At 35.2% G+C, this 1,153,433-nt stretch overlaps 1 protein-coding gene, 3 long non-coding RNA genes and 1 pseudogene across 5 annotated transcripts; 1 reads left to right on the forward strand and 4 right to left on the reverse strand.

Moving 5' to 3' along the window:
* Window positions 1-7,646: 7,646 nt before the first annotated feature.
* On the reverse strand, window positions 7,647-18,211 carry LOC134760081 (uncharacterized). The gene is made up of 2 exons (XR_010136974.1): window positions 18,163-18,211; window positions 7,647-7,938 (listed from the first exon to the last, which is right to left on the reverse strand). It is a non-coding gene; the product is annotated as an uncharacterized LOC134760081 (long non-coding RNA).
* LOC129049766 (uncharacterized) lies at window positions 12,124-47,746 on the forward strand. The gene is made up of 5 exons (XR_008513072.2): window positions 12,124-12,864; window positions 43,864-43,941; window positions 45,474-45,551; window positions 45,648-45,762; window positions 47,404-47,746. It is a non-coding gene; the product is annotated as an uncharacterized LOC129049766 (long non-coding RNA).
* Window positions 47,747-51,522: 3,776 nt separating this feature from the next.
* MDGA2 (MAM domain containing glycosylphosphatidylinositol anchor 2) lies at window positions 51,523-876,628 on the reverse strand. 2 transcript variants are annotated; one of them, XM_024231654.3, is made up of 17 exons: window positions 875,548-876,628; window positions 494,570-494,709; window positions 407,827-408,001; window positions 337,901-338,097; window positions 325,739-325,871; window positions 296,808-297,077; window positions 261,069-261,398; window positions 232,243-232,536; window positions 158,920-159,189; window positions 121,773-121,921; window positions 83,849-84,026; window positions 79,261-79,281; window positions 75,776-75,931; window positions 75,169-75,327; window positions 64,948-65,078; window positions 55,667-55,772; window positions 51,523-51,963 (listed from the first exon to the last, which is right to left on the reverse strand). In XM_024231654.3, the coding sequence occupies exons 1-17, from the start codon at window positions 875,825-875,827 to the stop codon at window positions 51,875-51,877; spliced, it is 3,078 nt and encodes a 1,025-aa protein (XP_024087422.3). In that variant the 5' UTR covers window positions 875,828-876,628; the 3' UTR covers window positions 51,523-51,874. The 2 variants fall into 2 exon arrangements, with proteins under 2 accessions (XP_024087422.3, XP_054386064.1); XM_054530089.2 differs by lacking the exons at window positions 494,570-494,709; window positions 875,548-876,628 and adding an exon at window positions 464,069-464,843.
* On the reverse strand, window positions 391,315-395,180 carry LOC129049765 (large ribosomal subunit protein uL13-like; annotated as a pseudogene).
* Window positions 876,629-987,201: 110,573 nt separating the features above from the next.
* On the reverse strand, window positions 987,202-1,012,087 carry LOC100940055 (uncharacterized). Its single transcript, XR_152548.3, has 2 exons — window positions 1,012,047-1,012,087; window positions 987,202-989,998 (listed from the first exon to the last, which is right to left on the reverse strand). It is a non-coding gene; the product is annotated as an uncharacterized LOC100940055 (long non-coding RNA).
* Window positions 1,012,088-1,153,433: the final 141,346 nt, after the last annotated feature.

Consider the following 1,153,433-nt stretch of genomic DNA (forward strand, 5'->3'; position numbering starts at 1 on the left):
CACTTAAAAGAGATTTCTTTGTTTTGGAAAACAGATGTGCCAAAGGCTGATAATGTTGAATCTGAAGCCTTCAAGGCCAATGTCTCATGTCTGTGGTCTGGGGAAAAGTATGAAGTTGTAATAAACTAAATACTACTTTGGGGTTTGAATAGTGGATTCACATATGTGCATCACAGCTATGTGTAACCTCTGCCTGTTTTGTCCTCCAATCCCACCATCGTTTGATATCCAAACCTAAGTGGCATGGGAGAAGGGTACAAAGGAAAAGTTATAATCATCCTAATGTCTTTATTTTCCTGACCATCGCACAGCCACCTAATAGATACTTCCAGAGAATGTGGTAAGAGATCAATACTTTGTCAGTTTTGTCCCTAGAGTGCAGTCAATGTCCTCCTACCAATCCAGAGACTCACATGTACTACAGGTGGTATGGCTCTTTCTCAATCCTGCTTCAAGTGTGCATTTGTAGAATTATAACAGATATCTTTATTTGAAAAAAGGACTTCCACAGTTTGTTTATCTGTTTGTCACTTAACTTTTTTGACACTTTCATGGCTATTTTAATGAGAAATAGAGAGAGGCAATCACAAACAGAAAAGCTTGGTTAACAGCTTTTGGAAGCACTGGCTTGTGTTCATTGATGCAAATATAATATTTGAACATCAAAGAAACCTTTGAAGCCAGCATTTTCTCACCCAGATATTAATTCAAAAAATTTTTATTTTTCCTTCATGTTTTTGGACCCTTTGCTTTCAGATTAATATATTTAATTACTCTATACAAACACATGCATATCTAAAACATTAAGAGATACACAAAATATATTATTCTGATATTTTGAATGAGAAAGGGTCATATACATACACTTTCTAAAATAATTTAATAGAAAAATTACATTAACTTTAACAACATAATTAGATGAAAAGTACCATGTTTCTTTTATAATTATCTTAAAATTTTTAAAGAAATGACTTAATTTAACTTGAAAATTTATTCACAGATATAATCATCTGTCTTAACAATGTTTGGAATTCAAAACCATATGCCCATTAAGTATATATTCTCCCTATTCTCAAAAGTGTATTATGTATTTCAAATTATACACACACACACAAGTATATGTGTGTGTATGTATGTATATATGTGTGTGCATATATGTGTATATATGCGTGTGTGTGTGTGTGTGTATATATATATATATAACAACCTTGTTTTCAGATTGTTGTTATGGTTGTTGTTTACCTAGAGCTGTTTAGCATTCCCTTCTACTATGCCTTGTTCATTTTGTGACTCTACTTTTAAATGTCTCCAGAGATTTTTCATTAAAAAAAAATCTCTGCCCTGCTTTTTACAGAAAGCCTCTTGGGATTTCTAATTGTTGCTATCCCAGCCATCAGTCCAGGTTTCTTCCCCCAACATCTCCTTTTTTCCTTTGCCTGATACCCGCATGCTTAGCTCCTTTCCATTGCCTCACCACCACCCATTTTCTACTCCTCAGTGTTTTCCTTCTTCCCAGGCTCCTAGCTCTTGCTTCTGCTATTCCAAACCAGCTGCATCCTCTGCTTTCATGCCCCTATTGACATTTCTTTTTATAAAATGCTTTCCTGTTTTCTTTTGTCTATTTTACTTTTATAGATTCAATTAAAGTCTATCTTTTGCATAAAACCTTGCCAAAGAACACAAATGCTTATTTTCCTCCAGATTCCTAAACTCCTTATAGTCAATACAAAAGTATAAAGTACTTATCTAATTATTTATCCTTGTATACTGTTTATGCTGAAATTTCAAAATTTCAGTTGTTCAAACTATAGTTTTTCTCCCACAACAGTTTTTCACAATGGTAGATGAGTTGTATTATGAGAACTCTTACTAGAAAGAGTTATGAGAAAAAATATTTGACCACACTACTGGACTCCATCTTGGTTTGATTCACTGTGCCAATTTGATTTAGCCACCCTACAGTGTACAGAAAGAGAAATAACTCCTTAAATTAGTTCATAGATCAGCAATCAGCCAACATAGTACTCCCTGGCAGCCAACCAATCCTCAATTGTCAAAGACAGACTTGACTAACAGAACAATCACTTTTTCTGATAAAATATGTTGGATTTTCCCTTAATAAGACCCCCCTTTGCCTCTGTTTGAAGTTGATGGCCTTCACAGAGAATGCTCTTCCTTATGATGTATATGAGTTGATAAAATATGCTTTTTAAAAAAGAGCACCATTCTAATACAGTTATAAAATTAATGCATGTCCAAGATTGTATACATACTTATTGAGGGAACCAGTTTTGGTTCAAATAAAAATTTGACATATACAATATATGCTTGCACACCTTGGAGATATTGCAGGTTGCATTCCAGACCACCACAATAAAGTGAATATAGAAATAAGGTGATTGCTTCATTCACTAAAACCATTTTTTTTGGTTTTCCAAGGCATATAAAAGTTATGTTTACAATATACTCTAGTCTATTAAGTGTGCAATAGCTTTATGTCTAAAAATATGTACATAACTAAACTAAAAAATATTTTGTTGCTAAAAAAACTAATGATCATCTGAGCCTTCAGAGAGCTGTAATCTTTTTACTGGAGAAGGATCTTTCCTCAATGTTGATGGCTACGAACTGATTTCGGCGGTGGTTGCTGAAGGCTGGGGTGGCTGTGGCAATTTTTAAAAATTCGACAGCAATGAAGTTTTCGCTCTATCAATGGACTCTTCCTTTCATGAAAAATTTCTTTGTAGCATGCGATGTTCTTCAATAACATTTCAACCACGGTAGAACTTCTTTCAAAATTGGAGTCAGTCCTCTCAAATTCGGCCACTGCTTTACCAACAAAATTGATTAAATATTCTAAATCTTTTGTTGTCATTCCAACAACATTGACAACAACTTCACCAGGTTGTGAATGTTACTGAAATGACAACAACAGATTTTGAATATTTAATAAATATATTGTGTCTCAAGAAACCATTCATTCCTCATCCATTAAAAAAAAAAAACTCATCAGTTAAAATTTTATCATCAGATTGTAACAATTTAGTCACATCTTTGGGCTCCTATTCTAATTCTACTCCCTTGCTCTATCACATCTGCAATTATTTCCTCCACTGAAGTCTTAAATCCCTAAAATATCATCCACGAGGTTTGGAATCAATTTCTTTCAAACTCTTGTTAATGTTGATATTTTGACCTTGTCCCATGAACGTGAATGTTCTTAATGCAATCTAGAATAATAAATCCTTTCCAGAAAGTTTTTAATGTACTTTGCCCAGATTTATTAAGGTATCACTATTTATTGCAGCAATACTGTATGAAATGTATTTCATAGATAATAAGGCTTGAAAGTCAAGTCTTGATCCATGGGCTAAAGAATGGATATTTTGTTAGCAGGCATGAACACAACATTAATCTCTTTGTACATCTCCATTAGAGCTCTTGGGTAACCAGGTGCATTGTCAATGAGCAGTAATATTTTGAAAGAAATCTTTTTTCTGAGCAATGGGTCTCAATAGTAGGCATAAAATACTCAGTAAACCATATTACGAACAAATTTACTGTCATCCAGACTTTGTTGTTTAATTTATAGAGCACAGGAAGAGTAGATTTAGCATAATTCTTAAGGGCTCTATGCTTTTCAGAATGGTAAACATGCATTCTTTTCAACTTAAAGTCACCAGCTGCATTAGGTCCTAAAAAGAGAGTCAGCCTGCCCTCTGAAGTTGTGCAGCCAGGCATTGATTTCTCTTCTACTTTGAAAGTCCAAGGTGGCATATTTTTTTTTCAACAGAAGGCTGCTTCGTCTACATTGAAAATCTATTGTTTTAATGACACCCTCATTAATGACCTTAACTAGATCTTCTGGGTCACTTGCCTCTACATCAGCACTTGCTGCTTTGCCTTGCACTTTTTATGTTATGGAGATGGCTTCTTTCCTTAAACCTCATGAGCCAACATGTGTTAATCTCACATTCTTCTCCTGCAATTTCCCCACCTCTCTCAGCTTTCATAGAATTGAAGAGAGTTAGGTCCTTGTTCTATATTAGGTTTACAAGAATCTTGTTGCTGATTTGGTCTTTTATCCAAACTACTAAACTTTCTCCATATTAGCAATAAGGGTGTTTTGCTTTCTTATCATTTGTATGTTCACTGGAGTAGTACTTTTAATTTCCTTCAAGAACCTTAACTTTGCATTAAAAATTTGGCTGTTTGGTGCAAGAGGCCCAGCTTTTGGCTGCTCAGCTCTTGACATGCCTTCCTCACTAAGCTTAATCATTTCTAGCTTTAGATTTAACATGAGAGATATGAGACTCTTCCTTTCACTTGGACACTTAGAAGCCACTGTAGGACTATTAATTGGTCTATTTCAATATTGCTGTGGCTCAGACAATAGGCAGGCCAGGAGAGAGAGAAAGAGAGAGAGAGAGACAGAGAGAGAGACAGAGGGAGACAGAGAGAGGAACTGCTGGTTGGTGGAGCAGTCAGAACACTTACATTACACTTGTCAATTAATTTTGCTATCTTGTGAGTGCAGCCCATGGTGCTCCAAAACAATTACAATAATAACATCAAAAATCACTGATCACATATCATCATAACAAATATAAAAATAATGAAAAAGTTGGAAATATTTTGAGAATTTCCAAAATGTAATAGACAGATGAAGTCAGCATATGCTATTGGAAAAATGGTGCCACTAGACTTGCTCAACACAAGTTGCCCAAAATCTTCAATTTGTAAAAAATACATCAGTGAAGCACAGTAAAATTAGGTATGCCTGTATTATATATACATATTATCTATTGGACACTGGACATTATATACTTGCATTAATAAACACAAGAAGCATTTGCACTCCCATCAATTTTCTACAACAAACTAAGTTGTTTCATCACTCAGGAATGTAAAATAGCCTGGTCAAAATAACAAAAGATACACATTCTTTTTGTTAACATTGATTTTAGACTGGGGAGTACATGTGAAGGTTTGTCACATAGGTAAACACATGTCACGGGGGCTAATTGTACATATTATTTCATCACCTAGGTATTAAGCCCAGTACCAAATATTTATCTTTTCTGTTCCTCTCCCTCCTCCCACCCTCCGCCCTCATGTGGAACCCAGTGTGTCATTTCCTTCTTTGTGTTCATAAGTTCCTATCATTTAGGTCCTACTTGTAAGTGAGTACATGAGTGAGTACATGAGGTTTTCTGTTCCTGCATTAGTTTGCTAAGGATAATAGCCTCCAGCTCCATCCACATTCCTGCAAAAGACCCGATCTCATTCATTTTTATAGCTGCACAGTATTCCATGGTATATATGCATCACATTTTCTTTATGCAATCTCTCATTAATGGGTATTTAGGCTGATTCCATGTCTTTGCTATTGTGAATAGTGCTTCAGTGAACATTTGCATTCATGTGTCTTTATGGTAGAATGATTTGTATTCCTCTGGGTATATAACCAGTAATTGGATTGCTGGGTTGAAGGATAATTCTGCTTTCAGCTCTTTGAAGAATCTCCATATTGCCTTTCACAATGGTTGAACCAATTTACACTCCTACTAACGGTGTATATGGGTTCCTTTTTCTCCACAGCCTCGCCAGCATCTGCTATTTTTTGACTTTTTACTAATAGCCATTCTGACTAGTATGACATGGTATCTCACTGTGATTTTGAGTTGCACTTTTCTAATGATGAGTGACATTGAGCTTTTTTGTTCATATTATTATTGGCCACACATATGTTGTCTTTTGAGAAGTGTCTGTTTAGGTCGTTTGCCCACTTTTTAATGGGGTTGTTTTTTTCTTGTAAATTTATGTTCCTTATTGATGCTGGATATTAGACCTCCGTCAGGTGCACAGTTTGCAAAAATTTCCTCCCATTATCTAAGTTGTCTGTTTCTTCTGTTGATAGTTTGTTTTGCTGTGCAGAAGCTCTTAAGTTTAATTAGATCCCACTTGTCAATTTTTGCTTTTGTCACAATTGCCTTTGGTGTCTTCATCACAAAATCTTTGCCTGTTCCTATATCCAGAATGGTATTCCTTAGGTTGTCTTTCAGGGTTTTTATAGTTTTGGGTTTTACATTTAAGTCTTTAATCCATTTTGAGTTAGTTTTTATGTGTGGTGTAAGGAGAGGGTCCAGCTTCAATCTTCAGCATATGTCTAGCCAGTTATCCCAGCATCATTTATTGAATAGAGAGTCTTTTCCTCATTGCTTGCTATTGGCACCTTTGTCAAAGATCAGATAGTCTCAGATGTGCAACCTTATTTCTGGGCTCTCTATTCTGTTCCACTGGTCCATGTGCCTGTTTTTGTACAAGTACCATGCTGTTTTGGTTACTTTAGCCTTGTAGTATAGTTGAAGTTAGGTAACGTTATGCTTCCAGCTTTGTTCTTTTTGCTTAGGATTGCCTTGGCTATTTGGGCTCTTTTTGTTTTTTTGGTCCCATATGAATTTTAAAATAGTTTTCTCTAGTTCTGTAAAGAATATCATTAACAGTTCGATAGGCACAGCATTGAGTCTGTAAGTTGCCTTGGGCAGTATAGCCATTTTAATGATATTGATTCTTCCTATCCATGAGCATGGGATGTTTTTCTATTTGTTTGTATCTTCTCTGATTTCTTTGAGCAGTGTTTGGTAATTCTCATTTAGAGATCTTTCACTTCTCTGGTTAGCTGTATTCCCAGGTATTTTATTCTTTTTGTGGCAATTGTGAATGGGATTGCCCTTCTGATTTGGCTCTTCATTTTGCTGTTGTGGTGTACAGGAATGCCAGTAATTTTTGTACATTGATTTTGTATCTTGCAATTTTGCTGAAGCTGTTTATCAGCTGAAGGAGATTTTGGGCCAAGATTATAGTGTTTTCTCTATATAGAATTATGTCATCTGCAAACAGAGATAGTTTGACTTCCTGTCTTCCTATTTGGATGCCGTTTATTTCTTTCTCTTGCCTGATTGCTCTGGCTAGGATTTCAATACTATGTTAAATAGAAGTTCTGAGAGAGGACAGCCTTGTCTTGTGCCCATTTTCAAGCGGAATGCTTCCAGGTTTTTCTCACTCAATATTATGTTGGTTGTGGGTTTGTCATAGAAGGCTCTTATTATTTTGAGGTATAGTCCTTGAATACCTAGTTTATTGAGAGTTTTTAACATGAAGGGATGTTGAAATGTATCACAATTCACATTATTTTTGAATCAAATTATTCCTAGAAGTATCTATAATACATGATCTAACAATCCATTGCAAGGATACGCAGTCATTGCTTTTGTTTATTTCCGTTAGAAGTAATTTATTTATTAATTCTGTTAGAAGTAATAGGCATTAGAGTTGCAATGATTTAAACAAAGGAGAAAGGGAAAGAGACAAATTCCTGGCTCATAAGCAGCTCACAGTCAGACACAGTAAAATCATGTAAAATAAATTATAAAACAATATGACAAATATGAGATAAAGGTATGAATAAGTATTAAGAGTACTATTCACTTTTGCTTTCAGAAGTGTCAAAAAACTTCAGAAGTTTTTAGATTAATAAAGCATTTTTTAAAAATAAATTAAGTTAACAAAGTATGAGTCTATTTAAAATTAAGGAAAGCAGACAACTGAAAATTTAGAAACACTGTAAAGAGCAAAAACAAAAATAAAAGTCGATGCTTTAATACACAGCAATTAAGATTAATCCATTGGAGTTCCCTCAGACTTGAGATGGCCTTCCTCAATTTTCCTTCTTGAGTGTATATCTTAAGGAATGTGCCATTTGAGGCCTCTAACTTCTGCACTTGTCACTTTCCTTCTAATACTAACTTTTACTGCAACATTTTTTCGAGACTCTTGAAGTATTGGCACTTTTTCTTCCCCTTTGTTTTGTTCATCATTCTCTTGCTTTATTATTGCCATCATAAATTTATTATTCTTTAATCTGTGTTTGCTGATCTTTGGGAGAAAAAATAAAGGTTATGTTTATTTTAGAAATGTGCTGTAATATGTCTAACATTCCTACATAGTTTTTTTTTTTTTTTCTTTTTTTCAGTTTCAAGAAGAACAACCTTACAGATGCTATCTTTTCAGGGCCCAGCACTTTCTTTAGTTTGGCTTCTTTCAACTCAGAGACAAAATGACAACAACAACAACAAAAACCCTAAAACAAAACAAAACAACTATAAGTTGTGTTTCCTTAGTTTTGTGTATATTTTGTCTACACATCTAATATTATCTTTTGGTTATGTAACAATATTAATTTACACTGTCATGATGATTAATTGTTACTTGTCTTTTTTTCAGTTTCCTACTCGGTCCCTATTTTCAGTAGATTCATTATTAAAACATAAGATTAAAATTAGAAGAGGCTCATAGGAAAGAATGAGCTTTGTTTGCAAGTGCAAAGACTTGACCTGAGATGCCTTTGATGAGAAACAAAATTATAGAAATAGTATATTGTTGCACATAAGAAAATTAATGGAAAGATAATGGTTATGAGAACTTCAGATTAAAATGCATTCAGGTCTCACTCTCTAATTCTTATTTCTATATTTGTCTGTATTCTCTTTAACTGTATTTCTTGAAAAAATGAGAAGCATTTACTTTTGTATCAATAGGACTGCAGGCTTGCAACTCTGATCTGTGATAAAATACTGCTTTTCTCCCAGGTAACATTTAACAAAAACCATGGAAGTCTTCTTATGTCTCTTGCTTTAGGTATATGTTTGTATTTTGGACTACTGTATCTAATGAGATGATGATGAATTTAGCTCTTTATTCTATTAATGTGGTGAATAAGATTAATTGATTGTTAAATGCTAACCCAGCATACATTTTTGGAATAAACCGCACTAGATAAGTTTTCCAGTTAACTATTGCTGCCTAACAAACCATCCTAAACTCAGGGTTGCTATAATAACAAACAAGTTATTTTTATTTTTAGGTCATATGGCTCAGGGGGCTGACTAGGCTCAGATGGGTGGGTTTTGCTCACAATCTCTTATAAGGTTACAGTCAGATAATGGCCAGGGCTGGAATCATTGCAAAGTCATCCTCATCCATATGTAAGGCAAATGATACTGGAAATCTCTCCATGTGATCTAGGCTTTTACTGCAGTGACTGGGTTCCCAGAACAATACTGAGAGAAAGGAGGAGAGATGCTGTGTTGCTCTTTAAAGTCTAGCCTAAGAAGTCTTTTTAAGTAAACAAAAATTGAGATAATTTATCAGAAATAGGTCTACACTTTAAGAATGTTAAAGGAGTTTCTTCAGGTGATGGCATTATGGAGGTTTTCTGCCTCTCTTCTAGTGGCTAATATTTGCTTCATAGGCAAGAATACTCTGGAAAACTGCGTGAGATTTCTAGGCCAAACTCCAAAGCAGTAAATCACCCACTGCATAATTTTGCCTGCAACAGGAATCTCCCTCTCCTGTTCCATGCTCAGTTCCCAATCTTTCTCAAGAGCATCTAGTGATGACCCATGGAAAAGATCTTGAGGGTGTGTGTGAAATAATCTTGTTACAGAACACTCACAGTTCTCTAAATTGCCATGCTACCTTATTTTTGCTCTTTTAATTTTTCCTTTTTTTTTTTTTTTTCTTTGAGACACAGTCTTGCTCTGTTGCCCAAGCTGAAGTGCAGTGGCAAGATCTAGGCTCACTGCAACACTGACCTCCCAGACTCAGGTAATCCTCCTCAGTCTTCAAATTAGCTGGTGCTACAAGCATGTACCACCATGCCTGGCTAATTTTTTGTGTTTTTTTGTAGAGACAGGGTTTTGCCCTGCTGCTCATGCTGGTCTTGAATTTCTTGGCTCAAGCAATCCTCCCCGCTCAGCCTCCCAAAGTGCTGAGATTACAGGATTGAGTTGCCACACCCAGCCTTGCTCTTTAAGAATATGTTAAAATTGTTGTTTTTTCTTACATGATTTTATTCTCCTCATTTTTTTCTCCCAGTACTTTGCCAAAGGTGAAACAGTTCCCGTGTTCCATGTTTTCCAAGAGAAATTTGTCACCCTTTGGAATTCAAAATACTTATTGCTATATGACTTCATATCTCTGATTACCTTAAAACAAACAACACAGTTTTGTATGTTGTTTAGCTATTTTCTTACTGCTACTGGAATAATGACATCCACTTGGGTCTTTCCATGTCCTAAACAGAGTGAAACTATTATCTTTACCACTGATGGATCTTTTTGCTGGATGTAGAATTTTCCTTTGACAGATTATTTTTCCCTTTGAACATTCTAAGAATAGCTTTTCATATTTGCCTTAATTGCATCATTGTGATAAGCAAGATTTTTAAAGTTTTATCTCTTTTAAATGTATCATATATCTTTTTGGCTGACTTTAAGATTTGCCTTTTTACTTCAGTTTTCAACATTTGATTACTATGTACCTAGTTATAATTTTGGGGGGTTTATCATGCTTTAAATTTGCTGAGCTCCTTGGACATATGAGTTGATATTCTTGATAAAAATTGATATTGGGACCTTATTTCTTCAAACATTCTTCTACCTCAATTTTTATCTTCTTTAGTTTTCTTCTTCTCTTCCATTAAAAATCTATTAGATTCTTTGATATAATCTATTTTTTAAAGAATTGGTCTTACATGTGTATATATGTGAAAAACATGGAAAAGAAGAAAGTAATTATAAAATCTAAACATGTTTAGAACAATTTAGAATGACTGTCTGCACACAGACTCTTTCTCTATGTGCTTCAATTAAGATAATTTTTATATATTTATCATTCCTTCTGCAGTGCCTAATCTACTGTTAAGCATATTCACTAATTCTTTATTTTATAGATAATAATTTTATTCTATAATTTCTAGTCAGTTCTTTTTTATATTATTTCATTTCTCTGCTGAGATTCCTGTCTCTTAACTCATCATATTCATCTTTTTTTCATTAAATCATCAACCTCATTTATAATTGGCTTCAAATTCCTTGTTGGCTAGTTTTAACATCTGTGTTAATTATATTATATGCTATATATTGTCAATGCTATGCTTCTGACAGCCTAGAATGTATTTATTTATTTATTTATTTTAAAGGGTATTAACTTCTGTTCTACCAACATGTTTTTAAAATAGTAAATAAGCTTGGTTGTCCCCATACTCTGTTTCAAGATTTTGAGGGAAGTTCAAGAATAGTCAATTTTCTCATGCTACAATAGCTTTATTTCTAAAATATGGTGAAGTTTTAATTTATAACAACTTCAGGCTGGCTCCTCTTTCAAAGAAACTTTTGCTTTTCTTTCTCTAGCTCTGCTTTACTTTAAAAGAAAATAAATATTTTTTCATGATTGGCTAAATCATGATGTCATAGAATCGGAGGGTTTTGTTTATGCTGTGTCCCATTTATTCTATTTTGCACTAATGACATTTGCTGTGGAACGATACTGATGTGAAGAACACTTGTCTAGTGCTTACTTTTATGCAATACTCTTCCACACAAGCAACATAGAACTGATCAATTTGCAAACCATTATTACTTTTGGAATTGCTCCCAGGAGAGAAAAAATAACAATTTTCCTATTTCATCTTCTTAAGAGTCACTCTTTTCTTATCATTATCCTCATTTTTTTGTGATAAATTTTTTTTTTACTTTCATAGTAACAAAATTTGTGGCATCAGTTTACTAAAAGGTGTGAAGAAGTCAGCTAAATAGTGCTGATAGCTGTAATTCATTTTCTCAGCAATCAATATGCTCCAAAATGAAATCATTTATAAAAACATCTCAGAAAGCAATTTATAGGAATCAGTTACTACCACATGATGGAGAGGTATTATAAGCTGTTATCTAATAATAAAGAGAACAATCTATCAGATATAACTGACCCAGAAATGACACATTAATAGAATTATGATCAAAGGAATAGAAAAAGACATTAGAACAGCAACTGTAACTATATTCCATATGTTCAAGAACCTAGAGAAAGACTGAAGATGTTAAGTTGTATTAGCCTGTTTTCATGCTGCTGATAAAGACATACTCAAGACTGGGCAATTTACAAAAGAAAGAAGTTTAATTGGACTTACAGTTCCACATGGCAGAGGAAGCCTCACAATCATGACAAGAGGCAAGGAGGTGCAAGTCACCTCTTAAGTGGATGGTAGCAGGCAAAGAGAGAGACTGGGCAGGGAAATTCCCCCTTATGATACCATCAGATCTCGTGAGACTTATTAGCTATCATGAAAACAGCATGGGAAAGACCTGCACCCATAATTCAACTGCCTCCCTCCAGGTCCCTCTCACAACATGTGGGAATTCAAGATAAGATTTGGGTGGGGACACAGCCAAACCATATCATAAATGGAGACATAGAAGAATCAAAAAGACACAAATCAACTTCTAGAGATGAAACTATATTTAAGATTAAACAATACACTTGATGGAACTAATAGAAGGTTATGTTTTGCAGAAAAAAAGTAACAAATTTAAAGACATAGCAATAGAAAGTGTCCAAAAGGAAATGCATAGAAAAAATGAATAGATTATCATTGAGCTGTGGGCAACTTCAAGCAGCCTAATATGTGTATAATTAAAGCAACTGAAGTCTCCACAAGAGGGCTGTGTGGTGGCTTTAAAATATAACCACAAATTCATTGATATTCCTTTTTTAATATATGGAGGCTTGTATTGATGCTCTTGAATGTGAAATGGACTTATGACTTGGTTCTAAAGAATAAAGTAACAATGATGGAGTGTGACTTTGGAGAGTAGGTCATAAGAGGTACCGTAGCTTTCTTCTCAGTCATTCACATTTGAGAAGAAATTAGCTGCCATGTTGTAAAAATAGTCCTACCTGTTAAAAAACTAACGCCTTTTGCCAACAAGAATTGAGGAACTGAGGCATCCTGCCAACAATCATGTGAGTGAGCTACCTTTAAACATTCTTTAGTCCCAATAAGCCATTAGATGACAGCAGCCCTGTCCAACAAATGACTATAACCACATGAGAGACTCTGATTCAGAACTATCCAGTAAGCTTCTTCTGAATTCCTACTCACAGAAACAATGATATAATATTCAGTTATTAAAGCTGCTAGTTTTTATTTAGGGATTTATAATATATTGGGAATTTATAATATATTTAGGAATTTATAATAAATTGATATTGACATAGTATAACATGAATAACGTTATACAGCAATAGATTACTAATACACATTTTTATGCCTAAAAGTGAGGAACTGCCACAAAATAACCCTATACTGTGACAATGACTATTAAACTGAACAGTGGAAAGAAGCTGGGAACATTTGAGAGGGTTTATAAAAGCTGAAAAAGCCTAGAATAAAGTGTTTGTAGAAGCACCATGGACTTTTGGGAGGCTATAAGTGAGGGCTTAAAGGAAAGTGGGAAAAATTTAAAATTGGAGGAGACTGGATACTTGTTACATAGTGGGAGTTAGAAATACGGTCCTCTCTAATAATGTTTAACATAAAAAATACTCCTAATGAACTGGATTATCTAGCTAAGGACATTCCCACTCTCAGTGTTGAACATGCTTTCTGGTGGCTTCTTACTGCTTACAGTAAAATGTGAGAGGAAAGAGATAAACAATGGAAATGCTTTAAAACAATAATAATTAGAGGTTTAATAGCATTGAAAATTATCAGACTTTCCAAAAAGCAAAACATGTTAAAATCAAGCAATGGCTTCCAAGAAATGGTCAAATACAGTTCACTGTAAGAAAATCATTGTCTAAATATGAAACCAAAGACATGAATGTAAAATGTGTTGTTAGGATCTCAGAAATATCAATAGTCTTGCCTCAGACAAAAGATCCATTCAAGAATTTAATTAATCATCTCATGGATCCTCTCAAACAAATGATAGGTTTTCTAAGAAGCTTAAAGGCATTGTCCTTCCTGTCACAGTAAAAGTCCTATGTAGAGAAGACTTATCTTGAAGAAATTTGTGAGTATAACTTTTGAGAATGAAGTGAACCCCAGTATTATTCATCCGGGACCTATGAAATTTGAAGACAATTAACATTCACTAAACACTGTGAATTTACAATTAAGACATGAAGGCGGTAAAATGCGAAGTTTTTGGATTCCCAAAATTTGACTAGCAGGAAGCAGCCTAAGTAAATTATGCACCAGCAAATATGGGTTACTTTTACAGAAAAGAAGGATGATTGAGAGGGAGAAACCAAGAGCTCAAAAAGCATAATAAAAAGCCCCAGAAGGCAAAGACAATTGTCAGGAAGCATTATTTCTTAGAAAGACTAGCATGAGTTATAATCAAGGACCTTCTAACACTTGTTTGGATGACTTTCAAAATGAGCATGAAATAATGATTTTGTTATTTTGATTTTTCCCTTTGTGAACAGGAATGTCTATAATAGTTATTGTATATCTGTCCCACTACTGTGTGTGGAGAGTGGGTGGGCATCACGTCTGTTTATACCTTAGGTCATACTTCAGTAACTGTATCTAAGAAACTAAAGTGAGGCAGCAGCTTCTCCATATGGAACTGATATAAATGGCAAGATAAGGAACTTTTTGTTAGTTATATAAATGGGATAAGACTTTGGAAACTTGGAAAGAGATGAATGTATTTTGCATGTGATAGGATTATAAATAGTTTATCACCAGAAGCTAACACTGTATATTGCAAAGATTCATCTTTTCTTTATTAAATTACCTTGGCATATTTGTCAAAACTCAGTTGACTTTATATGTGTGGGTTTATAGTAGGTTACTCTATTCTGTCACACATATTTATGTATCCATACTTTTACCAATACTACACTGTCTTGATTAACATTGTCTTGAAGTCAAGTAGTGTGTGCTCTCATTTTTTTCTTTTTCAAAATTGTCTTGACTATCATAGTTTTTCATTTTTCATGTAAATTTTAGAATAAGCTTGTAAATTTTTACAAAAGAAGTCCCCCTAAAATTTTGATTGTAATGCATTAAATTTGTACAAAAATTTAGTTTCTTAACAACTTCTCGAGAATGGTGAGTCTTTCTATCTTTGAACTTATAAATCTCTCCATTAATTTCAATCTTTTGGATTTCTTTCATGAATATTTTGTAGTTTTCAGCATAGAGATGTCTACACTTTTTGTGCTACGTATACCTATTTCATGTTTTTCAGTACTATTATAAATATTATTGTTTTTTCCATTTTAATTTCCAGTTGTTCATTGCTATTATGTAGAAATATAATTGATTGTCATATATATCTTACATATATTGACTTCATTAAGCTCACAATATTTGTAGTAACTAATTTTTGTATCTTTGGATTTCTCTATGCAATTATTTTGCCGGTGCATAGAAACAGTTTATATCTTCCTTTCCAAATGTATGCCTTTTACTCCTTTTTCTTATTTTATTGTACAGTCTAGAGCCTCCAGGATAATGTTGAATAGGAGTGGAGTGATTGAATATTCTTTCCTTGTTTACTATTTTTGGGAGAAAGGCTTTCACTATTATCTATAATGTGAGCTGTAAGCTTTGTTTTTAATAGATAGCCTTTATCAGGTTGAGGAATTTATAATAAGTTGATATTGACATTTTCCGCATTTAATGAAATTATTATTATTTTTTCCTTTTTTGTATGTTTAATTATATTGTTTTTCACATGTTGAATCAACTCTACATTTCCTGTATAAACCCACTTGTCAGGATGTATTACACCTTTTTAAATTACTAGACTGGACTTCCTGACATGTTGTTTGTAATCTTTGTGTCTATGTCCATTATATATATAGTTATATATATATATATATAGTTATATTTTCTTATATTTTTATCATTTTTGAATAATTTATTTTTGAACTTCATGTCTCTCTTCTAATGTTAGACTTATATTTAAGCTTTAGCAGGGCAACATCTTTGCCAAAATCAAAAACTCCTTTAATTGGCAATGTGTCACTTACGTCATACAAAGTCGTTCAAAAGAAATAACCCGTAAGTTTTATAAATTCCAATTTTCATTATTTATTTAATACTAAAGATATGATTCTCTGTTGCTAGGGAATTCAGGGAATTCAATGTTATATTTTAGGAATACTAAGTAAGGAAAATGCTAAAAATAAAGCATTTTAACTATGTGAGTAGGTTTTTAAAATTATTATTACTAGTTTACCTAAACACCAGCTCAGAGTGTTGTGATTATCAAATGCACTGATATGTAGTTTGGTATGTTATTCAGCATCCATTATCTCCTTCCTTGTTACTAACTTAGGGATTTTGTTTCATGTATATGTTGCCAGGGGGCTTAGGTGCGTCTCCAGGTACTGGTGAGATCACTAACCCCAGCGTGGTGTTCCAGGTTCTTGAAACTGCCACAAGAAAGCATTCAGAGACAAGTTAGAATAAAGCAAAAGGCAAGAAGCGTTTATTGCAAAGTGAAAGTACACACTCAAGAGTGGGAATGCAGGTGTATTTGGGAGAGTAAGTCATGCACAATGGAGTTTGGGTTTCTAATTTTATGGGCTCTTCTAATTAGGGAGTGGAATAATCATGAGGTTTTCTAGGGAAAAGGTGGAGATTTCTTACAACTGAGATGCCACTAATTTTTATACTCAATATGGGCATGCTCGGATCTGTCATGATACTGGTGGATGCGTGATTTAGTATGGTAATAAGCACATAATTATGTCTGTGATATGGCATGGGTCAAACCCAACACTATGTTGCACCCAGTCAGTTTCAACTAGCTTAGGCCCCACCCTGTTTTGTTAGGATCTTATCAGCCCAGGCTCATCATCGTCCTTGTAGCTAATGTTAACAACTCCTTTCTTGCTGTTATGTGAAATTACTGCTGATATGTTTCCCGCTTCTCCTGTGACCACCCAGCATTCCTATTTTATAGGGGTTTCTTTCATTAGGGGGTGGAATAGTCATTAGATACTCTAGAAAAGGAGGGGATTTCAAGGACCCTCAGTTGCTGACCCCTTTTCCCTTTCTTTGGGTTTGCCTGAGTCATGGACATGTCACCCTGATCGGGATTTTGGCCATTTTCTCTCCCTTATGTTGGGCTTTCTGTTATCCTATGGTTTCTTTGTCTAGTTCTTGTTTCCACTGTCATTTGGGTTTTTCTGTCGTCCTGTTACCATACAGCACTATTCCTACATCATATCCATCTCTCCTCCGCCAGTTAACCCACTTCAGAAGAAACTGATCCCAGCATAACCTATAGGGCTGGACTTTTTTACTTAAGACATTAGATTTCATTGCTTTAACTTCAGTGGCCATTTCTGAGGTAGATATATGATATATACCAAATCATTAGGATGAATTTCAGATATCTTATTTAATATTCTGTAAGAATAACTCCCTCTTCTCTTTTGGGTGATGGTACATGTGATATGAAGCCTTGAAGTGCTGTAGTCATTTGGTTATCATGAAAGAAAGGAGCCTTATACAAAAGTGAACCATATAGTGAAGAAAAGAAATGGGATTCTTTAGTGACCATTTAGGCACTGAATTAGATAATTCCAGAAGCTCACTCTATATCTGCACTTTCAATGATGTAAGCCAACTTTATTTAGGTTTCCTGTTATTTATAAGTATTTGCATCCTGAAAGAAGAATAATGTTTATGAAATTATTTTATGAATTTGGTTATGACATTTTCCTCAATAAAGCCATTTTATAATTTCCAATTTTTTAAGGGGGTAAAGGTATAGTTTATAACATAATCAGCCAGTCACTGCCTAAAGTAGACTAGGGAGGCCACCCTCCCTTTCACTCTCTAAACTTCAGCCCACAGTTATTTCACTCTTTCAAATACACCATATCCTGTCCTGCTTGAGGATTTTGTATATGCTGTTTTTTCCACCTGGGATACCTCCCTTTGCCTATTCATTGAGGATATCTCACCCTGACTAATATTTCTTTCAAGACACCTCTACTTATGACCACCCAACCAGATGACATATTCCTATTATTCCCTTTTTTTTCTTTTTTTTTTTTTTTTTTGGCTCAGTTGATAAATGTCTGCCTCCCTTCAAAAGGATTTCAAGGCATCTTCTTTGCAGCCATTTTATACCCAGTACTTATATTAAGGATATAACATAATAAATCTTCAGTATTAATAAAATTATATTTTATATAATTACATATGATTGAAAATTATATATTAACAAAATTATTAATATTATTTTAATGGCACTATAATCTATTTTTACTCACAACATTACTAACATCAAATGTGTGGGTTTTGTCCATACCAAAACCACTTCTTCAATTCTCTGGACCACCAATTGGATGTGCCACAATTCAGTTCAATTGTGACATCAACTACCCGGAGTAATTGTCAGACTCCACCAGTTTAAGGGATCCATACCACAAGATTGTCCTCATTACAGATACAAGTTACAAGAATCTTAAGCCTAGGGTACCCACACTTCTGTCTGAGCTGGCTACAATGATGAGGATTCCTACAACTTCCTCCTTCGGTTCAATCATTTCTAGAATGGCTCACAGAACTCAGGAAGACACTTTACTTAACTGTCATTGGTTTATTATAAAGAATACAATAAAACACAGCCAGATTAAGAGGTATACATTGGGCTATGTCTGGAAGGATCCTGAACACAAGAGTTTGGGTGGGCCACACTCGCGGCATGTGGATATGTTTGCCAACTCTGAAGTTCTACAAATACCCTTGTTTAGGGTGTTTTTTTGTTTGTTTGTTTTGTTTTTGTTTTTGTTTTTTGGACGTTTTGCTACAGGAAAGGAGCCCTGATCCAGATCCCAAGAGAGGGTTCTTGGATCTTGCACAAGAAACAATTCAGGGCGAGTCCATAGAGTAAAGTGAAAGCAAGTTTATTAGGAAAGTGAAGGAATAAAAGAATGGCTACTCCATAGACACAGCAGCCCCTAGGGCTGCTGGTTGCCCATTTTATGGTTATTTCTTGATTATATGCTGAACAAGGGGTGGATTATTCATGCCTCCTCTGTTTAGACCATATAGGGTAACTTCCTGATGTTGCCATGGCATTTGTAAACTGTCATGGCACTGATAGGAGTATAGCAGTGAGGACGACCAGCGGTCACTCTCATGGCCATCTTGCTTTTGGTGGGTTTTAGGCAGCTTCTTCCCTGCAACCTGTTTCATCAGCAAGGTCTTTATGACATGTATCTGGTACTGACCTTCTATCTCATCCTGTGACATAGAATGGCTTAACCATCTGGGAATGCAGCACAATAGGTTTCAGCCTCATTTTACCCAGCTCCTATTCAAGATGCAGTTGTTCTGATTCACAAGACACTGACAGTTTCACTACATAAGCATGATTGATTACATCAATGGCCATTGGTAGTTATAGGATGCGGCTAAAATTTTTAAGCTTCAAATCAAGACGGTCTTTCTGGCAACAAAACTCCATCCTCAAGCTATCTAGAAGCACCTCAGCCAAAAAGTCATATCATTAGCATATGAAAGTCACTCATCACTCAGGAGATTCCAAGGGTTTAAGAAGCTGGGTGCCAGTAAACAGGAACTAAGCCCAAATATATATATTTCTTTATTTTGCCACAGGCATGGAATTTTAAAATGTGGTTAGAATGGTTTATAATAAATGATAATTACTAGGAAAGAAGTTTTTATTATACCATATGGTCATAAATGAGGGAGAGTTCGAATAATAAACTTGTCTTTAAATATTGAACTATACTGGGTTTTGGAGGAAATAAAAAAAGAAAAAAAAAATCCAGTGTTTCCTAAAACAGAGTTGACTCACTTCCTAAAATATCTGTTAACTATTATACTCATATATATGCAATAGGCAAACTTCCAAAATGATTCTAAAATTATATTTTAAGATATATATGACTTTAGCTTGCTTAATTTATTTTTGTTAGTTTGAGTCTTTTGGCAGAATAGATACTTCGGGTTTCTTTTTCTCAATTCCCAGATAGTGAAAAATTTATAATTTAGCAAAGCATTACTCTTATTAATGAAATAATTTACACTTGCACGTTATAAAGTTTTTCAATCAATTATGTGGTACATGGTAACTGTTACATATGTGGCTGTGATTTTCTTTTTTTTACAGCTGTGAATGGTAGATTTATATAGCATTTTTCTGTATCTCATTTTCTCCTTGGAAATCTGCAATGTTGAATTGAAATGCATGAAATTTAAGACTGGACTGTTTCAGCCTGGGAGATGTTGAAGGGACAACATCAGTTTTCATGGCAGTTGTCTTACTCTTCAACTACTGGGGAAAACAAAAAAACAAATAATGAAATGAACAAAAAATTTAACTCTAATCAGGCATCCAAGAAATCTCTCTTTTGTCTCCCATTTCAGGAGACTGAAAAGAAAATGGATGAAATAAAATGATTTTTACAAATGTCTTATGATGTTAATATTTCTTAAGGGAGCAAGCTATTGAAATGTTAGAAGCTGCTAAAAGTAGGGGATATATTTGGGAGCAGATTACACTGCCAGTTTTTCATTGTTTAGCACATTTTATAGCCCTCCCTAAAGAATATGCCTTGATAACATTACCAAATATAATCTAACATGGCCAAAGAGTAGAAAACAATTTCTACTAGGATAGAGTACAGTTATTAGACATAATCAAAGTAATGCCCTGATCATGTTCAGTGGTTTGGGGATGATCAGAGATATTCATAATGACATAAATACCAAATTTGTCTGAAATGAAAGAAAAGGTGACTCACAAAATGAGAATCTTGGATATGCCCCTGGTTGAACAGAGATGATATGTTCACCCTTTGGAGAAGCAATGAATCCTCATTGAAAATGGGTTAGAATATCAAGACTGATGACACCACACACATACCAAAATGAATCAGTAGATTTATCCATAACACAATGAGGCTTTTGAGAGAAGCAGGGGAGGCTCCCAAGCATGTCCTAAAATGGCTGAATAGAGCAACGAGAAATGACTAGTCTGGGCTTTTATTGGGGTTAAGGGTGGGGCTAATGTGATGGTTTCCTCATGAAATCCAGGGACCATGTCATTTGAACTGCTTGCCAGTGCCACAGGAGATAGCATATAGCTTTCTCATTGGTTTGCCCAAATGTGAGGCAAGAAGAGAAGAGGGAGAGGGGAGGATTGAAATTGTCTGCAGTTTAACATTTAAAATTGAGTTAGCCTTTCTATTACAATAGGTTTATTTGACAAGTCCTGTACAACGGAATCCTGCTTAGGTATGTTAGGTATGCAATACACCTTATCCCCAAGGGAAGGGTCCTTATCTACCAACTCCAACCAATGTACCACCACCACCACAGCCACTAATGTTCTGGTCTGGAAGAGGAGTTTTGCCACTGATAAAAGGGGAGGAGATCTAACTGGGTTTTAATGGTCAGATGCACATATTTTCAAGAAAAATAATAATTGTAGTGCTCTTGCTTGTAGTGGTTTTGCTTCCTCGTGGGGTATAGTGAAGGCTTCAGTGAAACATCCCTTTTAGTTGTTTTTATTTTTTCTCCTTTTAAGATTTTTTTTATCGTATTTTCTTTTCTGGCCTTTTTGCCCATGTCATCCTTTAGATATCTTATTCTGCTTCCTCTTCTTATTTTTGGGAATATTTCTCTGTCTAGACTCACATTGCTGTTTGAGTAAGGGCTGAGGATTAAGCATACTTTGTAATTATTACTAGTGGTACCTCTCCTTATAAAGTGAAGTGAAAATTTAAATAAGGCCTTGGAGAGAGTATGTATACAGTATTTTGGCATGCCTATTGTTGCTTGCATATTGTCCTGTTCAGTTCATATGATAAACTCTCATCCTAACTAGCACACAGTAAACAAGACTGAATACATCTCAGTCACATATATATGATAATATTGTAAATGAGTCATTGGATATAACTTAGCACAGTGCCAGACATACAGCAAACCTCAGTAAATGATAGCTATTATTATTAATATTATTATAACATAACTAGCACATCTTGTGTTCTTGATTTCATGGTCATGAGAATAGAATGAAGAAAATCTTGGTTTGCTATCAAGTAAAGATAGATATATTTATATATACCTTTCCGTATGTGTATCCACATGATAGATGGAGTTCTGTGACATGCTCTGGTATAAACCTTTGGAAGAAGCTATGCTAATCTGTCAAACTCTCAGAATGCTCATGTGGACTTGGGAATGATGGCAAGAATGTGTCAGTAAGTGGTGGCAGTCATGCTAAAATAATACAGGAGAGCAATCTGGTCATAATTCAGCACAGAAGAATCAATAAATGTCCACAAGCAAGTCTAATAGTACCCTATGGATCTATAATATTTATACCTCTTTTATTCTTCAAAGCATCTTGTGAAGTGAGGACCATGTTATACTTTTTTAGAAGGACAGAAAGGCTAAGGCCCCAGAAATCATTCAGTTTGTTTCATTTATTTCATTACACTCATGCATTCAATTTGCTTATTGGGAGTGCTCCAAAGCACCATGTTAGGCAAGAGATATACAGATATATCTGTAAGTCCATAGGTATAACTGTGTATGTGTGAGTGTGTGCGTGTATAAATAAATATAATAAATATATAGATTTAATAAAACATAGATGAGTCCTGACCAAACTCATGCTAGAACTACCTATGTTGTTAAGTAGGCAAATGAATCTAAGAAGTTTTACATTTGGATCTATAACCAGAATTCTTTCCCAAAGTTTAGGCTCGTATCTGCTATTTTAAAAATATATATCTTAAAATTTTAAGACAAAATATGCAAAAAAAGAACCCTTGACTTCAAACCAGCCGTGCACCCCAAAAAGCTCTACCTATATAATTTCTTATTTTATTAGCAACTCTATTTTCCAGTTGCCCAGGCCAAAACCTGGGAGTCTTTTTTAACTATTAGCTTACTTTCCTATCACATGTCCAATCTATTAGGAAATATTGTCGCTATCTTCAAAATATATACAAATTTAACCACCCAGCACTATTTCCAGTGGTTCTGGTCACTACTATATTTTACCTGGATTTCTACAGTAGCCTTGTGATTTGATTCTCCACTTCCACCTTTGCTCTTTATAGTCTGTTTTCAATAAAGCGGTCAATACGATCCACTTAAAACATGGGAGAAAACAAAAAAATAAAACTATAGGCCAATATCCCTAACGAATATAGATGCAGAATATTTCCTCTACAAATATTAGCAAACCAAATCCAATAATAGTACATCAGAAAGGTAATTCATCATGTTGAAGCAGGCTTTATTCAGGGATGCAAGGGTGGTTGAACATACACAAATCATAAATGTGATCCACTACATGAACAGAACTAAGAACGAAAACCATATGATAATCTCCATAGATGCAGAAAAAGCATTCGATAAAAGCCAACATCTCTTAATGATAAAACTCCTCAACAAAGTAGGAATAGATGGAACATGCCTCATAATAATAAGAGCCATCTATGACAAACCCACAGCCAACATTATACTGACTGGGGAAAGGTCAAAAGCATTTCCACTAAAAACTGGAACAAGACAAGGATGTCTGCTCTTACCACTCCTATTCAAATGGTACTGGAAGTCCTAGCCAGAGAAATCAGGCAGGAGAAAGAAATAAAAGGCATCCAAATTGGAAAAAGGAAATCAAATTATCTCTTTTTGGTGACATGATCATACACCTAGAAAACCCTAAATGTTAATCATGACCAGAAACACTGGAAATAGTGTTGAGTGATTGAATTCGTACATATTTTGAAGATAGTGGTAATATTTCCTGGTGGATTTTATATATCAGAATCCTATACCTAGAAAACCCTAAATACTCTCCTGGAAGTCTCCTAGACCTGATTCAGTAAAATCTCAGGATACAAAATCAATGTACAAAAACAGTAGCTTTTTTTTTGTACAAAAACAGTAGTTATGTTATACAATAACATTCAAGCTGAGAAACAAATCAAGAACTCAATCCCATTTACAAATGACTACAAAAATAATAAAATACCTAGGAATACAGCTAACCAAGGAGATGAAAGATCACTCTGCAACGAGAACTACAAAACACTGATGAAAGAAATTGTAGATGACACAAATAAATGGAAAACATACCATGCTCATGGATCAGAAGAATCAATATTGTTAAAATGATCATATTACCCAAAGCAATCTACAGATTCAAAACTATTCTTATAAAATTACCAATGCCACTTTTCTGAGTTAGAAAAAAAAATCCTCAAGTTCATATGAAACCAGAAAAAGCCTGAATAGACAAAGTAAGCAAAAAGAACACATTGAGAGACATCACACTGCCTGACTTCAAATTTTACTATGAGGCTATAGTAAATAAAACAGCATGGTACTGATACAAAGATAAACAGATAAATCAATGGAACAGAATAGAAAAACAAGAAATGAAGTCACATATCTACTCACAACTGATCTTTGATAAAGTTGACAAAAATAAACAATGGGGAAAGAACACCCTATTCAATAAATGTTTCAGAGAAAACTAGCTATATGCAGAAGAATGAAACTGGACTCCTATCTCTCACCATCTAAAAAATTAAGTTAAGATAGATTAAAGATCTAAATGTATGAACTGAAACTATAAAAATAATCTAAGAAAACCTAGGAAAAAATCTTCTGGACATTGGCCAAGACAAATAATTTATGACAGAGACCCTAAAAGCAATTGCAACAAAAAAAATGACAAATGGGATTTAATTAAACTAAAGTGTTTTTGCACAGCAAAATAATAATAATAATAAATAACAGACTAAACAAATGACCTATGGAATGGAAGAAAATATTTGTAAATTATGCCTCTAATAAAGGACTAATATTCAGAATTTATTTAAAAAAAATTAAAAACTAGGCAAAGGCCCTGAACAGACACTTATCAAAAAAAAAAAAAATACACACAGCCAACAAACACATGAAAAAATGCCCAACATCAATAATCAATAAAACCACACTGATACATTATCTTATATCAGTCAGAATAGCTTTTATTAAAAAGTCAAAAAATAAATGTTGGCAGGAATGTGGAGCAAAGAAAATGCTTATACACTGTTGGTGGGAATGCAAATCAGTTCAACCTCTATGGAAAAACATATGGAGATATCTCAAAGCACCAAAAATAGCACTGTCATTCAACCCAGCAACCCCACTACTGGGTAGGTACCCAAAGGATAAAAAATCATTATATAAAAAAATACATCTGCATTCACAGGTTTATCACAGCACTATTCATAATAGCAAAGTCATAGAATCAACCTAAGTGTCCACCAAAAGATACTCAGTTGATTAGATAAGTAAACTGTGGTATATAGATACAACATGGAATACTATGCAGCCATTAAAAAAAGAATGAAACAATATCCTTTGCAGCAACATGGGTGGAGCTGGAGGCCATTATACCAAGTGAGTTAACACAGGAGCAGAAAATCAAATATCACATGTTCTCACATATAAGTGAGAGCTAAAGAAAGGGCACACATGGATATAAATTTGAAGAGAACACACACTGAAGACTCCAAAATGGGGGTGGGAAGGAGAAGAAAAGGTTTGAAAGATTATCTATTAGGTACAATGTCCCAATATTGGGGTGATAGGTCCACTAGAAGCCCAATTCCCACCATTAGGCATGTAATACCCATGTAAACAAGCACATGTAATTCCTGAATCTAAAATAAAAATAAATAAATAAATAAACAAACATTGTAGATCGTATCCTCTTCAAAAGTCTTCAAAATCTTCATGCTTCACTCAGCAGGAAACACAAAAGGCCCTACATCCTCTTCTTTCCCTCATTATCTCTCTGATCTTACCTCCTACTGAGGTCCCTGATCAACATGCTCTAGCCACAGAGGATGCCTTATTTTTTTGGAACATAAGAGGCACACTCTCACCTCTGACCTCTGTTCTACCAGTTCTCTCTTTCTGGAACATTTTTCCCCCAGACTTTCATGGAGCTAACTTCTTCACCACCTTCAAGTCTCTGCTCAGACTTCACCTTATCAACAGAAACTTCTTATTAAAATTATAATCTCTTTTAATTTTAAAATTAAAAATTACGGTTTCAAATTACCATTGCTTTGCTTTACATTTTTATTTTTTCCTTATAATACGAATCACCATCTAACAAAATTTACTTTCAAAATTATATTTATTGTTTATCATCAGTCTCTCCACAACTAAGATAAGCCATTCAGGAAATCTCGATATGTATCTGTTTTGTTCACTGAGGTTCAAGTTCCAAACGCGAAGAACATAATCTGGCACATAGTAGGCACTCAGTAAACATTTATTGCAAGCATAGGAAAGCCAACTGGTAACAGAAAGAGAGGAAAATAGATTCAGATAGAAATAAACATACAGAGACAGTTGAGGCACTGTAAATGGGGAGCTACATCATGCACATTCTTAATGTTCTGTTGCTTATACAAGCTTTAGATTTAAAAAGAATTCTATTCTCCAGTCAGTAAAAGTTCCTCCTCATTGATGTTGTAAAAGTCAGGTTCTCTTATACCCAGGCAAATCCTCACTTCTACCGTGCACTACCTGAAATAACCTGTTACTGTGATCAACAATGCCAAGCAAAAACACAAACAAAAAATATCCTAGACTATGACACGAAGCATCTACAAAATGTGTTTCAAAATAATTTCGGCTCTCAATATATCATGGGCTTTTTATATCTATAACTGAGTAGTATTCATATAAGAGACTTGATTATTAAATCTATTCATTAATATTCATCCATTATAAAAGCATTTTAAAGTAGACTTGCATAAAGATAGCTAGTTGCAAAATTCAGAATCAATGATTCTTAAACTTATTTTTATTTAAAAAAGCAAACTCAGGGGCTATTGTATGTGGTGTTCTTTTTGAAGCCAGGCTGAAACACGAAAATAAAATAAACCAATTAATCAAAACTTCTTTAACCTTTCAATATATGTACCATGTTTATACCCTTGTGTTCTTCATGTCCTTATGTAATTTAACATTACGTCTATAAGGTCAGATACATTTTTTGCTTGTTAATTGAATAACCTTGAATAATTAGCTCTCTACTCATGAACAGATTTTTCCCCCCTTTTTCCTTTGAACAGCTTCACAATATAGTGTTTAGCATTTGCAGTAAGATTTCAGGATAGTTCTTACTTTGAATCTCAAGTATTGAGAGAAAACTAACTTTGTCGACTACAATTTGTCACATCAAACTTAATCCATTTAATATTCCAAAAAGGCTCTTAAAATTTCTAACTTCTTAAGAACATACAATACCTAAACTGCTTATGTTTGGTGCATTTTTCCCTTTTTCATTTTTAATGATAATTTTCATTCCCGCAATCCTTGAATACACAGAAGATCCAATGGTAATGAAGTGATTGAGTGCTTACCTTTGTGGGGTGCATTAGATCTTTCAGGCCACTTATGTCCATTTAGTAAATTGCTACTCCAGTGCATTAAGTGGAACTCCAGTAGCCTAAAATTGTTAATGCACTTAATAATTTGGCACTTGTAATTGCCAGTGATGGTAGTACATTTGCTTTCAGATTCTCATAGTAATGATTATGAAAAAAGAATTTGTGCCCAAAGAATTATATGATTGGCCATTAGAATTATATAGGCTCTTTAAAATTTATAATAAATCCCTTTGCCATCTAATATTAAATAATGGATACTTCAGAAGATGCTGCCAAAGATTTTTTTCTTCTCAAAATGCAAAATTTGTTCCTCCATGCAATAAAAGAAGCTACATACCTATACTCTAGTAAATAATTCAGCGCTATATTTTCATTTTGTCTTTATATTTACCTGCATCACCACTGTAAAAAAAAAAAAAACCTCATGTAAAAGTAATATATTCTATATTATGGAGGGAAACAGTAGTGTCAGGGTACAACGTTTTAGTTATATAGGATGAAAGAGTTCTGGAGACCTAATTGACAGCATGATGACTATAGTTAATAAACCTGTGTATACCTGAAAGTTGCTAAGGGAGTAGATCTTAAATCTTTTCAATACACACACACACAAAGGTGACAAATATGTTAATTAGCTTGATAGTGGTATTTGTTTCACAATATATGTATATCAAAAAGTCATACTGTTCACTTTAAATATATACAATTTTCATTGTCAATTATACCTTATTAAAGGTTAGAGAGAAATGATATCACAGAATGAGAAGGAATTTGGCAGATCCTTCCAATAGCTGAAAGACTATACCTTCCCAACCACAATGCAGAATCCCACATTTAAAACTCTACAGGGATTTTTTTTTTCTTGTAAGCATCAAAAATTTTTATTGAAAAAACAATGGCTAGTTTTTATCCAAATTGAAGGCATAATCATATATTTCTAATTTTCTATGTTGCATGAAATGACTACTTAAGTTTTCAAAGGCAACCCTGGGTAACAAGCAATTAGTTTTAGTCAATAGACTTCCTTTATGGCTCATTTAAAGCCACCCATTATCTCTCACTATGGTGCGGCTCACCTTTGTCAATGTAACAATCAGAGAAGCAGCATCTGTAAGATGATGCACTTTCCAAAGCACAAGCACATGTTACAGAAGATCTAATTCACCTATCATGTTTCAATTCTAAAAGTTCAGCAGAATTCACCATGTGTTTTCAGGCATCCTAATTTCTTGGCATTCACTTCTTAATTAGTTGGTGAGAGGTAAACCAAGCTCTATAATCCTGAGAGGAATTGATGTAAGGGCAGTGTTTAATTGGACGTTTAAAATCACTCGGAAATTGCTGTTATCCTTAAATATACGGTGTCCCTCCAACATGCTGGTGTCATTCAATGAGCTGATATAGATCAACAATCAGCTTATTAGCCAGATAATGAAACCACTTTGTTTATGCTTTGCTTCTGTAAATTTTCTGCTGTACTCTGTGAAGAGTTTCATCTCTGTCAAGTATAAACATAAAATGGCTTTATTTTACCTGTAACTCTTACCCACTCTGTTCTGTTACCATTATTTTTGCTGAGTATCAAGATCACTTTTGAATATTTTAGTTTGATTCCATGACTTGGTACTCACCTTGGGTTATTACAACAATGTAATTCAGTTACTGAGATTCTATCCTACAGATTTAAAAATGTAGATTCATGTTTATTTAATGTTCTTCCCCTTCCCCCCTACCAGGGTCAGTAAAGCCCAGTAGCTTGCATTGTAGGGTGGGTAAACTTGGTCTGCTTCTCTCATACTGGCCTTTCCACTGTCCTTGCTCTCAGGGGGTGGGACAAAAAGGAAGAGGGAAAGACTTTTTTAATGCCTGTGGCAATTTATCTAAATCTTATGATCAATCATACGTAACACAAGCAGCCACACACTGGAGATGATAAAGTTGTGGTCCTTTCTATGGTGGTCATTATCTTGAGACAGTCAAGTATAAAGGGGTCCCTGGGGAATCCTCCACCGACCTGTGCACTGGGTGAACCGGGTGGAGCTGCGGGAAGTTCGCGCCCTTTGGAGGGGGGAGGAGCCTGGCCTCTCCTTTTCCAGGATGGCAACCTGGGATTCAGTCTGTGAGATGAGGGCCTGTTAACAGGAACCCCTCTCTGGCTTTGCTGTGTTGTTGTTTTTTTTTTTTTTTCCTTTTTCCTTTTCACCCAAAAAATTCCGTTTCTCCCACCGTTCTATGTGTCCGTGAGCCTAATCTTTCCTGGTTGTGTGACAAGAACCCAGCTTTTAGCTGAAGCAAGAAGAAAGTCGTCCTACAGCAATCTCTTGTGTAGTTTATAGGATCAATGAGAAGAAAGGCAAAAACTTCATTGAGAAGACACTATTTTAAATAGTCTCTCTAGGCAAATGGGGAATTTATTTTGGCTTGGGCTACATCTTTCAGCCGCCTCCTCAGCTTGGGGGCTTTACATTGCATTCCACTGTGTGGATCCTATTGCTCTATGTTGCAATAAGTGAGGCAAACTTGCTCTAGACACTTCACCTACTTCTTATGTCCCACATCAGGGGGGCTACAAACACCAGAGATCTATCTTCACTACCTTTCAGAAACCTACGCTGCAGAGATAGTCTTCAGTCAGTCTCACAGTATTACTAAGTTATCCTGGCTGAAATGGCACCTCACAGCCCTCAGGTGTGTGCTTCTCTGGTTGATTGATGCTTCTAAACTTTTTAACTATTCACTCTTTTGGTTTGTGTATTTGTTTGTTTTTTTAAGAGACAGAGTCTTGCTCTGTCCCCCTGGCTGGAGTGCAGTGGCCCAATAGTGGCTCACTGCAGCCTCAAACTCCTGGGCCCAAGCAATCCTCCCAACTCAGCCTCCCTTAATTGCTGAATTACAGGTATAGGCCACGTACCTGGCCCTATTTATTCATCAATAAGAGCTGTGAACAATACCTTCAGTTCATGGTTCTCAAACTGAGAGGTGACAGCGTGCTGGCGGACCTGGCAGCCCTCGCAGCCCTCGCTCGCTCTCAGTGCCTCCCCGGCCTCGTCGAGGCGCCCATTCTGGCCGTGCTTGAGGAGCCCTTCAGCCCGCCGCTGCACTGTGGGAGCCCTTCTCTGAACTGGCGGAGGCCGGAGCCGGCTCCCTAGGCTTGCGGGGTGGTGTGGTGGGAGAGGCACCTGCGGGAACCGGGCCTGCGCGCGGCGCTTGCGGGCCAGCTAGAGTTCCGGGTGGGCGTGGCCTTGGCCGGCTCCTCACTCGGAGCGGCCGGCTAGCCTTGTTGGCCCGGGCAATGAGGGGCTTAGCACCCGGGCCAGCAGCTGTGGAGGGTGCGCCAGGTCCTGCAGCAGTGCTGGCCCACCGGCGCTGCGCTCGATTTCTGATTTCTCGCCGGGTCTCAGCTGCCTCCCCGCGCGGGAGGGCTCAGGACCTGCAGCCCGCCATGCCTGAGAAATCTGTGGGGTTCTATCATCTATATGACGTATCATGTCTCCCCACACCTTCTCTTCTCTCAGAAGTTATGAACTACTTTTTCTCTTTCTTTTACCATCAATATTTTTCCCAACTTTGTAGCTTCTCATATTTTTTAGAATACCTGCTCTGGAGTGTCACCTTTTTCTACAACAGAAAACAACTAATTCTAAACTCAGCCCCATCTGAAGCTAATATTAGACAGAAAGATTTAAGGAACTCTGACTCAAAATTTTGGGGCTTAGCCCCAAGTTAACATTCTTGCCATTTGGATCTTTGTTTTTGCTGTAATTCAATGGAATTTAATTTAATAACCAATTAATTAGTAAATGCTTTGTGCTTGACACTGTTTATGTTCTAGGAATAAATTTAAATAAGAAGTTCATAGTTTGAGAGAGAAGACAGATGTCTAAAGAATACTTATAAACAAATTAGGTAGTTACAGTATATTTTGGGAAAATTGAGGAAGCGAAAACTAACTCAGCTAAGAAGTGTATCATGGAAGAGGGAACACATAAATGGGTCTTATGGATAGGGTGATTAAATTTTGAGTTGCTAGATTGAACTTTGACCCCTTCAATAATAGCTGTCTCCCCGAATGCCCACTCATCTCAGGGGACAGGAAGAATTCTAGGGTTTTATTTTCCTAAAATGCTCAGCGTTTGCCAAGATTCAAATCAATAAAACATAATATTAAATTAGAGCAAGACGAAATAATATAAGCCATGCTAATAAAGTGATGAGGGAACAAGCCCACATGAACGTAAAATAATAAAGAGATTTTAGTGGAAAACAGCAAAAGACAGCATATTGAAAAACTAGAATTTGAGAAAACATTGAGTAAAGTATGCATGAGGCCATTTTGTGCAGAAAGAAAAGAAGATATCTTGGAAAGGAAGACATCATGAGCAAAATTATACAGTCAAGAGAGCAAAGGATATATTAATAAAATCAGTAATGCAAAGAGGTGGGAAGAAGAAGGTATTGGTAGAATTTGCTTACTGATCAGATTCAACAGAAATAATCAAGCAAAGAAAGATAGGAGTTGGACTCTAAAATTTTGGATGTTTTCTCTGGAAATACAGATTGGAGAAAAGTTTAAAGGTAAGGCAATTGGCTTCTCTATATTTAGAAGTCAATTAGAGTTAAAATTATGAAACTTATTTTTCATATGTATGTGCCTTTTAGAGAGAGAGAGACAAGGAGTCAAAATCAGAAAACATTGGTCAGATTAAGTAACTAATCTGAACACCCAGCTTTGAACTGGTAAACAATATATAACAAAAACTGAGTTAATTTGCAAGTAACCCACACAGAAATATAAAGATCTAAATATTCTAAATGTAAGGTAATTGCTTGGATATTAACTATAATGTTCACACTACTTATTATAGACAGCAATTCAATTTTTGATTTAATGATTTTCTTCTTTCTAAAGGTATTTGACACATCAGAAGTTGTAAATAATGGTAAATACATCTCTGATTTTTTTATGGCCAAAATGTGAGGCCTTACCTGCAAATAGCCCCTTTCATCCATCTTCTAAAACAAAATGTGGTGCATAGGAGAAGTGAGATGTGTACAATAATCAACACACCTCATATGAATTTTAATGTCACAATTGTTATATTTTAAAATTCTGTTTATTAAAAATCAATTATAGTTTTCAATCCTAGCATAATTGTTTGAGATATATCTGATTTCAAATTAATTCTATACATGTGCAATTCTTGATTTTTATTTTTTCTGTTCCTCCTATTAGGGGAGAAAGAAAGAAAAAAGGTTAATTTTTAGGTAACTTTCATTCATTTCATTTGATACAAATGAATGCTTTTTTCTCTTTATTTATCATACATCATTTCAATTCATTTCCTAAACTGTTCTTAAACCTATGAAGAACAGATCATCTTACAACATCTTACAGTTCTAATGCTTTCCTTCTCCCCGGCTTTATTATTATTATTTATTCATAGCATTTGTCACAATTCAATGTATAAAGCAGTTTATTTTGTTTTGTTTGTGGTGACAGTGGTGGTGGTTTATACTTCTATTAGAACATAAGCTACCTAAGTGTAGGTATTTTTGTCGTTTATTCTGTTGTGTTCTTAATACATAGAACAATGCCTGGCTCATAGATGTCACTGATTTGTTGTTGTTCTTATTATCAAATGAATAGAGAGACAGATACATTCTTGAACCCATCACTTTAAAAAAGCCCGTTACATTTGTGAATAGAAACATTTTATTACAACTTAGAAACTGATTAAACAAAAATGAAACAACTTTAACTATAATATTACTATGAAAGTTGTCATTTTACAGAATCATTCAATCTGCGGAAATTTCTATAGATTGGGGACAGAATATGGTTGAAACAAAATACAGGTAGTCCTCTAAATCCAATTATGTTATTTCTAGGTTATTCTTCCTTTATACTTGCAACACAACCCTGGAAGGTTTGCTTGCAATAGCTAACCAGATAAGTACTAATTTACTTAAGGATAAAGAAAGTCAGGCTTGTAATAGCTTCTTTAGAAATAGGCATATTTACCCAAAGACTCTTTAAATATAGCTTCTCAATTGACTGCACAGCATCACAGATTTTGTTAAGCTCCTGGTAAGTATATTTCTTTTTTTAAATTAACTTTAGGTTTTGAGTCAGAGCTAACCTCACAAAAAGAGAGTTTGCTTATGTTACAGCCCCAGAGTTTTTAAGACACTTGCTTTATAGCTGTAACTAATAATTTTGCAAAATATCAGATCTGAGAGAAGTGAGGGCTCTGAGTAACTGATTTTGACAGAGCCTCACAGCATCCTTTCTCCAGAGTGTCTGCATTCTCTCCATTCACGACCACCATATTTTGGTCACTATAGCAGTTTCACAAAACAAAGGGATACTGGGTTCATGGGCTAAGAGTAGTTTGTGGAGGCAGAGTGTTATTTTCAGTGTGATTCTCCCTAATTTTGCAATGCAAAACCAAGAGTAGAACCAACATTCACAAATACTGGGTGGGTGGGGTATATTTAAGAAATATTTACTGAGAATTGAATAGAGCTACTGCAAGTATGCATGTAAATATTTCATTCAAGACTTATTACTGTTTCCCACCAAGAAGACTGAGGCTAGATTGCCTTAAATATAAAAAAGCAAAAGCTCACTTAAATTGATGATACTAACTTGAGAATGGGCAGTGTCATACATCTTGTTCACATTGCATTCCCAGTTGAAAGCAGCATACCTACCTTGTAATAGCATACTCTACAGTTCTGTAGAATTCATGCATGCTTGAAGAAATGAATTCAGAAGTAAAAAGAAAGCAGAATAGTCTAACTCCAGCATGACTAAGTTGTAAGGCCTATACTCTAGTTAGTACAGGCAACCCATCTGCCTTTCCCTCAATACTAAGCACCCAACCAACTCACAATTAAAAAGAATATAAATCCAAATGCAGAAAAAAAACACAAAGAAAATCTCAGAGAAATTTGACAAAACAAATGATATCATTTAAACTACTTTTAAAAGAACTAAATGTGTCTTTTGTCAGCAAGTATTTCTTAGAACAAACTTTTCCTTTCTAACAGAAATTATATTTCATGTAGGACACTGCTCTTATACTATCAAGTTGCAAAATTGTTATTTTTCTAAGCTTATTCTTTGGGACAGAAAATAAATTTATTCAAATAAATAGGCAGTAGCATTACTGGGAAATCTTTTCAGAAGAGGCATGACATTCTCCTTTGTGTATTCATTATAAATATAAACAATAATCCTGTTTATTTGACTTACTTACTTGATTTCTGCCTTTATGAAGTTTATCACTACTCAACTTCAACATAGAATTAATAGTCTAGAAATTCCTTCTTAATATTTATAGCCAATTGGAAACAGTCATAGTACCTCTCAACAAACTCTTTTATAGGGGTGAAGGGGAAATTACAAATAGATTTTCCTTACAACTAAGTCATTTCGTTTCTTTAGCAATATCAGTGCACTTGCACTTAAACCTCTTAGTCACACCAAGTACTTAGCGTGTCAGAAAAGTCTTTTACATATTTTTGATATCAAAATATTTCATATTATTACCATGGAAATTCCAGTTCTTCTATAGAGGCTGTATTCAGTGCTAAGGATGAATGAAGAAGACTATTGAAGTTTAAACACCATGTCTTCCTTGTACAATTTTCAACGTGACTCTGAATCCAAAAATGCAAAGTGTCACAAGGGATCTGAATCTGGATTATTCATGTGAAGACTGCTGTGTACAAGTAACACTAAAATAATTGAAGTGGCTGCAGTTATATGAACTTTGGTTTATGCTGATACATTACAGATAATTTCAGACTAGGATGTACATGATCAAATTTTGATGAGAATGTAAATCTTTTCCAATTTTTTCTCCTTTGAACTTCTATATTATATACAGATTCATGATTCCTTGTCAAGAGATTAGTTTAGCTTCTGAGAGATCATCCCCACAACATTTATTCTAAATTATAAGATGTTTGGGAGAAATAATTATGTACCTAGAATTTTCAGTCATATGCTATATATGTATACGTGCTGATCTATGTGTCTATCTACATACTTATATAACAAATTGTGTGTGTATATATTCATATACACATACATATATTTATATGCATAAACATGTATTCATAATTTTATGCATATGTGTCTAGATATAATTATAACTAACTAATAAATTCTAATTATTGCCATTTCCTATTTTTTCATTAGTTTTGTCAGTCTTCTCATCATCTTTAAGAATATCCGGAATATGTTTACATATATTATGCATTTAGATAAAAAAATTAAACTATCAAACACCATTAATACATTAATTCACTCTATATTTGCAAACAAATATTACTGGGATTATGAGACAGTGTATTATGGTGATGAATGTTAAAAGACCCTGGTTTTAGTTCTAGGCGTGTTATGTTATGAGGTCTTAGTAGGTCTGTTATAAAATCTCTGTACTCCAGTTTACTGATCTTCAGAATGAATATTCTATTATTTATTCTGACTATCTCACAGAACATTTGGGAATATCACATTAAGGTTTTATTAGATAATTTGAAGACAATTTAATCCTATAAGCATTAATAATATTAAATCTTATAATAAAACAAATGATACAGCAGGAACAATAAAGTCTTTATACATTCTGATGTACAAATTTTAATGATTTCTTGAATTTTTTTCTATATATATACATTTTTATTAGTTTGGTTTCCTACATATTTAGTTTAATTCAACAAATATTGGCATATTAGTATATGCCAGTCTTTGAAATTGCATGACTGGGAACATAAAACTAACAAGGAATAATACCTGCTCTTAAGGAACTTACAGTCTCCATTAAGGAAGTAAGACAAGGACCTAATAGTTATGATATAAAGCAAAATATCCATAAAAGAGGTGCCAAAAGGTGTTATGGAGTCCAAGAAGGTTATCAGAATAAAAAGTAGCACTTGACACGAATGTTCAAGAATGAGTAGGACTCTACCTCAAGATCATAAGCTAGAAGCCACTTAAGTCAAGTGGAATAGTGAGATAAAGCTTAAAGAATTTAGAAAGTGTGAATATGTTCTAGGGAGTGTATGCTTTTCAGTAAAATTGCAATGCATAGTAATCTGGCAAGATATAAACATTTAAAAAAAATTTGGGTACACACTTAGTTTGTACGTTTGTCAGCATACAATAGGTAGATACTAAGGATCCGTGAGCAGGGGACCAAAATATTTGAGGCTCCACATTCTTGTAAAGGAGTACAGTTATCTTTAGGAAGACAAATTTGACATGGTTATGATGATGAATCTCTGGTACAAGGGTAGTGACATGAGTTAGTATGTATTACAATGTCAAGACAGGTTCTGTCTGAATTTCTTTGAAAGCAGAATGAAATTTTAAAAGGGTTAGAGATGACAGAATAAGGAAGCAATACTGATTAAGTTTTGGATACAACACACGGAGGCAAAGATGATTCTATGGGTTTTGAATATACTTGAACATAGTTGACTAGAAAAATGGGAGTATAATGGTGACCGAATTAACCAAGATAGAGAATTCGGAAGAATATCATAATTCCGGAGAAAAAACGTTTTTTAGTGGTGAAGAGGAAACTGATTTCTGATTTGGACTGTAGAGTATATGATTCATCATACATTTTGAATCTATATAACAAATATAGTCTGGGAGATTGAAGTCAGTTTGATATCATCCATTGAGATGTAGTTCTTATAATGGGTGGGATGAACATAGACCCATGGAAAACAACTACAGTTAAAGATAAAAGAAGAAATAGGTGGTATGTGAAGCAATAGATAGTACTCAAAACAATTAGGAAAAACCAGCAAACACAGTAACACCAACATGTTTTAATTTCAAAATTAAAAAGTGTGATGAACAGTACAAAATGATGGAAAAGAATGAATCTTTGGGGAAATCTTTGGACTTGGCTTCTAAGGGATCAATAGAGGGGAAATATAGTCATTCATTTTCATTTAACAAATATTTGAGACCCTCCTATGAATTTTTTTTAAAGGTAACCAAAACAAGCATATTTCCCCTGGCTTCCTAGAGCTTACAGTGTAATAAGCTGGTAATTAACTGACAATAATAAAACACACAAATATTCAATTAAACTTTTTAGGAATGTTCTAAGGAAAAGGGTAAATATAATAGAGAAAACCTATCTGGCCTAAATGATAAAGAAAGGATTTTCAGAGGATTGTATGTATAAGCTGAGACCAGGAATGAACTAGACAAAGGAAGAGGGGCTTAGAGCATTAAGAGACAAAACAAAAGCAGACACAACCCTGAGTATGGAGATGGCACTGGGGAAACGAAAAAAAAAAAAGTTCTGAAGCAACGTGAGTGAAGGTGGTAGGATAATCATTCATTTCTTAATTTATTTCATAAATTATCTGTTGATAATTTATGAAATATGATATGTCTTGGGGAGTACCAGTGCCCATCAAACAGGAGCTGTAAGGCTGGATTGGTGAGAAGAAACCAGGTCATGCAGGCTTTATGTCCTACTTTAAGGAATTCTGTCTTTATTTGATGAGCAATTGGAAGATTTTAAAAGGCTGCAAGAAGGAGAATGTGTATAGCATTTGCATTTTAAGACAATCACATAAGCTATAACATAGAGAATGACTAGAGATGGCAGGATTGGATGTAAAGGTCTACAAGAAGAAGTTATTGCAGTATCCTAGCAAGAGTACATGGTAACCTAGCGTGGGGTAGGGACATTAGACATGAGAAGATAGATTTGAAATATATTCAGGAGGCAAAACAAATAGGTGTGGTGATTGATTGAATAGAGAGAATGAAGAATGTGGAGGTATCAAGATTGATTCCCAGTTTTCTGGCTTAAATTTTAGTGACTGTTGCTGCCATTCCAGACAAGAGGAATACTGGAGAAGCATAAGGTATTAATACACCAGTGAAAAACAAAGTTTTAACATTTTTGTTCAATAAAGATAATGAAAACCGTCAATTTAGCTGCACAATCTTAGTCCCATTTCTGACTGATAATAAGCATTGGTCTAATGTTTGGTTGAGAGTAGCAGGTTTGTCCATGGAGTTCATCTCTCCATGTACAGCTAATTAGGATGGGGTTTGAATCTACAGCACTGGCCTCATTACCACATGCCCAAATCAACAGAGCTAGCCAGGCCAGACAGATGAAAAGAAATGCATTCACTGTGATGGCGATTACGTTCATATGCAGTGCACTATTTTCCAGAACAAATAAATACAGTTGAAAGACTATAACTGAGATCAACAAATAATTAGTGTACCGGAAAGAAGGGATAAAAGTGGGAAAATAGTCTTAAAGCACATGTCCATTATATTCCAACACAGAAATTCTGCATGTTTCTTCTGGCATTTAAACTCATCATTGTTACCCATCATTAATACATATATTATAGTTTTCATGAACTCACAATCAAGATTTTTTCTTTTCTTCCAACTAATATTCCCAGCCTAAACTTTGAATTAAGTATGCTTCACCAAGTAGAGCATATTTTGACTCTTCAACCTACTTGATTTCCTCTGCCAATGTGCACCATTAAGTAATATTTGCCTTTGATAATTATCCTGTTTTCAGTATCCCAGCACATCCCTAGGACTTCACTAGGCAGACATGGTTCTCCTTACTGTATTATACTTCCCTTGTAGAATGCCTAAAGCTTTATTTTCTAGGCCAAATCTAGAAAAGATCCACTTTTGAAAAATAAAAACCCCAAAGAAAACTTTTCCTTGCACTAAACCATTTTCTTCCTTTTCTCTCATCAGGGGTTTTCCTTCTTCTTTTTTTTAAGACAACAAAATTAACATATGTTCAATGTGAAAAAAAAAAAAGTACCCAGAAAGAAAATAGAAAATGAATAAAAAATGAAACTGCTTCACTATATCTACCAGGCAGGAAGAATCCTAGCACTTTAGGGTATACATGTTTTTATAAATATATCAGCTGACATATAACTTTATGTATTTTTTTAGCCTAACAACATATAGTGGACATATTTATATGTTAATACATATATCCTATGTTAAGTTTGAGCCCATTTTCTTAAACAGATTCTTGCTTCTCTCTTCTACGAATAAATCATTTTTCAGTTCTTTCATAAGTAGTGTTTGAGACAAGGGTTTCAATGCAGTATTTTATCTGGATGGTGATGCCAGTAAATCTGAGATGTGAGGAAATGAGAAAGGGAAGTTAAGACAACCAATAAAGGATTGCTCTTGATCCAGGGACCATGGTGAGTAATAAACTTGGTCTCACTGGAGAACTCTGGGTGTCTATAAAACAGGCTCTTCAGAGCTATTCTCCCTCAGGGATGGAAAGCTGAGGAGTTGATCCAAGGCTGCTGGCACAGGGTGGGGAAAGAGGAGAGTGGTTGTGGCGGTGTTAAATGTCTGACACTTTTGAATTACAATCATGGATAGGTCCTGGTTCTTGAAAAAATCTCACATGCAATCAGGTGTCCTCAGGATGCACTGTGCTATTAAAGCTGGAGTAGATATAAGAGCACAAATGCTTTATGTCATGCTCCCTTTCTGATGGGCAATTAGATCGTTTCCATTTCTTTCAACATTATAAACTACCACAATATCCTTATACATAATTATTTGTATGACTGATTTTTTACATGATATAATTCCTATTAGCGACATTAAAGGGTAATTCAAAAAATTCAAGGTTGTAATCTGTGGGTATGTTTTGGGATAAAGAGAGTCAACTTTCTTCTTAAATGAATGTTTCTATGGAATGTCAGCTAATATATAATTAACTTTAAATGTTACCTTCTAAATTTAGATTTAATACTTAAAATATCTAACTTTTAGACACATTTATTTGATAATTTTACATATTTCATCATTGCTATGAAAAAAGCCAGTACTTTGAGTTAAAATAAATGTACCTAACATAATACAAGTCTAAAAATTTGTTTTATTTTCTATTTTAAGATAAGGGCAACGTTGATTTGAAAATTACAACGGCAAGAAAATATTTAGTAGTTAAGCCTAGACAAAGCATCCTTAGACTTTACATCAAAAAAGCACAATCCATAAAGGAAAAATAAATAAATTGGACCTTATCAAAACTAAAAACTTTTTCCCTGCAAAATACCATGTGATAAGGATGATAAGACAAGGTGCAGGCAGGGAGAAAATATTTGAACACCACATGTCTGGCAAATGACTTTGATGTTGAATATAAAAAGAGTTCTCAAAACTAAACCATTTAAAAATGCAATTATAAAACAGGCAAAGGACATGGTTAGACATTTCACAGAAGAGGATATTCAGATGGCAAATGAAAAGATGTTCCACTTTATTAGCCTTTAGGAAAATGCAAACTAAAACCGCAATGAGATATCACTATACACCTATCAGAATAGTTAAAACAAAAACAAAACAGTGACAATAACATATGTTGGTGAGAATGTACAGAAATTTGATCACTCATACATTGTTGGCAGAAATGCAGAATGATATACTCACTCTGGAAAGCAATTTGGCAGTTTCTTATACAACTAAACATGCAACTACTATGTTGCATGCCATTATACTCCTGGACATTTATCTCAGAGTAATGGAAATCTAAGTTCACAGGAAAATGTGTACATGAATGTTTGTAGCAGCTTTATTTATAATAGCCCTGCACTGGAAACAATCCAGATGTCCTTCAATGGATAAATGGTTACACAAAATGTAGTACGTGCATACTACACAATATTACTCAGCAATAAAAAGGCACAATCTATTGATACATACCACAACTTGGATAAATCTCCAAGAAATTAGGCTGAAAAAAGCAACTCCCCAATATTTATGTAGCGTATAATACCATTTATGTAACATTCTTGAATTGACAAAACTGTAGAAATGGAGAACAGATTAATTGTTGCCAGTGGTATAGAATTAGCTGGCCGAAGGGAGATGTATTGTCAAAAGGCAACACTAGGGCGATCCCTGTGGTGACTGAACTGTTGCGTATTGACTGTGGTGATGGATACATGAACCTACAGATGTGTTTAAAATACACAGAATTAAATACACACTTACACGCAAGCACAAATAAAACTGGGGAACAAGATTAGTGGATTGTATCAATGTCAATATGTTTGTGATATTGTACTACAGTCTTAAAAGTTATCACTGGGGGAAAATAGGTAAAGTGTATATGAAACTTTTGTGTTATCTCTTACAGCTGCATGTAAATCTATGTCAAAATAAAAGGTTAAATTTTTACAAATTAGCAACATTTCTGTCTAGAATATATGTACATATATAAATATTAATGATTAACTTTTGAAGAATGCCAAACTTGTGCTTATTCACTAATAAATGTCTAATTTTTCTAAATGTTTACATTCTAAAATAAGCATGATTATTCAAAAGTCATTTATATTAGAAAGTAATACCAGAGAACTTACTTCATTTGAGGGCTAATATAATTTATGTCAGTTACATAACAATATTAAAATATTTGCATCATTAAAATATTGTGGAAAATTCTTCCTTGTCTATCCTCAAGATAAAACAAGGTTAAAAAAAGGGTTATTCATGAAAAAAATTTAAAATTATTTAGAAGATAGATTACTGCATTAAGCCATTATTTTGAAAAAAAAAAATCCAAAATGGTTTCTTTGCTAAATATTATACCTGATATGCATTACCTCATTTAATCATCATGGCATTATGAGATGGGTATTATTATTGCTGCGCCTTTTTTTTTTACAGGTGAGTAAACACTTACATAGCACTTCTTATTTACCAGTAATGTTCTAAGTGTTTTACATATATTAGCTCATAAATTAGGCAATATACTACCTCCTTTTACACATGAAGGAATGGAGGGAAATTGTATAGGAAGAATCCAGGCAGTCTGGCTCCAGACTGCTCTACAGTGTGTCCAAGGGACACTAAGGAACAGAGAACTTAAACCATCTACATAAGGTCACACAGCTACTAATGGTAAAATCAGGATTTGAACGTACGTTCTTTCCACTACACCAATGTTTACCAAATTCTGATTTTTTGATCATATACACCAGAATTATTTAAGCAGCTTGTTTAAAACCTAGGCCCTCTCCCTTCCCCCCATCTCTGTTGACTGTAAACCTCTGGTGCCAAAACCTTGGAATCTCAATGGTCAGTAACCATCCTAGGAGGTTTTGATTAACATTAAAGTCCCAATCTGGCTGCATTCTAATACACAAAGCAGGTTTTCTATGAGATTCAAATGAAATATCTGGAATAATTATAAATGATGGCATATTTTATCAATTTTAATGTTTTATTTTTATTTATTTATTTATTTATTTATTTTTTTGAGAAGGAGTTTTTGCTCTGTTGCCCAGGCTGGAGAGCAATGGTACAATCTCAGCTTACTGCAACCTCCGCCTCCTGGGTTCAAGCGATTCTCCTGCCTCGGCCTCCTGAGTAGGTGGGACTACAGGCGCCCGCCACCACACCAAGCCAATTTTCATATTTTTAGTAGAGATGGGGTTTCACCATGTTGGCCAGGCTGGTCTCGAACTCCTGACCTCAGGTGATCCACCCATCTCAACCTCCCAAAGAGCTAGGATTACACAAGAGCTAGGATTACAGGCGTGAGCCACCATGCCTGGCCAGTTAATGTTTAATTTTTAAAAACACTTTAACATCTCTGAAATAGGACTGACTGTTAAAACTGGTGGTTCTTGTAATCACAATAAAAACAGATTTTTTTTTCTTCTCCATGCTACGTAAAATAATGTTGCTTTAGATTTGTTAATGTATGCAGGTTCACTGGGTATTAAAATACAAGAGACATTGCTTATTAAGCACTATATATATATATATATATATATATATATATATATATATATTTTGCTCTTGGGTCACATGTGAAAGGGTGCCCTTCTACATGCCGTAAGAGTCAGGGTTCTGGAAAAAAAATCGTTAAGTCTTCCATCATATGTAGAATCACATATACTACATGTAAGTCACTAACCCATGAACAGATAAAATAATGAGTTTGAGAACACTTTGAAAATGATAAATCGTTATGTAAATGCTGTGTGTGTATGAATGTAAGCATAAGCACGGGCTTGAAGTAAGATTATTAGAGAAAGTAGAAATAACTTGATGATGTTCATTTCCAAACTTGGCACATGTGCATTGTAACAGACTTCATGATTTTCAACATTCTTCTCTTTCTCTAATAATAGGAAGCATATCAGTAAAGAGTGCTTTTTAATGCTTGCTATACTCTAGGAAATTATTTAAGTGCTTTTCACAGATTATCTCATTTGAGCCTCCTATGAATCCTCTAAAATACCATATTATTACTGTTGCTATTATCCTTATTTTACAGGAGAAAAAAACTGAGTTGTAGGAACATTAAATAAGTTGATTAAAATTACTTAATGAGAAAGTGCTAGAGTAAAAGTGTGAGCAGAAGCACTTTGAGACAGGAACTTGCTTGTTGAAATACGTCTTAAAGTAAAATTTACTCTAAACTAATCTACATTATGTGACTTCACATAACACAGGAAGGAGAAAGTGGACAGAGAAGCCAAGATGTAAATAGTCACTGAAAAGGAAAGAAGAGAAAGCAAGAAGAACATGAGGTAAAATATTTGCAGATGTATTTATTGCAACTCCTTTTCAAACTTACTTGATTTGAACACTTTATTTCCACTTTCTAGATTTTATGTCTCTACCAAATGAATTTGATTACAAAATTTTCCTTTTGTCTCTCTTGTACTGATGTGAGCACTCATTTAACTAATTTCATTTTAAACTACATTATCCATACCTATTCATATTGTCCCCATCTCTGTGACTTCATTGTCTATGATTCTGTTCTATAAACTCTGCAATTCTGTTCTTTGATCCACTGCATATATCTGACAGCTGGACATTCTTCTCATTCTATCTACATTTTCTGTATTGGGCATGCAATCTGAACCTATTCTCAGGAAAATTATGAAATGAATGTAGTCTTTCAAGTCCTATACATCTTCTTTTAGCATGCTTCTCCTTCTTTTTCCTAGTCCTTTCTGGTAAGTTTTCTCAGCCTATTATTCTAGTTATTGGGAAGATTTTGATCAGATAAAATGTACCCCATATTATTAAGGACGAATATCTTTCTCTTATGAAAGTATTTGTAGTTTAAAGGAATACTAAATGGAAAAAAGTAGTGCTAAGGATGAAGGAATGGATAACTGAATGGCAAACTGCAGAATAATTGCATCATATTCTAGAGTGGGGGGATTGATTCAGAATGGGTACCCTTCCAGCACCCCCAGATATGACTGCATTGGAAAAAGCCTTTTGGATACATTCAAAATCTCAGTCTTGTACAAGATATTACCAAAATCTGCAAAAAGATGTATGTTTCTTTCATTAAAAATTTACAACAGACATTGAAGTACTTATTTTTCATTTACTTAATAACTATTATTTGGCTGCCATATATTAGCACCATACCATCCTTATATTTTGGACTTATCGGCCTGTTAAATTGTGTTAGTTTTGAAAATTAAAAAATGTAATTCAAAGCAGAAACAAGTTAAAATAATAAAAATTAATAGTCCTCTCTATTCAACACTGTTCCCAATTTTGAAAATTAATTTGTTTCTTATTATTTTGTTCCATTCGTAAGAATCTAGTTTCTGCTACATGAACTATTACCCTAAAATAGTCTTAATTTTAAAATTTTGTTTTACAATTCAAATTACCATACAACTCTGAAAAATATCTGCCTGTCTGAGTATACTACACTTCAAGTTTAGATCCCAAGAAATATATACTGCAGCAAACTCTAGAAAGGAGCTAAGATTTTGAATTTAGCTGGAGCTTATATGATCCTACTGATGTAAACTGAAGCATAATATTCTATAATTAATACATTTTAGTTATAGAGATTCCCTAAAGTATTATTTTCATGTGTAATTATGATATCTAACACAAAATATACAGAATTTGTCTAATTTTCCTTAGTTTAAACATATAATGATTTTCTTTGCAAAACATTAACATTTGCTCTTTTATTAAGAAATACAATTGTTTTCTGTAAAACTAAGAAGTGCTAGAAAATTATGTTGCAAATGGTTAAACTGTTTCTTCAGTTGGCTTCTCATTTTTTCTCAACATACAGGAGATCTCTTCTGTCTATGAAATTACATTGATTTTATTAGTGAAAGATGAAGTTGCTGTTCATTTCTAGGCTAACTGAGTAAGTTCTGGTCTAAATATGATTCTAAATCATAAATTATTTCGATAATCATTAATTCAGTAGTCTCCATAGAATCGTGACTTACAATTTACCTAGGTTCAATAGAGACTACTGAAGATGTGAATGACACATCATGCGATGGAAGAGGTTACAGTTTCATTTGGGAAGCAAGTATGTAGACAACTAAAGACTACTGGAAATACAAATATAGGTAAGATCCTTAATTCAACTAAAATAGCATATGAAAAATAAACAGCAATTAACACATAGTTAGAAGGCAGTTGGGGGGTTGATTTTTGAACACTGTTAATGAGTCTGTTAATGTTAATTGTATCTGCATTTCCAAAATTTCTTAGGTTTATTTAGATATATAATACCAAAAATAAAGATAAAATTAAGCTAAAATGTCAGTAGGGAAACAATGATAAGCAAGTTAATTTTTAGAATTCCCTTTATACTTTGGTTCATTCAATCACTGTCAAGCAATATTATTTGTTTCTCCCAGAAAACTCACATTTAGCCTGGTGTCCCCATGAAATATATGATTAAAACTATCTTCCTGAATAACATTAGCACCATTAAACTGCAATTATTTCACATATCATACAGAAGCCCAGAGTTACTAAACTGAGTTATAATTCTTAAATCACATTAATTCAGGAAGATTTTAGTGCCTGTTTGTTTAACACAATCTTATAAATCATCCTTTAGAAAGGATGTAAAAATCCACACATATCTTAATGGGCTAATTGTGCTCACTGCAGTGTTGAGTCTCTAAAAGCTTTTCAATAGTGAGAGAAAATGATGGCATTTTCATCTGAAATTGCAAACATAATTGCTCTTCTAAATATCTTTTTGTTTCTAACTTAAGTGCTATTGACAGCAGAAATTTCCCCAAAACACTAATAGAGTATTTAACATAATTTCATTTATTGAAAAAAAATCCAAGGGAAAATAACATACAACTATCTGAAACTATTTAGCAGGAAGAAAATACCAAAAGGAATAAAATTAAATCTAAACTTTGAGATTTCAAATGAAACTAATATTCAATATAAATTTAACACAATGTATATTTGATTAAACTTACACATTTAAATATATTGATGAGACTCAAGAAATAAAAATGATATCCTGGAAACCCAGGACAACAATTAAGAGCCATACAAAAACGAACTGAAACTAACAAGCTAATCCCTATTTTATAGAATTTCCCATTGTTTTATTGAAAAATAAGAATACACTTTAGCTCAACTCATGGAAAATTAGTACAATTGAAATTAAATTCAATCAGTTGTAAATATTTCCTTGAGAAAACTATTTCAGTTTCTACCCAGAGTTTAACCTCTGCCCTACTCAACATTTTGAATTCCAGTTCCCTAATTTCAATATATTCAATGTAGGTTCAGGGTAGTGATATCACCACTCATAATTTATTAAGCTTTAAATTAATATGTTAACAAAGTCATTCATATACAAATATATGGAATATTTCTCCCTTTCTAAGCCTCGCTTCTTTTTCTAAGCAGACATGAACATATGGATTGATTCAGAACTGACATAGTTCACATACAGATTTCAAGTCTTTAGTCTTTCTTTTTCTATGTAATAACAACATACATGTTTACTGATAAATATTGTGGATATTCGGCAAAGAACATTTTATATTAGATTTGAAAAAAGTTCCGATCATTCTGTGGTAGCTTTTCTCCTATATAGAAGTAGAAAATGCCAGACATTGCTTTTTAAAAATAAGCACTAAGAAAACTAATAAACTGATTAGCCACAAAGGGAACATTGTAGGAAAGGAAATAGCTTGGGATTGAACCCTATGATTTTATTGTTTTCACAGAAAATGCAATAACTCCTCATTGACATCAACTACCCAGTTGCAAGAAGAGTGTACCTTCTGCTTTGGTGAGACACAGATGAAACAATTAGTAAAAAGTAGTCATCAACCAAGAAGCAAATTAATTTGGGGTAAAGATTTTCCAGTTTAAATGTCGGTTGATCGGCCCTGATCTTTGAAAGGCACATTAAAAAAAAAAGTTTTGTGGTAAATAATACGCACTCACAAGAATACTTGGAAATCAGTCTATAAAAATCAGATTATTCCATCACCATCTTTCAAATCACTAATCAAAGCAAAGAAAAATCGATCATGTAAAACACCAGAGCCAGGTTCATACAGTCTTAATTACATAACTAAATGAATTAATTGTTCTTCAAGTTACACATTTTATTGACATATATGTTTATTATAAAGTTTTTAAAATAAAAATGCATGTTTGGTGAAAAGTTAATACAGTTGTAATTTGTATTTCATCATATTTTAAAATACAAAAGAATTGAATTGCTTTTACTCTATTACATGATGTCACTGACTAGCTGGGTTGTAATTCTCAATATCATAATTATCATAATTCATTGCCATGCCGAAGTCAATTCTGTGATACGTGTGAAATGAAATACCTTTAGTTTAGCCTATTGCATGACATTGTGGTGTACCATGCATCTTTCAAATCTCTTAAAGAAAAGTTAATGGCAGGCCAAACTTGTGACAAAGTACTGTGAATAACACGGAAGGAGGAAACATTTTAAACAGGGATATGTAGCATATTGTGATTTGTGGTGGAATTAAAAAACACGTAGCAGGAAAAAGAAAAAAAAAGAGTGTACCTAGGTATGTATATAATGTACTTAAGAGAGGACTCAGATTTTTAAAATGGACAAAATAAAAATTACATTATTTTTAAATACTGCATAGTCAATGAGCATTTGATGTAAATCTTACAAATATGGTTGGGTGTTTTCTTCTCAGTTTAGGGTTTGTTGAAAAGTAGTAATATTAGGCATTGTTTGGCACTTCTGGCAATGTTAGTGACTTTAGTCAATTTCATTTTATCTATGAAGCATTTTACAGATCACTACAAAGAAATGCTGCCAATTGCAATTAAAATAGGCCCAATTGCAGAGATGTTAACATGTAGAGAGACAAGCATTCCTGAACCCATTAAATAGAATAATACTCCAAATTAATTGGGATCAATTACTGGCAATAAGAGATTACATGGTATATTCTTTCTTCCACAACATTAGAAACTCCATTGCCTGGTGCCTCTCTATAAAAGAACAAAAAATATTGGCATCAATTACACTTTAAATATGTTATCAAAACGGAAAAGGAAAAATATATTGGTGAGTCCAGTTCATAATAAATACAAAAAATATTAGGAAAAGGAAGGCAGTTGCTAAATGAGTGTTTTAAACGTTTCATTATTTTTACTAATATTAAAGAAGAGGTTACTTAACAAAATTTACATTTCACTTATCCCAATCTTTTAAAATTTCTGCATTTTATCCATTTACTTTCAATTAAAGCAACTGAACATATAATCTGTAGTGAAAAACGTTGATTCAAATTGTTTGTTGGTTTACGTGAATGATCCAGAACCCACTTGAGATATACATTTTATTACCATCTCAATAAGTCTGATTGCTTTGCACTTCTTCTGATTGCCCCTTTGTTCTTCACATTCATCTGCAATTTTTTAAAAATTTAATCAAAATTAATTTGTGGTACCAGCCAGTTCTCATTAACTTCTGAAGCATTGTGTATTCTTACTGTTTGAGAGGGTAGGAAAGATTTTAGTATTTTATAAATGCTTAGTAGTAGGATTGAAACTTTTTCTTACAGTAACTTCTTTGTGCAGGATTAGTTAGGATAATAGGACATTTGGTTGTTTACCTGAAAAGGACACACGTATAGTCAAATATTCTGAATATAGTCTTTTTTATTTTTTATTTTTTTGCAAAACCCTCACTGAAATCAACTTAAAGATCAAGGGAGGGAGAGGCAATGAGTTAAGAGTCTCCTTTTAGATCTAAAACATTTTCATTGCTATTATCATGAATGAGAGTGCAGAAAATCAATTAAAAAGGGTGATCTACTGATAAGAGATAGTGGAGAAAAGGGGCTAGTTGCCACAAAATGGAAGTCAAGGTGAAGAGAAATTTTGTAAAAAGTAAAAGAAATGCCCCAGATACTGTGTATTTGAATCTCTTTGGTCTGATAAAGTATATGGGTTACTGTGAAACTCTGAAAAAATTTTAAGATGCCTAATTCATTCAAACAAGTTATGAAACTCATTTGTTTATTATGTTTAATTTAAAGGACTTGGTTCAGATCAATTCCATCACTACCTAAATATTCAAACTGGTCCCCTTTTGAACTGACTGAAAATAGACATTAAATTCCAGGTTCATATATGTTTCATATTTTACCTTCAAAGGTTTAACTGCTTTCTGCATGTATTACAAATATAGGAGAGTACATCAGGGAGTTCCTATTAAAATTTCTTTCTGCAGACATTAAGGTATATGGAGCACTGAAGATTTATCCCATGGTAACCAATAAATTGTATAACTAATTTCATTTTAGTGATAAGTGAACATTGCTCAACAAACACACATACTGCTTGTCATACCTTACCTGGAAAGAGGCTTTATTGAACATAGCTGTAAAATTATATTTTAAGTTGAATTACTGAATTTGCACAAACATTTCTACAGAATTGTTTTAAAAAATCAACCTTTGTCATTTTCCACTACATTTTGTTGTGCTTTTATATTAATATTCGTAAATGTTATAATTTAATACTTATATTCCAATTACTTGCATAATCAGTTTTTTTTAATGCTAGGGTGTTGAAAGAACATATAATAATAATATTCTTCTTAGACAAAAGTCTTTTTAAATGAAGTTAAAAGCTGAGATAATTTAAGGAAAAGGATCTTCAAATTTTCATAACCAACAGGTTTAAGTGAAATTTACAATGCATTGGAAAACTGGCTGGTTAAAGATATGATTTGTCCTCAGGTAGCTCAAAATCATTTTTACAGGTTTTTGTTTTTTTGTAAAAGTGTTTTTTAATCTTGGTAAAATAATAAAATAATATTTCACAATTTGCACAGAGTCTGACTAAAGGGCAGAGGCATATTACCCTCAGGGTTTAGAATAAAGCCAGATTTTTCAGGCCCAGTTCCACTGTAGAGTTAGTATGCACTGCAATCCCAAACATTTTCTTGTTCCCTCTAAAACTAGGGCCAATTTCATTTCAAATGGAGGTTAGAGTAAAAAAATCACTTTTGTGTTTTACCACCTTCTGCACTAAGTACTCTTAATAACCTTTTGCTCTGGTTGACCCATTTAATAACCTGGAAGAAAAAAAGTGTTGCTCCATGTCTGGTCTCAGAGGAAGTAATTTTCTAATGGACAATAAGCCGAAAGGCCATGGCTGTCTAGGAGGTTAAACAACAAATATCTTGTCTGCATGGGCTTACGCAGCAGCTTCGGTCCTTTCTTCTTCAGAAGCGGCTTTGTTGTCTTGCCTGTAATTTGCACATTTAGGCTCTGTAGTTTGTTTATAAAATAGTTTTACACAAACCACTCTTAGCAGTGCAAGCTTCTGAGTTGAAAATTATTCAGGCTTGTTTCATTGAAGGCACTTGGTTTCCATGGCAATTTATAAAAGATGGTGGTTTGGTTTCTTCATTGGAACAGATGACGTAGTTTGGATGTTCAAGTGGCCGCAAGCAAACTCCGATAAGCCTGTGTAATATGTAAGCCCAGGTTTACCATCCTGGATAGTAGTGCATGCAAAAAGAGACAGCATACAGTTATCTAGCTTAGCCATGGGAGAAAAATAATAATAATAAAGATGGGATGGGGATAAGGTGGGGAGAAACATGAATGCTTTAAATAATTCTGAGTTCGGGTTATTTTCAAGGAAGGGTAACAGCCAAAGGTAAAAGGGCCTACATTTATTTAATTCTCTATGAAAACCTTCTCGAAAGGAAAATAAATGCCAGCTCTTCACGTACCCTGTTTACAGTGAGGTTTTTGTTGGCAGGCCATTAGGTTTCCATGGTAACAAGCAAACTATTCATTTGAAACAAAACCAGCCATGACTTTGTGCTTTGACAAGGATTTCTATAGCTCTTTTTTTTTCTTTTTTTCATTTTTTTTTTTTTTCCAGAGTTCAACCAGATGACGCTGTAATCTTTTTAGCCACAAAAGCACCTGAAGGTCTCTTCTCTACTCAGGTCAAGATTATCTTTTATGTTTAGTTTGGAATAAGTTATACTTCCATGATGTCTTTTTATCCCCAGTGCTTAAAAAAAATTTGTTTTTATTATTTTATTTTTGAGTCAGTAGTCAGTGGAGGAATCTTTGGTAGTTTGTTTGTTCAATGTCCATTTACAAAGACTCTTTCTTCGTGCCAGTGCCTGGTGAATCTTTTATAGCCTCTGCCAGGATAAGGTCACCTTCGAGGACTTAAGATAGAGATGAGGACGATAACGGGAAAAAGCCATATATGAACCAAAATCCCAACAGCACCATCAACGGAATCTAAAGATAAGGAAAATAAATGCAAACAAAAAAAAGAAGAATAATAAGCATTCCACGTAGCTACTAACACAATCTTGGTGAATAATAAAACAAGTATATGGAAAAATTTCTGGAAAATATTTTTATTTTGTTTTATTTATCAGCATCATAGCTAAGGGAAGTGAAAAGGAAAATGAATATATGGTGAGGCACTTGATAAAAAGATTTACAGATTTTGAATTGATATAATATGCTATGAAAACTTGTTCATAACATATTCACATAGGTTTGTGGTTGAGCTCAATCTTAAGAGTTCTGCTAGCCACAGGAAAGCAGGAACATGGAGAAAATTATCAGAATACTTCAAAAAGTAGATTTTTTTTCAAGCTTCCCAAAGTGGATAAGCTTGAAGACTGAAAGAAAAATCTATCTTAATGAAAACTAGAAAGGGATGGTTATGCGTACAGAAATTAACTATTGCAACTAGTAGATGATCCATGTTTAGATCAGTCCATTATCTATAACTTATACAAATCATTTTCTCTTTATTTTAACTTTTAGAGGCATGATGAAGTCCATTCAAACTAAAAAATCCCTTCCACCAATCGGCCTGGAAAGTCCTACTGTAATTGGGATTTCTGTTAAAACCTGGTGTCCAGTTGATGCCTCTTAGAATGCATGCCTTACCGTGGAGGGATAACACAGGTATAATTCATTAACCTAGCTAAAATTGCAAAGTGGCTTGTATCTAGGGGAGAGTTGAGTTTGAAAATCGAGACATACAATCTTATATCTGCATGGTGTGGACCATAGTTCCATTTATTGCCTGGAAAGAATTGGCAGCCTGAGGAATCAGGAAGAGGCTTTCAGCCTTCAGGCTGGTCTGTACTTAGAATATAATATTCATTTAATAATCATCAATCAAATGCTAGTCATAAAATGAACTTAATAAATGGTAATTAAATGACACAAATGTAACAGAAAACTTTCTGATGCCAAATAGATTATTTGTGTTCAATTAAGATTATTTATTTCCTCTAATTTATAGAGTTTAAATACAAATACACCCAATACATATGGGGGTATTTTCATATTTAAAACTGCCACACATTTCTTGGATTTGCTAGTTTAAGAGAAAAAAAACTAATTATAAAAATGTTCTATTGTAATAGAACTTGTACAGTAATGAAGTCCCTATGGGCTTTCACAGGCATTTAACTGTGGCTAGTTTTATCAGTTATGCTTTCTTTCTGCACTAGGGAGTAAATAATTTCCTTTGCTTTCCTCCTTTGAAAAGTTTAATTCAATTTATTGAATTTATTTATAATATTTGTGCTTACATTATGAAAATGTACAATTTCTGTATATAGTTGTAACTGCCTTCAATTAATAAAATGTTACTGCCACTCAGTCATACTATGAAATTTAAAAGAAATCCTATTCCCCTTTGAGGAGAATACATGTTTTCCTGTGTATTAGAAAAACTGTTCTTTTGAGTATAGCTACTGGTTTTCTAAAGCAGAACTAGACAGACACAAGGATACATTTTTACTAAATATGTTATTTGAAATACTAAGTTCATGACTTTTTAAATATATTTTCATTTTATATAACAATGAGCAAAATGGCTCATTGTTATATAAAAATCTTGGTTTTTGTCTTTTGACAATACTTAAGAATTGAGTCAATTCAGTTCATATGAGTAATCAGTGGACAATTGTACACATTCAACTTTCAACATTCTAGACTGATATAGTTTCTCACTAAATATAGAAAATTACCAAAGACTCTGATTTGCTCTAGATTTATACAACATAGATTTTCATGCTTTTGTATGTGCTAAATAATTGATGAGTAATTTGTGTAAATTTAGTTTGATTACTTTCTCTATATATGACCACAAAATCAAAGATTCCAGATGAGTCTAAGATAATCCTTCAATTGCAGTCATTTTTAACAGGAATGATTTTAGATTTCATAGCTTCGAATGTGAAATATGGAGATGAGGATTTTAAGAAGCAGCTAAATACATAATTTTAAATCTTTGTGCATTATTCATCATGTTTTATTTATATCTCTTCTATTATAAAATGGACCTGTGACAAAAAAATAAAATTAAATATATCATTAAACCGTAATATTCAAAAAAGGGTATAAAGTGAAAATCAAATTATTAAACAAGCTTGTGGTGCAGATAGGAGATTAGACCATAAATATTAGGTCTACTTCATTTCTTAATATATGTATTTAGGCTCTTTACAATGCTGAATCTGTTAAAATGGCTGGCAAAAGGCCAGGCACAGTGGCTCACGCCTGTAATCCCAGCAGTTTGGGAGGCCGAGGCAGGTGGATCACCTGAGGTCGGGAGTCCGAGACCAGCCTGGCCAACATGGTGAAACCCCGTCTCTACTAAAAATACAAAAAATTAGCAGGGTGTGGTGCCGCGAGTCTGTAATCCCAGCTACTCAGGAGGCTGAGGCAAGAGAATCACTTGAACCCGGGAGGCGGAGATTGCAGTGAGCAGAGATTGCACTGTTGCACTCCAGCCTGGGCAACAAGAGCAAAACTCCGTCTCAAAAAAAAAAAAACAAAAAAAAAATTGGCTAAATCAGGAAATATATTCACTATATTCACAAACTGGACGAATAAAAACATCTATGCTGACATGGTAAGGCTTTGTGTCCTCACACAAATCTCATCTTGAAATATAACCCGCATAATCCCCATGTTTCAAGTGAGAGACCAGGTGGAGGTAAGTGAATCATGGGGGCGCTTCCCCCATGCTGTTCTCATGAAAGTGAGTTTTCACTAGATCTGATGATTTTACTATTATTATTATTATTATTATGTTTTTGAGACGGACTCTTGCTCTGTCGCCCAGGCTGGAGTGCAGTGGCGCGATCTCGCCTCACTGCAAGCTCCGCCTCCCGCGTTCACGCCAATCTCCTGCCTCGGCCTCCTGAGTAGCTGGGACTACAGGGACTACATGCCCGGCTAATATTTTTTCTTTGTATTTTTAAATAGAGACGGAGTTTCACCGTCTTAGCCAGGATGGTCTTGATCTCCCGACCTTGTGATCCACCCACCTCCGCCTCCCAAAGTGCTGGGATTACAGGCGTGAGCCACCGCGCCGGGCCGATCTGATGATTTTATAAGGGGCACTTCCCCCTTCTCTCAGCAATTCTCCTTGCCACCTTGTGAAGAAGGTACTTTGCTTCCCCTTCACCTTCCGCCATGATTGTGAGTTTCCTTAGGCCTCCCAGCCTTGCTGAACTGTGAGTCAATTAAATCTCTTTCTTTTATAAATTACCCAGTCTTGGGCAGTTCTTTACAGCAGTATGAAGATTGACTAATACAATTCACATTGTAAATATGTGCTACGTATACAGGTTCATCAAATATTTTAATACAAGTTTTTAAATCTTCTAAAACAAATAATATCAAAGAAAATGTTTTAAAATCTTAATTAAAAATCAAAGTGTACTTGCCTTACATAGATCTAAATCAAAATCTCACTTCTATTGTATCTTAGGCCAAATATGTCTACAATTGAATTTAATACTTTTAAAATAACTGAACAAACTTTAGGGTATTAGATATAAGAAATTTTAAAATAAACCAACTAAAAATAACTCAGTTTTTAAAATTAATTAAATTAAATGTTAATTTAATAGTAATGTTACTTTAACGTTACAACAAACCAATCTCAAGCAAAGATACTTACTCTTAGTTGCTAGGTCTTGTTTTGCACATTCTCCTTCTGCAATTGATACATCATCAATAGCAATGTCACCTTCTATTCCAGGACCTCGGATACCTTCAAAAATGAGCTACAAATATGAATGAAACAAACCTAAATGTGGAGCTTTGATTTGCAGATCAATTTCTCTTGAGAAATCAAGGTGACAAAAATAAACTTGTCAGTAATCCTGGCATCTTTTATATTTGATGGCTTTCAAAATTAAAACTTGTAGAAAACATAAACTTTCATCCCAAAACCAGTAATTGAATCTTCCTTGCATTGTATTAGTTTTTCACATCAAAAGCTCTGTGTCGATTTTAAAGCAAAACTAAATTTAATTAAATAATACAATTAAAAAAACAATGACTACACATCCTGTTTTAATTTTTAAGGATAAGAAAAAAATGTTTTATTTGAAAAGCCTTTCTCTGAAATAGATTCTTTCTGGTTTTATCTGAACATAACTCATAACATTAGTTTTCTAGAAATATTTTAAAGAATGAATCAATTCTGGATTCTTTACAACAGTAATATGTATATTGAAGCCCAGAACAAAGTTTTTCTATCTCTGACATTGATTTCTCACAAATAGATTGAATATGTTCGTCATATTCCCATGTTGACTTTATAATTTACCTCCATGATTTCACTGCTGATATTCCATTTTTTTAAACTTGAAGATATTTATCAGTCTGTTTATGTTGAATATCTCATGGTATACCTCTGAATTTATGGTGTCTATAACAATGGTGGTCACTGAGGCTCAGTGCACGAATATTGAAAGAATAAATGAGTACCATCAGAATCCTTTATTATTACTTAATACAATGACAATAGAAGCACAATTAGCAAATTTATATATTTTTTATTTTTACAGAAATAAGACTCTTTTAGAATTTTCTTTATGACTCCCAAATTATTCCTTGCTTTCAGCAAAACTTTTTAATCTTTTTGATACTGTAAGGCAATTCATGCATTTAGTGGTGGGTGTATAGTTCTAGAAAAATATTTACATGTTAAAAGGAAATATCTACTTTGGTCATTCCAAAGAATAGTTTAATAAAGAGCTGTTTCTAGCATCAATCTGGTAATGTGCTTTATTTTTTTATTTTTTTTTAAATAACATTTCTAGACTTATGTCATCACAACAAATTTGACAATGTTTATTTTTATCAATGCCAAAGTTTTTGTTTTTGTTTTTATTTGAAAACATCTCCTCAAAGACAAATCAGAGTCGTTTCTGAACTTTTCAAAGCTGCTGTCCTGGGAAAGCCATAGCTTAATTATGATGATTTTGAGAGAACTTAGGCTACTTTTGAGAAATTGATCCAATGTTCTTTGATAGCTCTCATAATTTTATCAATGGGAATCTCCAGGTAGTAAGCAGAGGCATCAGTTGTCAACTTTTGTATTAAGACTCTGTCCTTCACTTAAATGTAGTTCATCAAACAAATAATAATTTTCATGATTTGATAGCAGAGAAAAATTTGAGTTCTTACTTATATATAAATATGATAAATGTGGAGTTTCCTGCTTATCTATGTTAAGATAAGCATGTTCTTAAAGATTCTCCAAAGCCATCTCTTCAAAAAATATTTAAAATGGTCTGTTTCACTGAAGCCAAAACAAAATGGCAGCGGTAGTTCAAATATTTAGAACCAAGTTAGCAGTTTAGCAAATTCTCAGTCCTCAGATAGAATTTACAATGAAGTATTATTTTGGCTGCTTGGAAATGATGGCTTCCATCTGAGATAGGATGGTGTCTGGAAAGGTAACTGGGAAGTGGCTTTAAAAAGTCTCAGAAGACTTTTAAACAGTCCTTTATTTAAAAGGTCTATGAGAAAGGATTTAGAAAAAAATGAATGGTATGAACATTTGAGAGAATTGAATATGGAGAAAGGGAAGTCATTTTAAGGTGCAGAATATTCCACATTATGGATGTAATTTATTTAAGCAGTACCCTATAGTCATTGTTAGACATTAAAACTATTGTCTCCTATTATGAACAAGGCTGAGGTGACTTGATTCAAATAATTATTATTCATACTTATTTAAAGCACATTGTTCTTTAAGGTCTTTACAAATTGCCCCTATGAGCAAACTGCCTGTGAGAAAATATTTCCCTTTTTCCAAAAAGTAGGTTTTTAAGTCTTGGGGTATATTTTCCATCTTTGATATGTGTCCCTTACCTGATAAAGAGTCAATGTTAGAGTAAATCAATAGTTAATATTAAATACTGCTTGTAGAGTGCAATACAGGGTTTACAATGCAGCCATAGCCAAGATAAGGGGTTTGCATTCCCATGTGCTTTATGTGGGGAAGTGAGATGTGGTGAAGAGTCTAATAAAGGTGGGTTAAAATGCTCTGCACCTGCTCGCGCTTGAAATTTACACAGATAAAGCTGAAGTCAAAATCCTTTTATTAGGAAGGATGTTTGAAAAACATCCACAACGTTCTGTATCACTGAAGCCAAAACAAAATGGCAGTACATGGATTTCCTATCTTAGCTATGTAAAGGTAAAAAGTTTGAAGAAAATATGCTTTTTCTTATTCAAAGTACACAATTGCTTTCATTTAGTAAGTTCTTGTTACTTCCAGACGGGAGTCATATAAAATGGTGAGATTTCTTTAAAAATCAAAACTAAAACATACATGTCGTCAAAGTCATTTCTGAACTTTTCAAAGCTGCTGTCCTGGGAAAGCCATAGTTTAATTACAATGATCCTGCCATTACTCAAAGCATTTCAAAACTTCTCCTGCTACTGCCTTTAAAGGATTAAACAATCCTCCTTTTTCTATTAATTTTCTTTTTCATCCTGTCCTCCTGCCTCCCTGTGCAGCTTGATCAAAATCAAAAGATTGGACCTAGGCTTGTGCTAAAAAAAAAAAGTCCCAGAGCAGTGAAATTGTGAAAGACAGACCCTTTTGTAGTCAGAGTGAGAGAATGTGTCGGGAAACCATCTGTAGTAAACATCAGGAAGCAGATCGACTAATGTAATTTGTGTGCTACCTACCTACTGGCAATATGTTGACTGTAAGTCTGTGGTTTGCTGAACAACAAAAATAGCAATCAACAAAAATCAAAGCGTCACGTGTCCAGAGGGCTTCCTATACCTAGAACATTACCTTATATGAATATTTCACCCCTTGATGATACCAAATGAATGAAGTGGTACAGTAAAAAAAGTAGGCTGATTTGCAAATATATTATTTACATTTACATTTACAATTATTGATACTACATTTTGTCATTGATAAAGCAAGGTAATTTCTTTAAGCATAGCAGGAATTTTAGACATTTTGTGTAAATAAATCTAATTAGTTATTTATTGGTATGATAAAGATAATTTCTAGCAATAAAACTCTTAGTACAGTCATAATTTGTATTTTTAATATTTATTTGTAATCTTGTGATGATAAAGAATCTGTTTTAATAGGCCAGGGAAATCTGCAATCTTCCACAAGGACCTTTTTGAACAGAAAGGAAAAGAAAGGTCCTGTGTAGCATGTTTATTTGTTTCCTTTTAATTTCCACAGTTTTGCTATTACGAAGATGTAGATTATTTTTTAACTGGTTGAATTTCACCAATAAATATTTATTGCATTGTTTTATTTATGCTCTGAGCTCTTGACTACAATTATATTTCTGAATTATTGTAATTAAATTTTATAGATTCAAACAGATTCATAAATGACTCCTAGACTAAGATCTAGAGAGAGCATGTTTTACTTGACATTGTTTTTGTGTGAGTTAGATTAAACAAATATAAAGTGTGGATATTAAATTTAAATAATGTGCCTTAGCCAAACTTTTAAGCATTTGTAAAAATAAATCTTTGCTGACGTTTTCTAGAATATAAAGATGAGAAATTATAAGTCCATTAAAATATGATGTATTTAGCCATAGAAGATGTGATCTTTACACAACAAAAAATCTTAATTATATTTATCTCGAGAATTAAGACCCTCTAGTTTAAAGAGTTAAATTGTCATATTTTTATGAATTTCCATCATTATTTTGACTACTATTACATTACAGAGATAAAACCATTTTCATTTCCTCTTCAGTACTTCTGAAATGCATTTGGTTTAACTAACTTGAAGAAGGAACTAACAGCATCTAGGTACCCATGGAGAAAATGTGAAAGTTTAGGTCTCCTAAAAGAGGGATAAAATTATGCAAAACCTGTTCCTCCCACACAATAGCACTATTATTTAAAATTATTTCCCTTAATTGAAATGATGAGTGTAAAACTGAAATGTTTTCACAGTGTGTTCATGCAACTCAGCAAACTTAACATATAAAAAATATTGCGTAATCAGAAAATTAACTTTTGGTAAGTAAATTCAACTGGGAATTCTAAAAAATTAATGTGGATTTCTGTATTAGAATTGTACCTCACAAAATTGTTTCAATTCATTAATTGACAGTTTCTTACACATATTATAATGCTTTAAAGCATAAAAATATAAATGTCAAAATAAAGATATAGATGATGCTATAAACGTATGTGTCAAATGTAATTTCTTAGCAAGAAAAGAAGAGCTACATGAATCACGAATAAGTAAAAGTAGATGGGGGAATTAAATAATACAATGCACTTCTGATGATTTGCCTTCATTATTAATGGTGACTTCTGCAAATATTTACAACATAGTTTCTTTCTGACAAAAGGCAAATCACTTCTAATCATTACTGCTAAGGCAAATGCAAAACCCTAAGACTGCAGTTTGAAAATTGACAGTATATATTACTTTGAAAAACTTCAGGATATAAATATATTTAAAAATAACCATTAGCATTAATAACGTTACCTTTACTTTATCACTGGTTTAGCAAATAATTGAACTATCCTCAACCATTACAAAACAAATTTGAAGAGAGACAGCATAATAGACATAGTGGGTAGCCTTGGCTTTTTCCCTGGGGAAACTATCCCAAATATGAACAGTGAGTTTAACTTCACAATACTCTGCCAGTTCATCTTGTGGGACAAATGTCAATTAGTTGTCAACATTTCTAATATTAAATAATAACATGAGAGTCGACTGTTGGGAAAGACAAAGAAATGCATCAAATTTTGAGCTGCAATTGGTAAATGTTTTCAATGGTTAAGTCAGGAGCCACCATTGTGTCCATATAATTGCCCTGGAATGTGGCTTAGAATGCCAGATATGCTACATGAACATGTAATGTCTACTAATGAGGACAATATTTTCTAGCTTATTATTATTCTTAGTTGGAACATAAGGCAGCATGATGTAAGGAGAGAAGTATAGTCTCTTTTCCAGTCCCTGTTACAGTGTTAAGCATTTGTATCTTAATTTTCTCAAAAATTATGTCAAAACCTGTTTCTAAGTCTTTAAATGAATATGTAAGAGCAGATTTCCAGAATCCCTTTCTCTTAAACTAAGAAAATGTAAAGAGCATCTTGTGTCTCACAATCTATTTGTATACTTTACCCCTGGAAAACATTTGGAATATACTATGAAAGAAGTAAAGCATTAAAAGGGGATGGTTAAATATTTTCCCTGGTATGTGATGTAAAATTAATTGACATTATAAGAATATATCTATTTTGCTTCTTTGGAATTGTTGCCCTAATTTTTCCAAATGTAGCAAAATCTATTTTCATCCCAAGCACTGATCATGCTAAGTTAATTCTAGTAAATGAACTCAACAAAAATTTCAATAGAATAAAACTTCTACTTGTCTTGAAAAGTGCTAAGCAATAATTGTATTTTCAGCTAAGCAAACTAATTGGACACACTCAAACAAAGGACTGTCCAAGTAATTTTATAAAGGATTTATGGATCAAATTAATTTAAAGTCATGCAACTCAAAACAAATAAAACAGTGTAAATGCTAGTGAAAGAGACTCAAAGTCACTTATATTCTGTTTAAAATTTCAAGAGGTAAAAGTTTTGCCTTCCACTTGAAGTAAATACATCCTCAAATGCCAGAAAGTTACATTTGAGTAATATTAAAACTTCTTAAAATTTAATTTATATAGTAATATATTGGTATCATTGTTGTTATCAGGAGTTCCTAGAAGACGCTACATACCAAAGAATGTATTTTTGAGAAGTTTGACAAGTTATAAAAGATTTTTGGGTAAAAAAAATACTTTGTATAAAACAATTCAAAACAAATCTTCTCTAAAATGAAATGAGACAAAAACAACAAAAGCGGCATGGGATTATTTAGTTGTGTTTCACATTTCCTTGAACAATCAAGATTAATGAAATAAAGTCCTTAGCCAATAGAGCTAGAAATATGTTGGGAAATGAAAGAGCATCGATCAAAATGAAAAGATGATTTTATCTATCTTTATTTTCCACTGGTAATTTAAATAGCTTAAAAATGCATCAATTCAGACTATTTACAAATACAGATTTTTCCATTTGTTTCCATGAAAAATAGAGTAACAGGAACAAGAGCTATATTTCTACTTTAAATTACCAAATAACTGGGCCAACCACAGTGTTCAGGATACTAGATATCAGATAACGAAGAAGTGTGATCCCTGGGAAATGGGAGTCAAATAAGGTGAATTCTGTTGACCAATACAAAGTTTATAGGCCATGGTGCAAGTAGAGGAAAAGAAGGTGAAACCTGGTAGAAAATCAGAGTTGAGGAGAAGAGAGTTCAAAAAAACAAGAGAAGCTGGAATGTTCAGGGCAGAATACCAGAGAAAAACAGTGGCAGAGAAAAAGAAAGAGAGAGGGAAATAGAGCACCGCAGAGAGTCTCCCTTGAATACTCAGCAGAGTACTGATCAGGACATGAAATGAGCAATCTACTCCATACTTGGGAAAGAACCAGAGGGATGAATTTGAGTTAATAGTGCCCAGCATTCACAGGATTGGGAATGGTGACTGTTCCCATCTACCACTTGGAAAAACCTCATAATACATGGGACATTTGGTAGACGACTCAGAAGAGTCTTGCCTCCATCATGAGAAATAATTAGCCCTATACCAAACATTACTCTAGTCTCGCCTAAGAAATCTTAAAAGCAACACCTAAAATAATCAAACTGTTCTGAAGTAACTCAGCTCTCTTCCCTGAAAAAGCTCAAGAATATTTGTAAGAATACAAAAATATGCAGCACCTATGAAGGTAACAGTCACAATGTCTGGTACCCAATCAAATTACCAGACTTGTGAAAACAAAAATGAAAACAGTGATCCATGATGAGAAGAAAAATCAATCAACTGAAGCCAACCAAGAACTTATATAGATGTTAGCAATAACAGATAATGATTTAAAATGGTTATTATAACTGGATTTCATATATTCAAAATATTAACTAAAGACATACAAATATTTTTTAAAAGATTCAAATTGAACTTACAGAGATGAAAAATCCAATGACTTAGATGAAAAATACACTGAATAAAACTAAAAGTAAATTAGATATTGCAGAAGAAACTATTGTTGAATGTGAAGACATAATAAAAACTATCACAAACATAAATAGAAAAAAATGAAAATGCCTTAATGAGTTGTGTGACACTTTCAAGCAATTTTATGTATGTGTGATTGAAATCTTCAAAGGAGAAGAGGACTAGCAGAAATATCTAAAGAAATATCTGAGAAAAACCTCAAATTTTATGAAAACTATAAATCCACAGATCCAAGAAATTCAATGAACACGAAGCACATATAGAAGGAAGAAAAATATATCAAAGCACACCACAATACAATTTATAAATACAAATGATCAGGAAAATCTTAAAAGCAAACAGAGAAAAAGTCACATTACATACAGAAGAATAAATTTAAGGCTATCCACAGATTTATTCCTGGAAACAATGCAAACAAGAAGAGTATGGTACAATATCTGAAAAGTTCTAAAAAAAAAAACAAGGATGCTATAATCAGTGGAAATCTTTCAAAAATGTGTGATATATTATGACTTTGGTATTTTTGTTTATTGTGAACTTTGCTGGAATTTTGTGTTGGAGAGGCAGTCATGTGGGAAGTGAAAGTATATCTAGAATAATACCAACTTTTTAAAAAAGAATTGCTTTTTAATGACAATATCAGTATATACATTTTAATATTAAGGTTCCTTCTATCAGTAATACTTTGGAATCCTGTCTTCCCAGTTTAATTTAGTTTGATGATATGTTGTCATTCATTTTCACAATTGTATGGTTCTTCATAGAAACAAAATGATTCTTTTATTTTTCAGAATCATATGGGAATAAATCTTTTATATATCTGTAGATAATTGGCTAGTCTTACTCTCTGATTCTTTATCATTGTGAATGACTATGTATTTTTATCATCCTGGTTTGATTTAGAAGTGCAATCTCCAAAGCAATTAGAATTTATAGATTAGATTACAAGAAAAGGTCATTCCACCAATTAAAAGTTGGCACGATTTTCTGTACACTTACAACATATGCCATGAAATGCATCCAAAAAAATCACTAGTAGATTCAATGCTATAAATACAATGTCATGAAATAGATTTGAATTCTTTTGAAATAAGGCATAGAGCTGTAGAAGATATATGTCATAGACTTTGAAGATATTTTACCATATTTTAAAAATATAAAAATATTTGGATGTATATATATATTTATATGTATATATGTTTATACACATTAAAATCATTACACAGTATATTAACTCCATTGAAATAGTTTAATGATCTGTTGTCTCTAGCTATCATGGCCAGTGTGGCAGTCTTTACAATTTCTATATCTTTACTGGTAACTCTCTTAGCGAACTCTCTAAGCTTTACTTCTTTTCTATATAGAAACAAAGAAAAATAACTTATTTAAAGTTGTCTTAATTTTAATAATCAGTGATCAATTACTGATATGGCATTAAATCAGAAGGAACTTTTTGTTATAAGTATATAAAATTTAATCAAGAAAAATTCAAACAGATTGAGAATTGATTACCAAGTTCCATTATTATAGAAACTTACAATAATTTTTTTTTCAGGGAGTAAAATATAAGTATGTGATTTTATAGAAATGGATTACATTTTTTCCAGGCAAATCATTTAAATTTTGATAAACTATTATTCAAACCAATTACTTGATGAGTATTAATGAATAAAGGAAAAGCACACTTATCTTTATAAAACAGCTTTTAGAACTAAAGCAAAACCAAATCATATAATTTTTGTGATGCTTATATCGTGGAATTTCTGAATATTCATATTTTAATATTTGCTCAAGATCCACCTTTAATGTTATGCTCATTTACAGCAATTAATTAGCCAAAATTACTTTTCTTACCTGAAATGAAGTAATTGGGTATATATTAACATGAGCCTCATTCCATCTTTGTCCTTTATTCCCACTTGAAGACCACAGTGGATTCTCTATTGTTGTTTGCCCTTTCAAACGTAGATAAACATTTAAAACACCTAAAAATGACAATAAAATTTTATTTTGCATAGTCATTTTCACCTCAAATTTGTTTTTCCTTGACCAAACACTTGTAAACTTTTTAAACTGAAATTTTACAGAACACTCTAGTGTCCTGTCCTCTCTTCTCCTCTCATTTCCTACCTTGCTCTTATAACATTTGACATTTGATCCAAAAGTAATCATGTCCTAATTCCCTAGAACATGTGAATGTTGCCTGATATTGCAAAAGGGATTTAAGGATTTTGCAATGGGGAGATTATTATAGATTATTAGGGTGAGTCCTAAATGCAATTACATATAGCTTTATAAAACAGAGGCAGAGGGAGATTTGATACAGGAAAGAAGGCCATGAGAGAGAGAGATGTTACACGGCTGGTTTCGAAGATGGAGGAAGGGGCTACAAGGACTATTGGCAGCTTCTTGACACTAGTAAAGGCAAAGGAAAGGGCTTCTTTCCTGGAGCTTCAGAAGAAGTCAGCCCTGCTGACATCTTGATTTTAGGCCCAGAATGCTTTTTTTAGATTTCTGTTCTCCAGAATGATAAGCTAATAAATTTGTGTTGTTTTAGGTCATGAAGTTGGTGATCATTTGTTATTTGTTACAGTAGCATGAGGAAATTAATATAGCAGGTAATCATGTACTGAATAACTTGCTCAGAGTTGGACTCTAATTCTGTCGTCTTATATTATCATTTAGCATCTTATTTTTTCAGTTTGATTTTTACCTGTCTCATTTTTCTTCTAAAAGAGTTATTGGAAAATAAAATGAAGATAGCTTTTATCTCATTATTTGATATCTCTCTTTCAATAGTTTAATGTGCTGTACACAGTAATGATATTAATGATGATAATGATATTAACACAATAAATATATATCAAACACTTACTCCAGATGAGGAATTAATCCTCTCAACAATCCTATGAAGTACTTATTATTATTATCCCCACATTATAGATGAGAAAACTTAGAGGGGTTAAACAATTTGCTCTATGTCATACAGTAAGAAAATAGCACAAGCAGGATTTGAACGCAGGGAGTTTCATAGTCTTACATCTTAATCACTAGGCAATCAATATTTTACTAGATAATTTTAAAAATCAACTTTATTGAGGCAAAATTTACATGCAATAAAATTCATTCATTTCTATGTGTTCAGGCCAATAATTTTAGACTAATGTCTACTACAATGTTAGTACTTGATCAAGATACAATCAATGTATCTTGATTGTATCAATGTTCAAGATACACAACATTTCCATTTCCTGAAACAATTCTCTCACTTTCCTCTGTAGTTTATCTTCCCAGCCACCCTCCCTTTGCTAGATAACTAGTGATCAGGCTTCTATCACTAATCAATGATTTCTTTTATAGAGAACTTTTTTTGGAACTTTTCTCCCCGGAAGTTTCCAGTTCTTAAGTTTATAAAAGAGAAATCAGTGCCAAAAGATATTTAAACTTATGTCAAGTCATCTTGGTCAACAAAATTAGAACTTGTGAAATAGAATAAAGCTATTCAAGAAAAGGTAGATTCAGCAAAGCTGATTCAGCACATTATAGTATTATAGTAAAAAAACTTTGAAGTGAATATGATGGATTGTGTTAATACTCCTTAAAAGTAAGTTTAAATCCCCAGAGACACTGTGTTCATGCTTTAGTAGACATCAGATACCAAAATGTATAAATTTAATCATCTCCAAGGATTTTCAATTTTATAGGATTTTTCAAATTCTATAGTTCTAGAATATAAGTTTTCAGAAGCTAAGCAAAACTCAAACTTTTTCTTTTCCTTAGTTTCTTAATTCTCATCTTTTGGTCACCACTCTCCAAAAATCAGGTGCTAGAGCTTAGAGGACTTTAGTCAGCTCTTATGTTTAAAGACTGCAGGCAAAAAGGCTAAATGACACAAGTGCTGTCTTATCTCACGAATAATGGCCAAAACTTTGAGGTTATTCATGGCATTATGCAATAGCCTGATTATTATTTTAATATTATTTAATATATACTATAATATAAACTATAATTTGCATAAATAATATTTATCACTACTGTTACCTAGTTCTCTTAAGTTCTTAACATAATTTTACTTTTAATTATTGTAGTATAAATATGTATTGTATATATTTTAGATAAAGAATTTAAGTATATGTCCTAAAATGTGCATACATATTCCCAATAGAGTCTTGAAATTGCCACATTTATATGAATTAATTTGTAATTTGGTTTATTCTGAGGTCTGGAGATCACTTGCATACAAATCTCATTGTTGTTATAATCAGTAACACAGACTTACTGAGTTTCACATTTCATGAAAAATGAGGATGTGCCAAAATCATCCAGCTCTAGGCAAGATCTATGTATATTGATAGGTAATTGCTAGCATCATTTGTTTTATACATACATACAAAGTGATAAATTATAAAATCATTATTTTCTGCTTGAATAAAAACAGCTGCCCATGTCCATTGATATTTTGTCAACATATAATTGCAGTGCTATCCTAAATGAAAAATGTCAGTTTATTTTCTACAGTTATTACCATTCCTTCTGGTGCACAGGTGAATTTGTACATTAGAGTCCAAAATGTTTTTAAATTATAGCTTTCCTTTCTATTTCTCTGATGTAAGTCAGATCCCTTATGCTGATCTTTTCCCTCTTTGGTTCTATCACTTTCTCTACTCTTCCATAAGCACAGTGTTCTCCACTGTCATACATTGGCTCTGTCCATTTCTCATGTTCTTTGACCTTTGTTCTCCACCTCCTATATAATTACCTCTTTTGGAGGATGCTTTATATTTCTTCTCTTCCATAGACACTTTTATTTTAATGTACCCCTCAGTGTTCTCTCCCTTGTTCACCCACGCCATGGGCTTGTGCTACATTTTGATACATATTGCTTTCTGATTTTTATTTTATTCAGAAATTTATTACCTCAAAAAGATGATGAACTATTTGATGAATAAAAAACTTTTATCATATTTGTCATTTATTCTCTGTAGAATTCTAAACACTAGGATTAGGCACACAGCCTGTGCAATTCATCCTATTGAACAGAAATGAGTGAATTCAAACATAAGGGTAAAAAATACCCATTATAATAAATCCTTAATGTCAATGAAATTAGTTTTAAAGTTTGGTGCACTGGATGAGAAACAGAAGCAGTTAATTCAATTGCTTACCATCAATTCAATTGATGAAATAATATTGTCTATTAATTATACTGAAAATGAGACTTATATGGTTTGAAGTAGCAGTCTTTCTCAGCTACTGAGTTCTCAGCCTTACTCAGTTCATATCATTAATTTTGCTTAAACACACTAGATTTTATTATATACATTGTCTAAGGGACCATCATCAATGAAGAATAGAAAAAAAAATGAGTTTAGAAGTAGTTAGTGGTTCAAACCTGGATTCTAAAAAGATAAATGTATTAAAGATTACATATAGTTTTACTAGCAGGTCTATAACAAGTATCTGTAAAAAGAGTTTTATTATACATTGTCATAAGTCATGGCTAGATTCTATCCACCTCCTCAATTTTAAATTCATCTCATTCAACAAAGCAGTTTACTGAATGAATGTCTTCCATCTATAGCATTATTTTCACATTTACAGCATTGGCATTATCAGTATTAAATAAAAACAGGACTTCACTGAGAGCATTGACTAATTCTTAACAGAAAGCATGACTTAATATCAACTATTATCAAACAGCTCATGGTTTGGTATTTATTCCCTAATATCTAAATGGAGAACACTAAGGAGCCTTATCTATCCCCTCAGCCACCTAAGAGTTGTCTTCTTCAAGGGACTTAATTCTGAGAATTTATCAAAATGCAAGTACCTTAATATTTTATATTTATTCCACTGAGATTCTCCTAGAGTCAGTGAAATCAAGGCTTTAAAATAATGGCTCCTTAACATTCTTTCTCATATGGCGTTTAACTCCAAGGGAAAAAAATCCCAATATGTGAGCTGATTTCCTATTTGAGAATATATTTGATATGTAAGCAAGAATCTTGACATTTTAAATTCTAATAAGAAGAAATACAGTCTTTGACCAAAATGAGAATAAAAATCAAACTCATAAAATCATGCAAAATACTATCTTTGCTTTCTCAACATCTTGTATAAAAATATTTAAGTTCCTAGTTTAAAATCCTTGAATGCCAGCCTATCTGTTAGAAAGCATTAATCCATTCTTGCCAAACTCTTGCTTAATCTATCTTATTAAGAGAAACTTAATGAGTAAGTAATTTCAGATTCTTTACATTCTTTCTCTACATTAAGTTAGATCATCATAAGGTGACTTACCTGGTCCTTAATATTTCAGCTGAAAACAAAAATGTTATTTTATCCTGTATTATGGTTTATCAATATATTTTTTATTTGAACAAGTTTTATATCTTTATCCTTTATATGAATATCTTAGTAAGTAAAGATATTGCTGATAACATTACTCAAGTGTACTTTTATAATATGCATTTCTCTTTGCATTAATTGTTAAGAATATGTGACACTTTTGCTTTTCTTTTTGCTTTAGTTGCCAGAGCGTATAGATGAAAATTCAAGTTAAGTCAATAATATACTTGATCTTGTATCTCTTTTTTTTTTTTTTACAATCTATAATGTCTTAATGAAACTACCTTCTATTTCCAAACTAAACTGCATACTTTCAATTCCCTTGTTTTGTTATTCTAGTATATCCAGAAGCAAAAGAATCTAGTTTGGATCATTCTTTAAATCTATTGTGTAAATGTTGTTTCCAAGAGTCAAATGTAAGTAAGTCATGGTTACTGCTCTCAAGGAGTTTACAATTTTACAGGGGTCAGTGTGATAAACATTAAGATAGGTAAGCATATCAGGAGTTTTGGGAACAAAAGGAGCAGAGAAGATAGGAAAGAATTTCAGCATATATCCCTGAATTGCCTTTTTAAGGAAAGTTATGCATGACTTAGATGATTAAATAGGAGAAAAAGTACTTATTCAATTAGATAATTAAACAAATATTTATTAATTTTTGGGGGGGTACTTGAATATTTACGTGCAGGGCAGGGTGTCATCAGAAGAGACATCATTTCTACTCCCATCAAGCCTACAGTTCAGCAGGACAAAAGAGAGAGCCTGTGAAGAGGCTCCAAGCACAAGAGAGCTTTACCTGAAAAACTTCAAGTACGACTGGAACAGACTATGAAGCTACCCCAAGGAAAAACCAGAGGGGCATATATCCTTGAGGTCCTGTTACTGCTTTTAGAGAAAGATCTTTACCCTGGAAGCTATGCATGTTTTTTAAAAAGACAGCAAGAAAATCAGTTAGCAAGCAAAATGCAGTACTATGCACAGATGGGGACTCAAACTGGCCATTATATTCCAAAATGCATTTCAGAAACCTAAAGACTGATGTCCTCATCTCCAACCTCTCCAGCTGTCTCTATATTGTCAATTACTTTGTGCTCCCATTTACCACTCTCCTAAAGCTATCTCCTCTTTGAACATGTACCTCTGTATCTGTTTTGCAGAGAAAATGGAGACTGTTATGAAGGCAACTTTCATGTCAGCTTGCTGTTATTGCAGCTAGAAATCTATCAGAAGCCATGTTACTATTAATACTTAATTCTTTTTTTTTGAATGGCATCAGTTTCTCTCTTAAAGTCTCATTCCCCAACCAGAGCTCTAAATTCCCATCTAAGCTTATCCTTTATATTACCTCTTTTTCCTCTTAAAATAAGCCCTTCTACAATCCCCCATCTCTCTATTTATCAGTTCTTTTACAGTTTCCTGCTTCTTCATTAATGAACTCCTTTGCTTTCCTCCTGTTTACTCCATAGTGGAATTAGCTTTCTAGAGACACAATTTTATTGAACCATTCGTATCAAGTACAATGAATGTATTCATAAGTGCCTTAATTTCCTGGTATGATATGACCCTTACATTGCACATTCTTTTTCTAAAGAAATGAGTGATGCATTTAACTTATTTTTAATACGCTTTTGTCATATCTAGTGATCTCATATGAGATTCTTTTTTTTTTGCAAGAACATTAGAAATTCAGTGGATTCATCAAGAACTGAAATGTCCATTAGTAGTCACAGGAATGCTGAAAAAATCTTTTATTATTATTATCAATGGCCAGATGTTGTATCACTTACATATAAATCAGCAGGTACTTTAAGGATAACATTATAGTTTTCATTTGGAAACATGTTTTTTTCTTCAATCAATTTTGATGAAACATTTAACTAAAAAGAAATTGTACCAGTGTGGCTGAGCTCAACTCAACCTAGGTCCTAGCGTGAACACTCTTGTGCATTTCTCTCCCCTTGGGTGTGGGCTTGAATTATCAACTCAGTCACATTAAATGGAACCAGACAGACATTATGGAATGTCATTTCAGGGGTTAGGTTATGAAAAATCCTGAGCATGCATTCTGTCTCTCTTCTTAATGGATTACTTGCTTTGAAGAAAGCCTGCTGCCATGTTATGCGACAGCCCTGTAGAGATGTCCACGTGGTGAGGAATTCAGGGATGCCTCCAATCAACAGCCAGCAAGAAATCAGTATCTATAGTCAATATCTTAAGGGAGCAAAGCCTGCCAAAAACCAAGCAAGTGGGCTTGGAAGTGTATCCTCCCCAAACTGAGTGTTCAAATTATGGTGGAGTCCTTTTCTGGAAGGACTACAACCTTAGGAGAGACCTTGAGACAAAGGCACTCAGCTGAGCTATACTTGTATTGACCCACAGCAACTGTGAGATAATAAGTATTTGTTGTTTTAAGTCACAAAAGTTTGGGGAAATTTGTTATACCGCAAATGATAAGTAATGCAACATATTTGACTTCAGTTCAAAGAGGAATCTCTCTTCTTAGTAGGGTATTGCTCATTTCTGTATTAGATAATTATGAACCTTCTCAATGGTATACCGTTCTTTAGTCACAGTTAAAAGTTCAAGATGTATTTACAATTACTCATGAAGTTATAAATTTAATTAGGCTATTAGAAATTCAGGACAAGGCATCTTTGAATCTGGATTTCCAGAAGAATGACTAAAACTGAAAATACAATTTGTAAAACCAGTGGCTATAAATGCCTCCTGAGTTTACAGATGAATGAAAGTCTGAAAATAATATATGCAAAGAGGGAATGTTTTAATGACCAGCATATCTCTCTAATGAACTATCTCATCTAGCTTTAACTGATTGCCCAATGTCTGGACCAGGTATTTTTGCCTAGATTTTAGTAAGTAGCATGCCTGCAGCTTGCTGAGAGGAACCCAAGTAATAGACATGATACCCAGCCTGCAACCTTCAGTCTGATGAAGCAAAGAAATGACACAGGGGTCAAAATGTAAATGTTTGCCAAGAAATGGAGAACTGTCCTCCTAATTTCCCCTTATCCCAAAATAATCAGAATAAAACTAGCAGAACATCAACTGGACATCCATTGACAATAAAGAAGATAAGACTAACAACTATTAAGTTAAAAGTATATCACAATGATGTATTAAAAGTATATTTAAAGTATTTTTAAAATTATTTTAAAATAAAGCCCTAAAATCGAGTCTCATAAATAAGGTGAACATATTTTATGACTTAAAGTAATTCAAAATATTGGTCTTGGAAATATTTATTTAAAAATCAATTGAATTATGTGATCCAATGTAGATTGGAAGAGGAGAAAGTACATGAAACATATTCAAAATAAAGAGGAAATAGAGGATACATTATTGACAAAAAGGAAGAATTAGAGTTGAGTTAATCCTACATTAGTAATAATATAGTAATCCCACAATAAATAAAATGGTTCGGCAATTATGCGATTTGTTTCCTTTTATTGGTTTTTTAAGTGATTCCCAGTCTAGATTCTGTTTCTGAATGATTTTACCTATTTTTATGTTTATTTTCCTAAATCAAATATCTCATTAGGCTTTTTGATTGCAGAAAATCTAGTAACTCATGCCACTACTAAATAACTGTCACATACTTAGCTAGGCTTGCAAAATCTTCCAACAAGTGTTCCTGCACAGTAATAAAACAGGCAGACTCTGTCCAGCTTCCCATGTTTGTATTATGGCTTCACTACTTAGCCATGTGATGGCCATGGTAACTAAAGTTCTTTGTGTTTCAATTTTGTTATCTATGACATAGGATAATGATTTTAATAAGCACAAATGTTAATCGTGAAAATTAAGAGAAATAATCCACAAAGTATCCTAGCCCATGATGAGTACTTCATAAATGTCAACTATTATTTTATTATTGCTATCATTATTGCTATTTCAGATTCAAAGTAACCCAAGATTATGAGTGTCTGCCATCTGGTTGAAGATACTATGTATGTTGCCTAATTTAACTTAAACTACAGCTTTCTGAAATAAGAGTTATTATTCTCATTTTACAGATAAGGAAACCAAGGTTCAGACATTTTAAGTGATTTCTCTAAAGTATTATAGTGATGAAGTGCTACAGCCAAGTTCCTGCCGAGGTCTCCTGACTTCAAGTTTATAGTAGTTTAACTTCTCAAAAGCTTTCTGGCTGGGCACAATGACTCATGCCTGTAATCCCAGCATTTTGAGAGGCGGAGGTGGGAAGATTGCTTGAGACCAGCCTGGGCAACATAGGAAGAGCCTGTCTCATAAAAAGTAAAAATAAAAATAAATTATAAAACAAAACAAAAAAACCCAAGTGCTATCCATTTAGGCTTGTCCGTATACTGTGAAGAATACTAGTTAATACTGTTGGGTATGAGTTTGAATCCCAGCACAACCATTTACTTGGCAGTTCACACAAACTTCTTGAGGTTCAGTTTTCTCCACAGTAAAATATAGACAGTGACGTTCACTTTTACAAACTTAATTGAGAGTATTACTTAGCTTAAATAATATGGTGGCTGATACATATTATGTGTCCAATTGTATTAGTTTATATCATATATATTTATACTATCATTTTATTAATTTATATAAAGACACTAATGTAATCCTAACTTCTCAAATTTTACTTCCTTATTACCAGTGCTTTAACCCTCCCTGTGCTAATCTCTGCTTATTGAAAACATACCTCTTTTGCATACCAGAGAAATGTTCTCGTTTGTATTGATGCAGTGACTCATTCCTTAACTAGATAAAGATCCGCAATCCCTGGTTCAAGCTCTATGGGGTTAGATATACTTCATTTTCAGAATTTTGTCTTATGTTAGAAAGGTGAGAGATTATATCACTTATATTATGCGATATCTCTTGGAATGGTCTGGAGTAGAATCATATTATTAAGAACAGTAATATTTTTGCTGCAAATGGTATAAATGTCCACATTCATTTGGATAGAGACTATAAATAGGTTCATATCGTTCAGGTTATACATCAGGCTAACATGTAATGTCAAATAATTAAATTTTAAAAATTGATATTCAGTTCTCAGGATTTTAGAATTGCACATAAAGAATAGTAGACCTGCATGATCTTTTTCCCCGCAGAGTTTACTAGGTCTACTCTCAGTGTAATGTCATGCTCTATCTAGCACAGTTGTGCATCTAACCTTATCCTCTATTACTGTACAAGGTCTCAAGGGAAGGAAACGTGTCTTTATCTTTGTATGCTGTGCAGGACCTAGAATGTTCTTAAATCTTACCGGGTGTGTTTGGCATACTTTAAAAACATGAAAAAAATCACACCAATATTTCAAATATGCGGATGGTGCTAAAAATAACTCAATATAGCAACATGACAATATTATTTTCATCATGATTAATATGCATTCAGTCACTATCGAAGAAGTTTCTTTGGAAAGAAGCAGCCTAAATTATGCTGTGTCAATTCCATGAGACCTGGTAAAGAATTTAACTCATTGATTGTCTACCTGATTTAGGATTCCAAAGGGAGGTAGGTGATGATCTAAAATGTCAAATTCTAAATCTAAATTAGATGGTGGGAAAAAATTCTTAGTATCTTATTTTGCAATATGCAGATAAATCATTTAAAAAGTAAATTATAGCATTCTTTGACCAAAAATTGTTTTAATCCTGTGTGTTTATGAACCTTTTTCTTCTTAGTTATCATTAATTTTGTAAGAATCAGTAATTATTGCTATCTCACCTATATGTTGTCCATACATGTGATAAAAGAAGCTGAAACAATATGCAGTGTTTGTGGGTCCATAAGGGTTTTTGGGAGCTATGCTGAAAACAGGGCTGAGAAGTCGAGCCTTTTCGCCTTCCAATCTGGGTCGTGATGTCTCAATGTACATATAAAAACCTTAAAACAGACAAAATAAAGTGTTTAAACACATTATTCTTAGGCATAATGAAATGTCAAATCACTAAGAAGTCTTATAGTTTTCAAACAAAATAAAGATGGGTAGGAAGATTTGCATCTCATTTATAAAATCTCTATGTGTATATGTAGCTAATAGTGGCTTCAACACAAAGAATAAATGATCTACCAAATTAAAGATAAAATGTATAAAAAGTTGAAATTTAGACTTGAATTATCAAAAAATTCCTATTCTCTCTACTATACATATCAGTGAATTCTGAGAAAAAAATGTCTACAAAGTTTTGTAAATATCTAAATTGATACTGTACAGAAAATTTAATATTTTATTCCATAATTTTCAAATATATGGCTAAATATTAGTATTTCACATTTATAGCAGTTTTTAAAAGTCTCTGATTGCTGTGAACACAAGGTCATACCCCCGTACCTTCTTTGGAACCACTACGGTCAGCGTTAGGTCCTGTATTAGGAGTATATTTTGTATTTCTTGTTGCTGTACTTTGTTTTGTCCAGTCAAAATTATCTGTATCATCTTGAGTGAACAAACAAATATTACCATCTTCAAATCCACAATGAAATTCTCCTGTTGGTAAATTTTAATTAAATCAATATTAATTAAATTAATACACATACTGCAATATTTTCATAAGAAAAATGTAAAATATTACATAGCGATAATAATGCAAGATTGTGATAATGGCATGAGACCCATAATAGTGCAGAAGATTACAACTAAACATAAAACCAATCTAATTTTGATGAAAAAGTAAAAGAATTTTACATGTAAATTAATATCTTATTGAATAATTAAGACTCAAACAATTTCTCTCCAAAATATCCAGATAACTGAAATTAAAGAATACAATTTATGCTTGAATTATTGCTGAAGAATTTTCCCAACTTTCATTTTGTCAGTATAGAAACAATCAAAACAAAACTGTCAAATGGAAAATTACCTTTATTAATTTACCTGAGGGTAGTTTTAAATTGGTATACTTTAAGTTTACAATTTTTCATGCATGTCTAGAGGTGTTTTTAAATATCCACTTGCATAAATGGAAGTGTGTTTAGGGCAAGCTAATAGCAAATTATTTATCCTTCCTACTTTAATAGCAAAGTATTTATCCTTCCTACTTTATCTGAATGTGGGTTTCCCAGATACTTGAAATTCAGTATGGAAATGAAGTAATTAAAAGACCTTTTAAAGACTCTGAAGAAGGACTATGATTTCTCGGATGCCTAACGTATGTTGAGTTCAGGGCCAACACAAGTTCAGAGAAAGACTTTTTCAACTATCTGTGAAATGTGGGTGGTAGTAGTAATGTTTCTAGGTATCAAAGGTTTTCTTATTGCTTGAAAAAATAGGTATAAATGAAGAAGTTGGTAAGGTCCACTACATACATTATTAAAGAGTGTGTATCCTTGAGAAGGACTAAACATAATGTATATTATTTCACTCAGCCTCATAACAACTCTATGAAATCACAATAATCCTTACTCATGAGGCTTTACAGAGGAGAAAACTTTGGCAAAAGTCAGCTATTAAATGATAAAGTCAAATGGAATCCAAATTCCCTGGAATTCATAGAGATATAAACACTTAAAGAACAGAGACTTCCATTTTAGTCTCTCTCCAACCTACCCACAAGGGGTTAGATTTATCAGATATCCTTGGAAATGGAGCCCTGGTTGAGATCATGTACTTGAATTAATTGAAAATTTTTGGTACTTACAAATAAAAATAAAACAGAAGGCTTTTCCTTTAAATTTAGGGAATGAGTTTATGTTTTGTTTTTGTTTTTTAGACAAAACACTTGCTTTATCTCTTTGTATTTATTTATATTCTATATTCTGGGTAGGTAACGTTACAGGAAATATACATATTTAAGGGAGTCTAAATAAATAAATCAATAAATTTCCGAATAAACATTATTGTACATAAAATATTTATTAGACATATTTATGTCACATATTAGACATATTTATGTCACAGACCTTGTACCAAACAAGACATGACCTTTTGATGCTATCAGTTGGAAAAATAATGTTGGTAACAGCAGTGTAGCAGTGTATGCATTTACATACATGCATGTATTTCTTTAAAGATATTTTAGGTATGACATGAAATTCCATTAGTTGCTACTCTGGAGTTTTGAATCTCATAAAGGCAATGTTTGATTTTGAATGTTTTCAGTTATTTAATTACATATTACATATGCACAAAAAAGAGTCACAGAACAAATGTAAAGATTAAGGATTTCAGTATATGTATCTACTGCCAAGTCTTACTTTTTATATGTTATTTAAAATTATGTATAATGAATTTTTATAACACTGTTGAACCATATTTTTTTGTAATTTAAACTTTGTTAAAAAGAGAAAATATCTTGTCTTTAAAAATCTATACAATAACTTTTGAGACCTAAATATTTAAGTCTTTCATAGTAAAATTAAGCAATAATGCAGCTTATGAAAACTACAAAAAATGTCAGTTGTGCCTAAAATTTTTCATCGTTTAGGTTATTTTATATGGTGTAAGTTGTTTATAATATTATAACTAGTATAATAATTCAAATCAAACAAAGATACTTAAGCAACATCAATAGCTCTTGATTCCTTCTAAGGACATATATCTTTACAATAAATAAGCCTATTACTGAAGAAAATTTATAAAAAGTTGGCAGGTAAAATAAAAATGGAATTCACTAGTCAAAACCCAAGAATTTTATGATTGTCCTGTCACTTTAAAAAGAGACAATTATAAATATGTACAAATACATTTATTCATTTAAAAAGTTTATTAGAATAAAGAATATCTGATAGATAATGATAACTCAATGAGCTGTACAAACTTTTCAAAAGCCAATGTAATATAAAATACTAAAAGAGTAATAAGTATAAATAAGTAATAAAGTCCAGGATTTTCACAAAGATGTATAACTGAGAATCGAGTGGATCTTGAATTTTCCACTGGTTTTCTAATTACAACATGATTTTAGCAGAGTTTCTGGGGCTACATAGAAATAATTAAAGATATATTAAATATTCTCCATTACGTGGTCTTCAAAATTTTGCTTTATTTGGTCTGCAGAACTTTCCCTGAATCCTTCTCAATATGATGAAAAAATAAAAATAAAACTCAGGAATAAGAATCCTGATACCCAGTGGTCCTTTTGCACCCAGAGACGACGCTCTTTAGTCCTTAAACTTGTAAAAAATCTAACCTTAAATTACAAATAAATAGCTCTGATTTTAGAATATGCCTTCATAGTAAATCCTCTGTTGATTTAATATTACTTTCCAGGGAGAGAGAAGTTTTCATATATGGGAATATTTTTCAGGTAGATACATATCATCTTATAACATTTAATATAAAACAAAATAAAAACTTTCCAGAAGTCCCCAAATTTAACAATTTTACAGAATTCATAACCTAAATTAGACCAAATACATTAGGGTGTAAACTAGTGTTCTATAACAGAAAGTCTCAATCAAACCCATCAAATACCAACTTTCTAAGTAACCATACTCTTTTATAAGTGGAATATAGACATTCAAAGAAGGAAAATCAAAGAAACGTGTAACAACGATAAAAATGATATGCAATCCCACAAAAGAAAAAAATAATCCCACAGCTGCAGAAATAGCAAATATTAAGCAGGTTGGTAAATGGCTCCATATTTCAATATTTAGGAAAATCTATAAACCTCAATTAACAGTATTAAAAAATTGTATTTATACTCCTATCCTTTGAAATTTAAAATCTACATTTAATGCCAATTTTACTGATTCTGAACAATTGTGTTTTAAACCAACTAAGAATAGTTACTAAACAATCTTTGTATATTTATAAACATTCTATTTTTGTATTTATTAAATATAGTGCCATTTTGTAAGTTAAAATATACTTACTCAAATGAGGATTTACAGGAGCTACAAGAAAAGCAAAAGAAACAAACAAACAAAAAAACAATGTTAGCATGGCTTGAATGTCTTTTATAAATGAAAGTCTAATCAGTGTCTCATAGTTCCTTACCAAAACTTAATGATCTCTCCCACTGTGGCCATTGAGATTTATATCTGCAATCCATTTTGTTTTAGAGGATTGAATATAATCTGCTTTGGAGCTCAGCAATAACAGCCTCAAATTACCAAAAAGACCAATGCTAAATAGCACAGGAAATGTTCCTTTTTCAAGGTATAGAGTTTCTGACCTCTTAAATATCTGAACCAGTACTAAATAAAAATACTCACATACCAAAACTGAGGCTGAAACTAGGCCAATCTATAATCTAGATGATTTAAAAATGAAAACAAGTATCTAGCAGAATTTCTACTTTTGTTTTTTGCTGTTTTCTACTTCTACTGAGAGTAAAGTAGAAAGTTCACGGCACAGATGAAAATAAAGCAATCCTGATATCATGTTGTAATATGTGTACTAAAACGAATAGCTACATCAATGCCTTTTTGTTTAATTACAGTAAAATACACACATACATACACACGTGTGCATGCACACAGAATTTTAAAATGATGAGCAACACATTTTGTGTTCTGGGGTACCAAAAGAATTTTTTTTCCCAGAAAACTAACTATATTTGCAATACAAGTGCCAATGAATTTCCACCCAAAGATAAATGAATACTTTAAATATTACTAACACATCAACAAAAATATCTCTCATCCAAAGGCCAAATTTGTATCTGTATGTATCAATTAACCACTTATCACTCTGAGAAAATATTCCAACCTGGATGAAGGAGAGCATTGATGTAATTCCCCAAGATTACAGTGGGCAGAATGTAGTAGATTACAATGGGCAGAATGACCCCAAGATTACAATGGGCCAGGATTACAATTGGCAGTTAATCTACAGTGCAGAACTTATCTGATTTGTCATTTTCTTAGTGGTTGTCATTAACCACCTTTATTAATATTTGTGCAATAGTAATAAAGTCTGATGGGCAAAAATATTCATATATAATTGTAACATTAGTATACAAATGATAAATTTTAACAAACAGAGTAAGTTTTTCAATGATTTTCACTATTCCTACATACAGAAGACAATTCCCATTACTGTAGTTGTTTTTCTGATTCTACATTCCACATTGCAAATTATGAAAAGAATAACATAGAAAAGGAACTGAAAGTGAACTAAAAATAATTTAATTTTATGGCAAGATATCCATGTATTATAATTTTAAAATTAGTACAAATTAAAATTATTTCATAGTTAATATGAAATTTTAAAAAAATTATGTGCTATCTTTCAAAGATGTAAGCATCCTTGAATTATAATTTAGTTCTAAGATACGTCGTATGTACATGTAAAGCTCTTACCAGACTAAATTTTAATTGAGACTTCTCCTCCAACATTTTAGTCACCAAATTCACTTACATAATGCAGTTAACTTGGTGAAAATTTGCCCATCTAACTTCTAAATATTTCAGCGAGTCCAGTTTTTTATTCTTTCATTTGAACTTGCATGTATAATTTTTTTATAAATGCATATTATAGACTATTGTGTCCTCATACAAATGCATATGTCAATGCTTAATCCCCAATGTGATTGTATTTGGGGATAAAGCCTTTAGGGAGGTAATTAAGATTAAATTAATCTTGGCCCCAATCCAATGGGATTGGTGTCCTTACAAGAGGAGGAGGAGACACCAGAGAGCTCTCTCTGCCATGTGAAGAAGACACGGTGAAAAGGTGACCATCTATAAATTAGGAAGAGAGCTCTCACCAGAAGCTAACTATGCCAGTGCTTTGATCTTGGACTTCTCAGCCTCTAAAAGTGTGAGAAATAAATTTGTGTTGTGTAAGCCTCTCACTATGGTATTTTGTTATGGCAGCCCAAACAGACTAATACATTGTCTCTAAACCATTAAAGTATACATTGCCCAAACCTATATTACATAAAAATAATTTTAGTAAAAATGTTGGAGATCTTAATATGTATGCCTAAGTATGTAACAATTTTGAAAACTTATTATTAAAAGTAATATCTATTTTCCGCGTGTATTTTTCATTTTAGTTTGTTGCCTCAGAGTTTTCAATAACAACTACTCAGCTAATTAACTTTTTAAAATCTCTTAAGGAAACTCATAATGATCAATTAGCTTTAGCAAAGAAGTAAAGATCTTCTCTAATGGAGTGGTGAACCCTAATTCTAGTCAGGTTTGTCATTTCACAGTCATTTAACTTTGCAGGACACTGAAACTTTCTGGGTCCGAATATCTTCATCTTTTAAAGATATTGATATTAATGCACTCTACATTATACATCTTATTTATTTGGTAAAAGCTGTAATTACAAACAACTTTAATGAGTTGTTAGTAGTTTTACTTCATATTTCACGTTTGACAGTATACTACTTTCCCCTTAAGCAGGAACCGTATACTTAAGGGTAAACACAATGGAGTACTTCAGCTGCAAACAAAGCATTCTATTATCTTTTTCACTCAGGCTCTGATAATCAATGATAAAAAGAATCACGTTTGGCCGGGTGCTGTGGCTCATGCCTGTAATCCAAGCACTTTGGGAAGCTGAAGTGTGTGGATCACCTGAGGTCAGAAGTTCGAGACCAGGCTGCCCATGGAGAAACCCCCTCTCTACTAAACATACGAACATTAGCTGGGCGTGGTGGCAAGTGCCTGTAATATCAGCTACTGGGGAGGCTGAGGCAGGAGATTCACTTGAACTCGAGAGGCGGAGGTTGCAGTGAGTCGAGATCATGCCACTGCACTCCAGCCTGGGAGACAGAGTGAGACTCCATCTCAAAAATATGTATGTAGTAATAATAATATTCTACTGAAGCAATACAATAAATACGAACTGTTTAAATAATGATTCATCCAAACCTGAAATACATTGAAAATTCTACAGCTAACACTGAATATTAAAATTCTAAAATGCACACAAATTTCAATTTTTGAAATATTTATTTCTTTAGTATACAGTAAAATAACATATCTAGGCTGAGCGCAGTGGCTCATGCCTGTAATCTAGCACTTTGGGAGGCCGAGGCAGGTGGATCACCTGAGGTCGGGGGTTCGAGACCAGCCTGACCAACATGGAGAAACCCCATCTCTACCAAAAATACAAAATTAGTAGGGCATGGTGGCACATGCCTGTAATCGCAGCTACTCGGGAGGCTGAAGCAGGATAATTGCTTGTACCCAGGAGGTAGAGGTTGCAGTGAGCCAAGATTGAGGCATTGCACTCCAGCCTGGGCAACAAAAGCAAAATCCCGTCTCCAAAAAAAAAAAAAAAAAAAAGAAAGAAAAAATATATCTAATTGCCATTGTTTCTCTTTGAGATATTAATTCTAGATAAAAGTTTTAGATCCACTTTTAACTTTTTCAAAGTTCTGCACTAATTTCTATTTTTCTCCAAATAGGACATTTAAGTAGTGAAGAAATATTTTATGCATATAGTTAATAAAAAGAAAACTATCACCAACACACACACACACACACACACACACACACACAAACATTTAGCATTTTTTAACATTAGCAATATGAAAAATGAATGGACACCAACAACCAAGACCAAAATCCAGCAACTAAGATGTCTTTTGATATGTGTATAAATAAACTGGTACATTATGCAATGGAGATTATTCAATGATAAAAAGAAATGTGCTATGAAGGCCCAAAAAGGCATACAGAAATCTTATGTATTTCTAAGTGAAATAAGGCAGTCTAAAAAGCGCTACATGCCGTATGATTCCAAATTTACAACATTCCCGAAAAGGAGAAACTATAGACAGAGTAAACATATCATTGGTTGCCTGGACTGGAGAAAGGAGAGAGAAACGGGTAGAGCATGGGGACTTTTCAGGCAGTGAAACTATTCTGTGTGATACTGTAATGGTGGAGAAATTATATACACTTGTCAAAATCCATATAACTGCACAACACAAATAACTGTAATGTAAAATATTGATTTTAATAATAATTTCTTAGTATTTGTTAATCAATTTTTACCAATGTACCACAATAATGTAAGACATTAATAATGGGGATACTGTGTCAGGGAGACGGGGCTCTCTATACTTCCTGCCAATTTTCTGTAAACCTTAAACTGCTCTAAAACTGAAATCTATTAATTTTATTTAAAAAACAGAAAATGAATTTTGATCTTTTTTTACTTCTTAGTAAGTTTTAAAGTCATCAAGAATTTGAAAAGATAAAATGCAGACAAATATTGTATTATAACTTGTAGGATCAAAAATAAAGAAACATTGCTTATATCACATAGGTTCACAATTAACTAAATTACTCTATATCTCTACATTTGTAATCAAATGTCACATTTATGATGATTAAGGTTTTTGTTTTTGTTTTTTTGTTTAGTTAACTGGCTAATGATCCAGAAAGTCAATATGCAAAGTTTTACTTTGTGTCTAAACTTGGTAGATAGCAGCAACCAAAATTTTCCATATAGTTAAATATATAAATAAATAATTTTAAATGAAAGGCTACTTACCACTATATTTGATCACACGAATTGTTGAATCTCCTTCACCAAATTTGGTGAGAGGAGTCAGTCGGACTTCATAAGCTTCTGGTTTAATTAGCTCTGTCAAGTTATATGTAATTAATTCTCCCTTTTGAATATTCCCATTTATTTTAATCTCCTGCTCCCACCAACGCTGCTGTCCAGCCTGAAATCAAAACAATAATAGAATAATGTTCCCAGTATGTTCTTCAGAGGTACTAAGAAAACTGAAAACAAATTCTGAAATTTTATTAAATCAAAAAGTATGTTATATTAATGAATACATACTATTAAAGTTCAAGTTTCTATAATGAGAAACAAATTTTGAGATGTTTGCATGCAGATGTTTGCAGGTAATTGCCAAACGATCAGAGGTATTTAATAGATTTAATATATCATCTAATGTTTAGTAAGAGTCAGAAAATTCCAAAGTGTCTCTGATCTCGAAGTCGGGAGAGATCTAAGTTTAGCTACTTCTTGCTTAACATGTTAATGGCATATGAGATTCTTGAATACTTACAACTCTATCACATTAGCAAACATATGCATTGCATATATAACAGTTCCCATATATTCTGGGCATTGGAAGTATAAAACAAAGACAAATCCTTAACTTTTCAAGTTTATTAAAAAGAGAGGCACAATAAAGAAATGTATAATACAAAATTTCAGTTAGTCATATGTACAATAAAGAAAAATAAAAAATCACAAGGAGATTAAAAGTCATAGTGGGAAGACTGGAGAGGGGCACTCTTTAGTTAATCAGAGGACATCTCCATAAGAAGAATGTTGGGAAGTTAAGATGAAGGCTAGGAATTTACCATGGGATTTGGCAAGAAGGAAGCGATGGTCTCCTTGAAATAAATGGTGTCAGAGTAATGAAGATGAAAGTGTGATCGTAATATGTTAAAAGAAGAACGTGTTTCACAATGCTTCCCTCACTAAAAAATCACAATGCTCAGATAATTTCACAGCACAGTTATCAAAATGTTCAGGAAAGAATTTTAATCTTTTATAAAATCTTGCAGATATTTTTAAAAAGAAAAACAATAACTCTCCAGCTATGTTATTTAATTTAAACCAAAAAGGATGGTACAAGAAAGAAAAACTTATGTATACAAACTAAATTCATAAAGTTTTAACATACATTATTGTTTCCAAATTCATCATACAGTACTGTTACCAAATTCATCAAGTTTTACATCCAGTACTGTTTCTCTTGCAAGGATGCAAGACTTGCTTAACATTAGAAAATATGTTAACATAGTTAACTGGTAAAAGAAGAAAAAACATATTTCTACTAGATGGAGAAAAATTTGGTAAACATCAACTCCTATTTATAATAAAACTATGAACAAGCTAGGAATGAAAGGGAACTTGATTAATCTGATAAAGAAGATCCAACAAAAAGGTAGAGGATGCTTTATTTTTAATGCTTATATATTAGAATTTTTTTAGAATTACAAGTGAGAATGCTCAACATAATCTATTTAAAATTGTACTTTAGTAACAATAAAGTGTATAATAATTGTAAAAACAAAACCAAAATAGATCTATAGAGTTGTCTACGTAGAAATCTCTCTTTCCTTTTCTCTCGCTCTATCCTTCCATATGCATATACACTTGAATGTCTTTTACAAGCACTTTGAAGCTTTCTTTATTAAATTTAGGCATATAATTTATTAGATTAGATAACAGGTAATCCACAGCTTTGTTTGCTATTGTAAATTGTGACTTTTAAGCTATTAATATTTTGCTGGCTTATACAATTGTGACAGATTTTTTTATTCTCCTTAATTCAGATATATATATATATATATGACAAATACAGTCCTCTTTCTATATGTATCTAAACATATAGTATGCATCATTGCCTTGTAATATGTGTCTGATATTTTTCATAGCTGAAATCTGTGGTATCCTTTTTCATGGGGCTTTTCTCCTTTTATTTGCTTGGTTATTTTTCACTGGGTGCTGATAATATGGCTTAAAATTCTATTACTGGGGGTTATCTGTGGCCTATGACAAAGACATATTCTGTATAGATGTACCATTGTTTCTGACATGCTCCTAAGGTCATCAACAATATGGCCTACTTTTACTTTGATTGTGAAACTCTTTGGTGTCACAAATTAGAGTGGAGAAGATCCCTTGCTTTGAGAAGGCCTTGAGTTTTCATTGTTGTCTGCCTCAATGGTGCCAAACTATTAAGAATCAAAGTTCAAGTTTGTCTGCGTTGGCAAATAGCTGAGGGCAAAAGTAGTTTGGGCAGAAATTCTGTTACTTTGGAACACCATTTTCCCTTGGATTTTTACCTAGTACTTTCTCTCTCTATGTACACACACATACACATGTACACATATGCACAGGTACACACACATACACATATCACACAATATGCACATATGTTCACATATATGCACATACTATATGTTCATAAGTATTTGTTTTCTGAAGGTTAAGTTAGTCCTAATTATACAGTCTTGACTGCTACATTTCTGGAAATAAAAACTACAATATGTGTGCTACAGCACAGTCCTACACAAATGACAAATTAAATAATGGAATGGGACAGAAAGCCCAAATATAAAATCTATAGAGTGTCTGCACAGAAGAGAGAAAAATATATACTATTCAATTGGTTATGTATATGGAAAAAAACCACTTGAATTGGAACCTTATATTATATACATAAAATTCAGTCTCAGGAGTATTAAACAATTAAATTTAAAACACAAAATTTAAATCATTTAGGAAAAATACAGAAAAAAAATGTTATGATCTCAGGTAATACATTACTTTCTTTTTTTTTTTTTTTTTTTTCTGAGACAGTTTCGCTCTGTCACCCAGGCTGAAGTACAATGGTGCTATCTCGGCTCACTGCAACCTCCGCCTCCAGGATTCAAGCAATTCTCCTGCCTCAGCCCCCTGAGTAAATGGAATTACAGGCATCCACAACCACGCCTGGCTAATTTTTTGTATTTTTAGTAGAGACAGGGTTACACCATGTTGCCCAGGCTGGTCTCAAACTCTTGACCTCAAATGATCGCCCAACTCGGCCTCCTGAAGTGCTGGGATTAGAGGCGTAAGTCACCGTGCCTGGCCAATATATTGCTTTCTTAAACAGAATAGGGAAGGATGAATCATGAAGAAAAAGATTGATAAATTTGTCTATCAAATTTAAAGTTAAATATAAAATTTCAAGTTAAAAAATGTGTTCTCATCAGTATTCACCATTAAACAGGAAAAATACAAGCCAGAGGTTTGAAGAAGATATTATACACGTTAATATACACAATTAACTAGACTTTATTAAAAACTCATTTTCATAACAAGGAAAAGAATTCAGTAGCACATTGAGCCAAATAACAAGTAATTCATAGATGAGGAAACCCAAATAAGTAAGTAACTAAAGAAGAGGCTTAGCCTCACAATGAATCAAGGAAACGGAAATTAAAACCACAACATTGTTTTCCACCATCAAGTAGGCAAAAACTTTTTAAAAATTAACTATTAGGGCTTTGTATAGATGTAAAACAATGAGAATCTTTGTGCATGTCAGAACCAGGGGATTGGGGTGGGAAACAAATGAGATTTTTATCCTACGTATAAGCTAACAAGTTAGCCTGCCACAATATCATGAATATTAGCAGAAGACTGGAGACTACTTGGTCAGAGAAAATGACTCATGACTCAGCATAAATCCCAAGCTTTATTTTAGCATTGATCCTCCTTACCTCTGAAGTTCCACAGAAGTACTGCAGATGTGCCAAGAAGGACGCTGCACATGCCTTGATTGTGCATCACGTCTGAAGGACTCTGAGTTTAAGAAACCTTAGTCTTTATAATTGATAGTAACCAAATGTGTCCAACCATTGCCCAGAAAGGAGACATCACAGGACATCAAACAAACCTCCCCTCTGTTCCAGAGGAAGACACTACATTCAAAAGACATTTGCTATGCTAATGACTTGAAAAGACAGGCTGTAATAAAAGGGCAACTGGTGCCTCTGGGCACAAGACACAAATATAAGCAATCCATGAAAAATTGTCTTTCAAACATGTATCCTTGATGAAAATGCAAGTTGGTATAAGTTTGGAGAGTAATTTGCACTAAAGGCCATGTTACAATGAGAACAGGTAAATTCTTATATTTGGAAACAAGTATATTCATTGCATAGAAAATGGAAAATGATCTATACCTCAATCGTTTAAGAGGTGATAATCAAATTGTAGACTCTTCATAAACTGGAATATAAAATATAGCATCAAAAAGGAACCTATGCAACATACATCAACATGGAAAATTTTCGCAAAAGTAATATTGAACTAAAATTAATTTTGAAGTAGATATGTTATAAAATTTAGTTTTAAACTATGCATTTTAAAGAGGATGTATAGATATGTACATATTAAAGAATAAAGAAATGAAGAGAAATAATAAACACTGAGTTGAAGATATTGTTTAAATAGGTTAGGAGAGTGCGAGAGATGATGATGCAATTGTGAGGGGTAAAGAAAGGACTTCAACTCTACCGGGTGATTTTTGTTTTGTTTTGTTTTAGATTAATGGTAGATGTAAAAATTATGATTATGTTATTTTGTGTAGGCCTGAAATGTTTCTCTGTTTTTAATAAAGAGAATTAGAGAATCAGAGAGAGAAGGAATTCTGAATTTTCTTAAAACTCTTTCTCCCTTGAATTCTATGACAGTGCTCTCTCTCATATTGCTTCCCACATCTGCATCTTTGGCTACTCCTTGTTTTCTTTACCTGTGTTCTAAATGTTGATGTTCTCCAGAATTTTGTATATGGCGTTTTCGGTACTCTGTATTAGTGGTTCTCATATTTCCGCATGCATGAGAATCACTAGATGACACTGTTAACCAAAATTCTAAGTCTCAACCATCAGTAATTACAGTTCAATGAGATCTAAAAATACAATCTTTAAAAAGCATCTCCTCTCCCACATAGTAATTTGGATACAAATAATCCAGAGGCTACATTTGGTGAGGCACAGATTAGTCTTGCTAAACCACCTCATTACTATTAGTAGCTTCTTCTAATATCTCTACACTGATAACTTCCTAACTTGTATTTTCAGCTCAGAAAATTAAGAAAAAATACATCTATTAGTCTTTACCATGTGCCACTATTTTAACTGTCTTATACCTATCATTATATGTAATATCCCACAAACCCTAGCAGGTAGAAACTATATTTAGCCCTATTTCATGAATGAAAAAACTGAGGCAGAGACAGGTTAAGGTAACTCTTTTAAGTGGCAGCTTCAGAATGTGGTTAGACTCAAAATGACTCTTTTTGGTATCACTTCCTCCTTTGTTTTCCCTGAATATATTGCTCCCTTAATTGTTTTTACCAGAGCCCTTATATATTTAGTTATAATAAACTACGTCTGGTCATTAACTTGATAAAAATATGATGAAATTAAATGCCAGCATACAATGTATTTTTAACTGGCCTCCAAGGAGTACGGCAGAAAATCAAAGTTATTTCAGTGAAAACTGCATACAGTCACTGAATTTACATACAGTGGTGAAGGATAAAAATCCTGATTCCACAGAAAGCACTTGTCTTTCAGATAAGCATGCATAGTTAATACTAGGTATTATGAAGCTTCTATTAGTTCGGTAGGTTAAAATAGTATAACATAATATAAATGATGACACTTTTACTGTCTCTTAATTTTAGATTTATATATATATGAACAATAGGCAAAGTGCTATGATTTTAAAAGATAGATAAAATCAATTTAAACACACAAAAATACATACAGAATAATTTATTTGACATTTTACTGTTACCTAAAGACACAAGTTTAATCAAGGTGTACTTTTCTTGATGTTAATGTAAGTTTAAATAAGAGTTTAGTACCACTGAAAATTTGTAGTACATTACAAAGGGACACTGCAGGTATCTTCTTGTTATAATGAGTGTTCTACTCAAGTAATTTTAGTCGGGAGATACATTAATGTTGTTACTTATTACAAACTCCAGTGTCCATAACTTCATATGTGTCTTAAAAAAGCAATAACTTTGATTCCAAGTGTTTAATTTAAGCTGTCATGAAAGTGTATACTTCAGCAGTTGGCAGAATAAGCAATTAAATACTTCATATTGTATCTCAGTGAGCTGTGCAAAATGTAAAAATGGAAAACTAAATGCAATGTTTGCACATACATAAAAGGAGATGCAATATTATTCCACTGATTGAACGTAATATCAGAAAACCCTCAGAGAAGATGGGTTCTAAACCATACAGCAGATGACAATCCCAGATCATACTTATAAGCATGATGATATGTAAGTAAGTGTTAAACCATTTTCTTCATGTCAATTTTAAAAATCCACTTAATTTTTCTTTTATCCCCAGGAGGTATATTCCATTCAGATGATTTAGAGGTTAGCCTAAAAACCCCCAAGTACCCTAAAGTGAAACTTTTTATTAAAAACTATAATTTGTTATTTTTACCACAGAAGATAATTGAAAAGCTATTGCTGAAAAGGTCTCAGGAGGAAAAACCGTGTTAATTTTTTCTCTCAATTTTATAAGAAACAAAATTATCTAACTTAAAAGCAGAAGGCTGCAACAGATTCTGAAATGTGAAGGGAGTAAAAGTGGTCATGTTTTCCTCTTTTTTTTTTCTTGGACTATAAATCTTTTTAACCACTATAATGAGCTCCATTGAAAAGTACCAGGTAAGTAAAAACTAAAACAGAAGAGGAAATGCAACAACTGAATACAAGGCATATATGTGTGTTTATTTCATTTATTTTTAATGTAACTCTATAAAAGATTGATATATTCATTTTATAGGAAATTCCTATTCATGTTTAGCAGCCATACTGATAGTAAAAATAATAGCTGACATTAAAAATCCAGGTATTACATACCCTAAATCATGCACACTAATGATTATCCAACAGAATAAGAAATCATGAAGATGACATTTTCATGGATTAAAATCAAATGGTCTTATAATCCCAAAGAAAATGTAACACTGATTTTTAAGATGCACTATTGTTTTAATAACCCCTTTTAGGGGAAAGGAGATAATAACTAACATGGCATTAAATGAATCTTATTTTTATTTTCTACTAATAATAGCAAACATTTATTCAACTAATTATATAACTTTTCTTCTTTCATTACCACAAATTTGAGTATCATCTTCTTTACATTCAGCAAGAATTCTTCTGAGTAGGCACTTTTCACATCATAGAAATATTTTGCTTATCATACTTTGCTCATGCTATTAACACCTTTAGAAGTGACTGTATATTTTTTAGATATCCAGATAGTAATAAGTTTTTATCTGCCTTTGGTCTTTGGAATCTTGTATTATTTTTCTTAATTGAATTATGTCTAAATTAAAGAGTTTTCCTTGAAAGCATCCTGGTGTGGTAGAGGACAGAATACTTCTTGTTTGAACTCAGTCAACTTCAACTGTTTTTTCTAGTTGTGTTCTAGTGTCTAGCATGTATAGCATTTATTTTTTGTGTTCTATTGTCTAGCATGTATAGCATTTATTTTTTATGTCCTTGGAACTGTCTTGGCTTTTAGTCACTAGTTCTATTCAGTCTGCATTTTTCTTAGGCAAATCACAAGTTCCTTGAGCCTAACATCATTATCTTTCCCTTTTCTTTTGAAAGGGTGTGGGATTGGTGAATCCTGACAGCTTCCCCAGAACTACAGTAAGGCAAAGAAATACCAGGCCCCATTCCTTGAAAATTTGACTCAGTCTACCCTACTATGCTACTTGAGGGCTCCCCCAAGTGAGACCCAGATCTCAGAACTTCTAGGCAAGTCTTGCAATCTTTCTCAACTACATGTTGAGAGGTGAGCATGCATCTTTCTTTCCTACTCTGGTGGGTTGTAGATGCCTTTTATCAGGGAATATAGGCACCCACTCTATTGCCCTTCTTTATCAGGGAATATAGGACCCACTCTATTGCTCTTCTCTCACTTATGCGAAAATAATCCTCTTTTCCATGCCTGGAACTCTGTATTTGCTTTGGGAATTGCTCCTGATATTTTGTATTCCTGACATAAAGCATTTCAGAACTCAATGCTTTTTCTCCCCTAGCCACCTCCTGCTCACTTCCACCACCGTGACCTCTATTTGATTTAAATACTAGGTTTTCAAGGCTACTGTTTTTGCTTTATACAATCTATTAAAAGTTCATTTGTCACCTTTCTTGTTTTGTGCAGGTGTGGGTTGGTCTTCCCATTCTTGTGCCATAAACCTTAGCCTTCTCTGTTGTAATTTTAAGTAATGAGAGAGCAGTTACTAAAGAAAATTACAAGAATAGAAAAATGCATTTGTTAATTTGTCAAATTCTCAACTGACCTTTTCAAAAAGTTTTTAACTTATATAGCAAACTACTTTCAACTTGCATTTAGCTTTGAGTATCTTGAAAATAATTCCCTATAGTATTTCTTATTTATATTTCTTTTAGCATCAGTTACTGATTATAAAACAAAACAAACACAGCAGCCCTCAGGTAAAGACAGCATTGAATGTGTCCACAGCATCAGTGGGTCTCTCAGTCTTTCATGCAGTTTAGCAAGTTTTCTTCCTTCACCTATCCTAGTGAGCCACTGCTGTCTGAAGAGATGTGAACTGGCTATGCAAGCAGAGTCTCTGGTAAAGCTCGCCCGTAAATAAATGAAAAGCCTTGCAAATATACTTCAAGGATCTTTTTAAAGAAAACTAGGCATTAAGCACAGAGAACAAGGTCTTTAGTGACAACCAAGGGAAATATTCTTGCCCTCTGATCACAGAAATAGAATAGAAAAAGTAGAAATTGAAGTTGAGAAAACATTGAATCTAAAACTTCCTACATATATTAAGGGTGTTATGACAAAGTTAAATAGGTAGTTCCAAAACAACTATGACACATACAATAAAACAGAACTTTGGAAAAAAGTAAGTTCTTTGGTAACTTGAAAAAAGTTATTGCTTTCACAGTTGCTAAAGCTGAAGTGAAGATGAAAACAAAGACTGTCATTTTACAGTCTTTAATATTTAGTACATATTTTATGTGACTTTACATTCCTAATGTGTCAGTTTAAAGTATATTAAAGGGATATGTGAGAATATTTAAAATACAGCCAATACTTATTGAGTGATTGCTATGTTCTTTTAATCCCAAGCAAATCAATGAACTAGCTCATTAACTTTAAATTGTTTCTATATTTTTATATTTTAACTCTTTCTATTAAAATGTGTAGAATTATTGTTTCTAAATCTAATAATTCTAGAAAAAATAAAATGATAAAAATAAAAAGAGTGAATATGGTATCTCAGAAAACATACAGAATAAATAATGTTCAAATGAATCTTGTTAGCCTTTCTTATTCCTGCCCCTTTGTAATATTTGAAAGGTAATTGCTAACACTTACCTTAGGGAATGATTAATGTTTTTAACTTTCAGAGCACATTTATCATGTTATATTAATATAATTTATTTCCTGTTTTATATAGTTAGCAATACGTTTAATAATGAATTATAATCATGATTAAGTAAATTATATTGAATAATACTGTTTATATTCATGATTTGGTAGAGTTTAAAAGATTTGACATTTAATGAATAGGACATACGAAGGTGAAATTTTGAAATATTAAATAATTTTTTATTTTAGTTTCTAAAAGAACAGGTTATTATTATTTAAAATCTAGCACATATATAAAATTCTAGTAACTACAATTTTATCACCAAAGCATTTCCTTATTATTGGATTTTTTTAATGACAAGACTTTTTTTATAATACTTACAATAAATATCATCATAAATATTTTAAGACTTAAAACTGCAATGATATTTGAACTTTTGCAAGTTTCCTATCTAAACTTACAAAAGTAAATGTGTTATGTAGTAGAAGTCAATATGAGACATTCTGGCTCATAATAGTCACTTTGGTCACGTCAGGTTAACATACTCTCATCTGTGGGGAAATGAGCCTCTAATGGAAAACATCAATCCTTAAGATACAAGTGACAACTTTATTAAAAATGTTTTTTAAATAAGCTTATTTAAAGAAAATAATATAAAAATGTGTTCACAAAGCAATAGTAATCAAAACAATATTGGACTAGCATAAAAACAGACATATAGACAAATGGAACAGAGAGCCTAGAAATAAACTTAAGCATATGCAGTCAACAAATTTTTGATAAGTCCACCGAGAAGACCCAATGAAGCAAGAATAGCCTCTTCAGTAAATAGTGTGGGAAAATGAATATCCACATGCAAAAGAATGAAACTGGCTCTTATCTTACACCATACACAGATTAACTCAAAATGGATTAAAGATCTACGCATAAGAACTGAAGCTATACAATCCTAGAAGAAAAAGGGGTGGAAGCCCCTTGATATTGGCTCCAACAAGAAATTTTTGGATATTTAACCAAAAGCATAAGCAGCAAAATAAAAAATAAACAAATGGGACTACATCAAACTGAAAATCTTCAGTACAACAAAGAGAGCAATTAACAAAATGCAAAGCTAGCAATGAACTGTAAAAATCATGCGTGAACCACATTATCAGATAAAGGGCTAATGTCCAAACTATATAATGAACTCATGCAACTTGACAGCAAAAAAACAAATAATCTGACCTTGCAAAAATAAGCAAAATACAATAGATATTTCTTTAACGAAGAAGTAAAACTGGTCAACAGGTTGATGAAAAGGTGCTCAATATCACTATCATCATGAAAATGAAAATCAAAACCAAAATGAAATATCATCTTACCTCTGTTGGCATGACTATTATGAAAAAAAGATGAGATAACAAGTGTTGGCAAGGGTTTGGAGATAAAGGAAACCTCTACACTATTAGTGGGTATGTAGATTGGTTCAGCCATTGTGAAAAACAGTATGAAGTTTCCTTAAAAAGTTAAACATTGAACTACCATATGACCCAGAAATCTCTTTTCTAGATACCTACCCAGGAGAAATCACCAACTTATAAAGACAACTGCACACCCATGTTTATTGCATCATTATTCCTAATAGCCAAGACATGGAAACAACCTAAATGTCCATGAATGAATGAATGGATAAAGAAATTGCAAATTACACAATTGAATATTACTCAGCTTTAAAAAAACAAGGTATTGCTATTTGCAACAGCAGGGCGGACCTAGAAGAATTAAGCTAAGTAAAATAAAGCAGACCCAGAAAGAAATAGAGTGCATGAGATCACTTATATGTGGAATCTAAAGCAAAACAAAACAAAAACCCAAATACCCAGAAGTAGAACATGGAAAAGTGGCTACCAGGAGTGTAAGTGTGAGGAAAATGGAGAGATGGAGGCCAAAGGGTACAACGTTCTGTTATGTAGGATAAATAAGGATAGAAATTTATCACAGAGCAGAAGGACCACAGTTAATAGTATTACATAACATAAATTTGCTAAGAGAGTCGATTTTAGTTACTTGTACCACATACACCCATATATGGACAAACATAAGAGAACTATATAAGATAATGAATACGTTAATTTGCGAGACTGTAATAATCATTGTATTATGTATATTTATATCAAAACATCATGTTGTATACCTTAAAAATGTACAATTAAAAAAAAAATTTAAAAATTATTAACAGTATATTCACATTTTAATACTACAAGTTTCTAGAAACAACTTTGATGACTACATTATTCTTTACACAGGAATTAAAAATGTAATCAAAGAGATTGAGCTATTTTAAAAATTATCTTCTGTGTTTTTAGTACAAATTGTACTGTCAGCCTCCCTTAAATTCACTGTGATTTCAGGCAGTAGGGTGCCTAAATATGAAATTTATAATGTTACCATGGATATTTTATAAATTTTTTTAGACTTCTATGTATATGTCCCTTAATTTCACCACCAGACATCAGAAAGGCTGACCCTTTAATGGCACATTTGATTCATTTTCCACAATTTTTAGAATTGCAGTCTGGGGTGACAGTTGAGACTACTCAACTAAAGTATTTTTGTTTATTAAGAAAAATGAAAAGTAGTAACTATAATTTTTTGAGGACTCACTATTGCCAAATATTTTGCTAAATATTTCACATATTATTTTAATTTAAATCTTATAAAAAATCTATCGAGGTTAGTATTATTATCTTCATTTCCTCAGTTGAAGAAGTAGATTAAACCAATAAACTTTCCCAGGTCATACAGTTGGTAAGAAGCAGAAGATAATATAAATATTATTACCCAATATTGTCCAATTTCCAGGCTACTCTTGTAATCTTAATCACTATTCTCCATTTCTTCTTCTTCTATCAAATGTGTTGCTTTCAGTTTTTCCTGACAAATGTGTGTTTATTTACATTCCTTTAGAAATTTATAAATTTTTTTTTCACCACTGGGAAGGCCTAATTATGTTGAACTCAATTACATGGCAAGGGGCAACAGAGGAAGATAACAAATCTAGCTTTTATCTTTAGGACAAGGGTTAGTCATACAAAAAGCTTTGATTTTGTGAAACCTGACAGTTGAAGTGAATTCTGATTCTGCTTTCCATTTTATTTAGAGACTCCAGTAGATGTGTGCTTTGGTTGTGCTGAGTTTGTACTCGTAACTGTTACATAAATCATTGAATGACAGGGTATTTCATACTGCCTCAGGAAAGAATTTATATGTATTACTGACATATCCCACTACCATGTATTTATTACTCCCATCTGTTAAAGCAAATCAACATTGAAAACCACCCAAGAGACCATGTGTAACAGTAAAAATAATCATTCTTTAGCAGGTTCTGATAAATTATTATGAAAGAAAAACTTGCTTCCTATCAAGTTTGGAAAAAACACATTCTAATTATTTTCTTGTCATGCTTGGATCAGCAGGTGAAAGGACACCTCAATCTAAAAATTAATTTGTTATAGATTTCAACCCTGATAAATTGGAATTAAGCAGCTCAGTCAGCATCTTTCTTCATCAGGTAGGTTTTCTAAGGACTACTACAAAAATATCCAGGAGGTAGTAATAAATTAATAATTACGGTTTGAGTTTTTAGTTTTTATTCATCTTGGTATCTGATATGGTTTGGCTGTGTCCCCACCCAAATCTCATCTTGAATTGTAGTTCTCATAATCTTCACGTGGTGTGGGAGGAACCCAGTGGGAGGTAATTGAATCAGGGGGGCAGTTACACCCATACTACTGTTGTCGTGATAGTGAGTGAGTTCTCACAAGATCTGATGGTTTTATAAAAGGCTTTTACCCCTTTGCTAGGCACTTTTCTCCTTTGTAAACGACCCAGTCTCAGGTATTTCTTCACAGAAGCATGAGAATGGACTAATACAGTATCTATTTTATATAAGGGGAATCATAATCACTTCCTTCAATTATTTTTAAGAATAACTAAGTTGGCCAGGCGCAGTGGTTCATGCCTGTAATCCCAGCACTTTGGGAGGCTGAGGCGGGAGGAACACCTGAGGTCAGGAGTTCAAGACCACCCTGGCCAATATGGTGAAACCCCATCTCTACTAAAAATACAAAAATTAGCCGGGCTTGGTGGCAGGCACCTGTAGTCCCAGCTACTCAGGAGGCTGAGGCAGGAGAATTAGCTTGAACCTGGGAGGTGGAGGTTGCAGTGAGCCGAGATCGTGCCACTGCACTCCAGCTTGGGTGACAGAGCAAGACCCCGTCTCAAAAAAAAAAAAAAAAAAAAGAATAACTAGGTATATTTCCATAAACCTACAAGATATTTTACTACTGCTATATGCTATATTCTGGATTTATTACTAATAGTCTTAATATTTTGATTCTGCAGTGCCACCTGTCCCTTCCATGTGTCATTGATAACTTCCTTTAACAGTCTTTCAACTGAAGTTCTTGCTTCTGGTGAGTACCAATTACTGTCCATAGTACGTATTGCTACTAAAGTTCAATCTTATTCTCCTGCTTAAATTATTTGAGTCATTGCTCTTTTGTAAAATTATTTATAATAATAGCTACTATACACTTTGATGGATTATTCAATTTAACTGGGTTAAAATGTGTAATGTCACCATGGATATTTTCTAAGTTTTGTTAGGCTATTTTAGCTTGATGTCACTTAAATATCCATTTGGGCAGTCATTTTGGTTAATATATTTTCATAGACTTTACATAGTAGAGTATATTGATTTATAAATTTAAACATACTGATGTACTGTAGCTTTAATTCAATTATTGACAATGATAAAAAATTTAATTCTCAAAATGTCCTAAAATTATAGACATAGAAGAACAAAAGTAAGAAAAACAGGCAATGCATCTTGTTGTGAATACTTATACAAATGTATAAATAGAGATTAGCATCACTTACTACACTTTGGATTTAAAATGTCAGTAATATTTTCTTCTCATAGAAATCGTACAACATTAACTGATACATTTATTCATTCATTTAAAATCATCTAACTTATGTTGGCATGATAAAAGTAATGAAGGATCAAGCAGAGTAAACTTTTTATATTATTGTTATATATTTGATATTTATAATCCCAATTTTAATATAAGCATTAAAATTGGAATTGTAAGGGAGAACAGACATGAGTGTGAGGATGTTATCTAAAACATATTCCAACATAATTTAATAATATCTTAGAATATTCAACATTTAAAATTACCTGAAATACAATATTGTTTTTTAGTGATTTTATGGCCAATGAAACGCAATAACTTTCTCTTAATGAATATATAGGACAATATGACAAGAAATTCTACTTGCTAACCTTTTCCCACTCCACTTACTCATTAACAATTTTTAGCAGTGCTGTATTTCTGAGCATCCCTCTAAATTAGGTGTGGTCATATGACCTAGTCCTGGCCAATGACACGTAAGTGGGGGTGCTGTGTGAGGCTTCTGGGAAGGCCTACATCTTTTCAGTAGTAACTATTGAAATAGTGATATATCCAGTAGGGTTCTTTGTTTAAAGAGATATCATAAACATGCCTCCCAAATGACACAAAGTAAATTGATAATTGAACCAATCAATGACAATTTAGAATACATATTTTAAATGTTTTTCAGAAAGCCCTAATGTGATATCCATATTTATTCCTATATGAAATCCATATTTAGATTATTGTTCTCTACTAACATATTTACTAAGCATCTAATCTAGCATCACTCTCCACTGAAGTATGCCTATGTTTAAATATTATTTTAACTTAATATCAACCTCATATTTGTACTGTATATTCCTGTCAGTTTCTAGAAAAATGTTTTTTAACCATCAAGGATTCCTTAAATGCATTGCTTTAGGAAATTAACAGTCAGAGAAACACACGATGTCTTATACAAAGATGTACATTAAGGTCATTTGATATTCTGAATGGCAAATAACTACAACATTCTGTTTTAATGGAAAATGTTGCACAATATCGTAGACTGATTTAGTCATTGAAAGCCATCTGTTGAGAGCCTATTACTTAAACAAATTAGACAGAGTCTTTGTTCTCCTTATACGTTAAAGTCTAACCTATACCTGCCTCATTGAGTTATTCTGAGGATTAAAAGAATTTATATATATGAAGCACTTAAAGATGTTTAACAGAAAGTAGGCATTATACAAGTGTTAGCTAATGAAATAATAACATCTTCAATTCCTACTACCATTATGACTAAAATTACTTGGTTGCAATTGGTACATGTGTAGAAAGAGTGGAGTGAGCGATTAATTTAATTATCACTCAAATGTATAATAATAATCTGAGAACACATAATATGAAAAACATGGAGCTATGACCTTGCTTAGAAATAGTAATAATCTCTATCTATTTTTGGAAATTGGAAAATTTACCAATATAAATGACAGATAGATCCTAATTTAAAAGTAAAAAATGAAACTATAAAGTGTTACAAGTAAATATTTGAGAATGTTTTTAGATTTTTGAGTGCATTACGTTTTCTAAGAGGATCTGAAATTCAGAGACCATACAATGGAAAAATTGCAGAAAAATGTAAAAATATGAAAAATAAAAATAACAAATAAATGAAAAGATAAATGCATGGAGGACTATTTCCAAAACATATGACATAATCCTTAATATATACAGGGTTTGTATAATCAGTAAGAAAAATATTAGCAATTAAAAATATAAAATATAAATGGAAAACAATTTGGAGAACAAGAGTTTATTTTGGAAGAGACTATGGTAATTTCTCTGGTAAGAAACTGAAGTTAGTGATGGTGGTAGATACAAATAAGGGTTGAAGGATTTGAAGAATATTGAAAAATAAAATTGGTAGAAATTACTGATTAATTGGATATAGAGAAAAAAAGAGAGAAAGGTGTCAAGGTACATTTTCTTGCTGGCTTGAGCAATGGGACAGATAATGGCCCTTCAGTCTAATGGGGATCACAAGAGGAGGACAATGTTTGAGAGAGAATAGGTTAGAATATAGAAGCATTAAGTTTGGGAGGCCACTGAGATATCCAAGTACAGGTTTTTCAAATAAATAGGTCTGGGGAGGTAACATTAAAACTCTGACAACTTCATTCATCAGCATGTTCTTTGGTACTTGACAAATAATTTGAAGTGTTATGGCAATCACATATTGTGTGTTGGCTCCTTTAAAGAACACAACCAAAGAAAGGAAGTTAGGAAAATAAGAGATTTATTTACTCCAGGACAAGACTACAAGACTGGATAGGACATGAGGTTTGGCAGGAAAATGAAATATTTCATTAAGGTCAGACAACAGACTAAGAACAAAGGGTGTCAATCTTTTTAATCATATAGATGGCATCAACAAAAATAATGAAACAGTATAAAAATATTAGCTTAGGATAAGCAAAGAAAGTATTTAATTGTCCACACTGCAGTTCTCAATTAAACAAACAAACAAACAACAAAAAAAAACTAACAGAATCTTTGCCCCTCCCCAAACTCAACCTTGGAGACACTATAAAATTAGAGGGAGATTGGAAAAAACTACTTTAAAGTTCACATGGAACCAAAAAAGAGCCCGCATCGCCAAGTCAATCCTAAGCCAAAAGAACAAAGCTGGAGGCATCACGCTACCTGACTTCAAACTATACTACAAGGCTACAGTAACCAAAACAGCATGGTACTGGTACCAAAACAGAGATATAGATCAATGGAACAGAACAAAGCCCTCAGAAATAATGCCAGATATCTACAACTATCTGATCTTTCACAAACCAAAGAAAAACAAGCAATGGGGAAAGGATTCCCTATATAATAAATGGTGCTGGGAAAACTGGCTAGCCATATGGAGAAAGCTGAAACTGGATCCCTTCCTTACACCTTATGCAAAAGTCAATTCAAGATGGATTAAAGACTTAAACGTTAGACCTAAAACCATAAAACGCCTAGAAGAAAACCTAGGCATTACCATTCAGGACATAGGCATGGGCAAGGACTTCATGTCTAAAACACCAAAAGCAATGGCAACAAAAGCCAAAATTGACAAATGGGATTTAATTAAATTCAAGAGCTTCTGCACAGCAAAAGAAACTACCATCAGAGTGAACAGGCAACCTACAAAATGGGAGAAAATTTTTGCAACCTACTCATCTGGCAAATGGCTAATATCCAGAATCTACAATGAACTCAAACAAATTTACAAGAAAAAAACAAACAACCCCATCAAAAAGTGGACGAAGGACATGAACAGATGATTCTCAAAAGAAGACATTTATGCAGCCAAAAGACACATGAAAAAATGCTCACCATCACTGGCCATCAGAGAAATGCAAATCAAAACCACAATGAGATACCATCTCACACCAGTTAGAATGGCAATCATTAAAAAGTCAGGAAACAACAGGTGCTGGGAAGGATGTGGAGAAATAGGAACACTTTTACACTGTTGGTGGGACTGTAAACTAGTTCAACCATTGTGGAAGTCAGTGTGGCCATTCCTCAGGGATCTAGAACTAGAAATACCACTTGACCCAGCCATCCCATTACTGGGTATATACCCAAAGGACTATAAATCATGCTGCTATAAAGACACATTCACACGTATGTTTATTGTGGCACTATTCACAATAGCAAAGACTTGGAACCAACCCAAATGTCCAACAATGACAGACTGGATTAAGAAAATGTGGCACATATACACCATGGAATACTATGCAGCCAGACAAAATGATGAGTTCATGTCCTTTGTAGGGACATGGATGAAATTGGAAATCATCATTCTCAGTAAACTTTCGCAAGAACAAAGAACCAAACAGCGCATATTCTCACTCATAGGTGGGAATTGAACAATGAGAACACATGGACACAGGAAGGGGAACATCACACTCTGGGGACTGTTGTGGGGTGGGGGGAGTGAGGAGGGATAGCTTTAGGAGATATACCTAATGCTAAATGATGAGTTAATGGGTGCAGCACACCAGCATGGCACATGTATACATATGTAACTAACCTGCACATTGTGCACATGTACCCTAAAACTTAAAGTATAATAATAAAAAAAAAGAAGTGAAAAAAAAAATTAGAGGGAGATTCCCTAACCTAAGGGGAAAATTTCAGCCACTAATGGAAAGGGGATTATGTCACAAACAGGAAATAGGTTGGCATATGATATTTTATTTTTTCTGTCCCACACCACATCATTTTTATAAGTCAGTCATTACTGAAGATTTTTCCTGTGAGAAAACAAAAATTAATTATACCAGGTAATAGGCCAGGAGTAGATAAAATTTGTAGGCAAACTGGCAACCTGAGTATTTTCTCTCCTCTCCACCCTTTTTTTCCCAAAATGATTACACGTGAAGGAGTCTTTTCAAAGCGGAAGTACAATAAATTTCCCTGAGAGTTATGATAATGTATGGAGAGAAGTCAAGTCCAGTCTGCAATGCCAAAGGCTATACTCTGAGATGAATCATTTGTACCATTCACTTTCTATTTGATTCTTGAACTCAGGTGGTTAGAAAGAAGTTACGATTTGAGCTTTAGCTTATCTCACAGAAATATATTACTGCCCAAGACAATTAACATGGGCAAAAGAATATGTACTCACCAAGAATATGGGGCTCACAGAAAAGCTCAACCATGATAAATAATGATAGAAAAAGAAATCTAGACCAGCTGAGGATGCAATTAATGTTAAATTTTTAACCCAAATATAAGATAAAAATTTAAAATCAACAAAACTATCCTTAAGGAAACAGAAGTGATTTTGTAAGTTGTTACTTGGCAAAAATATAGCTTTAAAACCTTTGAGAAACACTGGGTTCTGCAATATCAATTGCAATAAAGAACCCAACAGATAAGGCTGAATTGCAAAATAGATCTAACTTAAGAGAAGGTTTTGAACCAGATTATGTCAAACAACGCTCTCAGAAGGCATCAGTAGAGTATCAATATGGTTTAAAAATTATAAAAGAAGTAAAGAAATATGTAGAAAAGAAATTTGTCAATATCCATATATACTTAGAAAAGAAAAAAATAAACTTAAAGTAGTCACTACTTGAAAATACAATGGTACAATTTTCTAGGATATTACCTCATATTTTTTAAAAGTGGACAAAAGACATGCACAGACATTTCTCTGAAGAAGATATACAGATGGAAAATAAACATCTGAAATATCATTGGCCATTAGAAAAATACAAATTAAAACTAAATAGATATGACTACACACCTATCAGGATGGCTGAGATGAAAATAGTGAAAATGACAAATCCTGATAAGCATATACAGAAAGTGACTCACTCATATATTTCTGGTGGGAATGTAAAGAATAAAACCACTTCATAAAATAGTTTGGCAAGTTCTTTTAAAACTAAAAATGGACTTACTACACCACTAAGCAACTGCACTGCTGGGCATTTATCCCAGAGAAACAAGTATTTATTTTCACACAGGAACTTGTACATGAATGCTTATAGTACCTTTACTGTTAATAGCCAAAAACTTGGACAACCCAAATGTATTTTAAAGAAAGAATTATTAAACAAACTGTAGGACACCCATACCATTAGAATGCTACTCAACCATGAAAAGAATGAACTACTGATACATGCAACAGGTTGGATAAATCTCAAGGAAATTACACTAAATAGAAAAGTTAATTTCAAACAAATAGGTATTGCATAATTCCATTTATGTAACAACTGTGAAATAATATAATTATAGGGATGAGGAGGAAATTAGTGATTTCCAGGGATAAGTGTAGATATAAAAGAGTAACATCAGGGAGTCTACAGTAATGATACAGTTGAGTATCTTGTTTGCATTATGGTTACACAAAGCTACGCACATGCAAACACAGATACACAAACGAGTGCATGCATGTACAGTGGGTGAACGCTGATTAAACTTCATGGATTGTACCAATGTAAGCTTCTTGGTTTTCATAATGTACTAGTGTTTGTGTAGGATTCTGGCTTGAAGTGGGCATAGTAGGGGAGGGTTTCATGGAACTTTCCTGTACATTTCTATGTAACTTCCTGTGAATCTGTAATTATTTCAGAATAAATGTTTTTTAAAAAGAAAAAAAACACTCCTTATTGAAAAGGCTTTTAAAGTACTGAAAGGTATATGTAAGGGTGACAAAAAGATACACAAATGATACGCATGAATACTTACACACAAACTTCTTATAGTAAATTTTAAGAATATCAAAGAGATAGAAAATATTGGAAAATCTAATAAGCATGAGTATTCAAGCACAAAGGATGGAAAATCGGATTGGCATGCTTCTTGATAGCATCTGTGCATACAAAAGACAATGGAACAATATTTTCAAACTATTAAAGGAGAAGAAAATCAAACCTAGAATATTCAGCTAAACTATCCCACATGTATTTATTCATTTATTCAGCAAATATTTACTGTACAACCACTATGTGCCAAACGGTACCAGGCATTGAGGATAATGCAGAAAATAAAATGAGAAAAATATCTTATTCCATGTTTTTATGCAACTGTAAAAGCAATTTAATTAGCCTGTAATGCTCTCCACATTTCTCAACCACTCTGGAAAGCCTTGTTCAAACCTTTTGCTTTCCTTTAATAACTGAGGCTCACTGCTAGGGCTTAAGGATGGTGAGCTGAGCCTGTGACCAAACCTGAGCATTCTCTGAACCATACTAGCATGGCAATCTTAATTGAAGAGCTATGGCCAAGTCTCAAAGTAAACTCAAAAAGGAAAACTGTGGCTTGTGTAGAGATCTTAATTATTCATCACCATGAGGAATATTGCTTGGGAATGAGGATGACTTTTAAGCAATTACTTCATAAGGTATATCCAGATGCCACTAGGTTTAAATGCAGTTGTCACCAATGAACCCCTCTTTCTTGTTCCCTCCCTTTTAGGGATATAAAAGCATGACTTATTATTTGCCCTCATTTTCCCCTTGTTTTACAAGAAAGAGTTCTTTGCAAACCATATGCCACTGTAGAATAAGTGTAATGTCTTTATATAAATACATCTATTTTTAGTTTAGTTGATTTTTTTCAACAGTACCACCATGACCTCAATTTTGAAAGTGTTTGCATTTGAATTATTATTACTATTTTTGTTTACTTCCCAATGTTAACATAAGTGGAACTGTATATTTGCTTCAGAACTCTTTTCAAAATAAATAAAACTTTGCAGATGTATGGAACCCACGTTCTATCTTTTCTCAAACCTGTTCCCTCCCTCCCTCACTGCAGGGAAGAACTATATACAGTAGGTACTTTTTTTTCTTTTCCCAAATATGGTTTTATACATTTCCAGCATATATTTGAATACATAGAAATTACACTTTTTGAAGGATAAAAATCTTATTTCCTTCCAAAATATTTGCTTTCTTTTCTATGCTAAGAGAAATTTTCTACAACTAAGGTTTTGTTTTGTTTTTTAAGCAACTGAAATAAGGTAAGCATAGCATTGTATTGATGCAGAATGTATGCAATACAAGGACTACAATGAGTTCCTTCCCACGATTTGTCTACTTTTATTGCTTCATATATGGCCATGATATTTTCACACTCTCAAGTAATAATGTCTAAGAATCTGCTGTATGTTCAAGGTAATGCTATCTAGAATTTTATAGTAGAGAATATAAGCATTTTCTCAAGATTTACACTACTTAATGTGACAATGTTTCATTTGCTATAATTTCTAAGGCACCAGGAATACACAGACCTAGTTAAATATGCAGATTAATCAGTGTTTATTTTATTTCATAACCTAATGATAGATGCAGGAGGCAAAAAGGGGGAGGGCCCCAGAGAATCTCCCACTGGCTACACACTGCAAGAATGGGTTGGAGCCACAGGAAGTTTGAGCCATTTGCAGCAGGGAGGAGCCTCGCCTCTTCAGGTCCTGTGCTGTGGCCTGTTATTCAGTCTGTGAGATGGGAGCACTGGCAGGAATCCTTCTCATTTTGCTAAGAGTTTTTTTTGTTGTTGTTGTTTTGTTTTTTTCTTTTCGTCCAGTAAATTCTGTTCCTGTCACCTTTCAATGTGTCTGCATGCCTAACTTTTCCTGGTTGTGACACAAGAACCCAGATTCAGCTGAACTAAGGAACAGAAATTCTGCAACACTAATCTCCCTTTTAGAATGTATTTTAACAGAAAGGGGTATGGGGTCGTTTCATGTCAAGAAGCACATTCTTTTAATTGTATTGTTAGGGCAGAATTAGTCTAGTGTAACCTTTATAGTAAGAATGTAAGAATGACAGTTACTTATATACCTTGACTTTTTATTACCTCAAAACAATAAATTTTATTTGGATGATTTAGAAGACTTACGTTAGAATCTTAACCAAAATGTCTAATCCTATACTTGACTTCAGAGGATGTCATTCTATTTCCAATAGATGAAAGCATTTCCCTCTTCATCTTTATTATAGAGCCATTGCTCTATAATTAATTATTATACCTCTATTTATTATAGATCATCAATATAATTTAATTTTTCTCCAAAAATTCCAGTTGAAGTTAATATTAGTCTAATATATGTGCTGGTTACATGATTTGTAGTATGTGGAATACTGGAATGCCTGTTTTACTCTATGGCAAAAAGTTCCTACTTTATCTTGGTTTGTGCCTTTGCCCATTTACTAAAAATGACTGTGTGATTTATTATGATTGCCTGGTTTCCAAGCAACAGTTTTTTCAAGTTGAAATAAAATTGAATACCTTAATATATAACAATGTATTCATGCTTTCTGTGTGTTCATCAAATTTGAATTGTCAAATCCAGATCACATTATAAAATTATCATTTATAAAGGAAGCCGACTTTTAAACAATGTTGAGTCAATTAGAATTGCTTTATAAACAAGGGTGTTTTCAATGTATCCATTTGTTACTGAAAGGAAGACATATAAAAATGGCCAATTTTGGGCCAGGCATGGTGGCTCATGCCTGTAATCCCAGCATTTTGGGAGGCCGAGGCTGGTGGATCACTTGAGGTCAGGAGTTCAAGACCAGCCTGGCCAACATGGTGAAAAACCATCTCTACTAAAAATATTAAAAATTAAAAATTAGCTGGGCCTGGTGGCATGTGCATGTAATCCCAGCTACTCCAGAGGCTGAGGCAAGAGAGATGCAGAAACCCGAAAGGCAGAGGTTGCAGTGAGCCGAGATCATACCTGCGAGAGAGAGGGAGACTCTGTCTCAAAAAAAGAAAAAGCCAATTTTATTTTAAATATTTGATTAAGAAATTATAATTCGTATGGCCATTATTATTGATACTGGTATTAATAGCAGAAGTGCTAATTAGGAAAATTTGGTCAAAATTGGGTCTAATCTATAAAAGAATATGTAGCTATCCAGAGCTTTGATAAGGCTAAGTACTTTTATGTGCCTAATACAGTCCACCCGTGAGCAACCCAAAAAGCGTTGCTTATTACTCATGATTGTTCAAATGTACTAAGAATATTTGAGAAAATTCATACCAAAGCCATTTATTTTTATCAAACATTTTTATGTCTGTATTACACAAGCTAATGTGTTTCAGTGTTCATAGCCACATGTTTACATTTAAAGAAGTAGAAGTCCATAAATAATGAAAACTTATATAGTTCTTAATCCTTAAACTCCTAAGATGAAACTTGACTAGAAACTCCAAACTCAGGTGATTTCTCTTTTGACATATCCAACTTCAGGCTTTCAACATCCTTGTTTCTTAGAAAATTCACATTTGTACTATTAGAAGGCTACCTCCAGTTTCTGAAGTTGTATTATCAGGGTAGTCTATGTGGAACCAATGGAAATAAATGGGAATCTCTGTAACTATGAGAAAGGATATGGAAGTCACAGTCTATTAAAACAGAAATAATGGAACATGCAGGGACAGCCCTATTCAAACCAGACAACCAGGCACATTTTCAATGTTGCACAAGACTCTGTACCTAGATGATTATCTTTTATTTCATATTTCATTCTCACAATATCATTATTAAGTTCCCGTGAGATAAGTTAAGTCCTTAAAGTGAGTCCTGGAAAACTTGTTTTATGCAAGAAGAGGTGTGGATAGAAAGTATTTCAGATATTCAATGAAATTTGCAATGGTGCAATTTTAAGGTTAGAAAAGGCTATTTTCAAGCAGTTGGGACTTCTTGAAACCTATGACAAAATAAGTACTAACCACTGCAGGAGCACAAATAAAACAATTTCTTTCTATTTTTTTTTTTCACTTGGCAAGTGTATTCATTATGCTTCCAAATTCCATTTTACAATTTTATTTAAGTCGTTTTGAGATTGTGTGCAAACTATCTCATACATAATTGTTGATACCAATTTGTGGTATCATGCATATGCACAGTAAACAACGCACATATTGAAAGGCATGCAAATACAAACAGATTGAAAAAGACTATGTAATGTTTCTTAAATCTTAAAATTTATCAAGTTATTATCTGGGTATCCAATATGTTACAAAAAATATTGTAAAAGAGTTACTATATTGCTAGATGCTTTGAGCATCGATATGACTGATGATCTACGTGACAGAAAAAAAGAAATATTCATAAGCATAAAGTTCAATTCATGATGACAAAAAGAAAAAAATCATGTTCATTGAAATCTTTGAAAATTAGATAACTAAAACAAAACAAAAAAACACAAATCTCCTCTTTGGTGAGCAGCCATAGTTAATCTTTTCTGGGAGTAGTAAAAATAAACAAATTAAACATAAATCCCTGAGGGTCAACAGGTATATAGTGGGCACTGAAAATATGCATAGCTCTATAGATAAAATTGTTGAAAATTTAAATAAAAATATTTTGTTATATTAATGTTAAATTCATAAAATTTTCAAAACTTACAATGGCACATTGTCATTCTATAAAAGAGTCATCAATAATTTACTAATAGCATATAATTAGTATTAATATTATACAGTTAGTATTGATATGGCATATTAAGCCACTCTGTGCTAGATACTGTACTATAGAATAAGCAGGGGGAGAGGGAGATGTACTTCAGAAAGGAATGACATTTTTCTTGCTTTTGAAATGATTTCATTCATTTATCTGTACAATGTATACCCCCAAAATGAGTGCTTAAGCTTACTTTTCTTAAAATGAGATGAGTCCTTAAAATAATAATAATAATAATAATAATTTTACTGAGAGTTTACTGTGTGCTAATAAATTCATAGTCCTAAAATATTTAAAATAGGAAGTAATAGTTGGGACTAGAATTACTGTACTTTCTTTTTGTGAGTAAATAGGTGCCTAGGACATGCTGAATAAACCTGGATATTGATAGAAACACTGAGCCTTGTCATTGCCTTGTCTTATAAAATAAAATCTATCATGGCACTTTCTAGTAAAACCATTAATTAAAAAAGATGATTATGCACAAGTTCTGTTTGAAATTTGGTAAGATTTCACTATTCTATCGCTGATATAAATTAGAGTATATATTTACTTGCCATCTGTTAGCTAGAACTTTACACTTTATAACTGTCTAACAATAGGTTAATGTATCCTTTATAATACAACTCTAGGAAGGGAGATAATTTTCTTTGTTTGGATCACTGTAATATTCCCACAGTCTAGACTAGTATTTATTAAAACGATGTATAACCATAATAGAGTCAATTACTCAGTAGAGAGATGTGTCTTTCTGGATCAGAAGGAAATCATTTTGCCCACCCTGACAAAATGTGCCATTATTTAAATTTAATGGCACATTAAAAACGTGCCAATACACAGATTAATTACCAGTTGACTCCCATTAAGCAATCTCAATTACAACATTGCATTCTTTGCTTACCTTTTTCTTTTTTTTTTTTGAGAAGGAGTCTTGCTCTGTCGCCCACAGTGGAGTGCAGTGGCACGAACTCAGCTCACTGCAACCTCCGCCTCCCAGGTTCAAGCAATTCTCCTGCCTCAGCCTCCCAAGTAGCTGGGATTACAGGCTCATGCCACCATGCCCGGCTAATTTTTGTATTTTTAGTAGAGACTGGGGTTTCACCATGTTGGCAAGGCTGGTCTCGAACTCCGGACCTCAGGTGATCCTCCTGCCTCGGCCTCCCAAAGTGCTGGGGTTACAGGCGTGAGCCACTGCACCTGGCCTGCTTGTCTTGCTTTCTAGCAAATCAGTTGTGGATTTTGCATTTTCATCTCCCACTAACAAGTGTTCTATCAGTCCTCTCATTCTAACAATTTGAGAATACCTGCTGATCTAATTTGCAAAATGCCAATTCTCTCCTGTTGACCTCTATATTATTCTAATGATTAGATTCACACTACATTTTTGAATTTAGACGTCTATTGTTCTCATAATATACCACTGTAAATTTTGTCCAAGAGACTTTTGATGATATAGTGCCTACAGAAATAGATATTATATATATGTATTTGATTTACATGTGTATAATTTACTTGGGCTTTTATTTTCCTGTTACATACTTATGTGTTGCTCTCGTTTCTTAGCTGAATTATTTTGTGATACCTTTTTTCATATCATTCACGTCTCTACTCAAATGCCAACTCCTTAGAGAGGCATTCCTTGACCACATTGTCTTATACAATAGCAATGCCACTCTTTTTACATTATCTGATTGTATTCTACCCCTCAAAAAAATTATTAGTACCTGATATCACAGTAGCTGTTTATTTGTGTACAGTATTTGTATTTCTTCCTAAATAAAAAGGAAAGTTTCACAATGTAGGAATTTTTCCTGAGTACGTAGTTAAGGTTGCTTTATGATTACTTTATATGCTGACTGGACCAAATTTTATCTTCTGCCACCTCTCTCTTAGCTTTTGTGGCACTCTAACCCTGATCAATTCTTTGGAGCTATTTAGGATTATTCTATCCTATTTAAAAATTGTGATTATTGAGATAGAAAATTTAAAATAATTATTTAAGTAAGCATGAAAATGTAGTATTGATTGAAACATTTAGGAGTCTTAACCACTTTTAAAGCAGGACTAATTGCCTCCATGACGATGCCTCGTAGATCCTCATAAGTTCTTATTCGTCAAGAGTTTGTTGTGCAAGTGATCTGTCTTATAAATTGTCCATAGGTTTTTACATATCCACCAGACATAATACATCCTCAAAATATATAGATTTAAACTGTGTTCCAGATCTGAAGATTTTTAATTTCTTATTCCTGAACATAATTTAGGGTTATAAATGTAGCCACTAAATTTTTAGGGAATTTACCTTACTTCATATGTTTTTAAGAATAAGTAAAATGTCAAATGAACATGAGAGAAATTATTGCTTCATTTCAATTATTGTGCTTTATTATTCGAAATTAGATTCCTTCTTTCCCCAGATTGAAGTTTAAGTCCACTTTCCATCAAGGTGGTTTAAAAATTGTCCCAAAATAATGAACATGTGGGAAATGTAAAGATCAGCTTCTGCTGCCTTCCCAAATTTTCAATCATTTGGCATACAGAATGAATTTTAACAATGCCAGTTTTCCCTCTATGTCTGTTTTATTTGTTGCATAGCATTAATTGCTTTCTATCCATTAATTTTTTGTCTGCTTCCTACTCTACCGAACTATAAGCTTCATGAGATCATGGATATTTTCTGTCTGGTGCACTTCCTATCCCATGTGCACATAATAGAACATAATACATTTAATTGCAACAGATGAATCAAATCTTTATTCTTATTTCTTCAGTATTCTACAAATAAACTTAAAAAGTAGATCTTTTTGAGGTTATATTTTTAGAAAATCAAATGCACTAATAATATATTCAACCAAATATTGCTATTCAGAAAGGCAGTACTTAGTAGTAATTTGAGCTCTTCACAAGTATTTGGTTCTTTTATTTCTTGCAAGTTCAAGGAAGAACATTTTTTTTTCCCATGTTTTCCTCAGATCAAGTCAAGGGGCTGCTTGGGTGAAGAAAGTGTGAGCAGAACCACCATATGTCCCTTCCAAAAGGAGAAATTAAGGCCTGGTACCTGCATCAACATGCTCCCTCCAAAATACAGTTGACATTCCAAAGAAAATTTTGTATCAATACATAGAAGCACTTAACTGAGTTCACTAACATTAATGGGATACTAAGATACCTTCTAATATGAGGAAAGGATAATCTAAAAATTATAGAGGGATATTGTAAAGGAAAAAAATACATCCAAATTGAAACTATTTTTAAAAATTCTTCCTTTGTAAAAATTATGACCTATCATTGCAGTACCTTATATTATAGCATAAACACATATATCTTCAAAATCAGCTTATCTAAGCAGAGAAACTGCTTATTCAATATAAGAAAACTACCTATGAATTTTGTATTGTGTCATTTTGCTAAGATATGGAACTCTAAAGGAAACGTTTTAGCTTAAGATCTTTAGAACACAAAACAAAAGAACCTCATGGATATATTAGTACATTACAGATATTTTTATATTTTAACTTGAAGCTTTCCTGAGATTTTGTTTATAAATGTTATAATTTTACATTTCCTTGAAAATATTCCATTAAACCTGTGCCTAACATTCATCTCAATGACAGTTAATTTTCATTTTTAATATAAACAATCATGTTCAAGGATATGTTCTTAATATATAGAAATGAGACAAATATTTATATGAATTGACATAAGGTTATCTAAAGACAATAAGCATGTTAATAGTGAACACTGTTTTCATCCCTGCCTTTTTGCTCTCTCCCTTCCCCTAGCCTCCATTCAATCATCAAATACTCCAGATTTTGCCACATATTTTCTCTCAAATTTCCAATGCAGCATCAGATTCAGGTCATTGTATTTCATTTGAAAAAAAAAAGAACAGCTTTTACTTTGTGCTTGTCCCCTATTAATTTAGTACCACATTAATGACTATTTGATTTTTCTCTTTTGACTCTTTTAGTGTCTCCCCACTTTTCAAGGTAAAGTTTAACTTCTTTGGAACTGTTCCTATGGCCCTTCATGCCTCAAATTAATAAGAGTCATCTATGACAAAACCACAGCCAACATCATACTGAATGGACAAAAGCTGGATACATTCCCCTTGGAAACCAGCAAAGGCAAGGATGCCCTCTCTCACCACTCTTATTCAACACAACAATGGGAGTTCTGGCCAGAGCAATCAGGCAAGAAAAAGAAATAAAGGACATTCAAATAGGTAGGAAGGAAGTCAAACTATCAGACTTAATGACATGATCCTGTACCTAGTAAACCCATAGTCTCGGCCATCAGTGCTCATCAATGGTCGACTGGATGAACAAAACGTGGTACATATGCACCAAGGAATACTATGCAGCCATAAAAACTAATGCAGTTATATCCTTTGCAGGGACATGGATGGAGCTGGAGGCTATTGTCCTTAGCAAATAAATGCAGGAATAGAAAACCAAATACAGCATGTTCTAAGTTGTAAGTAGTAGCTAAATGATGTGAACACATGGACACATAGAGGGGAACAACACACACTGGGGCCTATTGAAGGGTGGAGGTTGGGCAGAGGAAAAGAATCAGGAACAATAACTAGTGGGTACTAGGATTAATACCTGGGTGATGAAATAATCTTCACAACAATCCCCCATGACACAAGTTTGCCAATATAACCAACTTGTGCATGTACACCTAAACTTAAAATAAAAGTTAAATAAAAAAGATAAGTGATGCCTATGATATCTAAATTATCACCTTCAAATTTCTACTCAAATTATTGCTTCCATATTTTTACAAATGGTTTCCAAAACTTGAAGTCTGATAAAGCAACTTAAACACTCAATGATATTTTGCACTTCTTTCTTGAACATTTTAAAACAGAAAACGGAAGCTGGGCAAACACAGCAGTCCATTACTGAGTAGTTGTACAGCAGTAGTTATGTAGTTTTATTGACATCTGTCATGTCAAACATTTATTATTCAAAGAAATATTGTTTCAGCTATTTTAGTTAAATCTTTTAAATGTTGAAAAGCAGTCAGGTTTTTGGTAGAAAAGTCATGTAAAAATGTGGATGACTCCACACTTCAAGATAATTTAAGAAACTTGAACTACAACTGAAGATGATAAAGCTAAACTAATGGTCATTTATCATTAAAATTAAAAGGAGCAATTGAAAATGATGATTGATTCAAAATCAACTGCAAGTTTAAGTGAAATGACTTATAAGGAAAGCAATTTTACCTTAAGTTAATTGAGATCTAAACAAGAGTTAAGATCCCATGGCGTATTTCTGGTAATAAAAACATCACCAAACTTATAAATAAAGCCCCAAACGCTTCTAATATTAAATGTAAAATAAATATGAGCTATACATACATTTAAGAAATATTAATACAAACAAGGAAGATAATTATTACCCAATTACTCCAGTTGAGGGTCATGGGGTGGGGGCAGGGCTTATTCCAGCAGCCAGGGTGCAAGACAGGAACCAACACCGAACAGGGCTCCATCGCATTGCAGGGCACACTCAGACACACACCCACTCTCACTCAGACTGGGAGTGATTCATTTAGACATGCCAGTTCACCTCATGTGCACATCTTTGGGATGTGAAAGGAAACCAGAGAAATCCACAGACAAGGGAGAATATGCAATCTCCATACAGATAGTGGTCCCAGCCAGGAACTGAATTTTTTTCTCATCAACATTATAACCATATGACCTTAAACAAATGACATTATTCAAGGACCTGCTGTACTTTGCTCATAAGCAAATTTGCATTTTCATATTTTAAAACTTTGTTTGTAAGTACAAACATACACACAAATGCGCATTCACACACTGTCTTCTTAGTTTCCATACAAATATAAGATTTTTCTACCTTTCAGTTCGTTTTTGCTGGAAATTTTACTACTGCTGTCTTCAGATGAAAAACTTATGCCTAAATTTTTACCACCTTCAGTTTCATATCTAATGCTTCTGACTTGTAAATTAACATATTGAAGAAAAAGTGTTCACCCAAATTCTAGTAGCATGTTTCTAATCTGGATAACGGTTTTATGCTCCCCTATCACTCCAATCTAACAAGTCCACATCTGAAAATATGGGAATACTTGTAAACATTGATTAAAAATCTTATTTATGTCAATAATTTAACCCTCTTTCACTCTTTTAAGTGTCTTTGAGGTTGCTTGTTTCCTCCACATTTCTAATTAATGTTCTCAAACCATATTTCTAAACAGAATTAAATCTATACAAAGGCAACAGACTCAGAGAAAATCCTCAAGAAGTATTTGGAGTTTTCCAAGACAAGGTACCCTTATTTTACAGAACCTTCTACAACAATCAAGGGTCCATCTCTCACCCAGGTCTCTCAAATTTACCATTTATATATCCCTCCTCATAAATACATTGTAAAATTAGTTTGTAGGAATGAAGCAGATATATGCAATGTCCTTCATTTGGAAGATGAAGATAAACTTCACTTTTTACAACTGACATATGGCTTATTTCTTTTCCACAGCCACAGAGACCATTTACAAAATGTTTTCTCTACATTTCTCTGAGTCCTTCATTCTCTCTCATCTCTATATGTTTAATGCTTTCCAGAGCATTCACTAAAGAAATTGAAGTGAATGACAGAGAAATAAGGTCACTATCTTTTTCAAAATTGTTCCCCAAAACAAAGTCAAAATTCAAGTTCTGCCTATTTTAACATTTTCTTAATTCCATTTTTCTTCTTCTCCCCTTTCACTATTCTAATCTAAATCATCAGTACATGCCCCAAATATGTGCCTAACTGTTGTACCTGTCTCTATTGTAATAACATTCAGTATACTCAGTATGGTATTATAAGATTAATCTATGGAAGATGTCACTTTATTCATGATGTAAGATTACACGAAGAATCCAGATTATCAAATCTCCACAGATTTTCCTGGACAGGCATGAAATGGTTCCTCCAAACAGTTCTTGCAATAAAATCTATCTAAATGGGTTAAGTCAAGCACACAGGTTATCCCAATTTCATTTGTCTTATCCTACTGTTCTCTTTCAGCGTCTGTAGACTGTCCAACACCATTAAGCCTTTAACAAGCAACAATAAGCAAAAAATTATTCACTAAAATAACTTTTAAAAATGTTTTAACTGGAAGGAGAAATAAGCAATAGCTCAACCATTATAGTCACATCTACTGAAGACCAAAATTAAATTTGTAATAAAGTTATCCAACAATCAATTGTATCAAACATATCTTTTCTGCTTATAACTTTTTATTAGTAATTAGTGATTACTAGTGGTCACCGTTTAAGAAGAAAGTTTAAGAATAAACCTATAAAACTAACAAACAAATGAAGTTTGCACCTCAGTGATCGTGTCTCTTGCCCCACTACCTGGCAGTACTAACTGCCCCCATCGATTTCTATGATACTCTTTGTTTATTTCTATTAAACCACTTACTTTTATAAGCCGTTGAGGACAATACTTCTTCGTTTTTAAATTCCTGGAAATTACCATATAACTAATTTAATCAAAATTTTATTGACTGAATGGGAGAGCAAATAAGTATGATAATTCTAAATATTTTAATACAACATGACTTGAGAAGACAGGAATTGGTCAATTAAGGATTTTTGAAAATAAAATATCCTGCTTTCCAAAGATACCGTCAAAAAGTCACATCATTGTGTATTTCTATGGCTGAATATAAAAAAGGAAACTGTATAAAATTGTTTATTATTTAAAACTGTAATTGTGTACATTTCAAATGAAGTAAAATGATGTTTATGTTGCTTGGTATATTTAGATAACTTAGAAACATTTTTCTTGTTTTTTAATTCCTTAGATACCAAGGAAAGTAGACATTCAAATAATCTTTTTCTCTTTCCTGTTAAGCAACAAATGAAGCAAATAATTGGAGGTTAATAGCTGTCTAAGGAGATTAAACAATTGCTTAGCTGAGCCTAAAAAGTACAACTTTGTTAGGACATAAAGATTCTGAGAAAACTTTTTTCCACGAATTAATTTTTTAGCTTCTCATTATATATTAGTTCTCTTTTTAAGTTTCTTAAAGCAGTGATTCCAGAATTTCAGTGCTTTTTTTCTAGATATAATGCATTATTTTACAAGAAAATTGTGTAAGTCAATACTGAAATCTGAGACAATTTTCCAATCAAATATAAGTACAGACCATACAGTTTAACCAAAAGGGAATTCTGGGTTCAATTTATCAACCCCCTACATCTATGAGTTTAATAACACAGCAATGGTTTTTACAGTCCTATTTAAGAATCACTAATAAGGTTTCTAAAGGTTTCTGGATTAAAAATAAGGTAAGGTCTTAGGAAGTGAACTTGCTATTAGTCTTAAAGAATCAAATTTGTTTTCAGACTTCATCTCATACACAAATGCATTATGTAATCAAGGCAATGTTTGATATTAAGAGGTGAGATATTTTATACTAGATAACCTAGGTATTTTATGGATAGAAGAAATCATTTACATGTGTAGCCTAAAAATAGAAATATTGCCTAAAATAATAAGACTTTAAAAATCACAAAATATGTAACATAAATTAATAATCCTTTGAATAAAATTTGGCCTTCTAGTAAAATACGTGAACCATAGTTATTAGGACAGAAATCCGTGTATTTAAAAATGTATACTGCTTAGGCCACATGCCTAACTCAGTGTATTTAAACCATCCAAGTTATGTTTACTATGTTCAAAAGCTCATTGATTTAGGATTCTGAAATAGTTTGGCAGATGAAAAAGGCTACATGCATGTAATATAAAATCTTCATTAAAATAATAAACAGTTCAGAATTCAAGAGTGATTTCTTTATCCAAAGGTGATTTTTAAAAGTTAGTATCTGATTGTGTCCTAAGATAGTATTGAAATTTAAATGTCAATGCCTGGTAAAGGAGAAATTTAAATTTTCTGAGATAATATAAAAATGCACCTATTTCCATTAATGCCTTTGTTTCCTGTTATTAAAAAAGAATTTTTAAAAAAAGAACTACATTGATTTTATTGTATCTAGAATACGTTTGCCCTATCATCCTAAACTTTTGTTTGTAAGTGAATCTTCAAAGGCAATGTTGCTTGCTGGGGCCATTTTGCATGTAGAGATGTTTTATGCAAGAGTTCAGTGCAGAGGTTATAGTTGTGAAAAAAAGAGGCATGTGTCTACTTGCTCCTTCTCTTTTTACACCCCATCTACAAACAGCACCATCTTATTCACATTGGCAGAATAGCACAAAGTCATTACTCTTTATTGAGACATCCCTGAAAGATACCTCAAAGTTTTCTCTCCCATGGAAACAGTAAAATTACCAATTAGAATACAGCATCATAAAAAGCACCCTGGAAAAAAACACTTATTTCTAAATATAAAAGAAAATCCTACGAACAAAGGAGTCCAGAAAAGAATGTATACAGTGGCAGGTAAAGAGTTAGCTTCAAAAATTGAGTAAGGGAAATATTTGTTTTCTGCACCATGGTTTATTACACTAGAAATATGTTTTTTTTCTCTAGCGAATAGCGTAAATCTTACAAAACCTGGAAAGAACAGTATTAGTATCAGACTTACTGATCCAATCAAGAAGGCTTGAAATGAAACTCGAAGTGGAAGAGAAAAATGTGAATCAATAACATAGATCTTACAGAAGACAATAGGTTTGAAATGAAAATGAGACATAATAAAAAAAGGTCTAGAAATTGTTTTGTGAAAACCATGACTTGAAATAACGCTTAGGCTTAGAATATAGAGTATACTAAACAAAACTCAAATAATAAAAATATTACACATGCTCAGCTCATGAAATGTACTCTTTTAAAAAATCTGTATACAACACTGACAGATGAGTATAAGAATTGCCGTAACTGTTTGTGCAAGGAGTGCCCTGCACAAGAGTACCTGGCCTGTGGAACAAGTGGGGGACATAATCCACTTCATACTCCAATTGCCTGACAGGTATAATCTTCAATTTATAGGATTAAAAACCCAGGCTTAGATATGCTCAGAAACAGGCTCAAGGTTATGTAGTTATAAAAATATGAGGCTGTATTGGCTAGAACTGGAAGCCAGGTGTGTCTGGAATTCATTAGTTTAAAAGAAAACATAGAAAAGGGAAATTTATACATACATATGGAATCATATATAATTTATTCTAAAGAAGAAGAGTAGGCGAAAATTCACTAATTTTTCAAAAGGAACAATACAATGACTGAGAAATGTGTGTCACTGCGTATCAGGGAGTTATACACCAGTTTTATGATAAAAATATAAAAAATTGAATTTGGAGATGTTCATGTCAGGAAAGGAAAATAAAAGAAGACTTTGTCACTGGAAAATGGTGTAGCAATCCTAGCAAAAAATATTACAGAGGATAGTCTGCTAATGAGTACAAGATATGGATGAGAAAGAGAAAGCTTAAATAACGGGATCTCTCTTGGGAGGAATTCTAACTCACTAAAATTTCACTTATAGGTAAGGATTTTGATTTGCATCCACAACACAGATACTGAGTAGAAACAAAGTATTTGAGGTGCATAAGAGTAAAGGAAGAGGATGATGAGAAGGGTGGGTAAATTCTATGAACTTAAAACACACAGCTAGTAATGGGAAGCTAGTAATGGGAAGTTACCCAGAGACTCCAAGAAAACATAACTGAGGAAGAAAGTAAGAAACTAAAGATACAATTATGACTCTATCTTTGCAAATAAACCTATAACCAGAAAATAGCACGATAATTACCTAAAGAAAACAATTAATTTTACAAATGAAAATTTAGTCATAGAGTCTTATATTTTTACAAAGTATGTATGACAAAAAAATGAATGTGAATGATTAAACATTGTAGTAAGGAGTTTTAAAAAGAGTATGAGGTGTGTATAGTCAAGAATCCTTATAGATATTCCAAATATGAAAGGTTATAAAATACTAGCTGTGTTAAGAAAAAAAGAAATAAGCCCAAAAGCTGACGGAGAAAGAACTGCTAATTCGTTTTGTTGCTGCTATTGTTTTTATCTTCTCTGTGTAAGAAAATTAGCAAATTAGAATGAGTAGAACAATGTTAATATAGATTTCGGTTTTGCTCAGATTTACCTACAGACCTTTTTCAGTGAGGGATAACCAGAGAAACACTGTGAATGATCCACTATGGTCTGCTGTATCGGCAGCCTGTGAGCACTTAGAGAAGAATCCAGTAATTATCAAAGGCCAGGATGTTTTCACTAAGAGAAGCTCTTTCATTTTTTGAGAATCTTAAACAGGCTGAATAAGAATATGCTACTTACAGTGTATCTTTTTTTTTTTTTTTTTTTTTTTTTTTTTTTTTTTTTTTTTTTGAGACGGAGTCTTGCTCTGTTGCCCACAGCTGGAGTGCAGTGGCGCGATCTCGGCTCACTGCAAGTTCCGCCTCACAGGTTCACACCATTCTCCTGCCTCAGCCTCCCTAGTAGCTGGGACTACAGGTGCCAGCCACCACGCCTCGCTAATTTTTTTGTATTTTTAGTAGAGACGGGGTTTCACCGTGTTAGCCAGGATGGTCTCGATCTCCTGACCTCGTGATTTGCCCGCCTCGGCCCCCCAAAGTGCTGGGATTACAGGCTTAAGTCACCGCGCCCAGCCACAGTGTATCTTAATGTGAGTAATGCGTCATACAAGTATTTTATTGTAACCTTGTGAGCAAGATAAAAACAATGGTTTTATGATAGAATAGCTGAATGAATCGTTGGAGGTTGATCAATCTTACTCGAAAATTTTATCCTTTCTACCATCCCAATTCAAAAGATTTTTCTGTGATTTAGTTAAGGAAGTGGAACACACACTTTGCCAATCTAGGGATAATACAAGGTTTTGGGAGAGAGCTAATAGATTATGTGGTGATCAAATAAATCTTCAAAAATGTTTTGTTATGCTGAAATTCATCCAGATAATATGCTAACAAGAAACAATGTAAAGACCTACACTTAAATTTCAAAAATAACATTTATACAAAGGATACGTGAATTTAACATTTTAACCCTTTGAAAAAGATACAGTTTTTTCCACATAATCCTTGATCTTCAGCTCCCTTAAGAAACTATCATACTTCAATTTGTTTTCATTTTACAAAAATATTTCTATTTCTCAGACATATTAAATTAGCTTATGCAACATTCTGTATATGTCTTGAACTCCTAAAGCAAAAATATGTACAACTTCTGGCTTCTTAGGAAACAAGACAAATGGTTATGCAGTATAGGTGAGTGTGAGCACATCTGAAATAAGTTCCTTTTATGAAGTTATACCATGTAATTTATCTCGCATATCTAGTGATGAAGGATTTTAGAAGGCGCAAAGGCTGTCACTTTAGTATGTCTGCTGTCATAGTGAAAAATGTGTAATTTCAAAGATTTTTAAGTAATGTGGAACAGTTTGTGTGGAGTAATATACATATGGTGAAAACATATCTATCTATCTGTCTATCTATATACAGAAACACATATACATAAAATATATTTTGGAATTCATGCAAAACTATTAGAAAAATGATAACAAGGTCTTCACAGAGGACCACAAAGAAAAAACGACATTGATTAGATTTCTCACCTGCCTGATACCCAACCGGTATGCAACAATCCGATCCACTGCATCAGGATTCATCTGTGTCCACTGCAGACTGTAAGAATAAACACGGTGTCTGTTCTGCCATACTGGATTGTAGGTATCATAATAGAATTCTGGAGCATAGGCCTTTCCTGAAAACAGAAAGTGTGCTTAAATTTGAATGAAGACATATTGTAGTGTAAGCATACTTATTCCCTTTGGCCCTTTTACCATTTCTACTCTATCTTTCATTAGTAATTATAAAATCCAATCAATTTTCTGGATATGTTTTGAGAACAGATGTGAGATTTCCTGGTTGATTGGATGAGCAGTGTGAGAAGAGAAGGAAGAACACAAAGCATTTGGACTAAGTGATTGGAGGAATGGGATTTTCATCAACCAAAATGGAAATCCATGGGAGGATGAAATCTGGAGAAAGAAGATCAAAGTCATTTTTAAATAATTTGAGTGATCTAAGTGGATACATCAAGTATGCAGTAGGATATAACTAGTCTGGAATACAAGAGAGATCAGGACTGGAGATATAATCTGGCTAACGATAGGCATGCAGATAGAATTTAAATTTAAAGCCATGAGACAGATGATATCACCAAGGGAGTGTGAGTAGATAGAGAAGGTGAAAGTCTGACACTGGGGCAATCCAAGGTTAAGAGTTATGGGAGGAGATAACAACCACACAGAAGCCTGACAGGGAACAACCATAACTTTGGGGAAAACTAAAAATGTGGTGTCCTAGAGGTCAAAAGAGGTATTTGGGGAAGTGAGTGATCCACTGTATAGAAAACAATTAGTGGAAATGGAAATTTGTGTTTGTATTACCTGCAGCTTTCATCAATAAAGTGAACTTAATAAAACTTAAAACAATTAATTAATAAAAGATCTGGTCAATATTTAGCTTATATTTAGATTTTTAAAGAAATGTGAATTACATGTAGTGTATATAGCACATACAAACCATCTCAGTTTTTCTGAATTGCCAAAATGAAAAGTTTACACACCATTTGGAATTACAGATCCAACTTCCCAATATTCTGAAGTATATTTTTTTCTATTACACATAACATATTTATTTAATAATACAACAATATTTAATGAGAACCCATTCAATGCAAAATATTGTCCTAGGTATTAAGAACACAATGAATGAGGAGGTATGGCCTCCTCATTCATGGAAATTAATTACATTTTTTTCCAGACTTTTCATGTAGCTTCGCAATTCTTAATAAGTTGAAAAGCTGTATTTTTATCATCACTCATTTAACATCTTTTCTTTTTTTCTTTCTTTTAATTAGATTAGGCCAGATGTAGGGCTCGTGCCTGTAATCCCAACACTTTGAGCAGCAGAGGTGCTCAGATCTCTTGAACCTAGTTGTTAAAGACCTACCAAACTGAGCAACATAGCAAAATAATGTCTCTACCAGAAAAAAAAAAAAAAAAAAGAGCCGGGTGTGGTGGAGTGTACCTATGGTCTCAGCTACTCAGGAAGACCTACTTGCTGTGGTGGGAGGATCACCTGAGCCTAGGGAGGCAGAGGTTGCGGTGAGCCAAGATTGTGCCATTGCACTCCAGCCTGGGGGACAGAGCCAGGCCCCATCAAAAAAAAAAAAGAAAAAAGAAAAAAAAGCAAAGTCTCAAATGAGAGGAAAACAACATACTGAGTGAAGGAATCAACAAGCAAAGCATTCTTGATAATTTGTATTTGAAACAAAATTTTTCAAAATGAAATAAAGAAGGTGAATTTAGTAGTAGCTGAGTTAGACAGCTAGAGGTTTTAATTAAAAATACACATCCAATACCTACAAATTTACTAAAGAAGTAATGAGCTGCTTAGACGAGTAACATAAACCTAGAGTGTTTTCATTACAGAGTAGTATCTAGATTGAATTGAGGAGGTAAAAGTCTAGTGTTCCTTTTCTATGAGGACTGAGGGGTTGCTTCTGTTATTTAATCAAGGAAGAAACCTAAGGGTGATTGATTCAGTTCTAAGTAGCCCATTCTTAATAAAATAAACAATTCATTCAAAGAGAATCAAGAAGAGAATACAGGCACAACTAGGGGTTTTTTTAGCATGGATAAAAAGGCGGAGGGGCAAACAGTTTTTAGGAGTTGAAATAGATCACAGAAAAAATCAGAATAAATGTTAACAGATATATGAAATTAGATGAATACCAGTGATTTCCTAGTAAAATGGTAAATATTTTGACTTAGAAATGTTCTACCAATGACCTTTGAATATGGAATGGCCTACCTCAGTAGACTATAAATTTCCCTTTACTCGAGGTATTTAGTCAACACTTAAACAGCCATTTAGCAGGGCTGAGATGGGTAGCTGCCCACAAGATGGTCATTTAAAATAACTTTCAGTCCTGAAACTGAACCGTGTAGGCTGCTATAAAACATTTGCCCGTCAAACTGGATTTGATATGTTAATTAATTTTAGATTAAGTATGGTTTAAATACGGAGGAACTGCCACTTCAAAATTATCTCATAACATTAAAAAATTCCTCTTGAAAGGCCATATTTATTAAATAGAATAAGGTCTTTCAAAATATAGTATTCATAAGGATGAATTCATCTCTAAGGTGGTGACCAGGAATCCAGACATTCTCAAATACCCTAGGTTATTCTGATGCAAGGAAATACAAACCTTACAATTTGGAATGCTTTAAAGAGGCTGAAATTTCTCTCTGAAATTACCTACAAGTCTATATAACAAAAGATGTAAAAACTTATCCTAAAGTCATAAGAAACATCTCTTTGGTCTTCTTCCTCCTCTGAGACTGGCAGCAGCATGCCTGATCCAACAGCCAGGATCTCTCTGGGGCAAGACTGAGAGACATCAGATAATGGGGATGGAGCGAAGTAAGATAGAATAATAACAGGAAATATTCGAAGCATTTCAGGAAGTAGCTATCTTATTATAGTTGACTTTTGTTGACTACCACGAGGATAACTGGCTGCATGCCATGAATACAAATTGTCATTATTCTAGGAACATTATTTATCTAAATGAACTGAAATTTAGATTTCAGTTACCTCAGTTAGAAATTGAGGTTACTGAAATACTTTCACCCTGAAGTTAAAAAACAGATCCTCATGATCTTGTGAGTCATATGAATTTGTTTACCAAGATCCATTTTCGAGGTAGTAAAAAAATTAAGCTCCAATCTAACCCACTAAAATATTACAAATAGATCAAATTTCACTATAAAGTGTTATCTTTATATTTAATTGCAGGCTATCACAAAGACTTTCCAATGTATTTTTTTAAATGCTTTATCTGCATTGGGTAAATCACAGGTAATATTTTTTCATGGAGAATTAGATTAGAAAATACTTTAGAGATTATTTCAATATCTCATATTATAGATAAATTAAGGTGCAGAATGGAGATGGGGATAACATATGAAAGATTATACAAATAAATAATCAAATACAATAAGATCCGTTACATTTTTTTACTTAGAATCATGAGATTAGAAAATAAAGTTTTTTTTAGTTGAATAATCATATTATTTGGAATTAAAGGTAAAAAATATTTTTAGATGGTGCATAAATAGTAATGATTAGTAATAAGTAATTGCTAATCAAATAATTTTCAATTGTTACGATTAAATATAGGCATGCTTACTTACGCCTCACAGCATACTTTCTACTGAACCTACTGTGGAAAAGCTTTAAAAAGGAAAAATGCTTCCTGATTTTATTGGAAAAGGGCATCTTAAATTTTTTGAAACGGGACACACTTAATTTTCTCCTCTAATTTCAGATCCAATTGTACTTTATGCTTATATACTCATTTGTAAGAAAGACACAGTAAAACCAAAGAAATATCCTTATAATAATCTTGGGTTTTGACATCCAAACATGACATCTACTGGTTGAACAGGGAAAGAATTCATAAATATATATATTTTTATGACTCAGGCATTTTAATTTTTCCAATAAGCATACAAAAAAAATTTTCTTACTCTGTCACATTCTAGTTTTATTCTTATACAATGTTGTTCCAATCTAACTTTTCACATTCTAGTTTTATCCTTATACAATGTTGTTCCGATCTAAATATTTTCAGATTAACTGATCTAGAACTATATTCATTAACTGAACTGGGAGGTAAACTTTGGAATCATCACGTATGATTATATATAAATCCTGGATTTAAAAAATATCCCTAAAATATCTATATAGAAAAAATTTGTTTTTGAAAATATTTTATAGAGTTATATAGAAATACTGGTATTTCATTTTGCAAAATGGTTTTGAAAAATGATTACATTGAGATTGCAAAATATAATTTTATGCATAAAGTTCAAACATAAATTAAAAACAATTATTATTCCCACTATGAACACTTAAAATGTGCTTGGATAAAGGAACTGATTTTAGTAAAGTCAATACAGATTTTGAAATAAAAACAAAAGACGGTATATAATAGTGATCAAGACCATACATATCTCGCTTTTGAAAATAATTCCCATTTTGGAAAATAGACTGTATGAATATAAACTTAAAAGAACTACACAGGTTTATAGGACATGTTTGCAAATTTAGGGGTATCTATTAATTTTTCACTTTGTAAAAGAGACAATATGTAGCTAATACATGTTGCTTTCCTACGAGGTGCTGAGAAAATCTAGATAAATAAAATGAGCCCATTTTATTATCAGATTGCACAATCTCAGAAAAAAAACTCATACAGACAACAAATTCTGATACAGTTGGTGGTGTAATTGACTCAAAACAAGAACAAATTTTTATCTTTCATCTAGAAATGCTAGATGAAATTATGCCAAACCTCTTTTTAGATGTATGTTTGCAAGCAAGAAAAAGAAGTCTCTAGGGATCAAAAAACACTGCTGAAAACAAGACATTTAATAAGAGTTTGGGGAGAAAAATAGAGTGCTGTTGGTCTTTTTTACCATTGGGAGATGGATTTTCAGGCCCATGGGAGATAAGGTTAATAGACTACTGCAAGAAGAGAAGTTGGTAATGAAGCCACCACCTATGACTAAAATCTAGAAAAGTTATAGTTTCAGACATAGGATATACCAAAAAACATTTGACTCTCACCAGTATAGGAAGATGATAAAAATATTTATGTTACCATAAAATTTTTTTGACTTTTGATACTGCTGGAGTGCTTGAAAAGAGCCAATGCCAAATTGATCTTGAAAGACATGCTGTGAACTTGAAGTGCAGAGAATTCCTCTAAATCCCAATGATTATAAATTCACAAACATTTTGAATATACAAATACACAAGAAAACATTCCACTGTGAGAGACTAACAAGGTAAATAAATAGTAAGATTAGACTTCAGATAATAGAAAAATAAAATAGAATTTAGGCTGGGCACACTGGCTCACGCCTGTAATCCCAGCACTTTGGGAAGTCAAGGTGGGAGGATCACTTGAGGTCAGGAGTTCAAGACCAGCCTGGCAAACATGCTGAAACCCCATCTCTACTAAAAATGCAAAAATCAACTGGGAGTGGTGGCAGGCACCAGTAATCCCGGCTACTCGGGAGGCTGAGGCAGGGGAATCGCTTGAATACGGGAGGCAGAGGTTGCAGTGAGCTGAGATTGCCCAACTACACTCCAGCCTGGAAGACAAAGCAAGACTCTATCTCAAAAAAAAAAAAAAAAAAGAAAAGAAAAGAAAAGAAAATAGAATTTATAAGTATACTTAATAAGACCGAAGTCATACAATAGAAAAATATAAACGAACACCATGGAACATTCTACGAAAGAATAGTTGATACTGTCTACTGGAACCAAAGAAAGCGTTCACAAGAGAAATGTCAGGCATTTTAACTGATCTTAAAGAAGAAAAAAATCAAATCTCTCAGCCAGAAAAGGTTGGTTCATGAAGGGATAAAAAAAGAGAAGAAATAAAGCATGTCCTTAGGTGGAGAAAAATGAACATGTTATAGATACTTTAGAAACTACTATAGGATATGGTACTGTTATAACATTCAGTACCCACCCTTCCTGCCAAACTGTCCAATTCTCAAGAACAGGGATGATATCAGCTCTCACCACAATGGCTGACATAATCCATGTGCTTGCAGAATACAGGAAAAATATGTCAGTGCTAACTTGTGAAGCATCTTAGTGCTATAAGATGTTGAATATTTACTCTAAAGTCCAGTTATTCTGAAATGATTTTAACCAGTCCTCATGTAAATGGGAGAAAAGATTTTACAGTGAAGCCACTGATTTTCACTTTTTTAGTGTGAAAAGAACTCAGTGATGGCAAATAATTGGATAGGAACCAAATAATTTAAATGGTGGTAAGGAAAGAATTTCACAAAAGACACACTTGCAAAGCATAAAAAATAATAAAACCTAATTTAAAACTTCTCAAATGTATACTGAAATCCAAGGTGAACCTAAACGCCGATGATACACTGATTTGAAAAAAAAAAAAAAAAGAAAGAAAAAAAGCCTTCTAAAAATCAGAAATCAGAGCTCTAGAAGCTAATCAATATAGCCAAACGATTTGAGAATCAAAGTCATATAGTGTTCACATACATAGACTGGCTAAGGCGGTGGGTTATTGTTAAAATGTTAGGTAAAATATACAATAAAAATATATGCAGCTCTCTGTCATTCCTCCATAGGGCAAAACACAGAACATGCAACTATTGGAACCAAAATTACATTCTCTTCAAATTAATGAATCTTGAGTAATATTAATTAGAAAAGAAGAGAGAAAAACATGTTGCTACAGAAACAGGCATTTTTCTAAATGTTTAATCAGGGAAATGATATAAATTTATTTTATGTTTTACAACAATAACTGCTGGGAAAGAAGCTAATGGATTGAATGAGTGAGAAACTTAGGCAGGAAACTAGTAAAAAAAAATACTGCCTATATAAAAAAAAGATATGTGATTTGAGAAAAGAAGAAAAGCTGATGAATTCAAAAGTGATTGCGCATACTGCTGATCAACATGTGTCTTCTGACCGGATGCTGAGTGTAGACTCCTAAATTTTCAGTCTTGAGAGAGGAATGGTCACTAGCGTCTCTAACTGAGAGAGAAAATGACTGTGAGTATCTCATCCTGGAAAAGGAGTGAAAAATTTCATTACCTCTTGAGATTCTGTCCTTCCGAAGGCTTATTGTTTTAGATTCAAAGCCATATAAAAGTATGTGTCATGAAATTGGGAGCATAAAGAATACTTTGAGGAAAATAAGATTTAATTCTGTCAAGTCAAAAGAAAATTTTAAAAAATAGCAATATACTCATCGCTGTTATCTATATTTGGCATTTATTTGTAGGGTATTTAATATTAGGTCTTATATTAAAAGTAAGTAGTGCAGGAATTATTACCAATTTGATGGGTTCTACCTATTTCATTGGCTTGAAAGATACTAAATTAATATGAAGAGGGAATTTAAAAATGTTAAACATGCAAGCAGTACTTAACAAATTAAACAATTGTATTTGATTTTAAAACAATATCTTAGAATTAAGATGAATGTCATAGCAGCAATAAAACTCAATGTCATTAATAGCTTGTTCAACAGTGATAACTTGTCAATATGTATGCAGGAAATAAAAACATAACAACTAATTTATACAACAGTGAAGTCAATGACAACATCTCTCAGTTAAAGATTCATTTTTAAAATGAAGGCAAGATGTGTGTAACAATTTATAATCCAACTAAATCATTTAGGTCAAGTGCCTTTGTACTTGAGACAGAGAAGTGTTTATCAAAACTGTGTCTTCCAATTTAGTAACAGCGAATATATTTTTCAATGACCAGTCATTATCACGACATTATTTTTAAATAGCAGTATAGCTGGTGTATTCATCCCTTACTTGAATTCATTTTCTTCTGCTCGAGGCAGAGCTGTACACATCACATTAAGGCAGACTACCCTGCGACCACACTTCAGCACTCAAGAGCTTCCGAAGAATTTATAGCCCTGGAAAGCAGGTTTACTGATTAGTTAAATAATAAAACTATTGATTATATTGTCAGTCTTTACAAATCACTGGGATCTTTATAGAAAGCCTTTAAATCTGCTCAGGCATAAGGTACAATTGCTTTGGTTACAATATTATGATTTCTCTTGTAGGTTATGCCTCTTCAAAATAAAACTGCTGAAAAAATAAATGTCTCATTTCCCAGAAATGATTTTATTTAAAACATTCTGTATCAAGTTAGTATTCCTATTATTAATCTGGAAAACTTGTTTACGAAAATCAATTTTAGCATTATTTAAAAAAAATTCAGTCACAAAAACAATAAGTTCAGCCAATAGATGAATTTATGAACTGATAAATTCATAATAATATGTCTAAAGCATTTTTATGATGAACATATACCAAGAGAAACTGGGAAAAAGCTTTATGGAATTTATGGCTAAATTCACTTATAAAAGGAAGTCTTGCCCACTCATCTTTTTCTGATTCCTCTCTTGCATTTACAGATTCATCTTTTAGATTGCCTCTTCTTTGTAACTATTAGAGTTTATTCTAATAACATTGAATCTCACTCTTACCACTTCACACCAACAAAAGCTTTGTAACTCAGTATTTATTGAATAAATCAATCAATGAACTTTCCACATGATTTCACTTCTCCTATTCACTTTCTAGTGACTCAGCATGCCAATAACTGAATGTTTCTAAAGCCCCAGTTTCATCTTCACACACCTTGATCCCATAAACTAAAATACTTTCCTCCTGCAGTTCCTCTCTGCTTTTCAATTGTTATCTATCTTTTAATACCAAAATCACGACTATCCTTCCTTCCTTCAGTAACTCTCTGTTCTATGGTAATTATTTACATCACAGTACTTAGCATTTAATTACGAAAACGTATCATAATTTTATCCCAATACATAAGAATTCCTGAAAATGTTTTCTATAAAATCATTTTTATTTCTTGTTGAGGCCCTTTCCCAGATTTAGACATAATATAGTTGAGGCCAGTAGAGGGTACTGAACAATACAAAGCAACCACACCATTTAAAATGTAAAAATCATTCTTAGCTCATGGGCCATATACACACAGTTGGCCAGCTGAATTTGGCTCTGGGGTCACATGATTGCTAAACTCTGTTCTAAATTATTTCAGGATGTTACAGTTTGCAATGTATTGTTACTAGGTTCTTATCTGAGAGTTCAGAATATGCTAAGTTTACATCTAAAAAGTGTCTTTCTTAGGCTTGACCTGTCTGATGAATTGTTATTTTAAACAAATATGCTATTTATGTATGTATGAACCATAGCTTTGGTGAAGAGTGAAAGTTAACCACATAGAATCTCTAACTAGCAAAGTATAAAACTTGAAAGACTCCAAGCCTAGATTCCCTGTGCTAATTTGAATGATGTATATTTAACATTTATGTTACATCAAACCCCTAAAAAGGGAAAATGAATATTAGGAAGTTACATCTGACAGATTTGGTACCTCCTAAATATGAATACTGGGTCTATGGTATTACTTGCTTGGAAACTTTGCTAATTATTCCTCAAGGTGAAGGTTATGAAAGACCTATGATTTATGTGATCCAGTTTTGACAATAGAGTTTATTTGGTAGGGCAAATGTGTATATATCAAGTATATATACATATATATGTGTGTGTGTGTATGCGTGTATGTGTGTGTGTATATATATATATATAGAGAGAGAGAGAGAGAGAGAGAGAGATTTTTTTTTTTTTTTTGAGATGGACTCTCACTCTGTCTCCCAGGCCGGAGTGCAATGGTGCAATCTTGGCTCACTGCAACATCCACCTTCCAGATTCAAGTGATTCTCCTACTTTAGCCTCCGCAGTAGCTGGGATTACACATCCATCTAATTTTTGTATTTTTAGTAGAGAGGTTTTTGCCATGTTGGCCTGGCTGGTCTCGAACTCCTGGCCTCAGGTGATCCACCCTCCTCAGCCTCCCAAAGTGTTGGGATTACAAGCAGGAGCCACTGCGCCCAGCCCATGATTATGTAATTTGAGAGGGTAACAAATGCAAAATTCACCTAATCATGCAATGAGTTGACAGGTTATTTGTGCTCCTATTTTTATTATTTTCAGAATTGACCATGTCATTCCAATTGTAAGTATTCATTTACAACTGAAAACTATTTATTTCATGAGTATGCAACACCCAAAGAAGAAAAAAAAACTGAAAAGATTGAGAAGTTCAATATTTCTAACATGTAATACCCAAATGTTGGCAAAAGTTTAATTTAATAAGTTTAACAAAGTTTAATAAAGTTTAACAGAATTTGTCTCCCACAGATAGATAATTAAAACTTAGTCCCAATTGCACTTTGTAGATGCAGTACAAGCAATACTTTTTAAAATTCTCTAGAACAAATTAAAAGAGATTTAAGATGTCATCAGCGTATTTTTTTTAAAGCCAAATTACTCTCATATCCTTTTTGGTATTCTATGCATTATTCTTTCATATACCAACATCAGTAAAAAAAAAAAACACAAACTTTGGTAAATAAAAACAGTAATATTTAGAATATTTAATGGACTTTTTAAAAATCACAAACTTAAAAACCCTTAGAAGAAAACTTCAGCTAAAATAAGTGCTTATTTTCCTTGCTTAAATAATCTTATATAAGACCGGTTTAATGACAAATAATGACTAAGAAGATTCTATTTATTGCATGTACTTGAGAAAGAGTTAATCACTCTGGCAAATATTTTCTTTCCTTAGGATTATTCGTAAAATCCCTATCCTTATAACTACCTTCATTTTGACAAAGCGACTGCTGCTACTAAATACAATACCTCCATGAAATGACCACATTATATTTTATCACCCTTTCAATAGTTAATTGTCTTAATTTATCTTCCTGTTTTTTAAATAAATTATAAGCTCCAGATGGCAAATATCTCTTCTTCATATATTGTCCCATCGGTTGAGGATCTGAAAGGAAATCAATTGTACTTAAAATAAAACTCTTTTTAAAAATCTCAAAATCTGGGCCAGGCGCGGTGGCTCATGCCTGTAATCCCAATGCTTTGGGAGGCCGAGGCGGGCGGATCACAAGGTCAAGAGTTCAAGACCAGCCTGACTAACATGGTGAAACATCGTCTCTACTAAAAATACAAAAATTAGCAGGGCATGGTGGCACGCACCTGTAATCCCAGCTACTCAGCAGGCTGAGGCAGGAGAATTGCTTGAATCAGGGAGGAGGTGGTTACAGTGAGCCAAGATTGAGCCACTACACGCCAGCATGGGTGACAGAGTGAGACTACATCTCAAAAAAAAAAAAAAATCTCAAAATCTTTTTATTGAGATAGTCATTTGCAGCTGGTAGGAAAGAAGAAGTAATTCAGGTACTTACTTCTTACAGAGTTGTTATCAGAAATATGTTAATTTAAATTTTGTCAATTGAAATAATATTTTTAAATTTGTTAATATTATCAGGGAAAATATCTCCCCTGAATAAAGCACTCAAATATGTAACACGTTTTTCAGTAGAACTTTGGAGGACAAATTTCTTTTATAATTTTCAGTTATAATTCAGAAAAAAATGTGTTTCATTCCAATTTCTTTTAGTTTATTTTTGCTTCTTTTTTTTTTTTTTTTTTTTTTTTTTGAGATGGAGTCTAGCTCTGTCACCCAGGCTGGAGTGCAGTGGTGCCATCTCAACTCACTGCAACCTCTGCCTCCTGGGTTCCAGTGATTCTCCTGCCTCAGCCTCCTGAGTAGCGGGGACTAGAGGCATGAGCCACCACACTCAGCTAATTTTTGTATTTTTACTAGAGACGGGGTTTCGCCATGTTGGCCAGGTTGGTCTCGAACTCCTGACCTCAGGTGATCCACCAGCCTCGGCCTCCCAAAGGGTTGAGATTACAGGCATGAGCCACCGCGCCCAGCCTACTTTTGTTATTATAATTGAGAAATGTAATCAATTTAATTGTAGTCGTATGAATAAAAACATTTTTAAATTTTTCATTAAATTTTTATTTAAGTAAATAAAAATGACTGGAGTAATCCATAGAATATCAAAAAATATCGATGGAATAACAATAAGTAATATAGAGAAAAATGGAATAATGTGTGTGTACATAACCCATAATTCGACAAATTCCAATTATTTAAGCTTTACGTTTTTTACAATACTCCAATCTTCAGAGATGCATTTAAAGAAAATGCCATATAGCAGGATTCTCATGATATACGGTTCATTTCCTTTATTAGTATGTATTAGCATAAAGAACGATAGCTATGAAGTAATTAAAATTATGGCAACTTCAATTTTCTTTTCCTAATTAAAAAAAATGGAAAGGAAGATCTTTAGACTTGTATGAAAACTTGTAACTTAGTCTTTTTATAATTTGCTTCAATAAAGTTCACATGAATATAATATTACATTATATAATCTATTTTCCTTTAGATACTTTTTAAATGTTTAGATATTCACAGAATGTATGTTTATAAAAATATATACTTGAAAAGTTATTTAAGTATAATGAGTCAAAATGATCTAAATTTCAAAATCATTTTTCTTCAATATTTTAAATATAGGATGAACACAAACCTAGTTTTATAACCTTTCCTAAAATCATCTTCCTGTATTAATACTTTATAACCACTAGAAAGGCAAAGATCATTAAAATAAGGCCCACGATGATGCCCTCCAGGCTTACTGCTAAGAATTAGAAACTAGAAAAATGATGATCAGATCCCAAGACTGTGTAATTCACCAAGAATCCTGCCATTGGTTATTAGGAAACAAGCCACTCAGACTGAAATAGGTAGGCAACCTACTTGGGTTTTCAGAAATAACATGGTTTAGTAATTACTTCATCCTTACAAAATCATGTCTGTTTTACCAAACCATCAAATGTTCACTCTACACATACTCCACGTCAGTTGAATGCTAACCTGATATATTTCCCATTGTAAAATTTCTCCCCCAGTTTAAGACATGTTCCAGAAGAGTTCATGTCATTTGAGTAGAGCTCTGCCATAGAAAATCAAGAGACTTTACTCACAAAATTAATTAATATATATAGTTAATCAGCAAAATAAAGTAGCAATAGATTGCTTTCATTACTAGCAAGAAGTCTTTAAAAATTTTTTTTTTGGTTCTCAAAATGACAAGTACTTTATGAATTGGGCTAGAATAAAAAGACATATCTGAAGATCAAAAGGATCATAATACACAAGTTATTATTTTTAAAATTATCTTATTAGTCTATATAAAATACCTATCAGAACATTGGGCAAAATATAAGTGTTTAGTAAATGTTAATCTCCCACTACACTTCCCTTGCCACCCGAACAACAAAAGAAAACCAAATCAAATAACATTCTTTAGGAAGATTTCCGTAAGTTAATTTGATTATTGTTAACATATACAGGCATTTGAGGGAATTTTAAAATTAACTAGACAATTTTAAATGAGTTTGCATTTATTTTCTTGAAACTTTAATGAGGCATTATTTCAACACAATTATGTCACCCATGGCTTCTTTTTGACATTGTCCTACAGAACTATACAAAGTCCTATCGGTTTATGCAACAAATATATATATATATATATACATATATATATATATACTTTTCTTGGGCAATATAAAATAAATTCATGCATTTAACAGATAAATACTGTTTCAACTTAAGTGAATAACTCCTTGACTCTGAAATCCTGGATACATTTTGCAAAAAAATGATGAAAAATATGAGTAATACATGTCAATTTTTTTTCTCAAAATAAGTTTAGTTAAGAATCTTGTCCAAAAATTCAAAAAGATTATTTAAATTTGATGAAACGACAGTGTTTACACTTTGCATGCAAGTAGGAAATTGCCTAGGACTTAAAAAATGTTGGGAAATAAAAACTATATTTTCATTTATGTTATACTTGGAATCTTCAAATTCTCTATCCTCTTGTTTGTCTGTTATAGAGATTTCCAGGGGCCTTCATTCACCACTACTCTAGCAAGTATTTAAGACACATACTAGAATTATGGTCCTGCACTGCTGTTTATAAATTATTCTTTTATAATTTACAACTAAAAACATGGACTTATGGAGCAAGAAAAACCTTGATAAATGAAAATGGTATCTCAATTTTATATAGGAATTTATAGCTCACAAAGAACTTTCACAAATATTAACTTAGTTCAGTCTTCACAGAGCTGAGGGAGGTCAAATACACAGAGACATATTTCTTGGGTTGAACTGCAAATCTTAAAAGTTAATAAGACTATCATAATTACAGAACTGACGCGTACTACTGTCCTTGTCTGATCTGCAGATCTTACCTCAAAAAAGATCCAAATGGATATTTTGTCAGAAGGAAGAGAAGTTGCATAATTCACCTAAACATACAAAGAAAGCTGGCATTCAAACTGAGAGGTTCTGAGTCTACCTTCTTTAAAGTATATTATATTAGGAATGTTATGGTAAAATGAAACAATCAGAAATCCCTCCTTATGGAAATATTACAGCAAATGCTAAGAACGCAGAAAGAACACAAACCTACTTTTGCTTAATTTTATATTTTAAAAAATCATTTCACTAATACACAGTGTATGTCAATTGTCATTACTACTTTTTTGTCAGTGGGTGAGGAAAGCACAAGGTCAAAATAGCTATGATATGCTGCATTTGGCTTTTGTCACAGTTATGGCTCTGGGTCAATTTTGTGATTCTCTTCTGCTTGTACATAATGTTCTGCAAACTACTGCTTCAAGAGTTATGCCACTTCATCTCCAGGTGGATAGTGTCGGAATTTTTTTAAAAAAAGAGTTATGCCTCTTATTTCACATTTCACAACCATATGTTTTACTGAACCAACTGTAGGGTATGTGAATTGGTGGCATGGAGAGCACAGATATTATCAGGAGTGCAGAAGAAATTCCACGGATGTTATTTAATGAGATGGAAGCAGAAAATGATTAATGTACATTATGCCCAATTCCTGAGATCAGCACAAATCACCCATTTTGTAGTGAGCGCACCTTTGTTACAAGTCTCCCACGTTATAGGCACTGTGAGCACACTTTAGTTCTCTTACCAATCCAGCTCACCCTACATATCCCGCACCTAAGAAATACTACTTGATTCTCTGCTGAAGACTCAATCCCTAAAGTATCTAGTCAACCATATAGAAACTCAATTGCTTATTTGCATGTAGGCCATAAAAGAAACATAAATGTTATCTGTACTCCTCCTAAATATGCAAGATGTACAAAAGCATTTATAAGCCAATATGTAAAATAACCCAAAACTCTGATTATTTAGTAGAACCCACATTCTTACAAGCCCCAAAACCTTTTCCTGGCTCTTTCTGGGAGTCCCCAAGAGATTTCTCACATGTAATCACAAAGCCACTTAACATCAGGTTTTCCTGCCCTTCCCTTCTTGCTCCATCTTCCACCAGTCCACGGTAAATGCCCACAAAGCTAGCTAGGCAAAGCTAACCACTGCCTTCACCTTCACCATCGCCACCACTACCAGGTATTCTATCTCCAGAGGCTTGCAACACTTCCTTGAGTGTGGAATGTGGGGATCGGTTTGGCAGAAAGTGTTGGGATTGACATGGAGAGTTGGGAGAAGTTGCGACACTTCCATCTTACTTGACAGAACTGATTTATTCATTAGGCACAGGAGTCACAGCACCTAGGACCTATGATAATTCAGAGGTCCAAGAAAATGTTTTAAATTTAATTCATTTTAAAATTGGAAGAAAAATGAACATAATAATACTAAATAAATAATAACAACAATAATAATTGGGATTGTAGATCCTATTTATATAAATGCAGTCATAAATATATAATTTTAAATTTTGATATATTACTTTCTTTATTTTTTAATGAAGGAAGTGGTCCACAAAGACAAAGGTGCCTATGGTTAAAAGTCATAATTTGTCCCTGCCAGTCAATCATTTGAGCTCCTGTTCATGTCTACAATTTCGTTCTTGAAAAGTTCTGTCAACTTCTGACACCAGCCCATAAGATAGGGGCAAACCAGAAGCAAAGGGACAATCAGAGAACAGATATACACCTTTCCCTTATATCATCTTTGCTCTTCTGCTGGGCCTTCTCTTCTCCCATGAGGAACTGCTATTTTTCACCTCCCGTTATTAAATAAAATATCTTTATTTATGGCAATGGAGGTCCATGTATATTGGTATATGCAGGGAGATGTTATATGAATTTGAATTGTGTAAGTAAAATAATATGTGAAAAAATACCAACATACAAAATTTGAAATAGAGTATATATCCAAACAAGGGAAAAATCTCACTTATAATATATTAGAAATTTAATTTATTTTTGTTCATCTCTGTAATATCAGATATTGAAGGACTTTTCTCTTCCCTTCAAATACTGTGGTATGGATAGCTTCTCATATATCACATCAATAGGATAAAGGACAAAAACCATAGACACAGAAGAAGCATTTGATAAAATTGAACATTCCTTCATGAAAAAAAAACAAAAGCTCTCAATAAGTTAGGTATAGAAGGCCCACAACACAAGGAACCTCAACACAATAATGTCTATATAGGACAAACTCACAGCTAACATCATACTGAATGAAGAAAAGCTAAACATGTTTTTTTCAAAGAGCTGGAACAAGGCAAGGATGCCCACTCTTACCACTCTTATTCAACGCAGTACTAGATGTCCTAGCCAGAGCAATTAGGCAAGAGAAAAAAATAAAAGGCATCCAAATTGGAAAAGAGGTCAAATTGTCCCTGTTTGCTGATGGCATACTTTTATATGCAGAAAAACCTAAAGACTCTACCAAAAAAACTCTTAGAACTGATAAACAAATTTGATAAATTTGCAGGACACAATATCAGCATACACACATCAGTAGCATTTACAGATGCCTGGAGTGAACAGTCTGAAAAAGAAATAAAGCAAACAACGCCATTTACAACAGGCACACCACTCCCCCGCCCCCCCCACACAAATACCTGAAACAAATTTAACAAAGGAAGTAAAAGATCTTTATAAGGAAAACTATAAAATACTGGTTAAAAAAAAATTGAGGAAGACACCAAAAAGTGGAAAGACATCCCATGTTAATGGTCTGGAAGAATACTCTTACAATGACCACACACAAAAGCAATATATAGATTCAATGCAATTGCTGTCAATTACTAATCAAAGTACCAATGACATTCTTCACAGAAATAGAAAAAAAATCCTAAAATTTGCATGGAACCACAGAAGATTCTAAATAGCCAAAACAATCTTGAGCAAAAGAAACAAAGCTGAAGGGGTTATACTACCAATTTCAAAATATACTACAAAGCTATAATAACCAAAACAGTATGGTGCTGGCACATAGATGAATGGAATAGAATATAGAACCATGAAATTAACTGACATTTCTACAGCCAACTGATTTTTGACAAAGGTGCCAAGAACATTCCTTTGGGAAAGGACAGTCTGTTCAATAATGATGCTAGGAAAGCTAGATATCCATATGCAGAAGAATGAAACTAGACATCTATCTCTTACTCTATATAAAAATTAATTCCAAACAGATTAGAGGCTTAAATATAAGATCTGGAATTAAAAAACTACTAGAAGAAAACATAGGGGAAATGCTTCAGAACACTGGGCTGAGAAAAGATTTTATGAATAAGACTTCAAAAACACAGGCAACAAAAGCAATAATAAACAAATGGGATTACATTAAACCAAAAAGCTTGTGAACATCAAAAGAAGCAATCAAGAGACTGAAAAGACATTGCAGAATGGCAGAAAATATTTGCAAACTATTCATATTACAGGGAATTACTATCCAGAAAACACAATGATCTCAAACATCTCTAGCACAAAAATAAACAATCTAATTTTTTAAATGGGCTAATGATCTGAATAGACATTTATCAAAAGAAGACATATAAATGGCCAAAAAATATTTGAAGAAATGCTCAACACTACTAATCATCAGGGAAATGCAAATCAGAACCACAGTAAGATATCATCCAGCTGGGCATGGTGGCTCACACCTGTAATCCCAGCACTTTGGGAGGCCGAGGTGGGTGGATCACCTGAGGTCAGGAGTTCGAGACCAGCCTGACCAATATGGTGAAACCTCTTCTCTACTAAAAGTACAAAAATTAGCTGGGTGTGGTGGCAGGAGCCTGTAATCCCAGCTACTCAGGAGGGCTGAGGCAGAAGAATCACCTAAACCCTGGAGGTGGAGGTTGCAGTGAGCCAAGATCATGCCATTGTACTCCAGCTTGGGCAACAAGAGCGAAACTCCATCTCAAAGAAAAAAAAAAAAAAAAGAGAGACATCATCCGACCCCAATTAGAACAGCTATTGTGAAAAAGCCAAAATATGACAAATGCTGGTGAAGATGGCAAGAAAGGGGAACTCAGACATTGTTGGTGGGAATGTAAATTAGTATAGCCACTACAGAGAACAGTATGAATGTTCCTCAAAAAACTACAAATGAAAGTACCATATGATTCAACAATCCCTCTACTGATATTTATCCAAAGGGAAGGAAATCAGTACAGTACAGAGATATTTACACTCGCATATTTATTGTAGTACTATTCACAATAGTCAGGATATGGAATCAACCTTAGTATCCATTAAGGGATGAATTGAAAGATAAAATGTAGTATACATACACAATGAAATACTATTTGGCCATAAAAAAGTATGAAATTCTGTCATTTGCAGCAACATGGATGAGCCTGGAGGGCATTATGTTAAGCGAAATAAGCAAGGAGCAGGAAGTTGAACATTTCATGATCTCATGCATTTATGGAAGCTAAAAAGGTTGATCTCATAAATGTAAAGGGTAGAACAGAGGTTACTAGAGCCTGGGGGAGTAGTTGAGATGGAGAGAATAGGGCGAGATTTTTGAGAGAATACAAAATTACAGATAGGAGGGATAAATTGTAGTGTTCTATAGCACTGTAGGATGACTATAGTTTACAATATATTATATATTTTCTAATAGCTAGTAGACGGGATATTGAATGTTTCCAACACAATGAAATCACAAATGTTTGAGTAGATATGCTAATTACTATGATTTGATCACTACATATTGTATGTATCAAAACATTGCTTTGGACCCCATAAATAAGTAAAATTATATGTCACTTAAGTTTTGAACAAGATTCTCATGAAATGCTTTCCACTGAGATCTTTCTATTCATGACCTTGTAAACCTGCTTCCAGTGTTCTACCACAGAACACTGTTCATAGAAAATACTAAAAATGTAAAGGGTTTCTAAAGCATTATTTGGAAGCTTAATCTTGGATAAAACAATTATTTCTAGGCCTAAGGAAGAATTGGTGTTTAATCTCTCCCAGACAGAACAAGATGTTTTAAGGCACTTTTGTTGTTAGTTGCTGTATTTGTCAGGCACCATGCTAATCAACTTGCATACGTATGTTTTTAATATTCACAGTCTCATGCAAGATGGCAATATCCTTATCATTTTGTCCTTTCATAAGACTAAAGTGAAGATTAGAGATCTTAAGCCACTTGCCCTATAGTAAGCAACCATCAAGTCACGAAGCTACATTTTGAACTCAGGCTGTCCAAAGTCCATTTTACACTAATTTCCAATACCTTTTGGTATGGTTGCTCACAACCAAGTGCATGCTTGGCTGAAAGCATGACTGAGGCTGAAATCCAGGCTGTATTACTCTTGCTAGCACTCTTGCCCTGGTATAGGAACTACATCTACTTCAAGAAAGGAGCTTTTCTCTCCTCCTAATTTGCAGAGTTATTGTATAGGCTAGTGGACTTTCTGATACGATGGAGGACTTATTGCAAAAGGGTCTCCACTTTGCCTCTGTGAGTATGGAAACTTAAACTACAAGTTTATCCCTAGGACTCAACCGTATTTGCTATGTTATATCATTATTTGAAAGTATCGTCGACTCAGGAATTTACAAAGATAAGGATTGACTAAATCTCCAGAATAAGAACTACAAGTACTTTGTTAAATATTTAACTCAGGAATAATAAATATACTATAAGCTGCAAATAAATGTATTTAGTCTTGACTAAAGCTATGTATTTCCTCAAAACTTAATAGTTCTGGCCGGGCACGGTGGCTCACGCCTGTAATCCCAGCACGTTGGGAGGCTGAGGAGGGTGGATCACCTGAGGTCAGGAATTCAAGACCAGCCTGACCAACATGGTGAAACCCGGTCTCTACAAAAACACAAAAACTGGCCAGGCATGATGGCGGGTGCCTGTAATCCCAGCTACTCAGGAGGCTGAAGCGGAAGAATCGCTCGAACACGGGGGGTGGAGGTTGCAGTGAGCTAAGATCATGCCATTGCACTCCAGCCTGGGTGACAGAGCAAGATTCTGTCTCAAAAAAAAAAAAAAAAAAAAAAAAAAACAAGTTAAACTTAATAGTTCCAAAATATCTAAAAGCCTTGTGTTCATTTAAAGGACCATTGGTTGAGTGTGTGCATGGAGGGGAACAGATGGATGACCTGATCCAGCGACTCTCAGGCTGAAAGAACTGAATGTTCAATGGTGTACTTATAGACCACGTTAACTTCTTGGCAATGCTGCTGCTGCACATGTGGGTGGTCCATCGCTGAATATGAATGTGCTGAATATCATTTGGGCAGGGAGCAAGAGGTGTTCAAGTGAGTTGGAGAGAATCCCAGAAGGTATGCTGTTTATCTTCTAGGAACATTTATTTTCTGCAAAACATATAACTTGAGTTAATAAAGTAGATTTAGATGTGAATAAAGGAAACTGGTTATTGAACCTGCATCACTGTGACTCTCTAGGAATAACTAAAAGTCTTGAATTTGAATCCTGGAACAAGAAAAACAATAGAGCACAAATAACTGCTCTTATCACCTTGCAAGGAATCACTGGACTGGATCTGACTGCAAAGCAGGTATCTATCTGCCTGCAGTTGGATCCCGAGGCTCCTAGTAACTGTCTTTGTCATACATTCTTTTAAAATAGACAAAGTCATTAGAATGATAAGAGAAGGAGATTTCTTAAGTAATGCTCACTTAAGTAATGTGAAATTATAAGACTTTGGTTATAACCTCTGGTCTGAATCCTTGACAGAATTTGTAACAAGAAAACCTCTATTGACTTTCTCAACTTAGAGCCCTGTCACAAAATCTCTCTTGAGAAAAGATGCCAGATCAGGCTGTGGGCTATCATCTGTGGAATCTCTCTCCTGATCACTTTAAGTCTGGTTTCAGGCATGCCCTTGGAACACACTCTGCACTGTTCTCATCCATTAATCATTCCTTCAGGGTGAAGGACAGAGGCCAGGTGCTTAAACAGACACCGGGAGGTTTGAGAGATGGCTTTGATTCCACTGAACTAAAAAGTTCTGTGATTCCTTCACAGATTGGTTTTATTACCATTCAATTTCTACTGAAAAATCCAAATGTGCTAAGAGCTAAATAGGCCCTTAAGAATAGCAGTACTAAACATAGGATATTAATATACATAGATGTGCTTTTCTACATTCAGTTTTCTTTGTTCTATTCTTCTCTGGTGCCAGTAAATATTAGAAAGTTTCTTTTCTCTCAGAGGAAACTGTTTGAAATTTTAGACTGTTTCTTATTATTTACAAATTAGATCTAATGCAGACTCAAAAGTAATGTGAGCAAGCTGTAAGACACAGTTTTGCAACCCTACACCCTAGCTTGTTCGAGACTGCTATCTCTCTCTTTCCATTATTTTACACAGCAGTGACCGCCTCTGCTTACAAAATGGTAATATTCCAAACCTGATTGATATCTTTCTGATTTAACTTTTATATATGACTTTTGCTACCAATAAATTGGGTCTTTCTATATTTTAGATGTAACATTCGCTGTCTCTTAATGCAAGAAATATAAGAGAGAAACATTGATATGGAGAGGGGAAATACTGTGCAGAATAACCGTTTTAGCTTTCCCAACTAAAAGAATTTTGAAGGCTAGTGGAGGAGAAAAAGGGACAAATCATCCTTGAGGAAAAATTAATTTTGCTAAATTACTTTGCATATGTTACTACAATATGCATTAGAAAAATTATATACATTATAACATTACATGGAACAAATGCCATTCACATTATGAAACACTTCCTATTCCCAAGCCTACCTTAGCTAGCAGATGTTTTATCCATTTACAACACAATAGTACCTTATTCAGATATAATTTGCATATAATAAAAATCATACATTTTAAATGTGATTATTGATGGGTTTGGAAAAATATACATTGCTGTGTAATCACCACCATAATCAAGATATAGATTCCCATCTCTGCAGAAAGTTACCTCCTGCCCCTTCGTAATTAGTCACCTCCACCCTTGACCCAGGCAAACAAAAATCCACTTTTCATTACTAAAGATTAGTTTTTCCTATTCAGGAAATTCATATAAATGAAATCATAAAATATGCACTTTCTGTATTTGGTTCTTTTCACTCGACATTGTTTTTGAAATCCATCCACTTGCATGTATCAGTAGTTCTTTCCATTTTTAACACTGAGTAAAATTCCATTTCATGAATAGATCACAAATTGTTCACCTGTTGATGGATATTTGGATTGTTTCTAGTTTGAGGCTATTACAAATGAAGCTGATATTAAAGTTTGTGCATAAGTCTTTGTGTATACATGTGCTTTCATTTCTGTTGGGTAAATTAATTTAATTTACTTAATAGTATGCTTAAAATCTTCTAAAATATTAGTGATTTTTTAATCTCCATATTCTATCAATCACAAATAAATGGGTATTAAAATCTTGAACTAGAATTATGGAATAGTGTGTTACTCCTCGTAGTATTTTTTATTTAGGAATTTTAAGGCTCTATTAATAGATGTTCACATAATTTGAACCGTTATGTCTTCCTTATAAATTCCTGTTGTAGTATTATTGTGTTCCTCTTTAACTCTCATAATTACTCTATTTTGAAGTCTACTTTTTCTGATAATAGTACAGCCATGCCAGCATTTTTATGTCTGCTGTTTGAATGCTATGTATTCCCCCATTTCCTTTCAGTCTTTTTGTGTCTTTGTATTTGAAGTGCGTTTTTGGTAGAAAACAGTGTGTATCTTGTAGATAGTTTGCATTTTTTTTTTCTCAATCCAGTTCTACCATTTCTGACAGCTAATTGCAATCTTAAATTCATTTACTTTTAATGTAATTATTAACATGACTGAGTTAAAGTCTACCATCTTGCTCTTTTTGTTTTGTCTCTTCAATATTTCATTCATCTGTTACTTGGGGTATTTTGACTAAGTTCAAAAAAATTTTTAAGGATTTTTATATGGCTTAAAGTATGCAACATTCACTTACCGATTCTACTTAGAGTCAATATTGTACCAGTTAACATATCACATTCCATACTTCATGCTTCTCTGAGGTCCCTATTTACTTCTCACTTCCCACGTCACAAATGTAATAAATTTACAACAGTATAATTCAAATTAATTCCATCGCTTGTGCTATTGGCATGTTTTAGCTCTAAATATGCTGTGAACCCTAAATTACGATGTTATTATTTTTTCTTCAAACTGGAGATTGATTGGCAGACTTATTTGTAAGGGGTGAGACAGTAAATATTCTTGGCTTGAGCCATACGGTCATTGTTGCAACTACTCACCTCTGTGGTTGTAGCATGAAAGCAGCTATAGACAATAGATAAACAAATCAGGAAAGGTGCGTTCCAATTAAACTTCATTTACAAAAAACAGTTTGCTGACCTCAGGCTGCTATTTGTTGACCCCATTTATATAGATGTTGATTAAGGAAATTGAAAGATAAAAGAAACATAGTCTTTTGTCTTTACCCACTTATTTGCTATACCTAATCCTCTTCATTTATTTTTATAGATCGTGGTTTTCACTGATAGCCTTTCCCTTAAGTATAAAGATCACCGTTTAGCATATTTTTGTACTGCAGTTTCACAAACTACCAAATCTCTAGCTTTTCTTTTTCAGAATATATTTATTTATTTGACTCCAATTTTTAAAGTATATTTTCACTGACATAAAATATAAATTGACAGTATTTTCAAAGATATTTAAAGATTTAAAGATGTCCCATTTTCTTCTAGGCTGTATTGTTTCTAATGAGAAAGTAATTGTCATGCATATCATCAGAATATCATTTTTTTTTCCGGCTGCTTTGAAAATTTTCTCTTTATCATTAGTTTTCCACAATTGGATTATGGTATTCTTACATGTGGTTTTCTTGTATTTTTCTTGCTTTGTGCACCATGATATGCTTGGATCTGTGGGTTTGCTTCATAAATTTGTAGAAAATTTCAGCCATTTTTTCTGCCCCATTCTCACTCTATTTTAGAACTTCAAGTGCACTTGTTTTCAACTATTTTATATGGTGCCACATGTTCTTAGGTCCCTTCTCTTTATTTTTCAATCCCTCTATTTTTTTAATCTATCAGGTTGTATCAGCTCTTTCAATTTGTTTTCAATTTTACCAGTCCTCTTGCCTTTTCCAATATACTATTAAGCCCACCCATAGAATTTTTCTTTCAATTATTGTGCAGTTTTAGTTGTTCAATTTGCATCTAGTTCTTTCTTAGGGTTTTTTGTATGCTAAAATTTCTTATTCATTTGCTCATAAAATCTGCATTTTTCTTTAATTATTTGAACATATTTTCCCATAACACTTTGAAAATATTCATCATAGCTACCTGAAGCTTTTTGCTAAATCCAACATCTGGCCTACCTTAAGGTTAGTTTTTAATAAACTACTATTATTCTGGACCAAAAGTAACATTTTCCTGTTTTCTTTTCATCTCATTTTTTATTGTTTAATGAACATTATGAATAATATATGATAAATAACTGGACTGTGCTCTCTTTCACCCTGTAAAGAGTGTCAAGTTTTAGTTTAGTAGACAGTTCAATTACCTGCTGTCCCTTTTGAACCTTTGTTTGCCATTTACATTTAATGTAAAAAGTGATGAAATCTGTGGAAATCCAAGGATGTTCCTAAGCTCTTCTAACTTGGTGGGATTCACCATTAAATTCTGCCTCCCTCTAAATTTTAGCAGAAGTTGGTGTTAGTCTTTGTTAAGGAGTAGCTAGAATAAGTCTTTACTCTGACATGGTTTTTATTCCTCTGACTTAATCCTTTTGGAGTCTCATCAGGATGTTTAGAATTTAAGGATGTATAATCTACCTGATGAGCTGAAATTCTGGCTTCCTTTAGCATTGCTAGAACTCTATTATCAATTTTCTACTTGCAAGAATCCCATAGAGAAGAAAATGGTAAATCACCTCATCCTTGTAGAGTCTGATCCTTAGGTAAGGATCCACACTAACTCCTATGACCCTTCTTCTACAGTTTTTTACTATACAATATTTTGTCCTGCAGATAGATGCTTTTGCTGCTTTGAGTTTTAATATACGTTTCTTTAGCTTAGCCAGAAATCCATGCTCTGCTTGGAATCTACCTTGCTATGCTCATATATAGCAAATTCCCCCAAATGGAGAGCTAGAATAATCATGGAGCTCACTTCATGGGTTTCCCTCTCACAGGAAATGCAGTCTTGCACTGTCTGTTTTTATTCCTTAAAATTGTAACCTCATGTAGTTTGTCCAATTTTATGGTTGTTTATAGTAGAAAGGCTGGCTCCATTAGTATTTTCCAGATAACTTCCAAGATTTTAGCAAAGCTACAACACAATATTCAAAAGATTTTAAGGAAGACATGAGTTGTATAATGCATGTATTTTAAAGACATGGTTAACATATATGGTTAAGTAGATAATGTTGCTTAAATTAAAAATCAAAGAAAATTAGCACAAAGAAAAAAACAAATAATATGCTATAACACAGATAAACTGAGTCAAAAAGTGGACAAAAATCTTTAAAACTATAAATGATGTTTTAATTTAATCTGAATAAAAATTCAGGTATGAGATATAAACTTCTAAATTTCCTTTCTCTTCCTATAGCTTCACTCATTGAATAAGTATTCATTAGTAGTGCTCTATATATGAGGAATTCCTACAGATATTGGAGGGGAGATTGTAGGCAGTGAGCTCAATATGATATAACTTTATTGCTTGATTTTACAGCTATACTGCCAATTTATATGATAATTATTGAAACTTGGTATATTCTCCCTTGTTTACTCACAAAACAATCTATTAATGTGCCTGCAAAAAAAAAATAACATTTTCAAAGGTTTCTGTACTTCGAAATGAATGAATGCATTTGCTTGTGAACTGATATTGCACTGGAGTTGTGTTGCCAATATAGCAGTAAATGAAAGGCTAACAAGCAGGAATAAGTGCTTGTTAAGAGAAATATTAATGGCCTGAAATATTCATTCAATAAATGGACTGATGTTTGCTCCTATGGAATATACATTATGATGTGGATGTAGTCAACAAACAGTTACATAATTTCTGGGTTTGACAATATTCTGAAGACAGTCTGTGAGAGATGACATATATTAAGACTTGTAGAACAAGAAAGAGCTAGTCATACCAAGACCAGAGAAGAGGATTCCAAAACTAGAATTTTCTCTTTTACCCCTGTGTTCCTCCAGCCAGCTTACTTACACCACAGGCCCAGGGAAAACTGACGGTACAGTGAAACACTGATTTTTTAGTGTCAACAACTCCCTACCATAACTGACAGGTCATAGGAAGGATGCCAGGTCCTTCCCCTTATATCCTCATAAGACCTGCCCCTTATGTCATATTGGCATCGACTCAAGTCTTAATACTGAATTATTATGAACAAAATATTTTAAACATTACTTGTTTACAAAAAACAGACTTGATTAGGTTTTTACTCATCCTTTCTTCTTTCTCATATTCCATTCTTTTCCCCCAGATTCATCTCTTTCTTGCTTAATTCCAACAAACAAGAATTCTTTTTAAAGTTATCTTTGTAAGATAAACTTTTAGAATAGGAATATTTTTATTGTGTCCTCACAATTAATTATACATTTATTTGCATGCAAAATTCTTTTTCAATTACTTTTTCTTTAATATTTTGAAGACATAACTCCGTTATCTATCTGCATGTCAAGTTGCACAAAGTTTAATGTCTATATAATTCTAAATCCTGTATAAATTATCTGCTTTATCTCTATAAATAACTTTTAAAACATTTTTGTACTCGATATTTTAAAATTCATTTAAATTTATCACAGCATGTAAATTTTCCCCCCAACATATTGCTGCTGTCACTCCATGAGCCACATCACTCAGAAGTCTAGCCAATATGGTTTGGCTGTGTCCCCACCCAAATCTCATCTTGAATTCCCATGTGTTGTGGGAGGGATCTGGTGGGAGGTAACTGAATCATGGGGGCAAGTCTTTCCCATGCTCTTTTCATGATAGTGAGTAAGTCTCATGAGATTGGATGGTTTTAAAAAAGAGGAGTTCCCTTGCACAAGCTCCCTCTCTCTCTTTGCCTGCTGCCATCCATCTAAGACATAACTTGCTCCTCCTTGCCTTCCACCATGATTGTGAGGCTTCCCCAGCTTCAGAACTGTAAGTCCAATGAAACCTTTTTCTTTTGTAAATTTCTTAGTCTCGAGTGTGTCTTTATTAGGAGTGTGAAAATGGACTAATAAAGTTGTCCTTTTTACTTTCTAATTTTTAAAAAAATCTGTTATTATTTTATTTCTGCATTTGGTCTTTTACTGCTTTATGGGTTTCCTGCTAAGCAGATACTTATTATTTTGTCCTTCACACCTCTTAAGACTTTACTTATCTTTGTGTCCTCTACTGGGAGAGTTCCTCTATGATATCTTTCAAACTACTTATGACTGCTTTGTGCCTATTCTGCAATTTAGTCTAGTAATATAGTTATTTATATCAACTGTTATATTTTTATACCCATTGTCATCAATTTCTTTTCTGCAATGCTCCTTTTTCTTCATCATGTTTCTTATATCCTCCCTGCTTTCTTTGAGGATGAAATTTTCTGTATTTAAAAATCTTATTTTCTGATTCTTAATACTCCTATCTAATGTGGAATAGATTATTCCATTTGTCTTCTTGCTTTCATAATTGTTTTGCTCCTGATTTTGCATATTTTATTCCTGTGAGATCCCTAAATGCCTTGTCCAGTACTGTCTATGAGAGTAAGGATGACCTAGGCTCTTGCTTGTGTTCCTTAGGTAAAGAGAAGGAGTGCTTCAGGACGGAGAGATCTGGTTGCAGTATCATTTTTACCATTCTCTATCTTCTCTTCCCTCTACTCTTCAGTTTTCTCCCTCCAGTTCTCTCAGTTTGAAATACTGTAGGTCCAGGCACTGCTCTTATCCTAAGTTGGCCTGCCTCTTGGCTGTGGTCTAGCTTGAGGGAGTGTGGACGGAGAAGTGAGCAGAGGAAGAACAGTAGAAACTCTGAGAGCCAACCACCCTGGTTGCCCTCATTTCTATACACTGTCCATTCCAGCTCTGATTCTCTCTCAACTTTTCTCCTAATATTTCAAGTTATAATTGCTGCTTTTCTGCTCCTTGGTAATGTCAGGCAATAAGCCACCCAGAATAATACACAGAGGGGAAAAAGCTCACCTAAAATGCAAAGTTATCTCTCAGACTAGCCACAAAATATTGTCACTGGCCTCATTGGCTCCAGCCTAATAATCTTACCACACTTCTCTTCCAACCAAAGCTCAATTGTACATTGATTACTTACTTTATCTCTGATATCAGTCATCCTCTCCATCTCTGCCTTTTTGGAGGGGCATTTTCAATGTTGTGTTACTCAGGCAGAAAGTAGCTTACCTATGGCTAAATCTGGAAATCTTCTCATGTTACTTTTCTATGATCATACTGCTTTGTTTTTAAAACACTTTCACATTGATTAGCTTATTTGATAATCCTAAAATTATGTGAGTCATGGGAAGCAGATTTATCATCTCCCATTCTACAGATAGAGGAAGCAAGGCCACAAAGAATTAAATGGCTTGCACAGAGCTAATCTGTTAGAAGATGTTAAAATCTTCCACTCATGGGAGAACTTTCTTTACATACTGACCAAGAATAAAAGACAGCCATACCCACACTACATCATCCAGAAGAGTTCCATGTGGACTAGAGGAGTTCACGTAATTTGCTCCATGTTGTAATTTGATACTGTGATTTTTTAATTATTTTTTAAGATTTTTGGGGCATATGTGTAGTTTTTTACATAGGTATATTGCATAATGCTGAGGTTTGGGCTTCCAGTGTACCCATCATCCAAATAGTGAGCACTGAAATGTTTACCAATGTGTAATTGTTTAACCCTCACCTCCCTTTCTCTTCTCCAATTTTGGAATCCCCAGAGTCTATTATTTCCATCTTTATGTCCATGTGTATCCATTGTTTAGGTCCCATTTATAGATGAGAACATTGAGTTTTGATTTTCTGTTTCTGAGTGATTTCACATAGAATAATGGCCTCCAGCTCCATCCATGTTGCTACAAAGGACATGATTTCATTAATTTTTATGGCTATATAGTGTTCCTCATATATATATACCACATTTTTTAATTAAGTCACCTATTAATTGATACTTAGTTGGATTCCATGACTTTGCTATTGTAAATAGTGCTGCAATAAACATATGAGTTGAGGTGTCTTTTTTATATAATGATTTCTTTTCCTTTGGGTAGATACTCAGTAGTGGGACTGCGGGGTTGAATGCTAGTGGCACTTTAAATAGTAGATTTTTGATAGTAACATTGCTCTGAATCTTTTATTGGAGAAATTACATGATTTTATAATGAAGAAAATGAGTAATGCAAATAATTTAAGAAGCCATCAAACTGCTGTAAAAATAATGAAAATTTTAACTGAAGTTTTTATTTAAGTATGTTATGAAATATAAATTCCTCATTATATGTTTAATGGAGAAAAATAAATGTTTAAAAAATTATATGAATTTAAATCGAATATTAAGGTATATATTTTAGTAATAAGTGATAGCATTAACTTCATTAAGTGATACTTAAATTTTTATTCCTAATTTTTCAGATTTTGCATGGACTCCCCTATATTTTATCTAGATTGATTATTCAAATATTCCTTTATCATCACTACTAAAAGAGTCATTGATATTTGTCAAAAAGAGTTTGAACTATGTTATTATTGACTTACTGGACCTCTGTTAGTTTATCTGTCAAAGGAGGGTGATACCATCTCTTCTGCACATGTAGTAGGGTTGTTGGAGATGATAAGGATATGTATGGAATCACTTCGTATATTACAGAAGGCTATACATAGAATTGATAGCATTTTCTGCTTAAGGTTTTTTCAATACAACTGCAACTCATAAGCTGGCTAAAATATTGGGATCCACTAGTCCATCTGTTATCATCATAAATAAAATTCTAATAAATTTAGCAAAATTCTAGCCTTGAGGAACTTTGATTTGACATTGACATTTCTTGCCTTTTAGAGTTATCACAGACAATTTTATTGGCAATTACTTTTCATGTTCAAAGTATGTTTAGACTGCTCTTACTTCTGATAGTTATTAATGATTTTTAACAATATTATGTTCCTCGTTTTTAGACATTACTAAGAAAGAAGTATCTAGCTGAATAGCAACAAATAAATAAATAAATAAATAAATAAATAAATAAATAAATAAAAACATTGCCAGAGATTAAAATATATTTTCTATCTGGTCACTGTTAATTCAATCCAAATTTAAAAAAAAAAGATAAAATACTTTATTTTGATGTGGAGTCAAATCTGCTTTAGTAGTTGTTTCTTCCCATTTATTCTTCAGGAATAAGAAATGCTATATTCCTCTAACATCTTGTTTCAGGTGACATTAAAGTCCTCAGTCGTTTTGAATTTCTTTATATACTGAACATGGAGAAACTGGTAGTTCCAATATGTCAATATGAATATTGTAATATGCCAAAAGGAAAATACAGGATGTCAAATCCTAGCTCAAATATTTCCAAACTAGAGGTGAAAGTAGCAGTTACAGGTAAAATTTTGCTTTGTAAAACCCTATTTGGCAGGATTAAGGAAAGGGATTAAACTATGAAGGATTTATTTAGTTAATATTTCAATAGATATAGCAGTTTCATTCCTATGTAGGCTATGTTCAACAAGGACTCCTAGTGGCAGGAAATGCCGTGGCAGAAAGACCCTAAGATGACTCCCAATGATTCCTGTCTCCTGTTTTTCATATCTTTGCGTAATTCCTTCAGTGTCAGGGAAAAACCGTGACTTCTTTCTGATTAACAGAACCTAAAAAATGTGACAATGTCACTTCTGTGATTATATTATGTATATAAGATTCCATTTTAGCAGACTGGAGCTAGAGATTCTTCTTGTGGGTGTGAAATAAGCAGCCACTTTTGAGAAGCCCATGGGACAAACTATTACAGGTAGTTTCTAGGACCTGCAGGCATATTCTAGGGTCTCAGGGTAGCTCCAGCAAATAACCAGCAAACGCCAGGGCCTCTATCATACAATACAAGGAAATTAATTATTCACATAACTTGAATAAGCTTGGAAGGGATTTTTCCCCAGTTAAGCCTCTAGATAAGAACACAGCCCAACCAAGAGTCTGATTGCAGCCTTGTGAGGCCCAGAACAGAGGATCTAGCTAAGCCATGCTTGGAATCCTGACACACAGAAACTGTAAGACAATAAATATGTCATTTAAAGCTTTTGACTTTGTATAATGTAATTCTTTATGCAGAAATAATAACCAACACAGCACCATCAATTTTATTATGTTTAGCATTAAAATATCTTAAGAGTCAATAATTAAACCTCATATCATCTATCTTTTGAAATTATTCTGAGACTAAATGTCCATGGCTCTGAAAAAGGGGTACAATAGTAACGGTGCATGGTTTACAGAGATAAAACTATAATTCAAGGATTTTCCTTCGCAATCTTGTTTTAATTTCATTGCAGTATTTTCAATAAAGGAAACTTAAATATATAATAAATGCATTTTAATCTTCTTAAAATAAAATCTATACCCACAGCATTAATTGACAGTGAAGCAATACAATAAAGTTATTTTCAGTGAACTCCAAGCAGAAAAAAAATGTTTAAAATTATTGGGAAGTCTCCTCAAAAAGAAGAAGCATGCTTTACTTTTGGAGGAAATGTGCAATTAATAGCTGGAGTTTAAGTAGTCAGGGTTATAAGATGTACCACTTATTGATGGTGGTTGAGGATTAAGATGGAAGAAGCCTGAATTCCCAAGGACTTTGTGGAACAGAACCATCGTGTTACTTTCTGAAATGACACATCACTTAACCTGAGTGAAATAATTTTCTAGACTGTTTAAATAATGGTTAAGCCATGTTTAAATCCTGGTTATTTGGAGTTTATTTATACGTTCAGAGAAAAGCAGTTACAGCAGTAATCATTAATTTGTGAATCATAAAATATTATCACAGCCTGCACCTATCTGTTTGGCTGAAGAACAATGATCAACATAACCCTGGTAAAGTCATACACAAAAGTCACCATAACTGCAGCATAGAGACACACAAAAGGCTAGTATTTCAGAATAAAGTAACATGTGAAGAAAGGCAGAGTCCTACAAATGTGTGATGATTTGGGGGAAGGCAGCATAGTCAAATTTGAACTGAATTTAGAATAACTGGTAGAACTGAAATAGAGATTATGCTATCTATTTTATTTGAGATATTAATGAATGCTTTGAAGAATTATGACAATGAAGAATTTGCATATCATCCTATAGGCAATGAACAGAATCAACCTTTCTCACTTAAGATAGGCTAGGTTTTCTAGGAAAATAAAGCCCAACAATATGAAAATTTCAGAGATCAGATAAAAGGAAACTGCAGTATCCCAGAAGAGAATATAAGGCTTAAGAAATGCAATAGATATAAAATCAAAATTACTTCAAGATACTATACAAATGTAAAACTGGCAAAGCTTTTCAGAGAAAGTTTTTATTGTTCTCTTTCTGATGTTTAATCTTGTACTTCACACTTAGTAAGTAGACAGTAAATACTTGTTAAATACATTCCTGATTGTAAAAAAAAAAAAAATCAGTTGGGAGTACATATTGGTGGTTTTATACTCAATTATAATTTATGGTTATGCAATAAAAAAATCCATTATATATATATATATATATATATATATATGCAATGTTACCTTTTGGAAAAAAACACCATCCCTTTAGTATCTTTCATTTAAAAGAATCTTAAAATGTCTCCATTGATAAAATTCCTAAATGTTTTACAACTCTAAGTATATATAACTGTGTACACGCACTTTCTGGAAGTTAGAAGGGCATTCTACTTTTATCTCCTGGATCATATAGGGAATACTGATTACCATTTTATTTTGCTCTTATTTTCTTTGATCTAAAACCATGTAATAAATGCATATGCTTAGACTATTGCATTTAAGCAATTAGACAAAAAAGCTAAATATAAAAATTAAGCTTTTTTCACATAATTTATTGTCTTGCCTGACTTGTCAAGAAATGTTAGTCTCCTGACACCCATAAACATTTCAATAAAAATGTAATGTCAGAAGCAAGTCTATTAAAGTGAAGAAGTATGAAGAAAGTGTAGTTAACGGGAACATAATTAGAATAGCTTAGAACTAACATCTTGATTGCTAAATATTTAGGAATATCAATTAGAACAATTTGAAAGACATAGATAATTTAAAACTTTATAAATAAATGCTGCATTTTGCTGCAGGTTTCCTGGGTCTTCATGTTCAAAAAAAGAATAAAAGTGCATCTTCATTAATCTCTGGTACTGTCAACAGAATCTACCAGTAGATTCTGTCATCTGGTTTCCTATATAATCAAGCTGCTGGAAACCTCTTTTCTCTGCTATATTGTATAATGGGCATAACATTTCAATGTTGAAGCATCCCTTGGGGTTGGTTTAAGCCAATGTGTAGCTTAAACCTACGCAGTCTACTGATGTAGGTGACCTGAGACCTCGCAGGTTGATTTTCTGCATTGACTGCTTCTTGCAGTTGTAAGGTTATTCCAGTTAGCCCTTTAGGTGGCAAAAGCAACCCCTTCTCACAGCTTTGCTGAGTTGTAAGACACATGCACCCATGTCTCCAGGGTCTAGCCTGCTTAGTGTGATAAAACTGAGGACAGTTGACAAAACTGTTCTATTCATCTCGTATAATTTTTAAAAGTGGGGTTCTTTGAAATAGTGAGTTGTAAAGTGTATTTGTTATCTAAGACTGCCATGACAAACAGCCACAAACTGGGTGGCTTAAACAAACAAACAAACAAAAACTATTGTCTCACAACTCTGAAGGCCAGAAGTCTGAAACCAAGGTCTTGGCAGGACCCTACTTCCTACTTCTGTAGAGACTCTAGGGGAGAATATATTCCTTGCCTCTTCCAGCTTCTTGTGGCTCCAGGGGTTCTTCAGATTGTGGTTGCCTTACTGCTTACTCACATTGCCTCCTCTTCTCTCTCAAAACTCCCCCTGCCTCTCTCTTATAAGAATACATGCTATTGCGTTTGAGGCCCACCCAGATAATTCAAGATAAGCTCCTTCTCTCAAAATCCTTAACTTAATTACATATGTTGCCATATAAGTTAATATCCGCAGGTTCCAGGGATTAGAACACAGACTTATCTTTTTCAGAGGGCACTAGCTAGCTTCCTAAAATATATACGATTTATTTTCAACTTAAGCCATCCTTTTACCCTCTCTGTATTCACTTTTTTCTCATTTAAAAATTATTTTCAGAAATTTTCTTTCATTGAATCATTAACTCTTTTGTTCATCCTCCATCTATTTAATCATTCTAGATTTACTGATTTTCTTTTCTAGATCAAGCAATGAGATGGGACATAATGGGGTATAACATAGAATGATATTCAGTCATGCCATGAAAAAATAAGCCCAGATATTTTGAAGTATTGAAGAATATGTTTTTCCAGAGTTAAATATTGAGACATTTTGAATCTTTGATAAACTGAAATGCATGCTCTAGTTAAATCCTGTGCTATAATATTACAGAACTATTAAAATAGAAGCATTTATGTCTACATATTAATATATAAGTAATATAGATAATACTTGGAATTTCAAATTTACAAATGGGCTTATTCTAATAAATCAATATGCTACATTAACCTTTAGAACTTGTAAAAAATAGCCCATCATAGAAGATGAAAAATGGCATCTGGGTTTCTACTAAAGCTCATGAAGCTCACTTAAACCTCATAAAACTGTGATGACTTCACCATTAAAATATGAGTAAATAAAATATATGCAAATACGAAGTATTTTTTAGTATTATAGTTAATTATCTTTAACATGGATAGTATACTACAAGCTAGGCTCATCACAGTTTCCAAAATACCTTTGCTTACTTTGTTCTTTTTCCTAGCAGGAAATTATTCTCATACCCCTTCTGACATTTAAGTGAACACAACTCTATTCTCTTAGCCTCTTACTCTAACATACATCATAAACATAGAATTTTAAAAGAAGAAAGAAAAGAGGAATAATCTTTTAAGATTTCCTGTGAGCTAATACAGGTATAGATGTCATTGCCTTTTAGTTCAATTCTGTACATTTCGGTGTATAGTTAGATCAAGTCTACTTTGGGATGACTATACAAAATTCATGGTAAGTGGAAGAGTATAAATAATTGTAAAAAATAAAATTTAAAATGTTTTTAGTTAATTTGAGTCTCAGAAGGAAACAGCATTATCTTGAAAGATTTGCTTTGTGCATTAAAAATATATGGATCTTTGTATACTTCTATTCCCTGGCTCTCTTATGTTAGATTCAAAGTTTCAAGTTATGAGAAATTCATAAGGAATACTAATCCTGATATGTTTTAGTAAATGAACTAATTGGTGTTTCAAAGTTTCATCCAGACATCTGATATGCTTTCCTAGATTAGACTAGCTAATATTACATTTCAGAAAGCAAAAATGGCGAAAGGCAGTTCATAATTAGAGAGTTCCCTCATGAGTTAGAAATTACCACTTAGAATTTATGCTATTAATAAGTTTTAAGTCTGAAACATTTTAATCATTTTTATGACTTCCTTTTAGATAACACACAATGTCCAGTTTCTTTTTTTACTACCATGAACATTTCAACTATTACAACTAACTACCTATGACAAAGAAAATGAGGAGTATTTTCTTTTAATGCATTCCTAATTTGTCACTCATAAATAATATGCAGTATATAGATTATAAAAATAATGTAAATAATTACATAAGACATAATACAGAGGGAATGTTTAAAAGACAATGACATAAAAAGTCAATACTTCTCCCTAATTTACTATCTGTCAGATACAACTCTACTGCTTTTTCTTGGAATATTTGTAAACATATGGCCAGTCAAAGACAAAATTGAAAGTCACCATATATTGACAGATAGTAAATAAATACATATATAAATAAGCAAGTAAACAAAAGAAAAAAAATTCTGGTAATAAGAAAACCAGAGCAATTATCTATTCACATGAGATTTGAATAGAAAAAAAAATGTTTGCAACTTGATGTAATTAAAGCCAGCCAACACTACAGTATGTCTTATTATTACTGAAACACTCAAAATAACTGATATGGTTTGGCTCTATGTCCTCACCTAAATCTCATGTGGAATTGTAATCCCCACATGTCAGGGGAGGGCCCTAGAGGGAGGTAATTGGATCATGGGGGTGGATTTCCCCCTTGCTGTTCTCGTGATGGTGAGTGAGTTCCCATGAGATCTGATAGTTTAAAAGTGTGTGACACTTTCCCCTTCACTTTCTCTCTCTTTGCTGCCACCATGTGAAGTAGGTCCTTGCTTCCCCTTTGCCTTTTGCCATGACTGTAAGTTTCCTGAGGCTTCCCAGACATGCTTCCTGTTCAGCTTGCAGAACTGAGTCAGTTAAACCTCTTTTCTTCATAAATTACCCAGTCTCAGGTAGTTCTTTATAGCAGTGTGAGAATTGACTAATACAATAACCAATTTCCTCCTCACTAACTCTACTAGAATTCAGATAAACTTCTATGTAATTTTATAGGCCTGTGCATTCTTTTAACTATTAAAATAAACTTGACTTAAAAATAAATTTTTAGAAGCTCTAACTTGAGGAGTCAAGCTGTTCTATGCTCCATTGATTTACAAAATGTTTTCATTATATTGACATAGGTCTAAAATCTCTTGGTCTAATAAAACAAAATATATAAAATGAAAACATCTGGAATCCTACCTGTAACAAGAAAGCTGCATCTCCCGGCTCCAGCTTCATTTATGATGCTACAGTTATAAACCCCATAGTTTTCATTGGAAAGACTCTTCACAGGGTACTCTGTGTATTCCTGAGAGTCAAACTGACCCGTCCGTAATAACTTATTGCCCAAGCGCCACTCGTAGGTCAGCACCCGTATTGGATAGGCTCTCAGTACTCTGCAGCTCATAGTGACACTTCGATCCTGTCCTTGCCGGATTTCCAAGAATGCTGGTTCCACTGCAGGGGGATCTGTAGAAAAGATATGTAAAAACAGATGAAAGATGTGACTTGCAATAAACCAAAAGCTACTCTTATTAGAAGAAGCCATTTTCAGTAACACATGCAGCAATAGAGGACGAGTGTAGGAGGTGAATGAAGAACATATTTAAGCCCAGAAATTTTAGCTTGGGTTGGGAAATGTGATTTCCTGAGGGTAGGAAGTAAATAAGCCTCCTTGCTTTACAAATGCATTTGCAGGTGAAACTACTAGAGCTGACTGATCCTTCTTACCTCTTTCAGCAAATATTTTTAAACTTTCCTATTAATTCTAATATTATCAATATATTCCTTTTTTGTTTGTTTGGGGCCCTTTGTCTAAAAGTCATAAGAATTCTTTTTTTAATATACAATGAAAAGATTCCTCTCTTCATTTACTTCATGGTCTGATACTGAAGGCAGCTATTTAAAAAGCTAATTTACAAAACTGTATGAAAAATAATTCTACAGTGCTAAGTAAATAAGAAGTGAATGACACTATGAGAGTTGACCAGGCAAGTATGTTACAAAAATAATGCTCAGCTGTGTCTTCCAGAATGTACAGGAAATGGTCAGGTGAGTAAACAGTAAGAGAAGGCATTCCAGGTAGAGGGATGGGTACATGCAAAGGTACAAAATCTGAAGAGGAAGGGATGTTCAGAGAAATGCAGATGGATTAGCATAGCTGATGCACAAAAGAAGACCATAAGCGCTTGGGGGGAAATAAAGATGAAAAGAAAGAGACTCTATTCAAGAAATGCATTTTCTTGGTATTGAGGAGGTCTTCTAAAATTTTTAAATAAAGGATTTATATGATCAAATAATTTTTTTTTGGAAAAACACTGTGGTAGACAGGAAAAGCATAAACCACAGAGGGAAGAGACAAGTTGCAAAAAAATTAAATCACTGGTGAAAGCCTGAGCTAAGGTGAGGTCAGTGGGACCAAAAATGATGCCTTAGGCAACGAAGTGGATAATAGTGTCAGTCATGAAGACAGTGAGGAAAAGGAGAGGTAGATTGGTGTGTGTTGAATGTGTCAATTTCATGCACTGTCAATCACACATCCAGAAGCAGTGTTTCTTCATTTCCAAACATATGGGTAATGTTTTATTTTCTCTTTGCTTTTGATTTTTTGCTTAACTGAATTGTAGTCAGATAAAATAGTCCACATGTTTTCAATCCTCTGAATTTGTTAACATTTGCTGTATGACACAATATATAATAGATTTCTGTTCTGGGTGTGCCCGCTAAGAAGGAATAGTCTGCACTTTTGAAGTGTGATTGATATGTATCTATTGGGCCAACTCTAATATCGAGGAGTTGTCCAAATCATCTATATAGTTGTTTATTCATTTATTTTTTGCCTACTTATTCCAGTTGAATTAATTCAGAAGAGTATGTTAAACTCCTCTAAAAAAAGTTAAAAGTTTTAGATATCTAATTTAAAAAATTATCCTTGTAGTTCTGCCTCCTTTTTGCTTTACCTGTTTTGAGGTTATGCTATTAAGTATATATGAATTTAGAATTGTTTTATGTTGTCCATGAGTTGAATATTGAATATTTTATCACTATAATCTCTTTGATCTCCAGCAATGCTATATATATACGTGTGTGTGTTGTGCATGTGTGGATACATACACATATATATATATATAGTCTAACATTATTATGGCTACATTGGCATTTATTTTGTTAGTATTTGCATGTGATATTTTTCCATCCTTTTAATCTTATACTTTTAATATCTTTATAAGTATTTTTATTCTTATACTTTCAGTATCTTTAAATTTTACAAGCACCTCTTTTAAACATCATGAGCTTATGCTTTATTTTTTAGGATTTTTTTAAGTCTGTCAATCTTTTTTTAACCCAGAGCACTTAGCACTTTATTCACTGACATTTACTGTAACTACTTATTTTGTACTTTTATTTTATTAAATTTTTGTATTAAATTTACTGTAACTTACTATTTTGTACTATTTGTTTTCTGCTACTCTTTATTGCCTTCTTTTAGGTGGATGGATTACATTATCATTCTGATCTTTTTGCTGCTACTACTTGAAGATTTATTTACTGTTTCTACTACTCCGATTGTCTCAAAGCTTGCAACATGCATATTTAAGTTATCCAAAAACATCAATCAACACGCTTATTATACTACTGAAGAAAACAATAATCTAAGGATAAATTGTTCCTTTTATTCTCATTCTAACATGTGTTACTGAGTCATGAATTTCAATCCTCTTTTTTTAATAAAAAGTCTATTGTACATAGTTGGGCATGGTGGCTCACACCTGTAATCTCAGCACTTTGGGAGGCTAAGGAGGGCGGATCACGAGGTCAGGACTTCGAGACCAGCCTGGGCAACATAGTGAAACCCCGTCTCTACTAAAAATACAAAAACTAGCTGGGCATGTGGCATGTGGCTGTAGCCCCAGCTACTTGGGAGGCTGAGGCAGGGGAATCACTTGAACCCGGGAGGCGGAGGTTGTGGTGAGCCGAGATTGCGCCGCTGCACTCCAGCCTGGGAAACAGAGCTCGACTCTGCCTCAAAAAAAAAAAAAAATTATATTGTACATTATAGTATAATATGGTATACTTATAGTATTTTTAAAAAGTGACCTACAAAGAGACTTAGACTCCCACACAATAATAATGGGAGACTTTAACACCCCACTGTCAACATTAGACAGATCAACAAGACAGAAAGTTAACAAGAATACCCAGGAACTGAACTCAGCTCTGCATCAAGCGGACCTAATAGACATGTACAGAACTCTCCACCCCAAATCAACAGAATATACATTTTTTTCAGCACCACACCACACCTAATCCAAAATTGACCACATAGTTGGAAGTAAAGCTCTCCTCAGCAAATGTAAAAGAACAGAAATTAGAACAAACTGTCTCTCAGACCACAGTGCAATCAAACTAGAACTCAGGATTAAGAAACTCACTCAAAACCGCTCAACTACATGGAAACTGAACAACCTGCTCCTGAATGACTACTGGGTACACAACGAAATGAAGGCAGAAATAAAGATGTTCTTTGAAACCAACGAGAACAAAGACACAACATACCAGAATCTCTGGGACACATTCAAAGCAGTGTGTAGAGGGAAATTTATAGCACTAAATGCCCACAAGAGAAAGCAGGAAAGATCCAAAATTGACACCCTAACATCACAATTAAAAGAACTAGAAAAGCAAGAGCAAACACATTCAAAAGCTAGCAGAAGGCAAGAAATAACTAAAATCAGAGCAGAACTGAAGGAAATAGAGACACAAAAAACCCTTCAAAAAATTAATGAATCCAGGAGCTGATTTTTTGAAAGGATCAACAAAATTGATAGACCGCTAGCAAGACTAATAAAGAAAAAAAGAGAGAAGAATCATATAGACGCAATAAAAAATGACAAAGGGGATATCACCACCGATCCCACAGAAATACAAACTACCATCAGAGAATACTACAAACACCTCTACGCAAATAAACTAGAAAATCTAAAAGAAATAGATAAATTCCTCGACACATACACTCTCCCAAGACTAAACCTGGAAGAAGTTGAATCTCTGAATAGACGAATAACAGGCTCTGAAATTGTGGCAATAATCAATAGCTTACCAACCAAAAAGAGTCCAGGACCAGATGGATTCACAGCCGAATTCTACCAGAGGTACAAGAAGGAACTGGTACCATTCCTTCTGAAACTATTCCAATCAATAGAAAAAGAGGGAATCCTCCCTAACTCATTTTATGAGGCCAGCATCATCCTGATACCAAAGCCGGGCAGAGACACAACCAAAAAAGAGAATTTTAGACCAATATCCTTGATGAACATCGATGCAAAAATCCTCAATAAAATACTGGCAAACAGAATCCAGCAGCACATCAAAAACCTTATCCACCATGATCAAGTGGGCTTCATCCCTGGGATGCAAGGCTGGTTCAATATACGCAAATCAATAAATGTAATCCAGCATATAAACAGAACCAAAGACAAAAACCACATGATTATCTCAATAGATGCAGGAAAGGCCTTTGACAAAATTCAACGACGAACAGAAAAATTAAGCAAGTCGCCCAGCTAAAAAGTAGCAGACTAAGGAATCAAACAAGGCAATCTGATTTCAGAATGCATGCCCTTAAAAACAGCCTATGTCACATTATTTCCAATTGCAGATACTACCAGTGGTTCACGAATTAGCTCTCTCCGTAAAAGAGGACTTTGAAAATCTTGCCTTACTGGTTATTTAAAGTTATCAATTAAAATAGAGGTTGACCTACTCACACCATCATTTAAAATTCACAACCTTGCAAAGGCAATAAAAAAAAGTCATGCTTTGTGGAAAGCATAAAAAATGTTACAGAATTTTGAATCAAATTCAAACTGCAGTTTATATGGCAATGTACTTCATGGAAATTAATTTTGGTATTACCCATATATTATAATCTATGCAAGTGTTTGTAGAATATTAAATGTCTGAAGGTAATTTCAAAGTAATTAAGGATTTTAGTTGTAATAAAGTCATTAAGTAACAAGTGCCCAAGATTAATGATTTTAGCATTTTCTTTTTCTATCTACTGGCTCAAGATGTCCAGCAAGGTTTCTAAATACTTAGTTCTAATATTTAAATCCATATAGAGATATCTACCTTATTTGGGAAGAATAATGCATGAAAATACCAGATTGCAGGAAAATGTTTATTTGTGTGTATTTCTTAATAAGGGGATGAGAGAGTAAGTAGTTCATGCATTTTTTTGACAGCATGAATAAAATTTTGCATTTATTTCTTGAAAAACAATTGCCAGTTTCAATGAGTACCAGAACTGTAAGCAAAGCAATGTTTTTAATTTTAAAAACAATAAAAGATGTTTAAATAAATAATAAAACCTTCAAATGAATATTAAAATATATTAAAAAACCTGTTTTTAAATATTTAAGGGAGTGTGAGTCAATGGACGTTAAATATGCATGGGCTGTCTTCAATCACGTACAGTTGAAAGAGGAGTTGAAACAGTCCTGTCTATTTGGAGGACTTCGTATAAGTATAATCTTAATTATGTAACCATTAGAGGAGCACTGAGAAATATGTACTCATTAGAGTGATTTCCTCTCAAGCCACATCTTCCCAAGTCAAAAGCATGCCCAACCAAATACTTGCTGTCTGGTTCTTTGTTGGGATTAAAGTCATTTAAGGAAAATTGTGCTCATAATTATTTACAAATGTAATATTTATAAAAGAAAGTCTAGGAGTTAGAGTATTAGGTCAGTGAATTAAATTCTTCCATTGCCCATTAAGAAGAGTCAAATTGCTACAATTAATATATGACAACCTCTCTCTCCATGAACACATAGAAGTATTGGCAGGGTGGTGTGCCTGAAGAGAGCATGGAAGATCTATACTTCACCTTCATCAATCCTTACCCACTGCATCTTTTCTATTTGGCTGTTCCTGAGTTGTATTCACTACAGTTGTCCCCCCTTATCCATGCAAGATACATTCCAAGATCCCCAGCAGATGACAGAATTTGCAGATAGTACTGAACACTATATTTACTGTTTTTTCTTATACATACACACATACCTATGATAAATTTTCATTTATTAATTAGGCACAGTAAGAGATGGACAACAATAACTAATAAAAGAATGATTATAATAATATACAGTAATAAAAGTGATGTAAATATAGTCCCTCCTCTTCTCTCCTAAAATACTATAATAAGGAAAGAAGCTGCAGATGCCGGGAAAGAGTGAGTGACTGACCCCCAGGGCTTCACAACCCCACCAATGACTTCAATAATCCTAAGCATGAGAAAACCCCTTGATGCTCTGGGGGCCTCCAGACTAACACAGAAAGCTGCCTAGATATTATGTAGAGGAATTGCTCCAGAGAAGGAACTCATTCTGGGTCCCACATGTTTCTGAGCCCTGAGCAGGTGCAACATGGCACCATTCTGAGACCTCGGTCCTCAAAGAACTGCGACCTGCCCTGGGGCCAACACCACTTCTGGCACAGCTGGCCAAGGTGGAGGGCGGGAGGCTGGGCACTTTCACACACCCTGAAGAGAAATCTCCCTGATGCTGATGCTGCAGGCTATTATGGGACCAAGACAAGGGGAGATCACCTGCTCCACAGGTGCCTGCCTAAGCTGCTCCCACTGACAGTGGTTCCACCCTCTCCAGAGACAGGCTTACAGTGCAGCAGGCCAAAATCCCTGAAGGTAGATGCAAAAATCCCCAACAAAATATTACCAAATAGAATTCAGCAGCACATCAGCATAGTACTGGACATCCAAGCCAGAGCAATTAGGCAAGAAAAAGAAATAAAAGGCATCTACATTAAAAAAGATGAAGTCAAAGTGTCCCTCTTTGCTGATGACATGATCTTACGTCTAGAAAAATATAAAAACTTCATTAAAAAATTCCTAGATTTGGGCCGGGCACGGTGACTCACACCTGCAATCTGGCACTTTGGGAAGCCAAGGTGGGTGGATCACGAGGTCAGGAGTTCAAGACCAGCTTGGCCAACATGGTGAAACCCCATCTCTACTAAAAATACAAAGAAAAAAAAAATTAGTTGGGTATGGTGGTGTGTGCCTGTAGTCCCAGCTACTTGGGAGGCTGAGACAAGAGAATTGCTTAAACCTGGGAGGCAGAGGTTGCAGTGAGCTGAGATCATGCCACTGCACTGCAGCCTAGGAAACAGAGCAAGACTCTGTCTCAAAAAAAAAAAAAAATCTAAATTTGATAAATAAATTCAGTAACGTTGCAGGATACAAAATCAACACATAAAAATCAGCAGTGTTTCTATATACCAATAATGAACTAGCTGAGAAAAAATCAAGAAAACAATCCCACTTACAATAGCTACAAAAAAAATAGGAATAAATTGTCCTTGCGATAGTTTGCTGAGAATGATGGTTTCCAGTTTCATCCATGTCCCTACAAAGGACATGAACTCATCATTTTTCATGGCTGCATAGTATTCCATGGTGTATATGTGCCACATTTTCTTAATCCAGTCTATCATTGTTGGACATTTGGGTTGGTTCCAAGTCTTTGCTATTGTGAATCAATAAACATACATGTGTCTTTATAGCAGCATGATTTATTTTCCTTTGGGTATATACCCAGTAATGGGATGGCTGGGTCAAATGGTATTTCTAGTTCTAGATCCCAGAGGAATCGCCACACTGTCTTCCACAATGGTTGAGCTAGTTTACAGTCCCACCAACAGTGTCAAAGTGTTCCTATTTCTCCACATCCTCTCCAGCACTTGTTGTTTCTTGACTTTTTAATGATTACCATTCTAACTGGTGTGAGATGATATCTCATTGTGGTTTTGATTTGCATTTCTCTGATGGCCAGTGACGATGAGCACTGTTTCATGTGTCTGTTGGCTGCATAAATGTCTTCTTTTGAGAAGTGTCTGTTCATATCCTTCACCCATTTGTTGATGGGGTTGTCTGTTTTTTTCTTGTAAATTTATTTGAGTTCATTGTAGATTCTGGATATTAGCCCTTTGTCAGATAAGTAGGTTGCAAAAATTTTCTCCCATTTTGTAGGTTGCCTGTTCACTCTGATGGTAGGGAATTGAACAATGAGAACACTTGGACACAGGAAGGGGAACATCACACACCGGGGCCTGTTGTGGGGTGGGGGGAAGGGGGAGGGATAGCATTATGAGATATACCTAATGTAAATGACGAGTTAATGGGTGCAGCACACCAACATGGCACATGTATACATATGTAACAAACCTGCATGTTGTGCACATGTACCCTAGAACTTAAAGTATTTTATATTATATATATATATATGGAATAAATTTAACAAAGGAAGTAAAAGATCTCTGCAAGGGCAACTACAGAACTGATGAAATAAATTAAAGAGGACACAAACAATTGGAAAGACATTCCATTTTCATGAATAAGAAGAATTGATGTCATTAAAATGATTCTACTGCCCAAAGCAATCTATAGATTCAAAGTAATCCTTACAAAAATGTCAATATCATTTTTCACAGAATGAGAAAAAAAAATCCTAGAATTTGTATGAAACCAAAAAAGAGCCAGAATAGCCAAAACAATCCTAAGCAAAAAGAAGAAAGTTAGAGGCATCATATTACTTAACTTCAAAATATAATATAATACAAGGCCATGGTAACAATAACAGTACAGTATTCATATAAAAACAGACTTAGACCAATGGAATGGAATAATGAGTCCGGACATAAATCCACATATTTTCAGCCAACTGACATTCTGTATAGTGCCAAGAACATACACTGGGGAAAAGACACTATCTTCAATAAATGGTGCTGGGAAAACTGAATACCCATATGCAGAAGAAGAAAACTGGATGCCTATCTCTACCCATGTAGAAACCCAAGATGGAATAAAGACTTAAATGTAAAATTTAAAACTATAAATCCAACTAGAAAACAACATAGGGGAAACACTTTAAGACACAGTCTAGGCAAAGATTTAATGGCTAAGACATTGAAATCACCAGCTACTATAACAAAAATAGACAAATGGGACTATATTAAATTTAAAAGCATCTGCACAGCAAGGGAAACAACAGAATGAACTGACAACCTGCTGAATGGGAGAAAATATTTTCAAACTATTAATCTGACAAAGGATAATATCTAGAATATACAAAGAACCCAAATAACTCAATAATTTTTTAAAAATCTCATTAAAAGTGGCCTAAAGACATAAATAGATATTTCTCAAAAGAAGACATAAAAATGGCCAACAAGTATCTGAAAAACTGCTCAACATCACTAATCATTAGGAAAATGCAAATCAAAACCACAATTACCTTACCAATCACCTTACCCCAGTTAGAATGGCTATTACTAAAAAGACAAAAAACAAAACAAAACAAAACAAAAAACACAAAAAAACAGATACTGGTGAGGATGCAGAGAAAAGACAATTCATACACTACTAGTGGGCATGTAAATTAGTATACCCACTGTAGAAATCATTATGACAATTACTCAAAAAAACTAAAAAGAACTATCACAATCCACCAATTCCACTGGATATTTATCCAAAGGAAAAGGAATGTATATATCAAAGGGATACGTACCTGAATTTGCACATTTATCACAGCATGATTCACAATAGCAAAGATATAGAATCAACCTATGTGTCCACCAATGGATGAATGGATAAGGTAGCATATGTACACAATGGAGTAATATTCAACAATTAAAATGAATGAAATCATGTCATGCAGTAGCATGGATGAAACTGGAGGACATTATCTTAAGTGAGATAAGACAGTCACAGAAAGACAAATACCACATATTCTCTTTCATATGTGAGAGATTAAAAAATTAGATCTTATGGAGATAGAGTATAGATAGATACCAGAGGCTTGGAAGGTGTATGGGTGGGAGAAGGGGATAAAGATATGTTGATTAGTGGGTACAAATATACAGTTAGATAGAAGACATAAACCCCAATACTTGATAGCATATTAGAGAGAGTATAGTTAGCAACAATGTATTATATAATAAAAATAGCTAAAAGAGAGGTAAATAGTTAAAGAGGTAAACAGCTAAAAAATAGCTAAAAATAGCTAAAAGAGCTATGTGTTACCTACATACAGAAATGATAAATACTCAGGGTAATGGATAGCCCAGATACCCTGACTTGATCATTACACCTTCTATGCATGTAACACATCCTCACATGTACCTCATAAATGTGTAAAATATATTGTTATCAATACAATTTTTTTTAATCCTGTAGTATTTTTGGAACACTGTTGACTTTGGGTTGTTGAAACAATGGAAAGTAAAATCTACTGTATAATAAACCTGTAAATGTAATTAAAATGTTTTCTCATGTTCCGTGAGTTCATCTAGTCAACTATCAAACCTGAGGTGGCAGGGGTTATCATGGGAACCTCAGAATCTATAGCTGGTAGGTTAGAAGTATGGATGGCAAACTGGGATTTGTGACTGGCATTTGAAATGGGGCCAATCTAGTGGGGCTGAGTCCTTCAACTTGTAGGATGTATGCTAACTCAGGATATTTACTGTGAGAATTGAATTGAATTGAATTGTTGAATACCCAGTTAGTGCTGGAGAATTGGAGAATTGATGTGGAAAACACACCAGGTATTCGGTGTCAGAAAGAACAAAAGAACTGCCAATCAAGTTTTTAAATAAATCCAATTTATTCAGTAGAGAACTATATGAAAATCATCTACTTGAGAAAAGATATTGAGACGCTTGTAGGATCTGTCTGAATGTATATAGAAGAAAAAAGGATTGAGATGGCCAACATTTTTTAGGTTAACTCAGTATACAATTGTGCTAGCACATTTCATATACTTATTACTTCATTTAATATTTATAACAAATGTGTAAAGTATTATCACTATCTCCTTTTTATAGATAAGGAAATTAAATCTGAGAAGTTACATTTTCAAGCAACCCACACATTCCAGATAACAGGTTTAGATCCAAATCCGAATCACATGACATCAAAGTCCAAAGCTACACAACTCCTACAAACTAACACAGAAAAAAAGCTAGATGACCTTGGGCTTGGTGATAGCTTTTTAGATACAACACCAATGGCATAATTATTGAAAGAAGTAACTTTTAAGTGGGACTTTATTGAAATTATTTTTTCGTTATTCTGCAAAGACACAGTCAAGAAAATGAAAAGAAAAACTACAGGCTGGGAGAAAGTATTTGCCAAGACATACTAATAAATGATTGTTACTGAAAACATACAAAAACTCTAAAAACTCAATAATAAGAAAACAAATGACCTGATTTTTAAAATGGGCCAAAGACCTTAACAGACACCTCACCAAAGAAGACAGATGAAAATTATGTTTATGAGGAGATGCTGTGCATCATGTCATCAAGGAAATGCAAATTAAAACAATAAAATACCATGATACGGCTATTAGAATGCCCAAAATCCGGAAGACTGACACCACTAAATGCTGGCAAGGATGCAAAGCAATGTGAATTTTCATTTGTTGCTGGTGGAAATGCAAAATGGCACAGCTACTTTGGAAAATATTTTGGCAGTTTCTTACAAAAGTATACATATTCTTACCAAGTGATCCAGCAATCATAGACCTTGGTATTTACTCAAAGGAGTTGAAAACTTATGTTTACAAAAAAACAACCAACATGACAGTGCAGTTAAGTTCAGCTGGTAATTTTTTTGAGGAAGACTTTTTCAATAAAGGAAGTAGTGCATCAACTTACATTTTAATACAAACAACGTAATCCTATTGTGCAGCTTATACAAAAAGCTTGCAGATCAGCCCCTTTGAGAAACACTGACCTGGACTCCATGCCTTAATCAAATAATTGGTCAATGTTTAACAGACAAGGCTGGAAGTTCTGTATGGAAGGCAAAACTGTCATGACAGGACTCAGCCTGCTTTGAAATAAAAAAATGAATGGAGATTTAGAATATATGCATTTAAAAATGTAGGTATCAGTGAAATGTAGGCAGCTTTTTCTAAAAGGCAAAAGAATGTTTCAGCTAAAGACGTTTCAGGTACAATGAAGCAAACCCCAAACTAATGGCATCCAAATTGTAAAGAACAAACTAAAACTACCTCTGTTTGTAGATGATAGAAAACCATGCAGAAAACCCTGAAGATTCCACGTTAAATAGCTGTTACAACAAATAAATGAAATCAGAAAAGTAAAAAAGCAACAAAATCAACATACTAAATCAGTTGCATTTCTTCCTTTTTAAATTATTGTTATTTTTTTTTTTGGAGATACAGTTTTAATTCATGATTATAGCTCACTGCAGCCTCTGACTCCTGGACTTAAGTGATCCTCCCACCTCAGCCTCCCAAAATGCTGGAATGACAGGCATAAGCCACCACACCCAGCTAATCAGCTGCATTTCTATACACTAACAATAAACATTTTGAAAAAGAAATTACAAAAAAAATCCATTTATAATAGTATCAAAAGTAATAAAATATGTAAGAATTCATTTAAATACTTAGGAGTTAATTTAACCAGGGAATTAAAGGACATGTGCAATGGAAACTACAGAACATTTCTGAAAGAAACAAGACATAAATAAATGAAAATACATCACATGTTCATTAATTGGAAGACCTAACATTGTTAATATGTCAAAACTACCCAAAGACATATGCAGATTCAACGCAATCCCTATCAAAATCCCAATGGCATTTTTTTTTTTTTGCAGAAATAGAAAATCCCATTCTAAAATTCATATGAATCTCAAGAGACCCTGAATAGCCACAACAAATCTTGAAAAAGAAAACAAAGCTGGAAGACATATAGACATATAGATCAATCAAACAGAATGGAGAACCCAGAAGTACCCCTTGCATATATGGTAAAATTATTTTGTACAAAGGAGGCAAGGTCATTTAATGGGGAATAGATAGTCTTTTCAACAAATGGTGTTGTGAAAACTGGATATTCACATGCTGAAGAATTAAGTTAGATCACTCTGCACAGAAATTAATTTAAAATGGGTCAAAGGCCTAAATGTAAGATTCAAAAATATAAAACTCTTACAAGAAAACATGGGACAAAAACTTCATGACATGGAATTGGCAGTAATTTTTTGGGTATGACACTAAAGGCATGGATGACAACAGAAAACAAATGGAATTCATATTTTTTTTCAAGTTGTGCATTAAAATAGCAACAGAGTAAAAATGTAACCCACAGAATGAAAGAAAAAATGCAACTCAGGTTTATGATAAGCAATTAGTATGCAGAATGGATAAAAACTCCTAAAACTCAACAAAAAAGCAATAGCTCAATTCAAAAATGGGCAAAGAACTTGAATAGATATTTCTCCAATGATACTCAAATGGCCAATAAGCACATAAAGATGCTCAACATCACTAGTCATTAGAAAAATGCTAATTAAAACTACAATGAGATGCCATTTAATACCCATTAGAAGAGCTACTACTTAAAAAAAAAAGGAAAATAACAAATGTTGGTGAGAATGTAGAGAAATTAGAACCCTTAAGCACTGTTGGAGGGAATGCAAAATGGTAGTCACTGTGGAAAACAGTATAGTTGTTTCCCAAAATTTTTAAAAAAGAATTACTACATGATCCAGGGATTCTACTTCTAAGTATATACCTAATAGCAAGCAGAGTCTCAAAGATATATTTGTACAGCCAGGTTCATATCAGCATTATTCACAACACCTAAAAGATGGGATCAAAGCAAGTATTCATCAACAGATGAATGGATAAGCAAAATGAGGTCTATGCATACAATAGAATATCAATCAGCTTTTAAGGGGAATGAAATTCTGACATATGCTACAACATGGATGAACTTTGAGGACATTATGCTAGGTGACATTAACTAGTCACAAAAAACTAGACAAATACTTTATGATTTCACTCATATAGAGTACTTAGAGAAGTTAAACTTTTAGAGAAAAAAATAAAATAGTGGTTGCCAGAGGCTGGGGGAGGAGATTTCTTAGTACGTTTGAGTTACTATTAAAAAATACCATAAATTGAGTGGCTTATAAATATTTATTTCTCAGAGTTCTAAAAGCAGGGAAGTTCAAGATCAGGAAACCAGCAGATTCAGTGTCTGAGGAGGGCCAGTTTCCTGGTTCAGACATAAGGCTTCTTGCTATGCCCTCGCATGTGGAAGGAGCAAGACAACAATCTTGAACCTCTTTTATACAGGCACTAATCCGATTCTTCAGAGCTCTGACCTCATGACCTAACCACCTCCCAAAAGGATCAATCTTCTAATACCTAACTACGTTGGTGGTTTATTTTCAGAGAAAATGGTGGAATAATTTTCAGAGAAAATGGAGAGTTGTTGTTTAATATATTGAGAGTCTCAGTTTTACAAGATGAAAAGTGTTATGAAAATGGATGATAGTGTTGGATACACAACATTAGGAATGTATTAATACCACTAAACCATATGATTAAAAATATTTGATATGGTAAATTTTATATTATGTGTATTTTACCACAATAACAAAAATGAAGTCAGTGGCTTAAAACAAAAAACAAAAACACAGTGGCTTAAAAACAAAACAAAAAAGAACAAAACAGAACATCAATGAACCACTGTTACAGAAATTGAACCAAGATTACTGTAAAGTTTAAAAAATAGAGCTGAAAAAGGACAGAGACATCATTCTTTACCTCTAGAACAAATAATACTATTTGATGTGACTTCATACTTGTGAATCAGGAAGTAAGAAAACAGCTTGGTTAGAGCTGTTTTCTCTAACAGTTGGTTAGACATTCAGGCAGAAATTTGCTTTTATTTTACATTATCTAGCATGCATAAAAACCAATCTATGAATAATTCTTTGAAAATATAAAAAGGTTGATCCCAAAATGAAGCTATCATATCCGTTATTGGTACATATAACATTATTAATTTGATATTGAATTGAGTTTGCTGTCTTCATTGTTTTAGTTAATGACTATCAAGATCCTTCATTCATTCAGACATTTCTTCAGTTATTTAACATACTTTTTTCTCATATTTTTCTAAAAGTAATTCTTCTAGAATTGAGTTTTCAGGAATATAATTTCACAGAAAGGAACTGTGCTTTTCTTACTCATCTGCTCTCAAATTATATGCACCATTATTGAAACTAATGAGTAGATAATTGCAGATTAATTGTAATTTTAACAAGTTTATGCCTTGGAATGTAAACATACCATTTTATATTATTCAAACTTCATCATTCTCATGGAATTTAAGACAGAAGTCAAAAAAGATTGTTTATCCAAATTATGTTACTAATGACATGGAGACCAAATTCTCAATTCTTTATTATTTACAGTTTTGCTTTATAAAATAGATATAGCATATTAGAGTACACATGACTATATGACATATGCATCATCAAGCTCCAAGAGTAAAAATTAACTCTAGAAATTTCATATCAGAAAAAAAGCCAATTTTCAAATTTCTTCTCTTTTTTTTTAAACACTTTGACTAGTCACTCCAGGATTCAAGGCCCTCACTTTTTTCTTAAAGGATGATATGAATGGGAGGGGTTGAAATAAGAAGAGGCTAAATTTCTAATATTTTTTTCCTGTCACAAGGATTGACAAATATTAATGCAAGAAACAAAAATAAAGGATGAAAACAGAGACTTCATTTCCTAGAATAAGTAACCCTAACTATATTAGTAAGTAGTCACAATTAGACAATCTATTTTATTATTGTCCACATTTTTACATCCAAATATGAAATGGTCATTTGATAATAGCCACAATTAGGCAAATATTGGCCTCCCAGAAATGTAGTTAAAATGTTGCCTTTTGCACCAGGAAGTCTATTATAACTAACCATTTTATATGCTGATAGTTCTAATTAAGTCAGAATTTTACTTAAGAAGACAAATAGTTTGACAAATGCAATATAAATTGATCATCTTTTACAAACCAGTTACAGATATAATATTGATCAATAACATGGTAGCAAACTTAGTAGGTATAAAACTTTTCAGAAATAAAGAATTTTTTCACAACAACAGAAATTGGGGAGATAATGTAGGGGGACTCGGTAAAAGAAATATCCTTGAAAATCTTGCTGGAGAAATTGTGAAGGCTCATCTTAGGCCAAAAAAGTAGATAATGTGTTGCTTTAGTCTCAGTAGTAAGGGACTATAAAAATAAATTTCATCATCAAAAATGTGAGTGAGTAGAGGTTGTTTTCTTTCCAGTTTTTGCTTATGGCTTAACAGTTTTTTTCAGAGTATCTTTATACTGAACAAGTATGTTTGTCATTTTATTTTTCTTGAGGATTAAAGACATTCATTATGTTCTAGGTATAACAGTTTCAACAAAACAACAAACAAAACAAAACAAAGCAAGAAAATAAAACTAAAATGATTATAATTCCAGTAGCTGTAAAATTGTGTCATATCAAGCATAGTAATCACATTGTCTTAATTTACTCTTTTGTCTATTATAACAAAGATAAACATTCGGATGAAAAATATGTTAAGAACCATTCATATTTAGAAAATGTTTTAATACATCACTGTAATTAGGTTTCAAAATTGGCTTCTTCATTTATTATAATTTAAGGAAGATATTTAACATACATGCTAATATTGAAGTGCTGCATTAAATGAAGAAATGAAATAAAGAATACGGGCATTAATTTAGACAGTGATGTGTTTTGCTGCTGATATTAATTACCAGGCATTATAGTGGATGCTCTCATGATATACTTCAAAATAGTCAATAACTATAAAAATATATATTTTCACTATATTTCACATACAGGTACTGACAGAAGAAGCAATGCACTTTTTAATGTGCCATAAATTCTTTTATATCAAGTAACTGTAAATATGAAGTTTCAGCTTTTGGAGATTATTGTTGGTAACAGGAAAAAAACTGTTATCATTGCCTCTGCCAAGTCATAGCTGCTGCATTTAGACATGTTGAGAAAATACTATAGAATCCCTATTATGAAAAATGCTAAATCTTTCCTGAATGACTCAGAGAAGCAAGATAATATTTATATCTCCATTCACATTCAGTATTATGGTAACTACATTTTTCTTAAATACTGAGTTTGCAAAATAAGTCATTTCATAGACTTTCAATATATAGATGAATTGACTGCTCATGTAAACACAGGTTGCTATTCAACATTGTAACTATGTAAAAACATACCTTGTTTTATTGTGCTACACTTTATTGTGTTTCACAGACAATGAATTTTTTACAAATTGAAGATCTGTGCCAATCCTGCATTGATCAAGTTTATTAGTGCCATTTTTCCAACAGGATATTACTCACTTTGTGTCTCTGTGTGACATTTTGGTCATTCTTAAAATATTTCCAACTTTTTCATTATTATTATATCCAAAATGGTAACCTTTTTTTCAGTGATCTTACTGTTGTTACTTCTATTATTGTTTTGGAATGCCGGGAACTGCGCACATATGACAAATTTAATATGTGTTGTGTGTGTTCCGACTGCTCTACCAACCAGCTGTTTCCCCGTCTCTCATCTTCTCCTTCTCCTTAAGTCTTCCTCTTCCCTGAGACACAACAATGTTGAAATTAGGCCAATTAACAACCCTACAATTGCCTTTAAGTGTTCACATGAAAGGAAGAGTTGCACATCTCTCACTTTAAATCAAAAGATTAAAATGATTAAACTTACTAAGGAAAGCATATTGAAAGCTGAGATAAGCCAATAGCTAAGCCTTTTGCTCCAAATAGCCCACTTGTGAAAGCAAAGAAAAAGTTCATGAAGAAAATTAAAAGTGCTACTCCAGTGAACACAAAAATGATAAAAAAGCAAAACAACTTTATTGCAGATACGGAGAAAGTTTTAGTGGTCTGAATAGAAGATCAAACCAGCCACAATATACCCTTAACCCAAACCCTAATTTACAGTGGGGTCCTAACTTTCTTTAATGGTATCAAGGATGAAAGATGTGAGGAAGCTGCAGAAGAAAAGTTTGAAGCTATCAAAGGTTGATCCATGGTGTTAAAGGTAAGAAGCCATCATGAGAACTTAAAAGTGCAAGATGAAGCAGCAAGTGCTGATGTAGAAGCTGCAGCAAGTCATCCGGAAGATCTAGGTAAGATTATTAATAAAGGTGGCTACACCAAACAACAGATTTTCAATGTAGATGAAACAGCCTTCTATTGGAAGAAGATGCCATTTAAACCTTTCATAGCTAAAGAGGAGAAGTCAATGCATGGCTTCAAACCTTCAAATTACAGATTGATTATATTGTTAGGGGCTAATATAGCTGGTTTAAGTGCATTAGTATAAGTGTAAGTCAATGCTCAATTGCCATTCCAAAATCCTAGGGCCCTTAAGAATTATGCTAAATCAACATTATGAATTATGCTATAATCTACATTTGTGATTAATAGGAGGAGGTCAAAATATCAACACTAAAAGGAGTTTGGAAAAAGTTGATTCCAACACTCATGGAAAACTTAGAGAGGATCAAGACTTCAGTTGAGGAAATCACCACAGATGTGCTGGAAATAGCAAGATAACTAAAATTAGAAGTGGAACCTGAAGATGTGACTGAACTGCAATCTCACAAAATAATTTCAGTGGATGAAGAGTTGTTTTTTATGGATAAACAAAGAAAGTGGTTTCTTGAGATAGCATCTACTTCTAGTGAAGATGCCGTGAACATTGTTGAAATTACCACGAAGGATTTAGAATATCACATAACGTTAGTTGATAAAGCAGTGGCAGGGTTTGAGAGGATTGACTCCAATTTTGAAAGAAGTTTTACTGTGGGCAAAATGCTATCAAACATCATGACATGCTACAGATAAATCTCTCATGAAATGAAATGATGAGTTAATCAATGTGGCAAACTTCACTGTTGTTTTATTTTAAGAAATTGCCACAGCCTTCAGTAACCACCACCGCATTGCATCAGCAGCCATAAACATCAAGGCAAGACCCTCCACCAGCAAAAATACTATGACTCACTAAAGGTTCAGATGATTGCGAACATTTTTTAACAATAAAGTATTTTTAGTTCAGCTATGTACACTTTTTAGACATAATGCTATTGCACACTTAAGAGACAACAGTATAATATAACTATAAATTTAATATTCACTAGGAAACCAAAAAATTGTGTGACTTGCCTTATTTCAGAATTTGCTTTATTGCAGTAGTCTGGAACTGAACTCCCAATATCTTTGAGGAATACCTGTGTTTCAAATTCTAACTTTTGACCATCTTTGACTTTAAAAAGCCTTTATTATTTGTCTCTGGATAACAGCATATATTTATGACAATAAATACCTATTGAGAGTGAAGACTACCATCTAAGACATTTTTTACCCTTCAAGAGACTTTTTAAGAGTCTGGGCCTGGCGCGGTGGCTCACGCCTGTAATCCCAGCACTTTAGGAGGCCGAGGCAGGCGGATCATGAGGTCAGGAGTTCGAGACTAGCCTGACCAACATGGTGAAACCCCGTCTCTACTAAAAATACAAAAACTAGTTGGCTGTGGTGGTGTGCGCCTGTAATCCCAGCTACTGAGGAGGCTGAGGTAGGAGAATCACTTGAACCTGGAAGGCAGAGGTTGCAGTGAGCAGAGATAGTGCCATTGCACTCCAGCCTGGGTGACAGAGTGAGACTCCATCTCCAAGAAAAAAAAAAAGTCTGCACTGGGATATAATAAATTAAAATATAAATTTATGCTTTTATTACTACTGTATGCAAGTCAGCATTTCAGGCATTTTGAGAAATAATACAAAGTCCTTCTTTTCATAGGGCTTATAGCTAAGTTAAAGAAGATAGGGCATAAATATATGAACATTTAAATAATACAATAGATAAGTTTAATAGTTTAAAAATGTCAAGTGGTAGGTGTGAAAAGAGTGATATAGAGTACCAGTGCTGTAAGTTTTCACAAGAAGAGCACATCACTGTAGGATGAAGTGATCTAGGTTATCATGACCTCTTTTATAAACAAGCTTTTGATTACACAGAGAGAAAGAAGTCGAGAAAATTGTGAGAAGGTAACATTCACAGTAGAGAGGGGCTGGGACTAAAAATCAGAGCATTGTACACTTTGAGTCTGCATTTTTAATATACGTGGGTCTTGGTTAACTAAAAGATATGGACTGGCCACAGAGGTGAATGATTCTACAAACAAAATCACAGAGGTGACAAACCAAAAGCATATTGACAAAAGTGATGGATAGGAGGATATCATCAGTTCAACTTAGAGCTTCAGAAGTTGAGCAATATGTGATATGCATATAATCAGATTTATGCGTCCAATCACACATTCAAAAGTATTTGAGCATCACCTAAATATTAAATACTCTTTCAGACATAGTATTTGAGTGATGTCAGATACAAGTGTTGTAACAAGAACTTTTCAATTTCCCTCAGTGTTTCAGCTATATACACAAGTGACTATAATAAAAGACACCATAGGATACGAGTACTAACATGAAAAGACTAGTAGGGTAACCATATAATTTATCTTCCAAACCGTGTAAAGGGGGTCCATAAATTATTAAAATAGTATTATACTATGATTAAAATGGTGTAAAAGTAGTATTATTAAAATAGTGCATATTAAAATAAAAATATTTATTTACAGATGGACAAATCAGTTTTAATATATTGGTATAACCAAAAATTAGTTCCTTTAAAAAACAAATGCTGCCTGGGCATGGTGGCTCATGCCTGTAATCCCAGCACTTTGGGGGGTTGAGGCAGACAGATCACGAGGTCAGGAGATAGGGACCATCCTGGCCAACATGGTGAAACCCCGTCTCCACTAAAAATATAAAAATTAGCTGGGTGTGGTGGCACATGCTTGTAATTCCAGCTACTTGGGAGGCTGAGACAGGAGAATCACTTGAACCTGGGAGGTGGAGGTTGCAGTGAGCTGAGATCGCGCCACTGCACTCCAGCCTGGTGACAGAGGGAGACTCCATCAAAAAAAAAAAAAAAAAAAAAAAAAAAAAATCATCTGCAAACAGAGACAATTTGACTTCCTCTTTTCCTAATTGAATACCCTTTATTTCCTTCTCCTGCCTGATTGCCCTGGCCAGAACTTCCAACACTATGTTGAATAGGAGTGGTGAGAGAGGGCATCCCTGTCTTGTGCCAGTTTTCAAAGCGAATGCTTCCAGTTTTTGCCCATTCAGTATGATATTGGCTGTGGGTTTGTCACAGATAGCTCTTATTATTTTGAGATATGTCCCATCAATATCTAATTTATTGAGAGATTTTAGCATGAAGGGTTGTTGAATTTTGTCAAAGGCCTTTTCTGCATCTATTGAGATAATCATGTGGTTTTTGTCTTTGGTTCTGTTTATATGCTGGATTACGTTTATTGATAAAAAAAAAAACTGATGCAAAAATATTTTCAAGGAGTAAAATATAGCCTATATCTATGCACACTCCTAAAGAAATATTTTTAACTACATTGTATTGGTTCAAGGAGCATTACAAATAAAATAAACAAAATTGTTTTTGGCAAATAATCATGTATCTTATTCAGTGGCTTAGCTGAATCTCTCTAATATTATCATTGATATTTTTCTGATAAATATATTTTCCAATGTGGTCATATTATTTTTATTTTTTAAATAAAATTTTCTGAAATTTTCTTCACAGTTATATTTTATGACTTATAAATTTGAAATTAACAGAATCTTCAATTGGCTTTTCTCTGTCAACCAAAATGTTCTATTAATAAAATAATGCCTTTAAGTGTGCTTCCAGCAAAGCATCATCAAAAAATTCCTACCAAAGTTGAGATATCCCAAGTGCCACTGGAGAATTAAAAATTAAATGTCATACATTTGAGAACTTGTTTAATTTGTTTAGTCTCTTTGCTCTGTAGGGATGAATTTCAATATCTTCCTGGTTGCAGACCTGGTTTTCAGTAATATCAAGGTGCTGAAAGTGTCAAAATTTAAGTTTTTTGGCACTCCACACATTAAAAGAGAATAGTTTCAGCTGTGTGGTAACTTTTCACTAACATATTTCTTGTCTTTGCCATTCAAAACAGATGGGAGACAGTGAGAATTTTGATTAATTCTCTTCTCCATCCAACAAACTGCTAACCTCATGATACTTTCCGGGACTCTCAATAAAATTAGTTTATTTGTTTAAGTGCATAGAATTAATATTATAATTAACATGAATAGAATATTACAAGTATATTTATATATTATGTTACTATATTACAACTAATATGATTAATATTACAAGTGCAAATATAGTGCTGTAAGTATATTAGTAATAAAACATAGTTATATCACTTGAATAAAGATACGTGAAATATTTTACATGATTCCACTGGATATCTCAGAACTCTAGATTCCAACCCCCAGGGCATATGTAACAGTCTCTACATCTGCATCATCAGTCTTGCTTCTTTACTTATGTTATCTAACACAGAAAATCATATACTCAGTATTTCATTTTCCTGGTATTCCAAATGAGTATCTAGTGTAACTTTCTACTTCCTCAAATTGTTTCACTTCCTCTTCCTTTATAATGTTCAGTAAAAGTATTCCTATTTGTCATACAAATATGGAAGCATTCATTTTCTTTTTACTTGTGTGTGGGCAGAAAGTATTTTCTAATTGGAAATATTGTGAGTGTTTCAATTATATTTTGTATATTTTATGTAATTCTATTTTTGATTATATTTTATATAATCAAAACACCCATAATATTTCCAATTAGAAAATAGATGCTTTCTGCTCACACATCTCTAACTAGAAAATCAATGCAATTATATCAAAATCATGATAGTGGTTTCCAACGGATTCTTGTATCCAGCTGTCCCCATTACATTTCTCAAGAATACCTAGCTTGTCCATCAATTCCCCAGTTATAATCTTACACAATGGATTTATAGTACTACAGTTTGTCCTTAACTATTTAACTAGATGTGTTCTGGTAACCATGTCAAAATACTGATGGATGAATAGTTAGTTACAATTGCCAATTTGCAAAAGAATTAACAATTACTTCAATGTTCTAATTTTCTTTTAAGAAAAAGTACAAAATTTATACTTAACTCAAGTTTCCAATTTGCCCTTTCATATTTAACACCTAGTTTTGCTAACGGTGGCAAAACTTAAGCTTGGACCTAATAACAGTCGTTCTAAATTATACTTAATCCTGAAATTTCTAAGTAGGCACTTGCTGAATTTCCCTTAAAATACTTTTAACTAGTAATTGTTCTTTAAATATCAGTACATTTTTTCATATTCATTTTCTCCTTTAAATCTTCAGAAGAGAATTAGCAGTAAAAGAAGAATAGAGTAGAGCTACAGACATGGAAAGAGAACTCTGCTCCCATTGCTCAAGCTGATAGCTTCAGTTACTAGGACCAATCTACTGACCTTCCATGGGATTCAATTCCTAGTTTGCATTTTGTGAATCTTAGATTTAGATTTCTCCTGTCTTTATCAATGAGTTCTTATAAAGATTAAATGAAATAACATGAAAGTGGCTAGAAAGAAGTGATAAAAATATAAAATAATACCTTAGCAAGGGATAATCTAGTAGTTATCAATTTTGTTTTCTACTACTAATTTGTTTCATCTGTGTAAGGAATCCAGTGCAAGCACTTAAGTATAAGTAGGAGTCTGTTGAAAAGAACTGAACCAAACCTAGAGGATTATACATTTATATGTAATCATACATGTAAGTTTTTATGTCCCATGGGATGCTGAATTGCTTTATCAATCTTTCGGAGAAGAGTAAATTTTGTGGGGACATACTTATTTCTTACCTGAGTTACTGGTACTCCAAATACTGTGCTGTCAAAAAGATATTACATACTTAAAAAGAATCCAAACAACAGTAGAAAAATCTGCTCAGTAGAAAAATCTGCTCTCAAAATTAAGCAATAGAATATGGCACTTATCCTGACAACTGAGCAAACCTTTGCTTGAATGGTTTACTGTGGAGCTGATAAAGTCAAGCATCAGTGAGTTGCACATTCGGGATGGTAACATCTATTGATCATGAAAATAACACAAAGCAAAGTCAAAGTACACATTTATGGACCTTACATAATTTCAATGAACAGGTTAATCAAGTGAAAAGAATGTTAAGAATCACAGACCTCTTCAACTTATCTTGCTGCATTAATAATGCCTTATTCACCTTATTGAGAGTCACCATTAGCTATTTACAACTGAGTCATTTTTTTTCTAGGAAAAAGACACAAAACTTCAAGACTTCTAAGGTTTCAAAGGTTGCTACAAGAATGTGATTCAGCAAGAGGCAAACATGAGGAGTGTTATCTTTGCCTATCAAAGAAGTGCCACTGTAGTTTGTTAGCCTTGACAGCCTGAGGAATATTGCTAAAATATCAAGTTCCAAGTGAAGCTAGTAACTAGTACACTATAGTGCTCACAGACCACTGTTTTTTTGCTTATAGTGTTGGCACTTGGCACAGACACAACATAACAGATGGCACAAATATATCAATTGTTCTCAATTCAAGAACAGTGTCACATGCAAAACTCAATTATGCACATATGGATACGGAAGCCCTTTGTACAAGAAGTTTTATCAGCTACCTCTACATCTGTGCCTTTATTATTTATACCAACAAAGCCACTTCAGGAATTCTTTCTGACATAAAGCTACTCCCTTTAATTATGAAGCACCAGGGTGATTTGCTCAACATTAAAGACCACATAAAATGGGAAAACAATATTGAAGGCTGACAACCTGGGCATCTGCCAACCCGGATCCCAGAATATCCCAATCATATTCCCCCAAAATATTAATGTTAGATCTTCTTTCTGATTCTCATGTACAGGCTGATTAAATTCATAATTAACTTTGCTGGATTCCAGATAGTCTCAAACAGGCTATTGATGAAATTTCCAAAAGATAAATGTCTTAAGGAAATTAGTTTCAACAGAAATCAACTACCCAAAAGACACGACTAGCTGCTTAGCATGCTGTCTTATAAACATACTGGCAAATTGTTTGTCCCAAAGCATCAAGAGTAAGCTATATTTTATTGCCTAGGACTGATTTAATTATTGAAGTCAGTAGAACTGAGTAACTTATTCTACACTTTTTAGCATAACCTGACAAGTGTGTCTGATTTTCTATCAGAAATTACTTAGAAAGCTTGGTTAAGAATGCTTATTGATTTTCACGACCATTCTGAGAGATGGACTTTATAACTCATGAAGGCAACTTTTCACATTTACTCAAAGTGGCCCTAGCTCAATTTCATGTCATTACAGTGACACTCACAACTCTGAACCAGTTTTTTGTAGGTAGGCATGTAGGTATGCATGTGTGTATGTATGTGTCTGCATATTGGTAGTACTAACAGTTCATGATAGTGACGCTAAAACACCTAACATAGAATGTGCATTTACCTCAACTTATTTTAATAAATTTATTGACAGAAAGCTTATTTTCAAATCACAGTTCTCTCAAGTAAATGATGAACACTAATATGCCCACGCTGACTCTTTGGGATCACACTGGTCAAGGAAACAGGGCTGGGATTTTCATCACTGGTTTGTTAGTCCATGTGATGAATGAGTCCTCTTGATTACTACTGAAGCACTGTCACAAAATATTTTGTGATTTGCCCTGCCAAAGCATAACTGAGAATTGGACACAAAAATGTCTAATGTACAAAATGTTGTTATTCACTATTTATTCATGATATCCACAAGAGCTACTCTTTATCAGAAACCACGGAGCAGCTTTATAGATATTCCTCCTTTATGCAGCGGGCAGAAGGCCTGTGTTCTGAGTTTTTCTGAAGTCAGATGAAGCCACGTGTCACTCACATTGAAATATTGAGAAGGAATTTACCTTGGTGATATAAAATAGAAAATCATTTTAAGGAGCAACACTCGTGCATCTGACTGTTTTTGTTTAATTAAGCTCCTAAGTATGCATAAGAGTAACAGAAAGTTAGAACAATGCCTCCCTGATCTTGAAGGGAAAGGAATGACAGTGAAACTTACAACTATGTGAAAGGCAACTACTATGTCGCTTCTATGTGCAAAGCAATTTAACCTGGATTAAGTTAATTCAAAATATAATAATATAAAACTGTTAAGGGCCTCAGAAGGGACATCTTCCTTACTAATAAACTGTTATATCTAGTAAGGTAAGGGAACTATATATGCCAAAAAGTGTTCGGACTGAATATTCTGGGGTAGGCGGATGCGCGTGTGTGTGTATGTTGTAATTTGCTGTAGAAGTATGTTACTATTATGTAAAGTACAGGGTATAGTATGTTATGGTGAAAGGAAAAATGAGTAATATAATACTGAAATTAATATTATTAAAGTAAAGTAGTAGTAAAGAGTGGAGAACATGGCTTCTTAGGATGGTACTAGCTAGTAGTGCCATATATGAATGTATGAGAAGGGTTGTATTTTTTTTTCTTCTCTCTGGTTTATTATTGTGTCCTCAGATTCAAAATGGGAGAATCATGCTGATTATTCCATAAATTATGAAGAAGGAAATAGAAAACTAGAGTCAAATAAAAAGAAGCAGAGTTACTAAGAATTTATATTTACCTTACAGACTGGATAGAAACAGGAAGGGTTGATGGAAAAAATCAAGTAAGAGTAGCATAATTTTGATTCGACGACTGAGACAGCTGTTGCCATAAAGTTTAATTTGAACATAAGCAACTTAATAAAAACTGAAACACCAGGGAAGCAAAGGTTAGATTCTGACATGTTTGCTGATAGGAAGCTGCTGACGTGGTGCATGGTGACAGCTGTGTTTCAGTTTTCAGAAGATTTAGTGTAGCGGCTGGACACCAGGGTAGGCATATTATGGTCAGGAAGAAGCTAATGAGTGGCAGAAGGACTCATAGAAAACCAAATTTTAATGAAGAGAATAAATAAGTGCAGCTTTCATATGCGTCAGTGAGGATGCCCTGTGTGAGCTGGAAAGAGGGATGGATGGAGTAAAGCTTTAAGGAATCTCAGGGAGATGTCATTTATCTATCTCTTCTCAGGTAGAATTGAAATTCGTGTTCTATAATGATTCTACCAGTAGGAATGAGATGTATTTCAGAATAGATTCTTTTAGAAGAGTAATTTTCAACTGTTTCTCCACCATAACGCTTGGAAAATAGTACTACGCGCAACAGAATCCCATGTGTTCTCAGACTAGAGGCAAGGATTTTAAAAGGCTATGTGCAAAGTACAGTTTCTGGACTGCTAGAGTAAACTCCATCCTTCATTTTAAAGAAAGCATATCCATGGCATAAGCTCAAATTTGTAATAATCTCTTTTCATTTATATTTACATAAACCAAGTCACAGATTTTAGTACTTTACATGAATAAAAAATTACTCATTACATGCACCCATAATTCTCTGCTCGGTTATCACTTTTCTTTGTATCTCTCCACACAACTCTGAGTTTTAATACCATTTCAAACTTCCACTTTCTGTGTCTATGCAGTTTTCCCCAATTCCGCTAGCAGCTCTTAGTGGCTTGCTCCATTTGTATTGGCTAGGAATACTTGCAAGATAGTGGAAGGAAAATGGAACTCCCCCCACACATATCAGAAAAGGATAGCTGCACTGGAAAAAAAAAAAGGGTATCCTTGTGAAGACAATAAAAAAGACTTGCCTTGGGTAACATGATTTCTCATCAGAGTGAACTCCAGGTACATTTAAACACAAAGTGGAAAGCTCATAATTTTTCATCTTGGCAGGTGACAATATGTGACTAATCCATCTTTTTCTTCATGGCTAGAATTACATAATGCTAGTACTATCATAGGAAAGACTAAATATTACATCAGCTTTAATCTTCTGTTGGCAATAGCTATTCAATAAAGATCCAGTAAACTACTGAGTAATTTGCCAATGGGAAAGGAAAATATGTAGAAAATATGAGATAATGGATTGCTTCTACTTCTAAAATGACTTCCATATATATTGTGTTTTTTTCAGATTGAACTATATACAGGCACTTATATATATTCTACACAATTAGCTATCTAGGCAGGACCAAACCAGATGGCAGAGGAGACAGCTGGCAGGGACCACCAAGTAAATCATGAATATTTCATAAAATCAAAAAGAATTCTCAGAATTTGAAAGAACAATAGAGGAGGCTAGCACTTCAACAGCCCATTTAGTTGAACTGAAATTTCTGGTACTAGTATTCCAGCATTCAATTTATCCATATTATGAAATTAAAATAACAGCCCCAATTTTTATGTATATGACGAAGTATTTGCTTTTGTCTTTTATAGGACAGGCTGTTACTAAAGAATACTCTTCCATATAATACAATGTTCCTAAGAGTTCATAGGTTCAAATCCAGACTTTATCACTTGTTAGACATGTGACCTTGAAATGTGTTAATTTCATTTCCCTTAGGTTTCAATTTCAATAAGGATAACAGTGCTTAACTCTTAGGTTTGTCTTGAAAATTAAATGAGATATCATATATGAAGCACTTATTATAGTCCCTTACTCCCTCTCAGCTATTACAAAGTTTCTATGGAATATTAGTCATAAGAGACTAGTTTACTGTGAGAGTAGGACTTGTAAAGCTTTGTTTACTATAGTAATTCAAGTACCCATTTAATATTTCTTAAATAAATTACTAGATATAAATCATGAACATTTAATGAAAACTAAAATCTTCAGAGTAAAATTTGTTTTAAAATTCTGCTACAGTTTCTATGCTCCTCTTGAAAATCCATGATATCCTTTAACAAAAAAAAAATGTTCTGAGAAGTATTGCAAACATATACAGGAAACAGGTAAAGAAACATGTTGACATTTGTTACACATTTTCAAAAAATTGTTAACCACTCCTTTTATCTCCTTTTATTTTTGAGGTTCTGCTAATGTCTAGTTACACATTAGAAAATAGGAGTCTTTGAACATTGTGTAATTATTAAAAAGCAAGATCAAAGATTAAAAATAATTTATAGTGAGGCTCCTAGATAGAGATAGATAATGAAATACAAATTTTGCTTGGATAATATGTCAAACTTTGTTGGTTATAGCAACATGCTTACTAATCTGATTAAGTACAAAAAGGTATAAACATCAAGCTTCTAGTTATCGAATAATCATATATGGATTAGAAAACACACCCCTCCCCCACACACACACACATCGCATAAGACAGAGCTAGAAAATACAGAAGCAAGAGATCACTGATTGTTTCTTTAAAGGATTATGGGATTACAGGGCAAGTATCAGAGCACACACTCTGAATTAGGCTTTATCCTCAGTGATTTTGTCTGTCTACCAGCTGGTCCTTCAATATGAAATAAATAATGGTAATATATTTAACTTGCCTTATTGGGGTCATATGGCCAGACATTTTTTATTATTATGAATGTACTTCCTTTTCTGTCCTTTCATATTTCTATTTAAAGTTCTGTGGAAATGTCACATAGTTCGACAGGAGCATCAAGATACAGAAAAATAAAAGGGAAGACATCCTCTGCCTTAGAAAGGTCATTTCCTGAGGATTATTTAAATCTTTTATAGAATGTAAAGAAGATCTTATAGTTTTCAGAAAGAAAAGAAATATTATGCTCATCTTGGGACTTAGAAAACAACTTTTATTTTTAAGTACTGACTTGTCCATTCTATTATCAAAGAGAAAACTTATTAAAGAGCAATACCAGCTGTCACTGGATAATTTGCCTTAATAGTCCCTAGTATCACCTTTTTTTCATTTGTGTCTTAAGAGTCAAAGCAGCAAAGTTTAGTCATCTATTGCTTGGACATTTAAATTATTTGGAAATTTTATATCCACTAAATGGTACATATGAAAACAATACTTTTTATGGAAAAAGTTAATGATATCTGTAAGAACATTTCCAAACTTACAACAATAGTTAATCAGTTTTTCTCCTCTCACACTGGAATGTTTCTAAGGGAAAAATACGAAATTCCTTCATTCACTGAAACTAAAACTTGGTCATTTCCCCTAATGTTTGCAAGAGAAACAAAATAGTTAATACAACTGTGTTTTATAATAAACTCCTAAAATTAAAAGTTAATGTTCAAATATTTTGTTCCTTCAATACACTAGCTAGATCACTTGGCTAGAACTTAGCTAGATCACTATCTGTAATAACATAGAATTCAGGATAAGACTCTCTTGGATCCCATCCAAAGGTTGAAATACAAAAAGAGACTTGTTTATAGGTTAGCATTTTGTCATGGACTCAGAAAATTGCATAGTTGTATGATCTCACTAGGAGGAGAATAATTGCTTCCAACTCATAATTTCATGATTTGGTAATAAAAGCTACTCCTAACAATACACTCTTTCTGTCAAAAGATCAAAACTAGCAGATACTTTCAATAGTTGAGGTACACAACACGACAATAAAACTGCTTCCACTGACAATGCTTAAGAAATTCTCAATTAAAATCTATCCACAATATGAACATAAGCAAAAGAAAGAAAAGAGTGATAATAATCTATAGCAAATCTAAATTGGAATTTTAAATTTGGAGGTGGTTAAAATTGTTAAAATGTCCACAGTAAAATTAAATCTATATTTTTATTCAAAAGAAAAAATAAAATGTAGATTAAAATCTACCAATGTTACCAGAAGAAGTTCAGGACCATTTACCATTTAAGTGATTAGTTAAGTTTTGAACAATTTTTTTTAAATCTCACTGTTTTCTTCTTCCCATAAGGGGACAATTATTGGCAGCTCCATGTTTGTTACAATGAAATGCTTCAGAACAATTTACTAGTAATTTATATAGTATAACGGTAGAAATCATTTATGCTTAAATGTATTATGCATTAGAATAGTACAGTGTAGTGACTTTTCTTTGTATAATGTTTTTCACTCAAGAATAGAATATTCTATCATTCGGATCATTTGTTGGTACTATTTCATAGTAATTTGATAGAGACCAGAGTTCTCCAGTAATCATATACTTATTTGTACTTTGCCAAAAGCTCCTATAAAATGAGCATAGCTGTGTAAATTGTTTCACTTTGATATGTAGAGAAATTAAATTTTGAGCTCAGTGCTACAAAATGAATTGTGAGCAAAAATAGCATCCATGTCTGCCCTGATGATTCCTGAGCCGTGCATGAAGTTGATTAATAGCATAGCAATATGCCTCGACTAAACCTAATCACTTACATATCATTTAATATTGACAAGCGAAAGTGAGTGATGTGAAAACATTTTCAACCAAAAGTACTGAAATTGTATACTTCATTCCCCAATAACTATAACTTATTCAATCTTGAGCTTTACTTGGCTCTTTAGTTATTCATTGTAAATAGTTATCCTTAAAAAAATTTCTTTTCATACACTAGGAAAGTAACCTCTGATGAAAAAATGTTAACAGATTATTAGAAATATAAATACATTTTATTATTCTAGCATTATGATGATGTGAGGTATGCTTTTAGTAAAATAGCATTGTTTATTAAGCACATTTTATCCATTATTCATAATTGAATAGAGATTGCTTGAAAACATCTGGAAGCAATTTACCTTCTTTATCAACATCTTACTTCCAGAAAGGTTATTTACTTTCTAATTTGGTTTCAAATTTAGTTTGGTTCTCAATACTTCATAATTAATAACTATTTATAAATCCTGAACATTTACACCACTGATGATAAATAATACTTATTATACATTTTACAAAATTGTCACTTTTTTTCTGACACAGAGTGTTGCTCTGTGGCCCAGGCTGGAGTGCAGTGGTGTAATCTCAGTTCACTACAACCTATGCCTCCCGAGTTCAAGAGATTCTCTTGCATCAGCCTCCCGAGTATCTGGGATTACAGGTGCATGCCACCAAACCCAGCTAATTTTTGTATTTTCAGTAGAGACGGGTTTCACCATGTTGGCCAGGCTGGTCTTGAACTCCTGGTCTCAACCGATCTGCCAACCTCAGCCTCCCAGTGTTGGGATTACAGGCGTGAGCCACTGCAACTGGCCCCTATGTTGTTCTTATATACTAGGATCCATACTGGCTATCTTTTTATTTAATCTTTCTGCTTTATAAAACTATGTAGTATAAGATTTTGTCTTGTCCAAACAAAGGTACTGCCTTTGTATTCAGCTTCTGGGAGGTATCTGTGTTATACCTGATACAAGTGTCTTTGCTTAGATTGGGAACTGGTCACACCCAACAATCTTAGGTTGTAGCATAGACATGCCAGAAGAACCATCCATGCGATTTAGGGAGGAGGCTTTGGGTCAGACCATATCAGTTGACCTGAGTTCAACCACGGGGTAATCGATCAATCAATCATACCTATATAATGGACCTTTAAAGAAATATCTGAACACAGAGGCTTGAATAAGTTTTACTTGTTGGCAATACTCTGCGCATATTGTCACAAATCAGTGTTGGGAAGGTAATGCCCGTCCTGCTTGCACTGGAAAAAGGATGGAAGCCTCACACTCGGAACCCTACCAAGCTCTGCCCTATATGACTCTTCCTGTGGCTGATTTTAGTCTGTATTTTTCCCTATAATAATCTGTAACTTTAAATACAGTTGCTTTCAATGAGTTCTGAGTCCTTCTAACAAGTTATCAAACCTAACAGTGACCTTCAGGACTTGCAATTGGTGTCAGGAGTGAGGGCAGTCTGCAAAGGATTGTGTCCTCAAGCTTTGCAGCTGGACTAACTCCTGGGCAGAAGTGCTTGGATGACAGATTAACTAAAAGGCAAACATGCACACATACAAACACATACACACACACTCACACACTCAAAACACTCAAATACATAAACACAGAAACTCAGTCCACACATAAAAATGAACATCAACAGACCAAACTGTAGATTAATAAATATATTTTAATAACTTACTGTCAGTGCCACGTTACTTCCTCTCATGCCTCTTGCACTATAAATGGATTTTAATAGTCAATTCAAGTGTTGATGCAAAACAGCCTTAAATATAAGAGCAAAACACTCTTAAGTATAAAGCTTCTAAAATTGAAAATATTAAATCATTAATTGTTTGTCTTGATGAAAAGGTAATAACATAGGATAGTGGAAATGCAATTAAATATAATTCCTTATACTGTGTTCCTTTTTTAAAACACAAAGGATAGCTCCTTTAATCAGTTTTCTGAAGACATCATTTTCAGACCTTGCTTCATTACTTTATCCACAAGTATCACTCTTGTGGATACACCCATATTGGTCAATACCAATATTAAAATAAAAAATTTGGAATTCTGAATTCTAAGTTTATCTTGTTTAGTACAGAGTAAAATCATACATCTAAAATTGAATAAGAGTAAAATAGCATTTCCCTGATCAACAGAGATGGCAATAAATATTTTATAAAAAGGATTTGAGGCATCAAAAAACAATTTAAGTAAAACAAAACAAAAATTATTTCTATTTACCTTAGTTCCATTTTGTTCTACTAAACTACTATTACTGGCTATCAAATCAATGTCCATTAGAACCAACTAGGGAGTTTTTTTGATTTTCAGATCCTAATTCATGATATCCCAAATTGATAGACTGGGCAGAATTCTGAGTTTCTGCATTTTAACAAGCTTCTAGATAGTACTGTTGCAGACCAAAGTTTAAGAACTACTGATATTATAATTTAAAAGTTTAAGGACTGGACCTAGCACACTGCTTTGTGTTAAATAAATATGGCAGAATTTAAATTAATTACATTTTAGGAAGTTGATGAATTACAATTTCTAAATTAATTTGTCATTTTTGACAGGCAATCAATGTGTTTAAACTATTTCATAACCATTGCTTTTTTTGACTATACATTTTGCTGAAACCACTATAAGAAAATAATGGTTGTTATTATTTTCATTATAAGAAAATAATTCAGTTGTTCTGAATGTTTTAATGTTTCATTTGATAATATTTATATCAAAGTTTTTTCAGCAGAAACTTCTTCAATATACTTTTATAAATATGAAAAATCAGTTCACACATTTAAAATAAGGAAAAGATTAGTATAAGAAAATTATCAAATGTTTTTAATACAATAATAAACATTTATATTCATTTCTTTAATATAAAATTATTTATTATTCGTCTAACAGGATAAAAATATTTAGAATTAAAGCAAGTTAAACAACAAATTTCTTAAATTCTGTATATTATATATTTTGTGTAAAGGTGACATGTTTAACTCAGTTGGTTGAAAAAAATGAAGACCCTATTTCATTTTTTACATTTAAAAAAAACCACTGGTCTATATCCAGTGGTCTATATCCATCCAGTGTCTACTCACTTCTAAGCCTGTGGTCATAAAAGGAGGAAAATGGTAAGTTTATGTTAAGAGTTTTGTAAAGTCCTTAAGCAGCATCCTGGGAGATATAAGTACTATTATTTTTACAGGTTTTAGGAAAAGCTTTTCATTGTCTAAGTTTTGCCATTGCTTTCAAAGAGCATCAAATTTCTGCTGATAGGAAATTAAATACTTACATACTTGAATCATCTTTCTAAATCTCTACTCAACATTGCTCGTATCCAAAATGCCAAGGAAAACCAGTGAAAGGTAGACTGCTGCAGGAGCAACAGGGTTCTGAGGTGTCTTGGGAACCCACTAAACCTAAGCCTTCTGGGCCTCTTTCCTGAGGGAACCACAACCAAGATGTGGAATAGTGCATTGGAAATCCATGGCTACTCCAGCTATGGAAGAGCCAGTGGTTGTGCAGAGTCCTCTGGGGCTTTGGAACACTGATATCATCTCAGAAAAAAGATCAAGAGCCCAAGCCCAGAACATTGTACTCTGTACCATATCTCAGCATCTTTTTGCCATTCTTGTGGGTGAAATATTCAAAATTTGGAATTCTGAGATTTCTCAGATCACTACTGTGGAGATAATTAGATATTGCAGAGAGGACTCCAGCCAATATTGTTGATGAAATGGATGACACAACAGTTGCATCAATAGGGGCTCACCAGTGATTTAATGCAGAGTGTCAGTGGTAACCACAGTGGGGTTCCTTCAAAAACATATGGGAAAGTGATGGCCATCTGAGATCTTTTCAGAACAAAAAGAGCCTAGTAGCTTTTAACATCATGCCCCTCAAGGATATGAATGAGTTTTCCACACATATTCTGGAAGTAGCCAATGCATATGATGCTGAGCAAATCTAACAGCAAGGAAGAGCACCTAGCAGCAACCCAGGAATGGGTGAAGTAGGGAACTTTGGTGGGAATAGCTTCAGGCCAGGAAATAGCTTTACAGTGGCTAAAAACTAGGTGCTGGATTTGATTAAGGTTTGCCCAAGATTTGAAAGATTGAGCTTTCAGGATCTTAAGAAACAGCTCCAACACATCTGTAGCCTCAATCAAGGAAGCTGTGAATTTTTCTTAGAATACAGGGATACATTTATTCCACTGTGAATGATGATCATTTAAAATCTATAGACACAAATAACTAGATTTAATTGGGTATTGGAGATATTTTCCAGCAGGATCTGTTTTCAGAATCCATTGGCTACAGCTGTGTATATATTTGGCCAGTTGACTTTTAAGAAGTAGGTCTCATAAAAGTTTCAGTTGGCATCCTTATGAAACTTCCTAGTCTTCTGTTTTTGCTTCTTGACTTTTTTAAGCTCAAAGGGAGATTGATAGAGATGTATATACTAGGGCAGAATTTCCCAAATAAATTACAAATAAGCTTGTTATAACATCAGGTTAGATGGAAGAAAAGTGCCACCAACAGAGGTAAGCAGTATTACTTAAATAACATTTGGGGGTTTGTAGTCTTAAAATGTTTCCTTAAAATGAGCAGGATTAAGGCCTGTGGTTAAAGAGCTAGCTAAGAAACCCACTAACCCCTGCCTATTTGTGTTTCCCACTTTGGTTATTTAGCATTACTGTCAGAATTGCATTTTCTTTCACTTTTTTGTTGTTACTGCTGCCAAAAGTGGGTTTATAGGAACATAAGGTTCTGGAGTGGTGGCCTCAAGGGGCAGAGGAGAGGAAGAAATGTGACTACATTTTGTACCAAATAAGTGCATTCACATGCTTAATAAAACTGTTGTATTGTAAAAAAAAAAATGCAAAAGAGAATATAAAATGTTTGTTATATTTATGAGTATTACTAATGAAATTCTATTATAATGGGAAGGAAGTAGAGTGAACAAGTTTTGTGTGTGACTGATTTCAAAATCATAAACAATCAAAACTTCTGTAGACACTTTAAGTTTAAAGGCCTGTGAATACAGGATTTTATGTATATTGTGCTTTATCAGGAAAATGGTGATTTTGTTATTTGAAGATTTTTGAATAATCTTTATTGAATATCATCAGAAAAAAATAAGAAACAAGAGTCAGAAATTTAGACAAAGAAATAGATGGAGGACAAGGAAAAAAGAGTTATTTTTGAAGAGCCCTGAAGAAGAAAAGGGAAATGAAGTGAAATATCATAGGGCTTAGAAAATAATTTATCAAGACCAGGCATGGTGGCTCACATCTAAAATTCCAGAACTTTGGGAGGCCAAGGCAGGAGGATTGCTTGAGCCCAGGAGTTCAAGACTAGCCTGGGCAACATGGTGAGATCCAGTCTCTGAAAAAACAGATGAAAAGAAAAAATAATAATTTATCTGTCTATGAAGAGTGAGGAAACCAAGTCAATTGTAAGAAGGGTGGAGCTAATGAAGTTATCTTGAGAAACCTAGGGTTATATAAACATATATATTTGAGGAAAGTTTAGAAATATATTATCTGGACATGTTTAATAAAGCTAAGTAGGCTAAATAAAGGTTACATAAACTTCTCTATTTAATTTTAAAGCTCCAATATCAAGCTCTTCTGCATTTCTGAATCCAGTATGAGACCCAGAAGTTGAAAGCCAATAAGACTGAGTAACAAAATGAGAAAAGCTTGTGGAAAGTCTGATACTTGTACAAAATTCTTTTTAGTATAGCTATTCTTTGCAAAATAAAAATAATTTAAATCATTTTTCAAACCTCTCAGAGAATTTTAAAGTTTATGTTGCCAATTGTGAATACTAAATGAACACTAATCATCCACTACCCATCATTATTAACTGAATATGTGTATGATTTTATTTATATAATCTTAATTAGTGGGTCAACTTTTATCTTATTCAAGGTACTTACAAATTGGACAAGGAACTTGATGCCTTCATTTCTAAACTTAATTTCCCTTGCTCTGTTTTTCCTATATAATGTTAAGTTGTTCAACTACAAATTGTTCTATCATAAGAAATCTCAGGAACCTCCCCTTCCCAGTAGGAAACAATCCACTGTTTACTAAATTACTTGTCAATAAAATGATAAAGTGAAATAGAAATGCAGAATGGAATATAGTAGATGAAAAATATTATCTCTGGCATACACTGGTTATTATTATTATTATTATTTTATTCACCAATCAATAGTGTTGACTTTTTTAGTCAAATTTGAAATACAGCATCTTAAAATACGATTTAAGTATAAATTGTGGAATCAGAATGCAAAAATTCTACTGTTGTCACAGCAAGTAAAAAAAAAAAAAGCTGCAAAGCAATGCAGTCCACCTATTTTACAATATAATGCTAAAAAAGGTAATTAAGGTAATAAATTTAAAAAACCTTTTTTTCCCAATTATTGAGATCATAAGCACTAGCAAAAAAGCAGTATTTGCAGATACTATTGATTGGTTTTTAAATTCAGGTCAAGTGTTTGGAAAGACATTGCAAAACTAGATTCATCATTACTAGCCCAAGTAGGCACAAAATTACTTGATTCTAAATGAGGTGCAATATCTCAAAAAGAAAATCTATTTTTTGCACTGTAATTGAAGAGTAGAAAAAATTTTCCCCTGATATTCCTCTTTGCAATTTATTGACAGATGTATTTGCAGTGAGGTAAACTTATTCTCATAAGTATAACTGAATAAACATAAATCCATCATTATTTAAATATTTAAAGTATTGACTAAGAAAGAAGGGGGCTGTCAAGGAAACAAGGGCAGCCATATCTTCCCTCTTCTGACAGCTTGGAAACCAAAAAGAAGGCACTCCTCCACCCCCTTTTCTCTGGATTATCTTTGTGGGTATCAAATCTCTCTTCTGAAATTTTGAATCATCCTGATTAATATTTTAATTGATGAAGAAATAGCCTGGAAGGGCACACATACCTAACAAATTAGGACATGTAAGATCATATGCTCTGTCTACCTTCACACATGTCTAAGTGGTTGGGTTTCATAAGAATGATACATGCTCATTAGGTATAACACATAGTATTTAATTATGGTGAAGTTTGAAGTGAATCACCTGGATTGAAATCCCAGCATTGTCCTTTGATAGTTGCACACATTTTATAAGTCATTTACCCTTTACAACTTTTAGTTATCTTGCCTAAAAAAAACTTCAATTATATGTATAAAAATAAACATATTATAGCTAAAAAGTTACAAGAATATTAGTGGTTGCCATTTATCTCATACTTACTATATGCCAGATATATTTAATTCTCACAACACTGTGAGTTAGACATAATTATATCTGTTTAATACACAAGGAAGTTAAAGGGTAGAAAGCTTGACTTCAAAGCATGTAACTGCTCTAAGGGTAACAATAGCTTTCTTGCTTAGGTTCCAGACAGCTGTGAGTGAGTATATATATATATATATATATATATAAAAAAAACAGTGTGCAAGATCTTTGTAAGTTAAATTGCTAACTGTGCATTGTTGGCTATTATATCATGATATTTAAATATAAGAGGAAGTTTAACTCCCAAATTTATAAGAAAATGGCATAGAATGATTATAAAGTTTTAGGATCCAAATAAAACAAAAGCTTTCGAGATCTTTTAGGCCTTTGTAACCCGTAAGTTCAAATATTAGGTATAGGGCAGTTAAGTAAATTGCCTAAGGTCATGCAATGAGGTTGCAGCAGACCTGGAAAGAGAACTGAATAGTTTAGATTCATAATCGTGGTGTTTTAGCATCCAAAGGAAGCTATGCTTTGAATATTTGACTTTTCACAGATAATATTTCTTCAAGTATCAACATAGAGAAGAAAATAATAACATTTAAAACCTAAGTAATTCTTTGATTATTAAAGTAAGCATAGTTTGATTCTAAAACTGAGAAAACTACATATTATTTTAGTATGACACACAAAGAAAATAGGTTAGCTTATCAAAGTATTTTAGGTGAGAAAAAAATACTACATCATCAGCCCATGATGTGGACATAACATAAAATACTCAGACTTGGAACACTAAACTAGGGGAGGAAACAGTGGAACTACAGTCAGGAAGTCAATTGCATTATATCACAGCAAGTAAATTGTCTCTTTTAACCTGTCAAATCAGGAACAAGATGAAAAAATTTCAAGCCATTTATGCAGCCAGGTTAGGAATACAAAATATAAGCAAAAATTTAAAAAGGAAAGGAATATGATGTACAAAAGTGGACAAGAAATCCAGCTGAGTAAAAAAAAAACCACAATTGCAGGAATAGAATAAAATTTTATATAAGTGCTCTATGAAATAGGATATCTTAATAAGAAATTGAGTTCTGTAAAATAGGTGTTCATAAACGAGGAGTTAAAGTAACAAAACAGGATGAAAAGAAACACTAAGCACTATGAAAACAATTTGAGGACCAAAACAACCAAGAAGATAAATTAGAAACAAAAGGGAACAAAACTTACGTGGTTGAAAGTTGTTACTAACATGGTAGAAAGACTTCATGTACCCAGGATACATGCATATAGGAAAAGAAAGAGACTTTTCAAATTAGAAAGGAACCAATAAATGGAGAAATCAAACACTATTCAATACAAAAATAAAGCATTCCCGAGGTAGTGACCTGAACAAATGAAACTGCAAACTACACAAAATGTAATTTTTTTCTCTTAAAATAAAGAATCCACATTATCCCAAGAGAAAAACAAAATGATGTATAACGCTCAACACTGGTACATATCCTGGTTAGGTTACTGAACTGCACGGATATAAGACATGGTTCTTCAGCAATTCACACGGACAGACTAAATTGCCTGGGAGAAGTATTGGTGGCAGCAGCGGTGGTATATACATTCTAGACATTTTCACAGCAATAATCAATGGAGTGGGGAGAGGGAGGGAGAGCACAGGCAAGAGAGATCTCCAGCCAAAATGTGGCTAAGCTATGAAACCAATAATTAAGATTCTCAACTACATATTTTTAAAGGCAAAATATATTGTATCTGTTATCTCCAGGTTGTGGAGTGGGGGCAATTGAATTGAAGATGCTGGGAATGGAGAGGTGCTGAGTAAACACAACTGGTGGTGGGCACTAAATTAATGTAATGCAAATATTAGACTAACACTAAATTTAAAAAATAATAATTATAAAACAATGTAAATTTCATAAACCTTCCCTATGTAAAACTAATGACAAACTTACAAAAACAAGGCTAGAAAATCAGTTTGAATAAAGAATAAGAAGGCGGCCGGGCACGGTGGCCCACGCCTGTAATCCCAGCACTTTGGGAGGCAGAGGCGGGGGGATCACGAGGTCAGGAGATCGAGACCATCCTGGCTAACACAGTGAAACCCAGTCTCTACTAAAAATACAAAAAATTAGCCGGGCGTGGTGGTGGGCACCTGTAGTCCCAGCTACTCGGGAGGCTGAGGCAGGAGAATGGGCTGAACCCGGGAGGCGGGGCTTGCAGTGAGCCGAGATTGTGCCACTGCACTCCAGCCTGGGTGACAGAGCGAGACTCCATCTCAAAAAAAAAAAAAAAAAAAAAAAAAAAGGCTTAAATTCATGAACATGGTCTGAAGTTCTATATATTGTTAAAAAATATATAATGGTTTATGTGTCTTAATTTTTCTCATAATTTCTTTTTTTAAGTTTAGAGAAATGTTTTAGGACAAAATATCTGTTGTGGGGAATAAATATTCCTGATGGATTAAGAAATTCAATAACTTATTTCCTACGTTAAAAATTTTTAGGCCAGGCACAGTGGCTCACGCCTGTAATCCCAGCACTTGAGGTCAGGAGTTCAAGAGCAGCCTGACCAATATGGCAAAACTCTGTCTCTAATAAACAGAAAAAAAATTAGCCAGGCATTGTGGTGCATGTCTCTAATCCCAGCTACTTGGGAGGCTGAGGCAGGAGAATTGCTTGGACCCAGGAGGTGGAGGTTGCAGTGAGTCAAGATTGCACTGTTTCACTCCAGCCTGGGCAACAGAGCAAGACTCCATCTAAAAAAAAAATTAAATTTATTTATACTTGAATTTAACATATTTGATAAAGTATAATTAATGATATTTTTAGATAAATATATGCATTTTGTGTAAGCCTGTCTTGGCTTTGTTGAGGTATAATTGACAAAAAATAAACTACACATGTGTGTAATTTGATAATTATTGACGTATACTTTGACAAACCTCTGAAGTTATCACCACAATTAAGTTAGAGAACATGTCCTTCAACCCCAAGTTTCTTCATGCTCCTTGGTAATTCATTCCTTTCAATCGTTCCTCCTCACCTTGTCCCCAGACAAGATATGATCTACTCTCTCTCACTGTACATTAGTTTGCATTTTCTAGAATTAATGCAACTTGAATCAGACAATATGTACTTTTTTAAAAAAAGCTGGCTTCTTCCATGAAGAATAACTATTTTGAGATTCATGTATGTTGTTGCATGTGTCCATGATTGAAGTGTGTTTCCTTCATCTATTTGTGGACACTTGAGTTGTTGCCAGCTTTTGACTATCACAACGGAAGATGCTATGTACATTTGTGTACAAGTTGTTAGGTAGACTTATGGCTTCATTTTTCACTGGTAAATACCTAGATGTGGATTATAATAAGTGAATGTATAATTCAAAAAAAAAAAGAAAAAAAATAACTACCACACTGTTTGCCACAGTGGTTTGTACCCTTTTACATTTTTCAACAGCAAGAGTATGTTAAGTTCCATCGCCTATTCATACCCTCCAGCACTTAGTATGGCTAGTCTTTTTAATATGAGCCATCCTAATAAGTGAGTAGTGGTATCTCACTGTGGTTTGAATTGCATTTCTCTGATGAGTAATAATGTTGAGTACTCATTCTGGTGATTATTTGCCATCCATATATCTTCTCTGATGAAGTGTCTATATTGCTCATTTTTTTAATAATTTTCTCATCACTGAGTTTTGAAAATTCTTTACGTATTCTAAATTTGCAAATATTTTCTTCCAAACCGTGGCTTGTCTTTTCATTCTTTTATCAGTATCTTTCAAACAGCAGAATTTTATGGCATTTATTCTGTTGTGTCTAATTTATTATTTATTTCTTTTGTGGATTGCATTTTGGGTGCTACATTTAAGACATTATGAAACCATAAAACTTGTAGAAGAAAATATTTGTGACCTCAGATTAAGCAAAGATTTCTTAGATACAATGCCCAAAACAGAATTTATAAAAAAAGAAGCGATAAATTACACTGTATCAAAATTAAAAACAAAACAACTTCCGTTGAAAGACACTTAAAAGAATGAAAATACAAGCTACAGACTGTGAGAAAACATTTGCAAAGTATACATTTAATGAAAGATATATATTCAGAATATGTAAAGGTGTTTCAGAACTACATAATGAGACAATGGCTTAAAAATAGATAAAATTTGAAATGACACTTCACCAATAAAGATATATGGATAACTAATAATTACACGGAAGATACTCAACATTATTAGTCATCAGAGAAATAAAAATTAATGATAAATTTTGTGTTAACTTTTGTATATAGATCAATAGGTGGATCAAAGTTCACTTTTTGGTGTATAGAAATCCAATTGTTATGGTATAATTTGTTTAAAACACCATCTTTTCTCAGCTAAATTGCCTTAGCATTTTTTATAGTAACCAGTTGTCCACATATATGTGGGTTTATTTATGGATCTCTATTCTGTTCCATTAATCTAAGTCCATCTATTCCAAGACCACATTCTATTTTTGTAATAAGCCATCAGGTAGTGTTAGTCACCCAACTTTGTTGTTCCTTTCCAAAGTTACTCTGGCCATAGTTGTTCCTTTATATTTCCATCTAAATTTTAGAATCAACTTGTCAATTTTTGCCACACCAAAATCCAAAAACACAAATAAAACTTCTAGAATTTCAAATAAGCTTGTTTTGAAAATACAGATTCAACTGAGGAGAATTGAAAACAATATTGAATATCACAATTTATGAATACCTCATATCTCTCCATTTATTTAGGTCTTTGTTAATTTTTTTCTCTCAGCAGTATTTTATAGCTTTTAGTGTGCAGGTCTTTCACATCTTTTCACAGATTTTTCCCTGACAATCATACAGCATCACATTTTAAATGTTTTTAAAATGGTATTCTTTCTTAATTCTAAATTCTGTTTATTCTTTGGTCATATATAGAAGATAAACAGAAGATATGTGGTGAATTACAATTAATTTTTGTATATTGATATCTTATTCTACAACCTTGTTGAACTCATTTATTAGCTCTAGTATCTTTTGTAGATTCCATCAGATTATTTACATAGATGATAAGATCATCCGTGAATAAAGACAGTTTGATTTCTTTCTTTGCAATATTGATGTGATTTATGTCTTTTTCTTGTCTTATTGTAGTAGCTAGAACCTCTAGCAGGTTATTGAATAGAAATAATAAGGGAAGACATCCTTGCCTTTTCCTAACTTAGGTGAAAGCATTCAGTCTTTTATCACAGAATACGATGTAAACTAGGATTTTGGTATCTAGTTTTATCAGGCTTAGCAAGTTCCCTTCTATGTCTAGTTATCTAAGAGCTTTTTTTGTTGTTGTTCTCTAGGAACTGTTGTTGGATTTCAACAAATTTTTTGGGCACTTATTGAAAGAAGCATAGGATTTTTTTCTTCAGTTTATTAACATGACGAATTATATTGCTTAACTGTTGAGTGTTAAACCAACTTCATATTCTCAGGATAAACTCTGCATCATCAAAATGTATTATTATTTTTATATATTGCTTGATTCAGTTACTAAAGTTTTGTTTAGAATTTTCATGTTCGTGTTCATGAAGGATTTTGGTTGATAGGGATTTTTTTACATTCTTGTACGGTTATTTACTTTTTTATATATCCAAATAATGTTGGCATAATTGAATGACTTGGGAAGTATTCTCTACACTTCGGTTTTCTGAAAAAATGTGTATAATATGACCTAATTTTGATATTAAAATTTTATACAGTTATTTTTCTATTTTTCATCTCCCTATATGTATATTGATACCAATCTAATGCTATTGATACTAACTGCTGGGTGGTAGGAATTATGATGCTTTGTCTATATTTTTATTTGTATACTTAAACATTGATTGTATGTTTTATAAGCCACGTGTAGTATTTTTAAAACTATGCAAATCTATTGTTAAAATATTTTTAAAAATTAAGAACTGTATTATAATATTCTGCAATTATAAATGGATGCTGTCAGCACTTTAAGCTGATTGTCAGAGGATTACACTTTTCAAAATGTTTTCTGAGAACCACTAGTTTATCTGGAGTCCTATGATGTGGTCATCAGTAAACATGGTTGTTTCTGGAAAATAACAGTAAGTTCAATTATTTCACCTCTGTTTACCAATTTGAAATGTATGACTAGGAACTGTTTTCAAAAAAATTTTGTTAATAATAATTATTTTATTTCAAGTGTTGAGCACACATTGCAAGGACTATTATGGTCAGTTAATCTCAGGTATCTTTCAGCTGTCAAGATGCAATTCATTTTGTCTCATGTTGTTTTCAGAATCTTGTGGTATTAATGTTTACAGTAGCTAAATTTGAAATAACGTTCAGTCTCCATTTCAGAAAAAAAGATGTAAAAGTGGTTCACTACAACATATATTAAAAATAAAATAATAATTATTATAGTTATAATTATAAATATATTTATATAATTAAAAATTATATTTATAATTATATTATATTTATATAATTATGTTTTGATTATAATTATAATTTTAAAAGATATAAAATATCATTAATAACATAAAGAGTGAACAGAATTCCAGTTTGAATATAAAATGTGAATTCGTGAGCACCCAGTCAACTATTCTATCATATCAGATAACTTAAATAATATAAATCAAATGTACAATAAGAAAAGGAAAATGCGTTTAATCCCCCATTGTTCGGGAAGCTGATAATGTCTATTATTTAGTTCTTTCTCAGAATTGACTTGTTTGGAGTACCACCTGATGAGGAAATTGACATTGAACTTTTATTTTCTATTATTTTTTAAGCTATAAGAATTCCATTTAAAATTTGCCAACTTTTTTCCTTTAAAAGGCAAGATGCAAACTGATCTTTAAACAGAGTTCCTGTGTCATAAAATAACCCCCTAGGTCTCTCATTTTAGCTAGGTAGATGTAAAATAGAAAAGTATGCATTATTCTGGGAGAACAGTATTAACAGACTATTATTGTCCTGGAGCAGGCTGGAGACTTAGATAAACTTTTTGAAGGCTAATTTAAGCAATGTTCTTTCTCACTGCAACTCATTACCTCCACAAATTTATGTACATACCAAGAAATTTTAAGAATATTTCCTTTTAAAAGTTCCAAGTTCCAGGTAACTGATAAACTGTGGTAACATCCATGGAGGATATACTGAGGACTTCATATGGAATTTGTATCATATAAGAGTGATAAACTGGTCTTGTGGTTTAATCACCACTTCTGGGTCAAGATTTTTAGAGAAATGATGGACTAATGAACAGAGACACCTGATGGTGAATAATGTTATGTATTGAACAAACAGAGTAATAAATATCAAATACAAATGCTTAAGGAAAAAAATCCAAACATTCAGTCATAAATTGGTGGCCTACAATTTTTAACATTGATTCTACTTAATGAACTGAAGTTTCAGATTTCATGTTGGGTGTCCACCATGGCTTGATATGTTTGCTGTAGGGTTTCATGCATCTGGTAAGTGAAGGTAACAAGAACGAGTCTGATTGTTGGAAAGTGCTCACCATACACCTACTCATAAAGGCTATTTTAGTATACATTAAAATTTTACGGTATCTCCTTAGGTGTGAGATGAACACAGATAACTTAATGAAGACACCGTGAACATGACCTTGCTACTTTGAGAAGTAAGGAATAAAACTTTACGTAGCCTGTTTAGAATGCAACAATCATTAGAGAAGGTCAATTTGTTTTTCCTCCAAGATTAGAAAATCAAAGAAGACAGGTAGGAAAATTAAATACAGTGCAAAAGCACTGATACTTTTCAATGATCATCCAATCATTCCTCTTGTTCCTTAATTATCTGTTTACTGATATAAATGTGTATCAGATTGTTTTGCCTCTCATGTAAGCGATACTCATTTTAATGCCGTGAGTTGTTTCCTTTGCTAGAATTATATTACATTTGAGTGGAACAAATTCTAAATGTACTCAAGTATATTCATTTCCAATTATGATCTAGGAAAATAAAATGAGCACAGAGTGTATCGCAATGATAAAAATTATTTTGGAAAGCATGCAATTTCCAAATGCATTTGTTTCATTTGTGACCTTTATTTGTTTCTACAATTCTACTTTTGAGTTTACTAAGCATCAAATGGTAACCAGTAGTCAACTACTGGATAACCATGAGTTTGAATATTCCATAATGGACAAATATACACTGAGTCTCATTCTATATATAAATTATGTGGACCAGGGGACCTAAGTTTTAGAAATGTGTATGTTAGAGAAACAAAAAACATTTCAGAGGTCCTCTGAACAAATATGAAGAAGGGCAAAGATACTATGAGAAAAACAAAAACATAAAGGGTAAATACAATTTCAAAGCTAAAGGTGGATAAAAAGATTCCTAACAGGTAGTGTTGGCAGAACGAGCCAATGCCTAATGTTATTGTTCTCCTAATTGGCTCACACAAGCAGCTAAACAATATATCTGGCATATGGAAGTAAGTCTTTGAAACCAAATATTCCCTGGACCACCTTGCTAAACAAGCTGCAATTTCTAAGACTGATATCCCTTGGTTTCTACAGTTAAGAAGCATGATGTATTTTACATTTCTGCCCAGCAAAGCTATTTTAGACAGACTTAAATATTTAAATCCTTTACGGGATTTGACAGAATGGGTGAAAAATGGCACTGCTCTAGAAATTTTGGCCCCACTTCTGTCACTAATCAGGTGTGTGATTTAGTTAAGTCACTTAAACTTTTAAGCTATAATGTCATTGTCTATAAAATATCTGCCCTGGAAGTACAGTTAAAATAATGTGCTTGAAGGGGTTTTTAAAAATTAAAATGCTTTATAAATATAATTAACAATCATTCTATCAGATCTCACACTCCAGTATTTTTATTTTTGCAATAATATTTATGCTATTTAAAAATAGCTAAGATCCTTATTAAAAAAATTCATTCAAATGTTTATTTCTCCCTGAGCACATCTTAGCTGTTCAATCATTAAATCTTACTCAGCAAATTAAGTGATTATCCTTTCTTTCTATTTTTAAAATAAGAGCATGGAGGTACAAGAAAATATTCCCATTGCCCAACTCATAAATAAAATAATGTGTATTTGTTCCTAGTGAGTATCACCAGGTTTATGATATTTAATTAAGCAGTGCAATTTAATGTAGCACTCATTTGATAGATAAATAAAATGGTACAGTATAGCACTCCAAATAGTCCTATAGTTTAGTTTACATTTTCCACATAAATCAAGTTGGTACTACAATAAGTTTTTTGCTTATATATACATTTATTCTACTCTCTGGAATAAACATTAAAGCAATAATACATGATAGAAATACTCAAATACAGTGATTAGATGTTCTAAAAACGTTAGCCAATTTTATATGCTATTGTTTATCCTAAGATAACTATTATGAGAATAAAACATAAATGCAGCTGATTTCAATTTGACAACTCTTTACAAATCAGATTACCTGAAACTTTTTTACCTCGTTACCTAATTATGGAATCCTGACATGCTATCTGGCCTATCCCTCTGGTTTCCAATTATTAAAATTTAATCAGTATCCACTTTTCTCTAACCAAGCACATTTAAGTTCTATCAGCAATACAAACTCAAAGGGAAAAAAGGCAGATCTATAGCAACTAGCATGTGAGAATTACTTTTTTATGGTCAATGTGATACAATGAATGAACACTATGTATACAACACTAAATTGTCATTCTATCTTCTCCCAGTGAGGCAGTGCATTTAATTTCCTCAACTGGACATACTTACTGAATCAGATTAGATGTAGGTAAGAATTTTGAACTTTTAGTTCCTCAGGGAAAGAGGGCAGCAGCAGGAAGAGACAGACATCACTTTAGCATTCCGTAACTTGATCCCTACACACCTCTTCTGTCCGAGCTGTGCCTTTTCCATCTTTAATTTTCACTCTAGAAATGCTCAGCCTATCTCTGTCATCCATATACATCATGCTATTTCTAGCCCTCTGAATCTTCATGCATGCTGATTTCTCTGTACCTTACCCACCTTTCCCAACCTATTAAGTCTGATCATCTTTCAAAACTCAGTTTGGACACCACCTTATGGAAGAGTTCTGATTACTCCTTCTACTATGTAGGATTGAATCTTCCTCCATTAACGATCTTGTAACATCAAGTCCCTGTGGCATGTTTGCCTTTACTGACTGGCATGGAAATGATCCATGTATATTTCTGACTTCCTGGCCAGTTGGAAATTGTGTAAAGATAGAAATTAGATCATAATAATCTTTGGATCCTCAGCATTTAGTCCAATTGCTGGCATGCAAATAGTCAATATATGCTTTTTGAACTGATCCAAAGAAATTTTAGAGATAATCTAAGTGCTAGCTTAAAGGTAATCAGATAAGGATTTAAGATCTTAGGAAAAAAAAATAGATATGAAAAAATAACATAAAATTCTAATTTATTAAAGCTGAATGTATACACTCTGAGGTAAAATATTAGGGGACTTACCTGGTTAAAATATGGGTACTTTATTCACCTTTCTGATATATTCCAATAAAGTAATCATTTTTTTCTTTAATTATGCCTACTATAAAACTGATTATTTAAATTCATAACTATATCTTTATTTCCCAGTTTTGTCTCCTACCCCACTTTAAATATTTGGTGGGAACATTTAGAGGAGTCATTAACACAATGCAAAACACATAAATTTTGCATTGTATTGTTGACTCCCCTAAGTGTCCCCACAAAATGTCATTAATTTTTTGCATTGCATTAATGACATGGGTAAGTGTCCCCACCTATGTAATTAACACAATGTGAAATTTAATTTTTTCTAGTCATTGAATATAAACAATTGCATAGAAATGTCTTCATCTAACTCATTCAATGCTTTGAATGTCTAGTTTCCTTTTGTTAACCAACTAAATACTGTATTAATTAAACTTGGTACCTCATTATAATTAAATAAATATAAGTCATGGACAGATGGACATGAATTAATTAGATCAGATTTATTTTCCATTAATATCCATTTGCAGTAAGAGAATGGAGTTTTATTTTGTTAACTCATACTTCACATTATGTTTATGTACAGAGAGCATTTAAGGTTAATGATTAGAAGTTTACTTTGGAGAATAAAGAAAGTAGATAACTTTTTAGCATCATAGGGAAAAGTGAATTTGGAGCTGGGCAAAGATAATCAGAAGAAAAGTAGAACGATTGCAAACAAACATACAAACAAACACACAAAAACTCACTCTACTGTGGAATTAGAGCTCAGAGAAAAAAAATGACTTCCCACATAGCATGAAATTAGAACTATGACCTTGGAATAACATTGTTCTTGCTATAATTCATGAACATTACATAAATCTGTGGTTGGCCATAAGAATGTACATACCATTCATCACATTATTTCTATGTGAATGCATGTTCTTAAATTTAAAATGTAAATAAATGCCTTATAAGTGAACTTTTATAAGATAATCTAATGAATCTCTTTTCTGCTTATATGTTGAGAAGCAAAAGTAACAAGTTCAGTTGGGTGGTTCTGTTGAACCTATAAATTCTACCCACAGAATGTTTCATCAAAACATGTTTCAAAGTAGTATACTGGGAGTTCTAGAAATAAATTTTTCATAAATTCCACTAAATGTTTATGTAGAGTCTATTAGTATCACACTCCAGCATGTATTTTTTAATTTATTTAATGACATGTTGACAAAAAATGACACTTTGTTAAATGCATATTTGTAATAAGCTGCTTCTTATATATACAGGTTATTTTTTACAGTTTATTTCTGATACTATATAACAATTAGGACAATCTACATTAAGATATCGAAAGGAAAGTAGAGAATATCAGCACGTAGATAGCTCTGATATCCACTATGGAAAACAATAATATACTTTGTAGGTCATGTAAAAGTAGAAATAATGAAATTGTATACATTTTTTCTCAGGTTCTCTCTTTGTTATTTTTCTTAATTTCAGTCTTCACCAGCAAAGAAGAAACATAATGTCAAAGTGTTCAGTTGAGTATGTGCTATTGTCATCAGCACTTTCCTGAATTGTGTTGTCATCATTAGCTTTTAGGCATTTACATTTTTCTACATTAAGATTTTGATGATTTCCTCAATCTCCATGTATGTCGGGACTATATTAATTAAAATAGTGTATGATGACAAGATCAGAGAAAAAAATGCAAAAGTGAATTAATTTAAAAATCAAAGATTGGTATAAAGGATAGAGATTCACTCAAATGTCTCCTGAAAAATCTCTTCTCTATAAACTGAATATACTTGTTTGCACAAAATGATTTGAGTTGTCTGTAAAATAGTCAGTTCAATCAACCTCCATGATGCAAATGGTAAATCAGTTCAAACATACACTTCAGGTGCTGCATTCTCAGAGTGAACATTTTCCATTGATTTATTATATCATTTAGTAATTTTTTATTAATATTTCATTTTCAAATACCAATTTAGTGTCAACTACTGAACTGTCTATAACAGAAAATACAAAGATAAATCAATCACCACTTTCGCTTTAACAAACTTAATAAGCTTAGTTCCTAGGTTAGGAAAGTAACATAGACGGCTTAAATAAACACAAAACCGAATAAAAATACATGTACATTTGGAGAGTGACTTAAAGTTTAAACCAAATAGTGCATATAAAGCACTTACTGTAGTGTTTAGCATGAAGTGAGTGTTCCACAAATACTGTTTTCATTGTTACTGATGTTATGTTTGTTAACCTGGGTGTAGAGGCAGGAGGTCATATTTCAGTGGGAAGGTTCAGTACGTATATCTTGACGGAGTTGGCATGTACAAGCATACCTCCGAGATATTGCAGTTCATTTCCAGAGCACTGCAATAAGCAAATATTGCAGAAGAGCAAGCCACCATTTTTTTTGGTTTCCCTGTGCATATAAAAATTACATTTACACTATACTGCAGTCTATACAGCATGCAATGGCATTGAGTCTAAAAAAACAATGTACTTGCCTTAATTTAAAAACACTCTAAGGCAAAAAAAGTGCTAATGATCATCTAAGCCTTCACCGAGTTGTACTCTTTTTGCTGAAGTGTCTTGCCTCGATGTTGATGGTTGCTGACTGATCAGGATGGTGGTTGTTAACCACCACCGGCCTGTGGCGATTTCTTAAAACAAGAAGACAATGAAGTTTGCTGCATCAATGAACTCATCTGTTCCTTCAGGATTCTCTGAAGCACGTCATGGTGTTTGATAGCGTTTTACCCATGGTCGACCTGCCTTCAAATTGGAGTCACTCCTTTCAAACCCTACCACTGCTTAATCAACGAAGTTTGTAATATTGTAAATCTTTTGTTGTCATTTCAACAATGTTCATAGCATCTTCATTAGCAGTAGATTCCTTTTCAAGAAACCACTTTGTTTGCTTATCCACAAGAAGCAACTCTTCATCCACTGAAGTTCTTTTGTGAGATTGCAGCAATTCAGTCACATCCTCGGGCTCTACCTTCTAATTCTAGTTCTCTTGCTATTTCCAGTACTTCTGTAGTTATTTTCTCCATTGGAATCTTGAATCCCTCATCCATAAGGGTTGAAATCAACTTCTTCCAAACACCTATTAATGTTTATATTTTGACCTCCTCTTATGAATATGTTCTTAATGACATCTAGAATGGTGAATTCTTTCCAGAAGATTTCTAATTTATTTTGCCCAGATTCATCAGAAGATCCACTACCTATGACAGTTATAACCTTATAAAATGTATTACTTAAATAATAAGACTTAAAGTCAAAATCACTCCTGGATTCATGGGCTGTGGAATGGATGTTGTGTTATTAGGTATGAAAACATTAATTTCCTTGTATATATGTATCTCTCTCTCCTTTTTTTTTTTTTTTCTGACAGAGTGTTGCTCTTTTTGCCCAGGCTGGAGTACAATGGTATGATCTCAGCTCACTGCACCTCCGCCTCCTGGGTTCAAGTCATTGTCCTGCCTCAGCCACCCAAGTAGCTGGGATTACAGGCCCGCACCACCACGCCTAACTAATTTTGTGTTTTTAGTACAGATGGGGTTTCACCATGTTGGCCAGGCTGGTCTTAAACTCCTGACCTCAGGTGATCTGCCTGCCTTGCCCTCCCAAAGTGTTGAGATTACAGGCTTGAGCCACCGCCCCCGGCCCTCCTTGTATAATTTTATCAGAGTTATTGAGTGACCAGGCGCATTGTCAGTGAACAGTAATATTTTGAACAGTAAGTCTCATCAGTGGGCTTAAAATATTCCATAAACTATGCTGTAAACAGATGTGCTGCCATCCAAGCTTTGTTGTTCCATTTATGAAGCACAGGCAGAGTAGATTTAGCATGATTCTTAAAGGCCCTTGGATTTTTGAAATGGCAAATGAGCATTGGCTTCAACTTAAATGCACCAGCTACATTAGCCCCTAACAAGAGATTCAACCTATCCTTTGAAGTTTTGAAGCCAGGCATTGATTTCTGTCCTGCTATGAAAATCCTACTGACATTTTCTTTCAATAGAAGGCTGTTTTGTCTACATTGAAAATCTGTTGTTTAGGGCTAGCCACCTTCACTAATGATTTTAGCTAAATCTTCCAGATAACTTGCTGCAGTTGCTACATCAGGACTCGCTGCTTCACCTTGCACTTTTTATGTTATGGAGATGGCTTCTTACCTTAAACCTCATGAACCAACATGTGTTACCTTCAAACTTTTCTTCTGCAGTTTCTTCACCTCTCTCAGCCTTCATAGAATTGAAGAGAATTTAGGTTCTTGTTCTCAAGTAAGCTTTGGTTTAACGCAATGTTGTGGCAGGTTTGATCTTCTATCCAGACCACTAAAACCTTCTCCATATCAGAAATAAAGCATTTTGCTTTTTTATCATCTGGTGTTCACTGGAGCAGCACTTTTAGTTTCCTTCAAGAATTTTCCTTTGCATCCACAACTTGGCTAACTGGTGCAAAACGCCTAGCTTTCACCCTCTCAGCTTTTGACATGCATTCCACACTAAGCTTAATCATTTCTAGCTTTTGATTTAACATGAGAGATGTAAGACTCTTCCTTTCACTTGAACACTTAGAAGACATTGCAGGGTTATTAATTGGCCTAATTGTAATATTGTTGTGTCTCAGAGAATAGGGAGACCCAAGGAGGAGAGGAAGAAAGACGTGAGAACAGCCGGTCAGTAAAGCAGTCAGAACACAATATTTAACAGTTAAGTTTGCTGTCTTTTATGGGTGTGGTTCATGGCACCTCAAAACAATTAAAATAATAACGTCTAAGATCACTGCTCACAGATTGCCATTACAGATATAATAATAATAAAAAAGTTTGAAATATTGCAAGAATTACCTAAATGTGACATGGAGACATAAAGTGAGCACATGCTGTTAAAAAAAAAAAAAAATGGCACCATAGACTTGTTGGAAACAAACCTTCAATTTATAAAAAAACACAGTATGTGAAAGGTCAAAGAAGTAAAGGACAATAAAACAAAGTATCCCTAACTATCTTCAGGTAAAAAAAAAAAAAAAAACAAAGGAGAAATGCAAATCAAATAGACATGAACAAAAAGGTGGCAATATGAAAACATGGGGAAGTGAAAACTGAGGTATCTATGGCTGCAATGGAGAGTACATGTGGAAAAGTCATGACTGGGAAGGCTTGAGGCCAATTAAGTTGTGCCAATAATCCAAGGCTAAAGGATTTGCAATTCATTCATAAGAGGATGAGAATCACAGAATCCCAAGAAAAGAGAATATCAAAAAATGAAGCCAGGACTCAAGAAAGGGTAGGCAAGACCCAAGGAGTGTCTGAACTAGGACTTTGGAAGTGAAAACAAGAATGTAACATATGCTTCCAAATAAGAAGTCTGAGAAAGATACCGATAAAATTAGAGAGGAGAAAATATAAACCCCCAAAATGCAGAATTACAGAAATCTAAGGAGCCCAGATGTAAAAAACAAAAACAAAGAATGAAATAAGAATTTGGAGAGTTATAATGATCAAGAAAAAGGTAAACCATTTGGAAGTAGTTTCCCAGGCTAACCACTAAGGTGGCACCAGTACAGCATCACTTTACTGGTAATGCTTGTCTGTTTATTTGGTAGAGACATAACCATGTTATTAGAATACAGGCAAAAATATATTTTAAAATTTTAAAACTTATTTCTTTAATTGTATTTTTTTACAAGTATCTAGGTTGAAAGAGTCTGCAAGCTGTCTTGTGGATTCTATCTCTTTTAGTTGATTCAATTGCCAACTCAGTTACAATATTTGCGTGGTTTCTAATGGCTTAGCCATTTAAAAAATGGTGAGTAGGTATGCGTTCTTCATAGGATTGCTCTGAGGAGTAACAGTAAGTCCTTCATAACATGAGGTCCAAATTACATTAAATCATTAATAGCACTTCAAATATTTTCCCAAATAATGTAGTATTAGTTATTATATTACATCCTTAAGTCTGCTAGATTTTTAAGATTAACAAAGAAAACTAGCCGAGATCATTTTCTTTATCATTCATAATTTGTTCTTTATGTTTCACTTTGTATAGTCAATATAAAGTTATAACTTTATATGAAAAGTATTTCCAAATATATACTTAAAAAATAAATGCACTGAAAAAGCTACGATCATATGAATTTCCATGACTCACTCTGAATATCTATATATGAGGAAACAGCTCAAAACCATCATTATTACTCTACTAATTTGAAACCTATGATGATGCAACTTGGACACAGCTTTTGGAACTGTGAAAATGTTTTACCAAACAAATTCATAGTGAATATAACTAACATGAGTATGTTTTAAAGCAAAGTTTATTATTTATTGTAAATATATATTCATAATCAAAAAATTAAAGAAATAAAATTAATGGTCTAAACTCTGTTTTCTTTGTTAATCCACCATGTATAGATCCAAGTTAACAGGAAATTATGGAGCGTGTATGCAACTCACCTGAAAAAGCCCCTAAAACATTTGCTCAAAATATTTTTATATCTCTTATTCATAGTCATTTTTATTATTTTTTTCCACATTCTATCTTATTTTCTGTTTTGTTGTGTTTCCAGCTTGCAAAATACTTGCATTTTATGTGTAACCTCCTTTCCTATTTAGGAAAAGTATACGGTATTGCATATCTATTTATGTCTCTATTTCTCTTGGTTTCCATTTGTGTTTATCTAGTCTGATTGACTTTTATCAAGGTGCTTTATCCTTGAAATTGACTTTTCAAGCTTATCAAAGAAAAACATTTTCCTGACTTCATGCTCCTTTGCTGTCCATAGAGACAGGTTTTATTTTAGATCTAGAAAGGGAAGCATTGCTCCATAAGGGCCTCTGACCCAGAGGGTCAAAAAGAATTCATCAAGGCCCACATTAAAAAAAAAAAAAAAAAAGAAGAAAATTTAAATCCAGTTTTATTTTTGTATTGTCTTTAGTGAGAGACATAAAATATTCCACTGAATGATATTTAAACTGAGTACGAAATATATATAATAAGAAATAAAATACATTCCAATTCTATATTATGTCCAGCTACAAAGAGATAGAGCCATAAAAAGGGAGATGAGAAGAGCAGAGGAACAAAGTATGACACAGTCTGAGGATTTAACCAACCCTGAAATCAGAGCAGGAACATTTATATAAATATATGCAATCTTCAACATTCAGGGGGAAAAATACAAGAAAATATTCACATGATTTCTTAAGAAAATTGTTTTAAAATTCCACATAAAGCTGAAAAATACAGATTAAAAAAAATTGCCCTCATTTATTAGAGAGATAGGCCCTATCTTCCTGCTCTAGTGAGTTAAAAATATATGTTCTCAAATTTCAGAGATCCCATATAAATCTACGCTACCATCTTGTGTTTTAAATATTGCTTCTAATGATCTAAAACACATTGCAAGAAATGAAACTAACATGATGTCAAACCCTTAAGAGGACTGCATGCAAAATGTCTGTTTGCTTAGATATTTTTATTTTATCACTATGCTGAGTGTTAGACCTAATATTTCTCATATTTATTGCTCTATGTTCTTTTTCCCAGTGCATTCTGCCTGTTTTATCTTTGATATTCCTTCCTACAGACACAAGAGCACTAGTACATGCAGAAACATATATATTCACACACTATAGAGAGAAGTAAAAAATGTACTGTTTTAAAGTCAAATTGACCCTATGTTGTGGAAATAAATTTTTTTTTTCTGGGGTAATTGACTTTTTTTCCCCCGTTCTTTTTTTTAAAGAAACACCTTTATCAGTCCATTAGATTGTGACAGGAGTCTAAACAGGAGAACATTACCATGAAAAAACTAAATTGCTATACATGATAAGTAGGATGTTTATGAGTTGTGCCTTCTGCTAGTGGCTTAGCACTAAGGATAAAGAGAAGTAAAGATCTCACTCAGATGGGAATTAACAAAAGGCTTACCAAAGAAAAGTTGCTTATGCAGAAAAAGGCTAATGATGGCTAACTGGGAACACTGAGAATTCATTCAGAGTATCTATTTCTTTTATTTCCCCTCCTCTTAGCTTCTAGAAATCTTCAATAATCTGTTCTGCCTCTTGGCCTTAAATTAAAACTGCTTTGAAAAAATTATAAAAAGAGATTATGTCTAATAAATGAAGTAATGTGAGGGGAAAATTATAATTGCTAAGGGATGATAGCAAAGTAGACACTGAGAACACAGGACGAATTCAAAGCAAGAGAGTCACAGGAGACTTGGAGTCTCCAGAAATTCTCAGAAATATTAGGAAGGCAGGCCAAGCAACTTCCCAAACTGTAAGGCTCAAGCCATTTTACTAAAAAAAAAAAAGTCTCCATTGAAAGAATCAAAACAAAGTGAGAAAATAGGGGGAAATCTTTTTACACATTCACATCTACACCTATTGATACTGCTGAACTCAAATGTAAAAATACACACCAGACACATATGGCTGTCAGGACAAAGCATAATTAGCTTACACCGTCCGTCCTCTGTGTTCACATGGCACCTCTGAAACCCACCTTAGAAGTCTTTGTCTGCTTCTACATTAGATTATAATCTTCCAAGTATACAGATTACCTTTAATTCTTATTTGAATTTCCCTTAATCTAGCAGAGAAATTGGTAAAATTTTATTGACTAAATTAATATTTATTGAATGAATTAATTGAAATAAATATTTATTGACTGAATTCCTTAAAGCTTTCAAATTTGAATACTGATTAAAGTCAAAAAATACGAAAAATAGTTTCATTACCTTGAAAAGAATGAAGCATTAAAAAGTAAACATCACTAAGCCAAGAATGAAAACAATGCCGATGTCTTGAGTATAATGTAGGAAGAATCGTCATAATTTTGACAAAATTAAAGAAATACGTAAGTACACAAAACAATAATAATGAGCTATAGAGGATACACTATAAGTAGATGTTCTTTTGCAATCTGGCTTCTTAAAAAGTCAGTTCATTGTTATTTTTGTTGTTGCTGTTGTTTTATTAGGTTGGTGCAAAAGTAATTGTGGTTTTTGACATTAAAAGTAACGGCCAAAACCGCAATTACTTTCTCACCAACCTAATAACAACGTGTAAAGGGATTTGGAACAATCAACATTTCAAGTCAAAATATTATCTACCTGGTGTAGGCCGGGCGCGGTAGCTCACGCCTGTAATCCCAGCACTTTGGGAGGCCGAGGCGGGCGGATCACGAGGTCAGGAGATCGAGATCATCCTGGTTAACACGGTGAAACCGCGTCTCTACTAAAAAGACAAAAAAATTAGCCGGGCGTGGTGGCGGGCGCCTGTAGTCCCAGCTACTCAGGACGATGAGGCAGGAGAATGACGTGAACCCGGGAGGCGGAGCTTGCAGTGAGCCGAGATTGCACCACTGCACTCCAGCCTGGGTGACAGAGCTAGAGTCCGTCTCAAAAAAAACACACAAAAAAATTATCTACCTGGTGAAGGAGATAAAACACTTTAAAACCTCAGCATCATATTTAAACGGATTTGTGTAGCATTACTATTGCTAAAAGGAAAATAGTATGCATTTATATTTCTATTAGGTTTAGTGTAATTGGATAAATGCAGAAACTTCACTTTCAGTAGGGTCATACATACATTTTATAGACATATTGTGCACAACTTTACAGGTCCCCAGTTAAAACTAAAGCTGCGAATTCAAGGCACAGACATTTTGAGATCGAATGTCAACAAAGAGAATGTAAATGCAGATCTTCAATCTTTTTCCACCTATGGGAACCTCTTTATCTAACAAGGAAAATGCATTAGTGTTAAGGAATTCTATGGATGAGCTAATTAAAATATAAAAATATGAAATTACTGGAATCTACATTTGAGAGTAGTAAGATCAGGATCAGATGGGATTCTTAGTAAATACTAGAATACATTTATTTAGTCATCAATGTCAAAACTCTAGAATTATGGTCAAGCTACAATTTGGGACCAAACATATTTCATAGGATGGTACCCATCTTATGTACAAAAATGAAAAAAGATCAGGAATGTCTTATGTAGAATTCTAGAGAAAACCAATCTGATTGTTTAAAACAAGTGACAGATACATTCCATCTTCACTCAAGGAGCAATAGACTCAAATTACAATCCTCTAAAAGTATGTATGAACGTATGTGTGTGTATAGAAAGAGAGAGGAAGAGAGGAAAGAGAGAGAAAAACTGTCTGAAGCTAAGAATATTCAAAAGCAGCCTAAGAAAAAATCATATTTTCCCAAGACTATTGAAGGAAACCCAACACACCTACTGTGGCACTGTCACATGACTTATTAAAAGTAACTTTGTGTGTTGCCAAAGATCAAAATGGTCATTTCAATTCAAATGTTTTTCACCTCCAGACAAATGTATTTGTGTGGGCTGAACAAATTAGTTTTTCTTACCCAAATGAACTAATACATGTAAAACACTGGAAGTAAACCTTTATGACAGTGTACTTTCAGGAAAAAAAAAAATTAGAAGCTTTTTTAAAAAGACAATAAAAGAAAAAGAAAATAATTTTTAAATTAGGCATTTGACATAAAATGACTTTTGAGAGAGAAATATGAATTTCTAGGCTACTATATTTTTCCATTGCTTTGTAAAATTTATCTTCTTTACAGATAAGCTGCAAAGAGTATCTACAAAGAAACAGACATGCAGACAAAAATAAAATAATTTAAGTTGATTTATCAAGCATTGTGATTTTTTTCTTTGTATTTATGTAAAAGTTTGGCTACATCAAGAAGAAATAATATAGTAGTATCCTTCATAAGTTAGCAGATCCACGGTCTTTAAAACTAAGGAATTGTAAAATAACATATGTTTAGATGCACGATATATGGATCCAGTAGTGTACCTAGCAACCATCCTCATTCTAAATAGAAGCTAACCACAAAACAACGAAAGGGAAAGATTAAGGTAAAATTCATAAGACATCATCCTTTATAAACTATGAAAATTTTAATTCATCAGGCACTGTAATTTTGTCATTATATATAGCAAGAATTGCTTTTAATAAGATTGCAAATGCACTGCATTTTCTCCAGATGCAACAAAGCCAAGTATATATAATTATGTATGCCTCTAGCCTTCAATCTCTTATTTTTTTATTCTTGTCTTTCATTATAACACATATCCGAATTATTTTAACACAGATAACTTGTTGCAATGCAATTTTGTCATCCATGCATCCTTTAATTCAAGCATGTAGTTTCTAGATTTCTGAAACAATTAATAGAATATGTGGTTTCTGTTACATATGCATTATTATATAAATCAGAAAATGTTGTTGGTAATAACTTCCATATTCAAAGATTACTTAGAGACCATCATACTAAGCCCTTTATTTGCGTAGAAAATTTGGTGGTAGAAACAGACACAAGTCACACAATTAAAATTGGCACTGCTAGAATTTGAATCCAGAGCCAGACTTAGAATCAATCCTCCATATTTATAGTTCCTTATTATGTCCCTATTCCAGACTGTAACCATATTTGTAGTTATGGTTAAACCTGTTTTGCATTTTATTATTTATTATTATTTTACTATGTCACCTAGGTTGAATTGCAGTGTCAAAAATCTGTATGTGTAGAGTTATATCTTCACTGACAACACTGTAGCTGAAAAATATGAACTGAATTATTTGAAAATAAAACAATTGAATCTAAAATATATTTTTTTTCGAGACAGGGTTTCACTCTGTCTCCCAGACTGGAGTGCAGTGACACAATAATGGCTCATTGCAGCCCTGATCTCCACAGGCTCAGGTAAGTCTTCCACCTCAGCCTCCCAAGTAGCTGGAACTATAGGTGTGCATCAGCATGCCTGGCTAATTTTTGTAGTTTTTTGTAGAGATGGGGTGTTTCCCAGGATTGTCTGGAACTCCTGGACTCAAGCAATCTGCCCACCTTGGCCTCCCAAAGTGCTGGGATTACAGGTATGAGCCACCACACGCAGCCTAAATAAATAAACATTGAAAATGAAATAAATGAAAAACGTAACTATATTTCAAATAATTCACCAATGTATGTACTTACTGATCTAGGCATTTTTACAGTATGCAATTATGTCATGAAGGAAAGAGTTTATAATCTCTTATGAGAGAGACAGAGAAAAAAAGAAACAGGAAAAATGTCTCCGTATATTAGGAGTTGAAGACTGAAATTGCTAAGTTCAGAAAACTTTTTAAAAGGTACAGATTTAGAATTTTAAAAAATTACACATAGCTGGAGACTTCAGGGAATAGCAGGGGGGAAATGATATTGGAGTAATGTCTTGAAGATTGTAAAGAGTGGGCTCATAAAGATTATTTTAAGGATATTCATGACATAGGGAATGAAATGACAAAAAGCATTGAGTTCAAATGTGCATAAGAGAATAAACTGTTCACCTTGACTGGAACATGAAATATGATCTCACAAAGGGTAGGGAATGCTATTTGCCAGTTTAGGATACCAAACTTTGAATCACAGGTGATGGGTAGCCATAGAGAATTTCCAAATAGAACAATGCTTGCATTTATGCCTCTGCTGTGGAGTGTGGTTACCCAAGCCAAACCAGTCGCATCTCTGTAGTTAATCTCTGGGTGAGAGACAAAGGGGCAAGCTTTTTCAGGTGGACTGGAAATGAGAACCACTAAGTGAAGCAAATACAGAAAGAACTGAGTTGATAGTTGATAAGATGGTAATGTTTACATTCCTGGAACCCACTACACTTTCCTGCCTATAACAGTTAGACAAGAATTTTCCACCAATTGTAACTGAAAGTATTCCCACTCGTAAAAAAAAAAAAAAAAAAAAAAAAGAAAGAAAGAAAGAAAGAAAAAAGTTCATCTGACAGTAATGCAGCAATGTTGCCAAGGGAAAGAGATCAAAGGTTGTAAAAATAGTAGGAATCTCTTGCAGGAGGTAAAAGGGTCTGACCTTTGAAAAAATGTTGGAATGGAAAAGCAGGGAAGAATTCAGAGGATTTTTGGAAATAAGAGGTAACCTTAAGGAGTACTACTAACATTGTCAAACACTGGTCTAAATGCTTTTTAGACATCATCTAATTTAATCCTCAGAAAAATCCATCATAACAAGATTTCTTTTCATCATGGCAAATAAGAAAGTGAATATTTGGAGAAATTATGAATACATAGCAAAGCTGGAATTCAAACCAGGTCTTTAATTCAGAATACAATATCCTAATTTGAAATGTATGCTAGAAAAAGGAAAGATAGAATGACTTTGCTCTTGATAATAGAGAGGAGAGGAATCTTTTTGGTGAAACAGGGAATTCAAGAGGAGAAAAAAATAATTAAAAGTAATTACTATACTTTTAATTTTAGTCACATCAGATTTTAGAATTCATACAGAAACTAAGTTATTCATACAGAAACTAAGTTGACATTTTGCAGTAGCTGAACATCTCAGATACAAATTTGGGGAAGATCTGCTTAGCAATGACAGTTTAAGTCATTATATTGCCAAGCAAGAGGGTATAGAGTAAGGAAACAATAGGATCAAAATCTGATATACAAATAGGAAGAATAAATAGCAGCCAAAACAAGATTGAAAAGTAAAAACAGAACTAGCATTTACAATATCATAAAAGACAAAGAAGAAAAATGCATTAGCAGGAATGAGTGTTCACTCAGTAAATATGTCCTCTGCATGGAGACAACACAGACATAGACAGACAGACAGGTGGATGGATAGATGAGTAGATAGGGATACATCACTGCATTCATACATAGCTCTCTAAATATCTGCATCATCTGCCTCTATATCTATGTATATCTGTAATTGAATGACTGATTGTAACTTAGAGCTTCAAGTGAGCACTTAAAGTGAAAACTGTGTACTCAAATTACTTACATCTTTTAACTGAGCTATAAAGCACTACATTCATCATTTTATGTTGTACACAAGGCAATTATGTTGTGTTTATGAACATATGGCTTCAAACACTGGATAAACTGTTGAAACTGATGGGCACAAAGAAACAGGATACTCAAGAAACATCTGATTGCTTCTGTCATTTCATCCATATATTTCAAGGCAAATAACTTAAATTATAAGAATGAATACTTCCTATGTTTCTTAAATCCATTTCAGTTTCCTGCTTAGCTTTTAATAGTTTCCTCCCTTGATTAATTTAGTGTAATTGTCTTCTTACAAAGAAATGCTACTCAAGTTAAATAATAATCTTTTTCTAGAAAAACATTTTAAAACTTGTATTTCATTGAATGAGAAACAATATCAAAGAAAACAATATACATATTAAATTTCAAGAAAAGTATTTGACTTCTTTCTTTATGAAAATAGTTTGAATTAAGAAGAAAGAGTAATTTCCACATTTAAAATAAGTCTTAATGGTATATAATCAAGGAGATTTTATTTTAATGTTATAATGCATGGTCAGTTTAAGTCCTGAGGTGTCCTTTTGAAGAACCTTTATTTTTGCTTATTATAATATTTAAGGCTTCAGGGAAACATTCATTTGCCAGAAGAAAGGAACTCACAAGGTAGGTTGAAATGATTTCATGGAACAGCATGTAATACAGCTATTCCCTGCCAAACCCAGACACAAAGCCAAAAGGCCTATGAAGGAAGAATATAGGCACAGCAGTTCACAAAAGATGAATCAAAAGGCAAGTTAAAAAACAAAAAGATATATTGGAAACATGCTTTCTTAATATATGAAACTATAATTATTATTATCAAATGCAGAAAAATATAAGAGTAAAAGAATTGTTAAGAGTTTAGTATGGCAGATGAAAAGAGTAGGCGCAATTAAAGGAATAAACATTTTCCCTACTGTACAAGAATTTGACCTTCTTTTAAAATTCTAGCTCTCATCCCCTGATAATCTGACAAGGGAAGAATGTCAACTATAATCTTAGGTGACATTTCTACATTAAATTGCTTCTGGATTTGAGAGGAATGTTAATACTTAATAGGAAGCCATGGCTTTGAGCTTAGTGCAGTGGCTCTTGTAACTGGCATGTCTCTTCAAGGACCCTGGAAATTCTGCCTATAGATTTGTTACAACAGAGATTTTGGCTCCTGTGGGGCTGAGGATTCTGCCAGAGTTCCCATCCCTAAATTATGTAGACCTTGTCTCCTTGTCTATGAGTCATCATCTAGGCAGCGGTTCTTATCTTGGGATGATTTTGCCAGTCAGGGACATTTGGCAATGTCTGGAGACAGTTTTTATCATGAAATGGGTAGAAGGACACATTACTGGAATCTAAAGATTGCAAGCCTAAGTAGCCTCCAAACACCATACAATAAACAGACTACAGCCTCCTTCTCCACCACAAAAAAAAAAAAAAAATATATATATATATATGTATATTTTGGGCAAGAAAACTCTGTGTTGGAAGACTGCCATATGTGTTTGGGACAATTAGCAGTAGCCATGGTCTCTACTCTCTAGATGCCAGGAGCATTCCTTTTCCTCCACTGATTCAATTAAAACATGTTTTTAGACATTTTCAAAGATCTGCAAGGAATAGGAGTGGAAGGGCATGTTGGCAAGCTATTGTTTCTGTCTTACACCATTGTGTATGAATTTGATAACAAATATGCCTCTAGTAGTCCCGCAAGTTTAAAAGCAGTGGAATCTAAGACCCTTGGTAGATTATTCAGTACAGGAATTTACTACAAAGTAAAGTTATTAGTGTCACATAATATAACCCAACATAATATGATATATGCAAGACCAAAAAATGTGTGGCTAGTACTAAATATTAAAATATGATATTACATCAAACAATTGATAATAAAGATACAATTGCTAACAACATATAAGCTAAAATTCTATATGAATACTGCCTGTAGGTGGATTAAACACTCTAGTAAGTGTAAATGTGTATCTCTTGCTGGAGGGAGAGGAAGTCATGTCTTTCTCTCAAATACTGCCTTTGATTTCTCACTTCCAGATTGGCTTTATCATGCATTAATTAAAGTACTCTTTTGACAATCAATTTCTTACATTGTTGCTTAATTTCTGAAGTTCTTTGAATTTATTTTTTTCTAATCAAAGACCAAAAGTCATGGGTCTTTGATTAGAAAAAATTAACTTAAACCCTGTAAGTTAATTTGATAGCACTTTATATTTCCCTTAGTACTAAGCGTATTATTGTTGGTATATTTAAAATAAATTGATAATATCACAGGAATGTTTATATGATATATTATTGTTCACCTTTATGTGTTATTATAATTATTTATTATTATTATCTTTGTGTTACAGGGGAGATGATCATAGTATGTATGAAATGCCCAAATTCTGTATTTGGGAAGAATGAATTTAGTTTTTGGAAGAAAGATAAATTCCTGTTTAACTAAGAAAGATTATGAAGGCACAGAATTTTTATAGTCATACTTATATATTTATATATGTGTTTATGTTCATTTTTCTTAGAAGAAACTATATTTGCATAAAGCAAAAAAGGGAGGAAAGAAAAAAGCCCCCAGGAACAGAGGCATGTAAACTTTTTATTGAAAATTTAACTCAGTGGGGCGTAGTGGTTCACACCTTCAATCCCAGCACTTGGGAAAGCTGAGATGGGAGGGACGCTTGAGGCCAGGAGTTTGAATCCAGGCTGGGTAACATAGCAAGACTCTGTCTCTAAAAAAAAAAATGTAAAAATTAGCCCAGCATGGTGGCTTACACCTGTAATCCCAGCTACTTGGGAGGCTGAGGATTGCCTGGGCCAAGGAGTTGAGGCTATATAAGCAATGATTGTGCTACTGCAATCCAGCCTGGGCAACAGAGAGAACCTGTCTCGAAAAATGGAAAAAAAAAAACCTATAAAATAAATTTAACTTAATCACATATGTGAAGGGTTTCAAGGGGAGAAAATATCCTTACGGCCTTACGGTATTATGGAAATGATATAATGATATTATCCAGTTGAATTCATTTTTGCACAGTTGGGGTGGACAGAAGTACCTAGCTGACGATACCAATAAATATGAGTCTTGCCTGGCTTAATTTGTACCTTTAATCATTCTGTTAAAACTAGCTGGTCACTCCCACTTCTTTGCATAGATGCTGAAAAATAAAATTTTTAATACATACACTTTCTCTAAACATTAAATTATGGTTGTACTTACATTAAGATAGCAGCAGAGAAGAAACCAGAAAAATAAACTATGCACTTATTTTCCTTACATGAGCCACATACTTGATAAACTGATCTTCTTTTCAGTAATGTATAGTCAATTGCTCTATCTGAAGATATTATATATTATATATATATGCAATGCACTCAGTCCTTAAGAGACGGAGAGTTTCTTTCTATTTTCTTGGACAATTTCCTTAGATGGTTATTTGCCCATTAGTTATCTATCATGCTGTGTTCTCTGGAAGAATGAAGATATAGAGAGCAAGGAAAATGCCCAGAATGTCAGGAGCAGTTCAACTAAAGTATATTCATCCTAGAAACGTTCTGGAAAATAATGTTTATCTGTAGGAAGTTCAGTTTTCAAATATTTAAGAGTAATGTAAATCCATGGAAAGATAAAGTAAGATACATGTTGACTGGAAATAATAATCCTAGATCTTATTTTGTACAGAGTTTAAATTGGACATTATCTTATAATACATTGTTTCAATATACATTGTTTCTTCTTTTTTAAGATAAGATCTTAACTACAGAGAAGAGGTAGATGATGGAATATGATAAAATAGAAATATTAATGTAAATAAGTGGTAAAACTAAGATTCTATGAGTCAAAGAAAATCCTCCAAGTCAAAGCTCTCTTCAAAATCATTATCCTTATAGTGGCAATGGATATATAGTCTTAATGCAGTCATCACCAAACACATTTGGAAAATACTTTGAACTTACCATTAATGTTTCTAATAGAGTCTTTGGAATAATCTCAAAGATAAGTCCTCAAATTTTGAGTATAAATTTATATTACAGGAGGAAAGCAAAGGCTGTTAGAATCAAGTCATTTCGGTATAAGAAATAAATCCAATTAGATAATAACAGTTCAGTGTAAATATACACAACCATTAGAATTATTTCCCAAACTATCTATATAGCCAATATTACAGGATAGTTCTGAGAAAGGCAATACTGAAATAAAAACTAGTGATTTTGAAAGAAATATATCATCTAATGTGTGTCTTCAAAATGAAGTTTTACTTTGAAGCTCTAAATTGTCTTCTACATACTAATGCTAGTGTCCATGGAGCTATCAATAAGGTCTTTCGTCATCACCAAGAGGCAGTATAGAGGGGTGCGACTTAGCTAGGACTTAAATGGCAAAAAGATTGGAAGAATTGTTATAAACAGAAGAGGAGCATAAAAGCCTAGCCAGAGAGGCAACATTGAATTATCATGCTTATGGGACTGAGAAGAGATGGACTGAATTATTACAGAAAATAAGAAACAGACCTGGACAAGTAAAGCTTGTTCAGGCTACTGAGCTGAAAGTCATTATTACCCTCCTAATAAATTAAAAATTCATTCATTCATTTATAAAGTTTTTCGATAGCCTTTTTGCCTGGCCTAGATCCTCTTATATTTCCTCTTTTATCAATAATTACCTTGTCTTTGATATCAGTTTTAGATAAATCCCTAGTCACACTGATATTTCCAGAACAATTTTGCTTTTAGAAAATCACAAAATTGTTATATTACCTCAGTACACTAATTCTATCTATCTCAACACTACAGAATATTACCCAGTAACTTGTCTAACAATAGTGAACATATGTGTTACAGCATTTTCCAATCTATCTTTAATTTTATTTTGCTTTGTAAGGTTCATGAGATTTTGCTTTTGTTGAATATTCATTTTGATTAAAAGTAACTAGCACACTCTCTTCATTAGATTTCTTGAGAAAAAGCCTCAAAAATAAAACCCTGATCCCTGGCTCTTTCTCCTTCACCTAATTTGGTATTGCTTGGGAAACTGAAACAGGTGAGGAACATGGGTTTATCAATAGCCCTGATTATTTTCTTTCATAATTTTTCTTTGTTTGGAAAATACAAATTATAAGGGGTATATTAATTAGATTTGGAATTAGGTAAAAGGCAGTTACTTAACACAATCTAACACTAACATCTGTCTTTGGTTTTTAGTATATATTTTATACCTCTTAACATAAATATCATGTCATTAGTTGAAGGTACAACAAATGTGCATATACATGGTGGAGACTTAACAGCAAAAGTGACATTCAATGCAATATATTCTCCAGTTAATTTTCAAGGAAGTATACTTTGAAATATACTCACATTACTAAAAGACTTTAATAGCGCTTTGAGATGAAACTAAAGGGCAGCTTATATTACAAATAAAGTGTTATAGTTTATCAAATTAAAATTGTAGCATATAATTTTATAAGTGTAAGTATACTTATATAATAAAGACATAAAAAACAATACTTTCTTTTAGGAAGACAATAAGCATATCCTGCATCCTGTTTTGTTTTTGTTTTTCTTTTTTTTGAGACGAGTCTTGCTCTGTCACTCATGCTTGAGTGCAGTGCCGAAATCTTGGGTCACTGCAAACTCTACCTCCTGGGTTCAAGCAATTCTCCTGACTCAGCCTCCTGAGTAGCTGGGACTACAAGTGCATACCACCACAGCCAGCTAATTTTTGTATTTTTAATAGAGACAGGGTTTCACCATGTTGGCCAGGATGGTCTCAATCTCTTGACCTCGTGATCCACCCACCTCAGCCTCCCAGAGCGCTGGGATTACAGGTGTGAGCCACCTGCCCGCCCACATATCCTGGTTTCTTATTTAACATATATATTTGAAAATCCAATGGAACTTTTATTTAATTAATATTCAAACAATCAGGTACTTTGTTTAGAAAGCTGTTTCAGTTGGCCGGGCGCAGTGGCTCACACCCATCAAATCCCAGCACTTTGGGAGGCTAAGGTGGGTTGATCACCTGAGGTCAGGAGTTCGAGACCAGCCTGACCAAAATGGAGAAACCCCATCTCTACTAAAAATACAAAATTAGCTGGGCATGGTGGCACATGCCTGTAATCCCAGCTACTTGGGAGGCTGAAGTAAGAGAATTGCTTGAACCAGGGAGGTGGAGGTTGTGGTGAGCCAGGATCACGCCACTGTACCCCAGCCTGGGCAACAAGAATGAAACTCCATCTCAAAAAAAAAAAGATAAAAAAGAAAGTTGTTTCAGTTTTGTTCAGTAAGCTCTATACATACTATGATTTTTAAATACTATGAATAAATTAATATATGTAATACCTTTATTTTCAATTACGCTATTCTAATGCTGCTTCAAATAAAAATGAGCCAAATATTCAAAAAAATTGTATTATCATTCCAAAAAATGGGAATAAATTAAACAATGGACAAAATTTTTAAATGTTATTAAAACATTACATGTACTTTGCAGTTTTACCCAGAAAAACCTTTTAAGTTTAATTTTAAAATGCTTTAGTTTCAAAAAACTTATATTTTCAACTTCATACTCTGGTCCATAATCTGTGTGGTAACTGGCAATTGTAGAAGTTAAAAGTCATAAAGAAAAAACCTTTTGCTTTCTAAAAATTAGCAATGTGAACAAGAATTAATCAAACTATTTCATTGTAGTGACTATGTTACTCTTAACAGGATATAGAATGGTCTAAAATATCTCTAGGCTTCTGTCCCTCATTATGTACAAATTTTAACAAGAGGCAAATTCATTAGTGAGAGTAAGTAATTCAAAAACTTTGTATAAACATTATAATTTTATAAATTATATTGCTTCCTTTTAAACATAACATTAGCTAAGAATAAATCTCATTTGGATATTTAGAACCGTAAGTGGATGGTTCCATTATTTACATTATTTAGAAATATATATACATTATTTCCTTTTTGGGATGGATGCCCTACACTCATTGATGTCCTACATACAATTCATTCTGTGCTCCTTTAGTTTTTTTGAGTGGTTATTGTTTAATTAGACGCAAGTAAAACTAAGCAAGTAAAAATGTCTTGAAAATACTGGATTTTTTCTATCTTATTTATTATTGCCACCTCTTTTACATTCTTTCATGTCTTAAAAGATAAAATTATACATAAATGTGTGTGTGCTTGTGTGTAAAATAGGCAGTTCCAGAATTTGTCAATGTAATAAACATCTTATGGTAGAAATCTGTATGCAGCAAATCCTCAGCTATTCCTGATACTTAAGTAATAAAAAAACAGGTGATATGGTTTGGATCTGTGTCCCTGCCCAAATGTCATATTGAAATGCAATCCTCAGTGTTGGAAGTGAGGCCTGGTGGTAGGTGATTGGATCTTGGTGTGGGATTTCTCATGAATGAGTTAAGCACCATTCCCCCTTGGTACTGTCATTGCGATAGGATAGTGTGAGTTCTCGTGAGATGTATTCATTTAAAAATGTGTAGCACCTCCCAGGTTGCCCTCTTGTCCCTGCTCTGGCCATGTGATGTGCAAGCTCCCACTTCACCTTCTGCCATGCTTGTAGGCTTCCAGAAGCAGATATCAGCATCATGCTTCCTATACAGCCTGCAAAACTGTAAGCCAATTAAACCTCTTTTCTTTATAAATTACCCAGTCTCAGGTATTTCTTTATAGCAGTGCAACAATAGACTAACAAACCAGGCATGCATTTTTTTGTGTGTTTACACAACAAATTTACTGAACAGCTATAGTGTAAAATATATTATGCTGGGAATACAAAATATATAAAGCATAGCTTGTTATCTGCAATGATGGACTTAATTGCTAAAGATGATACAAAATATATATAGAGATGTATACATACGTATGTCCACATATGTATGATATAACTTAGTTTTTAATATTCCATATTAATATTTCTTACATGTAGCACAGATATCCAAGTTAAGCAAAAAATAAATTATTTTCAAATTAAAAAAAAAATCAGGATGAACCTGGTGGCTCATACCTGTAGTCTCAACACTTTGGGAGGCCGAGGCAGGAAGATCGCTTGAAGTCAGGTGTTTGGGACAAGCCTGAGCAACATAGCAAGACCCCGTCTCTACACAAAATTAAAAATTAGCCAGGTATGGAGGTGCACACCTGTAGTCCCAGCTATTCAGGAAGCGGAGGTGGAAGCATCGGTTGAGCCCGATTTTACTGAACAAAGCTGCAGTAAGCTATGATCATGCCACTGTAGTTCAGCCTGGGCAACAGAGTGAAACCCTGTCTCTTAAAAAAATCACTATAAAAGTTAGACTGTTTTTCAATTTAAAAACATTATCTGAATTCCTGTACTATTAGTTTTGCAAAAATAAGCCTTAGATAGGCATGTAGGCAAGATCTGCTGGCAGAGATTACATGCCTGGAAAATGAAACTTTGATGTACTCAGGAATATTCTGGAGTTGTTATCAGTTATTTGTACCTGGAAAATAGTGACATATAATCAGGTTCTTCAGAAGATTTGGAAATATATGGAAGGGAGGTCCTTAAAAGCCATGATAACATGATCCTCACCTAGAGCTGGCAAGACTGCCTGCATCCAGTTGCCTTCCTAGGCAGGCCAGGGAAGTTTGCCTCTGAGAGGAAATGCAGTTGGATTATAACCCCTGCTCTGGGAAGTCACCTTGGGATGCAGATAAATTATATCATTTTACCTACATTAAAATAACTAAACTTTGCCTGTGTCTATCAGTATTTTTTACTCAATTATGTTCATCCCTGTCACACTAGAGACAACTGTGCCACTGTTTATTGTCATTCCTATTATAGAGTTGAATTTTAAAATCTTATGCTGAATTTATTTTCTAGGGGACTAATTAAGAAGCAGGAGAAAGGAAAAAATAGGAAATTTAGTTAATCAATAGAATTCTGGAGTTATTAAGTATATTCTATGGAGAACAGAGATTCTGATTTCTTGAAACTTTAATTTGAAGTTCTCTAAAGCCATCTGGGTTCTGTAGGTTTTACTAGTATCAGAGCTTCTGCAGAAAGGAGTGAGCAGAGTGAAAACTAATTGCACTAATAGCTGCAGCAACACTGAAGCTTTGTGCATAACTCCAAGCAGCTCAGAATCCTGTGCTTACCAACAAGATTGAAGTGTTCCAAATTATATCAAATTCCTTTGTGGTCACTTAAGGGTATCTCATTTTTTTAGAAAATGGGAAGCAGTTTCTCTCTCTTTCCTTTTTTTCTGAAACCTGTTTTCACATGATCCTCATACCCATGAACAGACTGCCATGAGTATAGAGGCCAGTGAGAAAAAGGCAATATTAAACTGCCGAATGGAACCTGACATCTAAAATCTGCCTTATTTGGAGAAAAAACTCATAATCGATTAGAAATCAGCCAAAGTTATTTCGCATTTGTTTGCAAATATCAGTTTGCATGTTTATAGGACAAATAGCATATCTGGAATCTGAGGTACTATAGAAGAGGGGCAGGGAATGGTTAAGCAGCACCCAGAACCTTGTCTCTCACCCCACACTCACATATCTCATACATAAATACATTTGTCTCATACTTTAATTATTCTCTCAAATATAAAATAGTTCATTCATTCTGCCAACAACTTTAAGTCTACTATAAAAATAAACATTCTTGGACTAAATTCTATTTTCAATTTCCTGAGTTACAAAAGAGTCAGACAAAAATGACATCGTTTATTGAAGTGCATGGTTTCACCTAATTCATCTGTTTAATGAAAACTTTATACCGTATATTTAACAAATAGTACATCAATTAAAATTTGCAGTAGCACTATTAGAGATTGAGTAGATTGTGTTTAGTTTTCTTCTCTTTCAGCAGTGTCTTTACCATTGGGCAGCCCAGTTACCAGGGCATTCTCTAAAAACCAAACAATAGTAGCACTGGTACATTTTATTGACCCTTAAGTGTGTGGATTTAGGTATTTTTAATGCTAAAAGCAAATGTAAAGTCCATAATATCTATATTTTTAATTAGAACTATAACCGTGATTTCAGTAAAAATATAAAAATAGTTTAAAATGTATCTTATTCAATTCTCAGAGTAAAACAATTACCCGCTAAGATTAAATCAGGCAAAAATTCAGCATCTAAGACTTTCCTGAATTATCACTATTACTAGATAATTATGTAATTCACTGTTACAACTTCAGGTATGCAAATATAACATTTCAATGATTAGATCTCCATAATTTAAGCAAAGAGATGCTTGAAATAGGTAGATAATTTGGGAAAAGGACATGCAATTGCCTGAAGTAAAAACATGGACTGTGAAAACAAACATGTATTACAACCTGAATTAGCAATTACTTCCAGTCTCCACTTTGCTTATTGCACATGGACAGTTTCTCACCATTGGGTTTGTTGGTTCTTTGGCATGAATCAACCAGATAACACCATCATAATCATCATACACACACACACACACACTAAAACAACTTTTTCTGTTAGTGTGTATAAGCTCATGTAAAAAGCACATTTAAGGTAGATTATAGTTTAAATTGTGTATCATTAATGTAGAATGTAGAAATAGTTCATTCAATCCAATGTAGAAATGTAGAAATAGTTCATTTAATCCAATTACAAAAATCACCTCATATTACTAGTAGAATAATGGTTACACTTCTTCCCTTGTCCCCACATGGAAATGCATAAAAGGGAATTTACTTACACTGAACGATGAGCTGCACCAAGGCTTCCCTTGGTTTCACGTTAAATCCATTGTATTGGCTGGTCTGACATCTGTACATTCCTGACATTTCCCTAGATACATTCACAATCCTCAGTGTTCCATCATAACTCTCCATTTGCATTGATCCATCAGGCATTGCAACTTCTTTATCCGCTCTAGACCAAAGGATGATTGGTTTAGGTTTGCCAGTTACTTGACATTGCAGTTCTATTGTGTCTCCTTCTCTGGTGACCAGTGGTGATTTTTCCTGTGGAACAGTCAGATTGGGTGGAACTTGAAATGGGAAAAAGAAAATTTTTCAAGGTTAGTATAAACTGGTAAAGCATATTCAGATACAGAAAATCATAAGGAAACAATTTCTGCTGGCTGAAGAAATGTGACAATTCAGATGATCAAAAACCTTGGGAATAAATGGAATATACTCTCACTTAAAATCATTCTTGTTTTCATTGTATACTTTAAAATGAGGACTTCAAACATTAGCAAAATAAATAAGGCATTCATAATCTTCTCAATGACCTGTAATAATTAGCCATTAACTGGGGCTTTAACATTTGCATTTCATAGAAGACTAGCATTCAGCTGTGTAGACTTAGTAGTCACAATAAGTGCAAGTAGTCAGAAAGGGAAAAAGAGAAACCTCTGATGTAAAATCAGAAGTTTTGACTGGTTTAAAACTTGGCAAATTCCTAAGATTCAGGATTTGTTTTTTCCCTAGTGGGAGTGAAATCAAGCAATTTGATAATCCATTCTATTCTCCATTTATGGACTTTTAATTTTTTGTGATATTTGAATTATTTCACTTCATAATATTTTGATGTTATTGTAAATAGTTTGCCATAATGTTGCCAATATTTCTACAAAATTAATTTTAATTAAATCTTCAAAATATATTTCAATGAATATAAGAATTATAATTTTGGTCTTGTGCAGTGGCTCACGCCTGTAATCCCAGCACTTTGGTAGAATGAGGTGGGTGGATCACGAGGTCAGGAGATAGAGACCATCCTGGCTAACACGGTGAAACACCATCTCTACTAAAAACACACAAAAAATTAGCCCAGCGTGGTGGAGGGTGCCTGTAGTCCCAGCTGCTGGGGAGGCTGAGGCGGGAGAATGGCGTGAACCCGGGAGGGGGAGCTTGCAGTGAGCTGAGATTGCGCCACTGCACTCCAGCCTGGGCGACAGAGCGAGACTCCATATCAAAAAAGAAGAATTATAATTTTTCTCAAGTAAAGCTAATTTCTGATTTACGGAGAATATTTATGAGAAGTTAGATTGATTTTACTGTAACTTATTTTATTGTGCTGAAATATATTTATGTTAGAATTTGGTGAAAAGCATTAAATGATATGAGGGAAGTAGTATACAACGATCTTTCTTACAAACATTATCACTAGTTCCACTGGAAGATTCTTATTACCTATACAATTGTATATGAATTCGAATGCATTTGTGCAGTAGAACATCTATCAAAAAAGTGCAAGCTAAATAGAATGCTATAAATACGAATAGCCAGAAACATGAATAATTCTATCCTTCTGATAGATGTTATATGTTCCCTTTGGAAGTAGTACTGTACATGAACGAAAAGTGAAAGGTTTTATTCTTCCTTCTAGTTTGATTATGCCCCAGTGCCCAGGTACAAAACCAAACATAATTATATTTAAAATTATTTTTCAACTAATTTTGAAATGTTGTTTCCCTTATTATAGAGACAAATAAATTCAAGTTCAAAGGGATATGAGAATTATCTTCCTATTCAAATATCTTCAATTCACTTTTTCATTTAATTCCTTCACTTACTTATTGTTTAAAACACTAATTACATAATGTATAACATCTTAGAATTTAAACAGTATGAAATATTAACTACCACCATTTTGAAGTAGATATATACATCCTAGAAATTGACATTAACAAAATATATGTTTAAAATGGCTTCATTTTATAAACCCAAATGGTTAAGTAATTTGTTCTGGTATATAGAAACAATTAAATAATTTTGGCAAAGTATTTGTTCTTTTCGAAGTGAATGATGTAATTAAAATCTAAGCAGCATGCTCAGACAATGGGATTGGAATGGAACTGTGATACTTATTCACCCTCCATGGGAAAGGGTGCAGAATAACCTCAGCATTTAACATCTATTATCCCCCTACTATGTGATAGGCACAATTAAGGATTTTATGCTTTCATTTAAACCCCCTTGATAATCTTAAGGACCAAATATTTAATATTAAAATAAACAATTAAGAACATTGAGAATAAGAGATAATAAATACTTCAATTTGAACAGAATACAAATAAAAACTAATTTATAGCAGGTAGCTAATGTAAAGATATGAATACTGAAGCAGGCTCAATAAACAATGGTATCTGGAATTAATAACTTTTGAGTGTTAGCAATAGACTCCTCTCTTCCTGCTCATGACAAATTGGACAAAATCCCTGCCTGTCACTTGGTCATTGTTTCAAATATAAAAGAGTCGAGATAAATGTGAGGGAGTATACAATAAGTATTTTGCAAATTATCTTATCTTTCTTTTATCCTCTTATTTATTTCTTTAGTTATTTACTATTGCTATCACAGTGGATAAGGCCAACATCTATATTTCTTAAATAAATACATCAATCAGTTATCTATATCTGAATATTCTTCATATGTCAAAACTGCTTATAAGATATATCAACCTCAAAATAAATATCCAAATTTAGATAAATCTGTGTAAAATAAATAAAAAATGTGTAACTTTAAAGACTAATGGAGTGTTATTACTTGAAATATACAATCTGTATCTGTTCCAAAAACAAGCTACATGACCTTGGCCAACCAAAACACTGTCTATATTAATTTTACCTTTTGTTGATGTTGTTGTTTTGAGATGGAGTCTCGCTCTGTTGCCCAGGCTGGGGTGCAGTGGCACAATCTCCGCTCAGTGCAACCTCTGCCTCCCGCGTTCAAGTGATTGTTCTGCCTCAGCCTCCTGAGTAGCTGGGATTACAGGTGTGCACCACCACACCCAGCTAATTTTTTCGTATTTTTAGTAGAGACAGGGTTTCACCATGTTCACCAGGCTGGTCTCAAACTCCCAACCTTAGGTGATCTGCCCTCCTTGGCCTCCCAAAGTGCTGGGATTACAAGCATAAGCCACCGTGCTCGGCCTTACCATTTTTGAAACTAAGAATTTGTACTTTATTAGCCTCAACGTTATTGATGTTCTGATTATGAGAATGAATAGTAAAAAGTTAAAAAGAGAAGTGGTGTCAAAAGATAGTGTTTATTTCCTAACTTAATAAAATGGATATTTAAACAACTTATTACATTAGATCATTCAAATCACAATAGATTCTTGACTAGCTATAATTTTTTTAAACGTTATCATGCTAAATAGTTCAAATATCCCTTTTAAAATTTATGTTTTTCATGTATTTAGATAAACTTTCCTCCCTGCTGAATTAAAGTTACAGAAATATAAACTTCAATTTTAATCTCAATAACATAAAAATTGATTTTTAGATAAATTAGCCCAGGTTTTACAAAATAGAAAAATCTAGCTAAAAGATTATTTAATATCTGTCTCTTCCTAGGCTAGATGCGGTGGCTCACGCCTATAATTCCAGTACTTTGGGTGGCCGAGGAGGGCAGATCACCAGGTCAGGAGATCAAGACCATCCTGGCCAACACGGTAAACCCTGTCTCTACTAAAAATACAAAAAATAAAAATAAAAAATAAAAAAATTAGCTGGGCGTGGCAGTGGGCGCCTGGAGTCCCAGCTACTCTGGAGGCTCAGGGGCTCAGGCAGGAGAATTGTTTGAACTCGGGAGGTGGAGGCTGCAGCGAGCCAAGATATACCACTGCACTCCAGCCTGGGCAACAGAGTGAGACTCCATCTCAAAAAAAAAAAAAAAATAGATTTTAAATCTAGAAGTCAGGATTAACCTTTCCCTACAACTCTCATGGCCAAAAAGACTGTATAATTTCTCAAAGCTGTTATATGTTTCTCTATCTTTCTGTCCCCACTAAATTTTCTATCTCTAAGAATTACTCAACTCTCTTAATTGTTCTTATAATATTTTCTGTTGAGAGATCTCATTTGTTCTCATAGACTTCTCTCTGTTTTATGTGTTGATAATAGCAAATTATAACTTTATTCCAATGGCTCATAATTGCGGCCTATCTTTATATTCCAAAAGTCTTTCAAGCCTAAGCACCATTTTATTTCTTGACTTGGTTAATAGTTAATTTCAACAGATTCCATCTATTAATTGAAAACCACACAGTATTATTTGTTTCACCATTTCCTGTTGTCCACCACTTCAAAACAGCCATCAAATCTTGTTATTTCTTTATTTAAAACTGTGTCTCATATCTGCGTGTTTCTTTTCATGGCCATAGGCAGTTGTCTCAGTAGAAGTCATCATTTTATCTTCTTGTGACAGCATCCTAAGTGGTCTTTCTGTCACTAGCCTCATTCTACCAGGCTTCCTGCTGCCCTGTCTAAGCTTTATCATCATAAACAGTTTTGTTCATGTCAGTATGAAGACTACAAACCTCGACAAGAGTGCTTGTCACAACACTGATTTAATTTAAAAAACAACAACCTGAAAACAGCTTAATGGAGTTGTTAAATAAATCATAAAACAGTTGAACAATAGAATATGACACAGTCTTTTTAAATGATGACGTATTAGACCTATATTTATTGATAAGATATTTATATTAAGTGGGAAAAGCATGTTAGCAAGTAGTATAAATAGTTATAACGACTATTATTCAGTGTGTAAAACATGTTATACTGTTCAGTATAAACAGTTGTATCTAATTTTTATATATTAAATAACTAGATATTAGCTGCTTTTGGCTCTCTCTCACACACACACACAAGTAACTATGCGAGATGATGAATATGTTAACTTGCTTCACTACAGTAACCATTTTACTATCCATATGTATTCCATAATATCATGTTGTAATCCTCAAATATATACAATAAAATTTATTTAAAAAAAATTTTTCAATGAATGTTAACAGGGAGCTTCTTGAAGGGTAGGCTATACATGCTCTGTCTTTATATTGTCACCATCTAGCACACCATCTCTCACATACAGAAACACAGTACAAAATTTTACACTCAATATATACATTAAATAGCAAGATAATTGGGCACTAATTCAGGGAAGAGGAGACTTACATGAGGAAAAGTCTAGAGGAAAAGAAATCCTAGAACGAACTATACCAGAACACTAAGAGTGGTTCTCTCTAGAGTGTGGGATTACTGATAAATTTTATTTTATTTCCCTCTTTTTTTTACTGTTTAAACAATATATATAGTGCATAATAACATATTACAGGGCCCAAGAAGCCCAGAAATTTTTAAAATGTTAATTCAATCTATTTCCCAAAACTCACTCAATGAAAACTTCACATTTTATAACACAAATCTATCACTCTGGAAATGATGTTCTGAAAACATAGACTGAGAAATACTCTTCTAAAATCACTAACTCCTGTTAACACTCCTTTACTGAAGTTTTACCAACTAGTTAACCTCTGAGCCCTTGAACGAGCTGTTCTTTTCCATGGTCAGAGTGTCTGGCTCTTGCTGTCTTCTAGCACCCTCTGTCTGCCCCATGTGTTGAAACTCAGTTCAAATGTTATTCCCTTTGTAACCCCAGGCTGACCTGGTTACTTATTCTTCCTGACTACACACTACATTGTATGTTTTACCCATTTAACCTGTCCTTGTGACTTTGTCCTGTATTTTCTTCTATGTTTATATCCCTGACCAGGCAGCTCCTTAAGGGCACAGAGCCTTAATCTGTCTCTAAAGTCTAGTGTCTTGCTTTCCTGCTTGGCACAGATAAGAAAGTTGTGAAATAATTGAGAAAGAAAGAAAGGCAGAGCAGAAGACGATGGTAGGAACATAGGAAAATAAAAAGCTATCAAAATAATAGATAATAGAGATAAACATAATCGATATGAATCATGTATATTTTGGAACAAATGTGATAAATAATAATGAAATATAGTAATTCTACAATTAGTAGCTCCTACAAGTAGCATAATCTTATGCAAAATATATTGTTAGAATATATTTCTGATGCAGATCTTGAGATGTGTGGGTGTGTGAAAAAGTTAAGGAAGTCAAGAAAAGACTCTTCCAGTTCTCTTTTTTCTTTCATTTAAACATTTGAATAGATAAGTTATGAATCATTTTTTAAAAAAACAGAGGAAAGAGGCAATTTGAAGACATGAAATTTAATTCTATCATTTGGTTTTTACATCTTAAATCAAATTATTTAAAAAAAATTGTCTCATAATGAAAACGTATCAAATTTAGCATAAATATTTGAAATGTCTATACCATGTAAGATCCACATTTATGCAATGTACTTGCTAGAAAAAGTCACTCCTAATAAAAATGCAGATACATTCTCTAACATATAATATATATGTTAGAGTATATGTGTGTATATAGTCTATACACAGCCCTTGATATTTTTTTGCCTGAAATGCTACTGTAGGAGATATTATAATCAGAGAAACTGGAAAAACATGATATGACACCAACGTTTCTCATTCCAAACGTAAATAAATAGACAAATGATTTGAACAAATTGTTTTTCTGTCAACTTTTCCACTGATCACAGACTGTAAAATGAAGCAAATATAGAAAAAGAAAATATTTTCATTTCTTTACTGGGAAGGCAGCTGAGAAAATTTTATTTTTATTCTTTACTTAGAAAATGGCTTAAAAGAATGCAGAAGTTTAGTTCATTTGAACTATGTGGAAAAATATCATGCTGTCTGAAACAAAGACATCTGAATGTGCTTTTTATGGAATTATTGGTTTAAAAATATGACTGTAGTACACTTTAATAGTAGATATTGAAACAAAAGCTATATTTCTTTCAATATAAGAATCATAAGAAGCTCAGCAATAAATAGAATTTTCTTCCAAAAGACAATCAGACTCTTGTTTCCAAGAATCCTAAAATAAGCAGCGCACTAATTCAATTATACCTGAATTTTGGAGGGAAGTACTTTATAAAAGATATGCATGTTCTCGAGTAGAATGTATAGTCTATATTTAACATATAAATAAATAAAACTTCACAGATATTATGTTTATGAAAGTTACCCTTAGAGAACAGAATTCGATAATTCTCATCCTGACCAGATATATAAACAAATGCAAAAAAGTAGGACTAAAGTAAGTAGTAAATTTGTAGATGCAAATAATCCAAGTGAACCAAATCTATGTTGTGTGTGTGTATGTGTGTGTGTGTGTGTGTGTGTGTGTGTATGCACGCGCGCACAGGTGCATTTCTTCAAAACAAGAGATGGGTTAAAAAAATTGCTGTAGACTTGATGAGTTTCATCTTTGGTGATCTGATTGAGACTCCAAGGTAAGCAACATCTTTATTTCAGAGCACAGTTTTAAAGGAAAGATATTCTATCACACTTGAGTGCTGTTTCAGTGTTTGTGTCAGCAGTCCTCCATCTCTTCTTTGCTAGCACATTTACAGATTGGCTTCATAAGCATGACACATGCACATGGATATACTCGGATTTTGAAGTTTTGAGAAGTCACAAAGTAGTTTTACACAGATGCAAAGAACTAAATAATTTGCATTTGCAACAACTGTCAATGGCCCATCACTAATGATAGCTCACAACAGGATAAGTAAGATAAGCCTCTGGTTAAGTGAAATTGTCAGTATGCTTGTTGTAACTCCACTCATTTCTCTTTCATTCAAGAAAGTACATTCGGTGTAAGTGAGAATAATGTCATGACTGTAATCTGTATTTTAAAACCTCCATACATTAATATTTGAAATATTATAATTACCATATACCTCACAGCTGATGTGAACACACCACTAAGGTTTAGAAGAATTGCCTTAAAATACAAAATGTATAAGAACACCAATTGTCAGTGGCCACTGGAAAATATTCATATAATGATACAAGGGAAATTTGAGAATTTCATTCTATTTAAAAATAATTCCACTCCAAGTCTGAATAGTACCTTTTAAACTAATATGCTTGACCCATTTCCAGTATGATTATAACTGCATGTCAATTTTTAAAATACAGTCATGTGTGCTTGAGAGATGTTCAGGATGACAAAAAAACTCCAACATGCTAGACATTCCTCATTTATTAATGGACCTGCTGATATTTGCTTCCTTTTAGAGATCATGATTGGCAACACACGGTTTGATGGAAGGTGGCTAAACCATACCTCATTTCTTATTAAAGGAATAAAGGTTGCTATTGGATACTTGCTAGAAACAATTCTTAGTATATAAAAATATGAAGTTAACATGTTGAGTTATATAATATGCAGCACCTAAATTTTTTCGTGTGTGGTGGTGGTTTGAAAATATGCAGAACTTCCCTGAGCCATAGGTTAATATAATAATATTATATTGTTACATGTCCTTCTGGGTTGTCTTTCCCCTTTTAAATGAATTACTAAGATCTGATTGACTAATGTCTCTTCTTCATCTAAAAAATATTATTTACCATTTCTCAATTAATCTTTCTTAAAAATGTCACTATATTATTTCAATATCTACAGTAGTTTCCCATTTACCAGAACAGAAGGTCTAAATCCCACTGCTTGTTTTCCATCTTATTTGTCAAACCTTAATAAGCCACAGTGCTTCTGTGGAAAGCTCTCTATTCAATTGAGGCTGGTCTTTTCATCTGCTTAACATACTTGACTTATTCCCATTGCCTCACCTTCCTTCCTTTCTTCTCTTCAGGAATGAGTTTCATCTCCCAACCAATGATTGTTACATTCTTTAAGGTCCAATTTAAGTTTCTTGTTCTATTTAGTCTTTTCTGATTTCTGCATCTTTTATTCATCTTCCATGTCTCTGAATTAGAACATGTCCAATTTATTCTGTATATGTCACGACGAAATGTACACTTACATATGTAACTAAAATGTCCTGATGTAAGCACCAGGGTTTTTCTATTTCTTCAGTAGCTCCCACATCATGTAACATTTTAAAGGTTTTTTTTTTTTCAAGGTGCTTAATAAGTTCTTGATTGATTGACAGAGCACAAATCAAGGTTACTAAGCAACCAAAGTAAGAAAACCATTGATTAATAATCAGCTCTTGATTATCCAAGGCTTAATTATAAAGCATATAAATTTCAAGATCATTTTTCATATATGAACTCTTTTATTTTTTAATTTTAAACATCCGCCAAAAAACAATAGATTTTTATAATGTTAGTACATCTACTAGACTTTGATTTGAATACAGTAATGATGCAAGGAGGTAGAAATAATACACAAAAACATTGGAAGCACTTGGTAATATTGAGTAATTTGTCCATTCCATGACTTTCCTCAATCAGCAGTAAAGGAAAGGCTAGTTAGCCCTATGATAGACTGTCCATGTGGATCTATATTCTAAGACTTGTAGTACTTGCAGTACTGTGTGTAAATGTTTCATATATGAAACAAGCAGTTATTTATAAATATGTCTTCACACCAGATGGTATGCCTACCGTTTTTGTCCATAATATGAATAAGCATAATACATCTCTTATCACACTCTGTAAATAAAAACTGCCTTTTTTCACACTGACATACACTTTTAAGTACCTCACCCATAATAAATCAGAAAATGCTAACAAAACAGGATTGACAATGTTTACAAATCTAGCAATTGAACAGGAAGAAAGCCCACATTAAAAACAAACATGAGGTTAAAATATCACAGCATGTGCATTTGGAAGTTCTAAGGGGAAATGTCCATTCATACACACACATACATAATGACTATTTTTGAAAGAAATGGGGAAATCTTATTAGAACGGCATTGTTCATTACTTGAAACATATGGGGAGAAATAGGTTCCTGGAGGGTAGCAACTCTAAAAGGTTTGGTATTGGAGATGGGGAGCATGCAGTGCCATTCAATCAGGAAAACAGGTTTGGCAGGCAACAGTTGTGGCTGTTCCAACTTCCCTCACCCAGCAGGTGTTGCTATGGCATAAGAATAGTCTCTGAGGGATTCAATAGAACACAAAGTGTAAGATGCAAGAACAAAATAGAAAATCATTCTCTGCATGGCATTCATATTTTCCCTGCTACTCAAGCTACAAGACCAGTTGCAAATAAACACAGGTTCTATTCTTGCTGCCTCATGAACAGATAAGTGAATGGGACTTCAGCTAAGGTTGCTAAGGTATGATTTGGCTAAGATTTCAAGTATCTTGAGTTGTTATGATTTTCATATAATTTGGTTTTCTAACTTCAGCTTATAATAAAATAATTTTTAGAATAATTAAAATAAATCTCTTAAGAGAATGTCCTAAACTCTTTGGAAAAAAAAAATAAAAGCAAATAGTTCTTTCTTTTTTTAACCTCCATGACTTATATGTTTCTCATATACTAAAATACATAAATAAATAATAAACACTAATTAAGTATATAGTCTCACAAGTAGAAAACTATTTTTTTTCCTGAAACAACTAAGTAAACAGGAGCAAGATATTTCAGCTTGTTAAAGAATTATGTCAAAATTGTAGTAAGCAACAAATATGTATTAGATTGAGAATGTTGGAGGGAATAGGGACTCCATAAAAGAAACACTGGATTTTTTTGCTATAACAAGAAAGAGGGGCAGGCACAGTGGTTCACGCCTGTAATCCCAGCACTTTGGAAGGCCAAGGTGGGTGGATCACCTGAGGTCAGGAGTTTGAGACCAGCCTGGACAACATGGAGAAACCTTATCTCTACTAAAAATACAAAAATTAGCTGGGCGTGGTGGCGGGCGCCTGTAATCACAGCTACTTAGGAGGCTGAGGCAGGAGAATCATTTGAACCTGGGAGGCAGATGTTGTAATGAGCCGAGATTGTGCCACTGCACTGCAGCCTGGACAACAGGGTGAGACTTGGTCTCAAAAAAAAGGGGAACATCACACACCGGGGACTGTTGTGGAGTACGGGGAGGCGGGAGGGATAGCATTAGGTGATATACCTAATGCTAAATGACGAGTTAATGGGTGCAGCACACCAATATGGCACATGTATACATATGTAACAAACCTGCACATTGTGCACATGTACCCTAAAACTTAAAGTATAATAATAATAATAATAATAATAATAATGAAGTAAATAAAAGAAAGGGGGTATGATAAGATGCAAAACATCAAGTAAAGTGCTGAGATATTCATTTACTAAGAAATGACTAGGTCATTCGATGAAGAACTAGTCAACCTATAACCATTTCTGAGAACTAGAAACCAATTCCTCAAATTAACTTTCTTAATCAAGTTTTAGTTCATGTTTGTTATTTTTTAAAATAATGCAGAGTTGTTCTCACTCATAGGTGGGAACTGAACAATGAGAACACTTGGATACAGGAAGGGGAACATCACATACCGGGGCCTGTCATGGGGTCGGGGGAGAGGGGAGGGAAAACATTAGGAGACATATCTAATGTAAATGACGAGTTAATGGGTGCAGCACACCAACATGGCACATGTATACATATGTAACAAACCTGCACGTTGTGCACATGTACCCTAGAACTTAAAGTATAATAAAAATAACTAACTAACTAAATAAATATAAATAAAATAATGCAGAGTAAATCTGGAAAACTATAGTTATTTATGTATAAGCAGTCGATAAAGAATTTTAACCTTAAAAGTTGAATACTGCACTCCAAACAGTTTATTATACAAACTACTAATAATAGGCAGAAGGATCCTATAGCTAAAAAGCCAGCTAAGATTCCCAAATTCCTACAGTTCTTATATTCCATAATATATTTGCATCTTTGCCTACTTGCTCTTAGAAATGGTGCCATGATTCATCCAAATACACTTACATACATTTATACAAATGCGTTATCCTTTAAATTAATAGCAAGTACTCTAGGAGTAACAAAAGCAGAGCCACATATGTTACAATCTGTACCCAATGTTAGAGATAATATCAATTTATTTTAATATACATTTTTGATTCCCTTCAATAGACAAATATGCCTAGGACTAGGGGCAAGACTGATAAATTTGGCTATTCATTATCTTCAAGAATTACACTATATATTATGAAAACATATATTTATATTTCACAAGACCTACACTTCACAAGAAGTAAGGCTTCTTGTAGCTGATAGTTGCTAACAATTATTTCCAAATTAAAGGAATTTTTAATAACCATGGAGAGTTTGGAAGACTTGTAAATTTACAAGATTAGAAATTTGACTTGGGCTCAGGTTGTAATCCACATACTAGCTGTGTAACCTTGGCAAAGGGATGTCTTAATTTTAGTTTTCTTATCTGCAAATTAAGCTGATGAAAAGAAGAATTTAATGAGTAATGAAAAAATGGCACAATGCTCATGAAAGTGTCCTCTAAACACTTTGAATTTTGTAATATATTTGTAAAGAGCAAGGCTTAGGTCTGGCTGCCTGGATTCAGTTCCTAGCTCTATCACCTACTAGCTGGGTGTACTTGGGAAAGTTGGCTAGTCTGCACCTTTCAGTTTATGTAAAGTGAGCATAATCGTACCTACTTCACATTTTTTAACACTCATAACCTCTTAAGCCAAGGTATGGCATATAGTAAACATATAATATATGTTAACTCCATATATTAATATGTTAGTTATTATTATGTTTTCTTATCACTGTACTTTGTGTAGTATCAATAACCATACTTTATTATTATGCATACATTTCTATATAGATTTTGTTTTATTCATACTTATGATGTCTCAAGTACTGAGGATAGGTACTTACACGGTCAAAAAAAGGTTTATATAATTTAAATATATAAATATATTTATACCTATATAAATAAATTTTATTGCTATTGTCTGTTGTCCAGGAGACACATATGCATTTTAGATGAGGATACTATTTGAAGAAAATGACATTTTAGAAAAGACAGGTATAAACCTTTTGTAATCTGAATAGTCAGAGGCATTCCCCCAAAGCCATCCAAGGAAAGATTGCATTTGTCTCCCATTAGACATAATAATTTGATCTATATGTTTGGTTACTATAATAAAATGGCACATAATACAGATATCTCAGCTCTCATTCTATTTCTATGAAATAATGAGTTTTGGACATCCCCATATACATCTACTCCTCCCTTACAAGCATAACAAAATGTCAGTGCTGTCCATTTTTACAAAGGTCAGGGTGTTGCCATGAAAACCAGGGACTAGTAAGTTATAAGGAGCTGTCTGATTATGTTAATTATGTTATTGCTTTCCAGTGGATAAAGGAATTCTAAATTAAAAGGAAGATAAGTTATAAATGATACATCAAAGGCATTTTATAAAAGCATTGAAAAAGAAAGATGCTTTAAAGTAATTCACAATTTATTTTACTTTCTGGAGCAACTGTTGCTCACAGTGGTAAACTCTTCAACACAGAATGGCCAGAAAAAATCAATTTTTTATTACTTCTGCAATAAAAAGGCCATTTGTCTCCTTGTAGAACCCATGTGACATTGTTAGCTCTCTTATAAATGATCACCCTAGACAATGCCTATTTTACAAATTCCCTAATTACACCACTGATTGTATATCACTGAATACACCTTATCCTGTGGAAATAGACACTACTGCCACCTTAATAAACATTTTGACATAAAACGAAGCTGGCTCTCTCATCCTTTGTCAAGAGCAAAATGAAACAACCAGTGAACACAATGTTCCATCAACAGATCAGGGTCACATGTTCTTTAGAGCAAATGAGGTTTAATTAACAGATCCGTTAATAGATAACTGGTTAAAAAAGGAGTGTCTTCTTATAGCTGCATGAAGGCCTTATTAACAAATATTCTACTGAAGCATGATTGCACTTTATAAACCATTCTGCTAGTCAGTAGAAGTATATAGAAGTCTACAATAAACATATGGACCTAATTTTAAAACCACATAAAAACTTATATAATGTGATTGATTGGAATGATAGATAACTCATTCTGCGCTAATATGTGAGTGTGAAGAGTTTAATACAATTTTTTAAATATGGTTTTACATTGCATTTTATTCCCAAGAAAGGACATTTCTGTTTAAATGTCAACTATATCTATTTTGTTTACAAGTATTATTTAGATAGCCTTGGTAAAAACGGACTACTTATGTTTCATTTACAGTGGACTGTCATTCATGCCAAATGCATTTTAGACATCGACGTTTAAACTGCTTGTCATTTTATTATTTCTACTTCACATATTTAAATTACCAGCATACAGATACAATTCTTCCTTGATATTCACAGGACATGGAGATGGAGGTGGGGGAAGATATTGGTTCCAGACCACATCAGATACCAAAATCTGTAGATTTTCAAGTCCCTTATATAAAATGGCGTAGTATTTGCATATAACTTATCTCATCTTCCCACACACGTTAAATAATCTCTAGATTAGTTATAATATCTAATACAATGTAAATGCTATTTAATAGTAGTACTATATTAGTTTTTACTTGTATAATATTTATTGTTGTATTTTTAATTGTTTTCTTTCTTCTGAATACTTTTTTATAATTTCGACTTTTATTTTAGACTCAAGGGGTACATATGCAGTTTTGTTACATGAGTATATTCCATGATGCTGATCTCTGGGGTAGGAATGATCCTGTCACACAGTGAGCACAGTTCAAGATAGACTGAATTCACGGATGTAGAAACCCTATATATAGAGGGCCGACTGTATTTCCTTTCATATTCTGCATAGAATGTTTTCAAAAGTGCAGCGGGAGTCTTCTCATTTCACATATTTTTGGTCTAGTCATTAACTTCTGACAGAACATCTATAAAATTTTGGAAATTCTGATTTCTTTACCCATCATATACTTGGAGAGGATTCCACTGTTCTCAACTCTTTCCCTCCCCTGCAAATCATTGCTCTGCAACCTTTTCTAAAGCTTTCAGCCCTGATCCTCAGCGTCCTCTTGGGCTAAATTTCACCCAAGAGGACTTGGCAGGCTCCAATTCCTTAGTCAAATAGATCAGAAGGCAGACACAATGTGATTTGAGGTTTCTAAAATGGATTCCCTCATCAAAAATACATTTCTCAGAGTGTATCTCCGGAGCCTAAAATCTCATTACTTGAGCCCATTCCATTGAAAGACTGTGTGTTCTGTGTAAAGAACCAAGGCTCTTCAGCCAGAATTGACCTATGTTCAACACTTTATGTCACTACTTAGTAACTGTGATGTCAATAAAAGTCAGGCCTACACTTTCTACAGCTTAAGCTTCTCATATGTAAAATGAATATAATCACAAAATCTGTTTAAATGGTGTCCTGAGGAGTCAATGAAATACCAACTGTAAAGTGTTTAACCTAGCAACGAGAATGTAAGAAGCATTCCAAACACCTTAGATTTTCTGTCTATTTGTAACTTACTTTGAAATACTTCAGCATATGGCAACACTTTGTATCTTAAATTTGGTGTTGAAATGTGTGTTCACAAAACTGCATGCTTACAATTTATGCATTTTTCTGTGTTTCTGTTACATACTGCAATGAGTTGAAAAAATAATTCACCATAAACAATGTGACCTTCATTTGTGTGCTGTAAATTTTATTGTATATTCTAGCGATGCTGTTAATATTATGCTACTCATGTGTATACACTCCAGTTGCAGTTAGATAGCAATTTAGAAACCCAAACCATGGGTCCACTGTTTTCAGGCAGCTAGGAGAAGACAAGTATCATCTTGAGCTGAACTAAAGAAATTTTACTGTAGCATGATGTTGAATATGGTCTTCCATGGTGAAGCAAATACTATTAAAGATACTTGCATTGGTTAGAATAAGTAAGATCTCTCCCAACTTTTGGGAGCGGGATACGGGACTGGCAAGCAGAACCTAACATCCTAACACTTTTTGAGTGGCATCCTTGGAATATGGCTCTGATAATCTTGTGCCCCATGATCAACAGAATATGTCATCACATGATCCAACTAGAATGTTACCTGAATCACTTCTAGAATATTGCAACACCTGTCTACAATGACCATTTCTTGCAAGGCCTTTGTCAAAGGGGTATGACTGAATATTTGAAATGCCTGAGATAATAAAGGGAAATATTCATTTAATCTAAGATTTTAATGCATGCTGCAAGCTTTCATACTGGATTTGAAATCTGAGATTTCAAGCTCAAGTCAGGATAAAGCTTTAGGAAGTGAACACAGTATCTATGCTACTGGGGTCTATTTCCTTCTCTATAAAATGAAAAGCATTAGGTCATCAATAAGCCCTCAGTATTTTAAATCCGTGCTAATAATTAAGACATGTAGGGATCTTTTAAAATTGTTTTATGAAACAAATATGTGGAGACCTGTCCCAGTAATCTTTTCTTTTTAAATTAAGAATAAATATTTAGAACACACCACATGTTCCATAAAGGCACCATCAAAACCCAAATTCAAGATTTTCTAAATTTTTCTCATCCCTTTTCCAAACCTCACTGATATCTAACAATGTAGAATGAAAAATAATCAAAAGATTATGAAAATTAGGTTCTTTTAAAACTGAAAAGATATTTATTGGCAAGCAGATTTGAGGGGAGAAGTTCTTTGCACTAATCATAGTTCTAGCTATTTGGAACCCTTGAAAGAAAGAGCTTTAAGACATTCCAAACTGTAAAATGAAACTTAAACATACCACATACAAATTAAATCACTTTAATAACTGTTCTCTCTGTTGCTAAGAGATCTAGAGTTCTAGAGCTTTCACTACCACATAGAAGAAAATGGTGATGAAACTGTTAGCCTGTGGATCCAGTCATCATAAATATTGCTATTTAATTTTCTTTTTGCCAGTTGTGAATGGTAGGTTAGTAGTGTCATCTGTGACCATAAAAATCTGAAATGTGATCATAACTACATTAGTAGTGAACATACCATTTCCTATACCTCTATCTTCTCTAATGAAAAACTTCAGGGTTGGTCTTGGTATTATAGCCTTAAAACAATATGCTGTAATGTACATTCCATTGTTAACTATAAATCTGGTGGAGGCATTTATTCTTTATCAGCGAATGGAGATATCTGTCACAAGTGTTTCTTTAACTCAAATACATTATTACTCACTGTTATCATTTTAAATGCAAATTTTGAAGCTAAAAATTATTTTCAGTCCTCATTGGATTGGAGAATTTTATATCCAGTCATTTAAAATTCAAATAGTTTCTATGTTCCCATTGCTTGTGTTAGAAAAGAATGAAGGGCATAGGAAGCATATATTGGGTATACTCTCTCATTTCTCTTTGATCTGCTCTTGTTTTCATATCACCTGAGAATTTGAAAAAGTATTTAATTTTATCAAATGAAGAAAGTCCCAAACACACGGGACAGTAATTAGACAAAAGCTAATTAACCACTGTTGAACAATAAGTTGTAAAGTCAAACCTTTGTTCTGATATTTGGGGAAAATATTGGAGTATTTTCAGATGATAATTGGAGGGAAATTATAAATCCAATGTTCTTTCCATAGTAATACAGATTCAATTTTATGTGAAAAATTCTAATAGAAAAACATGTTTAATGTTTACTGAACGATTATAGGAAATAATAGAATACTCCCCATTTTTATATTTATGTCCCTCAAAATATAACTAGTAAAATATTGATATAACTTATGCTTCTCAAAACAACTTGCAACTAACGATGTTTTAAATAATCCCTTTCACTCCTTTAAATGGTCTTCTTGAAAAGCAGATTCAAATAATTGTCACCTTCTATGAGTGTCTATAATGCTACCTATGGCTTGTTTAAGAAGATGCCACATAATCTGAGGATGGATGTTCTTCATACCAAAATATTCTATTTAAACTCTGATGACCTCTTATCTTGACCTTCCCATTTTCCCCTCTCCTTTCCTCTCTTCCTCTTAATCCTCTGTCTCATTCTGTCTGTCTCTTTCACACTCCCTCACTCTTTCCATATGCAATCCTTTCACTTAAATGAAAATAAGAGCTCACTTCCATTATGAAAATCTATGCATCAATATTATGGTTTCTGGGACAAATACAATCATTCACATTTATTTTCATGCCGATGAAGAAGTACTGAAGGCTGTGAAGATGCTCTAAATACAAAAAAGTTTTCCACTGCATGGATATTCTTTTTTTCTACTCAAATTAGAGAGCTTATTTTCCTTGATTTCCATTGATCAGTCATTCTCATTTGCTTCATAGTTTCTTCTTTTTTCTATCATCTCCTTGGACAGTAATAGCTTTGTTTCTTATTCTCTTCTTGGGTGAGCCCATCTGTTTCAAATTAATACAATTACTTGTGAAGTCTGTTTTAGTTCTGACCTTTTCCTGATCATCGGAACTGATTTTCTAATTGCTCACCAGAAACATGAGGATGTTTCACCATCCCTTCAGCTACAACTAATCTCAAACCATTTTGTTCTCTCAAACCTCACAAACATACATCCTTTATGTGACATTACTGTATTCTAAATGACAGAGGCATAACATTTTGGGATCATAGAAGCAAAACAACATACTTAAAAGGAATGGAAGAACTCATCTAAGCAAACGGCTTTCAACTATGAGTAGTAAATACTCCTAGTGTGTATGTATATATATATATACACACACATATATACACACACACACACACATATATGTCTGAGAATCAGAATCTTTTGTCCAAATATAATCTTACACAGAAGTCCTATGTATACAAGAGAAACATATTTTACTCTGATTGAAGTTGAAAAGGGAAGAAATGAGTAAAATTCTCTGCTGGTTATTTCGCTTCTCTCTGCAGTTCGGTAGCACTTGCAAAAATTCCAAATTGCCATTAAAACACTATTTGGAAATCAGTTCTCCAGCTGATCGCATAATTCTATAGATGCAAAGTTTTGAGGCCCAGTTACACCAAGGTCATAAAGCTACTAGGAGGTAAATTTGGGCCTGGACTCTGCACTACATTAGTCTGCCTGATGTCAATCAGGCTCTTTCTTAAATTGACTTAAGAACATTGGTCATTGACTTAACTGCCCTTTTATGAGAGAGACTGTGAGTACTACCCAGCACCTTATCTGATTACTATCTATCCGTCCAACTGAATAAATGGTACCCTTCACACACAATCTGCAGAATGTTTCCTTTTTTAAATTTTATTATTATTATACTTTAAGTTTTAGGGTACATGTGCACAATGTGCAGGTTAGTTACATATGTATACATGTGCCATGCTGGTGTGCTGCACCCATTAACTCATCATTTAGCATTAGGTATATCTCCTAATGCTATCTCTCCCCGCTCCCCCCAACCCACAACAGTCCCCAGAGTGTGATGTTCCCCTTCCTGTGTCCATGTGTTCTCATTGTTCAATTCCCACCTATGAGTGAGAATATGCAGTGTTTGGTTTTTTGTTCTTGCGATAGTTTACTGAGAATGATGATTTCCAATTTCATCCATGTCCCTACAAAGGACATGAACTCATCATTTTTTATGGCTGCATAGTATTCCATGGTGTATATGTGCCACAAGTTCTTAATCCAGTCTATCATTGTTGGACATTTGGGTTGATTCCAAGTCTTTGCAATTGTGAATAGTGCCACAATAAACATACGTGTGCATGTGTCTTTATAGCAGCATGATTTATAGTCCTTTGGGTATATACCCAGTAATGGGATGATGGCTGGGTCAAATGGTATTTCTAGTTCTAGATCCCTGAGGAATTGCCACACTGACTTCCACAATGGTTGAACTAGTTTACAGTCCCACCAACGGTGTAAAAGTGTTCCTATTTCTCCACATCCTCTCTAGCACCTGTTGTTTCCTGACTTTTTAATAATTGCCATTCCAACTGGTGTGAGATGGTATCTCATTGTGGTTTTGATTTGCATTTCTCTGATGGCCAGTGATGGCAAGCATTTTTTCATGTGTTTTTTGGCTGCATAAATGTCTTCTTTTGAGCAGTGTCTGTTCATGTCCTTCGCCCACTTTCTGATGGGCCTGTTTGTTTTTTTCTTGTAAAATTGTTTGAGTTCATTGTAGATTCTGGATATTATCCCTTTGTCAGATGAGTAGGTTGCAAACATTTTCTCACATTTTGTAGGTTGCCTGTTCACTCTGATGGTAGTATCTTTTGCTGTGCAGAAGCTCTTTAGTTTAATGAGATCCCTTTTGTCAGTTTTGGCTTTTGTTGCCATTGCTTTTGGTGTTTTAGACATGAAGTCCTTGCCTGCGCGTATGTCCTGAATGGTAATGCCTAGGTTTTCTTCTAGGGTTTTTATGGTTTTAGGTCTAACATTTAAGTCTTTAATCCATCTTGAATTAATTTTTGTATAAGGTGTAAGGAAGGGATCCAGTTTCAGCTTTCTACATATGGCTAGCCAGTTAACCAAGCACCATTTATTAAATAGGGAATCCTTTCCCCATTGCTTGTTTTCCAGGACCAGATGGATTCACAGCCAAATTCTACCAGAGGTACAAGGAGGAACTGGTACCATTCCTTCTGAAACTATTCCAATCAATAGAAAAAGAGGGAACCCTCCCTAACTCATTTTATGAGGCCAGCATCATCCTGATACCAAAGCCTGGCAGAGACACAACCAAAAAAGAGAATTTTAGACCAATATCCTTGATGAACATTGATGCCAAAATCCTCAATAAAATACTGGCAAACCGAATCTAGCAGCACATCAAAAAGCTTATCCACCATGATCAAGTGGGCTTCATCCCTGGGATGCAAGGCTGGTTCAATATACGCAAATCAATAAATGTAATCCAGCATGTAAACAGAACCAACGACAAAAACCACATGATTATCTCAATAGATGCAGAAAAGGCCTTTGACAAAATTCAACAACCCTTCATGCTAAAAACTCTCAATAAATTAGGTATCGATGGGACGTATCTCAAAATAATAAGAGCTATCTATGACAAACCCACAGCCAATATCATACTGAATGGGCAAAAACTGGAAGCATTCCCTTTGAAAACTGGCACAAGACAGGGATGCCCTCTCTCACCACTCCTATTCAACATAGTGTTGGAAGTTCTGGCCAGGGCAATTAGTCAGGAGAAGGAAATAAAGGGTATTCAATTAGGAAAAGAGGAAGTCAAATCATCCCTGTTTGCAGAAGACATGATTGTATATCTAGAAAGCCCATTGTCTCAGCCCAAAATCTCCTTAAGCTGATAAGCAACCTCAGCAAAGTCTCAGGATACAAAATCAATGTACAAAAATCACAAGCATCTTATACACCAATAACAGACAAACAGAGAGCCAAATCATGAGTGAACTCCCATTCACAATTGCTTCAAAGAGAATAAAATACCTAGGAATCCAACTTACAAGGGATGTGAAGGACCTCTTCAAGGAGAACTACAAACCACTGCTCAATGAAATAAAAGAGGATACAAAGAAATGGAAGAACATTCCATGCTCATGGGTAGGAAGAATCAATATCGTGAAAATGGCCATACTGCCCAAGGTAATTTATAGATTCAATGCCATCCCCATCAAGCTACCAATGACTTTCTTCACAGAATTGGAAAAAACTACTTTAAAGTTCATATGGAACCAAAAAAGAGCCCGCATTGCCAAGTCAATCCTAAGCCAACAAAGCTGGAGGCATCACGCTATACTTCAAACTATACTACAAGGCTACAGTAACCAAAACAGCATGGTAGTGGTACCAAAACAGAGATATAGATCAATGGAACAGAACAGAGCCCTCAGAAATAACACCGCATATCTACAACTATCTGATCTTCGAGAATGTTTTCTTATGCTCTCTTTCATTCATTCTATTTCCTCAAACTTTGCCTTGTAAATATTCCAAACCTGTGGTGGACAGATAAGAAATCTAACATGCAAAGAGGTTAACTGACTTCTCAGATGTTGTTCCTGAGTGAGTCTCAAAGCTTTTATTATTATTATTATTATTATTATACTTTAAGTTTTAGGGTACATGTGCACAATGTGCAGGTTTGTTACATATGTATACATGTACCATGTTGGTGTGCTGCACCCATTAACTCGTCATTTAGCATTAGGTATATCTCCTAATGCTATCCCTCCCCCCACCCCACAACAGTCCCCAGTGTGTGATGTTCCCCTTCCTGTGTCCATGTGTTCTCATTGTTCAATCCCACCTATGAGTGAGAACATGCAGTGTTTGGTTTTTTGTCCTTGCGATAGTTTGCTGAGAATGATGTACAAGGCTACAGTAACCAAAACAGCATGGTACTGGTACCAAAACAGAGATATAGACCAATGGAACAGAACAGAGCCCTCAGAAATAATGCCGCATATCTACAACTATCTGATCTTTGACAAACCTGACAAAAACAAGCAATGGGGAAAGGATTCCCTATTTAATAAATGGTGCTGGGAAAACTGGCTAGCCGTATGTAGAAAGCTGAAACTGGATACCTTCCTTACACCTTATACAAAAATTAATTCAAGATGGATTAAACACTTACATGTTAGACCTAAAACCATAAAAACCTTAGAAGAAAAACTAGGCTAAGCTTTCTGTATCTTTTTTTCTTACCTAGCCACTATTCATAAAATATTGCTTGTCCCCGTTGTCCAATTTTTTTTCTTTTCTGTCTTTTCTTTTTTTTCCAACAGATCTCACTCTGTCACCAAGGCAATTTTTATCTTAATGAAAGTGTTTTGCCTCTCTCTGTTACATTATCTCCAAATAATTCACTGACTACTCTGTCACAATGCAAAGGTATTCTCACTGTTTGGGAAACAGGAAAAGCTGTCTTTGTCAGATTGATTGTTAAGCCTTAAGAATGTCTTTTGAAATTCTCCTTTATTTCTCCACCATCATTTCTCTAATTGTCTCTTTTCTGAACTCTGCAGATTCACCAACTGAATTGGCTCCCAAAACACAAATCAGATCATATTGCCTCCCTGATAAATACTTTGGTCATTCTTGATTGTGTGAATGTGAGCTAATAAGTTCTAATGAGATTCATTTCCTTCTAAGATCTAGTGCCTTATTCTTAATCCAGCTCAGATGCTACCTGCTGCTCTATGGAACTCTTGCTGACCAGATTCAATAACATTATTCTGTGTGCTCCCCTATAACTTCTATAGTTTATTAAAGCAAATGCTAGATTATATCTGTTAATAAGATTTTACCTCAATCTTATAAAATGTATTAATGTTTGTATAGACAAGTAACAGTTACATGTGAGTTTAATTTGCTAGTAAGCCCATGAAGTTCAGCTTTGTAATTATTTTATTTCTGAATTAATAGGATATCAAAAGTGTAGGTTTGAGGTCAATGCATTATAGCCTGTGGGCAAAATATGGCTACCACCTGTTTTTGTAAATAAAGTATTATTGGAACGCAGCTGTGCCCATTTATTTATTGCCTATGGCAGCTTGCCCATTATCATAGCAGAGTGGAATAGTTGTGACGGAAACCATATGGCTTGAAAAGCTGAAAATATTTACTATCCAGCCCTTTACAAAATGTTTGCCAGTCTCTGATGTCCATCATTAATTCAGAGGTCATAGATTTTACTTCACAATTTTGGATTCAAGGAAAGAAATTAATGCTTCTCTGTTCAGTAACTCAGATGCTAATTATAAACTTTTGATTGCAGGGTAGCTTCCTCTGATCAAAGCTTTGTCAGGGTATTTTGTGTGATAGTCTTATGACTTCTACTTACATGAAATAACCTATTCCTTACTATAGCCATTCTATAGAACTTCAGTTTTAATCAGCAGAATTTCATGAGTTTCTATTCCTCCTTAACTGGAGAAAGGACAAGGAAGCAAATCCAATTAAGTGGACTTAGTCATTTTTTCTGTTGCCCTCCTGTTTGTTAACTATTCTTCTTTCTTGTGTACTGTAGCCTTGTGTTAACAACAACTTTCATTTTGCAGATGTGAATACTTGTACAGACACTGGTTAACTGAAATAATTATAGTAACTAGATGGGTGGCAGCAAACTAAAATTTTGAACAGATTTTCTCAATTGGTCACCACTGTGCACCTATGCCCATGCTTCAGCTTCTTCTTTACACTTCATAATTTGGATCCACTTTCTGCCTATAAAATGTCCATGTACTCTAACAAGGTAGAAAAAAAATCATCAAAATCTGTATTGAGTCTTCTGCTATATTTGTCCACCAGATGTCTCATCATGGGAATTCCACAGATCAGCAGTTTCACTGTTTAGGTTTTCGAGGCATGATGCAGATGCTTCTGAGTTTACTATAAACCTACAAGTTTGTCAAGTCATGCAAAGAAATAAGTGCAAGCTAATGAGCATCCAAGGACTCTACCATGGAATAATACTGGAAGAAGCAATGAGATATTTTGCAACAATGCCTCTGAAAATTAAGTCTACTGCTGTATAACGATTTTTGCAAATGAGTGACAATCAAGTGACAATAATTAAGAATTTAACTTTCATCAAAATTTTAGGCTGAAATTCACATGCATTTTTCAGCAAGTTGTGAAGTTTATTTTATAAAATTGAATTATAGCAGTTAAAGTTTCAGTATATTTAATTTTTTAATTGAAACATTTATAACAATTTTAAGTTACCTGCAGTCTAGCCAGATAAAATATAGCTTCAGTAATAAAAAACTATAAAGTTGTAATAAACCAATATAATTTGCTTATATTCATATCAATGAATATCAGCCCTACAGTAAAAACAATAATTATCACTTTAATATTCTTGAGACTTTCTTCATGCTCTATATTCTGCCAAATATATCCTCCTTCCACTGTCTCTAGCACAATGCTACATTTGTCAACTTTTAACTCAAATGTCATTTCTCTGTGAAAGTTTCTTATACCCACATGAACAAAAAATTCACAATTTCTACAGAAGTCCGATCAAGCTTTAAGCACAGTATGCAACCACTATATATTGCCTAGTTTCTACGTAGTCTGTCTTGATGATTTAGATTGTAAGCTCCTTAAGGTCAAGGCCCATTTGTACTATCACCATATAACACAGAGTGTGTATGTAGCAATAACACATTAAAGAAATCTAAAGGAAACACTAATTTTAAATTAAAAACAAATACTCCCAATGAAACAATTTGCAAGTTTAAAGAATCAGGAGGAAAAAGGTATCTAATATTCAGTTCATGTGAAAGTAACACAACCTATAATCACATATATCATAGCTTTTATCATTCAATCAAATTAAAACTCCAAAATACATGAGGCCTCTCTTCTCTTTTCTTTTCTTTCCTTTTCTTTCCCTCCTCTCCCCTCCCTTCTTCTCTCCAATCTGCCTTGCCTTGCCTTACCTTGCCCTGCCCTACCTTGCCCTGCCCTGCCCTGCCCTGCCTTGCCTTGCCTTGCTTTGCTTTTTTGAGACAGTCTTGGTCTGTCAACCAGGCTGAAGTGAAGTGGTGCCACGATAGCTCACTGCAGCCTCAAACTTCTGGCCTAAAGGGATCTTCCTGAGTCAGCCTCCCAGAGTGCTGGGATTACAGTGTGAGCCACCATGCCTGGCCCTAAACTGTCTTCTAAAATCAGATCATTGTCTTTGAGAATATGAATAATTCTGTAAATTAGGATTTACTTCCCTGAAATATTTTGTATTTCAATTTTAAAAGTCATCAAAAACATATGTTGAAATGTGGCTCTGTCATTTAAGAAAAATGATTTTCTGTCTTAGGTAAAAATGCCTTGTGGTACCTCAGCCTCTACCTTAAAAATATCATTATATGTCTCTTAAAACACAGTAACACTAAAATTGAATAATAAAGAATTAAAGAGAGAGGAAAAAGAAACAACACAGTAATAAGTGAGATTCGATGTAAGATTTTATATGAAAAACAAAAAGCTCAGAAATTTTCAAAATGTTTTAAAATGTCACCGTAAAATGCCTTATATTTAACATAAAGAAATGCTTAGCACACAAGTCAGCTACTGACCATTTGGTCAATGCTAATTTCTTATAATAGAAACACTAGCAAAACCAAGAATCTAACACATCACCACATGTATATTTATGTCTTACATTGTTGCTTCCTTTTCTTTGACTCACTCATCCCATTTGTGTGAATTTCCTCAGTATCCTCCAGGGTTCATAAAATTGATATAATCCAAGATTTCCTCGTATGCTATAGCTTATTCATTTTCACTGTTCAAACTATACCCTAGAATACACCTATTTTCATATTAAAGCACTTTAGTCTTCAATAGTATTGGGATAAAAATCATATTAATGATGTCAGTTGAATCATACAATCTCAGATTTATAGAACTTTATACTGCATTCTAGTATTCCACTCTATTGTAAGCAAATTGGAACATCAAAGGTCAGTTTTGGCTTGAAGACAGAGTATGTAATCATCTTCAGTAACTCATTCTTTAGGTTAGGCATCATCTTCTCTAGGCCTTCTACCACAATAAAATCTCCTAGGCCATCTAGCCTCAAGAGCCTGCCATCTGTGTAGCCACACTTAGAACAGCCCCAAATTTGCTTTAATGCTCTGATGTTGCCATAGTGAATTTATTAATTTTTGAACAAGGGGCATGCACTTTTATTTTCACTGGACACCACAAATTGAGGAGCTGCTCCTGTCTTTGGGAGTGATAAAACATTAAGTCACTATAAATTTGTCTATCAAATAACTTTAAGTCAGTAGGGAATTACAACAAGGGCAGTAAGAGGCACAGCAAATGTCTACATTACAGAGACAATGGGAGGGAAGAAAATCTAAAATGAAAGGTGTATGCATAAATTAGTCATTTTGTTAGTTAATAATTATCTGTTTAGTACCTTCTATGTGCCATGTATTGTTTCGGCTATTGAGATTATAGCAATGAGTGATGCAGACAAAGTCTCAGACTTCGTGGAGCTTCCACTCTATGGAGAAACCACATCTATCTGTAGTTAAGTGGGTACTTTCCAGGGGTAGTGTTTTGGAAGAAGACAACATATTTCTTTTATCTCCAATAGTGTTACCTTGGGTAGCCAGGCAAATTAATGATAGTTAAGAAAATTTAATGATTACAACCAATCTCTTACTACTAATCTTGAATTTTCTTTAAAGGATTGGTGGAAATTTCACAAATCAATGTTGGTCATCTTTACTATTTGGTCATGTATAACACATAGTTTCAAACAGGCAATATAACTAGTATATTTAAAAATAAATGTTAGGGCTCGTTTTGTGAGCCCTATATATAATGCTGCTTTCTTCTCTCCATTCTGTGCTCCATCTTTTGTCTAAGTTTAATGGTATATAAACTGTGCTCCCATCAAAGGAGTTCTTTTAGATAAAAGCATTGATTCTTTGGATCTGAGCTTTGTGTCACTGGTTCTGTAAAGGAAACAAACAGAAAAAACCCGGCCAAACCAAACCAAACAAAGAAATGGTTTTGATTAAGTCTAGAACATTTCTGGGAAACTATCCCTCAGAAAATGAGGACAAATTATCCTGGATCTACAAAATTTGTTCTTACTCTCTTACAGGAAATATCATATTGGAATGTCATACAGTACAGTGTACAGTGTCACCGCACACTGAGGTGAAGAATCAATAGATATTTGTTGACTGAATGAATACATAAACAAGTGATAACTGACTGTGTGTATCAACAGTTTTCCCTCAGATATCCTAAAACAATCCATCTCTTAGTGCTAGCACCAATGTTTAAATATCAGTTAGATTTTTTTAAAAAATGTTTTTATTGTCTCTAGCTTTTTTTTAAGCTAGAAAAGAAATAATGTCCAAACACAAGTACTTTTCATCATCCTAATTTCCTTTTGTTTTAGTGACAGATGATAAAAATTGAATATCTTCTAGGAACAAAGCACAATTGTGCAAAGTTAGCACATTTTTGTTAGCCTGAATCATAAACTTCTATTCTTAAGGAGTAAAATCAATCCAGTGTTCACTGTAATTTGGAACCATGAGAAGGCACAAAATTATAGGTGAATACTTCAAAGTACAAGATACAAAATGCTGCCTGATCATGTGTCTACTACATTTGTCTCTATGTTTTCAACACATATTATTTATCTTGCATGATGTAAGAATCTTCCATTAAAATTCAATTTGGTAACAAGCTGGCAAAACAAATACAGCTACTTTAAAACTCTGGATGTGTGCTGATTGTGCCTCATAGAATCACAGGGCTTTAAAGCATCTGAATGAACCCTCCTCCACCAAATCCCTGTAATTTTCCTTGTCAACAGATGTACATTTAGTCAAGAAAAAACTAATAACATGTTTTCGTTTTTAACTTTAAAAGAAAGAATTTCACTCCAATATATTTTCGTACTTAACTGTTTTCATTATGAACAGATTTTACCATATGATTCTGCAAAAAAATCACATCTGACTACAACTGTAACATATCAATTTTTGTTAGTGTAGGGTACATTTGTTACATATTTTGCATTTGAACACTCATCTCTCAGTATTTTCTTCTTAGCACTATATAGTTATGCTTTGTTTGAAATTTCTGAAAATTGTCAACTCTAGACATTGTTGTTTAATTTTATTAATATAATTTTAGACTCTTCAGAGTATTTTGATGAAATACTAGTATTATTCAACTTATAAGCCTGTATCTATCTTAGTCAATGCTATTAATTTTATTTGGATAATTTCCGTAAAATCTTATGTAAATCTAAATCAAAACTGATAAAACAGTGTTTCAGAACCTGGTATTCATTGAGCATTCAGAACATTATAATTTTGTTTTTAGGAAACTTAAAAGGGAAAAAATATTTTTAACTAAAACCTACTTGATCTGTTAAACTTCATTCTAAATGTGAACATCTTTTACATCATAAGTATATGCCTCTTACCTGTGCTGCTGGATATATTAACATCGATACTGATATCAGATATTCCTCCTCCCTTCAGAGATGCTACACATGTGTACGTCCCAAAATCCGTGAATTTTAAATCAATGATGTCCAAGTTTGTTGTTCCCGGAGAGACATCAGGATCAGTCTGTGTAATGACCATCCGCTCAGAACTTCTTAATGGACGACCATTTTTAAACCAACTAAATGTTAGCTCCTCAGAAGGAACAGCTTCTACTTGGCAAGATATTTTCACTTCACGGCCAATCTGGATGTTGTCATCTTTATGATAAGGATCTGGTGTGATCCAAAATCGTCCTTTTTTTAATGCTACAACATAAAAATTCCATAAGGAGTTAGTGTTACTTTCATAACTTTAAGGATTCATTCACTCTAGATAATCATCTCTGAGCTGAAATAAAGTAAAACCAAACAAAGTGTACATATGTTTCTTTTTTATATCCAAGTTGTGTGTATATCAATAAACCTCATTCAGGTATCCAGAAATAATCTAAAAAAATCTAAGTCAATTAAAGACTGTGAGCACTGATTTTTATAAATTTGGTAATATTTTCCAGTGATATCAAAAGTAATGCCTTAATTCTATGTGCAAGTATACTTAAAATTGACATTGAATTTTGAACAAATGACAGATTCTATGTAGTCATAGGGTATTAAAATGAAAAGTAAGAACATGGATCTCACTTAATCTAATTCTTTCCCTATGTCACTGCTTTGTTATTGTATAATTTTCCAAACAACTCAAATATTACACAAAGGACATATGAACATTCTCCTAAGGTTGTATCTACATGTTGACCAACACTAGTTTGGTAATATTTGAGTCCATTCACATTCATGAAACATTTTCATATACTGAAATAATCTGAACTGAAAAAGAAAACCTGGGGCAAAAAGCATTTTCAAAACATTTACTATGAACTTTTCTATTCTACCATATATAGATGTTTCCAGTTAAAACTGTTTGTTGGCTCTCTAATGCAGATGACCAAAAGAACCTCTCCACAGACAGCTTAGAAAACAGGTTTGTATGCTGACAGAAGTGTTTGCCAGGTCTAAAGGCAGTGCTGTTTTCACAAGAGGTCAGTAGTAATGACTACCAAAAGGCTGCCAAGGGAGCATCTATAGACTTTCTACTAAGGGCCTGAACTTTGAATGATACCACAATACTCAATATGGAAAAGCTTTCTCTCTTTTGTGACAGTGATTCTCTTATACACAAATTTTTCTTTTCTTTCATCATCTTCCCCATTTCCCTCTCCTTTAAAATGACTATCCCTACATGACAAAATGTAGCATATACAGTGAAACACAATTATCAGGATAAAATATTGATCATCCACTTTTAACATTAAGCCTAAATACGTAATGATGTTGTCAAAAATGCCATGAATTTAGAGGACCTGAATACACTAGAAGGCTGCTAACAGCATTCTGGATAGCCCCTCCTTAGTTTAACCATATTTTTGTCAGTTATTCCAATAAAAACCAGTGAGCACTATAAAAATCTATAGAATCATGCAGAATGAACTAGAGATGAATATACTTTTAAATCTTAAAAACTTTTCTAAGTTTAAAACTCTTTAGCCTCAAATATTTTTATCTGCTTTCTTGTTGGCATCTTAATAGGAAGATATAAATAGATATCAAAAACAATGTTGATGTCTTTCTTTTTCATTTAAGATATATTTGAAGGCTCCTCCTCAAGACTAGCCACTAGGCTGGGTTCTGACTACAGGACATAAACAAAATAGACATAACCATGGCCCTCATATACTGCAGCCTGCATATTCATAGATTAGAGGCCAACTTATTCACACAACATTTATGATACTTATGTCTAGAAAAACCACACACATATATAGCGATGAAATGTTTTATATGCCTGAAGAAGTTTCAATCTCGGAGGAGAGCCTCCCTGAATTATTGTTTAGAAAATACACTAAGTTTTAATCTTAATGAAAACATGAGAAGACAAATACTTAAATCACACTCTCATACTGTCATTTGTTACAGTTTTCCATAATAAAATGCAACTTATGAATCTTATTTACCCCTAACCATATCTTTATCAGTAAGTTACTCTAGGGTGAAATTAGGATACATTTTGGTATTCTGTTACCTAGAATCATATACTCATATTTTCACAGGCACTGACGTATGACTTTATATTGTATTTGGGAAGGGAAATGTGATGAAAATGTCCATATCTGGCTGCCATATTTGGTATATAATAATTGTGCTCATACGATGCCAATGTAATTGAAGTTTTACAGTACAAAGCCAATCGTATGAGTATAAAATATATTTTCTTTTAAAAACAGATGTAAAATTTAATGTCAAGAGCATTTACTTTTATTAGCACCATAACACTTAAATGAGAGTTTCCTTTCATTTGCTAAGAATTTTCTTTATCTTGTTTTTAAAGAGAAATTTTAAGGTTATATTTTTGACAGTTTTATTATTGCATATATTAATTTATTAATAACCATATGATTAATATCAGGGTTCATATGGGATACCTTTTAGAATAGTTTTCATTACAAAGATATATGTTGGTTGCATATGTAAACACACACAAAACTGAGATGTTTAAGTGGTTGTCATTTATTTACCATGCAGCTATTGTTTTCTATTTCTGTGCTCTGCATAGTGACATATTAAAGTGATATTGAGAGAACTGCAATCTTACCAGCCAAATTAGATTTAAAATACTAAACAATTCAAAAAATACTGATAAAAATATGAAATCAATATCTGTATTATGTTATAGAATATTTATTCATAAAAACAACTTTAAAACCCAAAATATTAGAGGTTATAAACCCATAATCAATACATAAGATTATATATAATATACAATTATACAAATTAATAAAAAGCAATATAATCAAGCATGCTTTTAAGAATGAACTCATAGCGAAAAACATTGGTTAATCTTAGTATCAGATAATTCTATGATTTGGCCTAAGTCAATTGTACTAGTCTTCTGAATGACAGAATCTAAAGGGAAAAAGAGAAACAAGTCTGCTAAGTGAGCTCAAGTTAAGGAATATCAGAATAAGTAACAGAGATTGTTTAATAGAGAGTCATTTCTCTGTTTATGTTGTCCCTCTAACAAAATAACATAACTGGTTTTGCATACAAAAAAGAAATGTTCAGATAAAAGGTGTGTGTGCATGTACTCATATGTAGTAACAGAGGACAGAGAAATTTTGTTTTCTCACTTAGCTCAGAAAACTAAGAGCATAGCTCTGTAAACTAGGTCTGGGTACACTGAGAACTTGCAACCTAATTCCAGTTTTTCATGTCTACGTGGTCCAAGATGGGCAATCTAACTTTATGGATCAAGCGCATCATTTAAAAAAATAGAAGGTGATAGAGTTAGGCTCCCTTAGAGATACATCGTGAGAAATAGCTTATTAACAATTGTGCCTGAGTTTTGAAAATATAAAGTGTTTGATGTAGTTAATCAACTGGGCAGCAGGTTCCTTTGTTCATAATTAAACACTCTCTTTTTCCATGAACAATTTATAGTAGCTCATGTAATGTTAATTTAAAGTCATTTCCTGCTACCCGTTAAGATTTTAAACTCTTAAAATCAATCTGTGATTAGAGGTCCAATAGACTTAACGAGACTCTATAGAACTAAAGAAATTCTATGGAAAAAGGATAGGAGAAATCCCTTTCCCCAAATGCAATTTCTCAGTCTGAATATTGAAAATCCCCTAACGCCAGCCTGAGAGAACATTAGATTTGACTTAATGTATCATAAATCGTGATGGACGAACCTTAAAAGGTACTTGTTTAGTCTGGCAGTGCATGTAAAAGATTGGCATCAAGCTGAACTTCTGTTCTGGATAATCTATTTGGAAACATTGCAATGTAACTATAGCCTCCCTTTTTTAATATTGTGAATTGAATGCAGGCTTGGCCTATATTCACTTTTTCACAGTTTACTTGCAACGACATTCTAATTGCACTTACTGAAATCCCTCTTCTTCAGGCTATACAGATGTGCTCTATAAATGGAGTGAAACCCAAGTATTGAAACGGAGGCTACCCACTGCAAAAATTTGGGTAGGGTTTGTTGCTCACCTTCCCTAGAAATAAGAGTCCATGACTGTGAATGTGAATGTCAATGGTTCAATGGAAGACTTCTGTTATGTAAAACTAGATTACATCTTGAGCATAGGCTTGAAAGAGGGAACATTGCCTTCAGAGAAGTCTAGGCTTGTGGTTTCCACAAAGAGGAGGCTGTGAGATTGTATCTTGATTGTAGTTTTAGATTTAAAATTATAACGTACAGTGTTTTGTTGGTCAAATGTTCCATGAAGTATGTAATACATAGTAATTCAATAATAAACTAAAATTTATTGACAGAACAAAAAAAGACAACAGTCTTATACTTTAATGTGAAAAGCATCTCTTTGGAGATAATAAATATGAGGTGTCAGCTTTTAAGCTTCTGTTAAGTATCTATTTCAGAAGAATGATAAGATAGAGAGTGACCACTGATCACCATTTCAGGTTGATAAATTGCTGAAAAGACTCTCTAAATCGGTTATGTTTTATAATCAGGTTGTAGGATTCTGGACAACCTAAAGAACTGACAAAACCTTGTTGATATCTGGATATAGAAACCATTAATAGTGTAATCAGATAAATAAAAATCAATTTCCTATTTATTTATTCTTTGCTGAAGAGAACAAAAATATCTAGGTGTGAAAGATGAAGTATTTTCCTGACCCACTGAATGCCAATTAAATAAGCAGTTGGAAATAGGTTACATCAGCAAAGCAACTTAAAAGATAGTAAATGATAGTATGTATAATCTGTCCTACTATAATCAGGAACCTATCTCTCCTCAATAGGGTTGTGAACACCTACTATAATCAGGAACCTATCTCTCCTCAATGGGGTTGGAGTGGGTACACCTTACTCTTCTTCATTGCCCCCAAATCCTGAATATGGTGCATTGTTATAGTTGGTACTCTATACTCTTTATTGAATTTAATTATAATTGACATTTCAAAGCATTAACTTTACAGATGCCAATTGTTTCCATTCAGTATTATAAGTTCCTGTTAATTTTGATTTTGTGTTGCAGTCTTATGTTCTGAGATGCATCTGGGGAAATAGAATAGGAAAAAGAACAGATTTGATGTCCTCAAGGATTCAGTGATTTTGTTGTGGGAACAGAATAACACTTGATGAACAAACAGCATCAACATGGGAATATATGTGAGGAAGAGAATTCTGTACACAACACAAGAAACCTCATGCTAGCACATCCACTGACTAGTTAGCTATGTGTATGGGACATCAGCTATCAGACAACCCTCTTTGTAAAGGAGGATTTCATCCAAAAGGGCTTGTTTATATGCTTCAGATAATAATCATTTCTGAGAAAATATGGATAATTACTCAACTGACAATCAGTTGATAATCTGAAGAAAGATGGAAGAAGGAAAAAAAAACTGACATCTACGCACATTTACATTGTCTGAAATAGTATTTGCTAAAACCTGTTTCAGAAAAAGGTTAATAGAGGTTACATTAAAACAAAGTGTAGGCCAGGTGCAGTGGCTCATGCCTGCACTTTGGAAGGCTGAGATGGGCAGAGAACCTGAGGTCAGGAGTTCAAAATCAGTCTGTCCAACACAGTGAAACCCCGTCTCTACTAAAAATACAAAAAATTAGCCAGGTGTCGTGGCAGGCGCCTGTAAGCCCAGCTACTTGGGAGGCTGAGGCAGGAGAATCTCTTGAACCCGGGAGCCGGAGGTTGCAGTGAGCCGAGATCAGGCCACTGCACTCCAGCCTGGACAACAAGAGCAAAACTCCACCACAAAGAAACAAACAAACAACCAAAGTGTAACAAAGTTTGAAAATTGACTATATGAAAAAAAGTTTGCATTTCTCCCAAACTTTTCAGAGCTTTGAACATGCCAACATGCAAATTGTCACATTACTAGAGAGGCTGATTGCATCTACCAAGGGGGAACATCTCTGAGGACTAGCATCCCAGAGAATAAAGTTTGGGAAACAATGACCTAAGAAAATCTACCAGTCAAGAGAATCATTGAAAAGACTCTAAAATTAGATTCCATTCTTAATATTGTAGGCATTTCCCTTATGAGCATCACGAAATAATCAACAAGGTGTGACTCTCTAGTGAAAATAATATTTATTGTTTAAAAAGCTCAAGGGCTTGGGAATGATCTTAATTTTTTAAGTTAATAAGTAATGGTACATTGAAGTTATAAAAATATATTTCAGATTCATCTAATAAACTCACCTACACTAAGAGCCGCGTGCCTCTTTCTTTCCAACCAACAATTTAGAAAACAAAATTAACTTATCAGTTTGTTCCTGTCTCTGAAATGTACATTTTGCAATATGCAAACAGCATTAAAAAGGAGTTAAATGCATCAGCTTTTTTACAACTCCAAGCACTGATATGAACAAGACTTAATCTTTCTCATTTGCTTGAAGAAATAATTTGAGTTAATTTATTTATCTTATGTTATTATAAAAAGTCTATGCAGTGTTAGTCTTAAAAGTATTAAAGCTTCTAGAAAATGGATATGAGCAGGGAGGTCTTTTAAATTTTTTTCTCTGATATGCTATTAAGTATTCTTGTACTCACTTCTCTGTATCTAACAACTCCAATTGCCAATCTAGTCTGAATGGAAGTTCATTAATAATGTGAGAACAAAAATACATTACACCCTTTCCTGAAAGTGGTTTAACATAGCATCCCTGATAATCTAACTGTAGAGTCAGATGATGAAATGAAGTTGGGGTTCTATTTAATTATAAAGTATCAAGGCTCTATTTATTTTGTGAATTTACTCAAAGCTAATTAGTACAGTTAATCATTTGAATTGTTTAAGCATAGTATGGTTGAATTGTAAATGTCTTTTGAATATCCTTTCTCAATAGGACATCAGCAGGTAAGCATTTTGGGTAAGAATTAAAGAAAGAAAGGACTTTTTAGGCAGACACAAATTATGCTTTTTGGGGTAAATTCTTCCTTAAGAAGGGGGAAAAAGTGAACTAAAATAATAATATAATTATTATCATTATTATTTTGCCATTCCTACCATTTTAGCCCTATTTTAAGTAAGGAAAAAATATATATATATTGCTGATAAATTACCAAAATGTCTATATCGGTGTCATAAATGAAAACATTTACATGTGGCTACCATGTAAATGGTATTTGAATTAGCATGATACCTTAGCACCAGTTATTTGAATAGAAGATTATTACTTTGCTGGCCCTATAATGTTAAAAATTAGTGGGTATTTTGAGCTCACCTTTTCTATCAAATTTAATAATACTTTTTCACTATGAGAAATGAGAATGTGTTCAGGTAGATTATATTTTTTATCAGTTGCTAAAGACCTAGGACTAGAAACAGCTATCAGATGAGTGGCAGCTTAGAAAGACTGGTGCAAAATATAATTCATTTGAAATCCTTTTGAAAATAGTACATCCTTAATATTTATGAAATTGATCACGTAGTTGTGAAAATTAGATGAGATAATGAGATTAACTTAATCTAAAATCTTTCATTACCTTTCTTGAGCTTTTTTGTTTTCTGTCTCATAAGCGGTGCCCTTTCCCTTTCCAAAGTGATTCTGCCCCCTCTGCCAACCTCTCTCACGGTATCCTGAGGTCCTACATCCAGTTGGCCACTTCTTTTGAAATATCAGTATTTCCTCTTCCATACTGTATTCTCTCAGACTGAAATTTGTTTAGGTCACATCTAAACTTAAAACACTTCTCTTAACCCCAATAATCCCTCAAATGTCAATATCAAGCAATTTGTGGCATATTGCTTGATAAAATGGCGAAATACCAGTTGCACTCACTCACTAGGATACTTTATGTGCTGGGTTTCACTGGTGCTACTCTGGCAGTGAGGGCTCAAAGATTAGTAATGATCTCCTAATCAATTAATACAATATTTTCTAGTTCCCATTCATGTTTGTATTATTTACACTTTCCACTTCATGTCACTTTACATTCTTGGCTCTTCTCTCTTGAACATCTCTTTTATACTGGCCTCTATAACTGGTAGGATATAACGTTTAAGAAAATAAATTAATGGACTGTTCTCATTCACATCACAATTGTCATGACAGTCTCCCTGGTTCATTTGAGTTCTATCATTTGAACAGTTCATTTGAGTTCTATCTATCACTTGAACAGTTCTAACAGTCGAAAATAAATTAGTGGACTGTTCTCATTCACATCACAATTGTCATGACATTGTCCCAGTTCTATCATTCAAACAGCAGTTGTAAAGTCAGGCTTGTTGAGAAAGGTAGGATTTTTCTAAATCATTTTGCCATAATTGGAAGCCATGGAGTTTTCCCTTGATGTTCTCTCTTTCCTTTTGCTGCTCATGTTAGAACATGAGATAGTTGTTTGTTTGTTTTGTTTCTTGAGATGTAGAATATTGCAACCAGATCCATGCATATTTCAATTTGAAAGAAAAATGTGTTAAAATCATTTAAATATATGTTTTCATTTTAACACTACAGACCAAATAAAATAATTTAGATATATCGAATGACTAAATGAGAAATATCTGTAATTAGTAAGAATTCATGTAAATTATCTTAATTGCCTTATCTGGTAAGAAGATGAAGAGTGAATACAATTGACCTGGCCCATCTAAACATTCCCCTTATTTTAACTAAACTTTAGATAGATTTATTTCTTTTTCTTTTTTTTGGGTGGGGTGGGGTGGGGTTATCCATCCCTTCAAGCATTTATCCTTTGTGTTACAATCCAATTATACGCTTTGTTATTTTTAAATGTACAATTAAATAATTATAATTGACTATAGTCACCCTGTTGTGCTATCAAATACTAGGTCATATCCATCCTTTATAACTATTTTTTATACCAACTAACCACGCCCACCTTCCTCCCCCAATCCCACCCCTGTTCCAGTAATCATCCTTCTGTTCTGTTACATAGATTTATTTTTTACTATAGGCCCCTGGTCCTCATTTTCATAGAGCATTTACACTAGAAAACTTGAAAATTTAGAGAAATTGTAAATTCTTCCTCTGCTCCATCGAGTTGTAAATAATCTGAAACTCAAAAATGTCTTTCTCAAGTATCTGGGAGCCATCCCTTTGAAATATAATCATCATCTTTGAAGTCCCTGAGACATTGTCCCTATCTCCCATTCTCTGTGGAGGGTAAGAGCCTAGAGCCTAACTCTGAAATGTGAAAAGAGACAAATAGCAAAGACAGATGTCTTAATCACATTGACCAACCTCTCTCATAAAGTCTTCCAGTACTTTTTTTTATTATTTTATTTATTTATTTATTTTTACATAGTCTCGTTCTGTCACCCAGGCTGGAGTGCAGTGGTGTGATCTTGGCTCACTGCAACCTCTGCCTCCTGGGTTCAAGCGATTCTCCCACCTCAGCTTCCTGAGTAGCTGAGACTACAGGCGTGTGCCATCAAGCCTAGCTAATTTTTGTATTTTTTTGGTAGAGACTGGGTTTCACCATGTTGGCCAGGCTGGTCTCAAACTCCTGACCTCAAGTGATCCGCCTGCCTGGGCCTTCCGAAGTGCTGGGATTACAGGTGTGAACCACCGCACCCAGCCTATTCCAGTACTTTCTATTAGTTCACCCAGCATTTAAAAATCCTCCTGCTTTTATTTCATCTCACTTGAGTTAAATCTCTCTCCCCACATGGGAATGGTTTTAAATATTCCTTGCCATTTTTAACAAGCATCCAATGTAATTTTTCCTTCACAACATTAAATTTAATCATGTGCATTATTAAAATAGATGAAAATAGGATCAGTCTAGGAAATTCGTTGCTACAAAATTTCAAATGTCAAAGAAATACTTATGATTACAACACACACACCCCAGTATGTTGCTCAAAGATGGAATGTCATATAAGTATGAGAGTATTTGAGAGTTAAAGAGGTTAATTTAATCCCTTTATAAAGCTATCTTCTCCAATGTGGTAAGCTCTATTTAATCTTTAATGCCCTGCAGGTATAGAGTTTTGACAATAAACCACAAAACAAAGATCTGGATGTGTTGGTTAATTAAAAGATGGCAGGGTACTGAGGTGTGAAGAGACTCAAAACTAAATAAATTTAATATGCTATGTTATATGTATTATAAATAGAAATGTATAATCTTTCTTTTTTGAAAAAGTATACCCTACCTTTCCTTAGGTGTGTTTAAAGTATATTTTTAAAATACATACTATAGTGTCTGTGGGTTTTTTTTCTCTTTTTAATGAGAAAATTCTATTAAACAAGTAAATAAGTCAAAATGCTGGTGGTATAGACATACTTTTCCATCCTGTACAATTGTTTGTTGAGCCATTTAATTGGCTTTACTCTTTACAGGAAGAAAGGCAAAGAGGGAAATACTAATTTCACAATTCACAGTATCTAGGACTTAAAAATACTCCAATTCCTCAAATAAACAACAAACAAAAATTACTATTCCTGTTTCAGAGATCTCAATCAAATTTATTTTCTGCACCTGCATAAAGGAGGCATGCAACAAGGAGCATTTTTACCCACTTCTTTATAGTGATCATAACAATAAAATTCACAATCCTAGTTGTCAATCTATACCTCAAGGTCAGCTAACTACTGTAACTTTATACAGGAACCAAAGGAGTTTGTCACCATTGTATAGTTGTTCAGGCTCAATTTAAGGAAAAATTCAAAGACATTGTCTGGGTAGATATTAAACAAGAGTGAATACAAGTTTATATTCTATGAAAATGACCCAGGAAGGCTGTTGGTTGTTGTTGTTTCGGAGGGGGGGGGGGTGTTGCAGGTATTATATGTTGCAGCTACATGAAAATGTATTCATTAATAGTTAACTGATAAGAAATAAGAGTCACATATTCTTAGAAAGGAGAAAAGCCAAACTGGGACCTAGACTCTGTAGTAAGGTAGATAGAAGAATACCTGTGGATAGAGACATTATAGAAAGCTTATATTGTACCTATACACAGTGAAAATACAATTTTTTAAGTGCAAAATCTGTGAGCACCTCAAGAAAATATTTTGCATTCAATTGTTTGCATTTCTTGGAGACTTGTTGGACATAAGCCAGTCTAATGTTAAGACACATCTAAGAGAAACAATGACTATTATGTTGGAGGAGTTGATCTAAATTCATTCTTAAAGAAAATGAGTTGATGGTAAGACCAGTAATTCATTAAAGTTATTTCTACTTTTTGAAAGTGAAACTATGATAGTGATAGTTTAAAGTATTGGTTCTCCAAGTATGAACCCTAGTCCAATAGCAGCAGCAGCACCTGAGAATTTGTTAGAAAGGCAAGTTATTGGATGACTTTGGATTGGACCCAATCCTCAGTTTTTGGGATAGACCCAATCCTCAGTTGGGTCCTCAGTTGGACCCAATCCTCAGTTATTGGATTGGATTGGACCCAATCCTCAGTTTTTGGGATAGAGTCCTGCCATCTGCATTTTAACAACGCCTCTGGGTGATTCTGATATACTCTTGGGTTTGAGAGCCTCTGTTATTGAAAAAGTTTATGCTGCCATCCTTTAGAAATACAGGGCACGAAGAGAGAAGGCAGGTCATCAGCTCACCCGGGAGGATTATTGAGATATTAAGGCTCAAACTAAAAAGTACCATAGCATATCTTTTTACTTTACAGGATCTTCAAAAGCCTGTTAATCCTAATTATAACATTTGAAATGTTATTTAAACATAACTCCCATAAGTATCAATAACAAAAGAGTCTAACCCGATCTCACATAGATTAACATGGAACTACTTCCTTTCCACATGGCCAAAGCTTGAGAAAAGTTTCACAAAAACACTTACTATTTCCAGATTTCTTCAGAAGATGATAAAAATGTTGAAGGCTCAATATTAAGCACTTAAAGTCAACCTTCTTTACCTATGAATTTCTAACACTGAGTATTAAGAATGTAACCAACTATCATTAGGGAATATCTAAATACCTGATATGGTCATAATTTAAGGGTAAGAGATTAATAGCCTATTAAGTTTTTGGTGAGTGGCAATGGTTTCTGGGAGAGTCAATATAGAAAACAGTGAAGAGCAAGTATTCTGAGGTCAGACTGCCTGGTTCTAATATGATTTCATCTTTTATTGGCAACGTAATGTACGGTTAGCTCTATAGAGCCTCAGTCTCCCAGATCTGTAAAATGGTAGTAACTATGAAGCATACAATTGATCCATGAAGCTCTGATTATGCTAGTTCCAACACAGAATATCCAAACACTAGATGTGAACTGCTTTTTATTCCGTATTTCTGAGCACTCACAATATGTCTATCACTATTCTTTCTGCCAAAGGTGCATAGATGAAGAGCCTAATGGTAGGGAAAAGTATAGAAACCAAAAATTTGATAAAGACAAAGACTGACAGTATTTCATTATAAGACAACTTCTTATTGTGAAAGGGTAAGAGAAGACTTCATGCATTTGGTGGTGCCTGAGAATTCAGGGATAAAAGGAAGGCAGACAGTTAAAGATGCTGAAAGGTCATTCCAGAGAGTGGCAGCTTCACGGTAGTACTGTTCCAAAAGTTGGCACAGTACTGGAATAGGAATTCTTACTGTGCCAACTTTTGGTTTTAGCTTAGCCTTCAATAACTCTAGACAACCCTCTTATGTTCCTTCAAAATGTGTTCCTCTGTAATTTCAAACATTCACTTTTATTTCCCACCTGTCTCTGAGGATGCCGGGTTGAACTTTCTAAAGCTGACCTCTTAAATTGTGCTCCTGAACTCAGCTCCAGCTTTGCGTTGAATATGACTCACACATCATCAATTTTCTCTTAAATTTTTTCCTCACAGTAAGGTCTTTCCCATGTATTTATGAACATGATCAGAAGCTCCTCATTAATTAAAACAAAGCAACAACAACTATATAATACAGAAAGTCTTTCCTCAACTTCTTTATCTTCTGAAGCTATTTCTTATTTACTCTTTTTATCTCTCACTCTCAAAATAGTAATATACAAACCATTCACTTTTAACCTCTCAATAGTTTTGATTCTCACCAGTAACAGAACTTTTTGTTTTTTTTTTTGTTTTGTTTTTGAGACAGAGTCTCGCACTGTCGCCCAGGCTGGAGTGCAGTGGCGCAATCTCGGCTCACTGCAAGCTCCATCTCCTGGGTTCACGCCATTCTCCTGCCCCAGCCTCCCAAGTAGCTGGGACTACAGGCGCCCGCCACCACGCCCGGCTAATTTTTTGTAGTTTTAGTAGAGACGGGGTTTCACCGTGTTAGCCAGGATGGTCTCGATCTCCTGACCTCGTGATCCGCCCGTCTCGGCCTCCCAAAGTGCTGGGATTACAGGCATGAGCCACCGCGCCCAGCCCAGAACTTTTAACAATTGCCAGGGAGAATATGTTCCGAGGAGCAGCAGCTCAGTCCAAACTCCTACTGCATTTGCTGTATACAACCTATTGTGACCTTTTGTTTATAGCTCCCAGACCAATTATACTTCCATTTCGTTTGTCCTGAATCTGGGCACCTCTTGTCTCCTCTCCGTCTACACTATCACTTCTTCACAGCTTGCTTTTACACCATAGTTTCTATCTCAGCACAGGTGCCACTTTAGTAAAACCCCCTGTTCTCAACTCTCTGAGATACAGTTGCTTATTTCCCATTGTCTGCTCGATTTTTATGTGATGCAGCACTTCAATCAATGTTCCTCTATTAAATTTCTTGTATCACTACTTTAAGGTATGTCTGATCTTTTTTCTCCTTCTCACTCTTTCATTTATGACACATTCTCCACATAATCAAACCTTTCCCCGCATTTTCCTTTACTGTTTTCAGTCTCCCAGAACTTGCCCTTACTGTTGGATTCGCCTTGTATGACATCTTGTCCATGCTCTCTGTCCACATTGGATCCAGTCACTAAAGCCCAGATCTAATGTCATCTTTTTTGTAATGCTTTCCCCAATTCATGTAATGAGTCTGAAGAATTGTCACTATTCTTTGTCTGTAAGAAAACTCTCTTCCAGATATTTTGTATTCTCTGGACTCTCGAGCTTCCTGAAAACAGAGGTACTTCATATTGCTGTCTTCCTGAGCACCCTCACTTCCACAAAGTAAGTTGTCACAGCACTTAGGTTGGTGACGGGGAAGATACAACACATGTAAAGCTTTTCATCCAGAGGGGACATACCTGAAGCTATTTACCGAGTAGTCATCAGATTGATTGTTGTCACCTAATCATTAACCTGAACACATTTGTTCCATTTTGTCAATTATCAGACAACTGACAAAATTTCAATAATGGGCTATCAATGAAAAGTATTTTGTCAAGATAAAATTTCCACATTTTAATTACTGTGGTCATACAGGAAATGCTCACTGAAGTGTTTTGTGTAAAGGGGCATTATATCACCAAGCTACTCTCAAAGGACTCATAAAACATTTATACACATATTTATATAAATAATGATAAAGTTAATAGAAAAACTCAACTAACAGCGAAGCTGGGTAAAGGCTATATATGAAAGTTCTTTGTACTATTCTTGATATTTAAAAATTTTTTTCTTAAGAAGTTGAGAAATTAATATTAAAAAATCAGCTGGTTTACTGTTGTTATTTATATCCACAGATAGAAAATCAGTACCCTCCAGTGATAACAGTGGAGTATGCGTTTTTACATTTCTAGATTATCCTCCTCCTATTACACTATTCTCCTTGAATTAAGCTTAACTAAACATTTATGACCCTTTAAAAACTATCACCAATATAAAAATTAGTATCAAATACTGACAAAAAAAACCCAAAGAATAACTAACAAATAAAACTAGTGAAGAAAACTGACTTTTACTCAATAAAATATTTGTCAAGCAAATAAATTAATCCTTCTTATAAAAATGGGTATGATTAGTGATGGTGCCTGATAAATACTATATGCTTTTTGTAAACTACTACTCAAAATCTCATAGAAACTTGTACAATATTTTTTAAGTTTAATTAAAACAGATGAACTGTCTTTCCAAAAAACATGCAGAGGAAAAAAAACTGTTAATACTCTCTAACAGTAACTTTCTAGATATTTTGAAAAAAAACAAAAATATAAAATGTGGAGCCATCCAATATATACAACATGTAATATTTTTCATTAATATTAATAATTTCTTGTGGTTAAAAATCAAAATGATACATTTTTCTTAACATTTTTCCACACGTGTGCAGCCACATATGACTCTGTGAAAGCTCAGTTAGGCCAAACGAAGATGTATAAATGGGGCTGCTGAAAGTACAATAGCATGTTCCATCACATTTTATCAGGGTACGATATATTTCAACATATGTGTATGAGTGTGTGTATATATGTGTGTGTGTGTGTGTGTGTATTACCCAACCAATAAGCATTATTTTTAAAAAACATCTTTAATTACTCTGACTCTCCTTTTTCACTTCCTATTTTATCTACATATTTGAAATCATACTATATGAACCATGCACCTTTATTTGGAAGTCCACATGAAACTTGGGAACAAACCAATGAGAATTTTATAAAGCTATTATTCAGAAGATTATATCAGAATTAATTTTCTTGAATCTACCCCCTTGACTTAGGCGATGGTGCAATACATTAGCTTCATATGTTTTATTTCATCGTTATTATTCATGGAAACAAAATAGAGTCATAACTGAAATTTATCCGACCTGGAAAATATTTCCTTACGTGAACATCCCGCACATTTCTACTCACCCATTTTTTATAAGATAATCATTTCTCATTTAATAGGGCTTTGCAGCAAAGTTAAAACTTGTCTGGTTGGCAACTCATCATGAACTTAAAACAAGTTTTTTTTTTAGTATCATTGAAAACATCACTCTAAAACCACAACTTTAAACATTAAGCATTTTGAGGCACCAGCATCATGAATTTACACTACTGAACAGCACAGTTAGGCGCTGGATTCCTTTTGATTATGACAGAAACACTATTTTTTCCCCTTTCACTAAATGGCCACAGGCAGGCATGCATTTTTTACTTTGTGTCAGTTGCTTTTGGTTTTGGTCATTTTCTTTGCTTGTAACTATCAGCTCTTATTCCTTACAATCATCATAGGGTTAGTGCAAAAGCTTTATTCCTTTCCTAATTTGCTATACTGCCTCTTTTGTGAAAGATGTATGTGAACTTTATCATATGCAGTTGTTCCCTCCCTTTTCATAGTTATATTACTGTTATTTTTTGTTTTATTTTGTTGTTTTCCAGTTCTTAGTTGTGTTCTTCTGGGCTTAGTATGATTGCTGTATATGTGTGATGTTATTTTGCATTTTCTACATAATGGGACTTAACCCAAGTTAGAAGCTGAAACTAATTTACTCATATCTAGCCATGTTCTAAGAACATTTTACCAGGTGTTCATATTTATTATTAACATAGTGGATCTGCAGGAAAAAAAAGAAGCAATGATAATATCCAGTTAAGAAAATAAGACAAAGCCAGAACTGACATCGATGAAAAAAAAAGTGCAATAAATTCTATATATTTTACAATGGTAAGTCATATATTACACAGTAAACATTACAGCAACCAAAATAATAAGGAAAACATGGTCAGTTATAAAACGGACAGTTTTTGCAGATTAAAAAAAGTTGTATAAGAGAAGTACAACTTCTCTTTTATGGTTCTCAGAAAAATGCTATAAGATAGAGTGATGAATAACATCTTTGAAAACTTTCTTACAACAAACAAGAAACAATTTTGGAGGACTATTTATTTAAAAATTGCTTAGTGTAGGCTTAAAACATCAGGCCAAGAGAAATCAGCAAAAGGAATTCTAATATGTGAGGGATGAGGAAATATGATATAATATGATAGGATATGTCAATTCAGGGACAGATTTTACTGTGTTGAAGCCAGTTCATCTTAATAAAAGGTAAACATCAGACCACAATGTCTGAATTACATCCCTTAGTGATTCCAAATATGACATTTTAGAGTAGAGACTGGGGATCTAGATTTTTAAGGTCTACTAAAGATTCTGATTCATCCTTCAGAATGAGATCTACTCACCTAGAAGAATAGTTGAAAACATATAGTATATGCTCTCCTCCATATATATCAATATTCTGAATTAAGGCTTTGAAAGGTATTTGTAGCAATAACTGAGTTTATACTCCCTGACAAGTAACTCTGAAATGACAGTTAAGTACAGAACCATATGCTTCAACAGTCAGTCAAGCTGAGACAGCCTCCATAAAAACCATGGAGCTAGAATCTCTCACAAACTCATTAGAATGTCAACATATCAAAGAAAATATCCATATCAAGTTTTTGAAATATAAATCCAATTTAGACATTAGGACAGCACAACTCACCAACCTATGTACCTGTTTTTTCCTTCTCAAATTTGGGGGAAAATTATTAAGAAAAAACTGAGATAACTTCATTCACACATTTTTCACTACAGAAGTAAAATAATCTTTCAAAAATAAACTTTTGGAAAGAAAATGTTGACTACTAAGCACAGCAAATACATAACAATTCCATTTCTACTTTCTCTACCTATAACTATTACTGAAAAATGATCCTAACAGTCTTTCCTATCCAGGCTTGGTAACACCTATAATTTATTCAGGACATAGTTCTCTAGGAAGCTACTAATATTTGACCAGCACTTGCCATGCTGAAGAGACCTCTCTGGGCTTATTCCCCCTATCTAACTGAAATTTTGTATCCTTTGACCAACATCTCTCCAGTACTCCCCATGCCCCCAGTCTCTCGTAACCACCATTCTACTTTCTACTTTTATCAATACAACTTTTTTAGATTCCACATGTAAGTGAGACAAAAAAAAAAAAGGAAACAAGGATGGAAGGAAGAAAGGAAGAGAGGGACAAAGTGAGGAAAACTCTGAACATCAACAGTTACTTACTCTTCACTTGACATAAAAATTCCTTAATAAAATACCCTTTGTAATTTACAGATTACTTGGGTGATATTTTTAGTCATCCAAAGAAGGCATAAATTAGGACAATTTATTATGTGGATAATTTCTCATTAATAGATTGAGAGATCCACAACTACTCACTGCTCAAAACAATGGAGCCATACATTTAATTTTGTCCTTGATTCTAACATTTTTATTGCAAAATTGAGCAAAACCTAAACACTGATGAAATGTCATTACTTCAACCTTTTAGATACCAGAAAAATTCAGCATGGAATTATATTTTTATTAAGTATTCCCTCATTCTTAACACTACTTGGGGTACAAGCTAGAATGAAATAATATTGGAATGCAGGCAAATCAAATATGAAAAATACAGATAATTTCTGATAGCATTATTTAAAATTTGGCAAAAATTTTAGCGATAAGAACAGCCAAATTATCCCTTTGCACTCAGTTTTACTTTAGAAAGACATTTATTGCATCCAAATGTCAGTAGTTATGTGGTAATAAGTAGTTTTAGGCTGTGTTGACAAAATATGAATGTTGTCAAATATACTGTGTTATTTGGTTCAGCTGATTTTCTCCTGATTTCTTTTTCTTTTTTTTGAGATGGAGTCTCGCTCTGTCGCCCAGGCTGGAGTGCAGTGGCGCAATCTCGGCTCACTGTAAGCTCCGTCTCCCAGGATCACGCCATTCTCCTGCCTCAGCCTCCCGAGTAGCTGTGACTACAGGCGCCAGCCACGACGCCCGGCTAATTTTTTGTATTTTTAGTAGAGTCGGGGTTTCACCGTGTTAGCCAGGATGGTCTCGATTTCCTGACCTCGTGATCCGGCCACCTCAGCCTCCCAAAGTGCTGGGATTACAGGCGTGAGCCACCGCGCCCGGCCTTTTCTCCTAATTTCTATTTGCAGTCCACCTGAAATTCGGTAAAATGGAATAAGGAAAGTATAGGAGGGTGAAAGTTAACACTTTGTCTAATTCAATTTAACAGATAATGAATGTCAATTACATAATTCAGGCATTAGTGGGATATAGTCCTGTCATTACAGATAGGGTAGAAGAAATGATTCTAAAATCAAGCTGGACATGCTAGAGACTAAGAGTAGTAAAAATAAATTTATATTTCACTTACGTTTAATTCAATTATTTCTGGAGGAGATATCTATTCAATTTACAACACAAGAGCAAGATAATTTTCTTCCACAGAGACTTTGGAAAGGTTTTACTTCAATGAGAAAATACAATTTTTGATTATCAATTAAAAATATTTTTCTAGAAAACAAATCTTGAGATACATATGAGTTTTAAATTATTTTGTTATTAATAAATATTAAGAACATGACCACTTAATATGCAACAATCTCTCTGTTGCTCAGTGATGCTTTGTGCATCCTCTCTCACATTCTCTTATCTTTTCTTCCAGAATCTGTTCTTATTATCCTCAAAACCATACCTGAGCCTACTGGTCACAGTCAGCAAAAGCTATGGCCTCTTACTTCACTAAAACAGCATTAAGAATAAATGCCCAAAGTGAATTCCATACCACGTCAAAGCGCATTTATAGTTCCACCTCTTTCTAGCCTTTTCCATTGTGTCTCATAATGATCCATTCTTTGTCCTATTGCTATTGTACCTAGGCCTGTATCTATCATGCTCCGGCACTCTGCTCATTTCCTCTCTTCAATGTTCAATCTCCATCTTGCTGCTGATTACTTAACTCAAGCTTTTGCAAGTGCTCAAGTCTCTGTCATATTAAAAACCATTATTTCACATATCCTACTTTTACTTTTATTCATGGTTAACTTCTTCAAATCATCCAACTTCAGAGTCTTTATTTCTTTTTTTTTCTGTTATTATATACTTTTTTCTTTATTATTATTATTATTATACTTATTTCTTAAATACTAGTTACTTCCACGATCTGCCAAAATGTGCCTTCTTACTCACGCCTCTATGTTACAGTATACCAGCAGCATTATTTTCACGTTTCAGTCTTCATTTACCTTAACTCATTCTGGTATTTTACATTGTTGATAACATCTTCATTTTTAAAATTTCCTTTAAAAAATATTTAAAATAGTATTACTTTCTGGTTCTCATTTCACTCATAAACAACTCTTTCTCAATTAAAAAAAAATGTTGTAACTCTTAAATGTATACATTTTTCAAAAGTTCATTTCCAGGTCATTTATACCATATTATCTTTAGTCTATAGATGATGAAACGGAAACACGAACAACTTAATGATGTCTCTAAGTATCGAAAGTATCAAGCTTATAAAAATCAAATATTTTCCAATTAATAATATTTTAAATATAACTTCACAAAACTATTTTTGTAAAACAATATACTACCCACTTATAATGCAACTTCTAAAAATATAACATCTGTGCCTTTAGTTTTTTTCTCCAAGGTCAGGAAAAGCAGGCAGAGAATTTGGACACATGCACTTTTAGAAAAACAAAACAAAAACACTAGAGTTTATTCATATAGAAAATACTATTATGAGCTTATTTTTGGAAATGACATGTTTCCTAAATAAAATTGCTGTATTACACACAACCATATATCATATGTTAACTGGTAAGTATGAATGGTTCCTAAATTATCACTGGAAAATACATATCCATTACCATATTATTTTTAGTATGCAGTGACTGCAATTCAGACATATCCAATTAGGGAAGAAAGAATTGTGAATTTATTGCTCAATTTAAATTTTGTCATCATTTTCTGATAAAACCATTTGTCAATTATTGTTTCAGTGCTGTTGATAATTACGTTGTAAAATTATGCTACTGTTATCACCTTTACCATGTAAATACATCAGATTATAAGTCTTTTCATATTTTGTTACATTTTTTGCTCCTCAAAATTAAGAGATAGCAAAAGCTCCTTTAACTATAGATGTTTAACGGAGTATCAAATTTATGCTGGAAAAATGAACCAACTTAAGCTACTCAGTTATGTTTTATTTTACTCACTTATGAAATTTGAGTTTTCTGTGTTCTATCATCATTATTCTTCAAATACTCATACAAAGTTAGTCTATCTCACTACAAATATATTCGGTTCAAAGTACACTGAATTGCATTTCCATTTCTGAATTTTCTGGGGTCACTGGCAGCTGATCAACACTCCCATAGAGAAAAAAGGAAAACCAATGAGATTTTTTTAAGTCCTTTTTGAAAGTACCAGATATCAGTTCAGGCAACCTGAACTTGAGAGATCAAATTCCAGAGAAGGAAAAAACAAAAAAAAAAATGAGCTTCACATACGTTCACATACTATAGCTATTTTTCTTTCAAGTCATTGTCTATTTCAGGTATACAGCTGTAGGCTGAAAATCCAAGCAAAAATCTGCAGTGAATGGTCCAGAGTACTCGACTGGAAACACTGAAAGGTTATGTCCTAGGAACAGGGCAAATAGCAGACAAATACAGCATTAACAAACCAGTCTTCAATATGCTCAGCCCCTGATTGGAATGAAACAATAAGACTGTACTTTATCTATTATAAGATAAAGTAATATAAAAAAGAAAAGAAAAATATTTCTGAAGAAAGATAACCTAATCCTGAGCCAGTTTTTCATACAAAATAAATGGCAGTCAGTAAAAAAAAGACTTGTCAAGAGAGAAGACAAAGAAAAATAGAGCAAAGCCAGCAGACCACAGATGATCAAAACAGGTGTTCTCAGATAAAAATAGTAAAATAGCTATGATAGAAATACTTAAGAACATAGGCTACAAAGCTGGGAAAAGCTAAATGAAAAGATGAAAAATTTTGCCAGATAATTAGAACCTATAAAACTAAATCAAATGTAAAGTTTACAATGAAAAAAATTAAATAAGTGAAATGAAGAATTCAATAAATATGTCTAGTAGTAGATTAGAAACAACAGAATACAAGACTGGTGAACAAGAAGATGGGGCAATAAGCAATTTGTAGACTGAAGCACAGATGGAGAACAAGTAGGAAAAATTAGGAAAGAGCACAAAATATGTAAAACTCAGTGAAAGGTCTAACATAAGAAAAATTGAATTAACGAAGGAGACAGGAAAAAGAATGAGGAAAAAGTAAGTATCTGCAGAAATACTGGCCCAAGATTTTCTAAAACTTATGCAACTGTAATCCACATATTCAAGAAGCTCATAACAATTCAAGCACAATAAATACACAAAAAAATCCACATCTAAGCACTTACTATAAAATGTCTAAAGATACAGAGAAACTCTTAGAAATACAGCTAGGGCCTAGGTGGGTGGGGTGGAGGGTGGAAAGCTATATAAAAACATACACTTAAAAATACTATAAATAAATCAAAATGTAAACCTGAAATATGCAATTATACTTAGTGAAAGGAATAGGGAAAAGTACACTACTCTATATCCTAGGAAGAAGAAGTTCTTCATGTTCAAGTAACCCATAGGAAGTCAAGACAAAGAAAACAGAAATAAGAAACAGAGAACTGGAAACAAAAGGTGAGTTGCAGACAAGCTCTAATATTTCAATAATTATACTCAGTGTAAATTATCTAAATACACCAGTTGAAACAAGGATTGGCAAAGTGGATTTAAAAAACTGGACTTACCTATATATTATCTATAAGAAATTCATTTCAAATATAATGGTATAGGTAGGTTAAAAGTAAAAGGACAAAATATACATATCATGCAAACAACCATCAAAAGTAAGCAGGGTGGCTAGATAATGTAGACTTTAGGGCAAAGAAAATTGCCAGATTCAGAGAGGGACATATACAATGACAAAAGGTCCAACCACTAAAAAGTCTCAGCAATTGTAAATCTGTATATACCCTTCCCCCTCCAAAAAACGCAGAAAATATGTGAAGCAAAAACAGATAGAACTGAAAGGAAAAATAGACAAATCCACAATTATACTTGGAGACTTTGATATCCCCCCTTTAAATAGATGGAAAAACTACATAACCAATCAACAAAGATATTATAGAACTCAAGTAATAGTATCAAATCAACATTTATAGAGCATTATCCCAACAACAGAAGAATGCTCTCTTCTCAAGTTCCCATGGAACATAGGATAGACCATATGCTGCTTAAAAACAAACCTGAACATATTTTTTAAACCACAATTGTTCTCTAACCACAATAGAATTAAAAGAGAAACAAGTGACAGAAAGATTATAGGAAATCTCCAAATTCTTGGAAACTGAACAACTCTCTTCTAAATAATCCATGGGTCAAAGAAGTACCAAGGGAAATTTAAAAACAAACACACTGACCTGAATGAAAACAGAAGACATCAAAATTTGTAAGACAGCTAAAGAAGTGCTGAGAAGGAAATTTGCACTGCTAAATGTCTACAGTAGAAAAGATGAAAAGTCTCAAGTAAATTATCTAATTCCCACTTCAAGAAGCTAAAAAACGGCAAAAATTAAAAAAAAAACTGACATGCTGAGTCATAAAGTAAAAATAAAAGTAACTCAGTGTTATGGACTGAACACATGTGTTTTCCCAACATTTCTTTTGTTGTAACCCTACTTCCCCACACTAACCCACTTGCGATAGTATCAGGACGTGGGGCTTTTCAGAAGGAATTAGGATTAGACAAAGTTATCAGAATAGAGATCTCATGAGTGGGATTAGCATCCATATAAGAGTTACAGAGAGAGCTGGCTTTCCCTCGCTGCTCTATTCCATGTGAGGATATGAAATGCTTGCAGTGTGCAGCCCAGAAGTGTGTCCTCACTAGAATCCAACTATGCCAACACACTGATCTTGGACTTCCAGGGTCTATAACTGTGAGACATGACTATTTGTTGTTTAGAAACACCCAGTCTATGGTATTTTTGTTACAGGAACACGTGCTAACTAAGACATTCAGAATCTAAATTCTGATCAAAATGAAATTAAGCTACAGCCAATAACAAAAATATAATTAGAAAACCCACGTGTTTGACACTTCAGAAATAAAGTTCTAAGTAATCCTTGGGTCAAAGAAAAAAAAATCACTGTGAAAATAAGAAAGTATTTCAAACTGAATAATAATAAACATTACATATCAAAACTCTTGGGATACAGTTAATAGTATATCTAAAGGAACATTTACAGTCTTAAAAGCCTACATGAGGAAAAATAGAAAATAATAAAATCAATAATCAAATCACTGCTTTAAAAATTAGAAAAATAATTAGCATTTGAAATATAGTGATATAGAAGGAAGGAATAATCAAGGACAGAAATCATTATAATAGAAAACACATGTACAACAATCAAGAAAACCTATAATTCAAATGTTGGTTCTTTAAAATAACTAAGGAATTTGAATAACTTCTAGTAAAACTAATAGAGAAAAACTGAATGATATTGACACAGATGATCAATATCACAGTCTGGTCTCACTATAGATTACAACAGTGGTTTGTTGGAACCACTTCATTCTTGCTCATGACAGCAGATTATATGCATTTCTTTCCAACTACAAAACTTGGATATTGGCCATCATCTGATTATACATGCCATGAAAATTGGTAAATACTATAAATCAAGTCTTTTTTTTTTTTTTTCCAAAGAGCTGGTTTACCAGCACACCCTGGACCCCCTTCCCCAAAAATTAAAAAAGATAATTACAGGAATTACAACAACTTTATATTAATAAACTTGACAACTGAACTGGCATATTCAGATTCCTAGAAAAACAAAACTAAGATGTAAAAATGTTTATTCCTAAATATTTGACTAGTCTTATATTTATTATAAAAAGTAAATCTAAAATTGCCAATCTTTGTACAAAGCAATCTGTAAGCCCAGATGGCTTCTCCTGAGAGTTATTTAAAACAATTAAAGAGAAAGTACCACTGATTTTACATAAACTTCAAGATAGCAGAAAAGAATATATCTCGATGCTTTTAAATTAATTACCTTATTTTGAATACTGAAATATAATTTACATACATTGAAATGTTCATGTCTTAAATGTATAGTTTAATCATTTTAACTACCGTGATTATGGACTTTCAGTGTGTAAGGTTTTTGTTTTTTGTTTTTTTTTAAGCACTCACTAATTCTTGGTTCATCTTAACAGATTGTTTTGGCTAAGATGGATTTGAATTACTGGGTTGATGATTTCCATTCTCATACAGTTTTCAGATAAGTATATTTGTTGAGCCAACAAAGTACAAAGAAGAAAAGATTCTTTGAAAACTAAAATTAAGAAATTATCCTATAGAATCTAGAAAAACAATTAAATAATTATATTTGATTAAATCTATTTAGAAATCACTGGAAGCATTTAGAATGAGCACTGATATTGGAGGAATGTGAACAGAATTCAAAGAAACAGAAAAACATGGCAAACAGAAAATTTGTCAGGTTGCTAATTCAATTAAAAATTTATGTAAAATCTCATGAAATTCAAAATTGCAAAAATAATTTTTAAGCATTATTTTCAAATCATAGAATAGAATGTATATATTACTTATTTTTTGAAAATATTCTATTATTAAAGATAGAAGTTAAACATAGATTTTTTTTACTTTAAATAATTATCAATAGTTTCTAACACTTCATAAATAAGAAAATGAAGTAAGTTCAAAAAACTAGTTAATATCACCATCCTGGGCAGCAAATGAAAGAGACATTTTATTTCTGAATATGTAAATACTCTCATTTTTCAAAGCCCCGCTAATTGGCACAATCCTCTGAGGAATTTTTTCTATCTCCCTAATCAGAATTAATTGTTTCTTCATCTGAGATTTGAACAACACATTGCCTATGCTTCAGTTGTGATGTTAGTTTATTCTTTTGCATGCCATATGGAGAGAGTTGCCCTGATATCTTTGCTGCATAAGCGTATGAACTCTATGGCCTCAGGGACTTTTCCCTTGTAGCAACTGACACAGATATAGCATAAAGCAGAAATTTTTTAAATACCTATTATAGCATCACTTGCATTTATTTTCCTGGTTTAATATCCTGATGTAAATAACCAATACATAATTTTTTAGAGTAGAATTTCATCAGGAAATTAGCGTTCTTCAAGAATTATATGTTAATACATGTGAATCCATGAAGACATGTGTCCTCTTGCATTTGTAATGGGCATGGATCATAGAGCATTTTGCTCTTACAGAATTATAGATGGTTGGCTGGGTGCGGTGGCTCACACCTGTAATCCCAGCACTTTGGGAGGCCTAGGCAGGGGGATCACCTGAGATCAGGTGTTCGAGACCAGCCTGGCTAACATGGTGAAACCCCATCTCTACAAAAAAACACAAAAAATTAGCCAGGCATGGTGGCGGGTGCCTGTAATCCCAGCTACTCAGAAGGTTGAGGCACGAGAATCGCTTAAACATGAGAGGCAGACTCCACATCAAAAAAAAAAAAAAAAAAAAAAAAAAAAAAGAATTATAGATGGTTAGATGGTTAGAGCAAATCTATCTTAAAGTTTATGTACTGCAGTTTCTTAGTATCACAGAGAAGTAACCAAAGGCCTATTTACATATCTATGATGTGAGAGCTAATTTAAGGCAAAACCAGACTAGATCCCAGATATCTTGTCCTATACCTTCCTGCCTATAGATCATTTAGTCCAAACTAAATCTGGTAAGCCAGTGAATCTGGGAATTAAGTACCTGCCATAACAACGGAAAAAATGCTGAATTATGCGTTTTCATATTAGTATTCATTGTCTTGGCACTGTTTTACAACAGTAGGGTATCAAAAAAAAAAAAAAAACTACCAAGAGTCTCAAAGAAACTAATTAAAGAATTTTAGAAATGTTAATATTTGAATAAAATCCCTCTTTTCTGGACACTAACTAGTGCGGACTTTTAGAGCACTACTATCATTTTTAAAAGAAAATTGAAAGATTTTCTCTTGGCTAGAGTAAATATGACAAGAGAGACTCCATTTACTAAGTAGGAAAATTTAAAAGTTTTAATAAAAGAACCATGTATAACTAAGCTGCCTGAATATCATTACATAAAAGTAATTATAAGATTTTTCAATATCTAGACAAAATTTTTTATTTGAAATTATATTTATAATTCTTCATAATTTTAATGAACAAGGATAAGTTAGTTTTATTTACAAAAGGAAACTAAGCTACCTAAATTCAGATGAGAACTACTGAATGATAATTTTTAGATTTTATATGGCCTTGATTGATTTTTAAAAGACAATAATGAAACCATTTTTGAGCCACAAAATAATACAATAAAATTCTCTCTGGTGTTTTGGGGAGGTGTAATTACTACAGAATATTAAATTGGGAAAAGAGAAATAAGCACTTAATCTGCATGAATAATTGGGACACCTGCACACAGCAGACACTTCTGCTTTTGGGGAATGTGAAGGCATTGGTTTTCTACAATTTTAGCCATCATCATTATAGTTTTAATAATGAAAGATTATGTGACAAAGCTATTGATGAGTAAAAATTAAATTTGATGAATCTAAATGCTTGGGAAGAACTACACTGGCCCAGTAACTGGAAATTCACCACTAATTTATGTTCAGAAATGCATATGGGCTATATTTGATCAAATCATTCAGGGAAATTGCCAATTAACTCTGATTGACATTCTGATTAATAGCTTAAGATATATACCTTTCAACAAAAACAGTGAATGCACAATTATAAGTATACATTGTATTTTCTTGCTTATGCTGAATGTTTTAATTATGGGGCTATTTTGTATCTTTGTCTTTAGTGATCCCATTGATCTCTTCCAGTAACTACAAATTCTTTTAAAGTTTTGTACAGTCATGTGTAAGAAAGCCAGTGACAGTCAGTCATATCAAGTCCTTCAAAATATAATGATATTTAGAAAATCATAAACTGTAAACACTGTGTTAGTTAGAACTTGACATTAAGTAAGATTATGTCCACCATTAATGGTGGAAAAATACTAATTAACAAAAACAGAATTTCCTTCAATTAAAAGAGGCTGTATATTTGGGAAAGAAAACAATGTTACTAAGAAAAGTGTCTGAAGACTGAGTATTGTTGAGATTTTTTTTCATGAATATAAAAAGAAGGGATTCACAATCTAGAAAGAATCCCTAGTACATCTTTGGCAATGGAAGAATAGAGGAAATAGAAAAGGACCATTATCAGTTCAAATATTTGGGAGAAAATTAAATATTTGTAAAAATTTGGCTAAAATTTGAATGGCTCCTTGGCTAAGAAAATAGCCCTGGAAACTTATTGTGTGGTCCTTGAATCCCAGCTCTATTATTTAAATAAAGCTTGCTTTTGGGAAGTTACTTAATGCTCTCTCTTCTGTTTTAGGTTTCTTTTTGTTTGTTTGTTTGTTTGTTTGGAGATGTAGTCTCACTCTGTGTCCCAGGCTGGAGTGCAGTGGGGTGATCTCAGCTCACTGCAGCCTCCACCTCCTGGGTTCAAGCAATTCTCCTGCCTCAGCCTCCCGAGTAGTTGGGATTATAGGTGCGTGCTGCCACACCAGGCTAATTTCTGTATTTTTTAGTAGAGACGGGGTTTCCACATGTTGGCCAGGATGGTCTTTTTTTTGTATTTTTTTTATTATACTTTAAGTTCTAGGGTACATGTGCACAACGTGCAGGTTTGTTACATATGTATAGCACATATATACCATGGAATACTATGCAGCCATAAAAATGGATGAGTTCGTGTCCTTTGTAGGGACATGGATGAAGCAGGATGGTCTTAATCTCCTGATCTTGTGATCCACCTGCCTCAGCCTGCCAAAGTGCTGGGATTACAGGTGTGAAGCACTGTGCCCAGCCTTCTCTTTTACTTTTGAAAAAAAAAATGGGAATAATAATTTTTTACCTGATAACTATATTGAGATGGTTAAAAAGTTAATGCATATAGTGTTACTGGTAGCCTGGTACCCAATAAGTGCTCAATCAATGTTAGTTATTACTATTCTCTAAACATACTGTTACACTCAAATGTTAAAAACTTTTAATCATAAAACTTTGGAATTGTAAGTCTTTTTGTAATAAGCATAAAGATAATTTAGAACTATTAGCAGTGCTAATATTTGGCATGTTTCAGTCAAATAAGTTCAGAACAAATTATTTAATATTAAAATTCATATTTAAAGAATACAGTCCTTTCATGTTGATAAACTAGAATTAGTTAAATCATCACTTTTTGGAAGAGAGTTATAATGTTCCTGGAGGTTACAGCATATTTCTGTGCAGTTAGGAAAGTGAAATTCATGCCTCACTGAATACATATTGACTTCTTCCACAAAGGTTAACTCTATTTCAATATTGACATACTTCTTTACTTCTTTGTATCAGGACTCTTAGATCCTAGCCAAAAAAAAATGCTGAAATAATTCTAAAATTAATAAAGAGCACATTTCATTGATTCTAAAATCATTTACAGTGTCATTTTGCAGAGGCCATGGGTTCAAAAATGGAAAAAGTAAAGGCCTAAATGGGTATCAAGGCATCATGGGAGCATGATGTGAAGAATATAGTTTATGAAGTGTACTGCATACTACAGTGGCTTTAAAACGTGTCTGTTCCATAACAGGGTAGAGATATTTGACCCTTCCAGGGACTGGGCCAGATTTTGTCATTGCACTGAAGAATGGAATACAATAATGATACTGCATTTCTTCAGAAGCTACATTAGAAAAACCCATGAAGTTCTTGGAACACTTGGCCTGGTAGTCTTATAGAAGTCTGGCCACCTTGAAGCTGCCATGAGAAGAAATCATGTAAAGAGACAAGAATGAGAGAGACAAAGAGAAGAGACAGACAGCCCTGAGGAGCCCAGCTGTAGGAGCTTCTTAGTCCAGGCACTAGTTATTTGAATAAAAAGCATTGAAGATTACTGCAGACCTAGCCACCCTCTAGCTGCAATTATATGGGATACCCTGAATTTTTTAGCTGAGCCTCTCAACTCCCAGATTTGTGAACAAAACAAATGATTATTATTGTTATAAGCTACTCTTTTGGGATGGTTTGTTACATAGCAATGAATAATCAGAACAATGTGACCTTTCAAACAAGTCGATCACATCACACAAATTATTTAATGATTGAGTATGGACATGGAATTTTTTAATTTTTGCTTAAAATCATTTAATACATACTTAGGTTATCAAAGAGTCATATCCAGAAAAGAAATCTAATATGAGCTGATGAACTTAAAAAAGAGATTCTCTCACTAAATACATGTTTATTGAGCATCTACTATATGCTGGGTAATATTCTAGGCTCCAAGACTACATCACTAAATAAGACAACAAACAGACAAATTCTTTACCCCTATAGTCCTATTAAAAAGCAGACAATAAGTAAGGAAATATGGATAAAATAATTCCAGGTACTGATGTGATAAGAAGCAATAAATCATGGTATGGAAATTAGAGATATGCTACTTTAAGATAAGGGAATCAGAGAAGGTGTTTACTAGAGGGTAGTATTTGAAAATTAACATTCAAAGCAGAAAGACCAATGCATCTAAAGTAGAGCAAGTAAAAATGGGAGGCAGATGAGACGATGATGAGGAATTTTAATTCCATTTTGGGTGAGATGAAAAGCCATGGGAGGAATTTGATCAGGATAACGAGATTTTTTTTTTATTATTTCTGAGTGCATAGTAAGAATTTTCCAGCCTTCAAGCCATTGGGTATTGGCATGTGTCTGAGTTCCAGTCAATAGACTGTGACTGGAACTAATGTGTATCTGCCCATAAAAATCTCCCATGTGTGCCCATTCAAGCTCCGTCCCATTTCCCAATGACAGGGATGGAGGCAACATCCATAGTAACCTTAGCAGCAACAGATTGAAGACGGCAGAGACATGATCAGCCCTGATACCTGAATGAGCACATGGAACAACCCCCCGACCACACACACACACAAGTACACTCAGCAGCATTATCAACTAGTAAACACTCTGTACTCTTTCATGAACAAAATCTGAAGTTCTGTTGCATAATTACATGTATGGTATATTTATTAACTTAGCCCAGGCTACTTTATCTAATATAGCAGGTGAATTTCTAAAAGAGGGGCTACAGTGGAAAGAATAACAATAGAAAGACTATTTTTATCAACCAGGAGTGATACATTGATGATTTGGACATGTGTGGTAGCAGTGAACATGGAAAGATAGGATCCGATTAAAAGTATATTTTGAAGATACAACCAGAAGGACTGGCTGATAAATCACCTTCAAGAATGCAGTAAGAAAATTTGAAAATTCCTCTAATCCTACATTTTTTTAAAACTAGATGATAGACTTTTCCTGGCTTACTTTTACCTGAAAATAGAAGACACAGAATTCCATAGTAAGTGCAAAACAGACCTCCTTCTTATGCAGAATTTTTGGAGAAAGTGGAAGAAATCTCAAGCCATCATTCTTAGACTTTATAGACAATTAAAGGTAAAAGAAGAGTAAGAAACCAAACTTAGTTAGAAGGATATCTTTAGAGAAAACTGTGAGATGCAACTTCTTCCAAACCCAAGGTGGAGAAAAGAGAACCTGTCTGTTTCATCTCAGTCCTACTGAGGAGCTTTCCATGGGACCTGTCAGCTTTGAAATATTTTCCCTCCAATGTTGCCTGACTCATATCTGAAGAAACTAAAACCTGTGTGGCAAGAGAACAGAGGTAGTACACTGAAATTTACGTGCTCTCATAGTCTATTGGTAAGCATTTCCAACAGGCAGATGTGAGTCTCACAGGGAAGGGACATGACCATGTCTTGGGCTCTGTTTAGTTGGCTGCTTAGAGGAAAAAGGGAGAAGGCGTCAGCAGGAAGCGGGTAGGGGTACAGCACAAGATGTTCAGGAAATGTGGCATATTCATGGACGCAGGGAAACGCCCATCACTGGACACCTCTCTTTGATCTACATAGATGTATATATCGTCTAGGTAGAGAAACTTTCTAAGGGCCCATTAACATGTCACCAAGGAATTGGGAAAGCTTTATATAGAGATCTTCATAGCTCACTCTGAGCTAGGGTGGTCAGAACCTACCTATCAGGCTGGGGTTGGGTTAAGTGGAGAGGTAGGTGGAGAGGTAACAGACAAAAAAGCCAACTGTGCCCCATCTCCCTTTCTTACTTCAGGTCTCCAGCCCAAAGTGGACCCAAGTTGGGGAGGGGAGAAATTTTTGCATTAAATCAGGTTTAGAGTTATTACTATTTTGGACCATGCATCCAAAACACTGAAGTAAATGTGGGTTTGTGATTTGAATACACTACAGAACATTCAAAGAGGCCACTATACACTAAAATACAGCAATGTCTTGATATTTTGAACCATACATGTTCAACACAGTGATTTAATTCATGACAGAAGAGAGACGTAGGCATTTCTAAGTAGAATGAATCATGACAACAGAGACCTTTACATGGAAGTGACATATCTAACAGGAGTTTAGAAAGCACTGAGCCCAGGGCATACAACACGTGGCTAGGAAATCAATGTAACATTCCCTTTAGGTGTATTAGGCAACTGCTTCTCTCCTAACTTATGAGAAATGTAGCTCAGTCACTGCAATTTCTTAAAAAACTATAAGAAAAGGCATTGATGCTACATTAATAAATGTTCTCCCAAAGTAGTAAACCATGTGAGATTTGTAATCAGTTTTCTTCTTCTTATCTACATAGAGTGTTATCTCCATTATTTACTTTACACTCTTCTCTATTTTTAAAAACGTAGAATAAAGAATTTGGAAATGTTTCTTGAATTTTATTTCTATCAGCACTCTACACTCTTATCCTGTGCATGGACATTCTTAAATGAGGATGGGAATTCCACACACAAAATATCTTTGTGCTTACTCAGAAACCTGGTCCATGGATCCTGATTTAATTACAGAGAAGAATGAAAGGAGATAAATCTAGATTTCTATACCTACTGTATCCATGACACAATTAATCTAAGATTCACAGAGCTCTACACATCCAGAAGGCTTGAAAATAATTTCTTTGATGTAATAAAAAGAAAACTGTTTTCTTTAACTGAATTTCTTGACTTCTGTGGACCAGAATTCAGATGCCTCATATTATTGCAGTGGTTTTTCTCCCCACAGTTTAATCTAGGAACCTTTAAAACCAAGGCTACTTCTATATTCAGTAAGATTATATACAAACTTGATTTTATGAATTATGCGAATGCCACTGCTGAGAAGTCCCACTGGCAATATAATATGATTATGCAAATATACACATCAGACAAATTAAAGGCATAAAAAGAAATCATAAGATTGAAGAAATAAATTTTTAAGGCTTTGTTTATTTCAGGTCTTTCATGTTGAAGTTGGAAACTTTCTTTTGTAATGATACAGGTGAAACCTGTTAGGTAGGCTAGAGAGGAGAAAATCATCCTCTAGGCACATATTTGTTGTTCACTGGGTTAGTCCCTTACAAAGGGTGCATAAGCAACACAGATATTTTATACTGGACATTTTGCCAGTTGTACATGGATTCAATATAGTTGCAAATGATCCCATTATGAAAATTAAATTCAATGCATCATTTTTCTCTAACAAATTACTGTTCTTGATAAACTAATGGAATAAAAGATTCTGCATTGTATCCATGGCACTTAAGGATAGATGTTGCAGTACTTTAATATTACACTTTAATCATTATATTTCAATACTTCAGTGCTTTAATCATCATAATTCAATACTTTAATAATTACAGCAAGATTTGGTAGATTATTTTATGCCTACCTAGAAAAGCAAGTATTTTTAAAGCAAACAAACAAAAAATAGAAATAAAACAAACACCGATGACAATACAATTTTTCCATTTCTTTTTAAAGAAAATGGGGTAGAGAGAGAACAGAATCTTGTTGCTCACTGACACAAGGCTTAAAATGAGCCCCATTTCTCAATACTAATATTTTAAAAATAAAAGTTGGATACTTCCATTGTGAATTCTTTGTTTTCTACATATTTCCATATGCAATTCGTTGGTATTTCTATATTCCATAAAGAACTGTAAACTCCTTTGAGGGCAGACGTTTAGTCACTGATCTTTGCTGTCACACTCATGCATTCCTTACATTTGCTGAGTCCTTAGCATATGGTAGTTGTGCAGTAGAAGTTCGTTAAACAATTGAAATAAAGAGCACATTTCATTGATTCTAAAATCCATCTTTATTTTTACATTTTAACAATTCTGAGATCAGAATGCCTCTTACATTCAATAGTCTGTCATGGTTGCTATTAGTAATCATGACCTGACTTCAAAGAAAATCTCAGAGGCAGTATTTCTCCATAATTTGGAATTATTAATGCTCTTAATGACACAAGAACAATATCGTATAGCAAACCATGATCATCAATGACCCTGTAATAAAAACTAATTGAGAAGTCGAGTTCTGAGTGTGAAGTATTATGAATAATTTAATCAATTTATTTTGCTTTTATTGGCCTTTTTATGTAGGCTAATAAATGACATGTTTTTTTAAAAATCAAAGTATAAACAAATTTAGAAGAGCTTTTTCAATAATCTATCTCATAAGACATTATGGTAGTTTAACTGGCAGTATGTTTTATTTTGTTTTGATATATAAAATAATTGTACATGTTATATATGTACATATGTACATATAATAAATATTGTATGGTATGCAATTTTGTGGCAGGTGGTACACTATTCATAGTGTTTTGATTTACACTGTACCTTGAAATGTTTTGAATAGAGTATACTTTTGTCAAATAGCATATTCCTCATAATTTGCATAATAACAGATAACTAAAACCACCACAATCTATATTCACAAAATCACAAATGTTTATCTCTATACATTTGATTATGTTTTGCTTCCATCATAAGTAATTTTCATTTGCATGTTCAAAAGGTCATCTTCGGCATATGGATGTCCATTTTAACTTCAGAGGCCTCAGTGTCCACCCTCCACTTCCAACCCAGGACCATACCAGGTGAAGTGAGATATGAAGAAGCATATGGTCTCTTTGTACATCTGCCTCAGAACTTCTTTCCATCTTCCAACATGGAGAGAAAACATGCCTGAGTGGTGCCAGCATGCTAGCTGGTAATGACCACATTAGAACAGCATTGCTACTTTGACTTAGTGACTTACATTTTGCTTCAGTTCCTCAAATAAGCATTGCGTCTTCTATCTCTGACTTTTCTGTCTTTTCTCAATTTCAATCTGTCAAAACACTACTCGACCTATAAGATCTAGTACGAATGTTATTAGATATTCCCTAATAACCTCAGCCAGAAGTGGCTATACATTTTTTAATTTCTATATCTTTTGTTTATTCTTTTAGAACACCGTATCATACGACTATTGATATATATTATTTTCACTATCTGACAGTGGAATCCTGAGTACAGGGTGATGTTTGATAGATCTTTATATAACCTCACAATTTAAAGCCATGATTCTAATAGGGGCTCAATGAAAGTTTATTAAATTGATAAATTTACTGAATTCCTAAACTATTATACAATCAGTGTATATTTTACACAGTGAATGTTTTATGCTGTAAGCCACATTTTCTCTTTCAATCTTTTTTTTAGCTAACAACATATTATAAAAAGCATTTGATGGTATCACTAAGAATATGCTATGAAAGCTATTCAATGCATATATAAAGCACTGTTATTAATCTTTAACCTGTTTAAGTTCCACTTATAATTACCCACATTATTTATACATGATTTTATCTGTATTTTACAGATACATGCAATATTTGAGGAGGTAATTTTATATCAACCATTATTTGCTTTTTGAGGCCTAACCTAGGAATCTATGTTGTAACATTCTTTCAGCAAACTTACCTCTCACAATGATGTTGGTGGACTTTTTTGCAGGGTTTCCCACATTATTATTGGCAATGCAGCTGTAAGTACCAGCATCATCTGAGGTGATGGCAGGTATGGTCAAAGTTCCTCCATTCAAAACAGTCTTTTCAGGCAGAGTCCCAAAGGACCTGACCCAGGTGAGAGAAGGTGCAGGCTCTCCTCCTGTTGTAACACATACTAATGTTATGGCCTCTCCAGGATTTACAACTATAGGATCATCCACCAAGAGTTTAATTGACGGTGATGCTAAAAGACATAAACAAAAGAACATGCACCTATTTAGATATGCTACAACTAGAATTCAACAGCATGCATTATATTGGTTCATTCAAAAAATTAAAATGAAATATAGTCCTCTTTTGCCAAAATCATACTGCATTACTCAAATTTAAACAAGATTTAATGGTTTCATATTTTAATTAAATGGTATAAACATGTAGAACTGTATTAAGAATCTTACACATAGAAAGGGGAAATAAAATTTATGTTTCCTGGATTATTGCTCTGAAATTGGAATAATAAGCATGATTAAGTTTTTAAAACAAAATATCCCTTTCTTTTTTAATGCTGACAATCATCCTCTGTTTTTGTCTTTCCCAGTAGAGATAGTTCAGATATTCAGTCCTTGTATTTTCATGGTGAAGATGGTTATTTATTTATTTTTTGGATCATTCTGAGATGAAATGATAAATTTTTGCAATCTGAATACAACCAAGTGACAGATAAAGTCATAGATCACCCAGGCTTTTACCATTCAGTGAGCCTGATTTTTGTTCTCGAAAAAAATAAAATCATCTAATTCTAATGCAGTGTCCATACTTCATCTCTAACCTCTTCACTTACAAAGGTCTAGGCAGTGAGCTCCTAAAAACACTGCTTTAAAACTTAGAAACAAACATTCGAGAGCTCAAACAGCCCCCAAACCGTGCTTGCCACTACTGTTTGGGTTATAACAATCCCTTATTGAAAACAAGTCTTTTGTAATGTTTTAGGTTAAAAAATACAAAGATAAACATTCATTCAGTAGAAAAAGCTGTGTGCAGCCTTTCCATCAAACACTCCAAATAGAAATTGTACAAAAACTTTATTCACATATAGCACTTTTTTTTTTTTCTGCTTACACTACCGTGCTAGCCTAAATAATGCATCCCTAAATAAAAACAGGGGAAATACATTATAATGACATTTCAAGTCACACATTCAGAAATATTTTGTCAAAGTTAAAGCTGTATTGTATGAAATCAATCTACATCAGAAATATTTAAACTGTTCAATTGTACTGTGTGATTTTTTTAATATATTAACTTCAGCTTAGAGTTGAGGAGTGTTTTACTCAGAATAAAAGCTAGACTGCTCGTGAAGTTCAAAATTGTCTGCCTTGTTTGAAAAAAAAAAAAAAAGCCAGAAAAGGCAAGAAAATAATTCCACATTACAGTTCTATGGGAAAGACATGAAGTGCCTGTATGACCTTTTTAAACATCAATGTTTCATGTTGACTCTTCTAACATCACTTTAAATAATATGGGAATTTTTAAAATGTCATACTATTAGCCCTTCTGAGGAGTTAATATGAAATTATAAATATTTATGATTGAAAATCTGTTGGGAAATGCACATCATGAAAAAAGTATGCAAAAGTTGCCATATTTTGGTGAAAGAAATCTCAGAGTTATTTAATGTTAAACTGATGGAGGACAGCACTAATTAAATATTCTGAAAATAGATATTATACTTAATTATTAATATATCATCATGAAGAGGTAAAGAAAATCTCTACAGCCTGACTTAAGGTAAATAGCATAATCATATAAAAGTATTTGATTAAAATATAATTATAGAGATATCAACATTTATATCATATTAACAAAGATTAATTTCTTTTACATCACATTTTAGTCAAATTAAAAGGCCCAAGGCCTAAAGGCCATTAACAGCATATATTTGGACTATGGACATACCCAGTGGTGACATTAAGTCAGGGAATATTTGCCCCTGAAATCGATTTGTATAGGATGAGTTGTTTTCTATTAGATATTATTTAACGAAAAAAAGCTAAGATAATTTCAAAGCTCAAAAAATAATGCATATATAACAAGATCACTGTTCTAACTATAATACATTTTAGAACTACCTTCACAACATTATTAAAAATATTTTCTTCCAAATTTGACTTGGAAACACAATATTGGTCAAGTTACTTTTATGGAGGGTGGCACTTATTTTATCTGATTATACCTGAAACTAAAAATAGCCCAGATAGACCACAAAACAGCTAACAATTTCAAGACTTTAAAAATATTTGTGTATATTTTAATACCAAAATTTGCTAGCTTTAAATTTCAAAAAAGAAAAAAAAGTTGAAATCATCGTCATTTTGTTCTAGTATTTTACTTTTTATTTCATAAATATCAGCTTTTTAAAACTATAAGGCTTTGCTTAAGAACCAGAGACATTAGGATTTATCAAGCTTCAGTGTAAGTCATGTTGTTGAGTAAAAACTGATATAGGAAAAACATAAAAATATTTTTGTCCATTAAAATATTTTAAGGAAAATATTTCATATTGGATGAATCATTTGCTAATTTGGGGGTATACAAAGAGTAACGTAAAGCATTATAGGTTAGTCATTCTCTTCTTATAGGTTTCCATAGCTACCCCTGCCAATTTTTTCTTCATATTACCTTCTATATTAGCCAGGCTACCACTATGACTCTTCAGCCAGATGAAAAGTGTCATGATTGCATTCTCTGAAGTATTGTATAATGTGATAGTTAAGTGATAAGAGTACAAATTCCAGAGTAAGGTACCTGGGTTCAAGTCTTGACTCTGCCGTTTAATACCTGTGTGAACTTGAGCAAGTTCTTTGTCTTCAATTGAGGGCCTCAATTTCCCATTGTTGAAATGGGGGAAAACAATTGTAACTATCTTAAAGTATTTAGATAATTTAACATGCGTAATCTAAAGCCCTTTCGATAATAGCTAGTACGAAGGATGCACAGTGTTTTCTTTTGTCATTTATTTACCCTCACAGCCTGGTCCAGTGCTTGGAACTTAGTGGGTGCTTAATAAATATTAGTAACATGAGGCAGTAAATGGGAAAATGAATAAGTGAGTAACTACTACAAAATATGTGGTCACTATAGAACACAGTTATTCTAATTGCATACTGCAGAAATATCTCGACCATTTTGACTTTTGAAAGTCCTATACCATATATATAAAACATATTTAAATATATCTCTACATTTCAAATAAATAATTATTAATTTTGTTTTATAATATTTTTATTTGGAAATTCAAACTATTGTTTTTCAAGATTCAACATTTTCCCAGGACCTTTAAAAGCTCATGGGCAAAAGGTACTATATCTATGTTAGCACTTGTGTAGGTAAGCGATATTTTTTCACAATGTCCTAAAACTGCCCAACCACCCTCAGTCTATCCATTACAAGCTGCTGCTTCTGCACTTCTATGGGTATATAAGACATGAAGAAAGATAAAGTTCATTTTACTAAATCACGTTCATAGCCACACGTACATGTTTAGCATACGTCTACAGCATGTGTTAATTGAATTATCTCATTACTATATAAGGATAAACATGGAAGGTCATAGAGGTCATAAATTCCCTTATTACCATGAAAAAAGTTCACTGTTCTAAAACACTTACAGAATCTAAATGTCCATTGATTCATCACAGCAACATGTGAGATAGATTGTTAGTTTATTCTCATTGTTAAGTAATAAAAAATTAAACATGAAAACTGAAATGGGATAAGGAAACACTGGATGAGACAGTATGAAATATTTATTTGAGATTTTGGTCAAACCAAAATGAAAAATGAAAAAGGTGAAATACATAAAGTAAAAAAGAGGTAATCTTTCCGATTAAGCAGAGCATTTATATTCTAAACTATAGATTATTTTAAATGTTTTATAATTAGTGTCAAATCATGGCTCAAATTACATTAAAATAATTCCAACTACACCACCAGCTGTAAACATTCTCTATGTATGCAGTGCTTAAAAATGACTATGGTGCCAGTCAGAATACCAGGCTGGTAGTCTTCCAACATGTAATAATGGAAGGCACAGGTCATGATAGACATTGTCACAGAGATTTGAGTCTCCTCATCAAGATCAGCATGCCAATGTTCTAGCATGCTTGATGTGCTCTGCAGTGGGAACACTTGATCAATGGAGGGACAATAGGTAGACAGATAGATAGATAGATAGATAGATAGATAGATAGATACATGATAGAAAGAAAGAAAGAATTGGTCCTGGAGAGGCATAGCAATTTCAAATGACAAGAAAATAAGAGAAGAGAGAAAGAAAGGGAAAGAAAGGAAGGGAAAGGGGAACAAAAAGTCTGTGGTTTCTATTTTCCAAAATCATGAACTCTCAATAGAATTTCAATAACTGCAACACAGAAAGTATATTTTAGAAAATATCTTTGAGAAAAGGGAATTCTTCCTATTTCCCCATAAGCACCACTTCTCCTGGCAAAGAAAGTTTTCTCAGACTGAGCAACAGACATTTCAATGGGTCCAAGAGAGGAATAATTGGCCTCTTGATCCCCACACCAAATCCCAAACATCTGGATATTCAAGATCACAGGAGATCAGTTTGTCCCTTCCTATTTGAGGTCACTGAGTGTGGCTGCCTATATAGACAAGGACATAGTCATCTCACGGAAAAGACTCCATGATCCAGGGAAACAGCTCCCAGTCCCACAATGGTGGAATGGAGGGAGCAGAGAGACCAGCTAGCACTGAAAAGTGCTAAAAACAACAGGAATGAGATAAGTCTCAGGAAATATATGCCTGTCAAAGATTCAGATCTCATGCTCCAGGCCTTGGTACAACAGCATCTCTTAGAATTTAAATTAAGTGGGAATTCCAAATTGATAAAGTTTTCTGAGGTTACGGCAGAATAGAGAGTTGAAAGAAAAAATAATACTGAATTATGAAATAGTAGAGACAGATATATATTTTTCAAACCCAAGTATGTATACTGGGGTTCATGCCCACTAAAAATTGTAGTGATCCAGTTCCTCATGATGTCTTCTGGGTGTGTGATGCAAATATTTAATTTGGGGTTAACTAATAATACATTATGTAGAAAGAAAATACTATTTTAGCAGAAGTCATTGACTTCTTAGGTACTTTGTTTTTGCCGCTACCTAACATAATAGGTAAATATGAAGATAAGCATCCTTTTTAAAATCTGAAAGCAGGATACAGTGTTAATCATCTGTACATTCTTACAGACTTTGGATCTCTGTAGATCTGGAGCATTTAATTATGAAAAAGGAACCCAGCTTTCCATCCAGACTCTGAGCAACTTAGTATAAAGCAGTTAACAATTGTATAAACCTGCCAATTGCCTTGAATTAGAGATATTCTAACTTAAGCTCAAGACTTTTTTTTTTTGAATGGAAATAATCTGAGTATTATAAAGTAACCTAATTCACAGAGAAGATTGTGAGGAAGGAGAAACACACACACACACACACAAACACACACACACACAAACTAAATAAATAAATGAATAAATAAATAATAAAACAGAATAAACTCCAATTTTAAAATGCTCAGGTAGGAAATATCTGCTTTAGTTTGAAAGCAAGTCCTGGCACAGCAGTTGATTTGGGCTGGGATCACAGGAAACATATTGAAGAAGCAGAAAAGGGCAAAACAAGGAAGGAAGAAAAGCCAGTGAAGGGTCACTAATGAGCAGGTTATCACTGTGGGAAACTTGGCTCCCTGCTGCTAGGAACCCTCTGAGAGACCAAGTCAAGGGCACCTCAAAGCTCTCTATCTAAAGAACAAGGAGCCTGGCTCAGGTGCTTATCCATCAACTCCTGTTACTCATTAATTGGGAATTATTCTCTGGGCCTTAACTTTCCCATCTCATGCTCTGGCCGAACACATTCCTGCATTCAGTGAAAGTTCTCAGATCGAAGAATAAATATGCAATCTGTCCAAAGAAACCGCAGCAACCTCCAGGCCAGGACAGGAGGAAAGGCAAGACACCCACTGTGTCTGCTATGACTTTGTTTCCATGTAAATGCAGTGATCAACGAGTGGCTGCATGGAGACGATGTGTAAAGAGTAAAGAAAGAACAAGGAAGGGGTAGGTGGTAAGTGAAAGCACCCTTATCAATCAAGATATGGGTGAAAAATGAAATAATGAGAGCACAGTATGAATTTAAGAGAAACGAGGTAAAAATACACAATTAAGTTTCTGCTTCTGTTCCATGACTCTACATTATTTAAACCATAGAACATATACATATGCTAAACAAATTAAATCCAGCTTGTATGTAGAGAAACATGCTTAAAGTGTGCTTACAGATTCAAGGAATAGAAAAATATTTCTCTTGGAAGAACTAGTCACTTCACTGCCATGAAGATATCACTGTATTTTCATATATTTCATTGAAATTCATTTTCAACATGTATTTCATTGAAATATAAGTAGCAGTGAATATTTCACAAAATAAAGATGAGATAATATATTAGAAGTTGATATGAAAACTCAAAATAATCTACCCATTTATGTGGAGTTATTATTCAAATACTATCAGTCACATATTGATTGACTCTCATGAAGCCCAAGATTGGTATCATGCTGGGAAATTCTATTTAAAATGATGCTCTAGGAAATAACAATATTTGAAATTGTATTCATAAACAGTTTTTAATGTAGGAGTAAACTTTTGCTACAGATATTGAAGCCAACATGCATTTCTCATTACTTTAATATTCACAGGACAGACATTTATGGAAATGATTGCAAAGGCAGAATACTGTTCCTTTTTGGAAAACTGCATAACTTTTAGGAAGAGATGTGATTCATATGACCATGGATCCTAAATGAGAGATTCCCTAGATGGGTTTTGTTTGCCTGGCACAGTATCTGTTGTTGTTGTTATCATCAGTGAATGAATGCCTTTAGGCATTGCTTGTTCTCCCTAGTGCAATAGGTTCCCTATCCATTCATTCATAAGTATTTCTACAGCATCTACTAGGTATCAGGCCCTGTGATAGTAAGCTGTGATGTATCAGCGAACAAAAGAGTCAAAGAATCCCTGCAGTCAGAAGTTTACAACTTAACAAGAAGAGAAACAGCACACTCCACATGACTCTCCTTGTCTTAACTGGCTTTGTATGTTTACTTCACCTGCCTGTTCTCTGAAGTCAGTCATATGCATTTATCAGGCTTAACTGGGATATTTATGTCATCAGAGCACGATGAGCAAAGAAACTGCCAAAAGGTACATTCTTCAGTAAACTAAGACTTTACAAAATATAGTGACACTTATGCTGAAATCTAATCACTGAACAATATAAATAGAAAAGCTAGAGAAATAGAACTTGTGTTCTAAGGTGAGCAAAAGTCAGTGAAGCAAAACAGATGATCCCCGTGTATAAGCTATACCAATAGTTGGGGTACTAATACCTAACAGCTTGAAAGGTCTTTATAAACATTGACAAGGAATGGTGAAGAAAAAAATTAGCACTACACGTATCTCCTTCCCTTGATCAACAATCCTTTACTATTCTTTCCAACAGGTGAAGTCCTGGCAAACTTGGTCTCATTCAAGTTTACAGGAAGCTGAGCATTCACTTGCTGCAGAATCCCAGAGGGTCATCTCCCATAGAGAGAAAAATCCAAGCTAAGCATTTCCAACTGAAGTGTTTGTTGTCCATAAAATTTTCTTGTTATTAATAGAAAACACCAGAATTTTAAGCATAGTACTAGATTGTAAAGACACTTTCACTACAAAATCAGCAGAGCATGAACTTTCTATTTCTTCTACCTGGAATTCTCTTCCAGTGCTTGTCCACTCATTAAACCAGTCATCAGGCAATTTATCATGCTCGAATAACAATAACAATTCTTCACCAAAATTTCCAGCTTGTGTCCAGACCAACTATGTTGCTTCTTTCTTTGTGTGAGAATAGCTCTTTATAATACCCCCTCATTAGAACATTTGCCCCTATGCTTTCACTGTGAGATATTTAGGAGTAGGACATCAGAGTAAAAAGGGTAGTATTTTTCATCTTTGTGCCACCAGCACCCAGAAGAATATTTGACAAAGAATAGGTGCTCAATAAAGTTTTACTGAACAAAAGAAAGTTGAATTTAAAAATTATTAAACCAAAACTCCACCTAAGCTCTGAGTATTCATCAAACTTAATTTAAAATGATCAAAAGGTCAGGCATGATGGCTCACACTTGTAATCCCACAATTTGGGAGGCTGAGGCAGGAGTAACACTTGAGGTCAGGAGTTCAAGACCAACCTGGCCAACATGGCAAAAATATGCCTTTATTAAAAACACAAAAATTAGCCAGGGGTGGTGGCACAGACCTGTAGTCCCAGCTACTTGGGAGGCTGAGGCACAAGAATTGTCAGGACCTGGGAGATGGAGGCTGCAGTGAGCCGAGATTGTGCCACTGCATTCCAGCCTAAGGACACAGTGAGACTTTGTTTTAAAAACTAAATAAAATAAAATAAAATAATCAAAAAAACCTACAAACACTGTGAAATAATGTGACAGAGGATAAGAATTTCATGAGCCATTCATCGACAAATTCTAGTCATGACAACCTGCAAGTTCTTTCATTGTTCTACCCATTTAAACTTACCTATGTTTTATATTACTAACAAGGAGATGGCAAAGCATTTATCTATCAAAATGTAATGCACCACTCACAAAAAAAAAATACAGTGTATTGTTTGCACTCCTTTGTACTTATTTGTTCATTTATACCATTGAACATTATTTTTAATAAACCATGTAACTCAGCCGAATGTTGACTCTGAAACCAAAGTAAAGGCTACCTGGCTTTTTTCACAAGAGGGCTAGTATGTACATACTTTAATGGGGATTTAGCAAATTAGTCAAGATTTAAAGCTCTTCTCTGAGTGTGAAATAACAACAGTAGAAGAGATAAAGACATCACCTCTAAGACCATCTGGTGTTGATCTCATAGCTATAGTTTTTACTTTTTCATTTTGTACCATATGGAAAGGTACTCTCCTACTGGGAAAAAGATTCTGTCTGAAAAAGATTAGTTTTCTTTTTCATAATCCATTCTGGGGACACTTTATCACAGTTTAATAGCTTGAACACCTTTATGACTCTGTAATTTTATTTTATAGAAATTTTGGCTAACATTTATTTATAGCCAATCTTAAAGAATAATGTTGAATAAATTTAACTCTGCTTGGCCTCTGCTCTTCTAAAAAGTGAGAAAGTTATGTTACATAATTTCTAAAGGATTGCTTAGATCAAGTTTTTATCATGATAAGGAAAACATCTGCGCATATAGCCTCTTAATCTATGATATATCTATGTTTGGCTAATCAAATGTCTACATGGGTTCCATGATATAGCAAAGATTAAAAATCACATTAGGGGCTTAATTAGCTAGGCCAACAATTACTACCAAATAAACTCATTGTAAATTTAGAGATGTATGTATGTTCCATTTTAAGAAAAAATGCTAATTCAACATATATTTATTAAGTACCAATTGCATACCAGGCATTGGAGATGTTAGAAAAAAAACAGGCCAAAATCCTGCCCTTGTGGAGTTTGTAATTAGAAGGAGACAATTATAGCCCTTAAAATGTCCTAAGCATTCTTCAAAAGCTTTGCATATATTAACTCACTTAATCATAGGAGGTAGGTACTATTATTACTTTATTTTACTTTTTACCAAACTGAGAAACCATTTAGAAACACTTTTGATAACCTCCAAGTCACACAGCTAGTGAAAGGTGAAGCTGGGATTCTATTCTAGGAAATCTGGCTTAAGATGAATGTAAAAGGCTGTAGGTAAACTCCAATGCAAAATAAACAAAGTTCATAATTTCCAAGTTTGATTGAATATTTGATGATATTTAGGCCAGGAGAAGAATTAGTGCTGCCTCTCTAACAGAAAGAAGGAGTAGCATTGATGCCATCTAGTATATTATGAAAAAATTGGATAGAGTAAAAACAAACTTGATTTGCTAGTCAGAATTGCAGAAATATTCACCATCCAAAATAGAAGTTGAAAAGGATTTGTGAACCACGTAAGTCATAATTACAAAGCCTAAATCCTGAAGTGTCCGTGGAAGAGTTTCTTAAGCCATTGCTCTGGATGTGTTCACATCTCACACATACAAAACTTTTTAATTGGCTCAGTGATTTAAATTCTCAGAATCTAAGAGGTAACGAGGAGAAATTTAAAATGGAAAGACTTCTTGAGGCAGGAAAATGGAGAGCAACAGTAGCAGCTGGTAATCTGCCAGCAAGAAAAGAGTGAAAGAAACAACTATCTAATATAGAACAGTAAATGGGGTCACAAAGAACAATATTAACCTACCTTCCATATGTTTCAACTATCACCCCAAAATGCCAGATTTAAAAAGATAAGAGGTAATACACTTGAGCAGCTAGATGTTAGTAATAAGATGAAGATTCTGAGACACAAAAATTACATAGTTCTCCACGGAAGAGCCTGACAAGGATGTAGATTGTCTGACTGCAGAGCTCATGCTCTTACTCTCTGCCCAGGCTAACTCTGTATCATGGACCTGTAATATGAACAACCAATGGGCTAAGTTGAAAGGACTGAGATGAGGAACCTGGAATGCAGAACAATGGCAAAGTTGATTCAACAGTAATAAAAAAGGTGGGGAGGAAAGAAAGATAAAAGAAATGGGGAGAGAAGAGAAAGAGTGAGGAGAAAAAGGGAGACAAAATGAGAAAATTTTTTGCTTATGCTTTTTAAAAAAATATTTTAAGTTATGGGATACATGTGCAGGACAGGCAGCTTTGTTACATAGGTAAACATGTGCCATGATGGTTTTCTGCACCTATAAACCCATCACCTAGGTATTAAGCCTGGCATTCATTAGCTATTTATTGTGATGCTCTCCCTCCCCCTACCCCTCAAGATAGGCTCTAGTGTGTGTTGTTCTCCTCCCTGTGTCCATGGGTCCTTATTGTTCAGCTCCCACTTATAAGTAAAAACATGCAGTGTTTGGTTTTCTGTTCCTCATTAGTTTGCTGAATATAATGGCTTTAAACTCCATCCATGTCCCTGCAAAGAACATCTCATTCCTTTTTATGGCTGCATAGTATTCCATGGTATATATGTACCACATTTGCTTTATCCCGTCTATCACTGATGGGCATTTGGGTTGATTCCATGTCTTTGCTATTGTAAACAGTGCTGCAATGAACATATGTGTGCATATATCTTTATAATAGAATGATTTATGTTCCTTTGGGTATATACCCAGTAATGGGATTGCCGGGTCAAACGGTATTTCTGGTTCTACGTCTTTGAGGAATCACAACACTGTCTTTCCACAATGGTTGAACTAATTTACATTCCCACCAACAGTGTAAAAACATTCCTATTTCTCCACAGCCTCACCAGCATCAGTTGTTTCTTGACTTTTTAATAATCACCATTCTGACTGGCATGAGGTGGTATCTCATTGTGGTTTTGATTGCATTTCTCTAGTAATCAGTGATGTTGAGCTTTTTTTCATATGCTTGTTGGCTGCATAAGTATCTTCTTTTGAGAAGTGTCTGTTCATGTCCTTTGCTAACTTTTTAATGGGGATATTTTTCTGTTAGAAATTTGCTTAAGTTCATTGTAGATTCTGGATATCCACTGACCCCACAGAAATACAAACAACCATCAGAGAATACTATAAACACCTCCATTCAAACAAACTAGAAAATCTAGAAGAAATTAATAAAGTCTTAGACACATGCACCCTCCCAAGTTGAATCCCTGAATAGACTAATAACAAGGCCTGAAATTGAGGCAGTAATAGCCTACCAACAACAACAACAAAAAAGGCCCACGACCAGATGGATTTACTGAAACTATTCCAAACAATCGAAAAGGAGGGATTCCTCCCTAACTCACTTTATGAGGCCAGCATGATCCTAGTACCAAAACCTGGCAGAGATACAATAAAAAAAGGAAACTGCAGGCCAATATCTCTGATGAACATCCATGCGAATATCCTCAATAAAATACTGGCAAACTGAATCCAGCAGTACATCAAAAAGCTTATCCACCACGATCAAGTCAGCTTCAACTTGCAAGGCTGGTTCAACATACACAAATCAATAAACGTAATTCATCACATAAACAGAACTAAAGACAAAAATTACTTGATTATCTCAATAGACACCGAAAAGGCCTTTGATAAAATTCAACATCCCTTCATGTTAAAAACTCTCAATAAACTAGTTATTGATGGAACATACCTCCAAATAATAAGAGCCATTTATTAAAAACTCACGGTCAATATCATACTGAATGGGCAAAAGCTGGAAGCATTCCCCTTGAAAATCGGCACAAGACAAGAATGCCATCTCTCACCAATCCTAATCAACATAGTACTGGAAGTTCTGACCAGGGCAATCAGGCAAGAGAAAGAAATAAAGGGTATTCGAATAGAAAGAGAGGAAGTCAAACTGTATCTATTTGGAGATGATATGATCCTATATCTAGAAAACCCCATCATAGCACCCCTAATGCTTCCTAAGCTGATAAGCAACTTCAGCAAAGTCTCAGGATACAAAATCAATGTGCAAAAATCATAAGCATTCCTATACAGAAACAGTAGACAAGCAGAGAGCCAAATCATGAGTGAACTCCCATTCACAATTGCTACAAAGAGAATAAAATACCAAAGGAATACAGCTAACAAGGGAAGTTAACGACCTCTTCAAGGAGAACTACAAACCACTGTTCAAGGCAATCAAAGAGGACACAAACAAATGGAAGAACATTCCATGTTCATGGATATGAAGAATCAATACTGTGAAAATGGTCATCCTGCCCAATATAATTTATACATTCAATGCTATTCTAATTAAACTACCATTGACATTCTTCCCAGAATTAGGAAAAAACTACTAAATTTATATGGAACCCAAAAAGAGCCCATATAGCCAAGACAATCCTAAGGAAAAAAGAACAAAGCTGGAGGCATCACACTACCAACTTCAAACTATACTACAAGGTTACAGTAACCAAAACAGCAGGGTACTGGTACAAAACAGACACATAGACCAATGGAACAGAACAGAGATCTCAGAAATAAAACTGCACATCTACAACCATCTGATCTTCGACAAACCTGACAAAAACAAGCAATGGGGAAAGGATTCCCTATTTAATATATAATGCTAGGAGAATGGGCTAGCCATATGCAGAAAATTGAAACTAGACTCCTTCCTTACACCTTATACAAAAATTAACTCAAGATGGATTAAAGACTTATATGTAAAACCCCAAACTATAAAAACCCTAGAAGAAAATCTAGGCAATATCTTTTGGAACATAGGCATAGGCAAAGATTTCATGACAAAAACGTCAAAAGCAATTGCAACAAAAGTAAAAATTGACAAATGGGACCTGATTAATCTAAAGAGCTTCTGGACAGCCAAAAAAAAAAAAAAAATACCTATCATCTGAGCCAACCTACAAAATGGAAGAAAATTTTTGCTTATGCTTTTAGGGTATACTATAAAATATAAGGAGTGGACAAAAGGACAAAATTGATCAACATTTTGCTGAATACACTCTAGACTAAAGGGCCTATAAAATAAATAAAAGCATTCAAATTACATATAAATTCATACTTAACACATTCAAGCATTACAATTGTCAATTACTTTTAATTCCAGAAGTAATTTTATAAAATACAGTAAGAATATCATATCTTGATTGCTTGAGTTGGGTCACAACTCAGACAAGTACTGTGTCATATATACTTCAAATCTTACCAAATACTCATTACTAGCTCATGTCTCGGATTGCTGCTCTACCCTTTAATGGATATGTGTGCGTTGAAGATGTCTGGATGAGGAGACTAATTCTAGAAGGCAGAGGTGCCTCAATAAATTAAGGCCTTCCCTAAGAAACCCGAGAAATATATAGATTTTGTCTTAAATGTTTGTGTGAGATATTTGCTTTTCAGGCACAGATATATCAAGTTTTTTTTTATTTCTATGTTTATATTGATATGCCTTCCACATGGTTAATTAAATAAAAAGAGGGGAAAGGAGAAAGAAAAAGATTCAGAGCATCATTTGTTAAAAAGAAATGTATCACTCAACATAAGAAAATCAATTAATGTGATACACTACATTAATAGAATAAAGGATAAAAATCACATGATTATCTTCATAGATGTAGAAAAAGCATTAGTCACAATTCAGCACCCTTTCATGATAACACTCTCAACAAACTAGGAATGGTAGGAAATTACCTTATATTAATAAAAACCTATATGTAATTCCCACAGATAATACCATATTTAGTGTGAAAATCAAAAAGGTTTTCCTATAAGGTCTGGAATATGGAAAGGATGCCTGCTTTCACCACTTCTTTTCAACACAGTAGTGTTAGTCCCAGCCAGAGTAATTCGGCAAGAAAAAGAACAGGAAGCATTAAAACTGGAAAGGAACGAGTGAAACTGTCCCTGTTTGCAGAACATATGATATTATTTATAGAAAGCCCTAAAAACTCTATGAAAAAATACTTCAGGAAAATTGCAGGATACAAAATAAATGTACAAAAACCAGTCCTGTTTGTACTATTAACAACAAATTATCTAAAAAGAAAATTTGAAAAACAATCACATTTACAATAACACCAAAAAAATTAAATACCTGGGAATAAGCTTAACTACGGAAGCAAAAGGCTTGTATACTAAAAACTACAAAACATTGGTGAAGGAGGTGAAACAGGACACAAACAAATGAAAAGACATCACATTTTATGGATTGGAAGACTTAATATTGTTAAAATGTCCATACTGCCCAAAGTGACCTACAGATTCAATGCAATCTCGTTTAATATTCTAATGGTACTTTTTACATAAATAGAAAAAAAAAATTCTAAAATTCATATGGAACCACTAAAACCACAAATAGCCAAATCAACCTTGAGGATGGAGAACAAAGCAGGAGGTAGCACACTAGCTGATTTCAAATTGTATTACAAAGCTATAGGAATCAAAACAGTAGAGCACTGGCATAAAGACAGACAAATAGACAAATGAAGCAGAATAGAGAGCCCAGAAACAAATCCACAAATATACGTTTGACAAGTGGGTCAAGAAAACACAATGGGGAAAAGATAGTCTGCTAGACAAAGACAAGAGATGTTGGAAATACTGGATATCCATGTGCAAAAAAAAAAAAATAAATCAGATCCCTAACTTACACAATACACCAAAAGCAACTCAAAGTGGACTACAGGCTTAAATATAAGACCCAAAATTATAAAACTACTATAAGTAAATATAGAGGAAAAGATTCATTCCATTGATCTTGGGAATGATTTATAGATATAACACAACAAGCATAGAAAACAACGAAAATAAACAAGTGGGACCACATCAAAAAAAAAAAAAGGTTCTGCACAGAAAAAAAAAAAAAAATTAAGTGAAAAGACAGCCTATCAAGTGGGAGAAAACAAAATGCAAACCATATATCCAATTGAGATTAATTTCAAAATATTTAAGGAAAACCCAAAACTCAATAGCAACAAACAAACAAACAAAAAACAAATAACCTGGTTCAAAAATGGGATTTGAACAGACATTCTCTAAAGAAGACACAAATGGATAAGTATATGAACAAATGCTCAGTGTTACAAATCATAAAGGAAATGCAAATCAAAATCACAATAAGATACCAACTCACACCTGTCAGGATGACGACTACTTTTAAAGACAGACAGAAAGTGTCAGCAAGGATGTGAAGAAACTGGAAGCTTTGTGCAATGCAAACTGGTGCAGCTGCAATGGAAAACAATATAGAGGTTCCTCAACATATTAAAACTGCATCTACCATATGACCCAGTAATCCTACTTCCAGGACTGCTTATTTTTCCAAAAGAAATGAAATCAGGATCTCAAAGATATATTAGGATTCCTATATTCACTGCAGCTCTGTTCACTATAGTCAAGAGGTGCACACAACCTAAATGTGCATCAACTGATGAATGAATATAGAAAATGTGGTATGTACATATAATGGAATATTATTCGGCCTTAAAAAATAAGCAAAGCCTGCAATGTGTGACAAAATAGATGGGCCCTCAGAACATATGCTAAGTGAAATGAGCCAGAAAGACAAATATTGCATGATTGCATTTATATAAGGTACCTAAAGTAGTCAAATTCATGCAACCATAGAATCAAAGGGTGGAAATGTGGCTATCAGAGGTTGAGTGAGGAGGGAAATAAGGAGTTACTAATCAACAGGCATAAAGTTTAAGTCAAGCAAGAAGAATAAGCTCTAGAGATCTGTGGTACAACATTGCAATTATAGTCAACAATAATGTACTGTGCACTTAAAACTTTAGAGGCATACATTTCATGTTGAGTTCTTACTGCAATTAATAAAATAAATTTTAAAAACCATGTTTTAAAAAATAAATGTGCCAAGGAGAGGGATTTAGTTCCAAATTTTGCATGCAGTTAGAAGCCAATTTACTGAACTGAATTACAAAGCCATAAAAAAGTGTTTTACCTGAATAAAATGACAATTTTAAACTACAGACCTTGTGGTAGGTGTCACTACTTATTGCCTTACCATAAATACTTAATGCTTCTTAGTACTGTTATCACAGATCTAATTTCAACAAGAGCCAATTCAAGCCTAACTGTTCAACGAGGTACATTTCTTATAAGGGATTTCAGACATTCAGAGCAGATCGTTGCCATGTTCTAGGACAATGCTGCTACATGATAAAGGAGGTACTTATTTTTTGAATAAGATAATACTGTAATGGAATACATATAGAAGAACTAAATAGGTTACTACACAAAATGGAATATTGCTTAAGGAAATATTAAAAAGCAATAAAACCTTTTTAATACTATTTTTAAATGAAGCATAAAACATTGGATCACCTCTGAATTCACTTCCTCTCTGTCATTATTTCTCGAAGCTACTGAAAATACAGCTTTCAAATTCTAGTTCTGGTATTTTCAATACAGATTTCGGTACCATCACATTTCTCTTTTTTATCTGATTAATGAGCTACTGAAATATCCTTGTAGAGCAAAAACAAAAAATACCATTTGTTTTCAATATAGAATTATTTTATGTTTTCCAAGTTCTTAATGTCTACATGTATTGATTTGCCTATTTAACTCTCCAATGACTTGAAAGTTAGACCCATATTATATATGCTTTTTTTATTAAACAACAACAACAACAACAACAAGGTCTCTCATTCTGTCGTTCAGTCTGGAGTGCAGTGGCGTGATCAGAGCTCACTGCAGCCTCGACCTGGCAGGCTCAAGTGATTCTCCTGCCTCAGCCTCCCAAGTAGCTGGGATTACAGGCATGCACCACTACATCTGGATACTTTTTAAAATTATTTTTCATAGAAATGAGGTCTCACTATATTGCCCAGGCTGGTCTCAAACTCCTGGCCTTCAATCCTCCTGCCTCTGCCTCCCAAAGCAGAGATTGGGATTACAGGTGTGAGCCACCATGTCCAGCCTACCTATTCTTTTTTTTTTTGAGACGGAGTCTCGCTCTGTCTCCCAGGCTGGAGTGCAGTGGCGCGATCTCGGCTCACTGCAAGCTCTGCCTCCTGGGTTCACGTCATTCTCCTGCCTCAGCCTCCCAAGTACCTGGGCCTACAGGCACCCGCCACCATGCCTGGCTAATTTTTTGTATTTTTAGGAGAGACGGGTTTTCACCGTGTTAGCCAGGATGGTCTCAATCTCCTGGCCTCATGATCCGCCCGCCTCGGCCTCCCAAAGTGCTAGGATTACACCGCGCCCGGCCCTACATATTCTTTAACTGTTGATCTGTACGCATACAATAATGCTTTATTAAACTTGTATTCATATCTAACATTTTGCTTAAACACACAATGTTTAGTGTGCAGACCATGCATATTCACTGAATATTTCAGTTCCTTAAAATGTAATATAATATCTTTGTACAGTTTACAGTATCATGATTTGACATGGCTATCACATCAGATTGCTTGTAACTGATGATTCCAAAATGAAAAAACAAAGCCACAAACATTACGGCTTTCTTCACCTTGAATTAAGTTTAAATTTGAAAGACAATATGCAGTAAGACAGGACTTTATTAAGTATTCCTGATCAAGGGAATTAGAAAGATATATTAAGAATAGAAGAAATGTAGTCTCTTTTCCTCCTTTTTCCCCTTCAAGACAATAGTCTTTGTATATTAAATCCCAGATAAATAAAGAACCCATATTACCTGCTTGCTTTTCCAATAGTTTTGTTTATGTCTTTCCTGTGGTGCCTAATATTTTCTCTCTTCACTTTGGACATAGGTATTTTAATTTGCACTTAATATGTGACAATCATTTTGAAGGATTCTCATCTGTTACCTGTTAAATCAAGCTGTATAAAATTACCTCTATTTGGTCATTTCAGAACTACAAACATTTGCCAGCAAAACAAAGAAAATTGGTTTTGAAGAATTTTCTAAAAAGACACAACACTACTACCCAGTAACGCTTCAACGGGAAGACTACAAATCCTACTTTTTCCTTGGTTGAGTACAATGTCATAATGCCAAATCAAAGGAAAAAACTTTAAGAGTAGCTTCTTAAAGTAAAAATGTAAAGAGTAGCTTCAATTGTCACACCTATTTGTGCCCAAAATCCAATACCTTGTTTCTTGATTATTTCCATGCTTGTGAAACCAAGGCAATAGGAACCCAGAACATGAGGGCAAGGTTCCAATAAAAAAATTCCTATGACACAGGGTGCCTAACAAAAATCAATACTGCTGACTAACTGCAGATTTACTGGATAGAATGTGATTGAAAATGCAATCCATAAATGATTAAACAGTAGAATACAACAACTAAAGCAGAATGACTAAAAGGAGGTAGAAGAAAGAAATACCTTTGAAATACGAACTAAAGCATATTACTAAACAACTAGACATACCTATTTTCTTCAGCAGCAGGAATAGCAAGAAGAGTATGTTGTTATCAAGAAAAAAATAAATATAAAGGTGACTCTTAGAAGAGACTTTGCAGAAGCTGGAAATTGAGGGAACAGCTGAAATTACTGAGATGCTTTGGAAATAGTTGCCACAACTGCAGACAAAAAGTACATGCTGCATCCAGATGTACAGTTAAAGGTTGATGCTAATATATCTCTGATTCTCGGCCTGTTCACTATTTCCCAGCATACCAATCTTCTCTCCTGTTAGTCCCTATAACAATGGACTGGATACACTATCCCTTCAATATGGACTACCACATACAGTCATTTTTTTCTGATCTAATTAAAAGCTCCACATAAACGAATGTGCATGTTTTAAATCATGCCTAGTTATGGTACACATGCCCCTGTAATATTAATAGTGGCCCCAAGGCTAAATTTAGCTATACCACATTATTAAATCCTATGAGTGTAGCTAACGTCAGAAAATGTTTTGAAAGCATAAATATTTTAGCATGAAGATTTAACAAAAATGTATTTCATCATATCAGAATATCGGGGGGAAAAACTCACTCATTTATGACTAAGCCAAAGGACAGCTGTTCGCATTTTGCCTTGTCTATAACTTGGAGATGTATCCTGTAAGTGTTCTTTAGTGAGATAAAAACCACTTTCTATTTTCCTACTAAAATATTTTTAAAAATTGTATTTACCTGGCATTGATTAGTATGCTTGGTCTTCAGACACAATAAGTGCATGTTTAGGTTTCTTCATTAAGAAAGTAAATATAGAATATTCCAAAAAGGCCTTAGAAAATTCAGCAGAACTAATGTAATAAACATACTCACTCTAACATGCATAATAGTAATATAATTTACATTAAATGGATATATAATATTTTATATTTACTTATTTTGCCAACTATTGACAAAATTTTGGAATTTAGCTATGATTTAATATTACTTCTGAAATATATATATTAGTAGATAGATTCTATCATTGATACTTTTCACTAAATAAGAAACAAAAAGGAAAATTGATGAGCTAGATGATATTTTAGAAGCCTCTTTGCTTTCTTCACAAAGGATATTTTCAGTACACCCACTACCACCATCATAACTAAGAGCCTACTATTTGCCAGGCACTATAAACATATAATTTAATTTTATCTTCACAATATCTGTAGTGAGGTATGAATCTGGGGAAACTGGTACTGTAAATGCCTTACAGCTTAGAGAAAAACAGTGGCTAGGTATGCATCTTCTCTTAAGTTAGGATAAAATCTTCCTGACATGACTTTTTCTACCAGAAATATTGATAGCACAAATATTTGCAAAGATTCACTCAAATATGTGCATTAGGTCCAGAAATAACTTGTCAGTTAATTTTTAAGAAATAATCATGTAAGACCCATGTATAAAAGGATAATAGCACAATCAGGTATTAATCTTCTCAAATTCTGTACGCCTGAACTTTGCTTGCATGGACCTTGGGGCTCAAAGGCAGCTGTGCACTTATGGGCTGCATCTACCCCTTTGTAGCAACCTCATTTCCTCTGTGTTTTGTTATTGTTGTTATTGTCATTATTTTGCTAAATAAATGTGAAATTTTATTGTGAGCATTCTCTTCCCATCATTATGTTACCTACCCTAGAACAATTCATAAACATGATTTAGCAGGAAGCAAATTCACAGAGTTGATGGAATTCATCATACTACTACTCTACTGTAGACAGAACCAGAATCCACACCCAGCTTTTGTTCAATAATGCTTCTTTAGGTAGAGTTGTTTAAGGCTCCATATGCACCAACATTAACAATTGACATTAAGACTTGAATCTTACATGGAGGTAGGCTGGATAGTGGATTAGTTCATTGAGTGACCAATTGTTTTGCTTTGGGGGGACTACTGGGTTTCCCAGGATGTGGGACTTCCACTGAGTCCAAGGCAAATTGGGATGGTTGTCCTGCTAAAGATGACATTTTGACATAATCTATCCTAGTATTCAGAGTGAATAAGTAATATGACTGGCCACACGAACTTAAGAAAATAATATTTTATATTTCGTTGTGTCTCCTTTGTTAGAGCCAGTAACCTATAAAAGCAAATTGTCAGTAAATGATCATAGAGCTATTCTAAGCCACAGGTTATATGTGGCTAGCTCAAAAACCATGAAGAAATTGTAAAATATATTTCTACCAACTGAATTATTGCCTATGATAATGCAATTCTTAGTATTTCACTAGACCAGTAAAACTCTGAAAAGAACCAAGCTGTGGTCTACAAATCCATAATCCAGCAACAGTTTGAAAATTAAAAATTAATTGTTCTTAGGAGTATAAAAAATCCTATTACTTTATTTTAGCATATCCTCAACCCAATCTACTGAAACAAATATAAAATACATGGTCTGAACTTTTGCAAGATTTTATAATGAATAACTCTTTTAAATTTTTCAATTATAATTATAATCTAACAGCATATTAAAAATAATACACACTTAAAGTTAGAACAATATAATCAATGAATATCCTAGATGTTTGCTAAAACACAGATTATTTGATATGGTCCAAAGTATTTGTATTGTGAGATGGCTTTTAGTGTTCCCTTTCATTTGACTAAGGCTATTTATTGTATCTGGATTATGATATCTTCTGGGAGAGTTACTAGTTTATGGGGTATATTTATGTTAAGAACCCATAGTTTCAAGATACATTTGAATAAAGAAATAGAAAAATTTCATTGCTAGGACAACAAAATGCACAGATGTAGGGAGATCCCAGCAACATGCAAACTTCCTTTTATGACAGTAATAGAATTTTTAAAAATCTGGGTCATCTTATTGCTTTGGATACTGCCTTAAGAAAACCAAAGTTGAAACCTGTTAATGACCATTGCCTCTGTTCAAGATTTGCTGCCTTATCATCATCTATATTTTTACATTTCTGAAGTTACATTAGTGAAAATAGGTCATATATGTGCTTGATTACCTTAGGAAATGACGGAGCACTGAAATGAAGAATCTGTTGAATATCAACAACCTTGCAAATTTCTTCTATTTCCTAACAAACCGTCATCAATTTCATAAAAAATATTTTGTATTTATGTTAAACATTTGTTCTCCTAATAGGTTAGATATAAATATACCTAGAATATGAATCATTTCTATAGCTATTAGTGGGAAATACTAATATCTAACATATGCAGTGACAAAAGTCATCCATAAAATGATCATGAACTTATTTCAAGGCTAATCATCCATGATTGAAGCTATACGCTGTAGGCAGAATAATGCTCTCCCCAAAAGATGCCTATGTGTTATTATTTTTGAAAACAAAAATGTTTTCTTCATTTTTAAGAAGGTGAAAAATAAGTTTAGAGAAGCTAACTATTAGTAACATCATAAAAGATTTCAGAACAAAAATTTAAACCTTAGACTTCTGAATGTTAAAACTTATGCAAAAGAGTTATAGGGAACATCTTATTCTCTGTATCTACAATATTCTAATAACATTTGTTGTATTCCATTATTGAATGTAGTAGTAAATACTGTTGTTCAGATAACCTGTATTGTTATCTATGATAAAAAATTATTAAAGCACCCATATTTCCAATATTTTAGAGCATGAAAAGTGAAAAGTCCAATGTTTTTTCTTCCATTTCACATATTAGCTTTGCCCTCACTGAAAAAGAAACTTAGGAAAAAAAATCCAAGAATAATGCACAAATTCACTAACATCATTTAAGTCCCTGCTGTAATCTTTTGACCATGCTTTTAAAAATTCATGATGTATTACAGGAGTGATATCTGTCTCTCCCTAAAATTTCGTCTCACCTTCTTCCTTTAGAGTTGAATTCTTTGTATTTCCCCAAAGCTAAGAATACAGGGCCATAAATGCTCTCAATAGAGTCACCTCTTTAATTTGAGTTCCCAGTGAAGAACAGGCTCTTTAACACATCTGACTCATTTTCTTGCTTTGATTTAGCATATATTATAAACTTATGTCTGAAATGTTAAGGAAAAGCAATCCTAAATGCAAAGTCCACATTCAGTAATTTGGGAGTATTATAGACTGAATTGTGTCTTTCCCTCCAAATTCGAATCCTGAATCCTGTCTCCCAGTGTGACTGTATTTGGAGACAGGACTTTTACAGAGAGGTAACCAACGGTAAATGAGGTCCTAAGGATGAGACTCTAATCAAATATGGCTAGTGTCCATATTTGGGACACTAGAGGAAGGGACAGTAGAGCTTTCTCTCTTTTCCTCCATGAATGCACAGAGGAAAGGTTATATGAAAGACACAGCAAGAAAGCAGCCATCTTCAAGCCAAGAAGAGAGCCTTCACCAGAAGCCAACCCTGATGGCACCTTGATCTTAAACTTGTGGCCTCTAGACCTATGAGAATATAAATTTCTACTGTTTCAGTCACTCAGTTTGTGGTGCTCTGCTACAGCAGCCCAAGCTGACTAACATAGGACATCATCATACGTATACCATCTATTTTCACAAACCTAAATAGTCCTTAAAAACTGTTATTGATGGTTAACTAGCATATCTAGATTCTAATAAATGATTCTCTTGATTTTCTAGATGCTATGAAGATCATCTAAACACAAGAGGCTAGAGAAATTCATATGGCTAAGGAAAATGGCTGATGTTAGTATCAAGGTGCAGGTTACAGCAAAATCTTTACTGCTACTTCCTCTTGCACTTACACTGGCTGTCTATGACCATAGGTGTGGCATATCACAAGAGAAATTGTTTTTGTATTTTATTTCATGCCCACAGCTATCAAAATTTATATAACTAAAATATTTTCTTTTTCATAAGGCTTAAGTTAGTTAAATTCCTCTAAACATGAAGAGAACTATCATGAATAGATAACAGTATACAAAAGGTTTTATACTGAAATTCACAACAATTGCTGGACATTTATATTATAACTTTCCTAAGAGCTACATAAAATAATAAAAAGAGATAATAGTTGCCTAACATAGGAAACAAAGACGTTTCTTGACCTCTATCTTCTTCCATGAAAATTTATTGAGACAAAAAGAAAAAAAAAACAGAGTAGAAGAGAAAGGAAAAAAAATTGAAAAATAAATGAGAGAGGGAGGGAGGAGACAGATATATATTTTCCCTCTATTTCTATAGCCAGTAATACTTTTATGGCTTGGTTCCTTGAATTAAATCCCATTTAAAGATGATATCTTAATTAGATAATGTTTATAAATGTTAAGGTAGAGCAGACTAAATCAAGGGACTTATATAATTAGGCCAAATGAGCCACACCTATCCCTTTTTTATACACTTCATCATAACCTCTCAAGCAGGTAAAAAATGTTTTTCATGCTAATATAGGTAACCTACCTAATTCTTATTTGCCTTTGAAGTTGTGAGACATCAAGTCATAAGTGCTTGAAATTCATTAAAATAAATAAAATTTGTTTTATCATAATTTCTATGTGTGCTAGTGTTGGTAACACACATAATATGAGAAATCTAAAATAATTTATACTCAGTTATCCTAATTATGATAATTTCAAAATACACCTATATTACCATCTAAACTTATAAATTTTAACAGGCTTATTTTAATAAACTATGAGAAATACAGCTACATTAAGAATTTACCAATCAAGGGAGTATATATTCATGGCAATTTGAATTTATGCTCCCAGGTTAAATATATATATAAATTTTAAAAATAATTTACCAATCAAGAGGTGAGTCCCCTTTTCATCCAAATACGAGTAGAGAAACAACAAAAACAACTTCTAGACCCTCCTAAACACTGTGTCAATTGGTCAGGGTGCATGACAATAATTAAATAAATAAGTCACTTTATCTTTTATAAAATTCTATGAACTGTCTTGATAAATTTTAAGACAGATTAGGTGTGATACATAATGACACTTCCGTGGCAGGAGACATTTTCATAGCATGCCAAACAAGAATTTGGAGTCAACAAATTAATTAACACTTTCTCTGGCTGATATACAATTATGAGTTCCACCACAATGCTATTTCACAGTAGGAAAGTTAAGAAACCACATCATTGGAATTCTACAGATGACATTGACTTTATCATGACACCTAGACACTGCCTTTCAAAGCAGTTCTAGAAAATTAATTTCTATTCACAAAATGGAATGGGCTCATGGAAACAGTAGGATAACAAGGACTACATATTATTATCATCCAAAGTAATTATTTAAACTTGTTTAAAGTGTATACATTGCCAGGCCATCTGCCAGAAAGTCTAATTCAGCAGGTATGGGATGGAGCCAGAACACTTACTCCATGGTGTAACTGTTCTGCAGTAAGAACTTTTTAGAAATTTTTACTTCTAGTATACATTGTTTCCATCTTTACATCCTGTATCATTTGGGCATTGTGCAAATCAGGTCCATAGACTGACTGCAATTAAAAAGTTGATGTGATTGTGGAGATGTTCCAGTGGCATTTTGTCTCTACCAAAAGTACATTGATTAGCCAATTATTTGACATTCATTGAAAGAATAATTTCTAAAGTAAAGTAAGACTTTTATAAACATATTGGTTTACAAAGAAGATTAACCAAACATACTACAATATTTATAATTTTCTTCTCTCAATAAGGTACACACTTTCCTTGACATTTTGCAAACCAACAGTTTAAAATACAGTAATTTTACGTACATCACTTAGAGATTCAAAACAGTAAGAATCACTAGGAGCAAATGACTTTCACATTGATTACAGCAATGGTAACTTATGTTCCTCTTCCACTATTAAAAGAGCAATGAAATATCTTGCATGCCATTATTTGTAGTTTACAGACTTATTTGCATGAAGATGTTCTAAGCTTAATTTTTACCCTGTGTACTTTGAAAGCTACCTCATTTATTTCACCTATTTGGAATTCACAAACCCTTCCAACTATGAGCACCACCAGATGGAAAAATTTCTGAAGTGAACCCAGTTTGAATGTGTAAAGTATGAGGCATAGGACATGTCTGGTTACAGTTACTGAAGAGTTGAATAGGTACTAGGTTATATTTTTAAACTCAATTACTTACCATAATTCTAATACTCATTTTGCAGTGAACATCAATCAAAAATTTTGTGAGATAATTTATAAAGGTGAATAATAGGTTTTTATGTTTGCCCAGTCTAGATACATATTAGCTGAAAAATAAAAAATGCAACATAAAGCTGAAATGTTAAATAAAATATCTCTAGTTACAGCACTCCTGTGCCCTCCATAGAACAGGTATTCAAAGACTGTTTTCTAAGCCAAATTTTTTTTTTTAATAATCACAGAAATAAAGTCATCCAGTTACTTTAAAAGATCTCAGGAATTCTACCACTTTTCCTGGTAATCTTCCCCTTTTGGCTTTAAGGTATGAAGTCCTTATTTATTCCTAACAAAACACTCTGGCTGAGATTTAAGTTCATTTTCTCCATCTCTATGACAACTAAGAAGAGCTGTCAGTCTCCTATTTAGAATAACTCTTCAAACATTGGAGTCAATCTAGTCCCCATTCCTTATGAGCTGTGGGACCTTGGAAAATGATAAAAATCACATCTACAACACAAAAATATTAAATATAATTTTATTGGTTATCTTTGTCTTTAAAGAACTTTTGCATATGTCAATTTAGTTCATTCTCAAAACAATCCAGTGAGGATGCTTTAATTGCTGCAGGACAGTTCATTATGTGTCAGATGATAGAAAAAGACGTGACAAGAAAAATCTACCTGTTTATGTTCCTATAGTTATAAAAATAAACTGAGATAAAAAACACTAAAGATTTTAAAAATGAATAAGGCACTGCTAAAGTGCAAGGTGGTAACTTAAGTAATAATATATACTAGTGGTTTTTTCTTCCTCATTCCATAGTAATGCTTTTATTCATCCCATAGGCCATACTTCCGTTTTATTTTTAATTTTCTCTGTATCTATATATTTCAAAAAAATATTAAAGAAGCTAAGAAAAACAAAATTAGTTATAAGGCACAATACATTTCATGCCACGAAGGGTAACATAATTATAACCAGTTCTTATATGTTAACCTGTTTATTCTTGTTTCTCAATATCCAATTTCCCCTTTTTTAAGTCAGATGAGATTAACTTTTATAAATGCTAAGTCCACTAAGATTTTATATTTCTATTTTTTTCTGCAACATAATTTCCATCACCTTTTTTTTTTTTTTTTTTGAGACAGTCTCTCACTGTCGCCCAGGCTGGAGTGCAGTGGCGCTATCTCAGCTCACTGCAACCTCCGCCTCCTGAGTTCACGCCATTTTCCTTCCTCAGCCTCCCAAGCAGCTGGGACTACAGACTCCTGCCACCACCCCCGGCTAATGTTTTGTATTTTGAGACGAGGTTTCACTGTGTTAGCCAGGATGGTCTCAATCTCCTGACCTCATGATCCGCCCGCCTCGGCCTCCCAAAGTGCTGGGATTACAGGCGTGAGCCACCGCGCCTGGCCTCCATCAACTATTTCTTATGATTATTGATAAAGTTTCATTTTCTCTCATTGTTCGTGTACTTTAATGACTTTTAACTATACGAAATAGAGCATTCTCTAGTTTAAGACAATTTAAATCTTCGCCAAAATCAGTGTTCCTATCATTGCTGAACCATAGGAGGGTCCCAATAAGTTTCTGATGAATAGAAAAATAAATGTATAAAACAATGAACATTTCGAAATCTTGGCAACTCGATGGAACATATGTTGATGAACCAATGCCAGAGTTGACTTTTTAAAATATATTTTACAATAAAGTCCTAGGTTTAATCTTTTTACCAACTGAGTTGGTTGGATTTGCTGACCAGCTCTTTGTTGGAAGAACTAATAAAGTGTGTTCCACATGGTTTATACGTATCTACTCATTAATTCTTTCTACAACTTCACGAGTTTATGAGGAAATCAGGCAAAGAAGAGTGAGATGACTTGCTCAACAAGGTGCAATAGCTAGTAAGTGGCACAAGCAGAGTCTAGACCCAGACACAAAAAAAGCCCACACTTTTAGAGATTTTTGTTAATGGGAAAAGGGTCTTTAAAAGTCTTTAGTTTAGTATAGTTACTTAAAAGTAAAAATTTATATACCTAATGTAAATGACGAGTTAATGGGTGCAGCACACCAACATGGCACATGTATACATATGTAACAAACCTGCACGTTGTGCACATGTACCCTAGAACTTAAAGTATAATAAAAAAAAATGAAAGTAAAAATTTATATTGACATGAAAAATTGGAGTTTCTCAAAACCAGTTCAAATTTTAATTTATTATGGTGATTCTTTATGCACATTCATACAAAATATGTTTTTCTCATATACCTTCTCTTTGCTCTTTCATTTATCAATTTCTTCTAAATATGTTTACCATTATTCTGGGGTCTATATTATTGAAACAAAGGCTAACTTAAGTTTCAATCCTATTAATGTTTTAACATTTTCTACAAAAATACTGTTCTAAAAACATTTTTCTGAAATTACCTACTAGTTTTCTTGACTGGACCCAAAGTAAAAGAAAGGTTCTTTTACTTTGAAAGCACAAAACTCATTTAGCAACTTCAATCACAAATTTTCATATGAAGAATCTAGTAGTTGTCAAGAATATTTTTGAACAAGATATATGCTCGTTAGTGACATTTTAGAATGCAATACTTTAAAGAGCTATAATTTTGTACGTTATACATGCAAACATATTACATGGAGTATATTACAATGACATTTTACTGTGTCCATGTATGAAGCTTTTCAGATATCCCAGGATTTTCTGGGAATAAAGGTGCTTATTCCTACATACACCACAGAAATCATTTGGTCTTTAAAAAAGTTAAAGAGCGTTTTTAAACATTAGTTGTAGATAAGATACATGTAACATACAGAGATAATTCCATACCTGTTTTATTGGACAGTCTAAACGACACCATCTTATCAGGAATATTACATACATTCCTCACTGAAGCAATGCAGCTATAATTAGCATAGTCCTGAGGTCGAAGATTCTTTAGTTTTAAGATCTTTGTTTCACCCTAAAAACGTAAAAAAAAAAAAAAAAAAGTCATTAGAAAAAGCCAACACAACCAGAATGAATGAAACATCACATTACATTGTATTAAATCACATTATTATCAGAATATGACAGACTGTCTTTAAGGGAAATGCCCTATCTTTAAAATAAGTTATAAATGAACTAACTTTAAAATAACACTGCATTTTAAAATAATACTGTAATATTAAGTATGCCTGGAGATAAAAACTAACAGACTACAATGAAAATTCATAACATTTTCTTTGCAAACTAGCTTCCTCAGGGGAAAAGTCTATTTCTGGTGGTTGTTATGCAAATTATTATGCAAAGATCAGAACAGTATACTTAATAATGGCGTACATTCAACAAACACTGCAATCTATTCAGACATCGACATGAGAAGACAAAAGAAAAGAATCTGAAGAAGAGCCAACAAATGAAACACAGTTGTTAGAACAAAGTTAATTAAGTAAATCTAATGATAGATAATTAAATTTATAGACATAAATATTTTGTATATGGAGCAATGACAGGTGACAGATCTAAAACTGAAGGAAAGAAGCATTCATGAGTGTTTCTCTATTATTATTGTTCTTGTTATTTCATGTTCAAGAGTTTAAGGGCTAACTCTCCAAGTAAATCTGCACAACTGTAGATAGATGCAAATCAAGCAAGTGGCCAGAAGTAATCTAACAAACTCTTGATGAACCAAGAAAGACTTTGTAAAAACATTGGATTGAAATTGTTGAAAGGAAAAAAAAGAACAAGCAACAAAACTTAGTCTCCTGCCCAACTCAAATTAGGTCCCCTGGGCTTTTTTTGCCTTCTAAAGTCATTAATGCATCATCTCAAAATAGTTCTTCTTGTAAATAACTTACTTATTTTGATGGCAAAACAGTGTCTCAATGATTTTATAGTATTAGGGATACTATAAAAATTCAAAATGTTTATTTTTTCCAGATAACGTGTGTATGGAACAATGTGTTTCATCACTTTACCTGAGTAACATTTGTTGAGTTCTAAAACTTGCAATACTTTCATATGTTATTGAGGAGGACTGGAATACTTAGTGACTTACTACATAAAAACACTGCTGTTCATTTGCAAGAAAGCTTACCCAGACATAGGCACACAGTTTTGCAAATGTGTCAAATGAATCTCTATTCTAGTGTGCATGGAATTGTGGCCATAAGTATTTTCATTCACTGTCCAAATTCAGTCTTAAATCAGTCACCCCTTTAGCATTTTCCTCAGTGGTACAAAAAAAAATCTACCTTTCAATTTTTGTTTAGAAGAAACACTGAATTTTTAACTTATAAGAAAATATAAATGTATCCGATACAAATATACACAGAAATCTATATGTTTCTAGAGTTTATATATAAAACTATTCTCTTGTGTTACAGAAATCCCATACATGATATAAAATGCCTAGAAAGTGTGCTTAGCTAGAAAGAACAGTTGAAAGAAAATGATATGCTAGAATTAGTCAACTCAGATAATTTTTAAATAAAGTGATACATCTTACTTCTCCTACCTTTGTCACACTTATTGCTCAAATTTCTTTGCTTTTCTTTCTGCTCTGAATACGACTAGTGTTATTCCTTGGAATTCTACTTGTTCCATAGTTAACCTCACTTTATAACATTTCATTAGGTGGCATTATCCTTGCTGATGAATTTCTACTACAAGCTCTATTTTCTTGCCCCACTCCCAAGTCTAAGCCCCATTTCCAGAATTCTCCCTTAAGTTTCAGATACACATAACAAATGTTTGTCAATATGTCCATTCTGATGCTTCAGACACATCTGAACTCAACATATCCTAAATTTAACTTCAAATATATTCCTTTAAACCTACTCCTCCTTCTGTAATAATGGAAATTTACACCCAATTATAACTTCTTATTCATAGATTCAGTATCTCTCTCTCTCAGCTAGATCCTTTTATTGATCTTTACTCATGTTCAATCCCAATTATTCTTTGTATCTGTTTTTAATCATAATGCTCTAAACCCTACAATCAACTAAAAAACTCATGATTGTACTTAGTATAGCTTAAGAATGCAAGCAAGCCACAATGATTTACACTTTAACCGATATTTTTTTCAGCTTTATTGAAGTATAATGGACAAAATAATTGTATACATTTAAGGTATACAACTGTGTTTTGATATACATTGTAAAATAATCATCACAGTTGAGCTAATTAACATATACATAACCTCACATAATTATTTTTATTCACTTGTTAAATATATAAAATCTAATTATGCCATCTCCTTGCCAGACTTCTCCCCTTGCCAGTAAGTACCCAGAGAGTAGAGATTATGTCTGTCTTGTTCTCAGCATTATATTCTGGGCACGTGACACAGGGCTTAGCAGAGAGGAGACAATTTTTAAGTTAATACTTTTTCAGTTAATAGTACTGTAACTACCCAAGGTTTGCTTTATATATATTTATTTTCCCAGAATTTACTATTTGCCTGGCACTGGTATAAACTCAATATAATTAAATAAGTAAAATATAATCAGAGCTTAAATACACTTAGAGAAAAATTCCCTTACATTATTACACATAATCAATAGATATTTGTGCACATTGTAAAAAAGAAAGTGGGTCTGTTACTCTAGTAACGATTTATCTAGATTACGCTTTTAGGTGATAATGATTCTCAAATATAAACAAATAATGAACATTGTCATTTAGATGTATATTTAATAATAAAGTCTCTTTACTCACAGAGTTAATTATACTCTGTCAATACTTTTTGTTTCTGTTTCCACTGACAAATTCTTTTTCAATTTGCATTTTCTGAAGAATACTTTTCCAACATTCCACTGAAATAGTACCTAGTAATTTCATTAATGATGATGATCTCTTGTTAAAATTTAATAAACCTTTCTTTTGTATGCTTCCATACTTCTCTGCTTATTTCTAACACTTTAGATTACCTTTACTACTGTGAGAGCCCCTCATATATAGGCAATTAATTACAGATATAATAATTTAGTCATTTCTTGGTTGTTTTACCATTGAACATTCTAGTTACTGAAGTCTGCAAACTTTTACTAATATATTCCTAGTGAAATCTGATCCATTATCATGGTTCCAATGAGCAATTATGTATAGATAACTGACAAATCTCTAGACAAAAAGAAAAAAAGCAAACTTACTAATAATCACCAATAGTATTATAATTAATAAATTCTAGATTATCCTAATTTTTCTTGTCCTTGGAGTTGCAATGTTTGCTAGCATACATTATAGGACATACTTAAATTTTGGTCTATCCCACTCAACATTTTCCCCAAGAAGAAATGTAATCTCTTATCCTTTTGGATCTCTTAAGATAATCTATCTTGCATTTCTAATTCTCTTTTCTTTTTTTTTCAGGGGGTGGGCGGGGTCAAGGTTTAAGGTCTAAAAAAACTTAAATTGTTCCCCTTCACTGAAAGGTCATTTCAAAAACCCTTAGTTTGTCATTTCAGACTCTATGCAGTCTAAGCAAAACACTTTTTCCTTATTCCTCACACAAACTCTTCCTTCTCATCAAATTAGTTATGTCACTATCTTGAGGTATCTTTTATGATTTCCTAATGCTCCCCATTCCTTGCTATGAGTCATTTTTTGTTCCTATCTGAACTGATGTGTACTTCAAAAATATATTGTGACTGGAGTGCAGCGCAACAAAGAGCATAAAATGAGATAAGATTTCAAAGCTTGGAAAAGGTCATATTAGATGGGCTATGATCTCAGATTTGTATTTATTCTAAAGTTATTTATTCTGTGTTTAATGCTACTAATCTCCTCTTTCTAATTTTTTTCACCAAGGCTTGCTTTCTCCTCTTGGAAAATACCTTAAACTTGATTTCCACCAACCCTAATTCTCCATTTCACCAAACAACTCTACTCTCCAGTCTTTTTGAATGTTATCTGACACTGACAGCCATTATTTCAAGAAAGTATTTTCTTTTTTTTGAGACATAGTTTAGCTCTGTCACCCAGGCTGGACTGCAGTGGCGCGACCTCGGCTCGCTGAAACTCTGCCTCCAGGTTCAAGCAATTCTCATGCTTCAGCCTCCCAAGTAGCTGGGATTATAGGTGCATGCCATCACACTGGGATAATTTTTATATTTTTAGTAGAGATGGGATTTCACCATACTGACCAGGCTGGTCTGGAACTCCTGGCCTCAAGTGATCTGCCTGCCTTGGCCTCCCAAAGTGCTAGGATTACAGGCATGAGCCACTGCAGCAGCCTCATTATGAAGAGATTTCAACCTAAAAGCTCTTACTTCTGATCCATCCTCTAAAAGTGTATTCTTCCTATATGTATTCTCCTTTACTTTTTGAGTTAATGCTTTTTGTCTATTTATATCAATCACATTTGTGTATATATTTATATGTTTTTATCGTTCACATTATGTCTATGTATTGATCCTGCCTTTCCATTTAATGAGATCACTTCAAATTCTCTTCCTTACCATTTGGGCAGTGTTTTGCATGTTGTCAACTCAGAAAAGATTGCTGACTAGAAAGGAATAGAGCCAGCTCATCATATTGCACACAGTAAGTTTTTAGTAAGCTTCCTGAACCATGTTGACTCTAATGGTAGTAATAGGAATTTAAAAAATCTTCACATTAGGGTAGCCTGCAAGATAGATTTATGAAGCTGCATTTGGGGCCACCCATAGGAGAGCTGAACAGTCAATTATGGAAAAGAGAGTGTAAAAGAAAGGTAAGCCCCAAGGGAAATATATACAATAATCAAGTACAGAGAATCAACATCAATGCAGCTCTGGCTATTAAAATGCAGAGGTGGCTTTTGTAAAGGATGCATTCTTAAAATATTTCATATACCTGAATTTTTGTGGTCAGGGACACTGCTGGTATTTATGTTATCTAAAGGTAAAAAATATGAATTTGGTGGTAATATTGATATTACAAAAGAGAATTTGTGCTACTGTTTGAGATGATTTCTATTCTTTAAAGACCTACAAGTGTGGCCCTATAAATACAATGGTATGTACATCCATATCCTAGTTAATTCTTATTCAGAACACAGCAACAAAATGGGCATATGAGAAGGTGCTATAGTTTGGATGTTTGTCCCTAATCTTCATGTTGAAATTTAATCCCAATGTTGGAGGTAGGGCCTAATGAAAGGTATCTTGGTCATGCGGGCAGACCCCTCATGAATGGAGTAATATCCTGAGGGGGGCTGTGAGTGAGTTCTAACTCTATTAGTTTCCTTGAGAGCTGGTTGTTAAAAAGAAATCTGATACCTCCCCCTCTCTCATCATGTGATCTCTGCAAATACCAGCTCCCCTTTGCCTTTTGCCGTGAATGAAAGCAGCATGAAGCCCTCACCAGATGCAGATGCCACATCATGCTTCCTGTACAGTCTGCAAAACTGAGAACCAAATAAATCTCTTTTCTTTATACATTACCTAATCTCAGGTGTTCCTTTATGGCAACACAAAACACAGAACACAATAACAAAACGGACTGTAAGGAATAGATAAAAAAGAAAGAAAAGCCTCTAGATCCATGATTTCCCAATGGTTCAGCTATCATGGGATTGGAGAGTTGTTCTGGGTGAGCTAAAATGATTTCCTGCAGTCAGAAAACAAGATACCAAGATATGTGAACCTAGAGGGCCCAGGTAACATGGTCTCTAAGTTAATATGTAAGATTAATGTATATACCATGCCAATGGGAGAGTGGGTAATACAGATGAAGTCTGTTAATGGAATATTTTTTAAAATAACAGAATTATGGAAAATTTTGAGCCTTACCTTCTTAATTCATGACAGTCAGCATATAATAAAAATATTTTAAAAAATACAGCAGAATGTATAAGAAAGCAGAGAATATATGCACACACAGATTAATGTTATCAAATGGCATATATGTATACCTGTGATAATGAGTATAATTTAGGCTTTACTATTTATAACTAACATTAATTTTATTTTGTTGATCATTTGAATTTGATACTTTGGGTGTTGGGAGGCTTTTTGCAAGTGAATTTTCATGATTTGTAAAAAGGAATTTTGAGTTGATTATTGTCTAATTGTATAATTAGTCTAATTAGACCAATTATAACTAATTAGGTAATTGATGTAAATATGTTCAGTCTTGTAATTAGATGGTATAATTACAATACACAAGATGATGTCATGAAATTCTTTACAAAAGTTCTAGACAAATGGAAAGTGAATTTTCAATTTGTAAGATTTAAGCAATTGTTTAACATTTCTTAAACAATTACAAAATTATCTGCAATACATATGTTTAACTTTTGACATTATTTTTTAACAAAAGAAATAAAAGGAAGACATACAATGTATATTAGTTAGTGGCCCTTACCAATGCTGACATTGCTCTAATGAAGCAGCCTCAAGCAGTATTTCCATATTACTTATAAAATAAACTAGAACTTTAAAAAAATTATATTCATTCATTTTGATATTTAGATATCAGTAAAAACTAAAGTCTGTCAATTTAGATTCATTTTATGAAGTTCTAATGACTAATTTATTACAAACTTATAAATAGAAAATGATATATGCTAGCCTATGTCTTTTAGTAGTAAGTGAGTGGAAGGACAAAAAGCATAATTATTCCTCTTAGAAATACTGCATTATGTGCCTATGAATTCATATCAGCTTTAGGAACACAGACCAATTTTTTTCTGGAAACATTGTCTATAAAAAGGTATAAACAAGATTTTTGTCACTCAACAGAATTCAGGAATAAATATTCAATTCAAATTGCTATAGTTATTAACATATTATGAATGGGTATACAAAATAGATATATCTCATCTTAGAAATTCTATTTTATTAAAAACAAGACATTATTATTAAATAACATTATTATTGAAAACATATCTTCAAAAGAAGTTTCATTTTCTAACATTAAAACTTAAGTAGACATATGATCTATTATCTGAACCCTTCCACCATATATTCCCAGTATGCCTTCCCAGCTTCACAGCTCCCTGTTCTCCACACATACTAATTATTGTTCTAACTAATCAGAGATACAGATACTCTTTGGAGACATTGTCTTTCTTCTGCATTACTTGCACGTGCTAATGTCTCCACCTTGAATGCTCCCTCCATAGCAGTGTTGTGTACCTCTATTTTGACAATGATTTTTATTTTATATCATAATTATTGATCACCTTAAGTTTTCCTTTACAGATCAACAAACATTAGAGGAGGAGCCTTGCCTAGTGACCTCTGTGTCTCTGGGAAATGTATGCCCATATCTTGAATATACTAGATCTTATTTTAACTGAATCTTATTTACATCATGAAGCCACAAAGGCCAATGACTATCAACCTAAGGAGATAAATTTAAAAATTAAAATATTATTGAAGTGCTCCAATACAAACAATAGTAACATAAAAGTTTTTTTCATTATAGAGTACACGTGGCAGTATGGGAAACAGTAGTTCAAGAAATCAATAACATCTAAGAAGTATATATGTATATGTATATATAAAGTTATATATACATATATACATACAAACATTATATATACATATATACATGGAGAGAGAGAGGCATGAAAACACTAGCACAATAAGCAAAAGATAAAGTAAACAGGGAAAGAGTAACCCAATATGGAAGTATAAAAAGGAAGGAATGAGACATCGTATCAGCTTTTCAGGGACCGCTTCTCTGAGATGATGAGTCCTCAGTGTTAAGAAGGCCTCTGCCGTATTATCTAACTAAAGAATACCTAGAAATAAATTTAACCAAGGAGGGGAAAGATTGATACAATGCAAACCATCAAACATCGATGAGAAAAATTGAAGAGGATACAATTAAATTGGAAGATATCACAAGTTAATGGATTGGAAGAATTAACATTGTTAAAATGTCTGTACTATCCAAAGTGATCCACAGATTCAATCCAATCTTGTTAAAATACCAATGAAATTCTTCACAGATATAGGAAAACACAATGCAAAAATTGTATGAAACCACAAAAGATCCCAAACAGCCAAAGCGATTTTGAGCAAAAACAACAAAGTTGGCATCATACTATCTGACTTCAAAATATTCTACAATACTATAGTAATCAAAACAGCATAGTACTGACATAAAAATAGACATATAGATCAATGGAATGGAATAGACAGCACATAACCAAATCAACACACTTACAGCCAATGAGTTTTCAACAAAAGTGCTAAAATCTCACGTTAGGGAACGGACAATGTGTCTTCAGTAGATAGTGCTGGGAAGCTTGAATATTCACATGCAGAAAAGTAAAGCTAGACTTCTATCTCTCCTCATATACAAACATCAACTCAAAATGAATTCAAGACTTAAATGTAAGACCTGAGATAACACAACTACTAGAATAAAACATAGGGGAAATGCTTCATGACATTGGTCTGGGGACAGGCAACTGAAACAGAAATAGAGAAATAGAATTATATTGAACTAAAAAGTTTGGGCATAGGAATGGAAACAATCAACACAGTGAAGAAACGACTTACAGAATGGGAGAAAATATTTGCAAACTATGCATTTGATAAGAGGTTAATATCTAGAAAATTCACAGAACTCAACTCAATAGCAAAAAAAAAATCTCATTTTAAAATGGGCAAAAGATGTAAATAGACATTACTCAAAAGAATACATACAAATGACCAACAGCTATGTGAAAAAATGCTCAACATCACTAATTATTAGGGACATGCAAAACAAAACCACAGTGAGCTATCACCTCCCTCCCATTAGAATGGCTATTATCAAAAGGAAAAAAAATAACAAATTCTGGTGTGCATGCAGAGAAAGAGGAACACTTATACACTGTTGGCGGCAATGCAAATTAGTACAGCCATTATGGAAAACAGTATAGCGGTTCCTCAAAAAATTAAAAATAGAGCTATAATATGATCCAGCAATCCTACTGTTGGATAGATCCAAAAGAAATTAAGACAGTATGTCAAGGAGATACCTGCACCTCCATATTTATCACAGGACTATTCACAATAGACAAAATATGGAATAAACCTAAGTGTCCATCAACAGATGAATGGATGAAGAAAATGTGGAATATGTACATAATGGAATACTATTCAGCTATGAAATAATGAATGCAGCTATAAAATGATGAATGTTTATTTTACCTAATATAATGTCCTCCAGATCCATCCACATTGCTGCAAATGATGGGTCTGTCCCAGAGCCAGCAACATGAATGGATCTGGAGGACATTATATTAAGTAAAATAATTAAGGTACCAGCAAGACAAATACTATATTATCTACTCATGTGTGGAATCTAAAGAAGTTGACCTCATAGAATTAGGGAGCACAATAATCGTTAGCAGTGGTTAGAGAGAGGGAGAATAGAGAGAGATTGGTTAATAGGTGCAAAGTTACACTTTGGAGGAATAAATTCTAGTGTTCTATTGCAGAATAAGTTGACTATTTAACAATATTGTATTGTATGTTTCAATACAGCTAGAAGAGAATGTTTTGAATGTTCTCACCATGAAGAAATGATAAATGTATCAGGTAATGGATATGCTAAATACCCTGATTTGATTATGATACAATGTGTAGACATGTATCAAAACATCACATCATACCAGATAAATATGGACAATTACAATGTATCAATTTTTTTAAAAGTTTGATTGTGCTTGTTTAATAAATTTAAAATAAATTCCTAAATACTTTGATAGTATGAAAGATTTTTCCAAAATCTGGCCAAGGCCCATATGTTCATTTCCAAGTGATTAGACCCATTTGCAGGTTAGAAATAGCCATATAGCTGGGCACGGTGGCTCACACCTGTAATCCCAGCACATTGGGAGGCCAAGGCAGGTGGATTGCTTGAGGTCAGGAGCTTGAGATCAGCCTGGCCAACATGGTGAAACCCCACCTCTACTAAAAATACAAAAATTAGCCCAGTGTGGTGGCAGGTGCCTGTAATCCCAGCTACTCAGGAGGCTGAGGCATGAGAAACGCTTAAACCCTGAGGCGGAAGTTGCAGTGAGCAGAGATCATGTCACTGCACTCCAGCCCAGGTGACAGAGCAAGGCTCCATCTCAAAAACAAACAAACAAACAAACTAACGGAAGGAAATAGCCATATAGAGAAAAGATGTTTAGAATTTCCTCATTATCTATAAATGCTATGTTTTACAAGATTCTAGAGGAAAACATGTTTTCTAAATCTTAATAATGTCTGTATTTTAAAAATAAATTGACAATAGAAAAATAAAATATGTAATAGATGATCATTTATCTGGATAATATTTTAAACTAAAAAAATCATTTTAGTCATAATTGAAGAATGCATTAAAGTATTGCGGAATGTATGGGGGAAAATTCAGTCCTGCCTCCTGGCAGGGAACACTTAGTGTCATAGTGGCCTAAATCAAGAGACAATCAGATTAGAACAGGCTTCATTTAGGTACTATGTTACGGTGAACTGACTAGTAATACATGTGCAATGCTGAGTTTCAGAGATTTATACTTTGGCAAGTTAAAACTGTTCTATACCTTTTAAAAAATAAAGAATACATATTTTTATTTACAATCTATTTGCAAAACAGGAATATATATGATGTGTGCAGATGTTATCATGTAATCACTGCATTATTCCACAGTTAATGTCTAAATGTTGGTGATTATATTAATCTGAAGGAGCTCAGGCCTTAGTTTACCATATAAGGAAATATATTCAATGGTGAAAAATGGGATGCCGGGATATTTACAAAGTCAAAATAACCTTATGTTATTAGAGTTTAGATATGAAAGCTGTATTAATCTTTAAAACTGTGAAGTAAAATATTTATAATAATTAAAGATTAGTTACACATTTCCCTAGTTAGGGATATATAGATATCTGAAATGTATGTACGATGTGTCAAATTCCTGCCTATCTTGTGATCTATGTAATTTCTTTTTTTTTGTCTTTTTGATGGAGTCTCGCTCTCTTGCCAGGCTGGAATGCAATGGCGCAATCTCAGCTCACTGCAACCTCTGCCTCCCGGGTTCAGGTGATTTTTCCTGCCTCAGCCTCCTGAGTAGCTGGGATTACAGGCATGTGCCACCATGCCCAGTTAATTTTTGTATTTTCAGTAGAGATGGGGTTTCACCATGTTGGCCAGGATCATCTCAATCTCTTGACCTCATCTCAGCCTCAGCCTCCCAAAATGCTGAGATTACAGGCATGAGCCACCACGCCCAGCCAATTTGTATAATTTTAAAAATTATTTTTCACTGTCACAATACTTTTGAACATTTGTCCAAATATTTTTTTATTTAAAACTTTTTCATTGTTAATTTAGGTTTATGCTTCTTTCATCAAAAAACCTTTATAATAACAGCATGCAAATATTCCCACAAATTTCAATATCTTCCTCAAGACTTATTAATTCCTTACTCTTTGTGTATTACACAAGAATGTTTCATATTACATTCACTCTATGTAAAATTAATTCAACTTTTATTAAATACATTTTTAATGACTCATTAATTATTTTTATTTTTAGCATACTTAAAGCTCTATTTCTAAACCAAGTCGAAAACAAACACGACTAAAGGAAATTAAAGACATATCTTTCCTAAAACTAAAGCCAAATAAATTTCAAACAGGTTTCATTTTTTTAATAGTTATTCACCATTTGCAAATGGGGAAATCAAAATCTCTCCTTTTGAGAAATACTTTCCACAAAACCCAAATCAGCTAGCAAAATGTATAACTATGTACATTATAGTGAAACATAGGAAAATTTATAGATTAAAAAAAGTTAGGACATAGTAAGCTAAAAAAAGTTTTCAAAAGTTAACATTTTAAATTTAACTAACCACATAAAAATAAGTTGTCCTTTATATTTAAGTTCTCTAATCTTTAAGTCAAGCACACATTGTTTTTTGAAAGGCCAGAATAGAGAAACTACCTTTTCAAATAGCTATGAATTCATGCTGCCTGAATTAGGAAAGTATCCTAGCAGAGTAGGGTGGAAATACTGTACCTTAATTCATACCTGGGTAAAGAATGGTTCATAAATCTCAACTCCTTTATCAGATCCTTGCAGCAAGACCTCCTGGCCACGTCTCCAGCTATACCGAACAGGAGGATTGGAATTGGCAACACACCGGAGGAACACTGTTCTCTCATAGTAAAATTGTTCTTTAGCTTCACCTATACTTTGATGAACAGTTACTACTGGATCATCCAAATCTAGAGGAAATAAAAACAACCAAATGGCAATGTTATGAGACAGATGACTTTTAAAGTATTGTGCTTATATAACCCACCAAAAATGCATATTCCTCATTGATTGTATTACTTACCACTAGGTACTTTTTTTTTCACTCAGCTTATTGAATTCATTTACAAAGACATTTCCAATGATAAGAAGTAAAGTATATTAGTATCTCTATTTGTTGATAGAGTAAAATTAATTTTGTATATTTCCAACTCTTTGTCAATAGCCACATAAAACAGAGTTCCATGAGAGAGATAAAAATTTAAAACACTCAAATTCAAGAGCTTAGCCAAAACAATGAATCTCAGTGACAAAAAAAATTAATATCAAGCTGCTTGACTTACTCTTTCTCTTTTTTCTTTTTTTAAAACAGGGTCTTGTTCTGTCAACCAGGCTGAAGTCCAGGGGTGCAATCAGAGCTTACTGCAGCCTCAACCTCCTGAACCCAAGCCATCCCCCTACCTCAGTCTCCTGAGTAGCTGAGACTACAGGCATGTGCTACCATGCCCGGCTAATTTTTTTTTTTTTTTCTTTGTACAGACAGGGACTGGCTATGTTGTCCAGGCTGGTCTTAAACTCCTGGCTTCAAGCGCTCCTCCCCCCTCAGTCTCCAAAGTGCTAGATTACAGGCGTGAACTACTATACTAGACCTCTTTGTCTTAATATACTTCTTTTCCAATTATTTATAACTGATATATTAAAAATAATTTAAAAATTATCTTTACAAATTATTAGAATATGTATAGTACCAAAATATGATCTTGCACAGGACCAAATGTTATCTCAAATTTTATATTCCAGATTATATTTGTTATTTGAAGAGTGCTAAAAGGCATTATTAAAAGGCACTCCTGTTTCTATTACTGGATATTGGAACTAATTATGTGTCATTTTGCATGTATCCTAAAGAAAGACTGTACAGTAGAGGCTCAGCATTTTCTGAAAAAGGTCAATTTATAAATACCTTGGGCTTTGTGGTTCAAATGATTGTTTCAACTACCCATCTCTACCATTGCAGTGTGAAAGCAGCCAAACACAATAGGTAAATTAATAACGAATGTTGCTGAGATCCAATAAAACTTTATTTATAAATACAGACACTCCTCAACCAGCTTTGGCTAATGGGCCATAATTTGCCAACCCCTGATATGGCATATTCCACGTTCTTTTCTTAAGCGAAAAATAAATTTTAAAAGTGTACTTGCCTTAAAGCAGCAAGCTTTTAGTTCCATGTGCTAGTATAAACTTAGTACACACTTTAAGTATGATGCAAAACCTGCTGTGTTCATTACCACCTTCACCCAGTTTACCCCTTTTAATTATAACCAAGAAAGGTTACTTAACTTTGGGGTCTTCAATTTCCTTGTCAGCAGATCGGAATGATAACGATACCATATTATTTAGGCTGTTGAAGGATTAAATGAGATAGTCCATAAAGCCCTGGACACATAGTATTAAGTTGGTGCAAAAGTAATTTCAGTTTTTGACATTACTTTTAATGAATGCTTAATAAAAGTTAGCTATTACTATTATTAATAATAATATTATTACTATCATTATTGGAGTCTCATTTAAACTCCTATTGATTCTATGCTGTTTTCTTGTTTTTATTTCACCAATTCATAATACATTCAACTCTTATTATAAATAGATAAAATGCCACTTGCCCATTGTCCAGACTATCAAACGCTTCTACATGACAAAAACTTTAACAAAGGCCTGGAAATAACCTACAGTATTTATATGGACATAAGAATAGTGAAGTGTGTGAGCATATGCTACCCTGAATATTTAAAAGACATTGTTCCTTAGAAAAGATTCTCTCTGATGTGTTAACATAATAAAATGCCAACCAAAGTAGTGAAGTAATAGCTACCCTAGAGAATCAAAGTAAAGAACAGAATCCAAAATTTCCCCATTTTTTAAAAAGTTTTTTTCAAATGTGATTCGCTTGACAGCCCTACTTTGATTTCTAGTTTTGCAACATTCTGAGGGTTTTTTTTTTCTTCCAACATCAGAATATTTTCACAGCTACCTCAAAGGCCTCTAATTTTAGTAGTGTAAATTTACAGAACAACTGCTGCTTTTTGGTAAAGCTTAAAGGAACTTTCCATTTAAATTCACTCTATTAGCTGTGCAGCGATATATGCTGTCTGGTTTTATTAAGTTCGGATATTTAGGGATACCAGCATCATTATCATAAAATGTTTTGAGATTTTTAAAATCTATCAAATATTAATTTGGTGATTAGCCTTTCATATACATCATATATATTGATTAATTGAATTTAGCCTTAGTGACTTGATAAAAGATACTCTGATTCAATTGTAAACAATTTATTTTTTTTCTTGTTCAAAACATAATCTCTTTAGTCACAGGCTTATTTTTAGAAGTTATGAGCTGTATATGTTGTAAAAATTCAATTCTGAATTCAGAAAGCTCAGGAACAAAACAGAATTTGATGGTAAACAGTGTAACAATGATGACTTCCAAACAGTTAATAGGTTTGTACTTTCCAACACCCATTTCTTGATGTATCCCCAGCTCTTTTCTTGTTAGGTGGTGGTGTCAACAGACTCAGTCAGGAATAAACCAAACCTGTTCTTCCCTGGTCTGGATGACTTTTGGGTCATTGGTTTTCAAGATTCGAATTTTGTGACAATGGCTTATAGTATTGGCTAGATTATCTGTTGAATTGACTCATGTTTAGAAATTTCTAAGTGTTTTTTGCATTTCAGATTTAAAAACAACATGCCAAAACAAGATTTCTTTAAGACAAGTGAAATGATAGCACAGCTAAAAATATACAATTTTAAGGGAGATTATATATGTTTGTGTGTGCCCACATGTATGCACGTGTAGATATACATACTTACATATATAATAATATATAATGCAAGTAATATATACACACATATCACTTAAATCTATTTTAATATATATTCTTTATATTACTAAATATATATTGAATATTTGTATTTGATTTAGGACAGGTTTCTGAGAAAACAGATTCAGAGATGTGTGTGCAGAAGTGGTTCTGGGAAGTATCTTACAGATCAACACGTGAGAGAGTGAAAGAAGTAGGACTGATCAAGGGGAGGGTTGAATTACAAAAGGTCTCTGTAGCTTTGCAGAACTCTCTGAGCTGGGATATCCCCTCAAAGCTGCCCTGCCCTGAGCCAAAGGGGCTAAGCCTTTATACACCCACCACCTCCCCTATCAACAGGTCATTCAATTTGTGCTACTCCTTGCTAGGAGACATAACCTTGAGAGGGCCTGCTCTGTTTGGCTTATTTCTAGAGATAGCAATTTTAGCTGATAGCAATCATCTGCTAATACTCTCAGCAGCGGGAGGAATGAGTGCTTCAGTTCTGGGGAAGGGATCTAACTGGTGCACTGCAGTATCCAGTCAGATCTACTTGCTAGGTGTGATAAATCTCCGGGAAAAGCTACTCCAAGACTCTGGTTAGTCTCTCTCTGGAAAAACTTTCAAAAGGAACTATAGTAGGACTATATCCATCATCTCCTTCTACTATTGCCATTCTAGATTCCTCTCACCCTGTGCTAGTACATTTTTTGGTATAGGTAGCTTACCTAGTTGCATTACTAGAATTTTGTCAGATTTGAGCCCTTGATCATAATATGTTCTCAAACCAAAGCTGATGTACTTGTCTGTTTATGACCAAAATTGGACAAGAGAATACTGAGAAATGACTCACTGCATTAACTGGGTATCAAACATATTGTTTCCTGCCTCACTATATAACAACAGTCCTACCAACAGCCTCATATAGGCTGGTCACTCCCACCAGGATAGTGACTCCTCTTATCTGCTGCTTCCTGACACAGAAGCCTAAAGTTACTGAGTTGACGCCACGGCTTAAAGATTAATGGGACTCTTGCTATGTCACTTAATGGAAGCTTTTTCCCTTTCTGGGAACTGGGATCTCTAAACTGGCAGAGCCCAGAGTTGCGGGAAGGAAAGCAATCCCCCAGTAGGTCACTGGATGTGATGGTAGTGAGGTCACTTCTTGGTTCTTGGACCTGTGTATTCTATAAGGAGAAAAAGCAGCATATAATAATGGTCATTGATTTAGAATTTAACTGCATCCTGGAGGGTAGCACCCACTCCTTACTGAATATTTTCTCTCTAAGACTCAATTGCCCTCTCTAAAAGGCCATTCTATCACTCTATTAAGTTGGCATTTTTAGTTGATATAGTACGTATGACCAGATAATCCATGGCAATGTGCCCACTCCGGAATCCTGATATCCAGGTCAATTTGGATCCTGTGTATGACATTTCTCAGAGTATCTCAGGAGTCCATTTTCCCTAGTCTATGATTATTCAAGTAAATGGATGTAGGTTTTTTGTAGAAAGAACTGAGAGAATAATTACCACATACATTTGCTATGGTGTTTTGGGGTTCTTTCTGGTGATTCAGTTGAAGTCTTCAGTCAACGAGCTCAAAATTTGAAAATTGCCTCAGGTACAGAAATTGGACAAGGATCGTGGCTTTTTATTAGGTAGCCATATGCACACTCTTATTCACCCGTTTTTAATTGTGTAGATTGCGCAACAGTTTGTTGGCTGTCCACTTATTTTCCCCTAGAGATGCTGTGTTCTGTTAACCATCTCCATAGCTCTCTGTGATTCTGGAGTCTTAGATACATTTGAACAAGCCATTCATTAAGATAAATGTGCCTGGCTGGGCACAGTGGATCACACCTGTAATCCCAGCACTTTGGGAGGCTGAGGTTGGGTGGATCATTTGAGGTCAGGGGTTCCAGACAAGCCTGGCCAACATGGTGAAACCCATCTCTACCAAAAATACAAAAATCAGCCGGGCATGGTTGCGGGCACCTGTAGTCCCAGCTAGTCGGGAAGCTGAGGGAGGAGAATTGCTTGAACCCGGGAGGTAGAGGTTGCAGTGAGCCAAGATCACACCACTGCACTCCAACCTGGGGGACAGAGTGAGCACTGTCTCAAAAACAAAAACAAAAAACAAAAAATAAATGTGCCTACTTTTCTTGTGACAACTAAGAACTACCTCCTAGCCTCTGTTATTTTGAAAATCTGTCATCCCCGCTGTTACGAGGGAGGCCAATTCTATAATAGCATCTACTGCTATTAACATTTGCCTATAGAGGACAGTCCAGTCACCACTGAGCTTCTTAATGATGCTTGTGTCTCAGCCATCAGCACATTCTTACTGCTTTAGTCAAGGAGGTGTTCTCCAAGCCTTTACAAAGAAAAAGTGAGCTGATGATATTTCTGGAACTTATATGATATATTCACTTTAGCATTCCCACTTCTCTGAGTCATTGGGTCCTTTTTTCACTGTCGGCACAGCAGTTTGGGCATTTATACTTTATTTAGTGGAGACCATTGCTTTCCCCAAGCTTCCATGAGCCATCCTAGCAGTGTATAACACTATTTCCTGCTGTCCTTGTCTAAGCGTTAAATCTTGTATCATGGTGGAATGTTCCCATATCAATAATCTGTGTCACTATCCTCACTTGATCCTATTTTCCATCCTCAATTTTATTCAATCTCTTATTCTCCATCCCATCTCATCCAGCAGCCTCAGCATCTAGCTCCATACATACTTCCCTAACTCCTGGCTGGGGTCTACAGCTAATTTAAAGCATAATCTTTTTCCTCTCTTAGAAGCCCAACAATTCCAGAGCCAAGTAATGTTATCTATTGACCCTATACGGATCTGGTGGCCAGAATAGAGGTAGGGTTATATCCCAAGAAGGGTGTGAGTTACCTCCAAGGGAAGAAGTTTCTGTATCATCTTCAAGCAAGATGGAAATGACTGCCTCTAATTGGGAGGAATAGGCAACTTCCATAGGTCCAGATGGCTTAGGATAATTTGAGGCTTCAAGGTTGTGGAGTCCATAAACCCAGATGTAACCTCCCGTAAGATTCCCCTTGTTCCCAACCAGGGTTCAGACTCTGGCATAGCTGAGAATGCAGGCCTCTTGAAATTCTGTTATATTTTTAAATAAGTCCTAAGCCTTATTATCTGCTTTTATTAACTTTGACTGCAGAAGATAAGAATCTCTTTGTATTTTGCCAAAGAGGTCTTATGCTCACATACCACGGTCAAGTGATGATTAATTACACTCAGCCTTTCTTTTTTTTTTCTCCACTGCGTAAAAGGAACCCAGCAGAACTTGATTCCATTGTCCTTATAATTATTACTTTCCTCTGAATTCCTCAGAAGCCTGAAATATTGAACTCACAGGGCATTACCTTTCATCACCACCTATCCTTATCACAGGTGAAGATTTTAACAACTTCCCACTATAGCAATCAAGAGCTATCAGTGGTTGGCTGGGCATGGTGGCTCATGCCTGTAATCCCAGCACTTTAGAAGGCCAAGGCAGGTGGATCATCTGAGGTAGGAAATTAAAGACCAGCCTGGCCAACATGGTGAAACCTTGTCTCTACTAAAAATATAAAAATTAGCTGGACATGGTGGCACATGCCTGTAATCCCTGTTACTCAGAAGGCTGAGGCACAAGAATCGCTTGAACCCGGGAGGCAGAGGTTGTAGTGAGCCGAGATTGTGCCACTGTACTCCAGCCTGGGTGACAGAGCAGGACTCTGTCTCAAAAAAAAAGAGCTATCAGTGGCTACCTGCCAACAGCAATGGGGCCCTCACTGCAGCCAGCTAGTTGGCTGCTGAGTGATCCACCTCTAAAATTCCATTTTAAAGTTATCTTCCTCAGGTCACCTAGAATGGGTTCTTTGGAAATCTGATTCTTTGATGAAGACATGCATTTTGGAAGTTTGTTGGAGAGTGCCCTCAGAATCAACTCATGTGGTAGTGTTTTAAAAAAAGAGGGATTAGGCAGTGGAATGAGTTCAACTGTGATGCATTACTTCCAAATAAGTCAGATGGAGCTGTTGAGTTGAGAAGGCCTTTCAGAGTGGCCCTACAGAGTTTTCCTACAAAGGATATTGATGCTTCACTGCATTAGCAATTCCCAAACTGAGGTGGCTCTTGCCAGCTGAGGACAATTCCATTAGAAGGGCTGACTTGAGAGCCAACATCTTCCAACGCTTCCAGGAAGGAAAAGCACCTGCTACACAGTTTTATCATAAGAACTTGAAGTTACTATTCATAATTTTCTCTAGCTTTTAAATGTAGTTCAGGGAGCATAAAATATGTCTCTATGTTTATTCAACAGTCAATTTTCATACTTTATGACCCTGATAATATTACACAACCACACTGAATTCTTTTCTACTATTGTTATTTTATTTATATTTCTCTTTAAAATAAATTTAATTTTATAGGCTAAATGTGTGAAATTCAAATATCTAGATATTAAATAATTACAAAATGTTATTTTAAGAGCGTATGATTTTTATTATTAAACTGGGGCCAAAATTCTTCACATATATACAGTAATGTAAATAATTGAGTGTCTTATTTGATATATATTTATTTTAAATATATTTCAATAACATGGTTTCCTATAAAATATATTTCTATTTGTATAGGACTCATATCTTATATTTATATTCTTAAAAACCAATATAATAGGCATACTCAATAATCTAATAAATATAAAGGAAGATTAATCTGTCATGAATATAGTCAATGTCAGTTTTCAGCAAGGAAATTGATATGTATCATAATAATAATATAAGAAAAATTTGTTTTTTCATTTAAATGCAGTGGCTACTCCTTTATAACTAAACTAATTTTCTTGAAACTTTTTTTGGCTGAACACTAGGAGATTAAAGTCAGTTTAAGAAAATTAATGTAATATATGCTGTTTTCCTCAACTCTAGAAATAACTGTCTCCCAATTGTCTCCCAAAAGAATTTGTGGCATGAAAAAATTTGACATAGGTTTTGATGTAACAGTAAGAGAAATGTTCCAAGACAATCTGAACTTTTCCACAGTTTTTCTTTGTATAACCTATAAGAATTATCTACTTGCCCAGTTTTACTTTGCAATATTTTTTTTGAGTTTCTATTAATCTCAACATGTAGGTGTTCAGGACATGGTGTACAAATAATCAACTAATGAATGATATGCCTAATATTTATTGAATACCTATTTTGGGCCAGGATGTTTTGGAAGAAACTTTACATATGCCAACTAATTTCATTTTTATAGAAACCTCATCTCTTTTAATGTCCTAGGAGTCAAGTTTCAGAGAGATGAAGTAATTTGCCAGTATATATGTAACCCGATGAGTATTATCAAATATGTCTTAATCTAAAATGTTTATGTTTATTATTTTCATGCATATTTTACATGTCTACAATATGCTAAACATTATATAAATAACTCAGTTTACAAGTAGCCTACAGTTCATGAGTCAAAAAAGGAAAATAAATGAATAAGATGAAAAAAAAACACAACACAATTAAATAAATGATCCTATAGAGATGTAAGCCAAATACAGACAACTATTTCTTTCTGGAAAGAATAGTAAAGGCTTCCTGAAAAGATGATGTCTGAAATAAATCCTAAATTATGAAGAGAGTATGCCAGATAATAAATTAAATAATTACAAAATGTTATTTTAAGTGCATATGACTTTTATTATTCAACAGGGGCCAAAATTCTTCACAAGTATACAGTAATGTATACATGTGAAGAGTAGGAAGTAGCACACATGAAGTTCTGAGATATCAGAGCCAATATCAGATATCCAGCAAAGCTAGAAAAGACTTCTGGGTACTGAGGAATAGTAATTTGGTATGATGTTTGAGAGACAAAAATGGACCAAATCATTAGTAGCACCATCTATGCTAAAGAAAATCCATTCCATTACTTTTTTAGCCAGGCTTTTGCTTTAGAAAGATCATCCTAGCTCCTTCTGGAGAAGAGATTTGGAGGTGGTAAAAAGAGTGGTAAGGAGATCAGTAAGAAGGTTGTGGCAACAACTGAGATGAACAATGACAGGGGCTTTGAAATAAGGGTGACAATGGGCATGGAGAGGAGGCTTAACTGAACTAGGTGAGTGATTAGAAACTGGGCTGGGCAAAAGGTGGGAGTTAAAAAAGGTCTCTAAGGACCTGGATTTGGCAGTTGGGTAGACAGTGCACTAACTGAAACATGAAATGTAAAGAGAGAACTTTACCTGGCTGTGGGTGGAGTGGGATGGGAGTTGTAAAAGGTAAGAAAGTTGAGTTCTGTTTGGTTGACGCAGCTCCTCCAGTTGCAATGTGCATGACCTACAACCAGAATAAGTCTGAGCTACAGATATGGATTTAGGAGTCATCGGTATGCTGTGAAGGGGAATGGACCACTTGAGGAGTATGCAGAATGGAAAAAGGGAAGGACCAGTGAGAGAGGCCTGGGCAGCAGTAAGTACAGGCAAAAAAAGAAAAGAAAAGAAGCTAAAAAAAAAAAAAAAAAAAAAAAAAAAAAAAGTTGGGCGGGAGGGCTTTGTAAAAGACTAAGGAAAAAGTGATAAAGAAGAAGAGAGGTAGAGTCAAAACAAGTCAATAGTAAATAAAATAGCACTTCCACAGCCATGGAGAGGTTGGAGAGCAGAATAAGTGGTGAAAAGACAACAGAACTGGAAAGTGACTTTAAATGTGGCAAGTAATAAATCACTGGTGACCTTTGCCAGAGTTGAGTCAGTGAAGTGATGGGTCTAGCATTTTCCTGTACTCTACAGAGTGAAAGTCAAGTAAAAACATAAAGAGATTAATGGGTATCATCCTTTCAAGAAACTTGGCTCTAACAAAAAAAATAAAAAATAAAAAAAAGTAGTTAGGGGAGTAGAGGACAACACGTGATCAAGAGAGTCTTGTTTTGTTTTGTTCCAGTTTTGTTTTTCATTAAGCAGAGAGAGTTTGTTTTTCCTTAAGCTGAGTGCATTTAAATTCCTAGGATAAAATAAAACATAAGGAGCATTAGGAAAAGGCCCAATGTTTGAAATAGCTATTTTTTAGTAAATAATTATTATTTTAGTGTTATACTTTGATAGCAGCAGTGGCCCCATTTGGAGTGGCTGCTGCAAAGACGACGACCGCAGTGGGGGAGATGCAGCTAGGGCTGTGCACTCCATAGAAACTGCGGGAGCCGGGAACAGGCAGGATTCCTGTCCCCTTCCAAGTTGGTGGGGTGGGAGCCCTGTGATCCCAGGCGCAGCTGCAGCCACCCAGCCGCAGCAGTGGACCCGGACATCCCTGTGCTCTTGGCCCGTGAAGCCCCCCTGCCCCTGCATGCTTGGAAGTGCCTGGTTCCACTGCCTGGCCTCTCCCGGCTCCCAGCACCTGCTCCAATTTTGGAGCAAAGTTGTGGTCCGGCCCAAGCACTGTCATGACCAGGCCTGGTGTGTGGGTGCTAGGGTCGGTACTGACACACCAGCCTCTCACTGCCTCACCCACCTTCGGACTTTAGGTGGTGACAAGTACAGCAGAGAGGACAAGATGGGGCTGAGGGCCACTCGGCACCAGCCTTGCAGGCACCCCCTAGCATGAACAGCCAGGGCGCCATGAAGCGGGCAGGAGGCAGATAGGCTCCTGGGCGGAAAGGGGCAGGACCCCTGTGAAATCCCACCTTCAAACCATGGACTCTGTAGCATGGGGCCCAGGCTTCCAGTTCCCTCTACCAAAGTGAGAACTTCTGGTGCTTTTTCCAGGGTTGCCCATGGCTGCCCATGGACCAATCAGCACGCACTTCCTCCCCTCTGAAGCCCATTAAAATCCCAGACTCAGCCAGACTGGGACAGACAACAGGATAACCTGCCGAGGGAAAAGAGCTACACACTGTGGGTCTCCTCTCCACTGAGAGCTGTACACTCATCATGACAACCTGCCTGCAGATAGGAGCTACCGGCTCTGAGTCTCCTCTCTGCTGAGGGCCGCACAGATGCTGCAATGACCTGCCTGCGAAAGGAGCTACCCACTTCAAGTCTCCTGAGACCTGTACTATTGCTCAATAAAGCTCCTCTTCGCCTTGCTCACGCCTGTAGTTGTCCTTGTACCTCATGCTTCCTGGATGCGGGACAAGAACTCCGGACCTTCCGAATGGCAGGACTGAAAGAGCTGTAACACAAACAGGACTGAAACATGCCCCCCTGCTCGCCACATTGCGGATGATGAGAAGAAAAGACAGAAACAGAGAAGAGCCATGGTCCTTCGGGAATCCCAGACCTAGGAGCTCCCCAAGTCAGAGCTGTGACACTCTCTTTGGAGCTCTGCAGTTCCTCGCGTCTCCAAGATTCCGGGCACCACCACGTTTCCCAGTGTCTGCAGTGAAAGCCGCTTGCAGTACGCCTGCTCCAGCTGCGGCCTAGCAGGGAGCCAATGCCCATGCCGGGACTTGCCCACCCCGCCACAGCTGGCATGCCTGGCTGTACACAGTGGCCAGACCCTGTGGTTGCTCACACAGCCCTCACCGTTCCATGCCTGGCTCACCCTTGACAGCTGTGAGATCCAGGCCGATAGCGCAAGATGAGCACAGCCTAACAGGCCGAGAGGGCAAAACAAACCCAGTGAACCTGAGCAAAACTTGGGCAAAGGTGCCACTGGCCACAGAGGTTTCTGGCTGGCAAAGCGACACCCCAAGGGTCTTGCGACATTTTTTATATGAATTTTTTTACAATTCTTTTCTGTTTTTTTCTTTTTTTTTTTTTTGAGACAGAGTCTCTCTCTGTCGCCCAGGCTGGAGAGCAGTGGCGCAATCTCTGCTCACTGCAACCTCCGCCTCCCAGGTTAAGCGATTCTCGTGCCTCAGCCGCCGGCGTAGCTGGGATTACAGGTGCGTGCCACTACCCCGGCTAATTTTTGTATTTTTAGTAGAGGCGGGGTTTCACCATGGTGGCCAGGCTGGTCACAAACACCTAACCTCAAGTGATCTGCCCACCTTAGCCTCCCAAAGTGTGGGATTATAGGCATGAGCCATCACACCTGGCCAAGATTTATTTTATCAGTTGTGTGTCCCTATTTTTGAGAAGGTTTTCATTTAAGCTTCTAGGATTCTAGGCTAGAAAACTTAAAATTATTTTTGACCCTTCCTTATATTTACATCAAGGCATACACTTTCTTAACCTTAAAGGGGGAGGGGGAAAGGATAGCATTGGGAGATATACCTAATGCTAGATGACGAGTTAGTGGGTGCAGCGCACCAGCATGGCACATATATACATATGTAACTAACCTGCACATTGCGCACAGGTACCCTAAAACCTAAAGTATAATAATAATAAATTAATTAATTAATTTAAAAAAAAACTCCAAAGTTAGTTATTATACACTAAATAGCTTCGCTTGAGTTCAGTTCACTAAATTATGGAAGCATTTGTTTAGTCCACTCTCCACTACCACTCGAGTTTCTCTAGTGACATAAACCAGCTAACTCACCTCCCAACCTGCACTGGTGCAATTAATCCATAGGCTTATGATTAATCAGTTATTAACTGAGACTGAAGTCACAGCAAGTAGTCACAAGTTAAAAAATCAACTAATCTAAAAAATATTCACAGCAGAAGCATGTTTTCCACAGGAGGTTATTCCACCATTTGGTCCAATTTTTCTGTCTTTAATCTTTGAATTAAACCAAATTAATCTAAAAACCCAGATGGAAAGACACACTAAAAACTATATTGGATGTCATCTTTTTCTCTGGAAAGTTCCAGAAATCTTAAAAATCCTATACAGAAGATATATATAAATGTGGTTCCTTAAGGAAAATAATTGCTCAATATACTTGGAGGCACTAAAGCTAGAAAAGCATATTATTTTTTCACTTTATGAACAAAAATTTATATTACTAATACAACTATAGTATGACTGCACTATATGAGTGATAGCTCATAACAATAGATGATGCTAATTATATGCATATGTCTGTCAATGACCACAACCTGACTGAAATGGTTACTGTGAAGCTATACAAAAGAGAAATTAAATCATTGTTAGACATCAATAATTAAGAACAAAGCATCAATATAAATGATTTGTAGTTCTGCAGATATCAATTCAAAAGGACTATTTTCTTTGATAAATCGATGGGAAATTTTGTTCAAATATTGATGACAGGAAATGTTTCATATCTTCCCTACATAGAAATTTTTGAATAATGGGTAATCTTATTTGATCATTCATAATAAAAGACAAAATGAATACTTACAGCCAACTTCCTCAAATGGGACACTTCTAAGAATGAGGCTATCTATAAAACTTAGATTCATTCATTCTAATGTGAAATTTTGCTTTTACTCATTTACTCACACAAATTAGAATCCATTGCATCTTCACTAAGTTTTTTAAAATATATGCAACTACATGTTTTATATATCTTTGCTAATATTATTCTGATGGTTTTGCATGTCATTCTAGAGAAAGAGTTTTTGAACCTTGATATGTCCTGGAAAAACTGTCCCAGGATTTTTCTTTTACCTCTTCCTCACTCATTTTCTATCAAACTCCTGAAAAATGAAAATAACAAAGGATATAAATTTTTAAACTATGTATATATGTGTGTGTGTGTGTGTGTGTGTGTGTGTGTGTGTATCTGATACGGTTTGGTTGTGTCCCCACCCAAATCTCATCCTGAATTGTAGTTCCCACAATCCCCATGTGTGGTGGGAGGGACCCAGTGGGATGTAATTGAATCATGGGGACAGTGTCCCCCATGCTATCCTCGTGATAATAAGTTCTCACAAGACCTCGTGGTTTTATAAGGGCTCCCCCCCCACTCAGCTCTCATTCTTCTCTCTCCCGCTGCCCTGTGATGAAGTGCCTTTAACCATGATTTTAAGTTTCTGGAGGCCTCCCCAGCCATGCAGAACTGTGAGTCAATTAAATGTCTTTTTTTGTAAATTATTGTCTTGGGTATTTCTTCATAGCAGTGTGGAACAGACTAATACAGTATCTATACACACACACACACAGAGTATACATACAGTCATGTGCTGCATAACCGTGTTTCGGTCACAACAGACTGCATATAAAATGGTGGTTCCACAAAGTATAATACCACATTTTTACTGTAGTTTTTCTATGTTTAGATACACAGACATATATCACTGTGTTACGACTGCTTACAGTACTCAGTATAGTAACGTGCTGTAGAGGTTTGTGGTCTACGGGCAATAGGCTATACCATATTACCTAGATGTGTAGTGGGCTATACCATCTAGGTTTGCGTAAGTATGCTCTACAATGTTCATACAATGATGAAATCATTTAAGGGCACATTTCTCAGAACATATCCCTGGTGTGTGTGTGTGTGCATGTGTGCATATAATGTATACAGATTTTTGTCTTTTTGTAAAAATTAAATCATATAACACTTTCTTGATATTTATAGCAGCTTTTTTTTTTTTTTTTTTTTGAGATGGAGTCTAACTCTACCACTCAGGCTGGAGTGCAGTGGCGCGATCTCGGCTCACTACAACCTCTGCCTCCTGTTCAAGTGATTCTCCTGCCTCAACCTCCCGAACAGCTGCCTGGCTAATTTTTGTATTTTTAGTAGAGACAGGGTTTCACCATGTTGGCCAGGCTGGTCTCAAACTCCTCACCTCAGGTGATCAGCCTGCCTCGGCCTCCCAAAGTGCTGGGATTACAGGCGTGAGTGACGCCCAGCCAGCAGCTTTATTTCTAATTGCTAAAACTTGGAGACAACTAAGATGTCCTTCAGTGGGTAAACTGATAAATAAAAGGTAGTACATACAGACAGTGGAATATTATTCAGTGCTGTAAAACAGTGAGCTCTCAAGCCATGAATACACATGGAGGAAACTTAAATGCATATCAGTAGGTGAAAGAAGCCAATCTGTAAAGGCAGTATCATATGATTCCAAATATATGACATTCTGGAAAAGGCAAGCAATGGAGACAGTAAAAAGGCCAGTGGTTGCCAAACGTTTGTAGGGAGGGAGGGATAAATAGGCAGAGCACAGAGGATTTTTAGGGCAGTGGAACTACTCTGTGTGATACTAAAATGGTGGATATGTGTCATGATACATTGTCCAAACCTATAGAATTTACAACACTAAGAGTGAAGCCTAATGTAAACTATGGACTTGGGTGATAATGATGTGTCAGTGCAGGTTCATCAATTATAATCAGCCACTCTGGTACTGGAAGTTGGTAGTGGGAGGGGTTGTGCATGCATGGAGGAGGAAGTACATGGGAATTTTATATAACACTTAAAAAAAATCTTACTTTTCTCACACAAACTACTTCATGGAAATTCCTCCAAGGTAGAGCTCTAATCCTCCCCAACCTTTTAAAAATAGTTGTATAATATCCCTGGTCATGAATATTTTCTAATTTAGTCAATCGTTCCCATTAATTGTCTCTAAACTCGTGTCTTCAAATTGGTGGCTTTATTTTGATAGGAGAAATTCTTGTAAGGAACCTGGTTTGTAACTAGTTGTATCGAATTTTGTCTGATTGCTTTCCAAAAGGAATGTACATTTCACCACAAGCATATGAGTATTCTTCTTCCTGAATTACAGCCATAACAGGCTTTTTTGCTCTTCTAAATTTTTGTGCAATCTGATTGTGTGAAGTGATAGCTCATTGTTACTTTATATTTGCACTTCCCTGATGACTGGTGAACTTGATCGGGCTTTCATTTGATGATTTTCCAGATTTTTGCTTCCTTGAACTGTCTACTTAGATCCTTTGTCTATTTTTATCCTGGGTTAGTTATCTTTTTCTTTAAAAATTAAAAAATCTTTGTATATTATGGATAATCTTTTGGTTAGTTTTCTATTAATTTTGTTCAGCAAATATCATTTCATAGACATATAACTTAATTTTTATATAGTAAGATATGACTGTCTTTTCTTGCATAGCTTTGGTTGGCAAAGCATAATAAAGTATGGCTTGTTTTCCCCTAGATTGCCGATGAAGTCTTTACTCCATCCAGAACCGAATTTTGAATGTTGTGTCACTTCTAGGTCTAATTTTCTTTTCTTTTGATGGAGATATAGTAGCCACACCACCACTGAATACTCATTCTACCACAACGAGTTGAACCCAAAATTTATCATGTATTAAAGTTTCACATGTTAGGATCTACTTCTGGCTTACCTACTCTGTTATAACAATTTATTTTTCTTTTCTTATGCAAAACCATATTAATGTGACATAGAAGTTTTTAGCTTCTGAACTCTACTAATAAAACTTCACCCTGTCCCAGTCCCTTGCTGCTATTCTATTTCGGGCTTTTTTGGTTATTCTCAGGCATCTATCTTGCAGTTAATGTCCACATTATTTTCTTTTACAAACAAACAACAACAACAAAAAAGCAGCTGAGAAGTGGCTCATGCCTTTAATCTCAGCACTTTGGCTAGGATTTCAACACCAGCCTAAGCAACACAGCGAAACCCTGCCTCTGCAAAAACTAAAAATTAGCTGGGCATGGTGCATCCTATAATCCCTGCTACTCAGGAGGCTGAGGCAAGAGAATCACTTAAGCCCAGGAGGTCAAGGCTGCAGTTGTGAGCCATAATTGCATGCCACTCCACTTCATTCTGGACCACAGAGCGAGACCCTGTCTCTAAAATAAATGAATAAATAAATAAACACACACACAGACAAACATAAAACTCTGCTGGGATTGTTCATTGAGAATCAATTAAATTCACATATAAATTTTAATTTTAGGTAAGTGAAAACTCAGATATCCATCTGACCTGGTGCCATCAACCAAATACAGATACTTAATCACATTTCTAATACTAACTTTAAAAGCATATTTTTTGATTGGCACTGCTCTTTGGACAACATTTAACAATTTAAATTTTGCTAGAAAATAATCAATTTCCTTAAGAACTGCATGAAGCATCTCTTAATTTTGTGATTTCTCCTTTATCTAAGGTTATGTCTCTTTCCTCATTCCAAATCAGGAATATTTTTACTTCCTTTCTTCCCTATTTTATTAGAATTACAAGAGATTTGTCATTTTTATTTTTCTTTTAAAATAACCAGATTTGCATTTTTAAAAATTTCTAGCTGTAGTTGCTTGCTGTTATGCTATTTTCAGCTTTTACTTTACTAATGCTGTATTAATTTACTTAATTTAATTACATTTTTGTGATTCATTAGGATGAGAATTTCTGGTGTTCCATTACTTTTTTAAAAAATAATTAAGGCATTTTGAGCTGATTTTCCATTGAATTTAGCATTTGTTTTGTTCAAAGTTTTTACTATCAATTATCTGTTTAAGTGCCTTCTAAATGGTATATAATTTACCTATTGATTTTCCTTTGATACAATGATTATCAAGGTATGTTTAAAATGTCCAAGAAGAAATAATTTAACAATCACCATTTTATTACTTATTTCTATTATGGTTAGAACTTATGCCATACAAATATTTACATATTAGAATTTAAGGTTATATATATATATATATATATATATATATATATATATATATATTTAGTCAAATACAAAAATTTTTGAGAGAATACCCAAGAAGAGGTAATTTTTTTTCATTTCCAAGGTGGCTAATTTCTTTTTCCCCTCATTTCAATAAAGCAAAAATTTTAGATGCCCTTCAGGGCACACTCTGCCCCCACCCTCTGCTGCCCACATCCTTGCCCCTGATAAGGAAACTTAGAACACTTTTTATTTCTTCTTTTCTCTCCTGCCAACCTCAACTCTTATATTTTGTTTTCGTTGATTTTAGATTTCCCTTAAACTCATAGCTTTCAGTTTTAAGAATCTAATTGGTTCTTATTCCACACATTGCAGACTGTTTATTCATATTCATTAGATTTAAACACCCCACTCCCCAGATTTTTTTTTTTTTTTTGAGAAGGAGTCTCGCTCTGTTGTACAGGCTGGAGTGCAATGGCCCAATCTCGGCTCACTGCAACCTCCACCTCCCGGGTTCAAGTGATTCTCCTGATTTAGCCTCCCGAGTAGCTGGGACTACAGGTGGCGTGCCACCACGCCCAGCTAGTTTTTTGTATTTTTTGTAGAAACAAGGTTTCACTGTGTTAGCCAGGCTGGTCTGGATCTCCCGACCTCGTGTTCTGCATGCCTCGGCCTCCCAAAGTGCTGGGATTACAGGCATAAGCCACCGTGCCCGGCCAACCCACATTCTTGACCCATTTGAGGTCACTATTTTTTTCCTTCAATCTTTTCTAGAGTATATATCTTAGACTGTATAATATAAAGGAATCCTCACTGGATTCCTGTACAACAATATTTTCTCCTTGTGGTCAATGACAGGGTAACTGGCTACAGGATTCCTGAGTTGCTGTCTTCTTCTTTAATAACCTATAGATATTATTCTGCTGCCTTTTATCTTTTGAAATCAAATATAAGAACTCTGATATAAATCCTTTTTCAAAATTTGTCCTTTTTTGCTTTGTGATTTCCTCTTTCTCCTCGGATTTCATATTTTTTCGTATTAGCTCAGGCGGTTATCTTTTCTCCTGATTCAGTATGAGTTCAGGATTTTCAGTAAGCACAGCTACAAGTTCAGGCCTTTTCAACTTAATGTAATTATTTTTCTAAAATTTCCAGTATTGGTATATTACTTCCATAGGCTATATCCTCCAAGTCTTTCTCCCTCTTTCTCCTCCTCATGATTTATATATCTTCATACTTCATGCTCTGTATTTTGAGATATTTCTAGCACTTCCTGTCCTAGGCCACTAATTTGATCCCCATTTTCAATTTATTTACTGAACTATTTAGTTAAGAAATTATGATTTTCAGTATGACCAAATCTAGCATGCGTATGTGTATGTATGTGCACACACACTCAAATCAATGTACCTGACAAATAAATCTCTTTAAATATTACCCTTCTTTTTATTTATTAACACTTAAGCTGTTCTATGTTTCACTGGGTATATGTTCCATTTAATTTTTACTAACCTTTGCTTCTGACACAGGACACTATTGATAGGTTATTCTTCTTTGTCACATTTTTGGGGCTCTAATCTGGTTGTTGATGAATCCTAATGGTAGGCAATATCAAAAGTATGGGAAAACAAAGTCATCCCTGCTCCATGGACCAGTGGTGAAGAGGCAGACTAGCCTCTTCTAAAGCACCAGAGACAATCTCCCTGCCTTCTTTGTTGCTATAGTCTTTCAGCCTCAGGACAGAGAACATGTTCCCAGCCTATCTCTACTATGGGCATGACATGGTTTGGCTCTGTGTCCCCACCCAAATTTCATCACGTAGCTCACATAATTCCCACATGTTAGGGGAGGGAACTGGTGGGAACCATGACTGAATCATGATGGTGGGTTGTGGGGGTGGGGTGGGGGGGTCTTTCCCATGCTGGTGATAGTGAATGCGTCTTGTGAGATCTGGTGGTTTTAAAAATGGGAGTTTCTTTGCACAGGCTCTCTTTTTGCCTGCCACCATCCATGTAAGATATGACATACTCCTCCTTGCCTTCTACCGTGATTGTGAGGCCTCCCCAGCCATGTGGAACTGTAAGTCCAATAAACCTCCTTCTTTTGTAAATTGCCCTATCTCGGGTGTATCTTTATCAGCAGCATGAAAATGGACTAATACAGTGCACTTTTGTGTTTCAGCATGAGGAGGAAAACACATTTAGCCAAGCTTGCACTCAGACACATCCAGTCCCCTAATATTCCATCGGTGAAGAACTGGAAGGACCCATTCCAGTGGCATATGGTGACAGTAGTGACAACGTTGTTTCCTGGGAAGCAGGAGCAATTGTGCTAATTACAGCACCCTGAATTTAATACGAGCAACAACAGCACACATTGGGAAATTCAGCAGACACTGGCTGCAAAAGAGGCAACCATGTCCTCACTGGCTTGTGGAGGGATTGAGGGCTGTGCTTCTCCATGTCATCTAGCTCACAGACTGTTTTCCAAATTTCATTCGATGATCATAAAGCAATTCTATAAAGTTCACTTTTACTTATTTATTTGTTTAGTTAGTTAGTGAGTCAGTAAGTTAGTTGGTTAATCTAAATCAACCAATTTGGAAATCTGCTGCTTGTATGGAACAGTTTATTAAATGAGTATTAATCAATAGATATAGCTATAAATTAACTCCATTCCCTCTCCCACTGGCCCTGAAAGCCTGTGTGATAGGTTATTTCTTATCCTGCTATTGGATGAAATTTCAGGCACATTCCACAGCGTTCCCAGTTCCCTGAGTCAATCATGAAAACAGTCCCATTTCTGGAGAAAATTTTTGCAATCTACTCATCTGACAAAGGGCTAATATCCAGAATCTACAATGAACTCAAACAAATTTACAAGAAAAAAACAAACAACCCTATCAACAAGTGGGAGAAGGATATGAACAGACACTTCTCAAAAGAAGACATTTATGCAGCCAACAGACACATGAAACAATGCTCACCATCACTGGCCATCAGAGAAAATGCAAATCAAAACCACAATAAGATACCATCTCACACCAGTTAGACAGTTATAATGGCGATCATTAAAAAGTCAGGAAACAACAGGTGCTGGAGAGGATGTGGAGAAATAGGAACACTTTTACACTGCTGGTGGGACTGTAAACTAGTTTAACCATTGTGGAAGACAGTGTGGCGATTCCTCAGGGATCTAGAACTGGAAATACCATTTGACCCAGCCATCCCATTACTGGTTATATACCCAAAGGATTATAAATCATGCTGCTATAAAGACACATGCACACATATGTTTACTGCGGCACTATTCACAATAGCAAAGACTGGGAACCAACCTAAATGTCCAACAAGGATAGATTGGATTAAGAAAATGTGGCAGATATACACCATGGAATTCTATGCAGCCATAAAAAAGGATGAGTTCATGTCCTTTGTAGGGACATGGATGAGGCTGGAAACCGTCATTCTCAGCAAACTATCACAAGGACAAAAAACCAAATGCCACATGTTCTCACTCTTAGGTGGGAATTGAACAATGAGAACACTTGGACACAGGAAGGGGAACATCACACATCGGGGCCTGTTGTGGGGTGGGGGGATGGGGGAGGGATAGCATTAGGAGATATACCTAATGTAAACAACAAGTTAATGGGTGCAGCACACCAAAATGGCACATATATACACATGTAACAAACCTGCACGTTGTGCACGTGTACCCTAGAACTTAAAGTATAATAAAAAAATATAAAAAAGAGAACAGTCCCATTTCTGTAATTAAAATGTCCAGTTCAATAACTTTGTAAAAGACCTGTGAAGTTTCTGATTTAAAATTTCTCTATTCCTCCCAGCTGTCTTCTAGTTCAGGCTTGATATCCTGAAAGTTTGAGGGGGAATGAGTGGAAGTGGTGTTACTTAGCCTTTCTTCCCTCTTTACCTACTTTGTTCTTTGACCCTTCCATTTTCACTAGCCATAGGGTATAACTCCTTCAGGACTGTAGAGGTGATGACAGAAGGAGGGGAGGTAAGGGAGAAAGGTACCCCATCCTTTGTAGAGAAACAGTCTACAGATCTTAGGGTGGAACTCTCGAAGGACTCCTCAATTGCTTCCATTTCTAGGTTCCACTCTCAACTGCTTATATAAACCAAAGTGGAAGGGTCTCCAATGCTGGTATGGATGGTCTTTTAAAATGATTTCACTTTTTAGGCCTTTGCCAAAACTGATACACAAAGAAACTCAGTTAAAAATAATATTTTCAGAACAAATTAGTAGTAATAATGGAACTATAAGTCCTCATAGATATTTTTGGCTCTTGTAATAAACCCTTGTCCCAAACTAATCTCTTACATACCGATAGGCAGAATAAAAAAACACATTTTTGTTCTACCTTGATTTGCATAAATAAAAAAAGAATTGATGGCTAAATATAATTCCATTTTTTGAAGGCTTGTATACACATATACACCTTTTTCTCTGTTTTGATTTGTCCTATTTTATAAGCAGCACTGTTTACTTTTTTTTTTTTTTTTTTTAAGACAGAGTCTCACTCTGTTGCCCAGGCTGGACTGCAATGGGGCAATTTTGACTCACTGAAACCTCCATCTCCTGAGTTCAAACGATTCTCCTGCCTCAGCCTCCCAAGTAGTGGGGACTACAGGTGCATGCCACCATGCCCAGCTAATTTTTGTATTTTTAGTAGAGATAGGGTTTCACCATGTTAGCCAGGATGGTATTGATCTCTTGACCTCGTGATCTGCCTGCCTCAGCCTCCCAAAGTGCTGGGATTACAGGTGTGAGCCACGGCGCCCCACCACTGTTTACTATTTTAACCTTTAATTCATTCTTAAAAACCTTCAAAAGACTTAATACCGATAATAACATATATATAATTTATTTCATCAGTTCAAAAAATATCTATAGATATATAATTTCCTATATTTTCTATCTACTCAAACAAAAGAGAGAAATTTTAAAGAAATTTGCATTTCTTTAACAACATTGGCTCTCTCATCCACAATGCAGTCATCAGCATTGTCTGGTCTTAGGCAAGATATCTTTATTAGCATCTCTTCTAAGAATAGGTCTTTAGAATAGTCCTCAAAGGAGTAACAACCAAGAAAGAACTTTATCTCCAGCTCTAGACTTCTAGTCTACAAAGCTTGAAGGAATAGGAGGAATAAAACTTGAAACAAATGATTATCAAAATGAAAAAAGCCAAAACAAAAATATGAACCGTCACAACAAAAACTTCACCTGACGTAAGAGCATATTATACACGACTCCAGTTGTAGCCTGATAGTACTAAGAGCATAACCAACTTTGTACTTTCCACTGATTACCAAATGCTCCTCATTCTAATTATTAATTTTAAAACTGATAAACAGGGCCTCAAGGCTGACAAGACAGTGTGTGTCAGCTAGAATAATCAGACAATCCAGTCAAGTATCCAGCACATAAGATTCTGCTCTCAGTTGCCGTCTCTGGTCTGGGCTTAGTGCTCAGAAAATTGGGAAAAATTAACAATACTCTCAAATGCAGACTCTGACCAGTCACCACTGGTATGCCTAACTTAGGAGAATCCACTGACTCTCTCTATATATACACTTTTAATGCTGCTCTAGAATTAGCTTTCCAAATGCAGTGACCGTCCATCTTTTTTTTTTTTTTTTGGTCCAGACTATTATTGCTGAAGTTGATACCTATTTTTTTAAAGTAACTGGATAAAACAAATTCTCATTAAAGTTGAGTAAGAATTAGTTTATCATACTGGTTACAAGGTGAACTAAGTAATCACCAAGATCTTTGCTCTTCTCATGAAACTAATAATGCAGTTTAAGGTAAGATACTTAACCTCTCCGTGTACTCATGTCTTCTCCTTATAAAGGCTCTGCTGTGGGAAGCACCTCCAAGCCAGTTGATCGTGAAAAACATAAAGCATGTGCTGACTGAGTGCATAGGGAGAAAGGCAATAGAGATTTTCCAGGAGGAAAAAAATTAATAGCAGTAAGTGCTTTTTTCACAAGAGACAAAGTTACAGAGGCCAAAAGGAGCAGAAGGGAGGCAAGAATAGGAAAAGTGAAGGACTTCCAAGCATCAGGGAGTGCTCTGATTGACACTCCTCTCAGGCATATTAGATTACAAGAGTTAAAGCGCATTCCAGCTACACATGGAAAACATCTCAGGGAGTTATTGGAAATATTCAGGAAGGTCAATCCCAGAAAAATATTTCAATTTCTTATTTGACAAGTGAGTGGTTATATGAACAAAATGATATTTTACTCTAAATACAATTATTTCATTTATAGTCTCAATCAGGTGAATCTTGGTAGACCAGCCTTGCAATAATGAGTGACTGCTGCCTGTGTAATGTCCCAAGCATATAACTTAATTGCATTTCAACCACAGCTGCATCTCTTTTATTGCATATTTCCATTTGATAAAATGTACAACTCCATTGCATTTGGCCATAGACACATTGTTTATGGATAAATATCTCTATTTCCCCATTTTAAACTGACCACTGTCAACATATCGGACATCTATTACAGAAAACCTGTGTATCTGTAACCGGCCTGGATGCAATGGGAGTAGGTCTACATCTCTTTATTTGACAACTGCCTTCCCTTCTCTGCCACAAGCCAGTTTGCTTTTCCTCTTATGGAGTTTCTGAGAATATTTTTTAAATATCCTCAGAAATTTTTAAAAAGAAAAAAAAAGCCTAAAAGCAACCACTTGCTGCTTCTCTCTCTCTCTCTCTCTCTCTCTCTCTCTCTCTCTCTCTTTATCCATAGTGACAGGGCAAGACTCCATCTCAAAAAAAAAAAAAAAAAAAAAGCTTAACATCTTGACCACAATTAAATGCCAGTTTAATTTTGTTTTCAATAACATATATACTCTATATAATTTTTCATAACTTTACCATAATTTCATTACCATAATTTGAGTAAAATGCTGCTCTCTCTATATATATAGTTTATAAATAAACAATATATAGAAATCTCAATCAAAATAATGGGAATTTCAGCAAGAATACGATACACAAGAGAAAAGTATTACTGGCTTGGGGTGACCTCATGTCAATGTCCTGCTTTATGACACATCATCTGCTGTGTGATTGTCTTTGAATCCAGCATTCAAACCTCCCCCAGACCACCACCACCAAAAAGCAAAGAAAAGGGAGTCAGGAACTGGTTTCCTGCTGTTGAGAATGCTAAAACATTCTAAGGTTTGTGACAACAAGAACCCACATAATTTATTTGGGTCAGATTTATCGTTTCTGCAGAAGTAGGGGCTCTCAATCAAAATGATCAATGGCCACTTATTCATGATTGTCAAAATGTGCTAGGATTCCTCCATACTAGTTTGTAAATAAATTTCTAGCATGGGAGCAATAATAAGGTCAGCTATTGGCCGGACTTCAGGTAACAATGAGATATCTGAAATTCAGTACCTTCACTTTCAACACTGAGTGGCATCATCAAAAGCAGACATAGAAGGTAAGGCCTTAAGTTCCAAAAAAAAAAAAAAAAAAAAAAAATCTCTTTTTTAGAGACATTTTACAAAATTCCTTCAGATTAGAAACCAGAGCCATGATTCCATGACTCTGCTTAAAAAGGCAAGATGAACATGCTTAAGCTGTCAGATGAAATGAAATTGTCAAGCTTGTCCATGTGCAGGTTTGTGAAGGAGGTCTTGTAGTCCACCCATTATGTTACGTTAGCAAAGTCTCACCATAAAAGCTTAACATCGGGCTGCGCACGGTGGCTCACACCAGCAATCCCAGCACTTTGGGAGGCTGAGGCGAGTGGATCACGAGGTCAGAAGTTCAAGACCAGCCTGGCCAACATGGTGAAACACTGTCTCTACTAAAAATACAAAAATTAGCTGGGCGTGGGGGCATGTGCCTGTAATCCCAGCTACTCGGGAGGCTGAGGCAGGAGAGTCACTTGAACCCGGGAGGCGGAGGTTGCAGTGAGCCGAGATCATACCATTGCACTCCAGCCTGGGCAACAGGGCGAGACTCTATCTCAAAAAAAAAAAAAAAAAAAAAGCTTAACATCTTAACCTCAATTAAATGCCAGTTTAATTTTGTTTTCAATAACGTCTATACTCTATATAATTTTTCATCATAAATTTACCATAATTTCATTACCATAATTTGAGTAAAATGCTGCTAAATTAATACACAACTCTTCAGATTCTTTTAAGTTGGGTATTCTCAACTGATATAAGCTATTGTTTTTCTTTTGCTCGAGTTCTTTTCCCCTAACTACCTGTCTCTCATTGGACAACTGATGAAAAGTTATTACTAAAGAGAGTGTTAAAACTAATAATATATTACATAATTCAGAATCTAGAGCAGTTAAATGGCATGTACTGAGTTCTAGAAACAAAGATAAGCTGAATAAACGTGCTAAGTTTTAGATTCTGATAGAGCTATCAACCAAGTTCATTTTAAGAAACTGCCTCAAACTCAAATTAATTCACCTTAAATTACATTTATACGTTAAATTAAAGAAGCTGAAATTTCACAGCAAAGTAATAAAATGCTAATAAGGCTAATGGAAGAAATTCTGCCTTCAAGACACTAATTCAATGATTTTTCTTTTGACTGGGAACTAAATCACCTAAAGTATTTCAATCTGTTAAACCTTAGCAACATTTAGGACCTGATATTTCTGGGTATAAGTAAAATAACATGAGACTTTAAATAGTACTCTTTTATTGTCTCATTATTGATAAAATTAAGTGGCTAATTCGGATATATATATATATAGATAGATAGAAATTTAATTAATTATTTAGTTGGTCTTTCTCAGGCATTAAGGAGTTTCATATGAACGTACCAAAATTCCCATTCCAAATGGGCATGGTAAGGTGACAGGAAACAAAAGCCACTTTGCTTTATTTACATACATCCTTCAACACAGGCATGCTGAGTATATTGAATCTCAGCTTACTTATGAGTTCGATATGACCAAATATAACGTTTGACAACTTTAACAACTAATTTCCTTTCAGAAAATTTTCTTTCATTTCTTGTTATAATATTCATAGATAATTCTATAATTAATTAATTATACAAGGAGTTGTGAGCCAATGGCTTATATGATGTTATTTATATATATGTATATATATAAATTTGAATTAAGTAGTATGCATGAAGCCATTATCTAGTGTGTCAATCAGATATAATTGTACCTATAACTTTTCAAAATATATCATGTTGCCTTCACTTATCTATAGATACTAATAAAAAGATTCATATTTATTGGTAACCAGTAATTTTGCTAAGAATTTCCAAAAATTGTCAACATGGAAATAAACTACTACTTACATATGACAAGAAGTTTAATACTAAGGCATGAATTTATAGATCTAATTAGAAAAAAAGTAAACCTAGCATTAGCTTAAAAACTGTTATTTTTATATTTACTAATAATACATAATCAGTTTTTCTACTTGACAGTTATGATAAAATAACAATGGTATAATCATTTATTAAATATTTAAATATTAAATATAAATAGTTTCTGTAGTTTATTAAAACTGAAAATTTCTGTAGTTTTCTCAGCTTATTAACTAGATACTACTTGATTAAAGGTTTTTAAATGATAATTTCCTCTAAAATATAAGTCAAATATATTTAAATGAGAAAACTCATCCAGAAATTGAAAAAAATTACATATATTGTTAAAGAAACACTCTACTCTCCTTCCACATTCACAACATTCTAGTCAGGCCAAGACAAAACAATGAATTACTAAGTAAATACAAAATGTTAAATATAATATTGCACCAATCCGGAGCTAATCTGCCTATACTGTCAATCACCAGAATAAATCCTGGAGTTCACACACGAACACAGAGCTCTTCTGACTAGACAGAAAGAAGTTCATGCCCTTTAATCCCAGGGGTTGGCACCTTGCCTTTGGCTTCTAGTCTCACTCCAAGATTTTAGATACATTCATAAATTGCTTCTTGATTTAATTGCTCAACTCTCAGTTAACCAGAGGCAAATGAGAAAAGGGAAAGTAAGAAAGAGCAATAAGAAATTGTTTGAAATTTTGAAACACTTATTTGAAACAATTGACAATGAGGAAATAAATCATAATAACAAATAATACTAAATTATTTGTTATCATTTGTCAGAGCCAACTATGTGTCTGAAACTGTACAGGAATTTGACATTTCACACAATTTTTACAAGAATGCTTTGACAAAGATGCTATCATTGTCATTTTATAGGTGAGAAACTGCTCACCTGCTAGTTTCTCAGAGATGTTGAGTGACTTAAGAAGTCAAGCAAAGATTCAAGGACTAGTCTATTGAACCTCAAAGCTCTTTCTGCAAGAATTAAACTATGAACATTTTGTTTAGGGGGAAACAGCTCTATATATTTCATTAGAACTTTAATGCATTATTACAAGTTTATACAAAACAATTAGATACAGAGTTATCATATTAAAATGACAAAAGGATAAAACATTCTAGGAAGTTTCCTATAAAAACCTCTGACAAGTCTACATAAGAAACACATTTCTATAGACTAATTTCAAAACCAATTTTGATTCAGTTGTATTTTCATTTTCCTAGATGAAAGGTGGCTAACCTAAAGAAGAATATTTTTTAAGTTAACGATGTGAACAAAAGGGATGTGATTTTTTAATTGTCATAAACTTAAAATGTTTCGCTTTGTGGTTTATAGAGCATCTTCACATATACTTAAATTGAAATATCAAAAGATAGGATGTCTGACACATTAGATATTGGCTTAATAAATATAGGCTAATTCAAATATACATTTGAAAAAGTAAAGTCGTATACTTATAAGCCATTGGCTCACAACCCCAAGTATAATTAAGGCAATTTTCTAAAAATCATAACGTTTTAAAAAACTGCTTATTTTTATTAGAAATATGTTTTTTATATTCCAGAAAGCCATAATCTCTGAAGAGATTGTGGGAAAAGTACTGAAGATTCTAAATATGGAATGTACAATGAGAGAATTCTAAGTGTACATAATACAAAGTAGTTTTTTTGCTTTAATAATACTAAGGCCCAAACATAACTAATATTTTATAAATTCTTAACTGAATACGCTATAAAAACAAGTAAAAATAATACAAAATATCAAACAATTTCACACTGCTACCATTCAGAGAATTGAGAAGCTCCTTCGGATTAACTGGAAGAAAAACTAAGCAAGGAAGAGACAATTTATATGAAAAGTGTAACTACTTTTCTAGGATTCTTAATTATTCATTACTGACAAATGACACAGACCAATGTAAGTGATTTCTTATTGTTCAAAGGGAAGTAGTTTCGTTACTGAAAATATACATTTTGAGTGCATGCTGCTAATCATTTCAGAAGCTAGTCTACTTTAGAAATTTTATGTCAATTTATTATATGTATGTGGTGTGTGTGTATATACAGAATATATTAAACCTGCTGTACTAGTTTTGCATTTGTGAATTGTTGAGGAACAAAGGTTAATAGAAATGCTTAGAAGATTAACTGCAAATATATACAGTAATATTTCATCATAATCAATTCTGTCCCATGGCTAACAGTGTCACAAAGAAGATTCCCCTTGGAGTGCATCCCAGGGATATATTACTTAATATACACATTGAGGGGGTTGGGTGTTGTAGATTCATAATCCAGAATATAGTCAAGGACAGCTCCATTTTGATTAAAAAAAAATGTTAAAGGCATTAAGTAATATTAAAATTCATTTGAAAAGTACCATGGTGTTTTAAAGTAACTGGCATGGCACTGTCATTTTCTGGTTTAAAACAAGAAATGCACATTTGGCAACTCATTAAATTCCCAGGCCTTTTCTAGGGCCATTGTTTCTTTCCATATCTAAAAAGCATTCAAAAGCATGTCTACTTGGTCGAGGGCCACGAAGCTGACATCAATCTTTTTTCACTATTCATAATAGATATTTAAAGCTGGGACTATGCCTGCAAACCTTTGACTATATTGCCTTTTATTTGTTTCTAACTTTGGGCTCTTGGAGATACAAAACACCTTTTTCCAAGTCTATTTTCTTTAAGAGTTTTACAAAATGCATTGTTCAGTTAATTCACTTATTATATAAAAGTGTTTCATGTTTACCATTTATGTACCAGGCACTGACCTAGGTATAAGAATAAATAAATAAAAGAACATTTCTACTTTGGAATAACTCACAATTCAATGACGCAGAAAGAAACAGAAATATAAACCATCATCATCTTGTGTCGTGGTGCTATGGAAACGATCAGAAACAATTATGTTATAGAAAGATGATTAACTACACAACCTATTCAAATGTATATAGAAACTCAGTCAGAAATAGCAACAAATTCTGCCTGAAGGAATGTAGAGAAGGATACTTTACCTGAGTTTAGAAAGTGAGTACTGTTCCAGGTAGAGGGAAGAGTATACTGTTGTATACAGCATACAAGTACCTTATACTTGTAGGTATAAGAGAACAAGGTATATTCAGGAAACTGCAAAGAGCTATTAGAGCAACATATGGGAGTATTGATCTTAAAAGCAATGAAGATCCACCAGGGACTTTGGTAGATAACAGGTCTATATATTATTAGAATGTTAACTTGTTTGGTAAACAATTGTAGTTGACAACCTACTGTGCCTAGCCTTTTGTTAGAAGACAAACAATTGATTGTGACAAAAACTCAGTGATTGTCCTCATGGGGAAGACAAATGTTAAACAAATAATAATAATTAAATAATAATTACATGTGTACAATATTATATGGGGAGCCGAATCAACAGCACATATAATAAAGTTTTCATATGTAATAAAAATATTTATACTTATGTTTTCCACTTTTGATAGAATCATTACTTGAGATTTTTACTATTTTTCTTCTATTTATATCTACACTACATAGTTCTTTCTACTGTAGCTTAATATTTAAGGTCAAACATCCTCATTTTTTTCATAACTCTGTGACTTTTAAATATTTGTATTATTGCAAGTAAACTATTACATATTTGTGAAGACCTGACATATCCATACTATTCAACTCCTAAAATCATGTTCAAAACACATCCCTGCATTAATTCAAGTCCCATTTACACATAATTAAAGGTTTGGGGTTTTCTTTGTAAAATCATTTTACTACATATTTTAATAGGCTACTGTGATATTGGAGATTTAATTATATACACATCACATAAAAGTATGTAAAGCATAGAATTATATGGTTCTGTGGTTCATAGAGGTAGGTGAAGAATGTTTAATGATTATAAAAAATTATCAAATTGAAATATTTCAAACTCAAATATTTCTTCTCACCAAAATATTCTATTGTAGTTACAGATTCACGATACTGAATTATTCTATTTTTTATTCTATCTTAACCAGATTATCTTTTTTAGAACTAAATTTGGATATTTCCTTAATTTGCCAATATCTTCTTAGTGACTGTTTTGGGATTGTTAGACATACTTTTATTAGTTATGTTACTATATCTTAATGTGTTCTAATAAATTTGATGTATTTACTCATTATTTTATTCTTATTCTATTCTTTTTTTAACTTTTATTTTAAACTTTTATTTTGAGTTCAGGGGTACAGGTGCAGGTTTGTCACATAGGTAAAATTGCGTCATGGGGATTTGTTGTACAGATTATTGCATCACCCAGGTATATTGAGCCTAGTACCCATTAGTTATTTTTCTTGATCCTCTCCTTCCTCCCACCGTCTGGCCTCTGATAGGCCCCAATGTATGTTGTTCACCTCTAAGCATCCATGTGTTCTCATCATTTAGCTCCCACCTATAAGTAAAAGGACATAGGCACAGGCAAAGATTTCATGACAGAGACACCAAAAGCAATTGCATCAAAAGCAAAAATTGACAAATGGGATTTCATTAAACTAAGGAGCTTCTGCACAGCAAAAGAAACTATCAACAGAGAAAACAGACAACCTATGAGATGAGAGAAATTTTTTGCAAACTATGCGTCTGACAAAGGTGTACTATCTAGCATCTATAAGGAACCTAAACAAATTTGCAAGGAAAAACAACCCCATAAAAAGTGGACAAAGTTTTCAAAAGACATACATGCAGCCAAAAAGCACATGAAAAAAAGCCCAACATCACTGATCACTAGAGAAATGCAAATCAAAATTACAATGAAATACCATCTCACAGCACTCAGAATGCCTATTATTAAAGTCACGCCTGTAATGACCACCCTGGGCAACACAGTGAAACCCCGTCTCTACTAAAAATACAAAAATTAGCTGGACTTGATGGCACGCACCTGTAGTCCCAGCAACTAGGGAGGATGAAGTAGGAGAATCGCTTGAACCCGGGAGACAAAGGTTGCAGTGAGCTGAGATGGTGCCACTGCACTCCAGCTTGGGTGACAGAGCGAGACTTCCACTCAAAACAAACAAAAAAAAACAAAAACAAAAACAAAAACAAAAACAGATGCTGGCGAGGTTGCAGAGGAAAAGGATCATTTATATACTTGGTAGTAGTGTAAATAACTTCAACCATTGTGGAAGACAGTGTAGTGATTCCTCTTATTCTATTTCTTTAAAATCTTTATTTTAAATTCCAGGATATATGTGCAGAATGTGCAGGTTTGTTACATAGGTATACGTGAGCCATCGTGGTTCGCTGCACCTAGTCATATAGGTTTTAAGTCCTGCATGCATTAGGTATTTGTCCTAATGCTCTCCCTCCCCTTGTCCGCCACCTCCCAATAGGCCCTGGTGAGTGATGTTCCCCTCCCTGTGTCCATGTGTTCTCATTGTTTCACATTGTTCCACTCCCATTTATGAGTGAGAACACGTGGTGTTGGTTTTCTGTTGTGTTTTATTGCAGCATTGGAACCAACCTAAATGCCCATCAATGATAGACTGGATAAAGAAAATGTGGTACATATACACCATGGAATACTATGCAGTCATAAAAACAAATGAGATCATGTCCTTTGCAGGGACATGGATGAGGCTGGAAGCCATCATCATCAGCAAATTATTCTGTTATTGAATCCTTTCATTTATATTACTATGCTTTTACTTAATCACAAATACATTAATATAATCTTAGCTTGTGATTTTTTAGAAACAAGGGTTTACTACTTCTCACTTCAGATTCATGGATGAAAGTTCATTTTAGTTGAAATTGAGTTTTATCTTTTCAATTATTTTTTTCCTACTAAATAAGCGAACATCACTTCTCTTGATCTTTTTCCTCTCCTGATTTCTATTTTCATACTTTGCTTTGCAAGTCACATTATACTGTTTTTCCTGCAAACCAATATACATCATGAGCTAGTGTGGGTGAAATAAAAATTAAAAAGGCTGTGTCCTAAACACAATTTTTACATTAAATAACTATGTGACATTTGAAAAGATTTATACTGATCTTTAATTTTATTTATATTAAAAAGTTGAAACTGAATTATTTCTTTGTTCCTATAAACTTCTAATTGTCTACATTTACTTGCTGATGAACTAATCAAATGGTAACTTTTTCACTTAGTGTTTATTCAAAACTTAATAGTTTAACACATTAATCTATGCTAGGAGTTGTTCCAAGTATGTGTGGGAGCAGGCACCCTTAATATTTGATTCTTCTGTTTATCTATGATATCAGGATAATTATTCTTATCTCCTTATATAGAATACTCTTAAGGGCTAGATTTTTTTTCTTGTAATAATCATTTCATTGAGGGAGTTTTAATCCTACAGCAGATTAGAATTTTCAACTCATTTTGATATTGTAACTCTAATAGACTAAGTTATGTACCCCACACCCAAATCAGTATGTTGAAGCCCTAACCCCCAATGTGGCTTTATTTGGAAATAGGGCCTTTAAGGATGTAATTAAAGTTAAATAAGGTCATAAAGGTGGGGTCTTAATCCAATAGGACTGGGGTCCTCATAAGAAGAGGAAGAGACACTAGGAGTGCGTGCACATAGCGGAAAGGCTGCAGAAGAGGACACAGAAAGCCAGCCAGCCATCTGCAAACCAGAAAGAGAGGTTCACTGGAAACCCACAGGGCAGACACTTTAATCTTGAACTTCCCATCTCTAGAACTGGGAGATGACAAATTTCTATTGTTTATACCCAGTCTGCAGTACTGTATAGCAGACTGAGCAGACTAAGTAACCAAAGATGCATACTTTAAGGCAAAATTGGTCTTTGCAGTTGACATTTTGAATTAGTTGAAGATAACACCAACAATTACAAGAACTATAACTCATACAGTTTTATATTTTCTGCTTTCCTAATGATATTCATATACAAATCTGCTCTCAAACAAATTAGACTGCTTTTTTGGATTTTTTTGGGAACCCTTTTATTCCATTTGATATTTAAATATGGCTGGGTGTTTCTCAGGTGTGTTCTCACTCTTTACAGAACCTCAATTCAATTTAATTCACTACATGATTTTAGCTTTAATCTAAATGTTGATAATGTCTAATTATTTTTAGTTGACATATCTCCTAAACTGAAATCCAGCTCAAAAAACTGCTTGCTTAGACACATACATTTGGTTGTTTTCTGAACATTTATATGTATATGTGTTCAAAATTAGACTCATTATCTTCCTCTGCATATGGGCTCATCCCACTGTTTGTTTTTCCAGGGAACTGTATCATCATCTATCTAATTTACTACATTTGAGACATCTACATCAGCCTTGATTGATTCTGGTTCAATTGCTGGATCTAATAACTAAGCCCAGCACAGTTGAACCTCTAAGTATCTCTCCAATTTTATCACTCTCTACTGCATCTACCACAATTTAGGCCCATCATCTCTTACGTTACAAGCATTTCTCCTTTCGGGTTCATTCCACCTGCCCCTACATTCATTCATCACAGTATAGCAAGAAAGAGCTTTCTATATTCCAATTTTGACATTTCAATAGATCCCTACTGCCACAATGTTCATATGTTTTAATGAGGTTGGTAAGATGGTTCATGATCTGCCCTAGTTTACCTTTTCCTCCTACTTTAATTCTTACTACTCTTTCATTTTAGTGTGCTCAAATTATGTTGACATAATTCTAGCATCTTAAATAAGCAACAGTAATAATTATAGCAAACACTGCAACAATAATTATAATAGCATATTTATTGATCACTTACTTTGGGCTAGGAATTGCACAAAACATACACACACACACACATATATATGCACAGCAAATCTCTAAAACATAAATTCGAGATTGATATTATTGTTAGAGACTATACAAGTATTTGAAATAAAATGACTTCTACAAAATAGTTCAGCACCAGAATTCAAATCCAGGTCTTCCTGACATGAAAATCCACTGGGCTCTCTTGCTTCTGTGCCTTATATATTATACTTTCCTCTACATAGAAATCTCCACCTCCCTTTTTGCATCCATAACTCTTACATAGTTCTTGAGGTCCCAACTTAGACATCAATTCCAGGAATACGCCTTCCATGATAATTCCACCTGTTAACAAATACTGACTTAAATCCTCTTTCCATGCAATTTAGAGGAAAGACTCTATTTCCTCTATTATACATTCACTATATATAATAAATAAATTTTAAAATCTATGTGTGTGTATGTGTATATGGGTGTATGTATGAATGTGGAACAATAACATTTATTTTCTTAAGTTTTATAATTGTTTACTGTTTAAACTTCACTGTTTTCATATTGTCTAATTGATTTAAACTCTTTTGCTTCAATATTCCTTAATTAAAATGTATTAGTGATCAATATTTCCTTGAAAGCTAGTCAAGATGTATTTATTCATGAATAATTGCTTTGTAGATAATAGTAGGGTAAAACAATCAACCAGCTGCAAATTAGAACTCTATTGGGATATTTTAGAACATTTTTTTGTCCATGTAGTTAACTGGAAATCAACCAAGATAATGACAAATTTTATAAATTGATACTGGTATAACTTTGGGTTATTTTATTAAATACCCATGTAGCCCAGGTTCATTTCTATATTCTTTCTCTTCCCAAGTTCTTATGCTATTTCATAACCTATAAGACTAGCAACATTTGCATTTTTCAAAGGAAGTTTTGCTATTTGATGCCAATATGGCTATATAGAACAAATATTCTATGACACTTCTTTAAAAATACCACTAATTAGATGACACTTAAGGTGAAATAATTGTTTTACAAAAGTAGAGCATAATATTCTCTCTTTAATTTTTAGTAGTAACAATAGCATATTAAAAATTTTTAATTATACTAATGGACTTGTAGCACATAGAAGACTGAGTTGAATAAAGATATTTAAAACATATATATCATGAAGGGAACTGAGACACTGATTAATGTTTAACATATAAGGTTGAACATGCATGCTAAAATTTTAGTTGTTAAAATATAAAAATAGAATGTGTGAATTTAAAATCCATTAAAAGAATAAATAAAGTGAAAACAAACGGTATGAAAGAAAATGAAGCAAATAAACCATATAAAATAGAAATAAATGAGTAATATGCTAGAAATATGTCAAATATATGTTTAACTTAATAAAAGATAAACATTTGCTTTTCAAAATGTCTAATCATTTACAAGAGACATACATAAAATATGTTAACATAATTTTATAAAGTTTTTGAATTAAAAAGATGAATATAATTTTAAATAAAAAAGATGAATAGAAAAAAGAAAATATTAACCAGAATAATATTATGGCAGCACTATTAATGTAGAAAAATAAGGCAATAGTGATAAAGTGTGTCATTACTTTATAATACAGAATAATTATTCTGGAAAAAATGAAAAACTATATGCCAGGTGGTGTTCTTTAATCACTTAACATGTATTATCTTAATTAATCCTAAAAGCACCCCTATGCTTTAGGTACTATGAATATTCCCATTTTGTAGTTAATGAAGCTAAAGGTTAGAAAGTTTAAGCAATTTGCCTATTATTACACATTATTATGTGATGGCAATATATATACTATAAACATTTGTACACAGTATCAAAATTGACATGAGAGGAAATAGAAGACATGAATAGAATTATAACTCAATAAAATTAAATGAGAGTCAAAACTATAAAAAGAAACATGTAGACAATTTACAGAGAATGTTTACCAAATTACCTAGGAAAGAAAAAATTTGTTTCATGTGGCTAACATAATCTTACCCGTAAAACTGGTTAACACCAAAGGAGAAAGGACTTTTAGCTAATCTAATTTATGAGTATAAATCTTATTTATAAACATATTCAAAAATCTTAAATATTAGCAAGCATCATTCTTAATTGTATTTATCACTGAAATATTGGTAAAATTTGATGTTTGGAAATTGAGTACTATATTTAGTCGCATTAAGATAAAAGATACAAAAAACCCACAAATATAGATGACAAATCAATGCAGACAGAAAATAACATTCAAACATTTCAATACCTATTTATAATTAGGATGGAAGGCTTGCTATATGCAAGCTTAATACATAAAAATCAGTAATACGTGTACATATGTTCATACCATCAATACTCACTTAGATAAAAAAGAAGAAAATCCATTCATAAAACAAGATTCCAAAAAAATTCGGGGCCAAATTAAACAAAATAAATTCAAAACCATTAAGAAAAAAATAGAATTATTTTACTGATGTTCTTGAGAAAAATATCTAAATAATTGAAACAATTTCTATGGTCACAGATAAAAATATTCACTATTGTAAAGCAACAACTCCCACCCCATACCAATTTATAAATGTAATGCAATGATTACATAAAGATTATTTTATGGAATTTGGCTTATTTATTAATTTTAAAATTCATATGAAAGAATAAATTGCCAAAATAATAAGACAAACTTGAAAAAAGAGTAGAAGGACTTGCCCTATTAAATATCAAATTTCTTATAAACCTATAGTACTAAATTATTTTCAAATAATCGGAAATCCACACATACATGCTTCACTTGTAAAAGCTAACATTTATAGGGTGCTTACTATAGCCTAATTATTTTTCTACATGCTTTGTGAAAATTAACTCAATATTCAGAGAAATCCTATGAACCATATGAGGATTACAAGTAAGGAAACAGAACTGGAGTGTTTAGGAAATTGTCAAGATTCCATAGCTATTAAGTAATTGAGCTGATTTTCAAATCCAGACAGTCTAGCTCATGCTATTAACCAATGTGCCTTAAACACCAGTTCACTTTTAACTGTCATTGAAACCTCTAGTAATTTAATCCTTCTCAAATTACTCAACATTTGTAAATCAACAGATGGAGTCTAATCCTCTCTGAAGAAATGTATCTGCTGGATTTCTTCGATTTTCTAGGATTATTGTGTATTGTTGATTATCATTATTACCACCCTCTTTTGACAATCTGTTCTCTTGTTTTGCCATGAGTTTATAATCATTTGTTTTATCTCATTCTGAATGTGGCTCTGTTTCTACAATGAGCCTGGGCCAATATTCCCATTTATTTCTGCTGCCAGTAATGAAGAGTTAGAAAGATGCTATTTACACATGTTATTATTTAAAATGTAAATAGTTAGCCACAGCTGCTGCAATTTTCCCAATTGTAAGAAAGCGAAATTAGGTGGGGAAATGGGGGCACAACTACATCTATCAATTCTCTAGGCATTCAGAATAAAATATGAAAGAAAAAAAATGAGAAATAATAATTTGCTTCCAGGACACTAAACTCTGAATTGAATAAACCTATGTAAATCCAAGCTACACTTAATGTATATAATAAGCATAATCATAAGATAGGCTTGGAATTAGTAATTTAAAAGTTTACACTTTTATAAGAGTTTTCAGAAATATTCTGTTTAATTTCCCCATATAAACAGTTGGCAAACTGATAAAACAAAGTGCAAGATATAATTTCTTCAGTTTCAGGAAAGGTGACTTATATGCATTTTTAGCAAGTAACTTTGAACCACTTAAAAATCAGTTGAATAAAAATATGTATTAAACATATTTTCTTTGATTTAATGCTTGTGAGATGAATCTATGTTAATATGTGACTCTAGTTCATTCATTTTCACTGTGCATAATACTCAACTTTATGAATACACCAAAATTTATATATCCATTCTGCTATTAATAGATATGTTGTTTCCTCTTTAAAAGTTTTAGATGTTTTGGCTGTTATGAACAATGCACTTTCCAACAATCTTTAACATTTACTCATGGGAGCACATAAAGATACCATTAAAGTTTTAAAACAACAAAATAGTAACACATTGTTAATAGTGCCTATATCTAGCAAAATTACAAGTAAATATATTGGAAGGAAAATCATCAAAGTCAGGATGTCAGTCATCCCTAGGAAAGGAAGGGCACATCGGGGATTTTAATTACATTGTTCATGTTTTATTATTAAAGTAGGTTGTGTGTGTGTGTGTGTGTGTGTGTGTCTTATTGCTCTACATTTTTTATGTTCCAAATACTCCATCAAATTACAAAAAGTGTAGTAAAAATATGAATGTAAAAATAGTCTAAAGGAAAAAATATTTTCCCATCAGAGATTTTGTAAAAATGACTCAGGAAACTGTCTCTTTTTGTTTGCTTGTTTGGTAACACCGTTGGTTCCATGTTACTATTTGTGATAAGTGGCTCCTAAAACAAAAACCCAATGATTGCCTCTATCTGATAGTCATGTCTTTGTATAAGCTTTTCGCTTTGAATGTGGGCTGGACCTATTGACTCACTTCTAACAAACGGAATACAGCAGAAGTGATAGAATTTCACCTCAAAAAGTATGTTACAAAAGCAGTGTGGCTTCCTTCTTGGGTGTCCACTATTGCTCTCTTGCTTGCTTGCTCTAAGAGAAGGTGGTTACTATGTTGTGTGCTGCCACATGGCAAGGAACTGATATTTCTGGCAAACAGGCTGTGAGGGAACAGCACTTGAAGCCCACCAACAATCATGTGAGTAAGCTTGAAAGTTAATCTACCCCGAGTCAAACTTCTCCTAGATGACACACTGATGACAGCCCTATGTGAGACTCTAAGGAGGAGACCTAGCTAAGCCATGAAGGGATTCCAGATGCACATAAGCTGTGAGATAATAAATGTTGGTTATTTTAAGCCATAAAATTTTGGGGTAATTTATTCCACCGTAATAAATAAGATTCTCTTCTTAGGAAAATACTATAAACTGGGCTATGAAATGTAAAAAATGTTTGTAGCTGTAAAATTACAAAGAACAAAAATGAAATAGTCTTGATATATTCAAAAAGATGATTGGAGGAGATTCATTTCTAGCATGTCAGAGCAAAGAGATCAAAAAAATCCTCAAATACTCTCCCCAAAAGAAAACCAACATTGCAACATGCTGGAAAATGACCGTGAACATACAACAAACTGTTTTGTGAACAATTTATTCCCAATATTTACTGAATTTCAAGTAAAAGCATGAAAAATGTGTGGTGTTTATGCTTGTGGCTACCCTCTATCCCAACCAGGTTCTGTCTGTATAATAGTCTAAGGAGTCCTTAGAAACAAGAAGCTTTACTGTTGTTGTTGGCGACAGCTCACTTAATTTGAGGTATTTTTCAGTTAAAGACAAGCAGACAGGAGAGCCAACAGCTCTGTTATCCTGAGATTGCAACCCTGATCTCACTCTATACTGTGGCACACATTCTCTCTCTTCCCCTTACCCCTTTCTCACCCTACCATCCCCTCCCTCCCCCACCCATATATAGAAATACCCATACATGCTCAGCCACAAACACACGCTAAAGTATATGAACAATTTTATCGGTGCTGCTACTGCAATCCCACATGATACAGGGACAATTTAGAGCCACCACGTTGCTCTTTTGTGAAAAGATTCCTCCCAGAGTGACTTGACAAGAAACCATAGAGATTACTGCCCCACAGCCATGGAATACAGTAGGTTTAAGTACCTCTGCTTAAGAATCATAAGATAAAGGTGAAAAATACTATTTATGGCAACCACAGCTGCTGATATTGAGTCAGCTGTCATTTCTATTCCTCCTTAAAAAAAATTGAGATATTCTGAATCCATTTACTTTTCCTCCTCCCCATCACCTTTTAAACAAAAATGCTGTCATTGATTTGCAGTTTCATGATGATTGAAAGCATGCTTTTGCTGTTAGACAATCATCATTTAAAAGTTTAATCCCATAATTGTTTCCTAAATCATAAAAACAAATCTTAAATTTCAATGTATATTTAAATCATTAATGTGACAGACAGAACTTAGATACATGATTTTTGAAGAGCACAGACTTAAAGAGGTATTTAATCACTTTGTCAGGTAGGAGATGGACTTAATATATCTAAAATCATTTTTGGTGGGCTTTCTCACTGAGATGGTGAAAATTAACACCTAAAAGACACCTTCATATAGCAATAAAAAGAAATAATGAGGCTGTGTTACAATGCCCTAGTAAAATGTCACTCTTTTGATTACTTCTCCAGAATTTGTCTGCCAAATCCCATCATTTCTCACATTTATCTGTCATTTTAGCTGTAGGGTAGTGGTAGCATCTTACAGAAGTGCTCAGGTTCCTGGCTATTTACTAAACAGTCCATGATAAATTCAAATCTGTCACTACACCCAAAATGAGGCTAGAGTTAATTTACTTGTGCAAATTGAAACATGCCAGATCTTCCTTTTGTTTCCGTATAGTTCCTGGACATGGCCACTTTGCTGATCTAGGAGTTGGAACCTAATTACCCTTTGCAACGCTGCTGTGGTAAAATAGCATGAATGTGTAACCAGTCTCACTGACAGCAATATACACAGCCTCCCAGGGACAGCAAGCCAGATTAAAATCAATGACTTGGGTCGAAGGGCCTTTCTTGTCCTTTGGGCTGAAATATTAGAAAGTCAGGACATGCTGTATTATATAAACACATTGACCTTCAAGGTATGTGTCCTTTGGAATTTTTCTTATAATCTCCGGAGGAAATATAAAATAGCAAATTCAATTAAGTTACTTCACAGATTGACTTGAATGTAAGGTCAAAGTTCCCAGAAATAGACCTTAAAACATTATCTTTGGCTATGTAAAAATAACAACAACAACAAAATAAAAGCAAAAGTGCATCTCTACAAGGTTGCCATAACTGTACAACATTATGTAACATTTAGTCTCATAATGTTCAGAAAATCATGATCCCATATAAACTATTCAGTATTTTTCTTTCCTCTCTTAATAAAATGAGTTTTATAAACAGAAATATTTCCAGGAGGGGAAAAAAGAGAAAGTAGCTCACTACGGAACTATCTAAATCAATTTTCATTTCACATCCATAGTTGAATACAGCTATAACTGGCTGGGGTAATATAGTGGAAAATCCAATATGGAGACTTGTATGTGCACTGGATTTTCAATCTTATTACACTACCTTGTTTGAAACAATATAGTTAGAGGTCAGTTAGTGCAGTTTTTTTCTCTACATAAGCTCAGTTTTTCAGGAGACATTCTTTCATTCAACTATTTGAAAATGCATCAAGTTGAGACTTGCCCTATGGTTCTTATATTAGATTTAGGGAAGATAGTTTTTCAACTGAATGTTAAATTTTTTTAAGTTCAAAAAGTACTTGTAGCATCTGAATTTAGCCACTCTAACATATATATACATACCTATGTGTTTGTGTGTGTGTGTGTGTGTGTGTGTGTGAGTACGCAAGTATGTGTCTATTTTCCCCCTTAGGACTACAATCTCATGCATATTAGCACTTCAAATATTTGAAAACAATATGGAGACCCTAGAAAACTACCATAATATTCTTACATATACTTCTTTCATATATCCATATTTTTAAAGACTCAATAAAATTAACTAGTATCAATTCTTTCATTTTAAGAAAGCAAATTTTCTTTCTACAAAATACATTAACTTCTGAATATATACATTTAGGATATATATCTCATATATATTCACATATATATATATATATGAAAATTCTAGAAATATTATCACCAATTCTTATAGTATCCATTATTAGAAAAGGCCATCTTATGGTTATCTTCATATTCTCAAAAAGTTTCAGTTGTCACATCAGTTGTTTTAACATCTTGATTTGATTAAGGTGTTGATTAACTACTTTTTCAAACAAAATTGTTTACTAGAAAAATGACACTATGTCCATGAAAACAAGATTACCAAAGTAAGAATAATATAAATTTTCCCACTAATAATGAGTTGCTACTTTTCTACCCATTTTTTCATCAGCTGCCCAATCTTTGCAATTAATGGACACATCATAGTTAAATAATAAATCTCCTGATGTACTGCAGTCAGAAAAGAGTAATATTGCATATCTACTTTTTAGCTTTTCTTCTCAGAGTCAGAACACAGTAAAATGAACCCACCCATGATGAGCACATAGGGAGGGAATACCAAGGCAGAAAAAACTGGATGCTAATCAAGTACAGACTCTACAGCTCATGTAAATGAGAAAAACCATCCCGGATAATGATTAACTGACTGCGTGCACCTTAGTGAGCATACTGGAGAAAACAACCACCCCAGCCAAGCAACTAATGAAGCCCCTGCATTTAAAATCTAAACTGTGCTCAAGTTGCAGACATTAAGAACTTTCTGTGTCTTTTGGCTGCATAAATGTCTTCTTTTGAGAAGTGTCTGTTCATATCCTTTGCCCACTTTTTGATGGGGTTGTTTGTTTTTTTCTTGTAAATTTGTTGATTGTAGATTCTGGATATTAGCCCTTTGTCAGATGAGTAGGTTGTGAAAATTTTCTCCCATTTTGTAGGTTGCCTGTTCACTCTGATGGTAGTTTCTTTTGCTGTGCAGAAGCTCTTGAGTTTAATTAGATCCCATTTGTCAATTTTGGCTTTTGTTGCCATTGCTTTTGGTGTTTTAGACATGAAGTCCTTACCCATGCCTATGTCCTGAATGGTAATTCCTAGGTTTTCTTCTAGGGTTTTTATGGTTTTAGGTCTAACGTTTAAGTCTTTAATCCATCTTGAATTAATTTTTGTATAAGGTGTAAGGAAGGGATCCAGTTTCAGCTTTCTACATATGATTAGCCAGTTTTCCCAGCACCATTTATTAAATAGGGAATCCTTTCCCCATTGCTTGTTTTTCTTAGGATTGTCAAAGATCAGATAGTTGTAGATATGCGGCATTATTTCTGAGGGCTCTGTTCTGTTCCATTGATCTATATCTCTGTTTTGGTACCAGTACCATGCTGTTTTGGTTACTGTAGCCTTGTAGTATAGTTTGAAGTCAGGTAGCGTGATGCCTCCAGCTTTGTTCTTTCGGCTTAGGATTGACTTGGCGATGTGGGCTCTTTTTTGGTTCCATATGAACTTTAAAGTAGTTTTTTCCAATTCTGTAAAGAAAGTCATTGGTAGCTTGATGGGGATGGCATTGAATCTATAAATTACCTTGGGCAGTATGGCCATTTTCACGATATTGATTCTTCCTACCCATGAGCAGGAAATGTTCTTCCATTTGTTTGTATCCTCTTTTATTTCACTGAGCAGTGGTTTGTAGTTCTCCTTGAAGAGGTCCTTCACATCCCTTGTAAGTTGGATTCCTAAGTATTTTATTCTCTTTGAAGCAATTGTGAATGGGAGTTCACTCATGATTTGGCTCTCTGTTTGTCTGTTATTGGTGTATAGGAATGCTTGTGATTTTTGTACATTGATTTTGTATCCTGAGACTTTGCTGAAGTTGCTTATCAGCTTAAGGAGATTTTGGGCTGAGACAATGGGGTTTTCTAGATATACAATCATGAAGACATTTATGCAGCCAAAAGACACATGAAAAAATGCTCATCATCACTGGCCATCAGAGAAATGCAAATCAAAACCACAATGAGATACCATCTCACACCAGTTAGAATGGCAATCATTAAAAAGTCAGGAAACAACAGGTGCTGGAGAGGATGTGGAGAAATAGGAACACTTTTACACTGTTGGTGGGACTGTAAACTAGTTCAACCATTGTGGAAGTCAGTGTGGCCATTCCTCAGGGATCTAGAACTAGAAATACCATTTGACCCAGCCATCTCATTACTGGATATATACCCAAAGGACTATAAATCATGCTGCTATAAAGACACATGCACGCGTATGTTTATTTCGGCACTAGTCACAATAGCAAAGACTTGGAACCAACCCAAATGTCCAACAATGATTGACTGGATTAAGAAAATGTGGCACATATACACCATGGAATACTATGCAGCCATAAAAAATGATGAGTTCATGTCCTTTGTAGGGACATGGATGAAGCTGGAAACCATCATTCTCAGTAAACTATCACAAGGACAAAAAACCAAACACCGCATGTTCTCACTCATAGGTGGGAATTGAACAATGAGAACACATGGACACAGGAAGGGGAACATCACACTCTGGGGGCTGTTGTGGGGTGGGGGGAGGGGGGAGGGAGAGCATTAGGAGATATACCTAATGCTAAGTGACGAGTTAATGGATGCAGCACACCAGCATGGCACATGTATACATATGTAACTAACCTGCACACTGTGCACATGTACCCTAAAACTTAAATAATAAAAAAAAGAACTTTCTGCAATTAGTAGTTGATAATAAAGGCAAGGCAATGACAATTGCAGTGGAGATAAGTGTGAGATAGACTAAGAGAAATTTGTGACAGACAAGAAGAGAAACAATTGCTTTTCTAATTCTTTGAAAAGAGGTGTGGGGCCGAACAAGGTGGCTCATGCCTGCAAGCCCAGAAAGTGTGAGATGGACTAAGAGAAATTTGGGACAGACCAGAAGAAAAACAATTGCTTTTCTAATTCTTTGAAAGGAGGTATGGGGCCGAACGAGGTGACTCTTGCCTGTAAGCCCACAACTTGGGAGTCTGAGGTGGGTGGATTGCTTGAGCTCAGGAGTTGGAGACCAGCCTGGGCAACATGGCAAAACCCCATCTCTACAAAAAATACAAAAATTAGCCTGGTGTGGTGGCACGCAGCTGTAGTCCCAGCTACTTGGGAGGCTGAGGCATGGAAATTGCTTGAAACTGCAGAGGCTGCAGTGAGCTGAGATCACCCCATTGCACTCCAGCCTGGGTGACAGAGGGAGACCCTGTCTCAAAAATAAAATAAATAAATATAAATAAATAAATAAACAAGATATGGAAAAATAGTACATCTTCAGAATATATTGTTTAGAGTTTACTGTACAAAACTCTGTTGAATTTAGCTATAAAAACAAGTTATACAAAATTATTACTTTATAGAATGTGTTCAAGTTCAATCATTCTCAGTTAGCTACTAAATGTGTTAGCTAAATAGGCCAACCACGTATGCTTGTTAACTTTAGCAAGGGTGTCTTCTAACCAGTCATGTATAAAAACAGATTGATATTCACTGCTATAAACCTCCTTCCCCAAAACTCACCAGTGGTGCAGTCTTGTGTTCAAAGGCAGGTGCTACCAGTACAGTTTTCATGTAAACCTCCCATTAGAGTTATCTGAATCTCATTGGAGAATATCATTGTATTGTTTAAAAATCCCAAGTTCAGGAAACCTTTTTATTCTTAAGTTATTTGGTGAAATTCCTAATCATACTGTAAGACTTATCTTAAGTATTATCTTTCTTGGAAAACTTTCTCAGTCCTCTTTAAAAAAGTAAGATTTCAGTAATCAAATGCAACCTTAATTTATCCTCTGTAATAACTAGATTCCAGGCAGGATCTGTCATAATAGCAACAGCAACAGCAGAAACAGCAACTAATATTGTTTGCCACTGAATGTAGCATCTTACCATATTATATTGTTTAATACTTGTCATCACATTGTATGGTAGCTACCATACCACTATTAACTACTTTAATATCTGGAATCTTACCTATTGTCTCATAGATAGAGTAGATTAGGAATCAGACCCATTTGTCCCAGAGTCTGGGATTTTAACCATGTGACTATGTAATACTTCCTCATTATTCTGAATTTTTTTGCAGTAGCCTATGAACTTTCTGAAGATGTAGAATATGTCATCCTGTTTATCTTTGATCTCTCAATGTATAAGTCAAGATGGGGAAGTCGTGGTTCTCATAATAGAAAATGCACAAAAATAGAAAAATGCACATAAAGGGCTTAGCACACTAGCTTTCTCATATTAGCAGACAAAAAGTTACTAATTAGTGTCTGCAAAGTCAGTGAATTATGGCATTATTTGAGGTGTCCTAGCCTGGATTCACAGCACACCTAGAGCTCAGAGAATGATAAAATTGTACTCCTTTCTTCGGGTGCTTTTCAGAGGCTTCCTTCAGATAACTGCTGAAAATGCCATTTGTCACTTGTCATTCATTATAAAATTACATTAAACATGCTATAACAATAAAGGACAGCAGGAAAAAGATTTCCTATAGTGGTCTTGAATTAATTTAGTCTTATGGTATAGTTATTAAATGGTCAGACTTACCTCTCTAGCCACTAAGATCAAAAGCAGAATAAATTTTCTGAAGTCCCTCTAGCACAAGTAACTCAAAAATCACTTCCACAGCACTAGAACTCAAAGAGGTGTTTAAGAAATGTTTCCACATATTTCCCATAATTATATTTCTATTTTACTATACTGTATCCTAAATAGCAAAATCACATTCTGATAATAATGTTGAAATTTAACTGAAAGAGATTTTCTAGACACAGCAACAATGCTCTTAAATACTTTGAGAGACAAGACTGATTTAATTAAATAACAGATTCAGAAGGTTCAGGCTTAAGTTCATCCAGAAGAATGTGAGTCATTCATTTCCCATTTTTCTTCTGCTGACTCACCAATAATAAAGGCTTTTTTCAAAAAGTATTTTCAAAGTAGCTTCATTTTAGATGCATATATAACATAGACAAATTTAATCATCAGTATGTTTTCAATGAAGAATTGTAGTAAATTCACCCAATTTGATATATATATATATTTTTTTACAGTATCCACACTTCAAAGTTGTTGAGCCTTTTAAAAATAGGGATTACCCCTTTGCATAAGAGGAATAGTAAATCATTCTCATTCCACTAGGTTAACTGGACCCTTGGGCCCTCTCTAGGAAGCACAGTTTCAAGATAAGCACTTGGATCTGACAAAATAAAGCAATCAGCTAATAATAAACCAGGAACCAATAATAAAACTATAGTATTGAACCGAAGATTCAGATAAAGGAATGTCACAGAGATATGATGCTTTAAGTTATCCTAGAATTACAATTAGGAAGTTAGGTGAATCTCACTCTCTCTCTCTCACTCTCTCTTTCTCTCTCACTCTTTCTCTCTCTTCCCCCACCACAACTTTGCAAGATTATTACTATTACACTAGTTTTTTAAAATAGGAAATCTGAGTTTAAAGATACTTCATGCCTTTCCCACACACAGTCATTTAGCTATAAAATATAGAGACAGAACCAAATGCACTGTTTGAGTTTTCTGTTACAATGTATCATTTTCTTACTTATTTTATGTATTCTGGAATGATTGTAATATGAATGTGTTTGATTTAAACACAAGTTCTCACTTTTTCTCTCCTGTGCATTAAGGTACAATTCTCATATTTAGGCATAAAATTCAGTGTATCTGTTAAATAATGACAGTACATATTCTATTTAAAACCAGTGGCATAAAAATTTTTCTTCATTCAACTTCAAACTATATTCTTTTCATGCGCACTTTACTTATATTTCAAGTTTCAATGATTGTATTTTGTTCTTTTAGTTTCCATCAAGGTTAGCAATAGTTTTTAGATTTATTTAACTAGCATGAAAAGCATCCTCTTTCAACAAAATTATTAATATTGCTAATCTACTAGAAATAGAGAAAATATTCTCAAATCTCCAAGGAGCACTTTTAAGCCCTTAAATTATTTAAAATTTGAAAATGCCTTTTATTAAAATGCAAAGACATTAAGGCCCACCAACTACTACATCTCAATGCAGGGTGTGTTGGATGTGTTTGATGAACTGGTTTTATTGGGCCATGGAAAAATGATAAATAATTAATATAGACTTACATCTACAAAATTTAATCATCTTCATATTAAGGTTTCTTTTGATATTCAAATCAAGAAATAACCTGGTGATTTGCAAAAAATGAAAACCATATAAAAAGAAATAAGTTCAAACAGTTCATTGACTTTTGTTGTGTATCTTAAATAGAAATTTAAAATGCTATTGCAACAGAGATTTAAAATTTGCTTAAGTCTGTAACTGACAACTGAAAGTCAGAAAGGCAGCTGAGGAATTTATAAATAGATTACATATTCCCTTCAATCTGTGGATAACATCTTAAGTGCCTGAGAAGTGCATTTATAGAAAGTCATCTGAAAACCATGCCTAATAAAGAAAATTAAAAGCCACATTTGAAATAAAGTTAAAACTGACACAAAGAGAAAATGCAGCAAATTATGATTTTTGAGCATTCTAGTATTAGCTAATTTTAATTTAATTTACATTTTAAATATATCCTATTTTGGCACTTAGTCCAGGCATTTAGTCATATATACATATATATATCACTAGTTAAATAGTAAGCTTATAAGGAAGAGTTTTCAAAACAAAGAGACATTTATGTAATGACTTTGTAATCTACTTAATTTCTAAGAATATTGCAGTCATTTTTAAAAAGTGTTTTCTGCTTTTAGTTACTTGTTTTCAGGGAAAATGGAACTAGAATACCTTAAAATAAGCTAAATAATTTTCCCTTGAGTTGTAAAACTTATGTAAAGCACCAAACACATTGTGTGAAATAATTGGTTCGCATTAAACATATTATAGGAGAGTATAAGTAGCTGTAGTAGTAATAGTATACAGGTTCTCAGTGACAAGAATCCTGGGATGAAGAAATCATTATTTCCATTTATTATTTAAGAGAATGATGCAGAGGTTTTAAATACTGTAAGATTAAACAACTTATAAGCATTGGAGCCAGAATTTTAAGTACTAGCTGCTTCCTAAGCGTATACTTTTTGCAGCGATTTAACACCGCCCACTAACTTTATATAACATCAGGTCTTACAAGCTACATAATAATATAAACAGATGAATAGTGGCATAACCCTAAAAAGCTAGTTTATAGGAGCTTCACATTTTAAGAAGTTAAAAATTATTTTCATTATTTAAAAGTATATTCTCAATTTAGGATTCATGTATCATCATTTACAACACAGGCATTATTAATTTTAGGTTCAAAGGAATATGTGTAGGTTTGTTACATGGGTAAATTATGTGTTGCTGAGGCTTGGTATACGAATGAGCCTATCACCAAGGTAGTGAGCATAATACCCAATAGGTAGCCTTCCAATGCACACCGTCTTCCCCACTCTCTACCCTCAAGCAGTCTCCAGTCTATTGTTCCCTTCTTTGTGTCCATGTGTATTCAGTGGTTAGCTGCCACTTATAAGGGAAAATATGCAATATTTGGTTTTCTGTTCCTGTGTTAGTTCACTTCAGATAATGGCCTCCAGCTGCATTCATGTTGATCCAAAGAACATGATTTCATTATTTTGTATGACTGCATAGTATTCCATGCTGTATATGTACCACATTTTCCTTATCCAGTCCACCATTGATAGGTATCTAGGTTGATTCCCTGTCTTTGATATTGTGAATAGTTCCATGATGAACACAAAAGTGCATGTGTCTATTTTTATAATACATAATATATATTTATAAGGGTTCATTGCTGCTATTGACTGAATGTTTATGTTCCCTCAAAATTTATATGTTGAGGTCTTAACCCCAAATGATATGGTATGTGGAGGTGGAGCCCTTGATCAACAATTAGGTAATGAGGGTGGAAGCCTCATGAATGGGATTAGCATTCTTTTAAGAGATAGACCCTTGCTGTCACTCTCTGTTCTTCACCATGTGAAGACAAAGCAAGAAGACAGCCATCTGCAAAGCAGAAAGTGCTCCGCGGCTCACTAGATACCATATATTCCAGCATCCTGATCATGGACTTCCCAGACTCCAGAACTGCAAGAAATAAATGTTTGGTATTTACGCTGCCCAGTCATCTACGGTATTGTTTGGTAACTTGATTGACTAAGACAACTGCCCTCAGGCATGTTTGTCAGAAATGTTCTTGTTGGTGAATCTGAAACAACAAGATTAGACAAAAGTAGCACAGGCTGGGCCCGGTGGCTTACGCCTGTAATCCCAGCACTTTGGGAGGCCAAGGAGGGGGGATCACAAGGTCAGGGGTTCGAGACCAGCCTGATCAACATGATGAAACCCCGTCTCTACTAAAAATACAAAAATTAGCTGGGCATGGTGGCACGCGCCTGCAATCCCAGCTACTCAGGAGGCTGAGGTAGGAGAATCGTGTGAACCTGGGACGCGGAGGTTGCAGTGAGCTGAGATTGCACCACTGCACTCCTGCCTGGGTGACAGAGCTAGACTCTGTCTCAAAAAGACAAGTATCATAACAGCCAAGAAAGCTTATATTATTTTAGCACTATGGAGTTATGGTAACATACTCAGTCCTTGATTTCCTGCAAAATGATACCATTCATATGCACTTTTGCAGTAATCCTGTTTAAGTAAAAAATGATCTATTCATAGCCATATATCTCTAGCTACAGATATGTGCATATGAGCAATATGTGTATTGTCTTCATATATTTGCATTGAATTACTTTTGTGTGACCTAGTCCAAAACAAACTGGTCAAAACAGCAATTTGTTTAAAACAGATTAAATGGTTAGTCTTTACTTCTTAAACTTTGGCTAGTGATATCTACTTTAACTTGTTTAAAAAATGATTGAGGGCTGGACATGGTGGCTCACGCCTGTAATCCCAGCACTTTGAGAGGCTGAGGCGGGCAGATCACGAGGTCAGGAGATCGAGACCATCCTGGCTAACACAGTGAAACCCCGTCTCTAATAAAAATACTAAAAATTAACCGGGCATGGTGGCGGGCGCCTGTAGTCCCAGCTACTCGGGGGGCTGAGGCAGGAGAATGGCGTGAACCCAGGAGGTGGAGTTTGCAGTGAGCGGGTATCGTGCCACTGCACTCCAGCCTGGGCAACAGAGCGAGACTCCGTCTCAAAAAAAAAAAACTGACAAAATGATAGGATGACTACTAGCTATAAATGAATACAATTATGATGAAAAGATTGCAATGATGCTAAGAATATTCTGTTAAAGCTTTCAACCAGACTCATTTACTTTAGCAATGTTTTCAAACTTTTATTTTATATGTCTTTTATTTTTATAGAGAATTGGTTAGACATTTGAAGAATAAACTCTCAAAATAATTGAAAGAGATGCGATGAGTAATTTTATGTGTCAACTTGCCTAGTTTATGGTGCCCATTTGCCTAGTCAAACATTAGTACTTGGAAGTTATTGTTTAGATGTGACTAATATCTTAATCAATAAACGTTGAATAAAACATACTATTCTTCATAATGTGAACAAGCTTAAAGTTGAAAACTTTAAGAACAGAGACTGAGGTTTCCAGAAAAGAAGGAATTCTCTCCAAGACTGCAATATAAAAACTCTGCCTAAGTTTCCATCCTGCTGCTTTGTGAAGTTAGGATTCAAGACTGAAACATTAATTCTTACCTAAATTTCCATCCTACTGACCTGCCTTACAAATTTCAGACTTGTCAGCTCCCACAATTGTGGGAGCCAATTTCTTAAAATAAATCTCCTCTCTCCCACTCCCTCTCTCTCTATATACATACATATGTCATATATATAATTTGAAATAGTATTTTCACATCTGATTTTTTAAATAAAGACACATAAAACTTGATGTCTAGGTAACTTCTCATCTTCCAATTCAACATTCCAACAATTTTGACTATTTATCCTAGAAACACTGTTTCTTTAATTCAACAAATCATTATGACAAAGTTAAAGTAAGCATCTCTGAAAGAATAATAATAAAATTAGTTTTTAAAATATTCACTTTCTACTAATTTTTTGGTTTCACTAATTTGTTGCTTCGAAACCATAAACTTTTATCAGAAATGAAGGTTGTAGTAAAATGTCAGTGCTAGAGTGGACCTGACAAAAACGTCTTCCAACTCCCTCATTTCAAAGTGATTGTTGCTCTGAGGTCATACAAATAACATAACAGGATGAAGTCTACTAATAAGATACTACATTGATATAATACTCAAAGAAAAGCAATCATACATTATGTGGAATAAATATTAATAATAAGCAGACAGGTATTTGTTACATAACTGAAGAACAGGAAAAACAAGGACAGTTTCTTCCTCCACTATTTTTTCAGCTTACAGAATAGTAATTCAGATCAATTTGCAAAGAATATAAAGATGAATTTGATGGTCAGAAGTTTTAGAACAACATAATGTGTGACATTTCTACTTCATTGCAAGTTTTGGCTTAAATGGCTGACCAATAGTAAAAAGCATCCTTAAGTAAATTTAAAAATATAAAACCATAATATGGATCTCAGTAATATAAAAATACAGATGATATTTATAAGAACCCAGAAATAATATGTAAACCAAATGCAATGAATAAGGGTAAATGAAAGAGAAAATTAGAAGACTGAAACAAAAAGAGAGCTGATAATAGAGAAAAAATGGAAAAAGAAAACAGAATACATGCTTTATGTATATTTATATATATTTACTTGTATGTTTTATATATGTGTTTATCTATGTATATTCTATATAGTAATAAGGATGACCAAAGAACGAAAAAGGAAGAAGAAAGAACATAACAGTGGAGAAGCCTTAGCACAAAAAAAATCACCAATTATCACCACCATATATGGCATTTTTAATTTATTTTTTGCTGAAGTAAAATGTAATCAAATACAATGGAGCTAAAATAATTAGAAATATTTATTGAAGACAGAACAGAATGAACGAAACAATTTAAAAGAATATATTTCTAAAACTATTCTTTTTATAGAATAAATCTGTTTCACTGGAGGCAATCAAGTAAAAGTTTAATGCCATAATCAATATATCACATTAGTTTTTAATTACTCATATATACAACTACTTCCCTTTTTCTATTTTTCTTTTCTTTGTTTTTTTTTTTAAGGAGTTAACAGTCTTTATTGGGCTGAGACCAGGAGTCCCTGGGTCTTGAAGACCTGTGTGTATTTGCCAATTTTCTTCTCCACGTTCTTCTCAGCCTGTTTCGGTAGCCTCATGAGCTGTTTCTTCTTCCAGTACCGGATCTTGGCCTTCTCCTTCCTCTTCTCCTGCAGGGTGGCTGTCACTGCCTGCTACTTCCAGCCAACCTCGTGAGCCAGGTGCCCCAGTTAGGCAAACTTTCTTGTAGGGTTCAAACGCACAACCTTGAGGGCAGCAGGAACCACCATCCATTTTTTCTTGTAGGGCGGTGGGATGCCATCAAACACCTTAAGGCGGTCCAGAGCAGCCTGGCCTCGCTTGGTCTCATGGGGCAGCAAGCCTCGCACGGTCCGAACTTCAACTTGTTTCTGTAGAAATTGCCAGAAATGTTGATGCCTTTGCAGCATACGACCACCACTTTCCGGCCCAGCAGTACCGTTTAGCCACAATGGCCTCCAGGCGGCCCAGGAGATGGCCTCGACCATCAAGCACCAAGACCTGCACCTCCGCCATCTTCCGCCGCAGCTTGGGAAAGCCCCTTTTTCTATTTTTATTGCATTATCTGCTAGTTTACCTGCTCCATCAACTTCCTGAGGAACATTTTTCACCTGGTTTATAACCCCTCTCTCTTACATGATTCCTGCTACCAAATGCTGTGATTTCAATATCCGCATCAATACATCCTCACTAGCTCCATATTCCCTAATACCCTCTACTGAAAGGACAGTCACTTCCATTTCACCTCGGCAACACTCTCACAAAAGTATTACCTAGACCTTAGGATCACACAAAGACATCCTAGCTCTGAAATTATAAACCCAGATGGTTCTCCCTTTATCTTGGCCTCCCATCTCCTGTTTTTTGTGTTGCCTGGTGCACCTACTCATCAACCTGACTGAAGCCTTAGTGCTGTTTCACAAGCCTCTCTCCTCCAAGTAAATGGCATGTCCTATGTTTCACAATACTTGTCTCAAATATGTAGAATTCTCTTCAGACCTCTAACCCAACTGTTGCTCACATTCTCACCAAAATAACTTTCTATTTTAGTGTCTCAAAATGGACAACAGGTACGAACTCTTTCAACTTCCTAGCCACTGCCAGCCTACTTTATCTGTTTTTCTATTTCCTTCTTGTCTTTGTATTACAAAGACAGTTTTTCCTAAAGTTATCTGAGTTTTCATTCCAGTCCCTCCAGATTCTCAATTCCATCAAATATCCTCTCTGCTTCACATCATTTTTCTTCCCACTCATCATCTGTAAAATGGGACTTGTACCTATTTAATGTATTAGGTGAAATCCTATATGTAAAGCACTTGATACATGTACAGTACATATTAAATGCTATGAGATGTTATTTTATTATTGTTAGTAGAGTACCAGTAGTATTAATAGATAGTGATATAATTTTAATATACATGAAGTCTTTTACACCTAAATATAAACAAATTAAATATGACATATCCCACTGCCTCTTCCTTTCACTCTTACTCTTTTTCTTCTTAGCATCCTTTATTGAGTTCTTACCATGTCATTCATCATTTTAAACCTTTCTATAGTTATAAAACTTAAAATCCTTATAATGGGCTTAACACTTTTGGGGGCAAATAGCAAGTACTTGATTAACGTTTGTAAAAGTAGTTGTGATGATTAAATAATAAAAACAACTGTATAGATATCATCAGGGACCTTTGATAAAGAGCTAAGGAAATTGTCCAAGGCTGTAAACCTAGTAAAAGGTGGAGATGTATGCTTGCAATTAGATTAACTCATTAACACATTTGCTTAACAATCCCTACCCTTGGAAGTTTTCCATTAACTTCCTGATTTTTTTTTTTTTAAAAGGGCCTTTTATCAGGCACCAACCCATGTGAAGTTCACAATGCTGTCAAAGACAACAATCCTTCTTGGAGCTTTTGTCTCCTATAACCCTAGCATGCCATTTGTCGACAGGAATTAAGAGCTGACCTTCCTGAGCTCTGACTTTGTGTCAGCCACTGAACCAATAACTATACAGGCCCTGACTAATTTTATCCTTACAGCAATCCTATAAGGGAAGAATTGTTATTATTGTCTCCATTTTACAAATGAGCAGCTTTTAGTTGCATGAGGTTCAGACAGTGAAAATATCTGAATTATAAAAATTTCTACAAGTGACAAAGTATAAATCCAGGATGAGAAGCCAGCAGCTTGGCTCATGTTTGTACTCACAATGGTGCTCTAATGACCTTAATGCCCAAGTTAGTAGCACATAATACTGAATATATGCTTGTGGGACAAATGTTAATGCTATAGAACTTATATAACACATAGCTAAATGCAATGTTAAGGAAGATCTTTGAAATACCGGAAAATAACTTCTCTCTTCAGTTTTGGTGTTTTAAATACCCAAAAAGAGTTTCCAATTCTCATGTTCAATTTGAAGCTAAAGGATTTGTGTTTATGATCTTAACATATACCTAGACATTAAAAAAGGAGAAGAAGAAGAGTAAAAGCAATTACAGATCCTATCACGAACACCACCTGGGAACTCTGCAGTTACAGGAATCCAGGTATTTCTTATGTGGCTGTAACAAGGTAGAAGAATTTCATTAATCTAATATTTGGCACTAGTTTCCCCAAAGAGATCACTCTTTAAAAATACATTTATAGGTGTTCAGGGTGAAGGTAAAGCTTGGAGTTCAGGAGGGAGGGCCTATCAGGGCTTAGAGAAGGGGGATGCTATTTGTCATGACATGGGAGTTGATGACAGATGGGGAAAGAGATTTGTTTTGTGGGTCCTGAAAGGAAGAAGGAAAGAGAAGCATGCAGGGATGAATGGTGCCAGGAAGACAGAGAATGTTTGAATACACTGAGGGAACACAAGAAACTAGGATCAATGATTCCATCAGGTCCAGGTAAAGCTTTAGGTATTGCTAGGAGCCTCAATCATATCTGGACAATTTTCAGTGAAGTCTGCTGGGCTCATGGAGGCTTGGTGGTAGTGGAGTTTTGCTGTGAAAACAAATGGCACCATGCTTTATGATTGGCCCAAGCAAGATTGCACAGTGACAGAGAAAGAGAAGTAGAAGCTCAGGAGGCAGAAGGCTTTGTGAACCAAAGTAATTTTCAGAAACCCTGGGGGAAGACTTTTGACAGAGTGTTAAAATGACACACCTAGCTTTGATTCAAGAGATTTGGGCTTAGACCAAGTCTTCAAATGTTTTAAATCACAAGAGATTAGGATACATAACCAGAGTTAAAACCCGCAATATGGTTTCAGAGCTATGAGAAGGAAACTTCTCCAAAAATACTTCATGAGGATACACTCTAATTGCAACAGAGCAGAAAAATGTCTTTGGGGCCTTTAGGCAAGGTAAAAAAGGTGGTGAGATCTGACAGGTGTCAATAAGAAAAATTCGAGTTGGCACAGAATAATATTTAGAAAAGTACAAAGATGAAAAATTCAAACAGAATTAGAAATGAGCATATACACAGTGAACATTTTGAAAGGATTATACAATCTTAATTGAAAGGCTTGCTAATTAATTTTTTATGCATACTAAGACTGGAGTCATTCTACTTTATCCAGCAGTTACAGTCAATATTACCAATATTACCATTCTTGTCTTAGAACAACACTACATGTTTAACTTACAAGAGAAGATATATGGTAGACAAAGCTGAATGGAAATGGTCTTACCATGGAGAGAAAATTAAGCAGCAACAATTTAGTAAACTGATTTTATTATAAAGTTATGCAGAAAATGTGTTAATTTATGCATATATGTCTTTCAAGTAAAATAAAACACAAATTCAATGGGAAAGGAAATCCTGAAATAGAAGTGAAAAACTAAAATCTTCTCTGTCAAAAGGTTAATGCACTTACTGAAAAAGTATATAATAATCAGTTACTTCATTTTAGGTATACTTTGCATTCTCTTCTAAGCCAGAGTACAGAAACTATATTCATGGGTTTTTAAAAATACATTATCTCATTCCTCTAATTCCCATCAGTTGCAACACCTTCTTCATACCTTGTATTATTCTATTAACAGTGGAACTTCAAAAAGATGTGCTCACTGAATGAATTAGCTTGTTGACAATAGTTTACAACAGTTCAGACTCACAGTTAACTTGTTATTCACTATGTTATTAATAAAACATGTTATTTGCTAAATGACATGCTAAAAAGGAAAATGTGCTAGTTTTCTATTTCTAATGTTGAGTTCTTCTACTACCAACATTATATATTCTAAAACAATTTTACTATGTACCACTTGTGGGTACACAGTTATAAGACTTAATTTCTAATTCCTATTTTTGCCAGCAACATGCTGTGAAGATTTGAACAATCTATTTAAATTGGAGTGGCCTAAGTCGCAAATGTAGAGAAGAGGGCTTCTATTGATTGCTTTCTCTCTCTCAGCCCCTTCACCATTCACACATATACTAGCAAATTTTTTCAAATGACAAACGATATATATAGATACATAACATACATATATAGTTTGTTTCTGTCTGTATGTGTCTATGTGTGTTTGTATATATGTGCATATGTATATATATATATGTGCATATGTATGCATATATATGTAGCCCCATTCTGTCAGAAAAATATCTCCCTCTCACCTAGACTTGCTAAGTCAACTCTTTCTTGACAACTTCAACACTTCCTTTGATCATGATGGTCTTTAGCGACTATTTATTCCCCTCAGCTTCTGTAATATCTCTTCCTTGTGCTTATGATCTTATGTCTATTCTTACTTCTCAAAGAGTCTATAATTATTGGGTAGATAATATGCTTTATACCTTTTAATATCTCCAAGCCTAATGGGTATTCAGAAAATGTTTATTGGTATATTATTAAAATTATTCAGAACTGTTCTTAGAAAAAGAAAGTAAGTATATGTTTATTAGAGGTCTATTTTTCCTTCCATACTACAAAAAACACTCAAAAATCTTCATTCTAGGTGATTTCTGCTTAATGTGAAATATCCTTTCAATAGAAAAAAAGTTCATAATTAAATAATCTAAAACTTTTGCAGATGATTAAGGATGTTTCATCCAATTTTTTTCATTTAGAAAGGAAAAAACAAACTTAGACGTAGGAAAGTTAAGTAAGTCTCTTTGTTAAATTCACAATTTTGCAAGTCTGAGAGTTAACACAAGAAGAAATGGAACCATGATCTTCTAATCTTAGCTTAGCATTTCAGCTACTACAACAATTATCTTAACTCTGCTATGCTGGATTCTACTCTCTCTGATGATATAACCATGCTGGTTCTGTTTACCACTGTGTTCCCAGCACTGAGTCACACAGAATCTGCGACACAGAAGTCATTTGATAATGGTTTGTTGAATGAATACTGAATGCTTCACTATATACTGTACCATATGAAGTAGAATTTTACTCCCACAAAGGGCACTATTCAAAAACATTGTTTTGCAGATCTCAGTCTCACATTGAAAATACTGCTGTTCATAGAAAAAAGAAAGAACATAGTTAATTTCCAACTCTGGCTTTTCCAACCAAAACATACTGACCCCTCAGAGAACTGCCATTAAGATTATTAGTCACTTGCTCTCTTTTTCATAATATACATATGGACAAATGCCATCATGTCTTTGCTTGAATGCTTGCTTTGAGGAAATTTATAAGAACACAATGTTTAAGCAGTAAGTTATTGTTATCATTAAGAATGAGTTAGCACAGACTTTAAAACATATAGAGAGGCCAGGCCTGGTTGCTCATGCCTGTAATCCCAGCACTTTGGGAGGCTGAGGCAGCAGAATCTCTTAAGTCCAGGAGTTTGAGATTAGCCTGGTTAACAGAGTGAGACCTTGTCTGTACAGAAAGAAAAAAAAATAGCCTGGCATGTTGGCATCTGCCTGTAGTCCTAGCTACTCAAGAGGCTGGGGTGGGAAGATTGCTTGAGCCCAGGAGTTAAAGGTTGCAGTCAGTTAGGATCACTCCACTGCACTCTGGCTCTGTCTCAAAAATAAAAATAAAATAAAATAAGTATATAGGTAGGGCTGGGTGTGGTGGCTCACACCTATAATCCCAGCACTTTAGGATGTGGAGGCAGGAGGATTGCTTGAGGCCAGGAGTTCAAGACCAAACTGGGCAACATGGCAAGACTCAGTCTCTACAAAAAACTAGTAAATTAGCCAGCCATGGCAGTGTGCACCTGGAGTCCTAGCTACTCAGGAGGCTGAGGTGAGAGGATCACTTGAGCCCAGAAGTTCGAGGATGCAGTGAGAGCTATTATTGCACCACTGTACTCCGGCCTGGGCAACAGAGTGAGATCTTGTCCTAAAAAATGGAGAGATGATAGATAGATAGATGACTGATAGACTATTTCTTAGAATTCAGAGATCATGAAAGAAAGTCCACAAGTCTAAAGAAGGATGAAGATAAAAATTCAAATGCACATTTTAAAAGATATAACATCAAACAGTTTGATTTTATGTCCAGTGCCCTTGAGTAATTAAGCAACACGTGTTTCTCATACCCTAAGTTTGTCACTGAGTTGTTCATTTGGACATAGTTACAGTAAATAATGACATAAGGTGACCTCTACTCTGTAGGAGTTTACAAGACCTTTGGGAGAACAAAATGTATAGCTATGAATATGGGGGTCAAGAAGCATGATAGAGGATGGGGAGCAGGGAGGTGAGGTCGAAGGATGTTGCTTTAGGAGGATGAGGAATTAAATTTCAACGGAACAGGAGAAAAAATAAGCAGAGGGGCTTGGATTTGTATTAATCAAAAACATAGAAAGAATGTAAATTTTGAGTGGCAAGTACTGTGATAAGCATTGAATTTAAGGAAGATTGATCTGGCAATAATCTGCAGAATAAATTTAAGGACAGAACTATTATTGAGAGAGAGGTCTGCTGGGAGGCCTTTTGCAGGAACCAGGTGTGAAGTGATGAGAGACTGGAATAAGATAGTGGAAGTGGGATTAAAAAATGGAATTTGTTCCCCTTTCTCTATTTTAGCTCATTCTGAAAACTGGAAAATATTTCTAAAAGCTTTTTTTCACATGTTCCCTTCTACATTTAGAATACAGCACTTAGGGGTGGACACCTGAAAACATTTGAAACAAACCCTTTCATTTACTTCATTCACAGCCATCTGGATGTCTTGATTGCATATCTGCCTCAGCGTTACCTCATGAAACAGGGATTTTTATATTCTAAGCCTGGTGACAAACTCAAGAGATCATGAATAAAAACACTCCAGTGCCCTCTAGTAGGGTGCAGAAATTTTCACTTCACTTTCAGTTTAAGAGATTGAAAGTAGGCTGCTTTTCAGATACTTCAGTATTTCATGGATCAATCACACCAGTATGTTTCAGAAGCTAAGACATATTAAATTTTTCCCTCTATCAAGAGAGAACAGAGCTAAGTTTTTGAAAATATCAAGTATCGAAGCAAGGTCAGATGTACTCTCTGACACCCTTCTCAAGAATCATTTCCTTCAATTGTCAAAAGGAAAAAATAAAATAAACTCTTGTCTTAAAGTTGGAGGTAGAAATCATTTTAATTTTAAAGAGCTTCTTATTTTGTATGAATCTCATGGCTTTTTTACTCTCTCTGAGAATCCTTCCACCTTATCCTATAATGCCAGTCAACAATGCATATTTTCAAAGTACTTGACCTGACTCACGGTATAGAACAGCAAAAGCAAAGGTAGCCAGGTTTTCTTGAAACTGTTATAAATGTAAATTTGATAGTATAATGTATTCTGAATACATTCAGAGAAAGTATGGCCTCAAGGGCTAAATAATTAAGTAAGCAATAATTTACCTTTCAAACTTTTACTTTACCTTCTGTGTGACTCAGAATTTGCTGAACTTTAAAATACGTGAGAAAAAAACACATTAAACATCCTCCCTTTTTTATATTCAAACCATTTTATTAGCTCACTTTACTCGTACAAATTATATTCCTTCTCCAAACATTTTTTTTGTTTTTATGAAATGTCTGTGCAATACAGAGTTGATGGTAGCAGACTTTGCCCTCAGGGAGAAAGCTAGATTCAGAGGGCTCCATGAACTGCCTGGAAATCAGAACGCTGGATGCCAATCTCCATTCTCTGGCTGACTCAGCAGGAGCATCTGCCTGCCACTTAACCGCCACTTAACCTTTGGCTAGGGAATCCCACCCAGACAATGCACTGTGTTCTTAAGGGCCTTTTATTCAGTTTAACCATAGATTTACCTCTTTTAAATGACCAAATTTATAAATAATTTTTGGATGAAAGAGAATCTTTACAAAATTTAGATGTGAACATTTTAAAAGATCTCTTGGTAACAATAAGAGCAAAAGTATAAACACAGTCGCACATTTGAATAGCCTTCTATCTTTATGAAAAACACTACAAGCTTTCATTACAAATGTATTCCTGAGAATACGTTTGCTCAGGAATGGATAGTTTTTATAAGAATAACAACCTAGAAATTAAATGCACACTGATGTAATGATTATATCCATTTTTTTTAATTCCTTAACATATTTAGTGAGAGGGCTTTCTAATGAATGTCATGCATCACTTTTCCCTTAGTACTTTTGATATGTAAACAAATTTTTTAGACTTACTCATCTAATTTTTAACCAAAATACTTTTATGTCTATTTTTCACGTCTCCAACTAATTATAAGGTTCTACAAGGCAAAAGCCTTGTATTTTTGTTTCATCTCTCACCAGTAGTTCGAGTAGAGTGGTTTTCATATTGTAGGTCACCAGTTAACACTGCAAACTGACAGACTAATTGAAGTGGCCTTCCCAGCCCTCCAGCTCAGAAGGCTTATAGAATGCCTGAGATTTTCAGAATCAGGTTGAATGAGGGACCTAAACGCAGTAGGAACAGGTGCAGAGCAACTGAGGGAAAGCTGCCAGTTGCCATTCTGATTGTGTATTTGTGAGATTCCGGAAGACTCCAGTAGGTGCTCCGTGAATGCATCTTAAGAGGGTGCATATGACCAGTACTGAATGGATAATAATTGAGAGAGGACTAAACTGATTTAAAAGTAATTCTTCTCTAATGTCCTCTGAACACGAATCAGTAAACAGGTATGTAATAGGATTTTTGACAAAGCTCTTTTATTAGGAACTCTAATACTATTTGGAAATTAGATTGGTTGTATGTCCCACTTGTAAATAACACTGATAAGCAAGTATTCTTCATGGGTATAATTCAGAAAATTGCAAAATCCTGTCTCAAATTTTATTAATAGGGCAATTTGCATGACAGCAACTCATTTTAATAAGCATTGTAATTACCACATCAAACATTATTAAGACCTTCCAAACCCAAGGCTGATGTTTTGGGAGGATGGGTGGTGGGTGAGAAAATTTTGCTTAATAGGATTTACATAAAGGATTGATTTCTTTATGTAAGGATTATTTATTTTGCATCTTACATAAATGGCAGATCATCATTCATACAGTAAAAACATTGGCAGTAAAAGTTCAACATAATTATGACATAATTAACAGTCTATCTTTCAATTTAAGCTCTCATTTCTCCTCCATACCCACCATCTTAACCACTAGTCCTTAAACTCTGTGGGATTATTCTCCCTTATATCGTGCCTTTAATCAAATTTCTCACCCATTAAAAGATACCTTTGGCCTTCCCCACTACTCTGTTAAGAATGGTGAGGGGTCTGATATTTTCCCTACTTGCTGGCTAATATATTAGCCTGCCACAGTTTCATGGATGCTAACCGCAAACACAAGACTCCTGGGTCTGAGAGAAAAGACCTCATTACTGAAGCCTCAAAAGTATGTGCTTCCTCTCTTCATAGGTTTTCCCTCCTTAATTTTCATAGGGACAATGTGTTGGGCAGCCCAGGTGAATGCCATGCACATCAATTGGTTTCTGACACAGCTAAGAGACCCTGAGCTCAGGAAGCTCCCCATCTTATAAAGGTCCTGCAAGAAAGCCTGATTAATCTTCGCCCCTGAGGTAAATATTATATTTACTATCCTGGTCAGGAAACAAATCTGCCCTCTTCCCTAAAGGCAGACACTATCTCTATTGTTTGTTACACAAACACTCTTGAAAAAAGGAGTTCCGAACACAAGCTGTCGAAAAACGTGTAGAACTGGCAGGGAGAATTCTTTCAAAACCCATCCCTAAAATTGCAGTGTAAATCCTATTTCTTTCATAAGAGGCCACAATAACCTTTTACTTCCAACACTATATTTTCAGGGTCATTAGCATATCATTCACTGTTGTGTAGCATAATTTATGTTATTAACCTTATTACTTAACATTTGTAAACCATTTAAATGAATTAAATTGTCACTTTGTCTTCTTTAAACTCATTGAAGGTACAAATTATTTAATAAGTTCCTTTTTAGCCCCACAAAATTCAGTGGAGCTATATTTTGAATAGCCACTCAATGAATGACGTAAAAGTCAAAGTTATTTTTTAAAATATTTTATTCTAAACAACATGTAAGAAAATTGTAGTGGAAATTAACCTAGAGTTTTATTCTAAAAGGTTTAGAAGAAAAATTAGTTATCAGAATGTAGTAACAACATTCCCTATGCTATTTGCATATCTTTTATATAGGAGATAATATGTTTTTAGTCAACTTTATTTGGTGTAAAATATCAAGGAATATCGATTCTTATGAATAAATAAAGTGTGAGTATAAATCTAGTTTTAAGTTTTTGAATTAATAATGATCTGCTAAAATGTGGAATGAAATTGGTTTTGACTTCATGGAGCTTAATAACAAGAACCTCCAAGGTAAAAATCTTCAAATCTATACTTTATTAACTTTTAAAAAATGAAACTATGCAAGTGCAGTTTTAAAAGCCAAATAATGACACATCAAACAACCTTAGGTATTTGCAATACCCAGAGGCAACCTTTTCTAATGCATCTCTTCACTATTTATAAATGGTTTTGCCTTCAGATTTGTAAGTGTTCAACTTCTATTTATAGACATATTTTTCATTTTCACATTGTCTTACTGATTTCTTCTCACAGAAAGGAAGCATTTAACTCTTATACTAACCTCCTCTCATCCACTATATATTTATAGCATGCTTTTGGTTAAATCAAGTGTTGTTATTATGACTATGCAAGCAATCTTTACAGCTGAACCTTGTAGTATATTTGGATTACATTTCACGTCATACAGCTTTTTACACTCCCTTAATAACTCACATATTTTGTATACTCAATTTTGTATCCACCTATCATTACCATATTATTAAGCTTTCCATGAGAATTTGTCTCTAAAATATCAGGTAAGCATCCATTATTCCAGCTTCAATCTGTCCTGGTTGCTTCTGAAGCTCAGTGTATGACAAGCTTCTATTGTCGTGCTGTCCGGCTTCCTTATCATTCTGAGATTAACTTCAATATCTTCCTATACATAGCCTCTTATTTTGGGGATGATATTTCTTCCTTTTTTGTTTACTTCTTAGTTTTGGAGGAAAATAGATAAAAGTAGTATCCTCAGCAAGGGTGCATTAGCCAAAAAAAATTGAAATCTGATAGGTCTAAAAATGTCTTTCTTCTTCTTTGATATTTGAAAAAATAGCCTGGCCATCTGGAACATTCTAGTTGAAATAATTTTCCTTCAGAATCTCAAAAGCTTTACTCAGTTGCCTTCTGGCCCCAGATTTCCATTGTGCAGACCTATGCCATTTTGATTCCTAATTTTTTATATGTGAGAATTTTGGAAAAAATAAAAACTCTTTGGACATTTTAAAGATCTTCGTTTTTTTCCTGTTTTGAAGTTGCATGCTGATATGTGCATTGAAGATTTATTCCATTGTGTTAAGGATCCAGTGGTAGCTTTATAATTAAGAACACATGTCCAACTATGATAGGAAATTCTTAATTAAAAAAAAGTCACTTTGACTGTTTGGAACTCTTATTCAAATGTTTGATCTGCTAGATAAATACTCTAATTTTCTTATCTTCTTATGTAGTATCTACTTGATTGTAAAATTTTGTTTTACTGTTTATTTTCCAGCCCTTCTGATTTTTATGTTATCACTTTTAATATTGTAAGAGCTATTTTATATTCTCTGAAAGTCCCTTGTTTGTGTTTTCCTGTTCTTGTTACATGAATGCAGTATTTTCCTTTTTTTCTGAGAATACTATTAGTCTGTTTTCATACCGCTATAAAAAACTGCCCAAGACTAGGTAATTTATGAAATAAAGAAGTTTGATTGACTCACAGTTCAGCATGGTCGAGGCGACCTCAATAAACTTTCAATCACAGCGGAAGGCAAAGAGAAAGCAACGCACCTTCTTCGCGAAGCGGCCGTGCTAAGCACAGAATGGAAACAGCCCCTCTTCGGCGAATAGTAGACACCTTCTTCACAAGGAAAAGTGCCGAGCGAAGGGGGGAAAAGAGTCCCTTATAAAATCATCAGATCTCGTGAAAACTCAGTGACTATCACGAGAACAGCAGGAAGAAGACCACTCACATGCTTCAATTACCTCCACCTGGTCTCTCCCTTGACAGTGGAGATTACGGTGATTATAATTCCAGATGAGATTTGTGTGGGCGTGGGGGAAACTATGTTCAGACACTCAGAAGATACTCAGAAGACACTCAGAAGCGATTTTCCCCAACAACAACAACAAAAATTGTAATTGGTTAGCTTTTGATCAGAAATATTTGCATAAATAACCAAATCCGATTCGGGAAAGAAATTCAAGTCACTGTGTGGTTATAAAATCTACCAGCCTATAAATATATTTTATCAATAAATTATATTTCCTAAAACTCTTGGAATGCTTTTACAATTCTTAAATGATAAAATTATAGGTCCTATAAATTGAGGAACATGATAATAATTTTTCAAACTATTCTTGATTAACATAGTAAAAAAATGCATGTGGTAGTTCCTTTATAAAATCTACATAGCTTAATATTTTCTACTAAATTAAATTTTAGAAAATTATGTGGGAAAAAGTCGCCAATAAAGATACATAAACTTTCTCAAAGTGATCAAAATGTTAATATAGCTATTACAAATATTTCAAAATATCGATCTAAAGAAAGTCATCCCATTTTATATTATTCACCATTGTGTCAAATTCCTTTCCTGAAACTACATTTCCTCATCAAAATAATGACTGGTTAGCACATAATTTTATTTTAGGAAGGTTTTAGCTCTAAAGGTAGAAACTTGTAGAACGTGGGATTTACTGAGAGATACCTATTTTCACTATTATAAAAACTCTCTAAGACTACTGATGCATTACATTAATATATAATTATGTGTTATTATACATCAATAGATTATGGGGCAGATTTTAGAGACAATCTTTTATAAGGGATTCAAGACTAAATTCTAACATTATTAATTACTCTTTTTGTTAAATCCAAGTCATACTCTGCCTCAGCTTGGTGTTGTAAAATATTTTTTACTGCCGATTTTGCATGAGTGTATTTTTTTATGCATATCGTGTTTCCAATTCTACTGATGTTGATGAAAGTTCCACATGTGAAATCAGTTTAGAAAAAGAAACAGAAACCTACAATGCAGTGGATGATTTTAAAGGCATGATTCCAAACAGATAAAAACAGTCCTTTTTTTTTTTTAGCATTTCCTAAAATAGTTAAAGCAAAAGTACCTGAAATAAATTAAGTCATTCACTTGCTTATAGTTTATATAAATGAATATCTATTCAACTAAGCTGTCCAACATTCAATCAAAATTAGAGCACAAATAAATCTTAAGGATTATAATTCAATTTTAGACACCAACATTGCCAGATTTAAACATAACATGAATACACTAGTCATGTCTTTATCAACAATGATAAAGCATGTTTTAAATTATAGAAACTCAGGTAGAGAAAACGTACTTTAAACTAAAAACTCTGGTCTTCAATCAAGGTTGTATTTGGAGCACATGGACTCCTTAGATAGGTCTAGTGGTCTCTATTGTTAAGTGTTCTTATCACTCAAAGCATGTTTGAAAATTTACTATCTGAAGGAATTAATTTATTCAAGCCCTCAAAAATAGGAATAACTACTTTAAATGTATGTTTACATCCGCATAGTAGAAAGATCATTGGCGCTGAAGGTAAGGCATTCTCTGGGAAATTTATATTAGAGAGACGTCATGTTTATTTATAGAGTATAGAACTTAACATCATGTTATTTTCTCAAATAGTATAATTTTAGACAGCTTGTTAATAAAGCCTAGCCACCAAACAAGTACTGAAAATAGTACTTCAACATGGTATGCATCACAGTGATATTTCATTGAAATAACATGGAACGAGATGCTTGTCAAGTCGAGGTTGCATGAGAAAACCCCAAAGGAAGTCAAAGAAGAGAAAGGTAACAAAATAAATGTCTTCAGGCGTGGTTGAATGGAAGAGGAGTCAAACTTTAGAAGGCTAGCAGGGTTTGGGAAATCTGGAGAGAACAGTGCTATTATTTCCAGTAAGGTGTGTGATATGAATGAGATACTCAGGCACAACCCAGTCTGCACAGCAAGAGATAGGAGCAGGTAGAAAGGAGAAGGCATACTGCAGACTAGCAATTAAAAAGGCTTTCTATAGTAAAAGGAAAAGAGAAAAATATTTTTTAAGTCTCTAAAAATGTGAATTTCCCCCTTTATATTTAACTTGTTAACCCAGCAATAAGATTTTTAAATTATCAGACCTATTGTTGCAGAAATGCAAGTCAAAAATCCTACATTCAAAACCTTTGGAGTGTTTCAGAAATTTTCAGATTTTAGAAAGGTTATATAGTATACATGCCATCTATTACATAACACACTTAGCTGGATATTTGGCTATATTGTGTAATCAAACACATTTCCTGGGCAAAACATGATTATTCAAAGTCTAGTAAATAAAGAGTGTAAAGCTTTTTTCTATTCAAGTCATTTCAGGTCAAATTTTGACACCACACTAGTTAATATCAACTTTTGCTTATAAAAGTTACAAACAAAACATATCCACTGATTTTCGAAAGTTTTTAGATTTTACAATTGTGTTTAAGGTATTGAAGAGGTGTATTTTAAAATTTCATGACCTAAACTGCAATAACTAAAACAGCAGAAGTATGTACTCTAGACTATTACAAAAAGTATTCAATTCATGTAAATTAAACTTAACCTAATTTAAAATTGTATATGAACAAAAATACTGAAAATATTTAGTCAGGAAAATGGAAGCCAGGTGCTATACTATTTTGGGAAGTATACAGGTGTGGTCAACCTGTGCACCCATAATAATAAGGAAAGGGTGGTACAGGGGATGAAGGTTTCTAAATTATGCTAAGGGATGAGGGGCAGGGTGCTTTAGGAAATAGAAGATACTGGAGAGGATGAAACAAGGATTTCTCGCCCATCCTTTCCAGAAGGAAAGCAGGTATCTGAATGTGGAAAGCAAATTACAAGTGCTGCTTTATCACCCACTTCTCAGTCATCTAAATAACTAAATGAGATTCAGCAGAGCATCTGACAAGTAGACCATGTATAATTTCAAGCCCCTTGCTAACTATGTAACATCCTATCCTGCACTGAAAGAAAGAGGAAAGAAAGGAAGATAGGCAGAAAAACAACATCTTCTCAGTTGTTGCTTATGTCTAAATTACTTTAAGAAAAGAAAAATAATTATCTTACATTAGAGACTTAAAAGTTAAAATGCAAATTCTTGTAAAAACATAATGAAGTGATAGAAAAACCTGGGCAAAAGACCAAATTAAATGTAGGCCTTTGCTTTGTTTCAGTGGGGAATTAAGGAGACCAAAAAGATTTAAAATATTATCGTCAATAGCAAAATGTAGGAAAATGAGACTAAGAACAAAAATAAATCAACAAACACTTTTCAGGTGGCACAGCATTGTCCAGGGTTGGTGCTGATTACTTTTAACAGAGTTGGATCAAAAGCAGACTATACGTAGAGATTTTTGGTCATTTACAGGCCAATTCATAATGCTCTGTTTGTATGATGTACATTTAAAAAAAAAAAAAGAATAGCTGTATTCACATGTAGGTAAAATAAACATAAGTTAAAGAATATACAGCATGATCCTATTTTAATAAAAATATAAAAATGCATGTATATATTTATATATAAAGACAAAAACGTATACATTAAAACCCCAGTTATTAGTGGGATTACCAATGGTTATTGTCTTCTTGTTAATATTGTTCCTAAGTGTTCTATAATGAATATGTATTATATCATAGAAGTTATGAAAGTTTCTAGTGAAGATTCCTTCCTTCAGGAATGTTTTAAGGGAGCTATCATGATTTTACACAGTTTTCATTCTCAACTAAACAGAACGCTATGGTTTTTGAGAAAACCATAGACTTGTAGGACAAAAGAAATCCATACTAGGCTTAATTATAGTTTTCTGGAAAATTTACTTACAGTATACATCCACTCTGATTGACTTTATCGCTGGAGACCCCAAGCCATTCTCTGCTTTACAGTAATACCGGCCTCCTTGGTGTCGCTGAATATTTGTAATCCTCAAAGTCTCATTGAAGACACTTGAGTCTTGGAATCTGTCAGAGGCACTTCCTGCTGTTTTGGTCCACCTGATCTGAGCAAGCATCAACAAAGATTGTTACTTTAGGTTGGTTTTCCCACAGAGAAATCAAATAGCAATCACTCATTTGAAGAGTTTGCATTTAGAGCTGCTACATTGCCTCTCCCATCAAATTATTGAAAAAAAAAATAAGGTTTACAGACACGATTGAATTTAAAAATTTTTAATGTAATGTCATCATTGTACAGTGTGTGTAATTTGAATTCAATTGCATAGAATTCATCAATTGCCTAGTCAGTGTGGAGGGCAATATAAACTATAACATAAAGGGAGTTAAATATCAGTAGTACCTTGAAAATATAGATTAACTTTTCTTTTTGTTGGACATTTAAATTTGTTTTTCATATTTTCCAAACCTTGTAAGATAATTTTACTTATTTTGTCCAAGTAGGTTCTCATTTTATTTTTGGACATGCCTCATTCTTTTATTTGAAATTTCCTATTTGATTTGAATAGTTTAGACATAATACCATAATGGCTTATTGAGATTATGTATAATTTTAAACACCTGGTTGTTTAAGAGTTTTTTTTCTTTGATGGCTTTGCTATAATAAGCCCACAAATGATTTGTCTATTTTGATCATCAGTATTCACTTTACATCAATAATTATTTTTAAAACAATGTAAACTTTTCAAGGAGAACATTTCTACTAAACTGCCAAAACATTTTGAATATCTAAAACATTTCATTATAAACAATACCATTATTTTAAACACAGCTGTGTACAACAGACTTCGTTTTTGCTAGCAATAATGACTGGTATTCAACTCAACTTTTGTGTATTTTAGTGTATAAAACCTGAATAAAAGCCACATACTCATACTGTAAAGTGATACAAAATAGAAAGTAAAAATAATTTGATTTTATTTCCCTTTGTGCCCTGCTATATATTTTAGTTTGTTTTTATTTTAAGGCTGAGAAACAGCTGATAGAAATCCTCTGTTCAAACACATATGCTGTGACATGGAAAATGAAACTAAATACTGAATCATCAAAACAGAAATCCTATAATATTGCCATTATATATACCTATTTTCATATGAAGTTAATTAAAATGTATGATCTAATGGCATAAAAAGTATCTTTAAAAAGTTATCCACATAATTAAAATATCTGTGTAAATATAACCACGTTTGCCCTTAATTGTGAATGGAATAAAAATGTTATTAAGAGATGAATTTTAAAAATCTGTAAATCACAAAAAGAAATATCAATATTTATTCAAAATCTTCTATATATATGGAATACACAAAGATGCAAATGGCATAATTTCTGATTTCCAGTAGTTTATAAATGTATTACTGACATACCCATAAGAAGAAAAGGAGAATTTTGTAAATTATATCAAAAATGGAAGCATACTCACACTTTCACTTAGCAATTATCTGGTTAAAATTTAACTTACTAACATATTTGCAAAATTATGCATAGAAATTAGCCTACTGTATATGTAAAACTGTAACATTGGAAATGATATAAGTGCTAAATGATAGAGAGGTGGTTATAAATTGACTCTAAAATTGAACTGAATACAGTCATTAGAAAAAATAAAATACAAAATGTATTATTAAGTTAAAAAAAGACAAAAAGCAAGAAACAGAAGAGAATATTCTCATCTGTGTAAAAATAGCATATGTGTGTATTCATGTGTGTACATATTACTAAATGTTTATTAAAATTACACAAGGAAACATACAAAACTCTGTAAATGGGACTGGGAGTAAAAAGAGAATAGTAAAATATGTTCTTTTCTTAAGTTTTATTTTAAATTCTTATTTATACTTAATTTACGTTGCCAGAAGCAAATATTGTTTACTGTAAAGAAGTTTTAAAAATGAAACAATTCTCAAATGAAACATAGGAAATAGAAAAGTAGACAATAAAAGTAGAAAGAAATGCAAATAATCACTTAGAAAATGTTTCCTCCCTTTTTATTCTCTACTTTTAAGAAATAAATACTGAAATAAAATATTCCTGAGTGGTAGAAAGACATAAATTTACACATTGGGACAGTTTACCAAGTCATATGCCTAACTGATGAGAAAAGAAATCTCCATACATACTCCGATAAAAGTTGTGACCTCAAAGTCTACAAAGAAAATTGTTCAGGCTTCCAGGAAAAAGGGACAAACTTGTAATGTCACAGGGCCTGGTCACTCCCTAATGTTAAGTCTTTGCTTCTTCTTAAACCGCAAATTATTAATCGCCACATGGCTGCCCAGGATAAAGACATTTCCCAGCCATCCATTTAGCCACATTCTTGCTGTTGCAAGCAGAAATGTCCTTACAGGGAAGAAGCACTTCATGTTTTGCACAGTTTTGGTAGCTTCCATTTGAACAGTGTGCCGATTTGAAACAAAAATCAAGCACAGAGAAGTAATAAAATAGAAGAAACCTGAAATCCCGACACCATGGAGTTATACCTACCTAACCTAAACTATTTATAGCCCTGGACTTCTATATGGGGAAAAATAAAATTCTTGTTTACTTCTTATTCAGGTTTTTCCGTGACTGATAGCCAAACTCAATTCTAGTTGATTTTCCTGGAGTGGTATGGAGGTCAGTTTGTCTTCAGGATTCTCATCTCCAACACAGAAAGCTCAAAAACAGTGGAATAACATCCACATTTACTGAAAAAGGTGAGGGAAAGGGCTATCTCCCAATATCCCATATCCATTCAAGAGCTCATTTGTGTGAAATAAAAATATTCAGTGATATGCAAACATTCATTAACCTCAGGGTTCAAATAGCCCCCCATGACGAAAATATTTGAAACAATACTCTAACTCCCAACAAATGAATTGTATCTGAGGTCTGGGATTTTGAGAAGATATAGAAAAGCACATTGTGGTGGGCAGTTAATAGATATTCATTTAATGAATAAGGAGGATTTCCTTGGGTTAGTATACAATTTAAACACTAAATAAAGTTTCTTAAAACCAAAAGGACATAGAATAAGAAGATTTGTAATAACCTAGCAAAACCTAGAAGTTTGGGTGGGAATGTAATGTAAAGCAGAGGTAACACTGTAGGGATGGAAGGAAAGGAAAGGAGAGAAAAAAGTTACTCTGGAATCTTAAACCTTGGGATAGTTGAAAGCGGAAAATGTGTCCCTGTGGGAGAAACAGATCTTGTTTATACATTTTAAAAAGCATAAATGTCAATTAAAGTATCAGAAAAAAATCAGTTTCATTAATGGAAGGAAAAATGAGATAAAGGGGGCCGGGCACGGTGGCTCATGCCTGTAATCCCAGCACTTTGGGAGGCCGAGGTGGGCGGATTACGAGGTCAGGAGATTGAGACCATCCTGGCTAACACGGTGAAACCCCGTCTCTACTAAAAATACAAAAAATTAGCCGGGAGTAGTGGCGGGCGCCTGTGGTCCCAGCTACTTGGGAGGCTGAGGCAGGAGAATGGCGTGAACCCGGGAGGCGGAGCTTGCAGTGAGCAGAGTTCGCACCACTGCACTCCAGCCTGGGTGACAGAGTGACACTCCATCTCAAAAAAAAAAAAAAAAAAAAGAGATTAAGGGAAGAGAGTGGAAAAAATAGAAACTTGATAAAATGAGCAGAAAAAAATAGGGCAAAGGTAAAAGAAAAATGTATAATTTAAAATAAATATATATTTAATTTTTATTTTATTTTTAATTGGCATATATATGTGTGTATATATATTTGGGGTACGATGTGATGTTTTAATATAAGTTTACATTGTGGAATGATTAAATCAAGCCCACTGACAATTTCATCTCCTCGAATACTTTTTTGTGGTGAAACATTTAAAACCTACTCGTTTATTAATTTTGAAACTGGTTAACAGTACATTATTATTAACTAGAGTCACCATTCTATGCAATAGACCACTATACAGTAAGATACAACATTTATATCAGTCGTAGACTAGATGTGAATAGGTTGAATTTACCCACTGAAAGAGCCTGCTAGACTAAATTTAAAAGTTAAAACAAGCTTGCATACAGTTAACATCTAATAACAATAAATGATTGGAACAATAGAAAATTGGAAGCCAAGATGGGAGAAGAAGGCCTGAATAAAGTTGTAATGGAATTATGTAAACTAAAATCAATCAACCAATTAGGAGTGATAATATTTATATATAATAAGATTAAATTAATAATAAATTTGCAGTTAAAAACTAACAGGGAGAGAAAGGCATCACTTTTTGTAATATTAAAAGTCAAAAGCATAAATATATTACTTGTAATTGGTATTCAGTAAAGTACAGAGCCACTAAAGACAAAATGCAAACAAAATTAAAAAGGGAAGAATTTGACAAACATGCAATTGCAGTAGCAAGTTCCAATACAGCTCTCAGATTCAGGCAGTTCTTGATAGTGCAACTTTTTAAGTTAAGAGGAAATACAGGACAAACTAAAAAAATACAGTCAACATATAAGACTAATAAATATACAGAAAGTCATCTACCCACAGGATAATTTTTTTCTTATGTCCATTAAATATTTACAAAAATTGATCATGTAGTTGACAGCAAAGTAAACCTTCACTAATCAAAAATTAGAGGTAGGACAGGCATGCTATTGAAACTTAGTTCAATACAGTTATAAATAAATTATCAAAAGATGACTAATACGTGGAAACCTTTATTCACATTGTTATTGTTCAAAGAGAAAATTAAAAGGAAAATTGCTAAGTATCCAGAAGCCAATGAATAGAAAACCATTTCATTTCATACTAAAATCTATGAATACAGTTGTACTACTCTGTTTTCACACTGCCTATAAAGACATACCTGAGACTGGAAAGAAAAAGAGTTTTAATTGGACTTACTGTTCCAAATGTCTGGCAAGGCCTCAAAAGGGACATGGCAGGAGGCAAAAGGTACTTCTTAAATGGTGGCGGCAAGAGAAAATGAGAAAGAAGCAAAAGTGGAAACCCCTGATAAACCTGTCAGATCTTGTGAGACTTATTCACTATCACGAGAATAACATGGGAAAGATCGGCTCCCATGTTTAAATTACCTCCCCCTGGGTCCCTCCTAGAACATGTGGAAATTCCGGTAGATAAAATTCAAGTTAAGGTGGGTGGGGACACACCAAACCATATCAACACTGAAAAGAATACATACAGGAAAATATAAACCTTATGTACCCTCTACATATTAAGGAATTAAACAGGTTTAATTGACTCACAGTTCTACATGGCTGGGGAAGCCTCAAGAAACTTACAGTCATGGGGGAAGGGGAAGCAAAAACATCCTTTTTCACATGGCAACAGGAGAGAGAAGAGCCGAGTAAAGCTGGAAAAGCCCCTTAAAAAACAATCAGATCTTATGAGGACTCACCATCACGAGAACAGCATGGGGGTAACGACCCCCATGATTCAATTATCTCTCACTGGATCCCTTCTACCACACATGGGGATTGTGGGAGCTACAATTCAAGATGAGATTTGAGTGGGGACACAGACAAACCATATCAGCTATATTATTACATTTGGGTTTAAATCATCTTACAATTTAACATTAAACTCATTTCTGTAAAAATAACATTAACAGAAAAAGAATGATACTAGAGTTTAGGAAATACTTTTCTTGGTAACTCTCTTCCTAATCTGAAGAAACAACATGGAGATTCTCTTATTTTAGGCCTATTCAATTCCCAGTAGAGTCTGATAGATATAGATATAGATATAGATATAGATATAGATATAGATATAGATATAGATATAGATACTTCCTGAAACATCATTGCTTTTACATAGCCTTAAATTAAATCAGTATTGACTGAGATAATCTTAGGAAAATATTAAAAACCTGAAGCATAGATAGACTTGGCTGAATCCAAAAAGTATACTGTGTAGATGCAACAAACTCAATAAAAACTTTGACCTGAGACTTCTAGGATGCCACATTTAATTAATGTCTAGTGAACAAGGATTTGTACACTGAAGCTCCTTTCTATTGTTTGCCAAGGAGTTCAGCCAGATGTACTCATGTCAATGTGAGCATTGTCCCAGCATTATTTGTACTCTGAAGGAAGATCCTTTAGCAGTAAGAGAATCCTTGAGAAAAAAATTAGATAAACATCACCTGATATGCTATAATTATTGGGATGATCTGCCACCAGAGCCTTGGGAACTAAACCTAAAAAGGTTACAGAGTGCCAGCCTGCAAGAATATTAAGAACTATCAATGGTATGTAATTATTAATAGGCAGAGTTTATTAGAGTTTTCAAAACAAAAGTTATCCTTTTGTCCTGCAATGATATCAGGGAAAATTACAGAGGAAATAGGTTCTCTCTGAATTACTTAATAGAATAAGTGGAATTCTGAATGGCACAGGACTCTAGAGCATACAGGTTCAATTTTTAATAAATTGTATCAGTCTACAATAATTATAGCAATATGTCACATTTACTTCTGAATCTGTTTTTATAAAAAAAGAACCACAATTTTCTAACAAAGCCACAAAATTTTAACCTTAACATTTCTCTACTCAATGCATAAAAATCCATTTTTCTAGTATATCCAGAATGTTAGGGACCACGATTACTATTACTATTACCACCACAGCTACTACTAAGATGCAATTTAAGATATTTCTGCAAGATATACGCAGATAAGAAGCTCATGGCAGTAATAGGAAAAGGGAGCCTGGCCAGGCACAGCGGCTCACGCCTGTTAACTCCAGCCCTTGGGGAGGCCAAGGCAGAAGGATGGATTGAAGCCAGGAGTTTGAGACCAGTCTGGGCAACACAGGGAGACCCCTATCTCTACAAAAAATAAAAATAAAAAAATTTCCTGGCTGCAGTGAGTTATGATGGCACCACTCCAGCCTGGGCAACAGAGTGAGACACTGTCTCACCATAAATAAATAAATAAATAAATAAATAAATAAATAAATAAATAAATGGGAGGAGTCTGAAGAACAAGGGATTCACAAAGTAGGTCTACTCACTATGCAGAAAACAGAATGATGAAGAGGGACTCATCACGGTAGACAAGTAAGAAACAGAGGTGAAATAGCGGGGCGAGGAGATGATATTTCTGAACACTAGATGGGCCTTAAAGCAGATAGCAATAGGTTTTCTGATCCTTTTTTTCCCTTTGTCTTTTCTTTGAATTTAACCTTTGAGGAATTTATTCACCTCTTGTGTGAATAAACAATCGGCGAAAACAGATAAATTTAGTACTTCTCTTAAACAGCATCAGACTTCCTACATGCACACGGAGCACTACGATAGGGCCTGCTGGCACTGCTTCACACCAGAGGTGACAGAGGAGGGTACATCTTGGTGCAAATGCTTATAAATATAAAATGTTGGAAATTAATGCAATCATCATAGAGAAGTTTGATTTTGTAGCACTGCCAAGACATTACTCTTGGGCCCCAAACCACCATTATCAGAATTCGATTTCTTTAAAAGTTCACAAAATGTTATTGTTCCATCCTCTGATTTTAATGCCACAACAAGCTTAGAAGGTAAGAAAACTTTTCCTCCCCATTTTACACCTCCAGTCCTTCCATGACCGTGAGACTATGTGCTATTATATACTGGGATTCTTTCTGACTTGAAAGTTCTCCCTTTTTCCTTCATTTAGTATCTAGTTAACACCCTCTGGTCCTCCAGATATCATTTTTTTAGAAAGCTTTCCCTCTCTCATAAAACTCTATTATGTCCTGCCCCCTTTGTTGCCACGGCACTCTGAAATTCCCTCTGTGAGAGTTCTTATCACATGCTTTAGAAATCAGCTGTGTATATGTTGCAGGAGATAATTGGTGCTCTGTCTGATTCTCTTAGAGCCCTTTACCCTTCCTATGTGTTACCTCACTAGGACTTTTTGTTTCTCATGAAATAAGGTACTAGGGATTCAGAGTTACTTGCAGTCAGAGGCAAAGCCTGGGAAATCTTGGGAGTTTATTCCCTAACCCTGTGACTCTTGGCCGACGAACGATTATTGTGGGATATGAAAGCCCTGCTCCCATGCCTCTAGATGGGATAGATTCTGCAGCATAATTTACACCCCAATTTCTTTGCAGTGTCAGGCTGACGCTAACCTTGTGAAACCACATCCTGGCCCAGCTTCCTCCCTTTCCTTTCCTGCTTTCTTGCTCCATTATCAGTTTCTCCTAAGGGCATTTCCTTAATAAATCACTTGCACATGAATCCTCATCTCAGGCTCCATTTCTAAAGAATCAGTCCTAAAACATAATAATTTTGCCTTAACCAATGGTAAGTTCATTAAGGCACGGACTATTCTTAAACTTGGTATCCCCAGCCCAAATAACTGAGCCTGAGACATAGTAATGATTAAAAAAAAATCATTGTTGCTTGAATTGATTCCTGGCAATATAATTCTGCTGAGAATACAATTATGAATTAGACAAAAATCCCACTCCACAATGCACCCAAAATAGAATGAGTTTAGTCTATTTTGGTGGGTTTTACTTATCTCCCTGACTTCTGAACAGTTGACTGCCTTAAAGCCTCATTATTTTCTTTGTACATTCACTTCCTCAGTCACTTCATGGAGTACTTTAAATACCATTTATGTAATGATGGCTCCTAAATTAGTATTCGTAGTTCAGGCCTCTCCCTTGAATCCCAGACTTCTAGCCACCAAGTGCCTGCTCTCTATCGCCAACATAACATATACAAAATGAAATCCTGATCTGCCCTCCAAACCGACGCTCCCAGTCTTTCCCATCTCAACTACTGGTAACTCCATCCTTCCAGTTATTTAGACCAAAACTTTACAGTCCACCTTGATGAAAAGAAAATGTTAATAAAAACACAACATACTAGTATTTATCTTAGTTATAAAAAAACTATACTGGATCTGTGATAGACTTTAAAACATGTTTTATAACTTGAAAAGTAGTAAAATAGTCATTTACTAAATTTTCCTGTTTGTCAGGGATCCCCAAGACCCCATCAAGGTTCAATGATTCACAGAGGACTTTGTGGAACTCATTATACAGTCTCTGACTGATGGTTTCACTTATGATTTGTTTGACTTAATGATTTTTCTACTTGATTTTTGACTTTATGATGGTGTGAAAACAATACACATTCAGTAGAAACTATACTTCAAATTTTGATCTTTTCAATAAATTACAGTAGATACTCAACACTTTATTATAAAACAGGCTTTGTGTTAGATGATTTTGCCCAGTTGTGTGATAATGTAACTGTTCTGAGCATGTTTAGCTAGCACATTAAGGTAGGCTAAGCTAAGCTACGATGTTCAGTAGGTTAGGTAAATTAATGCATTTTTTTCTGCTTACAATGGGTTTATTGGAATGTAACCTCATAGTAAGTCAAGAAGCATATGTATAGTCATATTCATGTCTATGACATATTATAGTGAAAGAAGGCAAAGCGCAATTAGTAAAAGGAAAAGTTGCATTGGGCAAAGTTTGGTGAAAAAAGGATACAAGCTCCTGAGTCCTCTCTCCATGGAGTCACACAGGATATGTTTAATGTTGAATTATGACAACTCTTGTGAAATGCTGTCTACCAGGGAAGTTCATTAGAAACTCAGTGCCCGAGATTTTTGCTGGGGGCTGGCCACTTAGGCACCCTCTACCCAATATATCAAAATTCCAGTCTCCCAAAATTAAAGCAAATTTCCAGCATAAACTATATTGTTTGCAAAAAAAAAAAAAAAAAATAGACATAGTGAGCCACTCTTATCAGCTGGAGAATGGTGGGAACTCTCTTGAAATCCAAATTCACAGATGCCAGCCAAAGGCCAACCTTGCAAGCAGGCATGGTATTTTCAAGCTTGCTAAATTAACTATTTTCTTTTTTTACACACATATAGTATACCGCGTAAGCAGAGGTGTCATGTAGGAATTCTGAAGAAGCTCCTTAAAAGCAGCTTATCTTTCTAGCTTTTCTTCCTTATTCCCTGAAATTCAAATGTGATAGCTGGGAATCCAGGAACCAATTTAAATTGTGGGTCTACCTCAAGATAGAAGTCATGTGCTAAGAATGGGTCCCCGATGACATCATGAAGCCACTATACCATCTCAATAACCTCTATCACTAGACTTTTTTTTCTGTGAGACAGAATTGATTCTTATCTTGTTTTAGCTATTATTTCTAAATTCAGAATTAGCAGGCAAACAATTTATAATAAAAAATTACTTAATAAAAATATACAAATACATTTTTAAAATGTGAAGGCCCTATAAATAAAATATCTTCTCTGTTAATCAAATGCAAAATAATAAAAGTAATGCCCTTGAAGAAACAACTAAAAGTAACTAAATAAATAAAGAAAACTGCATTCATTAGAAATGCTATATTTTAAAAATCTAAAAAAAAATATTGAGTAGCAGCTCATGAGAGAAAGAATAAACTATTCATTAAAAAAAAATTAAACTGGGCCTTTAATGGCCTAAAACAGAAAATCACAGCTTAATCATCAGTATGTCATTTTTATGTAGGTAAAGATGCTATAATGACATACTGTATATTCCAAGCCCTTTTTTGTAATGAGAGTTAATAAATACAGGAGGATATTCCAGTTGGCTGTAATGTTTCTCTCATAGCTTCAAAAGGTTTCCCTGATCTAAATTTGGCACTTTTACACTTAATAATCAATATTGATTTATCACAAATTTTACAAATGGAAGATTTTTTTTAAGTGTTGCTGTGGAACAGCATTTCCATCTTTTCCTTATAAGTTTCTTATGGGAATTTTTTTCACCATTATTCTCAATCTTGTTGAAAATGAAGCAGGAATTCCTTTAATGATGTTTTATAATAGAATATAATCTAAATTAACAGTATTGCAAACACTGCAGGGTATTAGAAATGTAATAAAAATAAATTGCTCTGTTCCACCGTGCTCTACTACAGTCATATTTACATCTATTCATAAGGTAACCAAATGAACTCCTGCTATTTAAGGGATTAAACACCAACACAATTATACAACAGCACAATTATAGAAAAATGGGATGCTTCCAAGGCATACAGGTTTGACAGAGATGTTTGTAATTACAGTATTCAAGTATTCTCCTAGCAGGTAAATTTAGCCAAACTATACCAAATACATAATACAGTGCAATTCTAATAGTGTTTTCTAATAATTCATCTAAAATCCCCCACAAAACAAGTTACATTAAAATGGCTTAAGGAATATTATACAGTGAATCATCTGTCCCTCTGCATTTTTCCAGGCATCTGAAACTGGAAAGAGAAAATTAACATCTTCAATTCCTATCGGTACATTTTCAATCTTATGGACAAATTTTTACCTCACATTTTGCCACTATAATATTTGAACGACTTTTAGAAAAGTAAGAACAAAAACAACAACACATTATATGGGTACCTTGCAACACTTGGAGATGTAAATGACCTTTACATCTGTCAGTTTACAATTTAAACTCCATTCAACATCCAGGTGATTGAAAGCTATCAATAAGATATGCAAAACTAAACTGAGGAATAAGAAATAATATACATTAAAGAGGACCATTTTAAATGTTCATGTAAGTAGCCCAATTTAGGACCAATGAATCAGAGAGCATTAACAGTACACTATTCCTACGCACATTTGAAATATTTCAACCCACTAGATTAATGTAGGGTTAAATATTGCAAGAATTTATATTTACCTTCTTTGGATTTTGAATAAAGCTTAACAAGATAAGAAATGTAAACTAATTTTGTGCTCAATTTTCTACTGGAGATTTTTCAATAATTGTCTTCATGTAAACCCCAGCAGTAAATATATTGTAGTCTTCAATTTGCAGATGACTAAGTTGAGATTCAAAAATATTTACTAACTTTCCTAGTACTGCACAATTAGTAAATAGTGGTTCCAGGGTTCCAACAGGCATCTGTATTGACTGTTTTTCTACCGAAAGTCACACATATTTATTAAAGACTTATTCGGCCAAATTATTTATTAATGTATCTAATTTAACCCTCCTAAGAATCACATTAACTATTAGGTCCTCAATTTACAGATGAGGAAACGGATGCATCAGAAAGGAAGATGATTTTCTCAGATCCCAAAGTAGTACATGAGCAAGCTAGGATGGAAGTCCTACGCCATCTGAGTCCAGAGCCTGTGCTCAATCTCACTTTGATGTTAAGAGACATTGACTCCAGTAGCTTTAATTTAGGTAGATCAGGAAACCTTTCTCCAAGAACAAGTGAAAATGGAAGGCTGCTGTAACTCTTGGTAAAGTGAGCACACATTATTAAATTTTACTCAGCCATTGTAAAGTTTCCTATACATATTTATACTTCTACCAGATTTTTTTTCCTAATTGAAATGGCAATGAAGAATAAAACACAAAGTTATCCTATAATAACACTACCTGGGTTTCTTGGAACTGAATGTTCCTGGGACAGAAAAAATAAGAAGAAGAAAAAAAAATTGAACCTTCGTGTTGGAAAAAAAAAAAAAAGGAGAAGATGGAGAATTCAAAAGTCAAAATAAGAAAGGTCTGAGAATCTTCTTAAAACAGAGTATTCTTCTCCACAAACAGCAGGGAAATGATAGGATATAATTGTCAACATATTGGCAGCTTCCAGACATATGTCTTGAGTAGCAAATTAGATATTTTGACTTTTGTACAAAGATGGTAAGATCAAATGGGTTATAGGGGTAGATGGATAGCAAAGTTCTCCATATGATTGTCCCACACGACCACAGGATACAGTTTACTAGACATTCATCATCTCATTCCACTTTTGACTAGAAAGCCTTCTTTCAATTCAGGGGCCAGAAAGCTAAAATCTATGTTTACCAGACTCCCTTGCTCTAAGCTTGCAGACAGAGTTTGGGTATATCATGAAGAATTCAGAACCAGATTAGGTGGGAAGAGATGTGCTTTGTGAAGCATCAGTTTTTGTTGGTGCAAATCACAGTATACATAGTCAAGAAACAGATCCAACAGTTTTAGGGCAGGCTTCTTAATCCTTTGATTATAACTAAGGTACATTTTTCTTGGACCTTGGTAGGGAGAGTTACTTTGGATTCTAATAGAAGAAGCAGTTCTCTTGGTGGGCAAGTGCTGTGATATTATTCTGTATGTTATTCTTGCAGGCATAGCCTTAGGACATTTCTCTGCAGACTTTATGTTTTGTAAGGAATTAATTACCTAGAGTAATCCACTTGTGTTTAAACAAGCTAAATGAATTCTATTGTCTGCAGTTGAACCCCGACTGATAAACCTTTTCTCCCTTCACTCTCCACCGCCCTCAATGAGGTTCACCTTGAAAACCAGGCCAAAGAAAGTGAAGTGTAAAGTCAGTACTACTATGCCACCTCTACAGCCCCCACTCTCCAAAAGTATGCTCCCTCCAGGGAATTACCTGTGGTACCTAAAGAAGCAAACTGCAGCTTTATTCCAAAATTATAAATCAACACCATAGAATCTAACTGCCCAGTGAAATTTATTTGTTGACAGATACTCTTAGCTGCCTAAGTATTATCTGTAAACCCATGAGTTTAAATGACGGTTTTCAATTCTATAATTTTAAGGAGAGAAAGAGGAATGATGGAAAATAGGAGGGCATTGGTAACTAAAGAGAGAAGTGGCACCATCAACAGAGTGTGAACAATCAGAAGTTATGTTCTGCTAAATGAAAACATTACTTGGTACTACTTGAAACATGCAGAAGCTACTCTGTGTAATTCATAAAGACTTTCATGTGCCTTCAACGGAAAGTAACTGCTATTATAAGAGTTTCACACTCAGTATTTAAATTATCAGTGTACTTACACTTTAATAAATAACTTTATAAAGTTTAAAACTAAAAGTTTACTGCTTGATAGTAAATTATGTCACCAGTTCATCTATCCATGTAAAGATAAAACCAATATCTGCAAAAACCCATGAATACATAGTTTCATCCTGACATAAATGAAGATATATTTTACAATATTTACAATCATTAGACCTTATAAGTGTGAGAGAACTGCATATAAGACACTAAACTATATGTTAGGTAAAATATAAATAAAATTCTTATTACAAAACCAATATATTAAAATCTATGTCAAAATTACAATGTGTATGATAAAGATTTGTTCATCTCTCCTTATGCACTTAGTTTTCAAGCTAGCAATTATGTGAACATATATTCAACTTGCATCAGTGTACTGTCCTTAATTTCTTAATTACAAATTTGTACTTTAGCATTGGTTGTCATTTTCTTAAGGATATCTCATTGCTTTGAATACTCTTCATGTGATATGCAGTATGAGTAAGGTGGGTCATTAAAGCAAGATGGCAGAGGGAAAATAAAAATGAGGAATTACTGGTCCTAAAATTCAAAGAAAAAGATGTTACTATAGAAAATTTTATGCAAAGGGCGGGAAAACAACATTTTGTTACAGTTTATAAAAGAAACCATGCTATGTGGTTAACTAAAAGGCAGAGTATTGACCTAATAGTATATTAGACTGTTTTAATTCAAACCTACATTTAGACATTTCTGAGAACATTTCACTCCCACCACAAGGACTGGGGAGAGAGAACTCAAACCTTTAAAAGTTATGAATTAGAACCCCTACTAATGGATCTCTCTATTAGCCCCACAACTTGCACTCAGGTCCTCTAAGAAAATAGGTGACACAATTGAAACTATTCAGCCTGTTAGTTGCCTCCTGAACTATTGAGGGTAACCCTTAAAATGCTTTCGTCTACCTGGCTAGTTCAAATTAAAAACAGCAAAATATCTTTTTTAAATATTTCTTTTTCTTGTCACTGAACTTATTTTTTACATTCAGATAGTAAGACCAACAATCACATAGCAATAAAAATAAAATAACCAGACACAGTAACTTAATATTGCCTTAATAATATATGTGTGTGCATATATGCTATAAATACTTATATCATTAAATTATAAATATTAAATGTAAATATTCATATTATATACTATACAAATGCATATATGTAGATATATGTGAAACTATAATCATAAGTCATCTGGCATAATAACAAACCCTCTAGTATACAAAATACCATAAGGTAAATTATAGACACCATTTATCAATTATCAATTAAGGTTTGGACATATCTGAAATTTTGGTTTATCATAGCAATTTTCACATACTGTATTCCTTAAGTAAAGGAAATGATAAAAACCTAGGATCTCAGTATTCCAAATGCACATCTACCACTGCAACTTCTATACTCGATTACCAAGAAGTCCCGGGATATTAAATATGTTCAAATATCAATTCCTCTGGCAAGAGTACATGTTAAAGATACAACGCCAAGAGGAAATAAATATATATTGAACTTATTCAGGCTACAGGAAATGACATACATTCCAAGACGCTACTGTGGCACTTCATGATAAGGATTTTTGCCTCACCTAATACATTTATACATTCATTATTTTAGGTAACAGTCTCACTGCAACTCTCATTACAAAATGAATACAATACACATAAGACTTCCAACAAATAGCAGATGCTAGAGTTCATAGAAAGGCATTGTATTATAAAAATGTATTTTTATCCTTCCCTAATATTCTTTGATGGAAGTATTTACTTAATTTTGTCACTTCAGTCAATTACGGTATATTTACAAAGTTGGCTTAATTGTCTTTAATGAAATTAGTGTTCATATGTGTAACAATTTGAACATGTAATTATGATATCTAATTATATAATTAGAGTATGTTGAAATGATCAAAATCTTCACTATCTTATTGATTTTAAAAGAGTGCGAGATATTTCTTAAGCATCTCAAGCATCACTTACAATATTGTCTTCCAAATTGCTTATTTTCCAAAGTTAGTAAGACTTGAAAGACAAAGAGAAGCTAATGACAGAAGTCACGTATCCTACTGGGTCATAAAACAATTTTTGCTTATCACATCCTATGACATATCAAAATGCCTATTAGTAACAGCTCATCATTCTTTGGTTCAATCATTCAATTTATTAATTTATAATACATTTATTACTTAAAAGTTTTGACTGGGAAGAAATTTTTCTTAGTCCTGGAACTATGGTACAAAAAAGCTTCGGTGTCTTTTGAAAGAGGAGGTTTTATTGTTTTTGCTTTTTTAGAAACTCATCCTGGAAAGAATAATGTGAACAACTAACAGCAATTCAGACAGTGTAGGCAGAGGGGATCTTATAAACCTTTCCGTTCCTCACAATCTTTGCTAAATGAGTAGATTAATAAGTTATCTTAGTCTGAATCCTTTAAAAAGACCAGAGCCTGAAGCAAGGATTAGAGTATTGACATTTTCTTTGAGAGGTGCAAGCTCAGGAAATGAAGATGAGAGAAGAAAAGGGGATGGACAATCTTGTGGCAAGGAAAAATGTAAGGAAATGCAAAGGATGTGTTGTTCGTGATATGCCTTTCTTCTGCATACCAGATTATCTGGAAGGTTTGCAAAGGGAAAACATACTTCCATTGCCATTCCCTGAGGGGAGATATAATAATAAATTATCTGTCTTATCCCTTCGTGTTCCTGTTTCCCATATATCTAGACTCATGCCGAGAGGAACTAACTTTCCCACATGGCTGAGCTTCATTAGCTGACCCCAGTGGCTGCTCAGGAAGCCATATCTGAAGGCTAAAATTGGCCTTGGGAATTAAAAACTTTACCAATGCCAATGTGTGGGTCCAAGGGTCAAGAAGCAGAGAGTCAAAGGTATGGTTAGAGAAAATGGGTTACAAGCAAAAAACACTGTGGAGCCTGTAATCCCAGCACTTTGGAAGGCCGAGGCGGGCGGATCACGAGGTCAGATCGAGACCATCCTGGCTAACAAGGTGAAACCCCGTCTCCACTAAAAATACAAAAATTAGCCGGGCGTGGTGGCGGGCACCTGTAGTCCCAGCTACTCGGGAGGCTGAGGCAAGAGAATGGCGTGAACCCGGGAGGCGGAGCTTGCAGTGAGCCGAGATTGGGCCACCGTACTCCAGCCTGGATGACAGAGCAAGACTCCGTCTCAAAAAAAAAAAAAAAAAAAAAAAAAAAAAAAGCAAACACTGTGGGGAGGCAAGAGTGTTATTACAAGATAGTTTTCCAAGACCAAAGCTGAAGGATACACTTAAGCCTAGTAGGAAATGTGTAGGAGCAGTTGGTGTTTGAGGAAAGTCATGAGAGGTAACAATGATGATAGAGACTGAGATTCACATGCTATTTCTGGGATAAAGAAATGTTAAGTAGGCAGGATGCTTTCTTCGAATGACCTTTTAAAACAAAACAAAAACAAAAACAAAAAACCTGGTTTTGCTAGCGATATCTTCTCAAATGCTTCCCTAGTTTCTGGGCAAAGATAGATGAAGCAATGATAGCATCCCATAAGTGACTGCTAAATAAATAAAGAGCCATTTCAGTGCCTTCTGAGAGCAGATAAAAGGATGCTGTGTGTTTATACATTAGCAAAGTATTAAAATACCCAATAATCAACTAGTTTGAAAATGTCTAAAATAAGTTAACACAAAATATTAGCTTTTAGATTTTGGAAAAGTTTATTTTCAAGAAGTTTTTCCTGAACTGGGCCATAAACTATAAAGTCTCCATGCAAATGCACCCTAACTTTGCTTGCAAAATAAGCCAAGCTGTTAGAAACTTTGTAAGGCACCAATTTAGTATCTCCCTCTGACCCAGTTCTTAGAAATTTGTTATCAAGTTACCTATTAATATAACTTACTAGTGCAAATACCCTGAATGTGGAGTACTTATAATATTCAGGTTCCTATAAAAATAGCTATTGCCTCCCCAAGAGTAGAGCAAGTCTTCCCTTTCCCACAACCTAAATCTAATTTAGACAGACATTATTAATTCAGATGCCAGAGAATCTAGTGCATTAAAAAAGAAAGCCTTGCAAAGGAAAAAAGTCATTCATTTATTGGGCAGGAACCAAGAAGGTAAGGTCCTAAAATCTAAAACACCTTAGTTCCCTGATTTAAAAAAAAAAAATTAAAATCACATTAAGCAAATTGGAGAACTCTAACTTCTAACATAATCAAATGATTTGCAACACTTATGAGCCGCATTTTATGCCCGGGTCTCCCAGGCCTTGCCCTTAATGCAAACTTTCCTTTATACCTCTGAATTCACCTGAGACAATGCAGTAGAAATGATTCTAAATAATGAGTAGGACTTTTAAACATAGTTTTACAGGTAAAAATGATGGCATATTTCTTCTCAGTCACTGAAATGGGGCAAAATGGAAACAACAATCAAGATATTCTTTCTGGAATGGTCACAGATTATCACTTAGCTGTACAAAAATATTAGAAATAAAATCTTTGTTATACAAATATATCTGTTCGTAAGGGATGTCGAAGTGTACTGTCAAAAAGTAGCAAATTAAAACTCCATATCCATGTATATGGCATGTACCATTTACCCAGTTCCTCATACCAAAATTCTTGAATCACCTCCATATGCAGTCCCTCAACAAAATTCTCCACTCAAAATACATTTGATCTGCTTTCTTCTTTCTTCTACTACTCTAAATATTCATCTGTGCCCAAGTCACCATCATCTCTCCCTAGACACAAGGTCCAGCTTCCATTCTTGACCCCTCTAATCTATGTCCCAAATTGCAGCCAGAGTGATCCTCTTAAAACACAAGTCACATTCTAACTGCTTAAATCCTCTTTTGGCTTCCCATTGCCCAGAAAATGGAACTCACTCCTATTCACCAGGCCCTATTTCCTTCTTCCTATCTTGTCACTCACCCCCAGTCACTGAACTCAAGGCAAACCTACCTTCCTGAAAGACACCAAGAGTCCTCCTGCTTCAGAGCCTGTACTGTTTGCTGTCCCTCTTCTTTTAACTTCATACAAGCCTCTGCCTAAATGTCATTTCATCAGAGTAGGCTTCCCTGAACACTCTATTAAAAATAGCAGTTCCTATTATTCCCAATCACCACATCTACTCCAATTTTCTTCAGCAGACTTACCAATATCAGAAATCAGAACATATATGAATTTGTGTATTACCTGTTTTTCCCTAAAAAGTATAACCTTCATGTGGGCTGAGATTGTGTAGATCTCGTTGATTGCTTTATCCCAGCGCAGTGCCTCACACTTAGTAGGTGCTTAATACTCACCTCCCTTCTATGACATGCTGCTGTCTTTCTTTAGAATATTCTGGGTAAGCATTGACAAGCAGAAATTATCTTGGTAATGCCCCCATGTAATTCTAAGGAAATCCGTACTCTAAGAAATTCAAGGTCTTACATGCTTACAAAAAAAAAAAACAACAACAAAAAAAAACCAAGATTACCTATTTAGGAATAATAAAAACGTCAACATTATTAATTAAAATGTTTGTGTTATAACTTACCCTATGGACTGCTCCAAAAAAAATGTGGAAATGCCATGTTCCCAGACAGGCATTTATTCAGAGAATAAGATTTATGAAAAGACTTTAAAGCTTAGCAGTGTTAGGAAGAATAGAAAGTAAAAGTTCAGGAACAAAAAGGAGATATATTCATTAATTTCTCCACATAAAATGATGTAAAAACAAAATAAAACAACCCAAAATATACTGTTTTTAGTAAAACTATGCTAATGCAGAGGACCCCAAATAATACAAAATGATTTATAATAATATTTTTTAAATTAATAGAAAGTAAGGATGAGCTAAGAGGTAGAAAGTTTAAAATGGGAAGAAATATCTAAATTTTTTGTTGTAAGTAAATTGTGATTGGCTCTGCAAGAATCTGTTTATTCTTTACCAAAAACTCCATTATTGGTATTTATGTAGCTGGGTTTAGTTGTTCTCGGATAACTATCAAACGTAAATTATCTTCCACAAATTTGAGTGCTACTATCACCATCATAAAGTTGTATTGAGGGCCTAATATGAACCTCATGCTAGCTTGGGGGAAATAAAACATATTATGTGACCCTGATGACCATAACCTTTATGAAAGTCAAAATTTATTAAAAAAAAAAAAAGGGGGCTCTGGTAAGTGCTAAATTAAATTATGGACAAATTCTGTGACATTGCCTTAGTTTCCTGGACTAGTATCACTGAGGTGAAACATATCATTATTTTAATCATAAATATTTCACTATAGGCTTCTACTTTAACATGTCTAATAAATTACTGTACATTGTGTAAAATAATTTATAAACTTTCTAAGGGATGAGAAAATTAGCCTTCTCAAAAAGATGTGTTTGCATTGCAAAAGGCAAGTAATATGCTTTGATCAATTTGATGTGAAACATAAAAAGCTTCTTTCGTAGAAAACAGATACCAGGCATACAATTTTAATTGAAGAGAATTTTTGTTACTTCTTAATATTTCAAGGGAATACATACCAAAAGAAACTGTAAGTCAGTTATTTTATTATTACCTTTGGCTATTTTACTATTACCTTGCAATAAGATAATGAATTTTCCTTTGGGGAAAAAAAAGTTTTCAATGCTTAACAAATGAGATCATTCTAAATTAAATTATCTGCCTGAAAAGACACTATTTTAATAAATATTTGATTGAATAAAAGTTTTTTTCCTCCATATACACAAATGTTATTGCATCCTTGCTTTTTGAAACAGGCTTTATATCAAAATTTTATATCATTTTTTTAGGCATACTTTTTTTTCCAGAGTTTAGTAGCAATCTTTTTCTCTATATATTTCAGTCCTTGAAACATATTGTGCACCAGTGTTATAACCTTGTCACTCAAATACCTGATACAACACAAAGTGATTTCACCAAAAATAATGGAAGGATAGACATTATTTTTGGTTAGAAACAGTTTTTGCTGTTTTTTTTTTTTGAGAGAGTCTTGCTCTTTTGCCCAGGCTGGAGTGCAGAGCCGCGATCTCGGCTCCCTGCAACTTCTGCCTCCCTGGTTCAAGCGATTCTCCTGCCTCAGCCTCCTCCGTAGCTGGGATTACAGGCGTGCCCTACCAATCCCGGCTAATTTTTGTATTTTTAGTAGAGATGGGGGTCTCACCATGTTGGTCAGGCTGGTCTTGAACTCCTGACCTCCTGATCCACCCACCTCGGCCTCCCAAAGTGTTGGGATCATAGGCGTGAGCCACTGCGCTCAGCCAGAAACATTTTTTAAGAAGAAGAATATTGTGCTTGTCATGTTCAGTTTCTTGAACCGGGTTATAGGAGTGTGTTAAGTTATGAACATTCAATAAAATAGCAATCATAATAATAAAGAGTAACTAGATTATTAAAAAGTTCAAGAAACACTGTATTTTGTCAGTGTCTGGGAAAATAACACCAAATATGCCTTTCTTTGTGGATACTCCATTTAGGAAAAGGTACAAATTGGAAATGAAAAGGAACGTGGTATGGGAGTGGAGAGAAAAAGTATTTGAAAAGAAGTCTCAGAAATCATGGTTAGAAAATAATTGATGATTATTACTATACAAGTAGTGCATGTTTTAGAATATTGCACACACAACTAAGGGGTTTTAGCAAAAAATACATTACCCAGAAAGGAAAATGTAAAGCGGAAGCAGTGTGCTAAATTGCTGTTGATCTCTCCTGATCTCCCAATTAGTGAGCGCTTAGCCAACTCTCTTGAAAGCAAATATCTCTAAGGAGGGTGTCACTTAATTATTCATATTTTATTACCAATTACTTTAATCAGATGGTTTATTCATAACATTCGGCTGAATCAGCTAAATTTGGAAATGTTATGCATACCATTCAAGAGTATAAAGAGGCACATGTGTGATTTTAGAAAATGGGTTATTTGAAGGAAACTTGCTCCAGATATGTTTGTTGAAATCATTGAGGGTTTTCATGTTCTGCTTGAAAACTTAAACCTTTAGGAGTGGATGACCAATCCAGGAGATGGGCTTTCATAGTCACTTGATGTTGCAAAGTTGATCATTTAAAAGGTTATTTTAATACTTCCTTAAAACAAGTGTAATTAATTCAACTCTTAGGAAGCTTAAGATGGCTGGGGGAAGGGAAATACCTTAAATAATCCTAACAAAAGCTAAGTCTGTGCTTTACGGTTGGAGGCACATGCAGGCAAAATGGTGAAACCACTGCTCTCCTTCAGGCTCCATGCACTTTTAGATAAACATCCAAACATCCTCATATTGCCTCAGGCTATTTTCATAGGGCCAACTCCCTGGGACTTAGAAAAATCCTATCTTGGCAGGGAGCCAAGATGGCCGAATAGGAACAGCTCCGGTCTACAGCTCCCAGCGTGAGCGACGCAGAAGACGGGTGATTTCTGCATTTCCATCTGAGGTACCGTGTTCATCTCACCAGGGAGTGCCAGACAGTGGCCGCAGGTCAGTGGGTGAGTGCACCGTGTGCCACCCGAAGCAGGGGCGAGGCATTGCCTCACTCGGGAAGCGCAAGGGGTCAGGGAGTTCCCCTTCCAGGGGTGACAGACGGCACCTGGAAAATCGGGCCACTCCCACCGGAATACTGTGCTTTTCCGACGGGCTTAGGAAACGGTGCCCCAGGAGATTATAGCCCGCACCTGGCTCAGAGGGTCCTACGCCCACAGAGTCTCGCTGATTGCTAGCACAGCAGTCTGAGATCAAACAGCAAGTCGGCAGCGAGGCTGGGGGAGGGGCGCCCGCCATTGCCCAGGCTCGCTTAGGTAAACAAAGCAGCCAGGAAGCTTGAACTGGGTGGAGCCCACCACAGCTCAAGGAGGCCTGCCTGCCTCTGTAGGCTCCACCTCTGGGGGCAGGGCACAGACAAACAAAAAGACAGCAGTAACCTCTGCAGACTTAAATGTCCCTGTCTGACAGCTTTGAGGAGAGCAGTGGTTCTCCCAGCATGCAGCTGGAGATCTGAGAACGGGCAGAATGCCTCCTCAAGTGGGTCCCTGACCCCTGACCCCCGAGCAGTCTAACTGGGAGGCACCCTCCAGCAGGGGCAGACTGACACTTCACACGGCCGGCCAGGTACTCCAACAGACCTGCAGCTGAGGGTTCTGTCTGTTAGAAGGAAAACTAACAGAAAGGACATCCACACCAAAACCCATCTGTACATCACCATCATCAAAGACCAAAAGTAGATAAAACCACAAAGACGGGGAAAAAACAGAGCAGAAAAACTGGAAACTCTAAAAAGCAGAGTACCTCTCCTCCTCCAAAGGAACGCAGTTCCTCACCAGCAACGGAACAAAGCTGGACGGAGAATGACTTTGACGAGCTGAGAGAAGAAGGCTTCAGACGATCAAATTACTCCGAGCTACAGGAGGATATTCAAACCAAAGGCAAAGAAGTTGAAAACTTTGAAAAAAATTTAGAAGAATGTATAACTAGAATAACCAATACAGAGAAGTGCTTAAAGGAGCTGATGGAGCTGAAAACCAAGGCTCGAGAACTACGTGAAGAATGCAGAAGCCTCAGGAGCCGATGCGATCAAATGGAAGAAAGGGTGTCAGCCCTGGAAGATGAAATGAATGAAACGAAGCGAGAAGGGAAGTTTAGAGAAAAAAGAATAAAAAGAAATGAGCAAAGCCTCCAAGAAATGTGGGACTATGTGAAAAGACCAAATCTACGTCTGATTGGTGTACCTGAAAGTGAGGGGGAGAATGGAAACAAGTTGGAAAACACTCTGCAGGATATTATCCAGGAGAACTTCCCCAATCTAGCAAGGCAGGCCAACATTCAGATTCAGGAAATACAGAGAACGCCACAAAGATATTCCTCGAGAAGAGCAACTCCAAGACACATAATTGTCAGATTCACCAAAGTTGAAATGAAGGAAAAAATGTTAAGGGCAGCCAGAGAGAAAGGTCGGGTTATCATCAAAGGGAAGCCCATCAGACTAACAGCGGATCTCTCGGCAGAAACCCTACAAGCCAGAAGAGAGTGGGGGCCAATATTCAACATTCTTAAAGAAAAGAATTTTCAACCCAGAATTTCATATCCAGCCAAACTAAGCTTCATAAGTGAAGGAGAAATAAAATACTTTACAGAGAAGCAAATGCTGAGAGATTTTGTCACCACCAGGCCTGCCCTAAAAGAGCTCCTGAAGGAAGCGCTAAACATGGAAAGGAACAACCAGTACCAGCCGCTGCAAAATCATGCCAAAATGTAAAGACCATCAAGACTAGGAAGAGACTGCATCAACTAACGAGCAAAATAACCAGCTAACATCATAATGACAGGATCAAATTCACACATAACAATATTAACTTTAAATGTAAATGGACTAAATGCTCCAATTAAAAGACACAGACTGGCAAATTGGATAAAGACTCAAGACCCATCAGTGTGCTGTATTCAGGAAACCCATCTCATGTGCAGAGACACACATAGGCTCAAAATAAAAGGATGGAGGAAGATCTACCAAGCAAATGGAAAACAAAAAAAGGCAGGGGTTGCAATCCTAGTCTCTGATAAAACAGACTTTAAACCAACAAAGATCAAAAGAGACAAAGAAGGCCATTACATAATGGTAAAGAGATCAATTCAACAAGAAGAGCTAACTATCCTAAATATATATGCACCCAATACAGGAGCACTCAGATTCATAAAGCAAGTCCTGAGTGACCTACAAAGAGACTTAGACTCCCACACATTAATAATGGGAGACTTTAACACCCCACTGTCAACATTAGACAGATCAACAAGACAGAAAGTCAACAAGGATACCCAGGAATTGAACTCAGCTCTGCACCAAGCAGACCTAATAGACATCTACAGAACTGTCCACCCCAAATCAACAGAATATACATTTTTTTCAGCACCACACCACACCTATTCCAAAATTGACCACACACTTGGAAGTAAAGCTCTCTTCAATAAATGTAAAAGAACAGAAATTGTAACAAATTATCTCTCAGATCACAGTGCAATCAAGCTAGAACTCAGGATTAAGAATCTCACTCAAAACCGCTCAACTACATAGAAACTGAACAACCTGCTCCTGAATGACTACTGATTACATAATGAAATGAAGGCAGAAATAAAGATGTTCTTTGAAACCAACGAGAACCAAGACACAACATACCAGAATCTCTGGGATGCATTCAAAGCAGTGTGTAGAGGGAAATTTATAGCACTAAATGCCCACAAGAGAAAGCAGGAAAGATCCAAAATTGACACCCTAACATCACAATTAAAAGAACTAGAAAAGCAAGAGCAAACACATTCAAAAGCTAGCAGAAGGCAAGAAATAACTAAAATCAGAGCAGAACTGAAGGAAATAGAGACACAAAAAACCCTTCAAAAAATTAATGAATCCAGGAGCTGGTTTTTTGAAAGGATCAACAAAATTGATAGACCACTAGCAAGATTAATAAAGAAAAAAAGAGAGAAGAATCAAATAGATGCAATAAAAAATGATAAAGGGGATATCACCACTGATCCCACAGAAATACAAACTACCATCCGAGAATATCACAAACACCTCTACACAAATAAACTAGAAAATCTAGAAGAAATGGATAAATTCCTCGACACATACACTCTCCCAAGACTAAACCAGGAAGAAGTTGAATCTCTGAATAGACCAATAACAGGAGCTGAAATTGTGGAAATAATCAATAGCTTACCAACCAAAAAAAGTCCAGGACCAGATGGGTTCACAGCTGAATTCTACCAGAGGTACAAGGAGGAGCTGGTACCATTCCTTCTGAAACTATTCCAATCAATAGAAAAAGAGGGAATCCTCCCTAACTCATTTTATGAGGCCAGCATCATCCTGATACCAAAGCCTGGCAGAGACACAACCAAAAAAGAGAATTTTAGACCAATATCCTTGATGAACATTGATGCAAAAATCCTCAATAAAATACTGGCAAACAGAATCCAGCAGCACATCAAAAAGCTTATCCACCATGATCAAGTGGGCTTCATCCCTGGGATGCAAGGCTGGTTCAATATACGCAAATCAATAAATGTAATCCAGCATATAAACAGAACCAAAGACAAAAACCACATGATTATCTCAATAGATGCAGAAAAGGCCTTTGACAAAATTCAACAACTTCATGCTAAAAACTCTCAATAAATTAGGTATTGATGGGACGTATCTCAAAATAATAAGAGCTATCTATGACAAACCCACAGCCAATATCATACTGAATGGGCAAAAACTGGAAGCATTCCCTTTGAAAACTGGCACAAGACAGGGATGCCCTCTCTCACCACTCCTATTCAACATAGTGTTGGAAGTTCTGGCCAGGGCAATTAGTCAGGAGAAGGAAATAAAGGGTATTCAATTAGGAAAACAGGAAGTCAAATTGTCCGTGTTTGCAGATGACATGATTGTATATCTAGAAAACCCCATTGTCTCAGCCCAAAATCTCCTTAAGCTGATAAGCAACTTCAGCAAAGTCTCAGGATACAAAATCAATGTACAAAAATCACAAGCATTCTTATACACCAATAACAGACAAACAGAGAGCCAAATCATGAGTGAACTCCCATTCACAATTGCTTCAAAGAGAATAAAATACGTAGGAATCCAACTTACAAGGGATGTGAAGGAACTCTTCAAGGAGAACTACAAACCACTGCTCAAGGAAATAAAAGAGGATACAAACAAATGGAAGAACATTCCATGCTCATGGGTAGGAAGAATCAATATCGTGAAAATGGCCATCCTTCCCAAGGTAATTTACAGATTGAATGCCATCCCCATCAAGCTACCAATGACTTTCTTCACAGAATTGGAAAAAACTACTTTAAAGTTCATATGGAACCAAAAAAGAGCCCACATCGCCAAGTCAATCCTAAGCCAAAAGAACAAAGCTGGAGGCATCACACTACCTGACTTCAAACTATACTACAAGGCTACAGTAACCAAAACAGCATGGTAGTGGTACCAAAACAGAGATATAGATCAATGGAACAGAACAGAGCCATCAGAAATAATGCCACATATCTACAACTATTTGATCTTTGACAAACCTGAGAAAAACAAGAAATGGGGAAAGGATTCCCTATTTAATAAAGGGTGCTGGGAAAACTGGCTAGCCATATGTAGAAAGCTGAAACTGGATCCCTTCCTTACACCTTATACAAAAATCAATTCAAGATGGATTAAAGACTTAAATGTTAGACCTAAAACCATAAAAACCCTAGAAGAAAACCTAGGCATTACCATTCAGGACACAGGCATGTGCATGGACTTCATGTCTAAAACACCAAAAGCAATGGCAACAAAAGCCAAAATTGACAAATGGGATCTAATTAAACTAAAGAGCTTCTGCACAGCAAAGGAAACTACCATCAGAGTGAAGAGGCAACCTACAAAATGGGAGAAAATTTTCGCAACCCACTCATCTGACAAAGGGCTAATATCCAGAATCTACAATGAACTCCAACAAATCTACAAGAAAAAAATAAACAACCCCATCAAAAAGTGGGCGAAGGACATGAACAGACACTTCTCAAAAGAAGACATTTATGCAGCCAAAAAACACATGAAAAAATGCTCACCATCACTGGCCATCAGAGAAATGCAAATCAAAACCACAATGAGATACCATCTCACACCAGCTAGAATGGCAATCATTAAAAAGTCAGGAAACAACAGGTGCTGGAGAGGATGTGGAGAAATAGGAACACTTTTACACTGTTGGTGGGACTGTAAACTAGTTCAACCCTTGTGGAAGTCAGTGTGGCGATTCCTCAGGGATCTAGAACTAGAAATTCCATTCGACCCAGCCATCTCATTACTGGGTATATACCCAAAGGACTATAAATCATGCTGCTATAAAGACACATGCACATGTATGTTTATTTCGGCACTATTCACAATAGCAAAGACTTGGAACCAACCCAAATGTCCATCAATGATAGACTGGATTAAGAAAATGTGGCACATATACACCATGGAATACTATGCAGCCATAAAAAATGATGAGTTCATGTCCTTTGTAGGGACATGGATGAAATTGGAAATCATCATTCTCAGTAAACTATCGCAAGAACAAAAAACCAAACACCGCATATTCTCACTCATAGGTGGGAATTGAACAATGAGAACACATGGACACAGGAAGGGGAACATCACACTTCGGAGACTGTTGTGGGGTGGGAGGAGTGGGGAGGGATAGCATTGGGGGATATACCTAATGCTAGATGACGAGTTAGTGGGTACAGCGCACCAGCATGACACATGTATACATATGTAACTTACCTGCACATTGCGCACATGTACCATAAAACCTAAAGTATAATAATAATAATAATAAAATAAAAAAATAAAATAAAAAAATGAAATAAAATGAGTTGCTGCAAAAAAAAAAAGAAAAATCCTATCTTTTCCATTAAAATGTCAATTCCTTCACAGGACAGAAGAAATTTAAAGATTATTGTCTTTGTTTTTTGTATGTGTTTCTTTCCATTGTAAAAATTTGTTAATGTTAGAAAGGTTTTAGTTGTTTGCTTTAGCAAAGGTGTTTTCTTTAATTAAAGGTCACTCCTTGAACCAAAAGTTTAAGTCGCCAGTGAATTATTTGTGGAACAAATTATTTATATGAATAGTTATGGGAAAAGAGTAGAAACGTTGCTCCAAACACTTTCATCTCCCAACTCTTTTCCTCTGACTGTCCTGCATTCCAGAATGTTTCATTGTATCATAAAACCCTAGCACATATTTTATGATTTTTCCACTGAGGTAAAAAAAATGTTTAACATTCAATTGGCAAAGTGATGTATACCTACCAAGAATAGTTTTACATAGGGGAACAAAACAAAATAGCTAAATTGAAATCCCTTCTTTACTATGAAATCACTTTGTGATCCTGAAGAAGGTACTCTTTTTTCCAGAACTTCATTTCCACATCAGTAAAATAGAGACAATTCTATCCAATATAGAAGGCCGTTGTGAAGAAAAAATGAGACGGTGCATAGAAAATGAGAATAGGTGTTGTTTTTATTTTCCTTAGTATCTTTTCTGCTTCCCTGGCACTTAATAAAACCTACTAAGTGTCTTATCCTAATCACCTATGAAGATTGCTACTATTTCATTTAGAATAATTGTTCATACAGATTGTAACACCTTCCCCACACATACATGCTTGCAGTTCTGCTTTTCAGTAATTATATAGTTATTCAATGGTTTGATAAAATATTGCATAGAGGATATTAAACTCATGAAACCAAATGCTCCAACAATTTAAGTGGCGACTGGCGACCAATGGTGATAGGACATACTTGTGATTGTTTTGTTTCTGCCTATAGCTACACCATTATTGTCTCTGGGTCTTAGTTTATGGCTCTGTAAAAAATTAGATGACCACTGCAATTCTTTCTAGCTTAATAATTGTAAAATTTATGATCTATAAATAATCTATTCCTACCCCTGATGATTTTCCCTTTATGGCATTTAGCAGGCTTGATAATTGCTTCTTTATTTAGCTCTCTCTTGCAAGAGATTCTGCTTTTAAGTGGACAAACTTACCTGTTTTGTTAATTATTTTATCTCCAACAGTTAGCGCAGTGCCTGACATGTAGCAGTCTCTTAAAAACTACCTGCAGAACTGTAATGTATTGGCTTAACAAATGAATAATACCCAATGTATTATTATAGAGAAGATAATAGAAGTCAATTAATTTTAATGTATTTAAATAAAATTCTATTTTCCCTAAAGCAATGTATTTTCTGTATAAGTTATGTACCCTCTGGAATTAAGTGAATAAGTCCCTATGTATCCAATATTACACTCTTGCAATTTTTATTTATATATCTGTCTTTTCTACTAGAACTTCTTAGCTATTGGAAGGCCTATCTCTGGTCTCTGGTGTCTAACATTTTTTTTTGGCCACATATACTAGAATACTCTACAATTTTCCATTGAAAGAATCACAATCATATACTTACAAATATAATTGTCTTCATTCTTTAAAATTAATTTTGCTTATATCCTTTTCATTTGACTCTTGGATTTATGTTAATACTGATTTCTAAAGGTTTCATAAAATAGAGTCAGCCTTTATGGCAAACATATTGTTGTCTAGGTTATAGCACACAGACCAGCTGGTATTTTTCAATGACATGACATCTTGATTAAAGGTGTAGAAGATGCTATCCTGTGAAAAGGCTTTGAAAATGTGAGTTCTGTGTCTGTATATTTTTATATACACACACCAAAACAGTATTTTTTCCCACGTTCTCTTAGAACAAGATCATTTATATGTGAATTTTCTTCTACCTCTTCCACCCCTAAGACAGCAAGACCAAGTGCTCCTCCTCTCTTCCTCCTCAGCCTACTCAATGAGAAAACAAAGATAAAGACCATTGTGATGATACACTTCCACTTAATAAATAGTAAGTATATTTTCTCTTCCACATGTCTTCATTTCTTTTTTTATTTGTTTGTTTTTGAGACAAAGTCTTACTCTGTCACCCAGGCTGGAGTGCAGTGGCGCAAACATGGCTCACTGCAGCCTTGACCTCCCAGGCTTAAGCAATCCTCCCAACTCAAGTCTCCTGAGTAGCTGGGACTACAGGCACATGCCATCATGCCTCGCTAATTTTTAAATTTTCTTCTGTAGAGATGAGGTGTCCCTGTGACGAGCCCAGGCTGGTCTCGAACTCCTGAGGTCAAGAGATCCTCCCCTCTTGGCCTTATGATTTTCTTCATAACAGTTTCTTTTCTTTATCTTACTTTATTGGATATAATACATACAACATAAAAAATATGTGTTAACTGACAATTTATGTTACTGGTAAGGCTTCTGGTCAACAGTAAGCTATTAGTAGTTAAGCTTTGGTGAAGTCAAAAATTATATATGGGTTTTCGACTGTGTAGGGTTCAGTGCCCCTACCCACTGGGTTCTTCAAGGGCCAACTGCACAATTAATTCATGATATGGAGTTAGAAGGATAGAATAAAGGACTTCAAAGTGCCTTCCTAACTCTAAACAACTATGAAATAAGAGAAAAATTTTTATGTCCTGACCATAGAAAATTGTTCAAGACATAATTTAAGAGAAAAAAGTAAGTTGTAAAACTATAGGTACACAGTGGTAGTATTTTTTGTAAACATACAAGATTTTAAATTTATTCTTATTTCTAATATTTTTAAAAAAATACAAAATGTTAAAGTTGTTCATTACCTAGTTGGAAATTCACTCAAATAGGAACATCCTATTCGTAATTGCAACCATTTGCTTAAGAAAATAATGGGAATCACTTATAGAGTGCTCCATTCAAGCATTTTTAGGAACATTAACTCATTTAATACTCACAACAACTCTACAAAGTGATTGTCATTGTCACCTCTTTTTGCAGATGAAGAAATTGAGGTAAGAAAAGCAACTTTCTTGCTCAAAGTCACATAGAGCTAATGATTAGTGGAGCTGAGCTTCACAGATAGATTCTTTGGCTCAGAGGCCAGTTTTCTCCAAGCTCATTTCCTACACTATACTGCCTGCCCTATGCTCTTCACTTGACAGCCCACTCCAAACATTAACCTGATGTTTATGCTAATCAACAATTTGATTTTATATTTACTTTCTATCCATTTATTTTACAAATATGCTTTGGGCAACAATTATGTGCAAAACACAGCTTTATCTCCAGTAATTGGTAAGTCCAGCTTTTCAGTTTGTTCCCAGTAATAGCTAGCCCAAAATTTATCAGTCCTTCTCCCGATCCTGATCTAGTCATTTCACACCCATTTCTAACATCACCAATATTGGTAGAAAATAAGAGGCATTTGAAGGTTGCTGGGAGAGATATAAAGGCACCTACTTCAATACCCTCCAGAAGACTGCAATTTCCCAAACTCCTTTCATGCAACTCAAAATGCTCATGTATTAGAACAGGTACTGTATGCATACCTACAGTGAATTGTTAGAAGAGACTACTGACAGGTATAGGAGGTTGAGCTAGATGACTCCTGAGGTTCATCCAGATAAGTGTGGAAAGAGCCAGTTACTTACTATCTGCCCTGAAAAGAATAGCACTTTCCCCAGGAATGAAGACTAGTAATAAGGTCAACAAACTGCAAAAACCAAATGACTCCTCCCTTTATTTTTTAAATAAAAGATGTATTTAAAGCTGTATTAAGGTTTCCAAAGGAAATAAGAAGAAAGGTTAACAGGAAAGACCAAAAACCCATTAATTCTGAAGCAGGTAATGAAACACACACACACACACACACACACACACACACACGGACGTATCAACAAAATCAACGTATTATGATCCCTAGGAGCATAATAGGTAGCAGAGGGTGAGGCTGCAGTCCTTGGTTTGGAGAATAGGAAGATTCCCCATAATCTATCCAATGCCTATGGCCAAAGCAAGAAGTTACTGCTATATTGTGCGATCCTCAGTTATCAAATGGGCATTGTATATATTTTTATGTGTTGGTGTGTTTTTCTGTGAATAAAAATTACTTTCTACCATGTAATGTTAAGGCTATACTTCAGGCTGTATCTTAACCAGTGTCTTTTGGTCTCAGGACCATTTTGGCCACAAGGAAAATTTAAACCTTGCAGGACAAGAGGTGCTGCGTCTGCTGAACGTGCATCTTTGGGATAAGGGTAGTATTTAAACCAAGGAGTCAACTGTGGAACTCCTCCGGGTGTGGAGACAGAAATAAAATAAATAGGTGTGTATATCCCATAGTGCTGATATAGTTTCAGATTTTTTTTTTTTTTTTTTTTGAGACAGGGTCTCACTGTGTCACCCAGGCTGAAGTGCAGTGATGTGATCTCAGCTCACTGTAACCTCTGCCTCCCAGGTTCAAGCAATTCTCCTGCCTCAGCCTCCTCAGTAGCTGGAAGTACAGGCACCTGCCACTATGCTTGCTAATTTTGTAATTTTAGTAGAGTTGGAGTTTCACCATGTTGGTCAGGCTGGTTTTGAACTCCTGACCTCAAATGATCTGCCCACCTTGCCCTCCCAAAGTGCTGGGATTACAGGCGTGAGCCACCGTGTCCAGACTAGTTTCAGATGTTTAACATCAGTACATATTTATTATTATTATTATTATTATACTTTAAGTTCTGGGATACATGTGCAGAATGTGCAGGTTTGTTACATGGGTATACACGTGCCATGGTGGTTTGCTGCACCCATCAACTCGTCATCTACATTAGGTATTTCTCCTAATGCTATCCCTCTCCTAGCCCCCCCACTCCCTGATAGGCCCCGATGTGTGATGTTCCCCTCCCTGTGTCTATGTGTTCTCATTGTCCAACTCTCACTTATGAGTGAGAACATGTAGTGTTTGGTTTTCTATTCCTGGGTTAGTTTGCTGAGAATGATGGTTTCCAGCTTCATTCATGTCCCTGCAAAGTACATGAACTCATCCTTTTTTTTATGGATGCATAGTATTCTATGGTATATGTGTGCCACATTTTCTTTATCCAATCTATCATTGAAGGGCATTTGGATTGGTTCCAAGTCTCTGCTATTGCTAATAGTGCTGCAATAAACATACGTGTGCATATGTCTTTATAGTAGAATGATTTATAATCCTTTGGGTATATACCCAGTAAAGGGATTGCTGGGTCAAATGGTATTGTTAAATAAGTGAAAAAATAAAGACAAAAAATAAATATAACATATATTATACAAGGAGTAGGAGAGTAAAAAGGATGAATTTATCTTACAAAAAAATGAGAAACATCAGATGGAATAATAGGAATAGAAAATTATAACATAAAAAGCATGCCTCTTTCCACATCTTATATAAGCCTCACAGAAGACAGAATATCACGTTAGAAAGTTTAGGGAAATAGATTAATGAAAGAAGACAATTTTTTCTGTGAATTTGCAGAAAATCATTGCTAGATAGCAGCCACAAGGTAAGAATTTAGACAGGGCAAAGCTAAATATAAAATTATATTTTTTAAAAGTTATATGACAAATCTTTAATAACTAATTGAACTTATACAGTTTTATAGTAATAAAATAAGTCTTAAAATTGGCAGATGGCTGGCGTCATGCAAACTATATTGTCTGGGTTTTGTTTATTTTTGTTCAGCTTGGTTCGCTTTATTTTTTAATATAATTTCTGAGCATCAGATAATTGTAAATCTTAGTGGCTAGAAAACAAAAACAGTTTTCTTAAAAGCAACAGAGTATTAGGTTTATCAAAATAATTTTAAAACTTTTGTTTTATTTCTCTAATAGCAAAATTGATTTGAAAAAAAATTCAATTAATGCTGCTATAAGAACTCAGAAAAAAATTAGTATATTTGGTGATATTACCATTGCCTGAAAACCAAAAGTAAATTTATGTTTCCCTTCCTTCCTTCCTTCCCTCCTTCCTTCCTTCCTTCCCTCTCTCTCTCTTTCTTTCTTTCATTCTTTCTTTTTTGTTGTTGTTGTTGTTTTTGATGGAGTCTCGCTCTGTCACCAGGCTGGAGTGCAGTGGTGCAATCTCGGCTCACTGCAACCTCCGCCTCTCAAGTTCAAGTGATTCTCCTGCCTCAGCCCCCCGAGTAGATGGGACTACAGGCACGCACCACCATGCCCAGCTAATTTTTGTATTTTTTAGTAGAGACGGGGTTTCACCACGTTAGCCAGGATGGTCTCGATCTCTTGACCTTGCAATCTGCCCGCCTCAGCCTCCCAAACTGCTGGGATTACAGGCATGAGTCACCACGCCTGGCCTCTTTCTTTCTTTCTCTCTTTCACAAAATCTTGCTCTGTCACCCAGGCTGAAATGCAGTGGCACAATCACAACTCACTGCAGCCTCCACCACTGGGGCTCAAGCAATCCTCCCACCTCGGCCTCCTGAATATCTGAGACTACAGGCATGTGCCACCACACCCAGCTAAATTATATATATATATATTTTAAAGAGATGTGGTTTTGCCATGTTGCCTTGGCTGGTCTTGAACTCTTGGGCTTCAGCAATCCACCCACTTCAACCTCCCAGAGTGTTGGGATTTCAGGCATGAACCACCATGCCCAGACTCATGTTTGACCAGAATTCTTATGGCCTCTTTACCTTCTTCAGAGTTGATTGTTAAGACAAGACAGAGAGTAACTTTAGGCTACATTTTTTTTTAGAGAAACAGTTTTAGATTTTTCTGTAAACAGTACAGGAATAAGCTGAAGTCCTACGGAGTAAGACACTTATTTCACTTATTTACTGAAAAAAAGTTCACAAGATTCTTCTTTGTATTTCTTTTGTGTTGCAGATCCTGTCAATAAAGAGTTGATAACTAGAGAAGGTAATAGGAGACAATGCATCTGTAACCTGTCACTAACATGGCAAGGAAACAGACCCTCACACTATTGAAAAGCTAAAAGAGAACACCCACAGACTATTATGATTGTATCCAGAAGTCCTGAAGAAATTCTTTAAAAAGCATCAGAATGACATGGGTAGAGACACAGGATTATGAAGGAAATTCTGGGGTGTGGGAAAGGTCTTAATTCATTGTATCTGTAGTGTAGCTTGACATTAGATTAGACACTCAGTCAATGTATTCCTACCCTTGGACTATAGCAAAAGATGCAACACCAGCATGGAGCCATCTATCAGAATACTTTACTGCTGAAGCCAGAACAGTTCTCTGGAACTTTCAGGGAGCAGAATACCCAAAACTTGGAACAGACCACATGGTACAATCCAAGCTGGCTTCAGGGAGCAAGACTGCCGTTGATGAATTCTGGATTACGCTGTATTTTTAAAGTTTTATTATTTACTTATTTGTTTGTTTACTTAGTTATTTGTAATTTAATGAGTTAATACACTTTACTATGGACTAAATGTGTGTGTACCCCCAAAGGTCATATGTATAAATGTAATTCCCAATGTGATCGTATTAGAAGGTGAGGCCTTTGAGAGGTTAATTAGGTCATGAGGATGGAACCCTCATAAATGGGATTAGAGTTCATAGAAGGGACTGACGAGACTAGAGTTCTCTTCTTCCACCATGTGAGAGGACAGTGGGCCCTCACCAGACACCAGATCTTCCAGAACTTTGATCTTGGACTTCCCAGCCTCTGGCCCTGTGAGAAATAAATTTCTGTTGTTTATAAACCACCCAGTTTATGTTTTTTGTTGTAGCAGCCTGAAGAGACAAAGAAAGTTTTCCACACACATGTGTCTTTTGTTAAAAAAGAAGAAGAGAAGAAGAATTTAAGATATTGTGGCAATTTTAAGGCATAGGCACAAATTCCTTGGCCATTTGTCCATTGAAAGATGGGGTTTCTGTCTTCATCATCTGAATCTGGGAGGAGCTGTATCTCCATGGATATCACTACCATCCAGGCCACTATTATTATCTCACCTGAAATATATCAGTCACTTCTTACTGGGTTGATCTGCTTTCATTCTTTCTTCCCCTGTGGTCTATTTTTCTTACAAGATAAAAAATAATGTTTAAATATAAGTCAAAGTACACTACTTACATCCGTGCTTAAAAGTCTCTAATAGCTTCCCACTATTCTTGTCTATTATGGAGCTTTAAAATGCCTACAGAAACTTTGACTTTCATATATGTTTGGTTTTCTATCCTAGAATTCTTCACTGCAGTCCTTGCTTCAGGGCCTTTTCACCTACTCTTCCATCTACCTGGAAAATTTCCCTTTTACCTTCTGCCTCATACATCTCACCAAAATCTTCACATGGATCAGGTCTTTCTCATCATTCAGATCTCAGCAAGATAACTCTGTCTGTATTCCTTGTGTTCTCCACTAAAATGTAAGCCTCATAAGAGGTTAGACTTGATCTATCTCATGCCCTGTTATATCTTCAAAAGTTAGAACAGTCCTATTACAGTGTAAGAACTTTATTATATTTAGTACATAATTTTTTTAAAAAAACACTTGACATTGTCTACTATATAACTCACTACCCCTGAAGTATACATACTACATCCTGAACATTGATGTACTGGACATGAATAAACCATCGTACAATTCTTAAATTGTTGTTACTGTCATTAAAAGTACAGCTACCACAAATAAGTATCACTTGTTTGCTGTTTCACAAAAAGCACACCAAGATGTTCAGATTTCCCATAAATCATTCACACTCACACTTGGATAGATACCAAATTGTTTGGAAGAAAAACAATCTCACTCAAGACAAAAGAACGTTTCTTTAAAATCTTCAGGTTAAAAAACACAATCAACATAAAGAAAATGCTGTCACTGCTTATTAGCTGGGTGTCCTTGACAAGAACTTTAACCTATTATTGGGTTTGTTCCAACTAAAAAATAGGGAAGTTAATAGTATTTGACTCAGAACAAGATTGGTTTCTCTTGTGTTATTATTATTATTATTGGTGGTGGTTTGCAGGAAAGGTGCTATTGGAAATAAGGGAAGAGGCTATAGTTTCCCAGAGTGACCTTTCCCTCACCCCAGCTATTCTTCCTTCTTCCTCTACTGCCATGATCTGGACAACCTCACTTTCAATCCAGATTTGTAAGATGGTAAAATAGTGGTCACTTTTTACTTTATCAGGCCATTTTACAGCTAAAGGGAAAGTGGATAGAGAACATACTTCGATTAAAGGTAGGATACAACATAGAAAATCTAGAATTCATAAATACTAGATTCTCATGAAGTACACAAACATTGTTAACAATAAGATAATCTTATAATAATAAAGAAATAAATTATTAATTTTATTCAGGCAAACCACTTTCAGAACAGAATAGGGTTGTGATATATTTAATTGTGACAGCATCACTTCTTTTCACATAAAATATAATCATAATACACACACAAGTCCCTTCTCAAAAAGAACAAAAGAATAATTTAATCACAACTTTGCATATTTCTGTTAATGTGAACTGGCTATTTCATTTTTCATAATCTAGTAAGCTACTGATAACAATAAAGGTTTAAAACTATGCAAGAAACATGCAGAATTTTAAAAAATTGAATCTGTTAATTTACTGTTTTTACTGCAAATTGAGACACACTGACATTGTACCATTTTGGTGATGAAACACAAGTGCTTACAGGAGCACAGTTTGGGGGTGACAACCTGAATTCAAAGCTTGACAGATAGGAAAATGCTAAACAGATCTGTATGTTAGAATATAGCAAGAATTAGCAAAGGAGTGAGGAGAAGGAAAAGGTGAGAGTGATTTCTCAATAAAGGAAGAAAATAACATGTACATGTATATTAGTCCATTATCACACTGCTATAAAGAATTACCTGAGACTGGGTAATTTAGAGAGGAAAGTGGTTTAATTGACTCACAGTTCAGCATGGCTGGGGAGGCCTCAGGAAATTTAACAATCATGGCAGAAGGGGAAGCAAACATATTCTTGTCACATGGTGGCAGGAGAGAGAAGAATGAGAGCTGAGCAAAAGGCAAAGCCCCTTATAAAGCCATCAGATCTCATAAGAACTTACTATCATGAGAACAGCATGTAGGAAACCACCTGCATAATTCAATTACTTCCCACTGGGTCCCTCCTATGACATGTGAGGATTATGGAAACTACAATTCGAGATGAGATTTGAGTGAGGACACAGCCAAACCATATCATTCCACCCCTGGCCCCTCTCAAATCTCATGTCCTCATATTTCAAAACACAATCATGACTTCCTAACAGTCCCACAAAGTTTTAGCTCATTCCAGCATTAACCCAAAAGTCCAAGTCCAAAGTCTAATCTGAGACAAGCCAAGTCCCTTCCTCCTATTAGCCTGTAAAATCAAACACAAGTTAATTACTTCATAGATATGAAGAGGGTACAGACACTGGGTAAATATACCAGTTCCAAATGAAAGAAATTGGCCAAGACAAAGGGGCTACACACACCATGCAAGTTCAAAATCCAGTAGGGTAATCATTAAACCTTAAAGTTCCAAAACAATCTCCTTTGTCTCCATGTCTCACATCCAGGGCATGCTGATGCAAGAGGTGGGTTCCCATGGCCTTGGGCAGTTCAGCCCTTGTGGCTTTGCAGGGAACAGCTCCCTCTAGGCTGCTTTCATGGGCTGGTGTTGAGTGGCTGTGGCTTTTCCAGGAGCATGGTGCAAGCTGTTGGTGAATCTACCATTCAGGAGTCTGGAGGATGGTGGCCCTCTTCTCACAGCTCCACTAGGCAGTGCCCCCATGGAGACTCTGTGTGGGGGCTCCAACCCCACATTTCCCTTCCACACGGGCCTAGCAGAGGTTCTCCATGAGGGCTCTGCCCCTGCAGCCAGCTTCTGCCTAGACATTCAGGTATTTCCATACATCCTCTGAAATCTAGGCAGAGGTTGCCAAACTTCAATTATTTTCCTCTGTATACTCACAGGTTAAACAGCACATGTAAGCTGCCAAGGCTTGGGGCTTGCACCTTCTGAAGCAATGGCCCGAGTTGTACCTTGGCCCCTTTTAGCCACAGCTGGAGCTGAAGCAGCTGGGATGCAGGGCACCATGTCCTGAGGCTGCATAGAGCGGGGGGCCCTGGGCCTGCCCCACACAACCATTTTTCCCTCCTAGCCCTCCAGGCCTGTGATAGGAGAGGCTGCCATGAAAGTCTCTGACATGCCCTGGAGACATTTCCCCCACTGTCTTGGTGACCAACATTCGGCTCCTTGTTACTTATGCAAATTTCTGCAGCTGGCTTGAATTTCTCCTCAGAAAATTGGTTTTTTATTTTCTATCACATCGTCAAGGTGCAAATTTTCCAAAATTTTATGCTCTGTTTCCTCTTGAATGCTTTGCTGCTTAGAAATTTCTTCCACCAGATACCTTAAATCAACTCTGTCAAGCTCAAAGTTTCACAGATCTCTAGGGCAGGAGCAAAATGCCACCAGTTTCTTTGCTAAAGCATAGCAAGAGTTGCCTTTGCTCTAGTTCCCAACAAGTTCCTCATCTTCATCTGAGATCACCTCAGCCTGGACGTCATTGTCCTTATCACTATCAGCATTTTGGTCAAAGCATTCAAGAAGTCTCTAGGATGTCCCAAACTTCCCTACATCTTCCTCTCTTCTGAGCCCTCCAAGTTTCTAGGAAGTTCCAAACTTTCCCACATTTTCCTTATTCTGAGCCCTCGAAACTGCTACAATCTCTTCCTGTTACCCAGTTCCAATTTTCAGGTATTCTTATAGCAGAGCCCCATTACCAGTACCAATTTACTGTATTAGTCCATTCTCACACTGCTATAAAGAACTGCCCAAGACTGGGTAATTTATAAAGGAAAGAGGCTTAATTGACTCACAGTTCAGCATGGCTGGGAGGCCTCAGGAAACTTACAATCATGATGGAAGAGGAAGCAAGCATATTCTTCTTCACATAGCAGCAGGAGAGAGAAGAATGAGAGCTGAACAAAGGGGGAAGCCCCTTATAAAGCCATAAGATCTTATAAGGATTTACTGACTATCAGGAAAAAGGCATGGGGGAAACTTCACCCATGATTCAATTACCTCCCATCGGGTCCCTCCCACCACATGTGGGGATTACGGGGAACTACAGTTCAAGATGACATTTGGGTGGGGACACAACCAAACCACATCAATACCTGACATATTACCCATTTTAATTTTGCAAGAAAACAGAAAACAGAATTCTGAAAGGTTGAAGTATCTAACACACTAAAGAGATTGTAAATTGACAAAAGGAAAAAGGATATACCAAATTCTAGGCAAAGCATGGTAGTATGAAGGAAAACAGTATCTCAGACGAAGAGCTTGGAATGGGTTTGACTACACAAACAACCCTCTAGGGAGTCACGGGAGATGAAAGAGTGGCCGCAGGGGACTGATTGTGTACCTTACAGGTAGTGGGATCCAGCAGGTGCTTTTATGTAAGATATAACATGATCAGATTTGTATGTTTGTTGTAGGTGTTTAGATTCAGGTTGTTAACACTTAGATTTGTCTGTTGGCCCTATGCCTGCATCTTCAGAAGCTTTTCAAAATTTATATGCAACTACTTTCTTCACAGGAAATTTTCCCAGGCCCTAACTTCTCCCTCCTCCTTTTAATCCTCATTTTCTTTTCAGCTTCCGCAATTTCCATAGGATGAAATTTCACTGAAATTAAATTTTTCATCTTTGCCTTGCTACTTAAAAATGACAATTTGGTTTCATAGGTGCATTAGCTTTTATTTTGTCATCTGCTTGTCATAGTACCTCATATTTTCACATTCCTTGGTCCTACCCAATGCAGTTCTAACATAAAATAAGCTTCCAGGACATTATTCTTATATCTGAGCAGTATAGGCATGTTAGTCCTGCTTGTCTGGTAAATGAGATCATAGAATAAGTACTACTGGAAACAAGTATTGGGCATATTTGTATAGTCCAGGTGTTAACTGATGTTATCCCATCTTTTGAGACTTTTACATAAAATTAAATTGACCCATTTCCTGCCTCTTCCCTTCCCCTACCCCACTCTCTACATTTAGTGGGAAGTTTGATGCCCGCCTCCAGATTCCTACAAATTCCTCAAAGTTTGGGTTATTTCAATGGGCCTTTTTTTGTTTTAAATCAAATTTCTTTTTTTTTTTTTTTCCTGAAGCCCTGATCTTATATCTTGCTCCAATGGCTATTTTATTCAAGCCCCACAGCAACCTATAATACTTTCCTTTTAAACTGACGTGGCCAGGGCATGATTAACATGGAGTATGTGTAGGAGACTACTGAATTTTGCGATGGTTTGAGAAAGGGGCTTTGATTACATCATAGGATTATCAATATTACCAATCAAAAAATAAAATATTCAATATGCATGTCCCTAAAAGTCTTTCCATCACTTTCCTTCCACTCCAGTCAGGAATTTATCCATGAGTGACACTCACCAACAGTACTCTTTGTTCCTATGTTCCTTTCTTTCTCTTGTCTCACCCCGTTCTCTGCCTACATTTCTCTGGTCCTCCTTACTTGTAATAGTAGTACATTTATCCAGTTTATCTATTTGCTTCTGTCTTTCCAAACACAGCATGCACTGAAGTATGCATCTTGCACACTTAAAGAAGATATGCTAAACAAGAAGTCATTTCTCTGGAAGGAAATTCTGATACTCCCTTAGGAGAAGAAGTGATTTTACATAGCTGCGATTTTAAATATAACTTTTTCCTTCTGTATTACAGTTTGATTGAGTTGGTTTGTAATTTGGAAGGAAATCGAATAACATCTTTTATTAAATGTAACAAATCATAAAATGGTAATTTAATTAAAATTAGAGCCAGAAAGAAAGAGAGAGAGAGAGAGAAAATGAAGGAAGAAAGAAAGGAAAGAAGGAAGGAAGGAAGGAAGGAAGGAAGGAAGGAAGGGAGACAGGAAGACAGAGAGGGAGAGAGAAAGGAAGAAAGAAAAGAAAGAAAGAAGAAGGAAAGAAAGAAAGAAGAAAAAGAAAGAAAGAGGAAGGAAGGAAGGAAGGAAGGGAAGAAAGGGAAAGAAAAAAGAGAAAAGAGAAAAGAGGGGGGACAAGATGAAAAAGGAAGGGGATAGGAATGGGGAAAGAAAAGGATATATACAGGAACAGTTAGGTTAAGAGAGCCCGAGTTTGAAAGTTAGCTTAGTTGTGAGTAACAACACTACTTTGTTGTGGCTTGCAGTATGTGTACTCCTCTGTTCAAAGCACTCTAAATAGCTTCCTGGCTTAGAATAAAAGACAATGTCATTGCAATAGACACCATGGCTCTGTGTTTCTGCTCCCCTTGCTTCTCAGATCTTATCTCCTACACTCTCATAGCCCACACCAGTTCACTCACAATGACGTTTTCCTCAGTAATATTTGTGTGATCTCACTTCAGAGACCTTTCCCTTGCTGTTTTCTCTTGTTTTGCGTCGGATATTTACATGTGTCACTCCTTTGCCTCCTTCCGATTTTTGCTCAAAAATCAGCTTCTTACAAAGGTTTTCCCAAACATTTAATTGAATCTTATTTACCCCTTGACAACTTCTTCCAGCTCTCCCCACCTACTACTCTTATATTTTATTATATATGTGTATTGTCTGCATCCCCTCATTAGAATGTTCATGAGGACAGGAATTGGCATCATTTTGTTCATAAGTGGTTTGCCTAGAACTGTGCCTGGCCTATAAAATTACTTTAACACAATTTTTGTAATTACTGAACACAAAAACTATTAACAGTTTTTTAAACTGACTACATAATTTGATTAGTGAATCACTTTTTATAGTCCAATAACTCTACCCAGAAAGCGTCACTTGACCTGAAAAGACAGGAAGAACAGAGGAGTCTGGGCCTCAGAAAGAGAACCTGAAGCCTTAGGTCAGTTCGTTCCAGACTGTTTGGTAGCACTGGTTTCCACATACTTTTTGTTCATATCCCTCATAGATGACTTTTGAAAAAACAGAAACTTCTCATATATTTTTTGATTGACATCTAATATTATCTTCCTAAGTTTAACTAGTTGCAAAGATGCATTTCAGCTATTAAGATTTGAAAGTAAAATGGTTACATCACCTCTTTAAATAGGTCCATGGAATATACAATCTGATACTCAATATCATTCACTGAAAAATATGAAAGCACTGCCTTCTTTAATAGAAATGTTATGTTATTTCTTTTTCTCCTTGAATCATTTTCCATGACACTTTTCCCCACAGAATTTTATCTTCATGTAATATGTTCATATGCTGGAAAATCATTTACTAATTATGATTTCATATTACATGGTGTATTAGTCTGTCCTCTCATTGCTATAAAGAACTACCTGAGATTGGGTAATTTATAAAGAAAAGAGGTTTAATTGGCTAACGGTTCTGCAGGCTGTACAGGAAGCATGGCTGCAGAGGCTCAGGAAACTTATAATCATGGTGGAAGGTAGAGAGGAAGGAAGCATATTTTACATAGCCAGAGCAAGAGGAAGAGAGTGAAGGGGGAGATGCTACACACTTTTAAACAACCAGATCTGAGAACTCACTATCACAAGAAAAGCAAGGAAGAAACTCGCCCCATGATCCAATCACTTCCCACCAAGCCCCTCTTCCAACACTGGGGATTATAATTCAACATGAGATTCAGATGGGGACACAAATCCAAACCATAATCACATGGGAAGTGGGAAAATGCAGGTTTTTTGAGACTGAGAATCTTATCACTAAAATTATATTAGTATAGACCTGATTTAAACAATATAAATGTATTATATAATGTGAAAAGTATTTATTGGAAATGTACCTGTTAATCAGATGGATGAGGCTATTTTTTTTCCAATAATTCATGTACTTGGAAGATCATCACTTGTTGCTGGAACGGAACAGAGGGTTCAGTATGCTGCTTATTTTTTTAATTTTTCTAATTAAGAACTGAGAAATTTGCTCACATAATAAGAATATGGAAATTTTAATTCCTGGAAACTCTCCCAAGCTACAAAAAGAATATACAGTGCCACACTAAATCATCAAAAATTGTTTCCCGTAACCTGTCAGCTGAAACTTTTATTAGGTATATCTTCAATTATGTTGAAAACAAAAAGAATTGAAAACCATCTTAGTAGCAGAAGAATCTGTTACTCAAACCTAAAAGCTATTCACTGTTTTCTACACCAAGACCAATTTCCATTTGTTTGTTTAGTGCCCTGGAGCGTTTTTGTTGTTGTTGTTGTTGTTGTTTTCCAAGGAGTAATGTACCAATAATATGACTAAGGTTGCAGTGATTATAATGGGTGGGGGAGGAGAACTTAAATCTCATCAAATCTTTCTGAAGCAGATTTTAGGAAACTATACACATACAGGTTGTAGATATTTAGGCTGATTCCTTAAAAATATCCTTCTACTTGCATACCCTTGTTTGAAGCTTATACTTTAAAACAAGCAAATCAAAATAACCAATCCTATAAATAAGTGTCCTAAAATGTGTACCAAAAAGATATGTTTGAGAAATGCTACTTTTGCTTTTCCCCTTAAAAAACTCACAATGTTCATTGTTGGCATATAATGAACATATGGGTGTTCTTTGGTAAAGAAACCTGTTTGGCTTGTTTAACACAGGCTTTCTAAATCAAATTTGAACACAGGACACTTTTCTCTTGTGACATTATTTGACAACCCACAGTACTAATATTCCATTGGTACACATGCAGCACTATACTAGATGTGGCTACTGAAAAGAATAGCTATATATAAAATAGGAACTCAGAAGAAAAGCGGCTTTAGAAAATAAGGGCTCAATGACACTGGTCGCTGAAGTCATAGGAAAGTGAATTTTGATAACTATGGAATCTGAGAGAGTAGAGAGGGGCCCACGGGCTGAGCAGGATGTTGCATATTTAGAACAGAAAGAGGGCTAGTTGAAGAAACATGGGGGAAGGGAGAAGACTCAATGTTGCCACCAAGCTATTATATAAGAGACTTTGACAAGACGATCTAACATCTAGGATATTTCATACATATTCAACGGATAAGCTGCTGCTGAGAATATTCTTTCATTTTGAAGCTGGGGGCGGATGGGGAGCCTAGACAAAAAATAACTCTGCATCTCCAGAGATCAAGGGAGTTAAGAAAATTCATTCAGCCTCAAATGGTGCTAGATGGAAAAATGGTAATTTAGAGGAGGAGAAAAAGGATAGCACGGCCCAAAATATAAGAATATGTGAAAAACTGACCTGCCTGGAGAAAATGAGTACAAAGTCCAGATGAGAGCAATGAATCTTTAAATTGATGCAAGATGAATTAATATGTGAGATGAGGGAAATTTAACTTGTTTTGTTTTTCGTATATAGACAGCTTTCCCTCCGAGATTCCCTAGCACTATAATCAAATTTTGTGTGCTCAATGCAGTGCATATATTTTGGGGAAAAAAAGTGACATAAGAGAAGTGAAAGACGACAGTCAAGCTTTAAGCAGGAGGTGGAATCTTTCCTGAGCCTCTAAAGGACACAGAAGTCACCTAAGATACAGAGCTGATAATAAGATGTGTCCAGAAGGTCTCTCTTGAAAGGCTTTCTATAATGTACTTGTTCTCTTCTCAGTACCCTGAGTGTAATTTTTAAAGGTTTAGAAACATCATAGAAAAAATTACAAAGATAAGTAAAGGAGAAAAACTGAACAGCATAGACAACACCCACACTGAAAAAATACAATTTTTGTTTATATAGTCCCTGTAATATTTAGATCAGCAACCTTCTTAGAGTTCTCTGAACATACAATTGACGGGACTGGATTGGGTCTGAACACATTGTAAACTGGGAGCTGATACTGGATGTCACTGAATTGACTCCTCAAGCAAACCTACATTTTCAGGATACCTTTGTAATATGTATCTCCTTTGTACATAGTACCTTGTACTATGGTCAGTCCATAGCATTACTAAAGAATGCAACTACCAGCAAAGATTTAAATATGGAATCCAAGAGACAGATTATATTTGTCTTTAATATCAGTTACTATGACAACAAATGGGTTATTTAAAGTGGTTAGCATTCTAGCCCACTGAGTTAATAATATGGACAAGAATGGCATAAAAGTTGAGCAAAAGCAAATTACCTCAATGTCATATCACATAGCAATGACAATGAAAGCTGTGTAGGCTTAAGAGGGTTCAGAGGGTTTGAAAAAACATCGTTAGGAAGGACAAATCCATCAAAAAATATAAATAGTCTTATTTATAACTAGCAGCACATTTTTGATGCCTCCTCAATATCATGTTCTTCAGGCTTTTTAAAATTCAAGGCTTCAGATTTAAAACAAAACAAAACAAAAAGTCAAATTGGAACAGAAATTGGCATTTAGCTGGAATCTTTTACAACTGCATGATCTCCATTTACTAATTATCCCCTTTCCATCTCAAGCACATGGTCAAGAGTGAAATGTGAAATTAGATCTTGGATATCCAGAAGATTTTAACAAGAAAAAAGGTAATGCAATAAGTAAGTAAGGATCAGGTTTTATAAGCTGCTGTTTGAAAGATTCACTGCTAAAAGCAGCAAAGAATGGCATATCATAAGATGTTAAAGCAGATGGCCTAAGTCACAGTGCTACATTACACAAGTATGAAGACTAGAACTGAAATAGCCTAAGTAATATTTTTATTAACAAGATGCCAAGTACAGCAGCAAAAATACCTTTAGGAAGAAATCTCACTTCAAAAAAGGTTTTTCCTCTTTACACTTGATGCTATTTTCTGAATTACTCTTGGTCTGTTGCATATGTTTAAGCGTCTGGGTGCTCACCGTGCCCAGATGAAAGAAACTAACCTCTTTCCTTAAATGAGGGCCTCCTTGTCTTATGAGCCCACCTGTGTGATGGAGATAAATGAGAGTAAACTAAACCAGCAACCTAGGAAAGAGTGCACTATACCGTATAGTCTTGCAGATAATTTTTTGCACATTAAACAAGGAGAGTGGGGAACTCATTGGTCTTTGAATTAGTTATAAAGAAAGCAACACCCATTAAGTCTGTGGTGACACTAAATGTTGCTAGAGTGATCTTAAGATTATAAAGGTAATGCCAGGTGGTCACTTCCAGAATCCAGACACACAGTAGTGGCTGTAAACAGGGAACTGTGATTACCCACAGACATTTCAACTACAAAACCAGGCTACGACAAGCAGATCAGAGAGCTGACACTCAGACATGCAAAAGACTTTTTCAAATCAGAAAGAACAGGCCAAGGCTGAAAAAATGGATTCACCTATATAGCCCTATCAATACATATTGTTCACTAATATATGTGTACTCATTCATCTATGGATTATATTTAGGGACTATTGTGGGAATGGTGTAGTGGTTAAAAGCATGGAATTTCAAATCAGACAACCTTGTTTTGAATTTTCAGCTCCTCCACTCTGGATGAGTTAACATGACTTAATCTTGGCTTTATTTGTATTTTTCTCACAAGGCTATCCCAAATATCAAATGTGTTTAAAGCCCTTAGATCAGCAACTGACACAAAATTTACACCATACACTGTTAGATGTTATTATTAAATAGTATGTACATTGTAAAATATGTATAAAATAGAAAAATGGTGCAAATAGGCGCCAGTGGAAATTCTGATGTTTTTCTCTCTTACTCCATGAATTTGCTTGGGCAACATCATCTAGGCCATCAATCTGAAGAATAGAAGTTCAATAGGGAAAGTTCTGAGCAAAGTACAGTCAAAAGACAAAGATGGCAGACCTTATTCAAATACAGAACAGGAAAGTTAAACCAAAAGGTCATAATATTTGGCCTGACAGGCCCTGGTATCTTGGACTTCACTTTCATGGAGGTGAAGAGCATAGATTTGAAAGCTTAATATCATTATATGTGAATCCTATATCTATCTCTCTTTACGAAAATTTGGTTTTCCTTACAGCTTTCTAACAAGGAAAAAATGTCATAGCCAAAGAATGGCACTACCTCTTTGGCAGGTAAATATATCATAATACATAAATTAATCATCATTCTGCTTATAAACTTAAAATTATTGTGAGTTTTTTCAGCATGAGTCAGCCTCCCAAGTTCATTGCAAAGTTTGAGTTTTGGGGCCTATCGGGCTGTGGGGTAGATCCTGGACAAAGGCAAATTTAGCAGGGTAATTCTTGCCTTTGCCTGCCTGCCAGTCTGGCTGTATTGTCCTGGTGACATCCACCCTCTAAGATGCTACTACTTTAAGTTTTCTAAGTTCAATCTGGCACTGCATAGTTGGGTCAATAAATTGGAAATTTCTCCTTTATGTTTTCATGTCTCACAATCTTAAGAACCTAGATTTAGTTAGGTATGTGGATTCAAATTATAAATTGTTATTTTGTTTCCACCGCCCCCACCACGGCCACCCATCCTCCACCCCCAAAAGCCTTATGATCTCATCACCTAAGGAAAGTATTCAGGACACAGTAAATAGTGATATGAAGCAATATTTTTCAAGCTTCTCTTAGAAAATATGTGATTTATATTTTCTGGCTGAAGGATTATCTTTTGAATTAGAAAAGTCTTTGATCTACTATTAGTTTTTTAGTGTTCAAGTGGAGTCCTCATTAACAAACTGTTATAGGGTAGGACAACTGATGATGTTCTTTATTTTATGATCATTACTGTGACTGTCATATATGCAAAGAGCTAGAAAGTTCCAATAGATTAATCTGCATTGGACTTTCTTAGGCCAACGCTCAGGCTTCTTTTCATGGTGATCATGAAATGGTGATCATGGTGATCACATCTGAATAGCAAAAGCATCACATTTGCCTTGCATTTGGCAGAAGATGATTTGCCTTGACAAATATTCACTTATAAGTCAACATTTTTAGCTATTATTTATATCAAAATGAAAAATTAATTTATTAATTTTATCCTAATTTTTACCATTTGTTATTTACAATTTTTACCATTTTCATAAAGAAAAATAACAATTCAACTCTAAGTTCAAAAACTCCAACAAGCACCAACCAACCTGTGACCACGCTTACATCTATGGAGCAGTACAAGCTTTCAAAGTCATGTTCCATTTTGTAACAGGTTTAGCTAAAATGATGATATTCAAACCACTTTTTGTATCACAGAATTTACCCCATTACCATTTCTCGAACCCAGGAAGAAAATTAAAGCTATTTAAGTCAGCGTGTCCTTGTGTAATAATTTAATAACTGCAATTGTTTTCAAGAAGCAGAGAGGCATTAGTTTTGAAATCTGTCCTATATTTGTACTTCTGAGACCCATCTATAATGAACTCACTAATAAATCACATACTACTGAAAATTTCTTCACAGGTTTTTCTGCTCTAAAATCTTTGGCAAATGGAACATGTCATTATAGACATCATCAGTAAAAGATAATAAACAAAAAATAATAGAGCCAAACTACTAAAATTCATAATTATTTGCTCCAGGTAGGCTAAAAGTGTTGGGTTGACTGCAATTTTTCAACCATTTCTTAAAGCATATTTCTGGAACACAGTACAATTAGTCTTCTATGGCATTACTCAAAGAGGATACCTTTAAAAAAGACAGAGTACATTGGACATGGAAAGTCTTTTTTAAAGGGCTGAACTAAGTTTTCTACATTCCAAGTCTTACCTTCTAAGGAAGTGTCAAATAATTTAAAATATTTTCTTAGTAATTAGGGCTTTTCACTGTGTTGACTCTAGTCAATATCTTTCATTTCAATTTTTAAAAATATTTGTGATTTTTTTCTTTAAAAATTTTATGATTTCATTTTTATTTTATTTTATTTTTATTGTGGAATACATATGCAGAATGTGCAGGTTTGTTACATAGGTATACACGTGCCATGGTAGTTTGCCGCACCCATCAACTCGTCATTTACATTAGGTATTTCTCCTAATGCTATTCCACCCCTAGCCTCCCATCCCCAGACAGGACCCCATGTGTGATGTTCCCCTCCCTGTGTCAATGTTTTCTCATTGTTCAACTCCCACTTATGTGTGAGAACATGATTTTATTTTTTAATGTTGCTGTAAGAAGGTACCTATGTTCAGTGTTATGCTGGTAAATGTTTAACAACTAGCTCTCTAAACAAATGAAACCAAGCAAAACAAAAAGCTTCGATTTGTAGCATTTGCCAATTTCTATGATGAAATATTCTCAACAGGGCAGTTTTCAAATTACCACTATAATGGCATTGAATGCAGTTAGGAAGAGATGCACTGTACATCATTACATAGCATTTCCATCATATGGATTCAGTAGACATAAATAATTTCAAGAGCATTTGTAATAGAGTAAAAGAATTATGAAGTGATTAGTTTTGAATATGTATTACATTTGGTTTTAGTATATCTAATTGTAACACCATGTCATTTAATTTGTAATAGTCGTTGTGTTTAAGAATAATCTTTCACAGACCAATGAGAGATGGCTCTAGCACATTACTCTCTATGTTATAAAGTTAATCAAGATTTAATAATATATATATCTCCATGATAGCAAAATTCATATTTTAAATATCCATATAAAAACATTCTAGAGAGTTTTCATTGGTTGGTCTATTTTCTATTCATGATAGTTTGAGTATGTTACTATCTTATTTGCTTCGAAGTTCATGGAGAAGACCCTAAATGTAATGGCATAAACCTGACATTATTGTGGAAGCCAGTGTTTAACTTTGTTTTGGGAATGCATTAATAAAAAAAAAACTCATTAGCTTATCATAGGATAAAATTATTTTATTTAAAAACTGACTAGCCAAATCTGAAAACTCCTAGAGAAATCACGACTCCACTGTGAGGAGTGGTGACATTACTATAATCTTATCTCACATTAGAGGACTTCCATGTTAATACCAAATAAACGAATGCGCCCAAGTTCCCAATAACACAGAAGTTTAAAATTTTCCAATCAAGCTCTCTTCAGACCTTCCTTTAAAAAGCAAATCACAAATCACAACACCTACCACATAAGATATATAGAAATGATAATCTCTAGCCTCCACAAATCTTTACTACTATTATTACAACTAATGCTATTAATTGCAAACACTATGAGCAAGGCATGGGTCTAGGATTAAATGAGGTCATATAATCCTCATATGTTACCTCATTTAATCCTCACAGCCAAATAGGGAGGAACCTCCTATCTTCAATGTATAGGTGGACAAAGAGATGTAGTTTAAATAGACTAAGTAACTAGCCCAAATTATCTCAGGGATAAAGCTGGAACCCAAACCCAGGTCTGCCTAACTCCCAAGCCCATTCTTTATTCCAGAACATTTATTATCATATTATCTCTCCTCACCTGTCCTCCGTCTACCCAGTGTTCAAACTAGAAACCCCAGACTTATTTAATTTTGTCTAGTCCTTCACTTCCTACATATACTCAATCACTAAATCCCATAGGCTATACTTCCAAAATAAGTCTCAGACACGTTCATCTCCACTGCCACTACCCTGGTCAGGCCACTGTCGTACCTGACCAATGTAACTATGAGTCTTCTACTTGGTTTCCTTCTCTTCCATCTTGCCACTATTCCCTGCCTCCTCATGCTCAATCATTCTTTAGTATGTAGCTAGAATAATCTTCCTAAAATTAAAATCTGATTCTGTCAATATCTTAATTAAAATATTTCAGAGAGGACTCAACTCCAAAGTCCTTATGTAGATTTTCCTCAGCTCTTCAGGATCTGTTCCCTATAATCTCTTCAGTCTCTGGAATTGTATTTTCCCCTCTTAGAGTGACCGATTTCTGGTTCTCTGAAGGTGTCAAGCTCTCACCACCTAGCTTCTGAACAAGTAATTTTCTCTGCCTGAGGTGCTAATCTTCTGCTCCTACTCTTCTCCAATACTTCCACTGTAATTTGATTAATTATTCAACTTTCAACTTCACTCTTTATGGATAGCCGTTTTGGACTCTCAAAGTCTAGGAGAGGTGCTCTGCCTTCATGTTATCCAGAACATCCCCATTCAAAACACTTAGCACGCTAATTCATAATTTTCCTGTTCTCTGAAGTAAGAAACCATGTCTGTCTTATTTTTGTCTATATACCTAACTTTGAATATAGTGGCTTACATGGTAATGGTAATCAATAAACATTTGTTGAATGAATTGATGAGTTTATTCTGAGGATTAATGAGGGATGATTACATGAAGTACCTGGTAACACTGTCCTTTTTAAGAATCTAACCATGTCTATAGACACAAAGGTGGGATAGGGGAATGACACAGTAAAAGCTATTTTGACCTCTCCACTTTGATCTCAAAATATGATCCTTTTTTTGGTAAATACACAGTTTTTAATCATAATTATATGAATGTGGAAATATTCTAAGTAAAAAAACAGTCTTTAAGATCACAAAGGCAATTTAATGACTTGGGAAGGAAATGAAACGATTTTAAATTCCATTAAAATTCATTTTGTTGAATATTTTCATTTGTATCCATCATAACTAATGTTAATGACATAAAAAATTTGACTCATTGATTTAATTTTGTCCATATCGAATTTTTAATTGTTATTTATGTCATTTTTTTTCTTTTCCAGTCACTGTGACTGTCGATTCATAATTTCTCAAGTCACAAATGTCAAATAGAAACTTTGTCACAATAATTTAATTTTTCCATTATTTTCTGGAAATAATGGTTTAAGTGTATGCATATCTGAACAATATCTGTTTTTATAGGTTACTTCTAATGAACACACACATACCATTTTGAAAATCCCATAGAAAACACAATCTTCTCTCAATTGTTTTTTTCTTCTACAAATTTTAAACTTAAATTTTGCCCACTGTTGGCTTTGTGTTATTTTTACTGGTATTATTTACTATGAATGATATAAATGATTAATAATTTGATTTATTTTTCTGAACAAAAAGTAAAGCACTTAAAATAATTTCAAACCCTTTAGTAGGTCAAAGATATAGTTTCTAGGTGCTCAACATTAGGGTCAAAATGTTATGGTTTGATTAACAAACATTTATTGGTAGTATTGAGCAACGTTCTTTCTGCCCTATCCTTGAGTTTTAAACATTATTTTGTTTATGAGCTTAAGTACCTAACACAATAGGACAAAGGCTACAACCTACTCATGCAGCCTCAAAACATCTTATTTCCTTTTCTCCTTTTTTTTTTTTGAGATGGAGTTTCGTTCTTGTTGCCCAGGCTGGAATGCAATGGTGCCATCTTGGCTCACTGCAACCTCCGCCTCCCTGGTTCAGGCCATTCTCCTGTCTCAGCCTCCTGAGTAGCTGGGGTTACAGGCATGCGCCACCGCGCCTGGCTAATTTTTTTTGTATTTTTAGTAGAGACGGGGTTTCACAATGTTGGCCAGGATGGTCTCGAACTCCTGACCTCATGTGATCCACCCGCCTCGGCCTCCCAAAGTGCTGGGATCACAGGCATGAGCCACTGGGCTGGGCCCTTATTTCCTTTTTATATACAGGCAAATTCATTATAAAAATAATTTTGAAAAATTAATTTTAAAAAGAATGATACTAAAAGAACAAATGGCTGGATTCTATCGAATATTTAAAAAACAGAAAAGACAGGAATACAAACAATAGTCAGGACTAGAATTCAGACACATTCCATCCTGAAACCCTATAATAATGAGAAAGCAAGGTGCCAAATGCTTCTAAACTCTCCATTTCTGAAAACTTGAAGTGTTTTATTGTCATATGTCTAGATGCAATTCTGATCTATTTGGTGCCAAAACCTTATAATTGTGTAACCTTTAGAAACAAAGATGCAGTTTGGGTTGCACAGTTATGTCTACCCTGTGATGATCTGATGATACTATGAAACTCTACTCCAAACTATGTCCAAAACATTCTCTGCATTAATGAAGCATGAATTCTATGAGTAGATAAATTATTGGCAATGTTAATGGAAATCAATGTTTAAGGATAAATGCTGCCATATGCAATAGAATAATAGCAAAATATGATTTAAATAAATACGCTTTAATTTTTCTGTGAGCATATTAACACTTTTAGGATTCTAAAGTTTTCACAGAGTACTGTGAAGTAAGGCTCACTGTGAGCTAAGTCCTACTTGTTAATACCTGGGTAAAACTGAGGAGAAAAAAAATCTCTGTGGATTGAGGAAGCCTCCAATGGTAGGACTTGGCATTTAAGGACTTGGCATTTAAGCACAGTAGTTAGGTTTAGCTGAGGGATATAGTTTAGGAAAATATTCTGTCATCTTTAAGATCATTGCCTAGTACTATACGTAGTAGGACTTCACGGGCCCTTCCCTAAACTTTTTTTTGGTGAAGCTATGTCATATATGTGTTGTTATAAAAGGGAAGCTATAGGCCCTTCAAAATGATCCATGGTCATCATTAACTATATTCATTTATACCATTCTGTACATGAAGAACATAAAGTCAGTTACTTTCTCATGTACCAGTTTCCTTATCCAAAAAGTAAAAAGACTAGACAGGACAGTTTTCATAGAATGAGTGTATAATTTGTATTTCTAAATCAGAGGACTTTGTGTCTTCACTGAAAATTTAGGAGACCATAATTAATCAAAGAAGCAGTAGTAATAACTCATTCTAATCAGCAAGTAGCATTTTTTATGAAAATTCCTGAAACATCATAAATAATCAGGTTCTGAAAAAATTCAAGTTATTGCAAGCTATAGAACATAAATATGCTTTGTTGATCCTTGTTTCATTAAAGTATCAGTAAAGTATATAGAATTTGGAAAGTTCTAGGCTGTTATTCAGAGCATAATGTTTTTTCAGATTTTAACATAAAAATTTCAAGTTTGTGACATCTTTGTGAGTACTGAGATGAGAAAAATTCCATAGAAATAAGCAAGTGATATAGCATCATCTGTGTAAGGCACCTTTGAGGGTCTGTTTTCATCTATATTCTTAGATTCTTGCGACATACGACAAAAGAGACTGATGAAATAAAGTCTGGAAAAACACCAATATTTTTTCCCCTTGCAACCCATTACATCAGCCAGCATTTCCCTGTAGTTGTGATTATTACATTATGACTTGATTACTAACTATTACTGCCACAGTTGGAAAAGTGAAAGCACAGCGTGGAGCCATTTCCATTAAAGGAATATGAAATTCCATAACAAGCTCTGAGGCTGCATGGCTGCTGTGGGGTTGATCTCAGAAGTGCATAACTATCTACTTAAGATGCTGTTTGAAGGAGCACCCTAACTTACATCATTATTTCATTTAGTTTGAACTGTACCATGGATTTTTCCATTAAGCAATACCAGACACTTAAACACTGTTATTTGTGCTCCAAAAAAGGTAATGTGATTTTTTTCTACCTACTTTCCAGAGTACCAGAATTTTATACTGCATGTATGTGCAATTCTGATTGTGTCTAATAGAACAGGATCAAGTGGTTCCATAAACTAGAGACTGCCAGTCATCTTGAAGTGGCATAACTGAGAAGAGAAGCGTTAATATTCATGTGGGTAATATTGGTATATGCCATGTAAGAACTCGGAGAGAAAGTAGTTTCAGTTGCTATGATTTAACAGAAGAACATAAAATAAAAAGACCAAAATATATTCAAAACATATAGATTAATGTTAATAGGGAAAACGAATGGTAATAGCACTTTACATCTCTTCTTGGTTTATGTGTGGCTCAAATGACAAGGTGGCATGAGATGGGGAGGGTGATGTGAGGAAGCTCTTTTACAGTGTTTTTAGGACAAAATATAGTGATGGAAAAATACAAAAACTTCTTAAATATTTTATAGGAGAGTAATCATCACTGTAAGAAAACTACAAATACATTTTAATTTATGCTTGGAATAGGCTGTATGTAAGTGTGCACTGTTGTGTGTGTGTGTGTGTGGGCACGTGAGCACACTTGTGAATATGGTCTCAAAATAATAGAAAGACTTAGAAATATATGTCTTGATTTGACTTTCAAAACAAAAGAAGCTTGTTTACTCACGTGATTTCCTCTAACCGCAATCCTGCAGGGAAAATCTATACTTAGCAGGATTGAAGCTGTCCCTAGAAGCTTTCCAGGGAAAGTTAAAAGGAAGTCACTCCTCCTCTTCTGTCTGTTTGCCATTTTCTTTCCTGTGTAGGATTACTAACTTTAGTCTTGAATGCATATGCTCTGACAGTAGCCAATGCAAGGTTTTAGGGTCTTATTATCAGAGAGAGGAACTTAAAAATGGTTCCAAACCTCCGTATCTGCACCCCAATCCTTTCCTGCCCCCAGAGTCTTAGCTCTACCTGCCTTTGCATTAGTGCTGCTCCAATACTAGCAACAGCTTCACCTTCGAATTCCTTCTTTTATTTTTAATATTTTAAACACAATTAATTGAAAATCCCTAATGCAATTCTGTCCTATTTCCCCACGACTAATTTTGAACAGAAAATACCTACAAAAGTACAGAGCGAGCAAATCTGTTGGCCAACTAAAAGTTTGCGTGTGGTTTTTCTTTTTGAAAAAGATGAAAATAAAGTTGAAATGTAAAGGTCTAAAATGTGGTTCCAGGCTGTTTTGCAAATGTTCACTCTGCAGCAGAGAATGAGAATTGCATATAAGTAGAACCTTGGAAAAAACAGACTGATTTGAAAGATGTTGGGAGGGCTCATTGCCCTTGAAGGAGTCATCAAACAGCAGTAGGAATGATAAAAGTCAGAGTTCCCATCCCATTCCTGTGGCTGGCTCTGCACATCCTGATCTTGAATAAGTCACTTAAGCTACAGAGACCATTCTTTTCTCCCTTTAGACATAAAACATCTATAATGTTAGAAAATAGCTAAAAATATTTAAAAACTTATAAATAATTTTATCAGTAAAATTTTGTTTATAAATGATTTCTCAAATATCAAATATTCATTCCTTATTTTCTTCTGGATTTCTAAAATAATTTTCTTTCTCAATTGTGGTGACCAACTTCCAGAAAAACTGTTTTAATCTAGGACTTCACCCTTGATAAGTCACAGTATGCTGAAAATCACTTTTAAGTTGATAGTTTGCTATTGTGTACACCCCAGTTTTGACACTCTAGATATTCATAAACAACAATGTTTTGCTTTTCCTTTACATGCTATTATTTCATGAAAGTATCCTCAAGCCAAAACCTTGACAAAGTCAAATGAAAATGCTTAGCATTTTTTTTCTTAAGTATAAATAAGAAATACAACACATTAAGTATTAAAATGAAATTTAAGGCAAGACAGAGGGAAAGGAAACAACTAATGAAAGAGCAATTGTTAATTTCGTTGAGACCTAACTACCTGCCAGGCCCTTTGCTAGGTGCTTTCCACGGGCTGCCTCACTTATCATCACACAACCCCACGAGGGAGGCATCAGGATTATCTCTATTGCACAGATGAAGAAACTGAAGTCAAAGCTAAAGGTCTTATTGAAGGTTTCATTGTGGGTGAATGGCCAAGCTATCTCTGATAACAGGTATGTCACACTAGAAGAAAGAAGAGAGAACAAGATAGAAATAGAGATTAAAATCATGGTCAAGAGAAGAAGAAGGAGATGGGAGGGGGAGTTGAAAGAGGAAGGGAAGGAAAGGTTCTCACCTATCCTCTGCCCTTCTAGGATGGACCTGTTTACTCCCTTCATCCATTCTCAAACTCATATCCAGGGTTAGAAGCAATCCCCATATCAGCTGTTACTCCACTTTTCCCCTAGTACTTCAATTGGGCTTTTAATTAAGAAGAAAAGGGAATACAAATACTTTGACTATAGAAATATCTTCAGGTTTTTTTTCCAAGGAAACCATTCGCAAAAATTGACACTTTAAATATTATTGGTAACAAATTTCATGCAACTCATTCCATAGCTATTTTCATCACACCAGTGTGTTTTCACGGGGTTAACCTATTAACACCTTTCTATTTTTAAAAAGTCTATAGAACAATATACATATGAGGTAGGTGTTTGCTAATCAGTTAGCGAAATGCCATTAAATTAGCTTAGCTGAAGGTAATTGGTTACTATAAAAAAAACAACTCCTTAGAAGCAGGGAAATGCATAGGCCTACTTTCCACTTAACTAAGGCAGTGATTTTTTACTCTAAGGAGCCTGAACCAATCTTTGGAGGTATCCCAGGGGATGACAGTGGCCACGGGTTGGGTCTCTTGACCCCCTTTTTTAGTCCCTGATAAGCAGAACAACTCTGTTCTTCTGACTTACATAGTGGATTTTGAATAAGATTTTGGTTGAAGAAAGAGTTCAGTTTAAAAAATCTTGCAAATCACTGAGGTAAGGGACTTTCTATTTTTCTCAAGCATAATTTTGAACATAAAATCAACTCATAAATATTACTGAAAGCCATCTTCAAAATTCACGTCAAATTATATTCTGATATTATTAATGAAGCCAGGATGACAGTGGAATCTTTCAGTAAAACCATATGATAATATTTGAATAACAAGGTTTTAGTGGTTCAGTCTAGCTCTTTTGCTCAAGCATACTGAGGCAAGGAAAAGTCAGAGCAAACTCACAATGTTTGAAAAGCTTAATGGTGCTTTAACGAAAGATAAAATAGTCATAAGGGATTTTTTGAATTATAAGATTCTTATAACAAGAAGAAAGTAAAATGAGGCTGATCTGACTTGTCCTTCATAAAATCATATTAATGGCCTGGTACATTTTGTCACTTTCAGTATGTAAATATTGATTGTCTTCTCTTATAATTTATTGTTATCATTCACACTTTCAAGGCGAAACCTTTGCCTTATTAAAATTTATATTTATTTTCAAACATTTAGGGAGAGATTTTTCCTGTCCATTTCAACTTTTAATATTAACATTTTTTGAAATAATTTCAAAAGCCTGTTTGAATGTAAAGGATAATATAGTGAAGTTCAGTTGTATGCTCCCTATGCATGAAGACCTATGCCAGACCCCGGCAAAAATTAAAAAAACAATAATAATAATAAAGAAGAATTTGTCTCTGATCATGAGGAACTTTGAGTTTCGCTATAAAGATTGACATATGAGGAATTTTTATGTCAACATAAATATAAGCACAAGCAACCAAAAGAAAGGAAAATGAGCTCAAATTGAGTTTCAGATAAATTATTCTAGAGGCTACACTAAGAGAGTAGGGCTTTTTTTAAAAATGGCTTCACTGCAATCACTACTGAAATTTCATTCATACCATCCAACCTACCCATTTAGAGTTTTACAATTCAATGTTTAATATATTCACGTGGTTGCCCAACCATCACCAAAATCAGATTTTAGAACATTTTGGTTCCCTCTAAAAGAAACCCTGTAGCCATTAGTTGTCACTCATCATCTCTTGCCATTGACTCTTTCCCCAACCCCACCAGCCCTAAACGACCACTATTTACTTTATATCTGTATGGATTCGCCTATTCTGGACATTCCATATAAACAGAAGCATGCACGATGTTTTCTTTTATGACTACTTTCTTTACATAGGATAACGTTTTCAAGGTTCTTCCTTTTTGCAGCATGTATTATTAGTTAATTTATTTTTATTGCTGATAATATTTCATTGTATAGATAGGCCACATTTTATTTATCCATTCATCAACTGATGGATATTTGGGTTGTTTCCACTTTTTGATACTATGAGCCACTGTTGTATGAACATGTATGCGTACAAGTTTTTGTGCGAAGGTTCGTTTTTATTTCTCAAGTGTAAGCTAAGGAGGAAACTGCTGGGTCATATCGTAAGTATGTTTAGCTTTTTGAGGAATTCTCAAATAGTTTTTCAAGGTGGCTGCATCATTTTATATTACTACTGGCAATGTATAAGGATTCCAATTCCCCAGCACTTGTTATTGACCTTATTTTTGTTCATAGGCATTTTAGTGAATATAAAGTGGTATCTCCTTGTAGTTTTAATTTGCATTTCCCTAATGACTAAAGATGTTGAGCATGTATTTTACGCACTTATTGAACACTTTCATATCTTCTTTGGGGAAATGTCTATTCAGATCCTTTGCCCATTTTTAAATTGCATTATTTTTCTACCATTGAGTTGTAAGAGTTCTTTATAAACTCTGTATACAAGTTCCTGATCAGATATATGATTTACAAATTTCTTCTCCCATTCTGTGAGGTGTTGCTTCACTTTCTTAATGGTCCCATTTGCAGCACAAGCGTTTCTAATTTTGATTTAGTACAATTTATCTACTTTTTTGTGATTATTGCTTGTGCTTTTGGTGCCATATTAAGAAATCACCTCAGCTTAGGTTTGAATGATGAGTAAGAAGGAACAAATTAAGAATAGTGGAACCTTATTCCAGACAGAGGTTAGCGAACAAGCAATGTCATGTAACCATGATACACTGTGAATTCCTCTCTTGGAGTCCCACAGAGTCACACCTAACAACTTTGGCACACCATTATATAGATTTTCTAATGTATGAAGTGGTTCCCAGATGGATATTATTCACACTATGCTATTGCTAGTTACAAGTTAAGCTCAGTTGAAAGAGTATATGTGCTGAAAGAAGGCCAATATAATGTAAACATTTAAAAAATATTTATATTCCTTTAAATAATTAAAATAACAATTACACAATTAAAATATTTATGCCCTCTCATGTGAAGGCCCTAAGGCAAAGTCCAGCCTAAATATTTTAGTTACTATCCTAGATTTAAACTAGATCTAGATAACTGTCAAATATACCTAAAGAGCTTTATGTAATACTATAATTCTATGAAAAAAGGGGGAACATTTAATAATATTGCAAACTATAGCACTCATATTAATATTTTTTGCTTTAGACAAATCTGTATTTCCAGTTTCATTTTTAAACATTAAGTGTTTTGCTTAGTTTTTTTAAAGTTTAGTACATTGAACTTAAGCAGACAAGCACCTTACCATCTTCTCTTACAGGAGAGAAATACTTCACTTCTGCCTGAGAGCAGCCTGCATAATGTAACGAGCCAAGGTCTAAGAGTTGACACACAATTCCTGTTCTTCCCTGCATTAACTTTGTGTCCTCTGACACATCACTTGTCATCTCTACATTCCCCATTGGCTCCAGGGAAAAATTCAAGGGTTTGACTAGACAGTCTTTTCAACTGTGACTTTCTTGGATGAAGTGGCCAAACAGAAACTACTGGTGAAGCCAGTGATAAATACCTCTGTCAAGGCAGTGTAGACATGCAGTGGTAGTAGTTTGTCACCTATATGATTTTATTTGAGAGTGCCAGTTCAGTCTATCAGAAGTATCTTCCAGCTATTCATCTCGTAATTAAACATAATCAGGCATTGGGTTAAAAATGCATAACACTACCAGAGTCCAAATTATAAGTTCTAATCCAGTCTATGAGGTAAAAGGGAACCTCCTTAGATGAATGAGGAAACTAAGTCTTGGAAATGATAAACTGATTAAAAAACATGTTACTATTTAGTCGTAATCCCTGGTATCTCTCCAGATTACTTATCAGAAAGGAAATAAATACTTGTGCAATTACCTTATTCTTAAATCTAAAATCCAGAAAAATGTGCATCAGGCAATAATAGATTAATATATTAAGGTAGTCAGATAAACCACCAAATGTTGATGGAGGTGTTTTGGTTAATTGAGTAAACCACCTTTATAAAAATGGGTCATTTTTATTTATTCTAAGAAAAGAGATAATGGGTCATACTATAATTCCATTTTGTCTCCAATGGAAGTATCTCTGATAAAAAAAAATTCCAATTAAAAAAGACACTAGCAAAAAGACAAATTGTAATTCTGCAGTTGCCAATGTCTCTGCCAATTAATATGTGATGACTATTCTGTGCCCCAGAAATATGTTATTTGGAGTGGTCAATGAGTTTGGTCAACTTGGTCTGAAGTACACATCTTTCATTCTTCCTCTGAATTACAACAGCAATTTATTTTTTCAGCTTTCATCACGCTCCTCAATATCTTCTTCTGACTAGAGTCTAAGCTCCTTGATATTCCCTACTAGTTTATTTTCCATTCATTTCTCTTACGAATATATATTTAGCAGTCCTAGGTTACTGTGTGGAGTACAAAGTCAGAAACCCAAGACTAAAATACCATACCACACCACTACCAGCCTGGGAATTCTTTTTTCTAGGGACAGGGCCTGACCACGGCAGACAGTGCAGTGGACTCAAAGCTACAACGGACAGGGAAGCTCTGAGGCATAAAGCTCTTACGAAGGATCAGGCTGAAGCCACTCTCTCAGTGCCTTTGCCTGAGCTCACACCCTTGTTTTGCTTCCTTCCCTGCTCCATCCTGCTTTCTTCAGTCCCTGCCAATCTGCTAAGAGCACTTCCCTTAAATCTCTTTCATGTTAATCCTCGTCTCAGGAACTGTTTCCAGGAAACCTGACCTAAGACATGCTTATAGGAGATAAACAATTAAAAACATATACGCACTATGGATAAACAATGAAGAAGACATCCTTCTATTTTTCAACGGAGCCAGGCTTAAATAATTAAATGCACATTTAGACCATTTTTATCACCTTGATTTAACTAGCAATGCTCTAGCAGATATTCCCTAAATATGTGTTGAGTGAAAAATTATAAATAATTAAATTAACCAACAAATATAGAATACATGTATTCATTGTCTAATTCTTATGCATTTGATTGGACAATATTGACCAGAGAAGAACTTTAGAGAAGAAATTTATCTAACTGAAGATGTGGAAAGTAAAACAGGGTTAATATTAACTATGAGAAATTGAAAACATCAGTTGGGGAAAAGTATATAGGTCACTTGGACCTAATCTACCAAAACTATGAAATGTTTCTCCAACCGAAATGATAGGGCTAAGAAATACAGTGGGAGTTGGACTGAGATGAATTAAAATCTCAGGAAGGCTAAATTGTTCATGCATTTCTCTTGAATGTCTTGGTAACAGGACTGAACCTTGAGAGTACTTACTGACAATTGCCCAACCCCGCCAGTTTCCTGGAAATGCTGATGGCTAGGAACCTCACCCTAAGTAAGAATTTCTTTACCATCATTCTGCTCTATGACAAAGTGAGCCCAGAGATGAAGACGAAGCAAAAAACAGGCAAGGGATTCCAGGCATCAGCCAGCAGAGGGGAAAAAGAGTTATGGAGGGAAAGCCCAAGTAGCTATAGAGGGGAGTAAAGGATGGAAAAGAGAAAGAAAAACCTCTGAGGTTTAAAATTTCCATGGCTGCAAGAATGGATACACAATGCAAGTTGAATGATGAAGAGTCAAGATAAATAAATTAATTAAATAAATAAAAATAAATGAATGAACACGCACAAAAAAATCAGAAAAGTTACTGCAATAACAGGGATCAAATTCAATACATAAAGTAAGAGTAGTAAAAAGGTTACCCTTGGAGAATATTTTAAATTTTTTTCCATTTTATTTTTAAATTGAAAAATAATAATTTTACATAGTCATGGGGTACACAATGAGATTCTGATACATATAATGTATAGTGATCAGATCAGGGTAATGAAGCCAGAACTCAGACCGTGAAGCTGGCTATAGCTCTGGGAAACACTGCCCCCTAGAGGTCCTCTGTGTTTTCAGGGAGACCAGCTTTCACCATAAACCGTCAGGAGCCAAGCCACAGACTCAGGCACCCGGGATCCCCAGGCAGAGACCTCAAACCGGGTCCAAAATTATGGTCCAGTCATCTAAAGACCTGTGTTAAGTATCAGGGCTTAGTGAAGGATGTCAGATTAGAATGAGATTATTTTTCTTTTTCTAGTCCTCACCAACCTCTCAGTATTTAAAAACTGAGTACTATTCAGTTTTTAAATTTAAGGTATGGAATAGATAATATACACATATGACACACAATTCAAACGAAACAAGAAATGTATATAATAAAAAGTAAGTATCTTTCCTCCTCATCCCCTGTCCACTACATTATTATTAGCTTTTTGTATGTTCTTTCAGGATTATTCCATGAATTTTTCATACACATGCCAGCACTGTGTTTCCACTTGCCTTGTCATTTTCTCTTCTAATTTAATAATATATCTTGGGGAAAGTTTGACATCAGAATATATAGGAAGGCTTTATTATTTTTAAAAACTGCATAGTATTCTGTTTTTTGATGGATTTATGTATCTAATTCCCTAAAGTTTGACAATTAATTAGGTTGCTAGTATATAATGTTGCAATGAAAACCCTTGTTATACATGTACATAGTATAAATGACAGTATACACGTATATACATATGCAAGTATGAATACACTGAAATGAAATTGTGGTCAAAATCTAGGTGCATTAGTCTTAATCGATATTTCCAAATTGATTAAAAATGTGTGCTTCCATCAGCAAATTTTGAGGGTATGCATACTGATAGAGTATATCATCAATTACTTTTTTCTCTACAATGTAACATTTTTAAGTCTCTGTTTTCCATTTTTATCAGGCTTATTAATAAGTATTAGATTAAGCTAGTTTTGGTCTAAGAGACATTTGAGTGTGTGTATTTCTGCCTATTCACATTCTTAGACCATGTTTCTCTTGCACTGTACTTTTTCTTATAATATGCTGTGCTTTTCTTTTGTTGAAAACATTATCTCTTTTTCTTGGATATAAGCTGTAAATATTTTATATATTCTTTTCCAGTTGGACATTTGCCTTTAATGTAATTCAGGATTTTCCCTAGATGTATTTTGCATTATTATTATTACTACTTAATGTATTCAAACATACTAGTTATTTATGGCTTCAGAGTTTCCTGTCATCCTTAAAAAGGCTTCCCTCCCCTGTGATTTTTTTTTTTTAAATCATGTTTTCCTCTAGTATTTTCATTCCTTTTTTATGTTTAACTCTAGATCTCTTCCAAATAGACAAACACACCCACACACCTACCCATTCCCCTACACACACACTTTTTATATTTTAAAAAATTCAAATGACATGTTCCCCCCCATCCCCTAAATATGGCTTTATTAGACAACTGGTCCTGGTATTTAACTGCTCACAATTAAAAGGACTAGAGATGGGATCTCACTTTATTTTCCAGGCTCCAGGCTGGAGTGCAGCGGCACAAGCATAGCTCTCTACCACCTCGAATTCCTGGACTCAGGAGATCCTACCTCAGCCTCCTAGTTTTTTTTGTTTTGTTTTGTTTTTAATAGATATTGTCAGGCCAGGCACATGGCTTACGCCTGTAATCCCATCTGAGCACTTTTGGGGGGCCGAGATCGGCAGATCACCTGAGGTACAGAGTTCAAGACTAGCCTGACCAACATGGAGAAACCCCGTCTCCACTAAAAATACAAAATTAGCTGGGCGTGGTGGCACATGCCTGTAATCCCAGCTACTCTGGACGCTGAGGCAGGAGAATCACTTGCACCCGGGAGGCAGAGGTTGCGGTGCGCCGAGATCGCACAACTGCACTCCAGCCTGGGCAACAAGAGTGAAACTCCGTTTCAAAAAAAAAAAAAAAAAAAAAGATTGTCAGACACCGATCTATCTCATTACTCAAACAAAAAAGCAAATTCATTCTTGTGTACAATTCATTAAATATTGTATAACTCATGTTATAGTGGCTGTAGCAGGAAGTTACTACATTCAAGGTTAAACTTTTTATAGGTGTTTTACTATGATTAAAAATACCATTTTCTAGATATTTAGCTTGCAATGTTTTAAAATGTTTTCCAGACTAAATCTCCAACTGTGGAGATCTGTGGAGAGCTCTATGGGACAGGATTCTGGAGGCTCTATCCCCCGTTCATCTGCGTGCTACAGCCAATCCAATGCTACTTTTTCATGTTCATCATATTATCCTGAAAAATTGTAAACCGACTCAAAAGTAAACAGAATGGTTTAGTAAGGCCATATATACTTATCACACAGCTTCAACAAATGATAGTTTGCCATTTATAGTTCCCCTATCCTCCCTCTCACCTTTAAATAATTTATTTTTATTTTATTGGTCTTAAATTCAAGACATCATATCATATTCTCTGTAAATACTTCAGTTTGAATCTCTAACAAACACATTTTTTAAAACCACCATAATACCATTTTTAAACCTTGTAATATAAACAAAATAATATAATATAAAAGGTATATATGATATAATAAAATATATAATTAATATATTATATAAGGTATAAAATATATAATAAAATATATAATTAATATAATATAAAATTACCAAGTTGTGTTCAATTAATATAATAGAAAATAAAATATAATTAAATATGCTATGGAATAATAATTTAATGTAATATAAAATAACCAATATAATTTAATATAATATAACCAAGTTGTGTTCCTCTATTGTCTCAAAATATCTTTTTAAGTATTTTTTTTTCAATTAGAATCTAGATAAGGTCTATCCATTGCATAAGGATGACATGATCATTAAGTATCTTAATTAATCTATAAAATTCACCCCTCTCCCCCCATCCCATGTCAGGTACTAGGTGATTTGCCCTATAGATTTTCATACATTATGTATTTTAGTGATTATATTTTGATGCCAATTAATACATTTCTCTATCCAGGTATTTTCCAGAATTTGTAATTCATTCTAGAGGCTTAATTGTGTTTATTTCCATTTTTAAAATGTATTTGATAACAGAGCATGAATAAATCATGGATAGCACTGTAGTGCTTAGTGCTTATCAAGAGACAAGTAGAGGTATATACTATCTGCTTGCACCATTCTTAGGTTAGGACTTATCAGAGGATCTAGGTATTGTCATACTGATCCATCCATTTTTAATTTCCTCAACATATTTCAACTAATGATTTTAGCAGTCATTGATGATCACTGCATAAATCCATTATTTTTTAGGTGTTGTAAAATGCTGATTTTTGAATTCTGTAATTTCTTCAGTGTGTATTAATTGAAATTCATCTGTAAAGAAGACACTTTCGGCTAGGCACAGTGACTCATGCCTGTAATCCCAGCACTTTGGGAGACAGAGGTGAGCCGATCACCTGAGGTCAGACGCTCGAGACCAGCCTGGCCAACCTGGTGAAACTCCATCTCTACTAAAAATACTAAAATTAGCCGGGTGTGGCGGCACGCCTGTTGTCCCAGCTACTCGGGAGGCTGAGGCACAAGAATCACTTGAACTCGGGAGGCGGAGGTTGCAGAGCTGAGATCGCACCACTGAACTCCAGCCTGGGCTACAGAGCTCCATCTCGGAAAGAAAAAAAAAAAAAAAAAAGACACTTTCTTCAACAATTATTTGGATACCTTGAAATGATGTTTGTATAGAAAAGCCAGGAAAATGCTAGACTCTTTATTATCATTTTTCTGAAAAACGAATATATGCATAAGCATTCTAAATGTGGCCATTCATTCTTTTTGTTGTTGTTGTTGTTGTTGTTGTTTTCATGGGCTGGTGTTATTATATACTAAAAATACTGATATATTTGACATTAATGCAGTCACTTGAGGTTCATGCAACTTTCCATGGAATAATACTAAATAAATAGTTGACCTGAAGAGCTGGAAATTCCCAGTTGAATGTTCGTGGACAGATGTTTACAAAAATTCAAACAGGGCAGGGTGCGATGGCTCACGCCTGTAATCCCAGCACTTTGGGAGGCTGAAGCGGGCAGATCACGAGGTCAGGAGATCGAGACCATCCTGGCTAACACGGTGAAACCCCATCTCTATTAAAAATACACACACACACACACACACACACACACACACACAAATTAGCCGAGTGTGGCGGCAGGCGTCGGTAGTCCCAGCTACTCGGGAGGCTGAGGCAGGAGAATGGAGTGAACCCGGGAGGAGGAGCTTCAGTGAGCCGAGATAGGGCCACTGCACTCCAGCCTGGGTGACAGAACCAGAATCTGTCTCAAAAAAAAAAAAAAAAAAAAAAATCAAACACATAATCAGTTCTATATAATCTGTCATCTTTTTAAAAATGTAAAATACATATGAATATTAAGAATGGACTAGCCGGGTGTGGTGGCTTGTGCCTGTAATCCCAGCTACTCAGGAGGCTAAGGTAGGAGAATTGCTTGAGCCCAGGAGTTGAGGCTGCAATGAGCTGTGATCATGCCACCACACTCCAACCTGAGCGACAGAGAAAAGATCCTGTCTTTTATAAATAAATAAACAAATAAATAAATAACATTCATTTTTTAAATGGAAAGGCAGTGAAAATGTCTATTGTTCAAATGTACACTCCAAAAATCTCTTTAATGATGAAGTCATCGCATATCAAAGGTCTTTGTTACATTATTATGCTTATGGCTATTAATTTTGGGCAAATATTGAATGCTTCTTTTAAATGTATACATTGTGGTAACAGAGAAAGGAAGGAGAAGCGAGGGTTAGGGAAAGAAATAGAAAGCAAAAGAGAGGAAAATATATTGAGGGAAAGGGCAATAAGTTGGTAGATGAGGGCAAAAGTTCACAAAGAATGAATGGAATTTCAATCAGTCCTCTATTTTCAAGAAAAGTAAATTAAAATGAAATTTGAAAAGGGATAGCATGAAGACTTGTATGCTCTTCTGAGAAGATGCTTCACTCAACTCTATTTTTTGCTATTTAATGCAATAAAATTTAAAATTTTAATATTTGGTGATAGAGTACACTTCGCGTGTGTTTTGCATGTCACCTAGAACATAACCTTATACATATGTATACTTCATGCATCTGCAGTGCAGTTAGGAATAAACATTACATGAATACCATTTTGTTACATTTGATGCAAGTTACAAAAGCAACCAGGTAAACTGTAAATAAAATTCCAAAGAGAAAAACAATTATGCATTCTGCCATAAATTTAAATCTTTTCGATGCTCGGTGCTTGTCATTGTCAAATTCTCAAACCCCATTTTCAGGAGAATATACTTTTGTTTTTGCTTTGTCTTTTAAGAAATGATGATAATCCTGTAGTGCTATTTTTAAAAAATAATAACAAAAATTAACCACCAGCTTTCCTTTCTATAATCGTTTTAATAAATAAACAGCAAGACAGTGGAAAAGTCCTGGAGTTAGTTACATTGGCTGTGCTTTTGATGGGTGACGATAATAAAATCTGAACAAGTCAAGTAAGATCATTTCAGTCTACAAAGCTGAAAAGTATGCAGGTCCTAAAAAGGGGACAGAAAGTGTATAAACGTGTGAAGACATACAGCAGTAGAGTGGAAGCAGCTTGAAGTCAGCACTTTGGTAGCCTCTGTCCCCAACAATCTAGGTGGCCTTGGTCTTATCACTTAATTTTTCTAGCCTTAGTCTACATATTCATGAAATGCAAAGGAACAAATAAGGGAAAATCAAAGTTTCATCAAAATTTTGTTTTTCTAATAAAATATAAGAAGAAGCACCCATCCTAAAGAACTTAAAAGAGACTATCCTCAGAGAGGGCAGTTATGATTAATTAAGTACAATTTGGAATAGAGACATGCAAAGTCAGCTTAATGAAGCCAAATTGTTAATACATCTGTGGGACTTGAGTGTAATGTGACTGAATGTATTAATATTAATATGGCTAAAGAAAGAATGTGTCAATCAAAACAGTAATTGGTCAGCCCTGAGAATGGAAAAACAAGCTTGTGGGTGGACAGCTTGGCAAGTAGTACCTATTTGAGAACTGTTTGAGAGAGAAACTCTTTGCTATTGGACTCAAGCCCATGGTTTCCTACTCCATAGTAGGTAAGATGGCCTTCAGGTACCCCAGCCGAAAGTTTTTGCTTGTCAACCTGATTACTATTTGGTTCCTTGGTTGACTTGCATGCATTCTCATTATTTCTCAAACATAATGAGAAATGTCCCCAACCTGATTTTCGGATCGTTTGTACATGTGTCAGCCTTTATGAGTCTGGAAAATGCAAACCCATCTCTAATCTACTTCCATTATACTAACAAAACCATATTTATGAACTTGTAAAATGAATATTAGAACCTGGAGTGGCCTTATTTTACCAAGGTTAATGCTCTCCTGTGGATAACTGCCTAAGAAGCAAGCCAGCATTACCCAGATGATATAACTTTGACTGTCTGCCTGTACCTAGGCAGCTACTGACTTAGCTTATCTGTATGTCTAATAGTATATTAAATGTAGTTTTTAATTTAATCCATGAACATACCAAATCACTACAGAGGTGGACTAGAATGCTTAGCAATGTGCAGACTGCTAAACATAATGCTACAGAGTGCCATCACAATATTGGAACATTTACCAACTCTATTAACTAACATATTGGCCAAGTCAATATGTTGCTCTCCAGAGAGGGGATCCAAAGATATATTAGAGAAGTTTATACTTCATAGAATGTATGACTTATGGATCACCCATGCATCCTATTTCATGCATCCAAATTCTCTCTGCCTCTAAAGGAATTAAATTTACCCTTGGGCTTTCTGTTTTGTGCCAGAGACAATGTTCCCTCAAAGCCTTCTAGCAAAATTAACTATGGGGCTAGTTGTCAGTATGAAGTTGAATGTCTTAGCATACACTTTTTGTAACTCTGTTTTATTTTCTACTAAATTGATTTTTTTCCCTTTTCTGACAAAAAACAAGCTTTCATCATTTCTGTATTAAGACACAGGATTATAACTTTTTAGTTTGGTGTAAGCAATAAATTATAAGCAGTAAATTTAGAGATACTGTCTAAAAATTTATTACTTTGTGAATATGTTCCAATGACTTGAGACCCCAATGTTTCACCATTACATCTGTACTTTAAACTGTGTGCTGTTGTCAAAAGTGATGTAGAGGGTTTAAAGCTAGAATTTTCTCTGACTGAAGGGATTTAATAGCTTCATATTATTGAGTCCCATTTCCCAAGTGTCTTTAAGTCCAAGCTGGGTAGTAAAATAAGAAGACAAATTAAGTCTTCTAAGCCATCAAGGGAGCATTTAATACATTCCTACAGGCATTGAGGTATATGGCTTCCAACAGTGCCTCAAGGACATAAGTGAATCGGAAGATTTCCTTATTAAATGCTTAATTCTTAGAGGTAAATAGCAGAAGCACAGGCAAATACAATTCAGCATTTTCCAAAAGCAGCATAATTAATTAAAATACTAAATTAACCAAATTCGCAGGACTAGAAAGTGGAGACATTAGATTTTAAAACCATGCCATTTGACTGCAAAGTAATAATGCCTGTCATATTCACTCATTAAGTAAATATTTGAGACCTACTACGTGTGAAGCTTTTATGTTTAGGGTCCTATATTGTGTATCTCTCTGTGTGTGTGTGTGTGTGTGTGTGTGATATATATATAACTTTTAATTCTTTTTAATTTTTATGGATACCTAATACTTTTACGTATTTGTGGAGTACATGTGATGTTTTGATACAAGCATGCAGTGTGTAATAATCAAAGCTGAGTAACTGGAAGTAACAATCACCTCATTTATCATTTATTTAAGTTAGGAACATTCCCAATCTACTGTTTGAATTGTTTTGAAATGTACAAAAATTTATTGTGAACCATAGTCACCCTATTGTGCTACCAAACATTAGATCTTATTCCTTCTATCAAACTGTATGTTTTACACACTAACCAAACCCTCTTTATCCCACCTTCCCTATTCCCCTTCCCACCCTCTGGTAACCTCCATTCTATTCACTGCTTCCATGAGATTAGTTTATTTTTAGCTCTTACATGTTAGTGAGAACATGTAACATCTGTCTTTCTGTGCCTGGTTTATTTCACTTAGCATAATGGCCTCCAGTTCCATCCATGATGTAGCAAATGATGTGACTTCATTCTGTTTTGTGTGGTGGAATAACATTCCGTTGTGTGTTGTTACACCCCATGTCCATTATCCATTCATCCACTGGAGGATATTTCAGTTGATTCTGTATCTTGGCTATTGTGAATGGTGCTGCAACAGATCCCATATATTTTACTCTCCAGAGCAGGACACTTTTTGAAATAGAGAGAGAATGCTATTGAAAAGTATAGTGGAACAACAGCCACAAACCAGGACTATCTCAGGCATATCATTTTATATATATACTTCACTATGATAGAAAATGAGAATGTGACATGAAGTCCCTGTTCTCTAAGAATTTGTAGTTCACTGAAGGACAGAAAATTTGAAAATAATTTGATTATTCTCTTTTATAATTCTACGATAATCATTATTATCCAGAGTTTTAAGTCTTTCCTTGTATGACTTTATTTGATCATTAAAGAACTGTATTATATACTTACTATAACTATTCTCATGTTACACAAGAGGAAAACAAGTAAAAGAGAGGTTAAATAAATTAACAAAATTCACAGGGCTAGAAAGTGGAGACAGTAGAATTTAAAACCATGCTGTTTGACTCCAAAACCTATAATCTCATTCACTCCCCAAAACAGCGTCCTGTGATATATGATAGTAGGGAAGTGGCCAGGCACTCTGTGGCCACATGGAAGAAGCACTTAGCCAAGCCTCTTAAACCAACCAAAGCTTTTGGGAAGAGGTGACAAATAAGGTGTCTACTTAGTTAGCCAAGAGGAAGGGGCGGGGACAAGTAGAAGGGACCACAAATATAGTCAGTAGGAAAAGCGCTGTCTCTTCCTTCAATATTAATGATGCATACCAGTCATATTTATCATGTTCCATTTATTAATATTTTATCAACAAATAGTTGAAAAATATGAATTATATATTTATGGTGTATAACGTGATGTTTTGATATACATATACATTGTAAAGTGGTTAAATCAAGTTAATTAATATATCCATTGCTTCACATCGTTTTCATATAAGATCTATCTCCTCAGCTATTTTCAAGTATACAACATATTATTATTAACTATAGTCACAATGCTGTACAATAGCCCCTTTAAAGGTAGCCTTAGAATTTGTTCAGTAAAAGTATGGATTATATAATTTCAATGAATAAATAATATATGTTACAGGTTGATTATGTGCCCCTAAAGCATACACTGAAGTCCTAATTCCTAGTACCTCACAACGTGATGTTACTCGGAAATAAGATGTTGCAGGTATAACTAGTTGAGATGAGGATGCTGGAATAGAGTGAGCCCTTAATCCAATCCACCGGTGTCATTACAAGAAGAGGAAAACCCCATGTGAAGACAAGCATGTGATAACAGAGGCAGAGATTGGAGTGATGAAGCTGAAAGCCATGGGACACCTAGGATTGCCAGCTACCCCCAGAAGCTAGGAAGAAGCAACGAAGGATTCTACCCAGAATCTCAGAGGGACAATGGCCCTCCTGACACCGTAATTTCAGAATTCTAGCCTCCAAACGGTGAGGGAATACATTCCTGTTTTAAGCACTTTCTTTGTGATACTTTCTTATGGAAGCCCAAAGGAAGTAATACAAGGGACTATCATGCAATTCAGGCACTTGCCCAATTTTGAAATTTGAGAACCATTTAGACTCATACTGGATGTTAGCAGATATAAAATTTACATATCTCATGAAATATGTTTACATTCATTCTGTACAGTAGCAGACATCATGCTTTTGTGCTATTTCAGAAAGTTCTTTTTAAAATGACCTGTAAGTTTGACTGACTACAGTACATCTTCCTGAAGACACAACAAAGAGTTATTCAAAATGGAGTTGTTCTGATTATGTATCATAACACAAAAAATCACGTAAATTTGATACCATATTGCAGACCCAGATGCACAAAAGTTAATTTTTAAAAATACAGAATTTCTATGAAACCCACCAGTGAAGGCACTAATTAACTAAGGATCATGTTCTGCTCAAGCTTATCCAACATCATTTAATGATTTCTGCCAAAGGCGAGTAAGTAAACAAGAAGGGGCCAGGTTGTAGAAGATAATGTTTTCTCATGTACCACAAGAAGCAGAAAAAGGAAGAAATCAATGTTTGCTGATGGAAAAGGATAAAACTGCCAGGAAAATAAATGTTATTTTTACTTTTTTGTTAAGACCTTGGCATTAAAAGGAAGTCAAAATAAAAGATTAACAATTCCTTAAAAAAAAAGAATTGATTGAATCATTCTTAATAACTGTTTTCTTATTTTTCAGTTCTGGAAATACATTTTATAAGCACTTTCCTTGTGTAGTATAAGTTAACTTTTTCAGATCATAGAAAGATTGTTATTCCTTACTGATTTCATTTGAAGCATCTTGCAGCTTTTCAGAAAATGGCTGTGATGAGCCTAATTTAGAATAAATGTATCATGTTTACAACCAGCAGTTGTATAGATTAGTAATTACCACTGATGGCATATTCCTTAGCATAGAAGCAGATAGGCAGTATTTTCTATATTTGTAAGTTATTAAACTTAAGTCTGAAACCTCCTTTAAAGTCATTTTAATGAGTGTTTCATTAGATTAGAGATTTGAAAACTCAAGTAAATTAATTGTCTTAATTGGCATCTTTAATGTGCTAACCAAAAGTGAAAAGGATAAATTGTGTTCAATAGGACCACAAGTAGATTGCTACTATATTTATTTCATGCTACCTTTTTAAAATAGTAGGGGTGGATATAACAAATAACTCATACATTCTGGACTTATACACACACACACACACACACACATACTTAAAGCGTATACATAATACAGACTCATAAACTAGATCAATTAATTTGATTATCATTTCATGATTAAAAAACTCTCTTCAGGCTATGCTGAAGTTGGTTAATCTGAGGAACAAAAACATATTGTAAAATATCTACCATTTAGTGGTCTTCCTACTTAAATAATACATTTCCGAACTATGTCAGTAAGAGTCTTCTAATAATAAAAATACAAAATCCAATTCATCGATGTTCATGTAACTGTTCAGAATTTCCACATTAAAAAAACTGCAACTGTTTTCCTTAAAATGATATATTTATAACTATGAGCAATGCAATCAATAGATTTTCAATTCTATGTTGACAGATGGTATTTCTTTCTTCTTGAAATGCCCTGATAATCTTCAAATACTTATTTCATATCAACTCTTGTAGTAAAACAATGGTTCTGATCTTATCCTTCTACCTATATTATATTTTTCATTAAAATACATAGATTTCATAAAGAGACATCTAATTTCAAATTTTCAACTAAGTTGTATATCTAATTATTTTGATTCTGAGTTTTAAGATCCATTTTCTGAGCTCCCACATGATCCAATTTTGACCATCAGAAAATGTGAGTGGCAAAGTTGTTAGGACCAGACAAATCCTTACTTTGCAATTATATCATAAATCTCTATCACACAAAATTCCTTGTGCATGAACTTGGAAACTTAAAATGCTTAGATTTAGTTCAAGTAAAAGACTTTTTTTTGAGATGAGAAGAACAAACAAGGAAAATATAGCCTACACTGCTATGCTCTGAATATCTGTGTCCCTCCCCAGAACTCATTCAGATTTTGGAATCCTAATCCGTAATCCCCAGTACGATAGTATTAGTAGATGGGGCCTTTGGGAGGTGATTAGGTCATGAGGGTAGATACCTCATGAATGGGATTAGTACCCTTATAAAGGAGACCCTAGAGAGCTTGTGCACCCTTTCTGCCATATGAGATTAAAATAAAAAGGAGAACAAGTATCAGAAAGCAAGCCCTCATCATACATGGAATCTGCAGGTGCCTTAATCTTGGATTTCTCAGCCCCCAGGACTGTGAAAAATAAATTTCTATTGTTTATAAGCCACCCAGTTTATGTTATTTTGTTATAGCAGTCCAGACAGACTTAGAAATATATTCATGCTAATTATGTTACATAAAGGTCTTAAGAAATAAAAACAAAATTTCACTAAACATTATACCCTGGCTAATGACTTATGGCTTTTCTTTACAAGTCTGTAAGAAAATAAAAGTACAATAATTCTGAATCACAGTTAAGCAACACAGGTCAGCAGCAAAGAAGATACTAGGGTCACATGTGTGGATACACTCCTCATTGAGCTTGAAAATTCTATAAAAAGGAGTTTATTTTGGGAAATAATCCCAGGGAAACCATGTAGGGATTTAGAACAGTGATACAAAGAATGAAAAAAAAAATATATAAGAAAGTGAGATTCCTTTGGTCATTGCTTAGAGTAACAGACTCCATTCTACTGTGAATCTCGGAGAAGGCAAGTAGAATGTGCCCAGAACTCCCTGACCAAGGGACAACAAAGGGAGCATGTATCAACTAAAACCTACTTTTAATTAACCAAACAGATGTTTTTCAAACAGCAATTAGTACTCTGCTGCAGAAAGCTTAGTCTTGCTCCAAAATTTAAAGTTCTGTGCTGTGATTCTCTTCTTAGACTTACTGAAGAATCTACACAGCATCTTTATCCAACATCAAAGCAGCTAGATTGTATTGCCTGAGCAGTAAGGCGATTTTCACTCAAAGCTGGACTTGCTGCAGAACACTTTCTTGCTCTTAGCCCTACTTGAAACTGCCAGCCTTCAAAATTAACTGATAAAATGACTTGGAGAAATATTTTAAATGTAGTACATGCAGCCCATAGAATCCAAAGGTCTATCTTATTTTGCACCCCATTCTTAGTGATAGGACTTGTGAAGAGCAACAACTTTTACCACCTTCTGTTATGCACACATCTTACTATGGCATCCAGACTACTCGCTGCTTCCTGTTCACTAGGTAAAAAATGCCATGATGTAATCAATGCAATGGACCAGTACAGATGCTCCTTAACTTATAATGGGGTTATCTCCTGATAGCCCCATCGAAACTTGAAAATATCTTGAGTTGAAAATGCACTTAATACATCTATCCTACCAAATGTCATAGTGTAGCCTAGCCTATCTTAAACATGCTTAGAACACTTACATTAGCCCACAGTTAGGCAAAATAATCTGGCTACACAGTATGCTGTAGATTTGCAGCATTACGTGGCTGTCTGAGAGCTGAAGCTCACTGCCACTGCACCTCATCACAAGGGAGTATCGCACTGCATATCACTAGCCTGGGAAAAAGTCAAATTTCAAAATTCAAAGTAAGATTTCTGCTGAATGCTTATGACTTTTGCACCATTGTAAAGTTGAACAATCATGTTAGGAGACCATCTGTGTAATCGTCTATAGGTTACCGAGACAATCAAGTTCCTTGTGCACTGTAATATTATAGAGAGTGAGCGTTAGCCCTGATCTAGGGCAGATATGTACACGTGGATTACTGTCTATCCCACATAAGAGCAAACTTCTAAGTTCTCTTTCATGATAAGAATTAAAAAGCATGCATTTGTTAGATTACTAGCTGCATGCCAGCTAGTGCCAGGGGTGTGATTTTGTTCCAGTGAAGATACCACAACTGATCCAGCAGCTGCATTGATTTGGTTGTTTACCATAAGCTATTATATATCATAATCCACCTGACTTTTTAGTTACTTTACATGTGAAGTGAATAGATGCATGATGGAGACTATGACTCCTTCACTGTTAAAGCTTTGATGGTAGCATATAGCCTCTGAAGTTTCTCCTGAGAAGCAGTGTTACTGATGATTTCATACATTGGTTTGGGAAGAACAGTTTTATAGGATTCCACTAGGTCTTTTCTACCAAAATGATTCTGACTTATTCCACAGGTCATATAACCAGTATGAGGATCCTGCTTGTTGCTAAGTATGTTGGTCCCAATTATGTACTTGGGAGTCTGGGAAAATAACCATAGATCAATCCATTTACCCAGGATAGGATTCCATTTATCTCTTGTCTTTCATAAGACCCCATTAGCATTACAAGTCCATTGATGTCAGTGCTAGCTCAGGCTCTGTACCTTTAAGAGCCCTCAAAAGGCTTTGCTAGTTCACTTTTTCCAGTGTAAGTCGCTATGTAAAATGGCCATAAATTCTTTTAAGGAAGGATTGAGACAGCATTTTTGTGTAACTTTCAGTGATATTGCTAGGTCTTTCTTTAAGAAAACCTGATTTCTCTTTCAACCAGTAAGAGCTGGCTACATGAACTAGTTTAAATTTGGAAACTGGATGAATGATTGTGATCTTCCATTATAGCGGCAAATGTCTACTTCCTCAAGGTGTCATTTTTGTCTTTTTAGATAAGTCAAGTACTACTCTAGTCAGCTACCCTTGTATTTCATCCCTAAAAACACTTATGATATATTATCCATTGTCATAAACCCTTGTTGATAAAAGAATTCTGGTTGCTATTCTGACCTTGTTGCTCTTCACACTATTGATATCTATATTGAGTCTGTTGATGAAGTGTTACTACTAAACTTCTGCCATTTCTGAAAATGGCAGAATCAGACCATTGAGTTTAGAGATCCTTGTCCTACGATAGCATCTCCTACTACCCCTGGGATACAGAGGACAGTCACCCTGAGCTTCTCAGAGATGCCAGTGTCCATCTGACTACTGCATTTCTCACAGTGAATGCCTTGGGAACTCTCTAAAAACGAGTCTCATATAATAAATATGTGCTAACATTCCCACCTCCCTGAGTCTTCTAAGTTTTAATATTCTGTGAAGGTAGCTCCTATATCTCTAGCTCACTTACTATAAGTCCTCATGATGTTTAAATTTCAAAGAACTATCATAACAGCATATTAGGACTAGCTCCAGGTATGCTTACTCATAATTAACCCAAGTCATGGAAGAGTACTTTATTCTTAAATTAGTCCTAGCCCAGTATCATCACACTCTAGACCCGCATTACCTCTACTCAAAGTCCAGGATCCAAATCCAGGCATAGAGAAGAGACAAATTTCAATGGGACAGGCAAGACTACTCCACCTACTTTGTTGAGTTAAATGTAAGTATATAGTGATAACAGTAATAGCTTATAATTATTAAGTTTGTAAATAAATTATTATTTAGTATCAATGACTCAATCACAAATATGATTATCATTTACTAAGCATTTATGTTGTACTAGGCACTCTGTTAAATGATCTACACATATTGTCTCATTAACTACACTAATTTTTTTTTGAGATAGTATCTGGAATGAATGAGATGTTTTCGATTGTTCATAAAATTAAACAAAAGATGAATTCTGAGAGAATAGTAGATAGGTAAATATGATGAACAAAAATAACTTTTCTTGAGAATTTTAATAAAATTTCTAAAAGTCTTTGGTTGATGCTGATACACTGAGAGTAAAAAGTATTAGCAATTTAGGAGTATGTTAAAGCGTTGACCCCAAAAAGCCTTTCTTATTCTATATAAAAATCTATGGAAACAAAACTATTTGAAGACTATAAGGAAGACTGTAAGTGTTTCCTACAAACAACCTATGCTAAATACATTTACTCATGTAACCATGAATTTAATAAAGATGTACATCACCTGGAGATGGGACTAGGTATATGAAGCAGGGGCAGGAATTGTGAAAGCAGCCATTGATATGGCAATCTTCTTTTTTTTTTTTTTTTTTTTTTTTTTTGAGACAGCCTTTTGCTCTTTCGCCCAGGCAAGATCAGGGCTCAGTGCAGCCTTGACCTTCCCAGGCTCAAGCAATCCTCCCACCTCAGCATTCCGAGTAGCTGGAACTACAGGCAAATGTCACCACACCTGACTAATTTTTTTATTTCTTTGTAAAAATGAGGTTTTGTCATGTTGCCCAGGCTGGTCTCGAACTCCTGAGCTCAAGCAATCTGCCGACCTTGGCCTCCCAAAGTCCTGGGATTACATGAGTGAGCCCCCGCATTCAGCTGATGTGGAATTTTTTTAAAAAGAAATGTTTGGATGCTTATCCTAAACATTTTCCACATCTTATCCAAAGATTATTTGAAAAAGTATTAGTTATTTTAGTTGGAAACTCTCTAACATGATATAGCAGACAGATTCAGTCTAGATATGTTTATCACAGATGAAAAAAGCAAATTATATTAATTTTATAAAACACAAAAAAGAATTAATATAATATTTGATTATAGTAGAACCTAAACCTGCCCACATTAATTGGAGATAAACCCAAAAATCTAGTATGTTTCTTATTCAAGTGCATGCATTCTCATTTTGTCAAAAATTTAATAGACTAAATCAGAAAAAAGTATAGGAATATGAATCAAGATATATAAAATATCTGCAAAGAACAATACACGTAGCACTAATGGTTTCGAACTGAAGATCTGGCTACTAACGTTTGCTAACATTTTTATCATGGTAAGATTACCATTTGAGAATCTGCATAGAAGATTAACAAGGACAAAAGCATCAATAACTCTGCAACAGCCTTGGTAGTTAAAAATGCATTTATACAACAATCAATCAAATGACTGAATACAATTCTATTATAAAATTGAAAAATGGCCCAGCCAAATTTTTTTATGCAAAAAGCAAATGCTCACTAAGGTTAAGGTGTAATAAACTACTAGACAATTTTAATGCTTCCTAGTGTTTTGGATTTACATAATGATTTTTAAAGAGTGGCTTTCAAAAATATTTTAGTGATGAAAAATATTATTCAAATGAAATCTTACCCAGAAAGCTAGCATATAAAAAGAAGAAAAGCAGAGCTGCTTTGATTGATGCACATTTTTTTCTTTGTTTTGTTTTTGAAAGGAGAAGGTCAGTATCTTCCAACCTTGCAAACAGGCATACCTATGTTTATTATCAAAAGAAATTCAAAGACCCACACATTATACTGGTTACAATTAAATTGTATTGCTATCTGAGAAGTCTGAAATATTAAAAGTTCAAATGTTCAGTATTCCTACTGAGAACTTCCTTTAAAAAACCGGTCATACTTTCTACATATGACCTCATTGCAAGAATAATGCAATGTAACTAAAATCTCAACATTTATTTGGGTGGAGAACATGAAAATCATATTTTCTAATTCATAGGGTAGATAAAAAATGTTTGAGGTCAACTGAGGAAATATTTTAAAACAACTATAAAGGAATGACCTGCTCATTTATATATCAAAATGTATTATAGGCCTGGCGCAGTGGCTCACAACTGTAATCCTAGCACTTTGGGAGGCTGAGGCGGGCGAATCACCTGAGGTCAGGAGTTTGAGACCAGCCTGATCAACATGGGGAAACTGGGTCTCTATTAAAAACACAAAAATTGGCAGGGGGTAGTGGTGCGTGCCTGTAATCCCAGCTACTCAGTAGACTGAGGCAGGAGAATTGCTTGAACCCGAGAGGCGGATGTTGCAGTTAGCCGAGATTGTGCCACTGCACTCCAGCCTGGACAACAGAGTGAGACTCTGTCTAAAAATATACATATATAGATAGATAATAGATAGATAGATAGATAGATACATAGATAGATACATAGATAGATAGATAGATATAGTAAAGCTGTAGAAGTTAAAATAGAATTGGTACAGAAAATAACAGAAAGGTGCAGACTAATGTAATTTTGCTAATGCTAAAAATAGCATTTTGAAGCTGTGCAGTGGAATATTGACCATCCTGTTTGTATAAGGGCAAGAGGGAAAGAGAGAGAAGAGACAAAGAGAACACTAGACTAACACTTCATACTAAGGACAAAAAGATTTCCTGATGATTAAATTGTCAAATACATAAATGACTTTAAGCTGTTAGAAAAAAAAAAAAATGGATATAAGGAGATCTTGCTAAAGTAGCTACAAAACTCAGAAGCCAAAAACGATCTTTTAAAAACAAAAACTTGAGAACAAAAGTATCTTAAACAATCTTAAAACACAAGTAACACACTGGGAGGTGCAATTGGCAACATATTTATCAGCAATTGAATTTATTTATGTAGTATATTTGTCTTCACAAGTCTACGAGAAGATAAGCAGCAAACTAGTAAGAAAAGAGAAGATAAGAGCAACCAGTAAATTGAGATGTACAAATGACTGATAAATATGTGGGAAAATGTTCAAATTGGCTAGTGATTTAAAATGCAAATTTAAACTACAACAGAGTGTAATTTACTTTCTTGCATCAAACTGACAAAAATAAAAAAAAATACACTCCCGTTGAGAAAGCAAGTAACAGGTCCCTTTCAACTATGGCTAAATAATTCCATTTTGAGGAAGGAAACTATGCTACAGCAATGCTACCATACATTTCACAAAGACGTACATACAGGCAACACAATCATATACCCTACAAGTATTCATTGGATTGTTTATAACAGTGACCATCTGTAAGTAATTTCATGATGAAGGACACAGCGGCAATTATACACATTTGAGAGTACTCACAGCAAAATTCAGTGCACCCATACAAAGAACTATTCAGCCTGAGTGAAGACAATGATCCAAGCTACTGGCTCAAACTTTAGCGTACATCAGATTCACTTAGAGGGCTTGCTAAAACATGAATTGCTGGCCCCAATGCAGGGGTTTCTAATGTGAACGGATCTTGAGAATTTTCTTTTTTAATCAATTATCTCCAGAAACCACACATTAAGAACTACCAGCCTAGACCCATACTTGGTGTTTTGGACACACAGCCAAGTGAAAAATTCTAGTCATAGAATAAGACTTTTCATTATCTCATTTATTAAAAATTGAAAATGGAACAAGAACATAAATAATTATATTTAAGGAAATGCATCGAACAAGAACTGAAAGGTGATATGCCAAACTATTTAATATCTACTTCTAGGAAGGAGGGCAGGTAGGAGTGAGAAGAGAAACATTTATGTTAAATATCCTACTGTTCAAGTCATTTACAAGAAGACTATATTTATAATGTATTTAAAGTATTGATGTGACAATTTTGAGAGAGAAAGGAGAAAGAGGAAGGGAGGGGAGGGGAGGGGAGGGGAGTGGATGGAAGTGGAGGGAAGAGGAGGGAAGGGAAGGGAAGGGGCAGGGAGGGAAGGAGGGGAGCAGGGAGGGAAAGAAAAAGGGTAGCTGAATCCTGAAGCTGTAGACATCTAGAGTTTGTACTAGATTGTTAGATTTACTGGCAAACCCTTACTTTCTCTCTTTCTTACTTCTTCATGTATCTTCGTAATAAACCCTCATTAAACGAGGTGGTCTGAACATAGTTCTATTCCTTGCAAGCTAAAAAGGCTAATTAACAGAGATGTATAGGCTGTGCAGAGCAATGAAACACAACAAATACTGAAATTGATTTAAATGCATCTAATTTAAAGCAGGATATAGGAATGCTAAAACCATTTTTAAAATCTACTTATTTTCATACCTACACATCCAAATCTAGATCTTAGAGTTGATGGCCCTAAATTACTGAAAAATAATAAAGCCAACATATGTTTCTATTACATGCTGACATAATGCTTATGTACCAAGAATGTATAGTTGTATTTGTATGTGTGTGTGTTTGTATATATATGTATATGTGTATATATACACACACAGAATATATGTGTGTATATATATCCATAATATAAATTTAACTCTCAAAAGGATTCTATGATATAGTTATTATCATCCCTAATATATAAAAAAGAAAACGGAGACACAGAAAGCTGGGAGATTACAGAACTTTTCCAAGGTCACACTGTTAGTCCTGGCGGAGCCAGGGTTACATCCAGACAATCTGGTTCCAGCATCATGCTCTTAACCATTGCATCGTACTGACCTCTCCTTCACTTGTTTTATTTTCTTCGGATACATCAGTACTCTCAGGTCACTACCCATCACTAAATAATATAACATAAAAAATATTAAAGAGGCTAGAAAAAATGTTCTTTACAATACTTTTGGAAATAAACAATCTTTATGACTCTTACTGCTACAAGAATGGGCAGCAGATTAAGAAATCTGCTGATGAGTGAATGAGGAACCTCTCTCATCCACTGCATTTCCAACTATCATTGTACTCAGATTACACCAAGCGAGAAAGTCATTCCAGCTTTCTGATATCAGCCAAGAAAAATCATCCTCAGGACCAGCTGCCAACAGCATGCCCTTTAGACTTTGGCCGGGATGCCAAGCCCCAGGTGTTCTGTCAGCTTTCCTTATACAGTTTGTTGACAATGAAGAGGCCCAGTTAATTTTTCTTTTTTTTTTTTTTTTTTGAGACGGAGTCTCGCTCTGTCGCCCACGCTGGAGTGCAGTGGCGCGATCTCGGCTCACTGCAAGCTCCGCCTCCCAGGTTCACGCCATTCTCCTGCCTCAGCCTCCTGAGTAGCTGGGACTACAGGCACCCGCCACAACTCCCGGCTAATTTTTTTTTGCATTTTTAGTAGAGACGTGGTTTCACCGTGTTAGCCAGGATGGTCTCGATCTCCTGACCTCGTGACCCGCCCGCCTAGGCCTCCCAAAGTGCTGGGATTACAGGCGTGAGCCACCAGGCCCAGCCGCCCACTTAATTTTTCAATGCGCAATATAAGCTGAAACTGATTCACCTGCAAACACCTTAATTACTTCTAGGAATAAAAAAATATTGAGACCAAAACAATACATTTTTCTTAGAATCAAAACACATTGAAATGTTTCCAAAAATGGAATTGCTTAGGGAAAAAAAAAATGAATGATTTACTTTGTTTCAGAACCTAATCTGGTTTGTCTGGAGGTCAAAGGTTGTACTCCTGATTGTGAATGATAAAAAGGGAAAATGTATGGATAAAATGGGAAATTTCTAATATTAAAGGGACAGGAGGATGGAGAGAGAGGCAGCAGAGCAACACCTGGGGTGTGTTAGAAACAGAGATAAGAAGTTGCATTTTTAAATATAATTTGGAGTTCAGAAGGTGTAAATTTAGTACACTCAGTGCGGGACTAATGGGAGCCTCAATGAGTCTTCTCTTGCCATAAATTGCCTCTCATAAAGCTCTTCATGGCTTCTTTTGGATGTGTTTGGACCCTCCCATTTAGATCCCAACTTTTGATTCTGAAATTTCTATTCCATGTCTACAAAACAAAAAATATAATATAATCAAATTATAACAACACTGTATTTTCTTTGAGTTAATATTATCTTGAACTAAGTCTATCATTGTTTAAATTTTTGGTAACATTATTTTCACTGGACTTCATTGTTTTCTGTATAAATTTTAAAATGAAAATGTTTCACATATCCATTTCCTTGTTTCAAATTTTAACAATTATCAGTCATCAGTCTGTCCTTGTATGTTGTCTTTTGGAATCATTTTTTTTCTATCAAGCGTAATTATCCTGGCTCAAATTGTGTTTCTCTAAATTTCATTAAGACAATTTTATTCTTTAATCCATTTTCAGTTAACAGCAAATGTTATACTTTGAAATTTTAGTTATCGTGAGTTTTCCTTTTTCAACATTTTAAATAATTATTCTTTCTAGATTATTTTTGTTCTTTTTCATTTTACTAACAGCATGAGTTTTATTAAACATATTTTACCATTTCTGTTTTAGCCATGGTCTTATCTATTTAATGCTTCATTCTGTGATGCTTTATATGCCTATTTTTATCATTTCAGAGTCAAAATGGTAAATAAAAAGATCCTTAAGGATCCATCAGTAAGAGTTAAGAATGGCAGAAGTTAAAAACAGGGTTAAAATGGTGAGTTCATAAAATCTCCACATTACTCTTTGCTTTTCCCTCTGTAGCTTTGTTAGCTGGATTTCTTTTTTCCTGTAACACAAATACTTAAAATATGTAATTTTGTCTACTGAGTGAGACTACTTTTCCTACCATAGTGCTTGTGTTGATTACGAATGTGAATTTTGAGCTAGTAAGGTTATTGACAATAAGAATTATCAATTATTGAGTAAAACATCCTCAATATTCTGCATCTAAATTAGATTGTTGCATCATATATATATAACCTAAACATATTATCTTCTATATAACTGTTTCTTTTGTTCCTACAAATTTTTTATTCTTTTTTTTTTTTGGCTGTTGTTTGTTTGAGAAAGGGTCTCTATCTGTTGCCCAGACTGGAGTGTGGTGGTACAATCATGACAACGTGCAGCCTTGACCTCCTGGGCTTAAGTGATCCTCCCACGTCAGCCTCCAGAGTAGCTGAGACTACAGGTATGCACCACCAGGCCCAGCTAATTTTTAATTTTTTTTTTGTAGAGACACAGTCTCCTTATGTTGCCCAGGCTAGTCGCCAACTTCTAGCCTCAAATGATCCCCTTGCCTCAGCCTCACAAAGTGCTGAGGTTGTAAGCGTGAGCCACCACGCCTGGGCTTTGCCTTTGCATATTGTTGTAATTTCAGTACCCTTTAAAAGTCTCCATTTTTATTGCTTCTATTAAATTAGCTTAAGAAAGCTGTAGATGATGATTCTGAAGGCCTGAGTGCATACAGTATCTGCAACTGTTTGTTTTTCAAGGTTTTCTATGAATAAAATGACAGGAGTAAGAAAATTACGTGTGACTTCATGCTTCACATTCTTCAGAACAAATACCTCTCGGTTGCAATTATGTCATCATGAAATCATGTTCCACGTTTTAAAAGAAACTCATTGCCATATGAATTGTTATTCTACTGAGATATTTTTGTAGTTGTCTCTTTAACAGCTTCCTTAGAAGTGTCTTCTACATTTCCCACAATACCAAAACAAAAATTTCTTTTTTCATCTTATACACAAGAATAGCTCAAGTTTGAATGTTCCGAAATCCCCACTCGTGTCCTGCGTTGCACATATACTTGCACTTGAGTTACACACACACACACACACACACCCCACACACAGTTTTAGCTAAATATTCTAAAATATACACTTTTTGACTTCTGAGAAAAGTCAGAGAATGTTTTCTCCAGTGTCACAGTTCGGGACTCACCTGTGGACGTGGATGTCCTGTGACTAGACAAGTCAACTCGAGGGTCTCTCCTTCCCGGATAGTGTAGACCCTTTCGGAGTAGCGCTCCTCTTCAATGTTACAGGCCAAGCCTGAGTGCACAATACGAACTGTGGGAGGAGCTGTCGAGTCAGGAAGAAGAGAGACAAGATACATGAAAAGGTAAGTCAGTGATCTTCTCATGAACCGTCTTGACTATAAAAGCAATTCTTATTAGACTTCACCATAGTCAGATTAGTCAGATTCATCAGTCTTAACACCTCCCCAAGCCATTAAAGATTTTGCTGGAAGAAATCTTCAAATTTATCTAACAGTGACCAACACATTTCCAGGGGAACAAGGTAGTGGAAGAGCCTCAGGAAATCACCATCAATACAAGACCACAAGATAAAATTTGATTGTTAAAATGTGAGAAGGTCCCTTCCTTTCTGAGTTCAAACTTTAACATAATAAGGAATATTGCACCAAAAATATGTAGTGCAAAAGAAAGAAGACAATTGGAGGAGAAAAGGGAATTTGAATGGAAGACATTGACATTTGTCTATTAATTTTTTAAGTCATGTAGCGCACAAGTTAAGAAGCTCACGAATAAGATGATTTGGTTTTCAGGAAGTGAAAACCAACTTAATTTACCATACTTATAGACATCTGTATTGATGTAAACAAAGTATGATTCTTGATTAAGCCATGGAAGAAGACAATATACCATTGTTGCCTGAGTCTAAAATTCTGATTCAAAAGAAACTTCATTAGCATAAAGCTGTCCAAATTTCTAAATATAATTTTCTCCTACTTCAGTGCCAAGGGGCCAGTAAAATTTAACTAACACTCCTTGACTTACACATCGTTGGGGACAACTACATGGAAACTTTCTGTGGGTCATGAGAAGTACTTAGCTAATAAGATATGCTGCTTGCCATCAAATAAATTATTGACAGCTACTAGCTTCAAATTGGAGATCATCTCCTTTTGTGAACTAAGCATTTTTGTTTGTACTACATTTGGGAGTGAAAGAGAATGATCATTTCAGTTAAAGGCAAGTGGAAAGGTTATATCTACATGTAAAGGACAGTGATCTCAAGAATTTCCTTATAGATATCTTCAACCTAAACAGTAGTATTACTAGCACAGGTTGTGATTGCTTAAAAATTAACGCCAGTGCCAGCATATTAGGAATGTTTTATCTAACATTAAAGACAATGAATCTTATAGAATTTTAAAATAAATTTGGTGATTCTATGGAAGAAAAAAAGATTATAAGGCCAACTCATGAAAAAAATCATTCTGGGAAAAGCTGTGTTCTGAAAGTAAAATAGAATAGTTTTCAATATCTACTATTTTGTTTTATATAACATAAATGCACAGTCTACCCATAGAGCTTAATAATTGACATCAGGGTGTATTTCATTATCTTTCTCAATTTCAGGCAGAAACTGGAAGATGGAAAAGACCACTTATGATTAATAAAACAACTGGTTATGTCCAGCTCTTTCTAGGTACCAAAGCATAATCCTGTTACTCAACCTTGAAACTCAGAACCCTGCTTTCCAATATCCATCATCAAATGACAGGTGAAAGTTTCCAATAGTAGAATAAGAAAAAAACAGTACTTCTAGAAAAGTGGTCTTGACATTATATATGCATAATAAACACCCCTCAAGAACTTGTTAAAAATACAAATTTCAAAGGTGTTCAGAGACCTGATATATCTGCAGGAAACCCCAGGAATCTGCATTTTTACCAAACACCCAGATAGCTACAATGACAGAGCTACTTAGACTAGGTTCTGGGTATTATATTTGTTGGCTAAAGAAAAATACTCCAAGGAATAAAATATCCTTTTCCTTTGTCTTTTTAAAGTAACTAAACTTTCTGCTATGCATCATTTTACTGATTTGAAAAATTAAATGATGCTTAAGTCAAATGTCCAGTTTGGTCTATAAAACCAATTTATTAAAAATTTTCCATCATGTCTCTGGACTCTGTCTAGACATTGTAATAATTCGTTTGGTTTTATGACATTAGAAATCCTTATCTTTGGTGTTTCTCTTAGTGCTCTGATATGTTTCACACCACATTTCCTACAAATCATTTCAGGCAGTGATCAAATTTGGACTTCAATTTAGATAGGTAATACTAGTGAAGTACTTATTTATTTATTTTTTTTATTGGGTACATGTGCACAATGTGCAGGTTAGTTACATATGTATACATGTGCCATGCTGGTGTGCTGCACCCATTAACTCGCTATTTAGCATTAGGTGTATCTCCTAATGCTATCCCTCCCCCCTCCCCCCACCCCACAACGTGAAGTCCTTATTTTTAGGCATCTGTCTAATGTAGTCATATCCATATTATAGAGGTTAACAAATTGATGAAAATCTATAAATGCTTGCAAAATAAAATAAAATAAATGTTCAATAGAAAATACAGATCCATTATCTTAAAATATATTTCCATGCTAACTTTAGCTTCATACGTGATAGCCCACGTTTATTAATATATCTAATTATATAGTGACATGACATCCTTTCCAGACTAATTTACACTTGTTATTTTTAATTTCAAATCAATGCTTAGTATTGTTATTTTTAAGGTATATCTTTCAAAAACATCATTATGCAAATAAGTGGCTTTATTTAAACCACTTAAATTATAGAGTAAGCACACTGTGACATTTACAAGGGTTAATTTTCTGCTATTTTTCTTCTATATTATAACACATTCTTGGAAAAGGTAATTGCCTGCATACTGCAGTCATCATGAACCCACCACCTATCCTGTAGGAGGGGGGAATATTCCATCAAATTTTAAGTGTGGAAGTTGTCTTCCTTTTAGTATTCTTCAAAATATGTGCTCAATATTTTAGCTGCTCAATGATAATGACAGTATTTTGGAAGCTTCCCTTAATTCTTTTGTTTGCACAAAGCTCACTTGAAAGGACCTTAGAGTTCATGTAGGTCAGCACTCTTATTTCCCGATTAGGAAAGAAAAGCCTGAGGACATCAAATGACTTCGTCACAATCCTGTGGCTAGTTGTGGCTAAACGAGACCAAAGCCACTGGCCTATTGTTCTTTTCACTATTTGATGCTGTCTATTTAAACTATGTCTGTCATAGTTAAATTAGTGTTCTGAATAACTCCCAAGCTAGACCCAGACCTAGACCAGGCTAGGGGTATAAAAAACTATTGAGAAACTATTAATAAAGCAGTTAGAGCACCATAAACTAGATTAAGAAGGTAAGTAGCAGAATTGCTCCAAACTTAACCAAACTTAACAATAGAATGTTGTCCCAGTTCATCATCCTACCTCAAGTACCTGCCAAATCCATGACATTTCACAATGATCAAAATAGTATTTTGAAATTTCTATTTACATTATGTTGTTTCTCTGCTTAAGAACCTACAATATCTCCCTATGACATTTCATAGAGTCCTAATCGCTGTGCATGGGTGGCATTTAGGCCCTCTGTCAAGGGTCCTCATGCTTACCATCCAACTAGAAGTCCCATTTCTCTGTAATATCAGGCTATCCTCAGTGAGAATGCAAAGAACCCTGAGATTTTAAGTGTCTTTGCTTATAATGTTCTCCCATCTAAGATTCCCATACCAATAATTGGACCCATGTTCCTGATACCTTCTTGGATTACTTATAAATGATTATCTTCTCTTTTTTTCCAGGAGGTATGTATTTATTGCTTTGTGATTTTCCTTTCTCTCAACATTCAAACACGATAGTAAGCATCTCAGTGCCAGACTGAGCATCATTTTTGGCATCATCCCCATATCACATAATTCACAGCACAGAGGAGGTATTTATTTACTAATTGAGTTTTAGTTTCTATTTTAGCAACTATCACTATAATGACATCAACTTCTTACTTCAGCAAAATATCAACTATTATGGCAGTGCATTTGCTTACTTTAAATTATAAATGCAATTTGCAGTTTTATACCTGAAACAATACATCTCTGATCCTCTGCCTTGTTGGTAAAAAACCTCAATTCATCATCCTTAAATTTGACTAAGGGTTAGGATCTCCTTTGCCCTGTAGAGTCAGCAATGAATTACAATGTTAAAATATTGCATGAGACTCATATTCATCCAAATTTTCTTGAAGTAAACCAAATCTCATTATGTAAAATCTTTCCTAACACTAATCATATCAACTGTCTTAATCCGAGGACATTTTGGCTTTGGGTTGAAGAGGTCAGCCTAAAAGGGCAAAAGAGAGACATTCTTTTATCTTGTTAGAATATACTTTTGAAAGTTAAACCAAATTCACTCTGGAGAAAAGAGTACAAATAAATTATTCTACAATGGCAACAACCAGAGGCATTTTAATCCTTTCACCTCATATATAGACTTTCAAGCATATATTTATTGAGCAGCTGCTATAGTAGGCATGAGACTCTGTGCTGGGGATATGATTAATGCCATGAGCTGCACCTGCTAAAGGCTTACGGCCTACTGGGTTTGTTTAAATTATTTAAAATTATATGATAGTTGAACAGGATAGATACTCTAACGGAAGACAATGAAAAGTAGTAAACAAAGACAAAGCAGAGGATAGCTAAATCTGCCTGGGGAAGTCTAACAAGTTTCACAAAGTCAGTGACATTTAACCTAAGTTTAGAGAGATGCTCTTGGGAGCAAAAGAGGAAGGAGATTTCAGAGAGAGAAAACAGTGTGCTCAAAGGCAAATCTGAAATATGCCTTTGTAATATGCCAGTGTCTATTGTGTTTCTGAAATAACCATGTAAAAATGTATCCCCTGTAGTTTATCTTTTACTCCATACCTTGTCACTGTACAGCCTTATCAGCTTGCCATTATGTCTCAGACATAGGAGAGACACTGGAGAGGGCTGGGAATGGATTACGGAGGAGAGATGCATTTTAGAGGTCTTGTTAGATAGGACATGACAATTAACTGAATCTGAGGGTGAGGGAAAAAGTTAAGATGACACTGAAGTTTATACCCTAACTAGGTGAAAGATGACAATTTTTTATTTTAATAGGAGATAGTTTCTTGATCGCCATGGAACTCACATTACCCACCGTTGGGGGAATCTTGAGATGCGGGGCTCTAAGCCCAATTCATGGGGAGTAGAGGGTTGTTGGTATGAGGGCTTAGATGAGAAATGTTTCTGATGAAGAAACTTTTTCCAGTAATGGCGATGCTTCCTGAAAAACGTGCTGCTATCAGACATTTATGGTTTTGGTACTAGGAGCTTTCTCTCCGCTAAGAGCTTCAAGTAAGAACCTGGTTTTTTAGTGAAATCCCTCAAATCCCTCATGCAGCTATTCTCTGGGAATTCAAGTTGCCACTGGCATGTTGCTACTCTTCCACACTAGATCAATGTAGCTTATGTTCTTGGTTAAGGTAACAGATCTGTTTAGTTAAGAGTGTGGAGAGAAGGATGTTCACTGGTCCCTCTCCTAGAAGCTCCAGTGAACAGCTCAGTAAACCATGCTGTGCCAGCATTACTCATGTACTATAGATTTTTTGAAGACAGACAGAGAGATAGAGAGACAGAGAAAGAGAAAGAGGGAGAGAGAGAGAGAGAGGTAGATAGACAGAGACAGACAGACAGCCTATACCTTACTGTTCTCACATGGCCAAAGAGTCAGTATGTATTACTTACACCATTCTCTTAGCTGTCATTCAGTTTTGCTTGTAAAGCAAACATAACAATAATCAAACTTTCTTCCCAGCTTTCTATTGATTTAAGTGATCATATGCTTTCATAAAACACTTCTCAGTTTTCTACAACATGTTACGTTTAGCTAATCAGCATTGTCAATGATTGGTTTCTTCTGTTTATCTCAAAATGTTCAATGTAGCACGTGTATAGTACTTCGAGGATATGGTGGCTTCCATTCTTTTCTTTCCTACCTGAGTTTCTGGTTTAATATATTACATGAGATCTCCCCCACCTCCCTTTTTCACAATGATATTCTAAACTGATTTTTATATATTTTTTGTGCATACAGTCCTAGTCCATAATTACTCCTGTTGTTGACAACTCCATTGCCTAACATCTTCCTCATTAGCCTAGTTACATTACTGTTTTATTATCAAAAAATTCGACAGGGCCAGCTGTGGTGGCTTACGCCTGTAATCCCAGGACTTTGGGAGTCTGAGGCAGGCAGATCACCTGAGGTCAGGAGTTTGAGACTAGCCTGGCCAACATGGTGAAACCCAGTCTCTATTGGAAATACAAAAATTAGCCAGGCATGGTGGTTGGCGCCTGCAGTCCTAGCTACTTGTGAGGCTGAGGCAGGATAATCGCTTGAACCCAGGAGGCGGAGGTTGCACTGCACTCCAGCCTAGGTGACAGAGAGAGACTCTGTCAAAAAAAAAAAAAAAAAGGCAGGAAAAAAATAATGAAGATTTGAAAAAGAAGGTGAAGAATTCAGTTTTGGATGCTGATGGTGAGTTCACCAATAGTTGACAAGTTGTTGCTGGACATTTTTAGAGCTTTCAATGGTAGTTGATGCTACATAGAATAGAGGAGAGTTCTATAGTAGAGCATGTAGAGTGAGAATAAATCATGATAGAACCATGATAAATATATATTCTTAACTAGAGAAGCTAAAGAAAGAGACTTAGAGTGATTATAAAGTCAGAAAGGTAGAAGGAGAACAAAGAAAATGAGGTGCTTTAGAAGTTACATGAGTAGACAGCCGAGCACAGTTGACTGTCCAAAAATATTACATACCATGGAGTTGTCAGTTAGGAGCAGCACAGACAAAAGGTCATTGTCTTTGGGAATTAAGGCAGCATTAGTGAATTTTGACTGAGCAATGGCTGCAGAGAATTGGAGTCAAAAGATGAATGATGTGTGGTTTTACTGAGGATAAAGATCTCAGTAGGTCAAATCAAGCTTGAAGCAAATAGTAAAACTGCTATTTAGGCTTACTCATATGTAAAAAGGAGTGATAAGTGAAAAACTGAATATCTCAACAATATTGTACCAGCATTTTAGGATTGCAAAGAATAATTACTTTAATCATAAGAAACAACAACTCATCATGTTTGTACTTCTAGCACAACTGCAACTTTTTGCCATTACAATATTATCTTCTAGTATCCTTCCACATTCTTCAAAAATAAATTTCTCTAAAAGGCCACTTTGTTTCTTTTCTTTTTTCCCTCTCTTTCTGTTAGTTTATTTTTTTTACAAATTCAACTCTGTCAACTTCAGGACAACATATGAAGGAATCTCTCAAAGCTGTTTAATATCTTCTGTAAAACAATCAAGGCTAATCCTCACAGCATTTAAATATGCTACAGCATATAAATAAGCTTAATGTGTCCCATTAAAAAAAAAACAGAGACAAAAGAGCAACATTTATCCTCCCATCAACAGGACTCCTCTTGTCTTTCCTTTACTGTCTAGTGATCAGAAATAATGATAACACATTCACAGCCATCCTTGGCATGTGCTTTGCCCTCCTCAGTCTTCTACAGTCTGGCTCTGCCTATCATTTGTATTTCTAAAAGAACAGGGCAGGAAAATAGAAGACCACTTTGGTAAATCGCTAATTTCTTTTTTTGGTCATTATTGTGATCATTTGCCTCTCCTTCAACCTTAGCTTACTTGCTTTTACTTCTATGCAAAGATCTTTGAAATTACATACTTGTCCTACACTATAACACAATAAAGACTATTCTTTTATCCCACTGCCATACTCCCTGCACCCATGAACATAAACACATATCCAAACATGCATATAAGCTAAATGTTCAACTTCTATATCTATTCAATAATTTCTTCAAAAAATAGTTAAAATCTTTCTGTAATTGTCATTTATGTAATCCCAAATAGAAAAATATTCTGATAAACAACATATATATTATTTTAAGTCAGACTGCAGATCATTTTATTTGTTTGATTCCATTGGTTATTTTAAACTAACTACAATATCCACATCAATGTAAACTTATTTCTGCACTCCCTCTACCAACCTCCCACCACCATGTTTGGTTAACATTGTATTCCTGTCCACTAGAGGTAAATATCTTTTTGTCCTTAATTTGATGAGTTGTAAAGTGAAAGTAGTAAGATCCTATTGATATACTGGATTTAATCAAGAGAAGATCATATCTTTCTCGTATGACTTTAGTTGAAAGGCCTTGATTATGAAAGCTTTTTAATATTTTGTATTTTTTCCTTAGTACATGTTGGGCAGCATTGTTATAAAGTAACTGAACCACTCTAAGAGACTTTACAAAGCCCAAAGTAAGGCAATTAAATTAAATCCAGAAGCTTCTGGCTTCAGATAGCAATTATTAACATTTGCTAAATAATAAAAGTTGACATAATTTTTTAGGTTGATGTTAACCAAGAATTTAAAGAAAAAACTTTAAACATTTAATTTAACTTAAATTTTAATTTAATTTGTTATTTAAAGTCAAATTACTTGTTTATGTGCAGTATATGGTATACTATTTTGAAAGACAGATGAAAGTTTGTCATCAAAAGAGAGCAATGACATTCAGTAACAATTTAATTTTAAACTTACATTAAATGTACATTAAATTTTAATGGTAAACAAAAAAATCAATTATGAATTTAAATTCTAATGGTAAGACAATGATAAAAAGTAATCATATTTTCTGTGTAAAAACTATCTTGTTTGACAAATATTAACTTTATAAAAAATTGAATACAAAATTGCAAAATATTATTGTGAATTATCTTCCACAAAACAACATGTCCTATTTTTTAAAACAAAGCACTATCAATTCTAAAAATGTTATTTCATGAAGATTTCCACATTTGCAGCTTCAGATTTCATCAGGATTACCTTTATTTGTTCTCATCTAGAAGAGTTGCCTATTAGCATCTCGGCCTAAAATTTCAAAAACCCTTGTATGTTTTAGAGATGAAAAAAAAAAGTTACACTGAATCTAAGGTTCATAACATTCTTTTCAAATACTCATTTGACAACTTCTGACAAGTATGCCAGAGAAGAACCATAGGCCATCAAGTCTAGGCAGTCACGCATAGCCATCGGTCATCCATGTTCCCTGTCTCTACCTGGCTGTTCCCGCCCTAAGTCCCTCACTATGTTCTTCCCAGTAGATTTGACCTGAACCTGGAAGATATTTGAAAATCCATCAAATATTTAACTAATCTCATATGTTGCTCAAACAACTTTTATAAACTAAGTGGAATACCCCAACTTGAAGGTAAATATTGTAGGGAACTAAGCTTTCCTCTTCTTTGGTATGAATGTAACATCACATAATGAAAAAAAATATATATATATATATATATATATATATATATATATATGTTCCTTTTTTATGTTGGATCCTATGCTACATCCTGAATTGTCTCCAACTAAAGGTTAAATTAGATATTTACCAAATCAGTAAATTTTAGACCAAAAACCCCATAACTATTCCAGAAATCTTGGCAACTAGGTCATAGAGTATAAAACAAACAAACAAGAAAGCTGAGATAAAAACGAGGGAGCTTACCTCTTGCCTTTATGGTACCATTTTTTATAGGTTTTGAAATTTGTACAAGAATATGGTAAAAGAATATAGTAAAAGAGGGAGAGAAGCTATTATAACACTGCAGGAAAGGATGGCATTTAATCCTTAAAATCTTTGATCAGGTCTTTCCCTCTAAATCAAACTTGTGAAATGGCATCCTGTTAATAGTGTCAGAAGCCATATATCATGTGGTCAATGAACTCTTCAAGGTTCTTTGAACCAAATCTTCCTTGCCTCTTATAAATTATCACAGCACCTTAAGAGATCAGGACTTCTAAAGGCAGAGGTAATAATGACATCATTTTTTAATCTCTCTGGACTGAAATGTATACTTAAATCCTTCTCTAAAATTAAGGGCTCTTCAGTTTTCTGGGAAACATCCACAAACCCCCAGCAAATACTAACCAAAATGAAATTAGTCTTATCATTGTGCTCCAACCTTAAGCATAAATTGGGTAATTAGAGAGAGAGGTTATTTCTTCCAGTCTAACTCATCAAGAAAACAAATGAAATTTACTATGAAATACGACAAAAATGAAAACTTCAATTTGTTTTTCCAAGAGTAGCAATAGTAGGCAGAGAATTGTGAGGATCTGGCCTGCCGATGTCCCCACTGTTTCTCTCCAGTGAGAAATCACTGCCACTGCCTGTGACTAGCCCCAAGGACAAGTTTCTTAGCCTGTCAAAAAAACATCTTGGATCCCAGGAGAGAGGGATCAGTGAGATAATGGAACATACCCCAAGTCTGGCTCTTTTCTCCTTCTACAAAAGGCAGAACAGTTACCACAAGGTAGAAATGATTCAGGCTCCACTGGGGCAATACCCTCATGGACTGTAAACTTAGTAAATATCAAGCACCTGTGTAATTCATGTTATTTTGATGATCTATAGTCCTCTCTAAAACCCTGAAAATCATGTGTTTTTTATTTCCATTTGAACAAAATTAATATCTCCAGTGAAGGTTTGTGAATTGCCAAAGCTTAGTTTTGATGCCAATTCTGCCTTATGCTAGAAACATATTTTGTGATTTTTTATATATATTATAATTTCATTTTACCCTGCTGCATTCCCATTTTTAAAAGTCTAGACATTCCTTTGTGTCTTTGGGGATGTGGGGAGCAAGAATAGAATACAGAAAAAGAATTATAAATCATTTATACTCTGATAAAAAAGATACTCTTATTAAGTTAATCGGTGCCACGAGAATCTAAAGTAAAAACATTTGCCTAAACCATACAATGTGAAACATAAGCAATTATTAGTACATATTACAATTCAGCTCCTCATTTTTAAAATATTAGGCTTTGACAATCTCATAGATTTATATGTAGGAGCTGAATTATCCAAAATTTCTGCTCAAACAATTCAATTTTCATGTATTTGAGGATGGAGTTCTGAAATTCACTCTGTAAGTATGTATCTCAGTGATTCACATATGTGGCAATGTGGCATGGTACTTCCCAGGAACCTTCTTATATCTGCCATCTTCCAGATTACCTGTAACCTCAGGCTCCCAGGGCTGAGCCTCACACTCCGGCCTCTCCACAAGCACTTTTACCATTTTGGCTTGCAATAGAGCAAGACCCTACTCTCAGTGGTAAAGAGAATATACTTCATTCTCCTGAATAAATTAATAAACACCTCTTCTAAGAATTGTTATTAATAATGTTAGAGTTTGTTAATAAAATAAACAATATAGGAAACTTGCATTGTCATGACAGTCCTTTTTGTTTTTTAAGGCAGTGGCACCATCACAAATCACCGTAACCTCTAACCTTCTGAGCTGAAAGGATCTTCCCATCTCAACCTCCTGAGTAGCTAGGACTACAAGGTCATGCCACCACGCCCAGCTAATTTTTAAAGTTTTGTTTTTTTTTTTTTTTTTGTAGAGATAGGGTATTTCCATGTTGCCCAGGCTGGTCTTGAAGTCCTACCCTCACATGACCCTCCCACCTCTGCCTCCTGAAATGCTGGAATTTCAGGCATGAGCCACCATGCCTGGCCTATCACAGAACCTTAGAATCTTAATTATAACGGAAAATCAAATGGATGACTCACAACACTTAAATATACAAGATTTTTAAATTTAATTATATATATACACATATATATATAAACCTATTTTCTCTAATACAAACTGCTAATTAATATTTCCCTGCCGTTTTTAAACTAATGAAGAAATATTAATACATAAAAACTAAGCATTATTTGTAGCCATACTCTCTCATTGTTAAATGTAAAATTATTTTGCTTAGATTCTCACACCAAAATTTGCACAACTTTAATTTTTAATGTTATCTTGGAAATTATTCTATTTTAACCCCAAAGAAGTGATGAGATCATGTTTTTGTTAGATGTCAAACCAAATAAGCTATTTAGACTTTAACTAATCTAAGTTGTAAAACACATGGAGCGGGGCCTTTCAAAATGTACTTTCTTTCTTTTTTTTTTTTTTTTTTTGAACACTTTCAGATCACATCATTTATTGTCATGCATTTGTATCATTATTGTAAAATTTACAAATTTCTTTATTTTTTTGTTTTTTATTTTATTTTATTATTATTATACTTCTTATTATTATACTTTAAGTTTTAGGGTACATGTGCACAATGTGCAGGTTAGTTACATATGTATACATGTGCCATGCTGGTATGCTGCACCCATTAACTCCTCATTTAGCATTAGGTATATCTCCTAAAGCTATACCTCCCCCCTCCCCCCACCCCACAACAGTCCCCAGAGTGTGATGTTCCCCTTCCTGTGTCCATGTGTTCTCATTGTTCAATTCCCACCTATGAGTGAGAATATGCGGTGTTTGGTTTTTTGTTCTTGTGATAGTTTACTGAGAATGATGATTTCCAATTTCATCCATGTCCCTACAAAGGACATGAACTCATCATTTTTTATGGCTGCATAGTATTCCATGGTGTATATGTCCCACATTTTCTTAATCCAGTCTATCATTGTTGGACATTTGGGTTGGTTCCAAGTATTTGCTATTGTGAATAGTGCCACAATAAACATACGTGTGCATGTGTCTTTATAGCAGCATGATTTATAGTTCTTTGGGTATATACCCAGTAATGGGATGGCTGGGTCAAATGGTATTTCTAGTTCTAGATCCCTGAGGAATGGCCACACTGACTTCCACAATGGTTGAACTAGTTTACAGTCCCACCAACAGTGTAAAAGTGTTCCTATTTCTCCACATCCTCTCCAGCACCTGTTGTTTCCTGACTTTTTAATGATGGCCATTCTAACTGGTGTGAGATGGTATCTCATTATGGTTTTGATTTGCATTTCTCTGATAGCCAGTGACTGAGCATTTTTTCATGTGTTTTTTGGCTGCATAAATGTCTTCTTTTGAGAAGTGTCTGTTCATGTCCTTCACCCACTTTTTGATGGGGTTGTTTTTTTCTTTAAATTTGTTTGAGTTCATTGTAGATTCTGGATATTAGCAGTTTGTCAGATGAGTAGGTTGTGAAAATTTTCTCCCATTTTGTAGGTTGCCTATTCACTCTGATGGTAGTTTCTTTTGCTGTGCAGAAGCTCTTCAGTTTAATTAGATCCCATTTGTCAATTTTGGCTTTTGTTGCCATTGCTTTCGGTGTTTTAGACATGAAGTCCTTGCCCATGCCTATGTCCTGAATGGTAATGCCTAGGTTTTCTTCTAGGGTTTTTATGGTTTTAGGTCTAACGTTTAAGTCTTTAATCCATCTTGAATTAATTTTTGTATAAGGTGTAAGGAAGGGATCCAGTTCAGTTTTCTACATATGGCTAGCCAGTTTTCCCAGCACCATTTCTTAAATAGGGAATCCTTTCCCCATTTCTTGTTTTTCTCAGGTTTGTCAAAGATCAGATAGTTGTAGATAAGCGGCGTTATTTCTGAGGGCTCTGTTCTGTTCCATTGATCTATATCTCTGTTTTGGTACCAGTACCATGCTGTTTTGGTTACTGTAGCCTTGTAGTATAGTTTGAAGTCAGGTAGCGTGATGCCTCCAGCTTTGTTCTTTTGGCTTAGGATTGACTTGGCGATGCAGGCTCTCTTTTGGTTCCATATGAACTTTAAAGTAGTTTTTTCCAATTCTGTGAAGAAAGTCATTGGTAGGTTGATGGGGATGGCATTGAATCTATAAATTACCTTGGGCAGTATGGCCATTTTCATGATATTGATTCTTCCTACCCATGAGCATGGAATGTTCTTCCATTTGTTTGTATCCTCTTTTATTTCATTGAGCACTGGTTTGTAGTTCTCCTTGAAGAGGTCCTTCACATCCCTTGTAAGTTGGATTCCTAGGTATTTTATTCTCTTTGAAGCAATTGTGAATGGGAATTCACTCATGATTTGGCTCTCTGTTTGCCTGTTATTGGTGTATAAGAATGCTTGTGATTTTTGTACATTGATTTTGTATCCTGAGTCTTTGCTGAAGTTGCTTATCAGCTTAAGGAGATTTTGGGCTGAGACGATGGGGTTTTCTAGATATACAATCATGTCATTTGCAAACAGGGACAATTTAACTTCCTCTTTTTCTAATTGAATACCCTTTATTTCCTTCTCCTGCCTAATTGCCCTGGCCAGAACTTCCAACACCATGTTGAATAGGAGTGGTGAGAGAGGGCATCCCTGTCTTGTGCCAGTTTTCAAAGGGAATGCTTCCGGGTTTTGCCCATTCAGTATGATATTGGCTGTGGGTGTGTCATAGATAGCTCTTATTATTTTGAGATATGTCCCATCAATACCTAATTTATTGAGAGTTTTAACATGAAGGGTTGTTGAATTTTGTCAAAGGCCTTTTCTGCATCTATTGAGATAATCATGTGGTTTTTGTCTTTGGTTCTGTTTATATGCTGGATTACATTTACTGATTTGTGTATATTGAACCAGCCTTGCATGCCAGGGATGAAGCCCACTTGATCATGGTGGATAAGCTTTTTGATGTGCTGCTGGATTTGGTTTGCCAGTATTTTATTGAGGATTTTTGCATCAATGTTCATCAAGGATATTGGTCTAAAATTGTCTTTTTTGGTTGTGTCTCTGCCAGGCTTTGGTATCAGGATGATGCTGGCCTCATAAAATGAGTTAGGGAGGATTCCCTCTTTTTCTATTGATTGGAATAGTTTCAGAAGGAATGGTACCAGTTCCTCCTTGTACCTCTGGTAGAATTCGGCTTTGAATCCATCTGGTCCTGGACTCTTTTTCGTTGGTAGCTATTGATTATTGCCACAATTTCAGCTCCTGTTATTGGTCTATTCAGAGATTCAACTTCTTCCTGGTTTAGTCTTGGGAGGGTGTATGTGTCGAGGAATTTATCCATTTCTTCTAGATTTTCTAGTTTATTTGCATAGAGGTGTTTGTAGTATTCTCTGATGGTAGTTTGTATTTCTGTGGGATCGGTGGTGATATCCCCTTTATCATTTTTTATTGCGTCTATTTGATTCTTCTCTCTTTTCTTCTTTATTAGTCTTGCCAGCGGTCTATCAATTTTGTTGATCCTTTCAAAAAAACCAGCTCCTGGATTCATTAATTTTTTGAAGTGTTTTTTGTGTCTCTATTTCCTTCAGTTCTGCTCTGATTTTAGTTATTTCTTGCCTTCTGCTAGCTTTTGAATGTGTTTGCTCTTGCTTTTCTAGTTCTTTTAATTGTGATATTAGGGTGTCAATTTTGGATCTTTCCTGCTTTCTCTTGTGGGCATTTAGTGCTATAAATTTCCCTCTACACACTGCTTTGAATGTGTCCCAGAGATTCTGGTATGTTGTGTCTTTGTTCTCATTAGTTTCAAAGAACATCTTTATTTCTGCCTTCTTTTCATTATGTACCCAGTAGTCATTCAGGAGCAGGTTGTTCAGTTTCCATGTAGTTCAGCGGTTTTGAGTGAGTTTCTTAATCCTGAGTTCTAGTTTGATTGTACTGTAGTCTGAGAGACAGTCTGTTATAATGTCTGATCTTTTACATTTGCTGAGGAGAGCTTTACTTCCAACTATGTGGTCAATTTTGGAATAGGTGTGGTGTGGTGCTGAAAAAAATGTATATTCTGTTGATTTGGGGTGGAGAGGTCTGTAGATGTCTATTAGGTCCGCTTGATGCAGAGCTGAGTTCAATTCCTGGGTATCCTTGTTGACTTTCTGTCTCGTTGATCTGTCTAATGTTGACAGTGGGGTGTTAAAGTCTCCCATTATTATTGTGTGGGAGTCTAAGTCTCTTTGCAGGTCATTCAGGACTTGCTTTATGAATCTGAGTGCTCCTGTATTGGGTGCATATATATTTAGGATAGTTAGCTCTTCTTGTTGAATTGATCTCTTTACCATTATGTAATGGCCTTCTTTGTCTCTTTTGATCTTTGTTGGTTTAAAGTCTGTTTTATCAGAGACTAGGATTGCAACCCCTGCCTTTTTTTGTTTTCCATTTGCTTGGTACATCTTCCTCCATCCTTTTATTTTGAGCGTATGTGTGTCTCTGCACGTGAGATGGGTTTCCTGAATACAGCACACTGATGGGTCTTGACTGTTTATCCAATTTGCCAGTCTGTGTCTTTTAATTGGAGCATTTAGTCCATTTACATTTAAAGTTAATATTGTTATGTATGAATTTGATCCTGTCATGATGATGTTAACTGGTTATTTTGCTCATTAGTTGATGCAGTTTCTTCCTAGCCTCGATGGTCTTTACAATTTGGCATGATTTTGCAGTGGCTGGTACCGTTTGTTCTTTTCCATGTTTAGCGCTTCCTTCAGGAGCTCTTTTAGGGCAGGCCTGGTGGTGACAAAATCTCTCAGCATTTGCTTGTCTGTAAAGTATTTTATTTCTCCTTCACTTATGAAGCTTAATTTGTCTGGATACGAAATTCTGGGTTGAAAATTCTTTTCTTTAAGAATGTTGAATATTGGCCCCCACTCTCTTCTGGCTTGTAGAGTTTCTGCCGAGAGATTTGCTGTTAGTCTGATGGGCTTCCCTTTGTGGGTAACCCGACCTTTCTCTTTGGCTGCCCTTAACATTTTTTCCTTCATTTCAAGTTTGGTGAATCTGACAATTATGTGTCTTGGAGTTGCTCTTCTTGAGGAGTATCTTTGTGGCGTTCTCTGTATTTCCTGAATCTGAATGTTGGCCTGCCTTGCTAGATTGGGGAAGTTCTCCTGGATAATAGCCTGCAGAGTGTTTTCCAAGTTGGTTCCATTATCCCCGTCACTTTCAGGTACACCAATCAGATGTAGGTTTGGTCTTTTCACATAGTCCCATATTTCTTGGAGGCTTTGTTCGTTTCTTTGTATTCTTTTTCCTCTAAACTTCCCTTCTCGCTTCATTTCATTCATTTCATCTTCCATCACTGATACCCTTTCTTCCAGTTGATCGCATCGGCTCCTGAGGCTTCTGCATTCTTAACGTAGTTCTTGAGCCTTGGCTTTCTACTTTCTTTTTATTTTACTTTTTAAAATAAGGTAAGGTCTGGCTCTGTCACCCAGGCTGGAATGGAGTGACACTATCTTGGCTCACTGCAGACTTAACCTCCCAGGCTCAAGCAATCCTCCCACCTCAGCCTCCCAAGTAGCTGAGGACACAGGCACAAGCCACTGTGACTGGCTAATTTCTTCCTCTTTTTTTTTTTTTTTTGTAGAGATGGGGTCTCATTGTTATTACCCAGGCTGGTCTCAAACACTTGGGCTCGAGCAACTCTCCTGCCCTCCTGCCTCTGCCTCCCCATATACTGGGATTATAGGCATGAGCCACCATGCCCAATTCAAAATGTACTTTCGAAAACAAGTGGTGTATACATGTTCAATGTTGTTCTATCTGAATCATTTTAAAAGAAATTTACATAATTCAATAATTTGTTTTTGCCTGAGATATTAGTAAATGTAATAAGTAAAGTAATTAATTGGTTACTCCTAATGCTGGAGTAAGTGTGAAGCAATATATACCTCCATACTTACTGGATAGAGTCGGTACAGTTTTGGGGGGAAGCAGTTTGTCAGTGTTGATCCAAATATGAAATATACTTAACTTTTGGCCCATCTCTAAAAAAATTACTGTAAGAAGACAAATTGCCAAAAGATACATATACAAGTATGCCCACCGTAATATTTATATTGGGAGAAACTGTCAATAACAGCATTTATGGAAAAATATACATTTGTAACTCCAAATATTACATTGGCATGGAAAAATATTGACATCATTTGATTTTTAAAAACACAGTTTGAGAAGAGCGTGAAGTGTATAGAGATTGAGTAAGCACTGTGGTTTTTCAACAAGAGCTCTAAACTTAACTGTGTCACACTGGGCAAATGGTTTGACCTTTCTGTGCCTCTGTCTCTGTATCTGTAAAGTTGATTAATAATTTAACCTTCCACAAAAGATTTTATGAGGATGTGATCATTAATGCTTAATGGAACCATGTCCCACCCATAGTGTGCTGGCTGCAGCTGTACACCATTAATATTTTCTAGTTTATGTGTAAACTTAGTACATATACAGATAGTATGTACACATAAGAGTTCTCTAAAAAGATGTTCTCAAAATTTTTTTCTTAAAACATAATTGTTCAGGCACAGTGGCTCACACCTGTAATCTCGCACTTTTGGAAGCTGAGGCAGGAGGATAACTTAAAGCCAGGAGTTTGAGACAACCCTGCACAATATAGCAGGACCTCATCACGACAAAAGAAAAAAAAATTAGCTGGGCTTGGTGGCATGAGCCTGTATCCCTAGCTACTTGTGAGGCTTAGGTGGGAGGGTCCCTTGAGCCCAGGAGGTTGAGGCAGCAGTGAGCTATAATTGCACCATTGCACTCCAACTTGGGTGACAGCAAGATTCTGCCTCAAAAAAGAAAATCATAGAAGAGATAATCATACAAGAGGGAAAAGATAGGAACAAGTATAATCATTAAAGTGGTTTTATTTTTTAAATGATTGCTAAAATTATAAATATCAAGCAATAAAGTATTGGATTAATAAAGTGTGAAAAATCCATAAATAGATTACAATATGACCAATACAAAAATGGTATAATTTATTGACATGACGAGAAATCCATAATATATTGCTAAGAATAATGTGCATAGTATGACCCCATTAATGTACTATTGCATATTGTGTACCTAGAGACCTGTCTAGAGGGATGTTAACTAGAATGTTAACAATGATGATGTCTTGGAGCAGTTAATTTTCTGATATCTTTGCTTTTTGCTTAATATGGTTCTGTATTTTTCAGTTTTTTTGTACAATGAGCACATTTATTTCCCCAGAGCTAATATAATGATTCTGTAGTTTATTTCTAAGTTTTGGAGCTAAGCTCTATCTCCCTGACTATAATACTTTTTCTGCTTCTACGTTACAGTTACCCCGGTTCTCTTAATCCAGACGGATAAAGGAAACACTTATCTATCTGGATCCACTACATTTTTCTCTGTGAACTTCCAGACATTTTTTATGGACTTAGCATCTTCTGACTTGTCTTAAATTTTGTTTCTGGCCTTCAGAAAGCTCACCCTCTTCTTTGCCCTACCAAGTCTGCCTGAAGCAAAACCAACACCTCTATTCATAACTTCTAAAAAGTTTGCCTTTTTCGCTTATTGTGTTACTGTAAGTGTCTTTCTTGGCAGGGGCTCAGTAGGTATCACGTGGTATAAATCTTGGGTCATCATTGGAGCATAACAAGTATTTGTCATTTTCCAAGATGCCAATGTAGATTTTTGCTTTTCCTCCTCCCACATTCCTTAATGAAACTCAACAGCTTCTTGCACTCTTCCAATCTCATTTGAATTCTTTTCAATTCATTTGTATAGCAAATAAGACAATACATAAAAATCCAAGGAATAACCAAGCTCATTAAGGTTTAGGTCACCGTCTCTGTCAACTTGGCAAGGCCACTTTTAGTGGCCCACTGTCCTAAGGATTTATCTCCCAAATACCAATATTACAGTTTTACAATATCAACATAATTTAGAGCAGTAACTGAAACAGTCAAAATTTAAAGCAAAGAAAAAAAGCAATGTTATTCTTTCAATAATAATTTTCTGCCACAAGTTTTTTTTCACATCTGCCTAATGGTATTGGCAAAAAAACAAAAACAAAAACAAAACAAAAAAAACCTTCCTCTAGTTATGAAGTCTCCAATGATAAAAGAGTTAAATCTTCCCAATGTTGCTATTTATTTATTTATTTAATGTGATGTGTGCGAAGTTGGATTTGCTGAGTTGGAAATGCTACCATAATGTAAGGTAATCTCCTTTTCCTCATTTATATAATGGGGAGGATATGGCTTTCTACCTCATACTGTTGTAGCACTCACGTTATATAATTCATATCTAGGACTTACCATACTTTCTGGCTCATGGCATTAACCATTCAAATTTTTAGTTTTTGTTGAGAGTCTGAAATCTCCATGTATGGAGCAAACGTGAAAAGTAATATTATTGCTCATTACTAAAAACATTACATTTTCTTCTCAATAATTTCTACAAAACCCCAAGAAACCAAAAATAAGTACATTTGTAAAAATAAACCCCAACTTTATGTATATTGCCCACGTAATTAAATGATCAAAATTGTCAACAACTCTAAAGTTCTCTTTTTGAGGTCAGTTCATCAAATAAATGAAGGAAAATTATTGCTGAAAATTTCAACTGAAACTGGGCTTTTCAAAAATAAACATGGAAAATAACTTGTTTAATTAAGTACTATTTCATTTACTTAATATCACAAACAACTTAAATATATAAACATAAGGAAATATCTAATAACTAGCAGGCTTATCAACAGAGAAGCAATTCTGATAGGCTTCTGTCTAATCAATCACTAGAATCAGCATTCTTAGAAATAACATTTTAATATTTAGAATGCAAAGTATGTATTTGATTCCCTATTATAACCTCAAAAGGAGCCAAATATTTGTAGAAAATTAAAAGAAATATCCAAACAAGCTATTATAAAATGGCATTTTCCATACTGAAATTTCAATACCTAAAATGAATAGTCAAAAACTGACATAAACCAGAAATGTTATTATGCAGATGAAGCCTCTATTTTAATTAATGGTTGAGAATGAGAGACCTGAGGGTCTAATTCCAGAGCTATTTTGACATATATCAAACTTTCCTTAATTTACACTGAAAGGCCTTTTTGACAAGTTCTCATGTTGATAAGCTCCTATTAGCTACCAGTACCTTAAAGTGGCGTTTCGTCACTGACCTACATTAGTGTATCAAACTATGACAGCAAATTAATGGTTACACATAATCCTAATTCAGATTACAGTCTCTAGCCAAACATTTAGAAGAGCACCTCAGTAACAATGAAATAGAAATATTTCTGCGTCTACATTACTCTTTTGATGAGTGACACTAACAAAAAGATAAGTACAATAATAAATAGCTGTACAGGTAATCAAAATCTTTTTTTACTTAGGATTTAGTGCAAAGATCGCATAATTCAATTCCGGAAATAAACTTCCTCTTTAAATAAACAGAGAAGTAATCATTAATTTTGAGAAACCTAAGGACTGTCTTGCACATGATATATGTGTGTATATTTATGAAAACCTCAAATCAAAAATATTTACTTATGTCATGATATTTGTTTTGAATTATTTTGTATTTTCTTGAGATGGAGACTGCTAACAATGTGCTGTGAAGCTAAGGGCATTTATACCTTTTTTTTGGAAGAGTTTACCTAAAGCTATGATTATATCTTTTCAAGAAAAGCTTCCTGTAATGCTAATCAACACTAAATAAGCCTTCCCCTAGAAAGATCATGTTCTCCCATTGGTGATTTATATGGGGAGAAGACCTAGGGCTCATCCCAATTTGGTTGTATAAGGAAAAGAGTAAAAAACCATAAGACGGTCCCTATGCTACTCTAGCTTTTTCTCATCCATTCCTACCTGGAGAACACATACATTATGTTTAGAACGGCCCAGTTACCATCTATATGGTCCACAAATTTATGTTTTCCACATAGACTTTGCCTTGTCTGCTGGGCCCCTATGCCCAGCTGTCTACTTGCCAGTTTCTCTTGATGTCTTAAATATATCCCAATATATCCAATTGAATTCATGTTCAACACCTCTTTTCTCTCAAAAAAGGTGTCTTTTTTCAGCCTTTCCTACATCATTGAATGGCAATACTATCGGAAATGTTTCATATACCACAAACATAAGAACTTGCCCTTTTAATCTGTCCATCTCCTCCATCTTTGCCATTCTCATGCCAATGCAAGCCACTATCATCTCTCACTCCAACTACTGCAAAAGCAGTCTGATGGTCCCTATCCCATTGAATCTCCAGGGAGAACACTAGTGATCTTTTCAAAATGACCATATTAATCCCTTACTCAAGAATCTTCAATGGTTTTCTAACACCTTAAAAGTACAATTGTCATTAACATGGCCTTAAAAACCCTGGAAATTCTTCCTCTGCTTCCTCAGGGTATTCAAACTCCTTTCTCTCTCTTTCCAGTCTTTCTAACTTGCTCTGTTTAATCCTGGCCCAAGGCCTTTGCATGCATGTTGTTCTCCCTAGTTTCGAAGTCCTTTCCACTAATCTAATTGCTTACCTAAAACTCAGCTCCAGTGTCCCCTCCTCATGGACACATTCCTTGACCCCTGTGAACAAATCCAATCATTCATTTATGGGTACTCAGAGCTCCATAAACCAGCTCTTCATACTACGTAACGTGATACAGTTTTACACACATATCTGTGATTGTTAAAGTCAGTCGGTCACCTTCTGTTAAAAATAAACTCCTTACAAGCAAGAACGGCACCTGATTTTATTGGCATTTTATCCCAAGGACCAAGCACTGTGACCAGCACATTGTGTTGTTCGTTCAACGCTTACCGAATGAATTAATTAATGCAACAGAAAAAAATGGCCTATCTAGATCTACAGTAGAATGAAAAGGAGGGAGGAAGGGAGAAAGGAAGGGAGGGGGGAAAGGGAGGAAGGAAGGAAGGAAGGAAGGAAGTAGAGAAGCTAAACATAATTCTTGAATATGTGCAAACACTAGAACTCTAATTTTACAAATTACTTGCAGTTCTATTTCTAAATTCTGTCTTTTCCTAACTGATTGTCACTTGATCAAATGAAACTAATTCAGGTCAATATCTCTTATGGTAAGATAAGTTATATCATACTTTCCTTTAACCTGAGGAGTAAAGACTAATTGACTTTCCTATGTTCTATTTCTTATGTGGTAACTTCTACATATAAAAATGTCTGAAAGTGTGCTGCTTAAAATGCACATTATGATTGTATTACAATATTTTCCTGAGGTGTCATATTATAATATTCTTACTGGTTGGTGGATCATCAATCACCTCCTATTATTCTGGACTGGAACAGTAGACTATCTGCTTTATGTAGGCAAGTCACAGATACTGACATTTGTAAATAACATCCTTGAGTTTGAACAAATTCAAACAAATCTTCTCTTCTGTGAGTGTACATTTCTGATTTGCAGGCAAGTTGTAAAACATCTATTATAATCTGCAAAATAATATTTGTTTTTCAAATAATGAAATTGTTTTTACCCATTTCTAGACCTTTATTCATCTTAAAGTATTAAATATATGTTCCTCCTATTACATCAATGCCTTGTAAACTAAATGATTAAAAGCATAGCCCATTTTCAGCTAACACATTCTACTAAACTCCAACCTATAGAAAGAAGGTGCCAAGGGTATTTAATCTCTTCAGGCTCATCTCCATATTTTCTATAGACCTGATAAAAATTATCAAAGCTTTATTTTCCATGATAGAAATACTTCCTAATAGATATTTCACCTACTATATGGGAAGAAAGTACACTATGCTCTACTACCTTGAATCTTTTGTTTGCTTGTCTTATGGCAGCAATAGGAGAAACATACTTTAAAGACTAACTTTTTTTCTGTAATATTACCAAAAAAGGACATGTCATTTATTATAGATGGAATGTGTTCCCCCAAAAGAGAAATGCTGGAGTCTCAACCTCCATTAATTCAGAATGTGACTTTATTTAGAGTTAGGATCTTGACAAGGGTAATCAAGTTGAATTGAAGTCTTTAGAGTGGGCCCTAATACATATAAAGATGTTCTTGTATAAGGGGGAAATTTGGACACAGACAAGCACACAAGAAGAATGCCATATAAGCATCAAAGCAGAGACTGATGCGTTGCATCTTCAAGGAACACCAAAAGCTAGGGGAGAGGTTTGAAACAGATTCTTCCTTACAGCCCTCAGAAGAAACCAACCCTCTGGACACCTTGATCTTGGACTTAGAGTCTCTAGAACTGTGAGACAATAAATTTGTTAAGGCCATCCAGTTTGCAGTACTTTGTTGCAGCTGCCCTAGCAAACAAATACACTATTAAACAATTTGTGGGTAGGTGTGGTGGCTTATGCCTGTAATCTTAACCCATTGGGAAGCCAATGCAGGAGGATCGGTCGAGCCCAGGAGTTCAAGGCTGCAGTGAGCTATGATCGTGCCACTGCAACTCCAGCCTGGGTGACAGAGATACTGTCTCAAAAACAAAAACAAAAAATCTGTGAGAAAGATGGGATGCTTACAGTTTGGCATTTCTCCCTGATTATATAAGAATATAGTTACCAAACCTGTATGTGAGTAGGAATGACAGCATCCGATACATCTACCTATCCTTCCTTCCTTCATGCTCCCTTCCATTTTCCTCTCTCTACCACTTTCTTTTCCTTCAACATTTTTCTCTCTTCTTTTTCTCCATCCCTCCATCCTTTCTCTCCTCCCTTCCTTTCTTCCTTTGAATAGTGTGATGAATAATGATGCTCTCAACCTTCCAAATACTAATAAAGAGAAACTTGAGTTTTCCAAGTGAAGAAGTCCACTTTTATTGTACCTTAAACTTACATATAGTAAACTTAAGTGAAGGATGGTTATAAAATCTGAACTTATATCAATAACCTCCTCTATTTTTCCTGGAGGGGAAGAGCCTGGGTTAAAGAGATTTAAGAATGCTTTGAGTACTTGTGTTTGCCCTAAAGTTAGGGGAAATCTATCAATCTCTGCCATTTACCCAAAAATCATTGTACCCCAGATTAAAGTAAACCAAAACCTTATAAGAGATTATGGGTAAAGAAGACATGAGCAAGGGCTTCATTGGCAGAGGAGTTTCAAGGACATCCTGTGGTATATTATGGCAAGGATGTGACCTTTCTAGTAAACACATGTAAAGCATATAGATGACTACACAGGACATATTTGAAGGTGAATGAAGGCAGACAGAGTAGATTGTGGTTCCTGAATGATTAGCTGTCTGCTCTGTCTTAGCTTGAGAGTGGAAACACACACACACACACACACACACACACAAAAGTGACTCTGTACTCAGTTCTGGGTAACCCTATGCATTTGCTCTTGAGATTCTCTTATGTGACAGACTTGACCTTGGTCACGGGACTAAGAAAAGATCTTGGTTGGTATTTTTCCTTGCCTTTCAATTAATAGCTTTTTGACACAGCTAGTGTTTAATAGAGCATCATTAACATCACAACAAATAGTTCCTGCCAATTTTATTTATCAAATGAAATGTCTTGACTAAAAGATGCATTCTATTTCTGACTATCAAACATTGATTGCCCTAAAGGCTGGTAATTGAAACCCAACCTCTACCTGCTCAGCTTGTCAACATTCAATGCCAGTTGTCTCCCACCAGAGAATGAGATTACCATCTACTATTCTGTGGTTTCTTCTGTGCTACAAACAGATTTAGTAGGAACTATTAAAGCTAATTAACAGTCATAGGCTACCCTGTGATACTCAACTTACTGAATTTTTATCTGAGCCAGAGAAAAAAGAAAAACTACAACACTGTTCATAATTGATTGTTTAGTTACACAAGTTAAAGATGCTTACAAACCAAGAGCAGTGCAATGACCTTAATAAGAATGTAGTCACATTGCATTACTAAATTTCAATAAACTTTTTGTCTGGAAAATTGCTATGCCTTTACTTCCATCTTCTCTCTCCTTAATAACTATTGATTGGTAACATTCAAAAAAAGAATGTTTCTTTAATAATTCATTTTTAATAATTTATATTGAGAAACTCCCCTTCAGTTCTGGAGCTTACTATTGTACAACTGTATAAAATATTCCACTTAGAAATAAATAGCTAGTTTATTTGTCATTAAAATGCTAAGAATGGCTCTTCTTTAAAAATACTCAACTTCAAACATAAGAGGAAACTGAGTGGAGAGAGAGAGAGACAGAGACAGAGAGATTCCCAGATATTCCATAGAAAAAGTACTTCCTGTTAACAGTGTTATATTTGGATTTGATTTCCTATCAGTGGAGAAACAGACTAACAGACATGGGCCATATGTCACAGAGCATACATTTTTAAACCTTAGCAGAAATAACTTAAATAGCAGAGTAAACAGTTGTAAAGCAGGGACGCTAAAAATTTCTACATGTAAAATAACATTTTCTCTTCTTTAATAGGTATTCTACTGACAAGCTTTAAAGTGTGAAAATTAGGTTATCCTCTGACAACAGTCTTGGGAAGTAGTTTTGTGCTGTATTGCATTTCGTGCTTTATTATTATTATTATTATTATTTGAATATTAGTGCTTTCTAGCAAGAAAATAAGGAAGCCTAAAAAATAAAAATTACTGCTAAGTTTTTTGAACTCAAACAATCTGACGAGGAGATACAGATCCTGGAAGAACAGAGCTCAATCAGATTTTATCCTTCAGGAGCAGTGCTAGACAGAGCAGGCAGGATTTTTAATATGACAGGGCCCAGAAAATACAACCTGCACGTAAGTAATGTAACTTCTGTGGTATATCCACATCTCAGATTCTATTTATCATGTGTGGATATTCAGATTCTCAGTTCGGGCTGAGACAATGTAATAATTCTAGCTTCTATGAAGAGTAGCCTGTTGTTATTAATATTCTTTCAAGTTTATTTACCTGAAGTCTGAATATTTTTTCAAAATCATAAAGCCAAGATGCAAATACAGGAAATATTTTATCAGCATTGGATTGCATCTGCTAACGTAAACCTCCCTCTCCCTTCCAACCATAACTGGAATCGCCACTACCATATTCTCTTACACACACATACATCCTCCTCCTTTGGACAGCTGCATGGTATTAATAGAAATTCTGTAGTTGCCATACATAATGAAGGAGAGATGGTGCCTAATGCTCTTTCAGAGAAGCAGAGGCACAAATTCCGAAGTGGGAGAACTCTTCTCCCCATTTTAAAGACTAACCACCCGTTTTCCTGGAATGAACTTTGTTATGTGTTGACTAAGCCCCAGAGAAAAAAGAGTCATGAATATATATATACACATACATATATATATACACATATATATATGTATGTATATATATATGGTATATAGTTACAGATGACATTTCGGTGACTGTATGTAAAACTGCTAATAAAAGGCTCAAGTACAGGTATTTTTTAAATGACTTGTGACTTGACTTGATTAGTAGATGTGATGAAATTGACGGTTCATTTCCTACATAAAAGACAAACAGTCCAGGTGCAGTGGCTCATACCTGTAATCTCAGCACACTGGGAGGCCAAGGCAGGCAGATCACTTGAGGTCAGGAATTTGAGACTAGCCTGGCCAATATGGAGAAACCCTGTCTCTACTAAAAAATAAATTTAAAAAATTAGCCAGGCATGGTGGTGCAGGCCTGTAATCCCAGCTGCTTAGGAGGCTGAGGCATGAGAATCTCTTGAGCCTGGGAGGTGGAGGTTGCAATGTGCCAAGGTCATGCCACTGCACTCCAGGCTGGGCAACAGAGTAAGACTCCATCTCAAAAAACAAAACAAAACAAGACAAAAAACAACATGACAGAGAAAATAAAACTGTCTTTAACTATAGAACGGTTACTAAACATTTTCAATTGGAATGACACCTTCAGTCAGAATTAGTTTGCAATAGAACTTTGAAACTGGAAGCTGGCAAAAGCACAAGAGGGAAAAGAACTTAAACCAGAGAGGAATTTGATAATTATGAAAGCATGAAATAGCATGGAAGAAATCGGTATGAGAAAAAACAAATCTTAAGTAACTCAATTCAATTCAATTTTATGAATATTTAATTGAGTAGCTACTCTATACAAAATGTTGTATTAAGATCTCTGAGTGGGCCAGGCGCGGTGGCTCACGCCTGTAATCCCAGCACTTTGGGAGGCCGAGGCGGGCAAATTGTGAGGTCAGGAGATCGAGACCATCCTGGTTAACACAGTGAAACCCCGTCTCCACTAAAAATATAAAAAATTAGCCGGGCGTGGTGGCAGGCACCTGTAGTCCCAGCTACTAGGGAGGCTGAGGCAGGAGAATGGCGTGAACCCAGGAGGTGAAGCTTGCAGTGAGCCAAGTTCACACCACTGCACTCCAGCCTGGGTGACAGAGCGAGACTCCATCTCAAAAGAAAAAAAAAAGATCTCTGAGTGATGCAAAAGTATAAAAAACAGTTTTTATTTCTTCCTAAAGTACAAAGTATAATTAGGAGAGTCAGATACATTGGTGTTACCCCTGAGCCAACTGCACCAGAATCACTGGAAATATAGATGTGAAAAATGCACATTTGATTAATCAGGCTGAAAATATCAAAGTTACCTTCCATTTAGAGAAACTCAGAACTTTTTTTTCTTTGGTAAAATTTCATCCAGACTCTGGAGTTCTCTGTGTATTTTTCTAGTCACAGAACCATTGAGCCAACTCATTGTTTTATCAACATTATCACAAGAGTATTCTTTTCATATTTATTTCCCATCTTAGTTTCCTTGAAAAATGTGATGAAAATGCAAAGATCACAAATTCATGCATATTTTCTTTTTCACTATGAACTTTTGTCTATGTATTAATAGTTCAGGTTCTAATATCAGTTGATTTATCTTTTATAAATGGTTTTAAAATTTAAACATGCAAGAGGTTTTCTTGATTTCTATTAGTGATTATCTCACCCTTGTGAAACAGAAAAAAGTGTTGTAAATGTTGTGATTCAGTATTGTATACACAGAGAGAGAGAGAGAGAGAGATGAGGCAGTTTTCAGAGTAATTAAATCAAAAAGCTGTAGGCTCCATATATGACATAGGAAAATGGGGAAAGATTGATCAAGGGAAAATAGATCCATATATCTGAATAAAAAGTAGAAGAACGGTGCTATAATAAAAGTAAAAAACAGGGAATGATTATTGTGTTGTAGCACAACTTTAGGAGTAAAAGTTGATAAGCATAGGAGAAAGAGAAAAAAACTAGAACTAGTGTGTAATAGAGAAGTGGGAAATAGCATTGAAGACATGGGTATGAAAGGTGGTATATTCTGATTGTTTTGGTTGGATATTCAGTATCTGACTGATCTCTCAGCTAAACTATGAAACTGAAATAGAAAATTCAGCAACACTGAAGTCATGCATCAAATGTAACGGGGATGATTGCCTCCATCCACTTATCCCATAGGAGATATCACAACCATGAGGGAATAATAACTTTATACCAAGAGGAGACACCACAGGCATGTAGACAAGTAGTGTCAATCATTTTCTCTTTGACTATTGATTGTCAGAACATAAGCTTCTGCATTAAAACCTGAAGACCTAATGGATCAGAATCTCTTGGGTCAGGGTACCCAAGGAGCTGCATTAATGACATTCACAATATAATCTGAGGATCTCTTTTTTAATACAAAAATACTTTGAAAAGTACTATAATAGATCATCACTTAATATGACATGAGGACATGAGGGATTGATAGAACACAACTAAGATCGCAAGAAGGAATCAAAAATTGAATGTGACCTGAGCTTTGCAAGATGATTAGAAGTTTACTAGGCATGTGCAGGAGACAAGTATGTATGCCAGGTATAGGGAATAAATTTTAACAAGGCTCAGAAATATCTGATAATGGAGTACAGTGAAGAAATAAAGCAATATATAATAGGTGGGCCAAACGAGCAAGAGCTTTGAATTGTAGATTATTCTGGAAATACCAGAGAGCCATAGTTGGTTTTAGATAAAATTATAGAGAGGCCACTTTGGGTAGGATGAACTGAAAGAAAGATGCATTGGATCATTACGGAGGACTCTACCAGGGATAACGGGACCAAATTAAGACAGTTATAGTGGAAGATGCCCAGAATTCACTTGAGATTCCATGCAAGGGGTTTTTTTTTGAGCATGTTGAGGATGACAATATTAGACATTAATCTAAGATGACAGCAGTGTGAATCTGAGGAAAAAAATGTGCATGGAATTAGCAGAAAAACTTGAAGATCTGAACTTCCTACTAAATTAGCTACTTCAGTGAATGGTACCAAAAAATTAACAAACTGTCACATCCCATATCTGCAAGTCATCCTAGACATGTACTCTCTGCCCACATCTTTCCACATCCATAAATATACTGCTAATAAGATTTAAAATATATATTATGCTTAAAATGTGCCAAGAACTATTCTATGCACTTTACTCATACCAATTTAATCCAAACAAACACTCTATGAGATAGGTACTATTTTCCCGAGTTTGAAGAGGTGAAGAATGAGACTCAGAAAGGTTAAATAACTTGCCTAGGGTCACAAAGGGAGTAAGAATCTGAGCATTCTTAAGCATTGTACTATAGTTCCCCTCAAATAGCTTTCCAATTTTTCCTCTCTAGTACAACTTTCCTCCTACTGATCTAGTTAAAGTTACTTTTCACCTCTTATCTAAATTACAAAGGTCTCCAAATGACCGTTTCTGCCTTCAGTTTTATTCCTTCTCAAGTCACTCTCCTTTATGCTGTTGCCCCAGTCATTCTAAAATGCAAGTCACGTCATCACTCTACCTTTAAGCCAGTAAGATAGTACACACACACACATACACACACACACACTTGTATCATTTTTATAAACTCTTAATCACACACACAGAGAGAAATTCAGGCAAATTGGTTATGGCTTGTCTTGGCTTTAGAAATAGAGACATTAATTGCTATTGATCCCTGGAGTTAAATAATGTATTGTTCCTTCCTCTCTACAGAGAAATCATTAATTTTATTTCATTGAAGCTTTTTTCATCAGTCAAAGTCCTGTCAGGAATCAGCACACTCAAAATCGTGATTGAAGAGATATTAACGAAGAGTCTGCTTACCAAGGAGAGGTTGGAGTTGAGAAACAGCGAGGAGTGTGAAAGACTCTGGAACTAGTGAGGGCTAGAATCCCCTTCCCCACCTGGGCCTGAACAGACAAGAAGTCTGGATCTGGCCAGACCTTTAGCTGATGAGGGCCTCCAGGCAGGAGCCATTACTTGGACAGAGGAACACAGCCGTTGACAAACTGTGGCTCCCTAAAAGAGGAAGTTAGAGCAATAAACCCCCAACCTCTTCTCTTCCTAGAAATCAATCTCTTCCCCCTTTGTTCCATTGGCCTAATCCAATGAGAGCTCAGCTGAGTCAGTCCGTCAAGGAACAAAGCCAGGTAGACAGGGTTAGAGAGTGAGTATGGAAGCACCAATCGGAAACATCCAGCCCATTTGTGTGCCTTTATATATTACAGTTTTGTCTTTGACATTAAATTGCATGAATTCAGGCCTACATAAGTGTAAGAAACAAGGATATCATCTGATTCTCCACCACAAGAAGGCTTCTGGGCTTCCATTTCCCACGGCCTTATTGCAAGGATTTTGACAGGGGGAGACATGAATAAATCCTTACTGCCGATCAGTCCTAATGGAAAGCAAGACCAGATTATTGCACTCGTCTTCCAGAAATAACAGTTTATTTCATCTTCCTGGCTCTTAGAATTGCTTCTCATCATGATTTATTCACATTGTATAATGTAAATTACTACACAAATTATAAATTTAACATACACACGTTAGGCATATACAGTACAAACATTTATATGTGTGTATTTCCATGATTTTAAATATACTGGGCTCTTTGTTGTGTGTTTCACATAAAGTTACTCATTTAAAGTTCAACAACCTAGGATACTTGTCTCATCATCATTTACATAGAAGAATCCTAAAGCTTAGAGAAAGTAAGTGAATACCAAGAGTTCACATATTAAGGAAAAGGTGGAAGCTAGAATGCAAGTTACAGGAATCTAAAAGTGTCTCACTCTTAATGATAAAGTTTTCCTGCCTACAATTGCTGAATGACATAGAGTAATGCACTCTTACATATTTTCTTTGTGTAATGTCGAGTAATGTACTATTACACATTGTGTTTGTGAAAAACAAACAGAAACACTGTTCTTCCTATGATAATGTTAACAAAGTCATTCCCTTTCTGAAGCTCCTTAATGATCAAAAGATCGAGGTGATTTTTTAACCATCACTTGACATCATATAATTTTATGGTCTGAGCACTCCATATTGGGCAGAGGGGGATAAACTAAATCACTGGAAGACAAATGTGGATTTAGACACAAATTCCTGAAGAAATAGAAAGGGAAAGATTTTCTCCACACAGTATTTGTCAACTGCTATGAAATTCTATATTTCCACTAACTCAGGGAAACTTTAATGATCAGCTGGAGCAAGTACAAAAAAGAAGTGTTCAGAGAAGAAAACTACATATTAAAGAATCTGTTGTTCTTCTTTCAGGGCATACAACCAAAATTTAAGCTAATATCATGCTGCATTTTAAAGATCCTAAGTAATACAAGCCTATTTTTACAATTTGCACGTTTTATGCATTCTTGGAAGAAACTTCATTCACACTGTACGTGTTCACAGCCTGTACTCTTGGAACTAATTGGCAAGTGTGAATTCGTAAGTCTGTCTGAAAGAACTGTGTCCCTGTGTACATATCCAACTGTTTTGAATTTTTTAAAATTTATTTCTGTTTTTACTTTTCCAGGTATCTAATGTGAGAGGTGAGAACAACCTTCAGAGAAAAAGCCTTTCACTGAAGGAAATTCACATTATAAATATGAGACAATGAAGAGAAGCAAGCAAACGGAGTGATTTTAAAATATAAGTTGTGGATTCTTTTTAGTACCTGCTGCCCAATAAGCCAATTAAGATTGCGGAGAATATAAGCGTTTTGGAAGGCACTGCATCCCCAAATAAAAAAGATGAGAATCATAGCAACATTTGGTTGCTCTCACATTGTGGATACAGTAAACAGAGCAGGAGTCACAAAATTTTTAACTAGTTCTTGCTTTTAAACTTAATTGCCTATTTAATAAATACCATATATGTGAAAGCACATAAAGCTAATTCATATTTTAAAACAATGTGTTTGTTAAAAACTAGGGGGAAAATTCAAATACATATATATATAGTAGAGATGGGGTTTCACCATGTTGCCCAGGTTGGTCTTGAACTCCTGGACTCAAGTGATCTTCCTGCCTTGGCCGCTCAAAGTGTTGGGATTACACATGTGAGCCATCATGCTCAGCCCGTAGTCTCTATTATGTTGAAGAACTATCTAAAGACAAACAATGTAGCTTAGTTTGTTAGACTAGATATTTATTTTCTTAAACATGTCTTATTTGTAAAAAAGAAAAAAAAGACAAAAGGAAGAAAGGGAAGTGAAGAAAATAAAAGAAAGAAAAGAAAAGAATATGAGAGGGTATCACTCTAATAGGGAGGGCCCAAGTGAACCTTAGTAGTTCCTAGCATAGAAAGATAGGTGCTCTGCCTGAGTTTCTCAAAGTTGATATTCTTCAAAAGCTTCTCACTTCCCATTAATGGGCATGTCACTTTTCTGTAAGATTCAAGTGTGGTTTATTTTCTTCCAGAAACGAAAGTAAAGTTGTTTATGATCATTTAATAAATTCTTTTTTCTTTATCTTCTGCTCTCCAAGAAATTTTTTAAACTATATATCATGAATACTTGGAAAGTCTCAAATTTTTATAATAAAAATGCCAGGTGTTGACTATAGTGAACTAATTATTGCTAGTTAATATATACAATTTGACATGAAGGGATAGTGAAAAATACATATAAAAATCAATAATCACAGAACTCTAGGTAATCTAGCAATCATTTTATAATGAGAAAACTAAAGAAAAATTAAGTGATTTACCCAAAGCCACACCTTTAGACTTCAACATTAAAATTTAGCCCAAATCATAGAATAGAAAGTGGTGGGAAAAATCCTCTATATTTAGAAAGGGAGAAAGAAAGCAAATAATTTCAATGAACCAATCAGGTGTTTTAATAATATTCAAACTGATGTTTATTTTCTTGAAATAGCTGCAGGGAAACCACTTGGGCTGGAAATATTAAGGCATAACAATTTAAAAGGAAGAACTGCAAAATCACTTGTATCTACACCTATATGTATATTTCACAAATAGCAATTTTAAAGGTTACATTTCTCTAATTTTTATGAGTGAATTACAGGTCACTTAATATAAATTTTAATTTATATCAGTTATCTTGTATGTCAATTTGATTTATTTGTATATACCTAGATCTAAAGCTGATACACATTTCAAGAATTATTATTATTCCTTTATATATTTTAGACATATTAATCTATAACAAAATTTCTACTTGAGATATCAAATGCCATAGTTTGTGCTATGTGTCTGTGCTTTGAATAACTGGGATATACAAAGAAATGCAGAGAAAGAAGGACATATATTTCAAACAGTATTTATATGACATGGCTCATAATTCAATGCACCATTAGAGGAAATAATCTACAAATATTTGGTAAATTTTAAGCCAGGAAAGCAGAACTCTGATAGTAAAGTGAAACTGTGTCTTCAAAAAGAGAGGTTTAAATGTACAGAGGATATTTCTTTATCTCTGATGAGCATAACCAGTATAACTTGTATTCCCAAGTCAATTTCAATCATGACAGGTAGCATACTACAGTAAATATCACAATAAAGCTATATCATAATGATTCTCATCTTTCTGCAGCCACCAAAAAAAGAAATCAAAGATATGAGATACTTAGGCTCAAAAACCTAAGCAAATGGTTTCTCAAAGAACCACAAAGGCCATTTCCTTTTTGACAGCTGAAATACATATGAATAAAATGAAGAATCAATTTAAACAGCTGCATTCCATAATATTTTTCAGATCCTTTGCTATCTAAATTTGTGTTTCAATAAAGTCAAAAGGTAGTTTCTGTGAAAAAATTAGACATTAATAGACTGTGTTATCTCTGTGTTTCTGTGATGTCTAGAGCTGAATTAATGAAATTCAGACTGAGTAGGCTGTTTTTATCAGTGTTTAAAAATCCAATTCTTCTTAGGTTTACTAAACCAGCAACTTTTTTATAATGAAAGTTTTGTAAATTGCTGTACCATTCCATTAAGAATTTTATTAGAGATCAATGAAAAGTTAAGTTTAAAGATAAATAAATATATCTACATAAACATACATAAATTCCCCCCAAAATATTGAAAGACAACACTACTTCCAACATTAGGGGAAAACGTACTTTTATGACAAAATACTTTTTTATAAAATGGTAGGTGACATAATTCTTCAATCAAATGCAGAGATTAGAAAGAAAAATATAATTTCCCGTATTTAGCCTTGAGCACTTTGATGTGAAGCAAGAAAGAAAAATCAACAGAAAAATTACTATACATGTCATTATGCCAATAGGAAGGTACTCAAATCAGATTTATACTATAGAAACTAGTATTTTAATCTATATGTAGTTAGTTTAGCTTATACACATAGACATCTGAAAAAGTTCCTTTCATAATGCTTCTGTTGACACAGATTTTTTACTGACTCTCCCACTCTTTCATACCATATTTCATGCAGACATATTTCCTCTCTTTTTCTCAAATGACTTGATGTTTTTCCTGGTTATTTTAATACTTGTCTGGAAAGCTACTTAGCATTGCTTGGTTTTTGCTTCCAAATTAGCCTATCAGGACTAAAGGAAAGAGAAGCTTATTAGATTATATAATAGGATTAATAAAGACCAATTGCCTTATTTTGCACTCACTTATTAGTTTAACTAGATCAGTGACACCTTTGCTGTCAGTAATTAAATTTATGTATTAGTGAATTTTCATTTCTAAATCTCAAACATTTCAAAAATAGTCCTTTTCAATAATTGACCACTTGCTTGTTTTTCTAAAAGGAAATCAAATAAAACAACTCTCATTTAGCATGTACAAACATTTTGGCATAAAGAAGTCAAACAATTTAACCAAGGATACAGAAAAATGGAAGAATAGGAAATTATATCCAGTTATTCTCATGTCTAGTCATAATAAAAACTTGCAAAGTGATTTAGGATATGTCTATGCACACAAAATAATAATATTGAGTTTTACTACATGAACTGTTACTTTTATCCCATTAAGTCCTGGATCAAATCTAAACTTCTTCAACTCTCTGTGTAATTCCATACGAGGTGATCATATTCATTGTCTCAGCTTTCTCAGCTGGAAAGCTGAAAGACAGTCATTTTTGAAGTTTCCCTCAAGCTCTCAAATTCTGTTAACTAGTGACTGGTTTGCATTCAGAAACTGGCCAAGTGACCACACTGGCCTTACTCCAGTCACTTTTGGAAACAGCATGTTAGCACAACATTGGCAGAATTCAGACATGCTGTTGAATCCAAACAACATTAAAACAATGGCAACAAGAAAAAATTCAACAGCCAATTTGAGTTAATACACCAAACTATAACCCTATCAGAAAAAAAGAATAGCACATGTCTGCCTATGCAGCTGAGAGGGAACTTTGGTCAACATCAAGGCCTATTGAAAGAAAAAGATGTAAAGCACTTAAAAAAATTCAAAACTAAACACTAAGTTAACTCACTGTTAATGTAAAACATCTTTCAGAAAATAATTCTAGTTTTATATTTTAAAATAAAAATTAAATAACAATTTTTTTAAGTTGTAAAATTTAAGGGGTACAAGTGCAGTTTTGTTACACGGGTATATTGCTAATGGTGAAGTCTGGGCTTTTAACGTAACCATCACCAAAATCGTGCACATTGTACGCATTAAGTAATTTCTCAGCCCTCGCCCCCTCCCAACCTCCTACCATTTGAGTTTCCAATAACTATTATTTTATGCTCTATGTCCATGTGTACACATTACTTATCTTCCACTAATAAGTGAGAACATGTGGTACTGTTTCTGAGCTGTTTCACTTAAGATAATAGCCTCTAGTTCCAGCCATGTTGCTGAAAAAGACATGATTTGATTATTTTTAAAGCTGAATAGTATTCCATTGTATCTCTATGCCACATTTTCTTTATCCAGTCATCTGTTGATGGGCATTTAGGTTGATTCCATCTTTGCTATTGTGAATAGTGCTGCGATAAACATAGCAAATGCAGGTAACTTTTTGATATAATGATTTCCTTTGCACATATAACCGCTAGGGGGATTCCTAGATTAAATGGTAGTTCTATTTTTAGTTATTTGAGAAATTTCCATACTGTTTTTCATAGAGGCTGTACTAATTTACATTTCCCACCAACAATGTAAAAGCGTTCCCTTTTCTTTGCAGCCTCACCGACCTCTTTTTTTTGTCTTTTTAATAATAGCCAATCTGACTGGTGTATGATGATTTTTCCACAAACTATTACAATAGTAAAAAATCAATGTTTCCAATTATTTTGAATGTAGTTACATTCTAATCTGTAGTCACAGTAGATGAACAGTGTAAGATTAATATTTTATCCCAAATTACCAAAAATATCAAAAACCTTTATTTCGGCTATGAAGTCTTGATCACTATAATCCAAATGATCAGACAATTTTTATTTGTTTCATAATATTATTTTTTGTTAGTAATATAATACAGAAATAATTTTTAAAGTTATAAATTTAATCACAGTTCCACTATCAACAACAGGCCACACGACATAAATAAATCTTTCTCCTTTATTTCTCCCAATTTCCACCCTCAACCTTCATACACAAATGTAATAAGTCATCATTTAATAAAATAAGAAGATAATTGCACAGATAAAAATGATTTCAAATCTATTTTACTAAGTAATATGTGTTAATATTAAATTCTATTTTAACTTGACAGATGAGAAACAAAAATACTCTGAGCATATATTTTAAAATATATTTGTAGTAGTAGTTTTTATTAAAATGATTTCTCGGTTTCAAGTGATAAATAATAATATTTCTGGATCCCTATATATTGTAAATATGGTTCAGATATTTCCTCTAGGAAAATGTTGGCATTCAGAATTTGGAGGAAGTACAGCTCTCAACAGGGATGATAATGACAAACTAAAAATAAGTCTATAATGGAATTATGACTCATCACACTCAAAAGGTGATATATAGAACTATTTGAAATCTTCAAATGACATATAAAAATAAAAACAAAGCAAAAAAACCTCCTTGGCTTTTTTTGTGGTGCTCTACAGCACAGACTTAGTACAGAAAAAGCAAAAATTAAAAAAATTTATCTAGAGTTGAGATATATCAGACCTGTTTTCAAACCTTATGTCTTGTGATTTTGACTCACCATAATGAAACACAATTATACATTCATTTTTAAAAATCCTTTTTGTAGGAAATTTGTATTTTCAGTGGATCAAGTCTGTTTTGTGTGGTGTTATTTTTTAAAAGCAAGTTTGTAGAGTAAGGTAGCATAGCTTTTAGTTTATACTTTATTTACTACTTGCACGATCACAGGCAAATCACTGAACCTCCGGAAGCATCAGTTTTCTCAGTCGCAACAGGGGATTATAATACAGCCACAGGATTGTTCAGGCCATTAGTGGGATAATTTCTTTAAACCACATGCAGTGAATAAATAGTGGTTATATCTAAATTTTTATTTAAATATATTGCTCTTAATATCTTGAATTCTTTCAACTTACACACAAATGAAAATTAGGTTATGTGAGTTGTTAATCTTTTCTTGACAATTCTGTAAGCAAAGTAAAGATGTTATTGATATCTGTCTGGCCAGATTTTCAATATTGTAAAGACGCAGGCTGTGGCATGACTGATAACTCAAACAGAATAAAATACAAGCAACTGTGACTGCTCAGAAAGTTTATCTAATGTGGTGGAAAGATCCCTGAGGTGGAGGTCCAGATCAGCTCTGTCTTTACACTGAGTGGGCAATATCTGTTGAATCAGCATTTAAAATCTTTGAGCTTTGGCGTTCCAGATAAAACAATGGGAATGTGAATTGCATAACTGCTAAGGTAATCTGGAGTAACTTTGAAATTGGGTGGTTTGTAAGATAGCAGTAAAATTATTATTTGTTGCAGGCTTTCCATGAACCAACAGCATGTACTTTATGTATATTTCCTTATTTAATTTCATTAATTTAAAGCTATTACTGAATACCTACTAAATGCTAGCCCCTTACTCTTCAGAATGATGAGGTTCAGCGTGAAAAAGCAAGCAAAATTATTGCCTTCGTAATGCATATATTGTAGTAGCCAAGACAGATACAACTTAAATAAAATGTAAGCAACATTATTTGGCGATCAGTACTACATAGAAAAGAAAATGTATATCGTAAAAAAAAAAAAAAAAAAAAAGGTTTCCGGAGGTTGAGGGGTTGCAATTTTAAATAGATTGGGTCAGGGAATACTTTCCTGAAAAGAAGATATTGGAGCAAAGCCTTGATGTAGACGAGGGAATGAGCCATATGGATATGTAGGCGAAAAGCCTTCCAAGTTTCGGAAGCAATAATGCAAAGATCCTGAGAGGGAGGGATCCAGAGATGGAGCTCATAGAATCATGCAGACTGAGGGGACAGTCATGGCAAATAAGGTCAACAGTTACAGGAGATCAGATTGTGTAGGGCTTTTGATCTCTGTGTTTACACTGAGTAAGGTAGGAAGTCATCTGATGATTTTAAACAATGAAATAATGTAATCTACATAAATACATATAGGTGTGTATATATGTATGTATTTGTGTCAGATTACATGTATATGTTATACATACACACACACACACACACACATATATATTATATATACATACATACAGGATCACTCTGGCTGTTGTGCTGAAAATACACTAAAGAGAGACAAAATTTGAAGCAGGAAGGCCAGTTAGGATGCTTTCAGTTTAACTCAGGAGAAAGATAGTGGATTTCAGGACTCAAATGTGGGGTATAAGAGAGAAATGGGCAGGAGAGCTACATTTGTGGGTCCTAGTGAAGAAAGAAAAATGATGTAGGATCCCTTGTTCAAATTTCAATACAAATTTAGGAATTTCAGTAGAGTGACAGTGGAGCAATAAACCAAGCACAGAACTTTTCTGAGTGTGAAGCCCTGGAAAGAATTCGACAATGACTTTAAGTTTGTTACCTGAATGGAGTGACAGAGCTGCCACTAACTCATACAAGAAAAAGTGTAGGAGTGGAAGATTTGAGGCTCAGGAAAAGGTCAGGAATTGTAAATATCAACATTTAGGAGATGTCTTGTAGACTTCATGTATCTTTACCTTTAACAACACATAAGTCATCACTGACCTCAACAGAAAAGTTTTGGTGGACAGTGATGGGAGGAAGAGCAGGGGGGAGACTCTAGTAATTTTGAGGAAGAATGGAATGAGAGATTAGCCTCAGCAAGTACCCAGTCATCTCAAGAATTTAGCTGAGAAAGAAAGAAAGAAATGGAGACTGGCATTAAGGAGAAAATAGAACAAAGAAGATACGTTTAAGAGGAAGAAATAATGGCATCCTCCTAATAATTCTTTGAAGTTGGCATTATTTTTCTTATTTTATGAAGTATAAGTAACTTGCCCTAGATCACAAAACTAGTAAGGTGCAATAGTATGTAACCACAAATTATTTTGTTTAAAGTACCCACTTTGAGTCACTACATTAGATTAATTATTTAGAGTCGTAGCATCTTAGGGTTTGAGGAAAGAGCTTTTACATTAATAATGCAGTAAGATCTCAGCTTAAATTTCACCTCCCTCAAAGAAAAGTAGGCCCCCTCAAGATCTGCATCATATCACATGGTATGCTTCTTTAATAGTGCTCAAAAAAAGTAGTTATTACATTTATTTATTTATTTTTTATTTACTTATTTAGTTTCCCGAGTGTAAAAGAGCTCAGGCATCTTTTTTGACTCGTTCATCATTTTTTCCACAGTACCCAGTACAGTGCCCATTGTAGTATATGTTCCATGTATGCTTAATAAATATCTGCTGAATGAATGACTACCATTCTTTCATTTCTTCTTTTCACATTCATGCCAATGTGGAGAACATAAATATGTATCTGTACCTGCCTTCTTGAATATTGTTACATCTTGCCAACAAAACTACAAATAGTCATTAGTTCTCTTTTCAAATCTGATTCCACTTACATTTCAACCCTAATACTAACTATAACTGTAATTTACATTAAATTATAGTGATACTGTTTTTATATAAACTGCATTCTTTACTCAGTTTCTCATAGAAATTACCAATGACATAAAGTAATAAATTCAAGGAAGGTAAAATCAGTAAGTATGTTAAAAATTCTATATGTTCAAAATTGTTTGTAAAGACCCTTCAGTAACAGCACAGCTGCAAGAGGTGATGTGGGTGCCACTGACAGATCAAAAGCCTAAGATTAAGAGAAAAGTGGGCACCAACTTGCCTTACTGGCTATTCTTCTTTCTGAGAAATGTTGATACAAATCTGTTTATAAATTAGAGCTTCCGTCTATCTGACTAATTTGGCAAGAACAACAAGGCTTTTGTGTCAATTGAATTAAAAGCGAAAAAATAGAAAAATGTAGATATAAGGTAAAGAATGAGAAAGAGGAGAGGCACTTTAAAATTTCTCAGATATAAATACTACTAGAGACTGACAGCACAGGGATGTTTTTTAGAAATAGATCTGTAAAAATAAAATCAAAAGAAGTCAGACATTTGATAAAGCAGGAGAAAGAGACAATAAAAAGAAAATGGGGGGATAAGTTGTTCAAATGATGGCTATTAATAATTTTTACCCTTAGTTTCATAATGTATGATATGATATTAAGCATTTGGAATTATACAGTATTCAATATCGCATGACCAGACGGTGTACATTAATGTACGTTTATATTAGAGGAAACATCAAGAAAAAAACTACATGTCACACCTGCATTGCCCACTTTGTTTAGTGTAAACTAGTCTATAAATACCCTTTATTTTGAAAATATCTTGTTTCCCATGATATGTTGTTTTGAATTACACACACACCAGAACACTACACTGCAGTTGCTACTACATAGTCTGATTTTCCCTTTGAGAGTTTTTAAATAATTGTATGATGCAACACAACGATTTTGTTCTGAAAGTATCTAAAAATAATCTGTATGTTTACTTTATTCTTTCTACTAATCTAGGTGAGACAAGCCTGGTTTTCAATAGCTGTTATACCTTAATTGTGTATTTGTTCTTTTTAATTAGCATGCCATCAAACTAGATCATGAGGATTAGAGTGAATGAGATTTCATTGTATTTGATATGGTCTGCTTTAAACAGCTTGTGCATGTTTATGGAAATCATTTTACTGTCTAGATAGGATATATTAAATATGTAGCCTCTGGAGAACTCTATTATGCCACTGGAGAGAAGAAACATGATGCTAAAAACACAAAAGTTCTATCTGGATAGACTACATATCCTGCTAGTATCATGGGCTATAATGTCCTTATATTTATATATGAAATATATATATAGATATGTTTATTTTTGAGAGATATGAATATTAGTCTCTTTTAAAAGGCACATTATCAACCCAGCTGTATGTTTGGAATTACAGCCAAAGGCAGAGTTCACATAATACCTAAATAAGCACTTCTAGGAAAATAGTTGTTCAAGTAGGTTGGTGAACAGTGGTAGCCATTTTAGTCAATCCATCGAGTTAAGAATTCTGCGAAGATGTAGTCGTAGGTTCATGGACACCTCAACGTTCTACTCACAACACAACAATTGCTTTCTTTGGAAATAAAAGGTATCTATAGATTCAAATAAGGCTATTTCACAGAAGGCATGTTTTCGAGCTATGAGATATTATGATTCATTTCTTCAACTCTGAAATATTTGCAAGTATGTCAAACCCAGTAGTGAATATTTTCACTCTTGAAACTTGATGTTAAGCAACATTAAGGATACACAGTGTTGTTCACATGATGTACAGTCCTTTCTAACTGGCTCACAAAATTCTAATTTAATTATCACAGTACAATTAGCCATTACCTTCATTAGGAGCTGCTCATTTTGAAATTTTCTATGGGCCTATTAAGTATTTAGAAAGAAAAAAAGTGTCTATTTTATACTGATTGAAATTAATCACTAATAAGAAATTTGTATCTTTTACAGGGAGTCTATTTAAAATGGACTATCATGTCTTCATTTATAATCATATACTCTTCAAAGTACAAGGGTGTGTATGTCATATTTAGGGGTATAAAAGAATGAGGGAACTGGCATTAGTATTTAGAAAATGAAACACTATTTTTTGCATGGCTTTATTTTAGTAATATTTTATTTGCAATTACAAATAATACAAAAAGATTTTATATTTCTCAAGAAAATATGACATAATTAATAAAAGTTTAAAAATACTATTCTGTAAATTATACTGCTATAGTTTGGATATGGTTGGTTTGACCCCTCCAAATCTCACGTTGGAATTTAATCCCCAGTGTGGTGGTATTGGTCAGTGAGATCCAGTGGGAGGTATTTGGGTCATGGGGGCAGATTCCCTCATGAATGGCTTAGTGTCTTCCTGGATGTAATGAGTGAGTTCTTGGTCTGTGTGCCTGTGAAATCTGGTTGTTATAATAAAAAGAACCGGGTATCACCTCCAACTTGCTCATACTTCCTCTCTCACCATGTGATCACTGCACATGCTGGCTCCCCTTCCTCTTTCACCATGAGTGGAAACAGCCTGAAGCCCTCACCAGAGGCAATTGCTGGCACCATGTTTCTTGTACAGCTTGCAGAACAATGAGCCAAATAAACCTCTTTACTTTCTGAATTACAGAGCCTCGGGGATTCCTGTATAGCAACACAAAGAGACTAAGACATACACCTTAAAAATTTTATAACAGAAAGCATGATTTCTGTGGCTAACTTACATTTACATAAGCATATGTATATATACGTTATATAATCATGAGTTTGTATCCACACCGGTGTTTTCCCTAGTAATGCCAGTCCTATTCTGAATTTTCAACAAATTCAGACTTACATAGTCCTAAAAAATAATAAAAGAATTTATCAAATATGTATGCTCTAAAGATATATATATAAGTAAGAAATTGCTTTTGATCTTAGACTAATATTAGAATTAGAAGAAGAAAGGAAAATAGCATTGCAGTGCTGTTGGCTGGCTACTCGGAGAGGCCTTCCAGAGACAATCTTGATAGTCATAATTTAGGGGTCCTCAGTTTCACAGGTAATCATTTAATTTTATCAGCACAACCAGAGATCACAGCAGGATATACTTAATTGGAATGATTCTGGCTAGCTAAACTCTGAAGACATCAATGCATAAACCAACTTCTAAATAGAATTCCTACTTGTCAATTTATAATGAAAAATAGGAGTGCCAAACAAACCAAACATCCTTTATCACTGTGGTCTTTCCCAGTCAGTAAACCAAAATGAAAAATAAAAAATAGCCAAAATACTATTTTTTACTCATAATTTCAGGATCCAGGGTAATTATATAGAAGACATCAATAACGAGTGCCATCTAGTTATCCTACTCTGGAGAATCTATCTCAATCACAGAGATATAATTTCCAGATGGATCTCTGATACTGGTGGCACTGTCACTTGTTAGTGCCAAAACCAAACCAACAATTCATTTCCAAATTGTCTTATAAAAATTCTTACTGACCTCTTAGGGTTTGTGAATGTAGCCTTTTATGAGACAGAGTAACAAGAGCATCAGCAAAGAGTTTGCTGCCATTTCTTAATGCAATAGCATGGCAAATGTCAATTAAGGTCCTCTTTTCTCATAAATCTGGACTCAGTCTTCAACTCATTCTCAGACCAGGCAATCACTACACGTTGATTATAATTGACATTTTAAATGAAATTTGTTTATTTCAGAGATAGAATTAAGTTTCAGTCATGTTATATATTCAAACACTCAAGATCCAATGTCATAAAATTCATCCCGCTTTGTTATGCTGTTTCTGTGATTTTAGACCCAACATTTAGAGAATATTGATTCAGGTTGTTTGCTTGTACTGATGATTGGTCCCACCCTCTATATTTAATTTCCTATAATTTCATTCTCAATGAAGGCCTTATCTTCACATTTTAATGGCAGCTTGTTGTTGCTTTCTATATAAGAAACTGCATTCAGTTTCATCTGCTATCTTATAATGTGGCTAACTTACATTTCCCTCCACATTGATCTTACTCTAAACAGTCCTTTTAAGGAACATTGCAGTTAATAACATGCAAAGAAACAGTTGAATTTCACATAATAGTGTTGGTTGGGAAACTATTTCCTAAGAAAATGCAAGTGAAATTAATAATATTTGCCATAACAAAATCCAAGGATTCTGGGCTTCCTGATGCAATGGTATGTGGCCAAATAAGCTGATTTTACATATGTCATAGAGTGAAGTGACTAAACCTGGATTACTCTTTTCAACACTGATGATGATAAAGTGTAAAATGAAAACTATTTAAAGTGTAAGAAATATGTGCTCTTTGGTATGTAATTTCTTAATTTGGAGTAAATTCTAAGTCCAGGTTTTGTTCTTTAATGCAAAAATAAAACAAATACACTCAGTTGTTCAAGAAAATCTGAAAATAGGAAGTTACTTCAATGCAAATAATATTTTCTTTGATAATACATATTTGACTAAGACGAATCCATTTTAAAGTTTAAAAATTATCTCTGTAAGTTTTTATGTTCATTGGAAGAAAAGTGTTATGTGCTTTCCTTTCCCTAGAAGTAATTGAAATATTTTTGTGCAGTTATCTGTGTTATTTTGGTGGCAGCTATTTGCAAAAGACAGAGGGCTGAAGTGGAGAAAACAGCAGCATGGTATTGTGGGAGAGGGTATGACTAGAACCTGAACCTGGCTTCTTTCTTCATCTTTTATTTCAAGACAGACTCTCGCTCTGTGGCCTAGGCTGGAGTGCAGTGGTCTGATTTTAGCTCACTGAAACATCTGGCCTCCCGGGTTCAAGCAAGTCTCCTGTCTCAGCCTCCCAAGTAGCTGCGATTACAGGCCAGCACCACCAGGTCTGGCTAATTTTTGTATTTTTAGTAGAGACAGGTGCACCATATTGGCCAGGCTGGTCTCAAACTCCTGACCTCAAGGGATCCGCCTGCCTCATCCTCCCAAAGTGTTGGGATTACAGGCGTGAGCCACTGCACCTGGCCTGGCTTATTTCCATTCATAAGCTAGGCCTAAGAGTTCCCACATCGGGATTTTATTTATTGAAACTTGCTAACAGTTACTGAAAATTTATGTCCAGCACAAAATGTTTATATATATATATTATATATGTTATATATACAAATATATGTGTGTATATATATTTATATAACATATATAAATATGTGTGTATATATATTTTCTTCAATTGCTATATGAAATGAACAACAATTATTCCCACTCTACAGATGAGAAAACAGAGGTTCATAGCTAGTGAATGGTGGAACTGGGATTCAAACCTTAGTATCTCTTATTTTACAACCCATGTTCTTATATTCTTTACTACCTTCCACTTAAAAACCTAGAACTAGGAAAATATACTCCTTTCAGAATATTGTTTTCTTATATCTGTGGAAGCAGTAGATAGTTTTCTCTGATAGGAGTAGAAAACGCAGCTATATATTTTACTAAGAAGAATTCCAGCACAGCATAGAAATAATGCGTAGTCTTGTGAAGATGTTGACCCGGAAAAACGGAGAAATGTTTTTCAGGTAGGCCTACAGTTTGGAGAATGGGTGCTCAATTGAGGGTATTCTTAGAGGAGATAAATTGTCCTAGATTTAGGCAGATAAGCCACTTACAAAAGTAGCAGCAAATTCTTCTCCATGCTGTACTTCTATTAAACAAAGAAAGCTTCCTTAAACACTTAAAGGCTAGGTTCCGTGTGGGGGAAAATAGAGGAAAGGAACTCATTTCATACTTGGGATAAATTACGGAAAACCATACCTCTGAAGTCACTGTAGTAGGAGCAAGGAAAGGCAGCTTTGCCTGGCAGAATGCTACCTCAGGGGAGTCAGCCAGAGTGGGAGAAGCAGGCAGCACTACCGTGAGTCCTACGGCAGATCCCAAGGGATTCATACTTGAACATGGAAGCCTCACCTTGAATAACCAGATGCTCGAGGTACACAATAATTAATGAAACAGCTGAGGTTACTTTGAGGACTAATTTCCACTTATCCTTCTGGTACAGGCTGAAGCTATTAAAAGGAATGGTGATTTTTTTTTTTTTTTTTTAAGGAACGGTTATCGAATTCCGGGCATTGCATTACATCAGGAAGGCAATGTTAACTAAGTTCTAAGTAGTAATGAGACGCTAAGTAGTAATGAGACGCTAAGTAGTAATGAGACGCTGTGAGTCTATTATGAACTGAATACTGCCACAGCTCAAAGGAGGACAGAAAGTAGTGTGAAAAGCCTAAATTTGAACCAAACATAAATATATGTCTGTGTTCTTTGTATCATGTCACTACATTTCACTTATCAGTCTCATGTATAGGCAGCCATTCTATTTTTCCATTCATTTTGTCATTTTTCCCTTAATGGTTTTCACCATGGCTTCTTTTTAGCTTTATCTTCAGTTGATATAGCATAATTAACTGCCACAGAGTAAAAATATTTTCTCTAACAAAAAGGAAGACCCAAAGGAACAAAGATGCCATTTTCATTAATTATCTAAATAAAATGACATAAAGATACAAAGGAAAGTTATCATCTCCTTAAAAAGTTTTAATTTAGTTAATTATAATTTCATATTGCTCTGTTAATTGATGTCTTAAAGCTCTCCCTAGTGCTCTAGGTCTTTTTTTTCTTCTGTATTCAAACATTCACAAGTATATGAGCTCTATCATTTTAAAATGCATTAAAAAAGAAAACAAGGTAATATGCATTAATTCAGAATAAAATAGCCATATGTCCCTGAAAACCAACAAAGCTATTCACTATTCAATTCAACAACAGAATCTACTGCTTTGAGGCTCATTGATTTATCCTGACTCTCGGAAAAGAGTGTATACCTCTGCGCATCTAGAAATAACTGAACTGTCATTCTTGCCCCTCTGAGTGCAAACAGCTGATCACTGTTTACCACACAATCACTCTCAACTACTCAGTTGTTTCCCTCATTTTCTTTACAATTTCCTTCTGCCTTCTTTATCCTTGGCATTTATCGAAAACATTTCTTTTGAGGGTGAAGAGATTTATTTATTTATTTCCTAAAGAGGAAAGAATCTTTAGTTTTGGCATGTGCGTAAGTCAAATATTTTTCACAATGCCATATTGTCAGGACAAATGTTTTGCCTCTCATCCTGTTGTTAAAGACTGGCCAGGGTGGGGCCTACTGACATTCCTTTGTATTAAAACCTCCCTTCCATAATTCACAGACAAACAGTTTTGATGTAATATTTTGCCAGGCAAACCAGAGCCAATTATTAAAATAGTTGATTCTTCCCTTAAACACTAGTTTGCTGTCCCAGAATGATTATTATTAAAGAATGTGAGCTTCTCAAATTTTTTACAAGATGTATGATGGCTAATAACAATAAGCTGTAAATAGAGTTTGGTATTTGGGTAGGTTCTAAATAAACAGAAATATAACAAATCTCTGTTGTTATATTCTTGGTTTTTGTTTGTTTGTTTGTTTTGATTTTGGTATACTGGTCCCTTGGCTCCATGAGAGAAGACATTCATTAATTAATATCTGTGGATAGAATATTAATGTTTATTAACCTATATAAAAATATTTTATTTGTTTCTTTTTTCGCATGTAAATGATGATGAGTTACATGCAAAAAAAAATACTTTCCCAAGAGCTGGCGAAATGGTATAATTTAACATTTTTATTACATTATCATAAAATTGCAACTTAATATGCGACTACAGACGGGTGTCTCCGTGTGTATGAGAGTGTGTGTGTGTGTTTATGACATACACAAAATCAATGAATTGGTAATCATTATTTAATAACAACTTCTAAAAAAACTTACATGAGAGACATAGAAATGAAAGTAGAAATGTCTGAGCATATTTGATGTTAATATTCAACCGAATGTTTTGTGAATGAAAATGAAAAATAAATGTCTACATTTTTTTTCTCACATTTCTCTCCTTAGGGAATATACAACCTCTGCCAGAAGAGTTCAAAACCAATAAAAAAAGGAAGCAAACTCCATTTAATATTTATTTTTAGCTAGGACTTGGCAAAACCAGATGCCAGGAGTAGTTCTACAGTTCTGAATACTAAATGTTCAACAGATGGCTCTCCTTCGATTTTATCCAATCTGGAAATGCCCCAACAGGAAACAAAGATGGTCTTCAGCCTGTCCCCTTTATAATAAAATATACTTCCCACACATGCTATAAATAGGAAGGTAAGAATTACAATCTGGTTCTATAAAATAATGAAAGTTAAAGGACTGCACCAATATTCTTTATGCAAATAAATATCTCCCCAAACAAGTTTTCATATCCATTTGCAAGTGAAGTATCAAGAGAATAAGAGATGAAAAAAAACCAAACTCAAAGATGTTTTTAAATTCCTACTTTTAGCAATTTCTGGGTGACAACTCCCAACTATCTAGTGCCTGTACAATTTGAAAATTTATATCCATACCCCCACCCCTACTTCCAACTCTCAAAAAAAGCTACTTGGTTAAACAATAAAACCACAGAAATCTGACAATTTCCACAGCATGAGGATTTCTCCACTGTAAGACTGAAGATGAATCACAATGAAGCTTAAAGAATGGTCATAAATTAGCTAACCCAAATACTAGACATTTCATATTCATAGAAGTGTAGCATGTGTTTACTGTTTTCATTATAAACACAAATACATTTGGGGATAGTATCTAAGTGAGTTGAGTCAAAAGTAGCTCTTTTCAAATAGTCAAGTTTTTTAGCTAAAAAAGTTGATCTCATAGAAGTAAAAAGTAGAACAGAGGATACTAAAGGTTGGGAAGGGAAGAGGGAAGGGAGGAATGGGGAGAGATTTCTTCAAGGATGCAAAATTATAGCTAGATAGGAGGAACGCATTCTAGTGATCTGTTCCACTGTAAAATGACTATAGTTAACAGCAATATATTCTATATTTTCTAATAGCTAGAAGGATGATATTGAATGTTCCCAACACAAAGAAATAATGAATGTATAAGATGACGGATATGCTAATTATCCTGATTTGATCACTATTATATGTATTGAAACCACTATGTGCCCCATAAATATGTACAATGATTATGTCAATTTGAAAACTAAAAATTAAAAATTTAAAAACAAAACAAATAGTCAAGCTAACATCAATTAAAGGACAGCTAGTAAGTAACATAGCAAACATCCAATAAGCGGTAACTATTATTCTTGTTTTATTGTTAGTTGTAATCTGCTAGGCATCATATAATCTTGTGTCTGATGAAAAAAACATATGCAAATTTTATATTTTAGCACTTTAAAATTTTAGCCAGTGTGGGACAGAAAAAGCAAAACTGAAGCAGAGGTTAGAGGTTATCCTAATTGCATTTTTAAAAATCCTTTTCTTTCTGACCTTGGACAAATCCCAAACTTTCTGTTTCAGTTCTTTCATGCATAAAACAATAGTCCTTCCTACTCAGAGAGTTGTTCTTACTATTGCATAACATGTTTATGAAAATACTTTACATATTAGATATGAATATTCCCTCCAACTGGAGTAAATATTCTTAATTATAGTTTTCTTATGGCACACATCCTATTTTTGTTAATTCACTCAAGAAATATTTATTTACCATTTATTGTGCCTGCCACCATTCCAAGTACTGGGAATACAATAATAGACAAAATTGATATGATTTCTGCCCTTGCAAAGCATATAATCCATGAACAATATAATTAATGGCAGATAAAGATAGAAAAGCAGGCAATTGCAAAGCAGTAAGATTTTAGATGGTGAAGTATACAGAGTGGGAACAGTTCAGTGTGTCTTTTTAAGAAAGGCTGAGAAAAACTTAGTACCTATCTGAAAATGGAAAGATGAGACTAATGGAAGGAAAACTGGGACGGGGGAGTGCACCACAAACACAACCACTGTGTTTAAGGAAGTGAAACTCTTGCATGGCTGGTTCTAAAGTATATAAAACAAGGATTAAGAAATGATCAGACATAAGTAGGGGACCAACTAAACAGAGGTCTGCGGCCACATTAAAAAGCCTGAACTTTGTTTTATGAACAACGAATTTTAAGCAGGCAAGTGACATGGCCAGATTTTCATTTTTAAAAGTAATTCTAAAAGCAATCACACGTAATGGTTTCAATAGGGAAGAACGTGTTAAGAATGGACAAAGAATGGGCACCTTGAGGAGACTGAGGCAATAATGCCAGTATTTGAGAGTGGTACGTACTGAGAAAAAGGTAGAAAACATGGCAATGAGAATGGATAAAGGTGATAAATGTAACATGTTTTGATGGTAGAATTTTAAAAACGTGGCATTTTATTTGCTGTGAGTAATAACGGGCATAAAGGAATGGAAAGAATTGGTAACTAGTCTAATAGACAAGATGACTCTAAGGTATCTGTCTCAAACTTCCAGGTGGTTGCTATTGTCACTCACTGTGCTAGAGAAGACAAAAGGAAATATGGATTTTGGAAAATTGTTTGTTCAGATTTCAACATGTTAAGTTTGAAATATTTGGAGCACTGCAACATGAAGCACAGGATAGAGATATGGAATGGAGATAAAGATTTGGGAATCATCAGCATACAGTGGAAATTAGTCATGGGAATTTTGATAATCCAGTGAAAGTGCAGAAAGCAGCAGAAGAAAGTGTGAAGGACATCATTACGATGTCCAATATGTAAAAATGGACAAATTCCATAAAAATGACTGACATGAAATGACCTGACATATTGGTACGTAATGGGAAAAGTGCAATGTTATAAAAGCCAAAATATAAGGAAATGTTCAATAACATCAAATGCTAGGAAAAGTCAAGTAAAATCAGAATTGACAAAGGTCCCTAGGAAGAAGACAAGAGTGAAATTTTAGGTGGAGAAGGCCGACTGAATTCAGAGATGAGAAAATAAAGTTAGGAGTATAAACTTTTTCATAAGAAGCCTGTCTATAAAGAGAAAAGTTTAGCTGCAGTAGCTGGAGGAATACTTAGAATTGAAGAAAATAATTGTATTGTGCTCTCTCCCTCTCTCTCTGTATGTATGTGTGTGTGTGTGCTTAAAACAGGAAAATCCTTAACTTTTTTTTTTTTTTTTTGTAAGACACAGTCTCACTCTGGAGCCCAGGCTGGAGTGCACTGGTATGATCTCACTGCAACCCCTGCCTCCCAGGTTCAAGCAATTCTCGTGCCTCAGGCTCCAGAGTAGCTGAGATTACAGGCGTGTGACACCATGCCCAGCTAATTTTTGTATTTTTAGTAGAGATGGGATTTCACCATGTTGGCCAGGCTGGTCTGGAACTCCTGACTTCAGGTGATCCGCCCACCTCAGCCTCCCAAAATGCTGGGAGTATAGGCATGAGCTACTGCATCAGGCCCCTTAACATATTTAAATGCTTATTGTAAATTCATGAGAATTAGAAATTAAATATAATTGCTTGAGAGAGGGATAGTTTCTTGAGAAGGCAAAAAAGGATGAAATCCTTTGCACATTGGAGGGATGTGACTTAGAAAGGAACAGAACACCCCCTTAACTGTAGCAGAAAGAGCCAGAATCAGAGATGGAGACAGAGAGACAAAGGCAGAGTGGAAAAAAATGAGTGCAGAAGCAAAAATCTTTGTAGAAATGGTGGCAAGAACTTAAGAAAATTTTATTTTACCAGCTTCTGTTAATCTAAAAGTCACTGCTGAATTTTTGAGTAGAAGAGGGAGCTAGTTTGCAAGTGGAGAAAGTTGAATTTTAAAACATCTCCCAAGAAGAAATGGAGAGAGAATTACTGAGAAACATGAAATATTTCCTATGTACTGAGAATCCAGTGGAGATTGAAAGGATGGAGAAAATAAACTTATAGTGAAATCAATCTTTTTGTTTATTTGGCTTTCTTTGGCAGTGTACAGAATTTGTGGTGTAGGAGTAAAGAAAATAAACAGTTGAACTGACACAAATATTGACAAGCAACTGTAACAGAGAGACAAAAGGGAACTGGAATTGAAAGTATTCCCTAGAGCCTACTTGAAGTGATGAACGAAGAAATATAACGTGATAGGGAGACAAGTGCTAATAGAAAAGGGCTGTCAGAGGGCAGTAAAGTTTACCGGCACTGGATTGCCCTAGACATGAGTCCAAATGCCTCCTTTTCGTTTCTTAAATGTTTAACCTGGGCTGAGTCATTTAAAGAGATCAAATGGGTTTAACCTCTTCAGGTAACAGTTATGTGCTTATCATATAATAAATACTCAACAAATGATAACCATCATTATTGCTATTGACAAAGTCAAATTTTTGTAGTTAAGATAAAATGTTTAATAGAAACCACATAATAGATATCTTCAAATGCAAATTAGTTAGGTTGAAATAGGCTTCCCTATTTACAAAATTATATATGACTTTTCAAAGCAACTATACTATCTCCTTAAAATAATAAACTTTTCTTTCTTTGGCACAAAGCCTTTTTTAGGAGTATGTTAGTATTTTCGTTTTCATTTTAAATTGTCTTTGAAAACATTCATTTTTTTAAAAAAAAACATGACTTATGTTTTCAAAAAGAAAAGATCTTACCTTCTAATAATAGATTCTGAAATGTTTAGAGATAAAAAGCAATCGATACTAGAGTCAGTCCTTTGTGTTCTTCCCTGAGCTGCAAATTAACTGCTGACATTTCCAGGTCCATTCTCTCTTCTTCTCATTCTTGTACCCCCAGAAGGTTGATCCTTAAAGTCATGCATTAACCTGGCCCTCCTTTGCTGGCTGCCTTCCATGTGGCCCCCGCCAGTGAGAGGCACTGGCAGGAGATGAGAGGGCAAGAGCTATCACATCAGATACATCCATTTCTCGAAGGCAGGACCTGCCCTGGCTTAAGCTTCATTTCAGGAAATAGGACGGGGACCTTATAACCCTGAAGTCAGCATATGACTGACTGTGTCCATTTAGATCTCTGTATATTGCTTGGAATTCGATTCCCTATTATGCTCCGACGATGTTCTGGAAATCTTTTTGTTAACTTCACTACTCCCCCGGGACAGAATCTGCCTTCTTTTAAACAGTCACCTGTAACTAACCCCGCTTTATACCATGATCTGCAACTGTATTGTGTGTAGGCACTAGTGCATTTCCTGGCCCAGTGGAAAAGGAAGAGTTCTAGATGCTGCTCTCATTTTCTGAATGGAGTAATATTAAAGTAAAATAATAGAGGGCATTTTCAAGGGTGGAGAACTGTCCAGTTAGGTTAAAGCATAGACAGGGATATGGAAATAGCAGGTAGAAAGATTAGGATTCTAAGTGGGAGCCAAAACATTGGGGGCATATTTGAATTATACTGTTACATATTTAAACATAAATGTTGTATATTAAATTCTAAATATACAAAATACAGCATGTTCAAAACGAATTGGTCATTTTTGTAACAGACATCCTGTGTGTGTGTGTGGGTGCGCGCGTGTGTGTGTGTGTGCACACACGTGGGAGCGTAAGACAATATAAATAACTGAAGCCTTCATTCAAAAAACTTTTGAAAGAATTTCTAAAATCTAGAATTCCACTGGGAGAATGTATCTTAGAGGTAGAGACACATAACCCTAGCATTTTAATAAATTTCCATTTCAATAGCTCTCAAGTACCTAAGTGATTTTGGTAGCTAGATCCAGGCAGCATGAAGAGATTTCAATACAAAGTTTCAATAACAGACAAGGGAGTTCTGAGTGTAGTGGGAAAAGGAGAGTCAACGGAAGAAGAGTGGTTGCCTGTGGAGGTGGATTTCTATTATGTGATCAAATATTTTATTTATTTATTTATTTATTTATTTATTTATTTGTTTGTTTAGAGACGGAGTCTTGCTGCAACACCCAGGCTGGAATGCAATGGCACAATCTCGGCTCACTGCAACCTTGGCTTCCTGGATTGAAATTATTCTCCTGCCTCAGCCTCCCGAGTAGCTGGGACTACAGGCCAGTGCCACCAGGCCCAGCTAATTTTGGGTTTGTTTTTTTTTTTTTTGAGACAAAGTCTTGCTCTTGTCCCCCTGGCTGGAGTGCGATGGCACGATCTTGTCTCACCCCTTGCAACTTCTGCCTCCCGGGTTCAAGCGATTCTCCTGCCTCAGCCTCCCGAGTAGCTGGGATTACAGGCACCTGCCACCATGCCCTGCTAATTTTTCTACTTTTAGTAGAGACGGGGTTTCACCATGTTGGCCAGGCTGGTCTCGGACTCCTGACCTCAAGTGATCTGCCGGCCTCAGCCTCCCAAAGTGCTGGGATTACAGGCATGAGCCACCGCACCTGGACTGATCACATCTTCTTGAATTTCTTGATGGGCACCAAACTGACAGCTGCCAAAAATATCAATCATTATAACTATATTTTTATCCTTTACCCCTTAGCAAACTGTGAACTCAAGGGCCAGGATTCAACATCTTTAAGATTATAACTATTCTTGGTTAAGGCTCAATAAGCACTTGCTAAATGAGATACAGGGTCTGAAAATCGTCTACCTGGACTCTTAGCCTTTAATGAGTTTCTTGTATATCCATTACCCCACCTTATTCACTGAAAAGGTCTGCATCAATTATGCTATTCCATTAAATTTCATGTTAATACCTAAGAAAATAAGCCAATCATCCTTTTAATTATTATGAATTGCTAATATATATGGAGCAGAAAAGGTTTCACAGATGATTTCAGGGAAACCAGAAAAAGTACCTCAAATACTTGAAGTTACAAATCATAAGAATAATTAGTAAAGCCTCATCATATCTTCAGCAGAATTTCATTCTAGGACTGATAGATGTTATATGCTCTCTAAAGAATATACACACACACACACACATACACACACACATATATATATATACACATATGCATATATAATTCCATGAGACTTATCATGAAAGGACCTTTTAAGAAAGAAATTAGTTTCCTATTCTATCCTGAGTTTTGGTTTCCTCTTATATAAAGTAGGCAAAAGGAGTTATCAGGATTCATTGAAATAATATTTATAAAATACCTGACACATGATTATTTCAAAAATTAAATGCAATTTGTTCTTGACCCTGACACCCATCAGCCTCAGCAACTTACCTGGGCTGTACTGCCGCAAGGCTTCACGGACAGCCCCCATTACTTCAGTCAAGCCCAAATTTATTCCTCATCCTTTACCTATCTCAGCATAATTCTACATGAAAACACACGTCCTCTCCCTGCTGATCATGTCCGGCTAATCTCCCAAACTCCAACCCCTTCTACAAAATAACAACTGCTTTCCTTCCTAGGCATGGTTAGGTACTTCTGCCTTTGGATACCTAGTTTTACCATCCTGACTAAACCATTATATAAACTCACAAAAGCAAACCTAGCTGACTCTCTTTTTGGACTCAGCCCACCTGCACTCAGGTGATTAAAAAGCTTTATTGCTCACACAAAGCCTGTTTGGTGGTCTCTTCACATGGACGCACCTGACAGTTCTTACATTTAGTATGACTTGCTCACCTAATCTCATTTTTTCCTCACAAGATTATTGTGAGAAAAAAACAAGGCATAATATTTGCAAAAGGTTTTTGTAAATCATAAGTTACTAGACAGATATTAATGAGTATTTTTAGTAAAGTTACTACAGTACTATTCCCTACATTTCAATATCTCCCATTTTGTCATTAATCTTTTTTTTGTGGTGATTATTTCAAGAGCATTTTGGGGGGGACATGCTTTACTTTACAATGCTTAATGCTTTAGTGAATAGTCTGGAAATGTTGATGGCTGTTGTGATACCTCGGTTCTTTTCTTTTTGGCTTAAAAGAATTTAAATGAGACACACAGCAAAGGAGATGCAGCATAGAATAATTCACTGCAAAAGAAAAAGAATATTTTGAAAGTTAGGTGCAGAATAGACAGTACACCCTGAAAGAGAGGATTCAGGGTGAGCTGCCTGTAAGGGTGAGGCAACATTAATTATTGCTTGAGAAACTCCCTTTATTGGAGTTTTACATGATTATTCAAGAGCAGGTGGCAAGAGGTGTTACTAGTAAGCATGTTCTGGGTAGTCTTCTGGGTGCACATGCACAGTAGCTGTACATGCTTGCTCATACGTGGCATATTTCATTAGCATCTTAAATCTCCACCCAGGGGTGTGTCTTTTACTATTATAATGAGCAAAAGGTCAGTTTGAGGAAAGGTGAAATGAAAATGCATATGCTTTCTAGAAGGGAAAGTCCCTACTGAAGATAGCTTTGCTTGAATGACCTCAATTACAATGAGAATGCTAAGGTTTATTGTGTCGGATGTATGGTCACTATAATTGCTGCTGCCAGAAAACATGATCATTTCCTTGACTACCTCTCCTGCCTCAGTAAGTCATGTGTTACAAGCTAGATTGTGTTCTCTCAAAATTTGTATGTTGAAGTCCTAATCCTAGTTCCTCAAAATATAATAATATTTCGAGAAAAGATCTTTTAGGAGGTGATTAAGTTAAAATGAGATTGTAAGAAGGAATCTGAATCCAATCTGCCTGGTGTACTTATAAGAAGAAACAGAAAGCCTGAGTAGACCAATAACGACAACAAAAAAAGAAACTGTAGCAGTAAACAGCTTGCAACAAAGAAAAGTCCAGAACCAGAAAGCTGCATGGCTGAATTCTACCAAACATTTAAAGACTAGAATCAATTCTTCTCAAACTCTTCCAAAGAACTGAAGAGGTGGGAATACTAACTCATTTTACAAGGCCATCATTACCATGATACCAAAGCCAGAAAAAAAACACTACATGAAAAGAAAACTACAGGCCAATATTACTAATGAATAAAGGTACAAAAATCCTCAACAGAATAATAGCAAATTATTTTCAACTGTAAATTAAAAAGATCTTTCACCACAATTAAGTGGGATTTATCCCTGTAATACAAGGATGGTTCAACTTACCCAAATCAATAACTGTGATTCACTACATTAATGGAATAAAGGACAAAAACTATATGATCATCTCAATAGATATAGAAAAAGCATTTGACAGAATTCAACATCCTATCATGAGAAAAATTCTCAACAAATTAGGTACAGAAGGAAAATTTCCTCACAGGCCATTTATGAAAAGCCCGCAGCTAACATCATAATCAATAGTGAATATTTGAAAATTTTTTTTCTAAGATTCAGTGCAAGACAAGGATGCCCATTCTCACCTCTTCTGTTCAACATATAACCCATAGTCTGTGGGTTTTGGGGTACATACACACTGTGAAAAAGTACCTACCTGCAACCACTGCACATTGAGTTCTTGTTTCAAAAAGTTCCAGGAAGAAGCTCAGCCCCAGAACAACAAAAAACAGTCAGATCCAGAGATGTCTGATTTGGAGATGAACTTTGGCAAATTCTCACCACCAAACATGCTAAAAACCCCACCCAGGGAGGAGTTTATTGCCCATTTTTATACATGTGACATATGAAAAAGCATGATCAGCAACTGTGCCTGTGCTGCCGCTACTCCACCTCTAAATGCAATGACTCTGATAACCAGCCTCATGAAAGGCTCTTTTCACCTCTCTTCGGAGAGGCACTGCTTTGAGAACTATCCCCAATGTTTTCTTTACTTGCTGCAAATAATAAAACCCTTTGTTAAATCCACCTTGGTTGTGGTCATTAGACTGTTACTCAAGCAATCAAACAAACCCTGTCTTTGGCTGGTTGGTGCCCTGGGGGATTGAGAGACATATCCCTTGTGGTCACTGGTAATCTAGATCTGGCTAACAAACAGTGAAATTAACTGTGAAGATAATTTTTTTTTTCCAAAAATATGGGTTTAAGGTCTTTAGGTGTGTGTGGTGGGCGAGACATTTCCCAAAACCAGAAGGGACCCAAGTATGCCCAGAAACCCTCAACCTTGATAGGCTGGGAAAATTTTAACTTAGGAGAAGAGGCTCTTACTACCTGGGTACATTCTGGGTATGTTTTCAGATATGATTTTAAAAGAAGGGGCAGCTACTGTGCCTGATGCCTGGGTAGGTGGGCAGCACAGGTAGAGTTTGTGGGGAGCATGCAGGGCTGCATTAGGGCCCCACCAGCCTATCCTCACACATCTGCTTACTTTTCTTTTACACATCAGAGAAGTAATGATCGCATATCAGCATAGCCAATACCTTTTTACTTAAACCCCTTGGGACCTATGATCAGCCCTGAATGAGGACCCAAAGGTATCAGGAACCCAACCTCTCTCCCAGAGAAAGGCCCATTAGGGTGCATTCGCTAACACTGGAAGATCTTTGGGTATTCCCCAATGACTGAAAAGCAGATTATTTTCTTCTGCAATATAGCCTGGCTGGAGTGGGCCCTAGCCAGAAACCATGGTGGAATATCAGGTCATTTAATTACCATATCATTCTACAGCTAGATCTTTTCTGTAAGGGATAAGAGAAATGGGATGTGATACCCTATGTCCAGTGTTTTATGGCCCTGTACCAGAAAAGGACCCTACAGATATAGTGCAGGCTTTGCGATCTCTAGGTGGGACCACCTAGATCTCCCACTAAACTGCTGGAGAAAGTGCTCCCAATCCTAGAGAGCCCCCCAAGATGAGAAGAACTTCCTCTGCTCATAAAACTCAGGAACCAAGAGGACAGAGAGAGGAAGGCTGTCATCCCAACCACCTGGGCCTTCCCCACCTCTATAAGAGAAGTCACTTCCACAGCCAAAGCACCAGGGGCTTCCTATTCCCACTCCCAGCATCAATCCTCCTCTCCCAGTTAGTGCAACCCTGCGTGGGAACTCTCAGAGGCTAGAAGGAAGATGCTTTTCTTTTGACAGTTTCTGAATGGGAATGGACATTTAATCTGAGTGGATGTGTCTTTTCTGCTCTTAACCATTAAGGCAACCTCAGTCTCCCAATCCCCTCTGAGGTAAACTTGACCTGTACAAGCCAAGAGACTGGGTATACATCAAGAACTGAAAGACTGGCCTCACCCTGGACCAGCTCAGCCTGCATGGACAAGGACTGGCCAAATGCTTCTAGGTATTCATTCTTCCCTTAAACTCCAGAGGGTAACACCTTGGATTCATCACCCAAGAGAGAAGAAAGCCCAGGAGCCCCTAGAGGACCCCTCCCCAGCACACACTTGTGAACCTGTCAGAGATATCAAATTGATTTTCAGAAGAAAAGGCTCATATAACTAAAATGTGCCCTTGCCATTCTCTAGACACACTAGGCATCGTTCTCATCCTTGTAGGAACCCCTGTGCTTATCGCCCTCTTTCACTCTGTTAGGTCCTCAATTGATAGTAAAGCCCTCCATATGACACCTTAAAATGAACCCTGTCTTTTCCTTATGCTTCTTGGGCCTCTTAGTTCCTGTGGCCAGTGGTCTCTGGGAGGCCAGCGCAATAGTAAACTTCTCCCATGTTATAGCTGGTAGAGATAATCTGTCTGAATGTTGAATATGCCCTGCGTATCCCCAGACTCAGATGGGGTGGCCTGTTGCTTACCCTTTGCAGGGGAACATTAACATCATGGTGGAAAGAAGGGGATCCAAAATACCGCCTGAACCTATCTCAGCATAAAGGGGCCCTTCCCTGTCTGTAGGTTGTGTGGACCTCACCCCTAAGGGCAATGTCACCATGAAAATAGACCTCATTTATTTAAATTGTTCAGAAAAAGGAGAAAAGCACCAAATGCATTCAGAACAAGAAGGTAACGGAGGCAAGTCTGATGTCTATCCTCCTTGCCTTTGACCTCACTAAACTCTGCATTCTAAACACCACCCACTGGTGTGCCCTCACAGAGAGCTATGGGGACTCGATAGACCCTAACACCAAATGTCACAATTAATGTAAAATTTGATAAGAGATAAACAACCCCCTGCATATTGCAGACTATCATATAGCACTCCTCGAGCTGCGGGAAGAGCTCCATTGGAAAAGTAAATCTTAATGGAGATTTTACTTTTACTTAGCGGAGATTTATGGAGAATCCTTATCTTCTCAATGTTATGAGATTACCTCTCCCCTTTGGGGTCTCTAATTACTTGGTTGGTTAAACCGTTTCCTCCTCTCCACAACTTGCAGTGGATTACTCTGTTGTAGATAATGTAATATACCTAGGACAGTGCACTGTGAGCCTACAGGGGCTCATCTGGATAATAGTCCATAACGAAACCAACCACCATAATAGACCCAAAAGGACTATTGGACTAATCTTGTCAGACACCAGACTTGCTGTAGGGCTGGCTGCCCCTTGGGGGGTTTGCATGCCATGAGATCACCCTAAAAAAATTTCACCCTATCATCCAACACTTTGGTAGCTAACACAGGGAGGCTCTCCAAAATGTGCATATTTCTCCAAATTCACTAGACAGTGTAGGGTTGGACAATCAATTGGCCTTAGACTATTTACTAGCAGAACAGGGAGGGGTATGTGCAGTCACCAATGCCTTCTGTTGCACCTGGGTAAGCACCTCTGGGAAAACAGAGGTTAACATAAAAGAAATATTCAGATACACAGAATGGCTGCATTCCTTCAACCAGAAGGGGCTCAAGCAACAAGGTTTGCAAGACAGTCAAGTCCACTATACCTCACCTCACCTGGTTTCTTCCTCTGTTGGGGATACTAGTGACCATTGTTCCCCTGTTACTTTTTGGTCTTCGAATATTTAAAGTGATAGTAAACTTTGTGTCTTCCAGACTTCAACAGTTTCATCTCTAGCTTGTATTACAACAAAAATATCAGCCCCTTTGAACAACTCCAGGTGACCCCAAAACTTACTTGAACTCAGTAGCCCAAGAGTTTCACTCTTCTAACTTTAGGGGGACTCAATGCCCCTGGTCTACATGAAGTAGTTACAGACCAATGACCTTCAGCTCTAAGAATGAGGAGTAGAATGTTTCAGGGGGGATTTGTAACCCATAGTCCCTGGGTTTTCTGGTACACACTGTGAAAAAGTGCCTACTTGCAACTGTTGCACCTTGAGGTCTTGTTTCAAAAAGTTCCAGGAAGAAGCTCTGCCCCAGAAAACCAGTTGGATCCATACATGCCTGAATTGAAGATGAACTTTGGTGACCTCTCCTCATTAGTATACTAAAAACCTCACCCAGAGAGGTGTCTATTCACCATTTTCTACGCATAGATGTGGAAGCATGATCAGCAACTGCTCCTGTGCTGCCTTTACTCCACCTCTATCTGCAATGACTCAGCTAATCAGCCTAATAAAAGCCCTGTTTTCATCTTTCTTTGGAGAGTCACTGCTTTGGGAACTTCCCTAGTGTTCTCTGTACTTGTTAAAAGTAATAAAATCCCCTTGTTAAACCTTTCTTGGTTGTGGTCATTAGACTGTCACCTGCCAAGCAATCAAACCCACCCATTGTGCGGCTATCAAATGTAGTACTGAAAGTACTAGCAATAGCGATCAGACGGTAAAAAGAAATAAAGGGTATTCAAATCGGAAAATAAGTAAAATTATCCCTATTTGCAGAAGACATGATCCTATACATAGAAAACCCCAAAGACAGCACCAAAACCTTAAGAATGAATTAATGAGTTCAGTCAAGTTGCAGGATGCAAAATCAACATACAAAAATCAGCTGCATGTCTTTACGTCAAAAAGACTTATGCAAAAAATAAGTCAAGAAAACAATCCCATTTATGACAGCATTAGAAAGAATAAAATACTTAGGAATACATTTCATCAAGGAGTTGAAGAATCTGTATACTGAAAACTGTAAAACATTGACGAAAGAAATTGGAGAAGACACAAATATGTGGGAAGATACTCCATGCCCATGGATTAGGAAAATTAATATTGTTAAAATGTCCGTACTATCCAAAGTGGTATACAGATTTGATGCAATCTCTATAAAAATTCCAATGGCATTTTTCACTTAAACAAACAAACAAAAAAACTCTAAAATTTGCAGGGAACCACAAAAGACTTCAAGTAGCCAAAGCAATATTGATAAAGAAAAACAAAGTTGGAGACATCATATGTCCTAATTTTAAATTATATTACTGGCCAGGCACGGTGGCTCACGCCTGTAATCCCAGCACTTTGGGAGGCCAAGGCAGGTGGATCGTGAGGTCGGGAGCTCGAGACTATCCTAGCCAACACGGTGAAACCCTGTCTCTACTAAAAATACAAAAATTAGCTGGGCGTGGTGGCACGCACCTGTAGTCCCAGCTACTTGGGAGGCTGAGGCAGGAGAATCGCTTGAACCCGGAAGGTGAAGGTTGCAGTGAACCGAGATCGCACCACTGCACTCCAACCTGGTGATATAGCGAGACTGTCTCAAAAACAAACAAACAAGCAAACAAACAAACAAACAAAAAACATTATGTTACAAAGATATAGTAACTAAAGCAGTATTGTGCTGCCATAAAAACCAACACATAGACTAACGCAACCGAATAAAGGGCCCAGAAACAAACTCAAGCATATATGGTTAACCAATTTTCAACAAGGGCACCAATAATGCACAATGAGGAAAGGATAGTTTCTCCAATGCTGTTGGGAAAACTGGATATCCACAGGCAAAAGAATGAATTTAAGAACTTTATCTTTCACCATACATAAAAAAAGCTACTCTGGAGGCTGAGGCAGGAGAATCACTTGAACCCGAGAGATGGAGGTTGCAGTGAGCAAGATTGCACCACTGCACTTCAGCCTGGGCCACAGAGCAAGACTCTGTCTCAAAAAAAAAAAAAAAAAAAAAAAAAGAAAAGAAAAGAAAACATGATGAAAGAAAAGAAAACATGATTAAAGAAAAGTCTCTTTATACCGTCCTTAGCAATGGTTTTTTGGGTATCACACCAAAGGTTCATGCAACAAAAGCAAAAATAAACATGTAGGGATACATCAAACCAAAAAGCTTCTGCACAGCAAAGGAGACAAAATGAAAACTCAACTTATAGATTAAGAAAAAGTATTTGTGAACCATATAGCTGATAAAGGGTTAATAACCAAAATATGTAAGAAATTCACACAACTCAGTAAAAAAAATGAAACACAAATAACTTGATTAAAGGATGTGCAAAGGGCCGGGTGCAGTGGCTCACGCCTGTAATCCCAGCACTTTGGGAGGCTGAAGTGGGCGGATCACCTGAGGTAGGGAGTTTGAGACCAGCCTGACCAACATGGAGACACCCCGTCTCTACTAAAAATACAAAATTAGCTGGACATGGTGGTGCATGCCTGTAGTCCCAGCTACTCGGGAGGCTGAGGCAGGAGAATTGCTTCAACCCGGGAGGCAGAGGTTGTGGTGAGCCAAGATCGTGCCATTGCACTCCAGCCTGGGCAACAGGAGTGAGACTCCGTCTCAAAAAATAAATAAATAAATAAAATAAAAAATTAAAAGATGTGCAAAGGATCTGAATAGACATTTCTCCGAGGAAGACATAAAAATGGGCAACAGGTATATGAAAAGGTGCTTTCCCAATGAGAGAAATGCAAATTAAAACAACAATGAAATTTCACTTTACATCTGTCAGGAATATTATCAAAAGACAAGAGATAACAAGTATTGGCAAAGGTTTCGAGAAAAGGAAACCTTTCTACACTGTTGAGGGGAATGAAAATTAGTACATTCATTATGGAAAACAGTGTGGAGGTTTTTCAAAACTTTAAAAACAGGGTTTTCATTTGACCCAGGAATCCCTCTCTAGATATATACCCAAAGGAAATGAAATCAGCACCTTGTAGAGATATCTGTGCTCCCATGTTCATTGCAGCATTACTCACAATAGCACAGAAATGAAAAGAACTTAAGTGTCAAGTGGATGAACCTGAAAGACATGAGGCTAAGTAAAATAAACCAGATACAGAAAGGAAAAGGTTGAATACATAAAAACAGAGTAACAAGTGGTTACCAGGGATGATGGGGAAAATGGGAAGATGTAGGTCAAAGGGTGCAAAGTTGTAGTTATGTGGGACTAATAAGTCTAGAGATCTAATGTACAACATAAAATCTATAGTCAATCATTGCATAATAAAAATTTGCTAGGAGAGTAGATTATAGGTGCTCTTGCCACACCAAAAAATTGTATAATAACTATGTGAATGAATATGTTAATTTGCTTGCCAGTAGTAATCATTTCACTATGTATATGTATTTCAAAATGTCATGTTGTACTCTCTCTCTCTCTATATCCATATATATATATGGCAGTAGTAATTACAACACACACAAAAAAATCAGGGTGCTTGAGTGCGCAGAGGTACAACCATGTGAAGAGTCATCAGGAGGGTGACCATCTGCCAGCGAAGGAGAGAGGCCTCAGAAGAAACCAACCCTGCCAGCACCTTGATCTTGGACTTCCAGCCCCAGAATGGTGAGAAAATAAATTTCTGATGTTGAAGCCATCCAGTCTGTGGTATTTTATCGTGGCAGCTCTAGCAAACTACTATACCATGCCTAAATGCAGAGAAAACTTTAGGGTTATTTAAAACTCTTAGTGCTGTCTCTGATTTCTGGTTGTTTTTTTTTTGAAGTATGTTGCTTTCACCCCCAAATAACTAATTCTGCTTCTCCCCTATGCCTTCAGATTTAAAGCATGATTATTATCCAGTGCCTTCCAATGGGCTTCAGAATGTGGGTTTTCTTACCCTTAAAAATAAGAGATTGGACCAGATGAGTTCTTGGACTGCTTACATAGGATTCCATTCTTGAATTCTTTGGGTTTGAACTGAGGACTCAGTTGTTTGGTTGATCATTGATCTGCATACCTGGGCAGTTTATGAGAAAGTTTTCACCAGAATATAGGAAAATTCGAATAATATAAGGATATCAGAGTATGATTTTCAAAAAGCTGGAATTACCTAATTGGAAGCACTCTTCTTCATTCTGTGTTACTATCCTTCACTTTTATTTTGATTTTCTGGTGGTAAAATATGTCCTTTCTTTACATGGAAATGATAGTGGGTTTTGTTTTAACATTATACTTTGCAAAATAGAAAGTTTGTAACCTCCAATGAGACAGCATACATCTATTTGCATATATATCACTCTTCCATTTGATTTAGGAGTCCTGAATCTTGAACTAGAAACCTGGCTTGGCCTTCTATCCCAAGTGGCCTTGGATTTCATTCTTTCTCACTCAAATGAATTTGCTGATTGAATCTCATAAAGGGAATATAGACGTCTTCATGGATTTTGAAGTACCTTCATTTTCCCTTTGTTTCAAAGAAGACTCCTTTCCACATACATAGTAAAATGAAGTTATAAATACTCAGACTCTAAAAATAATAAAAATCAAATAATTTTGAAGGTATTGAGTGTGTATATCTACAGTAACACATCAATTTACTCAATTTTCAATTAATTGGGTTATCGTTTATATAATGCTTATTGGCTTTAAAATGCATGGATTTGCTATAAGTATTCTGCCAAATAAATGGAAATTTGAGATATTGATATTTTTTAATGTGCTTAATATTATCCAGCTATTTGCTGCATTGGTTGCATTTACTTTTCTTTCTTTTGTGCCTTATATATATTTTCACCACATTGCATTTTTTTCTAAAAAGATTACTCTGAATATATAAGATTATAAAATTATTAGGTAAAAACTAAAAGTCATCAGTTTCTATGTTTTCCCAACCATTTTGAAGAAATATTTCATCATATTTAACACAACATTTCAAATTTGGCTATGTTTTTATCAGTCTGATAATTTGCTTGCTATTACTATACTCAAGATGGAAGCTTTCTCACCAGTTTTGACAATAGGTATTATTTTATTGTACTTATCCTGAATTACTTCAAAATAAATGCATCAAAAACTACCACATTAGCGTATTGAACACTGTCAGTAAAATCTCATTCCATAGGAGTACTTAGAACTAGAAATACTTGATAGTTTTTATTTTGAATTGAATATATGCATCCTTGATGCAAAAGCAATTAGTAAAGCTTTTGAAAATAGTCAATAATTTGATCATACTAACACAATTTTCTATCCTTGCAAAAGCGGCCTCTTTTCTTTCCCTTATGAATAGCTGAAGATATTAATGTCTCTGTTTATCATATTGGTAATGATATAAATATCTAGTGAGGATGTCTTCCTTCATTTTTATATACCTTATTTTAATATATTTTATACATACTGTTAGACTTCCTAACTTATTAAGAAATGCTTGACTATCTGGGTTGTATCTATTTATTTATTTATGTGTTTATTTATTTTTATTTTTATTTTTTGAGATGGAGTCTTGCTCTGTCGTCCAGGCTGAAGTGCAGTGGCACAATCTCAGCTCACTGCAACCTCTGCCTCCTGGGTTCAAGCAATTCTCCTGCCTCAGCCTCCTGAGTAGCTGGGATTACAGGCACACACCAACATACCCGGCTACTTTTTGTATTTTTAGTAGAGGTGGGGTTTCACCATGTTGGCCAGGCTGGTCATGAACTCTGGACCTCAAGTGATTCGTGCACCTCAGCCTCCCAAAGTACTGAGATTACAGGAGTGAGCCACCACACCTGGTCTGTATCAAATTTATATACACACCAAATACTGACACAAATTTCAAACAGCTTATGCTCATTGAATTATAATAAAAAGTCACACAGCATGGTAAATGGATTGGTAATCGTTTACATTCTTTTATAAACAAGGGCTAGAAGAAGAAAGAGACAAAGAAGGAGAGGAAGGAATGGGAGGAAGAGAAAGCAAATAAGTAAGGCGAGGAAGAGAAAGCAAATAAGTAAGGCAGGGAAGAGAAGGCAGGAAGAAGGAAGGGAAGGAGGGAGAAACGGGGAGAGAGAAAGAGAGAAAGAGAAAGCCAAAATAGATAAATGCAAAAAGTATTTCTAGATAGCATCTAATTTACTCTAGAATGTATGTATTTAAATACATATTGCATGTCTAACATGTATGCTTTTACTTTGCATTTAAAAAAATTTGAACTATATACCTTAAAGTGTTCATAAATGTATAGATAGTAACTGTCTAAATAAAAATGAGCTTATTAAAAGTTATGTGTTAAAAGAAAAAAATAAAAGAGGACCTACACCAAATTACATGATTATAGATGAACCACAGATAGAATCTGGACAGTCTCAAGTGTGGCTTCACCATCTTTATTTCAGGTAATCATTGCAGTGATTTCCTCTGAGTTTATTGTTTCTACTTTTAATAATATGTATGAGTCATATCTAAAGAGTAAGTATATATGTAATGACACAATACTGAATATGCTAATTTGTTAATCCAGAATTATATTTTATTTATTTATTTATTTTGAGACGGAGTCTCACTCTGGAGCCCAGGCTGGAGTGCAGGGGTGCCATCTCTGCTCACTACAAGCTCTGCCTCCCAGGTTCACGCCATTCTCCTGCCTCAGCCTCCCAAGTCGCTGGGACTACAGGTGCCCGCCACCATGCCCAGCTAATTTTTTGTATTTTTAGTAGAGATGGGGTTTCACCGTGTTAGCCAGGATGGTCTCGATCTCCTGACCTCGTGATCCACCCGCCTCGGCCTCCCAAAGTGCTGGTATTACAGGCGTGAGCCACCGCGCCGGCCCCAGAATTATATTAAATGATAGAGCACAGCTCTCCTGTTGAATGATAACCAAATAAGGACCAAATAAAGTCTTTTCTTTAAAGCAAATGCAGATATACTCGCTGTTTTTTTATTGTTATTTTAAATAAAAATCGTATATGTTTAAACAACAAACTAAAAAACAAAAGCAAATACAGATAGTTAAAAGTGAGTGATGCTAATCTGCATTGTACAAATTTCCACTGAGGGAATTTGTCCTCCAGCAGTATGTCCTCTTGATATTTTAAGTTGAAGCTTAGAGTTCATTTTCCCCCATAAACAACATGAGGAGAGTTGCCTAGTAAAGCCAAAATGGAATTATTAGTAGTTTATAGGTAAAATAGAATTTCATGGTCTCATCTAAAATTGAATTACCCAATATAACATTGCCTTCATTATATAGTATGTGTGAATTCCAAGAAACAATTTAAGTCAATTTGAAGAAAACCCATCTGTACAAAATAAAGTTCCTTTGGGGAAATTTGTAGTTTGTTTTCTACACCCTTCAATGGGATTGGGGAACTAAACAGTTGCCCAAGCCTATTATCATATAAATCAAATAAAACTCAATACTTTCATCTCCATCCGCCTCTCAATAGTATATTATTTCTGAAAGACTTAAGATGCGGTTCATTTTTCTTCCCCTTCTGGATTAGAAGGAAGACATGCCTTTCTGAGCACAGCTGGAAAATGTGCATCTTGGTGGCCCACCCCTGCCTTTCCCTTCTGTTAAGGTTCTCCCATGGAAGCTGAAGCTTACAGTATGCACAGCTGCTAAGGTGGAGATAACTCTTCCCACAATAAATGAAGGGAGCTCTTCACTGCATAGAACACAAAGAGTTGATTGTACTTGGATGGGCAGAATTACTGCAGCTACGCTGCTGGCAGCACAACCCATTGCCATTCGTAAGCTACTCAGTGCCCACGAGCAGTACTGGTAGACAGAAACCTAGGAAAGGCCTAGACAGCTCAGAAACATTGCACAACATTTCTCAAACTGATAAGGAAATAATATTCTCATTTTATTCTCCTTTTTTTCACCACATTAAGCAGTATGAGGCATTCAGGTGTTCTAGATAGTAAATGGTAACTAATTCTGTTTCCAAGTAAAGGTGTGGCCAGAATATTTACAGAGCAAATCCAGAAGGAAGGACATTAATACACAGTCTTAACCTTCTCTTTCTTGAGTAACATACTGCTTCATTGGACCATTTAAATAATTTTTCCTCCTCCTTCTGTTTACAAATATTTATAGCTATAGTATGGCAACACATCCTCATTTGATGCCATGCCAAGGCATATTCATTCTTTTAATATTTCCTCATAAATCAATACTTCTAACTCTTTCATCATTTTTGTGGCTTTTCTCGGAAGCTCTTTTAATTTATCTAAATCTTCTTTAGAGCTAAGGTGCCAAGAACTCAATCACAAAGACAATCTCAATAACCATGTATGAAGGGAAAAAGAAAAGGTGGAAAATCCTAGCTCCAAAGCACTTTTATAAGTCATACTTCCAGTAACTGCAGTTCTGACTACAGGGTCTATTCTTCCCACAGGGCAAGAAAAATTCAAGCGTTCTTTCACATAGCTCCAACTTCCCCAGATTGAGGGCTTTGGACTTTTGGTGATGGAGGGACGTCAGGAAGGCTATTGGAAGACTGCTGAATTAGAAAGTCCCAAATACCAATCCCCTCTTACATAACAGTGTCTTTTCTGCAGAAAGAGTAGGAAGAATTTTAAAATGTAAATCCCCTAAGGACATCTGGCTCTGATGTATTAGTCTGAAAAAAAAAATCCAAGGAAAAGGGGGCTGTTCTAGAATTTCCTTAAAGAGCTGATTATTCTTTCTAGTCCTTTTGGGACGAGCCTGGGTGAACTAGGTCTCTTTTCCATGATCTCTATTAGCAAGACCCAGAATAAAAGCCAAATGAGGATGCCTACCTAATTATTTTCTTCGCCCTTCACCTGGCTACTTTTACCAGGAGGTTATAGTTCAGTAAGTGCTCTACTAATCACTCAATAAAATGGACAATATAACATCTTCGTCTGTTACAAAAAATATGTACTATATTTTTAAAGTATATAATATTACATTTTGTCTTCTGGCTCTTTATTATTAATCAGTACAGACTGAGTACAGTTTTTCTTTATTATTGTTATTATTATTTGCCTTTTTCAAGTGAATATATTATTTCTTTAGAAGCACTTAAAATATTACATGAACTTCAAGTCATATAACAGTACTTATCTCCAAGCAGATTTAAATTCCTTAAAGATTATGTTTGATACTATGTTTTACTAAAAGTTAGATATAATGCAATTACTTTTAGTTTGACTTTGGCCTACTAGTTTTGCATACAACAAAAATATAGAATTTGTATGCGAAAATAGTAATGAGCAGAATAGTAATAGTAAATAGTAATAGTATTTACTATACTATTACTATTTACTATACTATTACTATTAGTAAATAGTAAATAGTATTTACTATTCAATAGTAATAATATTTACTATTGAATAGTAAGTAGTATTTAATTAGTAATAATAGTAAATAGTATTAAATAGTAAATAGTAATTACTATACTATTACTATTAGTAAATAGTAATAGAAAATAGTAATGAGCAGAAACCTTAATCTACATTGTTAGAACTGTTACAAATAAATGTGTTCCATAGACTAATCATCTGTCATCAAGTAAAAGACTGACAGTAGTGAATAAAATCTGTTTATTAGCCAACTACTGTTAACATTGGCAGAGTAATGCAAATATAACTGAGCTATCTTAATTATTCTTTATTTTATAATAAACAGTTAAAATACACTGGGATTAAGTAATCCATTAACTCTTTTGAGTAATTTCACAGGAAGTTGTATTCTTTGTCTTTGCAAGAGCAATCTTCCATCTTGTTTCAGGGTATGATAAGTTTTTGGAATTTTCTGAACAATTTAAATCTTTCCTATAGATTGCTATCTCTAAAAGTATTTGTCTCTGGCTGTACCAAAAAAGAGTATGAAACCAATTAAGAGTTCATGTAACCAAAATGCTCAAAAAAGACTAACGTACAACAAACCCTTTAACAGCATCCAGGAAATATCTTTAAAGTCACAATTTGTTTCTATTTTCCTATAAAGTAATAATAAATTTGATGTTAGAATGACCAAAAATACTGTTTCACAGGTAACCAAATGTCAATTTTCTAATTTTGAGTAACACCATCACAAAATAAAACTACAGAATGATAGGCCATAAACTACCAGAGGTTTCTATGGGCAAGCCATTCTAAAAACTGTACTACTCTTTTTCTTCCACAATTTGCCAAAATCAAAACAAATCTCATCTACACAAGAGCAACAATTGCCAACATATGTTTCTTGACCTCTTACCTCCCTTCCGAAATTCAGTTTTCTCTGCTTTAGTTAATTTCCTTACTTGGCTAATACCTCTTTTGGCCTTTCTCCAAACCTTACTTCAGGTGACTCTAAATAAGATTATCTATTACTAAAGTGATGTTCTTAGTATCTATCTGGGGAAGTAAAAATGTATTTTTCCAAAGGCAAAGTGTTCTTGAAGTATAAATTTTATTATTTTTCCCTAAAAATATCAAAGTAAAGTACCCTATGTTAGCCACACACTTTCTAAAAAGAAAGATATGGCCGGGTGCGGTGGCTCACGCCTATAATCCCAGCACTTTGGGAGGTTGAGGAGGGTGGATCACCTGAGGTCAGGAGTTCGAGACCAGCCTGGCCAACATGGTGAAACCCCGTCTGTACTAAAAATACAAAAAAATTAGCCAGGAGTGGTGGATCATGCCTGTAATCCCAGCTACCCAGGAGGCTGAGGCAGGAGAATTGCTTGAACCCAGAAGCCTGAGGTTGCAGTGAGCTGAGACCACACTATTGCACTCTACCCTGGGCAACAAAACCAAACCATCTAAACAAAACAAAACAAATAATAATAATAAAAAAGAAAGTTATGCTACATTAATCTGGAACTGAAAGAAATAAATGATTGTATAGACCCAGTAAACACTAACTTTAACAAAATATATTTACAAATTAAATATTTCTACTACCATCTAGATTAGAGAATAGAATTGAATAATCATACAGTGTAATAAAATTGGATTACTTTGCCTACAGTTGAAAGCAAGAGAGAATTAAAATTCTGCATTAGTCTTGTGCTTGCAAGGTTATGCTTTGCAGGGGCAAGAACATGAAATACTGCTAGTCGATGGCAATTTTATGTCACTCGTTATTAGGATCTAAGATATATAACTCCATTTATTGTACCTAATTTTCATAAATAGTATCTAAATGACATCATCTATTCTAAAGAATACCATCACATTTTATATTTATTCAGGTCTTACATTGTCATTAGTGTAAAACTTTGAGTTCAAAATGAAAGAGTTTTACTAGAAAGCACATAATTAGAGAGTTCATATAATAATAACATATGCTTGGAGAAAAGTCATGTTAACTTGCTTTCTGACTTTAAAAAATTTAACCTAAATTTATACCTCAAAAAATCAGCAAGTGACTTCCACCATTTTTATGCCATACATGCACTCCTAAATACATTGCATGAATTTTAAATAATACTTATTACTTCTTTTCTAGATTATAAGCATAATAATATAAAATGCAGAACAATTTTGATACTACAAAAATTATAAAAATAAATGTAAAAATTAATGAATAATAACATTATTAGAGATAAATACTACTATACAATTTGGAGTTTTATGCCTAGATATATATCTATTTACATAGGTAGATAGAAAACATGCTGGATATATAGTTTTGCAATACAGTTTTACCCACTTAGTGATATATCATTAAATATTTCCAATGACAGTAAAAATCCTCTGATAACTTCAATTTAAAACAATGACATATCCATATTATGGTGATATCATTTATTTAATTCCTCTCTGAATTTTAAACAATTTTTAGAACCTTAGGAACAAAAAATAATACAGAGATTAAGATCTTTGTACATATAATTTTGTCCACTTCTCTGAAAACTTCCTTAAAAAAAATTCTGGAAATGGAAGTACTTAAAGAGAAAGAATATTTTTTAAGATTGACACTATTTCCTAACTGCTTTTCAAAAATGTAGTAATCATTATAACTCCTTCTCACAGCAATGTATGAGAACTCAGGGTTTTCATCCTCTTACCACCACCCTCCACTCTGCAGTCCTCCAACCACTCCCCCGGTCCCAACATCACCAGCCAACAAAAAGATGTTTGCATAGTGTCATAGTGATAGATGAAAAATGATGCTCTCTAGCATTTTATTTTGCATTTCATTTAATTATAAATAAAATATGATTTTTTCCCATCAATATAGTGGTCATCTGCTTTTCTTTTAGGAAGTTTAATAACTTTTTGTCTAGTTTTTAGATTAATCATTTAGATAAGTTGAATATTTTTCATCATGATTTGTGAGCTAATTTTATATTAAGAATATTATCCCATTTATATATTTGTAGCATATAACTGGGCACTTAGTTTTTAATAGGTTTATAATATTTTTGTATATACAGGCTTTTAGACATTTAGGTAATCATTTCAACAGAACTTTCTTTGTGATATTTTCTATTATTTAATGCCTAAAATGTTATTCCTTATTCAGCCTTCCTTTTAAAAAATAACTCTTCAATAATTCTGACATTTATGCTGAAATATGAAGGCAAAAGACATATTCTTTTTTCATTTTTTTCTCAAATGATAACCTTACTTTTTCAATATCATTCAATAAATAGTGAATTCAATCATTCAATAATGCATTCAACAGTTACTCATTCTTGCCATGAGCTTAATATTATTATGAGTGATATAATCCAGTGGTGAAACAAAGACTTTACTCTTAGAAAATCTGCATTCCAGGGGAAGAGAAAATAACAAATAATTACATAACTTATTGTGTACTGCAGAAAAACAATGCTTTGAATAAAAAAAAAAGCAGATTAAGAGAAAGAGAGCACTAAATATTTGTGAATGGAGGGAGAGATTTAACATAGGTTACAAAATCCTCTCTTATGAAAAGAAAGTTCATCAGAGACCTGTATCTGAATTAGTATTTTCTAGGTCTACTTATTGTTTTTGTGTGTGTGTGTGTGTGTGTGTGTGTGTGTGTGTGTGTGTGTAAGATTTTTATGTTTGGGCATTCAAAGAGAAATTTAGAAAGTTAGACTTTTCTATTTTAAACAGTATCCACATGTAAGAATGTGTTGTTTATTGAAATAGTTTTGTTTATATTGTATATAATTCAAACTCATTAAACTTCCTTCTAGCACAGCTTATATTTATTTCTTCTTTCCTCCTTTTGCTCTGTCAATACCCTCTCTGTAAACCACCCCTTATGTAAACAAATAAATAATACAAATCATACACTTGCTTTAGGTTTCCAATGACTTTCAAACTTCAAATAATATACCCTCTTCTGTATTCCCATTTTGCTTAGTTTGATACTGCACTACCTAACCACTTCTTAAATTTTGTCTTATATTTTTCTGATTAATACTGTCCTGAATGTACATTTTATGTCTCGAACCTTATTACAAATTCATCAAAAGCAGGGAATATATTCTACACCTAGTTGACAACACAAAAGGAATTTAAAAATGTCCTTTGACTTGCAAAACTTCTTTAAAAACATACTAATAAAACGAGGTGAAAAAGGAGTTCTATAAGATAATAATAATTTTACAAATTGAAATACACTTGAAAAATAAATGATACTTTTATTTTTCTCTCAAACTTTAAAACTGCAAGCCAGGATTCCCTGCTAGGACATGGGATTGTGTTATAGGAAGTTTTGTTGAAGATAGTTTATTATTAAGCAACAATTATGATATTTTTAAAAATAAACATAAGCAATTTTCAAATGCTGATCTTTCTAATGCACTGAAATAATTTTTAAGTTTTAGTGTAAAATTTTAAAACCTAAAGTACTACTTAAAGTCTCAAATGCAGACTCAAGTTATTTGGAAGTATCAATCTCTTTTAGTCATCTAACTTAATGTACTGACTTTCCAGTCATGAATTATATTCAAGACATGATTTAATATATTTTCTCATAAAATATTAACATTATAATAATTAATCTCCTTACCCCAGGCACATTTTTATATTCCGAATAAGAGTAAGGGAAGCACAGAACCAGTTAAATAGTTTGAGGATGGTAAGGCAAAAAGTAGTTTCCTGTATGGAATATCTCTGAAATTCTCTCATCCCCAAAATGTAGTCATTAAGAGGTATTATATGAATTTTAAATTTTCCATAGTCATAGTGATTTTCCAACTGTAAGAATAAGAGATTCTCATTGTTACTGAAAGGGAATCAGAAAATAATAAACACCAAGATAGTTTCTATATTGATTTATAAATTCTAAGTTTCTAGGTTTATAAACTGAGATGATTTATAACATCATATAAATCAGTATTCCTACCTTTTTGATAAAAATATCTATTCGCATTATTTTTCATTTCATATCTGATAACATTATAAGTAATCTTTTTTGAAGAAAACATTTACAACATATACTGTAATCTTTCAATGATTATTTTGAAATATGTTTACAAAAATAAAATGTATATAATTTCATTTTATAAAATACTCTCAAATTATATAAAGCATCTGATATTTAGAAAAGGAACTAAGCAAAAAAAGTTGGATATTGCATTAACATCGGGAATATTACTGAATACCTTAGAAACATTATGTCCTTTGTATAAACATTAGTTGTATAAGCATTAGTTGAAATGCACTTAAGAAATGCTTTAAAAATCATATGAAAATATTCTACCACCAGCAGGCAGAAAAAGTGTTCCTGAGCAAACCACAATGACTGGGGGAAAAAAGAATAGATATATTTGCATACATTATAAACAATAATGGCAAAGAACAAAAAGAAGTCAAAAATCAAGTGATAAAATATTTGCAACACAAATGATAAGCAAATGTTAATATCCCTAATAGGTAAAGAGCTCCAATAAATTGTAAGAAGAAAACAAACAAATTTGATAGGAAAAGGGCAAAGGAAAAGAATTAGCAATTCACAGAAGAGGAAATTTAAATTGCTAATCAACATATGAAAAGATATTCCCTCTCATTTGTAGTCAGAGAAATGCAAATTAAATCAACAACGAAATACACATAAAATTGGCAAACTTAAAAAGATTTACTATATGCAGTGCTGGTGGAGAGACTGAAACAGTTACTCTCATGAATTATTGGTTAGAGTATGAATTGCTACCCACCATTGTGAAAATGAATTTAGCAATATATAGTAAATTTAAGGATTACTATTGATTCAGTCATCCTAATTTGGGGAATCTAGCCTATAGAAATTATTGTATTACTTATAAAAACATACGTAAAAAATGATTATCGTAGCTTTGTAGCTGCAAAAAGCTGGAGGGAAAATAATTAAATTTGACTATCCAATGATAGGCAAATGTTTATATCATTTTATTATACTTTTTGTTATAATTTTATGGAATGCTGTGTCACTAGGAAGAATGAGTCAGAGCTATCTCTTTTGGCCTAGAGGAAAACTCATGGTAGGTTTTTAAATGATAAAAAAAATTTGTATTGCAGAACAATGCAAATACCAGTATTATCCCATTTTTAAAAATCATATAACAAACCTCATATGTGTATACAATACATTTTGCACTTGTATAAGTTCATATATGTGTTTTATATGTTTATAAGCATACAAGAACAGTATAGAATATGGAATGACATAAACTAGGCTATTATCTTTGATCATTTGGAGAGTTATGAAAAGAAGAAAGGGTGGGAGAGATTTTTAATTGTTTTATTTAAATATAGCAACACTAATTCATTCAATGAGCTTTGGGAAAAATTGTGACAGTTAAGATCAGTAAAGGGTAAAGTATATAAATCTCAATATATCACTTTAAAAATATCTGTGATCCTAGGTATATATCCAAGAGAAATGAAAGCATATATGCATACATAAACTCATTAACAAACATTCATATCATCACTATTTATACCACCTAAAAGGTGAAAAAAAACTATTAACTTATAAATAAATTTTTTAAATGTGGCATATCCATACAATGAAATATTTTTGGTAATAAAAAGGAATGAACTACTAATACATGATACAGCATCAGTGAACCTTGAAAGTATTAAGCTAAATGAAAGAAGCAAGTCACAAAAGACCACATAGTATATGGTTACGTTTATATAGACCTCCAGAAAAAGGAGACCTTATAGAGACAGTAAGTCAGGGGTCGGCTAGGGCTGGGCTGTGGGGCTGTCAAGAGGAAGATGGTGAGTGACTGCTAATGGATAGGGGGTTTCTTTTTTGAGGGGACAGGAGGTGAAAATGTTCTAAAATTAGATTTTGGTCATAGCTGCACAACTTTGTGAATCTACTAAATAACATTCAATGTTGGCCTGAAATGGGTGAATTGTATGGCATAAGAATAATACCTCGATGTAGCTGAAAGAAAACCTATGACCAATTTTTTGAACACATTAACTGTTTCTTAACAAATTCATTTTTAAATATTATACTCATTAACTAAAAACCTTATAATAAGCCATCAAAGGATAATAAGGTATTCCATATAAATAAAATTTCCTGTTAGTGAAGAATTCCCACTTAAAATGTCAACACTTTCTCTTAATTTTACATATTTGGGATAGGAAAATATCGTTGCTATAAACCTACTTGACTTTTTAAGCAGTGTCTAATAATAATATGCCATACTTTTCTTGAAAATAGGTGTCAATGATAGGAACATCATCTTTAATGTTATGACTATGTAGTTTAAATATAATACACCAACATTTCCCCCAGGATTTCCCACTAATTACCTTTGATGGTAAAGATGATTAAATATACATCTAAATAAGAGTGAAAGAATAAATCTCATTTAAGAGAAGTCCTGAGTTCTCATGAATAATGTACCTGACCTTAAATGCTTACATGTTGTGAGATAAACTTTGGCCGTTCAGATTTTTTCCCTCGATTTCTGGTTATTCACTCTGTTCTATATAAGCAAGATTGCCAGACCATAAGACACATGTGATATTAATACCTCAATTTTAAATCTGGGCAGGGCTCCTGATATTCCTGGATGCTCAAATTATTAAGATTTTCATATCTATTTTTATCCTGTTGGTGATTTAAATCACAGCATGAATATCTTTTTTTCAGTATAGAGTTTGCCAAATGCGGTTGTCATCAATGAAGGCAGCCACTAACATTTTGAAATGAAACATCAAAATGATTTCAAATTCTGTGACAGATCAATTTAGGAGTATTATACAAGAGCAAGAAAAACACAGACTGGATTTGCTTCTGTGGTTTTCTGTACATTTCTTTCTCAAACGGATGAATGTTATTATTTAGAATTAGAAATATGTGATCTTTTCTGTTCCAATCTTGTATTTGTAATGGTATGCCTTCTAAAATTTATAACCAAACTAAATTATTAGATGTTAAGAGAGATTAAATATAAAACTCATTACTTATCCAAGTGTGAGCTTTGACTCAATTTTCTTTAAACCTGACCTTATCCCTACAACTAATCATTTACTTATATTTCAAAGATTTTTTTTCAGTGTGTTATACTTGTAAGAGCTTTAATTTTGAAGTCAAATATAGGGTTTATCTTAAATTCTGGCTTAATTTATTTCTAAGCATTTACTTGGTTGCTTACTTAACCTTTCCAAACCTGTTTTTTTAAATTTTTTTAAAATTTTTATAAAATTAGAAAAATAGTATCTACTTCCTAGTTCTTCAGAGGGTTCAACTAGTCATCATTAATAAAAATACTTTCATATATAGTGCCTCTTAGAAAAAAAAACACTTAGTAACAGTTAATTTTCTTTTTCGTAACTGCTTAGCCTACAACTTCCATCTTAATCAAAGCCCTTATCACTTTGTTTGATCTCTATACAGAATACTGCTGCCAGCTTTATCTTCCTAAAATCCACTTAACGTCTTCACTCCTTAAAAATCTTCAATGGCAGGTGATGGGAATAACTTGCCAAATAAACTCAAAATGCTTTAGCTTGACCTTTAAAATCCTCCTTAATCTGGCCTCATCTTTCTTCTATTCCAAACTGTTGTACTCATGATATTTTAAATAACTTGCTCTCCCTAAATCTGCCATTTTCTAATGTCAGGCCTTAAAAAATAGAATATTAACTTTTAACTCATTTTTCTGATTCTATAACTACATTTTACAGTTTCCTTTTCCATTAAACCATCTAATGACATCTTACTTGTCCAATCCTCACAACTATGCAGATCTCAATTTTTAGTTACCTCATAAAACTTTTCCTGATTATTCTAATTACAATTCACATCTACCATTTTCTAACCTCCAGAACAATGGATTTAGAGTTTACAATGTAATTAATTTTGTGTTTCTATGAAATGTTCAGGAATTATTTGCTGTGATTTATCATTTATGTGTGATTTATGTGTACAACATAAGTAAAGTTATATTTTACCCACAGCTGCCCCTCCCAAAAGAACCTGGCTCACAATGGGTAATCTATTACCTATTACCATGTGGAAAACTTGATTTGCTCTTTAGTTAGTTTCCACTCAATCAGCCAATGATACTCTATTTACCTATATTTACAAGATTATTCTAGGTAATGCATGTTTCTGAAACATCAAGAAAATTAACTCCCACTGTATTTACTTCAAAGATATAAACAATATTTTGTAGCATTTTCCTTTAAACAGAAAACACAAATTATTTCAACGTCTCTGTCCCAGAGCATGTTCATCAGTCTTTATTTTATACCTACTACATTTTAATCAGCTTGGGATTTTTGACCATTTAATTTTGAAAACCTGTGTGAATAGTTCTAAGAGTTACTGCAAAAAAGTGTGCCTGATGCTGGAGCTCATCTTTTGTAAATGAGCCAAATAATTTGGACATATTTATTCTATACTTGTTTTTCTGGAAAATATCATTAGTATCCATATTTACATGCCCAGTATACATACAGGCCAATATGTCTAACAAAAAGAAAAATTAAATTGTATAATCCAACTATTATTGGTCAATCTCAGATCTAGGTTTGTTGTCTTACTCAAGTTGTAAAAAAACAAAAGCAATATAAATTTCTATAAGCATAACTTTATTTTTAGAACAATTTTCATTTAATGCTAACTTTAAACCTTATCTTCTGTGCCTTTAGTTCTTCTCACTTCGGTAGGGGATTAAAATATGATAAATACTTGCTGATTTTCTTCAACCCCTTTGATTTTGAGTTATTGTTCTTACTCTCCATTTTCCTGTCTTCACTGTGTATCTAAAAACTGCCATACAGCCTCATGCCTCATAGGTATCATGCCATTTCAGCAAAACAACGTAATTAGTTACATTGCAAAAGTTTAATGAGCAGTCATTTTGCACAGGGAACTAAGACGCTGTAGAAAAAATGCAGGAAAAAATGCATAGCCTTGAGGGGTTTCAAAATCTGCTGGAGGTAGGAAAGGGGGGGCACAAAATTTCCAAAAGATTAATTACAAACAATTGAAAACATTGACATGCTATCTATTCAACATATAAAGTAACAATAAGAGTGCTGGTGGACTATAGAAAAAATAAAGAACTTGTTAAAGAAAAGGTTAAATTCTTTGGATTCGAAGTAGGCAAGTTTTAGAGTAGTAAGCCTTGGATGTAATAAAAATGAAATTAACATAAAAAAGCTGTGGTTTTCTGTGGAGAGGAGAGATGGGTATTTAGAAGGAGATGATATACAAAGTGGCAAAGAGGTAGATTATGAAAAATTGAAATTTAGGGTATAATCCATTGATGAAGCAGAGGATTCGTAAGATTAAACGTGACAAAGCTGAAGAAAAATATACTGGATTACAGTCATTCCAAGATGGCCGAATAGAAACACCTCCAGTCTACAGCTCCCAGCGTGAGCAATGCAGAAGACGGGTGATTTCTGCATTTCCAACTGAGGTACTGGGTTCATCTCACCGGGTCTTGTCAGACAGTGGGTGCAGCCCACAGAGTGTGAGCAGAAGCAGGGTGGGGCATCACCTCATCTGGGAAGTGTAAGGGGTCGGGGAATTCCCTTTCCTAACCAAGGGAAGCAGTGACAGAATGGTACCTGGAAAATCGGGACACTCCCACCCTAATATTGCGCTTTTCCAATGGTCTTAGCAAATGGGACACCAGGAGATTATATCCCATGCCTGGCTTGGAGGGTCCCACGCCCACGGAGCCTTGCTCACTGCTAGCACAGCAGTCTGAGATTGAACTCCAAGGTGGCAGCAAGGCTGGGAGAGGGGCGTCTGCCATTGCTAAGGCTTGAGTAGGTAAACAAAGCAGCCAGGAAGCTCCAACTGGGTGGAGCCCACAGCAGCTCAAGGAGGTCTGCCTGCCTCTGTAGACTCTACATCTGGGGCAGGGCATAGCTGAACAAAAGGCAGCAGAAACTTCTGCAGACTTAAACATCCCTGTCTCACAGCTTTGAAGAGAGAAGTGGTTCTCCCAGCATGGAGTTTGAGATCTGAGAACAGACAGACTGCCCCCTCAAGTGGGTCCCTGACCCCCGAGTAGCCTAACCGGGAGACACCTCTCAGTGGGGGCCAACTGACATCTCATACAGCTGGGTGCCCCTCTGAGACAAAGCTTCCAGAGGAAGGATCAGGCAGCAACATTTGCCGTTCTGCCATGTTTGCTGTTCTGCAGCCGCTGCTGGCGATACCAGTCAAACAGGGTCTGGAGTGGACCTACAGCAAACTCCAACAGACCTGCAGCTGAGGGTCCTGACTGTTAGAAGGAAAGCTAACAAACAGAAACAACATCCACACGAAAACCCCATCTGTATGTCACCATCAACAAAGACCAAAGGTAGATAAAACCACAAAGATAGGGAAAAAACAGAGCAGAAAAACTGAAAATTCTAAAAATCAGAGCACCTCTTCTCCTCCAAAGGAACTCACCTCCTCGCCAGCGATGGAACAAAGCTGGACAGAGAATGACTTTGATGAGTTGAGTGAAGAAGGCTTCAGACGATCGGTAATAACAAACTTCTCCGAGCTAAAGGCAGATGTTTGAACCCATCGCAAAGAAGCTAAAAACCTTGAAAAAAGATTAGATGAATGGCTAACTAGTATAAACAGCATAGAGAAGATCTTAAATGACCTGATGGAGCTGAAAACCATGGCAGGAGAACTACGTGATGCATGCAGAAGCTTCAGTAGCCGATTCGATCAAGTGGAAGAAAGGGTATCAGTGATTGAAGATCAAATGGATGAAATGAAGTGAGAAGTTTAGAGAAAAAAGAGTAAAAAGAAATGAACAAAGCCTCCAAGAAATATAGGACTATGTGAAAAGACCAAATCTGCGTCTGATTGGTGTACCTTAAAGTGGCGAAGAGAATGGAACCAAGTTGGAAAACACTCTGCAGAATGTTATCCAGGAGAACTTCTCCAACCTAGCAAGGCAGGCCAACTTTCAAATTCAGGAAATACAGAGAATGCCACAAAGATACTCCTCGAGAAGAGCAACTCCAAGACACATAATTGTCAGATTCACCAAAGTTGAAATGAAGGAAAAAATATTAAGGGCAGCCAGAAAGAAAGGTCGGTTACCCACAAAGGGAAGCCCATCAGACTAACAGCGGATCTCTCGGCAGAAACTCTACAAGCCAGAAGAGAGTGGGGGCCAATATTCAACATTCTTAAAGAAAATAATTTTCAACCTAGAATTTCATATCCAGCCAAACTAAGCTTCATAAGTGAAGGAGAAATAAAATCCTTTACAGACAAGCAAATGCTGAGAGATGTTGTCACCACCAGGCCTGCCTTACAAGAGCTCCTGAAGGAAGCTCTAAACATGGAAAGGAACAACTGGTACTAGCCACTGCAAAAACATGCCAAATTGTAAAAACCATTGATGCTAGGAAGAAACTTCATCAACTAATGAGCAAAATAACCAGTTAACATCATAATGACAGGATCAAATTCATACGTAACAATATTAACCTTAAAGGTAAATGGGCTAAATGCTCCGATTAAAAGACACAGACTGGCAAATGGGATAAAGAGTGAAGACCCATCAGTGTGCTGTATTCAGGAGACCCATCTCACATGCAGAAACACACATAGGCTCAAAATAAAGGGATGGAGGAAGATCTACCAAGCAAATGGAAAACAAACAAACAAAAAAACAGGGGTTACAATCCTAGACTCTGATAAAACAGACTTTAAACCAAGAAGGATCAAAAGAGACAAAGAAGGCCATTATATAATGGTAAAGGGGTCAATTCAACAAGAAGAGCTAACTATCCTAAATATATATGCACCCAATACAGGAGCACCCAGATTCATAAAGCAGGTCCTTAGAGACCTACAAAGAGACTTAGACTCCCACACAATAATAATAGGAGACTTCAACACCCCACTGTCAACATTAGACAGATCAATGAGACAGAAACTTGACAAGGATATCCAGGAATTGAACTCAGCTCTGCACCAACCAGACCTAATAGACATCTACAGAACTCTGCACACAGGTCAAGAGAATATACATTCTTCTCAGCACCACATCACACTTATATCAAAATTGACCACATAGTTGGAAGTAAAGCACTCCTCAACAAATGTAAAAGAACAGAAATTATAACAAACTGTCTCTCAGACCACAGTGCAATCAAACTAGAACCCAGGATTGAGAAACTCACTCAAAACTGCTCAACTACATGGAAACTGAACAACCTGTTCCTGAATGTACTGGGTACATAACACAATGAAGGCAGAAATAAAGATGTTCTTTGAAACCAATGAGAACAAAGACACAACATACAAGTACCTCTGGGACACATTTAAAGCAGTGTGTAGAGGGAAATTTACAGCACTAAATGCCCACAAGAGAAAGCAGGAAAGATCTAAAATTGACACCCTAACATCACAATTAAAAGAACTAGAGAAGCAAAAGCAAACACATTCAAAAGCTAGCAGAAGGCAAGAAATAACTAAGATTAGAGCAGAACTGACAGAGATAGAGACACAAAAAAACCCTTCAAAAAATCAATGAATCCAGGAGCTCGTTTTTTGAAAAGATCAACAAAATTGACAGACCGCTAGCAAAACTAATAAAGAAGAAAAGAGAGAAGAATCAAATAAATGCAATAAAAAAGGATAAAGGGGATATCACCACCGATCCCACAGAAATACAAACTACCATCAGAGAATACTATAAACACCTCAAGGCAAATAAACTAGAAAATCTAGAAGAAATGGAAAAATTCCTGGAAACATACACCCTCTCAAGACTAAACCAGGAAGGAGCCAAATCCCTGAATAGCCCGATTACAGGCTCTGAAATTGAGGCAATAATTAATAGCCTACCAACCAAAAAATGTCGAGGACCAGATGGATTCACAGCCAGTTTCTACCAGAGGAACAAGAAGGAGCTGGTACCATCCCTTCTGAAACTATTCCAGTGAATACAAAAAGAGGGAATCCTCCCTAACTCATTTAATGAGGCCAGCATCATGCTGGTACCAAAGCCTGGCAGAGACACAACCAAAAAAGAGAATTTTAGACCAATATCCTTGATGAACACCGATGCAAAAATCCCCAATAAAATACTGGCAAACCAAATCCAGCAGCACATCAAAAAGCTTATCCACCATGATCAAGTGGGCTTCATCCCTTGGATGAAAGGCTGGTTCAACATACACAAATCAATAAATGTAATCCAGCATATAAACAGAACCAAAGACAAAAACCACATCATTATCTCAATAGATGCAGAAAAGGCCTTTGACAAAATTCAACAGCCCTTCAAGCTAAAAACTCTCAATAAACTAGGTATTGATGGGACATATCTCAAAATAATAAGAGCTATTTATGACAAACCCATAGCCAATATCATACTGAATGGGCAAAACCTGGAAGCATTCCCTTTGAAAACTGGCACAAGACAGGTATGCCCTCGCTCATCACTCCTACTCAACATAGTGTTGGAAGTTCTGGCCAGGGCAATCAGACAGGAAAAAGAAATAAAGGGTATTCAATTAGGAAAAGAGGAAATCAAATTGTCCCTGTTTGCAGATGACATGATTGTATATTTAGAAAACCCCATCATCTCAGCCCAAAATCTCCTTAAGCTGATAAGCAACTTCAGCAAAGTCTCAGGATACAAAATCAATGTGCAAAAATCACAAGCATTCCTATACACCAATAACAGACAAACAGAGAGCCAAATCATGAGTGAACTCCCATTCACAATTGCTACAAAGAGAACAAAATACCTAGGAATCCAACTTACAAGGGATGTAAGGGACCTCTTCAAGGGGAACTACAAACCACTGCTCAACGTAATAAAAGAGGACACAAACAAATGGAAGAACATTCCATGCTCATGGGTAGGAAGAATCAACATCGTGAAAATGGCCATATTGCCCAAGGTAATTTATAGATTCAATACCATCCCCATCAAGCTACCACTGACTTTCTTCACAGAATTGGAAAAAACTACTTTAAAATTCATATGGAACAAAGAAGAGCCCACATTGCCAAGACGATCCTAAGCCAAAACAACAAAGCTGGAGACATCACGCTACCTGACTTCAAACTATACTACAAGGCTACAGTAACCAAAACAGCATGGTACTGGTACCAAAACAGAGATAAAGACCAATGGAACAGAACAGAGCCCTCAAAAATAATACCACACATCTACAACCATCTGATTTTTGACAAACCTGACAAAAACAAGAAATGGGGAAAGGATTCCCTATTTAATAAATGGTGCTGGGAAAACTGGCTAACCATATGTAGAAAGCTGAAACTGGATCCCTTCCTTACACCTTATACAAAAATTAATTCAAGATGGATTAAAGACTTAAATGTTAGACCTAAAACCATAAAATCCCTAGAAGAAAACCTAGGCAACACCATTCAAGACATAGGCATGGGCAAGTACTTCATGACTGAAACACCAAAAGCAATGGCAACAAAAGCCAAAATTCACAAATGGGATCTCATTAAACTAAAGAGCTTCTGCACAGCAAAAGAAACTACCATCAGAGTGAACAGGCAACCTACAGAATGGGAGAAAATTTTTACAATCTACCCATCTGACAAAGGGCTAATATCCAGAATCTACAAATGACTTAAACAAATTTATAAGAAAAAATCAAACAAACCCATCAAAAAGTGGGTGAAGGATATGAACAAACACTTCTCAAAAGAAGACATTTATGCAGCCAACAGACACATAAAAAATGCTCATTGTCACTGGCCATCAGAGAAATGCAAATCAAAACCACAATGAGATACCATCTCACACCAGTTAGAATGGCAATCATTAAAAAGTCAGGAAACAACAGGTGCTGGAGAGGATGTGGAGAAACAGGAACACTTTTACACTGCTGGTGGGATTATAAAATAGTTCAACCATTGTAGAAGACAGTGTGGCAATTCCTCAAGGATCTAGAACCGGAAATACCATTTGACCCAGCTATCCTATTACTGGGTCATACCCAAAGGATTATAAATCATGCTGCTATAAAAACACATGCACACGTATGTTTATTGTGGCACTATTCACAACAGCAAAGACTTGCAACCAACCCAAATGTCCATCAATGATAGACTGGATTAATAAAATGTGGCACATATACACCATGAAATACTATGCAGCCATAAAAATGATGAGTTCTTGTCCTTTGTGGGGACATGGATGAAGCTGGAAACCATTATTCTGAGCAAACTATCACAAGGACAGAAAACCAAACACTGCATGTTCTCACTCATAGGTGGGAACTGAACAATGAGAACACCTGGAGACAGGATGGGGATTATCACACACTGGGGCCTGTCAGGGGATGGGGGAGGGATAGCATTAGGAGATATACCTAATGTAAATGACGAGTTAATGGGTGCAGCACACCAACATGGCACATGTATACATATGTAACAAACCTGCACGTTGTGCACATGTACCCTAGAACTTAAAGTATAATTAAAAAAAAAAGAAAAGGAAAATATACTGGATTACTTGGTAGTGCATATCAAATGCTTGACTAATAAGGTCCATGTATTAAATCACTACTGTATGTAATATGTGATTCATTGAAGAAGTATTAATAAAATTCTGTGTGGAAAGTAAATGACACATATCCCACCATTCTTCTAAATGGAGACTCATTAGAATTTCTTTAATTTCTTTTTTTTGAGACAGGGTCTCACTTTCTTGCCCAGGCTGGAGTGCAGTGGCGTGATCTCAGCTCAGTGCAACCTCCACTTCCCGGGTTCAAGAGATTCTCCCACCTTAGTCTCCTGAGTATTTGGGAGTACAGGCACCTGCCATCTTTGTATTTTTAGTAGAGACAGGGTTTCACAATGTTGGCCAGGCTGGTCTTGAACTCCTAACCTCATGTGATCCACATGCCTCAGCCTCCCAAATTGCTGGGATTACAGGCATGAACCACCTCACCTGGACGATTCATTAGAATTGCTAATGCACAAAGCACTCTAATTGTGAATATATGGTATGATGATTTTGATCATGCCTGAGACAAAAAAATTTTCATCTATAGACTGCATAGTGCTTAAGGCAGCCTAGCATAAAGTCTTTATGTATAGAGTTAGATAGATAGATGATAGCTAGCTAGCTAGCTAGATAGATAATAGATAGATTAGATAAAGAGATAAATAGAACATAATGATATTCCATATTGGTTAGTAACTAATGAATACCATCAAATACTCTCTCCTATACTTTAATATGAAAAATATATCCAGAGGCTTACAAAGTATTGTAAAATAGAACCTGATAATCATATAGACATAACATTAAAAATTCCAGGAGGCAATAAGGAAGATAGAGAGTCAATACTTGGCAGCATTGATAGAGGCAAAGGGACTGAGTCAAAGAATGGACCCTTAGGCAAGTTGCTGCTGAGCCACATGAGGGGCTCTAGTATCCAGGTGACTCCAAGGTTCTGCATAATATACAACCTCATTTTGATACTAAACCTCATAATAATCTTAAAGTCTAGAACAAAAGTGAATGTACAGATTCTATTTTATTTTTCCTCAAGCAGCAATTTTCTAGGATCATTCCTCACAGAATTGTTATCTTGTATTATTCTTCCTTTCCTTCTCGATTTCTTCTATTTTCTTCTTGGTATTATATGGGCTGCACTTGGAACTACAGAGATTTACCATTATTTGCATTCCCTCCTTTCCAACCCAGTATATTTCATACTTTTATGTTTTGCAGTATGGCTTGAGAGGGCAACTTTACCACATACTGCCATCCAAATCACTGCTCCTGATTGCTTGGGTGGGTGCCACAGTACTTCCATACAGCTCCCAGTGGCTCCATCCCACCTGATATACCCACTTAGAGACTCTCCAGTGGAGAACAAAATATTGCAAAAACAAATTGAAAGTCACTGAACAAATGAGGGTGTTAAGCCCAGTAGGGTGGCCCAGATGAACAGAACACTGCAGAGCTAATCAGGAAACCATGCAACCAGAGAATACAAAGATAGCTGAGCTTATAACAATGGAGGAACCATACAATGAATACTTCTGATGCCTTCAGCTATTTCAAATTTGTCTTGCCAGGGTTTCATAAAAGGGAACAAACATTTTTCTTGATGTAAGCAGACATTATTTCAAGTTGTAACTGTGTTATTACCTGCTTATATAATCCTGGGTGAAGCAGCTGAACAGTCTATGAGCCCTAGTTGAAGATAATACTGACCAATTTTACATATATGATGTATATCTAATAATAATACCAATTAGATTTATAAAATTATACTATTTCTAAAATGTTTTTATTTATGTTTCAAGTAAATTGCATATTAAGTCTAATAATTATAACTATATAAATATAAATATCTACTGTGACACTGATAGTTTCTGGATCCAAACAAAATTCATTATGAAGGCTCACATTTACCAAGATTAGAAACTGACATTTATTCCCTTAGGTACAGTAAAATTATTTTAGTAAAAATTGAAAAATAATTGAAATAAGTGATAAATATAATTTATTAAGAGCCATATTAGCTAGCATACATTTTGCATATGAAATTATCTATCAAAATAAAAATTGAAACACAATCATAAATATTTTCAAGAATGGCAAATAGGACATTGTTTTAAATATGGAATAATATTATTATTCAAGAGGAGAACACTGATAATAGGACACTGATAATTAAAAAGCTATTTCTTTTTCTTTCAAAGTTTTAAATAGTTCAAAAGAAAGGTGACTGAGCATCAATTATCCCTCTTTCCATCTTCCTTCTTCCCCAGCCATTAGCAATGCTGTCACTGTTTCTTTCTAAATGTCAGGAGCAAAGAAGTCACACATTTGCTCTCTTTGGAGGAAAGAAGGAAATGGGTAGCTTTTGTGTGACCAAAATGATCAAATTATCTCTAAGATAGTCGAAGGAAAGTCGGTGATGATAGCAACTGAGGCAGTGGCTTACCTATTTTATAATGTTGATAAATCCCAGAACTGTAATCACTAACATACATGACAGAGGGAAAAAGTAATAAATGTAAGTTGTAATTCAGAATGGTACAATAAATTAAGGAAACCTATATCATATCCATTAGAGTATTTTTCTAATTTATGAAAGCATAGATTTCGGCCGGGCGCGGTGGCTCACATCTGTAATCCCAGCACTTTGGGAGGCTGAGGCAGGTGGATCACCTGAGGTCAGGAGTTCAAGACCAGCCTCGCCAACATGGTGAAACACCGTCTCTACTAAAAATACAAAAATTAGCCGGGCGTGGTGGGGGGCACCTGTAATCCCAGCTACTCAGGAGGCTGCGGCAAGAGAATTGTTTGAACATGGAGGCGGAAGTTGCAGTGAGCCAAGATCGCACCATGCACTCCAGTATGTGCAACAAGAGCAAAACTCCGTCCAAAAAAGAAAGAAAGAAAAGAAGAAAGTATAGATTTCATTTATAATCTTTTCAATGATTTTGATTTCATAAAAACTGATTATGGTGAATTTTATCAGAGAAAAAATTAAACCATTAACTGATAACACGTAGTTAACAAAGACATAATCATCATCAGTTTCACAATGAAATGGACACCACTCCTCAAAGACATGAACGTGGTAATCATTTCAGAAGAAATGTTAACAAAAGTGACAATTACAAGGTAAAAGTGTTCTCAGGAAGTGGTAATATAAAATGTGAACCCTGCGGAAAAGTACTGATTAGCTAAGAAAAAGAGTGAAAACATATGAAGAGAAAAAGGAAAAATGGAGAGACAAGTACCAAGACTATCAACACCTGTTGAAGCTAGCCTCTGGCAATTTGTCAAACTAATAATAAATAATAATAAGAAGAAGAATCTACTTTCACAACTATGGTATTCATATCGTTCAGGGACTATATATGGGCTGCAGCATGACTCAGTGTAACAGAGTATCTGTGAGCATAAACTCACAAGGCAGACTGCCTGGCTTCAGATTCTGCTCTGCATTTTCAAGTTGTGTCATCTTAGAAAGTGTCTTATTTTCCTCATCTGCAAAATGAGAGTATTAATATCTACTTCACTGGGTTTTTATGCGGATAATATGAAGGATTTAAAATAGTATACATGGCACATGGTACATATTCAACAAATGGCAGCTTTTGATACATAATAAATTTTAAAAAGCACCAAAGCAAATATGATCAGACTGTACAGCCCCATGACTGTTCTTCTTCAAGGTTATCTTCAGAGGGTATGACTCGTGTTTTTGCTACTGTTTTTAGAATACTTTATTAGGAGCTGGTTGCTGTACAATCTCAGGAAATGTTAAGGATCTCTCTAACATTATTTCAAAATTTCGTAGGCCAAATTTGTTCTACAATCAGCATCCTTTCTTCGGTTCCTGAACAGGTTGTTTGAGACCAAGACAAACAGAGTAAAGTGGGTTACTTTGGTACCATGGTTGGGTTATTCTCCACCCACCCCCAAACCCACCCCTCTATCTTTTAGAGGGAAAGGATGGAAGTTGGAAGTGGAGACTAAAGTTGTTATGACCCTGTCATGCACTCGGATCTTTGTGGGGAATACACCAAAACAGCTGGGTGTTTTTCTCTCTGTCCTCACTGTCTACCAGGTACCTCTTATGCCCACACAACCCCTCCTCTATTACTCTCCTTTGTACTCTTTTGATGTAAGCAATTTCAGCTAAATAAAGTAAAAAAGATAAAAATTAGAAGTTGCAGAAGTTGTTCTAAATTATGCTGCTTAGTAAATCAACCAAGATACTCAATTGTTTTGAAACATTTGAGGCAGAAAACACTTCTTTGCCAAATTCAGCATGTGGGCATAATTATTTTTAACATATTTATACTTTAAATATCCATGTGTCAGGATAAATATACTTAACTGACATACTCCAGGCCCTGCACAGAATGGATATGACAACTTTGAAAGTCATAGATCTCACCATCTCTCTGGACTGAGGATACGTTTACATGTAAGAAAGACCCTCTCTATGTCCAAACCTATCCGTATTTAAGGGATGGGTCAGACAAGCACAGCCTTCGATATAAAGGAAAATGATAATCTGTGGATAGGAAATCCCTTTTGGCAAGTAAATCTCACTTTTGAATATTTACTACATTTATTTTCATTGTTTCCTCTGATCTTAATGTGTGGTTACTCAGAAATCACAGACGAAAATGATGACAAACACTATTTCCATATTTTCTTTTCTATCTAATCCTGAAAACTCATTCCTAGATGCTTTGAGGAGTTTGTTTTTGTCTTTATTGTTGTTGATTATTTGTATTTTGTTTCCTTTCTTCTGTTAGGTATTGCCAGAATGCTTGTTGAAATTATCCTAGATATGGAGACATAAATAGTAAGAAATAACAGCATAAGTGATTTCTTAGTTTCAGTTCCTTTTCTAAAATCTAGTCTGAAATTAAATACTGTCCACCATTATCCAGGTTGAGAATAGTATATTAAAGTGAACTGAATCCTCAGATAGTTCCTTACTGGCACTAAATCAACTGTTTCAGACTCTGTTATCCCAAATACAGGGCTATTTTCCCTTTCGCAAACCTAGGCTTCCTTCTGCTTTTGTGCATTCCCACAATCTGTTCTACCTCCACCTGAATGCTGTGTCTTCTGCCTACCTTACTCTTTTTCTAGGAAGTGATTATCAGTTCATCTATGTTAACCGGTTGCCCTTTTGACTGAAGATTTCTGACCTTACTTGACCAAGTCCGATTCTCTTTTTCTCAGGATATTGAAATCAGGACTCTGAGATGCCAAGTAGCATCTTGAACAGATGTAGAAAATTAGGGGTTTGGACTGTGAGTTATATTCTTCTATCATGCTTAGAAATGTACAGAAAGCTGGTCTCAGAGAAAAAGGGGAAAGTGATGCAGGTGCACATAGAGAAGCCTAGGTAGGAGGATAAGTGACCCAGAGAAAAAGAGAAAGACAAAGCAACGCCACTTTGGCCTGAGTCTAACTCCTCAGCATACGATGACCCACTCAGCCTCCTTGCAGTATAAAGTGCTTTCTACCTCTCAGTTACAACCATATGTCCCGATGGATACACTGACTATCATTCAAACTAAGATCATATTTTACCTTCTGTATTACATCTTCCCTGGTTATTTCTTATTGATGTCTAAATGTTAAAAATTCCATTGCAATAGAGGCTTTGTGCCACAAAATTCTGTACTAATTATACAAAGTTATGCATTATCTATATCTGTTAGTCACATTTCACCACCAAGACTGTAAACTCCTATGATCAGCACCAAGTCTTTACTTTTTAAAAAATTTTCAAATACATCCAGCACAGTACTAGCAAATAGCTGGTGCTTCATAATAGCTTTGATTAACACAGTGTATACTTTGGATCTATGAAATGAAAAAATAAATGTTATACAAATGCTGTATGGTCAAAATATAGGTGTGAACACATAAACATGTTGACTTCTAAAATAGATGATGTATCATGAAATTAAATAACAAAAAGTCCCCAAACTGACATATAATGACTAAAAATGTGTGCAATAATATATTGTGCATGTTTCTTAGACTGACCTTACTAATTTTTGTAATTTTAAATAGCATACTTGTAGAATACTTATTTTTAATCTATAGGGTCTTTTTTTGAAAACTGCTTTCTAGGAATGTCTTTAGACAATAAATAAATGAAAAATAAAAAGCTATTTGAACAATTACAGAGGACTTGTCAATTTCCCTTTTGCAGGAAAACACACACACACACCCACACACCCACATACACACACACTTCAGAAAGCAAAGCAGCCTCACTCACCCCCTGCAGCTGCAGAAGTGAGAAGGCAAAACACTGCCCTACTTTGCAGTCCTTGGGCCTCAGGGTGAAAAAAGGGGGGAGGGATTTCCCAGAGAGCTGTGAATAAAAACTTGCCAGAGTCAAGTACTTTAAAATGCCTAAGGGTAGAGGATTCTAACATAATTCCCTAAAATACATACAAACAACATTTTAAGCATAGAGCCAAAGGACTTTAAAAGGATAGTAAGAGAGAAGCCATTTAACTATTTAGTGGTGAATGTCTTGACTCTCAGACAGAAACAATGTAGGCTGGCTCCTTGAATATGCTCTTACAAACAGAGAGGCTACCCATGGAAGTAGAGGACAGGCCTCTTTGAGCTGCAATATGACTTTCCTTAGACTCTTAGTTGTGCCCCTTCTGTAATCCGGAGAACAGCATTTGAGGTGTTGATCACTCTCAATTGAAAACGGTCCCTAAAGGCAAATACAGATAAAATATGAGAGGCTTAATTCTCCCTGTTGAAAATAAGGAAATAAACTTTCTCTGTCCTTTTCTTAAAGCATTTATTTAAAAAGTTTTCAGTTCTTCCTCTTCTCTTTGAAATATATGTAACTCTTTTTAAAAGATAATAAGCCAGCTTTACAATCCCAGAATGTCTTTCTCAAAGACTAGGGAAGTAACTTTTTGAAATGGAATCATCAAGGAAGATAGATAGTGTCTCTGTCTCCCAGTTCCTAAGGAAGAGTAGGAGCCTAACTTTGGCTGGTGCCTCTCTCCAAAACAACCTTCTGTCATAAAGATACATTTGTTTTTTCTTTGGATAAAGCCAACTAGCTAATACGACAATATACATGGTCACCCCAATTACCAAATGAAGTTAGGATGAATTATGTGTGACAAATGATGCTGTCAAGTTCTCTTACTTCAGAACTAGTTATTGTTTATCTTGGCAACATGTAGGAAATTAGTCGTACCTGCTTGGACACATAAAAGGGTGATTTCTTTCTATCTTTGCAATCTCTTTAGTGGATTTCTGTGATGCACGTTACATTCCAGTTTAATGCTTATTCAATAATTAAACTGGTTTCTTTCTCCTTTACTTTTGTGGGAGAGGCTTTCCGGTTTGGGAGATTTTGTTTCTAATTTTATTTTCCTAACATCTGCTCCTGGTTTCCGGGACACCAGCTTCTCCTGGAATTTTTCCTATTTCTCTATATGTTTCTTCTTGATCTCCTTGGCTGAATTCTTTTCCTACCATAGAATGGACCAAATTTTTCAAGGTCTGGTCTTTTTTCTATTTTTCCAAGCCTTATCCTGGCTGTTTCCACTCCTACCATCTCCTGTCTAGCCAGCCCTTGCATACTTTACAATGTAACACACTAGACTAGAAACATAGCATGTTACTTTTGATTCTATGCTTTTAAGGTGCTGTTCTCTCTGGCTGGAATCATATTCTCCATTCTCTTGGCAGACACATAATAACCCTCCTCCGGTATGATATCCTCTGTGAAGCTTTTCTGGACCAAACTCTGGTAACACTTCTTCCTTCCTTTCAGTGCAAATTCTGCTGTGATTTCATGCTGCCCTAGCAACTTTTTGATTGTGACTTCCTATACTGTAGATTTGCCGAAGGGAGAAAATGCACAAATCTGCCCCAGAATTCCTGCTCATGTGACAGTGATTCCTCATTATAAATAGGGTGGCATTGTTTTGCCATAGATTTTAGGAATCAGTTTCTGTGAACAGACAAGTGTGAAACTGCCTCTAAGAAATGGGATGATCCATTCACAGTTATTTCTGAGGTTGGAGGGAGTGAAAGTCAGACTCAATATAATGGCAGCCATTAGCACTCTGTGGATGCCAGCTAGTTGGCCTTCCCTGGTTATATGTCAACCCCATCTCACTTTGGACATCTGTTTAAATTGTATTTTTTCTTGTCACAGGTATGCATATAAATATAACACTAATCAAGCCAACTCATTTCTCTGATCTTGGTTTTGTCAATTATTAAATGTCAGGTTTGATCTTGATCATCTCTAAAAGTCATTCTCACAGTAAAATACATGAATTTGAAAATGTTTTTCTAATTTTCAATGTCAACACCAGCAAATACTAGAAACACACAGCTATATTTGATTACTGTCAGACATTCCGTTTTCTCTTTGGTGAGCTTTGGTGTCTATAAACCCCCTTCAATATAAGTATCTCAAAGATTTGATTTAAGCAATTTAGAAGCATTAATTAAAAGTTATTTTAAACTGACACCTCTTTATGTTAATTATTCTCATATGCATCACTCAAACAAATAGAGGGCTAAAGGAGACTACTTTTGGCATGCTGTGAGGCAAAGCTGTGCACATCCCTGTAATTCTGTCTGTAACAGGGTGATCTTAAATTAAGTTCCCTTTTATCTTATCAAATTTTCAGAATTTCAAACTTTTAACACTCAGATCTCCTGAAGAGTGCATCAAATGGAGGGTGTATGTAAATAACTGAGTGAATAATGAATGTACAAGAAAATAAATAAATAGATAAATGCATCATTTAAGGTGAGGTTGAGGAAAGGAAAAAGACATAGTTAATTATTGAAATCAAAGGGGCAAAGACAAAAATGAAGCTTAGAAATCATTAACTTTTATCATTTCATGAAGCAAATGATCCAGCATTTAAAGTGATGGAAAACTGTTGCCATAATAGATTGAAATAAAAGATCTAGTTTTGCTGATGTCTCATGACCCACATAAAAATGTTTGACCCACATAAAAATTTTGACCCACATAAAAATGTTTATTATAATACAGACTTATGCAAGTAGGCCTTTGAGTCCTAGCCAGATTTCAAGAAAATCTATGTTCATTCAACAAATATCTTTGAATGGAAGATACAATGACAAACAAAATAAATATAGACTCGGCCTTCAACAAGCAGGAGAACTTTCAGGGTAAACAGTCCAGAGAGACCATACTGAGCTGCACATATCCTGTGATGTTTCTGGAACCTTGTCAGGAAGCAAGACTTTGCTAACATCTGCTAGGAACAGATGAGGAGCTGCTTTACATGGCAATGCAGCCTACATTCCCACTTATACTTGCTGTCCAGAGGTAGACATATTTTCAAACCAAAAAAAATAAAGAAAAAATATCTGTTGAATGAGATTTCTTAATTTAAACATAAAACACATACGTCTGTTATTGCCTAAATGGAAATAAGGATCACATTTATGGTAAAGAAAAAGCTCAGAAGCATGGGAATAACGTAAATTTGAGCATCTCATTACTTTTATTTCTTCATGAGCCAAGGACATTCTGGCGGGAAATATCAGATCAGACCAGTATTTTTTCAGAATATTTGCAGGTAAAAAAAAAGTAATCTTCCAAAGTCTTAAAAACTAAAGTGTTTGTTAGATGAACCTTTAATTGCTGCTAACCAAAGAAACCAGATAATTAAAATAATAATAATAATAATTGCAAGAAAGGATACAAATAGCTTGCTGTGTCAAAAATCTTTGTTATCTGGAGACTGACAGGCTTCAGAAATCAAAAAACTTTGTAGTTGCTTTAATTGGGGAATCTAAAGCGTTCATTTCTTTCACATCCATAAGAATCTGTGTACTTACTGTGGCAAAATAACTTACTTTCAAATATACTGCTTTATATTAAAACCAGAATCCCTATTTATTTTAGGTTTTCTTTTTTCAAACTTTTCTTCAATTTTGGGAAAATTTTAAAGTTTTTAAATTGCAATTATTTAAAAAAATAAAAATATAATTACACATTTAATGCATGAATATATTTGCCATGTCAAAATTAAAATACCATAGATAACAGCTTTTTCTTTTAAACTGTGGGTATAGAGAAAGAGAAAAGGGGATTTATAATCAGCAGAAGCTAATTTCCCATCACTTTGAAGCCTAAGGCCCCTTATTTGCACAGTCTGTTTCCAAGGACCTGCCTCTGGTTTTTGATTTGTTATTTCATATTCTATTCTTTTAGAAGCTCTTCCTCCTTCCTTCAAAATTTTATAAGCTTCAAAGGCCAATGAAATCTGAATGTGATATTGATAATCAGTTAACATTCTACATTGATATGATCACCAGCTATTTTTCCATCTTTCAATAGTAAGAAAATCTTGTGACTTGTGCCTGTACAGGAAACGAGGAAATGTATTTGTGACTTGACTAATCATACTGGCTTACCAGGAACCGAAGGTTTTCTTGGAAAACCTTGTATTTTGACTACAAATATAAACGAACCTTTGGTACCAAAACCAGGACAACTGATCACTGGAAGTTTGAGTTGGACAGTGGCTTAGTCAGAAGAAGGAGGACAATTAAGTTTGTTTAATCATGTTCTCCAAATACAAAATTGCTTGTGAACCTGCATTTTCTGGCTCCCTTTTTTCCCCTTATGAAATAAAAATGCCAGTTCATCACTTCCACCATCATGAATATAAATAACATCACAATAAAAAAAATTTATAATAAAAATGCTACAGATTTGTTAGCATGTGGTATTCCTTTAATTGCTTTTTTATCTGTTCATTCATTTGAACTTTTAAACTATCCATGAAAGAATAATATTTTCACTTAAAAAAATAAAACAACTAAGCCACTGAGGTTTTGTATAAACAACTGAAGGAGACGTAGTTTTTTAAGCCTGGACCAGAACCAAAGCTTCTTGACTTAGAACACAATAAATCAGCAAGAAGGCATCTGTAACCTAGTGCAAAAGGTCCTAGACTCCCAATATTTACCATTAAGAAACCATCTTAAACTTAACCTCAACTGTGATAGCAATTTAACCATATCAGAAAGAGTATCATACACGCGTGGCTATTTGATCTTATCTGCAAAAAATGGTCTTAAGTTTAAACAAGCCAGAGAGGCTACTGTATTGCTTTTTGAATGAATGTATCTAAAACAGAATACAAAGAAGACTTAATATTTCTCTTTATATATGCTAGTATACATGCTTTTCTATATTTGTTACTGGGTCTCTTTAAAATTGTAACATTTTAATTTGAGAATTTCATAACTATATAACTATTAAAATGTGTGGATTTATTCACATGATTAAATGTAAAGTGTCAAATTAGAACAAAAATATATTATGATCATGAATTATACTCAAAACCAAAATTATTAGAAAGTTTTAAAATGAATAATTTTTGACAACAAATATAAAGTTATGTATTAAAGATTTAAAACTATGTCTAGCCAGGCATGGTGACTCATCCCTGTAATCCCAGCAATCTGGGAGGCTGAGGTGGGAAGATTACTTGAGGGCAGGAGTTCAAGACAACTTGGTCAACATAGTGAGACCCCAGTCTCTGCAAAAAAATTTTAAAAATTATCTGGGAGTGGGGCCTCATGCCTATGGTCCCAGTTACTCAGGAGGCTGAGGCAGGAGGATAGTTTGAGCCCAGGAGTTCGAGGATGCAGTGAGCTATAATTGTGCCACTTCATTCCATCCCGGGTGACAAAGAGTGAAAAGCCAGCTCAAAAAAACAGAAACAAAAAAACTATTTCTGATATGCTTAGATTTTCATATATTGTAACACAAATATCACACCTAAACCAATTAGAGTCCTAATTTAAAAAAGAAAAAAGCTTGATGCAGAATAAAAAGAACACTTTCAACAGTTTATACCAGTTTTGAAAATAAGTTCACAATATGTAGTCATATCCCAGGGTGTTGATGTTTATCTACTTCCCCAAAGTGTTCTTCTCAGAATAAAAAATATGATGAGTCATATTGTAATATATATCTACATATAATATTTGGTCTTTAATATACTTAAATTTCTGACTTTATGGCAAGTGCCAAACATAACATCAAACGTACTGGAAAGCAATAATTTTTAAAATGTTAGCCTAAAGTAAATACCTAGTGATTGGAAAATGATGTTATTCAATATGAACTTGATTTTTGAGACTTACAATGAAAACTATAAGGCAATCAAAAATGTACATGATGATTCCTAGAAAATAAACATGACTGAATTATAGACAATGAACATACTAATAATTATTATATATTATCAGACAAAAATATAATTTAGTAGGTTTTTCTTAATAAAGTATAGGAGCTGAGAATGAATTCACACATAATTATAACATTTAAATCATGTTCATATATAAAAACAGTATAGTCACCATTTTGTTTAAGTTTGTTACAGTACTCAGAATGTTTAAATATATGTTAGGTTAGAAAATAAGTAAAGGACCATTTTTCTTTTAATTAGCAATTTTTGCCACAGGTTCTCATATTTACTTTCGTGTGTAGTAAGCATGAAAAACAAAAAGTAAACCCAAGTCTTCGTATTTTCTGACTAGTAAGAGAATCTATGTGTTTTATAAGTGTTGGAATGGGTAAAATTGATGAGAAATAGTAGACTGTGCACTAATAGTCATGAGGCGAGTGCACAAATCAATTTTCAATAACAAACTTAGCCTGTAACTTTAAGTGAACAAACAGACTTTTCCTAACAAATATATTTTCAAAGTTGAGGAATTTTATTTTTTTCTGTTCTACTTTATGTAATGCAGAAGGCTTTCATTATTATAGTCACATTTGTACTTCTAGACTCTTATATGTATTATCTGATAAAACAATTGACTCAGGATGGCTTAAAGATTTAAAACCATAAAACCACAAAAAACCCTAGAAGACCTAAAACCATGAAAACCCTTTTTTCTTTTTAAAATTAGGACTCTAGAAAAAACCTAGGCAATAACATTCAGGACACAGCCATGGGCAAAGATTTCATGACTAAAACACCAAAAGCAATGGCACAAAAGTCAAAATTGACAAATGGGATCTGATTAAACTAAAGAGCTTCTGTACAACAAAAGAAACTATCATCAGAGTGAACAGGCAACCTATAGAATGGGAGAAAATTTTTGCAATCTATCCATCTGACAAAGGGTTAATATCCAGACTGTACAAAGAACTTAAATAAATTTACAAGAAAAAAACAACCCCATCCAAATGTGGGTGAAGGATATGAACAGATACTTCTCAAAAGAAGACATTTATGTGGCCAACAAATATATGAAAAAAAGCTCATCATCACTGGTCATCAGAAAAATGCAAATCAAAACCACAATGAGATACCATCTCATGCCGGTTAGAATGGCGACTGTTAAAAAGTCAGGAAACAACAGATGCTGGAGAGGATGTGGAGAAATACGAATGCTTTTACACTGTCGGTGGGAGTGTTAATTAGTTCAACCATTGTGGAAGACAGTGTGGCAATTCCTCAAGGATCTAGAACTAGAAATACCATTTGACCCAGCAATCCCATTGCTGGGTATATCCCAAAGGATTATAAATCATTCTACTATAAAGACACATGCACACGTATGTTTATTGCGGCACTGTTCACAATAGCAAAGACTTGGAACCAACACAAATGCCCATCAATGATAGACCAGATAAAGAAAATGTGGCACATATTCACCATGGAATACTATGCAGCCATAAAAAAGGATGAGTTTATGTCCTTTGCAGGGACATGCATGAAGCTGGAAACCATCATTCTCAACAAACTATCACAAGGACAGAAAACCAAACACCACATGTTCTCACTCATAAGTGGGAGTTGAACAATGAGAACACATAAACACAGGGAGGGTAACAACACACACTGGGGCCTGTCGGAGGGTGGGGGCTAGGGGAGGGATAACATTAGGAGAAATACCTAATGTAGATGACAGGTTGATGAGTGCAGCAAACCACCATGGCATGTGTATACCTATGTAACAAACCTGAACGTTCTGCACGTGTATCCCAGAACTTAAATTGTAACATAAAAAAAGATGACCAAAAAAAAAAAACCCAAACAAGCAAACCCCAAAAAACTAAGACCTAACAATGAATTATGATGGAAGAATTACCTAGGAAATTTTCAAAAGCCAAACTAAAAGAAAGTGTAGGCAAATCTGGACGTTTTCTTTTCTTTATAGATCAATAGATAAGTATCTTTATAAATAGATTATCTCTATAAATATAAATTACATGAGCACATATATGAATACATGCAAACATAGAGATATTTATATATAAATACATGTAAACACACACACAGAGATATTTCAAAAAGAAATGCTATATAATTGTATTCTGAATACAAGGGGGTAACTTTAGGGGCTAGTTGAAGAGACCCAGATTAAGAGAGGTAAAATACAGAGAATGTAAAGTTCTCATTATCAAGTGCATTTGCCTCACCTTTTTAGATACCTCAAGAATTAGAAACATCTGGTGACTAACAATTACACAGCACTTACTATGTACCAGGCACTGTCTTAAGAACTTTCATATATTTTCATTTTATCCTCACAACATCCCTTTGAGAATGGAACCATTATTAACCTAATTTTACAGAAGATAAATTGAGGCACCATAAAATGAAATGACGCTACTGAGGACACATGATTGGTGTCTGGTCCAGGTATCAAACCCACAGTGGTTTGGCTTCAGAGTCTACCATGATACTATATGGCTCTTCAATTAACTACCTGAGCCCACATTTTCCATGATATAGAACTATAGCTTAAATATTGTATGCCAAGGTTACTTATAACTCAAAAAATACTGAAGTATAGAAATCAATATTATTTTGAGAGTTACAGTTTCATCTGCATTAATTCTCTCAAGAGTCTTGTAGGAAGCATTATTGAGCCAGGCAGACCTGAGTCATAGTCCAACTCTACTAACTTTTGCCTGTGAGAGTTTAGGTAAGTGTTTTAATCATCTTCCATCTCATTTTATACTTTATGCTATGAAGAAAAAACTATTTTTTGGAGAAGTTGTTATGGGGATTATAGAAACTATATATTTATACATTTTCTGGTATCTGATGAGGGCTTTATAAATGATAGCTATTGTTAAACTATCATGATTATTTCCAGCTACATATGAGAAAATCAAGGATGAGAGAATGTAAAGGATTTTTCTATGGACACACAACGTTTCAGTAATAGAGGTGTGACTTGAACTCAGGTTCTGTGGTGCTGTATTTCATGCAATTTAATGTATTTCAGGGCACCATCCTGCTTTAAAAATTCCCTAATACATAGCACAAACTTCATCTTTTCAGTTATTTCCCTTAGTTCTTTATATTCATATCACCTTTTCTTGATTTTGAGTCTCTATGTAGTACAAAGTTTGTAAGATACAATTTAGTATTTAACTATTTCTAGCATTGTATTTGTTGCTTCTTCAAAAACATTTCAAATTGCCTGAGGACACAATAATTGATATATACACAACTGTATCTACCTGTACCCTGTGTACTCAATAAGTAACTTTACTTGATTTCATTATAGAACAAATCTTACTCTTTCAACAAATACTTAGGGTCTATTTGTATTCATTTGATGAGCCCTCTGCCTCTCTAGGAATTATTTCCTTTCTCCAGCCAAGAAAGAAAACCAGGTTTTTAGTAGAAATGTTGGTATTGAAAGATACTTGCAAATATCATAGGCAACAAATAAGGGAATGTACAGAAGAGAAATGTCAAAGATAAGACAAAAGAAAGAAGGAAGCATCCATCTTAAAGAAGTATACCACGACACCACAACAAAAGAAAAAGGAGGAGGAAAAGGAAGAGGAAGGGGTCTGACATTGAAATTCATTGTGCCCAATAACTTGACGATGAGAAGATAAAGGACCCACAGAAATTGCAAAATGGGAAAAGCAGGTACAGAAACTGGAAATAGGAAATATCTATTTGCATAGTTGGAAGAGAGAATGAGGAATAATTGTCCAACATCTGCTTCTGTATTCTCAAAATAACTAGCTACTGCTGCTTCATTATCTTAGAAGAAGATTTATTTCAATCTCTTCGGAAGCCTCAGAAGACCTTTAATATGATTGAATTAGATTCTAAAACACCCTGCATAGCATGGCATGGCATCGTGGTTTAATTCTAAGGAGCACACGTAACACATTTATAGCTGCTAGAGCAGACTGAATAAATGCGTATAAAAATAAAGTGAAGTGCCCAGCAAACACTGAATGCTCAATAATTGATTTTTTTAAAGATTCCCTAAAGAGTTTACAAAAAATCAGGAAACAAATCATGTCTGTTTTTTTTGTTAAAAAAATGCTGTATAACAATGCATGGTAATTATCAAATTTGGGATATAAAAATAACAAGCTCTAGGATTTTAGAGGAAAGAAAAGTCACCATGGGTCAGCTGATATGGTCAGAGAAGGTATCTGTAAAGAGGATCCAAGTCCACACTTAGAGTGGGGCACTGAGAATATATAATTAAGCAGTGACACCTAAAAGGCTTACATATGGTATAAGAATAGCACTTACCTCCAATTTACTTCCCTTTTTCCCCTGACAATGTTCTTCCAGTTTGAATGCATAATGTTCTGGTAAAAATAACCTTGTTGACAGAGCAATCATAAACAGAAAAAAAATTCAAGGTGCAGAACATTTAAAAGTGTATATTTATATGAGAAAATATACTGCAGCACTCATATTCCTGTACTATGATTCTTCTTGTTTCCTTCACAATTTAATGTCAAAATCTTTATTCTTCAATGTGTATACTCATGGTCCCAAGCTATCAAAGGTAACATTTCATTTGAATTCTCTCTCAAACTCACAAAACTGTACACTCAATGTTTAATTCCCTTCTTTTATGACTATTATTTTTTCTTTATTGTTTTCTGCAACTTATCTTCCTCTACTTACTATTTATACAGAATAAACATTTTGACTGTTCTCTCTATCCCCTTATACTTAGGCATTTGTATCCAGCTCTGATTTAAAATCTACCAGTTATATTTGTTTAGCGAATATTAAAATATACTTTGTAGGATTTATATCAGTGACACCAACAATGAACAAAACGCTGGAAGAAAAACAACACATACGCCTTAAAACCCTTAGTGGTAGGAGGCTGAGGCAGGAGAATCGCTTGAACCTGGGAGGCATAGGTTGCAGTGAGCCGAGATCGTGCCACTGCACTCCAGCCTGGGTGACAAAGCAAGACTCCGTCTCAAAACAAACAAACAAAACCCTTAGTGGTAAGGCATTTTTTTTTCTTTTTCTTTTCTTTTCTTTTCTTTTTTTTTTTTTTTTGAAACGGAGTCTCGCTCTGTCACCCAGGCAGGAGTGCAGTGGCGCGATCTCGGCTCACTGCAAGCTCTGCCTCCCGGGTTCACGCCATTCTCCTGCCTCAGCCTCCCGAGTAGCTGGGACTACAGGCGCCCGCCACCTCGCCCGGCTAATTTTTTGTATTTTTAGTAGAAACGGGGTTTCACCGTGTTAGCCAGGATGGTCTTGATCTCCTCACCTCGTGATCCGCTCACCTCGGTCTCCCAAAGTGCTGGGATTACAGGCGTGAGCCACCACGCCCGGCCGGCATTTTTTTTTCTTTCTTTATGTCCCCAGTACTGTTCTGGATGCTTCATTTGTCTAATTAACAGTAGAATGTCAATAAAAACACATCAAATAGATACATTAACAACCAAAAACAATAATCACACAATTGCTCATTATTTTTATCTATTTAATTTATCATTAATTCTTACCTCCATTTATTTCAACAGGCATTATAGGGATAAAAAATAGAACGGAATTCCAGCCTTGAAAACAGTAAAAGTGTCTTTAGGGAAGATGACAGGAAAATGTATAATTAAAACAGACTTTCAAAGCTTAGAATGCCTTAAGATTAAGATTCCGAGCTATTACATGGGAAATAAGGGGAGGAGGAGAGCAAACCATGTTTTGTTCTGCTTGCCAGAAAAAGGCGATAATGTAGCCTAATTACGTACAACCAGCATGATCAACTTTAGAAATGAGGTACTCACCAAAATGCTTAAATTTTTACCAACAAATTCTGTTACAGTTTGGTTATGTTTGCACATCAACACTGAATTATTAAATCAAATAAAACTGTGAGTTTGGGTGATGATCTGTTTGGTACTAGGCTACCTGGCAGCAAATTACTGGCCAACCCATAGCCTACAGCTGTTGTGTGATCCTGTCTATCTACTCAATCAGATCAATTCACCCAGAAGTCTAAGCTGCATCTTCTGGGGCCATGTCTCCAGCACAATCACCTGAAAGCTCTCTTAATGGAAACCCCACGCCAGCCAATGTCATTGCACAGTTTTGCTGAGTAAATTAAGTGATAAATTATGATGTCCATTGAGTGGTAAGATTGCTTCATTGTGAAGTAGAATTAATACAGTCATTCTCAAGGGGTTGTTAGATGAGAGACAGTAAATAATCAATATTCAAATGCCTCGTAACAAGTAAAGGTTTGGCTTTAGGACATGGGATCTAAAAGTACGAAAATACAATTCCATTTTGTGGTCAAAAGTTAGCACAAGCGTGTTGTTTAGTGGGCTAGGAGAAATACTTAAGACCTTCATGGTTTGTTTCTCATTCACCAAATTAAATTTTGCTCAATGCCTATATTCGTAGCTCTGTGTAGGTAGTATTAGCACATCTTTAAAAGGCATTAAAAGTGGAATTTCAGACCTCGAGGAGCTTTTGGAAAACAGGAGAATGTTACATTGGCAAACCAAGTGGTGGTATTGTTACTACTATGTTTCACAAACCTTATTGAGGAAACTCAAAAACTAATGACTGGTGTATGCTAGGGTAGAAACCCCAGAGACCAGAAAAAAAAAAAAAAGAAAAGAGAGAGAGAGAGACAGAGACAAAAGGAGAAAAGAAAAGCCATAAAGCCATGATTCTCTAACAGAGTCTTATTTGCTACAATCAGAAGGCTAAACTTGTCCTCAGGTGCCACATTTCCAGCTCACTAAGGAATACATTATCCTTCCAATGAAATGCTATAAATGATACAGAAGTTCCATTTCTAGCCTACAAAGCATGTGTATTTTGTAATGTTGCTGGAACGATGTAGAAAAGGTAGTGGAAGAGGAGAATGTAAAAGAAGAAAAGAGAAGGCAGAGCATAAACTGTTCTCCTTTAAAAATGTGTTTTTTTAAATTTTTGCATTTGTATAGCATTATGTAGTTTACAAAATATCATATGCACGTATGTTTCATCTTTGTCCTAAAATTTGCATGGAATAGGGAAATTACAACTGAGGATACTGGAATACACACACACACACACACACACACACACACACACACACACACACAAACATTAACATTAAAAATGTACCCATTAAGTATTATAGTTAATTTTTCAAAATCCTTCTCTTCTGTTCCATTCACAAAGAGTTTGTAGTCCTGTGAAGGACTATTCCCTCCTCACCTATGGTGTGAATTCTCCACCTTTTCGTCTCTTTAGGCATTTGGCACCATCACTTAACTCTCTTCAGTATATAATTTATCCCTCTTGACTTTTCTTGTTTCCCTCAACACAAAAGCATTCTTAAGATCTTTCCCATGTTAAAAACAGCAGTCTTTCTCTCTACACTGTCTCTCTCTAGTGTCCATGCTGAGTGGCCTTCTTTTCCTCTTATTCCTAGTCACCACTTTCCATTTCCAACAGCATTCACTAGCAACTTATCAACTTAGTCTAATTTCCCCCAATCCTATAAAAGCACTCTTGTTAAGTCCCAGATGTCCTACCTGCTCATTCAATTGGGCATTTTCTTTTCTTAACTAAATTAACATCTTTGCTGCATTTGACACTGTCATCTTCCTTAAAAATCTTCTCTTATTTGCCATTCTGGAATCTGGAAATAAGATTTTTTCCTCTTGTCCATTCCTTATCAGTCTTCTTTGTAAACTCCCCTTTTATGCTGTCTAGATGAATGTTGGATGATCACATTCATGGTCAATATTGCAGTCTTCTTGTATTTTTCCCTCTCTTTTTTCCCCCTGCAATGAAATGATCACTAGGTGCTGTCCATTAAACTGACAAATCACATGCAAATGCCAATCTACTCTCTCCATCTCCACTGCCATTGTCTCAACTCATATCCTCACCCTCTACTTCTTGAATGACTCTTAGTTTTCTAGCAGTTCTTCCTGCTGTTTCTCATCATTTCCATGACCATCACCATCACCAGTTCAAATGGAGTTTGAATTTGCATGCTCTAGCTTTCCATAATGATGGTGTTCAGGACATGCTATGCCAAAATACAGCACCTTGGCAGTTGAGAAAATAGCAAAAAAAGGAAGGTCTCCTGAACTTTCTTCTGTTCTCCCCTGAAACAGGCCATAAAAATTATCTGATTTTCCTCTGAAGCCTACTCTATACACCCAGAGAAAAGGGATGTCCTTATCTCTGAAGACACAGGGACTCAGAGATGTATCTAAAAAGTGGGCTTTGCTAAGGCCTCCCTGATAGAACACACCCTCCTTGTCTCACCATACAGCTGCACAATTGTCCACTCTTCATCAAACTCAGCATAAAAATTTGTGTTTCCCTGTTTCTTTGCGTCTTCATTTCTGAAGGCTCCTGTGTCATGTAAAATTTATATTAAATAAATTTGTATGTTTTTCTCCTGTTAAATCTTTATTTTGTTATAGAGAGTCATCAGCCATGAACATAGCAATGGGTGAGAAAAGAAATTTCTTCTATAATACCAACCTTTTTTTTTTTAAGACAGGGTCTCGCTCTGTCACCCAGGCTGGAGTACAGTGGTGCAATCTCAGCTCACTGCAACCTCCACCTCCTGGGGTCAAGTGATTCTCGTGCCTCAGCCTCCTGAGTAGCTGGGATTACAGGCTTGCACCACCATGCCCAGCTAATTTTTGTATTTTTAGTAGAGATGGGGTTTCACCATGTTGGCCAGGCTGGTCTTGAACTTCTGACCTCAAGTGATCCGCCTGCCTTGGGCTCTCAAAGTGCTGGGGTTATAGGCATGAGCCACAGCAATGGGCCAATACCAAGCTTAAAAAAAAAAAATTGAGACAGGGTCTCACTCTTGTCCATGCTGGAGTGCAGTGATGAGATCATGGCTCACGGGAACCTCAAACTCCTGGGTTCCAGTGATTCTCTTACCTCAGTCTTCTAAGAAGCTGAGACTATAGGTGTGCACCACCACATATGGCTAAGTTTTTATTTTTTGTGGAGATGGGGTCTCACTATGTTGCCCAGGTTGGTCTCAAACTCCTGGGCTCAAGCAATCCTCCCGCCTTGGCCTCCCAAACTGCTGGGAGTACAGGTGTGAGCTACCATGCCAGCCTACCTATCATTTTTAAGCTATAATAGGATTGTTGGTTGATTTGCCTTATTTTGAGGGAGTGATTATGACAGATATCTTTTAAGTATTTAAAGACAATTTCTCATCTTACCCTTAAATGAATCTTAGATTGTCTGTGTCATAAAGCCTTTACCCATGAAAACAATGATGAAAAACTGCAGCTCAGTTTCGATAAATATTAAAAGTAATTTATAAGTTTTGGAGTCTGAAATAATGAATGATGTTTATAGCAATAATTAATCGGTGCTTTCTAAGCAATATCTCAAAAAGTATTTCCTTCTATGTATTTCTTGTCTAATAAATACATGCATTATGCTTATGTAAAAATGATTAATAACAAGAATGGCTCAATGCGGCTTTATCGAAAGTACAAAGTAATTAATTAAAATCCTTTTTAAATCAAGAAACTATAATGTGCCCTTCATCTTACAGTTCTTAATTGAATTTCTAAATAAAATTTAAGCCATACCCTCATTTTATGTTTTTCACTTGGCTCTCTCCTGATGAATATAAACTCTGATGTACTACTGCTAGAGTGTACCGTTCTGTCATATATATAAATTCCACAAAGTCTTCAGCCATGAAAAAGATGGTTACACGGTGCTTTTTAAAATGTCTGAGAATTAATCATTCATTTCTCTTTCTCAACATATCTTTTACGTTTTGCCTGTTTCTCGAAGATAAGGGGAGTAGTAATGTTAAGCAATGTTACTGTTCCTCACTGGTGGAAAAAAATGAACCTATCAGTCCCCAAACAAAGCTACGCACTTGACTTTGAAGGTGCAATACTTTGTCCAATTTCAGAGTCTTTCCCAAATACCTTTCTTGAATTATGAAATGCAAAATCACTTTGACAGTTACAGTTTCTATTTTTAGAATCTGTGCCTTTGTCACATAATTTTGCATAATCTTCCAAGCACTTGGGGCATGAAGGCAATAAGAGAGAGATTTAAAGTGCTTGAATTGCTACAGTATAAATGACACATGAAGCAATCATACAAATTTAGTCAAAAGATTTACCTCTACAAAGAACATTTCTAAAACATTATTTATGTTCATGCGTGACTCAACATTGTAAGTAGCACCTGTACAGTTAATATTTGAATAAAAGAGAAACAATTGAAAACCTTAAGGATTATTTGAGTTTAAGCTTTTCAATCATTTTCAGTATAACTAAAATATTCCTATAAAGTATAAATGTCTAAACCTAGGTAATGGTCCAGAGAAATAAAAATTAATTGATCTCTTTATGTGGAAATACTATGCAAGTGGTTTAATTCAAGAAAGGAGTTGTTCCTAGTTGTAAGAATTAACATACGTAAAAGGTTATACTCTCACACTGCTGGTAGAAGTGCAAATTAGATTTCATTTTGGAAAAATATTATGAAATAAGTTTTAATAAAACTAATAAAATTTTCCAGTTAAGTCAGAAATCTATCCCAGGGAGATAATCACAAACTAATCTATATAATTAAGTAGTTCATTCCAGCATCCTTTAAAATGACAAAATTATAAAAACAATAAAAATTTCTGAATTATGACAAGTGTTTATTAAATGTAGTACAAGTGATTGACAATATGGTAACTATTTACTTAATTATGGTACAAATTTAGCATGCTTTATTAAGCAGACACTAAAATAGCAGTAGATTTGGAAACAAAATAAAAGTCTGAGGAGCAGAATTTACCAGGGAAGGGTTGGGATAAAGAGAGAAAACATGACATATCCTAGTATTCACATCCTATTAATTTTCTCTTCTTCTAGGGATAAATCAGAAAGATTAGACAGAAAGAGACATGAAATATTTAAAGTAGTAATTGGCTTATTTCCTCTTCATTGCTCTATTCCTTGGACTTAATGGCTACTGATAGAAATAGGTGTGGTTCAATGAGTCAGCCTTTCATCCTATGTTGAACATAATATTTATTCTCCCATAATGATTTATATAATTTCCTCCTCAATATTAAGGCACTGCATCCTTACTGAAGACAATTATAAAGTTTTGTAAAGTTAGAAAGAACACAAAAATCATATACAACCTCACTCTCTAGGGACTGCCACTCACTGTTTGACAAGTTGATGTTTTTTCTTAATTGTATGATGTACAAATATAGAAATATATACTATGCTACGTACAGTATGAACTTTTATTCATTTTTTCATTTAATATATTGTGAATATTTTCTCATTTCTTAAAAGGTATTGTATTATTTGTAAAATACAATCCATTCCCTTATCAAAACATTATGTAGGTTGTTTCCAGTTTCTTCTAAGGTTGCAATGAAGAGGTGTGCATATTAATTCTGGCCCAAGTTTCTGTTTCATTAGGCATGATTTCTCCATTGTGCATTATAGGCTAAAACCTAAGAGCTAATTTAAGATTCTGGTGTATTTTGTTTTGTTTTTTGTTTTGTTTCACTTTCCAAAATGCAGCAGTTTATACTTCCACTGGTGGTATATGTATGTCCATTTCATTGCACCCTAATCAACATTCAGTATAATCATTTACAACTTATTTACTACTTTTCAAGCTTAAAATGGACTCTTTGGTTTTATTTTCAATCATTTTACTAATAATGCAGTAATCATTATTTTTATTAGATACCTTACTTTTTATTCTGTTTGCTTATTCATATATTTTGCCTTTATTCAACTGGAATCTTTGTGAATTCTTTATAGAATTCCATGATATCTTCAAATGTCACCAAAGGTAGCAATTTATATCCATGAAAATATAGTTCTTAATTTGTCCTTTGGCTTTTAGTAGATTTTCTCATATTGTATATTCTTAGAGAAGGATATGGGAATGCATTTATGTAATCAAATTTAACCTAAAATATACATTCAAAGTAAGGTTAGAATTTCCACATGTTAATTATTTTTTTCTGATTCATCCTTAATCAATAGTGGAATACCTTAATATTATAGTGAAAATGAGAGTTATTTGTTTATTCATTCCTGTATTTAATACTGTATATTGAGCAGCCACTGGCTAAAAAGGCCTCCTTTCAGACACCGAATACATTAGTTAAACAAAAGAGGTGCAGATTCTTGACTGCTGGACTCTTTCTTACATTCTAATAGGGGGAGATAGATAACAAATAACACATGTAGTAGGAAGAATAATGATTCCCCAGAGATGTCCCTACCCTAATCCCTAAAACCTGTGACTATTGTATTCCATGGCACAAGAGAATTTGTAGATATAATTAATGTTGTCAGCCTTAAAATAGGGAGATTCTTCTTCTTTTTTTTTTTTTTTGATGGCATCTTGCTCTCTTGCCAGGCTGGAGTGCAGTGGCACAATCTTGGCTCACTGCAACCTCCACATCCCGGGTTCAAGCGATTCTCCTGCCTCAGCCTCCTGAGTAGCTGGGAGTACAGGTGTGCTCCACCACGCCCAGTTAATTTTTGTACTTTTAGTAGAGACGGGGTTTCACCATGTTGGCCAGGATGGTCTCTATCTCTTGACCTTGTGATCCACCTGCCTCAGCCTCCCAAAGTGCTGGGATTATAGGCGTTAGCCACCGTGCCCAGCCAAGATTATTCTTATATGCATGGTAGACTCAATCTAATCATATGATCTTTTAAAAGTAGACAACTGTCTCTCACTGGAAGTGTAAAGGAGGCAAGGCAGAGGGGTAAATCAGAGACAGTTTATGCCTAAGAAAGATTTAATGAGCAATTGCTGGCTCTGAGGTGTAGGGATCCACATGCAATAAATGGAGAAAGGACTTTAAGCGCCAAGGGTGGCCACCAGCCAGAAATCAGCAAAGACAATGAAACCTCCACAAAGTTTTATCAACACTCTGAATAAGCTAGGAAGTCTATTCTTCTCCAAGCTGCCTCTATATTTGTGTAATTTGTCCTCAGATCAGTAGAAACCTAATTCTAAATGCAAAATAATTAAATTAGATAGTATTAGGAGATATTATTAAGTGCTCTTTTTAAAAAAGTAAAATTAGTGTAAGGTTAGAGGGGTCAGGAATGCCTGCTTGAGGAGACTGGGCAGATAGAGGATTAAATAGGATGGCCAGATTTAGACTCTTATCAAGAAGGTAATATTTGAGAAAAGACATGATGGAGGTAACAATGTTAGCCAGGTGGACACATGAAAGAAGTCTTTTCGGTTTGGCTGCAAAGGGACCTGAGAGAGGAAAGACTCCAAAGCAGACAGGCATCTCTGAAGAACAGCAAGAAGCCTTGTGTGTCTGGAGTGGATTGGTGGAAGAGGGCATGTGGCGATAAAACAAGAAAGGTGGAGGGACTGGATCATGGCCCTTGGAAACTGTAACTTTTACTGTGCGTGAAATGGGAAGACACTGAAAGATTTAGAGAAAGCAAATAATATTATATGATTTAAAAACTTCAAGAGCCAATGTGGCTGCTGTATTGAACATACCCTGTTATGGGAAGAAGCCAAGAGATTTGTTCTGAGGTTACTTTGCCAAACCACATAAAAGATAATGGGAACTTAACTAAGGTTTTAAAGATGGAGGTGATGGGAAGGGACTATGCTCTCTAAATAATCTAAAAATATACATATAAAATTTAAGAGATTCTTTTTCCAGGTAGCCACCGTGGCATTCCTAGATGGCTTCACTTAATTATCAAAAATATATCACACTATTATCAAACATTCATCACACTTGTCTGAAATCATCTGTTTACTCTTTCTTTTCTTCTAGACTGCAGATTGAACTCTAAGAAAAGCAACTGTGTATTTTCAGGTCAGCCTAATAAAAAGCTACATGCTGCCATCCCTGTTTCTAATCAGTACTGTAGGTACAGTTCAGTTTTCTAAGAACAGTTATCTTTTATGACACAGCAGAGGTCCTTCAGGCCACTTCCCTCAGAAGCTGTATCAGTTCAAACCACCCAGATGACACGTAGAGGTGAAAGTCACATTCATATTATTTTGATTTTTTTTAAGAAAGAAAACCTCACGAATATAGTATAATCATCAGTAGAAAGACAGTCAATTTGTAATATTGCTTCTTGGATTTTAATTTACGTCCCCCGCTTTGTGGGTTGGAGCATTCTAAAGAAACAGCGTGGACCAATTCAATAAGAAAAAAACATGAGCAGTGACACCATGTTCACATATCACTGCGGAGTAAAGTGCAAAAAACTTCAAAGTCTGTGAAGTATGTATGAGAACTGATTTCTGCTCCATAATAAGCACCACAATCATTACAGGCTATGAGATTCATTTTGTTTTAAAAACTTTTTAATTGGTCCACATACTAACAAGAGCCAACTAACATTTGTTGTCTTCAGACAGGAAGCTTGTCAGGATCAGAGCAAAGACCGTTTTGCATTCTAACCACTGGTTAGAAGACATGCCTATAAGTTAATCTTTGGCACTAAAGGCTTTAACCATTTAGTACCAAGAAAAGCATAATTAACCTGGAGTGAGCCTTGTGTCTTGTAGTTTATTTAAGAGGATGATAAAATATGGGAGAGTGAGAGAAAAATGAAGTAGTGATAACTTCGTTTTTCTAGTCTTAGAAAATTTTAACAAGCATGTTAAAAGTCATTTAAGGAAACCAAGAAATCATTTATATCCTTTCTTTTCATTTTTATTGTATGAATTTGATCCTGGTATTTGCCAGTTTTCTTTTTTGTTTGTTTCTACATGCTTGTGGTTTACTTCCTCACTCTTCTTAAAGTTTGTCTTTGTAACAAACTTATAACAAGTGATTTCAGACAACAAATGACATAGCAACTATAATCACTTACATAAAAGAGATATTTGAGATATACTTCTAGTCTTGAACATGTAAATGAATCAAATGCATGGCTGAAGAGAGAGAGAAAATAACACCATTTCACAGAACAACAACTTTTCAAAGCTTATTATTCTAAAAATAACTGCAAAATGTCCACATTCCTAATTTTTCTATGTAAATCAGCCTATTGCTTTTACCATAAGTTCTCTCTAAAGTAAAATTGGTAAGTATTTTATGCTCAACAAAATTGGTCTAATATCAAATTTACTTTTTTACTAATTGAATTAACAAGTATTTATAAAGTATCTACTATTCATCAATCACTCTGCTAGTTATTGAAAATAAAAGATGTCTAAGACACATACATTTGAGACTCTCAAATACTTTTTTGAGAGTCTCAAACACTTTTCTAATTCAACTTTAGTCTGTTGAATAGGCTTTCAACCCTGGATTAAATCTGTATCTTCTAGAGCTTGAAAGTTCACCATAATGTGTTTGGCAGGCCACTGGCTTTGTGTAGGAGAATTATTCTGTTTCCTATAGACAGGTACATCACAGTTTATGAGGGAGGAAAAACATATCTCTTCTGCAAATGGAAGTAATCAGAAAAGGATGATTTGTAGGTTGCAAAAAGAAAGGCAAGATAATATGAATTGATCCCCTTATAATTATAATAGGAATACCATAATCGTCCTTTTTTTTTCTATCCAGTGTGAAGGGGTTAGTGGTTAGACAACAACAACAAAAAAACTCCCAAGCTTTCAGAGTACACTATAGAGTATAATATTAAAAGAGGAAAAGAAAACTAAGGCATGTATATAAGTGGCTAATGTGGTGGGGTTTGAACATTCTAGAATGTCCTCAAACTCTGGACAAATTATCATGCCTAGAACTAAGGCCATTTATGTTACTGTCCAGATAGGGAGATTGTAGCCAAACTTTGCATTCCCTTAAATAATTAAGTATAAGCTTACCCATATTTTGCTCTCAATTATTTAAATTTTATTACATCACTAGGATCATAACGGCTGGCCTTGGGAAACAAAAAACTACAACTATAAGCTGAAAATGTTATGTAGGACCAGAAGATAGGAAAATAGAGCATATGGAAATGAAAAATGTTAACTGGCAGTAGGCGCATGAAGGAGCACATAAGGAAAATGTTAGCATTAACCTATGTGTAAAGCAGGCGGCTCACAGCCATCTGCTCTACTGGTCTGTCAAATTCACAAATTCTGCTCATCAATGCATATTCTAGAATGGATCATCAGGCATCCGTTCCTATATTGGAACAAGGGCCCTGGCCATATTAGATCATTTGATATAATCCCAAAGACCCGTAAGATTTCCTATGGAGTGCTATGTGCCAGATACTCTTGCAAATATTAACAATTCACAAAGACATTGAAAAGTAGGCACTCTTACTAAGAGTACTGCTATCTTACAAATTGGGAAACAAAATCACAGTTAAGAAGCCTGTCTAAAGTCTCACAGTCAGTAACGCAGTGAAGTCTAGCACCCATTTAGTTTGGTAATATTTTTTGGAAAGAAGAAGGAAAGTGTAGGCATCAAAACACTCACAACTGTCTTCAGTTTTCCTGATATAAAATGTCTGTCAATCTTCATGGGAAAGGAGAAGAATGAATAATGTGAGGCAAAAAACAAACAAACAAAGAAAAAACCTTGAGACAGGAAACTGCAGAAAACTAGAAGAAAAACAAAACAGAAATAAAAAAATTATTTCCTTTTATTTTTTTTCAAGAGATAGGGTCTCGTTCAGCCACCCAAGCTAGAGTGCAGTTGTGACCACAGCTCACTGCAGCCCCCAACTTCTCCTGGGCTCAAGCTATCCTCCCTCCTCAGCCTCCCTAGTAGATGAGAATACAGGCGCATGCCACAACACCCAACTAATGTTTTTAATTTTTGTAGAGACGAAGTCTCACTATTTTGCCCAGGTGGGTCTCGAAATCCTGGCTTCAAGCAATCCTCCAGCCTTGGCCTCCCAAAGTGTTGGGATTACAGGCATGAGCTACTGTGTCCTGCTGAAAATATTTCAAGTTGCAAAAATACTTTTGAAATGTTGTAGATTACAGATAATGTATAAATTCTGTGACAAAATAAATTATTTTGACAGTAGATTTACAGAGGGAGGGAGAGGCTGGAATGAAAGAAATGCTCCAGGCTATCACAAACATTAGCTTCATTTCCTTGGGAAAGAGCCTCAAGGTTTTCAGATGCTATTGAGGTACACACACATACCACATGTTGCCCATGCAATTTCAAGGTGAGATTCTCAGAAAAGGGCATTTGAGCTAAACAGTTTTGCATTCATCCTTAATCAGATGTCAAATATTTTAATCCACGCTCTAACTGAAGGCTGAATATATTACAAATAAAGGAAATGGATATATCTCAGAGATTTATTAATGTGCTTTTTAAAACTATAAATATCAAAATTTCATTTTGTTATTTCAGAACCATTTTTGCTTTAGTCTAGAAAAGTGTATATTGCTAAACCTTTTAATTCCATGTAAATAAAATCATTCCATCAGGCCAATTAACATTTGAGCCATATTTCAGTATTTCAAACTGACATTAAACCTGGCCTATCACTATTAAATATCTATAAAATGACAAAAGTTTTTACCAGGCTGCAAAATATTTGACTGGAAGTAAACATTAGACATCAAGGAAAGCACATGCTTTAATTACTCGTATATAGGCTGGAACCTGTACTTAGTTAACTCTTAACTGAAGTTAAGAGCATGTCCTTTAATAAAATGAAGCCAAGAAAATTACTAAGTCTCTACTATGTCTCACGCATTGCATTAGGTGTTTGAGTTTCTAAAAATGGATCTCTGTTTTCAAGGGGAAGGGCAGTGGGAAAGAAAGAAGTAACATGAAAAAGGGGAATAAAAAAGTAACTAAAGGCATTGCCTGGGTCTTCAAGACTCCTATAAGGGAATAATTTCAAATCTTGTTTTGCTAAATAATTGGAAACAGTCAAACGCAGATTACCATTCTATTAAAACGTCTGAAATGGACATTTTCAAGGTAAATATCTATATAACAAAAAGACTGGCCATCCCTCTCCCTCTTGATGCTATATTTATTATAAGTAATAGTTTTTTTTTTTGTTTTTTGTTTTTTTTACTTTGAGAAACAAAGACACTTTTCAGCTTTTTGGGACTGGACATTTGTTTAATCCCTCATTGGGATTAAACACCAAGTGACATGTTCTATATACAATGAAACATAAATTACAAAAGGACGTTATGAAAACAAGGGAATAGAGTGAGTTAGCTAATCAGTCATGGCAACAGCATGGTTAGAAATTTATTAGAATTAGAGGAACAGAAATCAACCTTCAGTTCTGTTATGAATATCATTAAAACTACACAGTGCCTATGTCTCAGGCTCTTTTAAGTTCTGAGGAAAGGAGAGTACCAGATGTAGGCTTTCTAGGATGTGAGAGTCTATTCAGAAGATGATCACATATATAAAATGATAACTAGCTTTTCTTAAGGGCCAAGAGAATGAAAGAGATATAATGTCACTCAGGAATTAAGGGACATATGAAGTCCTACTGATACAGTGGAAAAACTCTGCTGTGAAATTGAGCTATAGTCCTAGACTATTATCCAGCTACTTATCCCAAATGAAACTGTTTCATTTCCATAATGTCCATGAACATTGCAGATAAATCCACTGATTAGAAACAAGCAGCACCTTGTTATGACCCAAGAGCCATGCTTACCAGTTGTATGGCTTTGGCCTAATAACTTAATCTTTCTAAGACTGAGTATTTTATTACAGTATGAGATAACAAATGACCACTTCATCAACTAGTTATGAAAAATAACATATAATTCATAAAATATAGCTAGTATATGCCAAAGTGCTCAGTAAATGTTGACTATTAATGGAAAGAATAATAACCTTTGGTAAATTACAAATGAATATCTAAAAATAAATTTCTTGCGATATAGATAGATAAGAAAAGGGAAATAGTATGAGATTAAGCACTTGCCCATTCATTAGTTTAAGTAAAAACTAAAAATTAATGTTGAGTTTCCAGAGCTCTACAAAAATGCTAACATACATTGTACTTGTGGATCTGAAACCCGCCAAGGTTGAGGTCTTTGAAGTTACTTTCCTTGATTCATATTTTACTGTATATATCACTACTATGTTGAACATTTGATCATTATTAAGATTTGTGATGTTTTCTCCTGATTTAAATTTATACCATGTCACCAAGAACCCAACAAAAATTTAGATGTAATAAAACAGATATTTAAAGAAAGATAAAAGCAAGCAAAAAATTCTTAAAATTAATGTAATCATCATTTTTACTAACATTGTAAAGATTTAGATATAATTCTATTGCAAATAAAAAACACAAAGATTCATTTCTGTTCAAATAATCTTAATAGTGAAAATGTAAATCATTATATATATTTAATATAAATTTGAGTATCTTCTATCATCAGGTTGTTTAGTTCACCCATTTCCTTTAACACCAATAAACTAATGTTACTATTCTGATGTGATGAAGACTCTTTGGGAAAATCTTAATTGGAGAAACAAAACTGGATCTAGATGCAGGGTAATTTCTTTTTTTTTTTTTTTTTTGTCTTTTAAATAAATTTTTATCAGGGTAATTTCTATATCAGTAACCCTTTTGTACCAGATATAATTTTGCTTGCTAACATATAAAGAAGAAACATGGATTAATCAATAGAGATGTTTCATGAATGACAAACTCAGCAACCTATCTTTGCCTCATAATCTCAGATAATAAACACTAGCAATATTCTATAATTTAACTAACTTTATAGTCATCCTACCTTGTTTAAAACATGTTTTATATATAGTTTGGATATCTACACATATTCACTAGTAACCCCTCTTATACGCTGTTTGACTTTCTATGGCTTCAGAAACCCATGGGAGAGTACAATAAAATATTTAGAGAGGGAGAGATCACATTCATGTAAGTTTTATTTCAGTATATAGTTATGATTGTTCTATTTTATTATTAACTATTATTGTTAATCTCTTACTGTGCCTGATTTATAAATTAAACTTTATTATAGTATGTGTATATAGGAAAAAAAAGTAGTATATTACTATCTGCAGTCCTGCTAACCCCAAGAGAATTTTTGTATAAACCTTAACAGAATACACTCAAGGTGTATAACCAAATATCCACAGATTGGGTTATTTATAAACAACAACAATTTATTTCTCGCACTTCTGAAAGCTGGAAGTTTGAGATGAAGGTGCTAGCATGGTTTCTGGTGAGGGCCCTCCTCCAGGCTGTGGACTGCCATCTTCTTGCTGCATCCTCACACGGCGGGAGGATTGAGGGACCTCTCTGGGGCCTCTTTTATAAGGGTGCTAATCCCAATCATGAGGACTCCACCTTCATGACTTCATCATCTGTTAAAGGGCCCATCTGTAAATACCATCACTTTCATGTTTAGGATTTCAAGGTATGAATTTTGGGGGTTACACAAATATTCAGATCATACTATTCCATCTCCCACCTGCCCAAATTTGTGACTTTTTCACATGCAAAAATACAGTAATTCCATCTCAGTAGCCCCCAAAATTTTTGTTTTATCTAGCATCAACTCACAAACCTAAGTTTAGAGTCTCATCTAAATATCATTTAAATCACATATGGATGAGACGAAAGGTATACTTCATCCTGAGGGAAATTGATCTGTAGCTGTGAATGTGTGAAATTAAACATGTTATGCATTTCCATGATACAATAGTGAAACAGGAATAGCATAGATATTCCTCTTCCAAAAAAGAAAAAGAAATAGGAAAGACGTAAGGGATTACAGGTCCTGAGTGAGTCCAAAATCTTAACTTTCAAGAATAATCTTCTTTGACTTGATATCCAGCCTCCCAGACACACTAAAGCAAGGAGAACCTCCAACATTGCTTGTAGTCCTGCCCCCACAGCCATTCTGAAGCTCTAATGGGTTGTAGTTAGGGACACATTGCTCTTCCAGGCTAGAATCACATGAAGGCTGCCCTGCTGGTCCAGAGTCACAAAAGTGCCCACATCCCCATGACTCCACTAGGCACTGCCATAGTGGGGACTCTTGAAGTGGCCCTGCCCTTGGGATGGCCCTCTGAGTGAGGCTCCAAGTGACTCCATTCTTTGAAATCTAGGTGGAGGTAGGTACACTCTCACAGCACATGCATGAGGTGCACCAGCAGAGATGGCACTATGCAAGGTTCACCACCTGTGCCCTCTGGAAAGAGCTTCTGCATTCCGTGCCCCACCTTGGCCTACTGGAGCAAAATCTGAGGTGACTAAAGAGCACTATGCCAGAATACAGTGAACAAAACCACGAAATCATTCTGCTCCCACCCTTCCCAGGCACTTGCACTCTGGGTTTGTAATGGAAGGGGCATAATCTCCGAAATGTCCTTTGGAGGTCAGAAAAGAGGAAAGCTGTAGAGAAAGCTGCCATCATCTCAGAAAACATATAGGTAATCCTGAAGGGAATGCTGGTAGAGGCATGGATAGTAAAAGCTATTGTGATGAGGTCTCATTGTCTTGATGAGTAACTCTTGGCTTCTGTTGAGATAGCACATTCATATTAATCTTATCTGTGCTTTCTCATTCTTTTCTATATAAATAAGTTGAGAATTTTCCTAATTTTAAACTTCTGTTTCCCTTTTGATTAAAAATTCTGTCTTTAAATAATTTCTCTTTTTTCACATTTTGCTAGAAGCATTCAAGTGAAGCCAAACCACATACTCAACATTTTGCTGGAAATTTCTTCAAACATTCTACTTTGTCACTCACAAATTCTACCTTCCATAAAACACTAGGACACAAACACAATTCAGCCAAATTATTTGCCACTTTATGACAAGGATCACCTTTCCTCAAGTTTCCAGTAACATATTCTTCATTTCCACCTGAGACCTCATCACAATAGCTTTTACCATCTATACTTCGACCCATATTCTCCCCAGGATTATCATATGTTCTTTGAGTTGATGGTGGCTTTATCTACTACAGCTCTCCTCTTTTCTTTCTGAGCTCTAACCAGAATCACCCTGAATGGTCCTCTCACAGCAATGTAGGCTTTTTCTAGCATGCACCTCAAAACTTTTTCAGCCTCTACCCTTTACCCAATTCTGAAGCTGCTTCCACATTTTTAGTTACTTGTTACAATATCACCTCACTCCTGGTACCAATTTTCCTTCTTTTTATTTTTGAGAGATGATCTTTCTCTGTCACCCAGGATGGACTGCAGTGGCACCATCAGTCACTGCAGCCTTGGCCTCCTTGGAGCTCAAGCAATCCTCTCACCTCTGCCTCCTGAGTAGCTGGGACTACAGGTGCACACCACCATGCCCGGCATATTTCTAAATTTTTTATAGAAATGGGTTCTTGCTATATTGCCCAGGCTGGCCTCAAACTCCTGGGCTCATGTAGTCCTCCTGCTGGACCTCCCAAACTGCTGGGATTATAGGTGTGAGCCACTGCACCTGGACGAGTACAAATTTTCTATCTTAGTTTGTTTGGGCTGCTATAAAAATTAGGGTATTTTTAATTTTTTAATTTTTTATTTTTTTGTGAGAGAGTCTTGCTCTGTTGCCCAGGCTGGAGTACAGTGGCATGATCTCAGCTCACTGCAACCTCTGCCTCCTGGGTTCAAACAATTCTCCTGCCTCAACCTCCTGGGTTGAGGATTACACTGGGATTACAGGTGTGTGCCACCACACCCAGATAATTTTTGTATTTTTAGTGCACATGGGGTTTCACCATGGTGGCCAGACTGGTCTCGAACTCCTGACCTCAAATGATCTGCCAGCCTCAGCCTCCCAAAATGCTGGGATTACAGGTGTGAGCCACCGCACCCAGCCTAAATTTATTTCTTAAAGTTCTGGAGGCTGTGAAGTCCAAGATCAAGATGCTGAAAGTTCAGGCTGTGGTGAGTACCCACTTTCTGATTCCTAGATGATGGCTTTTTACTATGTCCTCACTTAGCAGAAGTAGCAAACAAGCTACCTTGAGCCTATTTTATGAAGGTCCTCATTCCATTTATGAGGGATCCACCCTCATGACCAAATCACCTTGCAGAGGCCCCACCCCTTATCAAACTGAGAGTAAGAATTTTGACGTATGAATTTTGAGGGGACTCAAACATTCAGACCATAGCACATGGTTTTAATGAGAATAACATATTCAGACATCACTTGCTAGCATCTTATTGCAATTTACTTCCTCACTTCATTTTCCAAGCATTATATCTAACTGGTATGAGAGAAATAGAACCCAGGTCTAAGGGAACAAGAAGAACATTAGGTCAGAAATTCTGTTAAGAAGGTCAGCTCATTGGAAAGGGTTTATTTGTTCAGTAAACACTGTTGATACTACTACAAGTACTCTATGAATTCTGGTGACAAAAAGTGGAATACTATTCAGTTCTTGCCATATAGAGAGGTTGTAGATTAGAAAACGATTAAAGAGAGATTAAATGGAGGTTAAATTAAAAGAGTATTCAGACAAAACTAAATAATTTTGATTTATTTTTAAGAAGCGCAACTCTGAGCAAGTCATTCACTTTATACCGGTATATCAGTTATCCATCTGCCAGTGGTTGAACTAGATTTTAAGTTGATACTTCCATGGTATAAATGAATATTTGTAAAGGGAATGGCAAAGGGCTATCAAGAAGAAAGGAGGATTATAGACTGAAGTGATACTAAATGCAGAGGCACAGGGACATAATCAGACTGTCCTCATTTTATCAATACTGCACACTTGAAAGAAGAATTCACAAAAAGGGGCTTTTTTTTGCTTCTATCAGAGATTTGGTTATTGAAATACTAAATGATATTTATTGTAGGCTGATTGACCCATAAGAAGTCACAGGCCATGACCCAAAGACAGTAAGATGCTCGAAATCCTTAAATATATGTCAAGTAATTATGAGAAAAATGTATAAAATATTTCTTACGGTAGCCTTCCTTTACAGAACACATCTTAGCACATAATAATAAACTTGATTTATTATGTTTAGTACTCTTGTATTTTTAACTACATTACTAATGGCCTTTCCTTCCACATTTCTTACACAGGTTTGCTGCTTATTTACATATGCCAGCTATAATTCTAGCATTAGCTAAATTTGTTTAATTAATTTGTGTTGAAATCATGTAAAGAAAATGTACTATATCTCTGAATATATACAATACATTATTGTTATAAATATACTGCATATTCATATTTAAGTTGATAACTGTGGAATTGGTTTGATAATTCAATGGGGGATAAAATATTTTTCTAAGCAGACCATTTTTCTTTGAGCTAATTGGAAAGGTCTTTTTATCGAGGTAGGCATACTTATCAAAGGTTGAAATTTCTTCAAGGAAATACATGGTATATACAAATACATAGAAGAATAATCAAAAAATTAAAAGGTAACAAGATATAAGCCTTGTAGTATGAGTAAAAGCTAGTAGTAAAAATGATCCAAGTAATTAAAAAGATTGTCAACTTTATAATAAGGATTACTGGGTAAATTATGCCAGTGTGGGGTTTGGATGGAAGGAATATGCACAATACATGCATGCATGCATACATATATACACACATACAATGCATATGATAGCTTAATATTTTTTGCTAATTAAAAAAATTACTTTCAGAAGAATGATTGTAATTTGAAAGTTACTCAATTTAACTGTAATAACTGACAAGACACCAATTGACATCAATCTCTTCAGAAATAATTCTGACATAGTAACACACTCATGTTACAAGATAAAGATGAATGATAAAGAATTCAAATGTGGAAGGAATGAGATAGACTATGTCTAATATCTTTCCTGGTCTTCTATTTTGGAAATGGCAGTATTTGTTGTAATTCCAATAAATTCTTTATTTGGGAAAATTTTACATACCAATTTAATATAAAAGTTCTTTTAATTAACTTGAAGATAGCAAAAGCAAAAAGAGAAGAGAAGGAAGTAGATGAGAAGAAAGAAGTTATCTAAGTATATGTTGCCATTTTCTTCTTGGTGCTATAAAACACAAATTCTAAAATTTGGAGCTGATGAAAATGGACACATGTGGCCAGATGGGCTCACTTGCATGCAAAGCTCCGAGTACTGTAGGACTCCTTTTCTCACTGTAATCCTTTTCTCATGAAGCCATAGGTATTACAGACCTTGACTGGAGAAAAAGGCCCTCACTGTTGTTAAAATCAGACACTAATTTTTTATAAGGACTCCCATTTTCCTTAGATTCAAAAGCAATATCTAAAAGAAAGCAATAAAGAGAGAGAAAAAGAGTAAATTAATAATAATAATAATAAAGCATCGTAGCACAAACTGTATTTCCTCTATCAGGAAGAGTAAACACAAATGGTGCACCCTTTCAGAGGACCATTTTGATTCTTGTTGTTTTACATTCATTTATATGCAAAGAAAACATGCCTATTTCAAGCATAAAACCTGAGAAATACAGTACAGGAAATAGACTTCAGAGCTGAGAATAAGATAGGAAGAGTGCTGCTGTTCTTTCCAGAGAGTAGAACACACATATTATGTCAAAATGTTACATTTTACCTGGTCAATCAATAACCCCTAATATAATCTAGGCACCTACCTTCTGGGTCAGTTTGATGTAACGTATCTGGAGAATGTCACTCTGGGGTCTCTACTTACGTCTACCTGAAATGTTTACATTTTCAAATGATGTTATTCAAAGGGAGTCAAAGATTAAAAGCTCATTTCATGAGGCATTTAAATTAGGTAAGTCAATCAGCCAAGAAAAAACAAAACAGAACAAACCAAATTGCAAATTGTGGGGAAGAATCCTGCCTTCTTTGGCTGGCATCATAGATAGCCCAACAAAACAAAGTTTGAACACTATGATTCATGTTTTCAGAAAAAGATGGACAGTGGGACACATTTCTCTAACTTCCATCCTTTAATTTGTGGACCAGCTGAAAAGCAAACAAAAACAAAAGCAAAACTGTGCTGCAAATGCTTTGAGTCTATTATTTAAGGACAAAAAAGTACAACCATATAGTGTTGATATTCAGGGAAAATATTTATTTTGTATAATGGTGCATAAATAGAGTTGTAATTATCCCTAGTAGATCACTGAACTAGTAGTGAACACCAATATACAACCGATGGCATGTGAGGCAACAAAATCAAATTTAAAAGAAACCTCTCATGAAGACTAAAGCTGTTTATTACTAACAGGATAATAGTAATGGAATTAGAGAACTCTCACATTGCAAAAACTAGATTATACATCCTAAATGTTCTTAATTTTTAAAAAATACAAGAATGCATTCTTTTTGAGTTTGTTTAGTTTGTTTTGGTGTTAGATCATCTGCTAATTGTGTTGACTTTTAAATTCATTTTTTTAAGTTAAAAAAATCATGTGCTTGACAATTTTGAACTTTTCGTGACTGTAATAAAGTATTGTACAAAGTTAACAATATTCTTTGAAGTTTAAAAGTCACTAAAAATACACTTTTATAAAATATAGAAGTATGCTATGGCATAGATATTTATGCTCTGTTTTGTTTAATAAATTTCCAGGCCAGCATTTTCTGATTTTTATCTCCAAATTCATAAGTTTTCTACTCTCTTCGTTGGTTAAGCATTCTCAGTAGTTTGTAATAGCAATAAATTAAATATTTAAGTTTATTCATGAGCAAACTCTCCATAGACTAAAAAGGAACTATGAGTGCTAATGTTGACTTCCCAATTACTTTTTTTCCTAGTAAGTCCTGGGCTTTTCTTTAGGTTTTAATTAGCAAGGCAAATGTGAATAACAGTGACAGACCTCTCTTGTCTCCAAAGAGAAGTGGCAGACCTCTCTTGACCCCCTCTTGCCTCCTCCAGCTTCCAGGTTAACAAAAGGAAAATGAGTTAACCAAACATGTCTTCCAAAGAATGACAGAACTGCCAGGATATTCCCGAAATTCAAGCTAAGAACCATTTAAAAGCAAGGATCAAGTGAAAAAGCTTAAATTAAAGGTATATTTACATTGAATAAAGTTTTGTTTCCATCATTCAAATATTAGGTCTGAAGTTTTTTAACTTTTTACATTATAATTTTCATGATATCTATTTTCGCCATCCTTCTTTCTCTAACTCCTTTCCTATTCGTAGGTATCGACTGAGCTGGTGACAGTGCAAAAATAAAGTTAAAAATAATCAGCTGAAATTTTTCATGAAGAATATGTTTGTTCCTTTTTTCAAATGCCATCAACATGAAAGCCACAATACATGTCTCTTCTGTGTCAGCTCACTTATAAGGACTAAGTATAGTGTTAACATTTTGATTTTATACACTCGAAACCCTAGAAACATATGATGGATAAATAGATGGATTTTAAACAGATAGATGATAGATAGATGATAGATAGACAGATAGGTAGATAGATATTCAGACGACAGATTTTACCTATTAATCTCGGACGATTATTATATCTCCTTTTTCCTACCCGTAATTAAATAACCAGTTGTTTTCTCTTTTATGTATGTGGAAGATATTTTTATGCTTAGGCAAATTATTTTGCAGTGTTTAGATGTACAATCCTTGCTTTCTCTTCTTGTTTTCATTCTAGGGACTCTAAACATGTCACACATCTTTATAATGATATATTAAATTTTATCCCCATTGATAGTATCATGAGCTAAATTTGAAATTCATTACTCTTCTTATTGGTCATAAAAATAATTAAAAAGTCAAAAGCATTCGCAAAATGTTTTAAATTCCTAAGTAATTCACTTCTGTGAGTTAACTTTCTTCCTCTTCCATACTAAGTAACTATACCCAATACTTATTAGTAAAAGCTGGGAGACTAACCTTTATTAATGCTGATATCCATCTACCAGATACTAGGTGCTTTACGCGCACTGTTCACCTAATTTAATCATCAGAGCAACTCATTTGACAAAAGAGGAAAGTGAAGTTCAGAAGTGTTAACTTGCCCAGATGACACAGCTACTAATTTGTCAGTCTTTATTTGTACTCAGTTTCCCCTATCCCCACGCCTGTGTGTGTGTGTGTGTGTGTGTGTGTGTGTGTGTGTGTGTGTGTGTACTCTTTAATTTCAATATGGTAATTAGATGGAAACTGAAATTTTGTATGTATTCTTCATGTATTAGGATGCTTTATTTTCTTACTTATGTAGCTTTTTAAGAATCATGTGATAGAACTTAATATATTATTTCCTACTGAATTTTTCTAGTGACTAAGATTGTTAAAGTCAAAAGATATGTCAGTGTTCTGAGAACTAACACACTGTTTATTTTACTTAACCTTCATTTATTTTATTTTATTTTTGAGACTAAATCTCGTTCTGTCACCCAGGCTGGAGTGCAGTGGCATAATCTCGGCTCACTGCAACCTCCGCCTCCCGGGTTCAGGCGATTCCCCTGCCTCAGTCTCCCAAGTAGTTGGAATTACAGGCGTGAGCCACCACACCTGGCTAATTTTTGTATTTTTAATGGAAACAGGGTTTCACCATGTTGGCCAGGCTGGTCTCAAACTTCTGACTTTAGGTGATCCACCTGCCTCGGCCTCCCAAAGTGCTAGGATTATAGGCATGAGCCACCATGCCCAGCCTTAATCCTCATTTAATTTTTAAGAGCAGCTGGGCACGGTAGCTCACACCTATAATCCCAGCGCTTTGGGATGCCCAGACATGTGGATTGCTTGAGTATAAGAGTTTGAGACCAGTCTGGGTAACATGGAGAAACCGTTGTCTCTACAAAAAATTTTAAAAATTAGCTGGTGTGGTGGTTTGTGCCTGTGGTTCCAGCCATTTGGGAGGCTGAGGTGGGAGGATGATTTGAGCCTGGGAGATGCAGGCTACAGTGAACCATGATCACGCCACTGCCCTCAACCTGGGTGAGATTCTGTCTCAAAAAAAAAAAAAAAAAGTTTTAAGAACATATTTAATTGAGGTTCAGAGTGACTGAATTCAGCACTCTTTGTAATACTCCACCAACATCTTCCCATGTGTGTCAGAACTTTATCCCTTATACTCATTTGTATATTAGAAGTGCATCATTCCTCGGCACATACAATTATGAGGATGGTGATTCTGATTATTACTTGTGATTCTGATTATTATTTAAGCAAACAGTGAAATTCTAGATGTGACATGGATTGTATATTATTTAGTTAATTCAGAGTGGAGCTAGAGAGTCTTACACATGAGCAATACATATCTATGTGACATAGGTAACTGATCTCTTCATGTTTCTCTTTTCCATAAGAAAAATACTGATTTCATAGACTAAGATAGAAGTTCTCATTCTCCACCTACCCTCCCATTGCCTAGCTATGGATAATCCAAAGCAAACAACCATCCATAATCTCATAGTTTTTATTTTTCTAACTCTAAAGGATAGAGATATGGAAAAGGCATCTTGTGTTGGTACATTGCAGGAGAAGGCAATCTGAAGTGTGGAGAGAAAGCTGGGGCATGATGAAAAGGAAGGTAGACAGGGGAAATCCAGTAAAGAAGTAGCCCAAGTGGGATGGGAATTGGAGCAGCTCCCAAGGTAGACCTTCAAACAGAATTTCTCATTTAAAGTTATAAGGCAATTTAAATTTAGCTTATCTGATAAGTCTCCATAATCCCTGGTGTATTTCTGTAAATTTGTGAAAGCCTTGTCCTTGAAAAATGTGGTTCAATGTTAATGCCTTATTGGGAGAGGCTGCACCAAGTTTGATATTCACATTACAAACTTCAGATTTGGAGATATTCATTTTTAGCACTACCTGGTAAAACAGGTTTTAAATATTAGTGCACACATCGATCCAGCCAATAAAATGAAATCAGATAAATACACCCTCATTTAATTTCAGTAGGAGGTACATGTACAAACAGTTACCTAAATGCACAAAATAACAGCATCCATTACCATCAAATCCTAAGAATGCTTTCTAACAGAAGACCTTTGGGAACTAGTGAATATGATGTCAGTTAAATGTCTAGGAGTAAAGGAAATATTAAGCACGCACACACGTGCACACAGAGAAAAGCCACTGAGGCTATAATCCTCTAGGAACAGGAAGTAAATTGTTTTCTGTTCAGGAATGTCAAGGAGTGTTAGGATATTTTTCACTGAAGTGTAATTTAAAGGCTACTTTCTCCAGAGAGTTTCAGAAAGTAATGTTCATTTGAGTTCAATTTTGATATACTATTCCTGAGATATTTTATTATCTGTGTGTATAAATATATTTGTGTGTATATTTTGACATAATGTTAAACTTTTAAAAGACTTGCAAAAGAGAGAGTGCCTGTATGCCCTCTACCCAGCTTTCCTTTATGTAAAAATCTTACATAGCCACAGAATATTTATCAAAGCTACAAAATTAACTATTGTACAATACTAAATTCACAAACGTATAGTTTTTTTTTTTTTTAAGATTTCATTGGATTTTTAATGAATGCCCATTTTCTGTTCCAGAATCCATCCCAGGATCCCATATCAAACTTAGTTTCTTTGTGTCTTCTTTGTGTCCTCCAGTCTGGGAGGGTTCTCTGACTTACACAGCCCGGATGTTTTCAAAGAGTACTGTTTGTTTATTTTGTAGAGTATATAAAATAACATAGAGTTTTGGCAGATGAGAACGTGGACATTTTGGCGGGGATACATTCTTCTGTATACTTCACAAAGTATTTGCTAGAGGATATCATGTTTCTGCCCACTAATTCTGCCTCCTAAATTTTTGCTAATTTGATTTCCATCGGAGGATCTAGCCTATGGCTGTTATTACAGTGGTGATCTAATGGTGATTTTTTTACTTCTATTATTATTTATCTTGTTGATGAAGTTATTCCAAATTTGGTCATTGGGATCTCTTTCAGAAGGACCCTATATGTTTTCAGTATGCCCCTACTTTTTTTGAGCCCTTTCTTTTCTTTAAAGCACGTGCTTACTTTTTTGACACCACAAGATGATCTGGGTATAACTGTTTGTTTAACAAAAAGATAGCAACCATTTTAACTATGAAATATGCAAAATATGGAAGTTACTAATATTACTAGTTAGATAATACAATTAAAAAATAGCACCTAAAATTATGTTCTAGAAAATATGCAGATTAATATTTTGTAAAAAACATATTTTTTGAAAAAGCATCTCTGTGTGTGATATGTAAATATATCAGACATTATATATATCAATTATTTATATATATCATTTATATATATACATATATGTATCTCACGCAGTGAACAACACAGTTATCCAACAATAGAGGATTCACTAAATTGTAGTATTTGATATAAAGATTTTAATATAATTAAATATATTTTTTATAAATCAAATATATTTGATATAAATTCATATTTTCAGAGGAGGCAGGACATTTATAATATACTGCTTGGTAAAGAAAAGCAAGGTTTGGAATTCTCTACATATTGTGAGTTGTGAGTTACTTTCTTAAATCATAGGAAAAATGTCTGGAAAGTAACACATCAAAGTAATAATAGTTAGCAAGGAATAATTAATTTCAGGTGATTTTTACAACTATGTGATAATTTAAATAACTTATGCTACTAGTTACTAGATTGTTTCTATATTGACAGTGTTTAAATAAATCTCAGTCTAAACAGGTATAAACTTCCCATAAACTGCCATCATGCCATTATTGTCAATAAAATAAAATGGCATACAAAGCCATTACTTTTCTTTAGTGTTTTAAAAATGGCTTTAATGTGTTGTCTGAGGCAAAAAGAAAACACCACTCTCCTGCTCCCTTCCCCCCACATCCACCTCCAAAGCCTGAAAACACAGAGACGGATTTAAGGAAAATGATAAATCCTTTTTAGCTATGGAATAGCAAGAGAGAACTGAGAGGTGTCAGGTAAAACAGAGGGAAGGATGGCTATCATCTTCAAATGCCACGGTTTGCAGATACTGTGTTTTCAACACTGTTCTAAATATTCAGAGTACTCACCAATTTGATCAGTAGTAACAAGAAAAAAGTTTTTGGACCAGGTTCTCCATGTCATTTTGTAATTATTCATTCAAATATAAATACAGACACAATCTCCTCATTCTCTGTAGCCCTACTATCTTTTTGCAACATTCTCAGTAGAAGCAAGAATTAATTGCAACTAATTGTCACTAGGCTGTGTGGTGGGAGACAGAGACAGGGTCAAAAAAGAACCACTTTTCTCTTTCCTGGGATGTCATGTAATGCCAGATACTTCCTCAAGTGGTGAATTTGTTTCAATTATCTAGCAAATCTTTCTCTCTTAGAAAGTGCCAATGAACAGTGAGTTAGGGGAAGCCTCACATGGCTCTGCTAAACATTTGATTCAGTGCAGATTGTGTGACAGATGTGCTTCTCATTATTAAGAGATCTATCGTTTGAACATGCTAGGACTAAAATTTATCATGCAGTTAGTCTAGATCTGTGGATTAGCTGCAACCTGAGAAAGAAATAAACTGGTGCTAAATTCCTAAGAAGATAAATTATTCCTTGATTTCACTAAAGCACATTTATTGATCTTGCCAGATTTTTCATTTCTTTTTTTGAGTAGCTATTTTAATTTCATGATCTGTTCACAAGGAAACTTTCCTAGGGATGCACTGCATTAAAAATATATCATTATATTCTTTATCCCACTTCAAACCTGATACAGAACTAGAAAACAGGAAAAAGTTAAACTCTTTACTCACTTTTTTCTATGTATTATTAATGAATAAGGATAATTACTCTGAAGAATATCATATTAGTATCATTCAGTCATTCTCATATTTGAAAAGATTAATATGCAGTTTTAAAGTACAATTGTGTTTTACTGCAATTGTTGCTGTGGCTTGCTTTCAAGATTTTAATTGGGCATTTTATCTTTACATTACAGTGGTACAGATGTTTTTATAGTGAGTTATCATCCAACTCACCATAAACTAGGGAAATGTTGATTAGTCTACATAAAGATTAATTTTCAAAATCAGGTATATATTTGATTTTTAACATTTGGAATGTGCTGCTGTTTCACAATAAAAATGTCACCTTAAAATATTAATTTTCAATCATCTGAGTTCAGAATTCTCTCTACATATATGTTTTGTATTCTACTATCTCATTATCATATCAAACCCAAATAAGAAACTCTAGTGGGACAGCCTTTTCTAAGTAGAGCTTTTCCCTATCATTTCTGTCTCTCACTCTCTCTCTCCATACATATATACATATTTATGTATATATACACACATATATGTGTTACACATATATTTATGTATACATACCCACACATACATAAATATACATGTATATATGTAAAATACATACATATATATAAACACACATACACACACATACAAAATTCTTCACCTTAAGAACCACATTTTTGTAAAATGCTACATGGAATAGTTATTTATACAAAATACTAAAAGCTTTGTTGAACAGAATCAAATCACAAACTGATAATAGGATCATCCATAAGTTATTATATGAAAAAACTAAGGGAAGGCCAAGGCAGGTGGATCACTTGAGGTCAGAAGTTTGAGACAAGCCTGACCCACATGGTAAAACCCCGTCTCTACTAAAAATACAAAAAGTAGCCAGGCGTGGTGGCAGGTGCCTGTAATCCCAGCTACTTGGGAAGCTGAGACATGAGAATCACTTGAACCTAGGTGACGGAGGTTGCAATAAGCTGAGATTGTGCCACTGCACTCCAGCCTGGGCAACAGGGTGAGACTGTCTCAAAGACAAAAGACAAACAAACCCCTAAGAAATTAATATAATTACCAAATATGAAGATATATATATATATACAAACACATATATATTTTTATATGTGCATATATGTCAAAGGAGAAAGACAGTTTCGATATTTAGTTCCAGTTCTTTCTCATCTAGAAAATTATAACAATTCTTAGCAAATATAACACAGGTAATGGTTCTGTATCTTCTGGATTTCTCTTTCACTTTATTCATGGTCTGCAGACTTTCTGTCTTTTCCATGGCATTCTTCTCTCATAGCATTCTGTTCTGGGAAAGTCTTATTCTTTTTATAAAGTATCCATCATCATCTGCATCTCTGCATTGTGACTTATCAAATGCTGAAAGTTCACATTAGGTACAATCTTCATAAATCAGTTTTGGTAGACTTGCTTTTTCATGCAAATGCTTAGTGCCTGCTTCACTTATTAATCATGATGTGATGTATATTTATTCATTGTAAGACATTTTATTGAGTTCCTCAAAGTCCGAGGCACCATTCTCAGTACTGAGGACAAATCGGTGAAAAAGAGAAACAAGATTTGTATTTTAGTGGGAAAGATGGAGTAATACCAAGTAATTTCATGTAATGAGGAATCTTCAGAAGACAGTAAAATAATGTGATAGAATCAGTAGCTAAGAGGGAAACAAGGAGTAGGGGGACCATAACATTACATAATCTGAAAATTGACTGAAAAGGAGGGCTGGATGATGATAACGAGAACAGCATTCTAGAGGGAAAAGCATGTGCAAAGTCCCTGAGGTGGGAAAGAGAGGAGGACAGTGTCTCTAGAAGGTAATGAATACATGGGAGAACGGAGTTGAAGTCAGAGAGGTACAGATCTACAGGTACAGTTCCTACAGTGCCTTGTTGACTCCTCTGCACCCTTTGGATTTGATTATAACAACAATGGTAATAGTCTTAAGCAAGGCAGTGTTGTGATCCAAGATATATTTGTGAAAGACCCTTTCCCAGTGAGAAGCACTTAGGGAACTCTTGCAGGAGATAATGGAAGTAAAGCCACTAAAACATGCTGATGGGTTGATCAGCAATTATAAACTACAAGAAGAAGACAATTTTTTTTGTTTGTTTGTTTTCCTAAGCAATTGAGTAGATAGTGGTGCCAAGACAGAGAATATCAAGATTATGTCTGTGTTCTTAGCCAGGTAGTTTTCTAGGATTATCTTACATATGATCCCTTTGCCACGATCTGCATTTCATATACTTCATTGAAGAAAGTGCATGCGTAATTAATTTGAGTGGGAAGACACTTTATTGGGGGTGTAAGAAATTTTAAATACCTAAATAAAATTTAGTCTCTGTGGAAAAGAAAAAAAGGGGTACCATTATTTTACTGAATCACAATTACGAATACTGCTCCAACCTACCAGTAATACCAATAATAGAGCAGCTTAAGTTGTTTCTGCTTAAACATATAAGATCCTATATCAAGTAAGCACTTGGAATAATATTTTTCATGGCAATTGAAAGTCTTATTCATTCAAATGATGGCATCTCATTCATTTAAATATTGACAGTACACAAAATGACCAAGTATAAGAATTATCTAAATTCAAATACTGGTGCCACCGGTCTAGCTGTTTGACTAGGGGCAAGTTAATTAATTCAGTTTCACTTTCATCAGCTGTAAAATGGTATCTATCTCATATGGTTATTTTGAAGATTGACTGAGTGCACACTCATCCATGTGAAGGGCTTAAAATTGTGCATGCAGGAAGAACTCATCAGGCATTTGCAGCCCTTATAGTTTTTATGTCATTATCTGTTTTGATTGGGGATTGTCTGCAGACATAGGCAATATTGGTTAGCCCTGACCATGTCATAATGTGTGATTGGATAGGTTCATTCCTCTTTTTATTTTCATGTACATATGAATATATGAGAATATATAAGTATATATTCATATTCCTGTATGAATCCTTAGAGAGAATGAATAATTATTAAACAATTAATCAGATGTTACAAGTATCACCATAGGCAATGGCAACTCACTCAGCTTTGAAAATGGACTCACGGTGTAAGTTTTAATCATCTAGTTTAGGGAGGGGAAAAATATAAAATTTTCTAAATTTAGTGAAAAAAATTGCTTAAAAGTCATTTATATTTATCTTTTTATTCAAAGGTCCTGAGTAAAAATAAAATTATGATATTTATGTCACTGGAATGTTATGGGACTCATATGTGGAAAGATACATAAAATATTAATCCCAATGCCCAGGCACACAGAAATAATTTGTTAAATATTACGCCTTTGTTATTGCTATGATGGAAAAAGCAGAACACTTACAAGAGGTAAATCCAAGTCTTGGCTTTACTACTAACTGTGCTTTGAAGAAATTTGATCAGTTTAAAATCTTACCCAGAGTGCTGTTTTTCCTTTGCACAAATGAGGGTTTGGGGAGTAATAGTATTATATTATTACAAAAATAAGTTATACTTAATGGCACACATTTTTGAAACTTCATGGTGAAAAATAGATGAAGACCGTCTAAAATAGAGACTTAGTAACTAAAAATATTGAGATTTGTCTACATTACATTTTTTTAAATGGCAATTCATGCTATACTTCAGTAAAGAGTCTAAAAAGTGCTACAGTAAGGGAACCTATAAATTTGCCTAACATAGCTTTCCACAACATATTTGACTATAAGCACTCTTTATTTCAAAGACCCTTATGAACAACCTGAAGCATTATTACTTGAAGGAATGAAGTCTGAGAGACACAAATATAGATAGCATATTATTTACATCGACTTGGTTATCCAATGGAGATTAACATAAATGACCAACTCTTGAAAGACTATGACAGATCAAAATATTCTAAATCATTGTGCTAACCTCCGGGTGCTGTGCACTCTGATTGTTTTTTTAAAGACTTTGTAGAATAACTAACTAAGATTCACATGGGGATTTTTCGCTCTTAGTTTTGTGGTTAAAAAATATTAAAAATCTATGGCACAAGATAAAAGTCTATTTAATGTCCAGAGTTAAAAGATATTACTGAGTTAATGTCCACTTCTGATGATTAAGGGAATCTCACACTTATATGTGGGGCCACAGCTCTTGTCTAGCAGTTGAAATGTGTCATATTGTGTTATCTCATATATATCTGCTAAATTAGATTTATAAGTCCTTGGGATAACAATCTGTATATTAATAACTTATATGCACTTCCTGGCTCCTATTTTATCTCCATCACATGTAGAAGAAATTTCTCCGTGGAATATTTAGCTGAAATTTCTCCATGGTGTATTTAGTTGAAAACAGGATAGGATCTCAGTCAACCAGTATATTTATATTTTCACTTATATGAACAAAGGCCTTATGAACTACCTTATACTTTCTGTGTCCTTTTGAAGAAAAGAATGCTTGCCTTGAATATAAAATTTGAAAAAAAGAACATTTTAAATATGAATGTTAGAAAAATTGATCTTCCAATCTTGATATTACTAATTTGTACAATATAATCTAAATATATTCTAAGCAATGAATTTCTGAGGGATGACATTTTGGAAACTCTAGTTTGAAACAATCATCTTTATTTTATTTTGTTGGATGATCTAGGTAGATGAAGATTAGAGTTTTGAAGAAGAATAATTAGTTTAGAAGTTGGTTGCATATCAGAACCCAGGCATTAGTATAATTTCATTGATTCCTTTCCTATTTATTGAATACCTACCATGTGACAGGAATTGTGTGAAATATTGGGACACAAAGATGAAGAGGAATGACTCTCTCCAGGAGCTGTCTCTGCGGTCACATGAGGAAGGCATGCACTGAGCCAGTAATGATAGATATAATTGCCTTTTTAAAAGAGAAAGGGCAAGGTATAAACAAAGCATAGGAAGTTTTAGAAAAAAGCGTTTGAGGGGAAATATTAATTTGGGTAGTTATAAGATGGTCACAACCACAGTCAATAGTTTTTTTTATTAAAAGCATTTTAATACTATTAGACATAGAAACCTTAAAACAGCAGAATTGTCCTTCTGGGAAACAGAGGCCTCTCTTCTACTTGGCTTCTTGGCTAGGATTGTCTTCTGGAAACACTAAGTATTGATTAAGAAAAAACGTGATGTTCCTCCATCCACCTGAATTTTTGGAGAAACTACTCTTTGATTACCAAAACTAAACACGTAGAAAAATAGAGAAGACAAGAGAACTGAAATAATTTAAAATCACTGTGAAAAATATTTTTACCCTATAAAATAATCGAGATGACTATTGCCAGTTTTGAAGCAAGTAGCTTGATATCTTAATGAAGATATTCCCTAAAGCTTTATAAAATCTAATTCAGGACTAAGGAGACATTTGAAAAACTATTCACTAAGGGAAATTAGAAATTCTGGATTCAGGACATCAGGGAAATGAAGTGTTGTGGGGCTGATGCTGCCATTTACATTGTTATTCCATGAAAATGGAATAAAGCTGTAGACTTCAATTGTAAGCACACTGAGAAAAATGAAATCATCTCTTTGTAATTCAAAGCAGACAAAGCATTATCTGCTATTTAAATATCTCATCTAGCTATGCAGGAAACTAATACATGTGCTAATTCAGGAATGTGTTGAAGCTTCACAGAGAATAATTTGAGATATGGTCAGTGAAACAATTATCAGTCATTGTAAAGTTTTGCATGTGTTTGAAAATTTAATCATGTGGTGGACATATCTGATATTAGCATATGTATCCATAATTATCATTCTCAAATTAATTTTAAACCATTGCTAAATAATAAGAGAATATATCTCTTAAAAGATAAAAGCTTTTCATATCTGAAAAAAGTCACTCTGATAGCAAAAAAATAAGACTTTTGGTGACAAAAATACACATTAACATTCTGTATTTTAGGAAATCATCATTTAAGATTAGCTTATCAATTATTGAATAGGTGCCCTTTTTTATTCTTGCCATATGAATGTTTTTCTGTGATAATTCCAATTTTGACAAAAATTCAACTGTTTCAATAATACTCAGATACAGACCCCCTTGAAAAATTTACTTAAAAACTATCCAGTAATTTGTTACTTATAGGTGTTTCGTGCTACTGAGAATATTAATGTTACCCTTTAATTTATTTGAAAAACAGACAACAAACATCATATCTCATAGAACTAGGATAATTTGTAGCATTGCGAAACTTTGTCTTTTGAGTTCATAGCTTATTGAGTGACTTTTCAGTTGGAAAGCTAACATGGTTTACACTTTGATCAAGTGATTGTTACTAATTCTAGACTATTTCTCTGAGGTCAAAGAAGGTAGAATATCATTCTCAGTGTGTATGTAAAACCAGTGTGGACTTTTGTATTTATTGCCTAAAATAAAATATTTTACAGATAATGATAAGATACCCTAAGGATGTCTGAGATGTTAAGTACATCACAAAGATATATGGGAAGTGGTAAATATAGCTTGTGTTAAATCGGCTAATGTCATTTCCACCTTGTAGTTACTTTCTAGTTTTATTTAGTTATAGTTACAATCAACATTTAAGTGTGGTGTGCATAAATTTTGATTTGGTTACTCTGAACCCCACTATTTCAAGATGGTGGTTTATAATGCTTTAATTAAAACCAACATTGAGACCAGGAGCGGTGGCTTACGCCTGTAATCCCAACACTTTGGGAAGTCAAGGTGGGTGGATCACTTGACGTCAGGAGTTTGAAAACAGCCTGGCCAACATGGTGAAAACCTGTCTCTACTAAAAATACAAAAGTTAGCCAGGTGTGGTAGTGCGTGCCTGTAATCCCAGCTACTCAGGAGGCTGAGGCAGGAGAATTGCTTGAACCCAGGAGGTGGAGGTTGTAGTGAGCCGAGATCACGCCGCTGCACTACATCCTGGGAGACAGAGCAAGACTCCATCTCAAAAACAAAACAAAGCAAAACCAACCAACATTGCAATATACAAATTCACTTTATGTAGGCAAATACAGTTAGTTACCATGCTTAGCTCTAGTGAAAGTATCACTCACGAGAAAGAGCTGTTGCACCCTCTTAAACATACCCAATTCTCTTAATTTTTAACTAAACCAAGATTTTGTGTTCTGCCAGACATTAAAATGCATTTCTGCAATGCAAATATTTTTGGCTGCTGTATACTTTTTCCAAAATTACCCATCATTTCCTAAATAGGGATTGTGCACATTTTCACCTGGACCCACACATCAGTGAGTCTGAGGCACGGACCACAGCAGCATGTCTGAGCATAACCTAGAAACTGGCATTCTTGAGCATCAGTAGTTTTCACACAAAACCCTCAACCCACATTTTAACCACCTGGCTTAGCACTGTCTAGGACCTATGCCATGTGACTACTGTAGCCTTCATAATAATGTTTAATTTGTTTTCTAAAACTTTCTCGAATCATCATAAATGGCCATTTGCATTCATTGTAACAACTCACAAGTATTAAGGCTTATTGAAAAATGCTAGTCCTGCCAAACCTCTCTTGTACTGAGAGGCACATGGCTTCTTGTTCCTGCCAACAATACTGTGATGGATGATTCCACTCCCTCATGACCAGGTTACTGAAAAAGTGCCCCCTGGACCTTATGCTTCTGGGCTCAGCTCTCTCAAATCCATTCCCTATGAATCTGGCAGAACGTGGCCGTCAAACAGTTTGCATCATTCAATTTCTTTCTAGAAAATCTACATTGTTTCCAACTGACCTAAAATCATAGGCTTTTTTCTGGGGCTCTTTTCCTTTTTTTGTCTCTCTCTCAAGCTGGTCACTTCTAGTCAGAGAGGCCATCCTTATGACTAAATGCCTTCTCAAGCTTGTCTCCTGCATTCTGTGCACCCAAAACTTCAATAGTAAAGTCCATAGATTATAGTTGTCTACAAACTGGGACCTCTCAGGGAAAACTCATCCATAAACACATCTCTGATATTCCCAGTGTTTTCATTTCTCAATTTGAGAAGTTGTCTTTCTAAGAGGATAAATGAAAGCTGGTAAGAAATTCAAGATTTTTTAAATGGCTAAAGTTTATATAATAGTTCAGGTGTAGCAAGTGTATTCTAGTGTAGCAAGAGTTAGAAATAGGTTTCAAGTTAAGTTATACAGAATCATCTTTATGTATAAACTGAGTTTCGTAATGTTACATGTAGCTAGTCTCTAGTAGTATAGATAAGCAGAACAAATGGCATTTTCTTTTTAAGGTGTACAAAAAGGGGACCCGAGCTGGAGTTCATAGATAAACTAGGAGAATGGCAGGGAAAAGAACTTCCCCTGATGGAGTATGCCATACTCTCTGGGTGAACACAACATATTTCTTTATAATACCCAGGCTTTTAGGGAAACCATAGAAAGTATCCTCTAGCCAAGGGGTGTCCAATCTTTTGGCTTTCCTGGGCCACATTAGAATAAAAATTGTCTTGAGTCGCACGTAAAATACACTAATACTAAAGATAGCTGATGAGCTAAAAAAATCGCAAAAACATTTTTTTAGGAAAGTTTATGAATTCATGTTGGGCCTCATTTAAAGCTGTCCTGGGCCACAGGCAGCCCGGTGGCTGCGGGTTGGACAAGCTTGCCGTCTAGCCAGTTCATTTCTTGAGGAAAGTATTAGCTCAGGATCCAAGTTCTTGATACATGCTCACTGCATCTGTACCTTGCAGAAAAAAGAATGATATCTAGCCACCCTTGAGCTCTCCTCTGTGTGTTCATCAAAGTTGTATGCACGTATACCTACCACAGTACTTCCCATTCTGCAATGTAGTTTTTGGTTGATTTCTCTCTCTCTAACACCATACAAAAAGCTCTTAAAGAGCAGGCACATTATTTCATTCTTTTTAGCCTAGAATTGTACTTTCTTTTTTTTTTGGTGGTGGGGTGGGGGGCAATTCCTCTAAACTCACCTCTGTGAGAAATGAAGTCAGATTTACTCCTCTCCATCCCAAAGCAGTTAAGTAAGCATATAACTGTATGAAATAATGGCTAACTATAAGGACAACTAGCATTAAGATTTTAAAGCAAAATATTCAACTGTCTTGTGCCTCAGATATCTCAACTGGAGAATAAGGATGATAAGGCTCCCTACTACAGGTTTGAGAGGTTTAATTAAATGTGATAATGCACCTAACCATGGCCTAGTCAAGGGCATATGGTAAATCTCAGTAAATAACAGCTACTATTTGTATTTGATTTCATATCTTTGATATATTTCCAGTTGTTCCATGTTGCTTATATGTTGCAACTCTGGAAAGATTGCAAATTACTAGAAGACAATGTCTGTGCCTCCATTTCTTTAGTGGCTATAGTATTTCCTCATGTCTTGTACTCAAATCCACCCACAGTTTGTAAATGGAAAGGGTTGCCAAATTTCAAATGAAGTACAGAGTAGAGTGGAGGCAGCAAATGATAGGAAGTTACTGTGTGAAACAAATCAGCCTTCAAATGTGATCAGGGAACTGGGGCCATCTCCTAATTTAAGAATATTATCAGAATTTCATCTGCAGCTGATCATTTAAATTAAACAAACAAGCACAGCTGGAAAAACACATGCAAATTTTGGTATTTCAGTCTAGCAATATGCAAGCATATCCACTGTAGGGGTAATTTGCTGAATAAGCCTCATTAATGAGCTCTAGCACTAGTTTATTCTGAGTAGTCATGCTACACTCTAATAAAGGCAACATTTTTCTGAGCACTACATAAGGTCAAGTCTTATGTGTGGTATCTTTCCTCATAAAGCACAGTACCAGTCTTTCTAGTCAAGAATTTCTCCCATTATAGGTAGCTTGTCAAATAGACATGGAGCCATGTATTTCTCAAGACCTCATTCTGAAGTATCTTCGGACTTAATTGTTATAATCCATTCTACATTAGGGTATGATTCAGAAACACCAGTGGATGGATTGGGTACAACCTATCCATTACTGAACTGTATTCTTATTAACCATCTGTGCGTTGATTTAGCTTCCTATTACATTTGCAAACTTGAGGTCTAAAAATAGAATAATCTAAAGGTAAAGATTTTAGCTCATTTTCAATACAAGAGTAAGGTAAGATTTTGCAGTTCTGCAATGGGAGGCTACTCAACACCATACCAAAAGTTACTGTCCTCTCCAGAAAGGAATGGCACATATATCTAACCATCCCACCACCTTCAAAGAAATATGGATATAACTTGATAGGCAAACACTGTGTTCTGACCTTGCAGCCTAGCACTGGTTTACATATGTGAGAAATGGGAGCTGTTTAGAGCCCCAGTCATTTTTCAAATAATTTCAAATATTCCTGATCAGGCTCTAAACAGCTCCCGTTTCTCATATGTGCAAACCAGTATAGCTACTTCCCTCTCTAGCTCCATTATGACATTTTCAAGAGACAGGAGCCAGAAATATGCTGCAGCTCTATCCCTGCAGCTGCAACTCCCAAGCTGGAAGGAGGAAATGTCAGCAATGCAAAAAGCAAAAGAAGAACCAGACCAATTGGTGCTGTTAGGGCCTGATTCATTAGCATGGGCCAGGGTTTATTTTCCAGTGTAGAAAAAACTGGCACAAATGCTTGGCAATGTGCTCCAAGCTCTATCAGGGAAAGGAATTGATCATCTGGATAAGAAAAAAAAAAGTCTCTCTCTGCTTCACTGTGTCCCTTATGTGTGGTGCTACTGTACTGCCTTAGGAACAAGCATAGTGTGTCTATTTTTAGGGCAAATGTGCCTACTCTATCTTCGCCAACTAAATCTTTCTACATGACTAATTTGCAAGTTGAATTATCTTGGTAAATAGGCTGAGTCACTAGCAAATAATCTGCAGAATTTATGCATTAGGCTTCTGTAGTGAATTAGGTCCTTTTGTCTTGCTCAGCATGCTGTGATAAACTGCAGTAGTGCTCTGGTTAATGATAAAACAAAAAAAAAAAAAAAGAAAGGCAAGGAAGAGAAGTTATTCCAAACACATGAAGAGTCTTTCTTTAGAATAGTTAGTTATGATCGAGATATATATAGCAGGTTATATTGAGAGATATGGCAATGACTTAAGTCAAATAAGGAAATGAACCATGATATAAATAGATATATGCACAGCTGATGTGTGTATATGTAAGATATGTTTTGTGCCTCTGTTTGTGTGTGTATGTGTGTGTATGTTTATCTCCTAAATGAGTTAATGGAACAATTTATACTTACATAATCATTTATCACAAAATGTGCATAGCAATCAGTATCCAGCAGCTAGTAGTCATTCAAGAAACATTTGTAAAATGAATGAATTGCAATGTTAGGTTAACATTCTCCATTGTCAGTGGTCCTCCCCTTCTGCTGTCCCTACTCCCTCTATGCTTGTAGTGATTCAGTTGCAGAAAGACACATCTATACTTCATAGCTGTAGAAAAACACTTTCTTTTCTGTGGTTGATTTCATGTGGTTTAAAAAGAATGCCAAATTATTTGTACCTACAGGGATAATGACTGACTAAATTTTTTTTACATATATGTGCGTATGTGTGTGTCTATGTATGTATGTATAGTCTAAATATTATTCTCCAATCATGGCAGGGATTATGGTTGTATGTACTCAAGTACCTAAGAGTGGGCCAGGACAGTTATGCACTAAGGGAGTGTGCGTGTGCGTGTGTGTGTGTGTGTGTGTATGAGTGTGTACACATATGAGGGCTAGAAGTATTTTATTAGTTTCCACAATTGTTGGTGCATGAAGATAATAAAAAGCAGACTTACTTTTAGCCTTTTTTCTTTTTTTTGGTTTGTAAATTCTTTACAGAAAATGTACCTTCTTATTGCCTGCACCTGGGGTGCACTGTTCCTACCACCTCTCTTGCTAGTGCCAAGATTCTCAGCAGAAACCTGCAGGAGTATAGGCAGCACAGTGCAGACAATGTCACTGCTCCATCCATACCTCTAGGATTGTTTCCCCATCACATGTATCAGCTCCAGTGTCTCACTCCCAACAGCATACCCCTGAGGATCCCTGGAGGAAAGCAGCCCTTCAGCTGCTGCAGCCTGCTTTGCCTACACACAGGAAAAAATGCACATTTGGGGCAGACCTTAATGAGGACGTATAAATATCTGGCCCCTAATCTGACATCTCTGAAGTGTGATCTCCACTATTATCAGAGTTCCCCTGAGGGACTATGTCCATGGGACTTTGTTTATCTCACATCCTTACTTGCTGTCCTTCCCTGTGCCATTTCCTCACTCATGGGAATGCTTTCTAGTACATCACTGTCTCATGAGACCTTGTCTTAGGGTCTGCTTATTGGGACAGTGAGGGCAACTTAAGTCACTGGTAATTGTTAAACCTAGGATTGGCAAAACTGAGAATCACTGGGCAATTTTATATAAACGCTTTTCCAGAGAAGAGTGAAAAGAAATTCTTCTAGTTGGTATCTCTGGTAGATACCATAAAGTAATAAAGGAAAGCTAAAATAAACCCCAGAGTCTAACTCAGCATGATTCTACACTTTCTGGAGGCTTCTAGAAATTCCCTGGAAAGGGAATTGTCAAAATATCAAAAACAGTGAGATCTTCCTCTCACTCTAGGGGTGCCCTTTATCCCCACAGTTATGCTTTCATGAGGGAAAGATGTGATTATTTCCTCTGGAATCCAAGGTATCATTATGTAAAAAAATTTTACTTCTCTTATCTCTGCCCTTTACTCTTTCCAGAGGTAGAATTAAATTCAAGGGTACAGCTAATAACTGAATATATGGTAAGTACTGATTTCATTTGGGGACTGCAAATAGACAGTCAAACAAACATTCCTTACCTTCAGCTGTATTACAATACAGTAAGAGTGACAGATCTGTGCAAAGCAACTATAAAGCAAGGAAGGAAATGCATGCCACAAAGAGAATGATAAATACAAGTTTATGGGAGCCAAAAGGTGAGACCGATGAACTCTGAGCTGAGTGATCAGGCAAAGTAGCAGAGCCAAGAAAGCTCTTGATGAGATCCTTTAATAGGCAAGATTTGATCAAGCAGAGTCAAGGACTTCCAAACTGAGAACAACATAACAAGGGTGGCTGGTCACGGAAAGCAAGTGTGGAGAGCAGAAATAGAATGGGCTCACAATGCAGGTAGCACTGAGCAGGACAGGGAGCAGGCAGACTGGTGAGGTTTCAGGAACACAATGAATACCCGCTGGCTGGATTTCATTGACTGAAATTCCACCGACCAACTGAGGTTGTTCAAAATGCACATTTGTGCAAAAGCGCAAATTTTTAAAAAGTCAAATAAGTGACGGAAGTAAAGCATTTTTTTACACATTCCGAAGGACATAGTAGGAAAATTAAGAGATAATCTAACTCTAATTACCAAAATAAGTATATAAATAAATATGTTCTCAACAAACTTACATTAAGCATCAATAGTGACATAATACCTACTTCTAAGGACTATATATTCAAAGTATTATAAAATGTACAATGATGCATTTGAGAAAATTAATAAGTCAGAGATTAAGACTTTATCACAGTATCTGCTCTGAGGTGAGACTCCATAGGGTATGCATGGAGAGAGAAAGTGGAAAAGATGGTTAGTGTAAAGGTAGTGCTAAACCTGGTGTATGGGTGGACAAAAGTAAGAACAGAAAACATTGATCCTGGTTGTCGCCTCAAGTCTCCTGGTATGCTTTCTCCATTTTTGAAGATAAGAGAAGTTCAGTGGTAGGGCATTTGATTCCCACACTGAAGATCAATGTTGACTATGAGGAGGAAGAAGAAAGAAAGAAGGAAGGAAGAGATAAAACACACTTGAAACAGCAACAAGATCATGGAAAAATGTCTGCTTTTGGCCACCTTCATCACCTGGCTGTAGCAACCTTTTCTGTTTACACACATTGTTCAGAGAATAAGCATCTATAGCTTCTGAAAGTAAATGTTTTCCCTCATATATCCCCAGAATTCAAAACAACAAGTACAACTTTTAAGTTGCAAATCACACCTTGCATACTCTATTTAAATTGTAACAAGAGAGTTTTCTTTTTTCTTTTTAATTTGTGAGTTCATGTTCGCCAGTTTTCTTTGTTATTAGGTGACAAGGAAAAACTTCATGAAAAAAATTATTGAAAAAACCCAAGTGTAACTAATTTCTTAATTTGTATTCTTACCCACTCTTACTCATAAGACAAAATAAAATCCAGAGAGGGACAGCAATAAGAAATAGTGACAATAAGAAAATGAAGAATACTTTGAGGGATAAGCAGAAGGGGAGGGAACAAAGAGAAAAATTGCTGCACACCAACTTCATTGGATGTCATGTGGTCCCTTTGTAAATTGTCTAGAACAAGACAAGCACAAACAGAAAAAGCAAACCAATGAGTCAGAAATGGAATCCAATTTCTTGATACCACAATAGTAGAGGTGCGATGGCTGAAAAACAGAAACAATGGAACAAAATACAATTTATTTCCATAACTCTTGTAGGGACACACAAAGCAGTCTGGGTCAATACTTTATGTGACAAGCTCATAACTTTGCAGTCTTAGCCTGCAAAATTGTGTAGCTATTATTTTTTCAAGAGATTCTCACAAACCCACGCCTATGTACAACTTTTTACTCACTTCCTTAAAAAAATTAAGAACTTCTATCAGAGAGTCATCCCTGTGTGTAATTATTAAAGAGGAAATTTTACATGAAGATGTGTATGAGTACTTGGTTGGAGGAAACAAAGCAAAAACATCTTGGGAATTTTGTCTTCTTACCTACTCACAAAGAAGCAGGGGAAAATGTTATAGTCATACATTGGGAATTATGCGTGAGAAGATTATACAAGAAATCTGAGTGGAAGATTACAGAATCAGTCATTATTAGCAAGAATGATTATGTGTTTGTGACCCCGAATTTATCCTGGTTTCATTACAGCTCATAAAGGCCTAAACAGAGAGCTACAGCTTAAACAGTCATATTATAGGTTACCCCTTCCTTTAGGGTATGGTTCACTGTGAAATAAACGAAAATACTAGAAATATTTTGGTGGGTGGTTTGTTTTAATAGAAAATTCTTTGTAAAAACGAAAGTGGGGAGTATTGTTGGGGTCTAAGGGTAAAAAGAGAAAAAAAAATTCTTGCATGATGAAGACTTGCAAGACTGAAGTTTACATAATGTTCAAAAAGATAGTTCTCCCACTTGTCAGTGAGATCATCCACTCTCCTATTCTGCATCTCCTTAGCTAGATCCCAGAAGTAAGTAAAATTTAAAAAAGCCTAAGCCAGGGTATGTGGGTGTAGAAAATAAAAAAAAAGGAAAAGACAGGGTGGGGGAGATCAGAGAGCACCCACTTTCTAAAGTCAAATTTAAATTGGTGATATTAATATCCATGATATTTATTTCAGCCCCCCTCTATTGCAGACTTAAGTGTGGCACAACAGAATTCTATTCACATACTATGAATGAATCTTATGCATTCTTGTAGTGACTCTAATCATTATATTGAATGTGCTGAACACAATGGTACAGAATCAGAAAACAATTTATTTTTTTCCCACACTATTCTCTTAAACCTGACCCATGGACTCATTCTTCCTTAACCCGTGGATGAAATATTTTCCTATTACTTCTTGATAATAAAATAGCTTCATGTTGCTCTCACATGCTCTCACATGCTAAATATCACCATTTTAGTAATAAAACTGTTTAGTCCAGGGAGCTACTGACTTCACAGAAGGTAATACTTTCCCACATACCCTACTGTGGCTTGACTTGGTACTGCTAGCCTGGGAAGTTTCTTGCTGAAGACAAGAGAAAGGTCAGGCTCTTGTCTCATGCCTATCCCAATGCCTCTCTCTGCTTCCTGGCCACAGTTTCTGAATACATTTAGGGAGTTAGTGCAGGGAAGAAATGGGACAAAAAAAGAAAAAGGAGAGGGATTCCTTCATTGCCTCAGGTGCCAGTGGGTTATTGGACTGCCTTGTATGGTAGTTTTTCCATACTAATGCTGTGTTTTCCGTTGTTGGATGCTTATGTGGGTTATATGTAAAATCTCCACAGTGACAGGAGACACAGCAATAAACTTCTCTACCTGGTCATTTATGATGGCAATTCTTAACATTCTATGGGGGCATACAGTAGTCAACTCTACAGAGATTTGGTGCCTCCAGACAACAGTCCTAGCAAAATTCTCGTTAAGTTCACTGTCGATGGTTCCCAGTCCTGTGATCCATTATCATCCATGGGAAATGTAGACTTTTGTTCTTACCATCAGTAGAAATGATTTCATTCCTAATGCAGTGAGCTCTCTCATAGATGAGGACACAGCTCCAGTCAAAGTTTATTGTCTCTAAATTTCTCAGGCAGAAACAAAATATCAGGGCGTTAGGCTCCCCTAAAATTCTTTCATTTGACTTGAGGAGATGTGGTAAAATAAGAAATATGTATTTGATCTTGGTCCCTTGTTCCTGACAGAAGGTTCCTAAAACGCTGTATTTTCCTGAGTGATTGGGGTGATAAGAGTGTCTTTCAGAGTGACAAAGAGCTCCTGAATTCCTTGGAATTTTCTGGGTAATAGCAATCCCTCTTATTCTAGTGAGATGACTCTTGGTGAGAAGGATAGCTTTTGGTTTCCAGAAAGATGAAGCTTTATTTGAGGCCTACTTTATTTATTTATTCATTTTATTTTATTTTATTTTATTTTCAGACTGGGTGTCACTCTGTCACCCAGGCTGGAGGGTAGTGGCAAGATCTCGGCTCACTGCAACCTCCACCTCCTGGGTTCAAGCAATTCTCATGCCTCAGCTGGGATTACAAGCATGTGCCACCATGCTCAACTAATTTTTGTATTTTTAGTAGAGACAGGGTTTTCATCATGTTGGCCAGGCTGGTCTTGAACTCCTGGCCTCAAGTGACCTGCCTGTCTTGGCCTCCCAAAGTGCTGGGATTACAGGCATGAGAAACTGTGCCCAGCCCGAAGTCTACTTTCAATCCCCCCACTCCCATCAACAACCTTTTAATACCACTCCCCACAACTTCTTGGAAGAGAAGAGGAGCTGAGATTTAGTTAATGAGGTTTGGAGAACTTCCAGACAGGTGACGCTTCCATGTGTTGAAAGGGTGGTATACCCTAAGTTAGCAGGACAGAAGCTCACTTTTGGACTTCTCTTTATGAACCTCTTCAACGGGCTGTTCATTTGTATGCTTTATAAACCAGTAATAGTAAATAAAGTGTCTTCCTGTGTTCCTTATGCTGCAAATTATCAAGCATAAGAAAGAGATTGCAGGAAACCCCTGAATTTATTGCTAGTTGGTCAAAAGTTTCAGTGGTCCAGGACTTGCAACTGGCATCTGAAGTGAAGACAGTCATGTGGAACAGAGTCCTTAACTTGCAGGATCTGATACTAACTCCAGATAGTTAGCGTCAGAATTTCATTAAATTGTAGGTTACCCAGTTGGTGTCCAGAGAGTTGGAGAACTGGTTGCTGATACGAGGAAAAATCCTACACATTTGGTGCCACAAGTATTGTGTTGGTAGAAACAGATGATAATAGGTGAAAAGAAAGCATTTCTCCAGTTCTTTCCAGAGGAATCTTAACTCCATTAGATTCTTCAACTTTAAAATTAGATGAAAAGCCAGGACTCATTAAACTAGCATTTTGTCTTTGCCTGTCCTGCAACAGTAGTCCAGCACCATTCCTAAAAATGTGAAGGCATATGGCACTTTTTTGTTCTTTACTTTTGGAAACTCCTCAATCCTATTTGTGTCTGAAAGAGTATACTTTCATTTAAACACTATTATACCCACAAAAGCATATTTCATATTTTAAATTCGAGTTGCTTATGGGTCTCATGCAGAAATAAATGAGGACTTTGCTACAGAAGGAGCAAAGTAGACTATTAGACTCACCTCTACTATAAATAAATTTAGAACATATTCTTAACTATTTTTTGTGCCTATTATAGTCTTTTCATAAGTAGGGACTGATGAGAATTGGCCACAGTGACTGTTTTATTTCAAAGGAGCATAACTTTTTGTTTGTAAATAAAAGTCAACTTAGAAATCTTTAATTTACCTTCTTAAATTACATAGATTTAACAGAGACAGTTAAACACACTTAAGAGGTTAATAACATTAAAACTATAGCTAGAGAGAGCCATATAATACTAGTATCTCATTTTGTAACTAACTACATAGCCAAAAAGTAACACGAAAGATAGAAAAAAAAATAGTTTAAGGTTTTCTAAATATACATAATCATGCAGAGCAAAAGCAAAGCTACCTAGGCAGACATTGACCAACTTTTTTATGCTTTGTGAAAATATTCCAGAATCTTGGTCAGAATGTGCTTTCTTATGCAAAAACAAAAACAAAAACAAAAACAAAAAACCCATCATTTAAAAAGAGTTGCTACCTAAAAATGTGAAAAAATTTTACATAGCCTAAACAGACTCCATAAATTCAATTTGTTTCATTTTTTTTGCAGTCATCATTGACAGATAGACAACCTATATGTTCTTTTGCTACAATTTAGTCACTCCTTTTTAAAAACTGACATAGAAGTGATGCATTTACTGTGCACAATGTTTTCTATATATATATAGTGCAATGTTTCATTATAATTAACTAACACATGCATTACCACACATATTCTTTTTTCTTAATATCTATCTTCATTTGAAGGTTTTTTTTTTTTTTTTTTAGTACAGACGGCTTTTTATATGGTAAATAGGTTTGAGGTTTACTCCTTTCTTAAAATGGGACTTACCATGTGGTAACAAATATTAGACCCTCGGTGCATTTAAATATTAAACTTTGTAGAGTTGTCACTTTTCTCTCTTTATTTTCTCTCAGCAAAATCCTTTGAAACACGTAAAATAGTATCCCCCAAGGCAAAGCAATCAGAAGAAAGGTATATCTCACAGATCAGACTTAAATGAGCACCATCTATTTCTAGCCTCAAATGAGTTGCAGAGGAGTTGTTAGTCAGAAGTTGGGAAATAATTTCCAAGCAGTGCTATATTGACACTGACATCATTAACATTATTAAAGATATTGAAGAGACTCTCCAAATGAAATGTAAGGATAAAATTTAAAAATCTCAATGTCAAATGATAACATCTGTTTTTCATCAACTGTCATTTTGAATTATTCTTATTGCATCTATGAGAATTTATGAAGACATTTTTGAGAACTGACTACAATGTGATGCATTAGGATCTTCAGGACAGTTACATATAGCCTTTATAATAACGGGAAAAAAAGTTGTATTCGTTAATATGAATAAGGACTGCTTATTTTCAAGCTGAAGGGAACTGCAATTGTTGCAAAAAATGGTGAATAGTTTAATTTTTTCAAGTGATTGTGATTGGAATTCATAATAAAGGTTAATGAATAGAGAACTGAAGGACTTGCTTTTCAAATAACCTTAAGGATTCAAATTAAAAATTCTTACTTAGCTGAGGCACTATTAAATTAACATTTGTATAGGGCAGGTGCTCTCAACTTCTTCTATTCTCGAACTCAACTGAGATAGATGACACATGCCAGTAACCACGGCTCACCACAAAAGGGATTCTAAAATGGCAGCTACTCCCTAGAAAAGGCACCTCAGTGGATTCTTCCCTGTCTGTCTCCACTACTACAACCCTCTGAATCCTCCTTCATGATCACTGAAATAAGGCTTACTACCTGTAGGTTTTAAAGACTTGCTAAGCCTCATACATTATAACCTTAGGAAGTAGCTGGAGGTCATTCTCTCCTACTCAGGGAAGAAGATCTCTAATTTGAACCAAGTCTATCAAGGGTTCTTTAAGAATACCCAAAGGAGGACACTGGGATAAGGGAAAAACTTTAGTGAATCTGTGGAAGGAATGAAGTGATCATAAATAGATTTGAACGGAAAAGAATTTTTTGATTTTTTTTCCTGACCACTTTGCTCATTTCCAACATATATACCTGGTATATTAAAATGGACTCTGAGAAACCTAGATTTCCCTGTCTTTGGAAGCCACACAGATAACAGGATATGATTCTGGGAAAAGAGAATGTGGAACTGACTGCTAAAGCTTCCTTCTAATCTTAACATAAATTAAAGGAATCTTTGAGGCTAACGTATATGTGACAGTCTACCAAGATGAGAAAATAGATGCATTTAATGGGCCAAAAACCTACGTAGTAATAAAGACAGTTTTAGTCACAAGATTTCTCTGTGCATCTTTGTTAACTACATAGGGATAACAGTGAATACATTAGGCAGCTAGCTGTTCAATATAATGAGATTTCCTTCCTGCTCAGTGGATTTTTTTTATCCTCCTCTATGTAAATGAAAATGCAGTAATATATGTTACAATAAAATGTTTGCCATTTCCCCACACTGACACAAATTAAGCAAATGGAAATATATACAGGCAAAGAAGAGAAGTCCTTGGAAAGACTCAGTAATGTTTAGAGGAGAATGATATGAATAGTCAGAAAGTATATCTTGTACTGGTTTGAAGGAATTGGAGATAGATAACTTCTTTGGGTGCATTTTGAGGGATGCCATTATGGAAAGGCACTAGATTTGCTCAATATGGTGCACATTTTCAAGGGCAAAATCTTCAAGAAGACATGTTTTTAATAGCTAAAAAGAAATATTTTGAACAGGATTCTTTAAAGATGGTAAAAGCAGCACTGAGTGGTAATAAGCAGGCTATCAGATATGTATAGGCAGGTCAAAAGTTTCTCAATGCCTTCCCCCCAAACACAAACTTACACATATTGATGCATGATGTACACATTCAAAACATGTTCATAAGATTCCCCACATTTTGCTGAAGGGATCCAATAAATAGATTGGATGGCCTGTAGATTATATAGTATTTTGCGATATTACTTGAATACAGAAGAAACTTGAATGTGAATAAAGGTAACAATGAATGAAATCAACTATATCATGACAAAAGTAAATCCTATGAAAACTTTAAGACATTATTTTTTAGTTACTTTTAAAATTTCAACTTCTCTCTTAAATGGTGGATATATACCAGTTATGTTCTGACACATTGAGACCTTCTGGGCTAGGTGGCCACTGTATTGGATTTCATAAAAAGGACTCAACTGTCAGACATATAGTTATAACAGATGACCTTTAGGAATTCTTCCAAAACACAGATTTTTATCATACTGCAACAGAAATGACCAGTGGTCTACCAAAGATTTGTGCTCTTCTTTAAAAACAGAATTGTTGCTCCTTAGCACTAGTCTAACCAAGTATATATTTCCCAGTCCCATTGCATTCTAGATGGGGTCATTTAACTAATTCTCCAATAGAATGTTAACAGAAGGGATATATATTAGTTCTAAGACAAAATAGCTAAGAAATGTTTATATCTTTACCATGCTCTCATTTTTTTGTGCTCTGGTTAAAAGGCAAAAATTACATTGTTCTAGTGGAAGGTAGAGACATAAGACTGAAGGCATCTGAGACCATGAGTCACCTTGTGGAAGGCCACCAACTTTACGTGCACATTAGAGTAACTGTTATATTGCTGGGAAATATATAGTTTTATTATATTATGTCACTAATAATTTGGGGTTAATTATAACAGTCTATCTTAAGTTATAAAAATTATAATAATTTCTCATTTTCTAATAAAGTTTAAAGTATTTCATATGGTCTGGCTCTGTAATAAGATTATAAATTATTACATGCTCTATTAATATATACATTTATAGAAATGGAAGAAATGTCAAAAGAGTAACTTTAAGTAAAGGCTACCTTTTCAAGTATGATCAACTGATGATTAGGCCTGAGTTTTACTTTTGATTATTCCAGCTTTGTTATATTTCTTAAATTCCTTTTCCTTCTCATATTTAAATATAAAAATTTTCCTTACAAAGGGGTGCTGTAGAGTTTCAAAGCATATTAAAGTCTTTTGTCTTTGACAAATTCAAAGCTCTAATTGCAGACTTGTGAAAAATAATAAATTTATGTCATTCTAAGACACTAAATCTAGGAGCGATTTGTTACTCAGTGAAAGATAACCGAAATAAGTATCATAATCATCTCCCTCACATAGTAAATTCTGAGTAAATCTTGAACTGTCTAGAAGTCTGTTTTACTCATTTCTCACTCTTCTTGGTAATTTCTTACCTCCTGATCAGACCACTGTCTAACTCTAATCCTCATCTAAGAGCCAAATTGAAAAGTACAAGGTTTGAAATCTCATAATTTCAAGCCAAAAAAGTAAAGATCTTATGGATATTAGTTAACTAAATTTTAGAGAAGTCATTCTGATGAGTTGTTTTAATTATAGAATTATCTGAAATTCTTTGTTAAGCTCTGAATAATTGACTAGTCTATAGCCAGTTTATAAAGGGAGCTAAAGAGGTGGAAGCAGTTGGAAACATCTGATGAGATCTGATTTTGGGTGAGCACTGACACCTATCAGGTGCAGTGAGTTCCATGAACTAGAGTTAGCTGATGAAATAGGAAGGGGTACCTTTGCTCCTGTGAGTCTTCTAATCTCATGGAATATTAAGCCATGTAGATGAACATGTTAAAAGATGAGGTAGCAGATGTTAAATGTCGTGCTAAAATTATAGCATACATTACTTTGAAATCTTTGATTTGTCATATTATAGATTATGTACTCCCTCTGCTACTAGAATTGTGAAAACGGCCCCCAATAGGGAGGTTTAGCTTAATAAATGTAGCCCCTTTGTTCTTTAGGCTGCTGATCCAAGTGATTGATTGACACTTCCATTTCATCCAGGGAGGTGGGAGAGTGTCATAGGCAGCCAACTCTAATTTTTGATGTCTGACAGAGCAAATGACATTCTTGTGACAGACTTTCTCTTTCCCTCTGAACTGCATCAACGTTTATTTACGATGAAGGGGAAGCTGGGTGAAAAAAACGCAGTATTGTTTATCATAAATCATGATGTTTTACATTCTGCCTTATAGGAAGAGGAATGACTGGGCCATGTTATATTTATAACCTCAATATTTCTTTAATACTTTAAATACATAAAACATAGGACCAAAATCATCTACAAGCTAATTCGATAGTACTATTTAATGTCCTTAAGGTATCAATAAAAGACTATTATTCACTCTCTGTTTGTTTTGTTTTTAAAACTGTGTATATAGTTTTCACATTCTGTAAGAATAAGCTTTTACACATGTATCTTATTCTCTGAGCTTATAATAATTTCTCAGGTTTAACAGTAGTGGTGTCTTGATAAAAAGATTCTGTTTGAGATGTTAGCTTATGGGCACCTATTATAATGGCTGGAATTAAAGACCTGAAAGTGTGTTGAATGATTCCCTGAAGTAATGAATGATAAAAATTTTCTTTCAGGATGTCTGCAGATCTGAAATCTGTTCTTCTGAGTGAGATAATTCCACATTCTTCCAAGCAAAGATGACTTCGAGAAAAGATTAAATATGAATAACCAGGAGACATTCATTCCTGGAAATGGGGACTGTTGGGAAGATAGCACTCACAAATGAACACTAATAACCACAGCGGAGAAGTGGATATAACAGTGTGATTAAAAGGCATTTATATATGTATAATCACTTCATTCAACTTTGTTAAATAGTCTAGAAAGATGAGAAAACAATATCATGAAACACCTTTAAAAAATATGAACATTAGATGATAAAGCATGGACATTATATAGACGAGAATAATGAAGCAACTTGTAACATTTCTGTTGTACAAAATAATAAGCCAAAATGAACACGAAGGTGTGTATGAATATATATTACCTAGTTTTTAAGAATGCATTGCAGTCGGGTGCGGTGGCTCATGCCTATAATCCCAGCAATTTGGGAGGTCGAGGTAGGGGGATCGCCTGAGGTCAGGAGTTCGAGACCAGCCTGGCCAACATGGTGAAACCCCATCTCTACTAAAAATACAAGAACTAGCTGGCTGTGGTGGCACACGCCTGTAATCCCAGCTACTTGAGAGGCTGAGGCACGAGAATTGCTTGAACCCAGGAGGCAGAGGTTGCAGTGAGCCAAGATCATGCCACTTTACTCCAGCCAGGGTGACACAGCAAGACTCTGTCTCAAAAAAAAAAAAAAGCATAGGGGAAGAAGCATGTAAAAGAGTGGCACATTAAAGAGATCAACCTAAAAAGGCATAGTAAATATTAGATAACAAAAAATGACTTACCAAGGAATCTTGAATACAAGACAAAGAAACAGTAGTAACAGTAGTTTTGTTTGGTTTTCAATACTTATGAGTGAATGTAAATTGAAGGTTAAATATTAGAGTACGAGTGAGAGGCTGGGTGCAGTGGCTCACGCCTGTAATCCCAGCACTTTAGGAGGCCTAGGCGGGTGGATCACCTGAGGTTAGGAGTTCAAGACCAGCCTGGACAACATGGTGAAACCCTTTCTTTACTAAAGATACAAAAATTAGCCAGGCATAGTGGTGGGCGTCTGTAATCCCAGTTACTCGGGAGGCTGAGACAGGAGAATCGCTTGAACCTGGGAAGCAGAGGCTGCAGTGAGCCGAGATCATGTCACTGCACTCCAACCTGGGCAACAAAGTGAGACTCTGTCTCAAAAAATAAAATAAAATAAAATAAAAATTAAAAAAAATAAAGAAAGAGTATGAGTGAGAATGGGCTGTGAAAAAAAACTGAGATTACTTGAATGAGTTTGTAACAAGCATTGTAAGTGAAAGAAGGAAAGAAGGGAAGGACAAGCCGTCTATTTCTATTGCCTTTTATACGGCTTTAGGGGATATAATATTTTAGATTATTAAGAGATAATGGAAAAGTTGTCAAGAAAGAATTATAATGCTTATCCTAAAATAGACAATTGAGTCAGCGTGAGCAAGAGAATTGTTTACCTTTTTTTTTTTTTTTTTTGAGAAGGAGTTTCGCTCTTATTGCCCATGCAGGAGTGCAATGGTGCCATCTTGACTCACCGCAACCTCTGCCTCCTGTGTTCAAGTGATTCTCCTGCCTCAGCCTCCTAAGTAGCTGAGATTACAGGCATGCACCACCACACCTGGCTAATTTTTTTTTTTTTTTTTTTTTTTTTAGTAGAGACCTAGAGACGGGATTTCTCCATGTTGGTCAGGCTGGTATCAAACTCCCAACTTCAGGTTATCCGCCCGCCTTGGCCTCCCAAAGTGCTGGGATTACAGGCATAAGCCACCATGCCCGGCCAATTGTTTACCCTTTAAAAGAGTTACATAGGTGTGAAACCATAAGATAGTGGACATATCATTAGACAAGTGGGATGTTAGAATGCCCCTTTGTGAGAGATAAATGATTAAATGGAATAAACTCTTTGAAGAAAGAAATACAATGTTTGAAATTAAAGGGCTTCTTTTCTCAAAGTTGCTGATATAGGAGCAATAGAAATATAGTGACTGTGTGAATATGTTCTGGTTACAAGTAGCACTAGGTTTTACTGAATAAATTTACTTAAGAGAAGCACTTGGAATATACTCAAAAAAAAAAAAAAAAACCCTCATGCTCTATGTAGACTCTGGTCAGCACCTCAGATATTCTAGATTAGTCAGTATAATAAGATATTTAGAACCAAAGCTAACATATTACAACAACTGGCTGAACTTGGTGTTAGAGAGAATAATGAAGGAATATTCTGATAAAGCACATATGAGCCAACACACAGAGTCAAAAGGTCTGAATTAGTTAATGGAGTTAGATAATTGTACTGATGGTAAATATTTTAACATACATATTTTACTACCAACTTTGAATGAGAAAATTTAATGTTTCTTCTTGGAATATGTTCTCCCATAAAAGGAAATATTAGTCACATATTATCAAACAGCATGCATTTAAAAAAATAATTTCAATTCCTATTTTAGATTCGGGAATATACATGCAGGTTTGTTAGACAGGTATATTGCTTGAAAGCATGCATTTTAAAAGGCATGCTTTCTGCGAATATTTAATAAATGCAATGAGAAATACACTAGTACAAACTCATTACCCTTCGTAAATTAAAATACAATTGAGAATTAAGGCATGAAGAAATTTGAATTCAAGACGCTATGTGGTAAGCCATTCTGAAATGGTATAAACAATAATTTAGAAAACAAAAATGTTTAGATAGAGAGGAGATAATATACTGTCTCCAAAGAAGACATTCTGAGTTAACTTCTAACAGTGTTCCTCAATATGACTTGTATTCTACAATGTTAACTCGACTGTTCTTTGCCTCGAATTTGGAGTTAATTATGTCATTTTCATTTTCTTTTTCAGCTACTTAAAAAAAATTGTTTATTTCCTTTAAAAAAAAAATCTTAGCCTGAGTCCGTCTATGTGCTTTAAACATAATTTTAACCTTTTATTAATGATTTTCCTTCTCAGGCCACAGAGTCATTTTTTTCTGTTTTTTTTGTTTGTTTGTTTAACTTTTATTATTTTTCTAATGACAAGAGCAGATATTTTGTAAAATCATTTACTGTTATTAAATTATTTTCACAAGTTCATTCTTCTTCCAAGTGGTTAAGAGGATAGTGCTCATTCTTATGCAATTAATTTAATTTTTTATCTTTTCCATAAGATGTCTCCCCCCTCTTTTTTTTTTTAATCTTGTCATGATATCCTGGTTAATGACATATTGGGCATATACCTGCTGGCCATTTGTAAGTCTTCTTTGAGAAAATGTCTACTCAGGCACTTTGGCCATTTTTAAATCAGGTTGTTTTGTTGCTACTGAGTTACACGTGTTTCTTATATTAGGATATGAATTCTTTATCAGACATATGGTTTGTAAATATTTTCTCCTATTCAGTTGCCTTTTTCACTTTGTTGGTTGTATCCCCTGCTGAGCAGAAGCTTTTTAGTTTGATGTTGTTCCACTTACATTTTTGCTTTTGTTGCCTGTGTTTTTGCCATCATATGCAAAAAATCATTGCCAAGACCAGTATCAAGCAGTTTTCCCCTCATGTTTCCTTCTAGAAGTTTCATTGTTTCAGGTCTTATGTTTAAGTCTTCAATCCATTCTGAGTTGATTTTTGTGTATGGTGAGAGCAGAGGGTAAACTGGTGGTTACGAAGGACTGCGGTGAGGGAGAAATGGAGAGATGTTGGTGAAGGGGTACAAAGTTTCAGTTATGCTGGATGAGTAAGTTCTGAAGATCTAATGTGTAGCATTGTGACCATAGGTAACAACTCTCTGGTGTATACCTGAAATGTGCTAAGAGGATAGATCCTAAGTGTTGTCAGCACACACTGCGAGGTAACTATGAGAGGTTATGGATCTGTTAATCAGCTAGGTTGTGGTGATTATTTCACAACATTAACACATATCAAATCATCAAGGTGCACCCTTAATATAGACAATAAACAAACAAGAAAAAATTTTCTAACTGAAGAAAGGAATGTGTGAATTAATCTTTGCACTCTTGTCCTCTGGGACTGAAAGAATATACCACTTTATGGCAGGGTTGAGATGCAGTGCTTCCAGTTCAATTTCCAGCAATGGCCAGAAATTTATCTAGTATGGTTCTGTGGGATGAAGGTATATTTTCTTCTGCCCTTCAATAATTCTTTAACTAGGGAGAGAAGTATTTATGTCCTAGTGAAACTGAGGCAGTCTATAATTCTTTGACCAGAAAAATCTCTAAATCCCTATGGCTCAGCCTATTTCTACTGTTCTGCAGAACATTTTACGCTGGAAATACACCTCCAGAAGGAAATATGATGCCATCAATTCCCCCTCCATTATTCTTGATGTCTTTGAATTGTTGACTTACTGATGATGGGTGAAAGGAAAACGACTCTTACTTTCTCAAGAAGGATTACCTCCAAAGGCTGGCATAGGTCCTGGAGGTTTGGGGTATAAGACAGTGGCCTGGTTTTCTCCATAGTACAGGTCCTGCATTCCCAAGAATATAGGAGGCTGGGTTGTACTATTTTAAACCTTGAAGAATTCCTCTTATATTGTGGTTAGTGTTTAACCATTAGTTTCATTTTTTTTTCAGAATTGTGAGATAGATTTTTCAATCAGTCATCTTCCTTCCATCTTTTCCTTTCCCTTCCTTCCTTCCTTCCTTGCATCCCTCCCTCTGTCCCTCTCTCCCTCCCTCCCTTCTCTCTCTTTCTTTCTTCCTTCCTTCTTTCCTTCCTTCCTTCCTTCTTTCCTGTTTTCTTTTCTGCTTTCTCCTTTGTGCAGGTGTGGGTTTTTTTAATTTTTATCAGTAGGAGACAGTTATAACAGGATATATTAAACTCTTAAAGTGAAATTACATATTGAAAGGAAAACTTCAAATTAAGTGCATTTTCTTTCATTATTCTCTGTCTCAAACACTATTAGTCTTATCAAAATTGTTATGGAATTAATACCAAAATGTACTGATTTATGTGTTATGGTAGCTGCTTCTCTTAAGTTCTATAAAAATGCTATGAAGTAGAATTATTTTCAGAGTAGTGACCAGAAGTAGGAAAAGAAGAATAGAATTAAATTTTTCAAACCAGGCAATTTATTTTTGAATGATCAAGAGTGGATTTCTAAAACTTACAGTATAATAATAAAAAAAAGAGTGGATTTCTCAATATAGTAGTGGCTGTCTACCTTAATTTGTGTGTTATTTTTAACTTCAAAATTTCAAAATAAATATTTTCATTTGATCTGATTCTAATATTTTACGATGAAAGGTGATATCATTTTCTTCATTCTCACTCATCATCATTATTAAAATTGACTACTAAAAGATTTAATTCTCTTTTTAGATATGCCTAATACAGAAAATATTCTGGGGACATCTTGTTCCTGTTTTAGGCATTACAAACTTTGATTCTTTAAATGATGATAAGTCATAAGTAAATACTTTTCCTGCTCTGCCTGTAAACGTGGATACATGAAGGAAAAAAAGAGTAAAGAAGGTTTGAAATGATTTCAAAATAGTCTGAGGATTAAGTAGAAACAAAAGAAAGGTTATAACTGAGAGAAGAAATGTAAAACATAAGCACTGTATTACAACGTTTACAATTTGGTGTATTTTTGCCTTTCTATTTTTAGAAAAACATTAGACTTACTCATTTAGATGAGACACAAAGAGAAGAGAGGGGAAAGAATTACTATAAAAAAGGGAAAAAGATATACAAATTTTTGCAAAATTCATAATGAAAGATGAAAAAGAAAGTTGTAGTAAGTATTGGGAGATAATATATATAATTTTATACAGTAATATTTTGGCAACTCATGAGGCTCATCCAAGGATGTGCCTTCTTTAGAAGATGGGCTATTACATAATGCCATGCCATGGTGTACTGAAAACAGAACCCAGGGGGCCCCTGGTTCTAGATGGTGATTGTCAAATAGACTATGACAAAGGATAATATGAGTATTCCTGATCCATTGTTCACCTTGGAATGCTCGAAAACCATACAGGCCAACAAGTCCCATCATCAGAAATGCAGACAGCTCAAGACTGAGAGCATATATTAATGTTATACAGTGTTGTCTAAACACATTAATTATAAACCTTTAAATAAGAAAGGTATAGAATGCTATTTATTTCACAGTTTTATATCCTATAAAGGAATTCCTTTCAGTTTGATTTTTTTAAAAGAATATCTTCAAATATTGTTTTTTGAAATCCGAGGGAATAAATTTTGTACAAGTGTAAAACTGCTTATCAGTAACAACTCTGTTTTAAGAACTCATCTTACACAAATAGCAATCATTAACAGCTAAGAGGATAGGACCAGGGAGGCAAGATATGGAGTCAAATCAGAATAATCCTAGAGTTTCCTAATTACTTCAATGAAAGAGTCAAAATTAAATACTCTCATCATTCCATGTAGTCCAAGTTAAAAAAATGTGTGTGTGTGCGTCTGTGTGTGTGTGTGTGTGTGTGTGTGTGTATATATATATATATCTACTGTGAGATGGAAGCACAAAGCCAAAACAGTAGGGTCCAGGCAGCTGCACCAGGAAGAACATTTGGTCAAACTTGTTACTCAAAATAGAAATAAGAAAGAGAATTGTAAAGCTCTTAGAACAGAGGGGATGCAAACCTAGAAATAACAACGAAGAACATGTCTTAGTTTTACTAACAGAATAGCACTGTGAAAAAATGGAAGCAATTTAAATTTTCTGTACTACATTTATTTCTCAGGAAAATGGTTTCCCACTGTGAGCATCCTCTCCTTTACAGGCTCTGTGCTCAGCAGTTCAAATATATTCAAGCCCCAAGAATACCTGTAAAGACTGTGGATTACAGACTGAACCGCAAGTAGGCATCAAAAATTAAAAAAATAAAAACGAAAAAAATAAAAAACAAAAAAAGACCAGAAGTAGGTATGTATTGAAAAGAACTGAGCAACATATGATCCCCATTTTATTTTCATGTGACGTGAGCGATACTACTGAAGTTCAAAGCTCTCCACTTTTCCCAGAAACCCAATTTAATTTCAAAGTGCACTTTGAAAGGATCGAAACAACAATAACAAAAGAAACCCATAGATGAGTAATGTGCTTTCAGGATAGTCCCTGAAATAAAATCTGTAGGATCCCTACATAATTGATTGAGGACAGTAAATTGTTCTAACTAGAAATATCTTAGAAGCAATGAAGACAATTCAACAGCTAACAATACTTTTAGGTGAGTGATTTTCTTTGCCATTAAAAGAAGCTTAATACACTCTAATTGCTTTGCTACCTTTAAATCCAATTTGCAAGCGCGGTGGCTCACGCCTGTAATCCCAGCACGTTGGGAGGCCGAGGCGGGTGGATCACGAGGTCAGGAGACTGACACCATCCTAGCTAACACGGTGAAACCCCATCGCTACTAAAAATACAAAAAATTTGCCAGGCGTGGTGGTGGGCGCCTGTAGTCCCAGCTACTCGGGAGGCTGAGGCAGGAGAATGATGGGAACCTGGGAGGCGGATCTTGCGGTGAGCCCAGATCGTGCCACTGCACTCCAGCCTGGGCGACAGAGAGACACTCCGTCTCAAAAAAAAAAAAAAAAAAAAGGTGTTCTCAGTAAAAGTAGTGATTATGTTAGGTGAAGCCCACAAAGATTTGTAACTAGGAATGATGGAAACAGACAAAAAGAATAATTGCTTCATACAGATGTTTCTCCAAACTTCCTGGATGTTAACAATTGCCTGAGGTATTTTTTAAAATTCTGCCAGAAAATAAGTTACATTTAAAAATACAAACTCTTGTTAAAATTACAACTTCCACCTAAGAGTCGCTGACTCAGAATCTCCCAGGGAAAGACAGGAAGCTCCGTGTTCCCAATTATTACTATCAATGTAGAAGTTTTGGAAACACTGATGTGATGCGAACAATGAAGCATTTTTTTTTTTTAAATGGAGCATTAAAAAAAAATGACTAAAATAAGTGACATTTTTGCCTAGAAGGTTTCAAAACTAAATAATTGTTTGGACTTTTTCTTCATCCATCTCTCATATGGAAGTGATTGAACACGTTAGCAACATATAAACATCAGATGATCAAAGCACATAAAGTTTCAAAACTGAACTTTACTAGCTAAACTGAGGCTAAACTGAGGACAACAAACATTATGTCACAAAAAATAGTTTTTAGCAAATTTATATCTCAAATTAAATTTTTATTAAAATTACTTTATTTCCTTGTTCCATTCCACTGAAAAAATTCCTTTTAAAATTAGCTATCTACAAATTTCTGCTAGAAATCATATGAATGCTTGCACCCAAACATATAGTGCAATGATGGATATTGTGTGGACTATACGTCTTAGCCCTTGTTTACAGGATAGTCACAATTTAGGTATAGAATGAGGGGTCACAGACATACAAAAAATAAAATAGCAAATAATAAAATAAATAATATGCAAGATTACAAATAATTGTACATCTTACAACATATAAATATTGTGTATCATACAAATGAAGCACCTGATGAAAAATAAAGTCAATTGGGTTTCATGTGTGAGCCTTGATTGATAAGCTCTACCTTCACATAGGAAGTAGTGACTGAGGAGAACTTTGAAAAATGAGAAAATTCAGATATGTAAAGAGAGGGGTAGGGGATTATCTGGATGTAAGAGTTCTTAATTTCCAAGCAAACTTCTGGGAACAGGGTCATATACTTAGTATTATTAAAATAATAGATAACATTTTTAAATCACCAGTTATGTGTCAAACATTGTGGCAGGCACCTTTCATCTCATTTAATCATCATATTTTTGTTTTTGCTTTTTGTTATTGTTTTGATTGCTTTCCTATGATAATGTAGAGGCTCAAAGGTTCTTCTGATTACTCCTTATGTAATGGCATTACTTTAGTTTGTAATGGATACAACTTTAAATGTAGTATCTTACTACATCACAGTATAATTAATGGCCAAATACTCATTGAGAGGACTGATTAGGATGGATTACCAATGGGTATAATCTAAGAATGTTATTACAGTACTCACAAACCTCTCTAGAACAATTAATGAAAGAAAAACTGGGTAGTTTGGTTTTAAAATTCACTTCTCACTATGTACCCACACACACACACACACACACACACAGCCTCTGTTGCTTTGTTGGTACCAGCAAACATGAATCAGAGCTGACTGGACCTGAGATGGACCAAAGGTGGATGTGAGATCTAGGATAAAATAACACAAGGGATAGGAAAAATTAATCAAATTCTGTTTCTCACAAGTATTTGAATTAAATATATAAATTAATATTTGAATTAAGGGAAATCCTAACTAAAGCAATCAGACAAGAGAAAGAAAGAAAGGATATCCAAATAGGAAGAGAGGGAGTCAAACTATCTCTCTTTGCAAATGACATTATTCTGTATCTAGAAAACCGCATAATCTTGGCCTAAAAGCTCCTTCGGCTGAAAAACATCAAAGTTTCAGAATAAAAAATCAATGTATAAAAATCATCAGCCTGCCTATGCATCAACAACAGCCAAATGAAAGCCAAATCATAAAGGCAATCCTATTCATAATTGCCAGAAAAAGAATAAAGTACTCAAGAACACAGCTAACCAGGGAGGTGAACGATCTCCATGATGAGAATTACCAAACACTGCTCAAAGAAATCAGAGATGACACAAACAAATTGAAAAACATTTCACGCTCATTGAAAGGAAGAATCGATATCATTAAAATGGCTATACTGCCCAAAGAAATTTACAGACTCAATGCTATTCCTATCAAAACACCAACGACATTCTTCACAGAACTAGAAAAAATGATTTTAAAACTCATATGGAACCAAAAAAGCTAAAGCAATCCTAAGCAAACAAAACAAAACAAACAAAAAAAACAAAGCCAGAGAGCCAGAGTCATCACATTACCAAAGTTCAAACTATACTAAAGGGCCACAGTAACCAAAACAGCATGATACTGGTACAAAAACAGGCACCTAGATGAATGGAACAGAATAGAGAGCCCGGAAATAAGTCCGCACACTTAGAACCACCTGATCTTCAACAAAGCTGACAGAAAAAAAATGGCGAAATGACTCCCTATTCAGTAAATGGTGCTGGGATAACTGGCTGAAGCTGGACCCCATCCTTACACCATACAGGAAAATTAAATCAAGAGGGATTAAAGACTTAAGTGTAAAACCCTAAACTTATAAAAACCCTGGCAGATAACCTAGGCAATACCATCCTAGAGATAGAAACAGGCAAAGATTTCATGACAAAGATACCAAAAGCAATTGCGACAAAAGGAAAAATTGACTGGTGGGATCTAATTGAACTTAAGAGCTTCTGCACAGCAAAAGACACTATTAACAGAGTAAACAGACAACCTATAGAATGAAAGAAAATTTCTGCAATCTATCCATCTGACAAAGGTCTAATATCCAGAGTCTACAAGGAACTTAAATTTACAAGAAAAAAACAAACAAACAACCCCATTAAAATGTAAGCAAAGGTCATGAACACATATGTTTCAAAAGAAGACATACATGTGGCCAAGAAACATATGAAAAAAAGGTCATTATTACCGATCATTAGAGAAATGCAAATCAAAATCACAATGAGATATCATCTCACACCAGTCAGAATGGCTATTATTAAAAAGTCAAAAAATAACAGATGCTGGCAAGGTGGCAGAGAAAAGGGGACACTTATCCACTGTTACTAGGAGTGAAAATAGTTCAACCATTGTGTAAAGCAGTATGGCGATTTCTCAAAGAGCTAAAAGCAGCATTATCATTTGATCCAGAAATCCCATTACTGGGTATATACCCAGAGGAATAAAAATCGTTCTACCATAAAGACACATGCAGGTGAATGTTCACTGAAGCACTATTCACAGTAGCAGACATGGAATCAACTTGAATGCTCATCAATGACAGATTGGATAAGGTACATATACACCATGAAATACTATGTAGTAATAAAAAAGAACAAGATCATGTCTTTTGTAGGAACATGGATGGAGCTGGAGGCTATTATGCTCAGTAAACTAGCACAAGAACAGAAAACCAAATACTGCATGTTCTTACCTATAAGTGGGAGCTAAATTATGAGATCTTCTAAGCACAAAAAGGGAACAACAGACACTGGGGTGTATGTGAGGGTGGAGGGTGGGAGGAGGGAGAGGAGCAGAAAATATAACTATAGGGTACTGGGCTTAATTCCTGGGTGGTAAAATAATCTGTACAACAAACCCATGTGACATGAGTTTATCTACGTAACAAAGCTTTGCAGGACCCCCACACGGAAAATAAAAGTAAAAAAAAAAATTGGATTAGGAACAATTAAGTGATTCTTGTTATATAACTGAGGCTGGGATTTACATCCTTATTTGGGCGTATGTGAAAACAGAATTGACAGATGGAGAGAGATAAAATAGAGACAAGTAGATGAGAGAGACAGAGAGACAACACACACCAGGTTTATCCTCAAGAAACAGAGAAGAAACTTCTTTTCCAATTTTCCAATTTCAATTCCAGCCTCTCTGTGACAAAGCTGTGCCTCATTTACAATACAGGGATGTCCATGGGATAACTTGATGCCACCTTTCAACTCACATTGTAATGAATGCGTTCTCATTCTTTGAATTACAGGGATACCTTTCAAGAGGACTGTTATTTCAAAGTGAAGTCTACAAAATCCTCCTCTGAAATAGATGTTTAGAGCAGCGGGGTGGGTGAGGCTTTCTGTACATACACATACACATGATATATTAGATATTAATATATTCATAATATATTACTCTCATGTTAATAACATATTATAATACAAAATTATATATACATTCCTTCATTCTGCAGGTACCTTCAATTTCGCTTTCTGATCCTTGCACTTTACTGGGCACAGTGTAAGTAATAGAAGGAGTTGAAGAGAGAACAAGAAGGGTAGTTGAATTACTTCTAGAAAACACAAGGCCAAGTGTTTGAGACACACCACCAACTCAGAGGCAGTGAACTGAAGTAATTGTAACTAAGGAAGATAGTGAAGGTGCCACTAAGGAAGTAACTCTATTCTTTAAAATGGAACCAGAATCATAAATTACTACTTTTTCAACAAAAGTCACAAAGATTTATGACAAATGCTTGCCAAAACACTAAAAAGGAGAAGCCAAAATAAGGCTGGAAGTTAGAGGAGGAAAAATAGAGCCTCTTAGTATGTGAGAAAGGTTTCCTTTACCCTCATCAAAGACTAAGCATTATTATGTACCAATGGCTGACTATGGGTAGCTGAGATTGAAATGTTAGAATGCAAACTGCATGTGCTGCAGGAATGAAAAAGTAACAATAAAAGTTTCAAGCAAAAGGAAATCTGAAAGTAGAGAGACACAAATCTTGTAGCATGATATCCACTAAAAGTTCTTGATAAGGCCTCTGGGGAAGGAGACTGTCACCTTTCACCCTCCTCCTTTCATTAATATGCCCTACAATTGCATGTATGAGGACATTCTTTAAAGGTTTTGATAGCTTGTCATAATTTTCAACACCCAGAAGTAGATAAAGAGGCAGCAGAATGTAGTGGGTACATTGAAAGTCTCTGAGAGCCATTTTGCTTGGGTATGAATCCTCACTCTTCTACCTACCAGCTCTTTGACCTTGGGAAAATCATTTAGTTTTCTGTGCCTCCGTTTCCTTCTCTGAAAAATGTGGGATAAATGAAGTTGTTCTGATGATTCAATAAGTATGTGTGTGTGTTTAAAACAGAGCCTAGTGCATTTTTTATGCCAATATATCATTTTGTATTATTTAATATTTTAACCTTGTTGACTGGTCTTATACAAAATGACCCATACATTTTAACTCTGTACTTAAAACAACAGTAAAATGAAAACTCAGTTAACACAGTGTCATTACTTAATGAAATGTCTGCTTAAAAATGGGGCAGAAAATGGGAAACACTGGGTAAGAAGTTAAAGAAACCAGACCTTGTCCTGTAATAATGGGTAGTTATGGAAAGTAGTAGCTTACAGAAGTGACACATTGACAGCAATGTGGGTTTTGCATTTCTACAAGGTAAGTACAGGACAGAGACAGCTGAGGAGTGGAAGGCAATCAGTACAGTGTTGCAATCCTCTAACAATCCCAGTATTTCTAGGTGGGTAACAGTGACATAGACAGTCTTAGGATAGCCTCAAACCAACTTCGTGAGCCCTTTTCCAGTTATCTAAGGTCCTGACTATCCGTAATCGTAAAAAATGTCTCAAAGAAAGAAAAGAGTAATGAATAGATTTGTTCTTTTTGGGAGTTAAAAACTGAATATAATTATGGCAGCTTCAAAGTAGATGGACACATGTTGGTTTTGTTGCTCTTCATCCTGTGCTGCAGTTGAAAAGTCTGACCCCAATTATTTGTCCCTGTGTGCTATAAAATTCTTAATCAGAGCTGAGTAGAATAAGTAGTCTTTGTTTCTGAAGCCTATTCAAAGAAAGACTTATGTGAATAGCAACTCTGATTGTGATGAGGACTGAGAGTTGAGACCAAAATTAATCCAATTCTAAACAACACTTAATAAGTCAGCAAACACAAAGATAGGCTGGAATCGTTAGCTGTGCCCAGCAAAACTTCTTCAGACCTCATAAATTGAATTTCTTATGGTTTTTTTTTGTTTAAATAAGGAGTTAAATAGTATTAAAATCAAGCTTAAACCAGTGAGGAAATTTTTTAAAGTATATTTTATTTAAATTCGACACCTCTTTTGGAGATAATGGATATAAATGCCAGGTGCATTGCTTTTCACATGATTTCATCTCATTGCAAAGTGTGTGAGCATACAAGGAATCTTGAGAATTTACTAGGCAAATAATAATCATTTAAATTGCCTTTAAAATGTCAAATCTGCTCCATACTGGGGGCTGAAAATTTGAAAAAAATATTTTTTCAGGTTTTACATGAATGGGAAAACTCTAGAAATAAGTATGATTCTATTCTATCTGATTGCTATATACATGATATACTCTAAAGAAATATGAAAATTATATATGATGACCTACATAATAGCATAATATAAATGTTCAAAAACTAAGTCAACAGGCTTATTTAACATTATTTTGGATTAGATTTGGAAAGAAATCAGCACTTTCTTTTTTTTATTATACTTTAAGTTTTAGGGTACATGTGCACAACATGCAGGTTTGTTACATATGTATACATGTGCCATGTTGGTGTGCTGCACCCATTAACTTGTCATTTAACATTAGGTATATCTCCTAATGCTATCCCTCCCCCCTCCCCCACCCCCCAGCAGGCCCCGGTGTGTGAGTTCCCCTTGCTGTGCCCATGTGTTCTCATTGCTCAATTCCCACCTGCAAGTGAGAACATGCAGTGTTTGGTTTTTTGTCCTTGCAATAGTTTGCTGAGAATGATGGTTTCCAGCTTCATCCATGTCCGTACAAAGGACAAGAACTCATCATTTTTTATGGTTGCATAGTATTCCATGGTGTATATGTGCCACATTTTCTTAATCCAGTCTATCATTGTTGGACATTTGGGTTGGTTCCAAGTCTTTGCTATTGTGAATAGTGCTGCAATAAACATACGTGTGCATGTGTCTTTATAGCAGCATGATTTATAATCCTTTGGGTATATATCCAGTAGTGGGATTGCTGGGTCAAATGGTATTTCTAGTTCAAGATTCCTGAGGAATCACCACACTGACTTCCACAATGGTTGAACTAGTTTACATTCCCACCAACAGTGTAAAAGTGTTCCTATTTCTCCACATCCTCTCCAGCACCTGTTGTTTCCTGACTTTTTAATGATCGCCATTCTAACTGGTGTCAGCACTTTCATGTTATATTAGAAGGGGAGCCTGAAAGCTAAAATCTATAAAGATACAGAAACTGGGTACCTGCTATCCCCTTCTCCACATCTTTTCTCTGTATAAAAGAAAGGTAAAATGTCCAAGGAGTTGAAACAGTCAGTAACCCCACAGGCAGGCTCACTGTAAGGTCAGCTCCATCACAGTGGCAGCTAGGAGATTTTGTGAGGCTTCCTGTGGGATAGGTTTTTTTTTTCATCTTTTTATTTATTTATTTATTTATTTATTTATTTGTTATTTTTTATGCTTTCAATTCTGGGTTACAAGTGCAGAACATGCAGTTTTGTTACATAGGTATACACGTGCCACGGTGGTTTGCTGCACCCACCAACCTGTCAGCTACATTAGGTATTTCTCTAATACTATCCTTCCCCCAGCTCCCCACCCTGTGAGAGGCCCCACTGTGTGAAATTCCCTTCCTTATGTCCATGTGTTCTCATTGTTCAACTCTCACTTATAGGTGAGAACATGTGGTGTTTGGTTTTCTGATCTTGTGACAGTTTACTGAGAATGATGGTTTCCAGCTTCATACATGTCCCTGCAAAGGGAATGAACTCATCCTTTTTTATGGCTGCATAGTATTCCATGGTGTATATGTGCCACATTTTCTTAATCCAGTCTATCATTGATGGACATTTGGGTTGGTTCCAAGTCTTTGCTATTGTGAATAGTGCCACAATAAACATAGGTGTGCATGTGTCTTTATCGTAGAATGACTTATAATCCTTTGGATATATGCCCAGTAGTGGGATTGCTAGGTAGAATGGTATTTCTAGTTCTAGATCCTTGAGGAATAGCCACACTGTCTTCCACAATGGTTGAACTAATTTACAATCCCTGTGGGATAGGTTTAACAGGACTTCCACTAAAGGATTACCCACGATTTCTGTCAAAATTAAGAATGAAAAATTATCCCAGGAGTAGCTATTTCCAGTGGCCAAATTGTCATCAATTAATGAAAGCATGGAAGTGATATTGATTTTATACTTAGTAATGAGACTATTTTTTCCTTCAAGTTCATAGGAAATTTTCAGGGAGTGAATTTACATATTATGATTTACCAGAAACACTGGATTCACTTATAAGTGTTATCTGAAGGTTGGTGGCAATGGGCAGAAATATGGGAAGATTACGGACTTCTCTACTTGGGGTGGTATTGGAGGTGAGGTTGTAAATTATACTCACCACTGTTTTAGTATCCCCAAATATTGTCAGTTGATAGTGCAAGAAAGAAGTGTGTCTGTTTTTTTCTTTTGTGTCTTGCCAGGTACGTGGTAGACGGCTATTAAAAAAAAATTAAAGATGAAGGGGAGATATTCTTGAGCATTCTTCTGTTCTTGTGATTAATGCTATTAATGGAATTTTTTTTTCACTGACAGACTCTGGATGTTGTCACCTTACCATTTTTGCACAGTCTATGCTAAATCACTTAGTAGTGAGAAAGTTGTAAAATTGTCTTGACATTTAAAAAATAGCACTTTATTTCTACTCTAGATTAAACTAGTTAGACATGTTTTAAAATCAAGTAAATCAAAACGGGGAAGAAAAATTATTATATGAACCAATCTAAGAAATACAATTTTAGGAAAACGTTTATTTATTCAAGGAACAATTATATCATGACAGCCTTTTCCCCCATTTTTAGAACTAGTCTTCTCTGGCAAAATGCTTTCTATTTTTAATTTAAAAACATGTAGTTTTGCTTACATGGATTTACTCAATTCAAATAAAATAACTGATAATAGATGTTGTTATTTGGTTAGTGTGCAAATAATTCTAAATTTCAACATTGCCTCAATCCTCTTAGTGGCATATTTACTCATTGGGAATTAATTTAGTAATAAACTCTATGAAAGCAAAAAAAACATGGAAAGCTTGGAAAGCAAAATAATTCTTGTCTTCTTTAAGAGTTCCAATTTTATATAATAATAATAATTAACTAAATTGGAAGTTAATAGCTGAAAAATCATTTATATCACTTTCCAAATAACTTTAAGCTTGTTACAAGACCAGGCTTGTACAAATAGAATGTTTATGGTGTTATTATATTTTCAGTGAATACTGGATAAAATGCTTTTCATTCAAGGCAATGTAATACAGTGGGGAACAGGAAATAAATAGAAAACAATAATGTGAACTATGTGATTCTTTTTCTTCCTTTTAATAGTAAAAGTAACATATCAAAACTAATGATAATCCAGAAAAAGGGAGAAAAAGTATACGCAATCCACTACCCCAGCACAATTAATTCATTATTAGTTATTGCATTTTGAGTTACTCCTATATACATATTTTAGTTATAAAATAAATGGTCATATTCATAGTATATACAGTCATGTGTTGATTAATGACAGGGACACATTCTGAGAAACGCATCACTAGGCAATTCTGTCATTGTGCAAACATCATGGACTATACTTACACAACCTAGATGGTCTGGCCTACTGCACACCTAGGCTATATGGCATAGCCTATCGCGTCTAGGCTACAAACCTGTGCAGCAAGTTACTGTACTGAATATTTTAGGCAATTGTAACACAACGGCATTAGTGTGTCTGAACACATCTAAACAAAGAAAAGGTATACTAAAATACTGTATTTTAATCTTATGAGGCCACTGTCTTGTGGGACCACAAGCAGATCCTTGTCTGCTTCCATGACAAGGTAATGTAGGTTTAGTTAATGCCAGTGGAGGTTAGAATGAAATGGTTGGAGTCGATTTAGTATATCAGCCAGCCACGTCCTAGACATGGTGGCAACAAAGAAAGAAGAAAATAAGGTGGGGGAACTTGACTATCATGAAGTATAGAGAGAAGGGGTGAAGATGTTTAATGCAAGAAGCCGTGGAGAGGGCTCCTTCTCTTACCAGCTGGATAACTTTAAAAGCCCGAGCCTCCAATTCCTCAGCTGTTGAATGGAGAAAATTATAATGATGCCTACTTCATGGAATGGTTGTACGACTTAATGAGTTTATACATGAAGGGTGATTACAGGAGTGTCTGGCATTTTTTAAAAAAACTAAAAAATGTTACTTGTTGTTGATAGTATTCTTCAACCAATTAAAAAGACAATTCTACAGTTGTATAACTGAGGGTTAGAACCCAGGAGGTTGATTTGGGGAAATGCAAGTAGAAGCACATGAATGCCCAATGGGAGGAATAACCTGCATGATCCAGGTTATTCATAATAGAGGACACCTGGGAGCAAGGTGTGCCATGAGTTTATCAGGATAAATAGAAGGATATGAAGAAGCAGCTACAATAGGAAGAGTCACCAATCAGAGCAAGTGTGAGGTCACAGGGGCCCAGGCCCTATTGGCCCAGTCCATTGGCAGCCCTGCTCTGTGGTTCTAATTCCACTCATTTTGAGTTGTTAGAGCTAGGGGTCTCCCTCCAAGTCACAGAGTATGACAGGTTCCAACAATGTGCCATGGATGTAACAACTCTCACTTATTACATAAACAATTACAATACTAATAAACAACTTGGATTTATCATAGCCTTAGCAGTGCCTAAGAGAATATATTGTACTATAAAACAATTTTTGAGAGAGCAAGGCCTTTCGTGTTTTAAAATGAAATTTTTTAAAAACAAAGGCAGAAGTAAAAAAGAGAAGCACCAATAAACTTCAATAAATTAATATTAACCTCTTTTAAATGTAAAAAACACTATGAAGAAAATTGAAAAGCAAAAGAGGGGAACTGCAAAATAAAGAGTGAAAAGGTTAATATTATGATATGTAAAAAGGCTTACAAAGAAAATTCCCAAAATGAATACTCCAATAAAAAAAGAATAAGCTTATCATATAAACAGAACTAAAGACAAAAAACACATTATTATCTCAATAGACACATAAAAGGCCTTCAATAAAATTCAACATCCCTTCATATTAAAAACTCTCAATAAACTAGATATTGAAGGAACATACCTCAAAATATTAAGAGCCATATATGACATATATGACAAACCATAGCCAATATCGTACTGAATGGGTAAAAGTTGGAAGCCTTCCCCTTGAAAACTTGCACAAGACAAGTATGCCCTCTCTCACCACTCCTATTCAACATAGTACTGGAAGTTCTGGCCAGAGCAGTTAGCCAAGAGAAATAAATAAAGGGTATTCAAATAGGAAGAGAGGAAGTCAAATTATATTTGTTCGCAGATGACATGATCCTATATCTAGAAAACCCCACTGTCTCAGCACAAAAGCTTCTTAAGCTGATAAACAACTTCAGCAAACTCTCAGGATACAAAAGACAATGTGCAAAAATCACTAGCATTCCTATACACCAACAAAAGACAAGGTGAGAGCCAAATCATAAATGAACTCCAATTCACAACTGATACAAAGAGAAAAAAATACCTAGGAATACAGCTAACATGGGAACTGATGGACATCTTCAAGAACAACTCAAACCACTTCTCAAGGAAATCAGAGAGGACACAAGCAAATGGAAAAATATTCCATGTTCATGGATAGGAAGAATCAATATCATGAAAATGGCCATATTTCCCAAAGCAATTTACAGATTCAATGCTATTCCCATTAAACTACCACTGACATTCTTCCTAGAATTAGAAAAAAAAGCTAATTTAAAATATATACGGAACCAAAAATGAGCCTGTACAGCCAAGACAATCCTAAGCAAAAAGAACAAAGCTGGAGGCATCATGCTACCTCACTTCAAACTATACTACAATGCTACAGTAACAAAAACATCATGGTACTGGTCCAAAAACAGACCCATGGACCAATGGAACAGAATAGGGTACTCAGAAATAAGACCACACACCTACAACCATCTGATCTTCGACAACCCTGACAAAAACAAGCAATAGGGAAAGGATTCCCTACTTAATACATGGTGCTGGGATAACTGCCTAGCCATATACAGAAAATTGAAACTGGACCCCTTCCTTACACCTTATACAAAAATTAACTCAAAATGGATTAAAGACTTAATGTAAAACCCAAAACTATAAAAACTCTAGAAGAAAATCTAGGCAATACCATCAGTACTTAGGCGTGGGTGAAGATTTCATGACGAAAATGCCAAAAGCTATTGCCACAAAAGCAAAAATTGACAAATGGGGGCTAATTAAACTAAAGAGTTCCTGCACATCAAAAAGAAACTATCAACAGAGTAAACAGATGACCTACAGAATGGGAGAAAATTTTTGCAATCTATCCATCTGACAAAGGTTTAATATCCAGAATCTATAAGGAACATAAACAAATTTAAAGAAAAAAACAACCCCGTTAAAAAGTGAGCAAAGGACATGCATAGACATTTCTTAAAAGAAGATATTCATGTGGCCAAGAAACATATTGAAGGTCAACTTCACTGATCATTAGAGAAATGCAAATCAGCACCACAATGAGATACCATCTTGTGCCAGTTAGAATGGCAATTATTAAAAAGTCAAGAAACAACAGATACTGGCGAGGATGTGGAGAAAAAGGAACACTTTTAACATTGTTGGTGGGAATATAAATTAGTTCAACCGTTATAGAAGACAGTGTGGCAATTCCTCAGGGATGCAGATAGCAGAAATGTCATTTGACCTAGCAATCTCATTACTGGCTATATACCCAAAAGAATATAAATCATTCTATTATAAGGATATATGCACGTGTATGTTCATTGCAGCATTACTGACAATAAAAAGACATGGAATCAACCCAAAAGCCCATCAATGATAGACTGGATAAAGAAAATGTGGTACATAGACACCACGTAATACTATGCAGCCATAAAAAGGAATGAGATTATATCATTTGTAGGGACATAGATGGAGCTCAAAGCCATTACCCTCAGCAAACTAATGCAGGAACAGAAAATCAAACACTGCATGTTCTCACTTATAAGTGGGAGCTGAACTATGAGAACACATGAACACAGTCGTAGAGGGAACAAAACACATTGGGGCCTGTCAGGGATCGGGGAGCATCAGAAAGAACAGAAAAGGCATGCTGGACTTAATACCTAGGTGATGGGTTGATCATTTATCATGTTTGTCATGTTTGACATGTTTGTGCAGCAAACCACCATGACATATGTTTACACCTGTGCAACAAACCTGTGCATCCTGCACATGTACCCTGGAACTTAAAAGTTTAAGAATAAAAATAAAATAATAAACTTAAAGTAAAAAAAAAATTTAAAATCAATTTAACAAATTTTAATGGCTAAAAAGCATATATAAAAATGTTCAAGCTGAGTATTAGGCAAAGATCCATGAATATAAACAACTTGCCAAATTATCAAAAGTATAACAATATGCGCATATATGTGAAATCTAGTGTTGGACATGAAGAAAAGGACAGTCACACTTGCTAGGAGTATAAAATGTCAAAACTATTCGGGTGCACAATTCAACAAAACGTAACAAAACTCTCACAAATGTTTATAAATTTAATCTAGAATATCCTAAACAATAAAATAATGTTAAATAAGTTTTAGAGACACACATAAACAACTTAGTTTTTTTTTTTTTGTAAAATAAAGATTGAGACAAAATAAGTGCTTACTGATAAGAAATTTGTTAAGGAAATGCATATATTTGTTAATCAAATATCATATGATGTCATTGAATTTGATCTCAAAAATATTTACTGGCCTATAAATATATTCCTGAGTGAAGAAAAAAATAGAAAACATACACAATGAAATTTATTTTTTTATGGATACATTTTACATAAATGTGTGCCTGGAAAAAATCTGAAGGACACAGAGTTTATCATTTAGCATGAGATTATATATATTTAAATTAGTCTTATTTTCCCTAATTCATGTTTTATAAATTTTCAGTAACAAATATGGACATACGTGTATGGGTATGTAATGGATAAAATATAATTGAAAATATAAAAACATGACTTTTGTACACAGTCAAATCTAGCACTGAAAGCCAGTTCTGACATCAACGATCTTCTAAATCTCTTTAACATTCAATGTTTTTATCTAATACTAACATCTACATTTCACTGGGCGTGGTGGCTCACACCTGTAATCCCAGCACTTTGGGAGGCCGAGGTGGGTGTGTCACCTGAGGTCACGAGTTCGAGATCAGCCTGACCAACATGGTGAAACCCCGTCTCTACTAAAACTGCAAAAATTAGCTGAGCGTGGTGGCGCACGCCTGTAATCCCAGCTACTGGGGAGGCTGAGGCAGGAGAATCACTTGAACCTGTGAGGTGAAGGTTGCAGTGAGCCGAGATCGTGCCAATGCACTCCAGCCTAGGCGACAGAGTGAGACTCCGTCTCAAAATACATAAATAAAAATAACATCCACATTTCAAAATTATTATATTAAATGAAATAATTCATGTAAAGTGCTTGAGACAAGGATTAATAGTCAATCAGCATTCAACAAATACTTTTTTTTTCAGTTTTTAGCCATTTTATTTGTAAGAGCTTTAAGCTTCAAGATGTTAAAAAACATGTATTTCAATTTTAATATATTTGGAACCTAAAGTAGTGTCAAGTAGAAAGTAATTCATTGTGAAATGGAAGGAAGACTGAACGCATGATATGGAAAGCAAGCTCCCACTTCATTAGTGTCTCAACCAGAGTCCATACGCTGATTCTTCTGATTTTGCCAAGTCCTTACCCACGTTTTCATTTATGACTCTAACTCTGATTTTTGCTTATGGAGCTTTTGTCTTTACCCGATTTAAGTAATTACTGGTTCTCAACTTTGATTTCTATCTTGGACTTAAGTTATTCCTGAATACCAAATTATATGTAATATTTGACCAAAGGCCCTCCAGCATGACAATTTCAGTTTCTTTGTGCTAACCCTCTGTCTGAGATATAAGAATGATATTCATTCATTCATAAGAGAGAAATTCTAATAGAATAAATAAGTGAGAAGGATATTGCCTAGCTTTAATCAAGAAAAAAAACTGTGACATTCCAGAGAGATTCCCACTTACATGTGTCAAGAACCCTGTCAGATCATCAAGCAAACCTCTTTCTTTTATAGAGGAGAAAACTTTGCCCCTGAAGGTTAAGGCACCTGTCCATGCCAAAACAGCTAATTAGTAAAAGAACTCAGTTCAGACCTTCTTATTCCCAGACTACTGCCCTTCCCACCATATCTTGTTGCTTTTAAGGTACTTAAAAATAGACTCAGTGCTGCTGGAACATACTATTTTTGTTCTTAACATGGACAAGACTTCTTGTATTCTAGTTCACAATGCCAAAGGCAAAACTCAACCTTACATACTTTTTCTAAAGAAAATAAAAGTTTAACCTTAAAAAGTTTCAGTTGACTAGTAGAAATTTAGTCGTCAATATGATTTATTAGCCAAACTTCAGTGCAGAGCTTTCTTGTGTTACTTGAAGGAGACATATTTTCAACATGCAGACATATTGCATGTATTCTAAAAGAACACATTGATGGCCAAAACAAAAAGTTATTCAGTATCAAATGTTGTATTCCATGATACTTTTATTAAAAAATTCAATTGTATTTGCAAATATTATTATTATTTAGATACAGGATCTCTCTCTGTCACCCAGGCTGGAGTGCTGTGGCGCTATCACAGGTCACCACAGCCTTCACCTCCTGGCTCAAGTGATCCTCCCACCTCAGCCTCCTGAGAGCTGGGACTACAGGTGCCTGATACCATGACTGGCTAATTTTTGCATTTTTTGTAGAGATGGGGTTTCACCATGTTGCCCAGGCTGGTCTCAAACTCTTGGGCTCAAGTGATCCACGTGCCTCAGCCTCCCAAAGTGCTTGGACTACGGACATGAGCCACTGCACCTGGCTGCAAACATCATTTTATATATGTTTTAATATACAAGAGCAGTATCTCTTCTAATGACCCTTCTCTGATGAGGGAAAACACATTGAGAAAAATCTCCTGTGAGTTAGAGATTAAGTGGAGAATGTTTGACCAATGGATGACACATCACGCTAAATAGATGAGTGAAAGACATGGCTTTGAAGAATTAGAAATCTTTTGACTTCTTGAAGCCTTTGAAATGGTAACTAGTTTATGAGGAGCCTCACTTTTGGCTTTTCATGGGCAAGTCAGATTTTGCAATAGTTCCATCAAAACAAAATATCCACAATGCTTATTTTAAAACAATTAGTTCTGAGAGTAATAGTAGCAGACTTTTTGTGGTAACAATCTTATAAACATGTTAAATTTTTTCCCAAACTTAATTTGCAAGGTGATCTGCATATAATAATTACTAAATCCTGGTATAAAGTCAGAAATAATTTGAAATAGATAACATCTTGTCTTTTGAGATGTAGGGTGAAATGATGATGATTTAAATAATAATATTCAATCTGAACATAACTGCTTAATTTTTGAATAAGGCTTAAATCACTTCACAAGCAAGGACTTACAGTGAAGACTACTTACATACTTTTAATGCTATAGTCTATAAACTCAAAGGTACAAAGTGTGCCATCTAATGAAGGATCTCTTGCCTCCTCTTGGCATCTAACCTTACTAAATCCTGATATAAAGTCAGAAATAATTTGAAATAGATAACATCTTCCCTTTTGAGATGCAGGGTGAAATGATGATGATTTAAACAATAATATTCAGTCTGAACATAATTGCTTAATTTTCAAAGAAGGCTTAAATCACTTCAAAAGCAAGGACTTACAGTGAAGACTACTTACATACTTTTAATGCTATAATCCATAAACCCAAAGATGTAAACAGTGCAATCTAATGAAGGATCTCCTGCTTCTTCTTGGCATCTAACCTTAATTACAGGGATATTTCATAGAGGCACTTAGTGACCTACACATTTATTGATTACTTTTGGTGAAAAGTTTTTCTAAATTACCATTGGTAAACATTCAATATCTGATGGGCAAGGAAAAAAAAACCAAGCTTTTCCAGATACTAATTATTTATAACATCTCCTATATTCATTTCCTTAGTGATGGCATCACCCTCCCAGCTAACCACACAAAACCTCAGTTCTACTTACACCGACAATTTATGGCTTCCAGTTCCTACAATACCTCTTAAGTCAATCATGTCTGTTCCATTTCTACTTTCCTTCCCACTGTACAGGTTCACATCTTACCTTCCAAAGGTTATGCAATAATATCCTTTCTATTCTCTCTTCCTCCAAGTTCATCCCTTTGAAAATAATAAGAGCTATCTATGACAAACCCACAGCCAATATCATACTGAATGGGCAAAAACTGTAAGCATTCCCTTTGAAAACTGGCACAAGACAGGGATGCCCTCTCTCACCACTCCTATTCAACATAGTGTTGGAAGTTCTGGCCAGGGCAATTAGGCAGGAGAAGGAAATAAAGGGTATTCAATTAGGAAAAGAGGAAGTCAAATTGTCCCTGTTTGCAGACCACATGATTGTGTATCTAGAAAACCCCATTGTCTCAGCCCAAAATCTCCTTAAGCTGATAAGCAACTTCAGCAAAGTCTCAGGATACAAAATCAATGTACAAAAATCACAAGCATTCCTATACACCAATAACAGACAAACAGAGAGCCAAATCATGAGTGAACTCCCATTCACAATTGCTTCAAAGAGAATAAAATACTTAGGAATCCAACTTACAAGGGATGTGAAGGACCTCTTCAACGAGAACTACAAACCACTGCTCAATGAAATAAAAGAGAACACAAACAAATGGAAGAACATTCCATGCTCATGGGTAGGAAGAATCAATATCGTGAAAATGGCCATACTGCCCAAGGTAATTTACAGATTCAATGCCATCACCATCAACCTACCAATGACTTTCTTCACAGAATTGGAAAAAACTACTTTAAAGTTCATATGGAACCAAAAAAGAGCCCGCATCGCCAAGTCAATCCTAAGCCAAAAGAACAAAGCTGGAGGCATCACGCTACCTGACTTCAAGTCTACAGTAACCAAAACAGCATGGTACTGGTACCAAAACAGAGATATAGATCAATGGAACAGAACAGAGCCCTCAGAAATAACGCTGCATATCTACAACTATCTGATCTTTGACAAACCTGAGAAAAACAAGAAATGGGGAAAGGATTCCCTATTCAATAAATGGTGCTGGGAAAACTGGCTAGGCATATGTAGAAAGCTGAAACTGGATCCCTTCCTTATACCTTATACAAAAATTAATTCAAGATGGATTAAAGACTTAAACATTAGACCTAAAACCATAAAAACCCTAGAAGAAAACGTAGGCATTACCATTCAAGACATAGGCATGGGCAAGGACTTCATGTCTAAAACACCAAAAGCAATGGCAACAAAAGCCAAAATTGACAAATGGGACCTAATTAAACTAAAGAGCTTCTGCACAGCAAAAGAAACTACCATCAGCGTGAACAGGCAACCTACAAAATGGGAGAAAATTTTCACAACCTACTCATCTGACAAACGGCTAATATCCAGAATCTACAATGAACAAATTGACACGAAAAAAACCAACAACCCCATCAAAAAGTGGGCGAAGGATATGAACAGACACTTCTCAGAAGAAGACATTTATGCAGCCAAAAGACACATGAAACAATGCTCATCATCACTGGCCATCAGAGAAATGCAAATCAAAACCACAATGAGATACCATCTCACACCAGTTAGAATGGCAATCATTAAAAAGTCAGGAAACAACAGGTGCTGGAGAGGATGTGGAGAAACAGGAACACTTTTACACTGTTGGTGGGACTGTAAACTAGTTCAACCATTGTGGAAGTCAGTGTGGCAATTCCTCAGGGATCTAGAACTAGAAATACCATTTGACCCAGCCATCCCATTACTGGGTATATACGCAAGGGACTATATAAATCATGCTGCTATAAAGACACATGCACGTGTATGTTTATTGTGGCACTATTCACAATAGCAAAGACTTGGAACCAACCCAAATGTCCATCAATGATGGACTGGATTAAGACAATGTGGCACATATGCACCATGGAATACTATGCAGCCATGAAAAACGATGAGTTCATGTCCTTTGTAGGGACATGGATGAAATTGGAAATCATCATTCTCAGTAAACTATCGCAAGGACAAAAAACCAAACACCACATGTTCTCACTCATAGATGGGAATTGAACAATGAGAACACATGGACACAGGAAGGGGAACATCACACTCTGGGGACTGTTGTGGGGTGGGGGGAGGGGGGAGGAATAGCATTAGGAGATATACCTAATGCTAAATGGCGAGTTAATGGGTGCAGCACACCAGCATGGCACATGTATACATATGTAACTAACCTGCACATTGTGCACATGTACCCTAAAACTTAAAGTATAATAATAATAATAAAAAAAAGAAAAAAAATTATAACCTTTCTATTCTCTCTTCCTCCAGGTTCATCCCTTTCAAATTTCATACTCTAAACTGGGCACAAATATCATAAATAATGTGATTCCTTTAGAAAAAAATTCAATGTTTCGATTATTTAGAAATTATTTCACATCTAAGTTTTTCCTTAATATTTATTTAAAAACTTCTAATGTATAGCTCAAACTTTGGCATGTGTAAAATTAATTCATAATCACACAAAATCAAACATTTTCAGAGGGAAGAATTATACATATCAAGGTTTACAAATTCTTAGCTTACAGTTAAGCTAAGAACTGCATAATGTTAAAATAGTTTCTAGTGGTATTTTACATAAGTATTGGATGACAATTTTAATATGTCAAAGAAATTGTTCCTAGCATGTCTTCTAAGCCTAAGCAGCAATAATACTATAAAAGCAATACTTAACGATTTATCTACAATAAAGCAATTTTCACCAACAGCAATAACATTTAGTTCCCAATTGCTTTTATGACTTGGCAAAAATAATTACAAGAATTAAGATTTCAAGCAACAAATATCAATAATTCCATATTTTTTCTATTAAAATATAACTTATATTGTTTACTAGACATTAATATTATTTTTAAAAATACTATTTTCTTGCATTTTTGCCTTTCTTTTCAAAAGTGATGAAGATGCACTTCATTTTCTAATTATTGTTCACAGAAGAAGAAAGAATAAACTTAGTCCACCAGAAGTGGTCCTCAAATACCTCTAGTGGCTTCTGAAACCTAGTATTGAAGATTAAGCAAAATATTTTTGTGGTGTGCCCTAATATGAATCTCTAAGAAGAATGAGATATTGTAAATTCTTTTGTAATAGGACAACGTGCTATTGTAAAAATTCTCAAATTATAGAATGATTATATGATTCATTTTTACACTGATAGGGAGAAGGACCCTAGAGAATTGTTCTGATAGTAATAATTACCTTGCTATTATAATGGTAATCTTCATTTTGTAGGAGAGTAGAAATGGAGAAAGAAGGGGCAAAAAACCCCGATAAATTATTTGTTTATGTAAGAACACCCTAACATTTAAGAACAAGTAATATCGCTAAACAGTACATAAATAATGACATTGCCATTGCAATACCAGTTAAACAGATCCAGTTCTTGCCTAAGTTAGTGAGATGCTAAGAAAAGACACTAGCCTTATTCCTCCTACTCTTTTACTCCATTTTCCACATATAAAGTGATAATGTAGGAGGAAATCTGACTTGGCAAAGAATCAGTACTATTTCCAGAGAGGAAAAAAATAATTTCAACTTAGAAACTTTTAAACCAACATCTAACTGAGTAGACTATCAGAGTTTTGTTTGACAACATTTACATGATACACCGGTTTACAGGAAATGAAATTTGCAAATGATATGGTCTGCTTGTAATGGAAAATAAGTTTTATAGATGCAAGGTATTTTGTCCAACATATTAATAGCCAAGAGGAATGAGTTCTTACAGACACTAATATCCTGAACCGCTAATGTAATGTTTCTCTGTGTCTTGATACAGATTTAAAATAGCTCTGCTTCAAAAATATCCAATATTTGCCTACAGACAAAAGTAATCAAATTATACCATAGTCATATGATCACTTATCAGTGACCAAATGGCTGAAGGACTTTTTATGATCCACTAAATTAAATCATATACGAGAAATGATGTTTTGCTTAGTTTCTCCATCCTAGGTAGAAGGCATTCAAAGACAAAAACATTTATGGGCCAGAAATGATTTATATTTGACTTGGAAATTTGGCAGTAAAAATATTGTATCAGCCTTATTTCTCCATTGGTGAAAATTAAAATACTACAAAAAATGCAGTTTTCACTAGAAGTACCATAGATTATTTTTGAAAAATAAAAAATCCCAACTATCCAAAGTGTCCTATATTTGAGTTACTATTTAAGTAGTCAGAAGTAAAGAAACAGTTAAAAACAGGAGGATATTGTTACCCCCAGTTCAGTAATGTTACAGGTATACAGGCACTGTGATATAGAAGTCTTATTTGACATTTTAGTAAGATATTGTAAATAATCAGCAGTCTGAAGTTTGAAGATAGATTTTCCAGTTAGAATTTATCATGGGTTGACAACAGTGAGTGAAATGTAGCTCCACAGTTCGTTCTTAAAGACATTGTGATTTCCAGGTGAAAAGAAAACAAAAAAAGGAGGCTTTAGCTCTTGATTCTTAGACTCCCAGGTGTGGGAGAAAATTATATGGTCCCAGAATGATCGAAATTTAGGAAAAGAGGAATGGAGGGAAGTTTCCCTAATATAAAAAAGGTTGCAACGAATTAATTACAAAGTTTCTGCTACAGGGCCATTCACAAAGCAGCATTTTGCATGACTCTGGACATCATTCAATTTCTTCTCAACAGTTTTTATCTTCATACTGGAGGAAACACCAAACTGGAAATTAGTTCCAGGTCTAAGTAAAACTATGACATAGAACATATTACCTCCGTCTTTCACTGGGCTTCAGCTGCCTCATTCAGGACAGAGAGCAATGGACTAGAGTTCATTCTGACTCTGAAAAATGCAGGTGTATCTAATTTTAAAATCTAATGTTTATTTTACAAAACTTAATCGAATCTGAATTTCTAGATTATACTACAAGGAAACCTGTGTCAAAGACATGAAACCTCTCTCTTCCTTCTTCATTCATTCATTTATTCACTCAATATTATTGACCACCTTCTAATTATCATTCTAACTCCTATGTTGATAAGTTATAGTAAGGTAACATCAGAGAGACTTATTAGGAGATTTGGCTTGAATCAAGATGTTACTAGCAGAGGTGATAAAAATTCTAGATGTATTCTGGAGGTCAGATTCTAGATATATTCTAAAAATATACGCAAGAAGATTTTCTGAAGGATCAGATGGTGGAGTAACGAAAAAAAAAAAGAGAGAAAAGGAAGGAAAGAGACGTTTTGCATTTTTTGTTTCTACATCCTCATACCTTGCCCTTCTAATGCACTTATTTTTCCTGTTCAAGTTTAAAATACCATAGTGAAAACATTTCACTGAACTGACATGTTATGACATACTTTCAAGTTTTAAAAAATAAGTAATCTTTTTTAAAAAAAGTTTTTCATTTATATTTTTTCAGATCACGACACTCAGAAACATCAGTTGGAGTATCTTTATTGACCCTATCTTTTCTTCTCCACAATTCCAAAACATTTAATATCTATTGTTTAAACTTGGTAACTTGTATTTACTGCTATTCTACATTACTTTTACTTTAAGTGATCATGTATTTCAGATATTCCATATTGTTCTTCCTCTTCCTTTTCCACTAACTTCCCTGCCTTTGTCAAGCTTTCAATCAGAAACTTTGATAAGCAAGAGCCTGCTTCATTCAAAGAGACACATACAATCGTCATAATCATGATCACTAGACTTGCCTTTTTTATTTTTTTCATTCCTCCTGTCCCGTCATTCTCATGTTCAAAGCTGACTTTCAACTTTGAGAGGCTTCAATTTTAAGACTCACTCTAATTATTTATCTGAGACCTTACATTTCCAACAGTTGCAACAGAAAACTGCTCTAAATCCTGTCTCACACAGCATCAAGGTCCACCATGTATGTAAAGAGAAGTACAGATGGTGACAGACAAAGCTGAAAGCTCATGAGTACATCACAGAAGTCAAAATAACAGTGGCTTTCCATCTGTTAACATATTCATATTTACCTCATTTTCCCACAAGTACTCCTCTCTACTTTCCACACACACTGGCAAATCTCTGCAGGCAGTGAGTGGTTGGCATCTATTTTCATCTTGTAGTAGTTATTGAGTCTCCATTTTCTAAACAGCATGATATTATAAAGACAAGAGCTGAGGACATATTCCAGCCCCCAAGAAGTGCTGGAGTATTCCCACTCCTCAGCAATTTTTACTTTGTCTACCCAGTATTGGTAAAAAGTACCTGTGGTGTCAAAACTCTTGAGATACAAATTTTCTCTAATCAGAAACTGTTTCATCCTCATTTTCATAGTTTTAAAAATAAGTTTTGTCTAATTAATTTAGTAAAATATATTCAAGGGTAAATGAGTTGGAGAAACCTCAAAATTAATAGTAGGTATATGGCTACATGCATATTTCTATTTCCTTCACAGATTTATCGCTTTTTTATATTTTTTGAGATAGCTATTTTTTACAAAGTTTTGGCTTTATACTATAAAGCCATATCAGAATTATGATATAAAAATTATAAGCCAGGAATTATATACATATATATGATTTACTTTCACAGACACAACTAGATATGAAATACATTTGGTGTTCAGTTTTCATACAAGTATAGAGGGATATTTTACAAGGTTGCAAAATAAAGTCAAGTCCATCCAATAGAGCAGCCCTTGATGACAATGGGATAATTGAAATGAATAATTGCTAAATTAGTGCTTTAAAAGCAGGGGAAAGATTCATCAAAAGTGCAGCGATGTTTGTTAATCTTAGGGAGGATTCACTAACTGAAGATTTTCTTAAAATTGCTAATGGATTCAATATCATCTGTTAATTTTGCTCTCCTGCTTGGTGCAAAATTCATGGAGATTTCTACAGTCCAAAACAGCTATTAAAATTTCACACAGTGATATGGTTTGAATCTCTGTCCCCACCTAAATCTCATCTTGTAGCTCCCATACTTCCCAGATGTTGTGGGAGGAACCCCGTGGGAGATGACTAAATCGTGAGGCAGGTCTTTCCCATGCTGTTCTCATTCGTAATAGTGAATGGCTCTCACGAGAGCTGACAGTTTTAAAAACAGGAGTTTATCTGCATAAGTTCTCTTTCTTTGCCTGCCACCATCCACGTAGGATGTGACTTGCTCCTCCTTGCCTTCCATAATGATTGTGAGGCCTCCCCAGCCATGTGGAACTGTCAGTCCAATTAAGCCTCTTATTATTTTTTATTTTTGCAAATTGCCCAGCCTCAGGTATGTCTTTATCAGCAGCATGAAAACAGACTAATACAGTAAACTGGTGCCAGGAGAGTGGGGCACTGCTGAAAAGACATCCAAAAAAAATGTGAAAGCGACTTTGGAACTGGGTAACAGGCAGAGGTTGAAACAGTTTGGAGGGCTCAGAAGACAGGAAAATGTGCTAAAGTTTGGAACTTCCCAGAGACTTGTTGAATGGCTTTGAGAATAATGCTGATAGTGATATGAACAACAAGGTCCAGGCTGAGGTGGTCTCAGATGGAGATGAGAAACTTGTTGGGAACTAGAGCAAAGATGACTCTTGTTATGTTTTAGCAAAGAGACTGGTTGCATTTTGTCCCCACCCTAGAAATTTGTGGAACTTTGAACTTGAGAGAGTGATTTAGGGTATATGGTAGAAGGAATTTCTAAGCACCAAAGCAGTCAAGAGGTAACTTGACTACTGTTAAAGACATTCAGTTTTATAAGTGAAGCAGAGCACAAAAGTTTGGAAATTTTGCAGCCTAACAATGCAATAGAAAAGAAAATCCCATTTTCTGAGGAGAAATTCAAACCAGCTGCAGAAATTTGCATAAGTAAGGAGAAGCCAAATGTTAATCCCCAAGACAATGGAGGAAATGTCTCCAGGGCATGTCACAGGTCTTCACGGCAGCCCCTCCCTTCACAGGCTCAGAGGCCTAAGAGGAAAAAGTGGTTTCTTGGGCTGGGCTCAGGGTCCCTGTGTGCAACCTAGGGACTTGGTGCCCTGTGTCCCAGCTGTTCCAGCTGCAGCTGAAAGGGGACAACGCAGAGCTTGGGCCATGGCTTAGAGGATGCAAGCCTTAAGCCTTGGCAGCTCCCATTTAGTGTTGAGCCTGCCAGTACACAGAAGTCAAAAATTTGGGTTTGGAAACCTCTGCCTAGATTTCAGAAGATGTATGAAAATCCCTGGATGTCCAGGCAGTAGTTTGCTGCAGGGGCAGGGAGGGCTCTCATGGAGAACCTCTGCTAGGGCAGTGCGGAAGGGAAATGTAAAGTTGGAACCCCCACACAGAGTCCCTAGTGAGGTACTGCCTAGTGGAGCTGTGAGAAGAATGCCACTGTCCTCCAGACCCCAGAATGGTAGATCCACGGACAGCTTGCACCATGCTCCTGGAAAAGCTGCAGACACTCAATGGCAGTCTGTGAAAGCAGCCAGGAGGGAGGCTATACCCTGCAAAGCCACAGGGGCAGAGCTGACCAAGACTATGGGAATCCACCTCTTGCATCAGCACGACCTGGATGTGAGACATGGAAGCAAAGGAGATCATTTTGCAACTTTAAGATTTGACTGCCCTGCTGGATTTCAGAATTGCATGGGGCCTGTAGCTCCTTTGTATTGGCCAATTTCTCCCATTACGCACCGCTGTATTTACCCAATGCCTGTACCTTCATCATATCTAGGAAGTAACTAACTTGCTTTTGATTTTACAGGGTCATAGGTGGAAGGGACTTGTCTTCTCTTGGATGAGACTTTGGACTCTGAACTTTTGAGTTAATGCTGAAATGAGTTGAGACTTAGGGGACTGTGGGGAAGGCATGATTGGTTTTGAAACGTAAAGATATGAGATTTGGCAGGGAGGCCAGGGGCAGAATTATATGATTTGGCTTTATGTCTCCACCCAAGTCTCATCTTACAGCTCCCATAAATCCCACATGTCGGAGGGACCCGGTGGGAGATTGAATCATCGGGGCAGGTCTTTCCCATGCTGTTCTCATAATAGCGAATGGGCCTCACGAGCTCTAACGGTTTTAAAAATGGGAGTTCCTCTTCAGAAGCTTTCTTCCTTTGCTTGCCGCCATCCATGTGAGACGTAACTTGCTCCCTCTTGCCTTCTGCCATGATTGTGAGGCTTCCTCAGCCATGTGGAACTGTAAATCCAATTAAACCTCTTTATTTTGTACATTGTCCAGTCTCAGATATGTCTTTAGCAGCAGCGTGAAAAAAGACTAATACACAAGGGGATGGCAAATCAATACTGTGGGTTGTTTTCCTTTATCATTCTTATGTATAAATAAGTTTCAGAAAGTTTATGCATTTATTATCAATTCACAATATCAGAAACACAAAAATCTCTTCCCTTAGGTATGAAAAATAACTGCTCATTTTGAATGATTTCTAATTTCATTGCGATCACTTTTCCTTAGCCAAATCTTGAGTAAACAAGCAGTATCACAGGCCCTGTTCAAAACAAGAGACATAGGTATTTTATGAAACACTGCTTTATTCATATCTTCCTGATGTATGTTCAGCTGTATCAACATTACTGTGGATAATCCCAATGGAGAGTTTGTAGACCACATTCAATCAGATGAAAAACTAGAATCCATCTGGATCTGATTTAAAGAAGATTTAGTATCATTCCATAACAAGGAATATGAGCCATACATTAATAAAACTCACACCTTGGGCACATTACCAAATATTTCTACAACTTATTTGTAAAATAAAAATTATAAACCATAAGCAACAAGGTTGTATGAGTTGAATGAAATAAAGTGAAAGACTATGGCACAGAGAAGACTCACAGAAAATGAAAACTTTTATTATCACTATCTTCATTGAATAGTCATAATTATTAATATTCAATATTCCTAGCACTTTGGCTTTATTATTATGTCATCTAAATGACTTCTTTACAGAATTGAAGAATGGAAAAGAATGTCAGGTAATTATTTGAGCCTGACATCTCTTAATGTTACTTTTTAAGTTTATTGGTTGCTTATTTCTAAATTTGGAAGCAGTAGCATACATAGAAAATGCATAATACCTCCTTGTTGTTTAATAAATCTTAATTTATTGAAAATTAACTTTTCTTTTTAGATTTTCCAAGAATTATTCCTTTGCTTAGTCTTGGCAATAACCCCCAAAATGTCCATTATAGATAACAAGTCTATATTTATGTGGCTTTTTGGGAAATTATTTAGATTTTAAATTATCATTTATTTTTATGTGTCATACCAGAATTTTCTTGCCTATGAAGCACTGCTGCAGTAGGAAAATACAATTATTGGTGGGTTAGGAATGGTTTTTTGAATGCAGGCTGTCTTGTAGGAACTATTTAATGCTACACAGCCCTGGGGCTCTCTGGGTTATCTCAATGCTCCAAGTCACTTGTTTTCAACCCTGGTTAGATCATTGGGCATTTTAAGTTTAAATGAATATTTTATTGAATGGAGTAGGTCACCGTATAAGGAGTATTGCCAGTTAGATGTATGAGTCGACATATAAGATTACAAACTAAGATGATGTACTTAGGCTAGAGAAGGAATAGAACCTCATAAATATCCAAACTATAGTAAGTAAAATCTCTTTAAAAAGCCAGTTTTTGCAAAGCAAGACATACAAGCTGACTAGTTACCTCTCCCAAGGAAGCAAATGGTCTGTGCATTTTGTTCATGCACCAGATTCAGGGAAATTATTATACTCTTTGACATCCCACCTCCTATATTTCTACTACTTTGTGTGCTTTGTGACTGATTTAGTCTTAACAATGTATCATAGAAATGAATGCCACTTCTTTTATAAAGTTAACAATGATTAGCATAATAGATTTTAAGGGATATATGTTGATGAATTAAAACTATATAAAAAAGAGCAATTGGAAAATGAGCATAAGCAAGGAATGGATGAAGAAACACCACATAAATGCAAGTAAGGTCTTAGTTTTCATTTTAACTGTCATTATTAATTGTTTATTAGAGATTTATAAGTAAATCCAAAAGTTAGTAAACAATAAATAAATAAAAGCAGGCCATGTATGGAACTATTGAGAGTATGTAATAAATCAAGGAATCAAGGATCATAATTCATAATACTCTGCACAACAGAAGTTCACTAGAAAAGTAAAGAAAAATGTGCTATGGGAAACATGTTTGTCATAACCAGGAGAAACAGACAAATTACCATAGTTTTCCTCTTAGATAAGAGGAAGTGTCCCTCATATAACAAGTAAGACAAAGTTATCATCTGATAATTTGCAAAACAACATAATTAAAAAATTAATCAACATAATTAAATCCACATAATTAAAATTAAACAACATAATTAAAAAATTAATCTTCTTGTATACCGTTCTGAGGACTCTCTCAGTTATGCATATCAGTCCTGGTATTTATGATGATGCAGGTTTTTCTAAAAAAAGAGATGTGGACAATTTAAGTTCCTTGTTAGTCTATAATAATTTTGAGGACTGACAAGATTTAATAAACATATAAATGGATGAAGAGAAATTAGTGCTTCTCTGACACTAAAAACATTTGAACTAAAATCTTAATGACAACTAGCACTCTCAAACACATTTTAAATGTTTTTTTCTCTAAATTTATAAACGAAATTCATTATGTTATGGTTGTATACTGAATTGATAACTTTTTTGTGGCACTCATTTATTACTAAATGAAATAGGCTTTTTAGTTTATGTTTTATCCCTGAACATCGTACTCAAAGTAAACTAACTGACAGGAATAAACAAGATATTTCCTAAATGCTACCTTTTTTTCGTGGCCCGTTTTACTTTCTGCTCCCCATTTATTTGGGGGAGATCATAGTGGTCTGTGAAATGCATAAACCAGGTATTCAAAAGAAAAGAAGCAAATAGCACTGATAATCCAAATAGTATATGGACTATATAAAATCTGCAAGATAAAATTTTAAATTGTTCAAGGTTTTTAAAATGCTGTTTATCTGATAGAAACTCTAAGCATTCAGAACTGTTGCCATCACCATCTTATAAAGGGAAAATCAAGGCAGCAAATGGAATGCTGCCAATGTCATGCAAGTACTCAATGAAAGAGCTGGGTAGCACTTGGTTCTCTTCACGGTTTATTACATTTCAATATATCTTCAGTTCACTTCTTCCCCATGAGTTTTTTTTCTTACATAGCTCAAATTAATCATCAGCATTCCTTTGCATACTAGTGAATCACTTTCTGAAAACAAGGTTACTTTCAAGATCAGAAGTTACTTGGTAGTCTTCATACTCATATATACTTTTGTGGGAAGCCTGGTTTTCTATAAGATTCTAACAAAGAATAAAGAATGACTATATGCACCTACTTAGAATTTGAACAACAAAATTGAGACAGTGATTGCTGCCTTAATGAGATATAGTGTGTCAGCAGTAGGATAAAATTTATTCCCCAAGTGAATGCCTACAACAGTGAGATTAGTAAGCCTTTTTGCTAATAAACTCTGTAAAGATTCCAACTCTTGGGGTTAGCTCATATAAAATATTTTTGCATTCTAGTTTTCTGTGCTTGTTACTGTTATTTATTCAAAATCACTTTCTTACTTGCAGAAAAGTCGAACTCTACTGACTACCCCAGCACTAGTATGCATATATAGAGAAATCACCTTCAGTAATTTGAAAACATTTTATTTAAAGCAAATACTATCAAAGAACCTAATGAAATGAAATATTTGAGAAAAGAATCTTATTCTGAATACATTTCAAGAAAATAAGCCGCTGTTCAATAACTAGTGACTGACAGCATCATTTAATAACTCTTTGAGGACTAAATCAAGATTCATTCTGAAATCAAATCAGGTGGTGTAGTCTGTCTCCTCTACACACATTACATTAACTCAGTAATTGCCAAGTCTCACTTTCACAATCATATACATATTGGTGAGCATAAAAGAGGTGCTAAAAAGCTATAATAGAAGTAACGTTAAAGGTGTTAAATTGTAGAATTTTAAGAGAACAGGAATATGATGTAAGAATTTACAAAGGAAGAAACTTTGAAAATCTAAAAACATAAGTGATAACAAAAAATATTATATTAGCTGTAATAAGTGAAATGTCATCTAGTTACAGGGAACTCTGAAGAATCCCCTCCAAGGGTTGTATGATTCCCTGATCCTCCAGTAGAATGAATTCACCTTCTTATAGGAATCAGTTGGCTAGGCCTGGTGTAGGTATCTCTTTCAGTGATGAGCTGTGTATATGCAATAAGAGGGAACAACATTTCACAGAACCTGTGACAAGATTGCTGTCAAAAGTCCTCTTTTTTGTCTGTTGAAGAACTGGAAGAATTGGCCTTTGATACCCCGACAGTGGGCAGATGAACAGATAGAGGATTAGATAGATAAACAAATCTAATCACATGCCAAGGACAAATGGATTTTTAGGAAATAATTACAACGAAATGTTAAGTAGAATTTTTTTTGTTATCCTAAAATTATCACTAAGGCTTATAGCTAAACATGAAATTCATTAATAAGTCTATATCTTAAAGCAATGTGTGAGACCCTCAAGCTGTGACCAAATGCCTTCTACAGAATCCATTAAGAAGGGCACAACTGGCCCTAAAACCACTGAACACCAATAAACCAACCCCTCCTGAGAGTTTCTCTGAAGGTCTTAGGAGTACAGATTTTGCTGTAAAATCACAAACATTTTAAAGATTTCCTTTCCTCTACAAGAATAAGGGGCGTGTTGAACTTTATCCTATTTGAAGCCATGTGAAAGAGGCACCAAGATATCGACAATAAAGATTAAGAATGCCTATAGGAAGGAGAGACTAGATAATACTTTATCTCCCAGAATCTCTGCTTAAGCAAAAGACTTACTCCTTAGCCAAAGTATGCAGAATTCATAATAAAAACCATGAAGATCAAAATGGAGGCCTGAGAAGATGTAGTTGTTTTGTTTTTGCTTTTTTAAGCTGAAATGGTATCCCAGATATACAGCCATGATTAAGAAATAATTATCTTTTTTCTCCCCAAGAATACCACCAGGATGATAAATACCTGTCAACAATAAATACTAACTTTGGACAATTGTTATTTTACGTGTACGCCACGGTAGTTATGTGACAAATCTGATTAAAAAAAAAGACATTAAAGCTATTATTAATTTTCAAAGTGTCCAATAGTTATTCCTAAAAAAAAAATTCTAACATAAAGTTATCACATTTGACCACAGTGTTGGGGTAGTGTTTTCATACATCCTAGTAATACACACTTTTCATTCTATAATTAAATAAATTATTATTCTATTTAAGGCAATGACATTGTCTAGAATCTGAGTTTGGTCAGCAAATATATTTGTCTACAGAGCCTCCAGCAATCTGTGACCATTCGAGAACATTTATTCTCTTTGAACCATGGATCACAAATACAAATTCTTCTTTTCTTTCAAAGCTTCCTCATTACAAGAACCCTCAAATGAATCCAATTGTGCATTTGCTTACAACTTTAATTAATCTTTAATTTTCCATCACTAATATGTTAAAGTTGATTTCGATGCAGAATGAACCCAAGGTGTCTATCAAATTTGCCATGGTTTTTGGTGTCAACAACTAACACAATGGACATAAACAGAAGGTGGAGATGATATATTCACTCAATCATCCATTTGACAAAGATTTATTAAGTCTCTGTTTAAGTACAATGTTCAATCTTGGTTCTGCAGACAATGCAAATATTAATCAGACAGATATCACACTCTCAATGAGCTTACAATGAGTGCTCATTTTGTATATATGTGTGTGTGGATATACATATGGATATACATATATATCTAAAATTATGATTCAGGACAGAAAACGAGAAAAATGACAAAAGAAATTCAGAGAAATTGTTTTGTACTTTAGCAGAGGAAAAGATCATAAATCTTATAAGTTAATTTTCATCACCATAGACAAGTTAAAACATGATCAATTTCAGATCACATTATCTGTGCTTATTTTTACTTTGACAGGACAGTTAAGTATTTTAAAGCACTGCATTAAATATAGTTCAGTCTATAATAATATTATCAAGAACATACAATAATTTTTTTTTACTGTCCCAAGCCCCACCCATGACCTTGCTAAATTACATGAGCAACAATAAAGGTATTATTTCCATGACAGACTTGTGCAATATATACAGTCTTTTAGTTCATAATTCAAGGTGAGACAGTTATATCTTAAAAGTATCAAGCCAAAAACCAGAATAATACTTACTTTACATGCATCTAGGGAAATTTTGTTTCATTTTATTATTTTCTCTAATACTACATCTGTCTTTTAATTATTGTTGATATTCTTAAAGAAAATTTAAAAAATCATTCTAATAATACTTATTACCAGTATCAAAATAATACAGTGCATAGGTATCATGAATGTGGCTTCCTAACATTTGTTAATTCTACATTTTATACTATCTTTGCAATCTTTAAGGTAAGACCTGTAATAATAAGCAGATATATGGTACTTAAGCCATCCAGTTATTCCCCATCTCTGAAAGAATTGAATAGACATGAACAATATTATTAACTAAAAATATTTCTGGGACTGTTATAACAAAATCATGTAAAATACATTTATATATAATTTTATATAATATAAAATACTTATATATTTTGAGAAAAGGCCTCACTCTGTTACCCAAATGGGAGTGCAATGCTGTGATCTCGGCTCACTGCAACCTTTGCCTCCCAGGCTCAAGCGATTCTCCTGCACCAGTCTCCTGAATAGCTGGATTACAGGTGCGCACCACTACTGCCTGGGCTGAGTTTTGTATTTTTAGTAGAGATGAAGTTTCACCGTGTTGTCCATGGCTGGTCTTGAACTCCTGACCTCAAATGATCCACCTACCTCGGCCTCCCAAAGTGCTGGGATTACAGGTGTGAGCCACCGGACCTGGCCTAAATCATCTAAAATAGTTTTTAAGTATCTGTTTGAATAATATTATTTCCCAAAAAGTAACTATCGAATATTTTTAAAATTCCACTTTGGAGTATTTTTCTCTCCCATAGATAATTAGTACATTATTTAAACATTTGGCTTATTTTTGTCATCAATGCATATAACACATGGAACTTTTGATTTATAATTTTTCAATATAATATAAATTCTAGAAAGTCATTCTAGCAGTCATTCAAGAGATAGATATAGATATAGATTGCTGTGTGATATGGTTTGGCTGAGTCCCCACCCAAAATTTCATCTTGAATTATAACCTGAATTGTAATCCTCAAGTGTTGGAGGAGGGACCTCATGATTAGATCATAGGCTTGGTTCCCCCATGCTTTTCTTGTGATAGTAAGTGAGTTCTCATGAGATCTGATGGTTTTATAAGGGGCTTTAACTCTCTTTACTCTGCACTTTTCCTTCCTGCGACCATGTGAAGAAGTACATGTTTGCTTTCCCTTTCACCATGATTGTAAGTTTCCTGAGGCTTCCCCAGCCGTACTGAACTGTGTGAATCAATTAAACCTCTTTGCTTTATAAACTGCCCCGTCTCGGAAAGATCTTTATAGCAGCATGAGATCAGACTAACACATTGTGTAACATATGAAATTGAGTTTTATAGAAATGTTTGTGCAGGGATTGGTATATAAACTTAATCTTCCTGAAACTCATTCTTTAATCACCATAGTTTGGCTGCTATCCTACTATTTTAAAATTAAGGCTAACAGCCAAAGCTACATTCTCTCAAAGCATGCAGAACAAAGCCTTTAGAAACACATTTGCATTGTTTGCAAATATTTTCTCCCATTCTGTAGGTTGTCTGTTTACTCTGATGATTATTTCTTTTGCTGTGCAGAAGCTTTTTAGTTTAATTAAGTCCCATTTGTTTTTGTTGCATTTTCTTTTGAGGGTTTAGCCATAAATTATTTGTCTAGACCAATGCCCAGAAAAGTTTTTCCTAGGTTTTCTTCTAGAATTTTTATAGTTTGAGGTCTTACATTTAGTTTTTTAATCCAACTTGAGATGATGTTTGTACATGGTGAGAGAGAGGGGTCCATGTTCATTTGTCTGCATATGGCTATCCAATTTTCCCAGCACCATTTATTGAATAGGGTGTCTTTCTCCAGTGTATATTTTTTGCCTTTGTCAAAGATCAGTTGGCTGTAGGTATGGGGCATCTATCAACAGTTGACTGGATTTTAAAATGTGATTTTATATATAAATATATAAAATATATATTATATATTGTGTTATATATGTGTATAAATATATTTTATATATATATATACACACGTCACATTTTCACACTTATTCAGTAGTATTCTATAGTGTATGTGTGTGTGTGTATATTAGATAATAGATTAGATATTTGTATGTGTATATACACACATACATACATCATAGAATACTACTCAGCCATAAAAAGAATAAAATTGTCTCTTTTGCAGCAACATGGATGGAACTGGAAGCAATTATCCTTAGTGAAATGACTCAGAAGGAGAAAGTCGAAAACCACCTGTTCTCACTTACAAGTGGGAGTAAATAATGCACACACATGGACATACAGAGTGTAATAATAGACACTGGCGACTTCAAAAAGTGGGTGGTTGGGTGGCATGAGGGGAAAAATACTACTTATTTGGTACAATGTACACTATTTGTGTGAAGTTCAGATTTTACCACTACACAATACACCGATGTAACACAACTCCACTTGTATCCCTAAATCCAGAAAAAAAATAAAAATAAAAGAAAGAAATTTGGCAATATTGCTATGGAAAATTAGAAATCATGCTGCTTTTACTTTATTTATAATTCCCCCACAGGTAATAGTCTAATAAATCAAATCAACCAGGTTTGGCCTCAGACGACTCTATTTTCAAATTATATATCCCCTATTTGCCATCTTCATGGTTTTGAGCAGTTTTATTTACTCCTCGTAGCCTCAATTTTCTATCTGCAAAATGCGATAGACCTACCTTCAAGGAATGTTATTTGCGGTGATTAAACGCTATTGTTATGTCTAATGCTGTTGAATAACTATTCAAGTATTTCTCACAGTGCATGTGTACTGAGGATGGTGATCATTCAATAGGACAGAAATTATCATTGCTTCACACAGATATTTCCAAGTTGCTTTTCAAAGAAGAACAAATTTTCATTTTCAGTGGCAGTGTACATAAATACCCAATTCATTGTTCTTTCAAAATCACTAGGTTATCTCTTATCTAAAAATATTTCTTAATTTGATGTTTGAAAAATTATTTCACCCTAATTTTATTTTAATTTCTTTGAAAATTAGTAAGATTGAATTTTTTTCAAAGCTATTAGATATTTGCATTTTTGGGTAAATTGCCTCTTCACATACTTAGTACATTTAATAATTAAAATATATTTTTTCATTCTACTCACTGAATATAGTAATAATTTGCTTGTCATATTTTTATAATGGACCAAAAATTTTTGAACCAAATGAATGAATGAGTTAATGCTGTGATAAATTTTCCACAAGCAGGTGGAAGAAGGAAAAACAATATCTTTTGTATCTATCCATATGTTTACAAAATTTTATTTATTTTTACAGACAGGGTTTCATGCTATTGTCCAGGCTGGAGTGCAGTGGTGCAATCATGGTTCACTGTAATGTCTAACTCCTAGTCTCAAACAATCCTCCCACCCGAGCCTCCCAAGTAGGTGGGTCTACAAGCACGCACCACCAAGCCTGGCTAATTTTTAAATAATTTTGTAGAGATGGGGTCAGGCTACGTTGCCCTAGCTGGTCTCAAACTCCTGGTCTTAAGCAGTTCCCTTGGCTCAGCCTCCCAAAGTGCTGTGATTACAGGTATGAGCCACCTTGCCCAGGCCCCTGATTCCCCACCTTTTCTATACAAAACTTTAACTTTCAGTTGTGGAAAAATGAATATGGAGAATTTACCAAAGAAATTTTAAAAGAAAGATATCTGACTGGTGTTGGAATTAGAGATTAAGTATGCTGATATACTGTTTAATTAATTATAATATATATATATTACTGAGCATACATATATGTTACTATAATATGTATAATATGCTCAGTAATCTATACATAATATTTTACTATAATATATATAATAGATTATACATACATGCTCAGTAAAATAAAACAGTGGTCCCCAACCTTTCTGGCAACAGGGACTAGTTTTCTGGAAGACAAGTTTTCCATGGACTGGTGTTGGCAGAGGGATGGTTTGGGGATGAAACTGTTCCACCTCAGATCATCAGGCATTAGATTCTCATAAGGAGCAGGCAAATTAGACCCCTCTCATGCATGTGCAGTTTAAAATAGGGTTTGTGCTGATCTGACAGCAGGTGGAGCTAAGGTGGTAATGCTCACTCACACGCTGCTCACCTCCTCCTGCTGTGTGGTGCCCAGTTCCTAACAGGCCATGGACTGGTGCCAGTCTGTGACCCTGCAGGTTGGAGACCCCTGAAAAAGGACTGAAGTTCACATCAGTTATTTTTTCCACAGGTCATTTATGTTCATAAATTTAGAAACCATTAAAAATGTTCATTGAGAATGAGATTTAACTACTCTTAAGATTTTCAATGTTGAGTCTTTTTCATTTTTGAGACAGATTCACTGTCTTGCCCAGGCTGAAGGGCAATGGCCCAATCTCGGCTCACTGCAACCACCATCTCTCTGGCTCAATCAATTCTCCTGCCTCAGTCTCCTGAGTAACTGAGATTACAGGCATGCACCACCACGCCCAGCTAATTTTTCTATTTTTTAGTAGAGAAGGGGGTCTCACTATGTTGGCCAGGCTGGTCTCGAACTCCTGACCTCAAGTGATCTGCCTGCCTCAACCTCCTAAAGTGTTGGTATTACAGGCGTGAGCCACCACACCTGGCCAATATTGAGTCTTTTAATACACAAATTCAGTTAATAGACTAGTTATACATTACCGCTGATTGGTTTGGTGAGAGATCCTGGATAATTTACTGAATCTGCTTGTATGTCAATTTAATAGAGGGTTTAAAAATTGAACATTACATAAATAGATTATGCTCTAGTTAAAGTAACATAATAATAAAATTTAAAAATAAACATATTAGTGTGTAATTATTAGTGTTATTGGGATACTTTTCTCTTTATAACTACTTTATCAGAACATTTCCTTTAAATTGTGATTATCTATAATCTAAGAAATTTCTGTTACCCAATCAGTAACTTCTGATATCTACAAATTTAGGAGGCAATAAAATTTGCACTGTCAGAGGCTACTGAAATTTAAAAATAAATCACAAACACTATGTCTGAAATGTTAACATAAGTCAATGGAAAAATACAATGTAATTCACAAAAATTCACTTTGTATGTTACTTTCTGATAAGTATTCCTTTAAGTAAGGATTAGGTATAATATTCTATTTTGGGTACTTTTTCTGAAAGGTAAGTAATCATCTAACAGGCTCCACATGGGAGGCAGAAAGCAAACAGCAGAAGGAGCAGAGATGAAACTAGGTCTACTGGACAGGAAACCTGGCATGTTAGTTATAAATCTCTGACTTTTCTATCAATATCCAGATACCAGAATCTTCCTCATGTACCTTTCTTTGCTGTAATATAATTATTTTCATTTCCATAGACTATTCCGAGGCAGTTACCCTCTCTCATCAACTCTAATTATATGTGTTGCAACTTGTTCACTGAGCTAATATTCCTACAACAAAATGCTGAGCAAAGGATAAATAGTTTTTTTCTCATGAAGCTGTTACTGGAACAAGGCAGGCATAGAAGACCTTGATTTTTGCTGTTGGACTGTGTTATTATGAAGGCATCCTCATTCTAATCTACTGTTAGTATATACATGTGCTCACAGTGTCTTTCCCATCATTACAGGTACAAGAGAAATGGTACTTTGAGTGAACACACAAAAACTTTCCTTCAGGAATTCACCAACAAAGGTTATATTTCTAACACACTCTTAAGTCAGGAAAAAAATAATGGCATTACTTAAATTGTTATCAAATGCACTGGAACAAGTATTTCCACATTAGCAATGTATATGAAATAAAGGGGCCCAATGCTTAACAAAATAAAAATATTAAGAAAAAGTATTTCAATTCTTGCACTGAAAAGGAAAAGCATATAGTACTAATGGGAAGGATTTTGGCATAGCAGGTTTTGGCATATATATATACCCTGTGTATTATTACATATTTTGGTCCGAAAGCTTTTTATTAAAGCAGTTTCCTTATTTATTGTTCTGACATCACCATTTATAATTATGAAACTACAGTTTATAAATCATGTAGCAGGGAAGTAGTCACTCAATATTTTAATACTTAGCTATTCTGGCACTTTTTTTATTCTATAATATTTATCTTCTTTGTATTATATGCTAATATGTTCATATCACTCCAGGATAGCTAATCAGCTAATCTTAGTCCATATTTGAAACCAAAGGTGTGTGTTCATTTTTTAGGAATATTTGTTCCTAATTATTTCAGCTGGAACTAGTCCATAATATAATATAATGGAACAAAGTTGCATAAAATGTACCTGGCTGTCTTCCCACTTACTGGCTTTTGTTAGACTGAGATATCTTAAATCCCGAGCAAATCCTAGCATATTGGAGATATCAATACTCCAGGATTTGCTATAAAGGTGAGCTTTATCCTTTATTGTAGATTTTGCATATATATTTGTTAACATTGGAAAAATCATTGAAAACTAGTTTATATGTCTATGCTAATATAGTTCTTTCTCCCCCCGTTGATACAGAATTAAAATTTAACCAGGTTAATGCCCTTCTACCAATAGTCACAATATACATAAACACTGTTATTCCCTACTCTTCTAGACCAAGAAAGTATTTTATAAATTGTAAATAGGCAATTAATTTATTTTTATGTGCATTGCTAGAATCTGAACAGTGCAGTTGTCCTATAGCTCCCTGCCACTATCAGCTTATATACCTATAGCTTCCAGCAATAGAGATGAGCAAAGATTGGCTATTCCAAAGATAATAAGAGGAATAAGAGGCACAACAGAAGCAGAACTTATCTTTTGATGAGTTGTTGTACTTACTAAATCACGACATCCAGGCTCTGTCTCCCGAGAAGGAGCAGTTCATAGGCACTGCAATTCCATGCTTGAGAATTTACAAATAGATTTTCATTTTCAATCAGATCTAATTTATTCTACTACAATTGTGCATTCTCTCATTTTGTGTCCAGGCATTTATCTTTGTCCAGATAACCACAGGGATATATGTGTCTATATTTAATTTCAAGATGAAAGAAAATGTGAAATTTAGTAGTAGACATTGTTGGCAAATACACCAATACTAAAAGTGTTTAAAGCGATTTAAAAAAAAAATCTGCATGTCTACTTCCCCTGAAAAATCATTTGCATATTTTCACAAAACAGTATGATAAAGTATACTTGAAAACATGTATAATCCCCACACATAAATCTGTGTGGCTCATACCCCTTCAATTCGGTCAAAACTATGTTGAACACATTTCCTCATCTGCTCCTGTTGACTGAACTCCTTGGATATTTTAAAAGTCTTTCAAAAGGTAAATTAATCCTGTGACTGAAAATTGACCATTTAGAGGCCTCAGCCAGTAACAGGAGTTCTTTCCCTATTTAGGTTATTTTGTATATGATTACAGTTGTAACCAGAGTATTCTCTATTCATTGGTAATAAGAAAATCAAGACTGCAAAAGAACATAAAGAAAACTGGTCATGAAAAATATATACTGATTTAGATAGCTGAGCCAGAAAATCTGAAATGAAATTTCATTAAAATTCAAAATTTAACAACTAGCACCAAGTTTGTGGTATCCAAATACTAATCCTCACTTGAACCAGCGCTTCCCAGAGAAATAGCTGACTTTTGGACTCTTGGGAGGATACATAAAAGATGAACCTGGGGCATGTGCTGACAGGCTTGGAAGTTGCCAGAACCAAGCAGAAGGGGTTCCAATGGGTCCAGAATGCAACAATTTTAGCATTAAAAGTAATCATGACTACAATTGACCAAAACACATCAGACATTTTAAAATCCATATATTCACAAGGAGACTAACTAAAGTTAATAGAACCAATTCATTACAACTGTAGTTAGTTAGAAGCAACTTATATTCAAAGTTGGTTAAAAAAAGAAAAAATATCAAACTTTCACCCTGCTTTTTCTGAGTAATTTGGGAGAGTTCTTCTCTATTAAAGATTATAGCTAAAAATACATAAAGGGTAATAAAAATCACTATTTTGAAACCCCAGTGAAATAATAATAGATCTAGGTAATGATCATCAGTGAATTTTGTTAGATTAAATATTAATGTATATTTTATAGTGCAAAAATAAGGGTAACCATCCCTGAAACCACGGATGAATTTTATCCTCACTGAAAGTGGAACAGTCAGATATTATGTGCTTCACGATATGATGTAACATTTAAAAAATCTGAACTTAAATATGATCAAACCTCTGAATATTACTACCAGTTTACAGGTAAGAGATGATAGTAGAATGGGTTACATGACTTCATAAGAAATGATTCAGTCAAATTCAAAATGCAGAACATTCTGTAGGACAAGTAAATCAGTTTCTTGACAACTCAATGGCATTTCCAAAAAAGAGGATGAGATAGTCCTTTACAGAATGAAAAAGACATCACAAATAAATATAATGAGCAGATATTCTTTGGCTCCAATATTTCAGATATCTACTAAGATATTTTAGAGCAAATCAAGGAAACCTGAATAAGAACTGGTATTAGTGTTAAGGATTTTGTAAATAGTGGTGTTAGATAGATTAATGTTTATTATGAGTTGAATTGTGTCACCCCAAAATGATATATTTGAGTCCTAACTCCTAATACCTCAGAATGTGGCCTTATTTGGATAGAAAGTCTTTACAGAGGTAAAGTTAAATGAGGTCAATTAACCTCAAGTTAAAATTAGGTCATTAGAGTGGGCCTTTATCCGGTATGACTGATATCATAAAGGGAAAGATCTGGATACAAAGATTGACACAAGTAAAAGTAATATGATGTAGAGAGACACCAGAAGACAGCTGTCTACAAGCCAAGGAACAGCTCTTTCCCCAGAACTTTCAGAAGTGGCATGGCCTTGCTGAAACCTTGATTTCAGATTTGTAAACTCCAGTACTGTGAGGCAATACTTTTCTGCTGTTAAGCCATCTCGTTTATAGTACTTTTTGATGGCAGCCCTCGCAAAGTAATACACCATTCAATTGTCTATATTAGTTGGAAATACATTATGAAAGTATTTATACATGAAACAACATGTGCAAGATTTCCAGTAAAATTATCTGCAAAAAAGTGGAAGAGAAGAAATAAGATGAGAGCCTTCATAATTACTGGAGTTATGGATACATAGAATTAATTATGCTATATTAATTTGTAAGTTGACTTAAAAGGTCCATTTGAAAGGTTTAAGAAAAGACAAAATAGCTGGGCCTGTAGCCTCTGCTACTCAGGAGGCTAAGGAACTTTTTCTGAAGCATCCAGGAATGTTTTTCATTACATAATACATATTAAAAAGTATCCCTTACTTTTAGGAGGATCCCTTAAGCCAGGTGTTTGAGCTATGATCATGTCACTGCAATCCAGACTGGGTGACAGAGTGAGACCCCCATTTCTAAAAGTTACAAATAAACCAACAAATGAAGAAAGAATAAATGCATATACTCAATGATCACACTGATGAAATTAAGGCTCCCTCACAGAACTAAATTCTGTCTCACGGGTACAGCACCAAAACATAAACCAAAGAACCTAGCCAGAGAAATGCCACTCATCAGTTTCATCATCAAGATTTGTATCTCAATCCGTACCTTTTAGGATGTTGATAAGCCCACTCTAATAACTAACTTTCTGAGAAGGTTTTTATTAAATACTACACAAAGAACTGAAATAGTTGGGAATCCAGTATAACATTTTAAATATCAAAGATAATCCTTTGGGCTTTTTTGTTTTATTATTTGTATTTTTTGGGGGGGGACAGAGTCTCACTGTGTCACCCAGTCGGTAGTTGAAGTGCAGTGGTGTGATCATAGATCACTGCAGCTTCCAAACACCTGGACTCAAGCAATCCTTCTGCCTCAGCCTCCCAAGCAGCTGGGAGTGCAGATGCTTGTCACCATGCCTGAGTAATTTATTTTAATTATTATTTTGTAGAGAAAGGGTCTGGCTTTGTTGCCCAGGCTGGTCTCAAACTCCTGGCTTTAAGTGATCCTCCTCCTGCCTCCCAAAGTGCTGGAATTATAGGCTTGAGCCACTGTGTCCAGCTAAACGATACTTTTTAATATATATTATGTTATTAAAAACATCCTGCTTCAGAAAAAGTTTAAACACACATACACAAATGCCCCGTTTAACATTTAAAAATTCAAATTCATCCTTCAAAGTAGCACTTGGTTATCTGATGTTTCTCCATCATAGTATGGACTGCAATGAGACAATTTAGACCATTTTACTTTTTTAAAAAATATGTACTTGAAATACAAAGCTGTTTTAAAATCTGTTGATGATCAATACAGTGGATATAGCTGGGTTCCATGTCCAAAACTGGTTATAGGAAAAGCCAAGAGGTCAGAGAGTAAAACATGCTTTAGGTATCATTAAGAAAAAGGCATATTTAGGTGGCTTAGTAAAAGCAGTCCGAGATAAGTGATATGATTAGCAAAATTAATTGATTCACCACTCTTTCACTACATTATCCTCTACTACCTTTTTTCTTTTTTTTTTTTTTTTTGGAGACGGAGTCTTGCTCTGCCGCCCAGGCTGGAGTGCAGTGGCGCGATCTTGACTCACTGCAAGCTCCGCCTCCCGGGTTCACGCCATTCTCGTGCCTCAGCCTCCCTAGTAGCTGGGCTACAGGCACCCACCACCACGCCCGGCTAATTTTTTGTATTTTTAGTAGAGACGGGGTTTCACCGTGTTAGCCAGGATGGTCTCTCTCTCTTGACCTCGTGACCTGCCCGCCTCGGCCTCCCAAAGTGCTGGGATTACAGGCGTGAGCCACCGCGCCCGGCCTCCTCTACTATCTTAACTCTATCTTTGCTTCTTATCTCTTTATTTTGTTGTCAATACCAATACAATTTTTCTGGTTGCCAATACCAATGCATATTCTCTGGAATATGGCTGAGTGGTATTGATGTTCAAGATGACATTTACCTTCTCCTTTTTCACTATGTACCTGTGACATTCTTTTAAAATGTGGTTAACCTGTATCTAGTTCGTGAATGCGTAGTCCTAGCTTCCCTCTCTAAATAAGGGTTCTCAGCTTTTATAGAGCCTAGTACCAAAAAGAGATGTATAAAATGTGTAACCCTAAGATCTCCTTAATAACCTAGAATACACGGCAACTTTATGATGCTTTTCATACAGCTAGGTGACACAATACTTAATTGATTGCATTGTAATAAAACGAATATATCTGGGGTTAAAAGTGAAGGGAGCCCAAGGATCAAATTGCTCTAAAAAAAATCTAAATGAACTCTTTCAAAACTTTGGTGTTTTAATTGCTCAGTAATTCATATTGTCATGTTTTCATTCTAAAAATGGTTTTTTAAACCATAATTATTCTTTGTATGCAGTTGTTAATTTTCTCCATTATTATTCCCTGGATGCAGATGTTAATTTTGAATACTGAGCTATGGACTAGGAACCTGCTATAGGTGACCAGTTTTGATAACATTTACAACAGTTGGTGGGTAATTTTACATACATATATATATATATATTTTTTAATGCTCTTCTTCTCCATCACATTACAGTGAATTATATTGTAATATTACAAGAGGGAGTACAAAAATGATGTCTGACTTCTTCATGCTATATCCGAAGTCTCAAGAATGTCTGTTGCAGAAAGATCTTAACAGACATTTTCTAAAAGAAGACATACAAATGGCTAATGGGTATATTCGAAAATGCCCATTACTGATCCTCAGGGAAATGCAAATCAAAGCTACAACGAGATACAGCTTCCTTCCATTTAGAAGGCCTATTATAAAAAAAAGAAAACAAATGCAGGCGAGGATGTGTGAAAAGGGAACACTAACAAACTGTTTATACTGTTCGTGGGATAGTAAACTAGTACAGCCATTATGGAAAACAATATTGAAGTTCCACACAAAACTAAAAATTGAACTATCATATGATCCAGCAATCTTAGTGGTGGCTACACATACAAAGTAAATGAAATCAATATGCTGAAGAGATAACCATACTCCCATAGTTCATTCAGTATTATTTGTAATAGCCAAGACATGGAATCAACCTAGCTGTACACCAACAAATGAATGGATAAAAAAAATGTGCTGTATACACAATGGACTTACTATTCAGCCATGAAAAAGAATGAAATCCTGTCATTTGCAATAACATGGATGAATCTGCAGGACATCAGGTTAAGTAAAATAGTAAAATAAGCCAGACACAGAAAAGCAAATACCACATAATCTCACTCATATGTGGAATCTTTAAAAAAGAAAAAGTGGACATCACAGAAACAGAGAGTAGAACAGTGGTTGTCAGATAGGGGAGAGGGAAGGGAAAGATGGAGAAAGGTTGGTCAACAGGTGCGAACTTAGAATTAGGAGGAACAAATTCTGGTGTTTTATTGCATAGTGATATGACTAAGATTAGCAGTAAAATGTTGTATATTACAAAATAGCTAGAAAAGGGTCTTTTGAATGTTCTCACCACAAAAAAATAACTGCATGAGGTCATGTATGCACTAAATACCCTGACTGACTCATTACACAACATAGATCTGTATGAAAACATCAAATTATACTTATAAATAAGTACAATTAAGATGTGTCAAAATATTTTTTTAAAAAATGCCTGTTACATCACTATGTACTCAAGTGTTTGTCAAATGAAGAAATGAACCAATTAATGTATAATTAATCAAGTTTTTAATAATCCATTCTAGTAAAAAATATACTATTTTTATGTCATTATTTGCAAAATGTGTACTAATTCTCCTTTAGTTTTCAATTAACCCCCAAATTTCAACTTACACTGCCATTTCTTGCAACATTAATACAAAATCAATAAAAAATATAATTTGAATTGAAATCCAGAGTTAATTTATCTATGGAATAATTCCTAATCTATGGTAAGACCTTCAAGTATTCGGCATATATCCATTATGAGTCTTGTCTATTGATTTTTTACTTGGTTGGACCTAAATTTAGAAAAATAATAATCAATTTACTCATGCATTCACTGAATGAGTACTGAGAAGAAATGATGCTCAAAGCACATTCTTCACAGTGAAGTAGGAGAAAATTATGAATAGGACACAGGTCCTATTCTCTGTGGACCAAAAGTTTGTAGGAGAGATAAGACATGCACACAAATAACTACTAAAATACAGAGTTATTAGTGATGAGAGGAGCATAGATAAAGAGCTATGAGAGTTCAGTAGCTTCCTATTGTCTGGAGTGATCAGCATCTTCTCTATAAAGTAATTTTTGAGCACAAAGTGTTTAGGCAAATGGAGTTTGGATGTTAGAGAAGACATCCAAATGGGCTAACCAGTTTGAGCAAAGGCACATAACTAAGGCTGACACATAAGATAAAATAAAATAAATATGAAAAATGGAACTGATTTAAAAAACAGCTAATTTTCCTCTAAAAAAATCTATTTTTCCCACAAACACTCATTTAGAAGCTTTATTTCCCAACCTTGTTTACAGTCAGATATGGCCACGTGAACGACTTCTTGTCATGGTACACAAATGCAAGTGTCGTGTGCAAATTTCTTCTCAGTATTTTAAATTAAATTGCTTGCTCTGGACTTCGTATGTTTCTCTCTCTTTTCCCTTATAGGCTGGAAGTTTCTGACACTTGACTAGCCTTCACTATACATGTGAGAACAATGCGTCAAGGTCACTGCCTCTGCAACAGTGGCCACCATTCCAGGCCTGTCCTGTGCTGTCCAGTATGGTAGCCACTAGCCAGACAGGTGGCTATTGAGGACAAGTCCTAATTGAGATGTGTTGCAAATATAAAATATACACAGGAATTTCCAACACTTAGTATGAAAAAAGAATGCAGGCCGGGTGGGGCAGCTCACGCCTGTCATCCCAGCACTTTGGGAAGCTGAGGTGGGAGGATCATTTGAGGTCAGAAGGTGTGAAGTCAAACAAAGGATGGAACTGAGGTCCCTGGATGGTTTCCTGCAGCAGAGCCAGCCTAGATCTCTAACATTCAGGGTTTATTTTATGGCTCTGGATGCCAGCGTGAGTTTAGACTTTTTTTTCTGTTTTTATGGTCACTAGGAGGTAGAGGAAGAAGAGACAAAAGGGCTGCTAACTTTTTTTTTTTTTGCACACTTACCATGTACCATCATTGTGCTCTTCCAAGTTATTTCACTAGAATTTGATAAGCAGCACTTGTTGGCAGTTGAGCATATAATGGATTGAAATGAGGATACATGATAATATCAAATCTATTTAATATCATAAATGAAAATATAAAAGAGAGAACAGAGAGATAAATTGCAAAGAATGTGGAATCATGGTTATAACAAAGGACTATCCAGCTGCCATAGTAACCTAGGAGATAATGGAGACTGGTTACTTTCAAACTAGGTAATGGAATAAGGAAGAGGATTTAGAAGACAGAATTATGAATATGGTTTGTGAAAAAAAATACATTCAATGGTGATTTAAACATTCAGAAGAGGAACTACCAGGAGAGCAGGACTGACACATCAGTTTAGAAAGCCATTTGCATAAAAATAAATTGGGAAAATAAGCTCAATGTAATATCAATTGTAAAGAGCGTACAAAACAGACCAGATCTGAAAAGGAGAGACAACAGGATTTCACATAGCCATGTTTGATCCTAACTAAAAAAGAGCTGATAAACCTCTCACTTTTAGTCCCTTTCAAGTCCCTTTCAAGTAGCTATAACATGTTGGCTATAAATTATCAGACACTAGAAAAAGAAAGGTTTTGAATAGTCCCTAGTGACTTGTCCCTGGTGATATACTTGTCCCTAGTGATATACGTAATGCATTATTCTCTTAGTATTTTTCTTTATACTTAAAGAATTCCTCCCAGATAATACTTCTATGGATCTTATCTTCAGTGTCAGAACTGCCTAAACAATTCATACAAAATTTTGTTTCTGCTGAGATTATGTCAATAACTGAAGAAAATTAAATTTGGGCTTAAGATCTTTCAGTTGATTGCTTGGGTTACTCTTTATACTCTGTTGCAACACGGAATCTGAGAACTGAAGCAGGGACTGAAAAAACGACTGCAACTTTAATGTAGTCCAGCTCATCCTCATACATGAATCCCACTACGCCTCTCTTGACAAGTCTTGCCTCTATCTAAATATCACTGGGTACTTCCTGACATCAGTGGAAAAGAATTCTATTTTTGAATGGCTCTATTTGTTAGGAAGTCTTCCTGATATAGTAGTGTAATCATTTCCATTCTCTATGGAAGACTTCCAGCATAAGGATAGCTACTTTTCAACAAGGCTACAATTCAAATATTCGAAGAAAGTTATGTCTCCTATAAATCTTACTTCCAGACTAAATATTTCCAGTTCCTTACACTATTTCTTATATAGCTGTTTGCTCTATTTTTACTATACTGGTCCTTTATTAAGGAGCATGCTTCCTGTAAAAATATCTGAGTAATGTAGAGTTAATTAGTGGCAGCCACATATTTCCTAATTGTTGATTGACTCTCTCTCTCTCTCTCTGTCTCTCTCTCTCTCTCTATATATATATTTGATACCAGTAGTTTTTCTGAATTTTTAAAAATATGAATGAGAAACAGAAGGAAAAAAAGAATAACGCTTACTCCCATTGTTGTTATAAAAACAAAGTCTCCACGTATAAGTAAGAAAGGTTATTTGTTGCTGTTGCATTGTTTGTTTTTGGTGGTTATTTCCACGTGGATATGAAATCTAGTGGGTAGCTTAGATATCCTGACTAGAACAATATAGGAGACAATAAGATAAACACAGACATAAAAATAAGTCTTGTGCATAAAGGAACACAACTTTTTTGTTCGTTTGTTTTATTGAGACAGAGTCTCACAGTTGCCCAGGCTGGAGTGCTGTGGTGCCATCTCAGCTCACTGCAAGCTCCGCCTCCCGGGTTCACGCCATTCTACTGCCTCAGCCTCCCGAGTAGCTGGGACTACAGGCACCCGCCACTACGCCTGGCTAATTTTTTAGAATTTTTTTGTATTTTTAGTAGAGACGAAGTTTTACCGTGTTAGCCAGGATGGTCTCGATCTCCTGACCTCGTGATCCGCCCGCCTCGGCCTCCCAAAGTGCTGGGATTACAGGCGTGAGCCACCGCTCCCGGCCAAGGAACACACCTTCTTATAAGAATATAGGCAAAGAGTTAAGATGGTTGCAGATGTAGATAGGTTTCTATGAAGAAAGTTGGGTTACTCAACATTCACACACTTTACACACACAAGAGAACATGAGAAAGTAGCTGTCATTTGTACCAGAATGCTGTGAAAAAAAGACATGTCTAGATGACAGAATTTAGTCTACATGGAGTAATGAAGTAAACTATAATACAGAAAAGACAGAATGCTAGAAGCACCTTTGCTGAGATGGGATGGGATAGTATTGTGCGTGAGCATATTTTGTAAAACCCTTGAAATATTTATCCTGGAACTAAGGACAATGAGTTAAAAAATGAGTTTGGAGATCATAAGTGGTTATCCATGAAAGTGGATCAGATCATTGAAGGAAAGTGGTATGAAAGCACAGAAGGGGGAAGTGTGGGGAGCTCTTTTATTTGAAGTATGTAGGCAAAAGGAGCTGTGCCCAGCAGAGCACTGGGGGCATGGCTGCCTCCACCTACCTTTCAAAGGATATGACGACCTGGCACAGCCACAGGTGTGGGACTGCAGCCCAGGATAGCTGTGGGACCTAGGCAGAGAGCCGCTGCGGTGGGGGCCCTTCCTACCAAGCCATGTGGATGACATTTTCACCCCAGTGGGCCTGGAAAGCAGAGTATCAAATCAAGAGGATTATTCCTGAGGATTAAGATCTCATGAAATTTGTCTTGCAGTTTGGAGTTAGGATCCATTACGTCTTCTTTTCTCTATCTCCCTTTGGGACAGGAAATGTCTATCTTATGACTGCCTCCAGTGTTTGTATTTTGGAAACATAACATGTTTAATTTCACAGATTCACAGCTTGACAGCAATTTGCCTTGGGATGAATCGTACCTCGAGTTACATCCATGTCTGATCAAATGATGTTTAGATTAGACTTTAGTGTTGATGCTGGAAAGAGATAAAACTTTTAGGGCTGTGGGGATGTTAATTTATTTTGTATGTGTGAAGAATATGAATTTTGGGGGGACAGGTGTGTAATGCTATAGTCTGATTTTTTTTGTCTCATGAACATTCGTATGTCGAATTCCTAACTCTCAATTGTGATGGTAACAGGAGGTGGGACCTTTGGGAGGTGATTAGGCCATGCAGGCAGAGCCCTCCTGAACGGGATTAGCATCCTCATAAAAGGGGCCCCAGAGAGCTCCCTCACCCTTTCCACCACATAAGGATGAAGCAAGAAGACAGCAGTCTGCAACCTAGAAGAGAACCCTCACCAGAAACCATATTAAAACCTTGATCTCAAGCCTGCAGCCTCCAGAACTGTGAGAAATAAATTTCTGTTGTTTATAAGCCACCCAGTCTATAGAACTTTATTATAGAAACCCGAACTAAGACAGAAATATACAGTGAGAACTAAAGAAGAGATAGAGTTCTCCTTGTTTAACATTTTCTAAATAAGACATGAAAAGCCCTTTTAAGCAATTTTACAAACCTTAACTTATCTTGGCCTTTAGCCTTTGGATATTAGCTTGAGAGTTCTGCCTAATTTTATTTATTTTGATTGTTTAACTCAATGTCTTTAAAAAAATCTGAGGTAATCAGAACATCCTTGAATAGTCATGTTGCTCTTTTTAGTTATTCCTCCCCTCCCTTTTCTTCCTGAAATGGAAGACTGATATCACCTAGGTGATATAAGGATAAATGGGAAGCCTTCCAGTGATTTTCCATTGTGATTACAATAAAATCCAAACTGCTTGTGGTTGTCAATAAGTCCTTACAGGAGCTGGCTCCTGTCCCTCTGATCTCATTACAGTTAACCTCCCATCAACAGTGATTCTTTCTGTCCTGCTCCAACATATGCCTGTCTGAGAGACTTTGCAGTTGTCATTTACTCAGCCCAGAATAGGAGTGCTTTGCTCCCATAGTGTGGATCTCAGCTCAAATGTTTTTCCTTTGGTACAGGCCTCATTAAGTATCTTGGCAAAAACAGCCTTACCCCTACAAGTTGTTGTTCTCTATTCTGTTGCCCTGTCTCAACTTTATTATGGCAGATATTGTAATCCACAGTTTTCTTATTTTTATTGGTTTGTATTGTGTCTACCAACCTACCTACACGTTAACTCCACGAAGGCAAAAACGATGTTTCATTCATTAGTGCTCCTTCAGATCTTGGAACAGTACCTATCAGGAAGAAGACCTTCAGTAAACAGACCTTACTATAATGAATTAATGAATTAAGAAATACAACTTACACTTTGGCCCAAAATAAACCTCATTACTGGTGGAAATGAATTTGAATTTTGAAAGACTGTGTCATAAGTTCAGCATTAAATATGTTTATAGAAAAAAACATAACCACTTCTAATACAGAATATATCTATTAAATAATTAGACATTTAAAATTTTATATGATGTGGAAACAGCTAACACATAAGAGGTTCTTGTATTTGCATACAGAAAGATCTATTAAATAAACATTTAAAATTATTTTATATTTAAATAGTATACATGGAAGAGATTGTTTTGTTTATAATACAGAAAGTATCTATTAAATAACTAAACTGTTTTAAAGTTTCTTTTTGTGGAAACAGTTAATGTGCAAGAGGGTTGTTTTGTTTGTTTGTTGCTCTTTTTCTGTTGTTTCAATTCTAACGGACTTAAAACAGGACTTATATTTTCCTGAGTATAAAAATTGTTTCCTTCAAGTTATTATTTAAAATTTTTGTATATTGCACACACCTAAGAGAGGAAAGGTAGCAAATGAAGACAGATACACAGACAAACACACTTTTAAACTAGAAATATCAATGCAACTGGTAAAGCAGCCAGTTCAGGCAGGAAGTCTATCTTCATTGAACTGAGGAGAAAGGAAGAGCAGGAAGATAGTGAAAAAGGAATGGTGAAGGTGAACAACTTATGGCAACACAGAGTCAGGTCTACCCCTCAAACAAACAGGGGTGTGTGTGTGTGTGTATTTAATGATAAACACTTGCAGGCCTACATATTCCAAATTGCTCTAGCCATTTTGCATACCTAAGCACAATAACCCACAAATAATAAACTTTGGTTCAGTAAAGTCCTTGTCAAGGATCACAGAGCTGGCATGTGCTACTGTCTCATGGGGCACCGTGAGAATTACTGAAAACTGCCCATTGAACACCATGCATATCAACTGACTTAGTATTTTATTTTCTTTCTAAGTTCAGGTGGCATTCATGAACACATAAACGTATTAGAGTGTAAAACGTTCACTGTTTATATCTGATTTTGATGTCCAACAATGAATTTAAATTAAATAAGTGTCAGAATTTTTAAAAAGTGACTTTGAAATTACCCATTGTAGCTTTTTCTTCTCATTTTTCTGCATTAGAAAATTTTCAGTAAAATTTTGGGTATATATGATAAATTCCTCATTATAAACATTTAATGTGATCTCAATTCAACTGTAGTTCAAAATCACTCATAAAGACTCAAATAGACCCCAGAGTTGGGGGACTATAAAATCATAAATCAGATTCTCCATTTTACTTACTGAAATGGTATCACCTTTCAAATGCCAAAGATTTGAATGACTTATTAAGAGATGCTTTGTTCTATCGACATCATAAATCTATCATAGTCCATGCCAAGGTCCATACTTAATAGTACTTCAACTGTGAAATACTAATTTAAATCCACAGGTCAATGATTTTCTTAGGAGATGACAGCATAATGTTGAAATTATTGATGTCAGTCTCTTATAAAGTAGATTCCCTATAGAGCCACTCAAAATCCATGGCTTTTTCTCACTGTGAGGGTATCAGCCATCTTTGAGCTAGATGAAAGAATGGGAAGAAAACAGCTCCCATGTTTTATCATCCTCATTTTTTCTAGCTCTCAACCACCATTCAGAGGTGAACTTCAAAACTCTGCTGGGTTTATATACAGTGCCATAAAAAATTGACTAAATAGTATTCAAGGAAACTTTTAATAATATCCTTATATTCCCAAAGTTAGTTATTGTATCATTTATTTGATGTATACTTCATGTACCTCATCTTCAAGATAAGAACTGTTTCACCATTTGCTATTATATATAGTCATTCCATGTCAATAGCTTATGTTTTTTTTCTAACAAATCTAAAATACTGATGACTTTTACAGAAACAATGTTTCTTATACAGCAGTGTTACTGAAGTAAAGCTCATGATGAAAGAAAGCATCACCTTAATAAAATAGGAACTATTACAAATTATATAGGAGAAGTATTCAGTCTAATTGCTCAAATGTTTATTGAAGACTTTCTTTCATTTTTTTATATGGCTGATACTGCAGTGAACAAAACAGTAATAGTTTATGTACTAATGGCACTTACAAGGAAAGAAATATTCCAAAACCATCACTTTAATATATACATGGGACAATTTAATATTTTGTGCAAGATCTCCTGATGTGGAAAATGTTGAATCATTTAATTCTTTCCCACGAGTATTTTTAGTGACTTTCCCTACCCACTCATTCATCTGGAAGAATGAATGGGTAAATGAGCATTTCACCAGCAATTTTTAGTGATTTTTTTCTACCCACATAGAAAAATAGATAATTTTATTTACCCATTCTGGAAAAATGAATGGGTGAATAAGCATTTCACCAGTAATAGCAGAATCAATCACAATGTAAACATTTCTTAGGATATAAATTCTGATACATATTGTTCCTAAGACTAAGAACCATAAATAAATGATAGCTGGAGAGTGAAATTTAAGAAACTAAAAGTACGTTAAGTTGACATTCCCTATCATATGTTCTGAGTTAAAAATTAATTGACCTCTGTTTCTAATGCTGTAAAAATTACTACTAAATGGTTTCTCCAAATTCAGTCAGTAACTCACATATGAATCAATTCAACAACATTTATTATGTACCTTCCCTCTTTGTGTAAGAACTCAGATACTATTGGAATAGTCTAAGATGAATGTGTAACATCTGAAATAATGTACAAGCTCAACAAATCTTGTTGATTTCTAGGAATAGGCTAGTAGACTAAAACACTGTGTAGAAGGTAGTGACACTGGAGTGGGGAGTTGAAACTCAGAAGCTGACAACAAAGCCACCAACAGCCGACTTAACAACAAGGAGTTCTGGTTTTAACAAGGTGACCACCTTGACAGACTTTTACTGTTTTCAATTCGTTTGTTTTGTTTTTGAGAAAGGTGGAGGGAAGACTTGCTACAATTACTAGCTGCGGTTGAAGAGAAAACTCCACTTGGCATATTCTTTTTTCCTCCTTTAAACAACCGGCCTCTTTTTTTAAGTGTAAAAGAGAGACGGGCAATGCCCCCAAGTTCCTGAGAAATGTGACATGGACGAGCCATCTTTCATTTGTGAGCTCCTAGTTGGGCTTAAGAAGCAAGTAAAATTAGATCAGAAAGCCACTCTAGACTAAAATTAACTCCTGGAATTCTGCCCTTCTGAGTTTTCTATAGTAATAATTGGAGAAGGAGGGGTATTTAGATGTCTCTAATCTTTGTTTTACAAACAAGAACACCGGAAACTCTTGAGATGTTTTTCCATAAATCACAAACCTATTGACACCAGCCCTGGGACAAGAATGATATCCTGTAATTCTACCATCAGTATACTTCCATTATATCTCATGCCTTGCAGTCCATTTTATACAGACGGGTCTTATTTTATACACATATAAATTTTCCTTTATACTTGAAAGATCACATAGGAATAATAGTCCCAACTAAGGGTGCTTCCCATCCCTCCCCTTATTTTATCCCTCCTCTCCAATGATTAGCAAAAGACCACTCATTTATTTCTTTGATACTCTTAGATTCCGCTTGTCAGCCAAAATATTTGATTACAAGGGGGTCACATCATGACAATGCTAAGTTCTTTCTTCTTTCCCACCTCTCTAGATATTCTTATGCCAGCAGGAGACCAGTGGCCCTGTCCCATCTCCTGTGATAAGAAGCTCTGTGTAATTTAAGCCTAGTCATCTCTAAAATATAGATTAACTATGTTTTATCTCTTCATATACACAAAGCTCTACCTTTGTTCCTATGCTCACTTTGTATTTTCTTATAAACTTTACTGAATAAACAAATTAGTTGAAGAACAGAGTAGAAAAGTGGCTCTGCCAGTCATAGTTAGAAAGTAATGGTAAAGAGCTTTTGCAGAAAAGGAATTTATTTCAGCATTTAGAGTGACTCCTAGACTTGCACAGCAGACTAGAGAATTACGCCTGGATGAGGGGCTGGCTAGTTGATTATAAAGATGATGCCACAGCAATGAATATTTAAGATGCTTCCCCTGGCAGCATCACAGTAATTTTCAGTAATGCTGCTGGACTCTCCATTTGGTTACCACTACCGTGAATAACCTGTGAGTACCCTGCACGTATCAAGATGTAAAGTTCACATCTGATAGGCCAAGCTTGTGTCACATGTTGACATCACTGCAGTCAGTGAGCAGAGTGTCTGCTATCTTTGTATAGAGATCAATGGGGCATTGCTTCCTGATTCTTCCGGAATCTTCACACACTGAAAATAGAATGAATGACTATCCAGTGGCTGGGCGCCAAACATCAACAAGGACTTAAGACAGAGACGAGAGGGGAATCTAATCTAACACCCTAGATAAAACTAAGGGAGTTAGTTTTAACTCTCAGAATAATATGCTCAGCAGTACAAAAAGATAAATAAGCCATGGTGGGCAAGTCTAGAAACATAAGTTATCAGGTACCACAATATATTTTTAGGGATAAAAAAAGGCCCAACTTTGAAGGACAGTATATGCAGCAATTAAGAACACAGACTGTATAGGTATAAATACCATTTCTGTCACTTACTAGCTGTGTGGCCCTGGTCAAATTCACTGAGTTTTCTGCACCTCAGTTTTCTCATCTGCAAATAGTACAGAACCAATATCTACATGTTTATTTCAAATTCTGAAACACCAAATACATTTTTGAATCATAATCAGTTATTAAGTTAAAGACTGCCTGCATTCCATTGTCAGGAAATTAAATCAAAGAGAATGAGACTCTTTATTACTAGAGCCAGTGGAAAATAACCATAGTTCAATCATTAGCCCCAGTTCAAAGACTTAGTACATTTTCTTAGGCACAAAGTCCATTTATGCATAGTTTTCTGGAAATAAGACCTGACTTGCAGGTGATGCTTATGTCCCCTGTTTGCATATTCATCAGTCCTTTATAGCACATATCCTGGAACCATATCCTTCCTGTGCATTAAATTTTACCAAGTAAAACCATGAGTTTACAGGAAATTAAAAACAAATCAGTGATCATTTTTCATAAGGAGTGTTGTAAAATAGTCTTTTACAAATGTCCTGTAGCAGACATTTATTGTCACCTTCTCAGCATCTAATCCCCATTTCTTTTACCAGTAGCACCCAGATATTCCTCTGTCGAATTCCTTTGAACTCATTCTTAGCATGTGGAGCCTTAGATTCAAAGGGACACATGTTTAATCCAGGTACTAAATTACTACTGAGTAATAGACTTGAATATATTCTTGAGTACAGAGTTTGATTCTGGGATGAGTATCTCAGATGAAGCCAATAAGCCATAAGAAGATATTTGTTGGGTTTTGCAGGAGAGTAATCTCACCATCTTTTTAAGGGGAAGTACCAGAAGAAATGCTAATGCTCCTCTGAACTTCAGCTGCCATGTGGGAAGCTGAGCTGGACACTGTCCCTGTTCATAGGGTCGGGCATAGCTGAAGCACTGCAGATAAGCAAAGCCAAACTTCAAAGCCAAACTTCAAAGATGACATCAGGAACCTTTAGATCAAGATGCACATCAAGTTAGAAAAATCTGACTTTGCAGATACACAGGCAAAATTATGATCTTTTAATTTTTTAAAGCCCATTTTGGTTAAGTTTTCTACCACACGTAACTGAAAGATTTCTAATTCAAGGGTAAACTAGAAAATGATTAGAAAATATACTGTTACCCATAAGAACAAAAAAAGTGGACACTTTATTGATAATAAAAAAATTGCCCCATGAACTATAGATACATTCATTAGAGAAACAATCAGAAGAAACAACTGGAAGGAATCACAGATTGAGACTCAGGATAGTTGTATTATTAACAAATAGTTTACATATGTCAATAAATGTTTTCACATATGATTATTTATCCTCCTTTTAGACTGAAAATATCAGTCAGATAAAATGAATCTTAGGTTGAATTTTTTAAATTAGTGCAAGGAAAATATCATGCCTGCAAAAAATGCTTTCAGCTGACTTTTATAGTTTAACTCTCAATGTGGGAGTCTTTTGATGACTAAAATCAAGAGAAGTCAAGCTTAAAACACCCCAGCGCTCCAAAGGAAAATTATGATGTTAAAATATATCCTTCAGTAAAAGTTAATGCAGAGATATTAGCATGCCATCATGTGAACACTCATAGCAAAAGTACAAAATGGCAGAAGAAGACAAAGGATATTTAGAGCAAAATATTTAGAAAGTAAGTTATAACTTCCAAAAATACTATTTTTAATCTTCATTTAAAAAAAGCAATATGCAAATCACAGATAAGATTTGAAAAAAAATCATATATATGTAAATTTATATTAAATGCAAAATATGATGTTAAACGACTCAGTATAAAATTAATCTATTCCAGAAAGATACAGGCAATGTACTCTTAGATTCTCCCATGCAATCGACTCAATGAACTTGGGCAGCTCATAGACACCTCTGTCCTTCAGTTACCCACATATTTGTGCATAAGGCTACTGAGTGAACTGACATTACTCAAACATCATGAAGAACAGCTTATACTTAAATACATGAAACTGACAAAAAATGTTTAATAACCTAATTACATGATTTCATTTGTCCCTATTTATGAAACTGTTTTTTCAACTAGAAAGCTGAAAATTTTAATATAAAGAAAAAGTGTGTCTTAAATGTTGTGTGTCTTAAATTTCCTCACTTTGTCATTCTTCTTTCTTTTAAAAATATCAATAGTGTAAAAAAATTAAAGTGATGAGTGCCCATGATGAGGAGAGAAAAATATATATGCTTTATTGTGTGTCGTCATGGGGGTGGTTATGTAATAGAAATAAAGAGATTTTATGTTGTAGGTGACTGGAGCAGTAAAGAGTGAAGAGGTATGGGTGTGCTAACTGGATATGTATATGTATATGACTAAGGTAGGCAAAGAAATAATTCTTTCACAGCAACTGACTGACGGTACTCTAGATTTCTAGAAGCAGAATATTGTAACCAGAAAAACTTACTAAATTTGTGAGGTTGGAGGATGGGCAGGTGGCAGTGAGTTCACCAGGCTTCACAGATACTGCAGGAGAACAAGTGTGCTAAATTTCTTTTTAATAAGAAGAAAACAATAATGGAATTTAAAAATATCTATATAGAGATAATTTCTGAAAAAAACACGTTAATGTTATATATGCATATGTGTGTTGATAAATATATAAAACTTGGTATAAACTGTTATAAGATACTAATTAATTGCTTAGAATAAAACAAAACATTAAGCTTTTTATTATTGATCTACATATCACATCACACACAAAAACAGATAAGAATATGCTAATTTGCAACAATATACAAAAAGCATTTGCCAAAAAACACTTTGTTATTTTATGTCTACTTTTATGCTTTTTCTTCTTATCTAATATTCTGTAACATTAGATATCTTTACAGGGAAACCTTTTAAAAAGAAATCTGGATGACTAACATGTTTAAGCCTCTTACAGGAATCTGACAATAAAGCTACTTAGGAGTCATAAACCATCTATAGCATCAGTCTGCTTTATATAAAGTCTGGTGACACTAGAAGCTGTCAAACACACATTCAGGAGACATAGATAATTAGCTAAGTGCTAGGCTATCATAAGTTTTACTGTTTTCATCTTCTAACTTTTGCCTCTTTTGGAGGCCATATGCCCTTGGTTGTTAAAAATCAAGTTATAGGCTGGGCGCAGTGGCTCATGCCTGTAATACCAGCACTTTGGGAGGCTGAGGCGGGCGGATCACCTAAGGTCAGGAGTTCGAAATCAACCTGGCCAACATGGTGAAACCCCGTCTCTACTAAAAATACAAAAATCGGCCAGGAGTGGTGGTGGGTGCCTGTAATCCCAGCTACTTGGGAGGCTGAGGCAGGGAGAGTGACTTAGACCTGGGAGGCGGAGGTTGCAGTGAGCTGAGATCACACCATTGTACTCCAGCTTGGGTGATAGAGCAAGACTCAGTCTCAAAAACAAAACAAAACAAACAAACAAATAAAAAACCCTACCAATTAAAATATTTTTATTTTGTTTTTAGTTCTTAATCTATTTTATATTTCATGCATACCTATATTCTAATTTAAGCAGCTGATTGTTATTTGTTTCTCCACAGTTCTCTTCATAGGACAGAAGGTCCACATGTCTTAGGCCACCTGTTTTGTTTTCCCCTCCATGCAATTATTTTAAGTTGCAATTTTGTATACAGCATATGACTTAAAAATACAACTCATGTGGTCAATTACATTGTTACTGTATCTTAGAGAGTTTGAATTTACATGTAATGCTTAATAGTTGACGGTTTTCTTTTAAAAATGATGAGTAAACCAAGTATAAAAATGGCAAAGGTTAAATTCTCTCAAGTTTTTATTTGATTATTTTGTCAGAGGGAAGTGGAAAGATTTTATCCCTCCTTACTCTCCGTAATTACTTTCCAAGTCACATTGTTTTAATCTTCTGGAGTCATCTTTTCATTTGGAAAAAAAATTATGAGTTTATACCATATATGGGCATTCTTACCTTAATAAGCTATAATTTGTGAGACAATGATATCCAAATGAGTAAGGACTATTTTCTCCTCTTTTTTGGAATTAAGAGATAAACCAAGAGTCCAAAGACATTTTTCAGTAATACTTCAGGTAAATAAGGTGCACTGAACTAGAAGGTCACTATGCTTCTTGATAATAAACTCTCTCCTCTCCATGAAGCCAGATAATAAATCAGTAGAGCCCACTGCTTGAGAACAAGGGGAACTATGTTGGAACAACCTCATATTTTTTAAGTCATTTCTTATTTGGCAAATGCCATGTCTATACACCTGGCTTAACAGATAGACTAATTCCAGATGGCAGATATTATGAAGTGCCGACCTCTGAGCCATATTCCCTAGGAAGCATCACATCATTAAATCACCTACTTCACTTATTCTCAGTAGCAACTATGAGCTCTCTAAGGATTTGCATTCACAACGTACTATTCTCTAGTCACTCTATCCTTCTGACTCAACAAATATACACTTTGAGAAATCAAGCTAAATGCAATGCACTCAAGATACCTGTAACAAAAATGCTGCCTAAAATCATAAAACACTGAAAATGATCATCCAAAAGCACAGTTGCTGCTATTATCCCACTACAAGCAACTCATGAGATTAATTTCCCAGAAGAGGCTGATGTCAGTGATAAATAAAACTGCATATTATGAACCCACGTGAACTTTCTAACGTAAAAATCTATAATATGGACATTAAAGTGTAAGTACTTTTCAAGACCTGAGAAATTATGTTAGTCATTTTTTTCCTATAACACATCACAAGTTAAGTGTAGTCAGAAAATAGATACAGAACACAGAACAGGAGAAAGCTGACATTTTATTAACAATTCCATTAAAATAAATGAGCTCACGTCCAAGCAAAAATCAAGAATCAATAAGTGTTTTAAATTAAGCACTTGACATGTTGGAAATGAATGTACACTTTAGAACACTGAAGTAACCAGTGACCACTCCTTGAAATATGATTCCAATCTATTAGATTTGTTACAGGAAAAACTTGAATAAATTTCCCTTGAGTTAAAGATAAATTCAAATTTAAACTAATATTGACCTTCCTCAAAGTATAGGAATGGTGTCATTCAGAATTAAGGAACAATAATTTGTCAAACAATATCAGTACAGGATGAATTTCAACTTACACAAGAATTTTATTTCTTTTCTAATGCTTACTGAAGACATTGATATTTTGTCATTGATTTAAATCCAGGGATAGCAAAACCTGTCATGGATAAAATAATTAGTGAAAATAACTTCCACTTTGAAGGCACACACATATATAGAAATTAAAATTGATTTTCCACATTCCCTGACCCCAGTCTTTTCAAGGGAAGACTTGCTTCCTCCTTCCAGAGCATCTTACTCATTGGTTCAATGGCTGTAATTTTTTATATTCAATTATTGAATAAGGAACTAGAATCTGGATGTGGGTGATTATTTTTTAGATGATATCACATGTACTCCTTTCAGTTTTCCTCAGGGTACCTTGCAAAGTTCCCTGACTCATCATTCATGCATTAAGAGCAGTTTTAACAAGAACATTTACCAGGTGCAGTGATGCACTGCTAAGTTATTGACATATATCTTATTAAATCCTGACCTTGCCACTGCCCTCTCCAAAAAACAAACAAACAAATAAACAAAAAATCCTACAGAGCAGTAGTAATTAGGCTCATTTTATGAATGAAAAAATTGAGGCTCAAAGAGTTTAATAATTTGTCTAAAGCACCAAAGGTAGTAATGGTAGGAGCTCAATATGAGATGGGATCATACAAATTCCAAAATGCTATGACCACTCTTCAAAATATCTTTATGTTATTAAAAATTGTGATTTTTATCTCCATAGGCATGTTTTTTTTTATTTTTGAGACGGAGTCTTACTCTGTCACCCAGGCTGGAGTGCAATGGCATGGTCTCAGCTCACCAAAACCTCTGTCTCCCGGGTTCAAGCGATTCTCCTGCTTCAGCCTCCCGAGTAGCTGGGATAACAGGTGCCCATCACCACACCTGGCTAATTTTTGTATTTTTAGTAGAGACAAGGTTTCACCATGTTGGCCACGTTGATTTCGAACTCCTGACCTCAGGTGATCCGCCCGCCTCAGTCTCCCAAAGTGCTGGGATTACAAACGTGAACCACCGCACTCAGCCCGTAGGCATGTTTATACTTACTTTTTGGACAAAACAAAACAAAACAAAAAACTGTCTTTCTAGTTCTTAATATATTAAGCCCCTGAATGACTCTAAAAGGAAAACACCTTCCTTTTCTATTTCTCCTTATTTTAAATACTCCACTGAACTAAAATTAAACACATTAACTAATATAAACCAATGGTCAGAAACCTTTGCATTTCAGTTTCTTTATACAGGTATGCCAATGATTTTTCTCTTGCAATAGAAATGCAAGTTAACATGTGAAATAGATTAATCAAAACAACATAATGTTGTGTTTTAATTAAATATCTAGAATATATTTATATGTGTGTATATATGTATATATGTATATATGTGTATATATGTATATATATATGTGTATATATGTATATATATATGCACACACACACGATTAAATATCAGTAGAAATGCTATGTTCAGTTGGAAGTGTTCTCTAAAAAAACTGCCTTCTCTTTCTACCTTAAATAATTTTATACATGCAGTTCTGAGTAGTTTTACTACCATCTGACCACAGAGAATGTCTAAAACTGTAAAGTTAGAACAACCCAGAAGAAGTGAATGAGGTAGCTAGTAACTAGTGAGGGTGATATTTCTAAGTTTCAAATTTTAACCGTTACAAGGAATAGAATCAGCAATAATAGCAGAGGTATTTCCTTCAAATGTAATAGATAAAATAATTCTAGTGCTAAATTAATTTAAAAGTAACTATTACATTCAGAAGTTTATCCCTACTTTATAGTATTTCGAAAACCCATTATTCTTATACGGTACTTCCATAACTAGGCTGCATTCATTAAGATGCCAGAATTTCAATTTCCCAAAAAGATTGACACTTTCGGGTAATCTCCACAATTTTAGAGGCAATTCAATCTATTTTGATTTAAAATTGATTAGCATCTTTGGAAATAATGTGTCGCGAATTGCTGAGCTAATCAAGGTAAATGGGGCCATGCATTAAACATTCAAGAACGTTATTCAATCACAAAATAACCCACATTTCCAAGCTCCAGATCAACAAATTAAAGCTGCCCTTTGCAAAGCTTAATTTCTTTGGCTCATCAGTATTGTTGTGTACATTTATATAGTTACCAAACATTAACAACAACATGCTCTTGAAATAGGAAACAGCCTGTCCTCCCTATCTAGGCATGCCAAATAAGCAAAGGCCAAGAAGGATGAAAGAAAAATAATGAAAATATAATCAAGTCCATATTTCTTGCTTATTCAGGTTTCACATGACAAAACACCCAGTAAGTACACAAAGTTATTATGGTAAAACCTACGTTAATTAGAATCACCAAAATAGTTCTGGATATACAGTAGAAGTTCAACACAAAAAGTAAAGGTTAAATACAATTTAATTGATATTGACCCTGAATTATTATCTATTATTTTAATTTTAATTTTTTAAAATTTTAAAGTGATTTAGAGAATGCCCTTAGTTCTATGTATTAGTATGCTTTTAGCAAAATCTATTTGAAGTGGAAAAAGTGATGACAAAGTGACTGGAATTCAGAATACTTAGAGGTTACAACTGTAATCAATCCATGGAATCTTCAGGTTGTCTCGATATAAATTCAAATGAAACTGTGAGGGATGACAATAGGTAAGGACCATTCAGGGAAACAGACGAAGCAAAGGGACCTGCACTTTGCTCTAATCCCCAGGTGGGCTCAGTCTCCAGGTGACTCCAGGCCTGTCTGCCTGCCATATGTGAGCTTACAGCTAGACTACGGGTGGGTTCATTAAGCCTTCAGCACACGATCACAACAGAGATATCTGTTTTTATTTTGCTATCCATCATATTAGAAGCTGCTTTTGCCTTAGTTTGTCACTGAAACAAAATGTCCCTATTTCTTCTGTCAGCAGCTTGCAAGTTGAAAGGTATATCAAATGGGAACACAGCGTCACAGTTGAAACATTTATTTTCCTCCAAAAACGATCTTCAGGCAGTGGAACTGACAATACTTTTCAGTAATGCTTGAGGGCAAATCAAGGACAGATAGAACAGAACTGAGGTATGTGGTATTTCTTTTATTTCCTCCTCCAGTTTAAAGGTGCTTTTAAATGTAAAGCATCTTTTCTACTAGATGATAGTTTTTAAAATAGACTTTAGTATGAAAAGCATATTTTTGAAGATTTGTATCCTTATTTCAAACTACAATGTAAGCCAACCCTTCAGCCTAGATTATTAAAATAATGGGATCAAGGAGTGTTAAATCTATTAGACTGAGTAGGAGAAAATGTTTGGGGCAGGAAATAAGTGCAGAAGATTTTACTTTAATGGCACAGAAAATGCATTTAAAAATTACTATTAATAACATCTTTCTTCTGCCATTACATAAAGACTTATTTGATCACTTCACGCCAGAAAATTGGAATCATTACACCGACAACCGAAACAGAAAGTAGAGATCATTGAAGAAATGAAAGATAATTTAAGATAAGAACATTGAGGCTCCAAGTATGGCTTCTAGAGAATTAAGCTACAGTATGCTAAGATCATCTGAGTGTCCTGAAAAGGGTTATATTTATAGCGGTTTTGTTCAATATATGACAAACAGCACGTAATCTCCTCTGTAAAAAGGAATAAAATACCCATTTAGTGGCGATGAATTATTCTTTTACACTATTCAGCTCCATTTTAATAATATATGTCCTGTCTTCTCCTGTACTAAGTTACATTATAGTGACCTGAATAAGTTATAAACTCTCCAGAATAGGCTTTCTCATGTGCACAATCAAGATAATGTCAGGGACTGTGTCTTATGCCTCTTGGTAGCTCCAATGCCTGTGAGGGGGCCTTCCATGAGGTGGGTCTTCAGTAACACTTGCTAAGTTAATGACTGAATGATTTCTTAAGTGAGTTGTGGTCATGAAAATACAATCATCAGTCACTGGAATGCACATTACAGAATTATTTAAGCTTCGAGTTACAAGGAGTCTTACAGGAGTGCTCATTAAACTCACATTCAATTTAAGAATACCTTCTACATTTGTGAAGCTTTGTCCTCTAAATCCCAGTTTAAAAATCTCAATGATTGGAAGTTCACTGTTCCATTTTCATTCAGCTTCATTTGTTAAACTTGCCTATGTTGAGTCACAAATTGCTTCCTTGCAGCTTACATCCAAACTCTGTCCTCTGGATAACACAGAACAAGAAAATTGCCTTTTCATCCTGACAACACTCGAAATTTTTTAAGACTACTGTAATTGTCTCACTTACTCGTTTCTGGTTTAACGTTCCCACATCTCTCACCTTTTTATGGTTTTCTGGTTTCCAGGTCCAGTCTCTTGGTCTTTTATGATCTCTGGACACTTGCCACTGGATATTCTCTACTTTTTCAGTCACCTTCTATAAATGTGGAACTCAAAATGAACAAAATTAAAAGAGCCTGGCTGGCCAGGCACAGTGGTTCAGCCTGGAATCCCAGCACTCTGGGAGGCCAAGGCAGGCAAATCACCTGAGGTCAGGAGTTTGAGACTAGCCTGGTCAACATGGTAAAATCCTGCCTCTACTAAAAATACAAAAATTATCCGGGCGTGGTGGCACACAGCTGTGGTCCCAGCTACTCAGGTGGCTAAGACAGGATAATCACTTGAACCCAGGAGGCAGAGGTTGCGGTGAACCGAGATTGCACCACTGCATTTCACCCTGGACGACAGTGAGACACCGTCTCAAAAAATAAAATAAAATAAAATAATTTTAAAAAGCTTAATTGATTTTAAGTTTTTTTCTCTCTCTTTTTTTGCAGCAGTTTTATTATGGTGTGTCCAGATGTGTTTTTTTCCATTATATTTACCCTCCTGGAATGTATAGACTTTGGATCTGTGGCTTAATCTTCAGTTTAAATTTTTTATTGATTCTGTCCCATTCTCTTGCTCTTCACTTTCTAGAACTCTAAATTATATATATGTAGGCACATGTCACCAGTTTTTAAATATTCTTCTTCATTTTCCAGGCATTTTCCTCTTTGAGCTTTAATCTGGATATTTCTAGGCACTGATCTTTCAGTTCACTAACCCTCTCCTTTGACTTGCCAAATCTGTTATGAATCCATATACTGAATTTTTAATTTTCAATCACTGCATTTTTCAGATTCCAGTTCTTTAAGAAAATTCTCCATCTTTTTCTCTATTTCTTGAAAATATTAATCATACTTAGGGGTTCCTGATAACTCCAAAATCTAAGTAATCTATTAAATATGTTCTTTTCATTTGTGGTCATCTGAACCTGTTTATCAGCATGCCAGGTAATTTTAAATGAATATTATATATAGTACACAAGATATTGCACAAAAACTCTGGTTGGTCTGATTTTTCTCCAAATAGAATTTTATTTTATTCTAGAAGGCAGGTAAGGTACTGATATCTTCAGTTAAGTGTGAGTTTTGGGATTTGTTAGGGATGGTGTTTTCTTCCAGTTTGCTCTTATTCTTGGATCATAGTACTTTTGGGATCAAAACTGTAAGCTAGTGGTATTTAAAAGGACCACTCCACTTTCCTAGGCACTGAACTCTAACTTCTGTCTCCCCAGGACGACTGGACTGGTGATATCTTTGCTCAGCTATTTGGTCTCCCAGGAACAGGTTTCTGCTTGATTTCAAGGAGTTTCACCCTACATTTGTGTAGTGTAAGAATTAGCAAATGCCTTCAGAGGAAATCACCTACTGTATATTATTTCTGGTTTAGTTCTCTGAGATTTCTTCTTCACCCTCAAGTCCTGATTTACTTGGCAGCCCTGGCTATGACAGTCTCTCTCTCCAACCCAGCAAGTCCGTTGTAAGCGTCTGACTTTATACTTCCTCCTCAGGCTCTCTTCTCTTTGCTGAAAATAGACAGATTTTGGTAAGAAAAAAGTAGAACAATTGTTGAGATCACCATGGTGCACTCTCCTCTCCAGAATGTTGGTCCAAGCCCCAACTGCTTTGAGTTTTCACTCACGTCTCCCAAGATTTTGGTATGTCATTTTAATTGTAGAGAGTGTAGTGAGCTTATCACAGTATCAGCATGCTCACTGAGTATTTACTAAGTCCCAAGCACCGTACTGAACAGCTTACAAAGGTGATTAAGACATGGTTCCTGCCCTTCACTTAATTCACACAGAGGGTAAGGTCAAGTGTGTGAGATGATTACAGGAGAGTCAAACAGGGTATTTATTCTTGAGAATAATCACTATTTCTGTTTGTTCCTAGTTGGAAATAATTTTGTTTTTTACTTCTGACTTTAAAGCTAATTCACATTCATTGTAAAATAAATCAGAAAATAAATAAAACTATAAAAAGAAACTAGACACAATCTCTTGGTTCCCACTAGGAAACAGCCATTGTTTTGTAGTGTCTCTGTCAAGAATTTTATAGATGGATTCTTGGAAGGAACAAAAGAAAGGAGGATGGAAGGAATAGAAAAAGGAAGGGCAGGAGGTAGGAAAGAAAGGAAAAGACAGTTATTATAGAGGTTGTGTTGAAAATACTTGCAGTGGAAAGGATCATCTGTGAAGCATGTGTGCATGAGAAAAGAAGTGAGCCGAAAACTGAGGGCAGAACCTTGGGGAAAGCTAAAGTATACAGCAGGAGTGATGTGGCAGGAGGTTGGGTAGTTAGAAAAGAGGAAACTCTGAAGTCTGGAGCAAGAGAACAGAGTTTCAAGAAGTGGATATGAGGAGAAGCCTCAAATGCAGCAAGAATTTCTTAGAAATACCTTCTGCACTTGACCCTCATAATATCAGCCTTGGAGGCTTCAATGGAACTATTTTGAGCACAGCAGTGGTGGCAATGCCAGACTGCAGAGAGGTTAAGTGGGAATGAGAAAGGAGAAATTGAAGACATCCACTACCAATTATCCTCCTTAATAATTTGGACATGAGAGAGAGGAAAGAGATAAAAGGAGTGGGTAAAAGCCAAATAAGTTCTTTAGTTTTAATGCTGGAGAAACCTGAGCATGTTTACACACTAAGGGCAAGGAGTAAACAGAAGGCAGAAACAGAAAATGCTGGCAAGAGCATGAAGCTAATAAAATAAGATTCCTTCCTTAGATGTTATAATATGTAATACGATTACCCTTGACCTTTTTTGTATCCACATTTCAGAGCAAGCACACATGAAACTTAAGGCCAAATAAAACCACAACATCCTTTTCACAAGAACTGAGGCCAGGTCAGGCCTGTTCTTCTCAGTGCCTAAGTCCTCTAGAAGCTTTTCTCCTGTACCTAAACACAGCACTGCTAACACAGTCACACCTCTGACCCACCATGCTCTCATTCAATCAATATTTAATCAGTGCTTATCCTAGGCAGAGCATGATGTTAGCATGCAGAATAAAGCAGTACAAAACAAACGCTGTTTCTGCCCTCTGAGAGCTTATCTTCTAGTTGCTTACAGCTCACGATATATTATCTCATCAAACAGTCATCATACATATTGAATAAGAATCCAAAATATGGAAGTTCTTTGGTCAGTGGCTGTGGAAACTTGTGGCAACTTTCCACCTTCCAATAAAAGAAGGAGATCATGGTCTCTTCTGTCATTGCCTGAGAATAGATTTCCAGATTTCCAAATAAGACTAGAAAATAATCATCCACAAAGAGTATAGACATATTATGGAAACAAAATTAAGTAAAGCAAATGTTTTAAAAGCTACATTTAACCAGTTTTTAAATGATCTATAAAACAGAAAGTATTGATTAAGTAATATTTATTTGCTTTGGGGTGCATTAGTTTTTTTAGACCAAATTGATCAAATCAAATAATTCTCTTCTAACTTTATATAGCCTTAAATAAATTCTCTTTTTTTGCATCTGATTGTGAAACTCATGAATAAGATCATCAATATATTTTATCTTGTAAAGCAATCTCTCTATTACACCAAGAAAATAATCTAAATATCTACTCTCAGGTACAAACTATATGTATTCCAAAAAATAATTTCAGAAAACTTTCTAGGAAAGGGACATAGATCATTACCTCCTACAGTGTCAAGGGAGATTTTACAAACTTTTTTTTTTTTTGAGATGGAGTCTCGCTGTCTCCCAGGCTGGAGTGCAGTGGCACGATCTCGGCTCACTGCAAGCTCTGCTCCCCGGGTTCACACCATTCTCCTGTCTTAGCCTCCCGAGTAGCTGGGACTACAGGCGCCCACCACCAGGCCTGGCTAATTTTTTTGTACAAACTTTTTTATAAACTACATCTGCAATAAAGCTCATTGGTGCATAACTTTAGCGAGTTTATTTTCGGATAACCATCACAGAAAAACTTCTATAAATCATAGACAGATATCAACTCCATCCTTTCTTAGAAATTCTATCATGAGCAATTATCACTTTTTAAATTTATTTTTAATTTTGTGAGTACATAGCAGTTATATATATTTATGGTAGTACATGAGATACTTTGATATAGGCATGCAATGCATAATAATCACATCAGAGTAAATGAAGTATCCATCCCCTCAGGTATTTATCTTTTGTGTTACAAACAATCCAATTATACACTCTTAGTTATTTTATTATAATAGAGAAGATTTAATTAAATAATAATAAAGAAAAACATGTATTCTTGTAAAGGTAAAATTAAAAATCTCCCTTTCTAATTTTTTTAAACATTCTTAGTGATCATTAACAAAGAACTCTACTCCAGCATTCTGAACCCTTGACTTAAATTGCTGAATTATTTTATTTCATGAAAAATACTGAGAATGGTCAGCTAGAACTATACCTGGAGAAGCAGTTGTTTTGATGGGTAGGGGTAAGTTACATGTTTGACTAAATGCCATTATGCATGTCACAGTCAGAAACTTTCCTGAAGACTTTTTAGAAGTTGTAGGATATGTATGAGTATGACATTTATATAGTTCCAAGCATTTTTCACCATTCCTGTTTGCCATAGTAGTTAGACTATAGGGAGACCCCCTGAAACTACTGCTACGGAATAAAAGATGAAATGCTCCTGATTATTGTAAATACAAAATTGCATGCAGGATTGTGTAAAAACAATGCCAGGTTGGGCTGCCAGAATGAGCCAACAGTGCATGATGTGCTTCCCCCTGCAGAGAGCCTATGAACAGACGTGCAGTAAGGGAGGTTTCACATCACCAAGATTCCTATCCCAGGAAAGCAGATGTTCATAGCTCTGGGAATGGAATGCAACCCTTGTGGAGAGCCTATAAACAGATGCATGAGGGGCACCTGATGCATGAGGGGCGCCTGTTCATATGGATAAGATATAGGGCTATAAATGTCCTCATCTTGCCACGGCTCTTCTAGGCCTCTTTAGGGTTAAGGCATACTCCCTTCGGAGAATTTCTGGTCTAATCAGTTGTCTAGCTTCATGTCCTGTTTCTATTGATTGTTTGTAACCAGCTTTTGCTGCCACTGTTACTGCTGATTAATATCTTGCTAATCATAGGTTATGGAAAGTCTGTTTCTGTTTTAAGGCTCTGTTAGAAATTACTGATACACACACTATATTGTAAATTCTTATCTCTGTTTACTGTACTTCTGCATACAGATGTTATGTTAAAGAATTACTTCATCCTCATGTGACCTTCTCACCTCATAATCAAACGATCCTAAATCCCTCACTAACCTACCCCCACCCTCACTAAACTTAATAATAAATGCCGGTATATCCAGTGCATTGGCGGCATCGCAGGACCAGAAGGCGGTGATCGCCCTGGACCCACTATCTTGTGTGTGTCTATTATTTCTCGACCTGCCAATCTGCCTGGGAACCAAGAAAGAGCCCTGTTGCATTGCAGGCCGCTGGCTAGATCCCGCAATAGTTAGACGAATCACATTTTCACTTGAATTTTTTGCTACTTAGAAACATGAATGAGCAACATCAAAATGATAGGTAAAATAAAACAAATATTTTTTCTAGTGTTCACCTTACCTAAATTATAAGTAAATTAAGTTCATGTAATCTGCATACCTTTAAGTTTTTAGACTAAAGTTAATTTTCCACATAAGATTTAAAAACACCTAGGAGCTCATGCTCGTAATCCCAGCACTTTGGGAGGCCAAGGCGGGCAGATCACGAGGTCAGGAGATTGAGACCATCCTGGCTAACATGATGCAACCCCGTCTCTACTAAAAATACAAAAAGTTAGCCAGGTGTGGTGGCGGACGCCTGTAGTCTCAGCTACTCGGGAGGCTGAGGCAGGAGAATGGCGTGAACCTGGAAGGCAGAGCTTGCAGTGAGCCAAGATCACGCCACTGCACTCCAGCCTGGGCGACACAATGAGACTCCACCTCAAAAAAAAAAAACAAAAAAACACCTAATTAACATTACATTCTTGGTAGAGGATACAATACTTTGGATCTGGTATCTCTCTTTTAGAAAGACTTCAAATATGATCACTCTCAAAATGAGGATACAAGATGTACAATCACATAAAATGTGTATGTGTTTTATGGTCCTTCAAAAGACAATACTAGCAATGACTCATATTAAAAGGGAAAGGAAGTATTTGACCTATTTTAGGCAGCCATTAGAAAATGTATTATTATTATATATGCGACTTAACTTATCTGAACTTCAATCCCTTGCTTGTAAACTGTGGATAATAATAACATCTGCACATAGAATTTTTACAAGAATTAAATGAATTTATCTCTAGGAGCATAGCATGTTCACTGTTGTCATTCTATAGCATTAAACTAAGCAGTATTCTTTCATCTTATTGGGGGAGACTCTTCCTTAAACCTAAGACATGTTGGTAAAGATTTGTCAAATGTTGACTGCAACACTGAATGCATTTACCCTTTGAAATTAAGGAAATAATGGTTTCTTATTTGAAGCACTTATTTCTATGTAGGTAAAAACCATATAAATTTGAAAACGTATATTCTATTTGGTTCAGAGAATTGTGTGCATTTATATTTAGAAGTCTATAAAATCAAGGGAGAAAGATTCTGAAAATAATTTAATGAGGAAAAGACCAACAAACATATTACTATGATCAAAGCAAATGTTGTAGAAAATTGACCACCATAAGGGTTATTCAACAGAAACCACAACATCTGGAGTCTCTAGTCCACCTCAGGAGCTCCTTACAAGGGTGCTAGGTCTTTCACATAATTTGAGGCTAACAGTGCAAAGTGAGGGGAGATGAGCTACAGACTCTTATAATTGCATCAAACAGCAGTCTTCGCCTCTACATATTTATGATTAATTACCAAGCCCTTTAAAGGCAGAGAAAAATTTCCAGTTTTCATCTTCCAAGTCAATTACGATTGCAGTCATTAGCATTTAAAAAATGCATTAGATCTATCCATTTTAACTGGCATTATAAATGTTTCTCTTTCTTTAGTTTTTATAACCTTGACAGTTCCTGACTTGGTCTTTCCTTCTTTATTATTGCCTTCATTATCTTCTCACCCACCAATTTTGCCCTAACAATAAAGTTTTCTCACTAAGTCCACTGCATTTTACTGTTTATTATTTGTGAGTTCATTTCTAATGCATTTAACTGTCATCTTAATAGTTACCCATAGGGCCATATCTCTAGCCCTGCTCTCACTTCTATTTCAGTCCGGTAATTCCAGGGACCAATAGAGCAAATCTACTTTAGTATATTTCTACTACATCATATTCACCTCCTTGCACTATCGCATTAGAATTAATCTGTGCTTTTCAGTGATACTATTTTCTTCTAATTTTCTTGCTACTGAGCTCTTTTTCACAAGTCATACCACTGAATATCTTTTTCCTTGTATCAGTTAAAACTTTTTATTGTTGCCAGTAACAGAACCAATCCAAAGTCATTTTTAAGGGAATAATTAGCCCAAGCAAATTAAAATACAGATGTAGTACAGATTAGGTTCAATTCTAGGTTTTATCTAGTGCCTCAAACAATGTTATCAGTGATCTGATTTTGCTATGCTTTCCTGTTCTTCCTTCCTTGGAATAGGCTACATCTTAGGCTCCATCCTATGGCCTCCAAAACATCATGCCTTCCCTTATGGTAGCAACATGGCTGCATCAGCCCTAGTTCTCCAATCCCCATATTACACCTCCATTGAAGTCAGCATCTTTTCTGACAGCATCCACTTAATCCTGGGATTATTTATTTCTTGTCCTGATTTAGGTCATATATCCATCATTAAGTCAATCACTGAGAACAGAGATGGTTCTACTGAGTCAGTGGTATCCTCAAATCTTCCCACTACACATAGCTTAGAATGGCAGCAGGATGAATCCTTCAAAGGAATATCAAGGTGCTGGAGGAAGGAGAAATAAGCACTGGGAAAGAAAGCAACATATGTCTGAGACATGCGCCAATCAGATTACAAACTCTGAGCACAGATCATGTTGCATACATTCCAGTCTTCCTTATTCTCGTCTGCCCTTCCATTCCCACAATATCCAGCACTGTGGAAGACCCACCAGCTGATTCTTAGTATATATGTTGGGATTTATTGATTGATCAACAAGTAAAATTCCAATCTGAAAGACACATATTGGATCAAACGTTTTACATAAATTCATCTAGGACTAAGAGGCTTGGAAGATACAGAAATAGGAGATGATGTCTCTTTCCACACGTATTGTCTGCCTCCACACACATATGGAGAAGGCTCAAAACACGATCACATATTAGAATATAATTTGAAATCAGCATATGCTATCATGCCTATGTCCTAATTTGGAATTTTAAGAATAGTGACCTCATTACACTGACTGTGTCATGATATCCTCCTATCACTCCTGTGTATTTTTAATGGATATGTGTGTCTTTAGTAGGCTGGACACTTATTTAGAAAAAATAAGTAACTTCTGACTGATCATTTTATTAGCTCCAGAGTTTAGCAAAATATATGGTACACAGTAGGTCCCAAATATCTATTTGTTAAATAACATTAATTATTATATTGTTATTTGATTAGTAAAGACAGTAAGCAAAAAGTACAAATATGGCATTCCCTTATCATGATAAATGCAGCTTAAAAGGTCAAATTCATCACTATAAAATATTCTTTATAATCTACATGAGGTCCTAGTTTGAGCAGCCTAAACCTTTTCCACTATAGTAATTAAATGGGTCTGGATATGTGTAGGGAGCCTCATGTAACTTAGAAAACTACTGGGAAAAAAGGATCCAACGGGTGAGACATGGGGCTCAACAGAAGTTCAAAGACAGCTAATTTTGGCTGGGTAAGAGTGCTTTAAAATAGGGGAAACATCTATTACTCGGGTTGATTTATAGCCCAGTCTTCATGAACTCATAATATTTAAACCCCGGAGTAGAGGTGTGATTGAGGGAGAAGCTGGTAGCTTCAATAAAAGATCAAGTAACAATGAAAAGGGCTGGCTTTAGATTCAACAGCTTTGGTGCCAACAACAATAGCAGCTGTATTAGTCCATTCTCACACTGCTATAAAGATACTACCCGAGTCTGGGTAATTTTTACAGAAAAGAGGTTTAATTGACTCACAGTTCTGGATGGCTGAGGAGGCCTCAGAAAGCTTAAAATCCTGGTGGAAGGGGAAGTAGGCATGTCTTACATAGCAGCAAGTGAGAGACAGCCAGGAGAAACCGCCACTTATGAAACCATCGGATCTCGTGAGAACTCACTCATTATCACAAGAACAGCATGGGAGAAACAACCCTCATGCTCCAATCACCTCCTACCAAGTCCCCCCCTCCACATGTAGGGGTTATAGTTTGAGATGAGATTTGGGTGGGGACACAGAGCCTAACCATATCAGTAGCTTCAAAAGCACAGGTTGTCCTGGCACTCTGAACCAAGTCTGGTATATTGGGGCACCAACAGCAGAAAAGGTAGACAATATCAGACAACACATGACAAATTTTAGAACTACAGTGAAACATATAATGTAAAACTTCCCCAGTAACTCCCAGACTATATGGAGAGAAACTGAAGCACCTAAATGTCTCACAGATCCGTTTGGACAGAGCTGAGGGAACACAATATTGCTGCTCCTGTTGCAGCAGTTTGTGAATGCTACTCAGCTAAATCCTAGAAAAATCCAGATTGTGTCTCAAAATTAGAAACTGAATTGTGAAAAGTTTTATTTTAATACGTCAACATGTTTTTTACTTCTGTTTCTTCAGAACCTATTTGTCATCGTTAGGATTTCCAGGTGTTGGGTATTCAGTCTGTATTTTAATTCCTAACAAAATGAAAAAAAAATTAAAAAGCAGCTATGTACATTCCATTTATATCACTTACACAATTTCTTTCATATAACAGGACAATTACTTGCTTTTGATGGTTCTAAGAGCAGAAACACGATTTCCTTTTTAGGGCAAATTCATTGTTCTGGAAGGAGCCATTTTGTTTTCCTCTCTTGGGCATGCAGATGTAAGTTAGGTACTAGTTTATTTAGGTTAACACCTAACTTTGGGAAATTAAGTCAAATGCAAACAGTTTAAATGGAATGGAAGTAATGTCATGTCTTATATTAGCAGTCAGGCAAAGGGGCTGCTTTTGTGAAAGACCTTGAGAGGGAACTGGCAGTCATTGTGAGGAGTTTGCCATTTTTCTCCGAGACTACAGGCCAGGGTTTAGTCAGCTCTGTGTTAGAAAGGACGTGGAAGAAGTGGCTCTGAGCTGGGAAGGAGTGCATTTCAATAATAAAGTGACAAGCTAAAAATAGAAGCAGATAATGGAACTTAGAAGTGGTGATGTTTGACATAAATAAATTCAGACAAAAAGGAGGACACAGATAAACATGAAATAGGTGCAGACTGAAATTTTTCATCTTCTTTAACTTCCAGTACAATAGTTCTAAAGGCAATGTTCTTCATAATAAAAGCCACTGAATCAATCAAAATTTCAGACACAAATGTGATACATAACAAACCACCCACAAACTCAGTGGTTTAAAACAACAATTGTTTATTCTCACTCCCATGACTGCCAGTTGGCTGGGGATTGGCTGGTCTAGGCTGCTCTCAGCTAGTCTTGCCTTCCAAGCGGGCTTCACATGTCTCTTTTACTTCTTGGAGGAAGAGGTTAACTCAGCCCTCATGGCAATGGCAGAACCCAGGAGGGCAAGCCCAGGCATACCTTGAAAGCCATTAAGTGTGTCCACATCTGTTAACATCTCATTGATCCAACCAAGTAACATGGCTGAACTCAAATCAAGAAATGGAACTCTCCCTCTAGGTGGAGAAACTACAAAGACCCAAAACAATGGGTGTGGATGTAGGGTAGGGTAAAGAATTAGGGTGGAAAATTCAATCTATCACAAAGACAGAGTCAAGCAAATACAAATTACCACATGAAATATGTACAAATGAATCATTAAAAACAAACTTAAAGGTATATTTCTCCTCCAGATGGTGGTTGTGTATTTATAGAGCACATCTGTGATCTGGGGGATTGTATGTACAAAGGTGATGTAAATATTAGCACAAAGAAATGAATAAGTAATAATTGTCCTATGTTCTGTCTATTCTGAAGTATGGAGGTAATTGTGAGTCTTACATTGCTGCAGCAGATGGAAGTTTCCAAGCATTTTGTCACTTAAGAGTTAAGAGTTTACAAGTCCTCTATTGACTTGTTAATCACACTAATCAACCATCATACCAGTTGGAACAATGGAGAAGAATAAGTACCAGAATATATTTATACCATTGTAAGAAATAATTGGGAGTTTGTAATGAAGTGAAAATTATCCAGCAAGACAATCCAGAACTACTACTAACTTTTTTTTTTCTTTGAGACGGAGTCTTGCTGTGTTGCACTACTACTAACTTCTATGTAAGTAGTAAAAGGATTTTACTTAAACCATTTCCCCTTTGCTCTGAGAAATGAGCACTGGCAGCAGGCTGCACTGTTTTTTTCTAAACAGGAAATGGGTTAAATAACCAATAGTTTTAATAGCTAAGCATATATATTCCATATAGCCTTGCCATCAAGAGATTTCAGAGGTCCAATTTCCCTAAATATATGATCTTGCCTTAAAGTTAGCCACATAACAAAAGAAGTAGACATCTTTCTGTCTGTTCAAAAGTAAAATATGACACTAAATTCATGCATGTAATTAAAGCTTATAGACCACTTCGTGGAAGAATGGCAGACTTAACTAGTTAATCCATGAAGAAAAAAAGACTTTGAACAGATAGATGTCAAGTGACTGGAAAAATTTGAGAACTGTAGCATCTAGAAATGGAAGTTCCTTCAAACGTGCAACCGTTGCAAATTCTGCCAACTCATTCTCAGCAAACTATTGCAAGGACAAAAAAACCAAACACTGCATGTTCTCACTCATAGGTAGGAACTGAACAATGAGAACACATGGACACAGGAAGAGGAACATCACACACTGGGGCCTGTTGTGGGGTGGGGGGAGGGGGGAGGGATAGCATTAGGAGATATACCTAATGTTAAATGACGAGTTAATGGGTGCAGCACACCAACATGGCACATGTATACATATGTAACAAACCTGCATGTTGTGCACATGTACCCTAAAACTTAAAGTATAATAATAAAAAAAAAATTCTGCCAACTGTTGTACATGAAAGAAAGATGCTACTATGCAGCTCAAGAGTTAATCTAAAGAGGAAACCCGGGGCTGCTATTATCCACTGTTACCTTCTCTCTGTTAAAAAAAAAAAAAAAAAAAAAAAACATAAAAATAAGCAAAAGCTTGTTACAGTACTAAATGTGTCACATTACTGTTTAAATTCATCAGAGACAGATGGCTAATTTGACTAAACCAACCTTTGTTTACACTGGAACTGATCCATTGATCCTGTGCAAAAGAATTGTGGTTTAAACTTCCCCCTACTTCAGCTACCACATTAATTCCAGGGTTCGCTGCATTTCAAAAGAACAAGATTAAGATTTCCACATATTCCTTATGAATTAAAGCAACTGGATGAGTTCATAGTAATAAATATTTAGGAACCAGACTTCCCAAGGACAACATAATGAATAATAACCATGTACAGCACAGGTGGGCAGTTTTATACCTTAATGTATTATTTATATGATAAGGAAAAATATTGCTAAATGCAAAGTAATTCTACCAGCACTGATGTTTAAGACAATACAGATTCAGATAAATAGAACCTCTATGTTTTTCCATTTGCAATTTAAACTATAATTGCTAGACTCTTTTAAGTCCTAATTATTTAAAAGAAGCAGTAGTTAAACAAATGTATGATGTTTTGAATCTGTGCTAGCATGTTGTAACCATATGCAAATATGTGCCCTGGATATATATGGCTTAGTGATAAAATAAAATTGAGAGCTTTTCCTGCCCCAATATTTTATTAAAGTATGACTAAATAATTGATATAAGCTTTCAAATTTGTGAATCATTTTTTTTCCTACAATTAGGAGAATCTGGTCAGTGCATAATTTCATGAGTGTTAAGTAAGCATCTAAAAAGTCGACTTCATTATTCAACTACCAGGTGATTCCCAGTAAATTATAGTTCTGGAACTATAATGGGTAAGTCAAAGTGTTTCAGTCTGTAACAAGACTAAGCATCCTTAGAAATTATCTTTTGTGTTGAGATTTTGTGTTATATACAAAGATAACAACACAACAACTCTTGATTGGGTGGTCCTTAAAGGCAGGGTTTTCTCACACTCAAAACATCTCTAACTCTCCTTGTCAGATGTACTTGACCTTCCTATTATATTTACTCTGTCACTTCTATCATAGGTCTTACCATATGATGTGATTGTGTATGTATATGTTTCTTTCTTTTTCTCTCTCTCTCACACTGAACTCTAAGATATTTGAAAGGTAAAAATCCCCTTGTCTACTCTACCCTATGTGATTAGCATAGCAATTATACAGCATGTATCTGGGTGCCAGCACTTAATTAGTGATACATACGTATGTATACACATATTCTCTCTCTCCCATATATATTATATAAATCAGGGCTCATTATATATCTCAGGGGTAATGGAGTACCTAAGAAGGAACAACTTGGGTAAGTGGGAGACCTCCCCAAGTCTAGGATTCAGATCACTGGAGAAGGTACGGCTGCAGCCCGGTAAATAGTGGAGAAGTCTGCTGAATTGTCCAGACCAGAAGTGATCCACATTTGTCTAGACTAGCGGAAACTTCCCTCAGGGTACAGGCTGGTGAGGGCTGGCTGGTGCACACACAAATGGAGTCAGAGCATTGGAGCCTGCTCACCAGCAGAGCAGCAGGAGACCAACTGTACATAGGAGACCATCTATAACCCAGGGACAGCCACAGCAAGAACCGGGTGCCCTGGAGTGCATGCACTGGCTGTGTGGCTAAAGTAGAGTGCCACCGGATGTTCCCATGCAGGCATTCTTGCAATAGAAGCAAAAAGCAAAACGAAATCATACCAGAACCAGGAAGAGAAACCCTTTTCCTTCTGCAATGTTGCTTTAGTGCCCTCTACTGACAAAGCTTAATTTTAAGATGTACAAAGGAGAAACACTTGGAGGGTCTAACTCCATTACAGCGGAGCAGATAATGAAGGGTGGCTATGGAGCTGACAGGCAATGAATAGATAACCAGACCATCACTCAACAATCAAAAGAGGAATTTGTACTCAACAAGCACCCATTTTAAGACTTGATCATTTCTATTCTGTTATCTTTGGGACCTACCTGCATCCTTTCTTCCAAACAATCGATCACAGTGAACTATACAGATTGTTTAAAGAGCACAGTTTACCCTTACTTGTATCTGAGAGAAGTGGGGGATAGTAATATAAGGTAAATCATATCCAGCTTCATGGTGTAGCTTAGAGTAGATTTGGCATAAACTCACTTTCTTTACAGCCTAATATTTACAGTTATATATGGTTCATACCACAGTCAGTGAAAGCTGAAGTAGTAGCAATCACCTGTAAGGCGTTCCAAATCTGGACCCTTACTTCTCCCACTGTTTCACTTCATGCTTACCACACTGGCCTCGTCAAGATTCCTAGAATACACTAGCAAATCCATTCAGGGCATCTGCCCTTGGTTTTGCCCTCTGTTCAGGACACTTTTCCTTAAAAGAGCCACAGGGATCATCCACTCATTTTCTTTCTTTTTTTTTTTTTTTTTTTTTTTTTTGAGACGGAGTCTCGCTGTCGCCCAGGCTGCAGTGCAGTGGCGCTATCTCGGCTCACTGCAGGCTCTGCCCCCTGGGGTTCACGCCATTCACCTGCCTCAGCCTCCCGAGTAGCTGGGACTACAGGCGCCCGCCACCTCGCCCGGCTAATTTTTTGTATTTTTAGTAGAGACGGGGCTTCACCGTGTTAGCCACGATCGTCTCGATCTCCTGACCTCGTGATCCGCCCGCCTCGGCCTCCCAAAGTGCTGGGATTACAAGCGTGGGCCACAGCGCCCGGCCCATCCACTAATTTTAAAGTGACTCAAGTGGTACTTCCACAATAAGACTTTTCCTAACTATCCTATTTAAAATAGCAAGCCACTGATACTTCCTGTCCCCTTTCCTGCTTTTTCTCTTAAGCATTTATCACCAACACACACACTCTGTCCCTCCCCCTACTTTTTCTCTCTCTCTGTGTGTGTGTGTATATGTGTGTGTGTGTTTGTATATGTATATGTATATATATACATAGAGAGAGAGACAGGATCTTGCTCTTTCACTCAGGCTGGAGTTCAGTGTGTGCTCATAGCTCACTGTAACCTCAAACTCCTGAGGTCAAGCAATCCTCCTGCCTCAGCCTTCCAAGCTAGGACCACAGGTATGCACCCCCATGCCTGGCTAATTAAAAACATGTATTTTTTTTAGATACAGGGTCTCACTATGTAGTGCAGGTTGGTCTTGAACTCCTGATCTCAAGTAATCCTCCCAGCTTGGCCTCCCAAAGTGCAAGGATTACAGGTATGAGCTACTACACCCAACCACACTATATATTTTATTTGATTGTTTGGTAATTATCTGCCATGCACATTAAAACACAATCACCATGAAGGAATTTTTTTCTGGTTTCTTCAGTGTATTATATTTTATGTCCTAGATTACTGCCTGATCAGTAAATACATGTCAAATGACTCATCATACTATCTAAGATTAGATTATTGCTTGCTCCTTACTTCAGATTTCAAAAAATTCAAATCCACCTAGATACCAAGGCAGACAAATGACTGAAGCAGGTTTGGGTGAGTCCCTGAATGAAGTGATGAATGTGTGTCTGAAAAGAGTAATTATTTATTATCTCTATTGAAAATTGTGACCATACAGGAATAAGAATCATGTATTGCCATTTTCAGACCTTTCAAAAGTGGAATAAAATGAGCACTTTGGGGTATAATCTAGTCTGTAAATGTAGGCACTAATTCAATTTGAGAACAAGAAGAATCCAAAAATAAAACCAAAACACTTGGCAAGACAAACAAAATATGTCCAGAGGCAGAAAGCAGTCACGGCAGTTAGGAGGCCACATAATTTTCCCACACTTGGGGTATATTAAGGAAATTCCTTGTTTGGTTTCTAAATTTACCCTTTCTGTACTGATGCTCAAACTCTTAATGTTGCAGTTCTCTCTCTTACCCGTAAGCTCTTGTCCCCATAAAGACATCACTGTCTCTTCCCTTTTTCCTCTTTACATCTCTCTTCCCTTTTTCCTCTTTACATTCTCTATTCTTTCAGTCTTTTCTGCCAGTAGCCCACACATAGTAAATTTTCAGAAGGAACATCTGCTTTGGAATCAGAAAAAAAGTGGGGAGGGGAGAGTTGAATTATAGTTTTACCTCTTAATCGCTCTGAGAGCTTGGAGAAATTTCTTCATCTACAATCTCTAATTTTCTTACAGTGTTTGAGTTCCCCTGGAAACCACTCCATCTTATCCTCTTCTTAAGCCTTGCAATCACTTCCCAATACTGTTCATAGGTTGTCCTCCAGGGCTCTGGCTGCTCCTCCCCTGAGCAGCCTGAATCTGTCTCTGCTTAATAGGGAGAATCATACAAGGCTCCTTTGTCTTCTTCAGAAAGTAAAATACTGGTGCTGTCACTCATTTTACCACATGCTATTCTGGATTACTGAACTGCTCTCTCAACGCATTATCATCTACTTTCCTTACTTCGTCTAACACAAAAGGGAAAGAAGAAGAAACTGACTAATATAGAGACAGAGAGAGAGAAAGAGTTAGGAAAAGAGAAAGACACAAAGATAGGAAAACCATGAAGGAGGAGGATAAGGAATAAGAAACAATTATTATTTTGTTACAAATTATCCCTCATTCAAGGCAAAAGAATGGATGATGTAGCCTTAAAGCATAATCTTAAAGCACCACTTGTGTTCCATGATTCTGCGACTACATGGTCATAATAAATAATTAAGATTGTATTTTATAGGGAGCCAAAATATTTATTTTTTTGAAAAGCACATGTTTCTCCTTAGGATATTCTACTCACAATATCTTCTGTTATTATGCCTTTAACAGATATTTAAAAACTCATCTTTATTTCTGAAAAGATTTGTACTTAGACAACTTCTTGTGAGTTTTGTAAAAACCCCTGAGAAGCAATTCAATGAATCGGCTGGTACACAATATAAGTCAGAGGTTGATTATGATTAGTGTAGTTGATGCTTTTTCAGTTTTTATTTAATTTTAGTGATATTTATACTCTTACTGGTAAATTCAGAGTCAAGACTGTTACTATATCCTTTACACTCTAGTATAGTTTAAAGAGAGATAGTATTTTAAGTCATTAGTAGGTTGAAGACATAATAATATCATTTAGGTTTTGTTTAACAACAATAAATTTGTGTTCACAAAAAAAAAGATTTAAGAAAAATTGCTATGTACCTACAAGTCAACTGGAGTAAAAATAAACCAGTTAAATCAGATTTTTAAAACATTTTGAGAAAACAATTCTAAGGTGCTATTATAAAAATGCTACTTTATCTTTATATGCATTTTAGTATTGTTTCATTTTAATTAACAAGCAATAATTGCTTCTTATATTTGGTATTAACTAATTTGTGGATATTGACAACTGGATAATACAAAGATGTGTCAGGCACTGTGTTGAATTAGAAAATAGATCTATAGGCTGGGTGCACTGGCTCACACCTGTAGTTCCAACACTTCAGGAGGCCAAGCTAGGCAAATTGCTTGAGCCCAAGAGTTTGAGACCTTCCTGAGAAACATGGCAAAAACCTGTCTTTACAAAAAATAGAAAAATTAGCCAGGCATGGTGGTGCACATCTGTAGTCCCAGCTACTTGGGAGCTGGGGTGGGGCAATCACTTGAGCCTGGGAGGTCGAGGCTGCAGTAAGCCATGATTGCACCACTGCACTCCAGCCTGGGTAACACAGTAAGACCCTGTCCCAGCAACAACAACAAAGAAAATAAATCTATAAAAGTATTTTATCTTTTAGGTTATAGAGTAATGCACACAAAAGAATGGGAAGTAGAAAAATATTTTAAAATGCAGAAAATAATAATTGCAATTATGAAAGTGTGACAAACAACATCAGGCACAGAGTTCACTGTCTCATGGATTATTATAATTTGCCTTATTGTCTTAAGATGTATAAGCAGAAAGTAAACACTAACCTTGAAATAAGGAGATAGCTGGTTAAATCGTTGACACTTCAGTATAAAAGAGTTTAGGACATAAGCATTATCCAAAGCAATGAACTGAATATAACTTCTGAGCAGATGACACCATCAATTTTCTAGTTTTTCCCCATGGTTAATAAGTTAATGACCCTTGTTCTTGCCACTTCAAATGAATATACTCAGATAATTCAAAAATATCTTGTGTTCACTCATGCACCCTGCTAGAGGTATAGTCATAAATCATCTAATCTAGTCACCAGACTTCATAAAAATCTATAAGTCATCAACGGAGATGTTTTGAAAGATGCTAAGAGATTAAGCACTAAAATATCATTTGGCAAAGTGAATACTACAAAGCATTAGTCCAGTGAGCTTTCTAAGTATAAAGAAGAGCAGGGGTCGGTTTCTTAACCTTCTCTGCCAGAGTCCAGAGTCCCAAAATATGTAACATAGAAAGGCCTTGAGAACATGTATTGCAAAAAACCCGATTAACTTTGTTTAATCCAGTGTCTTTCCATTATATTTACTAGGAAACATTTAGCCAAACTTCTTTGGTCCTCCTCAGGCATATCTTGAAGTTTTGAGAATAGGTCTTCTAAAGTTCTAATACTAAATATAGTAAAAAGAACTAAAGATAATGTCCACACATTTGAAATATAAAGACTATAGAAAGTATGTCAGAGACTAAATGCTAAGATTAATATCACCAGTGAGAAAATAACTGTTATTAAAAGTCAAATTGTGTTCATGCCTAACCAGTCATAAGACTAAGTGTGTAAGCTCCCTGATTTTTAAAAAAACCATTAGCAGGTTAAAGTGTACTTTACTAACTTGCTTTTCTAAGGTAAAATATACAATCTTCCTATTTAAAACTTGTAGTTATGGGCTAACAACTATAATAAAATATATGCTTCCTAAATTGCATATTTTTTTAATCGCCAGGAAAGCTCAATATGAGGTAATCATTGCCTCTTCAAATCCAATTCTGAATGAATGGGTGGATGGGATATGTCAATCATGTGTCTGCCAAGCCTAATACTCCCCTTTCCAGCAAAGATGCTTCCTGGTAAGATAGTGCTATGCCGTTTGTTTTTTTGTGTGCGTTTGCTTTGTTTTTAATGCTATTGGTTGGTTTATTTTTTGTACAGAGAGTAGCCACTGATGGGTCCAAAGGAGTACACTGAATACCAGGTCAGCTGGTTAATGACCTACGAAGTGCTGGGCTGTGAGGACTCTGTCTTCCCACCAGAGGTGAGGTTAATTAGCAAAGCCAATCACATTGTTTCTCCCATCCAGTCTGTACTAGATAATACAAAGAAGACTGTCTAATGGGATGAAACCTGTAGATACCATGACAGTAATATTACAGGGCCAATATGAAATAGCTTATTCCCAGAACCCTTTAGATAACCAAGGATGGCTGCAGTTTCAGATTGGATTTATTTTTAAAAGTAAAACAATCTTTTCTAAATTTCATCTAATTTACTAACAGAATGATACCAAGAGAAGTGAGTATAAAATTATTATCTAAATTCTGTGCCAACCAAAATTGATTTTAATTTTTTAAGAAAGAAGAATAATTTTCATTATTCAACCATGCAACACCAAGTTCAATATTTAAATGAAAAATGCTGGCCTTCTATTGGTATTGTGAAAATCTGTCAGGTTCTGTGACAAATGAGTTTCATATCCATGAATTAATTTGAAGTCACTGTTGGCTGTGTTTAATATTTGTGCAAAAAAAGAGAACAAAATAGGAAGGCTGATGCCACTAAAAGCTGATGTCTAAACCCTAAATGCATTTAAGTGTCCATATTTAATGGTTGAGAAGCAGTTTAAACTGCACACCATAAAATCCATCAACACACACTTTCACTAAAGAGGAAATCTCCATTTTTTGGTCAGATAGACTCAATATTTGGTTTGAAAACATCTCATGTTTCTATAGATCACAAAGATTAGAAAGAGGGGCAGGGATCATGTGAGAGAGGCAGAATACACTTTATTTCTCAAAAAAGAACATGTTCATGATTTGATATACATTATAAAAAAGAATGAAAGCTATAGATTAAAGGTCTGCACATACCAAAAGCAAAGGAAAACTATGCAGGGTTCTACTTATAATGTTTTATTTACACAGGTGACTTTCTTCCAACAAAGCTTTATTCCCTGAAACACATTTCAACTCTGTGGTTTCAATCAATGACATTTAAGCAATTGTCATGGTCAAAGGAAAAAAGAAGCTGCTTGGATTCTAACATCAAGTATTTAATAATGATAATAAGAAAAAAAAACCCAGCAGCAGTCTCATGTACAGTGGTGGGCTACAAAAAGAAATCAAGAAGGAGATAGTGTGGGGGCTTGAAAGCAATGCCCATCGAGTGCATCTGATCAGTTTAAAAATAGTGTTTATTGAGATGCCTGGCTGGAATTAATGTAGCCCACTTTATGAACAGGCTGTATTTTAAGTGTTCATCTCAGTATGCAGTGCTGTGCTAAGCACTTTTGGGAAATATTTAGATGCTTTAAGCAGAATTTCTGCCTTTTAAATGACTGGTTTAATGGTGGAATGGAGAAAAAAGTACTGTATTTAGGAGAAAAACAAAACTATTATGCCAAGTAGTATATTGGTATGCTAAAATAAATACAAACATAATTTTATGATAATTCAGAAGAAGAGAAGTTACAGATGGGGAGAAAAATACTTTATATAGAAGCTTCATTTTAACATGAACTTGGAAAACATGATTTAAGCAGAATGATATAGCTTAACAGGCATGAGAATCTAGTAAGGATAGGAAATAGAGACTAATAAGATACAATGTGAGAGCAGCATGTAACTAGGTATGCTGCGAGGAAAGGAGTCCTGCTGGAAAACACTCAAGGGGGTCAGGTGGTTGCTCTGGGGAAAGATTAGAAGACACAGTTATTAATCAACTAATAATGTGGAATAATTTTGCGCAATATTCACACACATACAGGTATATGTTTACCTACAGAATCTACTCATCATAGTATTATTGAAGCAGGCTACAATATTTACTGAATATTGAATATGAAGAGAACCATCATATTTCTATGCTAAAACAAATTCAAGGACTGTATTTGGACCATCAGGAAGTAATTCCATACAAATGTAGAAGTTTTGGTTTGCTGCTAACTCTATCCAAAGAACATGAGAAATGGAAAGGCTCCAAAATGAGACACATGGGAAAATCCCTTTGGTTTTGACCAGGGATCTGGCCATCCAAGAAGGGTTATGGGAGCTCCAGAAACGGGGGCTGAGTGTCTGGGATTTCATATTAATTTAAAACCTTGAGAATGTTTCTTGGTCTCTCTAGCTCCTGGGTTATTCCCTTTTTTACCTTCAGTGGATCTCCAGAAAGTCAGGGAGTTAAATCTTGTTCACTTCAGAGCCTGATGCCTAGAACAGTACCTGATTCATTTTAGGCACACAGTAAACGGAATGAATTAATGTTAAAGCTGTCAATAACTTATTTTAACCAAGGTTATTTATCCTCCATGATTCACAAAGGAAACAAAACAAGTTGTTTTTTTTAAAAAATTATCCCCAATGTATATTTTCCTGAAGCATGTTATTTAGGCCCATTCAGTTTTTAATGAGGGTGTGTCACATGAATTACCAAAAGGAAATCTAGACTAAAACAGCTCTATTTTAGTCCTAACCTAATTTTGTCATTATTGATAAGACAGTGACAGCAAAACAAGATTGAATTGAGACTCTTCTATACATGAAAGAAAGACTGCATCCAGTACATACAGAAGAGGGCCAGGGCAACAATAAAAGGTAATGGGCAGAATTGCAGTCATCAGTTGCCACATGCATTCATTACAGGCTTTGAAACCTTTGAACACCAGCCTCTTGGTTTTTCATCCCTGCACCTCTATTTTGTATCACCGTTGGTGCTCAACAGAATCAAAAACTGAAGGGGAGATTCTAAGAACATGATTTCTCCAACTTCTTCATCTTCCTGTTTTCGTTTCCTAGGTTTTATGTGTTTCCATCCAGGGTTTGGTCTGAACAGAATACAAAGTGGGGAGGACAGGAGTTGGGAATCAGTCATGCCAAATAGGGGTGACAGTCAGAGAAACTGGATGCAGCTGAGAGAGAAATAGCATTTTTCACAGCTACTTGACATTCCCAGGTTTGTCCAGGTAAAAGCATAAAAGTTGCTTACTGCTTTATAAAATTCTTTCAAAGCCTAAAATATGTTAAACACAGAGATTCTCAAATAAGAAGTCTTGGCTTTAAAATCTGACTCTGTGCTTACTCTTGGTATGACCATGAACAAGTTAGTTAAATTCTATAACTGTAAATTCTGTAAAGCATCAATTGAGCATTTGTAAATGGAAAAAAATTATATCCCTCGGTTTAGATGTGGTTGTTATTATTAAATACGATTAATCTAAAATCTTAACCGTCTAGTTAAAATTAATAACAACTTAATTTCCATGCAAAAACTTTGATCCAATGTAACTATGTTCGCCCCTTCCCTGCTTTCTGCTATTATTGTCACACAAATTACATCCTCATATATGATAAATCCACCAACCCAATTTCTAAAACTATGCTGTTGCCTTTTAAATCAGATAAAAAGTTACAAACTAAAATATATTTGTACTCTCTTTTATATGAATGTGTACAGTAACTTTTATATGCATGTGTACAGTAACTTTTATCCGCAGATAAAAGACCATATTTCTTCATGTGGTCTCAGGTTACTGTCTAGAGCTCCCTCATTTAGTTTATTACATAGTTTCCTTTAGTTTGGTGAACATATGTAAAATAACTAACTTGAAGCTTTCTCAGTTGAACCCATCATCTGAACTTCCTCAAGAATAGTTTGTTTTGACTTTTTTTTTTAAACCTCTGTATGAGCCATTGCTTTCCTGTTTCTTGCGACTTTTTTTTTTCGGTTGAAAACGGGACAATTTAAGAAACAGATTCCCCCATCCCCATAGTTTGTTGTTGCTGCTGTTTGCTTAATGACTAATTTTTTTGCTTAAGGATGAATTCAGAAAGTCTGTATACTTTGTTACATGCATCCATAGAAGTCTCTGCTTAGCATATGAGCAGCAAATGATGAGACAGAGATTTCTTAAATGCATTGAGCCAGTAAGTTTCTTAGCTTTTGAATAGGAGCTCTCTGTGTGTATTGGAGGTGTGTTTTCAAAATTCTAACATTTAAAAACTGTCTTAGACTTCACTTCTTGTTTATGCAAAGCCTTGAGATCAGTCAAGGGTGAGAAATTAAGGTCTTCTGAATTCCTTTCTGGGCATGCACACATCCCTAAATGTGGCCAGCGCGCACATGCCTGCGGCCTTCTAGATCTCCAGGAGTATGGCGGAGATTATCATATCTCCTATGGTCTTCTCATTCCTTAAATTTTCCTTTAACTTTGTGATCAGTCTATTGTTTGGCCCAAATGGTATCACTACTTCAGACAGCAACAATGTTCACAACAGCAGCTGAGGTTACTTATTTATTTTTTTCAACAAACTTCTGAGTGATCGGCCTTTCCTCACTGAATGAGCTCTACGTGAGGTAAAAAAAAGATAGAACTTGTGAATGGGGCTTTTCCAGGGATCTGCCAGATAGGTCAAATAGTGACAAATCAGTGAGGATGGAGTTTTTTGAGGGGTTCCAAATCTGTTGTCTCTCACCAATGGATGATACCCTGCTGGTTTCCATAGCTACTGCTTTCAGGAAGCTACTGGTTGGTTAGGGAGAGTGGGATGAACATAGAGAAAGCAAAAAAATGCCACAAAGTTCTTCGCTCTTATTGAAATTCAATGATTTTTCTCAAATAAATACTCTGGATTGTTGCAGCTTTTTGAGTTACTTCTAGAATTCTAAAGAAGTTCATGTTGATAGGCTTCACCAGTATTATTTCTCTCTCTCTCTCTCTCTCTGAAGAACAGTTTTTTTGGAGGTCCTTTTTCCACCATTCCAGCGTGGTTCTCTCATGATGGCACTTTACTATCCGGAGTCAATGGTTTCCCTTAGTCTTCATCATTCTTTACTATCAGACTTTTCCTTTGGCTCTTATACTGTTATATTTTCTATATGCAAAGCATCAGCAATTCTACCTATTCCTTGGCTTTGCTGACTATTATGGACAAAATTAAGTTCCTTCCAAAATTCATAGGTTGAACCCCTAATATTCAATGTGACTATATTTGGAGATACGGCCTGTAAGAATGTAACTGAGGTTAAATGAGGTAATAAGGGTGAAGAGCCCTGATCTGATAGAACTGGTTGTCCTTACAAGCAGAGATACCAAAGAGCACTCTTTCGCTCTCATACTGCCAACTCTCCCCATATGCATGCATTAAGGAAAGGCCATATGAGCACACAGCAAGAAGGTGGCTGTCTATAAGCCAAGAAGAGAGCCCTCACCAGAAAGTGACCATGCTGCACCCTGATCTGAGACTTCCGGCCTCCAGAACTATGAGACAATAATTTTGCTGTTGTTTAAGCCATTTAATCCGTGGTATTTTGTTATGGCAGCCCAAGCTGACAAATACCATCCTCAAATCTCCTTCTCAACTCCTAAGCTCACTTGTGAATTGTTAGCATACTTTAAAAAAACTTCCTGCTGGGTATTGCTTTGTTGATGTTCTTTTGTCCTCATAATTTCAACAAGTTCCAAAAAGAACTCATAACTAAATCAGTACCCCTGCCCCCGCGTCTTTCCTAATTTGAGCTAATGATTCACACTCCCAGGTACTCAGGTTCATATACTCTAGTAAAGTTAATTTTATAAAATGTCTTTCAAAGCTATTTAGTGACAATTTCTAAACTAGATATTTAAGGCAAAATAGCATTTTATTTTCTTTACTAGGGACTTCTTTGTGAATAAAATGATTGTAATCCTACTGTGGCTGTGGCTATAGGATACAGTAAAATATGTTTGGCAAACCACTTCAATCTGTTAATATTCCTTCACTTATTTCGGAATCAACAGTATCAAGCATATAAAAGCCATGCTCTATAAATATAAAACACTATCACAGACACTGATATTGCAGAGAATGTGTATGTGATACTAAATGAGTCTACAGTACTGCTGAACAACCTGTCAGTAGAGTAGATGATTTGGTGAAGAAAACCACAGTAATTCTTAGATGTTATGTAAGTTAATATATGATTCATTCACTGTTTTTTTTTCACTTTTAAATTCACTATCCTGAAAAAAAGAAAAGACCAAATTCTTGTCTCACTATATGAGACTGCATCTTTGTAAACACTGCCCCTGCATTTAATAATAAAGCAGAATTCCTGAAATTACATGAGTATTGCCAGATGGCACAATGGTTTTGCCTCTGTTACGAGTTATAGTCAATTCTGTTTAAGGGAATCTTATTTTTGATAACCGGGTAACACACAGGAAAACACTCCCTTGTTGAATTTAAAGAGCAGAGGTTGGCCCAGCATTCACACTGAGAGAGTGGCAGAGTCTCTCTCAGAATCTATCCTCTCCAAGCCAAGTTGCAGCCACCAAGTTGAATTGATCTCTATGGAACATGTAGGAGGCAAACCAACCTAGCCTTTTTAAAGCACAAATAGAGTCTCATTAATTTACACTTTTGAAGGGCATTCATACAGGTGGAAGTACTTATTAAAATGAGAAAGATATGTATAATATTAATGTATTAGTATATATGTAAATATTAAGTTAAAATACAAATCAACTTTAATAATTGTTTAATATAATTAAGAGGATAATATTGTTTTTGATTAAAAAAAATTTTGAAATGCATAGCTCTAAATTCTGCCTCCAGACTGCTTAGGTAGGTGGTTTTCCTTTAGCCTTTTATCACAGACCAGCCTTTAACTTATTAGAGTGATTTCTGATGACCAGCTCAGAAATAACTGAAGCCTGTTCTTTGCCTGGGGATAAACACTTTTGCTTTCTATGCTTTTCTGTTCTATCAAAACATTATCTACTGCATGCAGCTGCACTTCAGGCTAAATATCATGATGTTCTCACTTCTTCACACCATACCTAAATACGTACATATTGTTCTTCTGGGTTTCCATGAGACACCCTGACATTTTATTTAAAGAAAGGATGTCCATGCCATCCTACATTAATAATTTCAACCTTTCCCCCAATTTGATCTCTTATTAATCACTGATAGACGTCTCTGCACTATCAGACATTTTACATATCAATCCTGCATCTCCCAAGAATTCACACAATATAAAAAGCAATAGAAATATTAATAGACTCAAAGCCAGGTCTCCCAAGACCTTAGTATTACATGTCGATATCTATTCCTTGACATATTGGAACACAAAACAAACAAGTTCAAAAGAATTTGTAGCCATATTTAAAAATTTTGTTTTCATGTAATACTTACGAGGTACAAATCAATTCCCATCTGTCCTTTCCCGATAGATCTTATCTTTATTATTTTTGGAGAGGTAAGAGGAAATTATGCATGTGAAAGAGGAAAGTGAAAAACAGCAGGAGAAATAACATCAACAATAGTATTTACAAAAGGACTCCAGTTATTTTTCTGTTTTCCAATAAGAAAGGATACTTTATTTCTGAAAGATTTATGATCATTTGGGGCTTATTTTAAACCAGACTAAAAATAATATTTCAAGACATCAACTTCCTAGTTTTCTTTCCTCCTCCCTTGCTATTTCATATTAACCTGCTTTTATCTCAATTCAGTGACCCTATATATTGTAGTTCTCCCAGGATTAGCCCTTGACCTTCATTTCGACTGTATAAGCACTCACTCTGCCAGAGATCTTACCTAGGTCCACAGACTTAAATACCACCTTTGACTGTCTACTGTCGTATGTATCCCTCCAGCCTCAAACTTTCTTCTGAATTCCAGACCTGACTATCCAACTGTCTACTCAATGACTGCGTCTGGATATTAAATGGGCATTTCCAAACTAGTATGTCTAAAACTGGCTTAGGGCTAAAGCTCTTCCACAGTTTAACCCTCCTTAGGAAATTGCAACTATGTCCTTTTCATTGTTCAGGCCAAAAATATTAAGGAAATTCCTGAATACTCTCTCTTATACTACAGTATCCAATCTTTCAGCAAATCCTATTTATTATAATGTCAAAATACAGTTAGAATCTGATCACACCTCATAATTTCCACCACTTTTATAATGGTCCAAATCATCATCATCTTTTCACCCCAAACTACAACAGCCTCCTAACTGGCCTTTTTCTTTCCCTTTGTTAAAAAAAAAATGTGAGAAAAAGTCAGATCATGTCACTCCTTTGGTAAAAACCCACCAATGGCTTTTTTAAACATTTTAAATTCAAAGTCAAATTCTTTATTTCTTACTAAAAGCACAATAACATCTCTTACTACCCCTACTCTTGCCTTTTTTCAGTCTCCATGTGACTCCTTTGTATACCTCAAACACACTAAGCAAGCTCTTGCTACATCATCTTTGTACTTACGTTCCTTCCCCATGGATGGCTTTTCCCTCAGCTATCTGCTGGCTGGTTCCCTGACTTCCTTCAGATATTTACTCAGATATTACCCTCTCAGGAAGACTTTCACTAATCAACCTACTTTAAAAGGCAGCCCTAACCTCTGCTTTGGCACTCTATGCCACTTCATTGATTTATTTTATCTATGCATTTATTATCATCTGATGTACTGCATATTTATTGGTTTCTATTACCATTGTCTAACTCTCCCCGCTAGAATGTGAACTTTCTGATGGCAAAGAATTTTGTGTACTTTTTCACTGCTTCTAGCAATAAGAAAAGTGTTTGGCACAGAATAAATGTCTAAAAAACATTGTAACTATGGCTATGACATGTGATGTCTAGAAATCAACTAGTATAATTATGGTCAGTTCCTTGGAACCCCGGCTAGGCATTCAATAATTTCTATTATTATGTAACATGAATAGATAATTAACTTATTAAGTAATATATGAAATGAATTATATCTTTATTATTTATTTAATGTTTAAATAGCTCATTTTTTCAAATAATGGTGTGGACATTTGAAAGCTTTTGGAAAACACTAAAAAGTAAAAGAAAATGTCACCTCTATTTTAATGTTACGGACATTTTGAAATGTTTATTCCTGATATTTTCCTACATATACATTGCATACATACAAGTATGTGTATACATATGTGTGTGACTGTAATGTATTTATATATGTATGTATGTGTATATATACTTACAAAAACAATACTATAGGATATAGTTCATAATATAAGAAAAAATATGGCATAAAAGTATATATGTTGTCTTATATTTTATTGCGTCTCTGAAACTTGCCAATGTTTTGCACACATTAGGTGTTTTATAAATATTTATCAGTAATGAAGATAATATGTAACTACCTACACTTTCCTAATAGCTAAGTCATAGGTGAAATGAAATGAAGCATTTTGTTTATTTTTCAGGTGGGAAAATGGCAATTCTATGTATTTTGGTCTGGGTTTTGTTGTTTTAATCCTTCCTCCTTTCCCCCTCCACACCCTGTTATCATTTAAGAAATCCATTTTCTTTCAATGAATGTTCAGTTGCTGAAATCACTCTCCATTATGGAAGAGCATTTGATTCTCTGGATCCTATGTCCTGGATTTTGGCGTGGGAGTTCCATTACAGGTGATATTGATTTGGGCTGTGTTCCTTTCTCTGAGCTGCAGTCTGCATTTGCCATCTGACTGTCTCTGATGATGAGTATATCACATACCTAGTAGTTTGTCTCTATTTTATTTCCCAGAAAAGCAAATATATGGATATGAATTTTGCTGCTAGGAAAAATAACTTTGAAGATTTTTTTTGAAATGCATGTTTGTTCGTTTTTTCTTATGTTTGTGTGTGATGCACTCAAATAATGGCAAAACCCTGAAAAATTATCTTGTCTTCAGAGACTACCCTGGCAACATAAGAACTAACTCATTCTGGATGAATGAATATCTGGTGGATAGGAATACTAAACAGCTTAGAAGTTGGTAATAATTCTTGGGAAAATTTCCAAGGAACAGGGTAATTTTATTACTAGTACATTTTTAATAAATGTTTCCCTAATTATATTCATGATAAATAATTTTTAATGTTACATGTTTTGTTTGAATCCAATTTCCTAATTTTAGGAAAATTTTAGTGGATCCAGTTTCCTAATTTTAATGACAAAAAGTAGTTTTCCATTTCACCTAAGAGTCTCTGGTTGAGACTGGACTCTTTCTTTTCTAATCCACTACCTCTAACCTTTGGTAACATTTAAATAAAGAGTCTTAGAAGACTTAGAACACAGAGTCTTTACACTTTGGCTTTAGCAATCACCTCCTTCAAATGCTTTCTTTTATCAATGTGGAAACTGAGAAAGAAAGTTATTCACCACAAGCTGTTATGGACCTATTTGACCTCTCTTTTCCTTATTCCCATATTTCTCTTTTCTAATTTTTCCCAGTGGAGTTACAGAATAAGGCAAAGTCCAGACAAGCAAATAAGTTCAACTAAGCCAAAATGACATTCTGAATCCTGAGTTGTGGCCTATACATGTTATGGGAAAGGAGATTATTAGAACAGAATGGCCACCTTTGTCAAAGTACAAGCTAGCAACAAGAGATACAATTACTATTGTGTATGTTCTCACTGACCAAAAAAAAAAAAAAAAAAAAAAAAAAAAAAAAAAAAAAAAAGCATTATCAATGCTTTCTCTGGCTTTCTTCGCCAAGTTGAAGGCAAATACCTCTCCAATATTATTATTATTATTATTATTTGAGACGGAGACTCGCTCTGTTGCCCAGGCTGGAGGGCAGTAGCGCGATCTCAGCTCACTGCAGGCTCCGCCCCCCGGGGTTCACTCCATTCTCCTGCCTCAGCCTCCCGAGTAGTTGGGACTACAGGCGCCCGCCACCTCGCCTGGCTAATTTTTTGTATTTTTAGTAGAGACGGGGTTTCACCGTGTTAGCCAGGATGGTTTCGATCTCCTGACCTCGTGATCCGCCCGCCTCGGCCTCCCAAAGTGCTGGTATTACAGGCGTGAGCCACCGCGCCCGGCCTCTCCAATATTTTTAACCAAGATCATACAACTATCTAGCAGTAGCACTAGAATTAGAACTCAGAAACTTTGACTCTTCATTGCTTTATATGCAACAATGTTGCAACTTTCTCAGTCACTGGAGTCTCATTCTTATAAGAACTGGGAGTGTGTGGCTGTGGAGAGTTTGTAAGTTGTGTATAAGAGAGACTGATGAAATTGGACATGGAATGGAACTAAGACTATATACTCCTGAGTCTGGGAAAGACACAGCATTTTATTCTGACCAATATGTGTGCTGGGGATATTTGATGATGCCATACTCAATGTTGTCATTAAGTTGCCATGTATGTTCAACTTAAAGTCATAATCATCCCATATCCTCAGGAGGAAGACTCAAGAGGCAGGAATATAAGTAATCCACCACAATCATATTTTTAAAAGTTAAAAATATTTACATTGCAAGAGGCATTTTCCCAGAAAATGAAGATAAGGAAATAGAGCAATAGTGAATCAGTGAAAATTAGAGTCACTAGATCTTCTCTACCTCCCACAATGAAATAATTAAGTTGACAAAAACTCCACTAGATTTCATTTAAACTGCTCTTTCTATCTTCAGTCTCTTCTATCCATCTCAACCCTTTGGTAATTATTTTTTCCACAAACACAACTCTATCATTTACCTCCCTTTCCTTGTAAGCCCTGCTTGTAAACCCTGAGAAAGCTCCTCCATCCCCCTAGCCATCAGTGAGAGCAAACTGGTTCTTCAAACAGGCTGCAACCAAACAAAATTGTTGCTCGGGCTTAAAAGTTTCCTTTGCTTAAAAGTTTTGACATTTCTGAATTTAGGGCCTGTCTTGAGCTAGGTTCTTAACGTTCACTCTTACTGAGTGACTCCCTTTCAGACACCTGACCCCCAGTTCTTTTGCTCAAGCTTTTCTGGCTGTATTCGGGTGGGTAGCTTCACTCACATTTCCCAGCATCAGACCTTAGGTTGTGCCTGGCTTCTAAATTGGTTCTGTCATTGCAAGTGACACATAGCACAGGTTATAGGACCCTGTTGCCCACTTAATCAAACACAAACTCCAGATAGTGACATTTAAGACTCCACAATCTGATCTATCCCAACTATCAGAACCTGTAATTCATTGCCTCTTCACTTCTCTCCAGACATCTGCAAAAGTCATTCCAAATCCTGCCCAATACATTTCCACCCCTGATCCTTTCTTCACACAATCCCCTGGGTCAGGAAGGATCTTCTCAGAAATTCATCTGCACTTGTTAGAATTCTATGTATTTTCCATGGTTGCATTTTAAAGACAATTTTTCAGGATTACAGCCAGAAGTAAACTCAGCTTCCAAAATTTCATCACCTTGAGCAGAACAACAGAGAAACTAGATTATCTAGGTTTGGATCCCTAATACACCAGCTGGAACAGCCTGGTCAAGTTAAGTTTCTTTAACCTTTGCATCCCAATCTGCAGAATGGAGAAAATAATAGTTGCAACTTCATACAGTTATTGGAAAATTATCTGAGTTTAAAATGAAAAGTGCCTGGCATATAACACAAGCTCAGTAAATAGTTGCTATTATAGCTCTATGGTATTTTTACTAAAATAAAACTAAGATGTTTAATTGGTACAGTTCCTTGCTCCTTTTGTAAGCTTTTCTGGGATGTTTAGTATCTTTATGTGGTGTTTGATTATTTGCTAAAATTTCTGCATTAAAAAAATTTAATGCACACAGTAGCTCTGTAATCAAGGATTTCTCCCCAGTTCGCCAATAAAGAAAAGTAAGACTGAGAGACAAAGTGACTGATCCAAAGACACATGTATCTAGTGAATGCCACACTCTCTGACACTAGCCTCAGCAAGCTCCACAATGGCATAGCTTCTTTGGGAGGGAACAACCATGCGTTTGGAATCTTTCCATTCCCCAGGGGGCATAGTTCATTTTATTTTTGTACAAAGTAGGTACATAATACACATTTCACAAATTATTATTCAGGAGTAAAACTGAACTATCCCCAGAATGACTGTTACCTGGACTAATTTAACCAAGGAAGAAAAATGGCACTATAAGGCAGGCAAGATTTACAAATCTAATAGAAGTAAAATTTACAGAACTTTGAGGATGGGCACGTTTTAGTATTCAAATGATTCTAAAGGTCATGATAAAATCAGGAACATTTCAGAAATTGGTGTTTCATTTTATCTCTGGGAAAATTTAAGGGTGTAATTTGCAATTATAAAATAAATAGGTTTGGTTCTACAGTTCCTTAGGTCTACAGAACATCCCAGTAGTCTCGGCTGACAAATCAATTGTGAGAAAAGACCCTTTCATGACAGGTCTTTAAGAACCAGAGAAAGAGAGATTTCCAACATCTGGTAGGAAAGGGAGGGGAGGCAGATACAATGTTAAAAAGCTTGAGTCAACATTCAACAGTTCAAAATAGAGAAAAATTTTCACAAATGTTACATCGTATCAAACTAAATCCATTTCTCAATCAAAAACCTTTTACTAAGTACCTGCTATATGGCATCATGTTCTACATCAGACACTATAGATATAATGTGAATAAAAGATTTGTTTGTTAGGAATAATATCCTTAGCCCTATGTCTATAACTTGTGTTATAACTGTAGATGATTGACTTATGAGTCATCTTTAACAAACGTTTGATTTGGCCTCCCTTTATTAATTTGTACATTCAAAACTCACCTCTCCACATTATTATATAAAAGAGTTTCAAACAGATCCATAAGATGGGTAAATGGATTTTTGGATTATCCACATTTGTCATTATAAATACTTCACTTATCTTACATAGTTGAGATATCAGTGTGAATAGTCTACTTTCTAATAAATATGAGCCATCATGACTTTAAAAAGTAGAATCCTGTGGAATAGTCGACAGTGAAAATGAAGGCAAGTGGGGAGTGTGGCAGGAAGAAGGTATGACTGACACCATAATGCCAGAGCCCCTAGAAAAAAAAGACTATGGTTGGGTGAAGACTCTATTCCCATCTATGCCTATGGATACAAATGTAATATTTTCTAAAATTAACATTACTCTTCAAAGAGTATCCAATCCTGGTTTAAAATCACCTGTGATAGGGTTGGGCAGGGGTAAGAAAAGAATTAGTCCACTTTGATATCCTTGAGAAATTTTAGGTCTAGGCTAATATAATGCTAGTTTTGATTTTAACCCAGCATCTGGAGGAAGTTATATTTTCAATATAAAAGTAATGTTTACTGAAAATGACTGACTCACTCTGCAGTTTTCTGGGGGAGTACATTATTTGTACCTCAACAAATGAAGAACAACAGTCAAGTTTCCAAAAATAATAAGTAAACATCCCTGGATTTCAGAAATAAATAAGTGATGTAAATTGACAAAATAAAACAGGCTTTTAAGTAGTGGATTTCATAATTAGCCTCTGCTTTCAGGGAAAGCACACATGTGCACATCCTCTTTGTCCATCTTGACAAGTTTTCTGCCTTTTATGAAATAACTGTTTCCTGCCAGTCAATGAAAACATGCTTATCCTTTTTATAAGTGCATATAAATTTAATTCTTTCACCAAGGGCAGAGAGGAAATACATATTAAATAATGACAATTATAATAAAATCTTGGGGGTGTATTTATGATGAGAAATTATTATTTTTAACAATAGAGCTTCTCATAGAATGCTGATTAGATAATTTTCTATCATTCCTGTTTGATTTTTTTTAAAGAAGTAAAATAGGCAGCTATAATCTGTAAATTTTATTATATTTGCTTAAAAATTTGAATATATACATATGATACACATATGATTCTGCAAATGAGCTTTATATTAAATTGTTAGAGATTTTATACAGGAGTCTCAAATAATAAAGCACTTTAAAACATTAATCAGTAAGACCTTAGATGAAAAGTTGAGATAAAGTTTTTATCTTCTTTCAAACTTTTATTTTAGGTTCAAGGGTACACGTGCAGATTTATTACATAGGTAAATTGCGTGTTGCAAGGGTTTGGTGTACAGACTATTTTTTCACCCAGGTAATAAGCATAGTACACGGCAGGCATTTTTTCAATCTTCACCCTCCTCCCTCTCTCTACCATCAAGTAGGTCCCAGTAGTCTGTTGTTCCCTTCTTTGTGTCCATATATACTTGATGTTTAGCTGTGGTTTATAAGAGCATGTGGTATTTGGTTTTCTGTTGCTGTGTTAGTTCACTTAGGATAATGGCTTCCAGCTCCATCCATGTTCCTCCTGCAAAGCGCAAAGGACATGATCTTGTTCTTTTTATAGCTATTCTATGGTGTATATGTATCACATTTTCTTTATCCAGTCTACTACTCATGGGCATTTGGGTTAATCTCGTGTCTTTGCTACTGTGAATGGTGCTGTGGTGAACATATGAGTACAAGGTTGTTTTTTTGTTTTTTTTTTTTAAGACAAAGTCTCACTCTGTCGCCCAGGCTGGAGTGCAATGGCACCATCTCAGCTCACTGCAACCCCTGCCTCCCGGGTTCAAGCAATTCTCCTGCCTCAGCCTCCCGAGTAGCTAGGATTACAGGTGCCCACCACCACGCCCAGCTAATTTTTGTATTTTTAGCAGAGACGAGGTTTCACCATGTTGGTCAGGCTGGTCTCAAACTCCTGACCTCAGGTGATCCACCTGCCTAGGCCTCCCAAAGTGCTGGGATTACAGGTGTGAGCCACCATGCCCAGCCAAGTATTTTTATGGTGGAATTATTTATATTCCTTTGGGAATATATGCAGTAATGGGATTGCTGGGCTAAATGGCACGTCTGTTTTAAGTTCTTTGAAAAATCGCAACATTGTTTTCCACAATGGTTGAACTAATTTACACTTCTGCCAACAGTGAATAAGTGTTCCCGTTTCTCTGCAACCTCACTGGCATCTGTTATGTTAGGATTTTTTTTTTTTTTTTAGACGGAGTCTCGTTCTGTCGCCCAGGCTGGAGTGCAGTGGTGCTATCTCGGCTCACTGCAAGCTCCGCCTCCCGGGTTCACACCATTCTCCTGCCTCAGCCTGCCGAGTAGCTGGGACTACAGGCGCCCGCCACCACGCCCGGCTAATTTTTTTTTGCATTTTTAGTAGAGACGGGGTTTCACCGTGTTAGCCAGGATGGTCTCGATCTCCTGACCTCGTGATCCGCCCGCCTCGGCCTCCCAAAGTGCTGGGATTACAGGCGTGAGCCACCGCGCCCAGCCTATTTTAGGATTTTTAAATAATAGCCTTTCTGACTGCTGTGAGGTGCTATCTCATTATGGTTTTGATTTGCATTTCTCTTATAATTAGTGATATTGAGCATTTATCATGTTTCTTGGCCATGTTTATGTCTTCTTTTGAAGTGTCTGTTCATGTCCTTGGCCCGCTTTTTAATGTGGTTGTTTGTTTTTTGCTTGTAAATTTGCTTTGTAAAGTTGCTTATAGATTCTGGATATTAGACCTTTGTTAGGTGCACAGTTTGCAAATATTTTTCTCTTATTCTGTAGGCTGTTTACTCTGTTGATAGTTTCTTTTGCTGTGCAGAAGCTCTTTAGTTTAATTAGATCCTATTTGTCAATTTTTGTTTTTGTTGAAATTGCTTTTGGCATCTTCATCATGAAATCTTTGCCAGGTCCTATATCCTAGGTAATCCTCCAAGGTTTTCACAGTTTTAGGTTTTACATTTAAGTTGTTAGTACATCTTGAATTGATTTTTTATATATGGGGTAAGGAAGGGGTTCAGTTTCAATCTTCTGCATTTGGCTAGCCAATTATCCCAGCATCATTTATTGAATACAGAATCTTTCTCCATTGCTTGTTTTTGTCAATTTTGTTGAAGATTTGATGGTTATAGGTGTGCAGCATTATTTCTGGGCCCTCTATTCTGTTCCATTGTTCTGCATGTCTGATTCTGCATTGTTCCATTTTGTTTTGGTTACTTTAGTCCTATAGTATAGTTTGAAATAGGCTAGCATGATACCTCCATCTTTGTTTTTTTTGCTTAGGATTGCCTTAACTAATCTGGCTCTTTTTTGTTTCCATATCAATTTTAAAATAGTTTGTTCTAGTTTTGTGAAGAATGTCATTGGTAGTTTTACAGAAATAGCACTGAATCTGTAAATTACTTTGGGCAGCATAGCCATTTTAACAATATTGAGTCTTCCCATCCATGAGCATGGAATGTTTTCCTAATTGTTCACGTCGCTGACTCCTTTCAGCAGTGTTTTGTAATTGTCATTATAGAGATCTCTCACCTCCCCGGTTAACTGTATTTTTAGTTATTTTATTCTTTTTCTAAGTTTTGTGAGTGGGATTACATTCTTGATTTGGCTCCCAGCTTGCACGTTGTTGGTGTATGGGAATGCTACTGATTTATGTACATTGATTTTGTCCTGAAACTTTGCTGAAGTTGTTTATCCGGTCAAGGAGCTTTTGGGCAGAGACCATGGCGTTTTCTAGGTGTTGAATCATATAGTCTGCAAACAGGAATAGTTTTACTTCCTCTCTTCCTATTTTGATGCCTTTTATTTCTTTACCTTGCTTGATTGTACTGTCCAGGACTTGCAGTACTATGTTGAACAGGAGTGGTGAGGGAGGACATCCTTGTCTTGTTCCAGTTTTCAAGGGGAATACTTCCAGCTTTTGCCCATTTAGCATGATGTTAGCTGTAAATCTGTCATAGAAGGCTCTTATTATTTTAAAGTATGTTCCTTCAATGCCTAGTTTGTTGAGGGTTTTTAACATGAGGAAATGTTGAAATTTACCAAAAACCTTTTCCACATCTATTAAGATGATCATGTGATTCTTGTTTTCAGTTCTGTCTACAGGATAAATCCCATTTACTGATTTGCAAATATTGAACCAACTTTGCATCCCACAGATAAAGTCTACTTGATCATGGTAGATTAACTTCTTCATGTGTTGCTGGATTCAGTTGGGTAGTATTTTGTTGAGGGTTTTGGCATCTAAGTTCTTCAAGGATATCAGCCTGAAGTTGTATTTTTTTGTTGTTGTGTCTGCCAGGTTTTGGTATCAGCATGGTGCTGGCCTCATAGAGTGAGTTAGGGAGGATTCCCTCCTTCTCAATATTTTGGAATAGTTTCAGTAGGAATGGTACTAGATCTTCTTGATACAGCTGGCAGAATTTGGTTGTAAATCCATCTTGTCCTGGGATTTTGTTTGTTTGTTTGGTTGGTTGGTTGGTTGGCAGGCTTTGTATTACTGATTCAATATCAGAACTCATTACTGGTATTCAGGGATTCTATTTCTCCCTGGTTCAGTCTTGGAAGGTTGTGTGTGTCCAGGAATTCATCAGTTTCTTCTAGGTTTTCTAGCTTGTGTGCATTGAGGTGTTCATCATAGCCTCTGAGGATTTTTGTATTTCTGGGGGATTGGTGGTAATGTCTCATGTTTTATTTCCAATTATGTTTAGTTGAATCTTTTTTCCTTTATTGGTCTAGCTAGTGTTCTGTTTATCTTAATTTTCTCAAAAAGCAAAGTCCTGAATTTGTTGATCTTTGGTGTGGGTTTTTGCATTTCAATTTCCTTCAGTTCAGCTTTGATTTTGGTTGTTTCTTGTCTTCTGCTAGCTTTGGGGTTAGTTTGCTCTTGTTTCTCCAATTCCTCCAGTGGTGACATTAGGTTGTTAATTTGAGACTTTGCTATCTTTTTTTGGTGGGAGTTTAGTACTGTAAATGTCCCTCTTAACACTGCCTTAGCTATGTCCCAGTAATTCTGGTATGTTGTATCTTATCGTTGTTCTTATTAATTTTAAAGAATTTCTTGATTTCTGCCTTAATTTCATTATTTACCCAAAAGTCATTCAGGAGCAGGCTGTTGAATTTCCATATAATGTTATGGTTTTGAGTCTTTTTTTAGTATCAATTTCTATTTTCATTGCATTGTGGTCTGAAAGCATGGTTGGTATGATTTTATTTTTTTAAAAAAATTTTCTGAGGATTGCTTGATGTCTGATTATGTGATTAATTTTAGAATATGTGTTATGTGCAGATAAGAGGAATGTATATTCTGTCGTTTTTGGGTGGAGTGTTCTTTAGATGTTTATTAGGTCAATTTTGTCAAATGTCAAATTCAGGTCCTGAATATTTTTGATAGTTTTCTGCCTCAATGATCTGTCTAATACTGTCAATAGGCACGCTGCAGTCTCCCACTATTATTTTGTAGTTATCCAAGTATCTTCGTAGGTTTCTAAGAACTTGCTTTATGAATCTGGGTGCTCCTGTGTTAGGTGCATATATATTTAGGATGGTTAGTTAGGTCTTCCCGTTGAATCTAGTCCTTTACCGTTAAGCAATGCCTTTCTTCACCTTTAAAAAAATTTTTGTTGGTTTAAAGTCTGTTTTGTCTGAAATTAGAATAGCAACCCCTGCTTTTTTTTTTTTTATTTGCTTGGTAGACTTTTTTTTCCATCTCTTTACTTTGAGCCTATGATGTCACCACATATGAGATGGGTCTCACATACCACTGGATCTTGCTTTTTTATCCAACTTGCTATGCTGTGCCTTTTAATTGGGCCATTTAGCCCCTTTAAATTAAAAGTTAACATCGATATATGCAGATTTGTTCCTGTCATCATGTTGTTAGCTGGTTATCATGCAGACTTGTTTGTGTGGTTGCTTTATGGTATCACTGGTTTATGTACTATATGTGTTTTTGAAGCGGTGAGTAATGTTCTTTCCCTTCCATGTTTAGCACTCCCCTCAGGATCTCTTGCAAGACAATTCTAGTGGTATTGAAATCCTTTAGCACTTGCTTGTCTGAAAAGAATCTTATTTCTCTCCACTTATGAAGCTTAGTTTGGCTATTTGTGAAATTCTTGGTTGGAAACTATTTTCTTTAAGAATGATGAATATATGCCCTCATCTCTTCTGGCTTGTAGGGTTTCTGCTAAAAGGTCCACTGTTAGCCTGATGGGGTTCCCTTTGTAGGTGGCTGCCCCTTCTCTCTAGCTGTCTTTAACATTTTTTCTTTCACTTTGACCTTGGAGAATCTGATGACTATATGACTTGGGAATGGTCTTTTGTAGTATTTCACATGAGTTCTCTGCATTTTCTGAAATTGAATGTTGATGTATTAGTCTGTTTCCATGCTGCTGACAAAGGCATACCCGAGACTGAGCAATTTGCTAAAGAAAGAGGCTTAATCTACTTATGGTTCCACAAGGCTGGGGAAGCCTCACAAACATGGTGGAAAGCAAGGAAGAGCAGGTCACGTCTTTCACAGATGGCAGCAGGCAAAGAGAGCCAAGCAAAAGGGGTTTCTCCTTATAAAACCCTCAAATCTCAGGAGAATTATTCACTACCATGAAAGCAGTATGGGAGAAACTGCTCCCATGATTTAATTATCTCCCACCAGGTCCCTCCCACATGTGAGAATTATGGAAGTTCAATTCAAGATGAGATTTGGGTGGGGACACAGAGCCAAACCATATCAGCTGGCCTCTGTAGTGAGGTTGGGGAAATTTTCATGAACAATATACTGAAATATGTTGTCCACATTGCTTGTTTTCCCTCCCTGTCTGTCGGGGATGTCAATGAGTCACAGATTTGGTCTCTTTACATCATCCAATATTTCTCAGAGGTTTTGTTCATTCTTCTTTATTCTTTTTTCTTTATTTTTTTGTCTCACTGAGTTATTGAGGAGAGCTGGTCTTCAAGCTCTGAGATTCTTTTCTCAGCTTGGTGGATTTTGCTGTTAATACCTGTGATTGTATTTTGAAATTCTTGTTGAGTTTTTCAGCTCCATCAGCTCAGTTTGGTTCTTTCTTAAAGTGTCCACTTTTTTTTTTTCTCATGTCCTGTATAGTTTTATTGTATTCTGTAGAATCCTTGGATTGGGTTTCAACTCTTTCCTGGATGTTGATTATCTTTGCTCCTATCCATATTCTGAATTCTGTTTTGGTCATTTCAGCCATTTCAGCCTAGTTAAGAACTACTGCTCCGGGGAACTAGTGCAGTCATTTGGAGATGAGAAGACTCTCTTGCTTTTTTGAGTTGCCAGAGTTCTTGTGCTGGTTCTTTCTCATTTGTGTGGGCTGATGTTCCTTCAGTCTTTCAAGTTGCTGCCTTTTGGGTTGTTGTTGTTATTTTGTTTTGTTTGCTTTTCTATCTTCTTTGATGTCCTTGGCAGTTTGATTGTGGCATAAGGTAGGTCCAGTTGACTGGCTTCGTTTCTTGTAGGTTTTTGAGGGCCAAGGTTCAGCTCAGTATTATTGGGCTGTGTACTTTTAACTTTGGGGGGCATTATCAGGCCCCCAGCTTTGTTCTCTGGCTGGAGGTTGGAAACCTGCTGAGCTGGAGGGGCCGAGCAAGTCCGCATTCCCAAACTGTTGGTCACAATTCTGTGAGGGCGGTGCCAGACGAAGTTCTTTGTTGAGTAGCAGCAGCAGGATCTGACTTCCTTGCTTCTTGTGCCAGCAGTTGTGGCCATATGACAGAGTGCATGCTCGTTGGATGCGGTGAGATTCTGGTGGGTCCTGGGCACCAGTCTCCATAAGGTTGTTGGTAGTGGTGGCATAGGCAGCCCTGGGGGCTGAATCCAATGGGGTCCATGTGCACACATTCATACCCATGGCCATGTTGGCATGGGGACAGGGCACTGGCAGGTGTAGGGCTGGCAATTTCTGTCCAGGCATTCGTGCCAGCAGCAGTGACAATGGGGGGCAGGGAATGGGGGTGCGGATGTCCTTGTGTTCATTCACTCTGGCAGCAATGGTAGTTTGGAGTGGGGGTGGTGTTGCTGGTGTCTGTGCATGTGTTTGCGCCAGCAATGGCAGCATCGTGATGCAGGGCAGGTGATGCACTCACAACAGAAGCAATGGCATGGTGGGTGCACATGCATCCACATGCCAGCAGGGAAGGAGAGGCAAGGTTTGCCTGCACATATGCATACCAGCAAAGTGATGGGTGATGACTGTGGATGAGTGTGTGCCAGTGAAGTAACACAGGGGCGGCTGTGGTGGAAGAAGGACATATGTAGGCTGGTGTGTGTCAGCAGGGGCTGCTCTACTAGAGCTCTCTGATGGTAAGGTGTGGTCTGCTAGTACAGGAGCTATGGTGTGTGCCCTTGAAAGGCACCTCAATTGGGCATCCAAGGCTGTACAGCAAGCAGGCACAACCAGGCTGGGGTCCCAGGAGAGGTCAGCAGACAGAAGCATGCTCAGGTCAGACTGGCCCTGTCTCACAGGCAAGATCACCCTGGTCTCTTCAGGTCTGACAGTTCACTTAAAACTAGAGTATCCTAGGGGAGCAAGGCAATCCTAGGGGATGAATGTCCCTGGATGTGCTCCCTGGCACATGTTCCCACATTAAACCCTCTGGGCTGCACACAGGCTGGAGTCTTGCACTTGTCACTTCTCTAAGCAGCTCTTCCTGCCAGTTTCCCTCAGGTTTCCATGGGGATTGGGGAGACTTCTCCTGCCAGGGTTCCAGAGGTCTGTGGCATGAGCAGGTTGCACCATGCCTGCTCAACACTCTCATTCCCCAGGAGTCACTGGGGGCCAGGAAGAAGTCCTAGTATGTGTAGCCCCTTGCAGAGTTCCCAGCTTCCTCCCTCTTCACCCCAGCATCTGTGTCCTCCCTCTGTCCAGTCTCAATGCCTTCCCTGTGCAGATCTGCTTGGAGTATGCCAGTCTTCCTGGTGTCCCAGTTCCTTGGTGGTAGACTCTCCTCCTTGTTGCATCTAGTCATCCATCTTCATTTTTTTTCTTTTTTTTTGAGAGAAGGTTTTGCTCTGTTGCCCAGATTGAAATGTAGTGGCATGATCACAGCACATTGCAGCCTCAAACTCCTGGAAGTGATCTTCCTGCCCCAGCATCCTGAGTAAATCGGACTACAGGCATGTGTCACTATGCCCAGCTATTTTTTTTTAATTTTTGTAGAGATGGGGTCTCACTATATCGCCCAGGTTGGAACTCCTGGGTTCAAGTGATCCTCCCACCTCACCCTCCCAAAGTGCTGGGACTATAGGCCTGAGTCACCATGCCCAGCCCAATAAAGTATTATTTTAAAATATTTTAGAAGATATCCATCCAAACATCTATCATATGTAATTATTTGCAATTCATGTTTATTATAGAACCTGTGACAAAAAGTATCTGTAACAGAATAAGATGGTAAGCTTTACTTATGGCAAGCTAAAATGAGGAACATAACAACTGAAGGAAAAACACTTATCATACATTATCCTAGAAATGCCACATGTTGAATGACACACTCTAGCAACCATTCAACATTTGCTTGCCCAAACAAGCAGCAATACTGTTTGTCTAGAAACTAAATTTCATCTTTCTGAGCTCATTCCAACTATGACAGAGAATACCTTCATATGCAAAACACTTGTGGGTAAGGTAAAATTAAGTCTTCCGTTATGAGATCCAGTGTCTACAGCATTTACGGGAGGGCTGAACACATGCTCCTCTTGGGTAGCTGCTATCATCTGCATTTCCTTGACCCAGAAAATGCCTAGACTTCCAATTCCACTTACCTAACACCCCTGTTTCTTATTGGGCCAGGGAACCTGATCTAAGAGTGTTCCACTAAACTACGGCCTTAACTCTATGTATAGTTTTTGTTTATTTTGATTTTAACACTCACCTCATCAACAAAAAGTACAAAATTTTATTTGTTGTACTTCCAGGCATGGCTGAAATTCACTATGAATTGTCAGATTGTCTAAAACCTCGTATTCCTCTGCTTGCTGGCATGTTCCAAACACCTGGATGTTTTTGGATGTTCTGGGCTACTCCCATGCTAGCTCCCAATAAGAATCTAGCCTTACAGGTTTCCTGGGCTCACTCCCATGTGTCCACCAAATCCCATTTTCCTTCTTTTCTTCATTAGTCAGTACTGCTGGGGCTCTAGTAATATGGATTATGTTCCAGCTTGCCTGAATTATGACACAGCGAGGTTACTAAAGTTAAAAGTTTTAAAATCACATGTGGATTTTATGGAACTCAAGCTGTCTATATAGACTAAAGTCATCAACCAACTGCTGTTCTGGGGGATTTTACTCCCGTACCGCAAGTAAGAATGTTAAAGCTCTTCAGCATCCCTTATTCCTGTCTACTTAAAGTATTCATCAGCAGTCATTCTTTTAATATAACATATAAAACTTAATGAATCACACAAATATAACAAAATGCAGTTATTTTGGAATTCAGTTTTTGACAATTACATCTAAACACTGAATATGACTACATGGACTATGGATTAATAACCAATTTTTAGCAAAAATACATCACCAAGAAAAAAGAGCATTTTCTTCACAGTAAAGAGAAACTTCAAATATGTCTTTAGAGAAGGTGGCATGGATGGTTTACACCACTTAAAGTCTGTTTAATTGATCATTTATTCCAATTTAAATTTCATAGATATTGCCCCAAACACTATTAAGCTTATATTCTCTAAGGAGAATAAAGTTAAAGAGTATTTAAATAATTTCTATTAAGAAATATTTGTAGATTGGTAAAATTATCTTTCTTCCAATCGTTACAGTATATAAAGAATAATCCTGTTATATTGTAAATTGTTGCTGGGGTCAGAATATTTTTTAATGCAGAATTTTTCTCATGATCAACTTTTGATGACATTTACTTTGCTAGCTATAAAACATATACTTAAGTTTGCACTGATGTTTATGATCTAAACTTCTATTTGGAGAGTTTTTAACTTTCTTTTGGTAGGGTAATTTCTTCCCTCACATCTTACTAAACATAAAATTACTGTCTTTTTTTTTTTTTTTTTTTCAACAGGGTCTCAGTATGTTGCCCAGGCTGGTTTTGAACTTACTATCACACTTATTGTCATTTTTGATATAAAATTGGCTGATTACTGAAATAAATAATATATCTAACCTTGTGGAGTTTTTTGTTTTTAATACCTTTATTTGCTTTTCAAAATAACACTCTCTGTCAGCACCATAAGACAGAGTGAAAAAAACAAAACAAAAATCAACTCTTTGATAATCAGAGATCTTATACAAAAACTAAGGTTGAAACTAACATTAATACTGGATTATGAAATAATATGTGTTTTTAGTGTCCAGGGCCAAAATCTAATAATCATTCTCCTCATTTTAATCCACAATTTTGTTCATGCATCTTCCCCACAACTGCCTCCAGGGGATGGATCTTGAGTGCTGCTGGCTTACCAGTGCATGGCATTAACATGGCAACTGCAGTTAATCTGATCCAGTCAGGTTAAAAAAATTATTTACACTTCGTGATTGGGGAACAGATTTTCTGTCTCTCATTGACTATGAAGAAAAACCCAATACAGTCCCAGGTCAAGTTCTCAGCCATCTTGCAAGCACAATGGAAACCAGCCAAAGGAAGAAACTAATACACCAAAAATGGTAGGGCAGTGAGTAGAGAGGTCCTGATGCTATGGTTCAGTCAACAATCAATTCTCGAGCACTGAGAAATTCTGGAGATAAGAAATTCTCTTCTTATTTAGGCCAGTTCTGTCAGAATTTCCATTACTACAGCTCAGTGTCCTAATTCATTCAGTTTACTAAAAGAATAATCCAACTGATAAATCAAACTTAAGTATATTTCAGGTACAGATTATTCATTTGTTGTTTTGTATTCCACTTATGTACAATTAATAACTTCTAATGTTTTAATTTCAAAAAGGTCACTTTTAAAGAAAGGTTCATCTTAAGCATGAGGAACTGTAAATCTGCTTTTAAAGATCTATGGTCACATTCACAAAGCAAAAACTTTAATGAAGTATTGAATAAAATGTTTAGGCAAAATAAATCTTACATTGTTGAAGATAGGAAAATATTTAAAGTGGAATTAAGTGTAACCTCACACACTGATCAAATTTAATGAATAAAGGAAAAGGTTTTTTAAAAAATCAATATATAATATTAGAATGTGTCCAGATAAGATGCCATAAAATATTAACCTTAAAAATGTTATCTTCTTTCTCAAATATGCCACAGAATTAATTACAAAAACTAAAATTAAAAGAAAGAATGCTTTTCTACTTAAAGAAATAACAGACATAGGACTCACTTAGTATGCTGAATATATTATATTATTGGTGCAAACGTAATTGCAGTTTTTGCCATTACTTTCAATGGCAAAACCAACCTAACATGAACATTCTCTAAACCAAAGCTGCTACTGTCATATTCAAATAAGCACAGATTTTGGAGTTAGAGATATATGTTCAACTTAGACAAGTTCTTTAACCTCTTTAAGTCAGTATACTCATGTGCAAAATGAGGATAATAATTTTCCTTTCATGGAGTTGTTGGAAGATTAAATGATATATTACTTTGTAAGTGATACTTTTTTTTGTATTTCCATTTCATATTATCAACCAAAGGTATATTTTCTCTTAAAAATATACAGCCCAAGAAACAACACCACACATCTACAACCATCTGATATTTGACAAACCTTACAGAAACAAGCAATGGGGAAAGGATTCCCTATTTAATAAATGGTGCTGGGAAAACTGTCTAGCCATACGCAGAAAGCTGAAACTGGACCCCTTCCTTACACCTTATACAAAAATTAATTCAAGATGGATTAAAGACTGAAACATAAGACCTAAAACCATAAAAACCCTAGAAGAAAACCTAGGCAATACCATTCAGGACATAGGCATAGGCAAATACTTCATGACCAAAATACCAAAAGCAATGGGAACAAAAGTCAAAATTGACAAATGGGATCTGATTAAACTAAAGAGCTTCTGCACAGCAAAAGAAACTATCATCAGAGTGAACAGGCAACCTACAGAATGGGAGAAAATTTTTGCAATCCATCCATCTGAAAAAGGGCTAATATCCAGAATCTACAAAGAACTTAAACAAATTTACAAGAAAAAAAACAAACAACGCCATCAAAAAGTAGGTGAAGGATATAAACAGGCACTTCTCAAAAGAAGACATTTATGCAGCCAATAAACATGAAAAAAACTTCATCATCACTGGTCATTAGAGAAATGCAAATCAAAACCACAATGAGATACCATCTCACACCAGTTAGAATGGTGATCATTAAAAAGTCAGGAAACAATAGATGCTGGAGAAGATGTGGAGAAATAGGAATGCTTTTACACTGTTGGTGGGAGTATAAATTAGTTCAACCATTGTGGAAGACAGTATGGCGATTCCTCAAGGATCTAGAAGTAGAAATACCATTTGACACAGCAATCCCATTACTGGGTGTATACCCAAAGGATTATAAATCATTCTACTATAAAGTCACATGCACATGTATATTTATTGTGACATTATTCACAATAGCAAAGACTTGGAACCAACCCAAATGTCCATTAATGATAGACTGGATTAAGAAAATGTGGCACATATACACCATGGAATACTATGCAGCCATAAAAAAGGATGAGTTCATGTCCTTTGTAGGGACATGGATGAAGCTGGAAACCATCATTCTCAGCAAACTAACACAAGAACAGAAAACCAAATACCGCATGTTCTCATTCATAAGTGGGAGTTTATCAATGAGAACACATGGACATAAGGAGGGGAACATCACACAGCGGGGCCTGTTTGGGGGTGGTGGGGGGATAGGGGAGGCATAGCATTAGGAGAAATATCTAATGTAGATGATGGGTTGATGGGTGCAGCAAACCACCAGGGCACATGTATACCTATGTAACAAACCTGCAAGTTCCACACACGTATCCCAGAACTTAAAGTATAATTTAAAAAATACTGCATACATTCATACAAACACACACAAACACACCTGAACAGTACATTCTTATGCACACACATACATACTTTGCTCATTTGTTAAATAAAAGTATATGCAGTCAGAATACAGGATCTGGTTTTTGGTCTCCACCATTTATTCTTATTACTCCTTCCACATAGCATGTCTTCCACGTCTGTTTTACTGCAGAAAGAAGTTCCAAATAGAATCTGAGGCTATTCAGTCCCATCCCTTGCTGTTCCAAATTGTTGCACTGCTTGTGGCATTTATGATTCATTACATTGCTGATTTTTCTTCTCTACAAAATACAAGGTATGTGTGTATACAGTGACCATGACAACAATTTTGACTTCCATGTGCTCTCTTATTACTTTATAAAAGCCACTTGTATATTTTTAATGTCCCCACACAAACTTTATCTAAATCATGGGCCATATTTTATGTATTAGAGTAACTACTAGCTGTACATCTTGCTTAAGTCAGAAATATTTGGGATCATGTTATTAATTATAACAATCGCTTGAATATGATTAAGGCTATTAAACTTTGATTGCATAATTTTAAACAAATTCTGACCTGATTCAACCATAAGAATCGATCATCAAAAATGTTTAAGGGATGAATTGGTGGTATCCCCTAGGTCAATACTCAGGTTTTTGCAGAGTTGGCTTACAAAGGACCAAATATTTCAGGTAGAAATTCCACCAAATCCTACAATAGGCAGCATGTCTTCTCTAGGTCATCTGGGAGGAACTCTCCACCTCCATTGGTACTACTCAAACGAGGCAGCCAAGTTTCTGGGAAGGCAACTAGCTGGACTTAGGAATACAGACCTCAGAAACAGTAATATATTTTTTCACAATGGAAAATTAACTGGCCCATATATAAATGGAACCAGAAATTCTGGCCTCAGCAGCACAATCCAATAGTGTAAACCAATCAGAACAGCAGACTAATTTAAACTTCATATATGAAACAAATTTACCCGACTTTGATTAGAATTTTAATATAAATGCTCTTTATTTTTTGGTTATTTTAATATTTTCTTTCTAGTTCAGCGTAAAGCAATAATTAAAGGCAGAAATTATGCTAAGAAACAGACAATCTAATTCATTTACCACGGTCTTCTGTTTTTTTTTAGCAGATCCCTATGAAATAATACCAATGACCAACCCCTCTGCAACTGATTATTTCTCTAATTTAATGCATAATTCCGTAACCAAATATATCCATTAAGGAATTTGCTTCTCTGACTCATTTTACACCCCTGGAAACATTAACAGATATAAGTTCCATCAAAATATCAATGAAAAGATGAGACTTGATTAAGATAACAACACTGAAGAAATGAGCATTATTCTTTTGGGGAGTGTTTTCCAAGCAGTTGAGTATGAACTGTTGGTTAGAGAATCCAGCATAATATACATAGACTATTACCAGCTTTGAAAAAGTAGCTTGCTATCAGCCACATTATAATCTTTTGGATAATACTGGCAGCAATGTTATTACATTTCTCATTTCCAGGGCCCTGAGGACTTGCCATATCACTAGACAGCACGTTTTTTTACAAACCCAGTGTTCATCTTACACACGTCTTTAACCATTAGAGTCTAATAGAAAACAAATCTTTCTCATGCTCAGTTTCCTTATCTGTGAAATGGGGGAAAAGTAATAATTACCTAATGTGCTCGGGTGTTCTGTGGTTTAACTAATTAGAGGTTGTAAAGCCTGATAAAGCACCAAGTGGTATTAAATGTCTATATAGCATGCATTTACTGGCCAACTTGTGCTCCAGCTGCTTAAACACAGCTGCTCTTAATAAGCAGGAGAAAATCAGCTAAAAGCATATGAAGAGCTGATTGGAAGAAATGACATGGAAGGAGTGTTTTACAACTCATGAATTTGTTAACCTTATTTTAAAAATTAAGAAGTGATTTCATTGTAGAATGCTGCTGTTTTCAGAAATTCCAGAAAGGTGAAACAGTAGAGAGTAAAACTTCGAAGTTAATAGAAAAAAAAAATACTTTCAATTCTATGGACTGCATCAAAAGTGCTTTGAATCAAAATGAACATTTTTTTGCCTTTATTCGCTATTCTCTTTTCTCTTTGTTATGCTGATAATAAACTTCACATGGTGTATATAAGTACAAGCAAAAACATTAGGTTATATATGGCAAGTTCTTACGGAGAAGAAAATGGGTTCTGTGGATCGTGGCTTGTTTTACATGCTAGTCAGATCAAGGAGGAGAGCAGATTAAACCCAAGTAGGTATTAGGCGATTCAAACACTATTGTCCTTGCTGAAGATCAGCAACTGTGGCCCCATCCATATCACAAGCCCAAGTAGAGGTACTTTACTACTCCTTTGTGGTCTTACTTCCTGGGCTGCTTGCTAAGGTCCCCATGCCAGAATTCTATACATCAGCCAGCTTTGCAAGTGCATCTTTCCTCTCCTGGGTTCCTGGGTTTGGCCCAGCAACAGAACTTTCATCTGCTTTGTCCCTGGCCTCTAAGCCTAATTCAGCCACCCTTATATTCCAACTCTGTATTTCTTAGTCCAGTTTGATGAACTAAATACAATTTTCAAATATTCTTTTTGCTTTCATATTCTTAACTATGAATTGTACCCTAATTCTAGTTAATCCAGTCATGACAGGTCAATTGTAATATCTGATTTCTGCCTTTAAAATGAAGAGTGTTCTTTGCCTTCATGTCTAGTACCACTGCTATTATTACTAATAATAAAAATAATAGATAAAATTTATTCAGAGCTTATTATGAATGAGAAAAACTTCTTAATACTTTACATATACTAGTTATTTAACCTGAACACCAACTCTCTAAGGTAGTTGCTACTGTTAGCTCTGTTTACAGATGACAAAACTGAGGCACTAAAGAGCAAATAATCTGCCCAAAGTTATGGAGCCAGTCACTAGAGCTGGAATTTGAAGCCAGCAAGTATGGCCCCAGAGTCTGTGCTCCTCACTGCTCTATTCCAGCTGCTATGTGGCCCTGGGCTACCCACACCCTCTATCTTCTATCATTAAGGGGCATAAGTGCATGAGTATATGTGGGTCTGTGTGTATAAAATGTACATGGGTCTGTGAGTATAAAGTTTATATAGGTAGGTGTCTTCTATTTTTGGAACACCCATGGCTTATTTTAGTATGAGTGACTTCCGAGTTTACTCTTCCAGATTACTTTTCTGGGTGAGTAGATAATTTCTAATCATTGTGTCCATTTTACAAAATGCAATCAATATATTAACTTTGCAAATGAACCACTGTAGTACACGAAATAATGGAGTGGACATTTTATTAGATAATTGAAAAACAGAAAAAAATCAAATCCCAGTACTACAGTGAAGAGTAATTTCCTTTTAAATACTGATGATATGATTTTCATCATTTTAATGAACAGCTTTCATATAAAATAGCAAGCAAAAAAATCTGGTCCCATTATCTAAATATTTGAAGAAATGAGTCACATATTAATTCTATCAAAAGCATAAACATCTTTTCTGGCAAATAACCAAAATCATCTGGTCTATCTTTAAAACTGTGCAGACTCCAAGAGAAATTCCACCATGTCACTTGGAACCGCTGATTGACTGGCCGAACATGGTGACTATTAATACAAGTATTAAAGTATTTCCAGGCAAAAATTACTTTTGCCATGCCAACCTCATAGGTAATCATTAGAAAATAAAACTTTGGATGTTTTGTCATCTACTATCCATGAAGGACAAGAAGTAATGTTTAGGGAAAATGTGTGTGAGCCTCCCTTTCCCTTGGTACTTTAAATTTTATCAGAGATCAAGATCAGCTACTGTAAGGATTCGAATTTCAATTACACAAATTTTGTCCCTCACAGAATCAACTTTACTAAAAGACAATTTAATATTGTGCTCCTAATTTTTAAGGTCACATAAAATATACATAAAATTTAATACTGACATTATGTAAAAATATAATTTAGGACATTTTCTATCAATTTAGATCTAGCACACAAAAACCCACATGATGCATTTTGGAATTCAGTGCTAAAGAAATCTGGGCTTCCTCTGAAGAACTATTATATATATTCCTTTATCAGTGTTATAAATTACATAATCACATCATGTTTGCTTTTTCCTTAACCCCAACTCCAGTTTCCTAGAAGCTGAAGTACAAATCTGAATGTCAATCACAGAGACTGTTTATATGTATGCTTATAACTTGGCTTCTATATATTTCAAACAGATTTTCGAACTTAATTTCTATTTTCCCATTTCATTACTGATACTATTTTTAAACCAGTATCAAAGTTTTTATGAATTATTTAAGCTGTAAGCAAAAACAAAAAAACATAAAAATCAGCTTACTCTAGAAAGAATTCAATATGTATTTCTATAGTATAGACCACTATTGTTAAAATTGCTTCCATAATGGAGTTTTAATGTGAATTACTGGTATGATTTTAAAAACAACTAAAAATAGAGAGATTCCTTCCTTATGAATTTGCTCTTCATTTCCCTGCTTTTGTCATATCTCAAAATTAAGTTATGCATGATGGTGCAAATGTCAAATCAATCATTATAAAAACAAACAGCCATATTTCCCCAGTGTTCAATCTCCAAAGTCAATCTGGCAATATTGGAAGAGTACAAATTAAAAGGAGCCAATGAGGTGCATACATGAGAAGAGAGCCTTGCAAAAATATACTAGTTTATTACTGTGGGTGAAGACAAATGTTAGTATTGATTATAACAAAAATAGTATAAATGGCTTACGATGGGCCAAATACTCATTTAACTGATAACTTCTTTAGCTCATCTCAAAAATCTAAAGTATATTTTCTATCTCTACTCTGTGCATCAGTGTATTTCCTCTTTAGCTTTGTAGTTTTAAAAAGATTATGTATGTCACACAGATTCTGTACCCCACAAGCTGTATCTATTGCAATTGGAGGTTGGGAAGCATTATTAAATCCAGTAGGAAGAGGGAGATAGGATTTAATAAGGTCAGGAAGAAATTCGAGCACACTAACTTAACTTGAGAACCATGCTTCCAGGTCTTCAGTTGATTTCAATGGCATGGTAGTTTTTCCTTTCCTTATCAATGAAATTCCATAAATGCACTCCCCAAGCCCCACTGCAAGGTCAGTGTCTTGTAACCCTGTGGTTGGTATATCTGGAGTGCAGACTGTAAAAACATTAACATAAACTCATGACATGCTATATCTTTTCTAATGAAAATGTAAGCAAAAAACAAAACAAAACAAAAACAAAAACAAAAAACCTAAAACATCTGTCATAGTAAGCTAGTTACAGCTCTATTTTCATTCTAAGTTATTTGAAATTTATCACAGGGTGACATATGCCAATGTAGCTGCTACATCTAGCCAAAGAGCTTCAGGTATTAACAAGGTAGTTTATTGTAAAGACATCACATTGGGGTGTGTGTGTGTGTGTCTTGCATGTTTAATAAGACCAAACAGTTGATTTTACAGGACACAAAACTGAGAATCAAAACCATACCAAAGTTCATTCTTCTTTACCCAGTAGCCTATTACAACCTTGGACTAGTCAAATAATTACACATTTTGTACATTTCACCATTTATAAAAGGTGGCAACAAACTTTACAGATAATTGGATAAGTGTCCCAATCTTAGACAATAGCTTATGTAATAGGCTTTTTTTTGTTGTTGTTCTGTTTCTCTACTTTGTCACAGTATGGAGTAGTATATAGTAAACACACTGGGAAGCATGTAGACCAGTGTTGAAATTCTGGCTCAGAAACTTACCAGCACTTGTGACCTTGAAGATAAAACATTTTTGAACCAAAATTTTATCATCTATTAAAAATACAAAAAATAATATGTACTTTAGAGATCTTAGTGAAAATTATTACAAGAATAGATGTAGAAATTTTATGTCCATGAATGGCACATTTCAGATACTCAAAAAATCTGTTTTTCTTTTTTTCAATCTCTTTCCTTTGTCTCAAAATGTGTTCTTCCGATTGCACTCATTGTACCTGGTTTGTTCTCACGGACGTATTTAAATTAATTTGATCTAAGAAATTTTTTTTGTGTTTATAATAGATAATATGTGAACTCAGAAGCCATCCCTGTCTTCAGGAAGCTTATAAACTGTTTAAAAAGGGGAAAAATGACCAGAATTCAATAATAATCAAGAATCAAATACAATTATTTTTGGTCCTCAAATTTAGAACAAATGTCTTGATCCTCTTTGAAAGTATACTTTCCTGTCTAGTCAAAGTATTTTTTTGTTTTGTTTTGTTTTGAGGCAGATTCTCATTCTGTCACCCAGGCTGCGATTTCAGTTCACTGCAGCTTCAACCTCCCAGGCCCAAGTAATCCTCCTGCCTCAGCCTCCTAAGTATCTGGGACCACAGGCATCTGCCACTATACCCTCCTAATTTTGTTTACTTTTTATAGAGATGGGGTCTCACTATATTGCCCAGGCTGGTCTCAAATGCCTATGTTTAAGCAACCCTCTTGCCTCTGCCTCCCAAAGTGCTAGGATTACAAGCATGAGCCACCATGCCCAGCCTAGAGTATTCTTAAAGAAAGATGGTAAAGTTAATCATGTTATTGTGCATATTTCTGAAAAGGAGGAAGATAAATGAGACAGGAGACAAAAGTAGAGTAAAGAGTAGAAATAAGCTGCTTGACAATGAGGAAAGGATTCCCTATTTAATAAATGGTACTGGGAAAACTGGCTAGCCATATGCAGAAAATTGAAGCTGAATCCCTTCAAGGTCACAGTGCTGGTAAGTTTCTGAGCCAGAATTTCAACACCGGTCTACATGCTTCCCAGTGTGTTTACTATACACTACTCCATACTGTGACAAAGTAGAGAAACAGAACAACAAAAAAAAAGCCTATTACATAAGCTATTGTCTAAGATTGGGACACTTATCCGATTATCTGTAAAGTTTGTTGCCATCTTTTACAAATGGTGAAATGTACAAAATGTGTAATTATTTGACTAGTCCAAGGTTGTAATAGGCTACTGGGTAAAGAAGAATGAACTTTGGTATGGTTTTGATTCTCAGTTTTGTGTCCTGTAAAATCAACTGTTTGGTCTTATTAAACATGCAAGACACACACACACACACACACCCCAATGTGATGTCTTTACAATAAACTACCTTGTTAATACCTGAAGCTCTTTGGCTAGATGTAGCAGCTACATTGGCATATGTCACCCTGTGATAAATTTCAAATAACTTAGAATGAAAATAGAGCTGTAACTAAGTTACTATGACAGATGTTTTAGGTTTTTTTGTTTTTGTTTTCGGTTTTGTTTTGTTTTGTTTTTTGCTTACATTTTCATTAGAAAAGATATAGCATGTCATGAGTTTATGTTAATGTTTTTACAGTCTGCACTCCAGATATACCAACCACAGGGTTACAAGACACTGACCTTGCAGTGGGGCTTGGGGAGTGCATTTATGGAATTTCATTGATAAGGAAAGGAAAAACTACCATGCCATTGAAATCAACTGAAGACCCGGAAGCATGGTTCTCAAGTTAAGTTAGTGTGCTCGAATTTCTTCCCGACCTTATTAAATCCTATCTCCCTCTTCCTACTGGATTTAATAATGCTTCCCAACCTCCAATTGCAATAGATACAGCTTGTGGGGTACAGAATCTGTGTGACATACATAATCTTTTTAAAACTACAAAGCTAAAGAGGAAATACACTGATGCACAGACTAGAGATAAAAAATATATCTTAGATTTTTGAGATGACTTGGAACCAACCCAAATATCCATCAATGGTAGACTGGATTAAGAAAATGTGGCACATATACACCATGGAATACTATGTAGCCATAAAAAATGATGAGTTCATGTCCTTTGTAGGGACATGGATGAAACTGGAAATCATCATTCTCAGTAAACTATCACAAGAACAAAAAACCAAACACCACATATTCTCACTCATAGGTGGGAATTGAACAATGAGAACACATGGACACAGGAAGGGGAACATCACACTCTGGGGACTGTTGTGGGGTGGGGGGAGGGGGGAGGGATAGCTTTAGGAGATATACCTTCACACGCTTATGAATGCAGAATATACCACATGGAAAGCACTGGGTTTCCTTTAGTGTTATTTTTAAACATTTAGACATCTCTGTGATGCATGTTGATGATTTGGTGTATTTAATTCTCATGATACCTTCTTTTCAGAGGATTTATGCTTTGAATCATATCTAAGAGCTGAAAAATTATTGCCTTAATTACAAAAATAGTGTCTTTTTGTAAAAAAAAAAAAATTAACTCAAGATGGGTTAAAGACTTAAATGTAAAAAACCATAAAAACCCTAGAAGAAAACCTAGGCAATAGCATTCAGGACACAGGCACGGGCAAAGACTTCACGATGCAAACGCCAAAAGCAATTGCAACAAAAGCCAAAATTGACAAATAGGATCTAATTAAACTAAAAAGCTTCTGCACAGCAAAAGAAACTATCATCAGAGGGAACAGACAACCTACACAATTGGAGAAAATTTGTGCAATCTACCCATGTGACAAAGGTCTAGTATCCAGAATCTACAAGGAACTTAAATTTACAAGAAAAAGCAACCCCATCAAACAGTGGGCAAAAGATATGAACAGATACTTCTCAAAAGAAGACATTTATGCAGCCGACAAACACATGGAAAAAAGCTCAACATCACTGATCATTAGAGAAATGCAAATCAAAACTGCACGCCAGTCAGAATGGCAATTATTAAAAATTCAATAAACAATAGATGCTGGCGAGGCTGTTTAGAAATAGGAATGCTTTAATTCTGTTGGTAGGAATGTAAGTTAGTTCAACCATTGCAGAAGACAGTGTGGTGATTCCTCAAAGATCTAGAACCAGAAATACCATTTGACTGAGCAATCCCATCACTGGGTATATACCCAAAGGAATATAAACCATCCTACAGCAAAGACACATGCACACTTATGTTTAGTGCAGCGCTATTTACAATAGCAAAGACACAGAACCCACCCAAATGTCCATCAATGATAGACTGGATGAAGAAAAAGCAGTATATATACACCATGGAATACTATGTAGCCATAAAAAGGAATGAGATCATGTCCTTTTCACGGACACGGATGAAGCTGGAAGTCATTATCCTCGGCAAACTAACACAGAAACAGAAAACCAAACACCACATGTTCTCACTCATAAGTGAGACACATGGACACAGAGAGGGGAACAACACATATCAGAGCCAGTCAGGGGGTGGGGTTGAGGGGAAGGAGAGCATTAGGACAAATAGCTAATGCATGTGGGGCTTAAAACCTAGACGACAGGTTGACAGGCGCAGCACACCACTGCACACATATACCTATGTAATAAACCTACACATTCTGCACTTGTATCTTGGAACTTAAAGTAAAATAAAAAATTTTAAAAAAGAAATAAGCTGCTTGAGCAAAATGATGTCCCAATACACAATGTCCCAAAAGTATGGTGAATTTCCATCTTACTCTATGGAAATTATCAAAATCTAAATTCAGTTCCGCAGCCAAGCAATGATGATAGTGAGACATCACCAAAATAGGGCAAAATTAAGCTTTGCTAATTTTACTAATTGTCTTTCTTCTCAAATAATGAAAAAACAGCAGAGTTAATATTTTTTTTAGTTCATCCACTACCATAATTCCTACAAAAAGTACTGACTTATTAAGTTCTTTTGGATTCTTTAAATGTTGTTTTTAGTCAACATCAGAAGTGTTTTTCTAAGTTTGCATGATCTTCATAATTATCATTGTTAGAGGCTACATGATGTGCTATGCTGTTGATACATCATAATTTATCAAAGCATTCCATATGTTATCCAGTTAGCTTGTTTATATTTTGTACTGCAATGAATTTATTCTTGCTTTAGTTGAAAGATTTTCTTAAGACAAACTTCTGGGAGTACAACGTTAGGTCAAAGTGTATGAATATTTTACCCTTAGCATTCCAGGAAAAATAATCATTACCATTTGCTATTTGGGTCCAATTTTTTAATATAAATATCTTAAATATATTTTTAAGTTTTATGAATAATTTACAGAACAGGAAAGACAATTGAAAAGTTACAATTTGTAAAAATATTTAAACATACTAACCTCTTTTCCAAATGAATTCTTGGATAAAAACATTACAAAAGATAACCTTTTATCAAAATAGAATGGATCAAGTTTTTGTAGTAAAGTATGACATGATAATGTCCTTCCAGCTGAATGACTAATGAAGTGAGAATGCCATATTTATTTTTGTCCTTAAAAAGATATAATTCATCCGCTTATTCTTGATTTTGAGAAAATTCATCTAGGATATGGTAATCTGAAGATTCATGGTTTGAGATTTTGCTTAGAAATTTCAGCAACATAATCAAAGTCTATAGTGCTGCTGTTTCTTTTCACTCATTTAATAATTGCAGATTATCTTCCCTTTTAATTGTATTTTTAGTATTTTTATGATAGTCAAACATTAATGATGAATAAAGAAATAATCCCTAGGAATGACGAAACAGCAATGTGTTTCAAGATACAGGAAAAATGATACCACTAAAATCCCATAATATATCTTAAATTTATAATAAGGGCCAATGGACCGATATGATAATTTAAAAAGATAGGGTAAGTTTTATCCTCACTTTTAAAATGAAATATGTGTTCTCTTTGTGCTTTGGAAGACATCTAAAAATAATAAAAATCATGATACATCAATCTTTACAGAAAGTTAGGATTGCTCTCAAAAGACACTAAAATCTACAATTGAATCCAATAGACTCTTACGCTATACAGAGGGAAGGGTAGTCCTTGCTACATATCCATTTTCCAGGTGAAAACACTTTATAAAAACAGATAGTAATCACTAAAACTGTTGGATACCCATTATTAGTATTATTACATGTTATTATGCTATGTGAATATATATATTTACATCTAATTTACATAGTAGGTTCAAAGAGGGAGGAATTATTATTCTTATATTACAGATGTGAAAGCAGATCCAAAGAGATTGTTTTTCTTTGTCAAATTCACACCCCAATTAAATGGTAAAGCAAAAACTTGCACCCAGCTCTACTGAATACTCTCCAAAGCTCAAGTTTTTACATGTCAATTAATGTCTTAGTTTGTTCCTACTACTATAACAAAATATCTTAGACTGGGTAATTTATATACAACAGAAATTTATTGCTTACGTTTCTGAGGCAGGGAAGTCCAAGATCAAGACCCAACAGATTCAGTGTCTTGTGAGGGCCCACTCCTCACAGATTTTTGCCTTCTGTGCCCTCATGTGGCGAAGGAGCAAAGAAGCTCCCTCACACCTCTTTTATAAGGCTGCTAATCCCATTCATGAGGGCATTGCCCTTAAGATCTAATCTCCTCCTAATGGCTCCATCTCTGAATCATTTTGCATTTGGTAGTAGGTTTCAACATATCAATTTTGAGGGTACACAAATATCTAGACCACAAGCAGTGAGTCTTTACAAAATGTCACCATATCAAAAAGATTCCATTCGAGCCACTGTTTTAAGCTCTATCAACAGAAGATCTGAGATTGTGGAAACAGAAATTTAAAGGGGAAATTCTCCACCTGCCAGTAATCTCTGAAAAGAGGAGACTACATGGAGTCTCTATATATTTGAAAGCACGAAGAAAAAAAAAAAAAGCCAGTATGTCTCTTGGAAGTCATTTTTTTTCTTTGAAACAATATGTATTTACAATTTCCTGAGGCTTTACATCAGAACAAGGCACTGGTTTTCTTACCCTATGGTTTGCAATTATGGGAAATAATGCTTCCACTACATAACATGCTGCCTGTTTCCTCTTAGCCAAATTGGTGACAATGGCCCTCTCCACAGGTTACACATCAAAGGAGCATATATCAACAGTAGTTGGCTGGCTTACCAGACTTCTCTAACTTGTGTCATTTTAGAAAAGAAAAATGATTGCTAATAAGTTTGAATAGCTCAACCACACTGAGCAAAGCAAAATTTTAATCATGTGAAATCAGGAAAGCACTTACAAGTTATCATAATGCCTTAAATTTCTTCAATAATTTGCTTTAAAAGCTTTTATCCGTTGATCCAGCTTTCAAGCTCATGAAAGCCCTAAGCATGTATTTTCATGAACATACAGGAAAGAGAATTCTCTCTCCAACCTCTCCTACATTATTTTCTGCATTTGAGCTCACTTACTGACTGGAGAAAAGCAGTATTTTTAGAAAGTAGTTCTCAACAGGATTTGAGAATAAGAGTCAGATTGTGGGGTGGGGGGAGGGGGGAGGGATAGCACTGGGAGATATACCTAATGCTAGATGACGAGTTGGTGGGTGCAGCGCACCAGCATGGCACATGTATACATATGTAACTTACCTTCACGTTGTGCACATGTACCATAGAGCCTAAAGTATAATAATAACAATAATAATAATAATAATAAAAAGAAAAAAAAATTAAAAAGAAAAAAAAAAAAAAGAAATCATTTATATTGCCATGCTCTAAACATCATTCCATCTGGATCAGAGAAGGTATTGTTTGTCCTTTTAATATTTACTTCTTTGAATTGTGAAAGTAATACTACATATTCATAATAAATTCAAATAATACAGAAGTATATTATGTAAAAAAAAAAAAAAAGAGTCAGATACAAAAGCATCATTTCCACATTACTTCTGCCTGCTAACTTCACTCAATCCTCATTTTCAATAATCCAAGCTCTGGTTAAAGATGACTATTTTGATTATTTGAGGATATAAGAATTGGGAATTGTGAACAATCAAGTTTTTATGGAAATATGTTCAAATATAGTCATTTAAAAAGAATCAAATAATCCGGGGGATACACTTTAGAATGAACTTAGCTGAGTAACATGGAAAGAACATAGAAAGCTCTATGTATAAAATACGTACAGTGCATATTCCCACTCTTAAATCTTTATATTTTGCTGTCCTATTGATTTTGGACTCGGTCACATGACTTGTGCTGATAACCAGAACCTGAGTAGAGGTGACCATTTGCCAATTCAGAGTAAAGGCTTCTTTAGTAGGTATAAAACTCTTCTCTTTTGCTTCTTCGTGGAAAGAACATGCCCCAGTAGCCAATGGTCCCAAAATGAAAACACGGGTGCAACAACCTGAATTTATGCAGGAAAGTAAATGTTTACCATTATAAGTCTCTGAAATTGTGTTGTTAGTTAGTGCTTTCTAGTATATAAACCTGGCTAATACACATTGGGTTTCAAAAATTATTTTACATACCTGTTTCCCTCATTCTGCCCAGTACTGCATTCATTATTGTAGGTAAAGAAATAGCAGTTAAGCATGCAAGTTCTGAAATAAAATGGACCTTCAGTAAATTAACTTCTGCAAGCTTATTCAATTGTAAAACTGACATAATAATATTTTCTATCTCATATTGTTATTGTTAGTGCTAAGTAAGATAACAGACTTAAAATTCTTAGTATAGTGTTTGATATACAGTAAAGATTCAGTAAACATTAGCTATGGTGTTGTTTTTTCATTACTTACGTCTTAATTCCTGACACAGTATTATGGCACACACTGCTCTTAAAGGTCTAAGTAGGATATGAGACATAAAAGAGGGAGGAAGAAAGGAATGCTCTTCCAACGGCCAGTCCTCCATAATAGTGTCATGAAAATGGACCTCTATACTTCATTCGAGATTTTTCATAAAACATGCAACAGCAAATCATTCATGTTTTAAAAATGTGATGAGAATGGCTTTTACATGTGGCTGAATCTGATATTTACACTGAAATTATTTTCAGTCCTTTTGATGGAAATGTCTCTAATTTATATGCTAAACCTTGCTTGTTCAGTGTATGGACTTTTTGGAAACCTAATCATCTTCGATGACTCCATGTCTTAGTTTCTTATTAATTTTTAGTAATTATAACATATTGTATTTTCAATATAGAGTGTCAGTACTGATTCTAGAGCAAACATTATGGCTTCTATTTCTAAATCAAATCATATACAATCTTTTCCATTGTTTAGCTTAAATATCAGAGCAGGATGTATCGATGCTAGGCTTGTGCTACAGTGCTACATAACCAGATGAATCAATCAAAGGAAGCAGCGGTTTTCCTTGGGGTTGGCTTATATTCTCAATAAAATTGTACTTTATTCATCAGTACTCTTTGATGATACAGCATTATTCAAAACATCTTCTCTTAATCCAGAATTAGTAACAACTTCAACCTCTTTGTCAGGTTCAACTCAGTCTCTCACTGCATAAGCTTCTAATTATGGCAAGCGAGCAAATGTACATCTTATCGTGAATGCCACAGCACTCTCTTTGATGGGGAAATAACATCAAATTGTAAAAGCTTAAGATATTTCTTCTAAAGACAATCCAAATTATGATTTTTATTCATAACTCATTAATTCAATCAAACTTTACTGAGAACACATAATGTATGGTTTTTGACACTGGAGAGAGAGAAGTAAGCCAGACAGAAAAGGTCTCTATTCTCACAGAGCTTGAGGTGAAACAGACAATGTGCAAGTCAATAAATGAGCAAGTGTAGTGTAATGCAGGGACTTAAGATAGACTGACGTGAGGGAGAATGGCTAGATTAGATTGTATGGTCAGGAAGGACCTGTCTATCAGGAGATGAGATTAAAGCTGAGCTCTGAATGACAAGAAGCAGCTAGCCAGTGAGAACAGAGAACTTTGCAACTCCTGATTTAAATGGCAATATGAGCCTTTGATTCACCTTGACAATTCTCATTAAAAGCATTTAATTGATTTCTCATTTATTTTCGGAGACTTTCAGCTGTCAGACTTTGGGATGTTGAATAATCATGATTTTCTTGAAATATATTTCAAATACGTATGTTGAGTTCTCTCAACCTTGAAAAATTGATAAATATCTTAACACCCAGCAATAAAGCTAACTATCTGCCTTTAACTTTCAGGAGGATGGAGAAAATGATAAATTTTACATTATGTCTGTTTATTAATAACTACCTGTTCTTCATTTAAATCTCTGTATTTGGATCTTGGATTAAAATCATCTAAAACTCCTTCTGTATTCAGGCTGGAATCTGGTCCCCAGATGATACGTGATTACTTTTAAAGACAACTTCTTTATTAGCTGTCTTTTGAATTTGAAATGATTACCTTATGTGTAAACAGCATTTTCTCCGAAGAGCTTAGTTGTCTCTTTAGTCTTTTATTTTTAATTACTTTAAATCCACATAATCCTCAACACATTTTAGTGATGTAAAGAGAAGACAATCTTATCCCTACTGTGCTAATGTGTAAACTGAGGCACTAGGCAATTAAGTTACTTATTCTGATTACTCTATCTCCTGCATTTTCACGGTCACAAAGTGGTAAAAAGTAAGCACCTAGCCAGTTATCCTTCTGATGACAATGTATTTGAGAAACTTATAAGTGTTTATTTAAATAATAAAATAATCCATATTTTATAAAACCCTTTAATTTTTAATTCAGTGATTCCATGAAATTTGTTAATATTTCACTCACCCATTGAACAAGTATTTACTATGTACCTTCTATTGTTTGCACATTGTGCTAGGTACTGAGGATACAAATGTGAATCAAATGTGTTCTCTTCTGGCAATCAAGTCACTGATTTTTTTTAATGTAATATGTTATACAATGTAAAACATGGTCAGACTTGTAGATAACTATCTGTTTGCTACAGATTAACCTTAAATCTGAGAACATGATGGTTGTTCAATCAATACTTGATGACTGATAATATTTTGTCATGTAGATATAATTTAAGTAGCAGAACCATAAATAAGACAGAGCTTTATGTAGAGAAAAGCACTGTTCTGTTGTTGTAGTACAGATAACCAAATTTCATATTTCTTAAATATCTTAAAAACTCTCATACCAATCCTTTCCATTCCTTCTGCTATGGCATTGATTCAGAAATTTAGAGCCTCCTGCCTGGATTATCACAAAATCTCCTAAATCTCCCCTATTGCATAAATCAAAATCATCTTCCATTTTTAAAGGTTTATCTTCGTATGCCATCTTTGTGAATACCCAATCTTCAGTGATTTCTTTTTTCCTACTAATAAAATTCAAACTTCTTATAATCCCATAGAAGTTCCTCCATGAATTAATCATTGCCTACATCCCATTAATACCCCACAACTCAGCCAAGCTGTTACAGTTTCCATAACACTCATTTTGTTTCATGGCTTCATACCCTTCCCACTTGCTCCCTGTCCTTAGAATGCCTCTTCAACCTGAATGTCCTCTTCAACCTGAATGGTACACATTTATTCATATCAAGATGACACTCAATAAAGCTTTTTCTGAATCCCACTTCCCCATTCAAGCAAAACTTTATTTCCTACTTAATGTTCCTTATAACAGTTAATATCAACTTAAGTTGTAATGCCCAGACTCTAACATAGTTTTAGAAACATATATGCATATAGGAGTATCTATCTATTCCTGGTTGAATACAATTTGCTAAGGTTTACAATCTTAACCTTTTATTCCAAATAGGTAATTTGGCAATAAATGAAAATATATTGAGTGACTATTTGAAAGACAGTATAGAGGCCCTGTAGGAAACAAAAATATATGTAAAATAGGATGGCTGCCTTTTCCCCAACTCTCCAGATGTTGGTTCACCCAATAGCTTCTCTGCAGCATTAGCACCACTCAGCTTCCAGAATAATGATGGGTTACCACAGAACTTGTATTTTATGTTTAAGATCCTGCTTCTACTGATAACAATAAAAAACTTGAGCAAATTACTGATATCTAACCCCAGTTTTCTTATCTATAAAATTGAGATAATAACAATACACATCTCGGAAAGTGCTATAAGGATTAAATGAGAATACAAACACAGGGCTTATAAGGAAGTATGGCGTACAGTAATGCACAGGAAAGAGAGATACTGACAGTTAAGAGTCTCTCAGGTGCGACTGATTACTCAATGTAAGCCAACAGAAGCCAAAGGAAGAGTGATTCACTGGCTCCCATAACTAGGAAGTATAAGGCGTCTAATAGGCTGCCATAATTTCTTAATTCTCTTTCACTTTCAGACTCGATCTACCAATCTCTCTCTCTCTACCTATTCCCCTTTCATCCTTCCCTTATACATAAATATATTTTCATAATATTCCTATGTGCATTTTTTCCAATTGTCTTCCACTGTGTATCACCTTCCTCAGTCCGGGAGCTCTCAGCTTACACATCATTCAATCTTAGCAAACCACTTAGCAAAACAAGAGGCAAGAAACATTTCCTTCTTTCATCTCAGTATATACAGTCTCTGGGAAGGCCTCTGACTGGTCAGCTCTGAAGCAATTATTGCAGATGGGAGGAGAAGTAACTACAACTTGTTCCACCTAGGTCACATGGTTACTCCTGAGTTCTGGAGGGTGATGTCTGTTACCAGAACAGGAAAGGAGGTATATTGGACAGATGTAAATAGTATTTATTATTTTATTCTTCTTAATAATATCTCCATTTCCCAATTGGTCTTAGTTAAATTAAGCTTGTTTCAATGATTCATTTTAATGGACTACTCCCTAAAGAATTGGTGTACAGCATTAACCATTAACACGAGACTGCACTTAATACTACTACTACCATAACCCTGAGCAACAACACAATGTCTTCACACTCTACCTGACCACCTATGTTAGTCAATGAGATTCAGTTTGTCATTCTGATTGTTCTGTAATGTCTTCACTCATGGTTCCTGTTTCAGTGGTATCTAAAACTTTTTTTTTCAGATGCAGACCCAAAATACTGAGATTTGAGTATAGCTGAGTCTTTGCTAGGATGATCTTAGAAAGCTTAGAATAAAATAAAGCAAGACAATAAATGCAAGTAAGCCAACATGACAGGCATCAAAGAACAGGTTATATCTGTAGACATCAGGGACTCAAGTCCACTGGGCACATCTGGGAAATAGTCTACCACTCTTCCCAGAGTTGTTGTTTCCAAAGAATAGAAAATCAGGGAATATTTATCCTCCAGCATTCATTTGGCAGTGGTTGAGGGCAGCTCTAGGGTATGTCTGTTCCCAAGCATTTCCTCATACCCACCCTCCATGAGGGTTGAAAGAAAGCCCTTCAAGCCAAAGTCACAGAAGCTCGCAGGAGGACAGCAACATAAGGAAATTGAGTACATAGCAGACATGGGCTGAACCACACGAAATCATCTATAAGTGGTCTCCACATGCTTTGCTCTGTCCAAGCACTCTTTCATCATGAACATCTGTCCCTGTTTCCAGTCATGTTCAAACTTCCTTAGTAGTCATTGTCCATTGCATTGTCTTTCTTTCAGAGGTCAGTACCTTAGACTTAACTACAAATAGCTATTAATTCTTGGATTTTTTTTAGTTTTGGCCGCGCAGCAGAATTTATGCTACGTGCTCCTACAATAATGAAGGCATCAGGACCAGAAAATCAAACACTGCCTGTTCTCACTTATAAATGGAAGCTAAATAATGAGAACACATGGACACATAGAAGGTAATAAAATACACTGGGGCCTATCAGAGGTTGGAGGGGATGAGGAAAAATAACAAATGGGTACTAGGCTTAATACCTGGGTGAGGAAATAATCTGTACAAAAATGACCCATTTCACAAGTTTACCTACGAAACAACCTGCACGTGTACCCCGGAACTTAAAATAAAACTTAAAATACAAACCTGAGATATTTTTGGAATATATATTTATTACTTTTTTTAAAAAAAATAATAAACCTATTCATGTTAAAATTGAAAAAATATATATAATGAGGGGCATCTAGCTATTCCTGTTGGCTTCACTGTGCCATTTATACACTCTTGAACTGTCTATTTTATCTGATACTGTGTCTCCCAAAAATGCACTTCTTGTTGTTAGGGAAGTCACTGGCTACAATAGAATATGAGTAGACAAATTATTTTATGTTCCTACTTAGATATCTCTTCTATAAAGAAGTCTTTCATAACAACCCGAGTCATGTTGAGGTAGCACTCCTAAGTTATGGAAATACTTGCATATTTATGTTCAAAGTATTAATTGCCCTGAATTTTATTTTTTAATATATTTTTAATAACAGTTCTACTCAGATACAATCTGCAAGCCATAAACTTCACAATTTTGTGTACACTTCAGGAGTCTTTGTTTAGTGTATTCACAGAATTCTGCATCCATTGCCACAATCTAATTCCAGAATGTTTTCATCATCCCAAAAGAAACTCCATACTCAATAACAGTCTCTTTCCATTTCCCTTGCCACCCATTAGACACTCCTTGCACCTCTTATCTACTGTCTTTTCCTATGAATTTGCCTATTCCAAACATTTCATATAAATGAGGTCATATAAGAAATGCCGTTTGTGTCTGGTTTCTTTCACTTAACATGTTTGCAAGGTTCATCCATATTGTGGCATATATTATTACTGCATTTCTTTCTATTACTGAATAATATTCAATTATATAAATGGCCCATATTTTATTTATCTACTTATAGGTGGATGAACATTTTGTTGTTTCTACATTTGAAGTATTATGAATAATGCTGTCATGAACAGTCATATACAAATTTTTGTGTAAAACTATATTTTCAAATCTCTTGGAGATATATATATATATATATATACACACACACACAAATTGGTGGCTCATAAGTAATTTTATGATTAACATTTTGAAAAACCACTAACTGTTTTCCAAAATGGCCGAAACATTTTATATTTCTACCAACAATGTATGAGGGTATCAATTTCTAACATCCTTGTCAACATTGCTATTGTTCATCATTTTCATTACAGTCATCCTAGTGCGTGAATTGCATTTCCTTAATGAACAATAATGTTGGATATCTTTCCATATGCCTATTAACAATCTGTGTATCTTCCTTGAAGAAGATATTCAAATTCTTTGGCCATTTTTTAATTGAGTAATTTATCTTTTTCTTGTTGAGTTTTAAAGTTCTTTATATTTTCTACATGTGAGTCCCTCATCAGATACATGATTTTCAAATATTTGCTCCCATTTTTGAAGTTGTCCTTTCACTCGCTTGATGTTGTCCTTTGAAGCACAAATGGTTCAATTCTAATGAAGTCCAATTTATCTATATATATTAGGTTTCTATTGTTGTTGTAATAAATTACCACAAACCTAATGGCTGAAACTAATACAGAATTATTATATTACAGTTCTAGGCAAAATGGATCTCACTCAAATTTGGCAGGACTGCATGACTTCTGGAGGCTCTAGGAAAGTATCTGTTTCCTTGTCCATTCGGCTCTAGAGGCTGCATATATTGGCTTTTGGCCCTGTATCATTCCACCCTCTGGTTCCATCTTTACATTTCCCCCTCTGATTACAACTCTCCTGCCTTGTTTTTTCTCTTGTAAGGACTCTTGAGATTACATTGGGCTCACCTAGATAATCAAGGATTATCTCCCCATGTTGACATCCTTAACTTAATCACATCCACAAAGTCCCTTTTATCATGTAAGGTAACTGCAGGCTTTGAAGATTCAAATGTGGACATCTTTGTGGGGCAGTTATTTTAACAATCACACTCTATTTTTTCTTTTGTCACTTATGCTTTTGATGTCGTTTCTAAGAAATCATTGCCTAACCTAAAATCATGAAGATTTAGGCCTACATTTTCTTCTAAAAGTTGTATAGTTTTAGTTCTTACATTTAGGTCTATAATTCATTTGGCATTAATTTCTGTATATGGTATAAAGGACAAATCCAATGTCATTCTTTTGCATGTGCACATCCATTTGTCCCGGTACCATTATTAGTTCAGAAGACTGCTTTTCTCATAGAATTGTCTTAGCACCCCTATGAAAAATCAACTTACCAAAAATATATGAGTTTATTGCCAGACTCTAATCCATTGATCTATGCTATATATCATATCACATTTTCTTGATTACTGCAGCTTTGTAGTAAGTTTTTATATCAGGTCACGTGAATCCTCCAAATTTGTTAGTCTTTTTCAACACTGTTTTAGCTATTCTGGGTCCTTCAAATTTTCATTTGAGTTTTTGAATTAGCTTGTTAATTTCTGCAAAAAAGGCAGAGGGGGTTTTGATGTAGATTGTATGGAAACTATAGATTAATTTGAGAATTATTGTCATCTTAATAAGAGTAAGTCTTCCAATACACAAACACGAGATATTTTTCTATGTATTTAGGTATTCTTTAACTTCTTTCAATAATGTTTTGTAGTTTTCAGTGTACAAATCTTGCACTTTTGTGAGATTTACTCTTAAGTACTTTATTCTTTTTTCATGGTGTTGTAAATACAATTGCTTTCTTAATAGCATTTTTGGATTGTTCATTTGCCAGTGTATAAAAACATGAGTGATTTTTGTGTATTGATCTTGTACCCTACAAACTTAATGAAATAGTTTATTAGTTCTAATTTTGTGTGTGTGTATTTGTGTGTGTGTGTGTGTGTGTGTTCCTTATGGTTTTCTATAAACAAAAGCAAGTTGTCTATTTACAGAGATAGCTTTACTTCTTCCTTTCCAATCTAGATACCATTTCTTTCTTTCTTCTATTTGCTAAACTGCTCTAGCCAGACCCTACAGTATAATGTTAACCAGAAGTGGTAGGAGCAGATATCACTTTTTATTTTAATTGTAAAAAGCAAAACATAAAAAATGTCAAAAGAAAGATGCAAATAGACATTTCAGGAGATGTAGTTATCACTTATTAGTAGAAATAAAAGACCATGGCCTAGATCCCTAAGGATGAGTTGGAGTTTGACAAAGTAAGATGCATTCTAGGCAGAGAGAAAGGTGTAAAAAAATACATTTAGAAAGAAAAGATAGGGTACGATTATGAATATTAGGTACAATTTTTACAGATCAGAAAAATTGGAGGTCTGTCTTCATTTTATTAAATTTAATTATTAAAATACCAAGAATATGATATAGATTGTTTAAGTCAAGATATCTGATAGCACTACAGGGTAACTACAGTCAACAATAATTTATTGTACATTTTAAAATAAATAAAAGATTATAATTGGATTGTTTGTAACAAAAACAAAGGATAAACGCTTGAGATGATGGCTGATGTGATTATTGTACATTGTATGCCTGTATTGAAATATCTCATGTACCCCATAAATATACATGCCTACTATGTAACCACAAAAATTTTTCTGAATAGAATAAAATAAAGAAAATTTCATAAGCAGTATTTCAGGATGATTATATTAGCATTGCATTAAACAATATTTTCCAGTATGTTCACTGACCAACCACAGTCAGAAGGATAATTTTCCATTGACTTCACAAAGTAATATTTTCGAAATTTGATGACTAATCAACAAATAGTGATGAATTGTTGGAAAAAAAAGTCAATTTAACCCAATTACAGCCTAACTCTGGAACAGGACAGGACATTTCACCTTTAAACTGGCAATGAATAGAACTTTGAGAAGTCAAAGAAATGATTCTAGTCTATGGAATCTTATAACATTTTAGTACCAGCTTTACAAAGGAGAATTTCTCTCTCTGCTTATCCTTATGGCAAAAGAAAACCGCTAATGTCTGAGGTGAAAATTCCCAGGTTTACATTCTGGGATTGTACATCTCCCATTCATGCTCTCACACTTATTTATTAAAGTTTGGCAGGAATTCAAACAAGATGAAAAGCTTGCTGCCATGCAAAGGCAGCAGTTTAGTTAAGACGGCACGACATTTATAGCTGAATTCTACCAGAGGTACAAAGAGGAGCTGGTACCATTTCTTCTGAAACCATTCCAAACAATTTAAATGGAGTGACTTCTTCCTAACTCATTTTACGAAGCCAGCAACATACTGATACCCAAACCTGGCAGAGATAAAACCAAAAAAGAAAACTTCAAGCCAATATCCCTGATAAACATCGATGTGAAAATCCCCAATAAAGTACTGGCAAACCGAATCCAGCAGCACATCAAAAAGCTTCTACCATGATCAAGTCGGCTTCATTTCCAGGATGCAAGGCTGGTTCAAAATATGCAAATCAATAAACATAATTCATCACATAAACAAAACGAAAGACAATATCTCAATAGACTCAGAAAAAGCCTTCAATAAAATTCAACATCCCTTCATGTTAAAAATTCTCAATAAACTAGGCATTGATGTAACATATGTCAAAATAATAAGAGCCATATATGACAAACCCTCAGCCAATATCATATTGAATGGGCAAAAGCTAGAAGCATTCCTTTTGAAAACCGGCACAAGACAAAGATGCCCTCTCTCACTCCTATTCAAGATAGTATTGGAAATTCTGGCCAGGGCAATCAGGCAAGAGAAAGAAATAAAGTGTATTCGAATAGAAGGAGAGAAAGTTGAAGTGCATCTGTTTGTAGATAACATGATCCTATATCTAGAAAACCCCATAATCCTAGTCCGAAAGCTTCTTTAGCTGATAAGCAACTTCAACAAAGTCTCAGGATAAAAAATCGATGTGCAAAAATCACAGGTATTCCTATAAACCAACAACAGACAAGCAGAGAGCCAAATCATGAATGAACTCCCATTCATTATTGCTGCAAAGAGAATAAAATACCTAGGAATACAATAAACAAGGGAAGTGAAGAACCTCTTCAAGGAGAACTACAAACCACTGCTCAAGGAAATCAAAGAGCACACAAACAAATGGAAAAACATTCCATGCTCATGGATAGGAAGAATCAATATCATGAAAATGGCCATATTTCCCAAAGCAATTTATACATTCAATGCATCCCCATTAAACTACCATTGCCATTCTTCACAGAATTAAAAAAAAAAAACTTTAAAATTCATATGGAACCAAAAAAGAGCCTGTATAGCCAAGACAATCCTAAGCAAAAAGAACAAAGCTGGAGGCATCCTGTTACCTGACTTCAAACTATACTACAAGGCTACAGTAACCAAAAAAGCATGGTATTGGTATGAAAACAGACACACCAATGGAATGGAATAGAGATCTCAGAAATAAGACTGTACATCTACAACAATCTGATCTTCGACAAACCTGACAAAAATAAGCAATGGGGAAGGGATTCCCTATTTAATAAATGGTACTGGGAAAACTGGCTAGTCATATGCAGAAAATTGAAACTGAACCCTTTCCTTACACCTTATACAAAAATTAACTCAAGATGGATTAAAAACTTAAATGTGAAACCGAAAGCTATAAAAACCCTGGAAAAATAATCTAGGCAATACCATTTGGGACACAGGCATGGGCAAAGATTTCATGACGAAAATGTCAAAAGTAATTGCAACAAAAGCAAAAACTGGCAAATGATATCTAATTAAACTAAAGAACTTCTGCACAGCAAAAGTAACTCTCACTGGAGTGAACAGACAATATATAGAGTGGGAGAAAATTTTTGCAATCTATCCATTTGACAAAGGGCTCATATCCTGAATCTACAAGGAACTCAAACAAATTTACAAGAAGAAAAAATCCATTAAAAGTGGGCAAAGGACATAAACAGACACTTCTCAAAAGAAGACATTTACAAAGCCAACAAACATACGAATAAAAGTTCAACGTCACAAATCATTAGAGAAATGCCAATCAGAACCTCAGTGAGATACCATTTCACGCCAGTCTGAATGGCAATTACTAAAAAGTCAAGAAACAACAGATGCTGGCAAGGCTGTGGAGAAACAGGAATGCTTTTACACTGTTGATGGGAATGTAAATTAGTTCAAACACTGTAGAAGACAGTGTGGCAATTCCTCAAAGAACAGGAACCAGAAATACCATTTGACCCATCAATCCCATTACTGGGTGTATACCCAAAGGAACATATCATTCTATTATAAAGATACATGCATGCGTTTGTTCACTGCCGTGCTATTCACATTAACAAGGACATGGAATGAAACTAAATGTCCATCAATGATAGACTGGATAAAGAAAATGTGGTACATAGACACCATGGAATACTGTGCAGCCAGAAAAGGAATGAGACCATGTCCTTTGCAGGGACATGGATGGAGTTGGAAGCCATTATTCTCAGCCAACTACCACAGGAACAGAAAATCAAACACCGCATGTTCTCATTCATAAGTGTGAACCGAACAATGAGAACACATGACACAGGGAGGGGAACAACACACACAAGGGCCTGTTGGGGGATGGCGGAGGGAGAGCATCAGGATAAATAGCTAATGGGTGCAGGCCTTAATACCTAGGTGATGGGATGATCTGTGCAGCAAACCACCATGGCACACGTTTACCTATCTAACAAACCTGTACGTCCTGCACATGTATCCTGTAATTTAAAATAATATAAAATAAAATAAAATAAAATACTTGTTAAAAACAAAATTTTGCCTATTTACTGCAAATATTTCTTGCAGAGAGATTTTTATCAGTGACTTTCACATTTTAAATATTTAAAATATAATTGAATGACTAGCAAAACTGTAGAAGTGCTAGAACTTTTCAGGATAAAACTTACAATTTTTTCAAAATAAATCAATCAGTGCACTTTTCTCCCTCAGAAAAGAATTTAGATTCAGCATGGAGTGAAGCAATAGTCCTCGTACAAAGTATAATTAATTCCTAAATTAAGGCTTGCTCCCTTTAAAGAATTCCTGATTTTGTGTAGGACAAACATTAGAGTAGGTGGTCATACGGTTAAAGACCCAGTTTGTTAGAACATGGTGAGGAGATGGAGATGAATATTTTCCTCTATTTTTAACATATTTTCTCCCATACATTTATAATAGCTACTGCTGGTGATAACTAATCCTATTCTGATTTTCATCATAAAGTGTTAGCATAATGTCTTAAGAGCATGTGCATAAATTCAACAGTCCCATGAAAGCAAAGCTTCATGTACAGATTTCTCTGAAGGACCCACAGAGTTGTTTACATTGGAAAGATATAATAAATTAATAGACACATTAAGTTTCAGTTTGAGCAAAAGAGGACTCTTTCATCTTATGAAATACTCTAGGTCCAGTGCTCCTCAAAACTTAGAGGAGGAAATACTGCCCCCTAAGTGTTGCTGGTATTCTCAGAAGTCAGACACAATTGTGCTAGTTACTTAAAGACTCTTGAACCATGATTCCTAACCATGTAGGTATGGTAGATTCAGAGCCATTCCCACTAGGCCTAGTCCCACTGTGAGGTTCCATGCACCCTTTCATTTTTAAACCAATATGTATCGCATGCCGACTGTGTAACCAGAACTGTGCTAGATGCTGGTGATCAAATGGAGCCAAAAAGCATCTTTGTTCTTAAGTTGCTTGTAGCACAACAGGTAAGAAAGACTGTATGGTGTAGATCACAAATTATCTATCATCTCCCTGATTTCCTCCATCTCCCTCAAACCTTTTGGCCTTATTAGTACTTATTCTCCTCACCGGTGAATGCTTCCCCACTCCTCGTAATTAAAACCTTCCCCACTTTCAAGGTATAGCTAAACATTTTTTTTCACAAATCCCAGACTGATATACACGTGCTTATCTAGAACAAAGCCTGTAACAAGTTCCTCTGTCATCCCTGAAAGTGACTAACAAAAAGTTTGCATACTATAAAGGCCTGTTGTATTGGACATGGCAAGTGACTAATGTAATAATTGGGGAGAGATTTTCAAGCCATTTTTCTTGCAGATCTACAGCATTAGAGGAAAAAAAAAAAAGAAAAACTGATATACTTTAAGAAATTAGTAATCCAAGCCCTTTGGAAGGCCAAGGCGGGCGGATTACCTGAGGTCAGGAGTTTGAGATCAGCCTGGCCAACTTGGTGAAACCCCTTCTCTACTAAAAATACAAAAATAGCTGGGCACGGTAGTGGGCGCCTGTAAACCCAGCTACTCGGGAGGCTGAGGCAGGAGAATCGCTTGAACCTGGGAGGTGGAGATTTCAGTGAGCCAAGATCACGCCATCGTGCTCCAGCCTAGGCGACAAGTGAAACTCCTTCTAAACAAAAACAAAAACAAAAACAAAAAAACAGCAACCCACAAAAACTCATCCTACTATGTTTTTAGTTGAATCGAAGTGAAGGATTCACTCAAGGACATGACAGCATAATGAAGTGAGAGGCATGAATTACATTCTTTGAAGGAGCCACCCTCAGCCATGCATCTTAAATGTTTATTACTTGGAATGAGTCACTGGGGCAGTGCCCACTCTAGGAAAAGGCATATAGGCATATAGTGACATATAGTGATCTCTGCCCCATAACTCAATGTTCTTACATGATTAGGTAGTTTTCAGAGCCCCAAGTAAAGAAACAGACATCTGCATAAGGTATAATGCTTTTTCTATGGGAACAAATCTTGACTTTAATAAGATCCCCATAGGGAATGAAACAAGCCAAATATGAAAGGTTATATTCTATTTAATTACATTTTTACAAAATCGTAGAACACAGAAAACTAATCTATAATTCTGGAAAGTAGGTAAGTTGCTTCCTGAGGCCAGGGTGGGGAACCTGGCTGCAAAGGAAAGCTAGATAATTTGGGGGCATAATGGAAGTAGTCTATATTTTCATTGTGAGGGTAGTTACACAGGTGTACACATTTGTCAAAACTCATGGGCCTACAAAGTTAAAATAAGTTTATTTTATTGCATGCTAATTATATCTAAATGAAATTTAAAGTTAAATAAAAAGGAAGCCAAAACACATACAGTTTTGTTCTAGTAATTCTAGAGCCAAGAAGTAGGACTTTCATGAGAATTAACTAACTTTAAGCATTTGACTCACCCTAAGAACTGAAATCTGAAAACAGATAAGGATTTAGCTCTTCATCATCTTCAGAAAGCATTTCTGACTCATTCTGGAAAGTCCATTTTAGAGGCTTATTTCCATATTTATGTTTTTCTTTGATGTTTCATATATTCAGAGACCACAGTAAAATTATTATGCAGGTGACGTTTGCTTTTGACCATTATCCAGCTTCACTTTCAGCATCACCTTCCCCACCCTGTCTCCTCCCAGGAAGCCCATTTTATCCTTGGCTGTCCTGAAGGGCTCCTTGTGACATAAATAAACAGCAAGTGCCTAGAAATTGCACTTTTCTGTTTTCCTCCTGTCCTCATACCCCTACCAAAAATTACTACCAATATTATTAACAGCTAATACTACCTAAACATGTAACATCTCCCAGGCATTCTGCTAAGTGGAGTAGTTTATTTAATTTTTAAAATATCCCTGTGAGGTTAGTATTTTGTTATTCCCCTTTTTGCAGATGAAGAAACTAGTCCTGTAGAGGTTAGGAAGCTTTCCTAACTCCTAAAACTTAATAAGTCATGGAGTCTTGATTCAAGTCCAAATCAAGAGCCTGTATCCATAACTAATATGTCCTGGTAGATAAGCCCATTCTGTAAGAGCCCTGCTCTGCCTTAATCAGTAGCTAAATAAAATAAAGGATTCATGCTAAGGTGTTAGTGACTCACTGTGTTGCTACACTGAGACCATACATTCAAAATCCCATCAAAACCTTCTTACTATATAGATGACTGAGAGTTTCTGTGATAGAGGGGTATGTTCAAGCAATTATGAGACACTTTCATTACAAAACTCTGGTCATGAAAATTTCCCCTTAAAGGTTAAATTTTCTGGGTAATCAGTTTAAAAAATCTAAGAGAATCATTAAAATAAATTCAATATTATTTATCACAGATTTATCAAGATTGGGTAATCAATAAATGATATATATGAAGTAATCTATACAACTTTTAAACAAAATGAATATTTTAATTAAAGAAATTATTTTTTTTCTTCAGTAAAACTGAAGTCAATTGGGAAAAATATTATAGGTGACACTTTCCTGTATTTTTTTTCTTTCCAGCAAATTCACCAAAATTCTTTCTCAATAATGAACATAAGTTAATAATGTTGGTAAAATGTTCCAACTATAATATGACTAGCCCCTGGGGTATCATGGAATACATTAAGTCTTTTAACTTTGTATTTTTATATCTCAGAAATTAGAAAACGTAAAAAATAACTTTATAATATCTCCTTTTCTTTTATATTCATTGCTTATGGATATAAATATGACAAGTTTATAGTCATTTGAATTACAATAGACCTTTGCTAAACACCCTTCTCTTAATCATAATTATTATAACAACTTTAAAATACTTTCACACATCTTTGGTTGGGTTTAATAGCTGCTACAATGGCTTCCTTTAAAAAATATAGTCAATTAGAGTTTATTTTAGAGAGAGTTAAATATATGGAAGATTCCTTAAACACACAGAGACGCACACCACACACGCACACACACACACACACACACACACACACAACAGAGTCTGGACTTGCCACTTTTAGATATAATTATCCAAGAAAAAAATATTGATTGATTAAGACATTGAGCGTGTGTATAAACCTTTACAAGTAAAGTATCTATAAGACATAGTCATGAAGTGTGCTTTAGTATATGTGTTGGAAAAACAAGCTGCCATAACCACGCAAAAAGGCATTCAACATCATTATTCATTAAGGCAATGCAAACCAGAGCCACAAAGCTAGGACTTCACAAATTCACACCTATTATGAAGGTTATCATTTTAAAAAGAATAGAAAATAACAAATGTTGGTAAGGATATTGAAAAATTGCAATCCTTATGTATTGTTGGTGAAAACATAAAATATTACAGCTGCTCTGGAAAACAGTCTGGTGCTTCCTCAAAAGGTTAAACATAGAACTACTACATAGCCTGTCAATTCTACTCCCAGGTACATATTCAAAATAACTGAAAGCAGGAATGTGAACAAATATTTGCACACTGGTGTTTGTAGCTGCATTATTCACAATAGCAAAATGGTGAAAACAACTCAAGTATCCATCCACAGATAAATGGATAAATAGAAAGTGATATATACATACAATCAAGTATTGTTCAGCCATAAAAATAATGAAATTTTGATACATGTGACAACATGGATAGACCTTGAAAACATGTTTAGTGAATAATTCAGACACAAAAGTACAAATATTGTGTGATTTCACTCACATGAGGTATCTGGAATAGGCAAATTCACAGAGACAGAAAGTAGAATAGAGATAACCAAAGGCTAGGAGGAAAAAGGGAAGTGGAAATTATTGTTTAATGGGTACAGTTTATGTTAGAGATAATTTCTGAAAAGATTTGGGTATAGATAGTGGTGAGGTCGCACAACACTGTGAGTGTATTTAATGCCACTGAATCTGTATACTGACAAAGAATTAAAATGATAAACGGTATGTTCTATGTATTTCAAGCTACAACTGTCTCTACACTCTTCCCCACCTAAATAAGGTTCAAAGACTTTCTCCACAGAAACAATAATTAGGAGAACTAACTGATATGAGATACATTGTAAGGAAGTGTTATTTTAAAAATCTAGACACAATACCTAGTGAATATATTACCTAGTTTAGTAGAAAGTATCTGAGTTCAAATCACGAATCTCGTGTGCTACAACAACCATATGTCATTCTCTATTTGTTTCCCATCAGTTTATTTCATCTCCTAAGCTAGATAATAAGACCATTTGGGAAGACATTATGCCTGTCCTCTTCTAGTATGCCTCAAAATGTCATTATGCACAAAATAGATATTCTGTAAATAAGTCAATGATTTTAACTTAAAACTAATCTGTTAAGCCATCCATCTGAAACATAACTAGATAGAAAATCTGCTATCAGGAAAGAATGAAGTCAGTTGGAAACTAAGACAAATGCTGGGTTTTTTTTTTTCCATTTTATTCAAATGGCAGCAAATCAAATTAAGATAATTACTGATGTATACTTAGGCACAAAAGGAAAAGGCAATATATGGAACTCAAAGCACTTACACACAGCTATTTACTGCATTCAATATTCTATTTCTTCCAAGAAGTAGCAGAAAGTAGCACTTGCTTGGAATAAGGAGTTATGAGATTTTCATTTGACCCCACCAATGAATTTGATCCCATACCAAACAACAGGCCTTAAAAAAGTTATTGACTTTGCCTCCATTTCCCCATTTGACAACATTTCCTGCATACATTTTGTGAGTTTCTGGTCTAAAATTATACTAATGTAGAACTAGAATAGATTTTTTAAAATAAGTGTGTCCCCATCTCTTCCTTTCACAGATAAATAAGGACAAGAGCATGTATATTACATTCTCAAGATTGCTCTGCTGGTCACTGGGTCAGTGCTAGAGCCAGGGCTTGGCATCAAGTCTACTGATGGATTATTCTGTGTCATCGTCCCCTCAACTCTGTGTTTTAAAATGAAGAAGAGGTCTGTTTAGAATGTATTAAATATATACAAATTAAAGATTTAATATATTTATATAGACAACCTACTGCATATTTCATAGATCCTCAATAATGTCACTCCACAGAGCCAAAATAAGAGCTTATTTGGTTGTTAGTTTACACTATACAGAATAAAGAAGTGTAATTCAAATTTTCAAGGAAATGTGACATACATGACTTACAGCCATATAGATGACATGGCTACATTGAATTTTCTCTTCTATAATATTGTATATGGGCCAGGCGCGGTGGCTCATGCTTCTAATCCCAGCACTTTGGGAGACTGAGGTAGGTGGATTGCTTGAGCTCAGGAGTTTGAGACCAGCCTCGCCAACATGGTGAAACCCTGTCTGCACTAAAAATACAAAAAAGTAGCTTTTTGTGTTTTTTCATATTTTGTATTTTTTTGGGATTGCAGGTGGTGGCGTCCACCTGCAATCCCAGCTACTAGAGAGGCTGAGGCATGAGAAACACTTGAATCCGGGAGACAGAGTTTGCAGTGAGCGGCAATCATGCCACCACACTCCAGCTTGGATGACAGAGCAAGACATTGTCTCAAAAAAATTTTAAAATATCGTATATGGTTGTTCCAGGAAAACAGTTCCAGGAAAATAACCTAATTCTTATTGAATTATTAAATTAATGTCTACATGGTTCCTTTTATAGGTAGTAAGAATTGTGTCCAAACTTTTTCCAGGACTCTCCGTAGTCTTGATTTATTGGAGTTCTATGCTGTTGAGATAAAAGGAATGCATCTAAACCCACAGGTGAGGATGCTTATGTTTCACAACTCCAACCTCAGTCATCCTTGTCTTGGTAAACTACATGAGTTGTGTCTCTTCTTATCGGATCATAAAAAAAAAAAAAAAAAAAGTAGGGAAGAGTGCACTGCACTTCAATTATCAATCCATCCCTACTGCCAAAAGGCAGCTTTCAACCGTCTGTCTGATCACTCATAAGTCATTTCCAAGTAATGAAAAAAGTAATGTTAGCCAGTAGGTTTCCCATGACTTAATGAGCAACTTTAACAAGAATTTTAAATTTAGTGATACCAAAATTGTATGCTGTTAATATAGCACTTTCTTACAACATACAGAGATATGTGGTACAAAACATCTACTGTTTATAAGACTGTATAGCTATCTAGAGTAACCGTATAAGTATGTTTTCAAAAGTTTTTTAGAGTACAGGCTGACAAAATATTTTATACGAAGTCAAACAGAAATCCTAAGCATCTTAATTTAACAAATATTTTTGAGCACTGACTATGTTGTATACTGGCAACCTCCTTTTGCTCTGTCGAATAAATACTAGTCAGTGCCATCAGCTAAAGAGAGATGAGGAGTGAGATAGGAGGCATGAAGAAAGTAGTGAAGGTCTCTAATATTTACAGAGAACAATGAAGAGAGGCTGTTTGGAACAGCTGCGGTTATAGGGCAAGATCAAGGACTCCTCTGAGGTGACAGGCCATGAAGTGAATACTTTTGTGACTTTCTTCATCAGTCTCTACGTCCTAGGTTTAGAAGCAAATTTTTTTTAAAAAATCTGTATTGATCAAAGGCAGTTATCTTTCTGCAAGATGACAAAGGATTAAAAAGAAATAGTTTAAGGTATGACCCTTAAACTATAAAGGATGCTTACATATAAAGCTATTTTCTATTACTAGTGTAGGATAAAACAGCTCTATTCATTTCCTTTTCCATTATTCAACAGTGAAACAAAATGGTTTTATTTAAAACATTTCTTATTTTAAATAAGAAAGACAATAGCATGTCAGAGTTATATACATAGTTGAGATAAAACTAAAATTTTGTTCCTAAAAAATGTGGGTAAAAGATTTTTTCATTCCCATTTCAGTGGCATCTGAGACAAGGTCAAAGGGTCATGTTTTAGCTACATCAGTGAATAGTGTTTAGATCTGTTAGCCCAGTGCATATGAAAGCGAGTCTGTGTATGTATGGGCCCATGCTAAAAGACATTCTTTAATGAAAGTTGAACTTGATTTAACTACAAGGAAATCTATTGAATGCATAAAAGTACAAAAATTATATTCTCTCCCCCAGCTTCAGAGTTTTGATTTAGGCTTATTTTCCTGGAGTCACTATGCACTGTTTTATGTATGGCTACTATAGGAAATTTACTCATTCAGAAAGAATGATACATTTATGATGCAGAATAAATGATACAATCTACGCTACATTATTAACCTAAGAAAGCTCCTCTCAGGACTGAAAACTTGTGACTATTTTGAATGCTAACAAACTATTTTTTTAAAGTAAGTGACACATATTTTGCTTCAATCTTCTACCAGCAATGTAATGTTTCTATGAAATGACCATGTTAAACAACCAACCGACAGACCCAATCACAAAAGTGCCCTATGAGTGCCAGTCATTCTAAAATCCAAAAACACGGGTAAGACCTAGAGTCTCAGCATGGAGTGAGTGCACTAAAAGCACTAATTAATGCCTGCTTCCAGATCATGGTGAGCCAAGAGAAATGAACAGCATTAACTTTAATCAGATGAATCACTCATTAAAACAGTAGAATAATTCAACTTTATTTTACACGGTGTTTACAGAGCTCTGAAGCTCTTTATTTGAAAAAAAATCACAATTTTTCTAAAAGCAACAGGAAAAAAGAGACCACCTATGTTCCTCCTCTTTTTAGGTTGAAATGTGCATATTTTTAGTTTCCTGCAATGTCTCTATCAAAAACTATTTACAGTAAGGAAGAGTTTGCACAGGAATTTCTTTTTGCCCCCTTGGAGGATAAAAGTGACAGACAGAAAATTGTTAGACTTTTTCCTTGAGGCCTCCAATGGCAGGAAAACTTACCACCAGTTTGTCTGTAGCATGCAAACCAGATAAAAGAGAGAGCTTGGTGAAAAGTAGCCCAACATACACATTTCCCTTATTCAGGGCTCAAGGACTGTGAAATACGTTGTACTATATAGAGAAATGGCTCCACAGTGCGGAACGTTAGGATTAGTCCTGCATAACACTTCTGAACTTTGTTCTGATTGAATATGTCACTGGAGTCCAAGTGAAGTACTTGGTACGTCTGAATGGCTAAAGTTATAAATAAGAAGGAAACAAGATGGACCATCAGTCCTACATTAAGTAGAGCCTATATAGGACTTCCAGTTGTTGCCCACACAAAGCCATGGGAGCCTGCTTCTTTTTACAAGTTCATCTAGCCAATTTAGGGGTTTAAATTGATGAGTCTATATATAATCTACCCCAATAAGAATTGGGACCACAGCTCTCTAAGTAATAACATAGTCTGTCTGCCAAGATGCAGAGACATGCAATATTTTTACTTTTTCCACCTTCAAAGATTTAAATAAAGGAATCCTAATTTTTCCTGTCTCACTACTAATTGACTTTGCTTTTATAATCCTTTCTTAGTCATTAATGAAACTATCAGATTTCATTTGAATGCTTTATTACACGAATAGATCAGTCTGCACCACTTCCACATAATGATGTATCAGTCCAAAACATCAGAGTATATCTTCAAATTGTGTACCATAGACATAAAATCATCACTGTCAAAAGACTAGCTTCTTCAAAGGGGGTCATATTTGAATCACACTGCAAAGTGCTATGCCCGGTCATTCCACCAAACTAACAAACAAGATACCTATATTCTGCATAATGCTGATTAGCAAATACTTTTATTTTGTCCAATGATTGAGCTAAAATTAGAATGCGGATTTGTTTCCAGTTCCCCCACTTATCCCTCATAGTCTCTCTTTCTCTGTTTCTCTTGTTCTCTCTTTCTGCCCTCTTCCCTTCCTCGTTTCCTTCTCCTATCCAGCACCCATAGTCTCTGATACAACTTGGATGTGTCCCCTCTAAATATCATGTTGAAATGTAACCTCCAATTTTGGAGGCAAGGCCGGGTCGGGGGTGATTGGATCACAGGGGCAGATCCAGTGGATGGCTTAGCACCATCCCCTTGGTAATGAGTGCTTTCTATTTGTGAGTTCACGCAAGACCTGGTTGTTTAAAAGTGTGTGGTACCTTCCCTGTTCTCTTTCTTCCTCCTGCTCTTGCCATGTGAAGTGCCTGCTCCCTCTTCACCTTCCACCTTAGGTAAAAGCTTCCTTGAGGCTTCCCCAGAAGCTGAGCAGGTGCCGGTGCCATGCTTGTACACAGCCTGCAGAACCATGAGTCAAATAAATGTCTTTTCTTTCTTTATAAATTACCTGGCCACAGGTATTACTTTATAGCAATATGAGAACAGCCAAACACAGCCTCCAAGCCCTTGGAAGACTTTTCGTAACTTACTTATGGCTAACAGAATAAAACTTGGAAAGAATATTTGTAACCTTCATGTTGGCAGTTCAAATGTCACTTTCTCCTTTCCTTTCCATCTCCATCCCTTTCTCTCCCCCCCACCACTCTCATCCCATGTTTATTATTTTTCTTCAGTTTTTATTTTTATTTTTTTAAGAGATGGGGGTCTTGCTCTGTCACCCAGGCTGGAGTTCAGTGGCACAATCTTAGCTCTCTGCAGCCTTAAACTCCTGGACTCAAGCTATCCTCTCACCTCAGCTTACCAAGTAGCTGGAACTATAGGCATGTTCCACTATTCACACCTTCCCCACTCCCCCCCCCCTACAAAGACAAGATATTTCTTTGTTGCCATGGCTGGTCTCGAACTCCTGGCTTCAAGTGATCCTCTAGTCTCAGCCTCCCAAAAATGCTAGGATTACAGGTGTGAGCCACCACACCCAACCTAGTCTTTAATCTTGGTTTTACTCTCTCTCAAATTTTAAAGGACCACATATTCTTTGCAGCCCCTTTTGTCAAGAACAGGAATTTATTTCCATATCCTTTTAGTCTGGGCTAGTTCTATGACTTTCAGTGGAAATGATCTTACAATTTCCAAAAGGACGTCATTCTCAACCTTTTGGTACTTTGAGATTACCTGCTCTCAGGAAGCCTGCTCTGGCTTTCTTTTTGAGGCTGAAATGCCACATAGAGAAAAGCCCAGCCATCCCAGCTGACCTACCTGCACAGGACTCCTCATTACACAGTACAAGCAAGACCAGCAGAAGAACCACCACACCATTCACAAATTCATGGTTTTTTTTAAAACCACTAAACTTGGTTGGGGGGTGTATGCTGTGAATGCATACATAACTGATAGACTCCATTTTCAGTGTCTCATTTTCTTTTACTCCTCCTCTCTCTTTTTTCCCCCCGTAGTTTAAAATGCCCTGTGCTACCAATGCTACAGACATTTGTCTAGTCATAAGAGTTCCCTTAGGTTTATTTATTTGCCTTTGGCAAATCATTTTTTTTTTTCAGTGAGTAACACAGCACTTGACCATGACCCCATGAATTCATTTAAATTTTCAATGAGACAGATGAAGGCAATCATTCTTTTTCACTTATAGATAAGAAGAAAAATAGTTAAGTGGCAATTTTATGTGTGCATATGGATGTACATGCACACACTTTTTATTATAGCTACAAGGACTTTATGTACTAAAATGTAGAAGTCCTAACTACAAGAGAGATGTATGGACACACGGGAATGGATGACTCAGCTGGTAAATAGAAGATCAGAAACTGCTGTATCTTTCACATTTTTCTATAAACATTACAGATAGAATAAGATCACTTGCCAGAATGGAGAAAATCACATCAAATCAGCCCAACAAATATTCAAGGCAGGAAAATTAAGGCAATGCCCAATGTTCCTATAGTGTTATAGATAAGCTTTATAATGGTTACAATGAAAAAAAAAGATTAATCAGAATTCCTCAAAATCACTTTAAGTTCTGAAGGACGTTTGTGGAATCCCTTTCCAAAAATTGAGGACTGATAATCCCCCACAAAAGGCAAATTTGATTTACAGTAGGTTTTCAAAATCTCTATTGCCATTTGATCATATGGTATACACATATTTCCTAATATAATGCCCCCAGTAATCCAATTCCTTCCCCATCTCTCCTTATCTCCTTTCCCACTCTTTAGTGTGGCCTTGGTTTATCTCAAATATGCTCAGTCCACACAAAGGGCCATCTCCTGGTCATCATCCAAGTCTCTTCCTTCATGGTGCTGAATCAAAGAGGCCGTCTTCAAACACCATATCTAGTGGTGCCTGTTGCCCAAGTTAGTGTTCTAAATATTAATCTGATATGCTATTTTACATAACACATATCATTAGCTGAAATTACCTTGCATTTTAATTTGTTGACTTATTATTTATTTCCCTCCAACTAAATTAATAGTTTATGAGATCAAGGACCTTCCTTTCCATACTCACTATTATGTCCTTAGTTTCTAGAACATATGTGTTTGTTGCATGAATTGGACAAATGAACTAGATATAGAAAGTGCAAAGTTGATCTACCAGCCAGGCTAAAGTATTTAATCCCACGTAATTTCTTCCTGCCACATAATTTGGAATCTCTTGCTTTTCTATCAACATCGGTACTCCAAAAAGAAAGCTAAATTTTGATACGGGCCTAACGAAACTTTTTAAATTGTGTCTATTGTGTGGAACACAATTTAATTCAAAAGCTAAATATATATTCTATATGTTTAAATGTATTTATTATATTTATCACATGTCAGAACATGAGATACCTGCACTTCTCCATCAGCAGAGGTAATTGAGACCTGACTGTGTATAGCAATCTTGGAATCATGGCCTCCAGCTAAAAACTTATATCTGAGGCTAAATACTAAACGTACTGTTTGCCTTGTGTCAGCAGATCCACCACATCACTTTGAAAATGCACCACCCTTCCCTACAGTGCACAGTATACTTATAAAGATGTATGATATGATTTGTTTCCCACTGGGAAGAAATGGTTTGTAGGACAAAAAGAGCTGCTGTGAGTGAGTCAGAAAGCATGCATCTTCTGTAAAACTGAAATGCCTCGCTCCATGAAGCATAGAGAATTTTGTAAAATAATTCACCAGTTTTCTCTACTGCTTAAACTTTGCCATTTTATTAGCAGCTTAATGAGTAATGCAAAAAATGTCCTGTACAGGTAAAAGTTATAACATTAGGATGCCTGAATAAAGAAAAACACACGCACTGGTGTAACTAATTTTTTCTAAATTTTAAATGGTAGAGGAAAATTTTTCAACACCTTAATTTTAAAAAATTTGCATTATTGTTCGCTAAAGATTATTTGGTCAACGACTAGCAAGAGTCAAATTACTTTGAAAGTTAAGATTTGTTATGATATAAATACCCAAGGAAAAAAACCTATAGTTCCCTATTATATTGCACACTTTGGCAGAACACAAATTGCCTGACATTCATCTCCAGATATGTGCTGCTTCCAAATCTCTGTAACTTCTTTACTCTCCTATGAAAGAGATCAGTGTGGGGAAAAGAAGAAAATAAAGTGCATATTTATAAAGATAGGTATTTCAATTTCATTTATAGTTTAAGGAAACATTACAACTAGTGATATATGAACCTTGTTCATCCACTTATTTTTCACCTTTCTTGAATTTTACTGCAGCTAAGAAGGAAAATATAAGGTTATTTTAGTTGCTATATATCAACAGAACTATTCCTTAGGCAAAATAAAAATTTAAATACAATCTTCTGTGCCTTTAATTTTAAAATAGACATTTTAAACTGGGAAATAGTTCAAATTGTATGGTTGGACATCAAAGATCAATGGCAGCAGTTTTGGTTCATAACATACAAGTCAATGAGCTGAATTTTGAGGGCATAGAGGGCAGGGGGTTAGAGGGTCCTTGCAAGCAATAGGATAGTGAGGTCATCAGATCAATGGACAAAGCAGGAAGTCCCTTGCATCCAGAGTAAGTGGTTTTGATTGCATCATGTAGGCCAGAGGGGATATGGCATTTGTATTTTATAAAACTGGTTAATAAGCAAACTTAATTCAGTATGTTCAAATAAGTAGTCAATAGCTATCTGAATACTTAAAACAGGTTAATACTCTTGTGTATATTAGAAATGGCCTAATCCAGCCCCACAGGAAGTGTTCATAATATGATAAAAGCAAGTATTGTGGTAATACTTTGAATCGCATCACAGCCATGTTTTTTTTCTGATAAACTCACATTCATTGTTTTTTCCTAATAATAAAAAATACAAAGCTCTAAAAGACTTGCCATTATTTAAATTACTATGATTTTCTTTTACATTTCCATGACCACGATGTCACCGGTAATGGTTTGAGAGACATAATGTAAGCCCAATAAAATAATAGTTTAATCTCCATTGAGTAATACCTTTAACTCATGGTGGGAAAGACATCACTGAATGGTGCATAGCATGTATCACTGCTCATAGACACTGGCTTAGGAATAAGCACAAGTAGTCCCTAGTGAATTGGGCGTCTTTTATTAAGACTTTTCCACTTTTTTATGGACAGAACTGTGAGAAACAAATATTCCTAATTATGTAACATGATCCTCAGACAGACAGCAGTAAGGCAACTTATATGTCAACTTTTGTGTAGATCCCACTAAATCCATACATTCTTGCAAAAATATTTGAGAGCACATGATGTTCACGAGAAAATTCTAAGTGAGGCTCATAGGGAGGAACATTCAAACAAAGGGAATAACAAATACAAATAAAAAGGCTGTGAAATGGGTGAATGCACGTCCATATATGAAGAACACTGAGCAGAAAGTCCAGGTGGCTAGAGTAGTAGGGGATAGGCACTGTAAAAAGGAAATTCAGAGGCAACAAGGGCCTGATCATATGGAACTGCTATGCCACTGTAAAGATCTTTGGCTTTTCTCTGAATGAGACGGGGAGTCACTGGAAAGTTCTAAGCAGGTGAAAGATGTAAAAGTAAGTTTTAAAAGAATCACTCTGGCTGCTGTACTGAAAACAGACTGGAGGGGCACAAGGGAAGAAGCAGGAGACTAGTTAGGATCTTGTCTGTGATTCAGTTGACAGGTGATGACATGTGACTTGGAAGAGGGTAGTAGCAGGGAAACCGGCTGGATTCTGGATATTTGTAGAAGCAGAACTATGCTGACAGGTTGGAATTTGGTCTGGAGAGAAAAAAGGGAGTCAAGGTTTTTGCCCTGAGCAACTAAAAGAATGAATTTATCACTTACTGAGAAAAAAAAAAAAAAAAAAGTCTAGAAGAGCAGGTCCAGTGAGGGAAAATCAGGCATTCAGTTCTTTTTTTAATTTTTTTAAATTTTTCCATAGGTTATTGGGGTACAGGTGGTATTTGGTTACATAAGTTCTTTAGTGGTGATTGGTGAGGTTTTGGAGCACCCATCACCCGAGCAGTATACGCTGCACAGTATTTGTTGTCTTTTATCCCTCACCTCCCTCCTACCCTTCTTCTCAAGTCCCCAAAGTTCATTGTATCGTATCATTCTTATGCTTTTGCGTCCTCATAGCTTAGCTAAAACGTATCTGTGAGAACATACGATGTTTGGTTTTCCATTCCTGAGTTACTTCACATAGAATAATAGTCTCCAATCTTATCCAGGACACTGTAAATGCTGTCAATTCATTCCTTTTCTGTGGCTGAGTAGTATTCCATCACATATATACATATACATACATACATATATATATATATATATTTATCTACTTGTTGATTGATGGGCATTTGGGTTGGTTCCATGATTTTGCAATTGTGAATAGTGCTGCTATAAAAATGTGTGTGCTAGTATCTTTTTTGTATAATGACTTCTTTTCCTTGGGTAGATACCCAGTAGTGGGATTGCTGGATCAAATGGTAGTTCTACTTTTAGCTCTTTAAGGAATCTCCACACTGTTTTCCATAGTGGCTGTAGTAGTTTCCATTCCCACCAGCAGTGTAGAAGTGTTCCCCAATCACTGCATCCACACCAACATCTAGGATCAGATGGATTCATAGCAGAATTCTACCAGACATTCAAAGAATTGGTACCAATCCTATTGACACTATTCCACAAGACAGAGACAGAGGGAACCCTCCCTAATTCATTCTATGAAGCCAGCATCACCCTAATGCTAAAACCAGGAAAGAATACAACCAAAAAAGAAAACTACAGACTGATGTAGTTCATCCCTGATGAACATAGATGCTAAAATCCTTAACACAATACTAGCTAACAGAATCCACCATCATCAAGTGGGTTTCATACCAGGGAAGTCAATAAATGTGATGCACCACATAAACAGAATTAAAAACAAAAATCACATGATCATCTCAATAGATGCAGAAAAAGCATTCCACAAAATCCAGCAGCCTTTATGATTAAAACTCTCAGCAAAATCTGCATAAAAGGGATATACCACAATGTAATAAAAGTCATCTAAGACAAACCCACTACCAACATAATACTGAGTGGGGAAAAGCTGAAAGCATTCCCTCTGAGAACTGGAACAAGACAAGATGTCCACTCTCACCACTCCTCTTCAACATAGTACTGGAAGTCCTAGCCAGAGTAATCAGACAAAGAACGTAAGGGCATCCAAACTGGTAAAGAGGAAGTCAAACTGTCACAGTTTGCTGACTATATGATCGTTTATCGTGAAACACTAACGACTCCTCCAGAAAGCTCCTAGAATAAAATAATTGAGCAAAGTTTCCAGATACAAGACTAATGTACAAAAATTAGTAGTTCTCTTATACATCAATAGCGACCAAGCGGAGAATCAAATCAAGAACCCAACCCCTTTTACAATAGCTAAAAACAAACAACAAACAACAACAACAAAAAAAAAAAACTTAGGAACATACCTAACCAAGGAGGTGTAAGACCTCCACAAGGAAAACTATAAAACACTGCTGAAAGAAATAATAGATGATACAAACAAATGGAAACACATCTCATGCTCATGGATGGGGAGAATCAATATTGTGAAGGATGGGGAGAATCAATATTGTGAAAATAACCATACTGCCAAAGCCAATCTACAATTCAGTGCAATCCCCATCAAAATACCACCATCATTCTTCACAGAATTAGAAAAAAACTATTCTAAAATTCATATGGAACCAAAAAAGAGCCCGCATAGCCAAAGCAAGACAAAACAAAAAGGACAAATCTGGGGGCATCACACTACCTGATTTCAAACTATACTATAAGGCCACAGTCACCAAAACAGCATGGTACTGGTATAAAAATAGGCACATAGACCAATGGAACAGAATAGAGAACCTACAAGTAAACCCAAATACTTACAGCTAACTGATCTTTGACAAAACAAACAAAAACATAAAGTGGAAAAAGGACACCCTATTCAAAAATGGTGCTGGGATAATTGGCAAGTCACAGGTAGGAGAATGAAACTGGATCCTCATCTCTCATCTTATATAAAAATCAACTCAATATGGATTAAGGACTTAAACCTAAGACCTGCAACTATAAAAATTCTAGAAAATTACATTGGAAAAACCCTTCTAAACATTGGCTTAGGCAAAGATTTCATGACCAAGAACCCAAAAGCAAATGCAATAAAAACAAAGATAAATAGCTGGGACTTAATTAACCTAAAGAGCTTTTGCATGCCAAAAGGAACAGTCAGCAGAGTAAACAGACAACCCACAGAGTGGGAGAAAATCTTCACAATATATATATTTGACAAGGGACTAATACCCAGAATCGACAACGAACTCAAACAAATCAACAAAAAAACAAACAATCCCATCGAAAAGTTGGCTAAGGACAAGAAATGACAATTCCCAAAAGAAGATATACAAATGGCCAACAAATATGAAAAAATACTCAACATCACTAATGATCAGAGAAATGCCAATCAAAACCACAATGTGATATCACTTTACTCCTGCCAAAATGGCCATAATAAAAAAATAAAAAAACAGTAGGCATTCAGTTCTGATGTTACGCTTGAGATGTTCCCAATCTTAGGTGCTTGGAAAGCCACATGCCAAACAAAGCATAGTAGAGCCAATGAAAATAACAGGATTATCTGGGATGTAGTGCATATTGATCAAGCATTTTATTGGCCAACAGCATAACATAACACATCAAAAAGCAATTATGGGGAGCAACAGCAGAGTAACTCACCTATGTGAAGCACTTGCTCAGTAAACAGAGAAACACTAAAACCTAACACTTTCCAAGAGTGGAAAGCTGTGTTTAGCAAGGCAGAGATACCACAGAATCACAAGTTAAAAAATTATTTGGGACTCAAACAAAATGTTTAGAGGGAAGAAACTCTGGCTATCTTATCTGGCAATACTTCCCAAGTTTCCAAATGAATGATGAATCCAAGAAATATGATTTACCTATTCTGTACCCAAATTCTACTTTATCACTGCATTCACCAAATTATATTTCAAATGTGATAGATAGATAGATAGATAGATAGACAGATAGACAGACAGATCTCCTGTGTTTTATTAATTGCTGTCGTCTGGCATAAAGTGTGACACCCCACAGTCACAGTATAAAAGCTTATTCAATAGAATTCATGTGATTTAGGAGGTTACACACACTCATGTATAAACTACCGATCTAAAATAATAAGTTGTTATGTTTCTAATTCTTCAAAATATTTTTTTCAAATACAAGGTTTAACAACAATAACAAAAATTTGAGTCATATAACTTTCTTAAGCTGCTCAAAGTTCTGGATGTCAAAGGTTATAACCTCTGGCATCTCAATTTTAAATTTTATTAGTATTCCAAGGTGATATGTCTTTCAACTTCTTAAACAGCACTTATAACGTAATTTTTTAAATTACTGGCTATGAAAAACTATTTGGGTAGGCTTCTATACCTTCTCCAAGCAATTTGCCACTGTTGGTACTCTTTAAAAGCTATCTATACTTTGTTTTCTTCCCACATGAGGTGCTAAAATAGCATTTCTATAGGAAATGTGTTATATACAAGAAATTAAGTGTACTTTATATATATTCCACCAGGTAAAAATACACAGAATAAAATTCATATCTATTTTAAAATATAGTACTTATTTATTAGGCAAATGTGCTCCAGTCATCTAAACCTGACGATACTTAAAAGCTGATCAAGTTTATTGGCAGGACCTAATATTTCCCCTTCCTCACCTCTCCAACACTTTAGCATCCTCTGGAGACCTACTGATACCATATTTTATTTCCCTTATTGCGGGTATTGAAAACCGAAGTTAGGGAAGAATCTCAGAAAGCCGTTCACAGTGAGTTTTAAGCACCTTCCATATGCCAGCTATTGTGATCATTGTTATAGTTTTCTCATTTCTTTTTCATACCAACTCTGAAGTAACTACCATTACCTTATTTCCTGTAGAGATAATTGAGGAGACCTTAGGGTACAAATAACTTGCCTATGGCCACTCAGCCAGCTACTGGCAAGGGTCAACTCTAGCTCTGTCTGACCCCCAAAGCCCCATTTTTCATTAGACTGCAAACTGCCGAAAACATATCCTATTCAAATGAATTCTACATCTGAACACATTAGCAAAGTTTTAAACAAAAGAAATAAAACAAGCTGCAAGGTGGATTTCAGACATTCACCAGAAGATGGGAATGCATATTTTGGGGAGGAGGTTCTGAATCTACTCTTTGCGGGCAACTTTACTTCATTTATCTCTCTCTCTCTCTCTCACACACACACACGCACACACACACGCACACGCACCAACCATCCCAGAAATAAACAAATCCTGAACTTGCAGAAATATTATTTATCATGAAAGAGAGATTCACTTCATATTATGAGGGCTGAAAACACCCAAACAATCTAGGATATGGATTTAATATGTTATCTGCACATACATTTATATATAGCTATCCTGATTTCCTTTGTGAATGATACACATCTGTCCTATCAACATTCATCACAGGTGATGACAATGTAATTTTCTTTGCTGGTAAAAGATTTCATGTGGTTAACTTTTCATGTCACACTAAAAATAAACCCCCATTCACTTATTAAACATTTTACCTATACTTTTATATGAACTATTTTAAATTTCTTTCATCAGTTATGAACACATTTAAAACATCTTTGCAATATTTGGAGTTGTATTAAATATGGCTACTAAGTAACTCTGTTGGACGGGTTGACAACAGAATTTATGCCATTCTAGAAGAAATTTATATAGATTATTTAGAAGTTATGATAAACTTTTCCTGGATAAAAATCAATTTTCCCCATAAAAAACGTTGTTTAAATTTGCCCAGAGATTGGTTATTCTTGGTTTTTTTTTTTTTTTTTTTTTTTGACAGTGTCTCAAAAAAAAAAAGTGGTGCAATGGTGCGATCTCAGCTCATTGCAACCTCTGCCTCCTGGGTTCAGGTGGTTCTCTTGCCTCAGCCTCCCGAGTAGCTGGGATTACAGGCACCTGCCATCACGTTGCACTAATTTTTGTATTTTTTGTAGAGACACGGTTTCACCATGTTAGTTAGGCTGGTCTCGAACTCCTGACTTCAAGTGATCCACCAAGCTTCGGCTCCCAAAGTGCTGGGATTACAGGCATGAGCCACCGCATCCGGCCACTTTTTCACCTTTTAAATCAATGACTTCTCTCAGATGCATTTCACTCAGTTTTATAGAGCAGAAGCCTACCTCTCTTACACCCAATACTGGCCTTCCATTAATGTCATTTCCATACTCATTGTGCTAACTCACAGATAAATTATAGATTAATTTTAATACAACATTCTTCCATGAAGCCATATAAATTAGAAGTGTTCACCAGTGAGTGATTCTTAAAAATGGCTATAGATTTTAAAAAGGCCAAGTTTCCTGATTTAAAACCCTCCAGTGGGACAAGGATCTAAATCACTATCTGATCAGATAAAACCTCTACTGAAGAAAAGGGAAAATGAGAAGTGTAGCAATTTGTATGCATCTCAGATTTAAACCAATTCCATATTGTAAGATGTTAAGGTATATGTTTCCAGGACCTAGTAATTATATTATCTCTCTATCTCTTACTTTTCTCTTCTATAATATGGTGCCAATTAATAGTACCCACTTCAGGTGGGGTTTGGATTTTTAGAATATTGTATCTATTAAGGATTTGGCCCTATATCTGGAACATAGTAAATGTTCCTTAAGTTTAACTTTATTACTAGTATTTGGCAGTCACCAAGTAGATTCTACAATTGGTGGGCTTAGTAAGCACCTATTTGCTTTATTTTTTTTCTTGGGTAGAATTCATTATTTAATTTAAAAAAATCCTATAGCAAATTTGATTCATATTCCTGATGTGGTATTATTATTATTATTTGCCTTTATATTTTTTCTCATAGATGTATGGCCATAAAAAAGATAAACACATTTATTTTATTTGCCTTGACCTCCTGAGTAACAGATGTTGAATTAATAAAAAAAGATTCAGAAAATTTAAAAATAACATTTTAGCGGTGCTTTTAATTTCTAACAAAATAATGATTTTAACCATTCTATAATAACATTTTACTAAAAATTAATATAAAATTTGAAATTCATGAACATTTTAAGAGTGATTCCAGTTTTACAGATCAATGGCTATGTTAAGCATTGAGGGACTGACCAAGATAAATGTAAAGTGTATGATTCTAGCCCAAGCCCACATACAGAACAATGTTTCACAGTATAGTAGCCTGGTGTAGTTAAAGTCTGAAATGCGGAACGTGCAAGTCTACACTAAGTAGAATAGTAACTGGGCTTTTCCAATATCCTAAGCCAGTTCTCAGTGGAAATATTTACAGGGACTGCAGTTGAATTAGGTCAGTTAGACAGAGGATAGAAGGAAGAGGACAAATGCACATTGACATGGTACCCCAGATATTCTAATAGACAATCCTAAAGCCTCAATCTCATTTATCACCAGCTTAGGTGAGAACTATTAGGTTTCAAAGGGGTCTAATAAATAACAAACCTCTTCCCCACCTCACCTTGATTATTAATAAAGCAGAAATTGTAAAGTATGACTGAAATCTATGAGCAAATGGGATTCCTGATACTGACCCCAGAACTGAGTGGACTGACCATGTCCATTCAGCACTGACACACTGGAACAATCTGAGCCTGAGCCCTTCAACGGGGTCTTTGGCACTAGCATGGGTGGGGCTGGGAATACTAAAGGGGGAAGCCTTGTTCCTCCTTCCAATCTCTCCAAGTACAAAAGTTACTCCACTCTCCTGGGAGGAATGAGTAGGAGCGAGAGAAAGTGAGGAAGAGTGATCAGGACCACAAAATCTCAGCATAAGACCAATAAGCACTGTGAGTTTCAGTGCTATAACTAAAATACGTTTGACTCTGAATTTTGAAGCAGACAGTAAAATATGAAGGGCCATTACTGTCAAATTTGACAGGAGAACCAAAGTAAGTGTCTGCACATCGTCTGCTCCTTCTCTGATACACTGCTAAAATTTCAAGACTACTTTGCTCCTGGCAGTAAATTCTAAATTAGCCAATTAGAAGACATATATTAACAGTGTCGGCTTATGCATTTATGCTACTCATATAATTTGTAAGATAATGGTTGTTTTATTATTGTTCTAGGTATTGGGTTAAAATGCCAAAAAAAGAAGAAGACCTAAATTTTATAATGCTGTTAACTTCTCCTTTCTCATTACTTACCTGCCAGTACAGTTTTGGAGCACATACTTCTTTATCTCAGACACCTTTTGCTTGAGGCCTGTCTTGAGTTTCCAAATGCTCTTCTATATGCTTCTCCTGCGAATTAATGGGTCTGCTTTAAGCACAAAGTAATGGGCCAAATGGTTCCTTAGGCTACTTTTAGAAGTTGTCACACACAAAAGGGACAACTGAAATCTCACTAATTTATAAAGTTTGCACCTAAGAAAGCATAATATAAAAATAGAACAATTTTTTAGATCATGGACTATAAATGCATTTTCCATATTTGTATGAGCTCATATATAAAATGTTCACAAGATACATTTGTCCAAAAACATTAGAAATATGACATGAATCAGTTAAAACTGAGCTATATACTAGCTAGTCACTAATCATATATGACTATTTAAATTAAAATTAATTAAAATTAAACAAAAGTAAAAATTTACTTCCTCATTCTTACTAGCCTCATATCAAGTGCTCAAAAACCAAATGTGGTTAGCAACTGTCCTATTGGACAGCACAAATATAAAACATCTCCATCATTCACGTATGTTCTACCAGACAGCAATGATTTTAGAGCACCACTGTTGGTATGATCTTGTTACTAAATAAAGAACTTTAGGGATTCAACTCATATGCCTTCAAAAGATCGAACAGTCTCATACACAGTGAAGAGTAGAATATTCTGGTAAACTAGGTGAATAATAAAGCATTTCTAAGATCATTTAAATTTTATTAGTCTTTTTTTTTTTTTTTTTGAGACAGAGTCTCGCTCTGTCACCTAGGCTGGAGTGCAGTGGCCCAATTTCGGCTCATTGCAACCTCTGCCTCCCAGGTTCAAGCGATTCTCTGCCTCAGCCTCCAGAGTAGCTTGGATTACAGGCACCCACCACCACACCTGGCTAATTTTTGTATTTTTAGTACGGACGGGGTTCACCATGTTGGCCAGGCTGCTCTTGAACTCCTGACCCCAGGTGATCCACCCACCTCGGCCTCCCAAAGTGCTGGGATTACAAGTGTGAATCACCACACCCGGCCTATTAGTCCTTTTTAAATGAGGAACTGGTGAGCTTGCATGCTGCTATCAAGTCAGTACAGTTTTAAAAAACAATTTCTGCACTAAACCTACCAGCTTGCTACAGTTCTTAGGTCTCATATAGAGTTTCTTTATTAACTGTCTCCTAACACAATTTCTTTATGGATGTCTTACAAAACCATAACTGAGTTGCTTGGTAAACTAATTTATATTTATTGCTTTTTCCTTAGGTTGCATGCATATTATTTATATATTTGCATATAGCATATTATGTGCTAAATACTATACATAGACCAAGATGGAGATAGAGACAGCTTGAGGAACAATGTAATTGGGGAATGGTGGGTAAATTCATGTTCATTGTATATAAATGAGTGGATTAATAAAAGATTTATATTAAAAAATGCCAGTACTTACAAAAAACCCAAAGAGCTTCTTAATATATAACTTTTTAATTAAAAAGTTTTCAATATAAGCTGAATCTGAGAATTCAGCTAAGAATTCACTGGTTTTGCATCTCTTAGCTACATCCTATCAGTGTTCAATAGGGGTGAAAATGGCAAAACTCAGAGCAATTTTGGGAAACATAATTATTATCATTATGGCCAAAAGGGAGACGAGGATAAACATATGCACAAATACAAATAACCATACTAGATTGAGATGCTGCTTCTAATCAAGCAAAATGCTCCACTCATAAATTGTATCACAGTCAGTCTTAAATATCATTCAGATGCCTATAAAGTAGTGAGGACCTACCTTGGTGCACTTTTTGCAGATGCAAAATTCAGAATGAAAGATAAGTGAATTGTATGAAAGTTAGTAGGCATTGTACCTCCATTTCTGTTGATCTGTTCCTTTTGCCAAGTGTCCATCTGCATGCTCCCCATTATCAAAAGCCTACTTGTCCATCAAGTCTGTGTGGATGTCTACCTGGATGTTTCAATCATCCCCTACTCCCTGAATGTGACCTGTCCTTTCTCGACTCTCTAAAACTCTCTATTTCAATTTTTCTTACTGCAATACATGTTAAGTTCTCTAAATGTGTTACAAACCAGAAGGTACTGTATGTCGCTCATTTTTGCAATTTTTCTGAATGCCACATCTAATATTTTATTTTATCTACTTTGCATTTCTTCTTTGCATTTACTTTTCTACAATGGCTATTCTAGTACTTTTAACTGGCCACAAAATTACAAATGTCCATAAGCTTGGAACATGAGCAAAATCAGATTGAGTTTAAAAGCAAAAACAAAAAAACTAGGCCATGATGACACAAAATAACACAGCTTTGGATCTGTGCAGACTTGAGCTGAAATTCCAGTACCACAACTTAGTAGACTTCAGAGTTTTCCAAATTTTCTCTTCAAGGCAATCATAGAAAAGGGCCACACATACAAGGCACACTGGAGGGAATAAAAAAGCCTTTCATGGTGGTCAGACCTGACCCATCCAGGGACTGTAGCTTCCGCAGGCCTCTTTTTTTTGTTATAGGTTGAAAGGATGGAAAAATCAAGGTTTTGATACACAGCCCTGAAGTACAAATCTCTAGGTTATAATGATTTTGATACATTGATATAATAGCATCTCTGAGCCTCAGTTTAATTATATATATATACACACACACACACACAGAGAGAGAGAGAGAGAGATACATTATCTACAAAACTGCTAATATGATTGGAAACAATGTCTATACAGCACCTAGCATTGTGTTAGATACTACCAATTAGACAATCATAAATAGTACCTAATAATTTTAGTGCCCAATAATATTCTAAATATAAGCCACATGAATAAACATTGTACTCTTTATGGTATAGTGGTTAGCTGCATCATCATCACAATGAGGTAGGCTGCTAACAGAAATGGATACCTTATTTTTTTGAATGAATTAGCAAACAGCTTTAAGTACATTAAAACTAATACTAATAATTTCATAAGTAAGTCAAAGTCTTCACACATGAAGTGAAGGGTGGAAGTAGCCATGACTCAGAACTGTGTATTCAGTCAGAAAGCATCTGAGGAGGCAGATAAAGGGCACAGTGACACATCTCTTCAGCTTTCGGATGGCAAACATGGAATCTCAGAATGACCAAGCCTTAAGGGCTTTCAGGGGAGCATCTAGCACAACTCACAGATGAGTAGGTAATTCCCTGTACTCACAGGTCAAGCATAAGGAGCTACATTGCTCTTTTTGATCCTGGTACTGATGTTTTAAAAGGCTGTGAATTTTATGTTTTGTTTCCTTTGACAAACTCAGTCATCCAGTTGGACACTTTTCACCACAGACAATATCTGAATAGGTTTTTAACACTGATTCTAAATGCGACTGAAATTTAACTTATTACTTAGATATCCAGGGCTGCTCTACTCTTGGCAGTAGCCTGACTGACTCACAGATTGATCTGTTGTTGTCCTCATCCCAGCACACAGCCATCCACTTGATTCTGATGGCCCAAACCTTCCTTCACATCTTGGCCACCAAAGAGGCTCCAATGAAAGGTTCACAGGAAGCTCTTGGCTAGGAGCACACAAAATCCTTGGCTTAATGCTGGCATACATTAAATCTGAAGTTAAACATTGAAGGATGGATATGAAGACATAACCATGCATGTAATATGAAAACCAAGGCACCGAATTGATGCTACATTTTAGAAATAAAGGAATCATCAAGCGGCTAATGGCAACAGAATATTTTATCAAACTATGAATCACTGTTTCTGATTCAAGAAGACATTAATAACTGAGTTTTTGAATGACAGCAACAACTAGCAGTCATGACACTGTGTGGCCTGTGCCAGGACACATGGAACAAAATGATACATAGTGGACACCACTGTGGTATTGTTAACATATATAAAGATACTCTAAGAAAATTGTTGTTTAGACGAAATCTTTGGCAAATGCAAGTTAAAACTTTCTTCAATTTGAATTTCAAATTTTTAAATCATAAAGATCTGATTACATGTGAATACTTTCCATCTAATGATAGATGTATGTTGTAGATGCTTACAATATACTTCTTCAAACAACGATGAGAGGGCAAGATAACCTAATTGTTTCCCTAATTGGGCCATAAACTTTGCCCCCAAATTTTGTCTATTCCAATTTCTAAATTATAAGATTAGCTTATATCCCGCCCTTCAGAGTATCAACAATTTTTAAATAAGATTAAGAATCTGGTTGCCATTGTATGGCTCAAATACAGTATACAGCTTTGAGGGAAGAATGGAGAAATTGAAAGACTGGGCTTTCAGTCTTTTGGAATAGCAAACCTGAACTTTCCCCAGCAGTAAATGATTGAGTATCTGTGTTCACCATGACTGGTCAGGCTGGTTGAGGCACAACATCACTTTAATTAAGACACGGTAAAGCATGAGTTGGCAAAATTGCCCACTATTTGTCACCTGAAGCCCAATTACGACTGTAATCATTGAGCATCTCCAATGCTGAAAATTAGATCCAGCCATTTACCTGTAATATACTTCGACATAACAAATATTTGGAGATTACTTAAACAGAGCAAATCCTTTGAAATTTTGGTCACCCTCCTTCTGCTGGCCAAATTAATGATCTTTATGCCTGAATACATGCATTTGGCATTACTGAGCACTCTCATTAACTCCCACTACTCATATTCTTGCATATTAGAACTTGATTTTCCTTTTATTTACAATTCCAAGTCCCTTCACAAATTCTTAAACCCTATATTAAATACAGTTAAGATCTAGTCCTTAGGAATTATTATTCTCCCTTCTTCTTTCCATGTCACTTTTCTTAATACTCAAACATGCATGGGAGATTCTGCCCAACCTCCCTCATCTTTTTTTATAATTTCTTTTTTTAAATTTTTTTTTAGAGATAGGGACTTACTCTATTGCCCAGGCTGGACCGGAGCTACTGGGTTCAAATGATCCTCCCATGCTAGCCTCCTAAGTAGCTAGGACTACAGGAGCTCACCACTGTGGCTGGCTTCCCACTCCTTAATAATACATTCTTGCCTCTTTTCATGTAATTCTCTTGATCATGCCCCCAGAGCAAACAGCATCTCTTCATAAGTATAACACATCAAAACATGGGGATTAGGAGTGGCCATGTGATTTCCTCTGGTCAGCAAAATTTGAGCAGGGATGATGTTAACTGTTTCTGCCACTTCTTTCTTTTCCTTCTGACACAAGAATGTCAAGTCCTACTGTGGTCCGAATGTCGGTAACCCCTAAGAAGGACTAAGACATATCTTGAATAGGGCTGCTCATTCTGTTTAGTTCCCAAAGTGAAGAAGACACAGAGCAGAATCACAGCTGAACCACAGCCAACATACATTGTAAGTGAAAAATAAGCTTTTATTGTTCTAAACAACTGAAATTCTGGGATTATGTCACCAGAGCATAATCTAGAGAAAACTAATACATTATTACATAGGAATTAACATGTAATGTTGATTAAACATAGTGATGATTAAATGAGATAATGGGCATGGTGATAAGCACTGTGCTTGTAACATAGTAAGTATTAAATTCATATGAGCTATTATAACGTATTCCACACATATCTATTTCATTTTCTAACATCCTTCAAAGAACAAAACTATGTGTTTTATAAATTCCTGATATGCCTAGAAGAGTGACAGGTACTTAATAAATACATATTACATTAAGTCAAAGTTAAAGGTAACAAAAAGGTAACCTGAAGAGAGCCACAAAAGAGAGAAGAATAAGATTTGGAGGGGGATGGGAGAATGAATGACATCACTATTTTTTACGCAATAAATATTTATTGAACACTTAACTATGAGTCAGACACAGTGATAGGCATTAAGGAGACAACCGTGAAGGGGGCAATTCTGCCTTCATTGAGTTAGAGAAATCATGAAAAGGAAGCAGCAATTATAAGCATATGTGTCCTCCAGTGTGAGAAAACAGATCGACTTGGATCAAGGACATTTTCCTCAGGTTGTAACCTCAAGAATAAATGGGAGGTGTGTAGATGAAGTAGACAAAGTTGATATGGAAAGAATGTTTCAGGTAGAGCAGACAACTAATGATGATTTCCCAGTGAAAACAAATAACACCATCTGTTGTCAATTACAGGTTGTGGGGGGGACGAATGCTGATCTTTAGGAAGTTGCATGAGGTCTGATGCAGCCATTACAGAAAATAAGTAGGGGAACTGACCCATGGATGTGGAAATCTTCTAGGTGTTGTTGCTAGCCTGTTGTAAAATGTCATCAGAATGGCACGAATCTTCAGAGTTGGGCGATTTTCTATGGCAACACTAGGATTGGTCGTAGTCATAGGGAAGTAGATAGGTGGCTTGTTCCAGAGCAGCTTCTGATGCCAGATGGTTGCACTGAAGCCAACCAGGAAATGAATTGTGGATGTTGACCAGGGTGTAGCTGTCTTTGTGGACTATTCTATCTGAGTCAGGAAAATTAAAGGATGGTGGTGAGGGTGTGGTAGGGTTTGAATGCATCCCCAATGTTCATGTATTGGAAAAAATCCCCAATGCAATAGTGTTGAGAAGTGGGACTATTCAGAGGTAATTAGATCAAGAGGGCTCTGCCTTCATGAATGGATTAATGCCAATACCTCAGGCATGGGTTTGTTATTGAAGGAGTGGGTTCCTGATAAAACGATGAGTTCAGTCCCTTTCCACCCTCTCTCACACATGCTTTTTTGCCCTTCCACCCTTCCACCATGGGATGATGCAACAAGAAGGCCCTCACTAGATGCCAGCACCTTGATATTGGACTTCTCATCCTCCAAAACTGTGAGACATAAATTTCTTTTCTACATAAATTAACCAGTCTGTGATATTCCATTGTAGCAACAAAAACTGAACTAAGACAGGATGTTTCTACTGACAAGAAACTATAAAAGCTGAAGTTTCAAGGGACTGGTGGTCTCAATGAAACTAATGCATAGGTTTTTTTAAAAAATTAGGTCACATACAATATCTAATGCAGTACTGTCGGCCTTTATCATCAGGATATATTAAATACTTCTCTCTGTGAACCAGCAGAGACAGTCATGTCTTAAGTGATCTAAGGGGGTATTACTACTTTATTTGCATAGCACTTCCCTTTATTTCAAATGCTTTCCCATTCATCATAAACACCTCATTTAATTGTCATTACAATTTTGTGAGTTACAGAAAACCAGTATTAATATCCTCATTTTATAACTGAAAAAAAATATTGAGGCTTGAGCAAATTTTAACACTTGCCTAAAATCCCAATGTGAGTTTGTAATGGATTATAATTAAAACCCAAACTATTACCCCTTTGATGTGTGCCACTTAAACAATCCATGCAGAAAAGTCAGAAGCATTAGCTGGTTATCTATATGGCAAAACCCAAGTATATACTGAAATTATCCATCACTTCAAACAAATTCTTTTGTTTAATTCCCAAACCAAAGAACAATGGCCGACTTCTTCTGGTAATTTCAGTGAGAAAAATGTTCAGCTACATTGTATGCTCAGGAGGTTATTAACCTATGTTAGCCTTACTATCCCCTTTTTTGAGGCACTGATTTTCCTTTAATGTCTACCCATATAAGTATTGTTTTAATGCAATCATTGTAATTTGTAAAAGATGTGCTCACAGCGTAGTAAGGCTGAAGGTCCTCGTTCCTTTTGTTTGATAAATCTTTTTCTAGGCTGGGTGCAGTAGCTCACGCCTGTAATCCCAGCACTTTGAAAGGCCAAGGTGGGGGAATCACCTGAGGTCAGGAGTTCAAGACCAGCATGGCCAACACAGTGAAATCCCGTCCCTACTCAAAACACAAAAATTAGCCAGGCATGGTGGTGGGCATCTGTAATCCCAGCTATTCAGGAGGCTGAGGCAGGAGAATCGTTTGAACCCAGGAGGTGGAGGTTGCAGCGAGCTGAGATCGCAACACCGCACTCCAGCCTGGGCAAGGGAACGAGACTCCATCTCAAATAAGTAAACAAGCAAACAAACAAATAAATAAATAAATGATAACTCTTTTCTATTTACCCATGAAATAACAACTATCATTTTATTAAACTGTAAGGATATAAATAGAGCCAAAGGGTTGGTTCCAGAACCTGAATATAAATGAATATTCTTATATCTAATCAGTTTTTTTTAAGCTCCGGGCTGTAAGATAGATGGCAAATAATTTCCCTATGTGCTTCTAATTTTAAATTAAAATTGAGGTCACACTGAAATGGTGGAAGTCAAAACCAATTTAGTTCCTTTGATCTCAACCTAGGGAAACATAACACTTCTGCTTATCTTCTTCATAACAAGAAATGCTTCTCAGATAAAAACTGTAGTACACAGAAATAAAGAGACTATGTCAGGCACCCCATAAAACTCTGCAAATGCAGGATAATTTTGAATATATGATCTTAATCTTTGCCCACATAGATATTTCTATTAGTATCATAATTAAATGGAACCTTCATTTAGACCTGGTTCTACTATTCACTTGACATCTAAATTTTTTAAAAATCACTCAAACTCTCATTTTTAAAGTTTTATGTTGTAGAATGGTGCAATATATATGCCCTGACCAACTTATAGGCCCTAAAAATTAAACAGTTTGCCCTAGATTGTATAGGTAGTAAGTGACAAATCTATGGTTCCTTTTACACAACAGGTCACAGTATAGTTGTTTCTGTGACAAGTTTTTATTTATCTTGGAATGCTTTTTTTTAGCATACTGTAAGGGCCTCTATTAAAAGTTGGTCAAACTTCTTAGATCTGCAGTGAGAGAAATGATAAAGGACACAGATGATCCTAAACAATGTTTATGCAAAAACAAAAAAAAGTATGTCATTTAACTTCAGAATACAAGATTCTTTACTTTACTAAAATATTTATATAACAATGTTTTACTTAGTCTCCTATTAAAACTTACATTAAATTGTACCTGCTACTCACATACCAATGCTGATGCTCACAATATCACCCTAACAGCAATGTTACACAAAATTTATATTTGTATTTTCAGTCTAAAATAGGGTAACTGTGGTTTCCAACTATCAAAATTGCCCTATGACTTTGGATTATCAAATAAAACTGGCAAATAAAAATAGACATATATAGATTCACATGAAACATTTTTAGATTCTGTTCCTCAATCTTTAGTTTCAATGTCTCAAAATAAGCCTTCTTTATTTATTATCTGGATTACTGAAATGTCTGTCTAACCATTTCCCTACGTCAAGTCTTACCAATCACTCTTCAAACTTTATTTCTCAGGACTAACAAAGTTATCTTTCTAATATGCTCATTAGGCTGATGGTCATTTTTCTGCTTTAAAGCCTTCATTAGTGCTTTAGTTTTCAGATAAAAGGAAAAATTCTTAACCTTAATCTCAGGAGCCCAAACACTTAGCCTTTGCCCTCTCTTTTGCCCCATGTTCCTTTGTTATCTTTATACAGCTAATTATTCTAAGTGGAACCTCAGAACAGCAGACAGTTTCCAGTCTCTGTTAATTCCAAGTTACTGTTTTCCTGGACCTAGAATCCTTTGCTTCCCATCAATGGTACAGTGAGACTCACTCATACTTAAGTCTCTGCTCAAGCATGGCACTGACCCTCTGTTTGATTAGATGCCCTCTTGGGTGGTCTTACTGCATCCTCTGAATATTTGCATTCTATCCATCAACAATCTGGGCTGAATCCATTTTCTACATGGCAGATAGGTTTTTGTTTTGGGGCTTTTTTTTTTTTTTTTTGTAAACTAATCATATTATTAAAAACAGTCAAGACTTGTCTCCTGAATTCTGGACAACAGCCGCCTTAGGCTCTACCTGAGATAGTCCAGCTTAAGTCTTCAGCCTTACCTGCCTGGCAACATTCTTCTTCCTGTCCGCTATACTGAGAGGTGACAGCCTGCTGGCAGCCCTCACAGCCCTCCTTCGCTCTCGGCGCCTCCTCGGCCTTGGCACCCACTCTGGCCGCGCTTGAGAAGCCCTTCAGCCCGCCACTGCACTGTGGGAGCCCCTTTCTGCGCTGGCCAAGGCCGGAGCCGGCTCCCTCAGCTTGCAGGGAGCTGTGGACAAACAGGCGCAGGCGGGAACGGGGGCTGCGCGCGGCGCTTGCCGGCCAGCGCGAGTTCCGGGTGGGTGTGGGCTCCGGCCCCGAACTGGGAGCGGCCGGTCAGCCCTGCCCGCCCGGGCAGTGAGGGGCTTAGCACCTGGGCCAGCAGCTGCTGTGCTCGATTTCTCGCGGGCCTTAGCTGCCTCCCGGGGAAGCAGGGCTCGGGACCTGCAGCCCGCCATGCCTGAGCATCTCCCACTCTCCGTGGGCTCCTGCGCAGCCGGAGCCTCCTGACGAGCGCCGCCCCTGGTTCCACGGCGCCCAGTCCCATCAACCGCCCAAGGGCTGAGGAGTGCGGACGCAGGGCGCTGGACTGGCAGTCAGCTCCACCTGCACCCCGGTGCGGGATCCACTGGGTGAATTCAGCTGGGCTCCTGAGTCTGGTGGGGACTTGGAGAATCTTTATGTCTAGCTAAGGGATTGTAAACACACCAATCAACACCCTGTGTCTAGCTCAGGGTTTGTGAATGCACCAATCGGCACTCGGTATCTAGTTAATCTGGTGGGGACTTCCAGAACCTTTATGTCTAGCTAAGGGATTGTAAATACACCAATCAGCACTCTGTATCTAGCTCAAGGTTTGTAAACACACCAATCAGCACCCCGTGCCTAGCTCAGGGTTTGTGAATGCACCAATCAGCACTCTGTATCTAGTTAATCTGGTGGGGACTTGGAGAATCTTTATGTCTAAGGGATTATGAATGCACCAATCAGCACTCTGTATCTAGCTCAAGGTTTGTAAATACACCAATCAGCACTCTGTATCTGGCTCAGGGTTTGTAAATACACCAATCGACACGCTGTATCTAGCTAATCTAGTGGGGCTGTGGAGAATTTTTGTGCCCAGCTCACGGATTGCAAACGCACCAATCACCACCCTGTCAAAACGGACCAATCAGCTCTCTGTAAAAACAGACCAATCGGCTCTCTGTAAAATGGACCAATCAGCAGGATGTGGGTGGGGCCAGATAAGAGAATAAAAGCAGGCTGCCCCAGCCAGCAGTGGCAACCCGCTAGGGTCCCCTTCCACACTGTGGAAGCTTTATTCTTTCGTTCTTTGCAACAAATCTTGCTGCTGCTCACGCTCTGGGTCCACACTGCCTTTATGAGCTGTAACACTCACTGCAAAGGTCTGCAGCTTCACTCCTGAGCCAGCAAGACCACGAATCCACCAGAAGGAAGAAACTCTGAACACATCTGAACATCAGAAAGAACAAACTTCGGACATGCCACCTTTAAGAACTGTAACACTCACTGTGAGGGTCCGCGGCTTCATTCTTGAAGTCGGTGAGACCAACAACCCACCAATTCCGGACACAATACCACCTGCCATAGTTTTGGGGTTTTGGTGGGGTAGGTGGGTAGAAAAGGAGCAAACCTGAACTCTTTACCAGCTTTAGCATATTCTATTCCCTCTGTCTCAAGTTCTCTTCTCCCCACTCTTGCCATCACTTATTGCCAGGTCTCATCTTACCTGACACTTTCTCAATAATTCCCCTCAATCCATTTTTATGCAAATTGCTCTTGCATGGCATATTTTGCTTTTCTTTCATAGCTCCTATCAAAATGTATAATTATGGGCCTATTTGCATGACTATTTGTTTCATATCTGCCTCTACATCCTTGATAAGTTCCATGAGGTCTGAGAACATGTTGGTTTTGTTCACCCTAAACTCAAGGCCTGGCACAGTGACTGGCACCATTTGGTGCTTAGAAATATTTGTTTAATGAATTTAAAGTCTCTTTCACTAAGCTTTATTATTCTTGACGAATTGTGATTTCTATGTAACTTTCTAACACTAAGAAATTGTACAATACAGAACTGCCCATAGAGGGTTCTCACTAAGTATTAGATTAATAAATGGGCAATTTTCAAAGACCAACCAAAACTCCTAAGACTAAAACTATGGTGAACAGTACTAACCTCTTTTTGAGTATCAAGATATACTGAAGGACCTTGTATTTCTTTAGACTTACATCTCAAGGAGAAATATGACGGATACTATGATGCACCAGCCAGACTCTTCTTCAAGAATGAAGATTTATTCCCCCCAGCTGGTGTGAGAGTTACAGCTCACTTTGTGCTACACTTAAGCATAGCTTTAGAAGCTCTCAAAGGAAGGAAACTGCTGCGTTTGAGGACTTTCCTCCTTGCAGGGACACTCATACTCCAGATATAAAAAGGTCAGCCCCATATCCCAACTTGAGACAAGCCTGAAGAGCCATCCCACCTCAGAGCTCTCCATGGAGTCCACAGAGGCTGTCACAGGCACTGTAGCCTCACTCAACTCCTCCCTGTACCCACTCCTGTTTTCTGTTCTTTCACTTCTCTTGATTCTAATAACCACACTTAACAAACATCCTGCATGCTAACCTCCATCTCAGGGCCTGCCTCACATCCAGGATATCTCTTCCCATCTGTGACAAGAAAAAAATGTTAGAGTTGTATGTGAATAAAAACGGCTTGTAAATAATCTGTGTCATATCTGTGTTGTGGGGATGTACATGCTATTATTAAATAACTAAGCTACTAGAAAGACAGCGTATGATTCTTACAACAGCATTATATTAATAGCAATTCTGATTCATTTGAGCTGAGTGGAGGTTTACAGATATATTGGTATTATTGTTCTGGTTTTTAAAAATTTATTAACTATTATGGTCTGCATTTGCCTGATAAATACAGGCTAAGTAATACATTATTGAAGATAGTTTTATGCCAAAAAAGGAAATAGTGGAGGGCAGGCATGCCCTATTTGTGCCATACCACAGCGGTTTCTGTTTACCTCCCTGAAAACAGGAGATCTTCCATATAAAGGCATTGGTTCAGACAGTAAGTACTGCAGAATGAAGATGTAACTAGTTCAGGGTAAGAAGGGATGCCTTATACAAAAGGAAGGAGATACAACTGTTTATTATTAAAATAAAGGAATTATTATTTTGCAGCCGACTAGCTAAAATGTAACCCTTATTACTTTCTCCCTTATAAATTAGTTATGCATATTTTATAGTTAAGCAATTAAAACTAGGTGCACCCTTTCTTCCTAAAGGAATAAACATTCTCCTTCCTCTGAGCTCATTAGAAAATGTCTACTAGAGAAGAAAAGGTTTCCCTTGAGGCACTTGGGCTTCTCAAACATTACTGTGAACACAAATCACCCAAAGGATCTCATTAAAATGCAGATTCTAATTCTGGGGGTCTGTGAAGAGCCCTGAGATTCTGCATTTCCAATAAGCACCCAGGTGATACTGATACTGCTGGTCTATGGACCACACTCTGAATAGCAAGGTATAAAAGCAAGGTATAAAAACACAACTTGTGGGGAGGGCTCACAGAATATGATTTAGATACAAGGCAGTACTTCTGATACTAAAAAAAGGATGTATACCATTTTTGTGAACGAAAAAATACACACAAACACACACACAGCGCAAGTTTTAAAAAAGTCACACAGACACTTGTACTTATAAAATGAACACATAGACAAAAGCCTAGTTAGCAATCACTTCTGCAATACATACCTCAAAAAGTTATATATTTTTATAAGTATGGGTTACATGGAGCAATAAAAGTTTCAATAGGTTATTTTTATATTACAGAAACTAAATCTTTAGCTTGTAATTTGAGTATATATGTATATAGCATATGTCTATGTGTGTGTATAAATGTGTGTGTATGCATCATACACAGATTCAAATTTTGTATGTCAAAGATGATGTAATGCATTTCAGTGACAGATAATACAAGTTGATGATCCAAACAGTTTGGTTTCATGTCTGTTTCTTCAGTAAAAATCTTACTTTTTGTGCTTATAGAATTATCCACACAATACAGAGACTTTCTTTCTGGAAAGAATCCTATACTTTCATTTGTCTAAATATTAAAAACAATGGCAATCATCTAAATAAGCCATATGCAGCTATGCATCCTGTAACTCTGAGAATGAATTATTACAATAGTACAAAAGGAAGTAAGGACATCTAGAATATCTATTCCCTACCTGTTCCATTCCAATGAAGTCAATACAACTATCCTAATGTCCTGAGTACATAGAACAGCCAGATATTAGAAATGAAATACATTTCTAAGATTCTTTTCTATTTGGACACAAAGAACAACACAATCAATATTCATTGTGTACTTCCTATATTCCAGAGAGTATGGTAGTTGCTTTACATCTCTTTGCTCAACTATTCCTCACAGCAACTTAGTGAGGTTATTCCCTATTATCCCCATTTTGCAAGCGAAACAGAAATGCTAAGAAATCCATCCTTGGTCACACAGCAAGACAGCTCCTTTTCTCCTCTGAAAAGATAGGTAAAAAATCCTCTTAATAGTTCTCAACCATGGATACACAATGTGATCACCTGGAAAGCTTTTGCAGTACTAATTCCTAGATGCTACCTCTTAGAGATTCTAACTTAAATTGTCTGATGTTTGGTTTTCATAGCCAGAGCTGAAAACCATTATTCTGGAGCATTTAAATAATCTTGTTCTCTTCTACTCCCGTCAATGTAACCAGATGATGACCTCATTTTTCATTTCTCAAGGACAGTAGATGCTATGTAATGGACACCTTCTATCCACATCCCCTTCCTCTGGTCTACACTGGAAAGTAATTTTTGAATCCTCTCTTCCCCCAGCCCAAACTCCTTTCCAGGAACCTCCCTGAATATATTTCCATTGCTATTTTAAAATGATTAAATTTCTCTTATTTTTTAAAACAAAAACGAAAAGCCCTCTTTGTCATCACATAACCTTTTAGCCTATCCTATCCCAACAAAGCCAAATTTCTTCCCCAAATTATCCATAATGGATGACAACATTTCCTTCCACTCATACTACCCTGTTAGCCTGATTTCTACCTCAACTCTCAATATAATCTATTCACACCAAAATTACTTTTCACCCAATATCTCTCCTATCAGTAGTTGACTCTTAATATTTTCCTTTCCCAATTGTTTATTTTCATTGCTGCAACACTGCACTTTCCAGGCTTTTTCTCCTATTATTTGTAAGGTCCTTCTTAGTCACTTTGCAAGCTTCTTGTCTTGCATACATTGATGCGAGACAAGGGTTTCTCATAATATCTAATGCAAGCTTGTCCAAGCTGCACCCCACAGGCCGCACGTGGCCCAGGACAGCTTTGAATGCCGCCCATCACAAATTTGTAAACTTTCTTAAAACTTACGAGATTTTTTAATTTTTTTTTGTTTTTTTGTTTTGTTTTTTTTTTTAGCTCATCCGCTATTGTTAGTGTTAGTGTATTTTATGTATGACCGAAGATGGTTCTTCTTCTTCCAATGTGTCCCAGGGGTGCCAAAAGATTGGACACCTATGCATGGACATGAAACCCACATGAATACTGTTATGGGATGTAAATTACAAATTCTGATGCCCTGTTTAATCTTTCTTGAACTGTGCATTCATATGTCCTACTATAAATTAGACATGTCTGCAGTCACTTAATATGTCCAAGGGCAAACTCATCATCCTCCCCCACAAAATTTTATCATCCATTTTACTTATAGAAATGAATGGTGCCATGAATTCACTCCCATCCCAGAAACATACCTGCATTCCTGAAACCTCTCCCTTCCTACACAAACATCCAATCATTGACTCCAAACCAATCATTAAGTCTTTTTAATCCATAAATATGTCTTCTTGATATCATCCTTACTTTCCCAGCCTGGCTGCTATTATCTAGTACCTAAATTACTATTCCTAACTCTTCCCAGTTTTGTTCGTTCCCTCTACTCCAATACACAAATGGTAGTCATGAGAAACATTGTAAAAAGCAAACTGTAAAAGGTCACGTTTCTTAATAAAACTTCAGTGGTCCTACAGTTCCCTCAGAATAAAGTTCAAACTTGTTATCTTAAAAGATCCTTCATGAACTGATCATTATTTTCCTTTATGGCCTTATAGCATGTGATTTTGTCTTTCACATTAAAAGAAACATCCATAATGACCTTCTTAAATTTCCTTGAGTTTGTCATGCTCTTTCTGGCTTCTGAGACTTGGCATAGTTTCTTTTCTTTCTTTTTTTTTTTTTTTTGGCCTCTTTCTTTTCTTCCTTCCCCAACCTCTCACTCCTTCTGATTAACACCTCAATTATCTTTCAAGTTTTTGTTCAACAATAAATGCTCATACTTTTAACTCTGCCTGTGTCTGAACTGGGACTGTATCATTTCTTACAGTGTGAACCTGAAGGAGTTGTTTAACTTCTCTAATTTGCAATCACCTCCTCTTTAAAATGAGGATAATGGAAATATGTTATCTCAGATAACTATATAAATGTTAAATGAGATAATGCTTGTAAAGTGGTTGGCATGCTGCCTGGAAAATGTTATCAATAAATGTTATTATTTTCATGCACCTGGGATACTTTCATTGACCCTAGAAATGTTTTTGGTCAGTATCCTAACTGCTCTCACCATGCCCCCTACTGCTCCTGTCATTGTTCCCATTACATGGAACAACGATGTCTTTTGTTATTGTTCCAAATCTTCCACTATATTGAAGCTCTTAAGGGTCAGGACTATGCCCATTTTATTTGCTGCTGAATTCTGGACACCTGACACAGAGATGAGCCCATAACACCACCAGTTAAACCTTAGTTCAATAAAGAGCAGGGGGCTTTGGAATTCCAAAGAACTCTCCAACTGCACAGGCTGTGCACTTTTAAAAGCTGCTCCTGGAAGGAATAATCATAGTATTTGTGCATGTGTAAGTATGTAAATTGAACAGTTCAGGGATAATCTCTAACACTGTTTACTTTTTAAAAATGTGAGATGTTAGTTTATGTTGTAAACACTTTAGTAAACATGCAGTATAAATAAATTCATAGGTAAACATGACAAAACTAAGTGGGCATATAAGAAAAAACACCAAATTTCAGTTTGAAGAATTCCGATACATCCCAAAATACTGGAATCACATCAGTAATTTCCAGTGAACCACACTGCACATTTTGCTTATTTTACAAATGCTGTGCGAAAGTTGTAGAATTCTACTGATGCTGCTATAAAGACAAGACAAATTTTAGTTTGCAGTCCACTTTAAATATATAATAGACCATTTTCCCTGGGTCTAATTCTTCCCTGGGTCTAAGCACCTTCAAAAATACTTCCTGTAGGTTAGCTAAAGGATCCTGAGTTTTCTAACATAAGGATTGATGCAAACTCTATTACCTGGGTCCGAAATGTTTAGATGAGAAACTCCCTATGTTAAAATACTATAAAGGTGAAAGGTTTGAAAAATAGATTGTTTGTCCTTTCCTAGGATGAAGTACAGAGCAAAATGTATCTAGCCAGTAAGTGGATCCTTTAAGAAAGAAAATAAAGTACATATCTTTTGGGAGGTAATTTGGAAAAATGTTTGTATAGTTTGACCCAGTAATCCTCTCTCGAGGAATTCACCTTAAATATAAAAAGAAAAAAGCCAAATGCACCATTTGTGGTAATTTTTTGCTTAGTGTAGTATTTCTCAAAATACAGGGGAAAAACTAAAATCTATCTAGATTCAAAATGAATTTTGTATATTATGACACACCAAATGCAGCCCTTAAAATTAGTTATATCATAAGCACTTTTCATGTTGTCATAAATATCAAATATTTGATATAAATTGATTTCAATTATGTAAAAATTATATAATCATATCAAGAAGTAGACAAGAAAATAAACGATTAATAATTCATTAGTTGTATAACTGTGTAAGCTCACTTAATAAATTTTGTGTAATATGCATGTTTTTACAATATGTGCCCATTTAAAAAAATTCCCCAAATGTAAAAACACAGTCTTAGAATTTTATTAATATTGTCTGTTCTAAAAGAAAAATCGCTTGTAAATCTGGCCTCCAGCAAACAAAACTGTTTTTTCTTTTTTAGCTTTTCTAAGCTATATTTTTTGCTACATTTTTTTAAATAAAATGATCAACTTTGTATTTCATATGCCTAAACCATAAACTTTAGTTAGACTGATTGATCTTAGTAGCAGTTAATCTGACTTCATGAGTTCTTGAGCCCCAGTTCATATAGGACAAAGAATACTTTCGTTTTATTTACTTTGTGATAAATGAAAAATCTATAGGATGCTAGGTAAAAGACTTATTGCTCTTTGAGTCTTCCATCTCAATCATTACCATGTTCAGGTTCATTAACTGAATCACTTTCAAAAGAGCGCATTAGTATGAAATAAAAGTATTTCAATGGCAGGCTATAAAATCATAGTTCAACTCTTCTTTAATAAACTGTGTGACCTCAGGTCAGGCAAGTGACTTAACATCTCTGTGCTTCAAATTGTTCATCTGATTATTACCATGGGTAATAATAGTAATACCTACCCAACAGAGTTGTGCTGAACATTAAATGTTTTTATAGACAGAAAACATTTAGATCAGTAAATGGCAGGTGGTAAAAAATATTATTTGTATCATCATCACTCATTTTTAATCACAGCTAGGTTTTATATTAAAGTACTCTACAAAGCATGGCAAGAAATAAATTTTATGTTGTTTTTCTAAGAGAAAGTCCAAGGATTCTGTATCTCAAAGTTTTGACCTTAAGCAGGTCACTTATTTATCTGAGTATCAGGTTCATCACTAATAAAATCAGATAAATGCTTACATTATAATTTAGACATGATTAAATGAGACATACAACAGAATTGAATACAATATAATCAATTTATTCTCTCCTAATTTTTATATGACCTGACATGGTATCTAACACAGAGCAGATGGTTTACAAATAATAATACTTTTTAAAAGTAGGGATAATTGTGCGAAAAAAAGTTGCTCCAGTAGACATGAATTTAATTTATAAAAAATAACTTCAACAGGCCGAATGCCATGAGTTGGCATCATCCCTTACATATTAAATGTACTTTGATGCCAAAGTGCAAATATCTTTCTACAAGACTAGAAAAATATCCATTTCTGGGTACAAAGGACTGTGGCCATTATCTGATTTAAATCTGTCTTCACAGAAAACAATTAACCCCCCAAATTCAATGGTCCTTAAAATCAGAAGTGTTAATGTTTTATAATCTTGCAACTCAAACTTTCAGGAAGAGTAATGCTGATTTGCTGTCAGGAAAATTATTCATGCCTTGTTATCTTCCAGTGAGTGTAGGTTTAATACAAGCAGTGTGTGAATATCCAAGAATAAGATGGAAAAGTATTAAATTAGAAAACATAAAAATAGACACACCTTACGTACGACACAATCTGAGAGAACGATAGTCAGACAATAAACTTATTGATAAAAAACACAGGCATTTGAAATCTTCATTCAAAAAGTTGCCTATTTTAAAATACTCGAGCAACTAAGAAGCAGCAGGATAAATCGGAAATTTTTTTCAAAAGGCTACTTAGGGAATAAGGCCTGCCAGTAAAGGACAAATAATTTCTTACAACATGGATATCATATCACTATATCTGATCTTTTTATGGTTATATAATACTTTCAAACACTTTGATCCCCCCAGACTCAAAAACTCCTAAAACACATGTATCTTCATACGGTATAACTTGAATTTAAGCAAAAAAGATAAAAGAATATTAATTTTACTATTAAAAGCAACAACTTCTCAGTATAACTGGAAATAAACTGTATGAAACCTCAAAGCTGTCTAATTGTGCCTTCATTCACACAAATGAAGAAGGCAGTTTTTGTTGGTTTCTAGGTTTGAATTAATCATCAGAGCAAAATCCACTAAAATTGTTGTAGCTACAGAAAGCTACATCAACTGAAGATATCTAGCATCCAGAAGCCAGCATTAATAAATGCATGAGTGGGCCGGGTGCAGTAGCTCATGCTTGTAATCCCAGCACTTTGGAAGGCCAAGGCGGGCAGATCACCTGAGGTCAGGAGTTTGAGACCAGCCTGGCCAACATGGTGAAACCCCACCTCTACTAAAGACACAAAAAATTAGCCGGGTGTAGTGGCAGGTGCCCGTAGTCCCAGCTACTCAGGAGGCTGAGGCAGGAGAATGGCGTGAACCCGGGAGGCGAAGGTTGCAGTGAGCCAAGATCGCGCCACTGCACTCCAGCCTGGGTGACAGAGTGACACTCCATCTCAAAAAAAAAAAAAAAAAAAATTAGCTGAGCATGGTGGCGTGTGCCTGTAATCCCAGCTACTTGGGAGGCTGAGGCAGGAGAATCACTTGAATCTGGGAAATGAAGGTTACAGTGAGCTGAGATCATGCCACTGCACTTCAGCCTGGGTGACAGAGCGAGACTCTGTCTCAAAAAATAAAAATTAAAAAAATGAATAAATGTATGCATATGCTTGAAGCAGTTTAAAAAGTGCATAAGTATTTACAATGTTTTAAACATCATAATAAATATGTACAACTCTTTTCACATTTCAACACATAAAACAACTTTATGAGACCTGCTATTTTATCTACATTTTATAAATAAGGAAACAAGTCTCATAAAACATACTTATGGATATGGGTATGTATATGAAGTTGAATGAGTTGACCAAGATCACCCAGTTGGCTAGGGGTACAAACAGGATACAAATCCAAGTAGAATAACTCAAGCGCTACTAACTCTAACCATTATGAGATGCTGGTTTTGTTGGTTGTTAAGATGCCCACAGTTATTTAATTTTATGAATAAACTATTTAACTTTGGCAGCAAATTATTTAAAATAACTAAATTCCGCATAAATATAAGAAAATGAATTTGAGAGGAAAACCACTCTTCTAATGGCTGAGTTCCTCCTGAGATAATACAGCCAAATTGTCACTTAAAATAACCAGTACAAAAATTTAGTTTTAAACAATTTTCCAAGAATAATATCCTGGTGAAACTTTAAGGAAATAATTTTTGGAGATTTAAATATCTCCCCAAAAGTTTGTACCACTCCTACCTCTTAAAAATCTAAATTCTGCATATTGTAAATACATGTAGCTCTGCATAAAAATGCCCTCATGTAACATATTATAAGAAATAAAAACTCGTGTGAATTCACCATAGAAAATATTATCCAAATTGTAAGTGCAAGTTAGTTTTTAGATAGTGTCAAGTGTCAGATTTCAGATATGATATACGTAATACTAAACTTTAGCTGGTCTCATTTCATTGTTCTTCTTGGATGAACTTTCATGCTAACTGCACAGCTCTGTTCCTACACTGGCTTTGGTGAGGCAAACTAAAACACACTTAGATTAAATGTCTACGCTGTTACCCAAAGAGATGATATGACACAACTCTGATTCATTTGCTTACTGTCTCCTTTGTCATCACCATTCTCAATCAAATCCGGCCAGGCTTTGAACATGTGATTATAGTCTTCAAAACTACAACAGAATCACAGAAGCTGGTTTAATGATGCCTAAAGCAAATAATTTAGATGAGGCCCCTGACATCCACAGTCAGAAATACTCAGTAGAAAAGGGGTCCATGCTAAGTCTGTACGTGTCCACAGAATACACGTGTACATTATGGGTGCGTGTGCAGACATACAAATGTTTAGGTATAAATATAAAACCCATTTTGCAGTTTAAATCAATCAAAATAAATTTAATTTGAGCAGTAGGAGTAACAGGCAGAGAGAATTCATGGGAAGATAATAAATTAGAAATCCAGTTTTGCTATGAGAAAACTTAGCAACAACAGTACCTAGAGTAATTTTTGCACCTCAAACAAAAACTGCCTCTCCATCCTTCCTTTCGGATGGAATTAATGCCAACATTCATTAAATGTATACCATGTGCAGGCTCTTTGGAACATGCAATTGCCAGTGTTAGGTAAGAAGTAGGAATTACAGATCTCCCAAACAATTTCACCTTCATATTTATTCAGCCTAATCCTGCACCATTACTCCGGCTAAAATTCCTGAGTAGTTCTGGTCGCCTCTCTTTCTTCCATACCCCTCACCCCGTACTCAAAACTGTTAAGCCTCTACTTTCAAAATGCATCATGAATCTTTGCATCATCTCCTGCCCTAGTCCAAACCACATCATCCTTCCCGTTAACTATGGCAAGTGCCTTCTAACAGGCCTCTCTCATACAGGTTTAACCCTTTATAGTCAAGTCTTTACCCATGCACCAAAGCGATCCCTTTAAAACCTGTGATAGATTATTTCACATCACCATTCAGACCCTATAATTCATTATTAAAATGGTCAAGCCTCACACGACTGGCCCTGGTTACCTCTCTGGTCTCACCTCCTATTACTTTCTCTAGTTCTGTGTAATTTCTTGGCATTCCTTGAAGATACCAGACATTCACATACATTAGGTTCTTGGCAGTTAGCATTTCCTCACCCTGCAATGCTCTATCGTAACTTCATCACATAATTTAGGTCTTTGATGAAATGTCACCACAGAAAGTCTTCCCTGGCTACTTTACTTTAATTAGGAACCTCCTGCCATTTTTCTTTATCTTCTCATCTTATTTTATATTTCTTTATAGCACTTATTACCACCTGATATGTGTGAGTATAAAGGTGAGTGTATAGATATAGATATAAATTTGTTGTCTATTTTACCCTCTTAGAATGTAAGCTCCATGTAAACAGCTATTTATGTCTTTTGAAAATGTTATTTGATCAAAACTTTGATGAACAAACATATTCACTAGACACCACTACTACCTTACCATGCCTCATCCACTATGAACTTCACTCTCTGAAAAACTCTGTCCCAGACATAGATAAATCCTTTGGCTTTCCTCCACCTTCTTCCCCTTTGAATACAACAGAGATAGTAAGTTTTTAAAAAATTATTTTGTCTAAGAAATGAGCCCTCCTTGCTTTTACAATTACTCATGGGCTCCAGCGTATGGTGCTTTGCATTTTTGCATCAAAGCACTACACGTAGAATTCTGCTCACAAGTACATCATGACTCCTTACAACAGAGGCACAGATAATCTCTTAGATTTCGAATAAAAAATGCTATTTTTATTCTTCTTTTATTTAAGACTTTTGTGGCATTTCATATTGTATTGTTCCATGTTTCCATGTGTTTCCCAGTTCAGCTCCTACCAGAGGCTGCTGCTTCCCAGTCTCTCATTCAAGGGCCTCTTCTCCAACAGCAATCCATCAAAATGTTAACACTGTAAGACCCCACATGTGCCTTTCTGCACAGTAGAAACACTGCCTGGACAATCTCAAATATCTATATAGCTTAAACTCTCAAATAACCATTATTCACTTTTCCATTCTTAGCTGCTTGAGAAAAGGGGCCTTAATCTACTCGTTACTGCATCACTAGCTTTAAGCCCAGTACTTGGTAAAGAACGGAAGGTAAGTAAATATATGCTGAATGAATGAGAACTCTCAAGTAAATGTATAACTCTATGTAACATCTTGCCTTTGTTTCCAGAACTATAGCACTTCCTATTAGATATGCTCCCTTGACTGGGAGTGTCTTCGCACATGTAATGCACACACGGTCACAACGTAAGTCATATATTTCTCCATCTCCTCTTTCCTCACCCTCAAGTTTAATGCCAAATGGTCTCCTTCTTGTATAGTTTACATCTTGAGTCAAGGATTTGAGAATCATTTCTGCTCCCTGATGGTGTATATCCAGTTTTCAACTTCTGAAGGCTTTTTCTTCTAAATGTCTCTTCAGTGAGTCTTCCCTCATTTAACATTGACATGATTATGTCAATTCATGCCCTCATTATTTCTTTTTTTTCCAATCTGAAATTTTAAATCCTTTTATTGTTTTTTTGGTTTTTTTTTTTTATTTCTTACCAGATGTACTGCAATGACTTCTGAACTGTCTTTCCTGCCTCCAATTTTACCCCACTAGTCTTCCTTATGGTTTCTCTTTATTGATGTGGTTGTTGGTTTTTTATGGTAAAATCATCATATCATATTCCTTTCTAAAAATTTGTGGAGCGATTTCTGTATCATTCTAGAATGCATATAAATCAAATTTTTAGCATATCATAAAAGCCCCAAATGTTAAGAATCCTACCTCTTCTTTGTACATCTTCCTTGACACTTGACTGTTCTCTCACCTTCCAAGATCCATCTACTCTCCAACAGTTGTCCCACTGCTAGTCATCCAAGTGTCAGAAGTTGTGGCTTACTGCACATGCTTATCCCTCTGCACAAAATATCCTCATGTCCCTCAATATTTCTGATGCTTTTACAAAGATTTAAACATAATTTCTTTTAAGACGCCTTCCTTTCTTTATGTTATCATCAAGTCCTTTCTGCTTTCTCTCATACACAAGATCCCAGTGTAAGGCTAATAAAGGCAGGAGCAAGTGTCTCTGGTTCACAGCTAGTATTATAGAGCTTAGTATGACTTGCACCAAGAAAGTACGTATCAACCATTTCCTGAATCAACAAGTTTGCAATGATTTCTCTACCTTTTTTTTTTGTTTTCCCTACTCATGTAGCTCCTCAATGGTAAGAAGCAATATTCTTCTTCTTCCCAGTGAATGAAACACTCATTAAATTACTCATTTAATTAAAAATACAGAAGAATTCATATGTACACCTATACATATGTATGTATTCAATGCAAATTAAGTATGTCTCAACTTGTTATACTTGAAGTCAAGCCAAGAAGTCCATAGGCTTGCCAGGGATACAGATCATTAGCTTGATTCCTAAATGACCACATCTGGTCTAAAGGATAAAACAGGTTCCTTAGTCAAGTATATGCAAGTCTGATTCCAAAGCACGATCAGTTACTTCATTTACATTGTCAACTCTGCCCACTCTGGACAATTGTAATCCCTGATTCAATGAATGTCTCTACAGACATCTCACCATTTCTGTTTACTTGAGTCCAGGTCCAAACGTGACTGTAAAAAGTAGACTAATGGAAATACTATAATGAGGATCCAAGTATTAGAGAAAAAGGGAAAGGAGAGAGAAGATCCAGTGAAAGAGAGGATACCAAAAAGAAATAGCATTTGAATAGGGAGTTGAATGGTGGCTAGGAGTTCAAAAGTCCAGATGAGAGTCAATAAGAAATCAAAAGAAAGATTGATAAGTAGTGGCTATCTTCTAAAAAGCTGCTATTTATCATAATGAGGATATCAACCTCTTAGAATACATTTTAGGTTGAACATTTATGATAACACAATTTGATATTAAATAATTAGAAAGTTTTGCTGTAATACCTCATCTGCATGTAATAGCTTTAGCCAAGGTTGTCAGGCACTGCATATAAAATGCCATTTTAGAAGTGTATTAATTTATTTACCAGTTCCTTAGTCAATTGAACTCATTTGATAGAGAAGAGATGCAAGGATAGGAATGGAGAAGAGGAGAGCAGAGGAGAGTGAAGGGGAAGGAAGAGAATCAGTACAATCTGCAGATGAAAATAAGCTAGAACCCAAGTGGTGAAGAATGGGAACTGGGTGTTACAGTGCTTAATTACCTCATTCCAAATGTGTAACGTAGGAAAAATTGTAAAGTGGGGTAAAATAAGAAGGGGAGAAGATTCTCTCCCAAGGGGAACTTGCTCTTACAGATGTGAACTACTTTATTTATGAATAAGGAATGGACTCTGGAGACAGCTCTGCCACTTGTTATCTCAGTAGCCTTCAGCTATGTGCCCATTTCTTACTACTCAGCTCCCTCACCAGTAAAATGGGAATTATTTTGGTACTTATCTCATTGGACTCTTATGAGAATTAATTGAATCAGTATTCCCAAAGCACTTAGAAAAGGGTGTGATATATAAATCAGCAGTACATAACTCTTTATGCTGAACAATATGTATGCATTCTAAGACAACAAAATGAGCTCCAAACATGACTTTGCAGCATATTAAAAACAGACAATAACATACATCCATTGACCATTCCAAAAGAGGGGTTCGAGAGAGCTTTAGTTCCCACAGATTATCTATCGATACATTTGGATCAAAAATTTACATTTCTCAGCCTCACACATATTGCTTGGCAAACACTGCTTCATACCCTACCAAGCAAACAAACTGTGTTCCTAAATCCATATTATATAGAAGCACTAGAGTCCTCAATTCTACCAGCCCTATCTATGTATCTATCTATCTATTTATCTATCATCTATCCATCTCTAGATAATAATATCTGTATTAAAGCATAAACATTGTAAATTCCATAACCCAACTTCTGTTAACTAAAAAAGGTTAACTTTGTAAATTTAGCCTCTAGAAGATTAATAAGTGGATTGGTTTATTCGCATTTCATCAAGACTACTCCCTAATAACATTTTAAACAATCCAATACAATTTATTTCTTAATGAGCTGGAGATAGATTGGGTTCAAACTCCAGCTGTTTATTTAAGACTAATGGGACTTGGGCTTAATGCGTCTTTGCCTAATTTTCCTCATATGTTAAATAAGGATAACAGCAGAGTATTTTGTATGTATGTATGTATGTATGTAAGGCACTTAAAATATCACCTGGCAAATACTGACCACTATGTAAGCATTACTGTTGTTATTCTGGATAAAGCACAATGATTATATTCCTTCCTTATACTAATGAGAAATCACATTCTATTCTTAAAGGAAGAGCCAAATATATAACAGGTTCTGTAAATCTTCATTTATTTTTAATTCTATTCATAAGCAAAAAATTTTTAAAAGGAAAATATTTTAAAGTATTACATTATACCATTTTTAATAAAATGTCTATTAAAAGTTGAAAACATATTTAATGAGCAGCCTGTTTTAGCATCTATGATGCTTCTTGTCAATCATTTTTTAAATGATGCAGCAATCACTAACATTCACCATTTTTGGACATGCATATGTAAATTAATGATTTCTCTACACCATCAGATTTGCTATATGGAAATTACCTATGTAAATAGCATATGGCAATTTCTTCCCAGTGATTTCTAGATACCCATCCCCTAGTAGTAGTTTAATATGCAAGAGAATAGCATCCTAGTTCCTGAAATAAAACCTTGCATCTTTCTATCACCAGCCATTCCCAAGTAGGAAAGCAAGGAGGCACCAAATGTTAACCTACCTAACAGTTCTTAATCTCTTCTTAAAAGGTCTGCTGTGTACATAAAAAATATCAAGAAGTCATAATTTGACTGATACATTCCTTATGTAATAATAATCTTCATTTGATAGAATAACAAAATGTTTTTACTTTTTCATTTTACCTGCAAAGATAAATTTAGGAACAACCAGGGCCAGGATTTTTAAATGGCATAGATTCTCCACTTTTCTTTATTTCAACAGAAAAGAAAAATTTTTGTGAGGATTACTGATTAAACCAGTTCTTAAAAATACAGTAATAGCTAAAAGCTCATTACTGAGCACTCTCCTTGTTCAGTATAATTTATATAGTGAAAAGGAGGAAATAAGCCATTAAAAGGTCATTCAGTGGATCAGAGTGTAGACCAGATGAGTTTTTCCACAGCCAATTTGAAATTAGTTTATTAGAGCATCTATACACATACAGTAAGATATATAAAGATATGTTTTCATAGAAAAACAGTCACTTCAGTCTACATACTAGAATCTGGCTGTGGTAGGCAGAATAATGGCCCCCAAAGATTCCCACACTTTAATCCCTAAAAGCTGTGAATATGTTCCCTTATATGGCAAAGAGAACTTTGAAAATGTGATTACATTAAATATCTTGAGACTTAAAGATTATCCTGGATCATCCAGTTGGGCTCAATGGAAACACAAAGATTCTTATAAGATCAACCTAAGTGTCCATGGATGGACAAAATGGATAAAGAAAATGTGGTATATATACAAAATGGAATCTTAATCATAAGAAAAGATTACAATCTTGTCATTTTTGAATAAGGATGAATCTGTAGGACATTAAGTGAAATAGGACAGACACAGAAAGACAAATACCACATCATCTCACTCATATGTGAGATCTAAAAAAGCTGCAGAAGTACAGAGCAGAAGAGAAGTTACCAGACGCTGGAGAGGGTAGGAAGGAGAGGGAGAAGGGAAGAGATTGATCCATGGGTATAAAATTATAGTTAAGATAGGAGAAATAAATTCTGGTGTTCTATTGCACAACAGGGTGAAGACAGTTAACAATATTGTATTGTAAATTTGAAAAAAAAAAAAACTAGAAGAGAGGATTTTGAATGTTCTCATCATAAAGAAATGATAAATGTATGAGGTGACGGACATGCTAAATGCCCTGATTTGATCACTACACATGTATATGGAAACATTACACTGTACTCCATAAGTTTATGCAATTATTATATGTCAATTAAAACTAAAAATAAATCTTAAAAATATATATCTATCTCAAAATAATAATTAGGTGGGAGTTTCAGAGTAGGAGAAAGATTTGAAAATGCTACCATGTTGGTTTTGGAAAAGAAGGAAGGGGCCATGAGCTAAGGAATGCAGGCAGCCACTAGAAGCTGGAAAAGGCAAGGAAACTGATTTTCCCCTAGAGCCTGCAGAAAAAATCATAGCCCTACAGACAGACTGATTTCAGCCCTATAAGACTCATTTCAGATTTCTGACTTCTAGAACTTAAGATAACATATTTGAATGGCTTTAATCCACTGAATTTGTGGGAATTCATTACAGCAGCAATAAGAAACTAAGACACTGTTTCTCTAAAAATAATGCAGCTACCATCTTTACACAATTCTTATAATTCAATCCTTTTTTTTTTTAGAGGGAGTCCCGCTCTGTCTCCCAGGCTGGAGGTGCGGTGGCGCGATATGGGCTCACTGCAAGCTCCGCCTCCCGGGTTCACGCCATTCTCCTGCCTCAGCCTCCCGAGTAGCTGGGACTACAGGCGCATGACATCTCGCCCGGCTAATTTTTTTGTATTTTTATTAGAGACGGGGTTTCACCGTGTTAGCCAGGATGGTCTCGATCTCCTGACCTCAAGATTCGCCTACCTCGTCCTCCCAAAGTGCTGGGATTACAGGCGTGAGCCAACTCGCCCGGCCCAATTCAATTCTTATGATTCACAATTCTTATAAATCTTATAAAAATAATTCGTATGATTCTTATAAAAATAAGAATTCTTATAATTACAATTATTATAATTACGGACTGTTTTATTATTACACAATTTTTTAAGATTTCATAAAACTAGTATCAGCACTAACAAAAATGCTTACAACTGATCAAAAGAAGCTCTAACCAAAATGTAACTATTTAACAAAACAGATTAACAATAACACCCAACATTAAAGAGGAAGAAAACTGGCTGGGCGCGGTGGCTCATGCCTGTAATCCCAGCACTCTGGGAAGCTGAGGCGGGTGGATCACGAGGTCAGGAGATCGAGACCATCCTGGCTAACACGATGAAACCCAGTCTCTACCAAAAATACAAAAGAAAAAAAAATTAGCAGGCTCCTGTAGTCCCAGCTACTCGAGAGGCTGAGGCAGGAGAACGGCATGAACTCGGGAGGCGGAGCTTGCAGTGAGCTGAGATCCCACCACTGCACTCCAGCCTGCGCGACAGAGCAAGACTCCATCCCAAAAAAAAAAAAAGGAAGAAAATTTTTCTCAGTTTTACTACGTCACATAAACTTTCATTTTTGAAATATACTCAATGTTAAATACAAAGATATAAATATATACAATATACCAATAGATTTTGCTTTTTTCACTAATGATTGTCTAGGATAGATTACCAAACTAGTTTCTTAAAGCATACTTCAAGAATCTATACAATTACTTCATTAAGCTTTTCATATACATATATGCATGTATATACACACACATATAACATATATAATACATATAGATGCATATATATTATACATATAATTCTTAGCAGATTTTCAGTTTAAATTTTGCTTCTGAAGACAAAATAGCGGAAAAGTGATTGAAAATGCATGCTTCAGAGTCTTTCTTCTTGGGTCTGGATCCTTGGATCCTTGGTCTGCCACCTACTAGTTGGGTGAACTTGGATATGTTATTTATCCTCTCTAAGCTTGGTATAATAATCAGTGAAGTGGGAGTAACAATAGTGCATTCTTCCTTATGGTGTGCAGCTGAGAATGCATATGAAATACTTGCCCAATCATGAGCATAATTTCTATGGATAAAAGTTTTTCTTATGCATCATTTAATGCTCTACAACCCTTAGCATAAAATATGGCACATTCTGCACAAATATTAGATGACAACTTAATTTTAGGGTTGAATTTTGATCAAAGAGTCACTTTATGTAAAATGAAATTGTTTGTGAATCTGTAATTTGAAAGTGAGATTTACTTGCTCCTTAAATCCACACTCTTTAGTGTGTGTAAATAGTGCTTTGTGTGATTAATATCTCTGCTTCCCTTGGACCAAGATTCACTCAACTATTTAGGAGCATTCTACTGCACCATAATTTACATGAATATCTAAGAGATAGTTTATTAATGAAATACATTGCCATGTCTTATGAATTATGACTGTCTATACTAAATATTGTTTGGATTAATCTTTAGCTCTATCATCATATATGGTATTCTAATATGTCAAATGTTCATAAAAATGAATGTTTGTATCCATTTGCCAAATACGTGTCATGCAGACTAAGTCAGGAAGAGTAAAAATATTCTAAGATTTTAATTATTCAAGCGTATTTTGGGTCTGTTCAAACATTTTGAAGCCTCACCTTACAAAATCAACTTCAAAAGTTTTCTATTAATTGCAACATGTTATATTAGATTATAAGCAGTAACACACATGGCCTATTTCAAATGAATTATTCATTTTATTGCACTGTATGAATCTTTGTAATGTCATCCTTGGGATGACTTTTCCTTATAATAGTAGGCATTAACATTAGACACAAGCTTTAAAAAGGCAAAAAAAAAAAAAGATAATTTCTGTGAAACACAATTCCACTTCTCCATTTGGCTCAGGGACTGAATGTCATAAGATTTTTCATCCTAGTTGATCAAAACCCAACTGGAGACATAAACCATAACCTTTTATATACACTGTATACAATATTGATCTCCTCTTGTAGAAAAAAGTAGTTCACATTACCCATGTTGATACTTAACTTATTCTGTGCAGTGCAGTAATATTAGGGTGGGCAGGTGGCTTGCCACTTTTCGCCTACCACAAAATAACATGGAAATATTAATACCCTTATGTCCAAAATATATGTGTTTTATAGTTGTTTTAAAAGCTTTAGAAGGTTAAAGATGAAATATATAACATGAAATCAGCTATATACATTGTAGTATCTTTGTCATTTTATTTTCTGAATTCTATAAAATTATTGTTATAACTTATATAGATCCATTTTTGAAAAGACAAACATTTAAGGTGACGGCTATCCCAAATACACTGATTTGATCTTTACAAATTATATTAATGTATGAAATTATTACAGAGCCACCAAAATATGTATATCTGTTATGCATAAATAATAAATAAATAAATGCCTACAAAACAACAATAAACTATGACTAACCACTTCAAATTGTGTAGGCAAATATCTACTCACATACACACAACTTCAAACTTTGTTTCCTGTGAATCTTCCAACGGTTTGCCTATGTCATACTGTGCCATTTTATATTGTTAAGAGACATGAATACAGATTGCCAAGTGAGACACTTCTGTTTTTAATCCAGGCTTTCACATTTATTAGTTACACAACCTTTCACTATTTATGCAGTCTGAGACTTAACCTCTTCCTCTGAATTTTGGGATACTATTAAAGAAGTATGTTGAGAATTTTTGAAATCAAGTTCTTTCTACATAGTATATTCTCAGTAAATGGTATTATTATGGGCATGATTATAAATTCCCTTATCTTTCCAATGACAGTATATGCCATTTGAAGACAAAAACCATTTTTATAGTTCTTTGAGTGTTTCCCTCAATGACTAGAAAGTAGCCTGCTATATACATAATGTCTAATAATGATTTGCTCAAAGAACAATCGTAATCAAAAATAAATAGAGGGCAATAAGTGCTAACCATAAGGCACTGAAATATAAGCTCAAGCAAAGTTCAGCTGCAAAGAATATCTGAGTGGGCTGGTATAGTCAGAGAAAGATCAATGGCAGACAGGGGACCAGGAATGGGAAGTAAAAGCGTTTCATAAGTAGCATAAGACTGGATAAATAAAATCACCCAATGTTCTCTGCAGAATACATTTCAGAAGCATATTTTGACCTAATTGAAGTGTTCTTAAAATAAAGTTCATAAAAAAGTGTTCATAAAATCACTTAACTTTGGAATTTCTTCATGTGTGTTCAACACTTCTTTCTTAAACCATATTTAAACAGATCTTCTTTAGAATACAAACAGAAATGGAGAAGAGATAATACATTTTTACCTAAAATTATATTAACATCAATTGTACCTGCACCTATCACATTAACACTTAAAAATGATGGTTTATATATGTATTCTGACCTCATGTCTAGTACCTAGAGGAAATAATTATTTAGTAACATCAATACATTTTTAAATGTCTAAAATTCATCATATAAAATATTTGTATACTCATTAAATGTTTTAATTATTATTTCCTTAGTCATAGTGATTTAGAGTAACTTTACATTTTTGCCAAAAAACCTACTGGGTATTTTTTTCTTCTTAATAAATGAGGGAGTAAATTGCAACTTACTACTGGAAAACGTTCTTACGGTTCTATTATTTAGAGACTGTAGCAACTGCTTAAAAGTTTATCTATAGACAAATTTAAGCTAAAGAGTTTGCTCATGGATCTACCCATTAATTCTGTGGCTCCAGTAAAATAAATGTGTTGTGTCAGGCAAACTGCTAAGCGCTTTATGTATAAATGGCAAACAAGTCATAGTAGTTCCTGTCCTTTTGGTCATCCAATTTTACACATTAAACAAATAATTTCACAAATTTATACAGCATAGCCCGGGAGACCAGCCTGGCCAACAGTGAAACCCCATCTCTACTAAAAATACAAAAATTAGCTGAGCATGGTGGCACGTGCCTGTGTTTCCAGCTACTCAGGAGGCTGAGACACAAAAATCGCTTGAATCTGGGAGGCAGAGGTTAGAGTAAACTGACATCATGCTATTGTCCTCCAGCCTGGGCAACAGAGTGAGGCTTCATCTCAGAAACAAAACAAAACAAAACAAAAAAAACCCCACAAATATATACAGCATAATAAATTATAATAAGTACTCAGAGAGAAAATATGTAATGCTATAGGAGACATAACAGTGGATTTAAATTTAAATTTAGGGGATGGTGATTATTGAGGTGGCTCTATTTTTAATCTGAATATTGAAAAACCAGGATGAATTAGGCTAAAAAAATTGGGAGAGAGGAAGAGAATGTAATGGTTAATTTTATGTGTTAACTTGAATGGGTAATAGGATACTAGATATTTGGTCAAACTTTAGTCTAAGTGCTTCTATGAGGATGCTTTTAGATGAGTTTAACATTTAAATCAACAGACTGATTAAGGCACATGGTCTCTCTAATGTGGGTGGGCCTCATCCAATCAATCAAAGGCCTGAAAAGAACAAAAGGCAGACCCTTGCCCAAATAAAGGGGAATTCCTCCTGCCTGACTGCCTTCAAACTGAGATATCATGTTTTTTCATGCTCTGGGAGTCATGCTTAAACATCTCTTTTTGGGCCTAAAGCATGCCAGCCTTTAGGCTGGAACTATATCCTCAGCTCTCCTGGGTCTCCACTTTGCCAACTGCAGATCTTGGGACTTATCAGCCCCCATAATCATGTGAGCCAATTCTTTATTTTACATACGCAGCAGGTCCTTGAATAACATTGTTTCTTTCAACATCTTTTCATTATAATTTTGATGAGAAAAAGAAATCAATTCCCAGCAGAAGCCACTGCCTGTGTAAAGTGTATAGGTTCTCCATATCTGTATGGGTTTTTTCTGGGTACTCCGGTTTCCTCCCAAATCCAAAGATACACACATTAGGCAAACTGGCATGTCTAAATTGTCCCAATATGATTAAGTATGGGTATGTGTGAGTGCACCCTGTGATGGAAAGGCAACCCGTCCAGGGTTGCTTCCCAACTTGCACCCTGGGCTGCTGAGATAGAGTCTGGCCACCTGCAATCTTGAACTGGAATAAGCAGGTTGGAAAAATGCATAAATGAATGAATTCACACAAATTATTGTAAAATAAAAATATGTGAAGCAGATGATAATCATACAAATGCACAAAAAAACCCAACAATATGGCATGAACACACTCAGGAAGCCCATCGTATTTGTTATTGTTTGTTTTGAACTGCATGATGGTAGGTAGTGACAGTTTTCTTTTTGCAAACTTTTATTCCTTGATTTGACCTACTGCCACTATGAGTGCTGTCACTCAGTGGTTCACCAAAAATTGGGTAAATAATTATCTTACTTGGTGTTATTATTTCTTAAAAGTATGTGTAACTAACATTTATTTCAATGTTTAATATTAGAAGCTTTTTGGGTCTTTATTTAGAAATTCGGTGATGATTTTGTGACCAAAAATATACCACAGGAACTTAACTGTCATTTATGTTAACTAGCCTATGGTAAAATCTGTTTCATTATATGTCATTTTGCTTAAAGTCACAGTTTTCAAGAACCTGTAGATGACCTTAAGGGAGACTCTGTGTGTGTGTGTGCGTACACCCATAAATACCTATACACACATAGTCTATTGGTTCTGTTTCTCTGAAGAGCTCTAATACAGGGCAGACATTTTCGGAGCAATGGATAAGCACACACAAAGACTCTGAGGCAGGAAAGAGCTTAGCGCTTCCGTGGGATGAAATAAAAATCACTGTATCTCCACCACAATGCTTAAAGGGAGAAGCAATTCAAGATGAGGCAGCAGAGTGGGCAGGGCCATATCTGGAGTGCGTGAGAATGATAGTAGAGGTTCAAATTTATCTTCAGAGGAATGAGAAACCACTGAATGGCTTTCAAATCAGAAGAGTGATGTAATCTGCTTTGTTTTTTTTAGCCATCACACAGGCTTGATGTATGGATGTATGTAGGGAGTTATATGAAGCATGAGGAAGGGGTACTCACAGGGCAAATAGGAGACTAATGAAGAGAATACTACATTCGATGAGACAAAATAGAAACACGGAAGGGATAACAGTGGTGGCAGTGGTACCTCTGAGATCTATTTTGCAGAACTGCTCCCCAAATAAAGGTGACGGTCTGCTTTCAGGGATAAAAACGAAAGGTCAAGGTCAAGCATGACTTTCAGGTGAATGATATGTGGACCTGGGTGACTTAATGAGAAGGGGTAGGACGAGGAGAAAGAGTTGGGTAGACCAAGAGTCCAGCTTTTGACAAATTAATATTGATGCCTTTGAGCACTCTGAGTAAAAAAAGTGAAAGAGGCAGTTACACATATGGATCTGGAGCTCAGAACAAAGACCTGATATGAAGTATAAGTTTAAAAGTTGGCAGACAGGGATGGTATTTAAACTGGTTAAGGCAAGAGGGTGCATGGTGAGAAAAGAAAGAGGGACAAGGACAGAAATATAAGGATCTTGATTACCTGTGATTGAGGAGAAGAGGAAGAACTAGCAAAGGATATACAGAAGCATTAGTTATCAAATATATTTATCTGCTAGAAAGTATTATTATCTTCTTTTGCTATAAAGTACTATCAAAATATCTGAAATTATTTTGGAGTAAAGAAGGTTATTTACACAAAATTTATATACAGCCCATATTCCTCTCATCTATTATTCCTGAGAACAAAGTTTTATATAGACATTATAAATTATTCACAGAGAAACCTGAACTTTTACTATACATACATAACAGCAATAAAAGTCTCAGAAACACATGAATGTTCTTAAATGTTATATAAATGAGACTAACTCCAATGATGGCAAAACTACAAAGTCAGTATCCTTTATCTGAAAATACCAATTTGTTCAAGTTATAATAGTTACATGTGTTGAAATAGAATTAAACTTTGATTCACAAGTAACAAGCTTATAGAGATGATATTAAAATTTCATTAAAGTTTCAGGATTATATAATTATTTCCTGAGTTAAAACAAGTACTGTAAAACATCAGCAAACCAGGCAAGTGGATATTGCATAAAAAATTAGTACCTTATAACTCTTTAGTAATTTTTAAAATTGCAAAGATAATTTCAATGCTGCTCCCCTCCCCCCAGGCACACACAAATATTTATCCAGCAACTGATAATTAATAGTGGAAAGAAAACATATCACTTTTAATTTTTTCAAAAAAGTAAAAATGAATAAGAACTATAACTCAGAGTCAGAAATTGGGATTTCAAAATCCCTAACGAACTGACCTGTGTGGCCCAGATTCTTACTACACCACAGGGAAGTAATTGAAAGTCTGAGCCAGATTCAAGCTGAAGCACTGTCTCACAAACTATCTTCTCTCCATTTCTATCCTGCTAACTTCCAAAAACCAATTCATGGAGCCACTGGTGGATATGAGTAGAACCTCAATATCCCATAAGAATCTTAGATGGACAAGAAATAATTCTCACCATAAGAAGATGTGAAATTGCCACAGTTAAGGTCTTTTAAAATAGAAAAATCAATTTTCTATGGAACACAAAACCTCAGGAAATACGAACAAGACAATAGCAATGATTTTTCCAGGAGAATAGAATTCATTCATCCAGGGAATACTGTGAAAGCAATAGTTCTTTGCTGAGATTTGCTGAGATCTATGACTGAGATTGCTCTTGAGCTTTATGTAATTCTGTCTTCTCTAGGTGAACTGGGATAATATACCAGAGGAAGGTATGTGAAATGTCGCTGGTGCTTGAAGACTTGGGGGAAGTAATAATTACAAGGACTACAACATTAGATGGTTATCTCTGGAGGCTACCCACGCATTTGGGAAAGCCAATGGAAAATGGAAAGATGACACTGATGTATTACTGTGGTAAGCAGTAATAAACCAGTAACAAACCAAACCTCGCCAAAAAAAGTCCACATCCTAATTCCCGGAAACTGTGAATATGTTAGACTGCATGACAACGCGGAAGTAAGATTGTAGATGTAATTAAAGTTGCTAATCAGCTGACCTTAAAATAGAGAGGACATCCTGAATTATCAAGGTGGGTCCAATGTACTCAAGGGTCTCAGAAAGTGCAAGACAGCGGAAAAAGAGGAGAGTCAGAGGGAGACAGGACTATGGAAGAAAGGCACAGAGAGATGTGACGTTGTTAGCTTTGGAGACTGAACAAACAGGCCACAAGCCAAGACATAAAAGAAGGCTGTAGAAGTTGGGAAGAGCAAGGAAATGGATTCTCCCTTAGAGCTTTCAAAAAGAAGTGCAGCTCTGCTGACCCCTTGATTTTAGCTCAATGAGACCCATGTCAGGCTTCTGACCTACATAGAGAATTAATATTGCTTAAAACCACAAGTTTGTGGTAATTTGTTACAAAAACAAAATTTAAGGCCAAAGATCTTCCCATGGCACATCTACACCATGGAATACTATGCAGCCATAAGAAATGATGAGTTCATGTCCTTTGTAGGGACATGGATGAAACTGGAAATCATCATTCTCAGTAAACTATCGCAAGAACAAAAAACCAAACACCGCATATTCTCACTCATAGGTGGGAATTGAACAATGAGAACACATGGACACAGGAAGGGGAACATCACACTTCAGGGACTGTTGTGGGTTGGGGGGAGGGGGGAGGGATAACATTGGGAGATATACCTAATGCTAGATGACGAGTTGGTGGGTGCAGTGCACCAGCATGGCACATGTATACATATGTAACTTACCTGCACATTGGGCACATGTACCATAAAACCTAAAGTATAATAATAATAATAATAATAATAATAATTACAATAAAAGAAAAAAAAAAAAAAAGATCTTCCCATGGAGTAAATAAAAAGAATTTCACCTCTACAAACAGCGTAAAAATTCCTTAGGTTCAGGTACAGAACTTAATTATAAGAGCAAAGCTCCAGATATGGTTGAATTCACCTGAAAAGTTAGCTACATGAAAGTAAGGGTGCAAATTAGGAAGATAAAGAGGCCTAGAGATAACAAAATCTAGTTTGATGCAGTCAATAATCTTGATCATCAGGTTCCCATGGACACTAGGTGCCTACAGAAGTCTCCTCCCTGTTAAGAGACTAGTGTTTCCTGCTTGAAGACAGTGAAGATGACTCTTCCCTGAAAAAGAACGTAAGTCCCACCCAGGATTTTCCACCATCTCCTCTGCTGGCCAACTGGCCAATAACTAAGGGTAAGTCACAACTGGCTGAAGTGCTAACCCTTCAAAAGGAAGACAGGGACAATAGCCCAAAAGAGCCACAGGACCCAGCCAATATGTTCCAGTAGAATCAGTAGAATAACTTTGGAACCAATTCTGAAGATGCTGGGTCACCAGAGAATGGAACATAAAGTTGAATAACTGAGAGTTCCAGTTATGAAGAGATCTCCACCTATCAAGACAGTATATTTCCCCCTTAGAATATATCCCCAACTCTCCTACTGGCAGCCAAACTCATCACCAGGGTTAAGTTACAAGTTAACCCAGCAAAGAAGGTGCTGAGATTACCAAGGGAGAAAAGAAGAAGAAAAAAGACTACGCTCTGAAAGAGGTAGATTTAGCCAATAAGTACTGGCAGAAGTTAGAAGAGTATGTAGATGAATTGATTCTAAGGACGCTAGATTAAGATGGGAAGGAATATAATGTTGGATAAGAGAGGCATTTTTGATGTGGGAGGACCCTCCCAGGATACAGGATTTAATAACACCCTGATGAGGACTCCAGAAAATGGTGTGATAATGTTGCTAGGATAAAGACAGTATTGCATTCTAGAAAAAATGTAAGATATCAGTACCACTTTTAAAGATCTAAAGGAGGCACATTTTATAGTCCTCATTGTGCCCTCCATTTTATTCACCACTCTTGTTGTTAAATAAGCAGATAGATGCTGGAAGTTGGAATTGAACTACACAAATTCAACCAAGTAGAAGCCCCAGTTGCAAGTGCTTGGCCAGTTGCAGTATCTTTGCTACAGCAGATTAATGCAACTTAAGTTCATGGTACCTGGCAACTGATCTAGCAAAAACACTGTTATCCATCTCTACCAAGAAGGTGAACCAGAAGCAGTTCTCATTCACATGGACATAACAGCAGTATGCATCTTCCATCCTGACCCAGGATTATAATAACTTTTCTGTCCTCTGCCATTATACAGTCTGAAAGAATCTGAATGTATTGGATATTAGAAAGAACATTACCCTGGTCCATTACATAATATCAATGACATCCTGTAAGAGAACCGAATAAGCAAAAAGTGGCAAGTACTTTGGAAGTCTGGGTAAGACATGTGTTCAGAAGATGGAAAATAGACACCTCCTCAGTGAGTTGTAGGAGTCTATGGCCTGAGTCACGGAAAGACAATCTTTCCAAAGAGAAAGACAAATTGATGCACATTCCAAAATAAAGGGCAATCTTCCAAAAAAAGAACAAATTAGCTCACTTTCCCCATCAATAAGAAGGTAGCACAATCCATAACAGAACACTTTAGATCTAAGAGAGAACACAGTCCATTCCGGGAATACTGTTCTGACCTATTTACCAGTGCCACAGAAAGATGCTGGCTTGGACTGGGGCTTAGGGCAGTTAAAGACCTTGGAGGACGTATAGGTTCAACTGAAGAATTAATTCCTCAAGCTTAGACCATATAATCCCACACACCCCATGATATTAGAAGTATCTTTAGTGTGACAAGCCACACATAAAGTCTACGGTAAGTCCCTATAGAAAAATCACAACGTTAGCCACTGAAGGTTTTTCAGCAAGCCTGTGCCATTTGCAATATAGAATTACAAATCACTTGACAAACAGTTTATGGTGTACTACTGGGAACTTACTTAGGCAGAATGCCTGAAAATAGGCAATTAAGAGACCATGGTGCCAAAATGTCCATTATAACTAGGTTTTGTCAGCCAAGTCACAAGATCAAGTAGGTCCTGTAGCAATCCATTATTAAATAAAAATGATACATTTGGGACTGAGCACAAGTAGAGAGAGAAAGCCCAAGTAAGCTATATGCAGAAATGGCAAACCCCTACATCTTTCCTATTGCACTGCCTCATTTCCCTCAACTCATCCCTATGACTGCATGGGCAGTCCTGTCTAACCACCAAGTTCAAGACAGGTTCACAGATCGGTTAGCTCCACATGTGGTATAAACCAAAAAGGTACTGCACCTGCCCTGCAGCCCCACTAATGGGTGCCTTCAAAGAGTGCAATGAGAGAAAATATTCCCAATAGGATACAGCTTCAGGGACCATATAAGTTGTATGGAAAGAGAAGTGGCTGCGGTAAAAATAAACATAGTCTTATTGGCAGCAGTGAATAACTTAGCTGATTGTTGGCTGGAGGCCTGCAAAGAGAAGTGACACAAAATCGGCAACAATAACTCAGAAAAACAGGCATGAAAATGTACCTCCTATGGGAGTGGGCACAAAGTACAGAGATCTCTGTAGACAATGTTATTGTCCCCCAGAGAGCATCCACCACAAAAGAGGCATGTGGCAGATTGCATTCTTTTAAAAAGGCCACAACAATTTCTCCAATTCTACAAGTCCTCCATTAAATGTAAACTTAACACTATTCCCATAAAGAGGTGTAAAGAGTGGGATCTATAATCCCTTTCTTTCAACCTGGGTGGACCTTTGTCCCTGCCTCAAACAATAGAGCGTCACAGAATTGATGCATGTAACTTCCAAGGCAAAACTCAAAGCGATCCTTTGTAGCTTTTCAGGATACTTACTCTTAGAATCCTCACACCATGCTGTAAGAAAGCCCAAACTTTTCAATTCAGCCAAAGTCCCAGCTATCTGCCAGAGTCTCAAGTATCACATATGTCAGTGAAGATGCCAGCAGATGATTCCAGCCTCCAGATGTCAAGTCATCCTCCACCTCCAAGTCTTCCCAGGTAAGGGCTCAGAAATTACAGGGCAAAGATAAGCCATTCTGAATATCCCTCATATAAATTATTGGCCCACAGAATCCACAAATATAATAAAGGGAATGTTTTATACCACAAAGTTGGGGTGGGTTGTTACAGAGCAATAGTAATTGGAATCAGAATACAGAATAACTTGATTTATTGACATTAGTCAGCTTGCCATCAGCTATTCCAATGTTGCATCAATAGACACAAAAAGGAAGAAGCCATAGTGAAAATTATGGACATTATCCATATACTGAATAGCAAAAGCTCCCATTCATCAGCATTGAACTAGCTAATGCTGCTGCTAAATGTCCAACCTGCCAGCAGGAGGGACCCTGATGTACCCCATTCCTCAAGGAAACTAACTAGGCATTTGGTAGAAATTGAGTACCATGGACTCCATTTACAAATGAAAGATTAGAAATTCATCTTGATTGGAACTGACAGTTACCTTGTACCTATAGTGCCCCATAAAACACATCAATGTAAGAGATTTCAGAATATGTGATATACCCAAAACAGGATCTTTCCTAACATTGTACTAACCAAAGGGATCCACTGAACAGAAAAGAAGGTGCTGCAATGACAATGGAATTTACTGGTTCTATCACATCTAATAGAAAACTTTTGAAGGAGCAGCATTAATACAGCAGCTTGGAGATGATATTCTTAAAGTTGGACCCCACATTTGCAGGATATGACACAGTCCTAAATTAATGACTATTATATGTAGCTGTGTCCCCAGTAGGTAGAATATGTAAGTCCAAGAGCCAAGAGGAGGCAGTGTAGTATCCTCAGTTATCTTCACTCCCACGACATATGTAGGGTATCTGTGCTTCCTGTCCCCAGAATTACAGGGCCTGTGTGGCTAAGACGTGTTGGTTCCCAGAGGGGGAACACTTTTCTTAGGGACAATAGCAAAAGTCTCAAACTCCTGTGACAGTTGTCACCTGTTTATTTGGGCTCATTATGCAAAAGACAAGCAGGCAAAGAACAAAGTCACTTTTCAGGCAGGGATAATAAATCCTGATTGTCTGGAGGAGGCAAGGCTGCTGTTATGTAACATGAGCAGGGGAGAAGAACTCTGGCACCCCAGTGACCCACTTTAAGTATGTGTTGATGCTCTCTTACCTTGTTCTGGTAGACAACCGATAAATCCATCAGCTGTGACCTGAGAAGATCTTGGTGACCAAGATCTTAGGCCCTTCAGCTCACTTTGCCAAGTTCACAATCTAATCCTTTAGAATTGCTAGCTGAGGGTAATGGGTTCTAGAAGAAGTAGTAGAAAAGAGGAATGATGAGTATCAGACATGGTTCTGAGACCAGACATAGGGGCTGACGTTTGTCCCGCTAACCATCCTCTTTTGTAAGTTTCCTTAAGATAAAAGGCCGGCTCCCGGAGGGCCAGTTCTCAAATAAGATAAGCAAGCAGATATGAGCAACACAAGTGGGCTAAGATGGGATGTAACATCCAGAACTCCTTCTGCATGAAGAAGGCATCCACTCTCCCAACTTCCAAGAGTGTTACCTGATGATTGCTCACAACTGAGTTCCTCCCAGAATTTCCCTTCAACCAAAGGGAGCTGCCTAACCCAAATATATTGGCTCTGCCCCAGGGTCAACCCACATCCAAGGACTGGTAGAAAAGGGAGTAAACAGAATTCTTTCTCTATTTGGAACATCTCTGAAGGTCCATCCCAACTCTACAGCATCCCATGCACTCAGCCTAGGACTCTGTTGCAAGTGAATCAGAGTTCACCTTCTCCCTCTGCTCTACCCAGGCTCCCTTCTTCCCTTACAGGTGTTCTTCCCAACATCACTCTCTAATAAACCACCTGCATGTAAACCTTCCACTTGGGGTCGGTTTCCTGGAGAAGTCAACCTATGACATGAACACACTGCATTCTGCTTTGATCTATTCTATTAATCCTCATGACATGAAATCCTCCTATCACCCTGCTATGTCAATAAATTTATTCCTATTTCTCTAGGCCTATTTCTGTAGGCTAAGATTATGACCAGGCTAACACATCTGCTCCTACCCATGCAACTTCAAGTCTAATCCCCAGAGCAGAGCACAATAGTAGGTTGAAATTCTGCTTTACTATTTTCATTATTTGCTTTATAAATAACTTTCCATCTGTAGAAATGCTGAGTCTTTCATTACTACTGTGAAAACCTCTGAAATGTCATAATAATTGTTGGGAGGGTGACAGCTATGTAAAATGAATGAGAAGCAGTCAATAGTTAAGCCGCTAAAAATATTCTTAGAACAAACTTAGAAATATCTTAAGAAAGTCTAAATTAGCTTTCGTCACAGCCAAAGACATTTAAATGGCATTTTTAGGTTCATAAGATATTTTACCTTTTATTTTATTTAAGAAACTCTATTCCAGCTTTCATGGATATTATTTAATTATTGTTGGTAAAATTAAATGATAAACCACAACATAGAGATGTACTTAAATCTTAGGTTTATAAGTGTATACCTCAATTATGAAGTCACTATCCACTCTCACTCAAAATAGAACATGCATCTAATATATCACAAAATGCAAAAATTGGAAGCAGAGAAAGACTTTAAAAAGGTGTACTATATTCTGTAAGTACTCCCAAATATAGAACTAAATGTGTAAATTGTAAAAACACAAAATCTATTAAATTCTTATGAACTTGGATTTGACTCATCTTTTACTCTACCCTTTACAAAGGCTTCCAGTTTAATTTGAAATTTTTAGTTACAAAATGCATGATGGCTCCACCATTTAACATTAGTACTATTTCCAGTGTGCAAAAAGTCATATCCCATTAGTTTCAAGTATTTGGTCAGATATTAGGAAGCCATTGTTTAAAGAAGGAATTCACAAAATCAGTGCTTCTCCATGCTTTTTTTTTTAAAAGAAGAGATCTGGCTTTGAAATACAATAACAACAGTTATACTACAGAATTAATGAATTCCCAATTGTGAAATGTGAATGTATAATGAATTTCAGGGCAGTGCTCTTGCAGCCAGACTGAATTAAGAGTTAAAGTTCTAAAGACTCAATTGCCTCTGAAAATTTGAGGGGGGATGTTTATCAGTTAAAGAAAACATCAGCTGCTTAGAAATGCATGGCGCTACAGCTGAATATAATACCTTTCCTGTTCTCTCTTGAAATGGTTTCCTATTGAAGCAGTTTCTGTATCAATCACACAATAGCCACAATGATACAGGGTTATACTATAGGACACAATAACAGCATTCAAAAAGCATAGGAAAAATGACTTTTATAGTGGCAAATACTGTAGCTAAAAGCCTAAAACAAATCACTAAACTGCACCAATTTGTAAGCTTTGAGGTCTGAGGAACTCACTGTCAGCTAAGAGAAGGGCAGAGCTCGCAATCAACTGTCCTCTTGAACACAACAAGATTTTCAAGAAAAGAAATCCGCTGATAGAGTCTCCTCAATTAACTCTGTGCGAAAAATGCCCAAGCAATACCCGGAGGGAACTCAACAAAAATCAGGCCAAATATGACATTTAACTATCAATCTTTCCAAGACCAGTGATTGTTAATCAGCCTAGGGAGAAATAAAGTAGTACACCTGACAGTGGTTATTTTTTATGAGCACATACCTACTATTTTACATGGAGGAATATAACTACTTCTGCAGAATATGTAGTAAACCATTTCTTCATTTTTAGAGGTTACTAATTATGAATAAGCTTAAAATATCCTACCATTCCAAAAATAAATTATATGAGAGAGAGTCCTCAGTATGGGCATTTCAATACTGAAAAGAAAAAAGAATTATAAATCATATCTTTCTTTTCTAAGAAAGAAAACCGTATGGTATAAAGTGCTGACATTAGCTACCTACATATACTTCTCATGTGACAAGCTAAAATGTATTACCCAGTTGCATTTCAAGTATATACTGTTTAAGATAATTTTCATGCATAGCACAATGTAAGCTACCTATTTTTATGATTTAATTAGAATAAGCACACACATATCTGAATATAATTTTAATAATATAAATAAGTATAAATACAAGTATTTACTTTTACATACATTTCATATTTGATTCCAAATTCAGCCACCAGTAACTATATGGTGTTTATTTAAACTTCATGAGCTTCAGATTTTGCATCTATCTCATACAAAGATTAGAGTATGGTACAATGTGTATAAAACTTCTAATACAAGGTGTGGCATACAGTAGGCACTTGATAAATGGCAATTATTTCATGAAAAATTACTATATCTCATCTTTAATTATTTTTCAATTATAGGTGAAAAAAGATGAAAGATAATCCAAGTTACTTAAGTTTTGTTTGTGCATGTATTTTAGAATCCAGACATGAATATAGATATGCCTGATGCACTGAAAGCTCACTTATAAAGAATAAAATACAACTTAAAGGCCTGATTAATAGAATGGCAGGGATGGTCTTCTGAATATGCAAGTGATGCTAAGCTTCAAATATACACATTACTGTAATGCAGGTAGAATAAACTGCACATGCATTGCTGTTAGGCAGCTAAGAAAAATTTCTCTTTTATCAACTGCAAAAAAAGAAGTAATCAGAGTTTCTTTTTTTTTTTTTTTTTGAGACAGTTTCGCTCTTGTTGCCCAGGATGGAGTGCAGTGGTGCAACCTCTGCCTCTCGGGTTCAATGGATTCTCCTGCCTCAGCCTCCCGAGTAGCTGGGATTAAGGCACCCGCCACTACGCCCGGCTAATTTTTTGTATTTTTAGTAGAGACAGGGTTTCGACATGTTGGGCAGGCTGGTCTCGAGCTCCTGACTTCAGTTGATCCGCCTGCCTCGGCCTCTCAAAGTGCTGGGATTACAGGCGTGAGCCACCGGCCTGGCCAGTAGTTGGAGTTTCTAAAGGTAATTTTGTAAACCCATGAACAATAGAAACATGAATGTATCACAAACATTCAAACCCAAACTGAGTACTAGGTGAGGGACTGCATACTCTGCTGTCAACACTGAATTAGAATCAGCTTTGCAAGGGAAGTGGGAAAAGCACCCAGTTTCTTTGGATTAGCCTAAATAAAGTTTAGCTGCTATTCCATGCATTTTTTGAATACACACACACACTCTTACATACTCTTAACATAGTTAATCGATTTCTACTTGAACATGTAATATGTATTTTTTATAGTATACATGCAAATACTCTATATACAAACATATATTTGTATTATGAATGTGTGTATGTACATGCACATGTGCACCTGTGTGTGTGTGTATCTTCTTTAGCTCTCTCTGGAAGAGGGAAGGTGGTTAAACATAAGGGTGTCAAAGCACTCCTTTGCATAAGTTAGCTTAGACAGTTAAGGCATTAAATTAGTATCATTGACGACAGAAAATAAAACTGAAACACTGTTTGAAATATTAATCAAAAAGATATAATGACCATAGAGTTCAACTGCAAAATCACAGGAAGCAAGAAGAAGGCCACTTTCCACCCCAGCTGCTGCAACTGGAGGGATGTTTGATAGTGAGGCACAGGAAATAATCAGAGAGTAAGCAGTCTCTGAGTAACAAGACAGATTATTTCAGGCTGCAGTCCACTGGGAGTTATTCTTGTCTTGGGGAAAGACTGGGAGGTTTCTAAACCCTGATTTTCACAGTAATGATGTCATTATGTAGTTTATAATATTGTAGGGAATGGTCATAATGGAAAAGGGTTGCACTTCCTTAGACAAGTATATTTAAATAAATCTATGCACAACAAAGGAAGAACAAAATTAGTCAAAGGTTGAGCTTTGATTAATTGGGACTAAGACCTAAAACTCTAAAATGAATATAGCATCTCTGTTGTACAGGTGGTACAAACCAGTGTGAAACATGAACCAAATGAAAAATATAAGTTACTCAAAGGATGAGCGAGAATCACAATAATGGCATAGAGTAACCCATGAAAAACAAGGAACAAGTTCAGAACTGAGATAAAAACATTAACTATGCCAATTCTTGATAATAACTGAACTCATTCTGAGATACCAAGTTAGACTGACAACTGTGAAATTACTTGGCAGTTATATCTGTCCATATTACACAGTACTGTGTGTCTTTGCTTAAGGTGATTTGTTTAGCAAAGTCAATATTGCTCATTTCACATAATGGGAAATATCTTCTCAACTAACAATTTTTGTTGTCTTTCACAGTACTGAGTAAAGATTGCCTTCTATGTGGTTAAAGAGATACTTGACCAATATACTCAACTAATATGGAGTTAATATTCAGACATGCAGAAGAATAATTGAATTAAGCAATTATAGCCATCTAGTTAATTATATGAATACAGAATATGGAAGTGAACTACCTTCCACCCTCCAAAAATAGAAAGTGTTTGCCAAAGAAAACGATTGCATTATGTATAAAATGCTTTCTTAGGTATGTGGCTGTCACAGTTTAATGGTGAGTAAATTCCCACAGTCCTTTTCAGTTAATTCTAATTTAAAAATGTTTTAAATGATTAGGTGACTGGGTGGGAAACACCAATTTTGGTTACTTCCGGATCAAAACTAGAAGATGTGACACAGTAATTGTGTGATTTCCCCATTTAATTGTTTATCCTCATTTTCTGTTTTTATGTATTAACTACCAATTATAAGTATTTTTATAAATAAATATATCCCTAGGTTATTTTTTTCCAATTGGATGGCTGAGTTTTATAAGCTGCTATTTTTCAATTAGTCTTGAAATGAAGACTACTAATTAGTCTTGAAGACTATTAATATTAAGAATATTCTTACTCCTTGATTCAAAAACAATATTGATACATGTATTTGAACACACTTATAGATTTATATAAGCATAAATTTACCCATAACCATAAGGTTTAGGATACACTAATGTTCTCTGGAGCTCTTAAATGAGGGGGAGGATGCCAGCTCCTTGCTAACCACCACTGTTAAGGAGAAGAAAGGAGAAACTCCTGGGTTATGTGGATTGAGAAAAGGAGACTAGCATAAGCAACAATATAAACTACACGTGCATCGAAATACAATATCAAATTGCATTTTCATGCACATATTTATAATAAAGTGTTTAAAAATACTCAATTTCTGTCATTTTCCACTAGACTGACACAACCAGAATATTTTTTCCAGAAAAAAAATTACTTGGTCTCTGTTACCTCCTAGCTTCTTATTCTGGTCTGAAAACTAAATGATAGTCCTATTATGAGGTTCAACTGCTAGAGCATCTAAGTGTAGATTTTTAAGAACAGAAGGGAAACTCTCCATGCTCTCTCCTGCTTCTACTCCAGATATAAAAATGCAGCCATAGTTTCTTATTCTTGCTAATATCTACATTTCTTCTATGTATCAGCCCACTCTCCTAAGAGTTTATTCGATGTGGAAACTGAGGGATAGAGATCAAGATTTTTGCCTGAAGTAACACAGTAAAGCAGCAGCTGAAGAAGAAGAAAGCCCACGTTACCCAACAGTTTTCAACTACATCATACTGTCTTGCACTGTAATAAAAAACAATAATGAAAGCACATACCTCTCTTTTCAGAAGGGCAATGCCTTCATCTCAGTGGCTGTACATTCGTAAAGAACGAAATGACTTAAGTCATTCTGGACCCATAGTCTGCTGCTGCTAAACAGCACTTCTTTTTAGCACTCTAAAAAGACTTTAAAAAGTCTTTGAGTTTACCTCCAAAAGGAGTTGCCCCCATAAGAACTTTAGAGATAACTGTCCTATCTTCTGAAAAAATGGTCAGTTAGCTTCACACATTTAACACACACACACTTCAGAATCTTGATGTACACATATATCTGAGCAAGTTCCAGAGTATCATACAATAAAATTGTATGATAACATAGGTTAAAGGACAGATACATCTTTCTAGTTGGGGTAAACTTTAAAGAAATTGCTGAGGCTTTATTACACACCCATTCCAGGACTACTTTTCTTTCTGCACCACTGTTCCTCCACCTAGAACCCACGCTATAGCAATGCCCTTTTCTTCCTTCTTTAATTACATTATGCCTGCCCACTTTCAAGTCTTAACTGTTCCGAGTTTTTTCAAGTTTTCTCCAACCACAATAGGAAATGTAATTCCTCTCTCTTGTCTAGGTACACACCTTTGTGTATTTCTCATAGCCTTATTTTATTTGTTTTTCCATTTGTTTCTATCTCCTGGATTAATGCATAACCTCTTTGATTTTACAGCACTTACTGAGAGGTGACAGTGTGCTGGCAGCCCTCACAACCCTCGCTAGCTCTCGGTGCCTCCTCGGCCTCGGTGCCCACTCTGGTCATGCTTGAGGAGCCCTTCAGCCCACCACTGCACCGTGGGAGCCCTTCTCTGGGCTGGCTGAGGCTGGAGCCGGCTCCCTCGGCTTGTGGGGAGGTGTGGAGGGAGCAGTACGAGCGGGAACCAGGGCCGCGCTCGGAGCTTGCGGGCCAGCTGGAGTTCCGGGTGGGCGTGCGTTTGGCGGCCCGCACTCAGAGCGGCCTGCTGGCCCTGAGCAACTAGGGGCTTAGCACCTGGGCCAGCAGCTGCGGAAGGTGCACCAGGCCCCCAGCAGTGCTGGCCCACCGGCACTGCGCTCGATTTCTCGCCAGGCCTTAGCTGCCTCCCTGCGGGGCAGGGCTCAGGATCTGCAGCCCGCCCCCTCCCCCGCCCTCTGGCCGCCCCTCCCCGCCCCATCCCACCGTGGACTCCTGCGCAGCCTGAGCCTCCCTGACGAGCGCAGCCCCCTGCTCCATGGCACCCAGTCCCACCAACCGCCCAAGGGCTGGGGAATGCAGGCACACCACACGGGACTGGCAGGCAGCTCCACCTGTCGCCCCTGTGCAAGATCCACTGGGTAAAGCCAGCTGAGCTCCTGAGTCCTAGTGGGAACGTGGAGAACCTTTATGTCTAGCTAAGGGATTGTAAATACACCAATCAGCAATCTATCTAGCTCAAGGTTTGTAAACACACCAATCAGCACCCTGTGTCTAGCTCAGGATTTGTGGATGCACCAATTGGCACTCTGTATCTAGCTGATCTGGTGGAGACTTGGGAGAATCTTTATGTCTAGCTAAGGGATTGTGCATACACCAATCAGCACTCTGTATCTAGCTCAAGGTTTGTAAATGCACCAATCAGCACTCTGTGTCTAGCTTAAGGTTTGTAAATGCACCAATCTGCGCTCTGTGCCTAGCTGATCTGGTGGGGACTTAGAGAACCTTTATGTCTAGCTAAGGGATTGTGAATACACCAATCGGCACTCTGTATCTAGCTCAAGGTTTGTAAATGCACCAGTCAGCACTCTGTGTCTAGCTCAGGGTTTGTAAATACACCAATCGACACCCTGTATCTAGCTAATCCAGTGGGGATGTGGAGAACTTTTGAGTCTAGCTCAGGGATTTTAAACGCACCAATCGGCACGCTGTCAAAACGGATCAATCAGCTCTCTGTAAAGCAGACTAATCGGCTCTCTGTAAAATGGACAAATCAGCAGGATGTAGGTGGGGCCAGATAAGGGAATAAAAGCAGGCTGCCGAGCCAGCAGTGGCAACCCACTTGGGTGCCCTTCCACACTGTGGAAGCTTTGTCCTTTCGCTCTTTGCAATAAATCTTGCTGCTGCTCACTCTTTGAGTCCACACTGCCTTTATGAGCTGTAACACTCACCACAAAGGTCTGCAGCTTCACTCCTGAGCCAGCGAGACCACGAACCCACTGGGAGGAACGAACAACTCCAGACATACCACCTTAAGAGCTGTAACACTCACTGCGAAGGTCTGCACCTTCACTCCTGAGCCAGCAAGACCACGAACCCACCAGAAGGAAGAGACTCTGAACACATCCAAACATCAGAAGGAACAAACTCTGGACACGCTGCCTTTAAGAACTGTAACACTCACCGCGAGGGTCCACGGCTTCATTCTTGAAGTCAGTGAGACCAAGAACCCACCAATTCCAGACACATTACTATATATACATGCATCATCCACAGCAGTTATACATTAATTGACCGAATTTATGAGAACTGAACCTAAATCGGCCTAGAATTTCTGTGGGGAATTCTCACTGGTCACCACTTCTGAAAAGTAGCACATCTTCCTCCAGTATTTTCTTGCCTTCCTAGTAAGGAGTCCAGCACAGGTGAGGCAAAAACCCAACTCAGTTACACTCAGGAGTAAAAGACGGAATGCTCCAACGATCAATCTGTATCCAACCTTTCCTTGTGTTCCCAAATCCCACAATCCATCAGTGAGAAGAGTAATCTGGTTCAGAGTGACCATAGGCTCTATTAAGAGCCCTTTATCTCCTCATCCGTTCCTTTCGGGACACCAGAAAAATCTCCCTCAAGATGGTCTTTCTTCAGGCAGACAGCAGGCATTTTTCTTTTTCACCCTGATGCACTACAACAAAGTTCTAGTGGCTTCAGATAAAAATATATGCTTTTGCTGTTTTGCCATTATTTAAAGGGTAGATACATTTTTCTAATAGCCTTTACTTCCTACTCACCTCCTTCAGATCTCAGCTGCCTTTTGTGCTGTCTATTAAGACTTAAAGATGCCTAGCTGTGAACGAACCCTTCCTCTTTCAGGAAGATGTGTTTCCCCTTCCACAAGATCACTTGATTATTTTTATTTCCACCATTCACATTACAAAAAAACAAGACACAAAATATACTGCTTGAAGATACTGTAACATGTCATACACATGACCCCAAATTTCAGCCACACAACAGTCCTTAATATAGATTTGAGCAGGAACAGCAAGAAACTGAGGTTTCTGTTTATGCAAAGTTGTAGAGACAGAAAGAGTAAGTTACATCATAATTTCTAATTCCTTTCATCATACCATAATATGTATTTAAATAACAAATGTGTAATAGCCAAAAATATGTTTATAATAGTTGAAATCCTCTTCTGTAACTCCTAGGGAATATATCATTTGGATGTTGAAACAGAAAGCATAGATCTTACTCAATTCAATCAATGAAATCAACAGGAAAAGAAACAGTTTTTAAAAATATAAGATTAGAAATGGCATAGTGTCTTGGAAAAGTAGCAAGAAACTGATATAGAAAAGCTGAAATGGGATCAGTGCAAGGTGGTATAGTTAGAAAAGAAAATGGAATTGCACCGGTATAAAATGGAAATAACTAAGTACATGCCCCATTATTTTAATATGAGATTATTTTAATAAGAGATTTTAGTAATTTGTAAAAAACAAATCCACCTAATGAATACGACTGGACCCTGGAGAAAATAAGTTTCACAAACAATGCAGGACCTCCATCTGCCTGACATAATGGTAAAATCACTGTGCCTTGAATTAGTGAGATGATTTAATGATATCTTAAAGTCTCTTCTCCAGCTTTATGATTTTACAGAGCCAAAAGATTATTAATTGGATTTGAAAATAAAAATAGGATAATATAGTTTTCTATGAATGCAATATTTTATTGTTTGCTCGAAGTAATATAGTGTTTACACTCATAGTCACTGAAGCAAAGAAACAAAAGTTATTTTGTGGGACCATTAAGTTAATGTCAATTACAAAGAAGCTAAAAATGTTCACTCTTTTCATACTTCAAATACATGCAATATACTTTGCATATCCTTCCAAAATAGCCAAAAGGGAGCCTAAGGAAGACCTTCTCTTATTTAACTGAGATGACAGCACATTCCCTCCGTTAATCTGAGCTACCAGAGAGCACAGCTCTCGAGCTCAGTTCCCAGAGTAGGTCGGTGTATCTGGCTGTTTGCTGTTGCCTTTGTAGATTACAAACCTTGAGCCCAACCCTTGCAATACTCTTCTCAAAGCATGAGGATCAAATCAGAGAATATGAGTGATGAATCGCTTCTATACCTGGAACACAACCCAAAACCATGGTTCCTGACAATGTTTTAATAAAATGTAATTGAACTCACAAGGCTTATGCTATAATCCCATCCCCATGAGTCCTACTGCAGTTACATTAAAATAATAATTTTTTAAAAAGTACAGAGCACATCCTTTCAGAAAAGTTTATTTGTACCCTGCTTCTCAACCAGGGTTTAAGGTGTTTCACAACTATGAAACAAAAATAAAAATACTGGCAAAATATAAGTATAAAGAAGCATAACCAGAGATAATAAAATTAAGCAAAGAAATCAAGATCATAAAAAATGCCTTCCTAGAATTACTTTTGTGACATCTATTCACCGGAATTATTTCATCTCTAAACTTTTATCTCTGACTGTTAATCGTCTAAACCCTGGCACTCTCACTGACTTATTCATTGTAAAATAAGTTAGGCTCAACCTGCTCAATCTAAAATACTTATTAGTCCACTTAGGGGCTTTCCCAGGGAAATATAGGACATGAACAAGTAACACTATATAAAATAATCTGCCCATTTTGCATGTGAAATCTCAGTAATATGACCAACAAGGAAAATTTTTGATTGGGCAAAAATGATCCCAAGATACAATGAGCAGCCCAGCCACTTTTCTTTCGTGATCGTAGCCGAGGTGGTGACAATATAAGAATGTGCATGAGTGTGTAGGGACAATGCAGTGAGAAGAGGAAAAAGAGGTTGGAGCTGATGGTATGTAATAGAACTTCACATTGATTTTTTAACAACATTTATTAAAATAATCTCTTCCTCTTTTCCTACAGACTAACACCCTAAATATGGTTTAGTCAAAGGCAGTATCTCATCACACGACCTCTCCAAACCCAATCTGAACAAAAATCATAATCAATGTTCCTTGGGATAGCTTTGCTATGAGAATGGCAACATCCTGAGACTGAATGTAATGGCCAACTGACCATCCATGTCATTCTTATCCCTTCCTATCCATCCAGATTCAATCCACTAAAATACCATCTGAAATATCTTCCATAGCTTTCTTGTGTCACTTACGCCCTTGTTCTTAGTTTCACCAAGGCCATTTCTGTCCAGCTACTGCCTGGGGTGTCATTCTTAAATTGTATGAGATTTACTGATATTACCTGAATTGAGTTAATATAGCTTGCTAATTTGTCATACTCACGTGTTTCTTAAGTTTACTCTAGTTATTACTTCTAATGCATTCTGAAAGCTATTTTTGGACAGTGAATTAACCATTTCAGGTTAATTCAAACCAAATCATCGTTTGATTTGGTTCCCAATAAAACTATTCAGACTTGGAGTTGTATTTTGTTTTTTGTTTGTAGTGGGGATTTGTCTGTGCTGATGCATTCATAATGTTTAATAACTTCCTTGGACATTAAAGGCATGATGACCAGAAGTAAAATTACAGAATATGTCAATAGAGTACTTTATCTTTTTTTAGCAAGCCAACTGATAAGTTTACAGGAGATACAATTCTTAATATGATGTCATTATCAATAGGATCTCTAGAAAATACAGTTAACCCAAATGACTTACTACCATAGAACGACTTACAAAGAAAACTTTCAAAACTAAGAAAATGCATTGGATCACTTAGCTCTAGGTACTTCAATAAGCATACAGATAGCTAGGTTTTACATTCCAATTCTTGAGGCTACATCGATTAGTTATCCTAAATCTAATGAAATGTGAGTGCAACAAAATTAATAACGTGAAAAATAGATACCAGTTCATTTAATGACTTTTTGTTATCCAGTGGTATTTAATTAAGCTAAAAGGAAAATTCAAACAAAACTTTAACATTCCAAGAGTATTTGGGATAATTATTTTAATATAAATAACTTTTTAAAATCCAATAAGCAAAAATCTATAGCTTAGGGAAGTAAAATTTTTTAAATACACATATATATATTGCCAAATATATATGTCAAATGGGTAGTATCCATTAAAATTGCCTTGCTTAGTCCATATGATTTTTTGTGCTATTCTATTATGGAGAGGTTTTCTTGCAATTTTTCCTTCAGAAATATTTTCAAATAATTCATATTACTGTAATGTTACATCTGATACTGAAAATGTAATAAATATAAAGTACAAATCCCACTTACAAAAAAAATTTATAGGACAGAATTATTGGTGGAAGGTAGGCAGTTAAGAGATAATCTCCCTCATCCAACTATGACACCATATCTAAATCTTAGCTATTGTGCAGTTAGTTTGCTAAGCAATATTCCCAGATAAACGACAGTAAGTTCTTAGGTCTACAGCAGAAACTTTTATACTTAAGTATTGCACATGGTTGTCAAACAGATTGGGCATAACAGGAAGAAGATTAAAATACTTGAGACAATATAATCCATGCATTACAACAAATATTCTCAATTCACTAAAAAACAGAATCTGAATTTCATGCTCAGAGTTTTTTAGTGAGGAAGTAGAGGAGAAAAGGGATACCCTAGCTATTCCAGGGAAGAAAGTTTATAATGACATAGTTCTCAATCATGTAAACAATTTTAGGCTACAATGAAGTGATTTTGCCTGAGTAACCTAGAAAATCATTTGTGTTTCCTCTTGAACCATGATACTAGAAAACACTATTGAGAAATATTACTTTGTGTGTAGTATGAATGGCTTTATATGTAGCAAATATAGGCAAATAAAGGAATACAGATTTTTATGCTAGCAAAGTTCCTATCTAGGCTTTTGAAGTTTCTGTTTCTAATAACCCTGTCTTTTAAATTAATAATTCTCAAAGTTATTCATATAAAATGTTCAAAACACACTTTTTAACTTTACACTAAATCTTATGTCTATGTCCTTTACAATTGATTCCTTTTTTTGATAAATTTAAAAAATGTTCTCTTCCTTATAAATGCTTCCACAAATAAAAATAAAACTACTTTAGGTTAAGAAAGTTCATGACTTACAAAATTAAAGCAATGAAACCGTAAGCCTATGTTAGTGCTTCTCAACTTCAGTGTCCACTGTAATCATCACTTGAGGTGATGAACACAAATCACTGGGCCCTACGCTCTGAGTTTCTAATTTAGAAAGTCTCAGAGGGTCCCGAAAATGTGCACTTCAAACAAGTTCCAGGGTGATGCTAATGCTGAAGATTAGGGGCCTAATCTTCTTTGAGAACCTAACTTCTGTGACAGGTAAAACATATCTGAAAAGTAATATATAATTTTTAACCCACCTCATAGCTGTGACATTTATAATGGCCAGGAATACTGATTAATATTTTTCACACAAAAGCAATTCTATTCCTAGCTACACGACTAATAACCACATCAATATAAAAACAAAACTAAATGAAAAAGACCCCCACCTTCATCACAATCATCAGCTCAGTAGCAGAACTGCCTCCTTGTTTATTGTTAACAGACATAAACACAGGACTATTTTAATGCAATTATTTCCTATTTGTCTTCACTACTAGATGTTACCCTTTTCCACTACCCAATCTGAGACTTGCCAGGGCAAAAATCTGAATAACAAAAAGTGACAGGAAAATGGAACCATGCCCTTCTGATCCAGATAGTTCCAGCAATGTACCACTGTCTCCCCACGTCCCCAACATTTCTCACTTCTCATCACCCTGTCACACACACATACACTCACACATGCATACACAGAAATTTAAAAAAAAAACAGAACAAAAAATTCCTTTTAGCTAAGATGATCTGAATCAATGAGAGAGGAATACAGAGTTAGGCATGGGCTGAGAAGAATTCAGACTCTCCCATCCTAAGGAACAGCCCCTTGAGAAGGCTTTATCTCCAGCATTCCTACATCCCTAGAATCCCCGTTTTTCTCAGCTGTTCAGAGGGCACCGGGGTCCAGGATAGTCACAAGAGCACTAAGTTAATTCCTACTCTTTTCAGGCCCCACCTCCTGTTGTCAGTCAAACCTTGAGGTCTGTCAGGAGACTCAGCATCTCTCTCATACACACATCCCCTCATTACCACAACCATCACCACCACCAGACAAGTTGTCTTTCGTTTGGGAAGGAAGGGTTGGGAGAGGTGACATTCTGATCCTTAGAGTCGGGAGAAAGTGAAGGTTTCTTGGGAGCCAAGAAGGGAGCTAGAAACACAGGAAAGGAGAGGAGCAGATGGAGTGCAGTGGGTACCAGAGCTCACCTCAGCACTGTTCAGCCCTTGACAGAACACAGTGGACAGAGTAAAAGCTGGGTCTGTGGCATTCATCCCCAAACACCCACCCACTGTGCACTCCGTTCCCAGAGAGTTTGAGGACTCAGGATTCACTGGCACCTGTGTCCACTCTGCAGTCAGTTCCAGGGTCTGCAGGGAAAGCTCTGACACTTCCACAAATATTCATTTCTTTTTGCCCTGGGTCGGCCATTGACTTAGTCCTGCAGCACCGGAGTCCAAACCCCTAAGTGAAACCAAGGGCAAGTGGGCTGGATTTTCAGCACACATTCTGTGGACACTGACTCAGGGGCGAGGGGTGGGACTGGCTGTGGGCGGGTCTTGGCTTGATGTCCCCTCAAGGGGTGCACCTCTAACCTCCCACCAGACCTCAAAAACACAGAAGTTATTTTTTGGGCACCACCTGCTTGTCCCAAGAGAAGACTTACATTTTAGTCCACTATTAACTATGACCTAGATATGTGTGTGTGTGTGTTTCCATCCTGAAAGCTAAGGGTGCCAACTGCTGATAGGCAAAAAAAACCTGAATTTGCTTTTGAGGACTTCAAAACCTTCTAATTAACAAGCTTGCCCTTCTCTAGTTCCTAAATCTAAATCTGGGTTTTCCAGAGGGGAGATGAGATTGTGTTCCCGCTGCAGCAAGCTGGTGTCCTGCCCTGGAACCCAGACGCGCGGACTTAGCAGTCCGTTCATTCATGCACTTGCTCATCCATTCACACAAACATGTCCCTTAATTGTGTCTGGCACCGAGAATCTTGCCTGCTATTTTCCCCTCCCCAAGTCAGTGCTCATGGCAACCGCTGGTGCAGAACGCAACTCAACTGTCACCCCACTTCCTGAGCCGGAAAATCAAGGCATGTAGGCATTCACAGAAAAAGGAAAAGGTGGAGAGGAGGAGGCGGCGGGGGGCGGAGAGGGGTGGGGAGACTCACGGGGTCACACTGGAAGCTTCCCTGGGGGGTGGGGGGAAACCGCGGCACCGACACCGTGGCATGCAAGGAGCCAAACCATTATTAAATCAAAGACTGCTGGAGCTCGGATTCCCCGCGGGGATAAATCAAGTGCAAAGCCACTCGTTCGCACGAGTGCGTTGCTGCCGGCTAGACCCAACTCCGAGCCAGAGCCCAGGCGCCGGGGGAGCGGCTCGCAGCCCAATCCGCAGCGCGCTCGCTGCCTCCTTATCGCTCCCAATAACGTGATGAAGTGTAAATCAAATGCCACGCCGGGAGGGGCCCCGGAACGGCGCGAGTCGTGCATTTTCGCTCACCAGCTTATCTTGCCTAAGAATCACAAGGTCACGATAGCGTCGCGATTCCACTCACCGTACACTCCTTGGCCAGAGATCCCCTCCAGGAGGACTGTCAGCAGCCACACGAGACCGTACAGTAAATCCATCTTCACGTGAACATGAACATATCCAGCCCAGGGGGGACGCAGCGGGACCTTCGGGAGGCCGGCGGCCAGCCAGGCGCGCTCCACTCGCGCCCGGGCCGAGCCGAGGTGCCCGGGAACCGCTCGCCGAAGGAGGAAGCGCCGTCCGTCTGTCCTTCCCCGGCGGCGGCCGCGAGCGGAGCGCAGGAGCCCCGCACTCCACACACTCATGCACACACACACTCACACACTCACACACTCACACTCTCTCCCACAACACAATACCCTGACACACACTCACACGCACGCCGCACTCACACCGGGTGCCTGGGAAAATCGCAGACGCCGGGGAGGAGCAGGGGGCGGTGATGGGAAGGGGAGCTGCGAGGCGAAGTGTTCTTCAGGGAAGCGGGCTCCAGTCTCCGCAGCGGCGGCGGCGGCGGCGGCGCGCTGGGCTGGCGGCGGGCGCGGGCAGGGGGCCGGGGGTGCCGCGCGGTAGGAGCCTGGCTTGGACAGCCGAGGAGCAGGAAGTGGCCTCTGACCCAGGACACCGAGCAGGGCTCTCTTGCCTGGATTCGCCTTTACAAAGTAACTCGCGAAGGTCCCCGGAGGGGCGTCAAGCGGCGACAGCGGCCCGCCCGCTCGCAGTCCGAAGCCCCCAGCCCTGCTGTCTTGCCTTCCCCCATTCCATCAGTTGCCATTGCAACGCCAATCCTGTTACACGATACAGACTCGCATCGCCGAACCGGGAGAGGAGGAAGAGGAGGAGGAGGAAGAGGAGGAGTGGGGCTAGGGGAACGGGGGTGGGGAAGAGGGAAGGGAGGAGGGGGAAGGAGGAGGAGGAAAGGGTCCAACAGGGAGCGGAGTGTGCGTCTGGAGCTCGCTTGGGCACACCAGCCACAGCCGCCACCGCCACCGCTCTCCAAAATAGCCTTTAGCGCCCCGCCAGCGTGGAGGTGCTCTGGCCGGCCGCAGCAATTCCCGGAGCCGAAAGCAGAGTCCAGGCACCGCCACTTGCAAGAGAGGGAGAATGCCAGGCAAATACCCGATCCGCACACACGTCTACGCGTGCCCACCGGCACTGCGCGCGTCCTCTTCGCTTCCGCGCCGCCCCCGCCAGGTGGAGGGGGTGGGGACGGTCGGGACAGGCGGGAGTTTAGAGGAGGGAGCCGCAGAAGGGGTTCCCCGCTTGAGCTAACGTAGTGGTGGCATCCAGAGGTGAACGCGGGAGCGGCCGCCTGCGGAGGGCACCCGGCTGCGTGGCGTCCGCTCGGGCCGCTGCTGCGGCAGAGGTGCCCTGGCTGGGCGGCTGGGCGCCTGGGGTTCGACGCCGGCCGGGATCCCTGGGTGTGCGCGGAGATGCGCGCCGCGGAGGCGAAAGGAGGGAGGAGGAGAAGGAGGAGAAAGAGGAAAAGGAGGAGAAGAAGGAGGAGGAGGGCGAAGCGGCAAGCGCGGAGCGCAGGCGGACCGTCGGCCGGGCTGCTGGGCTGCTGGGCTGCCGGGGAGGAAGGCTGTGTGTGGTCACGTTGTGCGCTACGTGCTGAGAGCGCGAGCTGCTACCGCAGCCGGGCGACGTCAAAGCCGGGTGCGCGGCTCTGCCGCCTGCCTCCGCGCCTCCTCTGCCCCTCCTTTGCTCTGCCTTCCTGTGTCAGCCTAGCTCATCAGTATGGACAACGCCGAAAGGCTCCGCGAGGCCGGCGGCATCTGGCCTCCAACCTCCCCCGCCGAAGCGCTCCCTCGCCTCTCCGGGAGCTCCGCGGTGGCGAGTGCCCGTTATGTATTTCTGATGCCGCCGTCTGCATTTCCACGCCGAAGGGCCAGCTACCACCTTAGACCCAGGGTAATTACATGACAGGCTATCTCCTCTCCGCCGCCCAAGGTCTTCCAGGATCCGTTATGCTTGGCTAGAGGGCAGAACAGGCCACAGCATTTGGAAGTGGCAACGTTTCTTCTCTATTTCTGTCTTCTTTAAAGGAAATATGGTCATCACAGTAGATGAAGGCACTGGGGGAAGAAACACTAGGAGTTCAGAGATTAGTTTATTTTATATGCAATGTCTCCTACTAAAGTTAACTGCTTGGAAAATCTTTTCCTTGTGTGAAAGACAGGCTCTTTTGTTGGGGCAGAGGTAGCTCTAATGTTTCAGGGGCTTTAAAAACTTATAGGTGCAAAAGGATTAGAAAATCTCAAGCGTCTTTAATTTACATTGCAACAAGTGTGGAAATACTTCGCTAAAAATTAATAGGGAACATCTGGGAATATAGTAGTGTTTTTTTCTGTAACCGAGATAATAATGTTTCCTGTACGCAGTCCACTTTGTTGAATATATGCTTCACTATTCAAACAGCATATGGGTAGGAAGTGATTGGAATGGTTTAAGACGCACATTTATACATGTGTTACAAAAGTAATTGCTATGGGAAATCTGGAGCACAGTATTCATTTATCTGCTCCCATAATAGACTAGTAGAACACACTGCAGGTCCCTGTCCCCATGCTGTACTTCTGCTGGGGGTGGGGGACCCTAAGCACTGGAAAATGTATAGTCCCCAGTCTTTCCCCCAAGGTCCTTTTCCTCACTTAAATGAAAGGTGCATATTATTGTTTATAGGGTGTGATTTAGTGCTTACCTTCTGGGTTTACAAGATATGAGAAACCAAACATTTTGAGAGGTCCCCCAGAGGATCATTCACATAGTGTTGAGAACCCGTTATTTTTGAAATTCCACTTTAACTAGATGGAATTAAGCGTCATACTATAAGTAAAGTCAATATGTGCCATTTCTGAAGAAAAATGGGTGACACTCACTTACTGGTCACCTGTGGGGTAAAAATTGTCTCATGATTTTAGAAATCTGCCTTTTATGAGTAGATCATTCCTGTACACTTGCAGCACAGTAGCTTCATGGGGCAATAAACTGCACCTCCTTTCTCAGATCAAAGCTCATAATGTATCTTGTCCATGAGGCTCTTCCTGATTTCAGCTTATCATGTTCTGTTCAAGTAGTACTTCACCCCCATATTTGTACTGTACTTTTTAACGCTTAGTTATGGAATCATAGGATCTTTGAGTGTGTGAAGGACTCTAGATTGGAATACTTTGTCATCCCCAAACGTTGGTGTATCATTTTAAAGGAGCCCAGACTCAGTACGAAGATTACTCTTCCTAACCTTCAACATTAGAACAAAGCCTCAGGAGCCCAGGACCTTTCCTTTCTGTATAATGCTCATCTCTGCAGAGGAAGGAACATGCACCCAGTGAGCCCTCAGCAATGCCTGAGTGAAATCTTTGAACTTAGAGAACTTAGAGAACCCAGTCAATTTACAATTTATTCCACTTGTAGTTTAAATTAAAAATGAGGAAATAGCTAGATGCAGCTACTCTTTGCTGGGCCTTATCCTAGACTGTTGTACACTTAAAGATTTTATAAGACATATTTCCTTCCTTCAAGAAGCACACAATCTAGTGGGCAGAGTGCATTGGTCAACATATGCACCATCACTTCTACTGACATTGTAAGTGCTGTAGATAAACAAAGTCCTAGGCCACAAAGTGGCAACTTTTACATGCAATCATTAGATGACTTACACAACAGATTTTTTTAAATGCACTGTATTTAATGTGGGTTTTCTGTTCCTATGAAAATACTACATAGATTACTTATGGAAATAATTGTCAGTTTAATCAAATGACGTTTTTTGCTTCTTGCAATTCAGCATTCTTCAGGCTGCACTGACCAACCAGACATAATATGTATAACCACACCTTAGCACTGGCTAATGAAGACCTCCAGGTGGTGAGCCTGAGCTGAAGCTTAAGGACAGGCAAGAGATGGTTCAGATCAGAGAGAAGGGAAAAGCTATAGAAGGCAGGCCCAGAGACCACTGTGAAATCTGGCCCAGCACACTTTATATCGCCCAGTAGAGCAGTTTCCTTCAGGAGCAGTGTAAATAATTTCAGAGATCACAAGTTTCTTGGATTTTTCACGGTGAATATGGGTGTTGCATAGAGCATAAAAAATTCCACATAACCTGCTGTAATAACCTGTTATCATTTTATTGACTATAGTTTTATTTAAAATTTCTGTCTCCATTCTCCAGTATGAGCTTGATGTTCCAACCTCCATAGCATGGGGGAGACGTTCTCATGGAAAGAGTCACAGGTTGGCACAAGATTCAACCAAGGTAGTGGGACAGAAGTGAGAAAAACTGGTATCTCCAGAGATACAGTTGAGTAAGGCAAATTCAGAACACTGGGGACAAATCTGTCTTTCTTTCCAATTTAGCCTGTTCCCAAAACACAAATCTCAGGTCTTGTTTGTTGTTTACATCAACTTCCATTTTCCCTGCCAGCCCTTTAAGTCACACAAACTCCTATTCACACTATTGCCAAACAAGAATGTGAAAATTATCAGTGATGATGGTAAATTATTTCTAGCCAAATCCCTGTTCACCCATTTCTTTCTCTCTACTTAGTAATAGTTTCCAGCATGCAAGACTTACTTTTAGAAGTCTAAGAAGCATCACATAGAACTGGCTGTTTCAGATGATAGTGAAAGCCATGAGGCACAGAATAGCATTGGAGATTCCAGGTTCTGGTTATTTTCAGGAGGCAGATAGGGGGCAGTTGCTCCTAAGCAGTGGGACGCAGATACTGCTGTTAGGTATGAGAAAATTTCATTTAGGGAAACAGAATTATCTCTCAAGAGGGCTTTAGTGAGAACAAAGAGAGGAATAAGAATGGTTAATTCTAATATTAGAAATAAGGAGGCAGGTCAAGTCCCAGATCCCCACTGTATGGACTGAGAGAGGTCCAGGAGAGATATTCAACTTGAGGAAGCAACAAAATAACCAAAGAACAATCCCTGGAAATAGCAAATCGGGGGTGCAAATAGAAAAGGAGGTACCCAGGAAAGGCTGTATATTTGGATACTGTTTGAGAGGATGCCAAGGTAATTTGTAACCAGATGAATGGGCTGAGGTCTCAGATATATTGTGGCTGCCAGTGAAGAGTATCTAGCTGAGAAAAGAAGAAGGAGAGGCAGAAAGCATGAGGCAAGGATCTTGGTATTCTACATATTCTATCTTCAGTTTAAAAGTAGCAGCACATTTCTGAGAGTTTTTACTTGTTTGGTAAATGCCATCCCTTTTTCAAGCCAGACACGCTAGTGCCTAATTTCAACTTTCAGGATTTTGTGTACCACTCATGATTTCTATACAATTTGTATCTTGAACTTGTAATTATTTTTTAAAAGGCTACCCTTAGATACCATATCCTGGGTAATTTTAGTAGCCCTGCCCTAGATTTATTCTTATTCTGGCATGTCTACCTTGAACTCTTATTATAATTCTGACACTATTTCAGGAACAGACACAAGGCTGATTTGTTCCAGAGTAGAAGATGTTCAGTGCAGGGCAGTATGACATAGTAGGTAAACGTCTGAGCTTTGACATCAGACTGCCCTAGGCTGGATCATTGACGTCAGTATGACCTTGACATTCCCCTTATCCCGTAAAAGGAAAAGAGCAAAAGAATACTAGAATTTTAAATAAAATAATACATGTAAGATATACTCATCACCTGGCACATAGTGGTCAAGTAATATATTATTCTTACTCAATATTTTTATTGATAATATTTTTAGTTAAAGGGTATTAATATATAGGGGTAATAACTTAAATAATTTACATTTGGGGATGAACTGACAGCTTAGAACCTTTAGTTTTATAAGTATGATGACATGTTTTTCTCTAAAAGCATTACTTTACTTTCTTTCATTCAAACTTCATCTGCCCCATTTCTGTCCAGTCACATCGAACTCTGAAGTCTTTCCACAGTTTAGCTGTAATGGTTTGGCAGTTCAGTACTTAGGCATCACTTAATATCTTCTGGAAACTTGAAAATTTGAGAGTGCAATTCTGCTTCAAGATTATTTTTGAAAGTGCCACATCCCTGGATGTAGCCTTGGAGAACTCGACAGCTTAAATATTAATGTGAAGAAGTTCCTGTTTATCACTATGCTTGGTTTACTATCTTTTAAAAGCATGTTAGTATGAAGCAATGCATACACGTGTAGATTGCCGATAGACCAGATTAAAGATCAACATCAAAGTTAGATTAGAAATTTTGTGATGTAAATATTAAAACATCTATTGTTTCTGACAAAGAGATGATCTGATTAACCCACAGATAAGATATAAAGGACTAGAAGAGAGTTGAAAAATGTTTTCCAAGATCCTGTATTTGGAGCAATTTACAGATGTGCATGTACTAGGAAATAAAAGAATATTTGCATCTTAACCAGATGATAGGCTTGAAATTTGCCATCACCACAGATATTTATAGAAATGTAACTTTTAACATCCTCCATAATTAAACTCAATCTGCTAATGAGCTACTCATATCAGCTAATGTTTGGACGTCAGAGAAACACAGTATCTTCTGGGTTTACAACTTAGTCTCCTTTATGTAATTACCCAGTTTTTCTGGGTTACTCTCACACAGTCTTCTCCTTGTCCTCTCCACTTGTCCTGACAATGGAGAAGGATGTCCTTTTTTGTCCAATATTGCCGGCCTCCACTTGATCTGTGAGTGTCTGCCACTTACCCTGCTATACCCACAGCCCACATCTTTGCCCACTGGCTTTGAGTAAAAAGGACTTAGCTCCCTCCTGTCCCAAACATCAGGCTTTTCCCAGCTCTCTAGCCATGGAAGCATTTCCCATTCTCCTCTGAGGGCATCAAGAAATTCTGGAACTCTTGCATATCACTCACATTGGGAAACCAAATGGCCGCACTTTTCATTCTCCGTACCTGGATATACCATGTTGACATTTCTACTCCTTTGTATATTTTCTAATTTATATTCTGTGAGGCATTTTCATCAGAGTTAAGGCAAGATTTGCAAAAAGACTTTCTATACTACAGAATGTTTAAAGTGTAAGGAACGTGCACATACCTATCTTCCAACTTTGCTGTCTCTTTTGTCTCTCTTTCTCTCTCTCTCTGTTCCTCTACTGTCCCCCAAGCCTCCCACCAGGGGAGTTTTTACCTTTCTTGTATAGGGAAAAATGGACCTCATTTCAACCTTGCATTCTCCATACTCTCTGGTTTACAAAAGACTGCCGTGGTCTGAATCCTCTGAGCTAGAACTTAATAATTTAAAGCTTAAGTCTGGGAGTTCCCCTAAAAAACCTTTTTCTCTCAAATATCTGCTCTGACACATTTTTTTCTTCCCTTGGCTTTTGCCCTTTCCCTGAAGGGATGCTCGACTTCAATAAATGTGAAACCATAGAGCAGCAGGAATTACAGGGATCAGAAATAAATTGAATATAACATATTTTCAATTTATGGCTGCATTGCCCAACCCTCTATAAATAAGTTAGTAAGGTGGTAGGACCAGGACCTATCTATTTAGGGTGGTCTAGGAAGGCAAAACATCTTTTTGTAAGGTCAGGAGGAGATCCAGAGGAATGCAGGGCTGGAGTAGGAGGATTTCAGAGGAATCAGTGAAAAGAAGTACCTTGAAGAAGGGGGAAAAAAAACCTGTAGCAAGGAAATTGATTATTAGGAATTTGGAGAGGCCGGTATCCAGGGGTGTGTCATCAAACTGGAAGGGTAAAGAAAATAAGACCAGCCAAATAAACCTATGCAGCTGAGTCACCTGATGTAGGTCAACAAGCACGAACATGACAAGATAGATACGGAAAGAAGAAATGTGGCAAAGGGAGCTGTACTAGAGGGTGTAGTGTCCCCCCAAAATTCACATCCTTCTCAGAATCTCAGAATGTGAGCTGATTTGGAAAATGGTCGCAACATGAAATTAGTTAAGATGAGGTCATATTGGAGTAGCATGGGCCCTTAATCCAGTATGACTGATGTCTTTTTTAATTTTCATTTTCAAGTTTTATTGCTTAGCAGAGCAAGGAAACAGATGGGGATCAATATGCTCTAGTAAGGCACAGCAAAAGACACACAGGGGAGGACACCATGTGACAATGGAGTCAGAGATTAGAGTGATATATTGACAAGTTCAGGAACGTCAAGGACTGCCAGCAACACCAGAGGCTAAGAGAAAGGCATAGAATACAGTCTCCCTAGATCCTCCAGAGAGAGCATGGTCCTGCTGTGTATCTTGACTGCATACTTCTGGCCTCCAGAACTGTAAGATAAAAAATAAAATTCTGTTACAAGCCACCCAGTTTGAGGTGCTTGTTACAGCATTCCTAGGAAATGAATACAAGAGCTCATTTTGTACCTTAAGCAAGAGTCTACACAGAAGTTATTTGGCTAAGACCAAATAACTAGGGTCTTTATCCCAGTTCCTTGTCTTTAGGAAATTTTCTTTTAAATCATTATGGAATCACACTTGCCTAGCTTAGACAAATCAATAGCACTTGAATTTCTGCATCTGTAAAACGTACTTCAGAAAAATATCTTGAGAGCTCAGTGGAATAACACTTTTTAAAACATAGATGACATATTATTCCCTCTCTCAGGGAACCAGAAAGAACCAGGAAAACTAAACTAGAAGGACTCCTATGCCCAAGTTAACTTCAATGAGACTGCTGTCCAGATAGGGGTGTAGTAGCCCGAGATGTCCTAGAGAAGAATCAAGGCAGCAGTGCCCCTGTCCTCAGCATTCCCCTGTATCTATCTGATGAAGACCACTACTTAGAAAAGGTCTGAGGAAATCTCACAAGCCCTCTCCTCTTTTTTCTTTCTTTCCTTTGACCAAAAGAGGGGAATTTCCCTCTTCTTCCTGTCTCCCTTAAATAAAATTTATGTAGAGTAGAAGCTTTTCAACTGTCTTTTCTTGCCATTTTTTTTAACCTCAACCCCAAATAATATCGTGAACCAGTACACACACACACACACAGGCACACACAATCCAGAACATATTTTTTCCCTTACAAAGCAATTACCCTTAGCACATGCAAAGTATTTTGATATGTTTCTTTCTATTCATTCCATTTGATTCCGCATTATCTTTAAAAAGTGTGGTTGGAACATATTAAAAATGTTCTATAACTATTTAGTATGTTATAGATTATGCTAAGTGAAAATCCTGGTTTGGGGCCTGGCACAGTGGCTCACGTCTATAATCCCATCACTTTGGGAGGCCGAGGCAGGCAGATCACCTGAGGTCAGGAGTTCAAGATCAGCCTGGTCAACATGGTGAAACCCCATCTCTATTAAAAATAAAATAATTAGCATGTGTGGTGGCAGGTGCCTGTAATCCCAGCTACTCAGCACTCCAGCCTGGGTGACAGGGCAAGATTCCGTCTCAAAAAAAAAAAAAAAAAAAAAAAAAAAAATCCTAGTTTTGGGCATGCTGAGGTGCACATCCAAAAAAACAAAAATAAATTTAAAAAAAGCAACTCCTCTATCTAAAAAGCCTGAAGAGAACATTTAACATTTATCCTCACTCTGTCCTGAGGTAATAAATCTTTTAAGCCTTGGAGGAGGGATACGTATATATCTGTGTATGTGTGTGTGTATGCCTACATGTATAGACATATATATATATGTAATATAGATCTAGATCTATAAAGGTATGTAATATCTATATGTATGTATATCTGTATATCTCTATATATAGAGATATATGTATATATGTATATACATATCTATATCTATATATAGCTCTATATCACTATATATAAAGATATATAGAGAGATATTAATATATATGTATATATTTATATATCTATATATCTATATATATCGAGAGAGATATATAGAAAGAGATATATAAACAAATATAAGTCTCTAATATATATGTATGTATCAGACACAAAGTCTCACTATGTTCCCAGGCTAGCCTCAAACTCCTGGATTTAAGTGATCCTCCCACCTCAGCCTCCCTAGTAGCTGGGACTACAGGCATGCAACACCACACCCAGCTTTAAAGATATATGTTGAATGACATTCTTTTTTTCTTACATATTTTATATCTATTTTTTCATTTAATACAGAATGACATCTTTCCATTGCAACATTTCCAGCAACATTTTTAATGACTGAATAATGTTCCAATGTGTAAACGCAATGTAATCATTTAACCAACCTCCCTTGTTAGCATTTGGTTTATTTCAAAAGATTATATTCTAATGAGAGGAAACAAATAATAAAAAAGCAGACAAGAAATGAAGATTATTTTATTGATACATAATATTTGTACATGTTTATGGGATATGTACATACATAGGACGTGCAATTATCGAGTCAGGGTATCTAGGAATACATCACCTCATGAATTTATCATTTCTATGTGTCGGGACATTTGAAGCCCTCTTTTCTAGCTATTTTGAAATACAGAATACATTGTTGTTAACTGTAGTCACTCTGCTATTGTACAGTAGATGCTATTCTTTTTATCTAACAGTATGTTGTATGCATTAACCAACCTCTCCCATCCTGCCCCTACCTGCTGCTGACACACATCTTTCTCCACCTCTGGTAACTATTATTCTACTCTCTACCTCCATGAAATCAGTTCTTTTAATTTCTGTATATTAATAAGAACATTTAATGTCTGTCTTTCTGTGCCTGGTTTATTTCACTTAATATATTGTCCTCCAGTTTCATCCATGCTGTTGTACATGACAGGATTTCATTCTTTTTTATTGCTGAATAGTATTCTATTGTGTAAATATGCCACTTTTTAAAATCCATTCATTCACTGATGAACACTTAGGTTGATTCCATATCTTTGCTATTGTGAATAGTGTTGCATTAAAAATAGGAATTAAGTTATTCCCTTGATATACTGATTTCCTTAAACAGTAGTATTGATTGGATAAATACCCAATAGTATTTGGATAAATACCCAGTAGTAGGATTGTAAGAATATATGGTAGTTCTATTTTTAGATTTTTTGAGAAATCTCCACATCATTTTCCATAATGGCTTTACTAATTTACATTCCCATGGACAGTGCATAAGAGTTCTCTTTTCTCTGCATCCTCACCAGTATCCGTTATTTTTAGTCTTTTTGTTAATAGTCATTCTAATTGGGACAAGATGATATTTAATTGTGGTTTTGAATTGCAGTTTCCTAATGATTAGTGATGTTGAGCATTTGATGATGTACCTGTTGGCTATTAGAATGTCTTCTTTTGAGAAATGTCTGTTCAGGTCTTTTACCTACTTTTTAACGAAATTATTTGGGTTTATTTTGCTGTTGAGTTGTTTGAGTTCTTTGTATATTTTGGATATTAGTGCCTTGTTGGATGAATAGTTTGTGAATATTTTTCCCATTCATCAGGTTGCCTCTTCACTGTATTGATTGTTTTCTTTGCTGTGCAGAAGCTTTTTAGATTAATATAATCCCATTTCTCTATTTTTGTTTTTGTCACCTGTGCTTTTGATGTCATAACCATAAAATCTTTGCCTACATCGATATCCTGGAGTATTTCCTCTATGTTTTTTGCTAGTAGTTTTGTGGTTTTATAAATTTACACAAGTAAATTTACAACTTATGTTCAAGTCTTTTATCTATTTTGAGTAAATTTCTGTATATGGTAAGAGATAGGGATCTAGTTTCATTCTCCTGCATATGGATATCTAATTTTCCCAGTAACATTTATTTAAGAGGTTGTCCTTTCCCTGATGTATATTCTTAGCACCTTTGTCAAAAATCAGTTGGCTGTAAATACATGGATGTATTTCTGAGTTATCTGTTTCATTGCTGTTTCATTGGTCTGTGTGTCTGTTTTTATGCCAATACAGTGCTACTTTGGTTACTACAGCCTTGTAATATATTTCGAGGTAATGTGTTGCCTCTAGCTTTGATCTTTTTGCTCAGGATTGCTTTGGCTATTCTGAGTCTTTTGTGGTTCTATATGAATTTCGGAAATTTTTTCTATTTCTTTGAAAAATAGCATTGGTATTTTGATAGGAATTGTATTGAATATGTAGATTGCTTTTGGTAGTATGGTCATTTAAACAATATTAATTCTTCTTATCCATTAGCATGAGATATTTTGCTGTTCTTGCACTCTTCAATTTCTTTTATCAGTGTTTTGTAGTTTTCTTTGTAGATGTCTTTAGCCTCCTTGGTTAAATTTATTCTGAGAATTTTATTTTAGCGTAGCTATTGTAAACAGAATTGCCTTCTTGAGTTCCTTTTCAGTTAATTCATTATTAGTGTATAGAAAGATCACTGATTTTTGCATATTGATTTTGCATCCTCTAACTTTTCTGAATATGTTTATCTATTCTAAGAGATTTTTGGTGGAGTCTTTAGGGTTTTCTAACTATAACATCATGTTTTCTGCAAAAAGGGACAATTTGACTTCCTCTAACTTAGAGTCCTTTTATTTTTCTCTTGTCTGATTGCTGTGGCTGAGACTTCTAGTACTATGTTGAATAGGAGTGGTGAAAGTAGGCATTTTTGTCTTGTTCTAGTTCTTAAAAAAATGGCTTTCAGCTTTTCTCCATTCAATATGATGTGAACTCTGGGTTTATCATATAAGGCCTTTATGATATTGAGGGATGTTCTTTCTATGCCTAGTTTATTGAGGGTTTTTATTATAAAGCAATGTTGAATTTTATCAAATGATTTTTCTGTGTCTACTGAAATGATCATATGGTTTTTATCCTTGATTTTCTTGATGTGATGTATCATGTTTATTGATTTGCGTATGTTGAGCCACCTTTGCATTCTTGTGATAAATCTCTCTTGAACATGCAGTATTATCTTTTTGATGTACTGTGGATTCATTTTGCCAGAATTCTGTTGAAGATATTTGTATTTATATTCATCAGGGATATTGATCAATACTTTCCTTAGTTTGTTGTATCCTTATCTGGCTTTGTTAGCAGGATAATGCTGGCCTCCTAGAATGAGTTAAAGAGAATTTCCTCCTGTTTAATTTTTTGGAATACTTTGAGGACAGTTTGAGTTAGTTCATCTTTTTAAGTTTGGTAGAATTTGTTGGTGAAGGCTTTGGGTCCTGGGCTTTTCTTTGCTGGGAAAGTTCTTAATACTGATTCAATCTCTTTACTCATTATGGGTCCATTCAGATTTTCTATTTCTTTCTGATTCAATCTTGTAGGTTATATTCATACAGGAATTTGCTTATTTCCTCTAGGTTTTCGAGAGAGAGAGAGTCTTGAGTGTATAGTTGTTCATAATAATCTCTGATGATCTTTCACATACCTGTAGTATCAATTGTAATGTCTAAGTTTTTGTTTCTGATTTTATTTACTTGAGTTTCTCTTTTTTCCCTTGGTTAGTATAGCTAGTGGTTTATTTTAATTATCTTTTCAAAAAACCAACTTTTCATTTATTAGTCGTTTGTCGTTATTGGTCTATTTTGTTTAGTTCTGCTCTGATCTTTATTATTTCTTTCCTTCTATTAATTTTGTTTTGTGTTTTTTTCCTTTTCTAGTTTCCTGAGGTGACTTGTTATGTTGTTTCTTTGGAATCTTTCTAATATTTTGATGTAGGTGTTTATTGCTATAAAGTTTTCTCTTATCAATGTTTTTACTGTATCCCATAGGTTTTGGTATGTTGTGCTTCCATTTTCGTTTTCTTCCAAAATTTTAAAATTTCCTTCTTCACTTCTTCATTGAATAAATGTTTGTTCAGAAGCATGTTGTTTAATTTCCATGTGTTTTTACAGTTTTCAAAGTTCTCTTGTTATTAATTTCTAGTTTTATTCCTTCATGGTCTGAGAAGATACTTGATAGGATTTTGATTTTTAAAAATTTGTTGAGATTTTTTTTGTGGCCTTACATGTAGTAGTATATCCCAGAGAATGTTCTGTGTGCTGATGAGAAGAATGTGCATTCTGCAGCTCTTGGATAAAATGTTTGGTAAATGTCTGTTAGGATTATTTGGTCTAAAGTCCAATTTAAATCCAATGTTTCTATGTTGATTTTCTAGACTCCTGAGAATGTGGTGTTGAAGTCTCCACTATTATTATATTGGAGTCTATCTCAACCTTTATGTCTAATAACATTTGCTATATATATCTGGGTGCTCCTGTGTTGGGTGCCTATATGTTTAGAATTGTCATATCTTCTAGATGAATTTATCTTTTTGTCATAATGTCCTTCTTTATGTCCTTTTACTATTTTTCACTCAAAGTCTTTTATTGGATATAAATATAACTACCTTTGCTTGTTTTGGTTTCCATTTGTATGGAATATCTTTTTTCCATCTCGTTGCTTTTAGACTATATGTGTCTTTGCAAGTGAAATGAGTTTTCTGTAGGCAGCAGATAGTTGGTTCATTTTGTTTTGTTTTGTTGTTTATTCAACAAATCTATGTATCTTAAGTGGAAAATTTAATCTGTTAACCTTCAAGGTTATTATTGATATGTGAGGAGTTATCCTTGTCAATTTTTAGCACCATTGTTAGTGGGTCAACATGGGTCTATTCTTTGGCCTCTGGATGGTTTGTTCAAGGGCCAGCAGTGGCAGCAGTGGGTAACAGCGAGATGGGGCACGCCTGTCATCAGATCCCACAGTGATGCAGAGGGACAGAGACCATAATGGGTAGAGCGGTGCAAACTATGGTGGTGGGTGGAGAGAGCATGAACTCAGGTCACATGCAAGTGTACAATGGCCCTGCTGCTGGTGGGGGTTGGAGGAATTCTACCAATGGGAGAATTCCCAAGTAGTTGGGAGGCTTTCAATCTCTGGGGAGAGTGTGTTTGGGCCACTGGTGACAGCTGCAGCAGTGTACAAGGAGCCTATTCTCAGAGTGCATGTTTGTGCACAGCAGCCGTACTGCTTGGTGGTGGGGGGGTTGCTGTTAGTGGGAGCGACTCCAGGCAGACATGTATGCGACTTTCAGGCACTGGTGAGGACACACTTTGGCCCCGGTGGCAGCAGAGGCAGTGGTGGTAGAAGAAAGAACCTGTCCTAAGGGTGTGTGATAGTGCTCTGTGGCCCTGCTAGCAAGACTAATGAAGAAGAAAAGAGAGAATAATCAAATAGAAATTATACCTTAGTTTATAATTTTATAATCAAATAATCAAATAATCAAACAACCCCATCAAAAACTGGGCAAATGATATGAACAGACACTTGTCAAAAGAAGACATTTATGCAGCCAAAAGACACATGAAAAAATGCTCATCATCACTAGCCATCAGAGAAATGCAAACCAAAACCACAGTGAGATACCATCTCACACCAGTTAGAATGGCAATCATTAAAAAGTCAGGAAACAACAGGTGCTGGAGAGGATTTGGAGAAATAGGAAGGCTTTTACACTGTTGGTGGGACTGTAAACTAGTTCAACCATTGTGGAAGTCAGTGTGGCGATTCCTCAGGGATCTAGAACTAGCAATACCATTTGACCCAGCCATCCCATTACTGGGTATATACCCAAAGGATTATAAATCATGCTGCTATAAAGACACATGCACACGTATGTTTACTGCAGCACTATTCACAATAGCAAAGACTTGGAACCAACCCAAATGTCCATCGATGAAAGACTGGTTTAAGAAAATGTGGCACATATACACCATGGAATACTATGCAGCCATAAAAAATGATGAGTCCATGTCCTTTGTAGGGACATGGATGAAGCCAGAAACCATCATTCTCAGCAAACTATCGCAAGGACAAAAACCAAACACCGCCACGTTCTCACTCATAGGTGGGAATTGAACAATGAGAACACATGGGCACAGGAAGGGGAACATCACACACCGGGGCCTGTTGTGGGGTGGGGGAAGTGGGGAGGGATAGCATTAGGAGATATACCTAACGTTAAATGATGAGTTAATGGGTGCAGCACACCAACATGGCACATGTATACATATGTAACAAACCTGCACATTGTGCACATGTACTCTAAAACTTAAAGTATAATAAAAAAAAGAAGCTTACCTCAAAAAAAAAAAATAAATAAAATAAAGAGGCCTGATAAGTATCAAAAAAATAGAAAATGGAGATATATAAAGATATAAAGAGTAGAGACAGCAGAGAAACTATCCCAGAAGAGGAGAGACAAAAACTATCTTCAGGAGAGGAGACAGCCTATAATCGGTGGGTATATTGTATATGGATATGAATGAATTGATTTGGGAAATCAGCATATGATACAGTCAGTTTCAGGGTTTAGAAAACAAACAATTTACACACACCTAGTAATGTGGATTATTTTCAAATTCACTTAGGTTTTATAAGTTTTTAAATATTATTTTATACTTTTAATTGTATATGCTTTGTACATTTTTAAAAAATTATACCTTAGTTCTAGGAATACTAAACTTCTAAATTATATTTTTGAATTGATTATAGTTGGTATATAGGTGTATTAGTTAGCTCGGGTTGCCATAACCAAATACCATAGACTGGGTGGCTTAAACAACAGAAATTTACTTTCTTACTGTTATGAGGCTAGAAGTCCAAGAGCAAGGTGACAGTACGATCAATTTCTGGTGAGGGCTTTCTTCCTTGCTTGTGGACAGCCATCTTCTTACTAAGTCCTCACATGACAGAGAAACAGAGACAGAGAGAGAGAAAGAGAGAGAGAAAGACAGAGAGACAGAGAGAGCTGAGGGCAAGGAGGGAGAGGGAGAGAGAGACAACCTCCTCTCTGGATTCTCTTCTTATAAATAGACACTAATGCCATCATGAGGTCCAAATCCCCATAATCTCAACTAAACCTTATTATATACCAAAGGCCCCATCTCCAAATACCGCCATGTTGGAGGTTAGGGCTTTAATGTATAAATTTTAAGGAGACACAGCTCAGTCCATAGTAGTAGCAAAGTTATCTGATTTTTGTATAATCACTTGTTAATTAGATGAATTTTTTTTGTTAAGTCTTTCATTTTCATTGATTATCTTGAGTTTATAAGTTAGGGAGACAATCATATAATCTGCTGATAATGACAATTGTGTTTGCTTCTTTCCGGTAGTAATGAGTCTCCACCCTTCCGTTTTTGCAAAATTTTATTGTTAGAAATTTCTGTTATATAGTAGAAAAATGATATTGATAACATGTTTCAGATTATCATTGGACTGCTTCTAGTGTTTCACAGATCAGAACAACACTGACTGTTAGTTTCAAATGGATGCACAATTCCTAGTTTAATAAAAGATTGGTCTCACTGAGCATGGTGGCTCATACCTGTAATCCCAGCACTTTGGAAGGGCAAGGCTTGTGAATCTCCTGAGCTCAGTAGTTCAAGACCAGCCTGGGCAACATGGCAAAACCTGCTCTCTACCAAAAATACAAAAAATTAGCCAGTCATTATGTTGCATTCCTGAGGTCCCAGGTAGTTGGGAGGCTGAGATGGGAGGATGGCTTGAGCCTAGGAGGCAGAGATTGCAGTGAGCCCTCCAAACTAGGTGACAGAGTGAGATCTCATCTAAAAAAAAAAAAAGGTTTCTTTGTGTTGTTTTTTGTTGCAGTCATTTTTCCTATTCTCGCACCTAGCTCACCCAATCTGCATGACTAATTAATTTAACCAATGCCATTTTGGTATGAATTATAATCACTTCACAATGATTTTAAACATAGGTTCATTGTAATGACAATTACAGTGAAAACTTGTATTAATCACAATAAATATAGAAGAAAAACATAATTGTATATTTGCATCTATAAAAAGCTGACATTTAAAGAGGTTAAATTCATTGTTAGATAGAATTCTAAATACAAATCCATCTGATCCAAAACCACTTTGATGAATGTTAATGTAATTAATCAATGTTCATTGCTATTATATTAGTATGGATAGACACTATTACTTAAGATGTTATGTAACAAAATTTCTAGGGCATTTAAACTTAATACATTCAATTTTCCTAATCACCATATGAGGTAGAGTTTATCATTATTCAGTTTGTAAATGAGGAAACTGAGGCATAAAACACTTATCATGTTGAAAAATCTTTATATTTCTGAAAAAAAATCCCACACATAATAATACATTAGGCCTTGATAAAGTGCTGAATTTACTAGTAATTTTATTTATAATTTTCTTGTGCTTATATTTCTATTTGAAATGTATCTCAAATTTTTTGTGCCATATTTATTAGGTTAATTAGAAAGCTTCTAATTTTTATGAGCTCCAGAATATTATAGAAATAGTTACATAATTTCAAAAAGCTTACCTGTTCAAAAAGGTTCGAAAGAGCTTACCCGTTAGTTATCTGGATTTGAATGTTTTTGAAGGGCATTCTCTATTAGTCTACTCAATTTATAGTATCATAGATAGCCATGTATTTCTTTACATTTATTAAATCAAGTTTTATAAGTAATATGGTTTTAAATTTTAATAAACATCTCTAAATATGTTTGTATCACTTTTCTTATTTTCAAAATTTAGTACTTTTATTTTCTTTGTGTATATGTATATTAATATATATATTTTGTGAGTTAACAAGTTTAATGTATTTTTTGGCCTATTCAATCAACTAGTTTTCAAATTTATTTGTTGATTATACTGTTTCTTGTTTTTTGTTTTGTTTTTGTTTTTGTTTTTGAGAGGGAGTTTCGCTCTTGTTGCCCAGGCTGGAGTGCAGTGTCGCAATCTCGGCTCACCGCAACCTCCACCTCCTGGGTTCAAGCGATTCTCCTGCCTCAGCCTCCCAAGTAGCTGGGATTACAAGCATGTGCCACCACACTGGCTAATTTTGCATTTTTGTATTTTTTTATTTATTTATTTTTACTTATTTATTTATTTTTTATTTTTATTTATTTTTTATTTTTATTTATTTTTAATTTTTTATTATTATTATACTTTAAGTTCTAGGGTACGTGTGCACAACGTGCAGGTTTGTTACATATGTATACATGTGCCATGTTGGTGTGCTGCACCTGTTAACTCATCATTTACATTAGGTATGTCTTCTAATGCTATCCCTCCCCCTTTTCCCCACCCCACAACAGGCCCTGGTGTGTGATGTTCCCCTTCCTGTGTCCAAGTGTTCTCATTGTTCAGTTCCCACCTATGAGTGAGAACACGGCGGTGTTTGGTTTTTTGTCCTTGCAATAGTTTGCTGAGAATGATGGTTTCTGGCTTCATCCATGTCCCTACAAAGGACATGAACTCATCATTTTTTATCGCTGCATAGTATTCCATGGTGTATATGTGCCACATTTTCTTAATCCAGTCTATCATTGATGGACATTTGGGTTGGTTCCAAGTCTTTGCTATTGTGAATAGTGCTGCAGTAAACATACGTGTGCATGTGTCTTTATAGCAGCATGATTTATAATCCTTTGGGTATATACCCAGTAACGGGATGGCTGGGTCAAATGGTATTTCTAGTTCTAGATCCTTGAGGAATCGCCACACTGACTTCCACAATGGTTGAACTAGTTTACAGTCCCACCAACAGTGTAAAAGCCTTCCTATTTCTCCAAATCCTCTCCAGCACCTGTTGTTTCCTGACTTTTTAATGATTGCCATTCTAACTGGTGTAAGATTGTATCTCATTGTGGTTTTGATTTGCATTTCTCTGATGGCTAGTGATGATGAGCATTTTTTCATGTGTCTTTTGGCTGCATAAATGTCTTCTTTTGACAAGTGTCTGTTCATATCATTTGCCCAGTTTTTGATGGGGTCGTTTGATTTGTTCTTGTAAATTTCTTTAAGTTCTTTGTAGATTCTGGATATTAGCCCTTTGTCAGATGAGTAGATTGTAAAAATTTTCTCCCATTCTGTAGGTTGCCTGTTCACTCTGATGGTAGTTTCTTTTGCTGTGCAGAAGCTCATTAGTTTAATTAGATCCCATTTGTCAATTTTGGCTTTTGTTGCCCTTGCTTTTGGTGTTTTAGTCATGAAGTCCTTGCCCATGCCTATGTCCTGAATGGTATTGCTTAGGTTTTCTTCTAGGGTTTTTATGGTTTTAGGTCTAACATTTAAGTGTTTAATCCATCTTGAATTAATTTTTGTATAAGGTGTAAGGAAAGGATCCGGTTTCAGCTTTCTACATATGGCTAGCCAGTTTTCCCAGCACCACTTATTTTTTTTTTTCTTTATTATTATTATTATTATTATTATTATTATACTTTAGGTTTTATGGTACATGTGCGCAATGTGCAGGTAAGTTACATATGTATACATGTGCCATGCTGGCTCCCCATCTCTACTAAAAAATAAGTGGTGCTAGATGACGAGCACCACTTATTTTTTAGTAGAGATGGGGTTTCTCCATGTTGGTCATCCTGGTCTCTGACTCCGGACCTCAGGTGATCTGCCCACCTGGGCCTCCCAAAGTGCTGGGATTACAGGTGTGAGCCACCGTGCCAGGCCCTGTTGCTTCTTTTCTAATTAATTAAGTCTTTCTTTTGTTTTTATTCCTAATTACTGCTGTCTCTTCGTTTCCTTAAGTTTGGCATTCCAATTATAGTTTCTTAAATTGAGGAGTTAGTTTATTATTTGTATCCTTATCTATTTACTTAGGAAATGTTTAGATTTATACCTCTGATTTTGAGTGTAGAATTTGCCGTTTCATTCTATTTTGTACAGATTCTGTTGTCTTTTTTTAGTTCCCACGTAGACTGTACAGTTTTTGCTTTGAATTCTGGGTTACCTAGGGATGCCAGAAAGAATTTTTAGAAATTACCTTTTGATTAGATAACTGCCCCCTTAAATATACCATACTGACAAAAATGAAGACTATATTATTTCTGCTTTTTTAAGTTCATTGAAATTTGTATTGTGGCCTTTTAGGGTTCTTCTAGGTAAATATTTTCTATACTCTAAAAATAGTGTGTAATCTTAAGTGTAAGATTAAAAATTTTATTTGTAAATATAAATATAAAAAACCCTAATTAGATTATTTATGTGCATTGTATCTTGATGTAATTTGATGCCTTCTGCACCAATGTATTTTGTCATTCATTATTGTAGAGAAGAGATCTGAGGCCAGGTCAATTTTTCATCCACTATAGGTATTTGCTTTTTCTCCCCAGATTCTTTCAGTGTTTTTATTTCCTGTTTGTGATTCACATATTTCATCAGGATATATATATATATATATATATATTTATATATATATATAAAAATATATATATAAATATATATATAAAAATATATATATATAAATATATATATAAAAATATATATATATAAATATATATATAAAAATATATATATATAAATATATATATATAAATATATATATATATATATATATAAATATATATATATAAATATATATATAAATATATATATATAAATATATATATATAAATATATATATATAAATATATATATATATACTTTCTAAGAAATTATACTTTAAATATAATAAGCCCTTTGTCATCTCTGAAATGTTGTCTCTTAATTATATCTTCCCTGTTTATTCTAGTCATACACTTTTGGGAGCAACTACTATTTGCTTTATGCTAAAGCCTCTTTCATGTATATATATATGTGTGTGTGCATGTGCATGTGTGTGTATATTATATATACAAATGAGCACATACATATATATCTCCTCATATATATGAAGAGATATATATCATATTATACATTATATATAATATCTCTTCATGTATTATATATACATATATTCCCCATATATTATATGTATATATATTACACATGTATATTATATATACATATTATATATTATATACACATATGATATATACACAAATGAATACACACAGAGGCACACACGTATATATATGAAAGAGGCTTTAGTATAAAGCAAATACTTTAAAAAAAATTTTCTAATGATTCTGGTCTATATACTGCTGTGATTTTCCACAACAGTGAATAACCGCTCAAGAGTCAAATGGAGATTTCATCACTGATTTATAAATTTCCTTGAAGATTTTTGATAACTTACTTATTGCTTTCTTTTCTTCATCCTGTTTTTGTCTTATATCCTCCCCTGACACTCAGGAGGTCCTAAGCCTTGTTAAATAAGTAACTATAATTTTGTTCTAGATCCTGAAGTAAATTATTGTCAGAGATGTGCTCTGTTCAGTGTCACTCCCTTACTCTTTTGCTGCAGAATTTTGTATTAGCCTGATGCTAATTACTTTTCTTTTAAAAGAGAGTTTAGATCTATGAGGATTTAATTTTTGTTAGCAGAACAAATGAATTGTCTTAGGTCCTGTTTTATTATTATTTGTGCAATGGTGAAATTCCCTTCTGAGAGTGATCGCTGAGGGTAAGTTGATTTAGCCTTAGCAAGGAGCAAGCCATGCAATTCTCTATTATTTTCAGGCTTTTTTTCTACTACATGCAGAATCTGATTTTCTGGTTCTAAACCAATATAGTAGATAAATTCCATAATTTCCAGCATGCTGCAACAGGGTTTTTAAAATGTCTGTCACCTCTTCAGTGCTCACTTTGTAGTTAACTATACTTTCCAGAAAGTGTGCATGGTGTGACTTCCTTTGCAAACTGCACCTGAAAGGTAAAGAGGCGTGCTTGCCTAATATTTAGTTAGTACAGATTCTGAATTAGGGAATGCAAAAAAACATCTTTCATGTTTTTTTTTGCAGTCAATCTCTTGACTTTAGTGGAGGCTATTGCCAGAATTAGATAGGTTCTTTCCTCCTATCTCTCGTTCTCTCTCTCTTTCTTTCTTTCTTCCTCTCTCTCTCTTTCTTTCCTTCCTTCCTTCCCTCCTTCCTTTCTTTCCTCCTTCCCTCTCTCCCTCCCTCCCTTCTCTCTTTCTTTCTTTGTCCTTCCTTCCTTCTTCCCTCCCTCTCTGCATGCCTCTCTCCCTCCCTCCTTCCCTCCTTTCTTTCTTTCTTTCTTCCTTCCTTCTTTCTTTCTCTCTTTCTTTTCTTTTCTTTGCCTTTTTTCTCCACCTTTCCCTTCTTCCTTTCCTCCCTTCCTCCCTTTCTTCCCTCTTTCTTGTATTCTCCCTCCAACTACTTCTGTGTCTATTTTAAGTATGTCAGTTGCATCCCAATTATAGCCTAAGGCTAAGGTTCTCTTTTCCTTATTAGTTTTTGTCTTTTTCTGTGCTTTCTTTTTTTTTCCTGTCTGGAGAAGGCTGCATTAGGGGTCTCATAGCCACATATCATTAAAATGGGAATTATTACATTACATTTTCTAAACTTTTAGTTTAAGCCATCATCTTTACTTTCATTGTTGTAAACAATCCAACCATTCTGCATATTGTTACCTGGTAGCCTTAATAAATTTTGCCTTGCTTGTATTCTTCAGGTTATTTTGAATTTTGTTAAATTGCCCTTATTGCTTACAAAACACCCATGAAAAGAATGATAGAATCACAAAGTATAATTATAAGATTGTATTACAAATAAATCTCATTCTACAGCAACAGAAATTAAACTGAAATGGATTTAGCACAGGTCACCTGTTTTGAAAGTGGAAGAACTCTTGCTTCAGAATCTCAGAGAAAATTCTTAGAACCCTGGAACCCATACAAAACATCTGAACCAAATACATTGTGCATCTTACTATTACTTTTATTATTAACTTTATATGAAACTAAAGGAAGCAAAACCACAAAGTATGAATTAAAAGTTATTAGATGAGTAGTAATATTAATACATTTGAAACATTGGTTAAATACATTCAGGAATGTGTAGCATTTTTATAATGCCCTGACCTTACTCTTTTGGTCCACCCTGGAAGTCACCTGCAGTGTCAGTAAAGAATGTCATACAAGCCAATGGCTTCCTACCTCAGAGACCTCAACCTGAGAGCTTTCTGTAGTTGTAGAAGCACACGAAGTCTGCTTAAGGAGGTGGCCAGAGGTGTGGGAAAATTAATGCCCGTAGGAGCAACTTTCAAACAATAAGGAATATTGATTGTTAGATAAAACCTCAGCTTTCTCACTCATTGATGAAAAATTCTCTCAGTATGAAATCAGCAAATCTGAGTCTCCAGTTGCTCACAGCAATGCCCATTTATTAGCACATGATTTATTGACTATACCCCCTTTTTGATCTCATTTCCCTAACCGTGCTTTCTGGGATCAGGCACTGCTTGTGGAGAAACATCACCTAAGAAGTGCCCTTCTTTCTTAGAGAGCATTTCCCTTTCTTAGATGTGATTCTTAGACTCAGATTCACCTCCAAGCTTTGTATATATGATACCAAATAATTACTGGAGGTGTCAATCAATGCATATATGTCCAAGAAGTAATTTCTTAGAAATGTATTCTATTCAATTAAACTTATCACCAAAATGTTTGTTCCAAGCCATTGTTTTACATAATTATAATAGTGCTAGTTTCTCATGTAAAAGCTTCATGCCAGGAAGTCAGTAATTGTTGCCAACCCAGCTATCCATCTTGCATCATCTTACTTTATTTTAAAAATCTTTTTATTTTTAAAATCTCAAAATATTTCAAAATTCTAAAAGCAGAGCATAGCACCGCATATATCCTGCCATTCAATTTCAATAAATATTAACATTTGCTATACATTTTAATGTGTCCTATCCCACTTAATTTTTAAAATCTTCATGGAATTGTAATATACACAGAAAAGTGCCTATATCGTAAGTGCATATATCATAAGTGTACAGTAAAATGAATTTTCTCAAACTGAACACACTGATGTAACCAGCACACAGATAAAACAAACAGAATATTGTCAGCACTTCCAAATTCCTCCCCCATTCACGTTCCTTTCAGTTAACACTCACACCAACACAGGAACATACATTATTCTATTTTTCAAGAGTCTTTTAAAGCAAATAACACTCATCCTGTCATTTTATTATTAAGTCTAATCTAAAGACAAACTACTCTCTAGTCACACCGTGCTTTACCTCCCTAACAAGCATAAGATTTTTCCAAAAATTTTCTTGAAAAATGCTTTAATTAGAAATGAACAAAACCTGGATTTAGTTAATTGAAGAAAAATATATAATGAGAGAGTAAAATACATGCTTTCACTCTACAGGTTTGGAATTAGGCAGAAAAACAGTGTCCTAGGTTCAAAGATTGTGAAAGGCACACACTGACTTTTGAGACTTGCTATCTCTTCATAGCTTGAATTGGATCACTTTGCTAAGAAACTGCAATTTTATTAATAATATTCTTAGATTATAGCATTACATCCTAACTTTAACCCAAGTTTTCAAGTAATTATTTTCTTTGGGCTAAATCATAATCTATGTTGAAAGTCTTATTTTAGGATGACTGGAGGCGTTTCAGAATAACTTTCTTTTTCTTGGGACATATCTGTTAATTTAAAATCCAGCTTCTACTTTGCAAATGCTCAAAATAATTAATTTTGATGATGACATAATGCAATATATTTTAAAAATGTGTTGTCTTTCCCCACAATATAGAGTAATTCCATATTTATTCAGGGCTTCTTTATTTGATAAACAAATGCCCAAAGGATACAATTATTGCTTATCTGACTCAGTGTACTGCCTTTTCTGCTGAAATGTAACCCTTCCTCTTGTTAGCATAGAAATGAAGAACTGATAGTGAATTTCAAGTTACTTCTTTACATTTCAAAATAAAGTGAGTCTCATGTTTACTTTCCATATTGAATTAATAATGTTAGAAAGAGTTGTAAACAGGAAATTGTGAAAACATAATTGGGTAATTATCACTTTTGAGAAAGTCTAGGTTTGTAATACAATATTTATGTTTGCCTTCTTTCCATGATATGGTGCAAATAAATAGTATCACTATTCAAATAATATCATCACATTTAGTTAATAAAACATTCAAGTAAACACAAAATATTGATTTCTCACACAATGTTGAAAGCTAATAAGTATAAAATAAAATTATGTACAAGAAATCTAAGGTCGTGACAGATTATTTAAAATAATTTATAGCGAATATTACTGTTATTATTATTATTAATTTTAAAGTCAGTGTTTCTTTCTGTTGGCCAGGCTGGAGTGCATGGTGTAATCATAGCTCGCCACAGCCTCAAACTCCTGAGCTCATCATATTCTTCCACCTTAACCTCCAGATTATCTAGGACTATAGGGATGCACCATCACTTCTGGCAAAAAAAACAAAAAACAAAAAAACAAAAAAACAAAAAAAAAAAACACTATATATATATATATATATATATATATATATATATATAGTAGAGACTTGCTCTCACTTTGTTTCCCAGACTGGTCTTGAACTCCGGGCCTCAAGCGATTCTCCCACCTCAGCATCCCAAAGTGCTGTGATTACCGGAATGAGCCACTGCATATGGCTTATAATGACCGTTATTTTTAATCTTAACTTTTAAACTACCTAAAGAATTCGCACTCAGAAACAATGACTTCCAGCATGCAGAATTGAAAATTACCTATCTTGTTTATTTTGCAGATAGTGTGTAATTGCCATTTATTTTTCTAATTTAGCAAACATTTAAAATATATGCATTTCTTAAAATTCTTTGACTCGAAGATGTTTATTTTATCTATCTAAATCAATTTTTGAAGAAAATACTTAAAAGCATAAGTTTCCAGGGATGCTTTCAAAAAGAAAGAGGGAAGTAATATAGTAAATGTCTCTAACATTAATTGTTTACCTCTCAAATAATAATTAAAAGCACTTGAAATATGTATCGATAAAAAAATAAAACTCATTTTAGTTTGTTCTTTCTCCAGTATCCTTGCTGTCATAGCTAATTTGAGCTCATTAAGAAGTATCAGTGGGGTGGAGCTTTTTTCCTGGTAATGACAGTCTAGGTAATTTGGATCAAAATTGCCACTGAAAAATCAGTAATTTGTAACGAGAATTTCTGTATAGCTATATATCTACATCAATCTACGTGTCTGTCTGTCTGTCTATCTAAACAACAGAGAACTAACAAGCCAGTGAGAATTGTGGGGCCAAGATTTAAGAGATAGAAAAAAACCTAGTATAGTAACCCAAGCATTGAGGTCACTTTCCCTTTTCTCTCAACACAAAGAATTAGCATGTTCCTGAAGATGTGGCCAAGAGGCTGAAAAGCAAAGCAAAATATTTCAACAAATTCAAGGGCCTAGCAGGGTAAAGTTGTGATTTAGGACCCACTAAAAAAATAAAGCATGGTAAAATACCAAGTTTAATTTGAAACCCTAAAGATCTGCAATTTAGGAGTAAAGATGAAATTGAAATAGACTAGCTCTCACTGGGTCTGAATCACAGTTTTAAATCAACTCCAGCACTTATTTGATTAAGGTAATCCAGACAATATCATATTGCCTCAAGTCTCAAATAAGTTCTATAATTTATTTATTTTCCAATTATTTTTAAATTTTTAATATTTTAGAGATGGGGTTTTGCTATGTTACCAAGGCTGAACTTGAACTTCTTGGCTCAAGCCATCATCCCACCTCAACCTGCAAACTAGCTGGGACTATACGTCCATGCTACTGAGGCCGGAAGTTCTACAGTTCATTTTAAAATAAACAATACTGGTGGCCTAATCCAGTATATCCAAATGTATGAAGAAATAATGCAAATTGATTGCTATTGTCTGAATTGTGCCACCTCTGCCCCCAAATTCATATGTTGAAGTTTTAGCTTCCAGTACCTCAGAAAGTGATTCTGTTTGAAGATAGGGCCTGTAAAGTGGTGACTTAGATAAAATCAGGACAATGGATGAGCTATAATCTAATATTATCTGATGTTGTTATAAGAGGAGGATATTAAAACAGACACAGAGGGAAAATGATGTGAAAACATCAGATGAAGATGGCCATCTACAAGCCAAAATTGTGAGAAAATACATTTCTGTTATGTTAGCCACCTGACTGGTACTTGCTCATCACAGTACTATTATACTAATATAGTGATAAAAGCCCAAGGAAACATAAAATAGAAATATCTATGGGGAAGACAGATAGTTGTGGTCTATATATAGGGAAAATAAAGTCTATACCTAAAATATTCCAGGAACTAAAATAAATGATTTACACAGAAATGGAAACTATTATAATAACCTGAGAAACTCTATAACTGGAAAATTGAGAAACTGAAATCAAGAACTCAAAGATGGATTTAATAACAGATTTGATATAGATGAAGAAATACTATTGAACTGGATGATAGATCAGAAGACAATTTCCCAAATATAGCAAAAAAAAAAAAGAGGAATAGAAAATACAGAACAGAGCATATGAGACAAGAGATTAATAAAAATAGTCTATGTATACATTATTGGATTCCAAGGAGGAAAAAAAGTATTAAAATTTAAAGATATAATAACTGAAAAATTTAAAAACTGATGATAATATAAAGCCTCAGATTAAGAAGCAAATGTGTAATGACACCCATAGACTCAAAGTAAAGGCTGGAGAAAGATCTGTCATACAAAAGGAAAACAAAAAAGGAGTCACTACCCCCCCACAAAAAAAACTGAAAGCCAAAACAATCCTAAGCAAAAGGAATGCAGCTGGAGGCACCACATTACCCAACTTCAAACTGTACTGTAAGGCTACAATAACCAAAGCAACATGGTACTTGTACAAAAAACAGACACATAGACCAGTGGGACAGAATAGAGAACCCAGATGTAAAGCTGCACACTTACAGCCATCTGATCTTTGACAAAGTTGATGAAAACAATCAATAGGGAAAGGACTCCCTTTTCAATAAATGGTGCTGGAATAGCTTGCTAACCATATGCAGAAGAATGCATCTTGATTCCTACCTTTCACCATATCCAAAAATGAATTCAAGATGGATTAAAGATTTAAATGTAAGATTTCAAACTTTAAGAATCCTAGACGAAAACCTAGGAAACACCATTCTTAACATAGTCTTTGGGAATGAATTTATGACTAAGTCCTCAAAAGCAATTGCAACAAAAACAAAAATTGACAAATGGGACCTAACTAAACTAAAGAGCTTCTGCACAGTAAAAGAAACTATTAACACAATAAATGGACAGCCTACATAATGGGAGAGAATATTTACAAACTGTGCATCTAAAAAATGATTTATAAGGAACTTAAATGATTTAACAAGCAAAAAACTAATAACCCCATTAAAAAGTGGGCAAAAGACATGAACAGTCACTTTTCCAAAGAAGACATACAAGCAGTCACAAGTACATGAAAAAATGCTCAACATCAGTAATCATCAGAGATATGCAAATCAAAAACTCAATGAGATACAATCTCACCACCAGTCAGAATGGCTATCATAAACAACTTGAAAAACAATAGATGCTGGCAAGGCTGTGGAGAAAAAGGAATCCTTATACGCTGTTTGTGACAATATAAATTAGTTCAGTTACTGTGGAAAGTAGTTTTAGACTTCTCAAAGAACTTTAAACAGAACTCTCATTTGACCCAGCAACCCCATTACTGGGTATATATCCAAAAGCAAATACATTGTTCTACCCAAAAGACACATGCACTTGTATGTTCATTGCAGCACTATTCATAATGGCAAAGACAAGGAATCAACCTAAGTGTGAACCAATGGTGGAAAAAGAAAATATGGTTCATATACACCATGGAATAATATATAGCCGTAAAAAAGAATGGAATTATATTCTTTGAGGCAACATGGATGTAGCTGGAAACCATTATCCTAAGCACAGGATGAACATAGAATTAATGCAGGAACAGAAAACCAAATACTGCATGTTCTCACTTATAAGTGAGAACTAAACATTGAGTGTTCATGGATGTAAAGATGGCAACAATAGACACTGGGGACTACTAGAGAGGGAAGGGAACTTGTGGGCTCTGCATTGAAAAACGAACTATTGGGTACTATGGTCACTACCTGGGGACAGAATTATTTGTATCCCACACTTCAGCATCACACAATATACCCATGTAATAAATTTGCACATGCATCCCCGAATGTAAAATAAAAAGTTGAAATTATATTTAGCCATTATATTTATCAGAAAGAAGTCAAATGAAGAAAACGCACTTCCACGTAATAGATAAATATGCTGCTAAAACTAAACAAAACAAACAGAGAAATCATTAAAGCACCCGGAAAAAAAAGATAGGTTACCTGCAAGGAATTTAAAATAGGATTGAAGCCAGATTCCTCAACAGAAAAAAATTAAAGCCAGATGGCAGTGAAATAATATCTTCAAAATATTAAAAATTAAGTATTTTATACACAGAGAAAATAGTCTTCAGAAATGAAGTGAACAAGAGGAAAAGGTGCTCATTCTTAATGACAATATGATATGGTTCGAATGTTTTGTCCCCTCCAAATCTCATGTTATAATGTGGCCTCCAAAGTTGATAGTGAATCCAGTGGGAGGTGTGTGGCTCATGGGAAAAGATTCCTCATGAGTGGCTTGGCGATGTCCTCATGGTAATGAGTGAGCTCCCACTGTATAAGTTCATGTGAGATCGGCTTGTTTTAAAAGAGTATGACATCCTTCCCCTTGCTCTCTCATCGTGTGATACACCTGCTTCCTTGTCCTCTTCTGCCATGATTGTAAGCTTCCTGAGGCCCCTACCAGAAGCTGTGCAGATGTTAGTTCTATGCTTATATAGCCTGTAGGAACATGAGCCCAAATAACCTCTTTTCTTTATAAATTACCCAGTTGCCGTTCCTTTATAGCAATGCAAACAGACTAATGTGCACTAGCAAAAATTGCAAGATGAATGTGCACTAAATGTCATTTCTCATCTATTATAATGGAAAAAGTTTTAAAAGTTTGAAACTATTATGTTAGTAAGACTTGGGGAATGGGCATTCTCATTTAGCATAAGATAGTGCAACAAGTATGGAAAGAAGTTAGGCAACTTGACAATATCACATACACATTTTCCCTTGTATCTGTGAATTCTTTCGTATCCCAAATATATACTGGCAAAAATATACAAACAGACGTGTACAGGAAACAAAATGTAGTACTATTTACAAAAGAAGAAGAATATAATACAGTGCAATACACATTAATAGGGATTGATTCAATGAACTATGGTATGATACTTAGTTAAGGAGTTTTCCAAGCTAAGTTTTGAAGATGTGACCGGATTTATGCTTGGCGGGGATAGTAAAATTTGAGAAGAGAGAGATAAATTGAGAGAAGAATTATTATACTAAAAGGAAAAGGACTGATGATTTTTGGAAATTCTCAGCCAATCCACATTGCAACTATGGTAAGATAGAAGAAATTTACAATAAGGAAAGTGTGATCTATAGAAAATGCTGGGGATGTGACCTTAAAACTCTTTCCTGAAACCTCATAAAGATCAAAAGGTATGAGTATTTAGTCACACGGAGAGCCTTTTTTTTTTTTTTTTTTTTTTTTTTTTAAGATTAAGGGTGCGACTCACAGAACTTCTCAATTAAACCATAGGACCTCTAGAAAACTTGAGGTCAATGTTCCTCAGCTACATCAATAGAAGCAAAAATCAAGAAGGGATTATTTAGGTAAGATCTCTCAATAAGTGTCTTGTATAATGGAGCAAATTCCTGAGATATACACAGGAGGCACAGAAAGTTCTTGAAATTTTTATGTCTAGAGTAAAACTATCTGGTTGGACTAAAAGTGACAGAGAGTAAAAAATGAAAGAATGTTTCACCCCAAAAACTCTAGTGGTAAAAACTAGGCTGATTAAAGTAGTCATCTGCAGAGTCTGGAGCAAGATGGCAGAATAAGAGGCTCTGTCCCCATTTTCTCCCCATGGACACACTGATTCAACAATAATACATGAACCAGTTTCCTTGGTGAGAAATTAAGAAACCAGCTGAGTGGCTCCAGTACTCCAGAAAAGAATGAAACTAGTTAGATCGAAGTTTTAGCAAAATTTGATGATCCTTCTTACTGTAATTCCACCGGCTCAATGAAATCCAGAGGAAATCCCAAGGTCCCAGCTTCTTCCTGGAGAGAAAATGAAAGAGCTCGATTGTATATCCAACATTGTCTTCTTTGGCTGCTGCCAAAGGAGATTTCTGTTTTTCCTGAATCTGAACACTGACAGGAAAGGACCCATACTGGGAACTGCTGAGAACAAAGACAGCAGTTGGACTAAAACACAGGCACTCATTATAGCCCAGAGGTGTCAAATCTTTTGGCTTCCTTGGGCCACACTGAAAGAAGAAGAACAGTCTTAGGCCACATATAAAATACACTAACACTAACGGTATCTGATGAGCTAAAAAAAAAAAAAGTGACAAAAAAATCTTGTAATGTTTTAAGAAAGTTTACAAATTTGTGTTGGGCTGCATTCAAAGTTGTCTTGGGCAACATACAGCCCATGGGCCATGGGTTGGACAACCGTGCCATAGCTCCTATCCTGGCTCAGTACAGAAAGCACATGAAACCCCCCAAACTTTGCCTCTCCCTGGAGAGGAAAAGAGTTAAAGTATGAGTCCAATGTTCCAGCTTTTCAAGAGGTTGCCCAAGAAACTGACATATGTCTGCTTCTCACAGAGAACTGATAGTACGGCAAATTTAGATGCCCGAGGGCCTCTGAGAACAAAGGTGGAGACTTATTCTAGTACTTGTTCACATGCCAAAGTCCAGCTCAATGTAGCATGCTTGGAAAGTCTTTCAGCCCCTGGCTTATTGCAGGGGAGGGAAATAAACAATTGGAATATCTGTCCAGTGTTTAGACTTTTAAGTTGACTGCCCAAAGGACTGGTTTTATTTTCACCTGTATTGGAATGTGGACAAGACCTGGCATAATCTAGATGCCTAGAGGCTACTAATAATGAAATAAGAGAGCCTAGGGATTGCTTCAGCTCCAGAAGCCACAGTACAGCAGAGGCACACCAGGGGAGGAAGCCATTACAAACTTCTGAAAAAAGAAACAGGAAAATCTCTGTAATGGAGAATTTACATGAACAAGTCCAGAGAAGATACATACACAGTTTTAGAGGCCCCCAGAACATCTGATAGTTTAGGATCTCTTCCCTTCTAGGTTTTCACTAAAATTTAAGGTTACTAAAGATAAGAATTCTAGTTAAGATATAATTCTGTGTATGAAATGTGCCAAAAAGATGTGTTTTATTGAGAAAAAGAATAACTTTGTCTAATTCAGAAGTTATCTAAAGATTAATTCACATTACAGACTTGAAAAGGTTATTTATTAAAACAGTAGGAAAGAGGAGAGAGATGTGAAGAAAGTTATGGATATGAAGATGTATTTTTGGTATGGAAGGTTGTAAAGAAAAAAAAATTAGGACAAAACAAAAAGTCCAAGAATGTTATAGATAGTCTGTGTAAGTCATATGTAGTTTTTCTCCTGTTTCTCTGTATGCGTATCTCTGTGCACTTTCAGAGAAAATAAAAGTTGAAAAAGTTTAGATAGTAAAATATTATTTAGAACCTGATAGGAAATTGGAGAAGTGTCTAATTAACCCTGCTTATAGCTAAAGCTCTTGGTCTTGATGAAGGTAAATTAAGAAATACTGTAATAAAATACATTGGCTGTTTGGCAATTCTTTTTAAATATAGTTAGGCATGAAGCCAGATTTAACGTGGAGTCAAATTTCACATAAATGTCTGCATTGCATTGTTTAATATTATATTTGCTTGTCTGCATAGGTAAAATCCTTTGAGTTTTATTTACATGAACATATATATAAAACCATTGATTTTTTTAGGTTCTAATGGAAGGCTTTTATTTGATTCTATTTATGAATAGCCATTTTGTTATCTTTGCATTTCCAGCAGCTTCTCAGTGGTTCTATGTATCTAAAACTCCTAAGCTACCTTTGACAGCCTGCAAAAAATTGATAGAGGACACCAGCCACTTAAAATTTGATTGATTTTGTTTACCTCTGGTGATCTAGAGGGCTATATGAGCTTTAAGGTTCCCAGCAAAATGTAAAATAAAAATAAAAGATTTACGTTTACAAGTTCTAAGCCAAAGTAGTACATTATTTTGTTATTTGTTAGGTGGGAATAAAAATGTTTAAATTGCGTTTATTTCAAAGATAATTCAATTTAATCAATAATTTGAGTTGGTTTTGAAGCTTTTCCTTTAAGTAATGAAGAAAATCTGTGATATAAGTACAAAGTGTTAGTGTTCTGCAAAGATTGGCCTTGTCTGTAAGGAAATTATATTCATTGGGATTTCTCTCAAACTAATTTTGTTGTCTTTCCTAATATTGAAATGTAGTGATGTTCACTTGGATTAAGTAGTAATAAACATATGTGAGACTTTTAGTGATTTTTTTAATCCCAAGACATTTATCACTGATGTGGCTTCATGTATGTACTTGAAAACAAAATATATACAAGTGTTGCACTGGTTTGAAGATTTTGATGGTGGAAATTGCCTACTCAGTTGTCAGTACTGTATCTGGAAACTAATCTTGGTAATGTGTGATGATGCTCTTTCAAAATAGCTGAAAAGAAATTACCGTGTGCTTGTTCTTACTTCATCCCCGTTTTGTTGTATGGTATTTAAATGAAAGATTATTTATCTTCCTATTGAATTTCCAAAGCTGATATTTGCATTTGCCATTTTTAATGATGGATAGAAACATTAGTTGGCTTACTTTGCTAAGTTTGGCGCAGGACCTATCATATTTTTTATGTTTTTTGTCACAGTCCTGTTACTAGAATGCTAGCAATTAGACATATGCAATAAATAACCTAATTGCTTTCATACAGTGATTTGAAGTGCTGCAGGCAGTAACTCCTGCACTCCGAATCACGTTTTAACTTGCAACACGTTAGAGGGAATTATAGGACTTTCTATAATATAAATATCCTATTAACTAATTCTTGTGCTGTTAAGTTACAGGCTTTGACTTCTGGGTCGGAAAAGGTCACCTACTTCAGCTAAATCTTGAGCATTGACACAAGTCAAAGTCTTGTCTTCAAACCTGGGAGAAAGTGACAATAAAAATAAACTGCTTTTGTGAGACACAGGGCCAGCAATTACAACCATTCAATCCATCTAGGCTCAGGGACTATCACAGAAGAGGTGGGCATGTAAAATTGTAAGGGTTAATTTTGAGGGCTTAAATTAGATCAGAGCTTTTCTATAAATTAAACATTAATATCAAAAGCACACTGATGCAAGGCCAGTGTTGGAGCCCATGTGTCAGAATAACAGGGTTTTCTTGAAGCACTGATCTGCTCTTTAGCAGCAAGTTGTAAACGTTTATAAAAGGTTTATGGACATCTTACCTTATGGTCAAATGGATTAAAATTAGATAATTTGTTTATAAGATTTTATTAAAATTAGCTTTAACATTAATAATACACTATACAAAGGTACAATTTGGTTTTCTTTTCTGAAAAAAAAATTTATGTAAGGGATAATAAGAGATTTTTGTTTACCTTATGAGTAAAATGCAGGAGAGAAAAGAAGGATAGGGAAGACACAGATTTATTCGGCCTCATGCTATCTTTATTAGATCTTATTGTTTGGGAAATTGAGTCTACTCACTATCAAAGGGTAAATGTCTTCATATTATCATCTTGGCTAAATGAATGACTATTTTAGAGTAACTTGTGATTCTATTTTGTGATATCAAGTATCTGAAAACTTTAATATTTGACATATTTTCCAGCAGCAAAATATTTTTAAATTCAGTCTTTTTGACCTCAAAGTAACTGTTTTCGGATATTGGGTCCCCTGAAGTCCAAGTGAAACATATTAGGCTATTTGGTATGTAAAAATTATACAAGAAGCATTGTCACATGTGAGGTGCTATTTAGCTTCATTCGAGTTATATTTATATAGATGTGTTATTAATATCTGTTCCAGAATTATGTAACATTCCTGAAATTCTGACGTCTTAATTTATATTGTCAGTAATGATTACAATTATTATTTTAAATTGTTGTATGCCAACAGAAATAACGAAATTTCCTTGTTAACTGTGTCTTTACTTATGGCTGCCTTAAGACTTTTGTCATCCACAATTGTTTTGTGTTGATTCTTCCCAAGTGACTTATAATCTATTACAGTCCAGAGCTTGCTTCTTTGCGGGAGCTCATGGAAAGGACTCTTGAATGCAAGTTTCTCATAACTTTGGAAATTGTGCCACTGGATTAGAGAGAAAACTTCCGGGACCCTAATTAAAAGACTAATGTGTTCACAAAGACTACTAAACCAATATGAAGCAGAGTAGGAGTTGGTTGAATAGAATGAACTAATGGAGAACTGAAATAATGTTTATGGCTTTTTAAATTTGAAACATTGCTGATTATTTTTGTTTTGTTTTTCAGGGTCTGGAGAACTTTTTTTGAGCTATTTATAGCTTTTAAATACACTTTAGGTATACTGAGTAGAGTATACAGAATTTGAGGCATATTTATCTCTCTTTGCCTAATTTCTCTGGAATTTGTAAACTATTTGTGATTCTTAATTTATGGCAATGTGTTTGTTTGCATACATTTAATAAGAATCCGTTTCCTTTTATAATGGGACACAGTTGAAAGAACTGATTATTTTCCCATGGCTTTGACTGAAATGACCTTGTGAGAGGTTCCAGCAAAGGCAATTTAGAAGAGCCTTTGTGGACAATGATTCTTGCTGCACTTTGTGTGGGTAATCAGGCCAAGTATATGAGACTGAAGATTATTTGGTAAGTAAGTTAGTCCTGCTGTGATTAGTCTTTGGTAGAAGTGGAGGACTAGAGAGAGAAAGATTGTTTTTCAGAAGAAAACTACAGTATTAGATTAACCTTTGATTTCTGGATGGCCACGTGGTCACCCATGGTATGGAGCTGCAAAGGACACCCCCTTCTCAGCATGAAGCAGCCAGAAATATCAACAACCAGACACCCCATGACTAAGGAATCAATCAATACAAAGAGGGGACTGAAACTGACCCAGTAGTCCCATAGACAGCTTTGTTTTGTTTTTGATAAACATAGAAACTGACCCTTCTGGTTTTAAGCTTGAAACTTAGCAGATTCTGACAATGAAAAACCAGACCTCTCAAAAGTTATCAAAGAACTGAAACATCCCATCTAGACAATGAGATCCAGGCCCCTCATTCATTATGATTGCCTTCTTACTCCTCCTGAGTTCCTGTTTTTCCATACATAGTTAAATTTCTTCCTTGTCATACGAACCCCAAATTTTAGTTGGTCAGGGAGTTGGATTTGAGACTGATCTCCCATCTCCTTCACTGTGCACCTAATTAAATTCTCTTTCCTTGGCAATAATCATTGTCTCTGATTGACTTTCTGTGTGGGAGCAGCAGGACCTAGATCAAACCTCTCATGTTTCAGTAACATAGTCTCTATGAGAAACAGTATAGTGGCTCCTAAATATATTAAAAATAGAATTATCATATGATCCAGCAATCCTACTTCTGGGTATTTATTAAACTAATTGAAGCCAGCTGGGTGCGGTGGCTTATGCCTGTAATCCCAGCACTTTGGGAAGCTGAGGCAGATGTATCACAAGGTCAGGAGTTCAAGACCAGCCTGACCAACACGGTGAAACCCCGTCTCTACTAAAAATACAAAAATTAGCCAGGCATGGTGGCATGCGCCTGTAATCCCAGCTACTCGGGAGGCTGAGGCTGAAGAATCACTTGAACCCGGGAGGCAGAGTTTGCAGTGAGCCAAGATCACACCATTGCACTCCAGCCTAGGTGACAGAGCCAGACTCCACCTCAAAAAAAAAAAAAAAAAAAAAAAAAAAGAATTGAAGTCAGAATCTCAACAATTTTTCTTTTTTTTTTTTATTATTATACTTTAGGTTTTATGGTACATGTGCGCAATGTGCAGGTTAGTTACATATGTATACGTGTGCCATGCTGGTGCGCTGCACCCACTAACTTGTCATCTAGCATTAGGTATATCTCCCAATGCTATCCCTCCCCCCTCCCCCCACCCCACAACAGTCCCCGAAGTGTGATGTTCCCCTTCCTGTGTCCATGTGTTCTCATTGTTCAATTCCCACCTATGAGTGACAATATGCGGTGTTTGGTTTTTTGTTCTTGCGATAGTTTACTGAGAATGATGATTTCCAGTTTCATCCATGTCCCTACAAAGGACATGAACTCATCATTTTTTATCGCTGCATAGTATTCCATGGTGTATATGTGCCACATTTTCTTAATCCAGTCTATCATTGTTGGACATTTGGGTTGGTTCCAAGTCTTTGCTATTGTGAATAATGCTGCAATAAAAATACGTGTGCATGTGTCTTTATAGCAGCATGATTTATAGTCCTTTGGGTATATACCCAGTAGTGGGATGGCTAGGTCAAGTGGAATTTCTAGTTCTAGATCCCTGAGGAATTGCCACACTGACTTCCACAAGGGTTGAACTAGTTTACAGTCCCACCAACAGTGTAAAAGTGTTCCTATTTCTCCACATCCTCTCCAGCACCTGTTGTTTCCTGACTTTTTAATGATTGCCATTCTAACTGGTGTGAGATGGTATCTCATTGTGGTTTTGATTTGCATTTCTCTGATGGCCAGTGATGGTGAGCATTTTTTCATGTGTTTTTTGGCTGCATAAATGTCTTCTTTTGAGAAGTGTCTGTTCATGTCCTTCGCCCACTTTTTGATGGGGTTGTTTGTTTTTTTCTTGTAAATTTGTTGGAGTTCATTGTAGATTCTGGATATTAGCCCTTTGTCAGATGAGTAGGTTGTGAAAATTTTCTCCCATTCTATAGGTTGCCTGTTCACTCTGATGGTAGTTTCTTTTGCTGTGCAGAAGCTCTTTAGTTTAATTAGATCCCATTTGTCAATTTTGGCTTTTGTTGCCATTACTTTTGGTGTTTTAGACATGAAGTCCTTGCCCATGCCTATGTCCTGAATGGCAATGCCTAGGTTTTCTTCTAGGGTTTTTATGGTTTTAGGTCTAACGTTTAAGTCTTTAATCCATCTTGAATTGATTTTTGTATAAGATGTAAGGAAGGGATCCAGTTTCAGCTTTCTACATATGGCTAGCCAGTTTTCCCAGCACCATTTATTAAATAGGGAATCCTTTCCCCATTGCTTGTTTTTCTCAGGTTTGTCAAAGATCAGATAGTTGTAGATATGTGGCGTTATTTCTGACGGCTCTGTTCTGTTCCATTGATCTATATCTTTGTTTTGGTACCAGTACCATGCTGTTTTGGTTACTGTAGCCTTGTAGTATAGTTTGAAGTCAGGTAGTGTGATGCCTCCAGCTTTGTTCTTTTGGCTTAGGATTGACTTGGAGATGCAAGCTCTTTTTTGGTTCCATATGAACTTTAAAGTAGTTTTTTCCAATTCTGTGAAGAAAGTCATTGGTAGCTTGATGGGGATGGCATTGAATCTGTAAATTACCTTGGGCAGTATGGCCATTTTCACGGTATTTATTCTTCCTGCCCATGAGCATGGAATGTTCTTCCATTTTTTTGTATCCTCTTTTATTTCCTTGAGCAGTGGTTTGTAGTTCTCCTTGAAGAGGTCCTTCACATCCCTTGTAAGTTGGATTCCTAGGTATTTTATTCTCTTTGAAGCAATTGTGAATGGGAGTTCACTCATGATTTGGCTCTCTGTTTGTCTGTTGTTGGTGTATAAGAATGCTTGTGATTTTTGTACATTGATTTTGTATCCTGAGACTTTGCTGAAGTTGCTTATCAGCTTAAGGAGATTTTGGGCTGAGACAATGGGGTTTTCTAGATATACAATCATGTCATCTGCAAACACGGACAATTTTACTTCCTCTTTTCCTAATTGAATACCCTTGATTTCCTTCTCCTGCCTAATTGCCCTGGCCAGAACTTCCAACACTATGTTGAATAGAAGTGGTGAGAGAGGGCATCCCTGTCTTGTGCCAGTTTTCAAAGGGAATGCTTCCAGTTTTTGCCCATTCAGTATGATATTGGCTGTGGGTTTGTCATAGATAGCTCTTATTATTTTGAGATACGTCCCATCAATACCTAATTTATTGAGAGTTTTTAGCATGAAGCGTTGTTGAATTTTGTCAAAGGCCTTTTCTGCATCTATTGAGATAATCGTGTGGTTTTTGTCTTTGGTTCTGTTTATATGCTGGATTACATTTATTGATTTGCGTATATTGAACCAGCCTTGCATCCCAGGGATGAAGCCCACTTGATCATGGTGGATAAGCTTTTTGATGTGCTGCTGGATTCTGTTTGCCAGTATTTTATTGAGGATTTTTGCATCAATGTTCATCAAGGATATTGGTCTAAAATTCTCTTTTTTGGTTGTGTCTCTGCCTGGCTTTGGTATCAGGATGATGCTGGCCTCATAAAATGAGTTAGGGAGGATTCCCTCTTTTTCTATTGATTGGAATAGTTTCAGAAGGAATGGCACCAGATCCTCCTTGTACCTCTGGTAGAATTCGGCTGTGAACCCATCTGGTCCTGGACTTTTTTTGGTTGGTAAACTATTGATTATTGCCACAATTTCAGCTCCTGTTATTGGTCTATTCAGAGATTCAACTTCTTCCTGGTTTAGTCTTGGGAGGGTGTATGTGTTGAGGAATTTATCCATTTCTTCTAGATTTTCTAGTTTATTTGCGTAGAGGTGTTTGTAGTATTCTCTGATGGTAGTTTGTATTTCTGTGGGATCGGTGGTGATATCCCCTTTATCATTTTTTATTGCATCTATTTGATTCTTCTCTCTTTTCTTCTTTATTAATCTTGCTAGCAGTCTATCAATTTTGTTGATCCTTTCAAAAAACCAGCTCCTGGATTCATTAATTTTTTGAAGGGTTTTTTGTGTCTCTATTTCCTTCAGTTCTGCTCTGATTTTAGTTATTTCTTGCCTTCTGCTAGCTTTTGAATATGTTTGCTCTTGCTTTTCTAGTTCTTTTAATTGTGATGTAAGGGTGTCACTTTTGGATCTTTCCTGCTTTCTCTTATGGGCATTTAGTGCTATAAATTTCCCTCTACACACTGCTTTGAATGCATCCCAGAGATTCTGGTATGTTGTGTCTTGGTTCTCGTTGGTTTCAAAGAACGTCTTTATTTCTGCCTTCATTTCATTATGTAGCCAGTAGTCATTCAGGAGCAGGTTGTTCAGTTTCCATGTAGTTGAGCGGTTTTGAGTGAGATTCTTAATCCTGAGTTCTAGCTTGATTGCACTGTGATCTGAGAGATAGTTTGTTATAATTTCTGTTCTTTTACATTTATTGAGGAGAGCTTTACTTCCAAGTATATGGTCAATTTTGGAATAGGTGTGGTGTGGTGTGGTGCTGAAAACAATGTATATTCTGTTGATTTGGGGTGGAGAGTTCTGTAGATGTCTATCAGGTCCACTTGGTGCAGAGGTGAGTTCAATTCCTGGGTATCCTTGTTGACTTTCTGTCTCGTTGATCTGTCTAATGTTGACAGTGGGGTGTGAAAGTCTCCCATTATTAATGTGTGGGAGTCTAAGTCTCTTTGTAGGTCACTCAGGACTTGCTTTATGAATCTGGGTGCTCCTGTATTGGGTGCATATATATTTAGGATATTTAGCTCTTCTTGTTGAATTGATCCCTTTACCATTATGTAATGGCCTTCTTTGTCTCTTTTGATCTTTGTTGGTTTAAAGTCTGTTTTATCAGAGACTAGGATTGCAACCCCTGCCTTTTTTTGTTTTCCATTTGCTTGGTAGATCTTCCTCCATCCTTTTATTTTGAGCCTATGTGTGTCTCTGCACGTGAGATGAGTTTCCTGAATACAGCACACTGATGGGTCTTGACTCTTGATCCAATTTGCCAGTCTGTGTCTTTTAATTGGAGCATTTAGTCCATTTACATTTAAAGTTAATATTGTTATGTGTGAATTTGATTCTGTCATTATGATGTTAGCTGGTTATTTTGCTCCTTAGTTGATGCAGTCTCTTCCTAGTCTCGATAGTCTTTACATTTTGGCATGATTTTGCAGTGGCTGGTACGGGTTGTGCCTTTCCATGTTTAGCGCTTCCTTCAGGAGCTCTTTTAGGGCAGGCCTGGTGGTGACAAAATCTCTCAGCATTTGCTTGTCTGTAAAGGATTTTATTTCTCCTTCATTTATGAAGCTTAGTTTGGCTGAATATGAAATTCTGGGTTGAAAATTCTTTTCTTTAAGAATGTTGAATATTGGCTCCCACTCTCTTCTGGCTTGTAGGGTTTCTGCCAAGAGATCTGCTGTTAGTCTGATGGGCTTCCCTTTGAGGGTAACCCGACCTTTCTCTCTGGCAGCCCTTAACATTTTTTCCTTCATTTCAACTTTGGTGAATCTGACAATTATGTGTCTTGGAGTTGCTCTTCTCGAGGAGTATCTTTGTGGCGTTCTCTGTATTTCCTGAATGTGAATGTTGGCCTGCCTTGCTAGATTGGGGAAGTTCTCCTGGATAGTATCCTGCAGAGTGTTTTCCAACTTGGTTCCATTCTCCCCGTCACTTTCAGGTACACCAATCAGACGTAGATTTGGTCTTTTCACATAGTCCCACATTTCTTGGAGGCTTTGCTCATTTCTTTTTATTCTTTTTTCTCTAAACTTCCCTTCTCACTTCATTTCATTCATTTCATCTTCCAGGGCTGATACCCTTTCTTCCATTTGATCGCATCAGCTCCTGAGGCTTCTGCATTCTTCACGTAGTTCTCGAGCCTTGGTTTTCAGCTCCATCAGCTCCTTTAAGCACTTCTCTGTATTGGTTATTCTAGTTATACATTCTTCTAAATTTTTTTCAAAGTTTTCAACTTCTTTGCCTTTAGTTTGAATATCCTCCCGTAGCTCAGAGTAATTTGATCGTCTGAAGCCTTCTTCTGTCAGCTCGTCAAAATCATTCTCCGTCCAGCTTTGTTCCATTGCTGGTGAGGAACTGCGTTCCTTTGGAGGAGGAGAGGCACTCTGCTTTTTAGAGTTTCCAGTTTTTCTGCTCTGTTTTTTCCCCATCTTTGTGGTTTTATCTACTTTTGGTCTTTGATGATGGTGATGTACAGATGGGTTTTTGGTGTGGATGTCCTTTCTGTTAGTTTTCCTTCTAACAGACAAGACCGTCAGCTGCAGGTCTGTTGGAGTACCCGGCCGGCCATGTGAGGTGTCAGTCTGCCCCTGCTGGGGGGTGCCTCCCAATTAGGCTGCTCGGGGGTCAGGGGTCAGGGACCCACTTGAGGAGGCAGTCTGCCTGTTCTCAGATCTCCAGCTGCGTGCTGGGAGAAACACTGCTCTCCTCAAAGCTGTCAGACAGGGACATTTAAGTCTGCAGAGGTTACTGCTGTCTTTTTGTTTGTCTGTGCCCTGCCCCCAGAGGTGGAGCCTACAGAGGCAGGCAGGCCTCCTTGAGCTGTGGTGGGCTCCACCCAGTTCAAGCTTCCAGGCTGCTTTGTTTACCTAAGCGAGCCTGGGCAATGGCGGGCGCCCCTCCCCCAGCCTCGCTGCCGCCTTGCTGTTTGATCTCAGACTGCTGTGCTAGCAATCAGCGAGACTCCGTGGGCGTAGGACCCTCTGAGCCAGTTGCGGGCTATAATCTCCTGGTACACCGTTTCCCAAGCCCGTCAGAAAAGCACAGTATTCGGGTGAGAGTGGCCCGATTTTCCAGGTGCTGTCTGTCACCCCTGGAAAGGGAACTCCCTGACCCCTTTCGCTTCCCGAGTGAGGCAATGCCTCGCCCCTGCTTCGGCTGGCGCACGGTGCACTCACCCACTGACCTGCACCCACTGTCTGGCACTCCCTAGTGAGATGAACACGGTACCTCAGATGGAAATGCAGAAATCACCCGTCTTCTGCGTCGCTCACGCTGGGAGCTGTAGACCGGAGCTGTTCCTATTCGGCCATCTTGGCTCCTCCCCCCCAACAATTTATTTCTATTTTATGTTCATCTCAGTATTCACAATAGCCAAGATTTAAAAACAACCTAAATATCTATCAGTGGATGGATATATAAATACAATGTGGTATATGCACTCAGTGGAATATTATTTGACCATTAATAAATAAAAATCTTCCACGTTTGACAACATGAGTGAACCTGAAGGACATTATGTTAAATAAAATAAGCCTGTCACATAAGGGCAAATACTGCATGATTACACTTATGTAAGTATCTAAAGTAGTCAAACTAATTGAAACAGATAGTAGAATGGTAGTTGTCAGGGGCTGGGGATAGGGAGAAGTGGGGAGTTGCTGTTCAAGTTGTATAAAATTTCAGTTATATAAGATGAGTAAGTAAGTCCTAGAGATCTGCTGCACAACATTTTGCTTATACTTAACAATACTATACTGTATATTTAGAGATTTGTTAAGATAATAGATCTCACTTTACATGTTCTTATCACAGTAAAAATATTAAAAGCAAAGTAAAAAGTTGGTGTTGCCAAGTCAGGTTTGGTCCGTGGAGCCTTATTTGCTAATCTTTTGTCTAGATTATCCTGACTGATATAGTCTCATAATGAAGTCATGGGAAATACATGAATGTGAATTTCAAATCATGTATTTTGATTAAGTCTCCTGATGTTTTATGTCCTGAAATTAAACTAACACTTTCAAAGCAGTTTTGACACTCTGATTTTCATTTTCCATGTAGTTTCTAAATAATATTAGGGCTGTGTTTACATTTAAAAATCAGTTTCTACACCCTTCAATTAAAAAACAAACAAACTATTCACCTGCAAATCCTGCGAACTATCATTAAAAAGGAAGGATAATTTGTGAGGTTAGCAGAGACCAGAGGACAGTGTCAAGAGCCACAAAGAGTTACTCCAGGTCGTGAAACATATGGAGCTTGCTGGGCTTGATTTTGAAACTATTTTAGAATGCTTACTATATTCCATTTCCTCCCAGTTTGAACCATAATGTCTGTAACTGTTATGCTATGCCTGTCCCTCCATTGTGGTTGGGTAGAGAAAATGTCTTTTTAATGTCACTTATTCACAGATGGAGAGAAATTGTTCCCAGGTGCTATACCCAATGGATTACTTAACGGATTCAGATGATGTGATTTGGTGGGACTATTGAGCTGATTGGATTTGAGATTTTAGACTTTGACTTGATGCTGTAATGGACACTAGAAGGTCACTGCAAGATCAGAGCAGGAGGAAAGAACTTTCCTTTTCCCTATATGCTTTGTCCCATATAAAAGTTAGTGGATTGTTATGTAGGGAGCCTACTATTATTCATCACAGCATCAACTTTCATAGGCTATGAGCCCTTGCCTTCTAGCAAGTTTCTCTATTATCATAGTAGCAGCTTTTCGACTCCATTGTGCCCAGAACCCTTCAAAGTTTGTTGCGATTGTTCACCAGACAAAGCAGGAGGTAATGGTAGTTAGGAGAAAGCTGAAATCTTAGCCCCAGTTTGTCACAGTGGGCTCCTAGTTGGTCTACAGGTCAATTCCATAGCTATTTTTCCAGTTTCTGAATATGTATTAGAAAAGACACACTTGGTAAATGGCAAAATCCACGCTAGCTTTGTGGCCCATGCATAAAGCCCACAATAGTAACAAGGTCTAAATGAAAGCCACTGGGCCTTTTTCTCCCTATTCAGATATTAAACAAGAAACAATGCTTGAAGGCTTTGAAAATGTTTGTACTGTCATCATAAGACTTGTAAAAATGCAGGGTGGTGATATTTATCACATCTTCACTTAACTTGACTATTTGACCTACACAAAAGTTGGATGGATCTTAGAGAATGACTTTGATGACTCTGTTTGCAGCCAATAATCCAGATATAATATTTTTACTAGAAAAATCAATATAGTACTTAAAACTTGGTTTTCAGATATTGCCCTAACCAATCCTTTTTCCTCCATGCAAAAATTGCAAGGACTATCAGAAGTTGGTCTCATCTAGTATGATTAATGGTACATTCTCACAGCCATACCTCAGGGTTATGTCTCTTCCCCTCCTTTGTGCATAATACAGTCTTCAGAGGTCTTGATCACCAGATTCCACAAAATATCACATTGTTTCTATAAATTGATATTATTGTTCAAATTGGATTGGATGAGCTGGAAGTAGTAAATTCTTTAGATATCTTAGGAATACATAGATGAGCCAGAGAGACAGAGATAAACCCCACAAAATTTCAGGGGCTTCTCATGTCAGTATAGTTTCTGTAAGTCAAATGGTCTGGGGCACAAGATATATTCTTCAAGTTGAAACACAGGTTACTTTACTTCACGTTGCCTAACTACCCCCTGCCCCCACCCCCCACCCCACCAACACACATACACAAGGCAGTGTTTGGTGGGGTTGCTGTTGTTGTTTTTAATTTGGAAGAAATGTATGCCACATTTCTGTGTTTCTGTACCAAATTACCTGTAAGTTTGGTCTCCCAGGGGAAAAGAAGGCTCTGTTGCAATCTACCCTTCAGTACAATCCGATTTTTCTGTTGGGCCTATAATCAAGGCAGTCCAATGATGCTCTAATCATCTGTGGCAAATAGGAATACTGTATGGAGAACCTGGCAAAAACCTATTGGAGAACTGCAGTACAAAGGATTAAAAATTCCTTAAGGATTTTGGAGGAAACCCATGCCCTCTTTGGCAGATAATTATTTTCCTCTTGAGAACAAGCTTCTGGCTTGCTACTTAGCATTGGTAAAGACTCAGTGCTAAGTGTGGAATATCAGGTACTATGAGGTCTGATCTTTTAATCATGAACTAGTCATTTTCTGATCTACCAGACTAAAGATTGGGCATGAGCAAAAGCAATCATCATCAAATGGACATAATATATTAGAAACTAGGCTCAGGCAGGTCCCAGAGGTACTAATAAGTTGTATGAACAGGTGGTTCACACTTACTTGGAACCAACTCTTGCAGCATTGCTTCCTCTCTTTCAAACCACACTTCTGGCCTCATGAGGAGTTACTTATGATCCATGGACTGAGGGGTTAAAAGCAAGAAAACAATATTTTTTAGATGGTTCTGGGTGATACTTATGGCACCTAAAAGTGACCAGCAGCAGATTTTCAGTCCCACAAAGATGACCCTGGAGGGCAGCAGTGAAGTGTGATCTCCCACTAGGCAGAACTTCAAGCAATATATTTTGCTGTCTGCTTTGGATGGAATGAGATATCTAGACTTATGGACTACATTGATTGATATATAGCTGTTAGTAGTTTGACTGGATGATTAGGGATGTGAAAGGAGTGACAAATTGGTTAGAAGAAATTCTTGGGAAGACATGTGGACAGATATCTCGAGTAGGAACATATTGTGAAGATATTTTTGCTTTTTGTGAATGCCTACCAAAAGGCATGCACTTTGGAAGATATCTTAAATTACAAAGTAGGCAAATAACTCCATGGTTACCAGTAGCTTCCTTCCCCAGCCATCCCAGTACTCACTCAATGGGCCCGTGAACAAAGAGATCACAGCAGTAGGGATGAAATATGGACTTCAATAAGAGGGCTTCCTTTTCACCAAAGCTGACATGAATAATGTCACTGCTGAGTGCCTAATCTCCCGGTAACATAGACCAACAATGAGTTCTCTATATAGCACCTTTCCTCATGTGGACCAGCATGCCATTTGGAAGCAGATATATTACATTTTTACATGAGGGAGGAGATAGAAATTTAACTTCACCATAATTAAAAATATTTTCTGGATATGGCTTTGCCCTCAGTGCCCATTATGTTTCTCCTAGCACCACTGTCTGCAGTCTCATAATACATTAATCAGTGTTATGAGATTTTCAGGGCATTGATTCTAATCAAGGCACTAGTTTCTCAACATAAACTACAGTGGTCTTACAGAGTTCATTGGCCTTGTTACATACTCTCTCACTCAGAGGTAGTTGGCCAAATACAAAGGTAGAATGCTTTACTGAAGAGTCATTTATAGTGGTAATGTGTGACACTATTCTGAAAAAATGTGGTCTCATAGGATGAAGTATATACTTTAGGTCAGAGACAATATTACATATTTCTGTTTCCCCTAATGCCAGAAACATAGGCTGGAATATCAAAGCTAGGGACTGGTGTCTCTCATGATTTTACCTAATTATGCAGACACAGAATGTTTGTTTCCCACCCTGGAAACCTTGAGGTCTTAATTCCCAAAAAGGGAATGCCTTCATCAAGGAACATAATAATGCTTTCAATTTCCTTTGCAGCATAGAGTGTTGCCTGCACATTTTGAGGGTTTTTCGTGCTGCTGAGTGAGTAAACAAATGAAGGTGTCACTCCACTAGGTGCAGTGATTGATCCTAATAATTCAAGGGACATGAATTTGTTGCTGCACAATAGACCAATGAGGATTATGTCTGGAACCCAGGGGATTCTCGCAGATGCCTTTAAATACTTCCATGACCAATGTTAAGTGCTAATAGAAAATGACAACAATAAAATCAAAAAGCCAAAATCATTAAGGATTCAAACCTTTCAGAAATGGTGGTTCACCCACTAGATAAAACACCACAACCAGCTGAGGCTGGAAAGGAAACCTAACTTAATATGTGTAATAAGATTAAGATAAGGAAGTCATAGATACCTCTTCACGAGCAATTACAAAAAAAAGGACTGTTTTAGATCTGCAGATTTTCTCCTTGCCTGATATGCACGTAACCAATGTGAAATAAGGTTCGAAACCAGCCTGGCCAACATGGCGAAATCCTGTCTCTACTAAAAATACAAAAATTAGCCAAGCATGGTGGCAGGCTCCCAGCTACTCACAAGGCTGAGGCAGGAGAATTGCTTGAATCCAGGAGGCAGAGGTTGCAGTGAGCTGAGATTAACCACTTTTTACTAATTAACAGATTTTATATTACATTTTCCCTGTTCGAATTGATGTTGTGGTTTCTGTCTCTTGTTGGATGCTAACTGACATGTCACTTCTATGTATCTACCGCTGTGTAGCAAAATACCCACAAACTACATAGCTTTACTCAGCAATGTATTAGTATTCCGTGGTTTGACAGCATCAGTGGATGATTCCCTCTTGGACTGTCACTTTTTCCGATGGGGCTACAGTCATGTGAAGGCTTTACTGTGCCGAATGTCCAAGATGGCTCCCTCACAGTGGTAGTGGTTGATGCTTGGAGTGCATTTAGGGCTCTCAACTACAGTATCTACATGTGACCTTCTGGGCTTCCAGTATGGAAGGTGTGTTCCCAGAGGTATCATCTTAAAAGCAAGCTTTCAAAAGGAAAATGAGAGATCTCAAAGCAGTCAAGAGCTATGCCTAAAGACAGTGTCACTTCTGCCATATTTTTACTTTTGTCCAGCCAAATAAATGTTCCAAGATGCTCTTGCTTTCCTCAGATTCTGCTGCATCACTTTAGGTGCCAAGTTATCAGTTGGGTTTCTTATGTGCAACCATCATAATCTGACTTTGGCAACTTAATAACAATAAAAAATAACTTTATTGGAAGGATGTCAAGGATCTCACATAAATACCAGAGTAGAAGCAGCCTAGGGTCTTAAAATTGATAAGAATAAACAGCCAAAATTCTTCCTAACAGAATTACTACTTTCATTGGTAAAAACACCATTCCACAGTTCATCTTGCCAAAAATAAAAGCACTGGGCACCAAATGCTATTGTCTTTAAAACCTTACACTTACTGTCTCTGCTATAAAGAATCCTTTATGATGCTCAAGTCTTTGTGTATTAGCTCAAGACTCACACACCAAGGAGCTTCATAAGCTTGGCCAAATCTGGATTAACATTCTGGAATCCTATCTGTCAGAAGAAACTGGTAAGTTAGAATCTTATGCTTTCAGCTTTTATAATTGTGGTAGAAATTTGCTTCCAGTCAAGACTTATACAGTGGAGAAGTCTCCAAACATAGGAAAAGTCACAGATACTATGCAGGCCCCCAAATACAAAAATGTCTGTTATGCATATAATATATTTATTTTCAAAGAGCTTTATAGAAATATTGAGTGAATTTTATTTGAGTCTCTAAGATATAGCCTTAGTCAAATAACAAAGTGTGAAAAAATCTTTAGACACACTTATTAACAGGGGTGCAGCTTAATCACTGCATGATATGTTTCCTGTACACCTGTCTTGATTATCAAATAGGGTAATTAAATAAACAATTAATTGAGTAATATCATTGTGAATGATTTAGAGTGACATGTATTAACACATGTGTTTTCAGGGATATCAATATGTAACAGTGTAATTTTTAAGGTGGAGGGCAATATAAAATCCTGGCTTGTACTCCTCATACTTTTGATATCCATAACAACTTATTTACCTGATGTTACCAATATAAAATATATTTTATTATATGAGTGTTAGAAATAATCAAGAGGTTTTATGGTATTAGAGAAAATAATAATCAGCAATGATAATGTGTTCCATTAGTACATTGAGAGTATTTCCGATGAAGCATGGTTTTAAACTTAGATTCCGTTCTTTGCAACTTAAGATTTAGAGATTAAGAAAAAAAGGCCTTGGAGGAAACAGCTACTTCTTTAAATCTGAGGAAAATATTGACTTGCTGGGGGAAGGTTAAAAGCACTAACTGATGTATATATATCTCCACTGTACATGGCTTTAGAGGAGTGGCTAGAGGGAAAGAAAGGGTCTCTATTGAGCAGGAGACAACAGCCCCATACACTACACAAACCTGTCTACAAATAACAACTTATACTATAACATGGCTATAGACCAGGGTTACCTATAGATAAAACACAACAATATCAGTTAGTTATTAGGGACCCAGGTAAAAATCTGAAATTAAATATTCTTTGAACAGTTAATAGGGAATTTATGATTCATGCAATTTCATTCCATCTACCCATCAATCCATTTATTCATTTTTTCATTAATTTACTAAACAGTTATTTAAGGCTTTCTATTTGGCAGCAAAGGAAATACTGATGAAGCAAAATTTCATTTTTTTCATGTATATTTGGTCAAATAAGGAAGAAGACAAAAATTTAATTAATGACCATATCAATAAAGTCACAAACCCAGAAGTAATCAAGGATTACACCTAGAATATTTTGTGGAGAATTTACTGATTGGTGTAGTGGTCCATGGACTGTTATAATTTGTAAAATGTTTATTACTGGCTCAGAATGATGTAAATACAGAAATTGATAGTATATATTTAGAAAACTACATACTATTTTGACAGAGTAATTTGATACCTGTTGAATCAATAATATATTATAGGCTTATGTTTTATATACTTTTTCATTTTTTTCTAGTATCTTATTTTTGTCTTATTTTACAAAACCATCAGTCCACAAGGATTTGGGGAAAAATAAAAACCCATCCCTTATTGAACATGATTGGAGAGACCCTGCCCTTGAGAGTAAGCTGATTACTTTCTTATCTTATCCATCTCATAAACCCAGGGCCAGTTTTTATAGGCCAATTGTAAATACTCAGTTAACTCTGTTTGAAATGAGTTGACATGACTTTCATTAAGTTCAAAATTCTTATTTCCCAAATCATAACAGATAAAAAGAGAGAAGTAACTGGAAAAAATAAGTAAAGATAGAATATGAAAATAAGGATGATGACTCAAAATTATTAAAATCAAAAGAAAACATGGATGAAGGGCCAAAATCCCTGCACTACCTCAGTGTTCTTAAAAGCATATACTTCATAGGAGAGTAACTGATCTTCAAAATTAGGAACCTGCATCAGGTAGAAAATACTCTAAGTATATATTATTTGTAATGATAAACAATGCAATACATTTTTTAAGAAAAATCCAAAATTTAAAAAAATGTAATGTCACACAATGAACTATATAAAAGTTGTAAGAATGAAGTAATTACTACTAATAATAATATGGGTGACTCTCATAAGCATGCACAAAATAACCCAGAAACAAAAGGGTACATAATAAATGATTCTATGTATATAAAGTACAAAACAGGCAAAGCTAATCTGAGCTATTAAAAGTCAAATAATGCTTTTCCTTTTGATAAAAATTAATTTGGAGGAGGAATGAAGGGTGTTTTGTAGATGTAATACTTGTTCTTTTGTTTTTGGTACTGGTTACAGAAATCTGATAATTTTGTGAAAATTCACTGGCCTATACATTTGTGATTTATTATACTTTTGAATAAACTTGAAAACAATCTTTTTTGTGTGTTTTGAAAGAATGCATATTCAGCTTTCTATAAAATTCTAACTTGAATGATTATTTTCCTAAATATCTGGAGAAATCAAGATTTTTATTGTTGTTTTTGAGTTTATGTCTTGCTATAGAGCTTCTCCTTAAATTCAGTTGTTGATTACTAGTTTATAAGAAGTCTTTTCATCTAAGATTACTATTAAAAAAGTCATTGAGATTTGTAAAAAAAATCATCACAGTTGGGCAATAGCTTTGCAGATACAGTAGAGTATGTATTGGAGAATAACAATATTTGGAGATCAATGTATAGCTATAAAAAAGGCATCTTGTGTGTACTCTGGTTATGTATTAATACAGTAGTCCCCTTATCCACAATTTCACTTTAGGGAGTTTCAGTTACCTGTGGTCAACTGTGGTCTGAAAATATTAAAGGAAATATTCCACAAATAAACAATTTGTAAGTTTTAAGTTGTGCACCATTCTGAGTAGCATGACAAATCTTCTGCCCTCTTACTCCATCCAGCCTGGGATGTGAATCACCCCTCCGTCCATTGTATCCATGATGTATATGTGACCTGCCTCTTAGTCACTTAGTAGTGGTTTTGGTTACCAGACCTACAAATTACAAGAAAAGGAAGGGTCAGTTAAGTACAATAAGACATTTTGATAAACAGTGAAAGAGACATCACATTCACATAATTGTGTTATATTGTTATAGTTTTGTTATTGCTATTGCTCAATTTTATTAGATAAGGGGAACTACAATTGTTATTATTACTCTATTTTATCATTAGCTACTGCTGTTAAACTCTTATTGTACCTTATTTATTTTTAACATTTATTTATTTATTTTTATTTTTAAAATGTTAAGTTCCAGGATACAAGTGCAGAACGTGTAGGTTTGTTACATAGGTATATGTGTGCTATGGTGGTTTGCTGCACCTATCAACCTGTCATCTAAGTTTTAAGCCCCACATACATTAGCTATTTGTCCTAATGCTCTCGCTCCCCTCACCCCCCATCCACTAACTAGCCCAGGTGTGTGTTGTTCCATCTCTATGTCCATGTGTTCTCATTGTTCAACTCCCACTTATGAGTGAGAATATGCGGTGTTTGGTTTTCTGTTCCTGTGTTAGTTTGCTAAGGATAATGGCTTCCAGCTTCATCCATGTCCTTGCAAAGGACATGAACTCATTCTTTTTTATGGCTGCATAGTATTCCATGGTGTATATGTACCACATTTTCTTTATCCAGTCCATCACTGATGGGCATTTGAGTTGGTTCCGTGTCTTTTCTATTGTAAATAGTGCTGCAATACACATATATGTGCACGTGTCTTTATAGTAAAATGATTTACTTTTTTGTGGGGGGGTGGTGTTACATGCCTAGTAATGGGATTGCTGGGTCAAATGGTATTTCTGGTTCTAGATCCTTGAAGAGTCACCACACTATCTTCCACAATGGCTGAACTAATTAACATTCCCACCAACAGTGTAAAAGTGTTTCTATTTCTCCACAGCCTCACCAACATCTATTGTTTCTTGACCTTTTAATTGTCACCATTCTGACTGGCATGAGATGGTATTTCATTGTGGTTTTGATTTGCATTTCTCTAATGACCAGTGATGTTGAGTTTTGTTTTTTTTTTCATGTTTCTTGGCCGCATAAATGTCTTCTTTTGAGAAATGTCTTTTCACATCCTTTCCCCACTTTTGATGGGGTTGTTTTATTCTTGTAAATTTGTTTAAGTTCCTTGTAGATTCTGGGTATTAGACCTTTGTCAAATGGGTAGATCACATAATTTTTCTCCCATTCTGTAGGTTGTCTGCCCACTCTGATGATAGTTTCTTCTGTTGTACAGAAGCTCTTTACTTTAATTAGATCTCATTTGTCAATTTTGGCTTGGGTGGCAATTGCTTTTGTCGTTTCCATCATGAAGCCTTTGTCCATGCCTATGTCCTGAATGGTATTGCCTAGGTTTTCTTCCAGGGATTTTATGGTTTGGGGTTTTACATTTAAGTATTTAATCCATCTCGAGTTAATTTTTGTATAAGGTGTAAGGATGGGGTCTAGTTTCAGTTTTCTGCATGTGGCTAGCTAGTTTCCCCAGCACCATTTATTGAATAGGAGATCCTTTTCTTTCCCCACTGCTTGTTTTTGTCAGGTTTATCGATGAACAGATAGTTGTAGATGTGTGGTCTTATTTCTGAGGCCTCTGTTCTGTTCCATTGGTCTATATAGTACTATTGGTATTAGTACCATGCTGTTTTGGTTACCGTAGCCTTGTAGTATAGTTTGAAGTCAGGTAGCGTGATGCCTCCAGCTTTGTTCTTTTTGCTTAGGATTGCCTTGGCTATACCGGGTCTTCTTTGATTCCATATGAAATTTAAAGTTTTTTTTTAATTTTGTGAAGAATGCCAATGGTAGTTTGATGGGAATAGCACTGAATCTATAAATTACTTTGGGCGGTATGACCTTTTTCATGATATTGATTCTTCCTATCCATGAGGATGGAATGTTTTTCCATTTGTTTGCATCCTCTCTTATTTCTTTGAGCAGTGGTTTGTAATTCATCTTGAGGAGGTCTTTCACATCCCTTGTTAGCTGTATTCCAAGGTATTTTATTTTCTTTGTAGCAATTGTGAATGGGAGTTCATTCATGATATGGCCCTCTGCTTGTATATTGTTGGTGTATAGGTATGCTTGTGATTTTTGCACATTGATTTTGTATCCTGAGACTGTGCTGAAGTTGCATATCAGCTTAAGGAGCTTTTGGGCTGAGATAATGGAGTTTTCTAAATATGGAATCATGTTGTTGGCCAACAGAAACAATTTGACTTCCTCTCTTCCTATTTGAGTAGCCTTTATTTCTTTCTCTTGCCTGATTGCTCTGGTCAGAACTTCTAATACTATGTTGAGTAGGAGTGGTGAGAGAGGGCATCCTTGTCTCATACTGGTTTTCAAAGGTAGTGCTTCCAGGTTTTGCCCATTCAATATTGGCTGTGGTTTTGTCATAAATAGCTCTTATTATTTTGAGATAAGTTCCATCAATAGCTAGCTTTTGGAGAGCTTTTAACATGAAGGGGTACTGACATTTATCAAAGGCATTTTCCGCATCTATTGAGATAATCATGTGGTTTTTATCTTAGGTTCTGTTTAAGTGATGGATTACGTGTATTGATTTGTGTAGGTTGAACCAGCCTTGCATCCCAGGGATGAAGCCGACTTGATTATGGTGGATAAGTTTTTTGATGTGCTGCTGGATTCAGTTTGCCAGGATTTTATTGAGGACTTTTACATCAATGTTTATTAGGGATATTGGCCTGAAGTTTTCTTTTTTTGTTGTGTCTCTGCCAGGTTTTGAGATCAGGATGATGCTGGCTTCATAAAATGAGTTAGGGAGGAGTTCCTCCTTTTTGATTGTTTCCAATAGTTCAGAAGGAATGATACCAGCTTCTCTTTGTACCTCTGTTAGAGTTCAGCTGTGAATCCATCTGATCCTGGGCTTTTTATGGTTGGTAGGCTATTAATTACTGCCTCAATTTCAGAACTTGTTATTGGTCTATTCAGGGATTTGACTTCTTCCTGGTTAGTCTTGGGAGGGTGTACGTGTCCAGGAATTTATCCATTTCTTCTAGATTTTCTAGTTTATTTGCATAGAGGTGTTTATGGTATTCTCTGATGGTAGTTTGTATTTTTGTGGGGTCAGTGGTGATATGCCATTTATCATTTTTTATTGCATCTATTTGATTCTTCTCCCTTTTCTTCTTTATTGGTCTAGCTAGTCGTCTATCTATTTTGTTAATTTTTTCAAACAACAGTTTCTGGATTCTTTGATTTTTTGAAGCTTTTTTTTGTGTCTCTATCTCCTTCAGTTCTGCTCTGATCTTAGTTATTTCCTGTCTTCTGATAGCTTTTGGGTTTGTTTGCTCTTGCTTCTCTAGCTCTTTTAATTGTGATGTTAGGGTGTCGATTTGAGATCGTTCTAACTTTCTGATGTGGACATTTAGTGCTATAAATTTTCCTCTTAACACTGCCTTTGTTGTGTCTCAGAGATTCTGATACATGTCTCTTTGTTCTCGCTGGTTTCAAAGAACTTCTTGATTTCTGCCTTAATTTCATTATTTCCCAGGAGGCACTCAGGAGCAGGTCATTCAGTTTCCATGCAGTTGTGTGGTTTTGAATGAGTTTTTTAATCCTTAGTTTTAATTTGATTTCACTGTGGTCTGAGAGACTGTTTGTTATGATTTCTGCTCTTTTGGATTTTCTGAGGAGTGTTTTACTTCCAATTATGTGGTCGATTTTAGAATCTGTGCCACGTGGCACTGAGAAGAATATAGTCTGTTGATTTGGGGTAGAGAGTTCTGTAAATGTCTATTAGGTCCACTTGATTCAGAGCTGAGTTCAAATCCTGAATATCCTTGTTCATTTTGTCTCATTCATCTGTCTCTTCTTGACAGTGGGGTGTTAAAGTCTCCCGCTATTATTGTGTGGGACTCTACGAAGTCTCTTCATAGGTCTCTAATAACTTGTTTTATGAATCTAGGGTATATATATTTGGATAGTTAGCTCTTCTTGTTGAATCAATCCCTTTACTATTATATAATGCCCTTTTTGTCTTTTTTGATATTTATTGCTTTAAAGTCTGTTTTGTCAGAGACTAGGACTGCAACACCTGCTTTTTTTTTTTCTTTCCTTTTGCTTGGTAAAATTTCCACCATCCTTTTATTTTTATTTTGAGCCTATGTGTGTCTTTGCACATGAGATGGTTCTCCTAAATACAGCACACTGATGAGTCTTGACTCTTTATCCAATTCGTCAGTGTGTGTCTTTTAATTGGGGCATTTGGCAAATTCACATTTAAGGTTAATATTGTTATGTGTGAATTTGATGCTGTCATCATGATGTTATCTGGTTATTTTGCACAGTAGCTGATGCAGTCTCTTCATAGTGTTGTTGGTCTTTATATTTTGGTGTTTTGTTTTCAGTGGCTGTTACTGGTTTTTCCTTTCCATGTTTAGTGCTTCCTTCAGAAGCTCTTGTAAGGCAGGCCTGGTGGTGAAGAAATCCCTCATCATTTGCTTGTCTGGAAAGGATTTTGTTTCTCCTTCACTTATGAAGCTTAGTTGGCTTGATATGAAATTCTGGGTTGAAAATTCTTTTCTTTAAGAATGTTGAATGTTGGTACTCACTCTCTTCTGGCTTGTAGTGTTTCTGCCGAAAGGTCTGCTCTTAGTCTGATGGGCTTCCCTTTGTAGGTGACCTGGACTTTCTCTCTGGCTGCCCTTAACATGTTTTTCTTCATTTCGACCTTGGACGACCTGAGGTTTATGTGTCTTGGGGTTGATCTTCTCATGGAGTATCTTAGTGGTGTTCTCTGTATTTCCTGAATTTGAATATTGGCCTGTCTTGCTAGGTTGGGGAAGTTTTCCTGGATAATATACTGAAGTGTGTCTTCCAGCTTGGCTCCATTCTCCCTGTCTCTTTCAGGTATTCCAATCAATCGTAGGTTTGGTGTTTTTAAATAGTCTCATACTTCTTGGAAGTTTTTTTCATTCCTTTTCATTCTTTTTTCTCTAATCTTGTCTGCATGCCTTATTTTAGCAAGGTGGTCTTCAAACTCTGATATCCTTTCTTCTGCTTGATTGATTCAGCTATTGATACTTGTATGTACTTCACGAAGTTCTTGTGCTATGTTTTTCAGCTCCATCTGGTCATTTATATTCCTCTCTAAACTGGTTATTCTAGTTAGCAACTCCTATAACCATTTATTAAGATTCTTAGCTTCTTTTCATTGTGTTAGAACATGCTCCTTTAGCTCAGCAGAGTTTGTTATTACCCACCTTCTGAAGCCTACTTCTGTCAATTCTTCTATCTCATCTTCCATCCAGTTCTGTGCCCTTGCTGGAGAGGCATTGCGATCATTTGGGGAAGAGGCACTCTGACCTTCTGGGTTTTCAGCATTTCTTTTTTTGTTGATTCTTTCTCATCTTCATGACTTTGTCTAATATCGGTATTTGAAGCTGCTGACCCTTGGATGGGGTTTTCGTGGAGACATTTTTGTTGTTGTTTATGCTGTTGTTGCTTTCTGTTGTTTGGTTTTTCTTGCAATGGTCATGTTCCTCTTTTGTAGGGCTGCTGCAGTTTGCTAGGGGTTCACTTCAGGCCCTATTCATCTGGTTCACCCCTGTGCCTGGAGATGTCACTCAAGAAGCCTGGAGAACAGCAAAGATGGGTGCCTGCTCCTTCCTCTGGGATCTCTGATCTTGAGGGGCACCAACCTGATGCCAGTAGGAATGCTGCTGTATAGGGTGTCTGACAACCCCTGTTGGAGAGTCTAACCCAGTTGGGTGGCACAGGGTACAGGACCCATTTAACAAAGCACTTTGACTGTTGCTTGGTGGAGAGAGTGTGCTTCATTCGGTAGAAACCCACTCATCTGAGCTGCCAGGATTCCTTAGAACTAGCAGGCGGAAAGTCTAAGTCTGTGGGTCCGCAGAGACTGTGGCCACCCGTCCCCCTAGGGCCTCAGGCCCAGGGAGATCAGAGTTCTTTCCCTGACCCCTGTCTGGAGCTGTTGGAGTTCCTGCAGGGAGGCCTGCCCAGTGAGGAGGGATGGGTCAAGGTCAGGCCTGAAGAAGCACTCTGCCTGCACTCTGCCAACAGCCTGTGTGTTAGGCTGTGGGGGATACCTCTTTGGATCATGCCACCGAGCCTTCCCAGCTTTAGCAGAAGGAAAAGCACAGCCTGGAGCTATAGAGATGGCTGCCACGCTTCCCCAGCCCTGGGAGTTTAGTGTGTTAGGTGGCTCTCAGTCCAAGTGTCGGCTGTCACTCCTCCCTCAAGGAGCTCAAAAGGCTAAGGCAACAGGCAGCTGCAGCTGTGGTGCTGGTCGCCCCTCCCTTTGGGAACTCAGCAAGCTTAAGCAGATTTTAGCTTAGTGGCTGTTGAGAATCTGCAGGGCTCTGTGGTAGGGACCCTAGGCCCTGGTGGCGTGGGCTCATGAGTGGGATCTTCTGATCCATGTGTTGCTCAGTTCCGTGGAAAAAGCACATTTTTCCCATGCTGGGTAGCATGCTCACCACCTCTTTTGGCTGGAGGTGGGGGCTCCCCTGCCCCATGTGGCTCTCAGGTGGGCTGCCACACCACATTGCTCATACTTCCTCTCCGTGGGTCATGCCAGCTGCCTGGTTAGTTCTGATTTCAGAACCTGGATACCTTGGTTGCCAGTGCAGGATTCACACGCTGTTATGGTTATTTTCGATGGGAGCCTCAGATCACCGCACTTCTAGTTGGCCAACTTGGCCCCACCCCTTCTGTGCTTAGTTTATAATTGAATTTTACCATAGTTAAAAATACATAGGAAAAACTTGGTATATATAAGGCTCTGTAGGTACTAGCCATGGTTTCATGCATCCTTTCAGGGATCTTCAAATGTGTCCCTCTGTGGATAGGAGGGAACTACTGTATATAAAATTGAGTTAAAGTGTGATTAAGCATGTGCATTCATCAGGTTTCTTGACTGAAAGCTATAAAAACTGATCCTGAGTAACCCAAGCAGAAAATCAATTTATTGGAAAATTATTGGATTATCAATAAATTTTTAAAACTAGGAGAGTTAAAGGAAATAGGTCAAAACTAATGGAGACTGGGTAGAAGAGGACACAGTAAATGCCTTGTCACAAAAGTAATTTAGTTAGAACATATCTGCCAGCACTGATCCCCTCATACCCTTCATACTGCCCTTTGAATTGTCATCATAATGGCCACCACCTTTTGATCTTATCCTTTCCATCTCTGAGACTTTGCTTCACTATTTCAAGATTCAAACCCCCAAGTAAAAATACCTGGTTGGTCATAGTCCCTGCTTCTTGTGAAGACTTACCCAAAATAAGAAGAGGGACCAGATGTTGCTTAGCTTAAAAAAAAAATTAACCAACTTACACTATAAAAAATAAATAAAATGAAAACAACTTCCCAGTTTTATTTCCAACATCTGTGATGTATGTGTTCCAGGACTGTAGCCAAATAAAAGATACTACCTGGTAGCCATTAAAGTAATCTGAATCAATTACGTAAAACATAGAGCATGATGACAAAAAGAACTTCCCTTTTAAAAAAACCTTTGATTACAATCAGTGGATTGGATTTTGGGGTTACTTTTTGGTTTTTCTCACATGTATATATGGGAACAAAATGTATATATATGTATTATATATATTATATAGAAAATATATTTTATAATTTTTAAATATATTAATAAATAACTTATAGCAGGATATAGAATATGTAATCATCTGTGGGAACTATGGAGACTAGATGATTATGTATTTTATAACCTGCTATAATAAGTTATTTATTAATATAATATTAAAAAATTATAAAATACATTTTCTATGTAACATGATTTTATATTAAAATTAAATACAAAATCTAATGGCTAGCAAGAATTTAATTTTTAATCTAATTAGAAATCTAATGGCTAGCAAGAAGCTTTGTAGAGTCAAATGATTTTAGATATAAATTATAACTTGAAGATGTTAAACACTGAAAAAAATTACTACCATAATTCGAAATTATGGTGATTTAAAGTATTTTGCTTGAGAAAATTGCAATGCTAATGAGCAAATTATAAATATGCAGCTTTCAAAGTTGACAATCATTAGTTTCTTCCTTTCCGATATGTTCATGATGTACCTGACATTAAGAAGCTTAGTCTAGTTTTCTTCTCGAATCTAGGCTAGCCTTGTGAGTTGTCTGAAGAATCAAATGAGTTGGATGGCATGCTGTGAAAATTTGGATCAAGCTTTTGAGAATATTGGCTGCTTTAACTTCTGCCTCTTGGAAGTCAACCATCAGGTGAGAAGTCTGACTCCTCTAAAGCCACCATACTGTTATATATAAGGAAGCATAAGCTAGCCAGGAGAAGAGTCCAGGTGGAAACAGAAAATTACTGGCCAGCCATAAACTGTATCGTCTTTTCTAGTTGAAGTTTCCTTGTATGATCCAGGCCAAGATGGTACTAGGCAGAAGAGAAGAGCTGAACAGCTGAGCCTAACCAAGATTGCAGAAACATGAGAAATAATAAATTGTGCTGTAGAAAAAAATAAACTAACTTTGGGTTTGTTTCTCACCTGGGAGTAGGGAACTGAAATAGAAATTAGCACCTAAAAGTGGGATACTGTCATGAGAAATATTTAAACGTATGATACTGTCTTTGGTACCAAACTGAGCCCTGAAGGGCAGCAAAGAGGCTATTTATATAGACTGAAAAGGAAGACATCACTGGAGCACAGGGAGCTGCTATGCATTGTTGAAACAATAAGACTATCACTTTCAGTGACATAGAAGATAAAAAATGAACCTAATAGAGTGTGGATCTGGATAAGTATGTTTCTAGGCAGCACTTTGAAACTAAAGTTGGCTGCTTTTAGCTGTGTGTGGTAATGTATTGCAAGAAAGAGATAAATAATAGTTGAGTTTTCAAAGAGACTTTAGAAGAAACCCTCCTGATCAAATATTTTCTGGGTTATATTATCAGCAAAAAGCAAGAGATTTGCAAAATAAAAATGACCTTAGGAAGACAAAATTCAGGGTACTATGGGTAAAATATGCTCAGAGTCAGTTTCAAATTGAGGGTTAAGACTTCTGTAAAATTTAAGTCAAAACCTTGAGTTAGAGCTTCTCATTTACACAAAAGTGCTAGTCATATTATGGGCATGAATCTTAAGAGCATAGTCCCATAACACCCTGTCTTGTAAAATGAACTAGATAGAGTTCTGCCTCAAAAAGACTTGTGAGTGTGATTTTGAATGAAAATTTCTAATGAAATAAACCCAGTAAGACTCATAGAAAATTCATGATATTTTCAAGATAATTTTATTGGCAAAGTCCCCACAAATGTTGACTAAAAGAAAAAGAAAAAATGGAAAAGAGGCCACTGGGCAACCAAATTTCTTTGGGCAGGAAGCAGACTGAGAAAGACACTCAGTTGCAAACACTAGCCATTTCTTATGGAAAATAAAGAATAACTCAGAAGTTAGAGCTAAGAGCCTGCAGCAAAGGCTTAAGAGCCATGTAAAATCATTCCCAGAAAGTACATGTATCCTTGCCAAGGAACATACATTGTACCTTGCCTCTGTAAAAGAGAAGACTTCAGAAATATTCCCTTCTGTGTTTCAGAATTACTATGGACTTATGACTGTTTTGTGTCATTTGTTTTTTCTTTTTTTTGAATAAGAAAGTGTTTTAACAAAATGTGATTTTGTTAAAGTAAAATCTCCTGTTTTAGCAAACAATCCCACAGTATACCTGCCTCTACAGACATAGATTAGATTATATTTGCCATTGTCACAAGATCTTTGGGGTGATGCTTCACCAGCCAGAAACCTGTGGCCGGCAGTACCTTCTGCCTGAGTATTGCTTGTGCCCGCTGGCCTCATTTTGCCCACTTAGCCTGGCAGGCTGTGCTCAGCTTGAGCTACTGGCCTGGATCCCACACCTGCTAGGGGTGAGCCAGGCATGGAACAGTGAGGAACATGTGGGTGAGCAAGTGCAGGGTCTGGCCACTGCATACAGCCAGACACACAGGCTGCTGCATCCGGCAGGCAGCTCCAGGCACTGGCACAGGTGCTGGCTCCATGCAAAGCTGTGGCTCGACCAGATGTATTGCACGTGGCTTTTGCAGCTGGCACCTGTGTCTGGACAAGGGGAATGCAGTGGTACCTGGAAGCTTGGAGATGCCAGGAACCGCAGAGCTCGAAAAAGGGTGTCACAGCCCTGGCTCATGGAGTCCCTAGGTCTGGGCTTCTCAAAGGCCTGCAGCTCTTTTCTCCTCATCTCTCACAATGTGGTGAGTGGGGAGAGGGGCGCATTTCAGCCCTGTTTGTGTTACAGTTCTTTCTGTCCAGTTATTCAGTGGGTCCCAAGTTCTTGTCCCATGTCCTGGAAAAATGAGGTACGCGGACAACTCAAAGGTGAGCAAGACAGAGAAGAGCTTCATTGAGCAACAGAACAGCTCTCAGGAACTCCGAAGTGGATAGCTCCTTTCTGCAGCCAGGTCATCCAAAAAGTGTCCAGCTTTAGGCAGAGAGTAGACCCACAGTGGGTAGCTCCTTTCCACAGGTCTCGACATCTGTCCTAGTCTTTCTGAGTCTGGGGTTTTCATGGGCTCGGAAGTGAGGAAGCATGTGCTGATTGGTCCCTGGGTGGCCATGGGCAGGCCCAGAAAAAGCACTATAGGTTCTCACTGTGGGCACCAGACTCCACCTAAAACTGGCAGGCTTCAGGCTGTCTCTGGCTTGAATGTGAGATTTCACCAGGGATCCACCCCTTTCCACCCAGGAGCCTGTCCTCCTCTTGCCTCTGTCAACATGCTGTCCACAGTGACCAGGTCGTTTGTGCTGAGGGGCACCTGCAGGCCTGCACCGAGCCACCATCAGCCCCCCTCCCCAAGTCTCCCTCCCTGAGCTTGTCAGTGCCCAAAGATTCAGATGGGGCTGAGGCACTGACGAGTTCAGGGAGGGAGGCTCAGGGTGGGGGTACTGAGGGTGGCTCAGTGCATGCCTGGAGGTGCCCCATCAGTGCCCAAAGTTTCAGAGGGGGAAAGGGGCCTGGCATGTCAGCCCCATCCTGAGCGCACACACACTTGTCCAGGTCAAGACAGTGCCCAGGCTTGGCTTCAACTTTCCTTAAAAATCAGAGCAGGTGCCGGGAGTAGGGAGAGGCCAGGGAGCAGGAGCAGGCACTTCCAAGCCTGCAAGGGTAGGGGGGCTTCCTGGGCCCCAAGAGTGTATGGGTGCCTGAGTTCAGAGTTATGGCTGGGCAGCTGCAGCTGCACCCACCAACTCAGTAGGGAGTGGGGCTTCCACCTGTTCCCATCCCCTGCTGGCTCCTTAAGCACACATCCCCACTGCACCTCCCCTGCTGCGGCCAGCATCTTTGCAGTGGTCCCTCCAGATGGGCCATCACTGCCATCGCCATGTTTTTGTTGTTGGTGTTGTTTTTGCCTTTAACTGTTTTCTTCATTTTCTTTGCCTGAGATTATACCTTAAGATTTTACCACTCAATACCATGAAGTATCATTATTATAGAATAAACAGCACATTAAGAAATAAATTAAACTCTTTAAGACAGGATTGGTCACATAAAACAAATTGTACCCTTTTTAGGCCCCATAACCTTGATTGTTAATATTTAAGTAGGCTTCATTTAGCCCCATCTCTAGATAGATAAGTATATCAATGGAAAGATAAATGGATGACTGTATAGATAGTTAGATGGATAAGCATATATATAATGCCTGTTAACTTGGGACTTTGTTGCAAAAAAAAACAAATTATATATTAATAATGATTTAACTTACTGTTTGAAATAAATGCTTTTAACAATATCCATACACCATGAATTGCAGATGCTGCAAATGGATTCTGGTCCTGTAAATGGATTCTGATCAGTCTTCAAATCCTTTTTTTATTTATCAACCACTATGGCCAAATAAATAGTTCCTGTTTAGTTTGTATCTGTATTAGTTATCTATTGCTTTCTAACAAATTACCCCAAAACTTAGAAGCTTAATGTATTTATTATCTCATATGATTTCTGAAGATCCATTATCCTGGAGCAGCTTAGCTGAGTGATTTATGCTAAGAGTCTCTTATGGCGTTGTAGTCAAGCTGTTAGCCAGACCTGTAGTCATCTTGAGGCTTAACTAGCGGTGAAGGATCAGTTCACCTGATTATTAGCAAGCCTCAATTCCCTTAAACTACCTTCCAGCATTGCCATTATTAACATAAAGAGAAATTATATTTGAATACATAATAGGAAAATATAATTATAGGAAAATGAAAAACCTTTTTTGATTGAGTTGTCAAACTTTGATATAAAAAATTCTAAAATTTTTTAATGTCTATGGCAGAGAGGTTAATACAACATTTTATTTTATATTACAGGATATCACCTGTCTTCAGGGATTTTTATAGTATTTCATGGATATGGTTTGTGAAGAGTTTTGAGAGAAGAAGCTCTGCCCTTTTCACACAGTGAGAAAGCATCCAAATTCTTACCCATTTCTAATCTGTAACACTATGTTATTAATTGCTTATGTTAAAAAATAACTATTGTATTTAACTTGTGAGTGCACGTACACTTCAAATCTGTGCTGCATTTCTGAGGTTATGTATTTGTGTATACCTAGTTCTGCTTGAGAATCTTGTGGCATCAACCTCTTAGGAGACCAGAAGAGTCTTTGTGGCTTCCGAATATTTTCTCTTGTCCTTTCTATTAACCTTAAAAGAAATTTCAATGATGGTACAGATGACTGGAGTCTAGTGTGGACTGATTCTATGATGATAACTTGAAAACTCTGGAAAGTGTTTCAGGGATAGTAAGCACCAGGGAGAGCATCAGCAACAGCATCATTTACAGTTCACAAGCAACCAAAATCCTAATAAATGGTCTGCACTGAAAATATATTGTGTTAGAATTGTTGAGGAAAGATAGAATTCTTATATCACTGATGATGAAGCAATACAAACAAAAATCAATGATATTTTAGCAAAATGAACATTTACAATGACAACAAGAGGTATTTCTTATTTTGTATTTTTTTTTGGCCCAGTATTGATCTAAATATGGAAAGTGGCAATTGTTTTATGGGCAATATACACATAATTAGAGCTACATGGAAAATCTTCATATCATCTGTGAAATTATTTTTGCTATAATTTTTCATTTTTTGCCAAGGGCCTTTTTGTTAATTTAGTCATACATAAAAATAGTTTTCCTGTAAGAACAGCTTTCTATATTCTCTAGTCTAAAATTATTGTCTATTTTTTCCTCAGGGAAAAAATAGTAATCTTGTATGTGTACTAGAGAAAAAAATAAATCAATATGAGGAATTGTCACAGTTAATTCACATTTGATTATTCAAGGTTTTTGCACAATGAATGGAATTTGGATCATTCAGGGAGGCTTTTGGCTTTCAGTAAGAGAAAACTCAATTAAACATGGCTTAAGCAATATGGACAACTAATTCAAAAATTATACCCTAGAGCTCTAATGTGGTTCCAGAGCTGTTGAATTCGACACCTCTGAGAGACTATTAGCTTTATTGTCTTGATAATAAAATCAGTCGTATTGCTCCAGGAATCCTGTCTTTCCACATCAGTGACCAAGGCAGGCAAGAAGACAGGGCATGGGGTACCTTCTAGTAGCCATCTCTTTATCAAAGTAAAAGTTCTCTTTTGAAAAGTGAGCAATGAAGCAGGTTCCCATGGCCCATATCTATCAAGTGAAAGGGACTACAGATGAGCCCCTTTCTTCCATGTATGTCCAAAGTTAACTTGTTTACTTGGTAGTCATATCTCCTTTATAAAATAGAATGCAAGAGAAAACATTTGACCTTATTTTTGGTTGAGATTTGCAATAAATAGGTAATTTTAATATATTTTAATCTTACATACATTAAATAATTTAGTTAACATACTTCAATTGGCTTCTCTGTAAACAATCTGAATAGCAACCACAATTCACAATAAGTAGGCTGGGCTAAAATTTAGTTTCTAGAATTATAAATACCTAAGTTAAATGTAAATGCATGACATTGGAAAAATTGCTTTGTTTCATTTGTAAAGTGTGGATAACAATACTTGGGGTGTGTGTGTGTGACTGTGTGTGTGTGTGTATAGGGAACATTAAATAAGACCATGCTCATAAAATGTCTAGCGTATTGTTTTGCAAAGTCAGCATTCAGCAAATATGAACTACCAAAAGGTTGATAATGAACAAGAAGAAAAAAATGATGATTTGATCTTATATTTCTAGCTCTGACCTGGAAACTAAGCATGTGCCACATGAATCACATATCCGTAACCCTATATTGATGCGAGTAAGTTTACTATTTAGCACTCAGTTTTGTGTATATCCTTCTTCTTTTTCCTGTCATTTATTGAATATTGACTGTTCTCCAGACACTGTGCAAAGCTCTTTATTTGCCTTGTTTTAATCCCCAATTAATTTTTTTTTTTACTGAAGAGAAAACAGATTCAGAAAGTTAAATAAGTCATTCAAATCACAGTTAGGAGAGACATAGGTCTGCTTTGCTTCCAGCTTCTGTTTTTAACCACTGTAGAATTCTGCTTCTCTTTTACAATACTTTTATGATTTGTTCTTCTTTTCTTTCTTTTTCTTTTTTTTAACAAAATCCATCAATATAATTAATTTTAAACTAAAAATGTTGCCCTTGGGTTTAGAACTCTAGAGTTCTGTTTTTATTTTTCTTCTTTTCTCTTGTACTTTTCATTCATCACACGTCCTCTTTACTTACCTGATACACATGTGAAGGGATTGTATAAGAACAGCCACAACCTGCTAAGTAGTTTCCCTATACAAACATTGGCATTGTGTGTTAGTCAGGGGTCTCTAGAGGGACAGACTGACAGGATATATGTATATATGAAAGGGAGTTTATTAAGGAGAATTGACTAACACGATCACAAGGTAAAGTCCCTCGATAGGCTGTCTGCCAGCTGAGGAGCCAGGAAGCAAATCGGAGTCCCAAAACCTCAGAAGTACAGAAGCCAAGAGTGCAGCCTTCAGTCTGCAGCCAAAGGCCTGAGAGTCCCTGGCAAACCACTGGTGTAAGTCCAGGGGTCTGAAACCTGAAGAACTTGGAGTCTGATGCGAGGGCAGGAAGCATCCAGCATGGGAGCAAGATGAAGGCCAGAAGACTCAGCAAGTCTGCTCCTTCCAATTTCTTCTGACTGCTTTATTCCAGCTGTGCTGGCAGCTGATTAGATGGTGCCCACTGAGACTGAGGGTGGGTCTGCCTCACCCATCCACTGACTCAAATGTTAATCTCCTTTGGCAACACTTTCACAGACACACCCGAGAACAAAAGTTTGCATCTTTCAATCCAATCAAGTTGACAGTATTAACCATCACACATTGTAACTCTTTTCTTGATTTTTTTCCTATTAAAATTTATTATTTTTCTGAGTTTCTTCTCTGTCAATAAACTATTTTAAATTTTTTATAGGATATGCATACTTACTGACTAAACAGATAACAATGAGGTTTTCACATAAATTGGCATTTGCCTGTCTTATTGCAATACTGAGTTTTGAGTGAATGATGTAAGTGTCTATAGTTCAGGAGATGAATTGAATTGTGTTCCCCTAAAATTCATATGTTGAATCTCTAATCCCCAGTACTTCATATGTGGCTATATTTGAGCGTAAGACCTGGAACAAGTGATTAAGTTAAAATGAAGTCTTTAGGGTGGCCCTTAATGTATTCTGAATGGTGTTCTTATAAGAAGAAGAAATCTGGGCACACCTAAAGGCAGCGGACTTAAGTATGGAGAAATAAGAGACCATGTCAGGACACAATGAGGGGTCAGCTATCACAAGCCAAGGAGACAGGCCCTGGGAGAGCCCAACCCTGGCAACACGTTGATTTTAGACTTCCGGCCTCCAGAGCTTTGAGAAAATAAATTTCTGTTGTTTAAGCCATCATTGTACAGTATTTTGTTATGGCAGCCCAAGCTGACTAATTTATTGATTTATTTATTCAACGAATATTCACCACAATTCTCCACTTTACTCCAGATACATTCCTAGTGCCTTAGCATGCACGGTTGGTTAAAGTGAAGCATCCTGGAAATTTTGAAATGTTTGTAGAATGTTACTACCATGGATGAAAAGAACAGAGTATAAAGTGAGGCTGAGATATCGTGATTCTTATTGTTGTTGTTGGAGACGATGATCAAAATCATGATCATGATAATGTACCATGAAAATCAAAATTTTCAGGTGAATTTTTATGAAAGAATTTTTTGTGGAAGATTATGAAAGTGTATATATAACAACGTGGATGCTGTTAAACTGATGTCACTCAATTGTCAGTAATTCTCTGTGTACTGTGGCAACTAATTCCTTTTATATTGAGAAGTTCAGTGTTATGAATAGCTTATAGAAATAGGTAACATCATTCTCTTCCCCATTCCCTGGCCCCTACTATATATATATATATATGGATAGACAGTTATATAATATATTTATATATGATTATGTAATTATATAATTATATATAATATAAATTTATAATAGATTATAAATATAAATTTATAATAGATTATAAATTCGTAATTATATATATTCTAAATATAATAATTACATATATGAGAGAGTGGGGACCAGGACTATATTTTTATATATAGTAGGAGCCAAGAACTGTATTTATATATGGTATATAAATAAATATAAATAAAAATATATATATCTATCTTCTGATTTTCATGGAAGTTGAAATGCCTCATAAGAGAATGACATGTTTAGACATATTAGGTGTATGGATTGGCATGTAAAAATGGAGACAATTGGCAGGAGGTTGAGTTATCAGAGAAAATGTCACCAAGGAACTTGTGAAGTGTGGCATGATGAGACAGCTTTAACGACAGGGCCTGAGGTTCCTAGTACTGTGTGACAGCTTTGACCTAGATTTTCTAGAAGCAGATATGTGCTGTGGCGATAAAGAACTGTGTGAAATGCTGAAAGAGTTGTGTCTTTAAAGTCTGTATTAATTTGAGAAGCAGAATAAAAAGAAAGGAGACATTTGACTATTTTCTTCAGAGAGTTCAAACAGCACCTTTGTCTGTTGACAATGCAGCAACAACACAAGTGTAAGCCTAGATGACATTCTGGTAGTTGTCTAAGTGGGAGACAGAGGGCTTGGAGGAGAGGACTAGGCAGTCTATGGAGAGCAATCTGAGTGAAGCTGGCCTTGGTCCTGATGAGTCTTAGGTCCATTGGACATATAATCCAGGGCTGTATACATTCTAGATGGAGAGAGCTTCTTGAAAGAAGACTGAAGTTCTGCAGATGTGGAGTTTCAAAATGTGGAACCAATAGCTAACCTGATTTACTTGTTTTTCACAAGTGGATCACGTTTTGGGATCATTTTTGATGGCACTGTGACATATCCCCCAAACCAAGGGGAGATAATCAAATTGACTACTGAGTGTCCTTATTGGAAACATTTATTATATGTAAGGCTTGAAACTAATATATAATTCTCATGTTACTCATTTCCTACTATGATTTAAAGCTCTTCAAAATTTTTTAACACATGATTTTGTAAGAATCCAAGCATCACAGTTATTCTTTGTTATACCCACAATTTTATAACTCAGAACAAAATAATGGTTTTATACTGTAATTAAATTGGACAATTTCCAAATTTTGACTCTTTTTAAGAACAGTTAAAAAGAAATGCCAACAGTGGAATTAAGATTCATGCCTGTAATCCAAGCACTTTCGGAGGCAGAGGCAGGCAGATTGCTTGAGCTCAGGAGTTCGGGACCAGCCTGAGCAAATGGCAAAACCAAATCTTAGACAGGTGTGGGGTCGTGCACCTGTAATCCCAGCTACACGGGAGGCTGAGGTGGAAGGATGGCTTGAGTTTGCAGTGAGCTGAGATAATGCACTTCAGCCTGGGTGACAGAGTGAAACCCTTTCTCAAACAAAACAAACAAAAACAAAAACACATTCCAACAGTAAAGTCTATTCTATTTTTAGAATATTTAATAAAGTAGAATATTCTTTTACTGAATTTCTGAATGACTTAATTTTGCTCAATCATTTTCCTCAGTTGCACTAACAAAAAATAAGCAAAGAACAATGGTGAATAAAGTAAGATGACAATTCCTTGAAAGATCATTTCAGTAATATGCAGTCTACATAATAAAGCAATATTACACAAATATAATATATGCAGTGCTGTTATCTGATTTGCAATAACTGTTATCTGAATTTGTAATAACTATTCCCTTGCACTTTCTTTTTTTGGAGAGTTATCCATTTTGCTTCGAAACAGATTTTTTTCTGAATGCAATTTCTTGCTCTCTTCCTATATAATTTGTGTTTTCATTTCTTAATCTCTTTTATAGTCTAAATTGAAAATCTGAAGAGAGTTCACATCTATGTTACCATTTGCAGTCTTTAAGTGAAGCACTGAAGTCATCCTGGGTTTTTGAGCCTGTTGTAACTGCCAGATACTAAATTCCAGCTACAACGTATTTTCAGTCTATTTCAGAAAGGAGGATAAACATGTCAGATAACTTTTACCTCTTCTGTCAATTCACATAAATATAAAACTCATTAAAACATGTTTAACTATACCCTATTTGTCTAAATAAATCAAGTAGATGTAAAGTCAGTTTTTTTTAAATTCCCATTTGCCCTGTGTTTTATGAAATCCTGAATCTCTACTAACAGCTATTTCTATAGCCACCAAAACAAATCTAGTTACAAATAGAACAGTCTTTGTGATGGTAAAATATTTAAAATAATATTTTTAGGTTGCTCATTTAGGTGTATTGCATTGGGGGTGGATAGTGAAATATAGATGAAAGGATGTGATCACATTTAACTGTGCAAAATAAAAAATTGACAAGCACTTATTTATAGGCATTAGGAGCTAGGACAGACTTTAGCTGTTGTATTTCTAATAAAAGGCATGTAATTAAATAATGATTTGGGGAAAACTTTCATATATACTATGTATGTAGTGCTATTATTAAAAGTATACATTTAATTTGATTGCGTCATGGCTTAATCGCTACAGTTTTCATTGGTAATACACATCTGAGAATGTTCTCAGAGCTTGAGATTATGCTTCTATCTGTGTCTGGTAGTAAATATGTCTGTATGGGCAGATAACGTGGTGTTTATCAAGAGTTTAGAGCACATTTTCAAAATCTTATTTTCTTGAAAAAATTATAGATTCCGTGGGCCCCACATTAAAATTCTGATTAATGAGATCTGAGATGAGTCATAAAATAGTACAGAGTATTCATGTGTGTATACTTTCTTTTTCTTGTGCCAGTGCTGGTGGTTGGGAAGAAAGAGAATATGTTGATATTAAGCAATATAGAAGTGATAGTCTTAAATGCTCCCTTTGCTTAAAAAAATAAAATAAAAAGCTCTGTTTGTACTTCACCATTAGGCTTTTTTAATACTAAAAGAAGAGAATGATTTTGGTCAGTTAAAGAAGGTTGTGTGTTATTAATCTTTCTATTATGGAAGTAAACATTAATGTTTCCATGAGTATTCAGTATAAGCCACCATCCAAGCCCAGCAGTTGTGAAAGGAGTGCATGTGCGTCAGTTGTTATTTATTTATTTATTTTTTATTTGAGACGGAGTCTCGCTCTGTCACCCAGGCTGGAGTGCAGTGGCACAATCTCAGTTCACTGCAACCTCCACCTCCTGTGTTCAAGGTATTCTCTTGCCTCAGCCTCCAGAGTAGCTGGGACTACAGGCGCCCACCACCACACCCAGCTATTTTTTTTGTATTTTTAGTAGAGATGGGGTTTCACCATGTTAGCCAGGATGGTCTTGATCTCCTGACCTCGTGATCCACCTGCCTCGGCCTCCCAAAGTGCTGGGATTACAGGTGTGAGCCACCGCGCTCGGCCGCATCAGCTGTTCTTTTAGAGACTTGATTGCACTCTGCTGGCTGCGAGGCTGAGAAATTAAGTAACCCCAGAGAGTAAGAAATTGAATACCTCCATTATTTGACCCTGCCTCTTCCCCAGGGAAGAGAATGGAATTTTGACTTCACAGGGAAGACTGGCCAGTTGTTGCCTTCTGTCTCCTTAGATTCTACTACTAACAGTTGTAAATACTGTCAGTTACAACATTTTACTGTAGCATACAAATTAACTCACAATACAGGCTTTAAGAACATGCTAAGATTTTTCTTTCTGAATAAACCACATCATCAATTGATTTTCCTAGTGTCTTTTAAATACTCAATGAAATAAAAAAACTGAAGATTACTAAACACATAGAAAAACAATTATCCAATGAAAATCACTTTTGCTTAATATTTTCGGCAAACTTTTTCTTAAAAATAGTTGGGAGGTTATTACTCATTAAGTGGAATTGTAAGTTTATATTGTATCATGAAAAAAGTCAGAAAATAAGTGTAATAAGAAAATAGATCATCCTGGCTGGGCACGGTGGCTCATACCTGTAATCCCAGAACTTTGGGAGGCTGAGACAGGCAGATTGCTTGAACCCAGGAGTTTGAGACCATCTGGGCAACATGGCAAAACCCTCCAGTCTCTACAAAAATTAGTCAGGCTGGTGATGTGTGCCTATAATCCCAGCTACTCGGGAGGCTGAGGCAGGAGAATCACTTGAACCCAGGAGGCAGAGGCAGCAGTGAGCCAAGATCACACCACTGCATGCTAGCCTGGGCAACAGAGGGAGACCCTGTCTCAAAAAAAGAAAACAAAGAAGAAAAGAAATCACAAATCCCAACTGAGGTTATTGTTCCTGTGGACTGTTCCTGTACATATTTGGGCAGAATAAAATGTGGACTCTCTGTAAAAAAGGATAATATAGTTGGTCTGTAGTTTCCGTAGATCAAGAAAAACTGCTTCCTGATATTTTGTTCCTGGGATAAGATACCTAAACATTTAGGTACAGTCTCTCCTTTATATGCATTGTGTTAGAACTATAGGATGAACTTCAGGTTTTATTTCTTAAGAAGTTCCCAGCCATTCTGCAAAAATTTTTATCAATGAATTTGATCTTGACAAGTGAAATCAATGATGTATAAATAAGAGGCATAAATATAAATTAATGACCTGTTAGAATTAGTATGTTCTAATGAAGTCATAAGACATCAAAAGTGCACAATCATAGCATTTTAATGCCCTATTGTCTCTTTTTAGCTTAAGGAATGCAGATTTCAATTTTATGGATCATAGGAGCCCAAATAAATAAATTAATAAGTATCTCTAGTTAGCAGAAAATTTTTATCCCTTAAAAGCTGTTAAAATATTATTTTCTTAAACACATTTTCAGTTTTATCCTGTTTTAGATAGGCAGTTCACATTTTACTCTTTATTACTTGCTACATCACATTTTCTTACTAATTTATTTAAATGTTTATTTGATTTTTTGTTGGTTTTGAATCACATTTAAAAACGTCTGGATTTTTATGAGGCAATGAGACACATATACAAATACGTAGTTAGATGCAGCTTAATCAGGTATCAATTCATACAAGATGTTCATAGAAAGAACTTTAGATTTGTAGTGCGAAAGAAACTTCTTCGAATAAAGATGGCTTTGAGAGACACGTTTATTTATGCTTCATCTGATGAAATCTGGGAGATAAAGAGAGATTAAGAGAAATCAAGCCTAGTTTCAGACCAACCCAAAGTTTATGCACAAGTACTGTGTTTTCAAATCTGAGGTCTGCTGCTGACACGCTATGTATAATTATGGTTAGGTAGCTGCACATATGTGGTACATACATTGTCTCCTAAAGAGAAATTACTAACGACAGTCTTTATACTCTTCTATTTGTGATCATCTAGATATTCAAAAATTGATAAACTTTCAGGAAATCTATCATTATTTTTATATTGAATGATGAAATGCATATAGTATTAAGTAAACTATGTAACTGAAATATCTTGTCTATCAGACTTCCTAAGGCATTAAATTGCTTTCATCTGAAACCTTTAAACTGGTTCCCAAATTTATTTAAATATTACTAAGTTAGAAGCATTTAAAAAATTGGTTGAGGTGCACTACTGAAAGGCAGCATATTCATTTTTGTATCTCTCTTGTAAATTAATATTCCCCCAGTGGTTGGTAAATACAACTTCATTTTCAACATATTTTGTAAGATGCTATGGTTTTCTGCTTTTATAAATTTTCAAGTAAAATCTCAAAACCTGAAAAAAAGGAAGGCAGCTGATGTTACATATTGTTAAATGAATAAGATTCTGAGAAAATAAGTTTTCTCTTCTTAGTATGTCCTCATAGTTTAATGATAAATGAGCTTCATTTAAAAAACACTCATTTAATGTCCAAGAAAAGGAACATTTGGACACAAATGTAAAAGCAATAGCATCAGCTTTATAAGACCAAATAAAGATAAAGGGCCCATGTGGAGAATATCTTTTGATAGCATTATCTTTCTTATGCCGGTATGTTTAATCCCTAGGACAGAGATTGAATCATATGGATTGTTTCTATAGACTTATTTCCCAGACTTGCTATAGTTTTATCCCTTTGATTCATTGTGACACTGCATCTGGGACACCTTTATTATTTAAACAATTCTGATTATGTCACTCCCAATTTTGAAACCATTCATTTGCTTATATTGCCCCCAGAGAAAGAATCTAAATTCCTTAATGAGGCTTAAAGAGCCCTTCAGGATTTGGCTTCTGACTTACCTCATCAACCCAGTTTCTTACAGCTCTCCACCCTGCATTCATTTATTTAATCAATCAACATCTATCTTTTGAGTATCGATTGTGTGTCAAGAACTGACCTAAACTGTGAAGATACAAAGGTAAATATGACCAAATATCCATGTTCTCTTGAAACGTAAGAGTGAAGAGGAGGGAAATGTTTATTCACTTGTTTAACACATATTTGTTGAGACTCTATAATATGCCAGGCACTGATCTAGATACTGATGAAATAACATTCAAACAATGAAAATTATATCCTGAAACAGAGATAGAAATGCTCAAATATAGGCAATAAACAAGTACGCTAGTGCCCCCTTATCTGCTGTTTCACTTCCAAATGTTTCAGTTACTAGCAATCAACTACGGTCTAAGAGTATTATATTACTCTTGGAAAGAGAGAGTGAGCATAACATTCACATAACATTTATTACAGTATATTGTTATAGTTTTTCTATTTTATTATTAGATGTAATTATTAATCTCTTACTGTACCTAATTTGCAACTTAAACTTTACCCTTGGTATGTATGTGTAGGAAAAGACAGTGTTTTTTGAGTTTTATACTATCTGTGGCTTCAGGCACCCACTGGGGGTCTTGGAACATACCCCTCTGCGGATAGGAGGGGACTAATGTAATGATGAAAGTCGGTGATTATAAATTGCTACAACTATTAACATTGAGATTCTATAGGTTTTCATGATGCTAATACAAGAGAGATGTGGTCACTTAAATATGTCCTTAAGGAGATGAGATTTAAGCTGAGAAAAAGGCTAAGATTGATCCAATCGTGGCAGAACCAAATGGGCAAAGAGTATAAACCAGGAAAGAGCTTAGAGTGTTGGAGATGTGAACCAAAGCACAAGAAACTAAAGAATAGTGAACATTTAAATAATGCTAAAAAAGTAAGAAGCAGGTAATAATGCAGAGTATTAAGAATCATGGGAATGAGCGTGCACTCTATATTCTAAATATTTTGATTTCTGAGAAGGTGCCATGTTTTCAATTTACGATCTCTTTTGCACTTATAATGTTTTCTTTGACATCTGCTGTTATTTCCTAGTCACCCCTAGCATGACTCTTCTTCCTCATAACCTTCCTCCTTTTTCCTTTATAACCCATTGCTCCTACTTTGCCTCAGTTGTGGCATTCATCATACTATATTGTAAATCACAACTTATCTAAATCCATAGGCTGTAGTTTCCTTGGGCTGGTGCTATTTAATTTTAACCTTTCTGTCTTCAGCATCTAGCACAATGGCTGCCACATAGCAAATGCCTGGAAAATATTTGTAAAACAAATGTGTTCATTTCCTAGTGTCAGCTCTGCCTCAGTGCATTTCATTCAATGTTAAGCTTGTTCAGCTCTTGAAACGTCAATTATCCCCAAAGCCAAGCAGCAGTGTTAGACATGGTGATTGCTCTCCTAAGCGCCTTCACTTCCAGCTGGGATCCTGGACCTGGCACTGAAGCCAAGCTACAAGTGACCTAATTAGTCCTTTGGTTATTTCCAAAAAAATTGGGAATAATCATAAACGGGGATGGCCAAAAACTAGGACATGCAAAGTTTGATGAAAGCTGAAATGTCTAGGGTGCCAGATGCAAGTCTTTTGGACAGTACCAATAGTTCCCAAAACAAAGTAGTTTGCATTTTAACTGTTTTCTGGAGCTTTTATCAACAAAATATGTTCATTGACTAATCAGATCTTTGTACCAGATTAGAAATTAACAGTGTGCTGGCCACAGAAATAAGATACAAAATCTCTCTCTTTCTGGCCCTGCTATAAAAGAATGTCTGACAGCATATTCAGCCAGATGCTGTGTATCTTTCCAGAGTGTAATTTTGGGGCTAATAGTGAGCTGCCTTCCGATCCCATGCTTCTAATCAATGTCAGGGAATGGATGCGAAGAAGGAAACTCTCCCACAAGAACTCAGTAGTTGATAGATCTTTGACAGGCTTTTAATGTTTTTGTTTTTGTTTTTGTTTCCTGAAAGCTCATCTCTTGCTTCACAGTCGCAGTTTGCTGGTGAGTCTGTGGGCTGATGTCACAGATAAGTGTAACTAATACCCTGTTAATATCGTATTAACTCAGCGGAAAAGCCAGGGACAAGATATTCTTTAAACAAGACAGCCAGCGTTCATGGAGTGGCTGATGAGTTTAAAGTTAAGCGCCATGTATTTAAGATGACAGTAACTGTTACCAAGAAATTATACTTAATCTTTTGAACACTCCTGTAGGTGACTAGCACACAATATCTTGTAAGAATTTGCTTTGGGGCCTACATGTCATTCTGAAGCACTGAAGTGAAAACTGACACTCAAAATATTTACTTACTTGGATGGAACATGGAAGTCTATGTACAAATATACAATTGAATAAAATCTATATAACCTACATTTGTGGATATTATACTATGAGGTTTGTGATTCTGGAAATGAGTAATAAATAGTGTCTAGTTTTGAGGACAACAGCACCAAGGCCCAGCTTCAGAATCCAAACAGTCAGAAAATACTGAGCAATATTGGAACCAAAATGGTTAAAGACAATGTATGATGATTTTAATGAAATACTTGAGATTTGAAAGCCAGGACTGCTTCTTTCAAACACCTATATAAAAACGGGAAACTGATCATTGTACTCACTGATGAGAACTTTAAGTTTTTAAACATTAGGTGACTAGACCCTTGTATTGAGGCCTGTTCGTATAGATGTGCACATTGACATCATAAAATCAGCTAATAACAGATGAACAGGATGAAAAAGGAGCCTAGGGAATTAAATGCAAATATCTAGGGTAATCCAGCTTTAAAGTTATTCATTTTTAACTCCAGCATTTCGTAAATGAGTTTTCTTTCACAGTTTAAATATTCCAGTGGAGTTCTGCAGATTCATTCTGCTTCAGTGGAAATGCCAGTCTTTCTGTAAAATCACTTTCTGATCATAAAAATATGGGTGGCGATTCCTCAGGGATCTAGAACTAGAAATACCATTTGACCCAGCCATCCCATTACTGGGTATATACCCAAAGGACTATAAATCATGCTGTTATAAAGACACATGCACACGTATGTTTATGGCGGCACTATTCACAATAGCAAAGACTTGGAACAAACCCAAATGTCCAACAATGATAGACTGAATTAAGAAAATGTGGCATATATACACCATGGAATACTATGCAGCAATAAAAAATGATGAGTTCATGTCCTTTGCAGGGACATGGATGAAATTGGAAATCATCATTCTCAGTAAACTATCACAAGGACAAAAAACCAAACACCGCATGTTCTCACTCATAGATGGGAATTGAACAATGAGAACACATGGACACAGGAAGGGGAACATCACACTCTGGGGACTGTTGTGGGGTGGGGGGAGGGGGGAGAGATAGCATTAGGAGATATACCTAATGCTAAATGATGAGTTAATGGGTGCAGCACACCAGCATGGCACATGTATACATATGTAACTAAGCTGCACATTGTGCACATGTACCCTAAAACTTAAAGTATAATAATAATAATAATAAATAAATAAATAAAATAAAAATAAAAAATAAAACAATAAAAAAAGAAAAAAATATAGGTGGGTCTTTGTTGTGTGCATAAATCTGTTGTACGCATTAATTGATCATTTTAATATTGAGTATAGATTTTAAATATTGGAATGTAAATGTATCCATCTAAAGTGGTCTGACATCACTTCAACCAGAAGATGACTGTGCATTTCAGATGAATATTCCCACCTCTTTTTTTTTACTATGGCACATGCTTACTCTATAAAAAAAATTTCCCCTTTTCCTTTCATTTCTGAGTATAAATTCTCCCTCTGCTTCTAGGAGAAAATTCAGGGGTTTGTGGGGCTTGAAATTCATACAATTTTAGGGGCCCCATAAAAAAGAAATTGCATGTTTTATATTATTGTACTCTACATTATATAACAGTACAAACAAAAAAGGATGACAGTCAATATTTATTCAGAAATAAAAAGTTGTCATACAAATTACAAGTTTTTAAAGATTGAAATATGCATTATCGTACAATCTTGAAAAATACCGTTATTTTAATTTAACTTCCATTATCACACTCTGACACTATTAGTTTTCATGTTTCTTTAGTCCGTTTAAATCTGGAACTGTTCCCAAGTCTATCTTTATCTTTTATCATCATAACATTTTGAAGAATCTATGCCAATTGCTTTGTAGACCCTCAGCCTTGCTTGTCTGAACTTTCTTGTGAAATGATTAAATCCCTTCTTGATTGGTGACTTGAAGTATTGTACTTTGTAAATGTCTTTTTTGTTGTTGTTTACCTGCTTTGTGTATGTCCTTGTTTTATTCCACTGGCTGCAAATCTTCTTGTTACAATATTTGAAGTGGGGAATCAGAGAACACAAGAAGAGTAGCTAGCATAGAACTTGACAGATAGGTGTTACTCAATAAATAGCAGTTCCCTCCACTTCCATTTTCCTGCTTTGTGTGTCTAAATGTCTTTCAGAGTTACAATATTTTTTTCAGCTTGGCTACTACATCTTGCATCACTCAAGAGAAATTATTGTTACTGAAGTAATTTTTTGATGCCTTCTGAAAGTCTAGGTTAAAAAATATTGTTTGCTTTCTTGAAATCTTTGTCAACTGGAAGACCTCACTGTGTCCTCAGGCTTTTGTTCCTATTCATACTGCTAGCATCCTGTGGTGTCTTAGCTGGTTTTGACATTTCTCCCATGCTCTTCTCTCTTTAACTGCATTCTCCTTCCGTTTTCTTGCAGCAATCTTTATAATATTTTCAATTATTACTAATTGCCAATTTAAAGCATGTGTCGTATCTCCCACACTTGATTAAATACACAGAAATAGAGATTTTAGTCTTATTTCAACTTGATTTTTTTTCCTCTACTTACTCTGATCTTTTAAATAACAGCTACAGTCTGTACATTCTCCTGGCCAGAAGTTTGGGAATCTTATTTAATTTTTCCTGTATATTCCCTGCATCGATCTCTCTGTTGTTAATTCTCTGATATCAACATATTCCTCCCTTTTTCCGTGACTTAAACTCTCATCCAAATGGTTATACTCACAACTATAATGTTGTCAAGTTCCCAATGTGGAAACATTTTCCTTCAACCTATTTTATGTGCTTCAGAACACATGAATTTGCCAAAATCTGTTTTTCATGCATACTGAGAACTTCTGGTTGAGAATACATTTTATGAAGGAACAAATAGATTATCTAGGGACAGTAATCACTTCAATAATATATGCCAAAGATATGTTAGTGTTATACTTGACACCCATCTGTTCCTCTACTCTTAGTATGCATGAGTATACCTTTAACTTTCTCCAAACCAACCTACGAATATGTCAAAGGTGTAGTTATTTATGCACTATCTTGTTCCCAAAAGATAGAAAGAAAATTTACAATTCATAGGAATATATAAAATAAACAATAACATACAGAAGAAATTGGTGATACAGGAAAAGATATGTAAAACACAGGCAGGAATGCTAAATGAAGTCTAAAATGAAGCTAATACAAAAAAAAATAAAGCATACCACCTCATAATATAAATATAATGTTCTTACTGATTAAAGTTATTTCTCTTTATGGCAACTTAAATCATCTTTAGATTTCTCTTAGGAGGAACACTCTCAATGTATTCCATTTATTCATATTCTAAGTGTGACTTGTAGGGCAAATGCAGGCTGGCTGCTTCTACCTTTCAAGTGATCCACATAAGTATTGTTGATGTTGTCAGTGAAGGAGGACAAACTCATCGAGAGGGCATTCCTGCAATGCATGTCCACTCCCCTCGCATAGAGTAGGTATTAGGTTAATGTATTAGTCTGTTCTTGCATTGCTATAAAGAGCTACCTCAAACTGGGTAATTTATAAAGAAAAAAGGTTTAATTGACTCACAGTTCTGCAGGCTGTACAGGAAACATGGCTGAGGAGGCCTCAGGAAACTTACAATTATGGCAGAAGGTGAAGGAGAAGCAGGCACATAATATGTGGCTGGAGCAGGCGGAAGAGAGTGGAGGAGGAGGTGCTATACACTTTTAAACAACCAGATCTTGTGAGAACTCACTATCACAAGAACAGCAAAGGGGAAGTCCACCTGCGTGATCCAGTCACCTCCCGCATTGTCGGAGGACCCTCCTCCGACATTGAGGATTACAGTTTGACATGAGATTTGGATGGGGACACAAAGCCAAACCATATCAGTTAATATGTGTGTAGTAAGATGATAAACTGAAATATTTATGAGCTTTCTTTACCTGTATTGTCAGAAACACCTACATCATCTGTAGAAGAACAAGGTGCATTATGGGAGAAATGCAAAGAGAAAGACCTAGTGAACAATCTGTTTCAGAACTCCAAAATAGCTTCTGAAGGCCACATCAGTACAATTATTCTGAATAGCAAAGCTTTGATTAAAAAAGTATTTGGAAGAAAAATATGTCTTTGAAGATTAAAAAAAAAGTCATGTTCTTTGATTACTGGGAAATAAGCATAAAATAAGATCAGCCCAGGGAGAGTAGGTGAGCATCGTCCACTTGGGAGGTGTCAAGAACTGTATGGTCTGTAGGGCTGGCAGTGAAGGGGTGGAATCTGAGTGACCATGTGGAGAGACAGGTGGCACTGAAATATTTCTCTATGCTCTTTTTCTCATTATCAGTGAGTTGAGCAGAAGTTGAGACATCCACAGGTCATCCCCTCTTATAAAAGTTAGTATGGCATTTTATTTTGTTTGAGAAATGTTTGTTTAGTTTTGTATTTAGCTCACTTCATATTCAAGCTAAGACTATTCTGTAATGCCAAGGTTAGTTATTTTTTCATCTCTTCATTAAGGAATTGTAAAATTTCTTTTAATTTTTAAAAAGCTAACTTTCTTGATCAGTTATTGTTTTGATCTCTTTCAAATGTCTTACAGTTTTCAGACTGCTAATGCACTAGTTTGCACTTACAGAGGCCAAAGATTATTATGCTTTCATGGAAAATATAATGGTTTATTCCCAAGGGATTAAACTTATTTACATATTTTATGGCTAGCTTTATTTCTTTCATCAATTACCTTGTGATTTGTCTTAAGTGGGGAGGGGATATAATATAAGTCCTACTGGTCCATAATTCCCTGTATAGCCACAAACATCCTTTTAAAAGTTCAGGACAAACACAACATCCAGTATTCTAGAAAATGATTTTATTTCCTATTAATTATTTTGAGAGGTTTAGTACTTTAAAACCTTCAGAATTCTCAGATGAATGCTACTCTTTTTCCAGAGATTTAAAATTTTGTTCTCAACTAGCCATTTAAACATTTCTCTTTTTGATAACTTATATAGGTCTTATTTCTCTTATCTATAAAAAACAAACAAACATATGAATATTTTTCACTACTGTGAGCAAAATATTGAGCTTTTTGTGAGTTTTATATACATTAAAAAGTGCACAATATGTGATGATTCTATTATTTCCTTAAACTGTGTAAGCCTAATAGTAATGTCTTAGAATGAATGTGTGAATATAATGCACTGTAGCACAGTATCATCTGTTTCAACAAATGTGACAAGTTCATCTACTGGTTTAAAATATACAAACACATAGTTAATTGCTTTCCTTTCAGAAAACATATTGGTTGTTTTCAGGTGTTGCTAAGAAAAATCAGGCTATGATTAACATTACTATAATTTCTCCTTATATGTATATGTACAACAGTTTCTCAAGGATTTATTCCAGGAGTTGAATTATGGTGTCATAAGATATACATATCTTTTACTTCTACCAGATAATGTCAAATCATTTTCCAAAGGTATCATATCAAATTACATTATACCAGCAATTGTTCCACATTCTCACACTTAGTATTGTTAGACTTTTTAAAATTTTCTCTCTAGTGGGTGTAAAATTGTATTATATTGTGATTGTGAAAAAGTATTTTACGGCTGGGCGCGGTGGCTCACACCTGTAATCCCAGCACTTTGGGAGGCCAAGGTGGGCGGATCACCTGAGGTCGGCAGTCGCGACCAGCTTGACCAACATGGAGAAACCCCATCTCTACTAAAAATACAACATTAGCCGGGCATGGTGGCTCATGCCTGTAATATGCTGAGACAGGAGAATCGCTTGAACCTGTGAAGTTGCGGTGAGCCGATATCGCGCTATTGCACTCAGCCTGGGCAACAAGAGCAAACTCCGTCTCAAAAAAAAAAAAAAGTATTTTACAATGACTAGTTAGGCTGATTGTTTTTTCATGTTTTTATTGGACAGGAAATTTTTCTTCTGTGAAATATGTATTTTTTTTCATTTTCTATTGGGGTAATTATTTGCCTTTAATACGGTAAAAAAAAAATTTGTAGTCTCTAGGTACAAGTATTTCTCAGCTAATATTGCTGAAAATTTTTTTCAATGTGTGTATTGTCTTTATGGTGACTTGATTAACAGGTGTCATAATTCCCTACTTTTAAAAAGTAAAAGTTCTAAATTTTGCTTTTACTACTTACATATTAAGTATTCCTGGAAATGATTTGTATAAGATGTGAAATAGAAATCTCATTTAATTTTTAAAAATAAGATCAACTAATTTTGCTAGTACAATTTTTTTTTTAACAAACCATACTTTTTCTATTGATTGGCAATGATAATTTTATCATTTGGGATATAATGTGTAAGCCTGGGTACTCTAGTCTCTGTATATCTATTCATTACTCAGTCTTAATTACTATATGTATATATATTGTCTCGTTGCTTATGCTTTACATATGGTAGAGCAATTTCATACTCATTCATGTATATATTGGAGCTAGATATTTTATATACATTTTGGCGTTAAAAAAACAAAAACAAAAACAACAAAACAGACAATATAGTGATGATGATTGGAGGTACTCTGATTTTATATATCAATTTGGGGAGATTTAATATTGGAAATATTGTCTTCTTAGTCCGGTTATGATTTGCAACTCATATTCTGTAATGTCTTTTTTTTTTAATCCCCCTGGGCTAAGGTGATCCTCTCACCTCGATCTCCCGAGTAGCTGGGACTATAGGTACATGCCACCATGCCCGGCTAATTTTTGCATTTTTTATAGAGACAGGGTTTCACCATGTTGCTCAGCTGGTCTGGAACTCCTGGGCTCAAGTGATCCGTCCCTCTTGGCCTCCCAAAGCGCTGGGATTACAGGCATAAACCACCGCGCCCAGCCTCTTTAATGTCTTATAATAAAGTTTTGTAATTTTAGTTTTAGTCTTAGATATTTTAGTTGTTTTAGAATCATTCATAGTAATTTATTACTATTGTTTAAGACGGGGGTCTCACTTTGTTGCTCACACTGGAGTGCATTGACACCGTCATGGCTCACTGCAGCCTCAACCTCCTAGGCTCAAGTGATCCTCAAGCCTCAGTCTCCCAAGTAGCTAGGACCACAGGTGCATGCCACCATGCCTGGCTAATATTTTTAAGTTTTTTTTTTTTTTTTTTTTTTTTAGAGACAGGGTCTTGCTATGTTGCCCAGACTGGTCTCAAACTCCTGGGCTCAAGCCATCCTCCTGCCTCAGCCTCCCAAAGTGCTAGGATTACAAGTGTGAGCCACCAAGCCTGGCCTATTTTAATTTTTGATTGATAACCTATATGAAAATTTAATTTATTTTTGTATAATGATTTTATATCTAGCTTTTGCATTTAGAAATTTTGCCCATTTCTTGTATTAATTTCACCTGATTTTTTCTGTTGGTTCTGAGGCCCACACTCACCTTCAATTCTATCCCTCTACTGGTGAAGCTACATACTTAAAACTGAGAATTTCTAGAATTCCTTGAGAACGAGGTTGGGATTATTTCTGCCAAAGGTCAACACTCTCAGGAGATTAGAGAGGAAGAGAGAGGAGGAAGGTGGAAGCCATTGGCCTGTGGCTTCCACAGGCAACTGTTGGCTTTCACTGTATCGGCAGCCATAGCAGAGGTGGTTTTAGGCAACTGGTTATAGCAATTGATTATGGCAATCATGGTGTTCGTGCTGGTAATCAGAAATGAATGGTGCCTTCTGTGGTGACTAGGTCATACTTGGGGACAGAGGGAAGTAAGTTCAGAAGAGCACAGGTTTTGGAGGCTGGTAACCAGCAAAGGGCTGAAGTTTTCTGCAGTAGTGCCTGCCCCAGGATAGACCACCAGATCTCCCTATAGTACCTGATTTCTTCCCCCATTTTTCCTAATCTCGTGACTATTTTCACTTTGTTTTGTTTCTCTAATCCATGTAGAAATTTTGTAACCCAATTACTGGCATTAAATTCTTGTCTATTATTTCCATTTACCTGACTGTACCTTGAATTATATGTTAATCATACATTACAGATTTGGGGGGTTTTCTATTTAGATTATCCTATAATATGCTTATTATGAAACACTTGTTTCTTCCTTTTAAATCTTGCATCTTATTTCTTTATCCTCTCTGATTACACTGACTTTAGCATCCTGTAAAAGATGGAATAAAATTGCTCACAATAGGCATAGTCTGGATTTATAATATAATCTCTATTTTAAAAGGAATACATGATTTTAATATATTTCACTATGAGTTTTGGGTAAATATTCTTTATCATATTTTGAAAGTTTTCTTTTCTTCCTTGTGTTGAAGGATGTAACATGAAAGATTATAGACTTTTTATTTATATTTTTCTCCCTGTGTTTATGAAAATGATCATTTAGATATTCACCTTTACTCTCCTAAGGTGGCAAATTACATTAATAGTCTTTGGCATGAAACTAACTGAAATCCTGGGTTAATGTCAAATTCTTCAGTAAGTTATATATTGTTTCTGAGTTTTCTTCTGTGTTTTTGTATCTGTATTCAATAGTAAAATTGATATAAAAATTCTCTTTCATAATGTCCTTATCTGTTTTTGTATCAGTGTTATATAATCCCATAAATGAGTTGTAGGATGATTCCTCTTTTCTATTTGTAAAAAATTTTATCATCTATTATGTAATATTTATTACTTACTAATAAAACCATCTGGGCTTGGTGTATTTTTGTGGGAAAATTTAAACTTGCTGAATTAAGTTCTTTAGTAGTTACGGACTATTCAGATTATTTATTTCTTTTTGAGGCAGTTTTGTTAGTTGGAATCTCTGTAGGAAATTGTAAATTTCATCTAAGTTTTAAAATGTTTTGGCATAAAGTTTTACAGCTTTCTTATATCATTTTCTATGATTCTTTCTCACTGGAAGCTGTTGATAGGTGCTAACTTCCACTGTTTTGTCTAACGTCTGCTTTGACAACATTGACATCCTGGCCAAGAATGTTGTCTACTATTGCTTGCAGAATTTAATATCTTAAGATATTAAAACAATGCACAAACACTAAGAGTTCTCAATCTGCTAAGAACATGACATATGTATATGTATATGTATATATATATGTATATATGTGTGTGTGTGTTTTTGCATAAACACGAACAACTCTACTCTCTCACTCTTCCTCACACATTTTTCCCATGTCATGAAGGATTAATCCTGTGCTTGTATTTCAGAGTCCCTTGAAGATTGAGCTCAGATTCAGCTTTCAGGGTCTCTCTCCTTGATATTTCAGCATGAATGATGCCTGGCGAGGGGGCTACTCTCCACAATACACCATTTTTCAGTCTCTATGTTTCCTGTCCAGGCTGGGATGTTCCAAATGGTCCTTCAGCTAGTGAATTTGCAAATCAACTCCTAGAGACTGCAGCCATCACTTTATGAGATGAGATGTGCCAGACATGTTGATCAACAATTATTATTCATTTTGTCACAGAATGAATTTTTTTACTTCAATTATGAAACCTACTTAGTGATGCTGTTAGTATTTTAAATTCTTGTCAAGTTAAATTTTATAGTATTCAATATAAAATTTTCTATATTAATTATTATAGTTTCCTGATAATGGTTTTGATGTTGTTTAGAAGAATATTTAAATTTTTATAATAAAATTGTGTTATTGATTTTTACATATAATTTCATTTGATTACAATATTAGACAAATCTATATCTTTCTAATAATTAATTAATGTCTTCTGATGTTTTAACTGTATTGATCACTGCAACCTAGCCCAATGAGGTATGTTTTAAAGGCTATCTGTACTGCTGTGTTTGTTTATGTATATAAAACAATAATTTCAATACTAATAATGCTTTCATTTTATATTGGAAGCCGTTATTTGGTACCTAATGCTCTGTTAATGTTATTATGCATCAATTAAATTATCCTATTTGTCTTTTACAATGCTTGTGCCTGAACTTTACTTTGGATATAGACAGGAATATGATCAGGAATATAAACATTATTTGAAATGATCATATTCCAAATAATGATATGGAATTCAAAGGCATGACATAGATCAGAGATTAGAAGTTGATATTAAATACATAAAGATGGTGGATGAAGTCTTAGAAGGGAATGTTAATATTCATGGCTAGACAACAAAGAAATGAAAGAACCAGGGAACATAGTTTTGGAAACACTAATATTTAAAGTATTGAGATAAGAGCTAGCAAAGAAGACTAACATCAAGTTGGTAGAAAAGGAGTTTGGCAAAGAAGTGGAACTAAAATAGAACATATCAAGAAGGTGGAGTTGTCAACAGCATCAAAATATTTACTGTGCACAAAAAAGTTGACATCCACTTTCAGCCCATCTATTCAAATATATAGACTACAATGTAAGATGGAAGACATTTTAAAATGTTTTCTTCACTGGGGTACCTCCAGATTCTAAAACATTGTCTGGCATTTAGTAGACAGGAATGATATTTGTTTAATGAATTAAATAGATGAATTTGTTGATTATGAAATCAATTATCACAAGCATATAACATTTTTAGACAAGTGTACTCTGATACTGAAATATTTTTTCTATGTCCACTATACTACATTGTTACTTATAGAGTTAAAAAGACCACAAAGTAGAACAATTTGAAACACTTTGGTTATAAAATACTTTACTTGAAACTATTGCATAAAAATATCATATATTCATGTCATAACATTTTTTCCTTTAGCCACCCTAGTTTCATGAAGATATACACATCTATTAATAAAACTCAATTTATCTGACCTAATATTGATAGTCCATCATAATAAAATGGAATTTAGAATGAACCCCCAGATGAATAATTACTATGCTGACATTTTTATCTATAGGTAAAAGACAAATTGTTAAAAGCTTACTTTAAGAAGTTTATTAACATACTTAATTCCACCTAAACATTTAAATAATAAAAAAGCAGTTATCAAAGCCCCGTAATTTTCAAATGACATAGATTCTTTTCAAATTTTATAGCCATATAAGAGCAAGTAAATTATTGACTCAATCTAAATTAATTAATAGAAGAAAAATAGTAGAAACAATTAAGTCAATCTTAGAAATTCTATTGTGTTTATGTTTTTTGTTTGTTTGTTTTATTTATTTATTTATTTTGAGATGGAGTGTTGCTCTGTCGCCCAGGCTGGTGTGCAGTGGCGTGGTCTCGGCTCACTGCAACCTCTGCCTCCCAGGTTCAAGCAATTCTCCTGCCTCAGCCTCCCGAGTAGGTGGGATAACAGGTGCGCACCACCACACCCAGCCAATTTTTGTATTTTTAGTAGAGATGGGGTTTCATCATGTTGGCCAGGCTGGTCTTGAACTCTTGACCTCAAGTGATCTGCAGGCCTCGGCCTCCCAAAGTGCTGGGATTACAGGTGTGAGCCACCACACCTGGCCATTGTATTTGCTTTTTAAAAATTGTAAAGTGATTGATAGACTTTTGTAAAATAATGCCAATAATTAAAAAAAAACTTTTCAGAAACTTGTATAATTAAAAGGTAACTGTTGTCAAATATTAGTTACTTATGAAACTATTAACTTCTTCAAAATATGCTGCTTCTGCCCTTAAAGCTCATTTGGAAAAAGAAAACAATAATTAATTAAATACATATATTTACCATTTAAATGTTTTAATTAAAATTATATTACAGCTGGGCGCAGTGGCTCACACCTGTAATCCCAGCACTTTGGGAGACCAAGGCAGGCAGATCACTTGAGGTAGGGAGTTCGAGAACAGCCTGGCCAATATGATGAAACCCCATCTCTACTAAAAATACACAAGTTAGCCAGGTGTGGTGGCACATGCCTGTAATCCCAGTTAATTGGGAGGCTGAGGCAAGAGGATCACTTGAACTCAGGAGGCAGAGGGTGCAGTGAGCCGAGATTGCGCCACTGCTCTCCAGCCTGGGTGACAGAGAGAGATTCTGCCTCAAAAAAAAAAATTCTATTCAGAATCTGTGACATATTCTTGTTAAATATAGATTTAAAAATTATAAAAGTTTCTCATTCTGAATTTTTAAAATAATATAGAATTTCTATATACTAAGTTTGATTGATATTTTGATCTAGTGAAATGAATTATGCATAAAGAGAATCTAAATCAACCCATTGACTTCTTATGATTTTAAAGCATACAACTTTTTGGATATCAGACATCTTTAATTTTTCTCCTTGGCTTTTTGACATACATTTTTGCATATGCCCAGACACATACGTCTTTGCCCTGACAACTATTTTCTGTAGAAATGCTTTGCTTTACTTCTCTCAGAATAAAGAATGAATGTTTATTACTCAAAATATTGAGCACTGTGTTCTGTAAAAATATTCTACATGTTCATGGTGTTTAAGAACTAGTCGTATAGATCTAAATTCAGATTTCTTTGTTCTCGTAGCTTATTTTCTTACTTAAGAATTCAGATCTGAAATTTCTGATATTTTCATCAGTACTAGAGTTAACTTGATCACTGTTTTGTACATCATAATGATCATCTTTTCTATAATTTTTAATCCTTTTGTGCTGATAAAAACTTTTATTCTTGAATTATCTTTAGCCATGTTTTTAACAAGTCAGTTGTCTCACTTGAAGTTCTTATTACAGTTGTACAAACTGCAATATTATTCCTTCATGTGAAAAACAGCATACCTTTCTCATCAAAGCTATTAATATAAGAATAAATTGTTAAACTTAAAATTTGGTGTTGTAGAGCAAAGTATATATTTGTACCATCATCCAGTAGTATCTCCTCAAATACTACATATTCTAAAAGTTCCTCATGTTTACTTTTTATTATTGTAATAAATATGTTGACTGTGTGCTAGTCTAAGATATGAAGCGTTAACAAGTAGCTTTTACTTGGGCTAAACACAACCAGTTTAATTACGATTTTTTTTATTAACTTGTGAATATGTCCTCCTATATTACCTTTGACAAAGAAGTAGTGACTGAATGCTCATGGCATTTTTGGATTGACTAGAATTACTGCGTTCGAAGACACTTAAAGAATCATTTGTTGCCAGTCTGGAGAGAGGTTTTCACTATGATGTTTGTATTTACATCTATCTTGTTCAGTACTTCAAATCAACAATTTAGATGAATGATTTGTCATACCTATTAAATTACAGATTTAACAAGAGAACATCAAGTGGGCTAGGTTCAAAATTAAAAAAAAATAACCTGTCTATATGGAATGAGACAGTTTGATTTTAGCAGCAGAGTGTATAAAAAGCCTTAGAACTTTTATTTGACTGAAATCTAAATGTTAGTCATTAGTGGGATATGATTGCTTGAAAATACAGATTTAGGTTATATTCTGAGAATAAGGGAGGTCACAGTCTTATAATACTTTCCCCTAGTCAGAATAACCCTTGGTGTTTGGGTAACATCATAAAGATAAATAAAATAAAATAAAATGAAATAAAATAAGAGTGCCAATGGATTTGGAAGCATTTGAAAATGTATATAAACTGTGTTCCTTCAGATTGGGAAATTTTACCTTTGAAAAATAAAGAGTGATAAAACTAACTTTTGTTTCCAAATGTTTAAGAATGCCTGTTGGTGACTTGTTCTGTTTAGCCGCAAATTCTTGCAACACTATCATGGAAAGGAAGTGCCAGAGAGGCAGTTTTGTTTTCTATTATAAGAAAGAGCTTTCTAATAATGGTAGATATTCAGATAAGGGAAGAGCTACCTTAAAAGTAATGATGTTTATGCAGCTATGAAAACGTATTAATAATTCATGATTTTCAGGCTCAGAGGATGTTCTGGCTAAGGAGGTAAATTGGTAGGACAAGAGACCTCTACCTCAACTTAAGAAAAACAACTCCACATTTTTGTATTTTACATATCCAGATTTTATAAGATGAAAAGATAATAAATCTATGTTTTAAAAGTTAACAATCACAGAATTGCATTGGCAATAATGCTGTAAAGAACATTTAAGCATTTGAAAGAGTAGGGGAATTGGACAGCCTTTAAAGTCTTATCAAACATCATTTTAATAATAACTATAATGAAATCATAACATTGTCAACAAATAAAGTGCTGGAGAGCTTTACACACTCTCCTTAATCCTCACCATGGCCCTGAAAACATTATTATACTCATTTTAAATATGAGAGGAATGAGGATCAGAAAGTTTCAGCATTTTGGATGAGGGCCTATGGCATGTAGAAAGAGCTGGGCTTATAACCTTAGTTACTCTGGACTTGTACCATTACACAGTATTATAAAATTGTAGAGTTGGGAGTACTCTTAGGGATCATATTCTAAACTCTTCTGGTTCTGTTATTTTAAGGCGTGTTAAACATCACCATCTAGTGATAGGCTAATCTGTTTTTTAATATCTTCAAACTCACTCCTCTGTTCTTGGGTTATCTAATTACTTTTGGAGTCGTTCAAGGTTAAATTAGGAAGTATCTTCCTATGTGAACTGAAATCTGCTTTTTCATGCAACCCAATTAAAAATATAGTGCTTTTTTATGTTCTGTTGCTCTGGTCTCTTCTTTGAAGGTATTTATATTTAAATTGCAGAAATACAGTATGAAGACAAAGCATACAAATATATTAACAACTTCCCCAGCAGGATTATACCCTTAAAAATTTTTTGTCCAAAATAAATTATAATTTAAATAAAAAGAGTTAACATAATCACCCATTGTCATTAGGTCTGTTCTGGCAAACTTATTTGTAAGATAAGAGATGATCATAACAAGCATAGCAGTAGCTCAACAAACAAACTACAAACATCCATTCTAAAGGATGGTTCAACCTGCAACTGAATAAAAGAGAATCATAAGATCTAAGTGGAATCTCAGCTGCTAGGTTGGTCAAATCAATCAGGAGGCAACAAGAATGTCCTTGACATGGGTGGAGAAAAGCATTTCTGTTGTCAGGGCCTGACAACAGAAAGACATGTGTTAAACCAAGAGAGATTTTAATAAATCTCTCCATTCATAAATATGGGGCTCCAAGTCAGTATTTAATTTCCAGGATAAAGCAGTATCTACTTCTTACCATACCAGTCAAAAACAGATATGGGCAAATGGTAAGTCTGATCACTGGATTGCAATTCATCTCAAATGGTAAGTCTGATCACTGGATTGCAATTCATCTCAATATTTGGATCAATAATTTAAACCCAGGTAGACAGTTAATTCTACAGTGACCAAGTTGAAAAACTGATTAGAAACACACACACACACACACACACACACACACACGTACATACATATCATATATGTAAGTACGAAATCACACTTATTCATCTTAATAAGGAACTTTTTCAATTTTTTCCCATTGCTTTATGTTAGAACATTATTATCACTCAGTAGACAAATTTTACTTTTAAAGATAGAACTATATCTCTGGTCTAAAATGATAATTAAGCTAATTATATATCAAAATGTTCGTAACATTGATAAGTTATATTATCTTCTGTACAAAAAGGTATACTTGCCATCTGAAATACAATCACTGAGTTAGACCTCATGTCCAAATATGCTCATTATTTTCTGTATTCCCATTTGGACATCGATGACCACAAAAAAATCCTTCCCAAATTTGGCTCTAGAATATCACTGAAGACAATAAGAGTTGAATAAAAGTAACATAACATTTTGGGCAAAATTAATGTGTTTACTTACTCTAGAGAATCCAGTGAATTTTAGCAAATGCAACCATGTTTGCTAAAGCTGAGATAGAGCACACACACAGGATTTCAAGAGATCAAAATAAGAGCCGCTCTTTCATCACTGTTATTATGTGATGGTGCTATGGGCAATACATAGAAGCTAAATGTAATTCTGTTCATTTCTTTCTTATTTTTTCTAGTCTCTAATTTTATGAGCTCCTAGTAAACTATAAAGTCTTCTGGGAAAATGCTCGTTCATTTTGATGGAAATATGCAAATAAAAAGGAAGCACTGTTAGAAACTATATATATATATGCAGTTATTATATATACAATTATATATTATATATGTACTATATATATCTGTATAATACACACACACACACACACTGAGAAGTATCACATAATTTGCCATTATCCAGCAATCAATTTTTGACTGCTGCTTTTGTCCTGTGTAAGATTTCAGGCTTGAATCCTAAAAGGAAATGTTTCTCAATATTATCTGTATTATTTTCTTTAAAATAATTATAACCTTATCTTTGTACTTTTACCTCTTTAAAAAAATAAAGAATCGTATACAGTCAAACTATTTTCATTTTAAAGAAGTATCCTGAATAACAATAAATGGAAAAAACTGGGAGTGTTAGAGAGCTCATATAAAGTTTATAACGGGAGTTACGAAAAGGATTGGAAAGCTGTCATCATTTGCTAACACATTCTGCAATGACTGCTTAAAATCAAGTTAGGTTTTTCTTTTTTTTGAAATCACATTTCTATGTCACTCCTGATATATCATTTTAGCTACCCTCTTGGTTCTGTTTATTTTATTATGATGGAATCATATTTGCTTTCATTTTACAGAAGTATGACAGCCCTGGGAAAAATACTGAGAATTCTAACAAAGTACCGATAATGCAATAGGAAAAAGAAGGAAATTAGTATTTCAACTCCATTTTGTTCTGACTCTCATGTTTTGGACATAGTTTTCTGCAAGTTGGTATCAATGATGCTGCAGGGCAGAATCAACTCACTTTCTACCACATATTTAGTTATTAGCCTTCCCTCTTAGTTTGCAGGGATAAGGCATAATGTTGGCATTGGCTTTCTTGTTTTGAACTTAAATCTTCCAGGGAAGAAAAAAACATAATCTCTTTTCCCTCCTTCTGTGATGAATTTCTGGAATGTTATATGTGAGGGAAGCTGAGTGATGCTGTGCCCACCAAGCTGTGGTGGACATCTGCTTCAAAGAAGTTAGTGACTTTGCAACCAGCTCTCTGTGGGTGTCACTTGTGTGCAGTGGTGCAGAGGGAAAATATGGAGAAGATGAAAAGAAAACCATTAATGCAGTTTGTGTTTCAGATTCCATGCCAATTTAATATTGTGTATTAATGATGCATTTTGGCCATTAAAACCATTTAATAATCATTAAACAGAAATTGCCATTCCCCATTAAGTTCAGACTGTGTTATAACACATTTTCTAATTTCTCATTAAATTCAACATAAATTAAATAACAGATTTTATGTGTATAACTAAGGAGAAAAACCCCTTTAATTTATTTTCCAAAGAAAATAAACATCTTTCGGGAAAGTTGTCCAAACCTTGGGGTTATAATTAGAGAACAAAACAGAAAGCTTCTTTTTCTTTGATGTTTAAAATTAACATCCAAAGAAAATGAAGATTATTCAAATGTGGTGTCTTTTGAAAGAATGGTTGTTAAGTGCAAGATTCAAATTTGCAACCTACAAATGTATTTAACTCTCAGTCATTAAAAACACTTCAAGAGAATTAAAGGTGGAGATTCTCAGTAGTGAAGGGAAAAGGAGAGAAGGGGATAATGGTTCTAGTTCCTCCTTACCCCCATTTCCCAGGCATAGTTTTGAGAAGCTATCTGAATAGGTGGAATTCGTTTGGAGGTTCACTTCTTATTTATCTATATGGATCTGGGACGGTCAAAAGACTTCTAACCTGGGAATGTTACACTCATTTTCACCCCAGTAGACGTTAAAACATTTTAAGTGGTATTTGATATTTATTGTTGTAACATGCTTGATTACAGGAAGACTTAACAGAGGCCCCTAAGAAGGAAAAAAATTACAAAGGAAGACATCTGCATTTGTATCTATAGAAGTGTGGTTCTAGACAGAGTTCATGTGTACAGAAAAACTGTTAAAAATCTTTGCTTCTGTCTTGTGAGATTTTGAGTGGTTTTAACACTGTTTCTTATATTTCTAGTTGGCCCTTGAACAATAATTGGTTTAAACTATGTGGATGCAGTTACATAAGATTTTTTTCAATAAGAGTCACACCCAGTGTGCCTGCTTACCTGCCTCCCTCTCTTCCACCTCTGAGACAACAAGAGCAACCCTTCTTCCTTCTCCATCTCAGTCTACTCTAGGTAAAGATGAAGAGGATGAAGACCTTTACCATAATCCACTTACACTTAATGAATAGTAAATATATTTTCTGTTCTGTATGGTTTTCTTAATGACATTTCATTTTCTCTTGCTTACTTTTTTTGTAAGAATACAGAATCACATAAATATACCATACAAAATATGTGTTAATTGGCTTTATGTTATTCATAAGGCTTCCAGTCAATGGTAGGCTCTTGGTAGTTAAGTTTGTGGGGAGTAAAAAGTTATACATAGACTTTCAACTGCATTGGGATGTCACAGCCCTTAACTCCTGTGTTGTTGAAGAGCCACATGTACGTATTTAACATTCTTCCTTATATTTGTCTTTATTGTTGATTTTTCTATGTGTTTTTCAATTGGAAAAATATGTTCAAAAATTATTATAGTTGAAATGATTATATGAAATACAGAGGTAAAGACAAATGAAAAACAATGATTAAATTTAATAGTATCAATCGTACTGAATATTTGTTAAATAAAAAATTTAGTTAGAATTGTGACCAGGCGCGGTGGCTCACACCTGTAATCTCAGCACTTTGGGAGGCCGAGGTGGGCTGATCATTTGGGGTCAGGATTTCGAGACCAGCCTGACCAACATGATGAAACCCCATCTCTACTAAAATACAAAACTTATCCAGGTGTGGTGGCAGGCGCCTGTAATTCCAGCTACTCGGGAGGCTGAGGCAGGAGAATTGCTTGAACCCCGGAGGCAGAGGTTGCAGTGAGCCAAGATCACTCCAGTGCACTCTGGCCTATGTGACAGAGTGAGACTCCATCTTAATTAAAAAAAAAAGTATCTGAAATGGCTCTCACTCAGTTTAGAAGTTTATTTTGCCAAGGTTAAGGGCATGCCTGGAAGAAATAAACCTGAAATCACAGAAACAGTCTGTGGTCTGTGCCTTTCTCCATAGATGACCTTGAGTGCTTAAAGATGTAAAAGGGAAAAATGGGCTGAAGGAGAAATAAGGTGGGTCTGATAATTCACATGTTGTCAGGGAAAAGGAGCAGGTAGAGGAATATTCCATTATATATTCATCTTGTGCTCAGTAAATTGGCACTTTACATAAAATAAAGTGAGCATAGAGTAGCTACCTATGGAGACATTTAACCTTTTATCTGTAGCTATCTGCTTAGGAACAAAAGGAAAGGCAGTTTCTTTTATGACTCAGTTTTCAGCTTTATTTATTTATTTATTGGCATAGTGAATTGGAATCCTAAGTTTTTGTTTTTCTTTCACAGAATGGATCGATAATATTATAGAGCCTTCTTTACATTTAGTGGGAAATGATCGTAGCAGCTATCTAATAATTACGCAGATGAAGAGTTTTTTTAATGAATTGATCAACTGAAAGTTTGCTTAAATAAAAAATAGTGTTTTATTTCTAAAGCGTGTCTATGCAAAGTTGAAACATAGTATCAGGTAGAAAATGTAACTCTCTAATAAATGCCATATACATAATTTTAAATATTCATTGCTCAAAATAATCTTGTGATGCCAACCTTGAAGTAAGGAAATGTTACAATACTTTATAAATCATTCGTGGCGTTGAACATATCTGCAGTTTTATGAACAGCATAGTTTAGCACCAGACCATGAAGAACTTCTGAGAACCACTTAATCCAAACTTTCACCTTTTACTAAGAAAGGACAATACCAGAAGTCTTATGAAATCCTATCAACTTTTTCAAAACACTACAATGTGCTTTCAAATTTTCTTCGAAAATCCTTTTCTTCAAGTCCTACTGTATTTGCCTGCCTCTGCTTTCCCCAGAGATTTCTCACTGCTTACTTCAACATAGGTTTTTCTAAATTCCTATTCAACTATTAAAATTAATGCCTGACAAGGCATTAATAGTGACAATACTATTAGCCTTTTTTCTCCTGTCCTCCTTGCAAACATATTAAGGTTCATTGTTAAGTGAGATTTCCTGGTCTCTAGTGGTTCAGTTCCCAACTACTAGAGCTTCTTCTTTGTCCTTGACTTTTCTTCCCTGGCAATCAGGCTCTGAAGCTGCTTCTCACTACCACTCCTTTCACATACCTCAGCACTACCCTCCAAAATGTTTGTTGGCTTCTAGGAATTTCTCTGTTCTTTTCCTTTATATCAGTACTTGTACTGTTCCTAATACTAGGTTTGTTTTGAAACATATGCAAAAGCTCTGACTAATGTCGTAATATAAACATCTCAAAACCTATCCAAAAATAATCAGTAAACTAAACTCTCTCTTCCTATATTTGATCGGCTACCTTGATGGAAGCAAATTGTGGCTCCAGACAAACTTAGAGACTCTTGCCTTTCATTCCATGAACCAGATGGGTAACCAGTCAAATCCTGACTTCCAAGAATTAAACCTTAGAATGAACCCTTTCTGGATCATTCTCTTTACACACTGCTGAGAAAATCCTGAAACCTGGATAGGCTAGAAAGAGGAGATAACAGCACTAATAAGCTACTTCATTCCAAACTTTAGATGCTTCACCTCCTGACCACACAGTGGCCATGCTGCACAGACTCAGGTCTGAAATCTTTTAATTCTGAAATGTAATGCTCACATGTAAAACACTTTGTTCACATTAAATTGATTGGATATTAACCAAACTAAACTATAGCCAGGCTGATCAGAGAAAGAGAGAGAGAAGGAGAGAGAGAAGATACAAACTAACAGCAGAAGGAATTAAAGAAGTGACATCACTATGAATTCTATAGATATTAAAGAAATATTAAAACCAATGTTATAACAATATATAAATAAATTCAACAATGTCAATAACAAAGGCACATTATTTAACAACCTCAAACTACTAAAGGTCATGGAACAAGAATAGATAACCGAAATAGCCTTATATTGACTAAAGAAATTGAATTTGCAGTTTAAATCTTCCCATAAAGAAAACTCTGACCCTATATTCCTTCACTGGTGAATTCTATTAAACATTAAGGAATAAATAATACTAATTCTACACAAACTCTTTCATATCATTGAAGAGAAAGAAATAGTTCTCAACTTGTTCTATAGGTCAGCTTTCTCATAATACCAAAGGGACAAAGACATTACAAGAAACATAAACTCACACAAAAACACAGACCTATATTCTTATAAACTTACATCCATTATAAACATAGGTACAAAAATTTTAATCAGCAAGTCAGATGAAATGATATTTTTAAAAGAATGTTATGAGCAAGTGAATTTATGCAGACTTGCATGGTTCTTTTTTTTTTTTTTTTTTTTTTGAGACAGAGTCTCACTCTTTCACCCAGGCTGGAGTGCAGTGATGCAATCTCGACTCACTGCAACCTCTGCCTCCCAGGTTCAAGTGATTCTCCTGCCTCAGCCTCCTGAGTAGCTGGGACTACAGGTGCATGATACTACACCTGGCTAATTTTTTGTATTTAATAGTAGAGACGGGGTTTCACCATGTTAGCCAGGGTGGTCTTGATCTCCTGACATCATGATCCACCTGCCTTGGCCTCCCAAAGTGCTGGGATTACAGGCGTGAGCCACCATCCCCAACCTGGTTCTTTCAAACATTTGAAAATCAGCTATTTAAACCTATCATAATTGCAAACTGAAAAAGAAAAATTGTATGATTATCTCAATGGATATAGAAAAAGCATTTGGCAAAAATCTAATATTTGTTCCTGATAAAACTATCAGAAAAATAGAACCTGAAGAAGACTTCCTCAAAATTTATAAATGGCATCTATGAAAAACTTACAACTAATGTTATATTTCACTGTAAGATACTGACTGATTTTTCCCATACAATCAGGAAAAAGACAAGAATGACTTCCCTCACCACTTTTCCTTAATATTGTACTGGAGGTTGTAGCCAGTGTAATATGACAAGAAAATAAAATCAAAGGCATACAAATGGGAAAAGAAGTTAAACTGTGTTTATTAGCAAATAACCTAGTCATCCATATGAACAATCTAATGAAATCTAAAACAAATCTACTAAAATTAATAACAGAGTTTAGAAAGTCTTCTGTGTAAAATATTGATTTGAAACATATCAATCATATTACTATCTGCTGGCAATAAAAATAGAAAAATAAAAATTAAAAAATGTAATTTACAATGGCATCACAAACTGTTAAATACTTAAATAAATCTGACCTAAAATATGCAACACTTGAACACTGAATAAAAACACAACATTGCTGAGAGAAATTAAAGAAAATGTAAGTAAATGGTGGGACATATTTTGCTCTTAGGTAAGAATATTTAGTATTGTTAGGATAACACTTATCCCAAAATTGATCTGTAGATTCCACATAATTCCAATAAAAATCCTATCAGTTTTATTTTTGTAGAAGTTAGCAAGCTTATTGTAAAAATGCATATGGAAATGCAAAAAAACAAGAATGGTCAAAATAACTTTGAAGGGAAACGAAGGAGGAATACTAACATTACTTGATTTCAAAATATAAAGCTAAAGTATTTAATAGGATTCAGTATGATACTTGCATAAAGATTGACAAACAGTTTAATGGGTCAGAACACGAGTTCAGAAATGGACAACAAATTTTTTGGCAAAAGTAAAAAGTATTTCTGTGGAGGTAGGATCAGCATCTGGTGATTGAATAATTAAAACTCAATATCATCCCTATTTCCTTATAAAATGAACTCACATCTACATGAATACAAAAATTTTAACACAAATTGTATCTTATAATTAAGTGTAAAATATAGAACTATAAGATATCTAAAAAAGGCCAGATCTGGTGGCTCATGCCTGTAATACCAGCACTTTGGGAGGCCAAGTCTGGGGAAACACCTGAGATCGAGTTCAAGACCAGCCTGGCCAACATGGTGAAACCCTGTCTCTACTAAAAATAGAAAAATTAGCTGGACGTGGTGGCAGGCACCTGCAGTCTAAGCTACTCAAGAGGCTGAGGCAGGAGAATCACTTGAACACGGGAGGTGGAAGTTGCAGTGAGCTGAGATTGTGCCACTGCACTCCAGCCTGGGCAACAGAGCAAGACTCCATCTTAAAAAAATCATAATAATAAATAAAATAATAAAATAAAATAACTAAAAGAAAACAAAAAAAATCTTTGTGACTGTATTAGTTCATTCTCACACTGCTATGAGGAACTACTTGAGACTTGGTAATTTATGAAAAAAGAGGCTTAATTAACTCACAGTTCTTCAGGCTTAATAGGAAGCATGTCTGGGAGGCCTCAGGAATCTTACAACCATGGCGGAAGGTGAAGAGGAAGCAAGCGAGAGAACGGGGGAAGTGCTACACACTTTCAACTGATAAGATCTTGTGGAAATTCTATCAGAAGAACAGCAAGGGGGAAGTCCGCCCCCATGATTCAATCACCTCCCAACAGCTCCCTCTGTCAACACTGGGAATTACAATTGGACATGAAATTTGGGTGGGGAAACAGAGCCAAACCATATCAGTGACTTTGGGTCTTATATGTTGCAAAAATAATGAAATAAAAAATTGATAAATTTGAATTTATCAACATTAAAATATTTAGTGCTTCAAAGGACACTGTTAGGACAATAAAAAGAAAAACTACAATGTCAAGACCAGCTCGGTCAGTACACCCTAACCCAGCGGCGCTAGAGGAATTAAAGACACGCACACAGAAATATAGAGGTGTGAAGTGGGAAATCAGGGGTCTCACAGCCTTCAGAGCTGAGAGCCCTGAACAGAGATTTATCCATGTATTTATTAACAGCAAGCCAGTCATTAGCATTGTTTCTATAGATATTAGATTAACTAAAAGTATCCCTTATGGGAAACGAAGGGATGGGCCAAAATAAAGGGATGGGTTGGGCTAGTTATCTGCAAGAGGATCATGTCCTTAAGGCACAGATCATTCATGCTATTGTTTGTGGTTTAAGAATGCCTTTAAGCGGTTTTCCACCCTGGGTGGGCCAGGTGTCCCTTGCCCTCATTCCGGTAAAGCCACAACCTTCCAGCGTGGGCGTTATGGCCATCACGAACATGTCACAGTGCTGCAGAGATTTTGTTTATGGCCAGTTTTGGGGCCAGTTTATGGCCAGGTTTTGGGGGGCCTGTTCCCAATACTACAAACTTGTAGGAAAAAAATTGTAAATGACTTATTAGAAGGTACAGAGAAAAGATAAAGAATCCCTAAACTCAATAAGAAAACAACCAAAAATAAAATAAAAAAGAATTTGAACAGATACTTTACTAAAGAAGATATATGAATAAAATATAAGCATGCAAAAATAATCAATATCATTAGTCATTACAGGAATACAAACTGGAACTACAATAAGAGATTACTACCCACTTATCAGATGGCTAAAGTTAAAGACTGACCATACAAATTGTTTGTAAGAATGCGGAGGATCTGAAATTCTCATTCATTGCTGATAAGATTAGAAAATGGTACAATCACTTAAAAAAAACAGTTTGGAAGCTTTTAAAAATATATGGAAAAAAAAGAAATACCTACCATTTGATCCAGCTATTGACTTGTAGGTATTTATGCAAGTGAAAATACAGCCTATAGTCATACAAAGATTTATACATAAATGTTCATAACAGCTTTATCGTAATAGCCCAAAACTGTAAATGGTCCAATTCTCTATTAGCAGGTGAATTGGTAAACAAATAGTAGTACGTCCATACAATGGAATCTTATTCAACAATAACAAAATGAACCACTAACACAAACAACAATGTAGATAAATCTAAAAAGAACTATACTAAGTTAAAGAAGCCAGGCAATAATCTTTATATATGACTTGATTCCATTTATCTAAAATTTGAGAAAATGAACATCAATTAATAAAGACAGCAAGCAGATCAGAGTGATTCCCTGTGGAGGACTGCGATGAAGTTGGAGGGAGATATTACATAGATGGAGGGTGGAATTACATAGAAGGAGGGAGGGATTGCATAAAAGCAGGAAGAATCTTTTGGTGGGGGGGTGATGAGTATGTTCACTACACTAACTGTAATGATGGTTCTTCAGGTGTACGGATCTGTCAAAACTTCTCAAGTTTTAACTTTAAGTATGTGTAATTGATATACATCAATTATACCTCAGTTAACAATGAAAATAAAAATATTAAACCTTTTAATTCTAAAAAATTACATTCATATGTTGGGCTCACATATAAAACCAGTTTGATCTTATAAAAATAACTGGACATTATCCTGTAGCTTTTACTCTGAAAGAGTATTTCCTTATATTCTTGTCTAATTTAAAATAAATTTCTTTCAGTCTTACTGAGGTAGAGATAAATAAAACAGCAAATTAACTCCTCTGTCTAAAAATGCCCATTACTGTTTTCTTCTAAACAATTTACTTTTCCTTAGTAATCAGATCCCATTTTGACAATAGTAATTTTCATTCCTTTTCTCTAAGCCATAGTTTCCTTGTTCATTCAAGGGTACATTAGTTGCTAGAAGATCTTGTCTAAATCCTGGAGGAAAATAGTTGACATATTCTAATTCAGTGATTCTCACTGGAGTCCGAGAATCTGGGCTAAGCAGAATTTATATGTATCACTTGGAGAAGTTTGTTAATATTATCAGTACTTGATCCACACCTTTGTAAATCCTAAATCCTATCAGGAGTGAACAATCTTTATTTCTTAAAAGCTTTCCTGTGTTGATATGTAATGCATGGCCAGTCTTGGGAACCACCGGACGTTTCTGAACAGCAGGACTTCCTAAGAAGCAGTAAGAAGTAGAAAAATTCTGATAAGTGGATTTGCATCAATTTATAAGATCAAGGAAATACGTATACATTTCTTCAAAGGAGAGAATCGACTGTGATTAACAATTTAGATCAGTTAACTTCTCAAAGAAAGTAAAAAAGACTTGTTTCCTTAACTACAGAAGGAAAAGGGGAATACGGACACTTGCCAAGGAGCCCAGGCAAGTGTAAAATGAAGTGGAGAAGAGTAAATGTTTCTTTAGTTTATATCCTGATAGAAGCATATAAAATATAATAATATGTTCAGACTATAATTATAGAAATTCAGACTGATATCACAATTTTACCCCTTGCCATTCGTTACTCCCTAAAAATAAATAACAATCTGAAATAGCTACAAAATATTGGCAAAACATAGTTATGTCTTGTTTTGGCATGAATTATTTAGATGATTTCTGCAATGCTTTACTTAATTTAGCTTGAAACTAAGAATGGTTTCAATCTTAGGCTAAACATTGGGGAATTACTTTTGCAGCCAAAGCTCACAGTCTTGTCTTGCATTCCAATAGCATTTCCCCTCCCAACTACCCACCCAAAACTCATTGGTTCCCAAATCATGTTTTAGTGATCCTATCAAGGATCATTGTATCCAAAATCCCTTCTGGAGAATTCACTGGAGAATTATTAGAATTTAATGACAGAAAGGCTAGCATCTCTTTCCTCAGAGAATTTCCACACTGCAATCAAGCAAAAAGGCCAGGGATTTCCATTTTGTTAATGTATTTGACTAGATACGCTGAATATCTTTCTATTGTAAAGCACCTAAAATTATGGATAAAACATTGAAAAACAAATATTACAAATGGACAGCTAAACTCTCAATAAAGTAAATAAAATATTTATGTTTCAGATTGATGATGAGATGGAAAATTAGAGCGATAAATTTAGGAGGTGATGCTGCAGCTTTACTCTCAGGGAAGAAAGAAATTTTAGTAGCTTGGTCCCAATGTTCGGATTAGAATAGAAGATGAAGTAGAGAGTACTGATAGTGAATTGGAAGTGAGTTTTTCAGGTAAAGCAGGAAGTGCTAGATCTGCAAAAGTGCTAGACCTTCACTGGAATGACAGAATAAGAAAACATAATTTTCCTGCTGGCACAGTAAGACAACTTAAGCCAGTCGTGGTGGCTCACACCTGTAATCCCAACACTTTGGAAGACTGAAGCAGGGGGATCACTTGAGGCCAGGAATTTGAGACCAGCCTGGGCAACATGTAGAGACCCTGTCTTTACAAAAAATACAATAATGAGCTAGGCATGGTGGTGCTTGCCTGTGGTCTCAGCTACCCAAAAGGCTAAGGTGGGAGAATGGCTTCAGCCTTGGAGGTTGAGGGTGTGTGAGGGAGATGTGAGGGTGTGGAGCCACTATTATGCCACTGCACTCCAGCCTGGGTGACAGAGCGAGACCTTGTCACTCAGGCTGAAGTGCAGTGGCACAATAATGTTGTGATGTGTATATATACACACATATATATATATGCTATATATATACACATATATATGCTATATATATACACATATATATATGCTGTATATATATATATATAAGCTTCTTTATTGCAACTTGGTCTCTGGGTAAAGAGTAAAAAACGTCCTCCTTAGAATTTGTAATCAGATGATATTGAGGTTTTATATCACATGCTGTGTGTCCATCTTCAATTTCTGCTACAGCTGTAGTAGAGACTTTCTATTTGTTTAGTGGAGTCTTCAACTCATGTAACTGTCCCACCCCCCAGCTTTTCTCTAAAGCCCATAACACATCTTGGACAATCCTCAATCAATGGAGGATGGGAGTTAGGAAGAACATTTCTCAACTCCTTTCCAAAGGAAGATTTTGAGGGATACTTCACATTGTTTCTGAGAACACCCCAGAAGGATTGAGCCCCATCTCCCTCCAGCGATGATGACAGCTCAGTAGCATACTCTTTATGGTATCATGTTCTTCCCTGCCTCATTCTGACTTACTGAGACCCCCCTCCCAAATATGCCACCTATACATAAGTCATTGTATCAAGCAATGCTTTCAGGAAAATACAAATTAAGACAATGCATTTCATGTCATGTGAATCTGGGCTTCATTTTTTTTCAATTGTCTATAAGGTGTGGGCATCCTCAAGCTAAAAGTATTGGTGTCAAATTATACTTAGATCAGTGGATCCCCTCATGCATCTGACAGAAACAAATGCAAGACACTCTGATGGTAAACGCTCTAAAACCAAACCATCTAGTGTCATTCCAAATAAAACTCTTCCAAAATGAGTTCAAAATACAAAATGGCAAACCAGGAGAAGAAATAATCCATTCAAAGTAGTATCTAGCACTAAAGATTGTGTTATTTAACTGTTGCTTAGTGGCTTAAACAACACTAATCATATTATCTCTCAGTTTTTAAGGGTCACACACTCAGTGCAGATGGGTGATTTCTTTCCACTTCCACATTATTTGACATATCAGCTGGAAGACTTGAGGGCTGACTGGTTTGAATTATCTAAAGAATTGATTGGGAATAAAGAAGCTGCTTCTAATGTTACTTCACGTGGCTGGAGAATTGGCGCTTACTGTTGGCAATCAGCCTCAGTTTTTTCTCCATATGATCTTCTTTACATGGCTACTTGAGTGTCCTCAGAACACAGTAGCTAACTCCTCCCAAAATGAGCAAACTGGAAGACCAGAGAGGAGGCTGTAAAGTTTTGAATGACCTAATTCTTACTTCACACACTTTCACTTCAACAATATTCTATTTGTCACATATGTAAGTCCTATTAATTGTGGGATGGAATTAGATAGGGGTATGAATACCAGGAGCCAATGTTCACTAGGAAAATATTGAATGTTGGTTACTACAGAGACTATGGTGGATTAGTATCATGCCAAATGAACTAAACTGGAATTGCATTCTCCGGAATTCCCCTCCAAGCATAGTTCTTTTGTATTAGTCCATTTTCACGCTGATGATAAAGACATACCTGAGACTAGGCAATTTACAAAAGAAAGAGGTTTAACACGGACCTACAGTTCCATGTGGCTGGGGAAGCCTCACAATCACGGCAGAAGGAGCAAGTCATGTCTTACATGGATGGCTGCAGGCAAAGAAAGAGAGAGCTTGTGCAGGGAAACTCCCCCTTATAATACCATCAGATCTCATGAGACCCACCCAACACCATGGGAAAGACCTGCCCCTGTGATCCAGTTACTTTGCACCAGGTCCCTCACACAACACTTGGGAATTCAAGATAAGATTAGGGTGGGGACACAGCCAAACCATATCATCTTTGTTAGCGAGGGCCATGAGAGATATTTTGCATGAGAGTTGGAAGGATGAAATGAAACAGCATCTATATTCTTTTTATTTTCAGAAAGTCAGCACTGGGCACATGGCACTGTTGTAGCTCACACAGGTGTCATTTATCTGTGGGATCACATTGTTGGAGTAGGGCAGTAGCTGGGCCCTCAGAAATCCCACAGCTGCCAGACACCCACTTTCAATCACTCTGACTTTCATTGAGGTATGGTTCAGCTCATAGCAGCTCCTCCTGCAGATTACCCCAACTTTAAAGTTGGACACATGGGAGCAGGGTTGCAACTCTGTCCTGATAGATTCGGGTATATTCTTGCAGGTACCAGTTTGTCTTGCTTCCCTCATTTTACGTCCATTTTATCTTTCAGACTGTGTGTGCTGATGACTTTAGGCTCAGCACTAGACACAGAAACAATAGCTTCACAAAGACTTTTCAACAGTTTCCACAAATATATAAGGCAAATCCCTATTACAAATCCCTTATTATACACAAATCTGGTGGTACTGCTTCTCAGATCAGACTCTGACACAGAGACTATAAAATAAGTAGCTTTAAATTGAATGAAGCAGGAAAGAGGAAATCAATTACTATAAGAGATAAGGTGACATAAAAAACAGATATATTTGAAAAGAGGCCAAATAGAAGTTATAAAATGAAAAATATATTAAATAAGAAAAACCTTCTGATATATAGATTTATATATATATGATATATATAAATCCTGAACAGGATATAGGTGGCTTTGACAAAATTCCACATAAACAGTAGTTCAAATAAGATAGATGTTTATTTCTCTTTCTTTCTTTTTTTTTTTTTTTTGAGACGGAGTCTTGCTTGTCACCCAGGCTGGGGTGCAGTGATGCATCTCGGCTCACTGCAAGCTCTGCCTTCTGGGTTCACGCCATTCTCCTGCCTCAGCCTCCAGAGTAGCTGGGACTACAGGTGCCCGACACCACACCCGGCTAATTTTTTGTATTTTTGGTAGAGACGGGGTTTCACTGTGTTAGCCAGGATGGTCTCAACCTCCTGACCTCATGATCCGCCTGTCTCTGCCTCCCAGAGTGCTGGGATTACAGGCGTGAGCCACCGCGCCCGGCCTATTTCTCTTTCATAAATTGTAAGCATTTCAGGACTTCGATGATAGATAAGACATTTCCACATTGTCAACAAACCAGATCCTTTATTGTAACTTCCTCAATTAGCTTTTTAATCAGAGTCCAGTTGGATGCTCCACATCCGCCATCATGTCTGCACCCCCACAGTGAGGATGTTATTAGGTTGGTGCAAAAGTAATCGCGGTTTTTGCCACTGAGAGTAATGGCAAAAACAGTGATTACTTTTGCACCAACCTAATAGTTTAGGCTGCTGTCACAAACTACTACAGGCCGGTGGCTTAAACAACAAACAGTTGTTCCTCATAGTGGTGGAGGCTAGGAAGTTCAAGATAAAGGTGCTGGCAGATTATGTGTCTGTTGAGGCTCACTTCTTGGTTTACAGACTACCAAGATCTTCTTATTTTCATATGAGGGGAACAGAGCTAGCTACTCTATGTCCTCTTCTTATAAGAGCACTAATCCCATCCATGAGAGCACTAATAGTCTGACTTTATTGACTGAAAGGTACCACCTCCAAACACTATCACACTGAGATTAGGGATTAGGGTTTCAACATATGAATTTAGGGGGCCACAAACATACATTCCATTGTAGTGGGAAAGAAGAATGGGAAGTCCTACTCTTTTCCTTTTAAAACTGTGATCCAAATGTTGTACATCAATTTCACGTATATACCATTTATCTGACCCCAAGTAGCTGCAAAAAGGGCTGAAAAATGTTATATTTAGGTAGATGGACACATATTCAGCTAAAAATAGCATTACTACAAGAAATATATGAATATTGAGAAAGCAAATAATAGACTCTGACACAATGATTAAAAAGCAGATAATTCTCAACAGGCAATTAACAGAGAGAAAGAGCTGAGGATTTTACAGATACTAAAAGCAAGTTTAAGAGATAAATAAGATAATAGATTAAAATGGGATAGATTCAATGAAAGAATAAGAGGGAATGAGATGGTAATGATGATTTTTTCAAAACCAATAGCATGAACCTAATATTTGAGAAGCACACTGGATCTGGAGCAAGATAAGATAAAATTACACACACGCACAGACACACAAACACACACACACACACAGTGCTAAAACCAAAACCAAACACCCAACAGATAAAGAAGATCTTCAAAATCAACTTAAATAACCTATGAGGAAAACTACTAGCTTCTTATAAAATCTACATTTCAATGCATTGCTGTGTTTGCAGGGAAGTAAGTAAATCTCCAAGCACCCCTTAAATAAACACCCTAATAAACATGCAAAAAATGACCTGAATCCTGAGACAGAATCAAAGAACAGTGCGCTACCTGCAAGACACAAATGGGAAAGTTGGAGCTAGCCTGAGACAAGTGTTGAAATTAGCATTGTGTTCCAGAGACTAGGCTTGAGGGAGCTGATCCTAGAAACTTGGCATTATGTCAGCAAGCCTGGTCTCAGGTCTTACTACATCAAACTCCTAGCAGAGATAATTTCAAATTCTACCCTGGAGAAAAAGTTGACCCTAGGATACCTAAAGATTAAGATTAAAGAAATCAAGCCATGGTGAGTGAGACAGCAGAAACAACAAACAGCAAACACCTAATTAAGACTCCCAAGGGCTTCAGATATAGAAATTATCAGAAACTGAATGTAAAATGACTATATATGAAATGTTTAAATAAATAATAGGTGAAATTACAAAATCAGTAAACACGAAAATGTCAAGAATGAACAGACACAGAATTTTACTTCTGGCCATGCTGATTAACAGAGACAGGAGCTTTCCTAACATTATAAATATCTGGAAAACTTGGAAAATGTATGAGTCAAATTCTTTCAGATATAGGAGATTAGGCAATTTAGGATTATGGTCCAAGGGAAGTGTAAACAAAGTGAGCTCTATTAACCACCTGGAATCACTTTCCAGCCTGTGGTGCAGAGGGGGTCACTAGCATGATCTCACTGAGTTGAGTAAACAGAGATCAGAGTTAGGCAAGGCTGACTTAACCTGGAATATTGAATGTGTAGGGCACATTACCAATGAGAAGGAAAGTAGGTGAAGGAGGAGCTCCAGGAATATGCACAGGGGTCTCCTTGAGAATGTTCTAGGTACTAAGTTGTACATGCATGGGAAAAGTCAAAGGGCTGGGAGCTTTAAGCTGAAGGACTCCCAGAGCTCAGGTGGGGCGGGGAAACGTTTACCTCTCAACCAATCAGAATAGATTGAACATCTACAACATTCATTGGAAACATGAAAAGGGTCAGGCCTTAGTATAAGTGCTAAAGTAGTCCCGAGGTAAAGAATTCTCTAAGTCCAGCCTAAAAAGCTTAAAAGCAAACCTCTAAAGAATCACACTGATCCACAATTACATACTTACTTAGCCAAATGAAACTGACATTTGTAAAAGGATGACAACAAAATCCAAACACTCAACAATATAGCTCTCATAGTTTGGGGCCAAATTTAAAATTACTGTATATGAGAAGAAGCAGGAAAATGTGAGCCACGATCATGAGAAGAATCAGTGAAGAGAAACAGAAACTGAAAGAATTGGTGGATTTATATGAGTAGGGCTTCACAAAAGCTGTTTTAAATGTGTTCAAAAATTTTAAAAGAAACATGACTAAAAATAGATATGGAAGGTATAAAAATGAAGCAAATGCAAAATTTAGAATTAAGAAGTAAAATACATAAAATAAAAAAGTCTTGATTTTTAATAGTAGCCAGACACTGAAGAAGAAAATGTCAATGAACTCAGACATATGATATAAAACTATCCAAACTGAAACACAAAGAAAAATAATAAAAAGCCACTGAACAGAGTCTCAGTGATGTGTGAAGCAATTTCAAATGGCACAAACATTATGTGATTGATGATAGAAAAAGGAAGACGTAAAAATATTTGCAAAAATAATTACCACAAATTTGTCCCATTTTGAATTAAACTATAGACAACTAAGTTTTCAAAACTTAACACACCTTTGTCTTTGTATAAAGAAAAAGACAATCACAGTGAGGCACATTATAACCAAATTGTTGAAAAAATCAGTGATAAGAGAGAACATCTTAAAAATAGCTAAAGAAAAATTACACATTACTTACTCAGGAACCAAAATAAGAATATTAGCACATTTCTCATCTGAAATATTACAATCCAGAAAACAATGAAACTATATGGTTTATGTTGGTAAATACATTGTTTCTCCTCATTTAAAAAAATTTAGAAATTGTTAAAAGCAAACAGATTATAACAAGTGGAAATAAAGGGAATGCCAACAATAACAATTATAACAATAAAAGAATGAGGAGGCAGGGCACGGTGGCTTACGCCTGTAATCTCAGCACTTCGGGAGGCGGGCAGGTCACGAGGTCAGGAAATCAAGACCATCCTGGCTAGCATGGTGAAACCCCGTCTCTACTAAAAATACAAAAACTAGCTGGGCGTAGTGGTGGGCGCCTGTAGTCCCAGATACCCAGTAGGCTGAGGCAGGAGAATGGCATGAACCCGGGAGGCTGAGGCAGGAGAATGGCATGAACCCGGGAGGCTGAGGCAGGAGAATGGCATGAACTCGGGAGGCAGAGCTGGCAGAGAAAAAAAAAAAAAAGATGAGCGGTAGGAAGTAGAAGCATACAATTGTAAGATTCTTATGTTGTAAGTAAATATATGATATTAGTGTGCTATTATTCAAATACATAATATGGTAAGTTTGTAAACATGAGAAGAACTACAATTCACCCTTGAACAATTCGACCCCCATGCAGTCGAAAAATCCATGTATAACTTCTGACTCCCAAAAAACTTAACTGCTATTAGCCTTCTTTAGACCAGAAGCCTTATCAAAAACATAAACAATTGACACATATTTTGTATGTTACATGTATTATATTCTGCATTATTAACATAAATTAAGCTAGAGAAAAGAACATGTTATTAGGAAAATCCTAAGGAAGAGCAAATACGTTTACAATTTATTAACCAGAAGTGGCTCATCATAAAAGCCTTCATCCTTGTCAGCTTCACCTTGAGTAGGTTGAGGAGGAGGAGGAAGGGAGGGGTTGTTCTTGCTGTTTTGGGGTGGCAGAGGTGGAACAGTTGGAGGAGGTAGAAGGAGAAGCAGGAGAGAGGCTGATGTACTCCGTGTAACTTTTATTGAAAAATATCCATAGACAATTGGACATGCACAATTCAAACTTGTGTTGTTCAATGGTCAACTGTGCTACAAAATCAAAAAGTGGGGCATAGTTACTAAGCCAATAGTAGAAATAAAAAAAAAATACTTAAAACCACAATATCAGTTCAAAACAAGGCAGGAAAAGTGAAAAAATCCTAAGTAAACAGTAATATATAACATGTTAATAGATTGAAAAATTCAATATTGTGTGTTAAGATAATTTTCTTGCATTAAGCTGCAGAACAAGCAAAATCCCAATTAAAATCTCAGCAGGACTTTTGTAGAAGTTGGCAAGCTGATTATAAAATTTCCATGTAATACAAACAATTTTAAATAGCAAGAGTGATTTTAAAAATTAAGGGCAATGTTGAATAACTTACACTACTAGATTTCAAGACTTATCATACACTGCAATAATAGATGGAGTGGGGTATTGGCATAAGGACACATATTTAGATTAAAAGAATAACATAATCTGGAAATGTTTACAAGTGTATATAGTCAGTTTTTTTTAAATCAAATTTGCCAATGTAATTTAATAGGAAAAGAATGGTGCTGGAACAACAGAATATCAATGTACAATCACTGACAACGATTATAACAGTAAAATTTAGGTGTTTGGTGGTTGAGGGCATGATGGGACATCTACAAAATAAAGGACAAAATATTTCTTACTACACTGCAATAAGATGGAAGCACAACATTTGGTAGTCCTTTTTGGATACACGAGGCAGCATAGTTCACGTCTGAGGATGCTGTACCAGACCATGTATTAGGTAATACAAATGTTTGCATTCATTAGTGCTCACTAACTATGGTAGAAGTGCTGAAGCACTAAAAAACTTAGTTGACAATGATTTGTCCAGTTGATAGCAACCCATGTTTGTCGGGGTTCTCTAGAGGGACAGAACTAATAGGAGAGTGTCTATATGAAGGCATATTTACTAGGAGAATTGACTCACAGGATCACAAGGTGAAGTCCCACCATTGCTTGTCTTCAAGCTGAGGAGCCAGGAAGCCAGTCCGAGTCCCAAAACCTCAAAAGTACGGAAGTTGATAGTGCAGCCTTCAATCTGTGGTGGAAGGCCCAAGAGCCCCTGGCAAATCACTGGTGTGAGTCCAAGAGTCCAAAAGCTGAAGAACTTGGAGTCTGATATTCAAGGGCAGGAAGCATCCAGCATGGAAGAAAGATGGAGGCCAGAGGACTTAGCCAGTCTGGTCTTTACACGTTTTTCTGTCTGCTTTTATTCTGGCCATGGTGGCAGCTGATTAGATTGTGCCCACCCTGATTGAGTGTGGATCTGGCTTTCTCAGTCCACGGACTCAAATGTTAATCTCCTTTGGCAATACCCTCACAGATACACCTAGGAACAATACTTTGCATCCTTCAATCCAATCAAGTTGACACTCAATATTAACCATCACACAACCCAAGTGTAAGCATGAGGTGCATGTAGACATGATGATGTAAGGAAGACTATGCACAAATTCAGTAGCATGGGTTCCTTGTCTCCAACACAAATTTATCTCCTGTTATTGCATGATGTCCATACATACAAGACAATCACTGAGTCCCCCTAATAGCACCATTCTGCGTGGAGACCAATTAGCTGCTGGGTGGTGCGTAGTGGAACAATGGCATGTTAAGTTAAAGATTTCAATGGGATGCCTAGCTCAGACATGAGACCATACAAAGATGGAATGTCACTTTTTAGGATGTGTATTCTAAATCAACAACCATAATATGATTTTTTCCCTGTAGGTAAAATGCATGAGTCTAAAATCAGGAGCTTAAAATATAAATAACTTACTTAACATCACCCCCAGTTTCTCATTTACAGAGTTTGAGTTTTCCAGACCCACAAGTTTGGACTGTATGATGCAGAAGTTCTGGTCGACAAAGATAGAATACATTGACTCTGGGACACTGCAAAAATTTCAATGAACTTAAGTTGTGGCTTCTTCCAGTGTACTTCAGGGGACTTTTCCCAAGTGACTTGAAGAGAAGTCACTATCCTGATAGGGATAATTGATCTGAACTTCAGAAAAAGGTAGAGCTCTTGTAGAACGTAAAGCAGGAGGAATATTTTTAACAGTAACTAATCCTAATCCACTTTGGTGTCTTTTGATATTCCCTTGTACAACTTTGAGAATCAATGTAATAACACAGCAGCCAGGACCTGAGAATGCATAGTGACTGTGACTATAGAAATGTCACAGATGAAAGTCTGAGTCTTCCAAAGTTAGGCCACCTGACCAGCAGAGGTGCTGTTTAAGGGTGAAGACAGTGAAAATGCATAACTAAGAAGTATCTTAGCTCAGCCCTCTGTAAAAAATACAGTGGGTGGGTTAGACAACAAAACTTTATTTCTCACAGTTCTGGAGGATGGAAAGATCAAGGTTGAGGTGCTGGCAGTCAGTTCCTGGTGAGGGCCCTCTTCCTGGTTATCAGATAGCTGCCTTCTTGCTGTGTCCTCCCATGGTGGGGAGAGAGTGAGAGCTTTGGTCTTTCACTTCTTATAAGGAGAGCAATTCCACCATAGGGCCCCCACCTCTATGATCTTATCTAAACTTAACTATGCCCCAAAGGCGCTTCCTCTAAATGCCATCACAGGGGAAGTTAGGGGTTCAACATATGAATTTTGAGGGACATGACATTCAGTTTACAACAAGGATGGTAATGTTGAATATCAGTTACAGCCCAAAGATCTACTGCAGAGTTGGAAGCTGTGTGGTTTCTTCATTTAATAAGTCTCCACTAGAGAAAGAAAAAAATACACACATACCAGAATCATGGAGAAGCTGCTGTCAACATATATGTACACATGGATTCGAGCAGCATGGATTAACTGAAGTGGACACTGTGCTTCACTACCCATTTCCTAAGCTGCTTATTATATAAACTGTTGGAGTGCTACTGCCTAATAGAACTGCCTTCCTGGAAGTCCTTCATCTTTTCGTCTCTTACTGAAGCATCTCACATCCAATACTGGTGGATACAGGAGTAAAAAGTTCTGGTCCGGTTGCAATAAATCAGAGAAATGCTAAAAAGTTATCCCAGTTCCAGAACTCTAAAAGAAGCTTTTGTTGTGAATGAATCAAAATCCAACTTTTTTTTTGTTTTATTTTTTGTTTTTTTTTTGAGACAGTCTCATCTCATAGCCCAGGCTGTAGTGCAGTGGCATGATCTAGGCTCACTGCAACCTTCGCCTCCCGGGTTCAAGTGATTCTCGTGCCTGAGCCTCCTGAGTAGTTGGGACTGCAGGTGTGAGCCACCACACCCAGATAATTTTTGTATTTTTAGTAGAGACAGGGTTTCGCCATGTTGGCCAGGGTGGTCTCAATGAAAGTCCAGCTTCTTTGTCTTTCAATTCTGCTTCCTTTCCTTTCCTTCCTGGTGTTAATTCCAAGAACACTACCCAATCAACCTACTGTGCTATGTTTTACCTATAGTCTGCTTCCCAGGGAGCATAACTTGCAACATAAAAACTTGAGAACAAACATGTAAAAGTGAAAAATCAACAAAGCAACAAATTCTTTGAAATGATGAATCAAAGTAATAAACTCCTAGGAAGATTGATCAACAAATACAGAAAGCATAAATTTAAAATATGCAGAATAAAAGAGGATATCACTATAGACCCTAAAGATGTTAAAATATAACAAGAGGATATTATAAACAAAATTATCCCAATAAAATTTTCAACTTATATAATAAGAACATATTTCTTGAAGAACACAATTTACCAAAACAGACATTAGAATAAATAGAACTGTGAAAAACTTTGCTAAAAATTTTGAAAAGAGAAAAATAATTAACAAATACATAGATAAATATAACTTATTAAAATTTATAAAGAATGGCTTTAAGTAATCATAAAAGAATTTAAAGAAAACACCAGGCTCAATGCTTGTATGGTGAAGTCTGCCAAAATTAAAAAAAAAAAAATTTAAATTCTATGGACAAATTTAGAGGATAAAAAATAAATGTAGGTCGGAAACTCAGATCTACAAACAGAAAGAAAGAGCATTTTTAAAAAGTGAAGCTAAAATAAAGACTTATTTTTCTTATTTTTAAGTGATCTAAGAAATAATGATTAGTTCAAAATATTAATAGCAATAATATACTTTATTATGTATGTGTATATGTGCATGTGTGCACATATATATAAGTGAAATGAATGACAGTGATGATAAAAGAGATGAAAGAGGGAATTGGGATATTTAAAAGTTATTATTATAAGGTACTTGCACTAACCATGAAGTAGTATAGTGTTATTTCAAAGTGGACTTGTAAATGTATATTTCAAACTCTATGGCAACCTCCAAAAAACACAAATAAAAGAAGTATAACTAATGCTAAGAAAGGAGAGAAAGGGAATTATATAAAATGTTCAGTTAAAACCACAGAAGTCAGTAAAAAAGTGGAAGACATTAGACTAAAAATAAAGGGAGAGAGAAAGACATGCTATGATCTCACTAATAAAAAAGCAGGAATAGCTATATTAATTTTAGACTGAGCAGGCTTCAGAGCAAACAGAGGTATCAGAAGTAAATTAGTACAGTCATTATGGAAAACTGTATGACTAGTCTGTTAAAAAAAAAAAACCTAGGCCTGGCGAGGTGGCTCAAGCCTGTAATCCCAGCACTTTGGGAGGCCGAGGTGGGCAGATCACGAGGTCAGAAGATTGAGACCATCCTGGCTAACATGGTGAAACCCCTCTCTACTAAAAATACAAAAAAATTAGCTGGGCGTGGTGGTGGGCACCTATAGTCCCAGCTACTTGAGAGGCTGAGGCAGGAGAATGGCGTGAACCCAGGTGGCAGGGCTTGCAGTGAGCGGAGATCACACCACTGCACTCCAGCCTGGGTGACAGAGAGAGACTCTGTCTCAAAAAAAAAAAACAAAAAAAAACCAAACCCTAAAAATGTAACTAGCATATGATTCAGCAATCTCACTTATGAATATATATCCAAAAGAAATGAAGTCAGTATGTCAAAGGGTTATCTGCACTCTCATGTTTATTGCAACATTATTTGCTAAGACATAGATTCAATCTCAATGTCCACCAATGGATGAATGGATAAAGAAAGTGTGGTACATATACACAATGGAATACTATTCAGCCTTATAAAAAGAAAAAACATCTGGAACAACATAGATGAGATTGAAGGAAGTTATGATAAATGAAATAAGCCAGACACAGAAAGACAAATATGGCATGATCTCACTTACACTTGGAATCTAAAATAGCTGAAATCATGGAAGTAGAGACTAAAATAATAGGTACCAGAGGCTGGGTAGGTCATGGGGATAGAGAAAATGGGAAGATTTTAGGCAAAAGGTACAATGTTTCAGGTAGGAGGAATAAGTGTTGGTATTTATTGCACAGCAGTGTGACTATGGTCAATGTATTTTGTATTTCAAAATAAGTGAGAGAGTACATTTCAAATGTCTCACCAGAAAAATGATGGATAAAGTAGGTGATGCATATATTAATTAGCTTGACTTAATTATTTCACATTGTACACACATATCAAAATATCACATTGTACCCTATAAATGTACAATTATGATTTGTCAGTTAAAAATAATATTAACTTAAAAGGAGGAGCATTGCATAATGGTAAAGGGATTCATTCTTCCAGAAGTCATAACAACCTGTAATGAATATGTGCCTAAAAACAAAGTATCAAAGTATGGAAGGCAAAAACTGTTGGAACTGCTAGGTGCAATTGATGAATCCACTGTTTTAGTTGAAGACCTCATCCTTCTATCACAAATGGACACATCCAACAAGCAGAAAATAAATTTAAGGACACAGTTGAACTCAATAGCATCATCAATCAACTGAATATAATTGACATCTATACACCTACTTTATCCAACAACAGCAGAATACATTTCTTCTCAAGCTCACATGGTACCTTAACTAAGATAGAACACATGCTGGGCCATAAAACACACTTTAACAAAAATTTTAAAAAAGAATGATGCATTGTCTCCTCTCAAGCCACAATGTAATTAAACTAGAAAACAATAACAGAAAGATAACTGGAAAAATCTCAAAATAACACATTTCAAGATAACATATAAATCAAAAAAAATTAAGAAAAACAAAAAAAGGGAATAAATGAAAATGAAAACACTATATCACTTGTGAGATATAGTAAAATCAGTTCTTAGAATTTATAGCATTGAATACATATTTTAGAAAAGTGCAGTAGCTCACACCTGTAATGCCAGCACTTTGGGAGGCGGAAGCAGGCTGATCTCTTGAGGCCAGGAGTTCCAGACCAGCCTGGCCAACATGGTGAAACCTCGTCTCTACTAAAAATACAAAAACTAGCTGGGCGTGGTGGCATGTGCCTGTAATCCCAGCTACCCGGGAGGCTAAGGCAGGAGAATCGCTTGAACCCAGGAGGCAGAGAGTGCAGTGAGTCGAGATCGTGCCACTGCACTCCAGCCTGGGCGACAGAGCAAGACTCCATCAAAAAAAAGAAGAAGAAGAAGAAGAAAGATCTAAAATCAATAATTTAAGCTTCTACCATTGGAAATTAGTAAAAGAAGATGAAATTTAATTCAAAATAAGCAGAAGAAAAGAAATAATGAAAACCAGAGCAAAAAATCAATGAATTCAAAAGTAAGATATCAATGAATTTGAAAGTAAGATATCAATAAATAAAATCAATGTAACCAGAAGCTGATTTTTTGCAAGGTAAATAAAATAGATAAAATAGATAACCCTCTACCAGGCCAACTAAAAAAAAAAAAAGGACAAAGGACACAAATTTTTAATATCAGAGATGGAAGAGGGAATATCACTACAACTCCATTGACAACAAAAAGATAGTAAAGGCATACTATGAACAACTGCATGCCCATAAATTTGATAACCTAGATGAAATGCATCAATTTCTTAATTAACAAAATCTGCCAAAACTCACGCATAAAGGAATACAAAATCCAAATAGCCCTATATCTATGAAAGAAATGGACTCAATAATTAATAACCTTCCACAACAGATAGCATCAGGCCCAAAGAGGTTCACTAGTGAATTCTAACAAAAATTGAAGGAAGAAATTATACCAATTCTCTACCATTTATTTCAGAAAATAGAAGTAGAAGAAGTACTTCTCAACTCTTTCTATGAGGCCAACACCATCCTGATATCAAAACCAGACAGATTTTATAAGAAAAGAAAACTGCAGATTAATATCTCTTATGAGTATAGATGCAAAAAAAACTTCAACAAAGTATTTGCAAATTTAATCCAACAATATATAAAAAGATTTATACATCAGAACCAAGTGGGATTTATCTCAGATACGCACTGCTGTTTCAACATCAAAAATCAATTAATGCAATCCATTGCATCAAGAGGCTTAAAAAGTCATGAAATTGTGTCAATAGATGCAGAAATGGTATTTGACAAAATCCAACACTGACATATGACAAAAACTCTCAGTAAACTGGGAATAGAAGAAATCTTCCTCAAATTGAAATGGAATATCTATGAAAAGCCTACAGTGTAACATCATCTTTAATGATGAGGACCTGGAAGCTGTCCCACTAAAATAGAAGGCAAAAATATTTCCTGTCACTACTGCTTTTCACCATTGTACTCAAATTCGTAGTTAATGACATAAAACAGAAAAAGAAATAAAAGGTACACAGATTGGAAAGGAAAAAATAAAACTTTGTTCATAGATGACATAATCATTTATGTAGAAAAGCCTAAAGAATTGACCAAAAAACACTACTAGAGCTAATAAGCAATTATAGCAAGGTTGTGGGACAAAAGGTTAATATGCAAAAGTCAATCACTTTCCTATATACCAGCAATAAAAATTTGAATTTGAAATTAAAAACACAATGTCATTTATATTAGAACCTACAAAAATAAAAACTTAGGTGTAAATCCAACAAAATGTGTACAAGACCTGTACAAGGAATACTACAAAGCTATGATGAAAGGAATCCAAGAACTGGAGTGATAATCCACGTCCATGGACAGGAAAACTCTATATTGCCAAGATGTCAGTTCTTCCAAACTTGATCTGTAAATTCAATGCAATCCTCATCAAAATCTCACTAGTCATTTTATAGATATTGACAAACTGATTCTAAAATTTATATGAAAAAGAAAAAGAACCAGAATAGCCAAGACAATATTGAAAGACCAGAACAAAATTGGAGGATTGGTAGTATTGACGTCAAGACTTACTTTAAATCTACAGTAATCGAGGTAGCCTAATATTTGCAAAAGGATAAACAGATCAGTGGAACAGAAGAGAGCACCCAGAAATAAAGCTACATGAATGTACTCAACTAATGTTAAACAAAGGATCAAAAACATACTATGGAGAAGATAGTCCTTTCAACAAATGGTGCTGGAATAACTGGATATGTACATGCAAAACACTAAATCTAAATGCTAACCTTATACCCATCACAAAAATTGATTCAAAAAGGTTCAAAAACCTAAGTGTAAATGCAAAGCTATAAAACTCCTAAAAGGAAACATAGGAGACATTGCAGATGAGCCTCGATTTGCCGATAACTTTTTATATATAATAGCAAGGGCATAATTCATGAAAGAAAGAATTGGCAAGCTGAACTTAATGAAAATTAAAAATGTCTACTCTGTAGAAGATATTGTTAAGATAATGAAAAGGCAAATCACAGACTGAAAATATTCGCAAAAGACTTATCTCATGAAGGACTGTTATTCAACATATACAAAGAACTCTTAAAACATAACAATAAGAAAACAATTTTAAAAATGGGCAAAAGATCTCACACCTTAGCAAATATGATACACAAATAGCAATAAGCATATGAAAATATGCTCCACATTCTGTATCATGAGGGAAATGCAAATTAAAATAAAGAAATTCCACTAAACATCTGTTACAGTAACCAAAATCCAGCACATTGACAACACCAAGTGCTAACGAAGATGTGGAGCAACAGGTACCTTCATTCATTCTGGGGGGAATGCAAAATGGTATAGCCACTTTGAATGACAGTTTAGCAGTTTCTTACAAAACTAAACATACTCTTATCCTACAATTCAGCAGTTATGCTCCTTAATATTAACCCAAAGGAGCTATAAACATGTCCAAGCAAAAATCTGCATATGGATGTTTAAAGCAGCTTCATTTATAAGTGCCAAAACGTGGAAGCAACCAAGTTGTCTTTCAGTAGGTAAATGAATAAGTAAACTGTTGTATATCCAGACAATATAATATTATTTATTGCTAAAAAGAAATGAGCTATCAATCCACGAAAAGACATGGAAGAAACGTAAATGCATACTACTAAATAAAAAAGCCAATTTGAAAAGGTACATACTGTATCATTTCAACTATATGACACTCTGGAAATGGCAAAATTATTGAGACAGTCAAACAGTACAGTGGTTTCTAGGTGTTGAGGGGAGGGATGGATGAATAGGTGAAATACAGAGCAAATTCAGGGCAGTGAAAATCATCCGTCTAATACTATAAAGATGGATACATGTCATTACAAATTTGTACAAACCTATGGAATGTACAACACCAACAGTGAACAATAATGTAAATTTTGGACTCTGGGTGATAATAATGTGTCTGTGTAGGTTCATCAATCATAAGAAATGTACCACTTTGGTGGGGGATGTTGATAATGAGAAACGCTATGCATGTGTGGAGACAGGAGGTACATTGATGCTGTGACCCTTCCTCTCACTTTTGCTGTGAATATAAAACTGTTCTAAAAAAAATACTTTAAAACATCCATGGTGAAGAAAATTATAAAGACAGGCTATTGTTGCTTGTTTTTTTTTACAACCCTGTGTTTTGTGCAGGAGAAAAAGTTGTTCCCAATGAGCCCTAGGTCCTAGTCAGGGCCACAAAACTGTCACATCCCCCATAGGGTGGGCCAATAAGGGTTGACAATAGTGTTGGAACAAGTGAGGCAATGCAGGCCTTTATGTATACTCATGGTTTTTGATTTTTATTACCTTTTATTACCTTTTTCCATTTGGTTCAACAAATGAAATTTACGGATATTTTACATAATTGTATATTGCAGAGCCCATTTCTTCTTTTGCATCAGGCTCAGACATGGCTTGTCATGGCACTGAGGAAGAGATTTATTCTTCTTGACTCTGGGGTTTCCTAGTCCTTTCTGTCTCCATGATGATAGCCCAAATGAGCTGAACTTCCCTAGCACTGTCTCTGCACAATAACCTCATGGGTCTTCTTTCCCTAATCTGAGTTTTAAAGGCCTTCTGAGTAAAGAAATAAGATCCTAGGGAATTCTGAAGCAGGCGAAGATGTTTCTGTAGTGCTTCAATTTCCAACTTTACATCATTTTCCTTTCAAAGTATGCCCCCATTTTCACTCACTAACATTCATAGTATTTTACCTTTTTATCATCTCAAAACATTTGAGAGGTTTGTGGAATAAATTAACTCATGCTGAGGTAAAAAAAAAAAATTTAAATCAGCTGAGTGGGCTCTACACACTGCACAGAAATAGCATCTGTTTTACAAAAATTAAAATTTTGCTAGCTAAAATAAAACACTAGCTATTAAATGTCAGGTATTAGCTCATGGGTGAAGAAGTGAAACCTTTCAATAGCCCTTTAAAATTTTTAACAATTACTTCTTAAACTATGCATAAAAACCCAGTTTTAATATATATGTATATAACACAAAAAAACACAGAACATCTTTTTCAAAAAGGTCAACAGTTTTATTTACAAAACAATGTCTCTAGATGTGGACATTAAAAAGACTACTTCCAAGAAAATTAAATTTTTGAAGTCTTAATTAAATCCAAAATAGGCAATGTGTGCCAACACTACAAAAGACATCAAAAGTCTCTTCATCTGCCAAATGTTGCCCAATTTGAGTACAGATTTTATTTCCCATGTGAATGCCATGTCCTGTTCCCTGAAACCTGAATGACTAACATTGAAAAATATAAGAAACTTAAAGCGATAGGTATTATGTGCAAATTTTATTAATAGCACAACAAATAATCTTTAGTGAACAAAGTGGACAGTTTCCATGACTGAATCTCAAGAATTAGAATTAGAATGACTGGATTTATAATTTAGATACATTGGTTTTTTACTTGGTGACTTATTTAGGTAGTTACAATAATTGGTATTTTCTAAGCACTTAACATGTGCCAGGCATGATAATAGGCTGCTAATATAGTTTATTTGTTTACTTTTCACAAGAGTCCTATTTAATCTCCTTTTGCATATTTTTCATATGAGAAAACTAAGTATATTCTAAGATTATGGAACTTGCCCAAGTTTACCCAGGGATGTGGTTCAGGACGTGCTATCCAAAATACAGCACCTTGACAAAATGAGTATTTTAAGCTGAAGGAATTGATCAAAGCACAGAAACAGGAAGATATCTCTGAAGCAGGATAGAGAAACAGTTAATAAAAGGAATTCACCTTGACCTTGTCTCCTGAAGCAGACCATAAAACCTAACCGAGCTTCCCCTGAAAATAGGTCATAAGACTCTCATTTCAGGGGATTTTTGAAATATACCCAGAAGAAAGGAATGTCACACAGGAACACCAAGAAAAATCTGAAGGGGAGAAAATATAAATATTTTTTCTGAGTCCTTACAAGGTCTCTGCTAGGATACCTGTGTAAAAAAAAAAAAAAGACAAATGGACAGGAACAAAAAGGTATACAAATTTTACTAACATGTATATAGATATAGGAGCCAGCACAGAGTATGAGACTCAAAGGAAGTGCCAGATAGCTGAAGTTTTTGTACCACCTTGAGGTTACAGAAGGAATAGGGGCAAGATAGGACATGGGAGGGAGAGAGGAGGAAAGGCATGGTGAGCAAAAGCAGTCTTGTTATTGCAGAAATCTCACAGATAGCAACTCTCAGAAAGAATACATGGTGGCCTGCAGTAACATTTTTCTGTCAAACCTTTCTTTAAAGGTATAAGATTTTAGCCTCTTTTTCTGTAAGTTAATCTTTCCTGGATCCAGGTAAGAGACCCTCAGAAAAAGTCTGTTTGTGTTGCTGTATTTTTTTACTAATGCAGATTTTCTCTATAATGCAAATCTCCCACACAAAAGGGCAGTTTCTTTCAGAGGTATTTCTGTGGGTTGCAGCCCTTCTGAATAGCCATATAGAAATATGCCAAAGAAGTATATTTTGTGGTGAAATATTCTGGTTTCTGTCAGAACAAACAGGTCTTGCTAACTTTTCTTCCAGTTTATAGCTATTAGATCATATCTTCCTTTTTCTCAATCATGTTCCTCCACAGCTGTCTACTTCTTCATCAGGCTTAGCACAAAATATACACGGTTTTCCCTGTTTCTTTGGGTTTTCACCTCTGGAGTTTCCATAGTACATAAAATTTATATTAAATACATTTGCATGGTTTTCTCTTGTAATCTGTCTTTTGTTATAGGAGTCACAGCCAGGAACCTAGTGATGGACAAGGAAAAGAAATAGCTTTTTCTCCTCTACAGTTTCACAGATAGCACATGCAGAAAAGCCGGTGAGACACACATATTCAGCTGGAGAAAAGACTTGACACATCACTTTTTATTTATTTATTTTTTTTGAGAAAGGATCTCACTCTGTCACCCAGGTTGGAGTGCAGTGGCACGATCTCATCTCTGGTAGAGACAGGGTTTCACCATGTTGCCTAGGCTGATCTCGAACTACTGAGTCCATTGGATCCACCTACCTTGGCCTCCCAAAGTTCTGAGATTACAGGCGTGAGCAACTGTGCCCGGCCCATACCACGTTCTTAACATATGCTACTACATTCTTTACTCACCAGCTTATAGTTCACTACTATTTTTCCTCTCCCTTTCTCATTTGTTACTTTATTAATTTTCCATGACTTGGAAGGCAAAACTTTTATGTAACATAATAGAAATCTGTATCCCTTTAAAACATTGGCTGTTTTTACATGCCATGTAAACCTCAGTAAAATGAGTACCTTAGAGAATTATATCGATCCCTCATCAATTCCAAGGGATCCAATATCCTCTCCCTGTTGCAGACCTGAACTTTATCAGGCTACTTAGGTATGAAGTAAAACTACCTGTTCCTGTTTTCCATTAAGCAGAGCAAACAATAGGCAACAAACAAAAAACCAACCAACCAAAACTCAAGCTTGTTCAAGCAACAATAGCAATGGAACAAATAATAATATGAAATTTCAATACAGAATTCTGTCAAAGTTTTTCCTTCTACTGTTCACAAAAATGTTCACCAAAACATCAGGCTTACTGACACAGGACAAACTGTGCATAATGCAATATATTAAATAACAAGCATTGTCCATTATAATGAAATGAAACAAGGGTCAAAGGCACAATATTCATAAAACACTTGGAATCTATAACCCACTAAAATTCAGGCTACCAGCCAAATATGACAACATCTTCAAACATCAGGTAACTTAAGGTGTATGATTTGAAACTGATAACGCATAATTTCCAAAGAGCTCTGTATAGGTAAACAGTGGTGATGCAGTGAGCTATTTGTGTTGAGCATTTATTTCTTTGCTGTCTAATTTCTCCAGCTCCCTAGAGTTAGGAGTCTATCACCTGCTGTTCCTCAGCTGCTAAGATCAGAGAATATAACACAGATGGAGTGAGCTATGTTCTCACGGCTGCTGCTTCACAGAGATAAGGCTGCAGGTTGGAGAAGTGCTCAGCTCTGCCTTCCTCTGAAAGAGCCTGAACAGCTATCAATAATTCCCAGTTACTCCTCTACTGTTATGTTAAACAACACTGCCTTGCATACACAGGTGCAATTTGGTAAAAGAGAGTTGTTTAAATCACTTGAAATGCCTGTAGCTTTATTATTGCAGGTATTTGTGTTGTCTCTCCTCTTTTCTTTTTTTAAAAAACCTCTTTTTCCTGCCCGCTCCCTCCCCCAGGTCTACTGCCAAACTGCAATGATTTAAGAACCTGGTTAAAAGATTGGGTCACGTTTCTTCGCCAGTTGCCTTGAGCGTGTTTGGTGAGCTATTCTTTAACCACCCTTGTCATTCTGCTGTCATTCACAGCATTATATTTCTAGGTATGAGAACATTGCAAAAATCAGTTATGCTCATTCAGGAACATGTATTATGTCTGGATATGATCTCACAATTAAAATAAGCCAATTTCCAGCAGCCAGGGTATGGTAGCTGCAATCCCTTATATCATTGAAATTTATACAGTTCTTAATTTTACCAAAGGACGAAGACCATTTTACTTCCAACTCCTAAGTATGCAAAAACAAACTCTCCACACCCTCTTCCTGACACTGGAGAGTGGCAGAAAGGCTCGGACTGTGCTACTAAATCAGGCTTCATATAATTCACCATTTTGATCAGTTATCATAATTGACATCAGCTTTTGCTTCCTGTGAAGCAACACATGGAATGCACTTAGTACAGGGCCTCCTAGCCTATTTTCAAATATCAACTACTGCTGATTACCAATGTATTTTCGGCCCTTTCCCTCCTGATATGTCCTTGAGTATCAAGTTCAGTGGCTGTTTTCCCCTACTCAGCCTAGACACTCTGGGATTCTTTGAAAATAAGCTAATATGACTTTCATTAGTGTCTCCACACTTTAAAAATTTATCACGAACACTGGTACAAGTGTTCTTTATTGTATAGAAACAATGATAAGGGATTCATTGTCACAAGATTTTTAAGCAGTGAACTGATTAAATACTCATTGCTTGGGTTAATTTTACATATTTAAAATGCTTTTTTTTTTTCCCGAGACGGAGTCTCACTCTGTTGCCAGGCTGGAGTGCAGTGGCGCAATCTTGGCTTACTGCAACCTCCACCTCCCGGGTTCAAGCGATTTTCCTGCCTCAGCCTCCCGAGTAGCTGGGACTACAGGTATGTGCCACCACGACCGGCTAATTTTTTTTTGTACTTTTAGTAGATTCGGGGTTTCACCATGTTGGCCAGAATGGTCTCGATCTCTTGACCTCGTGATCCACCTGCCTCCGCCTCCCAAGGTGCTGGGATTACAGGCGTGAGCCAATGCACCCAGCCAATGCATATGTTTTTTAATAAGTGTTTCTCATACTTTTCCTTAATCTCCTTTATAGTACTAGCATCTCATTATTTACTGTGGATACAACATTCTGATTTTCCCTCTAAGCCCAAGGTAAGCTGCTTCTTACTAAAAACCAATCATTTTAGAAACAGTTAAACATGACCAAGCAAAGACTGAGCCGCATGGCCACACACTGTTATGTAAATGAGGTAATTTAAAACAAAGTTAATGTTTTTTTCTTTTATATTTAAGCTTATATTGTTTTACCTAGATGTTTAAGCAACTCTGCCAAATGTACCGTTCACAGTGTATCATAAACTCTATTACAAATTTATTAAAATTATTTTCTCACATTTATGTAGTATATATGCATACATATTTTAAACTTTAGTTTAATTAAAAGGTGTTAAATAATTTGTAAACCTTAGAAGTAAATTATTTTCCGGATTAATGAATTTCTAATTTTATATAAAATTCAATTGGGAAATAGCACTACAGTGTTCTCTTAGCAGACCACATCTTCTGTTTGATACCTAAGAGATAATCTACAACCTCGAGTTCTATGGTTGTGTACAATTCATCTGAGCTCATCAGGCTTACTGGAGAGTCAGGTTTCCCTCTGTGATGTAATATTTCATAGACTAAGCATCTTTACCGTTTCCCCCAGAAGTTCATGGTTTCACACCTTGGAATGGTAGAGGCCACCAGGCTCCTCTAGCCCATAGTGTGTTTCCACGTTGACATCCTCCCAGTGGATACCCTAGTCAGCAAACACCAGCAGCACCGGTTATGGCAGGAGTTTATTTTAGTCTCCTTGATGACCCAGAATTTCTTCTTTCCTTCAGTAACTGGTACTTCTGGGAACAATACCTCTGAGAAAACCTCCTTATCTCTTATGATCTCTTGGTAGCTGGACAACTCATTATTACTTTCTTGACTCCATGTTAAAAATTCATGTTAGGCATGATTTTACAAGCATTCGGTGTCCTGTACAATGTCACTAAAGAAGGAGTATCTGTAAAGGGAAACATGTGAGATATTTTCTGTGAAGTTGGAAGACACGGTTCGCAAGACCATCCTCACTTTGAATACCAATTGTATGTCTGGGGTTTCCCAAGATCACTCTCAGATTTAACAAGTCACTAGAAAGACCCAGGGAACTCACTGAAAGCTGTGATATATTCATGGTTATGGTTTATTATAGAGAAAGAATACAGAATAAAATCTGCCAAGGGAAGAGGTGCACAGGGTAGAGTTTAATGAAGTGGGGGTGTGGGTGTTTCAAATGTGAGGCTTCTATTATTTTCAGGATGCATCACCCTCCTGACATCAATGTGTGACAATATGCATAGAATATTGCCAACCGAGGAAGCTCTTCAGAACTTTAGTTTCCAGAGATTTTACTGGAACTCTATGTTTGACTGCCCACATGGCTGACCTCTAGTCTATGGACTGTTGGAGGTTGAATGGATACCACATGGCCCAAAGATGTCATCATAATCCACATGAACAGCAGCACTATTTCAAATTATAACATGTAATATGTATGGATCAGTGGAACTTGTGGTTTTCATTGTTCTGTGTGTGTGAGGGTGATGATAGAAACCGTGAATTATTTTGCCTAATGACAGTATTTTAATGCATATCTTTTGAATTTAGCAGGCCAATAGATTTTTTGTTGATTCTCAGATCAGCTGAGATCTCCCTAGCACCTCCGATTTGAGTTTCAGAATCCTATAAAGATAATATTCTAGGGAAGTCCATTGACTCAGGTTTTATTGGTTTATAGAAACATAATTGTATTGTATTTATTTGGATTTGAATATAAGTAAAATATTTTCCATGGCAACTCTTTTTTTTCTAGGAATATGTGATATCTCTCTAATTATTCAGGTCTTGTTTTACATTTTTAAGTAGAGATTTATTATTTTCTTCATAACAGTCTCACAGATTAATGTTGTTTAACCCTTCTTTTATTTGTATTGTGGGAAAGATACTTGTATTAGTCTGTTTTCATGCTGCTAATAAAGGCAAACCTGAAACTGGGTAATTTATACAGGAAAGAGGTTTAATTGGCTCACAGTTCCACATGGCTAGGAAGCCTCACAATCATGGCAGAAAGCAAAGGGGAAGCAAGACATGTCTTTCATGGCAGCAAGCAAGAAAGTGTGTGCAGGGAAACTGCCCTTTTATAAAATCATCACATCTCATGAGACTTATTCACTGTCATGAGAACAGCACGGGAAAAACCTGCCCCCACGAATCAATTAACTCCCACTGGGTCCCTTCCACAATATTCGGGAATTATGGGAGTTACAGTTCAAGATGAGATTTGGGTGAGGACACAACCAAACCATATAAACACTTTTACATTACTTTTAAAAAATCTGTTTATTTCTGATATTATAGAACTATAGTATAGAGCAGGGATATGGCATAAGGTATGATATATCTTGTCTTCAACGTTACTGTGTTCTCTCATAAATTTGAATATCATGTTAGTTAATGTACCTATATTTCTATGTATTATTAATAGTAAAAGCTATCATTATTATTAACATTCCATTACTAAGATGACTAAATTCTTCAATTTTCTACTATATTTCTTAAAATAATGACATAAATAATAGTTGTTCAATTGGGCATCATTTCTTTGTTCTCTGTTAATAAGGAGTTTTCTATTGATTGACGATATTCTTCAATAGGGTAAATATCTTGTGTCCTATTCTTAGTTTGTCACGTGATTGTTTTTTAAAAATTAAAAATGCATACTGATTTCAAATTATTTTTTCATATCTTAAAATATATTTGTAGAGTTTTCTTTTTTAATCTAATAATATATATTTTTATTATTTCCTACTTTCTCATAACATTTAAGACTTCTAATTTTTGTGGAAAAATTTTAGCTGCATTGTGTAATATTTTTATACATTGTATTCTCAGTTTTGTTCAATTCTAGTTTATAACATACTTTGATTTTATGTTTATTTGAATAAATATTTGGAAATGTAAAACATTTGGTCTTTATTCCATTTCTTCCTTCTCTCCTTTCTTCTTTTCTTTTCCTTTCAATTTTCTAATACCACTTTCCAAAACTGAACAATTTGTGCTAAATATTTTTGTGTTTGGCTTTATAATGTTGTTGGATTTTTAGCATCCAAAACATTGTTATACTGGCAAACACTATGGTTTGCTTAGCTAATAGGTGTTCTCCAATTTTGCATACCAACAAAACTCCTTGTTTTGACTCCAAGGTTCCCAGTCGAAGAGGATTCATTATCATTGGTTTTGGTAATAGAAGCCAATCTTATTCTCCTTGATAAATCCTTGCTTTCATGACTGTCCTGGCTGCTAGAGCTGGGCATGTGGCCTAGTTCTGTCCAATGAGTTGTAACTGGAGATATCCTGAGGAAGCAATTGGAAAAAGAATATCCTCTTAGATAATAAGGGGATAATGGATGGAGGTAGCTCCTGCTTCTTCTGCCTCCTGCCCTTGAATAAAACCTAACTCTGCAGTGGCTGAAGCTGTGAAAATCCTTTGGTATCCCAGGGAAAAACAAGAAAATTATAATAGAAACAGCATAATGTCTATATATGTACCAACTTTTCTTGATGCTATTTGATGTCAGGTCATTAAGTTCTGACCAGAGATATGCAGCTTTTGATATTTTTCCTCTTTCTAGTTTATCCTGTTGCATACAGCTCTAGCTAAAGCAATTTTTTTTTACCTTAAGGTGAATTGAAAATGGAATTCCAAATAAAAATGATGGAACAAGATAAGAAGATGTTAGATATCCAATTCTGCGGGGCATCTTTCAGCCAGGGTTCATGTATCTGAACTTTTACACAGTAAATAATTAAATTTCCATCTTTTTAGCCAATTTTTATTTTGAATTTTCTGTCCCTTAAATCCAAAACTAATCTTAACTAATACTGGTGTTGACTCAGAATCCTGATTTTTTTGAGATAAGTAAGGAAAAGTGTGACTGCTTAACTTTAGGTTCTTGTTAAGTGAAATATTTTCTCACCTCATGGTTGGTTTTTCTGTTGCTTGTAGGAAAAGTGTTCACTATAAAAAATAAAGACTTCATAGATATAGCCATAGATTTGATAACTATCCTTATTTGTTATATTAAGTTCTCTACGTGAGGAGAAAAGGAACTGCCAATAACCTACAGAATTGATACTTCTGGGGTCCATTTTGAAGTATCATATTTGAAAACAAACCTACTGACCTCTGTTGCTGATTTTCATAGGCAGAGCTTTTAAAGAAAATAATCTCCCTTATAATATAGCATTTACATTTCCACATTTCAGAGCTATATTATAATATAGTTTTATAGCATGATAGTATAATTTCTATTTAATTTGATACCTGACTTAATATAGGTATATGTGTATTTATCTATGTGTTTAAATTCTAATATTCAAAATTGTTCCAAAAACACAATTCTGCCCTTTGTGATATGATAAAGCCCAGATAAAAAGCTCTTAATTTTTGTCATTCAAAGATCTACATTTTAATGCTTAAATAAAAGCTGTCATCCAAATATAAAGCATTCTTTGGAGATATTACATATTATAAAGATCATGGCTAGTGGACCGAGTTTAGTAAATTAATGTGTAAAAAGTTAATTCTAAGTTAATTTCATAAACAACGTCCAGGGGACAATAAGTAGCTTGAAGAAGGCAATTGTTCAGAAAAGTAGAAAGTTGTTGCTTTTTCCAGCTGGTTGATATTTCAGGGTCATTTTATATTTAAAATTGCCTGTCTTTCTACCACTTGAATATCTTGGAGCTGTGTATATGAACACAGTCAACTCTTTCATTGCCTTGAGCATTGCTGGAGGATAGTCAAGCTATTTGCTGATCTCTAGCTATGTTTTAACCAAACTTTATTTTATAAAGAGTCCCTAGGTGCAACTATGAGGCATATTTATGCCTCCTTTGATTGATTCTTCCAGCCATAGCCCTTGGTGATTTGGTAATACTTTAAATCCTTGCCTAAGTTGTTTCATTATGAGATAACCAGTGTGTAGAGCTGCCAGAATATTTGTGTTCCTTTCTCTGTGGCCAAGAACTGATTTAATGTTCCCTGAGAGAATTTTATTGTTTGATGGCCCTCCTCATTTTGTTTTCTAGGTCTGTGGTTTTACAGAAAACTTATTATCTTTGAAGTTAGGCCTCATCTTCTTATCCTTCTAATCCTATCACCTCCAGTTGTTTTTTTTTTTTTTCTTAGAGATGAAATTAAAAGGCAGTCATACCTGATTTTGAAACTAAGCCCCACTAGTGTTTGACTAAGGCTAAGAAACTGACCTCTTTACCACAAGTTCCATAAACTGCACATTGTAAAAAATAAATATTGTGATGTAATAGTGCCAATCACATGGTAACTACTTAATAAACTTCAGTTTCTCTCTTTCCGTTTTACTCATATTGCAGTTGTAATTTGTCCTTTTGTGCTGAAGAACTAATGGAATTTCTAATAATAAATATAGTCTTCAGTCAACATTTATTGTATATGTATACTCAGATTTAATCAATACTTTGTTTTTATTGTTTTTGCTCTTGAGCTAACTGGTTGCTAATTTGTAACTCAGAACTTTTCTGATTAATTGGACAACTATGCATTTTTTAAACAAGAAATACATGGTTGAAATAGAGCAATACCAATTTGTTACTACATTTGGATGAGTATGCACATTTTTTAATTTATTGAATAACAGTAATTTTATGATTAAACCATTCATTAGTACTTTAGAATATATTAATCTGGACTTTTCAAACTTATATTCAAGGTGATTGTATGTTAAAATGCAAATAATATTTTATATTCAGGTTTTGTAAAAAATATTGTTTTGCCTCTCTTAAGCTTTAAACATTGATTTACATAAGGTCTAAGTGATCAATTTATTAAGTGATCAATCTTTGTATTCGACATGACTTTTATGTTCCCAAAACTATCTTAATTTCACCTAGAATTTTGTACTTACACTTCAGGATTCTTAGTTCCATAGCAATATTGTTCTAGTTTTACATACAGGAAAATTTTGCTTTTAACTTGTGGTGTAAAACCATGATATTTTCTTAGCAGTTAATCATGTTTGTTTGTTATTTTAGCTACTGTAAATTGGATTTATGCCTGGGATTTAGTAAGCCTAGGACATAGAAACTGTGTGTGTGTGTGTGTGTGTGTTTGTATATATATATATACACAAAATATATATATGTGTGTGTTTGTATATATATATATATATACACAAAATATATATATGTGTGTGTTTGTATATATATATATACACAAAATATATATATATATATATATATATTTTTTTTTTTTTGAGATGGAGTCTCGCTCTGTCACCTAGGGTGGAGTGCAATGGTGCAATCTTGGCTCACTGCAACCTCTGCCTCCTGGGTTCAAGTGATTCTCCTGCTTCAGCCTCCCGAGTAGCTGAGATTATAGATGCCCACCACCACGCCCAGCTAATTTTTTATATTTTTAGTAGAGACAGGGTTTCACCATGTTGGCCAGGCTGGTCTTGAACTCCTGACCTCAGGTGATCCACCCACCTCGGCCTCCCAAAGTGCTGAGATTACAGGTGTGAGCCACCATGCCTGGCTGAAACTGTCTATTTTTCTGAGAAATTCCAATATCATGGGCATCTCAATATTTTTAGAAAAATTAAAAGCTTTTATTCCTAAATAAGCTTTTAGAAATAGAACAAATTGCAACTTTTAAAAAAAAATACAAAACATTTCTCATTAATCATTTTACAAAGATATTACTGGGAGAATTAGTCCATTAAAAATAATGGGTGATATGTTCTTTTTCCACTTAGAACATAAAGTTGCAAGAGGATGTCTCTTCAATCCTAACCACGAGAACCTTAAAGTCATAGTTTCTTAAGCCCATTAGAGATGGGAGCATGCAAAGAAACCTACTAAATTATAACCCACACAGTGATTTGCTTAGAATAGAAGTGATCCACAAATGCTTTAATCTGTGGCCAAACAGTTGAATAATGAAGAAGCCACCAAAGCTATGACCAAGAAGAAAACAGTTATACTTACAATGAGTTGTTAAAGACTAATAACACACTGGTATGACAGAATCCCTAGGAGTCATAGATGAAAAATACCTGCAACTATCTGCCAACTCTTTCCCACAAGCCTTATTGAGCTCTCATGAGAAAGATTGTGGGCAGCACAGGAGAGCTGAGACAGATTCCATGGGAGATTCAGGTGTGTGGGGGCTGCTGAAGTCTGAGGGGAAGAAGTAGGACTGAGAGAAACCTCTAGACACTTCAGATACTCATGTGGTAATGTGATGAGCCTGCTAAAATGTGAGGGCAGAGCAGTATAACTGTGAGAAAGCCCTTAGGCCATGGTGCCTTATACTTAAGAGGGAAAAGCACCTCTCTGTGCCTAGAGAACAGGTGAGAATGACTTCTAAAGGTGCAAATGTACAGAGATTACTGAGGTCTGAGGACCATGAGAGAAAAAAAATGGAGGGCATCCCTATATGCACTCTGGGTCTGCAGTAAGCGTGAGGCAGTTGCCATTTGTAGCTGGGTGTGGGGAAAGAAAGATGAAATAAAACTATCCCAAGTGCATGAGCATGAGGTCTGATGACAGGAAAATAAATGGTTCAGACACTCAGATCCCAAGTTTATTAAAATAAAGGTTCTAAAACTACCCTCAAATAATTTGAAACCTGTAGGGAACTAAATGTAACTGAAGCAACAACAGAGTTTAGACCTAGGTCAACTATAGACTAGGTTGACTCAGAAGGAGCATGCCCTTTTATAGCCCCAAATATTTATGTCAGCATCTATTTTTTTTCACAAATTGTCCAGAATGTAAGCAAAATTTATTAGACAAGTGAAGAGGAAAGAAAATGCTTCAGGAGAGAAGCAGTCAAGAGATGTGAGAATTATCAAACAGGGACTTAAAAATAACTGTAATAAAAATGTTAAACGGTCTTTAGGAAAGGCCAGCTATTTTAAAGTAACTATGTGAAATATGTTAAATGACCTTGGGCAAAAAGCAGATGACAACAAGCAGGAACAGATGGGAACTACCAGCACAGGCATATATTATAAAGAATAAGGTCAAAGGAAAATGCTAGAAATTAAAAATATGGCAACAGAAATGAATAATTCTTCTGATCAGCTAGCTTATTGGAAGACTGCACAGCAGAGGAAAGTATCAGTGAGTCAGTGACCAACACGCAAGTAAGTAGAAGCTGTTCAAATTGAAACACCAAAAGTAAAAGAGTGTATTATTCCATTCTCTCATTGCTATAAAGAACTACTTGAGACTGGGTAATTTATAAAGAAAAGAGTCTTAATTGACTTAAAGTTCCGCAGACTGTACAGGAAGCATGGCTAGGGAGGCCTCAGGAGACTTACAATCATGGCAGAAGGCGAAGGAGAAGCTGGCACATCCTACATGGATGGAGCAGAAGGAAGAGTGAGCAGTGGGAGGTGATACACACTTTTAAACAACCAGCTCTCATGAGAACTCACTCACTACCATGAGAACAGCACAGGAGAAATCCACCCCCATGATCCAATCACTTCCCACCAGGCTCCTCATCCAACACTGGGGATCACAATTCTACATGAGATTTGAGTGGGGACACAAATCCAAACCATATCAAAGAGTAAATAAAAGAAAATGGAGCTTGCAAGATTTAAGGGATGCTATAAAATATAAATATTGAATATAAAATTAAAACTTAATATGAAACATAGTAATTGAAGCTCAAGAAGCTGAAGTAAAGAAGAAACTATTTAAAGATAAAATAGCAAATGTTTTTTCAAAATTGGTATTCCATCAATTCACAGGTTAAGCACAATGTGTATGATGAAACTGTACATGGACATATCATGGTGGAACTGCTGAAAAACAAAGGAAAAGAGGAAATAGTAAAAACTGGTGGAGAAAAAAAGACATTACATTCTTTAAGGTGGAATAACATTAAGAGAATTGCTGATTTCTTACCAGAAATGATTGAAACCAAAAAAATATTAGAATGAAACCTTTATACTGTTGGAAAAAAATTATGCATAAAAATTTCTATATTCAAAGAAATAATCTTGTAAAATAAAGGTAAAATAAAGGTATGTTTAAATAAACAAAAGCTCAAAGAATTTGCAGCAATGCATTACAAGAAAGACTAAAATACGTTCTTCAGGCTATAGAAAGTGAATATCTATAAATCGAATACACATAAACCTAGAACATCAGAAAGATGTAAATATAAAGAACATATTTACAAAAATTTTTGAAATATCTACCTCTATGTTCATGACTTTGTATCAGTATTTGTATCTATTTCTTTAAATATCTTTAAGATACTATGGACTGTTTAAAGCAATATAACAATGAACTGTGATATCCTGTAACATTTGTGTGATTAAATATATGATGAGAACACAAAAATCAGGAAGGTAGTAATTCAAATTATATTTTTGTAAAATTCTTATTGTTTATAAACTAGTACATTATTTTAGAAGCTAGATTGTTATAAATTAAAGATGCATAAGAGAAACCACAAAATAAATAACACAAAGAAACATGACTAAAAATGAAAAGAAGAGATAAAATGGAATACTAAAAATATCAATTCACTCTAGAGATGAAAAACAAATACCATTTTAGTAGACTTAAACTCAAACATAGTAATTATTACATTAAAAGTAAATGTCATTTGGTTCTTCTAGAAAGTTTACTCACACAGAGTAGAAGTTCAAGATATTTTCTCATGGTAACACCTGTGAATAACAAACAAGAGGGTCATTAGGAATAGCAGGAAAGCATTTGTATTGCCAATGTATTAATACTGGTAAAACTAGAAAGAGAAGGAAAACAGATTGCATAAAAAGAGCTTTAGATTGTAAAGTATCTTTTTCATCAATTTGTAGTAAGGATGTATGCTAACAGCATGACTTATTGTTGATGATATTAACTTTGATTACCTGACCAAAGTAGTGTTGAACAGCTTTTTCAATTGCAAAGGCATTCTCCTCTCTTCCACACTGTAGTTTTTGAAAGCAAGTCACTATTTGCTACAATCCACACTCAAGAGAGAGTGTCTTAGTCTATTTGGGCTACTATAACAAAATATCATGAACTGAGTGGCTTAAAAATAACAGAAATTTATTCCTAACAGTTCTGGAGTCTTGGAACTCTTAAGTTCAAGGTATTGACAGATTTAATGTCTGGTTAGGGTCCATTTTCTGTTTCATAGAGGGCGCCTTCTTGCTGTCTTCTTAGATGATAGAACGGGGTGAGGCAGCTATCTCACTGCAACCTCCACCTCCGGGTTCAAGCGATTCTTCTACCTCAACCTCCTGAGTAGCTGGGATTACAGGCACCTGCCACCACATCTGGCTAGTATTTTGTATTTTTAGTAGAGATGTGGCTTCACCATGTTAGGCAGGTTTGTCTCGAACTCCTGACCTCACATGATCCATCCACCTCAGCCTCCCAAAGTGCTGGGATTACAGGGTGAGTCACTGCGCCCAGCCTAGCGAAATTTCAAGTATACAATACAGTATTGTATTAACTCTAGTCTCCATGCTGTACACCAGATCCTCAGAACTTATTCATCTTATAACTGAAAGTTTGTGCACGTTCATCAACATGCCTCCATTTCCCCTAACCCCCAGGCCATTGTCCCTTAGCAACCAGTATTCTACTCTCTGTTTGCATGAGTTGGATTTTTATAAATTCCACATATAAGCGAGATTGCACAGTATTTATCTTTCTGTGTCTGGCTTTTTCACTTAGCATAATCCATCCAGATTTAATGATGTTGTTGCAAAAGACGGTATTTCTTCTTTTTTATGGCTGATTAGTATTCCATTGGGTATATGTACTACATTTTCTTTATTTATTCATCTGTTGATAGCATTCAAGTTGTTTTCATACCTTGGCTATTATAAATAATACTGCAATGAACAAGAGAGTGCAGATATTTCTTTGAGCTAATGATTTTATTTACTTCGAATATATACCCAGAAATGACAGTTCTATTTTTAATTTTTTGAGGATTCTGCAAACTGTTCTTTGTAGTGGTTGTACCAATTTACATTCCCATTAGCAGCGTACTAGGGTTCTCTTTCTCCACATCCTCACCAAGAGTTGTTATTTCTCGTCTTTTTGAGAGTAGCTGTAATCTAGGCTCATCTTGTGTATTCCCCGCTCATCTTTGGATTAGGCCATTTCTCCAAGGAATCTTGATTTATTTTATTGGAGAACAGTTTTAGAAACAAAGATCTGGTAGTTGAGTGGGTCAGTTTTACTGTAGTGTTGCTACTTTTAGGTCTTCAACTGATAGAACTAGAGAATATATATATGTGTACTAACTCATGTTTACACAAATATATATAATCATTTACCTACTTGTATATTTGTATCCGTATTAAGCTAGACATACGTTCATACAGCTGTTCCTAACTCGAATCCATTACCACGTGGTTCATTCTAGTTTCCCCTGTCCTTGCCTATCTGAAACTGCTCTCCCAATAGAAACAAACCTGCCTCACAGCATCCACCATGTATTTACGTATTCGTTCAACCCTACTCTACATATACAGCTTTTTCAGAATTGTTAACCCAGGCGGCTGTGAAAAACAACTAGAGTATAGCGTTTACGTACAGTTCCTTTTGTTTCTAGTCTTAGAGTTTCCAATCAAAGCACCGTTTTCCAAAATTACTTGTTAGCTAGTTTTCTGCCCACCCTTTTCAGTGAGGATTTTCCATAAATTTGTGATACAGCTAGAATCTTTTTGTCACAATATTCATTGCACACAATACATTCTTCTGGTTAATTCCTTTAATTTGCATAAACTAAGGTTTACTCATTTTGTTGTACATCTTTTTTTGTTGTTGTTGTTGTTGTTTTGTGATGGAGTCTTGCTCTGTCATCCAGGCTGAAGTGCAATGGCGCGGTCTTGGCTCACAGCAACCTCCACCTCCCATGTTCAAGCAATTCTCCTGCCTCAGCCTGCGAAGTAGCTGGGATTACAGGGGTCTGCCACCATGCCTGGCTAATTTTTGTATTTTTGGTAGATATGGGGTTTCACCATGTTGGCCACGCTGGTCTCGAACTGCTGATCCCGTGATCTGCCCACCTCGGTCTCCCAAAGTGCTGGGATTACAGGCGTGAGCCACTGCGCCCGGCCTTTTTGTGGTACATCTTTATGGGTTTCAACAAACGCATAGCATTTTATATCCACCACTACAGTATAATACGGATTAATTCCACTGAACTGAAACATCTTAGTGCCTCTCCTAGTCAAATACTCTCCCTTCCACAATCATTTGAATATCCTGATCTGTCTTTCAATCCAACAGTTTTCCCTTCTCCAAAATGTCATACGAATTGACTTCAACATGTAGACTTTCAGCCTGACTTCTTATGTATAGCAACATCCACTTAAAGTTCATCTAAGTAGCTCCATGAGTTAATAGCTTGTTTCTTTTTATTACTGAGTAATATTCCATTATATGGATGTACCACTGTTTGTTGATCCATTAATCTAACTAAAGGATATTATTTCAACATTGCTTGAAATTTTTGGTGATTATGAATAAAACTACTAAAAACATTCATCTGCATGTAGTTTTTAGACATATATTTTCAAATCAATTGCGTAAATATTCAGGAACATGCTTGCTACCTTGGATGATAAATCTTAAGTTATATTTAGTAAGATACTGCCAAACTACCTTGCAAAGTGCCTTTTTGTATCTCCACCAGTGATGAATGAGAGGTCCTGCTGCTCTGAATCCTTGCCAGGTTTGGGAATTGTCAGCGAAGAGTCTATTTAGATTTTTTGCCTTGTTATTAATTAAGTACAAGTTCTTTACCAGATATATTATTTGTAAATATTTTCTCCCAGTTTATGACTTGTCTTTTCATTCTTGCAACTGCATCCTTCACAGAGCAAAATATTTTAAAATTTTATTTAAAGTTTTATTTTTCATTATGTTCTTTCATGAGTTATACTGTTAATGCCATACTTTAAAACACATAGTCAAGCCCTAGGTAACGTAGATTGTTGTCCTATGTTTTCTTCTAGATGCAGAATTTCTTTTTCACTCCTTTTGCTGTAAGTTTTTATGTGTTTGACCCTATTTGTGTAAGTATATTTTTGGAATCTCTATTGTGTTCCAGTGATCAGTATTTCTTTTTGTTAATAGCAAACAGTTGTAATTACTGAAGCTTAATAACATGTTTTAAAATCAGGTAATAGGAGTCTTGAAACTTTTTCTTTTGAAAAATTGTTCTGATTATTTTAGTAGCTTTACCTTTCCACATAAATATTGAACCATCTTATGAACAGAACATCTACAAAAAGCTTGCTGAGATTTTTATTTATTTATATATTTTTGAGATAGAGTCTAGCTCTGTCACCCACGCTGGAGTGCAGTGGTGCGATCTCGGCTCACTGCAACCTCCGCCTCCCAGGTTCAAGTGATTCTCCTGCCTCAGCCTCCTGAGTAGCTGGGATTACAGGCACCCGCCACCATGCCCAGCTGATTTTTGTATTTTTAGTAGAGATGGGGTTTCACTGTGTTGACCAGACTGATCTGGAACTCCTGACCTCATGATCCGCCCACCTCAGCCTCTCATCTTGCTGGGATTTTTATTGAGATTCTGTCAAATTAATAGATGGAATTGGGAAAAATTAACATCTTAACATTATGGAATGTTCCAATTCTTTTCTTCTTTTCATTGCTAAATATAAAAAAATTTTTTAAACTTAAAAAATACTAATTATAATAGCATAAACATTGAAGAACATAGACATAAATATAGCAAAATATGTTAACATAAGTTTTAAAGAATAGAAATCAACAGAGTATGTTCTCTGACCATGTGGGAATTAAAATAGAAATCAATAACAGAAAGATAATTTTGACAAACACCAAATTTGTGAAAATTACTCAACATACTCTAAATTGCCATGAGTCAAAAAAAAAAAAGAAATCAATATTAGGAAATACTTAGAAATGAATATTAGTAACAACGTGAATTTTCAAAATGTGTGAGATGAAGCTAAAGTGTATACTACGAGGTAATTTAGTAACTATGTTTACAATAAAAAATACATGGAATTTATAATATACGTCTCAAATTTATAAAATTAGAAAAAAGAAGAAACTAAAGATAACAGTGGAAGTCATTAAAAATGAAAATGGACAAAAAGTAGAGAATGTCAACAAAGTAAAAAGGCAATACTTGAAAAGACTAGTAAAATTTGTAATCCTCTGGAAAGAGAGAAGCTACAAATTACCAAAATAAGAAATGAAATAATGGATGTCATTTCTCAGTATTACATTACTAAGAAAATGCAATAAATAACTCGGTGTGAATAAGTTTGACAACATGAATGGAGTAGAAGAAAATTGTTTTGAATTTTTTGAAAGATGTAATTGGCACAAGACATAGAAAATATCAATAGTATTATTTATATTAAAAAATAAAATTTTAATGATGGAATCTTCTTGCAAAGATACCTCTAGGACTGTTTTGCTTCACTAGTGGATTCTAGGCATTTAAGAAAATGATAATATACTAATTATAGTAGAAAATAGAAGAAAAAGAAGTATTTCAAACTTATTTTATTAGGCAAGTATGTCTTTGATTCCAAAACCAGACAAGGATACTCAAACAGAGAAGTATTATAGACAAATACCTCTCATGAATAAGAGGCAAATATTTCTTTTAAAAATATTAAAAATATTAGCAAATTGAATGCTACATATAAAACATATTACAAGTAAATATAGCTTATCCTAATAATATAAGATAATTTAAGATACAAAAATATACAAAAATTAGTGTAACACATTAATAGAAAAAGGAAAAAATATTATGTGATCCTTCCAGAATATTAAAAATATGACCAAATTTAATATCCACTGATGAAAAATATCAAACTAGAAACAGAAGGACATATCTTTAATGAATGAAGTAATTAAAAATTTCTGTAGCTAGTATGATACTAAATATGACATAGTGCATTTGCCCCCGAAGTTAAAAACATAGCAAATGATTTTTCTCTCACTTCTTCATTTAACATATGAGGAGATACTGGCTAGTATATATCATAAGTCAAGGAAAAGAAATAGATATAGAGCTTACAAAGACAAAAATAAACTGTCTTTCTCCTATGACCTATTTTGTGTACAGAAAACTCTAAAGAATCTACCAAATAATACATATTAGGACTAAAGTAAATATACCAGTGTTGCAGAACACAATGTTAATACCCAAAAGTTAATTCTATCTTTTAATACTATCAATTAAATGTTGGAAAATAAAATTAAGGAAATCTATAAAAATGTCTACTAGAGGCAGTAAGTGAATTCCACAAAAATTCAGGTCACTAAGTGCAATGGTCTGAATGTTTGCATTCCCCTCATATTCATATGTTGAATTTTAATCAACAGTGCGATGGTTTTAGGAGGTAGGGCCTTTGAGAAATAATTAGTGCATTACATCAGAGCCCTCATGAATGGCATTAGTGCTCTTATGAAAGAAAAACCTGAGAGCTGCCTTGTCCCTTCGGCCACGTAAGAACATGGCTAGAAGGTATCCTCTATGAGGCAGAAAATAGCCTTAAACAGACTTTGACTCTGCTGGCACCTTGATCATGGGGTGCCCAGCCACAAGAACTGTGAGAAATAAATCTCTTTTGTTTATAAGATATCCTGTTTATGGTGTTTTGTTATAACAGCACTAATGAATTAAGACACTAAGTTAATATCAAAAAATCACTTGAATTTCTATGCATTAGCAATGACCAATTAGAAAACAAAATTTTTAAAAGAACAATTTATACTAACATTTAAAAACATGAAATACTTTATGGTAAATTTAATGAAAAATATGTAAGACTTCCTCTCCTAAGACGTCTAGCTCATTGAGTAGACTCTAAGAGTATTTTAGGCATAGAAGAGAAGTGAACAAAGTCCTTTTTTAAGGTAAAAATGACACTGGAAAAGTGGAGAAAGGAGCAAATACAGTATTTTTGGAATTGCCAAGTAGTTCCTTCACCTCCATACCATGGTTCTTCAGGTTCCAGATATGAAGAGTCTTACCCCATGACACAGAGACCAAAATCAAACCGCCACTGCGTGTAAAGCTCAGATCTGTTACAACATCTTGGTGGCTGGAAAGATTCAAAAGCAGGAGCCCCATCTGCATCTCCCATATCTTGATCTGCCTAACATTGAGTCTCATAGCAAGAAACAGGCAACAGACGTCTGGCACTTGAGGGTGGTTGTGTGCCCAGAGCTTCCTGCTGGGTGGGAAATGAGTAATGAAATAAAGATATATAGCATGTGTATGGATTAAAGCACTTCATTTATGAATATTTTAATTTTCCCCAAATTGATATATAGATTTAATGCAATCTCAATATCCTAGCAAAAATTTACAAATAAATTAACTCACTGTTTAAAAATTTGTATAGAAAAACAACAAAATAATTCTGAGAAAAAGAACAGACTTAGAGAACTTACTCTAATTCACTTCAAGATTCATTATCAATAAAATATATAATAATCAGGATATTGTGATATTGGTGAAACAAAAGACCATGAATGGTATGGCGTAGAAGAAAAAGTTTTTAAAAATTCCAGATAAAATCCTCAAATGATTTTGACCCAGTAGCCAAAGCAAGTCAATTGGGAAACAAAAATTACTTACAACAAATAGTGTTTAAACAACTATATATATATATATATATACACACACACACACACACACATATATACACATTCATATATATATGAACCCTTGACTTCCATATCACATTTGAAAATTAATAGAATATGAATAATAGAACTAACATAAGAGCTAAAAGTAAAAGCCTTCTGTGGACAAAAATAGAATATCCTCATGACATTATTTGTGGAGACTCAAAAAGTATCACTGGACATTTTGCTATGTTAAATCAAATATCACATTATTTTGTAAAATAGAAGGAGGAAGAGAAACCCTGAGAGGCCCTTCTGTGATAATATATTCTAAAAGATGTAATTTCTCCAAAGACACACCAAAATACAGTTGTAAAGAAATGGTTTATAAATAAATATGAATCCATTTAATAAAAGAAAATATGAATACTGGTCTGAAAATGTATAATTACAATATATAAAAATATGCATTCAGATGCATTTTTTTAAAGAATGTAGTGATTTGTTTAATTAAAATTTGATTTCTGAAGTTACATATAAAAATTTTTATAAATGAACAGAATTCATTTCTAATGGAATTTGATAAACTGTTACATGACTAAAGTACTAGTAAAGAAAAAGAATGTTAAATTGAGGATTTATTATTAACATTAAGAAAATTAGGAATAAAAAGTATTTAAATTAAATGAGATGCAGATAATTATCAGGAAAATAGAGGATATTATTTAAATAATTTTATCTGGATATACAAAATTAAAAAGAAAATGACAATGTTTCTAAAGTTGTAACATTTTCAAATATTAAGTGGAGTCAAACACAATAAATTAAATAATCAAAAAGGAAGTTTAAAAAATTCCAGAATCTACTATGTAAAGGCTTTGACTTAGTGCACTATGAATGGCAAAGGGCATAAAATATATCACTGGTATCAAAAAGCTCAGATCCTAACTGAAAAGATAAAAGACACTTGTAAAAGAAAGGCTTTGTAAGCAGCACATGACCAGTACTCCATGATTTGTGTGCACAAGTGCTGCTGGAAATAATATCAATCTTTTTGAAGTATGGTATTTATTAGTTAGAAATAAATATAAATAGTAACATAAAGCTATGAGTTCACAGAATTATTTTTTCTTTCTCTTCCCTAAGTTTATGAGTAAAACTTACTATAGTAGCCATCTTGATTTGTTATCAGTCAAATGTAGGGCTGAGACTGCCAAACTGTAGACCTGAAACAAACCCAGGGAGCAGCATCTGTGTCCAAATACTTACTCTGAATCATGGCAATGAACTGTGTTCTTAGGATCCATTCCAACAAAGTAATCCAGGAAATCCGGTAGACAGAAAAGACAAAATTTGTCTCACTGCACAGAAATATTTTTCTTAGAGAAGACAATGGACATATACGCTTTGTTTATCATAGAAATAGCTGATATATTCTTATTATGAATTAATTTTATTCTTTTCAATTTGCAATAGACATGGAATACACCTTAGAATAGAAGACGGAAGAATGGTATTATAATGTTAACTCTTTTGTCGACAAGTTGTTGGAATTTCTGAAAGTCACTTAACCTCCATAAGACAGTTTATTTTCCTAAACAAATAGAAAGTAACAATCTCAGATTGTTATAACTAAAATTTAGATAAGATAAACAAATGAAAGCAAGCATATATTCAGAATACCCAGTATATCTGAAAATATTTCTTGACAAGAATTTTATTTGGGCAATTTTGTGATATTATGCATTATCATCTTGTTTGCTCTATCTGTAAAAGAAGCAATATTGTACTTGTTCCTGTTTCTCCTCAAAGATTTAGTAACATCAAAGTGGATTAATAACCTGAAGTATTTATATATATACAAAATTCAGTGATACATAATATAATGCTAAAAAAGAGCAAGTTGGTTTTTATCTTGGAACTTACTTTCTGCTGTAAATAGAGAGAAATCTGTGCCTTAGCAGTTTCTGTTCACCCATAATAAATATATATGCAATGCTCTTTTATTAAAATAATCTTCAATATATATTCTATCTCAATAATATCTATTAGTAAAAGCTATTGATATCGGTAATATACTAGTCGTTAAAAATTAACAATGCTGTATTTGGCACCAAATAATTAAGGAAGGATAATATTTTAATTTCTTCCATTTCTTACTCTACCAGATTAAAATTTTTGATTTTGTGGAGATAACGTCTTCAATCAAAAATAGTGTTTCTATTTATGATAATCTTAGTCCTTATGCAAATCAGTTTTGTGAGCTGATATTTGCTGAAGAGAGATACATTTCTATAAATCATATGAGGAATGTTGTTTAGGATCAACACTGTAATAAGGTTAGCTACATCATTAGCAGAATTATCTTTAAATATACACAATTTGCTTTTTTAAAAAAAAGGTGCAGCATGTATCTTTCATTTAATATAAAATCTCACACAAATATCCTAAGCAAACCTCACAATAATAGAATAAAAGCAGATAACAAACTTCATTTTGCTATGCAGGCCAGTAGTATCCATGTATGTAAAATCAGAGTTGAATATTTTTGGCTTAAAATACCCAGTCTCTGATTTTCATACAATACACTAAGCCACCATAAGTTAAAACCTGAATTTGCAAGTCCAATGACTCTATGATCCTGCCAGCAGTGAACAATGCTGATTAAGGACCATATGTCATTTAGTGATTATTTCATGACACAAAGATCATTTCAAATTGTTAATGCAACAAAAGAAGGATTTTCATAAAAATACAATTTTTAATACTATTTCATTTTCGAGACAAATGCCCATTTATTGTTTTTTATTCCCTCCAAAATCCCATGGAACAGGTCAATATGTAAATAAGTCATTAGCCAAAGGGAAGGGAAATAAATAAATCCCTGTACTCAACCCTAGTAAGATTTCAGATGAGCTCCTAGTAATAAGCATGTGAATATGATAGATACATTCCCTACTTCCTCCAGGAAATTTCTGTCTGACCTAGTTGCAATGCTACAGAGTTGAGTATGTTTTCTACATAAAAGTCTTGGAAAAATGTTAAGGGAAATTTGGGAAGCTTTGTGACTTCTAAATGTATTAAAAGAGAAGTGGAATAACTCAGGTTTACGTGAGTCAAACAAAATAAAACCTTGGTTTTATAAAACTGGAAAAAAAGAGTAAAACTTTTCTCAGTGGTTATATTAATATATCATAATTTCAATATAATGTGGACATATGTATGCATACATTTACATATATGCATGTATTGGTATTTTTTTCTTTTTCAGGACTCAAAAGCAACTGGAAAATAAAAAAAAAAAAATAGACTAAAAACAGAAAAATATATAGCTCCAGAGTACCCTGAAGCTAAGGCCACTTGCAATCAAGGCCCTTCTTAAAATGACAGCCAGCAGGTGAGCACTGTGAGACAGAGGGGCCAATGGAGTGCAGGCTGCTTGGGCCAGACAATGCACAAGTGATTGCAAATGTGTCAGAACTGTATTCCACTACAATCACCCAACACAGCTCAGGGTGGTGAGAGTTTCTGTTGACAAAATTGTATGACGTTCAGTTTCTCCAATATAGAACACATTTTCAGGAGAGGACGCACTGTCATCTAGAACCCACGTGCTTTTATAGTTAACAAAAAAAAAAAAAAAAAAAAGAAGGACAAAGAAGAAAATAGGATTTCTGTGACCCTTCCCTTTCAAAGACCCCATTTGAAATATGAGAAATGTTCTGTGGAAGTGAAATAAGACCATTTAGAATAATGCAGGAATTTAAGTAGCTTTGTAGGAAAAAAGAGAGCACGTTTCACTGAAAATTTAATGTCAAAAATGGAAATAGCATGCGAGGAAGACAAAAGTAAGTTGGACAGGTCCAGTTTGTTGTAAACCAGGTCTCTGAGGGGGAGCGAAAGTTAAGAGTAAGCTCAATGGCAAACAGTGAGAGAAATGCGTTAGGAAAAAAGGACAAACAATTAGAGACTAAATTCATTACTCGGGATTTCTACAGCTATCACTCATTTCTCCACCATCATTGCTGCTTGCCCCAACATTCATCCTTGAAGTCCGGGGTATTATTGCTTAGCTTGCTTGAGGTTTTCAATTCAGGCTGAAGGATGAAAGAGGATTTAGGTCAATTTATCTAGTCAGTGTATTAAAGTTGCATGCCAATGAAAACATTGAAAGATTTGTTACAAAATTATAAAACTACATTTTTTGAATCCTACTATGGACTAGACATAGTTATGAAGCTCAAAACCTTAATTATTAATTTTTATAAAAATATTTGATAGGCTGGGCGCAGTGGCTCACGCCTGTAATTCCAGCACTTTGGGAGGCCAAGGCAGGCGGATCACAAGGTCAAGAGAGCGAGACCATCCTGGCAAACATGGTGAAACCCCGTCTCTATTAAAAAAAAAAAAAAAATTAGCTCGGCTTGGTGACGCATGCTGGTAGTCCCAGCTACTCTGGAGGCTGAGGCAGGAGAATCACTTGAACCCGGGAGGCAGAGATTGCAGTGAGCCGAGATTGCGCCACTGCACTCCAGCCTAGCCACAGAACTAGACTCTGTCTCAACAAACAAACAAACAAATATTTGATAAAATTTAATATTAAATCATAAGTATGTTATAATCTGGTTAAAAGTATAGATAAGAATTATATAAAAATGAATATTAGAACAATTTTTTTCAAACTTTTAAAGAGAAGAAAACAGAAAAAAACAGGAGTAGAACAATGATTCTTCACAACATATAAAATATGAGTTATAGAATGATATCATTGGAGAAGAATCAAGGCAAGTTAATAATAGCTTTTACTTATTGAGCACTTAGTAAGCATATGATAATTACCAGTTGTTATCATATGCCAGATACTGTGCTAAGTATTTTCATAATGTATTACATTCCATCCAAATAACTAGTCTATGGGAACAGATTTGATATTCCTGTTTTCCAGACAAAGCGTAGTTGCAGATACTCGGTAACTAGTCCATACTCACAGGGTCAGTAAATGATAAGTATCTGAATTCTTACATCCCTGACTCCAACTTTTATTATTTTGTCTACTGAGCTATGTATATTTTTAATATCATAAGCTATCTCCAGACTCAGAGATAATATACAACTCTTAGGCTGTGGCTCCCTGAGAGCATGTTAATTACTGAGAAGCTCAACCTAAGACGTAAACTAAACCCCAAACTTGGCCCTAACCCTACTTCTGGAAATAGTAATGATCTCAATTATCCTGCTCCTCTATGAAGGTGTTGTGTTTTGAGAGGAGAGGCCAGGCATTTCTGCTGGTGAGGCTGGTGAAATAGTGCAGGCCTGAATATGCAGACTTCAAACCTTTCTCATTTTGGGAGTCTGAATGATAGGCAACAATCTCAGAATTGCAATGTGTCAGCACAACATTTAATGTTCTCTGAGGATGCATATTCAATGTGCATTATGATGGAGCTCTGCTTCACAGCCATTGAGAGACCATCCAGAAGAGCACATGGGTCAGAAAAGTGTACAGAGAGAAAGCACACCTTCACGTCCATTCTTATCCCGGAAGTGGCACGATTCACTTCTAGATTCATTGCCTACAATTAGTTTCATGGCTCTCTCTTTATATGGAAGCACATGACATATTTGGTAAATTTTATGTTTTTGCCACTAGGGGTAGCGAGAAGTACCTGAAAGGCTGTCGAAATCACTTTCTCTTCACTCTGTGCCAGGATTTATGTAGACAGAGAATGTGTTTGATGTTATGGGTTTTCTTGCAAAGTTTTTTAGTCTGTTTTGTATTAAAGTAAGTTCTCTCAAGAAAGAGTTGTTTCATGAGCAACATTAAAATTTATTTTTATGTATTTAAGAACCATAATTTTCTCATAGTTATCAGTTAGATTATACGTTAAAATTGTTTATTTTCATTGGCATGAATTTTGTAGATTCAGTTTTTTATTCTGATAATATAAATTTGACATTTAATTTTTTTATGTTAGTGTCAATATTGTGCTATAATACTTTAAATATATATTATGTAGAGTCGTATATTAAAATAATTTCAATAATCTAATTTATATTTTTAATTCTATTGACTTGACGGCATTCATTGTTATCTCATTCTTTTTTAATTTTTAACTTTTGTGGGTACATAGTAGGTGCATATATTTGTGGAGTACATGAGATATTTGGATACAGGCATGTAATGTGTAAATCATTACTCAGGATTTCTACAGCTACCTCTCATTTCACATTAGGGTAAATGGGGTATCTGCCACCTCAAGCATCTCCATGAGTAAAATTGTTTTAATTTTTAGATCCCACAAATAAGTGAGAACATGTGAAGTTTGTCTTTCTGTGCGTGGTTTATTTCATTTGACATGATGACCTCCAGTTCCATCTATGTTGCAAATGACAGGGTCTCATTTTTTTATGGCTGAAAAGTACTCTGTTCTGTATATGTACCACATTTTCTTTATCCATTCATCTGCTAATGAATATCTAGGTTGCTTTCAAACCTTGGCTATTGTGAATAGTGCTGCAATGAATGTGGGAGTGCAGATATCTCTTTGATATACTGATTTCGTTTCTTTTGGGTATATATCTAGCAGTGAGATTGCTGGATTATATGGCAGTTCTAATTATAGTTTTTTGAGGAACTTCCAAGATGTTCTACATAGTGATTGTACTAATTTACATTCTCTCCAACAGTGTACCAGAGTTCCCTTTTCTCCACCTCCCCGCCAGCATTTGTTATTGCTTTTCTTTTTGATAAAGGTCATTTTAATGGAGTGAGATAATATCCTATTGTTTTGATTTTCATTTCTCTGATGATCAGTGATGTTGAGCACCTTTTCATATATCTGTCATTTGTATGCCTTCTTTTGAAAAATGTCTACTCAGACTTTTGCCCATTTTAAATTGGATTATTAGATTTTTTTCTATAGAGCTGTTTGAGCTCTTTATATATTCTAGTTATTAATCTCTTGACAGATGGGTAGTTTGCAAATATTTTCTGTCATTCTGTAGGTTGTTTCTTCACTTTGTTGATTGTTTCCTTTGCTGTGTAGAAGCTTTTTAACTTGATGTCATCCCATTTGTCCCTTTTTACTTTGGTTGTCTGTGCTGGTGAAGTATTACTCAAGAAATTCCAGCCCCATTCAATGATTTGGAGAGATTCCCCGATGTTTTCTTTTAATAGTTTCATAGGGTGAGGTCCTAGATGTAAGTATTTAACCCATTTTGATTTGATTTTTGTTCAAGGTGAGTTAGGAGTCAAGTTTTATTCTGCTATAATATCAAGTTATCCCAGCACCATTTATTGAAGAGACTATCCTTTCCCCAATATATGTTCTTGGTGTCTTTGTTGAGAATGAGTATCCTATAGATGGATGGATTTATTTCAGGGTTCTCTAATCTGTTCCATTCATCTATGTGTTTGTTTTTATGCTAGTACCATGCTGTTTTGATCACTATAGCTCTGCAGTGTAATTTGAAGTTAGATAATGTGATTTCTCCAGTTTTGCTCTTTTTGTTCAGGATAGCTTTGGCTATTCTGCTTTTTGTGGTTCCATATACATTTTAAGAATTATTTTTTCTATTTCTGTGAAGAATACCATAGATAACTTGATAGACATTGCATTGAAATTATAGGTTGCCTTGGGTAATATGGTCATTTTAACAATATTTATTCTTGCAATCCATGAACATGGAATATTTTTCAATTTTTGTGTCCTCTTCAATTTCTTGCATCAAGGTTTTATAGTTTTTATTGTAGATATCTTTAACTTCTTTGGTTAATTTCTAAGTATTTTGTTTGTAGCTATTGTAAATGGGATTCCTTTCTTGATTTATTTTTCCGATTGTTTGCTGTTGGTACATAGAAATGCTATTGATTTTGTGGATTGATGTTCTATCCTGCAAATTTACTGAGTTTGTTAATCAATTTCAATAGTGTTTTGGTGGGGTATTTAGTTTTGTATAAACATGAGGTCATAGCATCAGTAAAAAAGGATGATTTGACTTTTTCCTTTCCAATTTGAACTTTATTTATTTCGTCTTTCTGATTACTCCAGCTAGGACTTCCAGTACTACATTGAATAACAGTGGTGAAAGATGGCTTTCTTGTTGTATTCTAGATCATAAGGAAAAGCTTTCAGTTTTTTTCCCATTCAGTACAATACTAGCTGTGGGTCTCTTGTAGATGACTTTTCTTATGATGAGGTATGCTTTTTTAAACCCAGTTTATGGGGTTTAGATAGTAAAGGGATGTTGAATTTTATCAGATGCTTTATCAGCATCAATTGAAATGATTTTACAGTTTTTGTGTTTCATTCTGTAGATATAGTGTGTATCACATTGATTGATTTGCATATGTCAAATCGTTCTTGAATACCAGGGATAAATCCCACTTAAACACAATTAATGATCTTTTTATTCTGTTGTAGAACTCGGTTTTTTAGTATTTTCTTGAGGATTTTTGCATCAATATTCATCAGGAATATTGGCCTTTAGTTTCCTTTGTCTGTTGTATCTTTGTTTGCTTTTGTTATTTGGCTAAAACTTGCCTCATAGAGTAAGTTTTGAAGTGATTCCTCCTCTATGTTTTGGAATAGTTTGAGTAGGACTGCTATTAGTTCTTTAAATGTTTGGTAGAATTCAGCAGTGAAGGCATCATGTCTTGAGCTTTTTGTTGCTGGAATAATTTTTATTGCAGCTTCCTTCTCATTACTTGTTATTGGTCTGTTCAAGTGTTGGCTTTCTTCATAGTTTAATCTTGGTAGGTTGTATGTGTCTAAGAATTTATATATTTATTCTAGATGTTCCAATTTATTGGCATATAGTTGCTCATAGTAGACATTGATGATCCTTTAAAATTCTGTGGTATGGATTGTAATGTATACTTATTCAAATCTGATTTATTTATTTGTGTCTTTTCTCCTTTTCTCATAGTCTGACTAAAGGTATGTTCATTGTATTTATCTCTAAAAATAACCCACCTTTTTGTTTCATTGATCTTTTGTGTTGTTTTCATAATTTCAAATTTACTTATTTCTGCTCTGATCTTTTTTATTTCAATAGGTTTTTGGGGAACAGGTGGTGTTTGGTTTCATGGATAAGTTCTTTAGTGGTGATTTCTAAAATTCCAGTGCATCCATCACCCAAGCAGTGTACACTGTACCCAATGTATGGTCTTTTCTCCCTCACTCCTCTCCCACCCTTCCCTCTGAGTCCCCAAAGTCCATTGTATCATTCTTATGCCTTTGCATCTCATAGCTTAGCTCCCACTTATAAGTGAGAACATACAATGTTCAGTTTTCCATTCTGGAGTTACTTAACTTAGAATAATTGTCTCCAGCTCCACCCAGGTTCTTGTAAATGCCATTACTTCATTCCTTTTTATGGGTGAATAGCATTCCATGGTGTGTATGTATAGATATATATCACATTTTCTTCATCCATACATTGATTGATGGGCATTTGGGCTGGCTTCATATATTTGCAATTGCAAATTATGCTGCTATAAATGTGTGCAAATGTCTTTTTCATATGATGACTTATTTTCTTCTGGGTAGATACTCAGTAGTGGAATTTCAGGATCAAATGGTAGATCTACTTTTAGTTCCTTAAGGAATCTCCACAATGTTTTCCATAATGGTTGTACTACTTTACATTCCCACCAACAGTGTAAAAGTGTTCCCTTTTCACCACATCCACACCAACTTCTATTATTTTATGATTTTTTTATTATGGCCATTCTTGCAGAAGTAAGGTGGTATCACATTGTGGTTTTGATTTGCATTTTCCTGATCATTAGTGATGCTGAGCACTTTAAAGTGTTTGTTGGTCATTTATATATCTTCTTTTGAGAATTGCCTATTCATGTCCTTAGTCCACTTTTTGATGGGATTATTTGTTTTTTTCTTGCTGATTTGTTTGAGTTCCTTATAGATTCTGGATATTAGTCCTTTGTTGAACGCATAGTTTGTGAAGATTTTCTCCCACACTGTGGCTTGTCTGTTCACTCTGCTAATTATTTATTTTGTGGTGTAGAAGCTTTTTAGTTTAATTAAGTCCCATCTATTTATCTTTATTTTTGTTGCATTTGCTTTTGGGTTCTTGGTCATGAAGTCTCTGCCTAAGCCAATGTCTAGAGGAATTTTTCTGATGTTATCTTCTAGAATTTTTGTGGTATCAGGTCTTAGATTTAAATCTTTGATCCATATTGAGTTGATTTTAGTATAAGGAGAGAGGTGAGGATCCAGTTTTATTCTTCTCCATGTGGCTAGCCAATTATCCCTGTACCATTTGTTGAATAGGGTGTCCTTTTGTGTTTTTGTTTGCTTTGTTGAAGATCACTTGCCTGTAAGTATTTGGGTTTATTTCTGGGTTCTCTAGTCTGTTCCACTGGTCTATGTGCCTATTTTTATACCAGTACCATGCTATTTTGGTGTCTATGGCTTTATAATATAGTTTGAAGTCAGGTAATGTGATGCCTTGAGATTTGTCCTTCTTGCTTAGTCTTGCTTTGGCTATGCAGGCTCTTTTTTGGTTCTATATGAATTTTAGGATTGTTTTTTCTAGTTCTGTGAAGAATGATGATGGCAATTTGGAGAAAATTGCGCTAAATTTGTAGATTGCTTTTCGCATTTTTACAATATTGATTCTCCTCATCCATGAGCATGAAATGTGTTTCCATTTGCTTGTGTCATCTATGATTTATTTCAGCAGTGTTTTGTAGTTTTCCTTGTAAAAGTCATTCACCTTTTAAGGATATTCCTGTTAAGGATATTCCCAAGTATTTTATTTTTTTACTTATTTTATATCATTTTTGCCGCTATTGTAAAAGTGCTCAGGTTCTTGATTTGATTCTTAGCTTGCTCACTGTTGGTGTGTAACAGTGCTACTGATCTGTGTAGATTGATTTTGTATCCTGAAACTTCACTGAATTCATTTACGAGATCTAGGAGCTTTTTTGATGAGTATTTGGGGTTTTCTAGGCATACACTCATATCATGGGTAAACAGCAACAGTTTGTCTTCTTATTGACCAATTTGAATGACCTTTCTTTTTTTCTCTTGTCTTATTGGTCTGGTTATTGCTTCCAGTACTATGTTGAAAAGAAGTGGTGACATTGGGCATGCTTGTCTTGTTTCAGTTCTCAGGGGGAATTCTTTCAACTTTTCCCCTTCAGTATAATGTTGGCTATGGGTTTTTCATAGATAGCTATTATTACCTTAAACTATGCCCCTTCTAGGTAGATTTTATTGAGGGTTTTAATCATAAAGTGATGCTGAATTTTGTCAAACGCTTTTTCTGCATTTATTGAGATAATCATGTGATTTTTATTTTAAATTCTGTTTATGTGGTATATCACATTTATTGACTTGCATATGTTAAACTATCCTTGCATTCGTAGCATGAAACCCACTTGATCGTGGTGGCGTATCTTTTGGATGTGATGTCGGACTCAGTTAGCTAGGATTTTGTTGAGGATTTTTGCATCTATATTCATCAGGGATATTGGTCTGTAGTTTCCTTTTTTTGTTGTGTCCTTTCCTGGTTTTGGTGTTAGGGTGGTACTGGCTTCATAGAATAATTTGGTTAAAATTCCCTCTCTCTCTATCTTATGGAATCTTATCTAATACGTTCAATAGGATTGGCACCAATTCTTCTTTGAATGTCTGATGTAATTCAGCTGTGAATCCATCTGGTCTTGGACATTTTTTCGTTGGAAATTATTTTATTACCACTTCAAACTCACTGCTTGCTATTGGTCTGTTCAGAGTTTCTATTTCTTCCTGATTTAATCTAGGAGGGTTGTGTATTTTCAGGAATTTATCCATCTCCTCTAGGTTTTTTAGTTTGTGCATATAAAGGGGTTCATAGTATCCTTGAATTATCTTTTGTATTTCTGTGGTATTGGTTGTAATATCTTTTATTTCATTTCTAATTGAGCTTACTTGAATCTTCTGTCTTCTTTTCTTGGTTAACCTCACTAATGGTTTATCAATTTTATCTATCTTTTTAAAGAATCAGCATTTTGCTTCATTTGTCTTTTGTATTTTTTGTTTGCATTTCATTTAGTCCTTCTCTGATCTCTGTTATTTCTTTTCTTCTGCTGGGTTTGTTCCTGTTTCTCTAGTTCCTTGAGATATGACCTCAATTGTCTATTTGTGCTCTTTCAGACTTTTATTTATTTATTTTTATTTATTATTATTATACTTTAGGTATATCTCCCAATGCTATCCCTTCCCCCTCCCCCCACCCCACAACAGTCCCCAGAGTGTGATGTTCCCCTTCCTGTGTCCATGTGTTCTCATTATTCAATTCCCACCTATGAGTGAGAATATGCGGTGTTTGGTTTTTTGTTCTTGTGATAGTTTACTGAGAATGATGATTTCCAATTTCATCCATGTCCCTACAAAGGACATGAACTCATCCTTTTTTATGGCTGCATAGTATTCCATGGTGTATATGTGCCACATTTTCTTAATCCAGTCTATCATTGTTGGACATTTGGGTTGGTTCCAAGTCTTTGCTATTGTGAATAATGCCGCAATAAACATACGTGTGCATGTGTCTTTATAGCAGCATGATTTATAGTCCTTTGGGTATATACCCAGTAATGGGATGGCTGGGTCAAATGGTATTTCTAGTTCTAGATCCCTGAAGAATCGCCACACTGACTTCCACAATGGTTGAACTAGTTTACAGTCCCACCAACAGTGTAAAAGTGTTCCTATTTCTCCACATCCTCTCCAGCACCTGTTGTTTCCTGACTTTTTAATGATTGCCATTCTGACTGGTGTGAGATGGTATCTCATTGTGGTTTTGATTTGCATTTCTCTGATGGCCAGTGATGGTGAGCATTTTTTCATGTGTTTTTTGGCTGCATAAATGTCTTCTTTTGAGAAGTGTCTGTTCATGTCCTTCGCCCACTTTTTGATGGGGTTGTTTGCAAAAGAAACTACCATCAGAGTGAACAGGCAACCTACAAAATGGGAGAAAATTTTCGCAACCTACTCATCTGACAAAGGGCTAATATCCAGAATCTACAATGAACTTAAACAAATTTACAAGAAAAAAACAAACAACCCCATCAAAAAGTGTTTCAGACTTTTTGATGTAAGCAATTAATGCTATGAACTTTCCTCTTAGCACCGCTTTTGCTGTATCCCAGAGTTTTTGATAGGTTATATTACTATTGTCATTCAGTTCAAAGATTTTTTAAATTTCCATCTTGATTTCATTATCGACCAACAATCTTTCAGGAGTGGATTATTTAACTTTATATATTGCATAATTTTGAGGATTCCATTTGGAATTGATTTACAATATTATTCCACTGCTGTCTGAGAAAATACTTAAGATAATTTTGATTTTCTTAAACTTATTGAGACTTGTTTTGTGGCCTATCATATGATCTATCTTGGAGAATGTTCCATGTGCTGATGAATATAATGTATGTTCTGCAGTTGTTAAGTAGAATGTTCTGTAAATGTCTGTTAACGTCCATTCTTTTCTAGGGTATAGTTTAAGTCCATTGTTTATTTGTTGACTTTCTGTCCTGATGATTGTCTAGTGCTGTCAATGGGGTATTGAAGTCCCCCACTATTATTGTGTTGCTGTCTATCTCATTTCTTATATCTAATATTGTTTTATAAATTTGGGAGCTCCAGTGTTAGAATATATATTTAGGATTGTGATATTTTCCTGTTGGACTAGTCCTTTTATCATTCACTATATAATATCCCTCTTTGTCTTTTTTAACTGTTGTTGCCTTAAAGTCTGTTTTATCTGATATAAGAATAGCTACTCCTACTCATTTTCGGTGTCCATTTGCATGGAATATCTTTTTCCGCCTTTTAACCTTCAGTTTATGTGGGTCCTTATGTGTTAAGTGAGTCTCTTGAAGCCAGCAGATACTTGGTTGGTGAATTCTTATCCAATCTGCCACTCTGTATCTTGTAAGTGGAGCATTTAACTCATTTACATTCAATGTTATTATTGAGATGTGAAGTACTATTGTATTCATCCTGCTAGTTGTTGTGGGAAGACCTCGTTTTTTTCTTCATTGTGTTATTGTTTTATAGGCCCTGTGAGATTTATGCTTTAAGGAGGTTCTATTCTGGTGTAGTTAGAGGTTTTGTTTCAAGATTTAGAGCTCCTTTTAGAAGTTCTTGTATTGCTGGCTTGGTAGTGGAAAATTCTCTCAGCATTTGTTTGTCTGAAAAGGACGTTATCTCTCCATGTATGAAGCATAGTTTTGCTGGATACAAAATTTTTGGCTGATAATTGTCTTGTTTAAGGAATCTAGATACAAAATTCTTAGCTGATAATTGTTTTGTTTAACGGGGCTAAAGACAGGACCCAGTTACTTCTAGCTTGCAGGGTTTCTGCTGAGAATACTGCTGTTAATCTGATAGATTTTCCTTTATAGGTTTCCTGATGCTTTTGCTTCACATCTCTTAAGATTCTTCATGTTGACTTTAGATAACCTGATGACTATGTGCCTAGGCAGTGTTCTTTTTGCAATGAATTTCCCAGGTGTTCTTTGTGCTTCTTTTATTTGGATGTCTAGGTCTCTAGCAAGGCCAGGGAAGTTTTCCTTGATTATTTTCTCAAATAAGTTTTCCAAACTTTTAGATTTCTCTTTTACTTCAGGAACACAAATTATTCTTAGGTTTGGTCATTTAATATAATCACAACTATTGGAGGCTTTGCTCATTTTTTAAATTTTTTTTTCTTTGTCTTCATTGGATTGGGTTATTCTAAAGCCTTGTTTTCAAGCTCTGAAGTTCTTTCTTTTATTTGTTTGATTCTATTGTTGAAACTATCCAGTGTATTTTGCATGTCTCTTAGTGTGTCTTTCATTTCCAGAAGTTGTGATTATTTTTAATTTATGATATCTATTTCTCTGGAGATTTTTTTCATCTATATCCTGTATTATTTTAAAAATTCCTTTAACTTGGTTTTCACCTTTTTCTGGTGCCTCCTTAAGTAGCTTAATAATCAACCTTCTGAATTCTTTTATTTCTGGCAAATCAGAGATTTCTTTTTGGTTTGGATCTATTGCTGGTTATCTAGTGTGATCTTTTAGGGGTGTTTAAGAATCTTGCTTTGTTATATTACCAGAATTGTTTTTCTGGTTTCCTCTCATTTGAGCAGACTATGTCAGAGGAAAGATCTAGGATTCAGGGGCTGCTGTTCAGATTCTTTTGTCCCAAAGGGTGATCCCTTGATGTGGTGCTCTCCTCCTTCCCCTAGAGATGGGGCTTCCTGAGAGCTAGACTGCAGTGATTTTTATTGCTTTTCTGAGTCTAGCCACCCCGTGGAGCCATCAGGCCCTGGGTTGGTACTGGGGAGTGTCTACAAAGTGTCCTGTGATGTGATTTGTCTTCAGGTCTCTCAGCTGTGGATACAGCCTCCTTCTGCAGTGGAGGTAGCAGGGGAGTGATTTGGACTCTGTGAAGGTCCTTGGTTTTAGTTTTGTTTAGTATGCTGGTTTTCTCAAATGCTAGTTGTGCAGGCAGTGAAGTTGTCACATGGACAGACTCAGGACCTCTGGTTAGTCAGGATATTACAGGTGGTAGAATTAGCTGTTGTTTTCTCCTTTCTTGGAGCAGGGTCATTCTTTTATGAATTGCTGTAATGGCTTGAGTTGGTTAGCTTCCAGCCAGGAGGTGGTGCTTTCAAGACAGCATCAGCTGTAGTAGCATAGTGCGGATACAAGCTTGCCGTAAGGTCACTTGGATAGGCATTTTGGTTTCTCAGGAAATGGGAAGAGCCATAGAACTCCCAAGAGATTATGTCTTTTGTCATTGGCTACCAGGATGGGTAGAGAAAGTCCACTAGGAGCAGGGTTAGATGTGTCTGAGCTCAGACTCTTCATGGGTGTGGCTTCTTGCAGCTGCTGTGAGAGATGGAGGTGTGGTTCTCAGGCCAATGGGGTTATGTTCCCAGGGGGATTATGGCTACCTCTGCTGCATCATACAGGTCACCAGGGAAGTGGGGGTAACACCAGCAATGACAGGTCTTACCCAGCTCCCATGCCACCAGCAAGGTCAGTCTTGCTCTGTCCATGCTTCATCAACAGCACTGAGTTTGTATCCAGGTATCTGGCTGAGATCTTCCTCCAGTCTACATGCCTTCTCACTGAGAAAGCAAGCAGGGCTTTCAGGACTCACCTCTTCCACCCTGCCATGGCTTCTATGCTCTTTTCTGTGCTTCCTATTCACCCCCCTGCTACCTAACCCCAGATTCTGCCCAGGAAAATTTACTCGGGCAAAATTATTACAAAGTTCAGCTGAAGGTTTCCTTCTCCCTTTCATCCTTCCCCAATTCCACTGGCAGCCCTCCCCTAGTACCCCTGTGAGATAAAGTAAAAAATGGCTTCCCAGGGGGACTGGGAGTGCCTATGGGGCTCTTCCTGCTGTTCTTCTACTTTTATACTTTGGTTAGCTCTCTAAATTCATTTCAGCTCTGGGTAAGTTTAAATCCTTCTCCCATGATTTGGATTTTCAGGTTCCCCAGTGAGGATGTGTGTTCAGAGGGGAAGTTTCCCCCTCTCACACTTTGGGCATTCAGTTTTTTGGCTGTCTAACAAAGTTTGCAGCAGCAAAGCTATTTCTTTCAAACTGAAAGTTATTTCAGTTTTCCTGGTATGTTGCTATGGTAGTTCTAGGAGTAAATGTTCACAATGTGAGCCTCCACACACTGTTCTGGGGCTGAAAGAACAAAAGAAAAACTTTCATTGCCATAGTAAAGGAAGGACCAGAGGTGGAGGTCAGCAACAGAGGGTTTTCTGCTCTGATATTTATTATTTTTTTTCTATGAATTTTGGCTTTGGTTTGTTCTTGCTTCTCCAGTTCTTTAACAGCAACAGATGGTTTCTGCTCTGATATTTATTATTTTTTTTCTTCTACGAATTTTGGCTTTGGTTTGTTCTTGCTTCTCCAGTTCTTTAAGATGCATTGTTAGGTCATTTATTTGAAGATTTTCTACTTTTTAATGTAGGCACTTATAACTATAAATTTTCCTCTCAGTACTACTTTTGCTGTTTCCCATAGGTTTTGGTATATTGTGTTTCCATGATCATTTCAAGACAATTTTAAATTACCGTCTTAACTGACCCACTATTACTTCAGCAGCATATTGATGTATGTTTGCAGAGCTTCCAAAATGCCCTTGTTATTGATTTGTAGTTTTATTGCATTGTGATCAGAAAAGATGCTTGATATTTTTTCTGTTTTTTGAATGTTTTAAGACTTGTTTTGTGCACTATATGCACAAAATAATATACGGTCTATCCTTGAGAAAGATCAATGTGCTAAGGAGAAGAATGTGTATTCTGTATCCATTGGATAAAATGTTCTGTAAATATCTCTTAGGTCTATTTGGTCTATAGTGCCAATACAATCTGATGGTTCCTTGTTATCTGCCTAGAAGACTGGGTCAATGCTGAAAGTGGGTTGCTATGTCTCCAGCTATTATTATATTGGGGTCTACCTCTCTCTTTAGTTCTAATAAAATTTACTTTTTATATCTGGGTGCTCCAGTGTTGGGTGCATGTAAATTTGCAATAGTTATATCCTCTTGTTTAATTGATCACTTTATCATTATATAGTGACCTTCTTTGTCTCTTCTCATAGTTTTTGTCTTGAAATCCTTTTTTATTATATAAGTATAAGCTACTTCTGCTCTTCTTTGTCTCCCTTGTCATGGAATATCTTTTTCTGTTTTATTTATTTATTTATTTATTTAGTTTCCGTCTATATGTGTCTTTATAGGCGAATTGTGTTACTTGTAGGCAGCAGATCATTGGGGTCTCATTTTTTCATCCATTCAGCCACTCTATGTCTTTGATTGGAGAGTTTAGTCCATTTTAATTCCATGATATTATTGGTAAGTAAGGACTTGCTGTTGCCATTTTATCATTTGTTTTCTGGTTGTTTTGTGGTCTTCTCTTTCTTCTTTTCTTCCTTCATGTCTTCCTTTTAGTGAAGGTGATTTTCTCTGCTGGTATGACTTAATTTCTTGCTTTTTTCTCTGTGTGTATCCATTGTGTTTTTTTTTATTTGAGGTTACCATGAGGCTTGCAATACTATATTATAACTTATTATTTTAAGCTAATAACAACTTAACGCTGCTTGTCTAAGCAAACAAACAGGCAAAATAAAAACTCATAAAAACTCTACACTATAACTTTGTCTCCCCACTCTTTAACTTTTTATTGTTTCTATTTTTATCTTATTTTACTGTATATGTCTTGAAAAGTTGCTGTAGTTATTATTTTTGATTGGTTCATCTTTTAATCTTTCTACTTAAGATAAAAGTAATTTATACACAACCACTAGAGTATTATAATATTTTGTGGGTTTTTGTGTACTTACTAATGCTAGTGAGTTTTGTACCTTCAGATGATATATTATTGATCATTAACATCCTTTCTCTTTATGATTGCAGAAATATCTTTAGCATTTCTTTTAGGACAGGTCTGGTGTTGATGAAATGCCTCAGCTTTTGTTTGTCTGTGAAAATCTTTATTTCTTTATCATGTTTGAAGGATATTTTCAGTGGGTATACTCTTTTATGGTAAAAGGTAACAGTGTGTTTTGTTTTTCCTTCAGCACTTAAAATATGTCATGCTACTCTCTTCTGCCCTATAAGGTTTCCACTGAGAAGTCTGCTGCCAGACATATTGGAGCTCCATTGTATGTTATCTGTTTCTTTCTCTTCCTTTTACAATTTTTTTCTTTATCATTGACCTTTGGGAGATTAATTATTAAATGCCTTGAGGTAGTCTCCTTTGAGTTAAATCTGCTTATTGTTCTATAACTTTCTTGTACTTGAATGCTGACATCTTTCTCTAAGTTTGGGATATTCTGTGTTATTATCCCTTTGAATGAACTTTCTACTTCTATTTCTCTCTTTAACTCTTATTTAAGGCCAGTAACTTAGATTTGCCCTTTTAAGGCTATTTTCTAGATCCTGTAAGTATGCTTCATTATTTTTTATTCTTTTTTCTTTTGTCTCTTCTGAGTGTGTATTTTCAAATAGTCTGTCTTCAAGCTCTCTAATTCTTCCTTCTTCTTGATCAATTCTGCTACTAAGAGACTCATATATTCCTTAGTATGTCACTTGCATTTTTCAACTCCAGAATTTCTGCTTGATCTTTTTAATTATTTTATTCTCTTTTTAAAATTTATCTAATAGGGTTCTGAATTCCCTCTCTGTGTTATCTTGAATTTCTCTGAGTTTTCTCAAAACACCTATTGTGATTTCTTGGTCTGAAAGGTCATATATAGCTGCTTCTCTGGGACTGGTCTTTGATGTCTTATTTATTTCATTTGGTAAGGTTATGTTTTCCTGGAGCAATTTGATGCTCATGGCTGTTCACTGGTATCTGAGCATTGAAGAGTTAGGTATTTATTGTAGTCTTCACAGTCTGGGCTGGATGTACTTGCTCTTCTTGGGAAAGCTTTTCAGGTATTTGAAGGGATGTGGATGTTGTGATCTAAGCCATATCTGCATTAGGGGGCACACTAAGTTCGGTACCACTGTGGTTCTTGCATATTCATAGATGTACTGCCTTGGTGGTGTTGGATAATATCCAGAAGAATTCCTTGATTACCAGACAGAGACATTTGTTCTCTTCCCTTACCTTATCCCAAATAAATGGAATATATATCTCTGTGTGTGCTGAGCTGCCTCAGGCTGGGTATGGGGTGACTTAAGTAAACCTGTGACCACCACCATGGGGACTGTGCTGAGTCAGATCTGATGTCAGCACAGCACTGGGTCTCACCCAAGACCCACTGTAACTACTACTTGGCTATTGCTTATGTTTGCTCAAGGCCCTAGGGCTCTACAATTAACAGGTGGTGAATTCAATCACGCTTGTGTCTTTCCCTTCAGGTTGGCAAGTTCCCTCAGGCCCCAGGTGGATCCAGGTATGCTGTCCAAGAACCAGGGACTGGAGTCACAAACCTTAAAACTCTACCAGACGCTCTCTCTATTCTACTGCTGCTAACCTGGCCATCACACCATGAGAAAAATGTCCTTCCCACTCTTCTCTCCCTTTTCCACAGGCAGAGGAGCCTCTCCATGTGACTACCCCCATTACAGGCCTATATGGAGTACTTCCAGGTGACTTCTTTTGTTCACTTAAGGTCCAAGGGCTTTTCTGTAGTTTGTGGCTAATGCTGCCAAGCCTGAGACTCGCTTTTTGGGTAGTGGGCTCCCTTTTGGCCTAGTGGGTCCAGAAATGCCATCCAAGAACCAGTGCTTGGAACTGGGGACCCTAAGAGCCCACTTGGCGCTCTACTCAACTGTGGTTGAGCTAGTATCTGAAGCCATCACAATCTAGAGTCTCATATAAGGCCCATGATGAATGCTACCTGGGTACTGCTGCTGGTTATTCAGGGCCCAGGTGCTCTTTAGTGAGTGGCAAATGAAATCTTGCAATATTTTGTTCTTCCTTTATACGAAGCGGGTTCCCTTCTGGCCCAGGTGTGTCTAGAAAAGTTGTCCAGAAGCTAGAATGAGACCCTCACAACTCTGTCCAGTGCCCTATCCTGCTGTGGCTGAGCTGGTATCCAAGACGCAAGACAAATCCTCTTTATTCTTCCCTCTCCTTTACTCAAATGGAAGGAAGGGGTCACTTTTGGGGCTACAAGCTGTGCTTCCTGGGGTTGGAGAATTGGTGGCACAGGCACTCCCTTATTCACCCCAGCTCATGTTTCACTAAGTCACATGTCCCTTATGTACACTGGATTTGAGCCCAACACAGCGCTCTGATTTGCCTAAGAATTGTAGTCATTGTGGCCTAGACTGCCCTTCAAGTTTATTTAGGAACCTAGAGGCCTTTAACCCCCACTGATCTGGCTTGCCAGAACTCAAGATCTGATCACTGGGATGAGCAGTTTCCATCTGGCTAGGGCTGGTCTAACTGCTCCCTCTATGGGCTTGCATCAGTTGAGTTCTGCCCAGTTTTTCTTTTCACTATGACAGGTCAGCATTGAGTTCAATGCAAAGTTCAACAATTGCTGTGCTCTCCCTCACCCAAACACACAAATTCTCTATCTGCACCACCTGCTGCTACTAGGTGATGGGGAAAAGGGTGGTGTTGGCAATTCAAGACTGTCTTCTTAACTTTTCAATGCCTCCTTTTAATAAAAATAAAGTTAAAAACAGATACTAAGGGCTCACCTGAGTTTGGGTTCTTATAAAGGTGTGTTTTTTGTGTGTGTAGATAGTTGTTAAAATGGGTGTTTCTGCAGAGGGAATGGTCAGTGGAGGCTTATGTTCAACCATCTTGCTCCTTTGCTCCAGCCCCATTGTTTTAATGCACATGTATTTGTCTATTTCTGATAGTAAACATGTAAATATTTATAATTATTATTAATAAAATTGAGTTTTAAAACTTTTTTAGTGAGATTAAACATTTCAAATATGTCATATATGTTTGCTTGGTTAAGCACCTTACACTATAAGTCATTGTAATAAGGCATATATTTACAAGCAAATGTATTCCTGCTCCACAGAAATTAATGAAAACTACAGGGGACTTGAATATAGAAATTGGAAATGATTTTATAAAATGTATTTTTAAGGAGGCTCCATTCTGGAATGTTTGTTTTCCTATGAGGATTCTCTTATGAGCAGCTATTTGTTTACAGCATAAACTGTTTTAAAATTGTTTTAGGTCATGTTTGATGATATGAAAACAAGTATCCCAATATACGTGTTTATAAATATAAAGTGAATTAGCATTTGAAGTTGTTTTATTAATTTTTTAAAGAATTACTTTCTTTTCTATGATGTGTATGACTTGTTATTTCTGGATTCTTTCTTTTAGTTTCCTTACATTAGATTTTCATTTAAAATATCATTTTAATTCTCAAAATTTCTATTTAGTCTCCACTAGATATCTTAATTGTATGAGAATGCATATCCCTAGAGAATTGGATAGTGTACTTCATTTCTAAGGTCAGTGATTTGACTATCTTCTCATTCTCTCCATTTTAGTCACGCTATTTTCTTTCCATTTTGGTCAAAATAAGGCAGTGCAATTTCACTTTCAAATTAATTAATTCTCTCATCTCTAACAATTATAGGTATTGCTTTTTTCCTACAGTTTCTATTTATCACTTTTCTTTTTTCACCACAGCATCCAGTAAAACAAAATATATAAACAACCTTAAATTTATAAGTATGTATTTATTTTAAGGTGGAAACTAATATCAGCTGTTTTCAAGTTTTATCAGTAGTGGTTCTACAAGTTAATTTCTTAATAAAAATCAAACATTTATGGGGGTATCCATGAGTGAAAGAACCTTGTGGATGTGAAGAATTGACAAAAAACAATGATTTGTTCCTATAATGTTCACATATATAGATAGAAATTTAGAACATATCAATAATAAGAATGAAGAAGAGGGACACTTTTATGCAGCTTTCCCATTTAATATTTCTACATTTATTTATACTGTGGGTTTGTGATACTAGAAAGTATTGTTTGTGGAGAAGAAAACACAAAAAGAGAGAGCATCATAATGAAGATAACCAGGTGTTTTGTAGACAATCTTAAACTCATACCGACAGCCGATATTTAGCTCAGTATGCCTAGGAAGAAAATATTTCACTTTCTCCTTCACCTTGCCCTACTACCCATGAGTCTAGTTCCAGTTTTCTTTTTTTCTGAAACAGGGTCTCACTCTGTTGCAGGCTAGAGTGCAGTGGCTCGATCTTGACTCACTGCAGTCTTGACCTCCTGAGCTCAAGCAATCCTCTTGCGTCAGCCTCCTGTGTAACTGGAACTACAGGTGTGTGCTGCCACACCTGGTTATTTTTTACATTTTTTTGTAGAGACAGGGATCTCACTTTGTTGCCCAGGCTGGTCTCAAATTACCTGGCTCAAGTGATCCTCCAGTCTTCACCTCCCAAATTTCTGGGATTACAGTCATGAACTCATATAAGGCCCATGGCTAGGTCTAGTTTTTTAAAGGAAAAAAAAATTGCCTAGGAAAATAATGTGGAGTATTTCAGGTACTGGGGAACTGACAGCAGAATCAAAGAGAGAATGTGCTTATTATTTTCCAACACTGGAAAATTACTCTGTGGTGGGAAATTCAATGGGAGATGATTGGAAACAAAGCTGTGAAAATAGCTGACTGTCCCAATTAACAACGTAAAACTGCAAGAGAAACTATGTAAGTCTTCACAGGAACAAGTGCTTAAAACCTAAGTTTATATCAAAGACTAATGAACAGCCTGGCTGGGCTGAAACTGTCTCTTTAAAAGTGAGAAGAAATGCAGATACAAGTAAGACTGGGATAAAAGCCTGAGTGACCATAGAGAGATGATAAATAGTTTTCCAATCATCCCATCATAAATACTGCTATTCAATGAGACTAATATTAGTGGAATAGATGATTTATGGGCCCTCCAAAGAAATTTTGACTATAGAAAGCATATTAGAAAAATAAAAATACAGAGGAGTAAGAGTCTAAAAAGAAGTAAATAGATTTATTCACACTGATAGTTCTGATGAGGTTTCTGAAATGGATTTTTTTCACAGTTCTAATTATAAAACTAGCAATATTCTTAAAATCCTCACATACAAGTACAACTTTTAAATTTACCTGTTTAAGGAAATTCAATACTTTCAGTGTAGATATGAAACACAGTAGCATTGGCTTGTTTATTTCCCAAAATCCATGTTGTTAGTCTACAGACTATAGCAAACATATTTTAGGGGAAGTATGCATTTAACACTTATTCAATAACCAAAATCCTCATTATATTGAACAGCACAAAATTAAAAATAGCAAGATGCTTCAATAGCCTTAAAAGTGAACAGAATAAGTTGAGTATAGGACAATAAGGAGGCAAAGTATCAAAACAAACAAACAAAAATAGATGCATTGAAACATACTTCCAAAATTATTTTTATATTCCGGGAAAAAGGAGCACTAAGTCATTATGATATTTATTTATCATTAACAAGGGGGCCTTTTAAAAGGAAAAGTTTGGAACACTCCATGCACAGACAAGCTGAGATGGAAGGCAGGGTGGTAGAGTAGAAAGGTTTAACCAAACTTGACTTTCACTATGACTTTGACAATGTCATTTAATCTGGTATTTGTTTCTTCATCTTTAATAGCTTCTTGGGATTGTTGTGAGGATTAAATGTGTATTTTAATATTTTGATAATATTAAATGCACACTAAGTTCTTCCTTCGTTTGAAATAAAGACACAAATATTGTATGCAAAAGCAAGTCAATGATTACTTTCGTTTGTGTTTCAGAGGGCAAAGCTATGTTATTTTTTCGTTTAAAATATATATTGTGGTCACTACAAAATTTACTAAATGACTGTATTTGTATAAAGGATATGTAAAGATGAATCTGTATATTATATGTTTTTTTTTTTTTTTTTTTTTTTTTGAGACGGAGTCTTGCTGTCGCCCAGGTTGGAGTGCAGTGGCGCGATCTCGGCTCACTGCAGGCTCCGGCCCCTGGGTTCACGCCATTCTCCTGCCTCTGCCTCCTGAGTAGCTGGGACTACAGGTGCCCGCCACCTCGCCTGGCTAATTTTTTGTGTTTTAATGTAAAACTATGTGTCTAGCGTACAGAAACAGAAATTTCGTGTCAGAAATATAAAAAAAAATTAATTCTTGTGAACTTGCTAAAAAGCCCCCTAATATTATCTTTCTGTGATGAACCCAAAAGTCTCTTGCAAAGGTTAAGTTTTTAATAATAGCTGCTTTTATGAAGGAGATTATGATATAACTAAGATTATTGATTTAATATAAAAGGACACGGAATAGCAGATGAGAGGCAAATGTGGCACAAGTCTGCAATGGTTTTCCCATGGATAACAGAATTCACTGTTTTATATCTGAGTCAGTGCTCTCCTTTATAACAAAGCCACAACCACTCAGGGCATTTAGAAATTTATTGGAGGCATTTCTTTGATTATTGTTAAAATATTAGGGGATGTTGCTGCATTAGTAGATGAAGACCAAGAATATTAGATATCTTATAAACCATGGAGCTGTCCTGCAAAACAAACAAAATTCTCCAATGCTGCACAAATTTTGAATGTTCCTCATTGCTGTTTAAAATGATCTGAGCCTAGAATCTAACTTCATTATACATATAAGCAAAATATTTTCAGTGGTTGTAATATACATTGAATTTTCCTGGAATTCATCTATAAATCAAGGGAACATTTTCTACTGTTTTGCTGAACTTTTACCGAAAGTTGTTCCCTATTTTGGAAAATGATGTTACAATGTCAAAGTTGCAAATGATATTTGAGTTATCAATGTAATATACCTGTGTATATTTGCATTTATATTTATGAAAATTTTAAATATAAATTTAAAAATATTTTAAAATGTCAAATACAAAGAAAATGTATCAATTATATTTAGCTGGTTATTTAACACAGTTTTATAGCTTATCTAATAATTGAACCATTTATCATATGACTAGTCTGCCAACACTTTTAATTTTGAGACAGGATCTCACTTTGTCACCCCAGCTGGAATCCAGTGGCATGATCATGGCTCAGTGCAACCTCTACTTCCTGGACTCAAGCCACTGCCACCTCAGCCTCCTGAGTAGCTGCACTACAGTTGCACACCGCCACACTCAGATTTTTTTTTATTTTTTGTGGAGAAGAGGTTTCACCAGGCTGATCTTGAACTTCTGGCCTCAACCGATCCTCCTGCCTCAGCCTCCCACAGTGCTAGGATTATAAGCATGAGCCACCACAGAGCAACAGATTTTTAAATGAAACAATAAAACTACAGGATTGAATGTAAATTTTTCTAAGGAGCACACTGATTAAATTAGCAAGGATATAGCATCATGTTTCTGAAATTTATGAGAAAAGTTTGAAAACTGTGTTACTGTCACCAAACTGTTTTAAATATGTCCTAATCAGAGAAATAAAAGTCTCATTATTTCTTACAGGATAGTGCAATGCATTATAAGATAAATAAGGCCAAAATATTGAAGAATATTAATATTTCCAGTTGTATGAAACATTGTTATTTTATGTGAGAAAGAAATTCAAATAAAAAAATTTGTATTTCACTAAGCAATGATATTGTATTAAGAAGGCTTGATGAAATTGTGAAAAATGTCAAAGATCATTGACACTTCTATGAAAATGTGCAATGAACTGCAGCCAAGCACATTTTCATGCAACAGATGAAAGTATCCTATATGAAAATGATTCAATGCTGCTTATAAATAAGTTTCATAAAGATTAAAAAACATGAAAAAATGTTACTTTCAAAAGTACTGAGAATAGATACAAAGAGATTGTCAATTTGCAAATCCCTTAAAAAATATCTCATAGAGAAACATATTCACTTTCAAAGACCACTACTTGGATATCAGCAATGATGGGTCTACAAAGTGGATTTAGAGTCAACTTCAATAGCTCTAGGTACTTTAGTAATTCACTGCATTATTAAGTGACAATATGTAAGCATTAAGGATATTAAAGGAATGCTTCAAAATCAATGAATGTTGCATTCAGTGTATTAATCCATTCTCAGACCATTACCAATAAACACCTGAGCCTGGATAATTTACAAAGGAAAGAGGTTTAATTGACTCCCAGTTCTGCAGGGCTGGGGAGTCAGTCCTCAGGAAACTTACAATCATGGTGGAAGAGAAAGCAAACATGCCCTTCTTAACACGGTGACAGCAAGAAGTGTGCAGTAAAGGGAGGGAAAATCCCCTTATAAAACCACCAGATCTCATGATAACTCACTCACTGTCATGAGAACAGCCCCCATGATTCAATTACCTCCCACTGGGTCCCTCCCATGATACATGGGGATTAATGGGAACTATTATATAATTCAAGATAAGATTTGGGTGGGGACACAATAAAACCATATTATTCTGCCCAACCTCCTCCCAAATCTCATGTCTTCACATTTCAAAACACAGTAATGCTCCTCTAACGGTCCCCCAAAGTCTTAACTCATTCCAGCACTAACTCAAAAGTCCAAGTCCAAAGTCTCACCCAAGACAAGCAAGTCCCTTCTGCCTATGAGCCTGTAAAGTCACAAGCAAGTTACTTACTTCCTAGATACAATGGGGTTACAGGCATTGGGTAAATACAGCCATTCCAAATGGGAGAAATTGGCCAAAACAAATGGGCTGTAAGCCCCATGAAGTTCAAAATCCAATAGGGCAGTCATTAAACCTTAAGTTTCCAAAATGATCTCCTTTGACTCCATGTCTCACATCCAGGACATGCTGATGCAAGATGTGGGTTTCTGCAGCCTTGGAAAGTTCTGCCCCTGTGGATTTGCAGGGTAAAGACCCCTCTGTCTGCTTGCACAGGCTGATGTTGAATGTCTGCAGCTTTTCCAGTTGCATGGTGCAAGCTGTCAGTGGTTCTACCATTCTGGGGTCTGGAGGATGGTGGCCCTCTTCTCACAGCTCCACTAGGCAGTGCCCCAGTGGGGACTTTGTGTGGGGGCTCCAACCCCACATTTCCCCTCTGCACTGCCCTAGTGGAGGTTCTCCATGAGGGGTCCATCCTGCAGCAAACTTCTGCCTGGACACCAAGGTGTTTCCACACATCTTCTGAAATCTAGGTGGAGGTTCCCAAAGCTCAATTCTTAACTTCTGTGCACCTGCAGGCTCAATACCACCTGGAAGCTGCCAAGGCTTTGGACTTGCCCCCTCTGAAGCCATGGCCTGAACTGTATCTTGGTCCCTCTTAGCCATGGATGGAGCAGCTGAGATGCAGGGCACCAAGTCCCGAGGCTGCACACAGCAAGGGGTGTGGGGGGGCTCTGTGACTGGCCCATTAAACCATTTTTTTTCTCCTAGACCTCCAGGTCTGTGATGGGAGGGGCTGCCATGAAGGTCTCTGACATGCCCTGGAGACATTTTCCCCATTATCTTGGTTGTTAACATTCAGCTTCATGTTGCTTATGCAAATTTCTGTAGTAGGCTTATCTTTCTTCCCCAGAAAATGGGTTTTTCTTTTCTATTGCATCATTGGGCTGCAAATTTTCCAAATTTTTATGCTCTGCTTCCTCTTGAATGCTTTGCCATGTAGAAACTTTTTCTGCTAGGTACCCTAAATCATCTCTCTCAAATTCAAAGTTCCACAGATCTCTAGGACAGGGGCAAAATGCTGCCAGTCTCTTTGATAAAGCATAGCAAAAATCACTTATGCTTTAGTTCCCAACAAGTTCCTCAACTCCATCTGAGACCACCTCAGCCTGGACTTCATTGTCCGTGTCACTATCAGTATTTTGGCCAAAGTCATTCAACAAGTCTCTAGGAAGTTCCAAATTTCCCCACATCTTCCTACCTCCACCCCCATGATCCAATTACTTCCCACTGGGTCGCTTCCAACAACACATGGGGATTATGGGAACTACAATTCAAGATGAAATTTGGGTGGGGACACAGCCAAAGCATATCACAGTGTTACCAACAAAATAAAAAATAAACTATGCAATGGTAATTGCATTCATTTGAAATTGGAATTAAGATGAGTTTTTAATGTATATTTAATTTTTTATTATATAAAATTATTAAAAATTTTTTGATTCATTAAATGAAAAATTAAGCATCATAATTCAAATATCACAAAATGATATGATGTATCTTTCAGATATCTTTATATATTTGTATAGTTAAATGATATCCTTTATAAGCTGCTAGAAAATAAGATCAATCTTATAGTAACGAGAATTGTCATGAGATATTTAAGCAAACATATATTATTTAAAAGTAGCCTAAGCATCAAACATTTTTACAGCTTTTATTTTTGCAGAAGTTAGATAAATCCAAGTAGATTGCTTTTTTGAATGGCTGCTAAAATGAGAACATCATTACTTTTTTAAAATTTTGGTTTAATTTACAAAACTGGACTGAGTAATTAATCTATTTGAAAGAGAGGAAGAACATTGTTAGCCAAAATTTTCTGAAAAATTTAATTGAGCTGAAAATCAATGTTTTCAGGGACCAAAGTACACTTTAATCAATCTAATTATGCAAGGTGTTTGATGCCTTATATACATTTCTTTGGAAAGAAGAAAGTTAAATTGCTCTGGAATTTCCAAGAACATATTTGGTGAAAGGCTGTCAGGGTTACAGTTTAATTCTGGCAAAAGCAAGATTACTGATGGGTCTGTGTAGCAGAGGAAACATGAGATTCCTTTTAACACACTTTAAGCAACTTCAATAGAACACATAAAATTCAGAATTCTCACTGAATTTAATGAATAAAGATTGTTTTAAAATCATATATATAGTATATGCACACACATATGTATGCAATTTAATTTTTTGTAACATGCATAAATCTAGGTTGCACAAATCACATATTGAAATAATGTGGCTCAGTTATAAAAATCACATATTGAAACAAATTAGAGAGATAATTTATCATTAATCAATTTTATCCTGCTATATGCTCAGAGGTCTAGCGCTGACAAGAGCTTTGACAAGAGCAACACTGTGTTATGGAGATACAAATGTAAGCCACATTTATCATTTGAAATGTTTTAGTGGCTACATTACAAAAAGTAGAATAAAACAGAAAAAAATAATTTTAATTATGTACTATATTTAACACAGTGCATCTCCTAATTGTAATTCAAACCTATAATTAATCAGTGTAAACATTATTGAGATATTGTACATTTTCTTAGTTTTTAATATAAATCTAACTTTACTAAAATTAAATAACATTAAAAATTCAATTTTCGGTAGCATTGACCACATTTTAAATGCCCCATAATCACACCAGGCTAGGGGTTATCATATTAGACAACACTGGGCTGTACTGTTATTTATTACTGTTATTAGCTATCTTACTGACAACTATTAATTAGCTTAATATAGTTTTTATGTTAGTATCTGGACACACGTCTCTTTTTTTATTTTCCTGCACTAGCTATATTAAGCTCCTTCTCTTACGTTCAAACTTACCTTGAGAAGGTGCAGGAATGTAATGACTTCATAAGGTCTTTTATAATAGCTAATTATTTTGCAATAAATCTTGTTGCTTTTCTTTCGGTTATGAGCTATACTGATACTTTTGAATCAATATAATATAAGATTTTTGCATCAATAATGTGTGATTTTGAATTATTCTAATGACTTGTTTTAGATTATATTTTCTTTCTTTCTTTCTTTCTTTTTTTTTTTTTTTTTTGAGACGGAGTCTCGCTCTGTCGCCCAGGCTGGAGTGCTGTGGCGCGATCTCGGCTCACTGCAAGCTCCGCCTCCTGGGTTCACACCATTCTCCTGCCTCAGCCTCCTGAGTAGCTGGGACTACAGGTGCCCACCACCGCGCCTGGCTAATTTTTTGTATTTTTAGTAGAAATGGGGTTTCACTCTGTTAGCCAGGATGGTCTCGATCTCCTGACCTCATGATCCGCCCGCTTTGGCCTCCCGAAGTGCTGGGATTACAAGAGTGAGCCACCTTGCCTGGCCCTTAGATTATATTTCCTATAAATGTGATTTTAAGCTGTGCAATAGACTGTGTTCCCCCCCAAAAATTTGCATGATAAAACCTCATCCCAATGTGATGGATTTTGAGAGGTAATTAGGTCATAAGAGTGGGGCCCTTAGGAATGGAACTGGTGCCCTCATAAGAAGAGACCAGAAAGCTGGCGAGGTCTCTTCCCACCCTCTTCCCACCGTCGAAAGATGTAATAGGTACACAGTTTGCAATCCAGAAGAGGTCGCTCACCAGAACCTAACTATGCTGGCTCCCTAATCTTAGACTTCCAGCCTCCGGAACTGTGAGAAATGAATTTCTGTTGTGCATAACGCATCCAGTCTATGGTATTTTGTTACAGCACCTGAACTGATAAGGATGTGCAGTGTAGGAAATTTTAGAAAATATTAGAGAAAGTAAGACCACTGATCTACATGAACACAGTAATAGTTTTCTACCGTCTGCAGCAGGAAGAATAAGCTGTGTTCTCTGATTGATTTCTAGACTTGTTAAACTGCTACACCAGCTTAACTCTGAGCACAGCAAAACTTTAGTGGCTATCATACTGACATTCTTTTTTTCAATGATTCCATCTCTCCCAACTTTTGTCATCATTCCTGTCCATCTCATATTTTCACTAAGCACGTTAGATTGTGTCTTCAAATTAAGTGTTCTAAAATTTGAAATGAGAACAGAAAAAGCATAAGAAAATGGATCAATAATACTGACAATAAAAAAATGGCATATACTCAGTACTTACCATGTTTTAATTACTATCTTAAGGGCTTAATAGTTTAATATATATTAGTTGACATATCTCCAAACACTCTTTGAAGACTGTATAGTTGTTTCTAAAGCTGATATTTGCTTAGTTCAGATCAGTACTAAGTAACTCAGTTGAGAATTTCACCTAGATCTGTAGTTCTGCAAACTTTTGATCCTAAGGATTATGATATCTTTCTTCACAAGGAAATACAAACTGTGAAATATAAATGTGATTTTAACGGATGGATTGATGCCTCACACTAACACACCTGCATAGAATGTAAGGGAAGATTATTACAATTGCATATTGTGTAGTTTTGACTTTAGCCCTTTTGTTTAAATCTAATAAACTGTTGCTGGCAGTCTTCAAATGAACAACACAGATGCATTTATGTAACAGTGCCCCATGACCAAAAGATTATGTGGTGTCTTACTATCTATCCTGTTCTACAATATTAGGTTTGTGCTAGTCATACAGCTGTTGCTAAATAGAGACTCCCCAGAACTGTCTGAGTTAATATTCACTCCAATCATTCTGCTGCCCTGTGGAGTATTAGAGCATGACAGGGCTGTAGTCACATTTCAAAGGCAAAGGACTTCACTGTTCTTAGATCACACACACCTAATATGCTAGTACTGCATAACTTGCTCTTTTTTTTTCTTTGCTATTAGTCTGCTCTTTCTATTTACAGTCATTTGCCTTTCAGGTTTTACATCGTTCTCATAAATTTCAAAATTTAATTAATTTTATGTATTTTTTAACTTTAAATCACTTATGTCATCTTGCAATAAAGAGGAGTAAGGACTTCAGCAGTATTTATTTCCTTAAAATATGTTTTCTGTACATTAGGGGGCACTCATGTTTTTGAGGGAACCAATTACAATAGGCTGATTTTTTGGTTTTCATTTTAAAGGTGAAGCACTATATTCTTTGAAGTGTTTTTCTAGGAAATATTTAATGGAAACTTAACCGATTACCTTGGAAATTTTACCCATTATCACTTTGACACATGTAGAGTATTGGATTTTAGGAAAGTGGCTAAAATAGCTGATTTATTTTTATTTTTATTTTTAGACAGAGTCTTGATCTGTTGCCCAGGCAGGAGTGGAGTGGCATAATCTCAGCTCACTTCAACCTCTGCCTCCCAGGTTCAAGTGATTCTTCTGCCTCAGCCTCTGGAGTAGCTAGGATTACAGGCACAGACACACACCACCACGCTGGGCTAATTTTTGTATTTTTAGTAGAGACTGGGTTTCACCATGTTGGCCAGTCTGGTCTCAAACTCCTGACCTCTAGTGATCTGCCCATCTCGGCCTCCCAAATTACTGTGATTACAGGCGTGAGCCACCGTGCCCAGCCAAACAGCTGGTTTAAAATGGTGAGGGAACATAATATTATCAATTCCTAAATGTTTACATATTTGTATTATATTGATTTAACTTATTACAAGCACATTTTATTTAAATAGTTACTAAGTACATTTTGTTTATAAATATTTTCAACAAGAAACTTTACTTTCATCTTCTTATCTCTAAAAGAGGAATAATTATTAAAAAAGAATTTCTCAGCATTATACTAGGGACCAAATGAGATAATATCTGAAATTTAATTTATACATGGAATTTACCCATATTTGTATTTCATAAATATTTTTCACAATTGATGTAATTAATGAGTTCTAGTTAGACTATTTTTGATAAAATTCATTCTAGCAAACATTGAATTTCCTTCATAGAGCTACTTCTATTAGTTTAGATTTTTCTCCATCTATGAATATGTTTCAACTAGCTTTAAACTAACAACAAAAAGAAATATTCTGCAAAAGGAAGAAAGATTTTTGCAAGGTTAAAAAAATGTATTGTTAGATGTGTGCTAAAATCTTAGTATATATTTTATTTCAATTATAAAAGTTATCATTTTCTAATTATTTCTTCTATAGTAGTTTTAACATCTTTCAACCATGTCTTGTCTAGAATATGTTAGTTTGGGTAAGCTAGATGAATCACAACAATTTATTACACACAGGAATACAAGTATATAATTAAAATATTAATGTGTATCAGTCAGCTATTGCTACAGTAATGCTGTGTAACAAGTCACCCTAAAAATAAGTGGTTTAAAATAGTAGCAATTAATTTTCATACTCATGGGTCATGGGGTGACCACATTGTGGCTGGCCAAGGATGTACTCTAACATCTAGGCTCCAGGCTTCCAGCTGTAGACTACAGATTGGATTCAGGTATGCTCCTTATGATGCTCAATCTTCTGGGTCTAGCAATCACCCAGTGCATGTGCCCATCTCCATGCATCTTATTCTGTGATCCATGTAGAAGATCAGTGGCTTGCTGGGGTCATTTTCTTCTCATGGTGAATCACCAGGGTTGAAGAAGGCAAACTGAACTTCACAAATACATTTTGAGACTCTGCTTAAGTAACTTACACTAACTTCTCATTAGCCAGAGAAATTCCATGCTCAAGTTCAGTGTCAAGATGAGGGCAAGTACACCTTGCCAATAATGAAGCTATGGCTATAGTTGTATAATTATATCAGAGACAAGTGAAGAGTTGGAAAGTCTATCATTGAAGTCAAATGGTTTGTTGAATGAGATGTATGCAGTAAGATTCAACCAAAAGGCAAATAATTTTGTTCTCACTTCAGGTCTTGGGCTTTCCATAAACCTCTCCTATCTCTGGGTGAAATAAAATGCATATCCCCTATGTTTTGGCCAATCTGACATAATAAAATAGGAAACTCTATAGAGTTCAAACTGCATATTAAATACCTCCAAGGGTGCTTCACAAACTGGGCCCAGGAGAAAGGTGACAGTGAATGGATATCATGTTTAGGGAGAAAGTGACAACTATTGGTGTTTGCTGCATATGTACTCTGCCTTCAGACGTTATTACTTAGTATAAAAGGTGAACAAACTGGGAAACTTTCTTATAAACCAATGCAGTTATACACTATGTTCTTTTTATGTCATTTAGCACTCATATATAATTTAATTCATGTAATGAAAGGATTCATCGTAGCAGAGGATACCGTAGAAGTGGCTTCCCAACTTGTCAGGTAGCCTCCTGATCTTGGTTAGAGCAACAGTTGAAGATCAAATTCTGTGGGGTGGCTTTTGGTGCATTCCTACCAGCTCACACTCTGTTATGTTTCATCAGCCCTTCCAGAAATCCTTTAAATTACTTACTACCTTGAAATAAATCCCTACATTAGCTAGAAGGGATTATCTTTTTTTGGTACAGAACACAGACTGATAGATTAAATATTAATTACACGGAGATATGGAAGGCCAGAGAATCTCAAGAAAAGGGAAGGCCTAATCGCTAAATTGATCTGGTTGGGTTTGAAAGTAATAAATATCTTTCTAGATAGATCCTAGAATTAAATATCAGAGAACAAGAAATGCCCCAGCACATAGTCCATAGTTGTGTAGAGGTACTTATATTTTATGTGTAGTTGCTTAGAAAAAAGTGCTTATCACGTAACATGTAATATAAGACTGTGTGTTAGGCTCTTTTCCACTTACTTAGCACTCTCATAGAAAAAATAAAATGATTAGATTAGAGCCTAAAATTCTTCCTCAATGAATTGTCAGAGGATGAGAGATCCACGTTGCCTCTTAGTAGAATCTATCTCTTGAAGGCACAATGCTATTGTACAAAAAATCAGGAAAAGAGTCTGATTCTTTGGGTTGCCAAATTACAAAATAAGTTGAATTGATTGCTTCTGAAAATATCTTATTTAAATTTAGGACATCTGTTGGAAAAGAGTGGGACTCTAAGAATTGATATGTGGTGCTTTGGTGTAATCAGATATTTCTCAGTATCTGAAGTCTAAGTTCCACTCAGCCTTTCTTGTCAGCAGAAACAACCCTTCCCTATCTGGCAAGATTGTTCCTCTCCTGTCTGAAGTTGTTAATATATCACTTGAGGTAGTAGACACACAAAGATATATTACACAGTATGTTAATTTTTATATTTACATCTTTTGTTCAATATACTTTTTTGAGAATCATCTATATTGTTGTATATATTAGTAATTTGTTCCATTTATTGCTAGATAGTATTAATTAAATAAATGCGCCACAGTTTTCTTGTTCATTCTCTTACTGATTGACATTTAAGTTCTTTTCAGTTTGGGGCAATATGAATAAAGCTACTATGAGCATCTTTTTAAAATCTTCTTTTAATATATTAAAAAAATTTCTTGTGTAAATATATAGGAGTGGAATTGCCCAGTCATATAATAGTTGTTTAATGACTATTTTACACAATAGTAGGATATTTTACATAAATTTAAGAATCTGGTTGCTGCTAATCATTGCTAACATTTAGTGTTACCAATCTTTTTAATTTTAGCCATTTTAGTGGATTTGATGTAGCATCTTATTGTAGCTTCAGCTGATTTTCTTGATTGCTAATGATGTTGGGCAATATTTCATAATCTTACTGGCCATTCTTCTATATTTTCTTTTGAAGTGTCCATTTAAGATGTGGCCTGTTTGTTTTATTGAAATTATTTATTTATTATTTTAACTGAATTGCAGAAGTTCTTAATATACTCTAGATTTTAAATTTAATGATTAGTAATTTTATGAGCTGTCAAAGAAAATTGTGCCACCAAGGTCACAAAGATTTTCTCCAATATTTACTTATAAAAGTTTTATGTTTAGTGGCCACTTAATTATTGGTCCTTTGTGATGTTTTAGCAATTATAGATAATAAACAATTCCATTAAAATAAATTTTATTTCACTTACTGTTAAAAGTTACACTTTTGCTTTCCTTAGGTTCATTTATCTTAGAATATCTTCTTCCATTCCTTTACTATCAAGCTTTCTTTGTCTACCACTGTCCTCTTTCAAAATGTGTTCATGGTTATTACATAATGCTGGATCTTGTTTTTACAAATTTTCAGGATTTCTCTTTTGGTAAGTGAATTTAATTTATTTACATTTATTTTAATCAGTGAATAGATACGGTATTCTTCTGTACATATGCAAATTGTATAAGTTTGACTTTTTGTGCTTCACTTAACATCTCATTTATAAAGGTCATTTAAAACCTTTTCCTCTATTACTTTCTTCACATAATGAAAATTTCCTTCCTGTCAAAATACCTGGCATATATTCATTTCCTGATTGTTCCCTCAGTACTCCAACCTCCAAAACCATCATTTGGTATTGTTTTATTTAGTTATGTATTCTTTTGAATATTTTTGTTTCTTATACATTTAGATAATGGTATAATTCAGTAAGTTATTTACTGACCCTTACACACAATTAACATATTAGCATCCTCTTAGATTTATCACCATCCTTATTTGGTTATTTCCTCCATTTATAATTTCAATTAGGTTCTTTTGTTGTAAAACTTTTGAGACTTTTTTGTGTTATTGAAAATAACTTTATATTATATGTTTATTTAAAATTAGTTTGCTAGTATAAAATTATGGCATCTATTTATTTAAGTTATTTTTCCTTAATAACTTGAAAATGATGTAACACTGTTTTCTTGCCTGCAGTGTAAGTGATTCCTCATGTCAATAGGTTGCTTGCTCATTTAGGGAAGAAGCTTTCTCTAGAAGCTTTGGGAAATGTCATGGTATTTTAGATACTCCTGCTTGAATTTCACTATAATTTATAATTTATCTAGATGTATGTGTGCATATTGATAAATCTTTTTGGATTGTTTTTATCTTGTATATATATATATATATAATATTATATACAACTTGAATTTTTTATCTTTTGTCTATATATAAAATATAAAAGCTATATGTAAAACTATATAAAAACTTTATATATAAAGGGTCAAGCAGAGAGACATTTAGTATAAGGAAATGGCTCATGTGGTTGTGGGCTTAAGAGGTTGTATGGGCTGGCAAGCCAAAATTCTGTAAGGCAGTCCAATATACTGAAAATAGGCAGCAGTTAAATGCTGCAGTCTTGAGGCAAAATTTATTCTTCGATGGGAAACCTCAAGTTTTCCTCTGAAAGCTTTCAACTGATTGGATGATCCTCACCCACATTATTGAGGATAATCTCCTTCACTTAATGTCAAAAGATTGTAGATCTTAACCACATGTATAAAATACTTTCATAGCAACACCTAGTAGGTTTGATTTGATTAAATAACTGGTTACGATGACCTGTCCAAGTTAATAAATAAAATTGACTATCACACCTACCTTTTCAGTTTTAAGGAGGCACTGACCTACCTAGTAAATAGGGAAGAGAAAAGATTCCCCAGGCATTCCCCATCTAGGATGTCCAATGAACTTATCTGAACTGCCCATTTTTCACACACATGGAGAAACAATGACTTTCTTCTTCGCCAAAAGTTCATAATTTTACATTTTGTTCTTTGATCCATCAATGTCTTTTTATTTATATTGTGTATCTAGGATTGCCTTGGAGGAAGGAGCCAAATGCCCATATGAGTTTTCCATATTCTCTGAAAATAGAAGACTTCAAAGAAGTTTGGGTACAAAGACTACATTAAACTTCCCTTCAATTTATCTGGAATACTCAAGCATGCCACATATCTACTCTCGATGACAATTTGCTTTAAGGAGACAGTGAAGAAACAGTGAACTATTAGGAGGCTCTTTTGTTAAAATTTTTGTCACAGAAATTTCTTCGTTTACAGTGACTGTTCTTACTGTACAAATATAAGTAGGCATATAGAAGATTTTTTTGGGGGGGATATATTTCCATAGTTAAAAACTTAGAATCACCTATATGCTGATTGATGCTCTGAATCCTAGAAGAGCTTCCCAAGTAACATCAAAACATCAACAAAAGGCACAAAAGGACTAGTGTCAGCAGTAAAATCTACTTAGATTATTGTGATCTATATCTTTTAATGAGATTCATTTCCAAATCTATTTGGAGGCCCTGCCAAGTTTTCTGAAAAAGCCTTCTAAAAATATTTTAGGACAACTACATAAAATTAGAGTTCTTTAGTAAGCTGATGGAGTGGCTAGACCTTTGGAAACTCTAAAGTAACGGTCCTCAAACATTAGTGTTTATACATTACTTATCTGTTGACTGTAGGCAATTCTGAAAGGTGGTTTATATTAAACTATACTTTATAACATGATTCTCTATTATTACCATATTTTTTGATGATCTTTCACATGGGAACTCTATCTGAAGCAGGAAGAGATCTTCAAGGCAAATTCAGTTCCTCAAATCAAAATTCAAACCTCAACATGATCATATGATTTCTAGAGATCTTGATCAAGTTAGAGGGTTCAGTTAATGCAAATATATTATGGAATCCAAATTTCCCAAACATTCAGATACAAAAATTTGTGGCAAAATGACAACATGTAATTTGTTTCTTTCAAATTGTTTAAATATTAGGTAATGTTTTTGTACAAAACAAAATAATGTCAATGAAATTTTGAGTTTGGGTGATAATGATAAAATTCTTTTTTTTTTTAACATTTCTATAATATACTTTATTTTTCATTTTTATTTTTTTTGCAGTTGTTAAAAAATTTTATTTTTATGGATTTAGGGGTACAAATGCAGTTGTGTTACACAGATATATTGCATAGTGGTAAAGTCTGGGCTTTTAATGTTACCCATCACCCCAATAGTGAACATTGTACCCAATAGGTAATTTTTCTTTTTTTTTTTTGTTTTATTTCAACCATTTTATTTATTTTTTTATTTTTAATTTTTTAATTTTTATTATTATTCTTCTTATTATTATTATTATACTTTAGGTTTTATGGTACATGTGCACAATGTGCAGGTAAGTTACATATGTATACATGTGCCATGCTGGTGCGCTGCACCCACTAACTCGTCATCTAGCATTAGGTATATCTCCCAATGCTATCCCTCCCCCCTCCCCCCACCCCACAACAGTCCCCGAAGTGTGATGTTCCCCTTCCTGTGTCCATGTGTTCTTATTGTTCAATTCCCACCTATGAGTGATGATGATATAATTCTTTCTTCAAATAATTGGTCATTTTGTTCTTTTTTAACAAAAGGAAACAAGGAAACTTGTGTTGTGCTTTTCATGCCTTTTCCTCTTTTATAAAAACAAAATTTGAGGCACAGTTTGAAAACTACCAAAAATTTGAAGATTAACACTGATCACATAATTCAGATATTATGACTATTCAGATAGTATTACCATTAATATTTTGGTGTGTATCTTTGTTGGTTTTGTTGTTATAAATATATATCTATATGTTTCTATATTTAACCATCTCTAATATCTAAGTAAATATTTTATATAATAAAATATCTATATATATAATGTATAATTTTTTTTTTTGAGACAGTCTTGCTCTGTCGCCAGGCTAGAGTGCAGTGGCGTGATCTCGGTTCACTGCAACCTCCGCCCAAACAATTCTGCATCAGTCTCCCGTGTAGCTGAGACTACAGGTGAGGACCACCATGCCCAGTTATTTTTTGTATTTTTAGTAGAGATGGGGTTTCACCATGTTGACCAGGATGGTCTTGATCTCCTGACCTGGTGATCCACCCGCCTCGGCCTCCTAAAGTGCTGGGATTACAGGCATGAGCCACTGCGCCCAGCCCATATATAACGTATAATTTTTAGAATATCTATTTTACTTATCCTATTTCAAGTCTTTTCTATAACCTTACATCTTCTTCAATAACATAATTTCAATGAGTATATCTTGTGGAGGTATCATAATTAATTTATTTGCATTAAGTATCTCATTCTGTTTTGTTTCATAGTGATATAATCTTATAATGGTCTGCTCTTATACGATGTGTATAGATTTAGTATTTAGACCAATCTTAGTACTTTCTTTATTATTTTATGTATTTGTCTTTTTACTATTCCTTACATTTACTCCCTTTGACTGTATTTATAAAATCTTTTTCTATTTTATTCTTTAATTATTTGTAAGATATTCTAGTAGTGGCTAGTATTATGCTATTTTAATTTTATTTTTTTCTTTTAACTTTTAGGTTCAAGGGATATATGTGCATGTTTGTTATGTGGTAAATTGTGTGTAGCAGCAGTTTGGTGTACTGGTAATTTTGTCACACAGGTAATCAGCATAATATCCTATAGGTAGTTTTTTTAATCTTCATCTTCCTGTCACCCTCTACTCTCAACTAGGCCTCAGTGTCTGTTGTTCCCATCTTTGTGTGCTTGTGTACTCAATGTTTAGCTCCATCATGCAGTATTTAGTTTTCTGTTCCTGCATTAATTCACTTAGGATACTGGCTTCTAGCTCCATTCATGTTGCTGCAAAGGGCCTGATCTTATTTTTTTAATAGCTGCATAGTACTCCATTGTAAATATGTGCCAAGTTTTCTTTATCCAGCCCACCACTGATGAGCATCTAGGTTGATTTCATGTCATTGCTCTTGTGAAAAAGGTGGTAATGAACATATGTATGCATCTGTCTTTATGGTGGAACAATTTATATTTATTTGGGCATATACCCAGTAATGGGATTGCAGGGTCTAATGGTAGGTCTATTTTAAGTTCTTTGAGAAATCTCCAGACCCCTTTCCATAGTGGTTGAACTAATTTACATTCCCACTAGTAGTGTATAAGCATTCTCATTTCTCTGCAACCTCATCAACATCTGTTATTTTTTGGCTTTTTAATGATAGCCATTCTGATTGGTGTGAGATGATATCTCATTGTGGTTTTAATTTGCATTTCCGTAGTGATTAGTGATATTGAGAATTTTTTCCTATGCTTTTTGGCCATGTGTTTGTCTTCTTTTCAGAGGTGTCTATTTATGTCCTTTGACTACTTTCTAATGAGGTTGTTTTTTGTTTGTTTGTTTTTGTTTTTTTCTTGTTGATTTCTTTGAGTTTCTTATGTATTCTAGATATCAGACCATTGTCAGATGCATAGTTTGCAAATATTTTCTCCCATTCTGAGGTTGTGTGTTTACTCTGTTGATAGTTTCTTTTGCTGTGCAGGAGTTCCTTAGTTTAATTAGGTCTCATTTGTCAATTTTTGTTTTTATTGCAATTGATTTTGGAGACTTCATCATAAAGTCTTTGCCTGGGCTAGGACTTCCAGTACAATATTGAATATGAGTGATGAGAGGGGGCATCTTTGTCTTGTTTTGGTTCTCAAGAGGAATGCTTTCAGTTTTTTCCCATTAAGTGTGATGTTGGCTGTGGGTTTGTTGAAGATATTTCCTATTATTTTGAGGAATGTGCCTTTGATGCCTAGTTTGTTGAGAGTTTTTAATATGAAGGAACACCGAATTTTATCAAAAGGCTTTTCTGTGTCTATTGAGATGATCATGTGGTTTTGTTTTTAGTTCTGTTTATGTAATAAATCACATTTATTAATCTGTGTGTGTTGAAACAACCTTGCATCCCGGGAATAAAGCCTACTTGATTGTGGCTGATTAGCTTTTTAATATGCTGCTGGTTTTGGTTTGCTAGTGTTTTGTTTAGGATGTTTGCATCTATATTCATCAGGGTTATTGGTTTGAAGTTTTCTTTTTTCATGATGTCTCTGCCAGGATTTGGTATCAGAATAATGCCAGCCTCATAGAATGAGTTAGGGAGGAGTGTCTCCTCCTTGAGTTTTTGGAATACTTTAAGTAGGATAGGTACCAGCTCCTCTTTATTCATCTGGTAGAATTTGGCTGTGAATCCATTTGGTCCGGAGGTTTTTCTGGTTGGTGGGTTTTTTAATACTAGTTTGTACGCTATTCTCTTAGTCATAGACATCTTTAAGCAGCACTATAGTGTTTCACATTTATTTGCAGACTGCTCATCAACCAATTGTGTCTAATGACTAAACAGTTACAAACATCATATTACTATTAGTATAATAAAATGAGAACAAATTTTCCATAAACATTAAAATTTGGGGTCATTTAAAAAATTTACATAGGTAATTTTTTAGACATGAAGTCCTTGCCCATGCCTATGTCCTGAATAGTAATGCCTAGGTTTTCTTCTAGGGTTTTTATGGTTTTAGGTCTAACGTTTAAATCTTTAATCCATCTTGAATTAATTTTTGTATAAGGTGTAAGAAAGGGATCCAGTTTCAGCTTTCTACATATGGCTAGCCAGTTTTCCCGGCACCATTTATTAAATAGGGAATCCTTTCCCCATTGCTTGTTTTTCTCAGGTTTGTCAAAGATCAGATAGTTGTAGATATGCGGTGTTATTTCTGAGGGCTCTGTTCTGTTCCATTGATCTCTATCTCTGTTTTGGTACCAGAACCATGCTGTTTTGGTTACTGTAGCCTTGTAGTATAGTTTGAAGTCAGGTAGCGTGATGCCTCCAGCTTTGTTCTTTTGGCTTAGGATTGACTTGGCGGTGCGGGCTCTTTTTTGGTTCCATATGAACTTTAAAGTAGTTTTTTCCAATTCTGTGAAGAAAGTCATGGTAGCTTGATGGGGATGGCATTGAATCTATGTCTAAAACACCAAAAGCAATGGCAACAAAAGCCAAAATTGACAAATGGGATCTCATTAAACTAAAGAGCTTCTGCACAGCAAAAGAAACTACCATCAGAGTGAACAGACAACCTACAAAATGGGAGAAAATTTTCGCAACCTACTCATCTGACAAAGGGCTAATATCCAGAATCTACAATGAACTCCAACAAATTTACAAGAAAAAAACAAACAACCCCATCAAAAAGTGGGCGAAGGACATGAACAGACACTTCTCAAAAGAAGACATTTATGCAGCCAAAAAACACATGAAAAAATGCTCACCATCACTGGCCATCAGAGAAATACAAATCAAAACCACAATGAGATACCATCTCACACCAGTTAGAATGGTGATCATTAAAAAGTCAGGAAACAACAGGTGCTGGAGAGGATGTGGAGAAATAGGAACACTTTGACACTGTTGGTGGGACTGTAAACTAGTTCAACCATTGTGGAAGTCGGTGTGGCGATTCCTCAGGGATCTAGAACTAGAAATTCCATTTGACCCAGCCATCCCATTACTGGGTATATACCCAAAGGACTATAAATCATGCTGTTATAAAGACACATGCACACGTATGTTTATTGCGGCACTATTCACAATAGCAAAGACTTGGAACCAACCCAAATGTCCAACAATGATAGACTGGATTAAGAAAATGTGGCACATATACACCATGGAATACTATGCAGCCATAAAAAAGGATGAGTTCATGTCCTTTGTAGGGACATGGATGAAATTGGAAATCATCATTCTCAGTAAACTATCGCAAGGACAAAAAAAAAACACCGCATGTTCTCACTCATAGGTCGGAATTGAACAATGAGAACACATGGACACAGGAAGGGGAACATCACACTCTGGGGACTGTTGTGGGGTGGGGGAAGGGGGGAGCGATAGCATTAGGAGATATACCTAATGCTTAATGATGAGTTAACAGGTGCAGCACACCAGCATGGCACATGTATACATATGTAACTAACCTGCACATTGTGCACATGTACCCTAAAACTTAAAGTATAATAATAATAAAATAAAAAAATTTACATAGGTAAGTCTAAAATGATAGGTAATATTGTAAACAAATTTGCATAGGTAAATAAAAAATAGCACAGTGCTTTTTAAAATTTTTTCTAAACTCGGTTTTAAACTCCCACATACTGCCCTTCTGAGAAATATAAATTTGTCTGGTTGTCAAGAATGTGCTTACCTATTAACTATACTAAATATTGTTTTTAATCATTTTTGTGTTTTAAAGGATGTAAGTTTGCTTTGCTAAGTGTATCTTAACAAAACTTGTTAAGAACAAAGCATTCACCACCATGATGACTGGTATCATCAAAACCCCAAATACTTATCATGAAAACCCCAAATACTTAAATGCTGAAAGAGATGTCTGAAAAAATAACTTTGGGTGGGTTTTGAGAGCAGGCATACAGGATCAAAATGAGTCATGGGGCTTGTGTAGGGCATGTGGGCTCCAGGTTGCTAGTTGTGGAAAGGTGAGGTGCTAGTTCTACAGATGGACAGGTCTGGCTGGAATCTTCCAGACTGCTATGGCATCTTTCAGCCTGCTCTACTTTCAATGCCAGAGGGTGGGGGTCAGCCTCTATTAATGTATAGCCCTTCCGATAGCAAATTTTTTCCCTTTTTGCAGGGAGTTCTTCAGTTCTTGGGTAAATTCCATAATTCTCTTTTTTAACAATTATTCCCTTGCTTTAGCCGTTTCTCATTCCTAAAAGTTTGCTCTTTTTTCATTTCTTTTTCAAATTTCCACTTTTATTTTAGATACAGGGGGCACACATGCAGATTTATTAAATGGGAATATTGCATGATGCTGTGGTTTGGGGTATGGATCCTATCACCAGATGGTGAGCACAGTGTCTGATAGGTAGCTTTTCAACATATTCCCCCTCCCTTCCTCCACCCTCAAGTAGTCTGCAGTGTTTATTCTTTCCATGTTTATGTCCATGTATGCTCAATGTTTAATTTTCACTTATAAGTGAGAACATATGGTATTTGGTTTTCTGTTTCTATGTTAATTCACTTAGGATTATGGCCTCCAGATCCATCCACATTGTTACAAAGGACATAATTTTATCCCTTTTTGTGGCTGTGTAGTATTCCATTGTGATTATGTATCACATTTTCTTTATCCAATCTACCATTGATGGGCACCTGGGTTGATCCCATGTCATTGTTATTGTGAATAGTGCAGTGATGAACATACAAGTGCATGTGTCTTTTTGGTAGAGTGATTTATTTTCATTTGGGTATATGCTCAATAATGAGATTGCTGGGTACAATGGTAGCTGTTTCAATTTCCTTAAGAAATCTCCAAAATGCTTTCCACTGTGACTGGACTAATTTACATTACCACCAGCAGTTTATATCATTCCTTTTTCTCTGCAGCCTCACCAGCATCTGTTGTCTTTTGACTATTTAATGGTTCCTCTTTGTTATTTTGATTTACATTTCTCTGATCATTAGTGATGTTGAGCATTTTTTCATGTTTGTTGGCCACATGTGTGTCTTCTTTTGAGAAGTGTTTGTTCATGTCCTTTGCCCATTTTTTAATGGGGTTATGTGTTTTGTGTTTGTTGATTTGTTTAAGTTTCCTATAGATTCTGGATGTTAGACTTTGTTGGAGGCGTAGTTTGAGAATATCTTTTTCCCATTCTGTAACTTGTCTGTCTCCTCTGTTGATAGTTTCTTTTGTTGTACAGAAGCTCTTTAGTTTAATTAGTTTCCACTTGTCTGTTTTTTTTTTTTTTTTTTTTTTTGCAATAGCTTTTGTGGACTTTGTTGAGAATTCTTTGCCATTCTTTGCCAAGGCTAGTGTCAAGAAGCGTATTTCCTAGGTTGTCTTCCAGGATTTTTATAATTTGAGGGCTGCCCTTTAAATCTTGGATACATCTTGAGATAATTTTTGTATGTGGTGAAAAGTAGGGGTCCTAGCTAATTATCTCAGCAGCATTTCTTGAATAGGAAGTTCTTTTCCTGTTGCTTTTGTCAGCCTTGTCAAAAAACAGATGTTTCTTGGTGTGCAGCTTTATTTCTGAGTTTTCTATTCTTTTCTTTGGGTCTGTGTGTCTGTTTTTATGCCTATTCTCACATTCCTTTTCAAAATAGTACTAGAAATCATAGCCAGAGCAATCAGGCAAGAGAAATAAATAAAAGGCATCCAAATAGGAAAAAAAAACCTCAAACTATCATTCTTTGCTGACAATATGATTCTGTACTCAGAAAGTCTGATAGACTCTGCCAAAAGGCTCCTAGAACTGTTAAACAGCTTTAGCAAAGTTTCAAGATACAAAATCAATATACAAACATCAGTAGCGTTTCTATACATCATCAATGTTTAGGCTGAGAGTGAAATCAAGAACAAAATCCCACTTACAAGAACCACAAAGAAAATGAAATCCCTAGGAAATTCACCTAACCAAGGAGGTTAGGAGAATTACAAAACACTGCTAAAAGGAATCAGGGACAACACAAAAAAGAGAAAACATTTGGTGGAGCCAAGACGTTCAAATAGAGGAAGCTCCATTCTGCAGCTCCCACTAGAAAGCAAAAAACTGTGAGTGCACTTTGCATCTTCAATTGAGGTACCACAGCTCTCTTATTAGAACTGACTAGGTGGTTGGTGTGACCCACTGAGAGTCAGCAAAAACAGGGTGGAGTAAGACCCCACCCAGGAACTGCAGGTGCCAAAGGGAACTCTCTCCCCCAGCCAAGGGAGATGGTGAGGAATTGTGCTTCCTCTCCCTGAAAACCAGGTTTTCCCGAGGGATCCTTGCAACCTATGGATTAGGAGGTCACCCCCTGAGCCACGCTTCCAGAGCCTTGGTTCCCAAGCACAAAGCTGTGGAGAATCACGGGGCTGCTCAGGTGGACTGCTTATATGGGTTGCCACTTTGAGCAGGCACTGAGACACAGGAGTATTTGCATACTCCGGCTCCGGGAATTCCCATGAGGCAGGAGACCCATCCACTCTTGTGGGAAGGGGGCTGAAAACAGGAAGACAAGCAGCCTTGCTCTCAAGGAACTCCACAAGCTAATACCCACTAGTTTGGTATCTCTCCTGGCCAGCATGGCTGGCTAGAAACTGCTTTAGAAGACTGAGTTCCCTGGGGGGAGGGGTAGCCGCCATCACCATGGCTCCAGTAGCTGCTTTCCCTTGCCGCTTGATGCCAGCGAGATGAGGTGGGGCCTCCCTGTGGGAATATCAGCATCCCCAGCCAGGGATTTATGGATAGAACACTGATAACCCTGAGAGGAGCCCCTGGGAGGAGGGCTGGCTGCAGTATCCTGGATCAGTGATCTTAGTCATTTCTGCCTGATGGGTCTGGAGAGTCAGGGCAGCCCAGAAGATGGGGATTTCCCTCAGTGCAACATACCCACTCTGCCAAGAGGCAGATAGACTGCTTATTTAAGTGGATTTCTGACCCCACTCCTCCTGACTGAGTGAGAACTCCCAACAGGAGTCTCCAGACACCTCATACAAGAACGTTCCAGCCAGCATCAGGCCATGGTCCTCTGGGAAAGAGCTCCCAGAGGAAGGAGCAGGCTGTCGTTCTTGCTGGTCTGCAGCCTCCACTGGCGATATTTACAGGGATGGGAGAGACTCGGGTGAATAGGGGCTGGAGTGGACCCCAAGCAAACCACAGCAATGCTACAGAAGAAGAGCCTGACTACTAAAAGAAAACAAAAGCAGAAAGCAACAATATCAATGAAAAAGACACCACAAAAACCCCATCCAAAAGTCAGCAGCCTCAAAGATCAAAGGTAGTTAAACCCATGAAGATGAGAAAGAATAAACACAAAAATGCTGAAAACTAAAAAAGCCAGAGTGCCTCTTCTCCAAAAGATTGCAACAAGTCTCCAGCTGAGCTTAGAATGGGGCTGAGGCTGAGATGTAAGAATTGACATAAGCAGGCTTCAGAAGATGGGTGACAATGAACTTTGCCAAGCTAAAGGATGATGGTCTAACTCACTGCAAATAAGCTAAGAACCATGATAAAACATTAAAGGAGCTGTTAACCAGAATAACCAGTTTGAAGAGGAACATAAATGATCAGAAGGAGCTGAAAAACACAACACGAGAACTTCAAAATGCAAACACAAGTACCAATAGCCAAATAGACTAAGTGGAAGAAAGGATATCAGAGCTTGAAGACTATCTTGCTGAAATAAGTCAAATAAGATTAGAGAAAAAATAATGAAAAGGAATGAACAAAACCTCTGAGAACTATGGGATTATATTAAAAGACTGAACCTAAGAATGATAGGGGTACCTGAAAGAGACAGGGAGAACAGAACCAAGCTGGAAAACATGCTTCAGGATATCATCCAGGAGAACTTCACAACCTAGAAAACAGGCCAATATTTAAATTCAGGAAATCCAGAGAACTCTGGTAAAATACTCCACAAGAAGAACAACCCCAAGACACATCATAAGATACTCCAAGGTCGAAATGAAAGAAATAATGTTAATGGCCGCTAGAGACAAGGGCCAGGTCACCTGTAAAGGGAAGCCCATTAGGATAATAGCAGAAGCCACAGAAACCCTACAGACTAGAAGAGATTGGGGGCCAATTTTCAACATTCTTAAAGAAAAGAATTTCCAGCCTAGAATTTCATATCCAGTCAAACTAAGCTTTATAGGTGAAAGAGAAATCTTTTTTTCTGTTTCAGACAAGCAAATGCTGAGGGAATTCATCACCACCAGGCCTGCCTTGTAAGACCTCATGAAGGAGGCACTAAATATGGAAAGGAAAAAACTGTTACCAGCCACTACAAAAAAACACATTGAAATACACAGACCAGTGACACTGTGAAGCAAAAACAAAAACACATCTGCAAAATAACCAACTAGCATCATGATGTCAGAATCAAATTCATACATAACAATATTAACGTTCAATGTAAATGGGCTAAATGCCCCAGTTACATTTGCCTCAATTACAATTACACAGTAATTGTAATTGCCCCAATTACAACTGCAGTAACCTGGCGGCAAGCTGGACAAAGATTCAAAACCCATGGGTGTGCTGTTCAAGATACCCATCTCACATGCAAAGACACACATGCAAAGATACCCATCTCACATGCAAAGACAGAAAACAAAACGATGGAGGAAAATATATCAAGCAAATGGAAAACAGAAAAAAGCAGGGTTTGCAATGGTAGTTTCTGACAAAATAGACTTTTAACCAACAAAGATCAAAAAAGACATATTGGTAAAGGGGACAATTCAACAAGAAGAGCTAACTATCCTAAATATATATGCACCCAATATGGGAGAACTTAGATTCATAAAACAAGTTCTCTGAAACCTACAAAAAGACTTAGACTCCCATACAATAATAGTGGAAGAGTTTAACATTCTGCTGTCAATATTAGACAGATCGTTGAGACAGAAAATTAACAAAGATATTCAAGAATTGAACTCAGCTCTGGATCAAGTGGACCTGATAGATATCTACAGATATTTCCACCCCAAAACAACAGAATATACATTCCTCCTCGTGCCACATGGCACTTACTCTAAAACTGATCACATAATTGGAAGTAAATCACTCCTCAGCAAATGCAAAAGAACTGAAATCATAACAAAAAGTATCTCAGACAACAGTGCAGTCAGATTAGAACTCAAGAGTAGGAAACTCACTCAAAACCACAACTACATGGAAATTGAACAACCTGTTCCTGAATGACTCCTGAGTAAATAATAAAATTGAGGCAGAAATCAAGAAGTTCTTTGAAACCAATGAAAATAAAGAGACAACATACCAGGATCTCTGGTATGCAGCTAAAGCAGTGTTAAGAGGGAAATTTACAGCACAAAATTCCCACATTAAAAAGCTAGAAAGATCTCAACTGACATCCTAGCATCACAACTGAAAGAACTAGAGAACCAAGAGCAAATAAATCCCGAAGCTAGCAAAAGACAAGAAATAATCAAGATTGTAGAGGAACTGAAGAAGATAGAAACACGAAAGACTCTAAAAATATCAACGAATCCAGGAGCTGGTATTTGAAAAAAATTAATAAAATAGATTGACTGCTAACTAGACAAATAAGGAAGAAAAGAGAGAAGAATCAAATAGACACAATAAAAAATGATAAAAGGAATATTACCACTGAACCCACAGAAATACAAATAACCATTAGAAAATACTATAAACAGCTATGCAAAAAGCTAGAAAACATAGAAGAAATCGATAAATTCCTGAACACATACACCCTCCCAAAACTAAACCAGGAAGAAATTGAATTCCTGAATAGACCAATAATGAATTCTGAAATTGAGGCAGTGATAAATAGCCTACTAACCAAACAAAGCCCAGGACCAGATAGATTTACAGCTGAATTCTACCAGAAATACAAAGAGGGGCTGATAACACTTCTTCTGAAACTATTCCAAACAATTGAAAAGGAAGGACTCCTCCCTAACTCACTCTATGATGCCAGCATTATCCTGATACCTAAACCTGGCAGAGATACAACAAAAAACAGAAAAGTTCAGGCCAATATCCCTGATGAACATAAATGCAAAAATTCTTAATAAAATATTGGCAAACTGAAACAAGTACCACATCAAAATGCTTATCCACTACGAGCAAGTTGGCTTAATTCCCAGGATGCAAGGTGGTTCAACATATGCAAATCAGTAAATGTAATTCATTGCACATAAACAGAACCAATGACAAAAACCACATGATTATCTCAATAGATGCAGGAAAGGCCTTCGAGAAAATTCAACATCTCTTTATGTTAAAAACTCTCAATAGACTAGGTATTGAAGGAACCCACCTCAAAATAATATGAGCCATTCATGACAAACCTACAGCCAATATCATACTGAATGGGCAAAAGCTAGAAGCATTCCCCTTGAAATCTGGCACAAGACAAGGATCCTCTCTCTTGCCACTCCTATTCAACATAGTATTGGAAATTCTGGCCAGGGCAATCTGGCAAGAGAAAGAAATAAAGCGTATTCAAATAGGAAGGGAAGAAGTAATATTGTCTTTTTTTGCAGATGACGTGATCCTACATCTAGAAAATCTCATTGTCTCAGCCCAAAAGCTCCTTAAGTGGATAAGCAACTTCAATAAAGTCTCAGGAATACTGAATCAATGTGCAGAAGTCACAAGCATTCTTATACCCCAAAACAGAAAAGCAGAGAGCCAAATAATGAATGAACTCCCATTGACAATTGCTACAAAGAGAATAAAATCCTAGAATACAGCTAACAAGGAAAGTGAAGGACCTCTTCAAGGAAAACTGCAAACCACTGCTCAAGGAAACCAGAGAAGACACAAACAAATGGAAAAATATTACATGCTCATGGATAGGAAGAATCAATATCATAAAAATGGCCATACTTCCCACGGTAATTTATAGATTCAATGCTATTCCCATTAAACTACCATTGATATTCTTCAAGGAATTTAAAAAAAAACTATTTTAAAATTTGTGTGGAACCAAAAAACAGCCCGTATAGCCAAGACAACCCTAAGCGAAAAGAACAAAGTTGGAGGCATCACGCTACGGGACTTCAAACTATGCTATAAGGCTTCAGTAACCAAAACAGCATGATACTGGCTGAAAAACAGATATATAGACCAATAGAACAGAATAGAGAACTCAGAAATAAGACTGCCCATCTACAACCATCTGATCTTTAACAAACCAGACAAAAACAAGCAATGGGGAAAGGATTCCCTATTTAATAAATGGTGCTGGGACAACTGGCTATCCATATGCAGAAAAGTGAAACTGGAACTCTTCCTCACAACTTATACAAAAATTAACTGAAGATGAATTAAAGACTTGAATGTAAAACCCTAAACTATGAAAACCCTAGAAGAAAATCTAGGTATACATGCATTCAGGACATTGGCATGGGCAAATATTTCATGACGAAATCACCAAAAGCAATTGCAACAAAAGCAAAAATTGACAAATGAGCTCTAATTAAACTAAACAGCTTCTGCACAGCAAAATAAACTATCATCAGAGTGAACAGGGTATCTACAGAATGGGAGAAAATTTTTGCAATCTATGAATCTGACAAAGGGCTAATATCCACTATCTACAAGGAACTCAAACAAGTTTACAAGTAAAAAACAAACAACCCCAGTAAAAAGTGGACAAAGGACATTAACAGACACTTATCAAAAGAACACATTCATGCAGCCAACAAACATATTTTAAGAAGCTCAACATCACTGATCATTAGAGAAATGCAAATCAAAACCACAGTGAGATACCATCTCACGCCAGTCAGAACGACCATTATTAAAAAGTTAAGAAACAACAGTTCCTGGAGAGGTTGTGGAGAAATAGGAACACGTTTAGACTGTTGGTGGAAATTTAAATTACTTCAACCATCGTGGAAGATGGTGTGGCAGTTCCTCATAAATCTAGAAAAAGAAATACCATTTGACCTAGCAATCCCATTTCTGGTTATATACCCAAAGTAATATAAATCATTCTGTGACAAAGATGCATGAATGCATATATTCATTGCAGCACTATTCACAATAACAAAGACATGGAATCAACCCAAATGCCCATCAACAATAGGCTGGATAAAGAAAATGTGGTACATATACAGCATGGGATACTATGCATTCATAAAAAGGAATGAGCTCATGTCCTTTGCAGGGATGTGGATGAAGCTGGAAGCCATTATCCTCAGCAAACTAATGCAGGAACAGAAAACCAAACACCACATGTTCTCACTTATAAGTGGAAGCTGAACAATGAGAACACATGGACGCAGGGTAGGGAACAACACATATTGGGGCCTGTCGGGGGGGTTGGGGGAGGGACAGCATTGGGAAAAATAGCTAATTCATGCTGGGCTTAATACCTAGGTGATCAGTTGATAGATGCAGCAAACCATCATGGCACATGTTTACCTGTGCAACAAACCTGCACATCCTGCACATGTACCCCAGCACTAAAAATAAAAATAAAAAAAGAAAAACATTCCATGATAATGGACTAAAAGAAAAGCTATCATATAAATAGGCATACTCCCCAAAGCAATTTACAGATTCAATGTTATTCCTATCAAACTATGTCATTTTTCACAGAATTAGAAAAAACTATTCTAAAATGTATATGGAACCAAAAAGAGCCTGAACAAAAAGCAATCTTAAAAAAGAACAAAGCCAGAGGCATAACACTACTCAACTTCAAACTATACTATAAAGCCACAGTAAACAAAACAGCTTGCTCTCTTTTCTTATGCTATTTTTCTTTACTATTACATTAGTAAATACAAACCACTTACTCATAAAGTTTCTCATAAAGGATGTAGAAAGTCATCTAGTCAAATAATAAATGCCTTTGAGAGGAAATGTGTGAACCTATTCCATGTAATCTCTATGAATGGTCATGAACAGGACACAGCAAATGTTTCTCACATACTTCCCCTGCTTTACATTCACAAAGATATTGTAAGAATTCAAGTGCATAGTATACTCTACATTCACTATTTCAATGGCTTTCTTATTGGTCTCTTTGCCATTATTTTCTCTTACCCTAAATTTAGCCCATATGCTGATGACATCATACATTTTCTAAAGGAGTGACATTCAGTTTTTCAATAAGGAAGTCTAAACTCCTCGACTAACATTCAATAATCTACATGAGTTGCCACCACCCTGCTGTTCATGTTTTACTTTTTACTATTATACTTGGTATACAGTATCCTCCAGAGGAAGATGAGTTTGGTTAGGCTGAAAATATGCTTAATTTTCCAGTCACTGTCCTGTACTTAAGCATTTCTCTCCACTGGAAATGATTCTTTCTTCAACTTCATGATCTCTCCTTTTTAAAAGCTTTTAAAATAATCACACCTAGCTCGAATGATTAATTCTCCTATAAACATTCCTTGATAGCTTATAATCACTATTCTTTTCCTTCACTTGGGGGTTTCCTCAGGGTATTTTGTTCTTTTTATTGAAATATTTTATTCTTAAAGCTAATCTTCTCTACTGAATATTAAGCTTCCTGGAGTAGATCCAGAATCTTAATTTTTCTCCAAATCACAGTAACTAGCAAAGTATCTGGAATATAGTAGGCCTTTGATACACATTTATTTTCATTAAAGATTATAATAATATATATTTATGTATGTGAAATAGTAAATCAAAAGTAAATAATACTTATATTTCTGAGTGTTATTTCATAAGAGCAAGTATCACTTCATATTTAAAATGTAACTTTGTGTCCTCCTGAGATAAACATGAAAAGTACCATTGTTAGGAAATACAAAAATAGTATGACATAGGAAATAAAAGAATTATATTTTAAGATTAATAACATGATGAATATGTACTATAAACATATGCTATTACTTGATGATTATATCTTATTTAAACTAGATCCAATTAAAATTAAGTGCTACTCCTTATTTCAAAACAGTAAAGGATTAGAATTAGGTTTTGGAATTACATTTAAAATTATGTTATTATGTTTAATATTTTGAAATGGCAAGAAGAGTTTTGTATTTGGATTTTTTTTCTATTATCTCTATGATGTTTGATGTAGTAATCCCATGCTTATCATTTTTTCTCTGTATTAGCATTATTTATGATTATATGATTTTTGTTTGCTCATATTTAAGCTCCATCATTAAAACATGTTCACTTAAGTTCTTCATTTTGCTTCTATTTTTTGGTGCATGTGCTCTTATTTCTCTTTTTTCAAACCTAGTCTCTTAGTTCACATGATTCTCCCAGTCGTGTGTTCCTCCTTGTATCAGCTGTCTTTCCCATTTGATGAATCTGTGTGGCCAATCAAGTGTCAGATGGTGATAGCAAGCCTTCCACCATTTCTTAAATCTCCTAGATCCTGTGCAATTTCACTCAGGTAATTCTAGTTCAGTCTTCAGTTAAATTAATGCAATAACTTCTTATTGAGCATGTATTATGTACTAGGAAATATGATTAATAATATACTGCTTATGCTATGAAATATCTCATACTTTAATCTGTTTGGGTCCCAGACTATTGTAGTCACATCTTTTCTTGCCCTCTTTTACCCATTCTGGAAGCAGTCTGACTTATCCTGGAGATAAGAATGCTAGAAGAATGTCACCAAATTTACATAAAAATTGTCAGAAGGAGAGATAATGGGAATAATATTTATAGAGGTAGACATAAACATTATATGTACAAACTGTTGAAAAAGGATGCTCATTTTGAATGATATAAGATACTTTATATTTGAGTGAAATATAGTCCAAAATAAAGATCTGATCATGTCATATCCTAATCATCTTTGCAGGTATCTCTCTTAAATCACCAAAGTTCCATTATGGCTGAATAAATAGCATGAAACTTGTTCTAATGTTTCTTATTTTCTCAATGGGAAGTTCTTGGGAGAGGTGGTGAATAGAGAAAAAGAAAAGTACCTTCTCTTGTAGGAAAATCTCTGAACTCTGAATATCCTACACTGATAGGTGATGAGAAAAGAAAAACTCTAAGAAACTCTTCATAAGGCTAAAATCTGGTTTATGAATTTAGACAAACATATTTTTTCCTAATTATTTTAAGGTTTATGATTTTAAAAGTTTTACAGAAGAAAGTGGGACTATAACCTTCAAACATTAATTATGCAACGTTTAATAGGATTTTTTAGGTTCACTTGTCTTTTAAGAATACATAAAACAGAGAGAAAATAAAATAGCAAATTGCTGTGTTAGAGTCTAAACTATAAAAAGAATAAATGCTTAAGTAGTTTCTTTCCTGGAACTGCTAAAACTGCTCTTAAATTCTATAATGAAGTTATGATTTTATACATTTAACTACTGTAATGATATTAATGATATTAGATCCAACCATTTCCATCATTTCTATTTAAACTTTCCTAATTTAAAGAAATAAGACAGAAGAGAAGATATACAGTGATGGACATGAGGGTATCGATTTAAAGGAATATTATTGTCTTTCAAAAATAAGTATTTCTCTCCCAAGCAGTGCCCAGATAAGGCAATTCTAATTATTACAATCCATTAGATTTAATAATTTTACACACAACAGAATGAGACAGTTAAAATGTCTTTTCACAGATAAGGAAATTGAGGTTTATCTCAATAAATATATCAAAAAAATTATCTTCATAGAACTGAAATAAGTTGCCCAGGGTCACATTGCTATTAAGAGCTCAAGTTGAAAGTTAAACCACAGTTTTTTTTTTTTTTTTGTCATATTATACATTCCAAGATCTTTTCACTTTGTACCATTCTTCCAATCAATATTTTTACTAGACTATTTATCACTGCAAATATTCCAAATCTAATTACAGAAGCACTCAGGGGTGAGTTAAATTTTGGCCTCTCATTGCTGTTCATTGGGAATGTGGTAATTTTCCCTCAAGAATTGGATTGATTTATCTTCTTTAGTCTTTCCCCTTGGCTTGTTTCAAAGTGCTAAAATGCTGCTTCCACAAATATCTCACTGTCCTATTATCACCGGTATTTCTAAGACTTTCTTACACCAGCAACATATTCTTTCAGACTCATTTTTTCTTGACTTCCATTTCTTCTGAATAATCTTTTTTCTATGTTTCTTTCATTTTCTCCGCACAGCCTATGATTCACTTTCATTTCTTGTTTTCCATTCTACAAACATTTGCTCCTACTATTACTTTGCTTCCTGTAGTGGTATTTTATTTTCTGTTTCCAGTCTTCATGTAAAGGATCATTTCTTTTGCTTTAAAGACCTCAACGTTTAGAGTGAAACATCTTATTCCCGAGTAAGCCCCAGGAGGAAAACAAATACTCTTGAAAACATCACAAGTGTCTTCACTGTGCCTCTTTTTCTCCTCAAATTTAAACCACCTTCTGCTCACAAGAACATTTACATAAGTATCTTGAAGATTGTTAGAAAGAATGCCAACATGATGAATTAGTAACTTTGACTTTTAATCTTCCACTGCTCACCCACATTTACGTGTGTTCACCTTACATTAAACTACATGACTCTTCATTATATAAATTATTTGGTTTACCTTGGTAATTAGGTTTAGAAAATAATACAATGCTGTTAAATAATTATTGTAGTTTGAATGTGTACCCTCCAAAATTTATGTGTTGAAACTTAACCCCTATTGTGGTGGTGTTAAGAGGTAGGGACTTTTGGGAAGTGATTAAGTCATCAGGATAGTGTCTTCATGAAATAATTAGTGCCTTATAAAGGGGCTGGAGGGAAGTAATTAGGCCCTTTTTGTTCTTAGACTTTCTTACCATGAGAAGATATAGCATTTGTCCTCTTTTGCCGTTTCTCTCCCTTCTGCCATGTGAGAACACGTAGATAGCACCATCTATGAGCAATAGGCCTTTCCCAGACATCAAACCTGCTGGTGCCTTGATCTTGGACTTCCCAGCCTTCGTACTGTGAGGAATACGTTGCTATTATTTATAAGTTACCCAGCATTAGATATTTTGTTATAGCAGCACAAATGGACTAAAACAATACTATTTTGTTTTCAACAACTAAAATCCATTTAAGACTTTACTATTGATAAACCAAGAATAATTTTTATTATTTTTAATTTTAATTTTTTGTAAAGTTTAGATTCAGAGGTTATATGTATGGTTTTGTTACATAGGTATATTGTGTGATGTTGAGGTTTGGGTTTCTGTTGATCCTGTCATCCAAATAGTGAACATATTATCCAATAGGCGGTTTTTAAAATTTGTCCTTTCCCTCTCTCTCCCCCTTTAGAGTCCCCACTATCTGTTGCCTTGCATCTTTATGCCGATGTGTACTCAATATTTAGCTCCCACTTATAAGTGAGAACATGCAGTATTTCCTATGTTAATTCACTTAGGATAATGGTCTCCAGCTGCATCCATGTAGCTGTAAATGACATGATTTCATTCTTTTTTATGGCTGTCTAGTATTCCATGATATGTATGTGCCATATCCACATTTTCTTTATCCAATCCACCATTGAGGGGCACCTAGGTTGATTCCATGACTTTGCTATCGTGGATAGTGCTGCAATAAACATATGAATACAGGTGTCTCTTTGGTAGAACAATGTATTTTCCTTTGGGTATATATCCATTACAGGGTTTGCTAAAAATAGAATGGTAGTTTTGTTCTTAATTATTTGAGAAATCGCCAACCTACTTTCCACAGTGGCTGAACTAATTTACATTTCCACCAACAGTGAATAGGCATTCCCTTTTCTCTACAACCTCACCAACATCTCTTATTTTTAAACTTTTTAATAATAACCATTCTGACTGGTGTGAGATAGTATTATGTGGTGCTTTAAATTTGTATTTCTCTGATGATAAGTGATGTTGAGCATTTTTTCATACATTTGTTGGTCATTTGTATGTCTTCTTTAGATAGGAGTATGTTCATGTCTTCTACCCACTTTTTAATGTTTTTTTCTTGTTGATTTATGTTTCTTATAGATACTGTATATTAGACTTGTGGGATGCATAATTTGTGAATATTTTCTCCCAAGTACAAATTTTAAATAACTAGATTTCTTAACCTGAGTGTTTATATTATTTGAATTGCTTGCTCTTTTACCTTTTTTCCTCATTTGTTCTCTGAAAAGACACTAGAATAAGTATTATTCTAGGGATAGAACATAATAAATATTTCCTAATTATTTCCTCTTTGATACAAATTATGCTTAGAACAAACCAATTCAATTAGAACAAACCAATTGCCTCAGTGTAAGAAATCCCAGCAGCCCTCTCATCAGACCTCCTGGAGGAGATCCAAGGCACCCAGCTAACCCACCAGATAGACATGCAAGTGAGGCCATCTGGAAGTAAATACCTAACTCTTTTGAAACTTCTAGATTGCGACAACTACATGAATGACCCCAGAGAGAGAAAGCAGTAGAAACAGGCCTGTTGATTCCAGCCCACATTTTAGAATCCTGAGAAAATTAAATGGTTGATATTTTAAGCTACTTAGATGGAGGCTGGTTTGTTATGCCACAAGAAATATCTGATACACTTTATTATCTATTATCTACTGTGCTACTATTAGAACTTTTTATTATGCTATTATTATCTCCATTTTACAGATAAAGGAACTGAGGCTCAAGATATTAATAACTTGACTAAAGTCCTAACAAGTCACATTCTTTACATCTAGATATAGGTGACATTTTCGAACCTAGGATTATAAGAAGATGATTATCTTGTTTTAAATGTTCATACTTATTAAAAAAATCGTTGTCAATGCTACATTAGTTCTTTATTTTTTAAAAAAATTTTACCTGTTGGTGAAATCAAGAAGCCTAGAAATTAGTCTCTTAATATTTATCATGTTATAAAGTAGGAGACAATTATATTCAAAAAAGACTCTCAATGTGTTCATTGTTGTATGTCTTGTTTACTGTCTTGTCTCAGGTTCCTGAAAGCTAAGACTAAGGGAGGGTTTAGCATGCAGGTAGTTTATTTGGGAAATGATCTCAGGGAGCAGGAGTTAAGTAATAAAACAGGAAAATGAGCAAACAATCAAGTTGGCATTTGTAACTAGCCACCTGAGCTTTATACAGGTGGACCTCCCAAGGAGTTTTAGTAAATTAGCTGAGGAAACTGTACAGTTGGAAGAAGGGGAAACATTGATCTCCATTAGTTGAGAGCAGTTTCACAGTTGTTAACTCTCCATACTTCTTGGCAACCCATGTATCCGAGGGCAGAAGAGAAAAAATACAGGACACTGGCATGAGCCAAGGCATTGCTGCATTTCCAAGTGCATCTTCACAAAGCTGGTCAAAGCTTGCAAGGTGACCAGAACAATGGCTTAGGAAGTGGTAGAGCCAGAAGGATTTGAGGTGATTATAAGAGGCATCTTATGCATATTATATGTTATATAAATAACATATATTTCTCTGAAAATGCAAGAACATTGCTTTGCAAAGATGCCCGGTGAGGTTAAATAACGTTAGGTTGACTGCTTTAAAACCAAAATTAGAAAGATTAGCACAGCAAAGAAGGCATAAACACTCTATCTGACTTCTAGACACTTGCTTCCCGCCCAATGTCATGAGCAAGTGAAAAGAGGCCTTAAACTGCATGTGGTATTTGACCTTGCCTGAATTTTCACTAGTTCGCAGCCCCATATCATTTTTTTCCATCTGAAAACCAACCATTAGTAATATATCCATGCAAGAGAAATGCTACAATTCTTCTAATGAGCTACCCTTGCATTCAGTTATATAAAGTCAAAGATAAGTGCACTTTATATTTGAGCCAAGCCAACTACTCACAGCAATGTCAGTGCAAGAGAACCAATTCGAACTGAAAATTAATTAGCTTTTTAGTGGGTTGTAAAACTTGCTTAAGGTATGAAGTACTTCCTAATTATAGGAGATTATGGCCATATTCTGAAGAACTGAGGCAGAAATAACCTAAATAAAGCAAACTGCATTTAGTTCTTAATTACAAGGAAGTTCATTGTGTTTCATATCTTTGGGAATGTTTGGAGATGATTTTAATATCATGAGTTTTATAAACTTTTAAGAGACAATAAATAATTGCATTAGACATGTAATGGCTAAAGTGTAAGATTATATTTATAATTTATAATAAGTTACATGAAATAAGATTTCTTAACACCTGGCACTGGCTAAATTTCTCAAAGAAATCAATTTACTCACTGCAGTTATAGTTTGGTACTGACCATGTATTATTTAGCAAGGGCATGCTTTTACATTTATGGGCAAGAGTAATTTATGTTCTCATTTTTGAAAGGGACAGTTGCTTTGCTCTTCACAACAAACATAACTTTGCTGTAACTAAATATTCACAAATGACATACATTAAGTATTGCTTCAAAGACAAATACCAATTTCCTTCCTTAAAAAACATTTTGGATTTTTATCTAGTGTCCCTGAGGTGAATTATGATCAGGAAGGTTGATGTGGAGTTGGTGAAATTTAGAGATAAATGTACATGAGAGTAGGTACAGCTACTGAGTGATGCAAACTTACTTCTATTATATGCACCTAAGCCATTACTGAAAGTGTAAATAAATTTTGGGAAATGCTTTTGAAATTATTCTCGAACTCTAGTGAAGTATGCAAAAGAGATGTTCAAGTGGCATTCAAAAGTGTGTTTTATTGATACTAATTTAGTTTACATTTTTAAACTAACACGAGGAAGAATGAAGCCCAGTGTTTATCCTCCTTTGCTTTCTAAGAACTTGTACATGTTGTGATAGAAGTGGATGTAGTTTACAGATAATGTTTTCCCCAAATTACTGAATGACATTGATTTGGAGTGATATAACAAAGTACTCCTTGCTTTGCAAAGAAATGTTGATTGCTTTAGTGACTGTATTAGTATGTGAGGTATTAATTGAGGACTCAATCCAGGAATCTTTTAAATATGAAAAAGATGCTGACTCATTCGTTAGTGATCAAGTACAGTCCGTAATCAGCCTTCATCTTGAGTCTGCAGAGAAAAAGAGTAGTGAAATGGGAATGAAGACAGAAAGTTAAATTTCAAGAATTCACTTGTGCTATTTATTTGAAATCTAAATATTATAGCCGTGTTACAGAATTTGTAATGGCATGATTGGTTGGTCCTTCGATTTGATCTAGAAATCATATGTTTTCTTTTGGAATCAAAATCCAGGCTTCCTTTCTTGATCCCCTCTTAATTACTCCTGTGAATGCATCTTTAGATAGAATTCAATGTCACATTTAATATCCATATTATCAGCAATTCAGAACCACAGGCTCAATAAAAAAAAGTCAGTGGTCCCAATATCATCTTTAACTTCTAAGCAAGGCCTGACCTTTACTTATTTGCATACATTAAAGGGATCTTTCATACACTTATATGTATGTAAATACATTAAATTTTGAAAATATAAAGCAATTTCTTCTTAGTGACTGATAAAAAGACATTTGAATTTACAAATAAACACAAACGGAACATTTATTAAAAAAAAAAATCACTAAAAATTTAGGTCCATTTCATTTCAAAAACCACAAACAAGCAATAGGTTCTGAGGACAAATGTCAATCTTATAAATATTATAGAATCTCAACATTAGAAGACTTCAAAATTTATTGATTCGCAAACTTTTATATAATACCTTCAATAAATTGTGAAATGGCAACTATAAACTAATTAATGAAGGTATACCACATATCCAGATACATTGGGATAGCCTAAATATTAGAATATTTTCCAAAAAACATAAATCTGTTACCATCTAAAACCTAGACTTTGAAATAGTTGTAGAAACCGTGGCAAATGCTCCATATCCGCCTCCCCGTCACCTTCACCTCAGAGAACATGTTGTTAAACATTTATCAACACACTGCCTTGTTTTAGATTTATTATGTTGTGTTGATTAATGGTTCATTAATTTTTATTGTTGAGTAATATACCAGAAAATTAATATACCATGTTACTCTATCTCAGTGGGTTTCAACTGGAGGTAGTTTTCGTGCCCGATGGTACATATGGCAATGTCTGGAGATATTTTTGATTGTCATAACTATGAGATTGCTAGTGACATTTAGTGGATAGAGACCATGGATACTGTCAAATCCTATAATCCACAAGATAATTCCCACAAAAATAATTATTTGGTCCCAAATGTCAATATTGCCAGTCTTAAATAAGCTGGATTATTTTCTCCTCTTGGTGGAAATTTGGCTTGTTTCCTGTTTATGGCAATTATAAATAATGCAGTCTGAGCATTTTTAATATCTTCCTGGGGACATAGGCATTTATATTTCTTGGATAAATAACAAGGTGTACAGATGCTAGTTGTCAGGATATATGTATGTTCAGTTTTAGTAGATACTGACAACAGGTGTCCCAAAGAGATTATTCCATTTTACACTCCTATCAACAATGTATAAAAAGTATAGCTATTCTGTATCCTCATCAACACTTGAACTTCTTGGACGTTTTTCTTTTTGAGGTAAGATTTACATAAAGTGATAAATTCATATCTTGTATACCCTTTGATGAAATTTGACAAGTGTTACAATATAGAATATTTCTATCAAGTCAGAAAATTTCTTTTTCTCTTCAGATTAATCCCAGTCTCCATAAACAATCACACTTCTGATTATACTAACATATGTTACTTTTGCCGTATATGACAATGCTTAAGATAATGCTAACATTATATTGAGGTTCATGCCTGTTGCTGCATAAGTCAGCAATTCATTTTTATTTCCTAAGTAATATTCCACTCTGAACATATCAGAATTTTTAAAACCCATTCTCCTATTGATTGACATTTGGCTTTTTGGCAACTAATAATAAATCTACCAAATATTTTATCTGTAATTATTTAACAGTACATATGTTTTACTTGAGGGGATAGCCTAACAAGTGAAACTGTGGTGTCATATGGTAAACATGTTTAGCTTAATTTAAAAAAACACAATTTTCAAAGAGATTGTACAATTTTACACAGCCCCAGCAATGTAGGAATGTTCCAATTGCTCCATATCCTTTCCAATGTTGATGCTGACATTTAATTTTAACTATTCTGGTAGATGAGAAGTGGTATGTCATTGTATTTTTAATGCCATTTCACGGATGACTAGAGATATGGAGCACTTTTTCATACATTTATTTCCAATTTATGCCTTTCTTTAAATTTTCTGATTTTTTGTCCTAATTTGGTTGAAATTTTTTAAATGCTTTATTGGAGTTGCTCATATATGTTGAATAAAAGAAGTATTTTGTCACATATGTGAGTTGGCAGATATGTTCTCCCAGTCTATGGCTTCTATGTTTTTATTTCCTTAACGGTGACTTTTGATGAGCAGAAGTTTATGGTATTAATGGAGTTCAGTTTTATCATGTTTTGTGGTTAGTGCTTTTTCTGACATTTCAGTTTTCTAAGAAAACTTTGTTTACTATAAAGTGTATACTATGTTTTCTTTCAGAAGCTTCATAGTTTCAGCTTTTTATTTGGGCTTATGAATAATTTCAAATTATTTTACTTTTATGATGTGAGATCATGGTCAATATATCTCCTGAATTTATGCAAGTGCTCCAGCAACACAACCTGAAAAGAGTTTCTTTATTCCTCTGAATTGCCTTGGAGATTTTGTCAAAAATCTATTTACATTATATGTGTAGGTTAATTTAAGGACTCTATGTTCTGTTCCATCGACATATTTATCTTTCTTCATGCCACTATCATACTGTCTTGAATGTTGTTGCTTTATTTAAGTTTTGAAATCAGATAGTGAGTGGAAATAATATTTTACATTTTCATTTTGTAAGACTTTTTTTTTTTTTTTGAGATAGAGTCTTGCTCTGTCAGCCAGGCTGGAGTTCAGTGGCAGGATCTCGGCTCAGTTTAACCTCTGTCTCCTGGGCTCAAGGAATTCTCCTGCTTCAGCCTCCTGAGTAGCTGGGATTACAGGCGTGTGCCACCAAGCCCAGCTAATTTTTGTATTTTTAGTAGAGACAGGGTTTCACTATGTCACCCAGGCTGGTCTCAAACTCCTGACCTCAGGTAATCTGCCTACCTCGGCCTCCCAAAGTGATGGGATCACAGGCGTGAGCCACTGTGCCCGGCCCAAGACATTTTTATCTATCCAGGTCTTTTTCATAGCCACATAAATGTTAGAATGAGCTTGTCCATAAGCATGACTTGATATTTTAAATGATATTGTATTGATACTATTGAGCTATTTGCAGAAAATTTATATATTTACAATTTAATTTTCCCATCCATGAACATACTATAACTTCTCATACATTTAAATATTACTTAATTTATCTTTGCAATTGTTCATGTTTTCAGTTTGAGGTTCACAAGCCTTCTGATAAATTCGTTTCAATATTTTTTAATCTTTTTTTTATTTTACTTTAAGTTCTTGGGTACATGTGCGCAACGTGCAGGTTTGTTACCTATGTCTACATGTGCCATGTTGGTGTGCTGCACCCGTTAACTTGTCATTTACATTAGGTATATCTCCTAATGCTATCCTTCCCCGCTCCCCGCATCCCACAACTGGCCCCGGTGTGTGATGTTCCCCTTGGACACGGGAAGGGGAATTCATTTCAATTTTGATGTTACTGTAAGTTCCACTTTTCCCCTCAATATTGTATTTTAATATTTTTCTGCTAGTATAAAAATATATACTGGATCTTGTACACTGTAACTTTCTAATCTCATGTCTTAGTCATAGAGGATTTTTGGGTAGATTCTTGGGATTTTATAGTCAATCAAGTGATCTGTGAATAAGACAGTTTTTCTATTTCCTTTCCACGCTGTATGTCTTTTATTTTTTATGTGCTTTGCTGCACTGACTAGCATCTCCAGTACAGTGTAGAATACAAGCAATGTAAGCAGATGTGCATGCCTTGTTTGTGGAACTGTTTTAAATTATGAATTCAATTTTTTAATTGATATACAGTTAGTCCCATTTACTGATTTTTTGAACCTTTATGGTTAACTTGCGCCTTTCAAGAAATTTCTCCAAGTCATCAAAGTTGTTGAATTGATTTACATAAAGTTGCTCATAACGTTAACAATATATTACTTGATGTCTAAAGAAGCTATAATAATTTATCCACACTCAATCTTGGTACTGGAAAACATGTCTTTTCTCTACATTTTTTTTTACTACTATTCCTAGTGATTTAACAATGTTATTAGTCTTTTAAAAGAAATAGCTTGTTTTCATTGTTTTTCTCATTTTTTTGGTTTACTATTTATTTAACTTTTACTTTTTAATTTTTTCTTACTTACACTTACTTATTTTACTCTTCTTTTTTAGTTGTTTAAGGCAGAAGCTTGGATACTCAATTTTAGACATTTTAAATTTTTGAATATGAACATTCGAAGCTATAATTTTACTAGCAGAAACTTAATAGCCTGAAACTTAAAGCAAGAGGGATACTGTGAGAGGTCAAAAGACTCAGCAGTCCTCATTTCCAACAAGGCCTAGGTTGCAAGATAAGTTAACTAAATTTATTGCTCATGTATGTATTGACAGTGGGTGGGCAGGCATGATGACCTCTGATACAGTGATTCCTAATAATGTCAGTTTTGCAAATTACAGAAAGAAACTAATGCAAGTAATGTAAGCCTACAGTAAAACAAGTAATAAACCCAACACACAAAGAAGGATATCTTCATTAGAGTCATGAAACCTCCTGCTACAAAAGAAACTTCTAACTGTAGTCAATTCTTATTACCTACATAAAACTGTACTTCTTAGCTGGTCCCTCCAAAAAATTATAGTAAATGAGGTATTTCCCTTTTCTTACTTACTCTGACCTAAATATTTTTAAAAACATAAACCAAACAGATATGTTAATATAAATCCATACGCTTGAACAGAAATGACTTTACTCTCTCTAGATATTATACATACACAGGGAAAACAAATATGAAGTTTGTTGGATATGTGAAAAGACAAGGAGGAAGCCACAGTAAGGAATCAGACACAAATTCTTCAAGTGAGCTTTACCTTGATAAAATGTTTCCTTCATATTAAATTGTTTTAAATGAACTTCTAGTTATGCAGATAGATCTAAATGAGAATTATTTATTTATTTATTTATTTATTTATTTATTTATATTTTTTTAGATGGAGTTTTGCTCTGTCGCCCAAGCTGGAGTGCAGTGGCTCGATCTCAGCTCACTGCAGCCTCCATCTCCTGGGGTCAAGCGATTCTCATGCCTCAGCCTCTCGAGTAGCTGGGATTACAGGTGTGTACCACCACATCCAGCTAATTTTTTGTGTTTTTAGTAGACATGGGGTTTTGCCATGTTGGCCAGGCTGGTCCGAACTCTTGGCTTCAAGTGATTGGCCCGCCTGAGTCCCCCAAAGTCCTGGGATTACAGGTGTGAACCACCATGCCCCACCCTATTTTAAATTTTGAGGAAAAATTAAATTTACCACTTGTCCAATGGATACCCTGTTTATTGGGAGTATATTCCCAATAAAGATAAAGATATGTTCTATAAAAAATAGGTTCTTTTACAGATATGTTGCAAAACATATATTGTTGCAAAATCTAGGCTGGAAAAAGATGTCATTGAATTCATTATAACAGCTGACATAATTAAGAAGAAAAGTTAGATGTCACATCATAGCCAAAAAGCCTATGGTATCATTCTGAATCATTTGAAATAATTTTAAGGTACTTGTGTTACCACTGTTCTTTGAAATATGCTTTATATCAATAAGAATAGTAATTATTATTATGGTCTGGTTTTTATCCCCAGGTGATGTGGATCAGTAAAATTGAAGTGAATATTTATTAAACAACATTATATATTTCTATATCAATTTTAATATTTTGCCATTTCCTTTAATCCATTTTTAGGAAACTAAAGTTTTTCAAACATGTGTAAATGCTAACATTTATATTTTTAAAACATTAATAATTTCAGATCTGCTGTAAGATTCTTCCAGGCTGGGCAAACTCAATAGCGCCTCCAGGATAAAACAAGTAAACTTGCAGGAGACATCTCTTGTTTTACAGCAAGAATAATTCACATTTGTCCTAGAACTAGTGCTCTTTCCTGAACGAAATTAGTGCCACCTAATTTGCTTTTTTTGCAAAACACAAAACATTATACGGTTAGTAGTAGATACAATTGGAAGTAAGAGAATGATAGCGTTTTTAGGGAAAGCTGTGTGGGGAAGTAGTAGTAAAAACTGGCTAGAAGAGGAATGGTTTAATGAAATAGCATGTTGTCCCAAAGAGTTCACTACACAAAAATCATGCTGAGAAAACTGCAGGCTCCCAACTTAGCATTGACTCTTCCTATGTATCAAGACTTACTCCCTATCTGTGTAACTAATAAAGTCATCATTATTACCAGGTGTTAACGTTCAAAAGAAAGCAAAGCCATTCCTTAAAGAAAAAGAAACTAAACTACATAGGAAAATTGAGTATAATCTAGATTGAATTTTTATTTCATTCACACTATATAACTTTAAAATGAGGCATACTAGCTATTAAAATGAGACTTTAAAAATTTGTTTAGTTCAACTGAACAATTTTTTCAAAAAATTGTTCAATACTTCATTCAAAGGTGTATATTATGTCATTATTGTCATTCCTAATTAGGGCATTGTAGAGTTTTGATACATGAGCAATTCTAGTTTAATTGTCTGAGCTCTTGATCTAAAGGTAAATAAAAGAAAGAAATTTACCCTTAGTGAGGGCTGACAATGGACTGTTTAATAAATTAGTCATCTTTATACCTTATCTTCCTTAATTCTTCAAACCCCAAAGTTATCCAAATTTAATGATACAAAACAACAATTATTATATTTTGCTCATGATTTCCTTGAGTCAGCAATTCAGACAGCATTCATGAGGGCTTGTCTCTGTTCCATGTCTGCAAGCCTACTGGCTTCCCACTGGAATAGCAAGAGTTATTTGAATTGCTGTGGGCTAAGAACATCTAAGAACTTACCTCAAATGTCTGATGCCTGGGCTGGGATGAATTTAAGGTTAGGCTATGTAAGGTAGTCACTTGGAGACCGCCAGTTGAGACTTCATGAGATTCAGGCTTCACACAGAATGGTAACTGCATTTCTGGGGAACAAGTGTTCCAAGGGACATAGCCAGAACCTGTAAACCTCCTTCTGACCTAGTCTGAAGAGTCGTATAGCATCACTGCTGCCACATTCTGTTGGTTACAAGCAAGTCACCAAGACCGGCCCAGGTTCAAGGAAAGAGAGATGACCCTCTACATCTTGAAGGGGAAGTGATAAAGTCACATTGAAAAAGCATGTGGAATGTGAGATACTGTGCTGACAGCATTTGGACAATAAAGTTGGCTAAATAAAATGTTACAATTTTAATTTTTACCAAAAGAGCTACTGGGCAGATAGATTGGAACCATCACCAGAGTGTTTTCATTCCAAAGCCCATGCTGTTTTACTGTTGTGTAAACTGCAGACCAAGTTCCATAAAAAATGCCATGTTATTACTTTTTGACACTTTTTTTTTGGCTAGGTAGATATTTCTTCACTTAGCAATAATTTGATTGTGTTGTATATGATTAGATTCAAAAATAAAAAAAGCCTTATTTTATAAATTAGGGTACATCTAGAATGCTAGTTCAATTTAATAGATAAAGTATTCCTTTTGAAAAATTGTGGCATCTGGTATCTTTAATTGTAGCCAGTCTAGTGACTATTAGACTTGTAATTTAAAAGTTATGGTAATGCAGGAAAGATTTCTATTAAATTCCCTTGTCATCTTTCAGTTCCTGTTTCACAATTTCCCCTAAAAGTGTAATAGCTTATATAATGGAGATATATCTTTAGTTGCCTTCATGTTAAGTTGTAAAACAATACTGGAGTTTGTGAACCAGCCCTTTAATTCTTTGTGACTTCGTCCCCCTTGCCAGCCTTTATAGCCAATTTTCACTTATCTATTGCCATTTCCTGTTAACCCATTGCTGTGAGGATAATAAGGAGTATGATTGGTCCAGTGAAGGTAATATTTGTTATTCCATTGTCATACCAAGTAGGAAGTGAAGTGAGTGCCTTGATTCGATGAAATGCAACTAAGAGTCCAGGCACAGTGACTTACACTTGTAATCCCAACACTTTCAGAGGCCAAGGCGGGTAGATCACTTGAGGTCAGGAGGTTGAGACCAGCCTGTCCAACATGGCAAAACACTCTCTACAAAAATACAAAAATGTAGCCGGGCAGATCACTTCAGGTCAGGAGTTCGAGACCAACCTGGCCAACAAGGTGAAATCTCATCTCTACTAAAAATACAAAAAATTAGCCGGGTGTGGTGGCGGGCACCTGTAATCCCAGCTACTCGGGAGGCTGAGACAGGAGAATCACTTGAACCCCCGAGGTGGAGGTTGCTGTGAGCCAAGATTGTGCCACTGCACTCCAGTAAGGGCGACAGTGCGAGACTCCGTCACAAAAATAAAAAAAAACAAAAATACAAAAATTAGCTGGGCATGGTGGTCCATACCTGTAATCCCAGCTACTCGGGAGGTTGAGGCAGGAGGATTGCTTAAACATGGGAGGTGACTGGGTGACAGAGCGAGACTCCATCTCAATAGCATTGGCTTCAGTCACTAGTTTGCAGAGCCAAACACAGAATATACATAAATCTATTTAAGTCCACCTGGAACAATAGATAAAAGGCCACAATTATCTACTTGCCAGTAATGTTCTTGACCTTGACCGTTGGGAATATGTTCCAGAGTGAACTGCTGATTCCATGTTACTTGATGGAAAACAGGACTAATTTTATTAAACCTTTGAGTTTCAGAAGAGCCAATAATATTTATTGCTTGTACCCTTTATTTAATTGTGTCTTTAAAGTGTTTTTGTTTGTTTGCTTTTTGGCTAGGCAGCATATTGGTGACTCTTAATTTTCTATCCAGTCTGGTACTCTCTGCCTTTTCAATGTGATGGTTAGGCGATTTTTACATTTAACATGACTATCAGCATGGTTACATTTGAATCTATAATCTTTCTATTGTTTTTTGTTCATTCCATTTATTTTTCATTTGTTTTTCTATTTCTTTGCCTTTTTTGTTTCTGGATCAAGTAAATATATTTTATAATTCCATTTATCTCTTTTGTTGGCCTATTAGCTATACATCTTGTTTTCTTATTTTAGTGGTTGCTTCAAGGTTTAGCATATGTATAATTATCTTATCTAAGTCTACTTTCAAATGATATGATATTACCTCATATAAATTATTAAACCTTTCAACAATATAATTCCATTCTTTCTCCCCAAGTCATTTGCTCTTATCGTTATACATTTTAAATCTATATATGTTTAAATCTCACAACACATTTTATTAAGCAATTATTTCTCTTTTAAAGACTTATAAATAACACAAAAATATATTGACTTACATAGTTACCATTTTCAGTGCTATTCATTCGTTTGCATTGATTTATATTTCCATTGGGTATAACTTTCTTTCTGCATGAAGGAGTTCCTTTAATATTTCTCATAGTTCAGACCTTCTGGTGAATAATTCTTTCAGCTTTTCCATGTCTAAAAGGATTTTAGTTCATCTTTGTTTTTGAAAGAGATTTTTCACTGGATTTAGAATTTTAGGTTTATAGGATTTAAAAAAAATCAGTACTTTAAAAATGCTACTTCATTATCTTTTCACTTGCAATGTTTTCAAAAGAAATATTCCATTCTCCTTATTTTTGGTTTTCTGTATGCAATTTGTGCTTTTTCTCTTTTGCTGCCTTAGGATTTTCTCCATATTACCAATTTTAAGTGATTTGATTATAATGTGCTTTGATATATTTTTTCTTCATTTTTTTGTGCTTGAGGTTTGTTAGATTTGGGGGGGGGGGATTTCTAACTTTATAATTTTCTTCAAATTAGAAAAATATGCATATACTTTTTCTCTCCTGTCCCTCCATCCCACTTTTTCTCCATTAGGGACTCCAATTTTAGTTTCTAGGTCATTTGCATTTGTCTCAAAACTCTCTAATGCTACTGTCTTAATTTTCTTTCTGTATTGTTTCAATTTGTGCTTCACTTGGACCACCATGTCTTCAAGTTCATTATTTTTTTCTTTTGCAAAGTCTAATCTACTATTAATTCCATCTAGTTTTTTAATAACAGGTATTAGAATGTTCATCATTACAAATTTGTGTTTTTTATATCTTTATGTTATACTAAGCTTTTGAACATATCAAATAGGGTTCTTATAACTGTTTTCTTGTCCTTGTCTGATTTTTTTTTTGAGACACAATCTTACTTTGTCGTCTAGGCTGGAGTGCAGTGGCACAATCTCACTGCAACCTCCGCCTCCCGAATTCAAGCGATTCTTATGCCTTAGCCTCTTAAGTAGCTGGGATTACAGGCATGCGTCACCACGCCTAGCTAACTTTTTGTATTTTTTAGTAGAGATGGGGTTTCACTATGTTGGCCAGGCTGGTCTCGAACTCCAGACCTCAGGTGATCCACCCGCTTTGGCCTCCCAAAGTGCTGGGATTACAGGCGTGAGCCACCTCATCCAGCCTTTTTCCCTTAATTTTAACATTAATGTCAATTCTTAGTCAGTTAGTTTCAAATTTTGATTTGTTTTGGGGGAAGTGGTGTATGAATCTAAATATAGAACATATACAACCATGAATTAACTTTAATATACTGAAAGAAAGAATATTGTCCACACTGCATAGAGATAAAGTTACCTTGCTAACCTTCCGCAGATATATTCAAGGAGGAAGTTTTTATTCTAACACAAAGTTTAGCAATCTACATTAAATCCAATTATGTATCTGTCATCCTCTGTATATTATTAACTTCCTTATATAGTAATAGGTGTGTGTCTGTGTTTGTGCGCATGCTCATAACCTAACTCCTAGCAGAGTCTCTGCCATGTGGTAGGCTCTCAATTAAAATTTGTTGAATAAATAAATGTATACATGAATTAGTGAGTGAATGAATGAGAACTTGGTGGTTTAATACACTTATTCATTGCAGAAATGTTTGGAGAAAAATGTTTTTCCTTGTATGCTGACTGAGGAAATGAAGTTGAAAAATCAGATTAAGGAATATACTGAACTTTTTTTGAGATGTGTATTACACTCTGTAGAAGCACTGATTAAAACTATTCTATCATTTAATAAAAAACATTCTCTCTACTCTAGGAATCCATGTGAACTCTGGTGTTTAGAAGACTGTTTTGTCTTTATAATTTTTAAGAAATTATTTCTATTTTATATGACATGAACCTCATCTTGAATAAATGGACATTGAAAGTATATTTCATTTAACACATTTTGAAAATCAATCACACATGAGATAGGTGCTTAGCTAAAATCCATAAAAATATAATCATATATAATTTGTGATCATCAAAATCCTAGTATTGTGGTGCTGGGATAACTGGCTAGTTACATGGAAAACATTGAAATTGGACCTCTTTCTTATGCCATATACAAAAATCAACTCAAGATGGATTAAACACTAAAATATAAAACCTGAAACTATAAAAACCCTGGAAAATAACCTAGAAAATCCCATTCTGGACATACGCCCTGGCAAAGATTTTATGGCAAATACTCCAAAAGCAATTGCAACCAAAACAAAAATTAAGAAATAGGACCTAATTAAACTAAAGAGCTTCTGCACAGAAAAAGAAACTATCAACAGAGTAAACAGATAACCAAATGATGGGAGAAAATATTTGCAAACTATGCATTTGATAAAGTACTAATATCCAGGAATCTATAAGGAATATAAACAAATTAACAAGTAAAAAACAACCCCGTTAAAAAGTGAGCAAAAGACATGAACAGATATTTTTCAAAAGAAGACATACACATGGTCAACAAGCGTATAAAAATGCTCAACATCACTAATCATTAGAGAAATGCAAATCAAAACCACAATGGGATACCATCCCACACCAGTCAGAAGGGCTATTATTAAAAAGTCAAAAAATAAAATAACAGATGCTGTCAAGGTTATGGAGCAAACAGAATGCCTACACACTGCTGGTGGGAATCTAAATTAGTTCAGCCATTATAGAAAGCAATGTGGTGATTTCTCAAAGAAGTTTAAAAAAGGTACCACTCAACCCAGCAATCTCATTATTGGTTATATACCCAAATGAATAGAAATCATTTTATCATAAAGATACATGAATGCATATCTTCAGTGTAGCAGTATTCACAATAGCAAAAACAAGGAATCAAACATAATGCACATTGATGATACACTGGATAAAGAAAATGTGGTACGTATACACCATGGAATACTACACAGCCATAAAAAAGAAAGAGATCACATCCTTTGCAGCAACATGGAAGAAGCTGGAGGCCATTATCCTAAGTGAAAAAACACAGGAACAGAAAACCAAATACTGCATGTTCTCACTTACAAGTGGGAGCTAAATATTGAGTACACATTAACACAAATAAGGGAACAACAGACTTTGGGGCCTACTTGGGGGTGGAGGGTAACAGAAAGGTGAGGATTGAAAAATTACCTATTAGGTACTATGCTTATCACCTGGATCATGAAATAATCTGTACACCAAACTGCGATGACACGCAATTTACCTATGTCACAAATCTGCACATATTCCCCTGAACATAAATAAATGTTTTTTAAATAGCAGGAAATAAAAATATAAATGTGTAAACTTTCAGACTAAAAAAGTACATCATCATTCAGATTCCTTAGGTTAATAAAATATTTTACTTCATGCATAACTTCTAAGAAAATATATTAAAAATTTCTGTTTTCTAAAAGATAACTTGACTTCTTCTGGGACACTTGAGTAATACCTAATTTTATAAATTTAAAATTTATTTATAGGTATAAATTTATTTATAGATATAAATACCTAATTTTATAAATTCTATAAATACACTTTTACTATAATATTACTATAAATTTATAGTTATTACAGAAAAAAACTGTAATGTGCGGTTTTTTTCTCAGTGCCATTTAGCATTTATATCAAAACAACTAAATTTAGAATTTTAAACCAAAGCATTTATGATGAATTTATTCTAAAGTGTACTAGGATCTCAAGAAGATATTATAACACACATGTATATTATGTCATATGTGTATACATCTGGCACATCTCAGCCAACAGAGTAGAATCTTCCTTGTGATCACCTCTGTTTCTGTAGAACACTTGCAGGTTTTCAGAGCAAATGTGTGTGTGTGTGTGAGTGTGTGTGTGGTGGGGAAATGGGTGTTTAACCCTTATTCGCTAATATCTGCATAGGCCATTGATCTGCCTCTGAATGTATATCTCTTGATTGTACATCTCCATGTCAACTTTCCCAATCAACAGAATGATATTCTCACCATATTAGAATTCTCTGGAGGTGACTTAGGGTGTGAGGTGGAAAATCTTGGGGATCTAGAGACAGATGGAAGAAAGCTTCCAGACCCTTGCACATGTTTCACATAAAGATATCTGCTTTTATCTGTTATATATCTTGAGATATTCCTATGATTTTGTTTGAAAAAAAGGTGTTTTATTTCTGTAAAACATTTGACAACACCTGAGCTAATGCCATTAATTTAGATTTCAGGAAACTGTTGTTGTATATTTGTGAATCAAAGTCATCATAAGATTTTAGGCATTGCAATCATTCAAATACAGTTAAATCAAGTATAACTAGTGTCTCTCCTCTTTGATAAACTAGAAAAATTTACCTAGACAATATAAATAGAAATTAACACAAATCTTATATCTGTAAAACAGGAAATGAAAGACATTCTTTTATAATTAACAAAACAGGTATCTTTGAGGAGACTGACTGTTGAAGGGATATTCGAAAAAAATTATATAAATTTCACAAAACCTAAGGAATATTGATTGAAGGCTGTAGAAAATGCTTGAAGGAAACTGTCAATGTATTCATCATGAAATGTATCTCCTATTATAAACTAGATGAGAGATACTGCGTTGCTTCAACTGCTCTTTTTGTGAGTCTCTCTATAGAATGAATGATACCATTTTTATACACAATTAGCAAACTGGCAAATATTTTAGATAATTGAAGAATCATATTGAAGTAGTTGGGGCTGGTTCATAATTGGAACACAAAAATGATCCAGATTTTCATTCAAGAACAAGTACAAATAAATAGAAGCAAAGCTTTTACATATAATGATTTAAATGGCCTGATACAATTTGCAATCACATTTTATTACTATTTTACTATACATGAATTAAAGGAGACAGCACTAAAATACGTTATATCAACAATCATGACTGGTACAGTGGCTCATGCCTGTAATCCCAGCACCTTGGCTGGTCAAGGCAGGAGGATAACTTGAGCCAAGGAGTTTTGAAACCAGTCTGAGCCACACAGGGACACCCTATTTCTACAAGAAATTTTTAAAAACAGCTGGACATGGTGGCACATGCCTGTGATCTCAGCTACTTGGGAAGCTGAGGCAGGAGGACTGCTTGAGCCGAGGAGGTGGAGGTTATAGTGAACTGTGATGGCACCACTGGACTCCAGCCTGAGTGACAGAGTGAGACCCTGCCTCAAAAACCAAACCAAACCGAAACAAAACAAAAACCAGAATTGTGATTAATGCGTATTTGGCCTCCCTGTTCACTATAAATTCCAGTTCCCTTTGTCCCTCTTTAGAAGTGTCTGTTTTTGGCTTCTGACCTGAGGCTATGCTTCCCAGCCTGTCAGAATGGCCACCTTGCAGGCTGCAACCCTGTGTGAGAAGTAAAGCTCTCCTTTCTAAATTAAAAAAAAGAATTGTGATTATTCTCATCTCATATTAATGATAAATAACTTCGTAAATAACTTTCCTAAGCAATGGAAGAACTTTGCTTTAGGAGAATCCATCATTGCAAGTCTTTTAAAATTGCTTCATATTTCTCAGACTGTCTTGCTTGAAAAATTAACTCATAGTCTCTGTGCCATGAGGATTGTCAGCAAGATTGACAACATGCTGAAGGACAGCAAACAAAGAATCATGAAAAACAGTAGACTGTCAAGTTAAAGGGAGCTCATATAGGGATTGATCTTATCATAAGTGTTATTAATGATCTGGGAAGTGATGCAAATGGAAACTAAATCTTCAAGTGATATATGATTTATTTAATGTTATAAAAACAGAGAAACACATGTAACCCTTGAGAAGTTAAAAAAGTAAGAGAGAAGCACCGCAGAAGACTGGAATATCAATTGTTCTTCATATTAAGAACATTGAAATACACTTCTACTATATTTAAAATAAAATATAAGTAGGCAGTAGTAAGAGATATGGAGATCAACTATAGATGAGATGAGTCATGGCCAATTTGGTACCGTTTGGTATCATCTAAATATTAGATGTATACTCAGATAAATATTTTCCTGAGTGACGTGTAGGAAGTAATCTCATTTTCTAGAAAGACAGTTCCTTCTTAAAAATGTGACCACTTTTTAAAATAATAGTAAACACTTCCAAATAGAGAATAATGGGTGTCAATATTAAAGCTATAAAAACCTGGGAATATTAAAAAAAATGTGACTAGGCTTTATTTTCTAATAAAAACATGTGAGATATGTACCAAATATATGAACATATGACACTCTTTGTACTAGTTCCTTGTATAATTGACACTTGAAAAACATCATGTCTTGGTAAAAGAAAAAGTAGATAATTTTTTCCAGTGGAAGAAATGTGGATTTTATCAAAAGTCAGTCCTATACATAGAAACAAGCCTATCATTTCTATATAACTGTTAAATGATACCAATTTTTAATAAGTACTAAGTTTTTGCCAACTTGTTATGAAAGTATTTGTTACTATACAATTTATTTAAAAGAAATGTTTATTTTACTATCTACCTATTTGTATTAATGAAAACATTTAACCATATAATCTGATTATTAAACAGCACAGAAATAAGATGGATTGTTCTTCATAGTATGTGTTTATAGCATAGTAATCTTGAAATATATTTTGCCATGTTACACATGAATTTTGAGGTTTTCAGGGCAATAAATGGCCCCTGAATTATACTCAAGGATATGTCTGATCTTTAACATTCTTACTGACCAGTATTTTAGCTTGCATCTAGAAAGCATATCTCATTAAAATGTGTAAAACTTATTTTTATACAGATTGTTTTGATTAAGTGATCCCAAATCACTATGAAAAATAGAAACAATTCAATGAATGATGTTTTGGCAGTTGATGTTCACATATATACAAAATTATGTCCTCATTTCTTGCAATGAAAACAGATTTCAAATAAAGAGAAACATAGAAAAGAAACCCTGAAAACTTTCAGGTTATATTATGGTGGAAAATGTTTATTCATTTCTACTAAAAGTCAGTAAAAAAGTGCACTAGAAGAATGATCAAAAGCCTCTTTCTTCTATTCTCTCCTCTCCTGATTCTGCTTCATCATTAGCTTTGCTTCTGAAGACCATCTCCCTTTGCTTCTCTTGTGGGAAACATGGGTGCTGTCTCTCCGAAGACTTCTCACTTAAAATTCTAGACTCCATTCACTACATCTCAAGTTCAAGAATCCCAGTGAAAAATAATGATTAATTCAGCTGGCGGTTAGAGTCCCTCAAATACTTTCTATTATCTTAAAAGGCTCCAAGGAGTAAACATTAGTTTTGCCAGAGATACTGTAAAGATAATCGCTTTCTGAGATCAAACCTATTGAAAGAAACATATAGGTTCGGCTTTGCTGTCTTAAAAAGCCCTTGTGTACATTAGCTCAAGGTCTTTCCAGTGGGAACACAAAGACTGATTAAATCCTCCTCTTCAGTGGTTTGAAGCAAGGTTTGAAGATAGCTCAATGGCAAACAGAAAGGACAGAATTGGTGTATTTTGGGTTTTACTCCTGATTTTAGCACTTATTTGTTGATGAGCTTCACAAAAGTAGTTACTTTGTTTCCCATCTGTAAAATGTGTATTCTAAATGTCCAGTATTGCTACATGTTCCTCTGAACAAGTAAGATTAGGTGTCTAAATGTTTCTGGCTATTTCTATGCTGTGGATGCACTCACTGAAATAAGATATCTGCCAAATATCTGCCTTCATGTTACTTAGCTTTCATTTGGGGGAAAAAATATGGACAAAAAAAGTAAAATGTATAGATTATCAGATGGTGGTAAGTGCCATATGGAAAAAAAATGGGGAGTGCTGGGTATGCTTAATGTTAAAAATTGTGTGGTCAGGAAAGGCCTGATAAATAAGGAGATGTCTGAGAAGAGATTTGAAGGAGGTGAGGGAGATGAAATAGAAAAGGTGCAAATGCCTGGAAGAAGAGCATTTACAAAGTTTCTTAGTGAGGCACAGGCTTGGAATTTTGAGAAAAAGCAGGGAAAACATTATGGCTGAGGCAGAGTTAGCAAAAGGGAGAGAGAGGTATGAGACGGGGTTAGATAGATAACAGGAGGCATATTTAGGATAGCCTTGTTTACCACTGAAAGAACTTTACTTCTATTCTGAATGCAATAGAATCTACTGGATCATTTTGAACAGTGGCAAGGTCTGATTCAGGTTTTGAAAAGGATGTCTCCAGTTGCTGTTTTGAGAACAACCTGTGTGGAAGGAAGGGAGAAGAAGGGATACCACTCAGGAGGCAACTGGGGTAAACCAAGGGAAAGATGGATCAGAATGTTCGCAGTGGAGATGGTGTTATCTGGTTCTGGCAATAGTGTGAAGACAGAATTTGTTGAAAGTATATCTATCTACGTAAAACTGTAGGAGTAAAAGTTGACTTAAAGATATTTTACCTGAGTAATTGGAAAACTAAACTGTTCATTCATCAAGAAATTGACAACTATGGAAAATGCAATCGTTTAGGAGGGAAGGCCACAATTTGACTTTTGAACATACTAAATTTGAGATGTATATTAGACTTAAAAAAGGAGATGTTGAAACAAAAGTTTAATATTATGGGTGCTCATTTCAGTTGAGAGGTCAAAGTTGAAGACAATATTTGAAAGTCACCAGGAAGCATACATGTACATGCACATACATACACAATGAATACATGCTTATTGATGTTTTTATAGTCAGTATTCATCTGTGTTTGCACACACATTTATCATTACCTATGTTCCTCTTTTCTTCTTTCATTCTCTTGTTTCCTTCTGGATCACTTTCTTCCTGCCGGCAGAATTCACTTTACTGGGTTTTTGTTTGTTTGTTTTTAAATGCAATTTTTTTGGAAAAAATTCTTTCACTTTTTATTGGTCTGGAAATGTATTTATTTCATATATAGTTAAAAAATTTTTTTATAGTTTTTGGAGTACAGGTGGTTTTTGGTTACGTGGATACATTCTTTGGTGGTGATTTCTGAGATTCTGGTACACCTATCACCTGAGCAGTGTACATTGTACCCAACTTGTAGTCTTTTATCCCTCACCTGCCTCCCACCCTTCCTCTTGAGTGCCCAACGTCAATTGTATCATTCTTAAGCCTTTGCATCCTTATATCTTAGCTCCCACTTATAAGAGAGAAAATATAATATTTGGTTTTTCATTCCTCAGTTACTTCACTTAGAATAATGGCCTCCAGCACCATCCAAATTGCTGCAAAGAACATTATTTCATTCCTTTTTTATGTCTCAGTAGTATTCCATGGTCTATTTATATTACATTGTCTTTATTCACTAATTGGTTGTTGGGCACTTAGGTTGGTTCCATATTTCTGCAATTGCAAATTGTGTTGCTATAAGCATGCAGATTTTACATACAGTTTTGAAGATTGTTTTTATCATAAACTTTTAGAATGGCAATTATTTTCTTTCTCCACTAAAATATGTCATTCCATTAGCTTTTGTCTGCCATTATTTCTGTTGAGAAATTTCTTATCCTCGCTTCTTTGAAGATAACATAGCCATTTTATTTGTGCCTTAATATATTCTTTTTTCATCACCATCTCTATTTATTTATTTTTAATTTTTATTTTAAGCTCATGGGTACAAGTGCAGCTTTGTTACATAGGTAAACTTGTATTATGGGGGTTTATTGCACAGTTTATTTCATCACCCAAGTATTAAGCCTAGTGCTCATCCTGCTTTTATATATTCTTTTTGCTTTTGGATTTCAGCAGTTTTACTAGGATGCTTATTATAATGGTTTTCTTGGGACTTTTATTGAACATTTATTCTCAGGACTTTCAGTTTCTTGAATTTACAGATTGATGTTATTCATGACTTTTGGAACATTTTCAGATGTTTTTCCTTTATATAATGCTTCTGATCCACTGTCTTTTACCTCTCTTTCTATGTGCATACATATAAAACTTTTACTATGTTCTACATGTCTTGTATTATTTTTCTGTATTTTCCATTTTTCCCTTTTTTACTGCTATTTGAATATTTTCTATTGATCTGATTTCAAATGTCCTCCTTTGCTGTATCCAATTTGCTGTTAATTCCATTTGCTGACTTCCCAATTCCAACTATATTATTTTTAGTTCTAATATGTTCACTTGGCCTTTTAAATAAATTGGAATTATTTGGTGAAAATGGATGACCAGTGATGTTAGTCCCTAAGTCATAAGGCAGAATTTTGGTGTTAAGAAGGAGAAACAAAAGCAAGCATGAAGTTCTTGCTAGGTAACTGAAGCACCCGGAGTTCTCAAGAACCCTCCTCACTACTTTCTATAATGAGTTAGAGGTCTAGAGAGAGTTGGTTTTCTGAGTAGGAGCGCTGAGCTTTTCTACATAATCCTGAAAAGAAACACTTAGCATATGATGTACTTATCACATGTGTAGCTAACACATGAGTAAATACTTCATAAATATTACTAGTATTAATATTACTGGACTTTGCTGATATTAGCTCCATGCTTTCACTTCTATGTTCTCTGTATCACTGAAATTTGTGTCTTGGCTGAATAAGATTACTCATCTGCGACTTCTGCTTTGGACCAATAGGGAGTAATGGGCAGGATTTATCTACCAGACTCTCTTAGTCCACTTGTGCTGCTCTAAGGAAACATCACAGACTTGGTAGCTTAAACAATAGTTTATTTTCTCCCAGTTCTGGAGGTCGGAAGTCCAAGATCAAGGTGCTAGCAGATTCATTTTCTGGTGAGGGCCATCTTTCTTGCTTGCAAATGGTTGCCTTCTCACTGTATTCTCAAGTGAGTGGTCTTTCCTGTGTATAGGTAGGGAGACAAAGGGAGAGGAAGGGAGGGAAGAGAGAGAGATAAAGAATATATATACTCTGATGTCGCTTCTTACAAGCACTCCACTCCAATCCTTTCAGATCAGAACCCCATGTTTAGGACTTCATTTAACCTTCATTACTTCCTTGGAGGTCCCATGTCCAAATATAGCCACAGTGGTGGTTAGGGCTTCGACATATGTATTTTGGGGAGACACTGAATTTGTCCATAACACTGCCTAAAACAATTTTCAACAACAATACAAATATATGAGTCAATGCTTCTCAAGACAATGGACATCACAACAAAGAACCATGATCTCTAGAAAAAGGAAAACAGGTAAATGAGCCCTACAATATCTCCAGTTTACTACCTAGAGAGAGATACTAGATTGTGGTACTGAGTAAAAAAGCAAGATGGAGTCTGCTACTCTACATGAGTACAAAAAACAGAACTGGGGGTCTAAGAAGGCCAAGATGGCCAGAGTTTGCAGGGCAGAGTATCAGTGATGAGAGAGTTACACAGAGAGAAAACTCCAAAGATGCAAATATCTCATGAGTATTCTGTTGAGCACTAATCAGGGTGTGGATGAGGAAACTACCAAACCTGGGATAGAGTTCAGAAAGGATTAGAAGGAAGAAAATCCCCAGAGCTCACACTTGGCCAGAAATAGTACATTTTCTCACAAATCATAGTGGAAAACGTCAAAATTGATATGATCTTTAGTAGCATGTTCAATACTGGGGAAAAATTAAGCCTCAAATAAATGTTACTATGGTCCCACCCAACAAAGTTTAAGACCAAGATCCCAAAAGATTATACTGTTTTCAACTAATTTAAAATATCTCAGGATATGAATAAAACATACTTAAAGAAATACAAAAAAAAAAAAATACCCATCACCTAACGAAGCAACATTTACAATGTCTAGCATTCAATAAAGTTACAGGCAGCCCCCCATCCCCCCCAAAAAGGAAAATTATGACCCCTCACATGGAGAAAAATTAGTCAATTAAAATCAATTAACAGTGATAAAATTAGTAGTATAGGTCATTAGAATAGTTCATATAATTGCATTCCATATGTTTAAGAAATTTGGGGAATGATTTGAACCTGTTAAGTAGAGAAAGGGGAGATTTAAAAGCAACCCAAGCCAGGCACAGTGGCTCACACCTGTAATCCCAGCACTTTGGGAGGCCTAGACAGGAGGATAACTTGAGCCCAGGAGTTCAGTGCCAGCCTGAGAAACATGGTGAGACTCCATCTCTATAAAAAATTTAAAAATAAGCCAGGCCTGGTGGGTGTGCCTACTTGGAAGGCTGAGGGGGAAAGATTGCTTGAACCCAGGCGGTTGTGGTTACAGTGAGCTGTTTGCCACTGCACTACAACCTGGGCCACAGAGCGAGATTTTGTCTCTAAATTAAATAAATAAATAAATGCAACCCAAATGGAACTTTTAAAGATAAAAACTACAATGGGAGAAGTAAAATATATGCTGGACATATAAGTGGTAAATTAGACATTGTAGAAGTAAACATTAATGAAATTGAAAATGACAACAAGACCAATATAAAATGAAACAGAGAAAGGGGACTTTTAAAAAATTAGCTGGGCAAGGTGTGGTGGCACGTCCCTGTAGTCCCAGGTAGTCGGGGGCTAAGATGCGAGGATTGCTTCAGACCAGAAGTTCCAGGTTGCAGTGAGCTAGGATTGCACCACTGCACTCTGTCCTCCAGCTTGGGAAACGGAGCCAGACTATCTCTTTTTAAAAACAGAAACAGATGCAAAAACAAAAAGAACATAGCAAGAACAGAGCATCACAGAATGCTGTGGAACAAACTGAAAACAGCGTTTCATAGTTAAGCTCTGAGAGATGGTGCTTTGAGGAAGGGGGCTGGTATGAAATTTATTAAGAAAAAAATAAATAAATAAAAAAATCACGAATAGTCCATACTCTATACAAGGCATAGCACATTTGCTGATGGTGCAGTTGAGTTAGGGACAACAATCACACACAAGTTCACTCACATGTGGTTTTCCTGTTGGTTTCTGTAGTTACTCTATTTGTGTTGTTCTTGCTTCTGGCATGCTGACAATACTTCCAATTTCTCATACCTTTTGAATTTAGGGTTCTGTATATACTCATTTCCATTTTGCTCAGAATTTTTCTTAATATTGTGAAATCCTTAGAATAGTGTTTGGCACATGCTTAAATATTTGATGAATACTATTTTATTTCTTTAGTACCATCCTCCAGGAAATAATCAAGTTGTTAGGTATATTGCATTCCAACACAACCATTTACAACAAATGACTAGAACTGGTGTTTTATTATACCTAATTCAAGGGCAAATATGTGTTTGGCAGACTTCTGCTCTGGGACATAGCCATAGCTAATGGAACTGTTTCAATTGGTGCAGGATGCTTCTTCATTTTTGGCAAATCGTCTTAATGGGCTTGGGATGTAGTCAGTTGTCAGGAAAGCAGTCAACCAGAAGTTAATATGTATACTAGAAGGTAACATATATTGGTTGGTGAAGATGTGCTGGAGTTATATTCCTGAAGAAGTTTGCTTTATTTGCTTGTGGGCTGGAGTGAGGAAGCAGGATAAATATGTTTTTCTGTGAGCTTGAATAAGAGAGGTTATTTTTGTAATGAGTGGTTTTCATTATTGATTTTTACTTTTGAGAGTTACTTGCAGGATTTGAGCAGCTGAGGGGAGATGCAGGAAAAATTACTTTCATGAGAAACTTTTTGAAACTTTGGGCCTAAGTACTGCTGATTTGAGGAATGGATGAATAATTTTAGCTCAGAGTTGAGAAGACAGTCATTCTGTCTGTTTACGCTCAGAACCCGGCACTGCACAGACAGTGGGAATGTTGGAGTATCAGGGAGAATATGCTGGACAAGCACATTGCTTGTCTCTTAAGAAATTCCACTGCCAGGTGGAAATAGCCTATCCCTTTCAAATGATAGAAGGGACACTGGGCAGGTGTAGCTGGAGTAGCAGCAAAGGAAGACCCTGTGTTGCAACTATAGAGGGCACACTACATTGTAAGAACAAGTGGCACTCTCTTTTGTGAACTCTCAGTAATAACTTGGGAGCATTCTGTTTTGCTGAGAAGTTTGAGATGCAGCAATTATGAGGAGGGAACACAAGCTTCTGTAATATGAAAACACGACTTTATATTTATTTAGATTGGTGAGGCCTGAACATGTGGGCTACTCATAATTTGCACAGCACAGTAAAAAAAAGAACTAGGTTCAACCAGCACATTCTGATTCTTGATGTGTATGATCAATATATAACTTTCATAAAATATGGATTATCATTGAGAGTACAAACAATTGTAGCCCAATGATCTGCCAATTGCATTTTGCTAAATGCATTTATGCTTGAAGAAAACTTGATTAATATCAATATTAACAAAACAACTGAATAAAGAACAAAATAATATTGAAAATCTATCTGATATTGTACGTCATCCTAAATACAGCCCACTGACATGTTATATACATGAATGTCCACAGAGGAGAAAATGGCACAACTGGCTACAGTTGAGATCTCAGCCCTAAAATTACATTGCTCTCATGTACACAAATGCTAAGGATTTTTTTTAGAGGTAAAACATTATAGATTTTGAAGAAAGTAAAATTTGTGGAAATGAAGACTTTGCAAAATGAGAAATGCTATCCTAACTGTAGATTAATTAACCAGGGAATGTGAGTAGATGTGAGTTTCAAGTTTGAGGCTTTTTAAAAACTCAGACAGCTGGGCATGGTGGCTCACGCCTGTAATCCCAGCACTTTGGGAGGCCAAGGTGGGCAGATCACCTGAGGTCAGGAGATCGAGATCATCCTGGCTAGCATGGTGAAACCCTCTCTCTACTGAAAACACAAAAAGTTAGCCAGGCGTGGTGATGCGTGCCTGTAATCACAGCTACTTGGGAGGCTGAGGCAGAAGAATCGCTTGAACCTGCAAGGGGAAGGTTGCAGTGAGCAGAGATCGCGCCATTGCACTCCAGCCTCGGCAACAAGAGTGAAACTCCAACACACACACACACACACGCAAAATCTTGAGAATTAATGGGCATTTAACTAAATTCCCACAGCAATAAGAAAATTGAGTTATTCAACAATTTAACATTTCTTTTTTTTTTTTTTTATAAAAATCTGACAAAAACCTTTAATGCAGAAAGGGAAAGTAAATAAACAATGAAGTTATATGAAGAGAAGTAATCTGGCAATAGAGCCAAACTAATACACAAACTTGGAACAAATAAGAATGAGGAGTAGGAACAAATTATTTATTCTGGGAAGACTTTCTGTGTAGTAACATTTCTTACTGATACAAATGTTGCACTGAACATTTCAGGCACTTTCTAAATGTTGTAACCTCTGAGGGCAAAGGATATGGGTTGTAGTGTCAGTTTTCTTTCATACACAGATTTAGTTAAAATTATAGTTCACCACTGTCTGTGCCTCTCACAACAGCTCTCGCACTTAGCATGCTTCCCAATCTAACAGGCATCTTTTTAAGTGAGTTTTAAAAAACATTGGATAGCAAACACATTTCCTTGACAGGATTTGACCTCTTATTATTTGAGGTTAGTCCCTGTTGCTTTCCCAAGTGGCTCATTTAAGTAGTCAATTTGTACTTTCCCCTACCTTTCAGATAAATATACAAGGGCCAGCAGCACATTTAAGAATCCACATTTTTTTGTGTGTGATTTTTTTTTAACCCCATAAGATAAAAAGATGGCAGTAACAGAGCAATAAATAGGCCTGGTAATCTAAAAATATATAAGATTTAGTGTGACTTTTTAAAGGCAGAATTTCCTGAAGAGAGATAGCTTATAAAATTATTTGCTACATTTCAATTTAAATTGGGGAAATAACGCAGTATTAATTGTGGTCCACAGTATTTATAAGCATATAAGGGAGTGTAGATTTTAGATTTTTTGGCCACAAATTAGTAGCAATTGATTAAAAGTATAGCCTAAGAAGTGTTGAATATGTGTGTCTTATCCTGGAAACAAATGTCACTTGAATATATTCAAAACACAAACTATTTAACAATATATTTAGAAGGTAATAATAGTAAATGTGTCAATTTAGTTCATTAACATTTACACATAAATTTATAGAAAACTAATTTTATGACTAGTATGAATAAACTCTTGTATCTTCTGACAGAAATTAAGCCAAGTTGAGGAACACAAAATCAAAATACAAAAAAATGTTGTATTTATACATGCCAACAGTTTACAATCTGAAAACAAAATCGAGAAAGTAATCCCATTTACAGTAGCTGAAAATAAAGTGAAATTCCTAAAAATAAACTTTTCCAAAGAAAGGAAAGATCTCTACAATGAAAACTCTAAAATACTCATGAAAGAAATGGAAGAGACCAAATGGTAAGACATTCTATGTTCATGAACTGAAAGAATTAATATTGTTAAACTATGCACACTATCTGAAAAAAACGTACACACTGTTCAAAAAATTCTACAGATTCAATGCAGTCCCAACAAAATAACAATGAAATTCATCACAGAAATGGAAAAAGTAATCATAAAATTTATGTGGAACCACAAAAGGGACAGAATAGCCAAAGTAATCCTGAGCAAAAAAAACCGGAGGCATCACGTTACCTGACTTCAAATTATACTACAAAGTTATAGTAACACAAACAGCATGGTATAGGCATAAAAGCAGACACATAGACCTATGGAACAGAATAGAGAACTCAGAAATAAATCCATCCATCTCCAGTGTACTCATTTTTGACAAAGGCACCAAGAACATGCCAAAAGACAGTCTTTTCAATAAAGACTGCTGGGAAAACTGGATTTCCATATGCAGAAGAATGAAAATAGACTCCTATCTCTCACCATATACAAAAATCCAACCAAAATGGATTAAAAACTGAAATCTAAGATTTTAAACTATGAAATAACTGAAAGAAATAATTGCAGAAACTCTCCAGAACATTGGGCTGGGCAAAGTATTTCTTAAGTAGGACCTCAAAAACAGGGAACCAAAGCAAAAATGGTAAAATGGGCTCACATCAAGTTAAAAAGTTTCTGCTTTTTGGCAAACACAACAATCAACAAAAGAATGAGACAACTTACAGAATGGGAGAAAATATTTGAAAACTACCCATCTGACAAGAGATTAATGACCACTATATATAAGAAGCTCAAACAACTCAATAAGGAAGAAAAACCCAAATAATCCACTTTATAAATGGGCAAAATATCTGAATAGATATTTCTCAAAATAAGACATACAAATGGCTAACAAGTATATAAAAAAATACTCAACATTACTAGCCATCAGAGAAATTCAAATAAAAACTACAATGAGGTATCATCTCACCCCAGTTAAAATGGCTTTTATCCAAAAGATAAGCAATAACAAATGCTGGTGAGGATGTGGAGAAAAGGGAACTCTCATACACTGTTGACGGGAATGTAAATTAGTATAACCACTATGGAGAACAGCATGGCCGTTCCTCAGTGAACTAAAAATAGAACTACTATTTGATCCAGTTATCCCACTTCTGGGTATATAGCCAAAATAAAGAAAATCAGTATATTGAATATATATATCTGCACTTCCATGTGTATTGCAGCACTATTTACAATAGTCAAGATATGAAAGCAACCTAAGTGTCCAATAACAGATGAATGAATTTAAAAAAATCTGGTACACACATGTTGTCACTTATAAGTGGGAGTTAAACATTGGGTACTCAGAGACATAAAGACAGCAACAATAATAGAAACTAGGGACTACTAGATGGGGGAGGAAGGAAAAGGGGGAAGGGTTGAAAAATCAACTGAGTACTATGCTTAGTACCTGGGTGGTGGTACTCATTCATTCTCAAACTTCAGTATCATGCAATATACCCAGGTAACAAACCTGCAAATGTAAACCCTGAATCCAAAATAAAAATTGAAGAAAAATGTGGTGCATAGACACAGTGAAATATTACTTGGCCATAAAAGAATGAAATCCTGTCATTTGCAACAACATAGACGGAACTGGAGGACATTATTCTAAGTGAAGTAACTCAGGAATGGAAAACCAAATACTGTCATGTTCTCACTTATAAGTGGGAGCTAAGCTATGAGGATGCAAAAACATACAGAATAATATAATGGACTGTGGGGACTCAGTTGAGGGGAGGTTGAGAAGGGGGTGAGGTATAAAAGACAACATATTGGGTACAGTGTACACTACTCAGGTGACAGGTGCACTAAAATCACAGAATTCACTACTAAAAAACTCATCCATGTGACCAAAATCACCTGTGCCACCGAAAATACTAATAATAAAAAAAGAAAAAAGAAAAAAACAAAATGTGGTACATATACACAATTAATTACTATTCAGCCATAAAAAAGAATGAAATCTTGTAATTTGCAACAACATGGATGAAACTGACAGACATTATGTTAAGTGAAATAAGCCAGGCACAGAAAGGCAAATTTTGCATGTTCTCATTCATATGTGAGAGCTAACAAAAAAAAATGGACTCATGGAGATAGACAGTAAAATGATGGTTGCCAAAAGCCTGGAACAGTAATGAGGAGAGGGAGATAAAGAGGAGATGGTAATGGTTAAAAAAGAAATACAGTTAGATAGAAGGAATAAGATCTAATATTTGGTAGCACAATAGGTGACTATAGTTAACAATAATTTATTGTATATTTCAAAATAACTAAAAGAATGGGATTGGAATGTCCCTATCACAATACAATTGATGAATGCATAAGGTAGTGGATACCCCAAATACTCTGATTTGATTCTTACACATTATGTACTTGTATCAAAATACCACATATACCCCATAAATATGTACAACTATTATGTATTCATAATAATTAAAATTTTTAAAAAAATAAACAATATACTTTAAAAGGAAATCATCAGAAATATATTCATTGTTTGAGGTATTTTTTCTTAAAATGCTATCCATGTTAAGGATACATTTGAGTCTTGAGCAAAACATTGGCAGACTAGTAAGAGAAATAAAGATAGTGATTAAAAATCTCTGATGGGCCGGGCGCCGTGGCTCACGCCTGTAATCCCAGCACTTTGGGAGGCCGAGGTGGGTGGATCACGAGGTAAGGAAATCGAGACCAACCTGGCTAACACGGTGAAACCCCGTCTCTACTAAAACTACAAAAAATTAGCCAGGAGTGGTGACGGGCGCCTATAATCCCAGCTACTTGAGAGGCTGAGGCAGGAGAATGGCGGGAACCCGGGAGACGGAGTTTGCAGTGAGCCGAGATCGCGCCACTGCACTCTAGCCTGGGCGACAGAGCGAAATTTTGTCTCAAAAAAACAAAACAAACAAACAAAAAGAACTCTGATAAACAAGGAGTTCTGGGTCTTTAGACTTTTGAGTTGTTTTTCAACTATTGAATTAGTTATGCAAAAGAATAACAAATAATTGGGGTACATTTTACTTGCTTGGATGTAAATGCAATCTCAATGCTGTGTGTGTGTGTGTGTGTGTGTGTGTGTTTTAAACAGGTATCATTTGGTTATCTTTTTCATTTTATTTTCATCCAAGAATATTTTTGGAGATCTTCAGAGCACTTTATCATTATATCAATCCTTCAGTATGCCTGCAGAATCCCCAGGAGTTCCATTCCCAGCTGGCAAGCAGATATTCTAAGAATTTGCGCTGAATTTAAATCTGATTTACCAGAGTTACAAAGCTTTCACAGAAATGCAAAAATAAAATATTATTTTTGTTACATTACTTTTGTTCAAAGAAATTAATAAACATATATGTATATGATATTCATCATTATCAGGCAATAGGAAAATAATAATTATGACTCTTGAATGTATTAGGTTATTTGGCATAGTCTTTGAATAATTAATAAAAATGCATTAGATATAGACTATAATAAAAATTAAAAATGTTATTTTATGCTATGGATTGAAGAACAATACTGAATGTGATTCAGCTATATGTGATATTATCACTTCTAATATTTTTTCTCAGTAATTGTACGAGTATTATAGTTTTAAATTTAGAGAATAGAATGTCTGAATAATTTTCAAACAAATGGTCTTGGACTACTGATTTGAAAATTAAGGAATGGCATAGAAAAAATAGCTCGCGGCAGTTCTGTAAAAAAGACCTATGAATGTCTAACAATACTATCATCTGGCTGGTGCTATTTTGTAATAATATAGTCTACCTTTAAACAATAAACATTAGACAGAAATCACATATACATTCAAGTTTCCCTAATAATGTAGTTTACTCTTTATTTGTATAACACAAAGAACCTATAGGTTTGGGACTAACATGATGAAAATGAAAATGTTGAAATACATATTTATATAATATTGGGAGCTTAATAAGTGCTCAAATGTGGGTATTAGAGAGAGTTATAAGAGTGCCAAGAGGAACCCTTACCCAGAAGACAAGTAGGAAGGCACTGGTGAAAGTTTCCAGAAAGAAGAGGCATCAAAACTGAGATATAAACAAAATCAAAGATTAAATTCCATGTATAGAAAAGGGCATAAGAGAATGTCCAGGTGTGAAAAAGAGCATAGAGAGTTTTAGAAATGAAAACAAAAAACAAACAAACAAATAAACAAACCCAGTGAGATTGGATTATAGAGTTGTATGTGAGAGGATGAAGGCTTTCAGGAGACTGACCTGAAAAGATAAAGAGTTCAAAAGAAGTCTTTCTATAATTTGACTTCTATGGTATCTTTAGTTAGCTATTTATGTACCTTTTGTCTGTTTTATATTTTTCTGGAATTGATATGATGAACTTTAAAAAATAATCGTATGTGTTTTTAATTATTTAATTTTGTATTTTCAAATATTATTTTAACTTTTGGGAAAGTTTTGAGATTTTATCTCGTATCTTTTATTCTGTTAAGGATATTGTCATCTTTTTAATTTCTGAGAGTCTGAACATTCTTTGTATGTTTACTTTTTATTGCATAGGCCGTAAATTTTTATCTTTGCTTTACTTTTATCAAGCAATATATGAACAGCATTTTCTAAATTAATGGAAATAAAATATTTAAAACAAAAAAGTCAAGAATGTTCTAGTGATGTCTTTTCACTATTCCGGAGGCTCACCTCTCATCTGCAGCATAGACTCAGCTTTTTATTTTCATATTTCCATATATCTGAATAGCATATACTATTATCTTTTGATTCATCAATTTTGGAAAAGAATATTGACTTTCGGTGATGGTAGATAAGTATCTAGACCTTTGATGTCATTCTTTCTACTTTTATTTTCCCATTATACTGCTACAGTTATATTAAATTTTAGTAAAGTCAATACTGAATGTCTATACTATTATGTTTGCTCAAATATTACTCATAGCTGAACACTTTAGTGTGCTGCAATTATGTCTCTTTAATACTTTTTGGTTTAGTTAATACTTGCCTTGTTTTATAATTTAGTCAATATCTTTACACCCACTGATAATTGATGGATGCATTAATTTTTTAGGTCAGCCATAACAATGTTACCTCAAACTAGGTGGCTTAAAATAACGGCAATGTATTGTCTCACAGTTCTGGAGGCCAGAAATTCAAAAGCAAGCATTCCTTCCTCAGGGCCATGCTCCCTCTAAAACCTGTAGGGAGGGCTACAGTAACCAAAACAGCATGGTACTGGTACAAAAACAGACACATAAACCAATGTAACAGACTAGAGAGCCCAGAAATAAGGCCACACACCTACAACTATCTGATCTTCAAAAAACCTGACAAAAATAAGCAATGGGAAAAAGATTCACCATTCAATAAATGATGCTGGGAGAACTGGCTAGCCATATGCAGAAAACTGAAATTGGACCCCTTCCTTACACCATATACAAAAACCAACTCAAGATGGATTAAAGACTTAAATATAAAACCCCAAACTGTTAAAACCCTGGAAGACAACCTAGGCAATACCATTCAAGACATAGGCATAGGCAAAAATTTTGTGATGAAGATGCTGAAAGAAATTGCAGCAAAGGCAAAAACTGACAAATGGTATCTAATTAAACTACAGAGCTTCTGCACTGCAAAGGAAACTATCAACAGATTGAGCAGACAACCTACAGAACGGGAAGAAAAACTGCAAACTAAGGTCAATACCCGGATCTAATATAAGCAACTTAAACAAATTTAAAAGAAAAAGCAAACAACCCCATTAAAAAGTGGACAAAGGACATGAACAGACACTTCTCAAAAGAAGACATACATGTGGCCAACAAGCATATCGAAAAAGCTCAACATCATTGATTATCAGAGAAATACAAGTCAAAAACACAATGAGATACCATCTCATGCCAGTCAGAATGCTATTGTTAAAAAGTCAAAAAATAACAGTTGCTAATGAGGTTGTGGAGAAAAAGGAATGCTTATACCCTGTTGGTGGGAGTGTAAATTAGTTCAACCACTGGGGAAGACAGTGTGGCGATTCCTAAGACCTAAAGACAGAAATACCGTTTGACCCAGCAATCCCATTAGTGGGTATACCCAAAGAAATATAAATAGTTCTATTATAAAAACACATGTACATGTATGTTCATTTCAGCACTATTCACAATAGCAAAGACATGGAATCAACCCAAATACTCAGCAAAGTCATGGAATCAACATAAATACTCATTATAAACTGGACGAAGACAATGTGATATATATATATACCATGGAATACTCTGCAGCCATAAAAAAATGAGATCATATCATTTGCAAGGACATGGATGGAGCTGGAGGTAATTATCTTTAGCAAACTAACAAGGGAACAGAAAACCAAATATTGCATGTTCTCACTTATAAATGGGAGCTAAATGAGGAAAACACATGGACATATAGAGGGGAACAACACACACTGGGGCATATTGGAGGGTGAAGGGTGGAAGGAGGGAAAGGATCAGGAAAAATAACTAATGTGTACTAGGCTTAATACCTGAGCGATGAAATAATCTGTACAACAAATCTCCATGACACAAGTTTAACCATGCAAAAACCTGCACATCCTGTACATGTACCCCTGAACTTAAAACAAAAGTTTAAAAAAAACAACAACAACAACAGGGGAGAATCCTTCTTTGCCTCCTCCCAGCTTCTAGGGGTTTGTGTTCATTCCTCAGCTTGCAGCTGCGGCACTTCAAACTTTACTTCCTTCATCACAGGGCATTCTCCCCCAAACCTGCCACTCCTGTGTCTGTGTCTCTTTCCTTCATATAATGACACTTGTCATATCGGATTAAGGGCCCACCCTACTTCAGTATGACCTCAACTTAACTACATATGCAACAACTCTATTTCGAAATAAGGTCACATTTTGAGGTGCTGAGGGTTAGGATTTCAGCATATTTTTCTTTGAGAGCGGGGAGGGGACACAATTTAATCCATAACAATAAATGTTCATTTTTTTCCCCTCTTGGAAACATTTCCTTTGGGAATCTCAACTCTTCTATCTGAATTACTTTCTCTTGGGTATGTTGCACACCTATTATCCTGGGAAATTTTTCTGCTGTTATCCTGGGAAATTCTCTGTGTCCTTCTCCTGAATTGGATTATAGGGGTCTCATAATTTCTTCCAGTGGCTTAATCATGTCTGTCTCATGATTCACATTTTCTCTAATTAAACAGCGACAGCAGCAGCAGCAGCAGCAGCAGCAAAATAAAGAGCTCACTAGTACAATTGGCACGAGTGAAGAGGAAATTAATTAGCAGTTATGTCAACAGGAAAAATTCTTCCCAAGTGCCGACAATGAGAAAAGTAAATAGAAAACATGGAAGGAAAGTCAAGAGCCTGAGAGAGAATTCTAGAAACGACAATATCCAGCAAATAGAACTTTCAGAAACACAAAACAGGAAATGAACATAAGGTAAACTTCAAGGAAACAATCGAGGGAAAGTGTTCAAAACTAAATAATGTCACATCCTCAAACTAGAATATTCCTAAGTTATAAGTAACATTAAAAAGATCAGTACAGTCTTTGGAGAAATATCAGAACATATAAGGTGGGATGAGAATATCTTAAATGCTTCCAAAGAGAAAATATATGTTGTAAGATATTGTTAAAGTTATGAACAAAACTAGTTTTAGAAATAAAATTATGTACTCACTCTACTATTAAATGTGAGGTCAAAATAAAGACACTTTTAGACATTTAAATTATCAGAAAATTTACCATACTTAATCTAGAAGAATTACAAAATGAAGATAAATGCCAATAAATATTTATTAAATTATTAAATATTAAAATGAATCAATATTAATATGGTATAAAATAAACAATTATAGAATTATTAATATCAATTAAATCAAGTTAAATAGCGATTATAAAAACATAATAATAGTTTTAATATCACATTTATATAGCATCATTATTGGAGATGGAGAAGTGGAAAAAGGCAGGGAGCATGGAAAGAATGTTAAGCCTTGGTCTAGTTCTGAATAGAAAAATCAGACACTCATTGACCCAGTAATGTTAATTTTTTTAAGGATAATTAGGGAAATAGAGATTAAAAACACAGCTTCTAAAATATTAGAAAGTAGAGTAATAGAACAAAACGTTAACATGACTCATGTAAGAAGACACAAGAATGAGAAAACCCATGAAAAGAAAGCCTGTGGTATAGAAAACAATAAAATGGTAACATGTATTAAAGTATATCACAAATCATGGTATGTGTAAATACCTTAAACTCACCTATTAAAAATTAGACATGATTATATCAGTAAAAACCAACAAGCTTGCAACAACAACAGAAAAACAAATAAAGGCAATTGATCAGGGCCTCAATAAAACAAAATTATAATAGAATATTGACTATCAAGGGATAAAAAGCATACTAAATGAATGACAAAAATAGAAATGTAACAATACTGCAGACTGAGGAGAAGTCAAGGCAAAAAATTAAAGAGAGAAATGAGAGACATAAAAATAAAATTTTAGTACTTACCAACAAAGCTATGAGATACATTTGAAGAAACTGTTTAAAGTATAAGAATTTTTTACAAAATTATAGTACATGCCAGGTGTGGTGGCTCATGTCTATAATCTCAGCACTTTGGGAGGCCTACATGGGACGATCACTTGAGCCCAGGAGTTCAAAACCAGTCTGGGCAACATAATGAGGCCCTGTCTGTACAAAACAAAACAAATAAAACACAAGTAGAAAAGTTTAATATAACTCCTCAGAAATCAAGCGATCAAAATGATAAAAATTAACGTATGGAGGAAGTGAGTAACACATCAATACATTTGATAGGACAACATACGTAGAATTCTCTATTCCCCCCAAAAAAGGCACATCTTTCTCAAAAGCACATGGAATATTGATAAAAAGTGACATATTGTATCATAAAGTTAATATCAATAAATAGCAAAGTAATTTGAATAGTATAGACCAGATAACATTATCATTTAACTTTTAATATTTTAGATCTGTTGCTCTAGTGAAGTCACAAAAATTAAATTACTAGTTCAAACTAGAAATATATATTATCACGTATTAAAAACATTTAATTTCTGCAAGCATCATTTAATATACTAATATCACAATAACATTTAAAAATTTATTACTATTATTTTTGTGTTTGTTATGTAATAGATAATATTGTTCTACTTTTATTTTAATTACATGTTACATGGCCAGTACAATTTACCATTTACCAAATTTTGTATTTCTTATTTTGTGAATTGGTTATATTTCACAAAATGCTTTTATAATAATTTGTATAAATGTTATTTTAACTTACTATCAAATTATCTTTATTTTCACACTACATTTTAATTTTTACTGTCAAATTTACCTTTTTTATCTTTATTACCTGTTTTATCCCTTTTGAACTTACAACTTACTCCTTCCTGTATAGTCACTAGTCAATTCAATTTCCCTGAAAATTTTGTGCAGTTTACTTAGAAAAATATACTACAAAAAATCTTAGATATTAGGTAAATATCTAAGTTGATATTTTTGAAAAAACTAAAGAGTTAATACAAAAACATTAATTATAACATTTGCCGATTTAGAATGGATCATTTCTCCAAAGAAGACATAAGAACAGCCAAGAGTTATATGAAAAGATCTTTAACATCACTAATCCTCAGGGAAAGGTAAATCAAAATCACAATGAAATATCAACTCATACCTGTTAGGAAGGCTATTGCCATAAAAATAAAATATAATAAATTTTGGCAAGGATATGGAGAAAATGGAACAGTTGGTAGGAATGTAAGTTGGCACAGCTGATATAAAAAACATGGAGTTTCTTCAAAAAATGAAAGGGGAAACTACTGTGTGATCTAGTAATTCCACTTCTGGGTACATATCAAAAAAATTGAGATATGTCTGCAACCTCATATTCATCGTAGTTTTATTTATAATAGTGAAGATTTGGAAAAAACCTAAATGTCCATCAACTGATGAGAGGATAAAGAAAATGTGGAATAAACACACAATAAATATTATTCAACTATAAAAAGGAAGAAAACCCTGCCATATGGGTAAATATGGAAGGCATTATGCTAAGTGACACAAGCCAGTCATAGAAGGAAAATACTTATGAATCCAGTTATACGTTGTGTTTTAGTCTGTCTTGTGATATAACAAAATACCTGAGCTTGGTAATTCTTAATGAACACAAGTTTGTTGGTCCACTGTTCTAGAGCCTAGGAAGTCCAAGAGCATGGCACTGGCATCTTGTGAGGACTTTCTTGCTGTGTCATCCCATGGGTGAAGGACAAAGAAAGGGTGAGTTGAGAGAGAGACAAGAGAGGCCAAATATTCTTTTATAACAAACCCACTCCCACAATAATAGCATTAATTTATTCATGAGAGTTGAGCCTTCATGACCTAATCACTTCTTAACAGGTTCCACCTTTTGACACTGTTGCACTGGGAATTAAGTTTCCAATGCATGAGTTTTGGGGGAAACATTCAGCCACAGCATGAGGTAAATAAGCAATAAGCAAACTCATGGAGACAGAGAATAGAGTGATGGTTGTCAGAGAGTGAGTGTAGGGTAAAACAAATGGTTCCTGTTTAACAAGTGTGATTTCTTAGTTATGTAAGGTGAGTAGGTTGTAGAGGTCTGCTGTAGAACATTGTGCCTATAGTCAACCATTAAAAAAAAATAAAAAAGAGTATTCCAAACTTAATGTATTCAAAAGTGAGCCCACGATATTTCTTCTAATATTATTCTCTTTCAGTATTCCCTATTTCAGAATATGTTTTCATCACCCATTCAGTTATTAAAGCCTCAAATACACAAGTCTGTCCTAGCACCTTCCATTACCACAACGTTGCAAAGTTGGGTAAACTTCACCTGATAAATATATCTTGAATTAATCCTTTCCCTCAATTTCTATTTATCTTTCTGTTATTTTCTGTATGGCCTCTTTAAATTACTCTTTAAAGAGTCAATCTGAATTTTATCCATTTTAATCTCTACCCTGTGGCCAGAGTGATTATTTCAAAATTTGTCTGATTGTCTCACTTCCCTGCACAAAAATGTTCAATAATTCACTGTGACTTGTAGATAAATTTAAGTCCTTAAAATGCTTTATGAATAAAGTGACTGTACATACTACATTGCCAAAGCAGTTTCAGTTTATATCTGTTATCTTAGTGGCATAATTTTCAGTAGCAGCCCTTTCATTCATAAGGGTACAAAATTTGACAATAAATTTTATGCTCACCCTAACTGTAAGGCCCTTTATTATCTGCCTTCTCCCTTCCTCTTAAGCTTCATTCTGAATCTTGATCTTTCTCACTGTCATAGCTCCAGCTTTTGCTCATTCCTTGGTCTATGCCACACTCCCTCTCCACTCAATGTATTTGCATAAACTCTTTCATATGCCAGAGGCTACCTCTCCTTATTCTTCAGATGACAAATTGAGTGCTACATCCCCTAATTAAGAACTATCTGATCACCTAAAATGTTCAAATCCCTCTATTATATCATGCACCTATCTGTTGTTATACTTATTACAAGAGTAATTTTAAATTATTTGTTTGATTATTTTGTTAAATTTGCTTTGTCTACTAGAAACTTACTAGTGCGTAAGCACCATGGCATTGCTAAGTAAATAAATTGGTTAATTTTATATCTTGATGTAAAATGATGAGAAAAAATAAAATTTCCCCCTTGTGCACAGCTCAGTTTCCATGGTCCATCATTATAATCACTTCTTTGCACAATAACAACTTCCTTGCCCTTTTCTTCCTTTATCATATGCATATGGCAAAATTTCAACCTTGGAAGAAACCGAATACTAACTACCAGGAGGTCTTTAGTGCCATGAGATAATGTTACTATCTTACTTTCCTGTTTTATAAGAAAACCATTTCATGTCATATGCTCTCTACGCAAGTTGTTTACACATTCTTCCTATTTTATCCTCAGCTGACCATTTTTCTTCCTATTTCACTGAGAAGGGAACTCGTATAGTCTCCCCTAATATATTAACACATATCACCCATGTATCTTCTCTCATAACCTTATACTCTGCCATTTCTCCTGACAATATTTCTACTAGTTCCCTCTTACCTACTGAAAGGGAATTCTTTATTCTAATTTCGACATTATCATTTATTCCATCTCCACAATAGCATTTTAATCAGTAATTGCATATTGTTCAGTATTTTTAAGGAAAAAATTATCTCCTAATACCCCATATATTCCCCAACTACTGACCTATTATTCTCCACCACCGTACAGAAAATACTCCTCCAAAGTCATGGCTGGACATTCTTTCTCACAAACTATTTAAATTAGACATTTTTTTCCCCACTGCTCTATGAAAAATACTCTTCATCGGCCAGGCGCGGTGGCTCACACCTGTAATCTCAGCACATTGGGAGGCCGAGGCGGGTGGATCACGAGGTCAGGAATTCGAGACCATCCTGGCTAACACGGTGAAACCCCATTTCTACTAAAAATACAAAAAAATTAGCTGGGCGTGGTGGCGGGTGCCTGTAGTCCCAGCTACTTGGGAGGCTGAGGCAGGAGAATGACGTGAACCCGGGAGCTGGAGCTTGCAGTGAGCTGAGATTGTGCCACTGCACTCCAGCCTGGGAGACAGCGAGACTCTGTCTCAATAAAAAAAAAAAAAAAAAAGAAAGAAAAGAAAAATACTCCTCATCACTAATCATTTCCACATTGGTAAATCCAATGGTGATTCATATTGTTATCTTGCTTGACCTATCGGAGGATTTAAAAGAAGGGATTGCTCTTTTCTCTTTGATACATGTTCTTCACTTGTCTTCTGAGGCTCCATGTTTGTCTGGTTTCCTCTTATATTGGTTGCTCCTTTGTCGATCTCTTTTGCTGGTTCCTTCTTATTTTCCCAAACTCTTAATATTTTCATGGTTAGAGCCCAGTCTTCAGACCATTATCATCTTTATCCATATGAAGTCCCTCAGCAATTTCACTTAGTTAGATGGCTTTTAATACCAACTGTACTCTAATGACTCTCTGATTTATATCTCCATATAGATGCTGTGACGTGAACTCTACGCTTTCATATCCAAAAGTACACACAGCATCTCTACTGAAGATTTAATTGCTGTCTCAAAATTAACATCTCCAAAACTCTTCCCTGTTCCTAAAGCTAGTACTTCCCACAATAAATTCAGTGCTAAATTTATTTTTCCACTTCACTCATATCAAAAACATATTTCACTCGTTTGTACTTCCTACTTAATATCCATTCTGGTTGCAAATCTCATCAACCCAACATTCAAAAGGCATTCATCTGAACACTTCACATCATTTCCACCATTGTAACATAGTATAAGCCACTATCATCTCTCAATGGAAATTTGAAAAACATCTTTACTGTTCTTTTGGTTCCACCCTTGTCTTTCTATATTCTCTTCTCTACGCTGACTTCAGAGTGATCCTTTTAAAAACATGTCGTATTGTGTCTCTCTTCTGCTTAGAATCCCCGTAACTTCTGGCCTCACTCAAAAGAAAAGCTAAAGTCCCCTTAACGCCCTATAAGGCTCTATAAAATCTCTTTCCTTATTTCCTTTCTGGTGATGCCTTTCATTACTCTCCTTCTTGCTCAATCTGCTCGAGACTTACCAACCTCCTTGGTATTCCTGAACACCCTAAAATGTCCACAGCTTGCCTGTGCTTTGCTGACCAGGATGTTTTTCTCTAATAACATCACTTGTCCCCTTTATTCTTCATATCCCTATTCAAATATAAACTTATTAATGAGAAATGTGTTAATAAACCATTTAAGAATACACACTCCTCACCCCTCTTCCTTATTGTCTTGTGTTTCCTCAAAACAATCATTCCAATTTGCATACTCCATGTTGCAGTTATGTATGTTTTTTTATCTGTACCTTTCCTCTATGAAGTTAGGGATGTTTTATCTCTTTTCGCTTTCATTTTTACTGCTGCATTCCTCAATTTTAGTAAGGATTTTGGTACATAGTAGAACTCGACATACAAATTGTAAGTGAATGAATGAATAATTAATTAATTAAACTAATATAGAGGCTTAGAGCCACTGATTGCTATGGCTGGCTTAATTGATCCCAGCCCACTTCCTGTAGCTGCTATTGATTTTCCAAACACCAGGCATGTATTTTAAGTCAGGCAGTTGGAGAGGCAAGTGAACTGATTGCTGAAGACACAGTAAAAGTCTTATGTCATTTGAATATTGCAGCACTTCTCTCCCAGGGATTAGCGGGAACTAGGATAAATTTGGAGACAGAAGGGAGCGAGTGTTTGATGGACCTGCATAGTAGGTCACAAAGAATAAATATTCAAATTCATTCTATAAATGATAAATTACTTACTTGCACTAGACATAGAATGGAATATTATTTTGTGTCATTACTGGGGGAATTCACCTAGAACTCAGTGTGTGACTTAAAACCAGCCATTTTCTGATAATGATGTGGGAGTTCAAGATCAGGCTGACACAGATAAAGTTACATGCCAGGACCCAGGCAGGGATAAAGGGGTGGCTGGACTGAGTACCAGATTTAGTCTGCTTAAAAGCTTGGCCCCATACTGCGCAAAATGCTGTGTGTGTGTGTGTGTGTGTGTGTGTGTGGCGGGGGATTGGGGGGTCTTTATGTCTTTTACATTCATGTTTGATATACACTAGCTTACTGTAGAAATACAGGTTTAAAAGAGCAGACTTGCTAAGGTTAATTCAGAAAGATTTAATTTGGGAAATTTATAATTTGCAGCAGTATTTCTGCTTTATAAATAAAGCATTCTGCCAGGAATGAGATGTAAGCTATACACAGAACTTACAACTTTGTATATAGGTATGTATCATTAGGTAGGAGTTTAAAAGATCTTATTATCGGTGCATAAATATTTTAGAGATTGCCTAAATATCTAAGCTATATAAACTGTATGTATTCCTTTAAAGTAGAAGCAAAAAATAAAGAGTCAGAGAGAGAGAGAGCAAATTGAAATGCATGTGGGTCAGCATACCATAAATATGTTAGCTACAACCACCTCTCACAGAGAACAGTTAACACTTTTTGCATTTTGAAAAAAGACACTCGTCACCCCTCTTTTTTTTTTAAATACAAAGAAGATAGAGTAGAAATACAAATGGATGCAGGGACACCAGTGAAGGGGTTATTGCGTTTGTCCTGATGAGAGATAACGGAAATTGAGTTAATATATACAGATACAATTAGACACGTATGAGATACATTAAAATGCAGAATTGCTTGGACTTGCTACTGCTTACCTTTGGTGAAGTGTAGAGAAAGGGAGATGCTGTGAATGGCAGACTTCGGATTTTAGCACTTGGATCAATGGTGGCACCATTCACTAAGGAAAGGAGCTAATGAGGGCAGTTTTGTGTGTGAAAGTGTGTGTGTGTCTGTGTGTGAATTTAAATTCAAAATTATAAATTGTGAATCGGGCTTTGAAATATCTGTGAGACATCCCATTAGAACTAGTGAAAGTGCAAGTGGATATATGGATTTAAAACCCTGAATTGTCATCTAGACTTAGTAAATAAATTTGAAAGTCATCTCTTTATAGATACAAACTGAAGGCAGAGGAGTTGATGAAATTTATATTAAAAACTATTAGAAAAATGAGAAACTGGCCTAATATTTAATACTATAAATGGAGTCAACATTTTTTTTCTATAAAGGGCCAGATAGTAAATATTTTAGGCTTTGTAGGTCAAATGGTCTCTGTCGCTACTATACATTTGCCATTGTAGTGCTAAATGGGCCACAGTCCATATATAAATGAATGAGCATTATTGTGTTCCAATAAATTTTTATTAGCAGATATTAGGAAGCAAACTGGACTTGACCCTTGGGCCATTGTTTGCTGACCCATGAACTAGGATTCTGGATCTAAATATCAGATAAGTGAAAATAAATTGGTAAAGATGTGGGAGAAGGCAGAAAAAGATCAATTGAGAGTTGTGTTAGAGACACAGATAGAACATAGAATTCAAAAAAGATAAAAGTTTTATAAATTTAAAAATCCCATTTGAGTTAGCCACATAATAGTCATTGATCACCTTGTTAAAATCCATTTTAAAGATATAGTAAAAAGTGAATGATTGTAATGGGGTGAAGAAAGAGTGGAAAGAGGGTAAATGGGCACAGTAAATACAAATAACTCTTTTATGAAAATTAGACACAAAGAGGACAGGGATAAAATGTACCTGGAAAGAAAGGGTTTTCTCAACATGAATGTAAAGTGGATCTAAAATAGTCATTTATATCAAGATTGTATGTAGTCAGTATGCAGTAACATGTTTATGCACCCTATTTCAAGCTCCTTACTTCATTTTGTTCTCACTAGTTTATGCTAGAGGCTTTGAGACTTGGTACAGCAACTGCAGATGACAATGTCAATGCTCAACAAAGATCTCTTTTCCAAGCCCTACTCATCTGTAAGGGAGTTAAGAGCATTTTAGGAATAGACTTCTTTAGGACATGGGGTGAGGAAACTATTTCTTTCAGTGATTATATCTTGTACCAGTGACAGTTCTGGATAACAAAACAACAAAAGTGAACGACTTTTATTAAATGTAGAGGTTTTATGTTAATTTGTTAGTAAACCAGTTGTAAGCTGGCACCCCTGCGGATTCAGAAACCTAGTTAAACTTGATTTGTAATCTTGGAGAATCAGGAGGGCTCCTTGTAACTGCTGAAGATTAGCCTGTAGTTAACGTGCCTATGTTATCCTCTGTTTCCACCCTGTTCTCCATCAGTCTGGAACAAATAAGCAGGTGCTTCACCATTTTCCACAAAAGATTCCTTGCACCTTGATATGGTTTAGCTGTGTCCCCACCCAAATCCCATTTGAATTGTAACTCTCACAATTCCCACGTGTCATGGGAGGAACCAGTGTTAAGTGATTGAATTATGGGGGCGTTTCTTTCCTTTGCTGTTCTCATTATTGTGAATGAGTCTCAAGAGATCTGATGGTTTCATAAGGGGAAACCCGTTTCACTTGACTTTCATTCTCTCTTTGCCTGCTGCCATTCATGTAAGACGACTTGCTCCTCCTTGCCTTCCGCCAAGATTGTGAGGCTTCCCCAACCACGTGGAACTGTAAGTCCAATTAAACGTCTTTCTTTTGTAAATTGCCCTGTCTCGGGTACGTCTTTATCAGCAGTGTGAAAACAGGCTAATACACATCTATAATTTATTGTATTCGTTTTCTGGAAATAACCACTTTCCATAACTTTTCTTTATTCAGCTTTAATCTGCTACACTCTCCTCTGCATATGCTCCCTAGTTGTCTGGAGGGAACATACTCACTTTTCCAACTGTCTCAAGACAAATGCTTTTTGAGAACTTTTCCCTTTTTCTCCTTAAGAGAGAAGGTGCACAAACTACTAACAGTATAACAATTTCTGTATCTCATTACATTTGTGTTCACTCTTCTCTGGAAAAAACTGAGCACAGGATTTATGATAAGGGCCTTTTTCTCAGCCAGATTTTTGACCTTATTTAAAAGGCAGTCCAAATTCTTACTTAAATTTATCTTTCAATTAAAAATGCACATTAAAGACAAGTGCAAACCTGCAGGACTGCCTTAATTTTCTTCTCTCCTTTACAATCTGAATTACATAAAGAATTAATGCAGCATTTTAAAGTAGCTAAAATACTTCCATGTTGTAGCTTTAGGCAAGCGTTGTCCTTCACACTGCTTACATTGCAGCTTAATATTATCCAAGGACAATGGGCACCTTTAATGTACTCAGTTATTTACTTTATTAAGTATACCTTCATTCTAGCCTTAGAGATTGATGACTATTTAGAGTTTTAATTTATGTAAAATGTTAAATCCATATTTTAGACAAATTCATACTGATGAGGCCAAACTCAGAAAACATCTTTGTTTATATGTGACCTGAAGCCACTTTACATCCCATTGATAATGCTGTCAAATCTTTAGCTATATAACTATTTTTAGAATTCCAATTTCTTTCAGAAGATGATGCTATATTTTTATCAATGTTTTATAGATAATGGATATAAATTACCTATGCCATGCAAGTTAAGACTGACATAGGTATAGATTTGAATACCAGAATCAGAATTAAGAGAGTAAGGTAACTATGTGTTACTAGCAAAAGCTATAGATACAGAAAAAAGTATGCTACCTAGCTTTTTAATTGTTTCAACTATTTTTGAGAAAAAAGATCAAGGACTTAAGGGTCCTTTGTCCTGTAATACTCTGGAATATGTCAGGCTTCTATTTATTAAAGATGAAATAACTGAAGACTTTATGATCTTGCCCCCCAATACCGAGCCTAGTAGATGTACCATAAACGTGAATATCCTCCAGCCAATTTTATGTGTTTTAGAAATACATATTCTATCAATAATTCAAGGATAAAAATGATGGTAACTGGAGATGAGGCAAAGCAGGCTCCCGAGAGTATAAGAAAACAGATGAACAACAACCATTGTTCTGGCCAGAAGTCTAAGTGAAAAAGAGTTTTAGAGTACATTAAACTCACCTGGGGCAGGGGGTTTCAAAAATCCTGATACTCAGAATGTACCCAGATCAATTAAATCAGAATTTCTTGGAGTGAGACCAAAGTATGGGTATATTCTTAAAGTTATCAGGTAATTCTCATATGGGCTAAGCTTATGAATCACACATTTAGAGACTTTGGCAAATAAATGTTATAGACATCAGTGAGAAATAAATTTAATGTTGTATCTAATTCTGCACACTTAAGCAAGTTTTACATGTTTTTTGATTAAAAAAATCCATATTTAAAGACTATTGATCTGATACTTGCAAATAGGATCAGTAGAATTTATTGGAATTATTTGATTGTGACAAGAAAGATCTGACTTGTCCTAATGACTAATCAACAACAAAATTGGGCCAGAGCAGATAATTCTAAGAATAAGAAGAGTTAGCTAATAAGTTAGAGATCATTGTATCCACTTGTACCTAGGTATTTATATTTCTTTAAATTTTGCTCTAATTTTGAATATCAATTAGATAACTCCAAAATACAATTTTTTTGTTTTGCCGTTTACATAAAAATTAAAACATTTAAATTGAAAGGCATGCAAAACACTTTTTTCTAAATTAATATCATTGTTTCAAGACTTGCTTGTTTCAAGACTTGCTTTTTCAATCAAAGAGCTTATGACCAATACCTTGAGTCAGATTTTCCTATTTCAGGGTTTCTTGAAATGTGGTTTATAGTTCACATGAATCACAGTAACACTGTCTATTAATTGAAGGTTCATGATCTCTGCCTCAGATATACAGAATAATAATCTCCTAGTGAGAGGCTTTGTAACTTATTTAGCATCTTCCCAGGAGATTTTGATACACACTAAATTTTCAGAATCATTGCTTTACTTCCCTCGAAGTAAAACTCTAGATTTATACTTTCAGCAGTAAGATTAAATGTTTACATGCCACAGAAGGCCAGGAGAGGGCAGCAGAAAGCTGAAATTTATGGGAAAGAAAGGGAAGACTTGAGGGACCTTGGAAGTACCCTAAATTTGAGAGAACATACATCTAGAAAAATAGGTAAGAGTTTGTAACTGCAACTAAAAAGTAAATATATTGGCCCATTTTGGTAGGTAATTTAAAAAGAGAGCTGAAAAAGGTGAGAAGAGTTCATTCAAAACCATTTGTCAAACTGGTTGACCATTTGTCAACTGGAAAACATGCCTAAGAAAATGATTTTTCGGCCATGAATATGCTCACAATAAAGAAGACAGGCACTAGAGGAAAGGTACTAGAAGAAACAAGCTGAACAAAAAAGTACGACAAGTTAGTGGAGATGACTGTGAAAACATAATTCCATTGATGTATTAACTCATTTGCTTAAGAAAAAAATAATGGTGTTAATGATGCTGAGGAAATAAAATTTTAATTATAAATATGACAAAAGGAAAATAGCTAGTCTGTGACTAGTGACTAGTATTTGTTATGCAGTGATGGCAGATGGTCAGAAGATTACAGCTATTTTCAGAAATGGTTTAGAAGAAAAGAGTGTTGTCTTTTGATGAAAAGCTAGACTTTTTAAGAATAGCTGACAACAAACACTTAATTGGAAAAAGTTTTTTACATTGTTGTAAATATTCTGCTGTATGGTAGTTAGGAAGGAAAATACAAACTAATTTTTTTCAGAAATCATTAATGAGCCAATTGATCCTCAAGTTGAAAGACAAATTAAATATTTATATATGGTCTCAGAAAAATAATTTATAGGAAAAACAAAGCAACTATAAAGTACTATATAGTAACTATAAAGTAACTATAAAGCTATCATAGTATATAATGCAAATATAAGACAGTCTACAGATATAAAGACCTATTTGATGAAACTGAAACAGTTGAGGTACTTCTACTAAAAGGCCCCACCATATATATATATATGGTATATATCTATATGGTATATATATATATATGGTATATATCTATATGGTATATATATATATGGTATATATCTATATGGTATATATATGGTATATATCTATATGGTATATATATATGGTATATATCTATATGGTGTATATATATGGTATATATCTATATGGTATATATATATATGGTATATATCTATATGGTATATATATGGGTATATATCTATATGGTATATATATGGTATATATCTATATGGTATATATATGGTATATATCTATATGGTATATATATATGGTATATATCTATATATATAATACATATGGTATATATATAATATATATGGTGTATATATATATTTGGTATATATATATTTGTGTGTGTGTGTATATATAGTGTGTGTGTGTGTATATATATGTGTATATACACACACACATATATATACCTCAGAATAAAAATATAAAAATGAAATGTATTTGACTGAATAATTTTAAGTGAAGAATTTAGGAGAATGTAAGAAGGTGTAACTAAACTGTGTCAAATGAACAATCAAAATATCTGTCAAAAGTATCCTATAATGATAATATAAATATAACAAACCAAGGACACAGGGTAAGAAGAGAAAATTGATGGGTTAAAATCCATCATCTTTTCAGTGCATTTTCATTACACTAAAAACTTAGGGAACCAAACACAAAGGCAGAGAGAGTTACACAGGATTAGCCGCATTCTGTTCTTCAAAAAGCTCTTAAAAATAATGATTCTCAGAAAATAAGAAAGTAATATATTCTCAAAAGCAATAGTAATAATACTTTGCTGAAGTTGCTTATCAGCTTAAGAAGCCTTTGGGCTGAGACAATGGGGTTTTCTAAATATAGGATCATGCTGTATGCAAACAGAGACAGTTTGACTTTTTTTCTTCCTATCTGAATACCCTTTCTTTCTTTCTCTTGCCTGATTGCCCTGGGCAGAACTTCCAAAATTATGTTGAATAGGAGTGGTGAGAGAGGGCATCATTTTCTTGTGCCAGCTTTCAAAGGGAATGCTTCCGGCTTTTGCCCATTCAGTATGACATAGTGGGTTTGTCATAAATGGCTCTTATTATTTTGAGGTATGTTCTATCAATACCAAGTTTATTGAGAGTTTTTTAACATAAAGGAATGTTGAATTTTACCAAAGGCCTTTTCTGCTTTTTGTTTGTTTTTCTTTTAACAGCCAGGCTCCTCTTCTGTAAGACTGCTGCGATTTGCTGGGGGTCCACTTCAGACCCTATTTGCCTGGGTTCCTCCCGCACCTGGAGGTGTCACCGGTGGAGGCTGCAGAATAGCAAAGATGGCTGCCTGCTCCTTCCCCTGGGACCTCCATCCCAGAGATGCACCGACCTGATGCCAGCAGGAACGATCCTGTATAAGGTGTCTGGTGACCCCTGTTGGGGGGTCTCACCCAATCAGGAGGCACTGGATCTGGGTCCTGGTTAACGAAGCACTCCGGCTGCCCCTTGGCAGAGAGGGTGCCCCGCACAGGGTGAAATCCCACTCATCCAGATTGCCTGGATTCTTCAGAGCCAGCAGGGGGAAAGACTAAGTCTGCTGATTTATGGAGACCATGGCCACCCCTCCCCTTAAGGGCTCAGTCTTAGGAAGATCAGAGTTCTTTCCCTAAATCCCTGGCTATAGTTGCTGAAATTCCTGCAGGAAGGTCCCACCAGTGAGGAGGGATGGGTGCAGGTCTGGCCTAAAGAGGCAGTCTGTCCACAATCTGCCATAGCTGCTGTGCTGTGCTGTGGGAAATTCCTCCTGGGTCCAAACTATCCAGTCTCCTCAACACTGGCAGGGGAAAAACGGCAGACAGGAGCTTCAGTAATGGCTGCTGCTCCTCCCCCAGGAAGCTCAGTCAACTTAGGCAGCAGGCAGCCACAGTGATGGCAGCCGCTCCTCCCCAGTTATTTGGTAGCCTTAGGCAGTTTCCAGCTGAGCGGCTGCTGAGAATCTGCACGGCTCTGTGCTTGGTACCCAAGGCCCTGGTGGCATGGGCTCATGAGGGGGATCACCTGATCCGTTGGTTTCACAGATCTGTGGAAAAAATGTGGTTTCTCAGGCAGGGTAGCATGATCACTCACCACCTCCCTTGGCTGGGGGTGGGGGCTCCCTTGCCCCATGTGGATCTAGGTGGGCCGTCGCACCATCCTGCTTTTCCTTGCTCTCAGTGGGTCATGCCAACTATCTAGTCAGTCCCAATGAAAGAACCTGGATATCTCATTTGCCAGTGCAGGATTCACTTGCCGTTTTCTTTCTTCTCAGTGCGATCCTCTGACTGCAGCTGCTTCTAATCGGCCATCTTGGCCCTTATTTTGGTTTTCTATAAACATTTATTTTGTGTATGTAACCCTAGAATGTTGTATAAAGGATAGTTATGGCAGCTTAGACAGAAGCATGATACACTCTTTACCTATATTCAGATAAATTTAAAAAGCTTCGTATGGCTGCTGAGATGACAAACGGATGAATTGTCTGTTGTCTATTAGGCATAACCACCACATGCAAGACTGGAAACACTTCATTATTAAATTCTTTCCTATATGGATCCAGGTTAGAGTTTACCAATGAGAGGAACTAGCACAGGATTTGGAAAACACAAGTGAAGCAAAGGCTGTAATTCTAAAGAGAACATAGCTGTCAGACTGCCAGATACAGTGGCTTCATCTACACATGGTGCCTTCACAAGCTGTTCCATCAGTCACATATCGCAGGCTGTTCCACCAGTTACAGATATAGTAATGAACTATATAAAACTGTCTATAAGCTCCCAATTCATGATGTCGGTTTGGTAGCTAAACATTATTCCCCAACCCATAGTAACTTTTCAACTTACTCCAGTGCATCAGACTAAAGTAGTAATGACCTTTTTTATAATCTTGTTGTAGCCTTCCAGATCTTTATTCCTCAAATCTCTCCCACATCTGTGCAAACTCAGATTCCTATAATAAAGCGCTTCATCTGTAATAATTTTGGTTGGCTCTGTTTTACTGTTCAGGATTAATAACAGTGCCATGCTATACCATATTGGAACCTTAGTTAAACGGGAAAAATAAGTATTACTCATTCTTATTATTCTTTAAATTATTATTTAAAATTTTATTATTCAAATTGTTTTAATAATTTAAATATTATTCAAATTGTTTTAATAATTTAAATATTATTTAAATTGTTTTAATAATTTAAATATTATTTAAATTGTTTTAATAATTTAAATAATATTTAAATTGTTTTAATAATTTAAATATTATTTAAATTGTTATTATTTAGAATTTTAATATTTTTCTTATGAATTTAAAAAATCTAATTGATTTCTTTAAATATTACTTGAAAATATTATTGATCCAGAGTTTTTTTTGGTGCACCTTAACTTGCTCCCAAAGAGAGTCCCCGACTCACCTCACTTTGGTCCTCACCCTGGTCCCAGCATATGTCATAGGAAGTGTATCACTATTCATTACTTTTTGTTTACCTTGCTCAGTCAGAACAATTATATCAATGAAGCAAGTCAGAACAATATCCAAAATTCATTCCTGAAAAGTAAACTATTATTATTATAAGGCTAGACATGAATTTATATAGCTCGGAGGTAAGATAGTAAATGTATACTGACATATGTTGCATGTTATCTTTATCAGGAGAAGGCAAACTTATCCTGTTTGTCTCTACTAACAGATTATAATGTGTGTGTGTGTATGTGTGTGTGTTAGCTTGAATATTAGTTGCATATCAAGTATCAAGGCTGTGTTGATTTGCTCCAGTAAAAAAATCAGGAAAAGGAGCTGAAAATGGAGTTAAAATATTATTAAATTTACAGTAATCCACTATCATTCTCCAATATCCATCTGTGTCCTTCACAGACAGTCAAACAGACAAGTAAAATGGGGCACAATAGTAAGAATCACTACCTCTTTCTCTAAGTCTATGATGGTAACACACAACTTCGCCATCTTTCCAGGGATGCAGCATCGGTTTCGAATCATTATTTTAATAGGGAGAAGCAGTTCTAATTTCTTTCCTCTTTCAACTCTTACCATAATAGTTCTTACTCCACAGGTAAGGAAACTTGTAAGGAAATTCTACTGTTTGTTGAATGTGTCTATTTCAACTGTGCAGTCTGGAAATGAGATAAATAACTACAGAATATATTTAGAAACCCACTGAACCTACCATGAGAGAGACCAAAGCCGAAACATCATTAATAAACTAAACCCACTAGTCCCTACTTGCAGTGGCACACCAAAATGGCATTTTGGGTTTCAAGGAATTAATTTCAGTTCAGAGCCAATTTCAGTAATTTCTGAAAAGTCTGGAACGTAACCTTCTTGTAGATTCCAGTACTCAGCTTAGAAAACCAAAACAAAATGAAACAAACACCTCCATAAAGGTTTATTTGTCACTTACAACTGAAATAAAATTTTAGTAGACTGTACATCAATTTCAACCCAAGGGACATCAACAATGGTAAGTACTGCTCTAACCTTACTGCTCATTATAGTTATCCACAATCATCTTGTCTGATTTACCTTCATGTAAGGCCAAACCTAGCAAGACTTTCATCTAAGAGCCTGGTCTATTTCATCAGGGCCTCCTCACATGGAAGGTCTCAATTGCAATTTCTTTCTTCTTGGGCTGATGAGACAGCTAAATTCTCTGCTTATCTTTGAGAGGCTATTTAGTTATTTACTTCATTGTAAATGCAACTTTACATTTTGGCAAATGTCTTTAGGGGAAAAAGGCTTACTTATAGGCTCAGCTCTCATTCCTCCCTTCTCATTTGGCTAACTTTTTTTTTTCATTTTTATGTTAGGTGTATGTATTTATGGTGTACATGAGATATTTTAAAACAGGCATATCATATGTAATAATTACATCAGGGTAAATGGGGTATCCATCGCCTCAAACACATTGATCATTTCTTTGTGTTACAGACATTACAATTATATTATTTTAGTTGTTTTAAAATGTATAGTAAATTATTTTTGACTGTGGCCAGCTTGTTGTGCTCATTCATTCTATCTAACTATGTTTTTATATCAATTAAACATTCCCCTCCCACCCACTATCTGTCCCAGCCTCTGGTAGTCATCATTCTATTCTCTATCCCTGTGAGTTTAATTGTTTTAATTTTGTAACTTCCACAAATGTGTGAAAAATGTATCTCACTTCTGTACCTTGCTAATTTCATTAACATGATATTCTTTCAGTCCATCCATGTTGTTGCAAAAGACCATATGTCATTATTTTGTATGGCTGAATAGTACTCTATTATGTATATTCTATTATGTATATTGTGTATATTCATCAATTGACAGACACATTGCTTCCAAATTATGGCTTTTGTGAATAGTTTTGCAATAAATGTGGGAATGGAGATATCTGTTTAATATACTTATTTGCTTTCTTTTGACTATATACCTCACAGTGGGATTTCTGGTTCATATGATAGTTCTATATTTAGTTTTTTGAGGAACATCTTAGTGGCTGTACTAATTTACATTCCCACCAACATTGTAGGAAGCTTCCCTTTGCACCACACCAGAATTCATTATTGCCTGTCTTTTGGATAAAAGCCATTTAACCGAAGTGAAATATTCCATTGTAGTTTTGATTTGAATTTCTCTGATGATCAGTGATATTGAGCACGCTTTTGTATGCCTGTTTGCCATTTGTATGTCTTCTTTTGAGAAATGTCTATTCTGATCTTTTGCCCTTTTAAAAATCATATTATTATTTTTTTTCCCTTGAATTGTTTGAGCTTCTTACATATTCAGGTTATTAATTTCTTGTCAGATGGATAGTTTGCAAATATTTTCTTCCATTCTGTGGGTTGTCTCTTCCTTCGGTTGTTTGGTTCCTTGGCGGTGCAGAAGATTTTTAACTTAAAGTGATCTCGTGTGTCCATTTTTGCTCTGGTTCCCTGTGCTTTTGGAGCATTACTCAAGAATTTTTTGCCCACCCAAAGTCCTGGAGAATTTTCCTAATGTTTTCTCTTAGTAGTTTCATATTTTGAAGACTTAGATTTAAGTCTTTAATCCATTTTGATTTTATTTTTGTTATGATGACAGATAGGGGTCTAGTTGTATTCTGCATATGAATATCCAGTTTTCAAACACCATTATTGAAGACACTATGCTTTTCCCAGTGTATGTTCTTGGTATCTTTGTCAAAAATGAGTTCACTGTAGATGAATGGATTTATTTCTGGGTTCTGTATTCCATTCCATTGGACTATGTTTCTGTTTTTATAACAGTACCACATTGTTTAGATTATTATAGCTCTGTAGTATAATTTGAAGTCAGCTAATCTGATTCATTGAGTTTTGTTCTTTTTGCTTCAGATGGTTTTGGCTTTTATGGGTTTTTTGTGGTTCCAAATAAATTTTAGGATTGATTTTTTAATTTCCATAATCAATGTCACTGGTATTTTGATAGGGATTGCATTAAATTTGCAGATTGCTTTGGGTAGTCTGAATATTTAAACAATATTGATTCTTATAATCCATGAACATGGACTATTTTTCCATTTTTCATATGTCCTCTTCAATTGTTTACATTAGTATTTCACAGTTTTCATTGTAGAGATCATTCAGTTTTTTTTTATTATTATACTTTAAGTTTTAGGGTACATGTGCACAACATGCAGGTTTGTTACATATGTATACATGTGCCATGTTGGTGTGCTGCACCCGTTAATTCATCATTTACATTAGGTATATCTCCTAATGCTATCCCTCCCCCCTCCTCCGACCCCATGACAGGCCCCAGTGTGTGATGTTCCCTACCCTGTGTCCAAGTGCTCTCATTGTTCAATTTCCACCTATGAGTGAGAACATGCAGTGTTTGGTTTTCTGTCCTTGCGATAGTTTGCTGAGAATGATGGTTTCCAGCTTCATCCGTGTCCCTACAAAGGACGTGAACTCATTCTTTTTTATGGCTGCATAGTATTCCATGGTGTATATGTGCCACATTTTCTTAATCCAGTCTATTATTGATGGACATTTGGGTTGGTTCCAAGTCTTTGCTATTGTGAATAGTGCCACAATAAACATACGTGTGCATGTGTCTTTATAGCAGCATGATTTATAAGACTTTGGGTATACACCCTGTAATGGGATGGCTGGGTCAAATGGTATTTCTAGCTCTAGATCCCTGAGGAATCACCACACTGACTTCCACAATGGTTGAACTAGTTTACAGTCCCACCAACAGTGTAAAAGAGTTCCTTTTTCTCCACATCCTCTCTAGCACCTATTGTTTCTTGACTTTTTAATGATCGCCATTCTAACTGGTGTGAGATGGTATCCCATTGTGGTTTTGATTTGCATTTCTCTGATGGCCAGTGATGATGAGCATTTTTTCATGTGTCTATTGGCTGCATAAATGTTTTCTTTTGAGAAGTGTCTGTTCATATCCTTCACCCACTTTTTGATGGGATTGTTTGATTTTTTTTTGTAAATTTGTTTGAGTTCTTTGTAGATTCTGGATATTAGCCCTTTGTCAGATGGGTAGATTGTAAAAATTTTCTCCCATTCTGTAGGTTGCCTGTTCACTCTGATGGTAGTTTCTTTTGCTGTGCAGAAGCTCTTTAGTTGAATTAGATCCCATTTGTCAATTTTAGCTTTTGTTGCCATTACTTTTGGTGTTTTAGTCATGAAGTCCTTGCCCATGCCTATGTCCTGAATGGTATTGCCTAGGTTTTCTTTTAGGGTTTTTATGGTTTTAGGTCTAACATTTAAGTCTTTAATCCATCTTGAATTAATTTTTGTATAAGGTGTAAGGAAAGGATCCAGTTTCAGCTTTCTACATATGGCTAGCCAGTTTTCCCAGCACCATTTATTAAATAGGGAATCCTTTCCCCATTTCTTGTTTTTGTCAGATTTGTCAAAGATCACTGATATTTGAGGCATGCTATTTTCTTGGAGGCATGCTTCATTCTTTTTTCCTTTGCCTTCTCTGACTGTGTGTTTTCAAATATCCTCTCTCCAAGCTCACTCATTTTTTCTTCTACTTGATCAATTCTGCTGTTAGGAGACTCCGATGCAATCTTCTGTATACTAGTTGCATTTTTGAGCTCGACAATTTCTGCTTTTTAAAAATTATTTTAATCTCTTTGTTAAATTTATCTGATAGGTTTCTGAATTCCTTCTCTGTGCTATCTTTAAAATTTGTTGAGCTCCCTCAAAACAACTATTTTGAATTCTCTCTGAATAATCACATATATCTGTCACTCTGGGATTTGTCTCTGGTACCTTACTTAGTTTGGTGAGTTCATATTTTCCTTGATGCTTGGAGGTGTTCTTTGATGTCTAGGTCTTGAAGAGTTAGGTATTTATTGTAGTTTTCTCGGTCTGGGTTTGTTTGTGCCTATCCTTCTTGGGAAGGCTTTCAGAGTATTCAAAGGGAATTGAGGCATCGAAGCCTCTTGATAAAGTTCTTCCCACTCTTCCCTCTCCTTTCTCCTTTCCTCATGCAGAGTTAGTCTTTCACCATGGCCACCACTGCCCCAGGCCCATGGCGAGTACTGTCTGGCTATTACTGACATTTGCTCAAGGCTAAAAGGCTCTTCTGTCAGCTTGTGGTAAATGCTGCTAGGCCTGGGTATCCCTCATCAGGGCAGTGAGCTCCCCTCTGGCTTAGAGCAGGTCCAGAAATGCCATTCAGGAGCCAAGGCACAGAATCAGGGACCCCAGGATACTCTTAAGTGCTCTTCTACTCCACTGTGGCCAAGCTGGTGCCTAAGCTGCAAGACAAAGTCCCCTTTACTCTTCTTTCTCCTTTCCTTAAGCAGGAGGATACTCTCTTCATGGTCACCATAGCTGGGGATGAGCTGAGTCACACTTGAAGCCACCATGTCCCTGGGTCTTACCCAAGACCCACTGTGAGTGCTGCCTGGGTACCACTAGTGTATATTCAAGGCCCATGGATTCTTGAGTCAGCATGTAATGAATCCTGCTAGGAGTAGGTCTTTCCCCTCAAGGCAGCAGGTTCCCTTTTGGCCTAGGGTGTGTCTAGAATTGTCATGCTAGCTAGGGCATGGAATGTAGGCCACAGAATTCTGCCCAGTGCCCTATTCTACTGTGGCTGAGCTGGTATCCAAGTTGCAAGAGAAACCCTGTTCATTCTCCCTTCTCCTCTCCTCAAGCAGAAGAAAGAAATCTCTCCCATAGCTGTGAGCTGTGCTTCTTGGGGTTGGGAGAAGGGTGATGCCAGCATTCCCATGACTGTTCTAGCTGGTTGGTGTCTCACTAGGTCTTGTGCACTGCAAGTCCACTGGCTCTAAGACCAGCACAGCACAGCACCAGGATTTGCCCAGGAATTGCAATCCTGTGGCCTAAACTGCCTTCAAGTGTACGACTCCAGAGTGCTTTATGCTATGGTGGTGGAGCTTACTGGAACCCTTTTTGCACCACAAAGTTGCTTCTGGGGGATGGGGAAGGGGTAGTTTCTGCAATCCAAGACTGTCTTTCCTACCATCTTCAGTGCCTCTTTTCTTGATATGATATTAAAACCAAGTACTGTGATTGCTTACCTCATTTTTAGTTCTTAATGAAGGTGTTTTCTTGTGTGGATAGTTGTTCAATTTGATTTTCCTGAAAGTGGGACATTCACTGGAGGGTTCTCTTTTTATTGCTTCTTGTTGCTGTTTCTCAAGTCTCTTTAGCTTGAATTCATTCAATTCTGAATGAATTGAAATCTCTATTTCTTTTCTGCTTCTCAAAATTAAGCTTTTCTCAGGCAAAACACAGATTCTTGAACTTTTGCCTAGGTACCAGAATCAGAAAGTGTCCAGAGGGAAAAGGCAATAGCCTCTCATGTCATCTCTTCACAGTTCTCTTGTCTCCTCTATTTCAGGTTGATTCTTCAGCTCTCCAAAGTCAATAAAAACATACATTTGTGTATTTTCCATCTGAGTTATTCTCAAAACGGTCATTGGTAAGCTACAAACAACTCCTTCATACCTAGAAATACAAGTCATGCTAATTATGTGAAAGTAAATAAAATAGTTTTCATTGGATGGTTAAATTTAAGTGGAGCATTTTTGGGTTAACAACTGGTATGCACCACGTTTCTTCTCATATTGATTTATAAAGTTATAGATAAAAGAAGGCCATCCTGCTTTTTTTCTCATCATTTTATTTTTTTTTCCTAGAGCAATACACAGATTCAGGCCTATGCATTTGGATATTTTAGGAATTTTACTTTTGCTTCTCTACTGTTTTTTTTTCATGATCTGTTATTTTTAGATGAAATTGTTTAATTTTAAAGTTCTCTTATGTCCCCCATATGTATCTTTTACTTTCCTATCCTTTGCATATTTCCATTGCTGTATTTTGAATTTTGAGAAGAATCCCTCAAACTTTTTTCTATGCCAGTAATATACTTCACTAAAAGTTGAGTTCTGTAGTTAGGATTTAATTTTGTTAACCCATTTTTTCTTTGGTATATGTGTCATACGCATTCATACTTAAATATCAGCTCATCTTTTCTTATGCCCTCGATTATCTTTCATGAATATGAGTATTGCCTCCATGTCAAGAATGTCAAAGAGATTTTGAACAGTTTTCCTGTTTTTAGCTAAGAACCTTTTCCCAGTTAAGACTTTCTTTGAAACAATAGGAAACTATTTCCCATGCCTTTCAATAAGTTTTCAACAATGAATTATTAGGGTTTTATTTTTCTTTAACTATGTTGTAGAGAGGAAAGATTTATCTGACCAGGAGTTTGCCAATAGACAGGGCATTTGCCTTGCTTATTTTCCATTTTTAGGTTACGTAAAAATCTTTATCACAGCTAGAATGAGAGTGTGAGGTGGTAGTTCAGGTTATACCCAATGTCCAGGACTTTGTGAGCATTCAGTTAGTTCAAGGTTGAAGTGGGTTGTTCCTTGACCACCAGACCTGACTCTTTTTATTAGTTCCTGATTTTTGACAAAGGGACTTTGTCAGTGATTGTTGCTGAATCAATAAATTTGTAGGGGGACAGATGGGGAAGGAAGGTCCAGGGCTTCCCATTCCACCATGTTGCTTCTGTGATGATTCTTATATTTATTTCTGAAAATAAAGATAATGAAATGATTCAATGAATATATCATGTATACACATACACACATATATGTGTATACCTATGTATGTGTGGGTGTGTGAGAGTTAAATAATGAAGAAAAACATTAGTGATTAAAAAAAGGATCATGAGAAAACCAACATTTCTCAATTTTTTAGCTGATTTAGCAATTTTTTCCATTTTTCCATGTTATAATACGTTTCTAAAAGTTTCTGAAAATAAAGATTTCTAGTATACAATTTTTGTGACTATATCCCCATTCAAAGTTAAAAGAGTTTTCTTTTTAAATTTTGACTCTATGAACTCTATGAACATTTGATATCAATACAGTACTTGATTCTGAAACAAGTAAATATAACCAAGTTTCATTTCATTTCTCTCTTCCTTCCTCAGATGAGTGCTTGTGGCATAAATTAGTCCACACATGGTTATGCATCATTGCTCACTGACATCTCTATGTGACTTACAATTTTAAAAATCACCTTGAAACAAAACTCAAGCTGTGAGACACCAGATGGGAACTGGATTTTAAAATGTATTCTGTGATTTCTTTTCAAACTTGGCTTTTCAAACTTTTTTTTTTTTTGAAAAGATTTCTTTTCAAACTTTTCTTTTCAAACAGTTATTACATAAAACTATAGAAAAATGTTCAGATATTTAAAGTGTTACAGGTCAGTCAGAGACAGAGACAGTTGACAACTTTAAATAATCCAGTTATCAAATTGTAACAAAGATTTCTTATTGAATGATCTGTATTGCACATTAGTATTATATAAAATTAATATTCTTGACTGGGCGTGGTGGCTCACACCTGTAATCCCAGCACTTTGGGAGGCTGAGGCAGGTGGATCACGAGGTCAGGAGATCGAGACCATCCAGGCTAACACGGTGAAACCCCATCTCTCCTAAAAATACAAAAAATTAGCTGGGCGTGGTGGCAGGCGCCTGTAGTCCCAGCTACTCGGGAGGCTGAGGCCGGAGAATGGCGTGAACCTGGGAGGCGGAGCTTGCAGTGAGCCGAGATCATGCCACTGCCCACTGCACTCCAGCCTGGGCGACAGAGGGAGACTCCGTCTCAAAAAAAAAAAAAAAAAATTAATATTCTCTGATTTTCTGTTAGTTACATTCTTGAATAGTCTGATTTTTATCATTTTAAATGTTTGTGATCCTTCTAGACTCTTACCACCAAAATTTAGAATGTATTGTATTTAAACAATATCTTCTATCTTCTATTTTGGAAATAAAATGTGTTCTTCAATTTTGATGCCAGTTTTGATGCTTAAGTTAGTCGTTGTATCACATAAACTCTGAGCTGAAAACCACTCCATTTGCAAATTTAAATCATAGGAATACTTTTAGGAATACAATCTGAAATTGGAAACTTGAATGTAAGTCTTATCAAGAAGTAATGACCACTGACCTCCTTCACCTATGTTCTTGCTGACGGATATAATACAAGTAAACTGACGCCACACAAAGTCAATCATATTTTGGCCATATTAGCATCATTCCACTTTTTAAAAGGAAATAATTATTTTCCCTTTCTTTTCCTTATCCTGGCTTCATATATACCTATATTAAAGCAAATCACTTAATTCTAAATGTAGTCATAGTCATAACAACAGTTGGAAGAAATAATGAAATTTTCATAGTCCCTTATCTAACCCAATCAATTTATGAAACATAATCTTCTTATAAATCAGTCATCATGAATCTGAAAAGCACATGATTAGATGATCTAAAAGTATTTCTTAGCCATCTGGGAGTGTGCAGATTGGTAGAGCTACCACTGACATAATGATGAAAGAAACTCCTTAAAGATATTTTGATTTGAGAGGGCAGGCCAGTGGGGCGTAGTTCTGGATCAATTAGGAGAAAGAAGAAGAGAAGGGAGAATGGGAGAATGTGCATGAAGACTAATCACAAGGACTAGGAACTAGACTGGGAGCTAAGATTGAGAACATAGTTTTAGATTTGAGCTGCTTATATAATTTTAGGAATGGCATGGACCATTGAGGAATCTATTCTTGGTACAAAGATCTAATAATTTTTAAAACACGGCATTGAGCCTAAATCATAGATTTGCTACATTTTTCCCGCAGAAACAGTAGCTAGACAAAGAGGAGTCACATTAAAAAAATTAAGATAATGATTCTGGTTCAGCTATTTCATTGATTCCTAATAGTCATTAAAACTGACAAAAAGACCGAGGATAGCTCTAGCTGTTAAATAAGCCATTTGATACACCCCCACACTGTGGAAACTAAGATTGTGAAGTTAGTCAGGCTTAATGACTAGGGGTTTAAACAAATCACTTATCTTAAAAATCCAATCAGAAAAAAAATGTTTAAAAGCAGGTAGAAAGAGATAGCATGGTAATTGTGGCTGAGATCTGGAGTTCCATCCAGCCGGATTCAGATCATGTTTTTCTAGCATTATTTGCTGTGTGACCCAATTCAAACTACTTACTCTGTGAAACTCAGCTTCCTCATATAAAATGAGCATAATAATATAAACTGTATGTTTATGAGGATTAAATGAGATAAAGCATGGTGCAGTACTTGGCACAGTGACTGGTACATATCAAATACATAATATAATTATTGTCATAACTGTTAACATAATCATTTTGATGTCTGGTTATAGGTGACAGCTTCCCGGTTTAGAAACATAAAGGGATCATGGTTCGGACTTAAGCAAGAACAATACATTGAAACCCAGTCAATCAGCTTTGTCAGGAAATCTCCTGTAGCTAGAAAGGAAACAACAGTGGAGATTAAAATTGGAAACTAAGTGAGGCATGGCAAACCAATGATCCTCAAAAAGATAGGGGATCAGGGGTTCTCAACCTGACTTGGCCATGTTGAAGTCAGAGGGGGAGGTAAACAGAAATCTAGACAATTTTTTTGAATGCAGTATAACTCATGGACATGAACACAAGGAGCAAAAAAAAAAAAAAAAAAAAAAAAAAAATTGGTAATGATGAAGTAACAATAGGACCAGGAATATACTAATGTCATTACCCAAGTGTGACCTAGTACTCTTTAAGTGCCTATTGGCTATAGTAACACTATTGACGAAAACCTTGTTACCAGCCATAGGTAATCACTAACTGTTGAGAAGTTCTGATATTGCAGGAATTTCAGGATAGAGGGCCACGCAAATCATTATATTGTGGGTCAGAATTTTGGAAGGGTTTTATAATAGGTTTACTTATCTTTGCTAAAAATCTCTGATACTGGCTTCAGCTTAGTCCAACAAGTGATCACGTCTTTTGAAATGCCTACCTATCACCTTACTGGCAATTTTCTTTTCTTTCTTTTCTTTCTTTTTTTTTTTTTTCAAGTTTCTGTTAGCACAGGCAAGCTTTCTGTAGACGTAGATTAGTTCATTTTTCTGTCTTCCTTCATAGAAACTTTTAAAGAAATGTCAAGAGAAAGTAATTTCTAATATATGACCGAACTTTGCATCTAGTTTCAAATTTCTAAAACTACAAATGACACGTGAGACAAGGAATAAACACTTTTTATAAATAAATCAAATGATGGATTTATGGATTTGGGAGTGGAAACTTAATAGAATAAATGGGGATTGGGAGATTACTAATATAAATGCTCCCTATATAAGCAAATGCAATAGTGAAATCATAGAGGGAAATGAGAAAATAGAGGTCAGATAGCATGATTGTAAAAAAAAAATTGGGGTACATTAAGTTTTTTCATTTTTTCTCCTGTTCATTGCTTTGCCATTCCTGTTTTTTTTCTGTTATAATAACTAAAATTATTACTAAAATGCAAAGGATTCATATGTTTATTTCTAGTTTTACCGAAGAAATGGTGAGGTAGAAACTCTGTTCTGTATCCAGTCTTTAAAAATTATCTACAAGAGATGGAATAGGAAGTGGTAGTGATGTAGTGAAAAAGCAGCCCAAATCATGTGTACATATAGTAGAAAATAGATGAATATGAACAAAATGAGTTGATTTCAAGAAAATTCCTAGGATTCTATTTCATTAATCTTTTCTTCTTCAAAAAAACAGATAAAATGAAAATTTATTTTGTAGTAGGCTATGTAGGTGACTGCTCGGCAAGATGGTATTCCAGGCTGACATGAAATGCTAACACTAAAATATAAACATAGATCATGATTTCAGAGTTAAGCAAAGACAATACATAGAGGCTCAATCTATTAGTCAGTTTATGTAAGAAAATATGGCTGCAGTTAGAAAGCAAAAAAAAAAAAAGTAAATCTTTACATGCACAAAAAGGAGAGAATTTGATGTGAGTGCTTTATGCACAGACAAATGCAGTACTGGCTGAGGATCGTGCAGAAAAAGATTAGTATATAAGATCTAATAGTGGGGAACTATGGTTTAAATGCCCAAAAGTAAGCATAAGATATGGCTTTAAGCCTACTCAAAATGCAGCTCAAATTAAGAAGTTTTCATAAATGGAGAACCTTCAAAGACTAATGAGCATATGAAAAGAAGAGAAGTTTTAAATCTTTGCTCACTGGTTCAGGTATATCTGAAAGATACTGCAAAGAGCTCATTAAAAGAGAACATTCATACGATCCAACTTCGATTTCACAAGTTCAAGTTACCTCTGTGCTTTAAAACCATTTCCCATGAGAAAGGGGTTAACCTTATGATGACATTTAATGTGTCAATAATGACGGACATTTAACACATGGGTAGTCTCATAATGACTTCATAGATGCAAAGGACCAGATTAGTAAGGAGCTTATTCACCAAAACAAGTCAAAAAGTGGATGAACATCTTTGAAGAGTTTAACTATGTTCTACAAGCCTACAAATCTACTGTTCTTAGTAAGTAAAATCCTAAATGTTCCATGCTCAAATACTTTTGTCAAGAGGGTATTTATTTTTACGTCATCACATTGAACTGACATCAAGAATCGGTGTAACATGGGCTTGTTGAAGGCAGAGCTGCATGTTAAAGAGGATTTAACATTTGCTGTCTGCAGTTTTACCACTCTATAAAAGAAGGATGCCCTAAACGCTGCAGGCACTTAGAGAATTATTAATGGATTAGGACACAGAAAATTAAAATACTCTATTGTGCCATGGGACAGAAAGAAATACGTCATTGTTTTTTGCAATAGCAATATCTGTTCATAAATAGTAATACTGTATAAGTGGTTTGTAAGCAATTTACAATTATAGTATCTGTTATTTTAAAAAAATGAACAGTACAATAAATCATCACTTAACCTCATCGTAAGTTCTTGGAAACTGTGACTTTGAGCAAAACAATGTATAATGAAACGAATTTTACCATAGGCTTATTGATATAAACAAGAGTAAAAGTTCCTAAAGTAGATTTGTTGTCACAAAAACATAACCAAACTTCTAAATAGACTCAAAACACTTCTAATATTAAACATTGAAATAAATGTAAGCCATATTTACATTTAAGAAAGATTAATAAAAACAAGTAAAATAATTATCTACCTTATTTTTGGTGATTTAGTGAGTGACAGTGGTGATGTCAGAATTGTCAGGAGTTCCTCCTGTCACCATGCAATTGTGTCATTTATTGTCATGCATTTATACGATTATTGTAGACTTATTAAAAATTTTTATTTTACAATAATTTTTCATTTATTTTCTAACCCATATATTCCAGTCAAAGGAGGTGGCTGGGCTGGGCACGTTGGCTCACACCTGTAATCCCAGCACCTTGGGAGGCCGAGGCGGGCTGATCACGAGGTCAGGAGATGGAGACCATCCTGGGTAACACGGTGAAACCCCGTCTCTACTAAAAATACAAAACAACAACAACAACAAAAAAAACAAAATAGCCGGGTGCGGTGGCAGGCGCCTGTAGTCCCAGCTACTCGGGTACTCCGGAAGCTGAGACAGGAGAATGGCGTGAACCCGGGAGGCGGAGCTTGCAGTGAGCTGAGATCACGCCACTGCACTCCAGCCTGGACAACAGAGCGAGACTGCGTTTCAAAAAAAAAAAAAAAAGAGGTGGGTGGCTGGAACCTCTCCTGGCAGTGCAGGGAACAAGGTAGGAACCAGCCCTGGACACGCATCATCCCACCACAGGGTTAAAACATTCATACGCCTACACTTTCTCAGACTGGGAAATTTAAACACTGGTTCGCCAAACTTGCACATCTTTAGGATGCAGGAGGGGTCAACCTAAGATAATCAAAAGGATCAGAATCTAATTTAAAGAGAATTTGTTCAAGCACAAAGTATGAGGCTAGACCACTTGGAAACACCAATGCCAAAAAGAATGGAGTCAGCATTCCAAAGTAGGCACGTTAAGATTTTATCTATAGGCAAAGACAGAGGAGCTTTCAGCAGGATTACATTATTTGTATTATACAAGGCTGGCACATAATTATAGCAGTTGATTGGTTATAGGCAGTGTTTCCTTTTGGGAAGGGTACATTAAGCACTTTATAAAGAGGATGTAATAATCATGGGTTTTCTGTCATCTGGTCTAAGCAAAGCAGGGCAGAAAAAGGGGAAGTTAATCTATAATAAGGGTTGCTAATTAAGAAGGCAGGAGGTTTTTGTCCCTGACATTGTTTCATTCTCTCTAGTAATTGTAAAAGAAGAAAGCAAGTTAATCTATAATCTGAGAACAGAAGTTGTAATCATATGAGGCTCAGATTACAGTCCTATTTCTCTCAAGGCTTAAAATGTTTTTTGGAGTTCCAACAGCTTTTAAATTTTATTTCTTTTCACAAAGGAAACTGGTGTACCTAAAGAAAACCCAGGCAGACATGGGGAGAGCTACAAATTCCACACAGTCAGTGGCCCCAGCCAGAAATAGATTTCTTTCTAGGCAGTGTTATAACAAAATGACATTGAATGAAATGACATTATTTGAGGAACTACTGTATATTAAGACAAAAAAAATGCATTTGGAAAAAATGGCAATTAGAATTGCTAGAAAATGTAGATGTTAAAATGAATGTGCAGAATAGTAGACATTGTTTAAGGGAAAATTATTTAAAATACCTGAAACAGTGAAATGAGAAAATGAGTATACTCAAAAAAGATGAAGATATATGGAAGACAATTAAAAGGGAAAACATATGTCTGATTAGAAGAGCCTGATCCAGTAAATCCAAGAGAAGAGTTTCCTCTAACTATAGGTAAACTAGAAATTAGATAGAGGCCTGATGCCATGGCTCATGCCTGTAATCCTTGCACTTTAGGAAGCTGAAGAGGGATGATAGCTTGAGCCCAGGAGTTCGAGATCCAGCCTATGCAACATAGCAAAACCCTGTCTCTACAAAAACTACAAAAATTAGCAAAGCATGGTGGCACACACCTGTAGTCCCAACTATTTGGGAGGCTGAGGTGGGAGGATCACTTGAGCCTGAGAGGTAGAGGCTGTAGTGAGCTGTGATTGTGCCACTGTACTCCTGCCTGGGTGACAGAGCAATATCCTGTCTCAAAAAAAAAAAAAAAAAATGAGATAGAAATACCTATAACAATAGAGAGAGATAAGGAAGGGAGGGAAAGGTAAAGAAAGATAAATTGGGAAAGAGACTGAGAAAGAGAAAAAGGAGAACATATGAAGAGCATTATGTATTGAAGTTAAAAAAAATGAGATAAATACTTTTCTACTAGTGTTTACAAATTATTATAAATGTTTCTAGAAAATGAACCAGGGAATTTATAGATCTATAGTATTGAATGACATTTAATTATTAATGTGACACGAATCCCCCAAAATGTTTACAGGTAATGCTTCACAATATCTTTGGGGAATTAAAAGCTCTTTCATATAAATAATCTTTCAGAGATTAGAAGAAAATAAAAACAACCCCTGGATGGACTATCTAACTCATGATATACGGGAAATTATAGTTCTAAAATGCATATATAAAATATTCTGGGTTAGATGTGTTTTAGAATTTACCATTTGCTTTACTTTTAGAGTGGTAATGTTTATATATTTGCAAATTATGTAATATTCTCAATAATGTACAACAGTCTATTATAGTAATAGCAACCTGTTTATATGAATATTAATATTTCTATAACAAAATATATAACTATTTGCACTAAATTAGAAAAAGATTATTATGACTATTGTTAAAGCAAACCAAATATGGCCTGAGAAGGACTCCGTACTTCTATATTTGAGTCCTTGTGAATGAACTGTAACCTAGCTTAATAGTCAGACAAAATTGAAAACTTGGCTGAGTGCAGTGCCTCATGCCTGTAATCCCAGCACTTTGGGAGGCTGAGGTGGGTGGATCATCTGAGTTCAGGAGTTCACGACCAGCCTGTCCAACATGGTGAAATCCCATCTCTACTAAAAGTACAAAAAACCTGAGAAGTAGAGGCTGGGTGTGGTGGTGGTGGATGCCTGTAATCCCGGCTACTCAGGAGGCTAAGGCAGGAGAATCGCTTGAACCCGGGAGGTGGAGATTGCAGTGAGCCAAGACTGTGCTATTTGCACTCCAGCCTTGGTGATGAGCAAAACTCTACCTCAAAATAAATAAATAAATAAATATTGAAAACTTAATAGTATGCACGGATGCATGGGTAACAATAGCTGAGTGTTGTCCATACTTCAGTGGCCACACTTCCAACCACTCATAGACCGCTGAGTGTTCAAACTACATTCAAACAAGGCATGTGCTTAGCTGTAACCAATCTCTGTTTCTGTACCTCACTTCTGATTCCTGTACAACACTTTACCTTTTTTGTCTGTAAACTTGTTCTGACCATGAGGCATCTGGAGGCATTCATTGCTGAATTAAACTCCTTTAAATTAAATTCGGCTGAAGATTTTCTTTTATCAGATGATGTCAGGAGTGGGATCCAAAATGGAGCTTCTAGCAACCCCCAGGATCACTGAGTGAACTCACAAAGTACCTGCAGGACCCACTTGTGTCCATTGATCTCTCAGAGCAGCTGGGATAGTGGGTGAGCTCCTTCTTGGATTTCGAAGCTCCACGAATTAGTTTTTTGAGCTCTCTGAGTTTCTTTGAGCAAATTTCTGATCCAAACTAGGTTTGGAGTCAAGAAAGAAACTAGATTGGGTCCAGGAATGGATTTAATCTGGGAATTAACTGGCCTAGATCCAGCTAGAGGCCTCTTACATCTGATTGGGTCAGAAAGGAACTGGTAGTAAGTAGTAATATTATAGGGGTTACAAAATTTGGCTTTTGAAAATTCAGAGGGATTTTTGTGTTCTACCCCTTTGTTTCATTTTTCTTGCACACTTAGATAAGAAAAAAATCATTGGACAAGTTAATCAAGAGAACCTAGCCAATATTTTAGGCAAATGGGATCCTTAATTTTGGGAAAACTAAGTTCCTTCTGGCTTATACTTTAGGCCTGGGAGGCAGCAAAGTCTTACAGAAACTGCAAAATCTTACTAAAGATAACTTAACAGTGGAACTTCCCAAATGAACAACAATGCATTGAAGTACGTTTAAAAGTGAGGGCTCTTGGTAAAGTCCCTTCTGGCTAAGAACAGGTTTGGCACAACAGGATGTCAACTGCTATTCTCTTTGGAATAATCTGCCTTGCACTCTTTGCTGACGGCTGTAGGTGACAAGATTAGGCATGTACAGGATCATGGGACATGGGGAGCTTTTTCCTTCCTAAAAGGGGAAACTAGAGGTGATGAGACTGCTGGAAAAAATCCCTTTGCTACCGAGAAGCAGCCACTCCAATGGGTGGGTCTTTCTCTGGCCTCCCTGATCATTTTGCCTGCCCCACCTTGCCACAGGCAATGCTTTTCTCTTTCTCCTTTCCCTTTCTTATCTTTTCTATTACTCAGGCTGACTATCTTGCCCAGAGACCACGTGTTGAAACGCCTAGTTGGAGGTTGGATTAAAGATGTCGGGGCCCATCTGAAGGCAAATTTGAGCCTTACCAGTTTGATACTGGGTGCTAAGCAGAGTGGCTAATGTCTATGTTTTGTCACACATATTTTGCTCTGGATAATTTTCCTTTATGATGCGTCTTGGCCCCCAGAGCAATGGTGCTGCAAGCTGAGTCGCTAGGGCAGCTCAGAGAAAGGGAACCCAGAAGCCTGGCATGTGGGCAAAAGGGTAAAAATTTCTTACCAGTCAGATTTTTGGCTTCTCTCTTTCAGTGCAAATGGTCGAATGAATGGTAAAAATCACTGTTTATCTCTGTGTAAATGTTTTATTAATGAGAAAAAGAATTGTGAGGCTACTGCTTAAACTGACATGCTATGAATTTGTTTTTCTGTTTCGAGAGGTACCTTAGGATAAAACATGGGCTTAGGACCCCATAAGCTTGCACTCAAGACGGCTCAGCAAGCTGGTCGGTAACAAACTTTCCTGCAGGTCTCTGAAACAAGCCAAAAACCTAGATGTGGTCTCTATCTTGTTTTATGTTCTTGGGAGCTTGACCTTGTAACCACATGTCAGTATTTTTGGTCTCCACCTTCCAGGGAACAGGAATTTTAGGGTTTATGGCATAGTTAGCTCTTAAAATTATCTTGAGTAGTTAAAAACCTTTACAAGCTCAAAATTAGCTACTCTAGACTCCTTCAGGGAAGTGTGATAGAGACTGTCCTGAGTCAGTAGCTAGGTTCTTTCCCTTTTGCAATGGTGGTCCGAGTGGGATTCCCTGCTTAGGAAGTAAGCCCTTTCTGGTTTCATATCCACCAGACCTGTTGTCTTTACCTCCACAGACTATCTTAAATTTTCCTTTCTCTGAGCACCTGGGAGGTTACCTTTGGTAAAATTCAAAAGCCAGAAATATTGGCCATTTGGCCTGGCTAAAATTGGGTAATAAGAAATTTTAAAAGGACTTTATTAAAGAGTGCTACCGTTAAAAGCAAGCTTAATTAAAACTGGATATTCAGGCTTGAACAGCCTGGACTCCATGGGAAAAACAGGAGGCACCAGAAACTCCTTTCCTGGCCCTGTTCTTCCAAGGACTCCACCATAAAGCAAATAACCAGGTGAGAAACTTAAAAACAGACAAATGAAAAATCTGTCAACTACTGTAGTAATCTTCCATCTGTCTGTGTAATTATATATTGTTGTGTGAATTGTTTATATAAAAGAGCTCTAATTTATTGGCTTAAACAAAAATAAGCACTTACATATTTTGAAAGCAAAATAAAAAGCGTTCATGCCTTTTAGTTCATGTGACTTAAGTAATCTTGGGGATAAAGATAGTTTTAAGCAAGAGCAAACACATTCAAAAGCTAGCAGAAGGCAAGAAATAACTAAGATCAGAGCAGAACTGAAGGAGATAGAGACACAAAAAAACCCTTCAAAAAATCAATGAATCCAGGAGCTGGTTTTTTGAAAAGATCAACAAAATTGATAGACCACTAGCAAGACTAATAAAGAAGAAAAGAGAGAAGAATCAAACAGACTCAATAAAAAATGATAAAGGGGATATCACCACCGATCCCACAAAAATACAAACTACCATCAGAGAATACTATAAACACCTCTATGGATATAAACTAGAAAAATCTAGAAGAAATGGATAAATTCTTGGACACATACACCCTCCCAAGACTAAACCAGGAAGGAGTTGAATCCCTGAATAGACCAATAACAGGCTCTGAAAATGAGGAAATAATTAATAGCCTACCAACCAAAAAAAGTCCAGGACCAGATGGATACACAGCCAAATTCTACCAGAGGTACAAGGAGGAGCTGGTACCATTCCTTCTGAAACTACTCCAATCAATAGAAAAAGAGGGAATCCTCCCTAACTCATTTTATGAGGCCAGCATCATCCTGATACCAAAGCCTGGCAGACACACAACAAAAAAAGAGAATTTTAGACCAATATCCCTGATGAACATCAATGCAAAAATCCTCAGTAAAATACTGGCAAACCAAATCCAGCAGCATATCAAAAAGCTTATCCACCATGATCAAGTGGGCTTCATCCCTGGGATGCAAGGCTGGTTCAACATACACAAATCAATAAACGTAATCCTTCATATAAACAGAACCAAAGACAAAAACCACATGATTATCTCAATAGATGCAGAAAAGGCCTTTGACAAAATTCAACAGCCCTTCATGCTAAAAACTCTCAATAAATTAGGTATTGATGGGACATATCGCAAAATAATAAGAGCTATTTATGACAAACCCACAGCCAATATCATACTGAATGGGCAAAAACTGTAAGCATTCCCTTTGAAAACCAGCACAAGACAGGGATGCCCTCTCTCACCACTCCTATTCAACATAGTGTTGGAAGTTCTGGCAAGAGCAATCAGGTAAGAGAAAGAAATAAACGGTATTCAACTAGGAAAAGAGGAAGTTAAATTGCCCCTGTATGCAGATGACATGATTGTCTATTTAGAAAACCCCATCGTCTCAGCCCAAAATCTCCTTAAGCTGATAAGCAACTTCAGCAAAGTCTCAGGATAAAAAACCAATGTGCAAAAATCACAAGCATTCCTATACACCAATAACAGACAAACAGAGAGCCAAATCATGAGTGAACTTGCATTCACAATTGCTTCAAAGAGCATAAAATACCTAGGAATCCAACTTACAAGGGATGTGAAGGACCTGTTCAAGGAGAACTACAAACCACTGCTAAACGAAATAAAAGAGGACACAACAAACGGAAGAACATTGCATGCTCATGGATAGGAAGAATCAATATCATGAAAATGGCCATACTGCCCAAGGTAATTTATAGATTCAATGGCATCCCCATCAAGCTACCAATGACTTTCTTCACAGAATTGGAAAAAACTACTTTAAAGTTCATATGGAACCAAAAAAGAGCCCACATTGCCAAGACAGTCCTAAGCCAAAAGAACAAAGCTGGAGGCATCATGCTACCTGACTTCAAACTATACTACAAAGCTACAGTAACCAAAACAGCATGGTACTGGTACCAAAACAGAGATATAGACCAATGGAACAGAACAGAGCCCTCAGAAATAATACCACACATCTACAACCATCTGATCTTTGACAAACCTGATAAAAACAAGAAATGGGGAAAGGATACCCTATTTAATAAATGGTGCTGGGAAAACTGGCTAGCCATATGTAGAAAGCTGAAACTGGATCGCTTCCTCACACCTTATACAAAAATTAATTCAAGATGGATTAAAGACTTAAATGTTAGACCTAAAACCATAAAAACCCTAAAAGAAAACCTAGACAATACCATTCAAGACATAGGCATGGGCAAGGACTTCATGACTAAAACACCAAAAGTAATGGCAACAAAAGCCAAAATTGACAAATGGGATCTAATTCAACTAAAGAGCTTCTGCACAGCAAAAGAAACTACCATCAGACTGAACAGGCAACCTACAGAATGGGAGAAAATTTTTTCAATCTACTCATCTGACAAAGGGCTAATATCCAGAATCTACAAAGAACTCAAACAAATTTATAAGAAAAAAACAAACAACCCCATCAAAAAATGGGCAAAGGATATGAACAGACACTTCTCAAAAGAAGACATTTATGCAGCCAACAGACACATGAAACAATGCTCATCATCACTGGCCATCAGAGAAATGCAAATCAAAACCACAATGAGATACCATCTCACACCAGTTAGAAAGGCGATCATTAAAAAGTCAGGAAACAACAGGTGCTGGAGAGGATATGGAGAAATAGGAACACTTTTACACTGTTGGTGGGACTGTAAACTAGTTCAACCATTGTGGAAGACAGTGTGGCAATTCCTCAAGGATCTAGAACTAGAAATATCATTTGACCCAGCCATCCCATTACTGGGTATATACCCAAAGGATTATAAATCATGCTGCTCTAAAAACACATGCACACGTATGTTTATTGTGGCACTATTCACAATAACAAAGACTTGGAACCAACCCAAATGTCCATCAGTGATAGACTGGATTAAGAAAATGTGCCACAAATACACCATGGAATACTATGCAGCTATAAAAATGGATGAGTTCATGTCCTTTGTAGGGACATAGGTGAAGCTGGAAACCATCATTCTGAGCAAACTATCTCCAGGACAAAAAACCAACCACTGCATGTTCTCACTCATAGGTGGAAATTGAACAATGAGAACACTTGGACACAGGAAGGGGAGCATCACACACTGGGGCCTGTTGTAGAATGGGGGGAGGGGGGAGGGATAGCATTAGGAATATACCTAATGTATATACCTAATGTAAATGATGAGTTAATGGGTGCAGCACACCAACATGGCACATGTGTACATATGTAACAAACCTGCACGTAGTGCACATGTACCCTAGAACTTAAAGTATAATTAAAAATAATAATAATAAAACAAAAATTATTGGTAAAATAAAGACATTTGGTCTTAATTATGCAGGTCAGATACTAAGTTTACTAAATGCTTTAAGGTTATAAACTGCTTCTTAGGCTGTTGAAAATTGTTCAGTTTACCTACCTTGGAGATATTAGATTCTAGATAAGGCCTGGGGAGTTGTGGACTAGTTGGTCATGCCCCCTAGCTGTGCAGGAGAGTTAGCCCTTATCTGCACTTCTGCCTGGTGTGTCCTAGGCTAGACTCCGCACTTAGTACTTAATTAGAATTCCTTACTTACCAAGGTTTTCACCAAAAGTAAAAGTCTCTGAGAGTTAACATTGTCATATGTAATTGAGACTACTGAAAAAATAAGTTTACATACAAGATGTGTAAGAAGAAAAAAATCTGTTTTTGTAAGAGATTGTAAGAAGGTATGGGAATGTAAATTTTTGCCTAGGTTAGAGGGTTAAAGGATTGTTTCAAATTAAATAAAGCTAGAGGTTTGAACAAGTTGTGGAAGGTTTATAAAAATTAATTGTAAGATATTTTATGTGTGAACATATTGACAAAAGTTAAAATGACATTATTCAACTTTTTTCCATAAATTGGACGTTGGAGTAAAAGCACAACAGAATTTTCTTGAAAAAATATTGTAAATGGTTATAAAAGGTTTATAAAAATATTACCTTTTGGTCAAACTAGATTAAAACTGAATAGATTTATAAAATGTTATTAAAAACTATCTTTAATATTTAAAGTATACTAATGAAAACATAAAATTTGTTTTTCTCTTTTCAAAATGATTTTTATTTACTAGTAAAATATAATGAAAAGTTTCTTTTTACCTTTTAAGTAAACTACAGAAGAAAATGGGGGGATAGGAAAGAAAGGAGACAATCAGTTGGCCTCATGGTGCCTTCACTGGGTCTTGTTTGGAAAGCTAAGTCTCCTCTATCGGCATAATATTTTTTCCTTTAAAAAATTTTTGAATTATCATTTTGGCTAAGTAAATGACTTATGGTAACCTAACATTCTATTTTATAATATCCAATGTTTTAAACCTTTGGTATTTTAACCTTTAAAAATCAAGCTCTTGATTATCATGCTAAATCAGCCAATACTAAAATTGTTTAAATATACAATTTGAATGAACTACATGGTCTAAGTCAAATTACCTATGATAACCCCTTAGTTATCAGTGCTAGGCAGCTAAATTGGAGAAACAACTGGTATTCAAGAGGACATAAGTCCGATGTTAAGCATGGACTCATAAAGACCCAAGATGTCCACCTTGTGCTTCCTGAGTCCTAAAAGCTTTTGTTATTAAAGGTTCTGCATTCCATGACTTGTCATGGAAAAGATAAAATAATCCAAATCGAATATATTGATGTGGTGACTTACAAATTGTGTAAATAGTTTAAAACCAATGTTGTTCCATATTCCTGGAAAGACCATCAAAGCTTCAGGTACATTTGGCTACCTGATGGGCCATTTAAAAATTTATAAAGGGATTTCATTCAATTGTTATTTTCAATGCATGTTTTCTGGTTGTATAAAGCTTTCCCATGCAAGGGGGCTGATGTTATAACAGTAGAATATTATGCTACAGTGTATTTTCATCAGGTAAAGAAAGCTTTTATGGTTCACAGAGGGCAGTTCCTTCACAATCTAGAACCTAAAGATTGGATCTTCTGAGAACATCAGAGAAAGACTGTCCTCGCCATCCACACTAGAGCAAAACTTTTGAGCTTTGAACCTTGGGTTCCCACTCTCACAACTGAGAAAAGTCCCGCCACATTCCTGGAACTATACACCCACTGGTACCCTTAAAGTGAAACTAACCAGGAAAGTTTCTCCCCAGAAGAAGATGGCATCCTTGATGTGAA

This window comes from Pongo abelii, chromosome 15 (assembly GCF_028885655.2).
Source record: "Pongo abelii isolate AG06213 chromosome 15, NHGRI_mPonAbe1-v2.0_pri, whole genome shotgun sequence".
Classification (NCBI taxonomy): Eukaryota; Metazoa; Chordata; class Mammalia; order Primates; family Hominidae; genus Pongo; species Pongo abelii.

Excerpts from the sequence above, each read along its gene's own strand:
- MDGA2 (XM_024231654.3), bottom strand. The coding sequence starts at position 875,827 with ATGAGTGTGTGGAGTGCGGGGCTCCTGCGCTCCGCTCGCGGCCGCCGC. Across the intron at positions 325,872-337,900 it reads ATGAACCATTCTTTACCCAG|GGTGAAACAAAGATCTTAAA; the intron begins GTATGAATTAAG and ends TTACGTTTTTAG. Across the intron at positions 121,922-158,919 it reads ATGCAGCTTTCTTGTTACAG|GAAAGGCCTATGCTCCAGAA; the intron begins GTAGGATTCCAG and ends TTCTGTTTTCAG.